We start from the raw sequence: 1,153,433 nt of genomic DNA on the forward strand, positions 1-1,153,433 counted from the left end.
AGTCAGAACTCAACAGACTTTCACAAGGAAACCAACTGTTGCAAAAAAAGTAGAAAGTAGGAAGAAAGTTCTGTTGTTAGGTAGTAGCCAAGGAAGTGTGGGCCAAATTAGTTGACAGGTACCAGGTCACAAGTATTTTCAAGCCCAGTGCATGTCTTAGGCAAGTGATAGAGGATGTAGGATCATTGTGCAAGGGTTTTACAAAGCAGGATCATGTTGTGGTAGTGATGGAGCGGGAAACAGTATTGATATCGACCAGGGCTACAATATTGAGTGTGACCTGGTAAAAATAACACCTGAAACGAACCATACAAATGTTGGCTTGGTTCCTGCCTACATGCAGAATGACTGGCCCCAATTCAGCAGACCTGTCAGGAAGGTCAATATGTAGCTAGATTAGCTGCTTCGGGTGGCTACTTTGTCAGGCATAGGTTTGGTTCCTGTTGATGGTATTGGTAGGTGGGACTTCACAAGACATGTTCTGCATCTCAGTAGGAAAGGCAAGGGTAAACTGGCTGGGATGATAGCAAAATCTTTAAGGGGGGGGGAGAGAGACTGAACTCATGGGAGTACTTTTTTAGGCTAAGATCAGTGTCCAATCATCCTACATTAATTGAAATTAAACTTAATGAAAAGTTCAGACAGTCAGGTATTAGAGATGTGAAAATATCACAAGATTCTCATAACAAAAAATGGTTCAAATGGCTCTGAGCACTATGGGACTTAGCATCTGTGGTCATCAGTCCCCTAGAACTTAGAACTACTTAAACCTAACTAAACCTAAGGACATCACACACATCCATGCCCAAGGCAGGATTCGAACCTGCGACCGTAGCAGTCGTTCTCATAACAGTACAGTGTAAAATAACGTTAGTATTTCACAAGATTCACATAAAAGTACAGTGAAAAATAATGTTAATATATTGCATCAGAATATTAGGTAATTAAGAAACAAAGTAGATGAGCTTCTTGTTTGTTTAGAAGATTTAGAAACTTAGTGTGGAATAGATGTACTATGCCTGTCTGAACACCATATAGTCACAGGTATGGAAATGGGAAATGTAGTTGGATATTAGCTTTCAGCACATGTAAGTAGAGACACAATGGAGAGAGGAGGAGTTGCCACATATGTTAAAATCAGTCATAGTGTGAAAAATTTGGAAACTAAAAAATTCTGTGTAGTGCCACATATAGAAGCATGTGCACATGAGCTTAAACTAATTAAAGGCACTTTCATAATTCTGGCCATGTGTAGGTCCCCAGTGGGAAATTTTCAACTCAAATGAAAGCAAATTATTGTTTGAGGAGATTTCAATGTAGATTTCCTGAAAGAGTCAGATAGAAAGCTTGACCTTGAAGTATTACTTGGTTCTTCCAATTAGACATCAGTTATTGGTTTTCCTACTCGGGTGGTACAGGAAAGCAGCACACTGATAGATAATGTTTTCATAGACCAAGATAAATTTAATCAAATAAAAATTTTTCCTGCTAATAATGATACACAGCTGATCATGATACACAGCTAGTTACAGTACACGATATAGCTCCATATAGTAATGCAAAACAGTCCTCCAAAATAGTACGTTCCATTAACGATGTAACCATTCAAAATTTTAGGGAAGGCTTGCAACAGTTAGATTGGGATGAGGTGTACAGGGAACATGATGTTAATTTAAAATTTAACCTATGTCATGATACCTTTGTGAGTATATTTGAAAACAGTTTCCCCAAGAAAACAGTGAAATATAATTGTAAGAAACCATGTAAAAAGCCATGGCTTACTAAAGGGATAAAAATTTCTTGTAAACAGAAAAGGGAAATGTATCTTATAGCTAGTAGGAGTAATGACCCCAAAACAGTGAAACATTGTAAAAACTACTGCACTGTATTAAGAAAAGTTATAAAAAAGTCTAGAAGTATGTGCATTATGTCTGAGATTAGCATATCTGAAAATAAAATTCAAAAAATTTCGAATATTCGGAAAAGGGAAACAGGGCAAGCGAGAGGACAGGAAGACTGTATTTCTATGAGACACACTGAAAAGTTTGTTAACAAGAAGTCAGACGTAGAAAATATTTTTAATGATCATTTTTAAGTGTTGTAGAGAAAACAGGATCCAGCTATTCATTAGAAAATGTAAGGCAGTATATGAAAGAGGCAGTACCTACGCAATTTAATAAAATTGAAATTCAACCCACCTCTCCTATTGAAATTAGGGAAATAATAAATTCACTCAAAAGTAAAAGCTCACATGGAATTGATGGCATTTCCAACAGAGTACTAAATGCTTGTGACCAACAAATAAGTAGGATTCTCAGCCACATATGTAGTAACTGACTTAAACAGAGTATTTTTCCAGATTGACTGAAATATGCTATTGTTTAACCATTACATAAAAAAGGGGATAGATCTGATGCTAACAACTACCACCTGCCAGCCGTTGTGGCCATGCGGTTCTAGGCGCTTCAGTCTGGAACCACATGACCGCTACGGTCGCAGATTCGAATACTGCCTCGGGCATGGATGTGTGTGATGTATTTAGGTTAGTTAGGTTTAAGTAGTTCTAAGTTCTAGACCACAGATATGGATTCCCATAGCGTTCAGAGCCATTTGATCCATTTTTTAACTACCACCCAATTTCACTTCTGACAGATTTATACGAAATTCTTGAAAAAGTAATATATTCAAGAGTAGCGTCACATATTTGTAAAAATGAAGTACTAACAAAATGTCAGTTTGGTTTTCAGAAGGCCTTTCAACAGAAAATGTTATATATGCTTTCACTGATGAAATGTTAAATGTATTGAATAACTGAACAATACCCATTAGGATATTTTGTGATCTCTCAAAGGCTTTTGATTGTGTGAATCATGAAATTCTTCAAGATAAGTTTAAGTATTGTGGTATGAGGGGGACAGCGCACAAATGATTTAATTCATACTTAACTGGAAGCATGCAGAAGGTTGAAATTAACAGTACAGATAGTCTGCAAAAACCAGCAGAATCCTCTAACTGAAGAGGTATCAAGAATGGAGTCGCACAGGGTTCAGTCTTGGGTCCCTTATTGTTCTTAATTTATATTAACGACTTGACACTCTATATTCATGAAGATGCAAAGCTGATTCTTTTTGCTGATGATACAAGTATAGTAATCACACACAAGAAGCAAGAATCAGCTGAGGAAATTGCAAATAATGTCTTTCAGAAAATTATTAAGTGGTTCTCTGCAAATGAACTCTCGCCAAACTTGGCATAACACCATTGATAAATATAGACTATAAACGTAAGGCTGTTGCTAAGGCAGAATACTCAAAATTTCTGGGCGTGTGCACTGACGAGAAACTGAATTGGAAGAAACACATCGATGATCTGCTGAAATGGTTAGGTTCAGCTACTTATACTTATTAGGCTTACTGCAAATTTTGGTGATAAACATATCAAAATGGTTCAAATGGCTCTGAGCACTATGGGACTTAACATCTATGGTCATCAGTCCCCTAGAACTTAGAACTACTTAAACCTAACTAACCTAAGGACATCACACAACACCCAGTCATCACGAGGCAGAGAAAATCCCTGACCCCACTGGGAATCGAACCCGGGAACCCGGGCGTGGGAAGCGAGAACGCTATCGCGAACTCGGGATATTCACAGTACCTTCGCAATACATACATTCACTTCTGAAATTTGTCATGGATAACTCAACCCCAGTTCCAAAATAACAGTGGAGTGCATAGCTACAACACTAGAAGAAAGGGTGATATTCACTACTCTGGATTAAATCTCATTTTGGCACAGAAAGGGGTGAATTATGCTGCCACAAAAATTTTTGGTCATTTGCCAAATAGTATTAAAGTCTAACAGATAGCCAACCAACATTTAAAAGCAAATTAAAAGAATTTCCGAATGACAACTCCTTTTACTCAGTATATGAATTCTTAGACATGAAGTAGTTACAGTAAAAAAATTAATCAACTATTTTGTGTAAAGAAAACTTATGTTAAAGTGACACATTCCACATCATTACGAAATGTCGTATTCATGATCTATGGAACAAGGATTAATGTATGTGTGTATTTAGAGGTGGCTGCCCATTTGATTGAAGCAGCAGCCTTTACTCATGAGACGCCTGGTTTTTTCGAGTGTCTTAGACAATCATTAGCACACAGAAGCAAGTTGTCCGTTTGTGTAAGCGGACGACTTTTTCAGCAATGTCTCTAAAACAGTATTCAACATACGGCAATTTTAACAATGTCTCTTAAGATCACTGGCGTCGAAACGTTCGTGCTCCCCTAGCAAGTATATGGTGCATCTGTGACATTTTTGTCATGTACATCAATTTTCAAAATTTCACAGCTAACTCACGAAGAATATCGTAGCATGAAAACAAAGAGTCTCGATAGCGACAATTAATTATAAAATATACAAGCAAGTTTAACATATGATACTTCCGTGAGGGCCTATCCATGTGGGTGGGCTTGCGACCTGAATGTAACATTCCAGCCAACTAATGATGACCTTCGCATGCTAATTAAATGCGACACACTTATTTAATAATAATAATAATAATAATAATAATAATAAAATACGAGAGAGAGAATGTATTCCTGAATGTAGATGGATATTGCTAAGTGAAATAATGATAAACAAAGTTATGTGACCCTTTGTTATTACAGTTCTTAAATTAATTTCGTATCACATGTTCTCAGATTATGTGATATACGTTTCTCGAATACAGGGAGTGAGGATGTAAGAGCAGACATTTCCATATGTGGTACCTTAATATATACACACATCAGAGAGTTGGTTCTGTTTTCTCTGTGTATAACAGTCTTTTCGCAAACACAGCATACCTGATGTTTTCTGCATGGTTGTAACTGCACCACTAAGTGAACTCTGCCTGTCACTATAGACTACCTGTGTTGTGTTCACACATCGCTCTTCAATGTCTAACCCGCTTTCCAGGGGAAAATAAGCATTAAGGGCTTGCTCTTGCAACAAGCACTTGGAGGTACAAACCAACCCAAAAACATGTAATAGCTATAATTATTAGTCTGGAAATTACATAAACACTGATTTATTGTTGTTCCATATGCCGTCCCCAGTCACGAATAGAAATATTTGCGCTTATGCTTTAGTTTTAAGTGATTCACTATATAACAAACACTGTCTGAACAGGCCTTGAAGACCCAACGTTACCGGCCGGCCATCGTGTCATTCTCAGCCTTTAGGCGTCAGCGCTGTCAGTTTTCGTGACTGGTGCCGCTACTTCTCAATCAAGTAGCTCCTCAACTGGCATCAGAATGGCTGAGTGCACCTCGCTTGCCAACAGCACCCGGTAGACCCGAACGGTGACCCATCCAAGTGCTAGCCAAGCCTGAAAGCGCTGAATTTCGGTGATTTGATGAGAACTGTTGCCTGCAACATTTTTTTTCCTCGCTAGCAGAAAGGTTGCCAAATTCCTCACTTAAATCAGCTCAGTGCGATATGCAAATGGTTGATTACAGAGGGACACTCCTAATCCCACAGAAAACAGAAACTATTGCAAAGTATACGTAATTGTTCCGCAGACTGTCGGTTGGGTGCACCGCGACTTGTAGAGCTTGTTCGTAATTTAATTCCTAGAGGCCTTATGTTTTTACAACACACCCAGTTTGCTGTACAGCTGTACAGCGTCTCGTCCTTCAGAACTATCGTTTCGGAAACTTACTTTTTGACACTTCTAAATCTGACAGGCGCATTTTGTTTCAAATGTGGCCACTGAAGTGCAAAAGCCTTACTTCTTTTCATAGTCCATCCTTCTCTGTCTTGATGATTCATCCCTAATGAACTCGACGTCGATAGGACGTCTGTTTAAGCTCTTTTACTATTGCTTTTTTCTATTTTTTAACTAAAAGTATGGAATTCAGAAACAAACAGCAACCTGCGGATGTATGTATACCTAACTGTTCGAAGTAAGCCACTAATTCCGAAATACCAAACCTAAACGGAAGTAAAAGTGCCTGATTTCGGAATCTCACGTTGATTAATTGCAGGTGGTGTCCCCCGTGTCTCCAGGCCTTTTGCAAGTAAACCTACCCCTCTTGTGATTTCTTAATAGTATGCTTGCTATTACCCGCTGAAGCTTATTAATACCTACGACCGAGCTCATGTTGTTGTTGTGGTCTTCAGTCCTGAGACTGGTTTGATGCAGCTCTCCATGCTACTCTATCCTGTGCAAGCTTTTTCATCTCCCAGTACCTACTGCAACCTACATCCTTCTGAATCTGCTTAGTGTATTCATCTCTTGGTCTCCCTCTACGATTTTTACCCTCCACGCTGCCCTCCAATACTAAATTGGTGATCCCTTGATGCCTCAGAACATGTCCTACCAACCGATCCCTTCTTCTGGTCAAGTTGTGCCACAAACTTCTCTTCTCCCCAATCCTATTCAATACTTCCTCATTAGTTATGTGATCTACCCATCTAACCTTCAGCATTCTTCTGTAGCACCACATTTCGAAAGCTTCTATTCTCTTCTTGTCCAAACTATTTATCGTCCATGTTTCACTTCCATACATGGCTACACTCCATACGAATACTTTCAGAAATGACTTCCTGACACTTAAATCTATACTGGATGTTAACAAATTTCTCTTCTTCAGAAACGCTTTCCTTGCCATTGCCAGCCTACATTTTATATCCTCTCTACTTCGACCATCATCAGTTATTTTGCTCCCCAAATAGCAAAACTCCTTTACTACTTTAAGTGCCTCATTTCCTAATCTAATTCCCTCAGCATCACCCGACTTAATCAGACTACATTCCATTATCCTTGTTTTGCTTTTGTTGATGTTCATCTTATATCCTCCTTTCAAGACACTGTCCATTCCATTCAACTGCTCTTCCAAGTCCTTTGCTGTCTCTGACAGAATTACGATGTCATCGGCGAACCTCAAAGTTTTTATTTCTTCTCCATGAATTTTAATACCTACTCCGAATTTTTCTTTTGTTTCCTTTACTGCTTGCTCAATATACAGATTGAACAACATCGGGGAGAGGCTACAACCCTGTCTTACTCCCTTCCCAACCACTGCTTCCCTTTCATGTCCCTCGACTCTTATAACTGCCATCTGGTTTCTGTACAAATTGTAAATAGCCTTTCGCTCCCTGTATTTTACCCCTGCCACCTTTAGAATTTGAAAGAGAGAATTCCAGTCAACATTGTCAAAAGCTTTCTCTAAGTCTACAAATGCTAGAAACGTAGGTTTGCCTTTCCTTAATCTAGCTTCTAAGATAAGTCGTAAGGTCAGTATTGCCTCACGTGTTCCAGTGCTTCTACGGAATCCAAACTGATCTTCCCCGAGGTTGGATTCTACTAGTTTTTCCATTCGTCTGTAAAGAATTCGTGTTAGTATTTTGCAGCTGTGACTTATTAAGCTGATAGTTCGGTAATTTTCACATCTGTCAACACCTGCTTTCTTTGGGATTGGAATTATTATATTCTTCTTGAAGTCTGAGGGTATTTCACCTGTTTCATACATCTTGCTCACCAGATGGTAGAGTTTTGTCAGGACTGGCTCTCCCACGGCCGTCAGTAGTTCCAATGGAATATTGTCTACTCCGGGGGCCTTGTTTCGACTTAGGTCTTTCAGTGCTCTGTCAAACTCTTCACGCAGTATCATATCTCCCATTTCATCTTCATCTACACCCTCTTCCATTGCCATAATATTGTCCTCAAGTACATCGCCCTTGTATAGACCCTCTATATACTCCTTCCACCTTTCTGCTTTCCCTTCTTTGCTTAGAACTGGGTTGCCATCTGAGCTCTTGATATTCATACAAGTCGTTCTCTTATCTCCAAAGGTCTCTCTAATTTTCCTGTAGGCGGTATCTATCTTACCCCTAGTGAGATAGGCCTCTACATCCTTACATTTGTCCTCTAGCCATCCCTGCTTAGCCATTTTGCACTTCCTGTCGATCTCATTTTTGAGACGTTTGTATTCCTTTTTGCCTGTTTCACTTACTGCATTTTTATATTTTCTCCTTTCATCAATTAAATTCAATATTTCTTCTGTTACCCAAGGATTTCTACTAGCCCTCGTCTTTTTACCTACTTGATCCTCTGCTGCCTTCACTACTTCATCCCTCAAAGCTACCCATTCTTCTTCTACTGTATTTATTTCCCCCATTCCTGTCAATTGCTCCCTTATGCTCTCCCTGAATCTCTGTACAACCTCTGGTTCTTTTAGTTTATCCAGGTCCCATCTCCTTAAATTCCCACCTTTTTGCAGTTTCTTCAGTTTTAATCTACAGGTCATAACCAATAGATTGTGGTCAGAGTCCACATCTGCCCCTGGAAATGTCTTACAATTTAAAACCTGGTTCCTAAATCTCTGTCTTACCATTATATAATCTATCTGATACCTTTTAGTATCTCCAGGGTTCTTCCATGTATACAACCTTCTTTCATGATTCTTAAACCAAGTGTTAGTTATGATTATGTTGTGCTCTGTGCAAAATTCGACCAGGCGGCTTCCTCTTTCATTTCTGTCCCCCAATCCATATTCACCTACTATGTTTCCTTCTCTCCCTTTTCCTACACTCGAATTCCAGTCACCCATGACTATTAAATTTTCGTCTCCCTTCACAATCTGAATAATTTCTTTTATTTCATCATACATTTCTTCAATTTCTTCGTCATCTGCAGAGCTAGTTGGCATATAAACTTGTACTACTGTAGTAGGCGTGGGCTTCGTATCTATCTTGGCCACAATAATGCGTTCACTATGCTGTTTGTAGTAGCTTACCTGAACTCCTATTTCTTTATTCATTATTAAACCTACTCCTGCATTACCCCTATTTGATTTTGTATTTATAACCCTGTATTCACCTGACCAAAAATCTTGTTCCTCCTGCCACCGAACTTCGCTAATTCCCACTATGTCTAACTTTAACCTATCCATTTCCCTTTTTAAATTTTCTAATCTACCTGCCCGATTAAGGGATCTGACATTCCACGCTCCGATCCGTAGAACGCCAGTTTTCTTTCTCCTGATAACGACATCCTCTTGAGTAGTCCCCGCCCGGAGATCCGAATGGGGGACTATTTTACCTCCGGAATATTTTACCCAAGAGGACGCCATCATCATGTAATCATACAGTAAAGCTGCATGCCCTCGGGAAAAATTACGGCTGTAGTTTCCCCTTGCTTTCAGCCGTTCGCAGTACCAGCACAGCAAGGCCGTTTTGGTTATTGTTACAAGGCCAGATCAGTCAATCATCCAGACTGTTGCCCTTGCAACTACTGAAAAGGCTGCTGCCCCTCTTCAGGAACCACACGTTTGTCTGGCCTCTCAACAGATACCCCTCCGTTGTGGTTGCACCTACGGTACGGCTATCTGTATCGCTGAGGCACGCAAGCCTCCCCACCAACGGCAAGGTCCATGGTTCATGGGGGGACCGAGCTCATATTGTGCGTAAAACCATCTTCAATTTCTTCCCTGTGACAACGTTCCAGTCCACCATTACTGTTAGATTACCACGTTCTTTTACAACGCCACAGCCTGGTACGAAAGGGAAATGTGAAGGATAAACAGTTCACACAATAAACTGAAGATTTTGAAACATGTTACTACAGAAGACTACTGAATATTAGATGGGCGGATCAACGCACATAAACAAAAGTTTTGCTTCACCCCTTAATTTCGAAATTCATGCCATAGCAAATAAAAGCTGGCTCTCAGGCAAGCGTGTATGTTCATTTTCAAAGTTTCCAAATCACCAAAGAGAAAAAGAAAAAAAGAAAACATTTGTGTAATGACACGATTTTCTGTTTCCTATGAGGGTTTTCTTATAGCAGACTCAAGCAACGTCAGTACATTGTGAAATGTCCCCTTGCTCGGATGCAGATTTGAAACCATCGTGACATACCGTCAGTGACACCATCAAACGACCCCTGATTCAAATTGTCCCAATCTTCAATGGTGATTCTGATTAAGTCGTACTGGTCGTTGTCGACTTCCAAAAACAGCTCGCTTCAATCGATCCCCCACATGTTCTACTGGGTTCACGACCGGGGAACAGGCAGGCCTCTCCAATCTGCTAACGCTAGCATGCTGAAGGAACATGTTCACGAGAACAGCACGATGCGCAAGCGAGTTATCATCTAGCAACATGAGAGTGCCACCAAAATATTGGCGGTACGGTCCCAACAATGATTGCAGAATTTCGTCCGGGTAGATGATTATCTCACTAGGGGTAAGATAGATACTGCCTACAGGAAAATTAAAGAGACCTTTGGAGAAAAGAGAACCACTTGTAAGAATATCAAGAGCTCAGATGGAAACCCAGTTCTAAGTAAAGAAGGGAAAGCATAAAGGTGGAAGGAGTATATAGAGGGTCTATACAAGGGCGATGTACTTGAGAGCAATATTATGGAAATGGAAGAGGATGTAGATGAAGATGAAATGGGAGATATGATACTGCTTGAAGAGCTTGACAGAGCACTGAAAGACCTAAATCGAAACAAGGCCCCGGGAGCAGACAACGTTCCATTAGAACTACTGACAGCCTTGGGAGAGCCAGTCCTGACAAAACTCTACCATCTGGTGAGAAAAATGTACGAGACAGGCGAAATACCCACAGACTTCAAGAAAAATGTAATAATTCCAATCCTAAGAAAGCAGGTGTTGAAGGATGTGAAAATTACCGAACTATCAGTTTAATAAGTCACGGCTGCAAAATACTAACGTGAATTCTTTGTAGACGAATGGAAAAACTGGTAGAAGCCTACCTCGGGGAAGTTCATTTTGTATTCCGTAGAAATATTGGAACACGTGAGGCAATATTGACCCTACGACTTATCTTAGAAGCTAGATTAAGAAAAGGCAAATCTACGTTTCTAGCATTTGTAGACTTAGAGAAAGCTTTTGACAATGTTGACCAGAATACTCTCTTTCAAACTCTGAAGATGGCAGGGGTAAAATACAGAGAGCGAAAGGCTATTTACAATTTGTACAGAAACCAGATTTCAGTTATAAGAGTCGAGGGACATAAAAGAGAAGCAGTGGATGGGAAAGGAGTGAGACAGGGTTGTAGCCTCTCTCAGATGTTATTCAATCTATACTTTGAGCAAGCAGTAAAGGAAACAAAAGAAGAAATCGGAGTAAGTATTAAAATCCATGGAGAAGAAATAAAAACTTTAAGGTTCGCCGATGACATTGTAATTCTGTCAGAGACAGCAAAGGACCTGGAAGAGCAGCTGAACGGAATGGACAGTGTCTTCAAAGGAGGATACAAGATGAACATCAACAAAAGCAAAACGAGGATAATGGAATGTAGTCGAGTTAACTCGGGTGATGCTGAGGGAATTATATTAGGGAGTGAGACACTTAAAGTAGTAAAGGAGTTTTGCTATTTGGGGAGCAAAATAACTGATGATGGTCGAAGTAGAAAAGATATAAAATGTAGACTGGCAATGGGAAGGAAAGCGTTTCTGAACAAGAGAAATTTGTTAACATCGAGTATAGATTTAAGTGTCAGGAAGTCGTTTCTGAAAGTATTTGTATGGAGTGTAGCCATGCACGGAAGTGAAACATGGACGATATATAGGTTGGACAAGAAGAGAATGGAAGCTTTCGAAATGTCGTGCTACAGAAGAATGCTGAAGATTATATGGGTAGATCACATAACTAATAATGAGGTATTGAATAGAACTGGGGAGAAGAGGAGTTTGTGGCACAACTTGACTGGAAGAAGGGATCAATTCGTAGGACATGTTCCGAGGCATCAAGGGATCACCAATGTAGTGTTGGGGGGCAGCGTGGAGGATACAAATTGAAGAGGGAGACCATGAGATGAATACACTAAGCAGATTCAGAAGGATGTAGGCTGCAGTACATACTGGGAGATGAAGCTTGCACAGGATAGAGTAGCATGGAGACCTGCATCAAACCAATCCCAGGACTGAAGACCACAACAACAACAACATCGTCGAGCAATGAAATTGCCCTTACCAACCGCGAAAGTGGTATGGTGGCCCCATGTAATGCCACCCGATGACAAGAGTCCACCACCACCATGTTGCACCTGTGGCACACAGGGCTGGAGGTGTCCAGTATTATCAGATTGTTTCCAAACCCGTTGTTTGCGACTGTAAGGGTACGAACAGATCCGAGTTTCGTCTATAAACAACACCCGACGCCTATCATTTTGCTTATTTTTTTCATAGTTCAACGCAACTTCTTCCTGTTTTCTCGATTGATCTGTGTTCAGTTTTTCAAGGCCTAACTACTGTGCCAACTTATAACTAAATCTGGGAGGAGTGCGATGGGGAGGTTCCCGTGTAAGCACTTACCATCTGAGGTCATCACTTCCATAGACTTAGAACTACTTTAACGTAACTAACCTAAGAACATCACACACATCCATGCCCGAGGCAGGATTCGAACCTGCGACCGTAGCAGCAGCGTGGTTCCAGACTGAAGCGCCTAGAACCGCTCGGTCACAGCGGCCGTCCCGCAGGTAGCGCTCATGGTATCTGTGTGTGTGTTTACAACGTCTGGAATTACCTTCTCATCGGTACAAGAAGAGGCACGATAACAGCACACCTGCACGACATATTGGGATGACGCAACACTTTCGGTGATAATGATCGAAGCAGACGAAATGAATTAAAATTTTTGCTGCGCCCGGGACTCCAACCCAGGTCTTCTTGCTTGCTAGGCAGAAATGCTAATCATTACAATTTCGTTGATGTGTGTAATAACTAAAGAGGAGGTGCTGTATAATTCAGGAAAAAAAATTTACGACTAAAATGAGTCCTAGAAAGTATGAGTTGACAGTACATATTCTGAGGCAAGAATAAATCGTCAGTTTCGTATTGAAGTGGGGCGATGGGGTGGGGCGATGGGGAACTTTAGAGGGAGGCCAAGGGTTGATTACAGTAAGCAGGTAGGCGAGTGTCCTAAAACCACATAGTCAGTTAAGATGAGTATATCTTATTTCTTGTTAATGCCCCAAGTGCCAGAATTTTATGGAACAAGGATACGTTCTTGTATTGGCGACACTGTTACGTCAGAAAGGGCCTAGAGGGTTAGTTTAGAGCTTAGACGCCTACGTGATATGTGGTTCAAATGGCTCTGAGCACTATGCGACTTAACTTCTGAGGTCATCAGTCGCCTAGAACTTAAAACTAATTAAACCTAACTAACCTAAGGACATCACACACATCCATGCCCGAGGCAGGATTCAAACCTGCGACTGTAGCGGTCACGCGGTTCCAGACTGAAGCGCCTAGAACCGCACGGGCACATCGGGTTTCAGAAGTTGTGATAATTATTCTTCTTTGGCATACTACACCTGTATCACCTGATTTGTTATATTTTTATACAGAATGTGAGTAAACACCTATTTTGGCAAACATTTTAAGCATACTTCTGGGTATGTAGCCTCATGTGTTTATGAGTAGTGTTCTTGTGCACAGAATGCTGTAACTGTGAATAAAATGACATGCTGTGAATGGGCAGTTACCCACAACCACAGTTTATGCCTCCTATCTTTTCATTCGTTTCTGTTTATGATAATATAACATGTAGCTTATTATTATTATTATTATTATTATTATTACTGTTATTATTTTTGTGATAATGAGTGGAAATTATAAGAGAATCAATAATCGCCAGTCCTTGGATTCAGAGAGCATGCTAATAACAAGCAAATGGGTTGGAAACGTGCCTCAGAATATTTAGTGTTCCTCAAGCTACTTTAAGAAGACGAGTACAAGCAAGAACAAGAAAACTGTAGGAACTAATAAAGGTTTGGATCGATTCCGGCAAAATTGAATGGTCTACGAGAACTGACATTTGAGTTAGTCAGGAGGAATGAAATTGGCAATGATGATGTTGGTGTCGTTGATGATAATGATGTTCGTCGTCTATATTTTCGTGACTTATTTAGTCACTCTAACCTAAACATACTCATGTGTGTTAAGTGCTAGTAAGGGATCACAATAAACGTTCTGGGGTTTCACAAACGGCAAAGATGTTTACATATGACGTTTTCAAATAAATGTGATTATCTATAGTACGTCACTTTACCCAACGATGCTCATGATATGACACTGTGGAAGCTTTCAACAAATACATTATAATCTATACTTACACACGATACTCTAATAAATATTCAGGCAGCTACAAATAAATTTAAACAATAATCTACAACTTTTCTATTAAAGTCGACTGTGAAAAAGAGACTGCTGTGCTGAAAAAAAAGAAGTTTCGTTTTTTTCTCGCAGTCTGTTTTAGATATAATATCAGCACATTTAAACATCATACAAATTGTTTCTCCTAAATATATTCTTCCTCCTTATAACTAATTTGATACAAAAGTCGTATACATGACCATGTACTATTCTGTTGTCTTCCTCTGCCAGAAAACAGGAAAGATGAATTTATGGCAAATCAGCGTATGGTTAACACCACAATTGCGGAACTGAAATGTCCGAAAATTTGTAATCCAACCCGTCTGCAGGTTAAAACTATGCGAAATACTTTCACTGAAGCTACTATCCTCACAGATCCATGATCAGGAGAGGTGTCGCATATCCCCAACCAGTTTACCCACTCATTTTAAGCGATTTCAATTCCCAATCGAGGTTTCGTTGGCAATAAAAATAAACGTGGCTCGAGGTCAGATACAGCGAGGAAGAGAAGATTATATGTAGAGAGAGGGAAGGAGGAGATGTACAGAAAGAGGGGGAACGATGAGGTGGACAGAGGTAGTGGGAGGAAGAGGTGGACAGACAGAGGGCGGACGGGAGGGAAGGACATTGGGCCGTGTATCCCACTCACATAAATGTTTAGCAATTGCCAAGCATTGCTGGGTTCGCTAGTAACCATGTAGGGTAGGGGTCGGCAAGTAGTTTTCAGTGGGGTCCGGATTCAGTGTAAAATTTTTTATGGAGGTCCACAAAAAAAAAAATTAATTAAAAGGTACTGTTTTTATTTTTTTCGAGTCGAGTTAATTTTAAAAAAAGGGTAAACCAAGTAAAACAAGTAGTTCTCAGTTAATATTGTAATATATTCAATGTAAGTAATTACATCGACGGTCTTGAGCCAGTTTTTTAAAAGTTCAGTGTACGAGGGGTACAGCAAATGCGAAGTATGTCTTCGAGGTGGGCGTCCGTCAACCTTGAACGGTATGTGTCCTTCGAAAAATTCATTTTCGAGAACGACGATTCGCATATATATGTCGAATCAAACATAGTGGCCAGATTGATAGCTACTTTCTTACAATTTACATATTTTTCTGAAACATGTTTACCCCAAAATTCTTCAGTGGATACAGTTTTATACATTTGCAAAGAAATATCTTCTTGCAAGTCGATTATCTCCACTTGAAGTGAAGACTTTGAAACGCTGAACAACTTAGCAGCCACATCAGTCCTTTCTGTCGATGCATCAACTTCATAAGGAAATTTTAGGAATTGAGACAGCTTTCCAATTTCTGCAAAGCCTTGAAATCTTGTAGCAAATTCGTCCCTTAGATGGGACAGAAATCTTACAAACACTGCAATGCCTTTTTCATGGTTCTCTTTCTTGTACTCAAGAATTGCTGGGATCTGAATAAATTCGTGCCTTGCAATATCTTTTACAAAAATATCCAGTTTACGACGAAAAGCAGACACGCTTTGTATCAGAGCACATATTAATTTCCCATTCCCTTGTAACTCTATGTTGAGGGCATTTAAATATATCAGAACATCCTTCAGAATAGCCACAGCTAGCATTTTGCGCTCGTTTGTTATGAACTCTAAGTGCTTCTTTGCTCCCTGCGTATGCAAGATTTGCAAGAAGGAGGTTACTTCTTCCTTTATTAGCCAGAAACGTTCAACAACTTAACCTTTACTTAACCAAGGAACATTGTTGTATTGCAGTAAGTCAGAATACGCTGCATCACATTCTGAAAGAAACGTTTTGAACTTTCGGTATTGAAGAGAAGAATGAGATCTCATAAAATTAATCAACTGCACCAAGCTGTCCATTACTTCTTTCAGTGTAGCACTGAATTTCCCACAAAGGGCAGTCTGATGAATCATACACTGATACGATATTAGACCTGGATTCTGATCCCTGATTTTCTTTACTACATCTTTTTATTTGCCAATCATCGCTGGGTCGCCGTCAGTTGAAAGCGACACTATTTTATCATAACGAATGTTGAAATTATTAATAAATTCGTCAATAGCTTTGAATAAATCATCTCCTCGAGTGTTACCTTTCAAAGGCAATATTGCGAGAAATTCTTCCCTGAATATCTTATTTTCAATGTCGAAAAATCTCACGAAAATAGATATTTGTTCATCATCATCAATGTCACGTAATTCGTGAAGTGCAATAGCGTAGCATGGTGCCTTTTCCAAAAGTTCAAGCAGAGTGCTCTTAATATCAGTAGCTAAAATTTCCGTTCTTCTTGTTTTAGTTCTTGCCGACATTGGAATACTTTGAATTGCAGCGACAACATCCTTTTTTTCTGCAAAAAGTGCCGAGGCTACTTCCAACATACATTCTTTCATTATTTCAGAATCTGATAATGGTTTTGGTGTTTACTAAGTGTCCAGCACACACTTAATGCAGCTTCTGCCGATTTTTCTTGCTCACTCATGCAGCGAACCAGCAATTTCGTGCTTTTTTCGTAAGAAATGAGATATTCGTGTAATTTAAATTTAAATTTTATCGTGACAAGTTTACAAAGCAGTTATAGATGTCACATTTATACATTATCTAATAGAATTATATTACCGGTAGTTTTTCTTTACGAGTCTCACTGCCAAGAGGAAAGTTTTTGTGGGATTGCTGATGAGTTGTCTCATAGTGTCGCTTTAAATTGCCACTTTTAATAACAGCGACAGTTTTATTACATATTAAACAAACTGGAACCGCCTGAGGCCTACCAGGCAGCGTAAAACAATATTGTTCAGTCCATTCAGTCAAAAATCTCCCATTTTCAGAGTCCACTTTTCGCCTTTTTAGGAGCCATTATTAATGTAGGTATGCATGAACGAAAAGGTTTTTCCGCCGACAAATTGTAAAACAAATCAATAATTACTCTGCAGCCTGCGTGCGATTGACGAAACGAAGTAAAGACCGACCGCCCACTGTGCTCCCTTTGACTAAAACGACAGGTTCGGACTTGTTTAACAAATGAACGAGTGAACAGTGACGCGTGGTGGGAGGCTCTACTCGCCGAGAAAAACAGAATGAAATCGATAGACTCGACTCAATGATTTGCGAATCTACTCGACTATATTTTTATTTTTTAGACACGTTTAGTTACTAAAGTACTCAGTACTCGACTAAATTACTAGCCTAGTGCGAACGAGGTGCCGATATACTTAGTTGGACGTCGGACTGTTTTCAAGAATATTTGGCTGTCCGAGGTTCGACCTTCCGCGGTCCGTATACGGACCGAGATCCGCCTGTTGCCGATCTCTGATGTAGGGTATAATCTAGTTTTATTTCGTGAATCACTGTGTTGTTAATTGTTTTTAGTGTCAACTTGCAAAAAAATATATCTCATAATTCATAAAAATGTTCCTACAGTACGATTCTTGCCGGCCGGGTTGGCCGAGCGGTTCTAGATGCTACAGTCTGGAACCGCACGACCGCTACGGTCGCAGGTTCGAATCCTGCCTCGGGCATGGATGTGTGTCATGTACTTAGGTTAGTTAGGTTTAAGTAGTTCTAAGTTCTAGGGGACTGATGACCTTAGAAGTTAAGTACCATAGTATACTGACGTGAGGTCTGGAACATGACAGGGAATGAGAATTCAGAAAGCGGAAGAAATTAGTTTGGTACTTAACTTTAATCCATTGATGATGAACGTCGCTCTTGACGGTACATGATTCACAATGTTATCTGTTCAGAATACCTTCTTGAAGTATTTATAGTAGCTGAATATGGCGCCTTGCTAGGTCATAGCAAATGACGTAGCTGAAGGCTATGCTAAACTGTCGTCTCTGTCAATGAGAGCGTATGTAGACAGTGAACCATCGCTAGCAAAGTCGGCTGTACAACTGGGGCGAGTGCTAGGGAGTCTCTCTAGACTAGACTTGCCGTGTGGCGGCCCTCGGTCTGCCATCACTGATAGTGGGGACACGCGTGTCCGACGTATACTAACGGACCGCGGCCGACTGAAAGGCTACCACCTAGCAAGTGTGGTGTCTGGCGGTGACACCACACATAGTGCTCAGGGACATTTGATTTTTTGAGTACGATTTTCCCCTTTTGGCATGTCATTTTAGGCCACCTTTCCCCACGTATCGGTAGATAAAACTGCGACAGATAAACTAAAGCTGCAGTAGTTGTCCTCGAATTGAAGGCCTAACGACGACAATATTACGGTGCCGTATGACTTGTGGTAGGACAAGTGGTGGCGTCACCGTAGCGAATGTTAACTGGCGGTCCGGTCCCTCTTACAGAGGCGCCCTCAGGTGGTGGGCGGTACCGCCGCTTGCCTACCCGGCGGGAGGACGAGGACAGCGGCGACGAGGAGTGGTCGACGGCGGCGGTGGAGGCGTCGCGGCGGCGGCTGGCGCTGCAGCGTCTGCGCGCCGGCCTGGGGCTGGCCCTGGGCCGCTCGCGCTCCGAGGCGGCGCTGCTCGACGACGCCGACGCCGACGCCGGCGCCCCGAGCGGCGCCTCGACGCCGGGCGCCAGCTCGCTGGCCCGCCTACTGGGCGACGACCAGGTGGAGGTGGGCGCGCACAACTACACGCGCCGGCCCGCCTCCTCCCTGCACCTCAACGGCGTCTACGCCGTGCCGGCGGCCAACGGGTTCGCCAACGGTGAAGTCTTCCGGCCCGTGGCCAATAGAGTCCCGTGCCACGTGAGCACCGTCCTGCCGGCAAACGGCCACTCCGACCTCTCCTCGGTCCCGCACGACTGGAAGAAATTCAGCAGAAATATGGCCGGCAAGTCCCCCGGCGCCGACAGCAGGTCATCTGTCACCTTTCCCAGGGATCTGTTCGACAGCGTCGACGGGCAGCACAGCGTGCGCGTCATCGACATCAACAACAGCGACGACCGGCTGGCGTACTGCAAGCAGCGCTTCCCCATACGAGACTCGGACGTCGAGGACGAAGAGGTCACGTCCTCGTCCGAAGGCAGTAGCGAAGAGAGCAGTTCCACCGACATCGACGCCATAGTCGCCGAATACAAGGAGAAACTACAGGTGCCCATATCTCTTCTTCTAATACGGGGGTCCACAGTCTGTACGAATTGTCTATAATTTACTCTGATACACTCATGCTCATAAATTAAGGATAATGCTGATACATGGGGAAACAACGCTCGGAGTATGACCATGCGGTCCATTTGACCTGCGGTCGTCGCACGGTGGCGCTGGCAGCAGTCCACATACACAGAGGTGTGTTGGTGCATGTCAGATTACGGTGCAGCGAGTAAGTGTGCAGTCGTTTTCAGACGTGCTAATGATGACTGTGTGTTGAAAATATCTCAAAAAACACATTGATGACGTTATGAGGGGTAGAATACTAGGGCGACTGTAGGATGATCAAACACAGCAGGTCGTAGCACGGGCCCACTGTGTGCCACAACGTATGATCTCAGCATTAAGGCAACGATTCCAGCAGACAGGAAACGTGTCCAGGCGCTACAGTACAGGACGTTCACAGTGTACAACACTACAAGAAGACCGATACCTCACCGTCAGTGCCACCGTACGGCCACGGAGTGCTGCAGGTAGCCTTGGTCGGGACCTTACCGCAGCCACTGGAACAGTTGTCTCGAGACACACAGTCTACAGATGACTGAACAGACATGGTTTACTCGCCTGGAGACATGCAAGGTGCATTCCACTGATCCCTGGTCGCAGAAGAGCCCGTAAAGCCTGGTGTCAAGAACACAGTACATGATCATTGGTTATGTTCACGGACGAGTCCAGGTATAGTCTGATAAGTGATTCTCGCCGGGTTTTCATCTGGCGTGAACCAGGAACCAGGTACCAACCCCTTAATGTCCTTGAAAGGGACCTATATGGAGGTCGTGGTTTGATGGTGTGGGGTGGGATTACGATTGGTGCACGTACACCCCTGCATGTCTTTGACAGAGGAACTGTAACAGGTCAGGTGTATCGGAACGTCATTTTGCACCAGTATGTCCGCCTTTTCAGGGGTGCAGTGGATCCCACCATCCTCCTGATGGATGGTAACGCACGGCCCCACCGAGCTGCCATAGTGGAGGGGTACCTTGAAACAGAAGATATCAGACGAATGGAGTGGCCTACCTGTTCTGCAGACCTAAACCCCTTCGAGCACGTCTGGGATGCTCTCGATCGACGTATCGCTGCACGTCTTTAAATCCCTACGACACTTCAGGAGCTCCGACAGGCACTGGTGCGATAATGGGAGGCTATACCCCAGCAGCTGCTCGACCACCTGATCCAGAGTATGCCAACCCGTTGTGCGGCCTGGCACATGTGCTTGCTGATCATATCCCATATTGCTGTCGGGGTGCATGCGCAGGTAACAGTGGCGTTTTGTAGCACATGTGTTTCGGGACGGTTTTCTCAACTTATCATCAATACCGTGGACTTACAGATCTGTATCGTGTCTGTTCCCTATGTGCCTATGGTATTAGCGCCAGTTTTGTGTAGTGCAACGTTGCGTGGCACCACATACTGCAGTTATCTTTAATTCATGAGCATGAGTGTATTTCGATTTCAGACTTATACCGTTGTCAATCATCTGCAAAAGTACAGAGGGAGTATCTGGAAAATATAATGGATAGACAATAGTATCATCAACAAACTCGGTAATCTGCTAACATGCTCATACATACAAAAATTTGATGCCACATAATACACAGCTATAAGTTACGAATAATGGTAACTTATTAGAATTGAGTTACTAAGAGTCTTGACTGCAATAAAATACGATTATTTATTGGCAGTGGTAACCGATTTCGGTCAAATTACGACCATCCAGAGACCATATTACAACCACGATACCTGCACCTTCACCACCAGCACCTGCCATCATGGTGTAATACTTTCTGAAACCAGTTACTGTTTCTAACAAAATATTTTAGTGCCGTCAGGACTGTTTTTAATTCTGTTTTAAAGTTCTCTATCAAGATCGCTGATATTCCCCACGCGAAAAGTTCTCAAAAATTAATGCCGCGCAGGGTTGCCGCACCTAGGGCGCCTTGCCACAGTTCGCGCGGCTCCCCCCCGTCGGAGGTTCGAGTGCTCCCTCGGGCATCGGTGTGTGCGTTGTTCTTAGCATAAGTTAGTTTAATTTAGATGAAGTAGGGGCCGATGGCCTCAGCAGTTTGGCCCCATAAATTTCCAGTTTTTTCATAAATTACTGTCCCCTATTATTGTTGTGTGCTGCCGCTTTATAGCTTATGAATCATCGTGTTCTCGCGGCATACTAGTCGATTCATAAAATTTTGGGAATTCAGTCATAAACAAACTCTGTCTATTGCTAGCGGTTGAACGGGTCACCGCCGAAATATTGTCAGTAGACAGTTTTAGCCATGTCGACAGCTACAGGCTGCCAGCTGCTTGATTGCTTGCTCCGACATTCAGAGCTACGAGGACACCACCGGCGGGTGAAAACACGAACACAAACCAGACGCCGGTTACGCTCCGTACTCCACCCACTACTACACCGGTGGACGCGTCCTCCAGCCACTTCAACTTTATTGACTTGCCATTCAAAAGGATGACGATGAAAATACTTTTCGTAACCCTTTCAGTGACAAAGGATTTTTTTCCCATCATTACAAGTAAACACATGTCAACTCACTTCCAGCACGCTGGAACACTCGGTAGTATACACACCAGTTAGTACTCGTGCTCTTTGGAACTGGAATGTTTCGTATGAGCTGAAGAGGCACCAGAGGTGCCGCTAATTTGACTGAGATTCCAGTCACCATTAAGCATGGGTCTTCGTCTCTCCTTTCCTTTACGGCGACTTCTGGGGGCAGAGCGCCAGCGCACTGCTGCGATTAAACTTTGTCGTGTCCAGAGATGAACACAGAGGGAACTGCCTGAGAGATCACTGCATCATGCACGATCCTACATTTCATGTCTACTACATTCCCGTCGTTGATGTTATAACATTGTAGTGAATTCAGCCGTGTCCAAGTTAAGTTGCTTGATGTGTAAATTCGTAGCCGTCATAATCACATGGATGATATTTACTACGATCAGAGTGTTTCCCAATTGACACGACTGTAAAAGACCAGCTTATTATTTATCTAAAATTTCTGCTAACTCAGTTTTAGGGTGGGGGCAAGTATTGTGCAAAGAATTACAAAATTGACACTAATTTTTCCTTGGAGTAGTCTACTAATATCATAATGAAAGGCTAAATATTGTTCACTCTCCACCGGACTTCATTTGAACCGCTTGCTGCAGAAAGACAACATGTCCACATTTTCTACTTTTATAGTAGAGACAAGAAATTGAATAAAACCTGTTTAATGCATTTTATCTCCTGAAGTGTATTTCTGTATTCTTGATGTAGGTGTGAGGTAATGGGGAAGAGGTGGAGGACTCCGTTGGAGTTGCGCGTGTTTCTTTTCGGCAGCACACTGAATTTTCAAATTAATTTTAGGGTTATGTTGCTTGTTTCAAAATATTCGTAGAATTGTACATATAAATGTCTGTTTCTGTAATGAACATTGTTTGTTACATACTTCTGAATAATATTTGTTATTTTGCATATCTATATGAAGAAATGCTGTTGCTGCGGTCATTAGGTGACTGAATTCCAAATTGCATCTTGTCTTGAGGGATACAGACCGAAACTTTCTTGATGTCATCCATTTTGTTGTTATTTATAGACAATGGAGATACGTGGCCATTCTTTGAAGGGACTTCGACAGGTTGTGCAGCTTTTCTTAGCAAAAAGTGTCCACCGTCAAGTCAGAAATATTCGTGTTCCACTTAACGCTTCGCGGATTTCCAGCTGAAAACGTTATCTCATTGCATTTTGAAACAGGTGGCAAGGACCAACTTTACCGTTCGAATCATTGCTTAGGCAGGTTCTTTCATTAAATTTAGACCATAAGGAACTGTACTCAATAATAGAATCCACCTTCATTTGAACAATCGAAAACTTGTTAGCGTTTTTTGACAATGTTGTATGAGTTCAACAACGTCATCCACTGTGTAGTATCTTTCCTCCTTCCATCAACATGTCGAGGATTGCCGGCCGCTGTGGCCGAGCGGTTCCAGGCGCTTCAGTCCAGAACTGCGCTGATGCTATGGTCGCAGGCTCGAATCCTGCCTCGGGCATGGATGTGTGTGATGTCCTTAGGTTAGTTAGGCTTCAGCAGTTCTAAGCCTAGACGACTGATAACCTCAGATGTTAAGTCTCATAGTGCTTAGAGCCATTTGAACCATTTGTCCCGGATTAGCTCACTATTTACAGTAAACGGAAAATTGACAGCGTGGCCAGAGTCGTGTTACTGTGCAAACTGGTTTCCTTTTTGCGGTAAACAATGCATTGATTCATTCAGAACCATAATCGTCAAATAACGAAAATTATAAATTTCAGACTAGTTGCTTTTCTGCCGTAAGCTCTTCATTTATATATAGAATTATAAATACTACATTGTCTTGAGATGGCCAGATACAGGCCAGTTCACAGTCAGAAACTGCGACAGTTTGTTTAATAACGTTATTGCCACATCCCATCTTACGACTTTTCAGTCGTCTAGAGCAGTTTGTTGAGATCTGATACGAAGAGGATAACGACCAAAACTGTGTTCCTAACTAGCTCGCTTGGTCGTAGCTTTTCACTACAGCTTCCCTTGTCGCGGTGAAAGAGATTAATGTATGGTTATTTTAATTAATGTCATGGTTAGAAATAAGAATATTAAAAAAAAATTCCCATCCTTAGTACGTACAGTGGGTGTGACATCGCCGCTACTGGACACGGTTGGTATGGTTGTTACACAGGCCGACGGTGACTCGGTAACAACTGGGGTGGAACAGAGCTCCGTTGAGTGGAACGACCTCGCCGTGCAAATTGGACTACAGGGTGTGGAGTGTCCGAACCCACAGAGATACGAGCAGGACGATATAATCAGCACGCGGCTAACGACTGACCACACAGACAACTCTCGGCACGAGCGCAAAGTTAGGTCCGCTGCGGGTTAACTCTGCAGGAGCAACTGGCCCCACAGAACATTATAATAACAGAAGAGCAAGGCCCATGTTACGATACGAAAATAGAGACCGACGGTGGCGCTGCGAGCGGCCTAGCAGTGAATTTCGAATTCGGAAACGTATGGCGAGATAATCTGTATTTTCGTGTTGCAAAACACTACTGCTAGATGATATTTCTCATTTACGCTTTATGGGTGGTTTGGTGGTAAAGTGTACTTATTTGTAAAACCAAATATTGGAATTTCTACCATATTCATGTTGTTGTTGTTGTTGTTGTTGTTGCGGTCTTCAGTCCTGAGACTGGTTTGATGCAGCTCTCCATGCTACCCTATCCTGTGCAAGCTGCTTCATCTCCCAGTATGTACTGCAGCCTACATCCTTCTGAATCTGCTTAGTGTATTCATCTCTTGGTCACCCTCTTCAATTTGTACCCTCCACGCTGCCCTCCAATGCTAAATTTGTGATCCCTTGATGCCTCAGAACATGTCCTACGAATCGATCCCTTCTTCTAGTCAAGTTGTGCCACAAACTCCTCTTCTCCCCAATTCTATTCAATACCTCCTCATTAGTTCTGTGATCTACCCACCTAATCTTCGGCATTCTTCTGTAGCACATTTCGAAAGCTTCTGTTCACTTCTTGTCCAAAATATTTATCGTCCATGTTTCACTTCCATACATGGCTACACTCCATACAAATACTTTTAGAAACGACTTCCTTACACTTAAATCTGTACTCTATGTTAACAAATTTCTCTTCTTCAGAAACGCTTTCCTTGCCATTGCCAGTCTACATTTTATATCTTCTCTACTTCGACCATCATCAGTTATTTTGCTCCCCAAATAGTAAAACTCCTTTACTACTTGAAGTGTCTCATTTTCTAATCTAATTTCCTCAGCATCACCCGACTTAATCCGACTACATTCCATTATCCTCGTTTTGCTTTTGTTCAAAAAATGGTTCAAATGGCTCTGAGCACTATGGGACTTAACAGCTGTGGTCATCAGTCCGCTAGAACTTAGAACTACTTAAACCTAACTAACCTAAGGACATCACACACATCCATGCCCGAGGCAGGATTCGAACCTGCGACCGTAGCAGTCGCGCGGTTCCGGACTGCGCGCCTAGAACCGCGAGACCACCGCGGCCGGCTTTTGCTTTTGTTGGTGTTGATCTTATATCCGCCTTTCAAGACACTGTCCATTCCGCTCAACTGCTCTTCGAAGTCCTTTGCTGTCTCTGACATAATTACGATGTCATCGGCGAACCTCAAAGTTTTTATTTCTTCTCCCTGGATTAATACCTACTCCAAATTTTTCTTTTGTTTCCTTTACTGCTTGCTCAATATACAGATTGAATAACGTCGGGGAGAGGCTACAACCCTGTCTCTGTCCCTTCCCAACCACTGCTTCCCTTTCATGTCCCTCGACTCTTATAACTGCCATCTGGTTTCGGTACAAAATGTAAATAGCCTTTCGCTTCCTGTATTTTAGCCCTGACACCTTTAGATTTTGAAAGAGAGTATTCCAGTCAACAATGTCAAAAGCTTTCTCTAAGTCTACGAATGCTAGAAACGTAGGTTTGCCTTTCCTTAATCTAGCTTCTAAGATAAGTCGTAAGGTCAGTATTGCCTCACGTGTTCCAATATTTCTACGAAATCCAAACTCATCTTCCCCGAGGTCGGCTTCTACCAGTTTTTCCATTCGTCTGTATAGAATTCGTGTTAGTATTTTGCGGTAATTTTCACATCTGTCAACACCAGCTCTCTTTGGGATTGGAATTATTATATTCTTCTCGAAGTCTGAGGGTATTTCGCCTGTCTCATACATCTTGCTCATCAGATGGTAGATTTTTGTCAGGACTGGCTCTCCCAAGGCCGTCAGTAGTTCTAATGGAATGTTGTCTACTCCTGCGGCCTTGTTTCGACTCAGGTCTTTCAGTGCTCTGTCAAACTCTTCACGCAGTATCATATCTCCCATTTCATCTTCATCTACATCCCCTTCCATTTCCATAGTATTGTCATCAAGTACATCGCCCTTGTATAGACCCTCTATATACTCCTTTCACCTTTCCGCTTTCCCTTCTTTGCTTAGAACTGGGTTGACATTTGAGCTCTTGATATTCATACAAGTGGTTCTCTTTTCTCCAAATGTCTCTTTAATTTTCCTGTAGTCTATATCTGTCTTACCCCTAGTGAGATAAGCCTCTACATCCTTACATTTGTCCTCTACCCATCCCTGCTTAGCCATTTTCCAGTTCCTGTCGATCTCATTTTCTAGACGTTTGTATTCCTTTTTACCTGCTTCATTTACTGCATTTTTATATTTTCCCCTTTCTTCAGTTAAATTCAATATTTCTTCTGTTACCCAAGGACTTCTACTAGCCCTCGTCTTTTTACCTACTTGATCCTCTGCTGCCTTCACTACTTCATCCCTCAGAGCTACCCATTCTTCTTCTACTGTACTTCTTTCCCTCATTCCTGTCAATTGTTCCCTTATGCTCTCCCTGAATCTCTGTACAACCTCTGGTTTAGTCAGTTTATCCAGGTCCCATCCCCTTAAATTCCCACCCTTTTGCAGTTTCTTCAGTTTTATTCTACAGTTCATAACCAATAGATTGTTGTCAGAGTCCACATCTGCCCCTGGAATTGTCTTACATTTTAAAACCCGGTTCCTAAATCTCTGTCTTACCATTATATAATCTATCTGATACCTTCTAGTATCTGCAGGATTCTTCCATGTATACAACCTTCTTTCATGATTCTTGAACCAAGTGTTAGCTATGATGAAGTTATGCTCTGTGCAAAACTCTACCAGGCGGCTTCCTCTTTCATTTATTAGCCCCAGTCCATATTCACCTACTACGTTTCCTTCTATCCCTTTTCCTACTCTCGAATTCCAGTCATCCATGACTATTAAATTTTCGTCTCCCTTCACTACCTGAATAATTTCTTTTATCTCATCATGCATTTCATCAATTTCTTCATCATCTGCAGAGCTAGTTGGCATATAAACTTGTACTACTGTAGTAGGCGTAGTGTCTATCTTGGCCACAATAATGCGTTCCCTATGCTGTTTGTAGTAGCTTACCCGCACTCCTATTTTTTTATTAATTATTAAACCTACTCCTGCATTACCCCTATTTGATTTTGTATTTATAACCCTGTATTCACCTGACCAAAAGTCTTGTTCCTCCCGCCACCGAACTTCACTAATTCCCACTATATCTAACTTTCACCTATCCATTTCCATTTTTAAATTTTCTAACCTACCTGCTCGGTTAAGGGATCTCACATTCCACGCTCCGATCCGTAGAACGCCAGTTTTCTTTTTCCTGATAACAACGTCCTCTTGAGTAGTCCCCGTCCGGAGATCCGAATGGGGGACTATTTTATCTCCGGAACATTTTACCCAAGAGGGCGCCATCATCATTTAACCATACAGTAAAGCTGCATGCCCTCGGGAAAAATTACGGCTGTAGTTTCCCCTTGCTTTCAGCCGTTAGCAGTGCCAGCATGGCAAGGCCATTTTGGTTAGTGTCACAAGGCCAGATCAGTGAATCATCCAGACTGTTGCCCTTGCAACTACTGAAAAGGCTGCTGCCCCTCTTCAGGAACCACACGTTTGTCTGGCCTCTCAACAGATACCCCTCCGTTGTGGTTGCACCTACGGTAGGGCCATCTGTATCGCTGAGGCACGCAAGCCTCCCCATCAACGGCAAGGTCCACGGTTCATGGGAGGGGATATTCATGTTACAAAATGGAAATTATGTTCCTGATTTAACACTTTCTCGTGCGTATGACACTCTTCGAATTATATTGTAATTATGTTGTTCGTATTCTGCTTAATTTTTGCTCTCATTCGTAATACTGGATGGGATAAATGGTTCCATGTTTTTGTTTCATATGAAACAGGAACTGGTTTCGTTGCATGATATTCTATGGATTCATGTTTATTTGTTATTGCTTACGAATCCGCGTATAAAGTGCTAGAGTTAAGTACATTGTTAGAATAATGCTCGTATCCTACGTTATTTTTGTTCACATCCGTTTTACATACTCGAGCATTTAATGGAGACCACCGACAGTTCCGTCTAAAATGTAATGTTTGTAGTACTTTTTAAAAACGCGGGAAAGCATTTGCATAACTACTCCAGAATTTTTAGCGTTTTCAAGAAAGAATGCTGTAGTCACCCAAAACACTAAGCGCATTCTTCTCCACATCTACATCTGTACTCTGGAAGCCAACTCTGGAAGCCACTGTGAAATGCATGGTACTCAGTGACAAGAAGCAACAGCATTCAAATCAGAATTACATACCCATCCAGTGACAAGATGCAACAAAAGTGAATACCAATACTGTCAGAGCCTGCTAACGTGTAGTTTTCCATTATATGCGATAAATCCAGAAAGCAGATGCAAACAAAAGTAAAGTAGAGTGGTTCCCAACCTTTCTTAGACTATTACCACTGAGTGCAATCAGATATCAGCTGGTACTTCGTCCACCCATCCTCACTCCTCTGCCATCTGTTGCCCCCTTCCCACATTATCACCAATTTTAGCACCTAACTAAACTGTAGAATGAAAGACTTTTCTTGGAGCACATTTATTTTTAAAATATTGAAAGATAAATTACATTTAGTATGTGTGTGTGTGTGTGTGTGTGGGCGGGTGGGTGGGTGGGTGGATGGGTGGGTGGGTGGGTGGGTGGGTAGGTTGGTGGGTGGGTAGGTGGGTGTTTCAGAATGAATGACGAAGGAATTAGTGGTGCATCGCAAGTGCTACCCACAACTCCTTTTCAGAAAAGAAAGCTAACTGTCGACAGTGAGGTTACACACTTGTTACAAAATATGCTTCCATTGCGTTACCCCTCATCATTGCGGCACTTCCTTGGCCTGCGCACTGCAACCCCACTTTAAAATAAAAACAAGTTCAGATGCGTGCACTGCACTTACTGTTCGTAAATCACTTCATTGCTGCACTCTTTACTTCTGAACAGGCAAAATTTGGACTACTTAAGACTGTTAATGCTTTCTGTCAAACCACTCAAAAAAAACAATAGTAGTAATACTAATAATAAAATTGTGTACAGCCCTATAGTAGCCCTTATGTAGTTACTGCTGTGTCGTGTTGTCAATTAATTCATTTATCTATTTCAAAGTGAGTAACGAAGTAATTTATGGAGTACTGCAGGTAATATTTACAACCTCAAGAAGAACTTTTCCGAGATATTCGGCATTTGTTAGGTATAAGTCTCCATTTTATTGTCAGCAATGTACAGGACAAAACACAACATATGTGTGTAGTGGATGCACTATGTGAGGAACCCGTAACCTCCACCACATTAATGCTACTAATTGAGAAAAGGTAAGTATTGATAACTCATATAATCAGTGTCAGAGTCTTACAAGCTGTGATAATAGTAATGATCTTTTGAAAATAATTTAGTTTCGTGCCTGAAACAGAATCTAATCCTTTAGTTTTTATTCCTGAGCCAATTTCACTTCACTCCTCATGGGATAGTTACCCCCAGGTTGGGAACCACTGATGTAGACAAAAGGCAATATACTTACGATGAATTTAAATCGAGCAGTTCACAGACATATTCGTAAGCAAATACAAATAAACATAAGTCACTTATTTTGAGTAGTGATTACTATTTATCGTCTGCTTGCGTGCTGTTGCAGTCTCGCTCACGTCACTGTCGGCAGCCGATGTCGCTGTCTCGAAAAACTCCTGCTCGGTTCTCCGACGCGTTGCGTCACTCCCTCTGCAGATGTGCTCGTGTGTATCGTAGTCGCGAAGCGTCGATCCGCCGTTGTAGTCGTTGTAACGTCGAGCCCCGCACGTTGTGAGCCAAATAATGTGGCGCTGTTCTCTCTCGGCTCGATGGTGCTGGGTGTCCCAATCTGTAACTATTAAAAAAAAAAAAAAAAAAAAAAAAACGCTTGATTGAGTTTGGTTAGTTTCAGATACTGTATCTGGAAACTGGTATCAATATCTTGATGAAGCAGCACGCCGAAGTGTCTACGCCGCCCGTGCTTGTAATGAAAGCAATTGTGTTCGTTATCTGTCGATCTTCTTGACTTATAAATGTAGCGACTCCATTGATCTGAAATAACCAAAAGTCACTTGCGTGTTCGCGACAGACCCTCCAGTTTACGCGAACTTGCTGACTGTAGTTCTTACACCCAGTTTGAGAATGGTCATTCAAACGTTAGAAAATAGTCTCTTGAATCATCATTCCATTACCCAAGCCAAGGCCTCATTATGAATTTTACGAGGATATTAAGTTATTAATTATTATTCCGTCGTCAAGGAGTCGCTACGTCGCGTATTCAACAACTGCACGACGTAACGCCAGAGATAACATACCCTTGAGTAAAGTTCAAAATGCGTCGTAATTTTGGTGTAAAGTTATTGTTGTTCACATTTAAATTATCACTAATTCACTTAGCACTTTTATGATATCCGAAGACTCAATCAATTCCATAAATATGCTTTAAATGTCCATTAGAAGTAAAGATGAATTAAGGTTTATTGTCTTTCTAATTATTGTTTGTTCCTACGTTGAGCACACACACCGATATGTCATTCAGGGAATTGCATATGTTAACATCAGTAATCCTGACCTTGACGTCGACTTCTGACAACATGGCGAAATTGTAATTTCTTCGTGATTGAGTTTTGTGAGTTTTGTTGTAGCCTACTCAAGTATAATAATCGAGTTTATGAGGGCGATCAGTCTCTTTCTGTGTCCTTTGATGTTCGTGGCAATTAAGTATCACGTAGGCTAATTCCCATCACAAATCGGTAATCACACGATTCAGTTTTCTGTCACATACATCGAAATCCCGTTATTTGTCCGAACGGTAAAGATGATCCTACTTCAGTCCGACTTCTGACTAATATTTCCAGTCTATATCGTAAAACTTTAAACTTCGAATCAGTTTGGAAACAATCTAGTAGCGCTTAACATGCGTACTGCTGTTGCTCGAGTACAAGAGAGAAGTGAAGCTAACATCTCCACTGCCGAGTTACATTGTTGTCCCAGCCAACTGCGGCTACAAATCTCTTCTAGGATAAATGTTATCTTTGGTCGATTTATGGTCTGGTCTAATTTTTGAATTCTTTCTTTCAAGTTTCTGTTTTGAATCGTACGGTTTTCTTTCATTCAGCCCTTTCCTTATGGAAAGCATTGGTATTTGTATACATTCCTGTTAATCAAACTGAAAAGAGTTTAAATTTTGTTGTCAGTAGCTGCCATCACTGTCAGGATGACTAATTTTGCTATTTCTTTTGCAACAAAAAGGGTGTTCATTATGGGTTCTATATTTGCGGTGTTACAAAATTTTTGATCCAGAACATACAAAATGTGTGACATAAACATCATTGAATGACACACAGATTTGTTCAAAGGCATTAATGGTGACATATTTAAAAATGTTACAATTAATCATAGATTCCAGAGCTGTTATATATGTAGTAATTACTTGCGATTTAAATTATCACAGTCAGAATTACAAGTAAACAAATAAAATGGAAAGTCAATATAATCGAATTTCTGTAGTAGATATTTAAGAAAAATACGTATGAGTATACATTAAATTCCTTTATATATGTTATAAGGGACTTGAGCTCTAGTTAACGTAAGTTGGCGTTAGTAAAGAATACCAATTCTTATTACTGCCTAGTCAGTTCAGTTTTCATAACTTATTACACATTTAAACACTGAGTATAGGATTAGCGGTTATCACAAATACTTCCTTTTCATTACAGTACAAATATTTCATTTCTCAAAAATCATAATAATTTTTACATTATGACCATCAAACAGAAAATAGCAAGATGCATCACAAGTTCAATATTGTGAGATGTCAAATGTCAGGTTGTCTGTGTGTGGAGTTAGAATTTTATGGTCATACTTAGTTAATCAAAACAGCAAAATAAATACAGCATTCAAAAGACATATTCTACAAAGCTTCTGACATAACTTGCTCTAAGATACAAAACAAAAAATATTTATTCTCAAACTGTTCAGTACTAACTGCAAGAAATGGTTCATTAACCGAGAATGAAGCAAGTAACTTCTCTTCAGCTTCAGTATTGCTTAATGACAATAGAAAAAAGTCATCATCGTACAATCATTAACTTAACATGTTAGAATCGCTACTGCATCACTACTGTAGCAGAACCTACGTAGAGAAATTCTGAAATAAAATTGTTTAAATAGACAAGCAGAGTAACTCATTTTACACAGTTCTTTAGAATAGCTGAAAAGGTAAAAGCTGCCAAAATACAAGTCATGGATCAATGTTTTTAACACGACTGGGTACTTCTGGACTATCTAGTTCTCCATAACAGACCAGTGGAACACTGGCATTGTTACAATGTAACTCGCTCGCTATGTACGTTACACTCCGATCTGAAAATGTTGTTTACTTCATACAAATGCATACAGTTCTGTTTTTTATATATTACTTCTGCAATAGAGACAAATTCAATTATGATCATGTTACACATACAAAATGAAGTACAGTAAGTGTAAACTGTAAGAAATAAACAAAATTTTTTCACTGAGACAATTTCATTCCACAGCTTCGAAAAGCTAGAATATTCATCTCACAGGTATATCACATAATGCAGCAGTAGAAAAAAAAGTCTTTGGGAAATCGTTCATGCTCTTTACTCGATAGATACGTCGAAATATACACTCTCATCTCCAAATAGGTAAAAATAAAACGGCTTCTGTAAGCGCTCATGGTTCGTACAGGTAAAAGTTTCGTGTTTTCTTGAGTTTACTATGTATATAGCAGATATTATTGGTGTCTCAAACTGTAATTCGTGTTCTTTCCATAATCGATAGTTTCTTATGTGTCATAATACATCTCGTCAGTCACAAGAAAGCTTCAACAATACTGTCCTCTCAGAAATCGTTTCGTGACAAAATAAATCACTCTTGAAAGTATCATTGTGACTCTGCCTTCGAACAAAGTATGCACAAACAGAATCTCCATGTATCTATTACAGCTGTGAGTTGGCTTTTTTAAAAAATGAAAATTTCTTACCTTGTCCTGTTCCACGAACAGCTGCAAAAAATGCTTCCTCACTAACTCATATATAATGCCTCATGTGTCTTCCTCAGACCAACATATTTCATTAGCCTTCAGCATAATGTCCCATAAATCATAATCCACTTCACGTAATATTCCATAACTACAACATAATAAACCATAGGTGCAACATGATAAATCATAATAATATCCTCAGCTTCACATTGCAGTCCTTAAACAAAATTATTCCTCACATTTCATGTCCATATCGTGCAGTATTCCATAGGTTCATCATGTGTATACATACAACTCTGAAGTTATCACTCTTTGAGATACTTCATAAATAGCAGAATAGGCATCAGTCATAAATGTTCCTAGTTATGCTACTGCCCATCAGAAATAGCTTTCTCAATTCAGAACCACTCGTGCACAATCTCTTATCCAAAATAAAGTCAGAAAATACCTATACCTCTAAAATTCCTAAGTTACTCCACAAAAAATGTACTTCTAGAAAATGTATTTCATGCACTTTCCTCAAAAATAACACAGTATTTTCTCTCGTAAAGGTAAAGCAAAATCCACATCACAAGTCACATGAAACTTCATTACCAAGTGCAAACTCTCTTTCTTTAAAAAAAAAAAAAAAAAAAAAAGAGAGAGAGGTGTGATTCTCTTAGAATCTCAAAGCCAAATCTACTCTGCTGTAGCAAGAACTCAAAAGAAAAGTTCAGAGCTCATGAGGTAAGACAACACTATAACATTTCAATTAGCTACTTCACCTGTAAACTCAGAGTAATACCAACTGAATACAAATTGTTTACAGACGGTTTACCATTCCATATTGTCATAGTGCAAATACAGACGCAAGAAAGTGGGCAACTTACACTGCATTATCACCTTGTCAGACTACGCTTTGCAAATTCAAAGTACTTTTCTTCAGACAACACAAATTATAGATAATCACTATTTATTAAAATTCCCTATAACGTAGATTCACAGTGAAAGGAACATTAACAGATATACAGATTAGTTGAAGAGTATGAAATAGTGCTGAAAGCTAAAGTAAGAAAATGCGCTGCAACAGCTGGGGCACCCCTGCTCGCCACTGCATATGTTTACCAAAGAACAGTAAACCCCCCTAGGGTATTATTCTTTGTATACTTTAATGTTTGATACATGAGGGAAGACCTCGTGTTTAATATGTGTGTATGGTTTCAAGTTGGACAGTATTTGCATGTGAGATTTGCCATATGCGAAAAAGACCGTAATACACCAAGAAAAACTTCCTACTTAAAGACTTTCGTTTATAAGATAAACGATGTGATTTAAGGAACTCTCCCTGGAGAATTTTGAGGATATTGCCATAGATACTGCGCCATTGATGCCGAAGTGTTTCTTTCGATACGTTGACGACACGTTCGTCATTTGGCCACACGGACGCGACAAACTAGACGAGTTTTTGAAACACCTCAATGACATCAACAGTAATATCCAGTTCACCATGGAGGTGGAAAACGATAATGCATTGCACTTCTTCGACGTCCTTGTCCACAGTAAACGAAATGGGTGCCTTGACCAAAGCGTCTACAGAAAACCCACCCACACAGACCTGTACCTGCACGCCACCAGCCATCATCATCTAGCACAGAAGGGCACAGTATTACAAACATTGGTGCATCGTGCAAGAGTAATATCAGACGACGATAACCTGCCCCATGAACTGAGCCACCTACACAAGGTTTTCAGGAATAACGGCAACAGCGCTCATCAAGTGAAAGAAGTGATTTCTGGGAAATATCGGAATAAGACAACCGGCGAAGAGCAGGAAAAGAAACTTGCTTTGCTGCCATACTGTGGCTCTGTGTCGGGCAAGATAAGCCGCCTATTGAAAAGACTCAAGATCAAATCAATCTTCAGGCCTCCAACGAAAATCCGTCAATTACTGAGACCAGTTAAAGATGCAGTAGGTCTCAGAACACCTGGAGTCTACGAGATATCTTGTGAGTGTGGCCAGAAGTACATCGGACAAACAGTGCGCACTGTGGAACAACGCAAGAAAGAACATGAGGGGTATTATCGCCTACACTATCCCGAGAAATCTACGTTAGCTGAGCATGCGTTAGAAAACGGTCACCACATAAAATTTGACGATACCTCTGTCGTGGCTCGCACTAACTACTTCTGGGACTGTTTAATAAAGGAAGCTATTGAAATAAAAATTACCGCAAACACCCTGAATAGAGACGGTGGCTTGCAGCTCAGCGCTGCGTGGGATCCAGGGATCGCGCGTTTGAAGAGGGCACATCGAACGCCGACTCAAAACATGTCCATATATGGCAATGTCACGGGCACCAGTGACGTCACAGCCGGCTGCTAGCGTATATGAGGGCACACCAACAGCCCAATGGCAGTCATACCACTTGACAATGGCCAAGGAGTGCTTGACCGAAAGCTCGTGTAGATTTAAGCAATTGACGCGATTGGAAACCCGAGAACATTTTATTCAATATTATCGCCGCGAGACTCTGCATTCATACACGATTATTATGTTTCTGTGAGTGTGATCATTATTCTCAAATTGAAGTTCTTGCAAAAGAACTTGGAAATCTTCCAACTCATCCCTACAACATCCTGTCTGAACTATGTTGTGTATTCTGTTGGGTAATTTAGTCAAACAAATGCGGATTAATTCCGACGGATTGTACGGCTTACTTAAATATCTGTTCATGCGCATCATGTTTTCAAAATACTGCACAAGAGTTGTGCTATTCGATTATTCATAATTCTGCCACGCAATAATGTTATGTTTCACGCGATCTTGAGTTGTTCCAGACCAGTATGCGGACATGAATGCGTGATAAATATCATCGTAGTTGTGACATTCACGTGCTCTTGATCTCACTCTTGACGCAGGTTCTCCTTCGAGATAACTGTAAATGTATTCAAGTTTGTGGCCAATTTGCCATGTTGGTGGCAGAGAATAGTCAAATTGCTGTGACCACTCCCTTGGGTGAATTTCATTGCTGGCATTGCGAAAAATTTTAAATTTCCTAACTAGGAGGAAATGTTCGTAATCAAAACAATAGTTTTTCTGAACATATTAGTTTTCTCTCATATCGAAATTCGCATTCCAGTCATTGTGCCCTGAAAACATATCACGTTCACGACAGAAGTGATCAGCATTTTCAAAGTTAGTGCATTCATTGTGATTTCCAACATGATAATTATAGAACCTACTGTTATTGTTATCGTGGCCGATCTCTTATTCGATATTGGCAAGCTGTTCCCCTATTTTATTAATGTCACGTTTGTTTTGCTGATTAATCATGATCTGCCCTTCTTTGAAACGTTGCAGAGACTGAATTCTTCAATACCAACGAACGGAACCGGCTGAGAATCGTCTGACCTTTTATCTGACTCCTTGTTCGTTTGCGTCGCTCTCTCGGATAATTCTTCAACTTGTTTTGTAACTGTCATCAACTAATTTTGCGTATTTGAAACTTCAGTGTTAGTCGGTAACTGCAATGACTCGAACTTTTATACTAATTCCTCTACTTGCAGTCTTATTGGGACATCTGTTGTCTCAACTCAACAATGTCAACAGATTGTACATGGTCAAATCTGAACTCAAGACTATTATTATGAGATATGAGTTCCTTGCGTTTCTGAGTTTTCAACCGTTGTGACATTTCCTCGAATTTACGATTTAAATTGTCATTAATCTCATCCCTAGATTCGTTGACCTCCCCAAGAAGTTCGTCACTGGATTTTTGAATATCGCTATTAAATAATCTAATTTCATTATTGGATTTTCTAATATCATCAAGTTGAGCTAATATTAATTGTGTAACATTATTATTTAACGAGGGGAAGAAAAAATTACTTTATAAAGGCAGAAGCTATACCTGAATCTCTGATAACAAAATCGGATTGTATCACGGTATTTTTCCCTTCCGAAATGCGCGTGGTTCCCTGCAGTTCATCACGGATGACTGGCAAATAATAGCCTACACTCTAATTATTCACAGTGTAGTTCAAAAATTCCCTGACTTAATCATCCTGAGAAGAATTTTCTACGCTATCTCTCAAATTTTCCGAAACTTCGTTTGGAGCTACGTCTACAGTCTTGTCAATTCCTACCCGTGCTCAAGGTTTCGTAGTTGTTCCAATAGAGAAAATTACATAAAAACGCAAAAGAAATGTCTTCACGCTTAACTGTTAACCTCACTGTTACAAAAGAAATATACGAATTCTGAACCACGAAACTGCTTAAATAAAAAAAATGAATTAATGCTGAGCAGCGTGCAAGCAACAAAAATGCTATGCAATAATTATTGACCAACTACTATTGCATAAAATTTTGCGAATGCAGTAGCAAGGCGAATCATCCAACGAAACGAAATCCTGGCAGACAGGTCGACAGGTGAAAGCCTTACTGCTGCCAAAAGTTGTAATTATTATTAGACTCTCTGTATGTCCATCTTTTTAGAGATGATTGCGGAACTCGGCTGTTCGAAAGAGAATGTCAAATTAAACACCTTTTAGCCGTCAAATTTCCAACTTCATTTTATTTGACAGCCATCTTCAGGACCCTCACCGACGTGTAGGAAGAATCTACCTCAGTTGTGATCAAGACAGGGGCCAGCAATAGTGGTGTTGCCGCGTGGCATGGCCGCGTGGTTTGAGCCGCTGGGTCACGGATTGCGTGGCCCCTCCCGCCGGAGGTTCGAGTCCTCCAGCGGGCATGGATGTGTGTGTGTGTTGTTCTTAGCATAAGTTAGTTTAAGTTAGTTTAAGTAGTGCGCAAGTCTAGGGACCGATGGCTTCAGCAGTTTGGTCCTTAGGAATTCACACACATTTAAACATTTGGATACTGGTATTAGTAGATATTTGCTAGAATGATCACCTCAATCTTACTGATTACTTATATAATCAGTATTACAATCTTGCAAAATCGTGACCATAGTAATGACCTTTTAAGAATAATTGTTCTGTGACCGACAGGCACCCGAATCTTTTTGTTTTAACCCCTCAGAAAATTTCATTTTACCCCTCAAAGGGTAATTACCCTCAGCTTCGCAACATCTGTTCTACAGTGACGCTATCAACAAACCGGTCTCTCGTGGGGAGAAACGTGCTCGTCACCAGGGTGAGTATGTTGAGAAGTAAATATGTAGACGTCAAGAATGAAATGTAGAATGTCGATAACGTTCGTCTTACTTAAAAAGCTTAAAGTGTTTTCGCACAAAAAATTCGGAGGCATTACTTCTCAGCACGTCCTCGCGCATGTTCCGACAAGCCTAACACACAGTGAAACTACGCCACGGAGTATATTACTAACTGAAACTTCGAGAGACATTCTGATATGAATAATGTCTCTCAGTCTTGTAGTTTTCTTGCAGTCGTCTGTTGAAACTCTGGAGGTACTTGTGAATAACCCTGATATTTCGACATGGGACCTTATGTCCCAGTCGCAAAGACATGAAATATCATGCTGTACTTTCATTTATGATATCAGGATTGGAGATTTTCTCTGCCCGGGGACTAGGTGTTTGTGTTGTCCTCATCATTTTATCATCATCATCATCATCATCATCATCATATCATCATCCTCATTCGTGAGAGTGGCTAGATTGAATTGGGTAATAAAAATGGACTGTGTTAAAATTGGGACTTTGTACAGGCGCTGATAACTGCGCAGTTGAGCGCCCCACAGACAAAACTAACCAAACATCATCATTTATGATATACGAGGCCTATTCAGAAAGTAAGGAACGATAGGTCGCGAAATGGAAACCACAGTGAAAATCAGCACTGTTTTATTTGCAACAGTTAGCTAAAACGTCCAGCTACTTATCTCCATAGTCGCCGATCCGACTTCCAAGGTGAAGGCGTCCGACATGGCCAACCGATTCGGCTCAAATTTGGCAGGTCGCTTGTGTACAACCTAAAACGAAGAAATCTAAGATATTTTGGGTCAACACCCCGCGTTTTTGAGAAAATCACCCCTGAAGGTTATGGCAGCATCGACAGATAATTGTAAATAGCGCATTTCTCATCATCAGGTTCAAATGGTTCAAATGGCTCTGAGCACTATGGGACTTGACATCTGAGGTCATCAGTCCCCTAGAACTTAGAACTACTTAAACCTAACTAACCTAAGGACATCACACACAACCATGCCCGAGGCAGGATTCGAACCTGCGACGTAGCGGTCGCGCGGTTCCAGACTGAAGCGACTAGAACCGCTCGGCCATCATCATCAGGTATGGGGTCCGAAAACGTATACTTTTCTAGAAATCGAGGTAAGAAACTTTTACTACTGTCGCTTCTCTATCCACATGGTAAACGTATTTCGCCGACAGCGCCGATAGCGCAACAGCCAAGGTAACTGGATGGGAATCGGAAAACCCGGGTTCGAATCTCCAAGAAACCTAGCGGTGCCGGCACGGTAGCTCAGCGTGTTCAGTCAGAGGGCTGCTCGCTCTCTGTAATAAAAAAATTCAGTAAAGGAATCAACGATCATCTTGAACGGATATCTTGTGACGTCCGCCCAGGCCAAACGTAACGAACGATACCGAACCGAAAACACAAAAAAGTCTCAAATCTATTGGGATAGTAAACAACTAAAATGGTACTCCAGGTCTCTTTATAATGGCTCTTCAAGTCACTGTTACGTGTCCTCACTTTTCTTCGAACAACTAGATGGATGGTACTTGTCATATAAACACTCGAAACAACGACACGGCACGAAGATCATCTAACGAATGCAATCTTTCGACAGCTATACTGTTCCTTCCGCAGAGTCGGCGGAAAACAAACTTGGTTTACATTTAATAATATGTCTTTCTCGGAAATTAATTTTGAGGTGTACCACGCACATGATATCATTGCCTGAAAAATCGGTGCTGAAAGTTGGTTATGAATTTTGCTGTGAATAGTTACTGCATCCGTGCGGTTGTGCAATTCCCGCTGGGTTTCCAGAAGCACACTGCAATTCTGAAACCTGGAAATAAAGTTTTTAACCTGGCGATAGAAATAAACATCACACGGCTGGCACACAGGTGTGCAGTTTGGCGGTATTACTTTTACTGTGCACGTCGGCTGACCCTCGCCATCTATAAACATTGTGTCATATATTGTAGTACTAATTTGTCCATTCCAGGAATCCAATGTTAGACAAAACTTGTTATCAGAAACAAATGGTTTTAAAACATTCTCTTGAAATGTTCTGTAAATTGCATTCGTCAGTTTCCCGGATTTGGAGCAGGTGATGTAAACATTTTTCAACGAGTCGATTAAACGATTGAACTCTTCTATAATCCGAGAGCCAAATGCAGCATTCGTTTCTTGTAAACACAGGAAAACCTTGGGCACCACTTTTCCAGAGGCTGTGATGGAATATCGGGCCGTGTACGAATGTGTTACTTTGTTTTTACTACCAACTGCGACAAGGGTTCGTTTTTCTCCCTTATGCGATAACATGCGTCGAATGTTCACCCGATACTCGCATCCTGTTTGATCGGTGTTTATCACGTAATCACGATTAAAACCGGTCATAAGTGAGACCGTTTGCGTGCTGAAAAGAGCCGCCGCTTTCTGTATATCTTCTATATTTTGTACCTCCTTATGAGAGACGTATTTAGTGACGTGCCGTTGACGAATTTTATACTCCGATTTGAAATTTTTTGCCCAATATAATGATGCAGCAAACGTAAAATCCTTATTGGCCGTATATTGAAGCACTGCACCTGCAGCCCACAGCATTCTCATGGTTACATTCTCGTTACGACAACGAGATTCGACAAATCGGTCGTATGTCCACTTATTTATCGCCTGGTATTTGTCGTATCTTGTCCCTCCTTTAAACATACCACTTTCCCACAATTTCAAGTCCTTCTTCCTTTTCAGGGCTGTGGTTGCTCCATTCTTTTGCAGTGTTTGTAAATTCCCAATTTGGGTGATTCCTGGCTAGCGCTACCGCTTTTCCTTTTACTTCAAGGGGTATAGCGTCGCAGTTCAATCGTTTAGTAACCGGTTCGTAATATCGGGAACAGATGAAGCACATATTCCTAGTGACGTGGAGATTTACAAAGTGTTACGACCATTTTGCGATTCACTAGTCGGGGAATCACCTTCTGCTTCGTCTTCATGGTATAGTACTTCAGTATCAACAAAAGTCATTTCGTTCGTCAGCTCCAAAAATCGCTCGACGATAGCCGCTCCTATCAATCTGGAATGCCGAGAAACAGAACTGCCTGCTTCCGGTAGTGCATCCATAATGCATCTGTCTTGCAACACTTTTACAAACCAAAACATAGCGACGGTAACTTCCCGCTTGCCATCGTCTGTGACAGGCTCCCAACTATACAGGGTGGTCCATTGATCGTGACCGGGCCAAATATCTCACGAAATAAACGTCAAACGAAAAACCTACTAAGAACAAAACTCGTCTAGCTTGAAGGGGGAAACCAGACGGTGCTATGGTTGGCCCGCTGGATGGCGCTGCCATAGGTCCAGCGGATATCAACTGAGTTTTTTTAATAGGAACCCCCATTTTTATTACATATTCGTGTAGTACGTAAAGAAATATGAATGTTTTAGTTAGACCACTTTTTCGCTTTGTGATAGATGGCGCTGTAATAGTCACAAACATATGGCTCACAATTTTAGACGAACAGTTGGTAACAGGTAGGTTTTTTAAATTAAAATACAGAACGTAGGTACGTTTGAACATTTTATTTCGGTTGTGCCAGTGTGATACATATACCTTAGTGAACTTTTCATTTCTGAGAACGCATACTGTTACAGCGTGATTACCTGTAAATACCACATTAATGCAATAAATGCTCAAAATGATGTCCGTCAACCTCAATGCATTTGGCAATACGTGTAACGACATTTCTCTCAACAGCGAGTAGTTCATCTTCCGTAATGTTCGCACACATGCCCTGACGCGTGTTGTCAGGCGTTGTCGGTGGATCACGATAGCAAATATCCTTCAACTTTCCCCACAGATAGAAATCCAGGGACGTCAGATCTGGTGAACGTGCGTGCCATGCGCCATTCAGAATGCCATCGATAAAATGGGGACCAATTACCCTTCCTCCCATAATGCCGCACCATACATTAACCCACCAAGGTCACTGATGTTCCTCTTGTCGCAGCCATCGTGGATTTTCCGTTGCCCAATAGTGCTTCGACGACCAATCCACCTGTCATGAAATATGCTATTCAATACCGCTTCAACTGCACGCGAGCTATGTGGCGGGCATCCATCATGTTGGAAGTACATCGCCATTCTGTCATGCAGTGAAACATCTTGTAGTAACATCCGTAGAACATTACGTAGAAAATCAGTATACATTGCACCATTTAGACTGCCATCGATAAAATGGGGACCAATTATCCTTTTTCCCATAATGCCGTACCATATATTAACCCGCCAAGGTCGCTGATGTTCCACATGTCGCTGCCGTCGTGGATTGTCCCTTGCCCAATAGTGCATATTATGCTACTTTACGTTGCCGCTGTTGGTGAATGGCGCTTCGTTGCTAAATAGAACGCGTGCAAAAAGTCTGTCATCCTCCCGTAATTTCTCTTGTGCCCCGTGGCAGAACTGTGCACGACGTTCAAAGTCGTCGCCATGCAATTCCTGGTGCATAGAAATATGGTATGGGTGCAATCGATGTTGATGTAGCATTCTCAACACCGACGTTTTCGAGATTCCAGATTCTCGCGCAATTTGTCTGCTACTGATGCGCGGATTAGCCGCGACAGCAGCTAAAACACCTACTTGGGCATCATCATTTGTTGCAGGTCGTGGTTCACGTTTCACATGAGGCTGAACACTTCCTGTTTCCTTAAATAACATAACTAACCGGCGAACGGTCCGGACACTTGGATGATGTCGTCCAGGATACCGAGCAGCATACATAGCACACGCCCGTTGGGCATTTTGATCACAATAACCATACATCAACACGGTATGGGCCTTTTCCGCACTTGGTAAACGGTCCATTTTAACACGGGTAATGTATCACGAAGCAAATACCGTCCGCACTGGCGGAATGTTACGTGATACCACGTACTTATACGTTTGTGACAAAGCGAAAAAAGCGGTTCAACTAAAACATTCATATTTCTTTGCGAACTACACGAATATGTAATAAAAAATGGGGGTTCCTATTTTAAAAAACGCAGTTGATATCCGTTTGACCTATGGCAGCGCCATCTAGCGGGCCAACCACGGCGCCATCAGGTTTCCTCCTTCAAGTTAGACAAGTTTCTTTCTTTGTAGTTTTTTCGTTTGACTCCTATTTCGTGAGATATTTGGCCCGGTCACGATCAATGGACCACCCTGTATATTACAGCGCTAGTCGAAGGGTGTACATCCTCCATTATTCAGATTATGCACCTGAAAGATATGACACAACAAGCAATAACTAGTTACTACGGCGTAAACAGACGAGCTAATTGCTGCAAACTACATACAGTACTCGTCATATGTTACTTATGGAAGAACACTGTGTTCATTCACAAAACGTATTTTATTCGGCGCATTAACGATGGAAAAATCACTACGTGTATCCGCGAGGTTCGCGGCAGCCTAATGATGGAAAACAACTCTTTCCGATTGACTTCTATAGGACTCGTGCTGGACACATCACTCTTCCAGGTTCACAACTATGATACGACGAAGAGGCAACCAGGACAACATAACTCCCCCCGTGTGCGTTCTGTCCCGTGCCTCGGTGTAAACAAGCCTTGCGCGGTTGGCTATCTGTCATCCTCGTGAGGCATTCGTAGCACTCTTACTCGGAGTTGTTTTCCTGTGACAAGGCTTAAAAGTTTAATACTTTACTAACTCACGGCGTTTGGGAAATTAATTTGCCTACCTTGCTATTATCATTCCCTATTGATTTACTTACCTTATTAACCCTCCTATCCCTATCAACTGAGATATGGAAAAATACAAACCAAAAGAATAACATCCTTTAGGTTTCTTCAAGATTCGAACCCGGGTTTTCCGAAGCCCAGCCAGTTAATTTGGCTGTTGCGCTATCGGTGCTGTCGGGGAAAAGCGTTTATCATGTGGGTCAGTAGCGGCAGTTGTAAATGTTTCTTTCCTCGATTTCTGGGAAAATTTTCGTTTGCAGACCCCATACCTGATGATTAAAAAAGCTCTATTTACAATTATCTATCGATTCCCCCAATTTTGATTCGATTGCGCGTCATAACATTTAGGGGTGATTTTCTCAAAATTACGGGGGTGTTGACCCAAAATATCTTAGAGCCCTTCGTTTTAGGATGTACACAAGCGACCTGCCAGATTTGAGCCGAATCGGTTGGCGGTGTCTGATGCCTTCCCCTTGTTAGACGTTTGTCGTAGCGTTGTACGAACTTTCCAATACCCTCGTTATAGAAGGCAGCCGCCAGTGCTTTCCGACAATTCTCTACACTGGCCTACAGCTCGTTGTCTGTGCCAAAATGTTGTCTTCATAGCCAGCGGTTCATGTGAGCGGAGATGAAACTCAGAGGGAGAAAATTACGTGCTGTATTGTGGGTAATCAAATATTTCCAACTCAAAACGATGCATTGCCCCTGCAGAATGCGGCTGATAATTGTCTTGAAGAAGAAACCGCACGACAGTTTTGTAATGTTGGTTGCATAGCTTCAGGCGAAATTTCTAACCAGGCCCTCGTACTCGGCGGGAGGCACTGTTGTTCTAGGTGTCTTTATGTGCTACCTGTGTGCTCAGAACTAAAAAGAACGACGTAACGTGATTGACGGGCATACTAGAGACACTGCCCAAAACACCTGAGCAAAACTTCATCGGATTTTCACCGTGGTTTCCACTTCGCGACCTATCGTTCCTTACTTTCCAAGCAAAAAGAAGAGAAAACAAAACAATGCGCTACAAAGGAATTATCCGAATGGGACGAAAATCGTAGATGTGACGTTCTTGTGTAGACAAATGATTACTTTCAAAAAAATTGGTGATTTATTCAAAAGAAAGAGCTTCACAGACTGAGCAAGTCAGTAACGCATTGGTCCGACTCTGGCTCTTGTGTAAGCAGTTGTTCGGCTTGGCATTGATTGATAGAGTTGTTGGATGTTCTCCTGAGGGATATTGTAGCGAATTCAGTCCAGTTGGTGTTGACCAACGTGTTGTTGACTACTTAGTTTGTGAAGCTCTTTCTCCTGAATAAATCATCCAGTTTTTCTGACATTGTACTCATTTGTATGTCTGTACTTTCGTATGTCACCTATTTCCGTCCCATTCGGAAAATTCATTCGTGTTCCGTCGTTTTCTTTTTTTTAGTGTATTTTCAGAGTAGCATTTGGATTGTATTTATGATTACGAATACAGGTTGTTCCAAAATGATCTCTGCAACTTTGACCACGTGTATTTCAGAAATGGGGTAGATATAAAGGTGGGTTTGGCGACACAATGTTCTCCCATTCACCCAGCGCCAAAGTTTTAGCAGCCACTCAACAGACTTCAGTGTGCACGGCATCTGTAACACGGAGGATATCTAAGTGATATTCCAGTTGCTGCAATGTCCTGCCTAGCGTATCCTGATTAATGTGTGCAGTTGCTGCTTTGATGTGAGGTGGCAATTCCCGCATCGGGACAGTAATCTTCACAAAGCCCCAAACAAAAAAATGTAATGCGGTTATATCTGGAGACCTTGGTGGCCAGTAAATGGGTCCTCCTTTGCCAATTCAACGACCTATAAAAGTATTGTTCAAAGCCTTCCTGAAGATCGAGGCCCAGTGGCAAGCGACACCAGCTTGCTGTAGCATGACAGGTTGAAGGTCGTCGACCCGTGGAAATGCAAACTGCTCCAGTACGTTCAGATAAACAGTGGAGGCTATTGGCGCCTCTGCAAAGGAAACGGTCCTATAACACTCAGATGAAGACACAACACCACAGGTTTACGTCTATCAGGCACGATTTCCAAACTAAATTGAGGGTTCTCAGAGCCCCAGATCCTTGCATTGTATAGGTTCACCTGCCAGGACACAGAAAAGCAAGCTCCTTTCGTGAACATCGCCTGTTTCAGATAATGTGGGTTATCGGCGATGAGACTCATAATCTCAATTGCAAATTCTTTCTACTTTTGGCCTGTCATCAGACTGAACCTGGTGCAGCAGCTGCATCTTGTAGGTATGATGCTTTGTTCTCTGGTGTAGCATCATGAGCTGCGTGGTTGGTGGTAGCTGCAGCTGTCGAGTCGCCAGACGGATTGATATGGTTGGGTTCGAGATAAATGTCTGTTGCAGTCTTTCCACATTTACATCACTCGTATTCGAACACTCATCATCTTCATGGCGTTTCCGGATTCTTTGAACCTAGAGTACCACTGTCTTACGGTCGGGTATGATGGAAATGAGCTTCTGTAACGTGTCCGGAAGTTCCGTTGAAACTGAGTGTAAGATTTGGTCTCTGTCAACCATTCCACACACTGTGCCATCTGATAGGTTGTGACCATTTTCGTCAATTTCTAAACAAGGAAAATAAATAAACACTTTAGGTGTATGTGAACACTGTGACATAAACCTCACCTTCCTACGAACCCCATTTTTTAAATACACATGATCAAAGTTGTAAAGATCATTTCGGAACATTCTGTATTTGTAATTTTGGCACATTTTCAAAATGACAAGCTCTTTATCATTGCACACAAATTGGAGAGTCTCATGCGACACATCGATCGTCCTACCTGTGATGTGGTGTGAAACAGTTTTTGAATAAAGCAATGTGATACATCGCACTTAAGACTTTTGATCTAGTTTTCCTCTTTCTCTTAGCACATCCTGCATACCTTCTCGTTTCACCTTCATTTGGTAGATGGTCCCTAACATTCTCAATAAATTTGTAAGCAGCACTTGGGGTCCATTCTTTTTTTTTTTTTTTTTACATTCTCGTCTTTCTTTCCCATTTCAATCATTTGCTCTGCAAGAGCGATAAAAAAATCAGTCACTGGCATTTTTATGGCAACACATCTAGCTAGCAGAGGGTTAACAATGACACTTGAAGATACCGCAATCTACAGGTGCAGGTGATACATAGCAAGAACATGCGGCAAATTCCAATTAGTTCTCTGATAACCTTTCATTGCGCATATATAGGGACTGGACAAAACTATGGAAACTACGCTAAAAATGCTTGCTTGAAAATAAAAGCGGTTGCTAGCCAAGCCTGCAGGTTGCACAGTTGTATTTGACCACTAACGGTACCCGTGCAATGTGCACAATACGTTGCCAATGCCAGTTCGTAGCCGGAACAGTGGTCTGTGTAGTTGTGAGTGCACAATGTCGGAGCTAAGTGTAGTCGAACGTGGGCAAATTGTTGGTGTTCTTACGGTGGGTGCTTTAGTAATCAAAGCAGCCGAAGTATTTGGTTTTTCAAGAGGAAGAGTATCGAAGATTTATACGGCATAAAGCGAAAGTGGAAATACATCATCCGCTAAGTCACAACGCAGACGAAAGTGTGCTGGGTGATGGAGACAGACGGTCCTTGATGACGATTATGCTGAAAAATAAGAAGACGACGTATGCAAAAGTCACTGCACAATCGAAGGTCGCACTCGCAAACTCTGTCAGCACCAAAACAACACAAAGTCGCTTCCGAGTCAAGAAATTGCAGTACTAGATAAAATTCCAAATGCACTCATCAGTGATGCAAGTGCCCGTAAGACGAAAGTGTAGTGCTGAAACCATAAAACGTAGACTATGGTGCACTGGATGAAAGTAGTTTGGTCGGATGAGTCTTTTCCACATTATTTCCAACTTTTGGCCGAGTTTACATCCCAAAAGTGAAACAGGGCGGGGATTCGCTGATGATTTGGGCAGCCATATCGTGTTACTCCATGGGCTCCACTGGTACTCCGTAAGATCGGATTACTGTAAAGGATTGTGTAACCTTTTCGCCTGATTAGGTCCATCCGATAGTACAGCGTTTTCCTCCCAGTAGTGATGCTGTGTTCCGAGACTACAGGGCCCCTGCCCACACAGCTAGCATCAATCAGCATTGATCTTGTGAACACGAAGGTGACATGTCACATCTTCCCCGCCCACCACGGTCTCCAAATATCAATATAACTGAGCCTTCGTGGTCTACCTTAGAGAGAAGCGTGTGTGGTCGCTATTCGTTTCCAACATTGTTGCCTAAACGTGCCACTGTTTTGCAGAAGAATGGTATAAGAGCTCCTTTAAAGCTATACAAAAGCTGTATTCATCCATTCCGAGATGACTGGAAGCCGCTTTCGATGTCGTACATGGTGGTCTTTCGTGTGTCTACGTTTTTTGCACCCTCTACTTACGTCCCAGTGATAGTGATGAAAGCCGGCCGGTGTGGCCGTGCGGTTAAAGGCGCTTCAGTCTGGAACCGCGTGACCGCTACGGTCGCAGGTTCGAATCCTGCCTCGGGCATGGATGTGTGTGATGTCCTTAGGTTAGTTAGGTTTAATTAGTTCTAAGTTCTAGGCGACTGATGACCTCAGAAGTTAAGTCGCATAGTGCTCAGAGCCATTTGAACCATTTTGATAGTGATGAATGGGGAAAGGTAGAGAATATAGACTACCGTACTGGACCTTGTTTAATAACAAAAGTATATTCAATCTATGAAGAAGCAAGGCAGGATGACCTAGCGTTGACGCCCGATAGAAGGCAAATTATAAATGAGTAGCAGTAGACATGTATTGCTTCTGCGACGTGGTGGGAATCGTTGAGCAGTACAGTATGTTTAAATTCCGGCGCTCTTAGATATGGCGATGTTTCCTTGGCGCTGCTGCCCTTTCAACTATCCGATGTCACTACTGAGTCTGTGTGACGGCTACGTGCTTTTGGTGTTTGAGGCCGAATACTTACAGAAGTTTTGTCACACTTCCATTAATTTCTGCAGGCTGTGGGAGGCTGGGTCACTGAGGTCTAGGGGTACTGTGTTTGAGTACGTAATCTAAACGTTGCGAGTGCCGGTTTCGATCACAGCCACTCCTTTGATTTTGAATGTAAATAATCAACAAAGGTGGCCGAAGACATCCGGTATAAAGAGTGAATCCAGTTCTGGCAATAGCCTTTTCAAAGAGAGCAGAGTGCTTGATGTCGACCTCTTGTCTTTTGGAGCAGAGAGTGGTCCTCAAACGTGGAATAATCAGAAATTTTCGACAGCATGAAGATGCAGAAGGCAGTAAGGCTGTGGTAATCACTGCATGAAAAACTTATCGTTCAGATCCACCATTACGGTTAGATTTTCTGCTCCCTTTACGTGCCGAGTTACTCATTCAGTGCCCTCATGTGTTCTGTCTTTTCAACTTCTGCTTGTGAAGCTGGCAGGTACACGTCAACAATTTTTGTTGGCAACAATTTACTGTTGATTCTGATGACACTACCTTACCACTGAACTCTTCACAGTGACGTACTCTTTGCGCTATCTTAGTCCTAGGATAGACTGTATCTCGAACGTGACTGTGTTTTATTGTTACACGTTATTCTAGCAGAGTAACGCGCTACCATGCCAGTCGTACTAGGTGGGATGTTATAATCAGCAGTACATGCTTTAATTATACTTGTGACGCTCTCACTCAAACACACTAGGCTAAGTGGCGTGCTTCATGATTAACACATACAAGAGACCAGTATGGTAACGTTATCTCTCAGGTTTTCTCCGCGCGATTGGTTAATGACGTGCTTCCGGGTGTTCTGCAGAGTTGTTGTTTCCATTTTATGAACAATATTTTGAAGACCGACCTAATCGTCCTCTTCAGCTGCTGTAAGTCTTGTTATGCGAACTCGTTCTCTGAACTCCAGCCGGAAACAATACAGCCGCGAACCTCGCAGCTCCTGAAGAAGATGGATGGGTCGTCATCGAAATATTGTGCTCAAAATGGAAACAACTCGGCAGAACACTCAGAATCACACTGTTAGTCAGTATCGCAATGTTTGTCATCGAAATAGTTCTTGAAAGTGGCATAAGGACGACGTTGTGGTGCAATGCATAAATTAATTCATACTCAATTGCTGAAGGCGGCTTGGAGTCATTTCTGAAATTCATAGCAACTGCGGACACGACACAGGGAAAAAAAAAAAAAAAAAAAGTCACTCATCTTGTGCGGCACTGTCCAACGCACTCTATCCAACATAAAAATGTCTACAAGCACACGATATCTTATATACTCCTGGCGTTCTGAGGCCTTGATCGTCTTTCACTGGCCTAATGATTTGTCGAACTGTTGCTGGAGCCTTGAGGACCGAATCGATTTTAATCCTCTTTGGGAGGCCGGCTTACCTTTATTGTTACTTAGTCAAAGAACGGCCAAAACGCAAGCTTCTTCGAGTCCTCATCAGAGTCATTCTGCTTACCAGTTTTCAGAAAGACGGCTTGCGAAATCTGGCAGTTGACGTACCCTTTTTCCTTGAATACTTTCTGTAAGTGGCTCAGTACCTTCGGCAAGTTTTCAGCGCCTGAGACTGCTTCCGCTCGGTGCAGTAGCTTTCTCAGGATAGAACGTTTCTGCGACGGATTGTGGCTGCTGTTAGCGTGCAGATATAGGTCAATTTGGGTGGGTTTCTGGCAAACATTGTGGTTGTGACACCCATTTGCCTTACGGCGGACCTGGACGTCAAGGAATCGCAAGGCAACGTCTGTTTCTACGTCCATCGTGAACTTGATGTTGCCATGGATACTGTCGATATGGTCTAAGAATTCTACCAGCTTTTCGCGTCTGTGAGACCACACAGCGAACGTGTCGTGGACATAACGACAAAAGCAACTAGGCTTTACACGAGCCATGTCCTGGACGATGTCCTCAAAGTACTCCTCAAACAGGTTGACTATAACTGGAGCTAATCGGCTCCCCATAGCGTCGCCGTCCATCTTGTTAAAATATTCTGCATCATACAACAAATAAGATGAGGACAGTGTGCAAGAGAGCAGATATGGAGAATCTTTTATGGGAACACGCGTGAATAATGATACCATATCAAAATGGAGCATAATATCTCCTTCTCCAAGACGCAGGCATTTAATTCGGCTGATGAAATCGGTCATATTCTTGGTGTGGTGCTCACAGTGACCACGTGTGGAGCAAGAGGGCAGGCCAGACGTTTCGCGTATCTGTAAGTCGGCAATCCAGTGGTGCTCACGAAGGGACATAGAGATGTATTCTTCTTGTGAATCTTTGCAAGCCCATTCAAGGTAGGTGTTGAAGGTGTCCAAGGGAGGAGATTTTTAATGACATTCTCCTCCAGTGAAGATCTCTTGAGAGCCTATGACGCCTTCCTCACTATTCTTTATTTGTGTCCCATGGTAATCTTTGATATGTCTCCTCCTCCAGCATCAACCGAATCTTCGCATCATCGCATCATAGTAGGGTCATTCCATAGTGACGGCTGCATTGCCGTCGTCAGCTGGCAGGACTACCAGGAGAGGATTGTTGTGGAGTTAATTAAGACCATCACTCTGAGCTCGTGTCATGTTCGAGGTTAGCGTGTTGGGTTTTGAAAAAATGCGGGTCATTTCTCTACGAATTTCTTCTGCAGTTTCACTGAGCATCTTCTAAACTGCTTGTTCCACACCACTTATGTCAGGGGCAGGGATCCCCACGGCGAAAAAAAAAAAAAACAACTGAGGTCATCAGTCCCCTAGAACTTAGAACTACTTAAACCTAACTAACCTAAGGACATCACACACATTCATGCCCGAGGCAGGCGAACCTGCGACCGTAGCAGTCGCGTGGTTCCAGACTGTAGCGCCTAGAACCGCTCGGCCACAACGGCCGGCGATGATGCAAAATTAAGTGTCTTATCAACATGATGAATTTAGCATTGATGCGGGTGCCATGTCGGCTCTTAAGAAGGTGCCTAATTCTGCGCCACTCACACTTTCTGGAACATAATGAGCAAGCAAGCACATCGCCCACTGCCTGGCAGAAGCGCAGCAAGCAGCGAGTGCGGGAACATGGCATTCTGTCTACACTAGATTAGACTAGACTAGGGTCAAGTGTGGACAGTACGCCATGCTCACAGTACTCTCATTCTCTGAGCTTCTGCTAGGCAGACGGCAACGTGCTTTTATGCTCATTATGCTCCAGTGTGTGCTTTCGAGGTTACATAAGAACGATTAGATTTCCTGGGTCATGATATCGGCATAATTCTGTGCGAAATTGTTACAGAACTGTTGGTAGTCTCATTTGAAAATTTTAGTTGACCACAACCAGTATGGCCATTACACGTACACCTTAATACAGCTATGGTGGTTCCTATTAACATTCATCCAAAGAATATCATTTTAACGCCAAAATAATGACGTGGTGCAGGTGGCGACAGCGACGCCCACGACGCCGGGGGGCGGGTGCGCAGCGTCGCGCGACCACGCGGCGACGGCGGCGTCGGGACGGCGCGTGCAGCTGTGCCTGTGGGCGGCGGCGCCGTGCGCGGCGGCCGTGGCTGCCGGCGTCGCGCTGCTGCCCGCCAGCCCCGCCGCGGCAGGGGCGGCCGCCGGCCTCGGGGCGGCAGCGTGCGCCGCGCTGGCCGCCGTGGTGGCGCGCCAGCCCCCCGCCTCCGCCTCCGCCGCCCCCGCGCCGCTGCTCTGCCCCTGGCTGCCCGCCGCCTGCGCTCTCGCCTGCCTCGTGGCCGCTGCGCAGCTGCTGCCCGCTGCCTGGCCGTCGGCATTTCTCTGGCTCACAGTCGGTGAGTGCCTTCGCTACCAGTGCGCCACGTGTCGCATAGCGCTGCAGTACAGTCCTTCGGCAAGTGCCGTATCCCGATTTCCCATAAACTTCACTCAGTGTAAGAAAAGTCAAAATAAGCGAACAGGTGTCTCGGCATTTCCGTAGATACTAGACCTTTTCGAGAAAAACTATTGTCAACGTTTTCCACGTATGTTATGTGCCTTTTAGTGGGCGGTATACTCAACGGGCATATATCACTAGGGGTAAAATAGATATTGTCTACAGGAAAATGAAAGAGACCTTTTTAGAAAAGAGAACCACTTGTATGAATATCAAGAGCTCAGATGGAAAACCAGTCCTAGGCAAAGAAGGGAAAGCAGAAAGGTGGGAGGAGTTTATAGCGGCTCTGTACAAGGGCAATGTACTTGAGGGCACTATTATGGAAATGGAAGAGGATGTTGATGAAGACGAAATGTGAGATATGATACTGCTTCAATAATTTGACAGAGCAGTCAAAGATCAAGCCGAAACAAGATCCCTTGAGTAGACAACATTCCATTAGAACTACTGATAGCCTTGGGAGGGCCAGCCATGACAAAACTCTACCCTCTGCTGAGCAAGATGTATGAGACAGACAAGATACCCTCAGACTTAAAGAAGAATATAGTTATTCCAATCCCAAAGGAAGCAGGTGTTGACAGGTGTGAAAGTTACTGAACTATCAGTTAATAAGTCAAGGTGCGAAATACTAACACGTATTGCTCACAGACAAATGGAAAAACTGTTAGAAGCCAACCTTGGGTTCAAATGGTTCAAATGGCTCTGAGCACAATGGGACTCAACATCTATGGTCATCAGTCCCCTAGAACTTAGAACTACTTAAACCTAACTAACCTAAGGACATTACACACATCCATGCCTGAGGCAGGATTCGAACCTGCGACCGTAGCAGTCGCGTGGCTCCGGACTGAGCGCTTAGAACCGCTAGACCACCGCGGCCGGCGCCAACCTTGGGGAAGATCAGTTTGGATTCTGTAGAAATGTTGGAACATGTGAGGCAATACTGATCCTACAACTTATTTCAGAAGATAGATTAACACTAGAATGACAGAGTTTCTGACATTCCAAAAAAAGCCGAAAGGGGTCATTTTGACCACAGATAAAATATTTTCATATTTGACTTAAACAAGTACTTTTTTTAGTGTTTGTTGATCCATACTTCATTTCTGGTAATCACAATAGTTATTTACATTTATAAATAATTACTAATTTATATGAACAACGCTGTATCACACAAAATTTACTGTTGTGACTGTTAACAAGTTTTTTAACCATAGATTTTAATTTATTAACCATTCATACAACCTTCTAGACATATTTAGTATATTTGGTCCATTTTACTCTCACATGCGTTTTACAAATAACTCTGTATTACGTTTCACTCAAATAATTTGAAGTTGCTAGATGCACTTAGCACAGGTGATTTCTGTTTTACAAGCACATATTCCACACACAGCTTTGAGGCACTTTATACAGTTTTTGCTGGTCTTGTTGCCCTTTCAGTGTCTGATTTGACACTTCCTCCATTTTCCAGGTGATTTCAGTCCCATATCCTCTTCCTTTGCCTGATGTTCTTGCTCTTTCATTCCCTTGACTTCATTTGCCAGTTGATGAACTTCTTCCTTTCCGTTTTCCTGTTCGTTACTGTGTTATAGATGACCCATGCATTTATTGCTGCAATGTCCAGTATGTTGAATAAGGCATGCATTGGCCATCTCCTACACGCAACCTTCGTAGTATATTTATTCATTTGATCAAACACGTCCACCCTGTACTTTGTTGCATTGTAGAACGTTACAGTTTCAGGTTTTTTCTTCTGTTCCTTGCTTGTTGCTACTTCAGCATGCAGCATACTCAAAAGAATGACTTTTTATTCTTATTTTCTTGGTAAACAGTCAAGGTGCATTCTGTGTTGCCACTATTATGCACTATTGTGGTGGAGTGTATTTAGCATTTGGCTTCCTTACTTCATTAGGGATTTCACGACAGATCTTGTTCAGTGTACCAACTAATGAAGTTTTCTTTTCTTTGAGTTTTTTTAGCAAGTTGAAGAGACATAAAGAAGTTGTTTGTGATCACATTTATTCTTTGATTTACAAATGGCTCCATGAGATGCAGAATGATATAATCTCCAAGTGGTTGTCTCTCTCTACGCATGTCCTCTTGGTTGAGGTGTGGGAAAGCATTACATATCATAACAAAATTTTTCGGCAGGGGAGACTGGACTACAACAAAAAATAATCAATGAAAAATTATTTGAAGAAACAGAGAATTTGAAAAGTTTGTTGTTTTACTTGTATTCCAATGACATCAAGAACATATGATCATGGGGGTATCTGTTATTGATCACTCTGGCCTCCACCACTCAGTGATAACTTTGAGACAAATACATATGTTTACTTCTAGAACAGTTTCCAAACATTACACTTCAGTAATTAGTTCTGCAGTGACATATAAAGTTTGGTGTAACTTGGAGTAATCTGCTTCCTGCCGCCACTGCTGAAGTCATCATCCTGGTCCATTTCATCTGCAAACTGGATCTAGTTACATGAATTCCATGGAATAATCCAGGTACCAAGTCGTTTTATAATGGTTTATTAATGACGAACTGCTCAACTTCTTCTTGGTGGGAGCCCACTCCATGTAATGGGCTACATAATCACAAAAAGGTAGTACAACAATTAGATTATTACACTGATGTGAGATACAGTGGTCGCATCTGTGAACTGTCTCCAACTGAGCTTTTTCTGAGCCTTCTGTTCCCCTTATTTATATGTTCTTAACAATGAAGTTAACAAAACTAGAGTCCAAATTTATAAAATTAATAATTAAAAGTTCAAAGTTATTATGAATAATTGTACACAAAATCTTTCATATTTTATGCCCAAGCTGGTGTATACAATACAAAAATTTTTACATAAGATAATACATCACAATGTACAAAATAGTAAAACAAACAATAATGCCAACCTAATTTTTCTTAATTATGGCTTACTTAGCGAATGCAAAATAATGCTAGCATGTATTGGATGAACATGACATACAAGTAAACAAATTAAATAATTATTATTATTTATTACACAAAATCACTTATTAGATACAATTCGAAACACAAAACTTGCAATGAACTGCATCTTTGGAGGGTTTTATTTCAATAACCCCCCCCCCCCCCCCCCCAAAGAGGTCTGGGTATCTGCAAGAGCCGAAGCTATTCTTCAGATAAAAAGGTATACTTTCAGATGGAGAATAATCACAAGTGCTACCAAAAGAATAAACCTTACAACTAATATACATAAGATTCTTTAAAGACAGTGAGTATAGTGACATGTTTTCAATTCTTGTGTGCAGACTTAATAATTCCAAGTGTTCTTTCACATCACCCATTTCATGGTTTTTACATTCCACTTTCCTTGTCCCTTTGTTTCAAACAAGTGTCCTTCAATCACTTTTCAGGCATCACTTTACAATTGACCTGGAAGTTCCAATTTGCATCAGCTCACAAAATATTGATACATTTATTTATTTATTTTTTATTTATTTATTTATTCATCCGTGGAACAATAAATATTGTATGGATGTCGTCAGATTACAACACATGAGCACACATTTACATTTACAATTAAACAGGTTTCTCATATTTTGTGTAGTTTTTATAACTAGTCATACACATATTTATAATTACATAATATTTTGGTGATAATGTCATATGTTGCTAATAATCTACATCTATGTTAAATATTCTTTTACAGTATAAAAACTTTTACTTACTAAAAAGGTTTTAAGCTTTTGTCTGAAAATGAGGGGCTCATTTATTTCTTTAATTTCTTGTGGTAATTTGTTGTACAGTTTTATCCCATTGTAAAATATACTTTTTGGCGTCTTTGCCTTGTTCTTTCTATCTAGATGGATGTGATGACAAGCTCTTGTTTCATGGTCATGTATTAGGCTGTTTGTGTTGTACATGTTAAGATTTTTCTTAATGAACATTATGTTCTGAAAGATATACTCACAAGAAACAGTTAGAATTCCTATCTTTCTAAATAATTCTAGACAGTGGGCCCTGTTGTTGCTATTTGTTATTATCCTTATGGCTCTTTTTTGTACTTTGAACACAGTTTGTATGTTACTGGCACTTGTTCCCCAAAACATGATCCCATAGCTGAGGACTGAGTGTAGATATCCGTAATATGTTATTTTAAGACAGGTATTATTGCATACCAGTGCAAGGATTCTAAGAGCATAGCATGCTGTGGATAATTTCTTTGCCAAAATGTTGACATGGTTTGTCCATTTCAGTTGGCTGTCTACATTCATCCCTAAGAATTTGGTACTTGTTACACATTCTAATTCATTATTATTAACTTTTATTCTAGTGGCATTGTGTTTTTTGTTCAATTGGAAGTTAATATAGTTAGTTTTCTTTACATTTAGGGTTACTTTATTTTTTAATGACCAGTTGTGGACATCATTGAGAGCCTCGTTTGCTCTTTCTGACAGTTGTGTTGGATTTTCACCTGTTATTACTATGTTGCTATCATCAGCAAAAAGTATTTTTTCGCCATGTCTGATACTTTGTGGGAAGTCGTTAATGTATATAAGAAACAATATTGGGCCTAATACACTTCCCTGTGGGACGCCTATATTCACATTTTCTGGGTCAGACAGGTGTTTTATAAGGGAATTGTTTGAAACTTGTGATATCTCAACTCGTTGAACTCTGTTTTCCAAGTATGATTTGAACCACTTCTTTGTCACACCTCTTATTCCTATTTGCCCTAATTTATGAAGTAAGATTTTGTGGTCAACTGTATCAAAGGCCTTGGACAAGTCTAAAAAGATACCACTTACATTTTCACCTTTGTCCAGTGCTTTTAAAATTGCTTTAGTGAACTGTGCTATAGCATATTGTGTGCCTTTTCCGGGCCTAAAACCAAATTGGTCATTGGAGAGAAGATTATATTTATTCAGGTAATTTAGCAGTCTCTTTTTGACTAGTATTTCTATTATTTTAGAAATGATAGACAGTATAGAGATCGGCCTGTAGTTCTCTACATTTTCCACATCTCCGTTTTTAAGGATAGGTATAACTTTTGCTGGTTTTAGGTACTCCGGAAAGTATCCAGACTCGAAAGATTCATTAATTATGTCTGTTAATGGGCCCTTTATGGAGTCTATACAATCTTTAATTACGCAGACTGGAATTTCATCAAGTCCTACTGAAGTTTTATTTTTTAGTTGGTGTACTACTAGTGCCACTTCCCTTTCTGTAGTTGGCAAGAGCACCATTGAGTTTGTTGGCTGGTTCTGAGTAGGTAAATCATACGTATCTGGAAATTTCTGCTGTAATTTTTTTGCAATACTACTGAAATATGAGTTTACAAAATCAGCTAATTTTTTAGGGTTACCTACTGGTACATCTTTGTTTTTAATATGTGAATTGAGGTCCTTTTTAGCAGAGTTAGATGTTTCCTGTTTGACGATGTTCCAGGCTGCTTTGCTCTTGTTTTCAGCTTCAAGTAATATTTTGTTGTTTGAAAGTTTTTTTGCGGCTAGCAACACCTTTCCGTAAATTTTCCTGTACTTTTTGTAGGATTGCAGAACTTCTGGGTTACATTGATTATTTTTTATGGAGTTGAGATATCTAAGAGTTTCTGAGGATTTTTTTATACCTGTAGTCACCCACTGATTTCTCTTTGTAGTTTTAATTTGACAAAGAGTTTTGGGAAACATCTCTTCAAATCTGAGTTTAAAAATTGACATGAACTTGATAAATTTCTGATTTGCATTGGTTTCTGCATAGACTTCCCTCCAATCTTCATATTCTAGCTGGGATTTAAACTGATGCAGGGCTGATTTGGAAAACATTCTTTTGTATGTACAAAGTTTAGGAGGAGTTTCTACATGAATGTTAGTTTTTAAGATCTGGCAGAGGTGGTCTGCTAGGCCCAGGTTTTGGACAACAATATGACATTTTTTACTATCAATATCTGTAGCTACATGATCTATAGATGAGGAGGATTCTTTCGTTATTCTAGTTGGACAATTAACAAGGGAGGATATTCCGTAACAGCTTAGAATATCCACATATATGTTGCTAGCCTTATCAGGCTTCATCATATTAATGTTTAAGTCACCACAGATAATTACATTTGCTTTTGGTCCAGAAACCCTATCTAAGCTTTGATTCAGTTTTGAGAAGAATATATCAATGTCTCCACTAGGAGAGCGGTACACACAAAATATGACTAATTTTTTTGCTATGCCAGGTCCTATTATTTCAACAGCGGAAAGTTCGAAATGTTTGTCCTCACCTAGATCTAAAAGATCATATCTTACTTTAAATGACATACCTTTTTTTACATAGATACATGAACCTCCACCATTCATTGAGATTCTGCTATAGTAACATGCAAGGTCAAATGAGGCTAATGCAATGTGTTCAATTTGCTTCCCTTTGCACCAGTGTTCAGTGATACACAAAATTTGGCTATCAAATTTTTCCAATTCTACTTCTAGCTGTTGTGCTTTGTTCTTTATGGCTTGAATGTTTTGGTGAAACACTGTTAGGTATTTGTTTTCACTTATCTTGGTGGCACCTTTTCCTTTAGACCTGATGCTAAAAAATCCTTCAGATGAGCTGGTGGCATGGTTATTCTTCTGTTGATGACAGTGGAGGTGAGTCTGTTGCCGGTTTGACTTGGAAGTTGGTGTATCTGAGGGTATCTGCCTTATGTTAGTCTTGTAACTGAGGCCGGGTACCAAAAATCCTGCAGAGTTGAAAGTTTCCTGGTTCTTGTGCTTCTTCTGTTTGCTTCAGTTACTGATGATGATGGTGAAGCTGGTGAAAAGTCTTTCACTGTTGAAGACTGAGGAGCGGCCAATACTTATGAAAGGTCATTGGCTGTTGGCACATCAGGCATTTTTTTTCTTGTTAATGATGCAGTTGCGTAGTATGTAGCTGCTTCTGCTGAAGCTGCTTTGGAAACTTCTGTCCTAGTTGACTCATTTATCTCAGCTGTTTGTGACGAAAGTGGAGATTCTAGTGCTGGACCTGTTGTCAATGATTCAGTTTCATTTTCTTGTTGGAAATTTTCAGTTGCTGTGTTTGGTGGTGGAAGTGGTATGGTCGTGCTATTCTTGTCCTTAACTGCCTTCACTGCATTAAGGATTTCTCGACTAATGAATGATTTTCCGAGTTTATTTCTGTGAAGCCCATGCCTTGTAAAATGACTTCTCTCTGTGGATGGTACGTCCACATATGTGGCATTTGGGAGGCTTCGGCAGATTTTCTCAAATTTCCTATTAGTAACTGTGATTTCTTTGTTGACACAGGATTCTTCTATAAGATCATGTCTTTGTGGGATACTGGCAATGAAGAAGTTAACATCTGTAATTTTCTGTAATGTACTTCTTAGAGCTCTTGTGGCGAGTTTGCCCTCGTTCCTATAAACATCATTAGCACCTCCTATTATTAGACAGTTGCTTCCAAGCTTCAAAGAATGTTCACAGTCTTTTAAAACTTCGCGCAAGGGGGCCCCCGGTTTCGTTATTCCACTAACCTTGAATATAGTTTGCATGTTACACAAAATGTCGGCTAAGCCCTTTCCATGACTGTCTGAAAGTATGAAAATATCTTCTTTTTTCTTCTTACCTGTATTGGTAGATATCTTGTTTGCACGATAAGTATGTTCCATGTATTTTATGGTATTTCCTTTCTTGTTATTACAGGACTTCGTAGGCCTACTGAAATGATTTGTGGTCGCTGCATTTGATGAAAATACTTCCTTTCTTTGGCTCTTTTCACATATTTCATATTCATCACACGTTAAAAATTCAAACTTATTTGCTTGTGGGAGACGAAAGTTGTTTCCGTTACGATTAACACGACAAAACTTTTTAGGCCTAATAAAGTTACCGTTTTGTTCGTTTACAACCGTTTCACTACACTTTGAATGGTCTATCACTTCTTCCACCTTCTGTACACTATCTATCACTGATTCAAGCTTCTCTACATATAGTTTAGCTAACATAAGATCATATTTTAATGAAGAAGTCGTGCATTCTTCTTCGCATTCCGTTTGTAAACACACGATATGACGATAGTTACAGTGCACATTTCCACAGTCACAGGTCATGTTTTTTTCCTCTAAGACATTTAAACATTGACGATGGATCCATTTCTGTGACCACGAACATAATTTAACACCATATTTCACCTTCTTACTGCATTTTACACACACAGGATTTAAAAACTCGTAATTTTCCGCGGATCGGTTTATTAGTACGTCTACATGCGCCGCCATACTGCAATGTGAACTACATAAATAATCATAAGAAAAGATCAAATACATGAGAAAATATCAAATGTAATAAAAAATATGAGTAATTACATAATTGGATTAACATTTCAAGAAATTATTTTACAATATTCATATGAATAGTTTTTTTATCATGTATTGCTCATCTCCTGAGTCTCAGTCATATTTATTGGGATATAGTGTAATATTTGTCTTGGAGTCTGCCTGCTTAGCTAGGTGATAACACGCTCGCCTCCCATGCAAGTGGACCCGGGTTCGATTCCCGGCCGGGTTGGAGATTTTCTCCACTTGTGGACCCAGGGTGTTGTGCTTTCCTCATCATCGTTTCATCATCATCACCAGCATGCAAGTCACCCAGTGTGGTGTTGAATGAAATAAGACTAGCACTTGGTGGCCGAACTTTCCCAAATAGGGGCCTCCTGGCCAACGGTGCCATACACTCATTTCATTTCCATTTTTATCTTGGACAAAACAGTGACAAATATTTGTTTACAAATTCAAGCAAGTTTCATTAGTATTTAACCTTGTACAGTCTCAGTTAATTTTCAATCCATGTTTTATCAATACAGCTACTTTCACTGTAAGTTGTGTGCAAGAGCATCTTTTTATCTAACACAGAATAATCAAGACCCTTCCTCTTTGACAACACTAAGATAAAATTTGACAGCATTAGGACAACATCTGACAGCATTAGAGCAAATTTGATGACTCAACAACAAACCAGACAGCTTTTGATAAGAACTGACACCACCCAGGCAAATTAAGGCCAACTTTAGATACATTTTTCACTATTATTCTTGCAGCAAAATCATATTTGAGGTTCTATTCCATTTCATAGAAACCCCTGACGCTAATGCATGCAATTTCATGTCAGTGAAACAAAATTATGTCATAATATTCAAATATTTCATAACTTATTTCCTTTCTCTTTCATACAGAATGCTTTCAGAACTGTGTATTGCTATTTGTCTTCCTCCGATAAGGCTACATTTTAGCAACCTCTCATCATCAAGTGTCATAATATTATGTGTCTCATGGAAAAATGTGTGTAAAAGTCATATATGTGTAAAACAACAATATACATTTTAGCAACCTCTCATCATCAAGTGTCATTATCTTATATATCTCATGGAAAAATACATGTAAAAGTCATATAAGTGTAAAACAACAATATGCAAATAAAACCATTCTAAAATAAGTTTTTCATTCAGTTTCCCCCAAGTCAATTTCACCTCGATATTTCAATTCACAAAGCAACATACTAACATTAGTGTATAAGTCTAGAAACAAATATGTACATAGCTCCCTCATAAATGCAATCTATGAGTGTTGTCTCTCTAACTTTTCTGTTTTGTCTTAAATTGTATGTGACACAAATGCACCTTTAGAAATTCTTACTCTGAGTATATCAAAATCATTAAGTGTTTGGTCATAACATTAAACATAAGACTACATAACAGGATCACAATTGTTTTTTCTTGGTTCTAGAACACAGCATCTCTTCACAGAATTCTTCAACATTCATGTGAAATATTAATAATGTTAAAATTGTGTTTTGTCTATCCTTTAAAATTTTCAGACTTCATGTCCACTTTGCTTTTGTTTGACATAGGTAGAAAGTATCTTTCTCGCTATTAATTTCCTCAAATATTTGTCATCATGGTATAGTAAATGTATCCAAAAAGCATATTCTGTAAAATCCATCACCTCACAATAAGTGTTATCCTCTACTTGTTTGGAAATTGAACAACAAAATTCTCAGTCATCAGACGAATTACTGAAAACGCTTGAGTTTGTAAATATGAAGTTTAGTACAGAAAATTCAATTTAGTCTTCAATAATCTAACAAAATTTTAAAATAAGCTTGTGTGCACACATAATTACCTACGTATACCTTAAAATGACAGAAAACCTTTTCAAATCTACTCTCATTTATATAATGTAGCATAGAATTCAGAATGTGATACTCATGCTAAAAAACATTTGATAATTATTTTCAATTATTGATAGATGTGTAATTAAGCTATGTATGTGGAATGTGGCACTTGTGTGTTTCTGTCAAGCGAGTGTCATATTACTTGGGACATGTTTCGTATGCCACACGCATGGCACACCGAGTGTGTATGTACCCCCCTCAGGGTGTACAGTTATTGAAAATATAGTTTCAGCTGAGTAATGTTTCTTAATCCAAACAACTTCCTTGACCTAGGATATATCAAACAGTAAGCATTTTGATAAGGTATCTCAAGGATTTCAAATGGATGAATATAAATATCAAAAAATTTCTTTCTTTTCTTATTGATGGCTTTAGATTTTTCACAACTTTTGCTTAATAGCCAGTTCCCTACTGTATATTGAATGACTTTAAGTTTCTTATCATGTTTTAATTTCATTTTTTCATTCAGCTTTTTACCCATATAACTCTTTACTAATTTCTATTCTTCATCTTGATTTTGGTTATATCTTAATTGATAACAGCTATTAGCAATTTCCTTTTCCCCTTGTACTCTCTGAATGTACACAATCCAAAAATGTTTGTTGTTCTGTAAGTTTTCATTTTCCTGTTCACCCCCATTGGTAATCTAGACAGAGCATCTAGTATCACATTTTGGTCTACTTTTATGTAATCTATTGTGTGCTCAAATTGTTTTAGGAAAATAACTCACCTGATAATTCTGTCATGAAAAAGTTTGCATATCTGTATGTAGCTCAAAGCTTTGTGGTCAGAGAAAACTATTGTTTTATGACCAACTAGGTAGCTCTTAAACTTTTTCAAATCCCCAGACAATAGCCAAGAGTTCTTTTTCTGTGACTGTACAATTTCTGTCATGTTTCTGTAATCCTCTACTATCAAAACTGATTGAAAAGTGTTCTATAGCCCCATTGATTTCTTTCTGCTGGAAAAGGGGTACCCCAAGCCTATAATCACTTCCATCAGTCATAAGACAGAATAGTAATGCCCAATCAGGCCTATGAAGAATTCTACTGTTGCAAAATTGCTTCTTAATTTCATTGAATCTCTCTTCACATTTAATTGTCCATTTCCAAATTGAATTTTTCTTAAGAAGTTCTCTGAGACATACTGCATTAAGTGCCTGCAAACATACATATTTTTGGTAAAAGTTTGCCAAACCCTTAAATGACCTAAGTTGCTTTTTACTTTTGGGTATTGGAAATTCCTCTATGGCCATGAGTTTATCTTTGTCAGGCAGAATCCCCTTTTCACTAATAGTGTGGCCCAAAAATTTTAATTCTGTCACTCAAAATTTATGTTTCTCTAATTTCTAAGTCATACCCTCCTCTCTAAATTTTTTCCAATTTTCCCCAAGTTTCAATATGTTCTTCCCATGTGTTACTAGTTACTAAAATATCATCCACATAAATTACCAATTTGGACAATAATTCCCTACCTAAGGCATAATTTAAAGCATGGATAAATTCAGCAACTGAACAATTTGGTGAAACTCTAATGTCACATCTAAAACTGGAAAAATATTTAGTGTCACTGAGTTTATTCAATAATTCCTCCATGGATTCAGGATGGCCAACATCCCATTCAAGGAATTTGTTCAAATGGCAAGAATCCAAAACAAGCCTAACACCTCCATCTTTCTTAGAAACAACAACCAGTGGATTATTGTACTGGCTGCTGCTCCTTTCCACTATCCTCCATTTCTGCATCTTCTGCAATGCTCTCTCTACTAATTTTATTTTGCAAATTGGGACCCCACATGGTTTGATAAAAAATGGATCATGCTGTTTCATTTTTAATTTGCAGACATAATTTTTAACTCTTCTTGGCTTATTACAAAAAATGTCACAATATTCCCACGGAAACTGATCTAAATATTCTCTGTCAGATAAACTATCTGCAGTATTTACTTTATCACTGACTGACTGTGAAAAACTATTACTTCCAAAATTTTCCTTTTGTTCCTCCTCTAAACTTTCAATGCACCTGTCATCAGAAAATTAAATTTCTCTCCTCTGGTTACTGAAATTTTATGTACATTTTAAATGTAATTTTGCCTCACCAGAACTACTAGATTTTGGTTCCATGAAACGTATTTTTAAGTTTTCCCAATCAAAAATTCCATTTTCTTTTATTATCATGCAAACAGAATACCTTCATTTGGATCTACCACCACAAAACATCCTTGTTCAAACAACAAATCCCCAATTTAAAATGAAATCAAAGCCTATTTGGAAATTGGTTTGCTGCACTTACCTGTAGCTCACTTAACCTTAACACTTGTTACAGGAAATTCTACGTATGAAGCACTGTTATTCAACCTTTCTCTTAATTTATCAGATATGCAACAAATAGGACTACCCGTGTCTATTAGACACATGCCTTTTCCAATTCTCATTTGTTATTTCAAAATATGGACTATCATATACCTGTTGTTTATCAACTTTCACTTCCTCTGTTAATAAATCACCTTCTATTTCTTTAAAAGCTAAATTAATGCATAATTGTTGCTTATTCATTGAAACTGTTGTAAATTACACAAAGACATATCACCAATAGACTAAATTTCTTCAGAATCTGATGAACTACTGCTTTCTGTGTAAGAGGGCTCATGAATTATACCTTGTTGACTGTCTGAATTATTACCTCATTGCTTTATGGTGTGTGTTCCATGACTTCATTATTCCCAAATGCCAAATAATCATCATCACAGCTACATTTCACTTCTTGCTTATTTAATACCTCTAAAACATTGTAACCTATATGCGTAGTTTGTTCATTCTTATCATTACTCTTAGCCAAAATCTCCCTGACATCAACAGAAGACCACTGCCACTCATCAAATCATCAATACCTACTAATTGACTATTATTAACTTCATCTCCATATACTTCTACAAAATTCATCCTATCAAGTGCCTCACAGGAATCTGTATGGACCTCAGCTGCAATATCAAATCTCTCTATTGCTACATCATCATCTGAATCAGCTATTAAAGCATCAATACTTTTTGGTACAAGATTATCATTTTGACTTACTACTACATCGAACAAAACTGGATCATCATCATTAACAAACAAACTAGCAATATTACAATCATCAATATAATTATCCTTGGATACACATTTGTCAAATATATTTGTCAGGTCCTCTTCACTAAGCTCATAACTATTTTGTGTCTTTGTGTCATCGTTACTCATTTCTTTTAACATGTAGTTCCAAAACTCATATTGCTTATTTACATTATTAATGTGGTCAGTCCTACTGTGATCTGTGTGTGTTGGTGGTGTGACCTATGTCTGTTTCTCCTGCTCTTGGCCTGGTTATGAGTTTTTCTCCTCACTTCAAACTGACATGCCTCCAATGAGGTGGTTACTTGTTTCCTGTCTGTACTACCTGTTCTGATTTGAGTTGGTATTTTGTCTGTAATCATTGCTATTTTGACCACTGTTCCTGTTACCATAGTTATTTCATCTGTTACTGTTATGATAATTTTGATTTTGAGAGAACCCACCAATCTGGTAGTGATGCTCTCCACTACTTTGATCGTTTGACCTGTCAGGATTTTGCCACGCCTAGTCTAACTTATCCACATACTTAAAAAATTCTTTGATCAAGTCATCTGGCATGTAAACTGAAACTTTCAATGAATTTCCTCTTTGGAGAGTATTTCATTAGGGTATTGAAAAAGAATGTAAAACAAGGAGTTGTTTTATTTCAGTATATACTTAGTCATCAACAGCCAACCAGAATCTGAGACCATTTTTGCCTGGTTTGTTGGACATGTTTTGAGTAAATGTGCATCCTACTTTGCTTGATAACAATAGCTAGTCAATAGTCATATTTTCTCCAGGGTGGTAAATGTGAATACTGTTTTCAATGAACTTTCCCCAAATTTCAGTTACAAGAGTGAATTTGTTGGCTGCCATACGTTCAGCCCAGGATGGTTTTTCATCAAAACAGAGGACTCTGTCCCTTGGCCTAATGTCCTTGATAAAAGCAGGCCCGCAAGAGTGTGACCAGACACCATCCACAGACATACCTTTTGTGCACAATACGCCTTGAACATACATGATGGCTATCAATTTTTCCAGTTCCTCAAGTGACACAGTCCAGTCATTGTTTTTGAGTACTTTTCAAGCAATGATTCTGTGTATTTCACCATGAGATGTGGTATTGCTTCATTAAAAATAAGACGGAATGCACTGATGGCAGAGCTGTCTACTCACTGGTAAGCATAAACAGTGGGACCTCCTCTCTCCTTCAGAACATTCACAGTTGACTATCTTCTAGAAGATTCCAGTCTCCCATGCAGTTCCATCCCTTGCAATCATCTTTATAGGTGCTTCCAACTGTACCTTCTGTGGTGAAAGAGGTGAAGATTGGCATATGTCAGCATTTGAATCCTCTTCCGCTAGTTGTTTCTCGTTCACAATGTCTTCATCTTCACTTGTGTCAGGTATAATCACATCCTCATCAGTGAAGTCAATTTCCGATTTAACTTCTGAATTCTCTAAGAGATGTAACACTTTTTCATCAGAAAGTTCACACTGATGATACATGTTCAAAAATGTGTTTCATGGATGAAGTCTGTGTGAGTGACACAACATAAGCTGTGGTGGGCTGGAGTGTACACGTGCCAAGTTGCAACAATGAGGAGCAACTGCTCTGTGTTACTGCTTACTGTTGCCACTGTATTGTTGGATAATTTACTTATATTCAGAAGAGAAATTACAATGGAGTCAAACTGACCCCTTCTGTTGTTCTAGGTATACTGAATGAAATGGAAAAGAAAATTAAAATATTTTGTAAATACTAAAACATCTTTAGAAAGAGGAGAAAAATTAGAAAAAGTCATATAATTTCACTAACAAAGCAAATAAATTGGATATGACAATGAATGAAAAACGTATGACAGGGATCCTTTTGACTCCTTCCGCCATTCTATTGTTAAGGAAAGGCAAACCTACATTCCTAACTGTTGTAGACTTAGAGAAAGCTTTTGACAATGTTGACTGGAATACTCTCTTTCAAATTCTGGAAGTGGCAGGGCTCAAATACAGGAAGCAAAAGGCTATTTACAATTTGTACAGAAACCACATGGCAGTTATAAGAGTGAAGAGACACGAAAGGGAAGTGGTGGTTGGGGAGGGAGTGAGACAGGGTTATAGACCTTCTCCAATGTTATTTAATCTGTGTATTCAGCAAGTAGTAAAGGAAACAAAGGAATAATTTGGAGTAGGGATTAAAAGCAATGGGGAAGAAATAAAAACTTTGAGTGTTGGCAATGGCATTGTAATTCTTTCAGAGACAGCAAAGGAATTGGAAGAGCAGTTGAACATAATGGACAGTGTCTTGAAAGGAGGATATAAGATAAACATCAATAAATGCAAAATGAGGATAATGGAATGTAGACGAATTAAATCAGGTGATGCAGAGGGAATTAGATTAGGAAATGAGACCCTTAAAGCAGTAGATGAGTTTTGATGTTTGGGGAGCAAAATATCTGATGATGGTTGAAGTAGAGAGGATATAAAATTTAGACTGGCAATGGCAAGGAAAGTGTTTCCGAAGAAGAGAAATTTGTTAACATTGAGTATAGATTTAAGTGTCAGGAAGTATTTTCTGAAAGTATTTGTATGGTGTGTAGCCATTTATGGAAGTAAAACTTGGATGATAAATTATTTAAACAAGAAGAGAATAGAAGCTTTCAGAATGTGGTGCTACAGAACAATGCCAAAGATTAGATGGGTAGATCACATAACTAATGAGGAGGTACTGACTATAATTGGGGAGAAGAGGAATTTTCAGCACAACTTGACTTGAAGAAGGGATCGGTTGCTAGGACAGATTCTGAGTCATCAAGGAATCATCAATTTAGTACTGGAGAGAAGCATAGAGGGTAAAAATCATAGAGAGATAGCAAAGTAGGAACACACTTAGCAGATTCAGAAGGATGTAGGTTGCAGTAGTTACTTTGAGATGAAGGAGCTTGCACAGGATAGAGTAGCATAGAAAGCTGCATCAAACCAGTCTCTGGACTGAAGGCCACAACAACAATGACATACTCAACTGAAATAATGGCACAGTGGTTAGTGTAGTGGCTTCTCAATTTTGTGCCCCACGTTTCAAACCTGATCATTGCTTTTTCTTATTTTATTTTCATTGTTTTCGTTTATCTATCCACATCCATAGAATATTACTACACGAATGCCTCTTATCAAATTAGGTGATACAATGGGTGTTATATCAGTTGTAAAATATATTTATTATATAATATATGTTTGTATGGTATTTTCATGGGTTACAATCTTTTTAAATTCTTTTATTCTCATATTTCACTCTTAGATCAGTTCTTATATTAATTTTTATTTTGTATTTGTAAGTTTATTCATAAGGAAGGTTTTCTGCTTTCCCTTGGATGATAATGATTGTAGAAACTTTCAAAATGCAGTAATTATGAAAACCACAATCATCTTGTGAAGATGAGTATGCAACAGTAATATTTTTTCGTAACAGTTTTACTCAGAGAAAAAAAAACATTGTTAGTGTTGCTGAATATTTTGTGCTTTGGAAATAATTTTGAGGCAAACTTTGCAAAGCAGACCACTTTTAGGATAACTGGAGCTTCCGGTTGATTATGAATGAAGACGTAGTACAAGAATTTCATTGATTGTTTTCTTTTTAATTCATTCATGTGACATACAATTAACAGATGAGCAGGAACGAGATAGTGCTACTGAAGAACTGATGAGGAACAATATCTGACAGTTCCATCATTGGCACAAACATCAGATTTGCATTACTATGTCGGTTGACAAGGGAACAGGCTCAAGTAGATGTAAGTGTATTTAATACTCAACAGACATCCACCAGGAAACCAACTGTTTACAGAAAAGTAGAAATTGTACAGGAAGTTCTGTTGTCAGTAACCACATAAGAGGTGTGGGCCACAAATTGTTTCAAGCCCAGTGCAAGTCTTAGCCAGCTGATAGAGGATATAGGATCATTGTGCAAGTGTTTTAGAAAGCAGGATGATGTTGTGATAGTTGGTGGAGCAGGAAACAGTATTTATAGGGATCAGGGCTACTATATTGAGTGTGACCTCCTAAATAGTGTCTACAACAAACCATACAAATGTTGGTTTCATTCTTGTTTTTATGGGGTATGATAGGCCCCAATTAAACAGCTCTGTCAGGAGGGTCAATATGGAGTTACATCAGCTGCTTTGGGCAGCTACTTTGTCAGGCATTGGTTTGTTTCCTGTTGATGCTATTGGTAGATTTGACTTCACAAGGCATGGCCTGCAGTTTCATAGAAAAGGGAAATGTAAATTGGCTCAGAGGCTAGCAAAATCTGTAATGGGGAGGGGGGAGGGGGGGGGTCTCAAACTATGGGAGCACTTCTTTATTTGACTAAGATTACTGTCCAATGATTGAGAATTGAATGAAGTTAACCTTAGTGAGAAGCTCAGACATAAAGGTACTACAGATATTAAAATAACACATGATTCTTGTAAAAGTACTGTGAAAAATAATGTTAGTATATCACCAGATTCTCATAAAAACAGTCAAAAATATTATTAGTATACTGCATCAGACTACTAGGGGGACTAAAAAACAAGGTAGATGGGCTTCTTGTTTGTTTAGAAGATTTAGAAACTGAGAGTGGAGCAGATATCTATGCCTGTATGAATATCATATAGTCACAGATATGGAAAAGGTAAATGTAGGTGGACATAAACTTTCAGCACAAGCAAGCAGAGCCACTATGGAGAGAGGAGGAGTTTCCATATTTGTTAAAATTTATCATAGTTTGAAAAATTTAGAAACTAAAAATTTTTGTGTAGATCAACATACAGAAGCATGTAGCTGTGAGTTTAAACTAAATAATGGTACTTTTTTTATTTTCTGGGAAACTTTCAGCTATTTCTGAAAAACTTTGAATGTTTGCTGTTATATGTGTCAGACAGAGGGAAAAAATTATTGTTTGTGGGGATGTCAATGTAGATTTTCTGAAAGAGTCTGATAGAAAGAATGGCTTTGAAGTGTTACTTGGTTCTTTTAGTTTGACACCAGTTATTGATTTTCCTACATGGATGGTACAGGGAAGCAGCACACAGATAGATAATGTTTTTGTAGATAAAGATAAATTTAACCAAATGAAAACTTTTCCTATTAAAAAGGGTCTTTCTGATGATGATGCACAGCTAGTTATGATATATGACATAGCTTGATACAGTAATGCAAAACAGTCCTCCAAAATTGCGTGTTCAGTTAGCATCCTAACTATCATAAATTTTATGGAAAACTTGCAATAGTTAGACTGGGGCAAAGTGTACAGGATACCTGATGCTAATTTAAAATTTAACCTATTTCATGATACCTTTGTGAGCATATTTGAGAACATTTTCTCTAAGGAAACAGTGAAACATAATTATAAGAAACCATCTAAAAACCTAGGCTTATTAAAGGGATAAAAATGTCTTGTAAACAGAAAAGGGGAATGTATCTTATAGCTAGCAGGAGTAATGATCCAAAACAGTCAAACATTATAAAAACTACTGCACCTATTAAGAAAATTTATTAAAAAGTTCAGAAGTATGTGCATTACATCTGAGAGTAGCACCTTTGATAATAAAATTAATACATTTCGAATATTTTTAAATGGGAAACTGCATTGACTCTGGGGGATGCCATTTTTTACAACTATTGGAAAAGTATCAGCTTGTGAAACTTGTACAGGTAAATGGAGTTCATTATTACTGAACCATACACTTACGATTTTTGGTCTCACACACATCAAGTTACATACACCATTACTAGTCCATCATCAGGGGAAATTATCTGAGGTTGTTAGGGAGTATTCAGTGGAAATTCTGTATGGAATGATCAGGTCTCAGCAAGTATCACTAAATCAAATAATTTTGGGTATTAGCCCACTTCACTTTACAGGTCTAAAGCAACTGAATAGGGATCCTTAGTCTGAATACTACATTACGCTAAGGTGGAACTTGAGTCGATTTTTGCTTGTACCTTTTGACCTGGGCGTTTCCAGACTAGAGTCCTTTGTCTCAGCTTGGTACATTTACCATTCTCGATCATTACTGAAAGTTTGTAATACCATCTTGGAATCACCATGTACATACCTAATATGCAAACTGAAAAGGAAAGTAAACTTCTGGAACAGTCTTAATTCTTATTTATCATGAAATGTGCATAGATATTGCACACATTATATTATATTTCAGAGTGAAATTTCATTCATAATTTTTCTGTCTTTGTTTTCACAAGTACCTGGCTCATCTTTTAACAGCAATCAATATTTTCACTCTGTTGTCTTTTTTACTCTTTCCAAGTTAATATTTTGTTTCAGACAGCCTTGCACTTCATGGAAACTGGATCTTCAACTTTTTTTGTGAATGCTTCCCCTTTCCAGTATTATCTGATTGACTGCATAAGCAAAAAATTTTCCTTTTGCAACATTCGCTCATCATGTTCAGTGATTCTTCTGTTACTTCTTGTTGAAAAATGATCATATTTTGATATTCAAAACACAAAACTATTATTATTTTATTGCAATTTACTTGTGTCATGTTTGAACACATAAAGCCATCCTACTGTGACATTAGGTTTAAGAATATTTTGAATTAAAATCTAACATATTACACAAATAACTTAATTATTGTAACATTAACTACTTGAAATCAAGTTTTCTTTTCTACTCATACAATGCTCAGTGTTGTTTTACAAGTTCTAAGTTTTGATCTGATGATTGCAGTAATCAAACTGAGATGATAATTAAAGAAATGTATTGAATGCTCTAGAAGACATTATTCACAAAATCTCCATTTCAGATTCATTGAGAAAATTTATTTCCATTATTAATATTTTTGAAATCATATTCTTAAATATGAAGAATCCTATGATTTAGCATCATCAAACTTTCTATGGAAAATCTTCATCTTATCTTCCCAATTTAATCAAAAGTGATTGCAGTCTGATTATCGTAGAAAGTAACAAGAGCTGAGCTAAAATTAATGTAAATATCTATTTACCGTTGTTTTACAAGATTCCAGTTCTCTTCCTGAACAGATATGTTAATTTAATTTTTTTTTTCTTTTCATTTTCTTTTGAATGCCAGACTTCTCTACTAGGTTTCCAGCTCCACAGTCTCATTTTGCATTTTAAACTATGAAACGTTTGTTTCATGCATCCTTGGAGATTACATGCCATCACACAAAGTCCCTCTTATATCTGGGATGGGAAGCCCTGCACTATGAGTGAGGTCAGGCATGTGAGACAATTTTTTGCCATTCTGCTCCCCACATTTGATCAGAAATGCTTATCATTGATCCACATTAATTTTCTTCACTGTTATGCCGACACCATCAATGTAAAAAAAGGTTGACAGCATTGCTTTGACCCATGGGACAGGGTCAGAGCACTCATTACTCCAAAGTTCATAATTAAAAGCCCTATAACTAGCAAACTATTCCAGTATTGCCCATCTTAAGCTAGCCAGGTAGCAGTTGTTCAGATGTTTGTTATAAGTACTTTAGAAACAAGCACTAATATTAGGAACATAATCCACATCAGTGTATTTTGTGAATCAAGCTTCAATATCTGGCTGTCTCACAAAATTCTGCATAAACATGCACGTTAAAAGTACACATGGCCGAAATATAGAAACAAATAAAATTATTTAGGCATGAAGTCCTTGTCTTACTTTAAAAATGGCAATACCAGATTCTCTACTCCACTTATCCACAAGACTTCCAATCCACCAAAGCATTCTTCCCAAAAACTGGTACGCACCAGTTACATCAGCTGCCTTTCCGTGAAGTTCTAGTTTGTAAATATGTGTATGGCTCTGACAGATTGCACTTAATCATAAGCCATTCCATAACATCCAAAATATGTTACAAAAGACATCGAGAGACACCATGCCAATGTTTTTCTGTGCAAAATTCTCCACATTTATCACACTAATGCCTTGAAAAACATCCAAAAAACTGTTGAAGAAGGCATTACCATTCTCACCAGCTTGTGTGTTAAGCCTACTATGGACATTGTCAAACTTAGTCCACTGTATGGCTGTTTCAAATTCCTCAAGCAAGGCAAGCTACCTTCAGGTTTTATCTATCTCTAATTCCTCATCTGTGCCATTCTGGGAGTGACTCAACCATTTAATCTGCCACAATAGCCCGGTCTAAAAGCATTTGTATGTTCTCTGTATCTTGTTGAAACTTCCTACCGATTTGTCCTATACATTTCATTTCACATGATACACACCATATTTTATAAACAACTGCCTGCTCAAATTTACTTATCCTGTACCTAATATTGGTGGTTGTATGCTAAAGTATTTATAATGGTTACCAAAATAGATTCAGAAATGTTGCTAGATCCTACCACTGCACTGGAAAATATACACTGCTAACAGCTCATGCATTGACTTCTAGCCACTTGGGCCAATAATCTCCACAAACACTAAACAGGAATACAGTTTAAAGGCAACAGGGAAATAGTCCCCCAAAAGTACCACCCTCAAATTTCCATGGAAATAAATTCAATTCAAAGGCTTCAGTTAAACCTCACCAAGTCTGCATCTTTCATGTCTACTTATGGGTAGCATATGCACTTCTACCTGCTTAGCACATGCACTCATTTATGATAGCCAGATAAAGAATTAAACACAATTCCATACCTGTGCATGGGAACATACTTCTGGTCCATGTAGTCGTCCTTTATTTAAAAATTATTGCTGCCTCCTGAGTTCAGAAAACACAAACACTTCAAAACACCATCTTCACCCCAGAGGACACAAGTTATCTCCTCCTAACCCCACAAGGACCATTGGCTGTCCTTCTACATCTACATCTACATCTACATCTACATCCATAAGTGTGGCGGAGGGTACCTTGAGTACCTCTGTTAGTTCTCCCTTCTATTTCAGTCTCGTATTGTTCATGGAAAGAAGGATTGTCAGTATGCCTCTGTGTGGGCTCTAATCTCTCAGATTTTATCCTCATGGTCTCTTCGCGAGATGTACATAGGAGGGAGCAATATACTGCTTGACTCCTCGGTGAATGTATGTTCTTGAAACTTCAACAAAAGCCCGTACTGAGCTACTGAGCGTCTCTCCTGCAGAGTCTTCCACTGGAGTTTATCTATCATCTCCGTAACACTTTTGCGATTACTAAATGATCCTGTAATGAAGTGCGCTGCTCTCTGTTGGATCTTCTCTATCTCTTCTGTCAACCCTATCTGGTACGGATCCCACACTGTATTCAAGCAGTGGGCGAACAAGCGTACTGTAACCTACTTCCTTTGTTTTCGGATTGCATTTCCTTAGGATTCTTCCAATTAATCTCAGTCTGGTATCTGCTTTACCGATGATCAACTTTATATGATCAGTCCATTTTAAATCACTCCTAATGCGTACTCCCAGATAATTTATGGAATTAACTGCTTCCAGTTGCTGACCTGCTATATTGTAGCTAAATGGTAATGGAACTTTCTTTCTATGTCCTTCTGTGTCCTTCAGTTCCAAAAACTTCAACTCTCTCCATGGCATTATTTCAAATTTAGCTGTTGTAGCCAGTCTTTCTCAGAAACACAATACAGAAATTTCCAATGGCTATTTCCTGCTTCCATTAATAGCACCTTCTGTAAGGTACTGTTCCTTGCCAGAACTTTCAGACAGCTGTAGGAAAACACAAACTAATCAGCTCTGAGAACAACCAATTTAGAAAGATTGGAGGAAAACTGACCACTCATCTCCAGACTAAACAAAGCCCCTATCCCACAAAAATCAGCTCTATGTAGCAAACAGGATGAAAACAGAGTTGTAGACAGAAAATGTATATGTTACAACTACTTATAGCATTTGAAATGTCATACATGGGATATTATAGAAAAGGTACACTGCAATTATGAGCTTGCATATCATAATTGTCAAAGAATAATTATTTGACAATTATGACACATAATATGTATGAGCGTTGAATGAAAAGTAATGCCTCCACCTTCATTAATTGGGTTTGGATAGGAATATTTTAATAAATCAAACACAGAAATAATCCTTAGGATGTGATCTTTAATTATCAATATTCACTTTTCCACATAATCACCAGCCAATTGGATATATGTACGCTAATAATGAACAAGTTTCCTGAACCCATCATGGATGAAGTCAACACTGTGTTTCCACAACCACAGTCTCATAGTTCTCTCAACATCTTCATCAGAAGCATAATGATGTCCCTGCAGATCACCTTTTATTATCAGGAACAGATCGAAGTCTGACAGTGCTAAATCTGGACTGAATGGAGGATGCCGTATGGTGATGAGATTCATTCTCTGAAGTTCTGAAGTGGTGGCACTTGAGAAGTGTGTGGTTTGACATTTACATGCTGCAGGAATACATTTCCCTTTTTATTTTGGACCCTTCTTAGCTGTCATTCACAGTGTTGTGATGTAATGCTCTGAATTTATTGTTGTTCCATGATCAAGGAAATCAACATGGATAACACCATCTGCATTCCAGGACACTGTGGCCATGATTTTTCCAGCTGAGGACTGCCTCTTGAATTTCTTTTTCTGGACCGAGTCTTTGTGTCAATATTCCATAGACTGAAATTTCATCTGCTGTCAAAATTGAAATGAGAAAGGTGTCACCTTCATTCTCATAATGCGAGAGGAGTTCCTGGCAAATTTCAAGTCTGTGTGCTTTCATTTTAGGAGTCAGCGTCCAGGGTACCCATAGTGCACAGAACTTCCGATAGCCAAGTAAAGCAATAATGTGACCCACATGTTCTTTTGAAATGCCAATTGTGCTTGCAATTTCTCTCTGAGTGATACGACGATCATCCTGAATCAGCCTGTCAACATTTTGCTTGTGAAACTCGGTGGTTGCTGTCACAGGATGTCCAACTCTTTGTTTGTCATGCAGGTCAGATGTTCCCGGCTCAACATCTTTAAACTTACTCATGCAATGATGCACAGTACTCACATCAATGCAATCACCGTAACTGCTTTCATTCTCTGATGAATCTCCTTTGGGGTGACACCTTCTGTCAAGAAATCAATGACTACACGTTGCTTAAATTGCATTGACAGACCATCTGTGCAGGGTTCTGTTCTTTACACTGTAACAACACAACCATTCAATGCTAAGGCTTCCTGCTAACTGGAGCTGTAGGGAAGAGGCTACAGAACAAGCCAGTACCGGCTGCACACCAATGGTGCCAAATGTCGATGAGTTCTGAAGGTGGAGGCATTACTTTTCAGTCAACCCTCATAATATTAGATATGTTGGTAGGAATTTTGCACAGTAAGGTAGTATGTCAATGTGAGTTGTATAATTTGTTACTTGTACATGGCAATGTGTGGAGATGTATGTAGACAATTCCACACACTTCCATGTTGCTTTTACAACTGCTTGAAAACTACAAGTCATCAAAATTAGCTGATCACACAATTTAAATAAAGATTACCTACAATATAGCTTACTGTGGACCATGTTTTATTTTATTAAGCATTTGGAGGCCTTGGATCCCCACAAAAACAATATTTTAACATATATCATGAATGTGCATAAGAAAGAGTATGTAGAAATAAACTTCCTGGTTCATGTTCACAATAACCTGAATGAGGTCACAAGCCATGGTATGAGAAACACCCACAACATAGAACAGAATAATCTCCAGTTTGACATAAAACCTCCATGCATTGTGTGTGAAATAGCCTGTTAGGCCATTGATTCACCTGACAACTTGCAACATTTGAAAAGAGGTAAAATCACCTCACTGAACTGTACTATGTGCTGTTAGTCAGCTTCTGTCCATTTTCTGTTTTGTCTGGTCCAATGAAGATAAGCTTCTTTACATGCTCCTGTGAGCAAGGTCATCTACAAATTACTGACACCAAATGTCCATTTCATGCAGATCTCTTTGAAACATTTCAATTTGATATATCTACCCATTCCTGAGAAAAAGAGATCTTTAAAGATGGATGAACAGACAGACAGATTGATAATAAATGACAATTCTTTTTGTATTATAAAATTATGAATAAACAATTTCCAGAATTTTTGTTCAGTTGTAGTATGAAACTTTGCTTACCGTCCAGTTTCATGGTACTTGGTCAACAGGAAGTAGCCTATAGATTTTGATGAATGACTTTTTGAGTATCAAAATATGTGGCATAGATGGCTGTATCTTTTGATTGCATTAACTTGAAAGCTTCAGCATCTTACGCTACCAAAAGGCTGTATACCTTAGTATATGACACACACTTCAACTTAAGTAGATAAAAATATGCTCACCAAGTGGCAGCACAAGAACACACATATGAAAAAAAAGGTTTTGTTTATGCAAGCTTTTGGAGCCAGTGGCTCCTTCTCCTGGAAGAAGGGCTGAAATGGAAGGAAGAGGGGTAATAAACCATCATTTTCGTTATTATACATTTCAGCTTCATATATATTCTCCCATCCCTGGGTTTTTAATATTCAAATGGACAAATAGAGACACAGACAAACAGGCAGACAACTAAGTAGTCCTATAAGGGTTCCGGTTTTACTGACTGAGGTGCAAAACCCTAAATTTGACACAATTTTTTTCCATAAACTGCAGTATTTCTAGTAATTAAATGAGATGACTACAACACCTTAAAATTTTTTAAATGGCAGACATGACATTACTTTTGTATATTTAGCTTGAAAGGAGTATGCTGATTACAATTGTTAGTTGTGATTATTTATCTTTTTTTGTCAGTTTTATGTAAGTGAAGTGGAAAAAGTTTTATACTATTCAAATAAATTTGACATCTGCCTAACAATAGCTGTTGAACAGCTTTGGCCTAACACCAGCATTTGTAGAGTTTTGAAAGCACCTCCTGCTTTTATTATTATTATAATTCACATTTTATTTGAATAACAATGATAAATAGTATAAATAATATCACATGAGTTGAAGGTGGAGAAGAAATATAAATGTTTTTAAGTAACAGTTTTACTGTCACAAACTATTTCTATGCTAAATTTCATAGAAAAAATCTTTGTAACAATAATACACAAATACATATATTTTCACTGGAAATAAATATAAGTATTCTAACTCCCATCAGTGTTCATGAAAGAATACTAAAGCTTTATTATCTTATACAAAGTAAAACATTTCAAGTAGTGTTGAATACTAGGAATGAAATGATGGTTTACATTTTGATTAACCTGTTACAGTACTAATATGTCAGCTTATAAGACAATTCATAAGACAATTCACAATCAGTAAAACATTCTGGGTTATTTCATAAGACTTGGACAAGATTTCAGTTAAAGTGTTTTCTTTAGACAATTAAGTATTACCTCCACTACATTATATCACGATTATTGTTACTTGAAAGTTAAGCCATGATGATAAATGCATAACTACACAACAAAAACATGTAATCCTGTATCCTGTCATTAAGTAGAAAGGTGTATCACATACTACAGCAGATGGATCTCAGTACACTACTTTACAACCTGCATTTAATAACAGCAGCAGTTGCTGCTGTGTTTAATATCAGTTGCCATTGACAAGAAGTGACTCTCATCTCTGGTCCCTAACTATATTTTTATGATTGTGGTTCTTATGCCATATTACATGCATACCTCACTGTCAATGAGACATTAAACTCTAATCTTCTGTCCTTCCTATACTGCATGGCTGCAATCACTATACCCTTTCTTGTGGGCTATCTTTAGATACATCATTAAATTGGGCAAATTCATTTATGATGTGGACATGCACATGTCAAAACGTAATCCCTCCTTTCTCTGCCATTCTGTCACATCTCGTATCAATCCATTTAACTGCATTGGTTCCATAAAACCAACTGCCACATACATACCACTATGTTGTTTAACACTCCTGTTACCTATATATTTATGAAAAATTACAGTAAAGTTTGTAATCTCAGATTGCTCTGTTTTTGAGTAATTAAATAAAATTTTTACAGTATCTTCATTGTTTTGATGTGGAAAACATACCCAGAGTTTTTAAATATTTAACTTTAATAAATTGATGCAATCAATGATTGTTAATTTTCATAATTATTCATTCTGTTTTCGCAGCAAAACAGCTAGGTTTCTTGTATTCTAATTATATAGATAATGTGGAAGAGATTTCATATTCTGCTTTTATTAATAGTTTCCACTTCCATCATCTCACATACTGGTTACAACAACTGCTGCCGTACAACAGCTAACCACTTTGGCCTGACACCAGTCTTTATATAAAATTTTGATAATGCCTCATACTTTTAGTATTATTACAATTAGTATTTATTTTCAGTTACAATGAAAAAACATTAATATAAACGATTTCACAAGTGACATTGTGGTCAACATCAAATGTGTACATGTTTTTCAGTAATAGTTTCATCAATTACTAAATTTTTCTGTGTTAAATATCATAATATAAATTCATTTAACTATTAATAAATAAATACCTAAGATTTAATCAGAAACAACACTCTACAATTTTAGATCTTTTTAATTCCATGCAGATAAAAGTTCTCAGTTGCATGCTGAATGCTACACAAGTAACATTTGTTTACATGATGCTCATAATATTCCTCATCTTATGAAATTTCTGTCTAATTATTTTATTCTTTAGGTGTATTAACATTGCCAATTTGGTTATACAATGATAACCTTAAGTTCAAAATGACATAATCACAAATATTTGGTATGCAATGCAGCTATAGTGTATCATGATTGTACAGACATATTGTGTATGTCTGTTGGTGAGTACTGGTCTGTTACATAACAACTGGCATAACATATATTACCAGTGGAAGGTCATATGAGCGTTTTGTTGCATGGACATTCCCACCAGAGGTTCGAGTCCTCCCTCGGGCATAGGTCTGTGTGTTGTCCTTAGCATAAGTTACTTTAAGTAGTGTGTAAGTCTAGGGACCAATGACCTCAGCCGTTTGGTTCCTTAGGAATTCACACACATTATTACCATCTTGATACCAGTTATATGCCTTCAACAGCACTACAAAGTGATCATTTATTTATTTATTTATTTGCATGTCAAGTTCCATAGGACCAAATTGAGGAGCAAATCTCCAAGGTCATGGAAAGTGTCAGTACATGAAATTATAACTTAAAAGTAATAACAAATAAAAATAATGTATTTATGAGCCCAAAAAAAGTCAATCCATAAGTTTAAGTAAACACAATCAACAATACAACAAGAATCAGCTTAATTTTTCAAGTAACTGCTTGACAGAATAGAAGGATTAACCCATGAGAATACTCTTCAATTTCGATTTGAAAGTGCATGGAGTACTGCTAAGATTTTTGAATTCAAGTGGTAGCTTATTGAAAATGGATGCAACAGTATACTGCACACCATTCTGCACAAGAGTTAAGGAAGTTGGATCCAAATGCAGGTTTGATTTCTGCTGAGTATTAACTGAGTAAAAGCTGCACATTCTTGGGAATAAGCTGATATTGTTAACAATAAACCAAGATGTGCTGGCCGTGCACCAAGGCATGTTTAGCCACAGGGTGATCCTCATTACCAACAAACACTGTCTGCCTGTGTCCATTCATGCAAATGGACAGTTTGTTGCTGGTCATTCCCACATAGAAAGCTTCACAGTGTAGGCAGGTCAGTTGGTAAATCACGTGGGTGCTTTCACACGTGGCTCTGCCTTTGATCGTGTACAACTTCTGGGTTACAGGACTGGAGTAGGTGGTGGTGGGAGGGTGCATGGGACAGGTTTTACATCGGGGACGGTTACAAGGGTAGGAGCCAGAGGGTAGGGAAGGTGGTTTGGGGATTTCATAGGGATGAACTAAGAGGTTACGAAGGTTAGGTGGACAGCGGAAAGACACTCTTGGTGGAGTGGGGAGGATTTCATGAAGGATGGATCTCATTTCAGGGCAGGATTTGAGGAAGTCGTATCCCTGCTGGAGAGCCACATTCAGAGTCTGATCCAGTCCCGGAAAGTATCCTGTCACAAGTGGGCACTTTTGGGGTTCTTCTGTGGGAGGTTCTGGGTTTGAGGAGATGAGGAAGTGGCTCTGTTTATTTGCTTCTGTACCAAGTCGGGAGGGTAGTTGCGGGATGCGAAAGCTGTTTTCAGGTTGTTGGTGTAATTGAACCCTGCCTGGAACAGTTCCGTCCTCCGTCACAGCGGGACCCACCTCCTCTTCCTTAAAATCACCCTCTCCAAACTTTCCAGGAATTTCTGACTTCCAGCCTTGCCTCTCAATCCTTCTTAAAAAGCTTTAATCCTACTAACAACATCACCACTGCTGAAGCCCAGGCAATCTGTGATCTGAAGGCTGACCGATCTATCGTCATTCTTCCGACAGACAAGGGTTCCACAACCGTGGTACTTGATCGCCAGGAGTATGTGGTTGAGGGACTGCGTCAGCTTTCAGACAACACCACATACAAAGTTTGCCAAGGTAATCCCATTCCTGATGTCCAGGCGGAGCTTCAAGGAATCCTCAGAACCTTAGACCCCCTACAAAACCTTTCACCTGACTCCATCAACCTCCTGACCCCACCGACACCCCGCACCCCTACCTTCTACCTTCTTCCTAAAATTCACAAACCCAATAATACCGGCCGTCCCATTGTAGCTGGCTACCAAGCCCCCACAGAACATATCTCTGCCTACGTAGATCAACACCTTCAACCCATCACATGCAGTCTCCCATCCTTCATCAAAGACACCAACCACTTTCTCGAACGCCTGGAATCCCTACCCAGTCTGTTACCCCCGGAAATCATCCTTGTAACCATTGATGCCACTTCCTTATACACAAATATTCCGCACGTCCAGGGCCTCGCTGCGATGGAGCACTTCCTTTCACGCTGATCACCTGCCACCCTACCGAAAACCTCTTTCCCCATTACCTTAGCCAGCTTCATCCTGACCCACAACTTCTTCACTTTCGAATGCCAGACATACCAACAATTGAAGGGAACAGCCATGGGCACCAGGATGGCCCCCTCGTACACCAACCTATTCATGGGTCGCTTAGAGGAAGCCTTCTTGGTTACCCAGGCCTGCCAACCCAAGGTTTGGTACAGATTTATTGATGACATCTTCATGATCTGGACTCACAGTGAAGAAGAACTCTAGAATTTCCTCTCCAACCTCAACTCCTTTGGTTCCATCAGATTCACCTGGTCCTACTCCAAATCCCATGCCACTTTCCTTGACGTTGACCTCCACCTGTCCAATGGCCAGCTTCACACGTCCGTCCACATCAAACCCACCAACAAGCAACAGTACCTCCAGTATGACAGCTGCCACCCATTCCACATCAAACGGTCCCTTCCCTACAGCTTAGGTCTTCATGGCAAATGAATCTGCTCCAGTCCGGAATCCCTGAACTATTACACCAACAACCTGAAAACAGCTTTCGCATCCCGCAACTACCCTCCCAACCTGGTACAGAAGCAAATAACCAGAGCCACTTCCTCATCTCCTCAAACCCAGAACCTCCCACAGAAGAACCCCAAAAGTGCCCCACTTGTGACAGGATACTTTCCGGGACTGGATCAGACTCTGAATGTGGCTCTCCAGCAGGGATACGACTTCCTCAAATCCTGCCCTGAAATGAGATCCATCCTTCATGAAATCCTCCCCACTCCACCAAGAGTGTCTTTCCGCTGTCCACCTAACCTTCATAACCTCTTAGTTCACCCTATGAAATCCCCAAACCACCTTCCCTACCCTCTGGCTCCTACCCTTGTAACTGCCCCCGATGTAAAACCTGTCCCATGCACCCTCCTACCGCCACCTACTCCAGTCCTGTAACCCGGAAGGTGTACACGATCAAAGGCAGAGCCATGTGTGAAAGCACCCACGTGATTTACCAACTAACCTGCCTACACTGTAAAGCTTTCTATGTGGGAATGACCAGCAACAAACTGTCCATTTGCATGAATGGACACAGGCAGACAGTGTTTGTTGGTAATGAGGATCACCCTGTGGCTAAACATGCCTTGGTGCATGGCCAGCACATCTTGGCACAGTGTTACACCATCCGGGTTATCTGGATACTTCCCAGTAACACCAACCTGTCAGAACTCCGGAGATGGGAACTTGCCCTTCAGTATATCCTCTCTTCTCGTTATCCGACAGGCCTCAATCTCCGCTAATTTCAATTTGCCGCCGCTCATACCTCACCTGTCTTTCAACAACATCTTTGCCTCTGTACTTCCGCCTCGACTGACTTCTCTACCCAAACTCTTTGCCTTTACAAATGTCTGCTTGTGTCTGTGTATGTGCGGATGGATATGTGTGTGTGTGTGTGAGTGTATACCTGTCCTTTTTTCCCCCTAAGGTAAGTCTTTCTGCTCCCAGGATTGGAATGACTCCTTACCCTCTCCCTTAAAACCCACATCCTTTCATCTTTCCCTCTCCTTCCCTCTTTCCTGATGAGGCAACAGTTTGTTGTGAAAGCTTGAATTTCGTATAAGCAAGTAAGCAAAGTAGACTAATTTCCATGTCAAACGATCACTCACTTCAGATATCAGTTGAACAGTAAAAATGGCAGCATTAAGTCTTTGAACAAGATCCTGAGCATAGGCTTTCCACGACAGTATACTACCTATCTGAACACCTAGAAATTTGTACTGTTCAGTTTCACTAATCATATGCCCATTCTGTGAAATTAAAACGTCAGATTTTGTTGAATTGTGTGTTAGAAACTGTAAAAGCTGAGTCTTACGGTGATTCAGTTTTAGTTTATTTACTACAAGCCATGAACTTAGGTCAAGAACTGTACTATTTGAAACTGAGCCAATGTTGAACATAACATCCTTTACTACCAAGCTAGTGTCATCATCAAACAGAAATATTTTACATTTACCCATAATACTAGAGGGCATATCATTTATATAAATAAGGGACAGGAGTGGCCCCAGCACTGATCCTTGGGGCACCCCCCACTTGACCGTACCCCACTCAGACCCCACATCTCAGGCATTGTGAATAATGATCTTTTGTTGTCTGTTGCTAAAGTAAGAGGTGAACCAATTGTGAGCTACTCCCCGTATTCCGTAATGGTCCAACTTCTGGAGCAATATTTTGTGATCAACACAGTCAAACACCTTATTTAAATAAAAAATATGCCTAGTGTTTAAAACCTTTTGTTTAACCCATCCAATACCTTACAGAGAAAAGAGAATATAGCATTTTCAGTTGTTAAATGACTTCTAAAACTGAACTCTACATTTGATAGCAAATCGTGTGATATAAAATGATCAATTATCCTTACATACTTAGCCTTTTCAATAACTTTAACAAACACTGAAGGCATAGAAATAGGTCTACAATTGTCTACATTATTCATTTCTCCCTTTTTATAAAGTGGCTTTACTACTGAGTACTTTAATGATTCAGGAAACTGACCATTCCTCAAGGAAAAATTACAAATATGGCTAATATATGCAGCACAGTACTTTAATATTCTGCAAGGCACTCCATCATAACCATGAGAGTCCTTAGTCTTCAGTGATTTAATTATTGACTTACTCCCCCTTGTCTGTATCACAGATGAGTATTTTAGGTATCAATCTCAGAAAGGCATTTGCCAAGAAAGTTATATGATTCCCTGTAGAAACTAAATTTTTATTTAAGTCACTAGCAATGCTCAGAAAATGTTTGTTAAATACTGTACATATACCTGACCTATCAGTAACTGATACATTTTTACTACGAACTGACTTTAAATCATCAACCTTGTGCTGCCGACCAGACACTTCCTTCACAACTGACCATATGATTTTAAATTTATCCACTAAATTAGCTATTCTATTTGCATAACACACACTCTTAGCCTTCCTAATAACATTTTAAAGCACCTTACAATACTGTTTGTAATGGGTTACTGTAGCTTGATTGTGACCACTTCTAACATCTTGATACAATTCCCACTTTGTTCTACATGATACCTTTATCACAGTAGTCAGCCACCTGGGATTCCTATTACTGCTAGTACCCCATCAAGAATGTTCTAATGGAAAGAAACTTTCAAAGAGCATGAGAAATGTGTTAAGAAAAGCATTATATTTATCACCTATGTTATTGGCACTATAAATGTCCTGCCACTTGTGTTCCTTGAAAAGGCTTAAAAAACTCTCTATTTCTGTTGGGTGAACTTCCCTATGTAGTTTGTAATTACATGTGACATTTTTTTGAGTACAAAAGCCTTTTAGTGTTAAAATTTGTGCATCACGGTCTGAAAGGCCATTCACCCTTTTGCTAACAGAATGCCCATCTAATAATTAAGAATGAATAAAAATGTTGTCTATGGCTGTGCTACTGTTCCCCTGCACCCTAGTTGAAAAAAACTGAGTCTGCATCAGATCATATTAATTTAGGACATCTACCAAAATTCTTTTTCTTGCACCACCATACCAAAAATTTATATTGAAGTCACCACATATAACTAATTTCTGGTACATCCTACAAAGTGAATCAAGAACCTCTCTAGGTTGAGCAGAAATGCTCTGAAGTTAGAATTAGGGGACCTATCAACAACAATTGGAAATTTAGTTTCACTAAATTCAACTGCATCTGCACAACATTCAAATATCTGTTCAGTCCTGTGCCATGATACGTCTATGGACACAAATGGAATACTGCTTTTTACATACATAGCCACTCCCCCACCCCAAAAGAAACTCCTTGAAAAACAGCCAGCTAATCTGTATCCTGTATCATCTGTATAGTCCATCAGATGTCTTATATTCCATACATAGAATCAATTGAAGGCATGCCAGTTGATGAACAACTTACTGATGCCCATTCATTCAGTGAATTCATTTCAGCATTGGCTAAGCTGAAAAATAACAATTCAGCAGGATTAGATAACTTACCATCAGAACTTTATAAATATGGTGGACCAAACATTACCAACACACTGTTTGTTCTAATTTCAAAGATTTGGGAGTGCAAAATAATTCCACAAGATTGAAAAGCTGCCTGCATTTGCAAGATTTACAAAGGCAAAGTTGACATTTCTGACTGCAGTTCTCACAGAGAAATATCTCTTCTCTCTTCAGCAGGAAAAGTCCTGCCTCACATACTCAACAACTGGCTAAAGCACAAGAGACTCAGTGTGGCTTTCGCCCAAACAGAGGCACAGTGGACGCCATATTTGTTGTCAAACAATGCAAGAGAAAAGCTTAGAGCAACATCAGCCTCTGTTCATGTGATTTGTAGACCCGGAAAAAGCATTCAACTGAGTCCCATAGGAAGCTCTCTAGATAGAGCTAAAGAAAACCAGCTGCCCTGACATCATTATTAACTTGATTAGACAGTTTCATGACAACATGATGGCAAAAATTGGCCCTGACAATGAGCTTTCAGACCAGTTTCCAGTGTGGTATAAAACAAGGCTGTGTACTGGGTCCCACACTCTTCTCACTTTATTTTGCAGCTGTTATGAGAGACGTGACCAAAGCCTGCAGTGGTCAAATGGGTCTTGACCCGTGAACAACCAAAAGTGTCTTCAATATCTCTCACCTTGCAACAAAAAGTCACATAACTAAAATATCTATCTCAGAAATTCTTTACGCAGATGATGTATGCATGATGGCTAATCCTCCTGAATCTCTCCAAACATACATGATCCTGCTAAATGACTCCTGCAGAAGATTTGGTTTAGTCATCAGCATTACCAAGATGCATGTCCTTCAACAACCACTTAATGGTCCCAATACAGACAACTGTAGCATTAAATTAGACAGCCAACATTTGGAAAATGTGTCACACTTTAAATACATAGGTAGGCAAATTAGAAGTGACAACAACCTTACAACAGAAACTGCAGCTTGCATATCCAATGCAGCCTCAGTTTTAAGCAAAATGAATCACCGAGTGTGGAAATCACATGATCTCAGTGTACAAACTAAAACTGCAGTCTACAAAGCAACTTTACTCTACACCTCAGGAACCTGGTGCTGTTATAAAGCTGACATTAGGAGACTAAACACATTTCATCTTTGCTGTCTGAGATCAATTCTCCGCTTGAAATGGGAAGACCGTGTTCCAAACACGGAGATTTTGCAACACGTGAAACTGCCTGGCATTGACGCTCTCTTAATGAAACACCATCTGAGATGGAGTGGCCATATCATATGCATGGATGACAGTAGGCATCCCAAAGCAGTGTTCTGCTCAGAGCTCTAGTGTGGAAAGCGGTAGCAAGGTGACCAACACCCGCGATACAAAGACACCACCAAATAACACCTCACAGCCTGTGGCATTCCAAGCAAATGTTTGGGGGGAGTTTGCATGGCACTGATCAGAGTGATGCTCAACTGTACACAAGTGTGAGAACAATTTGAGCATATCTGCCTAAAGAGCCTAGACAATAAACGAAAGCTCCGCAAATCTAAGCCCGAGCCTAATTACATCTATATGTATAACTCCACTGAGCAACTGTATTGCACTTGGTGTGACCAGATCTTCAAAGCAAAGCTTGGTTTTGCAAGCCACATCTGAGCTCACCACAATATGGGCTAAATGACTGATGTAGTCGCTGAAGCTGGACATGGCAAGGAGGACATGATGATGATGATCCTGGTAAAGGAAGCCTCTGATCTGGCAGATTATTTAACTGGTGAACCAACATACCAATAATTTCAGAGTCAACATCTATAAGCAGTTCACTAACTTTATCTTTAATACCTCTTATATTTTGATGAAATATGGTAGTTCCTTCTCTACTTGGAAACATGACATCCTCTGAAGGTGCGTCCTTAGTTAGAGGGACTTCCTTTAAACCTATCAGCTTACTTCAGTCTAAAAAAGGAGCAGCTCTGACACCAACCAATATAGGAATTTTTCCATGAGTGATCCCACCACTACCCACACACTGTCACCTATAAGCTTTGCCAGCCTCCCCTTCCCATACCTACTGAGGTGCAGGACAGGCCTAGTGAAACCTGATCTACTGATAGACGCAACTGGCACCACTGAAATGTGACCCATACCCTCTGCCATCAGCACCCTCTCCAGCCCCATATTAACATGCCTAACAGCAGCATTAAGATGAGGCTGATCATGATGCTGAAACAGCTGCACAAAATGCCCATTAGTGCCACCAGTTTGAGTAGCTATCTTTACCAGGTCACCACCTACATCATATTCCCCATCCGTATCAAGACTGTTCCCTACTCCACTCACTATCACTACGTGATCCTCCTTCATAAAATTCACATAACTCCCCTATGCTATCAGTCACCTGAGCCATCCCTGCACTAGGCTTCACATTGCTGGTGACCTGGTACTCACTCCTAAACACTTCCTGCAACTGATGGCCCACACCTCTATCATGCAAACTATCTAGCACTGCTGCATGTTCCCTACATCTACAGCTACAAGAGGCTCCTCTCCACTCAGCTCTGACATTTGGTCAAATCTATTACATATACACAATGTATAACTGTCTGAATACCTCCTCCTCCTGGCTGCCTTCTTGCCAAGTGCCACTTCCCATTCCCCACCACCCGTCACCCTCCTCAACCTATCTAGTTCCTCCTTTGCGCGTAGTAACTGCACATGAAGGGCACAGATCTTGCACTCCTGCTCCTCTATCAACTTATTTCTAATACAGATTCTGCATTCCCAGGAGAGGATCTCACTAGAAAGCCCACTGGCTTCCCCACTGCATTCCCCGCATAAAAATACTTTGAACAAATCCAACATCATAACCCACTAATCAGAAATCTACGACAGAGCCCATGCTTCTCACTCATGGTAAAATTTTACAATAACTGAAGAAAACTACATGTATATGTTTCCTAAGTTCAGTTACACCTCTAGAACTATTTATAGTGACAATATTGGTCTCAAAATTCTCTGTCTATGAAGAAAGCAACTACATTCATTAATACTACTGCACTACAGCTAATAGCAATACCAACAGAACTTTATAAAATTATTAGCTAAAAGCAAAAATTCAAGCAGCCACGAGAAACCTCGATGAAGTTAAAACAGTGAATGAAAATTTTAATGAAATATTTCACTAGAAACAATAAAAAACATCAGCTGAAAACTAAAGCATGAAATTAACTAAATGACTTCAACACACAGAAAACTCCAAAAAACACAGTGAGTGAACATTTCCAATAGTTTATTAAATCATTATTTTGCCACAAACAGCATGAAACACTGCTGAAAACTATTAAATTTAATTACTGTATAACAGTGCACAAATAACTTTGTCAGTACTTAGCTTTATAACTGCTACAGCTGCAACTGCCCACCGCAGAATGTAAACACACTATTCCAGTGTGCTATTTCAAAACAGTTACTTTTGTTTTTGTTCTGTAAGCTTGTATAGGTCTCTTTTTTTTCTAACTGAGCATGGTGGCCACTTATCATTGATTAGTGACACAAAAATGTTTTGTGGAGACTTGCTGATCCATGAAAACATAACACTAACTAGCTGGAGTAAAGTACAAGGAACACACGTCCTCAATCTGGTCATTTCTGGTAGGTTTATAGGCTGGCCTAACACCATTACATCAAAGGCATCTTCAACAAGCCACTCTGCCACATTTCATGAGGTATACCACCATGTATTGTGTTGCTGGATGTATAGAACAATATTTAGGCACTATTGATAAATGAGGTCCTATTATTTGTTGGTAAGCCCTTTATCATTAGCCTATGAGAAACAATGAAAGATGTATCAGGGATCCATTTCATGAGGTGTAAATATTTCCCATATTATGACATTATTACCAGTCCTAGCTATACCTTCCTTCATGAAGCATATATTTTCTGCCGTCATCATCTACCAGCAAGTATTGCAACTCCTCATAGCCTGCGTGTTGTCATGCTAACATCATTGTTTCATAGTCAAGAAGTTATAGATTTTATTTTAACTCAGGCATGGAAAATATGTCATTAATAGCTGTAAATGAGCAAACATTTGTGATAATTTAAGAATTGTTATGAGGAAATGCTCTAAAAATTAACAGTTATAAAATTTCACAAAATAAACAAAATTAATTAGTTGTCTTTAAGCCACATTATGAGAAACAAGATGAAAGGTAAAGAAAGGAGTATAAAAGAAAAGAAAATAAAATGATGAATATGAGGAAGATGATGAAGTAGAAAAAAGAGAATAAACAGCAATTCATCAGGCCAATGAACATTATATATGCTATACGGACGCCTGAGTCACAGCTCTCGTACAAGATAAGTAATTTAAGTAGTAATAAACTGTTTTTAACACTTTAAACTAATTTATTACGTTAATTATAGTGCTCTTCAAGCATACCATTAAAGGTTTTTGTCTTACTTGCGTATTTTCACATTAATTACGTAAAGTTCATTTTGTTTGCATATTGCGGCCAGGCCGAACTTTCGAGCTTTCAGATTAAACTTCATACCGCAATTTTAAGTCCATTTGCTGATAGTTTAATGTACTAAATACGTTTTCTGCTCCTTTATATCTGTAGAGTATCTTCATCTCTTAAGTAATTTCCAGTAAAATACTTCTGAACCACTGTTTACATAGTCGCAAGTAGGCCTAATTTTTCGTACACGTATTTTCATTGTTTTCCGGTAACTTAATTGTCTTTCTGTCACTAAAATTGATTTGTACAATGAGTGTAAAGTGCCTGACGTGCCATAGAATCATTAGCTCCGGGGTCTGGTGTGATGGATGTAGTAACTTTTTTCATTGGGGCGGTTGTAATGGCGTGCGAATTGGGAATATGAGCGAGACTCATCAGTGGTTTTGTAGGCTATGCAGTAGAGATAGAAAGATTGTGGAACAGGAGGGGAAAATTGCTGCCCTTCAGGCTGAGTTAGATGAGGCTAGGCGAGAACTGGGCAGGTTAAGGGGGAGAAGGGTAAACAGGGGTGGGAAGTGGCAACAGGCATAAGGAACAGGCCAAGAAATTCTTCTGACAGCTTTGTTATTAATGTACGAAATAGGTTTGACCTGTTGCCTCAGTCAGAAACTGATGAGCCTCTCACAGAAGTAGATGTAGACAGGGCTCAACAAGCTTTCAGCAGCAAATTGAATAAGAATGTAGGGAAGTCTGCAAATAGAAATAAAGTCTTGTTGCTAGGTAGTTTGCATGCTAGGGGTGTGGGCCAACTTCTGCAGGATGAATTAGGGTCAGAATACCAGGTCACAAGTTTTGTTCAAACCTAGTGCTGGACTGGGGCAGGTTACAGAAGCTTTAGGTTCACTATGTAGAGGCTTTACTAAGAAAGATACCATGGTTATTGTGGGTGGGCCAGGCAACAGTATTGACAGAGATCCATGGTACAGCATAGAGTGTGACCTGGCAAAGATTGCATCAACATTGAGTCATACCAATGTTGGATTTGTGTCGGTTCTGGAGCGCCATGACCGACCTCATTTTAGCTCTTCTGTCAGGAGAGTTAATTTGGAGTTGGAATGGCTACTTGGATCTGGTGTAGGGTCACACATTGGTGTGGTTCCTGTTGATTCACTCTGTAGGTGGGACTATACTAGACATGGCATACACCTCAACAAGAAACAGAATGGTAAACTGGCTGGGCTGATAGCAGCAAATTTAAAGGGGGAGGAACTACATCTCATGGTGGAAACTCTTTTTTAGTGTAAGATCAGTGTCCAGTGGGAAACTCAGCCACACAAGTACTAAAGATGTTAAAAAAGTTCAAGATACTCACAAAAGTAAAGTGAAAAATAATGTTAGTATATTTCATCAAAATATTGGGGGATTGAAAAATAAAATTGATGAGCTTCTGCTTTGTTTAGAAAGAAACTGAGAATGTAATAGATGTGCTATGCCTATCTGAGCATCACACTGTCACTGATATGCAAAAGGTTAGCATCAATGGGTACAAATTAGCTGCACATGTAAGCAGAGATAATATGATGAGAGGAGGAGCTGCCATATATGTCAAAAGCTTCCACAGTGTAAAAAATTTAGAAACTAAAAAATTTTATGTGGAGCAACATATGGAAGCATGTGCCACTGAACTTAAATTAAATGATGGCACTTTCATAATTGTAACAGTGCATAGGTCTCCCTCAGGGAATTTCCAGCTATTTCTAGAAAACTTGGATGCTTTGTTGTGCTATCTGTCAGACAGGGAGAAGCAACTTATCATTTGTGAGGATTTCAATGTTGATTCCCTGAAAGAGTGTAATAGGAAGAATGACCTTTTAGTTTTACTCAGTTCTTTCCATTTGAGCTCCGTCACTGATTTTCCTACTCGGATAACAAAGAACAGCAGTACATTGATAGAAACTTTTTTATAGACCAAGATAAGTTTAAGGGCATGAATGCTTATTCTGTTGAGAATGGTCTTTCAGATCATGGTGCACAGCTAGTTACAGTACATGACATTGCTCCATGTAGTATATCAAATCAGACTTTCAAAGCAGTGCGTTCAATTAACAATATAGATATTGCAAACTTTAGGGAAAGCCTACAGCAGCTAGACTGGGATGAAGTGTATAAGGAATCTGATGCAAACTTGAAATATAACTTATTTCACAATACATTTTTAAGGGTATTTGAAAATTGTTTTCCCAAGAAAATAGTGAAACATAATTCCAAGAAAACATATAAAAAAACCTTGGCTTAGTAAAGGAATAAGAATATCTTGCAACCGTAAAAGAGAACTGTATCTAACAGCAAGAGGGAGTACTGACCCCGAAATTGTTCAATATTATAAAAACTATTGTGCAGTACTAAGAAAAGTTATTAAAAAGTCCAGAAGCATGTGTATCATGTCTGAGATCAGTAACTCTGATAATAAAATTAAAGCAATTTGGAATATTATTGAAAGGGAAACAGGGCAACCAAGAGCACAGGAAGACTTTAGTGCCATAAAACTGAATGACAAGTGTACTAACAAACAATCAGAAATTGAAAATATTTTCAATAATCATTTTTTAAATCTTGTGGAGAAAATAGGATCTAGATCTTCACTAGAAGAGGCAAGGCTACTAATAGAAGACGCCATACCTGTGCAGTTTGAAACAACTGTAATTCCACCAACCTCTCCCTCTAAAATCAGTAAAATAATAAACTCACTGAAAAGTAAAAGCTCTTACGGAATTGATGGCATTTCCAGCAAGGTACGTAAAGCTTGTTCCCCACAGATAAATAGGATTCTCAGCCATGTATGTAATAGCTCTTTGGAGAAGGGTGTTTTCCCCGATAGACTGAAATATGCCACTGTAAAACCATTGCATAAAAAAGGGGATACATCAGATGTCAACAACTACCGCCCAATCTCTCTTCTGACAGCTCTATCAAAATTTTTTGGGAAAGTAATGTATTCAAGGGTAGCCTCCTATATTTGTAAAAATAAAGTACTAACAAAATGTCAGTTTGGTTTTCAGAAAGGCTTTTCAACAGAAAATGCTATATACGCTTTCACTGATCAAATATTAAATGCTCTGAATAATTGGACATCCCCCACTGGTATTTTTTGTGATCTCTCAAAGGCCTTTGATTGCGTAAATCGTGGAATTCTTTTAGATAAGCTAAATCATTATGGTTTGAGTGGGGCAGTGCACAAATGGTTTAATTCATACTTAACTGGAAGAATGCAGAAAGTTGAAATAAGTGGTTCATGTAATGTTAAAACAACAGCTGATTCCTCAAACTGTGAAACTATCAAGTACAGGGTCCCACAGTGTTCGGTCTCGGGTCCTTTACTGTTCTTGATATACATTAATTACTTACCATTCCACATTGGTGAAGATGCAAAGTTAGTTCCTTTTGCTGATGATACAAGTATAGTAATAACATCCAAAAACCAAGAACTAAGTGATACAATTGTAAATGATGTTTTTCACAAAATTACTAAGTGGTTCTCAGCAAACGGGCTCTCTTTAAATTTTGATAAAACGCAGTATATACAGTTCCGTACAGTAAATGGCACAACTCCAGTAATAAATATAGACTTTGAACAGAAGTCTGTAGCTAAGGTAGAATTTTCAGAATTTTTAGGTGTATCCATTGATGAGAGGTTATACTGGAAGCAACACACTGATGGTCTGCTGAAACGTCTGAGTTCAGCTACGTATGCTATTAGTGTTATTGCAAATTTGGGTGATAAGAATCTTGGTAAATTAGCTTACTATGCCTACTTTCATTCACTGCTTTCATATGCCATCATATTCTGGGGTAATTCATCATTGAGTAGAAAAGTATTCATTGCTCAAAAACGTGTAATCAGAATAATTGCTGGAGGCCACCCACGGTCATCCTGCAGACATCTATTTTAGGATCTAGGGATCCTCACAGTAACCTCACGGTATATATATTCACTTATGAAATTTGTTGTTAATAATCCAACCCAGTTCAAAAGTAATAGCAGTGTGCATAGCTATAACACCAGGAGAAAGGATGATCTTCACTATGCAGGGTTAAATCTGACTTTGGCACAGAAAGGGGTAAATTATGCTGCCACAAAAGTCTTTGGTCACCTACCAAACAGCATCAAAAGCCTGACAGATAGCCAACTAACATTTAAAAATAAATTAAAAGAATTTCTAGAAGACAACTCCTTCTACTCATTGGCTGAATTTTTAGATATAAATTAAGTGGAAAAAATAAAATTAAATTAAAAAAACTTAAACATTAGTGTCATGCAATATTGTGTGTAATGTAATATTTTGTACAGACATCTTTTATTAACCTGACACGTTCCACATCATTACGAAGTGTTGTATTCATGATCTATGGAACAAGTATTAATCTAATACAATCTAATCTAATTTAATCTGACCTTTTTACTGCAACATTTTTTTAAATATTTTTTCAAATAACTGAAGAAGAGAGGTCTGTGAGAGACGCTGATTTCTATACTTGAAAGCAATGAGATGGGTTCTGGATTCTACGTATGATCTCATGTTAGTACATTGCATTTTACCCCATATTCTTGCTGTTAAATTCTAAATTCATTGATAACAGCCTGTGCCATACAGATGTTATTCATTATGACAATTGTGACACAATTTTCAATAGAAAGCTAGTACTATCTCTACTCCAAAGATAGATTTTCCAACTGGCCACAGTCATACAAGCCCAGATTTTGTACATTCAAACCTTTACAGCCCATATAACATTTGGAAACAAAGTAATAATGTACCATTCCAAATTACTGCTTTGCTAAACTATTTCTCAAATAGGGAAGAGGGCTAACCCTCTAATATAGTTGGTATCAACAATTTTATTGCTAATCAGTGAGCATCTTTTATTGAAAGTTAAATTAGTTTGTAGCTATCAATAAAATTCTTCTGGGTGTGTGACTGCATTATCAACTATAAAATTTCCACATTTTGGCGACTATTTTCCTCAGGGTGTATTGCTAATTGCTGAATGGGAGCTAGTTTAGTTATTTATATACTATGGAGGAGTGCTGTTATAGGATATGAAGGTGAGGAGAAAGGGAAAAACGGTATTAGATGTTTTTTTTATTGGTCTTTGCATTGTGTCCTGTCTTTGGCAGAAACAGGTGTTTTCCATTGGAGTTTGTATTATTGCTAGCCATTGTTGGAAATCAGCGAATAGGAAAGTTAGCGGCACCTACAGCATAGTGCTGTTTACTAACTGCCTAGTATCAGATAGGGCACATCAGCACTCTGTGTACTCTCTGCTACTGTGGCCTACCATGTGCCTGTTGCTTTGTGAAAGCTGTCCTTCTTCAAAGCTGTCACTGCTGGCAGCCAAGATGCTGGGAGGCAGTACCTATCTTCTCTATTCATGTTGTCACATCACTTGGCTATTCCCATAGCCTCTCTGATCATCGTCCTCAAGATAAACAGCTGTTTCACCAGTATGTGGGCCTCCTGAAATTCAATCTTCATCCTGCACCATTCCTGGTGTTCTGCCACCACTGATTTGTTGTATTGTTTGAGACAGAAATATCTCTCATGTTCAGATAATCTTGTGCTTACTGGTGTATGTACGTGAGACTGGGCATCCAATAAGCACAAGGTTATCTGAACACAAGAGATATATCCATCTCAAACAATACAACAAATCAGAGCATAAGGAGTAGTGCAGGATGAAAACTGAATTTCAGGAGTCCCACTTACTGGCAAAACAGCCTTTTATCTTGAGAAGGATGATCAGAGGGGCTATAGAAATAGCCAAGCGACCTGACAACATGGATAGGGAAGACAGGTACTGACTCCAAGCATCTTGGCTGCCAGCAGTGACAGCTTTTCTCACAAAGCAACAGGCGTGCAGTAGGCCACAGCTGAGAAGACTACACAGAGTGCTGACATGCCCTAGTTGCTCAATTTCCATTCACTGATTTCCAACAATGGCAAGCAATAAAACAAACTACACCTATTTCTGCCAATGACAGGGTGCAATGCAAAGACCAATTAAAAAAAACACCGAATATCCTTTCTCCTCACCCTCACATCTTATGACACCACTCCTCCATAGTATATAAGTAACTAAACTAGTGCCCATTCAGCAATTAGCAATACACCCTGAGGAAGGTGTCTTGCAATAGTTGCCAAAAAGTGGTAATTTTATAGTTGAAATGCGGTCACAAACCCAGAAGAATTTTATTGACTTTAACAACGGCTGCAGAAGCCTAGGTTTAAATTAGTTTATAGCTATTTCAAATGACAAATGCTGTAAGTAGAGTTGCAAGTTTTCAGCTATCTAGTGTAATTTTTTATATTTTTTAACAGGACATTTTTCACAATTTCTTAATTAAATTGCACTTAGGTCTGGCTGTGTTCTGTCGGCAACGTCGATGCTGTTATCGTAGAAGTCCTCGGTGCTCTACGCATAACAGGGAGCGAATTCGTCTTCATGCACCCCCACGTCACTCAACTGTATCTACATTAGTACCTAGCCATCGTCATTTGACAGATGCCAGTGCTCATCGCCTCACTCGCGTAGACACCATTCTCATCTCTAGGTGATGCTACCATAGTTCTTAGTGTGTAGTATTGTTGGTGACGACCTATCAATTTGAGCATGTGGTCATAAGGAAAAACATAAATGTATCACAATTTATATTGTGATCCTAATTTATGAGGTTGTAAGAGTGATTTTAATGTCACCTTAACACCAGTTTCAATAAGGCAATCTTATATTTTTGTGAACAAGATGTTTCAGAATTTAACCCACTGAAACAAAAAATATAGTAATACAAGATTAACACCAGTTTTATACATAACAAAGTTCTAAACTTACTGTTTGGAAGTGAGTTTTAAAGCTGAGATAGACTGACATCTTATTTTGCTATTAATGGTTTGTATGTGCTTTAATAATACAAACTTAGCTTAAAAGAAACGACCATATAAATGTCTGGCGTAAAGAAGGCACATGATTTATAAAAGGAATTGATTATCTGTGAATATTTTCTTGTACTGGACTGATTAATTATCCGTAATAGAATATTATATAGAATTTTTTTGTTTCTTATCTACTCCACCCACTGTATCTGTGTACTGCATCAGCTATAAGTTTTAAAGAGATTGTAGTTTTATATTTTTGTATCATGCTAAATTAATGCCTAAATCTGGCTTAAGGAATCATATTAAATGTTATTATCATATATGTGTATGTTGAAATTATATGTATATATAAATATATATTAAAAAAGCAGCTTAATTTTGCACAACATGTTAAAAAAATATAATTGGTGTCACAGAACTTCATGAGAAATACATTTACTGTACATGATGCAGCCTAAAAGTGTCACACACAATCACAATTAGCATTGAAGCCTGTGCCTGTAAGAATTTCCTCTTAAGCTTTCTTATGCAGAGATTACTTAAAGAATATTTTTAGTGATTATCCTCATTGTAACTTCCTTTTTAAAACATTTCTTATTTTATGAGAAAACACAGAATCACTTTAATTATGTCTTTCCTTCTTGTTGTCCAATCACAAGACTTTTTAGAGTAACTGTTAAAACAAAGCTCATGTAATACTTATAGTGTGTTCACATATCAAATCCATCCATATTTTTCCTAAGCAAAACACTGATGCTACTACTAAAGGAACAATATCAACATAATTCAATATTTCATGCAGAAAATGCAGATATATTTTGAGTCTTTGGTTTACTAAAGAAGTTCAAATAGTTATTTGTATCATAAAATGTCCAAGTATTAATAAGAGGAGTTTGTCAATTAAAATGATAAAATCCAATAACTGTGCTTAAAACTTTACATTATATCCTAAAAGATAGCAAAATGTTGTAGTTAATAATGTAATATACATAGACTGGCTCTAAGGAATGTGTGTGATGAAAACTATTCAACAGTGACACATTCTCATCATAACCTCCTTATTAACAACATCCAAATTTACTTTGTATATTGAAGTAGTGTTTGTAAGATTTGTTGACTTCATTGCAAGTGGTCTGAAGACACATACTTAATTTGGAAATAGACAGAGGAAAACAATAGAATGGCTTATTCTATCATCAGGTTATATTCCATCATTGAGTATTTACTGTATATTTCATAAGATCATATAACTCTCTGAATTTGATCACAGCAATATTATTATGGTAGCATTTGCTGCTGACACTGACCCTACTATAATAATATAGAAATTTTTAATGAATTCTTGCTGCTAAGAATTGTATTTCATTAATTATTTATTTTTGTTCTTTTTTTTTATTATTGTGGTTTGTTGGATGTAATTATGTTCTCATGAGACTTCAGATTTAAAGGTAAAGTTATGATTATAAAGAATCTAACTTCTTCTCTGCTAAGAGATGACACTCCATCGTGAAACAAATCCTTTGTAACTATCATGCATGTGTGACTTCTGAATAAAAATAGCTCTTGACTAAGTTATCAGAAGATGAATTCTGCAAATATAGCATATGTTGTTACTAATGAAAGCACACATTTTACACATACATGCATGAAATAAAAATATTGTGTACCCTAATGATCAATTCAGTAGTAACATTTTGATGGTTTTGTGTAAATTATCACTGATATGTATCAACAGAAGGGCATGCCTGCTAGTATAATTATCCAAGTCTTTTTGTAAGGTTTTAATTTTGTGCATCGTGGAGGCACTCACCACCTACATAATTTGAAACTGTGTCACGTTGAAGCTGAGATTTCAACACTGCAGTGAAGGCTTGATAGTTTGGGCAGTGTTAAACTAATTCAACAACTATAGAGAGAAAAAATGATCAGCTGATTTTCCATACTGAGCAGAGAACATTTCACTGGACAAATCATTAAAAAATGTTCTCACACATCCAGTCACTGTCAGAAGTGAATAAATATTACAAATGTTTATAGTGATCATTGACCTTTGAAGCTTTTGTCTGATCAACTGCCTATAGAATGGACAGAAAGAAATATGTATTTCATGATAAATTAAGCTAAAAATTTGAAGCTGGATAGAAGAAAACCAGTCTTGTAATGTAGATTAACTGTTTGTAGCATTTATTTAAATTCAGGGATAAAGTGTTGTCAATGAACATTAAAAAAATTCCGTGTGGAAGGGATAGGCAGTGCATATGTCCACATTCATGGTCTGAACTCAGAGGATAATGTCAGTATGACAAGAAGACAGATGAACTGGATTGAGGAAACAAAGGTGGCACTTGATTTACCTGTGCAGCAAACTGACAATGAAGAGATGCAATTTGTGCCAAAAGGAGTAAAAATTGAATGTTCTTAATAGCAGGCAAGGAATGCACAGTTGTTAACATTTAAGGTAATGTAATGGCTGTGAGATAAATAATGGCTGATAAAGTTTTCACACGTTACATTGTACTGTAAAGGTCTTTGAAATAAAGCATGTACATAAAAAATGGGAATTTTAATGAAATAAGTTTTTCATTCAAGACAAGAGAATAAGTTGTGAGATACATTTAAGATTGATTATTGGGAAAGAATTAAAAATAATCGAAAGTTAAACGTATTTTCTTCAGGTACAACTCTACACTGAACTGCAAAGGCATAGACACAGCATTTATTTCAGTTTGATCCTTCTTTTCTTCATCAGGTGTTTACAAAATTTCTCCTTTGCTTAGAGGCTATATTTTAATCTTGCTTATAGTTTGGAAATGTATTCTACACATAAAAAAGATGCCATCTATAAAATTCCATCAGACTTTTTCCATAAATGAAAATCTTCTACTTTCACAATAATTAATCCATTGTGGATTTTGGTCTATAACTTGGCAGTTTTCATGTTATGAACACTAAGAATCATGAGTCATTCATTTGAAATTGTCTACTGTACACCATTTCAAAAGTTATGGCAGAAAACATTTCTATCAAGAGCACATCTTCATGAATTCTCTTGATGTGCTTTAGCAGTGCAGTACATGAGATTACTCCAATTTTCTTATGACATGAGTCAATCTGCTAATGGCAGCTCCATGCATACTACAGCTGAAAGTGAATAGATGTCAGTGTGCTGAATATGAATGTGGGGTTGTCTTGTTTTAAATGACTATCACTGTTATCGTTTGGTGCTGATCATATGATCATTATTAATATTTTTGCATTGCCTTACAGAACTATGGAAAATAAATTAATTCACAACAGTAACAATCGTGTATAACATAAAACTAAGATTTAGCTTACAATTTAAATAATATTTGATCAAAATAAATAATATTCAGAGGTACAAACAATATGGTACCTTTCAGTGTACTCAGCTGATATCTGTTTCCAAATAAAGAACTGAAATACAGGGTGTACATAGTGTCTGGGAACACTTTCAATTACTTATTGCACAAGAACTAACTATTGTACAGGTTCATACATATTGCATTTTGAAGAGAAATTCTGAAAGTGAGAGCTCTGCCACATCACATTACTACATCACATGGTAGAGGCAGTACATACACCAGATCTTTAATGTGTCCCAGAGAAATAAGGCACAGGGAGTGAGATCTGGTGATCGGGGAGGCCATTTCATGAAAAATGTGTCCCCTTCTGTAGCACAGCACCAGGACTTGCCATGTTTGCGACTAGTGCTGACTATTGGTAAACTACCAAATTAAGCTGTGGTGGTATATGTGAAAAAAAAAAAACTTTCTGGGTCTCTCCTCAAATGACATATGTTTGATATCTGTACAATGTTTGGTTGTTGTGCAATAAATAATTGAAAGGGTTCACAGACTTTATGTACACCCTATATTATTTTCATAAAGCTTTAGCATCATACTAAAAGTATTTGGATAGCTTGAATATTACTTCATATGTTACCTACAGTAAGCAGGTTCAAGCAGATGGAAGTTGCAATAGTTATGCAGAGATGAAGAGGCTTGCACAGAATAGACTAGAGTGGAGTGCTGCATCAAAACAGTCTTCAGACTGCAAACCCAAACAACAAATGTTCTATTCTTTAACACAGAAGGGCTTACTCTGAGCATATAGGAGAAATTCCAATCATTTTAAAATTAGGTCAGATAAAGACATTCAACAGACTTGAAAAGAATATCAGAGAAATCTTGGTACAATGAGTAGTCAGGGTCATGCCAGTGCATAAGAGCATGGCCAAGGAAGTATAATACCCAGGTTCAGATCCTGGGCTGATACAGTTTTTTAGTTTGTTGGTAAGTTCCATTTTCACCTTTTATTGTGCTGTAAGGACCTCCAGTTCTTATTTAAACCATAAAACTGTGCCTTGAGGGTAAAAATTTGCAAGATACATTGAAAATTTCAGTAAACAGAGACACCATATTCCTCTTTCAAATATATTTATTGTTTCCAGAATGAGATTTTCACTCTGCAGTGGAGTGTGCGCTGATATGAAACTTCCTGGCAGATTAAAGCTGTGTGCCCGACCGAGATTCGAACTCGGGTACACAGTTTTAATCTGCCAGGAAGTTTCATATTTATTGTTGTTGCTGCAGAGCTTCTTGTGTTTGAATTTTATATAGTTCCTTTGAAATGGTTCTCATAACTCCACTTTTAAAGTGTATCATAAATACATTGAGAATGTTACTATCCAATGACAAAAATTAGTATTTTGCATTTATAACAATATTGTGAAAAGAAAAGTTGCTTCTCACCATATGGTGAAAATGTTGTGTCCCAGACAAGCACAACAGAAAGACTGACATAAATAAAGCTTTCAGCCAGTAAAGCCTTAATCAAAAATAGACACACACACACGCAACACACACACACACACACACACACACACACACAAATATGCAACTGCAGTCTTAGGCAACTGAAGTGTGGCTTGTATTTATTTGTGTGTGTGTGTGTGTGTGTGTGTGTGTGTGTGTGTGTGTGTGTGTGTGTGTCTTGTCTGTTTTTCACAAAAGCCTTACTGGCTGAAAGCTTTATTTGTAATAGTCTTCCTGTTGTGCCTATCTGCCACTTAGTATCTCCACTATATGGTGAGTAACAACTTTCCTTTTGATAATATTGTTACATTCCATCCTGGATTTTCCATTGTATTTTGTACTTATCTGATGTGTTTTCCAAAAATTTGTGTTTTCTACCATTCTTTTTAACTAATTGTCTTGTTTATTATTTACTTTTACTTTAAAATATTTATTTTTTTGTTAGTAATGCCTGCACCTACAAATATATGTCCTTACCATCAGCATAAAGTGTTAAATACACAACTGCACTAGAAACAGGATCACATATTCTTTTCTCTCTCAGTGTCTCTCTCTCTCTCTCTCTCTCCCTCTGTCTCTCTCTCCCTCTCTCTATCTTCCTTGTGCATATAAAACACTGATCACTAATTTAATAATTTTAAATATCATTATTAAAGACTCATTTATTTTGACTTTAAGTGTGTGTTTTTATTATTAATGTTGTTTATTTACAGTCATACGCCATATGCTTTAAATAAGACTAAGAGACTCCAAAAAGTCTCACAGATATAAATATTACCATACCCTTAACAAGTGAAATTTTTTAATTGTATCACCTATTTTAAAAGTTGATTAAATAAACAGGGAAAAGAAAATAAATAACTTCAAATAGTAACAAGAAGATTTGTAGCGTTAAGAGGTAAATTTTACTTATCAAAAAGTTACAAACAAATGATAAAATTGCAATATGTACATAAAAGGAAAAGTGACAGGAACAGAGAACAGCAGAATGTGGTAGAAAAACTGTAAATTAAAAGAGAAAAAAATATATACTAAGGGAAGTACTAATTGTGAATCTGCACATTAATGTGTGAAATGATATATTTTTATATGGCAAATGAATACTACAGCAAATTAAATTTATTTCCTTGACTGGGAATCAGAAATTGATCCCTGTCATTTGTGTGGAGTGTTTGACTACCCTATCCCAGCACACCTCATAGACTGACTCAAAGAAGAGTCAACACAGAGGTGGTTCCTCTGAAAAGCTCAGAACTGACCTTCTTTGTCTTGTATAATGCACCTTTTACCCACACTACCTTTAATGACATTGCCACATACATTAAATTCTAATATTCCTTCATTTGATTGTGAGGTATGCTGTGATATCCCAATTTGCAACACACAGAAAGCAGAGTTTGAGACCTAATGTGGCACACAGTTTTAACTTTCACAAATGTACACATTAATATGATTGTTCATCTCTGGTACTACTTGAAATGAACATTATTGAAGGTAGATGCTGCTCAAATGCAAATATATTTTGAAAGGAACTAATTACAGATTTGTCAAGCAATTTATATATGTTTATAGGAATGAGTTCTTAAAACGCCAAGTGAAATGAATAATGATTTGCAGCGAATATTGTATACCTAATAAAAAATAAATCACCTGTCTTCCAATATAAAATATTGCTTAATTTATCTGTATCTTTCAGAAATTACTTACTATTGTCCAAGAATTATCTGTTGTATAAAATAATATATCCCATATTAAATATCACTCTTTACACATTACAGTACTAGTGTCACGCATGTTTTCAAAGCTTTTGTTGGACATCACCAGTATTTTGCAGTTCCATAAATTTGCATATAACATAACAGGTGATCCATGTTATTACAGGAGCCTTTACAAGTAGCTGTTTTTTGATCAAATGCATTTAGAGTAAATATATACATACGTCTTTAAAAACATTGTTTTTCCTATCTCTTTTCATCTCTGGTTTTATATTGACAATATGTCCTGAAAAGACAAAAAGTGAAATGTGGTGGAGGGGAAGATTGAAACAACAAATAGAAATGTGACAGAGAGAGAAATAGAATTAACCTTATAACTTTGTCTTGTTGTATTAAAATATGATACTACTAAAAGGGATCAATTTAATTCTTTTTTATTATTCATGTTTCAAATGCTCTTGTAATTTTTGTTGTCTATTGATTTCAAAATTATGTCCTTCTAACCAATAACATATATTACATGCTATGACAGAATGTTCAGCGAGATTGTAATTATTACTCCCTGTAGATGCACATCTAAAACATTCCTACCCATGACTGAGTTGCTGAATTTAGATCTTACTAACTCCAAAAAATCGCTCCTGCTGTATACATGGTGTAGTTTCAGTATTCCTAAAGTACTAATTCCTACCGCAAAGTTAAATTAGAAAAACAACTACAGAATCAATACACACTAACTCATCACCCCAATGTGTTTCAAAATTAACCATTATCTTAGTTCCAAAATTGGAAAGTCCAGGATGGAATAACAACAACATGGTAATGATACATTGCTACTCCCCACATGGACGAGGTACAATGAAAAATACTGCTAAAATAGCTTAGCTTTCAGACAAAATACATCTTCCATAATAGAAAACACACAACCACATCCCATAACGCACACACACATGGCCACTATCCTCAGGTACTGGGGCCCACCAGCAACTGCATCTGACTGAGCAAATATCTGTTGGGGTGAATGGTCAGGGTAAGGAGAAGGCACTGCCTGAGGCATTGGGGGTGGGGGGTGGGGGATGTACTATAGCTGTGAGGTGTGGGGAAGCATGAGAGTGTGCAGGGATGTGGTGGTGCAGTATCAGGAGGCTGTGTGTGGGGGAGGAGTGCCGAAGAAGGAAGAGGGGAGAGAAGACAAGAGATAAGGGGGAAGGACTGCTAGGTGCATTGGTGGGATAGAAGATGTGTGTAGTGCTGAATGGGAGTGTGGGAACATGTAGAATCTTGGTATATTTGGAGATGGATAGGGTAGGGCTGCTATAACTATTGATGGGTGGCTATGCAAGTGGTGGGGTGTGGGAGAGGGATCTCACTGAAGCCTGCATAGGCTAAAATTACTGTCCCAAGCATGTCCAGAAACAGATCTGTCATGCCAAGTCTCCTCTAGTCTACATCTACATCTATGTGATTACTCTGCTAGTCACAATAAAATGCCAGGAAGAGGGTTCAATGAACCACCTTCAAGTTGACTCTCTACTGCTGCACTCTCAAATGGCGTGCAGAAAATATGAGCACTTAAATTTTTCTGTGCGAGCCCTGATTTCTCTTATTTTATCATGATGATCATTTCTCCTTATGTAGGTGGATGCCAACAGAATGTTTTTGCAATCAGAGGAGAAAAATGGTAATTGAAATTTCATGAGAAGATCCCAATGCAACGAAAAACACCTTTGTTTTAATGATTGCCACTCCAATTCACATATCATGTCTATGGCACTATCTCACCTATTGTGCAATAATACAAGATGAGCTTCCCTTCATTGAACTTTTCGATGTCATCTGTCAATCCTACCTGATGTGGATCCCACACTGCACAGCAATACTCCGTAATAAGGCAGACAAGTATGATGTAAGCAGTCTCTTTAGTAGACCTGTTGCACCTTCAAAGTGTTCTGCCAATGAATCACAATCTTTGGTTTGCTCTACCAACAACATTATCTATGTGAGCATTCCATTTAGGTTATTTGTAATTTGTCACGTACCACTTCCCACATACTCACTGTTCATCACAAAGAAGCACTCCTCTTGTGACTCAGTACCACCATTGACTGGTACAACTAAATCACATTCTCCATCAGGATTTTGACTACCTCTCATTGTGCCATTAAATAAGGGATAACATCCCCCTATCATTACCATCCTTCCACCACCCACTGAAACTTGTCCATTCTTACTCCACCTTGCTCCCAAACCCTTGCCTCATGGCTGGAAATTAATGCAGGAAAATGACTTTATCATCTTTATAATGGGATAAAATGATGTGACAAAAAACGTAGCAGAGGTGTGCATGAAAATGCTGCAGAATGTTTTTAGAAGCTAACAAATGCAGAAACACAGTAGTTGCCTTACTGTCTCATAGGCACAATATAATTTGTAGTTCATGTTTAAACAAAGAAATTCAGAAAACAAACATTAAAATAAAGGAACTGTGTTCACAATAGGCTAAGTGCCATATACTGGATATAAGCAAGCTGCATTGAAATCTGAACATGAAGCATGGAATGCATTTGAGCTAATACTCCAAAACATTAATAAAAATAATAAAAGCAGCAAAAACAATGCATAATGTTGAATACATTTATAATTGAGCTAATTAATCAAAGGCTATGTGGAATATTATTAAAAAAAAAAAAGAATCTGAAGAATATAGACAACCTGGGGAAAATATAACAGTCACAAAAAAATTTAAAAAAGTAACAAACCCCTTAGGAGTAGCCAACACATTAACAATTTTTTTGCAGGTGTTGCTGATAATATGTTATGGTCAAATTTTAAGAGCACCCAGACAAATGAATGCAAAATAAGTGCATGTAGAGGATCAATGTACAACAGTTCTGTTTCACAAGATGAAGTAGCTAAAGCAATGAAAGGACTAAAAAAATTCCAACTCTGCAGGCATTGATGGTATACATGCAACAGTATTAAAGAAGAGTGCATTAAATCTAATTGAAATACTCACACACTTATATGACTGCTCACTTCAGGCAGGCACTTTCCCTGATGTATAGAAAACATCAAAAGTTATTCCAGTACATAAAAGGGGTGAGAAAGGTAATGTAAATAACTGCCCCTTTTGTTCCTTCTGTACATAAATGATCTAAACTTAAATGTTGCTACACATAAAACAATCATATTTGCAGATGAAACCACAATTTTACTGAAAGGTGACAGCAATGAACAGTTACAGCAATCAATAAACATGGTCATGAAACAACTTAGCAGCTGGGCACAGAATAATAAGCATGTAATAAACAGTAAAAAATCCATTGCACTAAAGATCTATGATGCACCTAACAAGGACATGTTCATCCCATCAGTCTCTATCAATGACAAACTTCTTGGCAACAGTACTGAAACCAAATTCTTAGGACTTTGGCTGCAGAGCAATGTCAAATGGAATATGCATATTGAATATCTCAATGCAGAACTGAGAAAAACATGTTACCTTCTTCGCTCACTACAATCATGCTGTAGTGAGAAAACAATAATGAATGCATATCATGTCTACTTTCATTCTCGTCTTACATAAAGGGTCACCTTCTGGGAAAACTCTAAAACAGCTAATAGCAATTTTAAACTAAAAAATGGGCCATTAGAGTCTTGTTTGGGTGCAAGGCTAGAGGCTCTTGTAGTGCAGGTCTGTTTCAGAAACCTGGTATTCCTCCATTTCCATGTGTATACATTATGTAAACCCTTTAATTCTTCAAAATAAATGTAATAGGTAAGGACTGCAGACTGCAAAAGAACTGTGATATACATGATCACTTTACCAGACAAATCAGAAACTTATATATAAACCAAATCACCACAGGTCTGTGCCAAAAAGGTATTTTTCACATGGGAATTAAGCTTTATAACAAACTTCCTGAAAACATAAAAGCTATTTCTGTGGTCAATACCTTTGGAAAATCTCTAAAGTCATATTTACAGCATCACTGCTTTTACTCCATTGAATAATATTTAAATTTATCAAGTGTATGCTTATGAATACCTATATATAAAGTGTATTATTGTAACCTTAAAGAATTATGTCTAGAAATGACTTTCAGCTGCATATTTATGACATGACTTCTCCAATGTCTTATGCATAAGCTGCTTTGTAGACAAAAGGACCAATAAATACAACAACAACAACAACAATCCCTGTAACAGACTAGATGTAAGACCTGTCCCATACGTGCTCTCGTTACCACCTACTCCAGTCCTGTCACAAACTTCTCCTACCCCAACAAAGGGAGGGCTACTTGTGAAATCAGCCAAGTAATCTGCAAATAATCGTACCACTTTCTATGTTCACATGACAACTAACATGCTGTCTGTTTACATGAGTGGCCACTGCAAAACTGTGACCAAGAATCAGCTGGGCCACACAATTCCTGAACATTTTGTGCAATGCAATGTGCTTCAGTTTAATGACTACTTTGCAACCTGCACTATCTGGATTCTTCCCTCCAACACCAGCCTCCCTGAATTGCACAGCTGGAAACTCTCCCTACAAGTTATGCATTGCTTTTTCAAGTCCCCTTGCCCACCCTTCCCTAATACTTATCCTCCACTTAGCTATACACTTCCCTGCTCCCACTGCAGTACTACCCATGTCTTCTAACCCACTAACACATCTACTAGTCATTCTCCCTTCTTAGCTTCCCTCTCAACTGAGCCTCTCCCCTCTTCCTCCATCTCCACCACATCCCAGTATACTCCATAGGCAGCACAGTATCTCCATTGGCCCCTACCCTACTATCCCTCCCCCTCCTTGCCACATGCCTCCTCCTTACCCCCACCATCCACCACAGCAGATAGCTGCTCGAGGCAGATGCAGTAACAGTTACGCCTATGTTCCTAGAGACAGTGGTTACAGTGGTACAGTGGTTTTGTGTGTGTGTGTGTGTGAGAGAGAGAGAGAGAGGGAGGGAGGGAAAAAGGGGAGGGGCTGGGTTGTGAATGTGCATGTCTCTTCTGTTTTGGAAGAAGGAGTTTGTCCAAAAGCATCATCATTTTATCAGTCGTTTTTATTGTGACTGTCTGTGAATCTGTGCTCCTTCTAGGTGGTGAGTAGCAATCCTTCCTTTCTGTACTGCCATGATCTTAGTTGCTTAGCTCATTCAAATCATTTAAACAATTGTATTGATTTATTCATCCAGGTATCACTATGCTGAAACATATGTTATCATCAAAATATTCAAAGTGGTCCTGTACTCAAGAGATGAGTGCAGGGGACTAGATGTAGGAATCCCACATTCCTTCTCATAGTGAGTTCCTACTGGAGATGGTTTGCAGTTACTTACCTCTGTCCTATTATGAAGTGTCAAATGTCTATTTGTGGCACGTAGATGACTGTGATGAGTGTTTGTACATTGTAGTCTTGATTTTGTGTTGTTATGACTAAAGGGAAGGCAGATGGTAAATGTGGTGTCACCATATAGCCTACTGCTCTTTAATAGTATCAAGATGCTTGCTGAGCCTTACATCCCTATCTGATGGATGGATCACAATCAATAGTGTCACCTGCCTTCATTTCATGAAACACTGCTGAGAGATTTGGAATTCAACCCAGGACATTGACACAAAGACTGGTTATCAGGTTCTTTATACCAACAACTCTCTTTCCTTTGCTGGCAAAATACTGGCAGTAAAAATGTTCTTCCAGTGTGACTGGAAACAGCTCATCTCTGATTTGTATACCACTGCACGGGTTTCTCTTATTGGCAGAGGAGAGTATTTTGTCATCATAAAACAATAAAAATAAATAGCTCTCATACACTTTATGTGGATGAAACAGGTTGTCAGCCATGGCCTTGTTGGAGGAACCATCCCGGAATTTACCTGAAATAGTTTAGGGAAACCATATGAAACCTAAATCAAGATGGCTGTATAGGGCAAACTCTGCCTTCTGAATATATCACTTATATCACTGATGCAACAACCACTCCACTTAATTGAGTTGGTCCCTGTTGTAGAATGTTATTTTTATCATACATAATTTGCACTAAATATTGTATGACATAAAAGGTAGTTTCGCACTCCACCACCACATACAGTATAGATGTTCACTGGCAACTACAGGACCATGAATATGCACTTCTTGCAACATTCATACTCTTGAAAAAAACATCAAAATTTAGTTCCATTCATAAGTTGAATTTTCCTCAAAAGCTAATGTGACAGAACTGCTAGTCATAGAGGTATCAGTGGAAGAAACGATACTTTTATAATACAGTTTTGAAGAATTCAAGAGTGAGATTCATTGTTGTACACGCTTGTTGTTGCAGATGTTCTAGTTTCATTGCTTCTTTTGGACAATGTTGGATTCTTTAGCAATAATTTCTCATAGGGAGTCTTTTTTAAACAAAAATAAGAAAATTTATCAGTATGTTATCCTCTCCAGTGAATTCACTCACACACTGCCATTAATAACACACATGAACCAGCTGATAACTCCCTTCCTTGACTCAACACCAGCTGTTATATAGAAAAATAACAATTCATGATATTAAATACACCATTAATACTAGTACTTCTGTAAAATGCTAATGAAAAATTACTTACCCACAAACACGACTAACAGTCAGTTTCATAATAAACAGGAAAATTTTTGACACAGTTTGTTTTGTAACATAATTTTTTTTTCATACAAAATTTCATGAAATATGAATTGAAAAGAATAACTTCCAAACTGTGCAGATTTCTATTAAACCACTTAAGGGGCTCCGGAAAGGCTCAAAATCATGAAAAGTTCAATTTTTACTTTTTTGCGTTTTCTGACTCTGCAGACTGTTACCTTTTAATAGATATATAATTTATTCAATTCCGAAGACTACAACTATTTTTAAATTTTTTTTGAAATGTGTTCTACATGGGCGTGACCCACTGTGGCGCTGTTAAACTGCTGTCAAATGGTGTTATTATTAACGTCCGTGTTCATCAGGTACATTTTAGTGATGTGAGATAAAGTATGTGTTGTGGCTAACCTGTGATGGTTCAATATATATCGCTGGTGTGATTGTCGATTGTTTCATGTTTATTTACTCTGTCGTTATCTCGAAAACATTCGTAATTAATTCTGTTTCATGAGTCTCTGTTTTGTTGAAGTATAATAATGAGTAAAAGTAAAGTTATTAGAAATCCTCTGAAGGCTTTTAAGAAAAGGAGAAATGTTGGAAAGCGAAAGGTATGTGTTATTACTGTAAACAATAAAGACGATAACCAAGTGAGTTAACCTAACCTCTCAAGTACACCTGCCCATAGCAGTCAAAGTGGGAAAGAAAATACTTCACAGAAGAAGCTTGGTTCAATGAGTGAAAACTATGAATGTTTTATGGGCGAATCGGATGTGAATGAAATATTTGATATGTCGGTTCTCAAAGGAATTTTTTCAAACTGTGTAAGATGTTTTCATTGTAGTGAAGTTGGTCTGGAACTCTCATAATAAAGCACGTAGGACTTGCTAGTGAAATACAACTGAAATGTGATAAGTGTTCATACATGACCACCTTTTGGAACAGTGTTGCAGTAACTGTAACTGAAGAAAATGGTAGCAAAATCTACGAACACAACAACGAGCGATGCTTGCTTTGGACAAGGAACGCCTTCGGGCTGCAGACAGGGCTGTAAAGAGTCTAGAAATACAAGCAAGAGTAAACAGGAGGAGGAAAAAGAGGAAGCTGGAGGAGGAGTTTGCAGAGGATGAAGATAATCCATCCTATGGACCTGGAATGCACTAAAAAGTTAATCCAATCTTTGTCGCTCGATTCCCAAAACTTTTATTCTCTCATACTAATTACATGTTTTCTAAGGATCTTCCAAACATATTTGTTTCAAACTTTCAGTAAATGTTACACAGTACCTTCTGCTAATTTAACACAGCCTTTTTCCAAGAAACTGTATATTTTTGAATATATAAATAAAAAATTGCAAAAAAATGTTGTGAATTTTCACTACAATTGAAAAAAATGATATTTAATAACAGAACTAAAATTTTGTAAAATCCCTGTGTTAAGTTGTAGCCCATATTCCAATAAATAATCTGTAAAAAGTTCAACTTCCTACCTCAAATACTTTGTGAGGAAAGACGTAATTTATAAGCGTTATTTTAACATTGCAAGTATAGGGCATTCCAGAGCCCCTTAATTATTTTGATATTAAAACATGCTCCATCCTTAAAGCAAATTTTTTTCAATCAACAAGTTATTTTGTATTACTAAACTGTCTTGATTTGTTTCCAGGCAGACTTTCTGGAACTTTCTGAGTGATAACATCATTAGAAAAACTTTATGTAACTGAGTTGTTATTCTTTTAAACTTCATAATTTTTAAGTGAATGTTAACTCAGAAATATGCCATTTGAAATGACTGAGATTCATAATTTTGTTAATGATATGATGTGCTTAGCATGAATACACATATAATATTCACCTGTTGCAAGAAATATTAAATAATTTGTAATAAATGTGAAATGCAATTCTGTAATAATACAATATATGGTACAATGTTTCAAGTAAAACTCTAAAAACTATGCTCTCCTTACTTCTATATGAAATTCAAGGCTGTTACACTATGCTCCCCTTCATTACAGTAACTACCATGAAAATTTATGGATGAGGTTTTACCAGAGTATGTATGTAACAGAAAAACATGCTTATGTGGCCGCGTAAAGTGGCTGTGCAGTTTGAGATGCCATGTCACAGATTGTGTGGCCCCTCCCATCCGAGGTTCGAGTCGTCCCTTCGGCATGAGTTTGTGTGTTGTTCTTAGCATAAGTTAGTTAAGTAAGGAGCTGATGATCTAAGCTTAGATCTGATGATCTAAGCAGTTTGGTCTCTTAGGAATTCAAACACATTTGAATATTTTTTGTGTTTATGTATCAGAAGTATGTTGATGTTGCCCAGACTGAATCAGCACAGATCTCGATTTGGTATGGGTGCCTTTGTAAAGAGCAACCATTTGTGTTATTTTCTTCAAAAAACCCTAACTGTGAGATTGTTTATGTTGCATGTTATATAATCTTTGTCTTCTTTCACCTCCTTTGTTTCTTGATTCTTTTCTCTTGAGGCCACATTTACATCTTCATCTCCTCTGCTTGAATTTCTTGCTTAACCTGCATATCATTAGTGTCAAATCAAGCCCTGGAAATAAAAGACACAACACGCATGATAAAACAGTAAATGTAGGGTTTACAGACAGTGCAATAAACACTTTTTAGTAGCTGAAAATGTATTCAAGATCAAATATATGTATAATTAAAATACTTTTGAATGACATGTTGCAATTCAGTCCCAAAATATCCATCTTTATCTTATGTACATGTTGTAATAACAATATTTTCCAAAAATCCATCCACCTAAATTTATCCTTTAAGGGGATCATAATCCACATTCTATTAATCACAGAGATAGAAGGCCAAGTGGTGTGGATAGGCCTTGGTCTAGTGACCATTTGTACACATATCGGAGGGACGGGTATGCTCAACTATTGTACTGTACAGGGTCAAAATTTAAAAACTACACACTTCCTCCAGCCCACTCAAATTAAGCAAATTAGTTAGTTCTTTTGCATTAAGTATGGTTTTGGGAGGGCCTTAGGTGACAAACAAAAGCACCATTTGTTCTTGGGTAGTGCCCGAGAAAACTACAAGAACCAGCATTCAGGTATTATTTTCAGCGGGGGCTGCTATTTTCTAAATAATTAAACACAGCAAATGACTTATAATTTAACTGTATATTCTGTTAACATTTATCTAGACATACCATTTTCCCATTTCAGAAAGTCTTTATGCATTATCAATCACACTTGAAAAACCATGATTTTTGGATACCAACAGTACCAATTGTGGATGTGGACACTTCTGTAATTCCTGTTTATGGAAAATCATCAAAACTTTTACCATATACTCTTAAGATGGTGTTCTCACTTGTGCTTTATACTCTTCTTGATACCATTATCTGTTACTGACCTCCAGAGGTTCAAAATTACTATACTTATCAACATAAAATATGGACTTAATATTCAGTCTGAAGCGTGCCATAAATTTAGCTTCAACTGGCTTAGTGTATATGTGGAAAGGGTTCTGCAGGCATTGTAAGGTTCTGAAGTCATTAAATATGTTGTTAGTTAGCATTTTTTCACCAACAAAACTTTGATGTGGTGTCTTTCTGTAATGGGCACTTCACACCTATACAGGCTGTCGATGAGCAAAGTATCCAGAAAAAATGTAAAGCAAATGATTTTGTGTTAACCTTACACTATACAGACTTATCTGTTGCTTATATATGTATGAGTATATAATTTAGTGGTCAAAACTTCACTGACCTTTAGAATTCATTTATGTAAGCAGCACACCTGACTGTAGCAGGGAAAAAGAAGGGAATCAGTGGAAAAATTCTCCAAATATGTTCTCCTTTGAATGATTATGGCAAAGAAGTGGGGGACCAGCTGTCTCAGTCCTCATCTGCCTTACTTACCAAACATTTTGTCATGTGAACAGCAGACAGACAGTAATGGTGGGAGAGAGAGGAGACAGTGCCAGTGGAAGAGAAAGAGAGAGTAGACAGTGGTGGTGGAACAGAGAAAGTGGCAGTAACGGGAAAAAGAGATGGATGAAGACAACAGCAGTGGGAAGAGATAATGATGGTCAGTAAGAGACTGTGGTAGTAAAAGAGAAAGAGAGATGGTTGGAGATAGTAGCAGCAGGGGCAAAAGTGAGAAGATGCAGTGAAAACTAAAAAAAAAGAGAAACGAGTGGAAACCATAATAAGCTTGGGGGGTGGAGAGGGGGAAGGGAGGTGGTCTGGATCCCACCAGACTTACAAAATATGAAAGTTTGAATCTAAATTGCAAATATTCTGTAAAAATATGATAATTAGTAAAGTGTAATTACATTGTGGTCTCAAAAAGTTTCTATTTAAAGGCTGTACACTACAGAATTGATGTGCCTATCATCAAAACTGCTGTGAGCATTGAGGCAATTGTCCCACCAATGCATCAGGTTGATACTCATTTGATAAACCCCATATCCTGCTGTGTGAAGAAGTCTATTTATAAACACAAACAGACACATACATACACACAAAATTCAAGCTTTCACAACAAAGTGTTGCCTCATCAGGAAAGAGGGAAGGAGAGGGAAAGACGAAAGGAAGTGGGTTTTAAGGGAGAGGGTAAGGAGTCATTCCAATCCCGGGCTGAAGTAGCAGAAAAGGAGAGAAATAAAAAGAATGGTTGTGTTGGTGGAATGATGGCTGTGTAGTCCTGGAATGGGAACAGGGAAGGGGCTGGATGGGTAAGAACAGTGACTAATGGACATTGAGGCTAGGAGGGTTACAGGAATTTAGGATGTATTGCAGGGAAAGTTCCCACCTGGGCAAATCAGAAAAGCTGGTGTTGGTGGGAAAGATCCATATGGTACAGGCTGTGAAGCAGTCATTGAAATGAAGGATATCATGTTTGGCAGTGTGTTCAGCAACAGGGTGGTTCACTTGTTTCTTGGCCACAGTTTGTTGTTGGCCATTCCTTGTTGGTTCTCATGCCTATATAGAATGCAGTACAGTGATTGCAGCTTACCTTGTCGACCACGTGACTGGTTACACAGGTTACAATTGCAACAATCATTCTTAATTCCCAGGCAGACAAATCACTCAGAAACCAGTTTTCTGGTGGCTTTGAGTCCTGATGAGCAATATTGCACAAGTATCTGAACACCTGCCATCAGAGAGGCAGAAGTACAACGGTTATATAGCTGTTGAGGTGTTCCACACAATGGGAGTGGCTAAGTCCTGTAGCAGATGCAGTTTGAGAGTCAGTGTGCATTTTGTGTCCTTTGCATATCTGCAAGCTCAGTGTCATTTGTATAAATATCAATGGGGGCATGATCATATTCACCCAGGACAGGTAGTTGATGACAACATTATCATAACCACATATAAAATGTGGTGACTAAGGTCATGGGATTTCTCCTAATATTGTGTCATACTTCCTTTTGAATGGTGTAGTGCAGCAGCTCAAGATGGCATGGAAACAACAAGTTTTTGGGAGTCCCCTGCGGAAATAATGAACAATACTGCCTCTATAGCCATCAATAATTGCAAAAATGTTGTCAGTGCAGAATTTAGTGCATGTACTGATCTCTCAATTATGTTCCACAAATGTTTGATGGGAATCACATCAGGCAATCTGGGTGGCCAAGTAGTTCATTCGGATTGTCCAGAATGTTCTTCAAACCAATTGCAAACAACTGTGACCCAATGACACAGCACATTGTTATCTATTCCCTCTAACCCCCCCCCCCCCCCTTCCTCCCCTCGCTCACACCACTGTGGAGCTACCACCAGTTCGCTGAGTGGCTGGTTGATAACTTGGGTCCATGGCTTTGTGGGATCTGTGCCTCACTCAAAACTTACTGTCAGCTCTTACCAGCTGAAATCAGGTCTCATCTGACCAGGCCATCATTTTTCGATTGTCTAAGGTCCAATTGATATGGTCATAAGCCCAGGAGAGGTGCTGCAGGCAATGTCACACTGCTAGTAAAGGCACTTGCAACAGTTGTCTGCAGCTATAGCCCAATAATGCCAAATTTCACTGCACTGTCCAAACAGAAACATTCATCATACGTTCCACGTTGATTTCTGTATTTATTTCAGGCACAGTTGCTTGTCTGTTAACACTGACAACTCTAAGCAGCTACAGCTGCTCTCAGTCATTAAGTGAAAGCTGTCAGCCACTGCATTGTTCATGGGGAGTGGAAGTGCCTGAAATTTAGTATTCTCAGCACGCTCTTGAAGCTCTGGATCTCAGAAAGTTGAATTTTCTAATGATTTCTGAAATGGAATGTGCCATGCATCTAGCTCCATCTACAATTCCGCATTTAAAGTTGTTAAGTCCTACTGTGCAACCATAATCATGTTAGCAACATTTTCACATGAACCATCTGAATAAAAATGACAGCTCTGTCAATACACTGCCCTTATATACCTTTTATTTGTGATCTCTATCCTATGACTTTTGTCACCTCAGTGTATAGCATGTCTGTAGAATACTGGCTGAATAGGTCCATGTGCTACAGTCATCAGGGAGGAACATCTTTGCCAAGATTGCGGATGGTGTCTACAAGCAGCTGGTTGTTGGTAAAGAAAGTTAAGTCACCACCTTTGATATCATTGTGGATGGGTCTGACCACTTCATAGTCTGTGAGAAGTTCACTATCAAACGTAGACCACTTTCATGCGGTATATAAAAGATTTTTTGAGAAAAATCTGAGAGGCTCAGTGGTATGACCGATGCTCTGTTGCAAAAACATGATTACTGATGTAATGCTCATGTCAGCAGTGACCAGGATGTGGGTGTCATGTACCAGGTGTGATACTTTGAAGGCATGGGTGAAGGCAGACTTGAGATCCTCCAACTGCTTGGATAAGTCATCTGTCCATGAAACTTTCCTTGTGCCCGAGGTTTTTTTTTCCTATCAGTGGGTCAATAAGTGGTGCCTGGATGGAGACAGCACAAGGGAGATGATGTCAGTCAAAATTTATAATGCCAAGAAATCTTTGTAATTTACAGTATTCCATTGGTAGGGGGCGGTTCGAACAAACTTGGTTGGGTGCCCTCATGCAGCACAGTATAAACTAGGATAGTTATAGTGTCACAAGTTATTTGTGACTTCTCATGGTTGATTTTGACACCATTGTTATGGTGGGTGGCCTGGTCTTGAGACAGATGCTGTTTGTGTTCCTCGGGGATGGAAGAAAAAAATCAGGATGTCATCCAAATAGGCATACCTGGATAGGAGGTTGGACGATAAAGTCTGAGCTGAATTTTTGAGGCTATGTGATGTGAAACAGCATTCAGAGTCGAAATGGAGTAATGAGAGCAGTCTTTGGTATAATTTTTGCACCAATAATGTCCACTGACCACTTGCACTCCACTGGGCAGTTGAGTGAAGTCCTGAATATGTAGGATCAGATAATAATCTATAATAGTGTGAGAGTTCAGAACCCTGTAGTCCCCACACAGATGAAATAAACTGTCTTTCTCCTGGATGAGGTGAATGGGGAGAAGACCAACTGCTATCTGATGAGTGTATAATTCCAGCGTCAAGTAGCTCACTGACTGCTGTTTTGGCATAGTGCAGATGTTTTGGGATAGAGATGTGTTGTACTGGTGCTCCCTTCATAATACTGATTCTGTGCAAGTAACAGTAGTAATCACAGCTACAGCAAATCATTCAAACTCACAAAAGACACATCACTGTTGGTTCACAGAGGATGGGCACACCAGAAGGGAATCACTAGGGAGCAATATGTAACTGACCTTAAAGTCCTGTTGATGAGGTGGTGCCAGGGAGAGTGCGGGTGTAGCTGCCAGACTGTCATCAGAGTGCAATGAGTGTGTTATGGTGAGCTGATGTAAGGTGTGATGAGCACATGCCAGATGCATGTATGCTGAGTTGATCATCTCATGAAGTACACTGTGAGCTCATAAAGTATTGGAAGCAGGCCACTCAAGTGTAAACTTGACCAATAATGCAGTGAGTTGAGCCGTTAAAGTAGAGCACTCAGAGAGAGAGCTAAGGAATGGGTCATTTGTGGGTAATAAAGGAGTAGAGCCAGATGAACATAGGAGTAGGGAGCTGGAGACATGGTGGAGCAATGAGGCAGACTAGGTATTAGGTGATCAACTGGAAAGTTTAAAGAAGCTTGTTCCACGCACAGGTTCATTGAAATCTGTGACATGAAAAGTCCAGAGAAAATTCAGATCAGGAATGAGGTGGAGCTGAAGATATGCTGTGCTCAGGATGTTGAAACAAGAGTTGCTAGCAGCACATGACTTTTCTGGAGACTAGAAATCTACTCTGTAGGAATCAGCATGGGCTTCGAAAAAGACGGTCGTGTGAAACCCAGCTCGCGCAATTCGTCCACGAGACTCAGAGGGCCATACACACGGGTTCACAGGTAGATGCCGTGTTTCTTGACTTCTGCAAGGTGTTCGATACAGTTCCCCACAGTCGTTTAATGAACAAAGTAAGAGCATATGGACTATCAGACCAATTGGTTTGAAGAGTTCCTAGATAAACAGAATGCAGCATGTCATACTCAATGGAGAGAAGTCTTCCGAAGTAAGAGTGATTTCAGGTGTGCCACAGGGGAGTGTCATAGGACCGTTGCTATTCACAATATACATAAATCACCTTGTGGATGACATCAGAAGTTCACTGAGGCTTTTTGCAGATGATTCTGTGGTGTATCGAGAGGTTGCAACAATGGAAAATTGTACTGAAATGCAGGAGGATCTGATCGAATTGACGCATGGTGCAGGGAATGGCAGTTGAACCTCAATGGAGACAAGTGTAATGTGCTGCGAACACATAGAAAGGTAGATCCCTTATCATTTTGCTACAAAATAGCAAGTCAGCAACTGGAAGGAGTTAATTCCATAAATTATCTGGGAGTACGCATTAGGAGTGATTTAAAATGGAATGATGATATAAAGTTGATCGTCGGTAAAGCAGATGCCAGACTGAGATTCATTGGAAGAATCCTAAGGAAATGCAATCCGAAAACAAAGGAAGTAGGTTACAGTATGCTTGTTCGCCCACTGCTTGAATACTGCTCAGCAGTGTGGGATCCATACCAGATAGGGTTGATAGAAGAGATAGAGAAGATCATTGGATCTTCTCTATCTCTTCTATCGCTTCATTACAGTATCATTTAGTAATCGCGAAAGCATTACGGAGATGATAGATAAACTCCAGTGGAAGACTCTGCAGGAGAGACGATCAGTAGCTTGGTCGGGCTTTTGTTAAAGTTTCGAGAACATACCTTCACCGAAGAGTCAAGCAGTATATTGCTCCCTCTCCCTCCTACATATTTCTCGTGAAGAGACCATGGGGATAAAATCAGAGAGATTAGAGCCCACACAGAAGCATACCAACAATCCTTCTTTCCACGAACAATACGAGACTGGAATAGAAGGGAGAACCGATAAAGGTACTGAGGGTACCCTCCGCCACACACCGTCAGGTGGCTTGTGGAGTATGGATGCAGATGCAGATGCAAGTACATAAGACTAGCTTGGTTGTAGATGTGCAAGTGGGGGCTAATGCTATAGGTATGACACTTACCTCTGAACCCATATCAGTAAGAAATCTTAAGCCCAATTTGTGGTTCACAACATAGAGGAGACCACTGAGAGTGGATGTGGTGTTTACTGACTGTTGGTTGTTAAGGCACAATGTTGGGGTGGTATTGACTAATGTGTCTAAGTCAATATGTGAGCAGAGCTTGGGAATGTGCAGGGAGGTTAGCAGTTATGTGTGGCAACATTTAATGTAGTGTGGAACTGACAGATGAGGTACATCAGGTGGGCATTGCACCAGTTACATGGCATCTCTAGGATTCATAGTGGAGTCAGCTGTGTGTTTGTAAACAGTCAGCAGCACAGCCCAGGCAGTATGCAAAGGTTGAAACCAGGTGGCTGTATGTCCTCCTAAAGTACTACACATGCTCTTGCATGACCTGTCAGCTGGGCAAGATGGTAGTACCAACCTTGTCCTCCACACAACCATCAGGGTTGGTGAGAAGGTGCCTATGTTGGAAGGTACTGTAGGCCTGACCCACAAGATCGAGTTTTGTCTCCAAAGAATCTGAAGCATAGGAAAGTAGTTGTAGTTCCAATTTGTACAGGAGCTTAATGCACCACAAATTCCATAACACAATGTCAAACATGAATTTCACATCTAGCAGTGCCTGCAGGTGGCACCAGAGTTGGGACGGAGTCCACAATCCCAGGCTTTCTCTGTTTATAATGTGATGAATAACTTTAGATAGAGAGCATGACAAATGCTCAATTATCATGGTGAGTGGGCAGGCAGTGAACGAGATTGCTGATGAGGTCATGGTGAGTAGACAGGCAAGGAACTAGATCACTGATGAGATCCATGTGGTCATGCAGATGGATGACAAGGCAGATAAAACGTGAGTCATCATATATCATGACACCATGGAAACTGAAGAGCTTGTCAGCCAAGGCAAACCAACTTGGAGTTGTCTTTAAATAGGGGAGAGGCAGTTTAGAAAAGTGCATCAGAACATGTTGTGTAGATGAAAGCTGGATTGAAGGAACCTGAGGTTTCAAGAGTAATGAGGTACTATGAGTGGCAATACATTTGTTGAGCAATGTATGGTATCCCAGAGCAGTGTTAGATGAAATCATCAAGGAGTGATTGAGGTGGTGACCACATGCAGTTCATGATGTGGTAGGCATGAGAGCAAGTTTGACCAACATGTCAGGGATCACCATAGTCATCAAATGCAGCAGCAATATGCTTTGATGTGGAGTGAGAATGCAGTGTGATGAGTTGCCCAAGGCTCCTGTAAGGGGGCCAAGATTTCACTACATGGAAGCTGCAGATGTGCTTTAGGCCATAGCAGGTGGTACAGCCATGGTGTGAAACACTGTAGCGGTACATGTGTAAGTATGCAGAATCAGAGAATGTACTGTAGCCTGAGTGGTATGTTGAGTGTAGTAGTTCACTGTTTGGTAGCCACTGAGCATCAATGGCAATGTACGCAGCACATTATCACCACACTGGGTGGTAATATCAGGTCCAAAACACATGCATTTATCAGTCTATGGAACTTGTGGAGTACCAAGAGTGATGTGACCTTGCATAAGCACCAAAGGCAACACACTTGGTTTGCACCATTGTGAACTCAATCAGGTTAGAGAACTCTCTTGTGTTTGCATGAGGAAAAATTGATACTTATTCCATTTTAACTGTGGTATGAGGTGGGTGGTACACCTGAGATTCAGAGTCCAAAGGCAAATGGTGATGCAAGAACACAGGGTTTGGTGTATCATAAACTGAATGGCTTATAATTTGTAACATGCACACGCCACACAGTCACCAGAATAATGTGCAAAGAAGGGAAAACAAACTGAGTTAACATTGTGGTAAAGGTATAATGTATGACGAAGGAATAGAAATCACCAACATGAGATATGCTGTAGAACAAGTTTAATTACAAGCTGCAGAACACTCGCATGAAGTACAAAGTTGAGAAAACTCACACAAAGGTGAAGACATAAAAGAACATAGATTAAAAAGTCTGCAACTCAAAACTCAGAAGTGCTCCTTTTCATGGTTTATGGTTGCAACATGTTCAGTGTTAATGAATTCCATACTATCCACTGGTAAACATCCTTGAGGATTTTATCAATGACTATGCTGTTGCTGTCATAATCAAAGAGAACCTTTTCTCCTGTCTCGCAAGTTAAAGATATATATTGAAAACAGAACTCAACCCAGTACACTACCTTGTTGCACACCCAAGTTTATTTATATTTTGTCTGACAATTGTTTTACTAAAAATTTATCATCAACAGGCATGTGAATTACCCCTACCTTTTGCACATTATTTTCTAGGTACAACTGGAAGCACCAATTTGTTATTCCATTTACACCTATTGCTTCTAGTTTCTTTAATATTATTTTATGATCGGCCATGACAAAAGCTTTGGATGAGTTTAAGAATGCCTGTAACACAGTCATCCAAGTCAAGAACTTCAAGGACCATTTGTGTGAACTCTGTTATGGCTGACATTGTATTTCTTCCATTTGGAAAGAAAAATGTTGAAATAAGTTGTTCTTATTCATGTAAATCATTAGTCTATTTTTCATGACTGAGTAAGTTATTTCTGATAACACCAACAGTATTGAAATTGGCCTGTAATTTTCTATAGTGTCTGCATTGCCTTTTTTTTTTCTTTTTTTTTTTGTAAGGACACAACTTCTACTTGCTTTAGGTACTCTGGAAAAATACCTGAACCAAATGACACATTTATTGTTTGTTGTTGGTGTCTGTATGCCGTCTATGCACACCTTCATAACAGAGTTGGAATGTCTTCCATTACTCCTGATTTATTATTATCTCAATTTTTTGTGTTTCCTTCCTGGTTTTAGGTCTGATGTGGGAAACAATATCATTGTGCTTACCATGTAATTCACTATGGGTAGTACGTGTATTTTAGGAAGATTTTGTTACAACTTTTCATCAATACCAGAGAAGTACTCATTTATAAAATTTTACAATTTCTGAGGATTTTTTAGTACTCTACTCCCATTTTTTACTTGATTTGACTTGTGTGTACCCTTTCCAGTTTCATGTTTTATGACATCCCACACTACTTTAATTATTTTTTTCTACATTATATATTATTTTGTTATTGTATGATTTTTTTGCAGCAAGTAGAACGCCTCTGTATACATTTTTGTAGCTATGGTAGTAATTTAGGCAATGTGGATTAGTGTAATACTTTTGCAAAAAACTTAAAAATTAAATAGTTGAGAGGACTTTCCAATACCCACAGTTAATCATCATCTGCTGCCACTGAACTGGCTACTTTTTGAAACCTCTTCAAAAACCAATTTAAACAGTGTGCAGAATTTAAGAGAATTTAATATCAGTTTTGTAACTGAATCACCAACAGAATCAAACATACTAAAGCACTGAAATATCCAAATCAAACTTGAAGTTGACACCTTAAAATAAAGAAATGCATAAATATAAACTTCACAAAAATCAGAAATTTGCTGAAAATAGGGTCAATATAAAACATGTATGCTTTTTTTTACACATATTTTGGAAATGAAGATAAAGATAAGTTGGAAAAGTAAAATGAAATAAATCCATAGGAGTCATGAAAGGAGGAATGACCCAATCAAGATTCATTTCAGGACAGGTGGGCAATTGCACAGTTAATGTTCTGAAGATGCTGAAGAAGGTCACGGTAAGATAAGGAATTAGATTCTTATTCCAATCTTCATGGAATAGCCACTGTGCTTATTCTCAGTGGTGAAATAATGTTTTAATGCTGTAGGTTTGGTTCAATTAACACCATATTAAGAATTCAAGGTAAGGAACTTAGAAGAAGGACAGATTGTTAACATAACTGGAATCACTGAGTGAAACCTTACACTGTCATTATGTTTGAATTACATTGTCTGATTACTTCATACAATGCAGAACTGATACTTTTAGAGGGGTACAAGCATTCTAGAGAAAGGTTAGGAAGAGGAAGCTAGTTGAAGTTGTGTGCAGTATCTGGAGAAGTTGAATCAAAAATTTATTAATTCACGAATGGCCATAAATTAAAGTCTACCAACATACATTGAATAGGGCTTCTTTGAAACACTCTGGCACCTTTGAGCAGTTGTTTGACATTTTTAATGTGTTTTTCATTTCATTTTCTGTTACAACTAACTCTTGATACTGTGCAGTGGAAACACATAGCAGCACTTTCACTATGCTTCACACATGTGAAAAATCTCACAGTAAATTTTACAAGATGTGTAAATTTTAATTTGTGATGGTGCCCTTCTAGGAAGTCCAACACCAACGTGTGGCACATGATATTTTCAGTAAATTTGTGGGTACATGATGAAAGGCCTCCAGGATGCCATAAAATTAAGATTTATTAAAAAACAAAAAATGAAATGCCAAGTGACCAGAGAGTTGGAAAAGGGGATAATTATGAATGCACAGTAAGGTGCAGACAAATGACAGGAAAAAACATTCAACTATTGTACAGTTTTTTATGTTTTCTTCACTCTTACAGTCTCTCTCATAGGTAGAAGGAGGATGAAGATGGTCGATTTTAGATATTAAGTATTGCGAGCCCTACAATTGAAGAAATAAGAAATGAAGTCCAATGTCCTGCACATTTCTAGTAGTGCAGTCATGTTGTATCAGTTTAAAGCGTGTTTTCATATGCATATTTAATAATATGGTGACCTTAGTGCCAGAACTTCAGGACACCAGTTGTGAGTAGGGTTTGTAAATTATTGTTATTGTAAGAAATTTTTATGATATTGTTATTGGTCATAAAAACTAATTGTCTATATTTACATCTACATCTACATTGATACTCCGCAAGCCACCCAACGGTGTGTGGCCGAGGGCACTTTACGTGCCACTGTCATTACCTCCCTTTCCTGTTCCAGTCGCGTATGGTTCGCGGGAAGAACGACTGTCTGAAAGCCTCCGTGCGTGCTCTAATCTTTCTAATTTTACATTCGTGATCTCCTCGGGAGGTATAAGTAGGGGGAAGCAATATATTCGATACCTCATCCAAAAACGCACCCTCTCGAAACCTGGCGAGCAAGCTACACCGCGATGCAGAGCGCCTCTCTTGCAGAGTTTGCCACTTGAGTTTATTAAACATCTCCGTAACGCTATCACGGTTACCAAATAACCCTGTGATGAAACGCGCCGCTCTTCTTTGGATCTTCTCTATCTCCTCCGTCAGACCGATCTGGTACGGATCCCACACTGATGAGCAATACTCAAGTATAGGTAGAACGAGTGTTTTGTAAGCCACCTCCTTTGTTGATGGACTACATTTTCTAAGCACTCTCCCAATGAATCTCAACCTGGTACCCACCTTACCAACAATTAATTTTATATGATCATTCCACTTCAAATCGTTCCGCACGCATACTCCCAGATATTTTACAGAAGTAACTGCTACCAGTGTTTGTTCCGCTATCATATAACCATACAATAAAGGATCCTTCTTTCTATGTATTCGCAATACATTACATTTGTCTATGTTAAGGGTCAGTTGCCACTCCCTGCACCAAGTGCCTGTCCGCTGCAGATCTTCCTGCATTTCGCTACAATTTTCTAATGCTGCAACTTCTCTGTATACTACAGCATCATCTGCGAAAAGCCGCATGGAACTTCCGACACTATCTACTAGGTCATTTATATATATTGTGAAAAGCAATGGTCCCATAACACTCCCCTGTGGCACGCCAGAGGTTACTTTAACGTCTGTAGATGTCTCTCCATTGATAACAACATGCTGTGTTCTGTTTGCTAAAAACTCTTCAATCCAGCCACACAGCTGGTCTGATATTCCGTAGGCTCTTACTTTGTTTATCAGGCAACAGTGCGGAACTGTATCGAACGCCTTCCGGAAGTCAAGAAAAATAACATCTACCTGGGAGCCTGTATCTAATATTTTCTGGGTCTCATGAACAAATAAGGCGAGTTGGGTCTCACACGATCGCTGTTTCCGGAATCCATGTTGATACCTACGTAGTAGATTCTGGGTTTCCAGAAATGACATGATACGCGAGCAAAAAACATGTTCTAAAATTCTACAAGAGATCGACGTAAGAGATATAGGTCTATAGTTTTGCGCATCTGCTCAACGACCCTTCTTGAAGACTGGGACTATCTGTGCTCTTTTCTAATCATTTGGAACCCTCCGTTCCTCTAGAGACTTGCGGTACACGGCTGTTAGAAAGGGGGCAAGTTCTTTCGCGCACTCTGTGTACATGAATCACAATGGGGAGAAAATTTTTGAAAGGAATAAGAATTGGACCCCAGTCACATAAAATTTTCCATAGTAAGCTGTTTTGTTCGACACAGCTAAGGTAGGATGGCTATGTAAGTTGCTTGCATGATTACACTTGGTAACACCTCTTTTGATGTGTTGCTGACAATGCACACCCCTTTCTTGAACTTTATTTGCAAGAAATTTACAATAATTTTTTAGTGTGACACATATTGTCAGAAAAACAAAGAATTGCAGTACAATAGTTGGCATTTCATAATAAACATAAAACAGGCTTTGACGTCAATAAATTTCAATTATTTAGTATAATAATTAGCATATGAAATTTTAACATTTCTGTGAAAATTTTATTTTTTGCATATTCATATAACATGGCCAAAAAATATATGCCCATTGTTGATAGCAATAGCGAAAATGCAATCATCAAGGTGGCATAGAATTGTATGATCGAACAATTGAAATTCAGGTGTCATGCATACCTACTGCAGAAAGTTTAAGTAGATCAGAGATTAGTGTCACAGGTGTGACAAATGATACCAATGCTACACAACAGCATAACCTTGATGACACGGTGTTTACAATTGACAAGACAACATCACGCATCTCCCAGAGTGACATACTGTGCGTGAATGAAACACTGGAGAGTGATTTCAATATGAATTTTGACAACATGTTACAAAACATCACTTGTTCACAACCAAAATATTAACGTAGAAAGTACAGCTGATGGCAATCATAGTAGTAGAACTAAAGCGCTACTTTTGCAGTTATTATTGAACATAAACATGAGAATTGATGATATGAGACACAATATGAACACCAATTTCAGTGATATGAAACAAGATATGAATACCAAAATTGATAATTTGACACCAAATCTGAACACCACCACACAAGATATGAACATGGTAAAGCAGCAACGAAACATTGTTACACAAGATCTAAATGCAATTAAGTAAGAAGAAAAACAAGTATTCAAGGAGTTGCAAGACACAGTCTCACAGAAATTTGATGACTTAGCCAAACATTTTAACACTGAAATTGATGAAAAATTGAATGATATGAAAACACAAGTAGAGCATGAAGTACTTTCTGAATTTAACAGTAACATTATGGATTTAAAACAGAAGGTAGAGTCTTTTAATGACCATCATGGTCAAGCAGAACAACAGATAAAGGAAATCACAGATGCAAACACAATCATTGAAGCCACAGAAAACCAGTTGTTTTCAACAGTAAGAAAGGTAACCACTCCTGTTAACAAATTAAATAAAGACTTTAAAGGTGTACCTCTAGCTGTATAAGAGCTTATATTAAGGACGACAACATTAGAAGTTGTGTCAGCATATGATAAGAAGGAGATATCATTAGTCAGGCTGAAGCAGGTGTGTTAGATAAGGGTAATGAAATTGCAGAGAAGTTAGTAACTGATTGTAAGTTTTACACAGATGCAGTAGGAAAGGCTATTCAGGAAAAAGAAAACAAAATTGTGAACAAGGTAAACATTAAGGTAGGTTTTGCAATCTTTTAGAAAAAAATATTACCAGTGCAGCAGGGTGCAGTCAGTCGTCTTCATTCTCTCTCTGAATTATCAAAAGTCCACTTACCTCGATATTCCTTCCTTCTGATGTCCCTTCACTCTGTAGTAGCAGATACATACTATGCAGTGTAAAGCAGCATTGATGAAACCACTACCTAATACTTTCCAACTAGGATCACTAAATCCTCAAGGACAGCCATTGATAACATTTTTATAGACAAATGAAAGGAACAAAATCATATCATAAAACCTGTAATAAATGGACTATCAGATCATGACATGCAGCTTCTTGTTTTAGATGTAAATTCTGAGCAGATTATCAAGACTGCTAAGTCTGAGTACAGGAGAGTAGTCAGTCAACCAAAAATTGAGTGTTTTAGAAAACTGCTCAAATATATGAACTGGAAAAATGTTTATAGTGCCCATGACATGAATGAAAAATATAATACATTCATTAACAATGTCAGTACCATGTTTGAAAACTGTTTTCCTCTAAAAGTTACTTAAATTAAACAGAAGTCTATAATAAAACCATCGATTACACAAGGAATAAAGTTTTCCTGTAAGACAAAAAAAGAAAATGTATCTGTCGACCAAGAATAGCTCCAATACTGATGATTTAGCTAAATACAAGGAATACTGTAAAATATTAAAAAAAAAGTAATTCAGACATCTAAACAAATGCACTATGAGAAGAAGATAGCAATGTCAGGGAACAAAATAAAAACAATATGGGATATAGTGAAAGAGGAGACTGGTAGAACCAGAAAGGAACAAGAGCAAATAACATTAAGGGTAGATGACACATTATTAACCAATGGGCATAGTGTGGCAAATCTATTTAACAAGTACTTTATATCCGTTACTGATAGAATGGGATTGGCAGGATTAGTAAATAATGCCCTTGAATATCTGAAACTAGCCTTTACAAATAGTTTCAGGTACATGAATATGTCACTCACTTCACCAAAAGAAATAACTGCCATAATAAAATCTCTGAAAACAAAGCATTTTAGTGGTTATGATGAAATATCAACAAAGTTAATTAAGACATGTTCTTGTGAGTTTAGTACAATTCTAAGTTACTTGTGTAACCAGTCAATTACAACTGGGACATTTCCTGACTGGCTAAAATATGCAGATGTTAAGCCTCTATTCAAGAAAGGGGATAAAGAGATACCATCAAACCACAGACCAATTTCACTTTTGCCAGCACTCTCAAAAATTTTAGAAAAAGTAATGTACAGGCAGCTTCTCAACCATCTGACCACAAATAACATATTATCAAGAACACAGTTTGGATTTCTGAAGGGTTCTGATATCGAGAAGGTTATTTACACCTACAGTGAAAATGTACTTAATTCATTAAATAACATATTACAAGCAGCAGGTATTTTCTATGATTTGTCAAAGACATTTGATTGTGTGAACCACAACATCCTTTTAAATGAATTAGAATTCTATGGTGTCACGGGCAGTGCTGCAAAATGGTTCAAGTCATACCTAGCTAACAGGAAACAAAGGGTGTCAGTACAAGGGACTAGTGAATTAAGTCATCAGTCATCATCAGAATGGGAAGAAATTACATGTGGTGTCCCACAAGGATCCATCTTAGGGCCATTGCTTTTTCTTGTGTATATTAATGATCTCTCATCAGTTACACTGTCAGAAGTAGAGTTCGTTTTGTTTGCAGATGACACAAGTATTGCAATAAATAGTATGTCGAGTGTAGTTCTAGAAAGATCTGCTAATGATATTTTCATGGATATTAATAAATGGTTTAAAGCCAACTCATTGACATTAAACTTTGAAAAGACTCACTACATGCAATTCAGAACCTGCAAGAGGTTTCCACCCAACATATGCATAAAGTATGAAGAAGAGCAGATAGAAGAGGTTGACAGTCTTAAATTCCTGGGATTACAACTTGATAATAAATTCAGTTGGGAGGAGCACACCACAGAACTGCAGAAACCCCTTAACAAATCTGTATTTGCAATTCGAGTGTTAGCATACATAGGTGACATAAAAATGAAAAAGCTTGCATACTTTGCCTACTTTTATTCCATAATGTCATATTGTATAATATTTTGGGCTAACTCTTCAAGTCAAACAAAAGTTTTCAGAGTCCAAAAGCATGTAATACGTATTATTTGTGGAGTAAATTCACAGACGTCATGTAGAAACCTCTTCAAAGTACTGGGTGTACTAACCACTGCCTCTCAGTATATTTACTCCTTAATGAAATTTGCCCTAAATAATACATCTCTTTTTCCAACAAACAGCTCAGTTCATACATACAATACTAGGAACAAAAATGATCTGCATAAAGACTTAAAAGCACTTACTTTAGTTCAAGAAGGGGTCCACTACTCAGGAACACTCATCTTCAACAATTTGCCAGCAAACATAAAAAATTTAGTTACAAATAAAGATCAATTTAAAAGAAACCTGAAAGACTTACTAGTGGCCAACTCCTTCTACTTCATAAACGAACTTTTTAATAGAAACAAATGATGTATTGTATATATTCATACTATTAGTATTGTTATTTCAGCTAAAAAGAAAAAAAAATTGACATGTTCCACATCCACGAGGATCACCTCAGCATGGATCTATGGAACGAAAAACTAATCTAATCTAATCTAATCTAAAAACCACACAGAGGCCGCGTAACTCATGTTGAAAGTCAATTCCTGAAAGTTCATATTTAAAAAATTGGGTGTTCAGAGAATGCTGTCTGCTTTGCAGAAAGCATTTTAAAATTTAGATTGAATCTGCATTTTATTCATATGGAAACACATGAAATGGCTATCAAGTCCGTATTTAATATGGTAAACTTTATCCTTGAAAATTCACTGTCTGTACAACACATTTTCACTCAAAAAGCAGCCAGGATTTTTGCAAGTGTGACCCGGCTAATTTTCACGCTCTGACAGTCACAGATCCACCACTCATTGTGAGTTAAACATTGGGTCATTTCAGTGGTCTTCTTAGTAAGAGGTGCTCACCAAAGTATTCTGTACAGAATACATAATATGCCACACAGAATTGTTACTACGACTAAAAAGTTCACACACTCATAAATCTCCAACTATTTAATTTAGAAACACCAAATGTTTGTAACTTTAGTCGCTTCAGTCACAACATGTTCTAATCTAAATAAACTCACTAGTTCTTCATTTTACAGACTATTTTTACAGAGCTATCTAACATGGTGTTACCCATAGGCCAGATAGCAAGCAACTTTTTGAGCTCCTCTACTCTCGGCCCACTTCACTATATTCATGCAGGAGCAGCTTAATTCCGATTGGCTGTTGATCTAAATGACCAATCATAATGTTCCTTCCAGATCATTCTCACAGCAAAACTGACCTTATCCAATCACTAATCTGATAGTAATTAATGTCATTAAAACTTCAGTTTCTAGTATATTGTTTAATCAAAATAAGCAAAGTTCAAAATATTCTCCAAACTGATAAATAAACTTATTCCACCTCTAACTTTCATTCTGGCTGCTTTTATACAAAAGCGGGCTCACACCGACCCACATCTTCTGAATCGTGGTTGACAATAACTTTCCCACAGTTTGTTTGTACAAGGTCTTACATAAAATGACATATTAAGTTTTAATGTATGTCTCTCATACAATCTCTCAATCACTCTCATGCACTCACACAGCAAAATCATAAGCAAATAACAATTTTGACTGATTTTTGTATTACGTAATGCACAGTGACTAAAGTGTTAAAAAAGAGAATTATAGTTAATTGATTTTTATGCACTGGTAACTTTGTAATGGCTTCACATGATAATGAAAGTCAATTTGTTATTGTTCCCAACTGGGTTTTAAAACATAAGCATCAGTTTTACGACTTTTAGGTAATTTACATTATCTCGGAACTATAATAAATAAAAATCTGAAATTTTGACAGCATCATTTCATTAATAACAAAAGGCTGTGAACGAAATTTGAACAAAATCGAATAATAACTAATATTGATTATTTAAGTTCGTACAGGGTATAAATTTTCGTACTAACTGAATGTTACTCTATGCAGTTCTCATGGCAGGCAGCATCATGCTGCATGCCTTATTACTGCAATGACTGTCATCTTGTAATAACTTGCTGTGTTACACACCTCCTACAATCCTAAAATTACATTTAACTGCATTTAAGGTTAAGACTTGGACGTGGTAGTGAATAACAAAACTGATTTACAGAACTTCCTTTTTTTTTCAGAACTAATATCTTTCATACAAAATTCTGCATTTTAACATTTTCCAACAAAAAAAAAATCATTTATCAAACCATTTACATTAGTAAATATTCATGTTTTCCTTGAAATTAAATTTATCTTTGAAGAATTAGCTTACAAATTTCTATATTGTTTTGAAATGAATTAAACACTTTACAGTCACTATGTTAGCGTTCACGAAAACGAATATATTATTTTAACAGTGTTGGGGAGAGTTCTTCTTATATATTTAAAAAAGGAAATATACTGACTTGCTGTAGCAGCACTGGGGTATAACAATTTTCTTTTTCACACTTACAGTTGGATTGCTTTAAAGGCACTTTACTGTGATACAGGGTCCAGCCCCCAGTCCTAGATCTGATTTGTTATAGTCTCATATCAGGTTTTTCCAAATTGTGTACCTGCAAAATACAGTACATCTAAGCCACTACTTTTTATTTCTGCACCCTAACTTTACACATATACATGTATCATAGTCCATACATTTTTTTCTCAAATCTAAAGGAAAAACTTTGTGAGGAAACTTCCTGAATTTTAGTGTACTCAAAAATTACTGCTTATTTTCACAAAACTTTTTTCCAAGAAAACTCAATATTCATTGAAATTCATAATCTTTTATCAAATATTCCTACATAGTACTAATTATTTCCAGTAAAGAATTAATTAACCATTACCTAGAAGTAATAACAGTAACCAAATTGGCACTATTACTTTATGCTTTTTCAAAAAAACCATTATAAGCATTTTATAGTGAGAGAATTCCTAAGCAAGTTCCTGCTGAAAGCTAGCCAAAAATTTACAGACATTTTCTTCATTAACTTTTCTTTTCAGAAAAAAATATTTACTTTACATTTACTATTAAAATCTCATGACTTTACATAAAATAGCTATTAAACACGTGATGATTATGAAGTCCCATACTCCGTAACAAATTGTTGGGGACAAAGCAGGAGACCCGCATCACCATACTAGGCAAGGTCCTAGTGGAGGTGATTTGCCATTGCCTTCCTCTGGCCGTAATGAAGATGAATGATGATGATGATGATGATGATGATGATGAACGTAAAATTACTGGAAATGTTGAAAATATTTATGCCAACTTATATGGCTCTCAAAAACACATCAGATACATAATCTAATTACTTACTTCTACTAGGCACATTCCTTATGCCTTTACCACAAACATCTTCCAGCAACATTTCTACATGTTCCCAAAATTGCTTAGAAATCACTTATTACATTGTCACATTACATTATTCCTTTCAGGATCCCTTTTTTCATCACTTTCATTCCCAATTCATCGTGTTAGTTTTTAGTCATCATTTACTTCCAAAAATATCTTTCTTTTACCCATTCTCTTATTTTCTAATGACATTTATTCTTTATGTACATTTTATCTACATTATTTACTACAATAGGGATGAAGGAAAGAAAATAGCAAAAAGTTCCAAATGATGAAGAGTTAGGTTGACAATACGAAATGAAAAGGAAATAATATTGCCAACAACTCAGGATGCCTGATGTTCGTCAAACACTTGATGACACTATGAATACACATTCCCTTGAGGCCAGTTAATTGCTACTGTCCCCATCATCCTTTTGTATGTACTTCTTCAAATTCGATAATCCCTATATTTTTTTGTCAATTCTTATCCTGATGTTTTCTATCTCAGAAGGATTTAATTCTTTCCTTTTGCCATACTGATTATATCCCATAACATCCTCTTTCTTTCTGCAGTAACATATAGGCACATCACTTTTCTCATCCGATTCATGTTGCCTTTTTCCAATAAAAGGAATAGCTACTGTTCTTCTCTGCACCACAATGACCTCTTCATTTTGTGCAAAATCAACTTTTCCTTGGTACTTTAGTTAGAAATCTGCTCCCACTAGCATTTCCATGCTTAAGCCATTTATTATCAAAAAATTCTGTTCCAACTCTACATCACTGATCCTGAAAGGAAGCACAACTTCAAGTTTAACTACTTTCTTACTTTTTCTTGTTGCTACAATAATATTTATGCCACTCACTGGCATTATAGCCACATCCTTATTAGCAGGGAGAGCATTCACAAAACCCTGTGACACTGCACGTAAATTGGAACCACTACCAAATAAATAAGGAACCTTCTCATTAAAAATAGTAACTTTTATTGTTGGCTGTCCTCTGACTTCAGAATCAGGTCCATCTAACAAATCTTGCACTACATCACATCTATTGAATCCCACACCATCTGTGGAAATTATGAACATATTCACAGAGTTTTCTTCCTCTGTAACTGTGGCAGCTTTAATTAGTCTGTCCACTACTGACAAATCAAAACACTTCTCCAAATACTCTCCTTCTTTAATAATAATATCAGATTCTGCAACCCTTCCTATTGTGTTGTCAGAATTATCAAAATAACCCCCTACTTCCTCCACTTCTGTTCCTTTTTCATCATTAGCAGAAACTACTACTTCTAATCTTCATAAAATTTCCCCTGCCCTTCTATATTCTTCCTCAGTTACCATTAATACCATTTCCCCTATTATAGTGCTAACTCCACAGTACACTGAAAGTTCTTCATCTGCATTGCAGTGCTCTCTCACACTAACATCCTGTTCTGAATGGTTATTTTCTAATAGCTGATCCTCATTAATGTGGTTCCTGGAATCCCTGTTACACCTTTTTCTTTTGCAAAAATCTACTATACTTCCATGAAAAACACAATTAATAACCATGTCCCTCTACTCTGCAACATCTGTTTCTATGCTGCCATCCCCAAGATGTTCTGTTGGTGGTTGCCTTACAAAAGGTTTTTCTAGCAGATTTAAACTACGCTGCTGCAGCCTGCAAACACTAGCACCATTACAGACTGCCATTAGTTTTCCCCCTCTCCTACATGGTCATTTCCACTGATATTCCTTTCATCTGGCAGTTTGCACCACTTCGCCTAGTCAGCAGATTGTTTCTGTTTATATTCAATGTTTTGGTCTCTGTTATTATATCTACTTCCACCAGCACCCCCTCACTCTCAGTCCCTGCCTCTATAATTACTGGATCTTTGCACTCCTATTCTATTTATATGTGCCCCAGCTCTGTTTTCATTTGGCCGAATGGGAGGCCTGTAATCCTTCCTAGCATTCTCCCCCTCTTTTAAAATATTATCTACCCTCTCAAGATAATAAATAAATTGATCAGTATCATCCCTAGGTGCTGAGATTATTGTATTCTGCCAGTACAAAGGCAACTTATTCTCTATCCCAGTAACAATCTGTCCTGCTTCCACTTTAGAGTTCAAATATGATGAAGTTGTGACCCATTTTTGTACAAACCTTTTAATAGTCTCCCTCTTTGGATCATATTTTTCATCTGACGAGAATTTGTTTAAAACTTCCATCTGTTATTGTTTGCCCCAATATTCTTCAAAAAATTCCTGTTTAAAATTCTCTATCTTGTCATATTTATCTAGTGCCCAGTTCCCCCAACTCTAGCTCCACCCATCAAATTTGAAGTAATGAAACTAATTTTTGTTTACCATTCCATGATTTGGGCAAGATGCCCTCAAAATCACCCCAAAATTCTTTAAGATGTATATTTTTACTTGGATTGAATCGCAAAAACTGCTGATGTGTAACATATGCAATTTCTGAAGATTCTACCACACCATTAGATATTACATATCCACTATTGTTAGTAACACTTTGTTCTACTCTTTTTAGCCTACCGTCATAGTGACACAGTTGTCCATCTACAGCTGTACTAGACTGATTTATGTTAGTTTCCAGGTTAGTAAATTTAACATCCACTTGCACACCAAATTTTGTACACACATCCTTTCCTTTCTCGAATTGATTTCACATCATAATGTGACTATCCTCACATTGTTTTTCCACATTATTTATTTGTTCCTGCATTTCATTTAAATCTGCATTTATTGTTCCACCAACTGTTTGCTGTCATCAGCAATTTGCTTAATCTGAGATGTCAATTCATTTCTTACTGTAACAACAGCATTATTACAATCTTGTTTTACTTTACTAATCTCTTTTCTTACACTGTCACTAAACACAGTCATATCATTTTCCCAATAATCTCTGAATTTAGAAACTTTGTTTTCCATTCTGGATTCTATTTCTACTGACAAGTTAGTAAACTTTTGATCAACTTATTTATTTCAGAACTTAAAGAATTCTTTATATCACAACACATTTCCCCCATAATGCTTCAAAATATTTGATAACATTTCTGAAACACTATCCTAATGCTCACAAGCAATTGACAATGGTCCCTGCTTTATCTCTGTAACAGTAACAGGTATAGACTTGATACCAGTTTCCACCATGTGCCATAATTAGCATACATTGAATATGGCAATCCACTACCTTTCGCTTGTGATGTATCAAAACTAAATTCACCAGCGATTGCATTTACTTTACCAAAATTTACCCCTACATTCTCATCTACTATAGCTGGTTATTATTTTCTGCCATGTCCACAAGTTTCTTTACACACAAACACACATACCAAACGAAGTAGAATACGACTTAGCTTTTCACAAATGTTGTCAGCGTGGTGAGATGTTAGAGTGGGTCCCTTCACCAAGCTCTACTCTGCAAACTGCCAAAGACTCCCAGCTGCTGTTACTCGTTACCTACATCATCAGCCCCCTTCTCCACCAGTTGTTCTAGCCTCTAAATCTTCCACTTCACTATTGCTGTCCTTTCTGAATCACCTTTCCCTGGATCACACGGTTCCCCTGTCTTTCTATTAAAGTTCATTTATGCATGTGTGGGTCTTTCTTTTATTGGGTTAACTATACTGCTGCTTTTAAAGTTCTCACTCACTTGAGCTTCACATTTCCCGGGTGCTAAATGCACCAATTGTAGCAGGGCAGTGTCGGTCATCTTCGTTCTCTCTCTGAATTATCGAAATTCCACCTACCTTGATATTCCTTCCTTCTGACGTCCCTTCACTCTGTAGTAGCAGATACATGCTATACAGTGTAAAGCAGCATTGATGGAACCACTACCCAATTCCTACCACACAGAGGCAATGTAACTCAGTTCCTGAAAGTTCATATTTAAAAAATCGGTTGTTAAAAGGATGCAGTCATTTGCCATCGCACATTAGAGAAAAATTAGTCACAATACCAATGCTTGACACTGAATATTTTCTGTCAGTGTTTGATTCTATTGACTTAACCTATGAGGAAAGACACGTACCTGATAGGGCAACAGAAAGTCAGGCACAACAACAATATAGTTATGTAAATCAGTCAGTAAAATGTGATTTATACACACAGCAAAGTTGGTACACACAACAGCAAAATTACATACCTAGAGGTAATGAGTACAGTAACAGGAACGGAAAAAAAGAGAAAGAAGGAAAAAAAACTAAAACTAATTTCCAAAACAGAAGGGGTAATTTCAATGCATGAGCAAATTACAATTCACCATCACAAGGCCCTATGCTGACTATGAATGGAAACAGTCAGCTGCAGCAGTGGCCGACGCACGGCAACAATGTCATGCCTTACGCTGTACATCATTCGACCTGTCGGCAGCAAAATAACTGCACAGCAGCCAACGACTCAAATTGGCAAAGTAGCCACACAGTACAAATAACTGAAATTTCTCCAGATAACGAATTACACCATCAGAAAACACCAACCAGTCATAGTTAAGCTCCAAGCTACTGACATCTCAGGGAGTGGGGGCAAGGCAGAACTACAAACATGTTTTATAAGGTTTGACAAACAAGGTGACATCATGGATGATTTGCATCGGCATGAGTTAGATATAGTAGGTAAATTCAAGGAAGAACAAATACGAGGAATCATTAAGGTGAAAATATTTAACATTCACACACAGTTAATTTTAGATACAGATTCAACTACCAACCTGATGTCAAATGTGTTTTTTTGTGAATGGAAGAAGAGAGGCAATTTCCCAACATTTCCTGTACAAAATTGCAAGTTGCAAACTGCTACAGGCAGTAAGACTAAATTGGTTGAACATCAGGCACTTATTCCAGTGCAAACTGAACATTTTACAGTGCAACTTTCTTATAATTGACAAACTTATAGTTAATTGTCTTATTGGCATGGACACGTTTAGAATATACAAAATGCAGATTGACATGGGTAATCACAAATGTCACTTTTTTGTAAAGAACCAGATCTTTTCTATTGATTTAGTCAGAACACCTGAAAAAAGTAACAAAAACAAACCAGAGCAAAATGTAGTGGTACAATATTCCCTTCCAGCTGTATATTTCACAAACAATTTTGATACTGAACAAGAAGCAAACACTGAGGTTAGTTACAAAATGGTGGAACAGGAACTAAGTGAATCACAGGTACTAAATGAGATGCAATGATAAGAACTTTCCAACTTGTTATTTATGTATGCCAATGTTTCCAGTAAGGAGCCAGGAGTAATCAAAGACTATGAATATAAATCTGAAGTCTATCCACATAAAATATTTTGTATAATGTCATATCCTATTCCATTGGCAATACAAGAGGCAGTAAAGGAAGAGATCAATCATATGATTAAATGGCGAATTATACAATCTTCATTTTCATCCTATTGTAGTCCAATATTACCAGTATGTAAACCAGATGGCTCTGTAAGAGTAGTTCTCAATGCTAGAGGTATCAATATGATTATAGTGCCAGTATGCATAAGAACAGACAACTTGGACAAACAGCTTCTAAGGTTTTACAGTACAAAATATATTTCATTATACTCAATCCCAAGATGTCCTTCTGGAAAATAAAGCTCCATGAAGAAAGTCAAAAATATACAGAATTTGTTGGTGGTGGCAGAAGTTATGAATTCTGTGTTCTACCTTTTGAACTGAACATGAGCACAGGAGTGTTCATACCTGCATTGGGCAAGGTTTTAGGGGCCAGAATTGATTAGCAAAGTCACTGTTTATGTAAACTATATGCTAATGGCCACTCCCACTTGGTTAGAACATATCAGACTCATTGAACAGGTGCTTCAACAATTTGCAGAATACAGAGTAACATCCAATTTAAAAAAAGTCTAGTTTTGGAAAGGAGCAAGTCAAATTTTTAGGACACGTGTCAGAACAAGGTATATTACCTGATCTGAAAAAACTTGACACCATGTGCAACTGTCCAGCTTCAAGGAATAAAAAACAACTAAAAGTCTTTTTAGGACTAGCATCTTTTATTTTTTTGTAAGTTCATACCACAACAACTGATGAACACTGTTGCTTTGCCTAACTTGTTATTAAAAAAATAGGCTTTGGTCATCAAATGATAAGTGTCAAGAGTCCTTTAACAACAGTAAGCAGGCATTGGTCAATGCAAAAATTCTTAGCCACCCTGACATGTCCAAGGATTTTCGTCTATGCACAGATGCCTCATCTCATGGGCTGGGGGCATGCTTGTTTCAGATGCAAGAAAAAGAAGGTAAGTAAGTATCCAAGGTCATAAGATTTGCTAGTTGTACATTATCAGAAGCAGAAAGATCTTACTCTGTGTCAGAATTGGAAAGTTTAGCAGTAATACAGGAATTTTTGTGGGGAAAGAATACCAAACTTTACTGTGACTATCAGCCACTGTCATTTCTTTTAAAATGTAAACTATTACGCCATCAATTAGCGAGATGGTGTATATATTTACAAGAATTCAGTTGCAAAATCATTTATATTAAAGGATGTCAGAATGTTATTGCAGATGCCTTGCCCTGGTTACCACAAGGTTTAGAGTAATTTGGTGAATTAACAGAGCAGGGTGCAGAAATCAAAATGAAATGAATGCAAGGTACAGCACAACAGTCTGATTACCATAAGTTTTGTAAGCAAATGAAAATTATACAACAGCAAGATCACAGATGGAGTAAAGTCATGCAAAACCTTAAGCAAGATGAAGGTGCAAATGTAAGTAAATGGTATCAGGAATACAAGTGTGTTATATTTCATAGGAAACATGAAAAATCTGATCAATGGTGTGTGTGTGTGTATTCCTGAGTGAATTTATAAGACACAAACTTGAAGTATGGGGACATTATGGAGTGAGCAAATGTACTGCAAAAATTGCAACACTTTGTTGTTTTCCAAATTTGAGAAGGAGAGCCCTACAGGTATTAAGAAGGTGTGCAATATGTCAAAAGTAAAAACAGCACAATGTGTCAAAATATACTGAGATACAACCAACACTCACAAAAAACCCTCTAAATATAGTATCCCTGGACACAGCTGGTCCATATCCAAGAATAAAAGAGGAGTAACGTACGTAGTAGCACTACATGAAATATTCTCAAAATATATCAAAATGTATGTCATCAAAAATGCAACAACCACAAATGTCAGAAAAAGAATTGTGGGAGACTACCTGAGAAGAGTAGGTAAACCAAAGGTACTGCTACCCAATAATGCTTCATATTTCGTTGGGCAAAAGTGGAAACAATTTATGACCTCACAGGGCATAAAGCACATTTAGTATGCCTTTTTCACCCAGAAGAAAGCCTAGTAGAATGAGTCTTTAAGGAATTTAACCAGTTTATTAGGACATACACCCCTCACAAACACACCCAATGGGTAGAATACATAACTCCTTTCATGCAAGTGGTCAATAACCTTCCACATTCTTCAACAGGTTTCACACTTAACAAATTGATGCTCCAGACAAAATAAACAGATGAGTGGGAGTCGCCCATACCAAAGGTATCCACTACAGAAATGACATTTCAAGACAAAATCAAACAAGTCACAATCACACTAGAAAACAGGGCCAAGTATATAAGGAAAATTTATAACAAGAAACTGAAATGTGTTACACAATTTTATGAAGGGCAACAAGTCCTCTTGTGCATGCACCATAAATTGACAAAATTTGGCAAACTGAATAAGAAGTGGCAATTACTCTATTTAGGACCATATGTAATTTCCAAAATACCATATCCTGCGACGTACAGATTAGTTTATGAGAAAACAGGAAGAGATAAGTGTCTCCACCCTCACAAAGGCATAAAAGTCTTTATAGAACGACGAAGCATGATAATGTTTTTTTATCACAAGATGATTGTACGTAGTGTACATAATTCTAAGTGTAATTTTTCTTCTGGAGAGTACTTTAAGATAAAGTAAAGTGTATAGGCATAAGTAATCTTTCGATTTGTACATGTAGGCATAAATATTAACAGCAATGAGAAGTAACACACCGCTTCACATGAAGCTAAAGTATAAATGATATTAGCTTAAGGCTCAGCTGTTGTGCACTCAACAATACCTGCTGACATCAGTAGCGGGAGAGGAGACATTGACCTGTGCGCATGTGCAACAGACTGGCAGAAGGCACAATCAAAACAGGAATGCAATAGGTACCTAACTTAAATACAAAGTAAACGGAAATACTACTCAAATACATCTACTGTCTAAGAGCTAGGGAACCTAGTGATATATGTACACAGAGATTTAATTAAATACTAAGTTATATACAACATATTTACAACCAAAAAGATGTATTATGAAAAGCTTTTCGAGACATGTAAGCTAAGTACTAATGATGAAATACTGTGAGAGATGTCAAATAATTTTCTTTGCAGAGTAAATGATCACAATGGGTAACAGAATAAACGAATGTCTATGAATTTACACAAAGTATGGAAATATCTGCGGTTGTATGCAGTGACCAAATGGGTCAGGGGCCACCAAACTATGAAATACAGTTAGTTTTAAGTTAGTTTTAACTTTTTTCTTTCAGTGACCAGTGCATCATCACGGTGCAGAAGAAGAGAATTACATCAAGAGGAACAGGTACCAAATGAAGAAATGGGCCACCCCTCAAGTGAACTATTTAGTTATAAGGATATAATAGAGGGAAACATTCCACGTGGGAAAAATGTATCTAAAAACACAGATGATGTGACTTATGGAACGAAAGTGCTGGCAGGTTGATAGACACACAAACAAACACAAACATACACATGAAATTCTAGCTTTCACAACAAACTGTTGCCTCATTAGGAAAGAGGGAAGGAGAGGGAAAGACGAAAGGATGTGGGTTTTAAGGGAGAGGGTAAGGAGTTATTCCAATCCCGGGAGCAGAAAGACTTACCTTAGGGGGAAAAAAGGACAGGTATACACTCGCACACACACACATATCCATCCGCACATACACAGACACAAGCAGACATTTGTAAAGGTCTATGTCTGCTTGTGTCTGTGTATGTGCGGATGGATATGTGTGTGTGTGTGTGCAAGTGTATACCTGTCCTTTTTTCCCCCTAAGGTAAGTCTTTCCGCTCCCGGGATTGGAATGACTCCTTACCCTCTCCCTTAAAACCCACATCCTTTCGTCTTTCCCTCTCCTTCCCTCTTTTCTAATGAGGCAACAGTTTGTTGCGAAAGCTAGAATTTCGTGTGTATGTTTGTGTTTGTTTGTGTGTCTATCAACCTGCCAGCACTTTCGTTCGGTAAGTCACATCATCTGTGTTTTTAGATACATAGTTATAAGGATATTTATATAAGGGTCATAAGGCAAATTAGAAATGAAATATGCATCATCGTTGTGTGTCTCCATTACAATTATCAGTACCTATTCCCTGCAGAGTACACATAAACATTTAAGCATGAGATTTTACAAAAACCAGTTAATTTTTATCATGTCACATGAAAGCTTGCATAATGACATTTCCATGTATTTGAGACAGATAAGTCTATAGTGGTTAAAACATCACATTTCACACTAACCGACACATTAATTGAAGTAAACAGCACTAAAACATAAAGAAGCAATATGATACTACTTGGGTGATTAGTCAGTAAGCATCATTTCACTGAAGCAAAAGTTCCTTGGCAACTAGTCCATCATTGTATGGGTAACATTTCCTAATAAATCCTTGAACCAGTCAATGAGTATTTCCCTTTTCCCCTACCAAACAAAGGAGGCAGCACCAAGCATAGTTGTTGCAAAATGTTTTAGTCCTATTTTCAATGTTTTTCTCCCTCTTTTACCTAAGGAGGAAATGAGCTCCCACATAAGTGATAAAAGCCTATCTATAAAATGAAACATCAATGTATCATAAACATGTATTGTGTCATAATAATGTGATATGTAATTAATTTGTACATGTGGTGTGAATGAAGAGAAGTTGAAACTAACAAACTGTAGTAACAGAACCTAGTTAATCAAAATTTTATTACATTTTATAACTTAAAAAATTTATATTCATAATATAAGCGATGGATAGAATGTCAGTCATACGTATAAGCTATCATACTATGTATGTTGTTGTAACTCAATATTTGTATGAATTTTCATTGGAAACCAAACTCAGTATGAAGAAATGAACTTTAAAGACAAGAAATTTATACAGTGTTCCTGATGGTTACATGTGTCTTTCAACAAGGGCATGGTCAAGTGTGGTGACACGAACATGGGTGTGCAACGAAATAACTTCTGAGTATCGTGGCTCACAATGCTGCACACATTGACAAGTGAACTATAGTTGTTTGAGCTGGTGCTTACTTCAGTGATGGATGCTGTTAGTCAGGGTTCTCTCCACTGAAAATGCAAGTACAATGGGTAATAATGATGTCTGGGCCATAAAAATGAGGATCTCCGGCCACAGCTTCAGATTTTGAACAATAAGCACACATCCACTACACCCAGAATGGAGACAAATGCCACAGCAATTCATTGATATGTGACACTCAGGTGAAAGTGTGACACTTGATGTGAAACCAACACTAAGAAAGTGAGTGCACACACGTGCAACGGTAGCATGTAGCATGTGACTGTTAGCGTCTAGCTCTTAGCAACCAAATTTGCCAGTGTGCCAGCATGAAGTGTGACAGTGAGAATGAAGCAAACTGAACATTATTGTTAGCACTCTAAATTTTAAATATGTAATGGACTGTCACATTATGTATATAATCTTTTAATTTCTTGTAGAATTCTAACATACGTAAGATAAGCTGAATATCCATTCCATTAAATAAAAAAGGAAGATGACAATTAAGGGCATCAACTCTATCAGCAAAGGTAAATACAAACAAACAAACAAAAAAAACTATACCTCTTCACATCATCTCAACGTACAGAGTGGGGGCAATTGTGTAGGTACATGATGAAAGGTCCCCAGGACGCCATAAAATTAAGATTTATTAAAAAACAAAAAATCAAAAACTGAGTGGCCAGAGAGTTGGCAAAGACATTAATTATGAATGTGCAGTATGGTACAGACAAATGACAGGAAAAGCCATTCAACTCTTGTACAGTTTTTTTCTTTTTTGTTTCCTTCACTCTTTCAGTCTCTCTCGTAGGTAGGAGGATGGAGATGTGTGATTTTAGATATGAAGTATTGCAAGCTCTATGAATCATATATGATTGTGAATAATATTATAATGAACAACAGTATAAAGTATTTTTATTTATTGAAGGGAAGAGAAGAACATATAAGGAGGATTTTCATAATTACAACAAGCACAGGTGTTCTCAGAGTCTGCCAACTGTAGCTACAATTGAAGAAGTAAGAAACGAAGTACAATGTCCTGCAGAACATTTCTAGTAGTGAAATCATGTTGTATCAGTTTAAAGAGTGTTTTCATATGCATATTTAGTAATATTTAGTAATACTTATTTATTCATTTTTCTTATTACAACACATAAATGTTTGCTGATAAATATATTCATTAATACTCATCTTTACTTGAGGACAACAATAGATTGACATTGCCATGGAGAATGCAAAAGAACTTCATTTGTTTTGGCACAGTTGTATAGCATCTGTGAAATACTGGAAGGAGTGAATTCTTACTAGTGATGTAAATTTTTCTGCACTCAGATAATTTGATATATTTCATTTGTTATGGAATTAGTTTTTGTGTAATTGACATCATGTTATTGCATATACATTTGTGCATAACTGAAATTGTTCATATTATTTAGAAATTGTTTATGGAGGTTAGGACTACAATTTTACTGTGGGAAGTTATGATGGGGCAAGTTGAGACAAAGCACAGAGGGGTAGGTTGGGACATAATTTAAAATGTAAATACTCACTTTAAGTGGGATAGAAATAGATATAGTTATTTTAATAAATGCTTTTTGCTCTCAGATTGTTTGCTGAAGGTTCAAAATGGTGCGAGAATGAAAAAAAGCCTAAGGTTAAAGATACCGGTACCTTTGATGCAGATACAATGAATGAAGGTGTTAAACTTATTCTACAGGGAGATTCTATCAGGAGGGCTGCTCTAAAAAGATGAATCTAAAGTTTCAGACTCTTGCTGGACACATAAAGAAATTAAGAACTAATCCTGGCAGTGCTATAGAAATGAAAGCTCACTGTGATGTTTGCAGAGTTTTGTCAGATGAACAAGAAAAGGACTTTGTTAAATTTTTAATAGCTAATGCAAAGATGTTCTGTGGTCTCAGAACTTTAGAAACATGTAAGTTAGTGTATGAGACAGCACAAATCAATAAAATAGAATGTTCTGAAACATGGAACAAACATTGCATGGCTGGCTAAAACTGGCTCTATGGTTTTCTCGAGCACCATCTTCAACTATCTCTTCGAACTGCTGAAGGGTACAGTCTTGCAAGAGCCACTTCCTTCAGTCGCTTCAATGTGGGTATGTTTTTCGATAATTTAGAGACATTACTTAAGAAACATACAAAATTCTGTGACCCATCTCACATTTACAACCTGCATGAGACTAAAACCGAAACCACCCAGCAGCCTTTAAAGGTAATAGCATAGAAAGGAATAAAACAAGTGTCCAAAGTTATCAGTGAAGAAAAGGGGCTTTAGTAACACTGCTGCTTGTGATCTATGCTATGGCAACACCATGCCATCAGTAATGGTTTTCCAATGATTTCATTTTAAAGAGATCATGCTTTATGGTGCACCTACAGGAACACTTGGACTGCCTCATTCCTCAGGTTGGATGACTTCAGTTACCTCTGTACTTGTGATGCAGCATTTTATTAAATATTCTGGCAGTTCTATGACACAACAAACAATGCTAATTTGTGATTACCATGAAAGTCACATGTCCTTTGAAACCATTAAAATGGCGAAAGCTAACGGAGTGCACATCTTAACTGTTGCTCCACATTCAACACATAGAATGCAGCCACTGGACATTGGGATTATGAAGCCATTTTAGGCTTATTATAATGCAGCTGTAGACACATGGATGAGTGAACATCCAGGACAGTCATTCACCATCTATAATGTTGCAGCTTGTGTAGGTATAGCCCATGTACGTGCAATGAGTCCAGAACTGGCATTTTCCCTGTTGTCAGGCATGTTTACACAGATGATACGTTTCTTCCAAGTATGGTCACTGACAAACCCCATCCCCAAGGTGAACAGAGAGAAACAAGCCAGGATTCTACAACTGAAGGACAGAACAGTGACCAGACAGTGCCTGAATGCAATCTACCTCAACAGAGTGGTGATACTAGAGGGAAGACTGATTTTTCACAACAACCAGAAAGTTCACAAAGTTCAAATCACACAGACATCCATTCTCCTCCACCTTCAAGTTACATCAGCCCCAAAAAGTTCTGTGGCTATCAAAAAGCAGAAGGAAACAACAGGACCAGGAAACCTAGAGAAAAGGAGAGAAGAAAAATCATCACTTATAGGCCAGAAAAGGTAATGCTGGAAGAAAAACAGAAAGTAAAATTCTTGAAGTCCACAAAAGTAGGCCTACAGGTTACATGTGTAAAGACAAGTCTCTTCAAGAAACAGAAAGCTAACTCTGAGAATGAAGATGAAATGCACCAGATTGATGGAACATCAGCCTTGGAAAATGGTACTGCTCAATTAAGTGAAGATGAAGTTACAGTTCCACAAATCACTGACATTGGACATTATGTTCTCATTAAATTTATCAGTAAGAAAAGTGTAGTCCATTATATAGGAAAGGTTTTGAAAAAAATGTGATGATGGGGACTTTGAGTTTGTTTTCTGAGAAAGTCACAGTAGACTGAAAATACTTTCTTCTATCCTGTAGTTGAAGATATGTCTAATGTCCAGATGTGTGATATAGTTATGGTGCTACCTTTACCTCAAGAGCATAGAAGAACAAAATGCCAGCAATCACTGCTTTCTTTCCCTGTTTCATTTTTGCAGTATAATATTTGTTAAAATAGTTTTTTTATAGAGGTAGTTCATAACATTTTTCTTTCTAGTTCTATTACTATTCTATTTCATGTGTAATCTTACAGTAAAAAGTTTCACTATTGCAACTGTTTTGTGCCTCTTTCAACCAATAAAGTGTTATTTTATTCAGAGATATTTTATCTCATGACTTAATTTAAAATACTATCCCCAAATAATTAAAAAAATAGGAACAAAATGCAATGTTTCTAATCTAATTGTAAAATTCCCCATATTGTCTCAACCTTCCCCATATAGTGTCTCAATGTACCCCACCAGTGGGGCAGCATTGTAAATCTTTCAAATTTTGAAAGAATTTTCGAAAACCAGGCAAAATTTACATCCAATTGTATTTACAATATTTATACTAAAAAAAAAAAAAAAAAAAAAAAAAAAAAAAAAAAAAAAAAAAAAAAAAAAAAAAAAAAAGTGATAGCAAAACTGTACAGGGGCTACTTAAAAATGTACAGCCCTTTCAATTTTTGTGTCTCAACGTGCCCCACTTTCCCCTGTTCCAAATGCAACAACAGTTTGATGAATTTTGCAGGGGAAGTTTTATGTTTATGTATTATGAAAAATCATAAATGAAAGGACTGCTCAAATTAATTGCTGACAAGTTGAGGTAAAATTGTTTCTGAAACAGCCCAGCTGTGTCACATAGTTCAGCTATAAACCAGTATCGGAAACTACAGGTCTAAAATTGTATCACATGGTTCATTCTGTATTTTAATGTTATAAATTTAGTCTGTTTCCTTGTGCTTTAGAATGTAAAGGTAATATGCATGAAATTATTTAATAGTAAACCCCAGAAAATTTGAAACTTCCTGGAAGATTAAAACTGTGTACCAGACAAGGACTTGAGCTTGATATCTTTGCCTTCTGCATCTCTGTCCACATTAAACCTACCAACCACCAACATTACCTGCATTGCTACAGCCGTCATCCTTTTCACACCAGAAAGTCTCTCCCATACAGTCTGGCTACCCAGGTGTGGAATATCTGCATTAACAAGAATTCCCTTCCCCAGTTTGCTGAAGGTCTTACCAAGGCCTTCACGGACAGGTGCTAACCCCAGACCCAGTCCGCAAACAGATCTCCCATACCATTTCCCCTCACACCCCCAATCCCCCTACCACCACCAAGAAGCAGCCACAAACGAGTGCCCCTTTCATCATCCAATACTACCCTGGACTGGAACAAATGAACCACACCATTCACCAAGGCTTTGATTACCTATCATCATCCACTGAAATAAGGGACATCCTACCCAAGATCCTTCCCATCCCTCCTAAAATGATTTTCTGTCACCCAGCCAAGCTCTGCAACATCATAGTCCATCCATTTTCCACTCCCAATCCCAGTATCCTGCCACAAGGATCGTATCTCTGTGGAAGACCCAGGTGCAAGACCTGCCCAATTTGTCCACCCAGCACTTCCTATTCCAGTCTTGTCACAGGTTTATCCTACCACATCAGGGATTGAGCCACCTCTGAAAGCAGCCATGTCATATACCTGTTCTGCTGCCATCATTGCACAGCTTCTTTTTAAGTTGATATTACTACCTACCAGCTATCCACCAGGACAAACAGCCACTGCCAAACTGTGGCCAAGAGCAAAGTATATCACCCTCTGTCCCAACATGTAGCTGAACATAAAATGCTTGATTTCAATGGCTGCTTCACTACTCAAGCCTTCTGTATGCTCCCCTCCACCACCAGCTCTTCTGAACTGGTAACATACTATCCCAACACACTCCACCCAAAAGTTTCCACTCCATCTGTCCTATCACCTCCACCCCATTCTTGTCTCCCACCCTCTTTGTCTATCACCCTCTGCCAATGCACCCACCCATCTTCCCCCACTCCCCTCCTTTTTTTGTTATGTTGTCCCTACCTCTCTGCCTCACAAGCTCCTGACACCACACTTGTTGGCAGTCTAGTCTCTGCACATACCACGAGACAGTATATGTCTCTCTCTGCACCTGTACACTGCCATCCCTTGCCCTTCTCTCCCCCTGTGGATACTTCTTCCAGTCCACGTGGCAGTTGTGTTCTGATATGAGCTGCCAGAGTTAGCTGTCATGTGTGCATGACATGTACTTGCTTGTGTGAATGAATGTTGTATGTTTCTGTTTCTCTTTCTGATGATGCCTGTGGCCAAAACCTTATGGGTATGTGCCTTTTAATGTGCCTGTCTGCAACTTAACATGTCATCTTTATGGTAAGTAGAAATATATCTTTTCCTGCATTGTTGATGTTCTAACTTGGTGTTTTGAATTTTTAAGATTTAGTAAGTACTGTTAGACAGAGGAAATACTCTCAGACTACAAGCAGGATATGAAATTTAAATTCCAAAGGAGACAGGTGCTGATAGGTGTGAGTATTACAGAACCATCAGTTTAATAAGTTATGGTTGCGAATTATGGACATGAATTATTTTCTTAAGAATGGAATGACTGGTAAAAGCTGAACTCATGGAAGAATAGTATAGGTTCCACAGAAATGTAGAAACACATGAGGAAATGGTGACCATAAAATTAATCTTAGAAGGTAGACTGAAGAAAGCAAGCCTACATTCGTAGCATATGTAGATTTGGAGAAAGGAGTAAGAGAAACCAAGGTGAAATTCTGAAAGGGAATTTAAGTTCAGGGAAAAGCATTAAAATTTTCGAGGATTTAAAATGACATTATAATATTGTCAAAGACATCAAAGGACTTAGAAGATCAGTTAAATTAAAATGCAAGTATCTTGAAAAGTGTTTATAAGATGACTATCATCATAGGCAAAACAACAGTACAGAAGTGTAGTTAAATTAAATCAGATACTGCTGAGAGAATTTGATTGGGAAATTACACCAAAATCAGTAGATATTAGAGCCCACAGAAGTAAGGCATTAGAGAGTTCACCTTGTCATTCTCAGTACACACATTCCCACTTTAGCTGACTCCATGCAAGACTGCTGGCAGTAAATAAAAGCTATATAAGTGGAATTAGTGCTGTATGTTGTCTGTGTGCTGTTGCTGTTTTTGTTGTCGTCACACACATCTGTGCCAGACATAAGTCAGTAGAACACCATGGCCTTGGATGAGTGTGTTTATGTATGTATCTGTTGTGGCAAGAATGAAGACGTTTAATTAATGGAACTGTACCTATTAGTATTGACTCCCTTCTTGCCTTTCATGACCCCAGACCTCATCACCACTCATCATCAGTGAAATCACTTATAAAATGCTGTCAGGTAGGGATATTCAGTGTATCTTTATTCGTCAGTATTCCTGAGGAGGAGACAAAATTTACACTCTGCCATGGAGTGTAACAGTGGTTGGTATTTCTCACAATTGTTTGTGTGTGGTATCCAAATATAAAAGTAGCACAGGTCTGATGCAGACAACATTCTTGTGTTGGAGCACTTTTCTTCTGCTGTGCAGCAGAGTGAGACACAGGCTTGGAAACAAAATCACTTCAGATACAGATATTATTCTTAAACTATTTGCAAATCATATTCTGATCCTTTTCCCACATAAAATCTTTCTGATAAAACTGTGGTGTTATATGAGTGGCTATACATAGCGCTGAAATCTCATTCACTACTGGCAACTCACATACTTCATTTTCACTTTTCTCATTAGCATAATCGTTTCATCAAATAAATCAATGACCCCACTCACATCAGCAACTTCATTCATTACATACATTGCTTGCAAGTTTTTCTCCAATAGCTTCAACAGATAACATTCAAGACTTCAACACCAGCTAAAAGCTCAGTTTCAGTTAAAAAAAAATAAATAAATAATTAAAAAAATTGAGTTAGTAACATTTTTAGATTTAGTATGAGTATTCTCAAAGTTTGTTTTGTCATAATTTCTGTATGTTTTTATTACTTCAATTTTATGTGCAATCTCAATGCTCTTTTTTGATTTAATTTCCCCCACTTCAGTTTTGTACATTCCCAATTTATTCCCCAAGTTTAAGAATGAATTTCCCAGATTTAAAACTGATTGTTTAATCTCTTTTCAACTGTTTTTCATTTTTAATATCAACTGTTCTATGTTTCACAATCGTTCTCCACTCTTTCATATAGTTTGAGATAGATTTAAAGAGTCATATTTCATATCAAAATCTCTCTGCTATACTGTTTCAAACACCTCACCCTCTTTAATTGTTTTTTGTACTGTCCCTATGACTGATACCTCTTTATTCTCCTTCACTGTCTCAGATTCTATTTTTGGCTCTGAGATCATCACTTTGGCTAAACGTTTTTTGCATGTGCCAAGCACAAAGAATCTAATGTTTTATTTATATAAGAAATCACACTGTCCTTAACTTGTCCATCGGCTTCTACAGACAATGCTAGATCCTCTATTGTCCAGGATTTATCCTTTGCCTGGAATCATATTTTCCAGGTCCGCTATATTTATTTTATTACTAATTTCCTGCAAAATTTTAACGTATTAATGTACACAGTATTACTGTCCTGGCTGTTTCCCACAATTCTAATGGTTCACACCTTTACTTTTACTGAAGCACATTGCTTAGTAAAAATGAAGTCACAAACCTCATTTGAGCAACTAGTTGGTTTGTCCTATGACTCTCCAATACTGTAAATCAATGAAGCATAAAAGGGAGAACACTACTGTTTAAACATAAGTGGGATAATAATAATTGAAACTGTTAAGGCCTGCTTCTGTCATAGTCCATTGTAGTGTTGTCTTCTAGTAGGTTCAATCATCTAAGAGATATAATTCCTTGCTGTTGGTTGCAGAAGGGTACACAGGTCTATTTATGTGCTGAATATTAGTATTGGAATTAAAAGTTTCAGATGTTCCAGACATGTTTATTTCTAATCATAGTTCACAAGTGAAACAAGAATGAGATACTTTTTACAACAGAACATAGCAGAGTCCAGACTACTGACTATCATTACCTCATGCCAAAAACCAACTCAGATAGAAAGTGACTAGCACTGTCCATGTCACATTGCAATTCAAAGAAGTCACAAGTACATACTGACTGTTCACATCAAAAATCAAAATTTAAAAGTCAGTAATATTTTATGACATTTACATTGCTGAAGTTCTTCAAATTAGAATCTAATATTTATATAAATTGTAGTAATAAGAGATTTGAATCATTTCAGAAGTTTCTCTCTAAATTAAAGTGAGCCGCATGGGTTTATCCAAATGGTCTAAGGCACTGCAGTCATGGACTCTTTCAAGTTTCTCCACATTCATGCAGTATGCACTCCAGCATCCTGAGTTATCATTTCAAAATCTGTAACAATTGGGACAAGTGTTTGTATACGCTTTCTTTCAGTTACTGCAAAATTTAGTTCAGAATAAAAAATGGAAGCTCAGAAAATGGCTACATACCTTCTTTCACCAACTGCAGCAACTTCATCATGCAAAATCTCCAAGAATATTTCTTCCTCTGGCGAAATTCTTAAGCTTTGCCCATGCCATTTCAATTGGATTTAACTCACAGTTGTATGGTGGAAGTCACAGCACAGTGTGTCCATGAGCTTCAAGTATTTTATTAATTTCAAATACTTTGTCTTTGAGCTTATGTTGTTTAATTCAATCAAATAATTTTGTTTTTCTCGTTGTCAAATCAGCTTCCACCTGATTTTTTTAATAACCATTCAATCATTTTGCTCTTATTCGAGGACCTGGAGCTTTGTTGTGCTCCTTGTTGTGATATGAAGCATTGACCATAACAATAACACAGTTCGGTGGCAGATTCGGAATTATTTTATTCAATATCCAATTAGAAAAATTTTTGTCGTTCATTTGCCCATGATAGTCTCCTGTTGCACATCCCACTTTATAAATCAACTGTGCGTTGGGTAAGAACCCATCTTTTGATCCAGTATTGACCACTATAATCCTATTGCTTCCGCTAACATTGTCCATAATGGCATCAATGCCAGGACCCTGCCAACATTTTCTGTAAGTAATGTTGTTCACCCAAATTTCATCAATATAAAAGAATTTTCTGCCTAGCTCCCTTAGTTTCCTCACTTGGATCAGGTACTTACATTGCCAGTCAATTATATCTGTTCTTTCTATCAGAATCTTTTGTTTACTTTCAGATCTTTTCCAGGTAAATCCCATTTCACACAGCGTCTCATATGAAACATCTTTCTGCCAAGGAAAATGTATTTTTTGTTTCACGGCAGTAAGTAATTTCCGTAATGTCAGCACCATTTTTTGGTTTATGTAAAAGTCCTCCATTGTTTGTCGAATGACTGATTTTTTGAAACTGTCTATAAGAATGGGTTTCCTCCCTAAATTATAAGTTTTCCTTCACAGCGAGTCCAGTAAACCATGTGGCTTGTTTTTGCGTTCCTTCCTTATGTGTCCTATTGTGGTGAGGCTGATGTTTGCATAAACTGCAGCCCTTTCATTGGGACTGGTAATATTAGCCAACAGTTCTTTTTGTGTTGCCTCCTTAACACGCGCTGTAAGAATGTTAGGGATGATTGAATGCTTGTTTCTATGCAAATACCTCCTCTTCTTCATATTCTGTGCATTTCTGGACTGCATAGAGTTTTACAAATTTAGTGAAAATATCATACAGGCTTACTATATATTTTACTCCCTCTTTATCTCTGGGATAGGATCCAGCCACATCTAACGACACCATTTCTAGATGTTTGTTAGCCAAAATGGGATGTAGTTCTATCTGTTTGGAGACGTTAGAATGTTTTGCTTTCTGGCAAACAATACACTTTCTTACCACCTGTAGTACTCTTCATCTAATGCTGGGGAAATAACAATATTTAGCTATTTTATCAGTGCATTTTGCAGTGCCATGTTGGCTCCAAGTATTGTGTTTGTGTAAGATAAAATAATCCACATATTCCTCTGGCAAACACAAGCGCCATTTCTCTAGTTCGGGAGGTTCCCTATGGAACAGAACACCTTTGTGAATAGTGAAAAACCTTTTTAATTTTTCATCTCCATTATGTGCAACTTTTGCTCTTACCTTACTCCAGCATGTGTCTTCCTGCTGTAATTGCTCCATATGTTTGCACATGTGGACATAGAATGGTTGGAATGTTTTGTCCTCCATCAGCATCGCTCTTATTTCACCTTCCTGCTCTAAAAGATCGTTGAATTCCTCTGAGCCTTGTAGTAGTCGAGACAGAGCATCAGCTATTATTTTTTGATTTCGTTTTATGTGTACTATTTCAAAATCGAATTCTTGAAGATACGTACACCACCTGGCTATCCATTGGTGTAGCAATTTACAAGTTAAAAAAAACGATAGGGACTGATGGTCACAGTATACCCAAAAGGAAATATTCAAACTTTTTTTTAAAGGACCAAATTACAGCCAAACCCTCTTTTTTTAAAGGACCAAATTAAAGCCAAACCCTCAAACTCTGTGACTGAACATGAATGTTCAGTTTCGGGTAAAATGTGACTGGCAAAGTTAATTACTTTAGGGATGAGATTTCCCTCTTCTTCAACCATCTGAAAAAGGTATTCACCTAGACTGTGAGAGGACGTGTCAGTGCATAAACAAAAATCTTTCTTCATGTCTGGTTGAGATAAAATATTAGCATTTAATAAGGCTCGTTTGATGTTTTGAAATCAATTTGACATTGCTTGTCCCATACCCAAGGTCTGTTTTACCAGAGAGAATTGAGTAGAGCATCACTGTTCATAAGTTGGTTGGGGGATGAATTTTCTGAAAAATTACACTAGGCCTAAGTATGCCTTTACTTTTCTTTTGTTTTGAGGAATAGGGCAGTTCTTAATGGCATCAAGTTTTTTAGGATCTGGAGGTATGCCTTCCGAAGAGATTATGTGTCCTAAAAATTTTACCTTTTCTTATCCGAAATTAGATTTCTTGAGATTTGCTGTTACTTCATATTAGGAAAAATGGCTCAATACTCGTTCAAATAATTTTAAATGTTCTATCCAAGTAGGTGTAGTGACTAAAAGGTCATCCATATATAATGTTACCTTACTGAAAAGTTCGGGCCCTAGCACTCTGTCAAATGCAGAGATAAATACACCTGCACTTACGTTCAATCCAAATGGTAATACTTGAAATTCGATGCTCCTGCCCCCACATACGAAGGCAGTATACTTCCTACTTTCGTCATGTAGTTTTATTTGCCAATATGAAGACCGCAGGTCGATTACAGTAAAAAATTTAGCATTGTGGAATTTCATAAGCTGTTCCTCTAAACTGTCTGGACATGTATAGTCTGGTACAATAATCTTGTTAATGTTATGTGCGTGGACGACCAAGCACACCTTGGCATCTGGCTTACACAAAACCAAGACAGGACTACAATAAGAGGAAAATGATGGTTGCATTATGTCCCGTTTGAGCATCCTGTTAATCTCTTTTCTTACTGCTTCCCCCTTTGTCCATGGTATAGGGTACCAGGTAGAACAGAACGTTTCGTGAAGATACACTTCCATTTTGTACACGATATCCTTAATAATACCTGGTATTTTTTCAAATACATGTATATAAGCAAGTATCAGTTCCCTACATTCTGCTAGCTGTTCTGTAGACTGGGACTTTGATTCACTTACCTTTGTGCTTATTGTGTCGACATTTATTTCTTCTGCTGATGACTGTTCATTATTGTATGTTTTGACAAAGATAACTATGGGATTTACCAACTGAAATTCGAAGTCATGAGTAACTTCAGTTTTACCTCTATTAGTACTTCCCCCAATTAGGTTTATTACAAATAATTGGTTATTTACAGTGAAATGACATTGGCCTTTTCCTATATCAATTTGTACTTCGTATATCCTAAATGTATCCATACCGATTAAAAAATCAACTATTAATTTCTCTACTATCAAAGAATTGCATCGAACAGAAAACTGTCCTAATTTTACAGGGTATTAAGGCTTGTATCTTGACTCCTTTCGATTTGTGACCAGTGGTAGTTTGTACCTTGCAATTTTACACTGGTAGTGTGGGTATACTTCCACATTTCTTCGATTCTTGAAACAATCCCTGTGACATCAAATTAGTCGTAGCACCTGAGTCAAATATTTTGGCTTTAATAGTAGCTTGTACCTTGCTCTCTGTCAAGTTCTTCTGCGAACCCTCATTACCTTGATACAAATCATTTCTCACATCATTACCATGATCGTATCTGATAAAGCAAGTCTCGATCAAGCTCGTACTCCCACTCCTCTCCAAGGTCACAGAATGGGGGCCAACCGTAACCAATTCAAGTTTTCCAGTGTTGCAGTGGCACCGATCCCTAAGTTAGCATAACTTCCACTTTGTTGACCATTGGTGTTTGGTTATGCCAACTAGTGTCCTGAGAGGCTCTCAACTGAAATTCTCTTAGCCTCTGCATGTTATTCGGCATATGTGTGTCACTTTGCTGGCCAAATTCTGCTGTCTGTGGGTTATTCGGTTGTCTGTTATTGTTTTGCGTTTGCCAAGCAATCGGCAGATTTTTTCCAGTAGCTTGTGTCTGCACATATTGTACAGGCTGGCCATAAGCTACTCACCCACTGTAATTGTTTTTGTTAAACTTTTGCCCATTTCTTTTATATCGACCTTTGTATTTACGACTTTCTCCATTGCCGTTGTGATTACTATTACCATTACCACATTTCTGTGTGGGGTAAGGTTACCATCTGTGTTGTTCTACAAATCCGTTGTTTATTTGTTGGTCCATAAAGCTCTGTGTTGCTATGGGCATATTAACAGGTTTCAGTTGTACTGGTCTCCCTTCGTATATTAAATCTATTGAGTCCAGTACAGATAGAAAGTACTCAGTGTCATTGTGCAAGATGGTAATGAGTTTTTCCTTAATGTGGGCAGGAAGACGAATGTTTAAAATTTTCATCATGTCTACTTGCGATACGAGGTTTGTCCAGTATCTGGTTCTATTCAAATATTTTTCAAAATAGCCCCTTAAGCTTCCATAATTTCTACTGAACTGAGCTGGGTTGAATACTTCACATCTGAGCCTCTCTTGTACGGCCTCAGACCAATACTTCTCCAGAAATGCTCTCTCAGACTGTTGGTTGTAGTGGCAACATTGCGCCATGTCCTTAGCCCATAGCAGAATGTCACCCTATGTGTATCCAACCAAAAAAATCTAATTTTCTGGGCTTCGGTCCAGGTACTAGGCAAAACATTTCGAAATGCTCTGATAAAGACCACGGGGTGTGTTCTTTTCTCTTCAGAAGTAAATATCGGGAATTGTCGGTGCCTAAGTAATTCCTCATCTGCAAGTAATGTTGACAAATACGCCACACCGTCAGTGACTTTCATGTTTATGTTCGCTCATGGGATAGCACATGGCAACTGTGCTTGTTCAACAGGTCCAACTGCCGGCAAGTGTTGTTGCATAGTGCAACCATCGCTATTTTCCTTCGACTGGCTATCCCCATATAATGGGTAACCGGAGAAGGTATCTAACTTCTCTAAAAGCATACATTTGTTTACTGTCATATGTTGCCTTGGAATGTCAGTAGTTCTAGCAACACTGCCTCATAACCTTTCTTCTGCTTTCTTTACACCCGAGTCTGTTTTAGCTAGGAGTTGACTTTCTTTCTCCTTTAGAGCTTCTTCTACAGTATCTGCATAAATTTTGCATTCTGACACTACCTTTTCAGCAACGATGTTGCCTTTATCCAGCATCACAGCTTCAGCTTTTTCAGTTACTTCCATTACATCTGCACATAACTTATCTCTCTGTTTTTCAGAAAATTCTGACTCTATATTTAACTGATCTAATCTAAGGCTCAACTTGGGCTCAACTTGTGTATTTCTGTAGGTAGGTTTTTGCATATGTCTTGCAGTTTGCTGACTGTGTTTGTCACCTTTCTTACCAACGCATCCACTTGGGATTGCATCTCCAGAATTTGAGAATATGCTTCACTGAGGTTTTTCAACTCACCTGCAAGTTGTTCCTGTTTACAATCTACAGATGTTACATTTCCCGTTAAAAGTATTATATTGCAGTACATGTTAGTAATTATTTCATGTTTTAGTTGTTTACCGAGCTCTGTCAACTTCCCGGATAATTCGTCAGATAACTCAGTGCTTATAGTTTTGCTGACCTCACTGAACTGTTGGCTAATACTATTCTTGAAATCGTTCAATGCCTGATTTTGCTGTGTAAGCTGTTGCCCTATATTTTCCTGATGTTTTGTGAACTGCTGTGTAAACTGTTGTCCTATATTTTCCTGATGTCTTGTGGACAGCCTGTGACATTCTTAAGATGTTGTGTTACACTTTTTGAAATTCCTATTGTCTTGTAAACTGTTGTGTTATTAGTTGCATGAGTTGTGTCAAATTGTGGGTGTCACTAGTATTTACATTGCTTTTTCGAACTGTTTCCTGCTCTTGGGATTCGCGACGTAGTGAGAAAATAGTAAGAGAAAGTTTTGCTGTCGCACACTCCAGTTTCACTATTTGAAAAAATGTTTCCTCGTGAGAATTGAGAAATTGTCTCATCGATTGCCATGAAACTGACATCATGGTTAGTTATATTACCAGTGTCATCATTTCTTAATAGTGAGATGCCAAGCTGGTTGTTTTGGTAGCCATCGGGCTGTTGACAAGTTGGCGTGTTACTTTCAACTGTTCCCAGATTTCCAACATCTTGGCATATTGTATTTTGTAATGAGACTTCAACAATGGCCATTTCCTTTGAGTCCATTGTGCATAGCGTTTAACAGAATTATGAAAAGAAAAAAAAAATGATTTTCAAAAACGAAATTTTGTTTTTATCAATACTTTTCAATTAAAGCAGATTTATATGTGTATTCATTAATGATCTTGATTATTCTGTCATACGTCCTTACAGAATTTGAATGGACTTATATTGAACTTTAATGTTGACTTTACACAAATGTTAATCTTTCCTATAGAAATGCGCTTTCCGTAAAGGATATTAATTGGAAGGAAAAAAGGTTATTTACTGCAAGAGAGACGGCGCCAAGTATGGACATATAAGCATGCAGCATAGCAGCTTCCTACCTGAACCGCTGAAATTCACATTCCTGGCGTGTCTCGTTTGTGAGCAGTACTTAATTTTTAATTTGTTGCTTCAAGTTGTTGATAGTTCCAATCTCACAAACATGCAACAAATGCAACAAAGGTCTCATTGGTTTCTTGTAACGATACAATGGGCCATTTATCTAAAAAACAATTTATCTCAACAATTGAAAGATCTTTTCCGCTCGGCGCCGTCCTGTCCCGGTTGCCATTGAATAGTGGTGGGGGCAATAAAATGTAATATATAATGGAAACTGATTAAAACTTGCTTTTTAAATAAACAAGTGAAAGAATATTAGAAAAGAATTGGAAGGTACACGTATCATGACTGAACTTTAATTGGCTTTAATATCAACAGGTCCTCAAAATTCAATACATATATTCAGCATTTCAATTTACGTACTTCTTTTTCTTGTTACCGCTATTGTGTATAGGGCTTGGTACGACAATACTGTTTCCAGATCGCTCCTCATCTGCTCATGTAAATTATTCATTCTTGTCTGCTTCGATCCTCTTGATGCGGGATTGTCGGTGCGCCGCGGAATGATGAACAGTCGGGTATGGTCGTCCTGAATGTATGAATAAACTTTTCTATCTCGATCAGTATCTATTACATCTTTTATTGTACAATTGGAATACACCTTTTTTAACAATATTGACTTGGTGGAAGTTGTCATACGTTCACCTGCTACCACTTATAGAGACGGACAGATAGATGAATCTAAAGAAAGTAAAAAATTGAAGAGGATATCTCTACTTTTTTTGTTTATACATAGAGGCATATTGTAGGCTTAGGGACTGATGGCCTCAGCAATTTGGTCCCATAAGACCTTACCATATACACTCCTGGAAATTGAAATAAGAACACCGTGAATTCATTGTCCCAGGAAGGGGAAATTTTATTGACACATTCCTGGGGTCAGATACATCACATGATCACACTGACAGAACCACAGGCACATAGACACAGGCAACAGAGCATGCACAATGTCGGCACTAGTACAGTGTATATCCACCTTTCGCAGCAATGCAGGCTGCTATTCTCCCATGGAGACGATCGTAGAGATGCTGGATGTAGTCCTGTCGAACGGCTTGCCATGCCATGCGCCTCAGTTGGACCAGCGTTCGTGCTGGACGTGCAGACCGCATGAGACAACGCTTCATCCAGTCCCAAACATGCTCAATGGGGGACAGATCCGGAGATCTTGCTGGCCAGGGTAGTTGACTTACCCCTTCTAGAGCACGTTGGGTGGCACAAGATACATGCGGACGTGCATTGTCCTGTTGGAACAGCAAGTTCCCTTGCTGGTCTAGGAATGGTAGAACGATGGGTTCGATGACGGTTTGGATGTACCGTGCACTATTCAGTGTCCCCTCGACGATCACCAGTGGTGTACGGCCAGTGTAGGAGATCGCTCCCCACACCATGATGCCGGGTGTTGGCCCTGTGTGCCTCGGTCGTATGCAGTCCTGATTGTGGCGCTCACCTGCACGGCGCCAAACACGCATACGACCATCATTGGCACCAAGGCAGAAGCGACTCTCATCGCTGAAGACGACACATCTCCATTCGTCCCTCCATTCACGCCTGTCGCGACACCACTGGAGGCGGGCTGCACGATGTTGGGGCGTGAGCAGAAGACGGCCTAACGGTGTGCGGGACCATAGCCCAGCTTCATGGAGACGGTTGCGAATGGTCCTCGCCGATACCCCAGGAGCAACAGTGTCCCTAATTTGCTGGGAAGTGGCGGTGCAGTCCGCTACGGCACTGTGTAGGATCCTACGGTCTTGGCGTGCATCCGTGCATCGCTGCAGTCCGGTCCCAGGTCAACGGGCACGTGCACCTTCCGGCGACCACTGGCGACAACATCGATGTACTGTGGAGACCTCACGCCCCACGTGTTGAGCAATTCGGCGGTACGTCCACCCGGCCTCCCGCATGCCCACTATACGCCCTCGCTCAAAGTCCGTCAACTGCACATACGGTTCACGTCCACGCTGTCGCGGCATGCTACCAGTGTCAAAGACTGCGATGGAGCTCCGTATGCCACGGCAAACTGGCTGAGACTGACGGCGGCGGTGCACAAATGCTGCGCAGCTAGCGCCATTTGACGGCCAACACCGCGGTTCCTGGTGTGTCCACTGTGCTGTGCGTGTGATCATTGCTTGTACAGCCCTCTCGCAGTGTCCGGAGCAAGTATGGTGGGTCTGACACACCGGTGTCAATGTGTTCTTTTTTCCATTTCCAGGAGTGTATATATGGTAAGGTCTTATGGGACCAAACTGCTGACGCCATACCATATATATGGTAAGGTCTTATGGGACCAACTGCTGAGGTCATCGGTCCCTAAGCCTACAATATGCCTCAACCTCTGCTTCATGTATGTTTCGGACTTGACCTTACTGGACTGAGTGACTTCTTCGCAAGACCTACAGATGCAACAGTTGACATCTGCCTCGACAACCACCGTCGACTGCCTCTACATATTGGATGGTTTCTCTGGCTATAATTTTTTGATCAACATGGGTGCTGAAACCAATGTGATAATTCCTGCAATAGCTCTGGCATAAATGACAACTACTAAACTGACATTATGCGCCACAAATAACTCTATCATTAACATCCTCAGCGCAGATGATCTTTCATTACAACTTGCTCCTGGACTCACTTTTACATGGGCATTCCACGAGGTGGACATTGATGAACCCCTTCCGAGCATGGATTTTCTACAACATTTCACCCTTCCATTGAATACTAATGAAGCTGCCTTGTTAGATCATGCCTCTGGAACTTTAATTCTGAGCTCATTTGCTCTTCCTCCTGCCTTTCCTCTGTCAAAGGTCCATTCATGCACTCTTTGGTCGAGTGCTCATCTTTAACAGCTCGCTTTACCACACTTCTCACTCACTTCACCATGGGGCGTGCAGCAACTGACACTCTCTGCAAGCGCAACAATGTCCTCCGTCAATGGATCGGTCTGGCTTCTGAGGAATTAACACAGGCACATTAGATTCTGCAACAAATGCCATCAACACAATGTTGTCAGACTCCATGGCCATTACCGAGTGTAGATCCCACAGCAACTGCCTTAATAGTCTGGTCAGTAACACTATGCCGTCTAGTACCAACTTACAGTGTTTTCTCCTGTGCAAGTTTACTATAAAGTTCCTCTCGTGGTGCCAGATGACTCTTGTCTACCATGCATTACTAACAGTACATATCATAAAATGAATACCACTGAGGGACCCTCTGTTCGTCATAAAGCTCATTTGCTCTATCCAATAAAACTCCACGAGGCCAAATCCATCGTCAGTGAGCTCCTTAGTTTGGAAAAAAAAAGGTTCAAATGTGTGTGAAATCCTATGGGAGTTAACTGCTAAGGTTATCAGTCCCTAAGCTTACACACTACTTAACCTAAATTATTCTAAGAACAAACACACACACCCATGCCTGAGGGAGGACTCGAACCTCCGATGGGACCAGCCGCACACTCCATGACTGCAGCACCTTACACCCTTAGTTTGGACATTGTTCACCAATCACATAGCACCTGGCTTCTCTCATACACATTGTGCAAAAGAAAGACAATTCAGTTAGGCTCTGTGATGATTACAGGACTGTTAATGTTTGCACCATTATAGACAACTATATGTTTCTCCACATACAAGACCTTGCACAGCTGCTTAGTGGTGCACAGGTGTTCAGTGTTTTGGATTTCTGCATAGGCTATCACCAGATTCTGATGTCCGCAGAGGGCATTCTGAAGATTGCCATGCCGGCCGTGGTGGCCGTGCGGTTCTGGCGCTGCAGTCCGGAACCGCGGGGCTGCTACGGTCGCAGGTTCGAATCCTGCCTCGGGCATGGGTGTATGTGATGTCCTTAGGTTAGTTAGGTTTAAGTAGTTCTAAGTTCCAGGGGACTTATGACCTAAGATGTTGAGTCCCATAGTGCTCAGAGCCATTTGAACCATTTGAAGACTGCTGTAATTACATCCTTTGGTCTCTGTGAATACTTTTATATTCCATACAGCCTAAGAAACACTGCCCAGACCTGGCAATGTTTTATTCATTCACAGCTTTTTAACGAACCGTATATGTATGCCTACCTAGATGACATACTCATTAATTCCTCCTCATCTGGGGCTGAACAAGGATCACATCTTGCCTATGTTCTGAACAAACTACATAGGAATGGCGTCCAGAAAAACCAAGAGAAATCTCAACTGCGCAAAGAGACATCACCTACGTTCGCCATGCAGTTTTGGTGGATGACATCATCCTTCCTCTGAGCAGCTTGGTTTCATTAAACATCTTCGATTTCCCAGTGGCTACAGTGAGTCATGCTAGTCTCTCTGCGTTATCAACTTTTACAGGATACACATTCCTCGTGCTGCATGCCTTCAGGCCCTCCTCACTGATGCCCTTAAAGGCAAAAACACTTCTGGTGCCAGGAAGTTCCTGAGACAGAAGACATGCATCAGGATTCCGACGCACTGAAGTCAGCTCTTTCCCACACAGTCAATCTCGTCAATCACATCCCAGATGCTCGTATTTCCATTATGACACATTCTAGTGATACGTCAATAGGTGGGTGTGGTGTTACAGCAACGCGTGGGCGATAAAACAGAGCCTTTGAAATTTTTTCCCAAGAAACTGACAGCTTCTCAGTGCAAATGGTCCACATTTGACCAAGAATTACTGCAGTCTGTGAAATGGTAGGATACTTTCAGTGAGGGCCGCAAGTTCAGCATCTAAGCAGATCACCATCCCTAGCAGATGTGATTCGAAACTCGAGCTAGGATGTACCTACATGATGTCTATGCCACACGGACCTCATTTGTCAAGACTCTATCGATGATGTGGGGTATATATAGGGTGCAGACAATGTCATCGTGGACTATCTCTCCCACGTGAACTCTATACCCCCCCCCCCCACCCCCATCAATATTGGTGAGCTTGCCATCATACACACAAACAACCTGGAGTTGTCGCAGATGCTTCAGGATTTGAACTGGGCTCCACTGCCACTCAAGCAATATTTACTCCTGGGCTCCACAACGCCTACCTTCTGTGACATTTCCACAGGGACACTCCACCCAGTTGTCCCCACTTCTCTCCAACATGCAATTTTCGACTCTCTTCATGGCCTCACCCATCAAGGTGTTAAAGCTACGACTACCATCTAACAGAATGCTTCTCCTGGCTGGGGATTAAAAAGGACTGCAGGAAGTGGACATGTACATGCAAGCTGTGCCAAAGGAGCAAAGTCAGTAGATGTACCCAGCCTCCCCTCAGAATGTGTAGCATGTGTGTAGGGCATCATCAGTCCTCTGCTCCTATCCAAATACTTCCATTACATCCTGTCTGTTATTGATCAAACAACATGTTGGACTGAAGCTGTTCAACTTGCCAATATCATGACTGAGACTGTAGCTCCTGTCTTCATCAATGACTGGACTGCTCGATTCGGTTGCCCTTCCACTATTACTTTGGACCAGGTCCTGCAATTTGAGTCAGCATTTTTCTCCCAGCTGTACAAGCTCTGTGGGGTACAGAAATTCCATACAACAGCATACCGTCCCCGCAATAACAGTTTAGTGGAAAGATGGCTTGGTACTCTGAAGACGGCACTTATTTTCCATGGCAGCTCTTGGTCCTCTGAACTCCTGTGGGTTCTACTTATGTTGTGCACAATGCATAAAGACAACCTTCAGGCCCCATTAGAAGAGGTCCTATACCACAAAGCCTTTGTCCTACCTGCTCTGTTTGTCAAGCCAGTGCCCATTCTAACCACAGATTAACTTCCAGAACTGGTTAAACAAATGCACAAATGCCTTTCAAAAATGCATACCCCCCCCCCTCCCCCCCCTCCAAAAGCCCATACCATTCCTCTCATATTCCTGCATAAAGATCTCAAACATTGTAACTACATAATGCTTCGTGATGATTCAGTCAGAGTCACATTCCAGCCCACCTCCTCTGGCCCACACATATTGTTCAGTAGTGGACAGAACACCTTCAACATTCTCTTTAATGGGAATAAGCAAACAGTTTCAATTAACTGGCTCAAACGAGCCTGGTGTTTAGCTGAGGCCCCCCACCCCCCCTCCCGCCCTAGTATGGATGACAGTTCTGATTCTACAGCTGTCAGTCCCCAGGGAGAGGATGACACTTCTGTTCCAGGTGATTCCTGTAGGGATACTTCACTCCCCATGTGCAGTGATTCTTCCTCTACATGTGATTCTATTACCTTATGTCACTCAGTGTTCACGTCAGTGTCTACAACTTTACCTTTGATGACCTATCCATCAGACTGTGCAATGGCACCATTTTTGTCTTCAACATTCTTCAACCGCACCACAGGACACATACTCGCACCTCGATGTCATCCCTCTCACCAAATTAGGTGTCCCTGATGAAGCTATAGTTGACTCTCTAACAGCATCTGTTTCAGGTGATAGCATTCTTTCAGTCTATGTGCCTTTCCACCTGCTGTCAAACACTCTCCCCTTGACCAACAGAGGGCAACTGTACCGTCACATGGGACACCACCTATGTCCTCCTGGAAGGCTTCAAGACTTTGTTGTCTACACTATTTCTAGCTCTGCACCTACCCCACGCTCTGCACTACCCAAGGGACGGGGGTCCTGTAGCGTATGTCGACCCCAGTCGACCCTGGCAAAGCATAATTGCTGGTTATGTATTCTGCATTCTGATCTACATTGACTTCTTTGACTTGTCTTTCTTCTCTCATGTCTCATGCCATGCTTTGTAAAATATCACACTGCATTGTGTTCTCATGTTGAATAAATCTTTTCAAATCATTGCTTGGTTGACTATTACTGGCGTAGTCTACATTATTACCATATGTAATATCCACAGTTACTTACTCGGTACATCATTTTGATACTGATTAGACTGTTAAATCTGAAGGATAGTGTTTCAAGAGTATAATTATGTGACTGCATTAATTATTTATTTGCCATTTAGTGTCATTTCAGTGGTAGTTTAGTGCATGTGAACTATCACATTATATTGTAATATGTGGCTAGCTGTTTATGTGTGCATAAATAACAATAGAACAGACATGATCTCGCCACAAAAATTAATTCAATCAGCAATCAAAGCAGAAGTAAAATGTTTGAACTGCAAACCTGGTGTAGACCATATTGTCACAATCACCAAGTTTTAAGCCAGATTCAACAGGGGCACAGCTATCAGTGGTATATTTGTCAAGGTAAGTATGACAACACTTCATTTAGTGCCCAGTTGTATGAGCATTGTTCCACCCAGGCACAAGTTGGACTTTTGAAATGTGTGGTGAAATAACGGACAATGATTGTGACAATAAGAAGTGAGAAATGTTGGATAGGGACAGAAATTAAATTTTTATGTGGAAAAAACTGAGGTGACATGTATACAGTGAATAGGACTGTTAACAAATAAATTTTAGGAACAGGAAATTTGTATCTTTTGAGATAATGATGGAAAGAATTGGACTCTGTTATGGAGAAGAGTTTGACCAATGAGAAACGCAGTTCCGCCTGATGTCACTAATGTCAACTGCAACTTGAACAGCTGCCAGTCAGCATGCAACTGATGTCACAGCCCACAGCATGACAGCCGAACAGCATGAGCTGAAATGGATGTAAACAACAATGGATGGTGCTGATATTATGAGCTGCAGCAGTTAGTGGATGATGCAATGGCAGCTGCAATTCATGCATAAAATAATTACAGTAGATTGACATAATTATTCACAAAAATGTATAAGAGTGAGGTCAATGACAATGTGTTATCTACACGTATTATATTTAAGAAAAATAATCTATTAACAAAAATATCAATACATAGCACTGAAAGACCCCACAGTTTGTCAGTGCTACTGGTCTTGCTCAATCTTAAACCCTCCCTGTAACTAATTTCAATCAGTGGTAACATACCCACATTCATAATAGTATTGGAATTATTCTTAATTTCTTTCTTGCTATATTTTAAGCTCCCTGAGGTGGTAGACATCAGCTACCAACGAATGTTCACAACAAGCTCCTATCTATAACAAACCATGGTGCTGTAATTGCCACCCAGTATTAAAATTTCACAGCATATAACAAGAGAAGTTTGGCTCTTGATGGTATGAGCTTGTATCACAGTTATGAAGACATAAACCCTGGTTAAGTGATGCTGGGGTAATATTAAGGATGCACAAAAATTTGATTATTATGTTAACTCACTATAACGAACTTCTAATCTCTTGAAGGTAGTGTGTCTGGTACTATGATCTTCTTACATAGGTAAGGATAATAACATTTACCCATGGTCTAAAGTAAATGATTTGTGGCAAACAAAAGTAATTTCGTTTCAGCTGTATTCCATCCCTGTAACTGATGCACCTCATATTTTACATATACTATTCCAGATGCTCTTCTCAGATAAATAATTCTGATTAAATGTGTGGCATGAGCAAGTATGAGCAACATATCTCCACCATCACAAGTGCTTTGACTCTGTAAACCTAAAAGCCCATGCCATCTTTATTGTCCAGTTGGCTCTGTGACTTATTGTAATGTGGACATCTGTTTAAAATATACCGAGTCTTACAAAAATGAATTTTTTTTTTCTTTTTTTTTTTTTTTTTTTTTTTCTTTTGGGCTACAACCCAACAGTAATCCTACAGTGGTGACCCTGAGTAAGAATTCATGCAATGATGTTCCCTCGTAGTGCAAGAATTTTCATATCTACCGCACCGGCCTTGTTTACGCCTTCGTTCGTTCCACTTGGCCATGTATCCTGCTGTGCAGCATGTGGATATCGAAGCTCCTGCATCTACAATGGGACATTTTGTTGCTTTACCACCACCTGGAATCACAACATGTTTCCTGCAGTTTTTTGACTCAACACTTTCGCCACTCAACAGTGCAACATGTCACTGCAGACACAGATTTTGCCTCTCCAGCAAGTGTGCATTGACACATACATTTCAAAAATGATAACAAGGTGAGCAAAGTTCCTTGCACAAACTACGTATCAGATGCTGGCCGCCTGGGCAAACGTTACAACAGTGCCGTGTGCAACCTTGCCTTTGTTAGGACAGACCACATGTATGGATTATGCTCCCGTGCTGCCCAAGTGCTTTCTGCTTCATCAGTTTACAAAGTGGCCAATGGCCATTGTAAATCATGAACATTTCCAAGCCAGTTTCCGCCCCCCAGTGACCGATCGGCCCCTAAGTGCACTTTACAGGCACCCACCTGATGTGAACAATGTGCACGATAGTGATATTAACTGTGGCTGCCACTCCTCCGAAATGCTCCAGCTCATCATTTTAACAGATCACATTTTACTGTGCTGTTCCGTGCACGTCTGCTCTTCAACCCCCCCCCCCCCCCCCCTCTTCCCTCCCTGCCACTGCAAGTGAACTTGCTTGCAGGAGGTTCACCCGCTTGCTTTTCTCATTGCGCTGGTCATGCCTTCCATGCCATGAATGTTGCACTGGACAGTTGTACAACATCATTTTCTAGTACTTCAGTGCCATTCTCATCTGCTCCAACAGACTGCTCACTCACACCCTAGGCAGTGCCATCTGCGTTGACTGTGCTGGTCTGGCATCCACGCCATACAAGTGATATGAGGGACTCAGATATAGGAGCTGCTGTGCCTTCATTGCCACCACCAGGCTGCTTACTGACCCTGCCCCCACTATCTGAGGACAATCCAGCAATGTGGTCAATGTGGTTTGCACTGGTGGAGAACTTGTTCGAGCTGTACTGCATCACTGATGACAATTCAAAATTCCTGTGCCTCATGACTCAACTACATGGGCACACAGAACTGATCTGTGGCCAACTTCTGAGGCTGCTGCTAACTCTGAAGTACGAGATTTCACAGAACAGACTGTTATCGAGCACCTCTCGTGTTCACCACAATAGGTTATTCTGTAAATACTGTATGAGGAACATCTCAGTGACCACACCCCATCCCAGCTTCAGCACCAGCTACACCTCTTGGTCAGTGAGCAGATGATGCTGGACGAAAACTTGTGGTCAGTGTGGTTATCAAAGCTGCCTACAGATCTACAGGTTTATCTCCTCCCCCACGCACTGCAATCCATTGGTTTGCATCTGCAGTTGGCTAACCAGGTCTATTTGCTCACACACAAGTGCTGCCAGCATTAGCTCACACAGCAGGTGGCACTCCTGCACCGGTAGTTCACCCAGACGCAGGCAGGGGCAGGCTGTGCTCTGCCTCTTAGACTATTGTGCCATCTGGCACCCAGCACATGCACTCTCTGCCCACTGAGCTGCTGCATATAGTGCCTGCACCATCCACACTGGCATATGAACCCAAACACATTGAGGATGATTAGCCTCCTCCGCTTTCAAATTACCCTCACTGTTGGTACCACACCATATTCAGCGATGATGCAAAAAAGTGATGCCCTGCATGGAAACATCCGAAAAGCCAATTGTCCAACAAGTGTCAACCCACACTACATTCCATCCATGCCTCCATCCTGTCAAAAGGCCACCTTTATTTCAAAGACTATTCTGCAAGTTGCACCTTCCTCATGGACACCAGTGCTGACATCTCAATTATGCCTAAATCGATGGTCACATGCCCCCTCACACACACGCGTGCTCTCCTGTGGGCCTGAACTCCTCTACACTCCAGACCTGCAGCTCCATCGAGCTTCAACTCAGCCTCTCTAATGACCTCTCCCTCCTCTGGATATTCCATGTGGTGGACATCACAGAATCAATCCTGGGAATCGACTTCTTAACACACCACCATCTGTCTCCAAATGTCATTTGAGTTTCTCTGTTTCACCACCCCTCAACTCTCACATCCTGTGTGACCATGCTCCACCATCTGCTCCAAGTGCAAATGCCATTAACTGTTTAGTGCATCAGTGCGCGGCTCTCACTAGCAGGATTTGTGCAACGATGAATTGTCCTCTCAGAAAGTGCCAGGACATGCACCCTCCTCTGTGAGAACGCCATTTTGAAATATTGCACTGTACGCACTGAGGATGACCTTCCCTTGATCACTGCTGGCATCAATTCACACTGCTCAGCAGTGCTGACACCTAAACCCTCTTCCGCCACACCTGACACCTCTGCTGATGACAGCAGACAGATTAGCAACACCACACCTAGCTGGTGTGACTCCAGTGTCAACCACCCAGTGTTACCCCCGCCTCTCCCACACCCATCAAGTGTGTTCTGCTCAATGTCTCTCTCGCATGTTTAGCACACTGACACTCGCGCACCTCATGACAATCCAGCTGTCTGGCCTCTGGCCACTCCACCCAGTGTGATGATAAACATTTCCCCCCTCTAGTGCCTCCCCACATGGCCTGCTCCATAGCTCCGTGCATATCAGCACCGCCACCACCGCTGAGCGCACCTCTCTCATGCACTACAGACAAATAGACAGACTCTATAACTGGTAGAAAGGTGGCATCATATTCAGGACAGCACTGCGGTGTCATGACAGTATTTGGACCTATGATTGTCGTACAAACCAGATATTGAGGGCACCACAAGTGAGCTTGTCTACTGTGAAAACCTTGTCCTCACTGGGGAACTGTTACAGCCTACTTCCCCTGACCATCCCACCCTCCCTTCCCAACTTTGTAAGCTGGATTCAATTGGATTTTGCATTTTGAAAACATTTCCCTACCCTCCCCCCCCCCCCCTTCCCCCTGTCTAGTCATACTCCCCCCCACTTCTACATGCCCTCTGATCTCCTTTCACGCAAGTTTATTTTTCTCTGTGAGACACTGTCCAGGCCCCATTTGCCCCACCATATTCAGGCTCATATGAGGTCATAAAATACATTGCTAACATGATAGAGATCAATGTTAAAGGTTCACCTCTCACTGTTTCTCTCCATTGGGTGAAACCGGCACACTTTGACCCAGCACCTTTCAATCCCGACAATGTTACGCAGCCTCCCAGCACTGAGGACTCGCCCTCAAGCTATGACCCCTCAGAGCTACCACACCAGACCTCACCCAAACATGTGTTTGCATCACCATCAAAGCCATTCCTTGGGTTCTCACCCTCTCTCTCTACCTCCTCCCCCGTACCCCCTGTAGTGGTTCTACAAACCGACATCCCACCCAAACGTGTGGAGAATGTCACCATCCTCATTGATGACTACCACATCTTCATCCTGCTGCAAGACAACTTGCCCCACCCGACCGGGGACAGAGTTAATCAGTCGATCGCCAGCTTCCTCCCGCTCCCATGTGAGATTGACCACTAGCTCCTCTGAGCTACAGTAGCCCCCCCCCCCCCCCCCCCCTAGGGAGGGTTTTAGTTTGAATGCTGCCAGCCGATCACACAGGGAACACAGTCCCTCCCCACACCATTCCATCCTCATGCATGGGCTGACACCTCATTCACCCAAACCACCTACAGGAGACCCAAGTCAACCTTCCAGTGTGGTCCCTGCCGCAACAACCTCCAGAGATGGGTATCCTCATCACATCACTGCTATCTCCCTCACTGCCTTCACCGCTGGACACACCCCTTGCACTGTACTCCAACCGTGCTCCACACTGTGGGGAGGGGGGGCTGTGTTGAGTATAAAAGTATGAACAGCATATCTCTGCCATTGTCGCAAGTTCTTTCACTCTGTGAACCTAATGGCTCACACCATCTTTATTGCGCAGTTGGCTGTATGACTTATTGTAATGTGGACATCTGTCTGAAATATACCGAGTCTTACAGAAATGAGTGTGTTTCTTTGGGCTACAATCCAACAGTAATCCCGCAAATGCATATCTACTTACATCTACCTCTGTTTGAAGCTGTTGACTGTATTCAGTTAAGTTTTTCCTCACTCTGACATTTAGATCCTTTAAATCTCCCTTCATTACTGAAATAACTATTCCTTGATGCTTCAGGATGTGTCACATCAACCTATCCTTTCTCCTACTCAGGTTATGTCATACAGCTCTTTCCTCTCCAATTTAGGGAAGTACAGTACATTCTAATTAGTTTTTCAATCTACCCATCTAATCTTCAGAAATGTTCTGCAACACCACATTTTAAAACTTCAGCTGTACATCTTGTCAGCATTGTTTACCATCCATGTTTTGCTTCCCTATAAGGCTATACACCAGACAAATATATTTTAAAAAATTGTAATTACTACTACCACCGTACTATTATATTTGTATAAATAGTTTTCTTGCTAATGCTAGTCTGCCTTTTATATCCTCTTTGCTTTGGCCATTATCAGTTATATCGATGGACAAGTAGCAAAATTCATCTGCGGCTTTACTTCTTTAGCATCTCATTCCTTAATCACTGTATAATCCATTTTCAGTATACTATTCATTCTGTACTTCAAGAAACCATGTACTGAATCTACAAAGATTATTAATTACGCTCTGTGAAGCATACAGTGATTGGTAACTCAGTACATAAATATCAGACTGCAAGTACAGAGGTGAAAATCAACAGCAACAAATTTCTATTTCTGTATTAATGTCTGGCTCATGTGATATATTTTACTAGAGAAAACTGGGAACAGCATTTTCAAAATAGTTATGAGTAGTCCTTCCCCACTTATATTTCCATCAGTTTTTTGCTTCATGTCTTTTTCTTGGTATTTAAAATGATGTTTTTTCCCAAAAATATTTTCTGTAAAGGAGGAAGTTATTGTTATATGCGCAGTTCATTTATGTGTACCTAATTTATTTATGTCCATTCCCCAAGTTCTCTCAGATAACTTAAGGCAAGAAAACATTTGTGGATAACAGAAAAAATGTGGATCTTCATTCTATTCTTCATATGTTTCCTTTATTTATGAGGTCACCCCTACATTCTCTAAAAGATATACATTAGTTCATGAGACAGTTTAAGTTTCTCACTCAGAAACTGTATTTGGATATTATATGTTTGTGAGCAGCTGAAATTAAATTTTGTAAAAAATGAGGAATTTCTACCACCACCTATCAGAATTCGACAGCAGCAGGATTGTGGCCTACAGATATTTCTCTTTACTGTACTGTGATATCACTGCTTGCATTAGTCATATTCTTATGACTGTCATGCAAATACTGAATTGAAACTTCCTTGCAGATTATAACTGTGTGCCAGATGGTGACTTGAACTCAAGACTCTTTTACGTACTAACTGAGCTACCAAAGCACAACTCATGATCCATCCTCACATCTTTACTTCTGTCAATGCCTTATCTGGCAGGAAGTTTCCTATTAGCACACTCCCCTGTGGAATGAAAATTTCATTTTGGTAATACTGAATTGTTGTTTCAGGAGGACAAGAGCGCCATTTTCAGTCTTGTGTACGATTTCAAAAACTTCATACAATCTGCATAGGATTATAGAATGAAGTCACATTCCTTGAGTCAGGGAATGGGCTTATTTGCAGCATGGCAAATATTGACATGGACAGTACATTAATGTCTGGAGCACCACAGACTGTCAGCATAGCAGCCATTATTGTGGCTTCTCCCTTGATGTGGTGGCAAAGAGAGGCGTGCTGACAGTGGTACCTCCAACAAAAACAACGGACACAAGAATAGCATCATACCAATCTGAATCTTCTGTACAGAAGCACAAACATTACCATATTGCATTTGTCATCCTTTTAAGGTCCCAGAATGTAAAATGATGGTATGGGGTTCCACTGGGTACACAACATGCTTTGGTTAACATAATCTGTAATTTGGACAACAGGCATTGCATTTCTGACATGTTACGGCTGGTGGCTGAGCCATATCTTGAAGGTCTTCATGATGGTATCTTTCAACAGGATAACACAAAACTGCATGTTGTCCATGCTGTCACTGTCTACCTCTACACAAAGAGTGTTTGACTGTTTGTGGGGAAGTAAGCATGTGCTAGTGTGGTGAGTTAAGTACTTATTGATTTTTCCCTGTCACTCAGCAAAGGTCCAACAGAGTGTAGCATACTGTGAGCTGCTAACAAAGATATTGCACCATACACTTGCATAAGATTAGATGTTTAAATACTGTTTCAAGACTTTGTCAGGTTGTATAAAAGTATAAAAAGGTTAAATATTGTGAATATCAACATAGTTCACTAATTAGTTCTTTGAAAAATCACTTTTTGTAACATTCTAAAGACACATAATGTTAAAGCTAGAAAGTTCTACTTTTGGAATGAGATGCAGTTTATTAAAAATACTCATGATATACGTTTTCAGAAAGCTGCCTTATTTACTCTTTGAAATACCACACTTTTTTGAAATTTTAGAAGCACATAATCTGAAAGTTACAGAGTTCTACTTCTGGAATCAGGCTTAGTTTATCATGAAGATACCTCATCTACTTTTTGAGTTTTAAGTAAAAATCAATTTTCTTAACTAAAATTTATAAAAACAAATTGATTAATTTAACTTAGTATATAAGATACAGAGCTAAAATTACAGCACTATCTCTATACATAAAAGGCAATGTCCCAACAGACAGACTTACTCACTGACTCATCCTCCAGCCCAAACTACTAAGGATAAAAACTTTAAATTTGGAAATGGTGTTGATGTTATACTTAAAGAATCATTTAAAAAGCGATTGTTCAAAATTGCGCTATTAAAGGGAGTGAAATAAGGGATGAAAGGCATTTTGAAAATATGTCACTATCACAGATATTTTGAAGACAGAATTACAAAAACTGATATTTGGTTTCTATCAGAACTGAAAAACATGTGTTGAGCATTTTTGGAAATTCGAGCATTATTAAAGAACTACTAAACTATGTTTAAAGCTACATCTACGAAAAATTATATTTGTCTTCTCAAGCAGAAATTAAAAAAAAAAGTGTTTCAGTGTTTTAGGAAATTCAGTCCCTAAGGGAGTGTAATAGAAGACGAAATTTTTATGAAATTATTTCATTTTGAAATCATTGCAAGCTAAATATATGAAAATTTGTATTTGGGTTCTCTGTTAGTAAAAAATATGTCTTTCACTATTTCTGGAAACTCAGCACCTAGGGGGGTTAAATGGGGAATGAAAAACGTTAGGAATATATTTATTTTTGAGAAATTTTATATCTATATATACAACAATTGGTATTTCATTTCTAGGTTAGATATAAAGAAATATATGTTAGGGGATGAAACTTCCTATAGAAATACCATCATGGAAATGAAAAAGGTATGACTGACAAAAAAACCTTGGGCTCCAGCTACCAGAGTCGCTTTTTGGTTGGACATACTTTTGGAAAGTACCATGCTTCTATGGCCTTAATTAGGATGAAATGTTTAGAAGATGTTGAAAATTGTGACCAACATAAAAATTTGATTAAAGAAAAAAAAAGATCTGTACAGACTATATAGACTGTGTGAGTGAAGCAGCAGATACTAAGCTAGTATTTGATATAAGTAATAATGAAGCTGTACCACATTTCTAGATAATATTGAATATTGTAATTGTTCAAAGTTAAAGAATTCCAATGGAGACAGTTCAGAGGCCACTATCTATCCTCAGTCCCATTTTAAAAATTCTGGAGGTCAAAATTTAAGAGTTATTGGTCAAAGGAATTTATAGAACATAAATAAAGTACAGATTTACATAGAGAAAAATTGAGATCATTTTTAGCTTGCAACTAACAGTGATATAAATAACTTTGTAGTCATAAAGGGTGCTGACTGGGCACTGCTGAAAGTAATTTTGGAGACAATGCTTCATTTGCAATCTGTACTGAACATATACAAACAATAAGGTGTCTGCACATGGAGGTTATTTGATCATTGTCAGTCATTTGAAAATGTGTTAAACTTTTCTATTAAATGTGCCATGATTTTGTCAATGACAGTGACTACTTCAGCCTTAGGTGGCAAGTGGCAAGTGTCCAAAATTATTCTCTGTTTTCAAGAGAAGCACTTAATTTTCCATAATTAGAAGTAAAGAGTAGAAATCATGTCTGAACTGTGTTGAGTGCCAAATATGATAAGACAGGTTTTAATGATTTTCAAAACTAATATTTGTGCTTGTGGAATTTTGACATAATATAGTGATGAGTAAAATAAAAGTAGACTTTTATTTAGTTTCATTATTTCTGATTATTCTGCATTATTCTCAGAGAGTTAGAACATGTTATTTCAGTTTTGGGAGCTGCGTAGTTGGCCTGTAGACTAAAGACTATGAAAAGCACATTCTCTATCATTGGATGTTAGCAAAAAAAGTTTTAGGCTCTTGTAAAAGGCTGTGGCATCCAAAAATCACACAGACTACCAAAAATTTCAACTTCTATACTACATAAGCAGACAGTATCATTTTAACCCAACACCCCACATGTTGGTTGTCCTGGCCCACACTCTCTCACCATTGAAAACATGGTTATGAGCTGCTGAGGTACTGACATACCACCAGACACCAACCACTATGATTGATGAACTCTGATGTAGAACTGAAGCAGCATTGAATAGTTCTTCCAATCATACTGAATACATACGAGAAAATTTAATTATTAGCTATCATTTTGGTTGTTGCAATTTTAATGGCTAATATTGTAAAACAGTTGTGGTGATATGTTGTTTTTCTCAGCTTGCAGTTAATGTAAGATTCAGCCACACCTTTCTATCTACCTTTAACAGCCTGTTAAATTACCAGTATTGCCATTTCTTGTATGCACATCGTTCTAATGTTGATGATATCCATAGTGTGGCCACACATTGCTGTAAAATATGGCCTATGTAAATGGACTTCTATACTTCTGCCTTTCACATTTTATTATGCTTTGCATATGTGTTTATTTTTCATTGAAAATTTTAATAGAGACTGATTAATGTCCTGTAAGTTAGTCATTGTTTCATGACAATCATTATTATAAAATACAGTTTGCAGTTCTGATTGCATCATTTACTTCTAAGTTGAATGTCCTTGCTTTGTAAGATATTACTTCTTATTCCCACATATACTTCTTCATTCTGAATGTGTTTACTGTAATAAATACAACTCATTTTCAAGGTGAATTCTAAGTCATCTAATCATTCCCTTTGTAAAAACACTCTCTTTTCACTCCAGGAGTATCACAGCATGCAGTGACATCGACATGTAAACATTGCGATGATTTTCGTCTCGTTTTAACTGCAAAAAACAGTGAAATCAGTGAACTTAAAAGGACTGTAGCCTTATTGGAGAAACAGCTGCAACATCTTGGCTGTAAAACTCAACAAACAGAGCATGGTCTGTATCTGGAAGAAATATCGGCTACGAGTGATGTAATCAAAGGAAGAACTACTGTGGAAACCAGTACAAAACTTGGAAATAATAAAGTAAGTGCATCAAATAGTTATAATGACAAACGTGATTCCACAAACAATGTCAATCAGGAACATATGAGTCCAGATAATAATTACAAACAACAACAGCCGTGCACTGTAAATTTTTCGCGCATGTCGCATCCTAAACAAAGAAATGTGATTAAAAAATCAGTCGACTGGCCTCAAGTGTGCAAAAAAGAACGAAAAGTGTTGATTTTTGCCGATAATCATGGACGTCAGATAGCAGAAAAGGTAGCAGATACACAAACTAACGCAAGTGTCCAAGCCTTTGTCAAACCAGGAGCAGGCATTGCAGAAGTGACAAAAACAGTGGTAAAATCGTGTGAAAACCTTAACCCAAAAGACTGTGTCGTAATTTTTGCAGGTGCGAATGATGTTGCCAGAGATAAAGGTAGTGAACTCATCACTGTTCTTGAAAGTGTGCTACCCAAATTAGGCAACACAAATGTAGCTGTTGTAAATCAACCACACAGATACGACCTCCCTCCTTGGTCATGTGTAAATAAGTTAATAGAAAGAGTAAAAAAAGAGATAGATACTGTATGCAAAAAGTTTCTGTACGTGAACTTAATAAATGTAAGCACGTTAGACAGGTCCATGCACACCAGCCATGGCCTTCACTTAAATCACATTGGGAAACAATTTTTGGTTGAAGAAATCTGTCGTCTAGCAAATTGGAATCACAATAGGCCTAATATAGAAGCAGTCAAAAGTACTTTGGACAAATGGGTCATAAAGAAAGATGCAATGTCTTATAAAAAGGGTGAAAGGCATTTTTTAGGGAAATAGACTGTATCACAAATAAATGTGATGCAGAATTAAATTGCAAATATAGACTGAAGATTGTACACCAGAATGTACAGTCATTAACAAACAAAGTTGATGAAATAAATATACTCCTCAATAGTGAATGGAAAGATGTTTCAGTGTTATGTTTTTGTGAGCATTGGTTACAAAATGAGTATTTTCAGTACTTAAAAATATTACATTTTAACCTTGCAAACTGCTTTTGTAGAATGGAATCAAAACATGGGGGAACTTGTATATATGTAAAAGAAAATGTAGATTATAAGAGTATAACATCTGTCTGCAAACTTGGTTGTGAAAGAGACTTTGAAATCTCAGCTGTAGAGTTAATGTCTGAAAATACTATTATTTTATGTGTGTATAGATCTCCTGTTAGCAACATAAGTGTTTTTTTCAAAAAATTGGACCTTGCTTTAGGCAAACTTAAGACAACTGGGAAAACAGTGGTACTATGTGGTGATTTTAATATTGACTTTCTGAGCTATAGCCCTCACAGGGAAACGTTTTTAAATATTATAAAAGCCTACAATCTTTGTCTTACTGTTAGCTCTCCAACACATGTAACTAAAACTAGTGTCACTCTCCTTGATCAGGTATGTGTAAACATGGACAAGTGTACATCAGAAAACTTTGATACCGGCTATAGTGACCACCTTTCACAATTACTGACCATACCTGTAAATCACATTTCGACCAGTATAGAAAATGTTATCCATAAAAGGATTTATAGTGGGAAAAATATTGAATGCTTCCAGTACCTAATCAGTGAACAATCTTGGAGAGAAGTATACGATACCTCTAATACTAACGAAAAGATGGAACATTTTTTGAACATTTTCAAGCATAACTTTGACATAGCTTTTCCACAAAGGAAAGTTATTTCCAAGAGCACAGATAGAGTCAGAAACTGGATTACATCAGGCATCAGAGTATCTTGTAAAAGGAAGCGGGAACTTTTTCTGCAGTCAAAAACTAACAGCAGTCCAGAATTTATTAATTATTTCAAAAAATACAAGCTAGTTTTGAAACGCATCATAAAGGAGGCAAAAATTAAGGAAAATGACAAATATATTATGAAGTCATCCAATAAAACTAAGTCCATGTGGAAAGCTGTGCAGGATCTTACTGGGAAGAAGACAACTCACAAAAATATTGTGATATCACATGATGGCAAGAATGTCACTGACCCTAGGGAAGTTGCAAATAGTTTCAATTCTTACTATGCAACTGTTGCTGGGAAATTAGTGAAGGAAACATTTGGAAATCCACCTAAGACAACATGGAAAGAACTTTCATCTATTGAAATAAATAATATATCCATGTTCCTCAGTCCAGTAAGCCCAACAGAGCTCCTAAATACCATTAATTCACTGAAGAGTAAGTACTCAACTGGTATTGATGATATTCCAGATTATATTATAAAAATAACAGCAAGACAAATACTTTCACCTTTATTGGACATATGCAATTCATCCTTATCATGTGGTGTCTTCCCTCAGCAACTGAAAATGGCAAAAGTAATACCCCTATATAAAAAAGGTGATCATCAATGTATGGGTAACTATAGGCCTGTGTCTCTATTGTCAGGGTTTTCGAAAATTATTGAAAAAGTGTTCCTTTCAAAACTAATTACATTCTTCAACAAGAATAATATTATTTCTGGATGTCAACATGGCTTCAGACCACAGAGATCAATTGAAACTGCCACTTTCAATCTGATAAACCATGTCGTAAATGCAGTGGACAACCACAGAAATATCTCAGGTTTATTCTTGGACCTAACAAAAGCTTTTGATGTGATTGATCATTCTATACTCCTGAGGAAGCTCGAATGGTATGGTGTAAGAGGTGTGCCAAATCAGTGGATCAAATCATATTTGGAATATCGTTCTCAGGTAACTGAAATTAAGTACACAGAAGGAAATGAACTCCAGGTACACGTTTCAAAACCATGTGGACTAACTCATGGTGTTCCACAGGGCTCCATTTTAGGTCCCTTTCTTTTTTTGGTCTACATTGACGATTTCCCATCACACGTTAGAGATTCTGAACCAGTACTGTTTGCAGATGACACCAGTCTATTGATTGAAGGGAATAATGAAGAAAATCTTACTGCATCTGCAAAAGGTATTACAAAAGGAGTGTCTGAATGGTTTACCAGAAACAGGCTAATAGTTAATCCCCAAAAAACTGTACTAATGAATTTCCACACTGATCAAAATAAAAATCCGGCACAACCTGTAATATGTATAGATAACCAAATCATTAGTTCTGTCAATGAAACTAAATTTCTTGGGATTCATATCCAGGAAAATCTTAAATGGAACACTCATATCACAGCCACAAATTCAAAACTAGCAAAAATGAGCTATGTGGTAAGAATTCTCTGCAACAGTACTAGTGCAGAAACAGTTAGGGCTGTATACTTTGCTCGTGTACATTCAATACTGAAGTACGGTATCATTTTCTGGGGAAATGTACATCAGGCCATAACAGTTTTCAGGAAACAAAAGGCAATTATAAGAATAATGAAACAAGTGAGCAGCAGAAAATCATGCAAACCTTTCTTTAAAGATCTAAAGATCCTACCCCTTCCCTGCATTTATATACTGGAAATAGTCACGCATGTCAAAAAAAGCATACTGAGAAAAGAAAACCTTTTTCCTCAAAACAAAAGTGTCCATGATTACAGTACCAGGTCAGACAGTGACATACATGTCAATCATTGTAACACCACATTATGCCAGAAAGGTGTATATCATGCAGGAACAAAACTTTACAACAGATTACCAAGACATATAAAATCTCTTACTGAACTACAAAGCTTTAAAAAGTCTGTGACATCCTACCTTCTGAAAAACTGTTACTATTCAGTCTCACAGTATCTTATGCAAGAAAAAATGTAATTTGTATCTTTAATTGTAGAAATAAGTTATAAATATACAGTATTTCAAAAATTTGTAATTATCAACTGTATAGATCCAATCTGTCATAAAAATTTATAAAATTTATGTTTGATATTTGAAAACCCAATAGCCAAAAAATGTTTTCTGTCCAATATCCTGTGTACAATATATGTACTTAAAAAGAGATTTATATGGACAAATAAATAAATAAATAAATAAATAAAATAAAATTCTACTCTGTAACTCACTTAAAAAATTAAAAAAAAGAACAACTGTGATAATTAAATCAACTTTCCATCTTACACTGCTTCTCTATTTATATTTCAAAGCAGCTGATGTCTCTGGCAGGCCTTTAAAACAAAAATATTGTGTCTTGCTAAAATTTTTTTGTATAGTCTTCAATAGTAGAGAGGGTGAATGCACATAATGAAAACAAGAACCTTCAAACACTCCACATGAACAATATTTATTCTATTGTGTACAATTTATAGATTATAAAATATTACACTAAACTGATGCCAATTAGCATCAAAATCACACTTTCATATTCATTTTATACAAATAGGAACACCAGATTACATTGTAGTCATTTTTACATATAAACAAAATTTACAAACAGAAAACTAATAAAATATTCACATATTTATAAGTTTACAGTGATCAGTGATGTCATGTAACAACAGAACTACATGAAAGAGAGATTAAAATAAAATGTCAGCTAATAAAAGAAAACCATTTGTTAAGGAGAAAGATTACATGATAATATCACAAAGCTAATAATTGATCTTCATTTGATAAAATTTCCATCACATGAGCAGAGCATTAGCCCAGTCCTTCAGATCATGAAGTTGTCAGTCTCACATACCAGACCAATACACCTCATTTCACTTGCTTATAAAGACAAATAGTAAAGTTTTCTCATGCTCTATACAGACATACCATGAAGATATTATGGTATGTTGTATCAGCATTCACAGTATCTACAATAGTATCATTATATTGCACTGAATCATTTATTCTCAATATTAATAATATTTATATCATCTAAAATGAAGTACCTATTTGGTATTTTGTAATTTTAACATCTAATCTGTTAAATAATTGTTGGCTATCACAAATAAATCATTTATTTGAATGTTACAGCTTGTTCAAGGTATAATAAATATGTTCTCAACTATCAAATGTAATTGCAATCATCACAATAGCTGCTAAGGAAAGCTATGATTTTTTAAATAAAAAGAGTTTATATATCTGGTCATGGGAAACAGTCATAAACTTGAATGAGGTCACCACAAAACATAATGAACATTTCTATTACTATTGGTTGTAGAACCAATTTCAGAGGAATTGCATATATTGTTACATTTTTAGTGACACCATGTTATATCAGTGTATATCCATCACAAATGACAATTTTTGCTGAACTCCCAAATTTTGTAGTTTCAATAGAAGACATGTATACTAGGGCAATTGTTTTCAACTATATGTCTCTCAAATTTATCCAAGATCCCTCATAGATCACCATATGTCTATTGTAATGTAGTAAAAAATTCTTTTTCCACTTGAGATACAGATACTACCCAGTCTCCCTCTTGTAGCTAAATGGGCTAATTGTTATCATCCATATAATTAAATACGAATATGGAAGCTATATGATAGGCCTACAGGATATGCCATTACATTTCTGATTTTATGATTTTCCTTCAAATTATTTACTAAATTCATTTTATAAGCAGTTGCATTATTTCATTTGCTAAATTCTCCATGCTTGAGTGTTCTAACAAGCAGTATTATTCTGTCACTTTTTGCAACACAAGGCTATAAATATGGAAAGGATGTGTATGTCAATGTAGAAACATAATTTAGATGCAGAAAATGAAAGAGTTGAAAAAATTATGTAACAAGCGTTACAGGTACTCTACGTGCCATACAATATCACACTTGACTTTACTTATTTTCTCACTATAGTATACAGATAAATAAAATAATAAATTAAGCATACAGCCATAGGAAACCACAGACATTCAAGTGCCATGGATTATTAAAAAAAAGTATGTAACTTGCTTTTTACAAAATAATTTTTGTTTATGAAGAAGACTGAAAGCATACAAAATATCAAGAACTAATAATTAAGGCCTGGAAGTGACCTTCAGTTAGACTTTCATATGTGATGAACTTTTAAGAAACAAAAATAAATGTTACATGATTTTATAGGGCAACTAAAATGCAAAGTAATACATAAATCTCTATTCCTCATAGATGATAATAAAAAAATTTTGTAACATTGAACGATTACATTCTTCAAATAATGATAAAACAGACAAGCAGCAGATGGACTATAGAAATATATGGAGTACATAAATGTAGGAACACATCCATCCAAATGATACACTGCCACCTCACCATGCCAAGGTGTTAAAAAAATGTCATGAATGTGTATTTACAGCTTGCAATTAACCTCATGTGTACTAGAACTCCATGTTATCATAATAACTTTGGAAAATATTACTGATTAAGAAGTAAAATTATAAACTGGCAAATATCTGTTTGACCTGCCTAGTGGCCAGTTTGTCAGTGTGCTACAAATGTTTGATAAACAGTTTCCATTTTTTCACTAACTGTGATGTAATTAGCTTGTCAGAATGAATACAGCTTATACACATCTGAAAGGAGTGTAAAGAAATGCAATAAACACCTTAGATCAGCTTCAAAATTAATATTTTGAGTACTTTATGGAAGAAATTTATGACTGATCAGCTTTATGGTTACTTATGAAAGGTCCTCTTTTTATTGCACTGGTGGTAATTAAGTTTCCAGTTGAGTCACAAATTAAATCCATATCAGAATCTGTATTTTAAGATGGGGTTTTCAGGCCTCAGTAGCTGCAAATACATTGCTCCCCAAAGAAAATGACAACTGAATATACATATAAGAATTTAAGTGTTTGCTCCAATGCTGTTGAATGAAATAAATATTTCTCATATTTAGTGCACAAATTGTAACGGCTCCATATGGAGTATTCAGTACTTTGCTGAGTACTTATGTGGGTGAGTAATCCCATGGGGACTGATAAGCACCACAATGTACATTACTACAGAGCACAGACATGTTATGTGAAAGAGTAAGAAAAATATGAAGATTAGGAAATAGCTGTAAAATCTGCATGTGATTATCATGAGACACAAAGTCTGATTTGATGAATGAAATGGGGGAAATGGAGTAGAATGAAAGTAAAAAATCTCAAGGAATTAGGAAGAACAACTATGATTTAGATCAACAAGACTGGTGGGGGGGAATTCATATGACTGAAGTACACCTATAAGCCATTAAAATTCAGATTGGAGAGATCCTGTATAGTATATCACTGTATGAAGGGCAGCAATGACCAGCAGTAAGAGGAGGAGGGGGGGGGCTAACCGGCCTCCCCACCCAGATCTCAGGAACCAGAAAAAAATATAGTACAGTAAGTTTTTCTTTTAAGAAAATGATTAGAAGTTGGTATTATGCTGGTTTTTAACAGGGTCAGAAACAAAAATTTATTATGGCTACTTACAAGTCTCCATTTGTCTTCCAAAATATTAAAAATACTTCACATCCCAATTCTTGTCCCCCCTACAAACTATTGTTTGTCCTTGCACTGAATAGTTCTTTTAAACAAGAGATTCAGCAGTTCGAGTTTTTAGATGATACCTTATCACCTAGTACAGCTACACTATAACATTCAAAACATGACTAAAATGTTAAAGGTTACAAATACTTTACGATAATATGTAGGAGATAATACAGGTCATGCAAATATCCTCAGTTCATAATTTATGATCACTCTAACGTACTGTAGGTTTACTTTAGCAGAACAAAGCATAAAGCAGTCTGCAGCATAAAGGAACTGCCTGGCAAGTGTTCTGTTAGCACTGGCAATGCTGAAAGGGGCCACTAGACAGCTCAATGCACCCAGTATTTGTCGGATATAAAAGCAGACTTGTCGATATTGACACTTCATCGAGATGAAGAGCATCGAGCATTGTCATTTCCTCTAAACTGTTTACTGGTTCTTTGGATTTCTTCCAGTTTCATCTGACGACCTGCCCTCAGACAGGTGCGAACAGGGAAGTTTCCACACTTCCTGCGGACCTGTCGGTGAGGTGGGACACGTCGATCGCGACTTGACGCGTACCTCGCGACGCGGCGAGCACTACATCTACGAGTTTTTTTGGTATATCCTAGTGAGATCTACCTACTTTCGGGGAACTGTCCCCGCGCTTCTAGGTTCCGATGAGACGTGGTGACCCCTCAGAGAGTGAACTGTTCGCGGAGAGTCGGCTGGGCGGTGGCGAGTGCGTTATCTGACGACAGGCAAGGGGTCCGTCTGGACGGCGGCACTCGTCGCAGAGGCGGCGGGGGCGGCAGCAGCCGGGGCTGTGGCTGCGGGGGCGGCAGCGGCGGCGGCGGCGGCGGCGCACTCGCGCTGCAGGAAGGACAGCCCCAGGCTGGAGGCGCCGCTCGAGCTGGCGGCAGAGTCCTGCGAGATAGTCCTGCGGAAGGGCGGCGGCAGGTCCGCGCGTGGGGGGCCGGGCCTCGGGAAAGGATAGCGCCACGGCGACTTGGGCGGGTCCATCTCAAAGCCCTCGTTGTCCACGCCCCGGCGCTCCTCCAGGCGCTCGCGCTTCGACAGCCGCCTGCGCAACACCACATAACCATTACGCTGCGTTCACGAATCGTTTATTTTCTTGTTATTGTCTTTCAGAAAGTTTCAAGCCAGTCTTACAGGAATCTGACCTTGTTAGAGCAGAGTACGCTAACATATAATTATTATTCTATAATTTTCCATAATGAATTAACAATTCAATAACCAAGACCGCATAAACTCATCTTTATTTTTCACAACCAGTTAAGACAGATATATCTGTAATCTTCTGGTCTTAGAAACATTTTTGCTGATAAACGTGTTCATTGCGGGTTAGAGCCTCATGTCATGTTGTCATTGTGGTGGATAAAATACAGCACTTCATAAAAACGCCTGCCACAAATAAAACACTTATACTTAGGTGCTATATTCATTCCACCAGAGTGACAACGTAGCCTAGATCTCTCATTCACAACGAACCCGTTTGGTAGCAAAAAATGTTTCGGAGACAAGAAGACGACAGTTAGGCCTATATCTGACGAAAGCGGTTGTCAAACATAAATACGAACTTATGCGATCCTGACTACTGAAAGTTTTCTTTACCAAATAATGCAGAAGTAGCCTTCCAATTTCTGAACATGATAAAATTCAACCAATTGTGTAGTCTACGAGAGTAAATATTGTTTTCTACACTACTGGCCATTAAAATTGCTACACCAAGAAGAAATGCAGATGATAAACGGGTATTCATTGGACAAATATATTATACTAGAACTGAAATGTGATTACATTTTCACGCAGTTTGGATGCATAGATTCTGAGAAATCAGTACCCAGAACAACCATCTCTGGCCGAAATAACGGCCGTGATACGCCTGGGCACTGAGTCAAACAGAGCTTGGATGGCGTGTACAGGTGCAGCTGCTCATGCAGCTTCAACACGATACCACAGTTCATCAAGAGTAGTGATTGGCGTATTGTGACGAGCCAGTTGCTCGGCCACCATTGACCAGACGTTTTCAATTGGCGAGAGATATGGAGAATGTGCTGGCCAGGGCAGCAGTCGAGCATTTTCCGTATCCAGGAAGGCCCGTACAGGACCTGCAACATGCAGTCGTACATTACCTTGCTGAAATGTAGGGTTTCGCGGGGATCGAATTAAGGGTAGAGCCACGGGTCGTAACACATCTGAAATGTAACGTTCCCTGTTCAAAGTGCAGTCAATGCGAACAAGAGGTGACCGAGACGTGTAACCAATGGCACCCCATACCATCACGTCGGGTTATACGCCAGTATGGCGATGCCGAATACACGCTTCCAACGTGCGTTCACCGCGATGTCGCCAAACACGGATGTGACCATTACGATGCTGTAAACAGAACCTGGATTCATCCGAAAAAATGACGTTTTTCCATTCGTGCACCCAGGTTCGTCGTTGAGTACACCATCGCAGGCGCTCCTGTCTGTGATGCAGTGTCAAGGCTAATCGCAGCCATGGTCTTCGAGCTGATAGTCCATGCTGCTGCAAACGTCGTCGAACTGTTCGTGCAGATGGTTGTTGTCTTGCAAACGTCCCCATCTGTTGACTCAGGGATCGAGACGTGGCTGCACGATTCGTTACAGCCATGCGGATCAGATGCCTGTCATCTCGACTGCTAGTGATACGAGGCCGTCGGGATCCAGCACGGCGTTTCGTATTACCATCGTGAACCCACCGATTCCTTATTCTGCTAACAGTCATTGGATCTCGTCCAACGCGAGTAGCTATGTCGCGATACGATAAACCGCAATCGCGATAGGCTACAATCAGACCTTTATCAAAGTCGGAAACGTGATGGTACGCATTTCTCCTCCTTAAACGAGGCATCACAACAACGTTTCACCAGGCAACGGCGATCAACTGCTGTTTGTGTATGAGAGTCAGGTTGAAATCTTTCCTCATGTCAGCACGTTGTGGGTGTCGCCACCGGCACCAACCTTGTGTGAATGCTCTGAAAATCTAATCATTTGCATATCACAGAATCTTCTTCCTGTCGGTTAAATTTCGCATCTTTAGTACGTCATCTTCGTGGTGTAGCAATTTTAATGGCCAGTAGTGTATTTCAAATGGGATGAAAAATGAGACAATTGACCTCATGGTTCTTTTAAATCATTAACAACATTTACATATGCCAATTATTGTACATGAAATCAACATTTACAATGTTATCTCTTAAGTATTTACTAGTTTACAACTTAAAATTCGGTAAATTTTGCATACCGGTAACTTTCCGATCGCGACAATATGTCTGTCGTGTAACTGAATAACCTTACATCGGATTTCAGTAGCTGGATGTCTGTTCTTGATGGAGGCATATAACAATAACAGAACAATAATTAATACAAGTTTTAAAAACCTTTTATTCGTGTGTCAAGCATAAACACAATTTTCATGAAGATTAAACTGACATAGGCTTGAACGTCTTTTTCCTACAGATTGATTTCTGTTTTACGATCTGTGGCACTCCTTGACTGGAACTTGGAAAAAAATAATTAAATAAAAGTATTTAGGCTCACGTAGTACTTGGGCTGCGATGTGCTGCCGGGAAAAAGGAGCAGGCGACCGACGACCGCCTCGTTATGGAGTGTGATCGCTGTTTCTACGACTATTTACTTTCTATTTTCTCTAAAGCTCTCCATCGAAGATACCAAAAGAAGTTTACTAATATTGTTTTTTAATCAAATGGGGTCATTTTTATTGCATTTAAAATGAGGTTTACAGAAAAAAATACGCAAAATAATGAAAATTAAGATTAAATTTAAGCTTCAAAAATACCGCGTAAAAAACACCTCAAACTACTCAATATTATCTGCAGTTTTAAGTCTGAGTATTTTAGTTTCAATAGTTTCCGAGTTACGATGTCAGAATCGCGTGATTTAATCAAAATACGGCAACTTAGGCGCTTAAAAAAAATGTCGAAAGCACTTGTTTATCACAGCTGCTACTTTTCGAAAGATATTAATTTACCGTCTACTTTAAATGAAAACTGAACTTCCATGATAACTGCAAAGTTGCCTATTGTCTGAAATGAAATGGAACTACCCGAATGAGAGGTTTCATAATACGTTGATAACGTCAGTGGGTTAAGGAAAGAATATTAAGTTTATCACCGACGCCAACAGTGTCTTTCGGAAAGCACAGCAAGCAAAATCGCGCCACTTCTCTGTGAGCAACTGCCTGATTAGGTCATAAATATAGTTTCTTTCCCTTCTTCAATAATTTCAGAATAATAAAAAAGACACATCTTGGTGCAGTTAAAAAACAGACGATAATTAAAATGGGGAGGGAACCCCCCCTAGTAATGCGACCAATCAAAGGCCTTAGAAAAGGGTATTGTAAAGCAACTACTTTGTTTAAGTATTAACTGAACGAAGTTCTTGAAGAATAGATGAAAAATTGTGGAGGAATGGTCGTAGACACAGTTGGAAATTCAGTGTCGAGTTTACTATACGCCAATGTACAAATAATATTGCCCAAAGATGACTATGATATACCGTATATGATGAAGAAAATCTATAAACAAAGACCAGACTATCAATATTTTTTTCTAAAAGAAAATATTTATGTACAGTAGGTAAACAACATGACATTATCATAGCTGGAAATACTATTAAGGTATGTCAAAACTATAAATATCTGAGTTATAGTCTCAGATCGGGATCCAGTAAACAAGAAATAAGGCAGAGGACAACAAAAACTAAACAAGCAGCCATTAAGCTGCATTCCATCCTTTGGTCGGACAAAATTAGGAAAAATAAAGTTAGTTATATACGAATCAATAATACAAACCATTTTTTATATGAAAAAGAATTGCTGGAAATGAAAAAACTAGGTGGAAGAAGATTTGAAGCTGTGAAAATGGATTGTTTGAGAAGATGTTGTATAAGTTCAAAGCAAGAGAATATCGAAAACAAAGATATCATGTGCATCGCCGAAGAGATGAAAACGGAGTTTAAATGGTATGAGTTTGTGATGAGATTATGGTATGAACGGTGGACTCCACACGAGAAAGAAAGCGGAAGACCTTGTGGAGGAGGATATGCAACAAAGAAATTTGAAAGAATATTTATATAAGGATCAAGAGGCTAGGATACAAGGTTAAGAGGAACCGCCTAAAGAGCTGTAAACAACAAATAAACAAAAAATGTATCTGTAGCACAGCACACATTAACAGTCCGGATGCTTTTGTATTTTTATGACAGCAGAAGTGTTCCAATTAAAATTTTATTTCATCAGCTTCATCTAATCATTGTCGATTGCCAACTACATCACGAAATGGAAATATACAAACGAAATCAATTATAGTGACCAAAGGAATTACAAATGTAAGAGGAGATGGTACACTTACAACTGGAGGAATGTCTGTAATACGACAGTTGCCAGATCCAAGATAATATGTTCGTAGCTTGATTTTCTGCCAATCTTTAACAATTACTTTCTCTGGATAACAGTAATTGCTGTGTCAGGACCTGGGCTGTATTTAGGAATTATAGAACACTGGGCCATACTTCTGGTGCAGCCAATATCCATGGAAATTTTTTAGCTACTTATCCGCAAAAATAGCATTTTAGAGCAATTTTCCAATTAAAAGCCTACAACGAGGGGTACCCAAAAAGAACAGAATTATTTCTTAAAAGGTATATTTTTTCAAATTATCGCCTTCAAAATACTCTCCATTGCAACTAATACATTTGCCCCTCTGGTGGTTCCACTGTTCGCAACATTTTTAGTCATCTTTAGAAATGGATGACAGCACCTCCCTCGTTTTTTTCTTTACTTGTTCAATGTTGTCAAATCGGTGATCCTTCATGCCCCTTTTCATGCGTTGAAACAAGAAAAAGTCGCACCAGGTCAGGTCGGGCTAGCCAGGTGTGTGGGGCAGCGGAGCCACGCCACCTTCAGCCCAAAACCGTCTAATAGTGATGGCTGTGTGTGTGCGCTCGTTGTCGTGGTGGAAGAACCAGTCTCCTGTCAGCCACAAATCTGGTCTTTCTTGTCGAACACTGTTGCACTAATCTCTGATTGTTGATCAGTTGTCTGTCGACGGTCTGTGAGCACAAGGTCTCGAATTTTTTCGACATTTTCGTCTATTCAGGCAGTTGACGGACGTCCAGGACGAGGTTTGTCATCAATCGACATGTCGCCAAGTTTAAAACGAGAAAATCACTGGTACATATGAATTTTTCCCATAGCGTCATCTTGGTAAGCTGTTTTCAACATTAAAACATTTTCAGCAGCATTTTTACCGAGTAGAAAACAATATGTCGCAGCTGCACGTTGTGCACTTAAGCTGCCATCATAAAAAACGAAACAAGAACAAAATAGTGCTAGCAATAACAATCACTGCAGCTGAATAGAACAAGCCAAGTCGATAACACAGGCGGCCCTCAACTGGCAATGAGTTGCGCTATACACGCCTACACGCCTAGCGGCAGAGACACTGGACTCGCATTCGGGAGGACGATGGTTCAATCCCGTCTCCGGCCATCCTGATTTAGGTTTTCCGTGATTTCCCTAAATCGCTTCAGGCAAATGCTGGGATGGTCCCTTTGAAAGGACACGGCCGATTTCCTTCCCCATCCTTCCCTCACCCGAGCTTGCGCTCCGTCTCTAATGACCTCGTTGTCGACGGGACGTTAAACACTAATCTCCTCCTCCTCCTAGCGGCAGAAATCCGTACTACACAATCTCCGCCCATGGCAATGTTATCCCGTTTGTTTCTTTTTTGTTTCCTTTTTTTGGGGGGGGGGGGGAGGGGGGGGGCACTTCTCAACAGCACGTTACAAGTCATCCCAGATATGCTAAATGATGTTCATGTCTGGGGAGTTCTGTCGACAGTGGAAGTGTTTATACTCAGAAGTGTGTTCCTGGAGCCACTCTATAGCAATTCTGGACGTGTGGGGTGTCGCATTGTCCTGCTGGAATAGCCCAAGTCTATCGGAATGCACAACGGACAGGAATGGATGCAAGTGATCAGTCAGGATGCTTACATACGTGTCATCTGTCAGAGTAGTATCTAGATGTATCAGGGGTCCCGTATCACTCCAATTGCACACGCCCCACACCATTACAGAGCCTCCATCAGCTTGAACAATCCCCTGCGGACATGCAGGGTCCATGGATTCATGAGGTTGTCTCGACACCTGTATACGTCCATCCACTCGATACAATTTGAAACGAGACTCTTTCGACCAGGCAACGTGTTTCCAGTCATCAACAGTCCAATGTCAGTGTTGACGGGCCCAGGTGAGGCATAAATCTTTGTGTCGTGCAGTCATCAAGGGTACACGAGTGGGTTTTCGGCTCCGAAAGCCCATATCGATGATGTTTCGTTGAATGGTTCGCACTCTGACACTTGCTGATGAGTCAGCATTGAAATCTGCAACAATTTTCGGAAGGGCTGCACTTTCTTCACGTTGAACGATTCTCTTCAGTCGTCGTTGGTCCCGTTCTTACAGGATCATTTTCCGGCCGCAGCCATGTCGAAGATTTGATGTTTTACCAGATTCCTGATATTCACAGTACACTCATAGAATGGCCGTACGGGAAAATCCAACTTCACCGCTGCCTCGGAGATGCTGTGTCCCGTCGCTCGTGCGCCGACTTTACACCACATTCAGACTCACTTAAATCTTGATAACCTGCCTTTGCAGCAGCAGTAACCGACCTAACAACTGCGCCAGACACTTGGTGTCTTATATAGGCATTGCTAACCGTTACTTCGTATTCTGCCTGCTTACATATCTGTATATTTGAATACGCATGCCTACACCAGTTTCTTTGGCGCTTCAGTGTATTATGCAAGGAAAAAAATGTATGAACTAGCTGGAACTAACAGAGAAGCAGTACTTGTATTTCAAGAAATACTGCACTGTCTTAGGAAAAGTGGTTAAAATACTGTTTATATTGACTGAAATTAATAAAACTGGAGGTAAAATTAAGTTTATATCAATGACAGGTGAAATGTTAAATGGAAAATCAGATAGGAAATGCGAGGACTTTGTGATTTAAGAAATCAGCCAAATAATAAATGATAGCAATCACATACTCAACGTTTTTAATAATAATCACTTCCTTCAAGTAGCTCATGGACACCTTAAACGATATTTCAGTAGAATATGTACAAGAATCTACTTCCCATACATATAGGGAAATTACGCTTACTCCATGGTCTGCCAAAGAAATTAAAAATGTAATTAAATCCTTCAGATCAAGAACTCTCACTTGGTTCATGCTATTTCAAGTAGAAGGCTAAAAATATACGCCGTGTTTTGAGTCATGTATACTTGCGTCACTATCACAGGGGACATTTTGAGAGGGACTGAAATGTTCTATTGTGACATCTCTTTACAAGAAAGGTAGTAAGACAGATGTTAATAGTTACCAACCAGTCTCACTAATTAACTGCTTCTCGAAGGTACTGGAAGAGATTGTGTATGAAAAAATCGTAACATACGTGTCTCAAAATGAGATACTTAGTTTGGATTTCAAAAGGGGTGCTCCACAGAACACACTATTTTTCAATTCATGAATCAGATTGTACAACATTTAAATGACAAAGTATTACCACATGGTATTTTCCGTGACTTGCAAAGAGCATTTTATCGTATAGTTCAAGAAATTATCCTAGAGAAGCTCAGCTATTGGGATCTTGTTGGTAACTGGTTTCCACCCTATTTAACTAAAAGTATGCAGAGTGTCACATTATGAAATCCAAAGAGTGTACGCAACGAAATAGCATCTTAAGAATAAAAGTTGGATCCCATGTTTTACTTGTTACATATAACTGATTTGCCACGATATCGCCAAGAAAGAGAAATAGTTCTATTTCCTGACTAAGCAAGTTTTATAATCAAGCCTAAAGGAGAAACTGCAACATTTGAAAACCTATATCAAATTGTCTCCAGACTTTGTAATAAGACCACGTACTATACTTATTTCACGCTTCTGTCCAATAAACATTTTCTTTCCTCAGTGACAAATTATCCCAGCCAGAATAAAATGATCACGTACAACACAGTGATTGAAAACAGGAAAAGCAAGTATATTTTTGAAATTTTTTCTCTCGAAAACGTGATATTGTATATAACGCTAAAATTGCAGTGCTTGGACGTTTAAAAAAATATGTCAATAAATGTGAATAATATAATTAAAAATACGTGGTGCTGATGTGATGATGAGTAGTGCGTCAGTGACCGTCGCATGACAAGACTTTGAAGTTGGTATTGCTGTGACCTTGCCACAGCAAATTTCTGAGGCTTGACTTTGATCTCCACGATAAATGGGTGGATGGAAACGGATTATAACGAGCAAGCAGATTAGCTGTGGGTCGCGAGCTTATTCTCGGTACGTGTTTGGTGTAATACTGAAGTTTCCACTCACACAAGAGAGCGCTCGGTATTAATCATTTACTGCTGAGATACTGTCATATACGTCTTAGTTTCAATTTGGTCGTTATTTCTAGGTGTAGGAATTTTGATAACACTGGTTTATTTGGAACCAAAGAAGGAGAGGCAGAGGGTTCAGATGAATGTGTGCGTAGCTGCGTAGTAGTTCTATTTGCAACTAACTCTGCGACTCGTCACTTTAGCTTCTGAGCTGTATTCAACAGTCATAGAACTATTTGTGATGTCAATGAAAATTTGATGATAAGTCAATGAAAATTTGATGACAATTTTTTGTTTATATGGGGTTGTCTTCAGAGAACAATATTTTCCAATGAAGGTTCAAAAATGGTTCAAATGGCTCTGAGCACTATGGGACTTAACATCTGTGGTCATCAGTCCCCTAGAACTTAGAACTACTTAAACCTAACTAACCTAAGGACATCACACACATCCATGCCCGAGGCAGGATTCGAACCTGCGACCGTAGCAGTTGCGCGGTTCCGGACTGCGCGCCTAGAACTGCTAGACCAACGCGGGCGGCACCAATGAAGGTATTTAGCTAGATTTGAAGGAGGCACTAATACGAAGGACATCATCTGTGCAGAAAATGCTGTTGCGGAAATTTTGGAGATGTGTTGGACAGACCAGAGCTTGCAACAGCTCCCAAAAAAAGTCCCTCTTTCATGCCTGAAGTGGATGAAGTCTCTAAGTAATTATTTGGTGAGAAAGATAAAAGGAGAAAGGTTCTGTGTCACATTACTAGAGGAACAGGCTGTAGAGATGGAAAGTCTTCTCCCAGGAAAATTGTCTTGGTAGGGAATTTGACTTAGTACGAGCTGCAGAGAAAAGTAAATCTATACTTTGCTGAAGCAGGAGTCTGTGAGTTGGAACAGCTCCTCTATAAACTGAAGTGGGAGCCAAGCAGAGACATGATCAGATAAATTAACTAAATTAAATTATTATGAAACCCACTATCATTAACAGTTTTTCATATAATAACTTGTTTCAAGTTGTAATTGTGAGTAGCAGTGTCTGAAGTGGCGGTTTTTACACGCAGTATTTTTACCAACAAGCCCTCCACAGGTTGAACAATAGTCAGAGATGATATACTCACCTGAGAATCCTCGTTCCAAGACCCGCTCCTGGCGGCGCTTCGAGGCGGTGCGCGGCCGCGGCGTTTTTACGGTCGTGACTTTCCTCGATAATGATGTGACGGTCGTACGGCGTGTCGTAATCCACTTCGAGGATAGTGGAGAAGCGATGTGGGAACACCATGTCGACTGTGGCAATGGCGATCCCAGACAAAGCACAGAGTGCACCTGGAAATTAGAACCGAATCTTAATTAGTTAAACGATGACGTCTCTATTTGTAATCAAGTTGTGCTTTACTTCATGGAAATATAATCCGTGTCGTTAAATCATGGCTCTGAGTCTCTGGAACACAAAGATTACTAAAATTAAAGATACTATACTGACCATTAATAAAATAAATATTCCAGAATGAGATTTTCACTCTGCAGCGGAGTGTGCGCTGATTTGAAACTTCCTGGCAGATTAAAACAGTGTCCCGGACCGAAACTCGAACTCGGGACCTTTGCCTTTCGCGGGCAAGTGCTCTAGTGCAAAGGTCCTGAGTTCGAGTCTCGGTCCGGGACACAGTTTTAATCTGCCAGGAAATTTCAAAATAAATATTGTTCGTTTAGGCAGCATCTAACCTTCATAATCTTCACATAAGGAAAGCAATGTCATCAGTCGTAGCTACTTCGGGACAGTCCCACATGTTTTTAGAAAATTATACAGGGTTATTACAAATGATTGAAGCGATTTCACAGCTCTACAATAACTTTATTATTTGAGATATTTTTACAATGCTTTGCGCACACATACAAAAACTCAAAAAGCTTTTTTAGGCATTCACAAATGTTCGATCTGTGCCCCTTTAGTGCTTCAGCAGACATCAAGCCGATAATCAAGTTCCTCCCACACTCAGCGCAGCATGTCCCCATCAATGAGTTCGAAACGGTAAGGCTTCTGCTTTAGCCTTTTCCGTAAAATTTTCCAAACCGTCGGCTGTGGTACGTTTAGCTCCCAGCTTGCTTTATTCGTCGACTTCCGCGGGCTACGCGTGAAACTTGCCCGCACCGTTTCTTCGCTCACTGCAGGCCGACCCGTTGATTTCCCCTGACAGAGGCATCCAGAAGCTTTAAACTGCGCATACCATCGCCGAATGGAGTTAGCAGTTGGTGGATCTTTGTTGAATTTCGTCCTGAAGTGTCGTTGCACTGTTATGACTGACTGATGTGAGTGCGTTTCAAGCACGACATACGCTTTCTCGTCTCCTGTCGCCATTTTGTCTCACTGCGCTCTCGAGCGCTCTGGCGGCAGAAAGCTGAAGTGCGGCTTCAGCCGAACAAAACTTTATGAGTTTTTCTACGTATATGTAGTGTGTCGTGACCGTATGTCAATGAATGGAGCTACAGTGAATTTATGAAATCGCTTCAATCATTTGTAATAGCCCTGTATGTTCCTCACACTGAAGAAACGTTTTTTTTTTTCTCAATCAATAGAAACTTCAGAAAGGTACACAGGAATCATTAAGCAGAACGGAAAATAGGAAATTCATTTGGCAAGATGGTGACAGTCTCAGAATTGTCCAGAAACTTCTTCTTACTTCTATGATTACTTCATTATAACCAAAAGTTGCATGTTTAATAGCTAACTCCGGTTTAGATAGTGTTTCAGGGTTCCATTCCAGTTGGTTCATCTATAACATATCTACTCTGAATACTTTCTGTTTATTTGGCGTGTTCTCTTTCAGACCCAATGAGATTTTGTCAGCACTCTGTATCTCGCTATACCTACGTCACTGACTATTCGAAATTTATGTCCTATTAATTTCTCAGTGCTCTTACTTAAAACGACCCCCTTTGGAAATGGTATGAGCCATACCAAACCTAATAAAAGGAGGTAATATAATGCTGAACTAACACGAATGTCGAAAATATACTACTGCAGACCCACGATGCAGGGTGTAGTATAAGGAATGCACCTATAAATATATAAAGCATTTCTAAGCAGTCCGCCCCCAGTAGCTGACTTGTCAGCGCGGCAGACCGTCAATTCTAAAGGCCCAGTTTCGATTCCCGGCTGGGTCGAAGATTTTTCTCCGCTCAGGGACTGGGTGTTTTGTTGTCCTAGTCATCATTTCATCCCCATCGACGCGCAAGTCGCCGAAGTGGCGTCATATCGAAAGACTTGCACCAGACGAGCGGTCTACCCGACGGGAGGCCCTCGTCACACGCCATTATTTTTATTATTATTAATTCTGAGGAAAGTCGACAGTGAAGGTAAACACTTCTTTCTATAAAACATGTAGGCAACCCTATGGACATGTTTGTTAAGATGCTTATAATAAATAAATATCATCCTTGAAAAACTGCCGCAAAACTGATAGTACTCGATACCTTACGAATTATCTGTAGGAAACAATGTTCCCACCATCTGTTAGCGAGAAAACGAAGGTACTTCGATAGTAATTCAAAGCGTAAGAGCTTCTATGTGAAGTCATTTAATATTTTATGGTAAATTATTTCTAGCAGTTGACTCTTTGTCGTAAGACGGCAACAGACTTAATATATTTGCCTAACTTTAGAGAATTCATCACTGAATTTTCTTCAGTACTATTGAACGCTGCAAATTCAGAATGACGGAGGGATTCCAGTTAGTTCGAGTCTGCAGTTGATCACAGGACTGCTAGAAGACACTGGTCTGCCAGTCTCAGAAAAATATAATTCAAAAATGGTTCAAATGGCTCAGAGCACTATGCGACTTAACATCTGAGGTCATCAGTCGTCTAGAACTTAGAACTAATTAAACCTAACTAACCTAAGGACATCACACACATCCATGCCCGAGGCAGGATTCGAACCTGCGACCGTAGCGGTCACGCGGTTCCAGACTGAAGCGCCTAGAACCGCACGGCCACACCGGCCGGCAAAAATATAATTCGCTAGACATTACTTCCCTTCAAAAAAGTGCTGGTAAAACTCCTGTTATCATTGTGCACAGAGTATTTTTTATTCTCTGTCGTCGGCCTATTTGGTATTACATTGTTTGTGTGATGGCGGTGATGACTCAATAGGAGAACTTAAGGCTTATACTGGGGATGTTAGTAGTCTGTTTCCATCCATTCAGTTCACAAGTCACTTTCCTTTCAGGAACGCTTTGTGGGCCGACTATGATACTCGTAAACTTACTGCTGACTGTGGGCAAAAGCAACAAGAAATTGAGGCAAAATGTGGACTCTTTCATCAAAATATTCATTTGGTGGAGAACTAATGCAAAGAGGCTTTAATTCTACACATGTATTTCTGAAAAAGTAAGTAACAATATCACAAGATCTTTATCTATGAGTTACTGAAAGATATTCCCCTTTACAGAACTAGCTATGTTGCTCTTACGAAATTCAGGCTATATAAATGCAACCGGAAAACAATGATGGGTGAATCACGTAGTTCAGTAAAGGACAGCTACTACAACAGTGGCTTCAACGCAGTCAGTACAGAACATTTCAGACACTACACACTGTTACGTATTAGATATTATTCAGTTCGACGTTGCTGTAGAGTCCGGATATTTATGTAATTACATATTCTTTTTCTTCGCTCTTACGCACGTGAAACCTGTAACTGTTGTCGAATTATGTTGTCAGAGTTGATATATTTCATGATATCGTTACGTACTTTACATATTTCTCTATAATTACAATTTTTTACATTGCTTAATTTTATACTGTATCATATATTTCAAGAATCCGAATCCGACCTACCATAAAAGTTGAAGACAGGAAGTAGATTATCACCAAAAATCACGCTCTGGTGCAATAAAACATGGTTAGTTGCACTCTAATCTGGATTATGAAGGTCGTGTTTTCTGCTTTATTTTCTGTGATTCGGAATTTCAGTTCTCAAAGGCGAAGCAGGTGCAATAACAATACTGTGTATAGTAACCATTATTGTGTGTAGTGAAGAATTTCTTGTGCAACAAAATTGGCCGTGGGTCAAACAGAAGATAAATTACGACTACAGGCGACTTCTACCAAAAATAGTTCAAATGGCTCTAAGCACTATGGGACTTAACATTTGAGGTCATCAGTCCCCTACTCTTAGAACTACTTAAACCTAACTAACCTAAGGACATCACACACATCCATGCCCGAGGCGGATTCGAACCTGCGACCGTAGCAACTGCATGGTTCCGGATTGAAGGCCTAGAACCGCTCGGTCACAGCGGCCGGCCGATTAATAACGATTCACAGGTAAGAAGTGCGTGCGACAAGAAGTTTGACAAAGAGTTCTTAGAGGTTCACGATATTTTTGTGTTCATGATGTCTCCCATTTTATCATAATTATCATTTACTTTAAGATCTTGTTTTACGAGGAAACGCTTTCACTACTGATGAACAGACTGTTCTATGCCGAGCGTACAGTAAGCAGATCGGGTGCCCTATGAACTTCCAACTTGAGCAACATACACATTGTGCTGCACACACAAAGAACAAAGCAGTGTCATGGTCTGCGAAGCAAATATTATTGAGGTAGATGCAAAAGACTCCGAACTCCGAAAATGAATTTTTTCTGCGAACTTCCCATGGTACAGACTTCAAGTGGCTGAGTACCGCGCGTTTCTACAAAAGTGCATTAGGCAACAGATTCCTAATGAATCAGCTTTAAAGAAATGTTATTTAGATTTTTGTTACCAGGAGGCTCTGAAAAGTGTACGTTGCTATACAAGTAACCACCACATACGGATAGTTCGATGGAAAAGAACCCTCAAAGCCATTCCTGATTTTCTGCAGAGTGCTGGAACACACAAAATATTCAAAAGCAGCCTGTTTTATGAATGACAGTCTTAACATGGTGTAACGTAAAGAATTCAAGAAGAAAAAGTTCGGATGTTGCTCTCTACATTCTGAAGGCGGCATCTGCCCTACTCGATTTATATCCGCATTTAATCCATTTCATCTGATTACTACAACATATCCCCGAAGAAGTTCGCGGCACCTAACCAGAAGAAAATAAAATAATTTCATGTAGCATCGTGTCTCGGTGTATAGAGAACTGCTGCTGAACAGGGTTGCCGTCTGAGTTTCTTCTAACGAGGTAGGGTACATTGATTGATGCTGTCGGTTTTTATAAGTAACATTTCCAAGCCTTGAAATTTTTGATTAATTCATTTCCGAGAGAATCTTTAGTTTCACGAAATGCTCTGGCTTACATCTATAACAACTAGGGCTTCCTTGCCAGCTGCGTCAAACACCATAGTGTTGCCTTTGCCGAAATCGTTAGAAATTGTAAAGAATGTAAAATGCAACCTGATGAAATTAGAGGTGATGTTGGGCAGAGGGTAGTGAATAGAGTTTGTGCCGTTCTGGCTAGAAATCCAGTATACTTCATTACTATATGCAATGTCCTCAATGGGGCGAAGAAGACGCTCTAGTGGACATCTCTACCGGAGTATTTCATCTATTAAAATCTTCACCGTTGGTATCCTGTGATTTGGAGAGATTATTTTCCTCCTAGGAAAACATTCCTTCTGATCGGCGAAACGTTCTAAGAATGCAGAGAAGTAACATGTTTTTCACTGCGCTTCAAAATGAATTTGAGTTGAATGCCTTAGTAATTTCAATGAAGGTGGACATTTTAATAAACGGGTGTAACCGAAAACACTTCTCTTTTTTCTAGCGCGGTATAGACTTTCAAACAAAAAAATCTAGAATGCACCTTCTTAATGTACGTTTCGTGCTTCTGGTACGTTAAAGCGCATATTAAAACTACATGTGTAATCCAGAAGTTAATATCTGTTGACATTTTTCTTTTTATGTTAAATATTTACTAAAATTCTTTCCTGATACCACACATTTTCTTACATTTCGTTACCCATTTAATTAATTAATTTGTCCTTATTTTGGCTATTGACATTAATGCACTGAGATACAGAAGCAATGAACTCTGTACATTGGTCTCTGTCAGCAGCATACATCTCTGACATCCAGAGATTGTAGGATACAGTTTACATTTCACAATGTTTGGTATTATTATCGAACTAGTGCAGCTTCTTTAATAAGAAACTAAAATATTTTCTACGGAAGACTTTCAGCGGTGTCCCTTACAAATTTTTTAATGCCTATTAAAAGATTAATTAATTTTTTGGGCAATGGTAAATTTTCCTAGAAACAATACTGTGTATGAGGTAATATAACAGTGTCGAATCATAGCACTAATTGTTGAATGTCTTTCGTGAAGTAACCCGTATTTCCTACTTTTAGTGAGCAGTGGCATTGATCATAACGTTATCTGAGCACGTATTTCTGACACTGTGGGGTTACCAGTAATAAATTCCGAGTTAGGCCTGGGGGCAGGGGGGGGGGCATGTTTAAATAACCTTGCCACAATATATTCTTTATATTTCAGATTCAGCATATCTGCACAGTTTGCACAGATAGCATTTAATACCAATGAACTCTTAGTTGATTTCATCCCCATCAATCCATTTGTCTCATTTCAGTGCATTTAATTCAGTTCAAATATACGCAGTGTGGTAGCCTACTGCTCCACGACATGTCGGAAGACGTCGTGTCTCGCGTGGGCATTGATTTGCAGACCGCCTACGAAGAGAAACTGCTGCCACTGGAGATGCGACACGACTTCCATGAATTCCACCCAGCGCCTCCTCGTGACTTCACCTCAAAGTAAGTCACAACGTGCCAAAGAGTTAACTGTCTCCTTGTTTTCTCTTTCCCTCTTGTGTTGTTGTTGTTGTGGTCTTCAGTCCTGAGACTGGTTTGATGCAGCTCTCCATGCTACTCTATCCTGTGCAAGCTTTTTCATCTCCCAGTACCTACTGCAACCTACATCCTTCTGAATCTGCTTAGTGTATTCATCTCTTGGTCTCCCTCTACGATTTTTACCCTCCACGCTGCCCTCCAATACTAAATTGGTGATCCCTTGATGCCTCAGAACATGTCCTACCAACCGATCCCTTCTTCTGGTCAAGTTGTGCCACAAACTTCTCTTCTCCCCAATCCTATTCAATACTTCCTCATTAGTTATGTGATCTACCCATCTAATCTTCAGCATTCTTCTGTAGCACCACATTTCGAAAGCTTCTATTCTCTTCTTGTCCAAACTATTTATCGTCCATGTTTCACTTCCATACATGGCTACACTCCATACGAATACTTTCAGAAATGACTTCCTGACACTTAAATCAATACTGGATGTTAACAAATTTCTCTTCTTCAGAAACGCTTTCCTTGCCATTGCCAGCCTACATTTTATATCCTCTCTACTTCGACCATCATCAGTTATTTTGCTCCCCAAATAGCAAAACTCCTTTACTACTTTAAGTGCCTCATTTCCTAATCTAATTCCCTCAGCATCACCCGACTTAATTAGACTACATTCCATTATCCTTGTTTTGCTTTTGTTGATGTTCATCTTATATCCTCCTTTCAAGACACTGTCCATTCCATTCAACTGCTCTTCCAAGTCCTTTGCTGTCTCTGACAGAATTACAATGTCATCGGCGAACCTCAAAGTTTTTATTTCTTCTCCATGAATTTTAATACCTACTCCGAATTTTTCTTTTGTTTCCTTTACTGCTTGCTCAATATACAGATTGAACAACATCGGGGAGAGGCTACAACCCTGTCTTACTCCCTTCCCAACCACTGCTTTCCTTTCATGTCCCTCGACTCTTATAACTGCCATCTGGTTTCTGTACAAATTGTAAACAGCCTTTCGCTCCCTGTATTTTACCCCTGCCACCTTTAGAATTTTAAAGAGAGTATTCCAGTCAACATTGTCAAAAGCTTTCTCTAAGTCTACAAATGCTAGAAACGTAGGTTTGCCTTTCCTTAATCTTTCTTCTAAGATAAGTCGTAAGGTCAGTATTGCCTCACGTGTTCCAGTGTTTCTACGGAATCCAAACTGATCTTCCCCGAGGTTGGCTTCTACTAGTTTTTCCATTCGTCTGTAAAGAATTCGTGTTAGTATTTTGCAGCTGTGACTTATTAAGCTGATAGTTCGGTAATTTTCACATCTGTCAACACCTGCTTTCTTTGGGATTGGAATTATTATATTCTTCTTGAAGTCTGAGGGTATTTCGCCTGTTTCATACATCTTGCTCACCAGATGGTAGAGTTTTGTCAGGACTGGCTCTCCCACGGCCGTCAGTAGTTCCAATGGAATATTGTCTACTCCGGGGGCCTTGTTTCGACTCAGGTCTTTCAGTGCTCTGTCAAACTCTTCACGCAGTATCATATCTCCCATTTCATCTTCATCTACATCCTCTTCCATTTCCATAATATTGTCCTCAAGTACATCGCCCTTGTATAGACCCTCTATATACTCCTTCCACCTTTCTGCTTTCCCTTCTTTGCTTAGAACTGGGTTTCCATCTGAGCTCTTGATATTCATACAAGTCGTTCTCTTATCTCCAAAGGTCTCTTTAATTTTCCTATAGGCGGTATCTATCTTACCCCTAGTGAGATAGGCCTCTACATCCTTACATTTGTCCTCTAGCCATCCCTGCTTAGCCATTTTGCACTTCCTGTCGATCTCATTTTTGAGACGTTTGTATTCCTTTTTGCCTGTTTCACTTACTGCATTTTTATATTTTCTCCTTTCATCAAGTAAATTCAATATTTCTTCTGTTACCCAAGGATTTCTACTAGCCCTCGTCTTTTTACCTACTTGATCCTCTGCTGCCTTCACTACTTCATCCCTCAAAGCTACCCATTCTTCTTCTACTGTATTTATTTCCCCCATCCCTGTCAATTGCTCCCTTATGCTCTCCCTGAATCTCTGTACAACCTCTGGTTCTTTTAGTTTATCCAGGTCCCATCTCCTTAAATTCCCACCTTTTTGCAGTTTCTTCAGTTTTAATCTACAGGTCATAACCAATAGATTGTGGTCAGAGTCCACATCTGCCCCTGGAAATGTCTTACAATTTAAAACCTGGTTCCTAAATCTCTGTCTTACCATTATATAATCTATCTGATACCTTTTAGTATCTCCAGGGTTCTTCCATGTATACAACCTTCTTTCATGATTCTTAAACCAAGTGTTAGTTCCCTCTTATGTATCCAAAATTTAATGTTACACAGATAATGCACAAGTTTTTGTGAAGGAGGAAAGCTGTTATTTAACTGTATGTCAGACATGTACGTGTGATGAACTTTGATTCAGTGATCCACCTTCATTCAAAAATGTACGTGTGATGAACTTAATGATTCACCTTTATATACGTGTAAATGAAGTGAAGTTCTCTGTGTGAGTACTTTTTTAAGAATTAATGTAGATTATCTGTTCGTAATGTGCACTGACATTCTTACTGGAGATTTGTCTTATTTTATCATACACATTTTACGATCTTACAGTGGCATTGTAGTTAACTACTAAGTTGAGTGCACACCCTGCATATTGAGTCTTTGTGGTCTACGTTGGAGGCAATGGTGCGTGTTCGCTGTCCACTTCCATCATCGTTATCTGGACTTGCCACTATTGTGCAGGAAGATTGGTATAGAGGCCCTTGAAACACATACAGAATCTGTAATTATCCACTCCCAGGCCACTGGAAGCTGTTTTGAATTCCAGCGGTTTTCTTACATCGTATTAGGCATTGTAATGTGCTCTATTTCTGGTGTTCTTATGTTTTTGTATACCCCCCTGTATTTAATGCTTAAACTGCAGGGATTTCTGGCCGTTACAAAAAGTCTGTCACGTCAGAAGTGCCAAGGTATTGGCTCCAGTAGCTCGTCAGCTCCAGCACCGCTTTTCGTTGCAGTTCTCAGGATTAGGCCGCAGTCTTATGTATTCTAGCTTTATGTATTCTAGCTTATTTGTTGCCTGATCTATTTCCTATTTGTTCTGGCAGTTACTATATTCGTTTAATTTTACACACCATAAAGAGAAAACGCGATTCGCTGATTTCGTAGCCATTCCCACATTTGATTTCCACAGCAGAACAAATAGCTCAAAATAAACAGTCTCTCATACACGGGATTGAGCTGGCAAAGGTACTGATTATTAGCAACAAACTATAAAAAAAACCAGCTTGCATAACAAACATCTAATCTCAGTAGATCCGTACAACCAGTTTGCATAATAAAAAACCTAATTTCAGTAGATCCGTCAACATATCTATATATCTATCTATACAAATAAAAATAAGTTGCCGCACGTATGAAAGAGCCTACATGAGACTGGCTTAACCAATTTAGTTGATTTTTTTGCTTGTTCGTTATTGTCAGGACAAGGTTAGTAGCCTATGAAAGGTAATTTTTGGAAAATCAAACGGAAGAGTCTGACATTAATATCAATTGCCGCATGTATGAAATATTGTCGATATTAATAATGGTTCGACAGATTTGGTTGAGTTTTGTCTCTGAAGTGTTCATAATTGTGAGGACAAGATTAGATTGAAAGAAAATTTTAGGAAAATCGACAAGAAAAATCGGAAATTAAAATAAATGGTGAAAGGTCATTACCTGAGAACGGTTCGACCGATTTGGTTGTTTATTGTTTTTTGTTGTGTTCATAATTCTAAATGGTAATAGTATTTTTGCTAAGGATTTAATTTAGATTTTTATACGGCGCTGTAAGAAATATTCGGACGGACATAGGCTATACCTTTTTGTAATGAAATGAAATGAGCGTGTGGGATTGTTGGCAGGGAGACCCCATCCGGGGAAGTTCGGCCACCGAGTGCAAGTCTTATTTCAGTAGACGCCACATTAGGCGAATCGTGTGCCGGTGATGAGGATGAAAGGATGGAGAGGGCTTCACAACACCCAGTCCACGAGCGAAGAAAATCTCCAACACGGGCGGGAATCGTACCCGGGCCCGCCGCGTGGGAGGCAAGTAAATTACCACTCAACTTAGCAGTCGGACTTTGTTATTGTGATATATAAGGAAACTGCTGCTACCGAAAATCTCGAAAAGATCTTGACGAAGTTACTTCAAATTTTTACACGATAATTGCTAAAAATTCAGACAGAAATGGACTTAGAGAGGGGGGAGACGAGGAGATGGAAAGAGGAGGAAGGGGGACGAGGTTATGCAGAGAAATGGGGTAATGAGGAGATGTGTACAGAGCTACTGAACATTACAGAGAGAAGGAAGAGGAGGTTATGAACAGAGAGATGGGGGGAGGAGGAGATGTATGAAGAGAGAGAAGGGAATGAGAAGACGGGCAGTGAGAGGGCGGAAAGGGATTTTGGATGTATATGCAATTCTCATACATATTTAGCAATTGCGAAGCATCACCAGGTTCACTAGCTATACAATATATTTCACAACCTTCGACCCTGTCCTGTCTAGGTCAATAATACTGCACAATATGAAATATTGCACAGTATTATTGTCTAGGGGCAGATTAAGCGAAGTCTTTGCCTTGGCGACCGCTTGCGGCCAAGGGTGGCCTGGTGACGCCTGGCGGGTGGCCCTTACTACCTACGCCTGTCCGCGGGTGAGGTGACGGACGCTCAAAAGTCTCGTGTCCCAAGGCCACGGGGCATCGTTGGATCAACCTGTCGTATATCAGTATGGAATTGTCGTGGTGCGTGAGAGCGAGAGGCTGGACGTGTCTGCAGGCCGCTGGTGGCCGTGGTGGGCGCCGCCGGTTCTGGCAAGTCGACGCTGGTGAGCTGGCTGCTGGGCTGCAACCCATACCCCGCGACGACCGGCGCTGGATGCAGCACGGCGCTCGTGTACGGCACAAGCGAGACGCTCCTGCCAGGGGCCGCTGCGCTCGCCTCCCCACACGGCAAGGCCTTTGCTGCGCTCAAGAAGCTCGGAAACGCCTTCCTCAGGTAACAGCTCTCTAACCAGCTCTGTCATGAGGACGTGCATACAGGCACAGAGATGTGTTTTTTTATATATTTGTTATGTTCGTACACAATCTGCAGCTACATCTGCAAGCTACTGTATACCGCTATGACGGAGGATGCATAGTGCAAATATCATTGATTTTCTTTCCTAATCCATTTGCGTACCATTCACGTAATGACTGTCTGTATTACTTTTGCATAAATGCTGTTGTACTCATGGAATTTATTTTCTAAGTTTTAGTTATCTGTTTTTGTAAACAAGACATTACATTCATGAGAAATTTTGTACTTAATTGCTACATACTGATTGTCAAAAGCCTTCCGTTTCAGTCCCAGAGACATTACACGCCCCACACATCAGCATCAATTTACCCATTTACGAATCATGAAACGCCACTAATGCTGAAAAACTTGAAAACCAAACAGCAATGTGTTGTCTATAGATACCATGCTTTTTCAGGAGTGCCACAGGGGTCAGTCTTGGACCCACTATTGTTTTCCTTGTATGTGAATGAGATCTCGTCAGTTCTACCATCCTGCAAGTATCACTTCTATAACGACAAGTTCCAGCTCTACTTACGCCCAAGACTTGGACGCTTCGATAATACGACTGTCCAGATGAATGATGATCTATTTCAGTCGTTAGATGGGCGCAAAATCTGGGACTTAAGCCAAATGTGAAAAAGTCTCAACTACTTTTAAAATCCAATCAGAAATCGGTAAGTTCTGAATTCCGTGAATAGCTCCCACCTCTTCTTGTCGACAGGTAGTGGGGTACAGCTTTGGATGAGCACCTCATCTGGGAAGACTTTCGCTTGCCTCTATGACCTTAAAACATTTCGGAACAGCTTTTCACAGAATGTGAAACGTGCAATCATTTCTTCTGTCGAATCGAACCTCATTTTCGACCAGGACGTGATAAGGTCAGACCAATTTGCCTTCCAGCTTATTGGAACTCCAATAACTGCGAATACCATAATGTATAACGTATAACATCAGTGTTTAAAACTACACCGCAACCGTATTATGGACATAAAGGAGACGTACGACCACGCTTGGCGAGAGAAGTTAATTACCAAACTTCAAGACCTTAACGTCTTCCGAGACTATCGTAAAATATTCTTAGCTTTCTCGACGACAGAAAGATAATGGTCAGGATCGACGAGCAACGCTCAAGCCTGAGACACCTCACAGAAGACATTTCGCAGGGGTTGGTACCGTCTGCACTGTTACTTGTTACATATTTCAGTGACCTTCCTGTCCCACCACAAATTGTACTAGCCTAATTTGCCGAGGATACGGTCTTGTTCACAAGCAGCAGACGTACCTCCGCCGCCATAGCACGTCTCTAACGGATCACAGGGCTGCCTTCTCCCCATTTTGTCTACTTTAACTACTACTTTTTTGCAATTTACTTATATTAGATTCTGATTAACGTACCTCAGTCAGCCTTGTCTCTACTTCTTCTTCTTCTTCCTGGCTGTGCGCCTTGTCTGAATTTCGTAATTTTAGTGGTAGAGGGTGAATGGATTCCCTCTCTGCCGTCACTCCCTCTCCCCCCCCCCACCCCCACCCTACCCCAGCTCGGGACTGAGATTGTCTGCCCCACGTGTCTACGTCTAGTGTTGAACCATTTGAAAGAGCGAGAATATTTTCAAAATATTTGTGATTCGAGTAACTGAGACGGTACGTGGGCAGCAGCCAGGTTAGCAGCCACACCGGCTGCAGTCGTTTACCCGCTGGGAGGACTTTATCCGGGGCCAGTGCACTTCCACGGATCCCGGAAGCAGCGTGGTTGTCATAGGGGCTCTACTATTTCTCTCTTCTAAAAGCTAATTGTAATTATTGGTGTATTACTCTTATTTTTTTCTGTGTTTTACTAAAACTATTTAATGCACAGCCTTTGCTAGCCACTTCCTAAGACAGTGGTTCCCAGCAGTGGACGCGAGGGCAATTATACCTAATGTCTGATTGCGCTCAGGGGTAATCGTCTCAGAAAGTTTGAGAACCACTGCCCTAGGATGATCATTAGGTGCCGGCCGGTGTGGCCGAGCGGTTCTAGGCGCTTCAGTCTGGAGCCGCGCGACCGCAACGGTCGCAGGTTCGAATCCTGCCTCGGGCATGGATGTGTGTGATGTCCTTAGGTTAGTTAGGTTTAAGTAGTTCTAAGTTCTAGGGGACTGATGACCTCAGATGTTAAGTCCCATAGTGCTTTGAACCATTTGAACGATTTGATCATTAGGTGTCCTTGCTGCCTGTGGAAACTAAACTGCACCAATTTTCTGTCCTTAAGTGTGGTCCTTTCTGAAAATATGCGGTACGTTTGATCTGCAAGTGTTACCACTTGACGCTCACGGCACTCGCTGTACCCACCACAGAAACCATGTGCCTAGTTTCCATAGGTTATTTTAATAGCTGGACTGAAGGATTCTATCGTTACTTGGAGCATCTTGTACCGATTGTCACCCGACTTTGAAAATCAGCCGAATAACGCGTGACACACTGCGAAGACACCCACAATTTGTCAGTACTTAGACGCCTCAGAAACAGTGTCTTCACTCGCACAGTGCGCCCCATCTAGTGCCGACATTCGGGCGCCATACGCGACACGTCTTCAGATGTTAGAACCTTTAAAGCTTCTGTCGGCTCAGTTTTATACACGAGCAGCCTGCGCTGTGTCTGTCAGTCGCCCGCCGGGGCAGCCGCTTCCAGATGGTGGTGTGTGACGCGGAGCCGCTGCGGTCGCTCTCGGTGCTGGAGTGCCGCTGCCCCAGCGCGGAGATGCCGCAGGTGGCGGCGGAGGCGGACGTGGTGCTGCTTGCGGTGGAGGCGAGCCGCGCCGCTGATCTGCCGCCGCAGCTGCCGCAGCTATTGGCCAGCCGGCCCGACACCGCGCGCCTGCTGCTCACCCAGGCCGACGCCGTGCCCTACCAGCAGCTGCTGCGCGTCTACGGCGCGCTCATGTGGACGCTGGCGCAGGTTAGGTCGTAGTCGCCGCGCTCGCTCGTTTTCTTACGAGTAGCCCGAGGTCACGGCACCAATCAACGATAACAGTGCAATAGCAACTACGAGAGGCGTTCAATAAGTAATCGAACACTTTTTTTCTCGGTCATTTTCGGTTTAAAAAATGCGGAATTTGTTCTGGGACACCATGGAACCGGTCCCTATAATTTCATGAAGTTCCGTTAGGTGTCGGCGCTACACGTGTTGTTGTGGTCTTCAGTCCTGAGACTGGTTTGATGCAGCTCTCCCTGCTACTCTATCCTGTGAAAGCTTCTTCATCTCCCAGTACTTACTGCAGCCTACATCCTTCTGCATCTGTTTAGTGTGTTCATCTCTTGGTCTCCCTCTACGATTTTTACCCTCCACGCTGCCCTCCAATACCTAATTTGTGATCCCTTGATGCCTCAGAACATGACCTACCAACCGGTCCCTTCTTCTTGTCAAGTTGTGCCACAAACTCGACTTCTCCCTAATTCTATTCAATACCTCCTCATTAGTTATGTGATCTACCCATCTAATCTTCAGCATTCTTCTGTAGCGCCACATTTCGAAAGCTTCTATTCTCTTCTCGTCAAAACTATTTATCGTCCATGTTTCACTGCCATACATGGCTACACTCCATACAAATACTTTCAGAAACGAATTCCTGACACTTAAATCTACGCTCGATGTTAACAAATTTCTCTTCTTCAGAAACGCTTTCCTCGCCATTGCCAGTCCACATTTTATATCCTCTCTACTTTGACCATCATCAGTTATCTTGCTCCCCAAATAGCAAAACTGCTTTACTACTTTAAGTGTCTCATTTCCTAATCTAATTCCCTCAGCATCACCTGACTTAATTCGACTACATTCCATTATCCTCATTTTGCTATTGTTGATGTTCATCTTATATCCTCCCTTCAAGACACTGTTCATTCCGTTCAACTGCTCTTCCAAGTCCTTTGCTGTCTCTGACAGAATTACAATGTCATCGGCGAACCTCGAAGTTCTTATTTCTTCTCCATGGATTTTAATTGCTACTCAGAATTTTTCTTTTGTTTCCTTTACTGCTTTCTCAATATACAGATTGAATAGCATCGGGGAGAGGCTACAACCCTGTCTCACTCCCTTCCCAACCACTGCTTCTCTTTCATGTCCCTCGACTCTTATAACTGCCATCTAGTTTCTGTACAAATTGTAAATAGCCTTTCGCTCCCTGTATTTTACCCCTGCCACCTTCAGAATTTGAAAGAGAGTATTCCAGTCAACATTGTCAAAAGCTTTCTCTAAGTCTAAATATGCTAGAAACGTAGGTTTCTTCTAAGATAAGTCGTAAGGTCAGTATTGCCTCACGTGTTCCAGTATTTCTACGGAATCCAGACTGATCTTCCCCGACGTCGGCTTTTAGACTTCAAAATGACGTCTGTAACTGAGGTGGGTTCCAGCCAAAGATCTGTCACTGGGTTTGTTTCGGCGTAAAACCAGACCCTGAAATGAAATATCGTGTGACGAGGGCCTCCTGTCGGGTAGACCGTTCGCCTGGTGCAAGTCTTTCGATTTGACGCCACTTCGGCGACTTGTGCGTCGATGTGGATGAAATGATGATGATTAGGACAACACAACACCCAGTCCCTGAGCGGAGAAAATCTCCGACCCAGCCGGGAATCGAACCCTGGCCCTGTGGATTGACAGTCTGTCGCGCTGACCACTCAGCTACCGGGGGCGGGCACAACCAAATATTCATAGGATCTTTCAGAATGTCTACAAAGGCCTGGTGGTGAACTGAAGCACGGTGTGTCGTTCACAGAGGTGTCTGTCATCATCGCAACAAGGTCAAGCAAACCTGTCCGATTTCCCACGTGCCGGCCGGCTGCACATAGCTGTGACTCCTGCAGTGTTGACACTCTCATTCTAGGTGATCGAGGGATCACAATGAAACACCTCGTTGTTCACTAGACTTGTCTGTTGGTATTGGTCACACACTCGTCCACCAGTTGGGTTTATCAAAGGTGTGTCCCCTCTGGGTTCCTCACCGCCTAACAGAAAATCAAGAGCGACGAAGGGTTAGCCGTGCGGAATTGTTTGCGCTTTATAAGGCGGATCGTGCCAATTTTTTTCTTTTTGTCAAACATATTCACAGGCCATGAAACATGGGGTTCATCACTTCGCACCGGAAACAAAACGGTAATTGCTGAGTGGCACCACACCACCATTCCTCCGACGAAAGTGTTGGAAGCCACAATCTCAGCCGGTAGCGACGGTCTTGTGGGACTCAGAAGGGGTTATTCTGTTTGATGCCTACCCTCATGGTGCAACGATCAACTCTAAAGCATATTATGTAACCCTCAGAAAACTGAAGAAACGACTTTAGCGTGTTCGTCACCACAAAAATGGAAACGAACCTCTCCTTCTCTATGACAATGCAAGGCCTCAAACAAGTCTGCCCACGCGAGAGGAGTTCACAAAACTTCATTGGACGGTTCTTCCTCATCCACCCTACAGCCAGGATCTCGCACAATCCAAATTTCATCTGTTTGGCCCAATGAAGGATGCACTCTGCGGGTTCAATGGGTGGATGATGGGGAAGTTATTGACACAGCATGATGTATACTCCGACGTCGACAAGCAGAGTGGTACCATGCGGACAGCGAGGTCCTCCTAGTAAGACTGCGTAAGGTCGTCGCATTCAACGGAGATTTTGTTGAAAAATAGAGTTATGTAGCCAAAAGAGTGGGGAACAATGCGTGAATAAAACCAAGCTGCTTTCAGATTTCTGTTGCACGCCCATCGTAGTATGATCACTGTCCCATCCAGGAATCGGCAGGTTTACATAGCTGTCTGAAATTTGTTCTCATCAGTTTCGATGAAACTACTTTTAAAAACACAATTTCATTAGTAGAAATTTCGATGCATTTACAACAACAGAAAAAAGAAAAATTAATAGAAATTAAATAGAAAAAAATTGTACCGCTGATACACGAGATACAAATTTCGAAGTAAATCGTGGGTCCAAGTATGTATTCTAATTTAAGTTTCGCACGGTTTCTCTAAGTCACAACTGACATATAAACTGATAGTTCACGGCTGATTTCCTATCGCATTCTTGTCAATGAATCGAATGAGCTCGACGAGACGTGAAATTCCAGTCTTGTTTATTCGCGGCACCTCAACTCTAGATCAGAAAGAGAAAAACAAGTATATTTAGTGATGACCACCTTCAATTAGTGGAAATTTGAGAATTACAGACGCTAATAATGTTTCTAGCTCGCAATAAATATATTGCCTCATCGGCCATAATCTAATCAAACAAACGTTGTTCTTTATTTTCTCCTTGACGTATAATCAGCCGAGTATTGAGTACTTTTGGTTCATATTTCAATAAGTAAGTTATTCTGATGTCTGCAACGCATCCTCGTAAACATCTGTTTAGTTCTGTGGTTCAGCTGCAATACGATTTAATTGACACGAGAGATTAAAGTCTTATTTTATCACGTGTGAAGGCCAGTAATGTAAAATATTTTACTCGACCGGTTGCACGACTCGAGCGAATGCATGAGACACCTGAGTTATGCCAACGGGTGGCACGACGTGTTTTTGTACTCTTGTATGAAGTATTTACACCGCGGCGCCGGGAAGAGAAACGACTTACTCCGAGCAGGTGCACTGCATAGAGACGCACAGTGTTTTGCGAGGCGTGAACCGACTAACTCTTTGTGATACATTTACTGATAGTTAAGGATCTGATCCACAATTCTCTCCATGAAATTCTGAAACAGAAATTTTTTGTACGCTGCCGTGCTACCGTATCGAATAACTCAACCGAGAATTACCCCTGCAGATTTATTAATTATCCTTGTTAATTTATATTACCTAACAGTGGGACGAAAGGTAAGTACACCGTTATAAACATAAAATACTTCACCCTGAGCGCCTACTGCAAATACACCAGTTTCACGCAGTTTTCCTTTCCTCAGAGGACTGTGTGGTCATGTAGGTCGCTGGTAGCTTCTGAACAATATTTACTGGTAATAATTGCATTTTTGTACCATTTTATTTGGTGAACATAATCTGAAGCACCCAGAACACAGACAGCAGTTTGAGAGAAATGAAGTATGAAATCCTCTTACATACGAGTAAATAGGCTCTTGTGACTTCTGGGTTATGAACACAAAAACTTGACTTGTATACATGTGAGAAATAAAAGACTGGCTACAGGAAACTGAAACAGAGAGTCTCAACAACATATTTTTCAGGTTACATCCTGTCAAAACGAATATTTGTGGCGAATAAAACCAATCGTGCGAGACAGTCTTCAACTGCACACGAAACTGCGTACTGGGTAGAAGAGATGACGTTAAATCTCGCTATAATACGTATTAACCCTCTGATTTACTTCTAACACTGGTTTTAATCGTCGAAAGCACTGAAATAGTATATGGTATGTCTAAGGAGAACGTCAGTACCTTCTTAAACATAATCTCGAATCCAGGATTGTCCCTAATTGCATGTTGTATATGAAATCGTAATACGTCAACTTTTATTTTCAAGACATAATGACTTTAACCCAACTTTTAATTGTAATAACATAAGTATGCATCATGTTTAGATCCAAGGTGAATTTCTGGCAACTTGTGTGTGGTGTTACATCCTTGAAAGCATGGTAAGAAGAAGGAGAAAGTGAAATGTGTGACTAATTTACTCTCTATAAAGTATATGTTTTTACTTCAACTATGAGTCTTTCAAAGGGTTTATTGCTATCCTACTTGATACCATTGCTCTTAGTTGTACGTAGTTATTGACGACGTTCATATTCGATCAAGTACGGTACACATCACTTTTTTTTTCCTCCGATTTTTTACTCATTCTCTCTGCTAAACAGTTACCTGTCTCCTCCAGAAAATTTTCTCCACGGCCTTTTTTGATTATTAATTCTTTTTCCTATTCATCCATATTTAAGTTGGCCAGTCAATCCATTGAAGCCCTACTGTAATACCACTACATCTCTTAATTATTTGAGCTTCTTCGTTTCCATATTTCGTATTCTTCATGTTTCACTTTTAAATAGAACCATAGCTGAAGAAAATACCTCAAGATATACCGACGGCATATCACTGTTTGCCACTAGAAAATATGTACTTCGATTTGGCCGTGTTGAATGAATTTATTTGCTAACAAAAAATCTCTATTTCTTCAATTTCTACTTCTCATAGTTCTTGCAATCAGTACGTAATTCTCGTTGATTCTGTTCCTCCTGTGTAGTGACTTATTTTCCCACTAATCTACATTTTCCAAGAAGTAATCGTTTTTTTTCTTTAGCTAGTTATTCGGTGTCTTCTTAATAGTCTTTAGTCCACTGAAGCCATTACCCACCATCTATTTGCATTTGGCGTGTGCCTTCTCGGGTAATGTCGATCCAGTGTGTTGCAAGCTTGCAAGCTGTCACTTCTCCGGTTTCCTTTTGATAGTTTTGTTGCGCACATGGACGTGAACAACAATCCCACTTGTCAATTACAAGGTTTTTACAAAAGCGCCAATGAACCATATCATAAGAGTCCACGTTGCATAATATCTGCGATTGTTTCGAGTGATAAATTTCTTCACCAATTGAGAAATAAATTGCTCAGCACTTGAATATCCCGTTCAATATTGCCTTATACCTATTTCTTGCCCTTATTCCGCAAAAACGTCTTTTCAGTTAAGAGACACTGCCTGTGCGCTAATGTTACGAGGGGAAATAGCTTTTCTTTCTGCGGGCTGAAGGTTAATGAGCTGTGTTATACACCCAGTACCAGCAATTAACTGCGGCTCGGTGTTTGCGTGATGTTGCACCATGTCTCTCAACAGCACTACAAAATACGGAGCTAAATTAACCGAACGTTCTGGCCTTCTCTGCCAGTAATTTCGTGAGCGTGGTAAACGAGCTGTCGAAAAGCAACTATTTGCTCCGCTCGCTACGTTCAGCACGTCCAGGCTCTCTTGTTCTCTAGCAAGAGCGCGATTCTCGAAAAAGCGTGCGTTGAAAAAAGTTTGACAAGTTACTTAGCATGTATCAGCGGTAAACGTTATTACTCGAGTGTAGTCTGCGGCTTTTACTGCTCATTTAAATCATCTCCCGTTTTATACCAGAAATTGCTGATTATAATATTTAAGTGGTAGTTGCTAACCGCGGCCAGGCCGGTTCTTCACTCTGGCTACACCACACCTTACGTTCAAGCTACAAGAATTATCAGTCGTTACTGGCTACCTATATCAGGTTTCCGTAATTCATTTAAAAGTAAGTATAATGCGAATACCGATACTAAAATTTTTGGACGTTGACAAGGAATGTTTGATGCAGATGTCTCTCACTGAAATTTCCAAGTGGTCCAATCGTTAAGCCTCCATGAGTTCTTAAACATAGTAAGGTAATGTCTGCAGTTTTACAGGAAAATAAATAAAACGAGTAAATGAAAAGGAAACTGCCGTTTTTCATGAAAGTTGTTGTATATTTACAGTTTTTATCCAAGAAAGCGAAAAGAAACGACACCAGAATCAAGAATGACGGTTGTATGAAAACATGTTCCCAAGGTTTGTCTCCACGCTTGTAATATTTCGGCCACAGTCCTTTCAGAGCAAATAGTGTCCTCCTTTCGCGGATGATTCATCTTAGCAGTTAACCTCAATTATTTTTACAATATCTGAAATTATGGAAACAAGGTATTCGACATGTGATATTAAGTAAAGGAAGTAGTATTTTGCTTTGTGGACAATGCCTACATTTCCTTATCTGCTCTTATATTAAAGCAACTTTGCCATATAAAATCGTCTTCTCACAAAAGACTCTCACAGAGCTGTTGACACTGTCAACGAAGTTCTATAAACAGTTAAGCAGAATATTACTTTTCCGAAACTGAAAACTGTTTGGTGCACCATCAAAAGTCATGAATCAGTAACATATCAAACGAAAGAATGCCTTCCCTACATGAGAGTAACGTACCCTTTCAGCAAATATAACGTATCCAGAATGAGATTTTCACTCTGCAGCGGAGTGTACGCTGATATGAAACTTCCTGGCAGATTAAAACTGCGTGCCCGACCGAGACTCGAACTCGAGTTCGAGTCTCGGTCGGGCACACAGTTTTAATCTGCCAGAAAGTTTCAAATATAACGTATGTTTATGTGTATTATGTATATTATTGACATACGAGAAAATTACTCATGTTATTTATGTAACTGTTGTTTCAATACATAAACATGCAGGGTGATTCCGTGATGATGTTGCAAACTTTATGGGACGATGGAGAACTGTGATTGTATCGGTGTAAGGTAAGTGCCCCTGTTATAAGTGAAAATCGTTCTGTTAGGTCGAACAGTGGGATCCATGTACCGGTACTGTTGTCGCTAAGACTGTAGGTTAGGCAACTTTCAGAGGTAATAATATGGACCAAAACAAGAAAGAACTGTCTAGTAAACATGGGCTCCAAAATGCCTACCTCAAGGGCTATGAACCCCCGCTCATCTTCGATACTGTGAAACACACTTCTTCCACGGCAAGCTCTTTGGTTTCCATATTTCTGGAAGAAGTAGCATGGACGAAAACAAGAAAAAAAGTCCAGTAAATATGGGTTTTAAAATGCGTACATTAAGAGACATTGGCATCTGTTCAGTCGAAGAGATGTGTTTCCCGGTAGCGAAGACGAACAAGTGCTCACAGCTGTTACGGTATTCGCTTTAGAGCCCACGTTTACTGCCCATTTCTTTCATGCTTTCGTCAATACTACCCTCTCCGAAGGTTGCATACTCTACAATAGTCACAGCAGTAGTACCGGTACGTATATTCCATTTTCAGAGGATTCATAATGATTTCTCTTATCTTTCAACTCGGTCGTTTCCGAACCAGCGTCCCTTACTTCAAATTGATACATTTAGCCTTCTGTACCATTTCTGAAAGTTTTTAATATCGTCACGGAACCACCCTGTGTACACCAAGGGCAACTATGCAGTGAATGAGAGAGGACGCTTTGCACTAATCACTTAGGCCAATCTACTTTTTGAACTGAGCGAGGAAGAAAGTGACTATCAGGATCCCGTCGATAGAGGCAGAGTAACTGATACACAGTTTACATCAAATTCCTGTTCCCTACGTTTATACAACAAACTTCCTCGATAAAATATCTCCTTTCCTGTAACACTTCCTATTTAAGTTCCCTGAGTAGCTGCGTTACACTTTCACATAGAATATACAACCTGACAGGATCGTAGCAGTGTGTCTCGTAAATTCCGTCGATATCCGCTGTTGATAAGCGTCCCATGTTCTAGAGCAGGACAGTATACCAAGTCGCAACAACGGCTTGCATATGTTTCCATCAACAAATACTCAGCACTTTGCCAGTATTCTTCCAACGAATCTAAATCTTATGCTCGTCTTACTTAGCCTACATTTTATTTCATTTGGCTGTTACCTCTCATTTAGTTTCTTAGTATTACTCTTGGGTTTGGCAGGCTCCAGAAGCTTACCTCTGATCTTGCAGTCAGATGCTATCCGGTTCTTCCTGCTGTATGCGCATTATCTTGCCTTTATCTCTATTGGAAAGAAAGTTGCCATTCAGTTCACGAAGTACACATACTGTACCCGTTGCTCTGCATGTCCGACGATCATTCAGCGCCGATACTTTTCTGTAGCTACATGGTCATCAGAGAATAAGCTGAGAGCCCTATTAACTCTACGTAATAGATAATCTTTATGGACTGAACAGCAGCAGTTTAAACGCTTCATTGGCAAGCACAACAATTACTGATTTCGTTTACATCAAAGATTCGTCGTCCATCATGGCGTGGTGGGTTCTATACGTCATTTTCTTTGAGCCAGCGACATATTTTAGAAACACTCCTTGAGTAGATTGTCAGTCGAATATGTGGTACAATGTAGAATGCATGTCGGAAGTCTAGCCGCCGATGGAAGATGCACTTTGATCTGAAACCAGTACCTAAGAAACTGTCATAGGGCAAATTAAGAGAGAGTTGAATTATTTCGTTATTGTTACAGAGTGCATTGTTTTAATTTAACTTACGACTCAAGATCGTGTAAGTGGGCTACTATCATTATACGATTAACAATCAAGCCCTTATCATTGCTTCAAGTTGCTAGATAACAAAAATTCACTTCTAATTAAAACATTTCTGAGGCGATTTGGCCGCGGGGCGTCACCAGTATGTCTGAAAATAGCTTTATACAAAGTATCGTGTTAAATGGAAACTTGACAAACGCTGAGGGCCGATGTTAGGTTACAACTTCTCACGATAGTATGTGTTAAGTTGCCAATATCGTAGTTCGAATCCTAACTTCCAAATATGTACCTTACTTGCGATATGACTGTACAAATATCTTTGGTCCTAGTGTAAAATTGCTGATACCTACATGGACAATCTCTGTATAGTCAAATGATGAATATGAATTTCCTGGCATGAATTAAAATGTACAGTGTTCGAAACGACAATAACGGTATATTACCTATTAATAATATCCTACACTTCTGTTGCTCCCAACCTTCCTGAGACCTTTATCTGTAAATGCAGTCAGATTTTAACTAGTACAGTACTCTCCCCTTACACGTCCACTTCTGCCAGCCCATCCCGCCACCATCATAAGCTACTTACAACTCCTTCTCAGAAAACAAAGCTAACTATCTATAGTGAGAGTATATAATTGTTGCAAAACATGTTCTCTCCACACCACTCCTCTAACTTGCGGCACTTGCTTCACCCGCACTCTGCACGTCCATTTAGAAATAGCCAAATAAAAATTTGTGCACCATGCTTAGGCCTTCTGCTTCTAAGTCAGTCGATTCCTGGACTACTCGCTTCGGAATTGGCACAAATCGAAGACTTCAGTCTGGCAGTACTTTGTGTCTGACCGGTGCCACTACTACTACTACTACTACTAATAACAATAATAATAATAATAATAATAGTACTGTGTAGGTCAGACGTCGTCAAACTTTTTTGCTGAAGAGCTAATAGTAACAATGTACCGATGTTGTTATTAATTGGTAACTTATATAAGTCAGTATGTTGTGAGCTCCATATCGACTAGCAGCAGTAAGGGTGCGATAAGTTGGCCGCGGTCCCCGAGTACTGATCGTTAAAAGTCGGCAGCATTCGGCAAACTTTCTGTCGACTGTTCTCTGTTTCGGTTTGCTGCCACCCTTAAGGACACCAAGGTTTTGACACTGTAAGTGTCTAACGAAGTGTTGTTGTGTTGTCTGGGTGAGTGAATGACTGTTTAATAACAGTAATTCTAGTTATAGATAAATGCAATTTTCAAGATGATATACGATCACAAATATTTACTACATGTTTTGAATGTCATTCTTCTTCTACTCATTGCTTTGTACATCAGCCTTAGTTTAATTTCATATTCCATGCTACAAATGTGTCTGTAATGTGCATTCACGAACCCGAGTTACTTCAGTGTCAGATTTTATACCGTGGCAGCTGATCATTACGAGGCATAGAAGAAGGGGAGTTGCTAGTGCTGGAAAAGAGTTGTAACGTTCCCCCTCTCACATCTCCTAACCCCTCAATGGCCGCGCTACTTACCGTTCTGTCCTTGAAGGAGGAGGCCAGGTTTGCTTAGTTCACTGCCAAATTCACCAACAGCAATTAAAATTAAGCACGTCATTACTCTCTCTGTAAGCGCTTTTGTTCCGTTACTGACGAACAGAACACGGAAAGTGCCATAACCCGATTTCCCAGAAACTTAGCTCAGTGGAAGAGGAGACAAAATAAGCGAACACGTGTCTCGCCTTATCTGTCGATACTTCTTAGGAAACGACTGTCAAGGTTTCAGACGTAATTTAGATGTCTATTAGCGCGCGATAACGTCATTCGAAATGGTGGAACAGTGGCTACCTACGTAACGTTTCAGTTTTGCGCGTCGTGTTCGAAACCCGAGTATTACATTAAGCTATTTATTTATTTTTTCATTTATCTACCCACGTCGGTAGAACGTTAGCAAACGAATGTTTCTTATCGAATTGGGGGATACAAAGGCATTATATTAATTGTAAAATTACAGCTGGGTTTCACAATAAGCCTCATAAACTTATTATCCGGTATCCCTTTGTATGGTATTTTTGAATTGTCATATTCTTATACTTCATTCCTAAATCAATTCTTATACTGATTCTTGTGTTTTAATCTTATGTTTATTCTCCAGGAAGATGACACAGATCGTAGAAACTTTCGAAAAGCAGATGTTCCGAACACCAAGAATATCGCGCGAAGGAAGGTCTACCGCACTGGCATTTCTTCGAGTGTATCTCACTCAGAAAAAAAGAAAAAAAACAGTCGTTAACATTGCTAAAGATTCCGCACGTTGGAAATAATTTCGCGGCAAACCACACATAGATGGTAACATTTCCGAAAACTGGAGTTTGCAGTTGATTAGGAATCGAAGTACAGTATAGGAATTTCACCGAATATAATTTCAAATTATTTTTCAATTCATTTATTGTTTTTTTTCCTTTTTTAAAAAATTCATTCACCAGACATGCAATTAGTAGACGAATAAAGACAACGTATCGAGCGAGGTGGTACTGTGGTTAGTTTACTGGACTGGCATTCGTGTGGACGACTGTTGAAATCCACCAGGCCATCCAGATTTATGTTTTACGTGATTTTCCTGAACTTCTCCAGGTAAGTGCCACGATTGTTCCTTTGAAAGGTCACGACCGATTTCCTTCCGCATCCTTGACACCATCTGAGCTTGCGTTCCGTCTCCAATGACCTCGATGTCGACGGGACGTTAAACTCAATCTTTCTTCATTCCCTCAATAAGGACAACGTTATTTCAGTATAAAATGTAAAACAATCGTGTTGTAATATTTTACGGACATGGGTAGATAAATCAGAAAGACTAAAATAATAATCGGATTTAGAACATGGAAAGCAAAGATGTGAAGCTGCGACTATAGTCACTGTTACAGCTCCAGTTGAACGATTTCTCACTAAGACACATAAAGTAACTCAAAGCTTTGACCATCGTTTGCTACGAAACGATGCAGTTTCTAAGGACATGCCGAGACACGCGTTCACTTATTTTGACCCCTCCTCCACCCAGCGAAGGTTCTGTGAAATCAGGTTATGGCACTTGCCATGTTTTCCTAGAGAGCAGGGAAATTACAGTCTTAACCCTAGGACACCCAAGCCTTTTTTTCTAACTTGGATGCCTAAGGAAGGGGGGGGGGGGGGGAGGCTCGGCGAGCCCACAGGTATTAAATAAGTTTACTGACGAAAAATTACAACTTTCAAAATGGTTTACGTATTTTAACTAAGGCATCGGTTTATAAATGTTGTTAATTGTTATAAATATTGGATTGAGTGAATACAAATTGACATATTGCAATGCAAAATACAGATGTGTTCATATACAATAGACTACTCTGAGTCCTCAACTTCAAGGCAAGAGACACACTTCACAATTTTTTTCTGAATGTGTGTACACACATGTTTATGACACTGTCCACAATACTGTTTTGGTTTACTTAGATTGTTGTACTTCTGCTTCTTTGTTTTAGCTTTTCTTACACAAATATGGCACCGACCTTTCCCTGCAGGAGGTTGACGTCCTTCTGTGTCACTTCCTTGATTTTCTTTTGTAGAATAGTCTCCATTGATTGAACAATTTGGTTAGATAACCCTCTTGCACTGGCACTTCTTTCTTCTACCTGCTATTTCACTAGTTCCATCCCAGCTTGCAGAAGATAAAGTTTCAATTTGTTGTGTTTCTTTTCATTCCATCTTAGATGTTGCTGAATGTATATGGTGGTTGCATTGATAGCACAAATGTCGATGAGAGAGTAAAATACAGATAGAGGCCATCTCTTTGTTCCCCTCTTGCTGCTGTACATACGCGCCATTTGATCAATGGTATCAATTCCACCTTTAGTGGAATTATAATATGCATTTATCTCGGTTTTATTCTTCTCTCCTCCAACAGTGCCTTTATCTCGGTGCATTGTTGCCAAAAATCAGTAAGTTTTTACTTGGTTTCGTTTTTGCTGTGTAGGACACCAAAGTCACTGGAGGCCTACGTGTTGGGAACTGCACTAACTCACTGCAAGTTTACAAGATAAATAACAGCTGACTGACATCAACAATCACTTCCTCTGAAAGTAAACCGATTGGTGTGAATATCAAGAATACCAACCAACAAGAAACTAACTTGCATTGTTGTAGAGATGAGAAATACGAAATCCTACTAAGGGAAATTTTCGATAGCATGGAAGCCTAAAGGGGGGGGGGGGGGAAGTTGTTGGACCCATAATAAGTTCATTTATTTTTTCTTTCAAAGCAGGAATTTCCTATAAATATTATATTGACCCTAACGTTTCATAAAATAGCCAACAAACAATAACTCTAAGGGAACATGTAGTATGAAAGTTACTTGGGCAAAAGCAGGGGACATAAAAAAATTGTGGGTTTAACGAACCCCCCCCCCTTAGGCGTCCTAGGGTTAAGAAGTTTTTCCATTGTCGAAACTATGTACGCGTACGATTGGCGGGACCGTCCAGAGAGCCGCAGCTGAGGCAAGCACGGCGTGTTGCAGGTGATGCCGGTGGCGGACCCGCCGCGGCTGTTCGTGATGTCGCTGCGCGGGGGGCGGCAGCCGCGCTGGGTGCGCGCACTCTACCGGCGGGACGCAGCCGAGCTGCTGGCCGAGCTGCGGCAGGCGCCGAGGCTCGCCTGCGCACAGCGGCTGTCGGCGCTGGCGCAGCGCGCCGCCCTCGCGCAGCTGCACGCCGCCATCGCCGCCGGGGTCGGCCGCCGGCTCGGGTCAGTCCTAAGCCCAGACTGCTTTCCTCTGCCTCCCTCACCCGCTTTTCTCCTTTCCTACTCGTGCTCACCGAGAAAACACACGCGTACGCATTCCGTTTACCCCACGAGAGGTGTAAACTGCGCGAGTTACCCTACGGCTTTATCTTAAGATACAGACCGAAGAAAGACAATCCTATGTTTATTCTATTTCTAGATGTAGAGAAAGATATTGTCAATATAAATATGCTGCCAAGAATTCTTCCGGGTTGTATGGCCGAGGTCCATGGAACTCTTCTATCCCTGACGTTTCGTCCAAAGCTACGTTGGACATCTTCGGAGGTGCGCCTGGTTTTGCTGAGTCTTGCCGACTGACGAGTCGGAATTTTTTTTTCTTTATTGTGATTTTCACACCTGATACAGATAGGCCAGCAGCGGCATAATACGCCGCTTTTCGGCCGCAGATAAGACTAACGATGCAAAAGGAGACAATCGCAGAACAGATATGGTGTATATACAAACGTAGACATAAAATTAAAACACACGGAACCGTTCACGGGCGCAGTGTCCAAAATAAAAACGTTCAGAAACGTGGACACACACAGAGATGACACACGCGAACGCTGGAGCACACACGATGAAACACTGGAACACGAACACGACGGCACACACAAACACTAGGCGATGATCTTCGGCGCGCGAAAGTTCGCTATACGTGTACGAGTCCGGGGACCTGCCAAAAAGGGGAAAAGGTGGGGGAGGAGAGAGAGGGGAGGCTGTAGATGCCAGTGACAGAGGAGATGGGAGGGGGAGGAAAGAAGGGGGGGGGGGTTATGGGAGGCCCAGGGGAGAGCAGGGAGGGAAGAAGGGAGGAGGTATAGAAGGGAGAGAGGGCGCCCTGGGAAAAAACACAGGGGGTGGATGGGGAGGATCAAAGTTGGTAGGAGGGGTAGATGGAGGGGAAGAGGGCATCATCAAGGAGCGGGAGTTGGTGGAAGCCACCTTGGGCGAGGGTATGGAGAGTGGAGAGATGGAGAGCAGGTGGGGTTAGGGAATGGAGGCGCGGCAGCAGACGGGGGTGGGAAAGGATGGGAGAGACAAGTGGGTGAGGGGGATGAAGTTTCCGGGAAGTGTAGAGGATCCGTATCCATTCGAGGAAAAGGACTAGGTGCGGGAACAGGATGAGGTCATATAGGATCTGCATGGGGGATGGGAGGCGGATGCGATAGGCGAGGTGGGGCGCATGGCGTTGTAGGATTTGAAGGGATTTGTAAAAGATAGGAGGGACAGAGATCCATGCAGGGTGGGCGTAGCAGAGGATAGGGCGGATGGGGGATTTATAGGTGTGGAGAATGGTGGAGGGGTCCAGACCCCATGTACGGCCAGAAAGGAGTTTGAGAAGACGGAGGTCAGAGTGTGCCTTGGCTTGGATTGTCCGGAATGGCGGGTCCAGGAGAGGCGACGGTCAAGGGTGACGCCAAGATACTTGAGGGTGGGAGTGAGGGTGATAGGAAGGCCATAAATGGTGATGTAGAAGTCGAGGAGACGGAAGGAAGGGGTGGTTTTTCCTACGATGATCGCCTGATTCTTGGAAGGATTGACCTTGAGCAACCACTGGTTACACCACGGGTCAAGATGGAATTGGGGAAGATGTTGGGAGCGTTGCAGGGTGCGGGCGAGGGCAAGGAAGGCGGTGTCATCGGCGTATTGGATAAGGTGGATGGGGGGGGGGGGGGTGAAGTCGGCGGCATGTCCGCCATATACAGAAGGTATAGAAGAGGGGAGAGGACGGAACCTTGGGGCACACCGGCGGGGGGTTAGAAGGTGTAGGAATCCGTGTTATGGATGGTGACATAGGAAGGACGTTGGGAAAGAAAGGACCCGATCAGACGGACGTAGTTGATAGGAAGGGCGAAGGTTTGGAGCTTGAAGAGGAGACCGGAATGCCATACATGGTCGTAAGCACGTTCAAGGTCGAGGGAGGGGAAGATGGCGGAGCGACGGGAGTTGACCTGTTGGGAGAGGAGATGAGTGAGGTAAAGGAGAAGGTCATCGGTAGAGAAGGACAGTCGAAAGCCACACTGGATAACAGGAAGGAGGCGGTGCTGGTGGAGATGTTGGTGGGTGCGTCGGGTAAGGATGGATTCCAGGACCTTGCTGAAGACCACGAGTCGGAAGTCGAAGAACGGCCTAAATAGCGCGGAAAGTGGGCGTAGTCTGGATTTCACGTAATAGCAGAGATGAACCTTGTCAAGCATAAAGTATAACTATCGATCATAGTACGTCAAAGATAAAAACTTCTCATCGACTCTGTAGCGCCACTGTCCATATATCGCTGAGTTTCATAGCTTCTTCTTTTCTTTTAAAATTATCCCCACGTTTATGTATTTCGACGGCTTCTCTATATAGCCGAGGATAATAGTTCGTGATAGTACATAAAACTTCAGTTTCCGAAAAAATTTCACTACGTGATCACCTGACTGAAGAGCATGTTCCGCCACGGCTGACTTGCCTGTTTTCCCATGTAGGCAAAGACTTTTATGTTCCTTCAACCGTGTATTCACACTTCTCTTTGTAGTTCCAATGTAGACCTTACCACATGTACACGGTATTTTGTATACACCACTTGCAGACAGAGGGGGACGTTTATCCTTAACGGAACGAAGTGCTTGGCCTATTTTCTTAGTCGGTCGGAAAATCGGTCGAACGTTATGTTTCCTTAAAATCTTCCCGATTTGATCCGTTACTTTTTTATGGAAGGTAGAGAAACCGTGTTCTTCCACCGCTGTGACCTATCGTTGTCCTTAGGCCTCCTGTTATTCGGTCACAAAACTCTGTTTATTTCCTTACTAGAGTACCCATTTCTCTCAAAAGCCTGCTTTAGAGTTTTAACTCGGAGTCCAGGTATTCCGGTGCACAAATCTTTTTAGCTCTGTCCATTGCACTTTTAATTACACCTCTTTTCTGCTGTGGATGATCATTAGAATTCTTATGCAAGTATCTGTCGGTATGTGTAACCTTCCGAAAGACTTCATGTTTCAAGCTGCCATCAATCTGTTTCATAACGAAGACATCCAAGAAGGATATTGCATTGTCTTTCTCCATTTCCATGTCATTCCAAGCATGTGTGTCAATTTGTACCTCTCTATCTACATTATTCCGTGATTTATTCAGTTTCCAAATTTATACTGACTTTTTGATCACCAAATTTGGTGGTAATGGATCCAGCGATTTAGGAAGAGATGTGGAACATACATACATATATACATACATTTTCTGATACGTATAGATTGTGATCCAGTGTTTGTTAACTAACATTTCCATTTTATAATAAATATATAATTTTAATAAAAGTAAACTAAAACGTCGCTACTGACGAAAATCTAATCAGAAACTTCACAATTTCCAGACTTGTACACTATGCACACTGCTACCAACTCGAAAAATATTGTGTTAACAGCGCTCGGGACCTTCAACTCTTCAAAAGCGATTATTTTCGGTTTTTTTTAGAACTGAGTGGTAACGCTTCACGAATTCGAAGAACGCCGGCCCGTAACGTCCCCTTGTCACTGCAGAATACACTACACGCGAGCCGCGACAGCGCTGGCCCCGGAAGTGGTACCGCCCCACTGCGCACTGAGAGAGCGAGCCGTGTGTGTGTGAGGTAGAGAGCGAGCCGCGTGGGTGTGGGGTGTGCAGGGGCTGGCGGCGCGCGACGGCCGCGCTGCTGGCGGAGGAGAGCGAGCGCGTGCGGCGCGAGCAGCGGGCGCGGCTCAACGGCCGGGAGGACCTGGTTGCGGCGGCGGCGGACGCCCTGCGCGCGCGCCTGCTGCGCGGCGACCGACAGGCATACGACGCGGCGCGCCTGCGCCCCGCCAAGCCAGACCTGCTGCGCGCCGCTGACAGCCTGCTCACCCAGGACGTGCCCGCCGCCGCGCGCCTCCTGCTGCTCAGGCCCGGTCTCTAACATTTCTCTCCTACACTTCCTTTTTATTACAGGGAAAACTAACACTTAATCTCTCTTCTAAGATAAGTCGTAGCGTCAGTATTGCTTCAAATGTTGGAACACGTGACGCAATACTGATCCTACGACTTATCTTAGAAGAAAGATTAAGTAAAGGCAAACCTACGTTTCTAGCATTTGTAGACTTAGAGAAAGCTTTTGACAATGTTGACTGGAATACTCTCTTTCAAATTCTGAAGGTGGCAGGGGTAAAATACAGGGAGCGAAACGCTATTTACAGTTCGTACAGAAACCAGAGGGCAGTTATAAGAGTTGAGGGACATGAAAGGGAAACAGTGGTTGGGAAGGGAGTGAGACAGGGTTGTAGCCTATCCCCGATGTTATTCAATCTGTATATTGACCAAGCAGTAAGGGAAACAAAAGAAAAATTCGATGTAGAAATGAAAATCCATGGAGAAGAAATAAAAACTTTGAGGTTCGCCGATGACATTGTAATTCTGTCAGAGACAGCAAAGGACCTGAAAGAGCAGTTGAACGGAATGGATAGTGTCTTGAAAGGAGGATACAAGGTGAACATCAACAAAAGCAAAACGAGGATAATGGAATGTAGTCGAATTAAATCGGGCGATGATGATGGAATTAGATTAGGAAATGAGACACTGAAAATAGTAAAGCAGTTTTGCTATTCGGGGAGCAAAATAACTGATGATGGTCGAAGTAGAGAGGATATAAAATGTAGACTGGCAATGGCTAGGAAAGCGTTTCTGAAGAAGAGAAATTTGTTAACATCGAGTATTGATTCAAGTGTCAGGAAGTTGTTTCTCAAAGTATTTGTATGGAGTGTAGCCATGTATGGAAGTGAAACGTGGACGATAAATAGTTTAGACAAGAAGAAAATAGAAGCTTTCGAAATGTGGTGCTGCAGAATGCGAAGATTAGATGGGTAGATCATATAGATAATGAGGAAGTATTGAATAGAATTGGGGAGAAGAGAAATTTGTGGCACAACTTGACTAGAAGGAGGGATCGGTTGGTAGGACATGTTCTGAGGCATCAAGGGATCACAAATCTAGCATTGGAGGGCAGCGTGGAGGGTAAAAATCGTAGAGGGAGACCAAGAGATTAATACACTAAGCAGATTCAGTAGGATGTAGGCTGCAGTAGGTACTGGGAGATGAAGAAGCTTTCACAGGATAGAGTAGCATGGAGAGCTGCATCAAACCAGTCTCAGGACTGAAGACCACAACAACAACAAAACTAACACGTGATACTCAACGAATTCAAAGACGGTAGCGTTACAGGGTTGTTCGATTGACCGGAGACCGTCACGGAAACTCTGGAAAACCTGAATGGACAGACGCTTTCCCTTGGAAGCCTACTTACAACGTTTCAAAAAGGCGGTCTGAAGTGAATAATACTAAACAGCTTCCAATGGTTTCAGCCGATTTGGTACACATATTAGTTACCATCTAGAAAGAAATACTTTGGAAATAAGAATCACCAGCCAGCTATTCAGGTGAGGATGATAACGTGGTGAGAGAAGGGGGGGGGGTGGAAGAGATGGAGGGATAGAGAGGGGGAAGGAGGAGGTGGTCACAGGTAAGGGGTAGGAGGGTATGGACAGAGTGAGGGGAGGGCGAAATAGAGATGGGGGATATGAGGAGATGGACACAGAACGAGAAGAGGAGGAGATGGACAGACGAAAAGATGGAGTCACAAAGGGCAGGAGGAAATGGACAGAGCGAGAATGACGAGACGAGTAGAGGCAGAAGGAGCAGATGGGCAGAGTGGGGTGTACCACATGGACAGAGAAAAGGGGGAGGAGCATATGGATAGACCAAGCGACGAGGACAGAGGATGAGGGAAGGGCGCGTGGAGAAGCTGAACACAGAAGGGGTGGAGGAGGAGATGGACTAACAGAAGATTGGAATAAATACATACCCAGGCAATGTCAGGTACTCAGCTAGCCCAGGAAAATGCTACAACCCCCTACACTTCACTCCCATATGGACCACCGAGACGTAACCAGTTTCACTTCGACTAATGAGTCGGGGATAAACTGCTCACTAGTCCAGTGTCAATAATCATAGCCCTGAAGTGCGTAATTTTTTCAATAGATTTCAAAGAGTTTGATGACACGACACCAGACACATGTGGTAAATTTCAGTTTTATTTCATTTTTCTTCATTTCAGTCGACATTAATATTGCTTTCTCTTACATATATTTCGTGAGAAAGCCATCAAGGTAAAAATTTAAAAAAATCAAGCTTACACAGAGATTTATCAGCAGTCATTCTTCCCACAAACCATTCGCAACTGGAACAGGAAAACAGGATATGGCTTGGTGCATAAAGTACACACTAGACACGAATTCGGCCTAGGATTACACTGTCATCTGTTTCTGAGCTGTATTTAAAATTTCAAGGCTGTAGCTTATCAGGAAGTTAGTTTAAAATGAACTGCAAAATTTGCACTGAACAAGGAGACAAGAAAGTGGTATCTTTCTCCTCTTTCCCCTTTCTCCGCACAGCCATGCTCATCCGCTCCCGTATCGCCTGTAACGCATTCTGATACTATATATCTGCACAACGTGCAAGTATTGCGGGGCAACTAAGATGTGAGGCGTTGCCAAGCTTTCTCACTTTCAATCCCACACCAGCCGAAAAAACCGACAGGAAAGCGACTTAATACTGCATTGTCATCCAGTTCTAAGCTATGTTTAAAATTTCAGATCCCTAGCTCAGTGGAAAGTTACTTTAAAACGAATTGCAAAATTTGTACCTAACAGACACACACAATAGCGGCCTAATAAAAACCACATGGTAAAAACATGAATGTATTTCAAAAACAATAGGGGAAGTGTTACACGAAAACATCATTCTAAAATCTGCGCAGAAGCAAATCAAATGTATTTGATATCAGTTAGCTTTACCCAAGTTGGTCACTTTTATACAACACCACGTCCAATTAGCTAATGCCTTCATTGTCTGCCCTGAGGCCTCTTTTCAGCGAACAAGTTCCTGCTCACTAATTCGCAACATTCGCCGAGGAAAAGAGGAAAATGCCTGACCAGAAATCAGTGACCACGGCCAGGAACCAAAGTCCCAATACTTTGTACACTTTTCGTACCGAAAACGTAACCTCGATGATCACGAAGGATCACTCACTCCAGACTTACGAAATGGTATCACAAATTCCGCCCCAGACATCCCACGATGTAGAATCGTTCTCAAGTAACCGCAAATACCAGTCCTCACAATTCTTTCGATTGCATTTCGCGAGAACAACGTTGTCGTTCCTCCACGGATTTCCATCGGAGTTCACAGAGCATATTTGTAACACATGTTGACCGGACCTACCGGTAACAAATCTAGCAGCAAGCCTCTAAACTGCTTCAATGTTTTCCTTTAAACCGACCAGTTAGGGATTCCAAACACTCGAGCATTACTCAAGAATGGGTCATACAATTTTTGTGTACACGGCTCCCTTTATCGATGAGCTACAGATTCCTGCAATTGTATCAATAAACGGAAGCTAACCATTCGTCTACCCTACCACCGACCTTAAGTGCTCGTTCCATTTCACGTCCTGTTGCAACGTTACCGTCTAGATATGTAGCCAACGAAGCTGTGTCAACCAGCACGCCAGTAATACTATACATTACAGGATTGTTTATGTTTCGCTGTAAAGTGAAAATGCACGCACAGACTAAGCTCGAAATGACACTTCGAGGCATATTGTCAAATTCATCAGCGTGCACAGGTTGCAATGTCCCATTCACACGTCAGCCGCACTGAGTCTGCATTTGGCTATAAGCAGTGAATTCCTGTGGACAAAGGAATATTGAGAAAGAAGCTTTGGATTTTAACAGTAATATGGACTATGCAAGTCATGACAACAATGCAAAACCTTTTTTTTTACCAATTTACGTTCTGATACGTAGCAGGACACACATCAATTTGTGGCAGTGAACTGGCGAAAGCGAACACAATATATCATTCAGCACACTACGCCATCTCCATCCACTTAGTGACCTCGCCGTCAGGTCGTATTTCATTGGAGAAGGGGGGGAGGGCAGGATGGGGGGGGGGAGGGAGTGGAAGGTAGAGAAATAACTGGAATCTACGAAGAAAATTCTTTAGGCGACGAAGTCAGTTGCCTAGCTGTGACGTAGCCACTTACAACTGGCCTGAGGATATATTGCTGTTGATTTTTTCCCCAGAAAGACAGCCGAGTGTTGTAGGGTGCTTGCGATGTACGGGCATCTTGTAACGCATTTTGGAAATCTGCACTACAGTCTAATGAGTGGGCAACCTGTAGTTGGGAACTTGCCCTATAGCTTGGGCGATTCACAGAACGAGGCCCGAGTTTTACCTAAAGTGTCCGGGAGAAGCCCAGTTTCCCCCTTCAGCTAGTCATAACAGCCAAACATTACATATTTGCTGTTTTACAGCTTGCGAATGGTTAAACTGGTGTACCAGAATTAGTGTGACTTTCTTTTAGAAATGAAGTGTTCTCTCTTACATCTCAGTACTCTCCAGTTCACGGTACGTATCTCATAAAATGACTGCCAACTTGCTTTTGTGAAGTCTGATTTGATGTCTAAGTAAGATGGTTTTGTAAATGATGACAAGCTGACGAGTCATCCTGACACTTTTACACTAATTTCGTTGGGTTTACTCTTGGACATAACTAAATGTCGCTCACAGCCGACGGAATCGTGCGAGGAGGAGCCTTCGACGCATTGCAGGAGGCGGGGGCTGAAGGCAACAAAGGCGACTTAAGGACGTGCCACTCCTCCGGAGCTGTAGGCGACTTCTTGGAAAAGCAGAGGTGAGAAGCGCAATCTTACGACCCTTGAGCTAAGATTCACATTCACTTGCCTCAAAGACGCCGTAGGCCAATGATGAAAAACGTTTTTAATGGAACTAGCTTATTTTTGTGGTATTTAGTTTACTAAGTCTCAATATTTTATCATTTCTTACAATTAGCACTCAAGATTTTAGAATATCAGTCTTGTAGTGATTATAATTACCCTGTTGATCGGGATATAAGCCTCACCATTACATTTTAGGCGAGAAAAAAGAGAGGAATTCTTATCTGCCGAATGACAGGTACACAAAATACTCGTATTTCCTGTTATCTTGAAGAAGGAAAGAGGTCTAGCATCACGATACTCCCAGCTATCAGCCCTCTGTAGCACTTCGTTGATGAAACGACAGTTTGTAGCTAATTGTAAAACGCAGTGAGACACCTCTAAATTCCCCCAAAACCGTACTTTTTCCTAGAACTCTACCGGATGAACTCTTCGCATAAAGATTGTCTGGAAGTATAAAATTTGCATCATAACTGCTCCGACAACAAAGTTTGCTGGTGATTTGTTTTCGACGGTACCACTCATCGACAGAAAACAAATTTTACTTTTCGGATAGAGCAAAACTGTGTGTTTTCTGTCGTGTACAATAACTGAACGGTGCGCTCGATAATACGATAACAGTGACTGCTTGTACGAAAAGTCAACGATCGAAGGTTGATACATTGTTAAATCATGATATTTCATACATAGCAATTTATTTCGAAAGACTAGCGATATTATACTTCCACGTCTAAAGAACAAGCATTTGAAATTTGTGTGATACGAAAATACACAGGTATTTGTATGCCAGGTAGATAAGCCATATCCTAAAATATTGTGGTTAAATTTTGGAGAAAATGTGCAGTTTTGACTTGGGCCAATATGTTATAAGTATTTCATATACTGTTTCAATTTCCTGTTTTTTATGTGAATGATGTAGTAGAACCGGGGAGCGAAACTGGTCCAGAATAAACTGGCCCGAAAATAGTCGTGAAAGCATGGACGCAATAACGTACTGCGCAACACCCTCGTGGACCCGAGAAAAAATTTGTACTACCACATCTAGACATTCAGCTGTGCCGAACGGAAGTTTTATCCAGATATCGAGGATGCTTTAAATATCCCAGTGAGAAGTGTCCTTTTCTGTCAGTAGAGGAAGTACAAGACGGCCAGTTTGATGGATATAACGTTCAAAAATTGATTTCAGATTCAAACTTTGAATCAAAAATGACTGTCAGTTAGAGAGAGGCTTGGGTATCATTCAAAGAGATTGTTGCAGCAAAAAGGGCCCACATTGTATCTATGTTCTAGTTAAGATATTCGAAAAGTTCAAGAAGCTAGACTTTTCAATGAGATTCATAAGTCACTTTCTGAGCAGTTTCTTTGATATTTTCCCTAAAAATTTGGATCATGAATGCGAGAAAAAAGGTGAGCGCTTTCAGCAACAACCAGTGTGATTGAAACACGGTGTTATAGCCCCTTGAATACCAATAATATGGAAGACTATCGTTGGACACCTCGTCGAGACATACCACAGAAAAACCTATATTAGATGGTTCACAGGGAAGAGAGAAAGGAGATATAACCCAGTTAACATAAAATCCCTATGTAATAAGGAGATGTTTCCATGTTTGTACTTATTCAGTTCCGTCCATCATGAGGGCTGTTCGGAAAGTAAGGTCCAATCAGGCGCGAAATGGAAAGCACAGTGAAAATTCGATGAAGCTTTGCACACATGTTTGGGCAGTGTCTCCAGTCCGTCCGCCGATCGTGTCACGTCGCTCTTTTCAGTTCTCAACGTACAGTGAGAAAATAAAGATGCCTAGAATATTGTGTCTCCCGCCAAGTGTAAGGGCTTGGTGAGATATTTTGCCTGATTTTATGCAGCCCACATAACATAACTGTCATGCGTTTCCTTCATCGTGACAATTCTCGGTCGCACTTTGCCGGATTGATGAAGACGCGTGAACAGTATTTTCGATGGGAAGTATTTGATCAAACGCAATACAGCGCGTAATTTATTCCTCCTGAGTTTCATCTCTGCTCACGTGAACAGCTGGTTGAGAAGACATCTTGGCACAGACAACGAGCTGTAGATCAGTATAAAGAAATGGTAGAAAGAATAGGTGAAAGTCTTCAACGACGAGGATATTGGAAAGTTTGTAAAACGCTACGACAGATAGTCGGAGCGGCGACTATGTAGAGAAGCAGCTGGAGGGTGTAGCTAACTGTTGCAAATAAAACATTTTTAATTTTCACAGTGGTTTCCATGTTGCGACTGAGCGGCCCTTACTTGCCAAATAGCCCACGTACATTTATTTCCAGTCTCATGTCTTTGTCCGGTTTCTTAGTGCCTAGCGTAGCCACTATGTGGCAAAAGTACACGTGACACAAGAAAATCTGAGGCCATAAATAAATTCAGTGGCAAAAAGAAATATAAAACAAATTTTTCTTCACCTGTGCAAAATACCTATGTATATTTGGGTCTATCCTCCTCCTCCTCCTGCCCATTGTCGCCATCATCATAATCATAGCCGCCATGTTATCCTTCTCCTTCTTCTTCAGTTCAGGTAATGTCTGGCCCCGCTAGCTGAGTGGTCAGCGTGACGAAATGTCAATCCTAAGGTCCCGGGTTCGATTCCCGGCTGGATCGGAGATTTTCTCCGCTCAGGGACTGGGTGTTGTGTTGTCCTAATAATCATCATTTCACCCCCATCGACGCGCAGGTCGCCTAAGTGGCGTCAACTCGAAAGACCTGCACCAGGCGAACGGTCTACCCGAAGGGATGCCCTAGCCACACGACATTTCAATTCAGGTAATAAAAAAAAATGACTCTGAGCACTATGGGACTTAACTTCTGCGGTCATCAGTCCCCTAGAACTTAGAACTACTTAAACGTAACTAACCTAAGGACATCACACACATCCATGCCCGAGGCAGGATTCGAACCTGCGACCGTAGCGGTCGCGCGGTTCCAGAGCTGAACGAAAAAAATTTCCCTGAGGTCTTAGCACTTTTCTCGAGAGTAGTGTCAAAGTGGCTTGATCCCCATCAATGTTATTTGTTTCTCGAGCACGAAATTACTGAGGGGGAAAGGTGGCCAATTGAGGCGTAATTCTGACGACAGTACACAACATAGTTGCGAAAGACTTTACGTACATCATCTGTGTTGGACACTGAGGATAAAACACCTGAGGTGACCTATTAAAGAGGATTCTATCTCGTAGAAGCTGTTATTCTTTTATCGCATTTGCCATGTATTCTGCATATTCATTGTAAAGTTTGGAAACATCGAATCTGGTCCTATAATAAATTACAAATGTAGGTTCCGAATGTCGGGAACTGTGATTCATGGCAGCTACGTTAATGCGCAGGAGAGTCGCGGTGTCCGCGACCGGAGACAGCGCGGAGGAGAAGCAGGCCGGAGCTGATGCAGCAGACCTGAGCGTTTGCCAAGGAGACATCGCAGAGCCAGCACGACGCGTCGTGCTGTCGTCGGCGGGGCTGTTACCTGCTAGCGAGGCGAACGAGGAAAGCCAGCTGACCGTGTCCGGCAGAGCTGTCAGCGTTTAGTCCGCTATGGAAAAAACTCATACTATCTCTCTGACTATTGTCGTTAAAAACAATCATAATGTTATCCACTCCAAGCAAGAAATTAAACACCTTTTACATAAGTTCAAGCACTGTGTAGTTTACTGCAATTAAGAACTAAATATTAGTGATCGCCCATGTTTTCTCTGAGTGACTGATTGAAGTTGTGCCTTCGCACGTTCAGCTATCTTCTTGATTCTATTTTATGTACAACTAGTTTATAAATCCTGCATTTCCCGGGTATTCATTTTGCAATTTTTCTGTTAGAAACTGAAATAAATAAGTGAAATGTGTTTGTAGCGTAAAATGTAAAAAGAATTCATTTTCATACATTTGTGAAAACTCCTTTGACATTATGAAACAGTCTTACAAAGGAATATGCACAAGTACAAATGTATAAGTATAGCTGCTTCGCGTCTACAGCGCGATTTTGTTAATGTCCCTATGGCAACGCCTCTTCATATCTCTATAGATGGCTATTGTGTCCGCCTAAAGGTGGTTGCGATTCGCAGTTGAAAGCTGTCAAAATCGTTCCCAGGTGTCACGTCTTTCCTTGAGTTGACTGGACTGTAGGAGTGGCTTAGTAGCAAAGAAACTTCATGCATGATGCGCTATTTTATCACGTATCTCTATATTTTTGACTTTATATCTCATGAACTACGTGTTGTGCAATGGCGTATTTGTGTATGTGCATTCAGTGGCATGTGCTGATAATGTCTAAAAAAAAGTGTACCGAGTAGAGTGAGTAGCTGAGTAGCAAAGAAGTACTAAACTGTCGTATATGAAGCGGAAGTTTTTCACTAATCTCACTGTTCATGACGTCGTGTCGCCTGAAATATGATACTAGATAGGTTTATCCAGACAGCCATTGTTGCCTGGCAGTAAAGGATATGCGTAGCAAGTTTGTTTGAAATAGGTCTAGTGGTTTAGGAAGAGATGTGGAACATACATACATCGATTTTTATAATATATATGGATATTGGGACGATCGACACAACCGTCGTCTTCACAAGCTGCGATCTGTGTGATTACTCGTAATCGCAACCCGCGCTCCAATCAGACTGGAATGTTGGTGACGCGCCGTTGTTTGTAGCCGAGTTGGACTCCTGGCGCCCGTTACGCTCTTTGATTTTCATTTGTTTTTCAGGCCCTGCACTAATATTCCGTAAAATGAAAATTCTGTCAGTATTTTCCACTTCCGATGAATGAGAAGGCAGGCGAATTAGTAATACGTTGGGTTCTGACTTCAAGCCTTGTTTAAGTTGAAACATCTATCGTGCTTTATCCTATTTTCTCGGTATCCTTACTTCAGATCACTGTTTCCGAGTGCTGCCTCGAATAAAACGTTGAAATGCATTACTATGACATCATTGTCGTGGCCAAGACGCCACGATACTGGATAGTATTAATAAACGATCCTTTGGAATTAGGGTGTCGGAGAAACTACTAAACCGGAACGGAAGTTTCCGTTTAGGCTTGGAGTCCAGTACGCATTGAGTTAAGATCTCTCCAACCATTTTATCTACCAGAACGCTGAGAGAATGTGCGTTTTACGGAATACCAGCCCAGACTCTGAAAAAGAAATGAGAGTCAAAGTGTGTAGAGGGTGCCAAGAGTTGAACTATGCTACTGACAATCTGGTTGAAATGCAGACAGTGAGCGCACGTAGCAGCACAATTCGCCGCTGTATCGGTTGTCGAAATATTGAGCGTCAAATGAAATCAAGAACTCGGCTGTATGTCCGAAAACACTCCATTAAACAGAATATTTTTGCTGGGTTGAAAATGTCGAAAATATGTGGGAAAATACGTAGAGTAAATTAATCGTTACTTCCGGGGAACAGCATACACTTAGGCTGAAAACAAAACAGCTTGTAAACAAAAAGTGACATAGCGCAATGAAATGTTCGGATGAAGTCTTTGGTCAGGAGACCGTTTCCGGAATGTTCTGCCTCCTGACACAAATCTTTTTATTTGACGCGATTGCAGAAACTGACCCTTTGATGATGTTCAAATGAAGTTAAGAACCACGCATACGCGCACACACGCACACACACACACACACACACACACACACACACACACACGCACGCACACACACGCTCACACACACATTCCTGTGCAGAGAAAATCCCCGGCCGTGCCGGGAATCGAACCTGAGGATCCGTGATCGAGAGTCAGCAAGGTTAACCCCAAGACCAAGAGTTGTTGACGAAGTAACATAATGTCCATCAGTTATCCATACTTAAAAGGTGATTCAGATCAACCAATTTTTTCTGCTTACTGTTTCTGCTGGGTGGCTCAATATCAGCTGCAACACGTGATTTTTCCTTTCCGCCTTGTTTTGACATAGTACTCTTACACATTTCAAGTAAATCGCAATAATATTCTTTGCAGGGAACCGACTTCGCGTTTTCATGGATCATTCTCATGTCGGATGTGTTTATATCCATTTCTTCCTTGATGAAGGAACATACTGCAAGTTTCCAGTTATCTAACTGTCAATTGACCCATGGTCTTCCTGCTTAAAACTTTGTGAAACTCTTCTAGCACAAGGATGAATTCGGGGTTTCATACATTTTTGCACTCTTCCATATGTGCCATCAATCGGCAAGTAACTTTGAACGCGCATGTGAATTGCAGTACGTGTGTGTGAGAGTCTGATTAGCACTAATGAGAACCCACTATTTTTGTTCTGTGCCTTGTAAAAGCTACAGAATAATTTTTTTCTTACTTCCGAATTGTCTTTACACAGTTTTTTTTAATCGGTAATAAAGTGCTACAGAAACTGTTGATATTAAACTGCAATGAGGCGTACAGCCAAAAAAAATTTTCTGAATGACAAAAATCTGCCGCACTTGCTGTTGTTAGCAACAGGCTATTGAAATATCCATTTACTTTTGGTTCTCTAGCTGCATAGTTTAGTCTGTGAAGCAATTTTTAAGCAAGCTTAGTGTAAGCAGTCAAATGGACATATTTCGTTTACAGCCGAAACATTCGTCTAGTCACATATAGGGCTATTCAGTTGCCCCTACCGATTCGTTTTATGCAGCCCACATAACAGGATTATGTTTTTGACCAGTTCACTCTGGAGACGTGAAGAATATTGTGAAAATGTTGCAGAATAAATGGTAAAGTATACGGAGACATCTTAGATCTACTCCTCTAATTTTGTTTATGAAACTATTTTAGCATTTTAATGCGACGTTATATACCAGAAAATTATTATTTCCTTGCTTCCTATTTTGATATCTCCTGTTGATTTCGTTATTTCAGATTGTGAAACACACATTATAAAACAACGTTTCGGAACCATTTACGAAGGATTAAGAACTACCAACAGAAAAAACTTACAGTGACATCCGAAACCTGTATGATTATACCGCTAATTACACAAACAAGACTGGAAACACTTGGATAATTATGGCTGGAGTAAAGTATATCTTGACCCAAAAATACCGAGTAACTCACGGTAAATCCTCACTTGTACTTTTTATTGTACGATTCCGTTTGTTAACAGTCGCCCAAAGCTCTGAGAGGAACTTACACCGATTACAGGCCTCTTGCCTGTATGCGTACCATTCCTGATAGAGATGTAGTGCGGGTTGCGTAAAACGCCATCGGTAGGGGCAGCTGAATCACCTTGTATTGTTGAAATGTGATGGGACAGGACTTTAAACTATATGCCGCCAAGTGTTTATCAAATAGCAGAGATGTAACATACCACTCACAAATCCAAGAGTGTACTGGACAATCTATAGGAACCCCTCACAGCCCATTGGCCACAGGTGAGTTTGACATTCATCTCTGACCATTCAGCTTAGTATTTTCATCCCACTTTTGAAATTGGTAAATAAAAATGTGGAAATAAGGATAAACTATTTAAGATTAAAGCAATCCAATAACGTGGATTATAAACCATTTCACATTCGAAACGATTTGGTTCTTATGCTAATGCTGTTGACTTAGGTGGAGCTCTGTCTTGGAAAAAAGGCACTTTCTTCTAAGTAGTTCTGGTAATTTTTTCAATCAAAGCATATGTCAGTCGATCCAGTAGTGAATTACAATAGAGAATGGATATGTTTCTGCCTTATCATGTGTAATGTATCAGGATTACATCCTTGTAATCGTAAAAGCCATCAGTCTTCACCTTTTCACTGTAGGTAACTATCTTCGCCTTCATTGTTTAATTTTTTCTAGCGTGTGACAGAGGTTTGAATTGTTACTTGGACTCTAGAGCAGCAGTACTACTACAAAGTTGCAACTACCGCACGGAAAAATCACGTAGATTTTTCTGAAATAGCCTTCTGTATCCGTTTTTTATTTCATATATCTTCAGAGAAATACACCATCCTTCCAAGGTGTTTTTGTAATCGGGAAACAGAGATTTTAAGTACAAATTTTCGGTTCGTAAACCCTTTCATTAGATTGGAAAGCCTCTGATTTCCACCTATTTCCACATCTAAAGAAGCTACTGTAGATAGTCGGGTCTGATGAGCTCATCGCAGCTTAAAATGACTGTTTAGCTAACGTGGTATATTCTTGATAATTAATTTAGAGAGATCCACTTCAGTTGTACTAACATTTATTTAAACTACGGCCGGTTTCAAAATTTTAAAATCCCATCTTCATGAGTATGAAATTATAGTATTTGGTGGTACATAACACGCCGTCGGGCTAGTCAGTGCAAGAACTCCAATCATTGCATGTTGGCGGAAACCGTCCGACACTTCCTTCATGGGTGGAATCTATTCACTGGAGGAACGCTGGGCAACGTGCATTGACCTAAATGAGGATTACATCGAAAAATAATTGTTTCATGACAGTTTATTCCTACTGGGCTAAAAACTTTTCATCTGTCCCTTGTAAGCTACTATAAAGAAATGTATTTTAATCCTCTACAGTTTCTAAAGGAGACGGTCTACCTATGCTCCTCTTAGCTAAAAATATGGTTTTTATTAGCACTCCTGTCCAAAATATCAAAATACGGCACTTAACCACGACAAGAGAGGTACAGCCTACCGGTGTAGTTCGCTGTCACCGTGCTTTACGGTGTTTGATTAACTCTCTTTGTGTGAGAGATTTCCAGATTTTCCAGTATGGTTTCGCAACGCCCACAGTGAGAATTACTGGATCGTGACAAAAGTGCCGTGTTTCGCACTGCGGGACTCCTTTTACCTCGCAACAACTGGAAGCAGTCCAGCGCTTGAGAAAGCGCGACGGCCAAGACAACAACGGTTTCCGCGCACATTCGCTGCTGGTCGCCGACTCGCTCCGCAAGGGGCCGAGCCTGCATATTTATATGCAGTGAATACATTAACACGCAAAAAACCCGTACGTGTAATGGTCACGTGCCGCACTCAGTTTAAGCATCTAACAAGCGACCACGAATCTACTCTACACTTCCGGAATCCAATCACCGGTTTCTCCAGCCACACAGGAGCTCAACTGAATTAACAACGCTGGTAACTTCATTGCAAGACTAATTACCAATCCCCAGGTGTTATTTCTGCAACAGGAATACGAAATTTATCTGCGTCCTAGAAGGAAGAAAACGGGTTTCTCAGTAACGATAGCTGCTCGTGAGTAGCGAACTAGAAAATCTAATTTCTGCCAGTGATTTGAAATAATATGTAAAACAATGTATTTTAAATACGAACTTGACGACATAATCACGCGTCTCTTTAAAACTGAAATGCTTACTTCTAATTTCCTCAGCTCTTCTTTCGCATTGATCCCTAGAGAAAAGAAACAGACTAAAAATGAAAGTATAAGAAAGACCGAAAGTGAGGAAATCCTAGAAACTGTCACGAAAATCGATTGGCGCATATAGGCAGTTCATAAGATGAAAAGCAAAACTGAAGACTTCTCTTAATGCTTCATGATGAGAAACGAACTGGTCGGCAGTCTAGTGTACGACGGGTAGAGTACCGAACTGCCTCTCATCACGTAAACTGAAGGGAAAGTTGTTTGTGACTCCTTCTGTACTCAGGTTGTCGACGGCGAGAAATTTATCGACGATCTGGCACATTAATTTCGAGGCGAACGTGGATTTATATCTTGCCTATTATGTAATGGTAGTCTTTCCTGGGCTTCAAGTACGTTTGCGTCAAGGCATTCGAGTAGGGGGTAGCTGTTTCGAATTTCGATAGAGAAACAAACTTTCACGTGAGTCTCAAAAGGAGACACGGTAAACTACGGTTTCTCATCTTGTCCGCACGCGTTTCACGCTCCTCACCACCACCACCACCACCACCACCACCACCAACAACAACAACAACAACAACAATGACAACATGAAAACGATAATAGACTCTCTACACACTCTTTACAATCATCGACGCTGCACAGTCTCACGTCTAACACGAGGGACACACAAGCTGCCGAATTAATGTCCTGCAGAAACACCAGCGATAGTCATTGATAAGTAGCATTACTCTGATAGATAGCGATTAAGTAATCTGTGCTTTTTGTAAATCAAGATGTCAGTTACAGTCAACTACTTCGTTTCGTTTCCGTCATCAGGTACCATTGCCAAACGGTCTCAATTGTTCGACCACATATAGGAAAGAAGTGTTGAAATTATAAGTGCGATAAACTAAGTCGAAAGCTTTGGAAAATAGCAGAATATTTTTCTTTACATTTCATCTGCATGTGGGAAAAAAACTGGTAATTGTTGTAACTGGGACATTCCTGCAGGTTGCGAAGGACTCACCTGTTACTCTAAAACTAATTTTCATTAGTTCAGATTTAGTTGGGCGGTGAAATGACGAAGTCCTGTTATCATTCGTTTGATTGGAATAACGGTTCCTCTTGGTATGTTACAGGTTTCGGACAGTGATTGCTTTTTACGGACGTCATAACTGTGTTTACGAATGACAGAGAGGAAACCATGAAAGTTAAGCTGCCCTCTGTGTTTACGAATGACAGAGAGGAAACTATGAAAGTCAAGCTGCCCTCCTGCAGAAGTTGTTCAGTCGAGGAAATGCCGAATACAGGGCAAGAAATTGATTTATGCAAGCTAGTGTTACATGGTTTGACGCCATATTCACTCATGCTTTGGATATTACACTGTACTAAAGATTTATTGCCGATAAGGGGAACAGATAACAGTGAGTGCAGCGCAACCTGCATCGTTTGTCTGCCGAGTGGTCACCGCACTCGCCCGTGTACCTACCGAAAAGTGGTTGTTGCACGTCACAACCTCTGAACCCATCCATTTGGGAGCAGAGCCGGACAAACAGGTTACATAATATCGTACATGCCTTACAAAACGTCACGGATTTCTTTGCACTGCAAACGGTTTGTGTAAATGTGCCGCTGTGAAGCACCTTACACTTCGAGGTTTACACTCAGTATTGCTTACAATTCTTTGAAAATAATTTGAATGCCAGAGCCGAAAAAAAAACCTTCGCAATTCGCAATCCAGTTCATTGTAGATCCGAACCATTGAATGAGAAGAGAAAACGTCTTTTAGTAATTCATTACACGAAAAGTCCTTTTCCACAACAGGCTAAGTCAGATACATGATTTCATAATGGAAAATTGGCTTGTTATATGATTACACTGAGGTAACAAAAGTCAGGAGATAGCGATGTGCACACATACAGGTGGCGGTATTATAGCGTACACAAGGTATAAAAGAGCAGTGTACTGGGGAGCTGTCACCCGTACTCAGTTGGTTCATGTTTCCGACGTGAATATGGGCGAACGACGGGAATCGACAGACTTCGAACGCGGAATTATAGTCAGAAGTGACTCATGGAACATTCCATTTCGGAAATCGTTATGGAATTCTGTATATCCATATAAACAGTGTCGAGAGTGTGACGAGAATACCAAATTTCAGGCATCACCTCTGACCACGGACAACGAAATGGTCGACGGCCTTCACTTAACAACCGAAAGCAGTGGCATTTGCGTGTAGAGTTGTCAGTGCTAACTGCGTGAGATAGACGCAGAAATCAACGTGGAACGTACGACGAACCCATCTGTAAGGACAGTGTAGCGAAATTTGATTTCAATGGGCTATGGCAGAAGACGACCGATACTAGCGCCTTTGCTAACAGCAGGACAGCGCCTGCAGCGGCTCTCCTAGGCTCGTGACCATGTCGGTTGGACCCTAGACGACTGGAAAAACGTGGTCTGGACAGAAGAGCCCCGATGTCAGTTGGTAATAGCTGACGGCAGGGTTCGAGTGTGGCAGAAGCTCCACGAAGCCATGCACAAAAGTTGTCAACAATGCACTGTGTAAGCTGGTGATGGCTTCGTAATGGCGTAGGCTGTGTTTACATGAAATGGACTGGGTTCTCTTGTCCAGAAGAATCAAGAAATGGCTCTGAGCACTGTGGTACTTAACTTCTGAGGTCATCAGTCCCCTAGAACTTAAAACTTCTTAAACGTAACTAACCTAAGGACATCACACACATCCATGCCCGAGGCAGGATTCGAACCTGCGATCGTAGCGGTCGCGCAGCTCCAGAATGTAGCACCTAGAACCGCTCGGCCACTCCAGCCGGCCCAGAAGAATCGATCATTGACTGGTAATTGTTATTTTCTGCTACTTGGAGACAATCTGCAGCCATCGATTTACTTCATGTTACCAAACAACGATGGAATTTTTATGGATGACAATGTCCCATGTTACCGGGCCACGGTTGTTTACTATTGGTTTGAAAAATATTCTGGACAGTTCGAGCAAATCATATGACCACCAATCGACATTCATGGGACATAATCGAGAAGTCAATTCGTGCACAAAAATCCTGCACCGGCAACACTTTCGCAATTTTGGACGGCCATAGAAACGCATGGCTCAGTGTTTCTGCAGGGGATTTGTTGAGTCCATGCCACGTCGAGTTGCTGCAGAACGCCGTGCAAGAGGAGCTCCGAGGATTTGTGCAGGGATTATTTTTCCGACGCGTTGCCTCGATTGACTTGACAGGAGATGAGACACTTCCACGTGTTGCGGCTAGTGAGACGTTTGTCTGTTTATCTGTTCATATATCTTAACCCGCGGAGCAGTAGTATGCGAGGCAGGAGGTGCAGCAGACACGGATCGAATGCAAGCGATGGGTTAACCACCGTTGATCTGGTGCACTGGCCATCTTGCGTGAAACTTCTACGTAGGTTTTTTAGCTTGTTAAGGCAAATGCTCGGAGTGCATGACTTGTCTACTTTTGGTTAACTAACGACAGGAAATGCATCCAGACACGAAGTTCAAATAAAATAAATTTGCAAATTCATGAAAACAACGAATTCCCTACGATGAGATAAACCCGGGGGAGAAGGATAGAGCTAGAAATAGAGAGAGAAAGAGAAAATCTATTACCCGGAAAAAAGACAGGTGATGTTTTCAATGATTTCTGGCACACATTTACGATCGTGTACACACAAATTGAAGCTCACTTCCAAAGGTGACAGTAATTATTTAATAAATTTAATTTTGTACCTAATGTGCTGCCTCTGTGTTCAGCAAGAATGAGGTATGTCGAAAGCACAACGGCGGAAACGATTTGTGCACAATTTGCCGTAAGACATATGAAAACCAAAGATCCATGTAAAACGGTACATTACCTAATTTCTGTATCTCTTTCTTTGCGTGGTTCACACAGTGGGATAAGTTTTGTTTAAGAAACAGACTGAATAGGAATCAATTACATGAGACTGCTGACGTGAAATACTCCGTCCTCGAGATAATTAGCACTTTCCTGCTGCTGATGGAAAACTTTTGAAACCGAGGAAGTTTACCAGCGGCATTCTGGCGATATTGGAATCGTTTCCATACTATCAATGATAAGCCTATAAAAGTAGTGGCACAGTAATTTTTTAAAACAAATTTCACTGAAGTATGTTCTTTAGATCTCGTCAACTTTCACTTTTGTCATGGTAAGATAATAAATTTTAGCTTCCAGCTGCATGCAACCTGAGCGAGTGTAATCTATTGGATAACCAACGGAGGATGCCTAAGGGGCGTCACGTAACGCTCGAGAGCCTACGGTACTGAAGCAGTGACCATAAAGTCCGGCGAGCCACCGGCGGCAATTTCTAGAAAGCAGATGGGTGTGCAGGTGCGCTGGTACAACATAGTTGCGGTTTCGCGCGGGCCTGTTGCTTTTATTTCCCGTCACCCTCGCGTGCGGTACTGGGCAACGTCCAGCGACTGCCTTTTAAGGCAACTCGTCGCCTGCAGATCCCCTGCTTGCGAAAGTTAACCTCCGTCGTCGCGCCGGACCGAACAATTAGGAGCCTCTTATCGCGCGCACCTGGAGACGTGCCAATTAAACGGTCAACGATTAATGCATTTTAATCCCCGCCGCACGAAACAAAGCCATTGCCTTCTGGAATTCTACACTAATATTGTCACGGGACAGTTCTTCCCTTTAGTACAGTCTTCGTTTTACTAGGAATTAAATATGTATGACTAGAGGGGTCTCAAATCTACGGCGTTATATCTATGAGAGTGGATTGTGAGTCGTGTTTGGATGGTTTGGTAGAACACTTGTGCGTGAGAGGCTGAGTCCGAGATTCCAAAGCCAGTCTGGTACACAGTTTTAATCTGTCAAAACTTTCAGATCAACGCACACTACACTGCAGAGTGAAAGCTCGTCATCACGCGCATTTTCGGGTTCGACATCTTTGCCTGATCCGAAACCAAGAAACTTAAAGCTGACCAAAATTTTCGTCGTGGTCGTCCTATTTTCTTCTACCCTTGGTTCTGTAGCTTTGCTTCATATGTAGGAAATTGTCATACCATTCCTTTCTATACTGTTGGATCTTTTCTCCATATAATTCCTAGAACGTGGCGCTCCTCTCCTATCTCATTGTTCCTCTTATAATCCTATGATCTGTATCCTACCACACGTCTCAGAAGCTCGATTTTTGCCATTTCAACTCTCTGTAGTTGTTTTCTTGTTAAAATCTATTTTTCGTGTTTACGTAACAGTGAAAAATGAAGAGATCGTATGACATTATTTGTCGGGAGACCGCATTTGGGGTTCTTGGGCCGCGAGGAGCAACTCTTTCCATTTCACACTGCTCGGGCGACAACTAAACGTACGTATTACAAAATATCAGCACTGTCTCTTTCCCGTTTTATGCAGAAGCGTTCTGTTAATCGTATCTAACATCTGTAAGTATCTTCGTAGTTCCGTTTCAGGACTATCATCATCATAAGATAACAAATATCCCCCAAGCCCAGGTAGTTGAATGGCTCTGAGCACTATGCGACTTAACTTCTGAGGTCATCAGTCACCTAGAACTTAGAACTAATTAAACCTAACTAACTTAAGGACATCACACACATCCATGCCCGAGGCAGGATTCGAAACTGCGACCGTAGTGGTCGCCCGGTTCCAGGAAGTTGAATTTATGGCCTTGTTCCCATACGTTATTTTCTCTTATGATTTCAGCTACTAGATGTTGTTCCCCATAGAAGGCCACAACTTTAGTTTTCTTCGTGGATATGGACCAATTATAGTAAGGGAAACGTGAACAATGGCGACGTTATTACCAAATGCGTCCAAACGGGAACAACGTGTTGTCATTCTTTTCTTGGCTGCCTTAGGACGAACACAGGTAGACATACATCGGAGAATCAAGAAAGTGTATGGAGCGACATGTGTGTCGAAAACCATCTTTGTGGAATGGTGTACAAAGGAGTGCTTCTGATTCATGAAAAACGAATGTCACCATATCGCGAATGTTGTAACGCAGAAGTTACGACAGCTCAAGTGGGAGACATTCGAATACCCGCCCTATAGTCCTGAATTTCTCCCCATGCGTTTATCAAGCCTTCGGTTCCTCAAAAAAGACCTTGAAAGGTCAAAGATTTCTCTTGCACGAGAATGTTCCGCAGGCAGCTATGCACTTCCTGACGCAGCAAGACACGATGTTTTACCAAACGGGTATCTTCAACCCTGTGCGTCGGTGGGAGACGTTGCCTCGATGGGCACAGCAGTTTATTTTGGTATACCGATTCTGGGTTGTACGGCCTTCGGAAAGGGATCTTTTTAATCGGCCCTTACACAGGCTGTCCCAGAAATAATGCTACGAATTTCGAGGGATTGTAACAGGTGTCTTGAGAAACAAATAGAGAATAGGAACGCGTGTCCGGAAACATCATACATCGATGCCGTAGAACGTCGAAGTTACAGGCGCCAGCGCCTACCATTAGGCCACCCATTCGGCAGCAAACGTGGCTTTGTACTCTGACGGACAGTGGGCGGAACATCTTGCAATGTTGCTAGTTGTTCAGCGATTGCAACAGATTGACACGCCTGCCAGTGCACAAGACAGAGCTAGCTGCTGAGTGGAAAGGCCTTGTCTCCTATGGATGCGAAGCTCTGTTACTCCAGTGGATGACGGTTTCTTACATATGTTTCCATCTGCAGTTTATTTTTCTCCAGGAACTCTCTAATATTTTATCTTCTATTTAATGTAAAAAATAAGATCACAAGCAGACCAAAGATTACAAAATATTTAAAAATGTCATTCAATTTCACGCCCTATTCCTTCCGACTGAAATTCCTGGGGTGTTTTATAATCACTGTGGTCTTTCAGTACAGTCAAAAAAATGGTTCAAATGGTTCTGAGCACTATGGGACTTCTGAGGTCATCAGTCCCCTAGAACTTATAACTACTTAAACCTAACTAACCTAAGGACATCACGCACAACCATGCCCGAGGCAGGATTCGAACCTGCGACCGTAGCGGTCGCGCGGTTCCGGAGTGAAGCGCCTAGAACCGCTTAGCCTCAGTACAGTCAGCTTGTGGCTGTCGGTGCCTGACTCCTATCAAAATGAATCTGGTGGTCTCCTGGCTGCAAAGCTTCTTCCGCAACAGCTGAGCTGTTAATCTCCCCCCTTCTGCTGTTGCCCCTTTGCTTTTCTAGTCTTGTATTGACCGCCCTTTTTGTAGTACCATCGTACACCTCCCAGCAGCTACATACACTCATATAAATTCCCTCTTTCCCCGTCGGTTTGCGAGCACCCTTTGGCTTTTTAATCGATCCTGTATCTTCTGGGTGGGTTCGTAGATTACCGGATATTCAGTTTTTTTTTTTCAAGAATTTTGTTCTGCATTCAGTGATGTCCTTAATGAAAGACAGGAGAACTTTCAGTTTCACAGGCGCTTGGGCATCGCTATGATTTTTGCACGGCGCTTTTAAGGCTCTTTTTACCTCAGCGAGTAAATAACTTTTCTTTAACAATGCATTGGTGATATGTTTGAATTTCGTGTGAAGCAGCTCTGGTTCGCAGATGTTAATTGCTATGTCGGCCAACGTCTCTATAATGCCTCACTTTTGTTGTGGGCGGTGGTTCGAATACCAGTGTAGGTATCATATTTTTTTTAAAAAAAACTGGCACATCACGAAAATTTAATTTTCCGCCTGCCTCCTCATCCTCCATAGTACAATGAATCTTCGGATTAATCCCGTTGAGATGCTTGCGAAAACGACGTAGTTACTCTCTGTCGTGCCTCCACAAAGCAAACGTATCGTCTACGTGCCGGAAACAAATATTCAGTTTCTCTTAGGCAGTTTCCAATGCACGTTCCTTGAATTTTCCGTTAAACGATTTCGCCATAACTGGGCTCAAGGGTTTCCTCATAGCCACATCATTCGTCTGTTCGTCTGACGTATCCGTAACTGTTCGACTCAATGCTTTGCTGGGTGAAAAGCAAAGTTGTCAGCCTTTTGCACTAAATTTCGCGTACTGTATACACCCAAATCACTTGCAGATTTACTCGTGTATTCTCCCTGTTGTACTGTATAGGCTGTACTATATTGTTTACTGCACAGGTGTCCAAAATTAAATCAAGAAACGGAAATTTTCCAAGGTTGCTTTTACTTTGCCACAAAACAGTAGAAACGGGTGATAGTAAAGTTGAAACAATGTAATGAATACAGAAGGTATGTAATTGCTGCATGCGTAACGGTAGACAAAGATGCTCTTCGTTTTTTTTCCAACTTAACGGATTTACACACAAATTTCGACAACTGATTAATGTGCTGTCTTTGCAGCAATACAGACCTGACAACGACGGGGCACGCTGTGTATGACGTCATCGATCTCATGTTGAGACAATTCCGCCCATTCTTCCTGCAGGGCTGCTCACAGTCTCTTATGGAGTGGTTAGTGGATGCTGATTTGCTGCAATCCGTCTCCGTAGTGCGTACCAGAGATGCTCTATGAGATTCAAATCGGAAGAGCGAGCAAGCCACGTCGTGCATGCAATATCTTCTGTTTCCAAGAGAACATCAACCAGCCGTGCTCTATGAGGTCGAGCATTATTGTCAATTAGTACGAACTCTGGGCCCACAGCACCTCGCAACAACCACATATGAGGTCTCAAGATCTCGTCACGATACCTTACAACAGTTAAACCTTGCCTATTCACCCGTACGGTTTCATGAAGAGCCGTTCGAGTGGTCAGCATAATTCTTGCCCACATCATTAGGGATCCTTCTCGATGTCGATCTCTTCCACAATGTTTGGGCCAACTAAGTCGTGTTCGACATTTCCTCCAGATGCGAGTTCGTCGAGAGTCATTCTCCAGAACAATACGGGACTTATCTGTGAAAAAATTTTGGCCCTCCATTCGACTCTCCAGGTGACATGTTGACAACTCCAGTCTAGACGTTCTCTTCTGCGAACATGCATCAGAGGTACACATACAGCAAGTCTCTGACAATAAAGGCCACTCTGTCAAAGCCTTCTGTACACCATTTGCCTAGATGCAACACGTCCAGTAGATGCTGCGGGGTTAGATGCCAGTTGCCGTGCAGTACAAAGGCGTTACAATTGTACTGTTACAGCCAAATAACGGTCTTCTCTTTCTGACGTGACAAATGGTCGGCCCTGCCCTGGTATTTGGGATACAGTTTCGATCTCTACAAACTGTTGCCACAGTCGATAAACAACATAAAGATTCTCTTTAAGCCATAGGGGCCACAACAACTTTGTGACTGTCCATCTTCCATTCCTCCTACGCCTCTCCACTGCCGAGAGTGTGTCAGGCGTCTTCTCAGCGGCATACTGCACCGTCCGTGACTGTGTAAACAGCAATAGTGGATGTGGGACTACCAGACAAATACTATGCCGTTTGATGGGTGCCGTGAGGTCATCGCTGGCGTGGTTGCCCGTTGACCGGAATGCCATCTTCCGTGCAGAACACGATCGTACGGACATCTGTTGACAGTTAGTATGATTGTTTCGTGACTTAGACACAGGATGAGGAAGTAGCGGTTTGTTGCTTTAATTTTGGACACCAGTGTATATTCCTCTGTGTTGGAGCAATCTTAATGGCCAGCAGTGTAAACTATGCAGTGGAAATTTGTACTTATAAGTGATCTGATCGTTTGGAGGACGGGACAGGAGGTTTAGTAGAGCGATCGGAGTCGCTGTTTCAGAAATAGTGCGGCCGTGGGATGACAGAGGTTTGCTGTGGGTGCTGGTCTGGCGGAAGCAGGTTGTCCGCAGGTGGGCAGTGGCGGCAGCGGCAGCAGTGGCGGCGCGTTGCGCGGTGGCGTATCCACTGGGCGCGCTTTCTCCGGTACTTTCTCTGTCAAAACCGCCGCTGCAGAAACCCACGGCCGTAGCAGGAACGCAGCCGCAGCCGCGGCCAAATGTCTCCGCCTCGAGCATCGCCACGGCCAACCTCTCCGTCCACTAGCCATGGCGGTCGGACACAGTTGAAAGCTAAGTGCTTGGACAATTGTTTTTAGTACAGTTGTCTGGTTTCCCATTCACAATTCGCTAGTTTTCCACTATTGGCCAATTCTGGCTATTATGCCATTTCAGTGCGGTAGTTGACATTCGTGAGCACAAGCCACCAACCTCTCCAACCTCTAGCCATGGCGGTCGGACATAAAACTTACGACAAGCAGCCACACAAACAAATGGTGTAAATACGCTTTAAAAGTGGAACACTGCCCTGTGTGAGTCTACTGTAATAAAAGAAAATGTCGTAGTACCAGCTACGTCTCAACATACATTTGCGAAAATTATTATCATTTAGACGACTGCCTGTGATACGATAGTTTATTTTATTGCAGTTGACTCGGAATGGACAGTATTCTCGTTCAGCTACTACTTTTAATGTGTTTTTACACTGACTGTGGGCAAGACTGCTTGTAGGTTTCATGATCACCAGCCACAAACTGGTGTTTCGACGTCTCGGTGGCTTGAACTCCTGCCATTTCGAAGTGGTAGCTGACGCGCATAACTGCTGAAATTGGTAAGAGACTGACAGTAAATAACGATTGAAGTCGATGGCTAAAAATCCTTTCCATTCAGTGAGTCACTTAACGAGATGATACTCATTACAGTTACGTGCTGTGATGACTGGTTGTTGTGTGACGTCCTTAGGTTAGTTAGGTTTAAGTAGTTCTAAGTTCTAGGGGACTGATGACCATAGATGTTAAGTCCCAAAGTGCTCAGAGCCATTTGAACCATTTTGAACAGTTACGTGCTATCTGATATTTATTGCCTCCCTAACTTCCTCAGTGGCTGGGAGTCCTTTCATGTTATCTCAATAGTCAAATATACGAATATTTGTATAGTTATTTTACTGGAATTAATGTTTTAACAACTGCCTGCGTAATATTATTATTCGTCCTCTCATACCTTCTATGGCTTAGTGCTTCTGCCAGTACATCCCTTCTCAGTGTCTCTGACTGTACTGAAACATTCTGATCCATTTGGCTTCATTTTTCTAGTATTAATATCAACTTCTAGTTTTCCACAGCCCTGGATCAAGTTTCATAATTGTTATTTGTGTGACTCTTGACCAAAGGAAAGAGATTCTCTCTGAAAAATTTCTGGTTGTCTCGAATGTATTAATTTGTTATACGAAAAAAATTTTCGAGTCGAACATATAATTTTTTTTCTTATAGCCAAAACTTCAGTGTAATTCACGAAGTGGATAACACAACTACAGAAATACGAGTACTGCTTACTTTCAACATGATTTAAAAAACTGCAGCCACTGGTTAATTTACTGTAATATACAGACAATAATAGGAATATGCTGTCCACAGACAAAAATAGAGCTGCATATGCTTTCAAGTGATTAGCTTACAAGTTACTACTTAATATTTTTGCATTATTTATGTGGTTGGCATTTGCTACTGCTGCCATTACTGAAAGAAAACGATGTTGTTTTTTGTCGTAATAGTGAGGCTATTAGTAAAGCTCATATACGCACTTTGCAATTATCTTTGATACTTGTGTCAAATTGTTATCCACCTACATGACATTTTCACATCGTACTCTGACACAACATGTACGTGGCGTATGATGACACTGCTTGCACCGTCAAATACTGAATAATAGTGGCGGTGCCCGGTGTTGCACATGATGTTTAATACCTGTCACACAAACTGATTGGCCCTATGCCTTGTTGATACTCATAGCGAATGCAAGCCGTATGGAAAACTGGAATCGCTTTAAATAGAAGGACATATATGAATCACTGGAAGTCACTGTAATGCGATGAATGAATACGTATTCATCTGTACGAAAATATGATTAGTTGCGCCAGCTGTTGTTACATTTTGCGCTAAGTATCTCATTGTGTTTTTGGAGAACTCGTCTTCTCTTGTTTCAGCTGTTTTCACTGTTTCAAGTAGGATTGTGGTTGAGCGGTTGAGCACGACTCCAACTGTTCGAACAATTTCCGTCACAGTTCGGGATATCTCGGGTTCTGTTCGATCTTTTGATCGGCCCGCGATCTTTTGACTTTTTTTGGTACTATATCCACGACCTGCCTTAGCGTTTGCGTGGTATTGTGGATTTCTATAATAAAAATAACTGTGAAACACGGATTAAAGTATCTTATAGGATATATATCACATGTAACAACGGAACTTAATCAATAAATAAGAGTTTGCAACCATATTTCTGTCAAATTCTCTAGCTTTCGCTCGTCCCGCGATCTAGTGACGTCTGATTGCACTATATCCAAGATGCCACTGTAATTTATTCAGTCAGTTTACCACGGTACATTTCTTTGTTAGGCTTTTGATTTTTCATTAGTTTTTCTCATTGTTTCATCTGCATTACAAATTTGAAGTAAATCGGTCAAGTGCTTTCCGACATGTTTGGTTACGTTTCTCTCATTTCTCTCTCTCTATCTCTCTCTCTCTCTCTCTCTCTGAGTGTGTGCGTGTGTGTGTGTGTGTGTGTGTGTGTGTGTGTGTGTGTGTGTGTGTGTGTGTGTGTATCGCTCGCGCGCGCGTTTTCGGTAACAATCTTCCCGCTTTATATATTACACACATAGATGTTTCAAGGCAGATTACAAAATCGTATCTTCCTTTTACCTCGCTGGTTAAGTGTGCAAAATTTCATCAAGATCGGAATAAAACTGTAGATTTATACGAATTACAAACAAACAAACGAAAGGACATTCTTCTTTAACAGTACTTTCTGTACGGCTTTCCATAGCAATAATTACGAAGTTGCAGTGAAGTACAAATGCTGAAATGTATAAATTAATTTGAGAATCACTTCATAATGGTGACAAAAGCTGTTATTTTGACAGTATATCCAGAAATAAGTTAATTAACAGCTAAATGCCGAAAGCACCATCAATTAGACAATTTTCCCGTTTCAGCGTCTCGAGGATAACAGTACCAGTACAGAAGAGATTAAATCTGACAGCACGGGTTTGGTTGTAAGAAGCTGACGCGAGAGAAAAGGTCCCTAAAACAGTAAATTAGAGTTTCTTCACAGCTGTAATAAAGAGAAAATGTGTAAGACTACAAGACAGTGCGGCACATATGGAAATACATAATACGGCAGAGGGGAAGTGGCGCCCGCAGGAATCCGGCCGCGTTATGGCGGCTGTCGGGTGGCTCCGCGCCTTACGCAACGGTTATGGCGGCAGGCTGCCGTCGCGGGGCGCCGGGCCGTATTATGCCAATCAGCTTCGCCGGTCAGAATTCTTACACGTAGCTCGCAACGACCGGCCGGACACCGCTCCGCTGCACGCAGGTAGCGCAAACACCGCCGCCAGCCGGCAATCACGGCCGCCTTCAATCGAATTTGGGGAACCGACCAAATGAAGCAGTGCTCCTTTCCGGGAGAGCACTTGATTACCACCGACGCTCACCTGTACTGCACGGCATGAACGGGCCCCGAGCTCCGCGAATTTAAGAAGACGGCTTCTTTCGATACTGACGTCGGAGGTTACGCGGATCGTCTCCAGAAGGCAGTAAGTACGCGACGTATTGGAAAAGGCGGCTCATAAGGGTACCACAGCATGGAATGAAACACTACCTACTGCGCAGCAAGTAACAACATTTCACCGCAAAACTCGTATCATCCCAACGTATTTACTTCGATAAGCGTTCAAATCAAATCAGTCAGGTGTAACTGTATAATTTGATTGACCTATGAATAACTATAAATCTCGAGGGTCAGATTTCTATGCCCTGTCAGTTGTAGTATTTATTTATGTTACGTAACTTTTACCTATTGCAATGCTTTGTGTGTGTGAAGAAAAATACCTCATACCGCAGTGATTTGTTTCGGTTTGCCCATCAAACGGTGGGTCCTCCTGCAACGTGGATAGAAAGAGCCAATTAATAATTTCAGAGCAAGGTAGGGGAGGCTCAATAAAATAAAATTTTCTAGACAACCATCGGTCGTATATACACTGTTGTGCATCTAAAAATATAAAACAAGAGCCAACGAGCCACAAGTGCGCATAAGTGTGTCCATTTAAACCAATTTTCTCAAGCTAATGTCTGTTGTTTAAGAGCGTATTATTAAATAAATTAGCTGAAGATACTCTACGATGTTGACAAATTTTAAATTCCTGTCCATGGCTAAATAAGTTATACGGGATTTTTATGTGATGTTTATTATGTGAAGCTTGACTACTCCATAAACTGAGCTAAAAATACCGTAAAGCCAATAATTTGTCAATATGAAAATGTGCACTGCAGAACCAGCACTGCGGTAGGAAACTAGATATGTGGTGCTATAAGATGGCTCAGATGGCTCTGAGCACTATGCGACTTAACTTCTAAGGTTATCAGTCGCCTAGAACTTAGAACTAATTAAACCTAACTAACCTAAGTACATCACACACATCCATGCCCGAGGCAGGATTCGAACCTGCGACCGTTGCGGTCGCTCGGCTCCAGACTGTAGCGCCCAGAACCGTACGGCCACTACGGCCTGCTCTATAAGATGCAAGAGCAGGAAAAAAAAACATACATTTAAACACTTTTTTTCTCAACTAACATGTAAAGCAAATTCTCGAAAATCCTTCCTCCAACATAGCTACAGTGTTGACACAGTCGAACAAAGTATTGGCGCAAGCTCAAGAAAATACCTGTCATGTTGCAAATGATTGCCACGGTCTCGCAAATTAGAGCGATCTGCTCTCGTGCAGACTAGCACAGGCCGAGAGGGCATTCCTGATAAAATATTGGCCATGATTTGGGGAAGCAGTTACTGCGATAGTACGTATGAAGCGTAGCATTGAATGAGAGTGAATCACGGGCTGTGGAAAACCAGAAAAAAGGGAATCGAACCGTTTGAGGTGTGATGCTACAGAAGAATGTGTCGACGGCGCTGTAAGAAGGAGGCACAGGGTAATACGACATATGTTAAGACAGCAGTAAGTTACATGGTATTAGAGCGAACTGTAGAGGTTGGAGAACTATAGAACTGTGGGGAAGACGGTGACAAATATGTCCAATTATTAGTTGAGAACATTGGGTTGGACGAAAGTAATACTCAGAGATAAGAATGAAATGATAATTAAATCAAGATCCTAGGCTGTCGACAGGCGTTGATGTACATCAACGGGAACAGTTGAAAATGTGTGCCCCGACCAGGACTCGAACCCGAGATCTCCTGCTTACACGGCAGACGCTCTATCCATCTGAGCCACCGAGGGCACAGAGGACAGTGCGACTGCAGGGATTTTATCCCTTGCACGCTCCCCGTGAGATCCACATTGCCAACTTAATGTCCACACACAAAATTCGTAGTGCCCCTACCCTTTACACTCATTACTCAAGGCAGACAATCTTACCGAGTCCCGTAAGAGTTCGGGCAATGCGTGTGCATCAAGCACAGAAGAAGGATGTCAATGGCTGGTTAGCCTTAACTATATATGTAGATGGTATCTGTTCGGACATGTCCGAAAGAATAAATACCATCGGTGACTAAGCAGCTCTCTTAGAATGAGAAGATAATTAAATCAAGACCCTAAGCTGTCGACAAGCGTTGATATTCATCAACGGGGACACTTGAAAATTTGTGCCGCGACCAGGACTCGAACCCGGGATCTGCTGCTTACATGGCAGACGCTCTATCCATCTAAGCCATCGAGGGCACAGAGGACAGTGCGGCTGCAGGGATTTTATCCCTTGCACGCTCCCCGTGAGGCCCACATTCCCAACTTAATGTCCACACCACGACATTCGTAGTGCCCCTACCTATTACACTCATTACTCGCGGCAGACAATCTTACCGAGTCCCGTAAGAGTTTGGGCAATGCGTGTGCATCAAACACAGAAGAAGGAGGTCAATGGGCCAGTTAGCCTTATCTATATATGAAGATGGCATCTGTTCTTTCGGACATGTCCGAAAGAACAGATACCGTCTTCATATATCAGAGATAAGAGGTTGACATAAAAGAGGATGTCACTGCAGGAATGCTGCACAGAAGAAAAGTGGTCGGTGCAGGAAACGTATCCACTGTTTGGGCACGTTGAATTCACTAGTTACTTGCACTTTCGTAAGTAATATATTTAGTATTGATACACAGTCTCATTTCTTTATGTTTCTATTGAAGCTTTCCGGTAACTGTGTTCCATTTCATGCCATATCCAAGCAGATACGCTCAGGTTGTTATAGGGTACCGAAGTGCCACTGGGCTGTGCCCGTCTGACTTCAAGTTATGCGCTTGGGGATTTTTGAAAATGAGGTATTGTGCTGTGTGCGTGTTTTTATGTAAATGTTTGTTCTGTATGTGTGTATGTTTTCACTAAATGTCTCTAAATTGACGGGTGAGTGTTAATTTTGGGCTCTTATGTTGAAAATCGGGGTGTTCGCGACCTAAATTTTGTATGAGGTGGTGGGGCGATGTTTGTGTTTTCTCATAAAGTTTGGTGGATTTCTCCTTTATGATGGAGTATATGGTTGGGTGGCCTAAAAATTCTCTTATTTGTGTGTTTCAGACGTATCTGTCAGCGCCTGTGATGACTCGGAATATCCAAGCGAAGGTCCTTCAGACATGAAGCATTAGGTTCTCAGTACAGCGTGTAGGCCTATAGTATCCTCAGGAAGGGAATATGGTGATGACTTTGTCGAGATGAGACCACACGTGTTACTACTGATTCAAGGAAACGACTGTATCTCTTTGAATGTTAAAATATCAGTTAATAATAACGTACAAAACAACGACACTGAGTAAAAGAAAAGCGTAATAAATCTTTAACACGCAGAACGGACTAGTTGTACTGAGACCGGACTGCTATAGGAATGCTTGTTGGTATCGACTGAACGTCCTAGCAACAATTAAATCGCATATACTCATGTTTATTGCTACCGACTCTGGTTACGACAAGATTCCGACAATATAATGTATATCCGTTTTTATGGAAGTATCGGAAGACAATTAATGTCGCAATATACAGTTCTATGAATGCGTGGTGTCTGTTCTGTCGGACATGGCAGAAAGAACATTCACCAAGTAGTCATATATATCGTATAATTGATCGTCTAGATGGGCAACGGAACCACCGTCTTCAGTGTGGACGCACAAATACGACCGACACCCTGCGGTAATCTCTGAGTAGCGGGCGTGGAGGAAACGGACAGAGACTACGTATAGGTGGTGCTCGGTGCGAATGTGAGTCGGCGATGAGATAATTCGCGCAGCTACGCTAAGGCTGTGTCCCGGATGGCGCAGTGGTTAACGCATCTGCCGAGTAAGCAGAAAATCCTGGGTTCGAATCCCAGTGCGGTACACATTCTCACTCGTCGCCGTTGATTCCGCTTAAAGTCCCGATGCAACTGACGTCAGTAATCGCTTCACTTTCCTTTCCTTTCTTCCCCCCGCCACCTTAAATTTACACTTATTCACTAAAATTTTATCCAGGTCGTGAACAACAGACGCTTAATCAGCTATCGCAGGGCATTTGCGCAGTTTTTTTCAGATTGCATCGTCTGCAAAAATTCTGAAGTGACCGTTAAAATTTTCTTTCAGGCCATCAAAAATGGTTCAGATGGCTCTAAGCACTATGGGACTTAACATCTGAGGCCATCAGTCCACTAGACATAGAACTACTTAAAGACATCACACACATCCGTGCCCGAGGCAGGATTCGAACCTGCGACCGTAGCAGCAACTCGGTTCCGAGCTGAAGCTCCTAGAACCACTCGGCCACTGCGGCCGGCTTCAGGCCATTAATATACAACATGGACAGCAAGGGTTCCCGCCACTGATGCCTGAGGGCACAGCTGAAGTTATTTCTGCATTTGCCGATAGCTCTCTGCTACCTCTTCCCAACCAAGAAATCCCCAGTACCGTCATAAATTTCATTTGATACCCCGTATGATCATACTTCCCTCAATAAGCGCTGGTGTGGTACTGAGTTAAGAGCTTTTCGGAAATTATGACATATTGCATCTATCTTTATCTATAACTTTCAGGATGTCATGAGAAAAAAGTACGAGTTGTGTCTCGCAAGACGAATGTTTGTGCAATCCATGCTGGTTGGCGTAGACAGATATCGTGATGGATGAAGCCTTCAATTCCTCCAGTCAGCTTTGACCAAATACATTATCAAAATGGCTGATATAACCGACTCACTAATGTCCGAGGGTCGATTGAACCTATCGATACCGGACGCCGGTTTGATCAGTGACGTAATTAAGATTCCAGTGTGAGTGACATACACACCTTAACAACAATTATATTCTCACAACATCGCATTGTTGGCTTCGGCAACTCACAGTCAGACTCCTTTCCATCGAGTCCTCGAGCTTCACTACAGATTAGTCTGTTACCACCAGCTTCATTCCAAAAAACAATACAGGTGCAAAAGAAATACTGTCCGTGTTCTACTCCCATTGTTTTTGTGAGCTTATGACGACATACACTACATCGTAATTACGTTACTAGTCAAACCGACGTCCGGTATCGGTAGGTTCAATTTACGCGAGAACTCATTATGAGCCGCATCGTATTAACTCCTCGCGAACAGGCCACTAAGGCCCAACGGTACCGACCGGCAGCCGTGTCATACTCAGCCCATAGGCGTCACTGCATACGGATATGGGGGGGGCATGTGGTCAGCACCCCGCTCTCTCAGTTTCCGAGACCGGAGTCGCTACTTCTCAATCAAGTAGCACCTCAGTTTGTCTCACAAGGGCTGAGTGCACCCCGCTTGCCAACAGCGCCCGGCAGACTGGATGGTCACCCATCCAAATGCTAGCCCAGACCGACAGCGCTTAATTTCGGTTTTCTGACGGGAAGCGGTGTAACCACTGCGGCAAAGCAGTTGGCGAATCATATTGGTACTGTGATAAAAAGAGCATATTTTTGCGAAAAGGGCACTCACCGGCGATGATGACCACCCAGAAGCACCACCCAAACTCGAAGTGCAGCGCGCCCTCCTCGAACTGCACGCAGAGGGGGGCGGCGGGCAGCAGCAGCCAGTAGGTGAGCGCCGACGCGGCCATCAGGACGCCCGTCACCGTCATGGCGTAGGCGCCGTACCGCGGGACCACCACCAGCAGCAGGTTCATCATCACCCACGACGCCAGCGCCGCCCTGCCAAACAACACCAAACACACGCTTATTATGGTGAATTAAGACAGTTAAATCGTAAGTTCAAAAGGCAGTAAAATTAAAATAAGGCAGATGGAAAAAGGTAGGTAAACTGTTTTTTATGTCCAGAGTAACCACCATAACTCTTAACACATTTACTACACTGTGAGATATGACGGTCAAATGCCTTAATGAAAGGATGTTTGTGGTTTCCTGCGGAATAATGGTTGTACCCAGAAGTGTACCTGTCCATTCGAAGCAAATCGACACCACGAATATCTTTATTCAGTGCTCTAAAAATACGCAAATTGCATGGGGAATGTCGGGTCTCAATATAGGATGAGAACCACATGTTGACAAGGCTGATTCGACTACGCCGCTTTAGTTTCGCTGGGAAGTCCTTACACGTTCTCCTTACAGTCCCGATCACTTCCCACGCGATTTCCATATTTTCGGAGCCCCGAGGAAAGACAATTACTGGCCATATATTTGCTTCGGACGAAGAGGTGCTTTCCTGGGTGCAATTATGTGTCTTTTTTAATTCAAGGCATTGAGCATCTTGTCTCACAGTAAGATAAACATATTAAGAGTTACGGTGATTACTTTTGAAATAATAAACAGTTTATTTACTTTTTTATATGTCCCGTTTTGATTTGACTACCCCTTATACAGGGTGAATATAACAAAACCGACAAACTGAAGGGACGGTTCCCTGACTGGAAATGGAGGAAAAAAGTTTCTACGAGTATGAACATGCTTTTGGAAAGGCATCGTTGCCACGGTAGATGTCGCTAGCTTATGGAAGTTCCTCTGACCACGCACCGCGTGTTCCTTGTGTGTTACAGGCTGTGTGACTGACGAAGGGCTCTGTGATCAGTAGAATGGTCTGGTATTCATGTCGGGAACAAAACGTGATGGTGTTAGTGTACTGCCAGTCAGATGGAAACGGTCGAGAGGCAGCACGGCTGTACCACAACAAGTACCCCTCCAGACACTGACCACATCAACATTTCAATCCCGTTTAGGGCGTTTGTGTGATTATGGGTCCTTCCAGAAGATGAGCGTGCTGGAAGGCGGTTGTACTGTGAGTACATCAGATTTGGATGACCAGTTTCTACAGGCTATTGAGACGAGACCTAGCACAAGCTACAGACAACTGGCCTGCCAACATAGTGTAGCCAAACTACGATTACGTGTTGGTTAAAGTGGCTCTGAGCACTATGGGACTTAACATCTGAGGTCATCAGTCCCCTAGACTTACAACTACTTAAACCTAACTAAACTAAAGACATCACACACAGTCATGCCCGAGGCAGGATTCGAGCCCGCGATAGTAGCGTACGATTATGTGTACCCTGCATGACAACCGCTACTATTCCTATCACCTACAACGAGTACAAAGATTATTATCATCGGATTTCCCTCTACGAAAGGATTTTGTTGATGGTTTTTACACCAAACCATCACAACTATGGGATTTCTGTTACGAGTCCTCTTTACCGACGAAGCAACCTTTATCAGAACTGGCATCATCAATTTGCATAATCTCATCTGTAGAGTACAGAAAATCCTCTGGAAATGGTTGAAGCGTCTCATCAGCATCGGTCCAGCGTCAATGCGTTGGCAGGGATTCTTGGCGACTACATATTTGGATCGGTTATTATTCCACAACGCCTCGACGGAGAAGCGTACGTGGACTTCCTACGGAATACACTGCGTGGGCTGCTTGAGAATGTGCCTTTGACAATACGACAGATTATGTGGTTTGTGCAAGACGTAGCACCGCCACACTTCCGAATTACAGTTCGCCGACACCTCAACATCTTTCCCGGACATTGAATAGGACAGTAGGACCTGTAGCATGATCTATTAGATCACCGGACTTAAAACCCCTGGATTTTTACCTCCGGGGACATATGAAAAGCGTTGTGTATGCTGAACCAGCTCCTGGTGTACAGACCCTTCAACAACGTGTTCACGGCACCTGTGACGCTACTCGGAGAGAGCCCGGAACGTGCGAAAGAGTGCGGCAATCCAAGATGCGACGTATGAACGCGTGCATTGTATCACATGGAGGCGACATTAAACACCTGTTGTGACGTGGATACGATGCAGCTCCGTATTGTGTTCCGGGTCGATTTGTTGTCGTTGCACGCACAACTTCCACCTCCGGAGAAATGTTCATAGGACCTTTTTCCTCCATTGAAAGTCAGGACTACGTCCCTGTAGGTTGTCGGTTTTATTAATGTTCAAGCTATATTTAGTGGTCAGAAAGAGACGCAATTAGTGTCTGTTGTTCTCAAAGCGTAGATGATGCGCACGAGATTGATCAGCCATTGGCTCGAGTGCGACCGTCCCCTGACCAATATTTCTATTGCTCTCTTGCTCGTTAATAGGAAACCAAACGAAGAACACGTTTGGCAACACCGTCTCTGGCAGGCCGCTTGAATTTGTGCGCGCCATGACCTGATTGGCTAACTTCAATGCCAATTAAATCAGAAATGGTGCAACGTATCGAATATTTTTCTTAATAATTATTTCTCAGCACACCACCCTTACAAGATTTTCACATTGTTTCTGACCACCCTGCATATGGTAATTTTATACATGTATATATTTATATACGTCTACGTCTGGTTGTAATGCGCTATTAAAGTGTTAATTTCGGTAATGTTCTGAGTCATTGGTATTTTAATTTTTGTCGAGAAGAGCAACGGCATTTTCGCGAGGTTTTCCCTCAGTGTCTTTTGGGATGGAACTTTTTAGTATATAAGGGTGCATTTTTTGCGCAAATGGCTCTCTGTTTCACTGGCACGTTGAGTATGTTTCGCCTTGCCTCCTCGCTATAAGTGCGACTGGAGTACTGTTACGGGCCACGCCTGGCTATTGGCTACCGGACCCGCCAGCAGCTGGCTACCGGGCAACACTCCGCGTCAGCTTGTTATGCATGGCCGGGCACCGGCCTTCATTAGCTGCGCTCCGGAACTACTAGCTTCTTATTTAGTGCCGGCACGGCGGCTCCCGCGGGGGGCGTCGCACCGCGGTTTCTCGTTAAAATGTAAATATCGCTGCCTGGCGGACCCGAAGCGACATACCAGAATCGATACAGTCCGTGAGGCGGCGGTTGCGAGCGGACGCCGAGAGGGAGTGGAAAAAGTCTTCCTGGTCCATGTGGAATGCTTCCTGCGGTGTGTATAGTTGAAAGCGGAAAGCTCTCATAGACTTGGTTTATTTACTCTAAACTAGTGCTGGAGTACGTTCTTGAGCAAGTGGAAGTTTAAGTCCAGACAAAACTGCAGATTTCAATCGAAAAAGCAGTCGGTGGTGTCTCTGATAGGTCCCTTGATAGTCAGATAATTACTACTGAAATTCCTCTTATTCCTGTCAACCAAAACGTTTTTTGTGCAGTTCGTACTGGAAAAGGGGTTTTATCACGTAATTCAGCCGGAATTTTAATCTGTTGTCATGTAGATTTCACGTGACTGAATGAAGGTTGTTCTCAGATGAGACCAAATTTTGCACTTTTCAATGAGAACTACTCTTTAATGAGCACCTATAACAAAATAGAGTAAAAAAAAAGAAAAGTTTCGTTGGATTTGGGGGAAAAGCATGCTCCTGCTTGTAATTGGCAGTATTGTAAGATATATAAGGAAGAATAGAAATATTTTTTTCTGTCTTCCACCTCGTGATATCTACTCACTAAAGTGCGTATCACCTAAAAAAACCCGTACCTGTTACAGGGAGTAACGAGTTTTCTCAAGATCAAACGTACCCCGTTAACGAAAATTTCGATGTTTTATGTCGCAGTGGTGAAGATTTTGGTAGCATGCCGTCGAGGAAAATCCATGTAATGCACTTGTTGCGGATACTAGTGAGATACGCTGTATTGCACTTGTTGCAGATCCTAATGAAATAGGCTGTACTCTTTGACGTCTCCACGAAACGTGGCAGGACTACTCCCTCTCCCAGTTTCATAGTCAAGAACGCTCAGCTTCACACTTTCGCGTCCTTTGGCCCTGCCTCTACCACAACGTCAGATTAAGGACAGTTCTGATACGTGAAGATGAGAAAGGAAATCGATCGTGTCGTTTTCGAAGGAACTGTCCCGTCATTTACCTTAAGCTGTCACGAGAAACAAAGAAAAGTCCAAACCTGGATGACCAGACGGGACTTGAACCGACTCCCCCGTTCCCCCTCACTCCGGAAGTGAGTCTAATGTCTTACCACCGCGCCACCACACTTGTTAAAATGTAGGCATAGTTGAGAGACTGAGCTCACACAAGCAATAGTTAAGGTACAGCGTTCACTTTAGGGAGAAGCGTAGTTCAAATCTTCGTCCGGCTATGCAGGTCTTGGAGTTACGTGACTTCCCTAAGCATTTTAAGGAGAACGCCTAAACAGTTCCTTTCAGAACAAGAATACCGTTTTTGTTCCCTATCCTTACGCAATCCGATCTTGTCGCTCCAACTCTTATGATGTTCCCCTGAACATGAAACCCTAATCTTCATTCCTTCCTTTCCTTCTTTCGAAAACTTTCTATACTACCAAAATCCGGCAAATCTCTGCTTTAATTGTTGACTGATTTAATGCGTTATCTACATAAACGTCTACCTGACTACTCTGCAGTTCACGGTTAAATATTCGACAGGAAGGTGGGGATTCAATACCGCGCAACACTCCTCCAGAAGAGGACGCACAACCATATCACAGGCGGCCTCTTTACTAGATTTGTTATATCTTCAGTGTTCTGCCAATAAAACACTGTCTATTGCTTGCTTTCTCACAATATTTTCTGTGTGATGGTTCCAATTTAAATGGTTCGAACTGTAATCCCTAGATAGATTGTGTGATTCATTGTGTAACCCAAAATTTTAACACCTTTTCTATATCGAAATACTCATTAACCAGTTGCATAAAACAAACTTTATTTCCTTAAGAATACTGTCAAATATTTTAAGGAAATGAAATTTCTTTTATGCAACTGGTTGCTGATCATTTCGGTTATATAGCTACAGTTGCTGAAGATGAATAAAATACCAAGCATTTTTTAGAATTCGTGTGAAGGACTTCACTTTTTTGTTTAGGGTCAGCTTCCACTTTTTGTTCCACGCAAAGATTTCGTCTAAGTAATTTTGCAAATAGTTTTGGTCTTGTGATGACTTTACTAGATGGTAAGTGACAGCATTATGTGCAAACAATGTAAGAGGGTTAATCAGATTATCTTCTGTATCGTTTATACGGAGTGTAATGTGTAGAAGTGCAAAAATTTTGATAAGTGGTACCTTTGTACGCACAGACATCAGTGTGTTGGTTGTTTTTCTTCTTGTCGAACAGTCTTCCCACAAACTTTACGACCTGATGTTTCCTGCATGGTCGTAACTGCACCACTAAGAAGACTACGTCTATCAGTATAGATTAAACGTTATGTGTCCACGCGTTCACACCTCAACACCTAACCTACTGCCCGGGGGAAGATAAAGATTAATGGCTTGCTCTTGCCACAAGAATTTGGAGGTACTAACCACCCTAAAAACATTTGACTCGTAATAGCTATAACTATTAGTCCGAAAATGACATTATTCTTGTAAGTTTTTCAGTACACAGTACTCATTCACCAATAGAAATATCTTCACTTACATCCGTTACACCTTGTAAAGATCAAAAATTGCAGAAAGCCTAGAACACTTCCCTACGGAACTCCAGATATCGCTCGAGACTCACTCGATGACTTGCGTTAATTACCACTAACTGCATCCTTCTGACAGGAAACCACGAATCCAGCAGTGCAACTGAGGCGATACGCTATAGGCACTCAGATCGACTGGAAGGAACGGTTTGAAAGTGATTTACGGTACGGAGCCCAGATTAATCGTTGATAGAGAGGAGCCACAAAATCCCTGTCTCTGGGGACGCTTATTTCGGGTGGGGACGGAGGCGACGAGCATGCTGGTGAGGCTTGCATAACCGGGGCAGCAGCGGGCATCGGTGTCGAAGTCGCGACGCTGAAGGTAAAAGGCGGAAGTGAGTGCTACTCCCAGTGTCGCGTCCCCTGCTGTTCCCTCTAGGAACGCTCTTCCAATTGTTATATCTCGACGTGAGATGATATTACAATAAAGCAGTGGTAGGCTTTGCCGACAATCTTGCCGCAGTGATAATACCTGTCAAATCACAGAATTTAAGCGCTGTCGGGGTTGGCTGGCACTCGGATGGTCGACCGTCTGGGCCTGCCTAGAGCTGTCTGCAAGCGGGGTGCACTCGGCCCTTAAGAGGCAAACTGAGGAGCTACTCGATTGAGTAATAGCGGCTCCGTCCTCGTAAACTGACATACGGCAGGCAGAGGGGTATGCTGACCAAACGCCACTCACCAATTGCATCCTGTGGCGCCTATGGACTGAGTACAACGGCGGTCAGTCGGTATCGTTGGGCCCTCAAGAGCCTGTAGGACAGAGTTTAATTTGAGTAGTTAAGCCCTGCGACTGCTAGTCGGCGTGTCACTCTGGCCACCTGTTGTGGGTTCAACACCAACTGCAGGTGCGAGCAGATTCTGCAGGAAAGATCTATGACGTGGATCGTGTTAGGTAGTGTTTGTGAACCGAGTGATAAAACACGGCAACTTATTGACAATCTGGAACTATTTGGGCAGCATTATTTAATTAAGACTACGTATTTTGCGAACCTGGGCAAAATAGCAGCAAGAATCATGACAGTTCAGTGGTTATTTCATAAAACACCCATATCTAACGTCAAAATCTTTCTGCTTCAATTACTGGACCAAATTGAACTTCTACTTCAACGCTTTTTTGCTTTATTAGCTAGTTTGAATTCATGACCCTCTTGAAATACAGATGTGCATCGACGACATGTATATTCCGATAAATGAAACACTCTGTGGAGGGCAATGTGGTTTTGATCGTCACAAAATACATTGGGGCTGTGGATACGAGTATGAGGCAACATCTACAACTGCTGTGATCAGATAGAGTAACTAATCGGTCAATTTTTAATAAACAGCAGTGTTGAGGATGAAACAATTGGATTTAATACTAAGCAGGAATATCTTAATTAAGTCATTACTGTGAATGTGTAGTTTTGATTATTTATTGTTAGCTTTGCAAACTGCTTGCCACTACGTTAGGAAATGGGAGCCTTCATAACTCTAACGGTGAAGGGCCTACACAAAGATTCATTTTAGCGTAATTATTGGAATGATGGCTAAAAGAGGGAGAAAGTAGTTAAAATAATTTAGTTAGATAACCTCATTACAATAACTCACAAAAAAAGAGGCGACGCGCAGTACCTCCCTTGCGAGAAATCTCCGTCAACCTTCCTTATGCAGACTCCTTTTCCGTTATACATGGATCAGTGGGTCATTATGAGATGTTACCCCAATTTCTTCTTGCCCGCTGTAGTTCATATGATAGACATCACGAATAGAAAAAGTATTTCAACGGAACTTATTTGCTCGGTCCAAATAACTCTGCACTTACTCTAATAATCGCTCCCTTCGAATACGTTATGTACCGTGGTAACGTCAGCAGATAAAGACAACCTGTAACAAATGTATCGGTCGCGATATTTCTACAATACACAACCCAGTTCTAGTAGTTTCTGCAACTGAAATTTACTGAATATTTCTGTGGCGCTCACTGTAGGTTAAAGAAAATCAGTCAAGAACCGCGCAGGTCTTTATCGAATATTCTATATCCCTTTCGTTATTCCCACTTGGTAAGGGTCACAGATAGATGACTCAAGGATCGGTGGAATGAATGTTTTGTAAGCGACCTCATTCTTAGGGGAATAACGCTTTCTTATGATTCTTCCAAGAAATGCTTTCCTGGCAGCTGTCTTCACTGCCGCAAGGTCTTCCGCCTCCATCAGGTCCCATTAGATATTTCCTAATACTCGACTGCAGTGAAAGTTAAAATTCCTCTAACGAAGTAGCCTCCTTTTAGATAACCGCGTCGCCTGCGAGACGCCTCGGAATTTATATTCAAACGAGGTCTAGCAGGTCACTTACACATGTAAACAGCTACGGTTCTTCACATCCCCTTCTGCGACCACTGTCAGTAAGACACGCAGTGAAGGGTGTAGCGAGTGTTCGGCCAGACAACAGAGAGAGACCCCTGTGGCGACAGCGGACTGGAGACAGGTGGCAGCACCGGCCGCCATCGCGGCCTTTGGCAGCCGCCCCGAGCCGAGCCGCCGCTCTGCGCAGCGGGGTGCTATCTCTGCATCTCCGCCCGCCACCAGCTGCTCTCAGATGTTTACTTTCCCGTCCACACGGTATTGCACCGGCCCGCGCCAGCTGTCCTTTGGATCCCAGGCAACTCTAAACCGTTTTAATTGCCTGCTATTTGTACTTCTTTCTCATTTACGCAGTTCGTTAATTTATGCTTTTCGAAAACAGTTAAGGGGCGACTCTGTGCGCAATGAAAGTTGTTCGATTTCTTAAACTGCAACGCTACTTCTACTCTCTCTCTGCATAGTTCTTGTCACTGGAGAAAATATACAAGATGTCCCAGAATAATGTACACTACTGACCATTAAAATTGCTGCACCAAGAAGAAATGCAGATGATAAACGGGTATTCATTGGACATATATATTATACTAGAACTTACATGTGCTTACATTTTCACGCAGTTTGGGTGAATAGATCCTGAGAAATCAGTACCCAGAACAACCACCTCTGGCCGTAATAACGGCCTTGATACGAGTGGGTATTGAGTCAAACAGAGCTTGCATGGCGTGTACAGGTACAGCTGCCCATGCAGCTTCAACACGATACCATAGTTCATCAAGAGTAGTGACTGGCGTATTGTGACGAGCCAGTTCCTCGGCCACCATTGACCAGACGTTTGCAATTGCTGAGAGATCTGGAGAATGTGCTCGCCAGGGCAGCAGTCGAACATTTTCTGTATACAGAAAGGCCCGTACAGGACCTGCAACATGCGGTCGTGCATTATCCTGCTGAAATGTAGGGTTTCGCAGGGATCGAATGAAGGGGTCGTAACACATCTGGAATGGGACGTCCACTGTTCAAAGTGCCGTTAATGCGAACAACAGGTGACCGAGACGTGTAACCAATGGCACCCAATACCACCACACCGGGTGATACTACAGTATGGCGATGACGAATACACGCTTCCAAAGCGCGTTCACCGCGATGTCGCCAAACACGGATGCGACCATCATGATGCTGTAAACAGAACCTGGATTCATCCGAAAAAATGACGTTTTGCCATTCGTGCACCCAGGTTCGTCGTTGAGTACACCATCGCACGTGTTCCTGTCTGTGATGCAGCATCAAGGGTAACCGCAGCCATGGTCTCCGAGCTGATAGTCCATGCTGCTGCAAACGTCGTCGAACTGTTCGTGCAGATGGTTGATGTCTTGCAAACGTCCCCACCTGTTGACTCAGGGATCGAGACGTGGCTGCACGATCCGTTACAGCCATGCGGATAAGAAGCCTGTCATCTCTACTGCTAGTGATAAGAGGCCGTTGGGATCCAGCACGTCGTTCCGTATTACCCTTCTGAACCCACCGATTCTATATTCTGCTAAGAGTCATTGGGTCTCGACCAACGCGAGCAGCAATGTCGAGATACGATAAACCGCAATCGCGACAGGCTACAATCCGACCTTTATCAAAGTCGGAAACGTGATGGTACTCATTTCTCCTCCTTACACGTGGCATCACAACAACGTTTCACCAGGAAACGCCGGTCAACTGCTGTTTGTGTATGAGAAATCGGTTGGAAACTTTCCTCGTGTCAGCACGTTGTAGGTGTCGCCACCGGCGCCAACCTTGTGTGAATACTCTGAAAAGCTAATCATTTGCGTATCGCAGCATCTTCTTCCTGTCGGTTAAGTTTGGCGTCTGTAGCACGTCATCGTCGTGGTGTAGCAATTTTAATGGCCAGTAGTATACATACTCATGAAACGGAATATAAACCGACGGAAAAAAATCACATTACGAAAAAGAAATTAATGTAGAGTATGAAATTTCGGTGCATTTGTCTAGGTACCATATTTAAGTGATTAACATTGGCCGGCCGGTGTGGCCGAGCGTTTCTAGGCGTTTCAGTCTGAAACCGCGCGACCGCTACGGTCGTAGGTTGGAATCCTGCCTCGGGCATCGATGTGTGTGGTGTCCTTAGGTTAGTTAGGTTTAAGTAGTTCTAAGTTCTAGGGGACTGATGACCTCAGCAGTTAAGTGCCACAGTGCTCAGAGCCATTTGAACCATTTTTTGATTAACATTGCAAGCTCACAGGTTTATGTAAGTGGGAGATAAGTCATTGTAATTGCGAAATGCTGGAACTTTAATAACGGGTATAAACGCCAGAACGTTGAATGCCAGCATGCAAACGTGCATGCATTGTGTTGTACACATGCCGAATGTCAGTTTGTGGAATCGAGCTCCATGCCTGTTGCGCTTGGTCGGTCCATACAGAGACGGTTAACGATGGCGTCCGATTATGTCAAATATGTGCTCGACTGGAGACAGATCTGGTGATCGAGCAGGCCAAGGCAAAATGTCGACACACTGTAGTGCATGTTGGGTTACAACAGCGGTATGTTGGCAAGTGTTGCCCTGTTGGGAAACACTGATTGGAATGCTGTTCGTCAATGACAGTACAGTGGCTTGAATCACGAGATTTACGTACGAATTTGCAGTCAGGTTGCGTGGGATAGCCACGAGAGTGCTCCAGCTATCATACGAAATCACACCCAGGACTATAACTCAAGATATATCGCCAGTATGTGGAGTGCGCGTGTCCTAGACCGAGACAAGTTGGTTGCAGGCCATCAATTGGCCTCCTCCCAACAAACACACGGCACTCACTGGTACCGAGGTAGAACCAGCTCCCATCAGAAAATACATCAGACTTCCACCCTGCCCTTCAAAGAACTCTCACTTGACACCACCGAAGTCGCAAACGGCGGTGGTTTTGGTCAGTGGAATGCACGCTACAGGGCGTCTGCCTCGAAGTGGTCCTTGAGGGAACCGATTTGTAACAGTTCGCTGTGTCACTGTGGTGCCAACTGCTGCTCAGATTGCTGCTGCAGATCCAGTACCGTGCGCCTTTCCGCTGAACACGACTGTCTTCCTTCTCGATTGTGCCATGTGGTCGTCTGGAGCCAGGTGTCTTCTTGCGACCGTACCTTCTCGTGACCAGATCAGCCAGCAATCATGTACAGTGGCTACATTCCTGCCAAGTTTTTCTGCAGTATCGTAGATGGAGCATACAGCTTATGGTAGCCCTATTAAATGAACTCTTCAAACTCAGTGAGGCGTTGATAATGAGGTCTTCGTCGCCTTTTAAGGCATTCTTGACTATCAAGTTTCCACGTCCAGTCTCAAAGCTAACTAACGCTCACGACTGTTACAGAGTGTACTTAAAGCAAACCTTATTTGTATCATCGTAGTGACGCTATCGGCACCGCTCTTATGCGACTGACGCGAATTTTAATAGACATAGTCTCCCAGATGTAGAAACTCGCCTACCAACTTTCGTTTATAACGCACAACCACTTCTTGGTGCTGCGACTTTTCTTTCGGTCAGTGTATCTTTAATTAAAGATGATAGAAATGAAGAGTTTTTAAGATGTTTTAGAACCCGTGACTACTTATTCAATGTAAATACATAAAACTGCAACCCGTCACTTTTTTTAAAATATTTATTTATTATTGCATGAACAGGTTTCGAACCTTTTCGGGCTCATCTTCAGATGGTTTTCCGGATATTTCATACCTATTTTAAGCATAATGCTGGGTGCTGGCTCTGATACCTATTTTAAGCATAATGCTGGATGCTGGCTCTGATACCTATTTTAAGCATTATGCTTTAGATAGATACGTAACTTCCAGAAAACCATCTGAAAATGAATCTGAAAAGGTTCCAAACCCGGTTCATGAATAATAAACAGATATTTCAAAAAAAAAAAAAAAATGACTGAAACTTCCTGGCAGATTAAAACTGTGTGCCGGACCGAGACTCGAACTCGGGACCTTAGCCTGTAAAGATGTGAGGACGGCGCGTGAGTCGTGCGTGGGTAGCTCAGTTGGTAGAGCACTTGCCTGCGTAAGGCAAAGGTCCCGAGTTCGAGTCTCGGTCCGGCACACAGTTTTAATCTGCCAGGAAGTTTCATATCAGCGCACACTCCGCTGCAGAGTGAAAATGTCATTCTCAAAAAAAAAAAAAAAAAAAAAAAAAAAGACTGGTTGCAGTTTTATGTATTTACATTGAAAAGTTTGTGGTCTTGTATACATTAGGACGTAACTTGGATTTGTATATGCTCAAAATGACCACCTATCAATGAATTAGTGATAACGACTAAGAATATGTTGACATACCAATTTTATTGTTTCTAATGGAACAGTATGACAGGCTTACTCAGAGTCCTCATTTAGATCGTCAGTGTCTGTAGCTTTGCGACGTATACTGTGTTCTTGAAAGTAACCCAGAAATCTAAGCGGGCTGAATCCAGTGATCGTGATGGATACGCCACAGCACTACCTCTTCGTCCTGTCAATCTCGAAGGGAATGTGCGATTGAGGAATTCCCTTCAATCAAATTAACAATGAGGTGGCATGCCATCAGGTTGAAAGCCGTAATCTTCATTGTCAAAAATGTAGTTAATATCTGGATATATCTGGATATATCATGTGCAACATTTCTAGGTAAGAGTCATCTTTGGCAGTCTCTTCGAAGAAGTACGGCTCGAACGCACCAGACTTTTATACTCCTGATAATTTAATATGCCTTTCATCAGTAGCGTTCGGCTTTTCGTTAGTCCAGTACACCATTATGACGGTTAGTTGTTTGGTTAAGTTTACGTGTCGCTTCATCCGACAAAGGAATTGGATCTCCTTGAACAATCAGTCAAAAAATTTAGTTCCCGCTCGGGATCATCCATGTTCAGAGCATGAAAAAGAGTCGGACTGTAAAACTTCCGCATATGAGCCTCTAAACATTGGTTTTGTTGATACCAGTATTACAGATTTTTGCGAGGATTGTTTGTACGTCTGTATCAATGCAACGACACTTTCGGTATCTATTTAACGTCTCTTTCTTTTGCTACGTCCCTTCTTCATTCCATGCACCGTTACACTGACTTCAAACTTATGTCGGATTCTTGTAATTAACCTTGAGGTTGGCAGTGTTTCAACTTCAACTATCCAACATTGTTTGACCTCACTCCAGTAACGCTGTAGCACACACTTCCGTTCTCCAAACGATAACGTCATGGCTGGCCGAAGTGTCCAAGCGGTTCTAGGCGCTACAGTCTGGAACCGCGCGACCGCTACGGTCGCAGGTTCGAATCCTGCCTCGGGCATGGATGTGTGTGATGTCCTTAGGTTAGTTAGGTTTAAGTAGTTCTAAGTTCTAGGGGACTGATGACCTCAGCAGTTAAGTCCCATAGTGCTCAGAGCCTCAGAGCCGATAACTTCATAATTAGTTCCAGTCCTTCAAAATATGGAAGGTCTGCTAAGCTTTCATTGCCTTCTGAATTATTACCCACAAAATTTCTGTCTTATTGAATAAGAAGAAATTCAATTTCACCCTACTTTAAACTTTTGCAGGTTTTGGTTTGTGCAGAAAACTTTTGATCCAGTTGCGGAACTTCTAGCTACGGCTGCCCACTATACGGTGCGCGCACGATTAGTTAGTTTCAACAACTGGTTGAGACTTTACTACGGGAGCATCTTTAATTCAGTTGTCCACAAGTGTAAAGCAGTTATTACGAAAGTTATCCATGTCAACCTTCTCACGTAAATGTATCTAGGTTCCTTGATTTCGGAACTGTGAATGACAGACGCAGGCAAATATGCGAATTAATGAATAGTTAAAATGATACTGAACGCCATCGTAAACATTGATGCTAAATTCTTCTGAGCCGTTAGGACGCTTCAGATTCCTCCTCAAACTTCAATGCTTGACGTTTCGATCCTCCATAGGGGATCTTCTTCAGGATTCCAGAGAGGCCTCTGGATGGCTGAACAATGTCGAAAGCGTCGTGTTCACTTATAAAGGGTTGTTTCCCTAAGCTTTTACGGAGCAGTGAGGTTACTGGGTAAAAATCTTTAGAGTGCTGCTAGTGGGCTGTCGTCACTGGGTAAATACCGAAAGCAGATACTGGCAGAGAGAGAGGGGAGTATAATATATTATTGTTGTTGTGTGGCCTCAGTGGTTTCCTGATGTTGTCTATGTTTTTCGCCAGCCTAGGCTGGCTGTTTGCTTCCTTGATAGAGGGTAACCACGAAGCCGGAAGCCTGTAGTCGTCATCTCTATCGAACCTGAACTCATTCTTCTTTATTTCAGCTACGTACTAGGCTTACCTTCTATAAATATTAATTTATCCAGATAGTGCTATATTTTCTAACAGTCCATAACATAGTAACATTCTTCTTGGTGTCACGCTATCACTAATTTTACATTTTGCCTTAAATACATGTAACGTTCATTTTTTTAACTTGTTCTTTCACTATCTTTTGCCACTACCACAGGTGACTTCACAGAGTGCCACAGTGTGGAGGCGGTCAGGTATGTCCTTCGTATGTTTGAAGAAGTATGTTATCTTGTGCTGACTGGAAAATTTAGTCTTTATACCATTTTTCCGACAGGTTCTGCCTACGCGGTCGGTTACTCTAGCATAAAAGGATAACGTTGCAGAATGAGCGCGAGGTTCCTTCTCTATTGCATTATTATTATCATCATTATTCCTCAATTTGAAGGTAATATTTATGAGAAGGTTATCGTAGCCGTCAGTTTCTGTTAGAAAATGTAACTCTGATCATAAGCTGTTACTGTCACTTATGCAGAATACACGCGAAGATAGAATGTTCAGATCGGCTTGGTTCAAGGTTGGGCGGTGGAGCAGAGCGTCCTCAAAATGCAAGTACGTTAATGTGTTCGTAGGTTTACAATGAACTGTGGGTCCTAGAGTACTGCCAGCTCTTGCGTAGATAGCGGTGGCCGAGCGGTCGTAGGCGCTCAGTCCGGAAACGCGCGACTGTTACAGTCGCAGGTTCGAATCCTGCCTCGGGCATGGATGTGTGTGATGTCCTTAGGTTAGTTAGGTTTAAGTAGTTCTAAGTTCTAGGCGACTGATGACCACAGATGTTAAGTCCCATAGTGCTCAGAGCCATTTGAACCATTTTTTTTCTTGTGTAGATCGACACACCTAAGAATATAAAACCCAACTCACTCTCCAGTTGAAACTGATTTGCGGCTGAATCTTATTCAGATAGTAGTACAATTTATGTAGCTCTTCCTTTTTGCGTGGTCGTGTAACAAATATTTGATTCACTTAGCGGAACCCGCAAAACGGTTTTAGATTCGCGTTACATAATGTCTTTCGTTCGAAATGCAGATTATCATAGTAAACAGTTCATAAATTTACCTGAACGTTATTATTTCCAGTATTACTTCATGTATATAATACTGACTTTTCAGATCTGAAAGTGACGAAAGAATTCACCCAGTGAATTTTCCCAGAAAGCGAATATGTTCCTTGAGTTAATACTTCTTTATACAACTTCTTCGCTTACGGAAGTACACGATAAGGCAAATACCGCCTTGCAGAATCTCGTTTTTGAATTGTATCACAAAAAAATGTACGTAAATGTAGTACACAGACTTCTATGTGCAACATGCTCCACGAGAACTTGTTGTGACTGAGGCACTGATATGTGTCTATCTCTTGTCCTGATCAATGAAAGAGGTTCTCAACAGCAGGCGTGACTGGCACCTGAGCGCCTGCTATTACTGAGGAGTCGGAGAGAGCTGATATAACCACGAGTTGTGTCGGACAGATTTCTGCAAGAGATTTGCTGTCCGACCTCCGACTGCCAGCGGAACGCGGTGGGCTGTAGACCCTTTCTTTTCCATCCTGTCTGCCAGAACAAATAGAGCGGGCGGGCGGCACAGAGAGGTGACTGGCGGGGGCGGCGGAGGCGGGAAACCCGAGCAGCGCTGAATGGGGGGCGGGTGGCGCAGCCGTCAGATAGGCGCGCTAGGCCTCCGTGCGATATTCCGCAGCCCAGGTGCGCTGGTTCACCAGCACTGGGCGCGAACCAGTGTCCCAAATACAACGCCACAGAAATATTTCCGGGTATCGTTGACGTGGAATACTTCGCTGTAACGCTTATTGAGAAGGTAGTGAGACTGCGTTGTAGCCGTTCTCCTATGTTGCCAACTGTGTACATTCAGCTCGCTTTGACACAAAATAAGGAGGAATTTGGAAACGGCATTAAATGCCAAGGATAATAAATAAAAGCTTTGAAGTTTGTGATGCCATTGTGATTATGTCAGGGACGACACAGGACTTTGAAAAGCAGCAGAACAGAATGGATAGTACCTTGCAAAGAGGTTGAAACGCTGCCTCCAAATTGTGGCTGACCTGTCTCGGATTTGTAAAATATTGAATCCCTCAATTTGTCTAAAAGAGAGAAAAGTGACCAAGTGCGAGTAGTACCCGCGCACAGAGGGTTGTACCAAACAAATTCAGTTACCTAGATAATTTATTCATCATGGGAATCGAGAATCTCGACGAGTTTTGCTTGTTACTGACATCAATATCGGTCTAGAATTCCAAGACTGTATCAAAATCTCTACAGTAGTTCTTGACACTAACCCAGACATACAAAACGGAGCGAGCAGAGCACTTCAGTCTATATGTGTAGAGAGAGAAGATTTAATAAAATTATGTTTTATTTACGTATTAAAATATAACTACAGCTTACGTATTATGTAATCATACAGTAAATCTTTTCCTATTATGCTTTTGACGGATGAAGAATGCAAAGTAAGCTCTAATAGTAAAAAGTATTTCTTATCTGATGCAATTAAAATTTGAAAATTTTCGAATTTTTTTTTTCTCTACGTGCGTTGCGAAACCTTGCTTGTTGCCAAATGTCATGATTCTCGGTCAAAGGGACGTACCCCACATGCTTTAACGAGTGAATTTGTGAGTATTCAAATGCATGACACAAATGACCGTATCTTTTGATTGCATTGACTAATAGGCTGAAATGTCTTACAGCGCCATGTAACTATAGACCTTAGTACACGATATGAATTTGAACTTGACACACCTAGCCGCTCCTGAGGAACAGGAGGTTTAACAGATAGACAGACAGACAGACAGACGATAAAAAATTACAAAAAAAATATTTTTTCGTGTGGTTGGTCACAGTTTAACAATTTTCGGATTTTTTGCTTTACTTGCACTGTGAAAACGTGCTCTTGCCAAATTTAATGCTTCTAGGTCAACGGGATGTACTCTATAGGTTTTAATGAGTTTGCGAGTATCAAATACGTGACAGAAATGACCGTCGATTTTGATTTCCTTAAGTTAGGAGCTTAAATTCCTTACATCGCCAAGGAAGCGTGCACCTCAGTATGTGACGCAAATTTCAACTTGATATGCTTAATCGTTCCTCAAAATGGTTCAAATGGCTCTGAGCACTATGGGACTTAACTTCTGAAGTCATCAGTCCCCTAGAACTTAGAACTACTTAAACCTAACTGACCTAAGGACATCACACACATCCATGCCCGAGGCAGGATTCGAACCTGCGACCGTAGCGGTCGCGAGGTTCCGGATTGTAGCGCCTAGAACTGCTTGGCCACACCGGCCGGCAAGCGTTCCTCAGAAAAAGGGTTCTTAATACTCGGTCAGACAGACAGACGGACAGACAACGAGGTGGTCCTGTATGGGTATAATCTTTACCGATCGCGGAACGTAACCCTAAAAAGTAACAGAAATACCTGATATCGTTTGGTAGACAGCACCTTCAGCCCGACCCCTTCCTGTCAGTTTGGATTAGTAATAGTGATGGCAATGGGTGAGCGGCTTTCAAAACCCTGCCAATTAGCAATGCGTGTAAGGACGCGCGAGATCATTGGTTTCGGTGTAGGCACAGAGATTACTTAGCAATCGTATCACGCTTTTTTCCCCCTAAAGGACAAAGGTTGGCAGGCTCACGCGTTTTACGGTGACTGTTGAGAAACAGGCGCGCCGTGCCGCTGGGGTGTAGGCGGTTAGAAAGAAGGAACGGCCACGCTCGCTTGAGGCTTGGTCGAGGGGGGACCAGGCGAGAAAACTGTTGCTCGTCGGTGAACGTTCGTCAGAGTTCATAATGTTAGTATGTGAGGTTAGACAGGTTCGGTCAGTGATTTCGTAATCTCTTCCGTTTTAAATTTGAATAATCAGTGTTTTTGCGTCATTTTTGGTATTTTATGAATTTTAATTCTCATTGTTTTTCTCTGGGTATTTTTGATTGCAACCACGTGTAGCCAAATGGGCCTTGTGATGTATGGTATATAGCCAAATGGGCCTTGTGATGTATGGTACTCAAATAGTCTTATGGAGTGCTTAACACTCGATATTTTCATGCAACTAACGATTGTGAAACATTTCTGATATTTCGTAATCTAAAATTTTTGCATTTGAACCAAATTTTCTTTCTTGTATGATTACACTAGGTGCTAGCTGGAGTCTCGCGTAATTCAGGCCACTTAAATCATCGACCGTATTCCTCCCCCAGTTTAAATTACTGCAGTGGCGTTTTTTAAGCTACCCAGTGATTTCAGTACCCAAATTCTTGGAATGAGATGTGCTATCTTAGTGATGAGTTACGTGTGGCATTCGATAGCATTTGAACTCGCATATGATACAATGTAGGTCACCCACCGTTTCTCTGCTTGATTAAATTGATTAAAACCCATTCTAAAAGTATTTCAAGAGATCTCTTCGTGCATTATTTTCCAATCGTGCTTTAGTTCTTTTGTCAACCGTCACACGTGATACGCCGGCCGAAGTGGCCGTGCGGTTAAAGGCGCTGCAGTCTGGAACCGCAAGACCGCTACGGTCGCAGGTTCGAATCCTGCCTCGGGCATGGATGTTTGTGATGTCCTTAGGTTAGTTAGGTTTAACTAGTTCTAAGTTCTAGGGGACTAATGACCTCAGAAGTTGAGTCCCATAGTGCTCAGAGCCATTTGAACCATTTTGAACACGTGATACGAGGTAGTCTGTACGTCATGTGACTTGTAGATACCGGGTCGTAGCGCTATAAACTAACAGATGATGGCCGAATTGGAGAGGATACAAAATGCAGCCTGGCAATAAGAAGAAAAGCATATTTGAAACAAAGAAACTAATGTCGGTTATAAATTTAAAATTAAGGAAGTATTTGGATTGTAGCCTTGTACTGACGAGAATAGAAGCTTCTAAAATATAATGCCGAACATTAGATGCTTAGATGGGATAAATAATTAAGTATTACTAAATAGAATTAGGCATGAAATAAATTTAAGGCACCAACTTGGGAAACGAAGGGATCGTTTGCTATGAGAAATACTCAGGCATCAGTGGTTAGAAAATTTGATAATGGAGGCGGGGGGAGGGGGAGGGAGTTGTGAAAACCATTGAGTGAGGCCAAGGCTTCGCTACAGAAAGCACGTTCAAATGTATATAGACTGCAGTAGTTATACAGAGACGAAGAGTAACTTCACGTTCAGGTATATGTACACTGCAGTACTTACACAGCGATGAAGAGGAACTTCATTGGAGAGCTGTATCAGAGCAGTCTTATACCTCCCTTGTCATATTCATCTACGTCCTCTTCCATTCCCGTAATGTTGCCCTGAAGTACGTCTCCGCCATGTAACTCTGTCCGAACAGCCCATGAAGGCCCAACGGTACCGACCGGCCGCCGTGTAATCCTCAGCCCACAGGCGTCACTGGATGCGGATATGGAGGGGCATGTGGTCAGCACACCGCTCTCCCGGCCGTATATCAGTTTACGTGACCGGAGCCACTACTTCTCAATCAAGTAGCTCCTCAGTTTGCTTCACAAGGGCTGGGTCCACCCCGCTTGCCAACAGCTCTCGGCAGACCTAATGATCGCCCTTCCAAGTGCTAGTCCAGCCCGACAGTGCGTAACTTCGATAATCTGACGGGAACAGGTGTTACCACTGCGGCAAGGCTGTTGGCTTCTCCGCTATATAGACCATAAATATACTCCTTCCATCTTTCTGCTTTCAATTCTTTGCTTGGGACTGGTTTTCCATCTGAGCTCTTGGTATTCATACAGATGGTTGTCTTTTCTCCAAAGTTTTCTTTAAATTTCCTGTATGCAACAACTTCACTAATTCTCTCTACATCTAGCTTCAACCCATTCATTCCTCTTTTTCAATTTTCTAACCTTCCTGCTCCGATCCACAGAACGTCAGTTTGGTTTCTCCTGATAACGACATCCTCCTGGGTAGTCCCCGCCCGGAGATCTGAATGGTGGACTATTTTACTTCCGGAATATTTTGCCCAAGAGAATACCATCATCATGTAATCATATAGGAGAGCAACATGCCCTCGGGGAAAATTAGGGCTGTAGTATCCCCTTGCTTTCAGCCGTTTGCAGTACCATCACAGCAAGGCGTTTTGGTTGATGATGTAAGGCTAGATCAGTCAATCATCCAGACTGTTGCCCTTGCAGCTACTGAAAATACCGGTGCCCCTCTTTGGGAACCACACATTTGTCTAGCCTCTCAACAGATACGAGGCGTGGTTGTACCTGCGGTACGGCTATCGATATCCCTGAGGCAAGCCTCCCCATCAACGGCGAGGTCCATGGTTCGTGGGAGGGGAGGGGACACGATATACGATAATGATAATTTACAGTTCGGGGAATACTAAATAAAATGTTTGGTGGGAAATATGAATACAACTACTTAAAGTTCAAGAATTGTACTAGTTAAATTTCAAGTCGTCGTGTGCGCCTAGGGAAACAATAAATATGGTTGTAATTATATACCTTTTTCTTTGACGCCATTGTGTTTTCGGCAGACGTCCTTCGTGTAGTACTGCAGCGAATCATTTTCACTGTCTGTAGACAGTGGAATACTTCGATACAGCAACGCCAACAAACTCCCAAAATTTCTTTTCACTTGTGATAGTTCAATTCGGATTGAAAAATTTCAGTGAATGACACTGAAGAGAACGAAGACTGACGTTTCAAACGCCGAGAAAGCCCACATTTTCAGGTTACAACTTGGTGCTGTCCAGCCAGCGGCGCACAGTTGTGTACAGCTGACTGTCTCGAACCAATTGAGGAGCTGACGTCCCCCCTGCTGAGGTGCGAACCGCGAAGCGAATCCCGAGCCGCCCGCTCGTAGCTCCTGTGTGACAGAGCGGAATGAAGGGTGTGTCTCAAGCAAGAATTGTGCTGAGCAAGCGACAACGTTGCCCAGCGTTAATTATACACTCTGGCGTAACCGGTGCGACCCTATGAAAGGCACGACCACCATTTCATTTGGTAACAACGCAGACAAGATGGCGAATAGCTTGAACGTGAATGAGTGCGATCTCTCTGGGCGCATTAAAATCTCTGTGCTGGGGTACCATCTTGTCAGAAGATTAACGCAAAACTATTTTGTCATTCTACAGCAGTTAATGCAAGATAATTTTCTTTTGCGCCAATATTAATGGGATTAATACTGAGATTCGGAAAATAACAGAAAGTTACAAAAAATAACGGTAAATCTAAAACTAATGTTCCTATCCGTTTTTTGTTACATTTTACCACAGTCTTCCGTTCGTGCTGGAAAAACAACAAAAATTAATCAGCCACTGATTCGAAGCAGTGTCTCGTAACGTTCTAAAGGAGAAATAATTACGCCTTGGTTTGATAACAACAATATGAATAAGCTGCAGTACAGAGATCCGTGCACTGTAGGGAAACTGCACGAAAATACTTAGTTGTTCATGGACCTACAAAACTTGAGACAACTTTCACAACCAGATCCAAACAAATATCTTTCAGATACTACAGACTTGCTATCGAAAAATTCCTTCCAGTCACTCTTTGAATAGCCGAGTGCTGAAATAGGAGACTGAATCTCTAAATTCCTCATTTAAAATATCATTTGTAAAACGAACGAATGACCGTTCCAGAGAGCACAAATGACTGACAGTCATTGGAAACTTTTGCTAGAAACGTGCGGTGTTGTGCTGTTCTTTGAGGGCCTTGTCGGAGAGGGAAAGAAATGGGCGGACTATGCGCAGAATAGCGAGTCCTAAACTACGAATTATTAGCGCAGTGAGTGATCTGAAGCAATAATAAGTTTCGAAGGAGTCCTATTAAAGGGAGATGTATATAGTATGAATATTATGCACCAATCCAGTATTTTGTAACAAGGTGGAGTGGTCGGGCTCGTGGTGCAGGATTTGGCGAACGTCGATTCGTTGTTCAAAATCGTGCAGCTGTGTGCAATGCAGACGTTAGCCTGCTAACGATACCTCGCAGTACCTCACTCTTGGCTGCGTCCTGCTAGAGGAAGGAGGTGCCCTGTGAGATCGACTACATTGGCTCAAGACGGCCATGGATGAATAAGAGCTCCGTGGAAGTGCAGTAGCACACATGAATGAGTGCCTAGTCTTAAATAGTATGCTGCCGTTAATTTACCTGTATACTACTTCTAAGGTCATTTTGAATGTGACGATTAATTTATTTCAATTAAACGTCGCCGAACGTTCACTGTGCCTCACCATACGAATATGTTTTCATAACTTATCAATAATACCACTGAACTTCCTCTAGCCGACAATGCATGTTCTTAGAAAGGTTGATTCGCTGCTCTGCTTTCCCCAGATTGTAAAGCCTAGTGATGAACCTCTTATGGGCTATTTGGTTATTCTACGCTGGGCTACACAGTTAAAGGGGCACTTTTTTGAAATGACGTAATTGTATCCTACTCAGAAGCTGAAGCTTGAAATTTGGTCCAAAGGTGCCTACAACCTTATTCTGTAATAGCGCAAAAGCGTGGCGTCCTGCGAGGTCACTCTCGGAGTCGGCGACTATTGAAACTGCAAGGTGTCTCTCGGACTCGGGGACACTTTAAACTGCAAGGTGTCGACACCTGGCAGTTTCAATAGTCGCCACATGCGGAAGAAATGCCAGAGCTCACAAGTTCGTGTGAGATGTAAGATAGGTTAATGATGTTATATTGGCGCCACATTTCACCACTATTCTGCCCATAGCCGCTGTGGACGTGACATAATGACGAGAACGTCGTCACCCACCGACGTACCCACTTGTCACCACGTCTTTTGACGCCTCTGCGATGGAGGTCAGAACCACGACCTCCAACGTTGAAATCAGACGGTTTTCTTATACGTGGCAGAGGACACACAACCGCTTAGAATCGACATGAAAAGCCCCTAGGAAGTGGCGTGAAGAGCGTTGAAGAAATCACTCCTTTTTTTGGGCGTTGATTCCCATACATTTAATGGTCGACAAAGATTATTCGCAGTGTAGTGAGCAACACTAAGACGTTCTTGGCAATGTTGTTAGATACTGCTGACACCTTTGTACAATTAAACATTACTCTAGGGGACACGGTGGATCTGCAGTGACACTGAACATGATCTGACCCCTTCGGAGTGCAGTGTGACAACAGTTTTTTCTCTGTTACACAAACTGTTTACAATAGGGACCGAAGATTGAATGCATTCCAAAGCAATGAAGGGTGTTTCTGCTCTTTCAAATTTCATGTGGCGTGTTTTTTTGTTTGTTTTTTTTTATGAGTGGAGGACAGTGCAGCGTTGACATAGCGTGAATAAAACAGCAAAGAGTGGCTCTAAGACACTCCACCCAGTTTCGCCACACCGTCGGTGCCACCTCTTGTTGTGGACTTCAGAAACAGTTGTACAGAAACTTCGACACCCATTCAGCTGATTTCCTTCCCACTGCTGTTCCAGAACCTGCTTGCGGGCATGCGGAATCTGATCGACGTCGAAGGCGTTGCCTGCCCTCACGTGTTGGAGCAGCAGCAGAGGGCAGCTAAGCCGAACGGATGTCGGAGTCTCTGTACACTTGTCCGCAGCTCGTGGTCTAGTGGCCAGCGTTGCTGCCTCTGGACCACGGGGCCCCGGATTCGATTCCCGGTCGGGTTGGGGATTTTCTCTACCCGGGGACTGGGTCTTTGTGTTGTCATCATCATTTCATCATCATTCCTGAAAACGTCTAAACTGGAGTGTGTAAAGATTGGGACTTTGTAGATGACCGCGCAGTTGAGCGCCCCACAAACCAAACATTATCATCATCAACTCAAAAAATGGCTCTGAGCACTATGAGACTTAACTTCTAAGGTCATCAGTCCCCTAGAACTTAGAACTACTTAAACCTAACTAACCTAAGGACATCACACACATCCATGCCCGAGGCAGGATTCGAACCCGCGACCGTAGCGGCCGCGCGGTTCCAGCCTCTAGCGCCTTTAACCGCTTGGCCACCACGGCCGGCCATCATCAACTGTACAGTTATAATTTTAAAGTGCTCAACAAAGGTGTACAGGTGAACCGAGGGTGTTACCGAACTAGTTGTCTTGCAGGGACAAGGGACCCTTTGCAGTTTTATTCGCGCATGAGATCAGGTGAACCAGGAGGGCTGAAAAAGCATAAAAACCCTTTTCGAATCACGTTCAAATTTCGTCGAATGGTATTGAGTGATCCCTAGAAGATCCACATTGTACGCCAGAGCAAACGTCTGTGGTCACTTTACACGTCAAAGGGCTCAGATTCCATTCGGTGAGGTTGCAGCCCCACGATGTCCTCATGAGAAGGGATGAATTGTCTGGGGGGTGTGAGCAGTGTCTAACATTCTTAAGAACGTCGTCCTTTCGCTCATCGCTCTGTGAACTGTAGCTTTGAAACGCGAATTGTTTGGGGATCAATGCCCAAAGGGAGAGGATGGTTTCATTGATATCCTTGAGGCCTTTTCGTGCCCATTCTAAGAAGCGGTGTGAATCAGGAACTTTAATTTTCGTGCTCCTACCCCTTTCGAACGGATCAGATGACTGAATTATAGGTCACACAAACGGCGTACACGCATCACAGTGTGCTTAGATCTTGCCGCCTCTCACAGGAATAACCAATACAAAGGATGCCAAGCACTGCCGGTAAGTCTCAGCGAACGTTTTGGCTCTAACAACGTGATTTATCACCCCTTGACTTTTGATGCAAGGACGTTAGTCTTAATAGAACAAAATCTGATAACAGTGGACCACACATCGTTGCATGAATAGGTAATTCGTTTTATACCCATACGAACACGCAGAACAGTATTGGACAACTCTAACTAGGAAGTTACTACGTGCACGCGCGCGTGCTTGTGTGTGTGTGTGTGTGTGTGTGTGTGTGTGTGTGTGTGTGTGTGTGTCGAACCTGACGGAATTCACCTCTGTACTCACAAAACTCTTCAACGAAAAATAAATCGCGTTCCTCATAAATCTACGTCCACGCCATTTCATAGCTGACAGTTGCAACGCTAACAAGGATCTCGTTAGAGTAGTACTCCTCTTTTTCCCTAAAAGGGGTTCATTCCAAAAATAATTTTCCCAAATGAGCCGGGGAGTGGCTATTCATCAAAGACGGCACCTGCGCGCCAGCCTGGCAAGGCGATTGATGGGGGTCAAGCGGCCGCTAGCCGCGTGGGCTGACGCAGACCGAGCGCCTGCGCCGCGTATTTAAGGGGCGATTGTCTGCCGGCGCCCGCCTGCTGCCTTCCGCACCCCTCGCACTGTGCGCCCGTCACATTCAATTTAGATGCGTCCACCTGTCTTTTCCTAGTGACAGTCTCTATTCATCAGCTTTCACACACGTACAAGCCGAAGCCTGCCCGTGTGCGACGTGCAGTCGACAAAATATCGTCGCTGATTTCAAACGTGCTGCAGGCGGAACGTAGAAAACAATGATACGAAGAAAATATTATCTTTGAACACTTCCCGAAGATAGGGAACTTTTGCTACGAAAGCGATGCAGTGGCACCAAAAAGTTGTAAGGATTCCACAAGGTACTTATAATTTAAGAGGAAGAATCAATTTAAGAGTAAGAATCAATTTACGTCAGACTGCAGCTTAATGACCTTCAATTCTATTTTAGTATGGTCAATTTCGAGGCTTCTAGCCTCGTTTTCAGATGAACCTCTTCACATTAAAGAATTACAGTAAACCACCACATAGGTTAAAGCATGGTTTGACTTACTTACTATGTGTTAACAACTTCCTTAACCTCTTTTGGTCGTGATATTAATCAATGCCCTTATATTCAAGTCAGACATTTTATATAAAATTACAATTTCACATAGCCACAGGCAAGAAACATTTATATGAAGGCTATTCGGAAAGCGAGATCTGATCTGGCGAGAAATGGGTACCACAAAGAATATCCGATGAAGTTTGGACAGATGTGTTGGGCAGTGTCTCTAGAATGCCCTGTCGATTGCGCCACATCGCTCTTTTCCGTTCTAAGCGCACGTAAATATGCCTAGAAAATAGTGTCACCCACGAGGTACAAAGGCCTGGTGAGATATTTCGCCTGATATCATGCAGCCCACACAACATAACTGTCATGCGTTTCCTTCTTCATGTCAATTCTCGGCAGCCCACTGCAGCCTGTAATTTGCTTCCCCTAGGTTTCATCTCAACTCACTTGAACCGCTAGCTATGAAGACAACATTTTGGCACAGATAACGATCTGCAGACAAGCACAGAGAATTGGCGAAAAGCACAGGCGGCTACCTTCTGTGACGAGGGTATTGGAAAGTTTGTAAAACGCTACGACACATGTCTAAGTCGCAGCGACCACTAGGTAAAGAAGTAACTGGAAGTGTAGCTAAGTGTAGGAAATATAACGTTTTTGATTTTCACAGTGGTTTCCATTTTGCGACCGACTGGACCTAACTTTCCGAATAGTAGTATTACAGTGATATATCCAATTGACCTGTGTTAAATATCATCTGGTGGTGTCAGCAATTAGTTTGTATCTTAAATTAACAAACGTTTACAATGTGCTTGTCTGTGTTATACACCTGTGTCGTCGCGCGTTTGTGTGCCATAAACAATGTCAAAACATATGCTTAAGCAACGTAACATGTCGCTATTTTGTGGAAAATTGACATTTTGAGAACCACGGCTGCAATACTAAAAGGTTCATTGATGAAACGGGAACCAGCTGCAAGTATAGTTTAAAAAGATTTATTTGAATAAAATCATGCTGATTCAAATAAATCTTTTTAAACACACTTGTGGCTTGTTGATGTTTCAATTATAAAAGGTAACATATATTCTCAAAGGCACAGAAATGTGGAAGTCGAACCAATTCAGTGTTTGAAATACTGTGGTGGAGTCCTACAATTAAAGTGTTGTGGAAATCTATCCAGTAGCTCCACATTACATGCTGTGGGCACTCTATTTACAACATGGGATTACAGCAATTAAGGACACCGCATTTGTGGGGGTGTTACATCTGTGATAGATGAAATTGATACTATTGTGTTTTACATGAGCGATATGGTCATAGCTAAAGTTATGTGCGTAGTTCATTTGTGAGAACATAATTTATACATGATATATTATTCTGTTTCGACCTGGGATTACGGCAGATAAGGACATCGTATTTGTGGGATGCTCCATCTGTGATAGATGAAATTGACACTATTCTGTTTTACATGAGCTAGATGGTCATAGCCAAAATTATGTGTGTTGTTCACTTGTGAGAACATACTAGGGTGAAAACTGTTACTAAAACCAACTTGGAATTAGAATGTTTCATAGATGATATACTATTCTGTTTCAACCTGTCTTTAGAACAAGTTCATTAAAAGTATTATGCTCATGTCATATGTAAATGCAAGTTAGAATAGCACTGCATGTAAAACAATGAAGTACAATTGAGAAAGTAATAGCTTGCTGAAGATCTGGCACACCAGTATCGCACCAATAAGGGATCACACTTGCTAACTACTGTACACAAGTGGGTGCTATACTTTACTCTCCATCCTTTTTGCTAAAGCTGTCTTCTCTTGATTATTGGAATTCTTTAATGCGTTCAGGTATGTATGATAATGACGCCAAAAGTTTCCAAATGGATCATGTTACAATGAAATTGAAGATAATTTAATTGCAGTCATAGGAAGACTGATTCTTACTCGCAGTTTATCATACGAATGCATTCCCGCGATTACGTCAGTGATAGAAAGTTTAAACACACTTCTAATTTTTAAGAAATTTATATTCATAACTACTTGAGAAAGTGGAAGTTACATTTTAAAATGTGCAATCAAAGAATTAATAAGTAAAATGATTTACTCACAAGACAATTTGTGAACGGAAGTTCCTGTGTGATATCCAGCAGGTGGTGAAGAAGTTAGAGGCCAGACATGGAGACAAAGTGGGAGAGCATAGGTCCCTAACCAAAGGACAGGCTGACGATAGTTGCTGCCTACAACGATTCTGGCACAGTTCGTTAGTTCACAAGTATAATCAGCAAAGCACAAGGGTAAGGTAAGACAGCAGTTGAGTAAAGCAAGGCAGGATGGGAAAGAGGGTAAAATGAGAAGGAAATAATGAAGACTGGCTTTACTGAATGTAGGCTCACAAGATTGAAAAAGCAACGTTTCCCCAATTTACATGCGTGTATAGAAATTGTCCGCAAAACTACGTCCACAGTCGTAGTGCTACATGAAGCACACGGAATCTTGAGTACACATTTGAATTTATACTGTGTAAAACATGACGTAGTCGAAGTTATGAGAGTTTGTGGCTGCTGCACTTCATAATAAATTCCATAACACATGTAATTTCCATCTTTTTCGATGCATACTTTTAAAATTATATTTCTCTGAATTACAATTTCGTGGAATGATACTCTAAGCACTGATCTAAACAAAGTACTGTTATTGAAACATTTTATATATTTTACTGTATTGTTTATTGGAATCATAGACGTCCATGCCATATTAAAAATGAGGATGAAAGCAAGTTATATTTGGGCGAAAGAGGGGTAACAATAGCCATTAACGATGTGTAAATACCCTCCCCCACAGTAGAAATGACACAAGGATATCGAGGTGGAACAACACTAGTTCAGTGCGACGAGGATGATGGAAGGAAGTGACCATGGGCTGTTTTAGGACATCTCTACTTACATTTATACCCCATCGATTACATTATTCTATATTGCGAAGTGTAGGCTACATCATATACCAGAATCCTTTTCCACTCCTCCATCATTTTCAATTCCTCAGTTTACAACCGAGAAAGTTTTACGGAAAGAACAACTGTCAGTGACACCCTCTAAATGATCTAACTGTACAGATTTTACCACCCGCGTCATTTCTGAGATACGCTCTGAGAGAAATAATAGATTACGTACGTGTTGTTGGGCAGCTACTCTTCGAATTTTGACACTAAACTCCATTGTGACGTACAACACTCCCCGTGTAGTGTTTACCACTGGAGATGGATTAGGGTATAAGTGATGCTCCCATGTTGTTTCTCTGAACCCATAACGAAATACACTGCTCTTCTTTGGATCTACTCTATGTCCCATCTGCTAATTACAACCGGCAACTATGGCGGACTAATGAGTAATATTCATGAATCGGGCCAGTGACAGCTTCACGAACTACTATTTTCATTCATTAAATAATTTTCTTTAGACTCTTCCAATGAATCTCATTCTGGCAACTGCCTTTTCTACAGATACTCAGCGATGGCTTGTAGTGCATGTGTGCACGGGTTGAATTCTGGCCAAAAGGGCTATTCATGCTTTATGGATTTCATATAAAGGCTATTTTTAAGTGATTCACTTCTTGTTCCAAGTATAGTCACTCAAAAATTATAAATAAAACGTAACGGTCAACATTGCGAAAAATTTAATTTTATTGTGATTACCGGTTTGGTTATATAGGGTGATCAGAAACAGTTTGAAAAGCCTGTAAGGGGCTCCTAGGGTATGTTGTGCTGAGAAATCATTGCTAGGAAAAAAATTCTGTACGTTGCGTCGTTTTCGAGTTAATTAACTGAGTTATCAATCAGGCCGTTGGACGAGCAAATTCAAGCCGTCCAACAGCTACATTTAGTGTCAGTCGTTCTCACAGCATAGTTGATAGTGCCTGTACCTCATATTCGATCCTTATTACCGTTCCATGTCCAATTTTTGCGTTTCTTCCTTGTTCGGTTTTAGGAAACCAGAAGAAACACATTTGGCGACATCGTCTCTGGTGGTCCGCTTGAGTTTCCATGCGCAGCGGCCTAATTGACGAACTTCAATGGTGATTGACTCGGAAACTGCGCAACGTAGCGAATTTTTTTCTTTACAATTATTTCCCAACAGAATCTACCCTGCAAAATCCTCACAAGCTTTTCAGACTGTTTCTGACCACCCTGTATAAGAATATACGTCAGACCAAATACTTGCTCTGGTGGTGCTTATTACCTACACCAACAGGACCAGCCGAAAACGGTACCCACCCCTAAAATTAAAATTTATGCGATTTAGACGTTTTATTTGTATTAAGTAAAATACCTGACATCCTACATACCTATGTACGGGGTGTTTTAAAGTCTTTGAGTGAAACATTTAGCAGTGATAGATCACCTCATGTTGAAAAAGTTCGGTCAGTGACAAAAATGTTCGTGGATACCATCTGGTGACGCTAGGCTCCTCCGCCCCTGAGTTGTGGCCCTGAGAGGCGACAGGGCGTAAGGGTTGTGATTCGCTTGTAATGTATCTTTCTAATGTATCTTTCTACGCTTAGAAACATTCTTCACGTTTACTTATTGAAAATTATCAATTTGTCGGGGTAGGAAGCATGCAGATGCAGCACACCTGATTGGTAGTACCTTGCTAGTTCCGTGAAATCTCGTCATCCCAGGGCCGACGAATTCAATAACAAGACTCTAAGCATCGCTGGGAGGCGTCAGAGAACATCTTGTCTCTAACGAAAGATGTTCTCAATGACGTGATCCATCGTCCCTAGGTGTTTAATGCAAAGACTATGAAACAGCCGATGTATACAGAATTCTTGGATGGATCAGTTGGTAGAGCACTTGCCCGCGAAAGGCAAAGGTCCCGAGTTCGAGTCTTGTCACACAGTTTTAATCTGAAAGAAAGCTTCACATTGTATGTACTCAAAAAAGCCACTGCAGAGCGCATGGCAAATGGTACATCATAACAGTATTAGCCACTTGCAGTCTATTCGCGAGTTTGGCAATGGAAAAATGACTCTCTACATGTGTATGTACACGCACCAATCTCTCTTAAAAAATGGCTCTGAGGACTATGGGACTTAACATCTGAGGTCATCAGTCCCCTAGAACTTAGAACTACTTAAACCTAACTAACCCAAGGACATCACACACATCCATGCCCGAGGCAGGATTCGAACCTGCGACCGTAGCAGTCGCGCGGTTCCGGACTGAAGCGCGTAGAACCGCTCGGCCACCGCGGCCGGCTAACCTCTCTTATCTTATTCTCAAGATCCCTACTCGAGTTGTAAGATGCGGACAATATGATGGTCACTTCTTCGACTAGAGTTTCTCTGAATTTAACCTACAAGGTTTCGGGAGAACTACGTCGTCTTTCTACCAAGGATTACAATTTACGTTGCTCAAGCATTGCTGTTACACACTCACATAGTCTACGTCAGTCTCTTTCGATCCCAGCAGCGCATTTTCTGACTGGTTTATCGTGTTCCAGCATGGTCTCAAAAATTTCTTGCTGTTCAGATTTCTAGACTGATTGTGAACGATCTAATTGCCGCTCTCTTCTGCTTGGGATGATTAGGAATTTTAACGTCATCGACGAAGTAAAAACCAACCACTGAAAGCCTACGTTGCACGACGTATTCGTTTGTTAATATACAGTAGGTGCGTTTTCATCTCACTTCATAGAGAACACAAGCTATAAATCAAGGTCAGATGTAAACGAAGGAACGGCTGACACGCGACTGAGCACCGTGGAGAATCGGTCATTAGTGCGTCATTGCAGGGGGCGTGTTTACAGCGCGAAACGCGACTGCTGTAATTAGTTCAGCTGTCGCAGGCCGGCTGTCTCACTCGGCGGTGACAAGTGGCCCTCGTGGGCGGGGCAGCAGCAGCAGCAGCAGCAGAAAAGCTGCCGGGCGCGGGGTGGCGTTTTTCCTGCTGACAAATAGCCCAGTGTTTCCGCCGGGGCCACCGGCGACGCACAGCCGCCCCTCCCCCTACGCCTCCCATTCCTCAGAAGCGGACAGCCACGCCTCTGTTGGAGCAGCGGCTCCTACGGAATCGTGGCAAGGACCGGTCTCCTGTTTGACGAGAATTGCAGTAACCCAAAAGTTCGTGTTTGGAATTCATGGGACTGCAGCCAAGTAATCAGACAGGAAAGGAATACCAAAATCTCTTTTCAGAACAATTTTACATGCATCTCTTCTCATGTCCACCTCTAGGTGCTATGTCTCTTACGCCCTCAGCATTTTTATACAAGTAATGAGTGATGTACGTAACAAATTTGCTTGAAGCTGCTCCTAGCGTCCAAGAGATACTTTTATGTCAACACCTTTCTACTCCATCCTCACCCACCGGGGTGCTAGCGATGCCTTACAGACAAATTGTTCCAGATAGCGATACGTGTCCAATGTTTGGAAGAAACTGCTGCATGCATTGAGGAGATATGCTGATATGTGTCCATCTTCGCACATGCCCTATCACCCCTAAGGGGTGCAACGTAATTGGCGCTATCACCAATGTGACCAGCGGCCAAGAAAACTATGGATTCGGTACTAATATCGGTCATTATTGAATATTTTTACATGCCACAACTTTCTAGCCCCCACCCCTAGTGGTGGTAGAGGTATATTATCTCCACAGAAATTTTGTACAAATAATTATAGAAATAATATAAATATTGAGCCACGTATATCTCAAATCTGGCTGAAATTGTCCGAGGCGTTCCATACTTATGTTTCTGTTGAACCCCATTTTAACACTCACCCCCCTCCCCACATTCATGGAAGGTAGGTGGTAGCAACCCACAGCGCTTCTTTCGCGATAGAAAGTAATATCTGTACCAAGTTTGGTTGAAATCTATCCAGAGATTTAGGAGTAAGTGCGTACTTACATACATTAACACGAACAATGACTATTATAAAAATACAAGGAACTAACCAAAATTCCCGAGAATTGAAATATTACGCCCAAAAAATCGGCGGTACAACCTTCCGCCACTGTCACATAGCATCGTTGCGAGTGCGTTGGCGTGAGCGTTGTTGCTGATTTCTTTACACCGTCTCCGTGAGTTTGTAAATGGCTGAGATGAAGGAACAAAGGCACTGCTTTAAGCTTTAAATTCCGTAAAACTACTGCTGAAACCTATTGCATTCTACCGCAAGCTTTCGGAGAGTAAGTTTGAGTGAAACAAGAACATTTCAGTGGTCTAAACGATTTAAAAACTGCCGGAAGTCTACAGAGGATCAGAAACACTCGGGACGATCGTCATCATTCATGACTGCGAAAACGATCGTAAAAGTTGGTAAAGTGATCCATAAGGACAGAAGCCAGGAAACTCGTGATGTTTGTACAATCGGTGGAATTTCATGCTGGAAACGTTCAAAGTTATGAATTGCACATGGGGCGAATTGAATTCGTTTCTCGTCTTTTTAATGCGGACTAACGAAATAAATGGCTTCAGGCATGCACTGGACTGCAAACAACGGTTTGAGATAATCCAAATTTCCAGTCCAGAGCCATAACTGCTAATGAAACATGAGTGTACAGATAAGACTGTGTACCACAAAAGTAATGCGCAGTTTTGAGCTTTTAGACGTCTACATCTCATATTTGTCTAGTGCTAGTATGTAGCGAGACGCTTTCGGAACTTGGAAAGAAATAGTATAGAAGACTATTAGCTATCAAATGGGGCAGCGTGTGTTTGTAGGTTGCACAGTGCATAGATGAAATCGCCATCTTCTCCATTCCAAGACTGTCTGAGGTATCAAATGCGTTTCCTTATACATCGTAGACATTGTTTTGTAACGTTGCTACACAGTTCAGTAATTCTGCTGGTTTGCAATAATTTATATGTAGTGGGATGTTTATTCCACACGAAATTTCGTAGAATGAGGAAAGCACTGGTATATGGTACGTCAAAGTCATCTTCAAATGTTATGCAGACAACTTGTGTGCTATATCTTATGCTTTTCGTTGTCAGGAGAATAAATCTGTTGTAGTACTGATTTATCCGCTTTTTTCCTATAATTGCCATCCTGATAAAGTCATTCCAAAATTAACAATTTAATTTTGAAAATCCTAGGTTCACATGAAAATATGGATCTAGTAAGGTCTGTGAGAAACGTTCGTCCCCCTCCTCCCTCCCCCCCCCCCCTCCCCACCACCGCTCCCCAGTCCCCTCCCATCATCGTCTCGAAAACTGATCAGCTGAAAATTTGTGGCATTTGTGGTGGCATGTAAGTAAATGGTTCAAGTGGCTCTGAGCACTATGGGACTTAACATCTGAGGTCATCAGTCCCCTAGAACATAGAGCTACTTAAACCTAACTAACCTAAGGACATCACACATATCCATGCCCGAGGCAGGATTCGAACCTGAGACCGTAGCGGTCACGCGCTTCCAGACTGTAGCACCTAGAACCGCTCGGCCACCCGGGTCGGCTGTAAGTAAATACTTGGTCGATCGCCAAAAATTCTGATTTAGAGATAATCAACAAAATACTTATAGCAGTTATACAAAACCAGTATAAAACTTGGGGATCGCGACACAAACACAAAAACTATACAGTTTTGAGTTGAGGTGATAGTTGGTGGGTGGAGAGAGAACATTGCGGTTACGGGTAGTCTGCGAAAACCAGTTATAGGTGCTGGCCTCTGATACATCGTGTGTACGGATGGTGTTAACTCTCCCGGCATCAGCTAAGGCTTGAAGATGGCACGTTGAAGCACCGAAACTAATAGCCATACAATACACGACATAATAATACAAAAGTGAACGGCCGAAGTTCGGCTGACTTCGAATCACAAGGATGGACACACAAATGCAAGTTTCATGTCATATATGTGTTTTTATTCTACGTCAGTAGGTTTAAGAACTAAATAATACAATATATGAAGAAAATGAAATGTTCTTTGTGCAATAGGTATAACGTAAATAACGATACAAGTGCCATCATATCCATTTTCACACATTTCACAATTTGAGAACTTTTAACATTGCAGTGCGTCAGCAATCGTGAATAATTTAATGATTATAAAATCGAGGAGGATTTTTTATAATCATTTCATTTAACAATGTTCTCATAAAACTACTTCCTGTCCTATTTTACAAATGGAATCATTTTAGCTAAATCTCATCATTTTCTTACACACAACCTATGTTCACAGCGCAATGTTTACAGCTGGGCTTGTTGAATATCAGAAGGCTTCAAAGTTTTTCAAGATGTAATATTCCTTGAACGCTTCAACTGCATTAAGAGTTAACCGAACTTGCAATGTCCCTAGCCGTTTATCAGTCAGTCTGATCCACTGTGCTTTTGAAATGTGCACACCGGTGAAGTTCATATTTCTTAAGCTGTTGACTTATAGTCGCAAAAATCTCTTTCTTGCGTAACAGTCACTGTGAATCGTGCTGTGCACGTAGATTCAGTGATGAGGCTAACTAAATCTTTGCGAACTTCACGCACAATTATCCCGTTTTGTTTCTTCAGGTGAGCAAAGGTATAAAAGAGTGTCCTTTCGCCAAAAACTTGTGTTCTATTTCCTTAGAGTAATCATTTAGCGTTAGGTAAGTAAATGATTCTACACAAGTAGTTAACTATAACCTCACAATCCGCACTATGTTTTCTGTTGATACTAGATTCGTTTCAATAATAAATTAAACCATTAAAATATTTTAACATTACCTAAATTGATTCCAAGCCTTATAGGACATTCAGATATGTGTGTTATCTTTCCTGCTTCTATCCGAGAACCGAGGTATTAAATTTGCATGTACGCCGCCTGTCCGTTGCAGTTTGCCTTGAAAATGGCGGGGTGTTCTCCCGCCGAAATAAGGCGTTCGCTCAAAGTGTTACCTGGCTGAATTCCCAGAAGTTATTTGAAAGTTGTATACGCCAGGAGAAACTCAGGTCTCACTTATAGGACATGTCAAAATGATAGTCGAGGTCTATCTGGTACTTGGGAGCCTCTTTAGCTGGCGCCATAATATCGTCTTTTCGAGTATATTCCTTTCCTTTGCCGCCTGGTTTCTCCCTTTGACTTTGAGTGCTGCCTTCACCTTTCTTCTTCCGTTTTGGTGCAGCTTTCCTTCCCATTTTGCAATCTTGTGTGCTATTTACATGTAATAATTAATTAAGCAATACCCTATTGTTGCAAAGAAACCCCAGAGTTACTTCAGTTGTCAACAATGGACCGTTGTTCACGCTAAAACTCTAACAGGAAGTAGGCGCATATTTTTATCTGAACATCGGTGTTAGTGATACATACGAGCGCAATCTTTAGACAGCTGTAAACTCTGTTTCCCGCTGTTACAGGGTGTTTCAAAAATGACCGGTATATTTGAAACGGCAATAAAAACTAAACGAGCAGCGATAGAAATACACCGTTTGTTGCAATATGCTTGGGACAACAGTACATTTTCCGGCAGACAAATTACAGTAGTTACAAATTTCAACAACAGATGGCGCTGTAAGTGATGTGAAAGATATAGAAGACAACGCAGTCTGTGGGTGCGCCATTCTGTACGTCGTCTTTCTGCTGTAAGCGTGTGCTGCTCACAACGTGCAAGTGTGCTGTAGACAACATGGTTTATTCCTTACAACAGAGGATTTTTCTGGTGTTGGAATTCCACCGCCTAGAACACAGTGTTGTTGCAACAAGACGAAGTTTTCAACGGAGGTTTAATGTAACCAAAGGACCGAAAAGCGATACAATAAAGGATCTGTTTGAAGAATTTCAACGGACTGGGAACGTGACGGATGAACGTGCTGGAAAGGTAGGGCGATCGCGTACGGCAACCACAGAGGGCAACGCGCAGCTAGTGCAGCAGGTGATCCAACAGCGGCCTCGGGTTTCCGTTCGCCGTGTTGCAGCTGCGGTCCAAATGACGCCAACGTCCACGTATCGTCTCATGCGCCAGAGTTTACACCTCTATCCATACAAAATTCAAATGCGGCAACCCCTCAGCGCCGCTACCATTGCTGCACGAGAGACATTCGCTAACGATATAGTGCACAGGATTGATGACGGCGATATGCATGTGGGCAGCATTTGGTTTACTGACGAAGCTTATTTTTACCTGGACGGCTTCGTCAATAAACAGAACTGGCGCATATGGGGAACCGAAAAGCCCCATGTTGCAGTCCCATCGTCCCTGCATCCTCAAAAAGTACTGGTCTGGGCCGCCATTTCTTCCAAAGGAATCATTGGCCCATTTTTCAGATCCGAAACGATTACTGCATCACGCTATCTGGACATTCTTCGTGAATTTGTGGCGGTACAAACTACCTTAGACGACACTGCGAACACCTCGTGGTTTATGCAAGATGGTGCCCGGCCACATCGCACGGCCGACGTCTTTAATTTCCTGAATGAATATTTCGATGATCGTGTGATTGCTTTGGGCTATCCGAAACATACAGGAGGCGGCGTGGATTAGCCTCCCTATTCGCCAGACATGAACCCCTGTGACTTCTTTCTGTGGGGACACTTGAAAGACCAGGTGTACCGCCAGAATCCAGAAACAATTGAACAGCTGAAGCAGTACATCTCATCTGCATGTGAAGCCATTCCGCCAGACACGTTGTCAAAGGTTTCGGGTAATTTCATTCAGAGACTACGCCATATTATTGCTACGCATGGTGGATATGTGAAAAATATCGTACTATAGAGTTTCCCAGACTGCAGCGCCATCTGTTGTTGAAAATTGTAACTACTGTAATTTCGAAAGTTTGTCTGCCTGAAAATGTACTGTTGTCCCAAGCATATTGCAACAAACGGTGTATTTCTAGCGCTGCTCGTTTAGTTTTTATTGCCGTTTCAAATATACCGGTCATTTTTGAAACACCCTGTATGATGCATGTGTCAGAACATCTGTTATTGGCCTTAGCATTTACGCTCAATTTCCTTTTTGGTGCTTGACCAGTTATTTAGTTACATGCCACAGCTATCAAAAAGGAAGGCAGTTCCTGACCTAGTTTTGAAATGTATGCAAAATAAGACGTAAGTCGAAACAAGGCCCTGGGAGTAGACAATATTCCATAAGAACTACTGATAGCCTTGGGAGAGCCAGCCATAACAATACTCTTCCATCTGCTGAGCAAGATACATGAGAAAGGCGAAATACCCTCAGACTTCAAGAAGAATATAATAATTCCAATCCCAAAGGAAGTATGAGCTGACAGGTGTGAAAATTACCGAACTATCAGTTTAATAAGTCACAGTTGCAAAATACTAGCACGAATTCTTTGCAGACGAATGGAAAATCTTGTAGAAGCCGACCTCTGGGAAGATCAGTTTGGATTCCGTACAAATGTTGGAACACGCGAGGCAATACTGACCCTATGACTTATCTTAGAAGATAGTTAAGGAAAGGCAAACCTACGTATCTAGCGTTTGTAGACCTAGAGAAAACTTTTCACAATATTGATTGGAATACTTTCATTCAAATTCTGAAGGTGGCACTAGTAAAATAGAGAAAGAACGAAAGGCTATTTACAATTTGTACAGAAACCAGATGGAAATTATAAGAGTCGAGGGGCACGAAAGGGAAGCAGTGGTTGAGAAGGGAGTGAGACAGGGTTGTGGCCTATTTCCGATGTTATTCAATCTGCATATTGAGCAAGCAGCAAAAGGAAATAAAAGAAAATTTTGGAGGAGAATTAAAATCCACGGAGAAAAAACAAATCTTTAAGGTTTGATGATGACATTATAATTCTGTCAGAGACAGCAAAAGACTTGGAAGAACAGCTGAATGGAACGGGCAATGTCTTGAAAGGAGGATATAAGACGAGCATCAATAAAATCAAAACTACGATAGTGGAATGTAATGTAATTAAATCAGATGATGCTGAGGGAATTAGACTAGAAAATGAGACACTTAAAGGAGGGAGTTTTGCTGTTTGGGGAGCAAAATAAATGATGATGATCGAAGTAGAGAGGAAATAAAATGCAGGCTGGCTATGGCAAGGAAAGCGTTTCTGAAGAAGGGAAATTTGTCAACATCGAGTATTGATTTAAGTGTCAGGAAGTCTTTTCTGAAAGGTTTTTTTTGTACGCAGTGTAGCATGTATAGAAGAGTAATATGGACGATGAATAGTTTAGACAAGAAGAGAGTAGTAGTTTTCGAAATGTGGCGTTACCCAAGAATACTGTATATTAGATGGGTTCAAATGGTTCAAATGGCTCCGAGCACTATGCGACTTAACTTCTGAGGTCATCAGTCGCGTGGAACTTAGAACTAATTAAACCTAACTAACCTAAGGACATGACACACATCCATGCCCGAGGCAGGATTCGAACCTGCGACCGTAGCGGTCGCTCGGTTCCAGACTGTAGCGCCTAGAACCGCACGGCCACTCCGGCCGGCTATTAGATGGACAGATCATGTGACTAATGAGGAGATACTGAACAGAATTGGGGAGATGAGTAATTTGTGGAACAACTTGATTAGACGAAGGGATCGGTTGGTTGGACACGTTCTGAGGCATCAAGGGATGAGCAATTTAGTACTGGAGGGAAGCCTGTCGGGTAGAAATCGTAGATGGAGACCAAGAGATGAGTACACTAAGCAGATTCAGAAGGATGTAGGTTGCAGTAGTTATTCGGCGATGAGGAGGCTTGTGTTGTGTTGGCTGAAGAGCCAACACCGTGTTACGAATGGAGGCCGAAATGCACGCGTTTTAGCTCACGCAGGATGGCGTGAGGAGGGAAGAACTATACTGACGTGAGGTCTGGAACATGACAAGGAATGAGAATTCAGAAAGCGGACGTAATTAGTTTGATACTTAACTTTAATCCATTAATGATGAACGTCGCTCTTGACGGTACATGATTCGCAATATTATCTGTTCAGATTATAGTAACTGAATATGGCACCTTGCTACGTCGTAGCAAATGACGTAGCTAAAGGCTGTGCTAACTGTCGTCTCTGCAAGTGAGAGCGTATGTAGCCAGTGAACCATCGCCAGCAAAGTCGGCTGTACAACCGGGGCGGGTGCTAGGAAGTCTCTTTAGGCTAGACCTGCCGTGTGGCGGCGCTCGGTCTGCAATCACTGAAAGTGGCGACACGCGGGTCCGACGTATACTAACGGACCGCGGCCGATTTAAAGGCTACCACCTAGCAAGTGTGGTGTCTGGCGGTGACACCACAGCTTGCACAGGATAGAATGGCATGGAGAGCTGCGTCAAACCAGTCTCTGGACTGAAGACCACAACAGCAACATGCAAAATAAATTGTAACCATGAAATTGTTAAGATGTAAGGTAAGTTTCTTAATTTTTGGATGGGAATATTCTATGAAATTGTGGATAACACTCCGCAGAGATCTCGACCACCTCCGTTCTGTGTGATATCTCGAAACTACTGCAGTATTCATGAAGCTTTCTGGGAAAGCTGCCGCGGATTACGATCTGAAAAGTTGCAGAGCTGTGCGGTGCGTTGGCAGCGGCCAGCGGCTGGACAGGGGAACGCACGTCGACGTGTGTCCGCCCCCGCGCTCTGAGCGTGGGAGTGGGCGCCGCCACGCCCCGCGACGCGCACCGCACGGGCGCGCTGCCCTTCTCGGTGCGTTACCCGCGATTTATCGCGGCGCGCTGCCCGCTGCCCACTTTCCGCGTGCCGTGCCCTTCCCTTGCCTCTTGCCTTCCTCCGCCTCCTGCCGAAGGCGTGTGTGCCCGCCGCCTCGTCCCGCAAAGTGGGCAGCGGCGCGCGACCGTTCCGCCACAGCAGCAGCAGCAGCTCGCCGGCCCCGGCCACACCGCTCCTCTCGCTCCTTTTTGTCGATCTCGGCGGAGTTCATTTTCAATGAGGCCGCCTCCCGAGGCTAACTCATTTCCCCGCTCGCTGGTGGTTAGCACCCGAAGAGGCAAAACCCACCGGAGACCTGGCCGATCGCCGGTAATTAATTAATTGAGTCCACAATTTAATCAAGAAACGTTACGCTGCAACTCGGCTCGCGAAACGGCGCGACTCGCGGCGTGGGGCCACCATTCATAGCGTGGCGGCCGAGCCACCGCCGACTACCTGTCGGCTCCTTTCACACGAGCCTGCTCTGGCGGCGATCGCCGATCGATCGGCGATACGCCGGTATTTCCACATTAATATCCTTATCTTGCTCCGGCCCCGTTATCTGGAATCTCTCTGAACGCCGCCAATTGAATACAGCGGCTTACCTTATTAGCCCGCTGTGCCGAGCTTAAGAATTTGATTTATGGGCGCAGCGTGAGGGTCAGAATGGAGCACTCGCCACCGGGACGGTCGCAGCGTTCTCTGCGGCTACTCTTGCCTTTATCGGCCGTTCTTATCGGGAAAGCCCTACAGCATATTACGATTATGCGCGTCGACAGTTCGATGTTAATCGTGTCACGTACCGTACTCCTTCGCAGTAAACATTACATTTGAGATGAAATAAAAATGAAATGAAAATACAGCAACGCGATGATAGTACTAGACAGTACGGAACGTTCCTTTCATTTCTGACTTTCTTGGACGTCGCCAACTCTCTCTAACGCGTGTGACGGATTGAAATTGACTACACAATATTTCTACAGCTATATCTACACTCCGCGATCCACCCTGTAGTGTATGGTGGAGGCTATACTGTATGCCACTGTCACTTCCCCCTTCCGTGTTCCAGTCGGGGAATAGTTCGCAGGAAGAACGGTTGTTGGCATCCACCTGTGTGACCTCGAATTTCTCATTTTTACCTACACAGTCTTTCACGAGATGTATGTAGGAGAAAGTAAGATGATTGCTGCCTTCTAGGAACCTACGCTCTCGGAGCTTTAACTGCAAAGTACACTGTGATGCAGAACGTAACTCTTGTATCGTCTGCCATTTCGAGTTGGCTGAGAAGCTCTGTGACATTTTCGCGGTTAGTAAATGGACCTATTGCGAAACGCGCTGTTCTTCTTTTATCTTCTCCACTCTTTCCAACAATCCTATCTGGTACCGATGCTACAGTAACGATCAATATTCAAATACCGATCGATCGAAGGTGTGGATTTCCACTGTTGCTGAGGATTCTTCATGTGAATCTCATTACGGCATCTGCCTTTACGGCGATTAATGTTATGTGGTCGTTCTACTTTAAATCGCCCCGTATGCTTTCTCCTCCATTTTTAAAGAATGTGACTGCTTTCAGTGATATCTCTGCAGTCGTGCTGTCATGCAATGATGTAACTTTCTGCTTGCTTAGTCACAGTACGTCACATTTGTTTATGTTGTGGGTGAACTGACAATTCTCGCGCCAAGCGGCAGCCATCTGCAGCTCTTCTTGCATTTCGCCACAACATTCTAGCGTTGCGACATCTTTCTATATAACAGCATCAGCCGTCGAGGCCCTGAAAGAATTTCCACAAGCCCATTTACAAATACAGTGAAAATTAATGCCCAATAACACTTCTCTAGAGTATCGCTGTAGTTACTTTAACGTTTGAAGATTTCTCTTCGTTGAGAATAACATTTTTATAGCATTTTACAGAGTACTTTTACTCATATCTGAAAAAGTGTTATGTACGTGTAAATTATGATTTATGATTGCCTTACTTTGTAATTTTGCTGCCCTTCATAGTTCGCCACATTCAAAAGCAGGAGTATCTTAAGTTTCTGGTGTTGAAGATGGTAATCGTAGGCCGAAATTAATTACGCGTTCTATAAGATTGTAGTCAGTAGATGAAATAACGGCATATATACTTGCATGGATCACTGTGCATTTTGGAGCAGCTATGTCGCAACTTGTTAAAATTTTCACAGCTACTATGCCACTAATAACTGTCCTGTAGCAACCTGCCTACTTTCAAACAAACACTTAGATCCGATCACTGGATTGGAATAAGTACGCCGAAAACAATTACTACACCATCTGCAACTGATTTCTAGTAACTCCCACCGACGTTCACTTCCATAGTCAAAACAATAAATAAAAGTATGAAAGGAAGAAAAAAACTCATGAAACCACCACTCTTCAGATTTCTGCGAGAAGAATCTGTATTTATCATCTCCTATTAGACGTTGCCAAGTCTATTTCGTTCATTTAAGAGAAGTCCACGCGTCCTTTTCCAGCCAACTCCTAGGACGCTCTCTAAACTGTAACATTCGCCTAGAAAACTGACAGCTTAATCATAATTCCACTCCCGCTCAAGGGATCAACGCACATGTTTCAAAAATTTCTCCACTGGTGAAACAACTCTGTTGATCGCTTAGAATCACGGAGGACCAACACCTCTGCCTCACAGTCCCGCGACTCGCTTCTTACACTATTGAGAGCTGCTAACAGATTACTTAATTTCACGAGCTCCCAGCCGCTCAAAGTAACTGTTTTAACAACTACGCCTTACTGCCAATCAGCTGCAGCAGCAGAATTCAGGCATTTCCATCGACAATTTCCTGCTGCAGATGTTAGAATTCCTGAGCTTCTTAGCTTGTCTTTTTAAAAGTGCATTTCCAACAAGTAGACCTGCTGGAATAAAACTGTCATCATGGAATAGGAACCAGTCCTTTAGCCAGGGCAGTCGGTCCCGACCACAACTCACTTAAGACACTTACCGAACAATCGGCCCCTTAACTTGAGGCGGAACGAAGCCCCGTCACCACCTTTCCTGTATACTCGAAAACAGCTCTGTAGTTTACGGTAGGCAAAGGAGAGCCCATAGATGGAGCCAGAAATTAAGTGTTAAAAGTTTTAGTCTAGAACTGGGTCACATCCACTTCACTGATCAGAATGGGCCTGATGCCTTCTCAGGAGCACTAGTTAGGGTACCAAGAATAAGAGTATGTGTGTCTAAGTGCCGAGATTCACCCGTGTCCATGTGGTCTCGGGATTTCACGGAACCACTGATAGATAGAATTTGGTACACTTAACATGACTTGTTCAAAGTTTAGCCAGTGTCCTATTTGAAACAACTACCTTGCATCTTGCTGTCAGCTCTTCCGATCGTGGGCGATCCACAAAGGCTCTGTGAGTTATTTCTTCTTCGCAAGTTGGAAAGGGTTTTGTTTCTTGAAGTTTATATTGGAATTAAAAACACGTGCGCCCGCTCTCTAATTCTTCACCGGCGGGCTATGAGCCGTAAATTGGGCTTCTTGTAAAAACAGACAGGTTGGTTGGCAATTTCTATTTGACGGAGATCAATGGAATGCCTATTAGACGGTTGAGTATTTCCGTTTACTTTGGTCTCCTGAACCCAGTTGTCGGCCTGAGGTGACAATCGGATTCCATAACGTATGCCAATTTGTAATACACTTGACCAGTGTAGCACCCAGGGGAGTAGTTCTGTGCTGAAGTAATGGTTTTCCCAAACGAGGATATGGCTCCAAAAGTAGTTGCTGGTCAATTTTCGAAGTAAGTTGTACGCCAGTGGCATATGGTTTGGAAACAGAACAAAATTTTTGAAATAATAAAACTCATTGCAAAGTGAACCCAAAATATTTGTGACTGGGAAATTGCTTCAGTATTGTATCGATTAAGGAGACTCTTGGCTTCCTTGAGGATTGCCTGTTGCAAAAATGAGAAACGTAAATACCGATTCTTGTAGGAGTCAGCTTAAGATGATTTTAAGTTTTTGAGAAAGGTTTTGTTCCATTATTGAAATGTGCTGCCTCAATCGCTTACTGTCATATGAAGTATCTGATACGAGAAAGTGGAAAAGAAACTTTCTCAAGCACTTAAAAGCTCGGATGAAAAGTTAGATATCAGCTGTAAAATATCATATGACGACCCTTACTCCAAATTTGGCTCCAGTGCTCTACAATGAGCCGCATAAACTTGTCAACAGTAGCCACTCATATCCACCTTCATAGGCTAACGCATGTTAGTAGTGGTACTAGTCGCCGTGGTTGTAGGTTCGAACTGTAGTAGGGGGAGAGGATTCCATTAGCATTGTTCGTGTTTGCAGAGGTAGAGGTGTACAGCTGCTATTCACCAGACTATACGCCACTGTCCTCAAATAAATCTCAAAGCGCTTTGCAGTATCTCACAGAGTGAGGTCACTCGTGTGACGTTATTGATAGTCATAAATACGCCAGATGGGAAGGCTAAGTTAAGCGGGGTTCTCGATTCACCTGAAAGGAGTAGTCAGCGTGCCAGGATCGAGTTTTCTACCCCGAGTCGTTTCATTGCACACTATTTCCAAATAACATTCACATAAGATTACAGTGCACATGCACCCAACGCAATTGACAAGTCATAATAAGCCAGAGAAAGTTTCATCGGACACAGTATAATATGAGGTGTACCAGAATGAAAAGGATAACACAGTTACATATAAAGAAATTTTAATAATAATTGTATAATTATAGTTCACCTGGAATAGTAAAACTATACATAATTGCCGTTGACATTGATACACCGAACCCAAGGCGTAGGAATGGGGTGGACGGCTTCAGTGTAGGAACTACTGGATTGCTGACGGATCCAGAACAGTTCCTTGTCACATGTGAACTTCAGTTGTTCCAGAGATTGTTTTAAGGGCCGAAGATGTGCGAATCATCTAGGGAGAAGGACTGTAAGGAGGACAATCTAGGACCTCCCATCGAATGTTTTGAAGAAGCTCGAGAATCTTTTTGGCCACACATCCCGTCTCACAAAACTGACAGCGCCAGAATATTCTGCACCACGAGAGACTCTGTTCTTCGTACGCGTCTTTCATCTTGCGCCAATTTTGAGAGGCATGCTTCCTTTCTGCGCGAAGAAACTGGATAACCGTTACTTGTGCTGATAGGGAGGAATGCATCACGCAACAACTGTGGAAACAACTCTCCAGAAACGAGGACATTAGTGCGAAGTCGGTATCTGCGCTCGTGGAAATGGGAATACCACCATAGCGCCCTCGGTAAACACGTAAACCCACTGGCATTAGGAACCGATGACCATAGCAGTATGGTCCCTTTAATCCCACAAACCAGCCAACCAACCACTGGCATTACATACAATACCGCTACAGCGAAGATCTGCTTTTCAGTTGAGTATAACTTATAATTGTGCAGCTCCATTTGGCGTAATTTAGAGAACTATCTTATTTGCACGTAACCTGAATGCGAACTGATGTGAAATCTGCAGGTTAGTGCTGATGATTCGTTGTTAAGTTTCCAGAGAATCAGTACTGAACTTAAGGTGGTAGACCAGGCTAGACCTTTTCTTTAGCCTAACTTTTCTATTGGTTTTAAATTTTCCTTAGGGGGTGTATTTCTAAAATTCATTCATATAAAGTGTAGCATAAATGTTACATACAATATGTCAAAACTGTGATTTACTGCATGGGGATCTGGCGCGGCCGAGTGCTCGAATGCAACCGATTTACTCTATAATAGTTACCAAAGAAATAACGGTACTGATAGTTTCGCATAATAACACAGAGTGTATTAGTATCAACTAAAGCGCTATTCTCAAAAGATTTCTCTTCGTAACATGATTCGTTAAAGATCAACAGCCCGAAAGCACGTACTTGTCTCACGTCTGCTTAACTTGTCATTTCACTTGTTTTTATACGAAGTAAAATACGGATAGAAAAGGTTCGGAAAATAATTCCAGCCATGCAAAAAATGCTTCGATTGGTAAGCGGAAGCCAGTTAATCGATATAATTTCGTCAAAATGACAGTGTTTCCACATCGGCGAAAAAAAGACCAGTTTTACGGTGCTGGCTTTGCCGATTAATGGTCTGTTCAATTCCTATATTAAAAAAACACAGGTTGAAACGTTAAACGCATGTTTTTTTTATTTTTTTCAAAATAACATTTTTCAAGTTGGCGGGAGTTATAACTCATGAAATATACATGCAATTACAGTATACTTTTTGTAACGTGCGGGTCAGCATTTTTTTCTACTGTGGTAAGAAGGATTTTGTGAAATATTTTAATTTCGATTTTTGTTACACGTTTTGTCGAAAAAAACGATTTTTATTTCACAGTGCAGCCAATTTAATAAAAACTTTTTTTAAAAAAAATATCCCTACTTATTGCGGTAGACAATATCGTCGTTTTCAAAGCAGTTCCTGAAATTTTGCTCTAGGTTGAAAATTGTGGAGTTCAGAGGTCCCACCAACCGCCCTCGCATTCCACGAAGGCGTTTGTCAGTGTCGTGTGGTGTCCTCATGATGCAAGTTTTTTACTTTAAGAAAATACATGATTCAGTCTTAATGGTGTACATTCAAGCTCTAAGTCAGTTTTGTAATTTGTTCGTTATTTTATTGAAAAACAGAAACATGAATATCGGTTCCATAATCGAGCGTCACCCTGGTCTATCCCCTTAAAAATGTGAGATACATTTATCGTAAATCTCTTGTTTGGAGACATTTCTTCATTGCTTATGAAACGCGTTATTCTGGTAGTCACTTGAGTCACACTGTCGTTTATCTCGAGCTGCAATCGCGTAGCGTGACAGCCTCCCCCTTTCCCCTCGCCTTCTTTGCCGAAATAGGTTGTTACTGCTTGATTTGTGTTATGACGCGTAGGGCAAATAAGCAAATGAGGGATATTTCCTTGCAAGTTGCAATCGTGACATTCGAGAAAGCAGCCCCTCGTGATCCACGCAGGATCCCCTTCGAACCAGATTCTGCCGCGTCGGAATTTACGGTCCACTTCACGTTCGTTGAAATCGCGAGATCAGAGCCCGCTGTCACGGTTCGTTTCGGAGGAGGTCGCGCTCCAGCAATCTGCAGGGATTTTCCGTCGGCAGCCCCCGCGCCGCCGGACGACCGTTGGACCATAACGCACGAACCAGCGTTTCTCTCTGCAGACCGGTAATTGCGTCGCAACAGCTGCCCAAAGTCGTATCACAACATACCGCAGCGGCGATTGCGCAGCGGCCAGCACGCAGGAATCGACCCGAGTCGAGCCGCTCAGCCATGGAGGCACTGCACATCGACAATATCTCTCTCTCCCCCCCTCCCCCCCCCCCCTTCCGTGCCCACTTATTCCTTCTTTCGCAATGACACAATCTCTTTTGTAGCGTGATCCACTTCTGCTCCATTCTAGTGATCTCTTCGCCCTTTACTCTGAACGACGTATTTCCATCGTTAGGTTTCTCGATACTCCTGTTTCGGTGTTCCTTCGATTTAATTAGCTTTACATGCTGAAGCTCCAGTAGCCGGGGTACCTTTTTTAACAAATTTTTAATCTTGTAGTTTTCTTTTATCCGACTTATACTCGTACATCCTAACGCGCAGTGTTTTATCTTGCGAGACAGGGAGGCGCCGAGCGGGGTAGCCGATCGGTCTCAGGCGCCTTGTCACGGTCCGCGCGGCTGCCCCCCGTCCGTGGTTCGAGTCCTCCCTCGGGCATTGGTGTGCGTTGTCCTTAGCGTAAGTTAGTGAAAGTTAGGTTAAGTAGTGGGTAAGCTTAGGGACCGATGACCTCAGCAATTTGGTCCCATAAGACCTTACCACAATAAGACCTTACCACAGGGAGGCGGGCCAGCCGCACCGTCACCTTGAGTGTGGTTCTTATGCCGCTCTCTACGCTAGTTTGTGCAAATGCTTGACTGTTCGCCAATCTCCGCCTCAGATAATAGGATACACAAACAGTTAAAATACGATAACAGACAGAACGAAGTTGAAAGGAGTATACTCGGGCGCACTTGTATATAGCACCAGAATAAAATAAGAATATTAATAAATTGAAATGAAAATAGTATACTATAAACGATGACTGTCTCTGATAGGCTCGATAATGCGTATCGCTGACTGCGTGCGACTGCGGAGCCAAAGATACTGCTAGAGTTGGAGTAAGAGAGCGCTTGGCGCACAGTTGTAGGTAGCTGTCTGTGAGGGAAAGACGATCGAGTATGCAGTCTTTGGGGTATGCAGTGTGAAGCCACCAAGAGTTAGATTAATGTAGGTATGTCAATATTGTTGAACATGGAAGCAAAAATCTTCATCCTACCAAGATAAAGATGTTAAATAATTATGATTTATGTTTTTGCCACCACGTTAGTGTAGAGGATTTTATTGATAATTATAATTGTTGAGTAACCCCAGAATGTACGTTGATAAAGAGGCTAGTTAAATATTTAATTTTTGCAATGCTCTTAAGATTTGTTAACAGAGCTATGTGTAATTTGATGATTTGCATTTATGTTGGATTAATGAAGTTAGATAATACGAGTACTTGCTGTTTAAACGTCACTGTTTGTGAATCAATAGTGAGTAATGTAACTTGTATTGTCAGACGTTTTTGAAAAGACAAACTTAACTTGCAATATAATTTTGCTAAGAAATTTAAGTGTTAGAAATCCACCATGATCAGTGCCGCCTCCCAGTCCAGGTCATATATTTTTCAAAGAAATTGGATTTTCTGAAATGTTCTCTTTTATCAGCCAAATGAATTTCATGTGCATTTCAAGTATTATGGCCAGCATTGCACACTCCTGAGCCTGTATTTAACATATTTCTATTTTTTTATGAGGGACCAGAATATATCGCGTTCTACCGTTGCTGCTTTAGAGGTGAGACAATTTCGTTTATTTGTTATTTGCACAAGGCCCAAAGGTATTAGTTTTGAACAGGGCCTTAGGATTCAGTGCTTAAGGCACTGATTATATTTTGCAGTGACTATATTTCTTAATTGGTATTGGGAGTTGCACTGCCCAATCGATTCGTAAAGTTTTGCTAACAATAACACAGAGTAAGGACACCACTTGCACTTACAACACTCAACACGACACTTCGAGTTCAATACTCATTCCACAGATCAGACATTCATTCAACGTAATCATAAAGTTATCATTTTTAAAGAAAGTTACAAAGTCTATGTTATTCAAAACGAATGATGCACATGATTTGTATCTCTTAGTTTAACTGACGACTGTAGCGACAGGAAGGATGTCCAGCCACACAGTTAAAAAAAAAAAGGAACATCAATAAAAATTGTTAAAACAGGTGAACCCTTACGACGGGTTAAACGCTAAGAAAGACAGAGACTTCCTTTGTGCCTACATTTCCCAAAAAGTTCCAGTATCTTGCTTGTTTAGGACTTAGCTGCGTTATCGTCTCTTTACAGGTTTTCGAGTATTTCTTCCTTGAATATTTACTGACAAATGAAAAATTTCTACTAGCCGGTATTCGAAAGTACATCTCGTACTTACGCAAACATTCACCTTAACCATTAGGTTATTTGAGTACGACTCCAGGCCTGACCCCAATTTTGTGTATCACTAAATACCTTCTCATATGACAGGCTAAGCAAAGGTCCGTTGCGTAATCGTTTCCCCAGTCGTTCTTTTGTCACATACCCCAAGCAATAAAACACGGAACTTCATTGACTCTGAATATTTGTATATTCAGATAGCCTAATGGTTAAGATGAATTTTCGCGATAAGCCGGGTATTTTGGTTTCAATCGCGGTATGGCACAAACCATCATTCTTCACGAAATATTCATTACCTCGCTGTTTCAGTATTAATGGAGAGATCTCAGAGATATCACTTCATGACTGTCCAGTGAATTTAACTTAATTGTTTCTTCCTTCTCACCATGTTCCTTAAGTCCAGACATGCAGTGGTCAGAAATTCGTGTTCGAGAGGAGCACGGTATTTCAAATCTCCGTCGGCTTCTTTCCGTGGTTTTAGCTTTCTGTTTCAAAACAGCAGTCCAGTCGTCAATATGTAGCTGCGCCATATGAAAGGTGGAATGGTGGAACCTGATTACAACATTATACGAAGATCGATTAACAGTTGTTGCATTTAAATATTCTCTGTAGAACGCGTTTTATTACTGACTACAGCAGCGGAGGATGGTCTTTATTTTATTTGACTCCACAGTAGGAGCCATACCATTTTGGCTCTTGTTAATAATTTTATGAGACCTGAAGATGGTCACAAGATCGAAACAGTGATAAATAAAGAGCGATTTATCAGCAGCCCTTGACGGTTCTGAAACATGACCTTTTCTGGTTTCCATACCTCAATCAGTAAAAACGGAACTCTTATAGCATCACTTTGCTGTCACAATGGCTCTCTCTGTGTTCGCCCGATTGTTGGAAACCCTTTCTCTCAGGAACGGGTAGACATGTCAGGTTGAAATTTAGGCTGTATTACATACGATGGCCTTTGGTTCTTGGTGATTTAATGAACATAAGCTTTTAAGTCAGTGCAGACAAAAGAAACGGCCATTTATGTCTCATATTTTGATACTCATAAACCCATAGGGTACTTCCCGTTGGCGTAGAATAATGACATTTGGTAAGAAGCATGGAACCGCCCGAAAGATATTTGAACTCTGGTTCCCTCTAGCTAGACTAGTGCCTTATCAACTCCAAAAGCTTGCTAGCTCCTGTCCAACTGAGCTACTGCCTCGATTGTAATTGTATTTCTTCTGTCTTCACACATCGGGTCTGTCCGTTACCTTACGTGGCGGGTAGCGGTTTTCCGATCGCTGCACATTTCGACTGACATCGCCACGAAATGGCGCTAGCGCAGCAAGTATTCATGATTTCGTAAAAGAGAAGAAGTATGGTCTTAAGTAGCCGTGGCTGACAGAGAAGCTCGGAGAGAGTGAACGGTAGAGTCTTTTTCTTTCTCCTCTTTTCTTGCGGCCTGCGAGGTTTTGGCGAGCAGCGGGCATTAGTATGCGCGACGCGACGCTCCCGCGACACCTGCCCGGCGCCCGTTGCATAAGGCGGGGCGCCGCCGCGCCTTACACCTCACTCAGCGGCCCTGCCCGCCTTCACGCTCACCTGCCTTCGATTTGTCACTTAACAGCTACTGACAGCTTTCTATACTGGTTCCCACACTGCAGCCAGGCGATACACTCACAAACACAAGTGTCTCGGCAAAACTCCTCAAGCTGTATATATGGATGTGGAGTAATGTACGTGGAGATAAAGCCCAGCATGGGGTAAACTCCCGCGCCGAGTTTTTCAATTGACTGCCATCAATTCAAAAGTTGACGACCAGGTGCTACCTTTGTCTTATTGTAAATTATTGTTCCATGAAAGTTTGTCCCGGCAGGTCACTTCAGAGGTGATAAAACGAAAGTCGGTTTTTTACTACTTGCATGTAACTTTTCTGATGTTTTACTTGAACGTTGTATAATATAGGGTTTGCAAAGAAGAGTCAACGAACTACTCGTTGGCACTACTGAATTTAAGCTTGATTTCCGTGCGTAAATAACTGCCAGAGCTGCTCCGATCAAACATGGTTCTAATGGCTCTGAGCACTATGGGACTTAATATCTGAGGCCTAGACTTACAACTACTGAAACCTAACTAACCTAAGGACATCACACACAACCATGCCCGAGGCAGGATTCGAATCTGCGACGGTGTCGGTTGCGCGGTTCCAGACTGAAGTGCCTAGGACCGCTCGGCCACAGCGGCCGGCAGTTGCTCCGTAAAATCAACACTGGCGCGTCTGTCAGAAAATAGCGAAATGGGGGAAATGCCCCAAGGTGTTTTGGGTAAATCCCCGCACCTACAACAATGCGACGGCGATTCTTCAGTGACAAACCCCTGCAAAAAATGACGCTCAGCGCATATTCAGTCAGACTATCTTACCTGAAATATATATATATATATATATATATATATAGACCCCATCTGTAATAAAAATCTAGGAGAAACTTTCCGACAAAGCATTGAAATCTGTGCTTGTAATGTCAACGCCCAATTAAAAAAAAAAAAAAAGGAAGAAGAATGCATAGGAAACGAAAAGCTTGCTGCTGAGTGGCAAAGACATGACTAAGAAAGAAATGAACGCCATACAGAAATGGAACGACCAAAAGAGAAAGAAAGTAGATCAAACGGTAATTTCTGTATTCTCCAGAGTCAAATTAAGACTTCTCACATCACGATAGTATCTCAGATACAGATATGGACTTGGCGAAGAGGTATCCGAATAAGAGGTAGAACATGAGCCTGGGACATCAAGGAAGAATCAGAGGATTTAACAAAGTACATTATCTACTAGGTATCTAGATAGCTTAGCCTCAGTAATTAAACTCTTGCAGGTAATTCCACTTATTCTCCTTCCTTGGAGAAGCAAGTATTACCTTTATACACGTATTTTACACAATGTGTTCAAATTTACGAGACATTCAAGTTCAATATTGTGTTACGTAACTTTTCGACAAGCTTATAATACTACAATTTTACAAAGTGTTACTTCAAGCGTTTTTATTACGCTGTCATTATTTTTATCCAAACTTATCTCAAATGAGATAAAGACCCACACTGCTAGGCTTTACCCCATTTTGTGGGTTAAAACCTCACAATTTTTGTTTTAGCTAAATTGTAAATTTCTCTGTAATTAATAATAGGACAGAGCTGCAGTTTGGATGGGTTGTAAACAACAACGTGACTTATGACTTCAATTTGAAGTCGTGGTAAAAACTGCCTGTCCTTGTCCACAATATTAGAAAAAATTCAAATCGGTGCGCCTTACCACCGCGAACCCTACATTGTTACCAAACTTGTGCTACGTGAAGATATCACTCTCAAACAAGTGGCTCTGTAGTATGCATCCTCTTGTTGTACCCCAACAACACACTTTTTGTTGCACTGGAAGTGAGTCTCTTTGTGTAAGCGCCTTCAGTGGAGCAATGCACGAAATAACCTCATAAGTACGATTATGCAGTTTATTGGGTAACACGCAAAGGCTCAACTTTATATTGAGTTCCTTCAATTATACGAAATCTTATAGAAGCTCGCTGGATAAAACATTAATCAGCCCCGTTAAAAACCTCACTGGTTGCTTTTGACTGCCCACTATATATGGTGGTTCATGTTACCCTACGCTGCTGACTTACGTCGTGACAGTGAACCGGTATCTATGTGCCGGTAGGTTGTTTGGAATCAGCGCTGTAAGATGGGCGGTGAGCAGACGCAATGCAATAGCAGAAACGAGTTTTCGTATTTGGACGTGCTGCTCATGACCAAGCCATGAACAACGTTGCGCAGTTAGTTGGTGTATTAACCCTTTCGCTGAATTTCGTGCTGAGGGAGGCTTTTGTTGTGGCCGTACTACTCACCAAATGCTGGTGCCCGCACCGAGAGACGGCGTTCCATCCGAAATGAAATACTTGTCATCCAATTTTTCGAAAATTACCCGGTGAAAAAATCTGACTTTTGCACGTCTTATAGTCTGTTATCTTTACTCGATAAATAACTGAATTTCTTTTCGTTATCCCTTGTACTTACTGCGCTGCATAAATGAAGTAAACGTCACAGGAAATTTTTATGAGTTTTCAGAGGTAAAAACGCACTGCATAAATTTTGCGTGTGGTTGATTTAAGCTCATACATTGCACTGAATGGCAGAGAGATAAGATACCGCAATTTTATTTAAAATTGAGAGCAGGACGTTATCCCATTTCGTTCTCGAGTTATTGGGATTTATATCCGACAGATGGGCGCGCACAACGTTCCCGTTGACGTTCTAGCATGTCGCGAATGATGTGGTAGTAAAAACCATTATATCTCATACGCCTTCAAGCTTTCGAAGCGCAGTTTTTACAAATGATAGCACGCAATGACGCACATATGTTATATGACAAATACCCGAAACTTTTCTATCCATCAAGATAAGGATGTAACTTGTCCACATCAGCGAGAGGTCGGCGGCTCGAGATGCATACAGACGTCCAGAGCACTGCAGGAAAAAGCTAACAGCGCTCGTATACACGTCCACAGTACCCGTGGAATAGCGTAGCAGAGCGTGTACACTCATCCACAACAAAAAAAGGTTTGCGAACTGTCCAAAGTTGCTACAAATGAAATGCTCGTATAGCATTATTGGCAAGGAGAACACGTCCATGGTTGTTCGGGTGCCTAGTGCAAGTCTTCTCATTTGACGCCACTTCGGCGACTTGATGGTCAGTGATGATGAAATGATGAGGTCAACACAACATCCAGTCTCCGAATGGTAAAATCTCCGAAAGGTCAGGTTTAGAACCCGGTGCTTCTCATGGCAGACAGCTTCACTGACCACGCAGCTATGTAGGCAGACAGTGGCTACAAAGAATGCTCTACAAGTTTCAGCCATGTAACGCAGCCTAAGAACAGTGTTTGTCAAAAGTTTCTAAATGACAGACACAGGAGACGAGTAACATACCTTATCAATGACAATCGGTGCCAAATCCGACAGGATATGCTGTTCACAGTAAATGCAAGTCCACCTTAACCAGTTTCCGAGCGAACATTCCGAAGGGAACTACACAGAAGAACCAAAGAAACTGGTACACCTGCCTAATATCGTGTAGGGCTCCCGCGAACACGCAGAAGTGCAGCAACACCACGTGGCATGGTCTCGACCAATGTCTGAAGTAGTGCTGGAGGGAATTGTCACCATGAATCCTGCAGGGCTGTCCATAAATCTGTAAGAGTACGAGGGGGTGGAGATCTCTCCTGAACAGCAAGTTCCAAGGTATCCCAGATACGTCAATAATGTTCATTTCTGGGGAGTTTTGTGGCCATCGGAAGTGTTTAAACTCAGCACTCTTTCTGGAGCCACTCTGTAGCATTTCTGGACGTGTGGGGAGTCGCATTGTACTGGTGGAATTGCTCAAGACCGTCGGAATGTACAATGGACCTGAATGGATGCAGGTGATCAGACAGGATGCTTACATACGTGTCACCTGTCAGAGAGGTATCTAGACGTATCAGGGGTCCTATATCAATCCAACTGCACACGCCCAACACTATTATACAGCCTCCACCAGCTTGAAAGGTCCCCTGCTGACATGCAGTGCCCATGGATTCATGAGGCTGTCTCCATACCCGTACACGTCCATCCGTTCATACCATTTGAAACGAGACTCGTCCGACCAGGCAATACGTTTCCAGCCATCAACAGTCCAACGTCGGTGTTGATGGACCCAGGCGAGGCTTAAAGCTTCGTGTCGTGCAGTCATCAAGGTTACACGAGTGGGCCTTCGGCTCCGAAAGCCCATATCAATAATGTTTCGTTTAATGGTTCGCGCGTTGACACTTGTTAATGGCTCAGCATTGAAAGCTGCAGCAATTGTGTGCACTTCTGTCACGCTTGAACGATCGTCATCATTCTCGTTGGTCCCGTTCCTGCAGGATCTTTTCCGGCCGCAGCGATGTCGGAGATTTAATGTTTTACCGGATTCCTGAAATTCACGGTATACACGGAAATGGTCGTACAGGAAAATTCACACTTCATCGCCACCGCAGAGATGCTGCGTCCCACCGCTCGCGCGCCGACCGTAACACCACGTTCAGACTCACTTCAGTCTTGATAACCTGCCATTGTAGCAGCAGTAACCCATCTAACAACTGCGCCAGACATTTATTGTCTTGTATAGACGTAACCGACCGCAGCGCCGTTTCTGCCCGTTTACATATCTCTGTATCTGAATACGCTTGCCTATACCAGTTTCTTTGGAGCTTAAGTGTATATACGATGCACATTAGGATTCGAGGAGCTCGTAAAAGGCCATTGCTCATAGGAACACAATGCTGCACGTTTTTATGCACGAAGCAACACAGAACCTGGAGTTGGGTGGAGGTGTGTAGTGTGGTGCAACGAGGCTCGATTTTGCCTCTTTTCAAATCATGCAAGGCGTGTAATGTATCAACGGCGCAAGGAAGTGTTCATACCGCATAATGAGGACGGTGTGGTTCAAGTCGGTGGTGACTGTCGTAGCTTGGGAGTGTTTCTCGTACTATGACTTGGGCCCGCTCATTCAGGTTATCATGAACATGAGCCAAGACGTTAATTTCAACATTTTCGGTGGCCAAGTATTGCCGTTTCTTCTTCGTCCTCATGATGAGTATGTTGTGGACATTTCTGTCTTCCAAGAAACAGTCCTGTTCAAAGGGCTGCACGCAGCACGGAGCACACCGCAAGATCACTTGTTTACCAAACGGCACACGTAGCATTTGATCATTGTAGGCCGAAACGGTTACGATTCTGTCATATAAAATGTAGTTGCGCCAAAAGTAAAAAGTAAAACCTTATAGGAAGTCCAGTGTTAGCTGCAATGAAACTTATGCCCAAAGGAAGACTTGGAGCCTGTCCTCGACGACGGCCAGGTCCTCCTCCTCCTCCTCCGGCAACAACTACATCGGGCCACGGACCTATCGCCAGACGCGCCGCTAACGAAGGACAGAATTCATTACACACCAGCAGCGTCCACCTCCTCGGACTGACTAATGCTTAGCTGGCGGCCATGCTGCAGGTGCTTCCTGCTGTACACAGAAAAACTGAGAGCGGAAAGAGGGACCAGGCAACCACAGAGCAGAGCAGGGCGCTGTACTGCAGTGTGGGGCTGCTCCTGCAGATTTACTGCGCGTCCGCATTCAGAGTCAACAATGCGTTTATAAATTTTCTGTGGCGCGGGCGGCTGTGAGTCTGGGCGCGGTGACTGATGGTGATTGCGGACAGCCCGGCTGGTCGGCATCCGACTCATTAAAAACGTCCGAGGAAGCGGGCGCCTGGCTGTGGACGAAGAGGGCATCCAGCGGCAGTGCCTGCCACCGCCCTCGCCAGCGTATCCCTAAACTGGCAGTCCGACGGTAGCACCTGAGAGGCGTGTTCGTTCTCCTGAATAAATTATTACAGTGTCGCTTCGTTCATCTCGTGAAAGAGGGTGTTTCAGAAATATACATTATATTTCACAAGTCTATATATTCTAAACTAATGAAGATTGAATCTTGGGGTCAACGTGTAACACTAGAAAGTGTTTATTTTCACAAGAACCGTCTTATTTTACAGGGCTACAACCTTGTGGAAATGACGATTTCACATATAAACTTTAATGTTTTCATTTTGTTATTATTACTAGTGAACCCGGCATGCTTTGCAGTCCTCTGTCTATTCATCGCCTTCCCCTCGCCTCTGTAGATCACCTCCTCCGCCTCCATCTTCTGCCCTCCCTCTATTCTTCTCCTCCTCCCCTCTCTCTGTCCATCTCCTCTTTCCCCTTCCCTCCTCCTCCCCTCTCTGTCCACCGCCTCTTCACCCGACTCTCTGCCTTGAGCGATGTTTACTGGTACTGTAAAAAATGGTTCAAATGGCTCTGAGCACTATGGGACTTAACATCGGAGGTCATCAGTCCCCTAGAACTTAGAACTGCTTAAACCTAACTAACCTAAGGACATCACACATATCCATGCACGAGGCAGGATTCGAACCTGCGACCGTAGCGGTCGCGCGGTTCCAGAATGAAGCGCCTAGAACCGCTCGGCCAAAATGACCGGCACTGGTACTGCAAACGGAATCTTCATTATGAACTGAAGTCGCTTAAAATGAATGACTAAATCAGTTCCGGTAATTGGTATACAGATTATGAGAAAGAACTCTACAGCTGCTGCATCTGTGAGGATAGTTGCTTCAATGAGTGTTCAAATATGTGTGAATTCCTGAGGGACAAAACTGCTGAGGTCATCGGTCCCTAGCCTTACACACTACTTTAAATAACTTATGCTAAGAACAACATACACACCCATGCAGGAGGGAGGACTCGAACCTCCGGTGGGAGGGGCCGCGCAATCAGTGACACGGGGCCTGTAACCGCGCAGCTACTCCGCGTGGCTTCAATGACAGGATTGCGCATAGTTTTTGTATGCGAATTCGTAGGATTACAAAGTTTGCGACCATTCTGATTCCGTAATAGTATTCTAAACATGAGCCGAGAAGCCTTAAATACAACCTTCCTCGCAGTCTGTTTTAACAGACTGCGAGGTAGAAAACAAAATAGCACATTGTTGTGTACACGTTATTTGTTTAAAATTAAATACAAGGGGAAAGACTGTAATGTGGGATAACAGTCAAAAAATCTGTAGGTTGTTGATAAATTGAATTGGAATGTAAATCGTCAAGAGCTTTCTGAGTTGGTGGCTAGCAACCATATAGTAATATACGGGTTTTCATTATTTACGAATAAGCCCGTTAGAACTACTTTTATGTATTTAGAGATGAGTATTTGCCTTTCTTTATGCCCATATTTCTCTCATTCTGTTCCTGAGGGCTTCTTTTCTCTCTTTAAACCATATTATTCCAGTGCTCCTCTTTGGTTTTTTCTCTTGGTGAACTTATCATCTGGGAATATTTTACCAGAAGGTACAGCGGTTTTGAACATTTTCTGATATAATTCCTGCGAACTGTAGATAATTTTTGATATTGCTAGTTCCATTTTAGTGTATCCGCTTTGGCTTCATGCCCGTTGTCAAAGAATATGACTATTTATTTCGTATGTCTGTATCAGTTTATTCCTTTTTCTACTGTCACTGGATATTTGTGCATTGTTTGGTTTCCTGTCTGCCACTGAGTCGGTATTGTTAGTCTTCGAGTTTTGACTCTAAACTTTTTCTTATGATTTTGCATTCCTTTTTATCATTGTTTTCAATGCCTTTTTTGCGTACAAAGTTAGTGTCCCTTATTGGTGGATGCCTTCTGGTCTTATTATTGTATTACAACTTCTTATTTAGTGTGCTTGGAGCTACATTTCTTGTAAATATTATGGGTAAATGGGTATGCAGTTTCTATTTTTTCACATCTACCGTGGTTTTGCTTTTCCTTCGATTCGATTTTCCAAAGTAAATTGTGTAACTCGTTTAATTTTGCAACATTTCGTCTCCATAAATTTTGGTGCTTGTTTGTTTTCATTTTATTTATTTATATTTTTTTCTTTGCGATCGTTCTCGTAATAAGCGAAGCTGCCAAGCTCGTAGCAGGCATCATCGCGGACGCTATAAGACTACAATAAATAATAAAATGTAGCTGTAGAACTCGCGAAGTTAACGCATCCACAGATGCTATACCGAAAGCTATTGGAAGGGAACGCACGTAGAAGGCTGTTCAGAAATGTCCACAAAATAGAGTCACGTAAAGTGAGATCAGGCAACATGGGAGGTCAATGGTGCAATGTGAGATGAGATGGGTACGTCCCTTACTTTCGGCCGATGCGTCGTTGAGGCCGAATCTTGAAGGAAATTACGCCGCGAACTTGAAACTGAACTGCTTCAGTTGGAACAGAGACCGTAAAATGCAGTCTGTTGCTGTGTTATCACTACTTCCACTCGGCCCATATTGGGTAATTAACGAACGAGCCGGACCAGAGAGGCACCTACCTGCAACCACATGAAGCGGAAACTTATAACTGGCGCCAAGGTAAACTTTTAGTTACAACTGATCCCATGTTTATATCTGAAAACATACGGAAGATCTGTAAAATCGGATGAATATTTTTGAAGAATCTTATAGTTTAATAGCTTGCTACCCACCATAGTTCCCAGATTTTCACTTCATCTAAGATTTATTCTGTTTATTACCCTCGAGAAACGGCCTCCATCGCAGAAACTTCCGCCGAGTGAAAAGGTGTTGTAAGCAAGTTTTGTGCAGAGTTAGAATCAAATTATCTTATTGAAGGAATAAAAAAATCTTATTTCGCTGCGCCTCGATGGACATTTATTTAGTCCATAATCTTTTTTTCTTCTTTTCTTCTGAAAAAATGCTATATTTTATTAATTTAACTTTTCAATCCACGCTCGAGTATATGGACTGTCATTTTCTTAAAATCTCAAGAACTCTCTTCTGCATTATTTGTCCAAAGGGATCTTGAAACCCTTTCACGAACAAAAATAAATTAAATTATGAAATGTAAATTACGTTCAAGAGATGACGAACAGATCGATGAAGTAAAGGTAGCAGTAAATTAGGATTTGGATTAATCCTAAATACTTCGTGTAAGCTACATTTTTTATAGTGTTCAGCAAAGTCTAAGTTTCCTTATTTGGTAGTTAATAAGCACCACATGAGTTCCCCATTTAGCCATAGAAAATGTTTCCGACGTGATTACGGCCGCACGTCGGGAGTTAGCCGATTTTGAACGCGGATGCTAATTGGAGCTATGGGCGTGGGACATTTCATTTCGTAAATCGTTGGGGAATTCAATATTCCTAGAGCTACAGTGTCAAGAGTGCCGAGAATACCAAGTTTCGGGCATTACCTCTCACCACGGACAACGCAGTGGCCGACGGGTATCACTTAACGACCGAGGGCAGCGGCGTTTGCCTAGAGTTTTCAGTGCTAACAAACAAACAACACTGACTGAAATCAGTGTGGGACGTAAGACGAACTTTTCCGTTAGGATAGGGCGGCGGAATTTGACGTTAATGGGCTAGGGCAGCAGACGAGCGACGATCGTGACCATATCGATTGGATCCTAAATGACTCGAAAACCGTGGCTTAGTCAGATGAATCTAGATTTCAGAGCTAATGGTATAGTTTGAGTGTGGCGCAGACGCCAAGAAGCCACGAACTCCAGTTGTCAAAAAGGCATTGCGTAAGATGGTGGTGGCTCCATTATGGTGCGGGCTGTGTTTACACCGAATGCACTGGGACTTCTGGTCCAACTGAACCGATCTTTGACTGGAAATGGTTGGTTTCGGCCACTTGGACATCTTTTGCAGCCATTCATGGACTTCATGTTCCCAAATAATGATGGAATTTTTATGGATGACAATGCAACATGTCGCCTGCCACAACTATTTGCGATTGGCTTGAAGAATATTCTGGACAATACGAGCGAATGATTTGGCCACACCGATCCCCCGGCATGAATCTCATAGAACATTTATGGGACAATACGGAGAGGTCAGTCCGTACACAAAATCGTGCACTGGCTGTTACGGACGCTACAGAGGCAGCATGGCAATGTTTCTGCAGGGGACCCTAACGACATATTGAGTCCTTGCCAAGTCGAGCTACTGCACTATGCCGAGTTCCATGACTTTTGTCACTTCAGTATATAAATACCGGTTTTCATTTTTTATTTTAACTCTATAACATAAGATAAATCGTAGGGTGACTTTTCCTACATTTCTTCGGAACTAAACTGATTTTTTCCCAAGTCACATTCTTTCCATTGTTCTGTAAATAGTTCTCGATATTACTTTGCAACCATGAGTTATTTAACTGAAAATGTATATTTTTCAATCAAAAGTATCAGTTTCAGTATGTAGTCGCAATTTATTTCTTTTGCCATGTGTATTTGACACCCATACTTAAGAAGTCAGTGTGACGACGGCATGCCAGGGGATTGCCTGAAGATGGTACTGTGTACCGAAATCGGTAGCCAGTCAGTAAAATAAACAAACTGCGACTATAGACTACAATGCGTAATTTTGGAGTGGTCACTGTTCCACCGACAATATGCCGGGAATATGTAACTTATTTAACCGATGGCGCGGTGATGTTCACACCTGACAACACCTTGATGTCTAAGGGTACTTGAACCGTCTTAGATATCTTATACATCAGGTGGAATAGTTTTATTGTGGTTGGTACTCCCACAGTCATCAATAATTCTGAGAAAATGTCACCTATTCCAGGCGCACTGTTTCGAATATGGCCTTTCAGAACTCTGTCAAATTCATCTCGCAGTTTCACTTCTCCTCTCTGGTCTTCATCTACTTCCTCTTCCATTTCCATAATTATGTCTTCAGGTTTCTTTCTCTTGTATTGTCCTATATATTCCTTCTGCCTTTCAACCTTCTCTTCTCTGCTTGCAATGACTTACCATCTGAGTTTTTGATACTGATACTGCAGTCTCTCTTGTCTCATATAGTTCCTCATTCTGAATGCCAAAAACTTGTAACTTTTTTCTGAACCTACTGCTAATTTCACTTTGTTCATTTTTTCGAACACTCTCAGAGCATATAAGTGCCGCATTATCCAGTATAGTTTTAACAAGTCCAACTCTACCCTCGGCGTCTTCATAAATGTAGAGAACGTGTATGATAACGTTTGACGCCTTAAGCTGTTGGAGAAGCTTCTTACCAATACGCCTATTTAGACCTATGTGTACATTTGGGTACCTTTGTACACGACCACAAGTCTTCGTTCAGCTTAAAGGAAAGGTATCTATCGTGAAACATCCCATCGTGGGCGTCCCTCAGCGCTCTGTCTTGTCGCCGTTACTGGTTAATATTTATATTAACGACGTGCCACTGGAACACAATGTGCCCACGAGTCTTTATGCCGACGACGCGGCTTTCTTAACCACGGGTCGTGTTATACCGCAGATTATTGCCCGCATGCTGCGACAATTGGATCGACTTGAAATATCGGCTTTCCGCAGCAAAATAACCATTAACGCAGCCAAAACTGAAGGTGTTTTATTTACGAAGGAAAGGCCGATAATGGACTTGATGATCAAAGAAGGCAGTATACCCTAGAAGACTCACACTAAGTACTTTAGCGTATGACTCGACAAGGGGTTCCATCTTGAAAACACGTGTTAAGGAAAAGAAAAAGACAACAATAAAAATGTTACATGTCCTGATGCCGATCTTTCTCAGCAAGGATCGTCTCTTCAAGGCGACAGTTCGTCCACCCTTCTGTATGACAGTACCGCGTGTAGGACGACCTGCAACTCTGATATTAAAGAACTTCAGATTTTCCAGAACAAATGCCGTAAGTGGTGTTTGGGTCTCGAATTGTGGGCAAGTACACGAGCGATTCATAGGACTCTTCGTGAAAACTATCTTAGCGATAAGGTACGGGACTATGCAACTGCCGTTTTCCAACGGATTGACGATTTACGACGCGTTGTCCGGCAACCTGAACGCGTAGGCACCATCGAACCACGTCCGTGGCATTGATACAACGTCCCCCGACAATTGATGGGCCATTTACTCAAGAACCTGTCCCATCCTACGTTCACCGAGATGTTCAGCTACGTTCAACCTTACTACATTTATTATCCCAGAAATGGAAATGACCCACTTGAGTGACCACCCTCCGATCGCCCTCTCCCCGTGAAAGTGTCAAATAAAAAAGAAATTTCCTTCTAATACCTATCCTAGATGCAGAGACCACTGACGGGGGTAAGAACTCAGTACTATCACACACACACACACACACACACACACACACACACACACACACAAAAGACATCCTTTCTTTTGCTTGTGCCTTTTTCCCGCGGAGACACAGGGTCGGCATGGTTAATCACATGTGGCAATGTTAGTTTAAGGGCTGGCCAGATGCCCTTCCTGCCGCCACCCCGTACTCCCCGGGAAGGAATTAGTGTACCCCAACTGTCTGTGACTAGTGCAAGCCATGGAATAGTGCGAAAGTGTTCAGATGTCTGCGAGCCGTGTAACTGAGGCGGAACATGGGGACCAGCCCGGTGTTCACCTAGGGGGATGAGGAAAACCGCCTAAAAACCACATCCAGGCTGGCCGGAACACCGGCCCTCGTCGTTAATCCACCGGGCGGATTCGAACCGGGGCCGGCGCGCTTACCCGAGTCCAGGAAGCAGCGCGTTAGCGCTCTCGGCTTACCTGGCGGGTTACACATACAAAAGACATATAAAGACGTAATTATTCTACTAACTTTATGAGTTACAATCCGATATGGTGAAGCTGTTCTCCTGCTTTAGTAGTACAAATTGTCCGCAATATGATGACGACAAGACATTCGGCACAGTGGCGGGTCGACAGCAGCGTGGTGAACTAGAGAGTAAGCAATTCCGTACGGTGGAGCGTGTTCCTTTTCCAGGTATTTGTGTCAGAATTGCGAAGTCAATTACCGAGAGCGGAGCTGAGAAATTGCTGTGGGCCGCTAGGGTCGTAACTTGACCGTTTCGTGCTAGGAGACGGCGACGCGAGGGCGGTTCTGGCAGCCGCTGCGCCGCCGGGGGCGTGTGGCCGGAGCCCGCTACTTCCGCCGCGGCGAGAGTCTGCTGCGGCGGGCGTGGAGAGGCAGCGTCACGCGTAAATCGCGTTTCTTCTATTAAGCTGTCCGTGATAGCCGGCGGCAGCGGTTTTGCTGATTACGCCAGCTCGTCAACGCTCCGGCTGCTTGAAGAGAATCGCATCCAATTATCACTGTACGATTCGTCCATCGTGAACCGCGCGCGAAGCCAACACCTCAACAATTGAATTGAAGCTAATTTACACTCGATCGTAATTCAAAAGTGGGACTAACAACAGGTTTACTTTCGTTCTTGGCGATCGGTGTATATCCTTAGCCTGAGGGCGTCTCACGCTCTACAACTTACGCGCCATTCGCCGGCCTCTTACGACTGACCGAGGGTGTGTCTGCTTTGTAAAAACAAATCGGCACTTTATACGTAGAGACAAACCTGATGTTAGGTAACCTACAAGACACAAGTGATTGCACTTTAAAGGAACCTTTGACGTGGTAAACGATTTTCCCCTATTCTTTATGAAAGGCACAATTCTCCTCCTCCTCCCTCTATCGTACACTCGAGTGTTGGCCTGGAGTAGAAGAATTATCGAAATTATTTTTGGTAATACAGGCAACAAAATGGTAGTCCCTTTATTTGCGGTTAATTATGAAGGGCCCCACATGCGAGCGATGAATCGCAGCCATCCGCCGCATTAGATAATCGTCTGCAGTCGGTCGCTCAACACGATACTCCATAGGCGAGCGATTTGCCAAGCAATTTCAATTAGTATTAATGACCGCGACTGTGTCGGGAAGTTCTGCTGTGGAAAATGAATCGCTATATTTAGAAGCAGTTGCAGTTGATTTCCGTATCCCAAGGAGTACTTGTAAAAATAAGTTGAAAATAAACGAGAATTATAATTTGTTCAACTTGTTACGAGAGTTTTTGTTGGAAACGATAGGCTACTTGACAGCATATATTACACTTCTCACAGAAGCCAAGTGGGCTGTGTACTTCTTTCCAAGTCCTAACACTGTTCGTTTGTTAGTCGTCAGTTCCTCTTTTATCCATTAGTATTATATTTTGACTGCAAGTACTGTAAGTAGGCTGTTTAGGTTTTTTTATTGGTAACGCCACCTCTGTATGAAAATCACTGGCTGTGCTGTGTGCAGTCTGTGGCTGCTTTGCATTGTTGTAATACTCGCCATTGTAGTGTTGGGCAGCGGCAGCTGGATGTGAACAGCGCGTAGCGTTGCCAGTTGGAGGTGAGCCGCCAGCAGTGGTGGATGTGGGGAGAGAGATGGCGGAGTTTTGAAATTTGTCATGAACTGCTATATTTATATATGATAATATCAAGGTAAATACATTGTTTGTTCTCTATTAATATCTTTCATTTGCTAACTATCCCTATCAGTAGTTAGTGCCTTCAGTAGTTTGAATCTTTTATTTAGCTGGCAGTAGTGGCGCTCGCTGTATTGCAGTAGCTTGAGCAGCGAAGATTTTTGTGAGGTAAGTGATTTGTGAAAGGTATAGTTTAATGTTAGTCAGGGCCATTCTTTTGTAGGGAATTTTGAAAGTCAGATTGCGTTGCGCTAACAAAATATTGTGTGTGAGTTTAAGCACAGTCATGTATAATTGTTCAAAGGAGACGTTTCAGTACATACACATTTCGTTTATAGTCCCTGTGTATCTACAGAGATGTTGTCAATTGCAGCACTACTGATTACCATAATTCTTGTTATAAACTGCCTGAGGGAGAGTTAGATTACCACAGTATGAAATGACACGGGACTTGAGCACAGCTGTACGCTAGATTCAAACGGAAAATTTAAATTACTTACAGTATGTACGTCGTTCTGCCAAAAACTTGAATAATGTGTGCATTTTTTCATAAATAACTCGAAATCATCACATGTAGCCCATTGTATCACGAATATTACCATGAACTTACCGACCGTCCTGATTCTACAGCACACATTTCAAAATGCTAATCATTGTAAAATTGGGAGGTCTATTTCGTATCACTTCTTAATATAAATGCGAAACCCTGGCCTCCACTTCACTTCTGAGAGTAGTTCGTTGCATCTGAATAACTATAAATTCTAATTCAGAGTTCTTAATCAACACGGGCAAAGCAAAACGAGACAAAGCTACACATCGCTGCGATTTGCACAGACACGTGCAATCTACGAAGTGATCGGTCGCCCACGAGACGGATCGCTGCGAACAGTCGCTCATGTGTGGGCCCCTTAGCAAACTGCTATCTGAAGAATTGCTGCAAGGTCCAGAGCTTCCCAAAACATTAGACTGGTGCAAAGACTGGAAACAAGCTCCTAATATAGAGAAACATACGGTCGTGCGTTTGACGGAATGTGAAACCGTAGCAGTATTTAACTACACGATCAATGAGACACAACGAGTCATCCATGTCGTACAAATATCTCGGAACAGCGAAATGGTGAGATACGACAACGGGTTCACATACGCTGAGTTGGAGATGAAGCGAACGACAGGCTTCCGTTCATTTGTAGAACACTGGGAAACTACAACTTGTCGGCGAAGTGGACTGGTTACAAAACAACTGCGCGGACCACAGTGGATGCTGCCCAAGTATGTGAGATCCATATAAGTTGGAGGCAATAGGGAAATTCGAGCGTATCCAATGAAGTGCACGCCGGAGACCACAGGCTTGTTTAATTACTATGAGAACGCGGGCAAAATGTTGTTTTGCTGCCACCATTTCGTAAAAATACGAATAAAATGTTTAGAGTACTTGATAAGAGAAATCTAAGAATCGATTTTCAGGGAGAAATCTGTAGGTATTCTTTAGTTCACTAATGTGGAGACCACGCAGCAATCGGTTTTTTTTTTTAATTTCTTTATATTTATGGTACGTGATACTCAGAACTCAGATATCAGTCGTTCTAAGCAGTGCGTTGCGACTGGGAAACATTCTCGAGAAAATCGATTGTGAAGTTTCTCGAGTGTCTTTAACAACCTACAGAAACGTCGATTTTGCCCGACGGGACAAGTGTCTCTGGTAAAAAGCTCCCCTGCCACTTGGGCGGCCTGGGTTCAATTCCCAATCAAAAGCGCGTGTTCCATGAGCATTTCTATGAAGCAAAAATACACAAAAACGTAAAAATTAATTTTTAATTGATAATATTTATTATCTGTCTTTTATAACAGATCGGTAACCATGAATTTATATTTGCAATGAAAAGCGGGGTAGCGGCGAGGTCTAGCGACTTGTCACGGTTCGCACGCCTCCCCCCGTCGGAGGTTCGAATCTTCCCTCGGGCATGGGTGTATGTATTGTCCTTAGCGTAAGTTAAAGTTAGATTAAGTAGTGTGTAAGCTTAGGGACCGATGACCTCAGCAGTTTGGTCCCATAAGACCTTACCACATTTTCGAGTGAAAAGTCGATTTTTAAATGCGATATGTAATTACAAATGCACATATGTGCATTTTTCATAAAAATAGCAATTAGATACGTGTTATCAGCATATATTTTTTGAATTTAAATTGAAAAGACATAGGTATTAGAAATGAACGAAAGAAATAATGATTTAAACGATTACCAGTCTCAAGTGCTACCGAGATTTTTCAATTTTTAAGTATTTTACACTTAAGGGGAATGCTCGTAGAACTTGCACCTAAGTATAAAAATTTGCGTCAGTTTGGAATCCAACCCAGCACCGCTACGTGATAGGCGAGCTTTCTACAGCGGAGCCCCGCTGGCTGTGAAAAAACAGGCCTTACATTAACTACTAAAAGATGTCGGAATAACTAAAATACGATTTTCTCGAGAATTTTTCAGAGATGCATTGAACAGCTTTTGGGGAGTGATATATGAGTTTTCGATTTCACGTACCATAAAAATATAAAATTACAAAATCCGATTCTTGTGTGGTCTGCTTGTAAGTATCGCTCCCGTAGAGAATGTGAAGATAATATTACATTAACAACAAATCCGACGGTGGCATATAAGTAATTCTGAACTCAGCCAGAAACTTAAAAGACACACCAACTATCAGTCGCGTCTAAAGAAGTATAGTAATCACATTGTCACCACTCTCCCTGAAGATGGCGGGTAGACCTAAGTATTGTGAGACAGTGCTTCGACAACTAGTGCACCGGTCGTGGCTCGTCAACACCGTGGCTTCCCAGACCCTCCCACTTGAAATCATTGCGTTATTTAGCGTACGATTATTTCAAAAATGCAGTGTGTTCCAGTCCTGTTGATAATGCCGATGAACTACGTGAACGCCTGGTCGATGGCTGTCAATGAGAACACGCCTGTGACGTGTACGGCTATCTATAAAAAACGTGCTCAAACCTGGCCATGTGAGACACTTGTTCGAATATGCATATCTGCAGTTCGGACCGTACGGATCCCTGTGATAAGGTGTTGATGTACTTAGTTGTTATACTTCATATCGATGAAACCGCTAACTTCCAGAGCTTTATTTACTATAACTATTTAATTGTTTCATTGCCCTCTACTCGTCAGAATCTATTGTAATCAAAATGGTTAAAATGACTCTGAGCTTTATGGGACTTAGTATCTGAGGTCATCAGTCCCCTAGAACTTAGAACTACTTAAACCTAAATAACCTAAGGACATCACACACATCCATGCCCGTGGCAGGATTCGAACCTGCTACCGTAGCGGTCACGCAGTTCCAGACTGAAGCGCCTAGATCCGCTCGGCCACAACGGCTGGTTCTATTTTAGTCAAACTCCGTGCTGATACAGATGTAGACGGAGTTTCTCTATTTTCGTATTTCTTTTCTTACTTATGTAAAGAAAAAGTCCTTCTGCAAAAGGACGCTTCGAATTACACGATCCATATTAACTTGCTTTATTACATTCACCCCGTGTAGCGAGCTGAACTGCGAACAGATGTTCGTAGGGAGTTTAAAAGTTATAGAAAATAGTGTCATCAGCCCAGAGGCAATACACTGCCTTTTTTCGAGGTATATGTGTGGAATGCAGCTAGAATCTGCGGAGTGAGTAAATAAGTCAGCAAGACGCTGCGTCCCACATGAGCGAGAGCAGAGTGACTTCATCTCTCGCATTCACATCTACTGAGTAATTACACGTCGCATTAACAGGTCGGGGCCAGCTGATGGTTTTTCGACACCCATTAAGCTCCACTCGTGCGCGGAGAGAAAGATCCCAACAAAAATATGCTCCGCTAAGATGTTAACAGTGTCTACAAGTTCATGGATTAGGTGTCAAAGATCTGAGACCGCTGTGAGACAGGGGGCTAAAGCCTACTATTTCGTAAACAAACTGTAGTTTCCCAGTAGCCTACAAATGAATTATAGCCCGGCATTTGATTTACCTACAATTTAATTCCCGTGGTCCTTCCACTTGATCTACATCTACTCCCCTCTAGCACCTTGTGATGTGTGCCAGTGGGTGCTTCGTTTCTTACTGTCACTCTCACCTCTCCCCCCCCCCCCCTCACCATTTCCACTTCCATTCGCGAATGGTGAGCATGAAGAATGTTGGCAAGCGCCTGTACGCACTCGAATATCTAATCTTCCTTTACTAGTCTTTCCCTGAGATACAAGTGAGAGGAAGCAATGTATTGAGTCACTCTGTAGCAACGTACGTTCTCGGAATTTTAATAGTAAAAGACATCGTGATGTATAACACCCCTCATGCGGCATCTACCACTGGAGTCGGATGCGCAACACGTTACATTTGTTCATGTTGAGGGTCCACTGTCAATCTCTTGACCAAGAGTCGCCTTCTGCAGCTCTCCCTGTAATTCGCCACAGCTTTCTCCGTATATAATAGTATCATCGGGACGTTACCGCCGGCCGGAGTGGCCGAGCGGCTCTTGGCGCTTCAGTCTGGAACCGCGCGAACGCTACGGTCGCAGGTTCGAATCCTGCCTCGGGCATGGATGTGTGTCATGTCCTTAGGTTAGTTAGGTTTAAGTAGTTCTAAGTTCTAGGGGACTGATGACCTCAGAAGTTAAATCCCGTAGTGCTCAGAGCCATTTGAACCATTTGAACTCCGACGTTACCCACTTGAACATATATACATACAGTGAAAAGTAATGCTCCTGTAAGATTACTTTGAGTCATTCTCGAAGCTATTTTACGTCTGCAGATTTCTCTTGGTAAAGAATGACACTCTATGATATGTTTCCTAGGAACTCTTCGATCAATCAGAAAGCTATTAAGATACTCTGTACATTCGTATATTGTTCATAAGGCAGCAGTGCGAAATTGTACAGAACGCCTTTCGAAAGTCGAGCAAGACGGCATCAACGCCGGTGCCGGTTATCTTCTGGCACCTGGATCTCGTAGACGAACAGAGCGTGCTGCGTTCACACGGTTGTTGTGTGTCTTGGTTCCTACTGAGGAGATATCTCTGAACATTATTTCTTTCAGTCTTCTTTTTCTTCCGTCATGCGTTCGGCTTCCGTGGGCCCATCGCAGCTAAATTTCGTCTTTCCATCTCTATTTTCTGTCATGTAATGCAGCTTTTATCTCGCGGAATATATTATCAGAAATGTAGTGGTAATCTTGACTCCACCATACACAACAGATGGGATAGTCATTTCAGCCTATTTTATTCAACCTTTTAATTTATATCATATACATTAAATTCCTTCCTAATATCTGTGTTTCTTTTGTAATCTAATTTTGTGTAGGCTCGTATATTCCTCGTCAGTCTCTAATCTTATTTTATCTTTCTTTTTCTCACTAAGCAAGATTCATTCACTTCCATCAGCAATTTTGGTACTAACATAACTTTACAAAACTGAACATAAATTTCTGTTCTCGCTTTATTTTTGGTACTGTTCAGGTAATTGAACTTCTCAATTTTGTCTTTTTCATCGAGGTCTCCTCTGTACGTTAGCATCGCCCCAAAAAATTTAAATTTATCTACTTGTTCTACGATCAAGTTTTCTGTTACTGTTTTTGTTTTTGGTGCGTTTTCTAACACAAAGCCATGACTTTTCTTCTTTGTATTGATATCAACACGTTACATATCTGACTTATTTCGTGTAGCTTACAGTCGGCAATCTGTAGTCCACTGTTCTAGATTAAAATTTGATCATCCGCAAATAGCATCGTCATTGTATAATTAAAAAATCACTTTCAAGTTGCGGAACGGTGTATTTCATCTGTTTGCATAGTACGGCTGCCTGTAGCTGTAACTTATTAATTGCATGGTCAAAACTATCACATTTTTAGACTTTGTGAAGTGCACTACTCTACGCTTCTCTACATTATGAGTTAATTGCACATTTCTGCACCAGGATTATGTTTTGTGAAGATTTAATTGTACGTTATAAAGATTTTCTATTACGCTTCCTGATAGATCACTGGAAAATCTACGAAAAGTCTGAGAATAACTGAGACGAACAGCTAAATCGTAACGTGCCTAATAACAAGTTTGTGACCTCGAAATTTACTTACACCTCTAGTGGTGTATTGCAACGATTCTGAAAATACGTAGTAGATAAGGAACGCATTGATAGTACAGCAAGTGACGCTTTATTTCGAACGCTATATCTCACTGCAAGACAAGAGTGCCGGAAACAGGTACGGTGAGAGCAAAACGTGCAGCCTATCAGGAATGCGATTGTGCGGCAGAAAAGCCACTTGTGGCCGGTTGCTCTGATTGAGTCCGCCGCGCCCTGAACGGACCAAACTTTTTTCCGAGGAGATCGATCCGGCGGCGCGCACCTGCTGAATCGGCCGCTATTAAGCCGCGGCGCCTGTCGGACGGGCAGCTGCCACAGCCAGCGAGGGTCCACGTGCGCGATTCGTTCCCCTTTCTTCGACGGCTGCCTTTTCCTCTACGATGCGGCACTCCTGACGCGGCCCTTCGTATCGAGGAAATTGTGTTATTAGCGTTTCGTCTCGGTGAGGTAGCGTCGCAACTTACAAAATATGTGGGCGCAGTCCGGGCAGGAAAGGAAAAAGGACGAGGGCACTCCTCGGAAAGGAAACAAGGACGTACAAAAAGGAGGCGATCACTTTTTATACCGTAGGTGGATGCTCATCGTCAAATTACCACAATGCGGGTGGAAACATTTCCGCCTCGGAGGTCAGCCACCTGCTAGTTCGAAATTTACATTCATACATCCCGCGGAGGTGACGCAGACGTTGAAGCACTGAAGCTTCATTCGGTAAGGGTAGAGATCAGATTTACACCTGGCCGTCCTGACTTAGGTTTCCTGTGCTTTCCTTAAGCCACCAAATACAAAGCTTAGAACGGTCTCATAAACGGCAACAAATTATCCCCTCCCTTTCAATCCAGCGATTGATACGTCCCTAACCATCACGACACACAGCTCAATGACAACCTCCTCCTATCTGTCTATGTCATTTACGTAGATGGACAACGGTGCCTCTTCCATTGAAATACTCGTAACCTCTTATGTTATCAAAATGGTTCAAATGGCTCTGAGCACTATGGGACTTAACTTCTGAGGTCATCAGTCCCCTAGAACTTAGAACTACTTAAACCTAACTAACCTAAGGACAGCACACACATCCATACCCGAGGCAGGATTCGAACCTGCGACCGTAGCGGTCGCGCGGTTCCCGACCGTAGCGGCTAGATCCGCTCGGCCACCTCGGCCGGCCCAACGCTAAGTGACGCTTGTGACGATTTAAAGAGAGTCGCTACTAGAGAATGAATGACTGGAAACGAGTGGCTTGGTGTGATAAATCACGGTATACCCTGTGGCAATCCGATGGAAGGGTTTGGATTTGATGAATGCCTGGAGAACGTTACCTGCCATCGTGTGTAGGGCCAATAGTGAAGTTCGAAGGAGGTGGTGTTACGGTCGTGATTAGAATGTAGTCCCCATCTGTGCTTAAGAAAATGACAACTGCGGAAGAATAGGAACACATTTACGGCATTGTGTATGTGTACAGTGGAGTAACAGTTCGGAGAGGATAATTGTTGAAATCAGCGTGACAAAATGCCCTGTCGTAACGCAGGATCTGTAAGGTAATGTTTTATGGACAATTAGATCCCTGAAATGGATTGGCGTGAACCAAATGAACACCTTTGGTACGAGTTAAATGGTTCAAATGGCTCTGAGCACTATGGGACTTAACATCTGAGGTCATCAGTCCCCTAGAACTTAGAACTACTTAAACCTAACTAATCTAAGGACATCACACATATCCATGCCCGAGGCAGGATACGATCCTGCGACCGTAACGGTCACGCGGTTCCAGACTGAAGCGCCTAGAACCGCACGGCCACACTGGCCGGCTGGTACGAGTTATAACGTAGACATCGCTCCAGATCCTGGCGTCTAATATCGCTACCTTCTACAGTTGCGCCTCTTGAGGATCAATGGGCTGCCATTCTTCCACATACATTGAGACCCTTCACTGGAAGTTCAAGCCGTCATAAAAGCGAACGGTGGACAGACCCTTATTAACGCTCACTTATAGGCATGCAGTTACTTTCCATCAGATAGTGTTGGAGATAAATAATCCGTTGATACGCATCTGAATGCTCACGCCGCACATATTTCTGCTGTACGGGACTAGTAACAGCAAAAGAGCATTGTCCAGTTCACGGTTAACGTAGAAGCATTGCGCGAGCCTCGGTGGACAGAGAGGCGGGCAGTCGGCTGGCTAGCGGCGGTGGCTGGCAGGTGTGTGTGTGTATGTCTGCCGCTGCTGCTGCTGCTGCTGCTTGCACAAGGAGCGGGCGGACGCGGTGGCGGCCGCAGCCGTGGGCCCGCCCTCCGGCTGACCGCTCGCCCTGCTGACCCCGCTGCCACACCCCCCGCAGACATTGCGCACAATTGAGAAATGGATCGTCTCCCCCCCCCCCCCCCCCCACCGTCATGTCCTCTTTCATTTTCCCTTTTGTAAGACGTCTATCTGTTCGCTGTCATCTCTCGTGATTGTAATCCGAAACTCCGGAGCGGCCTTCATTCGCGTTTCTCTCCGCCGCCCACTCGCCGGACACTTCTGTCCTCTCCTGGATTAGCCAGTCTGCCACCGCCGCTCCCACCCCCTCCTCCACTGCCACCGCACGCAATTCTCCACGTGACACACTTCCCGAATTACGAATAGTTGCGTTGGTGGGCTAGCTGCAGGTTGAGACTCGCCCAAAAATGCCAACCGCCTTGATCCACTTCGCAATTGGCGCGCTATTCTTTTCTTGCGCGCCACCTAAACCGTCTTAAATCTGTTCCCTTTCAGAAAAAATGCCATTCGTCAATCAGGAGCCTGGAAAGTAGTACTCTGTTTTGCAAAACCTCTCGCAGCGTGGGTGTCGGAATTTCTGGACGGCGAACCCCGAGACCATTACGGCTGACAAATGCCTACTTAATAACTCGCAGTTCTTTCACAGACGAACTTTTACGACGCCCGCTAAGTAGCACGGTTAGTCGTCTGTGGGTGCCGTTCTTGAGAAACTTCCACGTCGTATTGTAACGATTATTTATGCCACGGCCCTTAACGATGCCACTTATGCGGTCGCCGAGGGATTGGACACCTTTCCTGCGAAAACATGGCAAGATTTAAACCACCTGTTGACTGCGCATTAATGCTGAACAGAGCCCAAGTGACGTTTTTTATTTACTTTTTGTGTCATTATCTCTGTCTTCTCGAAAACTAAAGCACGCCTTAGATATCTGCTGAATACGATGTGCAACAGCTGTTAAATAATTTTGATCTTAAGCTTCATTATGGGTTACCTCACACCTAGCAAATAATTAAAAAATAAAACATAAGGCGTGAAAACAGTGAGAGAAAAACTTGAGGAACTAACAAATCCAATACCACAACGATCTTTATTATTTTTATTATTATTATTATGCGACGGTATGTCCTGTTAAATTGTACATTAAGACCTACCAGCTCACCACACACTATCACAGCAAGAACAGCACACCTCAGCTAAGCAGTATGACTTAAAAAGATGTATTCATCAAACACAACTTGTTTAGGTGCGTCTGTGTCTCGCGAATTCAGCTCATATCCACTGACTACGTAGCGACTCTCTTCAAGAACAGGCGGAACGTTCATCACCATCGAATACTACCTGGAACTAAAATCCCTCACCTTGACGGACTGAGTCCCTAAAGACGTGTACCCACAAACTGCTTCTTTTTTCATTGGATGTTGTTCTTGAGCGTCTGTTTCATGTTCGAGCGGTTGCGGCTCGTCCCTAGTTATGCCGCCATACACCAACAGAGAACATCCTTGAAGTACTCTGTGATTCTGCTACAAAGTTTCCTGTTGAGAGCAACCGCAGCTGAAGTAATCTTCCTCTAGTTACAACTTATATATATTATCGCATATATAACTGAGCGACTACAAAAACGACTCCTGCATACCCTCGCCGTAATCTCCTATAACATCTAAGCGTAAAATACGGTCGATCTTCCTCGAACATAAGTTCTTTAATTTACTCAAAACGGTTTGGTGAGAACTAAGTCGCTTTTCTCCCAGAAATTCCCACTGATGCTCCCCGATCATTTTCATACCATAACTACCGGTACCAGGGCCTCTCTGAATTCACACGATGTTTGTGTCATATCTATTTGGTAAGGCCTCCAACCGTTGCAACAATACTTAATATTGGTCGCACAAGCGTCTTGTATCTAATTTCCTTCATACATGCACTGCACTTTCCCAAAACCGTTCCATCAAGTCAGTCTTCCCTTCATCATCATCATCATCATCATCATCAGTGTCCTGTCCAAAGTCAGGTTTTCACTAGGTAACTGTCCATGCTCTCCTGTTTTCTGCCATCCTCTTCAGGTCCACGTAATTTCAGCTTCCCCTTATGTCACCCATTATCTTGCATCTTCCCCTTCCTCTCAGTCTCCTCCCACAAATTAGACCCTCCACAGCATCTGTTAGCAAGCAGTCCCTTCTCAACGAATGTCCAGTTCTTCTGTCTTTCTCTTATAACCTCGAGCAGTTTTCTCGACTCACCAACACTCTTTCGTTACGCAGTCCGTCCATCCAGCTTATCCGCCCCATTCTCCTCCACATCCACATATCAAATCATTCTAGCCTTTTTTTCATCTTCTCGTCTCAGTGTCCATGTTTATACTCCATAGAGTGTCACACTCCGGACAATGCCAAGCCTTTTCCTGAGACATTTATCTACTTACATTTAATAATATTCTCTTTCGCTTGAATGCCTCCTTCGTTACAGCAATGCGATTTTTCAGCTCCTCATGATATCTCAAGTCTTCAGTGATTCATATTTCCAAGATTTTTAAAATCTCTTACTTCTCATCGACCATCCCCCATATAATCCCGCCTTGGTCCCATCCGTCTTCATTTATTTCCAACACTTAAAGAAAACCATCGAGGAATCTTTGATACTGATGAAGCGGTGAAAGTAGAGGTGTGGTTATGGCTCCGTCAACAAAGTCATATGTTCTAAAGCAACGGTCAACAAACTGGTGTCTCAATGCCAGAAATGTGTTTGTTCCCAAGATGACTATGTTGAAAAATAAATGTGTAAACATGAAGAATAGAGCTGTAGGATGTTGATAACGACTGTTTGGTTTAAAAACCTTTAAGAGTTTTCAGACAAAAAATTTTGAGGCATTACTTTTCAGCACGCCCACGTAAGCACAGATTCTATACCCGTCTTCACTTCGTCTTCTTTAAGATTGATTTCAACAGTTCATCCCATTTCAAATCGCTGTGGGAATTATCCCGAAGTACTCACACGGTGTGACGCACACTTGATGACCCCTAATAATCTTGAAATCCGGTACTATTAGATCATTTCTTCTGTGCATTTTACCCATTTTAAAAGAGAGCTGCCATCAACACGCCAAGTGTATTTTTTTGCAATTCTCTTTGCCCTTTCTCATAATCCTCCAACGACGATTCTCTACGAAAAATTTTATTTGGCAGGTGACCCTGTATGTCAAACCGTTTACTTATATTGAACACGACTGAGGTCCTATTCCACTTCCTTTGGGCACAATCGACGTCACTTTCGTTTCTGTGGAACATTCACCGTCCAGAACAGCGTACGGGGTTCTATTACTCAACTATTGCCCAAGATAGTTACATATTTGCGAGTCTGATCCTACCTTCGTTTGTAGTGGACGATGTAGTACAGCGTCTAACACATTTCAGAAACATAGGAGAACGGAGTCTATCTGTTCACCTGCATCTACTATTTGGAAGATGATACTTATGAATGAAACACGCTGTGTGTAACGTGAGTGGTTATTTCTGAATCCTTGCTCATTCAGTGAGGGAAGATTGTTTTTCCAGGAAAGTCAAATGTTTGAGCTTGGGATATGTTCAAGGATTCTATAAAAAGCGGACGTAAGAGATGGCGGACCGTAATTCTGTGCATCCGCCCTTTAACCCTTTTGGTAAACAGAACTTACAGGGTTTGGATAAAAACATGGAAACATCTCGTAAACGCATGTTTGAACATTAATGCAAAAGATAGACAAGGGTGCAGATTGCACAGTTGAATTTCACCACGAGTGGCACCCGTCCGCCGTGAACAGAATATTCCTCTGTGTAATTCTAAGTGCATTATGTCGGAGCTACGTGAATTTGATGCCCATATTATAGGTGCTTCCGTAACCGAGTTGACTGAAGTGTTTGGTATTTCAAGAAGCAGTGTGTCAAGATTTTTACCTCACCCAAGGAAAGACAAAAAGCATCATCCGCTAGGTCACAACGCGGACGAAAGTGTGTGGTGACAGGCACTAATTGAAGAACTACTTGCAAAAGTCACTGCTGAACTGTACGTTGCACGCGCCAACCCTGTCAGCACCAAAACAACACGAATGGAGCTCAATAAGCGGGGAATTGCAGGGCAAGCTGGATTTCTAAAGCCAGTCATCAGTGATGCAAATGCCCGTAACAGGAAAACGTGGTGCCGAAGCCATAAAACGTGGACTATGGAGCAACGGAAGGAAGTCATTTGGTTGGATGGGTCTTGTTGCACACTGTTTCCCGCGTCTGGCAGAGTTTACACTCCGTAAATGAGACATAGTGGAAGTTCGGCGATGAGTTGGACAGCCATAGTTTGGTATTCCGTGGACACCTTAGTTACTCAGCAAGGCCGCACTTGTCCCAAGGATTAATGACCGTTTTGGCTGGTCAGGTCCATCCACTGGTACAATGTTTGTTCTCCAACGATGATGCTGCGTTCCAAGAGGACAGGGTGCCTATTCACACAGCTCGCATCGTCCAAGACTGATTTTGAGATCCCGAAAATGAATTTTCGCATCTCCCCTGGCAATCACAGTCGCCCTATCTCAACACTATTGAATCTTTGTGGAGCATTTTGGAGAGAAGGGTAAACTTACGTGATTGCTATCCACCACCATCGTAGTTACTTGAATTTGCCACTATTTTGCAGGAAGAACGGTAAAAAGTTCCCTTGGAAACCATGAGGGACCTATATTGAACAGTTCCGAGAAGTCTGGAAATTGTTTTGAGCGCCAGCGGTTTTCCTACATCGTATTAGGCATCGAAATGCGTTGTGTTGTGTGTTTCCATATTAGTGTGAATCCTTGTGCACTTGTACTCTTTGCCGATCCGAAGCCAGTAACAGATGTTAATTCGGCGGATATATTGGCGCGAAGTTTTTTCTTCGTTTCCTTGATGACCATTTGCACAAAAGAGAGATTTTACCTGTCGCTTAGCATTCAGAGGCGTGTCTTTATACCGGTGTTCAAAATTATTAAGATATGAATATTTTGATCGTTAATGCGGATGATGATAGGATTTTAGACACTCTGTGTCGTCATCTCCACCGTTCACGTTTGTTCATGTTCCAGTGGCAATAACGATGTTCAAAATCGGTGTGTTTTTGGGGTGAAGCTCTTTTGCCATCATAAAATTAATACACTCCTGGAAATGGAAAAAAGAACACATTGACACCGGTGTGTCAGACCCACCATACTTGCTCCGGACACTGCGAGAGGGCTGTACAAGCAACGATCACACGCACGGCACAGCGGACACACCAGGAACCGCGGTGTTGGCCGACGAATGGCGCTAGCTGCGCAGCATTTGTGCACCGCCGCCGTCAGTGTCAGCCAGTTGGCCGTGGCATACGGAGCTCCATCGCAGTCTTTAACACTGGTAGCATGCCGCGACAGCGTGGACGTGAACCGTATGTGCAGTTGACGGACTTTGAGCGAGGGCGTATAGTGGGCATGCGGGAGGCCGGGTGGACGTACCGCCGAATTGCTCAACACGTGGGGCGTGAGGTCTCCACAGTACATCGATGTTGTCGCCAGTGGTCGGCGGAAGGTGCACGTGCCCGTCGACCTGGGACCGGACCGCAGCGACGCACGGATGCACGCCAAGACCGTAGGATCCTACGCAGTGCCGTAGGGGACCGCACCGCCACTTCCCAGCAAATTAGGGACACTGTTGCTCCTGGGGTATCGGCGAGGACCATTCGCAACCGTACCATGAAGCTGGGCTACGGTCCCGCACACCGTTAGGCCGTCTTCCGCTCACGCCCCAACATCGTGCAGCCCGCCTCCAGTGGTGTCGCGACAGGCGTGAATGGAGGGACGAATGGAGACGTGTCGTCTTCAGCGATGAGAGTCGCTTCTGCCTTGGTGCCAATGATGGTCGTATGCGTGTTTGGCGCCGTGCAGGTGAGCGCCACAATCAGGACTGCATACGACCGAGGCACACAGGGCCAACACCCGGCATCATGGTGTGGGGAGCGATCTCCTACACTGGCCGTACACCACTGGTGATCGTCGAGGGGACACTGAATAGTGCACGGTACATCCAAACCGTCATCGAACCCATCGTTCTACCATTCCTAGACCGGCAAGGGAACTTGCTGTTCCAACAGGACAATGCACGTCCGCATGTATCCCGTGCCACCCAACGTGCTCTAGAAGGTGTAAGTCAACTACCCTAGCCAGCAAGATCTCCGGATCTGTCCCCCATTGAGCATGTTTGGGACTGGATGAAGCGTCGTCTCACGCGGTCTGCACGTCCAGCACGAACGCTGGTCCAACTGAGGCGCCAAGTGGAAATGGCATGGCAAGCCGTTCCACAGGACTACATCCAGCATCTCTACGATCGTCTCCATGGGAGAATAGCAGCCTGCATTGCTGCGAAAGGTGGATATACACTGTACTAGTGCCGACATTGTGCATGCTCTGTTGCCTGTGTCTATGTGCCTGTGGTTCTGTCAGTGTGATCATGTGATGTATCTGACCCCAGGAATGTGTCAATAAAGTTTCCCCTTCCTGGGACAATGAATTCACGGTGTTCTTATTTCAATTTCCAGGAGTGTATTTTCCGATAGTGCCTAACGTCTTGAACAATGAAATGCACCCTAGTCAAGTTTTAGTGCCAGAGAGAGTTCGGTTCGTCACTAGCAGTGGCAGTACGCAGGTACAGATGCGACCAATGAAATGCTCACACTCCACGCAATCAGCGCAGCAGTGTTGGTTACCACTCTAAGACTGTGACGTCAGTGCAGCGAAGAGGATGCGCGGAGACTGAGCGCTACATGCGGAACGCACAGTGCCGCAAAGTGCGTCGGTTAATTTACGCCTGACGCCGGTGCGGTGCTGGGCGGAGGGCACCTGCGGCCGGCATTCCGCGCTCTGAGTGCCCTACCGGCGCGCTCTTTTACGGACGATCCAATGGCTGACCACTCACATTTTTCTTCACAATGGCTCCGTCTGGCATTTCTACATGGCGACTGCGACTGCTTTTAGAGCCAACGCTTGCCCACAGCTGTATTTGGTATCGCGCAGACGAGATACTCTCTCCTTATTATACAGCTCTTAGTACGAGTTTTCTCTTCCAGAGTATAAATTACATCTAACGGGCCCTCGCTTTCTCCGGGTCATACCGTTCGCCAGTAGATGTTTTGACCCCGGGAGTACTCCTTCTGACACGCACGTAACGCACTGTTGCATGTGAGAAAGCTAATGAGATTCTGATTGCGCTGCGTAACAGAGAAACTGAGGTTTTAACTCGGTGCTCTGGAAGATATTGTTAGAGTTCTTTTATTCAATTTATTAATTTCATTTCGGTTCGGGCCATACTGGCCATAAAATTTTGACTTAACCTTATCCATTACGATGCCAATATCTTTGCTTTGGTTATTCAAGTGAATGTATAAGTAAAACTTCTTTTCAGTCTCAAATTAACTTGATTTAAATCATGTTCAAGGACGTTTCGGATTCCCTGGATACCTCTTCACCTGTTTGTTTACTCGTAGCGTCAAAATGTGTCTTTTGAAATGGCTTTTTTTGAATTCGTGTAGGATTTCGAACTAGCTCCAGAAATACAGTAACTATAACAGAAAATGGCAACATCATAATTCTTAAGGACGCTACACAACAGCCTAATTGTTTACACACACTATATATATACATATATATATATATATATATATATATATATATATATATATATATATATATATATATATATGTTCAAAGAAACGCCGAATACTTAGAGAGGTGCTAGTACTCATCGAAACAAGAAAGGCCGGCCCGGGGTGGCCGAGCGGTTCTAGGCGCTTCAGTCTGGAACCGCGCGACCGCTACAGTCGCAGATTCGAATCCTGCCTCGGGCATGGATATGTGTGATGTCTTAGGTTAGTTAGGTTTAAGTTGTTGTAAGTTCTAGGGGACTGATGACCTGAGAAGTTAAGTCCCATAGTGCTCAGAGCCATTTTTTAACAAGAAAAATAAGTCCAGTAAACATGGGCAAACGCATACTTTCCGAAATAAACACGTGTTTATAAGAAGGGCCGTGTGACGCTTGGCTGCGGATATTAGCGCAGTCGTTGCATCGGCCCTCCGTCAAATGCGTCGGGAGGGTATTATGATGTCTTACTCACAGTAAGTAGTCTGCAGTCAGTTCCGTGGTTCGAGTCGTGTTGTAGGCTATGTTAGTTTTTGTCTTGTTTGTGTGCCTTATTGTACAGTACTGTCCACACCGGGTACGTATCATGGTGTTTCACATTCTTCCAAACGCAGATTCACTAACGTGTTTACTATTATTGCGCAGTTTGTACGTACAAATAGTGTAGTACATTTACATTTTCTCTCGTCTATCACTTGTTAACAATAGAAGAACGGAAGTGGCGAATGTTGTTTCCTTCTTTTTTAAAAGTAGGCTAGTGAGGACGTGTTTCATCTGCAGTGATCTACACGTCCAATCTCCCCTCCTCATCTTCTTGTTTTAGCCAAACCGAGGCGCCCGTAAACTACTCAGCGAATTATGTTCAGGTTGTTTCCTACAGTAGTTTACCAGGTATTTCCGCTGCTTGTGGCAATACTCTCTGTGGTTTCTGCCTTGTTTACGACTGCAGTCAGTGTGCATTCTTGACTCTCGGCTACAGTCAGATGTTACCAACGCATCATTACAACTAAACTCGCCACCATAGGTGATGTTGCTGGTATACGCTAACGTACACCATAAATAGTGGCATTGTCATCCATTAAATTCTAAACTTCTCCGCACTCACTCATAGACTGATGGCATGTGACACTGTTGACGGTGATGCGTCACTAGGATAGGGGCTTTAATCTCGACGGCCCCTTCGGTGCCATTCCAGAGTAGGGGGCTATGTACCAGCACTCTCCCTTCTCTCATCATCATACGTCACGAACTCGACACTGCGCTGTGCACAACCCTATAGTCACCTACATTCAACAGCTACACCTAACACAATTCTAACTTCTTGGAGGAAAGCAGTCACTGCGAACAAAGGAAGATAAACTTTTCAGTTTATGCGGCTGAACTTACCCCTCGGAATCTCCGAGCCTACCATGCGACACAAGTAGATTATACTATAGTAATACACACAATATTATATTATTTCGTTGTCAAGTTAGAAACCCCATCACAACGTGGGTGTTACAAGAAGAGTGCAATATCTGAAGTGCATCCATTTTGACTGTCATGATTCGATGGGTCGATATCTGTGACATCTACGCGAGACAGATGGGAGTTAGTAAATAAAGAACACTACACGATACAATAACATATTCTTAACGTTAAACGTCATTGTCAAAACGGTGAAAGTTCGTGAAGTACGTCCAATTTTCGGTAGAAAAAACGTTCTAAATTCAAAAACTGTAAAAAGAACAATGAAAAAATTCAAAAGCTCTGATTTGTGTTTTTATGTAAGACAGACTCATGAGCTAGTAGCGGTCGTTCAGAAACAAACATCCCGGCGGTTGGCGACAGCTGGGCAGAGATTCGAAGGACCTCGGTGCGTCGCCATGCACGATAAACGCACATTTCAGTAGCCACTCTTCACTGTATTCTTTCTAAAGACTTTCATCTCCATGACTACAAAGCACAGTTGACAATTTCTACCAACAGACGTTACATAGAGATGAGAGCTCAACAACTGGATCATTGAACAACGACAATTGAATGCCGATTTCGTGGACAAAATAATCTTCAGCAATGAGTCCCACTTTGACCTCGATGGCTTCGTTAATGAACACAATTACCGCATCTGAAACTTACAAAGTCCACCAGTGTTTGATGAAAGAAAAATATTCTTCCCCAAAATGTCACTGTTCTGTGTCATTGTGGTCCAGAAGAATCAATGGACCATTTTTCTTTGAAAACGAAACATGTAATGCATCGGCTGTAAATCGTGAACGTTATCGTGAAACAGCAATACAGTTCTTTGTGCCTCGATTGGAAAATACTGCTCTTGATGACATGTGGTTTCGGTGGAACACTACCACTTCCCACACCGCACACGAAATATTGGGGTTTTGCACGAGTCTTTTCCTCGTCGTGACATCTCCCGTTTTGGTGTCCATAATCTAAAAGCGATTTGGAGGCTTAAGATCAAATAAGACAGAAGGAATACACAACATCCCAGGGGATTTCTAAAATCATTGCAGGAGTTAGTAACGAAACGATTATTCACGTTGGTGTGTAGAATGTACGAGACGCGATATCCGTCAGACTTTCGGAAAATCTGCGAAAATGCCAAGAGCCAGAAAGTGCGGGAATTATCTCACAGTCTGCGTAACAGCTCCTGCACCCAAGTCGTTGACAAGAATGACATACAGAAGAATGGGAAGGAAAACTAATAATTTGTTAGATGACGATCAGTTTGGTTTTAGCAAAGGTAAAGCGACAGAGAGGTAGTTCTGACGTTGCGGTTGATAATGGAAGCAAGACTGAAGAAAAATCGAGACACGTTCATTGAACGCGTCGCCCTGGAAAATGCGTTCTACAAAGTAAAATGGCGCATGATGTTCGAATTTCTGATAAAAATAGAGGTAAACCATAGTGAGAGACAGGTAATATACAATATGTACAAGAACCAAGAGGAAACAGTAAGACAGGAAGACCAAGAACGAAGTGCACGATTTTAAATGTGTGTAACACAGGAATGTTGTCTTTCACCGGTGCTATTCGATTTATTAGTCAAAGAAGCATCGATGGAACTAAAAGAAAGGTTCCAAAATGGGATTAAAATTCAGGGTGGAAGGATATCAATGATAAGATTTGCTGATGACGTTGCTGCCCTCTGTAAAAGTGAAGAAGAGTTAAAGTATGTGTTGTATGGAATGAACAGTGTAATGAATACAGAATGTGGGTTGAGTGTAGATCGAAGAAAGACGAAAGTAGTGGGAAGTATCAGAAATGAGAATAGCGAGAAACTTAGCGTCAGAATGAAGCAGATGAAGGCTGCAAAATTGCCGATAACGGACGGAGCAAGGACAACATAACACGCAAACTAGCACTGGAAAAAAGTTCATTCATTGCCAAGAGCAATCTACTAGCATAAAACGAAGGCCTTAACTAAAGGAAGAAATTTCTGAGAATATACGTTTGGAGCACAGCATTGTATGGTTCAAATGGCTCTGAACACTATGGGACTCAACTGCTGAGGTCATAAGTCCCCTACAACTTAGAACTACTTAAACCTAACTAACCTAAGGACATCACACACATCCATGCCCGAGGCAGGATTCGAACCTGCGACCGTAGCGGTCGCGCGGTTCCGGACTGTAGCGCCTAGAACCGCTTGGCCACTCCGGCCGGCAGCATTGTATGATAGTGAAACACTGACTGTGGGAAAAACAGAACAGAAGAGAATGGAGGCCACGGAGATGTGTTGCTACAGAAGAATGTTGAAAATTAGGTGGACTAGTAAGGTATGCACAAAGGCAGACAGAGATTGGATGTAGGTTACAAGTGCTACCGTAAGACGAGCAGACGTTGGCGCAGAAGAGAATCTGTGGCGCGCCGCATTAAACCAGTCAGAAGAATGACGAAAAAAAAAAAATAACCGTCACGTTCTATCAATTTCGCACCTGTGGACTTTTTGCTACGTAGTTTACTGAAGTCCCAGCTTTATGCCAACAAGCACACACCACCTAAGCATTCAAGACCGAAACTGAACAACGTTTCAACGAAGTACCACGGCATTTATGGAAAACCGTAATTGAAAAGTGGACCAGAGGAGTAAGAGTCTCACCAAAGCCTTGGCGGCTATTAGGGCATATGTAATGTTCTATATATACTTTCCGACATAATGTCTACATTATAAATCAATAAATATGACAATGCTTTGCTACAGGAAAGCGTGTTTTATTTAAAATTTAAATCTTGCGCACTTATTGTACGTTTTAGAGTTTATGAGAGACAGCAGTACTTGTCACTTATGACGTAAGAGACTGCCGACAGTCCAGTAGTAGCTGCGAGTCGTCGTTTTCCCCAGGCGCATCGCAGCGGCCACCTCTGACCGGCCGCTGCAGGCGGACACCCGCAAGCTGCCCCCGGCAACAAATCTCGTGCCTAGCTTGGCTCTGGCCCCTGCAGCTGCAGCTGCAACGGGCACACTTGCAGACGTGCCGGATGAATGGCTACATCGGATAATCCTCCTGCTCGCAGCCGGCGGGAAGCCACGCAGAAATGGAAGGCCGGCGGCGCGAGAGGTTCACACAGCAGCACCCGCCAACTCGGCTTGTCCCATTTCTCAGAGGATGTCGTAATCCCCGTGTTGGTGAGAATGTCATCGTAATGACGTCATGTTATCATTTCACTGTCTGTGGCGCGTGTCGGGACTACTGCCCTGCCTCTTTTTTTTTCTTTTTTCATTTCTCCTTATAAATGTCAGTCACCAAGTGCTCTTCCTATACCTTGACAGACAACATAGCAAGAGGTCTGCACGAATACTGATAGCAGCAGATATCCGCAATAAGAGTTGCTCAGCGAAAAAAAAAAAAAAACTGGTGCATATGTGAAAATCTGCAGATATCCCAAAATATTATACAAAGTTTGACAGAGCACTGAAAGACCTGAGTCGAAACAAGGCCCCTGGAGTAGACAACATTCCATTAGAACTACTGACAGCCTTGGGAGAGCCAGTCCTGACAAAACTCTACCATCTGGTGAGCAAGATGTATGAGACAGTCGAAATGCCCTCAGACATCAAGAAGAATATAATAATTCCAATCCCAAAGAAAGCAGGTGTTGACAGATGTGAAAATTACCGAACTATCAGTTTAACAAGTCACAGCTGCAAAATACTAACGCGAATTCTTTACAGACGAATGGAAAAACTAGTAGAAGCCGACCTCGGGGAAGATCAGTTTGGATTCCGTAGAAATGTTGGAACACGTGAGGCAATACTGACCCTACGACTTATCTTAGAAGAAAGATTAAGGAAAGGCAAACCTACGTTTCTAGCATTTGTATACTTAGAGAAAGCTTTTGACAATGTTGATTGGAATACTCTCTTTCAAATTCTGTAGGTGACAGGGGTAAAATACAGGGAGCGAAAGGCTATTTACAATTTGTACATAAACCAGATGGCAGTTACAAGTGTTGAGGGACATGAAAGGGAAGCAGTGGTTGGGAAGGGAGTGAGACAGGGTTGTAGCCTCTCCCCGATGTTATTCAATCTGTATATTGAGCAAGCAATAAAGGAAACAAAAGAAAAGTTTAGAGTAGGTATTAAAATCCATGGAGAAGAAATAAAAACTTCGAGGTTCGCCAATGACATTGTAATTCTGTCAGAGACAGCAAAGGACTTGGAAGAGCAGTTGAACGGAATGGACAGTGTCTTGAAAGGAGGATATAAGATGAACATCAACAAAAGCAAAACGAGGATAATGGAATGTAGTCGAATTAAGTTGGGTGATACTGAGAGAATTAGATTAGGAAATGAGACACTTAAAGTAGTAAAGGAATTTTTCTATTTGGGGAGCAAAATAACTGATCATGGTCGAAGTAGAGAGTATATAAAATGTAGACTGGCAATGGCAAGGAAAACGTTTCTGAAGAAGAAAAATTTGCTAACATCGAGTATAGATTTAAATGTCAGGAAGTCGTTTCTGAAAGTATTTGTATGGAGTATAGCCATGTATGGAAGTGAAACGTGGACGATAAATAGTTTAGACAAGAAGAGAGTAGAAGCTTTCGAAATGTGGTGCTACAGAAGAATGCTGAAAATTAGATGGGTAGATCACATAAGTAATGAGGAGGTATTGAATAGAATTGGGGAGAAGAGGAGTTTGTGGCACAACTTGACAAGAAGAAGGGATCGGTTGGTAGGACATGTTCTGAGACATCGAGGGATCACCAATTTAGTATTATAGGGTAGCGTGGAGGATATAAATCGTAGAGGGAGACCAAGAGATGAATACACTAAGCAGATTCAGAAGGATGTAGGCTGCAGTAGGTACTGGGAGGTGAAGAAGCTTGCACAGCATAGGGTAGCATGGAGAGCTGCATCAAACCAGTCTCAGGACTGAAGACCACAACAACAACAACAATTCATTTGTGGTTACTATCGTTGTACGAAGTTCGTCAAATCGTCAGTTAACGCCGTTCTATTAAGCAATGCTAGACGCTCCCGAACACAGCTTACAGGAAAAATTACCGTGCACTCGACGCTGACGGTGCATTTCCGATCTATGGCTATTTTGAAAAATTTTCTCAATTCGAGTTCCTTCACTTTGCTCTCGCCTTATTAGGTTGTGCTGGTCTACCATACATACAGGTTGTCGCAGAAGGATTGGTGAATATTATGTGATATGAAAGGAACGATCATTCGATGCGAAAAAGTCAATTTAACATGAGCCCTAAAACGGACACCTTAAGTGCTATGAGTAGCTCTTCAGTAGAAGAGATGTGTTTCACGATAGCGAAGATGAACAAGACCTCACAGCTCTTGGTACGCATTTCAGAAAGTGCCCACGGTTACTGGAAATATTTTTCTTGTAAACTGAAGAAACCGCGCAACAGCTGCTTAATTAACTACCTTTTATTGAATATGTGATAAATTTCGGAACACCCGAGTTTCATCATCTGGCGTAAAAAACACTTAAACATCTGAGGTCATCCTCTCCCCAATATTGTTATGGAATCATTGGTTCCGTGTCAGAAGATAAAAAGGACACAAATTCCATAAAAACTATCCCCCGTGCTGCGCGTCCAGGAACACAAACAGGGAAAATTATTTAACAGTCACATTCTTTTCCTGTTTGTGTTCCCGATCGCGCAGCACGGGGGAACATTTTATGGAATTTATGTCCCTTTTTCCTTTTGGCACGGAACTTTTGGTTCCATTAGAATATTGTGGTGAGGATGACCTTATATGGTTAAATAGTCTTTTTTTTTTTTTTTTTTTTTTACATAGGATGACGGAACTTCAAGTGCTCCGAAGCCTGCGGTGCATACAATAAATGATTAAGCCAACCGTTGCGGATTCTTCATATTACAAAATGCACTTACAGAGTTGCGGCTGCCTCATAGGAAGAAGTTTTTATGTTTTTCTTGGTTTGGTCCATACTGTGAATTCCGTAAACATGGAAGCAAAGAGCTTGCAGTAGAAGAGATATGTTTCACAATATCGAAGATGAAGAACTGCTCATAGTTCTTAAGGTATGCATTTTAGAGCCAGAGTTTACTGGACATTTTTGTTTCTAATGGTATTTTCCAGTCATATCTCTGAATGCTGACGATTCCTCCCGGGACACTCTCTACATATGAAAGACCTAAAAAGCAGTAATAATGGTACTTTAGTTCACATGGTTGAACAACAGTGCACTAAGTTGTCAGTAGTGTCTGCCTTCTATCAACACATGTGATCAAAATACAAAAACGCTGCTTACACTTTCCTTTGTGAAATACCTCACAAATGCATCGCTGTCTCTTGGATATTTTGGAAATTATCTTATTTCAGTCAGTCCTGAAATATATTTTATTGGGAAGAGAGTCTAATTTTAATTGCATTCGAAAAATCCTAGAAGTAAATTAGAATTTGAAAAATTGACGCTCCTAGCGAGAAACGGAATATTCTTTCAGAATTTTTCTTTTTGCTGTCTACAAATGTACTGACAACAAAGTGAAGTACCCGGAAGACATGGTCGCATGTGAACGTAGCTTTGTAGACAAACACGCAATCGCAGGGTATGTAAGTGATCATAGAGTGCAGTTCTATGTGACAGGTAAAACGGCCATTGGAGTGCATTATTGTTGTTTGTGTAGTGTTGCCATCAGGGCTGGTAGGGTACAAGGGACGTGAGCAGCAGCATGTGTTGAATGAAATGAAATGATCGTATGTTATTGACGGACGGTAGACCCCACCTGGGGTAGTTTATCCGCCGAGTTGCAAGTCTTTTCAGGTGACGCCACTTAGGTGACTTGAGTGCCGATGATGAAGTTATGATGAGAACACTACACAACAACCAGTCTCTACGAGGAGACAATCTCCGATGCGATCGAGAATCTAACCCAGGTCCGCTACGTGGCAGCCAGTCGGGCTGACCACTGATCTAAGGAGGCGAATATACGTTGAGCGATCACTTTGAACGGCGTGGAGATAATGCTCACTCGTTTGAGACAGCGTCATCAGCATCTGACAGAGTTTGAAAGGGGTCTCATTTGACCGACTGGTCGTATCGTATAATTTTAGATCTGTGGGGCACTGAAGTGTGATAGTGGCTCGATAATGAATGGCATGGCAACGTGAGGGCAGGCGTACTAGTCAAAGTTGCGGACCACCACGTCTAGCCACCACAATTGTGGTTGCCGTATGGGGCACTAAGTACATCTTAACCACTTCACATCTGTGCCTGCCATCGAGGAACACGTAATGTACTCCCTGCTACGTTCTGTGTCGTCCTGCAACACTGGTGGACGACTAGCAGCACCCGGTTAAGGGAGCTGGCCGCGTGGCCGAGCGGTTCTAGGCGCTTCAGTCTGGAACCGCGCTGCGGCTACGATCGCAGGTTCGAATCCTGCCTCGGGCATGGATATGTGTGATGTCCTTGGGTTAGTTAAGTTTAAGTAGTTCTAAGTTATAGGGGACTGACGACCTCAGATGTTAAGTCTCATAGTGTTCAGAGCCATTTAAAGCATTTGAACCGGTTAAGGGAATTACAGTTCCCTGCGTAGGCTGCTATTAACACCACACACAAACGTTTGCGTTTACTTAGAGCGGTGCCATTCTTTCAATGTTTTGCTGGCGCACAGTGGTGTAGCTCCAGGCATCATGGTGTGGGGAGTCATCGGGTATGACTGCAGATCGGCAGCGGTGACTGAGGGAACTGTGACGACACAACGGTACCTCACGATCACCCCCATCCTCATGTGTTACTTCTCATGCGGCTGTATCTTAGTGCCATATCTGAACACGGCAATCTCCCTCCAGCATGGCATATGTCTCTATGATCATCTGGATGGTGGTGAGATAATCTAGTGGCCAACAAGATGGTAATAAGAATGTCTCCAATAGAACACATGCGGGACCAGCTCGGGCGGCAACTCCGTCCCATTATCAGTGTCCGGGAAGTCAAGGACCAGTTATAACAGTTGTAGGCCAACTTGCATCAGGAGCGGAGAGAGCGGGATCATGACAGCCTTATCAATTGTATCAGTGCATGCATGGATCCAGGCCAGACGGGATGTGTCATATTGCTAACTGAGGCTCGCACGGACCAGTACTTTGTAAGCTTGACTCAATTTTGTAATAACTGAAATAACATCACATACCCTCTCAACCCTATAAGTTTCATTTCGTTTGCTTCTCCCATTCTCGTTGCTTCCCATTTTTCTTTTCTTTTCTTTTTTTTTTTTTTTTTGGGCAGTGTAGTATCCGATTTCATTCATAATAGAAACACAGACAACTGCACAGAAAATCAAGCAGAAGAGGTGGAGCAACAGATGCTCTGCTCCATTTGTTTCATGGCAGCTTTTTCGTACTTCGAGAGTTTAAATGTGCTGATAACTTAATAGACATTTTCATTACATTTTATCATGCGCTTCATTGCTGTAATCTACCATAAATATACAAAAAAAAAACTCTGCACATTCTCGAGCTTCGTGGTCGTGAGAACAAAGTTACTAAGACGGTACACCATTTACAGCGACTGTCGGCCGTAGCAAAGCCTGTGACACTGTTCTCTACGTCTCAGGGGATCGACCATCCATCTTGTATATAATAGCCTGAAATGACGAATGTGTGCTCTTGTACGGAGATTAACTGTTAATGTATGCTAATCAGGCGTGTTTTAGAGTGCCGGGCGAATGTACGTCCCAGCACTCGACGCATATATCACGCGAATCCGTAAATCAGCATACGAGAATATTAAAAGCTATTGTTATTATTCGAGTTAGCGCGATTCTGCTCTGTACCCTCTGTACCGGTAGAAGAGTAATGTCAGTACTTAGCCGTCCCACGCGGCTCGGCTCTGGCGAGACACAGGTGGCAGGCCCGCCAGGTTCCCAGTTAAACAACGGCGCGGCAGCGCGCGTGACTACTCGTCATCCGTAAAGCGCCTAGACAACGGCCGGAGCTCGCCGTAAATTGAGATTATAACTGTGCCACTAAACTGAAGCTCTAGTTCGGATCTCTGGTTTTCTCGAGAGATTTACTACGTCTGATCAAAATGGGGGATGTTAAATCAGGAGGGAAGCATTTCTTTGCGAGAAATGTAGCGGATAGTAATATCGCGCAAGCCGACACCTTTGGAGTTTGGATTTTCTTTCATTCTGAATGCCACGAACTTGGATGGAAATGGAGTGTCATATTTCTCATTAAGTCACGAAGTGCAACAAAACGTAATTGACTATATATGAATGGTAATATAAGAAAACTGAACCGTATTTCTGTTTTTCTGTTTGTAGATCACCGAAGATTAGCCAAAAGCAACTAATTTTATTTCAGTATCCTTGCATTATTTGACCAATACTACAATAACTTTTTTCGCATAGTTAATGAAGATGAATGTACATCAATCACTCCTACTAAAAAAAACACGAAGAAGGTATGAATTACGCTGTTTGACACATTCCCGACGTAACGACTGCTTCAGTGCTTTACTGGCGTCGCGTCAGATAATGTTGTGAAAGCTGCACATTATTTCAACGAGACAGTTACTCTTCATCTTCAGGTGCTTTCTGACTTGGTGCTGTAGTTTCTCACTGACATATACGCTGGATAAGTAGAAAAGTGCAGGCACGATGGAACTATAACGTCGTCATGGTAGACAAATCATTGAAGACATCGACAAGAAATAAATTGACTATTGATACTGTGAAAGTGGAAATTCTACTGTTTCTCTAGCACCGACATAGTTACGTTACGCATTGCCGTGTTACCCTCTACAATTCGGAATGCTCTAGAGGCAGAGGGCTGCAACTTGTGTCAAAGAAGCTGGAAATTCGACCGAGCGATATGCGTGACATGTAATACCTCAACCGATTTTGAGAAAAGAATAAAGATTCGGAGGCATTACTTTCCAACATACTCTAGTAAAAAATGTAAATAAATCAGTAGCTGAGTGCGTCTTAATGTCCACAGTACCTTTATAACTATCCCCCGCCGGCATTTATGGAACCAAAATTCCATCCAATGTTGCTTAAGAGCTGATCTCGAGCCCCACTCTTGTTTTCCTTTCTATCCATTACCTTCATAAGGACAACGGTGAAACGCTATTGAGCTGTACGAATCTTAAGGGGTTCCTTACGGTATTACCACCGAAACCATCATTTAACAGTAAAAGAAATCAACTCGAAGCTGCATATAACAGAACAAAAAGGCATTGGAGATTACAGCAGGTCAGACACTGGCGCGTGAGAGACTTTGTAACGGTGGATTGCCTACCGTCAAGGCGCCCATCCGTCTGGATGGTGCCTGCTTCCGTCCAAACAGAAATTAGCCGTTCCCAAGGCAACACGGCAGGACTTGGTTATTGCTCCCAAGCAGTCACAACTAAATGCAAAAATTTAAAACTGTAGATTGATGCGATCTTTCAAATTTTCTTTGTGAAAACAGTAATTGACTGATTTTCTAAATTGCAGCCGATATATTGTCATTTTGCTATAAAATTATTTTTCTGATTTTAGTTGTGACCTAACGAAGGGCAGTGATCAACAAGTTTTAGACACCTAGGAACATTCATTTGAGAGGAACGTAGATAATTTAAATGTTTTTCTAAAAATATCTCCGAACTTCTAATCTTACAATTATATCACAACACGGTCTAAAATCCAGCATGGCCACCATAAGAAATAGTTCGAAAACCGTTTCCAGTGGTTTCAAAGACATATGATTATAATATGCCACAGATGATTACTTTCGTTTATGAACAACATTTCATTTTACAACCACGCTGGAATCAGGAGAAATACATCTCTATCGACACTGGAACTCATGAGACGTTAACCTACATCCTTACTTCCAACGTAATGATGATAGATGATATACAGTGACTAAAAGAGCAGAAGTTGTTGAACTATAATGCATACACCATTAACAGCGGTATATTTTACAACTGAGGCAGCATTAGCAGCGAATAACGTTTAATTGTTGACACTTGCATTCAAGATTACTTTCACCTCCGCAGATTTTTGAAGTGATTCCAGAACTCGTGATATTACATTTAACAACCTGTCGCCTTTTCTGCTTCTAACATAATTACCTGAAAATTTTTGCAAGAAGATATAGATGGTTGGGCCCATATAACCATGACGAATGCGGTCTTGCAATGTTCGTTCTCCCCAAAGAGTCACTTTCAGATCTATCCATCACTATTCTGCAATCAGAGCCGTCCGGAGCGGCCGAGCGGTTCTAAGCGCTACAGTCTGGAACCTCGTGACCGCTACGGTCGCAGGTTCGAATCCTGCGTCGGGCATGGATGTGTGTGATGTCCTTAGGTTAGTTACGTTTAAGTAGTTCTAAGTTATAGGGGACTGATGACCTCAGAAGTTAAGTCCCATAGTGCTCAGAGCCATTTGAACCATTTTTGACTCTATGCCCAGCCGCGCCTCTGCCATTGTTGCTGTCGGAGTTGGCAATCCTGTGTACCTAATTATGTATCCGGTAAGCCTTATTCCCCAAACCACCAACAATTTAATATTTCATTGTTCCTGCCGTACTGAATGCCCACAATAAGTGATGTTTAGTTACAGACGTTGCAGTTCTCATGGACAACACTGTGATTACTCATTTCAATGTGCAACAGTGGCACTTTTTGTCGTTCGATATTTTCAAAATATAATGCCGGAAAAAGCAATTAGTACACCCCTTTACAGGTTTATCGTTGCAACAGCGCATACGGAGTACATGAAATGATTGTATTTCCAGATCAAAAGCACAAGAGGTTCTGAAATGGTAGGTATCGCCCCGTGCTGAAACACCAATATTGTACATGGCGTAGCCTCCACAGCCGGTAATGCATACGCTGACCATGGATCCAGTCGATCGTACTGATGGCGAATACCGTCCTAGGATACATTACATCACTTCTGATCGACCTGCTCACGTAGTTCTGTAAGAGTTGTTGGCTGACCAGTCGCATGAGTCATTTCTCGTCCCGTCATATCCTACATGTACGTGGCTGGAGACAAATCTGGAGATCGTGCTGGTCAGGGAAGTTGCTGCATGTCTTGCAGACCACGTTGAGTTTCACGAGCAGTGTATTGGTGTGCATTGTCCTGTTGGAACAACAAATCACCTTCTTATTGCATGAACGGCAGAAGGAGGGGTCTAACGACATAATGCAAGCATCGATCGCTGGTTAGCGTCCCCACCAAAAACACCAAAGGTGACCGAGAGTTGCAGCTTATCGCACTCCAGGCCACAGGGCCAAGGGTAAGGCAAGTGTGTCTTGGATCGTGACTTGCGTGCAGGCAGAATCTGCTTCCATCGCTGAAGACCAAGTCGCACCATTCCATCTTTCAAGTGATCCACTGACGGCATCAGTAGAGCTCTGCAAGTCGATGGTGTGGCGAGAGTAGAAGACGGGCTAGAGATGTGCGTGCCCCATAGTCCCACTTCTAATAACTGGTTCGCAACAGTTCGTCTCGATACGTCTGGACTCAAAGCCGTCATATCTGTACTGTGGTAGATGTATGATCTGCCACTGCTGCCATTACAATGCTATGATCCTGGCAGGCGTCTGTGCTGCATTGATGTCCAAATACTCCCCTACGGACGTGGGAATGTTCACTTGACCACTGATACCAGCATCGTTGCACAGCTACCGCAGCATGTCCAACTTGTGAAGCAGTTCTCTGAAAGGAATTTCCGCCATTCAGAAGACCACAATTTGAACGCTTTCGAACTTGCTCAATGGCTGTGGAAAGGACGACTGCGTCTCCATATCATTGTTGGCTGCTTGCTCCACAGGTTTGCGCCACACTGAGCGGTCTGGCTGTGAGAGTTCTCTACTGAAGGATAGACACAGCTGACGCCCTTGTAGCTATGCCACTGTGCTATCTGTTGTCTGATGACGTCGAAACCATTATCAGTACATCTACTGTCCCCCAAATGGTGTGTGCAGTCATCGGATCAAAATCGACGTCGTCTTTCGAGATGTACTTTTTTTCCGGCAGTGTAACTTCGACAGTATCGAAAAACGCTGTAAGTTGGAGTTGCTATGCTGGTTCCCCGATAGCAACCACAGCTCCTGCAGAAGAGTAGGTGTCAACACGGAGAGCGGCGGCTGCTGCTGCGGGATGCGGCGAAAGTGCGGCCCGCCGGCGGCTGGCGGCGGTCGGTGGCCAGTGTCCGTCGCGGGCTTTCGCCATGGCGGCGCTGCGCTGGCACGGCCGCCGCTGTCCCACTTGGCAAACGGCGGCGCGACGCCACGCCCGGCCCCGCCCCCCGCCCCCGCCCCCACCTCCGCTCACCGTGGCCCCACCCCCGGCGCTGCGCCCCGCCACCACTTGCGTAACCACTTGTACATGGCGCCTCTAATTATTGCCCCTACGTCTTCGCGCCAGTTTTATTTGCCCACACTTCAGTAGACAAGCGTTTTCCAGTCATGGCTTACAACTTTATAAACTACCGTATAGTACATGACTGTTATGTTTTTAGTAGTCTGGTGGTTACATTCATCTTTGAATGTCAGGGACTAAAAGTCCGAAACATCTACATCTATATCTACGAAGGCTAATCGGAAAGTAAGGAATGATGGATCGTGAAATGGAAACCATCAGTGAATATCCGATGAAGCTTTGCAGAGATGTGTTGAGCAATGTGTCTAGCATGCCCGTAGATAGCGTTACGTCGCTCTCCTCTGTCCTGAGCGCACTGTGGGCACGTAAAGACGCCTAGAAAATAATATCTCCTGCCAAGTACGGGTGCCTGCCGTGAGATTTCACCTTATTTCATTTAACTACATAGAATGTAACTGCCATGCATTTCCTTCTTCGTGACAATTCCCGGCCGCACATGGCAGGGGCAATGAGGACACTCCTGCAGCGTTTTTTGTTGGAAAGTGTTTGATCACCCACCATGTAGCCCGGACTTGGCTCCTCTGATTTTCACCTCTGCCGGCTACGCACACAGCATTCTGGCACAGACAGTGAGCGGCAGTCCCGCATAGAAAATTGTCTGAAAGCACAGGAGGCAGCATTTTATGACGAGGGTATTGAAATGTTGGTACATCGGCTACGACAGATGCCTAAATCGGAGCGGCGACTATGTAGAGAAGCAGCTGGAAGGTGTACATAGATTTGCAAGTAAAACAGTTTTCATTACGTTCCGAATAGCCCTCGTGCATTTTGGTGGTTAATTCTGTTAGCAGCATTTTAATACTATTTCTCTATTGCTTTGGGGCTTTCCTGACCTGATAACTGTTGCAGAGTTTCTCAGGAGCTGTATCGGGCGGGATTTTCTAAATTGCGCAATATTTCAGCAAGGCAGCTACTCGTCATCTTCAGATGTCTTGTAGAAATATTGTCAAGTTTAGGCAGTACCACCGCACGTGACGCACAAGAATATTTCGTAAGGCCTGGCATTTCAAGGAAGGAGGCAGCGGTCTTAAAGTAATTTTTTAAATAAAAAACTTTTAATGTCAAAAGCTTTTAAGGCATAAGGTAGAAGTTTCTTTATACAATGAAAACATGATTACTGGTTTCGTTTTCTTTCTACAATCATTTGCATATCGTTCAAAACTCAAAAAAATTGAATTTGCATTGTAAAATATCACCATTAACTACAGTCATGCAATGACATGCATGTGTACTATGGGCTAACAAGACTAGAACAGTATGCAATTAAAAGCTTCATCGTTTGCGAACCAGGTCGTACACCAAAATCTCGCAAGATATAGGTAATAAAGAAGGAAAATGACAAGCTTTTACTAATGTAGAGTTATCACGTGGACCTAGACATCGCCGAACCCCCGCCACATTCCACTCTTGGGGCATAAACTCGGCCAGAATTTGAAAACAGCGTGAAACAAGACTCATCCGACGAAATTACTTTCTTCTGTAGCTACATAGTTCAGGTTTAATGTTTCGGCACCACGTTTTCTTGTTACTGAGATTTGCATCATAGATGGGTGGTTTTGTCGTCCGGAGTAGTGGAACTGTTCTAGGAACTACAGTCTGGAACCGCGTGACTGCTACGGTCGCAGGTTCGAATCCTGCCTCGGGCATGGATGTGTGTGATGTCCTTAGGTTAGGTAGATTTAAGTAGTTCTAAGTTCTAGGGGACTGATGACTTCAGAAGTTAAGTACCATAGTGCTCAGGGCCATTTGAACCATTTTGGTGGTTCTGGAATTCCAGCTCGTCCTGGAATTCCCTGCTTATGGAGCTCCCTTCGTGTTGTTTTGGTGCTGACTGCGTTCGCGGGTGCGACATTCAGTTCTGCAGTGACTTTTGCAGCTCTCGCCCCGTTCCTTATCGTTACAGCCCTCTTCAGTAACAGTTCGTCACGATCACTCAACAAACACTTTTTCCACTTTCGCTGTATGTCGTAAATATTCCGTACCCCGCCTCTTGAGACACCGATCACTTGCCCTACCTTGGTTACGGAAGCATCCACCATACATACTAGCAATTAGCCCATCTTAGAATTCACTTCAGCCGGCCGGGGTGGCCGAACGGTTCTAGGCTCTACAGTCTGGAACCGCGCGACCGCTACAGTCGCAGGTTCGAATCCTGCCTCGGGCATGGATGTGTGTGATATCCTTAGGTTAGTTACGTTTAAGTAGTTCCAACTACTAGGGGACTGATGACCTTAAAAGTTAAGTCCCATAGTGCTCAGAGCCATTTGAATTCACTTCACTTCCGACATAATGCATTCACTACTCCTCATTAGTGTTCTGACCTGACACTCGCAACGTATCGAGGCCATTGCACGAGAGCCATTATTGCTCTAATACAACAGCGCAACCTGCAGGCATGGCTATCATCTGCCTATATGAACAATCATGCATCTCTCGCGGCGTTTCCACATTTTCGTCCAGCCCCTGTATGTCGTGTCTCAACCAAATTTTTCATTAAAAATTTGCTTCATATGCTCATATCTCGACAATTTGACCAGGTCACTTCTGCATATGTACACAGCCAAATTTCAGACCTCTACAGCCAAGGTGTCCGCTAAATCGTCCATCTTTGGGAATAATGAAAACTATAATAAAATGAAACACCTACAGCCGTCCTTATGCTGTCATTTATTTTATGTCTACCAGTTCGGGTGCTTCAGTGCACCCTCTTTAGGCCTTGGCTGACGCTAGTGGGGTTAACATCATCCGTATACACGATGCATCTGTAGCCAACATCTACAACTGGTTTTCGCAGACTGCCTTTAACAGCGATGTTGTCTCTCCAACAGTCAACTATTACGTAACTGAACGGCTGAAGTCCCTCAGACCTCCAATTACTAGGATGGACGTACAAAAACTTAATGAAAACTACTGCGCATTTAACTGTAAAGGGAAGTTCACTCTCGCAACCCTCAAAGGAACAACTGCTGCGGCCTATTCTGTATTCGGAGCAATGAAATCTATAGCTCTCCCCTCGTGTTGTGACCTAGACTGAACGTCGTAAATCAAAACTGCTCGCATTTGCTCCGTCGCGATGTCGACGTCAGCGGGGGATCCACGCCTCGCGGAGCGGGCACGCTCTGGCGTTGTCGCTGCCCAGCAGCAGACAGCACACGGCGCGCCCTGGCCCGGCTCTGATAGCCCGCCCTTCGCCGACGAGACGGCGATCCACAAGTAGCGGCGCTCGTCAGCTCCTGCCCCCAGCAGTTTCATAACGAGGCGGAGTATCTTTTCGCAATATCGTCAGACTCGGCTCAGGGATCACGAAGCACTTACTGCGCCATGGCAACCCGTCATTTGCGAGCAAAACCCGGCCAGAGTTGCAGTGGCAGGCGCGCGACTCGCCTGCGGCCGCTTTCGCTTCCGTATCGCCCGCGCCGTAAGGACTTCGCGTCTCATTGCGCAGCCGTCAATTTACGCGCTTACCGGCGCTCCGGTAGGTGCAGTTCTTAACTGGCTGCATCTGCGTCTCCGCCCCGTGGCCAATAAGCTGATGGCGAATGATGTTGGGACGCTTAGATGAGATCGTAATGACAGTCTTCGCAAACCCATCTGACACGGAACAAAGTTTCCCAATGTTTTTCTAAAGAAAGTAGAGTTTTGTTATGAACCTAACACTTTTAAACTAAACTAAAATTGATTTCCTCTAAGTCATTGCTTAACCTAGAAAACACATGTACAGGCTGAAATTAACATACTCTGAAGGGGAAAGAAATCGCAGCACCAAGAATGAGTTGTGTGACATAGATGAAAGTTGGCAGGCGTGTTTCTACATCTGAAGTAAGATGTCTACTCAAATCAGTCACATAAGAGTGGCACTAGGAGCGACACTATGTGGATGCAAGTCAGGCTTTCTTTAAATACATGCTGTAACAGTCGTGAGCTTTAGATACCTATAAGATTGAACGTGGGGAGTTGTTGCTAGTCAAGAATGCCTTTATGGTGACAAAGACACGATTATCAACATCTCACTGAGTTTGAACGAGTTCGAGTTATAGGGCTACGAGAAGCTGGATGTTCCTTCTGCGATAATACAGATAGACTCGACAATAACTTAACTACTGTTTATGACGGCTGGCTGGTCACGAGAATGTACGGTCGCAAGATGACCGGGCTCCGGACGGCCACGTGGACTACCGAGACGGGAGCCTGGCCTATTACTCTAGTGCATCGTAGTGCATCTGCAGCAGCAAATCTGAGCAGCATTTGGCACCACATCGACACAGCCGGCCGGTGTGGCCGAGCGGTTCTAGGCGATTCAGTCTGGAACCGCGCAACCGCTACGGTCGCAGGTTCGAATCCTGCCTCGGGCATGGATGTGTGTGATGTCCTTAGGTTAGTTAGATTTAAGTAGTTCTAAGTTCTAGGAGACTGATGACCTCAGATGTTAAGTCCCATAGTGCTGAGAGCCATTTGAATCATTTGTTTACTTCAAGTACAGCTCCGTGCCAGCTACCCTGCAGCGTGCACTCCACTGACCCGAAACCACCGCCATTGCGACTTCAGTGAAGTCAAGCGAGAGCTCATTGGAAGGCAGAGTGGAGATCTGTCGTGTTTCCTGATGAAAGCTCTTTCAGCCTCGGTGCCAGTGATGGCCGTGTGTTGGTTAGAAGGAGGCTAGACGAGGGCCTGCAGCGAACCTGTCTGCATGCCACACAACACCTGAAGTTATGGTCTGCTATTCGATTACATAGCCGACTGCTGTGGCCGAACGGTTCTAGGCGCTTCAGTCCGGAACCGCGCTGCTGCTACGGTCGCAGGTTCGCATCCTGCCTCGGGCATGGATGTGTGTGATGTCCTTAGGTTTAATTAGTTCTAAGTCTAGGGGACTTATGACCTCAGATGTGAAGTCCCATAGTGTTTAGAGCCATTTGAAGCATTTTGAACCGATTTCATATAATGGAATGAGCACCCTCGTGGTTATCCCAAGCCCCTTGACAGCAAATCTGTACGTCATTCAGTTGCCTTGATGTGTTGTGCTGCCATTCACACACAGCATTCCAGGCTGTGTTTTTCAACAGGATAACGCTCCCCACAAACCACTGTTGTAACCAAAAATGATCTACAGGGTGTCGACATGTTGCGTTGGCCTGCTCGATCACCAGATCTCGTTTCCAATCGCGCACATGTGAAACATCATCGGACGACAACTTTAGTGTCATCCAGAAACAGCATTACCCGTTCCTGAATTGACAGGCCAAGTGTAAAAGGCATGCAACTTCACCCCATAAACTGAGATCCGGAGCCTGTAAAACACGATGCATGCATATTCTGGCAGTTACGCCTGTTATTAATGTGCCAGAATTCCACATTTGGGCTGACCTTAACCTGTGATCTTGCAATGTTAATATTTTATGTAGGGTATCTAGAGAAATGTTTCCCAAAATTTCAGTAATCTATATTAATCATTTTTTGGTATTGCGTTTTTTTCCTTTCATTGTATGCAGACTGCAGCTACTGGATTCTTATTTTGAATTCTTAAGGGTCGATTGTCTTCAATTAACCTGTAAAATTATCTATTTTCACGATCTTTCTTAAATTGATTCTTAGACAACAATTTCTGAGTTTTTTAAGAAATTCTGTCATTAAGCTTTCCGTCTGAGGAGTTAAAGCTGCTCTGCCCAAAATGAGGTGTGTTCATGAGGGAAGTCCTCCAGTCTGCATACCTTATCCGAAATCAAAAATCACACTGTTTCTCATGCTGGCGGAATAGATTGCAGGCACACTAAGAAAGATATCTTTTTGAAATTTGACTGAATTACTCCTCGGCTATGTCCACTAGGATTAACAGGCTATTTTATATTTTAATTTATTCATTAGTTATTGCAAAAAAACATAATCAGAAACACACAACAAAACTACATCCTTCTTTCAAGCGCCCGCCATTTTATTATTCTGTCAATTTTTTTTACAACTGTGCTATTACTTCGTGTGCACTATCCTATGGAATAACAAAATTGTTTGCTTTTGATTTTAGATAAGATTTACAGACTGCAGGACTTCCGTCATGGACACACTTGATTTTGGACAAATGAACTTCAGCTACTCGGATTGGGGGGGGGGGGGGGCTTAACAGTGACTGATTCTTTTTAAACAAAAAACATTGTCCAAGGGTCAATAAATAACGTGCAAAAAGACTTCAGTTGATTGTTTCAATAGTTTTTCCAAAAACTTCGTAAAAATCACTCGTCTAATACGCAGAGTGAGGACAATGAACCCTTAAAGTACAAAATTGTTAGGGCTTTCGTGGCCACTTGTTGACATACTGCCTATTGGCTTCTGTCTCGGGTTCTTCGGCCGACGTTCATCTAATGATTTTTCTGACGTTTCGCCAGCACGAATGGCTGGCATTGTCAAAGCTTCACCTTCCATTGCCGGTGGTGAACTGGAGCCGAGCTCGCGGGCGCAGACTATATGTACCCGGCGGGTCAACGTCCGAGGGCTTCTCCGCGGTCATTTCCGGTGCGGTTCTCCTCTTGCTACCTGCGACGTAGAAATACAAAAACACGCGAACAGTTTGAACAAGAAAGAGAATAGCCTTAAGGTCAACGGATCCTGGCTTCCCGTACTGCAGCGAACGACCGTCGCAGGTAGCAAGAGGAGAACCGCACCGGGAATGACCGCGGAGAAGCCCTCGGACGTTGGCGCGCCAGGTACATATAGTCTGCGCCCGCGAGCTTGGCTCCAGTTCACCACCGGCAATGGAGGGTGAAGCTTTGACAATACCAGCCACTCGTGCTGGCGAAACGTCAGAAAAATCATTAGATGAACGTCGGCCGAAGAACTCGAGACAGAAGCCAATAGGCAGTTTGTCAACCCTTAAAGTGTTAAGCCGACACGCATGACACGATACTAAAAAGTCTGAATCTAAGCAAAGCACTGCATTTTACCATATTGATAGTCCTGCTCACATTTCAACTTCCTTAGTAGAATCTTCCCTTCTGCTCCGTCGAGAAAACAGCTAACTTCAAGCGAGCAAGTTCTATATAAAGGCTATTCAGTTGAGGTTTGTCAGATTCGCTCTCTTCTGACTTTTAATTTCTGTTAAGATTGCAAGACTGCCTTTTAACTTAATCATTCGCATAGTTAATAATCTACATTCTGTGAAATACTAACCGTTGAGTTGTAATCGGGCTTCTTACGTATTTCCACAAAGCTTAGTTGTTAGTCAAGATTCAACAGAAAATATGGGAAATCTCACCCAACTCGGAATACGTGATAATCCTGCGTGAAACAATAGTGGAATGTCGATTTGAAAGCAATACTCTGAAGCATACACTGCTTTGTGTTTTCAACTATATTGTGTATTTTATCGTGTCAAGGCACAGACACGAGACCACTCCTTTTTGAACTCTGCGTCAGATGTTCAGTTCAGCCACTTGGAAGCAGCTGTTTGCATCAGCAATATCCGAAAGACAACCACCCTCTTCCCATAAGAGGCGAACATTACCCGCTTGCCCTTTCTTACGGTCCAGTGACGTCGTAGGTAACGATGTCATATAGATCGGTAAGCAAAGTGGCGGCACCTGGCCCTGGTTATGGACTTAAGTTTACGTTTATCTTTCAGAGTAACATCGAGCTCTACGCATGGAGGCACGCGTTACTTCGATCTCAGAAGCTCATTTTGAAAACAGCATGATACATCATCATTGACATGTAACATACAGCAGATGTTCTAATAAAATGACTTACGAGGGAATAACAGACGGCAGCTGATTAAGGCTGGCAGCTAGCAAGTCTCTGAATATTGCCAGATGTTGTTGTTGATAAATATCACCAATATCAATTTACAAGATATATTATGTAAAGTTTCTATGAAACAATCGTCTCAGAAGTCATTGATGTTGATATATTCGAGCACTATAGAAGCCGCGTGGATTTCTGCCACTCTGGCGAGTTGCAGAAAGCAACTGGTACTTACCAGATAATCGTACACGGTAATCGAAATGTCTGGCAAAAATACTATCTTTTGTAGAAACAGTATTACGTGGCTATGGGTGACAAACACGTAATTTATTTGCCCCTAACGACTGGAGACGCTTTAGGCAGAAATGCTGTGAAATTATGACGAATAAACAAGTGTCACCATTTTACAAGCAGAACAGTGCGCAGATTCTATGTAATTACTCATGCAAGTCGCGTAAAAGTCATGTAAGTTACGTAAAAACCGGCGCTTCTGCATGCCAACTCTAATTGCAATATATGTCTGTAATTTAGCAAACGTGGTAGACTGCAATTGTACGAGGAAAGAAATGACTTCGCCAACGCGTCTGGCAGCCTTATGCAAGGAGCTTTCTGTTCTGCAGCTTTCCCGCAGATGGTTATAAAAATGAAGTGAAAGCTAAGCTTTATTTTAGAAGGCCGCTTATTTGTCATTTGCAGTGGCGTAAAAGTAAGTGTATGTTGTAACAATACGTCGTCAGCCCCGTTCCCGCTCTTAAAGTTCCTCGCGCCACGAGAAAGTAGATACCTCACCGCAAAAGTCGAAGATGCTGTTTCGAACCACGGTCCGGTATATACCTAAGGTGACTGGTACGTAAATGAGTGTCAAAAAATCAATTTTTTAATTTTTATCTTAAAAAATTCTCTGCAGTTTTCTTTGAGAAAGTTGGGCCGAAAGAAGCCCCAAAATTAGAGGAATTTAAAACTGCCTGCACACATGACGATGACTCCATGTCATACAGACAGCTGATTTAAGGACAGAATTTGCTTCTCACTTCCTTGTTTTTGGTGAATTTTTAGTCTCTAATCTTGACTAAACTGTGAAAAGCCTCAAGAAGCATAGTTACGAACCGTGCACAGGCAGGGTGACGACTCCAGCGAGCGAGCGACCAAATGGTGTAAATTGCCCTGAAGATGACCCCATCGCGGATTGAAACCGGTTGGCGGCAAAATAAATAATGCGATTGTGACTGTCATTTTCAATAATTGATTATTAGGTCAAGTTGGCGACGTTTCCTTGTCAGATGAGGAGAATGACAAGCAACAGGAAGTCGTTGTGGGTCGTATCAAATCAGTGAATAGTTAGACGTATTCCCGTCCACATATATGACCGATAAATTTTAGTGTAAAATGAATCTGAAAGCTTAAGACACTTGCTTGAAAATGACATAAAGTTGAAGCTGGTCGAAACTGCAGATAACAAAAGGAATACAGGCTACCTGGACCATGTTTTCATTCACAATGATTACACTGATGATTATAAAAAAAGGGCACGTTATTCTACCTCTAAAGGATGGCAAAAGTACTTAAAAAACTAGAAAGGAGAGATCTTACATATGGTTTAATATTTTTTGTAAGACGTGTTGCACAGCTTCAAAATATTTAAAGAACGGTATCAGAGAACAAGTGAGATTTTGATGTAGTGTGCAGTTATATTTCTTCACACAAACCATCTCCAGTCAAACAACTATCTCCAAGTCACAAATGTACAGTGAGGTGACAAAAATCATGGGATACCTCCTAACATCGTGTCGGACCTACATTTGCCCAGCATAGTGCAGCAACTCGACGTAGCATGGACTATTGGAAGCCCCCTGCAGAAATATTGAGCCATGCTGTCTCTAAAGCTGTTTATAGTTGCAAAAATGTTGCCAGTGCAGGATTTTGTGCATGACCTGACCTCTAGAGTATGTCTCATAAAAATATTCGACGAGACTGACGTTGGGCGATCTAGGTGGCCAAATCATTCGTTCGAATTATTCAGAATGTTCTTCAAACTAATGGCGAACAATTGTGGCCCGGTGTCATGGTGCACTGTCACCCATAAAAATTGCATCGTTGTTTGGAACGTGAAATTCATGAATGGCTGCTAATGGTCTCCAAGTAGGCGACTAGAATCATTTCCAGATAATGATCGAGGCAATTGGACCAGGACTCTATTCCATGTAAACACAGCCCACAACATTATGGAGCCTCCACCAACTTGCGCAGTGCTTGTTGACAAGTGGGTCCACACTCGAACCCTACCATCAGTCTTACCAACTGAAATCGGAGCTCAGGTAACCAGGCCATGGGGGTTCCAGTCCTCTAGTGTCCAACCGCTATGGTCACGAGCCCAGGAGACGCGCCGCAGGCGATATGGTGCTGTCAGCAAAGGCACAAACGCCGTCCATTTGCTGCCCATTAACGCCAAATTTCTCCTCACTGTCCTAACGTTCGTCGTACGTCCCATATTTTTTTCTGTGGTTGTTTCAATCATTTTTGTTTGTCTGTAAGTACTGATAACTTTACGCAAACGCCGCTGCTCAGGGTCGTTAAGTGAAAGCCGTAGGCCATTGAGTTGTCGTGAGACGTAATCCCTGAAATTTTGTATTCTCGGCACACTCTTGACACTATGGATCTCGGAATGTTTAATTCCCGGAACAGAATGTCCCATGCGTTTAGTTCCAACTAACATTCCACTTTCAAAGTCTGGTAATTCCCTGTGCCGTTATCATGTTGGAAACCTTTTCACATGAATCACCTGTGTACAAATGACAGCTTTTATACTACTGCCATCTGTATATGTGCACATCGCCATCTTATGACTTTCGTCGCCTCGCTGTATGTAACTAGTTACACAAAATTAATGGAGGGAACGTTCCATAACGTCAAGGAGATAATTATTTTTAGTTGCAGAAACTGTAACGTACACGTATGCAGTTTCTTTGGCGTAGTATTGATCTGTGACTCGAAGAGGCTCATTTGACGGAAACCGGTCGCCTGTGGCCAAACGAACATTGAAATAACTTTTGCTGGCTCCGCGGTGGCGTTCAGTATGAAGCACAGGCACGCGAAATTAAGCTGTCCAGGCTAGTGGTGAGGAATGGAACGGCTCCCTGCAGCCGCTGCAAGCGAATACAGCCTCCCAGCCGCCCCTTATGGCCGGTGATATTGCACAAACGACTGCGGGCTGCCACTTGTCCCACGCCCGCGCTGTTATTTACCTAGCCGCTGGAATTCAGAAATGAAGGCCCGTTACGTCATGTCTTTCTTCTTGAATGCGGCAGGCATCCACCCGCAGTGCGTGGCATTATACGTCAGCTTATCCGATTACTCGGTGATTTCTTTCTTAGAGTGAAATTTACCCACATTGTTTCTCTAATAGCATAGTGTTTCTTTTGTACTAGTCAGCTGTTGCGGTTCCTCTTGTTCAATTTGTGGTGTAGTCTGTGGGGAGATTCATTTACAGATAGCGGAAACTGCAGACTACTTTGTCATCTTGCTGCACTCGTTTTTACTGTCAATACCAAGAACAGAGACGTCGGTGATTGCTAGCGATTCTATTTTGTTCTCCAAAAAGGTGACAAAGTAACTGAAATAAAATTTAAAGAGTGAGGCAGCGTAGTCGCTAAGACACTGGTCTCGTATTAGAGAGGAGAGGGTTTAACATCCACACGTTCAACACGCAATCAATCTGAGCTTCTGGAGTAATGTGACGGTGTAGCGAAGGCGTGTTTCCTAGCACGATAATTCTGAGGATACTGGTTCGCCATTACTGTTACACTTGAGCAGTGTTTGCCGGCTTATCAAGTCTAATGGATGGTACGGCCTCGGGCGGGCATTCGTAAAATTCACTTGTGAACAGCAGGGACATACTCTAAAGTATCCACGGGTTAGGGCAAAACTCTGTGATTACCTCCATGTTGTCACTAAGATTCGTGTAGTTACGCTCGTGTGGTATATATATGGTTATTCTTATTAATGTTTAAAAACCCCATAGGTGACGCTGAGACATTTCATTTAATGTAAGACACATGGAGACACAAATTTCGGGAAATACCACAAGATAGGATGACAAATGTTGAACATTTGACGTCACGAGATGAGGTACCTCGCCACACATGCAGCGGTTGGGCTTGTCGATCCTACCACTAGGCTACTCTGTTTTAGTTCTTGTGTTATCCGATGCTATAAAGTAGTTCTCGCAATAGTGATAGTACAAGTCTTACGTTTATGAAATCAGAGGAGCCTAGCGGAGCGATGTGTAGCACGTCCTCTATCGGACAGGGTAGGATCTACAAGCTACATGTGCGGCGATGTACAATATGTGATCAGATATACGGACACCTGGCTGAAAATGACTTTCAAGTTCGTGGCGCCCTCCATCGATTATACTGAAATTCAATATGGTGTTGGCCCACCTTTAGCCTTGTTGACAACTTCCACTCTCGCAGGCATACATTCAATCAGATGCTGGAAGGTTTCTTGGGGAATGTCAGCCCATTCTTCACGGAGTGCTGCACTGAGAAGATGTATCGATGTCGGTCGGTGAGGCCTGGCACGAAGTCGGCGTTCCAAAGCATCCCAAAGGTGTTCTATAGGATTCAGGTCAAGACTCTGTGCAGGCCAGTCCATTACAGGGATGTTATTGTCGTGTAACCACTCCGCCACAAGCCGTGCATTATGACCAGGTGCTCGATCGTGTTAGAAGATGCAATCGCCATTCCCGAGTTGTTCTTCAACAGTGGGAAGCAAGATGGTGCTTAAAACATCAATGTAGACCTGTGCTGTGATAGCGCCACGCAAAACAACAAGGGGTGTAAGCCACCTCCATGAAAAACACGACACGCCATTACACCACAGCCTCCGAATTTTACTGTTTGCACTACACACGCTGGCAGACGAACTTCACCAGTCATTCGCCGTACCCGCACCCTGCCATCGGATCGCCACATTCTGTACCATGATTCGTCAGTCCACACAATGTTTTCACACTGTTCAATCACCCAATGTTTACACTTCTTACGCTAAGCGAGACGTCGTTTGGCATTTACCGGTGTGATGTGTGGCTTATGAGCAGCCGCTAGACCATGAAATCCAAGTTTTCTCACCTCCCACCTAACTGCCATAGTACTTGCAGTGGATTCAGGTGCAGTTTGGAATTCCTTTGTGATGTTCTGGATAGATGTCTGCCTATTACACATTGCGACCCTCTTCAACTGTCGGTGGTCTCTGTCAGTCAACAGCGAGGTCGGCCTGTACGCTTTTGTGCTGTACGTGTCCCTTCACGTTTCCACTTCACTATCACATCGGAAACAGTGTACCTAGGGATGTTTAGGAGTATGGAAATCTCGCCCACAGACGTAAGACACAAGTGACACCCAATCACCTGTCCACGTTCGAAGTCCATGAGTTCCGCGTAGCATCCAATTCTGCTTTTTCACGATGTCTAATGACTACTGAGGTCTCTGATATGGAATACCTGGCAGTAGGTGGCAGCACAATGCACCTAATATGAAAAACGTATGTTTTTGTGGGTGTCTGGATACTTTTGATCACATAGCTTGCATCATCTGGTGACGTCTCGTGTTAAACATCTGTCATCCGATCTGGGGGTATTTCCGGACATCTGCGGACCCATGTGTCTTGTATTAAATTACTTGTTTCAGCATCATCTACGTCGCTTGTGAGCTTTTTAAAAGTCATTAATAATCACCTTGTATATGTGTGCGCCTCGCCTCGCCGTCTTCTAAAGCTCAGCTATAGAAGACAGGGGAGCAGATGTACAATGAAGGAATGTTGCAAATCAAAGTTGTAACAGAAGATGGCCTTAGTGGGTATACATTTCCCCAAAACGGTTTTATTGGTAGCTGGATTACGTATAACGTGGTTGCTAAAACTACGGTTGATGAACTGTGGAAACAAACGGAACACTGGTTCTTCTGTATGGTGTTGGGACAGACGGGGTCTTCCGGACAGTGATCTGCCGTGTGGAGTGTGTCACTCTTACAGATGAGCCCTCTTGTACTGACAAACACTAGCTCTCTGTGTGGACCGTTGGGACAGGAAGGGAGGGAATACTGGTGGTTCGATATTACACGTGTGACGGAAGGGCTTTCGGCAGAATGACTTGTACTGGGCTTCAATGAGAGGCTAGAAATGCGTTCAGCTGGTGGCACTGTTCTACAAACACTAGCGTCCTGCAATCATAAATTAAGTTAAGTAACTGATGTACCAAAATTTATTATACTATATTTTATTTAGTGTGGTTTCTTAAATGGAAAAAAATTGCATGCCTTTAATTCTACGAAATTAAGTTTCATGGTAGTGTGACCTCCGATAATTAAGTTTAGGAACCAGTAAGAATTAAGGCAGGGGCCCCCCTGAAGTACTAACAGTCGTATATATTTATTTAAGGTACCAGTTAGTAGCATATTAAAAGACTATCCGTGTCAAACATCTGCTCCAAAAATACTTAAACATCGTTAAACTGAGGAGACTGCATTGCTTCGTTTTGTGTTTATGGGGTAATAAATGTCACTATGCACTCATTTCCCTAATTTAAAGTGTAGAGTACTTTAATTTCATGGCACAATATTTTTCGCAACATCTGAAAAACAAACGACGAGTCAGTAACTCCTATGTACCTTTGGCAGCGTTTGTAGTATGTACAGGCCTATGGGGCTGCACTCATACGTCATGGAGTTTCTTCAAATATTCCAAAAGAATGAGAATAGTCTTATATTTAGTACAGTATGGGAGGACAGTTCTTCTACAGAGACTATAAACGGATAGCTTCAAGAATGCAAAACTGTAATAACTGTCGTCCAGCGGAGGTTTGCTTCTCTCCGTATCATCAAGAAACAGTGACATCAGGCTGTCAACTTGTCTGCAGAAGAAAGTTGAATAAACGTACGGTTATGTTTCAGTCAGCAATATTAATTGCAGATGTGATGGCACCCTTCAAGAAGGCGAGTCATCGCGGCTTTATGAATGGGTTTCCATCTCCGACACTGACCTTTTGCGCGGCTAACATGCAAAGCGCCTCGGGAAATTACGTCTACCACAAGTTGGCGACAACTTTCACAGGCTCGTGGTTTTTCTGAGGATTAGCAGGAGAAAATGGCGTCGTCTGCTGGTAATTGTCCTGCTCAATTACAGATTAAGTGGAATCGCCGCCTTATAACTGTTGCAGCTGTTACTGAAAGAGACTGGAAAAGAACAGGACTCATATCTGCTTAGTCCTGATTTTCTTGAGATGAATATGAAGATAGTTAGCCTAAAATCAACAGGTCTGTCTCTCTTCCGAATACACTGGTGTACAAAATTAAATTAAAAAAAACGGAAATTTTGCTACAAAACAGTAAACAGTATAAACAGGTGATAACAGAGAAGAAACAATGTAAAGAACATAGAACGTAAACAACTGCCACATGCAGAAAAGTAGACGAAAATATTGTTCCTTTTTCCAACTTAACACATTCCAACTACTGGTTAATGTAGTCACTATGGGGTGTGGCCATCTCTGGCAGCAATAGTGGCCTGACAATGCGGAGCATGCTGCGAGTAAAATCATCACAGCCATGTTGAGGCAATAATGCCCATTCTTCCTGCGGAGCTTCTCTTGGAGAGTGGTTGGTGGATATTAAAGTGTTGCAGCCCGTCTCTCTAGCACATCCCAGACATGCTATGTGGAATTCAAATCGGGAGAGCCAACGGCCAGGCCATGCGTGCAGTGTCTTCCGTTCCTAAGGAAACATCAAACAATCGTGCTCTACGAGGTCGAGCATTATCACCCATCAGTAAGACGTCCGGAAGCACAGCAGTTCGCAACAACCGTACATGACGTCGCAAGACTCGACACGATACCTGATAGCAGTTAAGTGTTTCCGATTCACCCGTACAACCTTATAATAGGTGTCCAAGTGGTCAACATAATCCCTGCCCACACCATTAGCGAGCCTCTTCGATATCTGTCTCAACAATGTTCGAGTCTCAAAATCGTCTTCAATAAAATTGTTCAGGGTATCAGACCGCATCGTCATAATTTAAAATGCGCCATCGTTTCGGCCAGCGTTGCAGCTAGCCTTCATCAGGGCCTTACGTTAACGTAACATCTCTCAAAATCGTGTTCCACATTGCCTTCAGATACGAATCCATCGAGCGTCACGTTCAGATCAAATCGGGACTCATCTGTGAAAAGAACATTGGCCCACTCTTCGACTGTCCATATGCCATGTTGACGACTGCACTCTAGACATTCGCTTCTATGAACACACGTCAGAGGCACACATATAACAAGTCTCCGACTATAAATGCCACCCTGTCGAAGGATTCTCTACACCGTTTGCCTCGATACAACACGTCCGCTGGATGCTGTGAGGTTGGGGTTGCTGGGTTGTTTTTGGGGAAGGAGACCAGACAGCGAGGTCATCGGTCTCATTGGATTAGGGAAGGACGGGGATGGAAATCGGCCGTGTCCTTTCAAAGGAACCATCCCGGCATTTGCCTGGAGCGATTTAGGGAAATCACGGAAAACTTAAATCAGGATGGCCGGACGCGGAATTGAACCGTCGTCCTCTGCTGTGAGGTCCCATACCAATTGCTACGCAGTACTAAGGCTGTACCGTCGTGCCCTTACAGCGAAATAACGGTCCTCTGCTTGTGATGTGACACGTGATCGTCCGTGCCCTGGTCTCCGGGTACAGTGTCGGTCTCTATAAACTATCGCCACATCCGAGATCCAACAGAAAGAGTCATGTGAAGATATCGAGTCATATGAGTTTGCGAGTGTCCTGTTTTCGTTCTCCTTTGGTCCTCAACCGCAGAGAGTCTGGTAAGCAGCTTCTCTGTGCTATACTGCACCGTCTGTGACTGCGATTGTGGATATGGGACTACCCGACAAACACTACCGCGTTGGATAGGTGCCCTGCCACCACCGTGGTTTCCGCTGACCGAAATGCCATCTTCCGTGCAGAACACGATCGTACTGACATCTGTTGACAGTTTGTATGATCACATAGTGAATTAAACACAGGATGTGGAAACAGCGGTTTGTTGCTTTAATTTTGAGCACCAGTGTATTTCCATTGCAGACGAGCCTAGCTTCTTTGTGAACACATAGAACTCTGTAAATTATTGGCGGAAGTTTGCTTTTACGTTGACAAGGATAAGAATAGAATAAAGTGATGGAAATAATGAAAGCCGTAGATATCATACCGCAGATTAGTCCTCTCGCAAAGCAAAATGGCTCTAGCACAGCTTAACGTCGCCTTTTGATGGAGATGTCTCCACGAACGTTGTCAAGCGTACTGGCTCCACGAGCTACTTTGAAGATGTCAGGAATTTTTTCCATGTTTCTGATGAAAAATTTAATGAACTGCACCTGAGCAGGTCACCTTTCATCACACCTGCACTTCAGGATTTAACTGGCTGCGAGATCTAGCTTCACCCTCCTATCCATATCCTGCGTGAGCTGCATAAACCTATGTTACTCACTCAAGATAATCAAGTGTCAACTGTTCACATCAAATTATTAGCCGCGCTGTGTAGCCGAGCGGTCTAGGGCGTTCTGTCACGTTCCGTGCAGCTCCCCCCGTCGGAGGTTCGAGTCCTCTCTCGGACATGGGTGTGTGTGTGTCGTCCTCAGCGTAAGTTAGTTTACGTTAGATTAAGTAGTGTTTAATCTTAGGGACCGATGACCTGTTACAAGCAGTTTGGTCCCATAAAACCTTACCACCAATTTCCAGTTTCCATCAAATTGTTTTCTCATTTGCATACTGATGGATTCTTTCATGTGTTTTTTATAATCGTTTTTGGTTTATATCTACATTCCACATTCCTCTGTCTGTCTACTAGAGCGCAGTCTTTCATGATCCTGAAATAAAAATAAAAAATGTGTGTCTACTTCTATAGTGCAGCCCGTACATTTTTCATGAAAACATCGGGTTAAATTCAAAACAAGTGTTTCAAATATTAATATGTAATTTGTCAATCTCTTTAACAAGTTAACAACACAGAGTGGTATAACAGTTACAAACTAGATAAATCACAAGTTTAGACTTTCGCTGGATTCTCTATGCCCGTAGGGCCGGCTACATTTCCGTTTCTAGCAGATTTACGACTCGTATAATAAATCTTTCATTTCGTAGTAATTTGCAATTTAATACCGATTTTCACTTACATTACAGTGAATATTTTGTCTCACTTTGGGCCGCAGCAGTGCTCCGAAAGTTCTTCACAATGAGATCCGAATCAGTGTCCCAGATGAACGAGTTTCCACGCTGCACCAGTTCATAAGATTTTACACAACGCTAATTCGTTAAGTCTAGCGCAAGCTCGTACACTGGAACTCTGACTTCACACACAAAACAAAGTCTGCGCGACAAACACGTACAGCCACACTGTCCATCTGCTGTGGGCTCGGCCGCTGTTTACGCATTTATATTAGCGATTCAAATCTGGCGGTATTTAATCACACAAGGAAGTCTGACCGACGTGCGAATACACGTTTGCACGTACAAAAAAGCAGTCAAGCATTCATCTAACAACCAAAAAACCACAAAGGAACGAAATCCCGGATTACATTATTGCGCTACGTAGCCCAACCTAAAAATTGCAAAATTTCTTTTCTGTTAGCTCCATCGCTGTAACAAGCAGGGGATTTTTCATCTCGCCCTTACAACTGAATAATAGCGGCGTGGAAGTGACGTGGCGAAAGGTTACTAATGAGCTGCAGGATAATTGGCCCCAGTTGATTACGCAGGCCGCGGCCGGTCGTGGCTCGCCGCCGCGCGCTCCTTCTGTGTGTCCGCAGTGACAGTGCAGAGCTGAGCTGCAACAAAAGCAGCTGTGCTCGGCCACCTGCAGAGGGAGAAGGCCGACAGCGAGGGGCGAGCTGCCGATTCAAATCCCTGCCCCATTCGTCAAACAGAATTCTGCAAACTACGTAAACCTTAGAAGCATTACGTTATATTGATAATTTTTAATTTTTTGGACCGTCAGACTGCAACTGAATGAAACACAATATTCGTGCCATACGCGTTTCGCCTTTATTTTCTGCAAGGCATTTTCAGTGGACTGTAATATATTCATATTTTTACTATTTAGTTTACATTTTGGGCAATGTACCTGGGGGTCGGATTTTGCTATTATGTAGTAATATTTTGAACTGTAGTAATTATTTAGTTTACATTTTGGGCAATGTACCGGGAGGTCGGATTTTGCTATTACGTAGTAATATTATGAGCTGTACTTACAGGTTGTATGGACGATTTTCTACACATTACGCTTCTGTTCCACTTTTTGTGCCGTTCCTCTGCTTATAAATTGTATTTGCGGAGGAATGGCACCAAAAATGGAACAGAAGCGTAATGTGTAGAAAATCGTCCAGGCAACCTGTAAGTACAGTTCAAAATATTACTACATAATAGCAAAAGCCACCAACCTGAACTGTTTATAACCTGTAGGTACATTGTCCAAAATGTAAACTAAATAGTAAAAATGTTGTATGTACATATTCCAGGCCACTGAAGATGCCTTGCAGAGAATAAAGGCGAAATGCGTGTGGCACGAAAATTGTGTTTCGTTCAGTTGTAGTCAGACGGTCCAAAAAGTAAAACTTATCAATATACTGTAATATTACACGCACCTGAGGACTGCAAAAGTTGAAGATGTTGTTACTAGAGAAGCAGTTCTGTCATTGCGTATGATAATGAAAGCAAGACTAAACAAAAATCAAAACACATTCAAAGGATTTGTTGGCCTACAAATAGCGTTCGCCAGTACAAACAAAATGATGCAAGATGTTCGAATTTCTCAGGAGAATAGATTTAAGTTATTTGGAAAGATAAGTAATCTACAATACTATATAAAGACAAGTCGTTGTTTAACGTTACTACCAAAAATCTTGAAATGTTATTGACCTATTTGAAACAAATTTTTACGCGTTACTCTAATAAATGTTTGGACGGATATTGGCTATTTGTAGGCTATAAATAGTAGCGAAAAGTTGTTGGTAAAAATTTCGAAATGATTTTGACCGATTTACTTCAACGTTTTACATGATACTCTAACAAACATTCAAACGGACACTGGCTGGCCTTTTTAAACAACAATAACCAGGTTCTCTGCCAACTAACGGCGAGGAAGAAAATGCTGTGCTGTGCTTTGCTATGAAAACATGCAGTTTTGTATTCTTTCTCACAGTCAGTTCTGGCTACGTTGGCAGGGCATTTAAACCTTTACACAAATTGTTTTTTTGCATATTATATTATTGCGCTGATTTGCTTTCTTCCTCGATATCGGTTTTCACAGAAAGCAGAGAAGTATTGTTTATGGCTTATCAGCTTATATTTCGAATACCATAACAGAATCTTAATTTGCAATAACATTAAATAAGGCTCAAGTTCAGAGCGAGAGGGAAGGAATAATGGACAAAGAGAGGGGCTAGGACATGGGTATGGGTAGAGGGGAGGAGGAGACTGACAGATTTGAAATGTCGTGTGACGAAGGCCTCCCGGAGGGTAGACCTGATCGCCTGGTGCAAGTCTTTTGAGGTGAGGACACTTCGGCGACTTGTGCGTCGATGAGGATGAAATGAGAATGAAGAAGACGACACAAACATTCAGACCTTGAGCGGAGAAAATCTCCAACCCAGCCGACAATCGAACCCAGGCCACCCGGAGCCGGCCGCTGTGGCCGAGCGGTTCTAGGCGGTTCAGTCCGGAATCGCGCTGCTGCTACGGTCGCAGGTTCTAAACCTGCCTCGGGCATGGGTGTGTGTGATGTCCTTAGGTTAGGTAGGTTTAAGTAGTTCTAAGTCTATGGGACTGATGACCTCAGATGTTAAGTCCCATAGTGCTTAGAGCCATTTGAACCATTTGAACCAGGCCACTCAGCCTGACAAGCTGGCACGATGTCCACTCGGCTACGGCAGCGGACATTGACATTGTTAGGAAGCGAGAATAGTTGGTGGGGGGCAGGGGAGGGGGGAGAGGATGATAAGGACAAAGAGAGGGGATTAGGATGAAGAGATGGACAAAGAGGGGGAAAAGATGACTAGAAGGAGGGTAGAGAAGGAGGTTAGGACGTATATCCAATTCCCATAAATGTTCAGCAATTGCGGAGCGTTGCCGGGTTCGCTGGTATACAATATGTGCAAGAACTAACAATGAAGAATAAGAATTCAAGATCAAAATGAAGTACACTGATTACAAGCGGTATAAGACAGGTACGCTGTATTCTCCCCAGATGTTCAGTGTATACGTCGACAGAGCAACTGTGGATAAAAAATAAAGGTTCAGGAGCTAAAGGAGATCGGTGATAAGATTCGCTGATGATATTGTTATCCTCAGCGGAAATTAAGGAGAATCACAGCAAGAACAGTCGAATGAGAAGAAACTATGCACTGAGAGTCAGCAGAAGAAAGACGAGACTAGTGAGAAGTAGCAAAAACGAGATGAGCAAGAAACCACACATCAGAATTAGGGACCACGAAGTGAAGGAAGCGAAGGAATTCTGGTACCTGGGATGCAAAATATCGCGTGTCTGTCGAATCAAGTACGGCAGAAAGAGCAGACCAGCACAAGTGAAGAAGGCATTCTAGGGCAAAAGAATACTAGTGTCAAACATCGGCCTTAATTTTATGAAGAATTTGCTGAAAACGTATGTTTGGTGCGTATCGTGCGTTATAAACTGTGGGAATACGAGAAAAGAAAAGTATGGAAGCGTGTGAGATGGTGTGCTATATAGAAAACTAGGTGGACTGATAAGAAATGAGATTTTCCTTGGAAATGCAGCATGAAGAATATATTGTCAGGAAGAGGGAACAGGATGGTTGTACATATGTTACCACATCAAGGAATATCTTCCAAGGTACTTGAGGGAATCGCCAAGAACAAGAACTTTAGGAGAAGACAGATATTGGAATATTTGGGAAAAATAAATGGGGACGTTGGGTGCCAGTGTTACCTGCGGTCAAGAGGCTCGCACAGTAGAGAAATTGGTGGTGAGCCTCTCTTGCAGAGTAATGCACAATGCGAGTTCCGGCTTCATGAGATATTTCGGCTGTTGATCACTCCAGTAATAAAAGTCCATTTGAAAAAAAAAGTTTGTGTGATAACTTAACTATAGCTGGGAACAACAGTAAATCTCAAAGACTTAAAATGTTTCGGTGTTCAAGCATTCTTAAACTGTAGGTCAGGCTTCGACACAATAGCTCCTGTATATAAGGGCGCGTCCTCTGTTCCTGCCCTAATCACTTGTGATGCGCTTTCCAGGTCCGACAGGTAAACTGCACCCAGTATCTTCTGAGTAAACACACCGTAGTTTTTCCTGCTTACCTACTATTTAATACTGATTTTTTTGGCGACTGTTTCTCCTGTGCTTGATCAGTTAGGGCTAGGCAGACCGAGTGACATGGCGGGCGTGCTGCGGGGGACCAAACTGATTGTTAGAGACAGCAGTGACGCGTAGTACACAGGGTGCACATAAACACCTCTTAATAATGCCAGAGCAGGGTAAGGGACGGCTAATCAAGCAAAATGTTCCAAAATACCGCAAGTCTGAAATGAACCGCTGTGAGAGTTACGGCCATAAACCGACAACCAATCAGCGACGAACGCGCGGAAGTGCGTGCACTAAAAAATGGCTCTGAGCGCTATGGGACTTAAGATCTGAGGTCATCAGTCCCCTAAAACTTAGAACTACTTAAACCTAACTAACCTATGGACATCACACACCTCCAAGACCGATGCAGGATTCGAACCTGCGACCGTAGCGGTCGCGTGGTTCCAGACTGAAGCGCCTAAAGCCGCTCGGCCACATCGGCCGGATGCGTGCACTAAAACTAATGCCTGTTTCGCTAAAAAGCGCAGTTACTATTTATATTAGCTGAAGATAATATTTCAGCTGAGAAGAGAGTCTTTAAATTCCTTTCCATGGTTTGTTACGTTGGAAGCGAAGTTCTTCTTAAGTTTGCTAGGGAAAGTTTGGTTATTAAATCACATACACAAAAAGTACCACAGTGCCATTAATTTGTTAATATAATAAGCTTTACCAAAGAACCAGAAGTGCAGTACGATATTCGACATGTAGTCGTGTAAGGAGCAATATTATTAATAATGAACCATCTTGGTCATATATTTTAACTTCTTCTAATGTACAGAGAACATGAATAAACTTTCGACACTGTAGCAGCATATTCGGACAATAACCACAAACACACCATCACCATAATTATCATCAGCATCACATCTTGACGCAATAGTTAATATTTTACCGAAATTACAATCCGCAGTTGTTTCGTACTAACCAGAAAAACTATTAACTTGCCTCACTTTTACAAAATTGCAATTGTGAAGCTGCGTGCAATAAGCTACACACTGCCATGCAACACCGCACACTGACAAAAAAAGCGTCCAAACACCTACATTTTGTGTATCGTACATTTAACACAACACTTGTCTGTTTTCGACAGATTAATAGTTATTTAACTGACGTGGTATGAAAATCCATAATAAATTTGACATTTTTCTGGCACGGTATTCGAATGTTTTCCTCAAAATTCCCATTATCAGCGATTTTTGCTAATAATTAAATACTGCAAGAAGTGAAGGTCAGCTAAGCGTCAAACTTCTGACATGTGTCCATACTCTATGGAACTGCGTGAGCAAATTTTCGCATGGGATCCGGCTTCCATTCTCGGTGGCCTTAGATAATATTGTTCATGCGTCTTCACATACTTATTTACTACTTTATCTAGTTTCTCAAGCACACTGTCAACACCACTTCAAAGTGTACTCTTACATAAAGCTGTCGAAAGTAGATGCGAAGAAAAATGAGACTAGAAAAAGTATTAGAATCGAGGCTGTGAAAGTAACAGTAGTATAGCCCACCTTTTTTGTGAATCATTTATATTAGCGTTTTCCTGACTTATATTGCAATTCCTTGTCGACAGCTGACATTGACCTATAGTGTCTCCCAAAACAATTGATGGCAACGCTTGGCCTAATACCGAACGAAGTATGGTTATCACTATGTGTAGAACAGTAACGTAACTCAAGTTTCAGAGATAAGCATGTGTGAAACTCTTTCCTACCCAATAATACAATGAGCATCAGATTATTCAGTTGTCAATTTTCAACATCAGACTTGGAAATGTCACCAATGTATAACGTTAATATAGCAAATTAAGTTTTTTCTATAATGAAAATTGATCCAAGCAACTGAATAATGGTCGATCATACCTGTCTTGTGATCTACTTTTTGGTGCTAGTGAGGTTGATCGTTTGAAGGATTCTTTTATCGAAATGCTATGGAACGAGTCAGTCTAGTGTTAACATTAATGAACACATTATTGTTTAGTCCCAAACATGCAACAATCGCGGACGAGCACCACATACTATTCTAATTGGTCGTCTTTGTGCTATCAGTACTTCCTATATAAGTGATGAACTACCGCAGAAAATTATTCTATAGAGCACTGTTGAGTGGAAATATGCAAAATTTGTCATGAGGTTGATTCCTTTGTTTCCAAGATTAGCAATTATGCGAAGAGCAACTGTAACTGCAAGTAACTGTTTTAGAAGCTCAGTAATATGTTCTTCCAGTTCAGATTTTCATCGTTTTGTACACTCAAAGTTTGGAGAATTATATCCTTACCTTACTGACTCCAGTTCATGTGGTACATCAGTCGTTGGTATGATTCTGTTTGTTGTACAGTATGGAATATAGTGTGTTTTCTCAAAAATAAGCGAGAGTCCATTTTTAGAGAAACTCTCCATAATTGTTCGGAAAACGTCATTACAATCTCTTCTGTTGCTTTTTCTCTAAAGGGATTTATCATAACATTAACAGAGACTGCAAAAAGTACCAGTTATACTTGTTGAATGTTAAGTGTAAGATCGTTCACTTTTGTTTAAGTAATAGGAATGGATCCAAAACCGAACCATTCCTTTTTGTTTGTTAAGTAAGATTCAAACCAGTTGACTGTAAAGCCATCTATTTCATACAACCCTTCTGGAATCCAAACTGTGACGTACTAAGTAAATTGCTTTTATTTAAATTTGAGATTCCTCTTGAGTACATTATTTTTCAGAATATTTTGGGAAAAGACGTCAATAAGGAAATTGGATGATAATTATTTGAGTCTTTTTTATCACCTTTCTGATAAAGAGGTTTAAAAGTAGTATATTTTAACCTGTCTGGATAAGGCTCGCAGTCCATTTACAATAATGTCACAAAACGATTGCTCAGCGCATATTTTCGTAAAAATTGTCATCATTTAAAAAAAAATGCAAAAATAAGAAGCTCATTCATGGTGATCAGAATGGGAAACGAGGACTTCTTTGTTTCAAAGCAAATAGTAGGGACCACCGCCACACGAAAAGCATCAGCTGATAAACTGGAAGTCATATTGTTATAAATACAGCGCATGAGATTAGATCAGCGGATTTTAGTATATACAAGAATGTTAGTGAAAACCACACAGTTTAATCCATTTTCTGGATTTTTCCAAGAGGGGTTCAGTTTCTCAAACAAACTAACTTCTATCACTCTAAAGTAACTGAATAACTACTACTACTTTTTCCTCCAGCCATCCCTTACAGCTGTGTTCCTTCAAGTATGCACAAAATTCAGGTCTTATTGTATGTAAAAATTCTAATTCTAGCCTAATGATATTCTGTGACAAAATATTCCAGATCTGGACACAAATTTAATTTACCACAATAAACAGTTTATTAATCAGTAACTGTGTGGTGAGAAAGAGACTTCTTTGTAGATTCGCAAGGAATAAAAGACTGGGTGACCTAAAGAGCATGGAGCCAAGAGGACAATATACGCATGTCATTTCTTTAACAACGTGTTCTACCATGCCAACGAAGCAGCGAGCAACATAATACAATACTGGCCCACATTTTGTTCTATACATTACAGTTAAAACTGAATACCGTGAAAAGAATTGAAGGAACACCATAACATACTGTTATTACAAAAAAAAAAAAAAAAAAAAAAAAAAATAAGTAGCGCAACGGACTAAAAAGTTTCAGAAAAGTATATGATTTATATGTATCTCATGCATTATGGGATTAGCTTCTGTCTCTTTCATACGCACAGTTTCATGCACGCAACTTGTTGGGACGAGTTCGAAGCAGCATATATTCCTCTAACATTGTCGACCTCAGCTGCTTTTACGGCTTGCGTGTGCGAACTAAACGGGCTCGTAACGATTAGTGTCGTAGCAGGTGGCTCAGCACGACTTGTGTAAACGAGCGGTGACAGTTGACCCTGCTCCCTGTTTCGGTACGGGCTCCGTAATACAGTTTGGCATGAAATGTAGACCGGTGCGCGCCTGAACGCATTTCTAGCGGTTGCAAAGGGCAGTGTATATGCAAAAACCTCTTCCTGTGAAAAACCACGGAGTATAAACTGCCAACGGTAAGAACCTAGGAAAAATATATAAGGCATGTGGGAAAAAGCATGAATATGTTGTTTGGTCTCCTAAAATGGCAGGACAAGTATTCTGAAACGCAGAGAAAGCGTCATTCTTTCTAATATATTGACTGGAATGTCTAGACTGGTGGCAGCTTAACATTTGCCCCTCGGCACATCGAGTGAATCTCAATGGTAGGAGACTTCTTGAATACGAACACATAAACATTTACAAACCTGCAAACGACCAGCATGTCGTAACATCCGTAGTATTATAGAGATATACGTATGTATGTATGTATGCTCCACATCTCCTCTTAATACCACTTCTCCGATTTCAACCAAAGTTGGTACACTTATTCCTTACCGTCAGACAACGATCGCTGCGGGTATAAGAAGCACCTACCTACCACAGTTCAGGAGATATTACGTCGAAAACAAAGAGACGTGTGAAAAACTGTCGCATCATGCATTACGTTTAAATTTATCATCTCTGTGCTACTAACTCTACCCGAAATAAATTTCGCAGATAATATCCACATATGCCACTCATTGCTACTACAGAATAATATCATCGTTCCACTCATAGTTCAGGAGCAATGACGTCATAAACATTGAGATGCATATTTATTTATACGGCTATATTTTCGTTTAGTTGACACATTCCACGTAACAATGTTTATTGTGAGCATTATCAATGGAAGGTGGAACTAACAGAACAATTTTGCACGAAGATTTATTCTGTGGCCTACTTTTTAAAGATGTAACGGAACTGGTATAGGTTTACTACCTTCGGTGTCAGAATTTATCATTAGCGATCAAAGTACAAGAACTGCTAGACAAGCTCTTTGTTTATTTAAATAGCGACCCCTCACTACAATAGTGTCCTGTACAAATATGCTCAACAGGAGCAGAAAACGATCAGTAGCGTTAAGTCCAACATTTTGAAGTCACAGGATGGATATCAATCTTCATTTCTCAAATCAGTGTTGCGTAACTCTGAACAAGAGGCCACCATACAGACACGAGGAGTTTATAGATGCTCAGGGCAATGTAATATTTAAGGAATGAGAAGTTTAATTTTTAAGGAACGACAAGTTGTTGCGTCGATGTAAATCGAATAGCAATCAGATGCTGACATTTCGTAGGTCACGTATTTCTGAAGCACAGTTTTTGAAATGCAGTAGGAACGAGGGACAAAACCAGGGACCTAAATGTTATCTACAATTTGTATAGAAACCTTACTTCAGTTTTAAGGGCTTGGAGAGGACATGAAACGTCAGGGAAAAAATAACAACTTCGGGGTTTACCAATGGTACAATTACCCTGTCGAAGACGGCAAACGACATGGAAAAACAGTTGAATGAAATGGACAGTATGATTCTTGAACTTTTCCCTGCGTAATGAATACTGCATATTTTGGACCAACTGCTGATTGAAGTCGACACCTTGCCACGACTTTTCTGCTGGCAATCTTTCGGCCAGCTTTAGATGAACATTATAAGACGAACCTCTCAAAAGTAATACAAGGGTAATGAAGTATAGTCATATTAAATCAGGAAATAGGAAATGAAACTCTAAAAGTACTAGAAGAATGTGATATTTGTGCAGCAACATAAGTGACGCTGGGCGAAGTACAGATGTTACGAAATGTACACCGGTTACAGAAGAAAAAAGCATTTCTGAGGCGAGCAGTATGGTCGAACGCGAACTTGAACCGTCGTCCACCCGAATACGAGTCTAGTGCGCCAACGTCTCCCCCACTTCATTCGGTATGTGTGTGGTGCTATGGAAGAATGCTGAGATCAGATGGATAAATTGAAAAAGTAATGAGGAGGACCTGAATCGAACTGGGATGAAAAGAAATTTATGGCATCTCTTTACTAAAGGACGTTGTTGGTTGATACGACACGTAGTGAGGCACCGAGGAGTTGACAACTTGGTAGTGGAAGGAAGTGTTGGTAAAAACTGTAGATGGAGATCAAGGCTTCAATACAGTAAGCTGGTTCACGCGGAGGTGCGTTGCGGAAGTACAGCAGTGATTAAGAGGCTTGCACAGGATAGACCAGTGTGGTGAACTGCACTGAGTGAATCTTCAGACTAAAGACCACAACAACATGTTTCTGAAATCAGTTCTTGAGTTGTGAAACTTGCTATGACAAAGTTTGCACTTTTCGAGAAACACAAGTAATGGCTGAATGGAAATCCTGGCGTAACATTATGCCTCATAATATCAGGTGGTTATAATTACCGTGCAGCTACTCACAAAGTCAAGTGTGGGTTATGATTTTGTTTGACAATGTAACTTGGTAGATATGCTACCGCGAAATGCGGAACCGATATACACTGCAAAAACCTGAGTTCAAATTTTGACCACCAGGCGCAAATATGGAAGTGCAAGAAAGACGCATAGAAATGTTTCCAAATGTATTGAATTACGAACGAAACGTGGACAGGAAAGGTAAAGCAAGTGAGAAAGGCATAATGGTGATTAAATTATTAACCGCTGCTTAACTTCTTTTTTTCAGTATGAGCACGTCGACGAGAATCTGCGTCCGTAAAACGACGTGATCAACAGTTGGTAGCAGCAGTTCCGGTGGAATCTCACCAACGTGTTCCTGTATAATGACTTTCGGACCAGGTAGAGACCGAACGCGTCCTTGGTGAACGCTTTCCTTTAGATATTGCCAGATCAGGTGATCTGGCAGGTCATGCATCTGGAAAACCTCTGGAGGTAACACGTTCGTGGAAAGTTACATTAAGCAGATGTTTCACCAGGCAAGCGACATGAGGTGTTGCCCCATTGATTCCTACAAAGTTACGCTCTTCCAAAGCAGGAATCACGATACACCTAACAGGCCCTCTGGATGTATTTTCTTCAAAGAAGAACCGACCGAGAATACAGGTCCTTGGGAATCCGCACAACATAGTCACATCGGGCGAGTGGAGTGGCTCTTCGTGTACAATATGCGGTTTAACAGTATCCCTGATCGGCAGCACTGTGTAGTCACTGCACCCTGTAGTGTACCGAGCGAGGTGGCGCAGTGGCTAGCACACTGGACTCGCATTCGGGAGGACGACGGTTCAATCCCGCGTCCGGCCATCCTGATTTAGGTTTTCCGTGATTTCCCTAAATCGCTCCAGGCAAATGCCGGGACGGTTCCTGTGAAAGGGCACGGCCGACTTCCTTCCCCGTCTTTCCTTAATCCTATGAGACCGATGACCTCGCTGTCTGGTCTCCTTCCCCAAACAACCAACCAACCCTGTAGTGTAAAATGTGCCTCATAAAAAAAAAAAAAAAAAAAAAAAGTCAGTCCCTAACCTTACACACTACTTAACCTAAATTATCCTAAGGACAAACACACACACCCATGCCCGAGGAAGGACTCGAACCTCCGCCGGGACCAGCCGCACAGTCCATGACTGCAGCGCCTTAGACCGTGCCTCATCGCTCCAGAGAATATTGCTTGGCCACATGTCATGAACTTCGATCCCTTCCAGAAACTGAAGAGCAAATTCAGAATGTTGCTGCGGATCATGAGGCTTCAGTTGCTGCACAGTCTGGATCTCTTAGAGGTTACAGTGCAATAAAGCCCACAAAACTTTCCGTACTGTCGAGCATGGGATGGCCAATTGTGACACTGCAGGAGCACTAACACCAGCACTACTCGTGGCATGTGCTACAATGGTCAGTTACAGCAACAGCAATTTCCTCAGTCATTTCCACCAGGATAGGACGCCTTCCTCTTGTAGGTGACACAGCATGCTCACCCGCCTTTTAGAATTCCGTTATCATCTTCTTAAACCACTTAATAGGGCCTCTCTTCAGACCTTCAGTCGGCGATACTCTCTCAATTCAGCACTTTAATTGTTGCCGTTCACATAAAGTAATTTCACTGACAGCGCGCGGTGTCTCTTCCCTACAGCCGTCTTGTTTAATCACCTTATGGCTCGTAAAATGACAGTGTGGATTGACACCGTCCTACTAACAGTGTACAGCGCCATATTGGCACCTGGTGGCCACAATTTGAACTAATTCTTTTTCCAGCATAAATCAGTTCCGCAGTAACGCATTAGCATATCTACCATGGTTCGCTGACGTACGATACTTACAGCCCCCACTGGACCACAGTGAGAAGCTGCACTCTAATTATAACCACCGAGTCAGAATGAAATTTTCACTCTGCAGCGGAGTGTGCGCTGATATGAAACTTCCTGGCAGATTAAAACTGTGTGCGGGACCGAGACTCGAACTCCGGACATTTGCCTTCCGCGGGCAAGTGCTCTACCATCTGAGCTACCCAAGCACGACTCACACCCCCTCCTCACAGCTTTACTCCTGCCAGTACCACGTCTCCTACCTTCAATCTTTACAGAAGCTCTCCTGCGAACCTTGTAGAACTTGCGCTCCTGAAAGACAGGATATTGCGGAGACATGGCTTAGCCACAGCGTGGGGGATGTTTCCAGAATGAGATTTTCACTCTGTAGCGGAGTGTGCACTGATATGAAACTTCCTGTCAGATTAAAACTGTGTGCCGGACCGAGACTCGAACTCGGGACCTTAGCCTTTCGCGGGCAAGTGCTCTAAGAGCACTTGCCCGCGAGGCAAAGGTCCCGAGTTCGAGTCTCGGTCCGGCACACAGTTTTAATCTGACAGGAAGTTTCATAACCACCGAGCGGCTCTGGGTTGTCATACATCTTATTACGATGTCACACCACACCTGAAGATGGTCTGTTTATAACTGTAACTGCTTGTGTAATAAACTGATTAGTAAGAGGTGTGTGTGCAACTATTATTTTTCGACTATCTTTTACCTTTAACCCACGAAGTAATTACTATTGCGATGTTCCGACGCGCCCAGGTATATCGACACCGGCGCAGACCTCTACTTACGGGGAGTTCAGACGCCGTGCTAGTAGAGGACGCCCAGTCGGCAAATCCACCGGAAGGCGGCAGCACCAGCAGAGCAGCGAGGGCGCGGCTTGGGCCAAGCCGGCGGACTCATAGAACGCCCCGCGCCCTGGTTTGCGTCACAATGCTGCGTGCCCCGGTCGCGGCCCGCATTCGCTATGCGCGAGAACGACGGCCGCGCGAAACCCGGAGCTATTTATCAGTCACGCTGTACTCGAGGCACACCGTAAAGCAAAATAAGAGGCGAATAACTCCCGCCTCGTAATGTGGCAGTGTCGTTCTTTACTGCACATTCACCTGCCCCGCACGGACCCAGTGTCTCGTTGGGAACCCGTACACACACACACACACACACACACACACACACACACGCACACTACTCGCAAAAGCTGCGTATTATGCGTTACTCTTTAGAAATGCTATGCGCACACATAATAACAAACGGGCAGCGCCCTTTTTATTATAAAATGGAAGTAAAAGCCAGGGTCCTGTGTGCCGTCCGTAATTATTGCCCCGGCCGTGACAAGGCCAGTGTGGCCCGTCCATTAGCAGTACAGTGACTGTGCAAACACGCTGGCGGGCCCTCCGCGGTGACTAATATTTACTCGCGCTTTTGTCGCGGGGTCGCGGCCAGCCGCGGCCGCGTCGCGCCCGTTGCCGCCGCTGAAATACGTCTTCCGCAGCAATTGTCCGGCTGGCGTCTCATTAGCCTGGCCCTGAAATAATGCGTTGCCACGGAGACCTCGGCGGAAACGGTGCCGCGTATACGTTCTCCGGCGTCCTGCCTGTCAGGCTGCTCGTGTCTTCAGGACTCTGCGACCTCTCTCTCGTTGGTTTCTCCTGCCTCCTCTTAAGGGACACCCTCCTGTTTATTTACGACCGTCTACGAACACTCCGTGACCACCTCGATACGCGAGGTCGATCTCGGACGCTTTTGGTGGTGCTGTTTCTTCAGATTTTGTAGGTAGTCGACACGAATTCTGTTTGCCTATGAAACTTTCGGGTAACAGCATTTAGCTGTAATACTAATAGTACTTCTATACTCCTGTGGATCACTTTTACAAGAACATTGGATACATCATTTTATTACAGTTAAGGGGGGTAGGACGTCAAACGGGCCGACATGGAGCAGGAGAGGCACCACAGGACATTTTAATTTCCACTGTCTATACTTTTACAAACAAATTCATAGAACTTTGTCAGCATGACCAGGAAGGATTCGGGATTCACACTTATAGCAGTGGAAGTTCAAAAACATAACAAAATAATTTTTTTTTACATGTGAAATTTCATCATTTTTTCGCTTACTATTGGCTGCATTTGTTGCTATAGGCACATTTTTCTTCACAAGTAAGAGAGATTCTTTGATGAATTTTCCACAGCATACAAACCATACTTACCTGTGTATGAAACTCTAGAATTTTCCAAATCTATTAAAAACTGTGGTAAAAATTGAGATAATTAACCAAAAAATTTGATTTTTTTCTGAACATCAAGTTTAAAACGTAACAGCTCATTCATTTCTTCATAAATTAAATAGATTCTAGAGTTTCACACATGTAAGTATGGTTTGTATACTGTACAAAATTCATCGAACAGTCTCTCCTACTTATGAAGAAACGTGTACCTATAGCAACAAATGCAGCCAATAGTAAGCGAAAAAATGATGAAATTTCACATGTAAAAAAATTATTTTGTTATGTTTTGAACTTCCGCTGCTACGAGTGTGAATCCCGAATCCTTCCTGGTCATGCTAACAAAGTTTTATGAATTTACTTGTAAAAGTATAGGCAGTGGAAATTAAAATGTCCTGTGGTGCCTCTCCTACTCCAAGTCGGCCCGTTTGACGTCCTACCCCTCTTTTAAAAAAAAGAAAAACATAATTCACACACATACAGGGAGAATGGGATACAAGTGCACATATTGTCATCATTGGTACCTCCATATGTATGCGCTTCAGTGTCTTAGTTGGTTTTTTCTCTGCGTCTAACAGTCTTTCTGCAAATACATCACCTAATTTACTTCCTGACGTTTTCTGCATGGTCGTAAAAAAAGGAAATGAGCGTATGGCATCATTGGCCTGGAGGCCCCAACCGGGGAAGTTCGGCCGCCAAGTGCAAGTCTTATTTCAGTCTACGCCACATTGGGCGAGTTGCGCCCCGGGGATGAGGATGAAATTATGATGAGGGCAACACAACACCCAGCTCCCGAGCGAAGAAAATCTCCAACCCGGCCGTGAATCGAACCCGGGCCCGCTTGAATGGGAGGTAAGCACGTTACCACCATGTTAAGCGTCCACACTTCAGTACCTGACCTGCTGCATAGGTGATACTAATCATAAATGACTAATCATAAATGCCACATGTAGTTGGAGATACTAACCAGCCTAAAAACATACAACTCCTAATAATTGTTAGTCTGCAAATGAAGTAAATGTTGATGTAACGTTGTTCAGTGCATTTTCCTCAGTCGTCGGTAAGAATATCTGCATTTATACCACTATCACTCTACATATATACAATTTATATACTTATAGGTTTAGTCCGACAAACACAGAACAGGTAGTTGGCCGTGCCCTTGTAATAGGAGCTGTCTCGCATTTATCTACATCTACATCTACATTCATACTCCGCAAAGCAATTTAAGGAAAATTCAGAAAACCTAATTAGGATGGCTGGATAAAGATTAAGTTAGTGGTTCCCAACCATTCAGAGACTATTACCACTAAACACAATAAGATATTAGCTAGTGCCCTGCTCCTCCTGCCTCCACTATCATCAACATTACCACATAAATAAACTTTAAAATGAAAAAGTATTTTGTTTGAACACCCTTATTTTTAAAAAGACGAGAGATAAATAATAGTTTATATGGGTGTCCCAAAGAAAGCAGGTGTTGACAGATGTGAAAATTACCGAACTATCAGTTTAATAAGTCACAGCTGCAAAATACTAACGCGAATTCTTTACAGACGAATGGAATAACTGGTAGAAGCGGACCTCGGGGAAGATCGGTTTGGATTCCGTAGAAATATTGGAACACGTGAGGCAATACTGACCTTACGACTTATCTTAGAAGAAAGATTAAGGAAAGGCAAACCTACGTTCCTAGCATTTGCAGACTTAGAGAAAGCTTTTGACAATGTTGACTGGAATACTCTCGTTTAAATTCTAAAGGTGGCAGGAAAATACAGGGAGCGAAAGGCTATTTACAATTTGTACAGAAACTAGATGGCAGTTATAAGAGTCGTGGGGCATGAAAGGGTAGCAGTGGTTGGGAAGGGAGTGAGACAGTGTTGTATCCTCTCCCCGATGTTATTCAATCTGTATATTGAGCAAGCAGTAAAGGAAACAAAAGGAAAATTCGGAGTAGGTATTAAAATCCATGGAGAAGAAATAAAAACTTTGAGGTTCGCTGATGACATTGTAATTCTGTCAGAGACAGCAAAGGACTTGGAAGAGCAGTTGAACGGAATGGATAGTGTCTTGAAAGGAGGGTATAAGATGGACATCAACAAAAGCAAAACGAGGATAATAGAATGTAGTCGAATTGAATCTGGTGATGTTGAGGGACTTAGATTAGGAAATGAGACACTAAAAGTAGTAAGGAGTTCTGCTATTTCGGCAGCAAAATAACTGATGATGGTCGAAGTAGAGAGAATATAAAATGTAGACGTTTCTGAAGAAGAGGAATTTGTTAACATCGAGTGCAGATTTAAGTGTAAGGAAGTCGTTTCTGAAAGTATTTGTATGGAGTGTAACCATGTATGGAAGTGAAACGTGGACGACAAAAAGAGAATAGAAGCTTTCGAAGTGTGATGCTACAGAAGAATGCTGAAGATTAGATTGGTAGATCACATAACTAATGAGGAGGTATTGAATAAAATTGAGGAGAAGAGGAGTTTGTGGCACAACTTGACTAGAAGAAGGGATCGGTTGGTAGGACATGTTCTGAGGCATCACCAGTTTAGTATTGGAGGGCAGCGTGGAGGGTAAAAATCGTAGAGGGAGATCAAGAGATGAATACACTAAGCAGATTCAGAAGGATGTAGGTTGCAGTAGGTACTGGGAGATGAAGAAGCTTGCACAGGATAGAGTAGCATGGAGAGCTGCATCAAACCAGTCTCGGGACTGAAGACCAGAACAACAACAATGGGTAGTTTTATTAAACAACCAACTAAAGAGTCAATAAGATTATCGCTACTAACTATTCCTAACAACCTTTTTTTGCGGAATGATGAACCAGTGCTTAGTGGATCGGGAGTGCTTGCTACAACTCCTTCTCAGAAAAGAAAGCTAGCTACCCAAAGTGAGAAAAGACAATTGTTACGAAATTTGCTTCCTCTGCAACAGTCTTATACCCAGCGGCACTTGCTTCACTAACAGCCTGCATCCCAATCTAAAATCACCCAACTTAAAATGGCTGCACTATACATGTATGTATATCACTTCATTTCTGGATTCCTTACGTCTGAAATGGCAGAAATTGCAAGTCTTTAAACTGTCAGTGCTTTTTGTATGACCACTGCACTAATAAAAAATAATAATAATATAGCGTAGGCCCTAAAGCAGTGGACATTGCATAGCTACCGTTATGTTGCGTTGTGTCCTCAGTTACTTCGTTTGTTGTTGGAAAATGAATTATGAAGCAAATTTTGGTCTATTATGGGAACCACGTGAAACTCGTAGAAGGTATTTTAAGAGCTATTTAAGCATATAAGACGTATATGTCCCAGTTTTACTCTCATAGATGTATAGTACGATGTGTGTATGTTATGGGTGGCCTATGTGAGGGAGATGTTCATCCATTTGTATCAAAAGCAGTAACATCCACCGCATAGTGTAACAAGTTAATGATAGCATCTGAAACAAAAACGATAATTATTGATAACTTTTGTAATCTACATTACAGTCTTACAAAATAATCCTAATAGTAATGATCTTTTAAAAGTAATTTGGTTTTGTGACAGAAAAAGAATTGAACCTTTCCGTTTCTACCCATTAAAAATTACTTTTTACCCTATTGGTAATTACCTCCAGGCCGGGAACCACTGAATTAATTCACCAATCCGCTCGAATACAAGGCCAATCTGCTTAAAACACCATAACAGCACAAGTGCAAAACAGTAAAGATTAATGACGAAACTGCAGAAACATCTGACGAATTTTTATTCTTAAGGCAAGAAAAAACAACAACCAGATGGACATTTAAGGAAATAAACAGAAGAGTAAAAATGACTTGAAGTTCATTTATCGAATCTGCCAGGCACTTTATTGTGAAAAGCAGAGTAATCACGTAGATGTAGATGTATTTAGAAGTAAATTGCTGACGTGCCTTAAGCAGGAAGTCTACAACCAGTTTATGCGAAATTACTAGCTTACAGAAGTGAAATATGCGCCTTAACTAAGCAAACTGTTCAAAAATTGAGGGTTATGCAGTGAGCCATGCTAAGAAGCATATTGGTAATAACAAGAAGGTCGAAAAAACAAACAAATGGATAACAGGAAAGACAGGAGTTGACGACGTCATAGCGGCTTTTTCGAAACGGAAATGGACGTGGGCTGGATATGTAGCGAGACGGAATGATGGGCTGCCGATCAGCTAAGAAGGTCTTTCGGGGTAAGAAATGACCTAGAGGATTCCTTAATAGAACACGAAGACAAGCAAGGCAAGAACTGAAGATCGAATTGCACGGATAAATCTCAGAGAGACCTGTATCAAGCAGCTGAAGATGTTGAAGATGATGATGATGATGAAGATGATAGTGATGGTGGGGAAATTATGATGGTAATGACGATAATGATGGTTGTGGAGATGGTGGTGGTCGTACTGGAGATAATGACGATAAAGATATCATGTAGTCAGAACAAGTCATCCGTCGCCAATTAGCAATGTTTCTTTGTCGCTTTCATTTCGTTACAATAAAAAAAAGTTATTCACTGAACTCTAGCTGACAGCTTAAATACGTGTCGATTCCGGGAGCCCGGGTTCGATTCCCGTCTGGGGTGGGAGATTTTCTTCCCTGAGGGACTGGTGTTGTGCTGTCATCATCGTCATTTCATCCCCATTGTCGATGCGCAAGTCACTCAATATGGCGTCGCACTTGGTAGCCGAACTTCCCGCCTGGGAAATCCCGGCCACTGACGCCATACGATCATTTACATTTTTGTGTCGATTCAGGACCAAATCTGGCCTCGTGCCTCATTCACGATATACTCTTACAAACTGAGCTGTCCTGACGTACTAAGTGTGATGAATATGGAGAAATATATAGGTCCTGCCCTTTTAAATGGAACCATTCCAGAATTCACATTAATAAATTTAAAGGAAATAACGATTACGTAAATCTCCTCAACGCAAGTCAGCTGCCATAACCACTGCGCCTCTCTCATTCGTATCCTAAGACGAGGGATCTACCACCTGTTACGAATCATATACTTCCAAAATCATTCCACTAAACAGGTTGAAAAAATATTAATATTTATCAACAAGGACATATTCAGATAGGAAAAAGCGAAGGCAGCTGCACGATCCCCCTTTCCCACTAGAAAGAAAAATTGTGTTCTATCCAAATATTGCTTTTCGTTAATAATATTTAATCATTTTCTAAATTTTACGAATGAGTCGCAGAACCTAGCGGAAAGCGTTCAAAGCTAATATCTACCCGAATATAGGCTTCAGCACACCATCGCAGAGTGTTCCAAAGGCGCTCAGATTCACCTCACTTAGTGACTACAGTCCTACATGCTCCCACGATACTCGAAAGAAAGACAGCTTCGTCACTAACAGCTGTTGCCGCAGCCGTCGACTTCACGTCACCCAACATAAAGAAGTCTAGTTGATGTGAGTCGTGTAGGGGAGAGTCCGGCGAAGTTGCCATGCGGGGTCATTTCGGTCATGGGGACTATAATCTGTTGGCGTTGTGGGGAAAATGCCTTAACTGATTCTCCCTGCAGTGTCTAGTCACCCCATGAAGTCTAACCTGTTTGCTCTGCGGCTCCTCAGAGTTATAACAATTTTAGTGGATTTTAATTATCCTGATGTAAGGTAAGTGGTCACTTTGTGCATTTATCCTGGAGAGAGAATGCTACTTACGTCTTTTTAATTAAATTGTGATGAAAGTGTCATACAATAACTCCATAATTCCACATTATTTATTGAAATTTCGGTCATGCGTTAGAGAGTATAGAGCTTTTGTGTAACGGCGTCAGAGTGGGCGAGTGGCCATCTCGGAGGCCGCTTCTGGCCTTTTTTTTGTATACGGAGAAATATAAAAGCAGTGGTAACACTTGCAGCAAGTCCTAGTAACTGTGACCTAGAGGAGGATAATAAAGAAAAATGAGAAGAAGAAAGCAAAAAGAAGGAAAATCGGAAAGCAGCCGAAGAGCAGAAAGGCAGTAAAAAGAAGAGTGCTAAGCGCAGCAAACCCAAGCCTAGAAACGCTCTTTTTGCCGAGAACAGTGAGAACAGTCAGTGCATGCACCGTGCATAAAAATGTTCAAATCCAACGGCAGAAGAGCAGTGAATTTACTGCCAATTGTGCTCGCTCTTGGCCCAATAATTCTGTACAGATGTTGAGAAACATAGTTTGACGTTTATTTGTGAAAAGTGCAATTAGTATCATGATTCGCAATAAAATGTATTTAGTTCTTTGTTGAAACAGTTCTTAATCACTTATTTTTTAATTTAAAGCTAAGTGTACATATCGGCCAAAGTGCCAAGAACGGGCAAAGTGGCTGTTTCGCCACTTTGTCGAAATTGTATTGTTTAATGTACTTCATTTGATTCAGTAACATACTTCAATAGTTGTAGATTATAATGAGTCTTTTCCACGCATTTCCGTTTATTGCTATTTAGATTAAAAAATAGGAATACATTTGCCTGGCCACTTTGCTCCGTCCCTCAACTAAGCGTATAGGAGACGAAATGTTTTTATTCACCCCTATGAGTCCAAGGGAATCATGCGTTAATGTACTCTCGGGCACTCCGAAGTAACTCTGCAAAAGTATCTTTGTGTATAATGAACATTCCTCGTAGGACTGCTGTTGGGGTATTATCAAAATAATCATTCGTTCTTCGCACCTGCGAGCGTTTTTGGCAGAACATGAGGTCCAAACAAGGTAGCAACTACAATGCAGTCACAGATGACGCTGAAGAACCACTATCAAAACGAACAGCTCCTTGCAAACAAGGCCTACTCTTACTACAGTTATTTAACTTTCAAAGAGACTCTGAAACACAAGCGTAAATAAAACAGTTTCCGCAATTGGTTTTCTTCTTAACGTAAAGTCACATATTCCGCACTTATGTAAAATAGTACTTCATTTTCAAATGAGAAATCCAATCCCTTAGTAATGCATACAGTTTTCGATACATCTTCAACAGAAGTACGAAAACTCAAAGGAAAAACACATCAGACTAGAGCATAAACCACGAATTTATTTCTTGCGTAAGGTACATTCACAAGAATTTAATTCACAGTAGGATTGGATGAGTGCTTCTACCATCATGAGACTGCCAAATCGGTAGTTTCCATTTGGTTATAGCTATACCTTTTGAGCTGGTGCTAAGAAATATTTTCAGCTGAGTTGTTTGGGTTAGAAACTTCATGCTGAACCTCTGACGGAATACGAAACGTATCAAAGAATTTGATTTATCCAGAATGAGATTTTCACTCTGCAGCGGAGTGTGCGCTGATATGAAACTTCCTAGCAGATTAAAACTGTGTGCCCGACCGAGACTCGAACTCGGGACCTTTGCCTTTCGCGGGCAAGTGCTCTACCATCTGAGCTACCGAAGCACGACTCACGACCGTCCCTCACAGCTTTACTTCTGCCAATTACGATGTAGTTTCCATTTGGTTATAGCTATACCTTTTGAACTGGTGCTAAGAAATATTTTCAGCTGAGTTGTTTGTGTTAGAAACTTTGTGCTGAACCTCTGACGGAATACGAAAGTTATCAAAGAATTTGATTTATCCAGAATGAGATTTGAATTACGGTGTCTCCTGTCACCTGTAATAGCGCTTCTGGAGTTTAGACCAAAGCAGCATCTAACAAATTTAATGTCTCTTCATTCACAGGGGCTAAATTTACTTACTGCATTTCTCCTCAGAATGTAATTTTACGCTGTACGAAGCTCATTTCGCAGAATGATAGTGCCACCGTATTTAAGGAAACTGCAGTAGATATATATTGGATCACAAATCGGTTTTATAAACATTCATCAACAATGATGGACATAATTGCTTCAGTTGCATTATTGTTGGCGACACAGCTTCCTCGTCACGCTATGAAAAAGCCGTTGGCTTGTGGATCATCATTCACACTGATAGAGACCCGTACGCTAACTTCCAAACCACATGCTTTGTTGTCTGCTATCATGATTGGGTGGAACTAGAACGTTGAAGAGTGATCTGTAACCTGAAGAGAAGGAACAGAATAGTTGACGTTGCTATTTCTGTTCATTACTTTTTTGTACAGTTGAAATAAGCTGTTATTAAGCTCATACAAGAAGATTGCAGCTTACACACATACCAAATATTTTCACGTTAAAGATATGCGCTATCCCGTGGAAGTACAGAGTATATGATAAATACGAAATTCGTCCAGAAATTAACTTTTTGAAATTCAGGTCTTATCTGTACGGAGAAATCAAGTTTGGCCACTTGGTATGCGTATGTCCATTAATAATTCAACACGTTACACACGTGAATGTTGAAGCGTCCTCCAGAATTATGTAATGGAGTCCAGAGCGAAAAACTGTAATCTGTATAATAATCTACTTAAACGGGCAGCCATTAATAACTCGCTACGGACTGACTGCGTTACAATCTATCGTTTCTGCCTGAGTATAAACTTGATATTCAGCATTTCATGCAAGCTATTCCTTTGAGAAGATCTCTGTCCAATTACATGCATGTCACGTAAATGACTCCATGATTTTTAGCAATAATAAGTTGTTTCGCGAGTTTGGCCGGTAGTACCAAACGCCGTCATTAGATTGTATGTACCTACAGCAAAGTTTCTTTGCAACAAACATATACAACAATTGTATAGTGGGATAAAACGAATCACTGAATCGTTTCCTTAGTTAACAAAAACGTATGGAAACAGCAAACTCAGAGTGCTAAACGTCAGTTATTTTAACTGCGTCACTGGAATTAATTTTACAGTAATAAGCAACAGGTTACTGGAGTTACTTCTGTAGATTGGTTATATTTCCCTAACATCTGAAATACAACTCAGCACGACATGGGAACCATTCCGCTCATACATAAGCTTCGGGGTTTGATTACAAAATGACAGGGGAAAGGTATTCCTTGCCGTCTTGTTTCACAACGTTTTCGTCCTTTATATACGGACTAGCCATATAAGCGAAGAGACGTCGTCAACGTGAGAAAATATTACTTGTTCCATAAAATGTATTGGAAATACTGAAACCTCTCAGGTATCCTCTCGCCTTTGTTCTCGTTAAAAAAGCACCGACAGAGGATCTTCGTTATGCGGACGGCGCATTCCATCAATTTGGCCTTGAATGTAATCTAACATCGGGCCATACCGCACCGCCAAGGGCTTGTCAGGTAAAACTGGTTCCGACATTCACTTTACGGGTTCCAGAAGAACTAAACATCGTTTGGTAGTACAGAGTTTGTATGAAGTTAAACAAGAAGTGGAAGTGAAAGTCCGTTTCAGCGTGTTATCAGAGTGCAGTACGATTAAGTAAGTTGTTCGACATTAATTTTATAACTTCAAACGCCTTTTAATTGCTGCAGTACAACATTTATTTACATTTCACACGCTTTACGTCTTTTGTACTAAAGGCACCTTTAATGTTAAAAGACGAAACGACTTTGGAACGTAAATAAATACAACATTGCAGTAACATAAATGCATTTGAAATTATAAAACGAAAGTTTCTATACTTGCTGCCGAAAATGGAAACAGAAGCAAACATGTTAAGCTATTTCACGTTTAAGCGAATGGCAGTACGACATGTTATTTTTATATACTGCACCTGTCTGTGGATAGCGAATACATAAGATGCATATATACAAAATCGGTTTCTCTGTACGGTGGAAAAGTGACCATTACCTGCAATGTGGTTAAATCTTTCACGGGACAGTCAGTCCAGTTCAGGCATCATCAGCAATTCACGAAGTGCCGTTCACAGCATGTTTCTTCTTAGAGATCATCGTCATCATCATGATCTTCTTCTTCTTCGTTACTTCACACTCCTTCATAATATACATTTGGAGTCTGTCACCGCCGTGTCTTGGAGTGTGAGCATCCCAGTAATGTTCGTCCAGTTGACTGGTATCTACTTTCATACATCGTTCTACGAATACGAATATCGTCCATACTGTCTCTATAATTTCTGTTCTATAGACTCGCATTATATATCTTATCCATCTAGAATCTACCTTAATCTATACCACGGGTAGTCATCAGGTTTTAGCTGTCACCTCCAAAAAATAAAGTTACGTAAGCAATTCTTTTTGTTTTTCCGTACATGTTTGCAGTATTTGCAATCGCTGAAATCTCCACTATATCAGTGGGCGGAGCCATTTTGTTTTATTTTCTCTAACAGTATACCACTGTACTCTACCACTAGGCTTCCAGTACTTATCAGGACTGCAGACACATACCTACCAAAAACAGGAGTTTACTTACGTAATTTTATTTTTTTGGAGGTGGTAATTAAAGTTTTATAACAACTTATCATACATTTCTTTTCCTCTCTTCCCATGTGTACCTTATTGTTCTTCTCAAGCATCTCCTTTTACCTGTCTAAAACCTTCTTTCTTTATTTTTCATTACGGCACCTACTTCAGTTCCATGTAGTTCACTAGTAATACTTTGAACAAATCAGAGTTTCAGCTTCATAAATATATTTCTCACTATAAATAGTTTCGGCCACTAGGTTATTTTTAAGTGTTTTAAAAAATGCATGACACACAGCTGTCTGTACGTTCTTTATTATGATTACTGGTTTCGGTTAATAATCACAATCACAGTATAAAAATTCGTGTATTATTTAAGTCTATCAATATGGCAATTTTATTAATACAGCTGCACCAGTACTACTGAACATCAAAAACACCAACCGGTGATGATGATGTTTGGTTTGTGGGGCGCTCAACTACGCGACCATCAGCGCCCGTACAAAGTCCCAATAGTTACACAGTCCAAATTTTTCACGGTCCACTCTAGCTACTGCCGCAAATGATGGCGATGGAATCATGAGGACAACACAAACATGCAGTCCCCGGGCAGCGAAAATTCCAAACCCGGCCGGCAACCGAACCCGGGACCCCGTGATCCAGAGGCAGCAACGCTAGCCAGTACACCACGAGCTGCGAACAACACCAACTCCATCCTCTTGAGTACAGGTATCCGTAGTGTTTGTTCTTCTGATGTTCTGTATTTCTGATTGAGCTGTATTAATGTACGAAATACTTGACCAACATTTCAGAATGCTCTAGCAGCTGCTACCTATCGTACTGAGAAATATATTTATACAACTGAAGCTTTGCTATATTGATATGACATCACACAATATGTAAATAATGAATGGTTATCAACCGATACCGATAGTGATAATAAAGAACTCATAGACAGTTGAGTGTCGTGCATTTCATAAATTACTTGAGTGCTTTTGGCAATGGGCATACTTCACACAACAGGTCTCTCATTCTGAATATACCAGAGCAAAGTGGTCGGCGAGATTTAAAGTGTCCACACTGAGATTTCATGTAAGAAGTATTTTATGAACACTTTAGAATGCCCTAGTATCCGCAACTGATGATGGTGAGAAATAAATTTCTCCAACATGTATAAAATATTCGATGAAATAATAGAACAGCTGTCATAAAAGTTTTCTGAGTATCGCCCCGCGTCGTAATGTAAAAATCTATACTGGAGAAACCGACGTTTCGGCCTAAAGCTTTGTCAACGGAATTTTGTGGTTTAACACTGCGACAGCGACGACATAACTGGAGCTGGAGCATAAGCTCTGATTGATCGGGGGGGGGGGGGGGGTGAGGGGGGGGGGTGAGAGATCATAAGGCTGTGGTTTCTTCCAAAGAACTGTCCGAGCATTCGCCCCAAGCGACTAAGCAAAACTTTAATCTGGGGATCGAACTCTGTTCATTCCGAGTGACTAACCAACACCCTAACTAATGCGATAAAATTTCATCACATCCTCGCTCATTTTATTTTGTTACTTTCAATGAAGTTATTGTGTTAGTGTCTTTCTGTTCAGCGTCTTCTGCTTCCGAAGGTGAGGTGTAACACAAGAGGCCAATGAATTTATTTTCTTGTTGGTTAATATGCAATTACTATTTTGTCGCTAAACTGTTCTGGTACTGTAGCTAAGATGAATTTTTAATCTTTTTGGTCTAAGTATTTACTCAGCAGTTCTGAAATTGAGTTCATGAGAGGCTCCCAGTAAGTATACCTCACTATAAGCATTATTAAATTGTCATCAGTAAATGAAAGAGTCATTGTATATTCAGTGTTAAGCAACACGTCATTCAGAAACTGGGGACTTACGCGTAAGTGGTACGCACTGCGATAGCAACGGCCTCATCTGCAGGAAGCTACGAGTCGTATAGATTTGCAGGTCCACGGAGACGTGCGGTGACCACCGTCAGTTTATGTAACGACGCATGCGAGATGATGGAGAAAGGAAGTAGAACCGGTTGTAAAGAGAAACCATAAGAATGAAAGCCTGTTTCTCGTTTGCGTGCGTAAACATTTCAGCGAACATCTATACTCTTAAGAACGAGTTCCTGCTATACGCCAACTAGATACATCCTTCGATTTCGTCCGACCGACAAAACTTCCAAGTACTACTGTTTCCGCTATTCACACATTAGAGAAAATCACTCCCACAGTTATTAATATCAAAACTACTACTATCCAGCAACAGATGTCAGATTTGCAACAGTTGCATTGACCAGTTCTCTGTGTCACAGCCGAAATAAACACTTCCACCAGGGCTGAAATAGAGCTGTTACTAGGAATTTCTATTGGTCAACGCACCGCAAAGCCATCTGTTTTGCTTTAGAGGAAGTATTCTTGTTTCGAGGGTCATACAACTGTCGCTGCATCCCGCACCTTCGTCGTCAAACGCCTCGACCCCGATTTTGCCATTTTTCCTCAGTCTCTGTTATTCCTCTTCTCACCATCGCTTCTTGAAAACTATTTAGCCACATTATCACACACTACCAGTGGTCTTCGTCTATGTCTCCTTCTAGGAGGTTGTCATGAAAGTACCCTCTTGGGACATCTAACTTCCCTCGGTCTTTTGAAATGTCTAAACCATCCTAGCTGTCTTTCATCTGTTCTATTGGTAATACTACAATGCGTCTGCGTCCTTCCTCTTATTTTCTCATTTCTTACGTGGCCAAGTTGGGAAATCCTACACGCCCTTCTCAAGTAGTCCATTTATAAAGCTTATGAGACATATTCTCTTCATAGTTTGCTGTAACGACCTGATCATCAACACAGAAAAGTATGTACATTAACTGGTTCTCTACTTAAGTCCACACGCCTGCGCACTTTCTATACCATAGATCCAGTACTTTTTGCACATACATCACAAAGAATGCGGGAGACAGAAAGCATCCTTGCTACAGTCCTTTAATTATTCTGAGGCACATAAATACCAAATAGGTGCAGGCGATACGTAATATTTCAAATCAGTCACCACCTGCTGTCTCTCCTTTGTGCTTACTTAAAATACTATTTGCATACTTTCAGTACATCGTACGTAAAGAACTCCAGGCACCAGATAAGTACACGCTGATGAGCCGAAACATTAGGACCACTGACCACCGTGAGATTGCATGCTACCTGGATATTGTGGGTCACATGCACACTTCCATTTCTGTATCCTCCCAACGGCTATGTCGTTTCTGGCAGGAAGTAGTCGAAGTCAGCACGGCAGCTGAGGACTTCCTGAACATTATTGGGGACTAACCGCATCCGTTCATGCTTGATGACTTCCTCGACGCTGATGGCATCTTCCGGCTGCGTAAGTGTCTGTATCTCAAGGCCAGAATCCTTCCACAACTGTTCGAGGAACGTGACAATGAACTCACGTGACGTCATGAGCAGCAAATTCGTGTGATCTGAACCCGACAGAATACATCCGTCCGCAATCGGGCACCAGCTTGGCAACTATACCGCCTGTCCACAATTTTGATGATCTGTTAGATGATCAGTTTAACTTAAGGAAAGGTAAAGACACGAGAGAGGGTGTTCTGAAGTTTCGCTTGATGATGGAAGCAAGATCTAAGAAAAATAAAGACGTGTTCAGAGGATACTTCGATACAGAAAAAAAAACATTCGACAGTGTAAAATGGTGAAAGAGGCTCCAGATTATGAAAAAACTGTGAGTATGGCAGGTAATATACGATATGTACAACAAGGAAGAGGGAACAATCAGAATAGCCGGCCGGAGTGGCCGTGCGGTTCTAGGCGCTACAGTCTGGAGCCGAGCGACCGCTACGTCGCAGGTTCGAATCCTGCCTCGCACATTGATGTGTGTGATGTCCTTAGGTTGGTTAGGTTTAATTAGTTCTAAGTTCTAGGCGACTGATGACCTCAGAAGTTAAGTAGCATAGTGCTCAGAGCCATTTGAACCATTTTTGAACAATCAGAATAAAAGACCAAGAACGCTGTGCTCGGATTAAAAAGGGTGCAAGACAGGGAGCTGTCTTTCGTTCCTGCTGTTTCATCTGTACATCGAAGCAACAATAACGGAAATAAAAGAAAGGTTTAAGAGTGGAATTAAAATTCGGGATTAAATGATACCATTCATAATACATCACTGATGACATTCTCAGTGAAACCGTGGAAGAATTACAGGACATCATGAATGGAATGAACAGTCTACTGCGCACGGGATGTTGACTGACAGTAAATCGAAGAAAGATTAAAGTAATGACGAGTAGCGAAAATGAGATTAATGATAAACTTAACACCAAAACTGAGGAGTACGAAGTAGATTATGCTAACTTGGAAGCAAAACAACGAATGAAGGACGGAGGAAAGACACGGAACGCTGTGTAGCACACGCAAAGTGGGCATTTATGAGAAAAGAAGTCCCCAAGTATCAGATATCTGCATTAATTTGAGGAAAAAGTTACTAAGAATATAAGTTTGGAGCTCTGCATTGTATAGCGATGAATCATGCACTGTGAAAAAAAGTTAATCGAGGCATTAGAGTTATGGAGAAGGACGTCGAAAATTAGATGGACTGGTACGGTAGGATATAAGGAGACTCTCCGCATATCAGCGAAGAAAGAAATATGTGGAAAACATTGAGCAGAAGATGGTTCAAATGGCTCTAAGCACTATGGGACTTAACGTCTGAGGTCATCATTCCCCTAGACTTACAACAACTTAAACCTAACTAACATAAGGACATCACACGCACCCATGCGCGAGGCAGGTTTCGAACCTGCGACCGTAGCAGCAGTGCGGTTCCGGACTGAAGCGCCTAGAACCGCTCGGTCACAGCGGCCGGCTTGACCAGAAGAAGAGACAGAATTACTGGACGTTTGATGATACATTAGAGAAGAACTTCCACGGTACCAGAAGGAACCGTAGATGGTAGAAACTGTAGGGGAAGGCAGAGACTGAGAACATAGAGAAGAGAAGGTTGGGTCGGGAGAGGTACTCGTGGCAGGCGGCATCAAAAGGCTTCTGGAAAAGAAAAACCAAATAATTGAGAGTAGGTCTTGCCCTCTGAGGATTCCGTACAATTTTAATAATTATATGTACATGGATAGTTCATCTATAGGTTTTGACGCGTTAGTCTGCGAGTATCGAAGTATATGACATAAATACTTTTTGCAATGCATTTTGATTGCATTGACTTAGACTCTTAAAGGACTGACAAGGGATCGTAGACCTAGTATTTAACATAAATTTCAACTTGATAACTCTGCCCATTCCTAAGAGAAAGAAGTGTTAGGGGGACTACATATTGTGAAACGGATCTAAAAGTAACATTTTCCAGTTATTATCGCTCAACAATATTTAATCTTTCCTGAACAGTTTGATGTACTGTCATTAATTGTAATTGGAAGTGTACTCTTAATAATTTTAACGTTAATAGTGTAAGTATAATAGGAACTAGTCGTTCTGCAGTGACTTTGAAAGTTTACCGTCTACCCTCCTTTGCCTAGCGACGCCAGATGAAAGTTGATGTCGTCAAGCCCTGAATCAAAATTGCGCAACGGATAACTGGGGAGGGGAGCTTGAGAGCGCTACCTAGAGAGCGTGCCCTTTCTGTACGATACTAGGCAAGGGGCTGGAGGACTCACACGCTGATGTGTGGGTCCCTTCATTCTATATCTTTTATCTTAAATGAATTCCTTTAACTTCACTTCTTTGTGATTTTTAAGGTATGTTAAAGATTGATGACAATTGATTACCTATTTATTTTAAACATTAATACTCGATTTTACAGCAATTGCAGCAATTGTTCCAGTTTACAGATATTACAATTTTACAACATATAGCTCGGGTATATTATATACCAATCTGCACGCACATTTCTACGGGCAAGACGGAATTGCGTTGGCCAAATGTATACCACCAAAGCCTCCCAATATTTTACATAGGACATCCAGTATGTGAGGAGGATAACGGGCAAACTGGGGACCAGATACATTAACACAAGGGGTCAAATTTCCGAAATTAAACGAGAACATTCATTTCCTTACACAATCCGAAGCTGGAAATAAAATAATTACTACAAATATTCAAATACCTCTCTTCCGTGCTTGAACATTGACACAGACGCACTGAGGGCACGTCTGCTCACTTACCCGTCTTCTGTAACACTCCCAGAATGTGGCGGGCACCCGGAGGTCTTCCTGGGCCCCGGTGCAGGGGGTGGTCGAACCACTTGGCCGTGACCAACCTCTCCACCCCAAATCTTGTGACACTGGAAAGTCTTTGACTTTTACCTGCCTGTACTGTCTATCTGATCTCCTACCCTTGAGTAAGGTTGGCACTACTATACTACAGAACTACTTCCCAACGAAGATTTGGCCACGCTTTACGGAAAGGTGTGAGGAGGATTAGGAAAGTTCATGTGCAGATTCACATTCATGTACAAGAAATGCATAATACACGACACATATAAATACGTATTATGAAGCCTGACACATTTCTTTCCACCCGTCCACGTGGGTTCTGTTGCACCCGCGGCCGGCCGCGTCGTGTAATAAAATTGGCTGCGGAGCCGCCTTTGTTTCTGTTTCCCGGTGCGAGCGAGCAGCGAAACCTGCTGCTTATAGAGCGGAAACTACGGTACCGTTTAAACTTATTTAAATATATCTATCTCTGAAGCATTCAAAATAGAAGGCTATGGTTTTCCCTTATTTATTCCATGATTTAATGATCATGTTAAGAGGCTGGATGGACTGTGTGAAGAGAAGTGGCGGTATTCCACATGGCTCTAGCGCTTTGTAAGAGTTAAATTTAAAGATAATAAAGTCCAAATGGTAAAGGAAGACTTACAGATAGAAAAATTGGTGAACTGCAGCGTTAGTGTGGAATGGCAGTAACATACAACCTATATGACCTACAAGAAATGAAAAAAGCAGTGTGGGCTACAGATTTCCACACGTCAACCACTGATGATACACCTATATATAACCTCTGTCCACTGGGTGCGGATTCACGGTGCAAGTATTGCCAAGCTCAGTAAGCAGGCACAGAGGAACAATTCACGTGCAAAGGCAGCATAGCCTCTGTAGTGATTGAATCTATTAAACCACTGTATAGAGAGTTAGTTCATCTTGACCTTCTTTTCATATGGAACACAAAACCCGAACGCAAAACCCGAATGAGTCTTTCAGTAATGTCATTTGGCGCCACAGAATGTGTTTGCAGGAATGAAAACTCAATGTCTGGGTCTTTGTAATGCTGTGATAACGTTTAATGGTTGTAACAACGGAAGAATTAAGGTACTAAAGTAACTTGATAGCAGTCATGGAGCCAACACGCTTCGAGCCTTCCAGCGAATGGATCGTTTTAGAATAATGAAAGCCCAGAGTGCGGCAGAAGAAATGACTAAAGGAGCAACAGCCAGAAAAAGAAGGAAGCGTCTAGGATTGTAGGGCGATGAAGAACAGGGTACAAAAAGTGATGATTGTGCGCCTGGTTGTTTCTAGGAGCTGCCGTATCTCCCTATGTCAACTGATATCTGAGACTGAACTTGATTTTCTGAAATCGACTTTTTAAAAAAATATTTGCTGCATTATCTCAGAAACTATTACAGATAACTACACCTAATTTTACACTTTGTTAGCTCTCAGCACACTGTAGCTAGTAAACCAGCAAAATAGATCTATTTCTAATGGTTTTTTACTTACAAAGGGAAAAATACGGAGTTTTTAAAGAAAAAATTGAGCGTAATTCATATCAATCGTAACTAATTAATTATTTGACTGTGTATTCTGAATCTAGTTCAGTAATCAGAAAGGAGTTATAAAATACTTCCTAAAAATTTTAACTCTCTGTGTAGCAAAATTTCAGAGATGAAGGGTCATCAATATTGCAGTTTCGGCACTGAAGGTATAAGGCTACTTATTACACTTAAGTGACGGACAGACACACGGGCAGTAAAGTGATCCTATAAGATAGGGGTGGCCAAGAATTAGGGCCGCGGACCGTGTCCTGGCGCGACTGCTGGCACGTTTTCCCCACCGCGCGTTGCCTGGGCGCGAGGAGGGCGGAAACTGCGAAAGCGCCGCATTTAAATCGCAGTGCAGTCGTATTGTGTAAGACTTGGTTTTATACTTCACATTTGGCAGCAACGTACATTAAGGAAAAAAAACAAATTTTCAGTATTATTTAATTAGTATTCTGAAGACTATCAGTTTCATCTGGTGCAAACTGTCGTTATACCAACAATTTCACAGATTTTCGCTCTCAGGTTGCCACGTAATCGTGATTTATTTAGTTTCGTAATCGCGAAAACGTCTTTCATCCACACATGTTGACCGAAATATTGTAGCACTTTTGCAAGCTCATTATGGAGACGTGGAAACTCTACCCGAGGAAAACAATGTAGACGTCCTGGACAGTGTTAATGTGTATGGAATCGTTTTTAAAACTGGAATTACATTGCAGATCAATCAATTATATCTGCACATACGCAGGGGCGGTTTCAACTGAAACGGGAAATGGTATCGAAAACAGCTGCGGAGCAGATGTGAGATTTTGGAAAAACGACATTTTGTCTATGGAGTGCGTGATTGATTCTCTTGTAAAATTTTGTTGTTTATTTATAGACACAATCACATGTTTATGATACAGTCATAACCGGTATCGGCCATACAATTACCATCTTCAGATGCAAAACAAAAAATTTTTACAAGCTGTAAGAGTGGCAGCTTCCTTAAAACATTTACGAAACTATACTTGTAATTCTTTCAAGATCACAATGAATTCTTCGAACCTCGCGTTATCTTTGAAGCCGGTGAGCTTAGGGAACTGGACTATGTTTCTTGTAATGTGTCACTTCTTCAATGCGATTTTCTCTTTAAATGTATCTCCAACAAATCAGAAGTAAATTGTTACTCTGCTTACAGTGTCCTACTGTGGGCAGTGTGCGGTCAACTCCACTTAAAATGCGAGGCCTGCAGTCCATTCCGGATGTTCAAATTTTCATTCTTGCACTCCTTTCTTCTTCAGAAATTCAACGACAGCGAGTTTTCAATCGAAAAACCGTTCCAGGCATGCCCCTTGACTAGCCCAGCGTATTTTGCAGTGATCTTATTTTAAAGTCTCCTCACGCTTCGTTCAGTTGATTGAAAACGGTTGCAACTGACAGTGGAATAACGTGTGAGTAAGATGAGTGACAGGCCGAGCCTTGGTGGGCCGGAGACCCGCACACACTGCACGCGTTCAGTTTGGCACACCGTGGCCGGCCCCTGCTGTAAGAGTTCCGTTTTAACCGATAGAAGTACAGAACCATAAAAAAAGGGCCAACATGTAGCTTTCCACCGAAATTAATCACGTAAACTGTCTCATTCTGCTTCACTCCTATAAAAAGAGTCGTTCAAATGATTTTTGGTGGATGTAACTAATGAACTAATTGACTTGTGTGTTATCCGCCTTTTCCTGCACTGCTCTTCGTTCACTGGTCGACCGTTTCGCTTTCGCTGGGTCCACTACTGGAGGAGAGCAGTACGGTGCGCTCGGATCGCGGGCAGCCGTCCCCGCCGCCGCCGCATCGCCAGCCGGCAGCGCGGCACACGCGGCCTTATTAAGACAGCCACGTCGCTGTCAGCTGACCAGCGCGGGACCGGCGCGCCGGCCGCCGCCGCCGCTACGGTCGCTTCGGCTCGTTTGTCCAGCCGGTACTGCCCGTCTGTCGTAAACCAGAAACGGCTCCTCGTCTCCGCTCCTACAGACTCGTTACAGCCCCTCTGCCGACTAGGCAAACAGCGCGAGGCGGAGCGACGAGAACTACAAAATATCTGTCTTTGCTCTTGACACGAGGAGAAAAAAAAAAAGAGAGATTTCAGATCAGCAACAGCAGCTGACGCAACGAAATCCGGCAGAACGGTTTCTGCCTACTAGCTGCGGCAAGTTTGTAAGGAGCGTGCCAGAACTCTCCATTACACTGAAAACAATATGGCCAACTTAACGCTATTCTTTACATTGTGTAAGCACTCAAATATCGATAGTAAGAATCTGAGGTCGAAACACGGGAGCGCGATTCTAAGCATTGTTTGGAGACGAGGTGTGTCTGCGCGAGTGGAAGTAGTAGTGTCGGTCGAGAGCTCGGAGACAGAAGACGTGTCACGCTGCCCTCACGTCGGTGATGGCAGATCTTACCACACTCAAGGCCTGACTTCATTTACATAGCCAGGAGAGATGTAGGTGGCTTAACTATCCTTGAAGATGGAATTCAAGGTAAAATTCGCAAGCATAGCGCAAAAGCAATTGCAGTACTAGGTTCGTGATTGCTAGTCCGAGTTAGTAATTATCCCCTGCTTTGCTAGTCAGTTAAAGAAGCCTCCTTATCCTCCAAATAAAAATTATTATCCTCCACATCTGATTAATAAATATGCTGTGGTAATTAAATATTAATGTAACTTTGGAAATGAAATAATTTGTTACTCTGGCACTCAGCCATTATTGATACGTATATGGTCATTGTGAGGCGTTTCGCCATTATTAATACTTTGTCATGACGATTCTAAAGTTTTAAGTGGACTTAATTTATGAAATCCCTTATCACAAGTTATTTAGTAGCTAACAGGACCCAAGCAAACTCCTTTACATCTACATCTACATCTACATCTATACTCCGCGAGCCACCTTACGGTGTGTGGCGGAGGGTACTTATTGTACCACTATCTGATCCCCCCTTCCCTGTTCCATTCACGAATTGTGCGTGGGAAGAACGACTGCTTCTAAGTCTCCGTATTTGCTCTATTATTATTAAATTCATTCTTAGTAACAATAACCTTTAGCCGCTGCTGCTGCATTCTGCTGCGAATTGCTGTAAACCACATGGAAAAAGGCAGTCATCTAAAGAGGTAAGTGCAAAATGTATGGCCAAAACAGAGACCCCGACTCACCACAACATGTCAGGTACTCTAATCCAGTAAATTCCGTTGCACAAGTCAGATTCTGTATTACTTGTAAATTCTTATTAAAAAACGCAGTCAGATAGCTTAGGTATTCATTGTTACAGCTTCATTTGTTCCTGTAGTTTCTCATATTCAAATACGTAGTCAGATAGCTTACCGAAATGTTATTTTTAATTTTTTTATGTAACGATCTGTTGAGGTTTTAAATGACAGTGAAACTGACACTCATACAACACGCACACAGTGTCATGCAGGTTAAAGTTGGATTACTGATAGCTCAGGTTGCTTATAGAGTCCATTTTCACTGACGAACATAGGCATTTTGTTGTAGCTACAGGCATATTAGTTGCATTTATGTTACAGGTTGTAAAAGATCTTTCTCGGACGCACCTCTGGGTCGCCTTTGGTGACGCCCGAGCTGGCATACGGCGCACGGCAGTAGCGGACTACTCAGCCTAAGTGCCCAGTTACAAGTTCCTTAAAGAGCGCAACAAAACACTCGCTAAAGCGAACGTGAACCGTGTGATAAGATGTGCCACAATGTACCTGTGAGTGCTGTAAGCCAGAGAAGAAGCTGTTGTGCGTCGAGTGCTAAAACAGTATACATAGTTCTTGTGTTCTCTGTGGCAGTGCTTGTACTACATGAAGACAAAACTATCGTTTAGGTGAAAAACATAACCGAGCAGACAGGATAAAAGGGAAGGTGTTGTGTACGACTTCGTACACAATGGTAAGGAGAGGTGGGCTACGGAGTGGCGTGGCGACTCTTGTCGTAGGGAATTGGGACAGGAACAGAAACGATTAACAAACAAATTAGCATAGCAAACAGATTATTTACTTTTCTTGTATTCCTCGAAGCGAACTAAGACCCATTACAAATAATGCAGCAAGAAACAGAGTCCATCTATCACTATGTCAACTAAGATGAGGCTCGCTGAACTGAACACAAACAGTGGTGTCATAGCAACAAGGCTCCAAATGCAGTTGGGTGAGCGGCTATCGCCGGTCGTCCTATATAGCGGCAGCAGACTGCGCTCATAGTCCAGAGCCATTTCATTAACAGTTTGCTCTCACCACATGTACTCGGAGGTACTAGGTAACATAAAAATCACTTCTCCTGATTGCTATGATTATTAGCATGAAAATGAAGTAAATTCTAAAGCAATTTTGTTCAGTACATTGTCCTCAGTATATTCGCACATATACTCCTAAGCCCTGTAAATCATCAAGTGCGTTTATTCAGAAATCCCACCTTACATGTAGATGACTTATACTGCTCCAATCTGGCTAGTTCTTTAAAGAATGTCGTGTGATGGGTCTACTGGTAGGCACTGAAGTGGGGTTGTGGTAGGAAGCTGCTGGGCCGGCTTATGACTGTTGGCATTCCCACGATGACAAGCGGTTTTCACCACCAGCTGGACATAAACCTCCGAAAAGTCCTGGTAGGAAGCAGCGTTTTCTGGAGCACTGCTATTAGAGGGTAACATGACAACTGAAAATGTTTGCTTTCTGTAGGCCTACCTGAAGTTCAAATGGCTCTGAGCACTATGGGACTTAACATCTATGGTCATCAGTCCCCTAGAACTTAGAACTACTTAAACCTAACTAACCTAAGGACAGCACACAACACCCAGCCATCACGAGGCAGAGAAAATCCCTGACCCCGCCGGGAATCGAACCCGGGAACCCGTGCGTGGGAAGCGAGAACGCTACCGCACGACCACGAGATGCGGGCAGGCCTACCTGAGGTTGAGCAGCTGAAAGGCCTATGTTTGCAAACAATTTCGGTGAGCATTTGGTTGCACGTGGGATGGAAGAGCGTCTGCCCTCCAGGGCTTGACCTCTGGGTTGGAGGTGGTGCTTTAAAGTGTTTAAAAATTTCTGGAGCCAAGAATCAGTAGGGAAAGCTATTTTTTCAATACGGTGTGACATGACCCTCATAAAGAAACAAGCTTTACACTCGCTCGCCTTGTATGCTTTTAGACTTTTTTGTGGACCAGAGAGAGTGGTTTCGATTTCCTCTCGGTGTATAACGTGGCGTTGTATTGTTTCATAATAATATGGCTAACAAACTTTAAGACACAGATCACAACTTTCAACAGAAATGGTACAAGAATTCACAGATACATTCCAGCGCAAGTACGTGAAATTCTGAAAAGTTCTTTTTCTAGGTGAAAGTTGTGGTTAAGTGCACGTGACTCGTCAGGTAGAGGCTTTATATGAGCGTTGAATCATCGTCAAGCTCGATGTGGTTTCTAAGAAAGAGACGTGCCGAGGACTAACTGAAAGCAATAAATCAAATTACTTCCCCGGTAACTTGAAGTGTGGCATTTTCTGTGTCTTTTGACTGGTTGACTTTAAACAGTTAGTCCTCGTGGAACCGGCTGGAGACAGTATACTGACTGTGAACACAGAGCGTCTTCCACTCCATTTGTCGGATCACGGAGACCCTGTGGGTGTAAATGTTATAGCTACAGCGCACACATTGCTCGTTTTGAAGCACTGTAAAGTTTTACGCTGTCTCGTGCGTAAAACCGATGCTTGCAACCCTTACTGGGACTATTTTGTAAGCGTATAAGAGCAAAAAACTTATCTGAATCTGTCAAGAAAAGTTTCTTCCTTAATTTTCGGAACAACACATCGTCTAATTATTCTTCCCGGACCCCAAGAGCGCCTGTATTTTGACCAGGACGGAGAGTGAGATTGGCTACTATGCCACGGAAGCTCCAAGTAAGAGACGAAACTGACGTTTCAAAATATTAAATAACCATAAAATCTCGCCACAACGTTTCTTTACCTTTCACATATACCTTATTCTTTCATTTTGTGAAAAGCGTTTGAGAAAAGAATCTGAGGATATTATTAATATGATACACAAATAATTAATACTGTGCATGAACAACAAGATTCCCGACGCACTTCTCTGGGATACTCCTTAAGTTACTTCTACATCTGTCGATGACTCTCCAACCAAGATGGCATGTTATTTCCTCCCTACTAATAAATCCTTATCCCAGTCAGAATTTTTTTCTGATATACCATATCACCGCACTTCAGTTAACAAACGTTCGTGTGGTACTGAGACAATTGCTTTTTGGAACTCAAGAGATATTGAATCCACCTGATTTGATCTATGGCTTCCGGGTTGTCATGTGAAGAAATTGCAAGTTTAGTTTTGCTTAAGCGAAGTTGACGGGATGCATCCTGTTTGTCTGCAGGAAATCTCACTGTGTACGAGGTCGAAATACATCCTAAGGTTCTACAACAGACGGATTGAATGATACTGGGCGACAGTTTTGTCGATAAATTCGTCTACCCTTTTTGTAGTCGAGGGTAACTTCTGCTTGCTTTTCTAGGCGCATCAGTCTGGAACCGCGCGATCGCTACTGTCGCAGGTTCGAATCCTGCCTCGGGCATGGATGTGTGTGATGTCCTTAGGTTAGTTAGGTTTAAGTAGTTCTAAGTTCTAGGGGACTGATGACCTCAGAAGTTGAGTCTTATAGTGCTCAGAGCTGTCTTCTGCTTGCTTCCAGCTAATGGGGAAAGTTTCTTGCTTTAGGAATCCACGGTATATTACGTTTAACAAAATACGCCGACTCGATCGGCAAAATTCAGTATGTAAAGGTTAATTTCAACCTGATTTCATCTTTTTTTTATTTTTTTTTAATTGTTCTGTACCTCAGTCGGTAAAAATGGAACCATTATAGGATCGCTTTGTTGTCTGTCCGTGTTTCTGTCTGTCTGTCGGACTATCAAGACCTCTATCCCTCAGGAACAGGTAGACATACCAAGCTGAAATTTATGTCACATATTAATTTAATTAAATTTAAGGTTCCAAGTGAATGCAATCAAAATATATGCCAATTCATGTCACATATCTTGATACAAACTCATCAAAACGTATGGGGAACCTCCCGTTGACCTACGCTCATGAAATTTGGAAAGAAGCTTGGTTTCACAGAACAAGTAAAGAAGAAAATCTAAAAATTGTTAATTTGTAATTGTATCACACGAAAAAATATGTTTTGTCATTTGTTATATGTCTGTCGTTCAGTCTGTCTGTTAATGCCCCTTTTTATCAGTAACAGGTAGATGAATCAACTTGAAATTTATGTCACATACGAAGGTCAGTGGTCTCTTGCTTATGTAACAAATTTAAGCTCATATGCCAATGCAGTCAAAAGATACGGCCGTTTATGTCCCAAATTTTCATATCTTGCAAGTATGAATATCGATAACAGGCAAAAATAGTCGAAATTCTCGATTATTGTTATGGATGAACTATGTATATACATAATTAAGTTTGTAAGGAGCCCTCGGTATCCGAGTCTTATATTCGTTTTCTTATTCACCTTGCCCATACGAGAATTATTTCAGCTATTGTGGTTTAGTAGTATGACCTGGAACTGCTAGTGTGAAAGGCTGTGAAGTGTTTTAGCTTTCTTCCTGTAAAGTATAGTACGGTCTTTCGCCTGTGACCTGCCGGAGAGACGAAATGGAATGTGACCTTGCGTGTTTGTTTGTGTGTGTGTGTGTGTGTGCAGCTTGCGCAGTCAGCAGGAAATAGCGAGCGAAGGCCGCATGGAAGAGCACGGGCCATGAGCTGTACGTGCCAGTCATCCCGCCCAGCTCACTCGGTCGCCCCTGCTCAAGGAGAACCGCTTGCGAGGCAGGCAGAGGGCACTCGCGCTAAAAGCGAGCGAGGCCTCCACCATTCGATGGCGCTCTGCGAGACTACTTTGAAAGCCCACTGAACTCATCTGATCCTTCGGCAGAGTCGTCTGGCAGTGAACGTAAGCGGTGTTTCGAAACGGTTTCCTTGTGGTATTGGCCTAAACAACAACAAGTTGCGTTACTGCGGTCGTTAAATCACGTTCGGGCGTTGACACTGCGACTTAGAGGAAGTCAATCTGATTCTTTGTCATCAACAATCTATTGATTCTTTATCGACAATCGCTTACTGACCTTAACAGAGAGCAATATATAAATGGCGAGGGGAAGACCACAGAATGTAGCGCAGTACTGCTCGTTATAGCTGGCGCGAGTACCAGTGCCCTGAATTAAATTCCATACCCCGTCACATTCCCAAGACGTGAAGTCATCTTACTATTGTTGTTGTTCCGTGGAATGGAGACTTTCGTTGTCCAGCTCCTTTCACGCTAGGCTATGTGCTGGCACATAGTTCCCCTTCTTTACCTTCTCAAAAAAATGGTTGAAATGGTTCTGAGCACTATGGGACTTAACATCTGAGGTCATTAGTCCCCTAGAACTTAGAACTACTTAAACCTAACTAACCTAAGGTCAGCACACACATCCATGGCCGGGGCAGAATTCGAACCTGCGACCGTAGCGGTCGCGCGGTTCCAGACTGTAGCGCCTAGAACCGCTCTCCCTCCCCGGCCGGCTTTCCTTCTCAATATGTCCCCTTACCCTCCCCCTGTGCCTCTCTCTCTCCCTCTCCCTCCCTCTCCCTCCCTCCCTCTCTCTCTCTCTCTCTCTCTCTCTCTCTCTCTCTCTCTCTCTCTCTCTCCCTCTCCCAACGACACGACCCCAGCATGCCCTCACTCCACGTCAAATGCAATAAACAGTTTCTTTTAAGGCCTACATTTGGCCAAGTGTACTTTGATCGGATTGTTCTATATTGATAATCAGTTTCCATAGAAAAACTGGTCTGTATGAAAAGTTTCAGTTATCATATTCCATCAGTCCATTTGAATTGTGATCAGCAGCACTGAAATATACACATCCCCACAATTCAGTACAAACGGCGTGTGCAAATGTACCAGAATGAATCATACATGAGAAAAGTATTGAAAAACCAACACTGACTCCTTCCAACATAAAATTATATTTAAAGTAGCACAAATATTAAATCATCATCTTTCATTACGGAGACAATGAATTGTAAAATGTAGAAAACCAGAAAAGTTATTGTATGGGTGACATCTTTAATAAGAAATAAAATCTTTTATAATTTAATGGAACTGAACGATCAATAAAAAATGAATAAATTTACAATATACCTTAGGTTGCAATTTCTGTTACTTACTCTCTTTTACGAAACACTCTCAGGTTTGTAATCTATGTCATGCGAGGATGAACATATAAGAAATTTTACAGAATACACATAGCTCTCGCACAGCGGCGGTAGTCGCTTAACATGTAGACATTAGAAATTCTAAATCATATAAGAGGATTTACTGAACAATAAAATTTTCTATTATCCCAATTTGATGTTGAAATTTAAGTGTTTTCCAAAGCTCAAATACTGAGTCAACAGCTCACTGTCTCATGTTCCTCTGTGTAATAAAATATTAATTCCCTCTAGATTATTAAGGTGAGCGGTAACTCAGCCACGCCGCTACATTCGTTATCTACCTAAGGGACTGAAATTGCGTGCGCCACCTTTATGTGAATTGTGCAGACGTTGTTCTGTTTGTGTATAGTATTTCCTGATGCATAAATGGAGTACCAACCCAGAATTTGCCTAAACGTGCGTGAAAAACAGCCTAAAACCTCTTTCGGTTGGGCCGGTGCACCAAACAAGGGTGTCACTCAGTAGTACATAGTCAGTACAGGTTCAGCACCGCATTCCTGTCTTGCTAGCTAGCTTGCCGCGCCTTACAATATAAGAGCAGGTGCTGCTTGAGATTATAATATTACCTAATACTTTACTGCTATTGTCCTTCAGGAATGTCGTTATTTGAAACGATAGGTATAAAAAAATAGAGTGTCGAGCAGTTCGCATCGATTACAAGCTATCTTCCGTGAGCATTGGTCTTCTTTACTTACAAACACACACGCAGTAAATATGATACAGATGTGAGAAAACATTGTGCGATTCACAAACAGATGACACAAACTACAATAAATTAACGTGTATTACATCAGGCAATCACAACAGTTCAGTCAAGGCGTGACTGACAGTTTAATGGGAGACGTTCTCGCGTATAATCCAAACTGTAAAACAGACTGTAAATTACCGCACATCAGAAGAAAGAGAAATACCCTATACTCTCCAACGAAATCCTTGTGGAAAACCAAAAGTTATATAAAGTAACGAATAGGAAATTTTCAACGCTCTATACTCAGCAGCTGATGTACAAAGGAGGTAACCACAACCAGTTGATCAGCCTTGAGGTGTTAATCCAACGTAAAAAGAGGAGGGAGCGTAGTAAATACGGCCTCAGCCAGTGGCAACTGTGGCGTGGTGGGGACATACGAAACAGAATAACATTTCATTCCGGTCCAAAGCGTGTAACGCAAACCGCCAAACTTACTGAATTAAATATATTGCTAAAGTGAGTTTGAGAGAAACAGATGATCACAATATCTTAAAACTGGATCCTGGATGTAAATTTGGTTCAAAGTTTCTTTCTCTCTTGACCACTAATTCAGTCATTCATTCATGAGACATACGACGTCTCACACAATGTCCGTTACTGCCGACAGTTCAGTCACAAACAGCCTACAGCTAAGCCATTCTCCGTGATATCGTTCCAGCAAGAGTTGCATACCTCTAATGTAAATAAAATAATATTTTTGCAGTCTTGAACAAGAACTTTTAGAAAGATACACGCTCAAGCCTCAGAAATCCGAGTTGAATAAAACTCTACAATTATCGTGAAAACGAACAGGAAATCAAATATTACAGAATATTGCAGACTGTTACTGAAACATACGAGTTGAGACACAAAGAATAACATTACCACTGTTGTGAGATAACTGTTGTTAAGCGTTTGGGTTTTATTTGCAATTACAGATATGTAAAAAATGAATAATTACCTTAACAAAATCGAAGAAATGTGCAAGAAATGATGTGACGATTAGAATGGCATATACTCTGTGGAACATTCTGCGTTTCACAATCAACATCATTCGCATTAATCTCCAGAACAGGTAGTACATCTGATCCCATATAAATTTTAAAAGGTGATGGGCGTAGGCCGTTTTAGTTCGCACATAGCGTGGCAGATACGAGAGTAATTTTGGGCAATGTATGTCGTATGGCGCCACTTTCTTCTTTCCGCGTTATGTGTTGACGGCAAGTAACGCCAAAGAGGCATTCACATTGCTAGGCAACCGTCAGGAAACAACTGACTAGCATCGACGAAGACGTTGATGTCCGGGAAAATCAAATCACAAAAGCTTAGATACGTCATATTGAAAGCTCTTGACTAACCGGGCAGCCAAGCACCGCTAAGATGGAAGCAGAAACTGGCATAATGACAGAAAACGATCCGACAACATGATCCGCGAGAACGGTTTTAAACTATTTCCGTGCTGGCGAGCAACGGACCTCCTAGATTTTCGTAGGTGCCACCAGGAAATACGTAAGCTACACAGTCTCAGAGTGACGTATTTCACTGGATTCATCGATAATGACTATCAAAAACTATTCTTAGACACTGCCAGAACTAAGCGCTTTATGTCCCTTGCTCCTGAATTTGTTGTCAAATTAATACGCGGAATACGAAATAGCCTTTCGCATTTGAAATTTGATAAGGATAGTAAAACGGTAGCACACAAACGGAAGCAATGATACGCTGAAAACAATCACTTTGCGGAAGGATGCCTGTTCTAGCAGTCGAAACACCAGTGGTTTCATTTACAGCCAAAACAGAACAGTGAGCATATTTACTTAGCTTCTATAGTACTAACTTTTCTGAGAGCTCTTGAAACAGCTGTTATTTGTATTATTTCTATGTTATGGAATATTTGGTGTTGGGTAAAAGCTGCACCCTCAGGTCTGTTATGGCTGTACGTTGGTGTTCGTAGAAAACGTGTTTTAGTGCCAAGTGTTGTATTTTACTGTCAGCCCTCATTCCGAATTTAGGCGTAACAACTTATTGTAAGCAAAATCGTAGTGTCAGTATTTCTTTGCATGTTCCTATATTTTTACGGATCTTTCCCGAAGTTGGCTTCTTCCAATTTTTCTATCCTTCTGTACGAAATGATCGTATGGCTTTATTGACCGTCTGTAAATACACTGAGGTGACTAAAGTCATGATATAGAGATATGCACATATATAAACGGCGATTGTGTGGCACAGACAAGGTATAAAACGACATCTTGGGTGTTCTACCGGATACTAGCGTCGTACTTGCACGGTATTTCGTTAATGTAGCTCGTAAGCTTCATCAGGCGCGAGCTGAGACATCAGGTCGCACCTGATGAAGGTTACGAGCTACGTTACCGAAATATCGTGCAAGTACGACTCTGATATCCGGCAGAACACCCGACAACCCAGGATGTCATTAGACCGCCGGAAAAGCGTGAAGAGTTACAAGGTATAAAACGGCAGTGCCTTGGCGAATCTGTCATTTGTACTCGAGTGATTCATGCGAAAAGGTTGCCGATGTGATTATGGCCGCAGGACGTGAATTAACAGACGTCGAACGCGGAATGGTAGCTGGAGCTAGAAGCATGGGACATTCCATTCCGAAAATCGTTAGGGAATTCAGTATTCCGAGATCCATAGTTTCAAGGATGTGTCGAGAATACCAAATTCAGGAATCACCTCTCACAATGGGCAATGCAATCGCCGACGGCCTTCACTTAACAACGAGAGCTGCGTTGTTTGCGTAGAGCTGTCAGTGCAAACAGACAAGGACAGTGCGTGAAATAACCGCAGAAATCACTATTGGACGTAAGACGAACGTATCCGTTAGCACAGTGCTCCAAATTTTGGGCCAATTGGCTACGGCAGCAGACGAACGACGCGAGTGCTTTTGCTAAAAGCACGATATAGCCTGCGACGCCTCTCCTGGGATCGTGATCACATCGATTGGACTGGCAAACCTCGGTCTGGTAAGACGAGTCCCGATTTCGGTTGGTAAGAGCTGATGGTACGTTCGAGTGTGGTGCAGACGCCACGTAACCATGGACTTAATTTGTCAGGAAGGCACTGTGCAAGCTGTTGGTGTATCCATAACGGTGTGGGCCGTGTTTACATGCAATGGACTGGGTCCTCTGGTCCACCTGAACCTATCACTGGCTGCAAATAGTATGTTCAGCTACTTGGAGACTATTTGAAACCATTCATGGACTTGATGTTCCTAAACAACGATGGAATTTTTATGAATAACAGTGCGCCATTTCACCGGGCCTCTTTTGTTCGCAATTGATTTGAAGAACATTCTGGATGATTCGAGCGAATGATTTCGCTACCCAGATCGTCCGATATGAATCCTATCGAAGATTTGTGGGACATAATCGAGAGATCATTTCGTGCACAAAATCGTGCACCGGGCAACACTTTCGAGATTATGAATGACTATAGAGGCAGCTATCAGTTTAATAAGTCACAGCTGCAAAATACTAACGCGAATTCCTTATAGACGAATGGAAACACTGGTAGAAGACGACCTCGGCGAATATCAGTTTGGATTCCGCAGAAATGTTGGAACACGTGAGGCAATACTGACCCTACGACTTATCTTAGAAAATAGATTAAGCAAAGGCAAACCTACATTTCTAGCATTTGTAGACTTAGAGAAAGCTTTTGACAATGTTGACTGGAATACTCTCTTTCAAATTCTAAAGGTGGCAGGGGTAAAATACAGGGAGCGACAGGCTATTTACAATCTGTACAGAAACCAGATGGCAGTTATAAGAGTCGAGGGGCATGAAAGGGAAGCAGCAGTTGAGAAGGGAGTGAGGCAGGGTTGTAGCCTGTCCCCGATGTTATTCAATCTCTATATTGAGCAAGCAGTAAAGGAAACAAAAGAAAAATTCGGAGTTGGTATTAAAGTCCATGGAGAAGAAATAAAAACGTTGAGGTTCGCCGATGACATTGTAATTCTGTCAGAGACAGCAAAGGACTTGGAAGAGCTGTTGAACGGAATGGACAGTGTCTTGAAAGGAGGATATAAGATGGACATCAACAAAAGCAAAACGAGGATAATGGAATGTAGTCGAATTAAGTCGGGTGATACTGAGGGAACTAGATTAGGAAATGAGACACTTAATGTACTATAGGAGTTTTGCTATTTGGGGAGCAAAATAACTGATGATGGTCGAAGTAGAGAGGATATAAAATGTAGACTGGCTATAGCAAGGAGAGCGTTTCTGAAGAAGAGAAATTTGTTAACATCGAGTATAGATTTAAGTGTCAGGTAGTCGTTTCTGAAAGTATTTGTATGGAGTGTATGGAAGCGAAACTTGGACGATAAATAGTTTGGACAAGAAGAGAATAGAAGCTTTCGAAATGTGGTTCTACAGAAGAATGCTGAAGATTAGATGGGTAGATCACATAACTAATGAGGAGGTATTGAATAGAATTGGGGAGGAGTTTGTGGCACAACTTGACTAGAAGAAGGGACCGGTTGGTAGGATCACAAGTTTAGCATTGGTGGGTAGCGTGGAGGGTAAAAATCGTGGAGGGAGACCAAGAGATGAGTACACTAAGCAGATTCAGAAGGATGTAGGTTGGAGTAAGTACTTGGAGGTGAAGAAGCTTGCACAGGATAGAGTAGCATGGAGAACTGCATCAAACCAGTCCCAGGACTGAAGACAACAACAACAACAACATAGAGGCAGCATGGCTCGGTATTTCTGCATGGGACTTCCAGTAACTTGTTAAGTTCATGCCATGTCGAGTTACTGCACTTGAACGTTCAAAAGGGATGTCTGACATATCATAAGGAGGTATCATATGACTTTGTCACCTCTGTGGACTGTGTGTTTATAAAACCGTAGCGTTTCCATTCTTCCAGTTAGCGCTGCGTTGGTATCTCGCGGCCACTACTACAGTGACGGAAGGTGCGCGTCACCTGACGCCCCGTAAGGACAGAGTCGTCGTGACTCCGTATACAGGATGCCAGGAGTGCCCGGCCCTCGAGAAGCTGACGCTGCCCCCGCAGATGCCGACCCGGACGGGCCGACAGCGGCGGAGTTCGGCGTCCGCGTGCGCACCACGTGGCGCCACGCAGCAGCGGTGAGGCGCGCCGCTAAAAATAGCGCCGGTCCGGCTGGCGCTATTCCTGGCTGCGGCGTTCCTCACAAGGTCGCCGGCGCAGGGGCGGCACGCAGCCCGCAGCGCGCCACTAGGCGCCAGCCAGCCGCACGCGCTCCGGCACGCCTAATTGCTGGCGCCGCGCTGGAATCTTCCGTGTCCAGCGGCGCCGATTAGGCGGCCGTTCACGCTAGGGTGCGCCGCCCGCCCCCTTCTTCATCATCCTTCGCCTTCCCGACCTCCTGATGAGCGCCAAACCGACTGCACATTAGTGGCGGAGAGCTGGCCGGGTCGGTGACCACATGTCCCTCCCTCTCTCTCTCTCTCTGTCTTTCTCTCTCTCTCTCTCTCTGTGTGTGTGTGTGTGTGTGTGTGTGTGTGTGTGTGCGCGCGTGTACTGTACGTTCACGTCCCTAAAACCCTAAGTTGTGAACCAAAACTTTTATTAATAACGTTTTTTTATATAAGCATCACAAAGCTGCTAAAATTTTTGTCGTTCTCGAACTAGTTTCGACAACAGGTCATCGCTTGGTAGACTTCAAAATTTTAAAATGCCGTACACCATATGTTCATAATTTATAAAAATGTCATATAAGTTGGATACCTGTTTCAGATTTCTTGCCATCTCAGATTTGCATGTAGTCTCAAGCTTTCGACCGACTTCCTTCCTTGTCATCGTTGGTATTTAACTGTAGATCATGAAGTACTTTATGTAGTCCGATAAATTTTGGGTATACGATAAATCGCACAAATCTAAGGGCTGTCAGTTCGACTAAATACCCAGGAATTACAATTACGAGCAGCTAAAATTGGAAAGATCACATAGATAATATTGTGGGGAAGGCGAAACAAAGACTCCGCTTTGATGGCAGAGCACTTAGAAGATGCGACAAACTCACTAAAGGGGCAGCCTACATTACACTTGTCTGTCATCTGCTGGAATACTGCTGCACGGTGTGGGATCCTTACCAGGTAGGATTGACAGAGGACATCGAAAAAGTGCAAATAAGTGCAGCCCGTTTCGTGTTATCGCGTAATAGGGGTGAGAGTGTCACTGATATGATACGCGAGTTGAGGTGGCAGTCACTGAAACAAAGGCAGTTTTCTTTGCGGCGAGATCTATTTACGAAATTTCAGTCTCCAACTTCCTCTTCCGAATGCAAAAATATTTTGTTGACGCCCACCTACGTAGAGAGAAATGATTATCATAATAAAATAAGAGAAACCAGACCTCGGACGGAAAGATTTAGGTGTTCCTTTTCCCACGCGCCATTCGAGAGTGGAATGGCAGAGAAGTAGTATGAAAATGGTTCGATGAACCCTCTGCCAGGCACTTAAGTGTGAACTGCAGAGTAACCATGTAGATGTAGATGTAGATAGTTGATCGAATTACATGGGATACCTCCTTTTGCCTGGTGTAGTGCAGCAACTCGACATGGCTTGGGTTCAACCAGTCGTTGGAAGTCCTTTGCACAAATATTGAGCCTTGCTGCCTCTGTAGTCGTCCGTAATTGCGAAAGTGCTGCCGATGCACGATTTTGAGCACGAATTGACCTCTCGATTACGTCCAATAGATGTTCGATGGGACTTATTTCAGGCGATCTGAGTGGTCAGTTCACTTTCTCCATTTGTCCAAAATGTTCTTCAAACCAACAGCGGACAATAGTGCCCCAGTGACATAGCGTATTGTCGTCCATAAAAATTCCATCTTTGTTTGGAAACATGAATTAATTCCATGAATGACTTCAAATTGTCTCCAAGTAGCCGACCACAACCATTGCCAGTTAATGGGTCCAACTGGACCAGAGGACCCATTCCATTTAAACACAGCCCACACCAGTATGGAGCTACCACCAGCTTGACATCTTGGGTCCATGACTTCGTGAGATCTGCACGACACTCGAACCATACAATCAGCTCTTACCAGCTAAAATCGGGGCTCATATGGCCAACCCACGGGTTTCCAGTAGTGTAGGGACTAACAGACCTGGTCGCGAGACCAGAAGAGACACTGCAGGCGATATCCTGCTGTTAGCAAAAGGCGTAGGTCGTCTGCTACCATAATCCATTAACGCCAAATTTCGCCGCACTGTCCCGACGCATAAATTTGGCTTACGTATCCTACTGAGTCCGCTGCTCGTGGCTAGCGTTGCTGCCTCTGGATCACGGGTCCTGGCTTCCATTCCCAGCTGGGTTGGAGATTTTCTCTGCCTGGGGACTGGGTGTTTGTGTTGTTCTCATCACTTCATCATCATTCGTGGCAAGATTGGACTGTGTAAAGATAAGGACTCTGTAGGGGCGCTGATGGCCTCACAGTTGAGCGCCCCACTAACCAAACATCATCACAAACCAAACATCACGTCCCATATTGATTCCTGCGTTTCTTTTTATGCAGTGTTGTTTGTCTGTTAGCACTGACAACTCCTCTCATACGCCGCTGCTCTCGATCGTTAACTGAAGGCCGTCGGCCACTACCTTGTCCAAGGTGACAGGCTATTTCAAAAATTTGGCATTCTGGACGTACTCTTGATGCTGTATGCTGGGCAAAATTCGTTTGACTATACTGATGTTTTAACTCTCCAGAAAATCGTCGTCAGGAAAAAACTAAATGAAAAGCAGTAACATAGAAAACTGGATTTCTATTTTGCGGAAGAGAACTGAAAGTAAATGACACGAAATACAGTGTATCTGATACGTAACTTTGTAAATAAGTTGTCAGTTTCCTGTGAGTATCGCATAAATAATGCAGTGAGCTTCCAAATGTGTCGTATAACTTGTTTTGTCTTCTTCTTCTTCATCGTCTTCCTACTCAGTATTAGGACTAGTAGCCTGTTACGGTTTCTGGGTGACCTGAGGCTTTCCAGCTGTCATAGGAGACAATCAAAGGCTACGGCAGACAACTCCAACAAAATCTGAACATTAGTCTGAAACCAGAAAAGTGGCAGCCTCACACCAGACTTGCTACCTGTCAGCTAGCAGCTAACTGGTGGCACTAATTGTTTTGATTTCAAGTCTCAAAGAAGAAATAATAATATGAATGTTAATATTAACGACTATGGTGAGAAAAAGGACAAGAGCTACAATAAATTTATTTATATAAAAGTGAATTTTTACAACGCCAAGATTTTAAATCAGTCTAAAATGTGTAAAGTAATTTCTCTTAGCCCCATACATCTTCCTAATACCATACAGATAGTACCGAAATTTTGTAACTGTGAATTATTAATACCTTTTAAAATTCTTGCAAGATTTAAAACGAGAAGTTTGGGGTACATGGAATGGATGATAGTAAGAATGTGAACTATTCATGCATCAGTTATTAAATACTATAATAGTAAGTAGGTGAAGTGTTTATGCGTAAATTTTGTATTGCATCTGCCCCACGTTTTTTGTTTTAAATCTTACAACCATTTTCATAGCCGTTACAAATTTAAACTCACAAATTTTCAGGGCTGTTTGTATGGGGTTAGGAATATGTGTGGGGCTAGGAGAAATTATATTATACCTTTTAATCCAATTTAAAAAGTAATACATTAAGAATTCAGTTTTAGTTAAATAATTATCTTCTGCTTTGTGGACTTATGTGAGTGTGTGTGATATTTTTCGATCGATTCCAAAGATTTTGATGAGATTACAACACGGACACGTGGTAATAACTTTCACGAACATTTCAATTTCTCTTCACCTGACTCATCATTAATATATTCCTTGCTCCAGTTTATTTCTAGCGAAAAGACCGTGAAGGTAAAGATGAGAGAGATTCAAGTTCACACAGTGGTTCATCAGCAACTATTCTCCCTGCGACCTGTTCGTGGCTGAAACAGGCAAAAGGGGAAATGGCAGTGGTGCTCAGAGCACACTCTGCCATACACCAGACAAGAAAGCTAGTTAATATTGCATTGTCATCCAGTACAGAGCTGTATGTAAGATTTGAAGTATCTGGCTAATCAGGAAATTAGCTTAGAATTCATTGCAAAATTTGTACTGAACAGAGAGACATACAAGAAATAACATAATCCGATACTACTCCCACTACGCATTGATCCTGCAGGACAACCTGGATGTCAGACATTGACACAATTTTTCTCTCTCACCCTATCGAACAGACTGAAAGAAAGTGAGTTAATACTGGACTCACATCCAGTTGTGAGCTATGTTTATAATTTCAAGTCTCTAGCTCATTGGGAAGTAAAACTGAGTAACTGGATGATTTAAGAAAAAGTTGAAATGACATTCATAACAGAAACCAAACACAATCAATCATATTTTGTAAGTATAGTAAATAGTTTCCAGTAAAAACAAGTGTATTTTGGAGTATACCTGTCTTTTAGTTAACCCTGCAATGTGAGGCCCACATTAATCTGGCTACTCGATAGCTGGCAGTATTTAGCACAATCCTCTACTATGCATTCCACAATGATTCAGAGGGCATGGATGTAGTAGTAGACGTAGAAAGTAGCCAGCAGAGTACTGAGTAGGAGCTCGACGACAGCCTAAATAGAGCAGCTAAGACTTTGAAGTGAAGTGTCACCTACCAGAGGAAGACGGACCCGTAGTAGCCGGCGGCGCGGTAGCGGCCGCCCCAGGCGAAGCCCTCCTGGCCCAGGCTGAGGTACTCGGCCACCGTCAGGATGGGGAAGGGCAGGCCGCGCACCAGCGCCTCGCGGTAGCTGTCGCCCATCTCGCCGGGGCCCCCCCACCGGAAGCGCTCGTTGAAGTCGATGTCTTGCGTCCCGTTGCCCCCGCCGGTCGCTGCAATACAGAGGAGACAGTCGCTCAGCCACACTCGCTGGTGACGTACGCGCAGCGCGATAATCATTTGCAACAGGCTTGCTGATTTCGCTTTAAATAAAGGCGTCTAAGCTAAATACACTGCCTCACGAAAAAAGTGAAGCACCCAGAAGACATATACAGACCAATTGTAGGTATGTAAATGATTAGAGCTGCAATTCTCTGTGATATGTAGACCACCCCTCAGAGAGCATTAGTGTTGTTCGTGTTTTGTGTTGTTCGCCTTGTAGAATATGAGAGGGGCGAGAACAGATATTGAGCAATCACTGTAAAGGATGCCACGTACTCCTGTGGGACAGCCCTATTGGCACCTGACGAAGTTTGGGAAGAGCCTCACTGTGGGTCCCCAGTTTGCCATCTGGTCGTGTCATGCAATGTCTAGATATGTGAGACATTCAGATGTGACAGTAGTCCAATGTCTGACTGCATGGAAACGTGAGATCAAGTGTTCAGTCGACTATGTCTGACCACAAGGGAGGATTGCCGTATTGTGAACTTAGCGTGTCGTAGAATTCGATGTCATCCCACACCACTGGTCAGAGACTAGCATCAGCTGCACTATGAAATTACCATTCCTCGTGCGGAGTGCCGTTAACACCACAATACTAACGACTGCGTCTTGATGGTGCCGAGATCAGGAAGCACGGATAACTGGTGTCACGTTGTGTTCATCAGGACATCAGGAAATTGCGGATTCCGCACCACTCCCGATGACCATCGTTAGCGAGTATGACAGGGACCTAGGAAGAGGTCTTGTTCTTCTATCGTTTCGGACGTCTTGGTGTGAGGAGATCGACTGGTAGTGGTTAAGCAAACTCTGATGGCACCACGGTACGTCATGGACACCCTGCATGCTCACGTATTTCTTCTCGCGCGACAGTAATATGGTGCAATCTTTCAAGAGGACAATGTTGATCCGGACATGGCAGGTGCCTGTAGGAACTGTCCGCACAGTGTTGAGGTACTCTAGCGACCAGATAGATCCCCACAGCCATTCCAGATGTAACAAGTGTGGGACTGTTTCAAACGTCAACTCCGCCATTTCAAACGTCAACTCCTCAGGAGAGTTATAGTGCGCTAGTTTGCGGTCTAGTTTGCCTCAGGTGAGGGCCCAGCAGCTTTGTGATATCTTTTTCAATCGAAACAGTATAAGCATCCAAGCCAGAAGCGGGTGCAACGTCATACAGCTAAGTGGTCTCCAACAATTTCTTTGTAAAAGAGACTCGACATTGCAGTATAATCACTGGAATAACATCACATATCCTCTTAACCCGGGAAGTTTCATTTAGTTTCCTCCATCTCTTCCAAATGCTTCACTTTTTTTGATAGGCAGTGAAAGCTGACGGTTTGAGACTGTCAGAGCTGTGCAAACGCTTCATGAACAGAATAACACACGTTTGTACAATAACGGTGTGGGTCACTATTTTCAGTCGTGGACTGAATGCTATATTTGCTTTTTTAGGGAAAGAATACGTTTCTGACAGGCCATTCCTGATCGCGCTTGTGGGCTCGTCCTCTTCGCTAAGGATACCAGATCCGATTTCCGTTACGCCTCAATATACAACACGATCCGATAAAACTTGAAAAACTCTTTTTTACATTTATACGACTATTTATAACTTACACGGTATTTAAATTATGTTTAAATGTACCGATAGGGAACGAAGCACAAACTGTGTTTGCATTCAAGTTCTTTTGTTTAATTTTTTCCATTTTCATTTTCATTGTTAAAATTACGTTTACATTATTACTCTTATTCTTGACTGCTGAGACATTTGTGACACATAATCAAAGTATATATATATATATATATATATATATATATATATATATATATATATATACAGGGTGAGTCACCTAACATTACCGCTGGATATATTTAGTAAACCACATCAAATACTGACGAATCGATTCCACAGATCGAACGTGAGGAGAGGGGCTAGTGTAATTGGTTAATACAAACCATAAAAAATGCACGGAAGTATGTTTTTTAACACAAACCTACGTTTTTTTAAATGGAACCCCGTTAGTTTTGTTAGCACATCTGAACATATAAACAAATACCTAATCAGTGCCGTTTGTTGCATTGTAAAATGTTAATTACATCCGGAGATATTGTAACCTAAAGTTGACGCTTGAGTACCACTCCTCCGCTGTTCGATCGTGTGTATCGGAAAACACCGAATTACGTAAGCATCCAAAGGGAACTGTGATGGACCTTAGGTACGGAAGAGACTGGAACAGCACATTAAGTCCACATGCTAACACCATTTTATTGGTCTTTTTCACTGACGCACATGTACATTACCATGAGGGGTGAGGTACACGTACACACGTGGTTTCCGTTCCCAATTACGGAGTGGAATAGAGTGTGTCCAGACGTGACAGGCCAATAGATGTTCAATGTGGTGGCCATCATTTGCTGCACACAATTGCAATCTCTGGCGTAATGAATGTCGCACACGCCGCAGTACATCTGGTGTAATGTCGCCGCAGGCTGCCGCAATACGTTGTTTCATATCCTCTGGGGTTGTAGGCACATCACGGTACACATTCTCCTTTAACGTACCCCACAGAAAGAAGTCCAGAGGTGTAAGATCAGGAGAACGGGCTGGCCAATTTATGCGTCTTGAAACGCCCGTCGAACATCCTGTCAAGGGTCAGCCTAGTGGTAATTGCGGAATGTGCAGGTGCACCATCATGCTGATACCACATACGTCGACGCGTTTCCAGTGGGACACACTCTATTCCACTTCGTAATTGAAAACGGAAACCACGTATGTACATTTACCTCACCCCTCATGGTAATGTACATGTGCGTCAGTGAAAAAGACCAATAAAAAGGTGTTAGCATGTGGACGTAATGTGCTGTTCCAATCTCTTCTGTGCCTAAGGTCCATCACTGTTCCCTTTGGATGCCTACGTAATTCGGTGCTCTCCGATACACACGATCGAACAGCGGAGGAGTGGTACTCAAGCGTCAACTTTAGGTTACAATATCTCCGGATGTAATTAACATTTTACAATGCAAGAAACGGCACTGATTACGTATTTGTTTATATGTTCAGATGTGCTAACAAAACTAACGGGGTTCCATTAAAAAAACGTAGGTTTGTGTTAAAAAACATACTTCCGTGCATTTTTTTATGGTTTGTATTAACCAATTACACTAGCCCCTCTCCTCACGTTCGATCTGTGGAATCGATTCGTCAGTATTTGATGTGGTTTACGAAATATATCCAGCGGTAACGTCAGGTGACTCACCCTGTTTACGATGACGCGCTGAAAAGTAATGCCTACGAAGAAACCCTCAAAGCTTATTAAATGAAACAAACGTAATTAACATTCTGCGCCTTTATTCTCCATATCTACATATTTGTTTCTCAACATAGTCACCGTGGTGACGAACACGTATCTCCCAACGAGACACCAGTTTGCTGATAACGTCACTGTAGAACGTTTGACTTTGTTGACGGAGTCACTACCTTACCTCTGCTTGCACCGCTTCATGGCCATCAAAACGAAATCATCGAATGCATTCTTTAAGTTTGGGAAACAGATGAAAATCGGATAAGGCCAAGTCGTAATTGTATGGAGGATGATCTATGACAGTGAACCAAAGGCGTCGGATTTTTATACGTGCCCCAGCGCTCATGTGTGGGCTGGTACTATCATGCTGAAGGTGAGGATGCTACATTTGTAGACGAGTATTTTGAATTAGAAAGCCGATTGTAGCATGCACCGACGAACTTACGTTACACACCGCCGTATTACACGCTACAATTCGGAGCCTTCTATTGGCAGAAGATTGCAACTTGCGTCAGCGAAGTGGGTGAGTCGACGGAGTAATATGGACGATATGTAATACCTCAAGCGATTCTGAGAACAGAATAAGAAAGTCGGGAGGCACTGCCTTTCAATATATATACTGAATCGCCATCGAAAAACTGATATCGGCGTGTGTATTCAAGTACAGAGATACGTAAACACGCAGAAAACGCCGCTGCGGTCGGCAACACTTAAATAAGATGGCAGGTGTCTGACGCAATTGTTACATCGGTTACTGCTGCTACAATGGCAGCTTTTCAAGATTCAAGTGAGTTTGTACGTGGGATTATAGTTGTCGCACGAGCAATGGGACAGAGCATCTCCGAGGTAGCGATGAAGTGGGGATTTTCCCTCACGACCATTTCATGAATGTACTATGAACATCAGTAATCCGGTAAAACATCACATCGCCGATATCGCTGCGGCTGGAGATAGATCCTGCAGAACGGAACCAACGACGACTGAAGAAAATCGTTCAACGAGACAGAAGTGCAGCCCTTCCACAAAGTGCTGCAAATTTCAATGCTGGGCCATCAACAAGTGTGCCGGCCGGAGTGGCCGAGCGGTTCTAGGCGCTTGGGTCTGGAACCGCGCGACCGCTACGGTCGCAGGTTCGAATCCTGCCACGGTCATGGATGTGTGTGATGTCCTAAGGTTAGTTAGGTTTCAGTAGTTTTAAGTTCTAGGGGACTGATGACCTCAGAAGTTAAGTCCCATAGTGCTCAGAGCCATTTGAACGATCAACAAGGGTCAGCGTGCGTACCTTTGAACAAACATCATCGATATGGGCTTTCACCGCCGAAGGCCCACTCGTGTGTTCTTGATGACTGCATTACACAAAGTTTTACGCCTCGCCAGGGCCCGTCAACACCGACACTGGACTGTTGATGACTGGAAAATTTTGCCTGGTCGGATGAGTCTCGTTTCAAATTGTATCGAGGGGATGGACATATACGGCTATGGAGACAACCTCATGACTCCATGCATCCTGCCTGCCAGCAGGGGACCGTTCGAGCTGGTGTAGGTTCGGTAATGGTGTGGGGCTTGTGCAGTTGGAGTGATATGTCTAGATACGACTCTGGCAGTAAGTATCCCGTCCGATCGCCTACATCCATCCATGTCCATTGTGCATTCCGACGGAGTTGGGCAATTCCAGTAGGAAATGCGACACCTCACCCGTTCAGAATTGCTAAATTGTGGCTCCAGGAACACTCTTCTGAGTTTAAACATTTTCGCTGGCCATCAAACTCGCCAGACATGAACATTATTGAGCATATCTTGGATGACTTACAACGTGGTGTTCAGAAGCAGTTTCTTTGGCTCTTCAGTATAAAATTAATGTGTCTTTGCTAAAACACTTACTTTGCAAGAATCAGAATATTTGTACTGTAATACCTTTGATGAAAGAATTATGTCGTATTTGGCTGAAATTTCTGGCAACGCACATGCTTAATACTTTAATAGTGAACATCCTGTGATGCAGTACGCCTCTCTTGCAGCGTCTGCCACTGGAATTGGCTGAGTATCTCCATGATGCTTTCGCTCTTGCTAAATGAACTGTTACGAATGCTGCTCTTCTTTGGATCTTTTCTATTTACTCCATCAATCCTATCCGGTACGGATCTAAGACTGACGAGCAATTTTCAAGTACTGGTCGAACGTGTGTTTGTAAGCTGCTTCCTTTGTCGATGCACTACATTTCTTGAGGATTCTTCCAATGAATGGCTTCTGGCATCTACCTTATTCGTCATTAGTTTTATGTGTTCGTTCTATTTTAAATGTTATCCAAGTAACTCCTTCCAGTGCTTGTCCACAAATCGTGTGATCGTACAGTACATGGCTTTCTGCCTATGTTTTCGCATAACACAACATTGTTTATGTTGAAGGTCAATTGCCAATCCTTGCTCCAAGTATCAATCTTGTGCAGGTCTTGCTGAATTTTGCTACAATTTTCTAGCGTTGCGAATTCTCTACATACAACAGCATCCTCCGTGAAAAGCATCATGGAACTCTGGACGCCATCAACTAAGTAATTTATATATACTGGTGTAAGTGCAGATATTTCTATTAGTAATTAAGGACGGTGTACTGAACAAAGTTACATCAATAATTAAGTCATTAGTAATTATTGTGGTGTACTGAGATACCACTCAAGAAGACATTTAGACAGTTATTGCCAGAAATACCATGGAGGTTTGTCCACAGCAGGAACATCGCTGTGCGCAAACCAATCACGTTGCCCGCGAGAAACACACCCCTGGAGCGGCAGGACTACCAGGAAGAGAGACGCGCGCTAAAAGTAGCCGTGCAGGAGCAGAAACTGTCAGTTGCAAGTTGTAAGTCGATCCGAGTCTTGCTAGGGAGTTCCTGCAGAATATTCATCGTGTCTTCAAGTCATCGAGTGAGATAGAAATAACGACCGAGAGATAGCCAGTGGTCACTCTTCAGAAGAAAAGAACAGGGAACAGAATTATCGTATAGGGACGGAGACCGCTTGTCTAGAGATTTAACTAAAAAAATGGCTCTGAGCACTATGGGACTCAACTGCTGTGGTCATCAGTCGCCTAGAACTTAGAACTACTTAAACCTAACTAACCTAAGGACATCACACACACCCATGCCCGAGGCAGGATTCGAACATGCGACCGTAGCAGCAGCGCGGCTCCGGACTGGAGCCCCTAGAACCGCACGGCCACCGCGGCCGGCAGAGATTTAACTGAGTACTGTTAGTCTGGAGCTGTTCTTGTAATGTATTTTGCTATTCACTATTCTGTAGTAGTTTTATTGTATGTGTGCTGCCCTAGAACCCACGCATCCGTCCTACCAGGACACCATTATTAGTCTTTTTTTCAGCGACAGTGAGATTTGCATCAAAATGGACGCCCCCCCCCCCCTGGCCCACAACTATTATAGCCTTTAGAAGTCGTATGATTTTACGTTGGTTAGTACCTCCAAGTACATGTGGCAAGAGCAAGCTTATTTTCCCTTGGGCAGTTGTTGAAGTGTGTGTGCGTGGACTTAAAACAGTTAGTCTATACCGACAGGCTTACTCCACTTAGTGGTGCAGTACGACCGTGCAGACAACAGCATACCGTAAAGTTTGTGAGATATCCGTGGGAAGACTGACGCACAGAAAAAAGACTCACTTATGTGTGTACACATTAAGGTACCACATATAAAAATATCAGCCCTCATACCCGTTACGCAGCGAACTATGAAAAATAATGGACCCATAACACTCCCTTGTCACACATTATGTTATGTACATAGTTCCGCGTAGACAGCGCGTACACAACTTTCCCACTAGAGTGCGCCCCGCTAAGCACAACAGCGCAGGCGCAGCGCTCGTCCGTCTCCGCACTACGAGATGGCGCTGTCTTAGAGACGGACCAAATTCTGCTTCCGCCGATCCGCGTATTACTATGTAACGCAGCCAATGAGATTGCTGCTAACGTAGAACCTTTTCTCCTCGCGGATCACACTCGCGCAGTGATACCCGAACGCTCGAGGTATTATATGAGTGTACAGACCTCCGATTAGTCAGTCTGCATTAGTCTGCATTTATCTGCACCTGTCTGTACCAGTCTGCATTAGTCTTCACCAGTCTGCATTAGTCTGCATTTGTCTGTACCAGTCTATAGTCAAGTTTCAGTCTGCGCCTAATAAGATTATCGTCTTCCTGTACATAGCCATGAAGATAAATGTATAGACACTTTGTCAAGTATCAGAGCATTAGTCTGCATTTATCTGCACCTGTCTGTACCAGTCTGCATTAGTCTTCACCAGTCTGCATTAGTCTGCATTTGTCTGTACCAGTCTGCATTAGTCTTCACCAGTCTGCATTAGTCTGCATTTGTCTGTACCAGTCTATAGTCAAGTTTCAGTCTGTGCCTAATAAGATTATCATCTTCCTGTACATAGCCTTGAAGATAAATGTATAGACACTTTATCAAGTATCAGAGATATGTGAGAATAAGATTAACGTACCAAGACCAAAGGAATTTCAGATTGTCAATTGTAAATAGCATCCAGAACCAAGTTAAGTAATTTTTATGCTGGTTATTATTTTAATAAATGTGTGTGAAAATTAATCAAGTTCTGTTTAAAGTTGGTCACCGTCAATCTGCTACTCTAAGCGTGCAAGTGGCATTTCTATCGTCTGACCTAAGGGCAGAAGATAAACACGCCACGATAAGACCACGAGACATGTTGCTGACACTCGCCTACTTCGTTAGAGCGACAAGTCAAATAATCTGATGGTGTGTGTACCGAAGGTCTTATAGTACGCACACCATACATTACATGTGACTTTTACATCTTAAGGCCTCTCTCTGTTGAGAATGACATGCTGTGTTCTGTTTTCTAGGAAGTCTTCAGTCCAGTCACACAGTGGGACTGATATTCCGTGTACTGGTAATTTGTTCGGTAGGGGCAGTGCGGAATTGTACCGAACGTCTTCCGAAAGTCAAGGAAAACGGCATTGACCATAGTGACCGCACCTGCTGTTTTGTGGGTCTTGCGGACGGACAGAGCGAGCTGGGTTTCACACGACCATTGTGTTCTGAACCCATGTACATTTCTACAGTGAAGATTTTCAGTCTTAAGAAAAGTCATAAGACGCCAGTATGAAACATGTTCCAAAATGCTACAGCAGACTGACGTCAGACATATAGGCCTATAGTTTTGGGTGTTAGTTCGACGAACGGTTTTGGAAACTGTGATGACCTGTACCTTTTTCCAATCATTTGGAATTCTTTGCTCCTAGATAGACCTACGGTACACTGTTAATGGAAGAGCGGCAAATTCTTTCGCATGCTCTATGTAGAATCGAGCTGGTATTCCGTTACGTCCAGAAGCCTTTCCTTTATTGATAGAGTTCAAGTGCTTTCCTATCCGCTGGTCACTTATTTCGATATCTGTTATTTTATGTTATAGGAATTACAGACATTATCTTTCTATCAATGGGGCAACTTGAAAATTTGTGCCGGACCTGAATTCGATCCCTGTTCTCCTGCTTACTAGGCGCTGAGCACTAGGCCAACCGGTCACAGTGGTCACCACAACAGAAAGGTCTACCCTAGCAAACCCCCATCAGACCCAAATTCGTAGTTTATCCGCGCACTACCGATGGAGAGACGTTGCCCACTTGTAGCTAATGTCTAATTCCTTTGAACCTATATGCATATAGTCCTTTGTGTCTTGATTCATAGTGGCTTCAGGATCAAAATAGTGTCTGTTCCTTCGGACATGTCAGAAAGAGCAGACACTACATTTATAATTAAGTAAGGCGATGATGGCTAATGATCCCTTCAGTGCGGGTGCACACCAAGCTCTAATTCTTACGGGAACGAGGCTAATAAACAGGAGCACTATGTCAGTGTTGTGTGGTATAAGTTGAGAATTTGGGTCTGACGGGAGGCGTGCTGGGGTAGTGCGTGCAGAGATGGTAATCACTGTGTCTGGGTGGCGTAATGGTCAGTGCACCTGACTTGTAAGCAGGAGACTAGGGTTCGAATTCCGGTTTGGCATAAATTTTCAACTTGTTCCATTGGTATAAATCAATACCCCATAGCATTTAATGTCTTTAATTTCTTTTTGTCTTGATTTTTCATTTTGTAGTTCGTGCTTCGATTTAGAGTAGAAACTACAATGCGACCTTTCTCTGTGACACAGAGTGCAGAGGGGCGTCCAGGCTCGAGGGGCAGCACTGTGGCAGTGGCATACCCATAAGTATGTAAGCACTTGCAAGCAACGTAGATCACTGAATACTCAGGCAAAGCTCTCTCCGAACAGCTCATACGCCGCTCGCGAGCATGTTCGTCGCGCGTGTGTGCACACCCGTGGAAATCGACACTGCGCTTTTCCCTACTCGTTTATGAAGCATCATTATAATGGAATGTGCCGAAAGTAATTGCAAATTACGAAACTACCTGAAGCTGCGCGCTTGCCTACCGGCTTAATTAATAACAGGTTTGCAGGCGTATGTGAATTTGCACTCGTAATGTTGTTCTGCCGCGCAGCAAAAATAGTAATTGAGAGGCGGTGCGGCACGGCACGCCAAATGTGTGGGATGCAGCGTACGGAGAATTACATCTATTTGCAAATGTCCTGTCAGAACCTCAGTGTGAGAGAAGCTGTGTGTATAGGCTGCTCCCACCCGGTAACAAATGAGACAACTGCGACAACGATTTTGGGAGGATTAGACGTCGGTCCTCCGAACATATATCAGCGACAGAAGTCTGCGGCTGGTTTCTTTAACGCTAGGGGGCATTAATCAACAAAGTAATTGCTTTCACGAGCACGAGAAGCCGCTTGCAAATACGCCCATACGACAAGTGGAGAACCCCGCTTGTTGTACATCTACAAGACCTATTTCACACGTCCGAGATAAGACAATCGCGCACCCTTGGCGAAATACCTGACAGCACTGTGTTCCGTACATGATCAAATAAATTTATTCTCTTTGTTGACTGCAATTGACCTTTGGTAGCATGTCATTTGTCTTTACCTCCTTACTTTCTTCTGCTGCGATTATAAAGCGAGAAAGTCTCTGCGCGGGATGTCTGCAATAGAGAACATATTTACCTGCTTTACGGCCGTAGGTCACAACCGATCTTTCACGAACTTACTGCGTCTATGAGTTCTACCTATTGTCTGCCGATCTCGCAGTGGACGCACGCTTCAGTCAGATTTACAGCAGTTTACACCTAACGAAAGCTACCTGGTTATATCAACCGGACCTGATGTGTGTGTGTGTGTGTGTGTGTGTGTGTGGAGGGGGGGGGGGGGGGAGGAGCATTTTCATGAAAGATACATGGTTTTCAGAAACAAGCCTGACAAGCTTCGGAGGGTGTTGCAGGGTAGGTTGTGCTGGGAAATAATTGTTGAGAAACGAATTCCACACATTTCGCCGTTTCTGAGTCAATTAGCATTGAAGTTAGCGTATCAAGTCGTTGCGCACACAAATTCAACGAAAACCACGTTTAGCGAGACTGTCCATGGCGGGCCGCTTGAATTTGCGTGCACAACTACCTGATTGTCTACCTTCAATGTTAATTAGCTCGGGAACGGCGCAGCGTACCGAATTTATTTTCTTAACCGTTATTTATCAGCACAACACACCCTGAAACACCCTTACAAGTTTTGCAGACAGCTTCTGATCACCATGTAGAAGTGTACTCATTCTCTATTTGTCGTTCCAGTTTCTTTTTCCGTACAACCATTTCACATCCTACAGTGTTCGTTTGCGGTTACTGTTGGCGTATGGTCATCTTCCATGGTTAACAAATCTGCTTTTCAAATAGACAACCGAAACTGAGAGTGCGTTGTCGTGTGTGGGTGCGGAATTCCATTAAGAACAGTCAAAACATCAAGAAAAGTTACATTTCGTAAAGCAGTACGAATGGAGAGACAGACTGTGAAGACGTTGCCAATTTATACATTAGCTATATTTCAAGATAATGGCTTCACAAGCCGAAACCCATTGTGGTAAGACAGAAACATTAAATAAATAAGAGTCCACGTAGAAAAAATGCCGCATTCATTCAATTAATGTTTGGTTGTGGTACGCTTCATGATAAAGATGGATGAAAAATTAATCTAGGTGCATCAATAAACGTTCCCGAATAAATCTACGGATCTACACGTTGTGTAATTTGCCTCGCGTGCCGCACATCGCTGTGTGCATTCTGGGCGCGGCTTCCACTGGGACTTCGCTCAGCGCGACGATATCTCCGAAGACGAACAGAAGAAACGTTTCAACTGCAACAGTAATGTATTGGCCTCTTTCTTTTTGCACAGCTCGGATTCTACGTCTTTTTCCGATCCAGTAGTTATTTTTCCACGTGGCCCGTAGAATTAACCTCTCGGTGTGGAAGGCTCACAACTTTACCTCAGAGCTGGCGCGCTCTGTGGTCGCAGCAACCGCTACCATTTGCGGAAAGCTATTAAGGTGGCGCCATAGCCGGCGTAACGACACGGTTAACAGGCGTGCGGACAGAGGCCGGGTAAACACGGCCCAGAGTCGACCCGGCGACCCGCCGCTATCGGCGTTTTCAATCGACTGCGTTAATTGCGCTCGCGGACCTAATAGCACGCAGCCGGTGAACGCGCTGGGCGCTTATCTAAGCGCCGTAATAGTGCCCCAAGTGTTAGGCCTGCCTTCCTTCCTTTTGTGCTCGCTTATTTTCCAGGCACTTCTGTAACAGTATTCAAGAGCTGATAATATTGTACAAAACAATAAGGTCTCTGTAAACACTGCCGCACAGCTTCGGTCTATTTAAAAAAAACAACATAATGGAACCACTGAAAGCTGTTGCGGTGTGTTCTTCCCCATAGATACCAGTTTCGGTCAACCGACCATTTCCTAGTGACTGAAATATTCATAAAAATGTACGAGTATAGCAATCATTACATGTATAATAGACACTCACAGATTAACACTAAAGCTCAGGGACGCTTCTCTGGCCTCAAATAAAAAAATTGTTTTCAGTTGCAGCATCTGATGTACTAAACTTTTAATTTTCACGCGACGTGTCCCTGTCGGATAACAATGCTCGATGAAACTTGGACCATACACAGGAAGAACTGCTACAGTATACAACAGAAGGCAACAAAAGGGAATGCACAATGAGAAGAATGGAAATGATTCATTTATTCGAAGACTATAATTAAGCTGAAGTCATCGAGAGCGGGACATTGTTCTTAATAGGATGTGTAATGACGACGGACGGCGATGGCTTCTCTGCAGCGTGCTCTGATGCTGGCCAACGTTGGTAAATAGTCCCTGTGGTAGGGTGTTCCATTTCTCCAGCAGCGTCGTTAACGACATTTAGATAATCGATGGTGCATGCGGACGTGCTGCAGAACGTCTGTCCATCGCATCCCCCACGTGCTCGATGGTACTTACACTACTGGCCAGTAAAATTGGTACACCAAGAAGAAATGAAGATGATAAACGGGTATCCATTGGACAAATATATTATACTAGAACTGACATGTGATTACATTTTCACGCAATTTGGGTGCATACATCCCGAGAAATCTGTACCCAGAACAACCACCTCTGGCCGTAATAACGGCCTTGATACGCCTGGGCATTGAGTCAAACAGAGCTTGGATGGCGTGTACAGGTACAGCTGCCCATGCGGCTTCAACACGATACCATAGTTAGTCAAGAGTAGTGACTTGCGTATTGTGACGAACCAGTTGCTCGACCACCACTGACCAAACGTTTCCAGTTGGTGAGAGATCTGGAGAATGTGCTCGCCAGGGCAGCAGTCGAACATTTTCTGTATCCCGAAAGGCCAGTATAGGAGCTGTAACATGCGGTCGTGCAATATCCTACTGAAATGTAGGGTTTCGCAGAGATCGAATGAAGGGTAGAGCCACGGGTCGTAACACATCTCAAATGTAGCGTCCACTCTTCAAAGTACCGTCAGTACGAACAAGAGGTGACCGAGACGTGTAACCAATGGCACCCCATACCATCACGCCGGGTGATAGGCCAGTATGGCGATGAAGAATACACGCTTCCAATGTGCGTTCACCGCGATGTCGCCAAACACGGATGCGACCGTCATGATGCTGTAAACAGAACCTGGATTCATCCGAAAAAATGACGTTTTGCCTCTCGTGCACCTAAATTCGTTCTTGAGTACACCATCGCAGGCGCTCCTGTCTGTGATGCAGTGTCAAGGGTAACAGCAACCATACTCTCCGAGCTGATAGTTCATGCTGCTGCAAACGTCGTCGAACTGTTCGTGCAGATGGTTGTTGTCTTGCAAACGCCCCATCTGTTGACTCAAGGATCGAGACGTGGCTGCACGATCCGTTACAGCCATGCGGATAAGATGCCTGTCATCTCGACTGCTAGTGATGCGAGGCCGTTGGGATCCAGCACGGCGTTCCGTATTACCCTCCTGAACCCACCGAATCCATATTCTGCTAACAATCATTGGATCTCGACCAACGCGAGCAGCAATGTCGCGATGCGCTACAATCTGACCTTTATCAAAGTCGGAATCGTGATGCTACGCATTTCTCCTCCTTACACGATGCATCGCAACGACGTTTCACGAGGCAACGCCGGTCAACTGCTGTTTGTGTATGAGAAATCGATTGGAAACTTTCCTCATGTCAGCACGTTGTAGGTGTCGCCACCGGCGCCAACCTTGTGTGAATGCTCTGAAAAGCTAATCATTTGCACATCACAGCATCTTCTTCCTGTCGGTTAAATTTCGCGTCTGTAGCACGTCATCTTCGTGGTGTAGCAATCTTAATGGCCAGAAGTGTAAGTTCGGGAACGAGCAGGTCAGTCCCTTTGCCGAATAAGATCTCGTTCCAAGAGCTCCTCCACCTGTGAGCTTCGATTCTGTCGTTCATTGTCATCATTAAAATGAAGTTAGGACCAAACACTACCCCGTCAATGCAACATTATGCCTCTCCACACCGTAATACCTTGGCCACCAAAACGAACAAATTGGGGAATGCTCCTGGGTGCATTACGAAATACAATATAATCGTCATGAAGTTTACTATCAGCTCGGATTTGTGTACTCAGCATTTCAGCGCAAGCACAACGGAAAGTACTAACGCAATCTGCATTCTGCCTATAACGGAAGAGTATGCAGCCGGTTTATCATTCAGAAATCACGTTTTAATATTGGTTCTTTGTACAGTACCATTGCAGAATATCCGTGTATGAAACGAACGTTGACAGATTGCAATCGAGAACGTCTACATCTACATTAGTGCACCAAAAAACCATTGGTGGTGGTACTACTAACTGATCTCTTCTTCCCTTTTCTCTCGAGATTACCACATGGGAAGAATGATTGTCGGTAATCCTATGTATTGGCTCTAGTTTTTCGAATTTTTTGATCGTGGTCATTTAAGGAGATGTACGTGAGAGGAATTAACACGAGTATGTTGCCCGACACTTCTCGGAAAGCGCTCACTCGAAATTTCAATAGTAAACTTCACCGTGATGCACAACGCCTCTCTTGTAACGTCTGCCGCTGGTGTTTTTCGAACATCTCTGTAGCCCTTTTGTGCCGACTAGATGATCCTGTGATGAAAAGCTGCGCTTTTCATCGGATCTTTTTTATACCGTCCATCAATCCTCCTATCTGGTAAAGAACCCAAATAGACGAGCAGTACTTCAGAATCGCTCGGACAAGCATCTTGAAAGCCATATGTTTCGTGAACGTGTAAATTTCCTCAAGACTGTTTCTATGAATCTCTGTCTGTCATCTGCTTTTCCTATTTGTGTTATGTGGTCATTGCAATTGAGGTAGCTGTGGATAGTTACTCGTAGATGTTTCACTGTAGATGCTGTTTCCAATAATCTGTCCTCGATAGTGTAATTGCACAATAGTGGCCTCATTTTCCTGTGTATGCGCAACGTGTTACACTTAGTCACGTTCAGGGCCAGCTGCCAGAGCCGGCACCATTTGTCAATCCTCTGTAGCTCATTCTGCGAATAGATACTGCCTTCAGGCGTTGCTGCTTTGTTATAGACAGCAGAATCAGCTACGAACAGTCTTCAACAGCGTCCGACGCTTTCTACCATATCATTTGCATACACTGCAAACGGTAACGGTTCTGTCACACTTCCTTGAGATACTCCGGAAATTACCTTTACAGTCAAAAATCTGATATGAAGCGTCATTCGGGTGCAGCACCTCGCCTGATGTCAAATGGTGCCTTCGGTACACGATAACCTCTGCTTCGCGTAACCTTTAATTTGGACAGTGGATATTATGAGGGGCAGTCAAATGAAACCCGAAGACAGCGGAGCGGTTCTAAGCGCTTCAGTCCGGAACCGCGCTGCTGCTACGGTCGCAGGTTCGAATCCTGCCTCGGGCATGGATGTGTGTGATGTCCTTAGGTTAGTTAAGTTTAAGTAGGTGTAAGTCTACGGGACTGATGACCTCAGATGTTAAGTCGCATAGTACTTACAGCCATTTGAAGCATTTTTGAAAACCGAAGACCCACCAAAACCGGACCATGGAATTGTTTCATTCAAAAGTAATCACCACACGCGTTAAGATATTTATCCCATTAGGAGGCACGACGATCAACTCCTGTTTCTTAGAACGCGGTCGGCCGCCGACAAATCCACAACCGCACCCACTCTTGCACGTCTTCGTCCGACTGAAACCTACGTCCAAGCACGTCTTACTTGATGTCATCAAAGATATGAATATCACAGGATGAAAGATCCTGGCTGTGCGGAGGATGTTGCAGTGTTTCCCTAACAAATCGCTGAAGCGTAGACTTCGACCGATTGGTAGTGCGGGGACGGGCGTTGTCGTGTAACAAGATGGTTGCGTCCGACAGAATAACTTCTAGACGCTTTCACTTATCGGCAAGTCGTAGTTTCTGCAAAGTGTCTTCATAGCGATGCACAATGATTATGGTTCCACGCTCGTGGAACTGGAGGAGCAGAGGGACCCTTCACTCGACGAGCAGGTCATCATGACCTTCACGGAACTTGTGTGAAAAACTTTGAATATTTTTTGGCAGCGGAAATGTGAGATGTATCCACTGGTCGCTTTGCTCTTTGCTATCAGACCGTCGGCATGCTGTCGGACGTAATCATTTGGTTGCACGATAACGCCGCTCCCACACTGCCAATCGGAAGAAGGCTACGCTTCAGAGATATGGTTGGAAAACAACGCAGTATCCTCCGTGGACCCACGATCTTTCTCCGTGTGACTTTCACATCTTTGGCGACCTGAAGAAAGACACACGTGGAGTTTGGTTTTAGTCGGACGTGTAAGTGCAGGAGTGGGTGCGGTTGTGGATCCGCCAGCGGACGGCGGCGTTCTACAAACGGCTCTAAGCACTATGGGACTTAACATCTGAGGTCATCAGTCCCCTCGACTTAGAACTACTTACACCTAACTAACCTAAGGACATCACATCACACACATCCATGCCCGAGGTAGGATTCGAGCCCGCGACCGTAGCAGCAGCGTGGTTCCTGAGTGAAGCGCCTAGAACCACTCGGTCACAAAGACAGGCGCGGCGTTCTATGAAACAGGAATTGATAGCGTCGTCTCCCAGTGGGATAAATGTCTTAACGCGTGTGGTGATTCCTTTTGCATGGAACCATTCCACGGTCCGTTTTGGAGGGAGTTAGATTTTCATTCGACTGCCCCCTGTAGGTTTCTGACGTATGAAGACCTGTGGCTGTGGCTTATTTTTTAAGTCTGCGCGACGTTATATTTCAACAAGATAACGCAGCACTGCCTACAATCGTTCCGTTCTGACCTATTTAGATACAGAAAATGTTCTTCTACACTCCTGGCCAGAATTTTCCGCAGATCTCTGGTCCTCTGAAAATAACCTTTCTGAGTTGCCGAAACACTGGTACACCACCATCCAGTAGACACTGCGACTGATGACATTTGGCGTAGAAATGAAGGGGCATGGAATATATATAATCCAGGCTCAGTTCGACACGATGCTCAGCCCGGCAGAAACAACTGTAGCTGCCTGAGGTATATTAGTTTAGTACCCCGTACACGAGGTGTGATCAAAAAGAACGGGACTTCTTTAATTTCATGTGCATTATAAAGCTGATTTTCAATTTTTTCTTTATCTTGTCGGTCCACATGTTACTGATGTATGTTCGTATTTTCTACTCATTTGAACATTTAGTTTATTGTTGATTGTCGAAAAAGTTATATTGTTTTCGAGTGCTCGGCGAATTGTTCCTTCCGCAAAAGATGGATAACAGAATTTCTGTTAAATTTTGCTTGAAAAATGGAATAAAGTGCAGTATCGCTTTCGAAATGTTGTCTGTAGCTTTTGGAGAATCTATTGTGAATAATACAAGAGTTTTCGAGTGGTATAAACGTTTCAAAAAAGGTCGAGAAGACGTTGAAGACGGCAACCGCCATGTACGCCCTAGCAAGTCAATTACTGACGAAAATGTGGCGGAAGTATGGAAAATGATTCTGGAAAATCGCCTAATCACTGACAGAGAGGTTGATGATGGTATCAGCATATCCTTTGGCTCTAGCCCAGCAATTTTTTCGGATGTTTTATGCATGAAACGTGTAGCAGTGAAGTGTCGCTTAGACACCACTCAGGAATTGTTGAATGAAGTCTACAACAATCTATAACTTCTAAAGAAGGTTATAAGAGGCGACGAAACATGGGTGTACGAGTATGACGTCGAAACCAAGGCCCAATCATCCCAATAGAAACTGCCTGAAGAGCCAAGACAGTAAAAATATTCCTGCCTTGTGTTCGTACGATCAATAAGGGATACTACCTGGAAGTTACTCATTGCTTGCGTGAAGCAAACCGAGGAAAGCGACCAGAATTATGGCAAAACCACTCTGGAAATTGTGTCACGATAATGTTCGCGCTCACATCTCAATGCTTGTTCGTGATTCTTTGGCGAAAGACAAAAACTGTTGTGTTGCCTCATCCACCGTTCACCGGACTTGGCCCCCTGTTACTTCTTTCTATTCCCGAGGCTGAAGAGAACCATGAAAGGATGTCGTTTTGTCATTACTAATGAGATAAAAAGAAAATCACTGAAGGAGATGAACACAATAACGAAAACTGAGTTCCAGAAGTGCTTCAAAGAATTGGAAAAAGGATGCGTTATATCTGAAGGGGATTACTTTGAGGGAGACAAAGTCGACGAATAAATTTTGATTATTTAAGAGCAACGAAAGTTCCCTTTACTTTTTTGTCACACTTCGTATAACTTACAAATATAAAATAAAATAAAAGAATATTCAACATTAAAACCTCTGGTAATACATTTACGTCACAAAAATATGAAACACAAGTACCACTAGAATTAACGAACGAGGAAAATGACAAATCCAGTAGTCACCTGGAAGATTTCATGCCACCGTTACTGCTCCAACCATGTACAAAATCTTAAAATTTCTTTATTTTCTGACGTTCCTGGTGTTGGAGTTTCAATGCCCAGCAGTGGATATTAAAAATCACCGAAGCCAGTTGCAGTGACTGAGATGTGGTTAGACCCACATGCAAACCGCCTTCGATTTACTGAAGCCATCTGTCTCTAGTTAAAGCAGTGCCCGATTTGCTGTTTTTTGCGCGGCTGCACGGGATCTGTTACGAGTCCGACTCCGCTGCGTGTGTGTAGCGGGGGCAGTCAGAAGACGGAGTGCGCCCATTACCCCGGGCGTCCCGCCTAACGACCGCAGGGCGCCGTGACAGATGCGGCGCGTCGTTTAACTGGGAAAGCTGCCCAGCCTAATACGGCGGACGGACCGCTTGGGTGGAAGAAGCGCCTGCCTCCTGCGTTCCGGGCCTCCTGCATCCATGACTGCCTTGCGGCACCTCCACCTCCCACTCACTCACATTTACCTGCCTGTGGACTTGCTATATCGCCTATGTGATGTTGACGTCATATGTTGATTAGGGTTTAACGTCGCGTCGACAATGAAGGCACTAGAAAGAAAGCACAAGCTTGGATTACGGAAGGATGGGTGAGAAAATCTACCGTGTTTTCTCAAAGGAACAACCCCGGTATTTACCATAGATTAGGCCAAGTTACCGAAAACATAAATATCGATGTCCCAATAGGGATCTGAACCATCGGCCTCTCGAATGCGAGTCCAGTGTCTTTTCACTGTGTCATCTTGCTATGTGTGATTATAACCTACATCGATATCTCGAGCAGGGAATTCTGCTTGAGTCTAGTTATCCGCTGGAGGGGGCGCAAAGTGTTTCGACATGTACGGTAAGTTGCGACTTGCGTGAGTCACAGGGGAAAGTTCAGCTACAGAAACCCCTCACAAGAGCAGGCAAGGCATTTTAGTACCGGACAGCGGTGCGAGTCTCTTGCGCCAGGCATGGTCATTGCTACTAATGCACCGACTCTCACACGTTATTTCCCAACGTTGCAAAGGACTTCCATACTAATAGCGCGTAAACTTAACAATTTCAGGGTTGTCTTAGTTTCAGATAATGACTGTAGGACTTTCCAAGGGGTCATTTGTAGGTGAAGAGTTCAAGTCTGAAACAAGCGAATATTAAAAACTGTCGCCTCATTAGACCGTGGGTAAAAGTAGTCTATGTGAAGGGGAAACGGAGAACTACACAGAAAGAGACTATTGAGTGTGAGTGTGGTACACATCAGAAATATGTTGACGACATAATTTCTTTCCCTAAGATTACGGTGCGCATTCAGAGATAAAACTGATCTGTACCAACCTATAACCGAACGTGAAACAACTATCGACCTCAGAGTGACGGGAGAATCCCTTTTATAGCATCTCTTGTGCCCCGTTTCTTCAAAAACTAAAACTAGCAAAGTACAAACAATTTGATGTTTTAAATATGTTTATTTAATACAATTGCAGACTAATTGAGGTGAACTTAACCGATTTCTGCTACCAGGGAGAATCATACCTGATTAGTTGCAGAAAACTGTGGTCACTGAATGGCCGTCACAACACTGTAGTACTACTTTGTAAGAAAACATTTATATTCTCCTCGTAGCAGTTAATTTTTTTCACTGAGACACGGAAGTGGATGGTTGTTTCTCATGCACCACATGTTGAAAGTTTTCCACTCCGTGCGTTGGACGAAGAGTACGAAGAATGACAGCTTACACTGATAGGTCAAAACATTACGACCGCTGCCCAACGCTGCGTTCCACCTGGTGGCGTTGCGGGCACATAACGTGTAACAAAAGTACGTAAGCGAAGCAGACATGGATACAGGATCACCCCAGCGAATCCCGTTGCTGCCTCTGGATCTCGGGGTCCCGGGTCCGATTCCCAGCCGGGTTTGGGATTTTCTCTACCCGAGGACTGGGTGTCTTTGCTGTCCTCATCATTTCATCATCATCATCATCATTCGCGACAGTGGCTAAAATGGATTGTGTAAAATTTGGACTGTGAAAAAATTGGGACTTTTTGCGGGCGCTGATAAGCGTCCAGTTGAGAGCCCTATAAGCCAAACATCGTCATCAAACCCTAAGGAAGATATGGGCTGAAAATGGACAAATCCATTGAGATAAGTGACTTTGACGAAGTTCAGATTATTATTACGCAGAGCCTATGAACGAGTTTCTCGAAAACGGCGAATCTGTCGTGAGCATCTAGAGGTAAAGGTCAGTGAAACTACGACTAAGAGCTAAGTGGTTGGATGTTCACAACTCTTCACAGAACGTGGGGTTTGAAAGCTTGTCTGCTCGGTAAAGTAGTTTACCGAAAGAGCATAATGTTGGTGCACGCGCAAGTGTTTCGGAGCACAACGTTCATAGTACATTTTGAAAATGGAGCTCCGCAGCAGACCACCCCTACGTGTTCGCATGTTGACCTAACGATATCGTCGATTACGATTGCAGTGGCCACGGGACCATTGGGATTCGACCGTCGATCGGTGGAAATGTGTCGGCTAATCGGGTAAATCACATTTTTGCTACACTAGGCCGCTGCTCGTCCCCACAAACATCCTCATCTAAGTGAACGGCGGCTCGAAACGTGCGGCGCGCCACGGACGCAGGCTAGTGCGAGCAGTATTATGCTACGGGAGACACTCTTCTGCGCTCGTATGGGCCATGTGGTGGTAATCGAAGACACGCTGACAACTGCGAACCACCTGCATCCATTCATGCTTGATGTCTTCCCCGACGGCTATGTCATCTTTCAACAGTTTTTCCGTGTCTAGGAGCCAGAACCGTACTGCAGTGCCTTGAGGAGCATTATAGTGAACTCATGTTCATGTCTCGGCGACCACATTCACCTGATGTAAATCTGGATCGGATCGGGGTCGCTGTTGGGTGCCATCGCCACGTACGCAAATCAGTGGCCTGTTATTTACGCAAATTGCTTTGCTCAAGAATCTAATGCGACGTACCTCCATGAAGCTATCTATAAACAATCGGATACCTCACAAGCCGAATATAGAACAAATTTCGTTTCCTTTACGTCTGTGGTCACAATTTTTTTTTTCCTCAGATGGTCAAAAGTTAAACACGTTGTGTTTAACATTTGACAATGCCACTGTGGCTGCAGTACATTTATAGAACAGATCAGAAGATGGTCATTATGTACCAAAACCGGTAGTCTGTTGACAAAAATATTTAGTCGGATACTTGTTACGCAGAATCAGTGATGTTTATCGTTCTAAAGTCGAGGAAACAAGATGTTACGCAGGTGGTCACAATATTTTTGCTCGTCAATGCATATAATTCTGTGTGATATGTTATTAATTTAGGCACTTCAGTCCGGAACCGCGCGACTGCTACGGTTGCAGGTTCGAATCCTGCCTCGGGCATGGATGTGTGTGATGTCCTTAGGTTAGTTAGGTTTAAGTAGTTCTAAGTTCTAGGGGACTGATGACCTCTGAAGTTAAGTCCCATAGTGCTCAGAGCCATTTGAACCATAAATTTTAGCAACATGTTGTTGTTGTTGTTTTGTTGTTGTTGTGGTCTTCAGTCCTGAGACTGGTTTGATGCAGCTCTCCATGGTACTCTATCCTGTGCCAGCTTCTTCATCTCCCTGTACCTACTGCAACCCACATCCTTCTGAATCTGACATATCAGGATTTATTTCCTTTAATGCCCTCCAGACCAGATGTTTCAGCAAAGTTGTAACAATCCCCTGCGAGTCAAGTAGGCTAATGGAATTTCATAGGGTCGTTACTAAGCCATGGTACAAAAGAAGTAACATCATCACCATCAAGGTTTCAGGTGATGTGTAAGCACCTACACTAGGATTACAAACGCTATTTACGAATTTTGTTCGGTTATTTTACATATGACATCACTAAGAAGCAGCTCCCATGTGTCCAACACGCACAGTTGTCGAAGGTGACACACAGTTTCAAAAATTTTAATGCTTCCTTTGAAAACTGTGCGGGATGAACTTGAGGGTGTTGCTTCATTGTGATGATATATACAAAAGAATTGAACAAATTCGGCAGATACACGTTTCTGGCATGTAGCCATGGCTGTGAATGTTCTTCGATAACAACTGAAGTCCTCGTGATGAAACAGTTATTTCGAAATGTACGCTGGAGAAGTGAAAACGTTACTTAAAAAATAAAACAGTCTTGATTGCAAGATAATCATTATTTAATAACGCGTTTCGCCCTTTTGGAGTACCATCATAGTATTTTCCAGAATGAAAGGGAAAAAAGAAAAAATATTAATACGAGAATGGGTCATCGTCCTGATATACGCCTCTACAATAAGTAATTTAAAAATCGTCGTAAGGGAACGCTTACTTAGTATTCTGCAAACAAGCATTTGTGAGAAGTGCGAGATAGGTCGTGGACCTATAAGGCAAACACTGCCGTAAGAAGTTTTGACAGCAAGAGACAAAAAGGACAAAAACCTCAAAGAAGCCAGAGCAGAAACCGCAAAATTTACCTTAAACATGCCGGCATCTACAGACGTAGAAGCCCAGAAGAAGGATGATGACGTTTACAAATATGTACAAATGTGGCATCATCTGCATATACAACAGTAGTTTCCTCAAGATAGACCTTTAACTGCATATGTGAAATGAAAAAAAAAAAAAAAGCGATATACTGAATGAAGTTTCAAAATGGTTCAAATGGCTCTGAGCACTATGGGACTTAACATCCGACGTCATTAGTGCCCTAGACTTAGAACTACATAAACCTAACTAACCTAAGGACATCACACACATCCATGCCCGAGGCAGGATTCGAACCTGCGACCGTAGCAGTCGCGCGGTTCTGGACTGAAGCGCCTAGAACCACTCGGACACTGCAGCCGGCTTCACTGCATTTCAGATATGATGAACAGTTATAGTGTAAACCAACAATAAAAACCGCAAACGTTTAAAAGGAATTATATATAAAAGAAGAAAAGGTGAGTAAATGCAAATGGTTCAAATGGCTCTGAGCACTATGGGACTTAACATCTGAGGTCATCAGTCCCCTAGAACTTAGAACTACTTAAACCTAACTAACCTAAGGACATCATACACATCCATGTCCGAGGCAGAATTCGAACCTGCGACCGTAGCAGTCGCACAGTTCCGGACTGAAGCGCCTAGAACCGCTAGGCCACCGTGGCCGGCGAGTAAATGCAAAACATACTGATGTACAACTTGGATACACGACAAGAGTGATGCAGTAGAGTTATTAACGGGTGGTATATCCACTAACATGAACCATCACATAAGATATAATTAGCTGGTAGGAAAATAATTGTGAGTAGGATTAAAAGTAATTAAAGGAACGTATAAAATTAAGAATTAAAATAATTAAAGAAATGGGACGAATATGCAAGGAAACGCTATTGAAAATATAATAGATGGATTTTATTATCAAGTTACCCGTTTATATGAATGTCTCGGTTTTCAAAGAATAGTCCTCTTTCCACGATTAAAACAGGCGTTTTCGCACCAAACGAGAAAGATTCTGGAGAGGGGGGCCGGAAGGTGCTGCGGGCCGTAAGGCTTTTAGAAAGCGCGTCCTTCCAGACGGACGGACAGTAATAGCGACGTGGCGTCGCGGCTGGCGCTATTTCGCCACTTTTGTTGCCGACTGTGGCGTGTGGCCTGGAGACGTGGATCCGGAGCCGCGGACAGAGCGCAGGTAATCGCGGCTGATGAGGCCGGCCGGCCGCGAAGGCCGTGGGAACGCCGTGGGCGAGAGCACAGAGCACAGAGCACAGACCAGCCTCCCACGTCTCGCGGCGTGGCCGCCCTTTCGCAACAGTCCTCCCTCTGCGTGCAGCTATTGTTTCCCTCGCTGCGGCGACGTAAAATAAGAGCTCGCGATCCCTTTACGGCAGTGGCATACTGGAACGCGAGGGTCTCTTTCTTTCTCCGCTCCAGAAACTCTAAAGCACGTTAATCCCAGAATAAACAGTCACAGGCAGCAAATTTGTGGGATTTATATAATTGGAAACGCTCGTGCGACACATAATAGAATACTGCTGAAGTGTATGGGACCTTACCAAACAGGACTAACGAGGTTATTGAAAATTACGAACAAGAACAGCACAAATGGTCACAGGTTTGTCTGATAAATTGTAGAACGTCACGGAAATGCTGAAAAAATTGAATAGGCAGATGCTTCAAGATAGATGCCTATTATTTTCTCGTGAAAGCCTTCAGGAAGCTAACTTTACGTGATGAATCTAAAAATATACTACAATATCTACTTATCGTTCACGTAAGGACCGCGAAAACGAAATTAGACTAATTACAATGCACACAGACGTGTTTATGCTATCAGTTTTCCCATGATCGATGCTTGAATTGAACGGGAAGAAGCCCTAATAACTGGTACAGTGCACATACATCAATTTGTAATTGTCATACATAATATAATGAAAGCTTTCATGAGCTGATATCTTAACTGCTGGTGAGGTTTTATCATCGGTCCCTAGACTTAAACCTTCTTAAACTAACTTATGCTAATAATAACACACACACTCATGCCCGAGGGAGGACTCGAACCTCCGACGAAAGTGCTGATGAGTCGCCAGGCCTGTATGGTCATCGTTCATGAAACTTTTCCATTCCTAACGTTTCGTCCGGAGGAGCTCCTGGTTTCAATGAGTCTTACCAACAGACGGGTCGGGCGTTGGAAAGCGACTTAAATACTGTGGAAGAACAGCTTGGACAAAGTTTACGAGTTATCAACAGAGATGATCCTTGTCAGAGATAAAACTTAACTGCTGAGCGTAGTCTGTCGGAGGTAAAACTTATCTTTCGATTCTGTAGAACCACTGTACTTATACACTAAGATCTGTGGCTTCTTTTATTTTCAAACTGTCCTCACGTTTACATAACTCTCTATAAAACCATCAAATTTTGGGGAATAAAGTAGCATAAAAGCTGGACTTTCGAAAATTGTAAGAAATTCTAGACGTTACAAGGTACATTTAACAAACAATCCTTTTTTCTTAGTAATGCGAGGCCCTGCTTGCATGGATGGGCTTGCATTGTGACCTGTATGATACCAGCCAGTTAAAGGTCCACATTCAAACACTGACAACACCTGCTGTCAACCAAAATCCCGACGCAGTTCTTGAGTCTACAGGTAGAACTAGTACACCACAAGAAAGTGAGTAAAGAAGTATAGGAAAGGGAAAGACACGTTGTTACGTCTCAGTTTATCCCCAAACTAACATGCAGCCTATTTTGCATTGTAATATGAACACTCTATCGTCAGTATAGTCAATTTCTCAAGGCTGAAGATCATATTCACTACTGCAAATGATTGCACAGCTGATTACTATTTCTCCTTTCCTTTTATTATGGTAATGGGGACCTGTTATTTTCAGGGCCCTTGCAATGTAGAAATTAACTTAAAAGTCCCAGAGAGTCATAAACTTGTTCAGCACTAAAAGCAGCCCCCTCCCTCGCCCCCCCCCCCACCCAGCAGGTATAGGACAAAGAATTCCCTGCTTCCCATCTCTGCACAGTGGGCACATTGGGGGGAGGGGGGAGGGGGGGGGGGAAAGGGCGGTGGCCTGCTTGCCATTGCATTATACAAGATACTAGGAGGCAAAAATCTGCAAGCTAGGTGTGGCACTCAGAATGGGAGACTGTGGAAATGGTCATTTTCTGTGGCCACACAATGAAATTACGTTCGCTTAAATCCAGAACCAGGTCTTATATTGCATCACAATAATTATTTAGGTAGAAGGCGTATTTTCTGACACATGTCTATGTGCAAGGCTTTTGGTTAGCTACAGCTAGAAACCTGTCATGTAGTTGGAAATTTTTTTTCCTTTCCTTCCCATACCATATCACTATTGGTTAACAATGACAAAATCGGTCAGAGTAGCAGTTTTTTAAACGTATTTATGAAATTATTATTGGAGAGAGCACTTGCTTCAGGTTGTTATAGAGAACTGAAGAGAGAGAGATGCCCCCATCTTAGAGCAGAGTACAGAGATTGAGTTGAACTCGGAATTTCCAGCCGCCACAGGCGCCGTCATTCACACTCACATCAGAGTTCACTTGCACAGTTTTAAGGTTCGCAGTTAGCTGGTTGCAACCATATGCAATTTGGCCATACAATTGGTATTCACATTTGCTTTTCTCGCGTGCGTGTGTGTGTGTGTGTGTGTGTGTGTGTGTGTGTGTGTGTGTGTGTTTCTTTCTTTAAACCACTAGCCATAAGCATGTGGATATGCACAATACAGTTCTATGTTATGTTTTCATGTGTCCACCCACCAGCGCCAAGGCTATATTTCGTAATTACAACCTTTTGTCCTATTATTAAACATTTACTTGGTTATTTCAGTAAGTAATTTTTATAGCAATAAAACAATTTTTATAGTTACAGCTAATTTCTGTTTGTAATTAGATGAGCCCCTTCATTAATATATTCATGTGTCGTGTGGCACCCGTTTAATTGGGTCACCCCACGTAGTTATCCTTCAATAAGAAGGTATCCATAGGCCGACATTGTTTCTCTTAGCTTTGCATGATCTTATCGGGAGCGTCCCTTCCTTTCTGCAAATATTCTGAAGCAAGTAACATAAGCTGCTCACGATAAAATGAAGATTAGTTTCAGCTTCAAGTTGTTGACGAGGACATTAGATATGAAGCATAAGCTCCGATTGGGGAAAGTCTGGGTGGGTATTGGACTTATCCTTTTTCAGGGAATCTGGCAAAATGAGGTAAGGATGATGGAGGTGGATAGACATCACGGGGAAAGCACGGAAAACTCAAAATTGGATGGCTGGATGGGTGTTAAACTTCCATATTCCCATATAGAATTCCAGTGTCTTACTACTGCGCCACTTCACTCTCTTGTTCATATTACTGTTTGTAGAATTTGTGTTGTATGCTGCAGAGTAGATTTTCATTCTCGCTGGAAAGGAACTTTCTCATCATTCTGCAATAGACTGCTGTCAGTGATATACAGGGGCTCAACAAAAATATGGAAACAGAATGAGAAATGGATGCTTAAAGATTAATGAAGAAGCTAGCCAAGCCTGCAGTTTGTGCTGTTGTATTTGACCACGGAAGGCAGCTGTCCTCAATGCGCTTCAAGTGTCAGTCATGCTCAAAATTGTGTTCTGTGTAGCTGCGAGTGTGTTACCTCGGAGCGAGGTGAATTTGGACGTGAGCAAACTGTCAGTCTCGTATGATGAGTGCTTCCGTACGCAAGGTAGACGAAGAGCACGGTGTCTCAAGGTGTATTTTATGAAAGAAATATGGAGCATACAGGGAAAGCGGAAAAATATCAACCAATATGTCACATTGCGAACAAAAGTGAGTGTGTTCAGCGATCCTAAAGACGTTATTGAAGGGGATTTGGAGAAAAATAAGAGGACGACAGCTGTCAAAGGCACTGCAGAATTGAATGTCACATTCGCGAACTCAGTCGGCACCAAAACCACATGAAGGGAGCTCCAGAATCAGGGAATTGCAGAGCCAGCTGCAATTCCAAAACCACTCATCAGTGATGCAAATGCCCGTAACAGGAAAACGTAGTGCCGAAGCCTTAAAACCTGGACTACGGTGCAATGGATGAAATTCATTCGGTCGATGAGCCTTGTTTCACACTGTTTCCAACGTCCCAAGGTGAAACAACGTCGTTCTTCGGTAATGATTTTGCAGCCCACGTCGTAATATTTCATTGTTTCTGTGCAGTATAACTTTTCCGCCAAGGGTTATAGTTGATCATGTCCATCCCATGATACAAAGTTTGTTTCTCAGTGGTGATGCTGTGTTCCAAAACGACAGGGTTGCCGTTCGCAGCCCGCATCTTTCAGGACTGGGTTTGTGAGCACCAGGATGAAATAGCGTACCTCCCCTGGCCAACACAGTCAACAGCTCTCAATATTGTTGAGCCTTTGTGGTCTACTTCGGAGAGAAGGGTCCGTGATGTCTATCCACCTCCATCATCCTTACCTCATTTTGCCAGATTCCCTTGAACGCCACACAGCACCTGCATTTATCCATTACGGGGTGGTAGCAAGCTGTTTACCAGTGGGTTTCCTATACCGTGTTAGGTGTAGTAGTTTGTTGTGTCTTTGGTGCTCAATATTTTCGACCACCTCCTGTAGACCTATAGCTGTTCAATGGTATTTCATTTACAAACTGCATGTACAATAAAATTACGAAGTCCTAACAACCTTGCTCCAGCAGCCGACCCTATTATTGCATGCCATACAGTAAACAGTTTCACTGTGTCAGCAACACTCGTTCTAGGTGGTGCCTTGAAACTAAGTGATAATGCTGAAATAACCAATCTGAGAAACCTCTGATGTATTCCGAACGAGTGCCACAATTCCTCTTACAATAACAAATTTCACGAACAAATTAACTAGGTGAGTTCACGTTTCCTTCTCAAAAATTTTAAACAATCTTAATGACGTTGTTGTGTTGTTGTGCTCTTCAGCCTGAAGACTGGTTTGATGCATCTCCCCGCGCTACTCTATCCTGTGCAAGTCTCTTCATCTCAGAGTAGCTACTGAAACATACGTCCTTCTGAATCTGCTTACCGTATTCATCTCTTGGCCTCCCTCCACGATTTTTACGCAATACACTTATCTCCAGTACCAAACTGGCGAGTCCTTGATTTCTCAGATTTTGCCCTGTCCATCGATCCCTTCTTTTAGTCAAGCTATGCCACAAATTTATTCTCTCGTCATTTCTGTTCAATACCTCTTCATTCATTAGTTGCTTGATTTAGTCATGTAATCGTGATCATTTTTCTGTACCACCCAATTTCAAAAGCTTCTATTCTCTTCTTGTATAAACTCTTTATTGTCCATGTTTTTCATTTCCATAAACGGCTACACGCCAAACAAATACTTTAAGAAACCACTTCCTGACACTAAAATCTGTATTCGATGTTAATAAATTTCTCTTCCTCGGAAACGCTTTCTTGCTATTGCCAGTCTACATATCAACTGTACTTCAGCCATCATTTTTGCTGCCCAAATAGCAAAACCTATCCACTGCTTTAAGTGTCTAGTTTTCTAATCTAATTCCTCATCACCAGTTGATATAATTCGACTCTTGTAACTACCGTCTGGTTTCTGTACAAGTTTTAAATAGTTTTTCGCTCCTCATAATTTACACCTACTACCTTACGAATTTCAAAGAGGATTTTGTAGTCAATATTGTCAAAATCTTTCTCTAAGTGCAATAAACGTAGGTTTGTCTTTCCTTAACCTACCATCTAAAAGAAGTCGTAGGGTCAGTATTGTCTCACGCGTTCCTACATTTCTATTCTCCTGAATCAATTCATGTTAGTACTTTGCAGCCATGACTTATTAAACTCATAGCTCTGTAATATTCACATCTGTCAGTTCCTGCTTTCTTTGTAATTGGATTTCTTGTATTCTTCCTGAATTCTGAGAGTATTTCATCTCTTTCGTACGTCTTACACCACAGATGGAGTTGTTTTGTCATAGCTGGCTCTCCCACGGCTATCAGACGTTCTGACGGAATGTTGTTTACTCCAGAGATCTTTTTTCGACCTCGGTTTTTCCGTGCTCTATGAAATTCATCTCGCAGTATCATGTCTCGCATCTCATCTTCATCTACGTCCTCTTCCAATTCTGTAATATTAACCTCAAGTACATCTCCGTTATATGGAACCTCTACATACTTCTTTCACCTTTCAGCTTCCCCTTCTTTGCTTATGACTGGCTTAATAAAAAAGTCACATATCTCGAATATCATCGACTTTAATTGTCCGGTTACATGTAATATAACACACGTAGAGCTGTCTCCTATTGGGTATGCGAACAGAGAAAGAGACAACGCAGTTGCGCTCACACGTGTAATGGGTAATGGCTGTAGTATCAGCCTGCGCTGCCAGTGGGAGAGAGTTTCTAGAAATCCATAAAAACACGCAGTTTCGAGAAACACGTAATAAAATGACGGGGCTATCAATTCAGCTGGCAAGGCACTGCCTGCGGTGAAAAATTACGTATGTGTAGTGCATCTGTGAAAGATAGGCGGGTGTGTTAAAGATTTGAGTTCCAACACGGGCAAGGAAGCAAGCCATTTCGATTCGACTTCTCCGGTTATTTCACAGCCCTCTCGTGAGTCCGCTACAATACGAACTTGATTTTCGTGGCTACCAAGAACGATTAGAAAAATAGTTACGAAGGGCATTCAATAAGTAATGCAACACACTTTTTTCTCGGCCAGTTTCGGTTGAAAAAATGTGGAATTTGCTGTGGGGCATCGTGGAATATTCCACTTCAAAATCTATAGTTTATTGTGTTCCGATAGGTGGTGACGATATATGTAGCCTTCAAAATGGCGCCTGTTATCGTGTATAATGCAATACGAGAGAGAGATAAAGATATTCTTTATTACTCTGTGGTGGTTAGCGCTCAGATAATTATTCTTAGTGTAGGAGGTCTTTGTTCTTGTTAAGAAGTAATTCATTAGGAGTTTTTCATTCTCGTGAAGTAGAAATCGACGCCATTGCGAGGTTTTGAAGGAAATTGTATTATATATCTGTATATAAGCCAGTGAACAGATAATTCATGTTATGAGAAGAATTTAATTGACACAAAGTCAATAAAAGATCGTTCATTTCTTCGGAAAAGGAGTAATTTCACGGATCATTTAAATCCACCAATCTTGGACATTTATAAGAGCTGAAAGCAAATCTGATTGCTATGCAACAGAGCCCAGACGACTATTTCTCCGCAACTTTGATTAACACTTTCAGCTTCAGTACAGCGTCTGCAGCAGCTGGAGCAGATCGCTACAACAACGGAAGCGTGTAGTGTGAAAGCAGTTTTACACATCGCCCTGTATCGAACCAACGGTGTGGGTATTCAATACAACAGAACACACACAGTCACTCATACATACAAAGACAAACACAAGGCGGTGTGGGAAACACATAGAGAGCGACACGCACTCAATACAAGTGCTCATCATAGAGACTTTATACTGTAACGGAGGTGTGTTCCAAACAGAGTGCTCTCATTGAGGTTCTTTTGGCGGAAAACCAGAACATCGCAGATATTCATAGGCGCTTGCAGAACGTCTACGGACATCTGGAAGTGAAGAAAGGCACGGTAAGTTGTTAGGCGAGGCATCTGTCATCATCGCAATGAGGTCCTCCGACCTGTCCGATCCAGCGCGTGACGGTCAGGCCAACAGTCTTGTCTCCTGCGACGTTGGAGCGTGTGGACACTCTCGACCGAAGTTCTCTTTGTCCAGGACATCGCAGGGCCTCACACAAGTCTGCGCACCAGAGAGGAGCTCAGAAATCGTCATTTGACTGTTCTTCCTACCTACAGCCCGGATCTCACACCTTCCAACTTTCATGCGTTTGGCCCAATGAAGAATGCACTTCACGGGAAGCTGTAACTGGATGATGGCGAGGTCCTTGATGCAGTAAGATGTTGGCTCTGACGTCGGCTAGTAGAATGGTACCATGCGAGTATACAGGCCCCTCAGCAAGGTGGCGTAAGGCCGTCGCACTGAACGCAAATGATATTGAAAAATAGGCTTTTGGAGCCGAAAGATTCGGGAATAATATGGTGTATTTGAATCCTGAATAAAACCAACATATTTTCAATAATAAATCTGTTGCATTTACTTATTGAACGCCCCACGTACCTAGTCTCCCACTTTTGTCTCATAAAGACATCGATGGACAGACGCAGAAAAATATCGAAGGTTCAAGAACTGTCACATACCTTTTCCACGGTGTCATCAAGAAGATATAACAACGAGATTTTGAAATTAGTGCTATACCATAGACCTAATCGGCTGTAAAATGCGAAGACTAAGCGAAAATAGAAACGGAAACTACGTAGAAGACAGAAAGAGGGAAATATGCTGATAAAATACAAACACTACGTAAAAATCGGTGGACGTGTCACTTAACGAAATTCCTCTTTAGTTTACGCAATACAATCGAAAGTCAAAACCTGTTTCATTTGTGCCACATTCTTTTAATTACCGTAAAATTATGACAAAAGTGTTAACTTTATCTCTGCGGGTACTTAAAATTGAAATTGTTTCTATCTTTTACATTTACTTTCTCGCATACAGAAGCAGGAACACACGGAGTCTAAGTCTGTGTATGCGCCTTTTTTTCTTTTTTTTTTTTTTTTTGTAGGTCGATCAACAGTATCCTCATGAATCAGAAACTTAAAAAAGCATTTATACACACTTATGCATTTCTCGAGGGAGAACAATGGAGGTGCAAGTAAACTATGCGTCTACTGAAGTTATAGAGTAATGTGCTGCATCTGGAAATAACACAGAATGGAGTTAACAATGTCGACTCGAAGACCTCCTGGTTTCAAACGGGAAAGTGAGTCAAACATACATAAACACAGTGGTAGGTTACCATTTTCGACGATGGTACGGTAAATTGTTGAGTTTTCTTTGGCACGAGAGAACACAGAGGAAGACAGCCTGCTAAACAGACTTCTTGCTTTCTCTGCGAGAGTTCTCGTTCCAGTCGAAGCACAAAACGCCAGTCTTGACGAGAGGCAGCCAAATTACAAAATGAGGATGACGTAAGCGTGTCTCGTAAACTTTTAGAAGGAAACTACTCTAGTAACGTAAACCGACTCCAGCAAGAAAAGGTACGGTTGTTTCAGTAAGTGAATGCGTTTTGAAATGCTACAGCGCGAAGGACTAGCTGCAGCTGGCTTTCGTTTGAGTCAACGCTAGTTGTTTTGTGTTGCAGCAATAAACTTTACGCTTCACAATAGATATTCATAACGTCTGTTTTGCTCTTTGTATCTGGCCTTATTTAACACGTATATCTGCAGTTTATAATTTAAATAAGGAATGAGAATTTTAATGACATCTGGAGAGGTTTAGTGTTGTATAATTCTATATTCCGAAGAAAGTGAACTTCTGTGGACTGGCTTACGCGTCTTTTTTTTCATATTACATTTCAGTGTCCGCCTAAAATACTAGAAGCAATGCAACCACTCTATTCATTATTAAAAAGTAAAGGGAAAATCTCCCATGCAATATGCGTAGCACTCTCACAACATTCTCGTATGGGACTAATGTATTACACAGAATTCCCCTGACAGACATCACTGCTGCTTTCAGAGATGCTAGTTATATAAGCAATAGACAGAGAAAGACCCCGTTTTGCTATCTTTACAGCGCTTTATACAAGGGAAATTAGTCATTCCTGTCTTGATGCATATTAGGCATACCAGTGCGGCCTGATCAGTAAAGTGAATTAAAAAATGGCTCTGAGCACTATGGGACTTAACTTCTGAGGTCATCAGTCCCCTAGAACTTAGAACTACTTAAAAGTAACTAACCTAAGGACATCACACACATCCATGCCCGAGGCAGGATTCGAACCTGCGACCGTCGCAGTCGCGCGCGTCCAGAGTAAAATGAATTGACTGGGTCGTCATCGGTACCGTAATCTGCTGCTCTACGTTTACATCTGTGCTCGGCAAACAATTTTTCTGGTTGCGGTAGAGGAAACGCTTGATATCATTTTGAGGTACCCTTGGCCTGCTCCAGTCACAAATGGTATATTGTAAGAATGATTGGTTTTACAGTTATGATTATTTCGCGAAATGTTAGTCGGAGAAAATAATATGTTACATGGCTCTTCTTGGAATGTATACTTTCGGAATTTCAACAATAACCTTCTCCGTGATGCACAAAGCTTTTCTTGCAGCCTCTACCAATGGAAATCGATGAACATACCGATGACGCTCTGATGCGTACTAAGCAAACCTGTGACGTATCGTGCTGTCTTTCTTTGGATCCCCTCTTGTTTTTCTATTACTTGTAACTCACGGTTCTAGACTAACGAGAAATACTGAAGAGCCTTTCGAAAGGACGTTTTGGATTTTTTTCAGTGAATCTCACTCTGGCATCTATTTTCCCTAGAACTATTACTCTGAATGTTTTTCGACCACCAGTTCTGATGTATTGGGGAAAAGTGCTCTTATCGTGCATAGCTGTGGGTAGCTACAAAGGCGAGACAATTGTACTTTCCACGACAACATGTGACACTGTTCCTGAGAGACATTCAAACAACTCACTCTAAAGTTTATTTCAGTAAATGATCACAAATTGTTTCGTTGATATTGAGGCTTCGAATATCATTTGCAAGTGGCCCATAAATATTGCTTGATTGAAATGAACTTTCACGTGAGAATTAATGAGTTCAGTGATGCATGAGCAAATTCAAGCAATTATTAATTCCAGTAAAGCCTCAAACAACAAATTTCATTTTGTAGTTAAGCTTCCGGATTGTTCTCAGACATTATAAGATGACAACATTTCTTAACATGACAACCTACAAATTCTTCGCAGCAACTGACTCCTGTCGATAAAGACTATGAACTTACGCACATGAAACACTCAAAGGGAAATTTAAATGATTTTTAATCTTGTGGGGAGGGGGGGGGGCACAGTCATTTTGTACTTCACGAACGAGATTGCCGCCATTTGTGAGTCGTGTCATTTGTCGATTAGGCTAAGTCACGAGCGAGCTGTCATTCGGCTGTTATCAGACATATAAACTATGCGGTGTGTACGCACAATCGCTGGACACAGTAAGAGGAGAACAGTTACAGAGTGAGACGGCTTCAAAACGATGCAAGTCTGTTGCGCCATCTCTCGTTATTTTTACCTCCATGGTTATCTCAGTGTCTACCATTTCGAAGTTCAGACGAAGATTCAAAGGAGGGAGCATGTTACGATCTTCCGCAGTGAAACAGTTTCGGATAACCGAACTCAGTATTTCATCTACCTCTACGTCTACATGGCTGCTCTGCAATTTATAATTAAACAATTTCGGAAGGCAGACGCCAGTATTTCATCTATATCTACATAACTACTCTGAAATTCATGATTAAATTCCTGGAAGACGATTCATCGAACCACCTTGAACCTATTTCTCTACCGTCCCATTCTTGAACAGCGCGCGGGGAAAACAAGCAGTTAAATCTTTCTCTGCGAGTTCCGATTTCTCTTATTTCATTAAGATCATCATTTCTCCCTATGTAGGTGGGCGGAAAAAATATTTTCGTACTCTGAAGAGAAACTTGGTGATTGAAATTCCATGACAAGATCCTGGCACAACATGAAACGCCCTTCTTTTAATCATTGGCATCCCAATTTACGTAACATATCCGTGGCGCTCTCTCCCCTGATTCGCAGTTCTTTGAACTTTTTTGATGTCCTCCGTCGATCCTATCTGATGCGAATCTCACACAACACTGCAATACTCCAGAAGAGACAAGCATGTGTAGGTAGTCCCTTTAGCAGACCTGTTGCAATTCTCAGTGTTCTGCCAATAAGTTGTAGTCTTTGTTTGCTTTACCCACAACATTGTCTATGTGACCGTTCCAGCTTAAGTTATTCGTAACTGTAATCCATAACCATGCCGATGAATTTACAGTCTTTATATTTGTGTGGTTTATCGTGTAACTGTGTAAGACGGTAAATGACACCATCATCTGCAAACGATCTAAGAGTGCTACTCAGATTCTCTGCTAAATCGTGTAGATCAGGAGCAGCAGAGGGCCTATAACACTTCCTTGGTTTACTTCTCTGTTGGTCCGTCATGGACAGCGGACATCGGCTGGTTAAGTGATTGTCAATATCAATGAAATTCACCAACAGCCGTGTAACTTCAGATGTTATTTTATTTTTAAGGCTACCAGTTTCAGCACTTCATTATGCCATCTTGAGGCATCTCTCCAAATAAACGAAAATGTCATATAGAGCCATAAATCTCTGGATGTCGTGAATTCAATCGTTACACTAGTGCTTCATTCGAAGACTTGATAGCAACCCGGACAGAAGCATATGGGGACTGAAGATGGCATGGTGAAATCCTGAAACTGGTAGCCTTCAAAATAATAAAAAATAACAGCTTAAATTACACGGCTGTTGGTGAATTTCATTGACACTGACAATATATTACTTCTGTTTCACTTGATGACTGTCCGTCAGTTACTACGGATTGTGACCTTTGTGACAGGAAACCACGAATCCAGTCGTAAAACTCGTAGACGCTCCCGTCGTTGAAGTCGCCACAGCCGGCCTGCGTCATTACGTGCAGTCATCTCATGGAGGCGAGGAAACGGGAAAACAAAGAAGCGCCGACGCGCTTTTTCCGGCTGTTCGCCGCTCCCTGCCACGGGAGCTGCGTGGGCGACGGCCGGCACTCGGTGCTTCGTCTCGCCGACGCCGCGGTGGTTCATGTGTGCGGCCGTGCGCTCGTAACCCGAAACGGAGCGGGTCGACAAATTACCTCCTTACCGTACGAGGCGCTCCGCGTTTCAATTGGCTGGCCACGGTGAAGGAGGCTCTCCCCGTAACGAATCCGCCCATTACGGCAGCCTTCGGACGTATTTGCAACGAGTAAATTTATGTGCTGGCGAGTGCTAAGCGAAAAGCGATAACTGGCCGCGCGAGGGCGCCGAGCACCGTATCTCAGCACGCACACCTCATCACGGTGGCGTCGCTCTACGGCCCACGTGTCTCGGCTGGCGAATGGCTCATAAATTATATTTACATTACCTTGCGGTGGTATTTCTTTGTCAGGTGTTGATTGTTTACGTCTATAAATTTCTCCTTGATTTGTTCAATTTGTCTTCCGTTCATGTTTCAAATGACACAGTACGACACTGCGCCGACATTCAGTGCACCCACTGACACGGGATCTGCATGGCAGAGTTTGGTCGTTCCGTGTCCTTTTCGTAAGTGCGACGTTTCTTTTCAAAATTTGCCATTACAACTGATGATCATTTTCAAGTTCTTCCGAATTGACTTCATTGGTATTTGTCATTTTCGTAATGTAAGCTGATGGTAGATAACGCCTCGCAATGGACCCTTGCTGTCTTAAACCCCTGTACTGTTGACTGTAAGCATCAAGAGGCATGACGATCCAGTCATTTCAGCTGGTAAGCTACAATAGCGTATCGGCTTTCTTCATCGGAGCTGTTTCTTGAACTTAACGACCTAGTTTATCATCACAAAACCACTTTTCTGCTGGTGGACGTGCTTAAAATTTTTGATCTACCACTAACAGAATGTCCATGTTTCGTAGCTGTACAGAAGGATTGAAATGACAGTCGGCTTATGCATTACGAGATTTAGTCTTGAAAACGCGATTTATTTTTGTAAAGCCTGCGTGATCTGCACAAGTCATCTCCGTGCCTTTTTGAAAGGAACCACAATTAGATGAGATACTACCTAAGTAAGAAAAGTAGTGTAACTACATCACAGAAGTACAAGAAATGTTGATGCCAAAGATTGTCCTTACTGTATACTTGTTAGTACTTTCACGAACATAAACAGTGAGCAAAAGCTCGATGTGTGCAAATCTCGTTTACTGCCTTTTGCAGCTATTTTATATGACAACAGATGTTTCACAGTCATCTGTGTACCTGTGTTCTCTTACTTTCTCAAGTGTGGTTACTCCAGAAACCCTCCGGCGAAACTATACCTCTGCTCATTATCTCCACTATAGTATTTCACGTACCTTGACCGATAAGTAAATAGCAAAGAGAACTGTAGTCCATCAATAAATAATGGATATAGGTTCTTATATAGTATTTCATAAATGGAGCACACGCCCAGGAATGCAGTCTGCAGAAGCCTCGACCAGACTAATGAAATTCTAACATCCATAATAATTCAGTATTGGCTCTTAGCATTCCCTAGGACTAATATCAACAATTTTTTCCAGGTCTGCTGCTATTTTCTACATATTCCTTGTAGCTGTTTGGTACAAAACATTATGTCAGCTGTGCCTCTACATGCTCGACAACTATACTGCGATTAGGAAGAATATTCAGTGCACCCTCAGTAACTGAATAGGTAAATCAATTTACAATCATTTCAGTATGGGTTACGAATGAGGTTCATAAAGGTAAATTAAGAACTCCAAAATTGATGCCAACCATTAGTGTTAACAATAAAACCTGCAGAAACAAAGAATGTACATGAAGTACTACGATAGAATCTTGAACATAAATTTGCACCGACGCGTAAAATCGGAAACAAGAACCAAAAGTGATAATGCAAGGATAGTGAAAAGGGGCAGTGTACAAGACTGCTACATTGTAAGCCAAGGGACAAAGAACCTTCTTTATTGCGTAAATACAATCCTAGAAATTCAAATAAGAGTACCGTGAATTCATTGTCCCAGGAAGGGGAAACTTTATTGACACATTCCTGGGGTCAGATACATCACATGATCAGACTGACAGAACCACAGGCACATAGACACAGGCAACAGAGCATGCACAATGTCGGCACTAGTACAGTGTATATCCACCTTTCGCAGCAATGCAGGCTGCTATTCTCCCATGGAGACGATCGTAGAGATGCTGGATGTAGTCCTGTGGAACGACTTGCCATGCCATTTCCACCTGGCGCCTCAGTTGGACCAGCGTTCGTGCTGGACGTGCAGACCGCGTGAGACGACGCTTCATCCAGTCCCAAACATGCTCAATGGGGGACAGATCCGGAGATCTTGCTGGCCAGGGTAGTTGACTTACACCTTCTAGAGCACGTTGGGTGGCACGGGATACATGCGGACGTGCATTGTCCTGTTGGAACAGCAAGTTCCCTTGCCGGTCTAGGAATGGTAGAACGATGGGTTCGATGACGGTTTGGATGTACCGTGCACTGTTCAGTGTCCCCTCGACGATCACCAGTGGTGTACGGCCAGTGTAGGAGATCGCTCCCCACACCATGATGCCGGGTGTTGGCCCTATGTGCCTCGGTCGTATGCAGTCCTGATTGTGGCGCTCACCTGCACGGCACCAAACACGCATACGACCATCATTGGCACCAAGGCAGAAGCGACTCTCATCGCTGAAGACGACACGTCTCCATTCGTTCCTCCATTCACGCCTGTCGCGACACCACTGGAGGCGGGCTGCACGATGTTGGGGCGTGAGCGGAAGACGGCCTAACGGTGTGCGGGACCGTAGCCCAGCTTCATGGAGACGGTTGCGAATGGTCCTCGCCGATACCCCAGGAGCAACAGTGTCCCTAATTTGCTGGGAAGTGGTGGTGCGGTCCCCTACGGCACTGCGTAGGATCCTACGGTCTTGTCGTGCATCCGTGCGTCGCTGCGGTCCGGTCCCAGGTCGACGGGCACGTGCACCTTCCGCCGACCACTGGCGACAACATCGATGTACTGTGGAGACCTCACGCCCCACGTGTTGAGCAATTCGGCGGTACGTCCACCCGGCCTCCCGCATGCCCACTATACGCCCTCGCTCAAAGTCCGTCAACTGCACATACGGTTCACGTCCACGCTGTCGCGGCATGCTACCAGTGTCCCGGCAAACTGGCTGACACTGACGGCGGCGGTGCACAAATGCTGCGCAGCTAGCGCCATTCGACGGCCAACACCGCGGTTCCTGGTGTGTCCGCTGTGCCGTGCGTGTGATCATTGCTTGTACAGCCCTCTCGCAGTGTCCGGAGCAAGTATGGTGGGTCTGACACACCGGTGTCAATGTGTTCTTTTTTCCATTTCCAGGAGTGTATATGGCTTATACAGCTTAAAATATTAAGTATCCACTATAAACCTTCTAGTGGTGGTCATTTATTTATGAAATTTTTTTTTCTCTAACTATACAAGCAGACAATGAACATCGATTTGAAACCAATGCTAAGGTATTATTAGTTAAACTGACAGAACCTCTTCACAGTATTCAACAAAACGTTCGATACATTGCAGTGGGTTTTTACGTACAATAACCTCAAATGCGAACAGTTTAGGTTAGGATTTACCGTGACTGTTATTGATATCGACTGAAACTATACCTTTATTTTTACATTTCCATTAGGCGCCTTAGGTTTAATCTTCGATCATCAGGAGCACAACATACACATTTCGTATTAATTCACGTAAATCTACCTTATGGCAGAAATGCATTATGGAAATGAAATAAAGCATGGCTGGTAACATTAGACTTGTAGTTTCAGCCGATGGAAATTTAGAGGCAGAGCCACTATCGTTGCAGAACGAATGAATCGTTAGCGCTCGACTTGGGTGCTCAACTCTTGAGGCTGCCTACTCCCTCTGCTGGCCGGCCGGTGTGGCCGTGCGGTTAAAGGCGCTACAGTCTTGAACCGCGTGACCGCTACGGTCACAGGTTCGAATCCTGCCTCGGGCATGGATGTGTGTGATGTCATTAGGTTAGTTAGGTTTAAGTAGTTCTAAGTTCTAGGGGACTGATGACCACAGATGTTAAGTCCCATAGTGCTCAGAGCCATTTGAACCAACCCTCTGCTGGGGACCACTGAACGGCTCGCAGTTTCGGCTAAACAGCCCTTTCAGTTTTTCCGGATTGTCAGCCCTCGCGGTGAATGTTCTATCTCCAGGAATGCTCTTAGTCCCTTTCCCACGATTGTCCTCCCAGTAACAGATGACGGCGGCTTTCGAGAACTGTTCATAATTTTAGCACTTAGCGAGGGCCAGCGTACTGATTAGTTTCCTTCAGCACGGCTGAAAAAATACTGTTTAGTGGCTTGAGACAGATTCAGGACACAGGAGGTGTATTTGTAAGCTGCTTCCTTTGTGCAGGAGGTGGACAAAAATACGGAAATGCAACAAACACCACGCATTACCATTCCTAATACGGCATGACGTTGGAAACAGTTTCCAGTCGTCTAGAATAGATCATTACACATTCTGTATGATTTTAAAGGAAATTTTATGCCATTCTTTCTGCAAAATAGTGGCAAGTTCAGGTAACGACTATGGAAGTGGACAGCAATGGCGTACACTACTTTCTCAAGCAGATCACAAACGCTCAGTTATATTGAGATCTGGGGGCTGTGGGGAGGCGCGACAGTTCAATCACGTTCATCCTCTTTCCAATGCTGAACGATGCTAGCTGTGTGAACAGAGGTCCTGTCACCTTGGAACACAGCATCACCATTGTGGAATGTGGCATCACTGGATGGGCCTGATCAGTTGAAATGGTCATAATCCTTAGCAGTAATGAAACTTTGCAGAGTAACCAAGGGCCCCATGAAATACCACTATTTGGCTGCCCAAATCGTCGCCGAACCCCCGTCACGTTTCACTCTTGAGAAGTAAACTTCGTTAGAAGTTGGGACTAACAAGAAAAAAGAACCACCCGAGCAAACGACTGCTTACATTGCTCCAGAATCTATGGTTTTTGGTTTCGGCGTCACTTTTTCGTGCAACCCGAATTGCATCACTCATGTGTGGTTACGGAATTTCAGTTTTCCCTGCAGTTCCCGGCTTCTTGAGCTGCCTTCGTGCTCTTTTGGTGCTGAGAGGGTGACGAGTGCGACATTCAGTTCCACAGTGTCCTTTGCAGCCAACGTCCTCTTACTCTTCGTCAGAATCCTCTTCAATCAGGGATGGCGAAGAATTTGACCCGCGGGCCGTGCCCTGGCATTTTTGTTCCTAGCTGGCACTTTTACCCCACCACCAAGCTGTCTGACCGCGATGAGAGGGAAGAAGTGGAAATTGCGAAAACGCTGCATTTAAATGGCAATGCAGGCGCACTGCATACAACTTGAGTTTATGCTTCACATCTCTTAACAACATAGATCAAAATAAAAACAAATTTCCAGTACTATTTAATTATTTTGGCACACTGAAGACATAACACAATTTTTATCTGGTGCAAACTGTCGATATTCGGACATGCGCAGACAATATCGGATTTTCGCGCTCTGGTTGCCATTAATCGTAACTTTTTTTTATTTTTATAATGGAAAAACTTGTTTAGACACGCATATGCCGAACGAAATATTGTAGCACCTTTTCAGCCTCATTATGGAGACATGGAAGCTCTACCTAAGGATTAAAATGTAGACGTCCTGCACAGTTTTAACGTAAAAGGATTTGTCTTTAAAACTGGAATTACGTCGCAGATCAGTTACATCTACACCATACAGGATCACTTTCGACTAAAACGGCAGATCGTCTAGCAACCAATTCGAAAATGGATGTAAGATTGGCAGTGTCCTCAAAACGTTAGGAAACTGTCCTTGTAATACTTCCATAGCCAGAATGAACCCTTTTTTTTACGCCAATGACCATAGGGAGCTGGACTGTGTTTATCAGAAAATATCCCTTGTATGACGCGAGTTTCTTTTGAAATGCATCGTCGTCGTATGAGAAGGAAGATGTTCCACACTTTGCAGTATTTTACTTTCGGCAGTGTAGTCACATTCACTTAAAATGTGAGGTCTGTAGTTCATTCCGGATGTTCTAATTTTTGTTCCAGCACTCCTTTTTCTTTCATATATTTAGTAACAGCGTTTTTTTAAATCGAAAAGTTGTTACAGGCATGCGCCTTGACTTACGCAACGTACTTTTCAGAAATATATGAAGTCTCCACACTCTTCGTTCAGTTCCACCAAAAAGTGTTGCTACTGACATTGGAGTAATGTATGCGACTTCAGAAATTTTTCTATTCGTGCCACCAATTTCTTCACGAACTGCATGCCTGCAAATGTAACGAAAAGTGCTTCTTGATGTACAGAACAATGAATCACGTCTGTCCATCGTTGCAATTTTTCGCTATTTCACTGTCAACTAATCTTTAAATTCTTTCTGCATGGTACTCTGATGTCGTTTCATAGCAAATTTGCAGTACCCGTCACTTTCGTGACTGCATAATATATAGTGAAAACTCTCGTCCCTGTCTTCTGTCATTTGCCTTTATTTTTAAACGCTTGTGCCGATAGATCGTTAGACTGCCTGTTTTTTGTAGAGCCACTGGACCTGTGATCGTTCTTCATACCACCAACAAATAGCAAAGTGTGATCAGTACTGACAGCACGATTCTGCCGAACTGAAGAGAGTCGTGCCGAGCTAGAAATGCCACACCGCAGAACTGAATGGAATGTCGCGCAGTTCCGGGTACTTCCGAGAAGTACCGAGTAAAGCTGGAACAGGTCGGGACTTGAGCGGCACGCGGCCCGCACACCCTCCATACGCTAAGTGTGGCATGCCGTGGACGGTTCTGTCTTAAACGATCGCCTGTCAATTTCGCTTGCGTGGACACTTAGCGGGTGATGATTTTCCGGTTTTCCTGTATGCGGTGTAAATCTCTGATAAGGTGCGTCTTGAAACACCAAACACCTAGGCTACCTCGATTCACCAATAGAAAGCTGTTCTAACCACGACTGACGCTTAAACAACGTATCGAGGATATTGCAGTCGGCCGCGGTGGTCTAGCGGTTCTAGGCGCTCAGTCCGGAACCGCGCGACTGCTACGGTCGCAGGTTCGAATCCTGCCTCGGGCATGGATGTGTGTGATGTCCTTAGGTTAGTTAGGTTTAAGTACTTCTAAGTTCTAGGAGACTGAAGACCGCAGATGTTAAGTCCCATAGTGCTCAGAGCCATTTTTTTTAGGACATTGCACAGGTGTCGTTCGGGGTAACGTACAATAGCACAGTCTGCGAGCTTGGAAAGGAGCTGCATTTATGTTCAAGCAACCAAATCTCAAGGTGTCATCCATATTTTTGCCCAACCCCCGTGTGCCTTTAGAAAGATAACATATGACGCCATCTTTGTGCGCGAATATCATAATGGCAAGGCGATAGACCCATGGGTTGTTGGTGTAATGGGACCTATTGGATCTAGGAAATACCAAGACTAATAAACTGGCCGGCTGGAGTGGCCGAGCGGTTCTAGGCGCTACAGTCTGAAACCGCGCGACCTCTACGGTCGCAGGTTGATTCCTGCCTCGGGCATGGATGTGTGTGAGATGTCCTTAGGTTAGTTAGGTTTAAGTAGTTCTAAGTCTAGGGGACTGATGACCTCAGAAGTTAAGTTCCATAGTGCTCAGAGCCATTTGAACCATTTTGAATTAATAAACTGTACTAAAATGAATGAAATACTCTTTAAGTTGCAGGGTCGAAGAACTAAAAAAAATGTGGCGAAAGGCAGAAGAAAAAATCTGTTTCGTTCGATCCTGCTCCGACTGCTGCGATTTGATCCAATTCTGTATGGCCCCAGGGCGTCCTAAACGTGCGCTGATTTGTGGCGGGGCGCCAGAGGTATGGAAACGGCGGCAGAGGGCGTGACAGCCCAGCGACAGGTAGCGGCCTGTGGGGCGTGCGCCGACCGTAATGCGCCATTGTTCCCAGACACAATTGCCACGCTCGCGGAATTGCCGATTTCCGAGTGGCTGTCTCCGGACCGCTGCAGTTGGAGTGACGGTATCCTCGCGTGGGAGACTTTCGTGTTCACTATTGTCGGCGAGAACTAAGGGATCTGTAACGAGATTCCTACGTAGAGAACGAATGTTTCACTTTTACAACGAAGTGCACGCTGTAATAAATCGTCTCCACGGATCGCAATAGAGTGCCGAACTGTGACTCGAATCTGTAACGTTGCCAGGTAACACTAAATCTGTCTTACCAGTAAAGAGACACATCCACGATTCTTCAAAGAATCCAACTCCCATGAATAAAACGTCATATTTCTTGAACCATGTTTCATCATTTGGATTTGTTGTGTTTACCGTGTTTGCAGTTAAAATTGTTGGATATAAGGTGCGCCAGTTATGCAAAACACTGTCTTTTCCCAAGTTCCCAAACATGTTTCAGTACCACTGTGCCATCATCAATGGGTTTCTGTTTTATTTGATCTTTACATTTAGTGTGCATGATCTTTCAGGACAACTTGTGCATTATCTATTACAAATAGCATGTCATCTCTTCGTGTGACAAGCCCTTTTATTCCCAGCATCATGGTGAGATGTTGTGAAGCACACGCAAATTGTGAAAATAGGTGTTATATTTGCATATGCTTCACAACACCTCGCTACGATGCTGAGAATAAAAGGGCTTGCCACACGAAAACATGACAAGCTACCTGTAATAGATAACGCACAAGTGGTCCTGAAAGATCATGCACACCAAGTGTGAATATTAAATAGATATCTTTAAAATGTCTACCTGAAATTAACAAACGCAGTAATTCAGACATCTTGACTTACGTAGTTAACTGTTTCACTGCTGCTGGGACGTACATGTCCTATGATAGGTCATCAGAGAACCTGGAGTATTTGCAGAAGAAAAGACCTTGTGTTCCATGTATCAAATAACTTTGTGCAAAACGGTTTCACACCGTATCGCAGGTGGGCCGATGTGACTGTCACATGGGACAACCCATTTTGCATGTAATGATCAAGAGCTCGTTAGCTACCGAAATGTAAAATATTTGTAATCATAAATACGATTCTAGTACTTTCCTGAAAATATGTATCGTAAATGAAAATGTAGGATGATCATGCCTTTCATAACTTTGCAACAAAAAGTCCGACGTCGAAATATCTGTGGGACACATATATATCCCATCTCTGCCCGCTATAGTTACCGAAAGAGCGGTGAAATGATTTTTCACATTGTTACTTCTGACTACGACATTTATTAAATAACCGTACATTAAAGTCTTTCAGTCAGAAAAAATTGATAGTGAAGGGTTAATATAAGATTAAGTAAGTGTATTTTAACTGTAATCAGGAGCTAAAGATCAACCCAAAGGGCCAGAAAGACATTGTACAATAATTAACAAAACTAGTTTTATGTCTGCAGGGGTATCTGTCTAGCATTTCATTATTACGATATCACCTGCACCAATCAGGACACTGCGAGACACTGGTAAACGATGACACAACGTTAATTTTACATTTTTATTTACTTATCGAAACTAAATCAAGGTACTTAATGTCGCATTCACATTTTCTAATCCCGATCTGGCACAAATTTTCGCCGGCCGGTGTGGCCCTGCGGTTAAAGGCGCTTCAGTCTGGAACCGCGTGACCGCTACGGTCGCAGGTTCGAATCCTGCCTCGGGCATGGATGTGTGTGATGTCCTTAGGTTAGTTAGGTTTAAGTAGTTCTAAGTTCTAGGGGACTGATGACCACAGAAGTTAAGTCCCATAGTGCTGAGAGCCATTTGAACCACAAATTTCAGATTTTCCTCATTGATCTAAATCAATGCCCCGCTCGCAGCCGATGTCTGTAATTCCTTTATGTCTTAGTTATTATTATAAATACATAGCCAGCATGCCAGAGCACAGATACATTTCAGTGGAAAACGTGTGATAAAATACAGTTTGACTTGTATCTACAATTAATTGTAACTTATACATTATGTATTACAAGGCTTTGGGTACACGAGTGATTTAATTTTTGCTGTTATTAACGATTCATTTCGTTTCCGTTACACACAGATGTTCCCTCATCGCAATTTTTCCCTTTCAGTTGGTTATGCTCACAGCACGACGAGAGGTCTCAACATTCTGAACCGTATGTTAATCTAATGAGTACGCTGCCATCAGTGATTGTAATTCCCTCTTATTTCTGCAGTTTTGCTTGGTATTGATTTTTTATTAGTTGCATCTGATTATTCAAATAGCTCTCTCTCTCTCTCTTTCTCTCTCTCTCTCTCTGCCTATGTGTGTGTGTGTGTGTGTGTGTGTGTGTGTGTGTGTGTGTGTATATGTGTGTGTGTGTGTGTGTGTGTCTCATGTATTTAAACAAAGTGATTATTTGTAGTTCAGGGTTTCTTAAAAAAAAACACTAACTTTTCACCTGCATAATTCTCTAACTCTCTTTGTGCCCTTAGAACTATCATGACGCAACCGAAGGTATTACTACACAGGTAGATTTTACCCGTTGCCAGGCTGAAGCTGAATTACTCTCGCGTTCCGCTTTCTTATTGTAAATAAGACGCCAGCGATAATGGTTTCACTTTTAAGAGGGTTAGTTTACTTATTGCGATAACCTCAGGCACGGTACTTAATAGAATTCGTGCATAAGGAACACTTTACAGGCCGGATTTCCTAATGAGATATCTATTTCGAAACGGGTGAAGAGGTCGGGAACCGCGAGATCCGAAGGCGAGATTTGTCGGTTAGCGCGACGGGTGCTTATCGCCCTTTTCCCCGGGTTTAATTTACGACGCTCCGTAGGCCGATTTAGCCGCCAAAGTGGGGTAGACGCTCGGGCCGCCGCCGACCTTTCGGCCCGTTTCGGAGGGGCGCTCGTGCGTAACAGGGACGCCGGTCCCTGGTGCCTGCAGCCGTGACGTTGGCGTCGCCGTTGCCGTTGAGTGGCGTTCCGGGCAGCGCACGCATTGCCGCTCTATTAGTGGCGGGGCGTTCGGTTGCGAGTTTGCACCTAGGCGCGGAACGGCGTCTCCCCCCAGATAAACTACCTCTCTAGTCGTTCCTTTTCCCGGGAATGAGAAATACACAAGCGGCAGGGTACGGCCGAATCATTGGATGGCAAATGGACCGTGCAGTGTGTAATGCAATCTTGAGTGGGCCCGCAGAATATCGGAGGGCGCTTCCGAGGCGTTCCAAGGCGACCCGGCGGAGTGGTAATTTCACGCGAATGCCACGCTCAATAAAGCACAATGGATTCTCCTCGCAGGGCGCTGGCGTTACCCAGAATGCCGTGCAGTCGGTGCTCTCCAAAACTCACTCTCTCTTCCTCCACCTCTCTCTTTCTATATTTCATTCCTGTCTCTCTCTGTTTCCGTATTTCATCTTTCCTTCTCTCTTTCTGTGTGTGTGTGTGTGTGTGTGTGTGTGTTCGTTTTCATCCATTTCCATGGAAACAAGCCGGTGTGCAAACAGAATTCGGGGAAAGAAACTGTAGCCATTTGGTGGATTCCAGTCCCCTAAAATATTTCTATTCTCTCGGCGGAATACTGCGAGCTGTGATACAATAAAAGTACTGCTCGAACTGGATTACATCTGTGAAATTTCGCAACCGTTTTATCACAAGTTTACCTTACTGAATGTCCTCATTCGACTTTTTTCACATTATAAGTTCTTACGTTCAGAGCCCAGACATCAGTTTCCGATCGGAGTTAAGTACAACAATTTTCTAGTTTGCAACACATTCACCGGTAGCCGCTTGAGAGCGTAACATGTGAGCTTCCATTAGTGAAGCCTTTGGTTCGATTCAGTTTTGAAGCACGTATCATCAACTTTATATAAATACCGTAATTATTATCAAATGGAAATATTAAATAACACATAAAGCACTCCGTCTTCAGGCCACGAGTGGCCTACCGGAACCATCCGACCGCCGTGTCATCCTCGGTGGAGGATGCAGATAGGAGGGGCGTGGGGTCAGCACACCGCTCTCCCGGTGGTAAGATGGTATTCTTGACCGAAGCCGCTACTATTCAGTCGAGTAGCTCCTCAATTGGCATCACAAGACTGAGTGCAACCCGAAAAATGGCAACAGCGCATGGCGGCCTGGATGGACACCCATCCAAGTGCCGACCACGCCCGACAGCGCTTAAATTAAAAAGAAAAAAAAATTGCATGCATCAATAGTGCTGTTCAACATCTACAAAAAAGGATTTTACTTTCTATTTAATGTTTCGCATTTTTATATCAAACTTCAACTTCTTGTGAAAATAGTGCCTATATACTCATGCGATTATTAATTAAAATGGAAATTTGTTATATTGCGAGGTGCCGGGGCAAGCAGTGTATTTAACACTAAATTCTTCTAGAATCTACATATGTAAATGATGCTCTAAGCCCCCCCTATTCTAACTCCGACTTTTGCTGTTGCACATGGATTAAAAAATATACGCGAACTGACTGTAATCAACCCTGCAAGTGGAGTAGAAAAGAGTTTGGCACCTGCAATAATTTAATTTGATAAATAAGTTAAATAAAGGAAGGTTTCATTAACGTAGTGAGAAATGATGGGTTGCTCTACCGATTAACAGAATGAAAGTTCTGTCCAAAATAACAATATGATTTACTAAGACTAAACACAAAATAATAAACAAAAACACATGAAACAATTACAATACATCAAATTGGCTCAAATTGGATACTCAAACAAACGCTGTGAAGGTGAAGTTGTCCCTAAACTAGATTGTAAGGTTTATGACGAAGTGGTATGTGGAGCCAATTCCTTGCCACTCAAATCTTAAGAGAGACACACAGCTAACCCAACATTAATTGCTGCTACTCAAGACAGAACAAAGTTAGAAAAAGACGAACAGGCGCGCTCCGCTGAGCTCTGATTATCACCTAGGAAAATCCCTATCTGCCAGTGCTGCGGACATACATTACGAAACTGTCTTCTTAACTGCCAGAACACGATCTGGCGTACCGGAGGCGATGGCTGGTTGCTTCGACGTCCTCGATCGAAAGGCGAGAGCCGACTACCTAGAGCACCCATACAGGTCGAACACACAACTTTCCCGCCCCCACGACAGTGGCCGTGGTTAAACGTTCCAATCAGCAACTCGAAAACCGGCGGAAAATTCCACTCGATTGCCGGAGCACTACCATTCCACCAATGGAGATTCTTGGCGCCAATTTCTGCTCTGATTTTGCTACGTCACGGAGCTATGCCCTGAGCAAGCCAATCACAGTTACTATTTTGCAGAAAGCGTGGGAATTTTCCCACCACAACTGCCTGGGTACACAAGTCATTCCCACGCCTCGCTGGTAGCCCGCCAGAAAGTGTTTTCGCTAAGATTCTGCGAAGTAACGGAACCTCTAGCCCAGCCGCTACTTCAGACCCCTCCGGGCGTGTCTTTTGACAATGTCGGCGTCTGCAAAGCATTCACTCGACTTCCGCACACCCGTCGGCTTAACCCTTTCCAGATCAGCGGTGCCCGCCTGTCACCGGACCACCCGGGTGACGAGAGATGCTGTGTGGGAAGTCCACGTGTGAAGGAATAGCGACTTTTCACTGCATGCAATTAGAGAGGAAAATCGTAAGATAGGATTATGAGAGGGGGCTCATGCCACCTCTCAATATTATAAAATGATTATAATTCAATATTTATTAACCAACATTTCCATTTGTTGATAAATGTAGAAGATAAATAAAAACATTTAAAAGTTACTATTAGCTAGAATAGAACCTGTGGCTTCACGATTTCAAAACTTTGAAACTACCAGCGACTACATTAATAAGTTTAAAAGTTTTACCGTTAAGTGAATAAGTTGAAGACGTTTTGTAGTTAACACCACCTGGGAATCTAATTTTGAAAGGTGGTAAGTGTGAACCAACTTACGTTTGTTAGCATGAAAAAATTCAGAAGAAGAAATAAATGTCAAAGTGAAAGAACATCAATAATATGATTCATTGATGGCATGGCTGTCCTCGCTGAAAGAGAAGAATTACAGTAACCACTACATGAGCCTACTGAGAACAAAATATGGATTGAGAGTAAACCAAGGAAAGACGGAACATGACGACGCACCAGAATTGGAGTTAGCTACAAACTTAAAATCAAAATTGGGCACGACGGACAATCAAGAACAATACAGTATAAAGAGAGCGTTCTTCGCAAAATCAGATCGGGTAATATCAAACATAGGCCTCAATTTCACAAAGAAAACTCTAAAAATGTACGTTTGGCGTACAGCATTGTATGAAAGCCAATACCTGATAGAAGAGTAGAGAATCTAAGCGTTGCACATTTGGTGTTATGAAAGAATAGCACAAACTAAGTGCAGTAAGAAGGAACTGGAAGGTTCTGTGCAGAATTGTGGAGGGGAGGAATGCATGGAAAACATTAAGCAGAAGAAGGGATAGGATAGCAGAACGTGTGTTAAGACATCGTAAAATAACTGTCATGGTAGCACGAGGGCTCTTCGGAAAGTAAGGTCGGATAGGTCGCGAAATGGAAGCGACGCAGAAAATCCGACGAAACTTTGACACACGTGTTGGGCAATGTCTCCAGTATGCCTGTCGATTTCGTCACGTCGCTCTTTTCAATTCCGAGCACAGAATAAACATGCAAGGCTGCCTAGAACAATAATATCTCCCGCCAAGTATGGGTGCCCGCTGAGAGGTTTCGCCTGATTTCATGCAACTCTACATAACATACCTGTCATGCATTTCCTGCTTCATGACAATTCTCGGCCACATGCTGCAGAATGCAATGAGGACGCCCTTTCGATGAGAAGTGTCTGCTCACCCACTATTCACCCCGGACTTGGCTCCCTCTGATGTTTATCTCTGCTCACATAAATCACTGGCAATGAAGATAGCATTTTAGGACAAGCAACGAAATGCAGACCAGCGTACAGAAGTGGCGGAAGGTGCAGGCGGCTGCCGTCTATGATGAAGAAAGTTGGTACAATGCTACGACAGGGGACCTTACTTTCCGTACAACCCTCGTAAGTTGAAGAGATTGTGTGCCGGCAGCATCAAAGTAGTCGGATGACTGATGACTGGACGAGCAAAATCTTAGTACATGTAGCTATTTTTTCATGTCAACTGGAACCTAATCTTTCTGTCGCGAGTTTATGGCGTCTTCTAGTTCATCATCTTGCATAGCTGTTACTCCTGCATCACACAATATACTTTCTCGATAATTTGATGTCGGGATACCATAATTTTTACACGTCCGTCACGTCGATGAACTTCGGAGTTTTTAAAGGAAATCCATCTGATTTTGTGCGCCGATGCGTTATGTAGTTTCAGTAAGAAAAAGAGTCTAGATTATAAAATGCTGCATGCCTACGTCGAAGTAGTATACCAAAATTTTGGCTATTTGTGACTAATGCGTTACCAGCGGTTTCCAAAAAAATTATGAAGGTACTTAAAAAAACGAAACGCATAAAAAAAGCTATACTGTCATTTGCAATCCAGGCTGGTTTTCTTACTGAAAACATATCACTAAGGTTGCTGCACCACAGCCGGGGGGTGGCCGGCTTTACATTATTGAGACTTTGAGGCGTGTTTCCACAATTTCACTACAATTGCCTGAAACGTCTCTGAGACAAAAAGAGGTGTTTATTTCCATCTCTCCAGGAGTAAAGCAATAAATGGTGACATCTATACACCAGCTGGATGAAAAAATATGCTAGAAGAACGTCTTCTTTCAATAGAGCAACGGAAGATGCTTGGTCAACGGGAAAAGCCAAGAATTTGAAGAACAGTTTTTTGGAATATCCATTTTCAGCAGACGTGACAACATTTGAATGCTCCCCAACACTATATGAATAGAAATTTATGTCCTAAATCATTCTGAATGCAGTGACATTAAGGAGACCGTAGATGGATATTTTGAAGGCTTTCGATAATCTGCTTAATGAAAATGGGATGGAGAAATCTTTCACTGCCAGACCGAGAAATTTCTTCCTCGTCCCAGTCATCAGCGCTGGCTGTCGCTATCGGAGAGAGACCGGGCTGTAGTTGCCTGACTTTGCAGCTGACGCTCACCTTGCAGGAACTGCTTCTGACTTCGCGAGCATGATCGGTCAGCCCCACAGGCGGTTTGCAGGTAGCTTGTCGTATAATCGAAGGGCGCTACTCAGACGTGCTCCAGTGGGTTCAGTTTGTGGTTGTCCAAGCAGGCGTGGGTACCGAACAAGAACCTCGTAATGTCAGAGATATTGTTATAATACTGTACTGCATGCCAGTATTACATGCATTGGTTTGTAACAATTTAGTGAAATTATGGGCATCGTTTTGTATTCGACGAGCTAAATGCTGTTATTCTCCCGCCCAGGACGGTCGAGTAGGTGCTTATTACGCTGAATAGTATATCAGTATTTTTATCCGCTTCTAATAAATTACGTGTTCCGGAAGAACGGAGAATTTTTATCGGTTTCTTCTTTATTGCTCCTAAGTCTTGTCTTACAAGACAGTGTATATGGTAACGCGTACTTGGAGAGCCAGAAACGTTACAATTAACAGATAACATCATAAGCAACAGTGAGATTGCATGGAATTATTTCAATTCTTATTCTGCCTCCTTACATCAGTTAATTTTTATCTGTTTTTGCCGTGTATTCTGTACTGCCACACTAGTTTGCGTACAGCCTTAAACTGTAGGCAATTTTATCCTCGCACCACAAAACACTGTGTTAGTTACTATGGTTCAAATGGTTCAAATGGCTCTGAGCACTATGGGACTTAACATTTATGGTCATCAGTCCCCTAGAACTTAGAACTACTTAAACCTAACTAACCTAAGGATATCACACAACACCCAGTCATCGCGAGTCAGAGAAAATCCCTGACCCCTCCGGGAATCGAACCCGGGAACGTTAGTTACTAGTTTTAGATTTTAACCAACAGTATATAAGGGAAATTTGTAATAAATATTATTTATTTCGTTTCCAAAGTCCGATCGGATGCCAAATGGTTCAAATGGTTCAAATGGCTCTGAGCAGTATGGGACTCAACTGCTGTGGTCATAAGTCCCCTAGAACTTAGAACTACTTAAACCTAAGGACATCACACACATCCATGCCCGAGGCAGGATTCGAACCTGCGACCGTAGCGGTCGTGCGGTTCCAGACTGTAGCGCCGTTAACCGCTCGGCCACTCCGCCCGTCAGATGCCAAATGATAAACATCGTGAAAATCATAAATGTTTTATTTGCAGTATTAAGCTACACATTCCAGATACTTCCCTACGTAATCACCGCTCTGACTTAGAAATCTGCCGAAGTGTGGTACCAGATTTACAATATCCTCGTCATAGAAGGCAGCCGGCTGCGCTTTTCACCAATTCTATATGCTGGTCTGCAGCTCCTTCTCCGTCCCAAAATTCTGTCCTCATAGCTGGCTGTTCGTGCGAACAAAGAGATGAAAACCAGAGGGAGTCAAGTCAGGGCTGTGTGGTGGATTACTAAACACCTACCAACGAAGGTCTTCGTTGCAACTGTAGTGCATGGCCGAACATTGTCGCGAAGGAGGACAATGCCTGATGATAACATTCCTCCCCGCTTTTTCTGAGTTGCCCATCATAGGCGACTTTCTCGAATCGTATGATCCACTTGTCGAACAGGTTGACACTCGCTTACTTCCCTAACCGCTTGCATCATGAACGCATGTATGACCTGCTTCAAAGTCCCCGTACCCCTAACACATTTCGCTGTCACGTGTGACAATTCATAATATGAGAGCCACATGAAGTCATGCGGAACTCGCCCTTCACATTTGGCGGGAGAGTCTATTGTTCTAGGCATCTTTATCTGCTCACTGTGCACTCAGTATTGAAAAGTGCGACATGACGATGTCGCTGGGCATACTAGAGGTACTGCGCAACACATCTGTGCAAAGTTTCATGGGATTTGCAGTTTAGTTTTAATTTCGTGACCTTTCATACCTTGAAAAAATAATAGCAGCTGTAGGAAAAAACACAATAATTCTTCGATATTTAAGACTAACCTCTCTTCTACTTTCCCACGTAATCTCTACGATCGCCGAGACACCCATTGTGTACCTCTACGAATTTTAAAACCCGATCTCGTCGAAACCCGTGTCCTGCCCCAGAAAAAATAAACAAAAAAGGATTTGCACTTAGTTGTTACTACTATAATTGAGCCCAGGTAGTTGTTACCTCTTCGAAAATATGAGCAAATGAAATTGAGGGGTCGAGAGAGCGCTGTTCTAGAAGGAATGATCCACACTTTGCTAAAGAGCCTTTACTCTCCAGGATAGCTCCTGCTGCCGCAACCATGCGAAGTTCGTGCGTCTTAGGAATACGCACAATAGCCGACGACAGGCGTTCCGGCTTCTATCGTGCAGTCACGACATCCCAGAGTACTGCAGTGTGGCTGGGAATTCACAGTTCATTCACGAACGATGAGAAGCTACAGAATTTCTCTTAGTTACAAACCACAACTGAGCTAGTAAACTGACTAATTTTTAAACGAGAGTGCTCCTATCCTATTTAGGCTCACTTCGGAATAAAGAAGCGACATCATCTGCTGCCCTCGTCACAATGCTTAGTCACATTCTCCAGCACGTAACGAATCAGCTTCTACGGACTAATGGCTATTATCTGAAATGTGTCACTGCGAATCACTTGTCACAGCACTACACGGCTGTGGTCGATTATAGTTACGCGCTGTGCTTGGGAAAGTTCAGTACCCAGTGTAGACGAAACGTTACACGTGATCAGTCACTCGGTGACAACCCTATCAGTCTTCCATTCAAATGGTTCGAATGGCTCTAAGCACAATGGGACTTAACATCTCAGGTCATCAGTCCCATAGATTTAGAACTACTTAAACCTAACCAACCTAAGGACATCACACACGTCCATGCCCGAAGCAGGATTGAAGCTGCGACCGTAGCGGTCGCGCGGTTCCAGACTGTAGCGCCTAGAACCACTCGGCCACCGCGGCCGGCGATGCTCCTTAACCGCGCTTTCATTTAATTACTTCTGTAATTCTTGTATGTTTACATCCTCTTGACAATTTGGTCGGGTTACATGTCTGTTGAGGTGTACCCAGAAAAAGAGGTACCGGCTGTCTGCGCCGTCCCCTCTCCTCTGCCTTTTATTTCTAGGCAGACGTTCCGCGATGAAATGACAGCTTCATGTTTATACTAGTCACCCATTTTCTCTAAGTCTACTCGGAGACGGTGACTGCCGGCAGCATGACAATGCAGGAGGAGGAGGAGATTAGTGTTTAACGACCCGTCGACAACGAGGTCATTAGAGGCGGAGCGCAAGCTCGGGTTGCGGAAGGATGTGGAAGGAAATCGGCCGTGCCCTTTCAAAGGAACCATCCCCGCATTCATGACAATGCACACTGTCAAAGCAGCATTTTTCGGGCAATCGTCTGTCGACAATAATATACCCGAACTGGACTGGCCTGCCAGACTCCCGGCATATATTCAAAGGAATGTCTTTTGGATGAATTAAATATCGACTCCAAACCAGATCACAGTGAACAACATCACTGTCTTCTTTGATTTGGACCCTTGAATAACAGTGGGGTCTCAGTCCACCATAGACATTCAAACAACTCATTGAATGTGTGCCCTGTAAAGTACAAGCCGCCATAAAAGTGAAGGCTGAACACACCCCCTATTAACAGCCACTAACATATGTCTGGATGCTTTTGATAACAAATAATATTATTGACTGAGCAAATTATGAGGGGCAGTCAAAGGAAAATGAGATAGATGGAAAAAAAGTACACCATAACTGTTAATTCATTTATCCCAATGTGAGACAAGATGGTCAATGGCTTCATGGAAATATGTTTGCAGTTGCCTAAGGAACAATGATTGTACGCACGTGTAAATATCAACTTCTGAAGAAAATCAACTGCCACGAATGTCCTTCTTCGGGGCTCTAAAAATTAGGAAACCGCATAGTGAACAATCGAAACTGCATGGAGAACGTATAATGGCTTCTCAGCCAAACTTTTACTTCGTAGTCGACGCAAGCTTGACAACATGTGGGAGGACCCGCTACACCTGGGTACAATGGTGGTTCCGTAGGCAACCGCAAACTTTTTTCCATGAAGGCATTGACCGTCTTGTCTCACAGTGGAATAAATGTATTAACAGTTATGACGTTTACTTTTGAAATAATCAACAGTGTACTTATTTTCTTCCAACTGTCTCGTTTCCGATTGAGTGCCCGTTGTACATCCCGACCTCTTACGAAATGCGACCTTTGGTAAAGATATACCAATGTTTTTGATCTCATGGTCATCCATTTGTTGTAAAAATCGTGATCGCAACCGAACTCTTCATTTCAACAAAATTTGTTGTTTGCTATTAAATCTGATGGTTAAAAAGTAAGAAACACAGAAATATGAATCAGAAAAAGCCGAAGTACACCACGTTATGTTTAACATCTGCTAATCTGACTCAGTAACGGTCATAAAAGTTTCTTGGAGAAATTAGTTTCTCGTAATTAAACACGACTGCATCATTTCAAACCGGGATGTTAACCGTTTTCCGATCAGTTTCGTCGCGCTGCATGGTCCTTACCGACGTTTACATTAATTGCTCAGAAAAGGGCTTAAGAGGCTCTGCGATATTAAAGATTCTGATAGCGCAACGGGCACAACATTTAGAATTCTCCAGCAGGACCAGTCACGATCCGAGGGCGTGTGCCACAACGTCTCGTGCAGCTCCCGACTTCGGGTTCTGGCTCATTATCCACAGAAAAATCACTGGCAGCACATATATCGCCGCCATTGTGAGAGCCAAATCTGTATCAAACAACGCCCGAAATTCCACACGAGTGGCTTTAACCTGTGGAACAGCTTTCTCAAGTTACGAGAAACCGAATACGTTAAAATTCTGTCATCTTGTTACTGAAGTTTATTACGTTTCTTGTGTCCTGCCGGCAACAGAGTTACAAATTTGTGATGCAGTTATATATTTTTGGTGGATGCCTAATTTCAACGGATACATGATAAGAGCAATCAAGCAGTTATTTGTTTCCCTAGTTCCGAACTGGGCCGCGAAAGTTACAAAGTATCTGAACGTGGAAGCTGAGTACTTACCATTTCAACTCAGGCTGTTCCTAGTTCTCAGTTCTTGCTAAACGTCAGGAACCACGTGACACGGTAATAGGCCTTCCATCTAAAAGAAACATTCTGAAACTTCGCTTTCAGAGATAACAACACACCTGTATTCGCTTGCGTTGTAAAGTGACTTAAAATCATTGTTAAAAGTATTTATTTTATGGTTCCTCTGCATATATAGGTACAGTGCCATGCGCAGAATCGCGATTTTGAGTGTCTTGGTGCTCGGTTCCTATTTGAGCTAGGAACATGGGGTCAAAATTTTTTGGTTTAGCCCGAATGAGCCGACATCTGTATAGCCATTCCACCATCTGTCTTACTTTAGCTATGTTACAGTATATTAAACAAGGTTTGGACGACGAACCGGAGCTGACGCCCAGGCAAATTGTGCGACTCGGTTAATTCCTTTGCTAAAGATTTTAACTGGGGTGAAATTAATACTAAGCAAATGGCACCATTTTATGTGCACCGTTGGGATTTTATGTTCACAAAGAGTCATCCTTGATTTACTCCGGAATGGAACGACAGTGATGGATCAAATTTATCCATCGTTGTATCGGACTTTGGTCTAAAATAAGATTTAACAGTTTTAAAAAAATTTCCCTCGTCTTAATTTTGCGTGCAAAAAACAGGTTTTGTGCAACGCTTTTGAAGCGCGCCATTTGTATACTTTAAACTTATACGAATCGATTCAGACTTTGTACGAAGCTAGATAAATGGATAAAGTCAAAACGAAGTTTCTTATTCAATAATCTTTATCTGTTGTCGCGATACAAAACTGAGCTAAATGTAGCACGTAAAATTCGTTCTTACGTGAACTGCATTCGCGGAAACGTTTTAAACTGAATCAGATTAAAAACTCATTCATACGATAACATTGAAAACACGATATCAAAAATTAATCTTCATTCGGAAGTGCAAAAAACACATTTTTGTGACTTTTTTGCGCATTCCAGTTCTATATTTCAGACTTGTGCTATTCGATTCAAATTTTTCAAAAAGCTAGACACATACGTGGAATTAATGGTAGTATTGTTTCATTGTGGAAGCTTTATCCGTTGCCACGATATAAGCAACGTGGTTTGAAAGATAATAAGGAAACCTTTACCGGATCAGTTGTCGCCGAGTCAACAAAAATTTACATCGATTACCCAGCTGTGGTGGTCGAATGTAAATATTATGGTAGAGTAAAAGATGGGAATCAGAATAAAAATGCTCCTTTCATAGCATAAAAAAGACAAATATGTCCTAGGCAGATTTAGGGACGTATAAAGAAGGAAACTAATTTTTCGACTTATCTGACAGATTCAGAGACATTTAAAAAAAACATCTTGACATACCTGCATTTTTTTTTATTATTTTATTTTACGAGTTAATTTACTTCCTCAGCGCTGTGAGCTCTTAGACCCACCCCTGTGACGTGTGTTGTGAAGGGTGTAAGAACAAATAGACACAAATATATGTGCTTCTAGACAACGGGATGCATCTACAATAGGCAGTGCCCGAGATTGGGGGTGCATCTATGACAGGAAGTATCCAAGAGTGGGAAAGCAGGCATCCTACACTTTAACGAAATGTTGTTTCATATTGCAAGACATGATAAATGTCACGTTAGACGACATAACAGCATGTGTCATGTTATACGACATGACATCGTTATTTATTTATTTATTTACACGTCAAGTTCCGTAGAACCAAATTGAGGAGCAAATCTCCAAGGTTACGGAACGTGTCAGTACATGAAACTACAGCATAAAAGTAATATCACATAAAATGAACCAAAAAGAAGTCAAGCCATAAGTTTAAGTAAACGCAATCGACGATATAACATACGAATTAGCTTAATTTTTCAAGGAACTCCTCAACAGAATAGAAGGATTGACTCATGAGGAAACTCTTCAGTTTAAATTTGAAAGCGAGTGGATTACGGCTAAGATTTTTGAATTCTTGTGTTAGCTTACTCAAAATGGATGCAACAGTATACTGCACACCTTTCTCCACAATAGTTAAGGAAGTCTGACCCAAATGCAGATGGGATTTCTGCCGTGTATTAATTGAGTGAAAGCTGCTAATTCTTGAGAATAAGCTGATATTGTTAACAAGAAACGACAGTACAGAAAATATATATTGAGAGGGCAATGTCATTATACCCAGACTAGAGAAGAGGGGTCGAGAAGAGTTTCGCGAACTTACTCCACTTATTATCCGAACTGCCCTTTTCTGAGACAAAAATATCCTCTTAGAATGGGAAGAGTTACCCGAAAATATAATACCATACGACATAAGCGAAATAAAATAAGCAAAGTAGACCAATTTTCGTGTCGAACGATCACTTACATCAGATACCGTTCGAATAGCAAAAATGGCAGAATTAAGTCTTTGAACAAGATCCTGAACGTGGGCTTTCCAAGACAGTTTACTGCGTACTTGAACACCAAGAAATTTGAACTGTTCAGTTTCACTAGTCATATGCCCATTCTGTGAAATTAAAGCGTCGAGTTTTGTTGAGCTATGTGTTAGAAAATGTAAAAACTAAGTCTTGCTATGATTTAGCGATAGTTTATTTTCTAAAAAGCCATGAACTTACGTCATGAATTGCACTATTTGAAACAGGGCCAATGTTGCACAAAACATCCTTTACTACCATGCTAGTATCATCAGCAAACAGAAATATTTTAGAATTACCCGTAATACTGGAGGGCTGATCATTTATATAAATAAGGAATTACTTTGCTTTACTTTACTTGAGACGATGCATTATATTATATGACATGGGTAAAAAGCGCGAATATATGAAGACGTTTTGATTCAAATGCCCTTGAAGCTGCCAGATAAATCAAAAAGCTAGTTTCCTTGTTTTATGTCTCTAACTCTTCCTCGGGGCTATTCGTCTTTTTTGTGATAGGATAGGAGCATTTGTCGTTCTGGTTATTTTATGTTTGTATCAAGCTGTTGGCAGTACACTTCATATCAGCCCAAGCCAAATAATAATAAGCAAACTGTCCTCATAGTCATTAAACAGAAACAGGAGAAGATTATTATATTGCTTTTTACGCATCTCTCTTTTCTATTATGGTTGGGAAGGTAGAATTTCAGAATCATTGTTACTCAGCTGATGAGTAGAAACTAGTTCTGGAAGCATAGACTATCCGTTACATTAACAGGGAAACAATATGAAGTTGCTGCGCTCGACACAAGCGACCTCTCACGGTAACGACTCGACGATTCGCCGCGGACGATTTTGAAACAATGTGCAATTCTTGGTGCGGCAACTTGTTCTGCTCTCACCACGACCCGCCGAGAGAAACGGCTCTCCATTAATCGCTGAAGTAATGGCGGCTAGGAAACAACAAAGTAATTCTGTGCGGGACCGACGCGATGTCTCAATTACGGCAGTCCGAATAACGAGCTCCCCGACCGATGGATGATTCTGTAGTTACGAGGGTATCTGCTGAGCTACTGTTTGCCTACCGGATCATCCAGATATTCCTTCTCGGGTCGTTCAACAGCAGCAGACCACTGCAGGTAGATCCACTCTGTGGGAAACTGTGTATTGTAAAAGAAAAGGCTGGTCGCAGGTTCGAATCCTGCCTCGGGAATGGATATGTGTGATGTCCTTAGGTTGGTTAGGTTTAAGTAGTTCTAAGAGTAGGGGACTCATGACCTCAGATGTTAAGTCCCATAGTGCTTAGAGCCATTTGAACCATTTGAGCCATCTTAGCGGTTAAAGAACTTCTCGAAAATGTGATCTTCGTACTGCAATAGTGTTTTGTTTTTGTCGTCTGTTACAAGAGAGTGCCGCAGGCTTCCTCAAAGTTGTACCCACAATACGTATACAGAATGTTTAAATAAAAGTGACATGTTCCTACAGGAATTGGTCAAAACGAGGAGAAAAGTTCTTATAATAATCTACCCGGAAACTAACCCTTGTTCAGATATGAGCCAATCTGTACTGTCATTTTCAGTTGTCTATTGCATAGAAGTGGACACTACAGTAGTAGAATGAAACATTCTTCAGGCCTTTGTAGCGTGAATCTTTCCAGTAAATCTGGCTCTATTCGTACAGCGTCAGATACTTTGGCCACACACTCCTATAACGTCTCCACATTGTCGGAGGATTCGGCATATATATGCCCAACACACGCCATTAACTGTCTCTGTAGCCAGAAATCGAGACGGTTCATTTTAGGTGAACGGGGACGCCACGCTACATGACCTCCTTGACCAGTTCTTTTCCCATGAGACGTTGGGGTGAGATACAGTAGCACAATCCGTAAAAGACGGAGTGGTGTCCCGTAGGACATACCATAAACCACAGTCGTTGTCTTTCTACAAGGATAACGTTCTCCAATAGCGCTGCTAATTCATCACGCAAAATTCGGTGATCTGTTGATCTGTTTGGTAAAGTGTACGCCCCTATGTTCCTCTCAGATGTAAAACGGACCATATCTCCACAGGTTTTGGTTTCCGGACATATAATTATCGGAACTTTCCCCTAGTTTTAACTAGTACAGCAGGAATATGAGACACGGTTTTTTGAACACACTGCAGGTGTAATCGATTGACACACAGGTTGGCTCAAGGATATGGAAACACGAAAAAAAAACAATAAATTACCATGCTCAGCACGGTGAAGAAAACCATTGGCATTCAGAACGGGTACCACTTGTCTCGAATGGATAAACACGGGTCCTGTATGCTTTTCTAGTGAATCGCACACCACTTTTACTGCAAAATAGTGGCAAGTTTGCGGCGCGGGGTAGGCGCGCGGCCTGAGGCTCCTTGCCACGGTTTGTGACGTTCCGCGCGTTGAATGTTCGTCTCCTCCCTCGGGCATGGGTGTGTGTGTTGTCCTTAGCGTAACTTACTTTAAGTTAGAGTAAGTAGTGTGTAGTCCTAGGGACCGATTACTTCTGCAGTTTGGTTCCATAGGAACTTACTACAAATTTCCAAAAAGTGGCAAGTTGAGGTAACGCTGATGGGCGTGGATAGCAGCCACACAAACTTCTCTAAAGTAGAGTATTGAGGCTGAGTAATATTGAGGTCTAGAATTGTGGTGGCACAGGAAATGCGGTAATACATCCTCGTGCTCAGAAAATCAGTCCTGGACACACCTAAATTAGTACACCATATCACTGTAATATTTGGCTAGTCTTGAGCTGTTATAAGTTTGTTTTTATGTGGCAAACGGGTATTTGTGTAGTTGGGCTGACGTTTTCTCAGCACAATATTATGTTTCTGGTGCGCTTCCAAGTTTGCTGTTTTGTTTTGTTGTTCTTTTCGACATCCAATAACCTTGAATCTGTTTCGCGAGCGTGTGTGTGTGTGTGTGTGTGTGTGTGTGTGTATGTATGTGTGTGTGTGTGTGTGTGTGTGTGTGTGTGTGTATGTTTTATTTTGTGCTATCCGATAGTCCATTTAGAGTGTCGAATACTGTTTTGTTACATAATAATGTTGGCTCATTGATACTGCTCTGTGTTATAGTTCTTGGATGTGGTAATTTTATTTCGTTGTTAAAATTGGTACAGATGATTACTTTGTTTGAGTGTTTGGAAGTCTGTTTCTGTGCCACTGTGGTGGTGGTTGTCTTTGATGAGGTGGTCTGCAAATGTGGAACGTGTGCTGTCGCTTTTTAGTGCTCTTAACCTGAAATTTCTCAATATCTGTCCGATGTGTACCCAATCACAGTTTATGCAGGTTAGATGGTACATACCCGCTTTGTTGAATGGTGTTTTTTTAAAATGTTTTCTGCAGAGTTTTATTTGTTTCATGTGCCACAAAATGGTTCAAATAACTCTGAGCACTATGGGACTTAACTTCTGAGGTTATCAGTCCCCTAGAACTTAGAACTACTTAAACATAACTAACCCAAGGACATCACACACGTCCAGGCCCGAGGCAGGATTCGAACCTGCGACCGTAGCGGTCGCGCAGTTCCAGACTGTAGCGCCTAGAACCGCTCGGCCACCCCGGCCGGCCATGTGCCACATGTCTACCTTATCTTCTCATTACGTTTCCTATTCTGCGTGTTATTCTGTTGTCAAATGTCCTTAATTCATTATTACCAGTTTTTATGTTTAAGGATGCATTTCTCGTAGTGTTTCCATTTTGTCCAGCCTGGTGATGGAGATTTAACCCTTCGAAAAGTGTAGTGGAAATAAAAATAATATGTGACTGTAGATTCAGTTGATACTGCATATGCACAGTAACTTAATTTCGTGATTTGCTATCATTTCTGGTGTTGGAATTCTACTGGACTGCAGAGCAGTTGATATAACGTAGCTTATTGCGGATCGACGGAAAATTACAATGAACGCTTACAGAGGCGGCTTACATTATTCGGAACGATTATGAACGCTGTTGAACGTAGACAGGCGTCTCAATTACTCGGTCGGCATTATAGGCGGCGTCGTTTCGTTCGCTGCGCATGCAGAGCTGCGCCGGACACAGGTGACCGGCGGAAAGGTCAGCCGTAGCAACACGCCCGCGCTCCCACGCGACCCCCCCCCCCCCCCCGCGCGCGTGCCTAATGGTCACTCTAATACCGTTTAAGAATATTCATTGCCTCGGCGGCGCGCCGGGCGTTCGCTGATCGTCTGCGCTCGCCGTAGGATGGCACGAGCCAGCAGCCAGCCAGGGCCCCGCGCCGTCGCAACCACCGCTGTTGTTTGCCTGCGTTAATTAAGGTCTCACCCACGCAGTTGTCATGCAGGAGGGGGGACGGATACGAGGAAAAAAGTAAACAAAAAATCTCGAGCCAGAGAACCACCCTGCGCAACTCGGCCGAGCAACGCCCATGCTTGCAAAATTACCCTCGCCAAAATTGACGTGGCCGGACATTTCGTATTTGTCTTCGGGTCGGAGGACTGGATATTTTATTCATCGCCCAGCGTAGATAATTTTAATTGCCGCTGTAGGGAGACGCGTGGGACAGCGGCCGACCTGTTCTGCCGCCCGGCGAATGGGAGCGTGCAGTTTATTTATTGGAATATTTCATGCGACACACACGAGAATAACTCAGGGGCGGAAGGCGCCAGCAGTATAGATGGAGGACTGGTTGGCGGCGTCTCGACCTACTGGTCAGTATGAGTGTGCGATTTTCTGTGGAAAGACAGAGAACAAGTGTCGTAGGGTATTTGTTAAGATACTGGCCTATTTTATCTTGGACGCAAACGCGATACTTTTTCGCCTTCTATTGACGTTACATCAGTATTAGAACCCCAAACAGACAAACAATTCAGACTACGTAAACAGAACAAGGTGCTATCTCCTGGCGGTATTTCAGTCACACAAGCTGCGACATGGCGGCAACGAAATTTTCCCAGTGATTCAGAAAGGTATCGGGTGGTTATAATTCAAGTGCAGCTACTCACCGAGGTCCAACGTGGGCTGTAATTGTCGTATGGCAGCGAAACTTGGTAAATGTGCTAATGCGTTAATGCGGAACCGATTAATGCTGCAAAAACTTACTTCCAATTTTGGCGACCAGATGCAGATCTGGCGCTGTACACTAATTGTATTATGGTACGGCATCCACGCTGTCATTTGACAAGCCATAATGTGAGTGAACAGTTTGGCAGTCGCGAAGAGAAGTGGGAATGAGCTCCGGTGTCATTAAGTGATTTAAAGAAGATGATATTGAAATTCGAAAACACGTATGTGCTTGGTCTGTCGCCTGACATACGAAGCCGTGCTATCCCGGTGGAAATTATTGACGAAGTTGCTGTTGCTGTAGTTACCCATGCAGCATGTGCCCCGGGTAATGCTACTGCTCGTGCAGTGTCACGAGAATTGTCCATCCCATGGTCAACAGTATGTAAAGTTTTGCAGTCTATTTTATACAAGTTACTACACAAGATCCAGGCGGTGCAGCAAATGGAACCTCTTGATCCGCAGAAACATTCTGAATTTGTTCTTCGATTTCTGGCATGGATCAAAATTATTTGTGGCTGGGCAATTTTATATGGAGTGACGAGGCACATTTTACACTGAAGGATGATGTGAATACACAAAATTGCCGAATTTGAGATACTGTTAAACCGCATGTTGTGCGCGAAGAGCCATTGCACCCAACATATGTGACTGTGTGTTGGTGGATTCACAACCACGTTCATTCTCGGTCCGTTCTTCTTTGAGGATACCACACACAGAGGGCCTGTCAGGCGTACCGTGAGGTCTGTGCGTTATCGACGCCTCCTTGTGCAGCATGTAATTCCTGCCTTGTAAGAGCGCTACTGCGTACAAACCACTGTTTTCATGCAAGATGGGGCAACTCCTCATGTCGCTCGCCCAGTGAAATACCTGCTTAATGCAACCTACAAGAACGTGTTATCTCCAGAGGTTTTCCAGATACATGGCCAGCAAGATCACCTGATATGAATCCATTTGACTTTTGGTCTGGAGAATATCTACAAGAACGTTTTTACAAGGACACGTTCTGTCTCTACCCGATCTGAAGACCAGTACACAGGAGCACGTTGCTCAGATTCCACCGAAAATGCTGCAAGCAACTGTTGATCACGTCGTTTTACGGATGGAGCACCTCGTCGACGTTTCCAGTGCTCATATTGAACAAATTATGTAAGAGGCGGCTAATAATAAAATCACCATTATGCCATTTTCATTTGTTTGACCTTTTCTGCCCATGTCCCGTTCCTAATCCATTACAAATGAAAATATTTCTATACGTCTTTCTTGCATTCACAATGCCAGATTTGCACCTGGTGACCAAAACTGGAACTACACTACTGACCATTAAAATTGCTACACCACGAAGATCACGTGCTACAGACGCGAAATTTAACCGACAGGAAGAAGATGCTGTGATATGCAAATGATTAACTTTTCAGAGCATTCACACAAAGTTGGCGCCGGTGGCGACGCCTACAACGTGCTGACATGAGGAAAGTTTCTAACCGATTTCTCATACACAAACAGCAGTTGACCAGCGTTACCTATCGCGATTGCGGTTTATCGCATCACGACATTGCTGCTCGCGTTGATAGAGATCCAATGACTGTTAGCAGAATATGGAATCGGTGGGTTCAGGAGGGTAATACGGAACGCCGTGCTGGATCCCAACGGCCTCGTATCACTAGCAGTCGATATGACAGGCGTCTTATCCGCATGGCTGTAACGGATCGTGCAGCCACGTCTCAATCCCTGAGATGGGGACGTTTGCAAGGCAACAACCACCTGCACGAACAGTTCGACGACTTTTGCAGCAGCATGGACTATCAGCACGGAGACCATGGCTACGGTTACCCTTGACGCTGCATCACAGACAGGAGCGCCTGCGATGATGTACTCAACGACGAACCTGGGTGCACGAAAGGCATAACGTTATTTCAACGGATGAATCCAGGTTCTTCGTACAGCATCATGATGGTCGCATCCGTGTTTGGCGACATCGCGGTGAACGCACATTGGAAGCATGTATTCGTCATCGCCATACTGGCGTATCACCCGGCTTGATGGTATGGGGTGCCATTGGTTACTCGTCTCGGTCACCTCTTGTTCACACTGACGGCACTCTGAACAGTGGACGTTACATTTCAGACGTATTACGACCCATGGCTCTACCCTACATTCAATCCCTGCGAAACCCTACATTTCAGCAGAATAATACACGACCGCATGTTGCAGGTCCTGTACGAGCCAATCTGGATACAGAAAATATTCGACTGCTGCCCTGGCCAGCACATTCTCCAGATCCTCGCCAACTGAAAATGTCTGGTCAATGGTGGCCGAGCAGCTGGCTCGTCATAATATGCCTGTCACTACTCTTGATGAACTGTGGTATCGTGTTGAAGCTGCATAGGCAGCTGTACCTGTACACGCCATCCAAACTCTGTTTGACTCAATGCACAGGCGTATCAAGGCCGTTATTACGGCCAGAGGTGGTTGTTCTGGGTACTGATTTCTCAGGATCTATGCTCCCAAATTGCGTGACAATGTAACCACATGTCAGTTCTAGTATAATATATTTGCCCAATGAATACGCGTTTATCATCTGCATTTCTTCTTGGTGTGGCAATTTTAATGGCCAGTAGTGTAATTTTTTTCCCGCGTCAATATGTTCCAAATTAAAGCATTAGAATATCTGCGAAGTTTCGTTGCCACACGATAATTACAGCCCGCACTGGACCTCTGTGAGTAGCTGTAGCTGTACCTTAACTACAGCCGCTAGATATTTATACAACGTGTTAATATTAAAAGTCCCTGTTGTTTCGGCAAATACTTGAAATGTCTTTGTTGCAGTGAGTAGCTGGAGTCAGCCCAACAAAATGCTGCTCATCATGTATTTCATGTGACGCCAAGCGTCGACGGAAAGCATCGGCTTCTTTACTGTTACAGAGAAAATGATTTTTAAAGAGAAATTTTACGTACCTATTCGCTAGAGTGGTCTAAAATTAGTGCACTCCCTTGTTAGTTTTATCGATATGTTTTAACAGGAACATTAAAACACGATGAATAAACAGTACTCCGACAGCGACTCGTGTCCTGCTCTGGTCCGTGCTGACAGTTACCTCCATACAGTAGCGCTGCTCAGTCGCTGCTGGAATACTGTTTATCCACCTTCTTTTACTGTCCCTGTTGACACATATCGATGAAAGTAATAAGAGGCTAGACTAATCTGAGATCGCTCTATCGAATGGACATGTAACATTCCGCTTTCAAAATCAGTTTGGTGGTAACAGGAAAAAAAACTGACTCTTAAATGAAATATTTATTGGGGCTGACTCCAGGTACACATTTTAAAACCGGAACCGCAGATATCTGCCGAAACACGAAAGAAAATGCGCTTGGTGAATCTTCCGTCAATCACAGGACCTGCAGACCACGAGCTGCTTCCACAAATGCCTCCATTCCTTTCCGTTTTGTGCTCGGTTCCACCTGGTGTCTTCAATCCCCAGAGCTGCTAGGTCCTTTGCCAAATCGGAAGTAAAGCTGACGTTAATAACTAAGAAGGTTCATTGCACAATTGTTGAAGAAATTAACGTGTGGAGAACATTAACTAGAAGGAGGTACAGCATGATAGAGAATTTGTTAAGACATCAGGGCCCAATTTCCTTGTTGGCAGGGAGAGCCGTAGAAGGGACTGATGTTAAACTAAATAAATATTCATACATAAGAGGTAAGACTCCATCGAAAGAGTACGTGTAAACGCACGAAGGTGATCTCTTATCCCAAAACGAGGGACAGGCATAAATAAATGACAAAGTACGAAGAGTTGAAACCCTCTCGCATTTTAAAACTGTGTGCCGGACCGGGACTCGAACCTGGATTTTGGGTTCACAGGTATATTTCGAATCAGCGCATACCGCGCTGAAGAGTGAAAACTCATTCTGGATGCGAAGACATGCCAGATGCAGTATATCAGCAGCGAAGACATGCACGTGATGTAAATGATGGAGAATAAATAATAATGGCAATCACTAAACTATATTAAAGTTTAAAGGCAATGTTTGACATTAATAAATAATTACATTAAAAACTCAGTTTTTTGTCAGGATGCAGGTGCAACGCAATTTTTACGAAGAAATATGTTTGTTTTAGAAGAACTGTGACGGTAAGAAACTGATCCACCACTTTAAACCATCTTAAACAAGAGCAGCGCAGGAAATTGTCTTGGACGTTTTCTCAGACTGCATGACGCAAACACCCATGACGCCATACTCCATAGCGTTGCCAGATAAATCAACTACATTACACGTCAGCACGGAATGTTGTTTATTTGGATCTCGCAGTTTAATCTACTCTGCATCCGACAGGTGCCACAATCATCTAGAACAAGTCATAAGGCATACGTTGCTGCTAGTGTAAATAAATTACATGGACTAAAGGTCGTGTTAATTCATACAGTCAGAACTGGTCCGGACACATCAGAAATTCAAGACACAGTTTCAGCAACACTGATAAAGAGCTTGAGGTACACCATTAATTGAACAAAGGACCTGTATTGAGCTTATACGAAAAACTGAAAATATTCATGTGTAATAAAAAAAGGTAAAAAAACGTACTCAACGGTTCAGTTTTTCAGGATTCGAACCTGCGACCGTAGCAGCCGCACGGTTCCGGACTGAGCGCCTAGAACCGCTAGACCACCGCGGCCGGCCATGTATTTTATTGCTGACACAAATAATGTACAGGCATAACCTTCTGAAGAAGAGCACTAAGTGCCTGAAACCGTCAAAGAAATTAAATTTCTTTTATGAAACTCTTTGCTTATTATTTCATAATATACGACTACAGTTTCTGATGATGGATAAAATAACAAATGGCTCTGTTGTGGTCGTAACACTGCAGTCTGAACCCGACAGAATCGATATGGAGCCAAGTTAAGGTATTTGTCGCGAGAAATAACAAGACATTACGCTGTCAAACATACTGCAACTAATGCGCGAAGCTTTGTGACACGTCACTGCCTAATGATGGCGAACTGCAGAACAGCACTTCACGAAAGAGGAGGAGGAAATGTGGAAATTTTTCTGGCTTGGGGTTCTGTCTCTGATAGACTCGTTATCAACGTAGCTGTACTAAAGTGTGTTCAGCGGTGTCCGATGTGGTAGGAGTTCAGAGATTACCAGACAGCTGACTCCGATACCTTCAGTGGCTTACGTATTTTACTGCATTGCGGTACTACAGTGCGCTTTTACGCCACACACAGCTCATGTAGAAAAATTACCCTCGTTAGTCACGAATTTTCATCACTCCTGCTTTTAATTAAAATACTATGTTCGCTAATATCGATGGCATGTTACATTTTCCGTACGGTCACCTAAGGAGAAAATCACCTGAGTTTTACCATATATTATTTCCTTCTGTTTAAAAATTCACATTCAAAGCTGTATTGTCCTCTGCTCGTCTCTTTTTACGTCTGAACTGCCACTGCTCACAGCAGTGCACGTTAGCTGGACCACTTGCCCGGCCAGTGCTGTCAAAGCTAAATGCGCCGGTAAAGCTGTTGTCCCGTATTACAAATGGTTCAAATGGCTCTGAGCACTATGGGACTTGGAACTTAGAACTTAACATCTGAGGTCATCAGTTCCCTAGAACTTAGAGCTGCTTAAACCTAAATAACCTAAGGACATCACACACATTCATGCCCGAGGCAGGATTCGAATCTGCAACCATAGCGGTCGCGCAGTTCCAGACTGAAGCGCCTAGAACCGCTCGGCCAGATAAAATAACAAATATATTGTTATGTGTGTAACTGCTGTTTGAACACTTTCTTTTGCTTGTACAATACTTTCGAAGAGGGCCAGTGGCAGAAACGTTTCAGGAAATGAACAAAATATTTGTAGTAAACACAAACAAATAGTTCTATCATATAAGTTGCAACTATTACCGCTGCATCTCATTTGGAATTCATGAAAAATATTTCTTGTAACCGTCAGCCTTCCTAGTCACTCGAATTATCACTTCTCAAATAACAGTTTTGCTGTTAACTCCGGCTTTATGAAGTACTATTTCGAAATTAGCTTCTTTATCGGTCCGTTTAAAGCTTCAGCCATACGAAGAAGTCTGCCAGGACATAAAAGACTTAAGTCAAACTCACAAAACAGTTACTTGCATCGATATAACAAACAGCGGGATGGTCTAGTACAGTTGTCGCCAAAGTTTTTTCCTCAAGACCCATTGTGCGGCACATGTACCTATCTTATAATTAACTCGTAACCCACATAAATTGATGTGTTATGACCCCCAGTAGACAAGCTACAGTAACGGCGCGATAATTTCGCACCCAACTACTGATCGACGACACCGTTTGAAATTCTTCGTATTCTCTATTTCCGATTTATAGCACCCTTATGGACACCAGTGTTATGACACTGTAATTTCCTGAGGAAGTGTTTTTTCTGTAATCTGATAATTAATTGTTTAATAACAGTAAATGTATTTATATTTAAATGGATTATGCACTATGAGACAGGCTCACATCAGTAAATTAAATGTTTTGAATTTTAATTTCCTCCTACTCATTCCGTTGTATTACGACAGCCTTAATTTAATTTATTATTCTTTATTTAAAAAAAATATACAGCGCTTGAAGATGACCCTCTCTCCAACTGTCTGCTACGAATTCACGTAACTTCCGTTTGAAATTTATACCGTAGCATCTGACCGCTACAACGCACGCAGAGTCATCAGTTGTCTGCCATGGAAGACAAGAAAACAGTTCCCCTACCACATTCTCTCACCCCACACTCTGCCCTTGCAGTAAGCTTCGTCCCTGTTGTGAGAGGCCAGCTTACTTAACAACCTCAGTTAAAATCAAGCACATCTTAAAACTCTGCTGTCTCTGTAAGTATTTTTGTTTGTTACTGAGCAGGAAAAGTGTACTCTTAAGGTCGGCCGTGGTGGCCGTGCGGTTCTAGGCGCTCCAGTCCGGAGCCGCGCTGCTACTACGTCGCAGGTTCGAATCCTGCCTCGGGCATGGGTGTGTGTGATGTCCTTAGGTTAGTTAGGTTTAAGTATTCCAAGTTCTAGGGGACTGATAACCACGGCAGTTGAGTCCCACAGTGCTCAGAGCCATTTGAAACATTTTTTTTTTTTTTTTGGACTCTTAAGAAGCGCTTAGCCTTAACTGACGGTTTTGGATTCGCCTGTTTGTTGCTAGATCCGTATTATTATAAAACATGACTGAAAACTACGAGCCGTACAAACAGTTGATTCTGGCCGCATGCGGCCCGCGGGTAGCATTTTGAAGACCACTGGTCTAGAACAAAATACATTATTTTCGATCACATCTATCTCCCTCCCCTTTCTATAGACGGTTACCGGACCCATCAACGCCCGTCACTTATTATACAACCTTACCGTCTTCCTTCTCTATTCACTCGCCTCTTCTGTCTACTCTCCCTACGTTTCATCTTTCATCTCTGCAAGCAATTATGGAATTTCATGGTGTGCCACAACAGGCGAGGTAATTGCCTTTTTCAAGCTACGCTGAATGTCAAACGCGTTTATCAGGTGTTGGAGTGCGGCGGTGTGTGAAGATAACGCGTGCCCACCGGACTGAAACGACCTGCCGGCCGTACTGGGAACTTGCTGCAGCTGGCGCGCTGTTGCAAGGCGCTCTATGAAAATGAGCGTACCACGTGTTAAGCTACTTTGTAGAGTCCATTAGTAACGGTTTACGTCTTCACAACGCGGAGAAGAAGTGAACGCCCTGTGTCGTAAGTGCCTCCTCACTTTGGTACGAATTTACGAAAAGTAGCTTTTCACATTTGAAGGTATCCCCCGTTTAGACGAATAGAGTTCATTCTCGGCTCATTGCTTTTGGTTTATTCGATAGTTTAAATAACACTGAACACATAGTCATGAGTTTTGTAACTATCTGATTCTCAACTGCATATTAATAATTAGTAGTGCCTAACGCATTCGCAGTTGTGCAGTTAAACGAAGACTATTAGTTTTGACGTCGGAATCGTCTCGCGTTCCACAATGCAGTGCACCTTTAGTGGCCTAAAACTGCATTGTGAATGACTTTCTGCGTGATTATGTGTTTGTGCCTGTTCATCTTTATTTTAACGGACTATAAATATAGTAAAATAAAGGCACAAACGCACAATTATATACGAACCCAAATTTTTCCATTCCCTATTCCTGTTGCTTTCTCGGTCCTATAATCTGCCGCCTCCCCCTGCCAACTGTTCAACCGCTACAGTCCACTACAATCAACGAAAAAAATAAATAAATAAAAATAAATGCTTCAATTCTCTTCTGTTCCGGTTTGCCGCAATCCGTGTTTCACTACCATACAATGCGGTCCTCCAAAGTACATACTCAGAAATTTCTTCCTTAAATAAAGACACATGTTTGATGCTAGCAGACGTCTCTTGGCCGAGAACACCCTCTTCGCCTGTGTAAGCCTGTTTTTTTATGTCCTGTTTCCCCTGTCCCTCATGAGCTATTTTGCTTCCAAGGTAGCAGAATTCCTTAACTTCATCTGCTTCATGACCATCAAATTTTGATGTTAAGTTTCTCGTTATCGCTATTTCTGCTACTTCTTACTCCTTCTGTCTTTTTTCGGTTTACTCTCAATCCATATTTTGTATTCATTAGACTGTTTATGCCATTCAGTAATTCCTGTAATTCTGCTTTCTTTCACTGAGGACAGCAATGTCATCAGCGAATCTTATCATTCATTTCCTTTCAGTATGAATTTTAATCCCACTCTTGAACCTTCATTTTATTTCCGTCATTGCTCCCCGGTATACAGATTGAACCGTATGGGCTGTAGACTGCATCCCTGTCCTACATCGTCTCTAATCCGAGCACTTCGTTCCTCGTCTCCCAGTATGCTTGCTCGCTCCTGGTTCTTGTACGTACTGTATATTTCCTATCGCTTAATCCAATATTTTTCAGATGTTAAAACATATTGCACCATTTTACTTTGTCGAAAGCTTTTTTCTACGAGTGTTTCTTGATTTTTCTTCAGCGTCCATTACCAGCTGCAGCGTCAGAACTACGTCTCTGGTGTCCTTACCTTTCCTCAAGCCAAACTGATCATCAGTTAACAGATCCCCAATTTTCTTTTCAATCCCTTAGCACATTTTCTTGGCGTCAACTTGGATACATGAGCCGTTAAGCTGAGTGTGCGATAGTTCTCGCACTTACCTGCCCTTGCAATCTTCGAGATTGTATGACTGATAATTTTCGGAAAGTCTGATGGTACATCGCCAGTCTCACAGATTCTATACACCAACTTGAGTAGTCCTTTGGTTGCCATTTTCCCAATGATTTTAGAAATTTCGATGGAAGCTTTATTTGGTATAACGTCATCCAGAGCTGTTTTAAATTTTGACTCTAATACTGGATCCTCTATGTCTTCCATGTCGTTAACAGACAAGTCCTCCCCCTCACAAAGTCCATCAATATACTCTTTCAACCTATCCGCCCTGTGCTCCGCCTGCGTTTGGAATTGACATTGCACTCTTAATGTCACCAGTCATGTTTTTAATTTTATCGAAGGTTGTTTTGAATTTCCTGTAATCCTGTAATTTCTTTTTACATTTCTTAACTTTTTTTCCTGCAGCCAGCCGGCCGGAGTGGCCGAGAGGTTCTAGGCGCTTCAGTCTGGAACTGCGCGACCGCTACGGTCGCAGGCTCGAATCCTGCCTCGGGCATGGATGTATGTGATGTCCCTAGGTTAGTTAGGTTTAAGTAGTTCTAATTTCTAGGGGACTGATGACCTCAGATGTTAAGTCCCATAGTGTTCAGAGCTATTTGAACCATTTTTCCTGCAGCCATTTAGTGTTGGCTGCCCTGCACTTCCTAGTTATTTCATTCCTCAGTGATTCATATTGCTGTATTCCTCTGAAATTTTTTGTATCTCCTTCTTTCGCCGATCAGTGGAAGTATTTCGTCTGTTATTCAAGTTTTTTCGCAGTTACTTTCCTCGAACTAATGTTTGTGTTCAACATCTTTGCCATTCGTAGAGACGTCCACTGCTCGTCAACTGAACTGTCCACTCTGGCATTCCTTATCGCAGTATCCACATATTTAACCAACTTCATAGGCCTCTCATCATTCCTCATTATCCCACTTCCAGCCACACTGATTCTTCCTGACAAGTGTCTTAAACTTCATTCTACTCTTCATTCGTGCACTGGACAAACAGCGACCAGTAGCTATAATACAGGCACAAGTAAATTTCCTCCAGAAGTGCTATAAATTCAAAAATAATGAGACATATTCAAACTTCCTCGCAATTCGACAAGCCATAGGAACTTTTTCTAGCCTAAAGCACTAGAGTACATATATGATAGATTACATATAATAACAATAAACAATATTTTATTTATGTAATGTGATGTTTTTGATAGCAAAAGGTGAAACACATATTGGATACATACATTGTTTAAAAGGATGGGGAAAGAAAAACCGAGTATGGCTTTTCCAAAGAAGCTTTCCCGACTTTTGCTTTAAGCGACTTAGAAAACTTACGAAAAACCTTTATGTGGGTGGCCGGAAGGGAACTTGGAACGCCATCCTCCGGAATGCAAGTCCTGTGTCTTTAAAAGTGCCACTTCTCGTGGTTCGAAATTTTGTGGAGTCGTGGGAAAACCTCACGGAAAAAGATTCTCGAGAGACTTTTCGACTCCATGTCGCCACGGCGTTTAGACAGGTCGACTGCAGAACTTTGGGTTTCAGCTTGCACTAAAATCACAGAATCAAGCCAGAAATGTGGTTATGTAATCGTAATTGTTACTCTATCTGTAGTATAAATTTCTTTTCAAGCGGATGTACGAGTATCCTTCTCAGCGCTGGATATTTCGCAGGCATTAGTGATGTAACACAGCCTTCGTTAGTGCTTGTGAGTGTCGTGTTACTGGTAGAGCACCAGGAACTAATGACTCCCTGTGCATTCGTGGTGCACCCTTGTTCTCAGCTGCCCTAGACAAGGGCAGGCGTGGTCGCTAACGAGCCAGACAAGCCCGACTTAGCGACCTCTGGCGACCCGTCCACCGTTCACAAAGGCCACTCGGTAGGCTAATCAGCACGATGCGGTTAATGAAGGGGCAGCCGTGTGCTGGCTGGAGTAGCTGTGTCTGCTTTTCAGGCAGCAGGGCGCAATAGTAGGAAGTAGGTGGCACCGTTAGGAGGTCTTTACCGGTGAACCTCCGGCTGGAAAGGTAATAGCGTGCGAATTCGATACTGAAGGTGGCTTACAACGAAATAAAGACTCTCATGAATCCTGGTCTGGTGCTGAGATGGGTTTTGGCTACCCTTATTTTTTGTTTATTCTTATACGATTGGTGAAAACTCATCAGAAAATTCAGTTATGTAAAACCTACATTCTCCACTTGTTGGATTTGTTCTGAACTGCGCTTACGTGCCTCAACTTCTTTACTCTTTCTCTGCATGGCCCCAACTGGGAGAAAGATTCGTATGACGGATTCTCCGTTTTCAGTTAGACTTTCAGTGGTAAAATTTGTAGTGCAAGAAGAAGGACGATCAACAATAGCGGTTAATATTCAGCCAAGGAATACAGAGAAAGAGAAATAATGGACGAACCCTGCATCTTCGATGTCTAATTTCATCTCTCAAGTTACAGTAAGAAGCAGAGCTGTTGTATGTACACTAAAGAATCGGAACACCAAAAAATAATTAATGTAGAGTAATCAAATTTCGGGAATATATCTGGCAAGTTGACATATTTAAGTAATTAACATTACAAGGTCACAGGTTAATGCAAGCGAGGGATAATTTGAAAATGTGAAATGCTGGTATATTAATAACCTGTGTAACTGCCAGAATGTTGAACGAAAGCTTGCGTATGTGCATGCATTGTCTTTTACTGGTGCTGCATGTCAGTTTGTGGGAGGGAGTTCCACGCCTGTTGCGCCGGCCTTGTTGCCGAGAGCTTCTTGGTGCTTCAGTCTGGAACCGCGTCACCGCTACGGTCGCAGGTTCGAATCCTGCCTCGGGCATGGATGTGTGTGATGTCTTTGGGTTAGTTAGGTTTAAGTAGTTCTAAGTTCTAGGGGACTGATGACCTCAGATGTTAAGTCCCATAGTGCTCAGAGCCATTTTCTACGCCTGTTGCACATGGTCGGTCAATACAAGGACGATTAATGCTGTTTGTGGATGATGCTGGAGTTGTCATGCAATGATGAACCATATGTGCTCGACTGGAGACAGACCTGGTCATAGACTAGGTCAAAGCAACATGTCGGCAACATGTAGAGCATGTTGAGTTACAACAGCAGTACGTGCGCGAGCGTTATCCTGTTGGAAAGCACCCCCGGGAAAACTGTTCATGAATGGCAGCACAACAGATCGAATCACCAGAAAATGGTTCAAATGGCTCTGAGCACTATGGGACTTAACATCTATGGTCATCAGTCCCCTAGAACTTAGAACTACTTAAACCTAAGTAACCTAAGGACATCACACAACACCCAGTCATCACGAGGCAGAGAAAATCCCTGTCTCCGCCGGGAATCGAACCCGGGAACCCGAGCGCGGGAAGCGAGAACGCTACCGCACGACCACGAGCTGCGGACAGAATCACCAGACTGACGTACAAATTTGGGTTCAAGGTGTATCATGCTGTCATATGAAATCACACCCCAGACCATAACTCTACGTGTAGGTCCAGTGTGTCTAGCACTCAGACAACTTGGTTGACGGCACTTAGCTGGCCTCCTCCTAACACACAGCCACCACTGGCACCGGCCCAGAACCAGGTTTCATCAGAAAACGCAACAGATCTCCACCCTGCCCATCATTGAACTCCCTCTTCACACTACTGAAGTCGCAAATGATGGTGGTTTGGTGTCAGTGGAATGCACGCTACAGGGCGTCTGGCTCGAAGCTGTCCTCGAATCAAACGATTTGTGACAGTTCGTTGTGTCACTTGGCGCCAATTGCTTCTCAGATTGCAGTTGCAGCAGTGGTACGAGGTGTCAGAGACACATCGCTGATCACTTACTAGATTTGAACATATCTGTCAAGTAGCTGGAAGTACCTGACCGTAGCTATTCCAAGTGAAATTGCCATATTAACGTTTTTTTGAAGAAAGGATATAACACACTGAGATTTATCGGGGGAATCTAAAAGAAGTGTAATTCACTCATGAAGAGGGGCAAACTCACGTCCTACCAGTTCCTGTTAACTGTTCGACGGTCTGCAACTCTCGCCAAATTACTTTGAAGAACAGATAGATAAGATTCAAACATGATCTGCGTGGTTACTATTGGATTAGTTGAGTCAGCGCAGGAGAGTCGTAGAACTGCTCAACAAATTTCTTTGGCTGAAGTTACGTCCAAGACGACGTTTGTCATGGAAAATTTGGCTGTCAAACTTCCGAAGCTCTAGGAAATAGTACGACTGAAGAAAGATATTAATATGGGCAGTCAAATGAAAACGTGATAGTTGGAAAAAAGCAAGTAACCTGTTTATTGTACTGAATGTAATCGTCGTAACTGTTGATCATTTCTTCTACTGAGAGACAAGACGGTCAATGCCTTAATGGAAAAATGTTTGCGGTTACCGATGGAACCATCACTATATCCATGCGTGCACCTCTTCGTCCGAAGCAAATCGACCGCCACGCAAGTCTCTTTCAGAGCTCCAAAAATGTGGAAATCGCGTGGGGAGATGACGAGACTGTAAGGAGGATGTGTAGGGACTTCCCAGTGAAACTTCTGCAGTGTCTTGAAACAACCTTGGCGATATGTGGGAGGGCATTCTCCTGCAACAGAACGATACCGTCCGTAAACATCTCTGTGCGTTTGGACCTGATGCCAAGCTTCAGTTTTTGCAAAGTGTCCACATACTGCTGCCTATTAATTGTGCCGCAGTGTTCCAGAGAACCAGTGAGTAGCGGGTTGACGGACGCCATCACTTTGTTGCTGGATAACGCCTGCCCACATGTTGTAAGGTTTTTTCGACTACGCTGTAGAAGTGTCGCTAGGATCCTCTTATACGTCCTCCCCAAACAGTCCAGCTCTCTCCTTATACGATTTTCATTTGTTTGTAGCCCTGGAGAAACACATTCCTGGCCGTCGATTCGCTCTGGACGAAGAAGGTGTACGCATGGGTACAATCATGGTTCCGTACGAAACCGAGAACATTTTTCGAAGAAAGCATTGACCTTCTTGTCTCACAGTGGGATAAATATATTAACAGTCATGGCGTACTTTCGAAACAGTAACGAGTTTATTAACTTTTTTCCCTGTCTGTCTCATTTCATTTGACTACTCCTTACATTTTATATTTTGCGTCTCACCCAATGACCACGAGCACATTTCTTCTTCTCGCCTACCATACGCGACTGGACAGGAAGGGAAGAAGTGATCCTGTTACTACAGTGCTCACGTCTTACCTTCGTCTCTCGCATGCAGTACGGTGGCTTTTGAAAGGCAGAGGCAGATGCGCTTGCAAGACAAAACACGCAAACACACTGTTCATTCTCCAATGGATGTCTCCGGTGTTTGTTCCTCGGCATCCAAGAAAAGAATAACAACACCTTGGCCCTGTGTAGACGAATTAGGTAATAACGTCGCCATAGTTCACGTTTCCACACCTACCGCACGTACGTCGTAAAGACACGAGTGGCACACTAACCCCTTGCCCAAACGCCGGTGCTTATGTACCAGCGTCGGAATCGCGCCACGTTATATATATGTTGCTGCAACGCCCTCAAACGGAAATTATTTGATCCCCCCTTATATAATTGTACCTCATTAAATGTAGCTCGGCATGTTGAGGTATTTCAAATTCGTCACCTGCGTTAGACAGTTAAATAAAATTTGAAGAGCCCTGATTTCCTACAAGACTGAACACCTCAAGGCAACGAAAGGCAGTTGCACGAGAATTGTTCGGTGGACGCGGTAATTCGAGTATCTGTAGTTTTCCATGAGCTTCAAGATCAACGGATTGTTGGGTGTGGGCTTTTCTGTAAGGAACTTCCTTACGAGCCGGGTCTACACGACTCATCCAGCTACACTATGTAAATTAGGACGACGCTGTCAATATGAAATTCGTAGTTAGTGAACCTGAGCTGTTACCTACTGGAAACCTCAACAGCATTTCTATTATTTAAAGGTTAGATTCACTAGATTAAGTCTTGCGAACCGAAGAACTTGTGGGTTTTCAAAGAGATCAGTTTGAAGCGAACGAAGGATCAAGTTAGTTAAGGCAACACGAGCAGCGAGATTCAAATTCTTCTCTGGCCATCTAGATCTACTTTAACACTGGTTTACCAAAATGATTTGAGTCTAATCCGGAGAAGGTCCCTTTCAAATGCTATGGCCAGTTTCCTGCCTTTCTTCCTGTAGTCTGAATTTCTTCACCGTTGCCAATGACCCTATCATTTTCGGTACTAAATCTCAGTATATCTTTTCCAGTCTTGCAAACTGTGTTAAAGATCCTGATACTTCTATATGTATCATCCGGAGGGCGCCCCATTTACTAAAACCTTTATGTGACTCTTTGTTCTCTTATTGTAACTCTGGCCCAGAGATATAAGTACCAATGGATGAAGTAAACTATAACTTCTTGATAGTTGTTCAACTGCTAAAGCAGTGAAAACCGTCTGTAACTCTTCACTGAAATTCACATTTTTCATTACTGTCTGATATTCTTTTGGAAAGTTCTCACCAAGGAAGCGTGATGTTTCATTACTATGGAAGGAGAGATATACCTCTCTAAGTGGACGTCTTAAACTGTCTGTTGCACCATTCATTATGCAGATATTGCTTTGCATACGAAGTGCAATGAAAAAATCCTACTAAATTTTCTGACATGGAGAGACAGCGGCAAATCATAGCTTGCAGAAGTAATTCCGAATGTTGCTTTTTTAGGGGAGATTCATTTTCGAAACCTTGAGCGGTAACCGCAGTACGTAGTCCCCCAGTAAGATTGCGAAAACTATGTAGAATCTAGTCGTAAATGTGATACTCCTATAGTCTTTTATGTCGACGTGACCCGAGATATCGTAACAAAAGCAACCACGGCGTAAGTTGCGAGCTCTGTCATCTCAATAGCGTTCCATGTTGAGTAATTCGTGGAAATATCTGCAGAGTTACGACCGCTCACATTCCTAAACACCGGGTCTCAAATCTCCCATCTTGTAGTGATTGCACGAATTACGGTAAGGTACAGCCTTGCAGATCGAGAGATATAATAGATCGGGCCGACTCTGGATACGAAAGCGGCCGGGGCGCTTGTCATGGTGGGTGATTTAGGGAAACGACCAGCAATTAAGCCCGGTTTTCTGGACGGGGAAAACAATACGGAAGCTGATTCACAACTTGGGCGTTAGCTCCGGTCCAGATTTGTGTTCGGCGTGACTCATCTGAATGAACGGACGCTGTTCTCTTGGAAAGAATCGACCTGAAATACAAGCGCTGGCGACGAAATCGGTGCGGTACGACCACGAGTGAAAGGGGACCTCATTATGTCAAGATACTGTAGACATCCAAAGTAAGCGGCGTATTTCGGTGTGGTTGCTGCTTATAGAAGTGACTATTGACCGACTTCTTTCGAAGTAGTTGTTGGATGACAATTTCCGGCGAGTTAAGAATGTGTGCATGTTGAATGCACAGTTTAGCTTGTAACGCACGTTCAACGTTGCACAAAGGGTGGTCAGAAACAGTTTGAAAAGCGTGTAAGGATGTTGCAGGGGAGATTGTTATGAGAAATGATTGTAACGAAAAAAATTCGATACATTTCGCCGTTTCCGAATTATTTAGTACTGAAATTAGCCGAATAGGCCGTTGCGCGAGCAAATTGAAGCCTTTTCATGCGAGTACGTGAGTTACCACTTGTTGAAATGCTCATTACCAGTTAAAATGTGCCTTTTCCGGAAGTGATAAATTTCAGACAGGGAAGTAAAGGTTGCGTTTTGAGGGTTCCGGAATTGTTATAGGATCGCTTCGTTGTCTGTACATCTGTCTGTCTGTCTGTCCGTCTATCAAAAACCCTTTTCTCAGGAACGAGTAGACGTATGGAGCTGAAATTTATGTCACATACTGAGGCCTATGGTCCCTTGACGGTGAAAAGCATTGAAGCTTCTAAGTGAATGCAATCAAAAGATACGGCCATTTACGTAGCTTATTTTGATACTAGCAAACTCACGCATCAAAACTTATACAGTACGTCCTATTGGCCAAGAATCATGTGATTTGGCAAGAAGCAACATTTCACAGTACAGCCAAAGAGCTAAATGCAAAAACTGTTGATTTTTATTACAACATCGGTAAAAGATTTCTTTTTTTTGCATTTTATCATTCAGCGTTAAACTTTTAATTAAAGCAATCAGTACTTCTGCATTTCAGCTGGCTGTGATGCAATGGTAAAAGTTAAATATCAGGTAAGGAAAGACTTCATTGCTCATATGACGCGTTTCGGAATTTATGCGTCATCAGATATCCAGGAGCGATTACTGCACGTAGATATAGCGTTTCCCACACAACTTGAAACGCCATATCTACGTGCAGTAATCGCTCCTGGATATCTGATGAGGGATACATTCCGAAACACTTCATATGAGGAATAAAGTCATTCCTTGAGTGATTTTTGACTTTTGCCATTGCGGCCCAGTCATCCTGAATGGGGAACTGCTGATTATTGTAATAATAGGCACCTTCCTCCAGCATGACTGTATGTCACATTTATATCAATGAAGTTAAAACATTCTCGAAAGGTTTTGGAATCCCTGAGACCAATGTCTTGCCAGTAACAGTGCCGATATCAATCATTAATGGACGAGAGTCTCGATTACCGGAACTTACGAACTGTCTGCCTACACAATTAAGTTTGTGCGGAAGCCTAAGTGCAGAGTCCTAATCGCATAAGGCCAATTTTTTCGGTTTTAGAAAACTTAACTAGAAATCCCAAAGAAAGCAGGTGTTGACAGATGTGAAAATTACCGAACTATCAGTTTAATAAGTCACAGCTGCAAAATACTAACGCGAATTCTTTACAGACGAATGGAAAAACTGGTAGAAGCGGAGCTCGGGGAAGATCAGTTTGGATTCCGTAGAAATGTTGGAACACGTGAGGCAATACTAACCTTACGACTTATCTTAGAAGAAAGATTAAGAAAAGGCAAACCTACGTTTCTAGCATTTGTAGACTTAGAGAAAGCTTTTGACAATGTTAACTGGAATACTCTCTTTCAAATTCTGAAGGTGGCAGGGGTCAAATACAGGGAGCGAAAGGCTATTTACAATTTGTACAGGAACCAGATGGCAGTTATAAGAGTCGAGGGGCATGAGAGGGAAGCAGTGGTTGGGAAAGGAGTGAGACAGGGTTGTAGCCTCTCCCCGATGTTATTCAATCTGTATATTGAGCAAGCAGTAAAGTAAACAACAGAAAAATTCGGAGTAGGTATTAAAATTCATGGAGAAGAAGTAAAAACTTTGAGGTTCGCCGATGACATTGTAATTCTGTCAGAGACAGCAAAGGACTTGGAAGAGCAGTTGAACGGAATGGACAGTGTCTTGAAAGGAGGATATAAGATGAACATCAACAAAAGCAAAACGAGGATAATGGAATGTAGTCAAATTAAATCGGGTGATGCTGAGGCAATTAGATTAGGAAATGAGACACTTAAAGTAGTAAAGGAGTTTTGTTGTTTAGGGAGTAAAATAACTGATGGTCGAAGTAGAGAGGATATAAAATGTAGACTGGCAATGGCAAGGAAATCGTTTCTGAAGAAGAAAAATTTGTTAACATCGAGTATAGATTTAAGTGTCAGGAAGTCGTTTCTGAAATTATTTGTATGGAGTGTAGCCATGTATGGAAGTGAAACATGGACGATAAATAGTTCGGACAGGAGGAGAATAGAAGCTTTCGAAATGTGGTGCTACAGAAGAATGCAGAAGATTAGATGGGTAGATCACATAACTAATGAGGAGGTATTGAATAGAATTGGGGAGAAGAGGAGTTTGTGGCACAACTTGACGATAAGAAGGGACCGGTTGGTAGGACATGTTCTGAGGCATCAAGGGATCACAAATTTAGCACTGGAGGGCAGCGTGGAGGGTAAAAATCGTAGAGGGAGACCAAGGGATGAATACACTAAGCAGATTCAGAAGGATGTAGGCTGCAGTAGGTACTGGGAGATGAAGAAGATTGCACAGGATAGAGTAGCATGGAGAGCTGCATCAAACCAGTCTCAGGACTGAAGACCACAACAACAACAACAACAACAACTAGAAACACTTTTGACAGCACTGTCTGGCAGGCAGCTTGAATCTGCGTGCGCAAAGGCCTGATTGCATAACTTCAATACTAAAAAACTCGGAAAAAGAGCGAAGTATAGAATTGTTTTCTTAACTGTTATTTCTCAGCACAGTATCGCCTGTAACAATCTCACGAACTTTTCAGACCGATTCCGACCACCCTGTATATCCCGCCACAACAAGAAAATAGTGTCCTACTAGAAAGGTCAGACGCTGCTTCTCAACGATTTGTATCAACTTAGGTAAATAGTCGAATATGGTGGTGAAGATGAGGGAGAAGGTACATTCAAAAGCAACGCACGTGAAACAGGTGTAAGTAAAAACTTTTAGAAATGGCTCTGAGCACTATGGGGCTTAACTTCTCAGGTCATCAGTCGCCTAGAACTTAGAACTACTTAAACCTAACTAACCTAAGGACATCACACACATCCATGCCCGAGGCAGGATTCGAACCTGCGACTGAAGCGCCTAGAACAGCTCGGCCACTCTGGCCGGCTAAAACTTTTAATTTCGAAATAACAAGTCAAACAATTAGCAATTGATCTAGGTTAACTGGGCAGGGAAAACGATACGGAAGCTGCTTCACATCATGCTCCTCGTCGGACCAGATATCATCAACACAAGATTCAAACAAATTATACTTCACATGTCCAGTTCGCAACCTAATAGTACAGAGAAATCGAAAATGTTATCATATTAGTCCACAACGCACATATCTTTGAAAAGTTACTCATTCGTCATTCGAGATGGTAGAAAAATGATCAACGTACCAGATCATGAATTTCAAGTAAGTAGGTTTGATTCTTGGTGCACCCTGTAAATTTTATTTGTCGTTTTTTTGTGGCAGAATCTGTTATTTGAGGGGAGAAAAGGTGAAGATGAGAGAAAATATTACATTATTATTTCTCGTATTTATATTTACCTTGTACATATTTTATTTATTGTCCCGAATCATGTATCTGATGTTGAGGTTTTATACTTAATTCATTGACAGACAATTAAGCTGCGATATTGAGAATTTCCTGTGTATATTTGATAGCGTCCTCAGCGGTAATAACAGCGTTACTAGTTTTGTGAAGATCAACGTACGCTGTCCAGTATTTGCCCACATTTATTGCCTGACCGACATACATATATTCGGATGGTAGGACGACGCCAATAACCTGACAAGGATGTCACATTTACGGTAGCACCAACATGCAGTATTTGTTTGGAACTTTCTTTCCTAACTATCCTCAAAGAGCACAAACTTTCAAATGAATATCTCATACATGGGAATCGATTTACTTGAACTGCTCCGCCCCCACCTCCTTCCCAATAGTATTTTCATTCTACCATTTAATACACCTGTCTCTTTGTTCCGAGAACGTTGTTTCATTGTTTCTATTCAACAAGAACACTGAAAAAGAAAATCAGTTCGTCCAGAAAAGAACCAAAATTTTCTCCTGTCGTAAATTTGTCACTCTTATCTGTCATACAGTTTTTGCCCTTTTCTTACGGAGTGTGTACTGAAATCTTGGCCTAAATATGTTCAAGAGTGTGGTAGTATATAAGAAACATATTAAGTGTAGAAAACTGAATCCTGCGACAAACTGTCCCTTTGTCCCTTGAATCTGTCTGCATAAAAAATGGCAAAAGATAGTATCTTCTACCATCATAGCTAGTACATTTATACAGATGTTTCATATCTATCTTGAGGATGCGTAATTTGATAAATTTTATCACCACAAAGAAAACACATTAACCAACGTATTGTGTTTCACAAAAATTGTTATGTATCAGTGTACCTCTACTAATAAGTTGCATTTCCCACACAAGAAGAATTTGAAATTAATGTAATTACACCATTCTTTTTGTGATTCTCGTTGTCCTGGATGGTATGCGAAGGAAAGTTTAAAAGATCTCTGTTGGGATAGAAATGGTGTTGATATCTAGGAAATTTTATTTATGTCATCTCGATTCAGGTTGCGCAACAACCGAAGTCAAGTGCCATCTTAATCAGCAAAAATATCTTATTCCCATGGTTGTGAAATTAAAAGCGATGAACTGAAGAACAAGGACGTAATCGATTTCTTTTCCATTTTGGATGGTTTATAGCAAACGGATTTGCGAAATTAGCAGCTGCGCAGAAGAAAAGTTGTGTGTTATGAAGCTGAATAATCAACGATTACGTGTGAGTGACATTGAGGTGACAAAGTATACGTAATAAAAAAGAAATATTACTCTACGTCTTATTTAAAGCGCGACTGCTACGGTCGCAGGTTCGAATCCTGCCTCGGGCATGGATGTGTGTGATGTCCTTAGGTTAGTTAGGTTTAACTAGTTCTAAGTTCTAGGGGACTGATGACCACAGTAGTTAAGTCCCGTAGTGCTCAGAGCCATTTGAACCATTTGAACCTTACTTAAATAATAACGATAAGAAGGGTTTCAAAGAAATTCTCGTGATTATGTGCAGTGATTCACGAACTAGTTTTGCTCCACGATTTCTAACCATAAAAGGCGTAACAAAGGAAGTACTACAATTAAATTGATAGTCCAGCACCAAAAACTTCCAACTCAACTACTGAAAGAGATGGCTAGTGTTTTCCTGGTTGCAAAAAGGGAGTATTCCTGTTATTTATGTAGAAAGGGGTAAAGCTATAACTAGGAAATATTAAGTAAGTCGTCTGAGCCAATTAGATGAATTAATATCTGAAACAAGTCCGCCGTTCTCCAGACCGCGAGTCCTATTCGACCACTGTGCCTCATCTATCGGTAGTTTTTGACAGATTAATGTCTGCCAGACATTCGAGTATCGTATATTGACTTACAAGAATTACGGCGAAAAATGAGTTTATTTTTACCTGAAAAAAACAGATTTATTGTCGTGCCGGTAGCAGTTAATATCTTGAAGAAATTCAGCAACCAGACTTTTTTCTGTTTGGCGTATTTCTTCAAGTAACTTAACACAAACACTCTTAGCTCAAACAGCAATATCGCGGATAAACTTCTGTTTTTTCTGCGCTACAGAGCCCTGAGTGAGAAACCGCTTCTACGTGCTAACGAAACAGAAGCATTACTTGGAGGTCGCAGGAGCAGGAGCTTGTAGAAGCTGGAGTGTAACTCACCGGTGAGGGTGACGTTGACGTGCTCGAGGCCTATGTAGGCGCCGATCGTGACCGCCATCTTCTCCTTGGAGAAGGCGCGGTAGCTGCTGACGATGTTGGCGGAAGCCACGTGCCAGCAGGAGCCGTACTTAGCCACTGCAACAGGAAAAGGTGGGGCGCGAAATCACGCGACAGTCGTTTGCATGAGAACAAGAAAACTGAGGCACATTTTCCGCTGTTAACAGCTGAGCCATTCGAATGACGACGTGAGCAGTGACCAACAGATAATAGCATTGTCTGCAAATCGCAACCACCTGGAGTCGAGCCCTGTTGCGCTTACTTTTACAGGTGTCAAATAGTTCCAACTAGGTAATATTCTCCTGCAAAGCGTTGATTGATAGATGACTTTCGTTCAGTTATCATGGACCGCAATACAGATACAAGTATAATCTTAAAAGAGAAAAAGATGGTAAAGGCGTTTTGTCCTATCAAGAGTGATTATTATTTCTTAGATGTGGTAAATTGTAATTAATCAAGATACAAGAGACATATTCAGACACCAAAATAGTTACTTAAGTTAAGCACTAACTTTTAAAATTACAGCTCACATCGCCTTCAACCGCTTAGAGACGAAATGTGGAATTTTTGTAGTTACTGAACGAAGAAAGTTGTAGATTTCGGAGAAGCTCAGGCAGGTAGGATGGGGAGAGAGAGAGAGAAATCTTTATTTTAGTTTACGATGAAGAGAGTGGAAAGCTCATCCACACTGAATCCGGCAATATCAATATTTAATTCATCGTTTCAAGCGAAGAGCAAAGTGTAGAAGAAGTCGTTGTGTTATTTATATTTTTTATGCCATTGTCTACATCTCGAACTAAAAAATTGCTAAACTGGGTTTACTGCCTTGTAGGAGTTTTATCGTCTTTGAGAATAGTCTTTCTTACTTTAGTGATCAACTTTTAGCGAGCAAGTATGTTTCCAGCAGCCGTCCTCCAATGCGATCTGTCCTCAGTAAATATCTTCATCGCGCTATCGATGTTGCAGCGGTTGCCCCATGCAGAGATCAAAAGGGATAGTAAACAGATATTATGTATTCTCAAAAACATCTAGTATCACTTAATATGCTAATGAATTACGATCGCGTATCGATTAGGAAAGACTTGTGGGTCTACACCACAAAGATAGGAGGGCGTTTAGTAAGTAATGCAACGCGTTTTTTTTTCGGCCAATTTCGGTTGCAAAAGTGCTAATTTCGATATGGGACATAGTTAAGTATTCCCGCTTCATCCCCTACAGTTTCATCAAGTTCCGATACGTGGCGTTTGCAACTGTGATGCATTCCAAGCAGAGAGCTATCATTGAGTTTCTTTTTGGCGGAAAACCAGAGCATCGCACTAATTCACAGGCGCTTGCAGAATATCTGCGGAGGCCTGGAAGTGAACAAAAGCACGGTGATTCGTTGGGCGAGGCTTCTGTCATTATCGCAACGAAATCGCGCAAACCTGCCCGATCTTCTGCGTGCCGGCCAGCAGCACACAGCTGCGACTCCTGCAATGTTCTAACGTGCCGACACACTCACTCTAGGTGATCGTAGGATCACAAACAAACACCTCGCTGCACAACTGGACGCCTCTGTCGGTAGTGTTGACACACTCACCCACCAGTGGGGTACTCAAAGGTATGTCCGTTGGGTTTCTCGTCGCCTGACACAGCACAATAAAGAGCAACGAAGGGCCATCTGGATGGAATTGCTTGCACGTTAGCATGCTGATCGTGAAGATTTGTTGTCGAACATCGTCGCAGACGATGAAACATGGGTTCGTCACTTCGAACCGGAAACAAAACTGAGCCATGCTGCGGCTCGCATTGATGCTGTTTGTAGGCTTCCGCCCTCTGTTGGAAGCTAGACAGTATCGTTTAGTTGGCATGGTTGCGGTTGTTTGTCTTCTTCTCGTGTTGACTGGCGCCACTTGTTTCGCAAGCGTTGCCTGTCTGCTAGTCGCAGCCACGGCGGCTATCGGTATGTAGTAACTGTTGCCCTATATTTAGGACGACGTCGTTGTTTTTCCGGGTCGTGTGGGTGGCCAGTTCGGTTGGGGACTCAGGAGGAGCCAGGTCCGCGCAGTGCCAGAACACGCCGGGACCGCTGGCGGCACGCATGGACTGCCAGAGGAAGGTCTGTGGTCACGAGGGTGCACGACCTCGTCGCAAACCGGATCCAGTAAGCTTTAAGATGAGTGCATTTCAATCCAAGTAGAGAAACCTCCACCATTGTGATAATTCGCGATTCTCCTGTGACTTGGGTTCGTGTTGCTGCTCGCAGTGTCGCCGAGGCGAAGAGCAGCGAGTGGAGTGCTTGAGGAAGGCGGATCTGATTAGCTTTCCTCGACTTCTTATTACTATTTACTGCGTTCAACTTGTTACAGTTTGTTAAGGTCAATCAGCGGGAATTTTTAAATTTTTTTTAATTAATTAATTAATTTTTTTTTTTTTTTTTTTTTTTTGCCTTGTGGGCGCTAACGCTAAACATTCCTAATTTATTGCCATTCTGGGCAGCCAAGAGTTGCATTCACTTCACAAGATGGTAACTCAGACTAGTGGCAGTCTAATGAATGACTAATGATAATCTTGCTGAAGCTACCTGACGTCCGATAAACCAAATGCAACGATGGAACGATACGCCAAAGCCGGAACCGGCTGTCTGCACTACGTCCCCAGAATACTGTCTTTACAGCACCCGGAACGAGAAAGGAATCACTACCACCAGAGTAGGAGAATCACCAACCGTCCTACAACCAAGAAACCTGTCAAAACTACACGCCTTACCGGACAGCAGCGGCAAGGCGAGGAAACGTACACTGCCGTTACATACACTAATCCCCAGGACAGGTAACTGGGGCGTTAGCGCCCACAAGGCAAAAAAAAAAAAATAAATAAATAAATAAAATTTAAAAAATTATCGCTGATTGACCTTAACAAATTGTAAAATTCTAATTTGGTATTTGTATTTTAGCAGTAATCCTTTAAAATCTTATTTACAGGCATTCCTGGCGTCTGATGCCTTCTGCTGTGTTTGTGGCGACTTGCCTTTAATATTTCGGTACCTGTAATTTGTAAGTTGTAGCGAGTTTTGAACAATTCTTAATTTATTGCCATTGCTGGCGTGTAAGGCCTTCTGCCCAGATCACAGTGGCTTGTTTCTAAAACATTATCTGCTTTATCTGCATGTAATGGTGATTTGCTAAATTGCAGCTCACTGAAAACACTATTGTTTACACAGTTGTTTACTCCTTCTTTAATAACGTATGGTATTTTTATTTATTGTTGAGTCTGGAATTATTAGTTGAAGATAAATTGTGTGTAACTGTAAAAGGCAACCAACAGTGATTGATTACGGCTCCGTCCACAATCGTAACCGAATCCTGTCTTCCCTTGACTATCAGGTCTCAAAAACGGCAATCCACGGAGTGGTGCCACACCACCCCTCGACGGAAGAAAAAGTTCAAAGACACCCCGTCAGCCGTTAACGTCATGGCGACGGTCTTCTGGGACTCTAAAGAGGTTATTCTTTTTAATCTCCTCCCTCATGGTACAACAATCAACTCTGAAGAGTATAATACCAGCAGGAAACTGAACAAAAGATTTCAGCTTGTTCATTGTCGTCAATGTCAACGCCAGGCCTGACACAAGTCTGCACTCCCGAGAGGAGCTCACAAAACGACTCTGGACTGTTCGTCCTCGTTCATCCTACAGCCCGAATGTCGCACCTTCCGACTTCCATTTGTTTGGCCCAATGAAGGATGCATACCGCGGCAAGCAGTGCGCCGGTGATAGGAAGGTTATTGATGCAGCAAGATGCTGGCTGCGACGTCGACCAGCAGAGTTGTACCATGCAGGCATTCGGGCCCTCTCAGTAAGGTGGTCCAAGGCCATTGCATTGAACGAAGATTATGTTGAAGAACAGGGTTAGTAGGCAGAAGAGTGGGGAATAATATTGTGTATTGGATGTGTGGAATGTGCTACAGTACTTATTGAACGCCCCTCGTACAAAAGAGCTCGTATAAAATGTCCTCTCCAAACAAAATACAGGGCGAGTCAGAAGTCCTTGGACATAAGTTGGAAGATTAAAGGAAAAATTGAAATGTGATGATGGCAACATACACTCCTGGAAATGGAAAAAAGAACACATTGACACCGGTGTGTCAGACCCACCATACTTGCTCCGGACACTGCGAGAGGGCTGTACAAGCAATGATCACACGCACGGCACAGCGGACACACCAGGAACCGCGGTGTTGGCCGTCGAATGGCGCTAGATGCGCAGCATTTGTGCACCGCCGCCGTCAGTGTCAGCCAGTTTGCCGTGGCATACGGAGCTCCATCGCAGTCTTTAACACTGGTAGCATGCCGCGACAGCGTGGACGTGAACCGTATGTGCAGTTGACGGACTTTGAGCGAGGGCGTATAGTGGGCATGCGGGAGGCCGGGTGGACGTACCGCCGAATTCCTCAACACGTGGGGCGTGAGGTCTCCACAGTACATCGATTTTGTCGCCAGTGGTCGGCGGAAGGTGCACGTGCACGTCGACCTGGGACCGGACCCCAGCGACGCACGGATGCACGCCAAGACCGTAGGATCCTATGCAGTGCCGTAGGGGACCGCACCGCCACTTCCCAGCAAATTAGGGACACTGTTGCTCCTGGGGTATCGGCGAGGACCATTCGCAACCGTCTCCATGAAGCTGGGCTACGGTCCCGCACACCGTTAGGCCGTCTTCCGCTCACGCCCCAACATCGTGCAGCCCGCCTCCAGTGGTGTCGCGACAGGCGTGAATGGAGGGACGAATGGAGACGTGTCGTCTTCAGCGATGAGAGTCGCTTCTGCCTTGGTGCCAATGATGGTCGTATGCGTGTTTGGCGCCGTGCAGGTGAGCGCCACAATCAGGACTGCATACGACCGAGGCACACAGGGCCAACACCCGGCATCATGGTGTGGGGAGCGATCTCCTACACTGGCCGTACACCACTGGTGATCGTCGAGGGGACACTGAATAGTGCACGGTACATCCAAACCGTCATCGAACCCATCGTTCTACCATTCCTAGACCGGCAAGGGAACTTGCTGTTCCAAAAGGACAATGCACGTCCGCATGTATCCCGTGCCTCCCAACGTGCTCTAGAAGGTGTAAGTCAACTACGCTGGCCAGCAAGATCTCCGGATCTGTCCCCCATTGAGCATGTTTGGGACTGGATGAAACGTCGTCTCACGCGGTCTGCACGTCCAGCACGAACGCTGGTCCAACTGAGGCGCCAGGTGGAAATGGCATGGCAAGCCGTTCCACAGGACTACATCCAGCATCTCTATGATCGTCTCCATGGGAGAATAGCAGCCTGCATTGCTGCGAAAGGTGGATATACACTGTACTAGTGCCGACATTGTGCATGCTCTGTTGCCTGTGTCTATGTGCCTGTGGTTCTGTCAGTGTGATCATGTGATGTATCTGACCCCAGGAATGTGTCAATAAAGTTTCCCCTTCCTGGGACAATGAATTCACGGTGTTCTTATTTCAATTTCCAGGAGTGTAGATTTGACGTGGGGCCGCAACTTTCGGAGTGAATGTTATTCATGGCCGCCATCTTGAAATCCGCCAATTTGGATTCAAGTCATTTTTTTTTAATGGGAAAGAGGGTGTATGACACATCAAATAACACTCGCTTGAGCTCTGGAATTGAGTGGTGTAATTTGTTTTTGTCTATCTTGTACAGTTTAGAAGTTATTAATGTGGTTGCAGCGACTACAGTCGTGCGTTGACGGGATGGACAACATGTAGAACATGTGTTGTAGCAGTCGGTATGAAGGTAATTTCCCAACTTTGAACATTAATAACCTCTGAACTATACAAGATATACAAAAACAAATTACACCACTAAATTCCAGAGCTCAAGCGAGTGTTATCTGATGTGTCATACACCCCCCTTCCCATTAAAAAAAGAAACTGACTTGAATCCAAAATGGCGGATTTCAAGATGGCGGCCGTAAATGACATTCACTCCAAAAGTTGCGGCCCCACATCAAACTTATGTTCCCATTATCACATTTCAATTTTCCCTTTAATCTTCCAACTTATGAAGGTGTCCAAGGACTTTTGACTCGCCCTGTATTTTCACTACTCAGTCTGTCGCAGATATACAAACAGATTATATGGTGTGTTATCAAATTGTGAACGAAAATAAACCGTAAATATAGTTTTATCTGTCTATAGATATGTAGTGATTTTTACTTTCCACCCATTATTGCTACTTATGATTCTTCCATGCAGAGCGTCTAACAATCCGAACCCCTAATACGTAGCTCACTTTTCCATTTCATTAACTTTAATGTAATGATTAACGATGCTTGTTCTCAGAAGAACAGCCATGAATTGCAATAGTCATTGCAAAATAACAAAAACAAATGACGTTACTGCAGACAGACACGATATTCTACAGAAGCCAGTTACTGGTCACGGCAATTTATCTCACAACGGCTGCCGTCAGAAGCTCGCAGCCTCTGTGTGGTACAGTTGCAGAACTACAATGCCTTATAACGAACGGCATAAGCGCGACCAACCGAGACGTAATAATAGGAATCGAGTGTGTCACCAATTCCGACTCGTTTTTACCCAAATCATTCGAAGCGAATGTCTAGACGGTTAACAGTAACATGCTCTGGTCGTAATCCTCTCCTGTACTTACAAATTATTTGGATTTGTTAAACGAAATAAATTCTTATACTGTACTTACATTATAATTAGCTTCATCGTTAATTTCATAACGGAATTTCAGAGTCAACATTGTTTCATTTTATTCATTATTTTCTTTTACTTAATGCTGAATATATTATGATAAATGAACCGCAAAATGAATGCGATGAGAAAACGAGAGAATGTAGAGCTCGTCTGAAAGTTTATCGCCAGTCCTTCTTCTCACGTACCCTGGAACAGGGAATGGGCAAGACATGGGAAGTTGACGGAGGGGAAAAATAGATAATAATATCTGAAGTATCCTCCGAAAAACACCGTAAGGTGTTCAAAATGGCTCTGAGCAATATGGGACTTAACTTCTGAGGTCATCAGTCCCCTAGAACTTAGAACTACTTAAACCTAACTAACCTAAGGACATCACACACGCCCGAGGCAGGATTCGAACCTGCGACCGTAGCGGTCGCGCGGTTCCGGACTGTAGCGGCTAGAACCGCTCAGCCACCCCGGCCGGCGCATCGTGTCTTACGGAGTATAGATATAGATGTAGATTTATTTAGTGACTGTGTCTTACGGATGAAATGATTCAGACAAATATCGAATAAAAGAAATGTAAAGAACCATCAGTAGGTTATTACTCTTAGCCGTCCTAAACCTTTCGACTTTAAGAGACTCACAACGTGTGTCATTCAACGTAGCTTTTCTTCTTCGTAGAAGTAAACACTTACACGGAAAGGGAGCTATACATTTTTAGTGCTAGTTATCTCAAAGGATCGAAACTATTGAATGAAACGTTGTGATCGTTGTTATTTGTGCTGAGTTAATTGCGTCAGAAATTTGAGTATATTTTCAATAGTCTAATTACAATTTCAGAATTTCAAATAAATGAGAAAATCTGAGTTCTTAACTAACAATATTAGATAATTAAAAGAAACACTCGAATGAAATCTCTTGTTTGCTATGCTGACTTGAAAACGCGCCAAAAATGGATAGGCGGAGCTTGGAAGTGCTCGAAATTTTCTACATCTACATCTACAGCTACTTGGATACTTTGCAAATCACATTTAAGTGTCTGGCAAAGGGTTCATCGAACCGCCTTCGCATTCTCTATTATTCCAATCTCGAATACCACTTGGAAAAAACGAACACATATATCATTCCGTACGAGCACGGATTTCCCTTATTTTATCGTGGTGATCGTTTCTCCCTATGCATGTCGGTGTCGACAAAATATTTTCACATTAGGAGGAGAAAGATGGTGATTGGAATTTCGTGAGAAGATTCCGTCGCAACGAAAAACGCCTTCTTTTAATGATGTCCAGCCCTAGTCCTGTATCATTTCTGTGACACTCTCTCCCATATTTCGCGATAATACAAAACGTGCTGCCCTTCTTTGAACTTTTTCGATGTACTCCGTCAGTTCTATCTGGTAAGCGTCCCACACCGCGCAGCAGTATTCTAAAAGAGGACGGGCAAGCGTAGTGTACGCAGTCTCCTTAGTAGATCTGTTACATTTTCTTAGTATCTCACCAGTAAAACGCAGTCTTTGGTTGGCCTTCCCCACAACATTTTCTATGTGTTCCTTCCAGTTTAAGTTGTTCGTAATTGTAATACCTAGGTATATACTTGAATTTACGGCTTTTAGAGTAGACTGATTTATCGTGTAACCGAAGTTTAACGAATTCGTTTCAGCACTGATGTGGATGACCTCACACTTTTCGATATTTAGGGTCAACTGACAATTTTCGCACAATTCTGATATCTTTTCTAAATCGATTTGCAATTTGTTTCGATCTTCTGATGATTTTATTAGTCGATAAACGACAGCGTCATCTGCAAACAACCGAAGACGACTGCTCAGATTGTCTCCCAAGTCATTTATATAGATAATGAACAGCACAGGGCCTATAACACTACCTTGAGGAACGCCAGAAATCACTTCTGTTTTACTCGATGGCTTTCCGTCAATTACTACGAACTGTGACCTCTCTGACAGGAAATCACAAATCCAGTAACATAACTGAGACGATATTCCATAAGCACGCAATTTCACTACGAGCCGCTTGTGTGGTACATTTTTAAAATCCTTCCGGAAATCCATAGATACGGAATCGATCTGAAATCCCTTGTCAATAGAAATAAACATTTCATGTGAATAAAGAACTAGATGTGTTTCACAGGAACGATGTTTTCTAAACCCATGTTGACTGTGTGTCAATAGACAGTTCTCTCCGAGGTAATTTATAATGTTTGAACACAATATATGTTCCAAATCCTGCTGCATTTCGACATGAACAATATGGGCCTGTAATTTAGTGGATTACTCCTACTACCTTTCTTGAATATTGGTGTGACCTGTGCAACTTTCAAGTCTTTGGGTATGGATCTTTCGTCGAGTGAACGGTTGTATATGATTGTTAAGTATGGGGCTAATGCATCAGCGTACTCCGAAAGGAACCTAATTGGTATATAGTCTGGACTAGAAGACTTTCTTTTGTTAAGTGATTTAAGTTGCTTCACTACTCCGAGGATGTTTACTTCTACATTACTCATATTGGCAGCTGTTCTCGATTCGAATTCTGGAATATTTACTTCGTCTTCTTTTGTGAAGGCATTTCGGAAGTCTGTGTTTAGTAACTCTGCTTTGGCAGCACTGTCTTCGATAGTACGTCCATTGCTATCGCGCAGAGAAGGCACTGGTTGTTTCTTGAAGCTAACATACTTCACGTACGACCAGAATCTCTTTGGATTTTCTGACAGGTTTTGAGACAAATTTTCAGAATAAGCTGATCATTGACGGAAGCCAAAAGTAAAATATGGAAGGATTTGCGTACCACACCCATCAACTAAGGTAACCCACAGTGTACCGATTCGACAGCTGTTGCTGATCAATGACGTTAGATCAACGGCTGCAGTGAATGCTTCCGTTTAATAATATAATGACAAAGCCACGTCTTCCATTTTCGAAGGAGGCAAAGGTTATAAGTCGTATAGTCGTCTATGAACTGCACCACGTATATAAAGATCCAAAACTCGGTGAGAAGGATATGGACAAAGAGTTAATGAATACCAGTATCTGGTCTGAAAAACATGGGAAGAGGAAAGAAAATAGTAATCATAATAATAAATCAAATAAAAATAATGCTGTAGATAACGAAACCGCCACACATTTAAGCACTTCAGATGGTAGTGTCCTTTCAAGAAGTGTAGTCAAGGTAGGGTTATCTTTGCTCTATATCTGGTAGCACAACGCAGGTTCCGCTAAACAATTGCGCAGCGTGTGTTAGTCGTATTCCAATTTCAGTCACGCCCCTTAAGACAGCGACGATACGTCAGTCGTAAAAAGGAAAGGCACTGCAGGAGCGCTGCTAGTAATATGAAGTAGTGTACAGAGGACGAAACACAAAGAATGGGTGCGTGCGTGTGAGAGCGAGTAAGGGAATTGTGTATCACACCGTGGCGTGTTGTAATTGGATAAGAAAGACTACGGAGAAAGTGGTGCGCGGGTCACACATTTCTTAGAGCATATAGGTACAAGCAGCCACACTGTATTACTAACTTTCTACATAGCCAGCATAGCCACTGATAGTGAGTGACTCTCATCTGTGGTCGCACAGTCTACAGTACCGAACCAATATTTATTTACAGCGGCTCGCTAATCAGTTTCCTACTCCGGTCATCGGCAAGGCAGAAGTGTACATGAACGCTAGGTATCGGGAGTGATCAGTGATCACATTTATACAGTGTGATTATAACCTTCAATTATTAAATTCAGGACAGAAGAAGTAGCGAAGAAGCCATTTTTCAATGATCGAGGACTGGAAGTCAGCTCAGTTCCATAGCAACAAGGTCGTCTGAGGCAGAGGCCCCAGTCTTGTATTTGCCTTCTTCCCGTGACATAAATAATACGACTAATAACTGGTGATATGAATAATAAATATCATTTTTCCATAACATGAAAGCCCTTATAAATTACAATGGAAATGCCTTAATGTCTATTGTGCAACGGAGCTAGAGGTGTATGTCTGTAAAGGGGTGGCTTTTACGACAGGAGGGCTAATTGCAATTATAGAAACGTTCGTGGTTCTACTCCGTATTGGACTGACTCCTTTTTTGGCAATTCTGAGACTCCACTTTAAATTTTAGATCGTCTCATGAGGGGATATCTGGATTCTAGGTTCTAGGAAGACAGGGACATACTGACGTCAACCAGACCATACCTATCTCACAAGGGAAACTCCCCATAGCACCCTTAGTGCTAAGACGGCCGAGTGGGAAGCCCGTTAAAAACTGAACACAGGTCAAGCATGAAAACAGGAAGAAGATGTACTGAACTGTGAAAAAAAGCCACACTTTAACTTGCTGTTTAACTACATAATATTCACTTGATATCGTCGGTTGCCACAGAGAATTTTATTGTCTTCATTAGTTCTTACTAGTTAATTGGGGTTAGGATCGCTTCGGACAGACTCTGTTTCTGAAATATCGCCTCTTTAGCGGTTTATTTTTTACTCTAAATTGACGTCGAATATTGGGTCTTCCATATACCCCAGTGTTGCTGATTTTATGAGCTGACATATGTTAGTAGCCACTATTCCTGCTACATTTTAAGACTGAGGGCTTATTACTGTTGGGTAAATACAGGGTATTTGTTTGTATCTAGATGATTACCTGAAGATGTGGTTGTAATGCCACGAAATCGGTCTGAGACGAATAAAAAGGATTTTAGTATAGCTCAAGTGGTTTTACCTTGACGATATGGTATAATCCAGTACATTTATCACTGGGACGAGCGTGTCGCATGATACGTTATCAGCGAACCACTGGAAATTTTACTGCATGTTAATGGTATGCAATAATGTCCCACTTGTAAACGGGAGCCTGCTAATGGTTTACGCTACTCTTATATATAGTCTATTCACACTGATGTGACCATCGCCTGTGTTCGATGTCAGAGTGCAGTAACTACTCATACGCGGCACGTGGTAGCAATAGCAGTGGACTGCATATAAAGCGCGTTTGGGCGAAGCAGAGAACAGTGCATTTACTGTCGTAATCTGGAATCAGAGTGTTTTACCTGTCGTCCAAATGGGGGTTATCAATCGCTTTCGGTGAAACGGAAAATGCTTAAGTTTGTTAAATGTCTGCGCGCCGTCGTGGTTTAAAGTATACTCTGGCTGGAAAAATGCGGCTATCCAAAAGCGGCGCCAAGGCAACTGTGATGCACCAGGGGCCACAGATGACAGAACTGAACGACGGCTGTGGAATGTTTAGGGGCGAATACACGTGCAACTGCTGAGTGGCTCAGCGCTCAGATGAACCAAAGGGCTATCAGCGGTGTCTCCTCAATGACTGTCCAGCGAACGTTGCTTTGTATGGTCGCCTGCAGCAGGCGCCTCTTCGTGCAACCATGCTGACTACCGCTCGCTGCCGACGAAGGCTGGAATTTGCACGCCAGTGCCACAACGGAACGTCCGCTGAGTGGCGACAGCCGAGCTTTTCAAATGAATGCTGCATCGGACAGATGGTAGTTGCCGTGAACGGCGTGAAAAGTGTGAAAGTAAATATCCTGCAGCAGTCGTCGGAAGCGTCCAGGCCACAGGGCATTTCTTAGGTGATCTCGTCCTTCTGGAAGGCACAATGGGAACAAGTACGCATCTATCCTTGGAAACCATGTCCACCGCTATAAATACCAGCAGGACACTACAACGTGCCACATAGCTTGCGGTGTACGTACGTAGTTCGAAGAGCACCAGGACGAGTTTACCAATGAAATGATAATTAAATCAAGACCCTAAACTGTCGACAGGAGTTGTTATACATCAACGAGGACAGTTGAAAATGTGTGTCCCGACCGGGACTCGAACCCGGGGTCTCCTGCTTCCATGGCAGATGCTCTATCCATCTGAGCCACCGAGGGTTCAAATCGCTCTAACCACTATGGGATTTAACATCTGAGGTCATCAGTCCCCTAGACTTAGAATTACGTAAACCTAATTAACCTAAGGATATCACACACATACATGCCCGAGGCAGGATGCCACCGAGGGCACAGAGGCTAGTGCGACTGCAGGATTTATCCCTTGCACGCTCCCCGTGAGACCCACATTTCCAACTTAATGGTCACACACTACATTCGTAGTGTCCCTGCCCATTACACTCATTACTCACGGCAGACAATGTTACCGTGTCTCGTAAGAGTTCGGGCAATGTGCGTGCGTCCAGTACAGAAGAAGTAGGTCAATGGCCGGTTAGCCCTAACTATATGAAGATGGTATCTGTTCTTTCGGACACCTCATAGAGTTTACCTATCTCCTCTTACGAATCTCCCCTAGCCCCCAAACTCAACGTATTTAAATCTAGTCGTGAATCTGTGGGACGACGACGATCGAGCTGCTCGAGCCATTGATCTTCAACCGAGAAACCTAGCGCAACTGGCCACGGCAACGGAGTCGGCATGGCTCCTCATCCCTGTTAGTACCTTCCAGAGCCTCATTGACACTCTGCGCGACTCGCAGTGCCCCACCTTGCAAAGGTCGTTATCATACTTTTGACAGATGGTCACACGAATGTGACTGGGCAGTGTAATTACAGATGTCACCTGCAGGCAGGGCATATCGACAAACATTGGCCCCATATTGTCGCATCGAATTAGTTAGGGCCTGAAGACAGGCAACCCAGTCAACAGATCTGCAAAATGAGTTGCTGTCGTGCCTTCGCAGACATTTCATGTCAATGAACTGCACACACTTACTGATGTCTGCGACGTTGCAAACAGTACCCATACTGACCGTCTGTAATGTGGGTTACAAACGTGGAGACATGCTGTGTTCACTGATGTGTGTCTGTTGTCTTTATGTCTTGCAGTTTTTGCAGGTAGTCTTCTGAAACCACGAACTTACTTGTCAATAACAGTGTATGTCCAACTCCCCCAGGTGCTGGAAAATGAAATTACTGTAGACTTTTTTTTTCATATTGTAACTTCTAACTACGATATTAATCGAAATAATCATACATTAATAACTCCCACTCTGAAAAAAAACTAGTACTTACTAACTCGACTTTCTAAAGGTCGTAGACCGACAGATAAAAATCAACAATTCGTCGAAGAAGGATTCTGCAGCGGTTTCCATTGCTGGTGAATTACTGTTACACGTTATTGTCCCGATAAAGCTCAGCTGGCACGTATCTTCCCCACGTAGTACTTCAAACAGTCAAGAGCCGGGCCAGTGCGGTCCCCGTTGCAGTAATAATTACTCTCCTCCATTTTGATAAATATCGCCCGCGTGCCGGCCCGAGAGGTGTTATCGCGGGGGCGGTGGCAGCGGCGCTCGGAGCTATCGCCACCTCGCGCCCGGCGCCCCCGTGTGCAGCCCGGGCGAGAACAAAGGACCATGGGCTGGAGAGCCGGCGCGATGCCAGATAACGGTCGCCGCCGCCTAATTGTTGCAGACTGGTGGTGCCGGCTGGCCGACACCCCGGATACGAGGGCGCGAGCGTTCACCACGCTCTCTCCCTTCACTAGTAAAGGCAGGTTGATAGCTCATCTGGCATTTCTCGCTTCATGAACTTTCGGACTTATTCCCCAATGTTTTACTCTCTTTTCTCGCCAGACCTTTCACTCGAAAATAACCCTCATAGGGCACACAGGATGTCCGTAATGGAAATTGCAGTTACAAAACGCTTTAGAAAGAGAACCGCTGTTCAGAATGACGTCACGTTTGAGCTCCGTATTACTGGAGTAGGGGAGAACGCCGTGGAAAGCAAATTAACTAATAGACGGCGCTGCAAGCGTCAGAATAGGCGCAACAACGGACGCGCGGCATAGGGTTGCTCTTCAGTTTGTGTTCGAGACGCCCGACACGACTGTCTCCGTGAAGGATCGCACGCTGCTGGTAAAACAAAAATGCTGACTGTGCGTCACAAGCCCTGCACAAGTTCCTAATACTCAGGAGTCTGGAAAAAGACATTGTTTCGATTTCTGTTGAGGGTCTGGAGAAAATAATAGGAAAATTCGTAAAGACAAGTTTTTTGAAGTACAGTGTGACTGAGGGAGGAAAGCAGTTGGTCCGCCGTCTGCCGAAGATTTGGGCGCGGCATTGCAGGAGGCGTCGAGCGGAAGTGTGCCAACATGCAGTGCACGAGAAATTTCCCGAAATTTGAATGTTCCTACGTGCACGGTGCATAAAATCATACGAAACGTCCTGCATTCCTATATATACGAATCATCCATGTTCAAATGGTTCAAATAGCTCTGAGTACTATGAGACCTAACTTCTGAATGATGAGTCCCCTAGAACTTAGAACTACTTAAACTTAACTAGCCTAAGGACATCACACAGATCCATGCCTGAAGCAGGATTCGAATCTGCGACCGTAGCAGTCGCGCGGTTCCAGACTGTAGCGCCTAGAACCGCTCGGCCACTCCGGCCGACCAATCATCCATGATGAGGAGTTCTTCCTGCTGAGCCGTCAGCATGATAAGCGTTCGCTCTGTAATGTCCTGCTAGCATGGAAGTGGATAATGAATGCCCATGGAACATTCTGTGCACAGACGAAGCCCATTTCCATCTCCAATGACATGTCAATACGCAGAATTGCAGAATATGGGCAACGGAAAATCCGCGCATTTTATCCAACAAAAGTGATTGTTTGGAGAGTGTTGACTGCATCGTTTATCGTAGGGTCGCATTTTTTCGAGGAGATGAGTCCTGTGTGTCCCGTTGCCACTAGTAAACGCTATGAGAGTCTTTTGCGCATCAACGTCATTCCAACCCTTCAACAGCGTGAGTGTGCGGGTAGGATTATTTTAATACACGGCGGCGCTCCTGCGCTCATTGCACAGCCAGTGAAGCGGCTGCCGCAGAGGCATTTGGGAAATGCTAGAATTAACAGCCGTCATTTAACTACAGCATGGCTGCTCAGATCGCCTGACCTTAATCCGTGATACTTCTGGCTGTGGGGTTCTGTGAAAGATGTTGTGTTCAGTGCTCTAGTTATGAAAGTAGGTGAACTGAAGGCATACATTGCGCAACGCATTCTGAATGTGACCCCCCGAGACACTCCGATCTGTCGTGCCACATGCACAGAAAATAGTGCGCAGTATATTGAACATGTCTTGCGCCAGTCTCACAACTACTGTAAACGGATGTCATTTTGTTTTTTATGCGGTTCATGGCAAAAGGGTAATTATAAACCTATGTCATTTTGCTTTCTATGCGGTTTTCTGACTCAGGATAGTTAAAACCCGATTTTCCCCATCCGATATGGTACGACCTTGCCGTAGCGGATGGGCTTACCTTACAACCAACAGTACCACAACCGTTGACGCTGAACTCCTGCAGTCATGCACATTTAACAGTAGGGGTGTGGTAAAGTGCAACTCAGATCATAGCCGTTGTGTTGCGATTCATCTGTCATTTGTAGCCCACCCATTACTTTAAAACGCTTACAGCTCTATCTACTGGTAAAATTTTCATTATTCGCTGTCTACGCTTTTTACGCAACTCATTACCCACCTTTGCAGCTACACATCTGTCGGTACCTATCACCTGAGTCCAAAATAAAAAGAAATTTTTTTGTATGCGTCAATCAACTTCGGAGTGAAAGATTTATCCTGGGAACAACATCTATTCTTTGGCAAACCACTGCCTCCGCTGTATTCTTTCCCCAGATAATACCAGTCCAGCACCGCAACGTACGAAGGAATTTGGAACGTATGGGAGAGGTATTGACAAAATCTGAACTATTAAGCTGGATACTGGTTCGTGCGTTGATATTTCAGTCAGTAAGAGCATTACATGTGAAAGACAGTTTCGAATTCCTGTCTGGTATATAGTTTTACTCTGTCATGAATTTTACCATTATTGTTACTGACTTTTATTTCTTATTGTGTGTAAAATGGTATGGAGTCATTACGCTACTACTACCATCGATAAAACCAATTTTTGATGGTACTATACGTTATGTTACCGACCTTATGCCTTTGGAGCTATGTAATGGAGATGTTACTATTTTAACATTTCCTTTATCCTTTAAAAACAACGCATTATTTAAGTGGATACCAACGACAGCGTGACAAATCGCTTCGTTATTCTAATTGCGAAGACAAATAATAAGACAAATCTGTATATAGGGTGACTGAGTTGCCACAATCAATAGGTTTTATATAACCCGCAACGCCTTCAAAAACCGTGTGAAAAATTTTCGTGTTCTCTCGCTCTCTATACGCAAACTATTAGTCCTAAACAAAAAATGAATACGCCCTTTTTTTAGGAAAAAATGGTTGAAATGGCTCTGAGCACTATGGGACTCAACATCTTAGGTCATAAGTCCCCTAGAACTTAGAACTACTTAAACCTAACTAACCTAAGGACATCACACACACCCATGCCCGAGGCAGGATTCGAACCTGCGACCGTAGTAGTACCGCGGTTCCGGACTGCAGCGCCAGAACCGCACGGCCACCGCGGCCGGCATTTTTAGGAAATTTAATGTAGTTATATTTTGCACTGGGATACGTTTATGCTGGAGGCTATAGTTTTCGAGTCTGAAAGTCACTTCTGTAAATTTCTCTTGAATAATTGAAAAACAACGGCCTCTTGCGAAAACATACCCCAGTATAAAATTTAACTACATTAAATTTCTTACAAAGAATCTCGTTCATCTGTTCATTTTCTATGTATGACTTAACGGCTTGCACATGAAAATCTTGAACGTGAGGTTTGAAGGCGTTGTGGGTTGCATAAAACCGATGGTTAGGGGCAGCACAATCACCCTATATATAAGGTATATTCTAAACCTTCTAACAGCCTTTAGTACATGTAGGAAACATCTGTCAGATACTACATGGTGTGTTTCACACTCAGCACATACCCTTTAATCAGGATGCTAACATCACATCACTCGATCGTGTAGGTGGCTTATTGGCTTCAGCCATAAATGCAGTATAAGTGGCCCTGGAAAGAACTCCGAGAAAACCAATGAGCCTTTTACCACTTCAGACTGGTGTGTTAGTAGCACATGCTCGCAGAACTTACGAAATTCAGACGGAAACACTAAAAAGTTGAGCATTGACTGACCACTGATGCGATCTCTCAGGATTTTTCGGCATGATTGATTAATGGTGTGCCGCCGAGGTTTAGCAGAGTTGTTCTCATTTTATGCACATTCTTTCGATGAACGGCATAGTCGTCTTCCTCAGGTGTCGCGAGTCGCGCTGTTATGTGCACTCGCTGACTGGACTCCAGCCAGGAAGCGCATACACTTGACAGCACAACTCGCGGCACCTCAAGAAGAATACTGGGTCGGTCTCCCAAAAAATTGTCCATAAAACGGAAACAGTGACTCGGATGAACATCTGGAATTACACCGTTACATCTTCAGACGCTGTTACTCGACATCTAAACTGCAGCTGAATATATCGGTGAAGAGGTCCATCCTGAAATGTATTTGTTTTTCCTAATGAAGCGTAGTTGATCAGAAACTTGGGAAGATGCAGCCGGGTGATGTCTTCGACAACCACACATATTTCGACAGTAGCACACCCGTTATTTTTAACGCACAACTGCAGCGAGAGAGCGCTGTCCAGGGAAATTTAAAACCTCGGTATCTGTGGCTAAGCCGAACAAGAGCCATAGCACAGTATCTGCAGAAAGACAACAGACACTCACCGTGAACAACTAGCGCAACCATACGACCAAGAACGCCAGAGAAGTTATCTATAGCGAATATTAAGTACCAACGGGTGAGCAAGTAACGATAACTCTGTCCCTCTGTTGTTCGACCAGGGGTACAGCAGAATTCCAAACAGAATTGAAACAAAAACCTTCGTCCCTCTTTCTAAGGTCACTTGCTACTTTCACTTCATCTGCTTCCGTCAAATAAAGATCTGATCTGTAGAGTCTGTTAAAGATGATCTTAGTTTGGGTAAGGAAGTTGCAACACATTATACGAATACACTGGTCAGAGCACCAATACCGTGTCGGACCGGTGTTCTGAGCATACGCGTCACATGCGCTAACAGCAAACGAGCAAATCTGTTGCTGCACTACGTTGCCTTGGTACCGGTCAGCCACGAAATGTATCAACACGGATACTCTAACGTACCCCAGCAGCTCTTGGGATAGTGTCATTAAGGAATCAATTTAGATTAACTTAGCAAGAGATCTTACAAATAGAGATGGAACACCACGTAACGACAGGGGGGGGAGAACTTAAATATTTGGTATTACAGACTCGCTTCACTTTCGTGCAGAATTAACATAGAAAAAGGAGCAGTTACAACACACATAAAAGTTGGACTCGAAGTCAATAATATTGAAACAAATAGTTTTTGTGTTGATCAGAAAGTAGAAGCATGTGTATGTTAGTTGTTACTGCAGAATACCTCTCTGGTAATTGTAAATTTCTACAGATCCTGTCCAGGAAATTTTCAGCCATTTATGAGAAATCTAGATGAATTATTGAGCTTCCTGTCAGACGAGGAGAATCATTTAGTACTTCGTGGAGATTTGAATGTAAAATGTGCCAATTAGTATGTAATGTCATTAGTGATACATGTAATGCACAACTGCTACAGGAAATATCTCCAAACAGGTTAAAATATGCAATTTTTAAAACTGTTCGTAAGAAAGGTTACAGGACAGACTTAAAAAATTATTGTCCAGATTCCTTATTGACATCTTTTTCCACAATATTCCAAAAAGTAATGTTTCCAATACTAGTCTCACACTTAAGAAGAAACAATTTACTTAGCACATCACAATTCGGATTTCAAAAGGGTTACTCGACTGGGCTAGCCGCTGTGGTCGAGCGGTTCTAGGCGCTTCAGCCCAGTACCAACGCTGTTGCTACGGTCGCAGGTTCGGATCCTGCCTCGGGCATGGATGTGTGTGATGTCCTTAGGTTAGTTAGGTTTAAGTAGTTCTAAGTTCTAGGGGACTGATGACCTCATAAGTTAAGTCCCAGAGCCATTTGAACCATTTTTTAAATCAATATTTACACAAACACCTTGGGAAGCGCACAAAAGAAATACAGATTGGCGATATTTTATCATTCAGGATTTGTACTATTTGATGCGTGAATGTATAAATAGTGTTCACAGTCGGGCAAATGATTCAAATGGCTCTAAGCACTATGGAACTTAACATCTTAGGTCATCAGTCCCGTAGAACTTAGAACTACTTAAACCTAACTAACCTAAGGACATCACACACATCCATGCCCGAGGCAGGATTCGAACCTGCGACCGTAGCGGCCGCGCGGTTCCAGACTGTTGCGCCTAGAACCTCTCGGCCACTAGGCCGGCAAAATCATGTTACTCTCTTAGAAAACTCAAGTTTTATGGAACTGATGGCTTTATACACAGCTGGTTTGAATCTTACTTAACAAACAGAAGGAAAAATTTGAGCTGAATAATTCAAACAATGGTGCAAGGATAACAAATTTTAGTGACGGTCTTGGAGGTGGCGGAATCCCAAAGGGAGTTCAACAGGGTTCAATTTTGCGTCCTATTCTTTATGCATGGGAAAGACATTCCACTTAACATTCGCCGAGCAGAATTGGTATTTTTTGTAGACGATACTAGTGTTATAATAAATTTCATTAGAGAGAAAGCAACAGAAAAAATTTATTGTAAATGATATTTTCCAAAGTATTATGAAGCGGTTCTCAGAAAATCGACTCTCCGTAAATTTGGAAAAAAACACACTATATTCAGTTCTGCACAACAAATAGAGTCATACCAACAATGGACGTAGCACTTGAGTGAGGGTAGAAGACTCCAAATTTTTGACTGTACATATTGATGAAAATTTGAAGTGGAGGAAACGTAAATGTGATGTTCATCTACGGACGTCACTGAGGTAACTTTTCAAGGAGCTAGGCATATATTTGCTAATGAAATTCGTCAGAAATATTCCATCATAATTTGAGAAAAGTAGTGATGTCCATACCAACAACACTAGAGGGGAAATGAGGCATTATTAAAGCGGTCACTGGCTCAGAAAAAGAGTTCATCTCATCTGCACAACTCCTTTTATTCCACTGACTGGTAGCTGGCAACTTGTTGCCTGAACATGACTAAAAAGACAATGTGCTGATTAATGTTACACTAATCATGTGTACATATCCCGTTAACTGATCCGTTCCACATTATTTCTATAGAAGAATAGTTCATACGATTTGTGGAACGTGTAACTAACTGACTGTTACTTCTGGTCTTCCTTGTTTATTTTGTAAAAGTGAAGAATTAATTGGTAGATTGCTTTGAACTTTCAGTTCTCTTTTAAGAAATATTTAATTTTTTGTAGCTGTTGATAGCTAAATAGGTTCTTTTTGATGACTAAACAGAGTACTCACGGTGAAGGCCAAGTAAATAAATAAATAATTCGGAAAAGAGTTTTACCGTGCCGTCTCGATAAGCTCTAGGATCGAACCGTCAGTGCAGCAGAGCACTTCGCTATCAGACACAGCACAATATTATTCTCTCACGCCCGCAGAGCACCTCGTCCTTCGGAAAAGCAAGCTGCACCCACGTGACGCGCGCTTCGCCGCCAGCTGTGGGAAGGCCGCCGTTCCGCCAGCCGCGGACGGTGACGAAAGCGTGGGCGGTGTGGCAAACGGCGGCCGCTTTATGCCGGCAGAACTGTAAAAAGCTCCCTAGCCGTCTGTTGTAAGTATTTGTGCCATTGGGAAACTTTTATGGACGCCATTAAAGTGCGGGCGCTGCGTACGGAACACAGCGGCCATCGTGCTGACCCACGCCGGCTACGATTTTTCCAACTTCTTGTGCAGCCTCGTCATAGTTTGGACCTCAGAACACACTACAAAGGAAATCACACACTACGGCTCTTCATAGAACACTGAACAAGTAGCAGAATAGTATAATCTGACTCCCTAGCCTCCATACCACCAAATCTGGAACGTTCGAGGCAGTACTGAAACTTTGTCTGCCGGAACTATGTCGTCATGAAGCAGATGTGTCTGTAATCATCGTTTGGTTTCAAAACTCTAACAGCAGCTGCTTTTGAGGACTAAATTGTGGAAATTCATGGTCATCTGCTATGCAAAAGTTTTTTTTTTTTTTTTTTTTTTTTTTTTTTTTTTTTTTAATGCCCAAACACGTTTCGGCCCTTTGTGCCATCTTCAGTGGGTATTTTCATTCAACTCTCACTTTCCATGTAGAACATAAACTCACGTTCTAGCTCGCCATAATTGTTTTCGTGATGTGCGTTTGTCATCTGCATGTTCATATACTGCAGAAATAGACTGCCTGACAGGAAAAAGAAAGTGAAGCCCGCATGAATCACGATCGGATATCAGTGTAACTTCGTACACGTACACACTTTCGTCAAGTACGTAAAAAGTTAGAGCTGCAATTCTCTGTGACATGTTGAACGGTAACCTGAGTGCGTTTGTGTTGTTTGTATTTAGTCCCGTTACCAGGCCATGCAGCGTACGTAAAGGGCATGAACAGCGTAAGATGATAAATGATGACTGTGAAGGTCAGGAGATGCCGCGTTATCGGGTGAGACAGCTTTGGCAGCACCTGACAGAGTTTAAAAGGGGCCTCATAGTGGGTCTCCATTTTCCCGGCTGGTCGAGTCGTACAATATCCAGATTTGTGGGGCATTCACATGTGACAGTGGCCTGATGTTGGCGTGAATGGGAACGTGAGAGCAGGCACACGTATGGTCAAGGTCACGTTCCACAACTGCTGCCCACCAAATACGAGGATCGCCGTATTACGCACCAAATACATCGTAATACCTTTACATCTGCCCTAGCCAGCCGAGAACAGGTAATAGACTCTTTGCAACAAAATGTGTCATACCGCAACAACGGTCGGAGAAGCAGCAGCCGGACTAGGGAATTACAGTTCCATATGGAAGTGTCAGGAAGTCGTTTCTGAAAGTATTTGTATGGAGTGTAGCCATGTATGGAAGTGAAACATGGACGATAAATAGTTTGGACAAGAAGAGAATAGAAGCTTTAGAAATGTGGTGCTACAGAAGAATGCTGAAGATTAGATGGGTAGATCACATAACTAATGAGGAGGTTTGAATAGGATTGGGGAGAAGAGCAGTTTGTGGCACAACTTGACTAGAAGAAGGGATCGGTTGGTAGGACATGTTCTGAGGCATCAAGGGATCATCAATTTAGTATTGGAGGGCAGTGTGGAGGGTAAAAATCGTAGAATAATACACTAAGCAGATTCAGAAGGATGTAGGCTGCAGTAGGTACTGGGAGATGAAGAAGCTTGCACAGGAAAGAGTAGCATGGAGAGCTGCATCAAACCAGTCTCTTAAAACTGAAGACCACAACAACAACGTATGCTGCCGTTAACACCGCAACACAAACGACTGCTTTTTGGATGGTTCCGTGACAGGGCAACATGGACAGCTGATGAACGGCGCACTGTGTTCAGCGAACGATCGCAGTTCTGCACTACCCTAGATGACCATCATCGACAAGCATATGGCGACCTAGCGAGAGGTCCCATTCTTGCAGTGTTTTTGAGAGGCACAGCGTTGCTACGCCCAGCGTCATGGTATGAGCAGTCATCGGGTATGTCTTCAGGTCACGGTTGATAGTGATTGAGGGAACTCTGACGTCATAATGAAACGTCAAGGGCATTCTGCGTCTTTACGTGTGCCTCTAATGCGATAATACCATGCTGCCATGTTTCAACAGGACAATGCTCGTCCACACATGGCTCGAGTGTCTACGATCTGACTGCGCCATGTTTAGGTATTCCCGTGGCAAGCAGGATCCTCAGATGTCTCTCCGATAGGACAGGGATGGGACTAGCTCGGACGTCACCTTCATCCCGGTGTTAACAGTCTTAACATCCAACAATTTATTGTGGACCAGCTTGTGCCAGAAAAGGATATAATGGCTTCCTTGCACACTTCCCAACCTAGTCAGTGCATGCATCCAAGCCAGAAACGGTGTGATCTGATACTTGTAAGTGGTAAGTTGTAAATTTGACTCGATATTATAATCATTGAAGTAACATCACATACCCTCTCAACCGTGAAGTTTTATTTCGCCTCTTTCTCCGCTTCCGGGTGCTTCACTTTTTTGTCAGGCAGAGTACATGCAGAAAGACAGTATACATGTTTGATGTACGAAAAGAAGTTTGAAATTTTTGCTTGCGAATGCGGTTCACTGAAAACATATATCGTGTTACGTATGTATTTCAACGACAGGTGAGCATACAGATGACAAATTGCCACGAAATCTACTATAGCAACTACATAAACAATAGAAAGAAGGTACAGAAAACTTCACATTCCAGGAAATAAAAACCGAATGGAAGTACCCATTGAACACGGCTGAAAGGTGCCAAAAATCTTTAGATATTAACGAGAGCAGTATTTTACATAATAGACCGATCCGAATTCCTAGACGTGGCTAGTTTACCACGTCACCAGTTCGTGCACCGGTGTCTTGATTAAATCTCACGATCTTGCTTGTGAAAGACTGTGCCCTTTTTAATAATTATTTTCTTGCTAGTCCTTCATTATGCCAGTATACGTCCTCCACTGAGAGCGCTCTGCCCCAGACTTGCGATGCTGGAAAGTATGCAAAAAAAAAAAAAAAAAAAAAAAAGCGATCTATAGCTGCCATGAACTCATTGTTGGACTCAACTTCTGAACAAAAATTTCGCTAGATGTCAGATCGTTCTATCTCTAGCTATGTTCCACCGCTTTATACAGCAAATCCATCAATTACATCATTATCAAAACACCACTGCCCATAGGTCTGAAGTATTTTTTTCCGCAACCAGGCATCATCTCACGTATTCTGCTCGTCTAGTTGCTCCAGAATAATTTGCGTAGACTTCGCCAATGTTGTTTTCTATTAACAGGCTTATAAATATGAATAATGCCTTTTGCAGCCTTGAACATATTGGCCATGGCATTGTGCAATCGAACAGACTTCACCCTTTTTAGTACAACGCTAACAGCTGCCACGTACTGCTTCAATTAGTAATTTTTTTCGTGTGAGAAGTGGTGATCCTATTTTTCATATGTAACAAACTGATATGCAAAATAAATTGTATTATTACCGAGAAGTTCTACATTATACGTGTTTTTAATTGGATTTCGAAAAAGCAGCTCTATTCTGGCACAAATCCTTCTCGTGGTAAATTATTGTCACAAAATGTACCGATCAAAGTGATACAGATGACAGACTCGCATCGAGAAAGAGCAGGGATCAAATTCTTTTCTTGAAAGTACTTTAGTCTCATTCAATGGCTCTTTTTTAAATACATTTTACTTTCATTTTTTAAATTACGACGTTTCGGCTGTCTAACCATTTCAAAGCACTTGCCTGAACGTAATTACAGTACAAGGTACAAGACAACCAATAGATATAGTGACCAACATAAAAACAGGACAAAGAGAGCACTTAAATGTTTAACTTGCAACATATAATGTCGTGGGTGATGCGTAGTTGAATTGATACAATTACAAAAATTAAAATAAGATTTGACACTACGTAAAAACTGTAATTAGGCAATATTCGAAAACATCGTAATAAAGTTGTTTGCACACTATCGGGCTTGAGAGCTACAGCCATGCAGCCATGGTATCCGGTTCACAACAAACAGTAGCACACAAACCCGTCACTTACTAGTGTGAGGGAGCACTGAGCTGTGTGCAGCGGCACGTCGTGCCAAGCAGGTCAAAGATAAACCTGTGTAGGCAGATTCGCTTTACGTCTTTATCTACGCTATCTAAGGCTTTAACACGAATTTTAGGAAGGGTAAGATGCATCATTTTCTCTTTATTCCGTGTACAAGGATCTTACTACCGAAATAAAAATTGTTACAATACCATTTTTAATAATTGCTATAGGCAGCTTACAAAAATAAAAAAGAAGTAAGATCATGTAAAGATACCCATCTTCTTCTTAAGAAACAGACGCATTAGGAGCATTAAAATAAAATAATAAATCATATAACCACATTTGACACTATTTTAGAGACATTTCAGTTTGATAGCGTATGTAACGATGAATATAGGCCATGTCCAATTTGATACTTCCGCTCACTTCTTTAACGCAACACTCGAGAGAAGACTTCTGCATTAAAGGATCAAAACTAAAAAGATAAAAGTAGTTGCTGTGTATCGTGTATTCTAATTACCTTTCGTAGTATACAAAAAAATTTACATGGATATAAAAAATAGCCAATGTCGGAAACTAATTTCTTTCAAGAAGTTTATCATGGCTGCAGATCCTTTGCAACTAAAATATTGTGAAGGTTTCAATACCCAGCCCGCCATCAGTATCCAGTTTTCCGTGTTTTCCTAAAAAGAATAAGGCGAATTCTGGGCTGGTTTCTCCGAGAAAGATGCGATTTCTTCGTTCTTGTTCCAAGAAAGATTGTGTGCCGTTGCTAATGACCTCGTCCTAGCTCGAACGTCTTTCTTCTGATACGCCTCTGGCATCAGCAATGTTATAAACGTTTAATTATCATTGTCCAATAGCATGCTGCGCACTTTTTTTATGTTCTTGTCGGTGCTTATGCATCGCAACAAGATACAGCTTTAATTTTGTTTTACCTGAGCAAATTATTATAGCCTTATCTCTCATCCGTAGTTCTCTCAACATGTATTTGAATAACATTTATCCTTGTATCAAGGTGTGACAAAAGAGAAGTCAGAGGTTATTTGCGTTCTGAGGTGTTAACCGTCAAGACGAATATCTTTAAGATAAATACAGGTTTGTCTGAACTCTGTCATTAATTTCTTAATTGTGCAGATTGATAGACAAACCGGCTTATAAACCTTCAACTTTGGCTTTATAACTGTTGATAAATAAAGAATTTTAACGCAGTAGAGGCTTCTAGTTTATACATATCTACTCAAACTAAATTCACACAATGCGACTATATTTTTAGAAAGGCCGTGTAAACAAAACTTTATGGAGATCAAATCCTAAATTTCATTGATATCGACGCCATACTTCCATCCTGAGAACTCTTCACCTTGCCCTCGTGGTAGTAACACGCCGTTGGTGATTACACGTAGCGGTCCACTTCGTGCTTTTAGAGAGGAATGGACTACTTGCTAGCATCAGGTTTTTCCCTCTCTCTCCCTTTCACTTCCGTATCGATCCGTAACTGCAACAGCATAGCACTATCTATAGCGCGCAGTCAGTCACGCACAAGCGTACGCAGGTACTTATGCCTTAGTCACACAACGAGATCAGCTGAAGTTAAACATGTTCTTGCCGAAAGATGATTGAGAGATTTCACCTAGATCATCACACTTGTTTTGTATCAAGAATGAATCATGTTACTGGTTGCTTCAGCAAAACTGTGTCATAGTTTTCATAAAGTTACTGTCCTATCAGGTCGCAGAAGTTGTGTGGCGATCATAGCGAGTGGAGTAAGCACAACGACGTTGAGGAATTTATCTTCGCGACGTTCTAGTGCCTTTTGCAGGTTTTGTAAACGCAGGTAAGTTGATGCCACATTTTCTTTGGCACTGTAAGGGTATACTAGAACATCTGATGTCGAATTAAAGAAATGATTAGGATGTCCCACTGCGGCCAACATGGGGTCTTTTTGGTGCTTTTCGTCCTCAGCTCCGGTGATGATGACAACGGATGGTCATGTAAGACCACAGCCCACTGAAAACGTGCAGGTAAAAGTTCTACCATAAATAACTGAGCTTCTTCATGTTCCGGCGTAATACACCTTTGCTGGACGTTCAGTGCAGGAGATATGTTACTCTTTTACATGCCTCAAATATAGGAAATGCTTTATGGGTATAAAAACAGTTTACACTCCTATTCATGGGCGAACTATAGCATAAATCTCCTGTTGACGAGAATTTTCGCTTATGAAGGGTCTTTCCCATGTAACGAGAATAGCTACAGGCCTAGGAAGAGTCGAATATGGAATCATTTCCTGGTTCTTTCTCTCCCTTTTGGAAACGAAACAAAATAATAGCTGAGAAATTATTGCAAAGAATAATTGATGTTATTTGAAATTCGTTTTCAGGTATAATGTGAGATGTAAAAGGATGAAAACTTTGGTACTCCATAAAAAAATTGTATAAATTGCATGCAATTTCTCTACAAAACGCAATTTTTGCAATGTTGATCGTGTACAAAGTGTTACCAATCATCCGAGCAACAAATAATTTAGTGTCTTACACCAGTCATTAGCTCATCGAGATATTTTTGTTTACATTATAACTTGTTATTCTGTCGAAAACCAAATGGGATTGCTCAGTTACATATCCCGTAATATAGACGGAAGAAACGTCTGTTAAAGAAGTTAGCCAGAATACACTCTACATTCGTTGTTTGTTTGTCTCTAACAGTGTCCGAGTAATAGCGTCATTCCTAAGTAGTGCACAGCATGGAGTCAGTGCAATAGGGGTACTGGTCGCATACGAATCTATAAACATCACAATGATTGAAAGCGATATACGTAGGGACCTCAGAAAATAAATTGCACATGTTTTCCCAGGCTATGACCACCGTGAAACTTGAGTGGCGCTTTGTCGGAAGGGAGCCCATGTTCCAGGTTTCCTGCAGACGACGTCTTGCTGCCGTACGGGTAAGAGGTTCATCACAGCGTACGAACAACATGGGGCTGCAACGTTCTCCAAAACTGAAGTGTGTGGGGCAGTAAGATCCTTGTGACCTTGTGACCAAATTGCACACAGATTCACCGTGAAATTCTGACGGTGTATGGACAAAGTGCAATGGGGCGTCCAGCCGTAGTAAAATGGCACCGACAATTTGACCAAGGGCGCGCAGGCGACAGGAAGCTGATCGAGAAGAAAGTTCGTTCATATCGACCACGAAGTCCTGGCAATCCAGGAACTGTTTCACAGCAATAGCAGAGTGACTGCCGTGAACGTTGCTCAGCGGATGCTCATCTCAATAGGCAGTCCGAGACCGTCTGCAGTATCAGAAATAGTGCTCACGCTGAACCCCGAAATTATTGTCATCTGTTCGTAAGGCGCAAGCTTTATGTCGTCTCTGGACTTTCTTGGACGTTGGAAAGCAAGAAGACGACACGGATAGGGATTTCCCACCGATGAGGAGGGTCATACAGTGGTTCTCGAATGACTCGATCGCCAAGGAGCGGATTTTTGCGTCGACGAATCGAACGATTGGTGGAAAGCTGAGATCGCTTTTACAGAGACGTGGTGACTGTGCTGAAAAAGAATGTCATGTATCTGTGTCACTTTGAAGTGTAGTACAGTACTCAGTAGAGTTACTTGGCTTACCATGATAATGCGTAACTTACTTTTTGAAGCACCCTCGTAGTATTACTACTATCTTCACCTGTGAGAAGCCGTCACTGTAAACCCCAAGAGATTAAAATGTAAGTTAATGATGATGAGAAGAACAGTTGGTGTCTGCAAAGTGAATATATGAAATCGTTTATATTTTATCACCGCAGGGGAGAAAACGACTTGGCAACATATATTATTAGCTGTTGCCAGCGGCTAAATTCGCGTACCAAATTTAATCGAAATCGGTTCAGAGGGTCAGTCGTGAAAACGTAACAGACAGATTATCTCCACAGCTATAATATTAGTAAGATAAAACTTTCCAAAACAATGACCTTTTTTCCATGGTCCGATGCTGATAAAATAAACTGTATACGGGGTCCCAAGCTATGCTCAAGTCACCTGCGAAAAACCCATGAAAATTCGTGTAATAGCTTTGCCAAAGCGTCTTTAAACAGATAGATACAACAATTTCATAGATTTATTATTAGTATAGAAATGTCCGTAGAAGTGTTTAACAGGTTTAAAAAGACTGTGTCGCAAAAAACGGAGCATACATCCCGAAGGCACTGGGTGCAGGAACACTCTGCGATATTAGGTTGGTGCATACGTCGGTTTTTGTTTTGCCTGTTGGTATTCCGGTTGCTATAAGTTTATGTGTTGATAGATATTTTTCATTTGTAGTTCACTGTTGCTATTTGAGTTTACATATTGTCATTTTGTCATTTGAAGATACTGAGTGGAGCTACGGACGTTAGAAAATATAACATTTATGAGATATTCTTCCGTTTGAGTTCAATAGAGGGGTGGCAGCAGCAGAGGCAGCCAGTAATATTTGCGCCGTGTGTGGGGATAGTGCCTTTGGACAGAGCACGACAGAAAAACAGTTTTCTCTTTTTAAGGAGGATCGTTTTGAAGTTAGTGACTCTCCACATTCAAGAATACCTTCGAGTTTAATGAAGATAATTTAAATGCATTAATCCACACTGTACAGATCAGTATATTCGATAACTGACAAATGTGCCGAACTGCGATCATCAACTGTGATCGTGCGACATTTGCATGCAACGGGGTAGGTTCAAAAACCTAGTGTATGGGTACAGCATGCTCTAATCAAAATCACAAAAACCAGCGGGTGACCATATATGCATCTCTGTTTGCTCTTCATCAATTGGCTCGTGAGCAACACCGACTATTTCTATCCTGTGTTGTGGTGTTTTTCTGCTAACATAAGCCTGAGAAAGGAATGGCAGAGCCCAAGCAAAGTAGCGAACTCCTCGTAAAAAAAAGATAATGTCATGTATATGGTGGAACAGCAACGGTGTGGTGTACTACGAATTGCTGTCCGAAGTGCTGACATTTATTGTCAACAACTGAGACGTCTTGGCGACGCAGTACAAGAACAACAACGGGAAGACCGCATGGAGTGATGCTACTCCAAGATAACGATCGCCCACATTCTGCTACAAGAGCAAAAAGCGCTATACAGGAGTTAGGTTTGGAAATCAGTCGGCACCCACCTTATTCACCTGATCTTGCCCCGTCAGATTTTCACCTTTACTGCTTTCTGTAGAACAACCGTCAAGGAACTTCCTTTTCGGACGAAAGTGCTATCCGAGCGTGGCTCGACGAGTTCTTCGCCTCAAAACCAAGTTATTTCTACAGCCGTGGAATCGAAAAGCTGCACCAACGTTGGCAGACTTTTGGAAATAGTGAAGAAGAATATATTATTGATGACTAACCCAGAATGATTGGCACTTTACCGTCTCATGTGACGTACCTCTCAGATTTGTTAGTTTATACCATCGGTGCTTAGTTAAAAATTAGAAATATTAATCTCAGTGAATACCAAGCTCAGTTCTTGCCACGGTCGGCGTTAGCACAGAAAATTGAGCATGTCCGATACAGCAGGTATTAGCCAGTTAAAAGATTGACGTAAAAGAAGTGACGAACGACTATCATTTAACAACACTAAGACTGATGACCCTAGACTTGGATAAAAACTGCGACTGATATTTCAGCGAGTGGAGTGGCAGAGGGTGGATACCAACTAATCATAGCCTTGTGCTCACCGTGTTGCTTGTTTCGTATGTACAAGTAGGCCCTGGTCAATCGTGGCTGGCGACACATCGGCAGCACTGCCTCCCGTCCGCTGCAAGCTGCCGCTACCAAAGCTACGTTACTCTCGCGGTAGAAAGAGAAACTTGGGGTTGTTTAATGGCAGTGTAAACTCGGGTGATGACACGGTGTAGGCGGGGAGAGTCGCCAGCAGTAGCTGTGGGCACGGCGGCTGCGTGGCGTGCCGAGGCTGTCTGGCAGCCTTGCTGCAGGCGACGGCAAGTGGGTCAGTGTCTCGCAAGGACGGTCACTCACTCCGGGCCCTCCCCGGCCGCTGATCGCAGCTGACTGCCGCTCACACGTGGGGCGCGCTCTTTCTCCGCCAGCAACATGTCGATATCAAAATCTGTTGAACCATCGTGGACAAGGGACAGCGGCCAGTCAAATATTTATCAAATAAAAATCACCAAATAGCCGTATTTTTTGAAAAGTTATTTTACTTAGACGACCAGTTTCGGCGTCACATTAATGCTGTCTTCAGGTCTATTTTCAAGTCTTCGAAGTAAACACTCCAGAAACTTGTTACAAAGCCTTCGAAGTGAACACTCCACATACAAATTCACTGAATCCAGATACTGGTGGCTCCAGTTATGCATGTATCGATATATGAGATTGCCTGTACATGGAATGCATAGTGGCCAGAGGACAGCATCAAGAGATGCCGAAACCGGTCGTCTAAATAAAATAACTTCTGAAAACATACAGCTGTTTGGCGATTTTTCTTTGAAAAATACATGTACAACGTTCATTGCATAAATAGCCGGAAATACTGGGTAAAAAAATACAGAACTTCGACAGAGTTTGTGCTTCTTCGTCATTTTTTGGTGGTCTTCTATAATTATCCTCAGACGGAGATGGCACGACTGCCTCGCGAACGGGATGCTGGAAATGAAACAAGGTGGTCTAACCTTTCAGGTTTGCCCAAACGTGGAACACTGGAGTATCGGTAGATATCTGTTAGCTGGACACTTGAAGCAAACCGAAATTGACTGTTGCATGGAAATTCAATACGTTGAAAGTTGATTTATTTTTTCTGGTGCCACTGTCTCATATAATTTTCGAAAAATGTTTATTTCACAATCTAGATTACGGCTTTAGACCACTTTCAAAGATTAAACTGGAGTAAATAAACAATAAAAAGCACAAATGACAAAAAAACATGGCACAAATACATAAAGAGAAAATTAATGTTGTGTAAACTGCTGGATTTGTTACGTTGCTTACAGGTCAAAAACTGCTGTCCATATACAGGGTGCGTCACCTAACATTACCGCTAGATATATTTCGTAAACCACATCAAATACTGACGAATCGATTCCACAGACCGAACATGAGGAGAGGGGCTAGTGTAATTGGTTAATACAAACCATAAAAAAATGCACGGAAGTATGTTTCTTAACACAAACTTACGTTTTTAAATAGAACCCCATTAGTTTTATTAGCACATCTGAACATATAAACAAATACGTAATCAACGCCGTTTGTTGCATTGTAAAATGTTAATTACATCCGGAGATATTGTAACCTAAAGTTGACGCTTGAGTACCACTTCTCCGCTGTTCGATCGTGTGTATCGGAGAGCACCGAATTACGCAGGGATCCAAAGGGAACGGTGATGGACCTAAGGTACAGAAGAGACTGGAAAACACATTACGTCCACATGCTAACACCTTTTTATTGGTCTTTTTCACTGACGCACATGTACATTACCATGAGGGGTTAGGTACACGTACACACGTGGTTTCCGTTTTCAATTACGGAGTGGAATAGAGTGTGTCCCGACATGTCAGGCCAATAGATGTTCATTGTGGTGGCCATCATTTGCTGCACACAATTGCAATCTCTGGCGTAATGAATGTCGTACACGCCGCAATACATCTGGTGTAATGTCGCCGCAGGCTGCCACAGTACGTTTTTCATATCCTCTGGGGTTGTAGGCACATCACGGTACACATTCTCCTTTAACGTACCCCACAGAAAGAAGTCCAGAGGTGTAAGATCAGGAGAACGGGCTGGCCAATTTATGCGTCCTCCACGTCCTATGAAACGCCCGTCGAACATCCTGTCAAGGGTCAGCCTAGTGTTAATTGCGGAATGTGCAGGTGCACCATCATGCTGATACCACATACGTCGACGTGTTTCCAGTGGGACGTTTTCGAGCAACGTTGGCAGATCATTCTGTAGAAACGCGATGTATGTTGCAGCTGTTTGGGCCCCTGCAATGAAGTGAGGACCAATGAGGTGGTCGCCAATGATTCCGCACCATACATTTACAGTCCACGGTCGCTGTTGCTTTACCTGTCTGAGCCAGCGAGGATTGTCCACGGACCAGTAATGCATGTTCCGTAGATTCACTGCCCCGTGGTTTGTGAAACCCGCTTCATCGATAAACAGGTAGAACTGCAACGCATTCTCTGTTAATGGCCATTGACAGAATTGCACTCGATGATTAAAGTCATCACCATGTAGTTGCTGATGCAACGACACATGAAACGGATGAAAGCGGTGACGATGCAGTATGCGCATGACACTACTTTGACTCAGTCCACCGGCTGTCGCAATGTCCCGTGTACTCGTGTGTGGGTTCATGGCAACAGCAGCTAACACACCAACTGCACCCGCTTCTCCTGTGACGGGCCTGTTACGGAACGACCATACCTGTTGCACACAGTTGGCGGTAGATGTTTTGCAATGTGCGGCACGTTGGATGCTCTCTGTCCGGGTACCGTTCTGCATACACCCTGCAGGCTTCAGCTGCATTTCGTCGACACTCGCCATAGATGAGTATCATCACCGCCTTTTCAGAGTTAGAATACACCATGGTCACAGTTCCTACAACACTACACTATCACAGACGTCTGGTAACACGGTGTACTACAGTTGGTCTGCGTGCGGATACGAATGCAGAATAACAATAGCAGCAAGCGCTACATGCGGACACTGCGACAGCTAGACCAAATCACAACAGTGCACTACAGCCACACTCGTAAACACGGTCGTCATCGTAAACATGTCCCTGCAGATGCTGCTCGCCGACCGTGGCCCGTGTTTGTTACAACACGCAACTGAACGTCGGAGGTTTCAAGCGTCAACTTTAGGTTACAATATCTCCGGATGTAATTAACATTTTACAATGCAACAAACGGCACTGATTACGTATTTGTTTATATGTTCAGATGTGCTAACAAAACTGACGAGGTTCCATTTAAAAAACGTAGGTTACTTTAAAAAACGTACTTCCGTGCATTTTTGTATGGTTTGTATTAACCAGTTACACTAGCACCTCTCCTCACGTTCGGTCTGTGGAATCGGTTCGTCAGTATTTGATGTGGTTTACGAAATATATCTAGCGGTAACGTTAGGTGACTCATCCTGTATATATATATAGGGTGTCCCAGCTATCTTGTCCACCCAAAATATCTCTGGAACAATAACAGCTATTGGAAAACGAGTTTAACCGGTATCAATGTAGGGCTGGGGCCCATGAATTTACATATTTGGAAACATTCTAAAACGAAAGCATATGTGTTTTTTAACACAAACTTATGTTTTTTTTTTAAATGGACCTCCTATATTTTTTCTTCAGCAATCCGTAGCATGACAAAGCACATACACAATGGCGTTGATTGCATCGCAATATTCCCATTACATCTCGAGATATTAAAACGCGAAGTTGACGCTTGAAACACCCGACATGCGCTGCTAGCGCACGTCCTAAGGCTCAGGAGTGAACCCCATGCTGCCCGTAATCGCGATGTGATTGACATGCGTAATCACACTTCCATACTTATCAAGAGGTCCAAAACGAATAATACGGTCTGCTGCCATCCTACATTGATACCGGTGAAAGTCGTTTTCCAATAGCTGTTATTGTTCCAGAGATTTTTTGGGTGACAAGATAGCTGGGACACCCTGTATATATATATATATATATATATATATATATATATATATATATATATATATATATATACGTCGTAATTATGTGTGCGAACATATATGTGTGATACATAAAAAACCTGGAAAGTTGAATGTGTGGCAAATGGCAAATGTAGCAAACCTGTGATGTAAATTAGACGTCCAAAGAACAGGTGTAAGCTTCATTTCACTGTATCTAAACATCAGCTAACATGAGCATAAGTGAAATGATCTGCACCTTGTAATCTATGATATGTCTTTTTTTTTGTTATTATTTCATCCACTCTGCACTATATGGTCAGTGGGTGGGCTGGCAGCGGATATATAAAAACTTTACAGGGCAGCTGACAAAAAGAAACGTTTTGTACCATGAAAAGACAGGTCGTCAGCTGCACAAGTTAAAATATAAAAGGTCGATTTGGTGATAAATTAAAATATGAGCACAGATGAATGCCAGTGAGTGTCGTACACGATTATATAAAAACACACAGACTGATGCCTCAGATAATACGTAAAGGTTGATGTGTTGACTGATTGAAATAGGTGCATAGATGAGGGAATAAATGAATGGAAGTAGACTGCCAGGGATAAGGGTATCATGGAAATGTAGCATTTAAAGGTATCGCAAGGAATGGGTTTATGTGGGTAGATTTTTGGAGGAGGAATGGGAGAAGAGTGGAGGGGTAAGCAGTTCCCAACCAAGACTAAGGAATTGGGTAGAGAGGATTGGAGAGGAAGCGAGCCGTGACACGGGGAATATGGTACGGGTCTCTTAGATGAGATAGGTCGGGTGATTTCATGGTCGGGTAAGGGAAGGCGATTAAAGGCTGGATGGGAGAAGATGTGGAGGGTGTGAAGGTGTAGCGTTGGGGGAATATGGTGGTAGAAATGCGACAGAATACTAAAATCAGTGAGCAGGAGGGAAATTACTAGGTGATGGGTACTGTCGAGTTTACCGGTAACGTAGGATATTAAGAGACGTTCAAGATGGAAGAGTAGGCTGGGGAATTTGATAAGTTGGTATAGGGTGCGGGAGGGGGACAGTAAGTGCATCCAAAAGGCTAGGCAGAGTGCATGGCGTTCGAGGATCTGTAGCACGTGATAAAATGAGGGAGGAGCGACAGTCCATGCCACATTGCCATAGCAGACAATGGGTCGGATCAGGGATTTATGGAGGGTTGTGAAAGGGTGCTACATACCAACTGTATACGAACACAGACTATTCATGCACTGTGGTCGAGTCAGACCTCCCTGTCCCTTTTAAATATTCTTAGCTGTTTAGAACAGTGAATACTAAATAAACAATGAGAAATTTTATCGCTCGGTGTTTGTGAAGTTTTAGCATACTTCTGGGTGAAAGTAGTGTTGTTCAAATACGAAGTGAACATTCTAACATCCAATTCGTGCACTTTATCTAAAATATATCCGGCTACTTATGATACAGTGGCAAAAGAGGAGGAGAGAACAACAAATTATCAGACCCGCAGAAGTCACTCGGGCCAGTTTGGTGAGGGAACTGGTGCCCTGGTTAATTATATCATGGCGACATTTGCCAGAAAAAGTTTAGAATACCATGCAAAACACTAACCAGGGTTACTGGAGATAAATTTGAGAGGAACCTTACTCCCGAATGGAAAGTGCGCTATCGAACATGCTGAGCTACAAGCTTGGCATCCTGTAATTGTGTCTTATACAACGCAATGTCTTACACAACACAGGTTCACTGACGATTCCGTTCTCTGTGCTTGCTGGCGACGTTAAGAGCTGTGTCCCTTACATCGCCGTCGGCAAAATCCTAAGCACGTTATAGAGGGAGTCAGCTGTGTAAACCGACGATTTGTTTGCTCAACTGGAACACTAAACACAGCGACACGGGACGAGTGTAACAGCCAGAGCTTTTGTGTTTACTTGTCAATAACGTTGAATCAAATATTTTTGTGGTTCAGACCACCCAATGATTTCTCGCACCGTTGAAAATGTTCTTTAAGGAAAAAGCTAAGCATTTTGAACTGTTAAATGACGTTTCACATGCGTAGTAAATATTTCTATCTTCTTTATTTAAATTTTAAGGTTATAAACGCCTAACATAGGCAGTACATTTTTCGTTGATTTGTATCAGTCGCATAAACATTATATATCAGTCAAAGCTCCAGCGATCAGAAACATTAGTATTATCAATTGATTAGCAGTTTAAGAGGAAATCAGCGATTTCTAGATTATTAACTTAAGGCAGGATCTCTGTCTCAGTTGTTTGCACCCACATGAGGTGTAAAACCACATGTAGCAAAGTCTGAATGTTCTGAACGAGATGAACTCAGTATTTGTGAAACGAAAATTCTGCGTCCATATGTGTGCAGCTGTTATACAAGTTCTTGCTTTCATGACAGGCTGTACAACTAACGACATCAGAAATCATTTCAGATACAATCGGCGTTCTTCACTGCATTTACACCGAGGGACAAAATTCAGTGGATGCCTCCTCATATTGTGTCAGACTTCCTTTTGCCTGACGTTGTGCAACAGCTAGACGTGGCATGGACTCAACAAATAGTTGGAAGTCCATTGCAGAAATACTAAGCCATGCTTCCTCTTTGGCCGTCCATAACTGCGAAAATTTTGCCGGAGCAGGGATTTGTGCACGAACTGACCTCTCGATTACGTCCCATAAATGTTCGACGAGATTCATGTAGGGCGATCTGGATGCTCAAATCATTCGCTCGAATTGCCCAGAATATTCTTCAAACCGATGGCGAACAATTGTGCCCGCTGACATGGCTCATTGTCATATTTGTCTTTAACATCTTCATTCTGAAAGTATGGAGTCGGTCTACCGGTCTGTTGTAGAATTTTGGAACATGTTTCACGGTCGCATAGCACTACACAAAGGAGTTAGCTTACAAAAGCCTCGTTCGACCAGTACTTAAATATTGCTCGGTAGTCTAGGGTCCGTAGCAGATAGGACTGATAAGGGAAATAGAGGTATGAAGAAGAGCAGCGCGTTTCGTTACAGTTTCAGTTCGCAAGCGCGGAAGCATCATGGAAATGCTCGGCCAACACCATTGGCAGATCCCGCAAGAGAGGCGTTCGGCATCGCGATGTTGTTTTCTTTTAAAATTCAGAGAGGTACGCTCCTACAAGATTTAATCGAATACTACTTCCTCCTACATATATCTCGCGTAGATCCTGAAGGTAAAACTAGAGAAATTCGAGCCCATTCCAGTGCAGCGAAGCATTAGCGACTGGATCAGGACAGGCGAAAGTGACAGAGTACACAAAGTACCCCCGCCACGGTCATTAAGATGGCTAGCGTGTAGAAGTACAGATGTAGATGTACATGTAGAAGCAAAGTAATGCTGGGGGATAAAGCATAGGAGTGGTCAAAACATTTCTGTTTGAGGGCGTTGCTGTAGAGTACATGCACCGCGATTCCGCTGCGAGTTTACAGGGAGATTATTATTAACGTTTAAAAAAACCCGAACCGACGTAATAACACTGAGACACGTAATTTAACATAAGACAAACTGGGCCGCAAATGTCGGGAAATACCCCAAAAGTGGACGACAAATGTTGGCCGCACATGAAGCGATTGAGTTTGTCGATTGTAGCATCACCGTTAGAGATATAGCAACACATCGTTCCGCTATGCTATCCTGTTTGCGAACACCTTTTGCAAATATGATGTGTTGTGAACGTAGGCGTTACAAAAATATTGTCGTCACTGTAACCAAGCAAAAGCTGTTCTTATTTTGTTTCTTCCCTTTTTCCCTTCTTTTTTGGTTTACAGACTTTATTTGGTGAGGAACACGTACGACATTTACTTCCGTGCGGAAGCTTATATTTATTTAATTGTACTTTACAACTAACCAGCGAAGACGGACAGACCGGTAAATAAAATAATGTAGATTATCAATGGAAACACATAATTGTCTAATGCAATGATTAAAGTACCGCCTGCCAGACGCAAGACTCGATCGCTGAGCCCTATGCTCTAAAATCGCGCCAATAGGCTCGGAGCCACACCGACGTGAAGACTTCATTTGGGTTAGAATGTTCAGGTACGACAGAGCGATAAGGTCAATCGCTGCACCTGCTACGAGGTACGTCATCTGGAGACGACCCATGTTTAACATTTGTCATCCTCCTTTGGGGCACTCCCCCACTTTTACGACCCCACGTGTCTCAAATTGAATTACTTGCTCTGCGTCACCTGCGTCGCTTCAGGGGTTTTTACTCGTTAGTAAAAATCACCCTGTACAAACACCAGCTTCTAGACGAGGAATTAGAACGGAATTCCTGTCTTTCTAATCTGCTTGCGCTAAATGTTCAAACATGAACTATCGCGACGTCATTACCCAATGCGTGCAAACGGGATCAACCTGCTCTCATTCTTTTTTTGGCTGTCGAAAGACAAACACCGGTAGACATCCATCGGAGAATGAAGAGTGAGTGTAGGACAGCATGTCTGTCGAAAACCACAACTTTTGAATGATGCGCCAAGTTCCGTGCGGATTCATAATAACGCATATCCACACATCACAAGTGTCATAATGCAGAAGTTAAGCCAACTCAAATGGGAGAGACTCGGGCACCCGCCCTATAGTTCCGACCTCTTCCCATGCCACTATTGCGCCTTCAGCCTTTTAAAAAATGCCTTGCAGGGTCGACAGTTCCTGTAGGACGAGAATGTGCAGCAGGCACTTGCCGACTTCTTCACGCAGCGGGGTACGGTGTTGTATCAAGCGGTTATCTCCAACCTGGTGCGTCGGTGGGATGACTGCCTCAGTAATAACAGCGATTTTGCCTGATTGGCAAACCCATTCTGGATTTTATAGCTTTCGAATGTAAACTTCTTGACCGCTAATTATTGTTGGAAATGTGGAAACTTAGCTGGACGCATATACTCTCAAATTGTGCTGCTCTGGTAATACCTGAAGCCTCAGTTCTCATTATCCGGGACCCACGAGCAATAAGGGCCCCACAACGAACTTGTGACGTCACACTAGTCACCTTCTCCGCCATATATGGCGAACTTTCGGCTCTGTGCAGAGCACACGGGGAAACAGTATTTCAATGAAAAAGTATCCATTAAAAGTGTTAACATTGTCGTGTGTTGTCGACAGCTTGCATGTTAAAAATTAATGAACTCCTCTGAAACAGTAACTCGCTCCCGGCGCTGGCACTCTTAAACACCTGTAGCGTCACGTGCTGTGACGCACGCTGCAAAGGTCCGTGTACGTTATTTCTTTGACTCCGTGATCAGCGGACTCGGAATAGTGGAGCAGCGGGCACGCCTGACGTGCTGGCAGCCGTCCGGTGGTTACGCGTGCCCGGCGGCCCGGCGGCTGCCTTATCGCGCTCGCATCTCTGCCGCCACAATAGGTCGCCGCCTCGCTACAACTGCGACTACCTGCAGATCTCACATCTTCCTGCGGCGCACACCACTGCGCCTTCCGCTGCTCGCTTGCTTTCCCCGGAGCAGCTCCCAAGTTGCTCTGTAACAGCTTCCCTTCTCGCTGCAACAGCGAACTGGGAATGATATGAGCCAAGGTAATGACAGCTCTACCATGTTTACTCTTTACACCACGCAGTTTATTCATTTCATCTAAATTTGTGTCTCAGGACTTCGGCGCCTACTACTTCCTGAAATACACTGACACAACACCAAGAAGCAGTTGTGCTACATAAACGAAATTTGGTAGGAGTGTTTCTACATCTGGAAGATGATGTTGTTGTGGTCTTCAGTCCAGAGACTGGTTTGATGCAGCTCTCCATGCTACTCTATCCTGTGCAAGCTTCTTCATCTCCCAATACCTACTGCAACCAACATTCTTCTGAGTCTGATTAGTGTATTCATCTCTTGGTCTGGCCGGCCGGTGTGGCCGTGCGGTTCTAGGCGCTACAGTCTGGAACCGCGTGACCGCTACGGTCGCAGGTTCGAATCCTGCCTCGGGCATGGTTGTGTGTGATGTCCTTAGGTTAGTTAGATTTAAGTAGTTCTAAGTTCTAGGGGACTGATGACCACAGATGTTAAGTCCCATAGTGCTCAGAGCCATTTGAACCATTTTTATGAAATCACTACAAACAAAAACAAAACGATGGTAATGGAATGTAGCGGAATTAAGTTTGGTAGTATTGAAAGAATTAGATTAAGGAATAAATCATTGAAAGGAGTAGACGAGTTCCACTGTTTTGGGAGCTGATGATGGCTGAAGTAGAAGTGTTAGAAAATGCAGTCTGACAACAACAAGAAAATAGTTTCTGAAGGAAGAGAAATACTTTATTTAACATCTGTACAAATTGTCAAGTGCCTCACGGCATTTTTCTGTCTGCATGTTAATGCAAATCTTAGGAACTACTGTAGGGATTTTGATGGCTTTTAGGGGTCCGAGGCTCAATCGGTTAAAATGGATTCCCTGTAGGATCACTTTACAGTCCTTCCGTCTGTCTGTCTCTCTGCCTGACCCACTTTAAGAACACTTTGTTCTCAAGAACGAGTAGACGTAGCAAATTGAAATTCTTGTTTCATACTAAGATCTATGGTCCCTTGGCGGTGGATGTCATTTAAGGTTCTAAGTCTGTACAATCTAAAGGATAAGGCCATTAATGTCATATACACTGCTGGCCACCGTAAATGCAACACCAAGAAAGACAAGAGGTAGCAAAACAAAATTTATTTTGTAGATAACATGTTGACCAAGTATCAAATGATTACGTTTACAGACGTCTGTGACATGTGGTTCCTGCCAGAATCAGTAGCCAGAGTAGCCGCCATTGTTGGAGATCACCGCTGCCACACGTCTCGGCATTGAGTCAAAGAGACGTTGGATGTGTTCCTGGGGTACAGCAGCCCAAGCAGCTTCCACACGTTGCCAAAGATCATCTGGTGTGGCAGCTGGGGATGAAATCTGGGTCACTCGTTGAGCAACCATGGACCACATGTTTTCTATCGGCGAAAGATCAGGAGAGCGAGCCGGCCAGGGAAGCAATTCAATCTGGTTATTGACGAAGAACCTTTGGACAATGCGTGCCACGTGTGGTCGCGCATTATCCTGTTGAAATATGGCTGTGGCCGAGCCCTGAAGGTAAGGAAGGACAACTGGCTCCAACACCTCGGATATGTAGCGCCGGCTATTTAAAGTACCGGCAATGCATACTAGAGGCGTGCGAGAGTAATATCCAATACCGCCCCATACCATAATACCCGGTGCAAGACCAGTGTGGAGGTGCATAATGCAGCTGTCCAGCATCCTCTCTCCACGGTGTCTCCACACTCGAATCCGACCATAGTGGTGCTGCAGACAGAAGCGTGCCTCGTCAGTAAAGACAACGTCATTCCATTCTGCCGTCCACATCCGTCTGTCATCACACCATTGGCGACGGAGACGTCTGTGGTTCTGCGTCAGTCGTAGACGAAGCAATGGACGTCTTGCGGACAGACCACTCTGCTGTAAACGGCGTCGAATGGTACGCGCAGACACTGGATGATGCGTTACAGACGCAATGTGCTGTGCTATAGTTCGGGATGTCACTGAGCGATCCGTCACTGCCATGTGCACAATTTGCCTATCAGCACGTGCAGTGGTGCACCGAGGTGAATGAGATCGATCACGTCGGTCCGTCGTACCCTCCTGCATCCAACGGTCACATATCCGCATTACAGTTGTTTGGTTTCGTCCAACACGACTAGCAATTTCTCTGTATGATAATCCACAATCTCGGTAAGCCACTATCCTTCCTCTGTCGAACTCGGATATTTGATCAAACGATGTTCGCTGTTGTCTACTAGGCATAACTGATCGTCTTGTGAAACAAATACAAGGTAAACACACGTGCCGAACGTACACTCGTCGAAATCGCCAAGCCTTAAATGGCGTTATGAGGTGGCGCCACAGGCGCGCGTGATGTGCATCTGCGCTGAAATTCTAATCAGTTGCATATCTCATCGCTGCAAACCCATGGTGTAAATTTCACTTGATTCGGATGATTCCTTCAGGGTGTTGCATTTACGGTGGCCAGCAGTGTATTTTGATACTCACAAACTCAATCATCAAAACCTATAAGGTACTTCCTGTCCATCTAGAATCATGAAATTCGCACGCTAACAAATTCTAAGCTGTAGCCACGTTTTAGTAAATAATTAAATAACATATTAAAACTGCTCTCTCTACACATAAATAAACTTAAGTCACCTGCTCTCTTCCTTTTGAATATCTGGCTTATTCTCAAGGACTGCTGCAGAGATTTTGATACGGTCTTGGAATACCTGAGACCGATATCTTACCAGTGTCAATATCAATAATAGGAAAAATTCTCCGAGATGTTCGATTCCCAGGATGGATTAACTACGTATATACATAATTAAGTTTGTATGCAACCGTAACTGCACCAGTCCTACTTGCACTTGGCTAGTTTTTTTCACTAACAGATAGACTAATTCAGAAGAGAGTTTGTGTGTAGCTACGCAAATTATAAACAAATCGTTTGGCCTTAGATAAGTAGTCCTACCCGTGTGGTGTTTGGGCAGGTCGTTAGACAAATATAAGTTTCAGCATCAATAAGTCTTTTCTGAAAACATTGGAGTGGACTGTAGCCTCATATGGAAGTGGAACATTGTCGACAAGCAGTACAGCCAAGAAAAGAAGAGGATCGGTAGGAACCAGAACCACCTCTGAAGACGTCCATTGCAGCTCTGAACGAAACATTAGGAAAGTTTCATGGCCGCGAGCGTACAACCCGGAATTTTTTACCAGCGGCTAAGGGAATAGAAACCTTAGAAATTTGGTGATACAGAAGAATGTTGATGATTAAATGGCTAGACCACATAATTTATAAAGAGGTAACTGGGAGAAAAGAGCGTAATGACACAATTCGACTAAACGAAACATTCAGTTGGTAGGACACATCCCGAAGCACCAAGGAATAGTCAATTTGGTGATGAAGTGAGAAAGGGGGCGGTTTGGGAGAAGGGGGGGGGGGGGGGGGGTTGCTGAGAGGGACCAAACCTTGACTACAGTAAGCAGGTTCAGTGAAGAGGTTTGCACGGGACAGACTACTGTGGAGAACTGCATTAAACTCTTCAGACTGAAGACCGCAATAGTAACTGCTGCATGAAGCGGAGACCCTTCATTGGAGAGAAATGCTGTAATATTAGTCAAACATTTTCGTTTGACGTGATGAACTGATCGACGAATGACTAATTATTCAGAGAGTGTCGTTCGTTTTCGCTGTTGGTAACTGTCACGCTGGACAGTAACGGCTAGGAAACAAATGTGAGCCGGGAGGGCTCGAGGGCCCGCCTTGAGCGCAAGGAGGCAGGCTGCAGCGGCGAATGCATTCACCGCGGACTGGCGCTGTGGCGGTGTGGCGGCAGTGGTGGCAAGGCGCAAGGCCGAGCTCACCTCTCACTTCCTGCTCGTTGCCTGCACCAGCTGCCAGACAGCCCAGCCCAACAATCCGGGCCGGCCGCGCAGCCCACAACGACGCACTCGCTTGCTGCCGCGACTTGCGCACTTGGAAATGATGTACGGCTACCAGCAGCACGCCACGCCTTGCAGCGAAGCTCTTTAACGCTCTTTGCAGTAGCTTCTCCGAGGACTAACATTCAGTCACCAAAATGTAAATACACGGATTGCTATATTCCCATCAAAGGAGCGCTCCTACTTGTCATGGCCTATTTCGTCCATATTATGGAATACACTACTGGCCATTAAAATTGCTACACCTCGAAGATGATGTGCTATAGAAGTGAAATTTAACCTACAGGAAGAAGATGCTGTGATATGCAAATGATTAGCTTTTCAGAGCATTCACACAAGGCTGGCGCCGGTGGCGACACCTACAACGTGCTGACATGAGGAAAGTTTCCTACCGATTTCTCATACACAAACAGCAGTTGACGGGCGTTGCCCGGTGAAACGGTTTATCATATCGTGACATTGCTGCTCGCGTTGGTCGAGATACAATGACTGTTAGCAGAATATGGAATCGGTCGGTTCAGGAGGGTAATACGGAACGCCGTGATGGATCCCAACGGCCTCGTATCACTAGAAGTCGAGATGACAGTCATCTTATCCGCATGGCTGTAACGGATCGTGCAGCCGGGTCTCGATCCCTGAGTCAACAGATGGGAACATTTGCAAGACAACAACGATCTGCACGAACAGTTCGACGACGTTTGCAGCAGCATGGACTATCAGCTCGGAGACCATGGCTGTGGTTACCCTTGACGCTGCATCACAGACAGGGGCGCCTGCGATGGTGTACTCAACGTCGAACCTGGTTGCACGAATGGCAAGACGTCATTTTTTCGGATGAATCCAGGTTCTGTTTACAGCAGCATGATGGTCGCATCCGTGTTTGGCGACATCGCGGTGAACGCACATTGGAAGCGTGTATTCGTCATCGCCATACTGGCGTATCACTCGTCGTGATGGTACGGGGTGCCATTGGGTACACGTATCGGTCACCTCTTATTCGTATTGACAGCACTTTTAACAGTGGACGTTACATTTCAGATGTGTTACGACCCGTGGCTCTACCCTTCATTCGATCCCTTCGAAACCCTACATTTCAGCAGGATAATGCACGACCGCACATTGCAGGTCCAGTACGGGCCTTTCTGGATACAGAAAATGTTCGACTGCTCCCCTGGCCAGCACATTCTCCAGATCTCTCACCAATTGAAAACGTCTGGTCAATGGTGGCCGAGCAACTGGCTCGTCACAATACGGCGGTCACTACTCTTGATGAACTGTGGTATCGTGTTGAAGCTGCATGGGCAGCTGTACCTGTACACGCCATCTAAGCTCTGTTTGACTCAATGCCCAGGTGTATCAAGGCCGTTATTACGGCCAGAGGTGGTTGTTCTGGCTACTGATTTCCTCAGGATCTATGCACCCAAATTGCGTGAAAATGTAATCACATGTCAGTTCCAGTATAATATATTTGTCCAATGTATAGCCGTTTATCATCTGCATTTCGTCTTGGTGTAGTAATTTTAATGGCCAGTAGTGTATTTGCTGAGTAACTGGTGTTGCCCGGATATGTATTTATTCAAATGATATTATGGTATACTTGCTGAGTAACTGGTGTTGCCTGTATATGTATTTATTCAAATCTTCTGTAAGTCCGCCTCCTTTCCCCTCTCTGTCTCTCTCTCCCCCTCTCTCTGCCAGTCTGCTCCTGCTCCTCTTATCTGTCCACTTCCTCCTCCCCCTCTATCTGTCCACCTCCTTCTTCCCCTTCCTCTGTTCATCTCCTCTTCTTTAGTATCGAGCAGGGTGACGCAGTAGTTAGCACACTGGACTTGCATTTGGGAGGACAACGATTCAAACCAGCGTTCGGACATCCTGATTTGGGTTTCCCGTAATTTCCCTAAATCACTTCTGGCAAACTCCGCGATGCTTCTTTTGAAAGAGCACGGCCGATCTTCCCTATTCTTCGGCACCGAAGACCTCGCTGTTTGGTCCCCTCCCCGAACTCATTAAAACAACCAGTCTTATTCATTTTCTCTGTACAGTTTTTCCACCCCATCTCTCTATTCATCTCTTTCTCCCCATCTCTCTGCCTACATGTTCCTCCCGCTGTCTCTTGGTTCAAATGGCTCTGAGCACTATGGGACTTAACATCTGTGGTCATCAGTCCCCTAGAACTTAGAACTACTTAAACCTAACTAACCTAAGGACATCACACACATCCATGCCCGAGGCAGGATTCGAACCTGCGACCGTAGCAGTCGCGCGGTTCCGGGCTGAGCGCCTGAACCGCTAGACCACCGCGGCCGGCCCCGCTGTCTCTGTCCATCTCTCCCTCTTTTCATACTCTGCTCATTTCCTCCGCCCCTCTTTTTGTCTATCCTCTCCTCCTCCCTGTAGGTGTCCGTCTACTATTTATTCCTCACTGTCTGTCTGTCCCTCTTTTCTCTCCACGCTATCACGCTCGCCCTAATACGTGGTTCTTATCCCTAAAGTATTTCGTTTCAGATGGTAACTAAAATGTGTCCCGAATTCGGTCGTAATCGTTCCAGCGGTTAAGGATGAGCTTTTTACCTATGTGATTGCCCCGTATGCACATGTCAGATATATTTCACATATAATTAACACATTTCACAAGTATGTGTACACATATTTCACCTGTATCTCTATCAAATTCCAAGTTGCACTTTCCTTTCTACTTAGCTCAGTGTTTATGACGTTGCATTCCCTGAGCTATGTGTCGTATAACGATATATTTTTCTACGTATATCCAGCAGCATTGTGGATACCGTCTGCGATCATGCACTATGCCTCAGTTTATCTCGCATCTCAGTATTTATCGTCATTTCTCCTGAACTATGTGTCGTAAAATGATATATTTTTATAGGTACATTCAGCGCCATATATATATATATATATATATATATATATATATATATATATATACTACTGTCCACGAAAAGTGTTACGAATAAAGTTAGTAGCAATGAAGTAATAAAATTAAACATCTTGCATGATGTAGCTTTTCATGTATCTCGGTGTTTATTACCTCAAGTCTCCTGAACTATGTTTCTTACAATGATATAATTTAGTCGGTACATTCAGTGGAATGTGTGAATGCTGTCTTCAAAACCTGTCGCGAATACGGTCAGTACTAAAGAAGTAATTACTAAAACGTCATGCTTCACGCGGCAGTTTTACTTTACGAACAGCGAAAATGATGCAAGTGATAAAGTTTTTTTTCCTTTCATCGTTTTGTGATTGTTGTCAGCGATAAGAGGTTCGAAACTATATGCAAAGTTTATTGCAAGTCACTAAGTGATGTCAATCTCAGATGCTGGATGAATGAAGTATGGATATTGGCGCGTCGTCGATTAAACTACTTTTTCGTCCCTGTACGCACCCCTTTGATAGGTAAGTGGTTCTTACACCTAGAGCGATGATTCACAGACAGTAAGTAAGAGCTTGAGATTAGTCCAGTAGCTTAGGAGGAGATGTGGAACATAGATACATATATACATACGTCTATCCGTACATCCATTTTTATAATATGTATGCATTCAGGGCTTGGCCACAAACGAAAATGACAGGAGGGGGAGCTCCAGATGATCAAGCATTTAGGAAAGAAAAGCATTTTTGGCGCAAGTCGGCGAGGCATGAACTATCTACGTTAGTACAGAGGGCAGCGGTACACGGAGCAGAAAGGGTACACAACAGTAATCTGAAAGTTGTGGGTACAGAACCTCTCAAGAAAGCATTCTTTTATTTTCAGTTTTCACGTTACTTTCATTGCAAATAAACCGAAATAATTGCGTTTAATAATACAGAGTGTAGAAAAAAGAATTATCCGATTTAAAAAAATAGTAACTCTTATGTTATAAAAAAATGTGAGTGAATAACGTACTGTTGGAAAGAGCAGACTCTCGAGTTTTACATGGTTCACGCAAAGTAGCAGCAGTGTGCGCCCACTTCAGTTCTAGTCAAAATGGTGTCCGCAGAAATTCGTTCGGCGTGCAGCTCGACAACTCAACATGACCCGTCTGGCGTGTGTTTCGTCGACGTTTACACATGAAACCTTACAAAATTCAGCTACTGCTAGTTCTTCGTGAAGGTGACAAACAGCAACGTGTGGAGTCCTGTAATTTAGTTCATGAAAGGACTGAGTATGACAGTTTCCCTCCACGCTTAGTGTTTAGTGACGAGGCAACATTCCATTTAAATTGAAAGGTCAACCGTCATAATGTGAAAATATGGGGTACGGAACAACCACATGAAGTTGTACTATATGAGGGAGACTCTCCAAAATGTAATGTGTTTTGTGCAGTTTCACGGGAAAAGGCGTGTGGTCCCTTTTTCTTTGCCGAGAACAGTTACAGGAAGCACATATCTCGATATACTTGAGAACATTCCTTTAGGAATATTTATTTATATATATTTATTTATGTACTGTTGGAAAGTACATCTACAGACTCACGGCTGTTGGCTGCAATTTGTCTATTTCAGAGCCCAATAGACCGCACTGTCAACACGAGGCACGAGCACTACCGGCGAGTAACTGCCGCCGCGCGGCCGACGTCCAGCATTTGGTAAGCAACAGCCAACTTCTCATTCGACATTGACCGCCAATTATTGCACATAACACAAGATCCAATACACAACAGAGGTTATTTTCCCTCCTCCGCAGTAACCTATTAAAATAAAGTTTCCTCTCCTTCTTCCTCAAGTGACCAATGGAACGAACTATCATTTTAAAATTATGACGTAATGGCATGCGCAGTGAACAGTAAAAAAAGAAAAATATAAGGGACACTGCATAGCTAGAACGCACCAGTAGACCCAGAAGAAGACCGCTGCAGCCGTGACCGAAACGTTGGTTTTTCTCCAGCAGCAGTAGTTTTATACATTATGACATACCATACCCAGAAAACTTTTATGTCGACTGATTCTGGCCGCGGAAGCCTACGCAATTATAATAGGTAAGGGCTTCTTAGAAATAGGCTCATCTAGCTGAGAACAGGGTATATCTTTATCGTCCGAAGAAACCGTGCGGCGGAAAAATCAATATTTCATTGCCGCGTAGGGAGCTTGTTCTTATCATTTGGTTTTCAATGTGCTGTACGTCTGTTTGCTCAACTTTAAGGAAGTTATTGCAGTCCTCGCACAAAGACTCACGGCTTGACATACAGCAAGGGTATAATCCTTGCATCAACGATAAATTTCGCAGTCGTAAGCAGACAAACTGCTTTGTTTGGCGGCTGCAAACAAGGAAAAGCGCTCATGCGGACTGCAGGCAAACACAGAAGAAAGCTCCGTGCACGCAGCAACTTCGTCTGACGTGGCTTTAGCGGGTGACGAGCGACAAGCGACGCGGCGGCTTTTCAAGTGTCACGTCACCACGTCTGAATGGGCCAGCGTAAACAATGACCGGCCGGAAGCGTGGAGGCGTTGATGTGCCCCTTCTCCTTCAACCCCACCCCTCTCCCAAGCCTCCAGCGTTTCACCTACAGGCGCGGCCCTCTCCTCACGTACGCTTTGTCCCGTCCGCGAACCGTGCCGTGACGACAGATGGCCTTTTCAAGCTGTTTGCAAAGAATTCAGTCCCATTATTCGGTGATTACGCCAGCTTTCTCTTCATGGCTGCATTTCCTTTTCTTTGCGTTTCACTATCATTGTTACAGGCACGTCCCTACTTACTGCGTTTGTGTCTCAGTCACCCTCCTCACCCGCCCCCCTTACCCCTCCAAATCCAAGCTGAGGCCATGAAGCTTGTTGCGTCATTACCTCAGAGCCGACAACCGAGGATACACACGTTCACCAATCAGGCACCACGCAGTAGGCTAAAGTCGTCATGTTTCCTGGCAGGTAGATAAACTGGTGACCTGCATTTCACTACGGAAACAGAAATAATATTTTTTGTTGTTTCGGGTATCAGCCCTACTGTTTATTTGAAACACTTCTCGGTTTATGTAGCTTGAGAGATATTCATTTCACTATAAGTGCAGCATTCCATATCAATGGTGTTCTGCCTTAACTGAGTAATCAGTTGACTTGCATAATAAGCATTTGAGTGAGGTAGAAGCAACATATTATATTAAAAAAAAAGGGGTAGCAACAACCTTCTTCCAAGAATGGAACTGAGCATACGTTACACATACATACTGCAAAAATGTATGTGTGTGCCACATCTCCTGCTAAACTACTGGATAGACTTGAACCAAACCTGGTACACATATCACCTACTGTCTGCAAAGAAGTACTGTGTGGGTCAGAGCCACATTCCTATCAAATCGGTGGTGTTTGGGGCAAAAAAGAAGTGTAGCCTTACACGCGCAAAGACGCAGGCTTTATTCATCCTGGATTTGAGGCTGAGAGCACATAGTTATTTGCAACAAACTCTACACATAATTTCATACCAGTAAGAAACTTCTTCTCTCTCACACCCCCACGAAATGATGAAAGAAAGAAAAGTTTATCGCTTACTAAATTTTCGCTGTTCACGCAGTAAAACTTCCGCATCAGTCATGACGTTTTACTTTATTACTTTTTTACTACTGACTCTATTTGTGACACATTTTGTGGACAATGTTCACATATAATACAGCGATATATAGCTCAGGATACATGACGTCGTCAACACTAAGAAGTGTGAAAAACCGCTGCATCATGCAAGACGTTTTAATTTATTACTTCTTTGCTACTAACTTCATTCGTAACTCATTTCGCAGACAGTATCCACATATACCGCTAAATATAGCTGCAAAATTATATCACGGTAGGACACACAGTAGTTCAGGAAATAAGACGTCATAATCATCGAGTTTCGTGAAAAGGAAACTGCAGGGCGGAATTCGCTAGTGATACTAGTGAAATATGTGTACAAAAATGTGTGAAACATGTTAAATATATGTGACGTGAATGTACTTGGGTGAAGCTGCAGGTAAAAAACTACCCCTACATCCCTGGATCGTTTTCAGCCATACTTGGTACACATGTTATTTACTGTCCCAAATGAAATACTGGGGGGGGGGGGGGGGGGTTGGAGGGGACTGGGGCCTATTGGAGTGAGGACAATGAATGGGCAGAGAAAGGTGGGGGAGGAGGATATGGAGAAACAGGGAGTGGAAAGGAATAGAAGGACAGAGATAGGAATGAAGAGGAGATCAACATATAAGGGCGAGGGAGGAGGTAGACAAACTGAAAATCAGAAGTAATAGATTACATTCCTGCCTTGCACCTTTCTTATAACCTCAGTACTTCTCGCTCGATTTTCTATTCTTATTGTTTCCTGTTAACTCTGAACAGGAAGACTGAAACCCAAATTGCACTTGAATTAGTAAACTATTTTTCTGAGAATTTCAAACACCTTGGTGACTTCACATTATCGAACGCTTTTCCTAATTCGGCAAATACTATGAAGATGTCTTCACTTCTCTTTAGTCTTAAGTATTGCTTCTGTAATCAAGTGTAACTTGAGAACTGCGTCTCTGGTACCTTTACCTTCCCTAAATCCAAACTGATCTTCATCTAATAGGCCCTCAGTTTTCTTTCGCATTGTTCTGTACATTAATCTTATTAGTAGCTTGGATGTATGGGCTGTCAAGCTGATTGTGCAATAGTGCTCACATTTCCCGTCTTCGGAATAGTGTGGATTACATTCTTCACTCGACGATCAATAAAATGTGTTCAGAAGAAGCGGGTGGGAAGAAGTTAAAGGATGGAGAGATATAAATGAGTTGATCACTTTCGAGATCTGTCATACTATAATTTTGTAGATTACACTAAACACTTATATTCCAGAGAATGACTAGAATCTCTGCATTCCTTGTGAATGCCTACGCCATGAATATTCTTCTGTACTTAATCTGCGGATGAGACCGTTCGACATGTGATGTATCATTATCTACATATGGCTGAACCTACGTTTAATGTTCCACTAATTACACAGGGTGTTAAAGGTTTAAGGACAACTACTTGTATTGGTGACTATGGACATTGTACTAAATAACATTACACCAGCATTTACTCCATTTGCAAACTAATAATTATAACTAATAGGTGTGTTAGGGTTTTAGGTTTGTTAGTATCTCCAAGTATGTATCAAGAGCAAGTCATTGATGCTTATTTTCCACTGCGCATAGGTCAGATGATGAAATGAAGATGCGTGAACGCAATGCGGTTAGTCTATACTGACAGGCGCAGTAGACACAGTGGTGCAGTTACGACCGTGCTGAAGACATCAGGTAGTAACTTATGTGATGTATCGGCAGGAAGACTGTTAGATACAAAAAAAAAAAAAAAAAGTTAACACACTGAGATGTGTACATATCAAGCTAGCAACGATCGCAATATCTGGAGTTATAACCCTAAAACACTCTATAACAGCGACGACCTCGTCTCCCGCTTAAACGGGGATCAGATAATGATACCAGGGGTACCCTTTCACCGCAAACCGTACCTAAGATGACTTGCAGAGTATAGTTACAGATAACAGGAGAAATTTAAAATTCAGCATTGCGTTTTTGTCTATGTTCCTGAAAGGTATCCAGTGACAGATTTTTAGCCGGTAACTCATCTGATTATGAGCTTGATATTCCTCGAAAGTGAGTCAGACGCTTGCGTACTGTCTCCGGAACAGGAGAGGAGACGTTTCCCAGGGAACAAAGACTCGCGTGCGCCCGCTATACCGCGCTTTCCCTTCTACGACTCTTTAACTGTGGACAGTCCTCGAGAGCACAAACATGTTTATGGTGCTATTAGTGCGCCGAGGAACCTATCTGTTTTCGGCCTTGTGTATCACGTGACAGAAAAACGAGAAGCCAGCGCGGACGGGACGCGTCAGCGCTAAAGCAGTTGCCGTCAGACAGGTAGGTAAGGGTAACGCAGTGCAGTTCCAGCCGGCGGCGCCGCACGCCCGCTGTTACACCTCATTTTCAGCGCGTATGAAAACTACGCAGCCTAACGACTCGCCAGCCTGCTGCTGACAAGTTTATTTCGAAGGAAAACACAAGCGCCTCTGTCTGCTCGTGCCATTAGTAACTGCGCTTCAAGGAAGCCGACGTCGGCCTCTGCACAAAAGGACGTGCGGTGCCTATTACAATTAGGCTTTTTTCCTGTGTCTCCCTTGTTTATTTCTCTACATTCGAATCTATTTTTTGTTATCAACACTAAGCCGACAGGGAGCTCATTAGAGATGTGTATCTACGTTGTGTACAACGAAAAAGTAGTAATACTGGCGTAGTTGCGACATACATACTCGCAAGGCACTGAAAGTGCGTGGTGGAGGGTGGTTGGTACCAGTTTAGCCATTCCTACATTAATCGTGCACATAATGACTATCAAATAATGACAGCTCTAGTACTTACACTCCCGCCTCCCCATTATCCCTCTCATGTTACTGCAGCAAATGACCAACTACTCATTTCCTTTATTATGATATCATCTTCACCGATATCTACATCCATATACCGCAGGCAACCTAATGGTGCATGGTAATGCTACCTTGTACAGCTATCAGCCATTTCAATTCCTCTTTCTGGCAAACAGAGTGAAGGATAAGCGACTATCTATATGCCTCCGTGCGAGCCCTAATTTCTCTCACTTTACCTTGGTGGTCCTAAAGCATAATGTATGTTGAAGACAAGAGAATCGTTCTGCAGCCTGCTTCAATTGCCACTTTCCTGAATTTTCTCAATAGTGTTCCGTGAAAAGAACATCGTCTTCCCTCCACTTGAGTTCACGAAACTTCTCCGCAGTACACGCGTGTTAATCGAACCTATCAGTAACAAGCCTAGCAGTCAGCCTTTGAAGTGCTCCGGCCTAGGACCCGTGTTGTGTTGCACGTTCAGCTGCTGCTGGCACAGTAACTCCAAGCCGCGAGAAGCGCGGCGGAAGTCCTTATCAGGGCTCATTAAAAGCAGGAAGTTAATTCTGATTTAAAAAAATGATAAGAGCGTTAAATCCCATAAGAATAACACAGACCGGAAGTGAGTTTTTCTGCAACACCGGTCAAGTAAATATAAGGCACGCTGAAAATTTCTAAGTCCGAATCAAGGTCACGCGCAATGAGACGCGTACAGCGCCAGACACTAAGTCCGAATCAAGGCCACAGCCTTTAACAGACGTACACCAACAAATAACGTATTACACAAATGCAGTAGCGTTCACGAAGCTTCTCCGCAGTACTCGCGTGTTAATCGAACCCATCAGTAACAAGCCTAGCAGTCAGCCTTTGAAGTGCTTCGATGCCTTCCTTCAATCCGACCTGATGGAGATCCCAAACACTCGAGCAGTCCTCGACAATGGGTCACACTAGTGTTCCATATGCGACCTCCTTTACAGATGAACCATAATTTCCTAAAACGCTCCCAGTACACTGAAGTCCATCATTCGCCTTCCCCTCAACAATCCTTACGTGCTCGTTCCATTTCACACCGCTCTGCGACGTCACACCCAGATATTTCATCGAGATGACTGTGTATTGTAGCACACTACTAATGCAGTATTCGCCTATTATGGGATTGTGTTTCTTACTCATCTTCATTAACTTACTTTTTTCTACGTTTAAAGCTAGCAGCCATTCAACATACCAATTAGAAATTGTGTCTAAATCATCTTGTACCCTCGTACAGCCACTCAACGACGACACCTTCCCATAGACAACAGCGTCATTAGCAAACAGCAGCAGATTGGTGCTCATTCTGTCCTTCAGATCATTTAGATGTGGAGAATAAGAGTGGTCCCATTACACTTTCATGGAGCACTCCTGACGATAAACTTGTCTCTGATGAACATTCGCCGTCGAGGACAACCTATTGCATTCTATTACTGAAGAAGTCTTCGAGTTCTTCACATACCAGACAATCTGTTCCTTATGTTCGTACATTCGTTAACAGTCTGCAGTGGCGCGACGTATCAAATGCTTTGCTGATATCTAGGAACATGGAACCTGCCTGTTGTGCTTCGCCCATGGTTCGCAGGATATCATGCGAGAAAAACAGCATGCTGAGTTTAGCACGAGCGATGCTTTCTAAATACCTCCTGATTTGTGGACAGACGCTGTTCGTTTCAAGGAAATTTATTATATTCGAACTGATAATATGTTCAAGAATTCTACATCAGATTTTAAGGATATTGGTTTGTAATTTTGTCCGATATTTTACCCTTCTAGTATACAAAAGTCAATGGCGCTTTTTTTTTCATTCGCCCGCAACTTTGCGCTGGGCGAGAGATTCGCTATAAATGCAAGCTAAGTAAAGGGCCACTGCCGTAGAGTACTGTCTGTAAAATCAAATTGGGATTCCATTCGCACCTCATGACGTATTTGTTTTCAACTCTTTCAGTTGTTTCTCCACGCCAGGGATACTTCTTACTATGTCCTACATGCGGGAATCTGTAAGACGGTTAAACGATGGTATGTTGGTTCGATCCTCATGCGTGAATGATGCCTTAAACGCGAGATTTAAAACTTCAGCTTTTCTTTTGCTGTCTTCTGTTGCAACACCAGACTGGTCAACGAGTGACTGGACAGAAGCCTTAGACCCGCTTAGCGAATTTACATAGGACCAGAATCTTTCCGGGTTCCGGGCAACATCTTTTGCTAAGGAACGATGGTGACAGCAGTTGCATGTTTCGCGGGTCGATCTCTTTACTAACTCACTAATTTCTGCTAACTGTTGCATGCCGTCATTCGCGCGGTTCTTTTTCGAAGCGAGACTGCAACAGAATCTGTTTTCTCTGCAGTTTCTGATTTTTGTTATTAAACCACGAGGTGTCTTTTCCGTCCTTAATCCATTTACTCAGCACATACTTCTTCAGCGTGCGATTTCCAGTCCGTTCAGACTTTGCTCTTAATACTGGGACTAAATTATGTCCATTCATTTTATAAGTGGGATCCTAACAACTGCTTATCTGCTCTTTCTAGCAAAAATATTTCCTTGCCTTCTTCATGCTTTACAAAGCTGTATTAAATGTTGTTCATTAATCGTTATCGATTTCGAAGCAGTCAGAGCTTTATCCCCAGAAACAAGTGGTGACCATCGGCCTACTGTGCAAGCTCGAGTATATTATTTCAGTCATGGGTCGTTATCAAGTATCCAGGTGTCATGTGTAAGTAATCACATCTCATAAATAATTCCCATCATTATATGTTAATTAAAGGGCATACAATGAAAGAGATTTATGAAAGAAAACTAATGAATGGTCACTCGGTTATTTCCTCCTCATGCAAACTGAAAATGAGGTGATGAAGAAGAATCAGCAAGTTAGAAAAAACATATCGTTTTACACATCATTTGGAACTGTTTGTTTAAAATAACATATCTGTCAATTATCACGATGGAAATTTTTTACGCCATTAGTTTACTCATCGACTTTCCGACTTAATGCAACGCATCCCCCACCCAAAAGTATATACAACTAAATTAAAAATTCTCTGCACGGAACATGGAATTCGCGATGGGGATATTTCAGCTGTGGTGACATTATACAGTGAACGCACTTACTCCACCAATTATGGATGCACTGGGATACATTAAAGTAAAACGGAAACTTGATAATCGTCGGACTGAGACATTAACAACTAACCTTAAACGGCTATCACATCGACAGTAGCCGGCCGCGGTGGTCTAGCGGTTCTAGGCGCTCAGTCCGGAGCCGCGCGACTGCTACGGTCGCAGGTTCGAATCCTGCCTCGGGCAAGGATGTGTGTGATGTCCTTAGGTTAGTTAGGTTTAAGTAGTTCTAAGTTCTAGGGGACTGATGACCATAGATGTTAAGTTCCATAGTGCTCAGAGCCATTTGAACCATTTGAACATCGTCAGTATACGAGTATGCCTCTGTGGTTTATCATGACCGGTGTGCAGGCACGAGAGAGAATGCCAACGAAGTATGTAATAAATAGCAATTAAAGGACATTATGTCTTATGGACCAATAAATGACAAAAATAACACTATTGAATAACAATTTTAATCTAAAAAACTATTAGTGCCTAAACCGCAGTTTTCATTTTACAATTAAAGCACGATGATTAATTTCCGTTGACGGATGTCCTACGTAAAAAATCTTGTTTCTACAACCTCCTTCACATCTGATCAAGTCAACATCCCCAACTGAAGAACGTATTTATAGAATAAAAATTTGCTTCAGTGGCCAGTAATTTCTTAATTTATTCCACGACCGGTCTCGCAGCATAAAGCTTCATCTTCAGTTGCCACCAAATAATTATGGGAACATAAACGTGTGGTGGTCGGGACGGTCAGTCCTAGGTAGGTTCACATCCAAGCCAGTCAAAAGCTTGGGAGCGCAGGGACAGCAGCCACTGTACCAGGACGACAGGACGACACGGAAGTTATACTCACGAGTAAGTTGTAACTGAGACAATAAAAACTTTGGTCAAAAGTGCTCTTTCATCGTAACCAACGTCCGCGTCGTCTCGTAAAGCCTTTATGCAACATGCTTCTAAAGTTAATTTTGTGTTCCGTTTTTGATAACATCATGTTTACGTGGATAGTACTCTATGATATATTTGAACATGCCGGGAGAAGCGGAATGGGATTAGCAGATAAAAAGTGTAAATTGCTATTTGAAAAAGACATATTGCTGTTCGTACCTTCGTAGGGAATAAAGATACAACAAAGACGATCATGATGGAGGTAATGTCCCCATGGTAGCTAACCAACATTTGCTTGATACATCTTTTATTTCGCTTTTGGACAAACAGTAATTTAGGTTGGTCAAGATAAATGGTACACCCTGTGCTCATCCGCACCGCAAGGTGACCGTAACGCAGAAAACGTCACACGGCTTTCGACGATATGGTTCAAATGGCTCTGACCACTATGGGACTTAATTTCCCAGGTCATCAGTCCCCTACAACTTAGAACCACTTAAATCTAACTAACCTAAGGACATCACACACATCCACGCCCAAGGCAGGTTTAGAACTTGCGACCGTAGCGGTCGCCAGGCATTGCAGTGGCAGCGGACAACGCGAGGAGTCTTTCGTCGCTGGACAACAACCAGCTACGCGCTGCGGTCTGCAATGAGCTGGACTGCTTATCACCTTCCCGGCGCTGCTAAACGTGCTCAGCGTGCACGTCCTTTCCGTATGCCTCGCCTTCGCATTACCACTCCACAGTACTTCCTACTCGGCTCGACTATAAGATAGTCACACAAATAGAAATTAACGTCGCAGCTGTCAAGAAGCTCGAATAAAGCAGATGTTTGATGCTCCCTCTCGACATCGGAAATGTGTGGTGTTTGACATTCACAGACTCGACGGCGCCGTCATTCTCTGGCAATGCCGCGGGGACTGCGCGGTAGCAACACACCGTTGTCACTTCATAACTCCGAGTATGACTGTTGTGAACATAACTGAGAACGCCAGGTACAATGCGATCACATACTATGAGGAACAAAATGATTATTCCATCGCTAGAAAGGTCTAAAAAATTTGTCAATCCTAACCAGGCGGTAAAAAAGTAGCTCGAGGGTCTCCCGTATCTGCTAATTGACCAACACAGCATTAGTACATTCTCTTTCTTCATATTTTATACTATTTTTTATTTTCCTACGTTACATAATAGTATGCAACATCAGATTCTTTGGAAAGTTGTTTTGTGATCGTGTATTTCATTTGGTTACTGTCTTTTCCTACTTTCCAGAAGCGTATCTTTATTTTATTATTTCGGTCTATTTCCATGTGACTTTATTTATAATTTTACTAGCTGACGGACCTGGCATTGCCCGGGTATTCATTTTGCGAATTTTCTGTCATAAACGAAACCTTATACGTACTCCTGTAGTAGGCTCGGTGTTTCTGTACGCTGGGCGCAGCTGCTTCGCATACGTACGACACTGTTTAGTAAACGTCTTTACGGCAACGCCTCTTCATACCTCTATGGACAGCTATTGACTTCGCCTACAACCGTTTGTGGTTCGCAGTGGAAAGCTGTCAAAAGTTCTGCCAGATACCAAGAATTTTCTTAAGTTGACTCGAACATAGAAAACTCTTAGTAGTAAAGAATAAATGTATTAAAACTTCGTGCCTGATGCGGCACTTTTTACGCGACTCATTATCTATGACGTCACATCTCCTCAACTATGTGTGGCACCAAGATATAATTTTGTGGATACATTTCTCGGTAAATGTGAGTATTGTCTGCTACATTTATTGCGAGTAGAATTAGTAGCACAGAAGCAATAAAATAAATGTCATGCATGATGTGACAGTTTTTCACGCATCTCATTGTTTATGACGTCATATCTCCCGAACTACGATGGGTACGAGGTTCTTAATGCCACATCGCTTGTTGCCTAACAGTATACGTGTACTAACGTTGGTTAAATACGACCAGTGGATTAGATAATATGTATGGTTTTATGTTCAACCATTTTGTTTTCTAAGCAGCGCACTTCCGTAACATGGCAAACAAATGCATTGATGTCATTACTGGTTACTACGATCCGCCATTGTACCCAATAGTACGGGTTTGTAAATACAGAAAGATATAAGGTTTCATAACTCATTTTTAGTTTTTGACGAGTTTTAGCAATTTCATAATTCTGCTTTTCTCCCTATTACTGTCATTAGAGTTTCGTCTCTCTTTCCATGCAGTGAGGCTAAATGCTCAGTTTTGAAAACTCTAATTGAAAAAAAAGTGTCGGGCAGAACTTCGAAATCTGAGCTTTGTTTCAGTAATAACTTGTTGTGATGAACGTAGAGAATGAAGTGTATGGGACGCCTGGATTATTATACAAATGAAAGGTAGGAAGTGGCAGCAAAGATGGGATGTTTATCAGCAACGCCGTATTTAAGTCTGTGAGACGTTATTACGAAGTTTGGAACTTAACTCAAGAAAATGCCACGTAGTCTGATGATCATAAAGCGTACGCCACCACTTCATCTCCCTCTGCCGGCCAAATGGTGGTGATTAGAATTCTAAGAATTCGCTAGAATTCTAAGAATCGTCTCGAAGTCGAGATTCATGCCATTAATCTCGGCTGCGAAGGCGTGTAACAGTAGAAGCGTTGGAGGTAATTTGCTCGTGCTATTATCGCAATCATTCGCTTTAGAATCATTAATTTGAATGAGTATATGTTCGCCGAGGACAACTACATTGATCAGCAGCAAGAAGTCGCACGACTGCATCGCAGCAACAGTAGACCTACCTATACACAGCCTACGTGTGATTAAGGAATAATTAATGTCGAGGCACCGTGAGCTTGGCAGCTGTTAAAACATAATATCAATTACCATCTACGTCTGGAGCCAAGGAGTGAGTGATCTATATCTGTGACAGTCACTGGATACGGAATTGCACAGGAGAAATCTACGAAGTGTCTGGCGTACTATGATCTGTGTATGAGCGCCAACGTTTGTTTGTGCACACGCGTGCGCGTTTGTGTGTGTGCGCGCGTGCGCGTTTGTGTGTGTGCGCGTGCGCGCGCGTTTGTGTGTGTGTGTGTGTGTGTGTGTGTGTGTGTGTGTGTGTGTGTGTGTGTGTGTGTGTAGGAGGAGTAACGCTGGAGGGAAGAGGAAGAGCAGGAGAGTGTTAGACAAAATTTAAGACAGGATGGGAGTGAAAATAGAGTGGAACCAATTTTTTGGCCAATTTTGTAGACTGTTAAAAGATTTTCATAGTCCAGGAAAATACTGTCAGTTCTTAAACATCATACAGATCAAGTGTTCATTGTCGAAGAGCCCTGGAATCCTAACTTTACCATAACGTCATTACATTTCTAGCCTATGATCAGTGAAGATTAAAAAGGATTTAAATGTGTCATTGAATAGGTAGAATAATAGCATTAAGAAATCTCGCAGAGAAAAAAGTAACGATGGTGATGTCTACATAAAGTCGTCATCATGAACATGCAAAATGACTACGGCATTTTTCTTTAGAATCAGCTGTGAACCGGTTTTGGGTGAAATTTTTTGTTAAATAACTACATTACAACTGTGAATCAGTCCAGCACGAGCTGTATCAACGTTGAGAAAGCGTGCAAGGGAATTTTCTCTGAATTTACATATTCATACGAATGGATGTAGTGTGGCATTATGTTGCAAAAAATGGTTCAAATGGATCTGAGCACTAAGGGACTTAACTTCTAAGGTCATCAGTTCCCTAGAACTCAGAACCACTTAAACCTAACTAACCTAAGGACATCACACACATTCATGCCCGAGGCAGGATTCGAACCAGCGACCGTAGCGGTCGCGCGGTTCCAGACTGTAGCGCCTAGAACCGCTCGGCCACACCGGCCGGCCATTATGTTGCAATTAAAGACACAGATTTCTATATTGGTATGTACATATCGAAAGGCTGAATGAAACTAATCCTCGGTGGCCAGAGAAAGAATAGAAGTGGATAGCCCCAGTGACAAAGCAGCGAGAAGTTTCATTTAGAAGCCGGTATGAAGACTTTCATTACTAGACACACAAAAAAATGCTCCAGAGGGGAATCAGTGGTATAAGACAAAAAAGTTAGGAAAATAAAATAGCAGATTTTATAAACATACCGCGTGTTCCACCTAACAGGAGTCAGGTAGTATTTCTTGCGATATTTTGAGTTTAATTACTGTGACCTATAGTACAAGTCTGCTCAAATTAAATTACATGTGTGGATGTTTTTATGGCCCTCGTGCTAACAGGAAACGATTTTACTTATCATTGTAACCAAAATATTGTCTACAAAATTTTTATGCACCCAGTCGAAAGAACAGCTGTAGGTGACTATATTTTCTTTACAAGTCGTTACACATACATGACGCAGTGTTGAATGAAGAGATTTTTATCTTTTACCGCTCGTAAATTTCTTTGTGTACGTTTGATCAGTTTCACGTCATATATCAATGTGTTCTACACACTGCACTAATGCTGTGTACCATATATGTTGAGAAATGTTGAATTTCAAATAAAGAAATTTACATCTCAAAGAGGAAAATATCTTTATTCAAATCGAATAGCTATTCTGCCATATTCAGTAGAAGGATAAGCAGAACACAAAGAATAATCAGTATTCTGAGCAGAGAATGAGTATGGCTGCTGTAACAAAGAGCCTATGAAGATGTAGTGCAGAGAAGCATCAGTGCTACATCATTGTTAGAAACAATAATTATTCTTCCTATTTTGCAGTTACTCTCAATAAATATCCTTGAACTAAATGTCACATGGTGCTAACAAGAGGCTGTTCTACTGATATACTTTAAAAGCTTATTATTCCAGACAGACAATCAGAAACAAACACTGTTTTTGTGCTGTCGCTAGGTATCACAAGTAGTTTCTTTATGTTTGTGTTGACATTCTAAATACAAAAGAAAATTGAAACTATTGTCAGCAACAGAAGAGAAACGGCATCTAATGACTACAAAGAGTGATCTAGAAATGAGTATATATGTGTATATGATTATTTCTGGGATTTCCTCCCAAACCTCTGGATAGATTTCAGCCAAGACTGGCACTGAAACAGCAGGTCTCATGAGTATCAGCACTGTGGGGTTTATAATCTTCTAGGAGCAGAGACACAGGCAAAAAGCCTTTTTCTTCTATCCGCTGGCATATAGCCCACCCTGCACAACAGGCCAAACATGTTGTGTGGGAGCAGTATCAACCTGCCAAATCTACTTCCTTTTCTGGGCAGCCTATTAGTGAGGGCAAGAAACCGATGATTTTTCAGGTCCTGACATTTAGCCTGCCCTGCATGACAGGCGTGTGTGGGGGGGGGGGGGGGGGAGTAGTATCATCCCGTTTTGTTTAACTGTATGGCAGGGACTACATGCGATGATGAGCTTGGCTGGGGAAAGGTTGAGATGGATAGAGGAGAGGATCGACAGAGCGAGAGAGAAGAGGAAATGGCCAGAAAGAGGGAAGGAGGAGGAAATGCAAGAGGCCAGTGGAAGATGTAGAGAGGTAGTAGGCAGGTGGAAAAGAAAGAGGGAGAATTGGAGGAAGAAAGAGAGAGGGGGAGGAGGATATGGTTGGAGGGAGGGGCCAGGAAGATAGGTCTGAGAGAGGTGGAGGAGGATATGGACAATGAGAAGGGGAAGAGGAGATGAAGAGATAGAGAGAGTGGATAAGAGGAGACAGAGGTGGGTGAATGAGGTACACAGACAGAGACACAAATAGTCGGACATAGAGATGCAGGATAAGATGTGTTCCATATATGTGGGTGAAATACAGATGCAGGTGAAGCCATGATAGAAAGGCTAGTTTCGTAATATGACACGCTGCATTCTACAGGATGTTTCATAATTAGTACTAAAATGTGATGCATATAATAGTTGCAGTTACCCTCCAGTAAATAGGGGTTTACAAACAAGATTTTTTCGAGATAATTGCATAAAATAGTGCTCTAGTTGGTACAAATGTACCTGAATGTAAACATTCCAATAAGCCATAATTCTGCTTAAATTTGACCCATGGAGCATGGTTTGGGAATGTGGTGCATGCATAATCGGACCAGCACATTTAGCTGCAGATGAAAGATTAAAATGGATATGTCGAGCATGGTCTATAGGTGGCTTCCAGAACATCTGACCTCTGGATCTGTTTGTCTGGGATCGCCTCAGAACTGGAGTTTACGATATTTTCAATGACATCGTTGAAGAACTGGGGCTCTGAACTATGCAACGTTGTCAAGTTGTACGAGAGGGTCTGGGGAATGTTTGAAAGAACCGATGTATCACTGGAGAGGAGAGTGCAAGACTCCATCCAAATGCTAGGACGAGGTGTGGAACACCTTTAACAGGTACGAGGATACAGCAAACAGTAACATTTAACTTACCAAAGTAGTACTGTATTTCTCATTAAGGTAGGTCATGGGTGAAATTTGAGCACACTGAAGAAGGGTTCGGTTGGTAGGACATGTTCTGAGGCATCAAGGGATCACCAATTTAGTATTGGAGGGCAGCGTGGAGGGTAAAAATCGTAGAGGGTGAGCAAGAAATGAATACACTAAGCAGATTCAGAAGGATGTAGGATGCAGTAGGTACTGGGAGATGAAGAAGATTGCACAGGATAGAGTAGCATGGAGAGCTGCATCTAACCAGTCTCAGGACTGAAGACCACAACAAGAACATGGGGGACTTAATAGAAGAGTTTTTACTTCAAATTCAGTGAGGACTTCGACAGCTCTTCATACGGAGGTCAGAGGCGACTCATATACACATACTCCCAGTTATATTGCACACTTATGTTTACTGGAATGTGTTTGCTCTTACTATCCATAACATTCAGATACGTAACGTTTAATATTACTTGTAGTACAAGCTGTGTATGTAGTTTCATATCCCAGAAATAGAAAGAGAGAAAGTAGAAGACAAGGATGAGAGAGATGATGGCAGTGATCGACGAAGGGAGATAAGGAGAGAGTGCTAGCATGTGTGTCGGAAAGACGATGTACATGTGTGCGCGCATTGCGCATTTGCGGGGTCGATCGTCATAGAGTTTTAATGGAATGGCCACTGTAGCGGCGGGTGTGTCCAGCACTTAATTCACTTCTTCCACCTGCTGCCTCGGTCGGCATTAACTCCGCTGACGTCGCGCAGGGGAGCGCAAGTCCAGCTGCGCGTGACCGGCGCGCACTAATCCCGATTCTGTGCCGCAAATGACAATTTCGGCACTCGACCGATCAGTCGTCTGTGGACGCTACGACTCGCGCGGCACGGCAGACGGTGTCCACCCACTCCCCGAGTCGCCGTGCCTCACATGGCTTTGTCGCAGTTCTCAATTGGTGCGGAACGCCGGGTGCTAAATAACGCTTAGCCCCCCCACACAAAAATGCACACACACACACACACACACACACACACACGTACACAGGTCTCCTTAAGTCGTCCGCCCACCGCATCTACGACAAAGCGTTTCGAGACTTCTTTTCCGTAGCATAGATCTGACTGCCTTGAGGTACAGCCATGTTATTATCTTTTGAATTGTAATCGTCACCTGGACATTTGTCAGCTGTTAATGTTGCTTCTACAGTTGACACTTGCCCCTATTCACGGCAAACCTGTCGGTGAGCCGCGAGAGCTTCTTACAATTCCGCCCTTTTGTTCGCTGAGTGCTACATTAACATTTATATAGCACTCAGAGTAGAGTTTATTTACAGATTATTAACTGTACAAGGGACAGAAGCTGTTCTATACTGATCGTGTTTCGTTCATTACCTTGATTACATACGATGGCTGTCAGAAAGTAAAATAGACTTACGAAAATCAAAAGGTAAAGAGATTTAAAAGAGTATCAAACCAAACTCAACTTTTCTGCATTATATCCTTCATGGGACGACTGGAACGGTTTACACTCAGCCTCGTGACGCCAACTGAGGAACTACTAAAGGTACTAAAGGATTTCTTAGCCCGCTCCGGAGCACGTTATCTTAAGTCTTTCTCTCATATTTAACATTGTGTGATTTACGTCTGCATTTCGAAGAAATATGTAGAACAGTAGAAAAAAATGAAACACACACACACACACACACACACACAAAACTGTTACGGCTTCATAGGTTCACAGATAAGAAACACAAATAAGATGCAAATTACATGTCGGACATAGACATTATATTGCAATACGATTGTTCATGGTGTGTTTGGCTCGTAAGAAATTGAACTTTGAATTTACTGCATTCCCAGCGGCAACTAAAACTTGCTTTCTCATCGAATATACCGTCACCTCAGCCCCACCCTTTCGCCTCGAGCCACCAGTCTCTTAACGTGCCACTACGTAATCAAAGTTTTCTCAATAAGCGACCTTTTAGTAAGTTGCGCGTTTATTTACTGTTTAGTGAATAACCAAGCAGACGCACCGCTTACGCGAAGGTTCTGTTGCAGCTTAAACAGAACTTGGTTTTACAAGGTCTAAATTTTGATCTTATGATGGTAGGAGCCGAAACGTCGATGTAAATAAAGAAGTATATTAAGTGCTCTAGACGTCCTGATTCACAAAACTCCACAATGATTGCTGACTCATATAGAAAATTTGATTCCCTTACTAGCTGCAACCAGTCACGCGCCGCTGTGGCTCACTCTGGCTAAATGAATATACGTTCTAATCTCCTCCCCCTCTCTTTGTTCAGCTCCTAATGCCCCCCCACCCTCTCTCTCTCTGTGCATCTCTCCTCCCCCCTTTCTTCGTCCATCTCCTCCTCTCCCTCACATTTCGTCCATGTTCGCTCCCCCCCCCCCCCCCCCCATCTTTCTGTCTACCTCTTCCTTCCTCCTCTCTATGTACAGCTAGCGAACCCAGCAATGCTCGCAATTGCTAAATATGTATGGAAATTAGGTATACGTTAAAAAATGAATGCAAAAGAAACTGCGCACTTTCAAAGCAAGGCACAACATAGCATTATCTTTCCCGCAATCAATTTTAATAGATAAACTGTACATTCCTGAATAGTAATCGCTTGGTTGCTCTTATATATTATTTTGGTTAACAACCCGTTTCGTAATCTTCATGACATTAAACTTGCAATATGATCTGGCTGAATGTTAATTAGAGCAACGTGCAAAAATGTGAAGTAAATCGATCAAGAACTTTCCGAGAGTTTTGTTCGTGACGTAATCTGTTGCATAATACATAGATATTTCTATACTATACACATTAAAATATGTAGCCTACGCCCGTCCATACTGACATTAGACTAACGTATGAATATTTGGGACATACCAGTCACAAACTTTTCGGAATTTTTGGTAAAAACGTTTCCGTTTATATATTACATATATATTCAAATATTGAAAGAGTGATATATTATGGCTACACAATGTATATGAAACAACGCACGTGATCGAATGCAGCGTTCTATCAAAATTTCAAAGCAATCGGCGAAGAACTGTGGGAGATTTAAGATTTTGAACAAATGACCATTGAAAGGTCTTTGTTGGATTCCTTTCATGTTAATTTCTTAAATCTGTTGCCATTTACAGTATAAATTCCTCTTCTAAATTTACTGTGGCGTTTCTGACTATCTGGGAGGAGACTGACTTGTGGAACATGTTACTTTTACACATAATCAAGAACGATCTGTCACACTACTACACTTTAAAACACAGTTTATATGTAATTCATGTCACACAGTCTCATACGGAACCTACATCTGCTTTCTTTTATATACAGTATATGATAAGATACTGTCATCCCCCTTCCCTTCTGTGTGAGAGGATGAATGAGCAAATGTATTTCTAGTTGCATGCTGGATGGTAGCAGACAAGCCTGTCTGCTAGAGAACAGTAGGACCAACGTTGGAACAGGTAGCTACGCTTTCTAAAAGCAAAGAGGTTTCTATCCTTAGTATGGTCCTGTCCGTCCCTTGTCATGTTGGTATAGGAAGCTACCTCTCTGGTCACTTCCGTTTGTATTGGTGAGGCACCCTCAGGAAGGGACCAGGTCAGTCTGTCTGCGGGGAGCGTCTGAAGTGGTAAGATCTCCGGCTAAGCGCGTGTCTGCTAAGTCCGCAGGACAATGGATTTCTTAAGTTCAGCCTAACTGAACATTTAATCCCCTTTACTTCAGATTTAGCTCTAAAATATCTAATGTTATCTTAAATTGCTACGCAATGTAATTCGAGTGTGAAGTTCAGAATATATTCCGGTAGTTGCTTTCTCACTACTTTGTGAGTAAAGTGGAACCACGTGTTGATCAGTAACTCTAACTAAGATCATCAATCTTAAATGCGAATGTGCGTGAGATTATAACGTCTCGTCTTGACAATATTTTTCAATATAGCAACTTTTCTTTATGTTTAACCCACGTGGGGTGTACTTTGTGAGACCAGTACTATGTGCTTATACAGATGTTTGACCCATCAGGTCAATAGTAAGACGATAGTAACCAGTTCAAGGTTTTTCTTTTGTAAATTGCTTTTCGATCTAATTTATTTTAATTATCAGAATTATTGTGGAGTTACACTCTTTGTGTAAGCCAAGTTAACCACGTGAAGCACGTGGTGTAATCATCAAAGTAGCCCTCAGCTATTCTTTTCGGGAAGATTTCACAGAGAGTTAATATGAATTTAGTATACCAGTGTATGATAATTACATGACGGACAGGATTGCGCCACGAACGTAACTTCTTTGGGTGAAAATTGAATCGGTTGGTTGTGGTTAATTTCCTCTTGCATATGTTTCAACGTTCTTCATGTGTTATTTCATGAATGCAGTGTTGTATGGAGTCTCCCAATCTTGGCTCCCTATTTGATGTGTTCCGTAAGATTACAAACTCACATTTACACAATCCTAAATAAGGCACCAGTTTAGTTATGAATCAAGTTTAATTTGCTGAAATTTCAATGATCAATGTTAAAATAAATTTCCAAATATAAACTGATTTATTTCTTTTTATTTAAATTCTCTGTATATATATATATATATATATATATATATATATATATATATATATATATATATATATATATATATCACCAGTTGTCGTATGACTATTAAAAGGTTATAATTAATGTTAGTCTGGTTGGGAATTTGGTAAGCTAGACTGGATACCTGGTGAAACAGTTGCTCAGTAATGCAAGGTTATCTTCCCCACATAGCTCACAGCTTGTAACCTGCTTTTATTGGCTATCGGCACCGCTTTCATAGCAAACTTAAAGCAACCCAACGTTACCCATGGCGACCCTGTTCTGTGATTCCGCTAGAGTCTGGAATCACTGAAACGTTAGATTGCGAGCATTGTATAATCTTAATTTTTTCCCTGCAGCACTCAAACAACTTCTGCATTATTTCTGAGCAGACTTTCAAATGATTCACGGCGTTGTTGAGCGGCGTTGTGTTGATTGTCTTGTTGTTTTGTTTTCTATATTGTGTGTTTTATATGTGTGTGTGTTTTTTTTCTCGCTTGTAAATTGCACTGCTTCGATCAAAGTTAAAAATTTGCTTTGCGTGTGAAAAAGTGCGTACTAGGTTGGGTACCCTTCATGTAACTGTCGTAATTTTTGGGGGATACATTTATTGTGATTAGTGTGTTGCGTACCGGATATAAATTGAACTAATGCAGACACGTAACCAAGCTAAAAGTAGGCGGTCCAACAACTTAAGCAACATGGACCAAGGGGATAATTTCATTTCGAATATTAACGCGTTGGATGGTTCCGAAAATGCAATGGGGAATACTTCAGAGGAAATGTAAAACAGGACGAACGGGCTCACAGCAGAGCCAGAAATTAATTTGCCCCCTACTAACCAAATTTATTTGGCAGAACTCATTAAAGCCTTATTGCAACAAAATAAAGAAAATGCAGAGAAATCAGAAAAATCGTTCCGAGAACAAAAAGAATCATCTGAAAAATCGATTCGAGAGCTAGGCGAACAAATGACAGAGAAATCTGAAAAATCTATCTGTGAGCTAGGCGAACAAATGACGCAAAAATCTGCAAAATCGATCTGGGAGCTAGTCGAACAAATGACGCAGAAATCAGAAAAATCGCTCCGAGAACAAAAAGAATCATCTGAAAAATCGATCCGCGAGCTAGGCAAACAAATAGACGAAAAACTAATCCAGCAGACAAATAAAGTCGACAAGTCGATGCAGAGAGTGTCCGATGATATCTCGCAAAGAATAAACAATCTGGCAAGTGAAATAAAAAGTGATATTTGAAAGAATTAGGCCCTATATTTGAACAAATCGATAACTGTCTGCAAGCCTTAGAACAGGGCAAGTGGAGTCGCGATGCGGAATCGAAAGAAAGCGAAGAACAGCTACTTAGGAATTCCCAAGCGCTGAGAGAAGAATGCCAAAGAGAACACCAGCAGGTACTTTCCAGGGTCCAGGAGGCGGAAACGCATTGTCCCACATCCATTAGCAACACAGTAGCGGACAACAGTCAAGCGATTCACGCACTCGAACAGCAAGTGGAACAACTGAAGCAGACTGGGGCGGCGGACAACAGACAAATACATGATAAGATAGCGGCATTAGCGGACATCGTAGGCACAATGAAGGTGACGGGGAGTGATAACAACACTACACTGGTAGCGGTTGTAGAGACTGAAGAAGTGCGTTCACTTCTTAGATTTCAGAAGGGACAGTTCGAAGTGAACAGGCGGCACAAAGCTGTAACAGGCGAATTACAAGAACGCGAGGCGCATCTGGAAAGCCGCATGGGGTGTGTTAAAGCCGCATGGGGTGTGTTTCCGAACTCGCCAATAGCACCAAAAATAGCTGTACGAACAGTGCAGAGAGGGACTCCGGCACGAGGGAGATTTTGACGACAGGGAAGAATGTATGTTGAGGGGCAGACATGAGAAAAATAGAAACATACAAGGGCCTCGCCAGGAGGAAATGCGGGGATTTGATTTCAAACATTTCCTTACGGTGAGAAACTTTGAGATATTTCGAAATTCGCAAAAAGGAATACATCCACAAGCATGGCTCGAGCAATTTGAGTTCTGTCTTCTCCCCGACTGGGCAAATTCACATAAGACAGAATATATGTGTGGCTATTTGGAAGGCGAACCGGCGATTCGCATGAAGTCGGCAGCGCGTCACTGCAACTCCACTCGGGAGTTTCGACAAGCCTTTCTGTCCGCCTATTGGTTGGAAGCGGCACAAGATAGGGTCAAGCATGGCATAATTATGCTGCCAAATTTGAACCAGTCTGGTTTCGGCAGCCCAGCACGCCTATTCGAACGCATGCTGCAGGCAAATCAATTTCTATACGACCCATACGGGCCTGCGGAACTAATTAGGATATGCATCACCCAATTGCCGATGCACTTGCGCCACGTCATTCTTGCGGGACGATACAAAGAGGACGTGGAAACGTTTAAGACACTTCTCCAAGAGTTGGAATATAATACAGCAGAATGCCCGCCTAATCAGGCACAAAGTTATTACAGGGCACAGCAGCGCGATCGCAGTCGTGGCCATAGTACTAATCAATGGCGTGACTGGTCGTCGCGACGCGAACAGAACAACAATTGGGACCGGCCGTATAGAAACTGGGGTAACAGTCGCGAACACAGGTGGAACAACGGAAATGATCGAGGACGTGGACAGGATCGTGAACGCTACAGGTACGGCAACCAGAATCGATACTACGATGAACACGGTGGGAATAGGATTGTAGGCGGAGCACCACATGATGTTGAAATTCGGCCGGCCAACCCTAGACATAATCCAGCAAATGGAAATGGACAAAACCGGCAATGACAAATGATCAGCGCAGAAGGCGCCCAATCGGAACAATTGAGCGACATGGCAAATGAGTAGAAAGGACAGTGAGAGGTAGAGAGGATGGTGAGGAGAAAGAATTGATTAGTTTAAATTTGTGACATATGCATTTTGAATAATATGTTGGTAAAAATAATGATAATGATGTTTCTGTGTGATTGATTGAAGTGATGTTTGCGGTTTTTTTTCTCCTTGTGCAATTAGGATTTAGGTTGGTTCAAATGTGAAGATAAGGTTTCTTTGTGAACAAGTGAAATGCTGCTTATGGTTTTTTTTGTGTAAATTGAAGAGAGTCGCTTCTGAGAGAAGCAAGATCTGTGTTGAATTAATGCAAAACTCAGGGGAATATCCGATCTGTGGGTATTATGGGTCTGGCAAACCCAGGTCCCCAGCTGTTAGTAGCCTTGTTTCCGATTTTCTGCTTTCAGTGCTACTATCTATCTATTACTATTCTATATCTGTCAGTATAAATGAGGATCTCTTACCATAGTATGCGTGCTGTATGAATATTTTAAGATAGGAGAACTCTGAGATAGGAATGAGTAAGTTTAGAATCTTGAAAACAGGATGCAATAATATGATTGTTTAACCATTGGCTTCCCAATATGCGTTGATATGTTAATATTGATAATATATGTCTTTTTTTTGTTCTTTATAGCTGAGTATGTAAAGTGCTGTCTGTGGATTTCGTCAGTATATTGATTCCCTTCAAGGTGAAAGAAGAATTGTAGTTTGTGTAATTTACGTGGCCCTGAAATATTATTGCGGTAGTCAAATACGAGCAGTTTTTCAGCAAATGGAGAATGGAACAGAAATATGGATCTTTTCTGTAGCCTGATTGATGTTGAGCCAAACCCTGAAAATTTATTCTGCGTTAATACTTGTCCTAGAAAAGCGATGTTTATGTGTTTTGCTGATGCTGTGAGCTTTACAGCTTACTGTTTTCGCTGGTGCGGGATGCACTGCAGCCTATATGATTTGTACTGAGGAAATTTCCCTCTTGAAGGTAGAGGAAGATTAAATAATTTTGATTATGGGACCGAAGGAAAGCTTGGTTTAAAGTAATAAGGATGAAGGAAAACATTTGTCATTTAAACTACAGAAGGATTCGGATCTTTTGTGTCTGTTGTAAGTTCAATATGTTAAGATGAAACTGTTTTACAGAATAGAGGAGACCACAATTTTGCCATTCATGAGAAATGAATCCAGAATAACCACCACAGGCGAAATAACTGATTTGGAAGCGAAAGGTAACTTAAAGAAGGAACGAAATGGGTAAGAAAATGTAGTATAACCTGTATAATGAAAATATTTTTACACTTCTCAGAGTCATCTGTGTGATTAATTCTTGTGACAACGTAATTTTAGAAATTTTCTTACTTTTTTATGAGTGAATATATGAGTATGATAAATGTATAACTGCGAGTCTCTTATCAGGTGTGTCAACTGGTATAAGTGTTTTAGCTTGTAAATAACCATTGTTCTTTTTACTGTGTATGTTTAAAGAAAGTTCTCCATATTTATCATGTGACAAGACATATGCGGCGAGCGTCAGGAAGAAGACGAATTAGAACAATGTTGTAGTGGTGTAAACACTTTGTTGAAGTAGCATTGAAGTAGCTTGTTGGATTAACTAGTAGTGGATAGAAGTAGAATTTTGAGTAATACATGTTTATGGGTAGTTAGTTTGTAGTATAAACAACAGGTGTGCATGTGCGTGTGTGTAAATAACATGTGAACCCTATGCTGTCCTGACTTATACTTCCACAAGGCATAATCCTATTCATTTTAGTGAATTAATAAGTAGCATTTGATTTATTAAAACGTAAGTGAACCACATTAGTGATGTGGATTTAAATATTATATTGTCAGTTCATTTAATTTTTATTTTTATACTGTCAAGTCATATCACTTTTATTTTTTTATATTGTCAAGTCATTTAACTTTTATTTTTATATTGTCGATTCATGTAACTTTTTTATTTAAAAAAATTAAGTCTCACTTTTGTTCTTAAAAATTGTGAAAGACAATACTAAGTGGTATTATGTATGACATTGTGTAATCACATAACTATGATGAACAATTTCTGTGAATGCAGTTGAGAACGTGAAAGCGAACCGGCTCAACTCTTATTAGACAGCGGGAGCAGCGAGGAGGAGGACTAGTTGTAAACAGGAGGGTTTCCCAGCAGGACACACTGTCAACCAGGCCACTTCGGGAGCGCGGTCGACCACAAAAGAAGGGTACGCGCAAACACTTTCCCTTCCGCCCGGAGCTAATGGCCGGCCGCACCAGTGCGACACTTCGTGGAGGCGATGACCTGAGATGGCCGAGCGGTCCACCGCGCGGAAACCCATCTGCTGGCAACGCACCACACGCAAGCGACCGTGACGAGACGGCCGCAGTGAAACGACAGAAGACAGGGGATAAAGGGGTGTGAAGCCTTTTGATACGTACTGTCCAGAGAAACTGGCAGACTTCAACGACGCCTATCAACGTTTCCTGGCGGATGCCCACTGTCAAGCGACAGTAAATAATAGTTCGATGTTCGCTGGAAGCTAAGGGTGGCACAAAGAAGAGCCATTAAGTGTCATCCTAGCCCAGGAATATCAACCTGGCGTGTCAAACGACGATACTGCACGAATTTGACAACACAAACATGGAACCAAATCGAGATGTACGTGACACGGGCCACCAAGAGAAACTTCATGAGAGGGCAGAGACGGCGGGATTGCACGCAACAGATGGACAAAAATCCCTACTGACAGCTGCGGCGACGAACCCCCCCCCCCCCCCCCTCGCCCCTTATATTGTGCCACGGAACAGTGGAACTACTGAGTGTGTCAGTGAACAGTGATTATACGGTTCTTAGTTCAATGCCTATATGTGTGTTTCAGTCAGAGAAACTTTGACTCGTGTGTTTTGCAGGGGTTTGATTTATTGGTGTTTATTAGACTGACTCTTGTATTTTGCAGGTGTTTTATTTATTGGTGTTTTTTTTTAGACGTTGACTATTGTACTTTCAGAGCTATTTTATTGATCAATGTTTGTTCTTGTGTGATGTATTAGATTTGTGATATTTGGTTTCGTAAATTCATTCCTGTGGCATTGCTTTGTTTATCAGTCAGATAGCTATTCATTCTCATTGGACTGTGTTTGATTAGCCTTTGCATGGGGCATATTTATAGTGAGGAACCCCTTAAGGGTAACAATCACATAATTAATTGTAGTTTCAGTATAATGACACAGTGATCATTGTTTGCTAACTGACTAAAATATAGTAGAGTGATTAAATTAGTACCACAAAGTTTTTTTTCTCATTCTACAAATTATTAGTGTTATAAGATACAGAATTTTTTTGTGATAACAACTTTGTAAAACTTTTTTTTCTCTTATCATTTTTTTGCTTTTGCGTATTGTGCATTGCAATGTTCTGCTTTATAATACTGATGTTATTTTGATGTTTTTTTTTTAAATTGCTGTGGCACCTTTGCTATTTTCACAAATTTTACCTGTTAATAAACAGTCATAAATTTTCCTGTGATCAGTTGGCTCTTGCAATGAGCAAATACTGGTGAACTACATAAGAGTAACAACCAGAAATTATTTTCATATTAATGACACAAGAACCATTGTTTTTACTTGCTGGCCGAATTAGGTCTACGCTATCTTTTAAATAGGTGTCACAAATTGTTTTTTTCTATTTGAAATTGGTAGATGCTAAAAATGTGTTGAAATTATTGTATTTTAGCAAGTAGCTGGTGACCTTTTGCCTTTTCTTTACATTTTTAGTTTAAGTTGGGTGTGAGAAGCCTGCTTGGGAATGTCCTAGCATGGCCAGAAAATTCCCTGCACAGTCTTTTCCTGGAGCGTTGGGGTTATGAAAGGTCTCTGTTGGATTTCTTTCATGTTAATTTCTTAAATCTGTTGCCATTTACGGCATAAATTCCTCTTCTAAATTTACTGTGGCGTTTCTGACTATCTGGGAGGAGCTGAGTTGTGGAACGTGTTACTTTTACACATAAACAAGAACGATCTGTCACACTACTACACTTTAAAACACAGTTTATACGTAATTCATGTCACACAGTCTCATATGGAACCTACATCCGCTTTCTTCCATTTACTGTATATGATAAGAAACTGTCATCCCCTTCCCTTCTGTGTGAGAGGATGAATGAGCAAATGTATTTCTAGTTGCATGCTAGATGGTAGCAGACAAGCCTGTCTACGAGAGAACAGTAGGACCAACGTCAGAACAAGTAGCTACGCTTTCTAAAAGCAAAGAGGTTTCTATCCTTAGTATGGTCCTGTCCGTCCCTTGTCATGTTGGTATAGGAAGCTACCTCTCTGGTCACTTCCGTTTGTATTGGTGAGGCACCCTCAGGAAGGGACCAGGTCAGTCTGTCCGTGGGGAGCGTCTGAAGTGGTAAGATCTCTGGCTAAGCGCGTGTCTGCTAAGTCTGCAGGACAATGGATTTCTTAAGTTCAGCCTAACTGAACATTTAATCACCTTTATTTCAGATTTAGCTCTAAAATATCTAATGTTATCTTAAATTGCTACGCAGTGTAATTCGAGTGTGAAGTTCAGAATATATTCCGGTAGTTGCTTTCTCACTACTTTGTGAGTAAAGTGGAACCACGTGTTGATCAGTAACTCTAACTAAGATCATCAATCTTAAATGCGAATGTGCGTGAGATTATAACGTCTCGTCTTGACAATATTTTTCAATATAGCAACTTTTCTTTATGTTCAACCAACGTGGGATGTACTTTTGTGAGACCAGTACCATGTGCTTATACAAATGTTTGACCCATCAGGTCAATAGTAAGACGATAGTAACCAGTTCAAGGTTTTTCTTTTGTAAATTGCTTTTCGATCTAATTTATTTTAATTATCAGAATTATTGTGGAGTTACACTCTTTGTGTAAGCCAAGTTGACCACGTGAAGCACGTGGTGTAATCATCAAAGTAGCCCTCAGCTATTCTTTTCGGGAAGATTTCACAGAGAGTTAATATGAATTTAGTATACCAGTGTGTGCTAATTACATGACGGACAGGATTGCGCTACGAATGTAACTTCTTTGGGTGAAAATTGAATCGGTTGGTTGTGGTTAATTTCCTCTTGCATATGTTTCAACGTTCTTCGTGTGTTATTTTATGAATGCAGTGTTGTATGGAGTCTCCAATCTTGGCTCCCTATTTGATGTGTTCCATAAGATTACAAACTCACATTTACACAATTCTAAATAAGGCACCAGTTTAGTTATGAATCAAGTTTAATATACTGAAATTTCAACAATCAATGTTAAAATAAATTTCCAAATATAAACTGATTCATTTCTTTTTATTTAAATTCTCTGTATATATATATATATATATATATATATATATATATATATATATATATATATATATATATATATATATCACCGGTTGTCGTATGTCTATTAAAAGGTTATAATTAATGTTAGTCTGGTTGGGAATTTGGTAAGCTAGACTGGATACCTGGTGAAACACTTGCTCAGTAATGTAAGGTTAACTTCCCCACATAGCTCACAGCTTTTAACCCGCTTTTATTGGCTATCGGCACCGCTTTCATAACAAATTAATGCAACAACATTACACCATTTACATGTTCAGTATTTATATAGTTTGATAAATATTTGCTATTGTTTCACTCAGGCTGTACACATAATTACTAATAAATTAATAACCAAAAGACTCACCTAGGATGACAGTCCCGACGAACAGACTGAGCGTCACGCTGGTGAAAGTGGTGAATCTCTGGAATAAACAGAAAAAAAGGCGTTATATATCTGAATACAGGCCATGGAAACTGCATTACTGGTGGGCGTAATTGTGAACAGAGAGAAAATTGGGATACCTTCGGTGTAGTAACACTTCAAGTGCTTTTAAAACGAATGTATGTGTGTGAATTCCAAAGGGACCAAACTGCTGAGGTCATCGGTTCCTAGACTTACACACTACTTAAACTAACTTATGCTAAGAACTGCACACACACCCATGACCGAGGGAGGACTCGAACCTCCGGCGAGAGGTACCGCTCAATCCGTGACATGGCGCCTCAAACTACGCGGCCACTCCGCGCCGCGCTTGTAAAACGAAGTGCGTTACATAAAAACTATATAACCACGTTGTCTTCCGCGACAGTTTAGAGTTTAGAGTGCTTTATCTTGCTTTGAAGGTCTTCAAAGGGCAGCCTGCACATATAAGATAAAAGGAAGGGAGAATGATTAGCGCACAGAATCCCGTCAACGATGATGTCATCAAGGAACTCAAGCTCGAATTACAAAAGGATGGAGGAAGATACCGACCCCGTAATTTTCGAAGCAAACGTAGCGGCAATTACCATAAGCGCTTTAGGAAATCGACGGCAAGTGCGGATGACTGCACGACGGTTTTAACCTCCATTATCTGGAATGCAGGTCGAGTGTCTTATGTTAACCACTGTGCCGTCTCTCTCGGTGACGTAAGGCAAGACTCTGAGAAACTTTTTAAAAAAAGTCCACAAGAATTTAAAGACATATCGTGTTAACTATAAATTACAATATTATGAGCAGTGTCGAAGTGTAAATACACATCAGTAATGTAAAACATAAAGCAGCCATTGTTACAGAATTTGTAGCCTTTAACCCTTAAATAGTGTCATTGTTGGTGTTGTTATTGTTATTAAAATCGTATCATTATATTCATGTAAATATTGATCACTATGTAGTTGACGGTAAGGAGCCGCATAGCGTAACTAGAAAGCATCATCCTTCTTTCCAAAGTTGCATATGGAGGCAAGATGTCTTACTGAAACTTCTACAAGTCATCCCAAGCCCAAATATCGGCAATATCATCAATGAAAATCTCAGACCAATGTTTTCAAGAACGAATGGGCACCAACATGAGTTCACAGACGAAGCTACCCCTGTCCTGTTCAGTTTGTACATATCAGATATGCTTGAAATCACACCAGGAAATGTTTGGGTATGCTGGTAACTGAGCGGTCGCAATAAGTCGTAGAGATCTCCAAGTTACCGACTCTGTATTGCCCAATTATTTATCAATTATTGACAAGTATTTCGGCAGATGGAGGCCACAGTGAAATGCTGCTAAGACAGAAGTCTCAACGTTTCCCCTGAACAACAAGTTGGCAAACAAGGAGCTCACAGTCTACTTTGAAGGAATACTACTCAGTCATAATAGAAACCAGAAATATCTAGTGTTCACGCTTAATACGACTCCCAGTTCCGAACAACATCCATTGAGAACAGCCACCAAAATCCAAGATCGAAATTACAGTCTCCTGGAACTCTATGGCAGACCATGGGGATACATGGCACACCATACTTCAACTCTGGGATTGGTCTGCCCTGTTGCAGAGTATTGCTACCCAGCTTAGAAGAGCGGTATACACACGAGATTCGTTGACACACAGCTCAACCAAACCATGCATCTTACAGCTGGTACAATCAGACCTGCACCTACTTTCCGCCTACCCATACTTAGCCAAATAACACCTCCATCTCTGCTGCAGGAAAGTGCACAGTAGGGGAATACAAAGAAACTACAGAAAAATCCTAAACTTCCTGTCCAATAAGATATTATAACCATTAGTGAAAGAAGGCTTCACTCTCGTCGTCCACCCCTGGAAGCTGCAAGAATGTTAGTTGACGACGACTTTAATGCAAGTGACTGTTGGAGACACATATGGCCGATTATTTTTACGATGGAAAGACTTAACAAGGTTTGCATATCGAACAAGCCATCTAGCTTGGAACAGACATGCCAGATTTGGTCGGTTCATGACAAATAAAAACCAACACTAGCAAGTGTGCCGAGTTTCTTTAGAAGTGGAAGAACGTAACTTTTTTAAGTCATGAATGTGGCGCTGAAAAACAGACTGTTCACCAAGTACACTCATGCTCATAAATTAAGGATAATTGCAGAATGTGGTGCCACACAACGTGGCACTACACAAAACAGGCGCTAATAACATAGGCACATAGGGAACACACATGACACAGATCTGTAAGTCCACGGAATTGGTGATAAGATGAGAAAACCGTTCCGAAACACATGTGCTGCCAAAAGCCACTGTTTTCTGCGCATGTATCCCGACATCAATATGGGATATGATCACCATGCACACGTACACAGGCCGCACAACGGGTTGGCATACTCTGGATCAGGTGGTCGAGCAGCTGCTGGGGTATAGCTTCCCATTCTTGCACCAGTGCCTGTCGGAGCTCCTCCAGTGTCCTAGGGGTTTGAAGACGTGCAGCGATACGTCGGCCGAGAGCATCCCATACGTGCTCGATGGGGTTTAGGTTTGGAGAACAGACAGGCCACTCCGTTCGCCTGGTATCTTCTGTTTCAAGGTACTCCTCCATGATGGCAGCTCGGTGGGGCCGTACGTTATTATCCATCAGGAGGAAGGTAGGACCCTCTGCACCCCTGAAAAGGCGGACATACTGGTGCAAAATGACGTCCCGATACACCTGACCTGTTACAGTTCCTCTGTCAAAGACATGCAGGGGTGTACGTACACAAATCACAATCCCACCCGACACCATCAAACCACGACCTCCATACAGGTCCCTTTCAAGGATATTAAGGGGTTGGTATCTGGTTCCTGGTTCACGCCAGATGAAAACCCGGAGATAATCACTCTTCAGACTATATCTGGACTCGTCCGTGAACATAACCAATGATCATGTACTGTGTTCTTGACACCAGGATTTATGGGCTCTCCTGTGACCGGGGGTCAGTGGAATGCGCCTTGCAGGTATCCGGCGAATAAACCATGTCTGTTCAGTCATCTGTAGACTGTGTGTCTCGAGACAACTGTTCCAGTGGCTGCGGTAACCAAGGCTACCCGCAGTACTCCGTGGCCGCCTGCGGGCACTGATGGTCAGATATCGGTCTTCTTGTGATGTTGTACATTGTTGACGTCCCGTACTGTAGCGCTTGGACACGTTTCCTGTCTGCTGGAATCGTTGTCATAAACCTGAGATCACACGTCTGGCATACGGAGGGCCCGTGCTACGATCTGCTGTGTTTGACCAGCCTCCAGTCGCCCTAGTATTCTAACCCCCATAACGTCATCAATATGTGTTCTTTGAGCCATTTTCAACACACGGTCACCATTAGCACGTCTGAAAACGTCTGCACACTTACTCGTTGCACCGTACTCTGGCATGCACCAACACACCTCTGCGTATGTGGACTGCTGCCAGCGCCACCGTGCGACGACCGCAGGTCAAATGCACCGCATGGTCATACTACGAGTGATTTAAACCCACAAACCGCCCACCAGAGCGTTGTTTCACCATGTATCAGCAGTATCCTTATTTTATGAGCATGAGTGTAGTTCAACAACGTCGTCTGAGAGTTCTCCCTTCGCGATCCAGCATGTTTTCTGGTGGTGAGGGAGGAGTCAGTAGACTAATTTTGTGGCCTACATATTAATTTGTAAGAATCGTGAATATCAACTTTTAGTGATGCAGCGATATGCAAAATAAACAAAGACTTCTCTTAAGATCGACTACAGCAGATTAATAATTACTTGCTAATACTGCTGATAGGTGTAATTTCTAAACACTTCTTCATGATCCAGTCGTCCGTCAAAAGCCTTTATAGCCATCTTTTGCAGCGGGTGCGGACGTGCAGGAACAATGGCAATGAGATCTTGGAAGGTACCACTCTCATACCGTGGCCAGCTGCGTTAGGCTTCCCGATTGAGGATCCATGGCGCTAAAAGCCCGATCGAAGTGGTCCCACGGATTCCCGATTGGGTTTAAACCCGGAAAGTTTGATGGCCAGGGAGTATGGTAAACTTATCTTGGTGCTCTTCGAACAACGTACGTACACTGCGAGTTGTGTCTCACGTTGTATTGTCCTTCTGGCAGACGTCGTCGTAACGAGGAAATACACACTAAGTGTAGCAGGGTACATGGTCTCCAAGGATAGATGTGTTGATCGACTGTGCTTTCCAAAATGACGAGATCGCCCAGGGAATGCTATGAAAACATTGCCCAGATCATAGCGCTCCCTCCTCCGGTCTGGGCCGGCCACAGTGGCCGAGCGGTTCTAGGCGCTTCCGTCTGGAACCGCGCGACCGCTACGGTCGCAGGTTCGAATCCTGCCTCGGGCACGGATGTGTTAGGTTTAAGTAGTTCTAAATTCTAGGGGACTGATGACCTCAGATGTTAAGTCCCATAGTGCTCAGAGCCATTTGAACTATTTTTTTCCTCCGGCCTGGACCTTTGGGATGATTGATGCAGGGCTGCACATGCCAACAGCCATCTCTACGATGGAGCATAAAACGTGATTCATCTGAAAAGGTCACCTGTTGCCACTCACTGGATTTCCAGTTGTGATATTGGCGTGCAAATTCCAACCTTCGTCGCCGACGAACAGCATTCAGCATGGGAGCATAAATCAGGCACCTGCTATGGAAATTCATACACAGGTGTTGGTAGCCCCTTACTACATCTGGGCGGCCAGCTGCTCCCATACACATTTCCGCAGCCGCCGTTCACCCCTGTGATCTAATGCCCGTAGTGCACCACAGTTGCCTCAGTATTCTTCAACCACTGTCGTTTCAGAAATGCTTCCAGCCTTACCTCGAGAGGTAATGATCATGTAAAAATTATTCCATTCCATTGTGGCAGGATACTACAGCAACCAGTTACGAATTATTACAAAATAAAAACATTTGAGAGGTTCCAAGCCCTCTTTTGCATGTCTTCTCTCATTTTCATCAATTTTATTGATGTTCTATGTCATTGCACGGTAGTAACAGACCGAATAAGGTTATTGTAATGAGAGTATTTGTACTGAGAGCTCAAAAAATACTTTTCACTTGATTCATAAACATGTTGCTTTACTTCCCTGGGTGGCCTGTGCAAGGCGAGCATCGGAGGACGCGGCACACTGCATTTCCGGTTGGGGCTGCACTTCCCTGAATTCTGTGGGGTTCCTACAATAGCCGCGTGGGATTAGCCGAGCGGTCTTGGGCACTGCAGTCATGGACTGGGCGGCTGGTTCCGGCGGAGGTTCGAGTCCTCCCTCGGGCATGGGTGTGTGTGTTTGTCCTTAGGATAAAAAATGGTTCAAATAGCTCTGAGCACTACGGGACTTAACTTTGGAGGTCATCAGACTCCTAGAACTTAGAACTACTTAAACCTAACTAACCTAAGGACATCACGCACATGCATGCCCGAGGCAGGATTCGAACCTGCAACCGTAGTGGTCGCGCGGTTCCAGACTGTAACGCCTAGAACCGCTCGGCCACCCCGGCCGGCTGTCCTTAGGATACTTTAGGTTAAGTAGTGTGTAAGCTTAAGGACTGATGACGTTAGCAGTTAAGTCCCATAAGATTTCACGCACATTTGAACATTTTTGTTCGTACAACAGGCTTCAACGCCTGGCGGAACGACTGACGCCAGTCGAGTTTTGTCTATTGTATGCAGGGCGAAACGACCTGCGAGACATTTGAGCGTCGACGCAGTTTGTGTGTTTACCGTTCCGGCGCGTCCGGAACGAAGATTCCTGGCACCAACTGACTGCATCGTCCTCTTGATTCTGAGTATACTTGTGGACTGTGCCCTGCTAGGTGAGACTGTCTGGCACCGGATTGCCGGTCGTCTAGGCAGGTTGTTTTCGTAGCCGGTCAAACGGCAAGTTCAGTGCCCTCAGCTGAACAGCGGAGGCATGATTGGTCAAATTAAACTGAGACTAGTTGACGTCATAAAATCCTGCTCGAAATTGGAAGGACCGGTGGCTATCGGCGTGAATGATGTTGAGAGACAGTGTGGGGGTATTTTGGAATCAGCACTGAATGATGATACACGGTTTTAGAGGAGAGTAGGCAGTACAGCAATGTTGGCTTCGCTCTTGCGTTGCGCGGGCAGAGGTTTCGCGATCTGATCTTCCTCTGAATCGGACGGTCTTGCAACTTAGTCGATGGTTTTCGGAAGAACTTAGAATTCTCGGACAGCCTTCGCGGCCAGGGGTTGACACAGAGTTGCTGCACGGCAGAAGTCGGCGCCTACATCATCAGGACGCTGCCTACCGAAGACGTGCTGAAGATTTCAGCACTGGAACAGTATTTTGCAGCTCTGGCATTGTAAGACCTTATCAATTTTATACTGAATCCCTCAGCAGCATGCGCGTTCACTTTGCTACAAGCCCACCTTCCTTGTTTCTCCATGTGATCCCATTTGAGCTCTCACTACTAATTGCAATACTGCTATATAGTCGGGAGATTAATATTTGATTCATCAGGACCTCCAGTAATTATCGTCAGTCTATTGCATGACAGAGAGTAGGAGCCCCTTATTCTCGAGCCAGCTCTTATTCTCATAATATTTCAGTATACCCTATACCTTAACCTACTGTGTGTGTTGACAATCATGTGCATTTACTTTCTGATATATAATAAATCTCATTGTGATATTTAATCCGATTATCATTTCGTAGTTATAGGCAGAATCCCATTTCCTGTTAATTATCATGATGAAGTTCTCTTTTTTGAGTGGATTACGATTTTTATTAAATTATTGTGAGTGTGCACTCCTGATTTTACCAACTAGCAGGGTCCACCATCATTTCCTTCCGTTACCTTTGTGCGCATAATTAATCAGCTGGTACATAAGGAGGGGGCTGAGTGCATGTCTCGTTCTCATTCAAGATCCGTCTGAATTAAAGAGGTACAAACTCTTCTCCGCCCCAGCACCTCGCACAGTCTTGGTTGCTAAATTATTTAATATCATTGACACGTTTAGTATCATCATATTGTGTAAAAGTAGCTAGATACGTGAACCCATCCGTCATAAAGCCAGATAAAATGGAAAGTGGATGTAACAATAACTGGATATGTAACCCATCCGTCATAAAAACGTATCCAGGTACTGTTGCGTCTGTTTTCCATTTTATATGGCTTTATGACGGATTGGTTAGGTATCCAGCTACGTTTACACACAGGGTGAAACGCTTCATTAACATTAGATACTTTCACAACCAAGATTCTGAACGAATGATCATGCTCCTTTGGATGTCAGATAAAACGCTCCTTTTCCGCATTACGACTACGGGTCCGGGTACTTCGTAGTGCCCGCCGCTGTGGCCCAGCGGTTTCTAGGCGCTTCAGTTCGGAACCGCGCTGCCGCTATCGCCGCAGGTTCGAATCCTGCCTCGGGCATGGATGTGTGTGATGTCCTTAGGTTAGTTAGGTTTAAGTATTTCTAAGTCTAGGGGACTGATGACCTCAGATGCTAAGTCCCATAGTGCTTAGAGCCGTTTGAGCCATATTTGAAGTTCGTAATGTTTTACGCTAGTGGCCATTAAAATTGCTACACCACGAAGATGACATGCTACAGACGCGAAATTTTACCGACAGGAAGAAGATGCTGTGGTGTGCAAATGATTAGCTTTTCAGAGCATTCACACAAGGTTGGCGCCAGTGGCGACGTCTACAACGTGCTGACATGAGTAAACGTTTCCAACCGATTTCTCATACACAAACAGCAGTTGACAGGCGTTGCCTGGTGAAACGTTGTTGTGATGCCTCGTGTAAGGAGGAGAAATGGGTACCATCATGTTTCCGACTTTGATAAAGGTCGGATTGTAGCCTATCACGATTGCGGTTTATCATATCGCGACATTGCTGCTCGCGTTGGTCGAGATCCAATGACCGTTAGCAGAATATGGAATCGGTGGGTTCAGGAGGGTAATACGGAACGCCGTGATGGATCCCAACGGCCGTGTATCACTAGCAGTCGAGATGACAGGCATCTTATCCGCATGGCTGTAACGGATCGTGCAGCCACGTCTCGATCCCTGAGTCAACAGATGGGGACCTTCGCAAGACAACAACCATCTTCACGAACATTTCGACGACGTTTTCAGCAGCATGGACTATCAGCTCGGAGACCGTGGCTGCGGTTACCCTTGACGCTGCATCACAGACAGGAGCGCCTGCGATGGTGTACTCAACGACGAACCTGAGCGCACGAATGGCAAAACGCCATTTTTCGGATGAATCCAGGTTCTGTTTACAGCATCATGATTGTCGCTTCCGTGTTTGGCGACATCGCGGTGAACGCACATTGGAAGCGTGTATTCGTCATCGCCATACTGGCGTATCACCCGGCGTGATGGTATGGGGTGCCATTGGTTACACGTCTCGGTCACCTCTTGTTCGCATTGACGGCTCTTTGAACAGTGGACGTTACATTTCAGATGTGTTACGACCCGTGGCTCTACTCTTCATTCGATCCCTGTGAAACCCTACATTTCAGCAAGATAATGCACGACTGCATGTTGCAGGTCCTGTACGGGCCTTTCGGGATACGGAAAATGTTCGACTGCTGCCCTGGCCAGCACATTCTTCAGATCTCTCACCAATTGTAAACGTCTGGTCAATGATGGCCGAGCAACTGGCGCGTCACAATACGGCAGTCACTACTCTTGATGAACTGTGGTATCGTGTTGAAGATGCATGGGCAGCTGTACCTGTACACGCCATCCAAGCTCTGTTTGACTCAGTGCCCAGGCGTATCTAGGGCTTGGTGGTGGTTGTTCTGGGTACTGATTTCTCAGGGTATATGCACCCAAATTGCGTGGAAATGTAATCACATGTCAGTTCTAGTATAATATATTTGTCCAATGAATATCCGTTTACCATCTGCATTTCTTCTTGGTGTAGCAATTTTAATGGCCAGTAGTGTACATTATTAAAGCTTTCCATTCGTGATGGGATTTAAATATGCGACGTATGAATGAAAGGAACTGCGTCGCCACAAGTTGATACAGAGCGGTTCGCTGTACGAGTGCGACATCACACGCGATAAGCTGCGCAGCTTATCGGAGCGTGTCTTTGTAACCAAAGCGCTCGGAGCTGCAGCGGACAGGCGCCGGAGGCAAATCGGAGCGTCGTGTGCTTTCCCCTGGCCTCGTGGGCTGGTCAGCACGGCTGTGAGCGACGCAGGACGCCGCGCGCCGTCAGCTACAATGCGGCGACCGCGGCGCCCCGCGCAGGCACGGGAAGGATCGCGACACGAGGTGGCGCGCCGTACAGCTCCCACCGGCCGCCGGCGGCCGTCTGCGGTTCGCCGCACGCCTCACGCCGACAGTCACGGCTGCCCACCGCTCAGCGGTTACCCCACTGCGGAGCCGGCCACCGCTCACGAAACCGGCGCCGTTATTTACGTCCGCTTCTAGCCTGTAAATTTTGTCGCAGACAAGCAGTTGAAGAGGGTAGCACGTTTCTGCCAGAGAAACCTTCCTCTCCCGTCTGACAATAACGGGACGTAATCTATTCGCCTCGGTGGTAACATATGCGAGTAATACGACGATCGCCAATTTCGTCCTAATTTATGGTATATGTGGACCTTGGCCAGAAGTGAAAGTGACAGGAGAAGAAGGTCCAAATGGCAACGCGTTTAGGAAAAGTAGCATTTTAGGCATGAGTCGGGCAAAGTGTCAGTCATTAATGCCAGCGTGGTTTTCGGGAAGCGGTTGGCGCAGCGTAAAGCGTACATAACGGTAATTTGAGGTTGTGGGGTCTAACTTTATGCTTCACTTTCTTTTTTCAATTTTTTTATCATCATCACCGATCACATAAGTTAGTCAGCCATAACCTCCATGCAGGTTCAAAGCAATGCGTGTTTTCGATGTGAAGTTCGTAATATTTGTACCTCGTATGAACTGAATCATGCTGAATTCTGGAGACTGGCAAGATCATTTCCTACCTTGGCTCGTATCCAAAACCTTATCACGGGTATTTTGCTGCTGATATCCCGTTCATTACTTTTACAAGTTGGTATACATGTCTGGGAGCTGCGGACAAACCTCATCCACACCCGTTCCAACACCACCTCCAGTCTTTCTAGTACAAGCGCGTAAACGTCTAAAATCTTAATCCCTACTCTTTCTCAGATACGAAGACGTCTTGACGGACTCTTAGTTTTCTCTGGCAGATGTCGACGAGTTGGTCACAATCGCTAGCATAACTATGGTTTTCAAAGGTTCGTGCACACCGTCTTAGTCACATTTGTACTGGAAAGAGTGAAAACGGGTTTATATGTACGATGGCATACTGAACAGAAGTGCCTCCGAATTTTTTATTCCTTTCTCAATATCGGTTGAAGGATTACATGCCACACATATTATTCGGCAGACTTTCCGCTCCGCTGACGCAGTTTACAATCCTCCGCCGCAAGAGAGCTCCGAATCGTAACGTGTAACAATGGCAGTGTGTAACGCCACTACGTCGGTGCGTGAGAAACAGAGTGCTGTAATCGAGTTTCGAATTCGAAGTGTTCATCCACACATGGAAAACCCTCTTTTTCAGCACGGCAATGCCAGACTACACGCGAGCGCTGCGACATCTGGAAGCAATCCGACGTCTTGGGTTCATTGCCATCGATCATTCTCCACACACTCGCCACTTGGCTCCATCTGTTATTCACATGTTTCCAGAACTTAATTATAACACCTTCGATGACTTCACTTTGACACTGAAGAAGCGGTGGAAGCAGAGGTAAGACTACGGCCCCGCCAGCGAACTCACACATTCTACATCAACAAACTGATATTTCGTTGCGAGAAATATGTTCGTCGGCAGGGTGACTATGGTAATAAATAAATACGTACACGTGAACCACAAAGATGTAGAATGTTAATATCACTTGTTTTATTGAAGAAGCTTTAAGTGTTTTCACTTAAAAATCCGGGAGCATTACTTTTCAGTACGCCGTCGAAATATCTGTCCACTCGGAAACTGCTATGGATAGATAATTTGTCTTGTATCGAACTTGCGTAAAACTTAATAAAGCAGAAAATGGTTTTTATTTTTGGCCTCAAAATCACTGCACTGCGTGAGCACGTATATACCATATGTCTTATAGTATGTGGTATCTCTCAGGTCACAACACCATCATGTTGTTGTTGTTGTTGTTGTGGTCTTCAGTCCTGAGACTTGTTTGATGCAGCCCTCCATGCTACTCTATCCTGTGCATGCTTCTTCATCTCCCAGTACCTACTGCAACCTTCATCCTTCTGAATCTGCTTAGTGTATTCATCTCTTAGTCTCCCTCTACGATTTTTACCTTCCACGCTGCCCTCCAGTACTAAATTGGTGATCGCTTGATGCCTCAGAACATGTCCTACCAACCGATCCCTTCTTCTAGTCAAGTTGTGCCACAAACTTCTCCCCAATCCTATTCGATACCTCCTCATTAGTTATGTAATCTACCCATCTAATCTTCAGCATTCTTCTATAGCACCACATTTCGAAAGCTTCTATTCTCTTCTTGTCCAAACTATTTATCGTCCATGTTTCACTTCCATACATGGCCACACTCCATACAAATACTTTCAGAAATGACATCCTGATACTTAAATCTATATTCGATCTTAACAAATTTCTCCACTTCAGAAACGCTTTCCTTCCCATTGCCAGTCTACATTTTATATCCTCTCTACTTCGACCATCATCAGTTATTTTGATCCCTAAATAGCAAAACTCCTTTACTACTTTAAGTGTATCATTTCCTAATCTAATTCCCTCAGCATCACCCGACTTAATTCGACTACATTCCATTATCCTCGTTTTGCTTTTGTTGATGTTCATCTTATATCCTCCTTTCAAAACACTATCCATTACGTTCAACTGCTCTTCCAAGTCCTTTGCTGTCTCTGACAGAATTACAATGTCATAGGCGAACCTCAAAGTTTTTATTTCTTCTCCATGGATTTTAGTACCTAGTCCGAATTTTTCTTTTGTTTCCTTCACTGTTTGCTCAATATAAAGATTGAATAACATCGGGGATAGGCTACAACCCTGTCTCACTCCCTTCCCAACCACTGCTTCCCTTTCATGCCCCTCGACTCTTATGACTGCCATCTGGTTTCTGTACAAATTGTAAATAGCCTTTCACTCCCTGTATTTTACCCCTGCCACCTACAGAATTTGAAAGAGAGTATTCCAGTCAACATTGTCAAACGCTTTCTCTAAGTCTACAAATGCTAGAAATGTAGGTTTGCCTTTCCTTAATCTAGCTTCTTAGATAAGTCGTAAGGCCAGTATTACCTCACGCGTTCCAATATTTCTACGGAATTCAAATTGATCTTCCCCGAGGTCGGCTTCTACTAGTTTTTCCATTCGTCTGTAAAGAATTCTAGCCGGCCGAAGTGGCTGCGCGGTTCTGGCGCTGCAGTCTGGAACCGCGAGACCGCTACGGTCGCAGGTTCGAATCCTGCCTCGGGCATGGATGTGTGTGATGTCCTTAGGTTAGTTAGGTTTAACTAGTTCTAAGTTCTAGGGGACTAATGACATCAGCAGTTGAGTCCCATAGTGCTCAGAGCCATTTGAACCATTTTTTAAAGAATTCGCGTTAGTATTTTGCAGCTGTGGCTTATTAAACTGATTGTTCGGTAATTTTCACATCTGTCAGCTCCTGCTTTCTTTGCGATTGGAATTATTATATTCTTCTTGAAGTCTGAGGGTATTTCGCCTGTCTCATACATCTTGCTCACCACATGGTAGAGTTTCGTCAGGACTGGCTCTCCCAAGGCTGTCAGTAGTTCTAATGGAATGTTGTCTACTCCCGGGGCCTTGTTTCGACTCAGGTCTTTCAGTGCTCTGTCAAACTCTTCACGCAGTATTATGTCTCCCATTTCATCTTCATCTACATCCTCTTCCATTTCCATAATATTGTCCTCAAGTACATCGCCCTTGGAGAGACCCTCTATATACTCCTTCCACCTTTCTGCTTTCCCCTCTTTACTTAGAACTGGGTTCCCATCTGAGCTCTTGATATTCATACAAGTGGTTCTCTTTTCTCCAAAGGTCTCTTTAATTTTCCTGTCGGCAGTATCTATCTTACCTCTAGTGAGATAAGCCTCTACATCCTTACATTTGTCCTCTAGCCATCCCTGCTTAGCCATTTTGCACTTCCTGTCAATCTCATCTTTTAGACGTTTGTATTCCTTTTTGCCTGCTTCATTTACTGCATTTTTATATTTTCTCCTTTCATCAATTAAATTCAATATTTCTTCTGTTACCCAAGGAGTTGACTAGCCCTTGTCTTTTTACCTACTTGATCCTCTGCTGCTTTCACTACTTCATCCCTCAAAGCTACCCATTCTTCTTCTACTGTATTTCTTTCCCCCATTCCTGTCAATTGTTCCGTTATGGTCTCCCTGAAACTCTGTGTAACCTCTGGTATAGTTAGATTATCCAGGTCCCATCTCCTTAAATTTCCACCTCTTTGCAGTTTCTTCAGTTTTAATCTACAGTTCATAACCAATAGATTGTGGTCAGAGTCCACATCTGCCCCTGGAAATGTCTTATAATTTAAAACCTGGTTCCTAAATATCCGTCTTACCATTATATAATCTCTCTGAAACCTGTCAGTATCTCCAGGGTTCCTCCATGTATACAACCTTCTTTTATGATTCTTGAACCAAGTGTTAGCTATGATTAAATTGTGCTCTGTGCAAAATTCTACCAAGCGGCTTCCTCTTTCATTTCACAGCCCCAGTCCATATTCACCTACTATGTTTCCTTCTCTCCCTTTTCCTACTACCGAATTCCAGTCACCCATTACTATTAAATTTTCGTCTCTCTTCACTATCTGAATAATTTCTTTGATTTCATCATACATTTCTTCAATTTCTTCGTCATCTGCAGAGCTAGTTGGCATATAAACTTGTACTATTGTAGTAGGCGTGGGCTTCGTGTCTATCTTGGCCACAATAATGCGTTCACTATGCTGTTTGTAGTAGCTGACCCGCACTTCTATTTTCCTATTAATTATTATAGCTACTCCTGCATTACCCCTATTTGATTTTGTATTTATGAACCTGTATTCGACTGACCAAAAGTCTTGTTCCTCCTGCCACCGAACTTCACTAATTCCCATTATATCTAACTTTAACCTATCCATTTCCCTTTTTAAATTTTCTAACCTACCTGCCCGATTAAGGGATCTAACATTCCACGCTCCGATCCGTAGAACGCCAGTTTTCTTTCTCCTGATAACCATCATACCAGACCACATTTCTGCCAATAGATTCCAAGCGTGGGAGGGCCGAAATCACAGCTGGCATTTTGCATTTTATTTACCGTTGACGAGAATAATAAAGTAATACAAACAATAACCGTTTTGGATAACAAAATAATTCAACCAATAACCGTTTCAGACACAATTAGATGGCTAATATCTCAGCGAGAAACTGTTTACATATATGTGTTTCTACAACTGTTCCCTCTAGTTCTGATCAATATCATTTATGCAGGGCGTCCCATTTATCTTGACGTCCGAAAATAACTTTATATCCATGAGCCAAATAAAAATTGTATCAAGCAGATATGTAGCGCCATGACGGCAATAATCAGCACGATCGCCCATCTTGTAACTCTATTCACTAGAAATATATCGACAGCCCTGCGTCTTTTTTCAATAGCATTCTATACCCTTACTTTTTATTCGGTAATCCGCTCCCACAGCTCAATAACTGTTCCAGAATGTATCGCAATGTACCATTCATGTAAACATGACGTTTCAAAAACGTAACACAACTTTGACTCTTAGTCCCTTGTACTAGCACACAAGCTAGGTACCCAGAGTAGCGTAAGTCGTCCACTTTCTGCATCTGGTAGTTAACAAATGGAAACACAAGGAAAATGCACACCGATAAATCAGTCAAACGTTTTCAGTTGAAGGTTTGCGTGAGTACAATGTACGCCAAATAAGAAAAGGTTGATATGTTATTGATCTATAGAGAACGTAATAAAGATTTAAGAAATGTATTAGAATGAGATGTATACTGGTTTTAATAATGCCAAACTCCATATAATGGTTCAAGTGCAATGACGCTACGTGCGTGTATTCATTTGTCATAAATTAAAACGTATTGACATGAAACAGTATTAATATTTAATATAGGTCGCAGACTTGACAGACAATTTATTTAAATATTATTTACGACGTCTTTCAGTCAACAATTGTAAATGAACTTGTTTTCCTACTGTGAGTTAGTAGCAAGCAACGATAACGATTATAAACTCTTACGAGTGTTGCGTTACTCAAGGATGCTAGGTTATCTCTGAATCATTGTGTGTAAAGAGAAGATTAGTTACTAATTTATTTTTATCTGGACGGGCTACGGCGTTCTATACGTGTAAAAGTGTTCAGTTAGCAAGCAAACGTTTTTCTGTTTATAAATTCTAGATACGTAGGCTGGAACTTCAATAGTGGCAACACTGCTGTGGAGACTATGCAATGGAATCTGCTATTGTCGCCGATAACACACGTTGTTGACATACCTACCTTATCTCCGAACAAATGGACTCGTCCGTCCCACGTCACCGGAGTGCGCACAATCGAGAAAAACACAGTCACTTATGAGCGGGCGGTCTAATGTAACGCACTTGGAGCGCTATGAGCGCTAAGGAGACACTTTTTTACGCCGTATCAAATGGTTCAAATGGCTCTGAGCACTATGGGACCTCTAGAACTTTGAACTACTTAAACCTAACTAACCTAAGGACATCACACACATCCATGCCCGAGGTAGGATTCGAACCTGCGACCGTAGCAGTCGCGCGGTTCCCGACTGAAGCGCCTAGAACCGCTCGGCCACCGCAGCCGGCTACGCTTTATCGTAACACTGGATGAGACATGGGCCACATCGTACGAGCCACAATTGAAACGCCAATCCAACGAAAGCGTCATTATGGGTCGTAGCCAAAGTCGAAAGTGCGTCAGAGTCCCAGTATGGTGAAAGGTATGGTGATTCTCGAGTACGACTGTGATGGTGTTATCCTAACGCATTACGTTCCTTCACGGCAGACCGTCAATGCACAGTATTACTGTTCGTTTTTGGAGCATCACCTGCGACCAGCTTTTCGAAAGAAGTGGCGACACCATCAACAGAACAGGCTCTGCTAACGGTATACTACGCCTTCCACATCGCTGGCAACGGGTTCTACACAACGCTGGTGACTACTTTGAAGGACAGTAACAGGTGCAATCATGTAACTCTTTTGTATCGGTTGTGAATAAATAGTTGACACTATTTAAGTTCCAACCCTCGTATTTAGCGAGGTACAATACTTTTCTTCCACAAAGCCTACTGAGATGATTAACGCTACAGATAGACGTAGTTCAGAGAGTGGAATCAATGATGAATGATAGTTGGTTCGAACCTGCTTGCGGTTCGGCTAAATATATGGAAGAATTTTCGCCGTTAAAGTCATTACATCAAATATAAATTTTCTCCTTACGCAGACCAGTGATCATTACTCGATGGAGAGCGCTACATTGCATTGTAGTCTCCAGCCTGTCTGAAGAGCTCCGTTGAATGTTTTTTCAAGTTCCAACTTCGCAAGAAATACCAGCTGCAGCGGTGTGAAGCATAAAGATTTCTACGGCAGCCATCTTGACAGTTTTCAGCTCTAAGAGATACGGAGCAGCTTGTCCAACAAACAAAAACTGCCATCAAAGAAGATCTGTTTCCTTAATCCTTTTATTTCTCAATTCTCTAGAGGAACTTGAACAGGTCCATACAACAAAAATTTAATCAACTGCAATAGAATAATCTTAGACAACATTTAAATGAACTTCAGTACGTTAGGTTTGATAAAAGTAACAGGCTTGTGAATTAAATGTCGGTAGCCATACAACTAATTACAAGAATTCTATAAGTAAATCAAATATTGCCCTGTCACTATTAAATAGTTATCTTTCCTGTTCAAACTTTCATATGCTCAAGTATGGATTTATTGCAACAGAAACGAGAACATTAATTTCGGCTGCTTCGTCTATGTGAGTTTTATGCTTTTTGTTAAAACTTCACGTTTCTCGAAGCGTCACGAGACGAGAAAACATCCATAGACAATGTAGGTTCTTGTCAGGATATCATTCTCCGTAGAGCTTCCTCTGCCTGAAAAGCATCACGCCAACATTCAATCACAATAAAAGTGAAGTAGTGACAACACCGTTTTAAATCACGAACTGCCTTTATCGTAGACAACATATCATTTAAAAGGGCTACACTACTGTACTAAATGTACCAGAGTTGTAAACCAAAAAATGTTAATGCCATTACTGTTCTGGCAACTTACGTTCTCCGTAGGCGAGCAGAATATCTACTTACCTTCGTTCGTGTACATTGCAGTCACACAAACCTTTAGCTAAACACGCTTAACTTAATGAACAGTATGGCATTTTCCTTGTGTTTCCATTTGTCTACTGTCAGCTCCACCAAGTGGGGGAATTACGTTAGCATGACAGTTCTGTGTTACGTTTTTAATTACGTCGTTTATGTGAATGATATGCTGTGGTAAGTTTTTTCACAGGTCTTCAGGGGAGGAAGTGGATTAACAAATAAATAATAAAAAATATGCTATGCTTTAAAAAAAAAAAAAGACCTACTGCTGTTCATGTCTTCGTAAAGAATATTGTCACAAGACAGGCAGTCATGCTAATTAATTCCACCTGGTGGCTAAACAATATTTGCGTGATGCACTTTTTTCATTTTGCTTCAGTACAAAGACTCATTTGGGGTGATCAAGATTAATAGGACAGCCTTTATAACAATCATCTGATATCGTACCGAATAAATGAAGAGCATGTTCACATCAAACCCCATTTTTGAGAAGTAAATGCAGCACTACCCCGTCGGTAATGAATTTGGACCTTATCCTGAGGAATCAAAACGAAGAGAACCGAGTTATATTTGCAGATGGTAACCATCTGCGCTTGCCTGAACAGATACTTGAAGTCTTAAACTACTTACACCGTTTCTGCATTTCACTGTCAACTCATGTGCTGAACAGAATTTGTACTAATGAAATATCGTTAAGTATTATATAATCATTTTTAAAACTAAACAAAATTTAGTTTCGAATATTCAGTAAATAAGATTTTAAGACGTTGTGCCCTGCAAAGAGAGGGATGCCACTGATGGCCTCATAGCAACGATGGCGCTGTGCGTTGCGGTACCTCAAAGAAAAACTCATTACCTCATAAAGATAAAGCTGTTATCCTGAACCACTAATACTAAATTCTATATTCCTGAAGCTGTTAATGAGCAAACGTGCTATATACGCGCTATTATACTAAGAGTGATGTTCATATGCTGCGGATCATATAATTGACGCCGAATCAATTAACCACAACCACGGTGAGCGAACGTATGCATGTACTGCTTTGCATCCCAGTCTACCTGCGGACCGCCTGGTATACCGATATGGCGTGTGTAATTACTGTATGTAAAATAACCTCTGATGCTGAGTAATTGGAACTGGTTATTGAACGCCAAATTAAAGTGAAAACTGCCAACGCTACCTGCTTTTAACGAACAAAAGTTGCAGACGAAATTGCAATTTGGGAAAGGGGATAGCGTTCGAATCGTCTGCGAGGTTTTCCTTTTTGTGTGAGAGTTACGGTTTTGCGGGAAGGTTGGCGTACTACGTATGTATCATTCACAGTTACACTCTGCTCGTTGAGAGCCGCCGTTGTCGATCCAGAAACATGAGAATGCTGTTTTTATTAATTTTTTGCAATCTGGTTTGATTCTCTGCTTCATCTCTTCCTTTACTGTACCATGAAACTCTCTGTATAATATATCTAACAACCCAGATAATAGACTACCACATTTATTCCTATTTCCTACTCCTTGCAGCCTCAAGTTGAATACTCCTGGTTGCCTGATACCCTTTCCGGTAGATGTTTTTCAGTATCTATCCATGCTTTTTCTTCATAGTACTTTTTTATGCCATTTATTATCTACTCAGTTCCTGTTGTTCTTCTGTATCATCACATCTCTAACACAGATTCTCCTTCTCCTGCTTTCCCATAGTCCAAGTTCCCTTCCGTAGAATGCTGTGTTCCTGGCTTACTGTTTCGCAGACATCTTCCTCAATTCCGTGTGACCTAGGAAGGTAACACACAGGTTAAGAAACACAACTGGTATTCGGGAGACCCCCAATGAAATCGCGATTTCAGTTCCTGCGTGCATTTCGTCTTCCCACTTGCCGGCCGTTGTGGCCGAGCGGTTCTAGGTGCTTCATTCTGGAACCGCTTGACCGCTACGGTCGCAGGTTCGAAACCTGCCTCGGGCATGGATGTGTGTGATGTCCTTAGGTTAGTTCGGTTTAAGTAGTTCTAAGTTCTAGGGGACTGATGACCTCAGATCTTAAGTCCCCTAGTGCTCAGAGCCATTTGAACCATTTTTCTTCCCACCTCTCGCCATTTGCGGATACGTTCAGAATCATGTCGAACATGATCATTTTGGTGGTCTAGGTTTTATGGTGCCGGGAAGCATATTGTAGCATGCACTTTCTGACCTCCTGAATGCGATGCATTTACCTGTTAAAGTTACTGTGACACTTTTCTCCTTCCCCAAGTGCATAATTGCTAGGTACATTCGGTCCTGACGTATTTTTTATGGATGAAAATGCGGGATCTTATCGAACAGTGCAGGTATAGGAGCTCTTGCAGCGAGAGAATATTTCGGGAATGGACTGGTCAGCCAGTTCTTCCGAGTAAAATCCCATCGAGCACATTTGGGATGCGTTGCAGCACGTCCACGTGCACCAGCGACCATCCAGCAACTGTCAACAGTACACTTGGAATGGAACGCCTTATCACAAGAACTCCGTATTAGATTTGCGGTCAGCATGGTAACACGTTGCAGAGCATGCATCGGCGTCCGTACTGATCACACACCTTATTACGACCCATGTCCTGCCTTTTTTTAATATACAGGAGACCATCATAAATCGCGACGACTTCAGTGTAAGTACTGTCTTTGAATAAAAGTGTTATTTCTGTTCCTCTCACGCGTGTTTATTTCAGTTACTTCGGTACTACACAGTAGCAGTTCTTTCTGTGTATGGTCCAAGTTTCATCATGGCATGTTGCTTGGCATTGACATACCATGCGAAAGATATTTTCGTTCTTAAGTTTAGCAGGCCAGTGTATTTAAAGAGCCATTTTTGATGTGAAACCAATAGCTGCTGATAACGCAAAGTTCCACTGCAGTAAAGGCTAACTAATGCTGATCGTTTCGGTGAAAACTAACAGCAAATGAAAGTTTATCAGCAGCTCTTGGTGTTAAATCTTCTTCTCTTTTGGTGTTGAACCCTGAGGTTGGTTTCCAGCAGTACGCCATTTCACTCTTCTGTCTGCGTTCTTCTCCGTTTTCATATTCCTCGTACAACCTGCATCACTCTTTAATCTGCTGCATGTTTGACATCCTTGGCCGTCCCCGGCGATTCCTCCCCCCAACAGCTCCATCTCCTATTGTACGAGTGGTATTATTGTGTCGTAAAATTTATCCAACTAGTTTCTCTCTAATTTTTTCGGGTGTGTACTCATAGAGATGTGGTGGCCTGTAATCTGCTTAGCATCTTTTCATTGGTAACTGTATCTCCAGCTGATTTTCAAGATACTTCTATAGCGCCAAATTTCCTGAGGCCCTAGCCAACGTCTCTTCCGCTTCATGGCCCACGTCCGTATTTCCAGACTGATTTTCTTGCTGGTGATGTATTGGTACATAAAGGAAAAGCTCCAACACGCTACGATAAAAGTTATTACCAATGACAATAAACACAAGCGCGCCCACTGTAAGCGTCGGCAAAGAGATATTTTGCTACGCCAGAAGGCGAAAGACAAATGATGGAAACATTTTTCAACTTTTTTAGCTATTATTAGGCAGCCTCTGTCTTTAGTTCTCGTGGCGGGAAGACGTATTTCTTGTGATACAGTAATGCGTCTGAATAATAATTTTATGAAAATATGAAGTCTGAGAGTTCGTCTTGTGCAAAACGATGAAAGTTTTTTTTTTTTTTTTCTTCCGCGCATTGTCCGAATGTCATGTCACTGTAGCTGCCTGCATCAGAAGAGGAAGTCTGCTTAAGAATCAATATTGAACAAAAGGTCAGGAATGAGAACTAGTTATGGAGGAAGGAGAACCATTTTACCAACTCGTGTAAATCTCAACAGCAAAGCGAATACAGGAGTCGATGTAAGTTAAAAGTGAAAGACATTGCATTCGCTTAAAAATTTATAAGGAATCAAAACGATAAAAGTGTGAAAAAATCAATTTTTTTAATTAATTATATTATATTTTTTTAATATAAATTTGCTCAGTGAGTAAGTTCTTTCTCAACCTAAAGGCACTTTTGGCCTGCTGTATTCGGTTCACAATTACCTCGCGGCTTCTAACATCCCTTGCGGCCCTGTTTCCCAAATAAGTAAGCTTCTCCAGAGTGAAATTTTCGCTCTGTAGTGGAGTGTGCGGTGATATGAAATATTCTGACAGATTAAGACGATGTACCGGACCGAGGCTCAAACTCGGGACCTTTGCTTTTTGCGCGCAAGTGCTCTACTATCTGAGGTACCCAAACATGACTCGTCCTCACAGCTCTATTTCCGCCAGTTCCTCGTCTCCTACCTTGGTGGAAGTAAAGCTGTGAGGACGAGTTGTGAGTTGTGCTTGTGCAGCTCACACGGTAGAGTTCTTGCCTGCGAAAGGCAATCTGCCAGGAAGTTTCAAGTAAACTTTTCTATTTGTCCAAACTCCTTCCAGTCCTCATTGATAGTCATTCATATTCTGCTGCAGTACTGCAAAATCGTTCAAATGGCTCTGAGCACTATGGGACTTAACTTCTGAGGTCATCAGCCCCTTAGAACTTACAACTACTTAAACTTAACTAACCTAAGGACATCACACACTTCCATGCCCGAGGCAGGATTCGAACCTGCGATCGTAGCGGTCGCGCGGTTCCAGACTGAAGCGCCTAGAACCGCTTTGCCACACCGGCCGGCCGACCGTAGTGGTCGCGCGGTTCCAGACTGTAGCGCCTAGAACCTCTCGGCCACTCCGGCCGGCCCTACAACTTCAGACCGTTTCAAACAAGCTAGACATATGTATGGTAACGAAAAATGCAATTTAAGTAGTTCCGTAGACATTATCAGAATTAAAGAAACTTTTCAAATGTAATGAATACCAGGCTGAAATAGGATCGACGAGTGTGGCAAACACAGCGACACGTTACAGAACACACATGATTGTGCTAGGTGTTCTAGGGTCATCAGGTATCGCTGCTGCACTGAATGAATCTGATAACAGTTTGAGGCAGCGTTCTCGCTAATGGTCATAAATCCTACAAACCTGTCAGTAGTTGCAACTGACAGAGAAATTTATGTGTCGGTGCGAAAAACGCCGGCGGTATCAGCGGCATGCGATCTGCAGCGCTATGAGGTGGTGGGGGGAATGTACGCTCCCGCTCCGCCACGCCACGCCACGCCAGTCCTCGCCTTAAATCAACAGGCGTGCCGTGGCCCACCGTGGGGGCAGCCGCTGCTGGCCTGCCCTGGGCCCCGGCTGCTGTGGGTATTAGCGCCGTATCGGCCGCCAGCATCTGCAGAGAAAGCACTCCTCCCCCCCCCCTCCCTCCGCACCCTCCCACGCAATGGCAACTTAATTAGCGACCGCGCCGGCGGCATTCCGGCCTCTCGCCGCAGGTGGCGCTGGCCCTTCCTGAGGAATAGCACCGTTTAGGGGCACGCCGTATCGCGCAGTCCATCTCACTCCCCGCCGCAGCGCTCCTGTCTCAAACTGTAGCGGTGCTACTTTACACGCATTTTTGACAGATATACGCAGTCTCGGAAGCGTTATCTGCATCTGCACTGAACGGAGCGCGCGGTAGGTGGTGCTTTCAATGCTGTCCCTCACAAATAGAATGTGATTACAGTGATTACTTGTTGCCCTAAACTCTGACATTCCTCTGTACTTATGGGTTTGTTTATAAATAACTTTTCTGCTACCTGTGACAATTTTCTTTTATTTACACTACTGGCCATTAAAATTACTACACCACGAAGATGGCGTGCTACAGACGCGAAATTTAACCGACAGGAAGAAGTTGCTGTGAAATGCAAATGATTAGCTTTTCAGTGCATTCAAACAAGGTTGGCGCCGGTGGCGACACCTACAACGTACTGACATGAGGGACGTTTCCAACCGATTTCTCATACACAAACAGCAGTTGACCGGAGTTGGAACGTTGTTGTGATGCCTCGTGTAAGGAGGCGAAATGGGTACCATAACGTTTCCGACTTTGATAAAGGTCGTATTGTAGCCAATTGCGATTGCGGTTTATAGTTTCGCGACATTGCTGCTCGCGTTGGTCGAGATTCAATGACTGCTAGCAGAATATGGAATCGGTGGGTTCAGGAGGGTAATACGGAACGCCGTGCTGGATCCCAATGGCCTCGTATCACTAGCAGTCGATGTGACAGGCATCTTATCCGCATGGCTGTAACGGATCGTGCAGCCACGTCTCGATCCCTGAGTCAACAGATGGGGACCTTTGCAAGACAACAACCATCTGCTCGAACAGCTCGACGACGTTTGTAGCAACACGGACTATCAGCTCGGAGACCATGGCTGCGGTTACCCTTGACGCTGCACCACAGACAGGAGCGCCTGCGATGGTGTACTCAACGACGAACCTGGGTGCAATGGCAAAACGTCATTTTTTCGGATGAATCCAGGTTCTGTTTACAGCATCATGATTGTCGCATCCATGTTTGGCGACGTCGCGGTGAACGCACATTGGAAGTGTGTATTCGTCATCGCCATACTGGCGTATCACCCGGCGCGATGGTATGGGGTGCCATTGGTTACACGTCTCGGTCACCTCTTGTTCGCATTGACGGCACTTTGAACAGTGGACGTTACGTTTCAGATGTGTTACGACCCGTGGCTCTACCCTTCATTCGATCCCTACGAAACCCTACATTTCAGCAAGATAATGCACGGCCGCATGTTGCAGGTCCTGTACGGGTCTTTCTGGATACAGAAAATGTTCGACTGCTGCTCTGGCCAGCACATTCTCCAGATCTCTCACCAATTGAAAACGTCTGGTCAATGGTGGCCGAGCAACTGGCTCGTCACAATACGCCAGTCACTACTCTTGATGAATTACGGTATCGTGTTGAAGCTGCATGGGCAACTGTACCTGCACACGCCATCCAAGCTCTGTTTGACTCAATTCCCAGGCGTATCAAGGCCGTTATTACGGCTACAGGTGGCTGTTTGGGTACTGATTTCTCAGGATATATGCACCCAAATTGCATGAAAATGTAATCACATGTCAGTTCTAGTATAATATATTTGTCCAATGAATACCCGTTTATCATCTGGTGTAGCAATTTTAATGGCCAGTAGTGTATATTTTACACGAAGCGTTTCGAGAAATGTTTCCCATTTTCAAGTCAGTTTTTATCTGCGTATTGTGCCATTTTTATGTAATGAGGTTCAGCATCGTTCTGTTGACCATAAGTATTCTTATAAGTATATAAGTATAACTTACATGAACAAACATTTAAAAAATTGATTACAAAACATCTTCGTAAACGTTTCTTTATGTAAGTTATTCTCCATTTATACTTTGCACAGAAAATTGTGTGCGGTGTGTAACATAAGTGAGACTCTCTGCACAAATGGTCCATAAGAAAACTTAATGTCAACAGAACAAAACAGAACCTAGCACTTCAAAAACATTACACAAAAATGGCATCATACATGGAACAAAACGCGCTTGAAAATGGCAATCATAAAATAAAATATAAATAAAAGACGATCATGACAGATAGCAGAAAAGATATTTACTAACGGACCCATTGTTTCCAAAGTCGCAGGCTTTCACGAACCATTTATAATGGATCAGATCAGACTCTGTATTTATCTTTAGCATCCATCAATGAGTGATAAGTAAGAAATCGAGAAATACTCTTTTGTTAGGCTCTGAAAACCTAATTTTCGAATTTTTTAAAGTAGATTTACGCGCAGTATTACGCTTGTTTTTCAAACAGTGTGAGCTTTCATGATGACAGACCGTGGCCGACATATAAAACAATACCCTGATGTTTCGTCTATAACTGAGGGAGTCGTCTTCGGAGGTAAACTGCAGCTGCATCTGTGACTCGACGGGCCGCGAATTTACAGAAATATGTCATTACTGGGGCCTAAATTTTTGAATCTGCGTTTGCGTTTTTTCAACATACCTCTTAATCTTAACTGCTATCTTATAGCACAAAGTTTAAACCTGTATATCCACCTCTTTTACGTAGTCGGTTACGAGATAGTTTCTGCTTACATTGAAACTGTAGGGTAAGTAGGTAACAGTTGAAGGAAGGGGAAAGCAGTGTAAGATAGTCAGCGACGCTTCGTAATGTTGTGAAATTAACCGGTGCTCTTCTGCGAATTTGCAAACAGCGAGGCGAGAATCCCCGCCATGGCTGGTCTCTTGCTAGCGTACGAACCGGACCCCTGGAAATGACACTTCCCTGCCTGGGTGCTGGCCGCTGCGCAATAACAAAGTCATTATGTTTAATGCAAAACCCACGTGTATTCATGAATGACAAATGAGCCTGGATTTTCGGCTAAGCGTTTACTCCATAGCCAACAGCAAATATAGCCTCTATATTTTTTTATGGGCTGCTCACGAGGAGGTCGTAAAACTCGTAGCGATATCTGGGCAGATTTCACTTCCAAACATGCGTGCACGCTTGTTGCGTCTTCCCGACTGTGTGCATGCGCTTAATGCGCTGGTTGTTATCAAAATAAGTTTTTCCAGTGTGGTGCGTTGTGATGCCACATTCTGCATGGTGCGAAGGGGGGGGGGGGTTAAACTGTTATCAACACATCAGTTAAGAGATTAATAGGCCTTTGTAGCTACCAGTGAAATTACGATGTATGAATTAATTTTGACTGTAATTTTATTCGCGATTTTAAGTGATTTGCGAGGGAGGACGAGAGATACTAAACGCAAGGGGCGATCAAAAAATTTCCGTTCGAAGGTCACGAACGTGTCCTACATGTCAGTGCTTATATACAGGCATCGCAGTCGGGCTGATTCATATATGCTGTAGTAACGGACTCAAACCAAAACTTTTTGAAAATCTCCATATAGTAATTATGTCCCATTATTGAGATATTGTCCCATAACTTGGCGGATTGTAGCTGTAATTAATTTAGAAGATAGTGATTGGCGTTTTCCGTTGTAAAGGATCCTTTTCTGCTAAGTTTGAATACACTGGAAAGGCGTCAGAGAAGTGGTTCTGGCCGTTACAAGAAGCCAGTGTCTCGCAACGGAACGTATCTAAGCATTCTGCCGAAAACAGAGCATATGAATACGGTTAAGTTGGCTACGAAACGTAGTCGTCTCTGAGTAGTCTCTTCGAAACCCGAGGTGTTAAATAATCTTCACAGAGGAGATCTTTCGCACTGGGACTCGAGTTCTCCTGCCGTCAAGACGCGTTCCCCTGTTTGTTGCAGTGCCCCAGATGCCAACGTCCTGCTTCTTGAGCGCCATGTTGAGACGGTCTTAACGTACAACGGGACCGTGCTTACTCATCATCACTGATTTCGCCAGAATTATGGAATGTGCAAGGCTTGCCCAGAAAAGCTACTGCCGGAAGTGGAAGCTCCAGATGGCCATAGATTTTAAAAAGTAGCAATTTTGGCGCATGTCGGGCGAGGCATGAGTCGTTTACGTTAGCGTGGCTTCCAAGCAGCGGTTGGCGCAGCGGAAAAAGTACAAACTGCAGTCTGAAGATCGTGGATTCGAATCCCTATCGAAAATATCTTACACTACAAATAAACCGAAATAATGCTCAGTATTTTGCAGCTGTGCGTATACTATGACATGACAGATTTCTGTTTGTGGTGGCTAATGTACGTAGTCAGGTACATGGTTGTAGTCTCTTTCTGCTACACACGCACACAAATGTATAGGCCTACCTATCCTCATGTAACAGCGATGTATTAGAACGTGAAACAGGAAGCTTATGATATGTAAGTTACTTGGGTTATAAAGTATATGTATGCGAGAACTGTAGACAATGTGTAAACCAATGTCACCATTTTTGAACGTATTACAGCTCCTTGAAAATGTCGCACGGTTGAAATCAGCCAAATGCACAGATAATAAACAGGATATAGCTTACTTAGACTATATTTCCATTCTAAAAACACGTTGAGGCACCAACTAAAATAAAATTTTAAAAAGTTAGAAAAATAGCTTGAAGGTGGTTCGAGGGGCCTTCGGCAGGCACTACATTGCGAATCGCAGAGTAATCATGTAAACATAGATGTAAGAAGAGCCCACCTCGGTTTTCTTCTTTTCCGGTTTCCCCACAGTCCATCAGTTTCTCCCTCGCTCCATTTGCGAGTGGAATAGAAATGCAATGTCTAACGGTGGTATAAGGTACCCTCATTACGCACCGTTTGGTGGCTTGCAGAGTATACACTATGCGATCAAAAGCATCCGGACACCCCCAGAAACATATGTTTTCTCATATTAGGTGCATTGTGCTACCACTTACTGCCAGGTACTCCATATCGGCGATCTCAGTAGTCATTAGACATCGTGAGGGAGCAGAGTAGGGCGCTCCGCGGAGGCATAAGTCTGTACGCGTGATTTCCACACTTATAAACATCCCTAGGTCCACTGTTTCCGATGTGATAGTGAAGTGGGAACGTGAAGGGACACGTACAGCACAAAAGCGTACAGGCCAACCTCGTCTGTTGACTGACAGAGACCACCGACAATTGAAGAGGGTCGTAATGTGTAATAGACATACATCTATCCAGACCATCACACAACCCCCCCCCCTCCCCCCCCCATTCCAAACTGCATCAGGATCCACTGCAAGTACTATGAGAGTTAGGCGGGAAGTGGGAATACTTGGATTTTATGGTCGAGCGGCTGCTCATAAGCCACATATCACACCGGTAAATCGGTAAATGCTTGGTGTGAGGAGCGTAAACATTGGACGATTGAACAGTGGTAAAACGTTATGTGGAGGGACGAATGTGGCGATCTGATAGCAGGGTGGGGTTATGGCGAATGCCCAGTGAACGTGCCAACAGTAAAATTCGGAAGCGGTGGTGTTATGGTGTGGTCGAGTTTTTCAAAAAATGGTTCAAATGGCTCTGGGCACCATGGGACTTAACTTCTGAGGTCATCAGTCCCCTAGAACTTAAACTACTTAAACCTAACTAATTTAAGGACATCACAAACATCCATGCCCGAGGCAGGATTCGAACCTGCGACCGTAGCGGTCTCGCGGTTCCAGACTGTAGCGCCTAGAACCGCTCGGCCACTCCGGAAGGCGCGTTTTACATGGATGGGGCTTGTACCCCTTGTTGCTTTGCGTGGCCCTATCACAGCACAGGCCTACATTGATGCTTTAAGCACCTTCTTGCTTCCCACTGTTGAAGAGCAATTCGGGGACGGCGATTTCATCTTTCAACACGATCGAGCACCTGTTCATAATGCACGGCCTGTGGCGGTGTGGTTACAAGACAATAAGATCCCTGTAATAGGCTGGCGTTCACAGAGTCCTGACCTGAATCCTGCAGAACACCTTTGGGATGTTTTGGAACGCCGACTTCGTTCCAGGCCACACCGTCCGACATTGATACCTCTCCCCAGTGCAGCAGTCCGTGAAGAATGGGCTGCCATTCCCCAAGAAACCTTCCAGGACCTGATTGCCTGCGAAAGTGGAAGCTACCATCAAGGCTAAGGGTGGGCCAACACCATACTGAATTCCAGCGTTACCGATGGAGGGCGCCACGAACTTGTAAGTAATTTTCAGCCAGGTGTCCGGATATTTTTGATCGCTTAGTGTATATGTTGATGAAGAAGCTATGTTTGGGAGCGAGGGAGAGAGTGCCAGTAACAAACTGTCACGTCTCCTCCCGCTCCCTCTTCCCTCCCCTCCAGAACGGAAAGCTATGATGAACAATGGCTCCGCCCGTAATGATGTCGACGCTGACATCCCGTTAACCGCAGGCTGCCTTTTCCTCCTGTGGACGAGCGCGACGCGGCCGTTGCAGAGGTGAGAGGAGAGCAGATGCGTGTGCGCCAGCGTATGACCTCGACAGATAGCAGCGCCGGCGGCGGCGGTGAGCGGACGGCGCGCCGAGCAAGGCCGCTAGTCCACGCCTGCCCGGGCGTTTAGCCGCTCTCCGCAACACATCAGCTGACCGCGTCTCAAAAAAAAAAAAATGGTTCAAATGGCTCTGAGCACTATGGGACTTAACATCTGTGATCATCAGTCCCTGGAACTTAGAACTACTTAAACCTAACTAACCTAAGGACATCACACACATCCATGCCCGAGGCAGGATTCGAACCTGCGAACGTAGCAGTCCCGCGGTTCCATACTGAGCGCCTAGAACCACGAGACCACCGCGGCCGGCGACCGCGTCTCAGACTCTGTCCCTTCCGCCTCCCATTGTTGCAGATTCCGCGGCTCGCACACAGAACGACCGACATCATCGTATCACTTTAGAGGTCACTGTTCAAGTATCATTTCCCATCACCATAAGACAACAAAACAACTCAACTGACGAGTGGCTGATAGTTAGTTAGCTAGTTACACAATCCATAGATCATTTGTTGAAGTGATGTTGAACGAGTCAGTTTATATGTTACGTAGTGCGTCCCAGTTCGTGCAGGACTGTGGCTACGAAAAGTAAAAGTCATGGATCATGTTTACAAAATCACTGTATTTCTTCAAAGTGGCCTCCACCTGATTCAGTACAAAGTTAAAATCGTTTTAAAAGTGTTTTGAAAAATATAATTCAGCCCTTTTTTGGAATTGTACTTAGAACTGCAGTACAATTTTCTTGGATGCCCTCAATTGCAGTAACTATGCCCTCTCATTGCGAACTTCAATTTGGGGAACAAGATGTTCGCTGGGGTCAAATCCGGCGAATACGGTGGGTGATCCAGTCCTGTGATTCTTTTGCTGGCCAAAAACTCGCACACAGTCTTCGCCTTGTCGCCTCGGCCATTGTCGTGGAGGAGCTACCAGGAACCTGCCTCTCGATATTTGGGTCGAATTCGATGAATTCTAGCTCACAAACGATGGAGAACTCAAAAAAACTTGACGCTGCCACTCTGTTCCACCGCCATTTTTCGGCAAGTGTCAGACATTTTCAATTAGGACGCCTGATGCAACGAAGACAGCAGTTTGATCTTCTGCAAGGCTGTTGTTGAAACTTCAAATACCACAACGCCACATCTCGTCATGAGATAGCATTGCAGTTTGGAGTTCCACACAAATAGTTCTAACGGAACTGGGACACACTGTGTATTACTGAACACATCATTTTTCTTGTTCTATTCCCACATCTACACTTAAAAACACAATTTTTTCTTTTTTTTCTTTCGTCTTTGCTGGATTCCACTTTTTAAGTAGAAATTATTGAATGGAACAGAGAGAGTTGTCCAGGAGAAATGGCCTTAAGTTACATTAAAAACTTGCTTAGCTTCCTGACAGGCATTTTATGTCATTGCGTAAATTATCACAAATTATTATTGCTGCATATTGAACTCCTTTCTGAGTCAACGATAACTTTAACAATTGGTAATAAAGGTCATTTTCCCCTCTAGTGTTGTAGGTATGGACATCACTGTTGTCCTCAAATTGTGAAAGATTATTGTACTGAATTTCATTAGCGAATATATGCATTGTAATGGCGCAGTTAATACGCCCAACTCCTCGAACAGCTACCTACATGACTTCTGTTGGTGAACAACACAGTATTCTTAGTGTTCGCTTTTGTTAAATCAGTACTTCCTTTCTAAGTGATGAGTTACCTCAGAAAATTGTTGTATAAGGCATTACTGAGTAGATATATGCAAAATATGTGACAAAGTTGATGCGTTTGTTTCCAGCGCTAGCAATCACACCAAGAGCAAAGGTAGATCATCTTAATTGTTTCAGAAGCTCAGCAATATGCTTCTTCCAGTTCGAGTTTTCATCAATATGCACACCCAAAAATTTGGGGCATTCTACTGTATTTTAGTGCTCAACGCTCTATTTACCGCACAACTAGTGATATCCCCCTCCCGATCACGCCGAAAACAGGACAACTACAATTTTTCATACTTCATATCAAATTTGTTTTACTTACACTTTTGTTGGCCGCACACACACACACACACACACACACACACACACACACACACACACACACAGAGGGAGGTGGGGGGCGAGAGTAGGAAGGCAATATGTCTACACAGAAATAAAACAAATTGATACCAAGCGAACTAATAACTTTGCGTGCGGAATTACAACAGTTCCCTTGAAGGGCTGAGTTGGCATCCCTTCGCTCACAGCTGCAATCGGCGCTGACTTCGGTCGCGCAGCTTGAGGCTGTTGCCAATGGGCACCACTGTGGGGAGCCGGACTTGGGTATCACGGGGATGTCAACCTCGTCCCGTCTGTCCCCAGATCGGTCTGCCGCTGTGGTTGCCCCGGTTCCTGCCCGCAGTGGGGCTGAGCCCTCGCCTGTGGTTGATTGGGAGGTCGTTCCAAGGCGTGGCAGGCAGCGAAAGACGTCCCCGAAGGCTGATCAGAAAGCCTCCCCGGTGCGTCTGACAAACAGGTTTCAGGCACTGTCTCTGGCTGAGCCAGATGCAGCTGCCTGCCCTGTTTCAGAGGATGATTCTCAGTCTTTAAGGTCCGGGCAATTACAGAGGGTGGGCTTATTGGTTGTTGGGAGCTCCATTGTTAGGCACGTAATGGGGCCCCTTAGGGATATGGCCGCTAAGGAGGGGAAAAAACCCAGTGTGCACTCCGTGTGCATTCCGAGTGGAGTCATTCCTGATGTGGAAAGGGTCCTTCCGGATGCCATGAAGAGCACAGGGTGCAGCCAGCTGCAGGTGGTGGCACATGTCGGCACTAATGACGTGTGTCGCTTTGGATCTGAGGAAACTCTCTCTGGATTCCGGCGGCTATCTGATTTGGTGAAGGCTGCTGGTCTTGCTTACCAGATGAAGGCAGAGCTCACCATCTGCAGCATCGTTGACAGAACCGACTGCGGACCTTTGGTGCAGAGCCGGGTGGAGGGTCTGAATCAGAGGCTCAGACGGTTTTGCGACCGTGTTGGTTGCAGATTCCTTGACTTGGGCCATAGGGTGGTGGGGTTTCGGGTTCCGCTGAATAGGTCAGGAGTTCACTACACTCAGCTGGCGGCTACACGGGTAGCGGAGGCTGTGTGGCGTGGACTGGGCGGTTTTTTAGGTTAGAAGGCCTCGGGAAAGTACAGGGTGGGCTGCAATCTCAAAGGGTGCATGGCAAATACAGGACGTGCTTGGATCAAGGAACAGTCGGAATTGTAGTTGTAAATTGTTGTAGTTGTGCTAGGAAAGTCCCTGAGCTTCAAGCGCTAATAGAAAGCACAGAAGCTGAAATCGTTATAGGTACAGAAAGCTGGCTAAAGCCTGAAATAAGTTCTGCAGAAATTTTTACGAAGTCTCAGACGGTGTTCAGGAAAGATAGATTAGGCAGAATTGGTGGTGGAGTGTTTGTGTCTGTCAGTAGTGGTTTATCTTGTAGTGAAGTCGAAGTAGATACTCCGTGCAAATTGGTATAGGTGGAGGTTATACTTAACAGCCGAATTAAGTTAATAATTGGCTCCTTCTACCGACCCACAGACTCCGATGATACAGTTGCGGAACAGTTCAGAGAAAATTTGAGTCTCGTAACAAATAAATACCCCACTCATACGGTTATAGTTGGTGGGGACTTCAACCTTCCCTCGATATGTTGGCAAAAATACTTGTTCAAAACCGGTGGTAGGCAGAAAACATCTTCCGAGATTGTCCTAAATGCTTTCTCCGAAAATTATTTCGAGCAGTTAGTCCACGAACCCACGCGAATTGTAAATGGTTGCGAAAACACACTTGACCTCTTAGCCACAAACAATCCAGAGCTGCCCGCATCTCGTGGTCGTGCGGTAGCGTTCTCGCTTCCCACGCCCGGGTTCCCGGGTTCGATTCCCGGCGGGGTCAGGGATTTTCTCTGTCTCGTGATGGCTGGGTGTTGTGTGCTGTCCTTAGATTAGTTAGGTTTAAGTAGTTCTAAGTTCTAGGGGACTTATGACCACAGCAGTTGAGTCCCATAGTGCTCAGAGCCATTTTGAGCCAATCCAGAGCTGATAGAGAGCATCATGACTGATACAGGAATTAGTGATCACAAGGTCGTTGTAGCTAGGTTCAATACCGTTTCTTCCAAATCCATCAGAAACAAACGCAAAATAATTTTATTTAAAAAAGCGGATAAAGTGTCACTAGAAGCCTTCCTAAGAGACAATCTCCATTCCTTCCGAACTGACTGTGCAAATGTAGACGAGATGTGGCTCAAATTCAAAGATATAGTAGCAACAGCAATTGAGAGATTCACACCTCATAAACTGGTAAGAGATGGAACTGATCCCCCGTGGTACACAAAACAGGTCCGACCTCTGTTGCAGAGGCAACGGAAAAAGCATGCGAAGTTCAGAAGAACGCGAAATCCCGAAGATTGGCTAAAATTTACAGACGCGCGAAATTTGGCACGGACTTCAATGCGAAATGCCTTTAATAGGTTCCACAACGAAACATTGTCTCGAAATTTGGTAGAAAATCCGAAGAAATGCTGGTCGTATGTAAAGTACACAAGCGGCAAGACGCAGTCAATACCTTCGCTGCGCAGTGCCGATGGTACTGTTACCGACGACTGTGCCTCTAAAGCGAAGTTATTGAACGCAGTTTTCCGAAATTCCTTCACCAGGGAAGATGAATGGAATATTCCAGAATTTGAAACACGAACAGCTGCTAGCATGAGTTTCTTAGAAGTAGATACCTTAGGGGTTGAGAAGCAACTCAAATCGCTTGATACGGGCAAGTCTTCAGGTCCAGATTGTATACCGATTAGGTTCCTTTCAGATTACGCTGATACAGTAGCTCCCTACTTAGCACTCATATACATCCGCTCGCTCACTGATAGATCTTTACCTACAGATTGGAAAATTGCGCAGGTCGCACCAGTGTTTAAGAAGGGTATCAGGAGTAATCCATGTAACTACAGACCTATATCATTGACGTCGGTTTGCAGTAGGGTTTTGGAGCATATACTGTATTCAAACATTATGAATCACCTCGAAGGGAACGATCTATTGATACGTAATCAGCATCAGAAAACATCGTTCTTGTGCAACGCAGCTAGCTCTTTATTCGCACGAAGTAATGGCCGCTATCGGCAGGGGATCTCAAGTTGACTCCGTATTTCTAGATTTCCGGAAAGCTTTTGACACCGTTCCTCACAAGCGACTTCTAATCAAGCAGCGGGCCTAGGGGGTATCGTCTCAGTTGTGCGACTGGATTCGTGATTTCCTGTCAGGAAGGTCGCAGTTAGTAGTAATAGACGGAAAATCATCGAGTAAAACTGAAGTGATATCAGGTGTTCCCCAGGGAAGCGTCCTGGGACCTCTGCTGTTCCTGATCTATATAAATGACCTGGGTGACAATCTGAGCAGTTCTCTTAGGTTGTTCGCAGATGATGCTGTAATTTACCGTCTAGTAAGGTCATCTGAAGACCAGTATCAGTTGCAAAGCGATTTAGAAAAGATTGCTGTATGGTGTGGCAGGTGGCACTTGACGCTAAATAACGAAAAGTGTGAGGTGATCCACATGAGTTCCAAAAGAAATCCCTTGGAATTCGAACACTCGATAAATAGTACAATTCTCAAGGCTGTCAATTCAACTAAGTATCTGGGTGTTAAAATTACGAACAACTTCAGTTGGAAAGACCACATAGATAATATTGTGGGGAAGGCGAGCCAAAGGTTGCGTTTCATTGGCAGGACACTTAGAAGATGCAACAAGTCCACTAAAGAGACAACTTACACTACACTCGTTCGTCCTCTGTTAGAATATTGCTGCGCGGTGTGGGATCCTTATCAGGTGGGATTGACGGAGGACATCGAAAGGGTGCAAAAAAGGGCAGCTCGTTTTGTATTATCACGTAGTAGGGGAGAGAGTGTGGCAGATATGATACGCGGATTGGGATGGAAGTTATTACAGCAAAGACGTTTTGCGTCGCAGCGACATCTATTTACGAAATTTCAGTCACCAACTTTCTCTTCCGAATGCGAAAATATTTTGTTGAGCCCAACCTACATAGGTAGGAATGATCATCAAAATAAAATAAGAGAAATCAGAGCTCGAACAGAAAGGTTTAGGTGTTCGTTTTTCCCGCGCGCTGTTCGGGAGTGGAATGGTAGAGAGATACTATGATTATGGTTCGACGAACCCTCTGCCAAGCACTTAAATGTGAATTGCAGAGTAGTCATGTAGATGTAGATGTTAAATATTTTAATTGGTTACTACGTCTTCAGACAAATGCTTGAATTACACAATACACACACAAGGTTTATAAAGACACAATTGCTTTCAGCGTGAATATGACGAAGGTGCTTCCAAATAAAGCGCAGACACGACTTTCCTTCCGTGTCCACATGGTGAAAAACGGAGAAATCACCAGGACACATAAAGTAACTGGGAATACTGTTTCACTGTACGTAAAAGTTGAGGCGGAACTGCTTTAAATTCGTAATTGATGTGTATACAAGGGAAACTGTGGACAAAGGAAAAAAAATAAAAACTGAAGACTCCTTTCACAAATAAAGCGAAATATGGGTTGCATGATAAATAAACAAACTGCATAAACGGATGGCCATACTGCTCAGTATGCGAGAGAGAGTGTAAACTTCAAAGAGTAAACTGTTTTCCTGGTGACATATATTATCTGAAGGATACATCTGGCTTCTGGTATTTTTTTCCGAGCGTGCTAATTTCATTCGTAATTGCTACTGACACAACAGGCAACTAGATTACTAACAAAAATTCTTGAGAAATTTGTTTTTGCTTTAAGCTGCACTTTTATTTTGTCAAATGACTGCCGGTAACAAGTACCATTAAAACACGCTGTAGCGCGCAGTCGTCAAACTTGCTTGCGCAAGTAAGTGTCTGACACTTGCGCGCCAGTGGATGGCATGATGATGATACTGGTTACCGAAACTGACAGTCATTTGACAAAGTCAAAATGCGACTATAGGCTACAGCAATTTTTTTCTGCTTGTGTTGATTGCTGTTCCAACAATCAATACGTCCTGAATATGTAAGGAACCTTGAACTTGTGATGGCACAGTATGTAGTGATCTACATTTACATCTAGATAACTACTCTGCAATTCACAATTAACTACTTGCCAGAGAGTTCAGCGAACCAACTTCAGACAATTTCCCTAACGTTCTACTCTCGAGCAAAGCGCGACAATAACGAATACTTAAATCTTTCCGTGGGAGCTCTCATTTGCCTTATTTTATTACAATGATGATTTGCCCCAATGTAAGAGGGTGTCAACAAAGTATTTTCGCATTCCAGGGAGGAAGTAGGTGATTGAAATTCCATGAGAAGGCACTGCCGCAACGAAAAACATCTTTGTTTTAGTGATATCCACCCCAATTCGCGTATAATATCCGTGATACGCTCTCCCCTGTTTTGCGATAGTACAAAAGAGCTGCCCTTTTTTGAATTTTTCTAAATCCTTTGTCAGTGCTACCCGATGCGGGCCCCACACTGGGCAGCAGTACTCCAGAAAAAGACAGACACTCGTTGTGTAGGCAGTTCCTTTCGTAGACTCGATGCATCTCATAGGTGTTCTGCCAATAAGTTGCAGTGTCTGGGCCGGCCTGCGTTGCCGTGCGGTTCTAGGCGCTACAGTCTGGAACCGCGCAGCCGCTACGGCCGCAAGTTCGAATCCTGCCTCGGGAATGGATGTGTGTGATGTCCTTAGTTTAGTTAGGTTTAAGTAGTTCTAGGGGACTGATGACCTCAGATGTTAAGTCCCATAGTGCTCAGAGCCATTTGAACCATTTTTTTTGCAGTGTTTGGTTCTTTTTCCTCACAACATTACCTACATAACCGTTCCACTTTGAGTTATCCGTAACTGAACTCCCTAAATATTTAGTTGAATTCACAGCCTTTGGATTTGTGTGATTCATCTCGTAACCAAAATTTAGCGTTTTTTTTCGGTACTCGTTTCGTACTCTTTACTTTACCTAGAATCAATTGCCACTTTTCACACCTTACACATGTCTTGTCTAAGTAATTTTCAATTGGTTTTGATCATCTGACGACTCTACTAGACGATAAGTGACAGGATCATGTACAGTAAATCTAAGAGAGATGCTCAGACTATCTCCTAAATTGCTTATACACGGTCCAGTCACATTAATGTGACAACCGCTTGTGTTCGACATTAATGAGCAATAACCGCTCACAAACGGCAGATGGCACCACTAACAGTGGAGCCGTGCGTGAGCGACAGCTGCGGAGATGGTGCGGGTAACTGACCGCCCCTATGAACCAAGTGGCTACCACGACGACCGTTCAACGAACGTTGGCTCGTTTATGCAGCCTTTCTGACTGCTGTTCATCGGAGACAGGCTGGAATTTGCACGCAAATACCGCAACACGTGGCGACACATGGCATTTTCTGATGAATCAATTTTTATGCTCTGTGGAGAGACGGCCGTTGGCGCGTACGGCGTGGAAGGTCTGAAAGCAAACACCTTGCACGCATTATGGTCAGGGGAATTTTTTTGGTGGCTTTCCCTGGGTGATCTCGTCATTCCGGAAAGCACAATGGATCAAAACACTTGTGGGACATCTCCACCCCTACACACAGTCTGTTTCTTCCTCGGTATGATGGCATTTACCAGCAGAAGAGTGCAACGTGTCACACAGCTCCCAGTGTACACACCGTTGGGTGGCTTGCGGAGTATAAATGTAGAATGTAGAATGTAGAATGTAGTGATTCTAAGAGCATTAGGGTGAGTTTACCATACTCGCCTGGCCACACACTCTTCAGATTCCTAAACCCAATCGAGAATCTGTGCGACCACGTCGAACGGGTTGTTCGCGCCGTGAAACCTTAATCGAGAAACCGAGCATAGCTGGCCACGGTACTGGAGTCAACATGGCTCCACATTTCTGTCGTTACTTTCCAGAACCTCGCTGACTCTCTTCCTACAAGTCCGCCATGCAAAAGGTAGTTATTCGGACTATTGACAGGAGATCACATTAATGTGACTGGTCTGTGCGTAGCTCAGAAGCAGCAGAGGGCCTACAACATTTCCATGGAGGACGTCAGATACCACTTCTGTCTGGCTACTCGTCAGTTAGTATGTATTCTGACTTTACTGATAGGATCAGTACGAAGTGCTCATAGGACGCAGTGAGTTATTTGTGACTATTGACGTTTTTTTCTGAAGTCGGGAAGGCCACGCAGAGTGGAATGGCGGCCGGCAGTGTCTGCGCGAGGGAACGCGGAAAGCCGGGCTGTCCGGCCGGCCAGGTGGCGGAGGACGAGGCAAGTGAGCCACTGGGTCACCAACTCTCTCCGGCCGAGCCGCCCGGCTTTCTTCCTGCTGCTGCTGCTGCTGCCGCTGCTGCAACATGCTAATGGGCGCCACGACGCCGCGAGACGCTTGCACGTTGCCCGCACTCGCGCCTCTGCGTAGGTCTACAACGGCGTCGTACCGACATCTGACTGCCATCCCAGTAGCGCTGCCACCAGTACCGTGATGATTGACGAAGACAAACAAGTACTTGTGCGTTACGTTGGACACTCGTCTCACATAGCGCGATACGTCGAGGGCTTTCGTTACCGGGCTATGCGCCACCTATACCAAGTTCTCAATCCACGATCAACTTTGCCAACAGGTGTTGGTCTCACTATGAACAAGAAGCTTCTGCGGCTGCGCATTGTTTATGCAGCTGTCATCTGGGGCAAAGTGGCAAAACTACACATCGATCGGCTCCACTGTGTCCAAAACAGGACGCTTGACCTCGTCAGTCCTTATGTACCACATATGCTAAGGCCAACGTTTTTTTTCCAGTCCAGGAAACGAACTAATCTCGGTATACTTTATTCTAGCGTTTACTTTACACCACGTGCTTCAGTGTATCACTTTTTCGTTCTGCATGTTCACTGTGGATCGTATCATATTCTGAAAAAAGCTCTTTCCGCAATGTCAGCAGGTCTCCGAAAAATAAAATTTTTTTTTCTTCTTTTCAGTACTTTTGAATTAGAATGTATTTAAAACAGTAGAACCTGGAGGTTATTACCCCCAAGGGGTAAAATGTAATTCTCTGAGGGGTATACAGTAAGAGTAGACTTGCGTTTCGGTCACGAAACTAAATTTTTTCCAAAGATCATTACTACTATCACTATTTCGTAAACTGTAAAAACTGTAATACTACTGATTACGTAAACTACCAGTACCAATAAACACATTTTTTGAAAATACTAACATTAACGCGTAATACATTGTGCTGAAGGTTACAGCATATGAAACGCATGTATGACCAACTTCTTCCTCACATATACACGTACACTTTGGTCTTTGACTTTGGACCATGTACTACGACAACAAAATTGAGCCACGGACGTCACACGTGCTTAAATATCTCAGGAAACTATCCTGTCCAAGTTATACATAGTTCCTACAGAACACCAGAAATTTCTTACTTATTCAGTTCGCAACAGATCGAACTAATTGACAGAACAACACAACGATAATTACGTAACGTCTACTACACCGCTATAGGGCCTACAAAATATTATTATTATTACTCTTTCCTTTCTCAGACGTTATGTCTGGTTAAAAATGGAAAGTGACGCGGACCTTGATCAAGCGTGACTTCCTTATAACTGTACGGTATATGTTACATTGCATTTAGGAACTTTCGGGTAACTGAACATGTATCAATGATTACAGATTTCTGTAGTTGTATTTATAAGTTTGGATGTAGCTGTATTGCGTTGATGTACTGGTGGATATTATGTGGTATGACTCCTGTAGTTGATAGTATAATTGGTATAATGCCAACTTTATCCTGATGCCACATGTCCTTGACTTCCTCAGCCAGTTGGATGTATTTTTCAATTTTTTCTCCTGTTTTCTTCTGTATATTTGTTGTATTGGGTATGGATATTTCGATTAGTTGTGTTAATTTATTCTTTTTATTGGTGAGTATGATGTCAGGTTTGTTATGTGATGTTGTTTTAACTGTTATAATGGTTCTGTTCCAGTATAATTTGTATTCATCATTCTCCAGTACATTTATTATTATTATTATTATTGTTATTATTATTATTATTAGTGGCAGCGGTCAGACACAAAGCATTGGCAGTCTGAAGTCCTCTAATTTTTGTCAGTTCAGAAGTGAAGATTTAAGAAACCAAGTGATTTACAAGCAGTAGGCCATCTGTAGTGCCAATGTTTTACTTTAGTTGATTTTGAAGGTAGTGCCTCAGAGGAGAAGACTGGTGCAGAGGAAGCAAGTTTTGTAACAAATATCTGCCATCAACGTGGATAATCACCTTTCTTTTCTTAAAAGTTGCTTCGTCATTCCATAAGAAAAGGTTGTTAGAAATACGCAGTACAAATTTTCTCATTGTCTCATCATTTTGTGGTTTAATAATACACGTACAAAAACTAAATATCGTTTAGCTTTCATCAGTTTAGATATGGAAGTAGTTAAAGGAAATTCTTTTTCATTCTAAACTTTAGTTAGACGCTAATTTTAAGGATGGTGATGGTGGGAGAGGGTTGGTGGAACAGTAGTTAATATCTTATTGCACACAAACGTAAGGGTCTCAGAAATGTTGCGAGCCACTGGTTTAGTATATGCTGTAATACGATAGTATATCTTACTGCAATAAACAAGTCAGTGTTTATTTCGTTCACAACAACAAAGCTATGTATTCGATGTAACTCTGGGTCTAAATTTGGCAAAAAACTTTACTTTCGCATACCAGTCGCACTGTTTTCATAATCTTTACGTATTTTGCGTTGAGTTTTCTAAACACTGCGCATCTTTCACTTGTTTTCGAACATAAATAAAATTCACTTTAAACGTGTCCTAAAATTTTGATGAATTACTCAAATTTTTTAGAATTTTGTATATTAGTCTCATTTTGCACCAGAAAAACGCACTGGCCACCGACATAAACTTTTATTCATAAAATGTAAGTTCAGGACTGACGAGGTTGAACTGGCGCTCCACCTTCTATCCGACGTCCAGTGGAATCGGTTAACTGGATGGCAGGCATCACATACCTACAGCAGGACTTCCGCACAATGTCAAGCGTGCTCTTCCAGCAGACAGAAGACTTCCAGAACAAACACATCCGGGAGCTGGTGCTCGAAGACCACCTGCCGATGAGTAAACGTTGGCTAGATCTGCAGCGCGCTTAAAGTGGTGGCAAGTATCGGATAGAACAAAAGAAGATGAGAATCGAAATGACTACCATACGTAAAGTGAAATAAAGGACAACTCTAAGATGGGGAGAACACTAGCCCTCCACCACACGCTGGACAGAAGTAACCCAGGAAAGATCTCTTGGCTGGTTGGCTGACGGCTAGTGAGGTCGTGTTTCCGCTGTCTTTTCAACTGCCTCTCAGTCAATAGTCATTTGTAAATCTACTCACTTGGAAGTTTGAATAAAATTATTCTCGTGTGTGACTGGGTTCTATATGATAAAATTGCCAACGTTTTGGCCGCTGCAGCAGACAGCCATCATCGGATGAGTTCTGCAATTTTATCGCACGTAAGGCGGACAAACACCTACAAGATTTTTATTGAAATAGATTCCAGCAGGGGAAAGCCTAATCTCTTATACTACTGGACGTTCGTAAATTTTTTGGAATAGACGAGGAAAATGAGAAAAATTATTAGCACGCAGTAAAAAACGGATGTTATAGGTTAAAAACTGACTTATTTTTTGATGTAGTTCCCGTTAAGTTGATTGCAATTTGTTTTTCAATGGGGAGACTGTTTCCTTTAAATGCCATTGACGAAAGCTGTAAAATGTTTTACAACACGAAGTTCTATATTTGGTGACTGGCGCAAGAGCTCCAATGCGTACTTTTGATTCCTCAGTTTTTGCAATGCTGAAGTCGATTATTGGGTAGATGAGTTCTCGTGATGATTTTCTTTTTTATACAGATATCTTTTCGCTTTTTTGTACCAGCTGGTACAGACATCTTGCGTAACATCAACGACAAGAATTTCTTTTTCTTCCAGGCTATACTGGCCATAGTCTTTCCAGTAGGTGTAATGTACTTCCTCTGTCATTCGCTGTTATTTGGTATTTCGATACTTGCTTATTAAAGGTTCGTATAAGATGCTTTGCTTCATTGTCAGGCGGCAGTTTAGATATCTAGTTCAGTTGCATTGCTCATGGGAAAGCAACCGTGTACAAATATCTCCAGTCTGTGTTTCTTCGTAGTGTACTTCACTCTAGGGTGAACTTAATACATAACTGTTTACACAATTTAAATTTAGTGGCTGGTTACGCTGTGGAATTATTGATATTTTCTACATCTACATCTACATCTATACTCCGCGAGCCACCTTACGGTGTGTGGCGGAGGGTACTTATTGTACCACTATCTGATCCCCCCTTCCCTGTTCCATTCACGAATTGTGCGTGGGAAGAACGACTGCTTGTAAGTCTCCGTATTTGCTCTAATTTCTCGGATCTTTTCGTTGTGATCATTACGCGAGATATATGTGGGCGATAGTAATATGTTGCCCATCTCTTCCCGGAATGTGCTCTCTCGTAATTTCGATAATAAACCTCTCCGTATTGCGTAACGCCTTTCTTGAAGTGTCCGCCACTGGAGCTTGTTCAGCATCTCCGTAACGCTCTCGCGCTGACTAAATGTCCCCATGACGAATCGCGCTGCTTTTCGCTGGATCATGTCTATCTCTTCTATTAATCCAACCTGGTAAGGGTCCCATACTGATGAGCAATACTCAAGAATCGGACGAACAAGCGTTTTGTAAGCTACTTCTTTCGTCGATGAGTCACATTTTCTTAGAATTCTTCCTATGAATCTCAACCTGGCGCCTGCTTTTCCCACTATTTGTTTTATGTGATCATTCCACTTCAGATCGCTCCGGATAGTGACTCCTAAGTATTTTACGGTCGTTACCGCTTCCAATGATTTACCACCTATGGCATAATCGTACTGGAATGGATTTCTGCCCCTATGTATGCGCATTATATTACATTTATCTACGTTTAGGGAAAGCTGCCAGCTGTCGCACCATGCATTAATCCTCTGCAGGTCCTCCTGGAGTACGTACGAGTCTTCTGATGTTGCTACTTTCCTGTAGACAACCGTGTCATCTGCAAATAGCCTCACGGAGCTACCGATGTTGTCAACTAAGTCATTTATGTATATTGTAAACAATAAAGGTCCTATCACGCTTCCCTGCGGTACTCCCGAAATTACCTCTACATCTGCAGATTTTGAACCGTTAAGAATGACATGTTGTGTTCTTTCTTCTAGGAAATCCTGAATCCAATCACAAACCTGGTCCGATATTCCGTAAGCTCGTATTTTTTTCACTAAACGTAAGTGCGGAACCGTATCAAATGCCTTCCTGAAGTCCAGGAATACGGCATCAATCTGCTCGCCAGTGTCTACGGCACTGTGAATTTCTTGGGCAAATAGGGCGAGCTGAGTTTCACATGATCTCTGTTTGCGGAATCCATGTTGGTTATGATGAAGGAGATTTGTATTATCTAAGAACGTCATAATACGAGAACACAAAACATGTTCCATTATTCTACAACAGATTGACGTAAGCGAAATAGGCCTATAATTATTCGCATCTGATTTATGACCCTTCTTGAAAATGGGAACGACCTGCGCTTTCTTCCAGTCGCTAGGTACTTTACGTTCTTCCAGCGATCTACGATAAATTGCTGATAGAAAGGGGGCAAGTTCTTTAGCATAATCACTGTAGAATCTTAAGGGTATCTCGTCTGGTCCGGATGCTTTTCCGCTACTAAGTGATAGCAGTTGTTTTTCAATTCCGATATCGTTTATTTCAATATTTTCCATTTTGGCGTCCGTGCGACGGCTGAAGTCAGGGACCGTGTTACGATTTTCCGCAGTGAAACAGTTTCGGAACACTGAATTCAGTATTTCTGCCTTTCTTCGGTCGTCCTCTGTTTCGGTGCCATCGTGGTCAACGAGTGACTGAATAGGGGATTTAGATCCGCTTACCGATTTTACATATGACCAAAACTTTTTAGGGTTCTTGTTTAGATTGTTTGCCAATGTTTTATGTTCGAATTCGTTGAATGCTTCTCTCATTGCTCTCTTTACGCTCTTTTTCGCTTCGTTCAGCTTTTCCTTATCAGCTATGATTCGACTACTCTTAAACCTATGATGAAGCTTTCTTTGTTTCCGTAGTACCTTTCGTACATGATTGTTATACCACGGTGGATCTTTCCCCTCGCTTTGGACCTTAGTCGGTACGAACTTATCTAAGGCGTACTGGACGATGTTTCTGAATTTTTTCCATTTTTGTTCCACATCCTCTTCCTCAGAAGTGAACGTTTGATGGTGGTCACTCAGATATTCTGCGATTTGTGCCCTATCACTCTTGTTAAGCAAATATATTTTCCTTCCTTTCTTGGCATTTCTTATTACACTTGTAGTCATTGATGCAACCACTGACTTATGATCACTGATACCCTCTTCTACATTCACGGAGTCGAAAAGTTCCGGTCTATTTGTTGCTATGAGGTCTAAAACGTTAGCTTCACGAGTTGGTTCTCTAACTATCTGCTCGAAGTAATTCTCGGACAAGGCAGTCAGGATAATGTCACAAGAGTCTCTGTCCCTGGCTCCAGTTCTGATTGTGTGACTATCCCATTCTATACCTGGTAGATTGAAGTCTCCCCCTATTACAATAGTATGATCACGAAACTTCTTCACGACGTTCTGCAGGTTCTCTCTGAGGCGCTCAACTACTACGGTTGCTGATGCAGGTGGTCTATAGAAGCATCCGACTATCATATCTGACCAACCTTTGATACTTAACTTAACCCAGATTATTTCACATTCGCATTCGCTAATAACTTCACTGGATATTATTGAATTCTTTACTGCTATAAATACTCCTCCACCATTGGCGTTTATCCTATCCTTGCGGTATATATTCCATTCTGTGTCTAGGATTTCGTTACTGTTCACTTCCGGTTTTAACCAACTTTCCGTTCCTAATACTATATGCGCACTATTTCCTTCAATAAGAGATACTAATTCAGGAACCTTGCCCTGGATACTCCTGCAGTTTACCAATATTACGTTGACTTTTCCTGTTTTTGGTCTCTGAGGACGGACGTTCTTTATCAACGATGATAATGTCCTCTCTGGTAAGCCGTCAGGTATTTTATCGTTTCGCCCAAGGGGGGGTCCCTCTAACCTAAAAAGCCCCCGTGTGCACGCCACACGTACTCTGCTACCCTAGTAGCTGCTTCCGGTGTGTAGTGCACGCCTGACCTGTCTAGGGGGGCCCTACAGTTCTCCACCCAATAACGGAGGTCGATGAATTTGCAACCATTATAGTCGCAGAGTCGTCTGAGCCTCTGGTTTAGACCCTCCACACGGCTCCAAACCAGAGGACCGCGATCGACTCTGGGCACTATGCTGCAGATATTAAGCTCAGCTTGCACTCCGCGTGCGATGCTGGTTGTCTTCACCAAATCAGCCAGCCGCCGGAAGGAACCAAGGATGGCCTCAGAACCCAAGCGGCAGGCGCCATTCGTTCCGACATGTGCTACTATCTGCAGCCGGTCACACCCAGTGCGTTCAATAGCTGCCGGAAGGGCCTCCTCCACATTACGGACGAGACCCCCCGGCAAGCACACCGAGTGCACACTGGCATTCTTCCCCGACATACCCGCTATTTTCCTAAGGGGCTCCATAACCCGCCTAACGTTGGAGCTCCCTATAACTAATAGGCCCGCCCTCTGTGACTGTCGGGACCTTGCCGGAGAATCGGCCACTGGCACAACAGGCGAGGCATCCTGTGGTAGCTCGGAAACGATGTCATCACCACTAGGAAGCACCCCGTACCTGTTGGAAAGGGGTAAGGCAGCTGCCACGCGGCCAGATCCCACCTTCGCCTTTCGGCCAGGCACGCGCGAGCCCACCACTGTCCGCCATTCACCCTGGAGTGATGGCTGACCGGTAAGATGCTCACTGCCGGAAGACGCAGCGACATCAGGGGTTCCATGCGATTCCAAGGCCACCGAAGTAGGCATAGGTCTCACCACAGTTGCCCCAACGCCACTACGAGCCGACGCCTGCGCCTCGAGCTCGATGAGCCTAACAGACAAAGCCTCCACCTGCCCGCGAAGAGTGGCCAATTCTCCTTGCGTCCGCTCACAACAACCACAGTCCCTACACATGACTATGTTTACCCTACAAGCGAACGGTGTACTCGCCTTATTAGCAGCAGGAAATCGAAGTGCTCTCTCACTGACGGTCTAACCGACACTGAGTTGTTCTAAGCAAACAAACAAAAGCCTGTACGATACGAGGGTCGATAGCAACGGCGATACTGTACACTACACTGTTATTAAAATAAAAGGTTGTGTCTAGTAGGCACTCAAACACGCAAGAAATTACAGAAATAAAATAGTAACTACCCAGATAACTGAAAATAAGTTGTACCTGTTTGAAGCTCGCAAAAATGTGTAACAGGCGAACGGTGTACTCGCCTTATTAGCAGCAGGAAATCGAAGTGCTCTCTCACTGACGGTCTAACCGACACTGAGCTGTTCTAACCAAACAAACAAAAGCCTGTACGATACGAGGGTCGATAGCAACGGCGATACTGTACACTACACTGTTATTAAAATAAAAGGTTGTGTCTAGTAGGCACTCAAACACGCAAGAAATTACAAAAATAAAATAGTAACTACCCAGATAACTGAAAATAAGTTGTACCTGTTTGAAGCTCGCAAAAATGTGTAACAAGCGAACGGTGTACCCGCCTTATTAGCAGCAGGAAATCGAAATGCTCTCTCACTGACGGTCTAACCGACATTTTAAAAAGAAAGTCAAGGAAACAGCATTCCACCAAGTATGTGCAAAAACATTTTAATTCTACTGTGAAGTGGTGACGGACCCATGTCTCATCCACGGTACCACATCACTGCACAAAATCAGTTGTACTAATTTTAAAATGGCCCGTAAAGTAAGTTGTAATTTTCACATTTATTTTCCTTGAAAGACGCTTTAATACCACAAGTAAATGACCCGTTTCGAGTATTCACGCAGTTACAGGTAAGTAATCAGTCACAGTGAACCATGTGTACCCATGTGATTAATAGTCCTGTAAGGTGTCAGGCAAATCCAACACCTTCCATGAAAACCCTGACATGATAAGCAAATCCAGTAGTATGTCACATAGCTCCGAATAAATCGGTACATTAAATTAACCAAAGTAATACGAGTAACGAGTGAGCAAATGGAATACCACAGACTAACACAAGAATACCTCAATGCATGTCATACCTTCCCACCGTGAGACAGACGCAGTTCCGAGGGGAGAAACGAGAACAGAAGCCGAGAGCAGAACCGTGTTAAGTTAGAAGGCCCTACGATAAGGGACGGTCACCCACGTCGCCAGCTAACCGTTAGGACCACCCCCCCAGCCCATGTTGAAAACTAGAGCCCTCCAGAAGAACAGTATAGATCTTATGATAACACCAAAAAGGGCCACACCACCCGCAAGTTTTAGCGTGAGACTTTTTCGCGTCTCTGTTACGTCAGGACCACCCCCCAGCCCATATTAAAAGATAGAGCCCTCCAGAAGAACAGTATAGATCTTACGATAACGCTAAAAGGACCACACCAGCTGCAAGTTTTAGCGTGAGACTTTTTCGCTTCTCTGTTACGTTGCAAACTTTAAAAACATTGCCCCACCACGAAAAGTATCACGTTTCTTATTGGATAGACAGAATTTTTGTAGGCGGTGCTTAAGGTTAACATTGAGACCCTGATTGGTCGGATGAAAACACAGCCAGACAGTTTTTTTAAACCAACTTCGGTAAATTGTAGTAAGGAGAAGTTAGAGGAGAGTTGCTTCCGAGACGGCGAGGTGAGCGGAGCTGTGCTGCCTGCCGCCCCCTGACGAACACCGACAAGGTAATGAACGCACGCGATGCCGCATAACAGCGCATAAAGCTTCACTCAGAACTGCTGAAGTCTCATCTGTTACACCCCCTTTTTGCGTAATACTAGTGTCGATTGTCAATTAAAGCTCATGGTGTTCACATTTGCCACTTGAAGTAAAAATCTGAAACGCGATGATTTTTCTGTTATATAGTTATTGAGAAGTCACATCAGCCACTATAATTTACGACAAGTTAGATAAGTAATTAAAGATAATTGAGGGTCACTGTAGACCATTTTGATTGTTTTCTCTTTTAACGAAACTTAATTTAAACCTAGATTATAGATGTGATACGGCATAGGTCATCCTTCGATCCATTGTAGAACTTGTAAACCCGTTCAGGGAATATTCGTTCACATTTTTGTTGAACGCAGTTGGTTTTTACCATCCCGTATTAAGACATTTCCTTTTATCGATAGTGCAATTTATAAACAATGTTTTGTGAGTAGAATAAAATTTCCAGTGGTAAAGTTAACTACTTTTTCGACGTTATTTTACCAGCTAACTAAAAATAGGAAAGCCTTGAACCCCTTCCACTAAATTTAGTTAGTATTAAGATTCTTTTACAGGGAGTGCAGTGGACCTGACGCTGAAATTATTAAGTATTTGGTTATATAATCGCTAGTCTCACTGAACTCTTCTGAATTCTACATGTCATGTGTGGTCTGGCGTCTCCTTATCAGCAACAGGTCCCAGGTTCAAACTAGTCAATTCCCTAAAAAACACGCTCAGAGCGTCGTTGCGCGAAAGCGGTAGGGAGACACGATATAGAACATCAGACACTACGCAGAATGTTAGAGACCCTACATGAAACAGTCATCCGACTATAACATTATAGCGATTGTGGTAAAGAACGAAATAAAAGTTGTAATTCAGTAGTGTAGTCTGCTCTGATCTCTAACCTTGAGAACTAGGGACTTCGTTTTCGTAACCTCGTCAGCATTCAACCAATGTGGTATCCGTCATGCACAAAGCATTCCTATCGTAAGTTTTTCGGGTCAGATACATTGGTCTCTTGCGTTCTTCTGCCTGATAGGCCCACAACGTCTGTTATTTCATATACAGCTTATCAATAAACAGCGTTTTCACGTCTCCATATTTCCATCTTACGGTCGCGTTCGAATGCAGGTACACATTTCTCATCTCTTAACTTTATATGACTTTCCGTTGGCAATAAACCGCCCAAAACAAAGAATCTCTCGACAGCACGGTGTTGTATCTAATCATATGAACAAAACAAGACTTCTTTAAACAGTCGTATTAGGAATACTAAGGCAGATTACGTTGATGCTCGACGTGTGTTACTGTGCAATACGTACGTACATTCCATTGGTATTAACCCCATCTGGGAGCTAAACATAAATTTTCAATTGACTTTCTTTAAGAAACATATTGGCTCGCGTTTTATTTTGTGCCTTTGGCTGGCGTTTCGAATGGTGCAATATTCTTGTTTTTGTGTCATTCGAACGTTCCATTGCATGGAAACGTGAGGACAGTCTCATTCGTCTTCAGGATTCCGGACGATCACGTCTGACCAGCACAAGCACATTATAAACCTCTCGCATATGCGCCTGCCATCCGAGAACAAGTAATGGAATGCCTGCAATACTCTGAGTCAACCTGCATCGCTGGTCGGAGACTATGGGAATCGCCGTCCCATGTGTAGGACTGCCGTTAACACCACAACACAAATGGCTGCGTCTGACGTGGTGCCACGGCCGAGAAGCAAGGACTGCTCACGAATGGATGTCACATTGTTTTCAGCGATGAGTCGCGGTTCTGCGCTATCCTGGATAACCATCGTCAGCGGGTATGTCGACGACGTGGGGAAATATCCCATTCTTCCAATGTTATGGAGAGGCACTGCTCTATCCTTCTGTTAGAGACATCGGGTACGACTTCAGTGTCCAGTTGTACTCCGCGAACATCCTGCGTCCTCATGGTGTTATCTCTCACGCAACAGTATCGTGATGACATTTTTCAACAGGACAATGCTTTTACGCAGAGGGCAGATATTTGCGATGTTGAGGTACTCCCGAGGTCAGTAAGAGCCCCAGATCCTCCCCCGACAGAACACGTGAGGGACCAGCTCGGACGTCAAAGCTGCCCCAGTGCCAGGAGCCATGATATCAGGGATGACTTACAACACCTGTATGACATCTTGCCTCAGGAGAGAATCATTTTCAACAGAATCAATGCAACGCCATATTGACACGTGGGCTCGTACTGACAAATCCTTTGTAAATTTGACTCGATATTAAAATCACTGAAAGAACATCAAATGCCTTCTCACTCCAAGAGGTTTAATTTATTTTTCTCCTCCTCTTCTGGATTTATTTACTTATTTTTGTGAGGTAGCGTATACCTAGCGGTATTCGAACTTAGTCGGTCGGTTGGTTGGTTGGTTTGTTTGGGGAAGGAGACCAGACAGCGAGGTCATCGGTCTCATCGGATTAGGGAAGGAGGAGGAAGTAAGTCGGCCGTGCCCTTTGAAAGGAACCATCCCGGCATTTGCCTGGAGCGATTTAGGGAAATCACGGAAAACCTAAATCGGGATGGCCGGACGCGGGATTGAACCGTCGTCCTCCCGAATGCGAGTCCAGTGTCTAACCACTGCGCCACCTCGCTCGGTCGAACTTAGTTCTGAAGTATGGAGAAGAACTACATATAGGAGAGGTGTTTAATAATCAATGCAATACATTTTTGTATCTGCCATTTCTTGTTGGAAAAGTGTGGAATTTGTTGTGGGACATCGAGGAATATTCCCGTTTCAGCCACTATAATTTCATGAAGTTCCAATATGTGGCGGCTAAACGTAACCATAAAAATGACGTCTGTAAAAGAGATCCGTTTCGGACAAAGAGCTGTCATCGGGTTTCTTTTGGCGGAAAACCAGATATTCATGAGTGCTTGCTGACTATCTATGGAGACCTTGAAGTGAACAAAAGCGCGATGAGTCGCTGGGCGAGGCGTCTGTTGTCATCGCAGAATGGTCGCGCAGACCTATCCGATCACCCGCATGCCACAGGAAATCGAAGAAACGACTGCAGTATGTTCGTTGCCACAAAAGTACAAATGAATTCCTCCTTCTCCATGACAACGCAAGGCCTCAAGTTTGCGCATCCGAGGGGAGCTCACAGAACTCCATTGGACTGTTCTTCCTCATACCCTACAGTGCGGATCTCGCATCTTCCGACTTCAGTCTGTTGGGTCTAATGAAGAATGCACTCCGTGGGAAGCAGTACGTGGATAATGGGGAGGTTAATGACATAGCAAGACGTTAGCTATGACGTCGACTAGTAGAGTGGTACTATGAGGTCATACAGGCCCTTCCAATAAGCTGGCGTAATGCCATAGCCTGTAACGGAGATTATCTTAAAAAATAGGGTTTAGTAGGGAAAAGAGTGGGGAATAATATGATGTATTGGAATCCTGAATAAAATCAACCCGCTTTCAAAAAAAGGTGTTACATTACTTACTGAATGCCCTACATAGGCTGAAGCTTTGAGTAGGTTCATAAGGGTATTCGGCAAATGTAATCTGTTGCGGAGGGCAGATGTCTGAGTCTGAGCCCAGTCAAGCACACAGCTTTATGTTCCCACAGTTGTTATTATGCATTGTTTCCTGCTCCTCTTCTTAATAGATTCATTAACTCCAGCACATAAAAAATATCACTTTTGACACATTTAAAGTTTGCAACATTGGATTAGAATATCTTTAAGATTTTGGGTAGTATAGCTCATTTTTTGCGTAACTTCCACGTGACTATGTAACAGCAGCGAATACAACTTAAATATTATTCTTCACACATTCGTTGCACACTTGAAAGAAGGGCTTCAGTAGGTAATTTTGAGAAACTGTTTTCATTACGTCCCGGATAGCTGACGAGTCAAACAGCGCCAGCCACAAGACAAATAAGGGGACTGAAGTGAAGTATAAACAATTCCTTCCCACGCTTGTCGACTTGCGTGTGTGTGGCTGCGCTCTCCCAAGCGCCGCGTCACGCTCGCAGTCACGCACTGAAACAAGCACTTTGCCAGTTAACGGCGCCGCCCGGCAGATCGGCGGAAGGGGTGGGCACTCAGTAAATGCTGCCTCGTTCACCGCGAGACGTGCGTGACCAACAGCTGAGTAAGCGGCCGTTGCGGCTGCGATGACAGACCCGCGGAGGTGGGTTGCGTCAACAAGCACGACTGCGCAGGGGTGAGACGGACGCAGCAGACGCAACGAAGAAATATTGTGGGTGACTAATGGCTCTTCCACGACTTTTTCCTGTTGCTGTTACACTGAAGCTCACAGCACTTCCGTGAATAGGTTCTCTCCTTGCCAAACGAACGCGGAGATTTACAAGGATATGTTCAAGCAGATTAATCCAGGTGATTTGCGTTTGATACTGCTTACAAATTCTTATGATAAACTGAACCACGAGGCCTACTCATAAAGAAGGTCTTGTAATTAAGACATCACTTGTAGGAAAAAGTATATGAAAGCCCTTTAAAAAAAAGAGAAACAGCGAGACTGAGTTAAACAGGGAACAATTTTTTAAATTTCGGGAGGTGGTATATTTTATGAGTCGAAATGAACGAATACTAATAGACGCAGAATTTTTCAAAACAAGACAAGAAAAATTTTAAACTGGTATGGGGAAATAACAGCAATAAGTATATAAGTAACGATGACTGAAACATGCTCCGACAGTCAAATGAAATTATAAGGTTCCAGAGACCTATTGAAGTCTCAAATATCTATTATATGTAGACTCCACATACACATCTTAGATGTTAGACACTCGAAAAGGTCACTAGAACCATAGTTTCATTTGATTAAAGCACCTATGCCTGGGTTTCAGGCAGAATACCCAATATGGTTAGAGAGCCTCTGCAATACTTTTCGAGTTCAGGAGAAATAAGAGATACCAAGACGGCTGAGACCTGAATGGGAATTTGGATTGAGGAGGGGGCATGTTAAGATAGTGCGTGCAGTAGTACAAAGTCAGCGCGCCCGTGGCGCTGTGGTTAGCCCGCCTTCCTAGGGAGCAAGCGACTTTGGTTCGAATCCAGGCCTTGGTACAAATATTCACTCGTCGCTTGAGTCTGCATATATACGTGCTCCAAGAGCAATAGAATGTAGCTGCTCCAGACTTGGATTTGAAACACTATGTTTACAATAAACTGCGTATACACGGTTATGAGACACGCATAACATAAAAGAAGAGCACGAAGTGTTACGAAGAATTAGGCGAAATATGTGTTAAACTAAACACATCACAAAGCCCTCAGGGCGGACTACAAGTACGTTTACAGTGTCTGCTACGGTATCATTAGATCTTATGAGAGTTGTGATAAAAAATCTGCTTCTGCGAAAGTATGACTTAGTAATACGTCCCTCTACTGCGGCTGAAGTGAGAATAAAATACAAAAAGTTAAGTAAAGAGGAACGTATTGGTCATATTCACAGAAACAAACATAAACCGGGAATGATGAAGCCAAATTTTATTTTTATTTTTTGACTTACCAGACGCGGCCGCACAGTAATGTCAACATTGAAACGTTATTTACGTCAATACAAACGTTCCTGAACTGAGAAAAATCTCCGAACGTAACGGGACTCGAACCCGGGCCTCTCGATTAGCAAGCAGCGGCGCTGACCGCGAAGTTATCGAGGTGGGCGTCGACAATAATTGGAATTGAACATGTTACGTTTCATGTGAAACAGTCCTAATTTTGCATCCTCACAATTTCGACGAACCTAGTGATGAATAGTGAGACCTAGGACTTGAAAGGAAAGACAGTCAAATGGAAGGCAACGGCAATAGTTTCATTTGAAAATGAAATATATGACGCTGAAAGCTTCAAATCAGTAAATGACGAGAACACAACAGTACCTTTGTACGAAGGGACTTCAAACGGAAGGCTAAACATTATTATGGCAGCCCAAGGAACATTTATCGAGTGCTGCACTACACTTAAGAGTGGCACAGATACATGATACTATTTTTTGATGTTATCACAAAATCTTTGTAAACAACAATTGGAACGTTCTAACAGTCGTCTAGTTCCGCGACGATAGAAATCCTTTCCTTGGTCACGAGCAATTTGAGAACCGCTGTGCGAACGTCTTCTCTTTTTCCCCATGTATTGTTTCAGATTGCCGAAAAAATGGATATCGCTTGGTACAAGAACTACCTGCTTTCCCATCAGCATCGCCCACATCTATGCGACAGTGGTCCAATAGTTGACCATATTTCGCTACGGCTGGATTCGATATTGTCTTTGGTCCACACAGCATCAGAATTTCGCAGTGAAACTTTGTGCAATTTAGACGTTTTACCCACAATAACCGTACTGATCCGCGTACTTCACCTTTAACCGGCCACTGTGGCCGAGTGGTTCTAGGTGCTTCAGTCCGGAATCGCACTGGTGGTACGGTCGCAGGTTCGAATCCTGCCTCGGGCATGGATGTGTGTGATGTCCTTAGGTTAGTCAGGTTTAAGTTGTTCTAAGGGACTGATGACCTCAGATGTTAAGTCCAATAGTGCTCAGAGACACTTTTTTGTGAATACGTGAGAAACGCACAGCTCGAACACTGATCTGAATGCGGTAGGTGTGTCGTGGGCATGGAGATCTTTGCGCTGGCTTCCGTGATTCAAGTAGCCACCGACGGAAGCTTACAGAACCTACCGATCCTTTTCACTAAGTCGAGTTTAGCGGGCTGTGGCACGACTAGCCTATTGAGATGGCCGAGGTCAACAGTTTCAAGTGCTTACTGGGACACCCCCATTTACGTCGAAAATGTACGCGTCTTGTAATGTTGAGGCAAACCACGGCGAGGACAGGGACATCGGAAAATTCAGAAATGTTTAAAAACGCTCCGATTCGCCCATCGCCGTTTGACGTCAGATGGGAATTTCTGGGACAATCTAGCGAGGAAGATATGTTCTGACTGGCCCGTGACTGACGACATTCCGGGATGGGAATCTGTAAAACGTGGCACTGACGAGCTACTGGTGGAAATCAGTAATGTTTTCCCTGATTGGCGTTCGAGGCCAGATTGGCGCTAATACCCGTGTCGAGAGCTGGTGATACAAAAAGGGCCACTCATGGTTTGATTTGAATGGAGACAGATCGGTGGTTCGAGAAGTCGTGGCGCTTGGAGGAGCCCGAGTCCTGAAAGAGCGAGATTCAGATTCTCCACTACGACCACAGTCCGTCGACTTACGCTTAAGATGTTTAAATATGCGTGAATTCCTAAGGAACCAAACTGCTGAGGTCATCGGTCCCTAGACTTACACACTACTTAAACTAACTTATCCTAACTTATGTTAAGAACAACACACACCCATGCCCGAGGGAGGACTCGAACCTGCGGCGCGAGGGGCCGCGTAATCCGTGACATGGCGCCATCAGACAACGCGGCCACTCCGCGCGGCTACTTATGTTCTGTGTGAAATCTTATGGAACTTAAATTCTAAGGTCGTCAGTCCCTAAGCTTACACACTACTTAACCTAAATTATCCTAAGGACAAACACACACACCCATGCCCAAGGGAGGACTCGAACCTCCGCCGAGACCAGCCGCACGGCGACTTACCGCCACAGCAGACTGGGGAGATTATAAAGCAGCACGGCTCAATAGGTGGAGGTTAACATTTAGGTTGGAAGCTTACCGTTGCCACAGCCCCGCTAAGCCCGATTCAAGATTTAGTATTGTTTGATGCCGTATTCAACCGACCACTGGAGTTTCTAACTAAATCGTTGGGTTTTAGTGGACTAATGATTGAATGTGGAGATAGGATACGGCAGCCATACTTCCGCTTGCCTATCTTGTTAGCTGTCGTCAGCAATTAACTTTGTTTTTTCATAGAATGTTGATGCGAATATTTTGTAATTGGTTAATATAACAAATAATCCGTTTATGTTTCATTTTCATTTTTATTTGAAGGACCACGTGGTCCCTTCAATTCAGTGATTTATTCTACTGATTTAATGGATAGTTATATAGTAGGGTTGTAGCAATTTCCAACCTTACGTTTCAACGTAACTGCATTTCAAGTAGCGATTCCGTTGCGTCATTTACAGTTATCATGGAGTCACAAGTGTTGTGTGAGAGAGTATGGGTGGGTCCATTACTCTGATAGGTTTCACAATCTCACACACCGCGGAATATTGCAACTTAACCCATTTACCGAGAAGTTTTACGCAATAAATCCTCACGATGACTCTGTGATCTTACGTGACAGTGTCTCTTTGTAAAAATTTCAATTTGTTAGATTCTACATAAGAACGGATAGGGCCTGTTTTTGCTACTTTTTTGTAGAGATTCAGCCCTGAAGTAACAGACTGTAGATGCGCTTGTACGACTTGCGTCCGTCTCGTGCCGAGGCGGCGATTCCGACACTTCCGCGGTCCCGGCTCGCACACGCAGACAGACGCAGGGATTTCTCCGTCGCCTCTGCTGAGAGCCGCTTTCTCATAACGCGGCGCCACCGGCGCTGGCGCTGTTGCTGACTTAGCCGCGGCCGCGGGACAGGAATGCGACGTGTCTGACTCGCGTTTCACTGGGGCGCCGCGCGCCGCGCTCTGCTCATCCTGCTACCCGAACGGACTAAACTGAAACAAGTGCTGCCCGGAAAAACAGCGGGTGAACCACCGTCTGTGCTCTGCATACGTTGACGTCAAATATCATCCCTCTGAGCTCAGGACAATTTCAAATCTGTCCGCTTTACTCATGATTTTCCGAAAAAAAAGTATCCAGAACAGCACGAATACTTTCCACTCTGACGCAACACTGTTCTTAACAGGTGAGACTGAAAATAAGCTAGAGTCTCGCTCTAATTTATTCGTCCCTATTAAGTCTAAGTTTCTTCGGAATAATTCAGGAAGTGAATACATGAGGCATAAAAGTACGTTTTCAAACACTTAATTCAGTAATGTTGAGTTACAACTGAAGATAACATTTCTCTTCTTATCAGTGAAATGGTATTATCAGCAGTAGCACTCCGTCTTCAGGCCAGAAGTGGCCCATCGGGACCATCCGATTGCCGTGTCATCCTCGGCTGAGGATGCGGATAGCAGGGGCGTGTGGTCAGCACACCGCTCTCTCGGTCGTTACGGCGGTTTTCTGTAACCGGAGCCACTACTATTTGCTCGAGTAGATCCTCAATTGGCATCACGAGGCTGAGTGCACCCCGAAAAATGGCAACAGCGCATGGCGGCCCGGATGGTCACCCATCCAAGTGCCGGCCACAGCCGACAGTGCTTAACTTCGGTGATCTGACGGGAACAGGTGTATCCACAGCGGCAAGGCCGTTGCCCAAATGGTGTTATCACTACTGTTATTTACGATCATTCCCTGATAAAGACAACGTCTGAACGTTAATTCCCTTATTATTTGTATGGGTTTCTTCTCCCTTCCCAAATTCTATTCAGATGTTCGCTGTGTTGTTTCTTTCGCTCTTCTGTCCATTTGCACATCCTGTCTTGTTCTTTTCTCCTGTGGAATCTAACTGGTGTTTGTTGGTGGTCTTTCAGAACTTTTCCCAATCTTACACTTAATCTGCTGTCACACATAGTAGTCCGAACTGATCTTCAACTCCCTCATTCAATTTATTTTTCCCCTGCCTGAATGTTTCATTTCGAGAATTATTCATGCGTTTCTGTTCCTATTCATCCCATGAACATGCTCGTAATATGTCATTATTCCATTTCTGAAGTATGATTTTGACTTGTTTCTTTGTATATTCTGACTTGTTCTCTTCATCCAAATTCCTCGTCTATTCATTGTTCCGAAACTTTTGCTAGGTGTTTTCTATTCTTCTTTCTGTATATCCATAATTTCTGTCTGTCAGTCAGTTTTTGTCAGTAGCTCGTGGTCTAGAGGTCAGTGCGGCTATCGCAGGCGAGCGAAGCAGACGTGCAGTGTGTGCTCTCCGCCGCCAGCGAGGGCCCGCGCGCCTTGTTTACTTTCTTCGGCCGACACTAACGTGACGCCGTAGCGCCACAAGACCATGGCAAACCAATACAGAAGATCAACCTTGAAATTTAGATTTAGGAGCGGCTTTACCCGACCAAAGGCGCTCGAAGTCGAACGCTTTTTAAAAGAGGAAGCCAAGATCTCGGCTGCCGACATTGTCGGCATTCACTTTTCGATCGTCAGTAGCACGGTCTATGTAAAGCTCATAAAAGAAACTACATGCGACAAGGTGCTTCGTGAGATGAAACAAGAACTCCGCCTCTGTCACGCAGATGGAAATGTTGGCAACGTCGAGGTCGGCCATGCCGCAATGGGACTGCGGACTATACGCATATTCGAACTTCCATTTTAACTCCCGGCGGCAGAAGTTGTCGCGGCGCTCCGCCACTACGGCACGGTACACGAACACGTGGCTGAAAAATGGACCCAGTTTAAGACGTATCCAGTACTCAATGGAGTACGCCAAGTGCGCATTGATCTCCAACGACACGTGCCATCCTATCTACAGATAGGAGGATGCCGGGCCATAGTTATTTATGACGGTTAGCCGAAGACGTGTTCCGGATGCGGCAAGGAAGGTCACCTTCGTTCCGAGTGCCTCCAGCGTCGGATCACACAACTCCCACCGAAGGACGTTGCACCACCAGCGACGAAGACTATTCTACCCGTGACTTACGCGGCGGCGCTCACGACGTTCTCCACACAACATCCACAACCGACGGTTTCAGCGGTACAAGCATCACTTTCCTCGGACAAAAACCTGGATGATCCGCCGACCTGGCCAGTGGTGGAAAATAGTACTACGACTCTGGAGCTACTGAACGCGTCAGACATTGACGACAGCAAGATGGCAATTGATTCCCCTATTGTACCGACCGAACCGTTTGTCCCGGCGGAGCGTGAGTCAGTGCTGTCTTCTGACAATGAAGGCCATGTACGGAAACAGCGATCACCGAAACGCCGAAAGCGCCGTCATCGGACCGTGTCGGAACACAGCGGTTCGCATTCGGCCGGGGAAGAACAACTGACCACTCAAGAAGCCAGCCGCGAAGCTGAGGCTGTTTCCACTGACTCGAACCTTGCAGAACAGACAGAAAAACACGCAGCTTTCGACCATCAGCCCATTGACATAAACAGTGAGCAGCGGGAAGGTACCAGTGCAGGCAGCTAGGACGCGCGGGCCCTTACTATCAAACATTCCGAGGCTATGGAACATGAACAGACATCCGCGCCCGCTTCGTGGGCCGAGGACGTCGAGACACAATATCCCGATCCGCGGCCATCTGAGGCGCCGCCGGATCATGCAGCATAAACAGCACAAGGAGGACCGCGTTCGGCGGGGGGTGACATCACTTCCGATGTTAGCTTCTCTCCAACATCAACATGGATAACCTCGCCCAAACAACGCGTTGCCAGGCTTACCACCTGGCGACAATGAACATCAACATGATAAGTTCTCCTGTCAAGATCCAACTTTTGAAAGACACAATACGGGGGTTGACTTTGCTTTCCTACAAGAAGTGAAAACGACTACACTCCCGAACATTTACGGTTACGCCACACATGTGACGCCCGGTAGCCCTGCAGACACCGGAGTGGCAACATTAGTGCGTGATGGTATTGAAGTTACTGACGTCATGTATCTTCTCTCTACGCGAGGAATAGCATTTACGGCGCTCAACACCCGATTCATTAATGTTTACGCGCCGTCGGGTACCACAAGGCGTCAGGACCGCGCCAGATTCTACTTCACAGATGTCGCTCCCCTTTTCCTTGGACGATACGACCACAGCGCCTTCGCCGGCGATTTTAATTGCGTACTTCACCCCAAGGACCAAATCCCACATTACATGCACTGTCCGGAACTGGGTGCGATGATCCAAGAACTTCACTTGTGCGACACGTGGGACAAAGTCCACGGTAACCGCTCTGGCCACACTCATCTTACCAGTCATTCGGCCAGCCGACTTGATCGCATATATGTGTCACAAGATCTCACATAAGGTGTGGTGGAAGCCGAACTATGGCCTCAGGCCTATTCCGATCATAGTGCCTATATCTGCACTATACACCTACGCCCCCAACAAGTCTGGCGCAGCAATGGCTTTTGGAAGCTCGACATAACTCATCTCCAGGACCTGGATTGCCGTCGGCAAGTTGCAGCAACGTGGACTGTCTGTGAACGCCGCCACCCACGATACACCTCGACCCTGGAGTGGTGGCTCCTCTGTGCCAAACCAGCAATCCGTAGAACACTTATGCAATATGGCAAGAACGTGACTGCGTGGCATCGACAGACCCTCGATTTTTACTACGCGGCACTCAGGGACCTCGACGCCTTACCCCCTTCCCCGGAGAGACAACATGACCAAAGCAGAATCAAGGCTCACATACTATCATTGACGAAGCACCGACTAGAAGGTGCAGTAGTCCGCTCGCGACGGCACGACAGAACGGTTGCAGAGGAACCCACTATGCACCACGTTGTGGCGGATAAGCGCCGACAACGACAACGTTTAATCACACAACTCAGGACACACGACGGTCGCTTATGTACGACCCAAGCAACCATAGTAAAGGCGGTGGAGAATCATATTCGTCATCTTTTCCAGGAAAGAACCGTCGATGACGAGACCACTACTGAAGTGTTACAGCAGGTAACACGTACTATCGACGAGGCTACCGTGAATGCAATAACAGAGGAAATCTCACTCGAAGAAGTCAAAGACGCCGTGGACAAAGGTGCGGCCAATAAGCCTCCTGGACCTGATGGATTGCCCATCGAATTCTACCGGACTTTCCGTAACCTCATGATGCCTCGCTGGGTTATAATGTTCCGCGAACTTATGTCTCCAGACTGTGTTGTGCCGCCAGCGTTTGTAGAAGGACTTCTCATAGCGGTACACAAACCAGGTGGAGGGCTACCGATTAACGACTATCGGCCGCTTACAATGTTGAACACCGATTACAAGATTTTCGCCAGGATTATGGCGAGCCGTATTAAGACGACTCTGCCGATGATTCTCGCTCCAGAACAGACGTCGCAGGGGGAAGAAGCCAACATACACATGGCCACCGGTGACTGCAGGGTCTTAATAGCGATCGCTTCTGCGTGCCGTCTGAGAGCGGCGATCGTCTCCATCGATTTCAACCGCTCCTTTGATAGAATACACCACAAGTTCCTCCTACGAGTGATGGACTGTATGGGATTCCCCCCGGGCCTCATCGACACCCTACGGCGTCTTTGGACAGCAACCAGCTCACACGTCCAGGTCAATGGAAGGACAGTAGGACCAGTACCCATTAAGATGTCTCTACGACAGGGTTGTCCCCTTTCTACCTATCTTTATGCAATCGCACTCGAGCCACTCCTAGGGGGCTTTAACCACCGCCTATCTGGCATCACGCTGCGGGACGTGACCTTTCGCTATGGGACATACGCTGACGACCTACTACTGTTGGTTCGTTCCAATGACGAAGTTCAAAGCGTACTAACCTGGATTGAGCGATACGGACAGGCCGCAGGCAGTATTCTGAACATCAACAAGTCGGCGGCGTTGGATATTGGGCGTGGTCTCGGACCGGAAGCCCTCGCTCCCCTCCCACCAGTTTCTGATCTGCGATATTTGGGAATCACGTTCAAGAAAGATGTACGTAAAACAGCTGCAGCAAACTACCGACGGTTATTACAGATCATACGCGCAATGGTACGACAGAACCTGCTCCGGGACTTGAATCAGCTACAACGTGTTGAATACCTGAACCTCTACGTGGCATCAAAACTCAACCACGTGGCACAGGTCCTCCCACTACCGCTGCAGATAGGTCGCCGGCTTCAGGCGGCCTTCAGTTACTACGTTTCCGCAGGTCATATATTTAAAGTACGATACGACACTCTTAGCCTCCCAGTGCACAAAGGGGGGCTGGGATTGGTCAACGTCGGGGCGAGAGCAGCTGCCCTTTACAAGAGCAACATGAGGAACGATGGAAAAGTCAACATACCTCTCTCACGGGTCGTTTACTACAGGTTCTGATGCCAGTCTCTAACGTCCCGCCGGTGTCGGTTGCGCACGTCGCACCACTGCTCTCCCATGTGTCGACCTTCATTCTTGATCACAGCTACGTCAGCTTGGACCTCTCTGCCACACGTCCACCAAAGGCGAAAGATTTTTATACCAACCTTCTGCCGGCCGCGGTGGTCTAGCGGTACTGGCGCTGCAGTCCGGAACCGCGGGACTGCTACGGTCGCAGGTTCGAATCCTGCCTCGGGCATGGGTGTGTGTGATGTCCTTAGGTTGGTTAGGTTTAAGTAGTTCTAAGTTCTATGGGACTTATGACCTAAGATGTTGAGTCCCATAGTGCTCAGAGCCATTTGAACCATTTTTTGAACCAACCTTCTGCTGGCTGTTCCCCATAACGTGGTGGAAAACCCTTCGGTTCACTGGCCAAGAGTGTGGAAAGCGATACACCACAACTTTCTGTCATCCACGGTGGGTTCGAAGTGGTATCAGATCGCCAACAAAAAATATGCCACACGACAGCGACTTCACACTATTGGACTGGCAGACTCACCTTATTGCCCAGATTGTTACCTCTTGGATACCGATGAACGTCGTTTTACTTGCGCATCATCGTCCGGAGTTTGGCGACTAACACAGAAGATATTGGCTTGTTACCTCCGGGTCACACCTGATATGATTGACCCTCAGACCCTACTCTGTCCAGATGAAACTTACTTTCCGGCTGCAAAATATCATGCGCCTACATGATTCAAAGGACTTAGCGTCACCTATATCTTTAGTGACGGAGAGAAAGAGCAGCTTGATTACTGGTGGTTCCTACAAAATGCTCACAATGCCCTCGAACGCACACCGAAATACCGTACGCTCTTCGCAAATTATTTACGCAGCGTTTTCGTTAACCCCCCACTCAGGTGAGGAGCGCCAAGCTGCGGTTAATGTTCTGTGCCGCATCACACTAAAGGCTGAACGTTCTGCCTTGTCAGCCATGAGCGAAGGAAGAGACAGGCTGCTGCAAGGATGCCGTTTTCCTTGAGGCACTAGCGAAGCAGAGTGCCTCCGTTGCAGATGCCCTTCAAAGGCGCTGTTGGAGATACCAGATAACGATGGCGAAGCACCAGGTGGAACCAGTTACATTTATTGAAGAATCTTTTAGTTGGAATTGCATCAGTGATTTACATTTTTATTTTTTTGATTATTCTTTTATGCCACCTTTGTTGTTGTAACACTTACTTGTAACACTTAGTTACTAGAATTCTCCTTGTACACGTTTCCTAAATGTAAACATGTAAAAAAATAAAAAATACATTAAAAAAAGAATAGGTAAAGGCTTCTTATGCAGCGGACCCGGATTCGATTCCCACTACTCGCAATTTTTTTTTCATTTTATTTCATTCCCCGCAATGTTAAACTAATAATTGTAAAATTTAATGTACTTAAACAGGTGATGATGATGATGATGATGAGCGTTTGGCGTCATTGGCCGGGAGGCCCCTCGCGGGGCAGGTCCGGCCGCCATATCGCAGGTCTTATTACAGTCGGCGCCACATTGGGCGACCTGCGCGGCGGATGGGGATGAAATGATGATGAACACAACACAACACCCAGTCCCTGAGCGGAGAAAATCTCCGACCCAGCCGGGAATCGAACCCGGGCCCAGAGGACGGCAATCCGTCACAAAAAGTAGATTGCTGGCACATCAAAACCGAATCTACCACAGAACCATGGTTAGAATCCTTGTCAGGTTCCTTTTCTTTCTCTTTTTAAACTTCTGTTCCCTAGTTCTCATCGTTTACAAGAAGAATTAGAAAAAAAAGTGGCTACCGTTGCTTCCTCTAGATCAACGGGTCCCGGGTTCGGTTCCCGGCCAGGTTGGGGATTTTCTCTGCCCGGGGACTGGGTGTTTGTTTTGTCCTCATCGTTTCATCATCATCCTCATCAATCGTGACAGTGACTATTTTGGAATCTGAAAAAAATTGGACTGTGAAAAAACTGGGACTTTGTATGGGCGCTGATGACTGCGCAGTTGAGCGTTCCCACAAACCAAACATCATCATCATCATCAGTCAGTTTGCGTTGCGTTCTACGGTGCTTCAACAAATGTGTCTGTTGCGCAGCGTTGATTTTCCATTGGTGTACGTGGATATTTTCATTGTGATACCACTAGAGGATATATGAGTCTTGGAGTTTTCTGATTTTTTTCTTGACTGCCCCTACAAGAAAAGGGCTGATGGTTCAATAATTTCTTCAAAGTACCGTAAATTCGTGGTCTGTGCGAATTTCCTGAGGTTGTTGCTATATGAAAACTATCCTGTGGCAATCTCTCTGCGTATTTCTTTTCTCAAATTAGCGGCATAATTTTCCCTGCAATTTTTTTACAGTTTTAGTGATGTTTTGACTTCCTCTCTGTTGCTGCTGAGAAATGAGAAATTGTCCGCAAATGCCAAACATTGCACGCCTATAGAAGTACTAGACGTGAAATAGAGTAAAGTAGTATCAAAAAATTTTTCATTAAGTGGCAGTTCGTGATTTGCCATCAGAGAGAGATTGATTCAAACGGGAAAATAGTGAGCGTGTTGAAAACATGTTGCCGACACAACGCACCGATACAAATATGAAGATGCATTCGTCTCACGGTCATGAATCGGTCAGCAAAGAACGAATAATGGCAGCGAAATGTGTCTCTCCGTACTTGAAGTAACTGAAAAACATTGCGCTAAGGCTAGTAAAAAAACGCTAATGTTTCAGGAGAGCAATTGGAAACGATACCAAACGACAGGGGTGGTCCAATCAAATTCTACGGTGGAAGATTAACAAGAGGATCAAACTGTGTCAACAAGATCAGTTTTCCGAACTGGCGAAAAAAATACGTTGTTAGAGACATTCAGTGTTGGAAGCTATAGTAATTGCGTAAAAAAGTAAATGTAATGTCGACAAATTGGATCGTAGGACGACTGAGTGCTGCAAGACCGAGGAAGAATTACAAAAGGATAGTTTTCAGACGGCAGTAGAAACAGCAGAAGCTGTGCGACGGTGAGATGCCCTGGGTCTTCGACTTGGGTGGGTGCACTTGCACTCATTGACGACATTATTTTGAAAATTAGTTATCAATTTTGGGAAAAAAATATTTCCTCAAAAAAGTTTATAATCTAGAGCTCTGGTCGAGGTTCATATTGTAAAAAGATAAATGTCCTTTGCATAAAGTGCATACAGTAAGAGCAGTGATTTTATAAATGTCCTAAATTTGATGAAACACAATCTCTAGAAGTCAACCGTACGGAGAATTATAGAGAGCCATGGACAGAAGTGTAAGGGGAAGCCCAACTAAATTGAGAGACGAAGTTTTCAGCCTGAGTGTGCCACAGAAGTTACACAAACTTAGAAAGAAAGTTTTTTTTCAGCGAAAGAGAACTATAACAAGCAACGTGTTGAGCACCTTTTTTTTCTTTTCGTTATTAGATGGAAATAAGTGACCCGCCGTAAAAACGCTGAACAGTTGAGAGGTCAGAGCAACAGCCGTGGCGGCCTCGTCAGCTCCGCCGGGATGTCCGGCTTGCGGCGGTGTCAGCAGCTTGCCCGCCGATCGCCGGCGTTTCTTAGCGACGTTCTTTGGGCCTGCGTCAGTCTGTTTGCGGAACAAACAAGAGCTGCAGCATCCCCTCTCAGAGGTTGGTTTGCAGTTTGCCCAGCGGCCTGGAAGGCATTAGTGAAGGGAATCGTGAACTGCTGAGCGGCTCGTTTTTCTCGACACGTACACTGATGACGCTTTGCTTTAAAGTCTATTAGCGCTTCGATGTTAGCTTAACTGCAGGTGGTTCATCTTGTTGAAGCTCACAATGTTTTGAGCAGCACCAGTCTTGTTTAGACCACTTGCAATATCCAAGACCAGCTTTTTTCATCCTATTCACACAATTCTCAACACGCAACAGCCACTCCCACAGCGTACTGATCCGTAAATATCAGACCGTAGCTCCTCGGGCCTCCAACTTACTCTCTTAGGCCGCCGGCCATAACAACGCCACCTCTCGCCAGCAAATTTCATCATCCACATCCCAACAACGCCACAAAAATGACGCAAGGACATCACACCAAAAGTGAATCCCGAATCATTGCGACCAAAATATTTTACCACACAGAAACTACCATCATAAATAATATTTTATTCTACGAATTATAATATCTTGTTTTCCGCGTAATGCAATTTCAGGTAATCTTACACGACGCGTTTCGCTTTTACATAGTCAGCGGTGTCCTGTAAATATAGTAGCCTATACACAATACGTTCCTATATTTTGCTATTGATAGATTACAAACCAGTTTTACAGATTCCTACCTGAATCAGTATACAATAACTTTGTTGTCCACCTGTCTGTTCTTCTGTTAAGACCAGTGTTTTCAGGAATGGCTAAGGGTATCAAGTTGAAATTTACGTCAAATTCTTAGGTCTATGGTCCCTTCACGGTGTAAAACAATTGAGGTTCTACGTCCATGCAGTCAAAAGATAGGGCCATTTATGCCACATATTTTAATGGTTGCAAACTTACTCATCAAAATCTATAGATGAACTATCTATACACAAATTTGAGTTTGTACGGAACACTCAGATGGGCAAGTCCTACTCATACTCGTCCAGTTTCTCTTTATGAAATTGGTGTACTTTCGGTGTTTACTGCTCTTCTCTACGTATTATGAACCCGACAGGCCCTTACTTCATTGTTAGCAGAAGCTGAAGTCGAAAAAACTTATTTGCAATTTCACGCTTCGATATTTTTCAGCTTTGAGAAACCCGCTTTTTCTTTTGACCGTACTTCTGTTCCGGCCGCTGTGATCGTGCGGTTCTAGGCGCATCAGTCTGAAACCGCGCGACCGCTACGGTCGCAGGTTCGAATCCTGCCTCGGGCATGGATGTGTGTGATGTCCTTAGGTTAGTTAGGTTTCAGTAGTTCTAAGTTCTAGGGGACTGATGACTCAGATGGTAAGTCCCATAGTGCTCAGAGCCATTTTGAACCTTACTTCTGAAAAACGTCGCACAAGTTGTCTTCATAGAAATTTTACTATGCTTTCGTCTGTGATGCATTCAGCACTGTGTTCATGCCTTTTTATTTGTTTTTACTGTGGGTTGTGACTAGTGCGCGCGCACACATGTGTGTGTATGTATGTGTGTGTGTGTGTGTGTGTGTGCGTGAGAGAGAGAGAGAGAGAGAGAGAGAGAGAGAGAGAGAGAGAGAGAGATAGAGAGAGAGAGAGAGAGAAAGAGAGAGAGAGTGTGTGTGTGTGTGTGTGTTTTAGACTTTTTAATTGCTAAACTCTAGTTTCCACATTTTGCAAACAGAGAAATAATAATAAAGAAGCTGCCAGTCAGATCGAGTAGACAGGACTGAAATGAACAGCAAAGACAATAGAATCTCTCCTTGAGAAACATTCAGAAAAGCTGCAGGGTATCTCAAACACAACGTACAGACATCAGTCACAAACACAATTCCACACTTCGAAACTAATCACCATTCAAGATTCAGAAAAGTTCATTAGTTTAAATTCCTTGGATCGCGCTTCAGAAGTAAAAATATCGTAACACTGGATATAAATGAGAGAATATCCTCAGGATCGAGATGTCTGTATGCTATAAGCAGCCCACTCAAAAGAAAAACTTTGCAATCTCCACAAACAAGAGGATATGTTACACCATGACTGCCAAAAATGGTTCAAATGGCTCTGAGCTCTATGGGACTTAACATCTACGGTCATCAGTCCCCTAGAACTTAGAACTACTTAAACCTAACTAACCTAAGGACATCACACAACACCCAGTCATCACGGGGCAGAGAAACCCGTGACTGCCCAGTAGTACTACATGGTTCGGAAAACTGGACGCTTACAAAGAAAAAAAGGAGAAAAATTGAATGTATTCGAAAGAAAAGTGATAAGAAGAATCTGGGGACCTGTGTTGGAGAATGAGTCTGGAGAGTTCAAAAGCACACTGGAATTTATCAGTTAATGAAGTAACACACTATCGTCCAGAAATTAAAAAGTAACAGACTGCAGTGGCCTGGGCATGTGGCTAGAATGGAAACCAACAGCATCCCTACAAAAGATTTTTAGGGCGCTCTCCAAGCAACAAGACCATTAGACCGACGTCGCACATGGTGAAAAGGTGACATCAAAGGACGTCGCAGCATGGTGAATCTCGCCAGGGTGGAGAGAGACAGAGATAGAAGAAGTGGAAGCAGATCGTTGATGCAGCGCGTGGTCTGCAGGGTTTGTCATTTCTGAAAATAAAAAGAGAAGAAGTGTACAGTCTAAACTGTAAAGCAGCTGAATAGCCATGTCTGCTATTTAGGTTTAGTCACGCCTTTTCACCGAGGTGATTGAAATGACGTGGTAGTTATTCACAAGGTATTGTTTTATGTTTGAAACAATTTATTTTCCATCACACAAAGTACTGGCCATAACTTTTACATCAGGTGCTTTCAACATCTTTTTCTTTGGCGCAGGACCATCAACAACACTCAGTGTACTCACTTCTGTTTCGTTTTGCCTTGAACTTGGTTACGGACATATAATCGACAATATCAATCGGTACACAAAACCTACCAAATTATTTTAGAGTGATTAAACATTACTGAAAATTTCGTGTCAGGTTCTTTTTTACTGAGCATTCAAGAAATTTGCAAGTCGTAACACACAAGGTTCTTTCATGTGAAATGCACTGTATTCTTTCTTCTGATAGGCTAATAGCGTCAAGCAATTGAACCTCTGTTAATGTCCGATTGTCCAATGTCATGCCGTACGCTTTCCCGATATTATGATCCTTCCATGCCGAGCATTTTCTCGGTGAAACACGGATACATACTGACCCATTACATAATTGGCCTTCTCATTAATTTCAATCTTTATTAAACTTTTTAAAAGTGTCACTTTGAAATTTATCCAAGGTGAGTAAGGAATTGACGTGCAAAAACTGTTTCAGTTAATTTCTAGAAATAGTTTAATTAGCTATCAGTATCTTTTTATTCACAAGGTAGCATGTCCAGTACTTCATGACTTCACACTTGCCCTCATCAGTGTGAGGGTGTGGTTAATATGTGATTAGAGGATTCTGATTTCATTGCTGATACATATACACACCGTTCACAGACTAACGTTACCTTCACCCGAGATCAAGTGTTTGTATGACAGCTATTATTATTTTCAAACTTCAGTTGAATTTAAGTAAAACTTCCCAAGAGAGTGAGTTTTCTGTCAAATCGTTGTCAGTATGATTAATTTATAGAAAAAATTGTCTACATGAGTTTGGAACATGTATTATGGCTATAACAGGTTTCTGTACAACAGGTGTTTTGTGCGTATGTGAGGTAGCGTTGCAGAATATTATTTCGTATGGCACTATCATAACAGATAACCCATTTACAAAAAATCGACGAATATTTTTATGACTATTACATTTGTCGTTAAATAAAATTTTCACGCTTTTCTACTAGCGTCAACTGATGTCACGAGCTTTCGACCAAGCACTCCTTGGCCATTGTCACGTGGAGTGATTGCTGATGGGCTGCCGGTACCCTGCAACATACTGTGACGTCACTAGTGCTCACAGCATCGCCATATGCGAGCATCTGTTGGCTGCGCGTTCGATGTGCCCGCTTCAGTCTCGCAATCGCTCCATCCCAGACAGCCGCATCTCTATTAAGAGTGTCGTCAAGCATTTTTATGTCGATGGATTCTTTAATCACACAGTCTCACAAGCCATTAGTGCCAGCGACGACAGAGGTTTCGTCGAATTTGATTCGCTGAACATTTTCTAGAGCACGCTCAGCTACAGCGGATTTTTCGAGATAGCGTAAGTGATAAAACCTGCATTGTTCTTCAGTGCGCACCGTTTGTACGACGCAATATTGGCTATACTCGCAAGGTATCTTGTAGACCCAGATTTCTGTTCCGTTTTTAACTGGTCTCAGTAATTGCCGGATTTTTGACGCAGGCCTAAATATCGCTTTTGTGTCTTTTCAGCAAGTGCCTTATCTTGTCCGAGACCCTGCTGCCGAATGAAAAAAAAAAAACAAAAAACAAAAAAAAACATGTTTCGCTTCCCTCCAGCAATGCAAGACCTTTGCTATTCTAGTCGTCAGGCGACACGTCATCTGAAACTAAAATGTTGCGGAAAATGTATTGTCATAAACGGTCACGTTCTTGACCACCATGGTCCCCGGACATTACCCCTTTAGATTTTTATGTGGGGGAGGGGGGGAATGGTCAAAAGAGAGGAAGTAAACACAAGAGACGAACTGATCGCTAGATTTACGAATAGTGCTTATCCATTAAAGGCCACAAAACGATCTCGGAAGCTATATGTGATGTCGTCAAGAGAATTCGAAACTGCATTGAAGTTTGAGGTGAAATTTGTGAAAATCAACTTTGAAGTCGATGATTTGCCTTTGTTTAACTCGTCCTGTTTGGGTTACATTCGAACAGCTGTATCTCAGTAACCAATAATAATTGCACGTCGTATAATTTGGATGTTTCACTCGAATTAGTCTGTTCTACAACCGCTGGCCGGTGTGGCCGAGCGGTTCTAGGCGCTTCAGTCTGGAACCGCGCGACCGCTACGGACGCAGGTTCGAATCCTGCCTCGGGCATGGATGTGTGTGATGTCCTTAGGTTAGTTAGGATTAAGTAGTTCTAAGTTCTAGGGGACTGATGGCCTCAGCTGTTAAGTCCCATAGTGCTCAGAGCCATTTGAACCATTTGTTCTACAACCTCCTAAAATATTTGCTGTTCGTCCTGAAACATCCCAGAGTAAGCAGTGACTCTTTTAGGTGCTTTAAGTAGCGTGTGTATGAGTTTTCGTGTGGGGACAGCGGCCACCAATTAGGAGGGCCGCGGGCCGGTGTCCGTGGCGGGCAGACGCGTGCGGGCTGCGCAAACACCGCGGGCTGTCCTCCGGCGGGCGTCCTCGCCTTGGCCCGTTTCGCCGGCGACGTGGCCAGCATAGCGCCAGCCGGCAGCCTCCGAGGCGGTCGGCTCACAGAATGCTAACGAGGCACCCTCACTGACCGTTATCACACAACAACTTAACTGCGCAGAGAGGCTATTCTAATTCAAATCAACTCGTCGGGCTTCCTTTGGGCGGGAGACAACAGCTGCGCTAAATACGGAGTGAAACAGAGCAGAGCAGAACAAAACAGAAACTACGGGATGCTGGAGCTAGTTTTGTGATTTTACCTGCATATTCAGTCACAAGAGACTCGCAGTCTCCAGTAGCTCGTAACAGATTAATTGCAATGAATACGATTTCTTATTATTATCTCCTGTCTGTTGGGCCGCATGGCGGTTGACAGTCAGCTAGGTATCCCAACGTTGCCTGGACACGTCTTCGCTGATCACCGGGGGTCAGTTCAAAGCGGGACTCATCAGTGAAGAAAATTCTGGTCCAGTCAATGAGACTCTACACCCTGATGACCAGTGAAGAAGTGTCTGGAGACGTGGCGGACAGCTTTGCGGTATCTCCCTGAAATATGACTATCACCCACTGCACGGTCCGACAGCCGCGCGGAATTAGCCGAGCAGTCTTGGGCGCTGCAGCCGTGGACTGTGCGGCTGGTCGCGACGGAGCTTCGAGTCCTCCCTCGGGCAGGGGTGTGTGTGTTCGTCCTTAGGGTAATTTAGGTTAAGTAGTGTGTAAGCTTAGGGACTGATGACCTTAGCTGTTAAGTCCCATAAGATTTCACACACATTTGAACCTTTTTTTTTCGTACGGTCCGACAACTAGGAGTGACGATATGGTGCGCCATTTCATTTCATAGCAGGACCTCTTTGGTTGTCATCCGTAGCACCCTTATACTACAATGGTACGGCGACGACATTCTACGCCCCGTTTTGTTGCCCTTCATGGTTCAAATGGTTCAAATGGCTCTGAGCACTATGGGACTTAACTTCTGAGGTCATCAGTCCCCTAGAACTTAGAACTACTTAAACCTAACTAACCTAAGGACATCACACACATCCATGCCCGAGGCCCTTCATGGCAAGGCATCCTCGGTTTACATTTCAGCCAGATACTGCCCGCCCGCAAGGGGCGTGAGTTTTTACTCCTAGTCTACCTGCTTACTCAAACGTTTATACGTTGACCTGCAAGATCACTGGATCTCTCCCCATTTGAGATCGTTTGGAGCATTGTGGACAGTGTCTTCCAACCAGCTAAGATTTTGACTATTCAACACGCCAGTTTGACAGAATGTGGCACTATATCCCTTAGGAGCACATCCAACAGCTCTGTCAGTGAATGCCAAGCCGAATAACTGCTTCATAAGGGCCAAAGGCTGTCCAAGGCGCTGTTGATGTGCTCAATTCATGAAGCACTTTCTCCTGAGTATATCATACAATCTTTCCGAAACTGTTATTATTTGTTTGTCTTTACACGTGCGCCACATCTACCAATCTCCGTCCCATTCGAATAATTCCTTCGTGGAGCGTCTTTCTTATTTCTAATTTATTTACTTATTTGGATATGTCCGGAAATGTGTAATTATACGTCTCGCCTGTGAGACATTGTGCAAGGGCAAAGATACCTGGGACAATAAAGAATAAATGATGTCGAATGTATCACACCGGCCGGCCACTGTGACCGAGCGGTTCTAGGCGCTTCAGCGCGGAACCGCCTGACTGCTACGATCGCAGATTCGAATCCTGCCTCGCGCATGGATGTGTGTGATGTGCTTAGCTTTCAACCATTTGTGTCCCACGGCTTTTGTCACAGGGAACAGTACCGTCCTATGGCCACATCTCACAGCGAGTCACCACTGGAATGTACTGTATGGGATGCTCCGTGATACTACCGTTACATAAAATTCTTATCTTGACTTATGGCACTCTCTACCCCTGATGCATATGTCAGACGGGAAAGTGGAATCCACACAGAAAGATGGATCGACGTGTCAGAACAGCAGGAACGAGTTACCGTGAATGAAGTTGCCCGATTTTTTAGTCGAACGTGTCTACAAGGAATGGTCTGCCACTCACAGCCATTCAGTACGGGAAAGGAACAGTGACACTAAAACATCCTGTCCGACAGGATAGCGAGACGCATCACTTCTTGTTAATGACGAATAAACTCAACAGGAAATGCTACTATTAACGAATGCAGGTCGATATCAACCAGTTTCTGGGCGGAAATAGGGAACGTAACTGCATATAGTGAACGTCTGAAGTTGGATACCTCACAAAAGGCCATTGCTCTGAGCGGTACACGAAGCTGAACGTCTTCATTCGGCGAAATAAGTCACAAAATGGGCAACAACCGACTGGAAACGTGTGGTGAAGTGATGTTCATCTCAACATTCTCATAGAAGAAAGGTTGTCCTTTCTTTTACACCTGTGAACAATCCCGCCTTCAAAGACGTCAACAGAATAGGGCTGCATACATACGTTCCTGGTTTTATGAACACTGGGCTACCCTATGGCATCTAGACTATCCGGCTAAAACACACGACCTTATTCACGTAGAAAATAGCTAGGGCTGTTTGGAACAGTGGGTGAAACAGCAGTTAGCATTCGCAGTTAAAATTCTCATAAGCTGGCAAGACCTTCTTTGAGCCTCTTTTCATTCTTTGCTCATCTTAAATCAAGCAAATTGAAGGGAGCTGAATTAGCGTGATAGGTTATGTATTATCACAGTGACAGCAAGTGACGTGTTCACTTCCTCTTCTGATTTTTCTGGTAAACTGACTTCGTGCTGGGTATTTTCAATTGCTTTCTGAGCTTACTTTAGAAGCGAGAGTACTGCAAACATGAGACTGGCGTCACGTTGCGAGGCCTGGCGAAATGAGCCAAGGGCAGCCGCGCTCCGGCCTCTCTTAGGAACAGGTGAGAATGATAGGCGGGGTGCCCACCTCCTGCCTAGGTGATGCAAGTCGATTGGGCGGACAGACCTCTGGCGGCAAGCCACTGTCCATTTATGACAGTCTGTGGGTGGCGTAGATAAAAAGGCCTTCATTCAAAAAATAAAAAAACGGAACTCTGTCAATGGGCAACAGGTGCTGGGAATTTCGGAAATGATATACTGGGAAGATAAACATCTCCTGGCGTTCCTAAGAACTTAGAAAACAGCTCTGACCTATTTTAAGGACGGGCGCTGTAGCATAGAGCCTTTAACATTTTCGCAAAATCTGTAATCTGTGGCTCATTGATGTCTGCATCACCAATTGGTGTGTTAGCTGTTTTAATTGTGAGGGCATTTGTACGTAAAACACGGCAGCATGATCTTTAGAAACGAGGGGAGTAAATGTGGTTCATTGGCATGTTGTCGTTTCAGAATTTTTGTGTGCGAAATCTTGCCTATGAAACAGTTACGCCATGGGGCGGCCCTGGAAACCTTTTAGAGGATTGGTGGACGGGTAGTTTTGGTGGGAAGACAGCAGCAAGCTACGTTTATAGAGACGCGAAGAAAGGAGTGATGGGAAAACGAGGGCGAGGAGAGTCGTGTCCAAGATGTGGAAGAGAGGAGTCGATTGAGAGACGAGGAGGCTAGGCTGTGTCTGCGCTCTCAAGTCACAGTGTTACTATGGTAAGCGTCGCTTACAGCTCTGGCATTTTAGGAAAACCGAGAGTGTTGTGTTTCAGTTGCAAGATAGCTGTCACTGGCTCATTTATCAGCGCTTCCTCAGTTCTGATGTTCTTTTGGGTGCTTGTTCCAGACAAACTGTCTACTGTGCCTATCTCACAAAATTAGGTCATTGATTTGAAGGAATTCCGCCTTTTTCAATAACTATGGCAACTTAGAGAGTTAGTCAGTAACATGTACCGTAGGGAACATCTTTCTTACATTCTTGTCATCATGTTTTTTACTGCCTTAATATGCATATTCTGTTTTTTTTTTTTTTAAATATCGAGTTCATTATCATAACAAGATCTTTGAAGTTATAATACCACGTCAGTTCCCTACCTTGTGGAACACTGCTAGGGCCAATCACTTAAGCGTTAGTAAATTCCTCATGCACACCATATATAGCACTAGGTCTCAAGAGTGTGCCTGATTCTCGATTTATCTCAGATTCAGATAAATGTCACATTTCTCTCTCATGCACGGAGTTCTGCAAACTCTATGGGATCAAATCATCAAGGTGTTTCTTCAGCCGGATATAACATACCTGAAGAAATTTGTGTGTACTCTCTTCCTTGCCGAATTGAGAAATCATCAAGGCCAGAGGCGTTGTTACACGGTATGAGCGAGGCGAAGGTTTAGTCCGGAACGCTTACTAACACCTTCGGTGCCCGCACCTCTCCAACCGTGATAGCTCCTGCAACACTAACTGGCCGACGCCACACCTAGCGTGTTCTGACTATCAGCGCTTTTAGTCTGTGTTTCGTTACTGTGCCTGTCGAATTTGTCTCAGTCCGTACTGGGCACACTGCAGTGAATGTCTGTTACGATTTAGCTGTTCGTTTATCTTTCTACCAGTCTGTGCTGGAACTTGTGCAAATAAGTGCATTTGTTCCGAGTGCATCGTTCTTTATCTGCAAAGTAATTATTTTCAGCGTAATTACACACAAATTTAATTTTTATAGACGTGCCTCAAAACAGGAGTGGGCGTAAGAGGAAATTATTTCCTGTTGAAAGTAAATTTGTAATAAACATAAATTAAAATGTATTTCGCCTGCACAAGGAAGATAAACCAACAGCGAAATCGTAACCGACGTTCACTGCAGAGTGCCCGGGGGCGGACTGAAGCAAATACGACCCACACAATACAAAAAAACATAGACTAGACGGCACCGATAGTCAATACGCTAGCCGTGGCGTGGCGTCGGCCCCGAGATACTACGTTTGGCGGAGCGTCAAAACGTAATGCCGTAGAGGGAAACATATTATAGCGGTTAACAAGCAGAAAATTAATTCTAGGAGAACGGGATTTCGGCCATCATGCTGCAGATATTCAGTGATTTCCTTAAACCATTTCTGCATGTGTAATGTCATCGTTGATGAGGAGACGTGTATGACATTACTGTCTTTTCTTTTAGTAATGTGGGAATTTCTTACCTAAAGGCGCCGTTCTACTGGCAACTTAAATTTCAAAGTGTCCAGCAAAATGACGTTGCGGTCAAGGCTGTAACTCGTATTTCGAGTTACACACTTACTATACACACTTACGGTTTCAGAGGCTCTTTCTAAATCGGCTACACCGAATGTTGGCACGGCACCTTTGAGAAGGAGACTACCGATTACCTTTCTCATACTTGTCTTACACCCGGTTGTACTCCGTTTCCAATTATCCGTTCGTCAACGAACGTGATCATTTTTTTTCCCATTCTTTCCTTTCTTCCTTCCAGCATACGAGGATCTGTGAACAACGTGCGCTGACGAAAATGCTAACTGTGAACCAGATCTTTGGGAGCCAGATGATTACTATCAAAACAGTAGTGCCTGTACGTGTCTCATAGGTAAAAATGCGAGCTTGCCGATTATCGGAGAGATTTGTGATCGGGTTCAGGATTTCCTCCCCAGAAAAATCAACACGTCGTTCTTAACGAACTTTAAGGTAACTTCAGCAGTGTCCCCAAGGAAGTGTGAAAGCACCATTACTGTTTACAATAAATATAAATGATATGATAAATAATGTTGGTATCTCTATAAGACTCTTCTCAGACGATGCAGTTGTGTACAGGGAGGCAACAACACCTTAAGACAGTAACGAATTGCAGTGGGACCTGCAGAGGACCGATAACTGGTGGACATACTGGCAGTTGACCCTGATCATAAATAAATGTAACGTATTTCGCATTAATAGATGAAGAAATCTACTACTGTTAGATTACACGATTTGCGACATCAATGGAAAAAGAAACCACCGTAAAAGCCCTAGGAATAACCAACCAGAGTTATCTAAAAGAGTAAGGACCACAGAAAACAAACTGTAGGAAAAGCATACGCCAGGCTGAGGTTCACTGGAAGAACGGTAAAGAAATGTAGTTCATCCGCGAGAGAATTGGCTTACAAAACATTTGTGACACCGATTCTTGAGTATTCCTCACTACTGTGCGTAACTTACCGTGTTGGATAAAGAGATAAAGAAGATGCTACGAAGAGCGGTGCGTTTCGTCACAGGATCGTTTATCCACCGTGAGAGAATCATAGAGATGATTTATATGTGCAGACTGAAGCGACGAATGAAAATTTGTACCAACAGGATTCGAACCCGGGTCTGCTCACTAGGCAGATGCGCTAACCACTACGCCGCCCTGGTGCAGCGGCAGGGGGGGCGGGGGAGACACGCTACAGTACTCCGTGCAGTTCTGCTACAGACAGCATAGTGTCTAGCGCATCTGCGAAGTGAGCAAGGGACCCTCGTTCAAATCCCGGCGTTAGTACAAATTTTCACTCGTCGCTTCAGTCTGCATATATACATCATATATATTTTCGAGACTTGAAAAGGACTCAGCAAGCATATAGTTTCATTTGATTACTATGGAGATACTCGACTAACTTCAGTTGTGGACGTTACAAAAGAGGCGTCGTGCATCAAAGAGATTTACTTTTGGAATTCTGAGCGCATACATTTAGGGAAGACTCGGACAATATATTACTTCCAAAATTCTCGCGAAATGACTTAGACGGAAAAATTAGAGAATTTAATTAGACCTCGTACAGAGGTTTACCGACCGATGACCGTTGCAGTCTGGTCCCTTTAATCCCACAAACCACAGAGCTTTACCGACAGTCGTTATCCCATAAGCAGTTTGTAAATGGAACAGCGAGTGGTACCGGAAGTACCACCATAAGGTGGGTTTGTATGTATGTTGTTGTTGTGGTCTTCAGTCCTGAAGCTGGTTTGATGCAACTTTCCATGCTACTCTATCCTGTGCAAGCTTCTTCATCTCCCAGTACCTATTGCAGCCTACATCCTTCTGAATATGCATAGTGTATTCATCTCTTGGTCTCCCTCTACGGTTTTTACCCTCCACGCTGCCCTCCAGTACTAAACTGGTGATCCCTTGATGCCTCAGAACATGTCCTACCAACCGATCCCTTCTTCTTGTCAAGTTGTGCCACAAACACCTCTTCTCCCCAATTCTATTCAGTACCTCCTCATTAGTTATGTGATCTACCCATCTAATCTTCAGCATTCTTCTGTAGCACCACATTTCGAAAGCTTCCATTCTCTTCTTGTCCAAACTAAGTATTGTCCATGTTTCACTTCCATACATGGTCACACTCCATACAAATACTTTCAGAAACGACTTCCTGACTCTTAAATCTATACTCGATGTTAACAAATTTCTCTTCTTCAAGAAACGCTTTCCTTGCCATTGCCAGTCTACATTTTATATCCTCTCTACTTCGACCATCATCAGTTTATTTTGCTCCCGAAATAGCAGAACGCCTTTACTACTTTTAGTGTCTCATTTCCTAATCTAATTCCCTCAGTATCACCCGACTTCATTCGACTACATTCCATTATCCTCGTTTTGCTTTTGTTGATGTTCATCTTATATCCTCCTTTCAAGACACTGTCCATTCCGTTCAACTGCTCTTCCAAGTCCTTTGCTGTCTCTGAGAGAATTACAATGTCATCGGCGAACCTCAAAGTTTTTATTTCTTCTCCATGGATTTTAATACCTACTCCGAACTCTTCTTTTGTTTCCTTTACTGCTTGCTCAATATACAGATTGAATAGCATCGGGGAGAGGCTACAACCCTGTCTTACTCCCTTCCCAACCGCTACTTCCCTTTCATGTCCCTCGACTCTTATAACTGCCATCCGGTTTCTGTACATATTGTAAATAGCCTTTCGCTCCCTGTATTTTACCCCTGCCACCTTTAGAATTTGAAAGAGAGTATTCCAGTCAACATTGTCAAAATCTTTCTCTAAGTCTACAAATGCTAGAAACGTAGGTTTGCCTTTCCTTAATCTTTCTTCTAAGATAAGTCGTAGGGTCAGTATTGCCTCACGTGTTCCTACATTTCTACGGAATCCAAACTGATCTTCCGCGAGGTTGGCTTCTACTAGTTTTTCCATTCGTCTGTAAATAATTCGCGTTAATATTTTGCAGCTGTGACTTATTAAACTGATAGTTCGGATGTAGAATCATAAAGGCTGGTGAAATGTCCTTGCAGGAAATTGGAGTAAAGAAAATAAGAAAGACCACCCATTGGCTCAAATATGCTCTCACCTCTGTGGTTTGTCCAATCTACGAAAGCGCTGTCAGCCGCACAGTACCACTGCGCGGCGGCAACTCTACGTGTGAGGTGAGACAAGGAGGAGGTCCACGCGCCGGGGCGGCCGCGCCACGTGTTCCCGTGTCAGCCAAAATGCGAGAGGCCAAAGGTTGTTATCAGCGACCTTTCACGAAGTGCTGCCTGCTCTTTCGTGCAACTATTTCGAGGAAAGTTATGCCGTCCTAGGGTTTGTGGCCACGGATGACCTTAGGGATGCTGCACGCAGAGCCAATGACACAGAGCATGTGATGCAAGTTACGGCCACGCAACACAGAAGATCGTCTTGCGTCGTCTTCCCGAGATAAGTGGAACCGAGTCTGCCGCTACGATCGCTTCGGTACTTGCTTTTGCATACGTGTTTGTACGTACTACAGACGCCCATTACGAATTGCAAATGTCTGGACACGAAATCCTCCGTGTTGAATTATGATGTCGAACTACAAATCAAGTCTTCCGCTCAGCCACGGTGAATCACTTGCTCAGTAACAGTTTTCCGAACCCTTACAAGTCTGAAATACAAATTGCAGTGGCTGCTAAAGCAGCGACAACAATTTATAACGATGGCGTACGCTATGCAATTATTTTCAACTAAGAATCAATATAACGGGCGTTACCTATTGAGAAGTCACCAGTTTGATTTATATACGACTAGTAGCGAAACTTGTGTAAGTGTGTGGCGTTAAGCAATATCTATTAGTTACTTTTGCTTTAAAGAGAATAGTATAAATAAATCAATTTAGTCTCCTTTACACCACAAAGTACGTAATTATATTTTCAAGGAGTAACTGGAGTTCTGAATAAGAACACGCAACAATATGCTCGTGTGTAGGGGAGAACCGTGGACGGAGGTACCACATCAAGCGAGAGTAATGATTAGAACGTCAGCTTCAATCGTGGGATAGCCTGGTGTGTACAGATTAAGGCAAAAGTATCTTTCACGTGATGTGTTACCGCCAAGTAACCCTACTACAGTGAAACACGGGCCGTGCATACAAAGACCTGCTACAGTGTAGAACAGACAGGAGCTGAAAGAAATGTGCGATGAAACGAATAGGGAAGACAGTTTTATTAAAAAACAATAATTACACGGAAGTCAACGCGATTTATAATGGTCATCTGGACGTTACAAACGGCGAGAGAGGTTCTTAGTAGCGTACGGAATCAGTGATCATCACTGATGGCGCAGCATGCTCTGCTTCGTGCTGACCACAAGGGTGGCAATGGATTCTTGTGGAATGGCATTCCATTCCTTCAATGTCGAGGTTGCCATCTGCTGAACGGTCGTTGGTGGTATGGACGTGCTGCAGAACGACTCCCTAATGCATTCCATACGTACCTGATGGGATTTAAATGTGTGGCGGTGGACTTGCAGGCCAGTCCATTCCAGTTTTGATCTGATGGTGGCAATAGCGGATACGTTATAATAAATGAAAATATAATAAGCGATCTAGCTGCTTTATTCTCAAAACATTATCAGTTGCTGTGTTTCTCATGTTCTATATACGTTTAAACTATCATTGTAAGGTAAGATTAGTTCCTGAGGTGAAACTATGCACGACATTCCTTTGAGATTATTTCAGATTGTATGATTTGCTCGCGTATGTAGGTTGAGTGACTAATTGTTCTAGTTTCAAAGCGCATCATTCCGCTGATCAGTTATTGGAAAATTATTGTTTCGCACAATGGCTATGGACTAAGCAAGCAACGCTATGAACACACAATGTGTTGCCCTTCGTTGCAGACTGTTACCAAGGGAACGTTGTCTGCTGTTATTCATCTAGTGATCTCTACTCTCTATTTTTAATTTAAAATGGCCGATGGAAGACATTTAATTATTTAAAGGCTAAAGAGAAGGTTTTGATAATAAGTCATAATATAACGTCTCATCTTTCGTACTGTTTTGTTCAACTTTCAGTGTTCTATGAATTTATGAGAAATTCAATTTTTAGTTGAAGAGGTCTGTGATTTTACATTTTATCACTCACAACATAAACATGAACGAAGTATCGGTTGAACTGTTGCAGTATCGTTTACGTAACGGTAAGTGAAATGAAAGCAAAGCAAAAGCGATTCAACGTTGGACAATGGACTGCCATTTCATTCGCAAAATTTACACGAAATTGTCGAATATTATAAATATATTATCACTAAAAGCAGTCTCCGATAACAATATACTTTTTGTTATCAGTGGAGAATGCATTTAGAAATCTGTAGGCTCGTTTCGTGCCGCTAGTTACCATGCACTCTTACAATAGTTTTTGGCTCTTTTTGTATGTGTTCGGAAAATTTTCTCAAATTACTGCATCTTATATTTGAATTTAAGAAGTTTCTTGAAGATTTTTCTTTTTATAGATGGAAATAGCCATTAAAAATTACATAGCAATTTGCTTATGATAGCTGTTAAGTGTATTTCCAGCCGTACCATGAAATACAATTAACGTATATTTTAAAATAATGTGAATAATGTGGTCATTTAAGAGTAGCCTCGCTTTAGTAACAAAAATGACTAAACTGACCAAGAATTTGCTGTGACTGTAAGCGGCGCCTGAAGTTAATCCTTCACGTTTAGAAATGCATTGTGTATTGACATAAAAATTTTTGCCACTGTTTCTCTTCCGCTTTCGAAGTTCAAGTACTGCATGTAATAGGTTGCCACTTTTTGAGCGGTTTCAGCTGCAGCCTCGCTACAGCTATGATTCTGCTCCTGGATAATAGGACTGTTTTTCTGTAACAAAACAATCTTTTGAAACAATTTCCTAAAGCGCAGTGCTGCAAAAAAATGTCCTTTTTAAAAAATTGTTTTGTTTTTCCTTCATTGTACAAATGTTCTTATGATGTGCCTCAAAACGTGCTTCTCCTGACTCAAGGACATGCACCAAACAGGGTGCTATGCACCTTAAGGCACTGTGCTCACACTCGGGCACTGGATTTGGCGTCCCATCCGAACGTGATTCAGATTTTCCTCTTTATTTTAATTCGATTTAGGCAAGTGGCAGTATGGTTCCTTGGCTAGTTACAAGTTTTCAAGATTCTTTTATCCAAATGGTGTGTAGGTAGACAGTTTACACGATACGTATACATGATTAGCGTTAACATTAATGAACAGATTATTTTTTTGTCCTACTCATGTAGCTACAAGCTTTTATAGGGCTTTTAGTTTTAAAATAGAAATTCGGCTATGGAACAGAAGGAGCTGTCCCGGAGAAATTATATGAGATTAGATCAGTACTTCCTTTCCAAGTGCCCCATAAAATTAAAATGGGACCCTACTGAGTGGAAATATGCAAAATATCTCAGGAGGTTGGCTCGTTTGTTTCCAAGACTGGCAATTATATCAAGAGCAAAAGTTACTGACTGGGTTATTTGAGATGGTCAGTAATATGCTGCTTCCAGTTCAAGTATATACACCCTAAAATTTGGAGCATACTGTCCTATTTACTGACTCCATCTCATGTGCTATATCAGTTGTTGGTATGCCTCTGTTTGTTGTATAGAACTGGATATAGTGAGGTTTTCAAAATTTTAGGAAAGTACATTTTCTGAGAATCGCTTTACAATTCTTTAGAAAAAACATTTACCATATCTCCTGTTGCTTTCTCTCTAATGGGATTTGTTGTAAAACTAGCATCGTCTGAAGAAGTATCAATTCTTCTTGTTGAATGTTAAGTGGATGATTGCTTACGTTTAGAAGTAAGAAGAGTGGATCCAAAATTGAGCCCTGTGGGGCTCTCTTTGTATCTCTCCCCAGTAAATAACATTTCCTATCCTTCTAACATTGTCAAAATTATTCAGCACAACCAGTTGTGTGTAAAGCCATCAGTTCCGTAAAACTTGAGTTTTTCTAAAAGTGTAACATAATCCGCTCAATCAAACGCCTTGGAAAGATAACAAAAAATACCAACTGGCGATATTTTATTACGTAAGGCTTGTAATATTGGCGAGTGAATGTACAAATGGCATTCTCAATCACAAGGAACGCCTGCTGCTTTCCCTCACCGTTTTCCAGTTGAACTAACGCTTCGTCCTTAATGACCACAACGTCGACGAGACAAACTACAGCATTCTAGGAACACTCTGTGAAATTACGGCATCTTTGCTGAAAGTGTGCAACTGCTGTAGCCATCGAAACCGAAAGCTGGTTATACTGCAGTTACGCGGCCAGACTGCGGAAGCGTTGCTGGCAACAGGCACACGGCTGGCACACAGCTGCGCGCGACCGATGGACGTGTCACCTGCAAACGGTTTTCTGTGCGACCACAAAGTTGTTCCTGTGTAGCCCCTTCCAGAAAACGTAAATGTCTCATCTAAAAGCCGACTATGAATCCTCCGTCATGCTCACCTGGCCACGTGGAAGAAGTAGCTCATTGTGATGACTGAGTTTGCAGTGTATCGTCCAGTTTATCTCGCCGAAGATGAGGAAGAGAACGAAAATGGTGCAAACCTGTGCTGGCAAATACCCTAGTGCCGAGAAGTTTCCAAGCTTCAAGTTCCCATCAGAGAAGCAAATGACGCAAAACAGCCTCGTGACCTCAATGCAATAGGACTGTAAGATTAACGGCTAAATTTTGTATAGCATGTTTTCGATATTGTTTTCAATCAACGGGAACGTTGCCCCCCTCCAGCGATCTGTAAGTACGAGACACAGCTGCTACTGCGAGATTATTGATAAAATGATTTCTCAAATATATTAGGAAATCGTAATGTGAAGGTGAGTAGACTGGTAGACTGGTGATGTCACGTATCTGAAATGTGTGTGTGTGTGTGTGTGTGTGTGTGTGTGTGTGTGTGTGTCAGAGAGAGAAAGAGAGAGAGAGAGAGAAAGTTTGTTAATCATTCACGCTGAAACGGCAGGATGGATCTGGATGAAATTTGGAATGGAGGTAGCTGATATCCTGAAATAACACATAGGCTACCTTTTACAGTATATATATACCTATCAAGGTGGGTGGATGTAGGGGTGAATAAGAAATGTAGCCCACGATGTGCGAATATCCATACTTTATTCATCCGATATTTTGGAATGAGAACACTTGGAGGCTTGTAAAAGCATCACACAAAATACGAAACTTTTTCTCGCTGACAGCCGCTACAAAATGATGAAAGGAAAAAAGTTTATCGCTTACTACATTTTCGCTGTTCATGGAGTAAAACTGCCGAATGAAGAATATCGTTGCAGTTTATTGCTGCTTTACTACTGACTGCATCTTGTGACACATTTTGCAGCCAGTATTCACACATACCACTGATTGTAAAGGCAAAATTATGCTGTATCAATGTACCACACGTAGTTCAGCATATATGACATCGTAGACAATGAAAAACGTGAACAACTGCCGCGTCATGTACGACGTTTAAATTTATTACTTCTTTGCTACTCACTCTATTCGGAATACATATCGCAGACAGTATCCATATATGTCGCTGAATGTGCTCACCAAAATATATAATTGTACGACGTAAGTTCAGGAGATACGACGTCATAAACATTGAGCTGCGTGAAAACGAAACTGCAGTTCAAAATTCGCTAAAGATACAGGTTAAACATGTGTAGAAATACATGTGCAATACGTTAAATACAAGTGAAATATATCTGACATGTTCATACGTGGGCCAACCCATGGGTAAAAAACCTCATCCAAAACATACTGTGTATGATCTGGAAATAAATACTATGGGATAAGAATCACCAGCCTCCTATTAAGGTGGGAATAATAATTTAGACAAAAAAGGGGGCGGATGAGATGGACAGACAGTGAGGAGATAAGAGGAGATGGACACAGATAGTGGGGTGAGGAGTTGTACAGAGAGAGGGGGAGGAGGAGATGAACACAGACAGGGAAAAGGAGGAGATGGGCAGAGTGAGGGGTAGGAGGAGATGGACGCAAATGTGGGGAAGGAGGAGTTGGACAGAGAGAGGGGGAGGAGAAGATGGTCAGAGAAAGGGAAAAGGAGGAGGTGGGCAGAGTGAGGAGTAGGAGGAGATGGATGCAAATGTGGGGGAGGAAGAGTTGGACAGAGAGAGGAGGAGGAGGAGATGGTCAGAGAAAGGGAAAAGGAGGAGGTGGGCAGAGTGAGAGGTAGGAGGAGATGGACGCAAATGTGGGGAAGGAGGAGTTGGACAGAGAGAGGGGGAGGAGGAGATGGTCAGAGAAAGGGAAAAGGAGGAGGTGGGCAGAGTGAGGAGTAGGAGGAGATGGACGCAAAACTGGGGGAGGAAGAGTTGGACAGAGAGAGGAGGAGGAGGAGATGGTCAGAGAAAGGGAAAAGGAGGAGTAGGAGGAGATGGACGCAAAAATGGGGGAGGAAGAGTTGGACAGAGAGAGGAGGAGGAGGAGATGGTCAGAGAAAGGGAAAAGGAGGAGGTGGGCAGAGTGAGGAGTAGGAGGAGATGGACGAAAATGTGGGGAAGGAGGAGTTGGACAGAGAGAGGGGGAGGAGGAGATGGTCAGAGAAAGGGAAAAGGAGGAGGTGGGCAGAGTGAGGAGTAGGAGGAGATGGACACAAATGTGGGGGAGGAGGAGTTGTACAGATAGAGGGGGAGGAGGACAATGGTCAGAGAAAGGGAAAAGGAGGAGGTGGGCAGAGTGAGGAGTAGGAGGAAATGGACGCAAATGTGGGGGAGGAAGAGTTGGACAGAGAGAGGGGGAGGAGGAGATGGTCAGAGAAAGGGAAAAGGAGGAGGTGGGCAGAGTGAGGGGTAGGAGGAGATGGACGAAAATGTGGGGAAGGAGGAGTTGGACAGAGAGAGGGGAAGGAGGAGATGGTCAGAGAAAGGGAAAACGAGGAGGTGGGGAGAGTGAGGAGTAGGAGGAGATGGACGAAAAAATGGGGGAGGAGGAGTTGGACAGAGAGAGGAGGGGGGAGGTGGAGGGACTCGACAGACAGTAGGAGCTAGAGGAGTTGGAAGAGAGGAACAGAGACAGAGGGGGGGGAGGAGGCGGGAAGGAGGAGATGGACGGAGAGATGGACAAGGAAGAGATTGACTAATAGAAGATTGGAATAATTACATTCCTGTGCATTTTTCTATTAGTAACTGTCAAACTGCGGGTGACACCGCTGGGTAGAGATAGTGTTCAATAAAGGATCGCCTAGCTGTTGTCGATGTTTCTGTACATCACAAGTTCCTTGTAAGTTAACGCAGTAATGTCATGTTTGTTCATTTCCTGGCATCAGTTCTGCACGTATTGAGCACCTGATTCAAGGGACAACTGCTGTCGGAGAACGCTGAGGTCGCACATCACACTGCCGCCATTGAGCCATCAGTACGTTTCTGAACGTTCGAAAACGACATCGGGAAGAAGCCTGGAAGCGCCCGAGTCGTGTTAGGGCCGCATTGGCGCGGTCGGTCTCCCGCCATTACAGCAGGTGCGCGCCCAGCAACTCGCGGGCGTGTCGCGCAGCTCCTAGTTGCCTCTTTTCGACATCTAACCTCAAACAACATTACCCCCCATAATGGAAGGAAGGCAACTTCTGTTCTTGCGCGGCGCGCGGCTTATTACGGGACGTGGAGGAGGCGTGCCGGCTATTTTTCCGAGGAGAAATCCGGAGTCCCTCGACTCGTGGGGCGTACACTTTCTACTGCTACATCTCGCGTCGACCACATCACGGCCAGCGCACGTCGTCCGATAATTATAATTAAGCCGCAATGTCGATGTCTTATCGCATAACGTTAAACTACACGCTGCGATGTAATTATGTCTTAATGACGACCCGTAACACCGCATTAATGAAAACAAAGCATTGTTCCCAACGACCCCGCCGCTCTCGGGGAATCCAACGGTGTTGGACAAGCTTTAATATCTCGCATTAGATTGAACTACCTTCTCACGCTGAGAATGAGACTTTGAGAGAACTTTGTTGCTGCTAATCGCTACCTGAATAACATCTACACAGCTCGGCAGTATGTCTGAGTTATATTCTAAAATAAAAACATCTGTGAATAGTTACTCTGTACATGCGATAAAGATTTCTCGTTAAGTAATAATTGCTCAAAAATGCATATCTCAACTACCACCTCTTGTAAACAACGTTACTTACTTAAAATTATCCATGTTGTGTATAATTTGTTCAGGTCAGTGGCTGGATCAAAACATTTACAAAATATTTTTTCTGCTTAATCCCTTTTATTTTAGAGATATTTATTGACCCGAAGCGTTTCGGCAGCAAGCTGCTTCCACACTGTGCCTTTGGATACATGTACATTATCTTATAATAACAGATTGGTTTGGAGAGCGATGTGACCTATTTTCTGGCTGTGTCAGTGAGGTTAAATATACAAAACTTTTAACAGAATTTTGCTAAATCACCAAACATTAAGGACCTTAGCCACACATTCAAGGATACCGCAAAATATCTACATAATATTGTATAAAACGAATAAGGGACTCAAAACTAACATGACAAAATAGTAATTTTCATTTTTTGGTACAGTGCAGGTCAACAAAAATGCTAAAAGGTAATCTAGAGTGTAATAGTATAAAGTTCTTGAAATGTTTCCCCAAAGTGGCATACTTGTTTTATAATATAAAGAGACTTAGCTATCCCAAAAGAAACTGTTAAGAATATTGAATAACAAAAAAAACTAAATAATCACCCCATATTTAAGTGGCATGACAAAATATGCTTATATATAAGATTGTATTTTAGTGGACGTGCTGTCTTACTAACTGAGATAACTTTTACCTTACCAGTCAATCTTTGAAATGTAAACAACTGTATCTAAGAGAATGCAGTAATGACGTTTTCATTTTTGTGCTGCAAGTCATCTTAAATGACAAGTGCGAAGGCAGTTGATTGTTCATGTGGAATAGCTGTTCCAAGGACTGCAGTGTTGACTATTTTAATGTTCAAGAGACTCATTCATTGAGTTTAACAGCGATTTGTGGTATCAAGGCAAGATATTAATGACTAAGAAGATTAACATTAAAAGGTTGTTCCTTACGAATATCTCACGTCAAACAAATGAGTGGATTGCACAGTATGGTGAAAAGAGCAGTGTAACTCAAAGAACATCAAGAAGACCTTGTCTCTGTGAAAACAGTCAGGCGAGAGCATAAAATCAGTTCGACCTTGAGCTCCGACTGCGATGACCGTACTTTTGAAGACTAGCCTAACGTTAAAATTGATTATTGTTATTCACTGGAAAAAATGGAATGTGGTTCGTTGTTTTTTTTTTTTGTTCTTGTAAATAAAACATTTGCGTACAGAGGAAAGCTGTTTACAGTCCAGGTTTGAAGGTATCCTGTACTGATTTCTGTGGATATTTAGACATTTTTGATATTGTTACAGATGAAAGACGAATTACTGCCACTAAGTAAGTAAACATATTATGTGATTATGTGCAACACACGGAAGATATTTTTTTACAATCGCATTTAATCAGTGTAAATCCGAAGGAATCATAAATACCATTATTAAAAGGGCATGTTATTGTTAAGTACATTCGGTTCAGAGTTAGAATAATTATTTAAAAAAATAGTATACCACGTATTAAATCCGACTGAAAACTGTAAGCTATTTCTCTCAGCTCCACGCAGATTCCTAACCCCATACAGAGTGTGCTCAAAATTTGTAATAGCTGTGAAAATACTTGCGTGATTTAAAACGTTGGGCACTACACTACATAATTGATGCATGAATAATTCACCTCTTAAGTATTACATACTGCATACGCCCAAAGTTTTCCGTTTGAAGTCTTGCAAGTATTTTCGCAGCTATTAAAAATTGACGATCAGAAATTTTCAAGAGTATCCGTATGGTGTTAGGTATCTGTATGGGGATAAGAGAAATTATTTATAAGTTTTAGATCGATTTAAAAACGTGGTATATTAAAAATGAATTTTTATTATGTAATTATTTTTTGCTTTTCACTCTTCTGTGTGTGTATGTGTGTGTGTGTGTGTGTGTGTGTGTGTGTGTGTGTGTGTGTGTCGAATTTTTTAATCGATTTCAAACATAGTGATGAGAGTACAACGGAGACGTGAGGTAAATTTTAGGTTTATTTCAGTTTAACGTCAACTGAGTCAACCAGGATATTGTTTCCTCCTGCATGTATCTGGCGAAAAGACCGTGAAGGTAAAATTCAGACGTATTAGAGTTCAGACTGAGGCTTCCCAGTAGTCGCGACTGGAACAGAAAAGGAGGTAATTGCAATGACACGCAGTACTCTCCGCCACATCCCAGACAGGAAAGCGAGTCAACATTGCATTGTCATTTCCTTCTGAGCTACGTATATAAGCGGGAAACCGGGCCAGCACGGGCAGCCCGTGGTTTTTTACTCATGACAACGATGGCGGAGTGTTTTAATCGAAATGACGCAGTTTGAAAACTGAAATCTTATTCAAACACGGGGCCACCAAAGACTCCTAGGACTAACGACGCACACTGTTCGGTAGCAGTTCTTGTGATATATAGCTATAAAATATAGTGAGAAAACTCGAAGTTTGAAATAAACAGGAAAACAAAAGTGGTAGAAAGATGCCTGCCGAAGCCCATCTGTCAAAAATAGGACTTGAAACCTCCCCTTAGAAAAATTAATGAATTACTGTGCTGGTAAATCCCTTACGTTATTTGATTTTCAAACAGCTGATCAGAACTGAACGTACTCAGACATTTCTCCCTTTACTTATTCTGATCAACACTAAACTGACACACAATATTTTTAACGCAACGCAATCTGACTTTCAATAATCCCTACAAAAGAATGGCCCTGACTAACAATAAAGCTAAATAAAAAATTCTAACTACTGAAGGCACTAACTACTGGTAGAGAACAAACAATGTATTTACCTTAATAATATTCAAAAGTCAACATATATATATATATATACACTCCTGGAAATGGAAAAAAGAACACATTGACACCGGTGTGTCAGACCCACCATACTTGCTCCGGACACTGCGAGAGGGCTGTACAAGCAATGATCACACGCACGGCACAGCGGACACACCAGGAACCGCGGTGTTGGCCGTCGAATGGCGCTAGCTGCGCAGCATTTGTGCACCGCCACCGTCAGTGTCAGCCAGTTTGCCGTGGAATACGGAGCGCCATCGCAGTCTTTAACACTGGTAGCATGCCGCGACAGCGTGGACGTGAACCGTATGTGCAGTTGACGGACTTTGAGCGAGGGCGTATAGTGGGCATGCGGGAGGCCGGGTGGACGTACCGCCGAATTGCTCAATACGTGGGGCGTGAGGTCTCCACAGTACATCGATGTTGTCGCCAGTGGTCGGCGGAAGGTGCACGTGCCCGTCGACGTGGGAACGGACCGCAGCGACGCACGGATGCACGCCAAGACCGTAGGATCCTACGCAGTGCCGTAGGGGACCGCACCGCCACTTCCCAGCAAATTAGGGACACTGTTGCTCCTGGGGTATCGGCGAGGACCATTCGCAACCGTCTCCATGAAGCTGGGCTAAGGTCCCGCACACCGTTAGGCCGTCTTCCGCTCACGCCCCAACATCGTGCAGCCTGCCTCCAGTGGTGTCGCGACAGGCGTGAATGGAGGGACGAATGGAGACGTGTCGTCTTCAGCGATGAGAGTCGCTTCTGCCTTGGTGCCAATGATGGTCGTACGCGTGTTTGGCGCCGTGCAGGTGAGCGCCACAATCAGGACTGCATACGACCGAGGCACACAGGGCCAACACCCGGCATCATGGTGTGGGGACCGATCTCCTACACTGGCCGTACACCACTGGTGATCGTCGAGGGGACACTGAATAGTGCACGGTACATCCAAACCGTCATCGAACCCATCGTTCTACCATTCCTAGACCGGCAAGGGAACTGGCTGTTCCTACAGGACAATGCACGTCCGCATGTATCCCGTGCCACCCAACGTGCTCTAGAAAGTGTAAGTCAACTACCCTGGCCAGCAAGATCTCCGGATCTGTCCCCCATCGAGCATGTTTGGGACTGGATGAAGCGTCGTCTCACGCGGTCTGCACGTCCAGCACGAACGCTGGTCCAACTGAGGCGCCAGGTGGAAATGGCATGGCAAGCCGTTCCACAGGACTACATCCAGCATCTCTACGATCGTCTCCATGGGAGAATAGCAGCCTGCATTGCTGCAAAAGGTGGATATACACTGTACTAGTGCCGACATTGTGCATGCTCTGTTGCCTGTGTCTATGTGCCTGTGGTTCTGTCAGTGTGATCATGTGATGTATCTGACCCCAGGAATGTGTCAATAAAGTTTCCCCTTCCTGGGACAATGAATTCACGGTGTTCTTATTTCAATTTCCAGGAGTGTATATATATATATATATATCAGTTCATGATATACAGTATTACAAATTTACTCTTTCTGATGGACATACGTCCAGATCGTCCGCTCTCAGAATTCTGTCATCTCTCTCCCCCCATCCACCACCACTGCTGGCGGCTCACCTCCAACTGCGTAACGCTACGCGCTGTTCACATCCAACTGCCCAACACTACAATAGCGAATATTCCAACAATGCCAACCGACCACAGACTGCACACAGCACAGCAAGTGATTTTCATACAGAGCGCTACGTGACGTTACCAACAAACTTTTAAAGTATTTTAATGCTTTATTCTGCATAAAGCAAACTATAGCAAGCTCAGTTGACAGGGCTCATTTGTTAAAAACATATATGAATAAACAGTGTCATTTAAAAAAGTATTAAATGATAATTTCTTATAAGCGGAAGGAGTAACACCACAACAAAACATTTGAGGTACGTGCAAACGTAATTATTTATCCCATTCGTTTTCACGTTCGTATGTCGTCAAAGCTTACTGCCTACCCGACATTAGATAATAATAAGATAGACTTTCCGTGTAATTTGAAATAGCGATCTTTCTGACAGGTAAAGGTCTCTCACCGTGAGGTGCAAAGGCAGATGTGAATTTTTGTTTGTGTTTTTGTGCAATTGCATGTCCGTAAAAGGTATAGTTATGAACAAAATGAAAACTGTCTGAAGCCAGGTACTCAGCACGGTGCAGTCGGGTTTGTGAAGACCAACGAGATTCATAGAGTGCCTATACGTCCGCCATGTTAGAAGAAAATAGTATACCCGTCCGACACTTTGTTTATAATCAAAGGCGTCGACTGCTGTGTCACCCCTCTTGAAACTACCTTTGCCTAATTTTAAATTGCTTATGTTAGCTGTATTTATTTCGCAAAAACAGTAAACAATTGTGATTTCTGCGTTAACTGGCAGGAACAAGGAAAGTGTTAGTCGAATTGTGGATATACCTTTCAATTCAGATAAAACTGAAAGACGATTCAAAATATTGTCGTCCACCCACGATAACATCCAGTTGCTCGTAAACTGATCGTAAATCAGTGCAAAATGAGCACGTCCACCTGAAGATTATGGGGTAAACTTCGAAATGCGTCCTGGTTAGCTAATAGAGACAGTATGTATGTTTGTATGAAAATACACTCCTGGAAATTGAAATAAGAACACCGTGAATTCATTGTCCCAGGAAGGGGAAACTTTATTGACACATTCCTGGGGTCAGATACATCACATGATCACACTGACAGAACCACAGGCACATAGACACAGGCAACAGAGCATGCACAATGTCGGCACTAGTACAGTGTATATCCACCTTTCGCAGCAATGCAGGCTGCTATTCTCCCATGGAGACGATCGTAGAGATGCTGGATGTAGTCCTGTGGAACGGCTTGCCATGCCATTTCCACCTGGCGCCTCAGTTGGACCAGCGTTCGTGCTCGACGTGCAGACCGCGTGAGACGACGCTTCATCCAGTCCCAAACATGCTCAATGGGGGACAGATCCGGAGATCTTGCTGGCCAGGGTAGTTGACTTACACCTTCTAGAGCCCGTTGGGTGGCACGGGATACATGCGGACGTGCATTGTCCTGTTGGAACAGCAAGTTCCCTTGCCGGTCTAGGAATGGTAGAACGATGGGTTCGATGACGGTTTGGATGTACCGTGCACTATTCAGTGTCCCCTCGACGATCACCAGTGGTGTACGGCCAGTGTAGGAGATCGCTCCCCACACCATGATGCCGGGTGTTGGCACTGTGTGCCTCGGTCGTATGCAGTCCTGATTGTGGCGCTCACCTGCACGGCGCCAAACACGCATACGACCATCATTGGCACCAAGGCAGAAGCGATTCTCATCGCTGAAGACGACACGTCTCCATTCGTCCCTCCATTCACGCCTGTCGCGACACCACTGGAGGCGGGCTGCACGATGTTGGGGCGTGAGCAGAAGACGGCCTAACGGTGTGCGGGACCGTAGCCCAGCTTCATGGAGACGGTTGCGAATGGTCCTCGCCGATACCCCAGGAGCAACAGTGTCCCTAATTTGCTGGGAAGTGGCGGTGCGGTCCCCTACGGCACTGCGTAGGATCCTACGGTCTTGGCGTGCATCCGTGCGTCGCTGCGGTCCGGTCCCAGGTCGACGGGCACGTGCACCTTCCGCCGACCACTGACGACAACATCGATGTACTGTGGAGACCTCACGCCCCACGTGTTGAGCAATTCGGCGGTACGTCCACCCGGCCTCCCGCATGCCCACTATACGCCCTCGCTCAAAGTCCGTCAACTGCACATACGGTTCACGTCCACGCTGTCGCGGCATGCTACCAGTGTTAAAGACTGCGATGGCGCTCCGTATGCCACGGCAAACTGGCTGACACTGACGGCGGCGGTGCACAAATGCTGCGCAGCTAGCGCCATTCGACGGCCAACACCGCGGTTCCTGGTGTGTCCGCTGTGCCGTGCGTGTGATCATTGCTTGTACAGCCCTCTCGCAGTGTCCGGAGCAAGTATGGTGGGTCTGACACACCGGTGTCAATGTGTTCTTTTTTCCATTTCCAGGAGTGTATGTAGAAGCAGAGTAGTTACTAAATTATAGATTTACTATGTGCTGTTGATAACTCATTAGAAGTATTATTGAGAAAATTCTCGAAATTTCACTTTTCTGTGAATTTTGTAGAAAACTAAAGATAGTTGAGTCACCTTGGACAAAAGACACCCCTGATAATTTGTGCCGTACGTATATTTCGCTGCAAAGTGATTTAAGCAGATGTAGCTCGTCGTAGTTCGTAACAATTTCTCTCGTTTCATCTCGTTTCATAATTACTGTCCATCTCTACGTCAGCAACTGACACTTCTATTCGTACAGCTGAATCCTAAATCCGTTTTTAGCATATTTAATTTATATTTTGCTACACAAATTGCAAAGAAAAATTGAACGATTCGCCAAATAAAGCAGTTCACTTTCCACACATACAAAAGGTGGACTGGCACCCGTCATTGTTGTGACCACCGTCAGTATGGCGGCCGAGTTAACACTGGCTGCCGCAAGGAGCGCTTAAGTCGTCTGTTGGCCACTCTATGAAATTTGAGAGAGTTAGTGTTGAGGGCCTAATGTCGCTGTGTCGTGAGCGAACAGTGAAAATTTCAACGTCTGTGTAAAGAGCATACCTCCTTCCTATGGCGTCGCAAAACCTGATCTTCTTTCAGAACACAGACTGTTTCATCGCGGCAAAAAGTGCTGTGCTGCTACTGCCAAGTGAGTGAAGTGCCACTGACACATCAATGGAGGCCGCGGCTCTTCGTACACCAAGGGACGCCACGACGCTGGCCAACCGCGGCCGCGTCTGCGGTTGCGGCTAGGCCATCGACAATTGATTCTGTCAACCGACTTCACGCGCGCTGCTCCTGTCAACGCCATGCGGTAGCACCGTGAGTAAAGCCAGGAACACGATACAACTCTACTGCAAGTAAGTAAAGCACTCTATGAGGACGAGTACTGTTTGTTTTCCGAAGTTGCATCTCGGCTCTCCACGTATTCTGAGCTCATGGTATTTTTTTCAGTGCCCACACATTCTCAATTTTTCTTCGTGGACCACTCATTCTACTTCTTGTTTCTTTGCGGTGAGATCTCTTCATGAATTGTGCTGCCCACTGGCATTCCAGATTCTGGTTACCTGATGTTGCCACCAGGAGAGCCTATCTGAATTTATAAAATGTGATATTCTTACAACAGAAGTTTTCTTTCTCCAGATGGCAATAAATACGTAAATAGACAAGTAGTTTCGGCAATTTAAACTGCCATGTTCAGATCATCTAGATACATCAACCATTGTGCCACTCAGAGTAGTGACTAGGTAACAGCGCACTATACTGAGTGGCGCAATAATTGGTGATGTATGTAGATGATCTGAACATGGCAATTTAAATTGTCGAAACTACTTATCTATACACGCATTTATTGCAAGCTGGGAAAATAAGACTTTTCTACCAAGAAGATTATATTTTTCAATTCCAGATTCTGATTCCACAACTTACGAAATAGCATGTTCCTTCCAATATCTACTGTGTCACTTTAATTTTGTTCTCCTTTTCTGGAGTTACAGCCGATGACTTCGTGTGGTGCGGAAGTTAAGAGTGGTACAATTCGTAGTATGTACTCTGCATGGCACGGAGATGGAGTTGATAAAATGATTCTTTTGTTATATGCTGCGTTATGTGTAATAGCATAATTAGAGTAGACCAATACTTTTGTTTGTATCGTTGTTAAAAATAGTGTTGTAAGCGTTCCTTTCAAATAGATGAACTGGAAAGCCGTACCGTCATAAAACACTTCGTTTCTGATAGTTAAATGCCAAATTCGTTCGTTGCTTTTCAAAGCTAGTAAGAAATCTGCTATTTCAGTTAAGACATGTGCAAACTGAACCGCAGATCAAAACGCCGACAAAAAACGTTTCGAACTGTTGGACGATTCGGTGGTTAAATGTCTATGAAATAACTCCAATACCAAGCGTATTACTAAAAGCTGTGAGCTACGTTTTGAATAATACGAGGGCATGCTGAAAAATAAGGCCTCCTATTTTGAATGTGAAAACTCTTAAGGCTTTTGAACTTTAAGAACATTCTACATATTCATTCTTCATATCTAAATATTTATTTCCCAACGAGGGACCAGTTCGCTGATACCGTCACTGTAAAATGTGTGGCCGGCCGGAGTGATCGAGCGGTTCTAGGCGCTGCAGTCTGGAACCGCGTGACCGCTACGGTCGCAGGTTCGAATCCTGCCTCGGGCGTGGATGTTTGTGATGTCCTTAGGTTAGTTAAGTTTAAGTAGTTCTAAGTTCTAAGGGACCCATGACCTCAGAAGTTAAGTCCCATAGTGCTCAGAGCCATTTTTTTGTAGAATGTTTGACTGTTATCGGAACCACAACCTCACCTCTGCTCGCAACACTTCATCACTATAAAAGTGAAGTCCTCGAAGGTGATATTTAAGTTTTGGGAAGAGATGTAGGTCGGACGGGACCAGGTAGAGATTGTATGGAGGATGATCGATGACAGTGGACCCGAGGCGTCTGACCGTTACAGATGTCACATCGCTCGTGTGTGGTGTGGTATCGTCATGCTGAAAGAGACGGTGCTCCATGTGTGGACGAACACTTCCAATTCGAAACTCGATAACTCGACTACAGTGCGCTGTTTCTCAGGCACCGATATAGTTACATTACACGCAATCATGTTATACGCTACAGTTCGGAACCATCTGGTGGCGGAGGACTGCAACCTGCATCAGCTACGCGGGAAAGTTGACGGAGTAATATGCATGACATATAATAACTCAACCGATACTGAGACCAGTATAAAAAATTTGGAGGTATTACTTTTCAGCACGCTCTCGTAAATTAACTATCGAAGGTCATAATTTTTGGAATCTTGACCAAAATCGAATAGAAGGACATTTTTTTCAACGACATTCGCATTGTTTTGAACTATGCCGATTTGTCACTGTGGCAAAAGTATTACACGAGAGACGTAACAGAAGCAAACAGTTTTTAGAAAGACAAAAATAGTGACACGTTTCAAAGAACGAATTAATAATTACCGGATAAGACCTCACATTCGACGAGAACAGAACCACATGTTCGTATAACTGCCGTATAGATTTACAAGAATTACTGGCAAAAATATGAAATTCAAATTTAAATGAGTTTATACTATTTCTAGTTTCTTTTTCTATAGAATTATTTAAGTCGATTTTTCTCAAATATTGCATTTTTGAGCCGTGTCTCTGTTATGGTCGGGGTTTTATTTATTTAATCGTATGGTGATTTTATACAATACACAGTTGATACAAGGCAAGTGATTTTATATAATATACATAAGATATAAGACAAGATTAAACCTTAAAGTGCGTGTTTTTCAACCAATTAATTAAGCTGGGTGTGAGAGTGATCAAGTCGTCGGGAATTCCGGGGTATGAATGAAGTAGACAGCGTTGGACTAAATGTTTAATTATCTGCCCTTCTTGATTACATTCACACATTCGTGAACTGATCCAGCCCCATTTGTACCTGAAGTAGCTACAACAACCATGTCCAGTCCTTAATCTGTTGAGGCGGCACCAGAGGTTCCTCGGTAGGTCAAAACCTTTTGGCTTCTTTGTGGGATCAAGGTGATGGGCTCTTGATCCCAATGTATTTTTCTCCATTCATGCTTCCAGCTTTCATTTAGATCAAAACCATCCGCAATGAGTTGTCCTGTAGTAACACTTGTTGGTCTTATCGATCGCAATCGTTGCTGTGGCGGATGGCAGAATTCCTTGTGCAGTGGTAGAGAGGGTGATGCAGAGATTTTCTTGGCCTTCCTCAGTAGAGCTTGTTTCCGCCTTAAGTGAGGTGGAGGGATGTGACTCAGTACATGTAACCAGTGGCATGGGGTTGATTTGACGGAACCAGTAATACAGCGCATTGTGTCGTTAATTTTTGTTTCTACCTTCTTCACATGTACACTATCCAACCAGACAGGTGCACAGTACTCAGCAGCAGAGTACACAAGACTGATGCCAGTTAAACGCAGACAGTCAGCAGAGGTTCCCCAGGTTGTACCACTGAGCTTATGTAGTACGTTGTTCCTTGCAGCAACTTTATGAGAAAGCTTGGTGATGTGCTCTTTGTAGCTCAGGGTTCTATCTAGAGTGATTCCGAGATATTTTGGGAAAGGATATTACCTCAACGTTTGTCCATTGAGCAGAACTCTTGGTTTGTAGCAGCACGATTCGCTGGATGGAAACAAGAGACTTCAGTTTTTGATGTGCTTGGGATCAATCTCCAGGTCTTAAAGAAAGTTGACATCTTCTCCAGGTCCTCCATAAGAATTGGTTCACCATCTTCGAAATTATTTCTCTGTGCTACCAGTGCGATGTCATCAGCATAGGTGAATTTAGTTGGTATTGTGGTTGGTAAATCATTAAATGTATAAATTGAATAGTGATGGGTCTAAAACAGATCCCTGTGTGCAGTCCATTATTTAGTTTCCGTTTGTGGCTTTTAAAACTGCCTAGAAACACTTCAAATTGCCTTTCACTAAGCATGCTGGATATTAGATCCACAATTTCTCGACAAGGTACAAGTCCCTGTCGCCAGACAGAGTCATACGCGGCTATAAGGCCGATGAAGACAGCTGTTGATTTCAGATGGCCTTGAAAACCTGCTTCAATATGGGTAGTTAGGGCAAGAGCTTGATCGGTGCAGCTGCGTCCTTGTCTGAAGCCAGCTTGGTCAGGAGGTGTAGCAGCCTCGATGAACGGTGCTATTCTCGTTAGGAGAACTCGTTCCCATAGTTTGAATGTACAACTGAGCAGTGCTATAGGGCGTTAGCTTTCAGGGCTGTCTTCAGGCTTGCCAGGTTTGAGAGTGGCTATAACTTTCGACAGTTTGAATTGTCTGGGAAGTTTGTTCTCTTTGAGTATGTAAGTAATAAGCGAAGTGAGCCACCGTATGCAGTGTGGGCCCATTTTCTTAATAAATTCATTATAGATGTTGTCAGGGCCAGCAGCCTTACCGACATTCAGTTGCCGGGGTGCGATATGTGAAGTGCTCGTCGTGCCCTACGCACGCTGTCAGTATGAAGATCCCCATATGGACCTACCCCTCACGATGTCCCGGCCGACAATGCCTGAGACCCTTCCTTTTCACTAAGGATGTCGTAATACGGTGTTAACTTTTGGTAGAACCTGTAGAAAATGCTGTGCATTTCTGGTCGTTCACAACAAACTCTCGCGACTACACGAGCGTTTCGGCGTGTGGCAGGTGGCAGGATGTGCCGTAACCCCTGTCGGCGAACCCCTGCTGGTGGCAAGGTCGCCGGACGGCCCACTTTCGCCCGCCGGCCACGGGGCGACACGTTGCGACACTCCGAGGAACAGGGGAGGTGGACAGATGCCGAAAGGCCACTTGCCACCCGGCAGGACCGCGATGAGAGAGCCACCCGGCCGTCGAGCAGACGCGCTTTCGGTTCCTATATCGCACGGCATGTAGTTCATGGAGTTTGCGGCCGCTCACGAAGCGCAGAAACCGGCGAGGTTGGCACAGCTGTTAGCGCACTGTACTCGCTTTCGACAGGAACGACGTACAGGCTCCTGTCCGGTTAAGTAGATTTAGGTGTCTGATTTTATCCATTATAAATGGTTCTGAAACCCTGCGACTGTGAAAACAATAGATTTGTTTATAAATAACTCATCTGCTATCAGTCACGATTTTCTTTATTTTATTTTTCGCACGACGCGTTTCGGGAAATGATTCCCATCTTCAAGTGCGTTTTTTTTTGTTTGTCATGTCATTCCCATGTGATGTCATTGTGTGTGATTCTGCTTCATTTCGTTGACTTTACCGCGATATATAAGAAAATACGCGATTTTTAGTTGGTTGTCGATGTTTTTGTGAAGTTAGTGGCCAAATTTAGAAGAATTTGTACTTACAGTTTCCTTATGGTCCATTTGTGCAGAGTCTCACATACACTAAACATCACACACAACTTGATGTACACTTTTATACATCGAAAACATTTTACATAAAGAAAGCAGTGTCACAGATGTTCTTAGAAGTTGTCAACACAGATGACATGATAAGTCTTCCACAGAGTATGATATGCTTTTGTACAGACGTTATTTACCTCAAAAATTTGGATCATAATTGACTTATGTCTATTTTACAATTGTGCTTATTTCTGTGTTACTATTTTTATTTAAGTATACTATGGAAGCATCTGAAGAAATTCACTTATACATTTTCAAATTTTTCGTTTAATATTTTATCTTCATATTTTCTGTAATGTGAATATATTTCTAGCTCTTCTAGCAAATCCATTTTATGTCCTTTATTTAGTCGGTGGAGTACTTTGGCATTTTGCTTTTATGGAGCATTAATGCTCCATGTTCTACCTAGGACAAACAGGCCGAAATTTCAACACCAGGTACACAGAGCACATAAAAGCCTAGCAGATGAGTCATTTATAAACAAACCTATAGATTTAGGTTTTCCGCTGTTTGCCTCGATCGGTCAAAGCGAACGCCGGGATGAGGAGACAGCCGATCTCCTTCAGCATTCTTGCCTATCGGAATTTATGCTATGTTTCTTAATGACTCTCTCGTCCAGCGGCGTGAAATCCTAATCTTAATTCCTTTTTAACGAAATGTGAAGTAATTTTATTTCCTTTTGTCAGAGGGGATGCGCTTAATTTTGCCAGGATTAACGGTGAACGCAGGAGTGTTTTCTTTTGCGGTCTTGCGTCTGAGTGAATATCGTCACCCCACGATCCAAGGAAACACTGACGATTCACTTTACACAGACGATCTTAAAGGTGAATAATGAGACATCATTAACTTCCGTAGTAGAGGTCGCTGACGCACGCTCGCGATGCTCAACTTGGAGACAGTAGTTTTGAAACCCGAAGATGAAAAACTGTTTCACAAACAGTACTTGACCAGTAACAAGACTGCTCACCAGACGTCGCGCAATGCCCTTGATTAAATCAGTCATAAATATTTCCGCAGTGCATCAATGGGCGACGCCTTGCGATTTCTAGCGAATAAACAGCATTTAATTTGCTGCTGTAGGAAGTCTCATCAGTACGCATGCGAAAGCGTGAGCCACATATTGCATCCAAAACGCCACGTGTAAGAACCGGATTTTTCCGGTGCTCATACCTCGGGCTCCATTAGTGATAGAACGGTAGGGTCAAGTGTTTTGGTTAGCCGTTCGACTACAGACCATTTGTGTATCCAACAGAAAGATCGTCTTACTGTAACTAACCTACAGTACAGGCTCAAAGTATGAATACTGCCACGCGTGTAGCCGCGCAGTCTGGGGCGTCTGGTCACGGTCCGCGCGGCTCACCCCGTCGGAGGTTCGAGTCTTCCCTAGAGCATTTGTGTGTGTGTGTGTGTCGTCAATAACATAAGAAGTTTAAGTTAGATTAAATAGTGTGTAAGCATAGGGACCGATTACTTCAGCAGTTTGGACCCACAAGACCTTACCACAAATTTCCAAAAAAATTTGTGGATATTACACACTTCCTCCAGTTTAGGCGGATGGAGCAAATCAGTTGGCTTTTTACATTAGGTGCTGTGTACGGTACGCCTTAAGGTGCTCATGGAAGCACCATTCAGATTATTGGTGCGTCCTGAGAAACCCCCCAAAAAACATCGTTTCTGGGAACCAAAACCGAGCCGCAGAGTTCAAGACGGCTGTGGACAGCAAATGACTCTAATTTTTACAATATATTCCTAAGATCCTGATCTCGAAATACCTTGAAAATTTTTTCCAAGTCATTATGCGTTTCCGAGATACAGAAGTTCAAACTTACCCTACTTGTACACGTAAAATCCTATAAGAGCAAAAAGATAGTTTATAAAGTAATGCAGCACGCAGAAATATGTTGTGAAGGGCCTCCGTTACCATCAGAATAGCTAAAGTATTGATGCACATGCAAAATTTCACATAAATTTATTTTCACAGAAGTAAACTATCAAATTTTTACTTACCCATAAAGTTCTTTTTAGGTAAGTGACATTCCTGGTATACAGCTCGCAGAAATATGTTTTTACGGGCCTCCGTTACCATCAGAATGGCTAAAGTATTGATGCACATGCAAAATTTCACATAAATTTATTTTCACAGAAGTAAATTATCAAATTTTTACTGACCCATAAAGTTCTTTTTAAGTAAGTGACATTCCTGGTATACAGGCATATTTTCGCGTGCCAAAATTTCTGGAATATTCTTAAAGGTGCAGAGGAAGGTGTAATGAAGCGGCTGGTATACAGGAATGTCACTTACTTAAAAATAACTTTATGGGCCAGTAAAAATTTGATAGTTTACTTCTGTGAAAATAAATTTATGTGAAATTTTGCATGTGCATCAATACTTTAGCTATTCTGATGGTAACGGAGGCCCTTCACAACATATTTCTGCAGGGAAAAGAAGAGAGCCAGCGGAAAAACGCTCCTATCAGGGCACAAGAAAGGCGAATATGCTCCCGTTTATTTAAAAACTCTGACTGAAAAGTGGGACACCAGCCGCTTCATTACATCTTCCTCTGCACCTTTAAGAATATTCCAGAAATTTTGGCACGCGAAAATATTCACCCTTTTTTGTGCTTGGAGAGAAGGAGACAGTATCTGTGGGAAAGAGACGGAAAAGTAATAAAAACTGGAAGACAGAACACATTGATTGGAATACAAAGAGCGAAGCAAAGATTGGCAGTAAAAGAGAGAGAGGGGGGGGGGGGCGGGGGAGACATTGGTAGTGGAACATAGTTGACAGTGACAGAACAGTGTTTGGAAAAGAATGAAGGAGACAATGGCACTGAGAGAGGAATAAAGAGAACGAGGCAACAAAGATGGGTTATATCACAATGACAACGAGGATGAGAGAGCTAGTGACAGTGAGAAGCAGTGGAAATAAATGAATGAGACAGTAGCAGTAAGAGGGGGGGGGGGGGGAGAGAGAGAGAGAGAGACATAGTATGTGTGTGTGTGTATGTGGGTGTGGGAGAGAGAGAGAGAGAGAGAGAGAGAGAGAGAGAGAGAGAGAGAGAGAGAAGGAGAGAGAGAGAGACAGAGAGAGAGAGAGAGAGAGAGAGAGAGAGAGAGAGAGAGAGAGAGTGTCTGTGTGTGTGTGTGTGTGGAGAGAGAGAGCAAAATGGAGACAGTGATAGTGAGAAGAGACAGTAGTTGTATGACAGAATGAAGGAGACTGTGGCTATAAGACAGGACAGATGAGAGTTAGACACAAAGAGATTACAATTAATGGGGCTTAATGGGTGAGTGAAAACGGGCAAGTGGAAGTGGAGGGGTATGAGTGACTTGCAACGACTGATTAGTGGATGTGAGTGAATTAGGGGAGCTCATGGGAGTGAGATGTAGGCTAAGCTGCGTTTTAAAAAGAAAGAGAATATTTTCGCATGCCAAAATTGTTGGGAGAATTTTTAAAGGCGCTGTGGAGGGTAAAATGAGGCAGCTGTTCCCCCCACTTTTCGGTCAGAATATTTTAATACGGGAACAAGAGTATATTCGCGTTTTTTGTGATCAGATAGAAGAATTTTTCCACTGGTTTCTAACATGTCCCCCCCACCACACACACAAATACACACACACACACACACACACACACACACACACACACACACACACACACACACACCGAGATAGAGAGAGAGAGAGAGAGATGGGCTAAAACTTCATTACTATTGCTTAACAGTGTTTTGATCCACATTTGGAACGCATTATAAAATCGAGCCTTGCGGAGGTATGTGGCACTACATGTCGACGCTTAGGTCACAGAGTTTCTTTAAATTCGGACCGGTGTTTTGTGGGCTCGGATCTGTGCCCGATAATGCCCCATAAGTGACCCACAGGGTCCACATCAGGTGAATTTGGAGGCCAAGACATCAACGTGTTTCTCAGATCACTGTAGCTCGATTCTGGCTTTGTAACACGGACAGTCATTCCGCTGGAACAATTCATAGTCTTCGGAGAAGATATCAAATGTGGAGGGACGCAGGTGGTACACAATAATGTTCACGTAATCCATATTGTGCTCTCGATTACTACCAAAGGTGCCATTGAAGTCTAATGAATGTCCCCCATACAATGATACTGCTCCCGTACTCGTACGTTTGTGGCGTGGAGCACGTTTTGAGCTGCTATTCGCCTGAATGATAGCATGTCCGGCCACAACTATCGATCTGGCGTAACATAAAACGAGTTTCATCTGGTTCGGCGCTTGCTTCTTTTCTTATCGGTTTGGTTTTCTTTTGTTGGCTACAGACTTCCTAAGATTAACGCGCATACCAGGAAGCGCACTTTGACAAAAGCGTGAGGGCAGCAGAGTGTGTTGGCTCACCGGCGTGCCTCTGCGCTTCCATCGCTTTGTGGAGGGAACAGCGCGCCTCCCTTTGTGTACAGGCGCGCGCTAATCACGGTAGTCCATAGGCGGCCTTATCTAGCAGCACGCGCAATTCGTTCCGCTTACCTCATAAAAGAGAGCTAGCTTTCTCCTGGCGCAGCAGAGTTTCGTTTTTGAGAAAGATGTGGATTCGTTTACTCAAGTGACTCTGCAAGTTTTACTGTGTACATTTTTTTTAAATAAAAGCTGCATGTGTAAGGCTGCTAACGCGCTGTACTTTCTTTCGTAAAGAAAGTAACTGCTAATGTTGTGTAACTATAAATAAAGCGAAGCACAGCTTTTAGTAAGGAAATAACTGGAGAATTCGTTTCTACGAAATCGTTTACTTTAAAATGTAATTTACTCCTGCATTCGGCACATAAAAAAAATTTGAAATCTGTGGCAAGGTCTTATGGGACCAAACTACTTAGGTCATCGGTCCCTAAGCCTACACACTACTTAATCTAACTTAAAGTAACGTGCGCTATGGACAACACACACATCCATGCCCGAGGGAGGACTCGAACCTCCGACGGGGCGAGCCGCACGGACCGTGACAAGACGCCTGAGACCACGCGGCAACCCAGCGCTGTCTCGGCGCATGCCGTTGTTTCTTTTTTCTTTCAGTTTGGTTTGGATTTATTGAACCGGATTGTCAACAGCTTAGTAAAAGTACAGAATCATATACACTCCTGGAAATGGAAAAAAGAACACATTGACACCGGTGTGTCAGACCCACCATACTTGCTCCGGACACTGCGAGAGGGCTGTACAAGCAATGATCACACGCACGGCACAGCGGACACACCAGGAACCGCGGTGTTGGCCGTCGAATGGCGCTAGCTGCGCAGCATTTGTGCACCGCCGCCGTCAGTGTCAGCCAGTTTGCCGTGGCATACGGAGCTCCATCGCAGTCTTTAACACTGGTAGCATGCCGCGACAGCGTGGACGTGAACCGTATGTGCAGTTGACGGACTTTGAGCGAGGGCGTATAGTGGGCATGCGGGAGGCCGGGTGGACGTACCGCCGAATTGCTCAACACGTGGGGCGTGAGGTCTCCACAGTACATCGATGTTGTCGCCAGTGGTCGGAGGAAGGTGCACGTGCCCGTCGACCTGGGACCGGACCGCAGCAACGCACGGATGCACGCCAAGACCGTAGGATCCTACGCAGTGCTGTAGGGGACCGCACCGCCACTTCCCAGCAAATTAGGGACACTGTTGCTCCTGGGGTATCGGCGAGGACCATTCGCAACCGTCTCCATGAAGCTGGGCTACGGTCCCGCACACCGTTAGGCCGTCTTCCACTCACGCCCCAACATCGTGCAGCCCGCCTCCAGTGGTGTCGCGACAGGCGTGAATGGAGGGACGAATGGAGACGTGTCGTCTTCAGCGATGAGAGTCGCTTCTGCCTTGGTGCCAATGATGGTCGTATGCGTGTTTGGCGCCGTGCAGGTGAGCGCCACAATCAGGACTGCATACGACCGAGGCACACAGGGCCAACACCCGGCATCATGGTGTGGGGACCGATCTCCTACACTGGCCGTACACCACTGGTGATCGTCGAGGGGACACTGAATAGTGCACGGTACATCCAAACCGTCATCGAACCCATCGTTCTACCATTCCTAGACCGGCAAGGGAACTTGCTGTTCCAACAGGACAATGCACGTCCGCATGTATCCCGTGCCACCCAACGTGCTCTAGAAGGTGTAAGTCAAATACCCTGGCCAGCAAGATCTCCGGATCTGACCCCGATTGAGCATGTTTGAGACTGGATGAAGCGTCGTCTCACGCGGTCTGCACGTCCAGCACGAACGCTGGTCCAACTGAGGCGCCAGGTGGAAATGGCATGGCAAGCCGTTCCACAGGACTACATCCAGCATCTCTACGATCGTCTCCATGGGAGAATAGCAGCCTGCATTGCTGCGAAAGATGGATATACACTGTACTAGTGCCGACATTGTGCATGCTCTGTTGCCTGTGTCTATGTGCCTGTGGTTCTGTCAGTGTGATCATGTGATGTATCTGACCCCAGGAATGTGTCAATAAAGTTTCCCCTTCCTGGGACAATGAATTCACGGTGTTCTTATTTCAATTTCCAGGAGTGTATTTATGGAAATTACAATATACAATGAAAGAGGAGCATTTGTCGGAAGGAGCACCTTCGTTTTCGCAATGTTTGTCAGTAGTAAGTTTTTTTTGTGCTTCAAAGAAATTGCAGGAAAACAGCAGTTGGTTCCTCATCTCCTTTTCCTTTGTTCTGACAGTCGCAGTGAGGGTCATCTTTGATGCTTAGTTGATGTAACTGGGATAGAGTTGAAGCATAGTTGGTACGCAATCATCGCAACACATTCAGTTGAATCGAAAAAGACTGAACGACTTGTCTCAGCGGTTTTTCTGGTACTCGACAGCTTCAGGTTTATTTATGTTATCAGTTGGTTGTCCACATCTCTTCTAGGGATTACTGACTGTTCAGTAAGACCGCAGCGTGTTTCTTCTGCTAGCATTGTACTACAAGCTAGCCTTTGTTCATAGCTGCTTCGATACAAACGAAACATTGTACTGCAGTCTTCAACCGTCTTGATACGGACTGTGCTTTCGAACTTCAACGCTGGGCATGCCGAGTTCATCGTGCTGCTGAAAGCTGAGAAACGGTGCGGCTTCTGCATACGGATGAGTGTCTTAACGTTGTGCAAGCAATAGAAGCGCGCTCCGGCGGCAGTGTTTGGCTGTATAAAGCTAGCAAATCAAAAAAAAGGCTCTGAGCACTATGAGATTTAACAGCTGCTGTCGTCAGTCCCCTAGAACTTAGAACTACTTAAACCTAACTAACCTAAGGACATCACACACATCCATGCCCGAGGCAGGATTCGAGCCTGCGACTGTAGCGGTCACACGGTTCCAGACTGAAGCGCCTAGACCACTCGGCCACCACTTCCCGTGGCTAGCAAATCGCCCAGCTTGTTTACGAAATAGACGGGCATAAAATTACCATGTTAACTCTATGTAAACGCCCATTTCCTCCTATGGTCATATTCCAGTCGTGTTGCTCAGTCCGTAGTATAGATAAACAAAAATTTAAATATCCATGAACATGCTACAAGGCAAAAAGGAAAGTACCATATATACTGAGTAAGAACATCGGCTTATAAAATTTTCATTACAAATCGTGCCATACAAATATGCAATAGTGAATCACAAAAGAGAAAAATTATTTCGTCCTTGTTACTTGTTAGTAGAATCCTAAGCTCATTCGTATTTGATCGTTGTGTCTATTCAGTAGCAGAACTTGTAGAAATTGTAAAACACAAGACTGAACAAAGAAGTGATAAATATCTTACGGCTAGTAATGCAGGCTATCTTGCAGATAAAACCAATCGACGGAACACACTCCTGATACTCAATGCTTTCACATTTACATAACATCTAATATTATAGAATGTACTTGCATTAGATGAATGAGAAAAACTCAGAATATAACAGCAAAAACAAAGGTGAATGAAAAACTGGATGTAATGAGCCGCAAACTGCAGCACACATGCTATATTTGAACTTCGCACCTCTATCCATTACAGTTCACAGGCTTTCTGTATCATCTTACCATGTCTCGTATGTTACTCTTTCGTGAAGGTCTTAAATCGTAGGTATGTCCTTAACATTTAATTATAACAAATCGTACAAATAAAAATGTGTTTTTCGTGAATCTTCACTATGCCTTTGCCTTGAAACGGCACACTTTCATAACAATTAAGTTTCCATCATTTTATCGCAACAAATAGTACCAATAAACGACCGGTTTTAGATATGTCAATTTTCTGCTGCTTTAAATAGCATATATTCATTGGGCTTCAACTGAAAGGCAATATGGCTTCTCTCTACTCTATACCCGCAAATTTGGCGTGCATGTGGCGTTGGTGGCGTTCTTCCATCTCATTGGTCTGCGATGAAACGTACGTTCAGCATATCTGTCATGTCTGATATTGTTCTGCAAATTCGGGAACACTCCTCAACGTGCTTTTCCCACGCTATGATGAGAGAGACTCGACACGCTCTACGTTGAAGTTTGAATGCACGATCCATGTTTTGACCGCTTTACTATCTTCATATACAAGTTCATAAACATTTTATTTTGTCTGCTATTACTTTTATGTTGTAATATCATGTACTGACACGTTCCACGACCTTGGAGATTTGCTCCTCAAGTTGGTCCTACGGTACTAGGAGTGTAAAATAAAAATAAAATAAAAATATTTTGTACACAACCTTTTTCAATAAACTACCACAAGAAATCAAAAATCTTAGCAGTAATCCACACGCTTTCAAATAGAAACTGAAGAGTTTCCTCATAGGTCACTCCTATTCTGTCGAGGAGTTCGTTTAAATATGTTACATAAACATATGGCTTGTATTTTTTGGGTTCATAAACATTTTATTTTGTCTGCTATTACTTTTATGTTGTAATTTCATGTAGTGACACCTTCCATGACTTTGGAGATTTGCTCCTCAATTTCGTCCTACGGAAGTAAACGTGCAAAATAAAATAACACGGAGCGAGATGGCGCAGTGGTTATCACACTGGACTCGCATTCGGGAGGACGACGGTTCAAACCCGCGTCCAGCCATCCTGATTTAGGTTTTCCGTGACTTCCCTAAATCGCTTCAGGAAAAATTCCAGGATGGTTCCTTTGAAAAGGCACGGCCGACTTCCTTCCCCATCCTTCTCTAATCCGAAGGGACCGATAACCTTGCTGTTTGGTCCCCTCACCCGGAATGAACCAATCAACCAGCTATCTTCACACGGAGCTTCCGACGTTTTCCCGCTGCAGTCGATTCCAAACTATCAGTAGAGTGCTGTTATGTCGAAAATTGACATGACTGAACCTTGTCTATGTAAAAATATAGTTAATTCTTACAAAAAGTTAATAAAGTTACATATTCAGAAAAATTATGGCCGTTACCTGTTTCGAATCGATAGGCTCAACAGACGGCTGTTCACGTTTAAAATTAGACGTGGCTTATGGTGTGTGTGAGATATTGGCTGATTTTCGCTGTGAGAACTGCTTCAAAACCGGTCAACAGGTGCTATAAAATGTACCAGGGTTTTCGATGGCACCATCAAACTAAAGAAGTGTCGATACAACGAAAATCAGTGAACTCGCATGTCTAGCATAAGCTACGTGTAATTCCAAACACGAGCAGCAGTCAGATGATGAACCTGCCTGTTTGAAGACAGTAAATTCCCTATTTCTTCTTTATAAATGGCGTTATTAATAGCGGCTGCTTGCTGTTCCTACTATATTCTAAGAATTAATACGGGTCAACAGAGTATATGTAGAAATGATAAAAAGTAAGGCTTTTCATAGATTATCTGATAGTTTTATGGGCAGCCCTCACTTCAACTCGTTACCACGTATTTCTTTTGCGTCCTTTCTGTTGTGAGTAAAGAAGAACTTATGTTCAGCGTTATAGTTTATTAAGTGGGTTTACAGACGTTGACTGTCGAATCATTTGATATTTCGTTGCTTTTAGTTGCCCACTGCAGTCTTGAACGATCCCTACACAACGTATTTTAGGGAAGTAGGAAAACCTACTCACTTCTACAGAAGAAATCTTTTGCCTTCTTTCGCTGCATCTTCTATCTTGCTTCAAGTCATTCCTCGCGCATAGCCTCATTACGGTGGTGATCAGATGAATTCTTAAAGAACTGTTCGGAATAGGATGCAAAAGCCCCAGCGACGTAAACGCCCGGTGTGTGGAGTTCCTCAAGGTCCCGGATGCGACAAAGAGGCGGTCGCCTGGGAATGCCAGCCGGCCGTGACAGCGGGTCTTTCCCGGCCTGATATTTTTGCCTCGCGTGACCGCAGGCTCGTTCTGCCCAGTGTTCATATGAGCTGAGACGCGGAACGCACTGAACCGGAACTCACTCTGAACTGCAGTGCCCTGTTAAGCGTGAATTACAACGAACATAGCACCACTCAACCGGCTTTCCCCGATTACTGGATTAACACTCTCCTTTCGTTCAGTTTTACTTGTTCTGGAGCACCGGCAGATAGTGATTAGCGACGAAAGAACTGTACCCAAAGACTGGAGAGTTGCACAGGTCACACCAATATTCAAGAAAGGTAGTAGGAGTTACCCACTAAATTACAGACCCATATCGTTAACGTCGATATGCAGCAGGATTTTGGAACATACATTCTGTTCAAACATTATGAATTACCTCGAAGAAAACTCTCTATTGACACACAGTCAGCATGGGTTTAGAAAACATCGTTTCTGTGAAACACAACTAGCTCTTTATTCACATGAAGTGTTGAGTGCTATTGACAAGGAATTTCAGATCGATTCCGTATTTCTGGATTTCCGGAAGGCTTTTGATACTGTACCACACAAGCGGCTTGTAATGAAATTGCGCGCTTATAAATATCGTCTCAGTTATGTGACTGGATTTGTCATTTCCTGTTAGAGATGTCACAGTTCATAGTAACTGACGGAAAGTCATCGAGTAAAACAGAAGTGATTACTGGCGTTCCCCAAGGTAGTGTTATAGGCCCTTTGCTGTTCCCTATCTATGTAAACGATTTGGGAGACAATCTGAGCAGCCGCCTTCGGTTGTTTGCAGATGACGCTGTCGTTTATCTACTAATAAAGTCATCAGAAGATCAAAACAAACTCCAAAACGATTTAGAAAAGATATCTGAATGGAGCGAAAATTGGCAGTTGACCCTAAATAACGAAAAGTGTGAGGTCATCCACGTGAGTGCTAAAAGGAACTCGTTAAACTTCGGTTACACGATAAATCAGTCTAATCTAAAAGCCGTAAATTCAACTAAGTACCTAGGAATTACCATTACGAACAACTTAAATTGGAAGGAACAGATAGAGAATGTTGTGGGGAAGGCTAACCAAAGACAGCGTTTTATTGGCAGGACACACAAAATGTAACAGACCTACTAAGGAGACTGCCTACACTACGCTTGTCCGTCCTCTTTTAGAATACTGCTGTGCGGCGTTGGGTCCTTACCAGACAGGACTGACGGAGTACATCGAAAAAGTTCAATGAAGAGCAGCTCGTTTTGTATAATCGCGAAATATGGGAGAGAGTGTCACAGAAATGATACAGGATTTGTGATGGACATCATTAAAAGAAAGCAGTTTTTCGTTGCAACAGAATCTTCTCACGAAATTCCAATCACCTACTTTCTCCTCCGAATGCGAAAATATTTTGTTGACACCTACTTACATAGGGAGAAACGATCACCACGATAAAATAAGGGAAATCAGAGCTCTTACGTTAAGATATAGGTGTTCGTTCTTTCCGCGCGCTATACGAGGTTGGAATAATAGAGAACCGTGAAAGTGGTTCGATGAACCCTTTGCCAGGCACTTAAATGTGATTTGCAGAGTATCCATGCAGATGTAGGTGTAGATGTACCAATAAACCCCAAGCTCACATTTCATAAAGAATTGTACTCCATGTATAAAATGTCATATCTCCGGTATTCAGCGTCGTACAGTAATATAATTTTGCAAGTACATTCAGTGGCATGTCGTGGATTCTGTCTGCAAAATACAGAGCTAGTAGTGAAGAATTAATAAACTGAAACGTCATACCTGATGCTGCAGTTTTACTGCAGGAACAGCGAAAGTGTAGTAAGCGACATACTTTTTTCTGTTCATCATCTTGTGAGGAGTGTGAATGATAAAAAATTTCATGAAAGTTGGAATTTATGTGTAAAGTTTGTTGGAAGACCGCCAACTGCTGCCATCTCAAGTACGTGGTGAGTATAGCCTGGGATATTTGCACGTTATGAGTTACGCTGCCTCAAGATATATTCACGGTTTCTAACTGGGACACTTGACGTACCGGGTTAAACATTTAACGTAAGATTATAGATGTTAATGAGAAGGCTATGCCGGCCGGAGTGGCCGAGCGGTTTTGGCGCTACCGTCTGGAACTGCGCGACCGCTACGGTCGCAGGTTCGAATCCTGCCTCGGGCATGGATCTGTGTGATGTGATTAGGTTAGTCAGGTTTAAGTAGTTCTAAGTTCTTGGGGACTGATGACCTCAGCAGTTAAGTCCCATAGTGCTCAGAGCCATTTGAACCATTTTTGAGAAGGCTATGAGAGCATATTAAATTTTTAATTGCGGTCAGTAACTGCGTGAAATACCGAAAACAAAAATTTTATTGCCCCTAGAAGCCGTTACATTGGCAGTCAGCAACTGGAACAATGTTGGGGATAGCCGTTTAGTAATACACACAGTCCAGTCATATTAATGTGACCACCGCCCACGTTCGACGTGAATGTGCAATAACCACTCACAGGGGGCCATGTGGCACGCTAGTAGTGGAGAGTGTAAAAAACGTGTCGTGGGTAGGTTAGGGGCGGGGGGGAGGAGGGGGGGAGGCACGGCGGAAAAACAGAGCAGTCGTTATCTGACGTCCAAAACGACATGATCTTTGGCTTTTGGAGAAAGGGTGGAAACATTTCCGAAACGGCTAAGTTGGTCAACTGTTCGCGTGCTGGCGTAGGTAAAGTATACGTGCATGGCAAAATGCGCCATCCAAAAATGGAGCAGAGGCAATTGTGGTGCATCACGGGCCATAGGTTACAGGGGTGAACGACCGTTCAGGAGATGTGTACGGGTAAATACATTGCAAATCTTGAGCAACCGACTGGCCAGATGAATCGTTCAGCGAACGTTACTCCTTATGGGTCTCCGCAGCAGGTGAGCACTCATGCTCACTGCTGTTCATCGGCGACGAAGACTGGAATTAGCACGCTAGTACCGCAACTGGACATCCACTGAGTGGTAACGGGTGGCCTTTTCTGATGAACCATGTTTTATGCTCCATCGAACAGATAGCTATTAGCGTGTACGGTGTGAACTGTCTGAAAGCAAACTCCCAACAACAGTCGTCGGAAGAGTCCAGGCCGGAGGAGAAAGCGGTATAGTCTGACGAATGTTTTCGTGGCATTCCCTGGTTGATCTCATCATTGTGGAAGGCACAATAGATCAACAGAAGTACGCATCTATTCTTGGGAACCATGTCCACCTCTTAATACAGCTATGTTTCCCTCAACACAATAGCATCTACAAGCAGGGCGATGCAACGTGCATGGTGCGAAGAGCAACTGAATGAGTTTACATTACTCACCCGGCCACCAAAAAAAAAAAGAAAAAGAAAAAAAACAAAATGGTTCTAACGGCTCTGAGCACTATGGGACTCAACTTCTAAGGTCATCAGTCCCCTAGAACTTAGAACTACTTAAACCTAACTAACCTAAGGACATCACACACAACCATGCCCGAGGCAGGATTCGAACCTGCGACCGTAGCAGTCGCGCGGTTCCAGGCTGTAGCGCCTAGAACCGCTCGGCCACCCCGGCCGGCCCCGGCCACCAAACTCCCCGCATTTACACCCAATAGAATTTTTAGACAACATAGTCGTATGGAGATAATCAGCGATTAATTTACTTTTAATAAATTATTCGAAATGACAGTCACAATCGCATTATTTATTTTGCCGCCAACCGGTTTAAACCCACGATGGGGTCATCTTCAAGGCAATTTACAGCATTTGGTCGCTCGCTGGAGTCGTTACCAACCACGCACAGGCAGGGTGACGACTCCAGAGAGCGACCAAATGGTGTAAATTGCCCTGAAGACGACACCATCGCGGGTTGAAACCGTTTGGCGGCAAAATAAATAATGCGATTGAGACTGTCATTTTGAATAATTGACACCCAATAGAGAATCCCTGGGACCACTTCGATGGAGCTGTTCGTGCCATGGATCCTCCACCGAGAAATCTAACGCAGCTGGCCACGGCACTGGATTCAGCATGACTCTGCGAGTCTGTTAGAATCTTCCAGAACCTCACTGACTCAATTCCTACTAATCCCGCAGCAGTCCGCGCTGCAAAAGTTTGTTATTCAGGCTTTTGACATGTGGTCACATTAATAGACTGGGCAGTGTAGATTGACTGCAGTCTATTACTGACTCCCACTCTTTGTTATATCACATTCAGAAAATCGACCGGCTACAACTTACTTTGTAATTCATGCAGAGTGACAATTTTTCTACTACACGATATGAAATCCAAATAACTTCCGAACGGTTTGCGGTAGAACGTTCAAACTGCTCTTTTGGCCGCGGGCCATGATGGGAATTAGTATTTGCTGTACAGTTTGGTTTAGCGGCGAATCCCATTTTCATCTGGATGGGTTCGTCAGTAAGCAAAACTGGCGTATTTGGGCGACTGCGAATCCGCATTTCGCGATCGAGAAGTCTCTTCACCTCAGTGGGTGACTGTGTGGCGTGCAGTGTCCAGCCACGGAGTAATCGGCGCGATATTCCTTGATGGCACGGTGACTACCGAACAGTATGTCATTTTGGAAGATGATTTCATACCCCTTACCCAGAGTGATCTTGATTTCGACAAGATGTGGTTCATGCAAAACGGAGTTCGACCCCATCGAAGCAGGAGAGTGTTTGATGTCCTGTAGGCCTGGGGGCCGCATTCTGGCTCTGGAATACTCAGGGCCACTTGCATGGGCCTTGATTGGCGGCCATATTCTCCGGACCTGAACAGATGCGACTCCTTTTTGTGGGGCCATATTAAAGACAAGGTGTACAGCGATAACCCAGAAACTATTGCTGAGCTGAAAACAGCCATTCAGCAGATTATCGAAAGCGTCGTCGTTCCGACCCCTCATTGAGTCATGCAGAATTTCGCTATTCGTCTGCGTTACATCATCGCCAATGATGGCAGGCGTAGCTAACGTGTCATAACCTAAATCGGAACATCTGTAGTGACGTTTAGATGTTGAATAAAGTGTGTGCACGCCATAGTTTGTAACTAATTTATGTTTTTCTTCATACTGTTCAATAATTGTCATCCTGTACATTTACATGCACACTCAGCAAATTTCTGCGATGTGGATGGGAGGGGATACTTTGAATAGCACTACATACTGCGCTCACTTCTCGTTCCACTTTCTCATGGGGCACGGTAAGACTGAATGTTTACGTGCTTCTGTGTATGCTGTAACTAGTCTAATGATACGTCCGCGGATCTTACGGAGCGATACGTAGGGATTCAGTATATTCCCAGGTTTTTCATTTAATATTGGCTCATAAAACTTTTAAAATAATTTATTGTGCGACACTATCACACAAATTTGAAACGAAATGATTGGTTTCGGCCGGAATCGGCTATCCTCAGATCGTAAAGTACAGGCCATGGTTCAATCCCACCACTGCGGAAAACATGTTATCATCAGACCACATGGTCAACGTGCTTGCTGGAGTGACGGTGTTGGGCCATCGCCTGTGTTTCTTTGTTTAGAAGGGCCGATTCTACGTCTACACCATATTCCGCAAGACACCTAACGGTGAGTGTCGGAGGATACTTCTGGTACCTCTAACCTTCCCAGTTCCAGTCGCGAATGGAGCATGGGGAAAATGACTATCGGTGAGCCTCTGTGATAGCTATAATTTCTCGGATTTTCCCGTCGTGGTCATTTCACGAGATGTATGTTGTCAACTCTTCCCGGAAACTACTCTCTTAAAATTCCAATAGTAAACCTGTCTGTGACATACCACGCCTCTCTTGTAACGCCTGCCACTGGAATTTTTGAACATCTCTGTAACGCTCTAGCACCGTCTAAAACGATTCCGTGATGAAGCGCGCCGCTGTTCCTTGGATCTTCCCTATCTCTTCTTTGAGTCCTAACTGGTAAGTGTCCCTGACTGATGAGAAATCTACTTACAAGCCGCTTCTTTCGTCTATTCCGCCAGAAACTAGTAGCTTAGGTTGAAATTTGTGTGTCTGTGCTGCACAATAAATTATTTCAAAACAATGAATCACTGTAGCCTTCGGTGCCGTTAAAATGTCGAGCTTTCCAAAATCGCTAAACTCTATGAGCTTGTCTTTGGTGGAGTGGTTGGCGTCGTCCTCAGATGTCTGTCAGTTCAAGTATTTCAGCAGTTCCATGATGCTTGCTCGTGAACTTCATTTAACTTCTACAATAAATAACTTAATCAAAAAAATACGCCATCAGATAGAAAGTTTTGTGTATTTTCCATGCAATAAAACCAACGCTTTCACGATTAAAGATTTAAAAAATTTATACGGAAAGTGATGCCGAGAAAAGAGCAGCGTTGATTGTTGTCTACTTATTTTTCATACATCGCAATTCTAAAGTAGCTGAGATTATTTAAGAAGAACGTTTTAGCGGTATTCCAAAGCTCTCGAACTGTGGAGTACACCGATACAGTGCAGGTTAATGTGCTGAGTGTACTAAACGTAGTGCAAGGCTGTGATCCTGTGCAGTTTCTAACTCCTTCGTGTGAGGTTTGCAAGACAGTGAAGGTGAATAGATGAGCTATCACCTTTGTCTTCGCCTTTAGTACAATGACAGCTATATTTCCAAAACATATTACTCAAAATATGAACACACTTTTAATTTACTAGTAGTTCTGGAGATACGCGATACGTGCATGTTGGGAAAAACTTTTGTGGATCATGCGTCCGGGAAGGGTCAATCCAAAAATAAAGTTTAATAGTTACCTATGGTCAAGTTCTGCAAGTAAGCGCAGAAGAGTAGATAAGCTTACTAAAATGTAAGAACAAATAACGAAAGACTCGTATCAAAGAAGTAGGAACAGCGGGTGCCTTGTTAATCCCTTCGTGTGCACTACTGATTAAACAAAAAAGAGTCTATCAGAGTTTGATAACTGTATTAAGAGATATGGCAATTACTTCTGAAATAATAAAGATTATTTACTTTTACATGTATCTCGTTTTAATTTCACTGCTTCTTATATAGTACAAAGAGGTCGTAGAAATTCAAAACCACAAAAACAACTTTAATAGAAAACGAAAAGGATTAGAGTTAGTCAAGTTAAGGATCACAGCGACAAATAAAGCAAACGATCCAAACTACTCCCCACCAGAAGCTCCATAACAAACATCGGTGCCACACCATGATCTTTGACAGCTGTCTGATGACATCACTGACCGAACGTTGCGAGGATACGTGTCAACAGTTCGGCTTGTGGAGCTTGGTTACCTTAGAAACTGTTATCTGAGTCTTTATAGCCTCTGATGACGTTACCAGCATCAGGAGCCGAAAAGTTAAGCACAGAAATTTGCATTGAACGACGGCCCAATCCCACAAAAACAAAACACCACTATGGACGCAAATAGCGTACGTGTAAGGACGACGGCAGCTGGATCCGCGCACTAGCCGAGTTGCCGTTTCGCCGGCCGGCGCCCTGGATGCCTGGGACCGTTCCGCTGCGCTGCGTTCCCTCGCAATTAATGCCCACCTTGCACAATGCGGCCAGGGCCCGGATAACAGCCCGGAAGCACCTGCTCCATGGGGAAAGTGCGGTTCGCAGTGACATACCGGACCGCAACTGCCTTTGTTACCCACTGTTGGCTGCGGCAGACGTAACGACACGGTCAGGGCGCACATCTGCAGTGAAAGCCACTTTTACCGGTGTATCACGTTCCCGGCGTCTTCCGCGTGCCATATGGCCGGCCTCCGGATTCGTTTTCTTCTCTCTTCTTAATCAAGCGCGTTCCACTTATTTAGGGTGAAGAGGTCGAACTGTCTGGCAAAGGTAATTTACGCTTCACGAACCGGGGCGTTGCTTTTGTAAGTCACCGTGAGCAACGACGAGCAGAAACTTACAAGCAATAAAAAAATTCTCTGGATGCTCGTTTGCTTCTTTAAATACCAAGGACGCCGATGTTTTGGAACTATGGCAAGCAGTCTTCGTAAGTGAGACCATTTATAGCGTTTCAGTGTAGCTCTAAATTTACCACTTGGTCCTTGTCCTGCTGAAATTATTTGAAAATGACCATCTAACAAATATACAACACCAAAATACACTGAAGGGCCAATGAAACTGGTAGGGCCCTGTAGGGCCCCCGCGAGTACGCAGAAGTACCGAAACACGACATGGCATGGACTCGATTAATGTCTGAAGAAGTGGCTGGAGGGAACTGACACCATGAATTCTGCAGGGCTGTCCATAAATCCATGAGTACGACGTGGTGGAGATTTCTTCGGAAAAGCACGTTGCAAGGCATCCCAGATATGCTCAATACTATTAACGTCTGGGGAGTTTGGTGGCCAGCGGAACTATTTAAACTCAGAAGAGCGTTTCTGGAGGCACTCTGTAGCAATTCTGGACGTGTGGGGCGTCGCATTGTCCTGTTGGAATTGCTCAACTCCGTCAGAATGCACAATGAACATGAATGGATGCAGGTGATCAGACTGGATGATTACATATGTGTCACTTGTCAGTGTTGTATCTAGACGTATCAGGGGTTCCATATCACTCTAACTGCGCACACCCCACACCGTTACAGAGCCTCCACTAGCTTGAAAACTTCCCTGCTGACATGCAGGGTCCATGGATTCATGAGGTTCTCTCCATACCCGTACAGGTCCATCTGCTCGATTCAATTTGAAACGAGACTCGTCCGACCAGGCAACATGTGTCCAGTCATCAACAGTCCAATGTCGGTGTTGTCGGACCCAGGCGAGGCGTAAGACTTTGTGTCGTACAGTCATCAAGGGTACACGAGTGGGCCTTCGGTTCCGAAAGTCCATATCGATGATGTTTCGTTGTATGATTCGCATGCTTTGGTGATGCCCCAGCACTTAAATCTCAAGCTATTTGGGGAAGGGCTGCACTTCCGTCACGCTGAACGATTCTCTTCAGTCGTCATTGGTACCTTTCTTGCAGGATCCTTTTCCGGCAGCAGCGATGTCCGAGATATGATGTTTTACCGGATTCCTGATATTCATAGTACGCTCGGAAATGGTATGGGAAAATTTCCACTTCATCGCTTCCTCGGAGATGCTGTATCCCATCGCTCGTGCGCCGACTATAACACCACGTTCAAACTCACTTAAATCTTGATAACCTGCCTTTGTAGCAGCAGTATCAGATCTAACAACTGCGCCAGACACTTGTTGTCTTATATAGGCGTTGCCGACCGCAGGGCCGTATTCTGCGTATTTACATATCTCTGTATTTCAAATGCGTTGCACCGCGAGCCATAGATTACAAGGGTGAACGACGGCTGTATGTGTGTGTGTGTGTGTGTGTGTGTGTGTGTGTGTGTGTGTGTGTGTGTGAATTCCTAAGGGACCAAACTGCTGAGGTTATCGGTCCCTAGACTTACACACTACTTAAATTAACTTATGCTAAGAACAACACAGACACCCATGCCCGAGGGAGGACTCGAACCTCCGGCGGGAGGGGCCGCGCAGTCCGTGACATGGCGCCTCGAAAAAGCGCGGCCACTCCGCGCGGCTCTGTATTTGCTTGCGCTTGCCTATACCAGCTTCTTTGGCACTTGAGTGTAGTTGTACCCTTGAATATTACCTGCAATAGCAGCACAGGCGGATTTTATCATTCAGCAGCGGAAGGTGGTCACATACCTAGAAAAAAAAAAAAAAAGATTTTCTTAATAAACAGGAACATTTTAAGTTGCGTAACTTAACCAAAATGTATCTATGTAGCTGGTTAGATTTACAGCAGCATTAATGAAGCACAACAAGGTCCTAATTATCCGATTTGTGGCTTTGCGTGCATAAGTTGACAATTTTAGAAAGAGTAAAAAACTGCGAATTACGTCATCTGTCATTTATTTTATTGAAATGTTCTAAGTTTCTTCTTTTTTTACTTCACATTCCTTTCCATTTCCATTTTTATTGCTTATTTTTCCAATTACAATATAAATTGGAAGTTTGGAGGTAGACCAATGTACATGTTCTTGAAATTTACCCTACTTCTTCCTTCGTTTACACCATGTTTTTTATTTATTCTGGTCAGCTTTAAGCCCTCAGAAGAGACATAGATTTTTCAGATGGTTAAATACATTAGGATTTTGCTTGCTTAAATGCAAATGAGAATACTTTAAAGAACTGTACCTTTAAAAGGCCCTTCATTTAATTACTTTGTATAATCATCCTTACGCTATGCATGCATGAACGATATCTAGGACAGCTTTGCATCCAAGAAACTGGTTGGCTATGGTCCAGTGTGGCCTGTAAATATCGTATCGCGGCGAAACTTGGTAGATATGCCATTGCCTTAATGCGGAATCGATTTACGCTGGAAAAGAGTTTGTTCCAAGTTTGGCTACCACGTGCGAATATGACGCTGTGCAGCACATGGTCGACGTGTCTGGTGCCCATATAGAACAAACTGTGTAAGCGACGGTTAATAATAAATTCAACATTATGCAGTTCTCACTTATTTGAACTTTTCTGTCCACGTCCCGTTTCCAATCCATTACATACAGAAACATTGCTGACAGCCTTTCTTGCGTTCACACCTGCGTAAATCGTTTCCTCATTAACGTATTAGAATATCTACCAAGTTTCGCCGCCAGGCGGTGATTACAGCGTACGCTGGGCCTATACGAGCAGCTTCGCTTTAACTATAACCACTCTGTGCATCTGGCTGAAGCAGCGTAGCAGTTTTTTACATGGTTATGACGTGCAGAGCTGCACAATCTTATATATTTTTTGTGCTACGCTTTTAATTTGTTATTGTAGTATGTAGTACTGTTTTTCTTTCTTTACTTTCGTTATAGATTAACTGACAAACACAGCATTGCCCGGGGATTCATTTTGATAATTTTCTATTATATACGAAATCTTACATATACTCTTTAAGAGACTCGTTGTGGGATGACCCCCTACGCTTTCTGTATGCTGGGGGCACCTAAAACCGCTGATGTTTTTAAAAATATCGGGAACCCGATACATCAATACTTAAAAATAGAGCATTCTCGTCCCTCTGTATACGAAAAACTGTGTCGATGTATCGAGGAAAACATATCGACATACCGACCTGTAAAAATATCGGCTGCTCATTGTAAATGTACAGCCGGTATAAGTACTGATTTATTATTAGATATTCTGTACATCAACAAGCTCACAGCCTGCTCATCCCACTTAGAGCAAGGATTGAAAGGGAAACGGTACATGTTCATAACCAATTTGTTAGCAAAGGTAACTGCATGTAAGTGACACAGTAAGTGTCCGAAGGGTCCGTCGTTCGGTTTCGTCACATATCGGATTTGTCTGGAACATTTCATGATAACTTCCCTTTCTCATTTCTGCAAACGCCAGCAACCTAGCAATTCTAGTATCAGAATTGCGTGGTGAAGTTAAACTTTGCAGTTTCTGCTGGTAGCGACGAGCGTCGATTACGTCGGCATTTTCCCTCACACGTCTCCGCTCGCAGCAAGTGTTTTTCAAGAATGTCTATGTGAAGAAACAGTACGATAGTTGAGTTAAAAATTGTTTTTTTAACACAACTGGCGTTCTATTTCTTCACATCTGAAATCTTTTTATTCCACTTACAACACCCCCACCAGTGCAATCGGACTTCTTCTGTGCCACCTATATTTGTTTCACACAGTCAAGGATGAAAGCTCAAAAAGTAGTAAGACTCCTCCAATAGAGAAAGTAAAATTACATTATACTACAATTTCAAAAGGGCAATTTCAAATACTTATCGAAAATTGCGAAAAAATGTATTATGAAATAGAAATATCGGTACCCAGTACTGCCACTTCGATATGGATATACGGGTGAAGAAGATGTCGCCAACGTATATCGATATATTTGGCGGACATATCGATATTTCGGAATTTAACCAACAGTTCTAATGACAACGCCTCGACATAGCTCTACAGACTGCTGTTGTTTTCGCCTACAGCCGTTTGCGCTTCGCAGTTGAGAGCTGTCAAAATGCTGTCAGGTGTCAGGGATTTCCTTAAGTTGGCTCGGCTGTAGGAATGTGTTGGTAGTAAAGATCAAATATATTACAACCCATGTATGATGTGGCATTGTTTCACGCATCTCAGTGCTTATGACGTCGTATCTCTTGAACTGTGTGTCGTACATTCAGCGGCATATGTGGGTAATGTCTGCGAAATGTGTTGAAAATAGATCTAGTAGTGTCGTAGGAAAGAAGTAATAAATGTAAACGTCAAGCATGATGCGGCAGTTACTCAGGCATCTCAGTGCTTATGACGTCATATCTCCTTAACTATATGTGGTACCATGATATAATTTTGTCGGTGCAGTTAGCGGCTTATTTGGATACTGTCTGCACAATATATTACGAACAGAGTATAGAAGAAAAACATTTAAACGTCATGCATGATGCGGTAGTTTTTCACGCATCTCATTGCTCATGACGTCATATCTCCTGAAATATGATAGGTATGTGGCTCTTACATTCACAGCGATTTTCGTTTGACAGTAAGGGATATGTATAACAAGATTGGATGAAATCGGTAGGGTGAAAAAAAAAGTGGTTTAGGAAGAGAAGTGAAACATGCGTACAAACTCACACATGCATATATATGGATTTTGAATATGGCTATTGTACAGCCAAAACCGATAATTCCGTTCAGAAAACTTTGCAATCAAGACTATTAAATAATAAATATGGAAAGTTTTTTTCTGTTGTTTCCTTCGGGCTGCAGTATATGGCACTCAGCATGTTCTGTAAATGCAGCAAATGGCAGTTTCCGGTAAAAACATTTACCCGTATTTTGGATTAGCCGTCTGTTCGGTAACGCGTACAACCTAGGGTCCGCTTTGACCTGGGTAATCGGGAACTTTCTGTGTATAACAACAGCCTCACTTCATTAATCCTGGAAAAATTTTCGTACCTATCCTTTTCTGAAATAAAATAATTGCTTTGCTATTGTTCCGCAAGTGCTGCAAACTGTTTCCTTCCAATACCACCTAGTTGTGTGGCAAGCGGCATTTCGCAAGGTAGACGTGTTTATCTTCAGCACCTGTTTGTCTGTAGCAAGCAACTCTCCTATAGTTGGAAGTATATGACAAGACAATAACATGCTGAGTTAACTACTGTGGAAAACATACTCGAGGTACCTGAGTTTCCCGGAATGCCACTTCCAACCAATCTCTTCCGTCATGTCCGTTTACACAAGGGGCTCCATTTAAATCTTTGCGCAGCCTTAGAGCACGGTAATTACGCCATTTCATACCAATGAAGCCAAACTTGCGTTAACTGAATATTCTCTAGGAAAAGTAGTACTGATAACTGGGAAAATCTTATTTTTTAAAGAACGGCAAAACAAAGTCTTCAGAACCGGAGAAGGGGCTGTAAATAAATCTCTTGTAATTTTTTTGTTTTGACTTGTTTGATGTGGCATATCATCAATTACTTTACTGTGTTAACGTGTGACGTCTTAGAGTAGCACTAATCTCTGACTCCCCCTACAGATTTTACTCTCCCCAGTTCCCTGATATCTGTCGTAGCCGGCCGGTGTGGCCATGTGGTTCTCGGCGCTTCAGTCTGGAACCGCGTGACCGCTACGGTCGCAGGTTCGAATCCTGCCTCGGGCATGGATGCGTGTGATGTCCTTAGGATAGTTAGGTTTAAGTAGTTCTAAGTTCTAGGGGACTGATGACCACGGGTGTTAAGTCCCATAGTGCTCAGAGCCATTTGAACCATTTAAACCATCTGACGTATCATCCTGTTCCTTTCCTCTTGTCAATGTTTTCCTTTCTTTGCGAAGTCTGCGGAGAACATCCTCATTTCCTTATTTTTAACAGTTCCCTAATTTTCAACATCCTTCTATAGCATCACATTTCAAACACTTCGATTCGTCTCTTTTCCGGTGTTCCTGCAGTGCATCATTCGCTTCCTTAGAATGGTGTACTCCATACTACTCTTTAAGAAATTTCTACTTCAAATAAAGGTCGATGTTTGAGCTGGTAGGATTCTTTCGGCCAGGAAGGCTATTGCATTTACTGGTCTCCTTTTTATGTCAGTAGGGGAACAACGTCGGCTTCAACCCCCACACTGCGGGTTGCCTGCATCAGGGGCAAGTATACATTCATATAGGTAAGAAAAGGGGTTACTATACTTTCAACTATCTACTCGTAGTTTCAACTACTTTTCAAGGTGACACCACTACTCACATGCACATGCACATGTATTTCGGATGGGGAAAATGGGTAGTCGGGTGACTTAGAAAAGTAGTTGAAACTAGATAATTGAAAGAATAGTAATCCCCTTTTCTTACGTATATGAATGTATACTTTCCCCGATGTAGGCAACCCGCTATATGAGACGACGCCGGCGTTGCCCACTACTGACGTAAAACCCTAATTTCACACACACCTCTCGTCTCGAATCACACAATCACCCCCCCCCCCCCCCCTCTCTCTCTCTCTCTCTCTCTCTCTCTCTCTCTCTCCCCACTCACAGACACACTCACATGAGCAGACACACACGCGTTGCAGACTATGTCTCACCTGTTGAGGTGTCAGCCTAATCATCTCTTCCTTAGTCTAACAGGATCTTATTTTCCTTGTATTTTGCACTTGAGTACTTGTTTTGTTATTCTTCCTTGCGGCATCTTATCGCTGTGTTCTGGAAAGAACACCAGGCAACGAAGCGCAGAAAGAAACAAAAGTATATTTTTAAAGTAATGGCTGCATCTGTTTTGAGATACGGTTCAGACGGTCCTTTGCTCACTAGGTAGAGGCGCTAACTAGCCAGGCGGCATAGTGGTCAGCGAATCTTTCTAGTGAGCAGGAGGCCTGGCTTCCAATGACGGCCTTGGGCCAATTCTCATTCTTCGCTTCAGTCTGAATATATAAAATCTGATATGCCAACGGTAAACAAAATGCCAGCTTGCCGAGTATCAGACCAGATTTTCGAATGAATACAGCACTTCTTGCAGACAGAAATCAACACGTTGTTCTCAACGGAACAAACCCGACGGATGTATTTTCGGGAATACCGTGAAGGAAATGCTATTGCGTCATTACTGCGTCTAGTTTGTATTAATGTTCTAGTGGATAACGTTGGGGACACCGTAAGACTATTTGCGGGCGAAGTTCGTATGGCTCTGAGCACTATGCTACTTAACTTCTGAGGTCATCAGTCGCCTAGAACTTAGAACTAATTAAACCTAACTAACCTAAGGACATCACACACATCCATGCCCGAGGCAGGATTCGAACTTGCGACCGTAGCGGTCGCTCGGTTCCAGACTGTAGCGCCTAGAACCGCACGGTGTGGGCGAAATTTTCTATAGGAAGGTTACAATACCAGAAGACTGTAGTGAAATGCTGGATGACCTGTAGAGGATAGATGATTGATGCAGGGACTGGCAGTCGACTCTAAACGTAAGTAAATGTAACATATCTATATATATAAAACAAAGTCGGGTTTGTTACAACACTTATAACTCGAGATCTGCTGGACCAATTTTCATGGTTTTTGATTTGTTGGATTTGTCTCCGCCCCGAATAGCAGAATACATCTTAAAAATAATGAAAAATTGACGAATAAAAATTTTCATGGTTTTTGATTTGTTGGATTTGTCTCCGCTCCGAATAGCAGAATACATCTTAAAAATAATGAAAAATTGACGAATACTTGAAAAATGCGTTATTTTCCCTAAAAGTTCTTTAGTTTCGGAGCTGTCAAATTTTTTTGCCAAAATCTGTAAGTAATGATTGACATTTATGCATGCGTTCATAAACTATTTAAAATGGATGAATAAACTATTATGTGTATTTTTTTAAAAAAAAGATTGAAAAATATTACGCGTGCGTTCAGAAATGTGTAATGAATACTTAATCTATATATATAAAAGAACGTCGTGTTACTTACACTATTTATAACTGAAGAACGGCTGGACCGATTTGGCTGAAAATTGGTGGAGAGGTAGCTTAGAACCAGGAGACGGGCATAGGATACTTTTTATCCCGTTCGACCGCTATAAAACGTAGTATAACAGAAACGCATCTGGCGTGGAATAACAAAACGCAAATTAGATTTAGTAGTTCAAACGAATGTACCCCTGTTGAACCCCCAACAAAAGGAAGTTTATGATACATTAATGAAGGCAATTGATGATGGAAATAGTGGTTTATATTTCCTGGATGCCCCTGGTGGAACTGGCAAGATATTCCTCATGTCAGTAGTTTTAGCCACTGTTCGTGCGAGATCCAACATTGCGGTTGCAGTTGGTTCTTCCGGAATAGCAGACACATTGTTAGAAAGATGCCGTACGGCTCAGTCAGCATTAAAATTACCGTTAAATCTTCAAACTATTGAATAACCAACATGTAATATTACAAAAAACTCAGCAGTGGCCGAAGTTTTATCAGCATCCAAGATCTGGGACGAATGCACAACGGCTCATAAACGTGCATTAGAGGCACTTAACCGAACATTGAAAGATCTACGCAATGACTCGAGATGTTTTGGAGGAGCAATGATTTTACTGTCTGGCGAATTCCGCCAAACACTGCCAGTAGTTCCAAGATCAATGGCTGCAGATGAAATAAATGCTTGCCTCAAATCATCGAATCTATGGCGCTTTGTGAAGAAACTTTAACTGACAACAAACATGAGAGTTGCATTGCTTAATGATACATCTGCTGAAGATTTCCTTGAGCAATTGCTGACTATCGGTAATGGTCGAGTACCTGTCGAAGAATCGAGCGGATTGATTTCATTTCCTCATAATTTCTGTAACTTTGTCTCATCGAAAGACGAACTTATCAACAAAGTATTCCCAAACATCATTACTAACTACAAAAGTAATGAATGGTTGAGTGAGCGAGCAATTTTAGCGGCTAAGAATAAAGATGTAGATGACCTAAACTACATAATTCAGAATGAGATCATTGGTAAAATGCATTCATTCAAATCTATTGACTGTGTAACAAATGAAGATGAAGCCACCAACTATCCAATTGAATTTTTAAACTCTTAGGATGTGCCTGACATACCACCGCACAATTTACGCCTAAAAGTTGGCTCCGTAGTAATCATGCTTCGAACCATAAACCAACTTAAACTGTGCAACAGTAAACGTTTTGAGGTAAGTAAATTGATGACCAATGTTATTTACGCGACGATACTTAAAGGAAAATTCGAGGGTGAGAAAGTTCTCATTCAGAGGATCCCCATGGTCCCAACCGATGTGCCATTTGAGTTTAAAAGACTTCAATTTCCGATCCGTCTTGCATTCGCCATGACCATTAACAAATCACAAGGCCAATCCTTGAAAGTTTGTGGTTTAAATCTGGAATATCCATATTTTTCAAATGGTCAATTATATGTGGCATGTTCACGGGTCGGAAGACCATATGCGTTGTTTGTTCTTGCGCCTGATAATAAAACAAAAAATGTCGTGTATCACAAGGTACTGAATTGAAGAGTGGAAGCTATGCACCAAAAAACATAAAGAATCATTAAAATACTTAATTTTTATTTGTCCTAATAAAAAATTGAACTTAACATCCAAACTCTGATTATTTATTGGCTTTAAGGCGGAACAGAGTTCGCCGGATCAGCTAGTTGTGCATAAATAGATGAACAGATTCACCAATGATCGTTTACACTATTGGCGACCAGTGAAAACAGTGTCTACCTTAAAATACCATCCGGTACGACATCAAGTGGGACGACCACGTAAAACAAACAGTCGGAAAAGCGGATGCCAGAACGAGGTTCATTGGGAGAATCGTAAGGAATCGCAATTCATCCGCGAAAGAAGTAACTTGCACGTTCGTCCGAGTCTTGAGTATGCCCTATTCAGTTCGTCAGTATGGAATACATAACAAGTAGAATTAATAGAAGAGATAGAAGGGCAGCACTTGTCGTCACAGAACCGTTTATTCGGCGCAGGAGAGTAACGGAAACGCTCAACCCATTCCAGTGGCAGACGCTGCAAGAAAGGTGTCGTGAATCACAGAGCGGGTTACTGTAGAATTTTCGAGAACGTACGTTCGAAGAAGAATCGTGCAAAATGTTGCTACTTCTCACAGGGGTATCATGGAATGATCATGACGAGCAAATCAGAGAAATGGAGAGCTAATACGAAGTTTTGTCGACAGTAATTCTTCCCACGCACTGTTCGTGAGAGGAGGTGGAAAGGAAAGGGGTCGGGCGAGCAAGTGGTGCGGGCAAGTGCCTTCCGCGACGCACCAGTAAAGTAGATGTAGAATGCCGGCCCGCAGACTGACAGTAATGGCCAAGATGGGGTAATACAAAGCCACACACTCGTAACTGATTACTTAACACTCACGACAGGTCACGATAGCCCAGAAGTTTGGGGCTGGCCGTGAGTCGTGCACGGATAGCCAAATGGTTAGGCGACCGCTCGCGATAAGCGGGAAATCCGGGTTCGAGTCCGGTCCGCCACAAATTTTCACTGTCGTCAATCCATTCTACATCTGATGGTAGTCATTACTCGCAATTGTGAATTCATCTGGTGTGTTGCGTAACGGCTGTGGTCGCCGCAGTGCATTGTCATCAGAATAACACAGGTACTACAATATCTTATATTGCTCATGTACTACAATATCTTATATTGCTCATGTTCTACAGGATTAATTTATTGAATTAACAGGTTTCCGGCTTACAAGACCATCATCAGACTTTAGCTGACTATCGTCGCCAAATGAGTTACACACACTGTCAAAGATCACATTTACTGTGTGTTTGTGCTTCAGTCTAAATGTGTAGCATCTTTCCCAATGTTGTTTACAAACATTGCAACTTCTTTGGCGACGATAGTCCCTTAAAGTCTGATGATGGCCTTCTAACCCGAAAACCGACTAATCAGTAAATTAATCGTGTGTGTAGAACATAATCAATGTAGTGCTTTTCATTTATTATTTCAATATAAATAACACAAATAGCTACATAGCAGATGAACCAATGTGTTCATATCTGATTGTCTTTTTACTGTTTAAAATGTTAATGCATCATGGTTTACATCGAATAAGGAGTCACAGCTGCCGCTGAGGTATTTGTCTGGTAAATAATGAAGACTGAACAAGCTTTGAGCCCGGAACTGAAGGCTGCCGCGAACTGCAAGGTTGCTGGGCGACCTCGACTCCGCACGATGGCTCGCAATGTCTTACGGCAATGCTCACTGCGCAAGCGCGACTGTAATCTTCGTACATTATGGCTCTAGCGACCCTTTCTTTACACGGTGCACTTGGCTGTGCGTGGCTATTGAATCAAGCCTAACATCAGGATGCGCTGTACAAACTTTTGCAAGGAACTCATACGTCACATTTTATCGTACGCCTTAAATTTCAATTATTTGATACAATTGTGAACTATGTCCGTGGTTGTAGCACGCAGCCCGTAAAGGCAATTCTGTTTTTTTTTTTTTTCTCTCTATGGACTGAATTTAGCGAGGATAGAGACTGTGCCGTTAGCTACACCACGACATTTATACAAACAGCATCAGATTACTTTGCAATGCGTTTGCATCGATAACGTCCGTCAAGGTGGGTATTGCATTACCAGCTATTGAACTACACCTGGAGACCCAGACTAATACGTAGCGGGGTACTCTTATTACTTCACTGGCAGCTGTTTATGTCCCTTGTGATATGACAGTGCATGTGAGTGGCATAAGAAAGCACTCCTGCTGTTTCTAGCAATAATTCAACTTGGGATTATGCCTATTACGCAAAGGGAGAAGTGGATATAGAGTGCAAATTCGCCAGGTATCGAACCTTTTTAACTCAAGGTAAGAATTCTCTTTGCAGAAGAGCACTGCATATGTCAATAGGTTGAACATTCTAAGGAATATTCTTGAAGACTTTTTTTCCCTGCAAGACATATTATGAATCTGAAAGTCACCTTACTTACATTTTTAATTGTTAATTATTTTCGTCCACCACCTGGTCGCTGATATGTGACTGAAAAGAACGAGGAGTTCTACAACAGATGTCCTCCTTACTTCGCTAAGGACTCTAATTTAGCCGGCCAGGTTGGCCGAGCGGCTCTAGGCGCTACAGTCTGGAACCGCGCGACCGCTACGGTCGCAGGTTCGATTGATGACGTCAGAAGTTAAGTCCCATAGTGCTCAGAGCCATTTGAACCATTTTGAACTCTAATTTAGCCGGCCGGAGTGGCCAAGCGGTTCTAGGCGCTACAGTGTGGAACCACGCGATCGCTACGGTCGCAGGTTCGAATCCTGCCTCGGGCATGGATGTGTGTGATGTCCTTAGGTTAGTTAGGTTTAAGTAGTTCTAAGTTCTAGGGGACTGATGACCTTAGAAGTTAAGTCCCATAGTGCTCAGAGCTATTTGAACTCTGATTTACACAAGAAAGTGTACTGTTCTGTATGCTTGATAACTGCAATTTGGAAGAAGAAGATCTATTTATATTCTAGGTATGGAGTTCTAATTCTTGTACAGCTATAACAAAATAGGTTTCTCGCGGGTTTTCTGTAAATTAATTCATCCTAATGCCGCGAACGCCCTTGAAAAACCCATAGACGGTACCGTTCTCCATTTTTCTCCAACATCTCCGTCTGTATTCATGTCGATATCGATTATACTGACCCGTCTCCGTCTCTAATCATCGACATCGACGATACTGACTGAGAGATCACCGGGGTTGTGACACACTACTCGTGTTTTGCCGAAATGGCGCTAGATTTCAGTCCACTAGTTGTGATTGATTGTTTCCGTAGTTTTTCTACAACTCTCAATGTGAATATAATGTTAGTTCCTTTGAAAACAACAATGATGATGTTCTTTCTCAATCTCGACCAATCTCAGCTTGTATTTCATGTTTAATAAACTTTTGTCGTAGAAGGAACCTTAACCAAAACGTTAAGTGCCTCCGTCGTCGGTGACGACTTAAAGAATAAGCCTATTTCTATCTCTTTCCATATCACTCAAAAGATTTACAACAAATGCGAGCATAATGAAATTGACACGTAATGAAGAAAACGTCAATGTGAGCAATGTTTATAACTGGGAGAACGTACGAGCGGCTTTCAATAAGTAATGCAACACGTTTCTTTAAAAGCAAGTTGGTTTTATTCATGACTCCATTACACCATAACATTCCCTACTCTTTTGACAAGAAAAGCCTATTTTTCAATACAATCTCCTTTCAATCCGATGGCCTCGCACCACAATAGTGGGATAGCATGTTTCCCCGCATTGTACCACTCTACTTGTCAATGTCGGGACCATCGGAACCAACGTCTTATTACATCATTATTCACGTACTGCTTCACGCGGAGTGTATCCCTTATTCGGTCCAACAGATGGAGATCGGAAGGCGCTAAATCCTGGCTGTAGGATGGAGGAGGAAGAACAGCCCAGTGAAGTTTTGTAAGCTCTTTTAGGGTGCACAGACTTGTTCGAGGCCTTGCGTCTCTGGTGAAGAACACGCTGAGGTCATTCCTTCAGTTTCATGAGGCTCGACCGTGGCACCATACAGGATGACATCAAACAGGATAACCCATTCAGAGTCCCAGAAGACGATCGCCAAGGCTAAGGGTGAGGCTTTGCACGCTGCCTTAGAGGAGAGGTGGCGAGGCGCCACTTCATGAATTGCCGTTTTCTTTCCGATTCGAAGTGATGAATCCATGTTTCATGTCCTGTGACGACGTTCGACAAAAAATTGTCACAATCAGCCTCGTAGCGCGCAAGTAATTCCGCACAACGTCCTTCGTTACTCTATATGGTATTATGTTAGGCAGCAAGGAACCCAGAGGGAAAACTTCTTTGAGTACCCCAAATGGTGGACGAGTGTGTCAGCACTACCAACCGACACATCCAGTTGAGCAGCGAGGTTTTTGATTGTGATCCGACGATCACCTCGAATGAGAGTATTCGCACGTTTCAGCATTGCAAGATTAACACTTGTGTGCGGCCGGCCGCCACACGGGTGATCGGTCCGATTTGTGCCACCTTCCTGCAGTGATGGCAGACGGTTGACCGTGCTTTTGTTCACTGCCTGCTTTCCGTAGATTTTTTGCTAGCGCCTGCGAATATCTGCAACGCTCTGGTTTTCCTCCAAAAGAAACTCAATAAAAGCTATCTGCTTAGAACGCACCTTCAGAAGTGGGAAAATCCCACCATGTGACGCAACAGTTCAGCATTTTTTCAACCGAAATTTGCTGAGAAAAAAAGCGTTGCGTTACTTATTGAACTCGCCTCGTACTACAAACATTTTGTTACTGTGTCTTCACCATCATGGCTTGATTAACACTGAGTAATGAACAAGCGACGTAATTACACCACGTAGACTCCTACCGCCAACTTTATTAAACGGCAATTTACAAGCGGCGCAAATACAAACGTTTATTATAAGTCCGTTGATTGGTCGGTTGATTTGGGGAAGGGGACCAAACAGTGAGGTCATCGGTCCCATTTTATTATTGAAGGATGGGTAAGGAAGTCAGCCTTGCCCTTTCTAAGGAACTGTCCTAGCATTTGCCTGAAGCGATTTAGGGAAATCACGCAAAACCTAAATCAGGATGGCTCGTCGCGGGTTTGAACTGTCTTCCTCCCGAACGCGAGCCCACCGTGCTAACCACTACGCCACCTCGTTCGGTTTAGTTTTAGTGGGTGAATTAAAATTTATTACAAAATTCTATCCTCAGTCGTGTAGAAGATATAGTCTTATGAAATCGGAGTAAGCTTTTTGAAACAACCTGGACTACAAACACTTCTGGGAATTATGGTAGATGATAAGCTACGTACTTACTCGTATTTCTCACGTAGACTACACAGGGGGTGCCGATTGTCATGAGATGCTGGAGGCCTTATTGTCGGGCAACGGCTGTTTCGATGTACTGACGAGGGTATCGAGAATCGCAGCAGTTAGAGTACAGTGCGTGACACTCAGCACGTACTCAGGGCCCGAAGCACAAGGCTACGGACGAATACGCACGCTTCAGCACGCACTCTGCCCGCACGCTTTCCCCTACCCTAGTGGCAGCTTGTTACCTCTATGGACATCATTCGATGTGTCAACAGCTTTCGAGGCTTCGAGGCCATCCATAGTGTCTCAGGACCAACACATTCTCACTTACGTTCTTCCACAAGGGTTTTGCCTCTATACTGTCACAAGCATAGTATTTGCGCTCGAACAAACTTATTTACATCACAGTTTCCTGAGGGATCATTTACTAGTAAAGGTCTCTTGTTGCACCGGTGATATTCGTTTATCTGGAAATCTCTGCAGTCGTCCTCAAAGGCCACTGAGTACGCCATGAAGATTTCGACCTCTGCCGGCCGCTACGCCAGAGTGTATGTGAGTTGCATTTTGTGACGCTATTTTTGTAGTGAAGCCTCAGATGCGTCGGTGATTGGTAGTCAACCCTGTTAATGTATTGCGATTGGTCGAAATGAGAATACGACCAACTCCTCTTCGTGAAGATGGTATTGATAGAGAAGATGAATCATTCGCGTGTTTTATGGTAGCTATTATAGTACGAAAATATTATTATGGGTTGTAACACTAACACACAATTCTGATGATAGTGACGAGCATCTGACTGTAAGCGATAGTGATAAGGCCGGTTAGAGAAGAGGCGATAGAAGCAGTGCAAGTGAATTCAAACCTTCGTCTATGCCTCATGATTTTAGCTTACACCTTCTAGGTTACTCTGGAGATGCCCCATAAAGACGAACCGCGTCATTACCAACAAATAGATAAAAACAATTTGCAACCAAAACTGTCTTATTTCAAGAATAGGACCAATTCTCCTAATGAGTTTAAAGTTGAAAGTTTTATCACGGTGTTTGATGACAACACAGTAGAATGTGTACATGGTTATCACATCAAAGGTGCTACACAAGTGACAAGCTCTTAAAAGACACCCTAAACTAAAAGGTGAAAGCAATATGTGGGAAAGAAAAAAAGAAGGCAATATAATTTTCAAAGGAAATCGTACTCTGCAGTTCAATGCCATCAAGCGGTGTGTAATGGCGAAGTATGATGAAGCGCGAGAATTTCTTCCGTTCATTATTGGCATTTACAACATTGGTCACTGGACGTAGCCATAAATCTTGGATGAACAAATTTTAAAGGGTAACGGGAATTTATTACTAATTTTTAAAAGCGTAGGATACCAGCACACTGTTTAAGGATGCTTAAAGCACAAAAAGATGAAGACGGCAAAGAAGAGATTATCAATGAGCTGAAAGAAATGCTGCTGAAGTCAGTGCACATATCACGACAGTAAACATCCAAATTGGCCCTGAGTGGAGCTGTGATCGGAGTCAGTTCAACTACGAGCTATCTTCTGTAAGAACTCTATCCATGAAAGGGAAGAGAAACGCTGTCCCGACCATGCAGTCAGTTAACAGTGCAGCACACAACTATACGATCGATGTTACTATATCAAAGGAGGAGAGACTGGTAGACAAACTCTATAAAAGACTCCAAGAACCAAGTTGAAAGTTTGGATCCCGTGTGTCAACGGAAATAAACGATGCCCTCCAGATTTCTTCGTAAATGCAAATGTGAGCGGAAAGATGACGAAACAACATCTGAAGACGTTTTCTCTGTCAGCTTTGAGTCCATAAAGTTTCTAGTACTTTGCCATTCCTGGTGTGTGCATCAGGATGAATAATTACAACTGAAATTATCTGGAGGACAAGATGTAGTTTTAAAAATAATTCCGCTTAAAGAAACAAAATATGCACAACCTACGGACGTGTATATCTAAAGAACTTTAGGTAATATAAAATATACGGCAAGAGAATAACAGCCTTTCTTAAACTACATTCCATGAACAAGTAGCTAAAATTTTATGACAGATTCTCTATCATGAAAATGCATTCTGCCATTTACAGTCAATTGTCTGCGTCAGTATATAGTCAACACTTCCTTACGCTTGCTAGAACGCGAGCTATGATATTGGTGAACCTGTGGACAACTTCAAAAGTGTCACTGAGGTCGCGTTCAGCACTGATGTTATAGAATGCGCTGTTACGATAAGTGATTAATTTGCTTTTCTGCACTGTGCAATTTGTAGTCATTCCTATTGCTTTAAGCATTTAAGTCCTCACTTGCATTTATAGCTAACGTACGTGCACTGCGTTTAGCTTCTGCAATGACATCTGCACTGACATCTAGAGCACGTTTGAGATTCTTGCAGAAAAACGACACTCACCAGCACATTGAGGGTTACGTAATGGTCCTGTAACCAAAATTTCATGCAGATATGTTCGTACGAACCCAAGTACTTTCCCTGTCAGTCCACACATAAGGGTTGAGGATCAGTTCAGAGCTTACTGCAAGTCCCTTATCCCTTAGTAATTAGGATCTGCACAGGACCTGTTTTAACAATCTTTCTAGAAGAAATGTGGGAGACAGGGGGTTGGGGAGATTCAGAAGGGGGGATGGAGGGCAAGTTACCACGGCTGCACAACACGAGGAAGAGTCAGTAACCTGAACACTAAAATTAAACATTCAGTTCAAAATTCGTGCTCTGCTCTGGCTGCTACTGGAATCAGTATCAATGAATGATGAGTATGCATCTCTGGAATTTTTCGAATAGCGTATCTGCGTTTTATCTTCCTCATTACCATCATTATCTCACATTGGCTAACAGTACAATGAAAATGAATTACGGGCACCATGATAGCTACAACTATTACCGTAGTCGAAAAACTAGCAGCTTCACTGGTAGGTAGGTAGGTGGCTTTTATAATTTCTAGCTAATTTGTTTCCCACGTCTACTGTCTACCCACGCCGCAGTGTCTGCATCCTGCTCCTGAGGCAGCTACGTAATGCAGTTTAATGGTTTCACTTTCAAGTGAGTTCATCGGCGAGAAGTGTACTAGAAACAAAGCCCTGATTCATCAGCGTCAGCGCATCTCTCTTCTCTTGTCGTAATGCGGCAGTTTCGCTGAAATTCCAGTTTTCGTAAAATGCTTTCCACAGTGCATTGACTGGCACAATAATACGTCCAACCACAGTAACAAGTTATTAACTTATTATGCAAATATATTTTACAATTTACAACTTGTTATTTGCCAGATGCAAAAAGTAGAACAAATGTGATTAATATAATGTTCGACCTACAATGAGACAGATGACATGCATCGTAAAATGAATCTGTATAATTTTATCGAAATCAGAATTCAGTACAACTCCTCGTGTTGCACAGCAGCTTCCTCAACCAGTGATTCTGAGAAAGGAAAACAGCACCTGATTCCTGCGCTAAAATAGGCTACCGATATTTGCGTGTATGCGACAAACCGCCAAAGAAACTGTTTGCAATGGCTAGAAAAAAACCTCGCAGGAGTACTTAATTATTCTCGTATCACCACCAGGTGCATTTTGGATCCTATATCAAATCACCTTTACGACGCTGTACTACGAAACTCAACGAATTCATGTCTTAATTGTTCCTTTGTAGTTTAATCTTAGTTTAGAGCCACATATGTAATTACAAGTGGGCGCTGAAAGGTAATGCCTCCGAATATTTAATGTGAAAATTCTTAAAGATTTTTAAATAAAACAAACGTTATTAATGTTCTACATCTTTATTCTTCACGTCTACATATTTGCAGCGCTCTGTCGCTAGAGGGTTCCGAATTGTAGCGTGTACAAGGCGATGTGTAACGTAACCATGTTGGTGCGAGAGAAACAGCGCGTTGTCATCGAGTTTGGAATTGGAAGAGTTCGTCCACACATGAAGTCACCTCTCCTTCAGTATGACAATGCCAGACCACAAACGAGCGCTGCGACGTCTGAAAAATCCGACGCCTTACGTTCGCTGTCACCGAACATCCTCCATACAATACCGACACGTTCCCAGACTTAAAAAAAGGACATCACTTTAATAGCGATGTAATGGTGCAAACAGATGAAAGGTTGTGGCTTCGTCAGCAAAGCCAAACTTTCTACAGAGAAGATATCAACAAACTGGACGTTAGATGGGAGAAATTGTTCGTCGCCAGGGTGACGGTTGAGAAGTAAATATGATGCAGACATGAAGGATAAAGATGTAGAATTTCAACAATTTTTGTTTTGTATAGAAAGCTAAAAAATTCGGAGGCAATTCTTTTCAGCACTCACTCGCGTATGGGGCTTAACTCTTTATATACCCAAGTTCTATTCAATGTTTTAAGATACAGTTGCGAAACTGATCTAACCATTTTATTGTCAAAACACAATTACTTCTATTCTTTAACATCTTGCGTATCTGCACGTCATGTGTTGTCATAATCTGTCGCAGTCTGATAGATTTTTGACTTTCCGTAGTCGTATAGTGGTGGATATTTAAAAAGAAACAATTTGGTATCTTCAACTCTTGTAGTCCTGTCTTCCTCAGTTGCGTGTAATATTACGGTATATTGATAATTTTTACTTATGGACCGTCTGACAGCAACTGAATAAAAACACAATTTTAGTGCCAATTTTAGGCACTGAAATTGTGTTTTATCCAGTTGCTGTCAGACGTTCCCATTCATTCCCAGTCATTATCAATATACCGTAATAAAACAATTTGGTCTTTCCTATGATGGAAATCTTACGACATTAAACGCGCGTGGCCACAGTGAACGACGTCTAGTACAAGTTTTTTATTAACTGTCGATTTCATTGAGATTTTTTGCTACAGACTGAGTTAGTTTTTCCTTGAAGTACCATGGAACGAAAGTGTATAGCAAAAAAGAAATAAATGTTTAGCACAAACCTAACATATTTTACGTGCTCTGGGATGGTACAAAGTACAAAAGTGCGACAGTGACGGAGCCGTCTGTTGCTAGCCGTTATTTGGCTGAAGGGTGTCATTTGTTGTCTCGATTAGATAACGTCTACTAGTTGGTTCAAAAATGGTTCAAATGGCTCTGAGCACTATGCGACTTAACTTCGGAGGTCATCAGTCGCCTAGAACTTAGAACTAATTAAACCTAACTAACCTAAGGACATCACACACATCCATGTCCAAGGCAGGATTCGAATCTGCGACCGTAGCGGTCGCTCGGTTCCAGAGTGTAGCGCCTAGAACCGCACGGCCACTCAGGCCGGCTACTAGTTGTGACTTCTGAACCCGGAAATTATTAGAAGACGGCTACTAGTTGTTTTCACGTACTAAATACTGTTGTTATTTGGTGTATGCGGTTTATTAAACGCTTGTTCTAAATGTGAGCAACTGCCCACTACGCGCTTCGCACGTTTCAGACAGCTTACCGAGGTAACACATCAGCAGGAGAGCAGCACATGGGTGAAGTGTCTAGAATGATGTGAAAGGTGACCAACGGGACTGGTCGATTAGTGTGTGTATAGCACAAAGCAGATAGACCACATCATAAACAATGTCGAATCATTATTTTCTCAAAAACTGATCAGCAACCAAATGATGATCCTTTTGTCTTACACCTTTCTTGCTTCGACCATACCGTGTAGTCTTGCTTCCAAGTTGTTTTATCTCTCAATTTTATATTAAGTAGTGACTATGATGCTTTCTATTACTGTTCATTGTGTTCATCTTAGTTTTGGCTATGCATAACCATATTGTATGCTCGGTAAGACGTACATTTCGTTAAACGTGTTAAGCGTAGCTAATGCCTAGTAGACAAAGAAAAACAGAAAAACTTAACATGGTCAAAATTAGCGTAAGGACAACCATGCGTGAGTAGTCTCAGAATTCAAAACTAAAATTGTAGCCACCTACGTAGGACACAGTTTACAAAACCCTCATTCAATCTATATTATAATATTGCTTATTATTCTGGCTCTTACGCCGGAGAGTATTGATAGAATAGGTGAGACCCAAAAAAGATTTTCGTCACAGTTTCGTTTAGGCGTGAATGCGCCACGGAGCTGCTCACATAACTCAGATGAGGAAAGTACAAAGAGAGGCGCCGTGCATTGCGATGTTGTTTGCTGAGAGAATTCCGAGAACGTGCATTCCCCAAGAGTAAATCAATATACACACATCAAAAAACAGTTCTGCATCACCTCGTTGGGTTGCGAAAGCAACAGACAGATTTCGCAAGCCACCGTTACATTGGTAATTTTAAAGACCTATACAAAAGTTAGCCCCTGCATATGCCAATTGTTTGACAATTATATTTCTGGCACTACGAAGAAACTAATCTTTGACCACCATGTTGAATAATATCTGTGAAGTGTTTATAAAAATGTGTATAGAAATTGGCTCCTGAGTGAAGTGATACGCACGTACAACTTGGAGAAACCAATATTTGGTGGTGTTAAAAAGTTAAGAACGCTTTTCTTTGATCATGTGTCCATTTTCCCCGTTTTGCAAATATTTTCCACATTTGACTTACGAAATTAGTAACTTAACATCAAGCTTTTTTCATGGCAGGTACTTGCATTTCACCTCTCTCGACAGAAATAATAAATCATGTATTAAGACGATTTACGTCTGACGATTGACCCACAGGGTCCGAAACACATCGTGTATTTTATAAGACACGACAATTTGTGACTGAAAACTTTATTAATTCATACTTCCAATGTACTGTATAGAATCACATTTTCAGCTCCAAATATGGATAAAATTAGAGCGAGTACATAGCTTGTGGTTCATAGATCTTTTGATGCAGCAGTGTCTGCTCCGTCAACATGCATGTATGTCTGATGGACATTGTGTACTAGACCTTTAAACACAGACACTGCAAATAGGAGTAGTATTTACATGCCTAGCCGACAATAATAAGCAAGTCTGTCTCTGTACGGGAATCACAGCGATCGTGCGAGTGCAGAATGTGGACTCACGGTGACATATAGAGATTGCAGTCCGTCAGAAAGCATGCTCGGATAGCCGAAGTGGTTAAGCAGGAAATCTGGGTTCGAGTACCCGGTGAGGCATAAATTTTCATTTGTCGCCAATAAATTGTACATCTGGAGTGTCATCGTATTTCTTGTACCCATATTTGACTTCCACGTTTTACTTCAGTCAGATGCTGGGCTGGATCCGTGAACGAAATTTTGAGATGTCGCTTTACCACGTGAGACAATGGCCCATCTCCACAACGATGGGGTCTAATAACCTATCCTTCCTTCTCTTCTTTTTGTCTTTTATTGCCTGCTTCCTTCGGTACTATCTTACAAATTTTATCTTCTACACACCGACATGAATTACCATTACATATCTTTATCGGTAACGGCAATTTTTTTTCCTTAAAAGAGAGAGATAGAAACGTACATAAATTCGGCGCTGAAAAAAGAAAAGCCCTAAGCTGAAGGCACGGGTGTCCTCCGCAACTTCCTTTTTCCGACTCTAACGAGCGCAAAACAAAATCAATACATCTCGTCGGAGCTATGAAATTGCGGCAGCTGATTCCTTGTAATCTATCGCTGTTAATGGACGGTGAAATTCTGAAGACAAATCATCGTAACTGCACGTTACAGCGGGGCATAAATCAGGTGAGGAGCACCTTGTTAGGGCCCGTCTGAGCCCACAATAGTGCGACGTGCGGTCGTGCATCATCCGGCAGTCACCTCGGGGACGGCGGGCGACGGCAAGAAGCCCGGCCTACGGGGCGTCACTCGCGATTCCGAATTAGTTCCGCACCGGAGCGCCCCGCGCTCCACCGATCTGCGCTCTCTGATTTACGGCTCGCCCTGTAATGAGCATAGCCGGTTTGCGAATGTGCTACCTATGATTTATCTCGCCTCACGATAATTCGATAAGTCAGACACAAAAAGCGGAAGACCCGCTGTTCGTACGTCCAGAGTTGATGCTGGTTCTCGTCGTCTCCACACAGTCCAAGCGTCACACACCTGTGCAGGCACGTCTTTTGTTAGGTGACTCGGACGTCTCAGATGTGACCTCACATTTTTATTAACACAAATATGATTAATTTTTAATATGTAAACTAGATTCTGAATTTCCCCGTGGACTCAGTGCCTCTTTGATTTAATGCCGTGGTCACAGAAGCACTGTGAAAAAAATAATAGTGCAGAAAAAATAATGTCCAAGTCAGGTTATCAAGTGAGAAACGCATGTTTCGCTACTGTGAACCTTTGCGTGGTGTTCACGAGATCAGAGCGTGACAGGCAAATGGAGACGCCGTGTTGGAGGCACGCCAGCGGCTTAGTCAGAAGGTGACGAAAGTCGCATGGGGAGAGAAGAGAGCGATGGGCCGGAGCAGCAGCAGCGAATGGTGAGCGTTCACGTTCGTGTGTGTGTGTGTGTGTGTGTGTGTGTGTGTGTGTGTGTGTATGTGTGTGCGGGACTAACAAAAATTAACTACTGTAAAAAATATATCGAAGTTGCAGGAGACTCGCGAGTATCACAAGTGCATAATGAGCAAAGTACTACGTTTCTTTCAGTGTTAGCCGAAGTGTTTAACGTGATTGACATACATGGCTCAATTGGCACTAGCTGTGTGCGTTAATAAATTGTAACTCAGAATCGAGTAGAGTATTGTGGGTTTCTTATTCAACATAATCATCTTCCCGCGAACATAGCGGCAAAAACTCACAGTGACGTCACTATGATGGAAGCGTGTGAGGATGAGGGTTCCCCGTAATGATACAGGTAAAGCAGAGAACATTATCGGCTTGTTCCAGAAAACACCAATCCAGGCACAGTGTACAAATCAAGACATTCTTTCGACACAAGGGTAATGCGATTTGGTTTTCAAGACAGACATCACACGTCGCAGATTCCTTTAGTAATATCATGCAGGCAGAATGTAACAAAATAAGCCATTGTGAAACAAGACGTTATATGACTGTTATAGTGTTATAACAGTATGATCCTACAGTCACTTCGAGTCTTCTAATTGCCCCCTCGTTTCTATACAAGCTGTAAATAATCTTTCGCTTCTTGCGTTTTATCCTAGCTGCCTTTCAGGTTTCAAAGGGTGTTGTCTGATACTCTAAATCTACAAATGCTACATAGGATCCAGTAAGATTAATGTAGTAACGTGACCACACCCTATGTTCGACGACAAAGTGCAATAACGACTCGCAGATGGCAGGTAGCGGCAGTATCAGTAAAGGGGTATATAAAATGTGTCAGAGAATGCGGAAAAGATTGCAGACGTTGTAATGCGGAAACGGAACGATTTATCAGACGTCCAAAACGGCTTGATCGTTGGCTATCAGCCCAAGGGCGGAAGCATTTCCAAAAACGGCTGAATTTGTCTACACGCGTGCCGCCATGATTAAAGTAAACAGTGCGTAGCAAAATGGCGCTGTCTAAAACCGACACCCACGAAATTGCGTTGCACCGCGAGCCATAGATAACAAGGGTGAACGACGGCTGTCTATGCCTGTGTGTGTGTGTGTGTGTGTGTGTGTGTGTGTGTGTGTGTGACTTTCTAAGGGGCCAAATTGCTGAAGCCATCGGTCCCTAGACTTAGGCACTACTTAAACTAACTTATGCTGAGAACAACACGCACACCCATGCCCGAGGGAGGACTCGAACCTCCGGCTGGAGGGGCCGCGCAATCCGTGGCATGGGGCTTCTAACCGCGCGGCCACTGCGCGTGGCTCTACGGCTGTGCAGAAGTGTACAGGCAAACAGACTTGCAACAGTTGAGCAACTGACCGCCCAGATGAACGAAACAGCTACAAAAAATGTCTTCTCAATAACCATTTAGCGAACATCGCTGCGTATGGGCCTCCATATCAGGTGCCAGGGTGATGCACCAATGGTGGTTGCTGCTCATCAGCGACAAATGCAGGAATTTGCACGGCCTTGCCGTAACTGAACGTCCACTGAGTGACGACAGGTGACCTTTTCAGATGAATGACGTTTTATGCTCCATCGGACAGATGGCCGTTGCCATAAAAGTCCTAAAGCAAACACCCTGCAACAACAGGGAGCGTAATGGTTTGGAGAATGTTTTCGTGGCATTCCCCGGGTGATCTTGTCTTTCTGGAAGACACAGTGGATCAACACAATTATTCACATGTCCTTGGGAAAAATGCTTACGCCTACATTCAATTTATTTATTAAGATTAATATGAACAGTTTCAGTCATTAGTTCCCCCAGTTCTTTCCATCGTTGAGTAAAATAAAAGCTAATTTATTATTGAAATTTCAGAAGCGAGCATCAAGGTATGCATGTCGTTTGTTTCATGCAATTGGTACTGAGACTGCTTGAGTGACAGAGATATGATTTTTATGAAGACGCCTTACCGGTGTTTTAAAAATAATTGTTGAAAAGCTTTTCCGTAATTGTGCTTTCTCCGAGCCATCATGTATTTTTGTCATAGAGATTACGCATAGTCCAATTTATATGGCTAACTCATCTTGATGAGCGTGTACGCCCACCACCAGACAAGCGGAGGCAACACTTTGTACGACGCAATAAGTCTAACCATGTGGAGTTTTGAGTCTGTTACTGTCGTGCCGTTAACCAATTTATACCACACTTTTTAGTGAACAAGGAAAAGACATTTTTCCTACTAATTTTCCTCTGGTGTTGTGGTAGGCGTTACTCCATTTTATTTGGGCTCAGCTTTCCCTCTTAGTGGATGTTACGGACGGATGGTCGATCCACTTCCTATATAAATAGGTGGAAAGACCAGCTATTGTTCGATTACACGATTGCTGAACAATCCCTGGAAATAGTTACATCCATCTGATATCTCAGAATATGCGCACGGGACGATTTAAAGCCGAACGATTACTTAAAACTAATCGCGGGAAAGGCAAATACCAGATTGGGAAGTGGAAGAATCCTCAGGAAGTGCAATGCTCCCTCGCTCGGCCGGTTGTTTATTACTTCTCAGTCTGGTACCCTTAACAGCTAGGACTGATAGCCGAAATGAAGATCCAAAACAGAGGCGCGTTTCGTCACGGGCTCATTTTAGCAAGCGCGAAAGCGTCGTGGAGATGATCATCCAACTCCTGCGGCAGACACTGCAAAAGTGGCACTGAGCATCAGCGTGTTGTTTACTGATATTGCTTTTCTCTTTCTCTCTCTCTCTCTCTCTCTCTCTCTCTCTCTCTCTCTCTCTCTCTCTCTCGTTCACTGCGTTTATCCCTGGGTCAGCTGTCTTCGTTATTTGACAAAATTAAAAAAAAAAATGGTTCAAATGGCTCTGAGCACTATGGGACTTAACATCTGAGGCTATCAGTCCCCTAGAACTTAGAACTACTTAAACCTAACTAACCTAAGGACATCACACACATCCATGCCCGAGGCAGGATTCGGACCTGCGACCGTAGTAGTCGCACGGGACAAAATTTAATTTATTTTATTTTTCTTCGGATGCCTTACCTCTCACCACAAGCCCGCAGCTCGTGGTCATGCGGTAGCGTTCTCGCTTCCCACGCCCGGGTTCCCGGGTTCGATTCCCGGCGGGGTCAGGGATTTTCTCTGCCTCGTGATGGCTGGGTGTTGTGTGATGTCCTTAGGTTAGTTAGTTAAGTTTAAGTAGTTCTAAGTTCTAGGGGACTGATGACCATAGATGTTCAGTCCCATAGTGCTCAGAGCCATTTCTCCATTTTCTCACCACAATAGTCATTTACCCCAAAACAACAAAACTCATGTGCACTTCCTGTCTGTGAATAGTGCAAACTTGGTTTTGTATGTTATCGTAGATTAAATGTGTACCGCATTTACTGAAGTGAAGACTGGGGGCCACCCCAGTATTTGACTAATGAGCTGGAAAACCGCTTAAAAACCACACTTAGTATGGTCTGTATACCAGACCGACTGCCGTTAAATCGACTTGTGAATTTGATCCCACTATGTCTCAACTACTTGTCTCGCTTGCTTGTGCCGTGTGCCTTCTGCTATGCTAGTAGGAAGTTGCTTCCTCCTGCAGTGCATATCGCGAAGATACCATGAATATAAAATTAGATTCGAGCTCGTACGGAAGCTTACGAACAGTCCTTCTATCCACATACCCTTAGCGACTGGAATGGTAAAAGGGAAGCGTGAAGAGGTACTGCACACTGCCAGTATATCGTACTATCGTTGCCATGAAACTCCCAGGATTTAGACCCGGTCGAGAGTCTGTCTGACCACCTCGATTCAACTGGCCGTGTATTCTGAGAAACTTAGCGCAGCTGGAATCAGCATGGCTCCACATCCCTGCCGGTACCTTCCAGGACCTAACTGACTCAGTTTTTCCAAGGCTCGCAGCGGTCCGCGTTGCAAAAGTTGGTTATTCAGATTTTTAATGCGTTGTCACGTTAATGTGACTGGACATTTTAAACGTTGATATGTCTTTCTTCAGCCTGTCTTCTAAGGTAAATCGTCGGGTCAGTGTCTACGCCTTCTACAGCGCTCCTGGGCGGCTACTGGCGTTCTCTTTTAAGGGGATGAGCTTAGCAGAGGCACGGAGGCAGCCGTTGAAGTTCCCAATTTACCGGCCTGTTGAATACGCAGCATCCCCGTGCACTTTACAGCGGACGATGGCCGGCTGCGACGCCCGGCCGCAGCATTAGGTACCCGTGGCTCAGCTCCACTGCGGTGGCTAAATCACTCTCCGCCGCTTGCCGCCTCGATTGGGAGCAGGCGTGAAAAGGCGGCCGCGCGATAAATCGGCATTAAGCCGCGCGTGGGCAGCGGGAATTTCCCAGCGTCGCAGTCACCCGGCCGCTCCCGGCCTGTGACAAAAGGTAAACACGGGGCGTAACACGGCGGCGACTCGGCCGGCCGTGCGCCTTTATGAGTGTCAATATTTATCGTAATGTTTTGAGAACTGCGCCTGTGGAAATGCAACACAATCAGCGGGGCATAAAGTAGGGGCTACGGTGTGATGTGGGGCGCAGTAGCCGCCGCGGAGCGTGTCCCGAATGCGAGAGGTTGTGTGTCGCCGCGGTGGCATTCTGTTTTATTGGGCTCCCGCAATCGGCGCTGCCCGCCTCGTGGCGCGTGGGGCGCGTCCGACAAAGCGGGCGTGCTCCATTATGTTGAGATCCCACACGTCACAGCGAGACCAGCGCCGGCAAAGATCAGAGACCTGCCTTGCGTAATAGTCTTTTTATTCACGGGTACACAGCCACTATAAATTTCTTAAAGCAGTACACTCCTCTGCCTAGACTGTTACTTTACTTTTAAAATACTTTATTTCGCATCTGTTGGAACATCAATCCTCGAAAACGGCTATCAAAAAATTAACTAAGGACTTTCAAATAAAAACTGTCTAGCATCAACTGTGAGTGGTAACTGTGCGGCTGGTCATGGCGGAGGATCGAGTCCTCCCTCGGGCATGGGTGTATGTTTTTGTCCTTAGGTTCAAAATGGCTCTGAGCACTATGGGACTTAAACATCTGAGGTCATCAGTCCCCTAGAACTTAGAACTACTTAAAACTAACTAACCTAAGGACAGCACACACATCCATGCCCGAGGCAGGATTCGAACCTGCGACCGTAGCAGTCGCGCGGTTCCAGACTGAAGCGCCTAGAACCGCTCGGCCACACTGGCCGGCTTGTCCTTAGGATAATTTAGGTTAAGTAGTGTGTAAGTTTATGGGCTGATGACCTTGGCAGTTAAGTCCCATAAGATTTCACACTCATTTAACATTTGACATTTTTTGTGAGTGGTAAAATTATAAAATTGAATACTCAAATGATGGGTTTCCATCGTGGTACGGTCATCGTCAGACCAAAAAACTCCGGGAAAAGAGTAATACAAAGTTTCAGAGGACAAGACTTACGTACATATGTAAATAATGCAACTGCTTTAAAGTACCGTTTCATATCTGCCCATGACGGCTGGAGAGACTGCCGCGGATCAGCCCGCTATGTAGCGACGATAAACAATGCTGATCTATGCACGGCAGGTAGCGGAGGCTCCGCCCACTGTCTCCCTAAGTAACCGTTGATGTCTTGGTGATTCCAGCTATTGCCACTTTTTATACAGGATGCTCTAAAATTTTCCTTATAAACTTCTAGGGCTTGAAGCGCGAACTGAGTAGACAGTATTGTGAATTGGAACCCAAGTCCGGAACCGTCCCGTTTCCGTGCTGCAACCATTTGAAAACATGTTCGTAACGCGACCACTTTTACAAGTAATTTATTAGGAGTGAACCAGGACATTACTCCTTTACAATTCCACTCATTAATAACCAAAGAAACAAAAAGTAAACTTAATCACTTTTCACAAACAACCAAATCGGGCGCTACAGTCTGGAGCCGCGCGACAGCTACAGTCGCAGGTTCGAATCCTGCCTCGGGCATGGATGTGTGTGATGTCCTTAGGTTGGTTAGGTTTAAGTAGTTCTAGGTTATAGGGGACTGATGACCTCAGAAGTTAAGTCCCACAGTGCTCAGAGCCATTTGAACCATTTTGAGCCGGTCGGGGTGGCCGGGCGGTTCTAGGCGCTACAGTCCGGAACCGCGTGACCGCTACGGTCGCAGGTTCGAATCCTGCCTCGGGCATGGCTGTGTGTGATATCCTTAGGTTAGTTAGGTTTAAGTAGTTCTAAGTTCTAGGGGACTGATGACCTCAGATTTTAAGTCCCATAGTGCTCAGAGCCATTTGAACCATTTTGAACCAAATCGTTTTGTCCTTTCCAAGAGAGGGTTAGCATTTCTGATCCACTACAAGTAAGGTTCAACTGGCAACTACAAGTTCGGTGCAAACATTGTATCTAGGAATGATGTTATTGTACACAGCCTCTATCCCACCTGGTGTCTGTTATCTGTCCTGCAGGAACACAAATCGTACCACAGATCTTCTTCTGTCTCTAAAGGATTCTCATAAATCAAACCCCTCATTCGATACTAGAGGAAAAAGTCCAATGAAGTCGACTCCGGTGATCGTGGAGCTCATGTGATTGGAGAACCTCGGCCTATCCATCTGTGTCCGAACCGTTGCTCCAGATGTTTCCGAACATCAGGTGAAAAGTGAGCGTATCCGCCGTCATGCTGAAACCACATGTCTTCGCGGACGTTCAGTGGCACAGCATCCAGCAATACGCCCAATACTTGTTGTAGAAAGGTCAGATCGATGGGATCCGTGAGCTTGGGTGAAAGCATATGCTGTCCAGTCACATGATCAACCAGAATACCTGCCCGCACATTGGTAACAAATCTGTGTTGAAATCCCTGGACACAGGTGGTCTGTGGGATCTCGTCTGCACAGACACGGCTGTTTTGAGAATTGAGATCACTATCCCCAATAAATTTACATTCATCCGCGAAGACATTGCGCCGTGGAAATACTCGGGGCTCGTTGAAGCAGCGGTGCAGAAACTGGGTGTAGAACTCAACGCGAGGTGCAGAACGGCTGGTGTTATTGACTGTATCCTTTGGATGTGGCATAGATGTAGTTGTTGGTCATGCAGAACATATCAGGCAGTGCTGGGAGCAACAGCCATTGTGCGCACAATGACTCGTGTACTCATACAAGGGTTATCTTCAGCGTGATGCAGTACGGCCTCTTCTAACTGTGGTGTTTCCTTGGAACACCACAGTCACGCGTGCTGATTATGAAGATACCCCTTTCTCGAAGCCGTTGCCTAATTGTGGCGAAAAGGGTATGCGAAGGAGTCGAACGCTGTGGATAACGATCTTGATAAAAGCAACGGGTAACTCTTCCGAACGGCAAATGAGATCAGCTAATACGACGTCAGCACCCCCCCCCCCCCTGCCCCTAACCCCATTATTACTACGCTGTTGCATACGTACTGGCGGCTGTACGTTTCGAGACATGGGTTCCAATTCGAAATATCGTCTACTCAGTCTCTTCTACAAGTTCTAGAAGTTTGAAAGAGGAATTTTAGACGCACTCTATACAAATAAAAAATATCAAATACTCATGTTTACTTCATTATATATATTTTTCTAAATTGAAAGAGAAAATACGTAACGTGTACTTTTGCATAAGATTTTACTGATTACATTTAACTTATGCAAATGCACTTTCAGTTTTATGAGTATCACATATTTTGACGTACAATTTAAAATGTTTGTTGACATTGTCAGTGTTAGAGACAAGAAATCTATCTAACTTCTTAACTTTTTTATGTAAGGGTTGAAAACTCTCTAAGTCACGATCGTAAATAAATTTTTATTTTGGTTACTAGTTCGAGCTACACACGCGCCATGCTTTGGATCACGAAAACATTCTTGATTAATATAATTGCCACTATGGCTCAACACATCGTTAAAATCTTTTTAACACTGACAACTTGCATACGGAAATTATGGGTAAAATATTTTCTTATCGTTCGTAGTCAATCAAGTAGTGTGTGTGTTTTTTTAGGGTTTACGGGCGCTCAACGGTGAGGTTGTCAACGCCCCTACGAACAGCCAGTCAAGTAGAACGAAGGTCATAAAATTAAGGCGTTGTACCGTTAAGCTTAGTAACTGACACAGTACTGATTAAACTTTGTCAGTTACTAATTTTTAATGGCATAACGCCTTAGTTTTGTGACCTCCGTTCTACTTGATTGGCTACGAACGATGTTATTTTGCCTGTACGTTATGTATGGATGACGTCAGTTTTAAAAAAAGATTTTAACGATGTGCTGCGCGGTCATAGCAGTTAATCTAATCAAAATTTTTTTTATGATATGAAGGTGGCTCGTGTGTAGCTGAAAACAGTAATCAAAATAAAAATTTATTTGCGTTCTTCACTTCGAGGATTTCCAAACCTTGACAAAAAAAAACTGTTTCAGTTTAACGTTTGTACCAGTAATAGCACCCTGTCACAAATGACGGCAATACATTTGCCTGTTTATTTTAGCTTGTGTCAGGCTATCATTGATTCTATAGCATCGAGGACAGTATGTTTCGATTCAGGTTTCACCTCGTAGGTAACCAATTGGAGTCCTGTCAGCGATCTTTGGACTATGTGTAGCTACTGCATCCCCCTATAGATGGCAGGCGACGTTCAAATATCGTATGTTACGGGATATTACTTCCTTTCGCTTCTCTATCATACTTTTCGATGTGTAATTTATATGACGTTTGATATTAACATTTTTTGCCATATACCTATAACAAACGCACTGTACTGCACTCTTAATACGAAATTTTGTCATACACTGTAATCATTGGTTGTAAATGACATTATACGGGAGACAGTGGGTGGAGCCACCGCTACTTAACAGCAGCCGGACTAGGGAATCACTGTCCCATGCTTAGGCTACTTTGACACAACACAAAAGGCTGCCGCGCGGAGTGTCCGAGCGGTCTAGGGCGTCATGTGACGGACTGCTCGGCCCCTCCCGCCGGAGGTTCGAGTCCTCCCTCGGGCATGGGTATGTGTGTGTTGTTCTTAGCATAAGTTACTTTAAGTAGTGTGTATGGTTAGGGGCCGATGACCTCAGCAGTTTGGTCCCTTAGAAATTCACACACATTTGAACATTTTTGAACACAAAAGGCTGCGTTTGGAGAGGTACCGTGAACAGGAGGCAACGATAAATCGAGGTTCCGGACTATCCCGGAAGACCATAGTCTGCGAGTATGGCGGGGACCTGGGAAAAGGCCCGAGTCTTCCAATGTTTTAGAGAGACACTCCCTGACGTCATGACGTTGGGAGGCGTCGTGTATGCTTTCTTGTCACGGCTACTAGTGTCTGAGGTAACTCTTGACAGCAAAGCCGTACTTCGCTCCCACACTGTCCTCATGTGTTACGTCTCATATAGCTGTATGACGACGTAGATGGCATACACGACGCGATAATGTTCGTAGACACATTGTACATACACTATGTGATCAAAAGTATCCGGACACCCCCAATAACATTCGTTTTTCATGTTATGTGCATTGTGCTGCCACCTACTGCCAGGTACTCCGTGTCAGTGACCTCAGTAGTCATATGACATCGTGAGAGAGTAGAATGGGCGCTCCGCGGAACTCACGGACTTCGAACGTGGTCAGGTGATTGGCTGTCACTTGTGTCATACGTCTGTGCGCGAGATTTTCAAACTCCTAAACATCCCTAGGTACACTGTTTCCGATGTGATAGTGAAGTGGAAACGTGAAGGGACATGTACAGTACAATAGCGTGCAGGCCGACCTCGTCTTTTGACTGACGGAGATCGCCGACAGTTGAAGAGAATCGTAATGTGTAATAGGCAGACATTTATTCAGGCCATCACACAGGAATTCCAAACTGCATCGGGATCCACTGCAAGTACTATAACAGTTAGGGAGGGGGTGAGAAAACTTGGGTTTCGTGGTCGAGAGGCTGCTCATAAGCCACACATCATGCCGGTAAATGCCAAACGACACCTCGCATGGTGTAAGGAGGATAAACATTGGGCGATTGAACAGTGGAAAAACGTTGTGTGGAGTGACGAATCACGGTACACAATGTGAAAAGGTGTGGTACGGTTAATGCCCGGTGAACGTCACGTGCCAGCATGTGTAGTACCAACAGTAAAATTCGGAGGTGGTGGTGTTATGGTGTGGTCGTGTTTTTCATTGGGGATGCTTGCACCTCTTGTTGTTTCACGTGGCTCTATCACAGCACAGTCCCCCATTGATGTTTTAAGCACCTACTTGCTTCCCACTGTTGAAGAGTAATTCGGGGATGGCGATTGCATCTTTCTACACGATCGAGCACCTGTTCATAATGCACGGCCTGTGGCCCAGTGGCTACACGACAATAACATCCCTATAATGAACTGGCTTGCACAGAGTCTTGACCTGAATCCTACAGAACAGCTTTGGGATGTTTTAGAACGCCGATTTCGTTCCAGATCTCACCGTTCGACATCGATATCTCTCCTTAGTGCGTTACTCCGTGAAGAATAGGCTGTTATTCCCCAAGAGACCTTCCAACACCTGATAGAACATATTCCTGCGAGAGTGGAAGCTGTCGTCAAGCCTAAGGGTGGGCCAACACCATATTGAATTCTAGGATTACCGATGGAGGGCGCCACGAACTTGTAAGTCATTTTCAGCCAGGTGTCCGGGTACTTTTGATCACACAGTGTATCTCCGTCAGTGATGTTGAGGTACTTCCCGTGGCAAGCTAGATCGCCAGATCTGTCGGGGAACAGAACATGTTTGGGACCATCTCGGATGTCAACTGCGTCCCAGCGCCAGTGTCTACGATATCAAAGATCAGTTGTAACAGCTATGGAGTAGCCTACCACAGGAGAGAATACAACGTATTTATGACAGCCTACCTAACCAAATCGGTCTCGCAGAGGGGGTGAGCGTAATCCTGAGAAGTGGAATCATACTGTCAAGTTCTTTTAGATTGAAGTGGATATTGGTATCTGTGAAACAACGTCACATAAGCTCACCAGAAAAGAAAACATTAGTCACCCTAGTGCTCACGAACAGATGAATGGTTAAAATGGTTCAAATGGCTCTGAGCACTATGGGACAACATCTGAGGTCATCAGTCCCCTAGAACATAGAACTACTTAAACTTAACTAACGTAAGGACATCACACACATCCATGCCCGAGGCAGGATTCTAACCTGCTACCGTAGCGGTCGCGCGGTTCCAGACTGAAGCGCCTAGACCCGCCCGGCCACACAACCCGGCAATTGTTAAAACTTTACATATGGCCCAGCGATAGAGTCACTTACTCAACTGCGCGCATACTGCCTCTACGTGACCATTAGGCAGTAGCGATCAATGAAACATTTATGTTTCAACCGGATATTGTACCTAAGCGTAGGTAAATGTAAGAACTTGACGGAGTAGCAAAAATGGGCAACCGTGTTTGGCCGTGCCCATGGCATTGTGGTGTGTGAAGTCGCTAGATTTGTTGGTGTTTCGCGGCGGACTGTTCAACGTGACTGCAAGCAGTGGTGTAACACACGTAGCCACGAAACACGACATCGGAATTGTTGTCGGGAAAAGAATCTGACTGAGAGGGACCGGAGAAGTGTTTCACCGCTTGTGAAGCAGAATCGCTTCCAAACGAAACAGGAATTGTTGCAGGCAATGAAGGAACGTTCATCTGAATAAGTTAGCTAGATAAGATTGCGATGAAAATAGTGCGCAATGAACATTTGGAGTCAGTCACGTTTCTCACACAGGCACATAAAGATGACAACAGCAAACTTCATCGGGCTGGAAGAACATGTGACTAACTTTCTGTACTCTCCCTCACCTCCTTCTCAATTGGCCGGCAAAATTACCTGGCTTGAACCCTACAGAAAATCTGTAACACCTCTGGGAACAGCGAGTAAAATGGTGATAGCAAAACATCGATATCCCAGCAGTTTGGTGGAACTGCACGAAAAATCCTCAGCGAGTGGTTTAACCTGGAAGCGACGTACCTGCACAAACTCGTGGACCGAAGCCCGGCGGTTGTCAAAGGGCGGACTTACACGGTATTAAATTATGCTTGTAATTATTTCTCTAGGTTTGACTAACTTCTTGTCCGGTGAGTTTACTCTCTCAACCTGTGAAGTTTCCTCCTCCCTGTCTGCGTTCTTCACTTTTTTCGTCAGGCGTTGTACTAAACTAGCCATTCGGATAAAGCTACGCAAGGAAGACTAGATTTGTGTATCAGTTACTTCCTGCGCATCCATTTACATGGTCATGTTGCTATGGAGCTACCTGGCAAGGAAAATACGAGCAAAGAAAGCAGTGAACGTAAAGCCTGGCGTGAAGAAGATACGCAGTCCTCATTCCAAAAGTGTGACAGGAACAGGAAGAAGAAAATGAAGATGATATTGTTGCTTTCTAGACAACATGCGCACAAGGAGGCAGAACTGCGATAAAGCAGTGTGTGGATGGGAGCTCAGAGAGCGGGAGCAGGAGCGTGGCGTTGCATGAGGCTGGCTGGCGTAGCGCCGCCGTGTCGCAAGCCACGCGCACCAAACAGAGCGTGAAGTTGGGCGCCTGCAACCTTTCCTGCTCGGGGGAGGCACGCAGGGCGCAGACGCTCTCAGCTGCACCTCGGTAAGATATTTGCCGCCTAAGTGCTCTGCTTGACACTTGTTGCTATGTAACAATTGACACTTGCAAGGAACAGCTGCCGACTGCTACGGATCAACCGGCAATTGGTTCGGAACACCCGGCCAATGATTGTAAAAGGAAATGCAGATGGCAGGACATGTCAACTGCAGCAAAGCCTGTCCACGAACGCTCAGTATAAATTAGACATATCATGCAGTACGTTGTTTGACGAATGTTGTTGTGTTACCGCTTAGTGCGACATTCCGTATGGTACGGCAAGACATCATTTGAGGGCTTACGATCGTGGACATGCAGCTGGACTGCTCGAAGCCGATCAAAGTGTCACTACTGCGGCCACAGTAATGGGTGTGCGACAGCATTCCGTTGGTCGTAGACGGACCTCACACCGCAAGAAGATCGATGCGTAGCCCTAGTGGCGAAAAGGAAAAGGCATCTCTCTCCTAGGTAGATGGCTGCAGACATGGCAGCTGCAACCGGTACACGTGTGTCTGCCGGAACCATTTCGCAGTAGTTAAATCAGATTGATTTGTACGCTCGAAGCCTGTTAAATGTATACCACTTTGGGCGAGGTACGCTTACAGCACAGCGGTACTGAATGGAGATTACCCTGGATCATGTTCGTCTGTTTAGCAACGCCGCAGGTCCTGATTTTCTGCTTGTGAACGACAACGCCAGCCCACACAGGACTGTTGAGGTTTGGGACACGCTGGAAAGTGAAAATATTGAACATATGAAATGGCCTGCCTACTCTCCGGACCTAAACCCGTATATCATGTCTGGGATGGTATTGGGAAAAGTGTTTCTCAACGAACACGCCCTCCCTGAACAGAAAACCGCCTTGAGAGAGGAGTGTGACAGTGTCCCCCAAGGACTTCTCAACAGTGTCGTAGCCAGCATGAATAACGAGTGCAAAATGTGCGCTGGTGCCAAAGAAAGGTATACTCTTTCATCATTGCGTATGATTATTTCTGTCCAACAGTATCTCTGTTCTTTAGCAATTGTCAAGCAGCCTACAAGCAAGGAATCTTTCACTGTTTCTGAACGAACAAGACACTATGAAATGAGAATACATATATTTTTTTAATTTTGTTAAATTCCTTTACCTGAAAGGGAAAAAGATATTGTGGAGGTAGGGGTGACGTTGGGGGTGGGGAAGTGAGAAGTGGATAAGATTAACCACGACCAAAGGGCACCTCTTCGATAAGAGAATGCAATACACTCTGAAGGATTAAAATAGACATGATCAGGCCCAGTGGACCGCTCGTCGCCGACCGGCTGCCTTGTCATCCTCTGCCATGTGGTGTGAAGCGAATGCGATATGGAAGCGTATGGCGTCAGCACACAGCCTTTCCGACCTTGTAGCCGCTACCTCTGACTCAGGTAGCTCCTCAGTTGTCACGAGGCTCAGAGCACCCCGTACCAATCCTTTCACAAATGAAAAGTGCCTGGCAGCACCGGAATTGAACTAGAGTCTTCCACATGACAGTCAAACACACTGATCACTCAACTAAGGAGATGGACCATGATTTACACATTATTTAGTTATAATGTACTCCTGCTGGTTCCCAGAGATTAATCCCAAACGGCAGCTAGATGGCCTGACTCAGATGTTGATTTCTCTCCTCAGATATGTGGAATCGCACTGTCTGCAGGGCTTTTCCGCCCCTTCCCCAAACACAACCCACGTCTTTGAAGATTCACGCTGCGAACGCATTGGGGTGGTCCCGTAGATGATTAAAGCAGTTAGTACTTGGGGAATTCAGTTGACAAGAAAGCACTTGAATGAATTGATCTAGCTCCCCAAGCATTTTCGGACAGAAGAGGAGGGGCATATTAGTACTGCTCGTAATATCAAATAAATTATTGAGTAAAATCTGACCTCTGCAATAATGTGATCACCGTAAACAAGTGTTGTAAACCGCTTTATACTCGTATTTGACGATGTGTGGCTTCCACAGCGTAACAATTATGCACCTCAGTGTTTGCAAGTTTACGCGTTTGTGACAAGTTTTGTATTTTATCTTAAATGAATCTGTGGGAGGACATCAACGTATCTGTTTTCTCACAAACAGTGTGTATTACGTATTCTTGTTTTATGTCATGTATTCTTGGAAAGAACCTCATTATGAATCAACGAAACCCCAAGTCTATCTAGCTGGGTGGTATCACCCTCCCCGTGGAAGTTAATCACATTTATGGATGAATGTAACTTCCGAGGGAGACATATCGGTCAATAGTGTCCTCCACGTAAACAAAGGTCCCGGAATGCCAGGATTACATCACCGAATTCAGAACGCTGCCTTTTATGGTTTCATATTTGTGCTTGCAGCAGTGGCTGAAGACTGTTTATTCTTAAACGTTTCTCTCTGCACACCCTGACGCCCTAAGAAAACATACGTTAATGGCGAAAGAAACCTGTTGCCAGTTAGCAGCAATTTAGTATATTCGAGAGTGAGACATTGAAGCTACAGTAGAACGCTTAGTTTTCGTAAACGGAAAATTAAACGGAAGATATTTACAGGTGTCAGGAATGTAAATAAGAACGTATTTTAGCAGAAAGTACTGTTATTCTACTGTAGTGTTACTTTGCTGAAGCTACTAATTGCGACTCGGAAACGAAACACAATGTCACTGAGTTTTTAAAAGAAATTAGGTTACGTTACCGTTATTTTTGTCCCCTCATAAAAACATAATAACATTATTCTCTGTTACGATTCATAGCTGTCATGTCGGTAATTTAAACAGTATGTGATTCATTCGTGATAATAGGCCCAAGACGCGTTTTCGCATTCAGTTCCCCCTTTTCACTTCAATTAGGTCGTCAAACAGCCTCGTACAACAAACTTAAAAGTCAGTGCTTCCTTCGCCATTCTGCTTGTTTTCTAGCTTCCAAACTGCCTGTCTTAGAGTGATAATGATATGTAATTAACTTCATTAATAGCCACCTAAAATTATTGCGCCGTAAGACCGACATAACAACATCCTGGCTGGAAATCAAATGTGGGGCACCGGGTGACGGTTGTACATTCTCTTAGGCAGGCCAAGTCAGACTGAAGCACATTTGCTGCTCTTTTATTTCGTTCATTTGTTTCACTTAAAACACGTACTTCGAAGCAAGTGTCGACGTATACTTATTAGATTTTATACTTCCATTGTTATACGATCTGCGAAACGATCTCTTACGAGTAGTCGAGTGGCTGAATTCTTCACAGCTCGACCACCTGAATGTTGCATTGGGATTTTGAGACTAGCCTTAGCTATCACGTTTCACATGCACTGTTGAAGAAGCAAGAAGTGAAGATTAGTAGGAGATACGTGAGCGATTGTCTGTTAACAATGTCCATGCAGCTATACAGTTCAGTTATATCGTCAAACACCCGTTAACGAGGTACTAGTATGTCACATTCGAACGCTTTCTGGCGTGTTCTGGAATTATTCATGTACAATCACATTCAGCTACGAACTTTTTTTTCTGTTATGTGCTGACTGGAAATAGTGCATCTTCGCACATTAGACTCATCTCTATGCGGACAGAGATTGATTTGAGATTTAACTACTCTTGTTACGAATTCTTGGGCACTGCTAGGGTGTCCGTGTATCAGGCAAATTGAGAGTGTTAATGCACCCTTTGTACATCGCGCGTAAATAACGCAAGAGCTTGGACAAAGGCATAACGATAATCGTTTTTACCCTACATTCATCCACTCATGGAGCAGAAAAATAAACAACTAGTAATGCTCTGTAGTAGCCTCCGCCATTCATTGTCTATTTCTTGCGGTGATTTATGGCTGCAACGGACCGTTACGTGACGGCCAACTTACATTTTCTTTGAAAGCGATCTTCCAGGAACACTAAACCGTAAGTCTATTCATTTCCCATATAATTCAGGACACATGTAGAATACTGTTAACATGTATACTAGAGTAGTCTGTCGACAAATATCGCTAGATTTAGTAACAAACAGTTTATACACATTCTTTCGCAGATGTCGTTGTTGAAATACCGTTACACGCAGAGATTAAATATGTGGACTATGGATTTGATTGCGTGGACATAATGGATCAGCGTAGAGTTCTCCTAAAGTCTCAGTATTATGGCATGTAAATTCAGTAACCCAAAACACTACTTGAATAAATTTAGCCCTTATAACGAAACAATATCACTGTGTGGGAAGCATGAGCGAGAGTCTACAGTAATTGTGCACCGTGAATTGAACGTATTAAATGGTGCTTAGGTTGTGGTCCCTTTATTGCTCTTAAGAAACCGCTTTGAGGAAGAACATGAACACATTTGCGTAATTTTGTACTGCGTTCAGTATAGTAACAAATCGAAGATGATGATTCTATGAAAGTAACAAGGCACCATGTTATAAAGCAGCATCTGTGAAGCAAAGGTCTGTTGATAATAAAATTCCTGAAATGGACTAGCCTACGCAGAGTCCTGACATGGATCCGGTGGAGCACTTCTTGAATGATATAGAACGTTGACCCCGCTGCAGATCCAAGCGGTTAACATGGAGACCTTATCAGGTTTCGGCTCTTAAGGAAGAATGTGCTCGATAGACGTTCAGACACGTCATTGAAAGTGTCCCCAGCAGATTTCGAGTCGTCATAATGGTGAAAGGTGGAGACAACCCATATTAACGTAATCTAATACGTGTCCGGATACTTTTGATCATTCGCCCGAAACCCTTAGTCACACCTTGGGAATCCGAAGTACTGTTTTTCTATTCCTTATCCAAGGGTCCAAGAGGGAAGGGCAGGCTCTTGTAGAACTAGGATCTTTTCATCCAAATCACTGTGAGATACGAGTGGCGCAACAGGCTTTCTAATGGAGAATCCACAACTTTGGCTTTCTAAACACGAATTACGTAATAGCGAGGTAGAGACACGTGTAATGACATGTCAGAGGCTATCGCGAGACTTGCAAAACTGTGGCCTTAAATTCTATCATCTCTCGCTTATCCTTATGGGATGTTAAATTATAACACAACGTCCACTGTCCTGAATTCTTCATAAAATTAACTAATGATCAATTGAAAGAAACCGTTCTTATTTTTTACTATTGCTGTGTTTATCCCAGTCACCATAGTTCATTACCAATGAGAAACAAACTGTCTCCCCTATTTCAAATAGGAACTACTGCCACCCGGAAACTTGGCTTGCACTGCGCCAAATTAACGAAACAGATACGAGTAAATGCAAACTTCGTTTACAGATTCAGTGAGATTATACGAGGGTTGGAACTTAAATAGTGGCAACTATTTATTCACAACCGATACAAAAGAGTTACATGTTTCCACCTGTTACTGTACTTCAAAGTAGTAACGAGCGTTGTGTAGAACCCGTTGCCATCGATGTGGAAGGTGTAGTATACTGTTAGCAGAGCCTGTTCTGTTGATGGTGCGGTCTAAGGTTATGGTGATTTACTGTGATGGTGTTATCCTGACGCATTACGTTTCTCCACGGCAGACCGTTAGTACACAGTATTACTGTTGGATTTTGGAGCATCACCTGCGACCACCTTTGAGAAAGAAGCGGCGCGACACTTTCTGCGGACCCCCCCCCCCCCCCCCGCCTCTCCCCTTTGATTTTGCACGACAATGCGCAGGCGCATACAGCGCAAGTTGTAATTTAGCATCCACCATACTCCCCGGACTTAAGTCCTCATGACTTTGATTTGATTCCGAAGATGAAGGAACCACTTCGTGGCATTCGCTTCAGAACCGTTCCAGAGATTCGACAGGCAGTTGACCGCTCCATTCGCACCATCAACAGAACAGGATCTGCTGACGGTATACTACGCTTTACACATCGGTGGTAACGGGTTCTACACAACGCTGGTATCTACTCTCAGGGACAGTAACAGATGCAAACATGTAAGTCTTTTGCATCGGTGGTGAATAAATAGTTGCCACTATTTAAGTTCCAACCCTCGTATTAGAACCAAAGACCTTAACTGGTAGTGTCGATGTTCTGCATTTACATAGTTAAATAGCTATATACTACGTTAACTGGAAGCAAAAATAGTATCCACTAGAGCAGGCTGCAATAAATGAGAAGAATTTCTTTATAGACTTTGCGACATTAGCATGACGAACTTCTACATCTACATCTACATCTATACTCCGCGAGCCACCTTACGGTGTGTGGCGGAGGGTACTTATTGTACCACTATCTGATCCCCCCTTCCCTGTTCCATTCACGAATTGTGCGTGGAAAGAACGACTGCTTGTAAGTCTCCGTATTTGCTCTAATTTCTCGGATCTTTTCGTTGTGATCATTACGCGAGATATATGTGGGCGGTAGTAATATGTTGCCCATCTCTTCCCGGAATGTGCTCTCTCGTAATTTCGATAATAAACCTCTCCGTATTGCGTAACGCCTTTCTTGAAGTGTCCGCCACTGGAGCTTGTTCAGCATCTCCGTAACGCTCTCGCGCTGACTAAATGTCCCCATGACGAATCGCGCTGCTTTTCGCTGGATCATGTCTATCTCTTCTATTAATCCAACCTGGTAAGGGTCCCATACTGATGAGCAATACTCAAGAATCGGACGAACAAGCGTTTTGTAAGCTACTTCTTTCGTCGGTGAGTCACATTTTCTTAGAATTCTTCCTATGAATCTCAACCTGGCGCCTGCTTTTCCCGCTATTTGTTTTATGTGATCATTCCACTTCAGATCGCTCCGGATAGTAGCTCCTAAGTATTTTACGGTCGTTACCGCTTCCAATGATTTACCACCTATGGCATAATCGTACTGGAATGGATTTCTGCCCCTATGTATGCGCATTATATTACATTTATCTACGTTTAGGGAAAGCTGCCAGCTGTCGCACCATGCATTAATCCTCTGCAGGTCCTCCTGGAGTACGTACGAGTCTTCTGATGTTGCTACTTTCTTGTAGACAACCGTGTCATCTGCAAATAGCCTCACGGAGCTACCGATGTTGTCAACTAAGTCATTTATGTATATTGTAAACAATAAAGGTCCTATCACGCTTCCCTGCGGTACTCCCGAAATTACCTCTACATCTGCAGATTTTGAACCGTTAAGAATGACATGTTGTGTTCTTTCCTCTAGGAAATCCTGAATCCAATCACAAACCTGGTCCGATATTCCGTAAGCTCGTATTTTTTTCACTAAACGTAAGTGCGGAACCGTATCAAATGCCTTCCTGAAGTCCAGGAATACGGCATCAATCTGCTCGCCAGTGTCTACGGCACTGCTTACACAGAGTCCTAAGCTGTTTGATACCCTCTCCTCCCGTCATTCATCCCCCCCTCCCCTACTTACCCTCTCTGTCTTCCCCATGCACACGAGATGTTGCACGCCGTAGCCTCCCCTCCATCTTTCCCCCACCTCTGCCATGTCCGCCATGCCTCTCAGACCATACGAGACATAGCACATTATGCCACACACATCGTGATCCTTATACTGCAAAAACTGATGTTTGTAGTTCAGGTGAAACCAGAGGTGATTCCAAATAACGCCCGTGGCAGCAGGAGCACAACGCTAGGACTTACAGCGTGCGGGAATTGGGCCGCGCGTCCGGTGCTTGCCCAAGCACAGACTGGAAAATGTTTTGCTGCCGTGTCTCCTTCCACTTCGTGTTATTTGTATGGCACACGCGAAGTAACTGTCTTTTGCATACCTACGCGTTCACCTGCAGTCACAAATAAGGAGGCATTTTCAAATTCTGGTCCTGCCAACAATCAATTAGTTTTACCCCACTTTCCCTAATTCCGCTCCAGGTAACTCACATGATAGTTTCTTCAATATGGTCAGCATATTCACTCACTATACCTTGCGCAAGATCTTTGTTTGATAAAATTGTTGTCAAACAATTCTAACAAGACTATCTATCTCCTTGTTAAAGAGTGAACAAATATTCTGTTGCTAAAAATATTTGAATTCAGATTCCTAGCCTTGTTACTATTTCTGAATTATCACCTCATCGTCTCGTACTTACTACGTCTGGTATTGGCTCTTTTATCGTAAGCGTAATAAAAATGAACTCAAGTATCGTTTGGAGTTTATGCGTTCTAGTCATGCATGCGTTCAGTCCAGTGGAAACCTCGAACTGAAGCCGTTGAACTGAAACTCAGTACCATACCTTACACCAAGAACTGTTGTCTTACCAGTGCCATTTCTCTCCTTAAGAGTAAAGGTCGTTACCGCTCGAAAATACTGTCGAAATGGACATCTAGAGACATAGCAAAAGTTGGCTTTCCACAAGATATGATAAGCAGGATGCTGTTTCGTCGAAAACTTACATTTTGACCCCGTGGCTGTGTATAAAATATAGGTTGACTCTTACAGAGAACATACAGCAACCAGACACTTTTTTGTAATGCTATTTATTGATTTAAATAGCGCCATTACTGGTTTCGAACCGACAAGTTCATCTTCAGACACCACCTACCAGTTGGAAACCGGTAACGGCGCTTTTTAATTAATAAACAGCGTTATAAAAAGTGGTTGATTCCTGTTATCTTCTCTGTAAGAGTCAACCTATATCGTAAATATGAATTTTTAATTTGTTTCCCCGGAATGTATAAATTGGGCTTCTTTGAATAACCAGACGCGCCATTAACAGACGAAATAACTCGCTCAGGGGGTTTTTCGTATGTGAAACTTGATCGAAGTTCAGACAGTGTCAACTTCTTTACCCTCCACCAAACAGGCTTCCCATGTCGACATGAAAGACACATTGTAAGTCGTGGAATAAGTTTTGGTAGTAACCTCCTGGCCGGCCGCGGTGGGCAAGCGGTTCTAGGCGCTTCAGTCCGGAACCGCGCGACTGCTACGGTCGCAGGTTCGAATCCTGCTTCGGGCATGGATGTGTATGATGTCCTTACTTTAGTTAGGTTTAAGTAGTTCTAAGTTCTAGGGGACTGATGACCTCAGATTTTAAGTCCCATAGTGCTCAGAGCCATTTGAACCATTTTTGAAGTAACCTCCTGGTTAACACTCGCAGTTCTTGTGATTAATTTTATGTTCCGTATCACAGAGACTTTCAGTTGTATCTAACCACTTTGATGTTTTCTGAATAGTCCATTCAGTTGTTCTATGCACGCATTTAATTCTCGTAATCGATTTCCAAAGTGTACAATTTCATTTTCACCTGTGCTATAAATAAAAATAGGTCTATAACAACAATGAATAAAAATTCATTACAATGCACCAATATATAAAGTTGCACCACGGGTATTAACTGCTGATCAGTCTCGTAACCTACACCAAATTCTAACCAGCACACGTAACGAAACCAAATGCAAAGAATAGCAGATTTTGACGATACGTCAGATGGCTGCGTAAGACATTATCACTTTTCGCTTTGGTTCTGTCAAGATGCTGTCAAAAATATTTCAACTAACTTCCTACAATTAGGACTTAATGTGCAAAGGGTACAAATTTACTTTCACATCCAGCAGGTATTCAGACAAGTTGAAACAATCTCTTACTGTAGCCAGTAGTTCTGTGTTCGCTTTCACGAGCGACACATAATTCGTCGTACTGAGCGAGCAGGAAAAACAATATAAAGCTGTGGCAGGCGCAAGTTGCACTCAAAGATAATTAAACCACAGATCAATTAAATAACCACTATGCTGCCCCCCGAAGGACTTCCACGTTTATGAGCAACCTTTCAGCACGTAACATGAGGACTCGCACGCGTCTACAAGTAATGTTGTAACAACTGGTGCTTTTCTATCCGGTTTCGTTCGGTGACCAACTTGGTACGCGGCGCGTAACCACTCCAATCCGATACTGGCGCAGCATGGCGTGGGTTCAGGGCCAGGTGAGAATACCGCAGGACGGTCGCACACTTCACTGCGTCCGGCGATAACGCAACTAAGAACCGCAGTTTATACACACAATGAAAGGTTTATGCTTTCGAAATGAGGGGGGTGGAGGGGGGGGGTGGGGGGGGGACATCGAACACAAGTACGAGACTTCGTTTATTACTGTTCTTCATCTTAACACCATTTACAACACAATGCAAGACAAAACCATTTCCCAATTTGGTTGTCGTACAATTACAATGACATTGTAACAGCCACAGTGCAGAATGGAATTGTCTCATAAGTTCGTGGCTGTGGCGCCATATACGAAGAAATCTACTGAAAATAATTTTAAAAAATGAAAAATAATCGGTCAAACGTCTTGAGAAATGATTTGTCTAAAAGTAAGAAAAAAAATAGATTAGAAAAATTTTGACATATCTTATTTTCTGTACATGATTTAAACATCATTTAAAGACGTGCAGAATTTTTCACAAATATATTTAATTCTTTACTTTTAGACAAATAATTTCACAAAACATTTGAAAGTATTTTCTTCATTCTTTTTTTTTTAGTTTTCGAATTTTTGTTCAGGAAACACCTCATTTGCTTTCCTAGCGTCTTCTGTTCTCTAAACGTCCTGTATTTAGTATCGGATTCGAAGGAAGCCATTTTGAAAGTTAAGTATCACACCAATGTATCATTTTATATGGAAAATAACTTTGCCTTGAGAAGATAAACTTTTTGAAATCTCATTCGTCTTCCTAGTGACTGAGGTTATGGAAATGATCTAAATTTATTACTTGATCTGAAGCCGTTTCAGATATCAAATCTCACATCAGTTCAGCCATTTTGGACACAAAATAGCAACGCCTTAAAGAGATGAACTTTTTGCCTTCCTCGCGTCTTCTGTTCTCGACATGTCTTAAATTTAGTATTTTATGTGAAGAAAGTTTTTTTGACAGTTAAATGTCACACCAATGCAACTTCTTAATTGATAAATAAGTAGTAGTTGATGAGATGAACTTCTTGACATTTCTTTCCAAGGCTGTCAGCAGCTGCTCGTGAAACGTTTCAATTTTATCTTCAAATCACTAATTACGTTTCTCTTAATAACCACTGATTGCGTCAAAGTAATCTGTTTTTCAAAACCAGACCTCACCCTGGTCAGTTTGAAGCCCCACTTGTCCATTTCCCACTCACCGTTATGCTGTGAAAATTCCAACAAAAACTGATTGTTTAATTTTCCCTCAAATCACCAATATGTTTTTCTTAATTCCTGTTGTTATTTTAAAGCAATTAAATACTTTTTACAAAAATATGCCTCATGCAGGTCCGTTTGATACACCATTGGCCCATTTCCCGCTCTCCAAATGACTATAAAAATTCGCAGGAAAACCCGTTGCGTAATTCATACCGATGCTTGTTTGTGCGTAGAATGAAAAGATGAGTTTATCTATTGGATCTTTGATCCAAGGAGATGATAAAAGGCTAAGACTATAGTTTTTAGGACAGGTAGGTATCAACGACGAAAGAGGGAGTTTGATAAAGCTAAATCAACACCAGCAGCATACTCGTCAAGTCCAGTAAGCTGACAAATCAGCTATTGCCAAACACTTAATTACTATTGGTCTGTCGATGAAGTACAATGTGTAACACCATAGCTCTAATGCTCTACTGATTTATTTTGCTTTTGTTTCATTTAATATTACATCGTTAAGCTTCTGTAAACATTGTTTCATTGAATCGATAACACAAAAACTGTATATTTCTTTCTTTGCACAAACTTTGATGTCATGGTTTGGTTCTATGCAATTTAGTATATCAGTCGTTTAAATGCTTTGCCCCATTTGGAGGGAACAAAACTTACTGTATATAATTGTAATTTTGTGTGAATAATTTTTTGTAGAAATGTCTATATGTGCAAATGTTCTGTTTTGTTTAAAATGATTGTTTACAGTTATGTAAACTGCTGATCCTCACTTAGGGTTCTTAGTTAGTTTGTATGTAAAAGTGTAGTGGTTCCCCTCTGGAACGGAACTGTGTAGCGCGCGCAAATTGTGGTTGGCCTAGGTAGGAAAGGTGGAACTGACAGTCAGTCGGGGACGAGCCACCAGTCGGGGACAAGCTACGAGTCTGTGCACTGCCATATAAAAGATGCATATTGTGCTGATTCCGAGAGAGACTTTTTCTGCTACTTTCCAATGCCTCGGATGGATGGATAAATAGCTGGAACTATTCTGGAATTTGTATCTATCATCGCCACCAAGAAATGACAGAATTCAGCAATTCTACCTGCAATTCCACCTACCAACATGCAATTGCCACCACACTGCGCAATCATTGCATCGGAATGCTGTAATGATGTACAGTGAAGGATCAGCTTAATGGATGTGTTAGTGTGTTCAAATATAAGGTAATTTATATCTGAATTTATATACCAACCTTGATTTTACTCCTCATCGTAACACCTCTCAGGTTCCTCTCCGTTTGAACTAAAGTGATTTCCGAGTGTCCTTACTGAAAGAAATTAAAGCCTAGAGTTTTACTAATTGATGCCTCTTGAACAGAGTAAAAAGAAAGTTAATGTGGCTTGCTGAAAATAATTTTCCTAGTAAAACTGCTTATTAGTGTGTTGTTGCCAACTTCAAAATTAAAAGTTCTTATGATTGAGGCTTGTAAAATTTTGCTTAGTGAATGATCACACTACTGCCTGTTGTAAATCGCAGAAGGTGAGTCAGTATCTTACATATATGTTAATTCTGTGTCTCACTGTAGTAAAAGTGGAAAACTGCAGTTGTGAAACGTTATATACTCATGTTTGGTAAGTGTCTGTCTCTCTTGTGTATTAGAAGTGCATATTAATAGTAATGTTATAAAGACCATTCACTTTGTGTAAGCCCTGAAAGTAATAGTGTGTTTCGGTATCTCATAATTTTGCAAATAGTTTCTGCTGCTCTAACTGTTAGTTTCAATCTTACCGTAAACATATGTATATGTCAGAGTTCATTGCACTTGCGTGTGACAAAGTATATGTTGTGTTTATTCGTTAAAGTTACTTATACCTACTTTCTTAAACGAGAATGTTAATCATTCTCTTGCCTGGTTAGGCTGGCGACCGTTTTCTTTCTCAATTGAACAGTACAGATAGACAAAATTTTGTTAGTACTGTTCAAATATTTACGTAATTCTAACTTTCATTTTCGATAAGCCATTCCCGTTAGGTACAGCACGGTCAACCTAACAAAATTCCTCTCAGAGGGTAACACTGCTCTGTTGCTATATACCATAATTGCTTGAACAAAATAGTTTTATTTCATAACCTGTTTCCAGTTTTAAGGTTATGGTACAGTAGTAGCAGACAGGAGTGTTATAAATGGAATTAAAACTGTGACCTATACTTTAACATCTGGGACCCAAAATCAGTGAATCAGTGGAAATATGACTTTCCGAAAACTTCATCAATCGGGACGATTGTTTCCCGTTGGTTACTTTACAGATTTTTATCGTTAGCTATTGTTCTTCGTGTGACAGACATTATTATGCGATTTTACTGAACGAGGATAATCGACTTGATGTCGCTAAAGCATAGTTTTCACGTCGCACAACGCACAAAGAGCAGAAGCGCATATTCTCAAGTAAAGCCCACACAGCACCTTACAGATCTACAGCGCATGAGCCAGCGGTGTCTCAAACAAACGAGCTCAATGTACTTTCGCCAATATGTACCTGAAGACGACCAATGGAATTGAACAAGACGAAGAAGAGAGGTTAACTGTAAGCCGACAAGGAGATCATTAGAGGTGGAATTCAAGCTAGGGTGAAGAAGAACGGGAGTGGAAACTAGCCTTGCCTCAGGAATGAAACGTTCTGGCATTCGATTAAAGCGATTTAGGAAACCTAAATCAGGATAACCTAACAGAGCCTTTAACAGCAGTCACATTAGATACGGTTCCGATGTTACTACTGCACCAACTCGCTCGGTATGTCCAGAACAGTCTGTGCTTAATTAATATGGTGGTATCTCCCAGAATTTACTAGAATAATCTATACATCCGAAAAAGTGTGCGATGTCACACTACATCAGTTTTTTTTCAGGCAATAATCAACCAAAAGCCTAATCCTGTTGTACCATCCACAAGTTATTCATAAGGATTCATAAACATTGTCAGAATAAGCTACATTTTATTTTGTGACCTATTACTTCCTTCTGTGATTTATAGTCAGGATCCACCTTTACCTTTTTCATTTTTAAAATATGTAAGAGAAATGGTTAGAAACCATTTCTTTTACCATGAAGAGCGTATCACGTTTACTTACAATATTACTCTTAACAGTAGGCCTACCAATCTTTTACCGCTTATTCGATAATACGCTGTTTGAATAACTAAAGAAAAGAGCGTTTTGGACTGACTGTTTCCTTAACAGCGTATAGTATAAATATTTGTTACCGAGAACATTACGTTGGTCACTTTTTCTTGGCAAACACGTATTCTTTGTACACTTGTGACTTGGAATGAAGTAGTGTACAGATGGTTGACAAATAATTTTTTTTTTCAGTACTCTTTCCATTCAGTTACTCTGCCACTAAGATGTAAAGGACGTTTACATTATCGACAACTGCTTCGACAAACATCACAGGTCGCAGTGAGTCACCAAGTTAACTGTAATCTCCGTTGAAGGCTTGTTGTCACGCACGTCCATGTTCCGCAGTTTGAATAGACTTCTTGGTCAGTAGCTTTCGAAGAGCTCGGGTTTCGACCAATGCTAACAACACAGTAAAGAAGAGGTAATAATAACAGCATTCCAGATAAAAAGCCAGTGGGTGCAGGAGCGGGAATTCAAAGCTAACATAGCGTAAGTTTGAATAGCCAGCTTTTTCACGAATGAATTTCTCGATAAATTATCGATTTTCTACTCAATGCGTAGCATTTCAGTTCCTTGATGGAGTTGTAAATATTGTACGTGTTTCAGAGGAACATCGCAGAGATAGTAATGCCACCAGAAATAAAGAGCTTTTCGTATTTATTTTAATATCTTCTTTTACATCTGTACTGTGTGTATTTAGTATTTATTGATAAAGAACTGAAACGCTAATCCTATTCCACTTACGAGTAATTGTGCGGAGGCTGCTGGCTTACCTGCCCCTACAAATTCTTTAACTTTGTCAATTCTTTGCAAAGGACCTTACATCAAATACATAGACACAATGAGTGTATCTTGACCACACGCTGTACTGTGGAAAGTTTCGTAGATCCCACAATATGTTTAGCACACTTCCCGACGCATTCTCTTGAGTATTTGTTTCACTTCTCTATTGCAAACAGAGCTATTCTACAAAGATGGACAGGCACTGATGTTCTGGCAGTCAACGGAGGGCATTGAGCACGTATTCAACAGCAACCAGCAAAGATTTCTCGTCCGTTCATCCCGATTTAGGTTTCCCACAATTCACCGAAATCTATTAAGGCAAATGCCGGGTTGTTCGTTTGAAAAGAACACGGCAGATTACTATTTCAGCATTGTCCTATACGAACTTTTGCACCGGACTTAGACTAAATATTAAGATGTTATTGAGATAGTATCTACCTGACCGTTATTTTGTGATTCTGTGTCAGATTATCGCAGAAATTATCGTATGTAGACATACAATATGAAGTACGTAGAATCTGATTGGGGCAGTTTCTGTGGTCTTCATCAGTTTGCAGAATGCCTTGATAGAACTCTCCACGTGACTCCATCGTGTGCAGTTCACTTAACCTCTGGATAACTACTACAACCAATATTCACTTCAACAAGCTCTCCTCTACTGCCACTTTAACCATTCCTTGCTACATAATTCTATTCAGTACCTCTGAATGTCCATGTAGTCTTCAGCAATCTTCTGTAACACCGTATTTAATAAGTTTCTATGCACTTCTTGTCCAAATTGTTCATCGTCCACGTTTTACTTTTGCGCAAGACTATACTCCAGAGAAATGCTTTTAGCGAAGACTTCCTAATATTTAAATGTATGTTGGATATAAGCATAGTTCTGTGTTTTAGAAGAACATTTCTCGCTGAGATCAATCTATATTTGAAATCTTCCTTATTTCTGCCATCATCAATTATCTTCTTGCCAGATAACCAAAGTCATCTAGTGCTTTTAATGTCTCATTACCTGGTAAAATACCCTCTTCATTACCTAATTTAATATGACTGTTCTCCATTACTTTATCATTCCTTTTGTTGATGTTCTTTTTACTTGTTTAAGGCACTTTTCATTCTGTTCAGTTGATATTCCACGTCCTGTCGTGTCGGACACATTTAGAGTGTCATCAGAAAATCATAAAACATTTTCTTTCTTTTCCTTAAACTACAACTCCTTATCTAAATTTTTCTTTGCTTTCCTTTGGTGCTCGCTATTTATGCAAATCAAATAACGTAGGGGACAGACTAAAAGTCGCTCCCACTCGTTTTTCTGCTACTTCGTCCATTTCACGCCCTTCGAAGCTGCAGTTTGCTTTCTGTATAATTTGTAAATAAGCTTCCTTATTCTGTATTTTTAACGTTGTTTAACGTTGTTGAACTACAAAACTGTTCTGTATGTATTTTACAACGAAATATATTCAGCGATACTCTCGTTTATCGTGCTCCTCGTTATTCGCATAAGAACAATTTACAGAAAAATAGCTGTTTACTGTCTTGTAATTCGGAAAAAAACTCTCCCATGTCTCCAGATGGAGCGAGGTAGTCCGTTAACTTATTGCTTAAAACAGAAAGTGATATTGAAGATCACTACAAATGTTGTAATTCGCAGATACCTACCTCTGCTTCTGAAAGTGCTGGTTTCTGAGACACACTTGCTTTATAGTCTAGTCAGCAGACGTCAGTAGAGAAACACAAATCATGACCTGTCTGTACAACCACTTTCCAAACTCGGCAAGCAAAGGGCAAGAAGTCGTTTCGCCAGGTGTTTAACGAGTCTGCCGCTTCCGTTTTCGCAAAAGAACCTAATCTCCGTTGACAGGCGCTGGGAATGTGGCCGCACCAAAAGGGCAGGTTCCAGTAACTCAAGCAGGGTCGCAAGGACGAGACAGCGTGCTCATCTGGCGTTTACAGACGATAGAAAATCGTAATTTTTACCACGAAGTTAATACTGTGATCAACACTTCACATTTTTAAACTTACAGCTGGATTTTAATCCACTTTGATCAATATCAAACGCATTATACAAACGTCACTCAACAAGTTCTCGGGCGTACGATGGAAACGCAGTATCTAAGAAACAAATATGTTTTTTAAATTTCTCTAAATAATAACCATGCAAATCAATACATCTGGCAAATCAACTTTGCAACATTTTAATACCTTTAGCTACATAAAATACGTCCATCGCTGCAAAATGAACATCTGCATATATTTCGACCTCAAATATTAGTGTGAATCATCAGGCACACAAATATTTATAAAATAGAATGGATTTTCTGTCCGCTGCATAGTGTGCGCAGATTTTAAACTTCCTGGCCGATTACTCCTGCGCGCTGAACCGGAACTCTAAACTGAAACTGTTGTCTTTGGCACACTTGCCCGCGATAGGCAAAGACCCAGGTTGGAGTCCCGGTCCGGTTCACATTTTTACTCTGCCAAGAAGTTACAGACCTGCGCGCAGTTCGCTGCAGAGTGAAAATCCATTCCCGAAATTATCCCCCAGACCGTTGCTAACCCATGTCTCCGCAATATCATATTTTCCAGGAGTGCTGGTCTCTCACGTCATGCACGAGAATTATACAGGAGAGCTGCGAAAGTGAAAAGTAGGAGCTGAAATACTGACTCGATGCATTTGGGTAGCGTGCTACCATTATCAGGTGCTTTTCAGTTACATGTAAATTAATTATTAATGTTAGACTCATTTGAAGTGAGATGAGGTCTGTTTGCATGCTGTACCAGTGAGGTTATGCACCGAAAATTTGTTTCTGTCCGGAATGATTTATTTTAGTGTACACCAGTATGTGTTGTATGTTTATGGTCGAGGGACGTTCAGTAAGTAACACTACAGATTTTTTTCTGGAAGCAAGTTGGTTTATGAAGGATTCTCATAGGGTAAACACGAGAAAGATGGCGCTCATTTATAAAATTGCGTAGGTTAGGTGGCATGGTGCAACTTATAGTAAAACTTCTTTTTTTGTACAACTAAACATACCCTAGTCTATGACATAATTTTGTTAATTTTTTTCAATGTAACGTTTAAACATAATGTCTGATCACGAAAGGATGATACGCCGCATGCTAAAAACCGCAAAACTACCATGTGTAAGTCAAAACCCGAACATACATACTTCTAAATAAATTTTTCGTTATAAATGTGTTTTGGGGTAAAGAAAAAACTATGAAGTTTTAACAGTACTATTTTTCGCAATTTATTTATACTTCTAAGTAGTTCACTGGGTTGGATAACTAATTTAAAAATTGATAGTTGAAAACATTAAAATTAAGACATATAATCCATTTATGTTTATTTAATACACTCAATAACTCCTGGTGAAATATTAAACCAAAAACAAAAACAAGATTTACAAAAGTAGTTCATTTGGTTTTCTTTCTATTTTATCGGCTATACTCGGCACAGAACATACCTAAAATACAGTAACCAAAGGTTACAAGTTGCATAGAATAACAAATCTTTTCACTCCTTATCACAAATCTTCGCACTCCTTACACACATCGGGAGATACTTCTTTGATTCTTTTGTGCCGTCATCCGGGGAGTCGAGATCTGAAACGTTGGGCACCCCAAGTCAGCTGAACGGAACAGAAATTTTTTCACTTATTTCAAACGGTTATTTGATTTGTGCGGGAAGTATCCCTAACGAAAAAATTTGCAGCAAATGTACCGGATTTTATTGCCTCATGTATTCCCATCTGTAGGGGAGAGACACCGCGGATTACAAATTGATGACGTTGATAGCTAAGATGGCCGCACAAGAATCAGAACACTTCCAACAGAACCTATTGTCAATACAACTACTCAAACATTTGGAAATGTTTGACCATTTAACACACTCTAAGAACTAATCGTGACCGTGACACTGTAAAAAGTTTTGATGAAACATTTAGAGACTTGTCTCAGTTATTTCCCCAGAGCGTATGTAAAACTTCCTCGATCGAAGAAACGTAAACACTTTTATTGCAGCCAGGCCGATATGCACACACTCAGTCAGTGTTTGCTGAAAATACGAGGGGTGCGCAGTCTTCACCGCATCCGGCGCCTCTCCCGGATTTACCCTACACCATCTTATTCCCATCTCTTTTGACTGCAAAACTCTATTTTTTAACATAATCTCCTTCAAAGCGACGGCCTCACGCCACATTATTGGAAGGGCCTAAATGCCCCCGTGGTACCACTCTACTGGTTGACATCGGAGCCAGCGTCTTGCCGCATGGGGCTAAATAGCTGGAAGCTCATTACGCTCTTCTGCTAGGCGGTGAGGAATCCGGCAGACACACACCTTTGAGTACCCTAACTGTTGGACGCGTGTGTCAGCACTACCAGCAGAGACGTCCATTTGAGCAGTACGGTATTTGATTTTGATTCGTCGATCATCTCGATTGAGACTGTCCGCACGTTCCAACATTGCAGAAGCCACAGCTGTGTGCGGCCAACCAGGACGCGAGAAGTTGGACAGGTTTGCGGAACGTTGTTGCGTTGATGACAGACGCCTCGCCCATTTTGTTCTTCGTACACATTCTGCAAACGATGATGAATATTCTCGATGCTCTGTTTTTCCGGCATAAGGAACTCAATGACGTCTCTCTTCTTGGAAGGTACCTCCGTCAAAGAAGCCATTTTGAAGGCTACGTATAATGCTGCCACCAATCGGAACTTCATGAAACTATAGGTTAGAAGCGGGAATATTCAACAATAGTCCACAGTAAATTCTACATTTCGCCAACCGAAATTGGTGGAGAAGAAAAATGTGTTGCATTACTTATTGAACGCCCCTCGTATTTGCATGTTTTCTGTGTCTTGTTTTGGAATGTTAAAATTGGTTTCACTCAGTAGAAAATAGCTGGGCCCTGTGTGACAACTATCAACATATTATTACTCTACATTTACATTTATCTATTCTCTCGGCACAATCATCTCCAGCGAACATCTTGTAGAGCAAAGCGGCAGCAGTTACGAGCCTGCCCTCTCATCGTAAACTGTGAGGTGATTTTAGTGACGACCATTGAACTGCGAAGTATCATTACAGGCTTCCATACGTATCACAACATGCGTGAGACAGTAATTGAGGGGACAGAAGGAAGGTTTAATCTGAGTATCGTCATCTGAGCAGTGTAAGCCCATCGCTACTTTATTCGTTACAAGAAGTGCAGAGTAATAAAAGAAGCTAACCAGGGCGATGTGTGTGTCATGGAAGCACAATGAACTACCCGTCATAGTGGAACTACGGAGCTGGTAGGAATGAATAGGCGAGCCTCCGCCAGAAGCACGATTATTCCGTATCGATACATCGAGTGCCTTCTCTCCTGGAAAGCAGTTCGTGCTCCAGTGCGCTCACAGAGGTAAGCGCCCGCAGTAAAGAACAGCCGCACTAATATCTTACGCAAATCGCGTAATGATATCTGTAAACGGTCGACGAGTCGCCAGTGCGAAACAGCCTCTTGAGTTCCGATCTTATCTGCTGCAATTCTCGTAACTCACGCCCATGAGCTGCCAAAAGCGAAATTTCGCTACCGGTTCTTGCTATTCCTGTTCGCTCTCTATCCTTCCGTAAGAAGTAGGCACACACTTTTTGTCCTGGCTGGGCTTACACAGAAGCTCAGACAGTATCCTGATTTACCGTTCATGGCGACCATTACTACTGCTTCAAAGCCCTTGCTCGTGCAACTGACTTAGAGAAACGACACCAAAGTTTCGTATCACACAGTCTTTCCTTGCCATGAGATATGATAATAATAAGCTTCACCTGGGACATGCTCGCTTCTAAGGAAAGAACTTACATTCTGTAATTTAGGTAGTCATTTATTCAGTACGCCATGTGTGGAAGCCACCCATGTTAGTGTTATTTGGGTAGCAACCTTTCAAAACATGACGTGGAAAAGCGCTTATGTGCTGGCATTCCAAGCTTTTTAAAGGAGTGTGAGCCCGTATAACTTAATAGATTGTAGTCTAAGATACATTTAATCTTAAAAATACGAAAGACAAATTGATTTAAACTTTCATCTGTTTTTCTAGCACACATCTGAATCTACCACATGCATGGAAGAGCGAAACTCTGACATTTCATATTCACTAAGAGCAATTTTTTTTATTTTCTTCTTTGTTTTCCTACATTAATTACAAATAATTACGATTCGAAATGTAGTCATCCTATATTGTACAAGTATCCTAAAAAAACAGTTAAGGTGAACGACAAAGTTACATTAATTGTAAGTTAATAATCAAGAAAAGAAGTTATAATTACAGAAACTACAACGTGGTTTTCTTGTTCAATGCCTTGGCATCAAACCGGAAAGAAGTTGTTTCTCACCTTGCAAAGTACTAGTGTGGGTGCAAGTCTACTTAAAATGCGAGTATGCAATGCATTCCGCATGTTCTAATTTTCGTTCCTGCATACCTTTTTCCTTTATTGATTCAAAGATAGCGTGCCTTAAATCTTAAAACGCTTCCAGGTATGCCCCTTGACTTAACAAACTTCCACTGCAGTAATATATAAAGTCTCCGTACTCTTCGTTCAGTTAAATCAAAAACTACAGTTAATGATCGTGGAGTAATAGGTGTGACTTCAGAAATTTACTATTTGTACTACTAATTACTTCACGTGATGCATGCCTGCAAATTCAACACAAAGTGCTTCTTGATGCACAGAACAATGAATCCTGTCTGTCGATAGCTGTAATTTTTTTTTCTCTCATTCACAACTAAATCTTCAAACTCTTTCTGCATGGAAATGTAATATCGTTTCACAGAGAATTTGCAGTACCCGTTGGTTATGCGACTGCGCAATATATGTTTGAAATTTTCATCCCTCTCTTCCGTCGTTTCCATTTATTTTTAAAATTTCTGGTGTGCAAACAGCTGGACCTGCAAACATCCTTCATACCATGAACAAATAGCGATGGATAAACAGCGCTAATACCAAAATTCTACCCAACTGAAAAGAGTTGTGTCCAATGAAAAATGTCACCGCAGTGATGAATGAAATGACGCGCTGCACCGATTACTTACAAGGAGGATCGATAGTGATTCTGATGATTATTTAGAGTCTAAACCGTTAACTGTCATAAACCCGCCAAAAACGCGAACCCTACTTTTATGGATAAAAGAGTGTACTTCAAATACATCACGTGATCTATATAACTGAGGTCGGTATAGTACATATGGAAGTGCAATAGGAATGCTCGGGGATCTTAAATGGTAACACTCGGAAGACAGATGCCATAGTTCTCATGAAACCGTGTTGGATAATCCCGTATTTGAAGAAGACTGTATGACGATTAAACTGCAACATGCATACATTTCGCATTGGATCATGAGGAAAAGATAAATGAATTTAGCTAGTGTATACAGATATATTTTTTTCTCGCTCTTTATCCAAAAGAAATATGGCAGGTATTCAGTGGTATAGCTGATATGCACCCTACGCCATGCATTGCACAGTGGCTTGCGGAGAATATTTGTGCAGAGGGTGGACAAAAACATGGAAACATGAAAAACACAACACATTACCATGCCTTATATGATGTAGGAAAACCATTGGCATTCAAAACGCCTTCCAGTCGTATTGAAATGGATAACTACAGGACCTGAATCGTTTTCAAAGTAATACTGCACCATTCTTCCTACCAAAGAGTGGCAAGTTCAGTTACCTATGGTGGAAGAGGGTAGCGATCAAGTATCCTTATCTCCAAAGTACACCACAAAACGAAACTTCCTGGCAAATAAAAACTGTGTGCCTGACCGAGACTCGAACTCGGGACCGTTGTCTTTCGCGGGCAAGTGCTCTACCATCTGAGCTACCAAAGCACGACTCACGCCCCGTCCTCACAGCTTTACTTGTGCCAGTAGCTCGTCTCCTACCTTCCAAACTTTACAGAAGCTCTCCTGCGAACCTTGCAGAACCAGCACTCCTGAAAGAAAGGATATTGCGGAGACATGGCTTAGCCACAGCCTGGGGAATGTTTCCAGAATATTTTCTATCTGCAGCGGAGTGTGCGCTGATATGAAACTTCCTGGCACATTAAAACTGTGTGCCGGACCGAGACTCGAACTCGGAACCTGCAAGGTTCGCAGGAGAGCTTCTGTAAAGTTTGGAAGGTAGGAGACGAGGTACTGGCAGAAGTAAAGCTTCGAGGACGCGGCGTGAGTCGTGCTTGGGTAGCTGAGATGGTAGAGCACTTGCCCGCGAAAGGCAAAGGTCCCGAGTTCGAGTCTCGGTCCGGCACACAGTTTTAATCTGCCAGGAAGTTTCATATCAGCGCACACTCCGCTGCAGAGTGAAAATCTCATTCTGGATACACAACAAAAGCTCAATAACATGGAGAAATCATAAGTGAGTTGGCCAAAGAGATTCATCCTCATACTATGAAAACCAGTCCTGGATGGTGCAGGCTGAGTGATCAGGGGCCCAATAGTCTTAGAACACAGCATCCCTATAGGGGAACAAAAATTGTATCACACGATGAACCTGATGATCCAAAATGGTCACATAACCCTTGGTAATATCGCGACCTTGCAGAGGAACTGTGGAACCCACGGAGTACCACGATACGACTGCCCAAATCATCACTGAACCCCCGTAATGTTTACTGTAACTAGGCCCGATGTTGGAAACAATCTGCAACAAAACCCATCCGAAGAAATGGCTCTCTCCCATTACTCGACAGTCCAGGGTATATGGCTTCGGCAGTATGTTTTCCTGTTACGGGCATTTGCGTCACTCATGTGTGATTTTGGAATTCCAGCTCGACCTGCAGCTTCAAGTTCATGGAGCTCCCATCGTATTGGTTTCGTGCTGACAGGGTTCGCGAGTGCGACATTCAGTTCTCCAGTGACTTACGTAGCTCTCGTTCTGTTGTTAGGATTCCATACCTCAACCGGTAAACGGAATACTCATAAGGTCACTTTGTTGTTCGTTCGCCTGTCTATCTGTCCCTCTTTACGGCTGTTAAAAACCCATTTTCTCAGTAACTGGTAGAAGTATCACGTTGAAAAATGGTTCTGAGCACTATGGGACTTACCATCTGACGTCATCAGTCCTCTAGACTTCGAACCACTTAAACTTAACTAACATAAGGACATCATACGCATCCATGCCCGTGGCAGCATTCGAACCTGCGATCGTAGCAGCAGTGTGGTTCCGGACTGAAGCACCTAGAACCGCTCGGCCACAGCGGCCGGCTATTAGGTTGAATTTTATGTCACATAGAAAGGGTTATGGTCCCTTGGCGGCGTAATAAATTTAAGCCTCTAGGTCAGTGCAGTCAAAAGTTACGGCTATTTATGTGAAATATTTTTGCACTAGCTAATTCACTCATCAAAACCTATGGGGTGCTATCCGTTGGCTTACAATGATGAAATTTGGCAAGAAGGAGAGTTTCAAGCTAGAACTAAAGGAAAAATTCGAAAATTGTTAATTTGTAATTTAATCAAACGAAAAAAAATTTTTTCTCATTTGTTAACAGACTGTCTGTCTGTCCGGCCATCAGTTGAGGTCCCTTTTTCTCAGGAACGGGTAGAGATATCAAGCTAAAATTTCGGTCACATACTGAGATCTATAGGCCCTTGGCGGTGGAGTAGTTGTAAACATCTAAATCAGTGCAAACAACAGATACAAACACTTGTGTGACAAATTTTGACACTCGCTAACTCACTCATCAAAACGTGCAAAACGCGTTGACCTAGAATCACGTAATTTGGCAAGAAGCAACATTTCACAGTACACATATTGTTAATTTGTAATTATACCAGACGAAAAATGTTCCTTTTGCCATCTGTTACCGAGCTTCAAAATTAAAATTAAAATATTCTTGTATGTCTTGGAATTCCCGAGACCGATATCATATCAGTACTAATGCCGACAACAGGCAAGACAACAGGCCGAGATTCTCGATTCCTGGGACGGACGAACTGCCTGTACACTTAACTGCGTTTGTACGAAACCCTCAAAGCGCTAGTGCCGCATTTTCTCGTCACAATCCTCCTCCGTGAACCATCGGTCTCGATCATTCGGCGTACACTTTCGTCCTCGTTGCGGCTTAGCAGATGATGTTTCCGGTTTTCCTTGTGTGCGGTACAAATATCCGGTTCCTCTTCAAAAACAAAAACTTCGGCTAACTTTGCAGCCACCATACGAATACCAAGAGTTTGCCCACGTTCGAATTCACTTAGCTCCGAGATAACGCACTCACAACTACACAGAACACTGTTCTGGCCACGACTGACACTCGCAGCCTATTGAGGAAGTTCCGCAGGCGCCGTTCGTGGTCACATACACTACTGGCCATTAAAATTGCTACACCATGAAGATGACGTGCTACAGACGCGAAATTTAACCGACAGGAAGAAGATGCTATTATATGCAAATGATTAGCTTTTCAGAGCATTCACACGAGGTTGGCGCTGGTGGCGACACCTACAACGTGCTGACCGATTTCTCAAACACAAACAGCAGCTGACCGGCGTTGCCTGGTGAAACGTTGTTGTGATGCCTCGTGTAAGGAGGAGAAATGCGTACCATCACGTTTCTGACTTTGATAAAGGTCGGATTGTAGCCTATCGCGATTGCGGTTATTCGTATCGCGACATTGCTGCTCGCGTTGGTCGAGATCCAATGACTGTTAGAAGAATATGGAATCGGTGGGTTCAGAAGAGTAATACGGAACGCCGTGCTGACTCCCAACGGCTTCGTATCAGTAGCAGTAGAGATGACAGGCATCTTATCCGCATGGCTGTAACGGATCGTGCAGCCACGTCTCCATCCCTGAGTCAACAAATGGGGACGTTGGAACACAACAACCATCTGCCCGAACAGTTCTACGACGTTTGCAGCAGCATAGACTATCAGCTCGGAGACCATGGCTGTGATTATCCTTGACGCTGCATCACATACAGGAGCGCCTGCGATGTTGTACTCAACGACGAACCTGGGTGCACGAAAGGCAAAGCGTCATTTTTTCGGATGAATCCAGGTTCTGTTTACAGCATCATGATTGTCGCATCCGTGTTTGGCGACATCGCGGTGAACGCACATTTGAAGCATGTATTCGCCATCGCCATACTGGCGTATCAGCCGGCGTGATGGTATGGGGTGCCATTGGTTACACGTCTCGGTCACCTCTTGTTCGCATTGACGGCACTTTGAACAGTGGACGTTAGATTTCAGATGTGTTACGACCCGTGGCTCTACCCTTCATTCGATCCCTGCGAAACCCTACATTTCAGCAGGATAATGCACGACCGCATGTTGCAGGTCCTGTACGGGCCTTTCTGGATACAGAAAATGTTTGACTGCTGCCCTGGCCAGCACATTCTCCAGATCTCTGACCAACTGAAAACGTCTGGTCAATGGTGGCCGAGCAACTGGCTCGTCACAATACGCCGGTCACTACTCTTGATGAACTGTGGTATCGTGTTGAAGCTGCATGTGCAGCTGTACCTGTACACGCTATCCAAGCTCTGTTTGACTCAATGCCCAGGCGTATCAAGGCCGTTATTACGGCCAGAGGTGATTGTTCTGGGAACTGATTTCACAGGAAATATGCACCCAAATTGCGTGAAAATGTAATCACATGTCATTTCTAGTATAATAGATCTGTCCAATGAATACCGGTTTATGATCTGCATTTCTTCTTGGTGTAGCAATTTCAATGGCCAGTAGTGTATAACGGCGCAATCTGCAGGCTCGGCTAACATGTGCATTTATGTTAAAGCGTGCACTTCTCGCGATGTTTCCACATTTTTGTTCAGGACGCCTGGCTGCTCGGCACTGTGAACACCTGGGAACTAACTGGCGCCGGTGCCGCGTAAAGACTTGCCCTTCTGCAAAAGGCGACGCCGATAGCGCGGCGGAAAGAGCGGCCTGGCGCCGTGAGTCCCCTTTGCGACGCCGTCCGGAGATCTCCAGCCTCGGTGTCTGGCCTTAAATACACATTTGCAATTCCCGGCGCCGCGCACGCGAAGTCTGGGAGATTTACGTCGGCTTTATATCGCCAACTTTCCGGTATGCACACGTACAAGTCGGCAGACGGGGTGTGTTCGCCTAGCGCTTCTGTGCCACGAAAACTACACGTGTGATTCGAATTACGACTCGGAGTTAAGATTAGCATGTAGAGTTCTAAACACTCGCAACGTCTGTGACAACATTTATTGGGATCAACAGAGCCACCGACAATCAACTGTAAATTCTGTCCTGTTACCCGAGGAATTCATTTTGTATATTCAAGAGGGGAATTTATTCCGTGCGGAACAGTTGAACAAGATATAGTTCACGTAAGTGAGTCTGATAAATCGTTCGAATGTCGTAAACTGGTTTTTCAACTTTCTGGCAGCTGATTTAGACCTGTGTTTGGACACATTTTCGGTGTCAGAAAGGAACTCTGCATAACAGCTTAGGTGCGACAGCGGGGCTTTTAGAAGCAGACTTCACATCCACGTCCGGCAATCCAGATTTATGACCTTATGTAATGCAAATAATAATACTGAAATAAATTAGACTAGGAAGTGAGACACTGAAAGCAGTAGTTGAATTTAACTATTTGGATAGCCAAACAATTTACGATGGCCCAAGTTGAGAGGACATAAAACGCCTGTTGGAAAAAATCAGAAAAAGCGTTAATTAAAAAGATAATTTTCCTTACAAGGAATATAAAAGCGAGTTACGAAGTCTTTTCTCGAGGTATTTGTCTGGAATGTTGCCTTGTACGGAAGTTAAAAACTTCCACAATCAAAGCTGAGAAAGGGAGAGAAGGGAGGTTACAAGCATTTGATATATGGTGCTACAAAGAGTGTTAATCACTAGATGAGTGTATCGGATAACGGATGAAGACGTGCTGAATCGAACTGGGTAGAAAACATGCGCAAGGCACAATTTGTCAAAAAGAGGGGACTAGCTGGTAGGACACATTCTGAAGCTTGAAGAGTTGTCAGTTTGATAAAGGGGGGGAATATGAGAGGATAAAATTGTACAGAGAGACAGCGCATGGCCACAGGAAGCAGGTTGAAGTGGGTGCAGGTTGGTGTAATTATACGGAGATGAAGTGGACTTGCACAGAGACTAGCTTGAGCTGCATCCAACCAGTCTTCGGACTGAAGACCAAAACAGTGTTACTCCCTGAAAATGACAGTCTTTCTGAGCATGTCAACAGCGTTACAGAGCAAAAACACGAGTATTACCTAATTATGTTTTTATGACGAGAAGCAACCACCACTGTAGCTAACGAATCATCAGGTCTGTCCAACGGGTAGCACCGTGAATAGTTCACAGATATCGACGGTAATTTTCCCGTTGATGGCAGTAATAGAACGGGCTCCGCGCAACCTTATGACGACAACCCGGATCAGGTATCTAAGCCCAATATTAATGGTCAGGAAAGTGGTATGCAGTAAACATGCCCATCAATATTCTCGTTAAATTACGTTTTATGGAGAGTGGCGATCAGTGTCGCACGGACCATGGTATTATTGTGAAATTAGAGGTGTCTTTTTCTGCTTTTTATGGAAATACCTACAACATTACGCAAAATTATAGCTTTTCTCTGCTTTTATGTTACTAATACCGGCTAGAGAGTGGGATTCGAACCACATACACCCTGCAACTACGCAGTATTTGTGAGCTTAAGGAAACTGAGCAGTACGATAGTTGATAGAGTGAAAATGTTGACCTATGCACCACCTCTTCCCATTATTTCCACAGGAAAAAGTCATACGCCCATGGAATCACTACGCAACCACACTTTTCTAGTCTGACTAGAATGTCTAGACTTTTTATACTTCATGCATGATCCAGCCTAAACTGTACTAAGTTGCTTACCTCTTTGCGCACGCCGGGAAAGATGATGAGGAAAGCGAGGAAGACGGTGAAGAAGACGAGGCAGACCGTGACCGTGGTGACGTCACCCGTGACGGATGTCCGGTTGCTCTGGCTGTACAGGGTGGGCCCGCCATCGCTCCTGAAGGCGTCGAACCAGCCCTTCATGTCCGGTCGCCACTGGAACACCGACGGCAGTGGTCAAGCAGACTGCGAGGAAGACAATTTAACTGTCACAGTATATTAGTATACACGGTGCTACTGGAAGCAGTATGTACATGCTATCCTTCTAGACTAAAAGCTGCTCTTTTCTGGAACACATAGGAACGTATAACTAGACTTTCGCGTTGAGATACCGCTATGTATCTACAAGTGTCATACTGTCTTCTCGCCACAAGAAAAAAACTCGTCCAAACATCGGGACGCCTCAAGAGTATTACTGGCCTGGAGACCAAAGAACTTTCCTCAAAAAAAAAAAAAAAAAAAAAAAAAAGCCTTGTGCTGAAGTAAAGATGCATGCCACGATTTTTTTCAACTACTGATTAACAATTTGAGGTTTCTTAACCTTTTTCTCAGGCATGCTGGAAAGTACCGATAAGTGCATATGAAACGTACTTCTCATCTTCTCGTACAATAATTCAAGAAGAATTACCAACATGCAAATAATTTTTTTCTGACTAGTTTACATGACTAGATACTACAGTTGCTTTGGAACGATATCAAGTCATTAACTACAAATCTAATGACGAAGAACTTGTACAAGAATGGAGGAGCTTGAGTTTAAAGGACTGCACCAACGACCTGTACGAAATTCATGATTTGGAAAGCTCTTTGACAGAAATGTATACATTGTGCTGTCTAGCTAGCAGCAGCGAATATGTAGCGTATTTTGTATCCCAGACGGAGGTGCTACGTGTCAGTGTTCGCACACATACACATACACACACACAACACACACACACAACACACACACACACACACACACACACACACATACATTCATTGTTTGTTCAGAGTTTAAAGTCAGCATAATCACCAGAAAAATAATATCATGACCAATGGTATATGTTCTTCCTCCCACTTCCTCTCACCCCCGCCCCCCCCTCTCTCTCTTTCTCTCTTTCTCTCTCTCTCTCTCTCTCTCTCTCTCTCTCTCTCTCTCTCTCTCTCTCTGTATTCCTCTGGCAAACATTTAAAATTGTGACACATGCCACTGGAAAAAGTGTTTTCATTATGTTCAGAAGAACGAAGATAATCATCCGCAGATGCTATCACACTTTTGCGTATTAATACCTCAGCGTGGGAAGAATTTAGGCCAGAGTTAGGAATACATACAGTAAATACAGCAACTTACGCACGCAGTCAATAATGTGAGTTTTGCATTATTACAAAACATTATTGTACTGATGCTCTTTGAGAAACATAAGCGCGTGTGGAATATATTATTCCCCTTTCTCCAACATGAGTGCTTAATTTCTACAAACGGCCACCAACATTTACGTACCGTTATTTTTATTTATGAGCCATTTGAGACGGATATTACATCGCTCCAAATAGATAATCATAAATTGCTGACGGTTCTGTTTAATTGCAGTGACAGCCCGCAGATCGTGTAAGTGATCGATAGTGTATCTTTCCCTCTACTTACATTATAGTCATTTAAGTCGAGTATCACCTGCCGTCTTCCACTAAGTCTTCCTGCCTTTCGTTACAATCTTCTAACGACGTCCGCGCTCGTCAAATACATCCTCCTCATCAATCATATAATTTATTCACTCCTCTACTATGATAATAATAATGTTAATTCCATGTGGCTCAAAGCGCTGATGCAAGTCTTTCAATTGGGCGCCTCTCCGGCGACTTGCGTGCACCTAACCTATCGGGGAAAGTGACCTCTTTATTTCCAAGCAGTGCATCTAATTTTCAACTACTTTCTATAATTCTGCAATACAAAATGTCAAACGCTTCAGCTGTCTTCCCTTCCACTTTTCCCATAGTCCATGATTCACATCCATATAACGCTGTGCTCCAGACGTATAATACATTCCTTCCTCAAATTAAGACGTATGTTTGCTCGCGAGGTTGCGGAAGATTTTTACTTCGTCTTCTTCGTAGTCTCCAATTTTGATGATAAGTTTTTCGCTAATCTTATTTCTGCTATGCTATTCCTCGTTATTTTACTTTCAGTCCATATTAAATGCTCGTTAAACTGTTCATTCCATGCAAGAGGACTTTTAACTCTTCCTCACTTTCACTGATGATAACAACGTCATCAGTTAATATCACTTTTGCGTAAAAGTTAATCCAATTCCGGAGCTTTTATTTAATTTTAGTCATTGCCTCTTTGAGGTGTAGGTTTAACAGCAGAGGCGAAATACTTCATCCTTGTCTTATGTCATTTTTAATCCTTTGATTAACAGTGGTTTATCCATGGAACAATCTTTTTTTTTGTTTTTTTTTTAAGTACCAGTCTCTTTAACATGGAACAACCGATGTCGTTGCAAGACAGAGACATCCATTTCTTTAGTAGTGAGCATATTGACAGTATCTTTGACTTGAGTGGTTTCGCAGGGGCAAAACGTAGATTTGGTACAAATCTTATTAAATTTTAGGCCCATTTTCTCATGTTATTTGGGATTATAATTTGTTTTAGGCTTTGAGTTCGTGGAAGTTTCGAGATGTGGGATTGTGTCTAGGAAAAAAGCGAATTTGCCTTCAAATATAGCACTTGAAATGATGGGTGATTTAAAACTGTACGTCCTGGAGGTTCCTAAGCGAAACCACATCTTTAAAACGACTGGTTGTGTACATTTTGCCAATTTATTCTTGTATTCGTTGCTCACTTTGAAAGTAAAGGTTGATTTTATGAAAGATTTTAAAATTATATTCCAAAGCGAAACCAACTCCTTAAAACAACTGAGTGTTTACTTTTGACAGTTTCTTTTCGTATTCGTTGCTTATTACGATAATTAAGGTTAGTTATGTGGAACATTTTAAAGTTATATTTTTTCGTATTGGTGGCACTAAAAGGGTTAATACGAGAACCCTCTTGGCGTTCCATTCTTAGAGTTCCCACTTGGTTCTTGTAGCCTATATACTGCATTTTACCCGTCTACTCAAACAGGTTATTGTTGGACCGGGGTGAGTGCCGAAGAATAGATGGGTCCCTCGACAGAAAGCAGAAATAATTACAACAACACGCAATCGGGGTGATACTCGTGTTTACTTAATGTGATAGAGCAAGACCAATCCTATTGCAGAAATCCGTTAGCCAGAGCCTAATCGTCGTAAACAATCACAGTACAGAGAAGCTACGGATAAGACTGCTAATGCATTCAAGGAACTCCGCTATCCAACTCGGCTGGTCTCGCTGAGACGTCTGCCCTCGCCGGCTCGGTGGTGGCAATACGTGCGCCTGCAGCAGGTGGTCTGCACTCCAGTCGGCCGCAGACTGGCGCGGCCGGCCGTCACATCTCTCACTGCCAGCCTCAGAGCGGGCTCTGCCTCGTGTGTTATCAACAACGTTCGACAACATAGCTGCAGTTTCTTTTCTGGGGCATTCAAACGTCTTGCACCGGATTACGTTTCCAAACGCTTATCTGAGATCCAGCTGCAATCATTGCACCTGTGGATACCATCGATGGCTGACATCAGTATCGAAGAGGCCGGCCTCTGGGACAGATATGCTGCATGTGTAACCTAAATGACGCCGTTGAAATTAAAGGAGTTCCACTTTTATCTTATGAGATGGGCGGGAAAAGTAATGAGATTGAGAACTCTGCGAGCAATCTGACAATGCTGTATTTTTCCACTCGTGTAGATCGGTGTGTTCATCCCTTGCAGGTGATCAGTCCGACTTCAAGCTCTGTACAGCCCCCACACGATTTTTGAGAGCGCCTCAGTGAAGTTGTGTTTTTGTTGTGCATTACGAAAATGGAACAACAGAATCTAGAGGAACGTTATGCCATCCAATTTCGTGTTAAACTTGGAGAATCCGGAGGTGTGGCTCTTGAAACGTTGAAACGCCTTATCAAGAGCACAAGTTTTTCGCTGGCACAAGTCATTTTTGAGAGGCCGACAACACATTGAAAAAATGGTTCAAATGGCTCTGAGCACTATGGGACTCAACTGCTGAGGTCATTAGTCCCCTAGAACTTAGAACTAGTTAAACCTAACTAACCTAAGGACATCACAAACATCCATGCCCGAGGCAGGATTCGAACCTGCGACCGTAGCGGTCTTGCGGTTCCAGACTGCAGCGCCTTTAACCGCTTGGCCACTTCGGCCGGCAAACACATTGAAGATGAACTCCGTGCATGGAGACCTTCAGCTTCAAAAATCGACGAAAACGTCGAAAGTGTATGTGTGCTCTTGTGAGACTGTTCCCCCAGGACAAACTGTCATCCTAGTGTTTTACATATGTGTCCTTGAAAGGCTCAGGAAAAGGGTGAACCGGGTGAAACGGCGCATAGCAGACAAGTCTATCCTGCATCGTGACAACGCCCCATGTCAGACAGCCACTTCCAACAGGGAATTTTTTACCTTTGAAGGCATAACTGTTGTTCCACAGCCCCTTATTCACCTGACATGAGTCTTTGTGATCTTTTTTTCTTTTTCATAAATTGAAGAATGTCTCATAAGGACGTTATTTTGGGACTCCGGACATGGTTCAAATGGCTCTGAGTACTATGGGACTTAACATCTCAGTTCATCAGTCCCCTAGAACCTCGAACTACTTGAACCTAACTAACCTAAGGACATCACACAAATCCATGCTCGTGGCCGGATTCGAACCTCCGACCGTAGCAGTCGCGCGGTTCCCGAGTGAAACGCCAAGAACCGCTCGGCCGGGACTCCAAAGAACATTCAAAAGAATATGAACGACTTATTAAAGGACCTACCAGTTGAAGCCTTTTAGCGCTGCATCCAAGAATGGGAGAAACGACTCTGCCGGTGTGTAGTTACCGAAGGGACCTACTTTGAAGGGGACAATATTGTTGTTTAAAAAAAATGAGGACTTTGGTAGATAAAAAATCAATCATACGTAGGACAAAATGTGTTGCTAGATGCGTATCACTGTGACTGTGGGAGTTTTGAAAGCACCTCCTGCGTCTGGATCTCCCCTCCTAAAACGCGCCTACTCCGGCGGAGCTAAGGAGCTGGCCGCAACAACTGCTGCGAGCTTTCCGTGTTTCTACCCCCTCCTCGAAGCAGAAAACTCGCGATTACTGCAATTAGCGTAACGTTTCCTTTGCGCAACAGGAAACGACTTCGGCCGCCGTAATTCGGAGGCGCCGAGGCAGCCCACTTCAATTAACGAGCCGCGAGGCAGCGCCAGAGGTCCGGCCGGCGCCGGCGCGTCCCGCGGCGCTGATGCCGGAATCGCCGCCACCGGGTTACACGACGCGTAACACGCCGAGCGGTCCCGGTAGCAGCAAAAGGTGGAGTGTTGTAAGCTGACGAGTGCGTCGCCGTTGTAGTTCATCGAGCGAAGCAGCCGTGAGGCAGACTTGCGCAATGAGGGAAGCGCAGCCGGCGGAGGAGCAGGGTAGTCAACGTCGCGTTACGTCGCGGCACGCTCTTCTCTCTCTCTCTCTCTCTCTCTCTCTCTCTCTCTCTCTCTTTTAAGCGCTAAGCCTCCTTTCCGCTGGCAACGAAACCAGCAAATGCGTCCTCCACCATCACGCCGGCTAGTCAACTGCCCTGCGGAAACATCCTACTGTCTCACTCTCTTGCAAGTTGGACTGACAGTCGTAAGAATTATGTTACTGGCCACAAGCACTTTCCCCCACCCTCTTCCAAGAAATTCAGCAACTGCCGCTAGCTGATTCTGCTCTGATTGTACTTTCATTCAACAGCGCAGCTGTTGAATCAGTCTATTTGTGAAAGTAAATAGTGGCAAAATATTCTTAAGTTTTGCGGTACGAATACCACTATACCCTTCCATAATTCCTAATAAACACTTAAAGTAAAACAATATCATTTGAAGTGAGGCAACGGAGGTGACGAAAGTCAAGGGATACCTCCTAATATCATTTTAGATTTCCTTTGGCCTGGCGTAGTTCAGCATCTCCACTTGGCATGGACTCAACAAGTCATTGGAAGCCCACTGCAACAATGTTGAGTCACGCCCTCTCTACAGCCATCCGCAATTGCAGAACTATTGCTGGTGCACAACTTTGTCACGAACTGACCTCTAGATTACGTTCCATAAATAGTCGATGGATTCATGTCGGCCGATCTGGCTGGCCAAATCCTTCACTCAAACTGTCCACAACGTTCTTCCAAACCAATCGCAAACAGTTTGTGGCCCGGCGAAGTGGCACATCGTCATTTGTAAAGATTTCATCGTTGAATGGTCTTCAAGTCACCGAGCACGACCATTTGCAGCCAATGGTTGGTTCACTTGGGCCAGAGGACCCAGTCCATTCCACGTAAAAACAGTCCTCATCGTTATGGAGCCACCACCAGCTTACACAGTGCGTAATTGACAACCTGGATCCACGGCTACGTGTGTTCTGCGCCACATTCGAACCCCACCAATCAGCTCTTATCAACTGAAATCGAAACTCATCTGACCAGGCCACAGTTTTCCAGTCGTCTAAGGTTTAGCCGATATGGTCACGAGCCCAGAAGAGGCGCTGCAGGCTATGTCGTTCTGTCAGCAAAGACACTTGCATCGTTCGGCTGCTGCCATACACCATTAACGCCAGACTTCGCCACGATGTCCTAACGGATACATTCGTCGTACGTCCAACATTGATTTCTGCGCTTATTTCAAGGAGTATTGCTTGTCTGTTACCACTGACAACTCTGTACAGACGCCACTGTTCACTGTCGTTAAGTGAAGGCTGTTGGCCACTGTGTTGTACGTGGTGAGAGGTAATGGCGGAAATGTGGCATTCTAGGCACACTCTTGACGTTGCGGATCTCGGAATATTGAACTCCCTAACGATACCCGAAGTGGAATGACTTACACTCTAACTCCATCTACCATTCCGCGTTCAGAGTCCGTTCTTTGGCCGGCCGGAGTGGCCGAGCGGTTAAAGGTGCTACAGTCTGGAACCGCACGACCGCTACGGTCGCAGGTTCGAATCCTGCCTCGGGCATGGATGTGTGTGATGTCCTTAGGTTAGTTAGGTTTAAGTAGTTCTAAGTTCTAGGGGATTGATGACCACAGCAGTTAAGTCCCATAGTGCTCAGAGCCATTTGAAACATTTTTAGTCCGTTCTTTCCCTTCGTGCGGCCATAATCATTTCGGAAACCTTTTCACACGACTCACCTGAGGACAAATGACAGCTCCGCCAAACGCACTGCCCTTTTATACCTTGTGTATGCGATATTAAAAGTATCTGTGTATGTCCATATCGCTAGTCCATGGCTTTTATCAACTCACTGTAACGTAACTGAGAGTATGGACATGCTAAACTTTATGTTACTGCAGAACAGTGATTATTGTAAAGGAATTTAAATTTCACTATGACGATGATAAGTTTTTGCTTTAGTAATTAAGTGCAAATATGACTGTAAATAGCTGGCCAGTGTGGCCTAGCGGTTCTAGGCGCTTCAGTCTGGAACCACGCGACCGCTACGGTCACAGGTTCGAATCCTACCTCGGGCATGCATGTGTGTGATGTCCTTAGATTAGTTAGGTTTAAGTAGTTCTAAGTTCTATGGGACTGATGACCTAAGATGTTAAGTCCCGTAGTGCTCAGAGCCATTTGAATCATTTTGAACCGCTGTACTTAGATGGTATAAGGCATAAATAGCAGGTACAGTTTCACACAAAACTTTAGAAATTTGCCTTCTATGAATGCAGTAAGCATACTACAGTCATAATAAAGTGATCTCCAGGTGCCTGGTCTGTCAGTATTAGTTCTAATTTAAGATGGCCAGTTATGTCATCTTACATACATATATTTGACTTCTGTATAGAGCAAAAAATATGTCATTTTTTCTGTTTTCTGTCTTTCCCTTAGTTGCTTTAAATTCGTCTATGCAACTAACTGAAGGCACTTTGCTTATTGCCATACGCGTATCGCTTCATTTATTTGGGAATCATCATCAGTGGCGATTTCCAGCGCTGTTATGTGTGTGGTCCTGGAGATCTATTCGTTAATTTCCATACTCCTCCTGGACGATTTCGTGCTTTCACTACATTTGTCACTTCGCATATTTCACTTGCACTTTCCATTTTGTGAGCAACAATATACACTATATTATCAAAAGTATCCGGACACCCCAAAAACATACGTTTTTCATATTAGGAGCCGCGTAACTCACGGACTTAGAACGTGGTTAGGTGATTGGGTCGCACTTGTGTTATACGTCAGTACGTGGGATTTCCACATTCCTAAACATCCCTAGGCCCACTGTTTCCGATGTGATAGTGAAGTGGAAACATGAAGGGACACATACAGCACAAAAGCGTACAGGCCGGCCTCGTCTGTTGACTGACAGAGACGGCCGACAGTTGAAGAGAATCGTAATGTGTAATAGGCAGACATCTATCCAGACCATCACACAGGAATTCCAAACTGTATCAGGATCCACTGCAAGTTCTATGACAGTTGTGCGGGAGGTGAGAAAACTTGGATGTAATGGTCAAGCGTCTGCTCATAAGCCACACATCACGCCGATAAATGCCAAACGACGCCTCGCTTGGTGTAAGGAGCGTAAACATTGGACGATTGAACGGTGAAAGAACGTTATGTGGAGTGACGAATGAAGGTACACATTGTGGCGATCCGATGGCAGGGTGTGGATATGGCGAATGCCCAGTGAACGTGATCTGCCAGGGTGTGTAGTGCCAACAGTAAAATTCGAAGGCGGTGGTGTTACGGTGTGGTCGTGTTTCTCATGGAGGGTCCTTGCACCCCTTGTTGTTTGGCGTGGCACTATCACAGCACGGGCCTACATTGATGTTTTAAGCACCTTTTTGCTTCCCATTGTTGAAGAGTAATTTGGGGATGGCGATTGCATCTTTCTACACAATCGAGCACCTGTTCATAATGCACGGCCTGTGGCGGAGTGGTTACACGACAATAACATCACTGTAATGGACTGGCCTGCACAGAGTCCTGATCTGAATCCTACAGAACACCTTTGGAATGTTTTGGAACGCCGACTTTGTGCCAGACCTCACAGACTGACATCGATATCTCTCCTCTCTGCAGCACACCGTGAAGAATGGGCTGCCATTCCCCAAGAAACCTTCCATCACCTGATTGAACATATACCTGAGACAGTGCAAGGCTAAGTGTGGGCCAACACCATATTTAATTCCAGGATTACCGATGTAGGGCGCCACGAACTTGTAAGTCATTTTCAGCCAGGTGTGCGGACACTTTTGGTCACATAGTGTATGTCGATCACAAAATGGAAAGTGCAATTGACATATGCGATTTGACACATGTGGGTGAAAGGACGACAGAAATCGGCCAGCTGGAGTATGGAAATTAACGAATACATATCCAGGACCACACACATGAGTTAACACCGATGGAAATTGCTACTGATGATGTTTCCCAAAGAAATGAAGCGAAACGTGTATGGCAATAAACGAACTGCCTTCATTTAGTTGCATAAACCGTACATACCTCCACAAAAAACATGTCTCAACAGGAATTCTTAAGTAGTTTTACTCCTTCATTTACTTTTCGAACGACACTCGTCCTCTTTCAACAACACTTTTAGCGTGCTTGAGGAACCAAATGATTTCTACGAGAAATCTCATTTCGTATTCAATATTTGTACCGCTGTTTTCTTCTCCTTCACGTTTCTGTGAGCTCTTGAGCTAAAACGTGGACAGTTATATTTACTCCTGCACGACTTATTGCAGTTAATACCATCTTGAATACAGTGCCGGTATAGAATAAGATGGCGCGTGTGGAAACAGTGCCTTCTGAGGACAATGGTGGGAGGATGCATGTGCAGATTCTAGTTGCCTGTAGAAACACGTCTTTATCTATAGTGGTGCGTAATTACGAGTACGACGGCGGCGCGTTATGCTTTTCGTGCAGAGAGGGGCGGAACATATTTTGCGGTTTGCGGCGTCGCATATGTATTTTACCTCATTGTCCCACACCTGCCCCTCCGACTGTAGCCTACCCTGGTAACTGCCAACGCTGAGGTAAGTACTCGAACTGCAATGAGCCACCGTTTCTGCTCCTGATTCCCTGTAGGCAAATTTAGATGCTCTATAAGCTACCGCTGTCGCTTATTATTCCATGACGTGTAAAATGTGTGTTCAAAACGTAATTGGAATTTTTTAATTTAGCCTATTCTATTCGACTTACCCACTCTTTTATTACGTTTTTGTTAGTAAACGTCTCTGGAAGGCATATGTACGGTGTTCACCATGTATGATACTCGGTTTACTGTCGGCTGTAGTATCGGCTATTAAAATGAATCACAGAACTTGTATTAAATTTTCGTTAAGGACGGAATGAAGTTCACCAAAGCTTTAGCAATGGTTTTCGACAGTCTGCTATGAGTGATACAAGCGTTTCGAAGAAGTCTGTGAAGGCGCCGAAGATTACGAGAGCCCTGGACGCCCCAGCACATCATCGAGAGATGAAATCGCGGAAAAAATGAAATGAGTGGTAATGAACGATCACCGGGTCACAATCAGAGAAGTCGCTGATGATGTTGGCATAACAACTGACCAATGCAGGGATATTTTTTCCCATATTTGGGGAGGAAACTTGTAATATCAAATTTTATTCTGAGTTTCTTGAATTTTAAACAAAAACTACGGCGAATGCAAGTTTCTCATGAGCCACTCAGTGAAGTTAACAACAATGTAGAACTACTGAAACGTGTCATAGCCGCTGATGAAACATAGATTTACGGATATGATGCTGAAACTGATGCGTAACCGTCCCAATCTGTGCAGCGAAGACCGAAAACCGCACGACAAATGCGGTCAAATATATTCTTCGATTTTAACCGCATAGTGCACCACATGTTCCAATGATCAACGTTGTATATTACTTACAAGTTCTATGTCGTTTGCGTCAAGAAATCCGACGAAAAACGCCTGGATTTGTAGCTTTTGTACTACGATCATGCACCTGCTCACACCTCCTTGCATCTTTGGGAATATTTCACCAGAAACAATACTACAATGATGCCCTAGTCTCCATGGTCGTCAGATGTGACCCCGTGTGACTTTTCTCTGTTCCCAAAAGTAAAGAAAACATTATAGGCGATATCATTTTACAAACCTAGACGAGATTTTAAATGCTTTGGAAATAAGAAAAAGCGATAACAGAAGTCTATAAAATCTATTTGGAACTATTTTAAACGTATAAAACTCATGAACAAAAAAAAAAAAGGTTTTCAGAAAATCCCGTCTTTATTAACACACCTCGTATACCTTAAGTCACCTATAGTGAGCAGTACAGTGACTAATTACCTTCATCGTGCCAATACTAACGTGAAAACCAACGGTAAATGTTCTGCACGCACTTTATAGCGCACGCTAGAGACAAACGCGGCGGAATGACGCTGTTGGCTGGTGTATCATGTGGTAGTCTGCCCTTTGCCTCTGCCCATCACCGTGGCATCTGACGTGCACACCACATTTAGAATTTCAGCTGCGGAAAGGGAAGTTGGAGTTAAAAATCTGGGCTATATCGATGTCGTTAGGGACGTAGCATGAGGTCAGCTGTAGCGTTCATCTTACAAAACTCTTGTATGATCAATCCTTGCTGGAGCAGTACACTGTTCTTTGTGGAGTAAAGGACCGAAAGGTCTGCAGGAAAACTTCTGTGAGATTTGAAAGAGAGTAAAACAGGTACTGAGCAAAGTGAAACTGTAAGGGCGCGTCGTGAGTCGTGCTTGGTTCGCTCAGTTGATCCAGCACTAACCCACGAAGCAAAGCTCCCAGGTTCGAGTAATCTGTCAGAAAGTTTCATGGCGATATTTACCGAAATATGTGTGGGTGTAAATGAAGAAAATTGTATGTGTCCAAGGCAAGAATTTTTCCCAAATAATATTTATTTGAAAAAATATGGGTATAAAAAGTGAGCCTTAACTTCAAAACATACATTCCTTAAATTAATTAATCTAAGTGTCAAGATGGTTGCTTTGAAAACGAGAAAGCTAATTTTCTTTCCCTGATTTATTCACATTCCGAGGTTTCGCGACAACTCTAATAACCTGTTCGCAGACGGGACGGTAAATTTCAACTATTTCCTCCAACATTTGATTGCATATTCGTTTTTGTACTTTATCTGCATGCGTGTGTGCACGTCATTGTGTGTCCCTGGTACGGAACATCCCATTTTATGTGTGTACGTCTGTGCAAGGGGGCGGGAAGTCGGGTAGGGGGGATGCGTTTTTGCATTTAATTGTAATATATTTAAAAGCAGTATGAACGAGGAGGATCACTAGAGACTCTCAGTAAGTGGCATCTAGGAGACCGAAATGGATGTACAAGGGGCCCGTGGATTATTGCTCGATGCTTGGATTTAATCAACGCGCTTTATCTCGGCGGACGCGAGCTCATCCTTCGTGGAATCCAAATTGCCAGCATGAAGTGCGCCAGCAACCAGCGGGGAACTAACTAACGCACGAGGCGGAACCTCAGGTGCGAAGTTAGTCACGCGCGACACGGCGTTGACTGCTTCTCTCGGCTTGTTTGTTTTACGACGGCTGGAGTTATACCCTCACCTCAGAAGCGTACGCATAACAGTAAATCTGCGAAGCACGGCTGCCTGCGTAGCGCCAACTCGTCGCTAGAAGTTCGGGCTTTGCGAGCATAAATACCCCTTAACGACCAGGTCCATTTATTTTTACGAGGCTTTTCTTTTTCTCTGGAACTTTTCTCTCGATTGCTGCTGTTCGCAATTTTAATTATGTGTTAAGTATTTTCGTACAATCAAAACGAACACTCATACAATGCTTCAAAATATCAAACGTGGTCTTAATTTCGCGGTAAAATGAGTTTACACCAAGTCTATAAGCGGTGGATAAAACTTTTCTGGTACCAAAAAAACGGCTCACGTTCCTCTTCCATTATGCTGCTACAGTTAATAGCAGTAGATCCAGTAACAATCTCTCATTAAAAGTCAAGAGTGAAAAAAATGATTATCTCATTTCGCGGTCGTCACTTCATGTTTCATTTCAATTCAGCAGTTACCTTGAAGCTCATAAGGAGACGCTAAGTGGATGCCTTCGTGAGCTTAGCTCCTTAGACAGAAGACTTTGGACTCAGTACTGTTTAATTAGGTATCTTTTTATATCTTTCCGAATATCGTTAACAAATGCCAGCAATTAAGATAGTACTTCAGAAGTATGTGAAGCAAAGCTGTGCCCGTCTTACGTTGTTCATGCGAAGAGTGAAAGTTTTAGCGAGTTAAGTGTTTGTGTAAGGGTGAGGGGAATGCCCCTAATGTCCCACTGTAGAAACAATATGTACATGTGTTTAGCTTCGATAATGTTCGGTAGAGCCAACTCCTATCTCCCCAGGTTCGGCTTATACCATTTTTTAGTACTTCCGCTGGTTTGGTTCATGAGTAAAATCGAGATCGTTTTATGAGATAGAGAGATAAAGGGAAGGGTATGAGGGGGGAAATGTCGTTTGGCTTATAAGATAAGACGTGAAAACAGTAGACTAATTTTTGAGGGACCATGGGAAGAATTTTGCGTATTTGATCTTTTGGACATAATGGATGATCTTATTGGACGCATTTCAGCCTCCACTTATGAATACGCCTACAATTAATGCGTTATTAACTTTCAAAAACTACGGCCACAGGAGAACGAATTTAAAACTTATGAAGGGTGAGATCGTTTGAGACGGAACATAAGCAAGGATCGGCCAAGAGAAAAAAGCATATCTATTTAAACTTTTTAGCTCGTTGGAAACGTTGTAAAGAAAGAACGAAATTTATATTTACTTCTGCAAATTTAGGTGTAGCACAGAGAGACCTTCACCGTGAAATACACACATCACAAAAAGTTGTGTATCACCTCTGTTCCGAGAGTTCCGGCACCTGTATAGAAAACTGGAATAGAGGTCAACATAAACATCGTTTCCGACCTTTTTATTGCTCATGAAAACCACACATTGCATGTTGTACCACCATATAGCGAGACCTTCAGAGGTGGTGGTCCAGACTGCTGTACACACCGGTACCTCTAATACCCAGTAGCACCTCCTCTTGCACTGATGCACGCCTGTATTCGTCGTGGCATACTATCCACAAGTTCATTAAGGCACTGTTGGTCCAGATTGTCCCACTCCTCAACGGCGATTCGACGTAGATCCCTGAGAGTGGTTGGTGGATCACGTCGTCCATAAACAGCCCTTTTTAATCTATCCCAGGCATGTTCGATAGGGTTCATGCCTGGAGAACATACTGGTCACTCTAGTCGAACGATGTCGTTATCCTGAAGAAAGTCGTTCACTTGGGGTGCGAGTTGGGGGTGCGAATTGTCGACCATGAAGACGAATGCTTCGCCAGTATGCTGCCGATATGGTTGCACTATCGGTCGGAGAATGGCATTCATGTATCGTACAGCCGTTACGGCACCTTCCATAGCCACCAGCGGTGTACGTCGGCCCACATAACGCCACCCCAAAACAACAGGGAACGTGCACCTTGCTGCACTCGCTGGACAGTGTGTCTAAGGCGTTCAGCCTGACCAGGTTGCCTCCAAACACGTCTCCAACGATTATCTGGTTGAAGGCATATGCGGCACTCATCGGTTAAGAGAACATGATGCCACTCCGGAGCGGTCCATTCGGCATGTTGTTGGGCTCATCTATACTGCGCTGCATGGTGTCGTGGTTGCCGTGGACGTCGGGAGTGAAGTTGCGCATCATGCAGCTTTTTGCTCACAGTTTGAGTCGTAACATAACGTCCTGTGGCTGCACGAAAATCATTATGCAACATGGTGGCGTTGCTGTCAGCGTTCCCCCGAGCTGTAGTCCGTAGGTAGCGGTCATCCACTGCGGTAGTAGCCCTTGGGTGGCCTGAGCTAGGCATGTCATCGACATTTCCTGTCCCTCTGTATCTCCTCCATGTCCGAACAACATCGCTTTGGTTCAGTCGGAGACGCCTGGACGCTTCCTTTGTTGAGAGCCCTTCCTGGCACAAAGTAACAATGCGAACGCTATCGAACCGCGGTATTGACCGTCTAGGCATGGTTGAACTACAGACAACACTAGCCGTGTACCTCCTTCCTGGTGGAATGACTGGAACTGATCGGCTGTCGGACCCCCTCCGTCTAATAGGCGCTACTGAGGTACGGTTGTTTACATCTTTGGGCGGGGTTAGTGACATCTTTGAACAGTCAAAGGGAATGTGTCCGTGATACAATATCCGCAGTCAATGTCTATCTGCAAGATTTCTGGGAACCGGGGTGATGCAAAACTTTTTTGATGTGTGTAGATGTGTAGATGATGAATTCGGAACTTTTTTTAGCTCACGAAGTGCATTTGACAGCACGTGCCAAGGATAGGAGTTCTACGGCCGGATGAGTAATAACCGGGAAGGAGGAATACAAGAAGTATATTTAACAAAGCATTTTTGTGTTACTGAAATGATCATGCAGTTTTTCAAAAGAAATGGCTCAAATGCCAGTCAAACAAACAAACAAAAAATTACGAATTTTATTAAACTATATCTACCAGCAGAATGGCACAGAGTATCTAGTGTTCCAGATGGGGAAGCTTTCTAGTACCTTTTCTTCACGTATTCAGCCACCTACCCTATCCATAGTTTGGAGTGATGGATAGACCAGATTTTTTCTCCTCTCACCAAACTCAGTCATTGCTATTTTCTTTTAATGGATGATCTTGTAACGGAATAAGATACGCGATCTTGCATGATTAACGTCGCGACCACAGTAAGAGTTACGTCATCTGAAGATCCCGATTACTCCTGACGTATACATAAACATTCTAAATCACGTCGTCAGTAGTCCTGCTGTGACAGACTTTTCTTTTTTTTTTTTAGAGAGAGAGAGATTTTCGCTTCTCTCAGGAACATCCGAGTTTCACTGCATAAAGTGGTCTGACAGCACTCTCCGTTTGCGTCAGGAGTGGCTATGACTTGACTGATAAGACCAGAAATGTAGGTAGCGAAAGCGGGAGACGTAATACCGGGAGAAGCTACATCAAATTTTTAAGGGTGGTAGCAGTATTCACCACCGACGATAAATTCTCGGCAGTTGCTTCAGGTAGCCTGGCTGACGTTTACACGGCACAAATAGCAGCCGCTTACTCCGGTCGCCCTCACACTTGACTTCACTATCGTCCTCATCTTGCAGTGTCCTGTGCCGTCCTGCTGTGTTATGTAAATTGCTGCCCCCTGCAGCACCTGTAATAGCTTTTTTTTCATGCCGTATTCCTCACGATTCTTTATAGCTTCTTTCGCTCCCCTTGTAAAACGGTCTGCACGCTTCGACCGTTCTCGGAGCTCTCCACCCAGACGCTCCGTCGTCTTTGTGACTCACATCGGCACTCATACTTCCTCGTCGTTTCTTGCCTCAACGAGTAACGTGGTCAATTCGTTCTCGTCTCGCAATAATTGTGGACTCAGGATACGGATGGTTGTCACTATGGACTTGCTAACAGTCCTGTATAGTTTGCAAATGTTTTTTATTATAAACTTACTGTCAAAACGCTCCATTCTCAAATACTGAAGGTTTTCTTCAAGATTTTTCTTCAAGATCTGAGGTACAATGGCTGTTGTACATAACATTAAGAATGGCGGATTGAACTTCATATGTTTCCGTAACAGCAAAAACCTCTCATACAGTGAAATTTAGCATTCACTTTATTTTTCTGTCATTTTCTCGTGATATTAACATAATAGGCATCCCATCTAAGACATACTCATAACAATGCATAAATGCCAGAATGAGATTTTCACTCTGCAGCGTAGTGTGCGCTGATATGAAACTTCCCGGCAGATTAAAACTGTGTGGCGAACCGAGACTCAAACTCGGGACCTTTACCTTTCGCGGGCAAGTGCTCTACCATCTGAGCTACCCAAGCACGAGTCACTACCAGTCCGTACTGGCAGAATTGAATCTGTGAGGAGGGTAGTGAGTCGTGCTTGGGTAGCTCAGATGGTAGAGCACTTGCCCACGAAAGGCAAGGATCCCGAGTTCGAGTTTTGGTCAGGCACACAGTTTTAATCTGCCAGGAAGTTTCAATGCATAAATGGTTTAAGATATGAAATATGTTTCCAGCAAGAGAAATATGCAAAACGTCGAGTATTTTACTATGTGGCACACGTGCGTAGCTTACTTTTATCTACCATAACAATGAAAATTCCATGATTTTTCAAAAAAAGATTACGTACTTTCATACAGCGAATCTAGATGTAGATGCAGCGAGATACGATCCCTTTATATACAGTCATATACCGGAAACCTTGTTTGCTATAATTAAGTGACTTTTTTTTAATTGCAGGTAACAAGTTTATATGGTTACACTCTTATTTATGAAGCATGAAAAAGAACTGTTATGCACATATTATTATGAATGAAACACACACAACATTGGTGTAATTGTATGTGTTATGAATGAAATGTCTCGACACTGGTGTAATTGTGGAATATTACACCAGTGTTGTGTGTGTTTCATTCGCAATGTATAAAATATTCTACCAAGAACCGACGGAGCAGTCATAAATGCAATGTACATTAGGTTGTGATGCATGTGACTTGAACCAAATCCTTCTCAAAGGAACTTATATTGCCTAAGAAGCGTAATTTCTGTCAGCTAGCTTCAACTGAGATGATTCTATACTTTCGAAGCAACAGCTTGATGTAAACTACCTTGTATAGAGGATATCCTAGAGATACCAGACAGGCTTCGAGAGGTTGTATGTGGTGTCTCCAGGAACAAATCGAGGAGGTGAACCGGTGTACGGAACCGTTATTCAACGACTGTACAGAGTGTGTATCTTACACGTGCCGGCGCTTGCCATAGGCCACCTCTTCGGCAAGAAACGTGAATTTAAACACTAACGGACCGTAGGCGGAACGCCTCGACATGATGTTTGTTATTCAGTGTCCACAACTGATTGCCTCGATCGGCAGTGGAGAAGACGGAGCTAGCTACTGTGTACGAAGGCCTCGTCTCCTGTGAATCCGGTGCTCTGCCGTGTCAGTGGATGACGGTTTCGGACTCAGGTTTGCATCTGCAGTTTATTTTTCTCCTGGAAAATTATAAAAATTCCATTTTTTTCGGTATACACAAGAAAATAAACCACAGATAGAAACGCATGTCCGAAACTCTCATCCATCAAGACAAAAGTGCGCCGCATTCATAGGAAACAGGGCCTGTATAAGCAGCAGTTTGCTCTGTCTTCTCCACTGACTGTCGTGGCAACCAGAGGCGGTTACTGAATAACAAACAACGCTATGGTCCGGTCAGGGTACAAAATGGCATTTGCTGCTGAAGGGCTGTTCTAGTGTCAAGCGCTGGCGCACATAACGTTGAGGCTCTGTAGCGTTGTTGGGTGACATTTCAAGACACGGATTCCTATCCTTAATTTGTAGCTCAAAGCGTCTCCTACAACCCCTCGAAGTTTGTCACAACGTTTCTGCGGCACCATGTATATGCGTTCGACACAGGTTCTTTATAGTTGTGTTTTCATCATCATTCGTGAAAGTGTCTAGATTCGACTGTGTACAGATTGGGAATTTGTATGCGCGCTGATGACCGCGCAGTTGAGCGCCCCGCAAACCAAACATCATCATCATTATCTTTATTGTGGCAATCATTACAACAGCTAATTATGACAGTAGTAAGGTATTCCTTAATGGAGTTGCATTCTCACTGAGGCGATTTGTACCGAAGTTATATTATTCACTCAGACAGAGATGTGCATTAATTTATACACTGACTTGTTAAAAACATACAGCATGCGACATTACATTTCTATCATGCTGTCTGAAGTATTGGTAGTAAGACAGGACACTTTGATTTGAGAAAGGAACAGACATTCTGATGCATCCATCCTAACTTTGGATGAAAACTGAACCTGCATAACTCTCTTGCCAGGTGGCTCATGTGAGCACATCTCACGGCCTAATTCAAAGTACCATCTACCAACAGTCTTATATTACTCTACCAGAGGCCTGAAAAATTATCCTGTGAACCCTGAAGGACAAGCATTCACATGATTGTAAACTACTTAGCCACTATATAAAGGATGAAGCTGTAGGAAAGAATGAATATTGAGCTACGCCGATAGAGTCTTATATTAAATCCTAACGCCTGACGTGGCGCGTGCACGTATTTGTTGCTAAGACCTGGAAATCACCGTTGTTGGAGTGTCGAGTTTTGATTCTCATTTGAAAGAAGCGCGTTTTCTGCCAATAATATTATGACCATCGTAAGGCATCACTCGCAGCGTAAACTTTGTCCACAGGTCCTGATGAGTCCATCGGTACTGACCGACCGTCGTGTCATCGGCCGGTCGGTGCGGTCGGGCGGTTCTAGGCGCCTCAGTCTGGAACCGCGCTACCGCTACGCACGCAGGTTCGAATCCTGCCTCGGGCATGAATGTGTGTGATCTCCTTAGGTTAGTTAGGTTTAACTAGTTCTAGGTTCTAGCGGACTGATGACCTCTGATGTTCAGTCTCATAGTGCTCAGAGCCATTTTCGTGTCATCCTCTGCCAATAGCGTCATTGGATCCGATATGGACGGGCGTGCGGTTAGTACACCGCTTCCCCAGCCGTTATCAGTTTCTGTGAACTGGAGCCACAACTACTCTCTGAATTAGCTCCTGAGTTGGCATCCCGAGACAGAGCGTGCTCCATTCCAGTCCTCCCACCAAGAAAAAATCCCTGGCAGTACCGGGAATCGAACCCCTGGCTCGCCGTCTGGTAGTCAGCCGCGCTGATCTCTCAGCTACGGAAGTGATATTACTCGCAGAGAATGCAACAGTTTTATGAAAAACGACTTGTTATAATTACGTTTCCAGTCCACAATAACATGAAAGCAGTGTCCTGTGAAAGCAATAAGACGCTCATTGGCTGCCGGAGGGAATGTCACATCAGATGTGCAAATGAAGAGTTTTGTAAATAACATCATGGTTACCTCTGGACTGTAAAATTATTTACTCTCAGAACAAACAGTTGCAATTTTAGGCGTGTGACCATTGAAATTGAAATTTGTGGTAAGTTCTATGGGACCAAACTACTGAGGTTATCGGTCCTTAAGGTTAAACACTATTTAATCTAACTTAAACTAACTTACGCTAAGGACAACACACACACCCATGCCCGAAGGAGGACTCGAAACTCCGACGGGGACAGCCGCACGAACCGTGACAAGGCGCCTGAGACCGCACGGCTACACCGCGCGGCCGTGTGACCATTATCAAGTGGAAACAACTGTGGCTTAGTACATTTCTAAAAATCACCTCACATATCGCACCCCGGCAAGAAAAGTGACACAAGTCGAAATAAGGCACATTTAGTTTACGCCACTGAAAAATACGTGTGAGAAGCCCCAACGCGCACAAAAAATATAACGAAATTTACTGCCAACAATACTTACTTCAAATTTAAAGGAAATTTATATATGGTGACCCTCATAAATCTAGTACGCCTCACCAACCAGTTAATCACCTCTAGTCGGATTTCTTGTAAAGTAGCAACACTGCATCGAAAGTTAACTACACTACATTTTATTGTAAAGTTGAGTGCAGCCGTGTTTTTCACTCGTATTGTTGAGTTATTACAGAAATGGGGCAGATTGCATTGGAGTAGGGAATTGATATTGTGCTGTGTTACATAAAGGCAGGCTCCTTCAAGTAATCTAAAGAAATGTTTCAAGCGAAGTATTCTGGTTCAAATGGCTCTGAGCACTATGGGACTCAACTGCTGAGGTCATAAGTCCCCTAGAACTTAGAACTACATAAAACCTAACTAACCTAAGGACATCACACACATCCATGCCCGGGGCAGGATTCGAACCTGCGACCGTAGCGGTCGCGCGGTTCCAGACTGTAGCGCCAGAACCGATCGGCCACCAGCGGCCGGCGAAGTATTCTGGTAGGAAACTCCCCACGACCAGCACAATTCAAAATCTGTGCAAGAAATGGAGGGATGCAGCATCCTTCAAAATGTGCAGAGGTATAGATGACCGACAGTGAGGACTCCTGTTGCTATAGACGGAGTTGACGTTGACGTTACGAGAAGTCCCCGCAAGTCGGTTACAGGGTTATCGAAGCAGGTTGGTATATCTCGCACATCGTATCATCGTGCACTGTAAACGCCGTGTGACTACGGCTTCCCGTCGGGTAGACCGTTCGCCGGGTGCAAGTCTTTCGATTTCACGCCATTTCAGCGACTTGCGCGTCGATGGGGATGACAGAACACCCAGTCCCTGAGCGGAGAAAATCTCAGACCCAGCCGGGAATGGAACCCTCAGCTACCGGGGGCGGACATCTTGCACTAACAGATATGAAATTAAAAGTCTATCGTGTGAGTGTGGTACAAGAGTTGAAATCTGAGGATCAGAAAAAAAATAATTGTTTATTGTAACTGCTGTTAACGTCAGTTTCTAACGGTTACCTGGACCCTTGCTTTACTTCATGTCAGATGAGGCCTTGTTTTATTTGTCAGGTTACGTGAACTCCCATAACTGCAGATACTAGTAGCAGGACAACCCATATATTCTGTAAGAAGAACCCCTTCGCTCAGAGAAGATAGATGTTTTATGTGCGTTGTCCAGTATACACATTACTGGTCCCATATCTTTCAATTACACCTTACACAATACCATATATCTAGAGATCTTTGACAAAATTAAAAGATGCAGAAAAGCTGTATGCAGTATTCCAACAAGGTCGAACAACCGCTCACACATCCAACCAAAGTATGGTTCACATTACCAACGTGATGCCTGAAGACAGACTTCTCAGCATAGGCCTCTGTTCCCCAAGGTCCCCGGACTTAACATCGTGTGTTTTTTACTTATGGGACACATTGAGAAGCAGAGTGTGTGCCTACAATCCTCGTACAATAGACGATCTTGAACAGAACGTTGGTAGAGACTTTAACTACATCATGCCAGCAGAATTACAGCTTGTTGCTGGTAAAATCATCACTCGAAGTCAGCAATGCCTGAAATCCAATGGTCACCACTTCCAGCACCTCTTACAAACAGGCTTTTTAACTTCGCTATTATCTATTCTATTTTAGTTAGTTGATTTTTCCTGAACCTCGAGCATGAGGCGTACCTGTTTTATGTGGTACACCCTGTGCTATTTCAATATGTTTTATAGAATTAATTCTTCAACTCGGGTTCTCTCATTTATTGCATTTTTGAGTTGTGTCACTGTGGCATGCGTGCCATACTTTTAACAACAGTATAATTAAAGACTCAACTATCGGATGTGAATGACTTCCATACATTCCAGATGATTTTTAGGTTTCGACATTTACTACAAGACAGTTATTTCCACTTATGATGCCCACACGAACGAAATCGTAATAGTGGGTTGTACAAATAAATAATTTTACACACAAAAGTGACAGTTTTGCCATTTACAAAACGAGCCGAATCTGACAATAGAGAAGCAATGTCTTCCTACCCAGGAAATAATCTGTAGCGCTGAAGAACAAAAGCGTGTTCTTTGAAGCTTTGGACTGGAGCTTACGGTTCACTGTGTTTGCTCACCTGGTCATAGTGTTACCTGCCGAAGACTTCTTCCAAGTTCGATTCCTGATATAAGACACAGTTTTAACCCATTAGGATGTTTCATGACCACTTATACTCCGCTTCAGTGTGAGTACCTCAGCCGGCCGGGGTGGCCGAGCGGTTCTAGGCGCTACAGTTTGGAACCGCGTGACCGCTACGGTCGCAGGTTCGAATCCTGCCTCGGGCGTGGATGTGTGTGATGTCCTTAGGTTAGTTAGGTTTAAGTAGTTCTAAGTTCTAGGGGACTGATGACCTCAGAAGTTAAGTCCCATAGTGCTCAGAGCCATTTGAACCATTTGAGTACTCTTTTTTGCTGTTGTAGGTTCACCATGGTTCTTTTTTTAATTAACAGACGAATACCCTGTGCGTTGCGTCAACACGTCCACAGTCTTTTCATTGTCGCTCTCCACCCTGCTTTCAGTGTAATGTCATCACTCTTAACAACTGTTGTATTCTATGAAAGAGAAGACCACCGCGTGTCTTTAACGTATACGGCCTACTAAGGGGCAGCCATTTATATGTAGAAGGAGCAGGTGTGATACTGCCGACGCTTTCTAGACTCGAGTGTTTTCGACTGTTAATGCCAAGGAGCTGCTTCCTGAGTGGCCACGTTTCGCCACGCTGTAAATCGCTACTTTAATAAGCGGCATCGCCTCGACGACGCATCTGTTGGCGGGACCGAGATGTCCTGAGGGGCCTCACTCAGCCGCTGCCGGCTAGGCACACGGACCACGGTGGAATTCTCCGCGGCCAGTTTCACTGCGTGACGTCACCGCCGCATTCCTGGCGAGGTCACGTGGCCGGGAGGCGCCACCGGTCACATATGGCCACTAACACGCACGCACACGAACGCGCGTGCCAACCACGCTCGCTTTCATTTCCTACACACGGGCGAGCCGGCCAGCTATCTAGCTGCAGCGCGGGTAGCGTCTGTGACGCAACCCCCCTCCGGCCACTTAGTCATATCGCCTCCCAGCCGTCCGCGGGCGATTTATTAGCCGCTGCCATGCGATAACCCACGTCTGCTCCCGAGGTGCAGGTAAATAATTGCTCCTTCGCTCCGAGGGCGCCCCACGTTTCGTGCCATCGCTGCAGACTATTCTTCTTCTTCGGCGGCGTCTGTGTGTGGTGCTGAGACTCGACCCAGCTTTCCAAGACTGGAAAAAAGCGCCAAACGCAAGGTGCACTTCACATTTGTTTTTCTGCTATTGGCCACAGGGAAGCTAAAATTCACTCTTGCAATATACGTGAAAATTTCTGGAACGAAATGTGCGGTCGCGTCATTTGTGGCATCGTAAAGAGATCGCAGTGCCACACCAAAGGCGGCAACACATATCGATATGAGAGACGTTAGCGAGAGCTCACTGTTACCTACAACGACGTACGAGAGGCGCTCCTGAAGACCACCCCAATCCCCCAGCACTGCAGCGTCCTCGCACTGAGGTCAATGTAATGTCGAGCGTGCAAGAATTCTAGCCCTGTTTGTGACCTCAGCTGAAGCAGGCACATCATCGAGCAAGACAAATGAATGATTCGAAATCTGAGATGGACCTGTACTTTCGTAAATGTGAAACATCATGCGCCAAGAGAACAGTTTGTTAATTGGTCCATTAATAATGCTTTAAGAGTCATTGACATTTGCATTATCAAGCACTCCTGTGACAAAGAAGTGTGTGAAAGTTAAGTAAATCTTTTATTAATTGATATAATAAGACGAACTAATATTTCGTGAGTTACAGTTCCTACATGCCACTTCACTGAGAGGTCATGGAAACCATAGTTATGGCTGGACGATCGTAGTTTCGCCCGGTCACAACTTCAATGATTTTCTTTTAAAAGGTTGCCCAGTAGCCTGAATCAATTGCCAGCTTGACCACATGACCATTTTCTACACACAGCGTGTTGAAGCAGTTGAGCTGTATACGAATTAGTGAATATTTATCAGGAGCCTGCACCTTTCGTCTTGAAGAGTTAAGAAATCGGTGGCTGCTCTCAAAAATTGCTACAATGATCGTGAAAATTATGCCCTTGAAGGACGTTTAAAAACTGCAACCAAAGATGAAAACTTCGACAAACTGCATAAAATGTTATCGATAGCTCGGCAGTTAAAAGTGTATGTAAACAGTGGACCTATAGAGAAAAGAGTGTGGTACTTTTCACACTCAGAATTAACAGTGAGGAAGCCCTGTGCAAGATGGGTGCCGCATGTCTTGAACACCGACGAAACGGAAATGAGAAAACCAATTAATGGTGTACTTCTGTATGTACAGCCACTTATTTACATTTTATGTACAGTATCTTGACGACTGAGCCAGTCGTCTTCTTCAGATGCTGCACACAGTGATGTTAGATGTTCTATAGTTGAATCGTTGTGTGTTGATCCATGGTAGCTGCAGTGGCCTGGGTGCTGGAGCTTTGCAGACCTATCTCAACCAATAAAGTAAAGCGATTTGAAAACGTCTCTATAGCAACGCTTCAGTGTTGTCACAGTTCTGTAGACAGCTACTGTTTTCTCCAGCGGCTATTAGCGCTTCACAGTTGAAAACTGGCAACAGCACTACGAACTGTCAGGGATCTTCTTAGCCTTCTCCACTATAGCTGCCAGAATTCCAACCGGCGACTACGCGTAGCAGCGTGAACGACATTCTTATTGTTGGTTACCTGATGAAGAGTAAAACAACAGCTCCCAAATACTGTCCATGTCGACTGGACAAACTGGACGAATAAAATGTGAGAGACAGGTCAGGACATCAAAAGTGAAGAAATCAGGCTTCAACAAATGTTTGCAAACTTTATCTTGCTATAGAAAACCTGGGAGTTTTGAAATATGAGTTGCTGGAACATTTATTGTATTCAACAGATTTGATATCGTATATGCCAGCTTTTATGGGTCCAATGAAAATATTGCGGTGATCGTTAAAACTTATTTTCGAATCTTCCAGAACCCACTTTAGGGTACACTGATATGACACGCATAAGTGAATAACCCTAGAGAAAGATGGTGCCGTCTATAGGCTGCACCGAGCGAGGTGGCGCAGTGCTTAACATACTGGATTCGCAATCGGGGGACGACGGTTCAAACCCACGTCCGGCCATCCGGATTTAGGATTCCCGTGATCTTCCCTAAATCGTTTCAGGCAAACACCAGTATGGTTGTTTTCAAAAGGGCCCGGCCGTTTTCCTCCCCATTCCTTGACACCATCCGAGCTTGTACTCCGTGTCTGGTCACCTCGATGTGGACGGAACGCTGCCAACGTGATTTAACAAGTCTACCTTATTTGTTTACACTGCAATGTTCCCATCATCTCTGCAATTCCAACGATGTATTTGATTCAACAATGTGTACATACACAGGGTGAGGCAGATAAGACAGAACACCACAAATAGATCCATAATTAATAAATATATAGAAGTGCGGTTATCGCCAAGTGATAGTGGACAATATGGCTAATTTCCTGAAGTTCGCAAGTATTTTTTATCATTTACAGCCGCCTCATTACGACACCGGCTTTTTTTGTAATGGAACTATATACTTTTCTTTTGTGGTATTTGAAATAAACATGTAACAGAACTTCAATCACATTACGTATATGGGACTTGTTCAAACAGTATCAAGAAAACAGCGCCGCAAGCCATTGTTTTGCAGCCAGAAGAGATTCCAAACGTTCTTCCTCACGTAACTCAGGTGTGGTTCGAGTTTTCACTATAAAGGATGTCATAAAAATGCTCAGAATGTTGACCTTGAGCGTCACTACACACTATAAAGTAATTCTGGAGAAGCTACTGCACGTTGAATTTTATCTGCAGTAAACAGCAGCACAAGCCCGTGTTGTAAGGCGTCACATGACTTCCGGAATTGTCGGTATTTCCTAACAGACATCGGGTTTTAATTTTCATCACAAATAAAAGTATAGAAGTTCTAAATTTGATGAGTGTGCAAACCAGTTTGCGCTCCCTGAACGACCGTTCCATTGCCCTCTAATTGTTCTCTTAAGAAGATCTGTCATTACATGTGTGGAATGGGAGGGATGTCTGTCATGTTGTTACCACACTGACCTGATTGTCTTACGGCTATTGGGATGTTTACGGCAGCAGCACAGTTTAGGAACGCGAGATACTTGAGTGTACTTGGATTCCCATCAATAAATCAGTGATGCGGATCTTGAAGACCAAGAGCGTTATTTTTATCCACGCCTTTGAGTCAACGTGGATTTTAAACTCACAATTACTGCACATTGCATAGAGTTTCCCATGGTTTGCAAACGATGCTTCATCCTTAAACAAAATTCTGCATACATATGCCGTATCATTAGTACTTTTCATAGATAACATTCGCAGAACACTCGTTTGGTTGACTCTTTCATACTTCCGAGATGTCTCACGTTTTCGATTGTTGTAGACATTGTGAATGTCTCAGTAGCATTAAGAGTAAGTTACCCAATTGCTTCAACAACAGAGGATACGCTGATGGGCTTCAAACGCACAGGTAAACCATTTCTGAGTGGCCGGCATGAGTGGCCGTGCGGTTCTAGGCGCTACAGTCTGGAACCGAACGACCGCTACGGTCGCAGGTTCGAATCCTGCCTCGGGCATGGATGTGTGTGATGTCCTTAGGTTAGTTAGGTTTAAGTAGTTCTAAGTTCTAGGCCACTGATGACCTCAGAAGTTAAGTCGCATATTGCTCTGAGCCATTTGAACCATTTCTGAGTGACGTGTTTGCTTACATCTCGTATAATAGAGCAGACGACAGTGGAATCTCTTCTCCTGATGACAGGGCAGTAGTTTGCGACGCTGTTATGTTCATGTTGTTTGATCAAATCCCAAATATGTTGTGTCGTTGAAGTTCTCTCGGAAGTTTCTTTTAAGTGCCACAGAAAAGGTATATAGCTCCAGTAGGAAAAAAAACAAGTAGATGTAAATCGGCGACTATAAATGATAAAAGAGACTTGCGAACGTCAGGAAGTTAGCTATATTGTCCGCTATATCTTGGCAAAAACCACACCTCGATATATGTATTCTTCTGGATGTATATGGGGTGGCCTCTCATAGTTGCCTCACGCCGTATAGACTGTCCGATGCGTAACTACGTCAAAACCTCGAAGAATGGCGTACTCTGCAACACTAGTGACTTTTCCAGCTCTTTAACCTGCTGTCAGTTGCACTACGGACTGCCGCTTCAGAGGAGACATCTTTTACGTCTACCTTCTTGCAAGAGGCTATAAATCTAATACCTTGTCTTTGGAAGCAGTTGCTGTCGTCCACTTGAGATGGATGCGGTAGTACGCAAACGCCCGACAAGTTATGCCGTTTACGGGTGATTGAAAAGGAAAGAACAGACTTCAGTGGTTTATTACAGACAAGTTATAAGAGATGGAAACACATTCCGCATGTCACTGCGTAGTGGAAGGTTCAACGTTGGGACACAGCTGCACCGTCGTTTGTTTGTAGCAACATGGCGATTACACCATAAGAGAAACCATTTAATCATTTTGTGTGATGGAATTTCTGCGAAGTGAATCAATTATTCAAGTGTAACGTGCACTCCGCCGTCGATGAAGCAAGAAGCCGCCTCTACAAAACAGATTTATGACCTGCATACAAAATTATTTGAAACTGGTTGCATATGCAAAGGGAAGAGCACTAGACGGCCACGCACGTCTGATGAAAATGTCGAGTGTGCCCGAGATGCGTTCATACAGAGCCCTCAGTAGGCCACAAGAACGGCAAGCCAGTAACTTCAGCTTACTAAAACGATTGTTGCATATGAATACTTAGAAGTTACTGCAGCAATCGCGTCCCAACAAACGTAACAGAAGGTACGAATTTTGCATTTCAGTTCTCCAGAATGTGGCACTTTTTCCGAACGACTCATCCTTTCGGACGAATCGGCGTTTCATCTATCGGGTAAAGTAAACCATCATAACGTAAGAATTTGGGGGCCACAGTTTATGGATCTTTCTTTTTTGCGGAGGGTACTGTGAGGGGAATGTCATACCTGGACATGCTGCAAATCTGGTTGTTTTCTCAAGTTCAAGCGGATTCCACTTATTTGATTTTTATGCCGGATGGCGCCCTGCCTCACTTTCGCTTCAGGTAGGGCGTTATCTTAACAACACCATCCCACAACGTTGGATTGGAAGCGGTTGACAACAAAATCTTGTTCGTCGTTTTTGGTCTCCCAGAGCACCAGACCTCACACCTTACGACTTTTTCTGTGGGGGATACGTAAAAGACAGTCTTCGTCCCACCTATGGCAGCTACTCTTCAAGATCTTAGAAGTCGACTTGCTGAAACTGTCGATTCAATAAACAACGACCTGTTGAATTGTGTGTGGAATGAAATGGACTATCGCATCGATGTTTCTCGAGGAAGGCATGGTGCTCATATTGAGTGTATGGTATAATGTCTGTGCGAACATAAATCTTTGAATCTTCCTCTATCCAGTGACATATGCAATGTGTTTCTATCTTTCACAGTTTGTACGTAATAAACAGCTGAAATCTGTTCTTTGTTTCTGAACCACCCTGTATTGAGATGCTCCTTTTGCTAAGCCAAAACAAGATGCCCTTGTCAAATGCACTTAAAAATGCGGTTTTCCACATCCTCTCAACCTGTAAACCACTTAATGATTTTTCTGGATTCCTTGCGTTTGTTACACACCTTTTGTGCCATAAACGTATCCTAGGTGCGGTCATTCTACACGAGTTAATCCTCACACTCCGGCTGACCTGTGTAAAGCAACGAACGCTTTCCAGTATTTGGCAGTGGGCCAGACATATGAAAACACATTGGCCAGAGGCAAGCTGGATATTACAGCTCTCGCATAAACATCCCATCCGAACCGGCGTATCCTTTACGTAAGACAGCGGCTGGTATTTTCGACGGCCTGGCCACGTGGGCCTGATCGATGCTTTCTCCTCGCATTTGGCCACAACGGTTTATTTCTGCGGCAGATATTCGCCGTTAATTGGAAGCTTCGAGCCAGGAACAGATTCTGCTATATTCTATTGGGCTGCCTGAACTTCTGCTGTGGCAGTATTTATTGTGCCGTAAACTTCGTTATCCCTTCGCTCATCATTGTGAGTTGTTATTTATATCGTTAGTTCCTTTCTTATATAAACGATGGAGGCAAAAAAAAAGAGACAGTCTTACGCAGGGAGAGAAAACTATCGTTTTATGGTCGCTTTTTCGAACCTGCGCTTTACTTCAGCAAATTCTGGTGGCCGCCATAACTCCATATTTATTCAATTCTAGTTTGTACGCAGTCGTCTATTCATTTTAGTATTCTGAGAACGAGTTCCTGGTAATTACACATTGCGTTTTTCTAAACGTTTACTTGCGTAGAAGTCAGATCTGTCGTAAAATGTTGGATATAATGTAGATTACGACCTCTTATTCCAAATATTTTCGACAATGTCTCCCGCTCTATGTCTCTCCTCAATCAGTAATAATCAACATGCGTTTGACCAGTCTGTTATACCAATATGTTTATCGAAAAACACAGTCAGCCCTCGGTTGGGCTGTAGAGTTAGTGTAGCGGATAGAGTTTTGCCCGTGCGGTAGCTAAGCGAGTTCGGTCAGAGAGCTGGCTGGTCTCTGTAATAAGAAATCTGAGTCAATGGATCAACAAACGAACTTCAACGGATGCCACGTGACGTCCGCTATCACTAAATACAACGAACAAAATAAAAAAAAAAAAAGTGATCAGGTCGACAGAATGTCAATCCGGGTTCGATTCCCGGCAGGGTCGGAGATTTTCTCCGCTCGGGGACTGGGTGTTGCGTTGTCCTAATCATCATCATCATCATTCATCCTCATCGACGCGCAAGTCGCCGCAGTGGCGTCAAATCGAAAGACTTGCACCTGGTGAACGGTCTACCCGATGGCCCTAGTCACACGACATTTTTTTTATCGAAAACACAATACATATACAAGGAGCGATCAAGAAGTTCCCGTTTGAGGACGTTGCAGTGTATGCGCATGGTAGCGCGATTCTGATGCGGGTATATAAGCACCAACATACAGGCAAGGGAGCAGTGTGTCATTCATGTTCTTCCGACGTGCGTGTGGTAAATGCTGAAACGTGAACTATGGGGACGTTATTATCAAATGCTATCATTCTTTTCTTAGCTGACAAAGAACAAACACCGGTAGACATTCACCGGATAACGCAAAATATGTATGGTACAGCATGTCTGTCGGAAACATGGAGTGCTGCTGCTTCATGATAACACACGTCCCCGTATCGTAAATGTCATAACGCAGAAGTTACGCCAACTCAAGCGGGAGTGACTCAAGCAGCCGCCCTATAGTCTTGATTTCTCCTCATGCGATTATCACGCCTTCGGTCCTTAAAAAGTAGGGGGGGGGGGGGGGGGGAGCCTTGAAAGGTAGCGACTGCTGTCGGACGAGAATGTGCAGCAGGCAGTTACGGACTTCTTCACACAGCAGGACACGTGATTTAACAAACGATTATCTTCAGGCTGGTGCGCCGGTGGGACGGTTGACTCAGTGCTCTCGGTGATTTTGTCTCACTGACATACCGATTCTGGGCTGTCCGGCCTTCTAACTGAAACTATCTGATCGTCTCTCATATCAGAGAATGCCGTCTATAATGATTATAATAAATAAAGATTTAGTATAACAAGAAAAACTGTATTAAACGTTTTCCATGATTTGTATTCTTCGCAATCAACTGATTGTTACCTGCGTGTGTGTATCATGCTATCTGTTATATTTTGGAACTAATTCGTACTTCTATGGTGTCTTGTTATCGGTAAGGATTGTGCCGGAAGAAAGCATATACGTGAAAAGATGGTCGTTTCGAGTAAAAGTATCACACAAACATGAGTCCATTTTTCTATAAGAGCGTGGATACATATTTTTGAAGCTGTGCGAGAGAAAGTGCCTGCGAGCTGGTGTGTGTGTGTGTGTGTGTGTGTGTGTGTTTGTTTGTTTGTTTGTTTGTTTTCCCATGCGTAAGGAATTACTCGCTTAATACAGTTCATCGTCGGGCTACTTCCACTGGTGACGGCCATTACCCGTCATTGTTAACACACGTCTTCAACAGTGTTTTTTAGTGGAGTGTACTCGACGATCTGATATTTATGAGTGTTATTTTTAATGAGTCACCTGACAGAGATCATGCTCGAAACCTTATCAGCGGCCGTGGTGGCCGAGCGGTTCTAGGCGCTTCAGTCGGGATCCACGCGGCTGCTACGCTCGCAGGTTCTAATCCTGCCTCGGGCATGGATGTGTGAAATGTCCTTAGATTAGTTAGGTTTAAGTAGTTCTAAGTCTAGGGTACTGATGACCTCAGATGTTAAGTCCCATAGTGCTTAGAGCCATTTGAACCATTCAAAACCTTATCACAAAATAGGGTCCCTCTGTCGGTCGAAGGGTTTCCCTTAGCTACCGGACTAAATACATCACTTCAGAATGAGGCAGCCTCTGTTCATTTTACCCGTAATACGGTAATACATCAAATATACGCAGTATTTCTCGCAAAATCGATTGGTCGTATCGATAAATTCCTTTGGGCTGCACTGTTCCTGCATTTGGCATCAGTTTAATTTGACTTGTGACGACATACGCAAAAAGAAGACCACAGGATAAAAGTAAACTCAAAACAAAAAGGCGAATCAGACACACCTAGTAATACCATAGCCACCCTTTCACAATTACTACGACTGCAAACGAACTGCGGCTATTACAGCCGTAAAGCGTGCCTAGGTCTGATGTAACATATTTTAAAACACCATCTGAATTTTTATTCACTCAGAAAACGTGTCAGTGAATCATTACAGCACTATCTTGTAATAATTTTATGCACATTAATCAAACAACTGAATACCCACTGAATAATGTATTACGTTATGTACGAACTTGGCGGTGGTATCACCCTCTCAAATATTCACGGTTCTTCTGAAAGTTATTCTTCACAAAGTTTCTGTCAATTTTCTGCATTTAGTAAACATTGAAGCAGAACGTTGGTATAAACAGGTGGGTACTCAGCTCTTTTCGAAGTCGACAGCCGTGGTTTTCGAACAATGCTATTGCCCTGACAAGTCGAGATACTGCAATCAATTCCCGCTTAAAGCATAGTGTGGATTTTACTCTCCGTCACCTCTGGACTCATCAGAATGAAATTTATAGTGTGCAAGCGATTCGAACTTAACCATCTGCATCCTTTACACACATTGAATTAGAATTTTAGTTGCTGGTTGCTGACTGTGGTTCAGGGTTCGAATTTTGTATATCTAAAATGTTGTTTTACATCAGCAACACAGTCAACATTCTGAATATTGACTTGCTGGACAGGAATACAGGTGTCTCTCTTCATTGATGATTCGATTGTGCAGACGCAATGTGACCATCTATCTAACGAAGAAAACAAAAGCAAATAAGTCCAGGCGTTAATATATGAACTGAAATTTCTTTTCATTATAGCTCTAGAGATTCTTGTCACAAGGAAAATTACATAAACCACTGTTAACCCACCCTCGTTATCCTTCGAGAAAAATGACACGAAAAACCGTAAGCTCTATTTTAAATTATCCTTACGACTGCGTTTGACCTATTTCAGTTTCTCGTGCACCAGCGTTATTTTCTGTATATTGAGATTAACACGAAGTAGCGAACCGTTATGTTTCCCATATGCGCCTTACAATCATTCGCCAGTCATGCGAACCGGTCTCCCCAAGATACGCCATTATAACTCTGCAAGTAACGCAAGAACTCCACAAACAGCAGCCAGGATTTGCTTCCATTGTTATGATTCCCTGAATTAGTGTGTGTGGACTTCTCTCTACGAGCAGCATCGAAAGCTAATCATATTTCGTGCGAAATATGTATTGCAAAACGTCCTGGTCACATGTGAAGCAATAATTTCTCAATTCTATCCAAAAAAAATATGTTGTAATTTGGTGTTTATGAGTGACAGAGACGGTGTTTACGTCTGGCTTCTGGAATGTATTTAATTCATCGCAAGAACCGACAAGCCAAGTCTCCAATTTCTCCAGTTCCTGAAACTGTGCTTAGTCACTACATGTGTGTCACCGCCATACGACGTGGTTAGCGGCAGAAACATCTGGACATGACATCATAGGTCATATTACCTAAGTACTTGCAGGTGAAAATACAGACAATATTTCTGATGAGAAATTAGCTAGGGATGCTCATGGCTAATCATTCACTTTTACTATTCCTGCGCGTAGAAAAACGTTAGAGATACGCGAGGAAACGTTTTCGTAATACGTATTTTAAGAAAAGTCGTACTCGCGGTATCACATCCGTAACAATGCACGTAGGAAGCTCCAGTCTCGATATTTTCTCTGTTGGATGGGAAACCGATGCCTCCTCGAACGTTGCGTGTGATGTAGTAGCTATTTGGAAGCAATAAAAAGAGACATTTTCATACAACTAATCAAATTATTCAGAATTGGGTAGTTCCTGACGCACCTGAGACTTTCCACCAATAAAGAACGCAGGATCCAAGAGCACAGTAGCGTTTCCCATTTTGATGAAGTAATATCTTGAGTTCAAATCGTTATTAAGTAATTTGCTGTAAAAGTTTCAGGGTTCGCTTTCTCTTTCAGAAGAAGTAAAACCCTCAATTTCACTCGTTTTTTATGTGTTGTAATATGATTCAGATTTCGATTTCGAACGAGACTTTCACATTTATTTAATTTCAAACGATCTCTAGTTTTTATTATATTAAAAAAATAATCGTACATGTATTTTCTAATGGTGACAGACTTACAATGTAATGGGCATTTTTCATTAAGAGTATTTTGAACCTACACGTTGGGCTTCCTCTGGCAGTTCTTGGAAATCAGATAGGGCCCATGCAAGTGATAAATCACAGTACTAAGTTAATCATCCCAGAAAGGAAAGTGAATAAATATTATTACTGACCTATTTGGTACTAAGCCGAATGACATGTTCATTTGGATGGTAGTTAACCACAGTTGTAAACTAACACATCTGCATCCAATGTCTCTCTCTCTTTCTCTCTTCGTGTTCATCAGCAAATATTTTGTATTCCATTGACGTTAGAGTGAATGGGTAGACATTAGGGGAGCTATAGAAAATGAATGATAATTTTTTGATACTGTTATATCGTTTATTTAACATACAAAAACTTTTGCGAGTTAATGACACTAACAAAAAATCGAGAGATTCACGTGGTTTTCGGCTTTAAATTATTGCTTTTCCTTGAAGCTGAAAATCGAGAGATTCACGTGGTTTTCGGCTTTAAATTATTGCTTTTCCTTGAAGCTGTGTGTTGACACTAGGGATATCTGAAATCATTTTGATACATCCTGTTAAAATATGTTAAAGACAAACACATGAAAACGGAATACACTGTAACGAGCATGGAGCGGACGTTGGTAATACAAGTAGATGTACGTATGGATGTGCCCCTATAGGAAACTACGAAGGAACAGCGCGAACATCCGCCGCTGTGTCATTTGTCTATCAGACATGCTCGACGTGACGTTATCGAGTCGTGTGAACGTCTTATTTTGAGAAAGAAGAACAGTGAGGTGTTGTGCAGTTTTTGACTGTGGAAGGACTGTCAGGAATATAAATTCACGCCAGAATGTCTGCTATGTACGGCGAACACTGTATGACACGCAGTCGTGTCTTTGGGTGGAATAAATGATTTCGGGAAGGTCGTGTGTCACTGAAAGACAGCAGTGCGCCAGGACAGGCTCATCGTGTCATTACTCATTCTGTTCTTGCTGCGGTGGATGCTGCCGTCTGAAGTGACCTACGGCGGACGGTGGGAGACACTCAGTTTATGTCGTGCATTTGTCACAGTACTACTTACGCCATTGTGACAGAACATTTCGAAATACGAGCCGCTGGTTTTGGTTCAGTTGTTCTCCTGAGAGTCAGTGGGCCCCGTTCGACTTCTCTTACCTCGGTGAACTTCTTGGCGATCTCAGGAACCGAACAACGACAGTCAATGACCGCTCAGTCGCTGATGTTTTGTACGAAAAAAAAAACTATTTCACGTAACACGCTTGCTGTTTTTATGACTCTACTGTACAATCTAACTGAGCGATTTCTAAGTCTTCCATCAGTGCAATTCTGTTGTAGCTAAGCTAACCTTGAAACAATCAAAATGATTTTTTTAAAATTTATTCTTGGTGACAATTATTAGTCAAACCAAACAAGTCCTTGACTGGTGGCAGCACTGATGAAATAGAACCTTGCACTTGGCACCTGTCAACTGTATAAAATACCTAGACGCAGCTATTTTGCACGGTTGACTGGTGGCTAGCATTATGTACTACTGCATAAATTCCATTAGCGTTAACACCCTGTGGAGTACACTTCTGTCTGGTGATGGTTCAATCGAGACCGATCATTATGGATAAATAAAACAAATATATGCAATGTTTCAAAATGAGCTTTTGATTATGAGTTGCTGAGGTTCCATGTAAAGCTTAAATATACCTAATATGCAAGGTAAACTCGAACCCCACACATACAATTTCGGAGGTTATTTAGAGATGATTTCTGAGTATTATGGTACGATGGAATCGTGATCTCCGATGGTAGGCAACAGAGTAATTGTATCTCGTTTCTTTCCCCATTTAACTTTGTATCTGCACTTTATACACTGCACTGAAAAAAAAAACACTCTAAGACAAAAATAAATAAATAAATAAATAAGAAAAGCGATCAGACCACGAAGGAATTATCCAAACGGGCCGGAAATCGGTAGATGTGATGCACATGTAAGACAAACGACTGATTACAATTTCATACATTTTCAGAAAAATTTGATGATTTATACAAGAAAAGAGCTCCACCTCTGGCCATTATGCAAGCAGTTATTCTGAGGAGGAGGAGTTTAGTGTTTAATGTCCCATCGACAACGAGGTCATTAGAGACGGAGCACAAGCTCGGGTTAGGGAAGGATGGGGAAGGAAATCGGGCGTGCCCTTTCAAATAGCCATCCTGCCATTTGCCTGAGGCGATTTAGGGAAATCAGCGAAAACCTAAATCAGGATGGCTGGACTCGGCTTTGAACCGTCGTCCTTCCGAATGCGAGTCCAGTGTGCTAACAACTACGCCACCACGCTCGGTAAGTTATTCTGCTCGACACCGCTTGATTCGCTTGTTGGATGTCCTCTTGCGATATATCGTGCCAAATTCTGTAGATCTGACGCGACTGGTCGTCATAATTCCTACCCATAATGTTCTAAATGTTCTCAAATGAAGAGAGATTCGGTGATTTTGCTTGTCAAGGTAGGATTTGTCAAGCACAAACACAAGCAGTAGAAATTCTCGTCGTGTGCGGGCGGACATTATCTTGCCGAAATGTAATCTCTGGATTGCTTCCCATGAAGGGCCATATAACGGGGCATAGACTATCGTCGACGTACCGCTGATACCAACCAAAGAGGTCAAGCAATCAAAAGAAATGGCATCCCACACCATCACTTCTGGTTAGTATCGCACATAAGTCCATGGTGTCTCCAGACACGTCTTCGGCCGTGAAATCTCATTGACTGGAGTAGAACTGTCTGCAGGGATGTGTCCTGCTTCGAACTGACACCCTATGACCAGAAAAAAAGGTGTCTGGAGACACCTGAGACACCGACGGAATACCAACCTGACTGTCGCCCGCCACATGGGAGGCAACCAGGAGTACCATTTTCTTTCATGGCATTACTCCTTCGGTTGTCATCCGCGGCACCCTTACAGCGCAGCGATACGTCGATGCTATTTTCCGCCCCGTTATGTTGCCCTTCACGGGAAGCCCTCTTGGGCTTACATTTCAGCAAGATAATGCCTGTCCGCACACGGCGAGAGTTTCTCCTGTTTGTCTTCGTGCTGGTCGAACCATACCTTCGCCAGTAAGTTCCCCTGATCTCTCCCCAACTTAGAGCGTTTTGAGCAGTATGGGCAGAACCCTTTAAAGCTCGGGAACTTTTCGATCTAATGTGCCAACTGGACAGAATTTGGCTCGATATCCCTCAGGAGAACATCCAGCAACTCTGTCTATCAGCACAAAGCGGATAACTGCTTGCGTAAGGGACAGAGGTTCATAAACGCGTTGCTGACATGCCCAATTTGTGATAAGGCTCTTTCTCTTGAACAAGCTATCCAATTTTTCTGAAACTATAATAATTTGTTTGTCAATACATGTACGTCACATCTACCAATTTTCGCCCAATTCGATAATTCTTTCGTGATGTGTCGTTTTTTTATGTGTGAGAATGTACTTCCTTTTTCACCCTGCCCAAAGTTGGTTGCCCAGTCTTCGAAGTAAGAGCGAAATGAAGAACACCGCGGACAAACTAAAGCTTGGGTGTATTTCCTCGACTATTAGAAAAGCTACTGTGATATTGTAGCAAAGTGACAAATAACTATTTAAAGCAATAAAACATGCAATATGATAAACTAGGACACCCCTCTAACCAGGAAGACAGAGAGCTCGAAACAAATAACAGATAACTGAAAGTGTCAGCCCGCCGCTATTGTAGAGCTAAGCACGTTTTTACTCGACATAGGTAGGAAAGGCGCCTGCGAACAGAACTCAGGTCGCATGCCGAATAACTCACTGGAGAAGCTGAAGGAGTGGTTTGCCCAGAAAGGCAATTCCCCTTCGTAGCGAGGCGGGCACTTACTTTCCTGGAACAAGGATGTGAGAATGCACAGCCTATCTTCAGGAACGGACTAATGAAGACATTCTTCACTCTTGTTTACTTGATACTTCGATTACTCAAAATACAATGAAGAATTGTCTTGGATCGTTTCAGTTTTGTAAGGCGCAAAGACAGCGATTACATAGCGTTATACGATCACACAACAAGAGCAAAGCAAGCAGGCTTTCCACAGAACAGTGTTTCCGAACAGCTACTGCAATACAAAGTACAGAATGTCCAGAAATTAACTATCGATTTAGTAGAAAAAGAGGGTTTAGGGTTAAGAATACACGTAAAGTATACCGCAAAAGCATTTCTACAAAGTATCAAGTACCTAGTGAATATAGTTTTACTTGAATGAGGCTTATTTCTGGGCCTAACGTTTCGTCTCGTAATGCTACAGACATCATCGGAGGCTGATAGTAGTTTTAAACAGAAAGCAGTCGTTAATTCCGATTGTAGGTCCGCTTCAGCACTTATTACTAGCGATAACGGAAAGACACTGATATTTCTTGGTATCGACCGCTTTCATTTCCATACTGATGCTTTCTTCCTCCATACTTTTCAACTGGCACTATCTCATATCCATTCGTTATAGCAGGGTATCGTATCGATTGAATCTTTGTTTGGACTAAACTTTTATAGCAAAAGGAAGACATGAAAGCTTTATTCCCCCAGCTGTGTAGGCCATACCAACGAGTTTCTGACAATTCCAGAACCGTCTTTGCTCTCCTAGCATTAATTTCAAAGGCAGAAAGTACATTGCGAAAGTCACATAACAGATTATCAGCTGAACGACTGGATAAAAGAGTGCTTTTCAGATGTTATTTCTGATTGTAAGAAAGAAGTACGGGAAGTTAGAGTAAGATTTAATTTATTTCTGTTGGGCACGATTCGATAGTTTTTTTCCGATAATTAGTCTGTACTTTCATATTTCAGATTAGAAATTTTTTTTAAATCTGGAACCTCTAATGAGAATAAAAAACATTGTTTGATTTAACTCTCGTGTTATTCCATTTAAAAATTCAAAAAATCGCTCTCTATCATTCATATCTATACAAATAAAAAAGAATGTTATTTTGTATGTTTGTCCTCTGTGCATTCCTAAATTCCGACTGCGAAGAAACTTTGGTGAGTAGTTCTCCGTACACCCGCGCAGGTTTCTAGTCCCCCTCCCCCCACCCCATCCCCCCCTCCCAAAAAGAAAAGAGTACGACACATATCAGGAGATATGACACCGTAAAAAATGAGATTCGACCGCACGAAAATACCCGGATATATGCATTCACTATTTCAGAATAAGAGCACTTAGCAACTGGCAAAACACTTCGCACATAACTGCAACCTTTACAAAAAAAATTTATCGCTGACATCTCCCACAAAAAGACGAATAGAATAAATTTTCTCGCTTACTACATTTTCGCTGTTGATACAGTAAAAGTGACTCATGAAACATGACGTTTTAATTTATTATTTCTTTACTGCTCACTGTATTCACGAAGCACTTTGCATACAATATTCACATACACCACCTAATGTACCAGAAAAGTTATTTCACTGCACGACACATGGTTCAGGAGATATAACGTCATAAAGGCTGAGATGCTTGGAAAACTTCCGTATCGTGCAAGATGTTTAAATTTATTACTTTGTTGCTGTTAACTTCATTTGCAACTCTTTTTGCAGACAGTAGCCATATCCGCCGCTGAATATCCCAACAATAATATATCATTGTTCGCCACATAGTTCAGGAGATATGACGTCATAAATACGGAGACGAGTGAAAAACTGCAGCATCATGTATAACGTTTTAATTTATTACTTCATTTCTAAATCTATTCACAACACGTTTCACTGATAGTAGCCACATACACCACTGGATGTACCTGCAAAATGATATCATTATTAGAGCACATAGTTTAGGAGATTTAGGAGTTACGACGTCATAAACATTGAGCTGCGTGAAAATGAAAATGCAGTCCGAAATTCGCTAGAGATACAGGTGATATACCGGTATTTGATAAAGCGATGTGTTAAATACTGTATAAGTGAAATATAGTTGAGAAATGTGTGTGCATGCAAAGCAACTGGTAGGAACCGCGAGCCTCCTGTTGGTATAAGGGTGATGAAGTGAAGAGAGACGCGGGAAGGAGGAGACAGAGAGCGAGGAGAGAGAGGAGATGGGCTCAAACAGGTGAAACGAGGAGATGGACAGACAGCGAGGGGAAGGAAGAGATGGACTCAAATAGGGTGGAGGAGCAGGTGGGTAGACAGTGAGAGGGAAGGGAGAGATGGGCTTAAATGCGGGGTGGGGAGGAGATGGACAGACGGAGGGGAAGGGGAAATGGACATAGAGAGGGGAGAGGAGGAGATGGACAGAGAAAGGGAAGAGGAGGAGGAGATGGTTAGAGATATGGGGGAAGAAGAACACAGACTACTAGAAGATTGAAATAAATACATGCCCGGGCAGTGCCGGGTACTCAGATGTGAAGATAGGAGCTGATAGTATGTACCTAACTCTTACCTTGTTATCAAAAATGATTACCGATACTTCAAGGTATCGATACTTTTAGGAGTGAGGTGCTTTTTTACGGTACTGCTCATTGCTAACGTAGCGATGCCGTTTCCCTACTCATTATTCTCTTCTACTTAAAGTACGCAGTCAGATTGCTTACTGACGCGGTCTACACGGCCAATACAAATTGCTTCTCGTGCCGACAACACAACCGCAAAATGATAGCGTGTATACTATGCGAAATACAGACACTGACACTGCAGCGCGTATTCCCCGCTGGGTTCTGTCGGGGCAACTTATTAGCGGCGCAGAGGTCGCGAGCCGTGGCAGAGCGTCTATCGCGAATCCTCTCTCAGGCGGACAAACGGCCGGCGAATAACGTGCGATTGCCGGTGAGGCGCGCAGGCGCGTAACGAGCCTATTACAGGGGCGCCAACACTACAGCCAGCCGTGGCCCGCTCTGCGAGTGGTGGGGGGAGCACTGCCCGGGGCATTCCCGGAATCTGCGTAGGGCGGTAGCAGCCCCGGTCTCGGCTTCGGCTTCCTCGTCGCGTAATTGCGGGCCGCGCCGCCCCGGGCGGCCGCGCGCGTTTCTCCCTACACCGGCCGGCTGCCGCATTCTTTGGAACAGTGCGGGCCGCATCACGGGCCGGCCCTAATGTCTTCTGGGCGGACGCTGATGGGCGGTCAGTGCCCAAGATGGGCAACAATCACACCGCGCCCTGCCATCACGCGCAGCCTCCGGCGCGAGCGAAAGTAAACTCTGCCTTCCAACTCGCACTGTTCGCAACTAAGAACTTCATTTCCTCATCTTTCCTCAGAATAATCGGTATTTCTGCAACTGAATGTACGCTTCTAACTCAAGTTACTGCCATATTAGGGGAGGGAGGGGGGGTGGGGGGGGGCGTTCATGAAACTGACCGAAAATTTCGATTTCAGTTCATTTCTATTTATCAGTAGAACTCATGCCTGTAAGTTGCCAAAACTGCAATGATGAAATCGAGTCCGAGGTTCCTGAAAAACAACTAAGTGTGTGACACGATCTTCCAGCCACGCTCACTTTCTGAAGCAACACTTCAGTACTAGCTTAGTGAACAATGATCCGTGGATTACTTTCAAGCGAACTTGCACGGTACACATTAGAAAGCCGTGTGAATACTGACCTGCTACAAAATGTGTTCGTGGTAAAACCCAGAATCCAAATTGTTGTGTACAACTTCGTATGCAACGGTAAGCAGAGGTGGGTTACGGAGCGGTGCGGCAGTTGTGTCGTAGGAAAGATGGACAGTAGCAGAAATGACTAGCGAACATGTTAACACAGTAAGCAGAAGATTTATGCAACTTGTACTTCTCTGAGCATATGTACACTCATTACAAATAATGCAACAAGAAATAGAGTGAAGCTCTAATGTCAACAAGGAAGAGGCTCTCTGAACTGAAGCAGGAACGATGGTGTCGGAGCAGCGACTAGACGGCATCTTTGTAGCGCCACATAGCGAAGTGGATCCGAATGTGAGTGGGGCTGTCTGGGTTCCGTCGGCCAGTGCTATATTGTGGTAGCAGAGTGCTCTCGTAGTCCATAGCCACTGGAGCCGTGGCTCAGCGGGCGTGCACCAGTGGGTTTGCTGGATCCTGCACGACCACTACTGGCGTCTGGTGGAAACCCGCTAACTTCAAGATGCCGGGGGCAGGTCGATGCGTGATACACGCAGATGAGTCTCTCTAAATTCACTCACATGGAAACGATGCCCTAAAACCATGTTTTCATCTGCAACAGTTGTCAGACTGCAACTTATGATGCAGTTCTTGTATTTAGTGATGGGAACGGAGGAATGATGAAGGTATTAGGGGGAATGGGCTTTGAGATAGGAAATTTCGCTCAAGACTTCTTGAGGAAAATAGATATACACTGCCTCTCTGCTGCTGAAAAGTCATTTGAAGAATTGGTAAACGAATGAAGGTAAGATACAAGAGTACAGAAGAGAAGCCTTGAAGGGAGTGAGGACCCTGGGTACAAACCTCGGGCCTTCTGAAGACGGCACAAATAAAAAAAAAAAATAAAAATAAAAACACTTTAGGTTGAACTTAGTTTGCATTTCATAAAACTTGGATTTTTTAAAGTTTGTGCAACTTTTTCTCAGAATCTATGAAGGCTAGAATTACGAAATTTTGTGCTCATACTTCTATAAACCCAAGAAATGTCTCAAGAGAAAATTTTTAAATTCTGAGTGTAAGCTGAGATACAGGCCAAAGTGCTTGGAATTCTGCATGAATTTTATGTTACACTTACAGAAATATAATTAAAAAATTATTCCAATTCTTCTATCCAATATATACAGAAAATTTCACGAGAGAAGCTTACTATACACAAAGAGATTAAATAGAGAAAATTTTGTAGAAATATCTTTAAGAGTTTCTAAGAAAAAGGTACAAATATTACTATTTGAAAATAAAATTTATAAATTCCTAACAAGAGTTAAATTCACTGACCGAAAACAATCAAAATACAAAAAAGAATTAATATAGATTACTGAAATTTCGGGAGTGATTAACATTGCAACATCGCAGGTTAATGTATGCGCGAGATAAGCCATTGCAAATGTGATATTCTGTTAGATTAACAACCATTGAAACCGCCAGAACGTTGAATGCAAGCGTACAAACGCGCGTGAATTGTGTTGTACATATGCCGGATGTCAGTTTCTGCGATGGACTTCCACTTGGTCGGTCAATATAGGTACGGTTAATGCTGTCTGGGTATGATGCTGCATTTGTGGTCCAATGATGTCACAAATGTGCTCGCTTGGAGACAGGTCTGGTGATCGAGCAGAGCAGTGCAACATGTCGGCGCTCTGTAAATCATGTCGGGTTATAACAGCGGTATGTGGGCGTGCAGTCCCCTGGACTGCTGCTCGTGAATGGCCGGGCAACAATTCGAATCACCAGACTAACGAACAAATTTGGTATCAGAGTGCCTGGGATGAAAACTAGAGCGCTCCTCCTGCCATAAAAAATCACACTCCAGGCCACAACTCCATGTGTAGGTCCAGTGTGTCTAGTAAGCAGAATTCCAACCAGCACTGGCACCACAGAGGTGGAACCGGCTTTCATCAGGAAACACAACAGACCTCCACCATGTCCTCCAATGAGCTCTCGCTTGACATCACTGAAGTCGCAGGTGGCGGTGGTTTGGGTCAGTGGAATGGACGCTACAGGACATCTGGCTCGGAGCTTTCCTTGAAGTAAGCAATTTGTAACAGTTATGTGTGTCACTGTGGTGCCAACTTCTGATCAAACTGCTGCTGCAGATACAGTACGTTGGTCTTCCCTCTCGGTAGTGCCAAGTGGCCATCCTGAGCCCAGCCTTCTTACGACCGTACATTCTCGTGACACCGCTGCCAACGATAATGTACAATGGCTACATTCCTTTCCGAAACTTTCTCCAACAGCTCGGAAGGAACATCCAGCTTCTCGTAGCAGTATAACACGATCTCGCTGAAACTCAGTAAGGTTTTGATAATGGCGTCATTGTCACCTTAGAGGCATCCCTGACTAACATCAACTCACCACATCCAGTCTCAAAGGCAAGTCACGCTCACGACCGTTACAGCGTGTATTTAAAGCGAACCTGATTTGCATCCTCATACTGGTGCTACTAGTGCCATTGTTATGCGACTGGCGTGAAATCTGAATAGGCATTATCTTTCACATGTAGAAATACGCCCACCAACTTTCGTTGATGTTGCACAGTTCCTTCTTGGTTTTTCGATTTTTTCCGTCAGAGTATATATAACCCAAGGCTCTTGACAGTAAATGTGTCACCTTCATATAAAGCATGGTACAAAATTTAATTGTGGTACCTGCAGAATTGTAGATTTGATCCATCTTTTGAATTGTCTGTGTTTCTCATGAGTGTTACCACTTAAGGCTGCGAGCCTCACTAGGACTGGAGCCTCGACTTTCCAATTTAACGCTATTATCAACAGATCTATTACAGTGCGCGCTCTTACAGTTTCACTATAATCTGTACCAGTATTTCTTTTCTAACATTTCGTAGTGGTTTTCTTCATAAACTATATTCAGAAACGGTATCTGTGTGACTACTTAGTAAGAATTACAATTTTTTTCCTTTAAGGAAGCGATGGATCACAGTGTTTAAATATTTCTGAAAGCTCGTACATTTCTATTGAAACTACCAGCTTCAGGCAGACAGCTGACTATCCGCTACCATAACAAACGACGTAACTTACAGGACAAGCGTCTAATCGTGATCATTTGCGCCTAGACGAACGTTCCACATGAACTGCGTCGAAATTATAGACTGCAGGAAAGAACGTGATTTACTCACTACGCAATGTGTCAACAAATGGTTGAAATGGCTCTGAACGCTATGGGACTTAACTGCTGAGGTCATCAGTCCCCTGCAACTTAGAACTACTTAAATCTAACTAACCTAAGGACATCACACACATCCATGCCCGAGGCAGGATTCGAACCTGCGACCGTAACGGTCGCGCGGTTCCAGACTGAAGCGCCTAGAATCGCTCGGCCACAGCGGCCGGCAATATGTCAACAGGGTGGAGCTTCAAGATCAGTCTGGCTTTATACCTTCTAGCATTATGTCATTTTGATATAGTTAATGTATAACATTGAGCTAGATGAAAATGATCATGGACGCATTTACTGTAATTAAGAGGATTTTAGGTTCTTTGATCGAATCAGATAGTTTTAATAAAAGTGAAATGTAGCTCATGATATTTCAAAACAATTAATTCAGCCGTTCATCTATGTTATAAGTTCCTTTTATTATTATTATTATTATTATATCAGTGTTTTTGTGTTAAAATACTGTCCATAGCCAAAACTGCTTCAGTAATGTGATAAGATTACAAATGGTTAGGAAAATTATTTTCTGCCCATGTTCGAGGATTTCGCTCGAATTGCAGTTGTAAATGTACTGGTCCGCTAACTAGTAATTCCGCAGACCATATGTGTCGTAAACTGTCTTACATAGCACCACCTCAAAGAAGGTAATTCCTAAATTTGAATATATGTCACTATGGTTACTTCAAAAGACGACTGCCGAAATCTTTTTGCAACCTTATGCAACTAAGCTGGCGCTTTATTTCTAACTACTTCCATGTCGTTCTTCTGAAGCCAATTGAGGTGCTCACCAAGAGTGTTAGCGTGATCTAGTCAACTTGAGATGTATGCCGACGGTTGTGTTGCTACATTAGGGATTGTCAAGCTGGACAAGTATGGAGAAGCCGGAGGTATCGCACACTCCAAAACAAAAACAAAAAAAGAAAGAAAGATTCTACACAACACGAAGGAGTAATCAGACTGGGACGGACATCGAGAGATTTGATTTACGTGTACTAACAAACAAATGATTGCAGTTTCAGAAAAATTGGATGATTTATTCAAGTGCAAAGGCTTCAAAACTGGCTAGTCAATAACGCGTTGGCCTACCTCTGACCCTTATGCAAGCAGTTATTCGGCTTGGCACTGACTGATGGTGTTGCTGGGTGTCCACTTGGAGGATATCGTGTCAAATTTTACCCAAATGACGCGTTAGGTCACCAAAATCCCGACCCTGTTGAAGAGCCCTGCCCGTGATGCTGCAAAAGTTCTCAATTGGAGAGAGAGTCGGCGACATTGCTGCCCGAGATAGCGTTGACAAACACGAAGACAAACAACAGAAACTCTCGCCGTATGCGGGCAGGCGTCATCTTGCTGAAATGCGAGCCCAGGACAGCTCACCGTGAGGGGCAACAAAACGGTGCGCAGAACATCGTCGACATAGTGCCGTGCTGTAAGAGTGCTGCTATGAAAGGAAATGGTACCACAGACCATCACTTCTGGTTGTCTGGTCACATGGCAGATGACAACTGGGTTGGTATCCCACCACTATCTGGGAAGTCTCCAGAGACATCTTTGGGCTGGAAACTCAATGACTGGAGAAGTTTTCAGTTATGAGTCCCGCTTAGGACTGAGCCCCGATGACCAGCGAAAACGTGTCTGGAGACGCTCCGCACAGCGGTGGAATGCCAACCTGGCCGTCGACTGCCATACGGCCTGACAACCTGGAATGACGGTATGCGGTGCCATTTCTTTTCATAGCTAAACCCCTTTGGGGTCATCTGAGGCACCCTTACCGCACAGAAATACTTCAACGATATTCTATGCCCCGTTTTGTTGCTCTCCACGGCAAGTCATTCTGGGCTTATATTTCAGAAAGATAATGGCTTGGCTTGACTCTGAGCACTATGGGACTTAACATCTGTGGTCATCAATCCCCTAGAACTTAGAACTAATTAAACCTAATTAGCCTAAGGACATCACACACATCCATGCCTGAGGCAGGATTCGAACCGGTTCCAGACTGAAGCGCCTAGAACCACACGGCCATAGCGGCCAGCAGCAAGATAACGCCCGCCCGCACACGGCTATAGTTTCTACTGCTTGTGTTCGTGCTTATCAAACCCTACATTGGCCAGCAAGGTCGCTGGATATCTGTCCAGTTGAGAACGTTTGGAGCCTTCCAACCATCTCAGGATTTTGACAGCCTAAGAGCCAATTGAATAAAATTTGGTACGATATCCCTCAGACGGACATCCAATAACTCTACCACTCAATACCAGGCTGAATAACTGCTTGCAAAAGGGCCAGAGCTGGACCAGTCCGCTGCTGGCTTGCTCAATTTGTGAAGCTCTTTCACTTCAATGAATCATCCATTTTTTCTGAAATTGTAATGATTTGTTTGTCTATACTTGTAAATTACATCTACCGATTTCCGTCCCATTCGGATGATTCCTTCATGCGACAAAACAGAGGCAATGGATCCCTACAGGCGAAGTTCCGCCTATAGCAATTAACTTTGATTCTCAATATGATACGAAAATATGTCAAACGTGTAATCTCTCTCACTTCACAGTACTGTGAGTACATCCCGCGTGTGCCCGCAGCTCGTGGTAGTGCGGTAGCGTTCTCGCTTCCCACGCCCGGGTTCCCGGGTTCGATTCCCGGTGGGGTCAGGGATTTTCTCTGCCTCGTGATGACTGGGTGTTGTGTGCTGTCCTTAGGTTAGTTAGGTTTAAGTAGTTCTAAATTCTAGGGGACTAATGACCATGGATGTTAAGTCCCATAGTGCTCAGAGCCATTTGAACATCCCGCGTGTCTGATTACGCTTTATGAAAAGACACAGAACATAGCGATCTGTGCGAAATCCTCCTCCGACAGCACCTGAAGCACCTGACGTAACTAGCATCAGACGGCCTACAGAATATGCCTTACTGAAATAATAATAACTTTTGCCCAATCCGCATTAGTTGGATTACGAGCTCCGAGTATAAAGGTGCAATTGGTTCACGTGATACAGTGTCGCGTGAAGCGCAAAGTATGTCCTCATCTGACCCTCGCGGCTGCAGCGCACTCCATCTGTATTCCGAGGACCTCCATGCAGCGCATATGGTGGAGAGGCGGCTGACGGCACAGGCCAGCATGCAAAGTAGCCACCGGGGTCAGACTGCGCTGGCAGGCGTAACGCGAAACGCACTTGTCGCTCACTTACCGGCCTTCAAACCGGCGACACCTGTGCAGGTACCTGCAGTGTTCCGCTTGGCAGACTAAACCTCTCTATAGTAAAACATCGTCCAGCTTGCTCGGTCAACTGAACCTACCGACACCGATGCTGGCTTTATCCCGCAACTTAACGACTGTGGCGTGTGACACTATACTGCACAAACAGGCAGATCAGAACTATGGGCTACTAGCTATCGAGCAAGAATATTGTGAATGTTTCATGTTTGGGTGATACACTTGTACGGAGGATACTGTTCATTGCATTACAGTAATCTCTAAGGCGATCATGTTTTGCACAATAACTGTGAGTATCTTCACCGAACAGTACTTGATAATAATGAAACACTTAGAATGTATTATACTGTGGTTCTTTGTTGTAATAAAGTAGAGCTTACGAAGTTATTGGAATAAGAAACCTTACTGGAGAATAAGTTTTAATCTGATTTCTTAGAGAAACCATGTTGCCATAAGAAACCTTACTGAAGAATAAGTTTTAATCTGATTTCTTAGAGAAACCATGTTGCCAGTGAAGCATGATTTCTGTACTCGTAAACGGTTTCTTTCATGAATTCATCAGCGAGAACTGTTTCACAATTAGACCAGGAGCTTTGTTTTTGCTGTGTAAAAACATTCATCAGCGAAAACTGTTCCACAATTAGACCAGGAGCTTTGTTTTTGCTGTGTAAAAACAATGTTTTCCGGTATAATATTGCTTACATTTTTATGCTGCTGAGGATCTAAAACATTTCTGCTACATATTGAAGTCATCGACATTTTGATGTTGGACAGTAAATTTAATTTCATTCTTCTGACTCAGAATCCCGCATGCGGAATAGCACACTTTAGTTCGTTCAGTGTAAAATAACGAGATTAGATTATCACTTGATTACAAGGCCACTTACAATATTCAAATTTAAGTCGGCCATTCCCGCTGTTTCAAGCTGGAAACACTGTTTTCAAAATAGATGTTTATTATTTCATGGACGTCGAAAGTCTGCTTTAGTGCTGAGTATTTTCGGTCTGACTACTGATTTGTGTGTGTGAAATCTTATGGGACTTAACTGCTAAGATCATTAGTCCCTAAGCTTACACACTACTTAACCTAAATTATACTAAGGACAAACACATACACCCATACCCGAGAGAGGACTCGAACCTCCGTCGGGACCAGCCGCACAGTCCATGACTGCAGCGCCCTAGACCGCTCGGCTAATCCCGCGCGGCGTCTGACTACTTAAGCTCAGGTGTTCATATGATACTTGTGGAGTAATAATAACATCTAGCCATCCTCCAAATACTTAAGAAGACAAGGCATACATTCAGTCGAAGGAGACTATGCAACACAGGTCACCATCATCTATGTTCTGCTTACGCGAGTCCTGTCTTCGAAAGTCTCTCCATTTCGGCCACAGGAGTTGCCAATTTATTACAGCTGCCAGTAGCATAAACGTTAAAAGTATTGCGGTTAGGGTAGTTTCTCTCATTTATAAGGTGATTCGGATCAACATAAAGCTTCCGCTGTACCTTTTGGTTACGTTAGGATGTGAATCGTGGTTTTTCACGCATCGTGAGTCGTACATCCTACATTCGGATGGATGGGTAATACTGGAAGTATGCACAAGTTGCCGGACAGAGCTCAACTCTCGGTTCGCATTTCTAAAGATACGGCTGCTGTTGTGCATAATTGTTCAGTTGGACCACTACATCCAAAGTAATTATAACGATTTCCACCGTCGAGACGTATTTAACAAGTCCTACACCTCTCTAAGGTAGCGTCACCCAACGAACAGCTCATTATGTCGTTATTATTTGCTGTGATGCAAGGAATGTAATAATTACTGGCAGAGGACTGAAGTGGGTAGAATTTATACTTCAGCCTTAGTTAAATGGAAAAATTTTTCACTCCGTCAACTAATCTACAGCTGGAGATCTGCTCGGATGAATCACGAACAGTGCCAGTGCGTGACAGGTCCACCGTGGTAATCCAAGGGACAATAAATTAATCTGGTTCAGACCCGGTACACGGAACCATTGTCCGCTGTGGCTTTCAATAATTACACGAACAGGACAATGGGCAGCAAGAATTCTGCCACTGTGCGCTAAGCGCCCGCACAATGGCGCTGACAGTAACGATTTTAAAGGACCGCCATATTTTACGTCCCGCTGCGACGCGGCGGTATCATGTACAGGGCGGACGAGTGTCTAACAGCCTTGGAAGCAGTCAATTAGCGTAATGTGAACGGTGAATGGACACGTCTGCACTGATTAATATTAATTAGCATGGGCTGAGCGGCTACCAGAATGGGCAGCCCATTGTTTGCCGACGCTGCCCGACCTGCAGCTCACTTCCATCGCGCATGTATGTGTATGTGTGTGTGTGTGTGTGTGTGTGTGTGTGCGCTCTGCGACTGCTACGCTTGTATCCGGGTGCGGTCGTCTAGCGCCAACTGTCACCCTTGTACAAGAACCTCGTCCCACGAACTAGTAGAATGTGCGTGTGTAACCGTTTCTGCCGTTATGTCGGGAACATTGCTTCAAATAACCGCTTATTGTATTTGCCGATTGAAATACAAGAGGGGACATGTTACATATTTTGATTGACAATGTTCACTACACTTGCACTCCCCACCACACGTTGCAGTGCATGACGGAGGGTATTTCGTACAAATATTGTCGATGCTCTTTCCTTTTACCAGTCGCGTATTGAGCAAAGGAAAAAAATGACTATCTATAAGCTTCAGTGCATTCCCTAATCTCTCTTGCCTTATTCTCGTGATGCCAACAGGAGATATGCGTTTGGGTCGCAAAGTCTTCTTCGAATACAGGCTCCCTAAATTTATCCAACAGGATTACACGAGAACTACGTTTTCCTTCCAAAAATGTCCATTTAATTTTTCCCGGAATTTCTGTTAGTTAGTTGGTTACATGTTCCATAGACCATCTGAACGATTCTTTTATCGCAATGATGTGGAACGAGCCAGTTTACAGGCTATAAATACATGATTAGTGTTGAAAGGGTACAGTACCGCCCGACATTGAAAATAGGTACAACATTCTTCGTTAATCTTGTCAGAACAACATATTTTTTGTAATAATAACTCAATTTCACTTAATACACCGAAGCCGGATACAAGTATAGGAAAGGACAATTTATTTATTTAATTGACCACATGTGCACTCTCACAAAATAAATCTCTATATCCAATTTGGTGAGATCTGCGAAATGAATGAATGTATGGTCGTCTGCTAACCGCAGATAGTGAATGTGCAATATATGATCATCTTTGAGACGGTCCTTTGGTCACCTTTGGTGGAACCAAAGAGAGGAAATTTACCTGAGCTTTGAGCACCTGAAATGTGACTGACTAATACGGTAGCAAGGTGCTCCCCTACCTCGACGGAGGTGCGAGCTGACCTGAAGAACGGCCAGGTTTCAGCACTCTGCTGCTGGATCTTGTGTTGGTAAGACCTGTCTTAGGTGTGCTCCGTAAAGACTAAAGAGTGGAGAGAACGGTATGGATGTGAAATACTTAAGAGCAGCTTGGAATAATAATTTCTCTATTTCAGGAACTTTTGGGGTGAGAATTAAATGATAGGCAGGTAATATTAAGGGGATCGTAGTAATCTTCGGAAGTGACCAACGGTCACAATGAAATCACGTGTAGCAATAAGTTGAAATACTTGCGAGTGCTAGTGTTAAGCTGAATTACTGGCGTGTGAACTGTAAGTTGGAAACATTTAAGAAATGGCGTGTGCAGGACTTGAAATTAGAGACGAGTACTTCCACGTGGTGAGTACTGTGTGAGTCTCAAGCTGTGTATGAGACAAAGGATAAAGAGAAGTACTCGTCCATGGTTTCAGTTGAGGACTCGCGTGTGTGACGAATATGATCTTAGTATTACTTTGCGTATTATGTTTCCATGTGACGCTGGATTCAAACTCTAATACTCTGAGAGAGAAGCAAGGTGAGTCAGCCGTCTATCCAGCAACGCCACTTGGCTTGCATTGCACAGCAAGACGTACATATATCCTCCAGAGTTCGTAGTAGGAAAGAAAAGTTACGAAGTAGGACAGTGTCGTGTGAAACTGGGATGAATACTAATTGAAGTGGGAAAGTTGAAAGTGATGTGATTCTAACGTTGTGACTATTCTTTGTGATGTATTGTATGTTACCAGTGTGATGTACACTCCTGGAAATGGAAAAAAGAACACATTGACACCGGTGTGTCAGACCCACCATACTTGCTCCGGACACTGCGAGAGGGCTGTACAAGCAATGATCACACGCACGGCACAGCGGACACACCAGGAACCGCGGTGTTGGCCGTCGAATGGCGCTAGCTGCGCAGCATTTGTGCACCGCCGCCGTCAGTGTCAGCCAGTTTGCCGTGGCATACGGAGCTCCATCGCAGTCTTTAACACTGGTAGCATGCCGCGACAGCGTGGACGTGAACCGTATGTGCAGTTGACGGACTTTGAGCGAGGGCGTATAGTGGGCATGCGGGAGGCCGGGTGGACGTACCGCCGAATTGCTCAACACGTGGGGCGTGAGGTCTCCACAGTACATCGATGTTGTCTCCAGTGGTCGGCGGAAGGTGCACGTGCCCGTCGACCTGGGACCGGACCGCAGCGACGCACGGGTGCACGCCAAGGCCGTAGGATCCTACGCAGTGCCGTAGGGGACCGCACCGCCACTTCCCAGCAAATTAGGGACACTGTTGCTCCTGGGGTATCGGCGAGGACCATTCGCAACCGTCTCCATGAAGCTGGGCTACGGTCCCGCACACCGTTAGGCCGTCTTCCGCTCACGCCCCAACATCGTGCAGCCCGCCTCCAGTGGTGTCGCGACAGGCGTGAATGGAGGGACGAATGGAGACGTGTCGTCTTCAGCGATGAGAGTCGCTTCTGCCTTGGTGCCAATGATGGTCGTATGCGTGTTTGGCGCCGTGCAGGTGAGCGCCACAATGAGGACTGCATACGACCGAGGCACACAGGGCCAACACCCGGCATCATGGTGTGGGGAGCGATCTCCTACACTGGCCGTACACCACTGGTGATCGTCGAGGGGACACTGAATAGTGCACGGTACATCCAAACCGTCATCGAACCCATCGTTCTACCATTCCTAGGCCGGCAAGGAAACTTGCTGTTCCAACAGGACAATGCACGTCTGCATGTATCCCGTGCCACCCAACGTGCTCTAGAAGGTGTAAGTCAACTACCCTGGCCAGCAAGATCTCCGGATCTGTCCCCCATTGTGCATGTTTGGGACTGGGTGAAGCGTCGTCTCACGCGGTCTGCACGTCCAGCACGAACGCTGGTCCAACTGAGGCGCCAGGTGGAAATGGCATGGCAAGCCGTTCCACAGGACTACATCCAGCATCTCTACGATCGTCTCCATGGGAGAATAGCAGCCTGCATTGCTGCGAAAGGTGGATATACACTGTACTAGTGCCGACATTGTGCATGCTCTGTTGCCTGTGTCTATGTGCCTGTGGTTCTGTCAGTGTGATCATGTGATGTATCTGACCCCAGGAATGTGTCAATAAAGTTTCCCCTTCCTGGGACAATGAATTCACGGTGTTCTTATTTCAATTTCCAGGAGTGTATTTCATGTAATTTAAGTATGTGTGGTTTGCATGGGAGAGTAGCAAGATAGGTTCAGAGGTAGTGGGATATGCATGTTCTTTTTTGTACCGCTCGGTCTGGAGTAAAGTTTCGTGATGATGGGTGTGAGAGTCGAAGTGTGAGATATAGCAAAAGATCCACCATCCTATCCAGAAAGTGCACTGTAGTGTTAGATAATTACGAGACCATAAGATAGAGAATCACCAATATAAAGCCATGCCCACTGGGCGGAGTTTCTCATGTGTAATTGCTGTATAAAATGTAATGGTGTGTTTAGGTTATAGAATTTATCGGAATAAAAAAGATAGTGAAAAGAAAAAGATTGGTGGCCTTGTTCTTCGAATAGTGTGTAGTCATGATATCCAGAATTTATAATGTGTGCGCCATTCATATTCAGTGCGATGGCTAACAGTCAGATGTGCGTTATCCGTTTCCGTTGCCTCATATTCGAACAGGAGAATAATTTCTAGCTTAATTGTGAGTACCAGAGCTCATAATCAGTCATTGATGTTACTCGATAAATAAGAATAAATCCACTCGCTTGGCAGACCACTCATCTTGCAGGCCTGACTGCTTGATGCCACAGTATGAGCAAAGCATGCGGGTGCCTCTCAGTGTTAACAATAGTGAACACATTATTTTTAATCCTTCGCAGGCAACTGCATTTAATTCTTTTGTTTTTACTGGCAATTAGTTCTTAAGAAGAAATTCGTCAATGGAATAGAAGGAGCTATCCAGGGGAAGTGGCTTCAAATTAGATTTAAAACCTGCTTCGCTACAACTCAGACATTTTATGTTATTGAGCAAATGATTAAAAATTTTTGTTGCTGCATATTGAACTCCTTTCTGAGCCACTGACGGCTTTGACAATTGGTAATAAAGGTCATTTTGCCTTCCATTGTTGTAGGTATGGTCATCACTGTTCTTCTCGACTTGGGATGGTTTATTTAAGACGACTTTCACTAATTAATATATGTACTGAGAGGGCGCAGTTAAAATGCCTAGTTCCTTGAAGAGATACCTACATGATGTGCATGGGTGAACATCAAATATTGTTCTTACTGCTCGACTTTGTACAATCAATAACTTCTCTCTAATTGGTGAGTTACCTCGGAGAATTATTCCACTGGACATTATTATGTACAGAATATGTTGGGAGGCTGATACGTTTGTTTCCAAGATTAGCAATTATACGAAGAGCAAAGTAGCTGAACTTAAGTGTTTGAGAAGCTCAGTAATATGCTTCTTCCAGATGAAGTTTTCATCGATATGTACACCCAAAAATTTGCGACAGTCTAACCTATTTACTGACTCCTCCACATGTGTTACGTCAGTTGTTGGTATGACTCTATCTGTTGTAGTATAGAAAAGAAAGAATAAACACTTTTGCAAATATTACATAAAAACTAATGGCGTTTACAGTTCGATCTAATCGTAGTCCTCACAAGCAGGGAAGCCTCGTAGTAAGAAGACCAGAGAAACAAAATAACTTAATTATTAAAATTCACAAAACTGTGAGGCAAATTAAAAAGTAAATTTTGCAGTATTTAAGTGCAAGAACAGGATGTGATTAATATTAAAGGCTAATTTTAGCGAGAAAAAGAAATTAATTTCAAACGGTTACGACCGACTAAGACAGCGACGTAAGAGGGCGAGAGAATATTGTAGCTTAGAAGACTTTTGTACACCACTGTGGTACGTTGTAAACAGTTATTGTTTACACTGCATAAAAGAGTCATTTAATCTAAACTAAGTAATTAACATTTTTATCGAAATAAGCCGAGTGGTAGGACTATTTTTAGAACCATCCAAGAGCAAAATAGAATAGATTCTTCTGCAGACTGGCTAGCTTTGGACAAGTTGCCTCCCGGCAAACACGCGTTGGCCCGGATCTGTGCCCCTATTTCCAGATAGCTTTTTAACGAGACCACTTTCGGGACTTTCTACACAGCCGGCGGCTTCCTACTCGAAGCTAGAACGGGGGGCGTCGTCCGACGTTACAGGGAAGACAGCCACCACTAAGAGATGGTCCGCAAGCGTCGGTTGCGAGAGTCTCAATTCTGGTTTTACGGCGCCGTGTCAGGACCGGAACAATACTGACGACTTCACTACAAAGGGCACATCATACACGAACTGACAAGCCTAAACATTACGACCACCTGCTTAATAATTTGTTGGGCCGTCGTTGTAACGCAATACAGAACCACTTCTGAATATCATCTGTTCTACAGGTCGTTGGTACACTACGGCCCATTAAAATTGCTACACCAAGAAGAAATGCAGATGATAAACGGGTATTCATTGGACAAATATAGTTAACTACAACTGACATGCGATTACATTTTCACGCAATTTGGGTGCATAGATCCTGAGAAATCAGAACCCAGAGCAACCACCTCTGGCAGTAATAACGGCATGGATACGCCTGGGCATTGAGTCAAACAGAGCTTGGATGGCCTGTATAGGTACAGCTGCCCATGCAGCTTCAACACGATACCACAGTTGTGACTGGCGTATTGTGACGAGCCAGTTGCTCGGCCACCATTTACCGGGCGTTTTCAGTTGGTGAGAGATCTGGAGAATGTGCTGACCAGGGCAGCAGTCGAACATTTTCTGCATCCAGAAAGGCCCGTACAGGACCTGCAACATGCGGTCGTTCATTATCCTGCTGAACTGTAGGGTTTCGCAGGGATCGAATGAAGTGTAGCGCCACGGGTCGTAACATATCTGAAATGTAACGCCGACTGTTCAAAGTGCCGTCAATGCGAACAAGAGGTGACCTAGACGTCTAACCAATGGCAACCCATACCATCAAGCCGGGTGATACGCCAGTATGGCGATGACGAATCCACGCTTCCAATGTGTGTTCACCGCGATGTCGCCAAACACAGGTGCGACCATCATGATGCTGTAAACAGAACCTGGATTCATCCGAAAAAATGACGTTTCGCCTTCCGTGCACCCAGGTTCGTCGTTGAGTACACCATCGCAGGCGCTCCTGTCTGTGATGCAGCGTCAAGGGTAACCGCAGCCATGGTCTCCGAGCTGATAGTCCATGCTGGTGCAAACGTCGTCGAACTGTTCGTGCAGATGGTTGTTGTCTTGCAAACGTCCCCATCTTTTGACTCAGGGATCGAGACGTGGTTGCACGATCCGTTGCAGCCATGCGGATAAGATGCCTGCTAGTGATACGAGGCCGTTGGCATCCAGCACGGCGTTCCGTATTACCCTCCTGAACCCACCGATTCCATATCCTGCTAACAGTCATTGGATCTCGACCACCGCGAGCAGCAATGTCGCGATACGAATAACCGTAATCGCGATAGGCTACAATCCGACCTTTATCAAAGTCGGAAACGTGATGGTACTCATTTCTCATCCTTACACGAGGCATCACAACAACGTTTCACCAGGCAACGCCGGTCAACTGCTGTTTGTGTATAAGAATTCGGTTTGAAACTTTCCTCATGTCAGCACGTTGTAGGTGTCGCCACCGGAACCAACCTTGTGTGAATGCTCTGAAAATCTAATCATTTGCATATGACAGCATCTTCTTCCTGTCGGTTAAATTTCGCGTTTGTAGCACGCCATCTTCATGGTGTAGCGATTTTAATGGCCAGTAGTGTAGATTTGTGAACGTATGCGGCTCCAGATGTCTGCCGGCCGCTGTGGCCGTGCGGTTCTAGGCGCTTCAGTCCGGAACCGCGCTGCTGCTACGGCAGCAGGTTCGAATCCTACCTCGGGCATGTCTGTGTGTGATGTCCTTACGTTAGTTAGGTTTAAGTAGTTCTAAGTCTCGGGGATGATGACCTCAGATATTAAGTTCCATAGTGCTTAGAGCCATTTGAACCATTTTTCCAGATGTCTACATTCAATTCATGTAATTCCTGTAAATAACTGGCTGCTGATTTGTGTACGCTGTGATGGCGCCCGACAACGATTCTGATGGGTTCTATCGGATTCACATCAGGCGAATTTGGTGACGAAGACATGAACGTGAGTTGACCATCACGCAGCTCAAACCACCGTTGCCCGGTTCTGGCTTTGATACACGGACAATTATCCTGCTGGAGTATGTTATCAACGCCGGGGAAGACATCAAGCATGAAGTGACGCCTGCAGCCGTCAGCTTGTCGTCTATTGATACCATAGATGCCAGGCAAGCGCAGGGGAATGTCTCTCATAGTATAATACTGCCCCAAGTAGCCTGCGTCTTCAGCGTGGTACACGTTCCGAGCAGCCGTTTGTGGATACGTCCATCGACCTGTTATAGCAAAAACGTGATTCATCCGAGGAGCTGATATGTTTCTATTGATCTACGGTCCAATCTCGATTATCTAGCGCCCGTCGCAACCATAATTGACGATGTCGTTGGGTCGGCATGTGAACACCTGCTGCGAAACCACATGCTCAACATTGTGCGCTGAATTGTGCACTCCGAAACACTTGTGAGTGCACTAGCATTGTGCTCTTTTGGCAGAGATGCTACACATCGCCACCTATCCTACTTTTCCGAGCAGGCAAGCCTCCAAACCCCCCATTCTGGGAAAAGTCATGGACTTCCAGCCATGTTGCGTCTAGTGGTAGTTGTACTGCCCTTCTGTCATTTTCCTAGATGCTCAAGACTGTAGCACGTGAACATTCGACCAGCCTCACCGTTTTCGAGATACTCGTTCACAGGCTACTCTGTGTCAAAGTCACTGATCTCAGTGGATTTTCCCATCTGCGGTCCGTGTCGTCGCTAGAATGATACCCCAGTCGTCTTTGTTCCGCTTACATACTTTCCTTACTGCGTCACGTTCCCGCAACGCCATCAGATGGCTTCCAACTAAGTGGTGGACAGTGGTCGTAATATTTTGAGTGAACAGTATATGTGTATATGTACTACATCTCCTCTAAGAGGACGCTGCTTCGTTTTTCTGAGAATCCTGCAAGTTTATTAACGTAAAATTGGCAGATTTTTTAATTAACGTATGTGGAGAAAAATTGTTCGCACTTTCTTGGTGGTACAGAATGATATAAGGATGATACAACAGTGTTTGATTAATATTTCAAATTTTATGTGATGTTCAGATTAGATCGGATATTTTCGCACGTATTGTGTCCCGCGCCAGAACAAGATCGGAGGGAAGCTGAAAATCTTGCCTTTGCACTGCAGCATAACCAGTACGCATGCCGCCCGAAGCGGGTGTCTCAAGATAGGAATGAGATACCTCAGCCGAACAAAAAATTGGTGCTGTTACGAGGTACAAAGCGTAGCCACAAAGGCGATTAATTGCGGGAGCCCGCAAGAGGAATGCGAAGTTTCGCGATTACGCGTGGGTTCGGAACGCCAGGCGCGTGCGGACTTCGTTTCCATCATGACGCGACCTGCCCCCCTGGCGGAAGGTATTCTTTTACTTTCATGCGGGTCCAGGGCTGTCCGCAAGATCGCAAATTCTGCTCATTGTCAGCACCGTCATACTCTGCTCATTTTTCAGCAATGTCACGCGGCGACAACTGCTCCGTACAGCTACACAAGGATTTCTGCGAAGCGAAGGTCCAAGGAGTCCTCGGCTCTCAGCAGAGACAAGCCTCTAATTTCTTTATTTCCTTTCGATCACCAGAACATTTTCTTTCACTGTTTCGGCTTCCTCTATGTCCACTCTTCATTTATCTCTCATGAGGCTATAGATATACGATACCATTTAGGGCCACACAGCATTCTTCAATCTCTACTCTCATTCTCTTGAAATAGTGGTGAAACTATCGTGTGACCTTCAGATCAAGTAACAAGCAGGTAAATCACCTTTTGTCGGTTCATGACAGCAGGTGGTCTCCCCTCTGAGTGGGCTGCCGATCCTTGTGAACCCTCCACAATCTATCCCTCTTTCCAAGATGATTCCTGTAGTGACTATTTTGAACCTCCGTAGAGAGAGGGAGTTGATAAGGCAGAAGATGGTACTCGTGATTAACAATAGTTTTTATTGATATTAAGAATACCCCAAAAGGCTTTCTCATTCCACTCACACATTCACCTGTCGACGGGAAGTACAACAACTGTGGCGCCATCAGTTTCCAGCCAGTTTGGCTAGCTCGTGTAACAACTGATGTCAGTTACTACGTCGTGACCGTGAATGACCTTCACAATCAGCGCAGGCCTGCGCCACTGATTTCAGTCTGTTGCAGAATTTTGCTACACATTTCATGCTCGATTACTGCGACCTATCTGGAGACCGAAAAATTTCTCTTTAGAACCTACAAGAACTACGCAAACAACTAGTGTGTGAAACCTGCCTCGCTCTGTTTGTTCACAAAATCCAGAACGCAGCGGGTACCGGCGCCCTTTACTTCCGAAAGGTGTTCGATACAGTTCAGAACTACCACCTAATGAACAAAATATGTGCATATGGAATATCAGACCAGTTTAGTAGCTGGATTTAGAAGTTCCTTGCAAACGGGAAGCAGTATGTCGTTCTTAATGGAGAGAAATCTTCAGATGATTATTTCCCACAATAAACAGGGTGTAATGTGTATAGGTGCAGATTTTATTCGTAGTCCCTTAGTATGTACGCACATCTGTGTATTGGTTGGTTTTTCTTGGTGTCGAACAGTATTTCTGCAAACACATCACAAACTTTACGATCTGATGTTTCCTGTATTCTCATAACTGCACCACTTAGTCAACTGCGCCTGTGAGTTAGACGAACCGTTTTGATTCCGCGTGTCCACACTTCAACACCTGAGCTGCTCCCCAGGGGAAAATAAGCATTAATCGTTTGGCCTTGTCACATGTCTTTGGAGGTACTGCCCAGAACATAGGACTTGTAATAGGTATGATTGTTAGTTTGCAAATGAAATAAATACTGACGTAATGTTGTTCAATACACTGTCCTCAGAAACCAATAAATATATCCGAACTTACACCCTGTATTTTAATGGCCAAGTGAGTAACATCTCATGTTTTATGAGACTGTTCGTAGCTAATAGTGTTGTTTACGGACACGTCGCCACGCTGGCAAATTGTAGCAAATTGTGGGAAGACCTGCAGAGCATCAGTTCTTGCTGCAGGGATTTGCAGCATAAACAGGTGTAACATAATGGGCATACATAAGGGGAAGATACATTGTTTTGTCATTACACCATGACATAAAAATCACTGGAAACAGTCATTACCTCCGAGTATCAGTACGGAGCGACTTAAAGCTTAACGAATACATAAAACTAACAATGAACTTCAGATACCAGACTCATTCATCGGAAGACTCCTCAGCAAGTGCAGTCCACACGAGAAGGAGGTAGTTCATGAAATCATCGTTTGATAGATCGATATATATAAAGAAGAGAGACCGGTTATTTGTTCGTTTGGGAGTCATAAGAATCTACAGTTCTATTACGGTCTTGATGAAATTTTGCACACCTTACCTTCAAGGCAAGCAGAAGATAACTGTCTACATAAGATTTCGTAACCTGACTTGAAACATATATGTACATAATTTATTAAGAGGAAAGGTTGTTAGCAAAAATGTGTAAAAGTTATTGACCTGTTTACTTCAAATTTCTGTACGATCACCTGATGAACCAAATGTTCATCAGGCGATATATATATATATATATATATATATATATATATATATATATATATATATATGTGTGTGTGTGTGTGTGTGTGTGTGTGTGTGTGTGTGTGTGTGTGTGTGTGCGTGTGTGTGTGTGTGTGTGTGTGTATAAAGAAGTAGTGTTGTTACCATGTTACCAAACATCTCGAAAAGCACTTGACCGATTTACTTAAAGTTCTTGGTCGATTTACTTCAAATTTCCACGTTCAGATGAAACAATGAAGAAAATTAACGAAAAATTGAATTCCTAAAAAACGAAATATATCTTGGTAAATTGACTGCAATTCCTATCGTGAGAATAAATTACAGTGGCAAAAGCCGTCTTGGGGATGCCACTAGATTGTGGGAAGAGCGAAAGCTCCAGAATTTGACAGAAACATGACTGCAAACACTTTCTTGTGATTAACTGTCGTTACATATGACATACGGTATATCGTAGAAGATATTTTAGTCCTTGTTTCACAACTATTTTTGTTATTAAAATCCACAGCGCCATACAAACGCTAAGGCCAGTCATGGGCATAGTATCAACAAAAGTCGCTATATCCCGGGCCGATCAAAAGATCGAACAGAACACGAGATTTCCCGAGTCGTGACGTAAAGTGCCCCAACAGTTCGTGTCGTGCTCTGAAAGAACAGAAGACGAATTCTCCAAAAACACTATGGGATTCTTGTTAGTTGTAAAATGTACCAACAGATTCTAAATAGCCCGGGGAACGCCAGCGCTGAAGCTAGTACTCGAATACTGCTCACCAGTCGTGAATCTTATACGAGATATGATTGCTCGTTAATTTGAGATCCTTCCAGAAAGGGCTGATGGATGAAATCTAAAAGATCGAAAGAGCAGCAAGTTTAATTACACGTTCATTTACAAAGAGCGAAAACGTTGCGGAGATGCTTACCCTACTCCGGTGGCAGACTTACAAGAGACATGTAGTGCATCAAGGATGGTTTACTGCAAAAATTCCGAGAGATTACGTTCCCCGAAAAGTCACACAATAGATTCCTTCCCCCAACGTACATTTCGCGAAAATACCATGAAGTTAAAAAGAGAGAGATTCGAGCTCGCACGGAGGCTTGCAAACAATCGTTGTTCCCATGTACCAGTTGCCAGTGGAACAAGAAAGAGGGGAAATTATAGTAGTACACAGTATACCCTCCGCCACACACCATTAGGTGATTAGCGGAGTACGGCTGTATATGTAGCGCATGAAGTCCCTTTCGGTTCTCGTTATACGGCGCCCACACGCGTGGCAGCCACTGGCGCCAGTCGCGCACGCTTCATTTGCATTGATTTATTCAGAATGTACGGTATACTCTTGTACTTGACACAGATAGGGGGCGCTGGCTTTACAAGGCTAATGCCGCGTTCCTGCCGCCGCGCCGGAGGAAAGCCAGCGTCATCCCCTGGCGCCAGTACGGTAGTCCAAAGCAGCCAACTTTCCACCAGCCGCGGCCCCGCAGCAGGAGTGAAGGAAACACTTGTAAGCAACAGTAAAAACAGAAGAGCTGCCTTGGCACCATTCCTAATTTAATGAGCTCTACGCAAGTTAATGACGTAGTAATTAGTTTCGCAGTACAGTGTCGGGCGGCTGTCGCCATCACTGCGCGAGGGAACAACGCAATGAGGGCGTGGGAGGATATCTTCGTGGAAAATGGGACGGGCGGGTGCTGAAGGTCACTATGGCAGGGGAGGACTGTCGGAGAATACGAATAGGAATTCTTCGCCATGCATTAGTAAAATACGAATCCTCCGTGTTGTTTACGCAATCAGTATAGTCCTATATTCTGGATATGAACGCAGGGGAGCGGGTGCAGGAATCCTGCATCGTCGCTCTAGGCAAGGTCCTTACTCTGGTATGAAGGGTGTATCTGCGTCGTGTGGCTGACTGTGATAAGTGTGTGTACAGTGTAGTTTTGGGTTTACATTAAAGATGAATTGAAAGGAGAAGGTGGAATTCGTAGACAGATCATAGTCTACGCCTCTCGAATAGCACGACAGAGGCCGATGAGCTTAACGCCACCATCCGACGGTCGGATCACAATCAACAGTGCCACGTGTCCTCACTTCACTAGATACTGCAAACGGACTGGAGTTTAACCCGGGACATTCGCGGAAAGCTTGGCGAAAAAATACTTTACGCCACTATCTCACTATGTTGTTGTGGTCTTCATTCCGAAGAATGGTTTGATGCAGCTCTCCATACTATCCTGTCTAAGCCTCTGCATCTTCGAATAACTTCTGTAATTTACAACCTTCTGAATAAGATTACTCTATTCATCTATTGGTATACATCTTACGAATTTTTATAATATATTGGGTAGCTGTATAGTTGCTAGGGAACCTTGAAGATTCACATAGAGATGTTGTAACAAATTACAATTTCTTTCTTCACAGTCATATTCTCCGTTCCACTTGACGATATAGCAATGATGTAACTTCCAGTAAAAAGCTACGTATGCGCATCTCTCCAAGTGAAAATAATGAATCAAGAAGTATTTTATTGTCACTTTCTTTCTGGAAGGCCACACTCAATTGGATTCCCTTAATAGATCTGATCTTCTACAGGGAAGGCGAGAGTTTCATCAGATACTTCGCAGAGGATAAACAAGAATAGCCTTCGCCGTTGGGAAGGTTGGTTCCGGTCAACTAAGCGCGGAAAATTTCGCCTCAGTGTTTCTCCTTCCTACTGACTGACCCTATCATTACGAATCGAGGCGCGCCTTTTTGCACATAGAGCTGGTCGTTCAAACAAATTGCAGCTTTGGTAACAAGCTTCCAGAAAGGAAATATACGATGAGATGTTTGAGTAAGACAGACTAGTAATCTTAAGTAGCTGAGTAAATTTACGTTCAGAGCGCCAATCAAATGCGCGATAATGAACATGCAGAGGGTATAACAGACGTCCCAAATGAACTGTGTTTTCACACATTTCGTAACGAGCAGATTTAAAACGTTCGACGGCACACGATTCTCGCGCTGGTTTAATAACACTGGAGCAGCTATTCTCGTTCGCTCCTTCAAACTAATGATTAATATGAAAAGGAAGGATGAAATCTTTGGGACACAGATCTAAACTTGAATGTTTTGTTATTGGGGATGCTATTACACAAGTACACTCTCCAATACTCAATAAGATCACATGCAAAACTTAAAAGTGATTACAACAGTTGTTTGAAATTTTGTTTCTCTAAAACTGAGGAATTATATTACTAGCCATTAAAATTGCTACACAAAGAAGAAATGCAGATGATAAACGGGTATTCATTGGACAAATATATTATACTAGAACTGATATGTGATCACATTTCCATGCAATTTGGGTGCATAGACCATGAGAAATCAGAACCCAGAACAACCACCTCTGGCCGTAATAACGGCCTTGATACGCCTGGGCATTGAGTCAAACAGAGCTTGGATGGTGTGCACAGGTACAGCTGCACATGCAGCTTCAACACGATAGCACAATTCATCAAGAGTAGTAACTGGCGTATTGTGACGAGCCAGTTGCTCAGCCACCATTGACCAGACGTTTTCAGTTGGTGAGATATCTGAAGAATGTGCTGGCCAGGGCAGCAGTCAAACATTTTCTGTATCCAGAAATGCTCGTACAGGACCTTCAACATGCGCTCGTGCATTATCGTGCTGTCCGCAGCTCGTGGTCGTGCGGTAGCGTTCTCGCTTCCCGCGCCCGTGTTTCCGGGTTCGATTCCCGGCGGGGTCAGGCATTTTCTCTGCCTCGTGATGACTGGGTGTTCTGTGATGTCCTTAGGTTGGTTAGGTTTAAGTAGCTCTAAGTTCTAGGGGACTGATGACCATAGATGTTAAGTCCCATAGTGCTCAGAGCCTTTTGAACCATTATCAAGCTGAAGTGTAGGGTTTCGCAGGGATCGAATGAAGGATAGACCTACGTGTCGTAACACATCTGAAATGTAAGGTCCACTGTTCAAAGTGCCGTCAATGCGAACAAGAGGCCGAGACATCTAACCAATGGCATCCCATACCATCACGCCGGGTGATACGCCAGTATGGTGATGACGCATAAACGTTTCCAATGTGCGTTCAGCGCGATGTCGCCAAACACGGATGCGACCATCATGATGCTGGAAACAGAACCTGGATTCATCCGAAAAAATGACGTTTCGCCTTTTGTGCACCCAGGTTCGTCGTTGAGTACACCATCGCAGGCGCTCCTGACTGTGATGCAGCGTCAAGGGTAACCGCAGCCATGGACTCCGAGCTGATAGTCCATGCTGGTGCAAACGTCGTCGAACTGTTCGTGCAGATGGTTGTTGTCTTGCAAACGTCCCCATCTTTTGACTCAGGGATAGTGATGTGGTTGCACGATCCGTTGCAGCCATGCGGATAAGATGCCTGTCATCACGACTGCTAGTGATACGAGGCCGTTGGCATCCAGCACGGCGTTCCATATTACCCTCCTGAACCCACCTATTCCATATTCTGCTAACAGTCATTGGATCTCGACCACCGCGAGCAGCAATGTCGCGATACAATAAACCGCAATCGCGATAGGCTACAATCCGACCTTTATCAAAGTCGGAAACGTGATGGTACTCATTTCTCCTCCTTACACGAGGCATCACAACAACGTTTCACCATGCAACGCCGGTCAACTGCTGTTTGTGTATGAGAAATCGGTTTGAAACTTTCCTCATGTCAGCACGTTGTAGGTGTCGCCACCGGAACCAACCTTGCGTGAATGCTCTGAAAATCTAATCATTTGCATATGACAGCATCTTCTTCCTGTCGGTTAAATTTCGCGTCTGTAGCACGTCATTTTTGTGGTGTAATGGCCAGTAGTGTATAAAATTACACTCGATAATAGTGATGCTGCAGATATCACTCCAACCGTACCTCATTTATGTTCTCTTTCTTAAAAGAAAATGTAAGAAAAAAACCTGTTGATAATTAATAGCGACATGAAGTCTTTTCTCTTTTGGTATGCATGGACTATGTGACTGTTTGTACAGCGATAACTATTGGTAAGGAATGCTAGAAACTTCAAGCGGTGTCTAATACATGATACTTCTGTTTCTTGCCCTATTGGATAGGCTTGCATCCTGCTGGTCTGTAAAACGTTTCAGACATGTAGAGCTGGCCGTAAGTGCTGTCAATAAATCCAGCACTGTACTTCAACAGGCAGAATCGGCCAACCAGAGGTAGTTGACTAAAACTACACAGACAGGGATAGACCTTCTCCGGAAAACAAACAACAGAAAGACTGACTTGCCCAACATATGCGGAAACTTTTGGAAGAACCATTCTTCCTCTCGTTTTTAAGCTCGCAAAGCCGTAGTCTGGAGACTTGTCTTCACAGAAAAATGGTTCAAATGGCTCTGAGCACTATGGGACTTAACATCTGAGGTCATCAGTCCCCTAGAACTTAGAACTACTTAAACCTAGCTAACCTAAGGACAGAACACACGCCATGACCGAGGCAGGATTCGAACCTGCGACCGTAGCGGTCGAGCGGTTCCAGACTGAAGCGCCTAGAACCGCACGGCCACACCGGCCGGCTGTCTTCACAGTCGCAGTACTAAGAGAATCACTGACAACGGTCAGCGTAAGCTTGGATTTTATACTGCGTGCATTATGAGTTTGTCATAATTGTGACAGTGCGCTGTTATTATACTTAATAAAATAATTACGTAAGACATTTTAATTTCAATTTTTCAGACAAATCCTCATCAAATTAAATAGTTCTCTGAATTGCAATTTCTTGTATGTCCTTTTAAAGAGCTGTACTAAGCACTGACGTAAAAAAATTATTACGAGACTGGCTTAGCGACCCCTGCTTCACTCTTTCTTTAATCGAAATTTTATGTTGTTCACAATTTGCTACATCTGCTAAACTTTTCACGCTAATAAGGCCATAGAAGCATGGTTTCGTTCGAATGTATTTCTGACCAAAAAGCGATTTTGGTAGTTGGAGTCCGTTTTTGTTAATAATGCATTTTGCGTTCTTGTGGTGATATTTCCACAGAAACTTTCATCCACTAACATACATTTCATTATATCAAACCAAGAAGTGACCAATTTTAATAGATTTAGGTTTAAGATAATTGAAACATAACAAAATATTTTCTTTAAATTTTCGTCCCTTATTTCACCCACTTATGGGATGAATTTCTGAAAACTGTGGAAACACATACTTTTTTTTAATTTCTAGCACAGATATCAAATACAAATTTTCATAGATGTAGGTACGAAAATGCTTTCGTAATGAAATAATTTCATAAAACTTTTCGTCCCCTGTTTCACTCCCTTAGGGAACTGAATTTCCGAAAACGTTGAAACAAATATTTTTTCTTTTATTTGTAACCGAGAAGCCAAATACCAATTTTCATACATGTATCTGCTTTAGTAGTTCTTTAACATCGTATTTTCAATAACAACTTTCAACCCACTAATGCGCCCCCATAGGGGTTAAATTCCCAAAAATGTTGGAACAAATATTTCTTTATTTCTGACCGAGATATGAAGTACCTGCTTTTGTAGGTCTAGCTTCGAAATTGCCCTAATAACGACATATTTTCAAAAAACTTTTATCCGCTATTTCATCCCCTTAGGTGTGGAATTGCGAAAAATTCCATCTTAAATGACTCCTACAGTATAACATGAATGTCCTCTCCAAGTTTCAAGTTTCTATCCTTAGTGGTTTGCGTTCAGCGAAGATAAGTCAGTGAGTGTGTCAGTCAGTCGGGACAATGCCTTTACTATTTAGAGATTAAAACACTTTATGTAGGAGTTAGCTAAAGATATTGTGATCATTGGTGCCGTAATATGTACCAACTTCAGCATGTGAATTGTTTTTTTCTTTGTGTCTGACAGTCGTCCCACAAACACATCACTTAACTTACCACCTGATGTTTTCTGCGCAATCGTAACTGCACGAAGCGGACTGTGCGTGGCAGTATAACTATTCGTTTGCTTCCACGCGTTCACACTTCAATACCTGACCTACTGCCCAGGGAAAAATGAATATTAATGACTTGCTTGTGGCACGCATAGTTGGAGGTACTAACCAACCTAGAAACACACTAGTTGTAATAGTTATGATTATTAGTCTGCAATTGAAATAAATATCAGTGTAAAGTTGTTCAGTACACTGTCCACAGCCATCAATAGAAACATCAGCACTTATACCCCCAAATACACTGTACATTTTGTTGTTAGAGTATTATAGGGTAGACAAAATAAAATAGGTCCTGCAAATATTTCACACACCTGACATTAAATTATGAGCTGCAGCTGCAGTTGATGTAAGTGTGGATGCCTACCTTAAGGTGTGTGAAATATTTGCAGGGCCATTTCTACATTCCCCTCTCCGTACTATTAAATTCGTAGACATGTGTGGATTGTTAAAAATGAGGGTGATGCCGTATTAAGGACATGACATGTGAAGAACTTCAGATTTTGAGATTGGTTTCGAGAGATAGTTGTTTCTGGAATCTGTACTGGTTACCACGCAACTGACAGTCGTGCGTCGAAGATCTGATTTTAGTGAGGATTGCATAACTTTGAAACGGGTTGCGTCGAACTCCCCCTACCCAAACCCTCCCCCCCCCCCCCCCATCTTCCCTAACACAACTCGCCGTGGTTACCCGTGAGAGAGAGGCTTATACTTTGAAAAACAATAAAATGTATAAAGTATTTTGATACGGTAATAATAATAACAATAATAATTTCTTTAGATCAGTGCTTAGCACGTTTCTTTAGCCTAACTTCCAAAAACCAACAATTAACAAAACACCTAGCTGGAAAAGCTTTCGTCCGAGAAACTGAAATGTACAGATATCATGACATTTATTTAAAATCTGTAACAGCAACAAACTCATATAAATTCGTCAACGTCATAACTTACACGCTAAGTAATCGAAGTGTACATTCAATGTTGGCAGTATTTCATCAAGCTCTACAACAGTGAACACGTAGTTCTGCAGTTTATGACTAAGCGAGCGTGTAAATGAGGGAAATGTGGTTTCTTTCGGTCGTTTCCTACTACACTTGAAAACGTCAATCTGTTGTTGTTGTTGTGGTCTTCAGTCCTGAGACTGGTTTGATGCAGCTCTCCATGCTACTCTATCCTGTGCAAGCTTCTTCATCTCCCAGTACCTACTGCAACCTACATCCTTCTGAATTTGCTTAGCGTATTCATCTCTTGGCCTCCCTCTACGATTTTTACCCTCCACGCTGCCCTCCAATACTAAATTTGTGATCCCTTGATGCCTCAGAATACGTCCTACCAACCGATTCCTTCTTCTAGTCAAGTTGTGCCACAAACTTCTCTTCTCCCCAATCCTATTCAATACTTCCTCATTAGTTATGTGATCTACCCATCTAATCTTCAGCATTCTTCTGTAGCACCACATTTCGAAAGCTTCTATTCTCTTCTTGTCCAAACTATTTATCGTCCATGTTTCACTTCCATACATGGCTACATTCCATACAAATACTTTCAGAAATGACTTCCTGACACTTAAATCTATACTCGATGTTAACAAATTTCTCTTCTTCAGAAACGATTTCCTTGCCATTGCCAGTCTACATTTTATATCCTCTCTACTTCGACCATCATCAGTTATTTTGCTCCCCAAATAGCAAAACTCCTTTACTACTTTAAGTGTCTCATTTCCTAATCTAATTCCCTCAGCTTCACCCGACTTAATTCGACTACATTCCATTATCGTTGTTTTGCTTTTGTTGATGTTCATCTTATATCCTGCTTTCAAGACACTGTCCATTCCATTCAACTGCTCTTCCAAGTCCTTTGCTGTCTCTGACAGAATTACAATGTCATCGGCGAACCTCAAAGTTTTTATTTCTTCTCCATGAATTTTAATACCTACTCCGAATTTTTCTTTTGTTTCCTTTACTGCTTGCTCAATATACAGATTGAACAACATCGGGGAGAGGCCACAACCCTGTCTTACTCCCTTTCCAACCACTGCTTCCCTTTCATGTCCCTCGAATCTTATAACTGCCATCTGGTTTCTGTGCAAATTGTAAATAGCCTTTCGCTCCCTGTATTTTACCCCTGCCACCTTTAGAATTTGAAAGAGAGTATTCCAGTCAACATTGTCAAAAGCTTTCTCTAAGTCTACAAATGCTAGAAACGTAGGTTTGCCTTTCCTTAATCTTTCTTCTAAGATAAGTCGTAAGGTCAGTATTGCCTCACGTGTTCCAGTGTTTCTACGGAATCCAAACTGATCTTCCCCGAGGTCGGCTTCTACTAGTTTTTCCATTCGTCTGTAAAGAATTCGTGTTAGTATTTTGCAGCTGTGACTTATTAAACTGATAGTTCGGTAATTTTCACATCTGTCAACACCTGCTTTCTTTGGGATTGGAATTATTATATTCTTCTTGAAGTTTGAGCGTATTTCGCCGGTTTCATACATCTTGCTCACCAGATGGTAGAGTTTTGTCGTTAGTACAATTTCTGTTTCCGTTTCTGTCATGCCTTGTTCAATTTACCGTGATCTGCCGGTTCTGCCTGTAGAGTCACGAGGCATACAGGGTTTGTTGTGGTAGCAGGTTAAAATGGTTCAAATGGCTCTGAGCACTATGGGTCTTAACATCGGAGGTCATCAGTCCCCTAGAACTTAGAACTACTTAAACGTAACTAACCTAAGGACAGCACACACATCCATGCCCGAGGCAGGATTCGAACCTGCGACCGTAGCGGTCGCGCGGATCCCCACTGAAGCGCCTAGAACGGCTCTGCCACTTCGGCCGGCGTAGCAGGTTCGGTCAGCCTCTGAATGTGTGCGTTTACTGGCTGGAATGTTTTGTGCAGCCGGCAAGCCCAATCACGTGAGCGGTAAATCAAGCAAGCAGCTGGACAGCTTGTAATTTTCTAATATCCTTGCCACTTTTGCGACGTCGAGTTTTCACGCTACTGTAGTTTACAAAACTTGTCTGAGACATTTGGAAGTTCGTAAAAATATTGACGCCTTCAGTAAACTTTCTTTTTCGAGTAATTCGTTATGGCTGGCCCCTTCTCCCCCTCGGATCAACGTCTGGTACGTGAGTGTTTTATTCCACCTGCTGCAGCGGTCACACGGGACTCTCATCCTTTGCGCTGAGTGCCCAGCGTCGCGTGGCTGCAGTCGGGGCAGCGGCCGTCAGCGCTGAGGAGGCGTCGGCCGCCCTGTGCTGGCCGCCTCTGCCTTTGTGTCGCGGTGACTGGCACGCCTCAGCGCAGCCCGCTTCACCTGCGGCTGCCGCGCGATTCTGCGAAGGCAGGCGACACGCGTGCCGCTGCTCTTCAATTAACAGCGGGGAGAGTAGTCCGCAGCCACAATGGCTGCCCAGATTGATTCTCGTTTCTTTCCCTCGCCGGCCAGAATCCGTCACAGCCCAATGCTACGGCTGTAACGAGAATTGCTGCAAAGTCATCCTTTGACGCTCCACGTGCGGCCAACAAGACCACTGGAACACCGTAACATAGTCGCTTATCCTCCGCAACGTAATTTTATAATAAACAAACTTTTTGCTGGCGGCTTCCCTGCGTACGTAAACGTAACGTCCACGCACGCACACGCACACACACACACAAACACACACACACACACACACACACACACACACACACACACACACACAAAACGGTGTCCTCCTTAGTGTTGTCAGCCAAATTTTCTCTGGTATTTCAGCATATGTACTGCTGATCACGTCTTTCACGCGATGCCTAGTCCCAACGGAAATCGTCATTTAGTTTCCCATAACAAACAAAATGATTGTTAAAACAGAATTTTACGTGCCCATTCGATAATGCGTTCCAAAATTAGTCTAGTACTACATTGGTTTTATCGACATGTATTAATAGGGATAGTAAAACAGGAAGAATAACCGGTACTCCACTAGCGACTGAGCAGCACCCTGGCCCGCACTGACTGTTACTGCCATGCAGCAGCGCTAATCAATCGCTGCTGGAGTACCGGTTATTCTTCCAGTTTTACTGCCCCTGTCAGTACACTACTGGCCATTAAAATTGCTACACCAAGAAGAAGTGCAGATGATAAACGGGTATTCATTGGACAAATATATTATTCTGGAACTGACAAGTGATTACATTTTCGCACAATTTTGGTGCACAGATCCTGAGAAATCAGTACCCAGAACAACCACCTCTGGCCGTAATAACGGCCTTGATACGCCTGGACATTGAGTCAAACTGAGCTTGGATGGCGTGTACAGGTACAGCTGCCCATGCAGCTTCAACACGATACCACAGTTCATCAAGAGTAGTGACTGGCGTATTGTGACGAGCCAGTTGCTCAGCCACCATTGACCAGACGTTTTCAGTTGGTGAGAGATCTGGTGAATGTGCTGGCCAGAGCAGCAGTCGAACATTTTCTGTATCCAGAAAGGCCCGTACAGGACCTGCAACATGCAGTCGTGCATTATCCTGCTGAAATGTAGGGTTTCGCAGGGATCGAATGAAGGATAGAGCCACGGGTCGTAACACATCTGAAATGTAACGTCTACTGTTCAGAGTGCCGTCAATGCGAACAAGAGGTGACCGAGACGTCTAACCAATGGCACCCAATACCATCATGCCGAGTGATACGCCAGTATGGCGATGACGAATACACGCTTCCAATGTGCGTTCACCGCGATGTCGCCAAACACGGATGCGACCATCATGATGCTGTAAACAGAACCTGGATTCATCCGAAAAATGACATTTTGCCATTCGTGCACCCAGGTTCGTCGTTGAGAACACCATCGCAGGCGCTCCTGTCTGTGATGCAGCGTCAAGGGTAACCGCAGCCATGATCTCCGAGCTGATAGTCCATGCTGGTGCAAACGTCGTCGAACTGTTCGTGCAGATGGTTGTTGTCTTGCAATCGTCCCCATCTGTTGACTCAGAGATCGAGACGTGGCAACACGATCCGTTACAGCCATGCGGATAAGATGCCTGTCATCTCGACTGCTAGTGATACGAGGTCGCTGGGATCCAGCACGGCGTTCCGTATTACCCTCCTGAACCCACCTATTCCATATTCTGCTAACAATCATTGGATCTCGACAACGCGAGCAGCAATGTCGCGATACGATAAACCGCAATCGCGATAGGCTACAATCCGACCTTTATCAAAGTCGGAAACGTGATGGTACTCATTTCTCCTCCTCACACGAGGCATCACAACAACGTTTCACCAGGCAACGCCGGTCAACTGCTGTTTGTGTATGAGAAATCGGTTGGAAACTTTCCTCATGTCAGCACGTTGTAGGTGTCGCCACCGGCACCAACCTTGTGTGAATGCTCTGAAAAGCTAATCATTCGCATATCACTGCATCATCTTCTTGTCGGTTAAATTTCGCGTTTGTAGCACGTCATCTTTGTGTTGTAGCAATTTTAATGGCCAGTATTGTACATATCGATACAAACAATATCGTACTAATTTTGGACCACCCATTCGAACGTGTATGTAAAACTCCGCATTAAAAATGATTTAGGTTATAACGGGAAACAAACCTATGCTTTCCGTCGACATTCGGCCTCGCACGAAAGACGCGATAAGCAGTATTTATTTCGGTTGATTCCAGCTACAAATTGAAAAAACTAAATTTGCAGTATCTGCCGAAATACCAGAGAAGATGCACCTGGCGACTCTTAATAGGGACACCCTGTGTATTTCAGATACATTTCACACATATTTGTACACATATTTCGTCCTCATCTTTATCGAATTTTTCCCTGCAGTTGCACCTGAGTTTTGAGGAAACCTTTAATTCTGCCAGTAGCTGATTCTCGTTTCGAGAAAAAGATCTGCTGATGGCAACTGTTCGATTCCCCTCTGTCTTATACCACGTTACTCTGGAGAGGACGACAAATTTATCTGAGCTACTGTAATATACGTAAATAAAAACTTCAATATCCATGAACATGTTATAAGGCAAAAAGGAAAGTACCGTTTCCCATTAATGAGAACGCGGTTTGTAAAAGTACCATTACAAATAATGCGAAACATATTCACAATATTTGCACTTAAGATAACAGAGGCAGTTTAAGGAGACAAGGAAGTAAAGTTTTGTACCGCTTTATCTAGCTTTCCTGTCGTCCAGCTTATTTAAAGGTAACATGTGTACTAGTTTACACGTACTGTGTTGTTTATTTACAGACACATTCTTTATTTTCTCCAAGGAAAAGAGGAGGACGCGATTGATTAATAGTAAGACATGATGCTGTCTTTTCCAGTCCCTGGATTGGAATGGGAGGTCCTCTTCCACGGCCTGCGAAGTCACATGATCTGAATCCCTTTGAATAATTTATATGGGGATATCTCAAAACATTTTTGTATGAGAGCCCAGTGGATACGGAGATGGAATTAGCTGCTATAATTATAGCTTCCTGTAATGTGATTCGAAACAAACCAGGGATATTTGCTAGGATGCGTCAGTATCTTGTTCACCGATGTAATGCTTGCACGGAGGTTGATGGCTGTTACTTTCAGCACGTTTTGTAAGGTACAGTACAAATGGTACGTTCATTGTGTCAGTGGTGGTATTTCCAGTTAACTATAACTAAAGTAAATAAAGAAGAACACAGTAAGGTGATTTTATTCCTATTATGGCCGGCCGCGGTGGCCGTGCGGTTCTGGCGCTGCAGTCCGGAACCGCGGGACTGCTACGGTCGCAGGTTCGAATCCTGCCTCGGGCATGGGTGTGTGTGATGTCCCTAGGTTAGTTAGGTTTAAGTAGTTCTAAGTTCTAGGGGACTTATGCCCTAAGATGTTGAGTCCCATAGTGCTCAGAGCCATTTGAACCAGCCATTCCTATTATGTCCTTAAGCTGGCTTCTCCAACCCCAGGTCCGCTACCTCAGATTGTTCAGTGGACCATCCTCTACGCCCTGTTAAATCTTTACACTCTCTTACGAAAATTCCCTGTGTAGCAACAAGAAGAGTGCGTTATGGATCCTTAAAGTGCGCCTTTTCACGGTTACGCATATGCCCCCGTCGGAGGTTCGAGTCCTCCCTCGGGCATGGGTAAGTTATAGATTAAGTAGTGTGTAAACCTGGGGACCGATGACCTCAGCAACTTGGTGCCACAGGAACTTACCACTAATTTCCAAATTTCATTAAAGTGTCGTTGCCTTGAAACCGCACACTTACGTAATACGTAAGTTACAGTAATTCTTTAACTACATATATGACGTTTCCCATCATTTTATTACAACAAATCGTATACTTAACGACGGATTTTCGAGAGATCCTCAGTTTGCTTATTCTTAGAAATGGCATATACGCATATGGGTTTCAAAAAATGGTTCAAATGGCTCTGAGCACTACGGGACTTACCATCTGAGGTCATCAGTCCCCTAGACTTAGAACTACTTTAACCTAACTAACCTAAGGACATCACACACAACCATGCCCGACGCAGGATTCGAACCTGCGACCGTAGCGGTCACGCGGTGTCAGACTGAAGCGCCTAGAAACGCTCGGCCACTCCGGCCGGCCATATGGGTTTCGATTAAAAAAGCCAATATTGCGACTCGCGACTCTGTACTGAAGAGAGATGGCGTCGTGTGACGAAGCTGACGTTCTTCCATCTCACTGGTCTAGGTTCAGGCGCACGATCTGAATATCTGTCATGTTAGATAATGCTCTGCAAGTTCGGAAGGACTCGCCATCGTGCTTTTCCATGCTATGCCGTCAGGAAGTCGGCACGCTCAAAAGCTCAATGTTCGAATGCACGCTTCGTGTGCCGACGGCTTCAGGGACCGGGCGCAGGCCTGGGACAAGCCGACTTGCAATGCGGCTACTCCTCCCACACAGTGGCTCTCGTGTGGCGAGTAGATGGATGCAGCAGCGCTCTTCGCACTGCGCCCTGAGCAGCTGCGCCGCTAACGAGACTGCTGACTGCCTGCCTCTGTCACCTCTCGACGCCACACTCTTCGGCGCTCACAAAAGCCGCCGGTCGCTCGCCTTCGCCGCTTAGCGCAGATTTCACGCCACTTTGTGCTCTCCTCACGACTGCCGACAGTGTCCGGCAAGAGCCGACGACAGATGCCGCCGCAGCCATTGTGCTCGCAGGCCCGTGTCGGAATGCCCGGACCCTGAGCGGGCGGAACGTGCATCGAGATACAATTTGGCCCCACCGAGGACGCGCGCTCAGCCGATTCTGAAACGACGGCCCGAGGCTCTGTGTGTGTGTGTGTGTGCTTGTATTCGTCCGAGCCGAGTGACAGATGGTATCACGAGTCTGGCCGACCGCGCCGTCGTGAGCACCGGCGAGCCCCTCTCGCCAAAGTGAGGCCGACCAACTCCGAAAAGAAACTGCGGACTCGCAGCGCACGGCGGCCTCCTCGTGATCCGTCATAGGTCACTGGGCGGCGAGAACAGCGGCCGGCTGGTCGTGATGCGGAGCTGAGCAAATGGGCTCCGTGCTTATTCTGTTTGTAAATGAGACACACAGCCTTCGAGCGAGCACGGAACGGAATCGATTTCTGAGCGTCGGTTGGTAGAGTCGGCGCCAGGGGGAAGGTCAATTATCGCAACTGCGTGGCCCCCGTTGGTGAGGGTATAACGTAGTTTGCAGGACAACAGACATTAACTTTATATCTTCACGTCCATGTTCTACTCGCAAATCGCATTATTTTTCCGGTGTCTTTCGAAATAGCTATATTGAAGTCTGTAACCTCATTTTGATCGAGGTCATACTTTACTTCTACGGCTGTTTCAGCGAAATGTGGTATAGCGATGTCAGGACTTCGATGTTTCGCAGTAAAGTAGAACCGCCACAAGGACGGCATATCATCTAACACAGGCATCCACACACGAACACAGACTCGGAATTAAATAACCGTAGGATGACAACGTTAAACTCCAGTTTCAATAACAATTATTCAAGACTGTAGGCTCATTTGATAGAACGATTCCTCAGAGATGAGGTCAAGATAAATCTGCGAGAAATGGTGGGGATACATTTATCTAATGTATCGAGCGTTGTCCATGTCAAGCTTGTAAATGAGATCGCTTGAAAACGACTTCTACAACGATCAAAGGACGGTTATCTATTCTGACATGGTGATGGAAACGTCGGCATTGTCACAGTCGACCATGCGGGAATGCGGATACGTCTTCGAGCTTCTGTTTGATCTCCCCGGAACTAGTGATAGACCCTCCTCGTCCTCATGGAAGCAACAGTGCTCGTCATTAACACACACTGCAGATAATAATACACATATCGAAATAAGTTTCGCATCATCTCGGTTCCAAGAGTTCAGGAACCTGTACACAAAACTGGAATAGAGATCAACAGAAACATCATTTCCGCCCTTTTTATTGTTCATGAAAACCACACATTGCGTGCTGTACCACTATACAGCGAGACCTTCCGTGGTGGTGGTGCAGATTGCTGTACACACAGCTACCTCTAATACCCAGTAGCACAACCTCTTCCGTTGGTGCATGACTGTATTCGTCGAGGCATATTATCCACAAATTCATCAAGCGTCTGTTGGTCCACATTGTCCAACTCCTCAACAGCGATTCGGCGTGGATCCCTCAGAGTGGTTGGTGGGTCATGTCGTCCATAAACAGCCATTTTCAATCCATCCCAGGCATGTTCGACAGGGTTCATATCTGGAGAACATGCTGGCTACTCTAGTCGAGCGATGTCGTTATCCTGAAGGAAGTCATTCACAAGATGTGCGCGATGGTGGTGTGAATTGTCGTCTATGAAGACGAATGTCTCGCCAATATGCTGCCAATATGGTTGCACTATCGGTCGGAAGATGGCATTCACGTATCGTACAGCCGTTACCGCGCCTTTCATGACCACCAGCGGCGTACGTCGGCCGCACATAATGCCACCCCAAAACATGAGGGAACCTCCACGCTGCTACATTCACTGGGCAGTACGTCTAAGACATTCAGCCTGACTGGGTTGCCTCCAACACATCTCCAACTATTGTCTGGTTGAAGGCATATGCGACACTCATCGGTGAATGGAACGTGATGCCAAACCTGAGCGGTCCATTCGGCATGTTGTTGGTCCCATCTATACCACGCTCCATGGTGTCGTGGTAGCAAAGACGGACCTCGCCATGGACGTCGGGAGTGACGTTGCTCATCATCCAGCTTATTGCGCACAGTTTGAGTCGTAACACGACGTCCTGTGGCTGCACGATGAGCATTATTCAACATGATGGCGTTTCTGTCAGCGTTCCTCCGAGCCATAATCGATAGGCAGCGGTTGTCCACTGCAGTAGTAGGCCTTGGGTGGCCTGAGCGAGGCATGCCATCGGCAGTTCCTGTCTCTCTGCATCTCCTCCATCTCCGAACAACATCGCTTTGGTTCACTCCGAGATGCCTGGACGCTTCCCTTGTTGAGAGCCCTTCTTGGCACAAAGTAACAATGCGGACGCGATCGAACCGCGGTATTGACCGTCTAGTCATGGTTGAACTACAGACAACACGAGCCGTGTACCCCCTTCCTGGTGCAATGGCTGAAAGTTTCCGGCTGTGGGACCCCTTCTGTCTACTAGGTGGTGCTCATGCATGGTTGTTTACATCTTTGAGCGGGTTTAGTGATATCTCTGAACAGTCAAAGGAACTGTGTCTGTGTTACAATATCCACAGTCAACGTCTATCTTCAGTAGTTCTGGGAACCGGGGTGATGCAAAACTTTGTTTGATGTGTGTACGTAGCTAGACAAGCCGCGTCAGTAGCACGTAAGCAACCGCGAGAGTGCAGTACGTGGACATAAGTTCAAATACGGAGTGTCGTCGCTCCGGAAGGCGTACTCGGATAGCGAAAGTGGTTAACGCGGCTGCTGGTGAAAAGCGGGTTAACCGGGTTCGAGTTTTGATCCGGCATAAACTTTCATATACAACAACAAAATGTTCATTTGAAGTTTAACCGTAATCACGCCGGAAATGTACACACGAAGCGAAGTCATAGGATTAAAGGGGACGGAAACTTACAGTCAGTAGTCTCACACTTAATCGCATAAGCACTGATTCAAATTTCGAGCTGTTCGTGATGTCAGTTCTAAGCTATCTGTAGCGTACAGAATGATATTTATACTCTCGAGATAACCGAGACGTGACACAAGGAGCTGGGGGAAAGCACTGCATTCATTTCTTCGGAAAATTAAAATAAAATTTTGTCACTCAAAACTGTAAGTGCATTGAAAATTTAGTAGCTTTGGAATGCTATCCAATACATCTCTACATGTAGGCTAATCGAATGAGACTGATATGGTTTCAAAGGGAATATACTCCAAAAAGCAATGAAGACATAATCAAGATCAGTTATCCATGACTGTGGCCAGTAAAATAAAAACTGAGTGAAAACCATATTGCAACAGCCACAGTTTTTTCTTTAGTTGTACAGATTCGTTGCCAATCTCCTGGCAGCAATGTCATCATATTCACAGACATGCTTAGAGTCTATGGGATCGGAGTAAAATAAACGGACTAAATATTTGAATTTCCGAATCCTTCGCTTTGTTGTGCGTGTGTGAACTGTATCGTTTCTGTAATCTGCCAAAATGTTTGTGTACTGCATAACTGTCTTTGAAGTATTAAATTTACACTAAGCTGCCCGAGGGGCTAACCCGAATTTCTGTCCTGAAGAGGAGCTGTGAAATTTGGAAGTACTTTATGCAATATCCTGAGTTGTCACTGTCTTCGGAATTCATTCTCCGGAGAGGAAAGTAATATGTAGTGTGTTAAGCTAGGCGCATTCTTTGGAGTTTTTACTTCCGCTCTGAAAGCACGAATAACTCCGTTTATTTCCCTCCGAAGCACAGAGCTTCTACATCGCCAGTCACTCACACACACACACACACACACACACACACACACACACACACACACACACACACACTCTTCCGGCCTATACCTGTGTTCTGGATACTAGTGAAGTACGTATGCATAAAATACTGAGCAGCACGGAGTGGCCGCGTGGTTAGAAGCGCCATGTCACTGATTGCTCGGCCCCTCCCGCCGGAAGTTCGAGTCCTCCCTCGGGCATGGGTGTCTGTGTTGTTTTTAGCATAAGTTAGTTTAAGTAGTGTGTAAGTCTAGGGACCGATGACCTCAGCAGTTTGGTCCAATAGGAATTCACATACATTTCAACATTTTAAACACAGAATACTGAGACTGTCGCTGCTTGAATTGATGGTGAATGTTTCGCACACCTAGTCCGTTCATTCATCTCTGAAATCAAGTACTGTTTTATAATACAAATGTTTCGTATAAACAGAAGCACTAATATAAAAATAACAAGGAAATGTAACCGAAAATCTCCTCCAGGATTCGAATAGTCATACCAAGTAAATAATATTTTTGCGACTGAAGCCGCGTTTTGAAGTCATACACTGCCAACTACTCACGTGTGAGGGATAGAGATTGCACTATTTCACAACGTCCGACGATGTGATCTGGGAGTCTTCATTTGCAATGACTAATACCTATCACTGGATAAATTAATGACAGCTCACAACTATGTGGATTTTTGTTATTGGATCGCTGACACAGGAGAATCAAGTGAGTTCAGTGAAAATAAGACTACACAGGATATTTACTGGCATGAAAGCACTGTGAAAATCCAACAGTTAATTTCACAAGACAGAACGGATATGAAATTCCTGTCGAACTCGTACAATAGTTTGTTGAGTCCTTTTTATAATTACAGAGGGCCGTTATACTCGTTTTTTTTACTAGAATGGAAACATGTTAGATCGAGAACGTAAAGGAGATCCGTTCACATTTATTGCAAAATCGTAACGTTGAAACTCTAGGATGAAATTCCCCGTACGCCACCAAGACGTGAGATATTATGAGAGTGCATTGCGCTTTAAATATCTTTTCGACAATGATATAGGCATATACTATACCTTTGACTCCTTTTTGGACGGGAAAAACAGGTGTGGTGAATTGGAATTCCGCTCCAAAACGTCGCCCAGTGCGTCGCTAGAGTACTGCCTGTGGCCGTCTTTCGAGACGCGGGGAAATGCGGCAGCTAAGGCTGTTTACACCGTCCACGTTTAACGGCAGGTCCCGTTGAACGTCCAGTGAAAGTGTTCTGCGACGAGTCAGCGGGTCACGTTCACTTGCTGCTTTTGCACTAACCGTCATATCGATCTCAATTACACCTTGAGAAGTATTGACGCAACTGCCAATAGCAAATTGCTGGAATCTTTAAATATTAATTTGAAACGTAGCAGTTAAGTTCCTCTACTTGTCCGTCGTGTTGTAATCACAGAGTATGTTAGTCATTAGTCACGAATACAAGAGCCGGATTTTGAAGCTAACAAGACGCCAAGCAGCTGGCGCAGGCCGCTAATAACCACTTCCCCGCCCCCCCCTTTCCTCGTTAATCAGTTAGTTTGCAGAGTTGTTGTTGTTAATCACTAATTTGACAAGAAATAGAGTATACCGAGTACTGTATTTCTGTTGTTGATGGCGAAGGGACTACGCGTGTAAACCTGTATCAGGACATATTCATGACGTGTTAACGCTATCTAGAGAGGGATTGTAGGTAATACAGGAGTGAGACTGCCACGTTATAATACCGAGATTCGAGGGGGCTTCAGTTGTATAATCGTACTAGCATGCCTTAAAAATGGTTCAAATGGCTCTGAGCAATATGAGACTCAACTGCTGAGGTCATTAGTCCCCTAGAACTTAGAACTAGTTAAACCTAACTAACCTAAGGACATCACACACATCCATGCCCGAGGCAGGATTCGAACCTGCGACGGTAGCGGTCTCGCGATTCCAGACTGCAGCGCCAGAACCGCGCGGCCACTTCGGCCGGCAGCATGCCTTAGAAATTTAGTCTGCGATGGAAGTTGTGACCGTAAGGAACCAAACAGAAGCAAAGACATCGAAGCATATAAAAAAATCGTTTCAGAGCCACAGAATCCAACTGTTAAAAGTTGTGCTACAAAGCCCAAATAATCTAACGTCAAGAATAAATGGCCAATTGGCTGAACATTAATAAAGAAATGACATTACCTAAATGAATCTGCGATAATTGAGGATTTTTGCGAATAAATTTGTCTTTATTTGTTAAAATTTTTGAGCTTTTGCCATAATGAGATCAAAACGCAGAACTCGTAAAAAAGAAAAGAAGTTTAGTGTCAGTTGCAACTAAAATTTAGGCCACCTAGGCCATACATATGTTTTATTGCAACTGACAATGAACTTTGTTTTTCTCGTTCTAAGTTTTGATCTGATGATGGTGGTAGCCATAATAAATATAGAAATATATTAAAAGATCCAGAAGGCTTTTGTTCCCAAAAATTAGCTTTAATCACAAAAGTATCAACGAAGAAAGGTAAATGAAAACTGCATATAGGCAACTTCACCTTGTCAACGCGGTACTGTTCTTGCAGAGGTCCTGCAGTCGCTCTATCACAGTCCATAACCGAACCTGCGCGCTTAGTTGCTCGGCAACCGAGAAACCATTTTCCGCGGACGTCTTCTAAAGATGGGCAGCAGTGGCGCAGATAGAGCTCTTCATCTTCTGAGAACAGTTGAACGACTAGGAGAGGAGCGATTGTGTCAATGCATATTCATCCCACAGGCGCATAGACAAGTGGAAGGCACCAGTTGCTCTCCATTTGTTTTCCTGAGAAATTATGTTCAGCTCCAATGGCATGGAAGCAAGTACCTAATATGTTTCTCGCTGTCATTCGAAAGCTAATTAGAGTCGCCACTGTAAGTTACTCTGGTCGGCCGCGGGATTTCTAGTGCCTATGTGATGACCCGAGCAGCTCCGGAATAACTGACTGGGAAGCAGGCTTCTCTACGTCGGCCACTCTAGGCTCTGCCCTTTTTTTCCCCTCTTTCCTTTTATCCTGCAGCTCGCCCTCTCTGAGGATCACTCAGGCGTTGCCAGGAAGCTAAACCGCCGCCGCTGGGTGTCGAAACGCTGCGTAAAAATTGCAGCTGCCGTCCGGGATAACATGTAAACAGAGCGCGGGGGCAACGGCAGCGGCCGGCGGGGGTCGTCGCCCCCGGGGTGAATGACCCCTGCGGACGGGCGGGCGCAGGGATGACAATGCCGGGCAACCTGTTTTGTCCGCGGTCCTCCCGTTGCGCAAATGCCCCCCCTCTCTCTCTCTCTCTCTCTCTCTCTCTCTCTCTCTCTCTCCTCTCCTCTCTCGTGGACCACGGTCCGGCCACAGCTCTTCCGGCAGGCGCCGTCCGCCTTCTCGCCAACACCTCCTGGTCCCCGACTAGTCTCCACGGAGACAGACGGTGTGTTGCAAGCGGCACTAATGCCACTCCATTTCGCATGTTCTAGCGATTTCCTCGATGACAGAGCCAGCGAAATATGGCCCGTTGGCTCAAACATCGGATTCGCTTTCGGAAAAAAGGGATTTAAGTGCCCGTCCGACAAAATCTGTAAGTTATGTAAATCGCTTCGAGTGAAAAGTGGGTAGGTTTCATCAACAAGGTCACGGCCGATTTCCTTTCCTGTACGAGGCACACGAAGTAAGGTTAAAAAATTGACAAGGCACAAGAAGTTTATAAGGACTGTGTTCAGACAGCCTATTATGACAGTTACGTATATTCTACATTTGGTTGCGTCACATTTGACGAAAATGTATTTTTGATCCATTGATGTACACTGTTTTTCTCCTATGAAGACGGTTATAATAGTCGAAACTGAAAATAAACATGCGACTGTAGAGCGTATGGGACAAATATGCTTTCTTCAAAATATGTAACAACTGTAGGGAGTCACCAGAGAAAAGTTTTATTTAAAAATAGGTTGTCTTGTCAGGGCATACTTCGTACTGGCATGATACAACAAGTTCAATAAGCAGGTGTAACGTATTTTTTCTTTCTTTCCCCCAAGCCATTACGTCATGCATGGGAATTTCCGAGTGGATGTGTTGGCACTTTATAAATAAAGGACCAAACTGGAAGCGAAATAAAGTTACTTTAAACAAGAATAAGTGACGAGATGAGAAGTCATTAAAATTTCCATTTTCTGTTTTTGTATGTAACTACGTTCTGGTGCGCAGTGCCGAGAGAAGCTTTGCTGGAAGTGTATTCTACGAGTATGAGTAGTATCGTGACACAAACAAAGGTATGGGTAGAACCAGCAGAGAGCAGCAATGGAGACAGCGTAAATTATGCTTTTAAGCAGAAATTTCAAATTCTTCACAAAGCAATCTACTACTCACGAAAGTTATACTCTAATGAACAGCGGAGACAAAATGAATATTGGTAAAATTAAGTCTTGACAATTCCAAACTCTTCACAAACCAACCTACTACTCGCGAACGTTACGTTCCAAAATGAAGACATTGTAAAATTGTGCCTTGACTTGTTTTTCCTTCCGGTTTCTGATTGATATCTAGAAAGAACTATGTGACTGAACAAGGAAAAAATGAGTACGCAGTGTTAAAATATCAAGGAACTCTGTGTGTCAGTGTGACTAAAGTTTAATCTAAAACAATCTATCAATCTCAGTTTTTTTTGTTTACTTAAAAAATTATAATAATGCATTGTTCTGTCTTTCGGATTCATAGTGAGTGTGCAGTAATTAAATAATATATCTTTTAATAGAGTTGTACAAGTAAACTGAAATTTAATGCAACCTTTTTTTCGTTTTTCTTTTTCACTTCCATTAAGTATTTTTGTGTTACCTATTGCCAAGTCAGATGAAGTCAGATGCAATCCCGTGAGCATTAATTACGAAAAATTTACATAGAGTTTATAATTTTATTTTCCTCTTTAATTTGATGCAGTATTATTTTGACTGTGAGGAATATCTGACCAATTCGATCGCATTCCACCTTCGTTGTTGAACGTAGAAATAAATGTTGCATTAACTACAATAACTTTATCGGAAAGAACATTATGCTTTTATGACAGTGTATTGATGAGTTTGCAGTGATAGAACTATAATATTCAGGTTACATATTACAGTAATGACAACCGAGTCATAGCCAATAGTCATGTAATGGAGAATGATCACTAGTGCAGCCACAAACACAGTGTATGACAAAAATGTACGGCGCAAATTGCAGGACACATTCCTCACACGTAAACGAAGAAATTATGTTATATGAATAAAGGTCTGTAAACGCTTTGTTTCCATGTTGCGACTCATTTTCTACAACTCATTAATCATGTAAAATACACGTGAACAGAACGCACCAGCATACAACATGTAACTCTTTCTCGCAGGAGATGTTCAATATGCCCTCCGTAGGCACTGATACATGCATCATCCCAGTCTTTGTGAATCTCGAATGCGCGAATGTATCCCTGGAGTATTGCCTGTCGTTTCGTACTCTTCCATTATACGAGCACGAGGACTCTGAACATCTTGTACTGGAGTTACACACACAAGAACTTTCAAATGCCCCTACAAATAAAAGTCCAGGAGGTTTAGGTTCAGAGAGAGTGGAGGCCACTCAGTTGGTTCTTTTCTACCTATCTATTTGATTTGTCACCGAATCCACTGTGTAGAAGCCGACGAATATTACCACTAAAATGAGGGGGTACTCCATCGTGCATGGAGTATACGTTTTGTCGCACAGCTAAAGGCGCATCTGTTAACAGATCAGACAGAACATTCTCTACGAAATCATGATAACTTTGTCCGTTGAGCCCGGGTGGAAGAAAGTGGAACCTTACCAAACGGTCATTAAGAATGGCGGCCCAAATATCGACAGAAAATCTTTCTTGATGACTTGCTTCAACAGTTGCATGGTAATTGTCGTCTGCCCATACATGCCGATTACGAAAATTTACAATCTGATCTCTCTGAAACGACGCCTTTTCAGTGAACAGCACCGTTGCAGTAAAATTAGGGCTGACACTTGTTGACTAAACCTTTCGCAGAAGAGTTCCCGTGCAGGAAAATCAGCTGCTTATAGTGCCTGCCCAAGTTGTAAATGGTATGGATCCAGCTGGTCCTCGTGTAACACTCGCCATGTCTTGTACTGACACTAGGGTCGTCGTCAACTGCATGAAGAATTTCCGCCTCCCGCTGCGGTGTCCTCGTCCTTCTAAGCCTCCCCCGGTGGCGAGTATCATACTTGTTCCATAAGTCGACGATCAATGGTTTCAAACGTTTTCCTGTCTAGGTACCTTTGTCCTGGATATACCTCCCGCGTTGACCACGGACTCCATTGCCATTAGCTAGTTCATCCATCAAATTGGCAACTGTCGTCTCTGCATTTGTGTGCTCTACATCAACCAAGTCTGTGATTAACTCTACTTAGTAACCCGTGTGCTTGCAGCGGTCTTACTGATAGCTGGACCAGTTGATGTTACGGTTAAAGGCGCTGCAGTCTGGAACCGCAAGACCGCTACGGTCGCAGGTTCGAATCCTGCCTCGGGCATGGATGTTTGTGATGTCCTTAGGTTAGTTAGGTTTAACTAGTTCTAAATTCTAGGGGACTAATGACCTCAGCAGTTGAGTCCCATAGTGCTCAGAGCCATTTGAACCATTTGAACCAAGTTGATGTTACCTGTAAACAAGCAATGACATACATCGCACGGCAACAGGGACATGTAAAACAAAACACTGGCGGTGCACAACGCAACCAGACGTCAGCAAGAGTGCGTGCTCCCCACGATTCTAACATTCTGTTCTTATGTGTTTCCCATGAATAACGACTTGGAGAATCCGAGTTATAACTTGGAAACAGTTTTCAGACCCATGTTCGTATAAAATAATTTCTTCGTCTATATGTGAGGAATGTGTCGTGCAATTTGTGCAGTACATTTTTGTTACGCCCTTTATGAGCATCACACGTGACTTGTTTGCTTGTCCAGCGACGAGTACCACCAGGTTCTGTTGACACTGTTTTGCTAGAGGGTGACGATGAGGTGCACTAGCTAACAGCAAGGACTGTTACGACTTTATCACGCGTCAGTTGAGACGCGATGCTGGGCCCCCATCCCAGTACAAGCCACCCAATTTCATGTCACTTCGATGGTTTTGCGCCAGTTTCGTTTCTCATTTACCCTATAGATTCTCATCTGTCCACATGAAGCTAACACGACTACCATATCTTCCGGTGTCGATCTTGGCGGTCTAGTGGTGCGAGCCTGGGAACTATAAGATTGCAGGTTCGAATCCGCACAGATGACGGAATTTTCCAGTCTGCCTTTACCTTAGCTTTCACCTTTCCTTGATGTGAAGAAATGCCGGGATCGACACGCAGTTCATGTTTCGCATTAAATTTTATTCGGTTTTCACATTAAACTGTATTCGGATTTCACATTAAACTGTTGGACCCCTTTCCCCAGTAGGGTTACTGGGGTAGGTTGTCTTTTAATTCCAGAAATATCGCTGACATTGAAGGAGAACTTTTTTTATTGAAGACCAGCAATGAGATACCTCGTTGTCACGATCTGTGTCTACATGTATAGTTTTATAATTAAGTTTTCGACTTTTATTAATAATGCAGTAGCGTTCACTTTTATCATAAATTCTTTTTTTAAAGTAGGCCTCTTACCGGCAGCTCAAGTCACCCGAGACGTAGCTACACAAGAATGGGAGGGAGCAGTTTGTAGTGGCCTAGCTTAGCAATAAGTAATTCCTTCTTCGAGCGGAGGGACCTAATGTCATTGTCCTGACTGCAAGTGGAGAGATTTACCAAGGGAGTATTTTGCTGATTTAGAGATAAATAGGATGAGAAAATAAGTGTTGGACTGGTAAAGGGGAAATTACACGCTCATCGCACAACTTTCCTTTACAGGAAGTTGGAAGAACAGTAAAATTTCCATTTCTCAGGCACGTTTAAAGTGTCTGATGTTTCCCTGATTCATATTTATAGTTGCTTGTCATCATTGACTCACGAAACTACCACATTTCCTGGTAACACATTGTGCTGGCTTATTATTTTTTAGATCCTTGGAGAAAACACCCCGCATCTAAGGATACAATAATTACACTGTTAGTATGTATGAAAACTGTCAGCCCGAAGTAAGAAAAAGAGAGATCGCGAAACAACTTTGGAAGAAAACCGCTATATAAATTCTTACCGTAGGCGAATCGTAGTACTTCCTCTGGTAGCCACGTGTTTTAAAGCGACCTATCCCTGGGCGAGGCGATTGTCGGCCGCGGATCGTCTCCGCCCGGTGGATTGACGAGAATGGGTCAGTGTGCCGGCCAGCCTCGATGTGGATTTTAGGTGGCTTTCCATATCACACTACTTGAATATCGGGGTGGTACCCATTTTCTTCCTCAGACACATGCTACCTAAATATTTAGAAAATTTAGACACAGAATTTGTTCTACACGCAGACAGATTGGGTACACTGCTTCTGTCCTATGGGGTCAACAGGGGTGATGACCTCAACTGTACCGTCTCCTTAAACACTTACACAGCAATTGGATGCAGAGCGAAAAACTTAGTTATTTCAATATTGTTACGTTTGCTCCTTTTAATTACTTAATTCCTCGCATTAAGAGCTGTGGAAAGTGGTGCATTTAAACAAAATGAACAAAGTAGTGGCTCATAAGCTCATTAGTTTTCCTATGCTTCTATTCTATATTCCAGAAGTTGGGATTCATGTACGTGACCAAAGGGAAACCTAGTTTATGCCCTAGGTTATTTGAGTTTGTAGTCTGACTCCACCGTGACGTCGGCCGCACGTTGAATTCAACCATTCTTCCCTTATTCTATTTTATATCACGAACAAATTGTGCTGTACACGTAAGATCTTCATATGCGTCTCCATTGTGGCCTAATTTCTCTATAAATCCGTCATATATACGAACAGTAGTTTTTACACGAATACTTTGCGCATACTGATGCTAGCAGTAAAGAAGCATTTTTCATAATCCTACGCGTTTCGTTCTTTCCACAAACACAGATGTATATCACCGTTGGTGCGAGTTTCTCGCCCAATTCCTGCTTATGCTTATGGAATTTGCTGTTTGCTATAATATTTTACAAGAATTTTTTATGTAGATTCTACTTTATTTTTTAATTTTCAATTCCGAAATGATGCACATCCTTAAAATACTACATCAGTTTCAGATGTCTATTCGTTTCGCTGACGTACATTTTTTCTGTTGTTTTACCCGAAAAGTAGTCCAGACAAGAATATCAAAAGGAATCACTACATTAAAAAAAAGAGAGATGAAGTTGGATAGTTTCTGTTAGACAAAACGCTTCCATGGCCGATATCGCTAAGACACGCACGTTTAGTGGCGCTCCAGAGCGGAGCAGTACGAATATTGGTTGGTGAAAACGTTTCGTCAACAACGTTTTAGTAGCAAAGGGCGACCGAGTAACGAGCCGTCAAAGCCTTGAGCTAAATTCTAACCCAGCAAGTGTCCGAGATCCTTTCAGAAGCTGGACTGGATAAATTTTATTATTTTTATTGACATAATCATGACTCAAGTACGTTCGTATCTAGTAGATCCGATCGCACTCACAGCTTTTCCCATGATCATGGACGTTCCTATTAACGGAAGTAGGGCAGTGATGATTTCTTTTTCTTTTTTATAAGGTAAAACAAAACTTGGATTCTGCATAATGTGGATCTCCCACCTCTCCAAGATCGTTATCTAAATACTGAAAGCAGTCAATTGGGGAACACTTACATGTGGCACCCGAATATTGTGATGATATTAACGAAAACTAAAATGAAACTGAGTGCCGGACCGAGACTCGAACTCGGGACCTTTGTCTTTCGCGGACAAGTGCTCTACCATCTGAGCTACCCAAGCATGACTCAGGCCCCGTCCTCACAGCTTTACTTCTGCCAGTACCTCGTCTCCTACCTTCCAAACTTAACAGAAGCTCTCCTGTGAACCTTGCAGAACTATCACTCCTGAAAGAAAGGATAATGCGGAGACATGGCCTAGCCGCAGCCTAGGGGATGTTTCCAGAATGAGATTTTCACTCTGCAGCGGAGTGTGCGCTGATATGAAACTTCCTGGCCGATTAAAACTGTGTGCAAGGTTCGCAGGAGAGCTTCTGTTAAGTTTGGAAGGTAGGAGACGATGTACTGGCAGAAGTAAAGCTGTGAGGACGGGGCGTGAGTCCTGCTTGGGTAGCACAAATGGTAGAGCACTTGCCCGCGAAAGACAAAGGTCCTGAGTTCGAATCTCGGTCCGGCACACAGTTTTAATCTGCCAGGAAGTTTCATATCAGCGCACAATCCGCTGCAGAGCGAAAATCTCATTCTAAAATGAAACTACTATATTGCAAGATATGTATGTCTGTGATGGGCTCTATAACGCGCATCGCTGACTTTGCACGACCGCAGAGCTAAAAATACTGCTTCTGGTCTGAGATTGTAGTGTTGGAGTAAGAGGGCACTTGGTGCACAGCAGTGAGTGTGTAGCAGTCTGTGAAAGAAAGAGGATGCAGTAGGCAGTAAGTCATCTGGAACCATATACCTCTGGAAACCAAGCCACGCAGAGTCGCTGGTATGTTGCGTTACAATGATGTACCGATACGCCACGAAGCAGGCTACTATAAGGTTTTCCTCATCAGTGTGTATTAACAACTCAGTAAGCTACATGTTTCATTAGTGTGACTTTCAACATAATTATTAAAGCCCTGTCAGCATTTGATAATGACTGAGTAAAATGTTAATGAATTGTCATAACGGTTTCCATTCTTAGACCTTAGTGCTCTTAACGATCAGGATGTGGCTTACAATAAGTGCTTTTTTTTCACTGTTGTTTAAAAAAAGAGGATGTGATCAGAGAAAAAAATACACTGAACAGAAAATTTCTCATCTAGAAAGTTCTGGCTATCAGAGAAAGTCGCATCTTAAAGAACAAATTTATAGACGTTACGACCTTAATGCGTGACTCGAAACATGCAGCATGTGGGGAGTATGGGCGCGAGCGCGCTAAACGATTAGAGCTACACATTTCCTTTCGGTCCCGCCGATTGGTATTAAAAGACGACCAGAGGGGCACAACCTTTTATGTCTCTTCATGTCGCCGCTTGACCTGTCCCCGATATCGTGAATAATTAATTTGCAAGAACAATGGGCATACTACGTGACGCCGGGGAAATCGCGATGTTATCTGACTTTCGCGTGATGACCCTCCGTTGTCGGCGGTTGCGTCACTCTCGCGTCGCGTCGCGCCGCTGCGTCTTTCACCGGCAGGACGGGACATGTCACGTCGGCGTTGCGCTCGCTGTCGAAAGCTTCCCCGTGCGGCAGCGCTGAACGTCCGCGGGGTGTGCGATGTGGGTCAGTAGCGCGCCCGCGCGTCCCGCGGCCTTATCTCTCGGCTGCGAAAGTCGCTCATCTCTCACGGCGCGATGACGCCAGGACGGCCGTTGTTGAGAAAAACCCTCCAGCGTCGAGGCGAGAAAGCAACGTCTATTGCGCTGCACATTCGAGCAGTTTCAAATAGGGGCTGTCGCCCTGACATTGTTACAGCACAAGGCAGAACTGCTTCAGACGAAGAATATCACGAAAGTACAACTGGCAGAAATATTCCCAATTTAAATACGTGCATAGTGTGTACAGTGCACATAAAGTGTGCAATGTAGTGTTGCCGTTGTTAGTTTTAATAAATATGCTAGCTGAGTACACAGTGTTCAAAAATGGTTCAAATTCCTCTGAGCACTATGGGACTTAACTTCTGAGGTCATAAGTCCCCTAGAACTTAGAATTACTTAAAACTAACTAACCTAAGGACATCATACACGTCCATGCCCGAGGCAGGATTCGAACCTGCGACCGTAGCGGTCGCGCGGTTCCAGACTATAACGCCTAGAACCGCTCGGCCACTCCGGCCGGCTACACAGTGTTGCCCGGGTGTATATTTATTCCAGTCATGTACTGGTCTATCTCCTCCTTCGCCCTCAATCTATCTCCTCCTCCACCATCATTCTCTGTCCATCTCCCCTTCGCTCACTCTGTCCATTTCCTCCTCCCTCCACTAATTTCATCTTCTCCTCCCACCTCTTCTCCTCCCCCTCTCTCTCTCTGGCCATCTCCACCTCTCTCCGTTCATCTCCTCCCCTTTCCTTTCTATGTCCATCTCATCCTTTCTCTTCCCTCCATTCATTTCCCTCTCCTCCTATGTGCACCTATCTCCTCCATCCCGTCGGTGTCTGTTCATCTGCTCGTCCTCCCTTCTCTCCCTGCGTTATTATTCTCACCCCAGTAGGAGGCTTGTGGTTCTTCTCCATACAGTATTTCTTTCCAGATTATAAATAATAAGTGAACCAAATTTGACTGAAATCGTTCCAAGGGTTTAGGATGTGCTTTTTATCCGTGGTTTTGTCCGAATACGCATGTGACAAATATACACTACTGGCCATTAAAATTGCTACACCAAGAAGAAATGCAGATGATAAACGGTATTCATTGGACAAATATATTATACTAGAACTGACATGTGATTACATTTTCACGCAATTTGGGTTCATAGATATAGATTCTGAGAAATCAGTACCCAGAACAACCATCTCCGGCCGTAATAACGGCCTTGATACGCCTGGGCATTGAGTCAAACTCAGCTTGGATGGCGTGTACAGGAACAGCTGCCCATGCAGTTTCAACACGATACCACAGTTAATCAAGAGTAGTGACTGATGTATTGTGACGAGCCAGTTGCTCTTCCACCATTGACCAGACGTTTGCAATTGGTGAGAGATATGGAGAATGTGCTCGCCAGGGCAGCAGTCGAACATTTTCTGTATCCAGAAAGGCCCGTACAGCATCTGCAACATGAAGTCGTGCATTATCCTGCTGAAATGTAGGGTTCCGCAGGGATCGAATGAAGGGGTCGTAACACATCTGAAATGGGACGTCCACTGTTCTCAGTGCCGTCAATGCGAACAAGAGGTGACCGAGACGTCTAACCAATGGCAACCCATACCATCACACCGGGTGATACTACAGTATGGCGATGACGAATACACGCTTCCAATGCGCGTTCACCGCGATGTCGCCAAACACGGATGCGACCATCATGATGCTGTAAACAGAACCTGGATTCATCCAAAACAATGACGTTTTGCCATTCGTGCACCCAGTTTCGTCGTTGAGTACACCATCGCACGTGTTCCTGTCTGTGATGCAGCATCAAGGGTAACCGCAGCCATGGACTCCGAGCTGATAGTCCATGCTGCTGCAAACGTCGTCGCACTGTTCGTGCAGATGGTTGTTGTCTTGCAAACGTCCCCATCTGTTGACTCAGGGATGGAGACGTGGCTGCACGATCCGTTACAGCCATGCGGATAAGAAGCCTGTCATCTCCACTGCTAGTGATAAGAGGCCGTTGGGATCCAGCACGGCGTTCCGTATTACCCTCCTGAACCCACCTATTCCATATTCTGCTAAGAGTCATTGGGTCTCGACCAACGCGAGCAGCAATGTCGCGATACGATAAACCGCAATCGCGACAGGCTACAATCCGACCTTTATCAAAGTCAGAAACGTGATGGTACTCATTTCTCCTCCTTACACGAGGCATCACAACAACGTTTCACCAGACAACGCCGGTCAACTGCTGTTTGTGTATGAGAAATCGGTTGGAAACTTTCCTCATGTCAGCACATTGTAGGTGTCGCCACCGGCGCCAACCTTGTGTGAATGCTCTGAAAAGCTAATCATTTGCATATCACAGCATCTTCTTCCCGTCTGTTAAATTTCGCTTCTGTAGCACATCATCTTCGTGGTGTAGCAATTTTAATGGCCAGTAGTGTATTTCACATATTTCTAGTGAATTTCGCTCTGCAAATTCATTTTCACGCAGTTCAGTATTTGTGATGTCGTATCTCCTGAACTGTGTGATGTACAATAGTGTGGCACGTGTTTCTACTTTCTGCGAAATATGTTCTGAATATAGTTAATAGCAAAGAATTAATAAATTAAAACGTCATACTTCATCTGGCAGTTTTATCGTACGAACAGCGAAAATGTAGTGAGCGGTAAGCTTTCCTCCTTCCATCTCTTTATGGGGTCGTCAGTCAGAGCAACTTTCGTAATCATTTGAAATTACGCGTAAAGTTTGTTGCAAGTGTTGGATGATCTCATTCTCAAATACTGGATGAGTACAACAAAGGTATTCACGAGTCGTAGACAACGATGCTTTTGCATCGCCACCATCCACGTTTGTGTGGATTGTGTATTGTTTATTGAACTGGCGACCCAGAAACGACGGAGTGGCTTCGTCCCGCCGTAGCCCTCAGTGGCTCTCAACCCCATAACAGGCCGCAGCCGTCCATCCACCCCACCGCCGCCACACACCGCACACCGAACCCAGGGTTATTGTAGACGTCTCGTACCAGTGGGGGAGGGGGAGGGGGGAATGGGAGAGTCGTCACCTCCATGACTCTCCCCACTCCCTACCCGCCCTTAGCCGCCCACTTCTTCCCTCCCCTCCCTCCCCCCCGCGAAAGTGGAGCCTTGCCTGCAGTCACTATACAGCAAGCAGTGATGATTTGTTTTCGGACTTAAAGCTGAGGTAATACTGTTGGAGCTACAGCAGGAGCGGAGTGGAGCGACGGCCGCGGGTGGGCTTTGTAGAGCAGAGGCTGCGCTCAGGGCCACGCCATGCGCAGCCGGACGCGATCGCAAGGCCTCAGCTGTGGCGCGAGCCGGAAAAGAAAAGTGATCCGGCGTGGCGCCTTATAACGGTTCCCCCCGGTCCGGCCGACAGCAGCGGCCAGCTCGGGCAGGCGTGGCTCTGGCTCTCCGTCGCGGGAAGCGGCGAGAAAGTGCTCGCTGTCGTGCCTGCCGCTATTCCCAATTCCTGCAGAACAATGGCCTCTGGACAGTGCCAAATGCTTCCTGCCAGTTGACTTGCTATTCGCTTCCTGGTAGCTTCCGCAAAAGTACAACCACATGGAAAGGCAACAAATGAAACTTGTGACTAGACGCAGGATTCACTGGTACGGATGGAGACGCAGCTCCAGCCGTAGAAGTGTTCACGTTAATACCGACTGTAAAGGAACAGTACAGACAGAATTGGAAGGGGGTGCAGACGAACAAACTGAGGATAGGAAGCTACGTGCGGAAACTTTGCCCAACGACTCTACAAAGCGTCGAATGTGTAGGGGATAACACCAGGCTCTATTCCTCTGGCAGCCTTAATGTATCGAACTCATATATGATCATACAGCATAGGTTTCCACGGCTGGTATTTCTCGTTCCCAGGTGTTGGGTTATAACAATCTGCCTTTTGTAACACTGCTGTGGACAGTTAGTAATGTCGCTTTGTTTGCATTTTAAATCACACCTGGGGCTAAAAATGCATGCAGCCCACTCCAGCGAACACTGGTGAGGTACCATGCGTGCATTTGCAGCCTCAGGACTTCTTGAAAACGTCATAGAAGCGATCATAGCGACCATTAAGAGCTGCGTTGGACATATACTGTATTTTAGTTACCGTCTCACGTACCCAGACGTCATTCAGTCTCACTGTACGCAGTCATCATATTGTTTTGGCTCATTAATCTATAATACAAATGTTTCCAGTAAGAACTACTATTTGCGAGTAGGGCTTAAGTCATTCTATAATTTGTTAAAAAGAGGAAATGTGTAAATGTTCGCGACGAAAGTTTTAGAGTAGTTACCGAAAAATCCCTGAGCCTGGAAATGAAGACTTATGGTTTGCAGTTTAAGTGACAGTAATAGAAACAGCTCGTACACACACAAATCATTCTTGCATTAACATCTAAGTTCACCAAATGTTACAGGTATTTATCGTGTAGCACGGAACTTTACTCTTTGCATATCTCCAAAAACTCAAACTCTCACTCCGTCCGAATAAGCCTTGAAAGGCCCAACGGTACCGACAGACCGCCATGTCATCCTCCAGCCGATAGGCGTAACTGGATGCGATTATGGATGGGCATGTGGTCAGCACACCGCTCTCCCGCTTTGTCAGCTTTTGTGACCGAAACCGTTATTTTTAAATCAAGTAGCTCCACAGTTGGTCTCACAAGGCCTGAGTGCATCCCGCTTGCCAACAGCGCTCGGCAGACCCGGACGGTCACCACCCCATTGCAAGCCTACAGCGCGTAACTTCGGTGATCCGACGGGTCTTGAATCTTTTATTAATGTGTGAAGTTCTTATCAGAGCCAAGCAGACCATGTTTAAAATGTATCTCCTGCCGGTAACGTCATTCAGTTTGAGATACTGTGTACTCATAGTTAACAATACAGATCTGAGCAAATTACAAGCATGTAAAGCGCGGTCAGCCTTCCAGAAGATCAAAGGAGACAAAATTATGAATGGAGACGTCAGAGGAAAGATGTGAGCACCTCTACCAATGACTCAGAGAGTGTGCTTTATTGGACATGTCAAGAATATGAAGAGTTGCCGCCTGCCAAAACAATACTTATGTAAAAATAAGTAGGGGAAAAGACTTATAACACGACCTAGAAAAAGATGGCTGGATCAGATTAAGGATGTTCTGAAGACAAGAGGAGAAAACTGGGAAACAATATCAAGACAAGAAGTATGTGAAGATAGAGAAGTAAATTGTTCATAAACCCACTACCCAATTGACTGGAAGGATACAAAGACGATGATGACGAGCAACATCGTTTTAAGACCGACACTTTGTAATCATGTCAGACTACAGTTTGATAAACTATTCTTCACTAGGAATTTCAGAGAAGAGAGAGTTAACTGTTCCTGATATATGAATAATAACGCCTGTGGGGCTCTTGTGCCCTCCCCTCTACTTTTTCTTGTCTCTTTTCATTCTGTATCCCTTCTGTTAGCCCCTTAAGACTGAAGAAGATCATCTAGTAGTTGATTAACATACTAGGTGATCAATAGCTGCCTTCATGTAGATTATACACAATTTCTGTAAATCACTTCAGCGAACGCTGGTCTACTTCTTTTTCCCTCCTTGTCCATGCTGCCTCTTTGTCCCCAACGACGCCTTCGCCAGTGGGACCACAGTTTCAATGCTAAACCTTCTTTTCTTTTCTCTAATATAGCTGTTATCTGAGCTTCGTTTATGTCATTGGAAAATGTCGAACCGATGCATTAATTCCTCGTTTTAGTTCGGATTACAATGAAAGGTCAGGAAACATTGCTGCCTGCGCAAAATCTAGCGACTCGTTAAACTTGCTGCCTTGGTCCTCTGATGGTTTAGTTAAAATCTTCGCCGGCCGGAGTGGCCGAGCGGTTCTAGGCGCTACAGTCTGGAACCTCGCGACCGCTACGGTCGCAGGTTTGAATCCTGCCTCGGGCATGGATGTGTGTGATGTCCTTAGGTTAGTTAGGTTTAGGTAGTTCTAAGTTCTAGGGGACTGATGACCTCAGAAGTTAAGTCCCATAGTGCTCAGATCCATTTTTAAAATCTTCACAGGCCTTAGTAAAGAGATTCAGTGTGACGCAGTTCAGAACCATCCACATTGCGCCTGCATCTGCGTACGTTATTAACTCTTACAAAAACACTGTTGTACCCTGGTAGATCAGTGTGTAGCAAACATGATGTTACTGCCTGTTTCTACGCAATGAACAGAAATCTGCGAAGGTTGGGCTACGTTATACAAAGAAGAATGCACCATCAGACTAATCTGACAAGCGCTATAGGTTTCAGAAAGTTATCTACTTTTAGACTAATATCACAGCGGGCTCAACATTGTAAGCCGGAAATTAGTCTCGAAGAAAAACACATCCAATGGCACAGGTAATAGAAGTGAATGCATCTGCCGGGCGGCAGCGATGCTCGATCCACAGACCTCGCTACTCGAGGTCACGTCTGCTGCGCCTTGAATAGACGTTCTCGCAACCGCTCTACTTACAGTTCCCTTTCCTGGTAAACCTTTCGAAGGAAGGTTACCTAGCAGAAGGCTCCTAAGTATATATTTCTTCAATGAAGGTGACTGAAACTGAGCGGAAAGTAAGGTCAGGAGAGTAGCCATTCGAAACCACAACGCTGCATTGCTCGGAGGCCTGTTAAGATTCTATAAAGGTACATCTAGAATTCTATGCGTGAATCAATGCTTTCCAATGTCTGCATAAGCATGTTATCCAAACAGAAATCGAATGTTGGAAAACTGTCATCTTCCGATGTGGAGTGGAAAAATTGATGTCCTCAAACTTAGGAATGAGGCAAGTAAAAGCTGATAATCAGATCACAGCAACCAAATTTATGGCTGAACTAACGTTGCTTTACGCTGAAGATAATATTCAGATGAGTTACGATACAGGTGCCATGGTTTTCATGTGAAGGGGCTCATCGAATTTTTAATGAGTATTTAACGATGCTTCTCATATATTTATAAATATTGTTTAAGATTAAAATACGACATCTCATCGAAGTCATTTGTAATAAGGCTTGTGGTATACTGAATAACGCTGAAGGAAGGATGAGCTACGGACATAGACGCGACCGCACATTCCAAGTAGGAGTCCAGCGCCTCAACGTAGATGTCATATCTCTCGTGTGCGATTATTCTACTGACAGTTAATTAAAAAAATGTAAAGCAGTGTTTATAATAATCTTCATATTATTTTCTTCGATATTGCTCACTCTTCCAGCAGCACTGGATTCGGTTCCCACCGTTTTGAAAAAAATAAAAAAAGTATCCTCTTAAAAATAGTTAAGTAACACTTAGGCAATTCCAACATTGCCTTGGTATAAAGAACCAGCAGCTCAGTTTATTTATTATTTATTAAATTTTTCGTCACGGTTGCATCTAAAATTTTAATGGTGACTAGTTTCGAAGTCTTGCGTTTATTTTCAAACCACTGGAGATGCAGGTACATCATGGCCGAGGAATTGCACTACGGCAGTCTGTGTATACAGAACGTTGGAAATCTTCTTAGATATTTTAAAATTTTGTATTTGTTTGTATTAATATTGTACTTTACAATGTAGGTACTGGTGTGAAACCTTAATTACTAATAAATTTAGCAACACTGCTGATGTGTAAATCAAAGTTGCAGTCCAGTTACATAAATCCCAAATCGCAGCTGTTCTGAACAACAATGTTTCTGTCAGTACAGGTACGAAGGCGGTAGTTCATGAATAACCCTGAACAATGAAGAGTTAAATACCGTTCTGTTCACACTGGGAAGGATGCTATCTTTATACGTTTATCGTTGGAGTATCCAAACTTCCACGATTAATACAGATTTTATCAGTACCGAACGAAACTTCTTTTGTTTCATACGAATGTTAATATTCAGAGAGGAAAGCAGACTTGTGGTATTCCTTGTAGCTGCATGTGTTGCAGAAGCAATTTTGTAGCTGGTGGAGTAACCTTTGTTCAATTTGTCGATGAGATCATATTGACAAATCCACACACAGTGATACAACCGGCCGGGATCTTTGCAGATGTCTTGAGTCACGGACTTATAATTTGCTAAGATATGGTATTATAAATTACATACTACAAGTAGACTATGAATTCTACGAAATCTCTGTAGTTTGTGGTCGGATGTCGTATCAGTTTTATTGTCTAACAGTAAAAAGCAGTGTTTTTTTTTTAATTTTTTTTTTAGAGTCTATGGAGTAAATAGTGCTGCATTATACACGACAGTGCGTTTCAAAGTGAGGTAATTTTATCCGGGTGGTCATCATTCGATAGCTACCAACTGCAAAGTTCGGAAGCCACGAATTAGCTCCTACTGTATCATTGCACGAATCTGCTCTTACCACAAGATATCATATCCATAAACATCAGTGAAATTAGGTTTATAGAAGCTTCGACTTACGAAATATAACTGTCAGTATCTCATAACGGCTATCACTGGAACTAACTGAATGAAGTAAAAACGGCATAACAACTCCTTGACAGTTTATCATTTATAAATACGTATTATAATCTATAGTGTGCTGTAATCAGTGCATTGCCCATTCCTCGTAATAAGAGTTTGGTACAACACCAACGAAATTTGTCTGCACGTCACTAAAAATTACTCAGAAATAGTCGGGAAAAATGCCAAGCGTCACGGCCCGTGCAATGATTTGAATCTCCAATTAACTTCAGCACTAAAGATCGGATCAAGCGAGGGTAATGTCTCTGCCTTTAAGACATCCGTGGGCAGACCTATTGTGTTCCCACTAGCCTTTCCCTCGCCTCGTTTTGACTCGGCAGTAGATGCTAGGAACGGAGTGACGGGTTGCAGGTAGCAAAAAACCTCAGATGTGCCTCGCAGTCTCCGGGTTGAATTAGCGCTCACACACCTACAATTCATGTTTTGTTTGATTTCTTGAAACATCTTAGTTTCAATGATGTATTTCTTCCGCATTTTCAGTCACAAAACTCAACCGTGGCAATACTTTTCCGGCTGCCGAAATTTTGTAGTCTCCTGTTCACTGACTAACCGATATCAACAGAATTTGTCATAATTTTGTACATTAAAATACATCCATGTTAAGGGCGTTAATATACACTTAAGGTTCTCAAATCTGATTACTCTAAAGTGCGATGATTGTCAGCAAGACAGGAATCAGGAATGTTTTGGTTTTTTGGTTGTTGTTTTCCGTGTACGTCATTCTCTACTCCAAAGACAAGAGCGGGTTACTTAAAATCGGACCAGTTATAGTGCCTCGGTTCTTTGCAGAAAATACCAGTGAGGTTTCCAGTAGGTACTGAATGAATGGGAGAAAATTACCAGTGCCGGCCTTTGCTAAATTTACTAGCTGACGAAGCCGGCACTGCCCGGGTATTCATTTTGCCAATTTGGCCTGTGACCAAGACGAAAAACTTCTTTTCGATTGTTATTACCTTATATGTACTCCTGCAGTAGACACGGTGTAAGATGATCCCATACAGTTCCTGTACGCTGGACGTAGCTGATTCGCGAGTTTACAACGCGATTTTGTAAATGTCTCTATGGCAACGCCTCTTCATAGCTCTGTAGACGGCTATTGTTTCCACCCATAGTCCTTTGCGCCTCGCAGTTGAAAGCCATCAAAAGCGCTGCCAGGTGGCAGGGATTTCCTTAAGTTGATTCGACTGTAAGAGAGTCTTAGAAGTAAAGAAAAATAATGTATTAAAAATTCATACATGATGCGGCAGTTTTTCAAGCATCTAATTGCTAATGAAGTCATATCTACTGAACTATGACATGTAAGTGGTTGAATAAAGTTTTCTCAGTTTTCAGGCCGCGTCAGTTCAAATAAAATTCTCCATCTTTCGATGGCCAGCTCCGTCACCGTCATCACGAGTAGGTATATTGACTGTCAGTAATTTTATTCGAACTGACACGACTTGAAAACCGTAAAGATTGTATTCAGTCATGCCGCCGCGAAAGACTCCGATGATAGGTAGGTGGTTCTTACCTCCCAGCGATTGTTGTCTGACAGTAACGCATATTTGTACCAAATCTGATTGAAATCTGTCCAGTTGTTTAGCATGGGACGTGGAGCAAACACATATTCACATACAGGTTTTTATAATACGTATGGATCTACGAAACATTAGCTCATTATGCAGGATTCAATACTTTCAACAGGAATGAGTGAATCACTATTACTGAACGAAGTTTCCTGTTTGGAATTTAGTACTATGAGGTCTAATAATCTCGTAATTTCGTTCTAAATTACCTTTGATGCAAGGTCGTGTACGTGAAATTGTCAAAAGTGGCCAAGATGCCGGTCAGAAAAATTTGGTTCATTGTACTACAGTTGTAGGGAGTATAGCATGTTTTTCGCTCATGCTTTAGAGAAACACAGAATACCAAATCGTAGATACCTTGCATTCCTGAACAATAACATCATTGTTTTAGGGCTATTAGCCTGCATAAACACCAGGATGCAAAAATACATCGCAAAATTTTTCATGTGTATGTCACATCCACTGTAACGTCGCGTCTTTTATACAAGTAATATTGTCGCTTCTTAATGAAAACACGAAGATTCTTGTCTTAGCGATACAGCATATTCATCAAGCATCTTTCCGGGAACACAGATTTTTATATGCAGGTATCAAAAGCTAAGCAGCATGTTCTACGGCCCATCGTGGTTACTAATACGGCAATGAATCAATTTTGGTGTAACTTCAGGGTCTTTGGTACTGAGGTAGCTCTAATTATTCTAGAGGTGTTTCCGATGGTTACAATACTGGACTCTTATCGAGGGAGAAATACTGGACTCTTATTTAGGGACACAGGGGCTTAGACTCCATTTCCTAATCTACTTCCCGCTAACACCAGGATGATTCCTTTAATACAATGTCTGGGCCGATTTCTTTCGTCCTTTTTTCTACGTTTGAGTTTGCGCTATCTCTAAAGACCTAGAAGATGGAATGATACATTAAAACTTTATAATTCTCTACTTCCTAACCTTTCCCTGAACACGACAGACACCAAGAGAAGCAGTACGATCTAAATGTCAGAGAACTTTATATGAGCCCGAAAGGCCATGTTGCCGTTCTAACAAAGAGCACTTACTGTATGTCCCGTAAAGCTCCTCTTGAAAGACCATCAAAACGTATATGGCGCTGTAAGCTTCGCAGACCTGCACGAAACAACGAACATCTTTCCCACGAACCTGAAAGTCACGTAACTGACCATTGTAAGTTTACACTGATGTAAAAAAAGAAAAAAAAGTCACGGGGCAGAGATACGCAGATATACAGGCGGTGGTACTATTGCGTACGCAAGGTATAAAATGGCAGTGCATTGGCGGAGCTGTCATTTGTATTCAGATGATTCCGATGTGATTGTGGCCACTCGACGGGAATTAACAGACTTTGAACGCGGTATAGTAGCTGGAGCGAGACGCATGGCACACTCCATTTCGGAAATCTTTGGGGTATTCAATACTCCGAGATCCACAGTGTCAAGAGTGTGCCGAGAATACCTCTCACCACGGACAGTGAAGTGAGTGATGGTTTACAGTTAACGACCGGGAGCAGCGGCGTTTGCGTAGAGCTATCAGTGCTAACAGTCAAGCCAACACTGTGTGAAATAACAGAAGAAATCATTAGGGGACGTAAGACGAACGTAGGTCTACATCTTAGGACAGTCAGGTGACATCTGGCGTTAATGTGCTACGGCAGGAGACGATCTACGAAAGTGCCTTCGCTAACAACATGATATCGCCTGCGGTGCCTCTCCTGGGCTCGTGATCAAATCGGTTGGATGCTAGACGACTGGACAACAGTGGCCTGGTCAAAAAGAGTCCCAGTTTCGGTTGGTAAGAGCTAATGGTAGGGTTCAAGCATGGCGTAGACCCCACGAAGCCACGGAGCCATGCTGTCAACAAGGCACTGTACAAGCTGGTGGTGGATATATAATGGTATGGGCTGTGTTTATATTACGTGGAATCGGCCTTTGACTGGAAGTGGTTATGTTCGGGTTCTAGGACACCATTTGCAGCCATTCACGGACTTCACGTTCCCAAACAGCGATAGAATTTTTGTGCATGACAATGCATCCTATCAGCAGGTCATAGCTGTTCACGATTGGTTTGAAGAACCTGCTGTGTAGTCGCTGCACATGTACTCTACAGAACGCGAGCAATACGGAACATCTTTCTATTCTACAGGCACTTTGCACTGCCTGCAATCGTCAAGTTTCAAACTGCAGTAAAAGTGAGGAGGATTGGAAAAGAGCTAGTTATTGTAAATAACGTCAAGGAAATTCGCATATATTAGCTATTTCTCGAAATGTTCTGAATGGTACAGGGCCTACAGATACATTTCCAACTAAATGTGGGTCGAATCTAATGACTCAGAAATTTAAGAAGCTGATTTCAAATTTTATATAATGACCTTACCGAACGATGATGGTTAAAGGTATGTCGCCATGTGGACCACCAGTATACGGTAATGGATCGGTGCTTGAAGCAACAGATTCAGAAATGGGGTAACATGACGGTAACTTGAGCGTGCAATAACATCTAAGTAGACTCTTGTAATCACCTATATAGTAACAATCTCTGTCGTAGCGATCGTAAAAATACAAAGACGCTCTGTGCGCGAGTCCTGAATGTTTGTCATCCTTCATTTTTCCACGCCCTACTACAAAAACTGTACAATAAAATTACACCCGTGCAGAGATCTCATTCTTGCTGTTTCTGTGTTGGACAGCTAGAGAGGATACCTATATGTCAGTTGTAATCAGTTTACGCCATACTGTAATAAGTATTGTGATAATAAACTACTGCACTTGTTTGGTGAGCTAGATAAAATAATTAATATCTTATTATTTAAAATGAACTGATTTAATTAATGTTAGTACATATTTTTCTTGTGTTTCATGTTGGTGTTGGAATAAGTGTGTGTCTCTCTGACAGTAGAACAATTTCCTGTAGCATATTTCCGAACCTGCAAGTTCGTGAATTTTTGCAAAGATTATTTTTAGTAGAATTTACAACAGATTAATGTATACTTCACGTTTATAAGCTGCCGGGTAGTACAGGCATGTATTAGCACATTAGATTTGGCGGCCATGACAGGACATTACAGCCGGCCGGTATGGCCGAGCGGTTCTAGGCGCTGCAGTCTGGAACCGCGCGACCGCTACGTTCTCAGGTTCGAATCCTGCCTCGGGCATGGACGTGTGTGATATCCTTAGGTTAGTTAGGTTTAATTAGTTCTAAGTTCTAGGGGACTGATGACCTCAGAAGTTAAGTCCCATAATGCTCAGAGCCATTTGAACCATTTTTTTGAACAGGACATTACAGGCGCTGATATCTATAAGACTGCAGGAGAGTCTGCAGCTCGTGGTCTCGCGGTCGCGTTCTCGCTTCTCGAGCAAGGGGTCCCGGGTTTGATTCCCAGCGGAGGTAGGTATTTTCACGTCCCTCGAGATGACTGGGTGTTTGTATTGTTCTCATCATTTCATCATGATTCATGAAAATGGCGAGATTGGGCTGAGCAAAGGATGGGAATTTGTACGGGCGCTGGCAACCGCGCATTTGAGCGCTCCACAAACCAAACATCATCTTTGCAGGAAAGAAAGGGCTGGGTCTTATACGACCCTTCTTTGCGGAATGCTTATTGATTCATACAAAGGAGACTTTAGAAATCTACGAAATTGATAATATCCGACCACAAAACCGTTTCAGAAATGCTACAACAGACTGACGCCATACACGCTTATAGTTGCGGGCATCCTTTTGGCGACCGTTCTTGGAAACAGCAATGGCCTTTGCATTTTTCCAGTCACTTACCTAGAGACAGTATATGGCTGTATCGGAGAGACACCCCCTTTTTCTTCTTCTTCTCCTCCTTTTATCTTCTCCCATCTTTTTTCCTTCTTCTCTAGTGTTATAAGGGTTGAGGGTGTGTTAGTGACCATATTCTCTTCCTGGCGGCACCTCTTCCCATGGGACTGAAAATGTTTTACCTCATCTGCTGCATCTAGAGGAAATCTACATTCAAGTGTGAGAACGTTTTCTAAATGTTTGTGTAGCATTTATCTGAAACGGGACGTGGGTACCAGCCTGGTGTTTAGCTAAATAGATATCGGAAACCACTTAAGACCCACATCCAGGATGGCCAGCTCAGCAGCCCATGTTGTTAGTCCGTGAAGCCATCACAGAAGTTGGGAAGGAAAACATAGGTACAAAGAAGGTAGCTGCGAAGAAACCATGGGTAACAGAAGAAATACTTCAGTTGATTGATGAAAGGAGGGAGTACAAACATGTTCCGGGAAAATCAGGAATACAGAAATACACGTCGCTGAGGAATGAAATAAATAGGAAGTGCAGGAAAGCTAAGACGAAATGGCTGCAGGAAAAATGTGAAGACATCGAAAAAGATATGATTGTCGAAAGGACAGACTCAGCATACAGGAAAGTCAAAACAACCTTTGGTGACATTAAAAGCAACGGTAGTAACATTAAGAGTGCAACGGGAATTCCACTGTTAAATGCAGAGGAGAGAGCAGATAGGTGGAAAGAATACATTGAAAGCCTCTATGAGGGTGAAGATTTGTCTGATGTGATAGAAGAAGAAACAGGAGTCGATTTAGAAGAGATAGGGGATCCAGTATTAGAACCGGAATTTAAAAGAGCTTTGGAGGACTTACGGTCAAATAAGGCAGAAGGAATAGATAACATTCCATCAGAATTTCTAATATCATTGGGGGAAGTGGAAACTAAACGACTACTCACGTTGGTATGTAGAATATATGAGTCTGGCGATATACCATCTGACTTTCGGAAAAGCATCATCCACACAATTTCGAAGACGGCAAGAGCTGACAAGTGCGAGAATTATCGCACAATCGGCTTAACAGCTCATGCATCGAAGCTGCTTACAAGAATAATATACAGAAGAATGGAAAAGAAAATTGAGAATGCGCTAGGTGACGATCAGTTTGGCTTTAGGAAAAGTAAAGGGACGAGAGAGGCAATTCTGACGTTACGGCTAATAGTGGAAGCAAGGCTAAAGAAAAATCAAGACACTTTCATAGGATTTGTCGACCTGGAAAAAGGGTTCGACAATATAAAATGGTGCAAGCTGTTCGAGATTCTGAAAAAAGTAGGGGTAAGCTATAGGGAGAGACGGGTCATATACAATATGTACAACAACCAAGAGGGAATAATAAGAGTGGACGATCAAGAACGAAGTGCTCGTATTAAGAAGGGTGTAAGACAAGGCTGTAGCCTTTCGCCCCTACTCTTCAATCTGTACATCGAGGAAGCAATGAGGGAAATAAAAGAAAGGTTCAGGAGTGGAATTAAAATACAAAGTGAAAGGATATCAATGATACGATTCGCTGATGACATTGCTATCCTGAGTGAAAGTGAAGAAGAATTAAATGATCTGCTGAACGGAATGAACAGTCTAATGAGTACACAGTATGGTTTGAGAGTAAATCGGAGAAAGACGAAGGTAATGAGAAGTAGTAGAAATGAGAACAGCGAGAAACTTAACATCAGGATTGATGGTCACGAAGCCAATGAAGTTAAGGAATTCTGCTACCTAGGCAGTAAAATAACCAATGACTGACGGAGCAAGGAGGATATCAAAAGCAGACTCGCTATGGCAAAAAAGGCATTTCTGGCCAAGAGAAGTCTACTAATATCAAATACCGGCCTTAATTTGAGGAAGAAATTTCTGAGGATGTACGTCTGGAGTTTGTATGGTAGTGAAACATGGACTGCGGGAAAACCGGAACAGAAGAGAATCGAAGCATTTGAGATGTGGTGCTATAGACGAATGTTGAAAATTTGGTGGACTGGTAAGGTAAGGAATGAGGAGGTTCTACGCAGAATCGGAGAGGAAAGGAATATGTGGAAAACACTGATAAGGAGAACGGACAGTATGATAGGACATCTGCTAAGACATGAGGGAATGACTTCCATGGTACTAGAGGGAGTTGTAGAGGGCAAAAACTGCAGAGGACAGAGATTGGAATACGTCAAGCAAATAATTGACGACGTAGGTTGCAAGTGCTACTCGGAGATGAAGAGGTTAGCACAGGAAAGGAATTCGTGGCGGGCCGTATCAAACCAGTCAGTAGACTGGTGAAATAATAATAATAATAATAATAATAAATAAATAAAGAAGCGTGTTCCATCTGAGTCACGCCCGCCTCCCCGTATTTCGGATGCGGCGCTTTAACGCTCCCGGCTATCCGAGCGGGTAGGAGACAGTCCACATATGCAGTATTACTCTCGGAGTGCTCGCATTCTGGAGAGTCAGTAGCGAGGGAAGGGTAGGGAAGGGAAGGGAAGGGAAGGCAGTGCACCGTGTACGTGACGCGCGGTCGGCAGGCGAGTGGGCGTGTTTCTGCTCGCCAAGGTCGCGCGGCGCAGCGGGCCGCGAGATGTCAAGGCTCGGCCGAGGACGCGGGCCGCCCTTCCCTCCCTGCACGTGTCGTCACTGACCACACGTGTTCTCAGCAGCGTTCAGTGTGTGTTACCCCGACTCGTGCCCGCTGCAACTCTGTACCTGGCCGGCCTGTGTGGATCTGCACCGTAAAATAAGACGACAGTTCTCCACTGCTTAAGCGCCGAACTATAAGACAGCGTACCTTTTTGTTGTTGTTGTGGTCTTCAGTGCGGATACTGGTTTGATGCAGCTCTCCATGCTTCTCTACCCTGTGCAAGCTTCTACCTACTGCAACCTACATCCTACATAATAGGATGTCTACATGCCTGTAGACATGAAGAATAAAGATGTAGATCATTATAATCATCTAAGCTTTGGAGTTTTCACATAAAAATATTGGTGGCATTACTTTTTAGCACGACCTAGTACATCGGGATTATTGCTGAATAGGAGCGTTAAATTAATCCTCCGAACTAATAGGCAGTTCATTTTTGATCCGCCTTCTTCCTACTGAAGGGGAACACCTATCAGTCACGATGTGCCACAAATTTCTCTTCTCTCCACCTCATTAGTTATGTGATCTACCCATCTAATCTTCAGCATTCTTCTGTAACACCACATTTCGAAAGCTTCTATTCTTTTCTTGTCTAAACTATTTATCGCCCACGTTTCACTTCCAGACATGGCTACAGTCCATGCAAATACTTTCAGAAAAGACTTCCTGACACTTAAATCTATACTCGATGTTACCAAATTTTTCTTCTTCAGACACGCTTTCCTTGCCATTGCCAGTCTACATTTTATATCCTCTCTACTTCGACCATCATCAGTTATTTTGCTCCCCAAATAGCAAAACTCATTTACTACTTTAAGCGTGTCACTTCCTAATCTAATACCCTCGGCATCACCCGATTTAATTCGACTACATTCCTTTATCCTCGTTTTGCTGTTGTTGATGTTCATCTTATATCATCCTTTCAAGACACTGTCCATTCCGTTCAGCTGCTTTTTATGGACCAAAAATTATGCCCTTTTTGTACCGTGTGTTCATAAGTATGTCGCGAATATGACGATAGGAAGAAAAGAAAGTACGAGGGCATGTTGAAAAGTAATGCCTTCGAATTTTTTATGTGGGAAATCTTAAAGGCTTATGAATAAAACAAACGTTATTAACATTCTACATTTTTATTGTTCATGTCAATATATTTGCAGCCCTCCGCCACTAGAACACTCCGAATTGTAGCGTGTAACATGGCGGTGTATAACATAACTATGCCAGTGCGTGAGAGACCACGTGCTGGAATCGAGTTTCGAATTCGAAATGTTCGTCCACACACGGAGCACCCTCTCCTTCAGCATGACGATGCCAGACCACACACGAACGCTGTGACATCTACAAAAGTTCGATGCTTGGCTTCGCTGTCTCGATCACCTTCCAAACAGTCCCGACTATATCCCATCCGATTTTCTTCTGTTTCCAAAATTTAAAGAACATTTTCGAGGACTTCACTTTGATAACGACGGATCAGTGTAAGCAGAGGTGCTGTTGTGGCGCGGTGTACAAAATCAAACATTCTACAGATATTGTATCAACAAACTCGTCTCTCGTGGAAGAAATGTGTTCGTCGACAGTGCGACTATGTTGAGAAACATGCCTGTAGACATGAAGAATAAAGATGTAGATCATTATAATCATCTAAGCTTTGGAGTTTTCACATAAAAAAATTGGTGGCATTACTTTTTAGCACGACCTAGTACATCAGGATTATTGCTGAATAGGAGCGTTAAATTAATCCTCCGAACTAATAGGCAGTTCATTTTTGATCCGCCTTCTACCTACCGAAGGGGAACACCTATCAGTTCAATTAACTGGAACAGTTGAAATGAGGAGGAGACGACTAAATGGTGTGGTGAGGATAAGTTGGAAAAAGCGCTAACAAGAGATCAAGGAGTTCATGAATGTCCAGTTCTATTATTAATTGCACTGCACGAGTAAAACTTCTTAGTGTTGTAGGAAATGGTGCACAATTTTCAAACGACATGGTCGCGTTAAGAGCCTAAAGCAACCCCTGCCACACGCCGCGGAGTTTCAATGGAACAACAGCCCTTTTCTGCGCTCATATGATCCAAGGGTGCAGGTTCCGTCCAAATGAACATCCACAATCATCGATATCTAAACGACCACAACAGAACTAAGGTCAGCATTGGTCAAAACAACTTTAACTTGTACAAGTTTGAGGGAACGCTCATAGCTTCAAATCTCGCTCACTTCGTGAAGAACCAGCCGAGGAAGCAGATTTCTGCTTACAGTTATCGATGGTGTAGTAAATGGTTGGTAAGAAGTGTGTCAGGTTTGATGAGCTGTCTGATTTTTTGCTAACTCACGAAGGCTGAGGCAGCTAAGTGGCTAAATTTTTCATTGCAGCCTTATTAAGCTTGTTTATGGTCGACCATGTTTTATTCTTGAAGTGAGGCAAGTCGACCCAATATGCCGGCGAATAAACTGACAGTGAAAGAATGCATTTGCTGTGTGTTTCTTTGATGAACCATATCCTCTCACAGATATCACATAATATTATGTCTAGGCAGAGTCTGATAGTGACCCTTTAAAGTTGTCAAGAATTAACGTGTTTGGTTTTCAGGAACATACTTCTGGCTCGGTCCGAGGTATTAATGAGGAAAAAACGAAGTGGTGGATTCTGCAGGGAAGTACATTAGGTGCAGTACATGGAAGCCACAACCAAAAACTCATGCACAAAGTAACGTAAACGTGTACTGCCAACTTCCGTTGCAGCTAATTAGGTTAAATCAGGTCATCACGTGACGACATTTCATTAATATTAGAAAAATATTTCTCACTTTAAACTCTACGATCGCTAGGAGAAAAGTAAATAAACATAGAAAAGAGAGTCCACATATTTTCACCAGCAAGGATGGAGCATACAACAGACAGCAGTCGTATATCTTCGGTTAGTTTTCATACAGTGAGATGAATTTACATCATGTGCTTCGCAACATTGTCCTGAGATTGTTTGAAATTTAGAAAATTGTGCCATCTTTCACATTAGGAGGCATCTGCCATCGAATATTTCGTTTTATTCGTAGTGTGCACAGGGACACGATAAGGAAATGATATTTTAGAGTTAGGTAGTGACTAAACAAATACCTCATAGGCAGTCAGATTCGTAGACCAAATCGTGATTTGGAAGTATTGGTTTATAGTTTCCCTGGAACTTCGAAGAGATATATGTGATTATTTTTATTATCCATAACCCCAAGCTTTTTGGGCACACCTCCAGGGAAAAAATAAACCAAGATAGCCAAATCAGGATTTGGACTACCAATTTGACCGCCTACGAGGTATTCGTTTAGTCATTGCACTACCTAACTCTTTATATCATTTCCTTACAGTGTCCCTGTGCACACTATCAATAATATGAAGTATTCGATGGCAGATGGCTGCTAATATGAAAGGTGGAACAATTGTCTACGTTTATTACATGAAACAATCTCAGGATAATGTTACAAAGCACACTATGTAGGTTTATTTCATTGTGTGAAAACCAACACAAGATATATGATCGTTGTGTGTCTACAGAGAGGAGGACGCTGTCGACTAAGCGTTAAGTGCAACAAAGAGATTAAATATTTGTGGAGCCATACCACTGAGATCAAATGCTACAGCTGTGATGGCAGTATTGAATGACTAGCAGAGGCGGTTTGTGCAAAATTTTACCAATGTGCTACAATGTGGTAACCTATAGCCTATTGACTTACAACGGTAGTAACCGTAACTAAATAGAATATATTAATTTTACGTACATAAACTGAAGTGCTTAAATATATTTAAATTTGTAATTAATATTTTAACATTGCAAGGGATAAAATAAAGTGAAAAAATTATAGTTGCAAGAGGAATAAACCCGAAATCATGAACTGTCAGTCAGTTCTCAGGATCACTCGGCCACAGTGTCATTACATCAACTGCATCTCAAAAACCCCTCCTGCTCTATGCTTGCACAATACGATACATGCACTTTCAAAGAAAAGTACTGACCTGGTGCTGTGAGTTATGTAGCCCTCATAGCGCAAGAAGGGATGCCTTCTGTGGTGTCACCGTCAGACACCACACTTGCTAGGTGGTAGCTTTAAATCGGCCGCAGTCCATTAGTACATGTCGGACCCGCGTGTCGCCACTGTGTAATCGCAGACCGAGCGCCACCACAAGGCAGGTCTCGAGATACGGACTAGCACTTGCCCCAGTTGTACGGACGACTTTGCTAGCGACTATACGGACGAAGCATAGCTCATTAGCCGAGCCAATAGTTAGAATAGCCTTCAGCTAAGTTAATGGCTACGACCTAGCAAGGCACCATTAGTAACATTGCTTGTATCTAAAGAGTCTCACTTGTATCGCCACAATCTCCAGATGGACCAAAAGGATGGATTAAAGTTAAGTATTCCAGAATCTACGTACTTTTCTTTATAGCATTCATTACTTATCCTGTTTCAGACCTCACGCCATGCTGCTCTAACTTAGCGCATGCCTTTCGGCTTCCTCTCATTGTGTCTAGGCTGTCTTGTCTAGACACAACAATTTTTGGCGACGAGTCCAAAAAGGGTCTTGTTCTTTCTACTTGCTTCCATTTACTTGTGTCATGGCTTCGCCAGATGTACTGTCCGAATTTTATCGCTTGCAGAATCAGCAGACGTAGGCGTTATTGGATGCCCTTGAACAGCTCGTCCAGGGTCAACGTGCACTGCAAAACGATGCGGCCGCCGCTGCTTCATTGCTACCGCAGCCACAACATACAGTTGCACCCACATTCCGGCATTTTGACCCAGCTCAGGAAACATGGACGGAGTGGTCACGCCAGTTTGGATTTCATCTCGCCGCCTACAGAATTCAAGGTAACGAGCGGCAGCCTCATTTATTGTCATGTGTAGGGGTGCAAACGTACCGTGTGATAGTGAAATTATTTCCCCGACGCGACGTAGCGACTCTGTCCTACGAAGAAATTTTGTCGGCATTGGACGCCTATTTCAAAGAAACAGTCAATGTCGTTGCAAAAAGGTATACTTTCTTTCGTACAAAACGTACGGCCGGTCAGACTAATAGGGAGTAGGTTGCAACATTGCAAGGCCTTACAAGGGATTGTGCTTTTGAGTGTGAATGTGGACTCCCTTATTCAGATACTATGGTACAAGATGCAATAGCACAGAATGTTTCTGATGTTCGTATACGGGAACAGATTTTGAAATTCGTCAATCCCTCCCTTCAACAAGTGATAGACATATTGCAACTTCGCCAGCCGTGTGTAACATTAACCGGCCCACCGGGCGCGCTGCACGGCCCGGTAAACTGCCCTCGCACACGTCCGCGCAGCTGCCGCCACGATCTAAACCAGGTGTGCCGCGACAGCATACAAATGCAGTGAAATCATGCCCGCGGTGTGCTACTAGACATTCACGTGAAAATTGCCCGTCACGCCAAGCTATTTGCTTTTTCTGTAATAAGAAAGGACATGTTCAAAGTGTTTGCCAGAAAAAGCTCAGATCAGACAATCACAACCATTCCAGGCCCTTGGCTTCGCGCCAGAATCGAACCAAGAATACTCAGGCTCGTGAACCTTCGCCCATGGACATTCATGTAGTTAATTCCACTTCATCCAGTGCCACTGTCTCTAACAGTGACTGTGTTCGTCCCACAAATACTGTGCATCGACGTCGCCGGAACTCGTGTCAAGTCGCAAGTGCTTCTGTACCAGTGTCAGTTCAAATTGCATGAGACAGTCGCTCTTGTCGTCAGCAGGACAATAAACTTTTTGTAGATTTGGACTTTAATGGCAAGGTCATATCATTCCAGCTCGATACCGGAGCTGCAGTTTCATTGCTCGATCACGACACGTACAAACAACTGGGCAAACCTCCATTGCGTACCGCAAATGTTCAGTTAAATAGTTATTCAGGTCAGAATATCCCTGTGTTAGGACAGTGCACTCTTCTTGCAACATACAAGGGACAAACAAAACTTGTGTCATTTTACGTTCTTTGTTCTTCTACTGCAGTGAACTTGTTTGGTTTAGATTTATTTCAGTTGTTTAACTTGTCTATTGTAAATCAGGTCCTATCAGTGAACCAGACTGTGCCTTCCACCAGTGTTTCTCGGCTATGTGACGAATTTGCAGACATTTTTGCACCGGGCCTTGGTTGCGCTAAGAACTATGAAGCACATTTGAAACTGAAAGTCAACGCGCAACCGAAATTTTTCCTAGCGCACAGTGTTCCTCACGCATTGCGTGATGAGGTCGCAAGAACATTACACGATTTAGAATCACAAGGTGTGAGTGAATGTGCGCAATGCCTCTTCCATTTCTGCTCCGCTTCCTCGCTTACGCCGTACAGGTGTTCCCTTCGTCTGGACGACGGAATGCGAACGCGCTTTTCGCCAGTTGAAATCGGCGTTGCTTTCAAATACTTGCCTTACGCCATTCGATCCCCGGAAACCCCTTTTGTTGATGGTAGATGCATCGGATTTCGGGATCGGTGCTGAGCTTGCGCACAAAGATGGGTCGCATGATCGCCCTATTGCCTTTGCGTCCAAATTGCTCTCGTCTGTGCAAAGAAATTATTCACAGATAGAGAAAGAAGCTTTGGCTCTCGTGTTTGGTGTTACTAAGTTCCATGATTTCTTGTATGGTCGTCACTTTACCATCATCACAGACCACAAACCTTTGACGTCGCTTTTTCATCCGAACAAGACTGTAACTCCGTGTACAGCGCAGAAATTCATTCGCTGATCTATTTTCCTCTCGCAGTACCGCTACGATATCTTGTATCGGTCCACTGCTAAGCATGGAAACGCCGATGCGTTGTCCCGCGTGCCTGTTGCTGAGGATAGAGCATTCGATTCTTCCGAACTTGCTTGCATGTTCATTGATTCGGAAACCGATGAAGTGGTCGAATCGTTTCCGATTGATTTTCGTCGTGTAGCTACAGCCACAGCTGCTGACCCGGTCCTTGCTACCGTTTTGCGTTTTGATGCTACGCAATGGCCTTTGTCAAAGTCTCGGATCGAGGATCCGTTGGTTCGCCGATTTTTTGCTCATAAGGAGAGACTTTTTGTTCGACGTGGTGTTTTGTTGTTGCGTTCTTATAATGATCAGTCCAGAGTCGTGGTCCCACATTCATTACAGTCCTCTGTTTTACGGCTTCTTCACCAAGGACATTGGGGTATAGTGCGAACGAAACAACTTGCTCGTCAGCACTGTACTTGGTTCGGAATCGATGCTGCGATTACGAATATGTGTTCTTCTTGCATGGCGTGTGCCGAACAACAATCCGCACCGCCGCGGAAAGTCTTTGCATGGCCAAAAGCCACTTCCCCTTGGCAACGCTTGCACATCGATTTTGCTGGTCCATTCTGGAATGCTCGATGGTTGGTTCTGGTAGATGCCTTCAGTAATTTTCCTTTTGTTGTCCGGATGTCTTCCACAATGTCAACTGCCACCATCCACACGTTGTCTGCTATCTTTTGCATTGAAGGTCTTCCGCAGACTATTGTTTCCGACAATGGCCCACAATTCATGTCCGCAGAATTTCAGTCATTCTGCCAGGCCAATGGTATTCAACATCTGACATCCGCGCCGTTTTCGCCTCAGTCAAATGGTGCCGCTGAACGATTGGTCCGGACTTTCAAGTCACAGATGTTGAAGTTGAAAGAGTCGCATTCTCGGGAGGACGCGTTGTTGCTCTTTTTGTCATCGTATCGCTCTCAGCCCCAAGATCGTCGCTCGCCGGCAGAGTTGCTCCACGGTCGTCCTCATCGAACCTTGATGTCTTTGCTGCATCCGCCGCATCAGGTTCCTGTGCAGCGGCAGACTCCTGCTTTTGCTCCAGGCGACGTTGTATTCTATCGCAACTTTCGCGGTTCACGGCGTTGGCTCGCAGGGCGCATTCTTCGCTGCCTCGGCCGCGCGATGTATTTGGTTTTGGGGGCCTCTGGTGAGGTGCGACGGCATCTCAATCAGCTGCGCCTCTGTCGTCGCACGGGTTCTGCCACTCCCCGTCTGCTTTCAGCGACGGTGCCGTCCGGTCAGCGCCCTGGGGACCCATCTACGGGCTCGCCTCATCCCCAGGTGTTACCGACGATGCCTTCCATTTTGCCCCATGGCGACGCACCGCTGCCGCCTCCGCCGCCGCCGCCTGTCCTCCAGCCGGCGCCGCCCGCAGTGGACGCTTCGCTGCAGCCGCCAAGCGCCTCCCTGGGTCACGCGCCGCCGGTCGCTTCCCGTGACCAGCTGTCCTCCGCCATGGAACTCTTGCCCGCTCCGGACCACATGGCGTCTTCGCGCGTCGGGTACCCCGACGCAATGGAGGTCGACCCTTCGGCCCCTCCTGTCTCTTTACGGGCGCATACACCGCATGTTGACGTGCACCCTGGACTAGGTTTTCAGGCGTTTCCTAGATCCCCTCGGACCGAATGGCCGGGTGCGGGTAGCACATCCTCGCCTGTTGTTAGGCTCCCCACCTCATTGCATACGTCACTATGGGGTCCTCCCTACGGCGGGAGGAAGCCTTGTAACACGACCGTTCGCCGATTTGCGGGGGAGGAATGTGGTGTCACCGTCAGACACCACACTTGCTAGGTGGTAGCTTTAAATCGGCCGCGGTCCATTAGTACATGTCGGACCCGCGTGTCGCCACTGTGTGATCGCAGACCGAGCGCCACCACAAGGCAGGTCTAGAGATACGGACTAGCACTCGCCCCAGTTGTACGGACGACTTTGCTAGCGACTACACGGACGAAGCATAGCTCATTAGCCGAGCCAATAGTTAGAATAGCCTTCAGCTAAGTTAATGGCTACGACCTAGCAAGGCGCCATTAGTAACATTGCATGTATCTAAAGAGTCTCACTTGTATCGCCACAATCTCCAGATGTACCAAAAGGATGGATTAAAGTTAAGTATTCCAGAAGCTACGTACTTTTCTTTATAGCATTCATTACTTATCCTGTTTCAGACCTCACGCTATGCTGCTCTAACTTAGCGCGTGCCTTTCGGCTTCCTCTCATTGTGTCTAGGCTGTCTTGTCTAGACACAACACCTTCACATTAGAGTATGCACAGACGAAAACAGACAGCTGTGTCCCTTCTCTAAATTGACCATTGTGCAGCTAACCGTCACTTCAGCACCCGACACTGGTTTCTAGTTACCACGCAGGGAGAGAGACAAAACATGTTTTCATCCATTTTCTTTGCATACCGGCACGCATTCAAAGATAAGAAGCATAATCTTAATGCAATTTTCGGCTCTCATTCAAAGAGAAATGGCATAATTTTAGTGCCGTATTTACAACGTTCTGTAGCACATAAGCACATTACAACCGGCCGCCACTGGAGACGAAACTTGACTGTAACAACAAAGAAGAGTCTGCTTGCCACTACTTGAAGAGAAAATGTACAATACAGGTCCATGTGTGTTAATTCCTTCCTCTGACAGCGCCAGGTGCCTTTGTCGTCGACGTTTCCGTCGTGAAATTGCATACACGCCCGACGAACAAAGAGACTTCGTTAGTGGCAAGGAAACAAAAGAGTGAGGAGAAGAGGGGGAGACAGCGTGGGAGGGAGGGGATGGTAAAATCAGTTCTTTTCTTTTTTTTAAGCACAGACTATGAGGGTAATCTTGCACAGAGCTGAATGTCATGGCTGCTGAGGATCTTTCTTGTTAATACATAATATAAAATTTTTGGGACACACCCTCGTGGGCATTTTAATGCCATTGTTAAATACGATGCCAGCAAAGATAAGAGTAGTTCACAGCCAATTTACATACTAAAATACTTATAGATACAAATAAACTGAGTGTATCATTTAATGCTTTTCCGATCATTGCTGGTTTAGCAAAAATTTCCCAAAAAATCTCTTGTTTTTTGCTCACAAAAATCTGCAGCGCTAGTGACGGTCTCTTAAATCCAAAGACTGAAATAATTCTTCATTTGTATAGACAAAGTCATATTCAGAAGTGGTAGTTTACTAAAGTAGCATGAAACTCTTCTAGGCCACTAGGCAGGAGGTGATGCAGAATATGTGCTGTCCCTCCAGAGTGAAAACTTTCTTGGTGGACATTAGGTACGTCATGTGTCGTCAGTACAGTAACGATTGGATTCTGACAGATTAATTAATTTCTCATCACTTGCAGAAATAACCAGGGCGGTAACGTAGAGAAGAACGTAAGGAAAAGATTTAAATATTTAATTCTAAACATCGCGGAGGCTCGCTTGAATACTGCATTATTTTAACATACCTGGTCCTACTGTAAGTGGCGTGCCTTGTCTTATAACAACGTGTGATATTTCCCACGCTTCCAGTTGAACACAGACTTATAACATGGAATGCTGGCCGTGGTACAACTTCATACTTCCACATACGCTGCGAAACCTTACAGCGGTGGATCATGGATCGCCCCTAAGGATTTACAGAAATACGAGAACATCACACACCTTCAACAGAAGTGTCTTTCAGAGCTATCAGTTCCACAGCAAAAGCTGTTGGAACCTCGCGAAATGCGTACGCTACAATGGAACAAGCAAGAAAATTCCAACGGCGACATATCTGGGAATCGAAGTGGACTTAGAACTTTATTACTGTGGTAGAATTGTCAGATGTCGGTAGCATATGGTCGGCAAAGTAGTTCTTTCCCACACAATCTAGGGTTGCATCGATTTTGTTCAAAAATGTTCAAATGTGTGTGAAATCTTATGGGACTTAACTGCTAAGGTCATCATTCCCTAAGCTTATACCCTACTTAGCCCAAATTATCCTAAGGACAAACACACACACCCATGCCCGAGGGAGAACTCAAAACTCCGCCGGGACCAGCCGCACAGTCCATGACTGCGGCGTCCTAGACCGCTCGGCTAATCCCTCGCGGCATCGATTTTGTCGCTCAACAAAAGGAACTAGTTATGACGAAATGGATGTTCCTCACCCAACCACAACCGGAGCAGGAACGTGCGGTACGATAGATGCAAACACGAAAAGCTCAGTTTTATACATCTGGCTTTTCAAACAATGTAAGCCGGCCGCTGTGACCGAGCGGTTCTAGGCGCTACAGTCCGGAACCGCGTGAATGCTGCCCAGGGCATGGATGTGTGTGCTGTCCTTAGGTTAGTTAGGTTTGGGTAGTTCTAAGTATAGGGGACTGATGACCTCATATGTTGAGTCCCATAGCGCTCAGAGCCATTTGAACCATTTTTGAAACAATGTAACTGTTAAACGATGTAATTTCCTATGGTAAAGAAAGGACAGTTTTAAATTATAGATTAATGTAAAGTCTTCGTGTAAAGATGCAGAGTCCAGTTTTATAATCAGCTTAGTTCATAAGTTTTTAAGAGTCAGATAAAAAAGAAGAAAAAGAATTTACAGCAAACGTTGAACGATTGTCTGTTGAATGTTGTTGTTGTGGTAAACGACATGCCTCTAACTGTTTCGTTTCTGGACAACTGAAAACTTAGTAAAGATCAATTAAAAACCGGCAGCGCGGGGTAGCCGTGTGGTCTATGGCGCCGCCGGCCTGAGTGGCCGAGCGGTTCTAGGCGCTATAGTCTGGAACCGCGCGACCGCTACGGCCGCAGGTTCGAATGCTGCCTCGGGCATGGATGTGTGTGATGTCCTTAGGTTAGTTAGGTTTAAGTAGTTCTAAGTTCTAGGGGACTGATGACCTCAGAATTTAAGTCCCATAGTGCTCAGAGCCATTCGAACCATTCTATGGCACCTTGGCACGGTTTGCGCGGCTCCCCCGTCGGAAGTTCGAGTCGTCGCTCGGGCATGGGTGTGTCTGTTGTCCTTAGCGTAAGTTACGCTAAGCTAGATTAAGTAGTATGTAAGCCTAGGGACCGATGACCTCAGCAGTTTGGTCCCACAGAACTTACCACAAATGTCCTAATTTCCAGTTACAAAACCTACTTTTGTGATTCTGTGTTTGAAGAAATTCCCCTTTCAAGAGTTCGTTAACATCGATTTGCTAATGTACTTGTTAAACCACACGTGCCACGAATACGGACGAAATTCTATTATTTAGCAACGACCTTTGGAAACTTTGGATACTTGCTACGGAAACACGCAATCAGTATGCTAGAGCAAATACAAGATTTTTCTGTAAAGTCCATTTTCATTTCAGCTGTTACAGTGAATTTGATGAATGTATCACACGCGGTAAAGTGAAGAGCACTGGTGTTGTAATATCTTTTGCATAAGGAGCAAGTAAATGTCTTTGGAAATAACGGAACAAAATCATTTTAAAGAATTCGCTTACCTCGATTTCCTCATGACCTACGCAGTCACGTGTTACGACTGATGGAATGCCTTCGTAGTCGTTTGGAAAGTTTGTCATACCTTTCTCGTCGAAAGGACATGGCTTGTAAGTTGCCAAGCACAACCACAGCGCGGCACAGTTAACAGAAACAGTAGACACAATCGCACACGATTCTCACTTTCGTTCATATACATTTTTTTTTTCAAAAAAACACGGCCACGTTTCCTGCAAAACAGCAAATGTCTCTTTCGCGAAGTAGTGCTGATGCACTGGTATTTAAATCTTAAATGTTGCAGACGCTTAGTGACACGGGTCTGGAAAGAAAACGTCTGAATTGTCGCACACGTTTTCACTGGGACCGGCCGTCCGTCCGTCCGCCAGCCGGGCGTCGGCGCAGGAGCCGGCAGAAGGCAGACCAGTTGTGGCCCACGCGGCGAGCCGCTCTCTCCCGCAGAACCCGCGGACTGCCGGGATCGTCCCACGGCGCGCCCACTCCCTCAGCCGGGCATCGAAGCCAGCACGCCACGCACCAACTGCACGCAGCACGTCTGCTTCCGCTCCTCTACGCCACGACTCTCGTTGCTCGCCGACAGCGCTAACGGCGGAGGGTCCCGGCTCGTGGCTCGCATGCGCGGATACCGCCGGTGAAAGCTGCACTCTTCGTTCCGCGCCGAGAGCGAGTGGGGGGAAAAAAGAGTGGCGACTCCAGCGGCGAGTCTATCGCCACACCATCAGTATACGCATTGCGTATGACGCGGAGAAAGGGACGCACGCACCGGAACAGTCACACATGTTTGTTGCGCTGCAGGACACTCAGGTTCTGGTAACGCGTCTTTCGAGAACGGCAGCGCTTAACGCCTCGTTGCGTTCGCTTGTTACAGCCTTCTTGAGGGCTCGCAGTAGTACGTGGAGAAAATACTGCACGACTATTCAACAACAGTGTCGTAGCCTAGCTGAAGCCAGGTCAAATAACTGTATGCAGCAATGTTCAGGTTCAAAACATTGCTGATTCCTTGAAAAAATGAAGCAGGCAGCTCTTCCTTCCACTGCTTTATTTACGCGAGATGCGTTTCGCTCTCCTTCACTTGGCGTACCAAAATTTAAATCTTCGTTAATGCAACGTTTTTATCGACCACATTCAGAAGGCTGCTGCTGCTTTTTATTCTGTAGTTTGTAGCTCCTTTCACACATTTATGTGCTTAGCACAAAAACTTTTCAGGCTGCACGGGATTAGCCCAGCGGTCTGAGACGCAGCAGTCATGGGCTGTGCGGCTGGTCCCGGCGGAGGTTCCAGTCCTCCCTCGGACATGGGTGTGTGTGTTTGTCCTTAGGATAATTTAGGTTAAGTAGTGTGTAAGCTTAGGGACTGATGACCTTAGCAGTTAAGCCCCATAAGATTTCACACACATTTGAACATTTTGAACACTTTTCAGCTTCTCTGGCGCAATAACGCAGCGCAGAATTCACCCTATGACCGATTTACGCATATAAATGAGTATGGAACCACAAGTTGAAGAACAAAAGGAATCATCTGCATTCTAAATGCAGGCGCCGGCCCGAAGAGGCCGAGAGGTTCTAGGCGCTTCAGTATAGAACCGCGCGACTGCTACGGTCGCAGGTTCGAATCCTGCCTCGGGCACGGATGTGTGTTATGTCCTTAGGTTAGTTAGGTTAAAGTAGTTCTAAGTTCTAGGGGACTGATGAACTCAGAAGTTAAGTCCCATAGTGCTTAGAGCCATTTGAACCATTTTCTAAATGCAGGCGATAGAAACTTTGTACTGACGAAGATACAAATGTACTATGGTAATTAAAGATGCGTCAAGGCCGGAAACTTATCTCGGGGGAAAGAGGCTGAATGAAAGAAAGAAAAAGAAAAGAAAGAAAGAAAGAAAAGAAAGACCTCTTGCTGTATTTCTTCAAGCAATTTAACCCGCATGCACGGGGCTTAACCACAATTATTTTTGATTCCACTGATGGCAGACTAACAACTGGGGTTGTATGTTACTAATTTTTTTAGTATGCCAGACATTTATTCCTCCTAGTTGCATTATTCATTCAGATATTCAAATTGTACTGCGATCGTTTTTTGAATAAAATGATTCCATTTACATGCACCAACAAATGACTCTTTTAGTTAACGAAAACCCACAAGTTTATGAAAAGAAGAAACTGTTTGGGGGTTCGTCACGCGGCTCCCTTTGGCTAAAGAAGACCACTGTCAAGGGCAGAGAAATCTGACAAATTTGCCTGCACTCGACGCCTCGGAATGTCAGCTCAAAACGGAACAAATGCAGTAAGTAAAAAATCACTCTTCAGTAGCTTGTGAAACGAAGTAGTTTAACATCAAAAAGCAAATCAATTTCTATATGTGTTTGATTCCACATCACTGATGATATTTTTAAACTGATAAAACGAAACACATATGACACAATAAAGTTTCACTAGTTGGAGAGAGCAATTCTAGGTACCCTGAACAATTATTCGACAACTAGCTACATCACGTTCACACAAATGCAGAATAGGTAATATTTGCGATCGAAGTGGAGTCAATGTGGCCACTAGCTGCGGAACCATGTGTTCATCCTGACACATGACGAACCCGTGGACGCTTTCGTCTTCTCCGATTCATTGAGAAAGTTTACATTTGTGAGTCCTCGATTATACAGTGCGCGATTTACAGAAGCCTGACAATGCAAATTAGTGTTTCCTGCTACTTAGTTCAAAATGTTTCAAATTCCTCTAAGCAGTATGGGACTTAACATCTGAGGTCATCAGTCCCATAGGCTTAGAACTACTTACACCTAACTAACCTAAGGACATCACACACATCGATACCCAAGGCACGATTTGAACCTGCGACCGTAGCAGCCACGGAGTTCCGGACTGAAGCGCCTACAACCGCTCGGCCACAGCGGCCGGCTGCTGCTTAGTACCGTACACGGAAACTGACTGCGGTGGCGCATTCGCAGATGGACTCATGGGTGTGCTACCTACGTCTTTAAATTTGTTAAAGGTGGCAAGTTGAAAAGAACGACTATGTCAACGGCCAATGTTACAGGACGTGCTGCGAGGATGCTATAGACCAGTAGATCGATGGTGTACAAATTATAGATATATAGGGCAGTGGAATTCAACATCTAAAGCAATTAAAGAGAAGAAGAGGCAAGTGTTCATAACAAGAAATATACTGATATACATAAAAATGCTACTAGATAGCAATTTTGCAAACGACAACATACGGAAACACCAACTGTACTAGAACCCACATATCTGTTCTACAGAAATGGACTTTTTCTTTTCGAAATAAACGTTTAAAAAAATTATTCTAACATATTTTACCTAAGGTATTAGTTTTAAAAAGGTGTAAAGCCAAACTGAATTTAAGTCGCATATCGCGATGTTAATATATACTGGCAATGTGTGTGAGGTATAGTCTAACACCTATTGAGTTTCGCACAGGTAACTTCTGAAGTAAAAGCGCTCGAAATACTTCTTTATGTAAGATTCTGCAGTTCACATCTAATAATGACGTAAACAATGTCTTCTTAGGTAATTTTAGGGCACCTTTCTTTCAGTCGATATCGAAGACCATTGTATATTCCTCCCAATATATTTTGAACAACAGTAAAAGTTGTTTCACACGCTATTATACTAAAGTCATTGCAGCATAACGTGGAACTCATAAAGACATATTTTGAAACTATTTGACTCTGTAACAGACAAAAAAGTCACCCAGAGAAAAATGAGTAACCACTACGTAACAGTTAACTCAAAGAATATGATTTTTTGAAAATATTTACATCTTTATTGCATCATAGGCATTTACGCGTAGGGACCAGCCTGCATGGCTGGAAGAGGGCCAAGATGTGGTCCTACTATCCATTGTAAGGAGAGACATAGAAAGTTGCTGAAATTTCAGGATTGACAGCAGGTAAACCACATACACTTTCCAATTGACAAAAGCCCATTGGATACATAATTTTTCCACTGTTTACACGAAATAGGTGCTCGACGACTGCGGAACTATCACGAATAATCAGGACAAAAAAATATTTTGAGAATTTTAATGTACATTCCTTAACATAGCATTAGTCTATAAGCGACAAAAGTCCGGAGTTAAAAAAAATAATAATAAAGTTGCAGGGTGGCGCACGAAATGTCACACGACATGAGTTACGAATTGTGCTTCTATTTCGGGATGGAACCCAAAGTAAATACTACAAAAGCAAAATATTCTTAACGGATAATGTTGTGTCTAGACAAGACAGCCTAGACACAATGAGAGGAAGCCGAAAGGCACGCGCTAAGCTAAAGCAGGATGGCGTGAGGTCTGAAACAGGATACGTAATGAATGCTATAAAGAAAAGTACGTAGCTTCTGGAATACTTAACTTTAATCCATCCTTGTGGTATATCTGGAGATTGTGGCGATACAAGTTAGACTCCATAGATACTAATGGCGCCTTGCTAGGTCGTAGCCATTAACTTAGCTGAAGGCTATTCTAACTATCTGCTCGGCAAAGGAGCGAGGCTTCGTCAGTGTAGTCGCTAGCTACGTCGTCCGTACAACAGGGGCGAGTGCTATTCCGTATCTCGAGACCTGCCTTGTGGTGGCGCTCGGTCTGCGATCACCCAGTGGCGACACGTGGGTCCGACATGTACTAATGGACCGCGGCCGATTTAAAACTACCAGCTAGCAAGTGTGGTGTCTGGCGGTGACACCACAGATAACATGTTCAATGTGCACACCGTCCTGTCTTACAGTTTCTTGAAGTCACTTGTACACTGCTGATGACTCTCCCATACAGATATTCAGCAATCATGCAGTGTAACTCCACAACAATGACCTTCAGTTGCAGAGGTTTTTCGTATTTCTGAATGTAGCCCCAGAGGAAAATTTCATATGGATCAATTTCATAGCTTTGGGGCGTCCAGAGTCGGCCACGTTCACGACACTGTGTCAATTTGGCCGACATTACACGAAAGCCAAGCCCATGAAGCAGGAGATCAAGTGTAGCGTTTGCAGTGCGTGGGCGTGTTCCATCCAGCATGATGCTCTGTGTCTGCACCAATAAACTTGTTGCCACGACTGGGGAAGCATTGTTTTCGCAGAATACCGAAATCCAGTTCACCGGTTACAATAGAATCGAAGGACAATTGGTTAATGATTCCGTGGCTTGAGATCACGATCCAAGCACAAATTGGAACCGTACTTTTCTTTAATGTCCACTACTAGCGAATATCCCAGCCTGTTTGTTTATACCTTCATTCGCGTGACTCAATACTTGATCAGAAAAGAGCATGTTGTACAGAACAACCTCTTCCTGGATTGCTCAGTTTGCAAATGTAGTAGCAGTCTGTATCCTATCTGTTGTCAAAAAGTTATTCACCACCGCAGTGCTTAATTTCTAAAATTTTAGGTGCCGGAATGCACTTCTTCAACCATACAAGCTTATTCCTCCTCCTCTTCCTTCCAGCCATAAAGCCACAAATTTCGATTTTTTGCACACTTGTGATAAAATGTGCAATGAGAAATACTTTTACACTATATTGTTTTGAAATTCCGGATTTTAAAACACAATTTCTAATTCTAAAAACAAAAAATACAAGATTTATTAAAGAAACAGACCCTACAGTGGTAGTGTTACTTGGGTCCTTAAGTCTTCTCGATACATATCGGCACAAGTCGATAATCTTCGTGAATGTCACGTCATGTTTCCAACCGCAGCCAGCCGCAAGGTCCAAAAAGTTGCGCTGCAGCTGCTCGGTGAGCGGAAGTTTTGGGTGTCGTCTTTGTATTCCTAGACTTTAGAAAATGTCACCGTGAATTTTCTGAAAATTTTCTGATTGATATATTTTATTAACTAATATCTTTTTCAAATAGTACAGTACGTCGCCCGACGCCCCAGTCCGTCACATCATGTTGGTCACCCACTGTCACGTTCACTGATGCTGGCGCAGCGGCAAATTATAGTTAGGCTGCGATTTATTACGCGTGTACTACTTTAAATCTCCCGAGCCGACTTGCTGTGGTGAGTTAAAAAACGTACCATGATGAATGAGACCGATTCAGCTGTGTGATAAACCAGTATTTATGATCCAACTACTTTCGCGGCGTCAGAGCCACATCTTCATGGATAGGACTACATGTTTATTTCATAATTTATTTCGAACGGTAACCAGGACATGCCTCAAAATTCTTTGTCCAATAGTACTAAAAAAATTTTACCGTAAAAAGATCGGTAAACGAATTCAAAAGAGGGCAAAACGCAGGGAACATCATACCGATACAGGAAATGTCAGGTGTAACAACGTCGTGGCAACGTGAGGTCCGCAGTGACCACCTAGACGAACTGAACTGAACCGCCTCGGATTTCCTGTATCGGAATGAGGTTCCTGCATTCTGCCCTATTTTGACTTGGACTACCGACCTCTTGACGGTTAAACATTTACAGCAAAATTGGACAGAGAGTGTGGGGTCATCTACTGGGTATTGTTTGAAATAAATATGTATCGGTGAAGATGTGACTCTGATGCCGCAAAAGTAGTCGGCCGGAGTGGCCAAGTGGTTCTAGGCGCTACAGTCCGGAACCGCGCGACCGCTAGGGTCGCAGGTTCGGATCCTGCCTAGGGAATGGATGTGTGTGGTGTCCTTAGGTTAGTTAAGTTTAAGTAGTTCTAAGTTCTAGGGGACTGATGACCGCAGAAGTTGAGTCCGATAGTGATCAGAGCCATTTGAACCATTTGAACTGCAAAAGTAGTTGGCTCATAAATAAAAATTTTTAATATGCCTGAAACGGTCTTATTCATCATGGTACAGTTTTACAACTTTGGATGCCCACAATACAAAATTTGCTAAAATGAGATTTAAAAAAAACCACCTGGGAGGAGCCGGAACTTAAGCCCTGCGCCACCGAAATATTATAAGGAGGCTGGCCAGTCTCGGAAATGGTAAAACTTTGCACAGAATTGAAATTCCCCATCCAGCACTGGGTCTTCTTTCCGAACTTGAAGTGAAAGACACTAGCGATGCTTAACGTTTTGTAATGTACGAACACCAGCAGACTGTGAACACTTTCTCTTCAAGACAGTCGCATTGCGTATAATTGTCGAGATAGTCTTCTTACTGCCTGCGGCAAGGAGACAGCCTTGTACTGGGAAAGAACAAAAAGAAAGACTGTGTCACAGTACCACGTTTTCTCTCTCCTACAGTGGTAGCACAACATTTCTTGCTTTTGTGGAACTATCGAGCTGCGTTTGTCGACCGTTATCACAAACTACTGGGCTCTTCACACCAAATTTTGCTTTTTGCACGGACGTAAGACTCCGAGCAGAATTTTCGAAGGCGTAACTCCACTGGTAAAGCCTCGAGAGTACGTTTGAGTCGTGTAACATATCGTGCGCCTCCCTGCAGGACGGAAGAAGAGACGACGGCGAGATGGGCAAAGAGCAGCAGTTACCAGGCGTGCAGGCTGCTCGGAAGTCGGCGCGGGTAGTCGCGCAGTGTGGAGTGTGGTGGCGTAGCGCGGCGCGGCGCAGTACTGTGCGAGGTGCGGAGCGGCGGCGCGGTCAGCTGCGATGCCGTCGCTGTCGTCGTCGGTGCGAGACTGAGCGGCAGTAGGCGGCGGCGGCGGCGGCGGCGGCGGCAGCAGCGCGGGCCGCGGGCCGCGGGCAAGGTCGCCGGCTCGCTAACCTTGCGCTCAGGGCCGGCAGCCGGCAGCCGCCAGCCGCCAGCGGTGCCTCAGCTCCATTACCTAGGGCTCGCGCGGCCCGCGTGCCGCGGCCTTCCTCCGCGCGCCGACGCCCGCGTCCGGCGTACAGAGCGGCCGGCCGCGCTGTTGCTGGGCCTCCGTTCACTCACCGCGCCTCGCTGCCTCTGCACCTCACGTCGCTCACTCAGACCCCATTCCTGCGGCTTAGCGTGCGGCAGAGAAAGATCTCGTGGGCGACTTCCGGTATTCCTACAGCCACTGACAACGTGCGCACTATATACCAGTGCGCTGACTGTCGGCAGTGTACGTTTCCCAGTCAGTTTTCGGACTTTGGGATGTTTCTTAGTGCCAATTCATTTATGTAAGGTATATACAATGAGGTGATAAGAGTTAGGGAGTAGTGATTTGCACATGTACAGATGCCTGTAATATCGTGTACACAAGGCGTAAAAGAGCACCGTATTGGCGGAGCTGTTATTTGTTCTCAGGTGATTCATGTGAAAACGTTTCCGACGTCATTACGACCGCACGACGGGAATTAACAGACTTGGTAGTTGCTACTAGAAGCGTGAGGTATTCCATTTCTGAATTTTATGAAATTCTGTATTCCAAGAACCACAGTGACAAGAGCGTGCCGAGAATATCTCTGACTATGGACAACGCATTGGCGACGACCTTCACTTAACGACAAAGAGCGGCCGCGCTTGCGTAGTCAGTGGTAACACATAAGAAAGACTGCGTGAAAGAACCGCAGAAATCGGTTTGGGATATACGACGATCGTATCCGTTAGAACAGTGCGGCGAAATTTGGCGTTAATGGGCTATGGCAGTAGACGACCGACGAGAGTGCCTTTGATAACAGCACGACATCGCATACAATGCCACTACTTAGCTCGTGATCATGTTGGTTGGACCCTAAACGACTGGAAAAGCGTAGCCTTCTCAGATGAGTCCCTATTTCATTTGCTAAAAGCTGATGGTGGCGTTTGAGTGTGGCGCAGACCCTAGAAAGTCTTGGATCCAAATTGTCAACAAGGCACTGCGCAACTTGGTAGTGGCTCCATAATGGTGTGGACTGTGTTTTTATTGGGTAACTGGGTCCTCTGGTCAACTGAACCGATTATTCACTGTAAATGGCCATGTACGGCTACTTGTAGACCATTTGCAATCATTCAAGGACTTCAATTTCCCAAACAACGATGGAATTTCAATGGATGAAAATGCGCCATATCATCAGGCCACAATTGTTTGCGACTGGCTTGAAGACCATTCTGGACAATTCGAGTGAATGATTTGGCAACGCGGATCGCCCGACATGAATCCAGTCGCATATTTATGGGACCTAATAGAGAGGTCAGTTTGTGCACAAAATCTTGCACCGCCACCGCTTCCGCAGTTATGGATGGCTATAGAGTGCAGCATGGCTCAGCATTTCTGCAGGGGACCTGCAACCAATTGTTGAGTCCATGCCACGTCGAGTTGCTGCATTACACCCAGCAAAAGCAGGTCCTACACGATATTGGGAGGTATCACATGACTTTTGTCATCTCTGTGAACATAAAGATGCGCTCGGTGCCTAACGTGACGTTGAATTATGCGTAGGTACGAGGGTGAGCAAGGGAAGCATACGAGGGACGTTCAATAAGTAATGAAGCACTTTTCTTCTGAGAGCAAGTTGGTTTTATTCAGCATTGGAATTCACCATATTCTTTCTGACTCTTTTGGCTACAAAACTGTATTTTTCAACAATCTCCGTTCAATGTTATTGCCTTACGCCACCATAGTGGGCAGCCCTTTATACCCGCACGGTGCCCCTATACTGGCCGACGTCGGAGCCAACGTCTTGCTGCATCAATAACCTTCCCATCATTCACGTACTGTTATCCGCGGAGCGCATCCTTCATTTGGCCAAACAAGTCGGAAGGAGCGACATCATGGCTGTTGGGTGGATGAGGAAGAACAGACCAATGAAATTTTGTGATCTCCCCTCGGATGCGCAGACTTGTGTCAGGCTTTGCTTTTTCATGGAGAAGGAGAAGTTAGTTTGTATTTTTGTGGCCACGAACACGCTGAAGTCGTTTCTTCAATTTCCTGAGGATAGCACAATACATTTCACAGTCTATCGTTGCACCATGTGGGAGGACATCAAACAGAAATCTCATCCAGGGTCCCATAAGACCGTCGCCATGACATTACCCACTGAGGGTGGGAGGGGGAGCAATGTCGGTCACTCCATAGATTGCCGTGTTGTTTCCGGCTCGAAATGATAAACCTATTTTTCATCACCTGTATCGATGTCACGATCAGCCTCGAAACACAAGCAACATCGTACATCTGATCCTCCGTTGCTCTTTATGGTCTCGTGTTGGGCGACGAGGGACCCAACTGACACATGCCTTTTAGTACCCTAACTGGCGGACTACCATCAGAGACGTCCAACAGCGAGGTGTTTGACTGTGATCCGTTGACCACCTCGATTCAGAAAGTCCGTTGGAACGTTCCAGGAGTCACATCTGTGAGTGCCCGGGCGGCATGCGGGAGATCGTACAGGTCTGAGCGGCCTTGTTGCTTTCATGACAGACGCCTTGCCCAACGACTAAGCGCGCTTCCGTAGAAATTCTGCAAGCGCCTATCAGGTCTGCGGTGCTCTGGTTTTCCGCCAAAAGAAATTCAATGACAGCTCTCTCCTTGGACTGCCCCTCTTTTACAGATGCCATTTTGAAGGCTACGTACAGCGCGCCACGTACTGGAACTTCATGAAACTCTAAGGGATGAATCGGTAATATTGTACGATATTCCAAAAGAAATTCTGCATTTTTTCAACTGAAATTAGTAGAGAAAATTATATGTTGCCTTACGTATTGAACATCCTTCGTACAAGCTACACAGAGACGTATGGGGGAATCATTCTCCGACGGACGTTCCGAAAGTAAAATTCTTCAGTGCTTCCCTTGGTGACCACTGCCAATGTGGTCGCCGACGGAAATGCGAGCTGTTATCCGATAAGAATGGGCACGTAGGACTAGTGTGTCCATCATCTATGAACGCCTACTGAACGTGTAAGGCGAAGATGTCATGTTTCGTCAAATGGTTGGTCGCTGGTGTTGCAAATATTCAGAGAAGAAGGCAGAGTGTGGAGGATGAAGGTTGAAATGGGCGTCCCTCCACATCCACGAATGAAAACATTGCTAGAGTACAGGACATGGTGTTAGCGGACAGGCGGATAACGTTATCAGACGTAGCGTCAACCCCACGTTTTATGATACTGCAGTGCCTGTGTTGTTAAACACATGAAATTTGTTTGCAGTTTTGAATACGGACAACCATCAGCTGTATAAGGGAGTGACAATAATGGAAATTTACGCTGGATCGGCACTCGTGGATAAATACAATACTGCAATGCAAATGTTGTTAAGAATAACAATGCAGTATTCCTCCAGACTGCACGTAGCCGCATGCCTGCGCTGCAAATATCGTATTTCTTTGCCGCCTCTCCTTAACGGGAAGTACATAATGTTTGTACGAGTACAGTTTGTGACACGGTAAGGACTGGATATGAAAGTTTGTGTCTGACCGTCATTCGTCATTCGTGTATGCATAGCTAAAACGGCTAAAGCGACCACTAGCGTAAAGTGGGAAATTTGGATTCGAGTACCGGTCCGATCACAAATTTTCAAGTGCAGCTGTTATATTATTTCGGGGTCCAAAGCAGCTGCATCATACAAACTTCCCTTTAGTTAGGGCCGGCCGGAGTGGCCGAGTGGTTCTAGGTGCTTCAGTCTGGAACCGCGCGACCGTTACGGTCGCAGGTTCGAATCCTGCCTCGGGCATGGATGTGTGTGATATCCTTAGGTTAGTTAGGTTTAAGTAGTTCTAAGTTCTGATGAACTTAGACTGATGACCTCAGATGTTACGTCCGATAGTGCTCACAGCCATTTGAACCATTTGAACTTTAGTTAGGTCTGAAGTTGACTGGCAATGGTCAAAGCTAGTTATCAAATTTCCTATAAGCGATTTTGGCTTGTAAATATTTTACGAAAAGTCAACATTTACTTACGTATATCGTGACCTCGCATCATTGTGAGCAGTTGGTTAATAAGGGTAAAGAATAAGACGACTGCTAATATTGGCGCTTACACATCGCGTGAATTGTGGCATCGGTGGAGAGGACTCATCGTGATTCCAGAGAAGTGTCGTTTCCCAGGAGACGTTGCAGATTGCATCCATTACGTGGCAGCACGCCGAGAGGACGAAAGCGAAAACTGGGTCGCCTGGTGAAGGCGAAGGCGAGGACGGGAAACGGCCGGAGCGCGTCCTCGTAGGAGAGTTTTCCGCGAAGGCGCGGCAACGCGCAGCGCCAGCCGGGCTTGTGTGACGTGTCGGCGGGTCGCGCAAGCGGACGCCGCCAGCGGACCCTCTGCGGAACTCCGCCACTGGAGTGCAGGCTGCCGGGGAAAGCCGGCCGCAGCCGTGGGACCGGGGACCGGCGGACGTGGGAAACGAACGGCCACCGGCCACTGGCGCAGGCTACTCCGTGCCCGCTGCACTGCCAAGGTATCGTCGTAACCGCACTCGAGTGGGCACTCTGAAGATGTCTTCTGTGCATGCCTCGAGATACTCTACAGTTGAGTATACGTCCCCCATACAGCACAAAAAAAAGTACAAGCATTGGCGTAATTGGGATACGGCAATCAGGGCGTCGTTTGTGTACGGGTGCACTTTTGTAATAGCCAAAAAGAAAAGGAAAAGAAATGAGAAAGAACAATATAAAATTGCAAGAGCGAGTAAGCAGAAGGAGGGGAAATACAGGGAGACGATGAAGAGATAGTAGCAGTAAGTAGAAGTGGAAGAAGAAGAGGCAGAAGTGAAAGGAAAAGCAAAGAATTGGCGTGCACTTAATGAAATTGGTGTGGACATGTATGAGTGATTTCAGGTGTGCCGCAGGGGAGTGTCGTAGGACCGTTGCTATTCACAATATACATAAATGACCTTGTGGATGACATCGGTAGTTATGATGCTGTGGTATATCGAGAGGTTGTAAAAATGGAAAATTGTACTGAAATGCAGAAGGATCTGCAGTGAATTGACGCATGGTGCAGGGAATGGCAATTGAATCTCAATGTAGACAAGTGTAATGTGCTGCGAATACATAGAAAGATAGATCCCTTATCATTTAGCTACAAAATAGCAGGTCAGCAACTGGAAGCAGTTAATTCCATAAATTATCTGGGAGTAGGCATTAGGAGTGATTTAAAATGGAATGATCATATAAAGTTGATTGTTGGTAAAGCAGATGCCAGATTGAGATTCATTGGAAGAATCCTAAGGAAATGCAATCCGAAAGCAAAGGAAGTAGGTTACAGTACACTTGTTCGCCCACTGCTTGAATACTGCTCAGCAGTGTGGGATCCGTACCAGATAGGGTTGATAGAAGAGATATAGAAGATCCAACGGAGAGCAGCGCGCTTCGTTACAGGATCATTTAGTAATCGCGAAAGCGTTACGGAGATGATAGATAAACTCCAGTGGAAGACTCTGCAGGAGAGACGCTCAGTAGCTCGGTACGGGCTTTTGTTGAAGTTTCGATACTTTCACCGAAGAGTCAAGCAGTATATTGCCCCCTCCTTCGTACATCTCGCGAAGAGACCATGAGGATAAAATCAGAGAGTTAGAGCCCACACAGAAGCATACCGACAATCCTTCTTTCCACGAACAATACGAGACTGGAATAGAAGGGAGAACCGATAGAGGCACTGAAGGTACCCTCCGCCACACACCGTCAGGTGGCTTGCAGAGTATGGATGTAGAGGTAGAGAAAATCACCAGGGGATCCGGTCTGGACTGTGCTGAGGAACAGATCCACAACCTCTCCTGTTTCCATTTACCGTAATTTACCACCTGTGTCACGTATCAATTCTTCGCTACAATTGTCAGCTCGTGATGGTCGCCCCAGTATCTGGAGGATGGGGCAGGGGGGAAGCGGGTGGGGGGAGGGGGAAGGGGATGGAGGCTATACCCCTGAATATATGATGCGACAGTCTCCCTCGTACTCCTAAGTGGAAATGTGATGGAAGCCTACAGAGCAGGTCAGGGGAGAGAGATTTCTCCAGAATGGCTGGTTTCTTCAGCATCAGTTGGAAATAATCTTTTGAATAGCAGCATTTTACAGTGGAGTGTTACTAACGTGCATAGGGAACGGGCCATTAAAATTGCCTGCATGTGGCTACTGACTCTAATTAGCCCAAAAGCCGGAATGTTAATAGTTTTCATACAGAAGGGTGGAGCTCGCAAAATAAAGGACTGGCAGCCCTCCTGTGTGTTGAGGTCATGAGCACCCCAGAGCGGAGATACTGATTCCAGAGTACTACTAATTTACTAAGACTGCCTCCTGCTTCCTGCCACTTTTTTTGAGTCGACTGTATGCTTTGCGGTCAGTATATGGGCACACTGTCTGAGCTGTGTTACTAAGCGAACAGGGGTTAGACGAAGCCAAGGTAGTGTGCTGCTCAGATTATCTGGGACTTTTCAGACTATCTCACTTCGGACTATCTCACTTCGAGTGTGGTTTGGGAATCTACCGATAGACTACACGACCAGATTCCGGGCCACTGCGTACTAGCTTAAGATGAGAGAACGAGATAAGGTAACCATCATAGCACGTGTAGAAAATACATACAAACGCCAGTTAAATAGGTGACAATGACATAGTTAACAACGGGAATTAAATAGCAGTGACTCGGAACAGAAAGCTTACACATTATTTCTCAATATGAGTGTACGTATAGGAACGAGTCACATCGACCCCAGTAGAGGCGTGGACCATTTCCTGACTGATGCATTTACACCGCATCCATCTCAGTGAAAGGGAAGGATGTAATTGTGGGGAGAGACGCGTCCCAGAGCACGTCGTATTATTCTGTACGCTTCTCACAAACAGACCAGACGACTAGAGCGCACATAAGAGGCTTTATGTTATGCGATTAGATACGAAACACTATGGACAGATATCAATAGTAGGGCAGACTCGATCCTCAAGGTCCTGCATCTTCGGCACTCAAAAGAGCGACAAAAAAGACGTGACACGAGGTCCAGGACATAGCAAAACAGTAATATAATGTACACCACACGGGAAGGTGACGAAACTGATGACCCAGGCAACAATTGAGACGACGATGTCGACAGATTCCTTGACCAAACAATCTAGTATTGAGTTCAAAGCCGGCCGACGTGGCCGTGCGGTTAAAGGCGCTGCAGTCTGGAACCGCAAGACCGCTACGGTCGCAGGTTCGAATCCTGCCTCGGGCATGGATGTTTGTGATGTCCTTAGGTTAGTTAGGTTTAACTCGTTCTAAGTTCTAGGGGACTAATGACCTCAGCAGTTGAGTCCCATAGTGCTCAGAGCCATATATATATTGAGTTCAATAATTAATTATTTGTGAGTTTTAAATATGTTTCAAAAGCTGTATGTTTTTTATTTTTTATCTTTCCACTGTTTTCTTCTAACCTGCTAACATTTTTTGTTTAATACCTTATGTTCCCTATAAATAATATAATTCTCATTGTAACTCAGTGTCCTAACTTTGATTTATTTTTTTGCTGAAAACAATATTTGCTTATAATATGGAACAATTTACCTAATTAGAAGCAAAGTTGTAAAATGACCAAATCTTTTAACATATTACGCCACAGTTCTTTAAATATGCAATAAATGAAAGATAAGTAATGATGTGGGTTAAACAAAAAATGGGAATATGTCGGCAGGGCGGAGGGAACACGAATCCTAAATCGCCAAGGATGCTAGTTATACTAGTTACGACACTGTGTGCATGTGCCTATTATGAACGAGATTCAATGCATCGTTACCGGCTGTCCCTCTGAAGAAGGTTTATCTTTCTGCTTCGTTGCTCTATCTTGACATTCGAAGAGAATTAGTAATCAGAAGAGAAACGACCAAAGGAATAGTGTTTTCAACTCCATTTAGGTACTGGTAAGCGTTCCTATAATTCCCCATACTTATGCTCCGCAACTCATTGCTCAATTCAAGCTACAGTAGTCTGGAAAAATGTTAACTATCCACTTACTTTACGAGATGGTTTGACACGTCTCGTAAATTTCTATGTGCTAGCGGGAAATTCAGTCTGTCCATAAGCACCTTCATTGTAAGCGTTTGTGCAAAAAAGCAGACAGTTGTTTGTTAGTAATCACATCAAAAATCGGAAGCCATAAATTTCACAGAAAAGCATAAATTCGAGTAAGGTGTAATGAAGAAAGATTTTAATTTCAAAAAGTGATCATACATTGACGGAAGTTCAAGGACGCCTTGAACCAACACTGAAGAGGTTTTTCCTTGTCATCAGTCTTCTGACTGGTTCCATGGAGTCCACCTCAACTTCCTGCACCGGCCTCTTCATCTGAGAATAGCTCTGGCGCTTGACGTCCTCAGTTATTTATCTCTGTGTCTACAGTTCTTACCTGAAGTGGCCAGTGAGCTAGGTGCCTGGGGAGGGTAACAAAATAGAAAAATTTGCCCACAACTTTGTAATGCAATTATAAAAGCCAGCAAATGTTCAATTAGCTTTATTTTATAATCAACCAAATGTGGGCAGGACTCAAACTGTGCACCGGTCCACAGTGTGGGCACGTCGTTTTACTGTACCTAGCCAAATAGCACAGTCATTGATTGGCACTTCTAAAATACAGAAATAGAATAAATTTAATAAGCACACAATAATCAATTCACAAAAGGGCCGGCTCTTCAAGGTTCCTTCCAAGTTATACATTCCTTTATCCGCGACCAGAAATATATTTAAAATAACCTTTCATCATACTAATAAATAATCTAAACCCCACAAACAAGTGTAAGCTAAAGAAACAGTGCTTGGATCTGATGACAGAAGCTATTAACTCTTCAATAACAAACCAAGTCCTGGTAAACCTAATAGCCTACATGCGTAACGCAGCTAGGGTGAAACATGTAAAAAACAGTGCTGATGACAGAAGCCTAATCAAATAGAAGCAAGCAAAGGAACAGCATCAACTAGAACGAGTTACGATAATTACATAATAAAAATCTTAAAACCAGCCGCTCTAATTGAGCGAGTCAGACCAGCTGTACGACTCAAATCTATTCCCCTCATCCACCCCTTTACTCAAGATAATAAACAACCATTTTAAGGCAAAAAAATTAATTTTGAACAGCGATAACATAAACAACTTAACAGGTGGAAGAAATTCAACATTAACCAATGATTAGTCAGTTCTTTTCAAGTCTTCCGGAACCAATAACAAACATGAAGTAAGACACCGACTGCAACTCAATGGTGATTGAAGTCCAGCAGACAGGAGTAAACACACAGGGCTGTATGCTAGAGTGGGCCACGCGCACAAGTGCACAGCAATAGCCAATGTTCTGAAACGTACTCACCAAGTTTGGTTATTTTTGGTTGAACAGGAGCTGTCCCAAGTTTTAACTGGTACACCAATCCCCCTCCTTTGGCCGCGGCCAACGACCCAACGATTCTTTCGCCCGAGGTACAGCTGCCCGCTTCGCCTCCTATCTTCATGGTCTCATAGTTGCCGACGCCACACGCTGTTTGGGATGCGCCCTTCCAGCTTGTCTGCGCGGATTGGAGTGGGCGCTCTTTTTTCCAGCTGGAAGTTTCCTTCTTGACCGCCAGACAGTCTTCTCCACGCGAACCTGATACCACTGTAAAAGTCTCGGCAGTCATCGCGCACGCCCTCACTGGTGCCACGCGTGAAGCCGTCGCTAGATAAGTCAAGAGCGTAACCATGCCCAATATCGATAAGAGCCTACATTGCTTCTTACCCTCTACAGTTCCGTCTAGAACAATAGAAGTTATTCCCTGACGTCTTACTATATCTTCTGTCACTCTCCTTATTATTGCTCTCTACATGGCACGTTCGTCAATGATACAACAGAGAACCTCCTCGTTTCTCAATCTATTCATGCACCTAATTTTCAGCACCTCTCGATAGCACCGTATCTCAAACGCTTCGATCATATTCTTTTCTGATTTTCCTACAACTCACGGTTCACGTCCGTACAGTGATGTGCTCGAAACGTACATTCTTAGGAATTGCTTCCTCAAATTAAGGCGGATATTTGACTTTATTAGATTTCTTCTGTCCAGGAATGGCCTCTTTGCCTGTCTTAGATTGCTTTTTATGTCCCACTTGCTTAGTCTGTGATGTGTTATTTTGCTTTCAAAATAATAGAAATCCTTCACTTCATCGAGTTCGTTGTTTCCAACTTTGATGTTAATGTTACTTCTAATCTCATTTCTGTTCCTCCGCATTCTTTTCATCTTTCTTCGGTTTACTCAGAATCCATATTCGAGTACTGATTAGACCAGTGCACGCCAAACTTTTGTGCTCAGGCGCCAATACTTACATTGTAGGAAGGTTACTCTGGGCGCATATGTACCAATCTTATTAATTAGTAACCCACATAAATCAGTATGTTGTGAGTCCCAATATACTAGCTATAGTAAGAGTGCAATACGTTGGCCGTCATCCATCAAGGACTGGTCGTTAAAAGTGAGCACCATTCAGAAAACATCGTGTCAACTATTCTCCGTTTCAGATTGCGGCCAATCTCGGTAACCCAAAGGTGTGACCCTGTCAACTGCCTGACAAACTGTTGTTATGTTGTCTGTGTGAGCGGATTATTAACTGACTAATAGCAGCAACTGCGCTTATATTTAAATGTTTTGCGCAATATGTGACACTATCACGAAAGTTTAACGTATGTTTTGAATTTCATTTTTTCATCTCATTCCATTGAAGAGCCAAAGAAACTGATACACCTGCCTAATATCGTGTAGGGCCCCCGCGCGCACGCAGAAGTGATGCCGCGCGGGATTAGCCGTGCGGTCTTAGGCGCTTCAGTCATGGACCCTGCGGCTGTCCCAGCGGAGGTTCGAGTCCTCCCTCGGGCATGGGTGGGTGTGTTTGTCCTTAAGATAATTTAGGTTTAAGTAGTGTGTAAGCTTAGGGACTGATGACCTTAGCAGTTAAGTCCCATAAGATTTCACACACATTTGAACATTTTTTTGCAGAAGTGCCGCAAGATTAAGTGGCATGGACTCGACTAATGTCTGAAGTAGTGCTGGAGGCAACTGACTCCATGAATCCTGCAGGGCTGTCCATAAATCCGTAAACGTACGAGGCGTTGGAGATCTCTTCTGAACAGCTCGTTCAAGGCATCTGGGATATGCTCAATAATGTTCACGTCTGGGGAGTGTTCCTGGAGCCACGCTGTAGCACTTCGGAACGTGTGGGGTGTTGCATTGTCCTGCTGGAACTGCCCAAGTCTGTCGAAATGGACAATGGCCATGAATGGATGCAGGTGATCAGACAGGATGCTTACGTACGTGTCACCTGTCAGACTCGTATTTAGACGTATCAGGTGTCCCATATCACTCCAAATGCACACGCCCCACACCATTACAGAGCCTCCACCAGCTTGAACAGTCCTCTGCTGATATGCAGGGTCCATGGATTCATGGGTTGTCTCCATTCCCGTACACGTCCATCCGCTCGATACAATTTGAAACGAGACTCTCCCGACCGGGCAACATGTTTCCAGTCATCAACAGTCCAATGTCAGCGTTGACGGACCCAGGCGAGGCGTAAAGCATCAGGGGTACACGAGTGGGCCTTCGGCTCCGGAAGTCCATATCGATTATGTTTCGTTGAATGTTTCACGCACTGACACTTGTTGATGGCCCAGCATTGAAATCTGTAGCAACTTAGGAAGGGCTGCACTTCTGACACGTTGATCGATTCTCTTCAGTCGTCGTTGATCCCGTTCTTGCAGTATCTTTTTCCGGCCGCAGCGATGTTGGAAATTCGATGTTTTACCGTATTTCTGATATCCACGGAACACTCGTGGAATTGTCGTAATGGAAAATTCACAGTTTATAGCACCTCAGACATGTTGTAACCCATCGCTCGTGCGCCGACTTTAATACTAAGTAGAAACTCACTTAAATCTTGACAACCTGTCATTGTAGCAGTAACCGATGTAACAACTGCGCCAGACACTTGTTGTCTTGTATAGGCGTTGCCGACCATAGGGCCATATTCTGGCTGGTTACATATCTCTGTATTTGCATACGCATTCCTATACCAGTTCTTTGGCGCCTCAGAGTATTAAAAGAACATTAATTTCATTTCATATTGCTTGCTGCAAATATGTACCGAATTTGAAGACCACTGTCTGTATCAAAAACAATCGCCAGTCCCTGTTATTTCCGTTTGACATTTGTACAATCGCAGCTGAAAGCTACGAGACACATATACCCCTGGGTTGCCAGCACTGGATGACAAACAATAAAACATTCCCTCACCACAAAATGGCGTCGCTGCTTACCATTCATCACCTGAGATTAGCAGCCAACTTCACATATCTCAAGGCCGAATTCACTAGCGTCAATTAAAATTGAGTACACCTTAAAATATTACTGTCTTTGAAAGAATTTTTGTTTGTTATTGGCAAGAAAACGACTATCTTAAGTATCTCTTAACGTTAGCTGACGTTCTTTGATTCGACTGTTAGTTACTAAATAGACATTGTTATAAAATACGGATGAGAACTGAGGGCTGCGTGAATATTTGATTCGGGCCGCATGAGGATCGCGGGCCGCACTTTGACGAACATTGAATTAGACTGTTCCATTCAATACTTCCTCACTTTCACTAAGGATAGCAAAGCCATCAGCGAGTCTTAGCACTGATGTCCATTGTGCATTAATTTTAATGTATAGTCGAAACTGTCTTTTATTTCCGTCTTTGCTTCTAGTATGTACAAACTGAACAGTAGGGGCGAAAGACTGCATCCCTGTCTTCACCCTTTTTAATGCAAGTACTTTGTTCCTGGTGTTCCATTCTGATTGTTCTCTCTTGGTTCTTGACATACTGTATAATACCATCCTTTTCCTGTAAGTTTGTATCAATTTTTATGAGAATTCTGATCATCATGCCCCATTTTCATCGAACGCTTTTTGGAAGTCGACATATACTGTGAACTACATTAAATGTATTCGAAATGGATGTACGCGGACAGGTCGTAGACGCATGGTTGACGACGTATAGAAGTTTGGGTCTGGCTGTAAGTCGTACACGGATAGCCAAATGGTAAGGTGACAACTCGCGATTAGCGGGAAATCCAGCTTCCAATCCCGGTCCGGTACAAATTTACATAGTCGTCTTTCCATTCTACAGATGATGGTTGCCCTTAGTCGTTATTGCGAATTCATTTAGTGTATTTCATAACGGCTGCAGTCAGCGAAGTGCCTGTTCCTTTGGACATCGTTATCAGAATAACAGAGGCATTGCAATATCGTATATATTGTATCCTATGAACGTCTTTTTATGATTTTTCTTAAGTCATACTTCCATTATCAAGCGATTGTCAAAATAGCCTCTCTAATGTCTTTACGTTTCCTGAAATCAAATTAAAGTCGTGTAACAGATCTTCAGTTTTGTTTTCAGTGCACTATATATTAATCCTGTCATCATGTAGCCCAGAATTGCGTGGTTTCGCTAAATTGCATCCCTTGTGACAGGACTATCTTGCACTTATGTGTTTTTATCATGAATAAATTTGATTTAATCTCAGTTCAATTCAATGGTCTATGGTTTTCCACCTGCCCCTTTCATTAATATAGTCATTTACCCAGGTAATAGTATCCACAGCTGTAGGCGACGGCGGGCCGCGGTGGTCTTGCGGTTCTAGGCGCTGCAGTCCGGAACCGTGGGACTGCTACGTCGCAGGTTCGAATCCTGCCTCGGGCATGGATGTGTGTGATGTCCTTAGGTTAGTCAGGTTTAAGTAGTTCTAAGTTCTAGGGGACTGATGACCTAAGATGTTAAGTCCCATACGCTCAGAGCCATTTGAACCATTTTTTTTTTTGTAGGCGATGAAGGTTACACGATCCAGGAAGCAGAAGTATAGCAGGTCAGATTGTTTTTATCTTCTGATAGGGAAACAGAGACTTGCAGTACATCTTACTTCCTTCCGATAAACCTACAGCCCAAACGAAACGCCAGAATCTACAACGGTATTATCACTGTCTTCCTAACCTATTCCTATTTCTTGCTCTCTCACGCCACCTGACAGTTCATCCCCCCTCAATCCCCCTTCACAGAAGCCTTCAGTGTACTCTGTTCGCCCATCATCTCTCTGCTCTGGTTTAACAGTGAAATTCCTGTTGCACTCGTAATGTTGGCACCATTGCTTTTAATTTCTAACGACTGACTGATAGTGTTTCTGATGTAACACGGTCAGTGTGGGCGAGCTTCAGCCACAGGCTGTATTCGGCCTACCAAGCGGCCGCCCGATGAGTGCGATGTGGATGGCACCGCTGGACGGTTAAGCAGCTGGCGCGCTGCCCTCCACACAGGTCATTACCGGCTCAGCCGCGACATTTAAGGTGGGGTGAGTAAGCAGTCTGCGTCAACGATGCGGCCGCGTATCGCTCCGACTTTACGTCACGTCTTCTAGCCGGTTCCTCAGCCAACCATAGCAGGGACGCCGGCAGAGTGTTCAGAGTCGGCAGCTATAAAAATGCGTTCGCTTACGTGTCGCCTTTTTTGTGGTGTAAGAGAAGTGCTACTACTGTGTGGCCGGATTTCCTGGTTGAAAATATACAGGGTGTTTCAAAAATGACCGGTATATTTGAAACGGCGACAAAAACTAAACGAGCAGCGATAGAAATACACCGTTTGTTGCAATATGCTTGGGACAACAGTACATTTTCAGGCAGACAAACTTTCGAAATTACAGTAGTTACAATTTTCAACAACAGATGGCGCTGCAAGTGATGTGAAAGATATAGAAGACAACGCAGTCTGTGGGTGCGCCATTCTGTACGTCGTCTTTCTGCTGTAAGCGTGTGCTGTTCACAACGTGCAAGTGTGCTGTAGACAACATGGTTTATTCCTTAGAACAGAGTATTTTTCTCGTGTTGGAATTCCACCGCCTAGAACACAGTGTTGTTGCAACAAGACGAAGTTTTCAACGGAGGTTTAATGTAACCAAAGGACCGAAAAGCGATACAATAAAGGATCTGTTTGAAAAATTTCAACTGACTGGGAACGTGACGGATGAACGTGCTGGAAAGGTAGAGCGACCGCATACGGCAACCACAGAGGGCAACGCGCAGCTAGTGCAGCAGGTGATCCAACAGCGGCCTCGGGTTTCCGCTCGCCGTGTTGCAGCTGCGGTCCAAATGACGCCAACGTCCACGTATCGTCTCATACGCCAGAGTTTACACCTCTATCCATACAAAATTCAAACGCGGCAACCCCTCAGCGCCGCTACCATTGCTGCACGAGAGACATTCGCTAACGATATAGTGCACAGGATTGATGACGGCGATATGCACGTGGGCAGCATTTGGTTTACTGACGAAGCTTATTTTTACCTGGACGGCTTCGTCAATAAACAGAACTGGCGCATATGGGGAACCGAAAAGCCCCATGTTGCCGTCCCATCGTCCCTGCATCCTCAAAAAGTACTGGTCTGGGCCGCCATTTCTTCCAAAGGAATCATTGGCCCATTTTTCAGATCCGAAACGATTACTGCATCACGCTATCTGGACATTCTTCGTGAAATTGTGGCGGTACAAACTGCCTTAGACGACACTGCGAACACCTCGTGGTTTATGCAAGATGGTGCCCGGCCGCATCGCACGGCCGACGTCTTTAATTTCCTGAATGAATATTTCGATAATCGTGTGATTGCTTTGGGCTATCCGAAACATACAGGAGGCGGCGTGGATTGGCCTCCCTATTCGCCAGACATGAACCCCTGTGACTTCTTTCTGTGGGAACACTTGAAAGACCAGGTGTACCGCCAGAATCCAGAAACAATTGAACAGCTGAAGCAGTACATCTCATCTGCATGTGAAGCCATTCCGCTAGACACGTTGTCAAAGGTTTCGGGTAATTTCATTAAGAGACTACGCCATATTATTGCTACGCATGGTGGATATTTGGAAAATATCGTACTATAGAGTTTCCCAGACCGCAGCGCCATCTGTTGTTGAAAATTGTAACTACTGTAATTTCGAAAGTTTGTCTGCCTGAAAATGTACTGTTGTCCCAAGCATATTGCAACAAACGGTGTATTTCTATCGCTGCTCGTTTAGTTTTTATTGCCGTTTCAAATATACCGGTCATTTTTGAAACACCCTGTAAATGGGTATTGTTCTCTTTATTTACTCGTGAAAAAGGCAAAGGGTTCAAATGGTTCAAATGGCTCTGAGGTCATCAGTCCCCTAGAACTTAGAACTACGTAAACCTAACCTACGGACATCACACACTGCCATGGCTAAGGCAGGATTCGAATCTGCGACCGTAGCGGTCGCACGGTTCCAGACTGAAGCGCCTAGAATCGCTCGGCCAGGGGGAACGGGCTCTGGACCCATGAGCCCTTCTGTGTTGGTATTTTCTAGACGTTTTTGTAGGTTATTGATGAGCTTCGATCGTGGGCCGTGGCACCTGCATCCGATATCAGTGTAGTAGGGTAACAGATCCGAAGTCAGGTGGCAGGTGATCAGCTGGAAGTCTGTGACGCTGTCCACGAGCTTACGTGTTGTTTTCTTGACGGTGTGCTGGATGTGGGTCAGTGTCAAGTTCTCGATGAAGGTTCCTCCTCTGGACCCACCGAGGGGCTTTTAGAACGAGTCGAAGACAGCGATTTTGTAACACCTGTAGTTATTTAATGCTTGTGTTGCTTGTAGTGGCCCAGGAGAAGCAACCCTATAACGTGGAGGGTACGACCGTTGCTCGGCATAGTTCAAGTTTTGTGCTGACAGACATATGAACTTGCCAGGAGAGGGTACAAACAGCGTATCAGGCGCCACATATCAGCCTTTTTAGGGTCGATAGAGGAAAAGCGGAAAACCTAAATATCGATGACTAGACAGGGAATGCGATCCTTTATGTGTCCAGTGTTTTAACCGTTGCTCCAGTGTGCTCGGTTCGTTAAACGAGTACAGGGCGGTCAGAAAAATGTGAAACACATGTAAGGATATTGCAGGGTAGGCAGTGCTGAGAAATAACTATTCAGAAAAAATTCGATATGTTGCGCCGTTTTGGAGTTAACTAGTACTGAAGTGAGCCAATCAGGACGTAGCGCACGTAGATTCGAGCAGCCCGCCAGAAACGGTGTCGCTAAAAGTGTTCTTCGTTTGGTTTCCTAAAACCAAATAAGAGAGCGATACAAAAATTGGGCATGGAACTGTAGTAAGGATCCAGCCAGAGGAAAGGCTGAGCAGCCGCGTGCGCTGTCGTTTATGCTATGAGAACAACTGACGCTAATTGTATCTGCCTACTACCCTGATCGCCCGCTATACTCTTCGCAGGAGGGAGACTCGGGCGTGAACATCTGTATTGTTTTTATTAATGGAGAGCTCATCATGGCAATTTTTCCTTCACAGTCCACATTTCCTGAGGATATATATTATGTGTATTTAATACAGTCGTCTGCATTACTTTCTGCTGGTTCTTGTCGATGATCATTTCTCATGCTTTCGCCTTTAAGGGCGATTTCCCATTCGAAGAACCAGAATATGCTCTGAACCTCTATCGGTGTCGTCTATCCTCTTTTGCAAGGCCGTTGGAAGAACGAGAGTGGCTTCTTAAAACGAACGTTTTCAGTCGAAGATTATCATCCGAGGACTAATGACTGGGATCGAATCCAGGTGACGAATAGTCTTAGACGCTAACTCTAGGGCAGGGCACACATTGGTGAATGCTAAGAAGCCTGTAGTTCGGCAAATCTTGTGAGCTGTCGCGACTGCGGGAGCATGTACTGTTTGTAAAGCTTATGTAGATGATTTCGAGATACGAGACTTGGACTAGATTTAAATATATGCGAAAGAACACGGGGCGAGGCAATAAACCGTTCGAAAACCCATTAGGACAACCACAATTCCAGTGCCCTTGGTAATCATAAAAGTGAAACATAAAGTCCACCGAGAACTTGCCCAAGCCAGTTTTCAACAAACAGCAGCTTACAACTGGCCAAAAATAGTGTCTTGTACCACAGCAGTAACTAAATCAAACGCCACAAGAAACCTAAGATTGTCAGAAATGGTGAAGTAAAAACAGACATATATTTCCTATCAGAATCTTGGTTTATGTCCAAAATTCTAAACATGCCCAAAGAACTGGATCGAGCTCAATACATACGGTCTCCTGGGTACTGTGGCGTGGAGACATACCTAAGATTGCATACATCACACGGACTTTAAAATCAGAAGAAGAAGGCCTCGACCTAATCGACTTTATTTGAAGATGCGCTGTTGTGATGAGACACAAAACATCCAAAATCATAGAAAACATCATGGCCAGTCCGACAGCGGCCTTGTTCGATAATAATACAGACCAGATTCCCAAATGGCACCAGTGGATCACAAGGAGATCCCATTTACACTAAGTTCACGTGACAATAATCCACCTTCAATCCCAGAGAGAAGACTGTAAAACTATCAGCCACACACTTGATAAGGACAGACGCCTGCGACACGTCCTGTGAAGAAAATGGTTCAAATGGCTCTGAGCACTATGGGACTTAACATCTATGTCGAATCTGTCCCCTAGAACTTAGAACTGCGTAAACCTAACTAACCTAAGGACATCACACAACACCCAGTCATCACGAGGCAGAGAAAATCCCTGACCCCGCCGGGAATCGAACCCGGGAGCCCGGGCGTGGGAAGCGAGAACGCTACCGCACGACCACGACCTGCGGACCGTGCTGTGAACCAGGCACTCTGGAGCTCAGTATTCTGTGTCGGACGGTCCCAGACGTTTGGAGAACTAATAAACTAATACTTAGCTTCATAAACGGAACCACGACGAATCATTTCACCGCAACAACAATCACCGAACCAGACTTTAAGCCGTTTCCTGCCTCTAAGAGATTTGCCACTACATAAATAGTTGCCCAAAAATGAGCACTCCCTCTATCAGCTGCGACACAATGAGAAATTACAGTTTCTATGTTATCTATGGAACCCACGTGAGAGATAGAGAAAAATTCCAAAATATGAAGAAATTCGTGTGAACTTTTTAGGCCGGCCGCTGGTGGCCGAGCGGTTCTAGGCGCTTCAGTCTGGAACCGCGCGACCGCTACGGTCGCAGATTCGAATCCTGCCTCGGGCATGGATGTGTGTGATGTCCTTAGGTTAGTTAGATTTAAGTAGTTCTAAGTTCTAGGGGACTGATGACCTGAGATGTTAAGTCCCATAGTGCTCAGAGCCATTTGAACCATTTTTTGAACTTTTTAATCGTTGCATTTGACGCAGCCTTTAATAAAAACTGCGATAAGTATCGGGAACCAGCCCGGTAAATAAACTGTTTAAGAACAACCCGATGGGCCGCTATCAACATCAAGGGGCAGGAACAGCCGGAAGACGAGGAGTCCCTATAAACCAGTCGTAGAAAGCCTATGGTAACCCGCGCAGCTCATTCGCACATACACATAAAAAAAACTTTTGCATCACCTCGGTTCCCAGAGTTCCGGAACCTGTACAGAAAATTGGAACTGACATCAACATAATCATCATTTCCGCCCTTTTTATTATTCATGAAAACCACACATTGCATGTTGTACTACCATACAGCGAGACCTTCAGAGGTGGTGGTCAAGATTGCTGCACACACCGGTAACTCTAATACCAAGTAGCACGTCCTCTTCCATTGATGCATGGCTGTATTCGTCGAGGCATACTATCCACAAGTTCATCAAAGCACTGTTGATCGAGATTGTCCCACTCTTCAGTGGCGATCGGCGTAGATCCCTCAGAGTGGTTGGCGGGCCATGTCGTCCATAAACAACCCTTTTCAATTTATCCCACGCATGTTCAATAGGGTTCATGTCTGGAGAACATGTCGTTATCCCGAAGGAAGTCATTCACAAGATGCGCTCGATGGGGGCTCGAATTGTAGTCCTTGAAGACGAATGCCTTGCCAATATACTGCCGATATGGTTGCACTATCAGTAGGAGGATGGTATTCACGTATCGTACAACCGTTATGGCGCCTTCCATGACCACCAGTGGTGTACGTCGGCCCCACATATTACCACCCCAAAACAACAGGGAACCTCCATCTTGGTGCACTCGTTGGACAGTGTGTCTAAGGCGCTCAGACTGACCAGGTTGGTTCCAAACACGTCTCCGACGACAGTCTAGTTGAAGGCATATGAGACACTCGTCGGTGAAGAGAACGTGATGCCTATCCTGAGCGGTCCATTTGGCAAGTTGTTGGGCCCATCTGTAACGCGCTGCATGGCGTCGTGGTTGCAAAGATGGACCTCGTCATAGACGTCGAGAGTGAAGTTGCGCATCATGCAGCCTGTTGCGCACACTTTGAGTCGTAAAACGACATCATGTGGCTGCACGAAAATCATTATTCAACAAGGTGCCGTAGCTGTCAGGGTTCCTCCGAGTCATAATCCGTAGGTAGCTGTCATCCACTGCAGTAGTAGCCCTTGGGTGGCCTGAGCGAGGCATGTCATCGACAGTTCCTGTCTCTCTGTATCTCCTCCATGTCCGAACAACATCGCTTTGGTCATTTCGAGACGCCTGGACATTTCCCTTGTTAAGAGCCCTTCCTCGCACAAAGTAACATGCGGACGCGATCGAACTGCGGTATTGACCATCTAGGCATGGTTGAACTACATGAGCCGTGTACTTCCGCTCTGGTGGAATGACTGGAACTGATCGGGTTTTGCACCCCCTCCGTCTAATAGGCGCTGCTCATGCATGCTTGTTTACATCTTTGGGCGGCTTTAGTGACATCTCTGAACAGTCAAAGGGACTGTGTCTGTGATACAATATCCACAGTCAACGTCTATCTTCAGGAGTTCTGGGAACCGGTGTGATGCAAAACATTTTTTGATGTGTGTATTTACTTAGAGTTTCGGGATGCCTCGTCACGTGACGCGGCAGCAGCGCTCCTAGCCCAAATATAACGTCCGTGACTTTAATGCTCAAGGGGTAATTTACTGATATGAATAGCACTCCTATTTCAATACACCACGAGAACAAATTATGCCTCAAAACACGCGTTTTCGAGACTACATTCATTTTATACTTATCCCATCTTCAGATGTTTACATTCATTTACGTGTCGTGAACACTGTTTCTTTATTTGCGACGCTTTACAACAGCTGTCCTAAAAACTTGCTTCGCAGAATTCTGCAACGTCGTTAGCAAACAAACAATGATCACGACGCGTAAATAAATGTAAGATGGGGTGCCAGGCGTCTTGAAATGTCATCATGGAAACAACTACGCCTATAAAAGCCACTGGTTGTAGCTGATTCATTATAAATCACCTTCAGCTTCAATATCTGCAGTGTTCTAACATCTCCACACCACACAAGAATTATTTACTAGCGCTCATTGCCTATTGGTACTACTGAGAATATTTTGGATGGTATCAATACTGTTCGTCAGTATTCTAGTATTGACAATACGAAAATATTTTTCCCCAGATGGTCAATAGACTGACCTACTGAGAATCATATTGAACGTGTGAGAGCCCGTCAACTTCCATGTGACATTTCTCCATAGCAGGTCACCGGCACTATTCGTATTTTGATAGCACTGCACGATATGGTTGGTTCAAATGGCTCTGAGCACTATGAGACTTAACATCTGAGGTCATCTGTCCCCTAGAACTTAGAACTACTTAAACCTAACCAACCTAAGGACATCACGAACCTGCGACCGTAGCACGAAATGGCCGAAACTGCACAGTATTAATGTGACGTGATGCCAGCCCCCTCTAACGCAAATGTTCAAATGTGTGTCAAATCTTGTGGGCCTTAACTGCTAAGGTCAATAGTCCCTAAGCTTACACACTACTTAACCTAAATTATCCTAAGGACAAATACACACACCCATGTCCGAGGGAGGACTCGAACCTCCGCCGGGACCAGCCGCACAGTCTAACGCAAAGGTCCGAAGGTATAGCACCAGCGATGTCAGTGTTTGTGGATAATATATTTTAACGTAGCGCAAAGCTTTCCGACATGCCATCGCATTAAAGTATACATAGAAACTCACAAAATCAAACACAAGAATCTAGGACAGCAAAATGTCTCCCTTACACGAATTTCTTTCGCGATCTGAGTTGAAACAAAACGCTGGCCGGATCCAGTGATCTACACGTAGTCGGCTTCCCGGTAACACCTAGACGTAATGATCTGTATCAAGTGTCGTATCATTTACGATTTACATTGATGAGTTAACTATGCCAGTTCGTAAAAAGATAAAAGTTTATTGTGCCTGTGCTGTGGGAAAAGAAAGAAAAAAAAGGATCGGCCGCTGACCTGGTGGAGGCTAATATGCTGTTGCAGCGAGACGTGATTGCTGATTGTGGTCACCAGTTCCGAATTTTGTGGATCAGCTCAACCATTTTGACACAGGTACATCGCTTTCTTTTGACGAGGACTCACGGTACAGGGCTCGTAGCGTTCCGGCAGTACATCAGCAACGGCCGAGGCATTTCGCCAGAGCAGCAGCGGTAGCAGGTTGTTCGTGAGCGGCGGATGGCGCTTTAATGGCACCTGCACTCGAAATCGTAACGGCAGGAAAGGGATTGCGGGAGTCGGCGGCTTGCGGAGCGCGCTTGAGCAAGCGGCCTGGGAGAGACGCCGCCTGGCGCAACCGCCGAGGAAAGACAAGGCGAGGACTCTCCCACCTGCCGCCGCAGATACCATCGCCGCGCCGCGCCGCCGGCTTCGGAAACACGAAATTCGGTAGTGCGGAGAATGCCTCGCCCGTATCTCGAACGGCCGTCTCACCCGGCACGCTAAAGAGCAAACGTTTGTCTAGCCCCAGAATATCATTCTCCGTGACGCCTGCCGATTCAGAGCAGCTGATAGGCCTCGGAGAAACAACGTGCGATGTCGTGCCAAGCTCGTCGGGGACACTGAAATGAAACTACCCGAAAGTACCAAGTAAAATTCTCTCCGCGTCCCTCTCACTTCTTAATTAGATAGTTGATACGGTGGTTATACAAAAATGTGGGAACACCACGTGAAATGCATACTTGAACATACACTACTGGCCATTAAAATTGCAACACCAAGAAGAAATGCAGATGATAAACGGATATTCATTGGACAAATATATTATACTAGAATTGACATGTGATTACATTTTCAAGCAATTTGGGTGCATAGATCGTGAGAAATCAGTACCCAGAACAACCACTTCTGTCCGTAATAACGGCCTTGATACGCCTGGGCATTGAGTAAAACAGAGCTTGGATGGCGTGTACAGGTACAGCTGCCCATGCAGCTTCAACACGATACCACACTTCATCGAGAGTAGTGACTGGCGTATTGTGACGAGCCAGTTGCTCGGCCACCATTGACCAGACGTTTTCAGTTGGTGAGAGATCTGGAGAATGTGCTGGCCAGGGCAGCAGTCGAACATTTTCTATATCCAGAAATGCCCGTACAGGACCTGCAACATGCGGTCGTGCATTATCCTGCAGAAATGTAGGGTTTCGCAGGGATCGAATGAAGAATAGAGCCACGGGTCGTAACACATCTGAAATGTAACGTCCACTGTTGAAAGTGCCGTCAATGCGAACAAGAGGTGACCGAGACGTGTAACCAGTGGCACCCCATACCATCATGCCGGGTGATACGCCAGTATGGCGATGACGAATACACGCTTCCAATGTGCGTTCACCGCGATGTCGCCATACACGGATGCCACCATCATGATGCTGTAAACAGAACCTCGATTCATCCGAAAAAATGACGTTTTGCCATTCGTACACCCAGGTTCGTTGTTGACTACGCCATCGCAGGCGCTCCTGTCTGTGATTCAGAGTCAAGGGTAACCGCAGCCATGGTCTCCGAGCTGATAGTCCATGCTGCTGCAAACGTCGTCGAACTGTTCGTGCAGATGGTTGTTGTCTTGCAAACATACCCATCTGTTGACTCAGGGATCGAGACGTGGCCGCACGATCCGTTACAGCCATGCGGATAAGATGCCTGTAATCTCTTTTGCTAGTGATACGAGGCCATTGGGATCCAGTACGGTGTTCCGTGTTCAGTGCAGAACTTGTGATGTAAAATATATAGGACAGACAGGAAAATCATTCGCGATCCGGTATAAAGAACATAAAGAAGCGTTCAGGTTAGGAAATTATGACAAATCAGCTGTTGGGAACCATATATATGAAAAAGGTCATCCCCTTAATAGCATAGAAGATAACGTAGAAATTTTGCATGTAGAAAAGAGAGGGAGGAAACTTCATTTACTAGAGTAATTCGAGACAGCTGTCTATAAAAGGAAATAAAGCAATATTCTAAATGCACAAGATAATTTTAAAGAAATGAGATTTTTTAGCGGGATTTTAGAATTATTTTAGGGTAGGTATGCGACTTTAAACTTGTAGCATGTCACTGACGGAGTTGCGAGAGGCTAACGATGGCAGACCAATGCAATAAGGAAATAAGGCGCCCAATAGCATAGCGCTACCGTCAAGCACACGGCTGTAAGCACGCCACAACACCTAGGCACGTCAGTCCACAACAGCTCCCGAGCCGGCACAGTGCGACAGCATACTTGGTAGCTATGGGACGGCCATCGACTTGTGTCAACAACTTCAATGTAAGACGAGGACCCACAGTCCAATATACTTTTAATTCTGTTTTACTCTATGGACTTCCCAACTATTTGTGATGGTATTTTGTCTTTTTAGTCCGTTTAATTTCATAACATAGACTTTACAACCTGATGATGAGAGTATTGTCTCTTGAAACGCTTTGTTAAAATATATGTATAAGAATCGCGGTTGAATGCTAACAGTGATAACCAGTATAACGAGAACTGCTACCTCGACTCCATAATGGATTATATTAAACCCTTTTATCCTCTGCATTTCTTCTAGGAGTAACAATTTTAATGGCCAGTAGTGTACTTGCAGTGAACTGGATTTTGTATTGTTTAGTGTCAGTTGTCACTTTTTCCGCTATATATATAGCTTCTCTAAATAACTTTTGCAGTTAGTTTTGATCTACTGACGACTTTACTAGAAGGTGACCGACGGTATCACCTGCAAACGATCTACGACTGCTGCTCAGATTGATTCCAGCACCAGGGTGCGATGGACAGCGTCAGAAATATCCCAGCGTCTGACGCCGGGCCGTGCGTGGTGCACCAAGAGAGCTCGTTTATGTCCCAGTGTGATTGGCCCAGGAAGTTGGTTGCGATAGCGTGCCCGTGGTATGTGACGGCCGTTGTTGTCATCTGAGGGAGCAGTATCAAGGCGACTATGTTGTAGGCAACGCGGTGAGCAGCTTCTGAAGAGAGCAGCCGGGTGGATGTGGTGAAGCAGGAAGTTTTGTAGCAATGCAGTGATGCAATTTGGTCAATGTTCTTCAGGGGCTGGTGGCGGCCTCCTGTTAACACGGGGTATAGATCAGGTCTGTAGCAGTGGACGTTGCTTGGCTTTGTCGATTCAGGAAATGCAGTGGGGCTGGAAGTCTAGTGTTCTTAGCTGTTGCTAGTCTTCAGCCACAGCGGTTAAAGGCAGTTGTGCTCGTTGTGATCAGTGCTGTCATGTAGTGCAGACTAGAGCGTCTGCGCTGGTCAAGTTAAATTACCAAGGGATCATAATTATCAACTGTGGTGTGGCGTGTAGGGACTATGTAACGAGAATTATACGTATAAAAATCTTTTTCTTTATGAATTTAGATAAATTAATAATAGCAATGTGTTGAATTTCTTTTTCGATTCTTTTCGTGTCATGTTAAAGAAACTGTGAGTAACTTTTGAAACGAATATTATTTATGTTAGATTTCAAATAATGTGGTAATCAAAGGAAAGTGTATTTAATGTTAAAACTATTGTAAGATGTGAAAATTGTAATTTATACACTTGGTCCATACGTAGGTAATGCATTAGGGTATGTGTAGTAGAAAACCTGTGGTGAATACCCTACCTGTAGGGGAGCGGGAAAAGGTGGAGGCAGGCGAGGCGGGAAAACGCACACTGGCGCGGTTCGACACAACGGGCTCAGTAAGACAGTCGGAGGCGAGCAACAGTCGGAAGTACACGTACTGTACCGAGGAGGCTACCCAGGAAAAGTGGATTCCATTGAGCCTCGGATGGACCGATTCCGACGACTACTTGGCATGGCTATATTCTGAGGCACAAAATTGGAAAGATTACGACGCTAAGAAGATGGAAAGTGCCGATGTTGTGCGAGCCTTAGCCGTGCTTGTATGTGTGCTGTGCTGCCCGCTATCTCGCAGCCCGCCATCCGCCGCACCGACTTGCACAGGTCAAACATTTATTTCATCTTTAGAAGTGTATCTGTGTGGACCAGTGTCGAAAATGTTTCTGACTGTTCAATAATAACGTGACTTTTACCAGAATTGCTTTGGCCATGACTTATCCTGATCACTGACCTAGACAGGATCCTTACCTCGTATTGTGCAATCCGAGTATCCTAAACTGAAAGTTTAATGTTTGTGCTAATGAAAATTATCAGCAGATTAATCTATGCCATAAAGGAATCTATAGTTCTGTGTGCTGTTGCAAATATTGGTAAAGAACAAAAGAGTTTTTGTTGGATTGAGTTAGCGATGTTATTTAATTAATTTGAGACAGAAATAATGACAGTTAAATTATTCAGAAGTAAAACAAAAGAGTAGTTGTCCAGAGATTGATAAATTTTGTGTGTTAATTTGCCTTCAGTACTAGATAGTTTCAGTATAACGACTATAACAGTTTCAGGGCCCCCCCCCCCCTTTGCTCTTGTTCATTCGTTCAAACCTTGATGTGTACTGATCAAATTTGACCAGTAAAGCTAAATTCTATATTAATCCTAAATGTATTAGTGTTTTTCCATTATCCATAGTGATATTGTGTGTGTACTTTTAAGATTGTCGACGCTAGGGCAATCTATGCCCGATTTCAGTCTGCTCAACATACAAAATGCAGTTCGTAGTAATCATTACTGTGTGGTGTTGTGTAAATGTAGCTCGTCCAAATTAGTACCAAAAAGAGAAAACTTTAGTTCAGTGGATTTTTCGGGTTCCAAACTTTGCCATATAACGCATCATTACTACGTGTTAATATGCTTGTACATGCACCCACTTGTACAAGGAAAAACTCACTAATTGCCTAAGTAGGCTGGCGACCGAATTGTTAGTTATAGGTAGCATCTACTGTGTGTACTTCTTGTCCATGCGAAAGAATAATTATACTGTACATTTGCTCGATGCATCACTGTAGTTATTGACTGAATATAAGTCCGATCTTGCTTCTATTAGGTACACGCGGTCAACTAATGTACTAAAATCCTTGTTCATAAGGTGAAGCCCGTGAACTTATTACAGTACAGGCTTTATATAGCTAACCTACGTCCGAGCAGGGCGGTAGTGTTACAACTAGTCTACTAAAGTTGGATAATTTTATTTTATTGTTGTTGTGTTCAGTAAAATTTTAATATCTTCTTGTTGATGGTATTCACTGTTTTGTTCCACTGACTTTTTTTAAGCCCAGTAGAGAGTAAACTGTGCTGTTAGTAGCTTGTTTACTGTTAGTTAGATTGTCGGCATTAGTTTGAGTGTATCTTACTCTTTGGTGTTCTGGGCCAAGATTGATCCTGGTATGTTTTCTTGTTCCTCTTCTACTTTTGTAAAATTGGTTCCGTTTCACACTGGCCACCTGGTACAGCAACTGGTTGTGAATTTCTTGAAATAGAACAGTCTAGGTTGTAAATTTTTTTTCTTTAATGGAAATGACGTTTTTCGCTCTTTTTGGGCATCATCAGACTAGCGTAAAAATCAATGTAGAAAACCAACATTCGTCCACTAATGCGCGCATATGGCATTAGAATAAAATTTTATCTTAATGCCGTGTGTGGAAATTAATGGACGGATATGATACGATATTGCAGTGCCTGTGTTATTCCGATTACGGTGCAAAGTTCCTTTGGACATGCATGCTCTTTACTGCAGTACACTGCAGACACTGCAATATCGTATTTATCTGCCGATACCGGGCAAGCGACATACAGCTCCTGACCTGTACGGGACTACACATGAAGGATGTATGAGTACAGATAGTTGACACATCGATGACGACATATGGAGGTTTGGCCATGAGTCGTGCACGGATAGCCAAATGGCAAGGCGGCCGCTCGTGATAAGCGGGAAATCCGCGTTCGAGTCCTGGTCCGGCACGAATTTTCACTGTCGTCATTTCATTCTATAGCTGAAGATTGTCTTTATTTGCAATTGCGAATATATTTAATGTATTAATGGACGAATGTTGGTTTTATACATTAATTTTTACGCCAATCTGATGATGCCCCAAAGGGGCGAAACATGTCATTTCCTGTAAATAAAAAGGATTTTGCAACGAAGACTGTTTTATTTCAAGAAGTTCTACTTTCGGGCTATTACTTATGATCTAGTATTTCTAGTCCCCTTTATTGCAAAGTTGGTAAATTTCAAAAGGGCAGATTATTTGTTTTTGCGTTATGTTGTGTCAGTTATAATGTTTTGAATTTTGGTAAAATGTGACTTAAATATCTTATTTGTGTCATCTTGTGCATGCGCTCGGTGCTGTTGAAATTAATTAATAAATGTGTTCAAATATTGTAAAGGATATACGCCTACACAACCACCAGCCATCATCCTGTTCCGCCACCTCCTGCGTCACACATGTAACACACTGAAGTAATATTGCATTTATTGTTGAGGAAGACCATTGATGACTTTGCGATAAAATGGATCATGAGATAAATCGGAAGTTCACATTAGTGGCTAGTAGGACAATATTTCGTAACGAAATCAGTAGTAGCTCGTAGTCAATATTGGAGTTATCTCGCAAACTGGACACTTGCGAACTCTTGCTTGCCGGAATGATTCTACTTCTGTTATCGTATACATTGAGTCTTGTCTGATTTCGCTATTAAGGATGATACATTAACTAGACACGAGTTACTTCGGAGGAGAGGTAGTTTGTAGACACAACAGACATACGAGAGATACTCTTTGAAAGTGAAAAGATAACTTTTTGAAAAAATATGCTGGACAATACGTCGTAGCAAGCCCAGCAAGAGTATGACCGAAGGAACTACAGAATGAGAAAAGAAGCGAAGAAATTCCCATTAGGTGGTGAGGGACAGTAATATGGTGGCAACGATAATGACAAGTGAATGCGGGTGGCGACGCAAGACTTGGTCGACCTATGGTCTGGATGGTTTGACGGAAGGCCACGTGGTACCATGTAAGACATTTGGAATGCTAGGAGGCTGAATAAATTTAATAATTGTAACAACACACAATAACAACGATTACAAAATATAAACCACAAACCAGTGAATGTAAAGCAGTTATTCTTTAGATAAATAACATGATCGGTTATAGTTTCAAGAGAATGGGTTTTCAATGTACGTGACAAATATATATATGAAAAATGAAGAAAAACGCCCAGTATAACTACTACAGCTACTTTGATACTTACTAGTTAACAATAACTGAGAGGCATTATCTGTTGTTTGACCTTAAACATTATTGCACACGTTTCCTGACAAAACTATTGCGTACACGCATCGTCCGAAGCGATGTAGTTAGAATTGTGGCTGGAAGAGTCCTTGGAAGGACTCGTCAGGAAACGCTGTTTAGCGCTCCGAGAGCGGTGTAGCATTATGTAGATGGGAATTCCAGCGGGACACGTAGACTAGTTACGGAACACGCGGTTTCGAGCCTCTCGGGGCCTCTTTATGCGGACAGCGGTAAATCGCGGCCGTGATAGGAAAACAATTTGCACGCACGGCGGTGGCCACTCCGCGGGAGGCGGAATGGGCCATTGTGCGGCGTGGCGCCGTAAGTCCAGGCCGGCCACGCCGTGTCGCTGCGCGCAGCGGGCCGTAACTCGCCGCGCCGGAGCTGGCCCACAGCTGCCGCTCACCCAGTCTGTTTCCACCGCCAGTCTCAGTGGGTCATCCCGCCATCTTAGCTACGTACATCACACTACGAGATTCAAATCAATAACAACTGCAAGATGAACAACTTAGAAGCAGATGCTCTCGGTGCAGCCATTCTTCCGGTTCAAATTTGTACCTCAATTAGGTTCTTTTCGAAGTGAGCTGATGTAATAGGTCCATAATTTAAGAGAAACGAAGACATCGGCCGCAACTGAGCTTTGAAATAAGACCAAAGAGACAAATAAATTTTGTGCCGGAGCGGAACTCAAACACGGATTTCCCGCTTTACGCAAGTGGTCGCCTTTACCGATTTTTTCCACCCTCTAGACGTCTTTCACTTCCGGTGCTGGCCCCCTAACACCCATACAATCCCCAAAACCTGTTTAACCTACAAACAAAAACAATATACGAGGTGCGACAATAAAGTAATGAGACTGATTTTCTTTGCAAGTTGTGGCAACCCTGCAGGCTTGCGTAGGCACAATATCTTTGAGCTTGGTCTAAAAAAATGGTTCAAATGGCTCTGAGCACTATGGGACTTAATATCTGTGGTCATCAGTCCCCTAGAACTTAGAACTACTTAAACCTAACTAACCTAAGGACATCACACACATCCATGCCCGAGGCAGGATTCGAACCTGCGACCGTAGCAGTCCCGCGGTTCCGGACTGAGCGCCTAGAACCGCTAGACCAACGCGGCCGGCACCTTGGTCTATAGGTTGCTTATAGTACAAGCGGTACATTGGTGCAACTGCTCAGTCGTGAGTTGTGCTGTAATAAGTTAACACGTGTTTGCGTCTCTCGCCACGGAAATGGAACCGCATAATATTGCGCAAGGGTATGCCATTTCTTTTTGCATTAAATTGGGTGAAAACGCGACGACAACTTACGGTAAGCTTCAGAAAGCTTTTGGAGAGGAGGTTATGTCAAGAGCACAAGTTTTTCGTTGGCATAAAATGTTTAGTGAAGGCAGAACGAATGTTGAAGATGAAGACCACAGTGGACGACCGTCAACCTCACGGACGGATGTCAACTTGGCCAGGGTGCGTGAACTCGTACGATCTGATCGAAGATTATCCGTGAAAATGATTGCGGAAGAACTGAACATCAATCGAGAAACGGTTCATCTAATAATAACTGAAGATCTTGGTATGAGAAAGATTTGTGCAAAAATGGTCCCCAAAAATCTCACACCACAACAGCGAGAAACAAAGAAAAATGTGGCAGCCGATCTGTTAGAGCAAACGGAAATCAATCCAGAATTGTTGAGCCGTGTTATCACTGGTGATAAAAGTTCGCAATGGTTCGCAATGGTGCTCAAAGGGATCACCCAGACCAAAAAGAGCTCGCACATCAAAGTCAAAAGTGAAATGCATGCTTGTGTGCTTCTTTGATTCCAAGGGAATTGTTCGCAAAGAGTGGGTGCCTGCTGGACAAACAGTTAACCAGTATTACTATAAAGAAATTTTAGAAAGACTTCGTAAAAGAGTTCCTCGCGTCCGTGCCAACATTGCTGATAATGGGATTCTGCATCACGATAATGCGCCATTCCATTCTGCTCTGTCAGTACAGCAACTTCTAACCTCAAAACAAATTTCAGTACTACCACAGCCACCATTATTCACCAGATATCGCTCCGTGCGACTTTTTTCTATTTACAAGAGTCAAAACGGCGGTCAAGGGAGATCATTTTCAAACAACACAAGATGTACAAAAAGCTGTGACGAGGGTCTTGGAGAATATTACAGAAGATGAGTTCCAGAAATGTTACCATCAATGGCAGAAGCGCTGGAAAAAGTGTGTGCAATCAGAAGGAAACTACTTTGAGTTAGACAACACTAAACTCGACTAAAACGGTAAGCAACTTTTTTTTTCACAGCAGTCTCATTAATGTCGCACCTCGTATTTTGCCACCGGCACCTTCACCCTAAAAACTAACAGAGATTGATGTTTTCCACCATTTCAGGCTCCGCCTTCGAACAAAAATGAAACACGCCTCCAGTCGTTTTGTAAAAATAAAGAGGGAGATAGGAAAGGTACAATGCTTCGTTTAAATTTATTGTATCTTATTTTATTTATTTTTTCCCTTCTTCTTCTTCTTCTGGGAGTGTCCACAGCAGCCACAGGGTGGGGTGTTCAGGTCGTCTTCTCGTTCATCGAGTGTTAAACACCCTATAATAACCGTTGGTGTCATTCTGTGCTATATCATCAATTCCTTCTCACATCCTGTACACGCCAACACACTGGGGGGATCTGTAAGCAACGATGCCTTGAGCCACAAAACCGTGTAGTTGCTCGTAAAATTGTGCCAAAAATATAACAATTCTGCAACGCCTTCACTAAAATTCTGGCGAAGAATTCGCCAGAATTCTACTCCAAAATCGCAATCTCTATGTCATACACAGAGGAAGTCACGATGGCGTAATAGTTCAACTTTTGTCTAGAACTTACTCGTATGCAGTCATAATTGAAACAGCGTTTAACACTGAAACTAAAACTTGACTAGGAGAATAAATATATTTTTAACCTAATGGCTCGCATAGTGTCATCGAAACATTACAATCTGATCGAAACTGCAAAGAGGCAGAAAAGAAAAAATAATACACAGCTACAGAGGGCAGTTTAGTAATTCTTGTAAGCACAAAGATATGTTGAAAGCAGTCATGTAGAAAATCGAGGCCAGAACGTGCGTTAACACGTGTTATGCTCTCCAGAGATTTCCAGTTCTTCATATTACTGCCATATATTGACGTTTCTAGGACTTAGACATCATGTAGAAGAAAAAGAATATCGTTTTAACGCTTGCTCATGTTCAGTTTAAAATACTGTGTTCAAAAATGTGTGTGAAATCTTATGGGACTTAACTGCTAAGGTCGTCAGTCCCTAAACTTACACACTACTTAACCTAAATTATCCTAAGGACAAACACACACACCCATGCCCGAGGGAGGACTCGAACCTCCGCCGGGACCAGCCGCGCTGTCCATGACTGCAGCGCCCTTAGACCGCTCAGCTAATCCCGAGCGGCTATGCTGTGTGATCACTGCGCAACAGATTATCAAAAAAAGCGGCAAGTGAGAAACTCAGAGAGTAAAAGGTTCTGTACTGAACATAAGCAAAATGATTAAACATAACATCTAAAAATTAATACGTTTCAGTAAGAAATAATCGTACGTTATACAACTAAATATGAACGCTTATTGCGGCGACACTGTGTCAGGTTAGGTGGAGTCGACTTACCCGAATCGGAATTGTTGTTACTTTTATAGACTTCTCCTTCCTGTAGCTCTGCTTATCGTGGCTAATCACTACTTTTTCAGGGCGTGGAAATGTCCTCTCGACTACCAAGCACTAACACTTACTTTCCTCCCTACCACCAGTCCTCCCAGTTACAACTATTTTCCGCCTCCCCCTTATTAGCTCCATCGCTCTCTGTTAGACAGTTTGTTGCTGTTAACGAATGGGAAGCTTGCATTTCAAGTGGTAAAAACTTCGCGGATTGTGATTTCCTTTTCACGTGGCTACAAGTGGAAAACTCATATGTTTTGGGGGCAAATTGCTCTCTTAAGAGGCGTCAGGTGTAGATGACTGACAGCCTTCCTGTCTGGGGATTTCCTCACAGTAAACTGGGCAAGCGATCGATCTTTAGTTGGGACCAGAGTGCTTCCGCTAATCTTTCATAGCGCGCGTTGTGTTTGTAGGCACTCGGGTGGCCCGGCTGGCCTCGCGCTTCCGTCTATAGTTCTGACTTCCTATCATGCGAGACTACATATATTCACCTCAGTTCTGTATAACTTCATAGCACTGGGACAGACTAACACTCTCTGATTGGCATATGCTTAGGGTTTTATACGTGGAGTTAGTGTTAGGAATAATTGTGATTCCACATACTCACTTCCATTCAGTACCTTTTCGCTAGTTATTCGTCTGCCCATCTAATCTCCAGTATTCTCCTGTAGCCTCAACATTTTTCTTCATACATGAATAGTTCATCTGTTCGTTTCATTTACGTACTGAGCTTATATACACACATGCAAATACCTTAAGAATGACTTCCCAACACCCAAAAAATGGTTCAAATGGCTCTGAGCACTATGGACATCACACACATCCATGCCCGAGGCAGGATTCGAACCTGCGACCGTAGCGGTCGCGCGATTCCAGACTGTAGCGCCTAGAACCGCTCGGCCACCCCGGCCGGCCCCAACACTCAAATCTGAATTCGTTGTAAATATATTTATCATTTTAATTTTATCCACGTTTTGCAGCTGTGAACGTTACTGTATTCGGTACACGGGAAGTATGAACAAAACTCCTTCAGTAACTTTTTTCTCAAGTTTTATTAATTGCACGTTGCATTTAGGGCCCTGTGGAGGTGTAAATAGTCTTAATATATTATTTACTTCTGCTCTTGAGTGATGCGAAAAGTATGTTCCTCTTAATAGATAGTTAGATGTTATGTTTTGTATGTCGTGAATCAAATGCGGAAATTTGTACACAATCATTGGGAAAAAAACCAATGAAAAACTTATCGAAAAATCAAGAAAGAACACAGCAGAATTCATATCCGTACCAGATAGGGTTGATAGAAGAGATAGAGACGATCCAACGGAGAGCAGCGCGCTTCGTAACAGGCTCATTTAGTAATCGCGAAAGCGTTACGGAGATGATAGATAAACTCCAGCGGAAGACTCTGCAAGAGAGACGCTCAGTAGCTCGGTACGAGATTTTGTTGAAGTTTCGAGAGCATACCTTCACCGAGGAGTCAAGCAGTATGTTGCTCCCTCCTACCTGTATCTCGCGAAGAGACCGTGAGGATAAAATCAGAGAGATTAGAGCCCACACAGAGGCATACCGACAATCTTTCTTTTCACGAACAATACGAGACTGGAACAGAAGGGAGAACCGACAGAGGTACTCAAAGTACCCTCCGCCACACATCGTCAGGTGGCTTGCGGAGTACGGATGTAGATGTAGACGCTGATTTAAGCTTTCCATCATCGCAAATTACGTCACTCAGGTGATTCCTTGAGTGATGTGATGTCTTTGACACCTGACATGCAGTTGTTGAAAATGGAGTCTGAATAAAGGAAAAAGAGAGACAAAGAGACAATAAGAGAGGGAGAGAGAGAGAGAGAGAGAGAGAGAGAGAGAGAGAGAGAGAGAGAGAGAGAGAGCGAGAGAGAAAGTGCTTTCAAAGGACGATTGCGAATAGCATCACGATATTTTGTGATTCGTTCTTACTGCAGATGTAGCCTTACGGAATATCAGATCTGCTTTGTGACTGTACAGAGTTATTCCAACATCACTTTCGATTAGCTGAATTTGGCCGACCGCAAAGTGCAAGTTGCTGTAAAAGCGGATGACAGACCGAGATTCATGCGAAGAATCCTGAAGAAACGTAGCTCATCCTCCAAAGCAGTGAATTACAAAACATTCCTTTGGTTGAGTTTTAGGAGTTATTTTCCACTATGGGACCTTCAGTAGGTAGGGTAAATACTAGACAGAAATTCAAAGCAAGGAAGCACGTTTCGTCACAGGATCTTTTATTAAGCGCGAGAGATTATCAAAGATACTTATCAAATTCCAGTGACAAAGTGGGTCTGTGCACACGAATATGTTTGTTGTTCAATTTCCTAGAGATTACGAACCAAATGTTATAAAGGGGAAAACGAGACAGATGGAATACAAGTAAGTAAACTGATTATTATTTCAAAACTGTTCGCCATAACTCGTAAAACATTTATCCCACTGTGAAACAAGACAGTCAGTGCCTTCGTGGAAAAATGTTTGCTTCTTTCCAAACAACCATGATTGTGAGCAGGCAGACCGACGTGATGCCAAAGTTGTTTCGTGTGCGTCGCGGAAGTTCCGCTAGGAAGCCCTTACACGTCCTCCATACTATCACGATCTCTCCCGTTCAGCTTCCATATTTTAAGAGCCTGAAGAAAGACATTCGTGTGGCTGTCAACTTGCTTTGGACGAAGATGTGCACGCTTGGCTCACAAACATGATTCCGTAGGTAACCACATTTTCCCATGAAAGCATCGACCGTCTTGTGTCTCAGTGGGATAAATGTATTAACAGACGCTGCAGTCTGGAACCGCGCGACCGCTACGGTCGTAGGTTCGAATCCTGCCTCGAGCATGGATGTGTGTGATGTCCTTAGATTAGTTAGGTTTAAGTAGTTCTAGGTTCTAGGGGACTGGTGACCTCAGATGTAGGGCCCATAGTGCTCAGAGCCATTTGAACCATTTTTTGTATTAACAGGTAGGGTGATTAGTTTTGAAATGCTAAACAGTTTACTTACTTTCCTCCCGTCTCTTTCATTTTCATTTGAGTGCCGTTGATACTTCTTCCCACGTACATCTCGCGAAATAATAGTGACGGGAAAATTAGACATCTTACTGAGGCTAGCCGACAGTCGTTTTTCCTAATCACTATTTGTGCACGAGACAGCAAAGGGAACAAATGATAGTGGTACCAGAAGTACCCTCCAACACATATCCGTAAAGGGATTTGTGGGATACAGATGTGAGATATACATCCAAGTACGTCATCGTGCAGGTGCAGGTACCGTTGAACCGTTGCAAAGTGAGTGTGAGGCAGCTGGCAACGGCCGCCTTGAGGCACGCCCAGCACTTGAGTCAGAAGAGATACGAGACGTCCAGCGTTTCCATATGGGCTTAAAATCCAGTGTTTACTAACGAGTACGTCAACCACTCGTGCGACGGTAGTTTAAACTACACTTAACGGAGTGAACGCCAGTGTGAGTTGGAAGACAAGGACAAGAGCATATTTTTAAGGAGAGTGTGCACACACGACTGCGAACAGACTGCCGGACAAGGACAAGGTTGAGGTGCTCAAGTCCTGAGCCGTCAGACGCGACTTGTAGCAGAAGTCTTGCTGTGACAGTGGCGACCCACGCTCGGTGCCGACCCCGACACGCCAGCTTTCTCTGCGACACTCAACACCGGCGGAAGCCAGGTTCAAATGGCTCTGAGCACTATGGGACTTAACATCTGAGGTCATCAGTCCCCTAGAACTTAGAACTACTTAAACCTAACTAACCTAAGGACATCACACACACCCATGCCCGAGGCAGGATTCGAACCTGCGACCGTAGCGGTAGCGCGGTTCCAGACTGTAGCGCCAACTTAAGGGCTGACCGGGAAAAAGTTCTCTAGGCTCTAAGGGACCATCCGCGCACATTTTGCCTTTAGACATCATGACCTTGTGAATAGTGTTTAATTTAGCAAATGTCTTTCACGTGAAATTAATTACTAGACCATCGTGTAACGCTAAATGGGATGACCAGGAGTCGATGTGGCGATACAGGTGTACCAATGCTAAGTAGTGGTTACTCTTTACGTGACAGCGTTGAACACTCTGTAGGACTGCTCTCACTTCCAGTTCCAGTAAAGTAAGCCCAGCAAGCAAAATATTAGTCACACTCTTAAGAAACACACTGGTCACCTTGGAGTGCTGTAGATGTGGAACTTGTAACAGGTTTATCACTAGTGATTTCAGTTATGACAGTGCAGTGGAGTGTATGTGACCAGGCGGCTGTGTGCAATCAGCGATGTGAAGAAACAGCTATTGTATCGTTTGCACATGCCCATGACGACACCGTGAATGAACTTGCCCGATTGCTTGGTGTATCAACGTCGACTGTTGATCTTGTGTGGAAGGAACGGTGCCCCACTAGGAGCCATGTATCATGACGGTAGGACAGTGGTCGTACAAAAACAGGGACTAGAGGTGAGTGTTGTGCTTTTTCAATGCCAGTAGGTCGTTCCAACAGAAATTGCTGCTCGCAGTGAATACACGTCCACATCAATCAGTTTCCGAGCGAACGTTGCGGAGGGAAGTGCATGCAGTGGACATTTGGAGTCGCATGGCTCGCAAACGGCCATTGCTCGCAGCAGCACATAAAGCTGTTCATTTCTTATATGACTGGATCTAATGGCATATTAGTCGATCACCTGTTGATAACACTAGGTGCGCTTGGTAATGGTGGGTACCTGAAACGACTCAAGTCGAGGATATTCGACCGTCACTGACAGTTTACTCTCGCTACCAATATAGCCCAACTTTGTTGACATCAGCGCTGAGTTCAGCATGCCGGCTGCTTTCGTATATGAGAGAAGGAGGGACACGCAATGTTAAGGACAAACGAAACAAAAATCAGTATAGTGAATACAACACAGAGTGACGATAGCAGTGCCAGTGTAGACGGCACTGAAGTCTGGACAAATGTTGTTGTGACCTGGAACAAGTGAATAATGGTCCGAAGTCATACACCATGTCAAACTTTTGTCGATTCTGTAAGAGCGCGCACAAAATACCTCGACCCATATAGGCAAGTCGGTCTAGGACGCAGGGGACAGTGGGTGGTGGGGGCCTCTGCTGTGAACGACCACTGCCCGGAAGAGGAGATTTGCACAAATGGATATCTAGCATCATTTTTAAGCCACTACTAATGAGTCTTCAAACGATTGTATTAAAAGATATTCCAGTACAGCCCATAATTCGAGAAATATGGACACTTAAAGTAAATAGTATGTCACTGGTACACCGGAAAGAAGTAGTCACATTGAAACATCCCCTTGAACAATTATGAATGACTGTGCTAGTAAACTCCTACGTTATTTGATACAAAGACAGCTGAGTAAACCTGAACGTGCTCAGACAGTTCTCTCTTTACTTATTCTGATCATCAATAAACTGACACGCAATATTTTTTAGCGCAACGCAATCTGACTTCCAATAGTCTCTGCAAAAGAATGGCCATGACCAGCAATAACCTATATCTTTCATGAATCACTTACCTCACAAAAATCTTCGTTACTCGAACTACTGCAGTACAGTGAGCGCCAATACTGCCAGCTAAATAAAAGATTCTAACTACTGAAGGCACTAACTACTGATAGGCATAGTTACAAATGAAAGATTTTGATAGAGAACAAACAATGCCTTTACCTTAATAATGTTCAAAAGTCGTATATCAATTCATGACATCCATCTTTACAAATTTCCTTTTTCTGGCGGACACACGTCCGGATCGTCCGCTTATAGCAACCTCTCAAAACTCTGGCATCTCTCTCTCCACATCCACCACTGCTGGCGGCTCACCTCCAACTGCCCAACGCTACGCGTTGTTCACATCCAACTGCCCAACACTACAACAATAGCGAATATTCCAACAATGAGTCCAACCAGCCACAGACTGCACACAGCACAGTCATTGACTTTCGTACAGAGCGCTACGTGGCGTTACCAATATATAAACCTAAAAAACCTACTTACAACATACACAAAGGATCACCCAAAGCGAAATAACACCACTGCCAGAAGATAATTTCATTAAAAAAAAACTGGGTAACAAATGCAACGTAGTTGACAACATTACTTACTATGAAACACTGTAAAATAAAGAACATGCGTCTCTGTGCATTGTGCATCAGGCCGCTGACAACTTGTTCAGCAATATTAAATATAGACAAAATTTTCTTTTCTTTCTTCCGCATCGGGAAGCACTTGCAGCTATGTTTTTCCCCCTCCTACATCTTTCTCTTTACTGAGCGTCTGGAATAGCTAGCTCTTCAACCCTCTCAAGCACAGTTTTTAATGAGATTTTTTGCTTCCTCTCTCGCCTATCCCAAGGTAGCCCACGAGAGGCGCTGCAGCCGATGTCGTGATGTTAGAAAAGTCACTCGCGTACATCGTCTGCTGACACAGCCCATTAACGCCAAATTTCGCCGCACTGTTCGAACGGATATGTTCGACGTATGTCTCACATTGATTTGTGAGGTTATTTCAAACAGCGTTGCTTGTCTCTTGGCACTGACAACTCAACGCAAACATCGCTGCTCTCGATAGTTAAGCGAAGGCCGTTGGCTACTGAATTGCACGTGGTGAGAGGTAATGCCTGAAATTTGGTATTCCCTGCGATACTGTGGATCTCGAAATACTGAATTCCCTAACGATTTCCGAAATGGGATGTCCCATGCATCTAGCTCCAACTACCATATCGCGTTCAGATTCCATAACAACGTCGGAAACCTTTTCACATGAATCACCTAAATACAAATGCCAGCTCTGACAAAGCGTACCTCGTGTAGGCGAAACTACTGCCATCCGTATATGTGCATATTACTGTATCACTACTTTTTTTTCACCTCAGTGTCTTGTGGTATGTGAATTTTTTGCCTGAGCCAAAAGTCAGTAGTATTAGCCGATGTCTTGCAACACGGTCCTGTAGTGCACGAAGGTTGTCTGGTGTGGTCCTTGTCCATGGTCGTCTTTAGTGAGGTAAGTTATCCACAGCTGCCCATCCTGTCGCAAACGTTTATGCCATTCATGTAGTTGCGGCTTCGAAAGGATTTCTTCCGCACACTGTGCATCGGCCTCCTCAAAATTTCCGCAAGTGTGGTGCCTTCTCTCGCGAGAAACTTGATTACAATGCGCTGCCAACAGACTTGTGTATCTCGCACATGGTGGCCTCATTTGTGTCACGCTAACTACTTCATCATAGTTCTGTTCCAGACATTCCCATCAACATCCTGTCACTGTCGCGCGTGTTTTCGGGCAGTGCCACAGCCGTGAAATTTAAATTCCGTTTCGTATTTGGTATGCTCTCACACTTAACACGGAGTCGCAATGTTTGCTAACTAGAGGTGCAGGGAAAACCCTTCATCATGAGATGCTTGCGATTATTTTGAGGAGGCCGATGCACAGTGTGCGGAAGAAATCCTTTCGAAGCCGCAACTACATGAATGGCATAAACGTTTGCGACAGGATGGGCAGCTGTGGATAACTTACCTCACTAAAGACGACCATGGACAAGGACCACACCAGACAACCTTCGTGCACTACAGGACCGTGTTGCAAGACATCGGCTAATACTACTGACTTTTGGCTCAGGCAAAAAATTCACATACCACAAGACACTGAGGTGAAAAAAAAGTAGTGATACAGTAATATGCACATATACGGATGGCAGTAGTTTCGCCTACACGAGGTACGCTTTGTCAGAGCTGGCATTTGTATTTAGGTGATTCATGTGAAAAGGTTTCCGACGTTGTTATGGAATCTGAACGCGATATGGTAGTTGGAGCTAGATGCATGGGACATCCCATTTCGGAAATCGTTAGGGAATTCAGTATTTCGAGATCCACAGTATCGCAGGGAATACCAAATTTCAGGCATTACCTCTCACCACGTGCAATTCAGTAGCCAACGGCCTTCGCTTAACTATCGAGAGCAGCGATGTTTGCGTTGAGTTGTCAGTGCCAAGAGACAAGCAACGCTGTTTGAAATAACCTCACAAATCAATGTGAGACATACGTCGAACATATCCGTTCGAACAGTGCGGCGAAATTTGGCGTTAATGGGCTGTGTCAGCAGACGATGTACGCGAGTGACTTTTCTAACATCACGACATCGGCTGCAGCGCCTCTCGTGGGCTTGTAACCATATCGTTCGACCCTAGATTGGTAAATCGTGGCTTAATCAGATGAGTTCCGCAGTTGATAAGAGCTCATGGTAGGGTTTGAGTTTGGCGCATAAACCACGAGGCCATGAGCCCAAGTTGTCAAGAAGACACTGTGAAAACTGGTGGTGGCTCCATAATGGTGTGGGCTGTGTTTACGTGTAAAGGACTGGGTTCTCTGATTAAACTGAAACGATTATTTTCTGGAAATGATTATCTTTGGCTATTTGGAGACCATTTGCTGCCATTCATGGACTTCATGTCCTCAAAGAACGATGTCATATCACAAGGCCGCAACTATTCAAGATTATTTTTAAGAATTCGGACGAATCATCTGGCCACCCAGATCGCCCGAAATGACTCCCATCGAAAATTTATCGGACATAATCGAGGGATCAGTTTATGCACAAAATCTTCCACCGGCAACTGTTTCGCAGTTATGGACGGCTCTAGAGGCAGAATGGCTCAGTATCTCTACAGGGCACTTCGAACAAGTTCTTAAATCCATGCCTCGTCGATATGCTACCTTACTCTGGGAAAATGAGATTCGAGACGATATTAGGAGGTATCTCATGACTTTTGTCACCTCAGTGTAAACACCGTCGGAAGCCGATTAGAAATTTTATCCTTCTGCACGATAACGCACAGCCGCACTTTGCTACTTTAACGAGGGAAAATCTAGAAGAAATTCATTGGGCAACTCTGAAACGTCGTCCCTACAGTCCAGACTGGTCACCCTGCGAGTACTACATGTTCTCCCCTCTGAGAGAAGAGCTTGGAAGACACCGGTTTCATGACAACGCAGCGGCAGAGGAATTCGTGCGCAAGTGGCTGCATAGACGCCCCTCTTCCTGCTTCGATGATGGCGTCAAAAAGTTGCTAATTGGATGAGAAATTAGGTTGGTGTGTTTTTGTTTTAGTTAATTCAGTAGAGTTTACAAGAAAAGTTCCCGTTCATATTTGATCCCCGCTCGTAATAAAGAGATAGCAACGAATGTGGAGGTCGGGAGGTGACAGTCAATTTCGGCTGCTGCTCTTCGGGACAATGGGATCTACTCGCTAAGCGCTCATGACAAGGATGCATTACTGTGCTGGTGCTACGATACTTTGCACGGGATGTGCTCCCATTACCCACCGCACGATATGTCTCTTTGGAGTGCGCGAATCAGTACTCACAGTGATTAACTCCTCGACATAAACATGTATCTGACCTGCCGCTCAGCGTCTGCTCACGCTGCAATTGGGACAATGCTCGCGCACACACCCATTCCTCTCGGCTGCCGTTGATGCTGTTGCGTGGGTGTTTGGCACCACGAGTTTTGCTAACAAAAGTGCACTGGGACAACTCTCATTGCAGCGTACGGCAATTTCCCCCGAAACATCGTGTTTCGCCCAAACACTACCGGCGTGGCGCACGTTGCGACAGACCGGCGCCGCGTCCCACTCTCCGGCGTAAAGCGACGGATTTTTTTCTTGCAGCTCTTTGAGCAGTCGAGGGAAAATTACGAGCCAACCGCGACCGAGGAAATAAGCACTCTCCTTCTGCGCCGCGGCGTGCCCTGTGACCTAAGGAGTGACACACGGCCAGCTGTTGGCGGAGGTCATCCAAAAGCAGCTGCGGTTTCTCGTCTCCGACTATCGGCGACGTAATCGCCTATGGCTCTCTTCACAGGTCGACGACGTGCGCCACCAGGTTTCCCTTTCGCTCTGTCAGCTGTGCGTATCGCTGTCCTATAAATGGTCCCTCTTAGACAAAGTGTATGGCATAGCTGTCCCTGATACCTACATTTCTACGAGCTACGTGAGGTATGCTGAGAACTTAACCCTCTCGTTATTGACTCTCGTTATTCTTGTGCCTTTATCCCTCATCTACGTAGGGTCGACATCGTTACTATCGGCATAGTTAATTTAAGGGGTGGTCGGATGTCCTTTCTGTTGCTACCTCGGTATCCCCTGCGGAGAAATATGTGTACCTCCAACTGTTATCATGTGAAAGGGTGAAAACGTTTTCTAAATGTTTCTTAATCGTGTAACAGAGGCGAAACTTGGGTTCAAGCCCGGTATTCACCTATTCGGATGTGGGAAACCGCCTAAAACCATACCCGGGCTGGCCAGCACGCAGGTCCTCGTCGTTAATCCGCAGGGTGGATTCGTTCCGGAACGGCGTATCCTCGGATTCCGGAAGCGGCGTGCTGACACCCACAGCTGTCTGGGCGGCTTAACTCTCTGACCTGGACTGTTACGATAATAATGAGAAAATGCGGAAGTTTTCCCATGTTGAGAAAAGAAGGCTTGAGTTTGAGTCGAATAACATTGCATAGCTGCCAAGAAAAGCTTTTTCTTTCCTTCTTTTACGCCGTCAAGAACAGTCAACAGGGACACTTTATGTCAGGCCATTAGATCAAGTAGTCATATGAATTGTTTGATTTGCTCCTGAGACATTTACATTACCCGGTGCAGACAGTACCCTCTCCGTCCATAAACCTGCAAATATTAACAATCATTTACTTTAACTAATGTTCATAGTGCAAATGCGTGAGATAAGCTGATTTTATTCCTGGCGCAGTAGCTATGGAGGTAGCCTGAACAAATAACTGTGCTTTCAAACATTGAGTCGTGAGCAGGCAATGTTAAGCAGTGCACGTAGGGCCGTAGTGTGTCAACGCTGTTGTGTTACAAGTCGCAGTGGAACAACATCTTCAGATCAAGTGTTTAACACTTTCTGCAGAGTTGTTTGAAGATGACTCCCGAACAAAAGCGACGGGTGGAAGCCTGCCGTGACTTGATTGAAATGGAAAACTGGGACATTCCTTAGTGGAAAAAATCATCACCGTTGATGAAACTTGGTGTTATCAGTACGAACCTACCACAAAATTATAAAGTGGAGAAATTCACCTGATTCGACTCAAGTTGGTTCAAATGGCTCTGAGCACTATGGGACTCTGCTGTGGTCATCAGTCCCCTAGAACTTAGAACTACTTAAACCTAACTAACCTAAGGACATCACACACACCCATGCCCGACGCAGGATTCGAACCTGCGACCGTAGCAGCAGCGCGGCTCCAGACTGGAGCGCATAAAACCGCACGGCCACCGCGGCCGGCTTGGACTCAAGTGGGGCGAGAGTATGAAGAACACATGAAGCATTAAAACGACAATGTTAACGTTTCTCTATTTTTTTCTCATGAGATAACATGGTGAGAACGAACCAGCGGCAGCGAGGATGGAGAGAGTTTTAGTGGACGAGCAGTGGTCAATAAGTTTCACTTATTCCAGTTTAGGATACACTGCATTTGTGAATGACTTTATTTCAACTACAGTTCGTTCGATACATCTTCCTCTCTGAGTTGCACATTAGATTCAGTTAGTTGATTCCCACTGTTTTCACAGTCGGCCACAGGTCCCCTTTTCATTTTATTGTCAGATACCGTTTTCGAGTGTTTGATTTACTTTAAAGTCAGTTTTCACTTCGAGAATCTTCAACCTTTCAATGTTAGACTGTATATCAGGTGTCATTAATTCTAATTTAAGGTAAGATTGCGTATTAAGCCCCCGACCCTTATTCCAAGCATATCTGAGTACTTTGATAGTAAGATTTTATGCTGTTACAGTATGTTCTTGACTGTAGTTAATGAATAAATTATATTATATATCAATTTAAAACCATTCTCCCCGTTCTTTTACCTACAAAGCCCCCTACACGGAGAAAATAAATTTGTGCAAAACTTGACTAAAATATAGATGGGACATATTCTGAGGTACCGAGGAATCGCCAGTTTGGAAATGGAGTGTTGTATGCGGGAGGGGTCTGGGAAAATCGTACAGTGGGACCAGTTCTGACTGAACTCCAATTCCAGCTTCATCTCAGAGTAGCACAAGCGTTCGACGTTCTCCATTATTTATTAGATATATTCCTATCTCTGTTTTTCTCTACAGCTTTTGTCTGTATAGCTGCCTCGCTACAGATATCAGCTTCAAATGGGCGTTGCAATAGTTGTGCAAAGAGTTGCACCAAACCGGTCTTCAGACAAAGTAGCTCAAGAATAACAAACCTACAAATAATTTTGACTTCGCTGCTAAAGTGTAGCTGATGTTATCGACGTCAGCCATACCAGCGTGAGCTGGTCGTCTAGTGTGTCTGACTTTTATCGGTGATCCGATCTGATTAAGAAGTGTAAGAGTTGAGTGACCCATGGACCTGAGTGCAGAGGCAGGACAAAGGCTTGCTGCAGCCCCCCACTGTAGCATCCGCACCCAATTACGGATGCAGCGGCGTGGAGCGGCGCGTCTGATGAGAGCTGAAGATGAGAGACGCGGTGTCGCAAAGGAGAAAAGCGTGCAGCGTTGCCTCACCACGGATCGCACGCTGCTCGCTGCTGGCCGCGCTCTTTCGACCAGGAAGGGCGTTTCAGCTACGGCGATCAACACAACGGGGAACAGCCGCCCATCTCGGCCGCTGCTGCTCGCTCGTCTGTTGCCACAGTCGCTGTGATTTTGGACGTAAGGACGTCTTTGAAATCATTACGAGCCCCAAAGTTAGAGTAGAAAATAAGAGTGATACGGTGAGGCCACGAGATGTTCGCAGTCTAAGGATCGAGAAGTGAGGCAAGAGAGAAATGCCCAGCGTGCATGGACAACACGAGTAGCGGTAAACATCAGTCATCTCACTTAGCGCAGTAAGTGGCCAAATGTTGGTAGTTCAGACAGTAGCGCCTTCATTACTGAGAGTTCACCAGGGCCACGTAGATGCACGGAGCACAGTTGTCACACCCTGTAATAAAACCTCGTTTGTCAACTGGCTCAAACAGGTAAAATATGCAATGTACAGACACGGAACTGTCGTCAAAGTGTTCTGCAGAAGCTTCAGTATATTTCCATTTTAGTTTTATTTACAGCAACAACTATGTAAGGGAATATACTAAAAGTTTACTAAAATGCGTTTGTTGACGCGAATTTTTGACATTTGGGTTAGTTTTTTGTTACTTGAGTCATGCGAATATTTTATGCGAACGAAATCTTAAGAATACATTATACATTCATCAACTCCAAAATGAACTCTGTGAAAGTTTTCCATCACGGAATCTGGTCAAATATGCGCAATGGTTCGCTCGCGCGTCAAATACTAGGCACTAGCAGACGAGAATATACAAAGCGTTTTGAGAGGACGCTGAAAACACTGTAGTTGTTATCATAATACGGAAACGGAGCGACTTATCTGGCTTCAAAAAGGGCATCATTATTGGATTTCGGCCCAAGGGCTGTGTTTGTAATCCTTTCGCCTACTGCCGAGATTAAAGTATACCGTGGATGGCAAAATGGCACTATCCAAAGCCGAAGTCGAGGAAACTGTGGTGCACCGCGGGCCATACATGGCGACGGTGAACGACGGCTGTAGAGATGTGCACGGGCGAATAGACGTGCAACTACTAAGCAATTGATCGCCCAGATTAACCAAGGGGCTACCAACACTGTCTCCTCAACAACTGTCCAGCGAACGTTGGTCCATATCCTATTCGCAGCAGGCGCTTGGTTCATGCACCGATGCTGACTGCTGTCCATTGGCAACTAATGGTGCAATTTGCATTTCAGTATCGTAACTGGACTTCCTTTGACAGGCTACAGGTGACCTTTTCAGGTGAATCACTTTTTATGTTCCATCGGACAGATGGCCGTTGGCGTGTAGGGCGTGAAACGTCTGAAAGCAAACACCCTGCGACAGTACTCGGAAGGGTCCAAGCTGGAGGACGGGGCATTATGGTCTGGGGGATGTTTTCGTGGCATTGCCTAGGTTATCTCGTTATTCTGAAATGCACAGTGGATCAACCCAAGTATGCATCTATCCTTGGGGACCATTTGCACCCCTGTGTGCAGGTTATTTTTCCTAGCCGCGCTAGCACCTACCAGCAGGACAACGCAACGTGTCACATAGCTCGCAGCCAACCTGCGTCAATAGAAGAGGACCAGGAAGAGTTTGCCGTACTGCCCTGGTTGAAACCTAGTCGACATTTCGTGGGATCACCTCTACGCGTCTATCCTTGGGGACCATGTGCAACCCTACGTGCATGTTGTTTTTCCTAGCCGTGCTAGCACCTACCAGCAGGACAACGCAACGTGTCACATAGGTCGCAGCCTACCTGCGTGATTATAAGAGGACCAGGATGAGTTTGCCGTACCGCCCTGGTTGAAACCCAATCGAGAATCCGTGGAATCACCTCGATTATATATACGCGCCATGGTTCCCAAACCGAGATAACTAGTGAGCTGGCTACGGCATTGGAGTCGGCATGGCTGCACATCCCTGTCGGTACATTCCTGGACCTCACTGGTTACCACCCTGCATGTCTCGCGCTGCAATAGGTGGCCACATTAAGTCTCTGGAGAGTGTACTTACATCACGTGTTCCCATTATTCCCATATAACTCTAAACGCCAGTTCTTATGGAACACACAAAATTCATGGTTCAAACAAGTTTCCTGACATGTGTTGCTTACATGGTATAAGGTATATGAAAGTGATATTTTACTTTCCGTGTCCGAGCGAGAACATCTGAACTCTCTTCCTCCAAAGCTCTGCACTTTTAATAGCCTTATCGTTGTAGAAAAATAGATCTTTCTCCGTGCAAACAAACTCCATCCGTGAGAAAATGAACAAATGTTCAATAGTCTGTGTTTCACTACATTCACACTGCTCATCTCCAGAGTAGCCCCACTTAACCATGTTTCCTTGGCATTTTACGAGTGCTGTTCTTAATATATTCAGTGTTCTCCATGTACTATTCTGTAGTTTCTGACCTTGTGTGATTTCCTGTTTGGGGTGCAGGTTCGCGTTTTGTAGAGTGTACAACCATAAAGATATGCGAAGGGGCTCAGGTCGGCCTTCTAGCGGTACTGTCCACTGTATAAAGCTCTTCCTTGACTTAATCTCTTTGATCTTTATACATTAAGTGCCGTGGGTCTATTTGCTGCTTCTTTCTGCCTGTTTTAGTGGCTGCTTTGCGTCTACGTGTTCGGTGGTGCTATTGCCTCAAGTGAGTAAAATTTATGGACAGGTGTAGGCCTCAGTCATCCGGTGACAATCTTTACAGTCTCGTTTAAAGCAACATTTACTTGTTTGGAGTGGCTAGACGCCTCACATACTGGTGCCGCATATCCTCAGGCTGCAAAACTGCTGATGATCGAAGAACTTCAGGTTGTGCTCCCCATGTCGAACCAGTCAGTTTACGTATAATATCGTTTCTTGCACATACACTACTGGCCATTAAAATTGCTGCACCACAAAGATGAAGTGCTACAGACGCGAAATTTGACCGACAGGAATAAGATGCTGTGATATGCAAATGATTAGCTTTTCAGAGCATTCACACAAGGCTTCCAGCCTTCCTGCGACGGCAGTACAACGTGCTGACATGAGGAAAGTTTCCAACCGATTTCTCATACACAAATAGCAGTTGACCGGCGTTGCCTGTTGAAACATTGTTGTGATGCCTCGTGTAAGGAGGAGAAATGCGTACCATCACCTTTTGTTCGGATTGACGGCACTTTGAACAGTGGACGTTACATTTCAGATGTGTTACGACCCGTGGCTCTACCCTTCATTCGATCCCTGCGAAACCCTACATTTCAGCAGGATATTGCACGACCGCATGTTGCAGGTCCTGTACGGGCCTTTCTGGATACAGAAAATGTTCGACTGCTGCACTGGCCAGCACATTCTCCAGATCTCTCACCAACTGAAAACGTCTGGTCAATGGTGGCCGAGCAACTGGGTTGTCCCAGTACGCCAGTCACTACTCTCGATGAAGTGTGGTATCGTGTTGATGCTGCATAGGCAGCTGTATCTGTACACGCCATCGAAGCTGTGTTTGAATCAATGCCCAGGCGTATCAAGGCCGTTATTACGGCCAGAGGTGGTTGTTCTGGGTACTGATTTCTCAGTATCTATGCACCGAAATTGCGTGAAAATGTAATCACTTGTCAGTTCTAGTACAATATATTTGACCAATGAATACCCGTTTATCATCTGTATTTCTTCTTGGTGTAGCAATTTTAATGGCCAGTAGTGTATTTTTCCTTTCAAATCAGTGCAGTGTCTGTTTTTTTAATGACAGTGTACGGCGTAGGCGTCTAGGGTGACTTTCAAGTATTTTGGCTTGGTGCAGTTTGGTAGTCTGACACCTCTCCGTCCTATTTACAACTGTGATGAGGCTTCTCTATTATGCAGGTGGAATGCGCATACTTGCACTTTTTTATGGATCAGGTAACAGGTGATTTTCTTCATAGTAGTTCCTCAAGGTATGAAGAGTAATGATATTCAGTTATTTAACGTTTTTTCTCTGAAACTCTACACAGAAGCCCGCAAAACATATACGCTACGCCACGAAAGTCGTCTGGCTGTAGATTCCTAATGCTACTCGTGCGAAACCGGCCCGGGTCGCTAGCGTAGAATAAATTTCATTCTGATCACATCTCTTGGTGTTGAGATTTTTACAAACAGTTATGAGATTGGAATCTGGAGCCGAGAGAGATATTCCTTGTGGCTTCCAGCCTTCCTGCGACGGCAGTACAAAGAGAGCGGTAGCCCTGTTATCCAGAGCCGGACTGCGGCCTCGGCACCCTTCCGACTGGCCGCACACCTTGCCCTCACCTCACCTCACCTCAGCTTACCCCGCCCGGCCGCCACCTTCGCTCCCGTGGAAACAAAACACGGTGCGCGCCGCCACGGACGAGGAAAGGCGTGGCGCGCCGCCCGTGCCGGAGCCGCAGCCGGTGCAGCGCTGGAAAAGTCAAGGTTGGCGCGGGTCGGGCGCCGACGAAAGCGATCCGTATCGAGGCAAGGAGAGCGAAAGCCCGGCAGGCGGGCGGGCAGGAAGGTCCGAGCGTCGCCGTGACCCGCATTCCGCTTCTTCCGGAGGCCGCGGCTCGCCTTACGCCCGGGCCCTGACCGGACGTGCGGGCCGAGCGCACCTCAGCTCCCAACCGAGGCCACGCGATCGTTATGACGCTTACCCGCCTTTACAGTAAGCAACGTCCCGGTGTGTCGTAAGAATGAGAGTCAGCGCCCTTGGACGGCAGTTCGTATGGTTACCGTATTTTCTTCGAAGGTCATCCGTCTTCTGACTGATTTGACGCAGCCAACCACCATTACTGCGCTTTTGACGAGCTCTTCTTCTCACAATAGAAGCGCTCTAGCGTTCAGTTCTGGGGGGTGGGGGAATGAATCGTGGAAGTCCTGGCCGTGTCACGGTTCATTTCCTAACTGGTCATCGACCATATCCTACAGCACCGGTACCCATACACAGCATATCCTACAGCAGCGGTACCCATACACATGGCGGAACATAATAGGAAACACAACAGGAACACTACAACATATACCAAGCTACTCGTCCAAATTGGGATAATCCTAATAAACTAACAGACAGAAACCACGATCTGTAAATAATTTAGACCTTACAGGTATCGTAACAGATGTCAGAGAAGCGACTGCGTTAGTTCAGATGAGGATCCCAGCCGGCCGGGGTGTCCGAGCGGTTCTAGGCGCAGGTTCGAATCCTGCCTCGGGCATGGATGTGTGTGATGTCCTTAGGTTAGTTAGGTTTAAGTAGTTCTAAGTTCTAGGGGACTGATGACCTCAGAAGTTAAGTCCCATAGCGCTCAGAGCCATTTGAATCATTTTTGAGGATTCCAGTGCCACCGAGACAGAGCACACAACCCACGAAAAAGAACATGTAGACACCCAAGTATAGGAACATTAAATATAGATCACCAGAGAGACATATGTTACCCTATTTATCATACAATCGTCGCCAGTTATTGTACCACGAGCCACGTTAAGCATGTTACTATAATAAGACTACACACCGAATATACAAAACACACGAGAGTAGTCCTTTATTACATAGTATGAGACAAGCGAAATACGCTCAGACAGAAGAATGTAATAATTCCAGTTTCCAAGAAAGCAGTTGTTGACAAGACTGAAAATTACCGAACTATTAATTTATTGAGTCATGTTTGCAAAACACTAACACGAATTCCTTACAGAAGAATGGAAAAACTGGTAGAAGCCGACCTCGGGGAAGATCAGTTTCGATTTCGGAGAAATGTAGGAACATCCGAGGCAAAACCGACCCTACGATTTATCTCAGAAGAAAAGTCAAGGAAAAGCAAACCTCTCAGTGCCTGGGGAGGAAAGCTACCTCCCCTTCCTCAAGAGCCGAAACCAGAAAATTTACTGATGCTGGACGATGAGTCTGAAGCTAAGTCAATGTTATACGAGTACATCATCCGAACTTGTTCTACTGGGTTCAGATCGGAATTCTGGGAAATTCAGCCCACTATAGGAATATTACTGTCCACAGACCATTCATTCATAAATGTTGTTTTATGGCAGAGTGTATCGTGCTATAAAAAGTGCTGATACGCTTCCAAATTTAATGCTGTACCTCATGCTTTTTAACTCCTTATGCACAGTCATTGTGCCATTTGAACTCACGACCGATTCCTTCCGACACCCATCCTCAGCAATACTCGACGGTCCGTGCTCGTCAGTACATCAAGTCTGTCTGGTGTTGGTTTAGCGTTGGTCGTTCCTTCGTCTCTCCACTTCTTAATCACATCACCAACAGGCGATTTGGACAGCTTTACAGGAGCTGAATAGTCACTGCGTTCTCCTGACATATCCATTCTGTCGTTACTGCTTCTCTGCTAACAACACAGAACTCCCCACCTCCTTATATACTGGCGGGTTCGCCTCTCGTGACATCTAGTGGTCAATTACTATAAAATGACTTTAATGTCCCTACGCATCATTTCACGGCTGTGACTCGATCTCAGCATAGTAAAGCAGGGAGAGGGTGAGGTGACTGCATTAGCCATTGGCGGAACCAACGACCCCCCAGATCAGCTTGAAGTTTTCCTAAATTCCCAGTACCTCAGCTCAGGTGGGACAGCAGGCCGACAGAATCGACGATGGTTCTCATCGTGAAAGTCTGGTGGCAGCGACTCCCGAAGATCGAGAGATTTCTGATCGGACGTTAATTAAGAAGAAGTCACGCATTGCCGCATTTTGCGTCTCTTACTAAATTCAGATGGTCTGGGCTTCAGATCCTCCGAGCACTGACACTAGTCTCCTTCTTCTAGCTGGTTAATCAATAACATTTCTCCTACCATCTTCCACAAAAAAAAATCGCTTCGCTCTCTCTCTCTCTCTCTCTCTCTCTCTCTCTTTCTCTCTCTGCGACCAGTGATGTGGTCTTCACCTTCACCGCCACCTTTCGCTGTCTAGCCCGTAGTTTATTTACGTAAGCCAATGTCTATGGTTCTTATACTCTGTAAACACTTGTTTCTTGCAGAGTCAATACATTCAGCAGTATCTCAAGTTTTCGAAGGTCCTAGAACTGTGGAAACAGTCAACTTTCTACATTGACGCACAATAGTGCCTTCTGCTGTAAAGCGAACCTTTTCGCTTCTCTCCCAGTTTAAAATGTTATAGCCAGGGATTTGAGCCATGGGAGATTCAGTCTGTGTTCGTACAAAACAAAGGTTTATGTCCCGGGGCGGCACTAAAAAGCGTAGCTGATGTCCGCTGTGCTATTGACCCTTGCCTCTGCCTCGCCAGGCCCTCTGCAAATTGATTCTAGAGGAGATGGACAGCTCTACTGTCCCTGGCGATCGCATACTTTTTCCACCGCTTAGAATGCTTTCAGCGTTCTCTCACTTCTATTCTACGAGGCATGCAAATTCTAATCGAGAGTGAAAGAAGAGTACAGTTGTATTAGTCAGTAACAGACAATCACAGGCACTAACATTAACCCTATTTCCCAGCGTTAGTTAAATATTGGGTCCAAGTGGGTTTTGCATTATGGATTTGCATACGTTACGTGACTGTTTCCGGAAAAACAATCACGTAACATTGTGTCCATTGTTGCACACCATTGTCGCTGTCTGTCTTCCAACGCTCGAGCTGAGAGAAATCGTAGCACTGGTATCTGTGCTGACAAGTGGCAGTGCACTAGACCTCATCTCACTGTCCGTGTGTGTCTTGCTGTAAACAAGCACATTCCTGACTCACGGTAGGTCATTTGACTGTACAACGGTGCATTGGTGTGAGAAGAACATGACTGTCCTCTACCGCGTGTGGCCATTGATATCTTCCATGGTGTTGAATGTGGCTCTGCTCAGCACACAGATTCCATATTCGCGTGACGCTCTTCTGATCCCAACTAATTCGAGCAACAATATCGCCGTGCGGAGTGGCCGCGCTGTTTGAGGCGCCATGTCACGGATTGCGTGGCCCCTCCTGCTGGAGGTTCGAATCCTTCCTCGGGCACGGGTGTGTGTGCTGTTCTTAGCGTAAGTCAGTTTAAATAGTGTCTAAGTCTAGGGACCGATGACCTAAGCACTTTGGTCCCTTAGGAATTCACACACACAACAATATCGCAGAACTATAATTCGCACCCTCGGTAGCCTACGATTTTTATGGTTCAAATGGCTCTGAGCACTATGGGACTTAACTTCTGAGGTCATCAGTCCCCTAGAACTTAAAACTACTTAAACTTAAGGACATCACACACATCCATGCCCGAGGCAGGATTCGAACCTGCGACCGTAGCGGTCGTGCGGTTCCAGACGGTAGCGCGTAGAAACGCTCGGCCACCCCGGCCGGCCGATTTTTATGCTTTTGAATTTCGACACATATTGGTAGACGTTTCTCTAACTTGCACGAGAAATACCACGACCTTCTCACAAACAGCTCTCGTGAAATTCAGTTTCTGACTGAGATACTGACTGTGTAATCTCTTTTTACATACAGAATGTAGATGACATATTTTCGATTTCACTGTAATGTAAATCATTTGCATTTCGAAACATGTGGTAAGCTTCATGACAAATTGATGTTTGTTGCATATTACCTTCTTGGAACGCCAGTTTTAATGGGCAATAGCGTAGTTGGACTGCAGGAACGTATAGACCAGCACAAGATAGGAGGAAATGGATAAAACCACCTAGGAATTTAAAAACTGGCGGCTATTAAAAGAAAGTAATCGATAATTTCTGGGGACAAAAGATCGGTAGTGGACGTCCGAGAGGTGCGCCTCTATTATTTGTGTTCGCCTTCTCCGCTACTGGCAGAAAGATGAGGCGAGAGTTTCGCAATCACATTGAGCAGGAAGTGTGCCGCGGGGGACGCAGGAGAGGCGCCTAGCGTTTGGACAGCGTCCACAGTAAGAGCCCAGGACGTACGAGGTGAGGCGGCAGTGGCAGTCTGAACCTCAGGTCACGCACACGCACACGCACACGCACCGCGCAGCGTGGGATGCGCGCCGCATGGCGCAGCAGGAGAAAGCTGTCGCCGCGGTGTGGCGTCGTGTGGTGCACTGTGCTGGGCTGTGGTGAGGTCAGGTCGCGCTGCCCCGGTGTGCACACATCGCAGAATAAGTTGTGCATACTCGCCGTGCATTACTAAACGACACGCAGTTCGGTTTGGCCTTGAATAAATGCTCCTGTTGTGGTAAGGACACTAATGCAAACCCGCAATGTACGCTTCTGTGGACTATGTGGACAGCCTGTCTGCATATACATCTACATACGTAATCGGCAAGCCAATGCACAGCGGGCGTCAGGAGGTTTATCCTACTCTTCCCGTATATTTGAACGACGGAGAAACTACTTTCTATATGCCTATATATGTACCTTAATTTCTCTCACCTTATTATCACGACCCTTACGGAAGATATCTGAAGGTAGTAGTATAATAGTCACCTATGCTTCTTCGAATACTACCTAGAATCTCCCCTTAGGGTTTCTCAAGTCCTACCCCATTTTTTCCTCCACGGATTCCGATTTGCGTTCTCTGAGTGTTAGCGTTGCATTTTCGTATTGGCTATTCGACTTGTTACGATCCTAACAGCACGTCTCTGAATTTTTTGATTATTCCGTGGAAGTCAAGGAAACACGATTAACCCTTGTTGTTGTTGTTGTGGTCTTCAGTCCTGAGACTGGTTTGATGCAGCTCTCCATGCTACGCTATCCTGTGCAAGCTTCTTCATCTCTCAGTACTTACTGCAGCCTACATCCTTCTAAATCTGCTTAGTGTACTCATCTCTTAGTCTCCCTCTACGATTTTTACCCTCCACGCTGCCCTCCAGTACTAAATTGGTGATCCCTTGATACCTCAGAACATGTCCTACCAATCGATCCCTTCTTCTAGTCAAGTTGTGCAACAAACTCCTCTTCTCCCCAATTTTATTCAATACCTCCTCATTAGTTTTGTGATCTACCCATCTAATCTTCAGCATTCTTCTGTAGCACCACATTTCGAAAGCTTCTATTCTCTTCCTGTGTAAACTATTTATCATCGACGTTTCACTTCCATATGTGGCTACACTCCATACAAATACTTTCAGAAACGACTTCCTGACACTTAAAGCAATACTCGATGTTAACAAATTTCTCTTCTTCAGAAACGCTTTCCTTGCCATTGCCAGTCTACATTTTATATCCTCTGTACTTCGACCATCATCAGTTATTTTGCTTCACAAATAGCAAAACTCCTTTACTGCTTTAAGTGTCTCATTTCCTAATCTAATTCCCTTAGCATCACCCGACTTAATTCGACTACATTCCATTATCCTCGTTTTACTTTTGTTGAGGTTCATCTTATACCCTCCTTTCAAGAGACTGTCCATTCCGTTCAACTGCTCTTCCAAGTCCTTTGCTGTCTCTGACAAAATTACAATGTCATCGGCGAACCTTAAAGTTTTTATTTCTTCTCCATGGATTTTAACACCTACTCCGAACTTTTCTTTTGTTTCCTTTACTGCTTGCTCAATAGACAGATTGAATAACATCGGGAAGAGGCTACAACCCTGTCTCACTCCCTTCCCAACCACTGCTTCCCTTTCATGTCCCTCGACTCTTATAACTGCCATCTGCTTTCTGTACAAATTGTAAATAGCCTTTCGCTCCCTGTATTAACCCTTAATTTTTATATACACTCCTGGAAATGGAAAAAAGAACACATTGACACCGGTGTGTCAGACCCACCATACTTGCTCCGGACACTGCGAGAGGGCTGTACAAGCAATGATCACACGCACGGCACAGCGGACACACCAGGAACCGCGGTGTTGGCCGTCGAATGGCGCTAGCTGCGCAGCATTTGTGCACCGCCGCCGTCAGTGTCAGCCAGTTTGCCGTGGCATACGGAGCTCCATCGCAGTCTTTAACACTGGTAGCATGCCGCGACAGCGTGGACGTGAACCGTATGTGCAGTTGACGGACTTTGAGCGAGGGCGTATAGTCGGCATGCGGGAGGCCGGGTGGACGTACCGCCGAATTGCTCAACACGTGGGGCGTGAGGTCTCCACAGTACATCGATGTTGTCGCCAGTGGTCGGCGGAAGGTGCACGTGCCCGTCGACCTGGGACCGGACCGCAGCGACGCACGGATGCACGCCAAGACCGTAGGATCCTACGCAGTGCCGTAGGGACCGCACCGCCACTTCCCAGCAAATTAGGGACACTGTTGCTCCTGGGGTATCGGCGAGGACCATTCGCAACCGTCTCCATGAAGCTGGGCTACGGTCCCACACCGTTAGGCCGTCTTCCGCTCACGCCCCAACATCGTGCAGCCCGCCTCCAGTGGTGTCGCGACAGGCGTGAATGGAGGGACGAATGGAGACGTGTCGTCTTCAGCGATGAGAGACGCTTCTGCCTTGGTGCCAATGATGGTCGTATGCGTGTTTGGCGCCGTGCAGGTGAGCGCCACAATCAGGACTGCATACGACCGAGGCACACAGGGCCAACACCCGGCATCATGGTGTGGGGAGCGATCTCCTACACTGGCCGTACACCACTGGTGATCGTCGAGGGGACACTGAATAGTGCACGGTACATCCAAATCGTCATCGAACCCATCGTTCTACCATTCCTAGACCGGCAAGGGAACTTGCTGTTCCAACAGGACAATGCACGTCCGCATGTATCCCGTGCCACCCAACGTGCTCTAGAAGGTGTAAGTCAACTACCCTGGCCAGCAAGATCTCCGGATCTGTCCCCCATTGAGCATGTTTGGGACTGGATGAAGCGTCGTCTCACGCGGTCTGCATGTCCAGCACGAACGCTGGTCCAACTGAGGCGCCAGGTGGAAATGGCATGGCAAGCCGTTCCACAGGACTACATCCAGCATCTCTACGATCGTCTCCATGGGAGAATAGCAGCCTGCATTGCTGCGAAAGGTGGATATACACTGTACTAGTGCCGACATTGTGCATGCTCTGTTGCCTGTGTCTATGTGCCTGTGGTTCTGTCAGTGTGATCATGTGATGTATCTGACCCCAGGAATGTGTCAATAAAGTTTCCCCTTCCTGGAACAATGAATTCACGGTGTTCTTATTTCAATTTCCAGGAGTGTATGATATTAGCAAATTTAATCATGGCACATTTGTTACCTTAGTCTGTGGTTACTTTCAGAATTCAAATTAATCATCAAATTAACTAATTTAGTACGATTGCATTCTGAACTGCTGGGGTATCCATGTATCACCACAATAAAATAGAAACGGTGAATGGCTGTGGGAGTATGAAGGAGAACAGTGGCGTATAAAAGTTTACAAAAATAATGACAAGTTTTCATTCATCCTTTGATAACTACAATCGAGCTCATAAATCTAACAAAAAGAATGGCAAATCAAAATCAGGAAAGGAATGATGCTTGATTGGCAGGGCATTCATTGGTATGGAAACTATATAAGGTCTCTCCTGAATTAATTTCTACGAGGTGCATTCAAGTTCTAAGGCCTCCGATTTTTTTTTCTCCGGGCTGGAAAGAGATAGAAACATGCGCATTGTTTTAAAATGAGGCCGTGTTGATTGTCAATATGTCCCAGAGATGGCAGCACCGTGCAGCAGATGGAATTTTACCGCCAGCGGCGAGAATGAGAACTGTTTTAAATACTTAAAATGGCGACGTTTTCCTTACTTGAACAGCATGCAATCATTCGTTTTCTGAATTTGCGTGGTGTGAAACCAATTGAAATTCATCGACAGTTGAAGGAGACATGTGGTGATGGAGTTATGGATGTGTCGAAAGTGCGTTCCTGGGTGCGACAGTTTAATGAAGGCAGAACATCGTGTGACAACAAACCGAAAGAACCTCGGGCTCGCACAAGCCGGTCTGACGACATGATCGAGAAAGTGGAGAGAATTGTTTTGGGGGATCGCCGAATGACTGTTGAACAGATCGCCTCCAGAGTTCGCATTTCTGTGGGTTCTGTGCACACAATACTGCATGACGACCTGAAAATGCGAAAAGTGTCATCCAGGTGGGTGCCACGAATGCTGACGGACGACCACATAGCTGCCTGTGTGGCATGTTGCCAAGCAATGTTGACGCGCAACGACAGCGTGAATGGGACTTTCTTTTCGTCGGTTGTGACAATGGATGAGACGTGGATGCTATTTTTCAATCCAGAAACAAAGCGCCAGTTAGCTCAATGGAAGCACACAGATTCACCGCCACCAAAAAAAATTCGGGTAACCGCCAGTGCTGAAAAAATGATGGTGTCCATGTTCTGAGACAGCGAGGGCGTAATCCTTACCCATTGCGTTCCAAAGGGCACTACGGTAACAGGTGCATCCTACGAAAATGTTTTGAAGAACAAATTCCTTCCTGCACTGCAACAAAAACGTCCGGGAAGGGCTGCGCGAGTGCTGTTTCACCAAGACAACGCACCCGCACATCGAGCTAACGTTACGCAACAGTTTCTTCGTGATAACAACTTTGAAGTGATTCCTCATGCTCCCTACTCACCTGACCTGGCTCCTAGTGACTTTTGGCTTTTTCCAACAATGACAGACACTCTCCGTGGCTGCACATTCACCAGCCGTGCTGCTATTGCCTCAGCGATTTTCCAGTGGTCAAAACAGACTCCTAAAGAAGCCTTCGCCGCTGCCATGGAATCATGGCGTCATCGTTGTGAAAAATCGATTTCGGGTGAGTAGTTAATTAGAAAAAAAATCGGAAGCCTTAGAACTTGAATGCACCTCGTATTACAACGAAATCCGATTTCGTTTGCATGAATCCACTGTGAAGACAAATTCTATTCTAATGGAATCAACTACGCCCAGGTACACCACAAGCTATGGTTCATGGAGAATAGTGAGCTGTGAATATCATTTAACAACTCTATGCCACTGCAGCAATACTTTACCCTTTCACCTTTATTCAGGCGGCAACAGGAAACGGCAAGGTGTGGGCGAGGGGCAGAGTCGGCGGTAGCTGTAATATTCTGACGTGTGCACGAAAATTTGCGAACTACGCGGACTGGCGTTCTGGTTATTAGGACGTAGCAAACTTCCCTATTAGACCCCTGAAATCCCGGCAGATTTCAGTGTGAGGTGCACCCGTTCACTGGTCTGGCCGACCAATTTGACTCACAGGCACGACAGCGCGTGCTGGAATTGTCAGACGTCAGACTGGCGATTCAAGACGAATAAGTTCATCCTCGTGATACACGATCTGTCCGAGGAGATATGCAGATCCACTGTCGGAACAGCTGGAGACTTCCACTGCATCCTAGTCCACCCCAAGTTGCATACCACAAGTCTCACCCACTAGGGAAATACCTGAAGTTCGCCAACATGGAAGGCCCAGGAGACGAAGAAGCAAAGAATCACAGACCCTTTCCAACAAGTCCTATACAGGAGCCACATTAGCAAAAGAAAAAAAGAAAAAAAAATCGACTCCACGTCATACAAACCAATCGAACTATCCTCCACTCATTGAATCCTCCCTCCTGATTGTCCTGCTAGCCTGGTAGCCAATCCAGACACAGCGCCAGGGTTCCCATGCTGCGGGGAGCAAGCCTATGCTGTGCATATGCTGAGTGGAGCCAATCGGCGACTCAAATTCTCTCTTTTCTGAAAAAATAAGATTTCAGAATAGGAAGCATGGCCATGTTTCGGCAAAAAACACCTACCTAGATGGGACCACAGTCCCTCATTTACTAAGAGACCTAATCTTTCCAGGCCAACTACTTCCAATTTTAGAAAGAAGGATGTTAAGCTTCCCAGACAGTTCTGTCAGTGAGATATGTATTCTTTCCGCTCTCTGAAAGAACCTGGCGACTTCCTGGCCTCAGGGGAATTACAGTCTTGTCTCCACTAAGCACATGCACCAGCCGCTCTGATAGTATTGTCCCAGCCGACCGCGGTGGCCGAGCGGTTCTAGGCGCTTCAGTCCGGAGCCGCGCGACTGCTACGCTCGCAGGTTCGAATCCTGCTTGGGGCATGGATGTGTGTGATGTCCTTAGGTTAGTTAGGTTTAAGTAGTTCTAAGTTCTAGGGGACTGATGACTTCCGATGTTAAGTCCATAGTGCTCAGAGCCATTTGAACCATAGTATTGTCCCAGCTTCTAACATGAGAATGCTTATAGTTGTATGACCGACGTGCCATTTGCACAAAAGCTCAGATTACACCAGTCTCTCTTAAGATCTCATTTAAGGCCCACAATCCAACTTTCCCTCTGTTCTCCGTCGCCTTCACTACGGCTCCTCGGATACAAGTTCTCTACAGGCTACACGTGCAGTTATAAGAACATTCTGCTCACAATTTGCTCATGTAAAAGAAGTCATAAGCCACACATACCAAATGTAGTATTGGGAATATGGTTATCATGACCTGAAATGTGAATATTAATCTGACCGATAGAATAGTTAAAGTGAGAAAGTGGCTTGCCACCTTTCAGGTGTTCAACTTGGCCACAAAGCCATTCATTACATACCATCCAAATAAACCGTTTCAGAGTCCACGATTCGGAAATACCGAGAAATTCTCTCGCCTGGACTCTCATAAGTTCAGCAGAATCGCAACGGATAAAGTGGTATGATTTTGCCTTTCTTGGAGTTCTGGAATGCGATCACCTCAGTGGAGCTAAGCGAAGAAAATGTAGTGCGAAGTCTGAAATCGACATTCTGGGAGAGTGCTATGCTAACACCTTCCAAACAACATGGTTTACGGATAAACAAAGCTTATATACAAGTAGTGATGAGTCATGTGTACGGCTTCAAAAATTTTGAAGGCATATAAAGCACAAAATAACTAGATAGTGGAAAGAATAGACGAGGATACATATCTGTGGAAATCTCAACAAAAAAGGGACAGATTAGTGGCATGCGTGCTAATACTTCGAGGTATAGTTGACAGAGAGAGGCACTGTAGCTGAATAATTATAGGGACAGGTTGGAAACTGTAAAGTATGCCTATTGTAGTTGGTTAACACAATGTAGGAAATAAATGAAGGACAGAATGAAATCAATTAAAGACTCAATATTAAATTTAAAAAAAGGAAAGCCAGAAGCATACTGAACTGCAACAGACTCCTTACATGGGCTAAAATATCATTTGTGAAATTGTGTACTACGTTTTTATAGTAACTTAACAGCAACACCGCCGAGCGCACTGAACTGTCTGTTGAATATTAGGGTGTAGAAAATTACGTTGACAGTGACCCAGAATATTTGAATATTTCCCACTCCATGGCTACTTTTTACACGGTCTTGTGTCCGGTCACAGTTGTTCGTGAACATAAATTTATTTCATTTCCTCACATGCTTAGTGGAAAGAATAGACGAGGATACGTATCTGTGGAAATCTCAACAAAAAGGGACAGATTAGTGGCATGCGTGCTAATACTTCGAGGTATAGTTGACAGAGAGAGGCACTGTAGCTGAATAATTATAGGGACAGGTTAGAAAGCTGTCTCACAGGCGCAGTAATACTACGGCCAACTAATACAGGAGGCGCAATTCACGAGGAGATTCATGTTTACAAAACAAATATTTCCGGAATGGTATCACTATTTTGTAAAAGAGTGCGGTCAGTGTAACTACTATTCATCTTCAAGAGGTATACGCATTGAGCATTTAAGATAATGTTAATAGGTGTAGTGATTGGACAGCCGTCCAGATCTGTCAGTTGACTAACAAGCACTTGTAGGCAAGCAAGTTTTAATTTAACTTTGTGCATGCTACGTATAACACAAAGGTTTCTCTGCAATAGTTACTACCCGACTATGATATTATTGCGCTTGGCCAACCGTGGTCAGTACCAGAAACAAGCTATACGTTACAGTAAACAAGTACGGTGTTGACTAAGGAAAGTGCATCGCACTGTGGATGATTTCAAGACAATTGTGCATATACTGTCTAGTGGTTCATCGCGTCCTCGCGAAATATCGCAATAAAATCTCAAGATTGGCTGTCTCACAGGCGCATTAATACTACGGCCAACTAATACAGCAGGCGCAACTCACGAGGAGATTAATGTTTACAAAACAAATATTTCCGGGATGGTATTACTATTTCGTGAAAGAGTGCGGTCAGTGTAGCTGCAATTCATCTTCAAGAGGTATACATATTGAGCATTTAAGATAATGTTAATAGGTGTAGTATAACGTTAACTACTGTTTGGTTTCACAGATTTCTATTCTGAAGGAACACTACTATAGTAATAACATCGTTCTACACGATCGCAGCCAGTCACAGCGACAGCTATGCATCAGCTAATGAGGCACGGAAACAATGGGGCTGCGAGATAAACCTCTCCTTTCCTGAGGTGAACAACAGCATTAGGTCTGCAGCAGGGCTATGAAGACGCCTATCTCGACACGAACAATGCCCGCCCCGGTATCCGATCAAATGCCATCACCCGGCGCTTGTTAGCAGCCTAGCGACGTTGCTACCCTCGCAGGAATTTATCACGATTTCCTTCCAGAACGCAAGTAAAACGTCCAGCTTGGTGTGTCCTGACTGGGGAATGTGTACGGCACTGACTACCCTCCTTAGGAGAGGCAGTGTGAGGATAGTTGCCAGTAGCTCACCAAGGCTGTCTTCCCGGCGCTAGTCGCTGAGAAGTTAGTCGGATTAAGTTCCTAGCTTTCACACGTCGTCTTTCGACGCGGATCGCCATCGAGCGAGAGATTTCTCCCATTAATTATGTCTCGTAAGAGGCAGAGTCGGCGACGCGTGTCATTCCTGGCGATGACCAGCAGAAGGCGCGCCGGACGAAGGATGGTGGCAAAGTTTTAATCATCACCTCCAAAAGAAATACCAAGCTGCGACCACAACACTCGAAGTTAGCGCTTCTCGATTGACTCTTAAATGAAACAACAAGTTTAATGTTACCAGTCACTGTTTATTTATCTCAAAGACACGTTTCAAAGGTTTAAACCTCCATCAACAGGTGGATTTACATTTGATAGTATGACATTTGTGTGTGTGTTGTATTACGATTGCCGGCCGCGGTAGTCTAGCGGTTCTAGGCGCTCAGTCCGGAACCGCGCGACTGCTACGGTCGCAGGTTCGAATCCTGCCTCGGGCATGGACGTGTGCGATGTCCTTAGGTTAGTTAGGTTTAAGTAGTTCTAGGGGACTGATGACCACAGATGTTAAGTCCCATAGTGCTCAGAGCCATTTTTGTATTACGATTTTTTGGAGGAACTTGTGGCACCGTCTAGTGGAGAGACAATACACAATTTCAGAACATGGTTTTGGGTTTCTGTGACAAAAAAATTAAACATATACCTAACGATAAACATAAAATAAGTAAAATAGAGTACCTCCAGTGGTCACAGGTTTTTTTCACTGTCGTAACACATGTCCATCTCCTCCTCCGTCCTCTCTCTATCCCACCCCCCTTTATCTGTCCTATTCTGCTCCCTCTCTCTCTCTGGGTCTGTCTACCTCGTCCTCCTGCTTCTCTCTATCCACCTCCCCCTCGCTGTCTCGTCCATCTTCTCCCCCTTCTCTCTGACAAACTCCTCATCCTCCCCTCTCTTTGTCCACTTCTTCCTCTTCCTTCTGTGCTCATTAAGCTGTTATCACTACCACCTCAACTCCAGTCGGAGTTCGGTGATTATGTTCAATGTCACATTGGCGGTTATTGTCCAATTGTAAACTTGCTCGAGGGCTTCATTTGCTTTTTCCGCAAGGAGTTCTCTTGTTTTCTCAGTGACTATAGTGCTGCTGTCATCAGCAAAGATAATCTTTCTCCATGACTAACAGAGCTGTTAAATCATTTTCGATAGGAAGTAAGCCGCTTTGTTTCCATAAAAATGAATTTTATCTGGTGCTTGTGAACTGTTATCTCGAAACTTACCTTCCCGTGACACCAGTGGCGTTCTCACAAAAACGTTTGGGAGATAACAAAATTGTTGAGACTTTCGTGGCCAATTATTGATGTACTGGCTGATGGCTTTTTTTCTCGGTATCTACATTCGACATTTGTTTGACGTTTCACCAGCACTTGTGGCTGGCATTTCCAAAGATTCACCCTCCACTTGCAAAGACAGTAATGAAATGTGAACTTCGGCAGTGCCAGCCACTCGTGCTGGTGAAACTTAGGAAAATAGTTAAACAAAATTTGGCCCAAGATTCCAGATACAAAGCAACAGACGGTGTGTGAAGTGGAGATGGTACGTGGCATATTGTTTCCAAGCCTAGTTGTTCGAATAGCAGTCTGTATAGCAATCAGATTGCTGTGTGGCTCGTGACAGTGGTGTTGTAATATGGGCTGTTTAATCTAATTCCGTGAGTCGGTGTCACTCCTATATCACACCTATAGACTGAATCTGACTTTGGAAAGACGATACAATGTAGAGGAGTCGAGTGCGTTGCGTATCGCTCGAAGCACGTGGACAACGGCCTGGTGAACAATTCCGCGGCGGCAAGGAAAACAGCAGCATCATTACAGTTCTTTTTGTCAGCAGGCGAGAGTTTATGACCTGCAGCTGGACTCGCTCTGCAATGCGTCTGCAGAAATTCCGAGCCACGTTCTTCGCGGCAGTGACATAGTTCACAGCGAGTCCCTTACAAGGCGAGGTATCTAATAACTAGCGCAAGGCGAGCGCACGGTCGCTGTGACAGCCGCTCCCAAGGTTTGACCGACTCTTCGAACTGGGCTGTCAGCGAAAAACCGTCACGCTCGTAACATCGCTTTACTAATACTCGTGATAACTGTTTGTCTGTTTGATCACGCTTATCTTCAAAACTACTAGACGAATTTTCGGGGATTTTCATACGTAGTTTGAGCTTAGCTTGGGGCAACTTATAGGCTTATTTACTCAAAATCGGATCGCAAAACAAGATGTCTTGGTATATTGTTTTATCAAAAAACGGCGTGTCGTGTCTGTTCGGCTGAACATGCTACCTACAAGACGAATTTTCATAACGTTTTCACAGATAATTTGAGTGTAGCTTGGGGCATTGCATAGGCTTTATTTTAACGAAATCTGTCCACGAAAAGAAAACGATATCGTAATTTAAAATTTTATCTGTACTAATATTATAAATGCAAGTGCAGACACAGGTAACAGTTAGTCATAAGTAAATCAGCTGTGACCTGTAGTTAAGCAGCCACGCAGCTCAAATCATATGACCAATGAAACATCTAACCGCAGTTACCGCAGTGTCTGTTAGCTAACGCGTTTCCTATGTAGACAAGGACACCCATGTCGGACTGAAAACTGACGTTTGCCAACATCCAATTTTAGTAGTTCCTAAGTCCATCATGCCACACGGGAACACGGTAACATTTTTTTTTTTTTTTTTCCTTACGACAAATGCCAGTCTTTCAGCCAGCCAAATGGTATATATACTGAGTCTATAATGAGACTACAAAAACTAAAAGTTAAACAAATATTCCATTTGGCCAGCTGTACACGATGTCCTACACCGTTACGCTTACACTCATGCGGATGGAAGAGTATTAAAAACTGAATACTTTAAAATAAGTTCAAATGGTTCAAATGGCTCTGAGCACTATGGGACTTAACATCTATGGCGCATCAGTCCCCTAGAACTTAGAACTACGTAAACCTAACTAACCTAAAGACATCACACAACACCCAGTCATCACGAGGCAGAGAAAATCCCTGACCCCGCCGGGAATCGATCCCGGGAACCCGGGCGCGGGAAGCGAGAACGCTACCGCACGACCACGAGCTGCGGACTTAAAATAAGTAACTAGCTAACAGTAGGTAAAGAGAATTTAGTTTTTTTTTTTTGTGTAAGCAGATTACAACGTATAGCAACAACTTACGTTCATTGCAACTGTTCCAAATGCTGCATTACACTACTAAAAAACCTGAATTATGAACTCAAAAATTATTTGGCTTCATAGTTTGCACACGTTGTGTATGATAGGCGTGTAGCTGCAGGTCCCACAGTGCTTACAGTACTATATTCCCCCAACTGTGCCTCACTCTGGTAAAGTATCGTATGGTTATTAATGAATCTTCTCCTGTATGGTCCAACATCATTTCCTCAAATTCTACTGTGCGAACAATTCTTTGTCGAGAACTAGCTCGCAGTACCTCCTGTCAAACACCTTACTATACCCATTGCCCTTCCTTGGATGCACATTATGCCAGTGCTTGCTACTCCAGCCGACATCAGTGTCACTAATTTAGCAAGAAATCAATCTGAGTTTGAAAGATCACTTTTGTACATACAGCGACCGATAGATTGTATACGAGGTGTGGCTATAAAAAAAAACCGGACTAGTACTGGTGAAACAATAAAACGAATGCAATAAGGCTGAAAGTCGCGTGGCCTGTCACGTGACTCTCGCTCCGCCTACTGCTCGAGTTTCATCTGCCTCCTGCACTCAGTCTGCCCGTGGCGTCTGTTTTAAGTAGTTGACGTTTTGTCTGTGCGTCGGAAAATGTTGAGTGTACAGAAAGAACAGCGTGTTAACATCAAATTTTGTTTCAAACTGGAAAATCTGCAAGTGAAACGTTTGTAAAGTTACAACAAGTGTACGGCGATGACTGTTTATAGCGAACACAAGTGTTTGAGTGGTTTAAACGATTTAAAGATGGCCGCGAAGACACCAGTGATGACACTCGCACTGGCAGACCATTGTCAGCAAAAACTGACGCAAACATTGAAAAAATCGGTAAACTTGTTCGACAAGATCGCCGTTTAACAATCGGAGCAGTGTCTGAGTTAACAGGAGTTGACAAGGAAAGTGTTAGGCAGATTCTTCATGAAAGTTTCAACATGAACAAAGTGTGTTCAAAAATGATTCCAAAGTGTCTCACAATTGAACAGAAGAAACGCCGAAGAATGATTTGTTCTGACATCCTGGAAAACATTGAAAGTGATCCCACCTTCTTACAAAATGTTATTACTTGCGATGAATCGTGGTTTTTTACTTACGATCCCGAAACTAAACGCCAATCAATGCATTGGAAAAATCCTGGTTCTCCACGACAAAAAAAAGCACGAATGTCAAAATCGAAATTCAAGGCAATGATGATTGTTTTTTTTGACATCAAAGGGATTGTGCACATTGATTGGGTACCAGAAGGACAAACAGTGAATCAGCATTACTACATTAGCGTCCTGGCTACCCTACGTGAGCGAGTACGGAGAAAACGGAACGATTTGTGGAGAAAAAAGTCATGGATCCTTCACCAAGACAATGCCCCAGCTCACAGTGCGTTGTCAGTGAAGACGTTTTTGGCAAAACACAACATTCCCATCTTAGATCATCTGCCCTACTCACCTGATTTGGCCCCCTGTGACTTTTTTCTTTTCCCTAAAGTCAAGTCAGCTTTGAAAGGAACTAGATTTGAGACTGTTGAAGCAGTAAAAGAAAAAGCGACGGAAGTAATGTATGGACTTACCGAAAATGATCTGCAGCATTGCTATGAACAGTGGAAAATTCGTATGGAGCGGTGTAGAGGCCGAGGAGGAGAGTACATTGAAGGAGATAACATGAAATTGTAAATAATTGTAAATAAATGTTTTTCCAGCATCAGTCCGGTTTTTTTCTAGCCGCACCTCGTAAGCACTGTATTTTGTAGCCAGACTGCAATGTCCCAGTACTCCGCCAATAAATTAAAACCTACTAATTTTTAAGCACAACCGAAAGTAATTAATACACATTACCAGTTCAACATTCACCGCATTTGTGAATCACGAATCTGATTGATAGAGACTACTACATTCTTAATTTGCGCACCTCTTCGCATCTCTTGCTTCAGAGCCTGTTTCTGATATTCACACAAGAATGATGTCATGTGAAGACCAGACTAGATATTCGTGCCTTTCTTTTCGGCGGTGGGGGGAGGGCGGTAATATTCGTCACAGATAACCGAGTTATCTGCAGAGTACCAGAGTCCAGTGCCTTTTACAAAAGACTCGTTAGCGACAGAAGTTGAAAGGGGAGAAAAGCAACAGCGGCATTATGACACATCGAGTAGTCTCACACTAAAAAGCTACGCCTTGTGACAACATCTCTGCGTGTTCTTGAGCAGCTGTTGTGTGTGCCGCAATAAAACGCCGAGGAAGCGTGCCACAAGATCCGACACAGCTGCGGTGTCTCGATGGTCAGGATGAGATAAGAGAAAATGCAGCGGGTACGGAGGAGTCAACAAGTGCATCTCTCCATGATCTGTCGACCAGAGTAGCAGAATACAAAACATAGCACAGAGTCTGCAAGGTGATGCAGCGTTCGGGTACATCAGCGAAGACGCGCAAACCGCACCAATCTGAATGTCGAACGCACGAAAATTCATCCGGAACCAGACTTACGTATAGTTACAGCCAAATCAGGCTGCAGAATTATGTAAAAATGTTACTTACTTGGGTGCAACATTTTTTGGGGGAGATCTGGTGGATGTTTGGAAAAGGATAACTGTTTTGTTAATAAGTCATAGTTTGCGGAGGGAAGAGGGTTTCTGCGTCCCCGTGTACAGGCGTCGAATTCTGTTTTTCTCAATGAACATTGCGAATCGATGAGCGTGGACTTGTTCTGTCAAGAGAGACCGCAGAGGTAGCTTAGAGCTATTAGCTAGCTGCAGGTGGAATAAAATGCAAGAGATTATTGTAAATGAAAACCATATATTGCATAAATCTTCGAGAACATTGAATTTTGATGGATCCTACAACGGCCAAAACAGAGACTTTTACGACAATATACTACTCCAATCTATCTGTTTTTTTTACTATACTGCCGCAACATATCTATATTAAAAAGACGTATAATCAAAGCTATTCGATCGATGAAGTTGGTTCTGACGATCTCCATCAACATAAGAAAATGTACCTCAGTGGCATGTCTGACATCATTATGTCATTGCTAATCAGAGTTCGGTTCTCGCATATCTTTCCCCTTATTTTCTGCTCAGATAAGCACCAAAGACATTCTGGCACGATGGTTGGGTTAGTACCGATGAGTCGAATCTAGCGGCGGTCGAATATTGAACGTTACTTATATCTTTTCATTTGGCCGGCTTTTTAACCTATATCCAACGATAAAGCACCTCTGAGTAACTGAGCCACCTGAAAGTCTGTGCAGCTCAAGATTCATATCACCGAGTACTGGCGAACATATGGCCCGCTGAGGAACATCTGCCGCCGTAGTATTTATGCTTGAGGTGAGGATCCGTGAGGCGGTTCGACTCACGATTCAGCGAACACTCGTGGTGTCGTGGTGTAGACCATATGGCGTCTCTCCAGCGTCTTTCCAAACCGGAACGTGGAGACTGCTTTTCTTGAAGCATGTCCCCGCAGCATTACCGTCCACCACTTCGAAACGGTGTGTCCTGTTGTTGAAGCAATAACTCTCTCTGGTACTTCGCTCGATTCACGCTCTCTCCACAGCTGCCTCAGCAGTATTCAACCCGTAACGAGACATCCATGGTAGCTATTTCATTGCAGTGTCTTAACGTTCACGAATGCGAAGTCAATCCAGGTTACGCTGTTCAAGGCATGTGCTTTGTTTCTCATCTAAATATCCTCTGCCACCCTCCTCTCTCTCTCACTCTCTCTATCTCTGTAGAGGACGAGAGAGGAAATGGTATTCGTTCAAGTAAGCTGCATGACAATTTTGCTGTCGATACTGTATATCTAGCATATGTATAATGAGAATAAATATTTTAGGCAACGTACACAGATACAAAGATACTCGTTTTTCCCATGCTCAGTTCGCTAATACAACAGGTCACAAAATAATAAATCTTTAAAATTACACTCCGAATTATTTCGACATCTGTTTCGATTTACTGTTTTCTATCCTTATCTACATACATAAAAAAAAGTTTTGCATCACCCCGGTTCCCACAACTCCTGAAGATTGTATCACAGACACAGTCCCTTTGACTGTTCAGAGATGTCACTTAACCTGCCCGAAGATGTAAACAACCATGCATGAGCAGCGCCTACTAGATGCAGGGTGTCACACAGCCGATCAGTTCCAGTCATTCCGTCAAGAAGGAGGTACACGGCTCGTGTTGTCTGTAGTTCAACTATGCTTAGATGGTCAATACCGCGGTTAGATCTCGTCCGCATTGTTACTTTGTTCCAGGAAGGGTTCTCAACAAGGGAAGCGTCCAAGCGTTTCGGACTGAACCAAAGCGCTGTTGTTCGGAGAAACAGGAACTGTCGATGACATACCTCGCTCAGGCCACCCAAGGGCTACTGCTGCAGTGGATCACCTCTACCTACGGATTATGGCTCGGAGGAACCCTGACAGTAACGCCACCATGTTGAATAATGTTTTTCGTGCAGCCACAGGACGTCGTGTTACGATTCAAACTGTGCGCAAAAAGCTGCATGATGCGCAACTTCACTCCCGACGTCCACGGTGAGGTCCATCTTTGCAACCACGACACCATGCAGCGCGTTACGGATGGGCGCAACAACATGCCGAATGGATAGCTTGGGATTGGCATCACGTTCTCTTCACCGATGAGTGTCGCTTATGCCTTCAACAAGACAATCGTCGGAGACGTGTTTGGAGGCATCCTGGTCAAGCTGAACTCCTTAGACACACTGTCCAGCGAGTGCAGCAATGTGCAGGTTCCCTGCTGTTTTGAGGTGGAATTATGTGGGGCCAACGTACACCGCTGGTGGTCATGGAAGGTGCCGTAACGGCTGTACGATACGTGAATGCCATCCTCCGACCTATAGTGCAACCATATTGGCAGCATGTTGGCGATGCATTCGTCTTCATGGACTACAATTAGCGCCCCCATCGTGCACATCTTGTGATTGACTTCCTTCAGGAAAACGACAGCGCTCGACCAGAGTAGCCAACATGTTCTCCAGACATGAACCCTATCGAACACGCCTGGGATAGACTGAAAAGGGCTGTTTACGGACGAGATTACCCACAAACCACTCTGAGGGATCTACGCCGAATCGCCGTTGAGGAGTGGGACAATCTGGATCAATAGTGCCTTGATGAACTTATGGATAAATGTAAATGTCGTGTGACTAGGGCCTCCTGTCGGGTAGATCTTTCGCCGGGTGCAAGTCTTTGGATCTGAAGCCACTGCGGTGACTTGCGCGTCTATGGGGATAAATGATGATGATTAAGACAACACAACACCCAGTCCCTAAGCGGAGAAAATCTACGACCCAGCTGCGAATCGAACCCAGGCCTTTAGGATTGACATTCTGTCGCGATGACCACTCAGCTACCGGGGGCGGACAACTTGTGGATAGTATGCCACGACAAATACAGGCATCTATCAATGCAAGAGGACGTGCTACTGGGTATTTGTGGTATCAGTGTGTACAGCAATCTGGATCACCACCTCTGAAGGTCTTGCTGTATAGTATTACAACATGCAATGTGTGGTTTTCATTAGCAATAAAAAGGGCGGAAAGATGTTTACGTTGATCTCTGTTCCAATTTTCTGTACAGGTTTCCGAACTGTCGGAACCGAGGTGATGCAAAACCTTTTTTGATGTGTGTATTAGGGTACTGAGCAAGGGAACAAAAGAGCGTTCGTATGTTCCAGTACGTCCTTTACAATACACGAAGTATGGCAAAACAGTCGCGTATTCGTATTCAAATGCCAGTTCTCTAAATGCACCCAACATGATTCACGGGGATAACGTCGTCTTTTGTTACAAATTTTGCAATTAAGTTCTCGTAGCTTCACAGCTATACGTCCTCGCGGGCTATACCCGCCTTTTAAGATGCTAGCAACACGTCTCTGAATTGTTCGATGTCTGCAGCAATGCCTAATCGATAAGTGCTTCAAACTCTGGAGCAGAATAGTACAATTTGTTTCCTACCACTTGCACTGCCATTTCCCAGAATCCTTCGAATAAAAACAATTTGTAATTTCATATCATTTTTTATCATCATTAAACATTTGAACGACGTAAAGCAGTCCAGAAATTAATAGTTAATCTTGTGATCTGATCTATGCGGTTCTTTCTCTTTTTATGGGCACTGAGAGCTGCTGTACCCCTTTGCGAGTTTGTCGTCTTGCTCACAGTGCCTCCTTTATGTTACTGCAGAAGCGTTGAGGGCCATGTTGCGGATACTTACAAGGGAACCTTCCCATCGCACCCCCCTCAGATTTAGTTATAAGTTGGCACAGTGGATAGGCCTTGAAAAACTGAACACAGATCAATCGAGAAATCAGGAAGAAGTTGTGTGGAACTATGAAAAAAATAAGCAAAATATACAAACTGAGTAGTCCATGCGCAAGATAGGCAACATCAAGGATAATGTGACCTCAGGAGGGCCGTGGTCCCGTGGTTACCGTGAGCAGCTGCGGAACGAGAGGTCCTTGGTTCAAGTCTTCCCTCGAGTGAAAGATTTAATTTTTTATTTCCAGACAATTATTATCTGTCTGTCCGTCCGTCCGATGCGAGGTAACTGCGCCGTATTATCGGGCAAGGTAGAAGAATCTTTTTACCCATTCGCCAAGTGTACAAGTTAGGTGGATCGACAACATATTCCTGTCATGTGACGCACATGCCGTCACCAGTGTCGGATAGAATATATCAGACGTGTTTTCCTGTGGAGGAATCGGTTGACATATGACCTTGCGATCAAATGTTTTCGGTTCCCATTGTTGAGGCACGTCCTTTCGTGTACTAATCGCACGGTTTTGCGGTGCCGTGGAAAAAAACACAGACACTAAACTTATTACAGTGAACAGAGACGTCAATGAACGAACGGACAGATCATAACTAAAAAAAAAAATTGTAAACTCTACACTCGAAGGAAGATATGAACGAAGGATCTCTCGTGCCGCAGCTGCTCACGCTAACCACGGGACTACTGTGCTCCTTAGGTCACATTATCCTTGATGTTGCCTTTCTTGCGCATGGACTACTCAGTTTGTATATTTTGCTTATTTTTTTCATAGTTCCACACAACTTCTTCCTGTTTTCTCGATTGATCTCTGTTCAGTTTTTCAAGGCCTATCCACTGTGCCAACTTATAACTAAATTTGAGGGGGGTGCGATGGGGAGGTTCCCTTGTTAGTGATCGCTAAGTCTACAGGAAGGCGGATTTTCCCCTAGAAAAACTACGTGATCACCGACAGACATAACAGCGATTTGGTAACTGTGAATGGTAAAGAAAGACGATGATTACTGAAAGAACTGTCACGAAAACTAGTTGTAAGAAATCAGTGGGGGCCACCTTAAGGAACATATTCGTTAGATTGTGAGAGGATTACGATGTGCAACAGCTGAAGATTAACACTGTCTTTTTAATGTCACATCCATCAAGGCTAGACTCCGGCTTTGAACGAAGCGTAATATCCTGTCAGTGTCAAGGACTGTGATTTTCGAAACTAGTGATATATAGTGGACGAAATAAACTGTTAAGGGTGAACCGAGGGCGCCAGACACGTGCCGAAAGACAAGAGCCCGTAAACCACATACACGACGAGATTAATATCTCACAAGGCCGGCAACATTGCCTTATTATCCTACAACTCGCCACGGCTCGCACACGTCGATCCTCCGTGCTGTGGTGGTGTGCGTCTACTCTCTATGGCAAAGGCTTTTCTCTCCTACTCGGCGTAGGCAGAACACAGTTTATGGCCACTCGCACTGTCGGTGATGCTTATACCGGCGGATTCCTGTAACGGATTATTATTGAGTTCAAGAAGCGAACTGAATCAAAGTCCAGATCGATACTAAAACTGCAATATTCTACTAAGAGCATTAATTGAAATTTTTAACACTCAAGTAGGCATCGCGCAATTATAAGCCATAGTGAAGGCATCCGCCGCTTAACGTGAGCACTTCACGCTTGCCGAAGAGTACAAGCTGACGCGGCGTAAAATTGTCTTCAGTGCAGGATGGATCTACGAAAGGACGAGGCCTGGTAGTACTAATGCCAGAACCCACCTATGCCAGTAGTTAGCAGACACATAAAGTGACGGCAATTCTGAAAAGCATTAACAACTGAATGTTTTTGTAATGAACTGCACGAAGTGGTCAGAAAAAGCTTGTAAGGGTGTTGCAGGAGAGGTTGTGCTGAGAAATGATTGTTAAAGAAAAAATTCGATATGTTGGGTTTTTTCCGAGTTATTTAGATTGAAGCTGGCCAATCAGGTCGTTGCGCGCGCAAATTTAACCACATGAACACGCTAAGCATAGCATCTGTGGGTCCGTAAATTACTACTTATTCAAATGCTTATTGTCGTTTAAAATGTGTCTTTTTCAGAAGCTGAAGTTAGGAAACCAAATGGAGAACACGTTTGGTGACACTGTCTCTGGGAGGATGCTTAAATATGCGCGCAACGACCTGATCGGCTAACTTCATTGCTACATAAAACGGAAACGGCGCAACGTATACTTTTTTTATCTTAACAATTATCTTTGAGCACAACCTCTCCTGCAACATCCTGACAAGGTTTTCAGGCTGTTTCTAACCACACTGTATACGTGAATATTAACTCCGCCCGAACACGCCTCGGAAACCCCAACGCTACCGATCGACCGCCGTGTCATCCTCAATCGATATGCGTCACTGGATGCGTATGTGGAGCGGCATGTGGTCAGTACAACGCTCTCCCAGCCGTTGTCAGTTTTCGCAACCGGAGCCACGACTTAGCCAAGTAACTCCTCAATTAGCCTCACAAAAGCAGAGTGCACCCTGCTTGCCAATAGCGCGCTTGGCAGATTCGAACGGTCACTCTTCGAAGTGCTAGCCAAGTCCGACAGTGCTTAACTTTGGTGATCGGACGGGAACCTGTTACCATTGCGCTAAGATTGTTGGCCATACGGGAATTCAGAAGCCCCGAATTTATGCCCGACCATTACATTTTCGCTGGTTTGGCTAAATCACTTAAGGGGAATCTCAAGATGGATTCTTTGACTACGTCACGGCCGCCCTTCTTTGTTTCTTCTCCAGCAAGGTTAGAGTTTCGTCTCTAGTGACAAGGGTGTCGAGACACAAGACTCCAAACTTAGTTCTCTTTGTTGCCATTGTCATTGTTCTGAACAACATCTCATTCTCATTTCCAGAAAATCAAATGTAGAGTATCTTTACTCAGGGAAATAGAAGATATAGTTTGTTTTTCTATAAATCAGCTGTTCTGTAAGCCACACTAGGCCTGTGCACGTTACTGAGTCACGTTCATGTGAAACTAGTCGTTCGCTGGAGTTTGTTTTCACATCGATGATCGTAAAGCAAAAGTTGAGTTGATTTTTTAGAAACGATAAATTTATTCATGCTTAAGCCACTTTATTAAAATTACGTAATCACACGTCTGTTTCATTCCAGTGCTGACACACGATTAATTATTTACTGGTATAGGAAGCGAACTGAGACACCCAATTAATTCCCACCCGACGCACACACACATACACACACTCACACAAAATGACGTAAGGGAGCGGGCACGCGGGTTCCCGCGTGGAGGAATGTCTCGTACGGTCTGTTGTTAGAAATTGAATACAAACATGGCCACATGGCTAAAAGCAAACACTGCAGGTTATAATGAAAACAAAGGCAACATAATTTCGTTCAGGACTGATTTGAAAGACATTTTCGCGTCAAAAGAGATACCATAAACTTAGATTTGTGTATTATTTATTTTATGATCATGTTACACTTTGCCGCATCCCATTCAGCATAGTTAAGTATCCTTCAATCAGATCATGGGTGCACCCTAGGCTACCACGCAAACTATTTTAGGAATGCCGTCCTTGACTGCGTGCAGCCTCCATCCTTGCCGTAAAGTTGCGGGGAGCTGCAATCGTGCTTCTGTCTGCGAGCGCACGTCACTGCTAATGCCCGCCCTGGCCGGCACGTCGCGACCCCTGACACCACGGTTTCCCGCCTGGCTCACAGGTCCCTCACCAGCGACCCCTACCTGATTGGCGACAATTTGCGAGCCATTAGCGGACCCCAGCTTGTTGATCGCGACCTAACATCGCCCAGTCGCATCACACAGACTCTCGCTCCGCACGTAAAGTTACAGCCACTATCAATGGTCCCAGCGATTGAGGTGGCAGCGTGGTTATTTATTTATGAATTTATTTCTCCTGGCACAGGAATTGCATTCTGGAGGACGAAAAGATCTTGTCTCTCTAACTCACGAGGTACAGTCTCCCACACCGAGCGAAAATGTTCGAACTGGTCCTTTAAGGTCCTTCCTGGCAGAATGCTTCTGTACCTTCCTTACCTTCCTTAATCGCCAACCCTACGAAGTTTTATTGTTGGTTGCGTAATCCCTTTCTTTGTTTTTGACACGTATTACTGACACGTGACTGGGCCTCCTAGACCGCATCTCGCGAACAATCTACTTGTTTTTTTCAGTAAAGTACAAAATGTGTTCGCAGGAATGCGTCAGTTTTAACGATCCTTAGTGTAATACAATTGTTTGTCGGTGGATGAAGGAAGATGTCAGTGATGTAGATTTAGAAATAGACTTAAAAGACAAAATGTCAGTGGTCACCACTCTACTAGTGGACGATCATTGAAAGGAAAAAGTTCTGGAGAATTGTGATGGTGACCTTTACAGTTCTCCAATAAAATATATAACATGTCACCTAAAATGTGTGCTGAGTAGTGATAAAGGAAAAATTTAAAGCCCAGCACTAAATATCAATTTTGGAGACATTCTTCTTGTATGTACGGAGCCCAAATGTGTAGGATCAAAGTGTGTAATTTAGTTTTATGCGAAAATAAAGTCACTGCAATTTTTCAGAATTTAAATTTCAGTTCCCTAAAGGTTTACTCGCATTTATGTGTACTACTTAAAAATGCACAAAGCTAAGTGATGTTTTGTGATAAAAAATAAAATATTACAGGATTTACCTTACACAATTAAATCAACAAGAATTATTTAAACAACATTTAAATAATTGTAAAAATAAATATTATATGACTTAAATTAACAATTTCAAATAACTTGCACCTTAAATCTCGGTTTAAACGTAGGGGTCCTAGAGATCCCACCCCCTGGTATACGTTACAGAAAAGTCACCTCACGAGTTAAGGCTTAATTACTCTGAAATTATTGAAAGTTGATGTCATTGTACTTAAGTAATAAGCACTTTGGTAGGAATGTTTACTAACAAAGTTCAAAAGAGGGATCATCACAAATGTCGTTATTATTTACTTGACTTGCAAATGGCATCATTGTCCAGGGGCCTTCATAAATGCGTAGTATAAATATAATTCAATAGCTCTCGAGATTCGTTAATGACAAGCTTGAAGCTAAACTGCTTGTTCGCAAAATCCCATTTTTATTATCATTTCACATTATTCAACCCACAGTCACAAACACTGCCGAAAATCACAATGAAAATTTGAACTCCGGAATGCACATAAAAGTTAAGAAGAGACCCATAGTCTTTCTGACCACACAAATCAAAGACGTTCACATCGTGTTCACTCTCTCAGATGTAGAACGATTCTGACGCTATTGGCGCCCAGCAGGAATAGTATATGCATCGCAGATTGTTCTGGAAGCTTTCAGAAAGTTCAATTGATCAAATATTATTTAGATAAGTTTCATTTTTAAGTTTTATAATTTTTTAATTTGAAGATTGAATTTCCCAAATGTAAATTCCTTTAGAGATTTATGAAAATAACAGGTAATGACAGCACTGTAAAATTAGAGTAAATATTTCTAAAGTTACTCCTTATGTTAAGTTGGTACTTTAATAGGATATCGATTGTAAATCTATAAAAATATAAATATAGACATTTGTCTTGAACAACACCAAAACGATTTTACAAAATAAGAATAAGTAATAATATTCTGTTGTATACTCTTCTAATGTCCTTCACTGGAAAACTAATTTTCATGGCATAGCGTCGTAGCACAAGTAACTTAGATATACGAATGCAAAATAATACGTGTGAGGCAAGGTTTCGCTCAAGTACTAGAAAACTTTATAAATGTCCAAAATCATGATTATACACTTTATAATTAAAAAGTTGGTATCGCAGATTTCCGTCGGGGCCAGAAATTCCGACAGGGCTTGGTTTATTTTAAGGAACAGTGGTCAAATCTCCATCAGACCGCCATAGTCTAGATTTTCCAAGTTTCCCCAAAGCTTTTCAGGCAAATGGCCGGCTGGTCTCTTTTAAAATAGGACACGGCCGATTTCCTTCTCCACTGTTGACGAGTCTGAGCTGTTGTTCCGTCTCTGACATTATCATCGGGACTTTATACCCTTTACCTAAGACATCGGAACAGTAACCTGTACAATGTTTCAGGGGCACCAGTAATTATCGGAGTTGACGATAGGCGAGAGAATTAAGAAAGAAAAGAGATATTTCCAACCAAACTCTCAGTATGTATGGGATTACTGAAATTTAAGTGTTACTCGCAACAGGTACATTAAGACGATCAATACACGAAAATGGCTACTGACATAAAGTTAGAACAAAAATTACCAATAGCACCAAACCTATGTTTCAGACCTGACATACACCCTTCATATTTCGTTCAACGTACATAGACCGCTGCCACAATGGTCTTAACTGTCTTCAGTACCTACGTCAAGCGATGATTGCTCAAAAATGTATTCCTAAGGGACCAAACTGCTGACGTCATCGGTCCCTGTACTTAAAAACTACTTAAATTAATTTAAATTAACTTATGTTAAGAACTACACACACACCCATACCCGAGGGAGGACTCGAACCTCCGGCGGTAGGGGCCATGCAGTCCGTGACATGGGGCCTCAAACCGAGCGGCTCGACGATTGCTGATACACTTACTGTCTTGACTCCTCTCAGACGTTGTTTTCCATTTATGGGAGTAAATTGACTGTTCTCGAGCGAGTGTTCGTTTCGTAGTTGTATACAGTGTTTTTCACAACGGTAGGCACCTACTGACAGACAGAAAAAGGGTGTGTGTATGTGTGTGTGTGTGTGTGTGTGTGTGTGTGTGTGTGTGTGTGTGTGTGAGAGAGAGAGAGAGAGAGAGAGAGATAGATGCATGCAGGATGGTCACGTTTGCCAGGTTTACTTGCCCAGAACGGCAGAGATGTGGTCGCCCATTTTACCAGGCCTTGCAGTGTTGTTGCAGGCGACAGTGAATAACACCGATTGTCAGTGAAGTATCTCCACATCGAAGTCTCTCGCAAGCTGGCGCTATTCACACAAGGCCTCTGGAAGAAGACTAATGCCAGAGCTTGTAAAGGGGGCTGGCCAGACCGGTTCAAAACTGCGCTGCTTCCAGTACGACGCGCACTACGGTTAATTCTAAAAAGAGCCCGCTCTTATGAGAATGAACACATTATTCATTGTACTAATACCCGTTTCTAAAATTTTGTACTTCTGGGTGTGAGGGATTATTAGATATGCGGCAGTATTTACGCTCGACATCGATCCCCACTGGAAACTAGACAGTGAATACAACAGAAAGCATTGGTTGGAGCATTTGAAGAAGTATTGAGTAATTCATCTGGACACTCGGTATTTGTATTACATTAATTATGTGTCTTTGTAAGGTTTAACATAAGAAGCAAAATGTAGAACATGCATCGACCTTAAGGGCTTCAGTCACTTACACATCGCTTTCTGAAAGCAGTATTCACTGGAGTTGCGGTGTCTGGTCTGCAGTAACACTAATGGGGCTTTATGCGTTCAGCAGAAGGCATCCTCATAAAGATGCAAATGTCTAAGCAATTTTACTATTTCGTGTTCCTACACAGTAATTTTACGAGTAATCTATCATTTTTCCTCGGATGGTGAAGGTGACGTATTCTCGGTGCCTGCACTCTATCCAAGCTACGCCATAGAATTTTACTCGCACAAAGACATTACATATGCTTGGACCTCTAGGTACACTTCACGGTAAAATATTAGGCGTGTAGGACAATTTGCAAACATTGCCTGGATAATTCTAATCATTCCACTTGCGTGCATTTTAAGTCGCAGTTCTGTAATTCGACTCAAGTACCAAAATATAATGCAACATCAAAGAACTTTCGATGAATGTGTAAACGAAAAACAAATGGTTTAGTAACCTCTATAACTAGTATTAACGTTAATTAAATTGTGTATTCTCATCTTTAAAACTCTAAAGCGTGTCTGGTCGGTCTCTTCCTTGTTGACCTGTTGACAAAATATTTATGATCTATCAGCTCATTGTCTAGCCTATAATGTATTAATGTTAAGTAATTATTTCTTTTTTCACATAAGCTCTTTTCTGAGGTTTAATAGTACTGTTATCACTTGTGTTTGCAAATTTATGAATTCGTTCTTGCATGTTGTTTGACACATTGCTTTTACTGGTACATTAATCATCCAATACGGACTGTAACAAAATATTAAAGTCATAGCGTGTAGGCTTTCACGACCGGCGTCTTCAGTAATTAAAACTTCCGGGCTAAGAGGCCGTGGTCCAATAGTACAAATACTTCTCCCTGACGTTTCGTTGCCAGCTGCGGGCAACATCATCTGAGGTGAGTCTACGACTGGCTGCTAGGCCGTGGAGGTCCTGTTTATATAGAGCGCGTAGAGGGCGCCACCACTCGTCACGTGTTGTCAACAGTAAAACTATCTCTGGCTGGCGTCATTACTCTCGATCGAAGGTAATCGATTGTCACATCTTTGGTACAAAGTCGATCGCCATATCTTATCTAACTTCAAGCCTTCCTCTTTCCTGTTAAAATGATTGTGGTGTTTAAAAATCTCTACAGCCTCTCTATACATACGTGCATAATAATGCGATGTCTTAGCTAGCACGCTCGTCTCACTAAATTTTATTTCATGGTCACCTGTTTCAAAAACATGTTCCGCTACAGCCGATTTGTCCGTGTGTCCCAGTCGACAGTTCCTTTTATGTTCAGTTAGGCGAGTATTGATACTTATTTTTGTGGTTCCAATGTAAACCTTCCCACAACTACACGGAATCTTATTCACAGCAGGAATAGCTAAAGGGTGTCGTGCATCTTTCGCCGATCTTAAGCACTCACTGATCTTCTTGGTGGGTCTGAAGATTGTTTCAACTCTGAACTTGGCCAGTACTTTCCCGATACGGTCCGTAATATTGTGGATGAATGGAAGAAAAACTTTCCCCACCGATGGTTGTTGTTGTTGCACGTTTTAGAACATTTTTCTTCTGGGATGGAGTGCTCGATTTATCTCCTTGCCAGCGTACCCATTTTTCTGGAAAGCGGTTCGCAAGTGGTTTAGTTCCTCTTGCAGATAAGCTGGCTCACAGATTTTATTAGCCCTGTCCACCAAAGTCTTGATAATACCTCTCTTCTGCCTGGGATGATGGTTTGAATCCTTATGAAGATAACGATCGGTATGCGTATCTTTTCTGTAGACTTTATGACCCAGAGTCCCATCTGCTCGTTTAATTACTGAGACGTCCAAAAAATTAATCTGTCCATTACTTTCTGTCTCCATAGTGAATTGTATTTTTGAATTGATGCTATTCAAATGCTTCAAAAACCGGTTCAGTTCTTCTTCACCGTGATTACATATGACCTAAGTGTCGTCCACATACCGATACCACTTCAAAGGCCTTTTTCTGGCTGACTGTAGTGCTTGCTGTTCAAAAAATTCCATAAAAATATTAGCAACGGCTGGACTTAGAGGGTTACCCATTGCCACTCCATTAATTTGTTCATAGAACTCATTATTGTACTGAAAATAAGTCGTGGAAAGGCAATGTCTAAACAAGGCTACTATATCAGTAGGAAATATGTCAGATATGCAAGCAAGAGCTTCGTTGACACGAACCGTGGTGAACAGAGACACCACATCAAAGCTGACAAGAATATCACTGGGGCTGACGGTAATCTCCTTCAATTTTTCGATGAAGTGCATAGAGTTTTTAATATGATGATCAGTTTTTCCAATAAACGGTTGTAACAAGGTGGCAAGATGTCTAGCCAGCTCTTGAGTAGGGGATCCAATAGCACTTACTATTGGTCTCAGTGGGACATTAGGTTTATGCACCTTAGGTAGCCCACATAATCTAGGAGGATAAGCATCCGTTTTGCAAAGATCTTTTTTATCCTCTGAAGGAATAGAAGACTTTTTTATTAATTGATTGGTAACTGTCAACACTTTTGTTGTAGGATCCTTTTTCAACTTTTTATAAGTGGTAACATCCAAAAGGTCACTGATCTTCTTGTGGTAGTCTTCACTCTTCATAACCACGGTAGCATTTCCCTTGTCAGCAGAAAGTACAATAATACTCTTGTCCGCATTAATCTCCCGTAATGCTTTCTTTTCTCCTTGAGACAGATTACTGCTAGGTGGCTTAGCTTTACGCAGTATCCTGGCTGTTTCCATCCTAACTTCATCAGCAGTGTGTGATGGTAACAGCCGAATCCCCACCTCTATATTAGCTATAATATCCTCCGTTGGAATCTTCAGTGGAGTAATTGCAAAATTTCCTCCTTTCGAGAGAACAGAAGTTTCTTCCCTGGATAATTCTTTTCCGGACAAATTTATAACCGTTGGAGAATTGTCTATAACCGGTGTTTCCTGTCTGCTCTTCTGTAGATTATCAAACTTCTTCTTCTGCCTATTAGAAGACACTTCTGCACTATGTTCCATGGATCTAAATGTTAGTCCATCCACCTTATTCCAATCGCAAACCTGCATTGTATTGCTAATAAATAGATGGAGATTTAATAGTTGACTGCATGTTACCGCCAGTCCTCGACGTGTTTGATGGATCCGTTCTTGTAGCATTGCCAGTTCCATGCGTGAATAGATACGGCTAGCTTGCGCTGAATGAAACAATCTTCTCACCTTCAAAAACTTCGGAACTGTACCGGTGTCACGACAACATAGCAAGAAAGTGAGCGAACAAAGCTGCTGGGCCTTCTTCTTGCGTAGGCTCTCCAATCGTCGTACCATAACCGACATATCCTCCCCGTAGAGGCGTCTAATCATAGCGTGTAGGCTTTCACGACCGGCGTCTTCAGAAATTAAAACTTCCGGGCTAAGAGGCCGTGGTCCAATAGTACAAATACTTCTCCCTGACGTTTCGTTGCCAGCTGCAGGCAACATCATCTGAGGTGAGTCGACGACTGGCTGCTAGGCCGTGGAGGTCCTGTTTACATAGAGCGCGTAGAGGGCGCCACCACTCGTCACGTGTTGTCAACAGTAAAACTATCTCTGGCTGGCGTCATTACTCTCGATCGAAGGTAATCGATTGTCACATCTTTGGTACAAAGTCGATCGCCATATCTTATCTAACTTCAAGCCTTCCTCTTTCCTGTTAAAATGATTGTGGTGTTTAAAAATCTCTACAGCCTCTCTATACATACGTGCATAATAATGCGATGTCTTAGCTAGCACGCTCGTCTCACTAAATTTTATTTCATGGTCACCTGTTTCAAAAACATGTTCCGCTACAGCCGATTTGTCCGTGTGTCCCAGTCGACAGTTCCTTTTATGTTCAGTTAGGCGAGTATTGATACTTCTTTTTGTGGTTCCAATGTCGACTGGGACGCCAGCCAGAGATAGTTTTACTGTTGACAACACGTGACGAGTGGGGGCGCCCTCTACGCGCTCTATATAAACAGGACCTCCACGGCCTAGCAGCCAGTCGTAGACTCACCTCAGATGATGTTGCCCGCAGCTGGCAACGAAACGTCAGGGAGAAGTATTTCTACTATTGGACCACGGCCTCTTAGCCCGGAAGTTTTAATTACTGAAAATATTAAAGGTTACCATAATTGGTTGCTAAATTAGTTGTTCAATTACTCACATGTGTGTAAAAATATCCAAGCGTTGTTACATTTGTAAATTTCAAAACACCAATGTGGTTCTGCCTACAATACGCTTACAACTTGGTCGTGTCATCGGAAACAGCGGCCGGCCGAAGTGGCCGTGCGGTTCTAGGCGCTGCAGTCTGCAACCGCGAGACCGCTGCGGTCGCAGGTTCGAATCCTGCCTCGGGCATGGATGTGTATGATGTCCTTAGGTTAGTTAGGTTTAACAAGTTCTAAGTTCTAGGGGACTAATGACCTCAGAACTTGAGTCCCATAGTGCTCAGAGCCATTTGAACCATTTTTTTTAAAACAGCGTTAACTCAAGCGTCGAAAAACCAAATAGCACTCTACATCCGGTTTATTGGAATAATAGCAGAACACATGAATCAACCTCTATATCTGCGGAACATGGATCTCAAAGAAAAATATTTGAAACAATTGCTATGAAAATCAGTTGATTTTGCCTACTTAATTCAATCCGTAGCGTTTATTTGCTCCTTTTACGGAGAGAAAAGTCTAGTGAGCGCTAAACTCTAAATACACCTATTGTAATTTTTGTGTCAACTGAAGCACGGTTCTGACCTTGATATTTCATGTATTGAAGTCAGTCGTAACAAATGCCGCTATCGCAACTCATTTTCTGCTGCACTGTTAGGCGAATGTACCTGAAAAATAAGAGAAATGGTATTACTATTTATAGGTCAGTTCTGAAGAAGCAGAAGGAGCTTTGCAAAAATCAATCAAAAACTTATCCGCAAACAGCACATTGCTATTTCCCGAGTCAGTTTTTTAAAAATATATGTACATCATAGTCCCACTTTAAGAATAACATAGATTTGTGTATGATTCCTGAAACACGTTTTACTACTGCTGTGGATCAGCCCTGGTTTTTTGCTGTTTTGTTCTGAATTTCTCAGTATTTTTCAAATCTTTTTCACCCATGCACATTTTTAGGAGGAGTACGCAAAGTCGAATGAGTACAAATGTAATAACAAATAAAGTAATACGTTTTAATAAGCTTAAGTTTCACAAGAAACATTAAATCACACTGAAGTAGTCTCAGCAAAGCCGAAAAATATTTGGGTAAACTTAAGCAACGCTATGCTTTGAATTAGGTGGACCAGGCTGCATGAAATATTACTATATAAGACTAAATACAAAGAACAGAGAATAAAATCACAACTGTTGAAGATGCTTGATAAAATATTATCAAACAAGATTCAGTTCGAAATAAAATAAATTTCATCACTGATGCGTCGGAATTGATCCTTCCTGCTTTCTTGGTTGTTGACCTCTCGAGAATCTCGAGTACTAGATCAAGGAATGCATGTGTGCATGCGATATTTTACAAATCAAATTTCGTATGACAGTCAGCTGTAGATGGAACGATTTTTAAAGGGCCAGTTCTAAGAGTTTACAATATTTCGTGTGAATATAATACCTGCGTGATACGGTCTGTCCTAACAGATCGCTGACGTTGCATCGTACAGTGGTAATCTAATAGAAGAATCAGTCTTACGAACAATAATAATAATAACGAAAATCATTCATAAGTAGACGCAGATTCTGTTCCACGCTTCAAATTACTGGACGCAGTCATGGAAGATGCCATTGTAACTAAAATATTAATAACTTCAGTACAAGATCAAGCCACCGTCCCCTTGTCTATTTGTTACCTTGCGAAGATAATGGAGAATAAAATAAGTTTGAAATTGTATCCAGATTTAACTCTAGCTATTCACCTAGAACAGAACAAACAAAATGTTGAGATGTATACACGCACAAACGATAAAAATTAGTCACCCCTGAGAGGCATAATGCTAAACTTGTGCAACACCGCCTCTGTCGGTGATAATAACCTCTGTTAGGCAGGGAAGACCGTCCGCAAGTTTCTTCCGGTATGCCACACAAGCTCAAACCACTCACTGAGAGCAGAGCCCGTACAGTTACACAACTGAAGGGTTGATGATTACTATGTTCCACCTGCTCCTCAAAATAGTTCCAAAATTTTCCTTTGTGATCAAGCCCGGGCGATTAAGGGAAAAGGACAGGGTTGTTGTTGTTGTTGTTGTTGTGGTCTTCAGTCCTGAGACTGGTTTGATGCAGCTCTCGATGCTACTCTATCCCGTGCAAGCTTCTTGATCTCCCATTACTTACCACAGCCTACATCCTTCTGAATCTGCTTAGTGTATTCATCTCTTGGTCTTCCTCTACGATTTTTACCCTCCACGCTGCCCTCCAATGCTAAATTTGTGATCCCTTGATGCCTCAGAACATGTCCTACCAACCGGCCCCTTCTTTTTGTCAAGTTGTGCCACAAACTCCTCTTCTCCCCAATTCTATTCAATACCTCCTCATTAGTTATATGATCTACACATCTAATCTTCAGCATTCTTCTGTAGCACCACATTTCGAAAGCTTCTATTCTCTTCGTGTCTAAACTACTTATCGTCCATGTTTCACTTCCATACATGGCTACACTCCATACAAACACTTTCAGAAACGACTTCCTGACACTTAAATCTATACTCGATGTTAACAAATTTCTCTTCTTCACAAATGCTTTCCTTGCCATTGCCATTCTACATTTTATATCCTCTCTACTTCGACCATCATCAGTTATTTTGCTCCCCAAATAGCAAAACTCCTTTACTACTTTAAGTTTCTCATTTCCTAATCTAATTCCATCATCATCGCCCGATTTAATTCTACTACATTCCATTATCCTCGTTTTGCTTTTGCTGGTGTTCATCATACATCCTCCTTTCAAGACACTGTCCATTCCGTTCAACTGCTCTTCCAAGTCCTTTGCTGTCTCTAACAGAATTACAATGTCATCGGCGAACCTCAAAGTTTTTATTTCTTCTCCATGGATTTTAATACCTACTCCGAATTTTTCTTCTGTTTTCTTCACTGCTTGCTCAATATACAGATTGAATAACATCGGGGAGAGGCTTCAACCCTGTCTCACTCCCTTCCCAACCACTGCTTCCCTTTCATGCCCCTCGACTCTCAGAACTGCCATCTGGTTTCTGTACAAATTGTAAATAGCCTTTCGCTCCCTGTATTTTACACGTGCCACCTTTAGAATTTGAAAAAGAGTATTCCAGTTAACATTGTCAAAAGCTTTCTCTAAGTCTACAAACGCTAGAAACGTAGGTTTGCCTTTCCTTAATCTTTCTTCTAAGACGGGGCGACGGACTAAATATTGCTCAAATTCAAGATCTTTTTCTCCGTACTGGAATGTAGTAGGCAAATGGGGTTTGCTGCAATAAATAAAGCGTACATTGAAGTTTTTATTGGCATTCTTTATTGAACAATATTGATATCTTCATTGTGTAATTGGGATTTTTCCGAGGCAGCTCTGAAGGAGTTACATCGACGATTGTCGCTGTAGCTCCGGTTGTGGTTATCTGAAACATATCACCCTGATACTTACAGATGTAATATTAGTTAGTCGTAGAGATTTGCAAAAAAAAAAGAAAAAATTGCCGAAATTATAGATATTTGGTAAAATGGTCATTTTGGACCCCTGTTTTTTGGCTGAAAAAAATAATAAATATAAACATAAAAAATTGGCTATAATGAACTGAAAAGAATTCAATTTGCTTCAAGGGAGACCAAAAATCATTAAAATCAGCTGAAAATTGTAGCGTGGGCGACGACAACCATGCCGAAAATCATGGCTTTAAGAAGAATGCGTTTGAAGTTTGACAAGTATTTATCATTTTAAGGGACAAAGCTTGAAACTTACGGGATATCATTGATGCCTGGTCCATAATAACTATCGCCCCGGCTACTGGATGGCCGCTTTCTGCTACTTTGACCTGATAAGCCCTCGTTTTCCTCCTCAAAGCCCTTTTCGTCGCTGAGTGCATCGAAGCTGGGGTCTGTCTTCACAGAATCGGGGCATTCCTTCGCCGATTTTGATTTGAAGGGGTTTGCGACGTGGTTTAATGTATTAAGGCCTACATTGAATAGAAACACGGCCAAATTCGAAACAATGTCGACCATTTCGCTTCGGGTGGATGTTCTCTTTGGAACGTATCTCCAAATGAGACTATTGAAACTTTCGTTCACATTTTGTGTATAACCACTTAAACAATGTTCCAGCAAATCAGGTTGACTCAAATCTGTACAAACAGGGAGCGTGAGTACGGAACCAATTCCCTAACGGTGAGGCGTGAAGTGCACGCTCGTCTTCAAACGCTGACAGAGTCGTTACTTTTTGGAGTTCGTGCATAATATTTTGGGGAATAATCCTTCAATGTATATACATTAGAATTCCGTAATAAAAAACTTCGAGTTTCTTTGAACGCGCCTGTTATCATCATAGAGTCCGCTGTATATTCTTCACGATCCATCCTTTTTCATCCAAGGTTGTGAATTGTGAATAGAGCCAGCACATATATAATCCCTTGTCTGGGTAACGAGCGCTGCTTAGGTTAAGCTTGTTGATGGAGTGCCACTTCACAGTTCCCAAGTTTGCTGAGTAATTTCTCGGATTACCATTCCTAGGCAGACCGCCTTTGCCAGACTTCCAGTTCTGCCTGCCCTGAGTAGATGTGTTCCGCCTTTTCTGCCGCCAGGATATTATACGAAGTTCTCTTCCGCCATCCGAAACGTTGACGTCCTCTTCAACAGAGACTGGGAATGAAAGACCCTCGGGCTTTGCAACCTAATACCGTCAGGGTCGAAAAAGCAAGAGTTGGCCAAGAGAGGCCGATAGAAAAGAAAACAGAAGATGTCTGACACAAGTAAGTGGAAGTAATGTGACACATAGCTAAGGGCCCAATGGTTGCCACCCACATCCTCCCAAGAAGCGAGCCCGCTGGCGGGACTGTACTTTGGTCTCTCACTAGATCTGACATCGTTGACCCTATCAGGAGCATGGCCCCCGCCAGGACAGCATGTAGATTAACAGAAATAAATATGGTAATGTCCTTATGTATGAAGGAGATTCTGAAGAAAGCGAAATTGAGCTAGAAAAAGCAATGTCAGTTAGGGAAAAGAGAATATAACCTTCAAATACCAACAAATAAAACTAAAATCCGGGATTGTCAGGGGAAATGCTCCACACACTCAAAAATAATAATAAATAATACACCACTTGAAGAGGTCTCCAACTTTACTTTTTTAGGATGCGATGTAAGCTATGACTTGGACAAGACAAGAAATATGTGGAATAATAAACAAAACATTCCAGAGCAAAACATGGAAGGAAACAAAATTAAAAATTTATAAAACCATGACTACACCGGTGGATTTCTAAACAAAAAAGTGATAAAAGTAAAATAAAAGTAGCGGGAACGAAATTTCTTAGGAAAGTGGGAGGTGTTATCGGGGAAAACCTTATAAGAAATGAGGATATTAGGAATGAACTAGATATTTATAATATTTATGAGAAAATTGAGGAAAATAAAACATTATGATAACACCACCTACAAAGAATGAGAGAATCCCACGTCTGGCCATGCTTACCAGCCAAGAGGAAGAAGTGACAAATGTAGGAAAACCCAGAATAATGTGGCAGCAAAAAGTGAAGATGGAGAAGACACAAGTGGATAAGCTTTGAAGTGGAGAAGAAGAAGTATATCCATCACGTAATGTTCAACGAGAATGTTGACGTACGCACCCTGGTTCCTGTTCACTGGAACTGATCTAAATGAGCCCAGATCATGGTACCAGAAACACGCCTAAAAATATCACAGAACGTTTCAGTCGTGAACTGCACCCTCCACATAATGTGGACTGAACGCCTCACTGGGCCGTCGGTGCATTCGACACCCTACATCGACTGAAAAGTGACAAAAGGATGATTCATCAGACTACACTAGTGGCATCCAGTCAGCTATTGCTTAGTCTCTCTGCTTGGGCTACTGAAGCTTGATGTTCCGCTGACTACAATGGCCTTTTGCGAGGTACCTGGCTCCAAATGTCCATAGCATTCAGATTCCCTTCGCAGTGTTCGTTCGAAACAAGGATGTGATGGACCTGCATGCACTGACGGTATCTACTCCTTCCGATTTTAAAATCGACTGTCATTAACAAGGTGTGACACTCATCTCCGGTCCCTAATGGTCCACTGTCTTCACGATGTGCTATATTGCTGCGAGTGGTGTGTCATTCCTTGTAGATACATTGGACAGTAACATATCGTGCAACTTCATCCACGGTGTGGTCGTGGGTACGTCCACACTCGATGACTCATTTCTACCGTTACGTCATGTTTGCACTTCAGCACATGTTCATGCACTGATACCATACGACGGAGTGGCAGAAACCCAACACACTGATATGATTACATCAGTAGTGGCGCGTCATATGACCGCCTGGTTCCATTCGTACACCATGTACAGCAATCCACTTTTAAGGGCGTGACTCATACTTCGTTTCAGGTGGGGTTAAGTTCTGTGTGCTTCCCTGAGCATTGAAAACAAAAATACGCAGTATCAGGTTTATTTACTTCCTTGGAGGCATGTTCCGTCTTTGCAACTAAATGAAGCATCTTCAGCGGTCTGCAATACATGTTTGAGTCTAGACACTCTAAATGACACACCAGGGAGGAGCTATCTGTATCTGAAAAGACGGAAATCACTATAAATGTACTGATAAACAAATGGTTACAATTTCAGAAAAAACTGGATGGTATATTCAGGAGAAAGAGCTACACAAACTGAGCAAGCCAGTCAAGCGTTGGTCCACCGGTGGCCCTTATGCAAGCAGTTAATCGGCTTGGTATTGATTGATAGAGTTGTTTGATGTCCTCCTGAGGGATATCGTTCCAAATTCTGTCCAATTGGCGCGTTATATCATCTGAATCCCAAGCTGGTTGGAGGCCCCTGCCCATAATGCTCCAAACTTTCTTTATTGGGAAGAGACCCGGTGACCTTGCTGGCCAAGGTAGGGTGTGGCAAGCACGAAGAGCGGCAGTGAAAACTCTCACCGTGTGCAAGCGGCCATCATCTTGCTGAAATGGAAGCCCAGGCCATGAAGGACAACAAATCTGTGCGCAGAATATCGTCAACGTACCGCTGTGTTCTAAGGTTGCTGCGCATGACAACTACAGAGGTCCTGCTTTGAAATGAAAAGGCAACCCAGACCATCAATGTTGACAACAGTGATGGTCAATGGCGGGTGACAGTCAGGTTGGAATCCCACCACTGTACGGGGTATATCCAGACACGTCTTCGATCTGGAATCTCATTGACTGGAGTGTAATTGCCTTCAGCGACGAGCCCCGCTTCAAATTGACACTCGATGACCAACGAAGACGTGTCCACAGACGCCCCAGTCAGGGGTGGGATACCAAACTGAGTGTCGTCCTCCAAACAACCCGACAACCAGGAGTGATTGTCTCGGTTGCCATTTCTTTTCACAGCGGGACCCGTTAGGTTGTCGTCCTCGGTAGCCTTACAGCACAGCAGAACTTCTACGACATTCCACATCCCGTTTTATTGTCCTTCATGCCAGGCCATCCTGGGCGTTCAGTTCAGCAAGATGATGCCCACCTGCACACGGCGAGAGTTTCTGCTGCTTGTCTTCGTGCTTGCCAAGCCCTACTTTCGCAAGCAAGGTCGCTGGATCTCCCCTAACTGAGAACGTTTGGGGCATTATGGGTATGGCCCTCCAACGAGCTCGGGATTTTGACGGTCTAACGCGCCAGTTGGATGAAATTTGGCACTATACCCGTCAGGAGTAAATCGGACAACTCTGTCAATCAGTACCAAATCGAATAACTGTTTTCATAAGAACCAGAGGTCGACCAACACGTTAGCGACTTGTGAAGTTCTTTCTCTCGAATAAGTCATCCAATTTTTATGAAATTGTAATAATTTGTTTGTCTGTTCGTGCTCCTTATATCTACCGATTGCCATCCTATTCGGATAATTCCTTCGTGTTGCATCTGATTGTTATACACACCCACACCCACACACAAAAATGCATTATGTAGTAGTTACAAGTATCTTACTATATTAGGTTTTCTCACATTATTCTTTGTTTTTAAGGCTAGAAACAAATTTTGCAGCACAAGTTTCGTTAGTTTAAGCTATCGTTTGGTCATACAATTTCCAGTGATGCTAGCCCATGTCTGTGATCCTGGAGATATGCTTACTTCGTCCCCGTACTCCAGATGGGCGTCCCCGGCGTTTTTTTTTTTTTTATTTTTACCCACATTTATTACAACACTTCACTTGCAGTTTTCTTTGAGTGTTTAACTTATGTGTGTTTACAGTGTGTAGTGTTACCAAATGTCACCGTGGTGGTGGTGGTTAGTGTTTAACGTCCCGTCGACAACGAGGTCATTAGAGACGGAGCTCATGCTCGGGGTAGGGAAGGATTGGGAAGGAAATCGGCCGTGCCCTTTCAAAGGAACCATCCCGGCATTTGCCTGAAGCGATTTAGGGAAATCACGGAAAACCTAAATCAGGATGGCTGGAGACGGGATTGAACCGTCGTCCTCCCGAATGCGAGTCCAGTGTGCTAACCACTGCGCCACCTCGCTCGGTCAAATGTCACCGTGTGTTTATCTTTCGTCTTTTCTTTGTGTTGTATGTGTGGTTTGATATTCGTTTATCTGTTTTGTGTGTGTGTGTGTGTCGTTCATTTGTTTTGTTTTGTGTATGTGTGTTTTTTTTAATGATTTGGTATGCTTGTATTCCAAGAAATGTGTGTCTTTCCCCGACGACCAGAAACACCGCTGCATTGATACAAAGAAGTTTCTTACAAGCAACAGACATTGAGCAGACGGAACCTCAAAAAATGGTCGGGCAGCTTGAGAAACCCGGCTGGTACGTGCCTGCGGAATGACGTAGCAGAGACTGAGCCGGAGGTGGGAAAGAAGCGATCGGCGCTGCCACACGTCTCCACGCTCTTTCTTGCGACGTGTTTCTTACTTCTTCTTCTAGGTCCCACAATACCACTCTGCGATACAATTCGCCACAGTCGTCCAGCCAGTTACCATGTTCGCTTTCCCGCAGGCTCGTCAACGTGCCTAGTTATCAAAAGACTAGTGCATAAACAATCGTAAGTACAGAATCAGTAAAGGTAACAGAATAACCAACCGGCGTTCCATAGCACATTAACGAATTCCGTAAGAGTGCGAAAAACTCTTACAAAACCTGTTTAGACAAAAAGGATTTCTCTAATAATAATCTACTATGAGATTGTAAATTTCTACTTTTCACCAGAGGATCAACTCTGTATGGTGCCCGTTAGGAGATGCACTAAGTACGAATCTAGTTTCAACCATAACCATAGACGATGGCATTTTTATACTTCTTATGAATGTTGACTACTTCTGTCTTTTCACCATCTGCAACCATCGAAAATGACCTGAGGTCGAATCTGCTTTCTTGGCTATTGTAGTAAACAGTACAGTCAGCGGTGAATGTGAAGTCGAAATGAACTTGCAAATTGTTAATACGTTTTTACGTTAGCTGCACATTTTACTTAGCTGTGAATCGTTAAACAGTGTCTGTTCCTTCAGACATGTATGCCCTTTTGGAGCACATTGTAATGTAATATAGTCACTGCATTAACACAGACATTGTGTAAATCACGAATATTAAGTTCGCGATTAAAATGACGTTATAATAATCATTTCTCCATGTTTACGTGAATGTCAATAAAATATTTAAGGCGGAGAAAATTGGGGACTGAAATTTCATGAGAAACCGCAACGAAAATCGCCTTTGTTTTAATTATTGCCTCCCCAATTCGCGTATCATATCCGTTTCAGTCTCTCCACTATTTTGCGATAACATAAAACGAGCTGCCATTCTTTGAACTTTTTCGGTGTCATCCGTCAATCCTATCTAATGCGGATCTCACACCGTCTAACAATACTTCGGAACATGACGGACAGATGCAGTCTCTTTATTAGGCCTGTTGCATTTTCTAAATGTTCCGCCAATAAATCGCAGTCTTTTGTTTGCTTTCCCCACAAGATTATCTACGTCATCGTCCTAATTTTAGTTCTTTGTAATTGTAATCCATACGAATTTAGTTCAATTAATGCCCTTTAGACTTCTGTGATTTATCTTAGTAGCCATGTGAATGACTTCACACTTTTCATTATTTAGAGTCAATTACCACTTTTCGCACCATACTGATATCTTACATAAATCATTTTGCAATTTGTTTCATCATCTGATTACTTTACGCGACAGTAAACGACAGCATCATCTGCAAACAATCAAAGAGGATTAACCAGATTGTCTCCTAAATCGCTTATGTAGATCGGAAAGTTCTTAACACTGCCTTGGGAAACGCCAGATATCATTTCTGTTTTACTCGATGACTTCCCATCAGTTACTACACACTATAACCTTTCTGACAGGAAATCATGAATCTAGTCGCACAACTGAGACGATACTCCATAGGTACTCAATTTGATTAGAAGTCGCTTTTGGGAAAACTAAAAATATGGAATCATTTTGACGTCCCCTGTCGATACCACTCATTACTTCGCGAGAATAAAGAGCTAGTTGGGTTCACAGGAAGATATTTCCTTTGAGGTAATTCATAACGCGCATAATTTTGATTCTTCTATTTTTTCATTCTTCTACAGAAAATACGAAAATAAGAGGCATCTCTGGTCGACTTGTTGCAAGTGACATGCGGAAGATAACCATGCAGTTGGATGCTACTGTTATTACTCAATGTTAGCGTGGTGTAAGTGCGTAGGGAACGTGAAAAGTCAGCCAGTAATAGCAGTTTCAAATTACAGATCGACTTTCACTCTCGTAGAAACTACATGCCTAACACTTCTAATATTTTTCCTACAACACCCACAGACCTGCAAAATAAGCCTTTGCCAGATTTACTATGGCTGTTATGATGCAGTAGAAAGCGCACGCAAGCATCATTAGATCGAAGAGGTGCAGCAGAAAACTCACTCCTCAGGCAAACATGAGAAGTCTCACCGTGATCGTTGTGGACTGCTGTGTGTTCGCTCTCACACTTTCCTTCGGTTCCCTAATGCAGGTTGGATCTAAGAAAGGCACATAGGCTTTAGCGCTCTCTCGACTTCGAGGTCACTTTCTTTGATATGACAAACATAGTTCTTTTGCATGAGTTGAAACATTAAAGTATTAGGGAAAAGGCTCAACAACGCTTCTTTCCATGTCTGGAAAGTAGAAAGCAGGTAGTTATCCTCCAGAGTCAACAAACAGCGAGGACATTTGAAACTGACTGAGGTCGTTTAAAGTGGGAGGATGGCAGTTCGAGGAGTCTGGGTGCCACAGGGTTCCGTTCTGGGTCCATTGCTTATATATGCCGCAACATGCCACCAAACATGACAAATTACTCGAAAAGTTTTCTTTTTGCATATGACACAAATGTTATTGTGGAAGACCTGGAATGTAATATAAATATTGCTGACAGGGCAGTCCGTAACATGGCTTTCCAACAACAAGTTGACACTAACTCCAACGAAACAAAGTGCTTACAATTTCTGACATGGTACTCTTTCAAATGTGAAATTTTACTGCCCCATCGTGAGCAAACAGTCAGTGAAGACGACTGTTCCAAATTATCAGGAACCAGTAAACCCCCTGATACCCCATTTTTAGAAAACGGAGGTTTTTCACACATCTCTACGTTTCTGACGTCATGCCTACTGAACTATGTGTCGTACAATGGTATAATTTTGCAAGTACATTCATTGTTGCGTGTGGACGGCGTCTGCAAAATATTTTGCGCTGAGAGTTAGCAATAGAGAAGTAGTTAAACGTCGTGTCTGATGTGGAAGTTTTACTGCATGATCCTCGAAAATATAGTAAGAGACAAAACTTTTTTCCCTTTTTTATTCTGAGGGTGGTGGCTATAGCCCCAATAAAAATTATTAGAATAATAGTTCAAATGAATATTCTTAATTGAATAAAGTGTGATAGTACTATTGTTGGAGCAATCTTTTGTCATGTTATATAAAGTTTCGAAGGTGTCAAAATTATGTTCAAAGTGTGTTTAATAAACGAAGTCTGTGTGAAAAATGTCAAGTGGATAAAAACAGCAAATTATAAAAGGCTTGTCATCGCTAAGATATTGAGAAACATAAAGCACCATGTGCAACAGGTGACTTCCATATACATATTGTTGACAGTTGTTTGTTGTATTGTACAAACACGGTACACAAAATCACAACTGTTTAATGTGCTGAACATATTCTAAAAAGTGCAGATCCCGTGTACCGTGTTTGTATGATGCAACAAGCAACTGTGAATAATATGTATATGGACTTAGCCTGTTGCACAAGGTGCTTTATCTTTTTAAATATTTTAGATGTCACAAAGCTTGTATAACGTGCTATTTTTATCCACTTGATATATTATGTGTGACGTGAGTGTAAAATGAACTTGTTTTACAACAAAAATATTTTAAGATCTGAACTCTGTTGAAACCGGTTGTCATAAATAGAAAAAAATATTTTATGCAACCTTGGGTGTTGAATGTTGCCGGACTGTGTGGCCGAGCGATTATAGGCGCTATAGTCTGGAACCGCGCGACCACTACGGTCTCAGGTTCGAATCCTGCCTCGGGCATGGGTGTGTGTGATGTCCTTAGGTTAGTTAGGTTTAAGTAGTTCTACGTTCTAGGGGACTGATGACCTCAGAATTAAGTCCTATAGTGCTCAGAGACATTTTGTTGAATGCTTTTTAACAATTAAACAGAGCACTCTTCAGCTCTCTCGAAGTACGAAAATTCAAAGTCTGGGTAATTTGTGCGCTTTGAGTCATGCTGTCTCAAGACACAAATTTTGGTGTTTGTCGTATTGTGTTAAATTGTTGACTTAATATTATACCTATGAACAAGTAGATTATGATAGTATTTTAAATTTGGTCTACAATTATACGAGAAACTGAAACCAAAATTTTTGTTGCCCCTGGAAGTTGTCAGATTGGCAAACGAATTGAGAAAGTGCACTTTTTTAGCAGTCTAGTAGTATAGACGAGCATAGTTGGAATCCTTTCTTGGAAGTAACACGTTCAAGATCTTGTGCGCAAACGAATGTAGCCGTCTTGATTATAAGAATAATCTCCACCATATGAGCACCCACCAGGAGGGTGGTCAAACTGATCCACAGTGTCAGTTCGCGATCTTCGTGTAGGCTGACATTCTAACTATGCCGTACTTGTACATACTGGCGACGGACAAGAACATGGAAGCACCAACAACACATTATCATACCTGACACGGAGCAGCTGCTGCAAGTGAGGTACGATGCGACATAGCCATAAGCTGAACACAATGAAACGACAAATGAAAATTTGTACCAAGGGCGGGTTCGAACCCGGCTGTGCAGCTAACTAGGCAGTGGTTAGCACACCTGCCTCGTGAGCGGGAGACCCGGGTTCGAATCTAATTTTCATTGGTCACTTCAGTCTGCGTTTATACATCTTTGTGAAACAGCCTGTGTCGGTGGTGCCTGGGTGCGGCATCCCCCCCCCCCCCCCCCCCCCCCCCCCCGGTGCCGCTGACGCCGTCGCGGCTGGGAGGCTATCGACCGACCGACCGTCCGGCGGCAGAGCCGGTGTCCAGCGCGGGGTGCGCGGGCGGCCCACTTGCTGGTAGTGTTCCGCGGGCGCTGCGTCAGCCGGAGAAAGCAGCGGCCGCTTTCATCGCCTTTAATTACAGTCCGCGGCTCGCGGCTCGCGGCTCGCGGCTCGTACCTGAACTGCCGTTGCGGCTGCCAAAACCTGCCGCGCGCGCCTCACAGCCACCTGCCAACGTCTCCGTCGAGTACCTCTACTGGTCCTGCGGACCATCTGGCCGAAGTAGCTCCGTGTACGAGTAGCTCGAGCGCCTGCTGAAAGTCTTTCAGTTGGACATCCGCTCTGTTACTTGCGCGTCCCTCACCTACTACATAAATCTCACTGGGAAAGGGGACCTACAGTTTGTCGCGCAACCACCTGTAATTCCTGGCGATTCTTCACATTATTGAGTTAAAGACAGACTGAAATATTCCGTGATCCCACCGGGACTCGATTCCGCGACCTTTTGGTTTCTAGGCACGCTCTTTACCACTGTTCTTTCTGCTTTTCCGTCGTTCTTATTCTCCAGTTCTGTGCAAATGTTGCGTGCCACCTCACAAATTCCATCAATGGCAATGTCTTATCAGAGACGGTGATCAGTACCCTGACTGAACGCACTGACATATGAGCCGGTAAATAACAAATATTTGCTGGCGATCGGATTGGAACTGTTGACTCGCATCATACCAGCCAAAAGAATTAACCACTAGTCCACACTGCATTACCATTAGGCCATCAGACCCGACCAAATATCTTCATAATGTTCAGCTACCAGGTGTCCAAGAGAGCTTTGCCATCGTGGGTTCAGGAAGCGAACTGTCAGCCTCATGCGCACACACACACACACACACACACACACACACACACACACACACACACACACACACATATTCATATGGAAAAACTACACAGGTTGTTCCATAGGCGTGGAACTATCCTTCTAAACAAGAAGAAGTGCATAAACAGAGACTTAAAGTCAAGTGTACGACATGAAAAAAAAACAACTGTGAGGCTATGTTAACAATAATGTGATTATTTTGGATGCTGTCATCTTGGATTCAACTCGTAATTTTCAAATGGAAAGGAAATCACAGACAGTATAGCTGTCTGGGCATACGTGGATATCTATTTTACCCAGGTCATAGTGGTCGAATGGAGTGGCTGCCGCTCCCGATTTAAGTCCATTCCATTTGTATCTGTGGAGGCACGTGAAAACAGTTTTGCAAATATGAAGATCAGAAATCTTACACACCTCAGGACGCGGATTGTCGACCCTTGTGACCGTTTTGCGGTACATGTGTTGCTTAATGTTCACGAGGAATGTGTGAAAATTACTTTCTACTGTTAGTACACCGTTTTATTTATTTATCATTCTACGCTACACTGTATAACACTATTGTTACACTTGGTTCTCTATGCAAACTGTAGAGGGAGACCCAAGCTCCATTACAGTTAAGCAGCTGCCAGTGACTGTTGGTGCAGAAGTTATGGAAACATGAAGAGCTTGCATAGGATAGACTAGCTTGGGCAGAGCTTCCTCTGACCAATCAACGGATTCAAGACCAAGACAACATAGAAACTGACGCATGAAAAAAGATTCGGATTATGTCTATGTTAAGCTTATACATTATGGATAATCTAAAACCTATGCCTTTGTATTGAATATAATTACAGAAAACTGCGACCAGTCAGTTTTTTAAATACGTGTTTACTCCCGTTAACTGTTTTCGAGCCTTTTCAGTCTCAATTACAGTTACATCTTTAGTTCCGATGCGTGATGTTTGCTACGCCGACTCTACGTCAATTCACAGTAGTTCCATACTCAGGGAATGAGCGTAGGGGAGTAGAATCCTGCATTGCCGTTCCGGGCAAGGTCTTAGTGGAGGTAGTTTGCCATTCCCTTCCTCCGACCTGTTAAGAAGTCCCAAGTCTGTATGTGCTTCGTGTGCCTCACTATGGAGAGTGCCCGTACAGTGTAGTGTTGAGTTTGTGTTGTCATGGATGAAAGGAAGGGAGAAGGTGAAACACGGTGCCAGTACATAACCTACGGCTCTCGAACAACACACGGGAACCGCCAAGCTTAACATCCTCATCCGGTGAATCACCATCAACAGTGTCACATACCGCCAGTTCGTGAGGCTCTGTGGAGAGATGTGAAATTTTATGTGCCATTAGGCGACATAGAAGGAAGACTGGTTCTAAAATACGGTCGCCAATTATCTCAACCCACACATTCCGACTACACCGATGATGATGATTCGCTGTCACCATACCATCGGGGTTTTGCATACTATCCTACAGCTGCCTGTTATGAAACTTGAAAATACCACTCCGCGTAAAGGTGGCCTCATCTGTGAATAGGGCGGGTGATACAAATCACGGAATCGTGGTTGCCTGTTGAAGAAACCTGTGACAAAACAACTCCCGACATGGAAAGTCTGTCGTTAGCGAGCTCTGCACAAGCTGTAAGTGATAAGGGTAGTAATAAATGTCATGGAGAATGTTCCACACGGTCGTCTGGCTTACCCTGTACTGGCGCCAACTGCCTGGTACTGAACGGTGGTCGCCTTCCACATTGTTAATCACGTTTTCCTTCAAGTCTGCTGTCCGAACATTTCGGGCACGTCCTTCATGATTTCCTGCTTCCTGAAACGACCCTGCTCAGACAAACGGAAAAACACTGCTGCAAACATTCAATGCTGTGGTTGTTGCCGGCGGGGATAGGTCTCCTGATACAACCTTGCTGCCCGCCGTTGCCATTTACCTCTCTGTATATAAACACCATGTCGACAAGCTCTCGATTCGAATACGTAACCAGTGTGTACAACGTTGTATCACATACACTAGGAAGTGGGACAGCAAGAGAAGTGAATCGGACACAACATTACCAACTACTATGGAACAAGAGGGCGCTAGGGCAGGACGTATGAAGAACAGTACCACGCTCTAGGAGGAAACCATGCATACTGTACCTGTGGTTGCACGGTAGAGCGCGTATTAGACCGCAGTCTCTGTAACAATGTATGATTGAATAAATGGTCTCTAGCATGGAAACCACGTACTTCCAGACATAAGTTCATTAGAACTGTTTTGTACCGTATCCTCTCGCCTATCAATCCCTAGAGTTTGCACAAGGTGGAAAAATCACCTTGTACATTTTCGGCCAGACTTGAGTCTCTTCCCTTGCTAGACTTATATATTTGTCATCTGAATATATTTTTGAACACATATCAGCCTCAAAAAAACTATTTTTTCTGATAATAGATTTTTACTATTCATATCGATCCATTTCGTAAAATCGATCTTGAACCACGAAAATTAGTAATGATAGTTGTCAACTGAAATATTCTAAAAACAAACTTAAAGTAAACATAACATCATTATGATTCGGTTTAACATGCAAAAACAATTTCTATTTCCATTTATAATTTTGCCATCTACAGTAAAATCGATCTTAAAAAAGAACAGGGCGCTTCTATTTCTCATATTGTCAAAATCTGAAACTTTTGTTATTGGCCATTAGGCCTATAAATCTGTACGCAAATAATTATTTCCAGAAAACATATACAACTAAATCCGAAAAATAATTTCAGTCATGGTGTTTGTAATGCGGACTACACTGTTCTAGAAGGTATTTTAAACTGGATTCGCAATAGATATACCGAACCATGCATAAGATATCATTGGATTTGCTTTAGAGATACTTCGCTTAACATCAGAGCAAGATAGATTTAGTAGCTATTGAGTTTGGTACATGTTACTCTCCGATCGACTGTATTCTTTATGTAGCTCAAGAATGTTGCACAGTTTATATGTGAGAAGTGCTGTTATAAGATGTGTGGCAAGAACTTATTAATAAACGAAGGATGTGGTTAAAAGCAACACAATGTCCCAACGATTTGTAATTTCGACAACGCTGGAACCAATATTCTAACAGTAAAAGTTCATATATGAATAAAGATACTGAGACCGACCTTGCAAAAGTAGTAACACTTATCTGCAGATATAACGTAATTTCTATAATGCAGTAATTTAATCATTGTCAAAAACGTTATATGCACTGAAGAGCCAAAAAAACTGGTACACCTGCCTAATATCGTTTAGGGCCTCGGCGAGCACGCAGAAGTGCCGCAACACAACGTGGTATGGACTCGATTAACGGCTGAAGTAGTGATGGAGGGAATTGACACCATGAATCCTGCAGAGCTGTCCATAAATCCGTAAGAGTACAATGGGCAGGAGATCTTCTGAACAGCACGTTACAAAGCATCCCAGATATGCTCAATAATCTTCATGTCTTGGGATTGTTCCTGGAGCCATTCTGCAGCAATTCTGGACGTGTGAGGTGTCGCATTGTCCGGATGGAATTTCCCCAAGTCCGTCAGAGTGCACAATCGACATGAATGGATGCAAGTGATCAGACAGGTTACTTATGTGAGTTTCACACGTCAGAGTCATATCTAGACGTATCAGGAGTTCCGTTTTACTTCTACTCCACACGCCCCACACCATTGCAGAGCCTTCACCAGCTTGAACAGTTCCCTGATGACATGCAGGGTCCATGGTTTCAAGAGGTTGTCTCCACACCCGTACACGTCCATCCACCCGATACAATTTGAAACGAGACTCGTCCTACCAGGCAACATTTTTCCAGTCACCAACAGTGCAATGTCGGTGTTGAGGAGCCAGGTGAAGCGTAAAGCTTTGTGTCCTGCAGGCATAAAGTGTAAACGAGTGGATCTTTGACTCCTAAAGCCCATATCGGTGATGTTTCATTTAATGGTTCGAACGATTAATGGTTTGCACGCTGACACTTGTTGATGGCCCAAAACTGTAATCGGCAGCAATTTGCGGAAGGGTTGCACTTCTGAACTGTTCTCTTCAGTCGTCGTTGGTCCCGTTCTTGCAGGATCTTTTTCGAGCCGCAACGATGTCGAAGATTTAAAGTTTTACGGAATTCCTGATATTTACGATACATTCGTGAAATGGTCGTACGGGAAAAGCCATACTTCATCGCTACCTCGCAGATACTGTGTCCCAGCGATCGTGCGCCGACTACAACACCACCTTCAGACTCACTTAAATCATGATAACTTGCAATTGTAACAGCAGTAACCGATCTAACAAGTGCGCCAGACACTTGTTGTCTTACACATGCGTTGCCGACCACAGCGCCCTATTCTCACTGTTTACATATCTCTGTATTTGAATACGCATGCCTATACAAGTTTCTTTGGCGCTCCAGTGTAGTTCGAAAACTGTATGCTCAGAAACATGAATTCTTCGTTAGATCTTGACTTTAAGGAAGGGAGGGCATTATATCCGTCAGACTCGTAACAAAACTTCGGATACGGTCAGTTATCTAATGTTCCCTTGATTTATAAAATAGAGCATGGATCGCAAGACTGGGAACTGACTGAATGTTTCGTGACGCACATATTTGTGTTTTTGGGCGACGACGTGTTACAAAAGCGAGAGGGGAACGGCCTCCTGGTCGCCCGGCCCCGCTGAGTTACGTGGTGGACGCGCCGACGTGCTCTCAAGTCGTTCTAATTAACAGCCAACAAATAAAGTTATTTCATTATTTCTGAACGGCGCGTTTAGCTCATAACGGAGGTAAAAGCGTCCGCGTTTGGCGCCACTGGTCCGCTTCAATTTTTTTTCACAAATAGAACTCGATCAATTAACTGGATACCTGTTTGCCTTTAAAATTTAGAGCTTTCCCGACGCTTCTTATCTCAACGGAGTTAATGTGTCGAAAATAACACTCCCTACTCGCCCAATACCTTTTTGCTTTTAATCATACTCCTCATATCTTTTACTATACGTTATTTGGCAGGAGCAGCCAGGACTGTTTCATCTTTGGTGGAAAGGCGCCCATAATGTTTACTTCTACATAATTTCTGGTTACTGCATGACCAGTTCAAAACTGAATCAAGTTTTTCTGTTCTGGTACGAACAAATGCAAAGAGATCACAACTGGACGACTTTGACTATATCAGTGTATCTTAAATGAATTCGCAATTCCAAATAAGGATAACCTTTAGCTGTAGGATGGAATGACAACCAAAATTTGTGCAGGATCGGGTCTCGAACCCGGATTTCCCGCTTTTTGAGAGCTGTCGCATTACTACTTGGCTATCCCTGCACGACTCTCGGCCAGACCCAAACTTCCATGTGTCGTCAACCATGCGCCTACGACCTGTACTCGGACATCTGTTATGGGTGGTATATTCCCGTACAGGACAGACGTTTTTCGTGCTTATGCAGGGTGGTCAGAAACAGTCTTAAAAGCTCTTAAGGGTGCTATAGGGCGCGTAATGTTGAGAAATAATTTTTTCTTGCGTTTCGTACAGAAAACTTGAACCCTCTTAACCTTTTACACCACAACAGTCACTTCATAAAAGAAATCAGCACACATTACTAAGTGACAAACAGCATGATGACGTCAAAACAGGAAACATTTCGCTTTCTAACTGCTTACAGTGCCATATTTTCACTTGGTGGGAGAAAGTGGAACTTTTATTTTTTCAGCAAACTCGGCGAGAGCACCGAATAATCAGCATACCTACGATGTTGCAGCGTCCTGCGAAGTATGCAGCCCACCCCTCAGGACTCGGAACACTATCAGTTTAAATGTAACGACCCGGTATCTTGCCATGTTGAGAACTGAATAACTTGTGTTTTTTGTAAGTGCAGACCATTTGTCAAGAAACAGTCGTCAATAATACTTTTGAAGATTTCGTTTATTGCTCGTTCTGTTGCTGCAGCTGTGTTCTGCTTGACTGCGATGCTTACATCGTCAGAAAAGAGCAGGATTTCTGCTTTATCATTGTAAGATGCATGGTCATTTACATATACCACGGAGCCCATAACTTATAATGCATGTTGCTTCGTGCCACACTCCAGAAGATACTGTTTCCCTGTCCTATTCGGCAGTAATGATTAGTACTGACTCCAAGCCAGAATCTGCCCTTGCAACTGATCACAACATCGGGTCATCTCTCCAGCTAGACGTGCCTTTCGCTACGCCCTCGAATGACCTTTCGATCGACGCCGTAGGCCTGTTGCCATCAGACCTTTCCTGACGGTCCTAGCTGCCACTCGGGATGTAACGCTAGTACTAATCTCTGCTGCGGCCACCGTGCGGAGGACCAGGTATGGAACTGTAGGTGACTGCCTTTATAAACCAGGATGTCAAGTACGGACACTTCCCGCGGACCAGCAGTGATTTGGAGCTGACACCTCCTGGCCAACGTTTGGCCAATTCTTTGGGGGAACCATCCAGCATCCCACACGCTCAGAGCACAACCTCAGTAACATTTCATTAATTGCACGAATTGTCTTCACTGGCTTCTGACATAACAATGTTAACAGACCCAATACTATGCTCTAAAGGGCACACTAAATTTTGAGTATGCCAAATATTGTTGCATTGATCTCCATGCCTTCATACCATAGGAAATTCTACTGGCCGGCCGCTGTGGCCGGGTTGTTCTAGGCGCTTCAGTCCGGAACCGCGCTGCTACTACAGTCGCAGGTTCGAATCCTGCCTCGGGCATGGATGTGTGTGATGTCCTTAGGTTAGTTAGGTTTAAGTAGTTCTAAGACCTCAGATGTTAAGTCCCATAGTGCTTAGAGCCATTTGCCATTTGAAATTCTTCTTTCTTCGGTAGACTAGTTGATGAAAAACAGGAGAGACCATAACGTAGGCCTTCTAGAACATTTAAATTCAGCTACTTTTACCACAAGAATAATTAACAGCTTTGGAGACACAGAAATTAATAAATAATATTTTGCATATTTTCAGTCGCTGACGTCCAGATGGGTAAAAATCCTAAGCAAGTTCCATCTTAGGCATAAACCTCTTATTGCACAAAAGTAAGTAATTACATGACGGTTTCAAAAACTATTCTTTTCAGAAACTACGTTTCAAATGAAACAAAAATATAATTTTTCTACAGTAGAAAAAATTTTGACTGACAGGGATAAAAAATTAGCCATCGATTTACCAGAAAAAGTCACAGGATGGTTTTTCCATTGATGCACATTTTACAAATATTCGTATCAAAAGTTATAATAAGAGAGAAAGAAAACAAAAATTATCACACACTAGCTTCCTCGACTACTGCGAGTATTTTTTCCCTTGTCCAGGACTGAGTCAGTTCTCTTCCCGATATTTGTAGGGCTACAGTGGCGTATATTATTTTAGGAACACACGGAGAATTATTTTCGTATTTTCCATGATTCTGAATTATACATAAATCGCCATTAAGTTTTGGACCAATCCGACAAATCTCTTCCATCTCTTCGTAAACTGTGCCAATCTTTTCTTCTCTGTTTACCTATTGAATCCGATTACGATACATATTCTAATTTTTCTTTTCTCTAACATTTCTACCTCTGTTTCCCTTTACTGATTGCTGAATAATCAGGTAAAACAATCCTATATGCCTTAGCACATGTATCGCCAACTTATCTCGTCATCTGGTAAGATATAAGTATGTAAGATGTCGAAGTATTTCTGTAGCACTGCACTTCGTATAGGCAGTGACTTCTTCTGTGACTTTTTCACTCTCTACGAACTGTTTCGATCCAGATACAAAAGTTCAGAAACTGATAATTGATGTTACATCAGAAACTTCCTGAGTTCTTCTTTTGTCTTTTCTATTTGTCTTAGAGAGAGTATGAAGCTTTTGGTAGCTTCCTTTAAAACTTCCTCTGTTTGGTAATTTAAGACAACGGCTCGAAGATCTTTAAATCGGTTTAGTGAAGGAGCAAGCTAGTCTTGTAACATGCAAAAGTGAGTAATTTCCAGTCGTAGCTGGATTTGAACGTAACAAGAAGAGTAGGGCCGGTTTGCAACTGTGTACTGGACCTCGTGACGTGGAGTACGGCAGCAACCGAGGCCAGATGTCAGGGCCCTGTACCGACCCGGAACTTCGTTTTATTCTCCGGCGCAGCTTCAACTAAGGCTCCCCTGTCATTCGAGAATAACTGCGGCTCCGAAATCGCAGCTCTCTGGCGGGTTTCCCATTACCTTCAGCAACGCCGCCTTATTACTGCATTTCTCACTCCTTTCCTTATTACACTAATACACTATTACATGCAGACAGTTTCGCTGTGTAGCAGTCACTGCGATACATTTATGTACTTCATAAAACCTCCCTGTGTCAGAGGACCAGCCACTTTGCTCATTGCGAGCATGAAATAACATCTTAGTTGCACGTGATCCATTACAACAACAGATACATTGTAAACTAAATTGCTTAAAGTTCTGCGAATGACTGTAGGCAGCTTTCTGTTTAAGTTTCTCATGCAGTAAAACTGGAGTCCGACGCCTTCGCCTGGAGTGCTTATTGCTTTAATCAGCGGCTTGTACGTGAACTTCTATCTTGACACCGGTAACGCCACCACGTACAGACTAGTCGACTCTTGGCAACTGAGCTATTGAGTCATGAGGGGTCAGACAGCTGCCTAGTTGCAAGTGACATCACCTTTAGACGCAAGCACGGAGGTGGAATTGTGGCACGGACTTCGCGAGACAGCAAAACGTCGATGAGCCATCCTGACCAAGGACAGCCAACAAATAGCAGAATATTAAATTCTGTGTGTAAAAATGCATCCATGCATGAGGAACTGACACATTCTCGCGCTCGTATACATGGGTACAAAAATATAAGCCTATATCTCTGACGTCGGTCCGTTATAGAATTTTGTAACAAGTATTACGCACGCATATTAAGACATTTCTGGAGACGGAAAACCTCCTATTGTTGCGTAGAAGGTCTATTATTCCTCGTTATTTTGAAACTAATTCCAAACAACTATATTCCATTATCTTCATCTGTTACGATCAGTTTGGGAATTCTGGTGGCTTCGTCGTCAGGCACGTGCTGTGACAATCAAATTGCTTCGCCCCCGCAAAGCATATTTCCGAGTAATTATGGAGAGCTCAGTAGAGATCAAGATGGGTTTCGAAAATAACGGTGGTATGAAACCCAGCTCGGTCTGGTCGCCCATGAGACCCAAAAAGTAGCAGATATCGGCAACTAGGCTGATCCATGTACTTTGACTTCCAGAAGGCGTTGGATACAGTTCTGCACTGCCGCCTAGAAAACAAAATAAGAGTTCACGGACAGTGAAACCAGATTGGATTGAAGAGTTTTTAGCAAACGGAACAGAGCATGCCATTCTCAGCGGAGAGAAATCTTCAGTGTAAAAGTAACTTCGGAAGTACACAAAGAAAGTGTTCCACGACCATTATTTATCAATATATAAATATGACTTAATGGATAACTGTGGATGTTCCATAAGGCTTTTAGCGGAGGATGGTGTTGCACACAAGGGAGTTGCAGAAGTCACAGTACTGGATAACTAAACCAAAATGCAGGAAGTCCTGAAGAGTATCTCCAGTCGGTGCAGAGACTGGCAGTTGTAAATGTTATATATTTCGGATAAATAGGAGAAAGACACATTATTGTACGATTACTCTATTTCAGAACAAACACTGGAAACAGTCACATACGTAAAATAGTTTTAGGAGTATGTGTGCGGAGCGATCTGAAGTATGACGACCAAATAAAATTAATCGCGGGTAAGGCAAAAGTCCACACACACAAAAAAAGAGTGTTCACAAAACCCTCGTTGACCAATGCTTGAACATTTCATGTCAGTCTGCGACACGTAACAGATAAGATTGATAAAGGAAACAGAGAAAATCCAAACAAGAGCAGCGCGCTTCGTTCCACTAAGAGTGGAAGTCACGGAAATGTCCAGTTATCTCCAACGACAGATGCTTCAAGAGAATCATTCTGCATTAAGGTGCTAAATTTAAACTCCGAGAGCGTACATTCCTAGAAGCTTCGTCCTACGTGTTTCTCGCGAAAAGACTATGTGGGTAAAATTAGAGAGATTCGAGCTCCCATGTTGGCTTACCAACAATCGTTCTTCATGCAACGTATTCACGATTGGAACAGAAAAATGGAGGGGCAGGGGGGCGGTGGATAGACAGTGGCCCAATAAGTACCCTCTGTCTCAAACTGGAAGATGTCTTGCGGAGAATAGAAGAAGATTTAGATGTACCCCCACAAAAGTGCCAACGCCAGATAGACAAATCCGTTGATGAGTAGTTGAAGGAAGAGTGACACATAGAGTTGTAACACTACCGCACACTGTCGTAAGTACGCGTGCAGTACGGCAGTTTTCCTAGCAGCTTTGGTCAATTAAGGTCGTACCCGCATTACCTGCACAGTAGATGTGTTGCATGCCTATCAGGCGTTACCTGTAGTCACAAAGATCGCTTTCTTTAAGTATGCGATCAGTGTCTTACTAGTTTCCCCTTCTAACCGAAAACGGTGAACCGTCTAGGAAGTAAGTGAGGATACATAAAAGGCCGCCTAACATATGGTTCATTTTTGTTCCACATAGTTATCCTCCAATCTGTTACGTGAAAACAAACAGTATTTATAGCAAAATTGTTGATTTGTTCCGTGAAACGGAGGGATGTTATGGTAAAAATAAAGAAAATAATACGTATTCATCACATAGCGCTAGAAAAAAACAATTTCCTCCAAAAACTGGTAATAAAAATACGCAAAACAAAAATATATCAGTTATCATTTCAGTACTTCGTCGAACTTTTATAAAACATGTTTCTATTTCCAGAATGAAATTTTCACTCTGCAGCGGAGTGTGCCATGATAAGAAATTTCCTGGCAGATTAAAACTGTGTGCCAGACCGAGACTCCAACGCGAGACCTGTTGCCTATCGCGGGTAAGTCCCGAGTTCGAGTCTTGACCTGGCCCACAGTTTTAATTTGCTAAGAAGTTTCATGTTTCTGTTATTGATTAGAAAATTTCGCAGTCATCAGTAATAACAGGAAACTCTTGCCTTTCATCGTGATAAAGAACGTTCTGTTGAGTACAGAGTAACAACAATAATTTTTTTGTTTGTGCATATAAAAACGTACTTGCGTCAAAAGTAATTACTTTGATTTAAAAAAAGGTCAATAATTATTTATATTTTTTGTATTTGTGCATATAAAATGTACTTGCATCAAAAGTAATTACTTTCGTTGCAAACAAGCGCAGAAGTTACGCGATCAACCAACTTTCACTCCTCATTAAATACGATTTATATTCTGTAAAGATATAAAATACACAATGGACTAACATCGAATGGTGTGCGGCGTCATCTCCCAGTTTCCATCTTAAACATTCACTTTCCCTACCAATGATACCAACACTACCAATAATCCTACTATTTAGTACATCATTTATGTACTGTATCAAAACTATCGAACAATAGTTTTGGTAGAGTGCGACTCTAATCACACACAATGAAAGTAATCACATCGTATCACCGACTGTACATTACCAAACAGCTGATTGAGTTTTGACAGTACCGTCCTCTATGCACTTCTTGTTCTGTCGTTTCTCTTCTTGCTGACATTGCATAACTTCGGAAACAGACTTGGTTTGGGTTCTCTAGTTAAATACGTAAGTGGAGCTTACAAAAGCCTGGATGCCATTTGGGCTTTATATGGGCGCCAGTTTAGCGGGAGCTGTGAAGGTGTATGAAGATCACGTGCAATAGCCGAGGCTGAGACGTCCCCTAACAATCTCAGGCTTAACCATACCAAGTCTGTTTATTGACATACGTTGCAACGTGGTTTTCACCCACGCATTTGGGTGTCACCATCTAGCTAACTACTTGTTCCTGTACACAGAAGCAGTGCGGTTCATTGCTGGCGTTCTTCGTGGGGGAGTAAAGAGATAACGAACCCTCTGGATGGGGATCTGTAAAAATTCCATCCAGCCGGCTAAGCGAGTGTCCAGCCGCTGAAACGAGTGCGTCGAGTTGTTCCATAAAGCATGCGTGCCATGCGAGTAGAAAGTGCCGCATACCTGGTCACAGTGCCTCGTTCATTCATCCCACGCTGCTTCCTCGTTATCCTTGGGCGCACGCAGGCGTATCTCGGACCGCAGCGTACGCCGAGCACGTTCGCCTAGCCCATGACGCGCCCGCCGCTCATCATATGCTACATTCTCGAGCTAGCCTGCTTCTCACTTACGAGAACCACCACACGTGGTGGTACCATTACGACTAGCTCACGTACCTATACTCAGTCAACTTACAGTTTTTTTGTGTAACTTGTTACATTCAATAAGACAATTGCAGCATGTGTCATGAAGAGAGACGGAAGTTCCACAGGCTCGCCGAGAATTTTGTCACATTCACAATGTGTAGTACTATATGTAGCTAACTTAATCATTTTACAATAGGAATAATTGTATTTAATGAACACTACCGGTGTTTGCCTTTTTACATATACGCCGCGAAGGTAAGGCGAATGCTGAAAGCTATACTTCCGGATTCAGCACCAACCTGATTGACAGCCAACCATCGCAGCAAGAAACCTAAAGCTAGACCACATCTCCTACGGCGATTATAGTCTTATAACGAAATAACTACATGAGTAACGGAAGTCGTGAATCTCTTTAAAATTGTATTGAGCCTCTTCTTGGCCGTACTATAATCAAGTTCAGTTTTAAGAAGCGAGTTAAGATTGTTTATTTTGCGGCATAAGTTGTATAGGGGGTGGACAAAGATATGGAATTTCGCGGTAAGTTGATACTTGACCTTAAATGTAGGCGCCAGCCAAGTCTGCAGCGGGGTGTGCTGTTGTATTTGACTACGAACGCCATTGTGCAGTGCCCTCAGTACGTTGGAAGTGTCAGTCTTGGTCAGAAAAGTGTTCTGTGTAGTTGTAAGCGCATTATGCTGGAGCACAGCGAATTCGAAGGTGGGCAAATTGCTGGTGCTCGTATTGAGGGTGCCGAAGTGTTTTGTGTTTCAAGAGGCACCGTATCGAAGATTTATACTGTATACAGGTAAAGCGGAAAAATATTGTATGCTAAGCTACAACGCTGTCGAAAGTGTGTACTCAGAGCTCGTGACGGGCGGTCATTGAAGATGATTGCAGCGCAATGTAAGAGACCAATAGCTGTAAAAGTCACTGCAGAAACAAATGTCACACTAGGGAACACTGTCTGCACTAAAACTACACGAAGGAAGCTCCAGAAGTAGGGAACTGCAGGGCGGGCTAGAATTCGTTAGTGATGAAAATGCCCGTAACAGAAAAACGTGCTGTCGAAGCCATAACACCTGCACCTTGGAGCAATGGGAGAAAGTCTTTTGGTTGGATACGTCTTGTTTCACACTGTCTCCAATTTCTGGCAGAGTTTACGTCCCAAGAGTGAATTATGGGAAGGGGGAGGGGGGGGGAGGATGGTTACGATTTGGCAGCGGTATCGAGGTATTCCACGGGCCCCGGAGCTACTCTGCAGGATTCCGATACTGACAAATATTTTGTGACATTTTGGCTGATCACGTCAACCCCGTAGTACAATGTTTGTTCTCCAATGGTGATGGTGTGGTACTGGATGGCAGAAGTCATGTTTACAGACCTCATAGCATCCATGACTTGTTTTGTGAGCACGGGGAAGAACTGTCGCATTTCTCCTCCTTACTACAGTCACCAGGTACCAATGACAGTGAACCTTTGTGCTCTAGGTTGAAGATAAGGGTGCGTGATCGCTGTCTACCTCCATCATCGTTTTGCAGGAAGAATTGTGTAAGAGTCCCGCGAAAACCATACGGGAGCTGTATTTATTCATTGCGAGAAGACTGGAAATTGTTTTGAACGCCAACCGCATTAGGCAAGTTAATGGGTTGCGGTTTAGGTGTTTCGATTTCTTTTTCTTCCCTTTTCTGTATATCTCTGGCAAAAATAAACCCGCTTGAACTGTTTGCGATATAACAAATAATCTCTGAATTACGCATACTAACTTACGTCGCTAAGAGGACGGCTATTTGTTTTGACTATTGTGGGGATTCTAATCAACTGGTTACTTATCTTAGAAAAAGTCTTTAAATTGTGATACGTGTGAAATGTCAGGAAAAACATCTTTTTTATAATACTTCGCGGAGACATTACTCTGAAACAACATTTTGGTGATTCAAAGATCGGAATGAAATATAAACTGTATGTGAATGAAAAATGTATACGCAAATTTCCTGGAAATAACTAAATCATATACGGATGTTGAAAACATTATTTTTAAGTATAGCTGCTTATACAGAAAGAAGTGGTTCGCCGATTTTGGTTGAGTGTTTGATTAATTAGGTTGTCTGGGCAACGAACAAAATCAACAACTAAATGTGACAAAACTTCTGGTAGTGATTAAAGCAAAGAATTTTCCTTTCTTGTGATATTCTTCCTAGGATGAAGCAAACATGCATACATTCATGTAATGAACGGCATAAATTACAGTCAAAAAGCACTAAGCTATAATGAGGATATTCAGCCCAGTTGTTAATCGTGTGTTTATTACCAAAACATGTTTCGGGACAACATTATCCCATTTTCGAGTACTAAAAATAAGGAAACCATATAAAACTATCCTCCTCATACCGACAGACATATAAGGATTTCAGACGTCCTGAGTTATAATCTACCCTAAAATTTTTTTTATGCCATTAGGCCTCGTCACAACTTAAAACCAACTGCACACCTACATTGTCAACTCAAACAATAAAATATAAAACATCACAAGCCGGTGCATCCACAATTCCGAGGTACAGTGTCAAACTGAAAGCCGCTACCACCACCCAACAACGACGATATTATTTAAAGCGTAATCCTCAGCACCAACGATACTACTGTCTGTTATAAAATCTTTGACAAATTCCCGTCTGGTCCCAGCTCATTCTAACTTAAATGTACCTCCATCCTGCGTAAATCCTATGTCAGTGGTAAAATATGTTGGTGGTTGCTTCTTAAGGCGGATAACCTTGTGTCTGTAGATATAAGGAGGTTTGTTTTATTTGGTTTCCTTATTTTTAGTACTTGAAAGTGGGGTAATGTTGTCCCGAAACATGTGGCAAACATGTGGCAAAAATCACACGATTGATAACTGGGCTGAATATCCTAAATATTGCTTGAATAAAAGTTGTATGAGGGCTTCACATAGGTTAAAAAGCGTTAAATATCAAAAGAATTAGTGGTGGAGACGGGACAGCAGACGGTCAATTCGTAAACTATATTCTTCATTAACGTTTAATACTATGTGTTCTCTCAGACTGAGTAATGGTGTGCTTCTGGGTGTTCTATCGAGATTTTGTTTCCATTTTCTGCACAGTACACACATTTTGGCGACCAACCAAGCCGACGTCTTGAGTTGCTGCTATCTTTGTTGTTATATGTACTCGCTGCGTGCACCCTAACCAGACTGTGAATTGTTGTTAGCCTCATATCGCTGTTTATAGCCGATTTCAATTCTCTACGCCCACTCTTTTGTCTCTCACATACTGATGTTCCGTGAAGCGGAAATTCCCTTAGCGTTTCCCAACTCTAGCGGATGTGATGACCTGCGATATTTTAATAAACTGAGTGCAGGAGGCAAAACAATATTTAAATTTGAATCGCCATCCCCGATTGTTGGGTTTTCTAACATCTTTATTTCGATGGGCTCCTTTATCATGCTGTGCCAGATAGAGATTGAGAGCGAAACAGAGAAAGAGAAGCTTATCTACTCTTCTGTTTGCCCAGTATCCCCAAAGATCGGTGGACTCGTGTGGAAACATGGCATCCAGTTTATTTAGCTGCCTTCAACTAAGGTAAGTTCTCTGTAATGTTAAAAACGATCTACCTCTCCGAGAGCCGTGTGTGTATAGAACGCAATGCGAATGTGGCATGTCCTACGTGGGGCGTACTATCAAGGCAGTCGAGGAGAGATGCAACGAACATCTACGACTTACTCGACTAAAGCAACCAAGGCAATCAAGTGTCGCAGAGTACCGCCTCGAATATGATAGTGAAATGAAATACGATGAGACCAGCACCGTGTTGCGAACGCCGAATATCTGGGAGAGCATAATTAAGAAGTCTATCAAAATAAAGATGTGTGAGGTTAATCGCTTGTTTTTCAGTATTCAATGAAAGTGACGTGAGCTCAATTTTTATCTTCACATCCGTACGCTGGATTTTTTAAAACAGAAATGTTCAATAATTGATATGTTACGCAACACAGGTTCTGAGTACAAACAATGTGATCTTTGGTTGTCACCAGCATAGTCGTTGCCAGTACCAGCAGTGAGAAGTGAGGGAACCGGGTGTTGCTCACGTTACTGAGCCGTCTCGAAATAGCTACCACAGCACAGAGATACGAATGCAGAGGATTTTGGATTCTGGAAATGTGATTTGGTAAAGACTTATTTGAGAATTGTGGAGATTCTCAATTAATGTTCTCGCTGCATTGATTGCTCGCTCGTAATCTATGATAAGTTTGTGAAACGCAAATTTTCGGTGATTTCTCTTTATTGGTTCGGGTTAGCTAGTTTGATTGTCGAAACAAGATAAGTAAAATTATCTGTGCACATGGCTCGCACTCAGAAGTTGTTCACTTACCACTACTTTACAATTTAAGTAACCGATTTCATGGCAGAGTAATATTTTCTTAATGAGAAGAGAATTTTTGTAAAGATAGTTTTAACTGCTAAGCAATACATTTTTTAAAAGGTAGTCTCTTTTCATCATTCAGCAAGTTTAAATTCTTCCACCACCTCCTCACGAAAATTTTGTTTTGTAATTGTGTGCCACCGATTGCACTTTGTGGAACACAGAGGTTAAAACTGAAGCGTGATCTGTTTGTAACAGTTGTATGTCCTTGCATTGCACGGCATAAGCGTTTCTTTTCTCTACCTGTTTTTCTGCTGAACTTTGTTTTTATTATCACCATTTCCGAGCAGTAAGGAGCTTCCGTTGCCACAGGTAAGCCATGAAAATCTGTTAGGGACAGTTTCACGTCACAGTTAGGACAGTAAGATCATTCACAGTTATGCATTGCATTGCAAAATTTTCTTCAGGTTCAGTTTTGGTAAAATTCAGTGCCGTTCTCGTTTCTTACGCAGACTTTCTCATTCTTACAGAGAAGTGTTATATTCGCGTATGTGCCGTTTAATGTTTGGAATTTTATTTAGTCAATTTGCATAAGTAAATCTACAGGACATTTATACAAAAACATTTTGGACATTTATCCTTTCAAAATTCGATTTGCGATTTTAAGTAGAATTTTTACTCTGTTAGTTATATGGAGCTGCAAGTCACGTACTGTGACCTGAAGTGTTGTAACACTGTTCACGGCACTGCATGATACAGAATTTCACAGGACAGCTTATTCAGTACACACGTTTTTGGGTTGGGTCCGCCTTTAGCCAAACACAATTTTGTTTCTTATCCAAAACTTGTTTCATTGCAGCTGCAGCATCATCAGTAGACTTTTTATATTTTTACAGTGCCTGTAATACATAATACATACATAGATAATACATCAGGAAAACTACACCATGTGGAAAAAAGCCGTAAAATAAAAGCCCACTGATGATGCTCCAACTGCAGTGAAACATGTTTGGGATAAAAAACAAAACTGTTTTTTGCTAAAGACGAACCTCACCCAGAAACATATATATTGTTAAAGCAAATACTGACAAAATAGCTTCAACCTCTAGAAGCTTATTTACTGTACATATTTACGTTTTCTAAAAGTTAACTGTAATTCAGTCATACAGTTTCAGACTGATGTGGTGTCTTCTTTTACCAGTCAGCATTTACGTAATCACACTACTTGCATTGCTCAGTGTCTCACTCCACAGAGAAATACACCAGAGTATAAGAATAGGAAACAAATGCAGTTAACAACAAAAAACCCAAATTACAGTCAGAAAATATAATAAATATAGATGGGGGTTTGAGTTTAAATAACGCTTGCTGTCCTGCACTGAATTTATTAGAATCTGGCAGGCCATCTCATCCACCACAGTTGGAAAACACCGAGAGAATCTGCGTTTCACGGAATATCAGTGCGAGCGGTGAAAAACAAGAGAGCGCCAGAGGGCGTAGTGGGCTCCGGGAATCGACCTCGACTATAAACAACGGCGAGCGACCAGCAACACTTCACTGTCTGCTTGGAGTCCAGGAAGCGAGCAAAGGTAACGACAAAACTCGCAGTACCTGGAAGTGACGACTGTGTCAGTCGTCGAAATATTCCGCATAATATGGAAACAGCTTCTCGGCAGAACAATCTGAAGCTCAATTAACGTTTAATACTTCTGAAAGTTGACGTTCACCACACCACAGTCAATAACTCTTTCACAGTGTCATTCTTTCAGAAAAGGCTCTCATGTCCAGTTAATGAATAAAACTGACTGTTCAGAATAGTATATGCGTCCTTAGACATAGGATAGTCTTGCTGTGATTGACGGATGACGTAGCATGTCGCCATGGAGGGAGCGAGATATAAGGGGTAGCAGGTGCAATAAGACCAGCATTTCTATAGCCTCAAATAATTAATACAATTTTTGAGGATCAAGATTTGCTAAACTGTTGTATGTTACTTCGTTAAAAAGAACCTGTGTTCAGTTTGTCTCTGACCGAAATTGGTTGTCTGACGTAAGTTGTAAATCAGCAGCTCTTTAAAAACAATTAGTATGACATTGTACCCCAGAAAGGACATTTCAACGCTCAGGATACCACAATTGTGCAACAAACTTGTAAAATAGATGCGTAACTGTGAGAGAGCCATTGGACAAAACGGAAAAAAGAGAATTATCAGGATATAATTTGACGCTTCATTCTTCCGTCCTATCTCGTTTATGTTTTTTATTGCTCCTTTGCCATTCTTACAGCTTGAAACTCGTCCACACTTAGTACTCTGCTCTTGTACGTTCTTCCTTCTAACATCTGAAACTCTGTGAAGTTAGAAACTGAGAGAGATGGCGCAAAAGGACGACGGTTCAGGTAACCGTCCAACCATCCAGCTGTATGATTTCCGTAAATCTCTTAAGGCGAAAGCCGGAAAGGACTTTAGAAAGCACATGTTCGATTTGCTTCCCCAGTCAGAGTTTGTGCACCGTGTCTAATGGCAGCATTATCGACGGAACGTTCAACACTAGTCTTCATCCCTGTGAATCTTAACTTTTCCTTCCTGCGTAACTTCCTTAATGCGCGTCAGGGTGCTCACCTCCTCCCAGAGAAAAATTGTTTTTGTGGGTATCTTATTCCTTTCATTCTGTTCATGGTCCGAGGAACGCTAACCTTCTGTTTTCCGATATTCTGTCCACGTTCTGGTAGCCTTCTCTTTCGCATCGATGTTTCCATCTGTCTTCAGTATGCACTGCACTCAAGTATTTTCTTAGGAATCACATTTCCAAAACCTCTGGTTTGTTTATGCCATGGATCATATACACACCAAAAAAAAGTTTTGCATCACCTCGGTTCCGAGAGTTTCGGAACCTGTAAAGAAAATTGTAATAGAGATTATCATAAACATCATTTGCGCCCTTTTCATTGCTCACGAAAACGACACATTGCATGTTGTAACACCATACAGCGAGACCTTCAGAGGTGGTGGTCCAGATTGCTGTACACACCGGTACCTCTAATACACAGTAACACGTCCTCCTCCACTGATACATGGCTGCATGGCTGTATTCGTCGTGGCATACTATCCAAAAGTTCATCAAGGCTTGTTGGTCCAGACTGTCCCACTCCTCAACGGCGGTTCGGCGTAGATCCCTCAGAGTAGTTGGTCGGTCATGTCGTCCATAAACAGCCCTTCTCAATCTATCCCAGGCATGTTCGATAGGGTTCATGTCTGGAGAACATGCCGGCCACTCTAGTCGAGCGATGTAGTTACCTTGGAAGAAGTCATTCACAAGTTGCGCACAGTGGGGGCGCGAATTGTCGTCCATGAAGACGAATGCCTCCCCAATATGCTGCCGACATGGTTGCACTATCGGTCGGAGTATGGCATTCACGTATCGTACAGCCGTTACGGCTCCTTCCATGGCCACCAGTGACTTACGTCGGCCCCACATAATTCCACCCCAAAAGAGCAGGGAACCTCCACCTTGCTGAACTTGCTGGACAGTGTGTCGAAGGCGTTCAGACCGACCAGGTTGCCACCAAACGCGTCTCCGATGATTGTCTGGTTGAAGTCATATGCGACACTCATATGTGAAGAGAACATGATGCCAAACCTGAGCAGTCCATTCGGCATGTTGTTGGGCGCTGCATGGTGTCGTGGTTGCAAAGATGAACCTCGCCATGGACGTCTGGAATGAAGTTGCGCATCATGCAGCCTGTTGCGCACAGTTTGAGTAGTAACACGACGTCCTGTGGCTGTACGATAAGCATTGTTCAACATGGTGGCGTTGCTGTCAGGCTTCCTCCGAGCTATAATCCGTAGGTAGCGGTCGTCCATTGCAGTAGTACACCTTGGACGGCCTGAAAGAGGCATGTTATCGACAGTTCCTGTCTCTCTGTATCTCCTACATACACGGACAACATCGCTTTGCTTCGCTCTGAGACGCCTGAACACTTCCCTTGTTGAGAGTCCTTCCAGGCACGAAGTAACAATGCGGACGCGATCCAACCGCGGTATTGACTGTCTAGGCATGGTTGAACTACAGACAACATGAGCCGTGTACATCCTTCTTGGTGGAATGACTGGAACTGATCGGCTGTGGGACCCCTTCCGGTTAATAGGCGCTGCTCGTGCATGGTTGTTTACATCTTGGGCGCGTTTAGTGACATCTCTGAATAGTAAAACGGGCTGTGGCTGTGATACAATATCCACAGTCAATGTCTATCTTCAGGAGTTCTGGGAACAGGGGTGATGCAAAACATCTTTTGATGTGTGAGGAATAGAGTCCACTGATATAGAAGCGTTCGAGCTTGACCACATTCTCGTGCACCGTTATTTCGACATTTCAGGGGATGCTGCTGGTTCACTGCATCTGTTTAGAAAACGGAAACCTAGTCAATTAGATGCAGCTAGTTCATTGGACCTGTTTATAAAACAAGAACATAGTCGATTAAAATACGTATTCTATTGATTCAATTTTTTTCCAAGAAAATCATCATCTACACTTTAGTAAGAGGTTAGACATTCGTTAGTTATTTACACATTCAGCTAGTCCACGCAACACATACATTAATTACCATCCTTCTGGTACTATACTTCTTTTGATTATATCCGAATAGGCGGCTCCTGATAACCACACGTGATGCCAAATCAGGCCTGAGGATTCTCACACTGACAACGCAGCTTAGCTTCTCGCTTATGATATTTGCGGCTTTTTGTATGAACTTGATTAAATGGAACAGTAGGATCCATTTAGTGAAAGCACTTTTATATTACGAACACATCCTTGACTGGTATCTATAAAATAGCACTTCGCAATATTCAGTTTCACTAGGTTTACGTAAGCCTTGAAGGCTGTCGCTGAAAGCCTACAGATTTCCAAACCCAAGTTGAAGGCGGTTTTCTTGGCTAACTTTTTCTGTTGCCTTCACAAATATTTTAAGTAACTGGCCTCTGTGATTCTTTTTACCGAAATTACTGAACACCATAAAATACTGTCCATACCCGAGTATTTTAAGCCTGCTTAATGTTTTATTACTGTAGGTTTGTGCTCCGAAGCCTCTTTGGTATTCCAGCCTGTATCTACTTGAACCTACTTGATGTCTTGAAGCTTTGATCCATCTTATTACTTTTGCCCTTCCCTGTTCCTCATCATTACAAATTAACTAAGCCTTGATGTCGCAGGATATCTCCTATCAACCTTACCCTTCTTTTAGTCAAGTTGCGCTATAAAGCTCATTATCACAGTTCGATTCATTAACACCTATTGTTTATTTGATTTACCCATCTAATCATCAGCATTCTTTTCTACCACTACATTTCAAAAGCATCTGCCCTCTTCTCGTCTGTTATCTCGTCCTTACGTTCCAACTGATATAAAAGGCTACACTCTACAAAAATACTTTCATAAAAGGCTTCCTAATACTTACGTTTCACTCTTTGACTTATATGCCAGGCTACAGTCTATAAAAATACTTTCAGAAAAAACTTCCTAGTACTTAAGTTTATATGCGATGTTAACGTATTTCTCTTATACAGAAGTAGTGTTATTGCTATTGCTAGTCTGCATTTTACGTAATCTTTACATCAGCAATCGTCAGTTATTTTGCTTCCCAAACATCAAATGTGTTCACTACTTTTAGAGTCTTTCCCTCGTTTTACTTCTGTTGGCGTTCATCTTACAATCTCTTTTCATGACAATTGACCTGCCACACTTTTTTCACCCGACAGAATTACTTCATTGAAATTACGTCATCGACAGAGCTAGTTCATATTTATCTGCTTGAACTTTAAATCGTTTTCCAAATTACTCCTTGCTTTTCTTCTCTCCTTTCTCTATGCACAAAGGGCCTGTCAAAATCAGATACAATCGTAAGTCACTAAGATATACACGGAAACGTAAAATGTGCTCCTAAAGAAAGGATGCATGCTAGTACGCAGAATACACACTTCCAGCAGTCATACGTGTGCTTTTTTCAAATATTTTGAGCAAATTCAAGTATGAGGGCTCCTAACCTCCACTGCGGGTGCGTTCGCCTTTCCTTGTCCATTATTGATAACTGGAAAATGAAGTTAATTCTTAGTGTCCTGCTATTACTATTATTGTTATTATTTTCAGTGCTATTTTGAGTGTGGAATATCGTATTCTACGTTTTTGTTTTCAGACTGATTGCCTTTTAATATGGTATTGACTTCTTTCCTAGAATTGTGGGAAAGAGATGTAAACTGAGTAATGATTTATTTCTTTAATTTTCCGACATCTTCTGTCCTACATTACTATAATTATTTTACACTTTGAGAGAATGACAGTTCTGAAATTTGACGATTTCATCATATAAGGAAGTCTAATGAGTTGAAATGTCATGAAAATGAGTATTTCAATGCGAAATACGGTTCCTGACAAAGTTCTTCAACAAATTTAAGATCACCACATTTCAACCTCTGTGAAACTGTCACTGCTTTCCCGGGAGTGAATATTCACCCAGTAAATATTACTGAAACATTTGCAGGTACGATGAAACAATGCTACCGTATTTTGCGTAATACAAAATTTTCTTACACGAGTCTTTTCAATCCTGTCAGAAGTGGCATGCCGTTAGTAATCTGGGAAACCGATGTTTCATAAATACTTAGCAAAATTTATTCGTATCAGTAGAGGAAAATGTCCAAAGCGAGCATAACGAAGGCAGATGCAAAGTGGTCGCCAGCCCTAAAACTGAACGTGGAACGGAGAAAGCGAACCCGTCGTCGGGAGCCGGCTGGGAACAGGCGGACCGGAAGCAGTTTCGCCACCGGCGTTGACGTGAGCTGAGCTGAGCAGAGGCTGGGAAACTCGCCGAATCGAAGCCCGCTCACCGTCTCAAACATGTGAAAATATTTAGAGCGGAAGAAGTCGGCACAAAGTACGGCATACGAGTTGCGACATACTCGCAATAATGTTTCACACTGAACCAGGAAATATTTGTCATGCTATAAATCCACTCAGGGATCACAAAAGTTAATTAACCAGGTAATTAATTTCTGTCAACTATGATCATCTCCAGACATGAGTAAAACCAGTACCCCAAATAATTCGAGTCACTGGCCATACTACCTATACAACCAATGACGCGTATTATGTAACACACTGGATTTACGCCTGTCTGATGACGCTCATCGTTGAAATAGATTAATTTAAGGTTATTAAACTTTTTCGATCCATGACTGAATTTATAACAAAACAAATATGAAATATGTGTTTGTTTAAGCCTCCAAACTACTTTGCCTCCTACATTACTCTTAGCACCGACTTTCAGCTCTTCCCTGAGAGGGAAATCTCCAAAAGAGATGGACTCTATTATCAAACAAATCAAAAGGAGATAATTACTGCTTACAAGTACAATCAAGTAGCAATGTTGCAGCATTTCGAAGTTTTTATCTAAACTAATTTTCATTAACTGCAAAACATTGTACTTAGCTTGTGCTGGTCGTATTCCTTCATTACAAGATTGCTTCTACTAGTATGCCATTGTCAAGTGCACCTGTCGATGTTACAATTAATTTAGCTTACTTACCATTATGTGTGTCTCATATAACGTTGTTCTATAATTTCACTTACGCCTAGGTGGAGTGATGTTCAAAAGGCGTCTTGGCGTGCATATTTGTTTAGCAACAAGTTGTGTAAGTCACGTAATTTGGTATGTATGGAATACTATTTGCAAAAGATGAAATGACAGTCCTCGCTACACGATGCTTTATGTTTACAGTGTAAATCTTATCTCTGAAGGTCAGAAATTGTGGTTGTACATCTTAGATATCAGAATTAACTGTCGTTAAAGGTTGACTATTGTTTTTGGGTATCATGTGACTTTTATTTCTTTTCTTTTATAAAAATTTAATATGATTTTCTAAATATTTTTTATGTTTCAAATCGATTTGTTCGTTGAATATGACGTTGGGATATTTATTCGAATATGTTTAAATTTCCAATTGTTAGGCCTTTAGGTATTGTATGTAGAATTCTACATATAAGGCCCTCCATTACTCTTAGCACCGAATTTCAGCTCTTCCCTGAGAGGGAAATCTCCAAAAGGGATGGATTCTATTATCAAACAAATCAGAAGAAGATAATTACTGCTTACAAGTACAATCAACATTTTGGAAGAATTGGAAATTTACACACAAACGAATAAATAGCCCAACGACATCCTCAATGAACTTCTAAAAATAGTACATACAATACTCAAATTCCCTACAGCGAACATTCTGGAAGAATAGTAAATTTCAAAACATTCGAAGAAATATCCCAAAGACATTCTCAACGAACAAACCGATTTGAAACACAGAAATTATTTAGAAAACTTTATTGAAGTTTTAGAAAAACAAAACAGAATAAAAACCAAATGATACACAAAACAATTGACAACTTTTAACTACAGTTAATTCTAATACCTACGATATACAGTCACCACCTCTGACCTTTAGAGATACTGTTTACTCTGTAAACAAAAAGCATCGTGAGGCAAGAACGTCATTTTATCTGCCAAAAATAGTATTCTATACGGCCGAAATTACGTGATGCACACAACTTTCCACCAAACAAATATGCGCTTCAAGATGCATACGAACGTCATCCCATCAGGCGTAAATAAAATTGTAGAACAACGTAAATGAAGCATACGTAGACATAAGAAAGCTACATAAATTTGAGCATCAACAGGTACACTTGAAGATGACATACTAGCCGAAACAACATTACAAAGAATAAATACCATTAGCACAAGCAAAATAAAATATTTATCGGCAAATTGGGAATCCATCTATGTCGTAATGCTGGGAACCGAGCAGAGAAGAAATTTTAAAGTAAGGAAATACGTTCTGACTATTGTCGTATCCGTCTCTCTGAGCCTCCATACCACACTGAAAGAAACGATCTCAGAGCACGTGTAATTCTGTTGTATTAAGTTTGAAAGTCGACGTGATGACTGCGGAGGCTGAGTAGAGCTGTATGTAGTTCCCTTACGTAGAGAATCATCTCTGGCTTCACCTGTAATGGATAAGGTAAACGACGGCAAAAGCTTCTGAGTCGTTAGGCCACTGTATCTTCTTATTCTAAACTCCTCAAGAGATAACAGCTATAGCCTTTCGTCTACTTGGCTACCAGTCATGGCGGAAGTAAACGTTCAGCCACAGCAACCAAGGAACATAAAGAACTACCAGGACACTATGGAGGCGGCACCACAACAACAATATTTTGGATTCTCTCTCTTTCAATACCTGCTTTTAGTGTTTACCAAATGACGACGGCCGATCAATAGCAGCCTCAAGAGTTTTACAAAGTAACTCCGCTTCTCCGCAAAATTTAAATGGCAGGGTTCAGCCATCCAGAGGCACCTGACGAATCCTGAAAAAGATCTCAGCAAGTGGATTGGAACTGAAGAAGTTTGAATGACAGTATGATGCAACCTAACGATTCAGTATTACAATCACTAACGACTGCTATGGAAACTAAAATATAACCTAAAAATGTTAGGTCTGATGAAGATCTGAGTCCCTATTCTCCCATTTTAAACGTCCTCGTGTCGAAGAATGTTAACGATTAAGTGGACAAATAAAAATCGACTCGGGTAGGTACTACAAGGACCAGGTGAGGAGGGAAGTCTATAAAACCTATCTGAAAGGGCCGGTCATTGACGCGTATGCTATGGGATTCAGGAATAGTTAACCAGAAGAACGGAAGGAGCGGTAGAAGGTACAAACCCTATGAGTAGACAACGGGCAGACAAGATAGAAAAACATGATGAATAAAATGAAAGCAGTCAATTTCGCTCCTTTTGTCTTCCCCACTGTACTAGCGTGTTTGGTATATCCTCCGACACCATTGTAAAGCAACAAAGTTTCAGCTTATTTACTAAGCTGTCATACTGAAAAGTATGCCAAAAGTAATATAAACGTTGTTGATTACAAGGAAATGTAAATGAAACATAAACACTGGATATACTTGTGATGAAAACTATTTCAACATCTCAGTGTGACATGAATTTGAAAAGCGGCGAAAATAAATTTTTTTCACGCAGGAACAAGTCTGACACAGCGGCTTTGACATGAAGTAGCATTTGAAACCAATACTGGAAACAGACAGAGAAGCATTCAATGATACACTTTTGGCGATGTTTCGTTCTACAGCCTTTGAATGAACGGTTGTCAGAACACGCAAACATGGCAAACAGGCGCTTCAAGCGCTCACAGTCTACATCCACATTCCACAAGTCATCTTATCGCGTGTGGCAGAGGGTACTTTGTGTACAATTGTCCTGTACTAACCCGAGACAGACTGTTTTCTAACCTATTTCTTTAATGATGGCACTTTTTCGATTATCGTAGTCACGTGTCAAAGCTAAGTAAAGAAAAAATTCTGTCGTATCTAATGATCTGCTACGAATGGAAATTTCCCGTGAAACGTTCGAGCTCTTTATTATAATAATACTCCCGTAATGACTCCCCTAATGGAAACTGATACCTGCATAAACACAGTCAGGAAGAACCTTCAAGTGTATTGTACTTCCTCTGTTCTTCCTTCTACTCCATTATAGCTTTTCACTTGAGTTTCTGTTCACGTTTCGATGAATTACTGGGACAATTAATCTTTGGTTTCAACTCTGGGTGATACTTACATTTCTGAGCAAGCACTGGAGTCGATGTTCTCTCTATTAAATGGAAGTAATGCGTTATATTTGACGAAAGGTTCAATGTTTGAGCGGAGTGAAAACAACACTTCCTAGAAATTACATAAAAAATATCCATCCGAATTTTCATAGCCAAACGAGGAGTGAGAGATAGACATATGGGGTATCAAATTGACCAGATCTAGTACTGCAAAAACTTTAACTGCGTGATGGTAATCACGGTAGTTAAGGAAAACTTAATTATTCGTTTGAGGGAAAACTGAAATATTTCACGACTGCGTAAATTATTGTGTTTCGAGCTTTCTGAACGAAATTCGAAAGTAAAAATGTTAAAAAAAGGTCCTATTTTGTGAAATGATTCGTCAAAAAATAAGAAATAAAATAGATTTGAGAAACATTTGACGAGCCTTTAAATGATGCCTGAAATCATGTACAGCAAATGAAATGCCTGTTGAGAAAATTAAAGTTCAGTTTTTAATGTAGAATTTTAAAATGGAATTTCACTCTATGGTCTCCTTACGTCACTAACGTATGAGCATCTCAATTGCTTTACATGGTTTCCAGTATCATTCAAAAGTGTTTCAAATCTTGCCCTAATGTATTTTAGATCTTACTTTTACACAAGCGAGTTCACGAAAAATTTGACCGTTTTATTTTTAATTTACTTTTTTTCATTTCTTCTCTCTGCTGCACTCACAAACACTGGGTGATTTAGAGATTGTTCGAATGACCTACATGTTCTTCTAACGAATTGTAGCGTAAGCAGCTTCTCTAGAGAGACGTTTTCTAGCTTTTCGGTCTTGTTTTCTCAGATACCAGGTTTGAATTAATTTCATTTATAAGCATTCCATATACCAAAAAATTTACTAAAAGTTCATCCAAATTCTTAAAAATAATTTTAATTATCCACATACTACATTTGAAGACTATACGGAAAGAAGGGATTAAGTCCAAATCACACGAAAATGAATTAGTGGTATCATTATGAAGTTCATCGCATGTACTTTCAGTTGGGTGAACTTAAATGAATGTCACGGAGTTGTAACCAGATTAAAATATGTTATACACGGAGAAAAAGGGTCAAGTCTGTCCAATTCAGGAACAGAAAGGGAGCAGTCCAGCAGGTGCGGATTTCTGAGTTGTATTGATTTTTTTGTTTGCTTTTACGGAAGTCACATTGTTAAATGCAATGTCATTGCTGATCTTTCTTATGTATTGTCGAAGCTAACAAGGAGTAGATTAGACATTAGCTTCTTTGCTTTGTGCTGTGGTGGAGCTGATTTTAGTGCCGTGATAACACGGAGCAGCCTTGACAATCGCTTCAGCACTTTGTGGTGTGGTAGATTGAATTGAATTTCGTGTAAAATCCAACTAAGGTCGGTGTTTCAACTGGTGATGGAATATCCAGCGTGAAGCTGCAGTGGTAATTCTAGAAAAAGACAGAGCTATGGTAGACAATCTGAAGTATGTAGAAGCTAAGAGCAAAGTTACATGAAATAGGAGAGCATTGTAACTGCAAGAAGAATTGTACTGATTTTCTAACTGACACAGAGAAGTCTACATTAATATCTAATTTCAATTTGCTCAAGAACTGGAATGCGAAAAGTTGTGAGCTGACAGGACTGATTTCTGTTGATAATGTACAACGCCGAAGGCCTCGCAGAGGTGAGAGAGTAGCTGCTTTGCGTGATTATACATTTCGTTATGAGGTCACAACAATGAGAGACAGTACTGTGACTGAATTGTCTGTTTGTCAAAAGGCCTTTATATCACTGCATGGTATTTCAAAGAAAAGATTAGAAACTATGAGGAATTCCTTCAAAACTGAAGGCATGGCGCCAGTTGATAAACGAGGGAAACACGGAAAACAAGTTCATCAATTTTCAACAGAAACAGAGCAAAGCATCTGCGCTCACATCAAGTAATTTAAAGGGCAGTATGACAGCATAAATAAAACACAGAAACTGTATTTGCCTGAAGAACTCACAATCAAAAAGACGTTCAAGATGTTTCAAGAGACATATTCTACTTGTTCTGTGTCATACGAAACTCGTCGTAAAATATTTAATACAAAATTTAATATCTTATTCGGTTGCCCTCGAAGTGATATAAGAAGTACTTGTGATAAGTTTTCTGTAACTTTAAAAGCTCTAGAGGTGCAACTCACACATGCAACAGATGGAAAGGAAAGATCAGACGTTCAAAGTAATATTAAGAGAGAAAAGATTGAATATGAACTGCACAGCCATAAACTTGACGCATTCTATCAGCGTAAGAGACAATCCCGACAGAGAAGCAGGAAGTTTACAAACACAGAATCGATATGTATGGATTTCCAACGAAATCTTCCATGTCCAAACATCAGCACCAACATTGTCTGTTATAAATGACAGCTTTCTCTATATCTATTTAACACACATTGGCTTTCACACAGTAATGGAATGTCTTATGTTTGTCTTGAAACTATAGGGAAGAAAGGTTCAAATGATGTACTCGTAGTTTCTTTGCTGCATTATTATGTTACTTCGTTTCTGGATCCTGAGCTTAAAAATTTCAAAATCTTCTCTGACTCAGGTGGTGGTCAAAACAAAAACTACACCCTCTTCAGGTTCATCCATAATATTGTCCATCATGCAAAGCAATTTGAATCAATTTGTGTGACATTCCCAGTAAGACGACATTCATACCTGCCAAGTGACGAAGACGTGGGACACATAAGATGTGAAACAAAAGCTGAGCTCCCAAGGGACTGGACAGACATAATTAAAGATATACATGTGAAATCCACTCCTTTTCAGGTTGTTGAAGTTGATGGCTCAATGATACGTGACTGGACTGATTTCTTACAACGAAGATACCGGCCAAAATGTCCATTCCCATCGCGAATTATTAAGAAGATGAAGATAGAATGTCAACATCCAAGGCTTATCATACGTCATGACACTTACAATGGATCTTGGATCACATTAGTTGTTACTGCTCCTGCTGGACGGATGGAAGAGGAACCATAACTTGCAGAAGGAGAGTTTTTGTTCCCTTCACCGTGTTACAAAGGTAGCCTGGTAAAGACTTTAGTCACAGTGATTAAATGAAACTAGATCATATCAGTGTGTGCTTTATTATAACAAACCTGTTGAGATACCATGCTAATGAGGGATCGCATATCCAATGTTTCAGGACCGCTACCTATCACCAAGGAAAAGTATCGTGATCTACAAGAATTGAAGGTGTTCAGTGACACAAGGGCCCAAGAGTACTATACAGATATTACTTTCCGGCAGTGAATTTACAAACACGTTTTGTGTTATTTGCTTGTAATAAGTAAAAAGTGAGAAATGAAGACTCTGGGTTATAAAAACTGTGATCTCTGCTGATAACTGAAATTACGTTCTGTTAACTATATTTATAATGTATATGCCACTTACTGAATAATGTTGGTAGGTGTATACCAGGTGATTTAAAGATACAGAAGTTGAGATACCGGACAATATTGTGATTTATACACTCCTGGAAATTGAAATAAGAACACCGTGAATTCATTGTCCCAGGAAGGGGAAACTTTATTGACACATTCCTGGGGTCAGATACATCACATGATTACACTGACAGAACCACAGGCACATAGACACAGGCAACAGAGCATGCACAATGTCGGCACTAGTACAGTGTATATCCACCTTTCGCAGCAATGCAGGCTGCTATTCTCCCATGGAGACGATCGTAGAGATGCTGGATGTAGTCCTGTGGAACGGCTTGCCATGCCATTTCCACCTGGCGCCTCAGTTGGACCAGCGTTCGTGTTGGACGTGCAGACCGCGTGAGACGACGCTTCATCCAGTCCCAAACATGCTCAATGGAGGACAGATCCGGAGATCTTGCTGGCCAGGGTAGTTGACTTACACCTTCTAGAGCACGTTGGGTGGCACGGGATACATGCGGACGTGCATTGTCCTGTTGGAACAGCAAGTTCCCTTGCCGGTCTAGGAATGGTAGAACGATGGGTTCGATGACGGTTTCGATGTACCGTACACTATTCAGTGTCCCCTCGACGATCACCAGTGGTGTACGGCCAGTGTAGGAGATCGCTCCCCACACCATGATGCCGGGTGTTGGCCCTGTGTGCCTCGGCCGTATGCAGTCCTGATTGTGGCGCTCACCTGCACGGCGCCAAACACGCATACGACCATCATTGGCACCAAGGCAGAAGCGACTCTCATCGCTGAAGACGACACGTCTCCATTCGTCCCTCCATTCACGCCTGTCGCGACACCACTGGAGGCGGGCTGCGCGATGTTGGGGCGTGAGCGGAAGACGGCCTAACGGTGTGCGGGACCGTAGCCCAGCTTCATGGAGACGGTTGCGAATGGTCCTCGCCGATACCCCAGGAGCAACAGTGTCCCTAATTTGCTGGGAAGTGGCGGTGCGGTCCCCTACGGCACTGCGTAGGATCCTACGGTATTGACGTGCATCCGTGCGTCGCTGCGGTCCGGTCCCAGGTCGACGGGCACGTGCACCTTCCGCCGACCACTGGCGACAACATCGATGTACTGTGGAGACCTCACGCCCCACGTGTTGAGCAATTCGGCGGTACGTCCACCCGGCCTCCCGCATGCCCACTATATGCCCTCGCTCAAAGTCCGTCAACTGCACATACGGTTCACGTCCACGCTGTCGCGGCATGCTACCAGTGTTAAAGACTGCGATGGAGCTCCGTATGCCACGGAAAACTGGCTGACACTGACGGCGACGGTGCACAAATGCTGCGCAGCTAGCGCCATTCGACGGCCAACACCGAGGTTCCTGGTGTATCCGCTGTGCCGTGCGTGTGATCATTGCTTGTACAGCCCTCTCGCAGTGTCCGGAGCAAGTATGGTGGGTCTGACACACCGGTGTCAATGTGTTCTTTTTTCCATTTCCAGGAGTGTACATTATAATTTACATGAGTTCAATGAAAATAAAAATAGAATATTGATAAACAGTATTTGTCCCTAAAACCTGATTAGTCATGAACGTACTGTACAATAATGACTAGACTCAAAGATGAATAGATCTTTGTCGAGGGAATTGCAGGGAAGTTTTATAGTGAAGTATCATCCCAATATAACGTTTCATTCTGACTTTTACAATCTATTTATTGCATTATACATAGAAATTAAAAAATAGACATTCAGATAAAAAGACATACAGATCCAATTTTTAATAATATTTTTGTTCCACTTTTAAGGAATCCTACAGAAAAGGTCATTTAAGGTACTGTATAAATTACAAAATCATATTTCAATAACCAATGAAACTGTAACTTTTTAAACTTTAAAATTGCTCTCCTGAAAAATATATAAAATTGACTTAACCCCTTCTTTCCGTGTGGTCTTCATTTGCATTAACACCTTTATTTTTCTTTGTGTACATCCGCCAAGCGTCCTGCACTGGAGCTGGCATATACACCAGCAAAAGACGTTCGCTCCTCAATTGCATCTTGCCCTGAAGGGAAGCCCCACTAGCCTGCCTCGACATTCGCACCATCTTTTTATTTGTTATAATGTACAGCGGAAGAGTTGAGACCCACATCTTTCTGCGACTTGTGATGGAGTCTTGCTTACCAATTTCAGAAAAAAAAATCGTGTTACTGGGACTTGTGAGACTTTTTTCTCCGTTCAACCACTGCTGGCAAATCACCTTTTTCCACCTCAGTTCAGATGAATATAGTTACTTCAAACACTTTAATTTGTTGCATTGACCTTGATTTAATTGTAGCAAAGCAAAAAAATCTTGGGTTAACTTCCAGACTGAGAAGAACAAACTGTTAACCTGTCTCTTGCTTGCGTGAAATACAAACATTTAGAATACTTCCGTTTAAAATTAAACGAAAATTAATTCAGTCTTTAGTCTTACGGAATCTATACTAATGTGATGTCGTTCAATTCGGCATGACTTCAGAGTCTTGAGCTAGCGACGAAGGTGTGTAACATTCGTTTGTCTGATCACTTCAGTCCTTCCTACGCCCAGTTAGGCTGGATGACGCCAGATAGACGACGAGATTTTCACTTGTTCTATTTCTCCGTCGGTTTCTTAGACACTGGCGTATTCAGTGTCTCCCTTCGTGTGACAAATACCTATCGTTATACTGATACCTGATTGCATACGACCAGCCTCTTAGCTGTACTTTGGCATAATATCAGATCTTTATCTATTTCCCGCTCCAGACCAGGCATGCGACCTTGTAGCATGCGTCTTATTCAAAACGACTCTCCATTCGAGAGGAGTTTTTAGTTTCGCATATTGTCATTAGCTTTGTTTCCATCGATCTACCCCAGCTGGTATTCCCTCTGTCCAGCGAAGCTGGTTTCCCTCTGTCCAACAACGGATCAGAATCTTTGACACATTGTGATCTATCCATTTCAGTCATATTCATTCATGTGCTTCTGTTAGTTACATAAAGATATGAACACACAACAAATGACACCAAATAACAGATCAGAGGGAAGCACTTCTGCAGTACGGATGTGAAACTTCCTGCACTAGGTGCTGGACCAGCAGCTGGCTGGTTTTCACTTTTACTCCCTCAGCAAACTGTGCCTCAAGAGTGTAACAATGTTATCTACAGTCGTAGCGATAATAAATGGCTCTTGTGTTAATTGGGGTATCAGTTCATCACATTCAGCTTCAAGCATTCAGGTCCGCTCACGTTTGCGTATAAGTACCCCAATCATCTCTACCCCAATCATCTCCAAGCTCTCCGACGATCGAGAATCCTCCATTTCATTTCTATTTATCCCTGTTTACAACAAAAAATAGCAGAAAACAAGAGATTTCTAGGATTAAGGATAAACGGTTAGTTCTCTAGGAAAATACATATTCATGGGATGAACTACCAGCAAGAGTGACACGGTGAAGTTTGACTGCTTCTCACAGTTTCATTTCTTCATGTCATATGGGCCAATATTTTGTGACAACGCATTTCAGGCTGGACAAATCATGTCGAACGGGAGTTGTGTGTTAACACGTTAATTGATTTAGCCCGTACAAGCCTCTATTATAAAAGGCCAGCATTTGTATATTGATATCGCCGCACAACTTCTCAGTGATAATATTCGTAGTTAACAAAACGAACTTAATTAAAAGGAACATCAGTATCCGTCCAGTTAACGAAACACAGGAGAATCGTGTTGACGTTTTGAGAATGTCCTGAATTCCTATCATAAAAATCTGCAGGATTCTGCAAGTCTCATTTTCGAAACAGTTCGACAAAATTTGAAGGCTGTTAAAGGCAATAGTTTGATATTCAGAACTAAGGCTAAGGCTTTTTTCCTAGCAAACGCTTTTTATTACATTTATAAATAGTTTAGACTCTCTGTGTTGTAGGTTAAAATTTATGGAAAGAAATGGAATAATAACAAAAATATTGTTCTGTGAGTACTTAATGCCTATTCCATTATCTTATTCGAACTGTAAGTTATTAAAATGCATTGAAAATTTCTAAAACAATTTTCATGTAAAGGGGCTAAATATTTTAGTAATTTATCCAGTCATTCTGACCCGATTACATTCATACCTATCAGAAGTTACAGTTCGTGTAAAAATATAGTTCCAGTAAATGGTGTTGCACTAAGCGAACACTAAATATTTCTTCATATCATGCAGAACAAGTTCACGAGCCCTCTAGGCTGAACCTGTGGTGACAGACCTCCCAGGGAAAATTTTGCGATAACCTAACATAAAAAAATATTTTAGTGCAATGTTCCAGTTAAAAGCTAATAACTCAGCATTTGAAGTTTATTACTTACTCGTAAATTTTTTCTACATAATTTGCAATTTAATAACTTGATGACACTGAACACGAAAAGAATCTTCGTTTAGCACTTCCGCTTTTAAATTTATCTTTTTTATGACGATTAATTTGTATTTTATGGTGATCCAAATTCGTAATTACATATAAGCATGTAGAAACGTATTAGTACAATGATTCTTTGAAAAATAGGACTAACCTATAGGGAAAGAAATATAATATACGTACAGGAACCAAGAGGAAACAATACGACTGGAAGACCAGGAACAAAGTGCTCGGATTACATAGGATGCAAGAAAGGGATTTAGTCCCGTCTGAACATAGAAGAAACAGTAACAGAAATAAGTGAAAGGCTCAAGAGTGGGATTAAAATCCAGGGTGAAAGGATGTCAATGATAAGACTCGCTGACGAGTTGACTATTCTCAGTGAAGGCGAAGAAGAATTACAGAATCTGTTGAATGGAATGAGTCGTGTAATAAGTAGAGAATATGGGATGAAAGTAAACCGGAGAAGGACAAACGTAATGAGAAGTAGCAGAAATGAGAATAACGAAAAAGGTAACAACAATATTGGTGGCTCACGAAGTAGACGAAGTCAAGGAATTCTACTACCTTGGGAGCAAAACAACCCATGACGGAAGAAGCAAAGAGGACGTAAAAAGCAGACTAGCACTGTCAAAAACGGGCATTCCTGGCCACGAGAAGTCTGCTAGTATCAAATACAGGGCTGAATTTTAGGAAGACAGTCCGGAGAATGTACGTTGGGAGCACAGCATTGTACGGCAGTGAATCATGGACAGTGGCAAAACCAGAACAAAAAAGAATCGAAGCGTTTTAGATGTCCGAAAGAAGAATGATGAACGTTAGGTGGACTGATAAGATAAGAAATGAGGTGGTTCTCCCACGATCGGAAAAGAAAGGAACATATGGAAAACACTGACGTGAAGAAGGGATAGAATGATAGGACATGTGTTAAGACACCAGGGAATACCTTCCATTGTACTAGAGGGAGGGTAGATGGTAAACGCTATAGGGCAAGACACAGACTGGAGTAAATCCAGAAAATAATTGAGGATGTATGGAGTAAGTGCTAGTCTGAGATGAAGTGGCTAGTGCAGAGAGAAATTTGTGGCGGGTTGCCACAAACCAGTCAGACTGATGACACAATCGAAAATAATAAAAATAAAAAAAACTTGCTGTTAGAGTGTTGTTCATCTATGAAGACGGTGCAGCCACCACAGCTAATCTGGGTGTGTACTGCATAACGGTGACGGGCACTGCACTCATAAAACTGTAGTTCGGATAACGATAAATTTTTAAGTGAGTTCGATTTCGCGAAAAATCTCAGCCAAACCAGAACCCATTACTTTGTTTTGTTTTGTCAAATCCAAACGGATGGCCATGTATTATATACCTAATCTTCTTTTTTATTCTTCTGTGTGTTATTCTTGCCAGCACCCGATACATGCTCTGTTAAGCTGCTTGTGCGGATGTCTTCGCTTGTATTTGTCTTTGCTACCTTCGGGATTGTGTGGATGATATTATCCGAAAATCTAATGATGTATCCTCAGTCTCGAACATTCTACACACTTGCACACTATTTGTCACATTGATTTTAGAAATCCAGACGAAATGTTATGTATAATTTTTACCTTTTAAAGTTTTTCCAAGCTCCATCTAACTCTGGTACAGATTCTCTTATGTCTTCCATGTGACGTCACCAGCTCCAACATAAGACACACATCTTTAATGTTGCCTACGCCTTCCACGCGGCGGGCACAGACTTTTCCGCCTCGCTCTAGTAGTTGTTACTTTTACAGACCTACGCCGACGTGATGAGGGCTGATCAGAAATGTTTGTACGCGACCCATTTTCTCTCGGTTGTAGCGGCGGCAAGATATGAAAGCAAGGAGCAAACACATGTTGTTTACGGCGTTGTCGGGGACCGGAAGGCGAGGCCGTGGCCGGCGGAGGGCCGGTAACAGGTAGCAAGTAGCAGGTGAACCGAGCTGAGGTGGTCCTCCGTCCTTGTCCGACATACGCAGACGCGTTCAATGTCAGGCGGGGCGGACCGTTGCGCCACGCGGTATGCGGGGCCCGAGGATTGGATACAAGGGCGCGCACCTCACTCCGCGTCAGCTCGCGTCGCCTTGCCTTCCGCCGGGGCTGCATCCCCGCGACACACATGCAGGCGAGGCCACAAGGCGCCTGACGCAACGGGACGCACCGCATCGCCCTGATGCCGGCTTGCCACCAAATGCGGAGCGACGATTCCGCGTATGGACGCGCACGCAATCGCCTACCCGCACTTAGCCTCAGTGGCTGTCTCAAGGTCGTAGCGTTGCGGCCGCCTTCGGTCTAATTGATTTTTTTCTTCTTTTCTTTTCTAGCAATTGCTCGTCGCCACATCTATGATAGCATAGTAGCATGGTCAATGGCTGCGTGCGACAACACTAGAAACGACACATGAAGTTATTGATCTTTACTTCGTTCGGGACCACAGTCACGTAGAACTTTTCGAAAGGAATTTCCGCCATTTCACTATTACCTATTGATTTATTTTACACAATCTTGATTTAGATTTTGTGGCCTTTTTCAAGCGCATGTTGAACTGAAAATTAATAAAGCGCATATATCTTACAGTGTAGGCATAGAAATCGCTACGTATCTGATAACATTACTTACGTGTTAAAATGTATCTGTCCTGGCTGTGATGTGTCATCGGGTAACGCAAAGATGATGTGGCTCATGTACACACGCCGCTGTCCGCCTGCTTAGCTGGGTAGTAACGTACTTGCTTGTCATGCACTGGGCCCGGGTTCGGTTGCCGGCCGGATTGGAAATTTTCTCCGGTCGGGGACTGGATGTTGTATTATCCTTATCACCGGCCGCAAGTCGCCCTATGTGACGCCAGCTGTAAAAAGACTTGCACTTGGCGGCCGGACCCGACTGGGACATCCCGGCCAACGATGTTGTACAGATTAGGGACGTGAAAATACGCAAATGAGTGGAATTACATAACAGTATGTAAACTTTGACAGTGAGAATTCAGCACAGTGTGAATCCGTGATATGCTGCAACTAGAGTCTCTAGACGCCTTGTACTGGGATCATAGAGAGCCCGGATAAGCTGCTAGAAAACACACTTCCATGCGGTTTGTAGGCGCGTTGCACGGGGACCAGAATTGTGGCGGACTACATCACAGATATGTTCGAAGAGGTGTTAGGCGAACGTAGAGGCCAGCGAAGCTATGATACCCGTCGCTCTTCGAACGAGACTCGCACGCTCTTCTCTACTTGTAGCCAGGCGCCGTCTTGCTCAAATTTGGCTTGCGGAACTGCCTGCAAGAGGGGCAGTGTCTCGGGATCTAAAACGTTGCTGATGCAGTGGTTACTGTTCAGACTGCCCTCGGTGCGGAGGACGTGTAGCTAAAGGAGCCCCAGGCAGTGACACAAGGAGTTTGTCTGCTATATCGCTCAACAATGCAGTCTGCCAGACTGCTTTCACGACGGTAGCGACTAATACGGCCATCACTACAGGACAACTTAAAACAGAACTCCTCCAAAAGCATTACAATTCGCTAGTCAAGGGTCTGAAGGCTTGTTGGTTTTTGGTCAATGACAGCTGAAGTAATGGCATGCGTAGCACCAGTCAAGCCCCTCAATAGACACCGTCTGAGCGTCAACGCAGCCAGGTCCTCACCTATTTCAGTGCTCCAACATCGAGCCAATGCTGTGGACGCAGCTGTTCTGTCGGTTGCGGTCGTGCGGACAAGGCGGTGATCTTCCCGCGCTGTGGCCTCACTGAGTGGTAAAATACCCGCCAGTCGCTGCGTACGATCCTTCTCTGTTCACTGGCTCCACCCAAACATCGTCGTTGTTGTAGCGTGTTCTGAACGAACTTCAAAGTCCAGGAGCGGATAATCCGTTTTACGAAGTCCAATCATTCCGCCCCACTCGAACTCACCCATATTCTAATATAGCTCCTTTTGACGCCGGCGATGCACTTCCTTGTACGTTTCGGCTCTGTCTGATGACTGTGTACCGACTGACCTGTCCGGTCACACAAAAGACGGCTCTCCAGAGTTTATGTGCACGTCAGCTCTCAAGAATTTCATTCACTGTTGTACTCATTATCCGATTTCGAAGTTATTCAGACCATACCTTCTAGGAGTTGCAATTTTCACAGATAGTAACGTATTTCGATCGATTTAAACGTCACTTCTAACATTATGGTGTTTGTCACAGCTGGAGAAACAGTTGCGACAAACTTACTTCCGTACAGCACGACATTGTGTCGCAATGTTTCAAAATTTGATTCTTTCTAGAAAAGTTAATTCATCCGACAAAATCTCGATTGCCACACGGCCAATAATTTCATTGTTTACTACCCGAAACCACTTATACATAGCATAATTGTGATTTTATAAGTTGGATAAACTTTTTAAAAACCCAAAATCGAAAAACTGCCAATGATTGAGCAACACCGGTGGTACAAATTTCTATACAATTTGTTTTAATGATATCGACTAACACTAAGAAAAACGTGAACTATCTATATCCAAATGGAGATATAACGATTATTTCTACCCAAGAAGAAGAAAGGGATAAAAAGAAGAATAGGAAGAGCACAGTAATACTGTGAATATAACTCTTTGTACCAATGGTTTGTTGGTGAAGCGAACTGACAAAAGCAACAAGACTAGAGAATAATCCTTATGTCTGTATTTTCATAGACGGCTTCAAATGTGTAAATTCGTTCGAAGCACAGGAATTAGATTAAACGTTATGGTGCAATAGAAATGTTTCTAACACGTATCAGATTCATAGCCACAGAGTGTAAGGAAAAGTTTTCAGGTGCGGATGACTGCAGCTTAGCAAAGGAGGAAGACTGGCTACTCTTGTGTGGGCACCAATGGTAGCGTCAATGTAAGCCTAGTTGAATTCGTGTTTATCTCGCCGGAAATCTGTCAGCTTCAAACATTGCAGCTGATAGTTTGGGTCTAGCTTCTCTACATCTGGAACCGTCAGAGAGATGGGGAAGTTGTCTGACGTCAGCCGCTCACATGAAAAGGACGAGGCGAGGCGAGGCGAGGTGAGGTGACGCAGACGCTTTCGCACGCACAGTCTCTGGATCGACTTCCGCGGCTCCTCGGCCGTGGCCGACATAGAAACACGTCTTCATCTTCGCAACTGCTCTGAGCCACTTACTTCCGTTTCTCAAGATTCTGACGTACCGACACGCAGTACTTCGGGCACGTCTTCCCCCTTAACGTTGCGCAATATTCACGTGTACAACGTTGCAAGTGAAAGCCCAGCTGCATGAAAATCATCTAAACCTCTCTCCAAATACGACTGCATGACGTAAACCAGCGCATAGAATGACTGCTTGACTTGATATCGGTTTTCCTCTCATAGTGAGTTGTTCCTTGTCTCCTAAGCATCTAATGTCTTTTCCTAGGTCGGTACAATTCACACAAATTGTTAGAGCCACATACATGTTCTAGTTCACACGGAATCATTATACCGTTGCAGCCACAGGCTGAGTGACCCACTTACAATATTCAGCTATTATTGATGGGAAAAGAAATCCGATAGAGGGCCAACTGAAGAATACAAATGATATTTGATTTACTTTTTGGTTTTAGAACTTAATTAAACATAATAGAAACACTTACATCAGCTAGTTTACGATTTATTCCTGTCATTTTAGCAATTTTATTTTGACGGATTCGTACGATGATGACAGTTTATTCCCAAAATATCCGTCAGGATGTATTTTAATAATTCAAACAGTAGTGAAGGTTCCTCGTGATAGATTTATGTACCAATCGGAATGAGATGGTTGCCTTACCCCAGTAAGTGAAGTAGAATGAACCAAAACACCGCCAACGAGACAGAACATTATTCGACTGGCAGTGAAAATTATTCGGCAGTAGAGTGGTAAAAAAGTTTACAACTGTACGTGTTACACGTACATTGTTTGGTACAAGTTCCTTATCTGTGGATATTGTAAATTTGAATCAATCAAAAGTATCCTTTTATTTACACAGTGCCTGTTGGTAGACAAGGAAATGCTCATAAATTGGTTACACTGAACTAGCCAGCTACACAGTCTAATTGTGTGTCACCGGCCGGCTGCTGTGCCGATCGGTTCTAGGTGCTTCAGTCTGGAACCGCGCGACTGCTATGTCGCAGGTTCGAATCCTGCCTCGGGCATGGATGTGTGTGATGTACTTAGGTTAGTTAGGTTTAAGTAGTTCTAAGATCTAGGGGACTGATGAGCTCAGATGTTAAGTCCCATAGTGCTCAGAGCCATTTGAACCATTTTTGTGTCAGCACCGAGGAGAAAAGAATGAATCCAAGCGAAAATGCGAGGGGAAAACAAACCGAATGATCATTTTTGCGAACTTAGCTATTCAATCAATGATACCTGCTAAACAATGCATTTGACACATAGACAGGAAAGTGAACACTTTCCAGTATTCAATCAGATCTGATGTCACCGACAAATTAGATGTCTTTACAGACTAAATTTTACAACAGTAGCACGCAGAAATACTTTCTTTACTTGTAGAGAACAACAGGGATAACAGATAAACATATTTCTGATCTAGAGGAATTGAAATGCAGTTTGACTTCGATTATGAGCTACGATATAAGCAGATACGAGGTCTCCTTGTTTGCGTTTCGGCAGCGCCGACTTCCTAACGTTTTTTACAATGCTTTCTTCGCGAAGGTCATAGAGTATTCTGTGAACTCGGTTCCACTTTAAGTAGTGCGTTTCCTTACCGAGATATGTACTGGCTTGCTCATCAAATACGAAAAAATCGAACGTGAATCATACCAGTGACATTATGCTTAATTTATAACGTATGTTTCTTTCAGAATCGATATTCCCTCCGTCGGTGACCACATTGTGGTGGCCAGAGAGGAGCATGAATCGACAGACCAATGTAATACAACTGATATCGTTGGGGACGCTCTCTAATGCAGCTGTCTGTTAACTCCTGGCTAAGACGTACACCGAATAAAGAATAATCCACCTTCATCCACAGGCTTTGCTAAAACCTGTGTTACGCGTTGGCGTCCACTTGACACGGTTGTGTATGAAAGATCTGTTTTGAAGCACTCTAGAGGATTGTCCTCAACAAACCTGCTCCGCAGAGCAGAACTGCGTAAGACGTTCATAGACGCCCCATGTGACACCAATTGTCATGCACAGTTGGAGACGAAAAAAGATAAAATTTCAAGTAAAAAGTATCACCATTTCAGAAGTAAGAAGAAAAACCGACTTCAAATTTAAGGAAATGTTCAAAAATGGTTCAAATGGCTCTGAGCACTATGGGACTTAACTTCTAAGGTCATAAGTCCCCTAGAACTTAGAACTACTTAAACCTAACTAACCTAAGGACATCACACACATCCATGCCCGAGCCAGGATTCGAACCTGCGACCGTAGCGGATTCTGACCACGGTACGACTTGGCATTGTCACACTAACAAGTCACTGGCCAAGGTGAGAGACGTGAGAGAAAAAAATCCTGAACCGACACGGACAGAACCTTACGCTTTTAGTTTCGGAGTGCGGCACTTACATATTTTTCTTTTTCTATTTTACTTTTTCTCTTTTTCTTCCCTTTCTTCTTTTTCGAATTTTTCCTTTTTTCTATTTCTTCCTCTGTTTCTCTTTTTTCTTTTTCTTCGTAGTTTTCTGTGATTATCTGTTGCCTTTCGTCTTCTGTTTTCTTTTCTATTTTTATTTCTGTTTTTCATTTCTTTTTTATTGCTTCATTTCCTTCTTTTTCGTTCCTTTCATTATCTCTTCTTTTTGTTCCTTTCTTTTTGTTTCCTTCTTCGTTTTTATTCTTTTCTTTCTCATATTTCACCCACTGAGCCACAAGTCATAATATTTACTGTCGAATACAATTGTTGTATTTCTAGCAAGGTTGGGTTGAAACAGGTTTCTAACTTTTAAGTGATTACAATAACTGTTAGAGAAACCGTCTTAAGTTGCGTAGGTACTAGTTTCGGACGACTTCTACATTATGAAATCATCCATGTACAGAAGTCTTGGATCGCAATCGGATGTGCATGTAAGTTATTTACCACAAAACATGTAAAAGTCGCAATATACAATGTAGCATCCACATGTGGACGCATTGTACGTCAAAACGTAAGTTTATGTTTTACCATATGGCACAGTGATATTTACGCGTGTTCGCTATATAGTATATTGCCATGTTTACATGTTTTGTGGTCAAAAACTTGCATGCACCTCTGGTTGTAATGCGAGACTTCTGTACGTAGATGATTTCATAATGAAAAAATCGTCCGAAGCAAGTCATCAATAAATAAATAAAACTTCCTACTCAACTTACTACGGTTCCACTAACAGTTATTGTAATCGAATAATCGAATACAAGTGGTTGCACTAACAGTAAAACTAAAATGAGCAATACATAAACACTCTTACTTACAATTACAAAATATGCAGCAATTTTACTTACCTCAAAAAAAAAAAAAAAAAAAAAAAATCTCGCTTAACGTCGAATGGTGTTATGTTCCATACTGCTTGACGACAAACTTCATAAAGTTTTAATATCTCCGGAATTTCATATCAGACATTTCCTTTTTGAGGTAAATAAACATAATAAGTTACAAAAATTAATGATAGAAATTCCAAGCTCCTCTGATTGCTGTGTTGAGACATAAACTCAAAGTCCTTTTGCAACTCGAAGCTATTTGAACCGTTCCCGAGGAATTTTTATAAAAATATGATAGGCAATTTAACAGACTCGATCACAGTATCGCACATTGCACCAACTGAACATTTAAGTCATCGACATCATTGTAGTTGTCAGTAAGGATAATATCATGACACGGAATATAATACTTTCATTACTGCTCGTAAATCGCTGCACTTGATCACTCCTCTCCATTACAGCAAATCCAGTATAGTTCTCTCCTTGTAAAGATAATGAGCGGGTAGTAAACTAGTATCACATGCGTATTAAGGCTACATGTCATATATTTAAAGAGCACTTTAATACATGCTAACTGTAGTTCTGTAATAGCCGACATGAACAGCACAAAATGATGTTCATCTCTCTTAACGCCGCATGTGCTGAGCGGTGCATCTTGTATTACATTCATAACGTTGTCAGGTAGTTTTGCTGGCAATTATTTCTGTAATACATCTCTGAAAATCTATTATGTTACATTTTAGAAAATAGCAGTTACCATCTTTCAACAGAGAAGCTTTTCTACACCATCAACAGACAACAACATTATTACCTTCGTAGTCTTTCAAAATGTAAAATATTATCGGTTATATCTTCAACATTGATTGTGGCATGACTTCCAACACTTCCATAATGTGAAGCATCTGTGTCGCAAGCATCTCTTCCTCACTCCTACATAGTAATCACAGTGAAAATATTTATTCTCAAACATAATAATGCATATTCATATCCAGTAGTCGCCAGTACAACCTACGTGAACATTCACCGACCGGATTCTTTGAAGCGCGGAGACCAAATCTTCAGTTTTTCAATGCAACGTGTCGTCTTAACGAAGAGGAATCTTCAGACGTAAAACTGACTTCGTGCGTACCCCTAAGAAATGTTATAGGACCATTATTCTCTTTTTAGAATTCCGGACCTCAATCGGTAAAAACGGAATTCTTATGGGATGACGTTAGTGTCAGCCTGTTTGTCCATTCGACTGTTAAAAACCCTTTTTCTCAGGAACAGTTAGATGTATCAAGCTGAAATTTATGCCATATACTAAGGTCTATAATACCTAGGCAGTGTAATAAATATAATGTTCTAAGTCAATGCAACCAAAAGATAGGGCCATTTATGTCACGCAGTTTCACACTTCAAAACTCACTCATCAAAAGCTGTAGGGTACTTCCCGTTGGTCTAGAATCGGAGAATTTGGAAATAAGTAAGAGTTTACTGTACAAGTAAAGGAAAAAATCTGGAAATATTAATTTGTAATTATATCATATGGGAAAAAAATGTGATTTGCTATCTGGCTGTCTGTCTGTCTACCTGTCCGTCAGTTAAGTCCCATTTTTCTCAGGAAATGGAAGCCATATCGTGTTGAAATTTATGTCGCCTACTAAGGTCTATAGTCCTTTGGCGGTGAAAAAATGGTAAATTTCTAAATCAATTCAAGCAGGAGATACGGCCATTTATGTTATATATTTTGATATTAGAAAACTCACTCATCAAAATGTATAAGATATTTCCGGTTGCTCTAAAATCATGGAGTAAGGTAATATGTAAGGTTTTACTGCACAAGTGAAGGAAGAAACCAGAAAACTGTTAATCTGTCTCTATCCCACACGAAAAAATGTTTATTTTACCGTTTGTTATCCGGCCTCGAACTTGAAAGGCTTGGAATCCCTGGTATTGATATCTTGCCAGTATCAGTGTCGATAACAAGGCAAAAATCGGAGAGATTCTCGATTCTTGGAGTGGATGAACTGAATGCATATGTAATCACATTTATACGGAACCCTCAGTGGGCGAGCCCAGCTCACACCTGACCAGCTTTGTTCTCTTTGTTCACGCATTTTCTCATTGCTCAGGGTCGGCTTTCCTCATCACGCGGCACCTTCTATCCTGCTGGTAGGCATAATGCTCACTCTTAGCTTCTTCATATCACTTTGGATGTTCGTCAGTCATCAGGTGTTCTTTCTCTCTTTGTAACCATAGACAGAGATTGGAATACGTCAAGCAAATAATTGAGGACGTAGGTTGCAAGTGCTACTCTGAGATGAAGAGGTTAGCACAGGAAAGGAATCCGTGGCGGGCCGCATCAAACCAGTCAGTAGACTGATGACCAAAAAAAAAAAAACCATAGACAGGCGCATTTTAACGACATATTCCTCTATTTCCATGTAACCTCAGCCTAGAGTGAGAGAATTTTCGTTAAAAGCTATCTGCTATGAATTCTTTTCACCGAGATAAAAATCAGCCGTCAGCTGCACAAAACCATTACTTTTACTTTTCCGGTTTCAAAGATTATGCTGTCATCTTCAGAAGTTCAATGCAGGTGGAAATCGTAGGTAAAGTCACGACCTTCTAAAAAGGTTAATTAAGAATTATAAAAAGTTTGTTAAAGCAGATGTACAATAGTTAAGCGTTAGAAAAGAATGAGAAGTTAAAATCGTAAAAAGCCATACCTTCATTAAAGAACATTAAGCTGTGACACTTCGTCAACAACTTTCAACAAATTATTTATATTTTTACATAAATCTTTTTAGGATGTCTTTCTCGTTCGATCCTTGTTTGACTTCAGTTTTCTTGTGGTTTAAACCTGGACTAAAACTCTGTAGATGACAGATAAATCTGTTGAAACTAATGAAGTGAAATTAAAATGTTGTGTGAAAAGAATACACATTGCATGTGTTGAAGAGCAGCTGTGAATAAAAATCCTGTTAAATCATGTCGTACTTTGTCTTTCGATGTTATTCCTCTCGACAGCAAATTTCTGTTGTATGAATCTTTTGTTCGTGAGCATTTTTTTATGCCCAGATTTTATTGCCGTACAACAGAGCTAGTGTTACAGCTGTTTTTTAAATGTTGCCTATGACTTTATGGACGTTTTTGTATCGCGTTGAACCTCGGAAAGTATACGTCACTTGTTGCAGCCGGATGTTATTGTTTCTGTTATGTCTGCTTCAATTTATCCGTCCTCCGACATTACTGATACCGGATACATAAAGTTTTTAACTCATGGAAATGTGCCGTTACCAAGCTTGACATCTTTCGTTTCTTTGTTATCGAGGCTGACGTTGGACTCATGAACTCGGTCTCCGTTCTATTGATGCACACTTCATATGTTGCAAGCGCCTTCCTCCACTCCTCAAGTTCTCTTTGAATTTGCTAGATGTTATAAGATATAATGGCCACCTTATCAGCTTACAGCAGGTATCACGGTGTTACTTTCTGTATATTTGCAGTTAGATAATTCATTACAACAGTAAACAAAATAAATAACCTAGTGGATAATATTAGAAGTTTCAATAGGCTGATAGCCGATGTTGCTGCTAGATACAGAGAAGTTGTAACGCTAGAACATTGTATCTAAATTCAGGAAGACCTAGAGAACATCGAGGCTTGTTACAGGTATTGGCAGTTGACCAACAATATAAACAAATGCAATACATTGCGCCAAAATAGTCATTAGCAATTGCGTAGAATCATATTATATTCCATTCGTTTGCAAGAAACATCGCAGTTCAGCTATACAGACGGACACTACTTACGTAATGGAAAACTAAAAGGAACCGGCTGAAAGGTACATGAATAGGTCCGAGAAGGTGAATGTTCATGCTGCATGTCGCTACTAAAAAGCACGGAAGAAACAAAAAGTTTCTAAAGTCTTACAAAATGAAACGCTGTCAGTCGCATGAAGATGAGAAGCTCTACTAACAACGCTTTTGCACATAGAATGTAAAATACGTTTGTAGAATGAAGCATAAATAGCGGTATTCTTTATCCTTTAACTTATGAAGCTGCTCTGTCGTCCGGAACAAAGGTATGTAATGTCTTAGCGATGTGTCATCATCACTTCCCCAATACGCATTTCAGTTGTTTTCCATCAGTCTTCTGGCTGGTTTGATACGGTGCCATCCTTTTCATCTCAGAGTCGCACTTGCAACCTATTCCCTCAATTATTTGTCAGATGTGTCCCAATCTCTGTCTTCCTCCACATTTTTTACGCTCTATATCTCCCTCTACTACCACGAAACTCATTCACTGATGTCTTAACACATTTCCTATCCTATCTCCTCTTTTGTCAGTATTTTCATCGCCGAGTCTGCGGGAAACCTCTTCCTTCCTTGCTTTATAAGTCCATCTAATTTCCAACATTCTTGTGTAGCACCATATCTAAAATACTCTGATTCTCTTGTGTTCCGGCTTTCTCACAGTCAATGTCTCACTGCCATACAACGTGCACGAAACGTGCTATAACGAGCATATTCATTCTTCCCGTAGTCATCCCCTTCTCTCTACATTTTTAGGAAATAAATACAGTGACTGTCTTTTTACCTCGGCGTTACTTGCAGTGTAGATTAATATAGCGTATGCAGCTGTATTAATCGACGCTACTTGTTTATGTGTGACTTCACCTAGCAAACATCCACCACTGTAAAGAACTAATGGTAGTCTCCAAAGAGTGTGAAAGTAGCTACAAGGAATGAGGCCAGCATCACCGACCGCTTCCTTTAAGACTTATCTCCAGACACGAATCATCTGTAACGCTCTTGCTAAGCAATCTCTACTCTCTGGCGGCTCGATTGCTGCCAGAGATAAAACGCTCAAGTCTCTCGTGATTCACGCAGGCTGAATAATAAATCCTTGCAAAAGTCAAAGCACTTTAAGACGGCCTTTGACCTCTGGTACTTGTTGCTCAAGTTGTGAGCGAAATTTTTGTACAAAGCTCACTCTCCTGTGTGACAGTTACGCAGATACTCGCCATTAATTGGCGGCCTCAGGGTATCATCATGGGCCAAACCACTACCAACAGGACTAGCTCATTACGTCTGTCTTTATGATGGTGCATCTGTCGTTGAGATCTTTAATCAAGTGCAATATCTTGCGCAATTGGTGACTGTCTAGACTTAGCAGTTCGTGAAAACTCTATCAAGGAATTTCACGGGTTGTCCTACATACGGTCGTCATTCATAAAGTTTTTCGTAGTGTCTTACGAATGCAAACCATAACATACGCTGATCGTACTTAGAGCACTGAGAGTACTTAGAGGGTCTTCTGCTCCTTTTTGGACAGCTGTGCCGCTGTTTATTTATTCCTTTTTCCAATGTGTAGTATGAACAACACAAATACAATGATTTATAAAACCAGGAAATTTAACAATTTTCTAGCTGAACTTCATACAAACATCTCTAATATACCTTTTTAAAGCTTCTCTTTGGGTTTTGAAATACTATGAGGTGACAAAAGTCATGGAATAGCGATATGAACATGCACCGATGGCATTAATATCACCTAAGCAAGGTACAAAAGGGGAGTACGTTGGTGAAGCAGTCCTTTGTAGTCAGCTGATTCATGTGAAAGGCTTTCCGACGTCATTATGGCCGCACGACGGGAATTAAGAGACTTCGAACGCGGAATGGTAGTTGGAGCTAGATCATGGGACATTCTTCGGAAATCGTTAGGAAATTCAATATTCCGAGATCCATAGTGTCAAGAGTGCGCCTAGAACACCAAATTTCTGGTATAACATCTCACCATGGACAACGCAGTGGCCGACGGCCTTCACTTAACGATCTAGAACAGTGGCATTTGCGTAGAGTTTCCAGTGCTAACACACAAGTAACATCGCTTGAAACAACCGCAGAAATCAATTTGGGAGGTTCGACGAATGTATCCGTTAGGACAGTGTGGCGAAATTTGTCGATAATGGGCCTGTGATCGCATCGGTTAGACACTACTGAAAAACTGTGACCTGGTTAGGTGAGTACCGATTTTAGTTGGTATGATTCGAGTCTGGCACAGACTCCACTAAGAAACGGACGCAGGTTTTCAACAAGGCACTGAGCAAGCTGGTAGTGGCTCCATAATGGTGTGGGTTGTGTTTACATGGAATGGACTGGGTCTCTGTCCCGACTAAACCTAATTATTGACTGGAAATGGTTATGTTCGGTTGCTTGGATACGATTTTGAGCCATTCAACGATGGAATTTTTATGCGCCATGTCACCGGGCCACAACTGTTTGCGTTTATTTTGAAGAACATTCTGGACAATTCAAGCGAATGATTTGGCCACGTAGATCACCCGACACGAATCCCATCTAACATTTCTGGGACACAATCAAGTGGCCAGTTCGTGCACAGAATCCTGAACCGGCAACATTATTGCAATTGTGGGCGGCTGTAGAGGCAGCTTGGCTTAATATTTCTGCAGGGAACTTCCAACGACTTCTTGAATCCATGCCATGTCGAGTTGCTGCACTACGTCAGGCAAAAAAAACTCCGACACGATATTAGGACGTATCCCATGACTCGTCACCTCAGTGTTCGGCAACAGTGTTATGTGATACAGGGCACCTTGTTGTACGCCATTAGGTGCACTTTAGAAGTATTCATTTGGCAGACCGGTTTTCGGCTTGCGGACAGTTTGCTATGCAGACCTGTATCCCTATATTACCAAAGGCGAATGCCGGGATAGTGCTCTTGAAAATACGCGGTCGATTTCCCTCCCTGTCCTTTCCCAATCATAGCTTGTGCGCAGTCTCTAATGATCTCATCCTCGAAAGTACGGTAAGATTAAACCTTTTTGCTTCTTCCTTCCTCCATTTGATGTACAGACGACGTACGTATGAACTCTATTTGCTTGAAAAACTATAAATCATTTTCCGTCTATATTTGATTGTAACGAATTAAACTGTTAATGTCACTACCGTTATCTAGGATTTCTGCTGGGAACTAAAAGGTAGAACATAATTAGTAAAAATGTATTACGCAAATATTTTTAGATATTTATATTTTGTTAGTTGAATTATTTTTAGAAAAATTCTTTTTTCTCTATATATGATCTATAACTACACGTTTAAATGATTACTTAATATGAGGATTATTCGCAAACACTCAGGTTGTGAAGTTTGGGAATTATTTATGTAGCACTAAATTTGCACAATAGCTTTAGGTATATTTAGAAACTAGTTTTACTCACTTTTTGAGTAAACTGCCACATGTGTTCCGACTTCTGGTGAGTCAAAGTACGGACATTCATTTACCATCACCGCACAAGTATTTAACCACATCGCTTACAATCGTTGACCCCATCATCGTCTGCAAAAGTCTTTGGAGAAAGGATTTCTTCATCTTTGGAAAGGCTGAAGGACACTTTCAGTATGATCTGAACAGTACTACGGGTGATCCGAAACTTCACAGCCAAATGACGGCAGAAGGCGAGCGATTGCTGTTAAGCAGCACTCGTTGTGCGGACGGCTGTTGTGCAGTACACAGACGCTCACAGCAGCTTTCGTCGCTGTTGAGCATGAATATCGCGACGAAATTTTTGTAACATCTCACGGCAGTCATCAGGCCTCATAAAAAGTCCTCGAAGGAAAAAGTAGTTGAGGAGACGTTCTTTCCTATCCTTAAAAGCGGATGCCGTGGTACTTCAATTGCAGTTTCAATTATTTATGATGACTGTGTCTGGCGCTATGCAATTTATGACAAATATTTTCTTGCGGGTAGTGAGCTTCTTAACTTTCATTACCACCACAAATCCGCCTCGAAATAGTAGTACGAAGTTTTCAATTGGTGGGATTTTGAATTTATTTAACTGCGCCATAAAACATACGGCATATAATCAGAAAATACAGAGAGAATTTCAGTCTGGTCCTGTACACATTAACAGCCATTACAAGTAGATGTTATGTGATGAAATGGATTTTAAATGTTGTCTGACCAATATGTAGCCACCTCATGGGCTTGATGGGTAGCTGCCATTAGTTCTTTTAGGGATCTTTTGTTGGCAGAGCTTGCAGATGAGGCGATGATCCATGGTTCGTTCTTCTCCACATTAGCAAAGGGTGAGGTCGCAAGAAAATCCCCACTTCTTCTGGTTGATCTTTCACCTGCTGAATTCAGATCATAGCCTGTTGAGAGTTTTCCATTTCGACCAACTCTCTTCTTGGTCAGAAGGCAATTTCTCAAATGGTACCGCCCATTCTCTTATGTTGCGGCCTCGGTTACACCAGGAATTTAGTTTGAATTCTGAAGGTTGTTCAGTAGGGATTTCTGTGATATGGAGGATACTTCGTCTTGATTAGAGAGGGGCAGTTGCTAGTGAGTACCCACACAGAGAATGCTTTATTCCTTTTAGTGCAACGGAACCAAAACTGAGGTTTAGTGAAGTGTTGGGCATCATGCAAAGAGTTCAGTATTTGACAACACCGAAAGTTGTGAAAAATAATTTTTGCTCCAGTATTTGTTGACTCGTTCTCCTAATTTATGGACAATCCTCCGAAACTGGGCACGTATCTGCTTTTTCGACGGGATGTTAAAGAGAAAGAATGAGGAAAGAGAACATTTGTAAACAGTGTTTATCTTTAGTATTATCTTTCTGCAAGAGTAATAAATGGAAAATGATTAATCCATTGAAATACAAAACAAAAAAGTACGTGATGTTTAAGCAAAAGACATCTAATAAAATTTGGTATCTCATGAAAAGTAAAAGCTCTCCAAAGAGCTAATCGTTTTCTAAGGTTAGTCAACAACGTCGTCTATATGAAGGAATGCACTACAAGTGTCCGGACCGAACGTGAGGGCAATATTTTACAAGCTATGGGATGTGAAAAAGTGCAATTGATACGAGAAAAGAAGGTAAGAAAGTAATGTTTTAAGGAGAAAGAAATTTACATTGAAGATATGAAGCATATTGTTAACCAACGAAACTTTTCACTGTGGTGAAAGTAATTAAACAGCCACCAGCGCTTCAGTTTTCTCAGGAAATCCGTAAAATTCGTTATTCAAACTTCAAGTGCCTTTCTGTAACATTTTCTTTGGAGGTTTACACCTGAAAACGAAGAATTTCTCGAATGTCATTACGCATCTAAGGAAACAGCATTTTTCACGCGCGTACTACCTATCTCTTAATTGCGTGAAAACTGCCAAGGTAAGCTGTGGAACATTGCAAATATTAATCCCACTGAAACAGAAAAATTAATAAACGATGGATAACGTGTGTTGTGCGCGACGAGTTTAATAACATTACTCGTCACCAATTACTGCGTGATTTAGCGCAAGTGAGCCAATATATTCACGAGAAGTAATATTATGATGGAGCTTCCAAGAGGTAATCGTTGCTCCCTCTGAATAATTAGACCCTTTAGATCCAAGAACGGATACCTGCATCTCCTGCGAGTTCATTATTCCATGCTCATAATATTATGCGCTGGTCCGATCGGAGGGGACCGGTTTTCGCAATAAAATACGTCAGCATTAATTAATCCAACCTTCAGGAAAGTTACATCTTTAACACACACACATCTCACCAATCGTGCGCTGCTTTGTTGAACATGGACTTTGCTATACTCAGAACCGTCCGTTTCCCATAAATCTATCAAAGATTATCTTGACAATGATGTCATAATAGCGTACTGTGGTATTCATAACTTCAGTGAACTGGTCGAATGTTCTGAAGTTCATCCCTCCGTCCTGCAGCCAAGTAACGGATGTCAGTTTTTTCATTAATTGCCTTCGCGTGTTGTGCAAAGTCACTCAGATTTCAATGGGGTTACACATAGTAGAAGATATTTGTTTCTTATATTTACACCAGTCATCCATGTAAGTGCATTTACTATTTCCAGTCTCCTGGATTTGGCAATTACAACTTGTTTCATCATTCATTGGGTACTTCAGAAGAAAGGAGACCAACGTTAAAGGAATAGTACGGACCATAATGACGGGAACACCTCACGTAGTCAAGTATTCTAGCCTAAACTGTTCCCGAGATACAGCTGAAAGTCACGGTGTTTGCTGTAGTGACCATTTGACAGCCCACGGCACCTGGCTTTTCTTCTCTGATTTATTGTCTGTGGTAATAAAGATTGAATAACGATGCTTACAGTCGAAAAGTATGAAACGGAAGTGAAATTGCTTGCTCGCATTTTACGTACTTTTGCGCAAGTTAAAGAAGAAAAATTCTGTCTACATGAGCTGTAAATTCATTGCGTGGCATATTAAATAAAAAAAAATAAGCGGAGAGCTAACGCTAACTGTGGGCGTTACAGTTCTTGTTTGCAGTGCTGCTGTCGTAAAACGGACAGCACAGTCATCTTATCTTACACCATATAATCGCCAAAGGTTTATCTCAATGTCATGAATAACGGACTTCCAGTCAAATCTTTCCTTTCTCTGCCTCTGTCTGTCCGAGCAGTCTCTTAGTTTTTACCTGCCCACGACTCAAGTTAATGCGATTTGCTTGGGAGACGTTTTTGCGTACCAGCTATCGTTCGCCACTACTACTGTAAATCCGTTGTCCTATCAAAACTGTGGAACTGTAAGTTTTGTTTCGAATTTTCTCGGCAAATTTCGTTGAACTGTGATACCTTGTTCGCAATTTAAATCTATGTTGGCCCTTCCACTTGTGGTTATTTCTTTCTGACCATTTATAATTGTCTGCGGTCTGTTTGCTGAATGAAAAACAGATAGTTTGTTACCGATCGTAGGAACTGTCCAAGTGCCGGCCGCGGTGGTCTCGCGGTTCTAGGCGCGCAGTCCGGAACCGCGCGACTGCTACGTCGCAGGTTCGAATCCTGCCTCGGGCATGGATGTGTGTGATGTCCTTAGGTTAGTTAGGTTTAAGTAGTTCTAAGTTCTAGGGGACTGATGACCGCAGCTGTTAAGTCAGAGCCATTTGAACCATTTTTTTGAACTGTCCAAGTCGCAACTGCACGCGTTGCGTCTACCTATTCTCTGCCGTCAACTGTTGCAACATTTCATCCTGAGAGTCGCCGAGAGATCTGGCTACTGAATTAGGCTGTGATGTTTTGTTGGTTATACGACGCTTCCTTAAATTTAATGCTGTCGAATATCATTAGTTCCATTACTTATTCTACTTGGTCAAATAACGTCATTTTTTGACAAAATCGCACCTAGTCTACCTCGCCTGGTAACGAGGAGAACGTGCTTTCAAGTAAAGTAAAATTACATCAGACTCAACATTTCTGACACTAAACACAAGTCTGAAATATGTCAAAGCTGAAACAAACAGTGACTGGTTGTCACACGCTATCGACTCTGTTACTCTGGAGACTTGCTGTCGGATAAATGATGCTCCGAGCACTATACGCAGTATCCTGTTTTGTTGAGATCAGTGGCACTATGAGAACCGTTACATAGCCACAATCAGTTTAGCTACGCCACTGCGTATTGATGTGACCATGTCAAAAACAAATGCATGCAGTGCAAGACAAATCGAACAAAGCGCTCCACAGCAATCTGTGCATAAACCAAATGTTTCACAGTCGAATAACTGAACTACTCACGGCGGCGTGGTAGAGCATGGCTCCCAAATCTAGAAAACACTAATTATCTCACGGCACCTGCGAAAGCAAGAAAAAGCCTCCTCTGCAATCTTTTCAATGAAACTGGAGATTCTAGAATCGACATCAAGGGTTGAATTATGGCACGACCTAGTCCCGTTAAAGAAGTACCATTTTACGTTGTCAAATGCTGCTTCCAGGTCGACAAATTCTATGAAGGCGCCCCGGTTTTCCTTAAGTCATGTTTCCTTTACGTTGCAACGTCAAAACTGCTTCTTTGGTCTCCTTGCCTTTCTTAAAGACTAACTGATCGTCATCTGAGAGATGTTCAATATCCTTTTCCATTTTTCTGTATATTATCCTTGTCAGCAACTTGGACGCATAAACCGTTACGCTAGTTGTGCCACAGCTCTTGAACGTATCTGGCCTTGCTATTTTCAGAAGCGTCTGGATGATGTTTTTCAGAAAGTCTGAGGTATGTATCCAGTTTCATACATCCTACATTCCAACTTGAATTGTCGCAAGGTTGCCTTATCTGTTTGCAAGTCTTCTAAAGCTATATTAAACTCCGCCTAACACTGAATCTCTTGCGTCTTCCGTATCGACTCCCATTTCTTCATCAAACTCGTTATCAGACAAGTGTTCCACCTCGTAGAGGTCTTCAGTGTACTCCTTCCAGTTACTTGCATCTGCTTTATCCTGTGCGTTAAGAAGAGCAATTCCTGCTGCACTCATTATTGCCACCCTTGCTTTTACTTTCACCGGAGACTGTTTTCATCTTTCTTTACGCTTAATCAGTCCATCCGATATTCATTTCTGTTTAGATTCCTTCACGTTTTTCTTTCGGCCACTTCACCCTGGCTTCCCTGCACTTGCTATTTATTTTATTTCAAAGTGACTTTTACAGGGTGTTTCAAAACAAAATTACAGGTTATAAAGCTCTGTAGCATTTATTATATTCAACTTCCAATTGTAAATAATACATCAAATGAAATATCAACTGAAACAGTTTTTTTACAAGTGTTCAGTATGGGCACCATTCGTCACACAGGAAGTCGATAAGCGAGTTCTTCCCAAACCTTGATCAGAGTGTCTGGGATAATGTTACAACAGTGTTCTTTCCAAAGTAAAGTATATCAGATTAGAGGAGACTTATACAAAAAATCCCTTATGAACCCCTACAGGTCAAAACCGATGGTAAAAGTCGCATGGTGTCAGACCGTCTGTGAACGTGGAGGTGATGCAAAACAAATGTCATCCGGTCGGTTGCGGCCAACCTAGCGGTCGTGTACAATGTCGTTTAACCAGTCGCATACAGAGTTGTGCCAGCGAGGCAGCACAACATCTTGTTGCCAAAAAGTTCTATGTTTCAGCTTCTTCCAGTTGAGGAAAGAGCCATAGTTCTAACGTATCAAGATAACAAACAGCAGTTACAGCTGATTCAGCGAAAAAAAGGTCCATAAACTTTCCATCGGAATGTGGCACAAAAGATATTTAGTTTAGGGGAATCTCCTTGCAACTGTACTATCTCCTGGGGATTTTCTGGCCTCCATATGCGCACATTATGTATGTTCACATTTCCACTTACGTAAAATGTCGATTCATCACTGAAGACGACACCATCCAGAAAATCTTCATCGTCAAGCAGCAACATTTCGTTTGCAAAGTTGGCTCGTAAACCATAGTCTGAAGGCCTTAGAGCTTGTAACAACCACAAAATATGTGGGAGTAGTTTCAAGTGTCTCCTTAAAAATCTCCACACAGGCGTCACTGGAAACGGTAATTCACAACTAGCCATCCCAAATGAATTCTTGGGGATACACGTGAAAAAGTCTCACTCGTTCAACAAGCTCTTCAGGCACTCTTGGTCTTCCTACATTCTTCCCCTTTGCAGGGGCATAAAAACAAAACTTTTTGAGTTGCTGTTTCATTTGATGTATTATTTATAGTTGTGAGTTGAATGTAATAAATGCTATAAAGCCATAAAACACGTATTTTCATTTTGAAACATCCTATATTTCTATATCACGAATTTCCTTGAACATTTCTACACTTCCTTCGTTCGTCGATCAGTTAATCTTCAGTTACTCACGGTTTCTTCGCAGTTACCGTCCATGTATCTATATTTGTCTGTCCAACTTCTGTCACTGCAATTTTTAGAGATGTCCGTTCCTCGTCAACTGGACTTTCTACTATGGTGTTGATTAGCTCAGTATCTATACCATCGGAGAACCTCAGAAACCTACCATCATTCCTGATTATTTCAATATTCCACTTCTTTCTACACTGACTATTCCATACGATTCTCTTAAACTTCAGCCTACACTTCATCACATTCGAATCCGTGTCTGCTATTTTACGATCCAATATCTGATCTCGGAATCTCTATCTGATCATGATTACATCCAGCTCAAATCTTCCTATATCTCCTGTCCTGTTCCAAATATACTCACATCTCGTGAGATTTTGAACATTGTCTCCTATTACTAACTGAAATTTATTGCAGAACTCAGTGTTTCTCCTCTCTCATTTCTACTACTAAGCCCATGTCTCCCCATAATTCTTCTTCTATTCCTTACCCTATTATTGCGCTTCAATCTACCATGATTATTAGATTACAGTCTCTTTTCATATACTAAATTACATCTTCAGTATCCTCATATACTTTCACTATCTCTAGTATAAATCCTTGGATATCATAGGAAATATTGAAATCAATTAATTAAAGGAAAATTAGATAAAATTCAGCAGATTACTGAGGCTCATAAAATGAGACAGACAGGAAGTGCAAAATGACCAAGCAAGGAATGGCTAGAGGACAATATAAGGATATAGAACCAACCGAAAGATAGATAGCGCCTATACGAAAATTAATGAGATATTTGGAGAAAAGAAAAGCAGCTGTATGAATATCAAGAGCTCACATGGAAAACTAGTACTAAGCACAGAAGGGAAATCTGAAACGTGGAAGGAGTGTACAGAAGGGTATAGAATGGAAATGATGCCAATGTTATAGAAAGGAAAGAAGACGTAGATGAATATGAAATGGGCGATATCATACGGCAAGGAGAATCTGGCATAGCACTGGAAGACCTAATTCGGAACAAGGCCCCTGGAGTAGATGAAATTCCCTCAGAACTAATGATAGCCCTGGAAGAGCCGGCCATGACAAAACTATTCCACCTGGGGTGCAAGCAGAATACCCGAAAATTTCAAGATAACTATGATAATTCCAGTTTCAAAAGAAGCATGTGCTGACAGATGTGAATATTACCGAACCATCAGTTTTAATACGGCATGGTTGCTAAATACTAACACGGATTCTTCGCAGAAGAATGGAAAAACCAGGGAAGATCAGCTTGGACTGAGGAGAAATGTAGGAATGCTTGAGACAATACTGACCCTATGACTTCCCTTGGAAGATACAGTAAATTGAGGAAAGGCAATCCTATGTTCACGGCATTTGTAGATTTACAGAAAGCTTTCGACAAAATTGACTAGAATGCACTTTTTGGAATTCTGGAGGTAGCAAAAGTACAACACAGGAACCGAAAGGGTACTTACAACTTAGACAGAAATGTGTTATAAGAGGTGAAGGACATGAAAGGGAAGCAGTGGTTAAGGTGGGAGTGAGACAGGCTTGTAGCCTATCAACAGTGTTATTCAGTCTGTACATTGAGCAAGCAGTAAAGGAAGCCAAAGAAAAAGTGGGAGAAGGAATTAAAGCTCAGAGAGAAAAACTAAAACTCTGAGGTTTGCCCATAGAAATTTCAATCTGTCAGAGAACGCAAAGGGCTTGTAACAGCGGTTGAATGGAATGTACAGTATCCTAAAAGTAGGATATAAGATCAACATTGAAAAAGGAAACAGGGGTAATGGATTGCAGTCGAATTAAATGGTGGCATGATGAGGGCATGAGATTAGGAAACGAGACATTAAAAGTAGCAGACGAGTTTTGAAATTTGGGAAGTAAAATAACAGACGATGGCCGACATAGAGAGGACATAAAATCTGGATTATCAATGGCCAGAAAACTTTTCTGAAAAAGAGAAATTTGTTAACTTTGAAAATGTAGCTTTAGTGTTAGGATGTCTTTTCTGAAGGTATTTGTCTCGAGTGTAGCCATGTTTGTAAGTGAAACATGGACGATAAACAGTTTAGACAAGAGCAAGAAGAGAAGCTTTTGAAATGAGGTGCTACAGAAGAATGGTAAAGATTAGATAGGTAGATCACGTAACTAATGAGGAGGTACCGAACTGAAATGGGAAGAAAAGAAATTAGTGGCACAGTTTGACTAAAAGAAGAGATCGGTTGATAGAACAAGTTCTGAGACTTCATGGGATCACCTATTTAGCATTGGAGAGAAGCGTGAGGGATAAAAATCGTAGAGGGAAAAGAAGGGATGAATACAGTGAGCAGATTCAGAAGTATGCAGGTTGCAGTAGTTAATCGCAGATGAAGAAGGTTGCACAGGACAGAGTAGCATAGAATTACATAAAACCGGTCTTCAGACTGAAAACCACAACAACAAACAACGAATGCTACACCCGTTGTACCGTTTTCTACTGCTGTTGACATAATCCTACATTCGTCTGGCAATAAATCCTTCTCATCTTCACAGTACAGTTCACAGACTCCCAATTGACTGAGCCTCTGCATTTCCTTTTTGCAGTTGTGAGCGTATTGTCAATTCGCTGGCTTAGTTGCGGAGTATTTTTGCGAGGGGATGCATTTTGCAGAGCACGGAACACGGAGCTGCTATGTTGTGTTGTGGGTAGTCTGCATGGGAAAGGCGTTATTATGGAAGTTCAAGTGTGGCTGCAAGTGCGATTATTGTGAAATAATGAGATATGGAAGTGAATGCAATGAAAAGTGAGTAAAGAATTAATTAAATCTGAGCAGTGCCAGCCAGACGTTGTGGACGAGCGGTTCTAGGCGCTTCAATCCGGAACCGCGCGACTGCTACGGTCGCAGGTTCGAATCCTGCCTCGGGCATGGATGTGTGTGATGTCCTTAGGTTAGTTAGGTTTAAGTAATTCTATGTTCTACGGGGCTGATGACCTCAGATGTTAAGTCCCATAGCGCTCAGAGCCACTTGAACCATTTTTTTGAGCAGTGCCGCCGATAACGTATTTGAGTATACGCTCGTTTGCGTGTCGAACCATACAACATAAATCATCCGCGCCGTGTTCGGCCTCCCAAAATGAACTAATCAGTAAAATAGTTTACCACAAAGGGTTGCAGTCAAGTGCCAGTGTCTTGTGAGAACATACGTTCGGTCATCGCGTTTCAGCATCATCAACAATGAGCAGCGTCGCGACGGTTACGCGCACGCTCGTACGAGAGAGAGCTGTGAACTGTCAATTAACTTTTATGAACAGTGTTATATTATCACAAGTGTCTAGAAGGGCTGGTGCAAGATATCGCTGTGCGTGACGAGCGTAAGAACTTTCGTTCGACCATTCGGCCTCTGCATCATCAACAATCACCCACGTCGTGCCAGTTACGCGTACGCTCGTCCAAGTGATAACTGTGAACAGATAATCATCATCATTGCCTGTGTATCTATCACCAAAGGTTCGACCAGGGTCAAATCAGCAAGAATGTTAGTCGGCATCAACACTTACTACTTAGTGTGTAAACAGTTCAACCGGAGATTTTCTTATCGTCTCAGAATATAATTGTTCATACCAGACGTAAGACTGAGTTGTCTTTAGTGTTGGTGGCTCCCCTAAACCCGCCTGCATATTTGTATATATAATTTCAGGCAAGGCAGCAGCAGTGTGTAGCAGAACTAATACGACCGCCGCTGGAGTATCAGGTACGTGGCGTGGACAGGGCGCACGGTCAAAGCGAGAATAGTTTAAGGGTTCAAATGGCTCTGAGCACTACGGGACTTAACTACTGAGATCATCAGTCCCCTAGAACTTAGAACTACTTAAACCTAACTAACCTAAGGACATCACACACATCCATGCCCGAGGCAGGATTCGAACCTGCGACCGCAGCGGTCGCGCGGTTACAGACTGAAGCGCGTAGAACCGCTTGGCCACACCGGCCGACAGCATTGTGTAATATGCACAGCAGAGTTGATTTTTTGTTTCAGAATGTCAATGCACCACGTCGTAAAGCAGCATCTCTGAGGCGCTGGAGTGTGAATAATTGCGTCTGTGAAATAGACTGGCCTTACAAGAGTCCCAACCTAAAGTCAGTAATCACCTTTGGGATGAGTTAGAACATCTTCGCTCCAGATCCTTCGTCCAATATCATTATATCACTAACTCCTCTGGTTTCGGCTCTCGGCTAAGAAATCTGCCATTTATTTAAACATTCAGACACCTTACTGAAAGCGTTCCCAGTATAAAGGCGAAGGATGGACACTTCCCATATTGATGTCCAGTAAAACGTGCCTGGATAATTTAGAGCAGATAGTGTACTTCGTTCTAAACATCAGAAATTTAGACTTTAAACGTCCCCTTAGACAAATTAATTAATTACTGTGCTGATAAACCTCTTACATTATTTGATTTTCAAACAGCTGAGCAGAACTGAACGCACTCAGACATTTCGCTCTTTACCTATTCTGATCAACACTAAACTGACACACAATATTTTTAGCGCAACGCAATCTGACTTTCAAAAATCCCTACAAAAGAATGGCCCTGACTAACAATAACCTATACCTTTCACAAATCACTTACTTCACAAAAATCTTCGTTACTCGAACTACTGCAATCCAGAGAGCGCCACTACTGCCAGCTAAATTAAAGAGTCAAACTACTGAAGGCACTAACTACTGATAGGCATAGTTAGCAAATGAAAGATTTTGATTGAGAACAAACAATGTATTTACCTTAATAGTGTTCAAAAGTCATAATATATATAGCAGTTCATGACATCCAGTCTTACAAATTTCAAAACTCCGCCATTTCTCTCCCCACATCCACCACCGCTGGCGGCTCACCTCCAACTGCGCAACGCTACGCGCTGTTAACATCCAGCTGCCCAACACTACAATAACCAACAACAATGCAAACCAGCCACAGAGTGCACGCAGCACAACCAGTGATTTTCATACAGAGCGCTACGTGGCGTTACCAATATAAAAACCTAAACAGCCTACTTACAGACTGTTCTCTGTTGTACGGAATTAAAATTTTCCTACGATCGATATAGCCTTGGTTCAAAGCATTTTTGTTTGCCTGTGCTGCGGCAAGTAAGGAAACTGAATAATGAAAATTGATTTCTGAGTGCCTGCGAACGCAGGAGGCATTGCAGAATATGAACAATATAATCGTCCAGCTGGACATGAGGAGAAAGGGACGAGAGCCCTTCCTGTTAGAGCGAGCAATAAACTCAGTAAATTATCTGACGTAACCTGAATTTCGTTCCTCTGCAAGCGTGGGAAGTATCGCAGAAGGCATATAATAAGCGAGGCGCCGTTAACGGGACGAGCGCTTATTCTGCGGAGCGAGCCGTAAACTCAGCAGGCGGTTTTATTCTTCTGTCGCCGCACAGTTCCTTGGAAAAGCTGATGGCTACCCTTTTGCGACAGACTCGCTCGTTGGAGGTTTAACTGTCTGTCAACGAAGCAATGTGCCTGGTTGCGATAATTCCAAAGCGAATGAAGTTCTGAAATGTGCATGAATTGGCTATATGTTTAGTGCGTCCCTCCTAAGAGTCATCAGGCGCGTTTCCTCTGGTGTTGCGATAGATATTTGCAACTTCATTTTTGCAGAGTGTAGCTGGAGTCAACACAAACAAATACGGATCATTATGTCTCTTTCAAGCAACGTCCAGCGTCGGTGGAAAGTGTAGGCTTGTTTCCCGTTACAAACAAAATTGTTCTTAAATCGGAATTTTACGTATCCATTCGACAGAGCGGTTCCAAATAAGTCAAGTGCGATATTCGTTTCAGGGATACGTATTGACAGGGACGGTAAAATACAAGGAATAATGAGTACTCCAACAGCGACACCACTGTCATGGCCCGCGCTGACTGCTGCCGCCATGCAGGGAGGCGCTGCGCATTCGCTGTTCGAGTACCACCGACTATTCCTCGTGTTTTATTGTTCCTGCTAATAAGAATCGGTAAAACGAATATCGCACTAGACTAACCTGGTAGCTCTCTATCGAATGGGTACGTGAAATTCCAGTTTAAGAACAATTTTGTTCTAAACGGGAAACAAAACAATGCATTCCGTCGACACCGGATGTCGCATGGCCGGGCGCTGTGGTCGAGCGGTTCTAGGCGCTTCAGTCCGGAACCGCACTGCTGCTACGGTCGCAGGTTCGAATCCTGCCTCGGGCATTGATGTGTTTGATGCCCTTAGGTTAGTTAGATTTAAGTAGTTCTAAGTCTAGGAGACTGATTACCTCAGATGTTAAGTTGTTGTTGGTTGTTTTTTTTGGGGGGGGGGGGAAGGAGACAGCGAGGTCATCGGTCTCATCGGATTAGGGAACGATGGGGAAGGAAGTCGGCCGTGCCCTTTGAAAGGAACCATCCCGGCATTTGCCTGGAGCGATTTAGGGAAATCACGGAAAACCTAAATCAGGATAGCCGGACGCGGGATTGAACCAGATGTCAAGTCCAATAGTGCTTAAAGCCATCTGAACCACTCTTGGATGTCGCATGAAAGACGTGATGAGCAGTGTCTGTTAGATTTCTACTGTTTAGAGAGGTAGTTTTATCGTTGTTCTCGGTTATGGAAGTAAAACAATAAAAATTATGGCACCTAGAATAAGTGACAGCTTAAAATGCTGTGAGATCTTTGAAGCACTCAGTAAAACAGTACAAGCAGTAAGGAAGGAAGGGTAATATAATGAACAGTATATTCAAGACCCCAGAGGTAATAATAAAAATGGAAGATCAATAAAAATGTTCTCGTATTATAAAGGTTATAAGACATGGATACGGGCTTTCTGAACCAGTACATCGAAGATGCAATGACAGAAATAATAGGTAGGTTCAAGAGTGAGACTGAAACGCAAGGTGGGAGGATATGAAATAAGATTTGCTGCCGATATTGTTATCCGCAGTGCGGAAGAACTGCAGGGCCTGTGTGCTGAAGATAAGATGAAAGTAATGAGGAGTAGAAGAAATGTTAGCGATTACATTGGGGATAAGAAGCGGACAAACTGATAAATGGTAACTTTGAAGCAAAACAACGCATGGCGGGCAAAGCAAGGAGACTGCACGGGGCAGACTTCCACAGACCGAGAGGGATTTCCTCTTTAAAGGAAGTTGCTAATAAGAGGTAGAAATTTCTGGAAATATAAGTTTGGTTTGTAGAAAAATCTGAAAGAACGTTTTCTAAAAGTTTGAGATGTTTTAAAATTTTATTTTTATAGGGGTCCAAAACCTCAACTTGTTGTGAGAATTGAAACATGGTCTTAGGCACAGAACTAAGATGCATTTCCTATCCACATGAACCGCCGATATACTATAATGTAAAATGAAGCTGGAAGCTTACGTAGTGCTTGAAAGTGGCCAAAGATCGAAACTGGTCAATGGTATAGATAATAAAAAAAATAGTCTACTTGGACAATATTGGACAATATCTTCAAAAAGTTTGAGATGTGGTTTCATAGGCTGCTGAAAATAAGCGGATTGATAAGTAACTAAAGAAAATTAGAAATTGTAAATATGTGGTAAGGACTTGTGGACCAAACCACTGAGGTCATCGGTCCTTAAGCTTACACACTATTCAGTCTAACTTAAACTAACTTACGCTAAGGACGACACACATACCCATGCCCGAGGGAGGACTCGAACCTCCGACGGGGGTAGCCGCGCGGACCGTGACAAGACGCCCTAGGCCGCGCGGCTACCCAACGCGTCGAAAATAAGAAATTTTGTAAAAGTGACGCTGGGAGCTTCGAAAGTAATAGCGGAATTCAAGACAGAATATCCCATGGCTTTTGACGCAAAAACAGGAGACAGGCAAGGATATGGAACATTACCATTCTTGCTGAACATAATAATACAGGAACCTCTGAAAACAAAAACCGAGGTAGAATAGGGAAGTAACGTAGGAGTAAAAATGCGTGTAGGGACAGTATTGTATCTCTAGGATAGTGTGTTTTGACACACACGAAGTTTCGTGGTCCGTGGTTCAGTCTAGTGACAGATTTCAGAATAACAAGAAGGAATGGGCACTGGAGACCACAATAATCTGTTCTCGGCATTTTCTAATGTTTTAGTTGATGTGAGACATGAAATTGTATTTTGTGTAGCGTTTGTAAATATTTATAATTCTACCCTGTTAAGTGCCGTATAATACGCGGAAGCAGTCTGGAAGACATTGTTCTTCTGTTACAGAGTTTCATGCTGAGAAAAATTCTATGCGTTTTTAAAACAATGTTATATAACATGCGGGCAGCGAGGAGCTTCGTGGGTCGCGCGCCTCGAAACGAAAGGTCGTCTTCCACCATGAAACATGTGATGCTGTTTTAGCAATGAGCTGATTTCTTTAATGTCTTATCAATTTTACCTATATCTAAGCCGCAAATTCGTTTTGGTTTTGCGTAGCTTCTATTTAAAAAATGTATTTAACTTCTAACTAAGGTTTGATAATATTTCCTCTTAATCTGTTTTGTCTTACTTATAATTGGTACACGTTAGAGTAATAATGTAAAAGGTAGGCTGTTAATTGCAGTACTGACAAGATTTTCTCGATTGCAACACTTTTAAACTTCAGTAGAAGATTTGTTCTAGGTGCATGACCATATCGTACCTCGAAAAGTTTTTTATATTTGGAAAAAAAAACTTCCTCTCCCGAAATAATTTTTGTCACTTCAAAACCAGACTACAGAACACAAAAAGAGAACGCCACCATTTAAAAGTGAAATAAGGAAATTATTAATGTCCTATTAGAGATGAGGAAGTATGAAAAGTGTTCCAATATACAACACTCTCCCCTACTGGCCTTTGCGGATTACGTAGCATTAATCACTGAATATCTACCTGACCTGAAAACATTGGCACGAAAGCTGTTTCAAAAAGCGAAGGAAGTTGAATTAGAGGTAAGTGACAAAAAAATAAAATTCATGAAAGCAGAAAGAAATTACAAGTCATAAAGGCTGCAAACCACGCAGGTTGTTTGAAGACGCGGAAGGGTTTTAATATTGTTGGTTATTGTAATCAACAGGAATGATGAGAAACAAGAAATAGAAACGAGAATCAAAGCGGCATTCATATTCACTCAACGAATTATTGTCATCCAAAATTTTTTCAAGAGGAACCAAAATAAGAACACATAAAATTATAATCAGACCAGTACACTGTGTGGGACAGACGTGCAGAGAATACATAAGTAATCGGAGAGAAAGATAAAGGGTTTTGTAAATAATATTTGTATCAGTTTGTGAGGGAGGAGAATGGCGAAGACAAAAGAACAGGGAGGTCGAGAAGATACACACGTCTAGGGGTTGTAGAGGGAACTTGGTAGATCAAGTTTTACGTAGTAACCTACGTCCGGAAACGTCATCCAACGATGCTACAGACTGTCAAAGTTAAAGGCGTTGGCGCAAGTAAAAGTGTGTATATACACATTGATGCCGTGATAGTATTACAGACTTTCAAGGACGATGGAGACGGATAAATAGATCAATTTAAGGTAAGAGTTCCTGGTTCGGAAACTAACAAGTAGAAAGTTACAAGCGAAAATTATTCTGATAACTCTGACAGTGAAATAGACGTACCGGTACAGTTCTTGCTAAGAATGTAGGACATGCGACTTTCAGAGGTGGCTATACCGACCAAGACAAAAAAGTCCAGTATACATGGGCTCCAAAATTCATACTTGATGAGTTCACTTGTTCATCTTCGCTAGTATGAAACACATCTCCTCTATTGAACAACTGCTCATAGTTTCTTAAGGTATGCATTTTAGAGCACATGTTTAAGAGACTCTTTCCGTGCTTTGGTCCATACTACCACCTCTGAAAGCTGATTACCCTACACTTTTAGCAACAACAGTAGCATTACATGTATTCCACTATCAGAGGTAACAGAACCGTTTCCGCTTATAACTTTCGACTCGCTCGTTTCCGATACAGGGTCCCTTGTCTAGAATCGATCATTTATCCTTCTCCATCATTTTCAAAAGTTTGTAACGTCATTACAGAATCACCGTTTATGTACGTACCATGTACTTTTACAGGCGCCCATGCCTCTACCTTTTACGATCTGTAGCGTCGTTGCATGACGTTTCCGGACATGGGTTCCCTTGTAAAGCATGATCTACTAAGTCCCTTCTACAGTGCGTACAATGAATTGTGAAACACCCTGTATAATGGATCAGCTACTGTTGGAGAAGTCAAATCACGGAGACTTATATGGGGAGGCTATGTCTGCAGAAAGAAACGAGAGATCAAAATTGAGAGAAGTGTCAGAGAAGAAACCAGAAGGACAAAGATCGAAAATAAGATGAAGAGACCAGGAGACCACGGATCTTCATATAATTGAAGAAAAGGTAGAAGACGCCATGGACGGAACGCTGTGGAAGAGGCTGCTTGATAAGGTCAAAAAATAGTCAGAAGTTTGTGGGGCCACCAGAGTAACCATGTAAGTAACATAAAGTAAGAAATGTGGACGTTCTTCACAACTTCAGCGAGGATAGTAATATGTGGAAAATACCAAGAACGGGCAGCATGATAGGACATGAGTTAAGACATCAGAGAATAACTTCCATGGTACTAGAGGGAGCCAGAGAGGTCAAAAACTGTAAAGGAAGACAAGTACACTACTGACCATTAAAACTGCTACACCACGAAGATGTGCTACAGACGCGAAATTTAACCGACAGGAAGTAGATGCTGTGATACGCAAATGATTAGCTTTTCAGAGCATTCACACAAGGTTGGCACCGGTGGCGACACCTACAACGTGCTGACATGAGGAAAGTTTCAAACCGATTTCTCATACATAAACAGCAGTTGACCGGCGTTGCCAGGTGAAACGTTGTTGTGATGCCTCGTGTAAGGAGGAGAAATGCGTACCATCACGTTTCCGACTTTGATAAAGGTCGGATTGTAGCCCAACGCGATTGCGGTTTATCGTATCGCGACATTGCTGCTCGCGTTGGTCGAGATCCAATGACTGTTAGCAGAATATGGAATAGGTGGGTTCAGGAGGGTAATATGGAACGCCGTGCTGGATCCCTACGGCCTCGTATCACTAGCAGTCGAGATGACAGGCATCTTATCCGCATGGCTGTAACAGATCGTGCAGCCACGTCTCGATCCCTGAGTCAACAGATGGGGACGTTTTCAAGACGACAACCATCTTCACGAACAGTTCGACGACGTTTGCAGCAGCATGGACTATCAGCTCGGAGACCATGGCTGCGGTAACCCTTGACGCTGCATCACAGACAGGAGCGCCTGCGATGGTGTACTCAACGACGAACCTGGCTGCACGAATCGCAAAACGTCATTCTTTCGGATGAATCCAGGTTCTGTTTACAGCATCATGATGGTCGCATCCGTGTTTGACGACATCGCGGTGAAAGCAAATTGGAAGCGTGTATTCGTCATCGCCATACTGGCGTATCACCCAGCGTGATGATATGGGGTGCCATTGGTTACACGTCTCGCTCACCTCTTGTTCGCATTGACGGCACTGTGAACAATGGACGTTATATTTCAGATGTGTTACGACCCGTGCCTCTACCCGTCATTCGATCCTGCGAAACCCTACATTTCAGCAGGATAATGCACGACCGCATGTTGTAGTCCTGTACGGTCCTTTCTGGATACAGAAAATGTTCGACTGCTGCCCTGATCAGCACATTCTCCAGATCTCTCACTAATTGAAATCGTCTGGTCAATGGTGGCCGAGCAACTGGCTCGTCACAATACGCCAGTCACTACTCTTGATGAACAGTGGTATCTTGTTGAAGCTGCATGGGCAGCTGTACCTGTACACGGCATCCAAGCTCAGTTTGACTCAATGCCCAGGAGTGTCAAGGCCGTTATTACGGCCAGAGGTGGCTGCCCTGGGTACTGATTTCTCAGGATCTATGCACCCAAATTGCGTGAAAATGTAATCACATGTCAGTTCTAGTATAATATATTTGTTCAATGAATACCCGTTTATCATCTGCAATTCTTCTTGGTGTAGCAGTTTTAATGGCCAGTAGTGTAAAATGAGGATGTTGGATGTTACTGCCTCCCCTCTCCTCCCTCCCGAAAAACACGTAAGGAGAATATTGTCCACTTGAGTCACCTTATGATGAGAAGCCGTTGCGAAATCGATTCGCTCGGTAGCTGGGGTAGAATGCAGGGCAAAAGGAGTACGCTCTTTTCTCCAGTCGGATCGCACATCAGAAAGAGGCTCAATTCAACCGGCCAACAAGAAACTGATTCTACGTGCTCTAGTGCAACAGCTTCGTGATAAATGAAGACCGGTTGGTCGCAGGGATGCTATTGCGGTCAACGCTACGGGTGCAGGCGGTGGGTCGAGCCGCCAAGGAACAGGATAGAGCTGATAAACAAGACGTAACGCAAATCAAATGGTTTTCGTGGAACGAAAAAAAAGAAAAAAAGAAAGAAACACACATGCAAATGCCACAATCTTTACTTTAGTGGCTTTCCATGTGTGTGCGTAACTGCTTGCCGAGTCTGCGACCGCTACTGGCAATATATTCAAGTTTTCTCCATTTAAGCAATATTCCCCCATACGCTAGTGCTAGTCACTTCATACCGCACACTGTAATGAGCAGCTGCCACAGTCGATAAAAATCGCAGTGACGTTGCGAAGGACGTATACGAACCAGTTACTCTGACGAGTAGTTTCTCGCTATTATTTGAAAAAAGATTTGCAGTGACGTGTAAAGTTAGGGGAAGTTTACAAGGGACTTCTGCAATCGATGTTAATAAATGCTCGGCAGGGAAGGGCGAAGAAGGCTGTTAAATATGCCTCGTGGCGGCAGTGTGCAGGAGGTCGAGCGGTCAGGATTTGATAGTGGGCATCCAGGGCTGCCGTTAAATAACAAAACAGGACATTAAGTACAATGAACAGGATATATTTCAATATACGGAGTGCAAAGGGCGCCCCAAGGGTCGTAAGCTAGCAGGTTTAGGCCAGTCTAGGAGGTCGAATAATTAATTAAAATGGGCGACAGAAGGGGAAGCGGTTCATGTTAACTTACGTTGGTGGTCGGTCGCGAAAGGCAGAGCCAGAGGCTCTGCCTTCCAAGAAGACGTCTGTTCTGCTCGAGATCTGAATTCCAAGAGAGAGAAGCAAGTGTGTGTTCTGCTCCGCGGTATCCCGCGCACGCTATTGGCTAAAATCAATGGCGTGAATTCGCTAGCAGTTGCAGTAGAGGGCTCAGGGCGTCTCCTGTCAGCAGCTTTAGCTAGACAGAACTTCCTCAGTTTTGAAAGGCAAGCGACTTGTGTCACGCAGACACGGCGTGAATTACTCTGGGAGAAAACTTGTAAAGATTCCACTGGGCCTTTGAAATAAATTTCTTAAACCAATTCCCTAAAATATTCCTTGACTGGCTGCCATCCTGTACAGACGCTATCGAGATGAAGTTTCAATTATGTTGCCGGCCGGAGTAGCCGAGCGGTTCTAGGCGCTACAGTCTGGAACCGCGCGATCGCTACGGTCGCAGGTTCGAATCCTGCCTCGGGCATGGATGTGTGTGATGTCCTTAGGTTCGTTAGGTTTAAGTAGTTCTAAGTTCTAGGGGACTGATGACCTCAGAAGTTAAGTCCCATAGTGCTCAGAGCCATTTTTTTTCAGTTATGTTAAGTAAGACGTTATAAATCTAATCAGCTGACTACTGTAAAAAATGGCCAAGCTAGGAGTGTGGCCGATAGGAAAGACTGTGAATTTAGGAGTAATAAGGTGCGATTTATCGGAGAGAAGGGATACAGAGGTTCTGTATAGGGGGAGCCACTGTGAAAAACTTCAGTCCCTCCAAGATCGATCCTACGCCTGCCAAAGCCAGTAACAAAGACAAAGATCCGCTTCCCATAATCGCTATAACTAAAACCTCGCCCCAGCTGACTGGGGAAAGTTCATTCGTCGCCTGTGAAACGCCACACCGTCAGCGCTGACACAGCAGCACGGAAAAAGGATCGAAAACATTGAGGCTGTTACAATACTTAATAATAATTATACAGTGTAAATTACAATCAGCTTCACTGTCATCTGTTCCGAAAAAAAGGCAGGATAGATTTCTAATACTCACACATTATGGTCACAACTTCTGAATTTTTTTCTTAGTTTCAAAACTATGTATAAATTATTATGAATAAATACACAAAGATTCACGCGTCGTTGACACGGAGGAGAGACCCACGTGACAAAACGGAGATCGCTGATAACCTCACTATTCAGGGCCCGTAAACACCAAACACCAAACAAAACAGAGACACTATACATAAGTGAAGCAACATAATGAATGGGAAAGGTAGAGTACCTGAGGACAACGTGCGAAATCTAATAATGGATAATTGTTGTAGTATATCGAATCCACTGAGAGCCATCCCCATATTTGTGTCCGACACAGAACATGATAAAAGTTCTTCCCAACACAGAATGAAATCTATACAGCTTAAATAAATCTTCTTTATGAAATAAGCTTCTTGCGATCTCAAGAATGTGATGAACTCTGAACGGAAACTGCACTGTCAGGAGAATCCGAAAATATGACCGACAATTGCTGAGATGTTGACTCTATTCCTTTAAATGTGGGAAGCAGCACATAGAATGCCAACAGAAAGCGACATCTGCTCAGATGTATTGATAAACACAATGCACGATCTCCTCCTATACGTGAATATTAAGCAAAATAGCAAGCAAACAACCAAACATTTCTGCCAAGAGAGTAAGGTAATGCTGTATTTTGTCTAAAGGACAGATATCTTCATTCTTCTTCCACAGATAACTGAATGCGTCATGGACATTCCTTTTTAAGTGTAATTTACTCAGGCTCCGTTGTAATATAATAGCATTTTTAATCTTCTTGACACATTCTTGTACACCATATATGCCGCTAGTAATCGAACAAATAATGACGTTCGTCATATAGCGAAAGCTAAATAACGACTTCGTCATCGAGAATTACAAGGGACCCATCTGGAATAATGAATAATATGCATATTCCCCATCATTCAAACAAAATAGAATTCTGTATTAGCATCATGCGACAGTTACCGAGCATTTACTATCAGGCGGCTTTATGAAACGCTTTGTTTATTGCTGATCTCTATTGGATGGCCAGCAACAAATGTGGAAATATTCAAAACGAAAATTGTTTATTCGTTCCGCCTGTTAACAAAGACGAAAATGAAAATAATAAAGTATATTCTCAAATATGTTCCTGGTCCCATATCGATTCTCATTATCATTATCAAAGTCCTATCATTAGGCGCCACAGATGAATAGTGTAGCAATATAAATGAAACTTTCCGCGTTAACGGTATTAGGACTGTTTCACCAGGGAGAGTAGAAAATAGAGATTGCAAGAAATGCCGAGAGCAGAATCAAGAGATCAAACACAACTATGTTCTAAATGAAGCCCGCAAAACTGAGGAATTGTGTTCGTGTACGACGATAGAATCAACGCTCATGTTAAAGAGCAACAGTGTAAAATACCTCTTTATCTTTCTTTTTTAGTGTGTGTGTGTGTGTGTGTGTGAGTGTGTGTGTGTGTGTGTGTGTGTTTGTGTGTGTGTGTTTTGAGTGCATGGATGCGTGTCGTTCCGCCAGAGAGCTAGTATCGTGCGGAAATCTAATCTACAAACGGCAAGCTCAGGGTATTCGACTGACTGAAAAGATCAAAGGGGACCCGCGGCCCGGCGTTCCTGTGACTGTGAAAGTAAGATCACGACATCGCCGGACGAAATTGCCTGCTTAAAGTAATGTCTCAATTAGGTCATGCGATCGGCACTACCTTCTCTGGCTCTGAAGTTAAGAGGCACGACAGCCCAAGGAGAAAATTGCGAGAGCGTCGAACATCTCGTGCAGATGGGAGTGCGGCGGGTTATTGAGGATCAGTGACCAGAACGCTATACAAGTTTCGTTGAATTGCCCACCCCCACCCCGTCCCTTCTCCCTTTGACCTTTCCAGTCATACCCGTTATATGGGCTACACGTCCCAACGTAAGGTGAACTGGTACCACAACACAGATTTTTCTTGGGGACTAAGTTCGTCGTGACGACATCCTCAGATAGAACGTTCTCAACCTTAGTGCCGCGTCGCATTTGAGCCCGAGACCTATTTTACGAAAGCCCAGGAAAATGAAAGGCTGTGAACGGTAAAGGCAGTTCGGTCTCGGAGTTCCTGGGTATTACATTCCTGTGAGTGTGGTAGCAATTGTTTTGGTCATTCCGTATATTCGCCGAAATATCGAGTCAAGTTGATTTTAGGATCCGGCAGCAAACCCGATGAGACTTTCAAGACTTATTACGCCGGGAAAGCGTACGTAATCATGGGAAGAAAACATTCTCCCCACATCATCGATCTATTGGAATTCCGTCATCAAGAAGGCCAATGACATCAGAATATGCAGGATCGAATAAAAAGTAAAAATTTAGTAAAAGTACGCACAGACTGTGCCTTTGGAACGTTTGGAATTCTGAGAACAGAGATAAACCAGTTTTCAAGACGGAATCCCATTTCGGACATCCATGTTTTCGGCGCAGTAGGACGACGAAGTTGCAGAACTGGTCGGATATGGTGATAAGTCAGAAAATCAATCGCCGAACAGTACATTGTAAAAAGAATTCATGATATGTTCTCCTACTATTGCATACATCGGCGGTATAGAGACTGTCGCACGTGACGAAATAATGGCAACTTTGTATTCGCGAATTCAGTGGCAGCATGGATTCGAAAGACAAGATTCTCTTCTGATGTTACGGAACTAGCAAACACCATAGTCTTCACAGCATCCCACAGAAGATAGTCAAAAAGTGTAAGACCTTATGAGCGAGGTGGCAATGAAACAACGCGACCTCTGTGTTAATCGATTTGGGTATATGGCGTCCACATTTGCGTCAATGTGAGTTCGATTTCTCGTTCAGTAGAGTAGGAAGAATGCCTCTCAGATGAACGAGATAGATCGGTCTAGTTAGCTCGGTTGGCATGAGACACAGCCCAATTATCTGATCACAAATTATATTCGGGCGAGAGTTTGGAGGCGTCGGGACATTATGTTAAAAGTCAGAACTCTCCTGAAAAAATCAGGACGAGTGGGGCCCCATTCTAAAAGTAAAGAACGTTTTAATATGACGAGTCCCGCAACGCCCCTCCCCTTCCCAGTTTCCGTAATCGTGTCACTGGCCTTCCTAATCGTTAGCGCCAGTATGAAGCTGACAGCAAGCAGGAACTGTCGCTTACTGTTTATTTCAGCAATTTTAAAATATTTGACAAGATTAACGATCTCTCCAAGTGTGAAGTCCGTAGTTAAATACGGTTCCTGAAGGGAAAAAAGTCCGTCCTGTTGAAATTTACGAACTAATAACCGAAATTATGGTAATGAGATGAATGGAGTTTCAGTTCGAAAATTCTGTGTTACGTTTAATAAAGGACGAACAAATATTGTCCTAATATAATGTTTCATCCGCCTGAAGTTTTGGGTCGTTGTCATTGCGCTTAATTCCCACGAAAATACTTAACTTTATTGGCTGTCAGATTCAATGTAATATATATATCGATTCCTTGCGCAACTTGATCATATGGCGGTCTTGTAAACATTTCACGTGTTCAAAGTTTGATGGGTTGTGCTGTTGTACAGTAGCTTAACGTTTCAAGTAATCCTATACAAATGCAGACTAAACAGTAAAACGCTGTAAAAATTCTCGTTGATTAAAGGACACAGTGAGAGCGCAGAGTGCACAGGTTGTGGAGCACCGACATAAGAACTCATATGAAGTCCAGCATACATAAAAAGCTCCTCTTCACATCAACAGATCAAGATACAAAATCAGTAAAGATAAATGGTGAACAAAAAGTTTCCGTTTGACAGCGTTTGGGCAGCCTATATGCAACCCAGCGCGACTCGGATGCGAGGAGTCGAGGGCTTAGTGTGGCCTCCGAACGGCAACTTTTTGATCGCTCATTGTGCTTATCGGCGAAGGTAGTTTCAAAGGTGAATACACAGCTTTCGGCAGAAGAAACCACATTTGCATACTGTACTGTGCTGTAGTCCATCGACTGCACGATTGTCATAATTAAATCACGCTTCAACAATAAGTTGTGGTGCTCGCAGGCAAAAACCAAATCAGTTATTATGAACGTGTTTAAGGCGTTTGAAAGAGTATAACAGTGATATTTGAATCTCCCAGCAACGTGAACTTCGAGCGGATTGCTTCAATGGTTAGGCTCTACCATCCTGCCACTGCAAAGAGTGTTGAAGTGAACTTGGTGTGAAAGTGGAGGGCGTTTGACATCATGTGTATTAGAAGTGTTGTGAAAGTTCGAACTCAAGAAAAATGTTGTAGCAATTTCGATTAACAACACAAATACCAATTATGGAGGAAAGACAGGAACAGATAAAAACAATCTTCATTTTTGGTTCTAAGAAATGAGTGAAAATAATTTAATAGATTTAGTACGTCCTGCGCATATTGTGCACAATGCTGTCAAACTGACGGAGATAGATTACCCGCTGATATAGAGCTCAGAATTAGTAAGATCATTCTGGGTCATAGTAAAACTATGGGTAAAAATAAAAATATGGTCATAGTAAATTTTTTGGTCACAGTGAAACTATGGGTCATAGTAAAACTAGAAGTAAAACTAGATGGTTCTCCCATCTACACCTGCTGAAAGGGTCATTATTGTTTTCCAAGCATTAAAATACTGCTTCCTGTCCCTTGACAATGTCCACTCAGAACGAAGGTTTTTTTTCGAAAATCATCTCTCCCACCCTTTAGTGTCTTTCAAATCAGTTAAGTATTTTCTCTAACAGTGTTCTGTGCACTGAAAAAAATGTAACTGTAGTGGAACTTGCAGTTAAAATCAACATGTTACTCCTCAAATTAGAAGCGAGAAAGTATTAAAGATCTATAATACCCGCAGTAAAACAGCGTTACATGAATTGTAAAACGAAATGTTTTATCTGTTCAAAAATCACTACAGTTCCCTATGATATTTGCACTGCGTACAGAGTGAAGGATGTGAATGATTTATGGTACATCTTCAGGCCATAAAATGAATAGTCCTAAATAAAACCACTAACTTGATTAGTGATCAAGAACTGCGTAATTTTGTAAGATCTAGTGCCATTAACTTCACTGTGGATAAAGGAGAACTGTTTGACGAATACTGTTGAATAAAAAAATACTGTGAAGGTAAACTGCTGATTCATAATACAAAATCAAATGTTAGTATCAATAAAATATGGCAGGAAATTTTAACCGACTTTCACAATGAGCGAGTCTGTCTAAAACGTATTAGGAGCTTGGTTGAGATCTCACTAGTTATTTCAGGTATTGATGCATCTGTCGAAAGAGTGTTTTCACTACTTAAAACTTTGTATACAGATTAAAACAAGACTCAACCCGTAAAAGACCTGAAAATGATAAAAACTACGTTTGTCAGTCTGCCTTGTTTGGGCATCTACAATTTGATATTAAATGAAAATAAATGTCCAAGCCAACACACAACACTAAAAACTACTACCCAAGAACCGCTAAGTAGGTACCATCATCTTTCAACGTAAACTGTGTGAAATTTGTCTTTATAATTATTTCCAAACTGTAAATATGCAGTTCTGTTCTTAACGTTCCATCAGTGGAATGTTACATTATGTGAAAATAAATTACTATGATGCTTATATTGACGGTAATTCTATTTTCTCAATTTTTTGTGCATTATTTTGAAAATGTCCTGAATTTGGTTGAAATGAATGTGAGAAACCTGTTTCAGAATAAGCCTCGTAATAAAATAGTTCCTTACAAATTCGTTAGTTACAATAGTGCTACAGTGGTTTCTGTGCGCGCATTTCGGGTCCGTGCCGTGGATTTTTTTTTTAAAAAAACGTGTAGATAAAATCATAACGAGTGTTTCGCATTAATGTGTAATTTAACTACCAATCTCTTTAAAAGAATGGTTACACAGGCTAGAGTAGTGGCTCCGGAGAATCTCAAGTTTATTGTATGTTTTGTGGAGTGATGAAGGGGAACGAATGTATCGAATGTGGAAGAGACATTTTTCGTAGAACATACAACCGCCTAAAGCAGATAACAAGCGTACATGACTTGAGCTTCGGTGGGCTCGGTGTAATACTGTGCAGAGATATGCCCAATGGCCCTTTGCCTCGTTTTTCCATTTGCTGTTTGACGCTGCCGCAACTCTCGTATTCGCTCCATACTGGACTTTTCAGGCTCTTAGCATTCCTTTCCACGCGATATTTCTTCTGACTTGCGTTTTCTATAATCCCAATCATAATTGCATGTGAGACGTCATCTTTCATTATTTTGTGATTTTCAATTTAATTCTGACTCTCACTCGGATCACGACGAATATTTCTATCGTCTCACTCTGGGTGCTAGTGGTCCTCTGCAAGATCTTCTCAATGACATCCGTATTGGTGTCCTATGTAAACGCGTTTCCATGCTACTCAACTTTATAACTTTACACCAAGCTAATTCGTAACAATTACGCGCGTGTGCCTATACTCGTACGATGACGTTACAGACAAAACAATTATTGCGTGACAAACTCGTACAGACATGATCCATCTGATATGGACTCAACCATTTTTATGCATTATTTGTGCCGTAGTTACTAGCGATTCAAATTTAACGGTATTTTGTCACACAATAAAGTTCGACCAACGAGCGAACAGACACTTTTACGTCAAAAAAAAAAAAGAGTACTTTTCACCCCATAGTCTGGTTAGGACTGCAGTAGCCGGAGCATGACATTATAAGTGGAATGGGAGGAAAGGAAATAGACGGTACAATGAGTACCAGTTGCGTGAGAAATTGCGTCAATTTAGTAAGTGGATAATATGATTGGCTGTCACCACGGGAGCCAGCGCACAAATTCTCTAAGATTCAGTTACTAATATCTAATAAAGTATAATTCAGATTTAACTGTCTATCATGTTGAATACTCTCCACATAATTCAGATCTCTTTTTTACAACAATTTCAACTAATATTAGATTAACGACATTCAAACGAATTATTTCGTGCATCATCGGCTCCACCAAAAATGCGTTACGAAACCAAGTGATTCAGGCTGTCTTGTCAGTCGCGCACGAGGGGTTGGACAGTATGGTTCATGTTAAAGGCTGCAAAGCCGTATTCAATAGCTGCGACTTTGCGTACATGGCAGAGAAGAACAGCATAGAAGTGTACATCATTTTTGCTAATATATTTCCTGTAAGAAATTAATGTGGCAGACTGCACGAAATGTGAATCTTGTAACCGTATAGGCGTACGTTTGTAAGATACATTGTTTACAGTTTGATTCTTTATTTGCGAAGTTCGAGTAATTCGTGTGATGAGACAATAAAAGAAAGTTTCTGACATCACAGTTTGGAACTTATTAGATAATTTAGAAGAAATGACAGACTTAGGCCTATCACCTCTTATTTTACAGCCTCACCTAAATAACAATGAATTCTCGACCTGAGCACTTGCATCTGCGCTAGGCCAAGGACATCTATAGAGTATCTCTCAGGCTGGTGGAATATTACAGAATTCCATGGTCCTACATTGAAGTGGCAGAACAGTCCTAGGCATATTGCATGCCCTGTATTTCCAGTTACTCTTCATTTTTGGTAACACGAAAGAGGGATAGGAAGTAGGAATTAAGGTGGAGAATAGTTGTTGTTTTGGAAACAGACTAAACTCGTCACATTCGGTAGCTGGGGCTCAATTAACTTCTGACTTCACGGGAGTTCCACACAACCACTCATATCGATCAAATCCGATTATTCTTCTTTCCTTTGTACTGCCGTAGCCTACACATTCAGCATGTAACACCAATATCAATATAACTTATAATTATCTCACACAACTTATTTGTCTGCTTATGTTTAATATGGCTTCTGTATCACGATGATCTTTGATATGTCGTATATGTGTTCTATTCATTATTAACAGGGTGGCAATTATTGAACTATAAGAAGAAACGTAAATTAGTTACAAACTACGGAGTGAACACACTTTATTCAACGTCACTGCAGATATTCGGATTTAGATAATGACATGTTCAAAATACCTGACATCATTGGCAATGATGTGGCGAAACGAATAGCGAATTTCTGCATGAGCCGCTTAAGTGTCGGAACATCGATGATGTCGATGACCTCCTGAATGGCTATTTTCAGCTCAGCATTGACTTTTGGGGTTATTGCTATACACCTTGTCTTTGATATAGCCACACAAAAAGGAGCCTCATATGTTCAGATCCGGAGAATATGGCGGCAAATTGAAGTACCCCAGAGCCAGAATGCGATCCCAAAAGTGCTCCTCCAGGACATCAGACGTTCTCCTGTTTCGATGGGATGGAGCTCCATCTTGCATTAATCACATATTGTCGAAATTAGGGTCTCTGTGGATAATGGGGATGAAATCATCTCTCAGGAGCTTCACGTACCCTTCGGTAGTGCCATCAAGAAATATCGCACCGATTATTCCGTGACTGGACATTGCATACCACACAGTCACCCGTTGAGGATGAAGAGACTTCTCGATCGCGAAAGTCGCATTCTCAGTCCCCCAAATAGGCAAATTTTTATTATTAATGAACCCATCCACATGAAAGTGGGCTTCATCGATAAACCAAACCATATTCACATTAGTGTCCTGTTCGTCGATTTTGTGGACAATAGTGCTGGCAAAACACAACCGCTGTTCCATGGATCTGGGGTTTAACGGCTGATGGGTTTGAATTTTGTATGGGAAGAGATGCAGGTCTTCAACAACAATTTGTCGCAGTGTCTCTCGGTTGACTTCTACCTGTTTTGCAGTTCACCTGATCGATTTCCTGGAGCTGGTTTGAAACACAGCGACTTCTCTATGTTTTCAGGCGTTTTCACCCTTTTTGGATGATCGACACTGCCAACACTGTCATCACGAACACTACCCGTTCTCTCAGAGTTGCGAAACAAATTCCTGATTGTTAGCACAATTATCTTCAGCTTGAACTCGGTCGCAAACTTCCTTTGAGCCACAGCTGGGCTGTCATTGCTGGCATAGTAGGCCTTCACAAGCGCTATACGCTCAGGCACGCTGAACCATGACATTTGCGAGTGCATATGGCCGACAACAAAAACACGCGTGCGCATGCGCATAGTAGTTCCCATCACACTCCACGGCCAACCGTGCAGTTTGAACGTCCTAACGCAAACCGTTCTGGAGTTATGACGATTTAATTTCTTACAGTTCAATGATTATGACCCTGTATGTCAATGTAATTAATCTGTGCATGTAATTTTAAAATTAATAAGAGTAATAAGAGAACGGAAACGTTAAAATTTTACTTATAATACTGGTTCAGGCATAGGGTACTTAGGTTTTTAATCATGTGACTCATGGAGGAAGTCCCTCTGCAAAGAAACCTGCGTGGTGGGAATAGAAAATGTGGATTTGGCGGCCGAACTGCAACGCTCCCCTGTGGCAAGAGTTAGTCGGCGGCTAGCATGTAAAGTGTTCGAATCTTAAGAGCTGAGTGAGGCAAGGAGAGCAGCCAGATTTTAAATACAGCCTTGGATGTGGAAGAAATTTGGATCATTCTTGATGGCATACGCTCCGCTCTATGAAAATCCGACGCTAAGAAGAGAATTTTCACAACATGTTGTACAGCAAGAGCCATGGGTACCTTTGCAGCTTTTTTGTGCAACCGTAGGAGATCGCCACACCCATCACCGTTGGCTAAATTAACCAACTGCGTACGATAAAACTGGATGGACCAGTAGTTTGGTGTTTTCCCAGGTAATAATGTTCTTTTGTTTAAACTTTGCGTTGAAGACATACTTTTCAACCCTAGTCATTTCCCTAAATTGAGTCCTGTTTCAAGTGCTGCGATATTTCCGAGTATCCTACTATATTGGACTGAAAAGTAATTGATTTCCATAACAGCATTTAATAGCTTCGTGGGGTAGTAGGTTTCTTTACCAATCAGTGAGTTTTGTTTCTAAAGTACTTCACGTGTTTTCAGAAAAGGATAGTAAAAGTTTCACTAAGATGTAATTGCCAAGGAAACATCTAAAGTGCTTAGCTTAAATGTCATTCTTATTGAATTATCAGTACAGTGCAAAAATTACCTGAATAAAACTGTTATCAAACGAAGTAAGCATTGTCTAGAGACTTGGACGGTTAGCCCAAGGAATAATTAATGTACAGATTTGTAATAATATGTATATTTCATGTGTTTGCAGTTAATAGTGTTTTACATACTGTGTGATAACAAAACGTGTTAGTCTCGATCTTAGTCACTAATAAACTGGTTTTAGGCTCGCCATACAAATTGTTGAGCCAGCTGTACTTTACAAAATACAATTACTGTTCTAATGAAATGCAATTACCACTTTTGCAATATTTTTGTTCTGTAATAAGTAACTGTTTCAAATGGCTCTGAGCACTATGGGACTTAACATCTGAGGTCATCAGTCCCCTAGAATTACTTAAACCTAACTAACCTAAGGACATCACACACATCCATGCCCGAGGTAGGATTCGAACCTGTGACCGTAGTGGTAGCGCGGTTCCAGACTGAAGCGCCTAGAACCGCTATGCCACACCGGCCGGCATTAAGTAACTGGTTACCATTATTCAAACTACTACAGATTCAGGGAACACAAGTCTTATGTGTGCTCTGTTTAGTACACAAAAGTGATGAAAAACGTAGTACCGTGAACTAATGACATAACGATTTGAAGATCATTTCAGCGACGATATTTCTCAATAAACTGATAAAAGATACTCATTTCCAAGTTACTAGTGCTCCACCACTAATAATAATTTACAATAATGACCATTCTCTCTGCTTTAATATGTAGATAGTAAGAGTTACTGAGAGCCAGTGCTGGCCAAAACGTTATAATACTCCTTCTGTGTTATTCAAGACAAGCTCAAATGGCTCTGAGCACTATGGGACTTAACATCTGATGTAAATCAGTCCCCTAGAACTTAGAACAACTCAAACCTAACTAACGTAAGGACATCACACACATCCATGCCCGAGGCCGGATTCGAACCTGCGTCCGTAGCGGTCGCGCGGTTCCATACTGAAGCGCCTAGAAGCGCTCGTCCACACTGGACGGGCAAGAGAAGCGCTCGTACATTGCTTGCTAAAGTGTAATACTGTCTCGAGCTCTATAAGCAAAACTAAACGAGCGAGGTGGCGCAGAGGTTAGCACACTGGACTAGCATTCGAGAGGACGACTGTTCAAACCCGCGTCCGGCCACTCTGATTTAGTTTTCCCGTAATTTCCCTAAACCGCTTCAGGAAAATGCTGGAATGGTTCCTTTGAAAGAGCACAGCCGACTTCCTTCTCCGTCCTTCCCTAATCCGATGGGACCGATGACGTCGCTGTTTGGTCTCCTCCCCCAAACCAAGCAACCAACGCAGAAATAGTAGTTCAGTATCAAGTAAAGTAGACACCAACAGTTAATTCTGTTAATAACAGTGCTAGTACTTTGTAAAATTTTGCCTAATTAGTATGGCGACTGTTTCTTTTTACCCAATCGGAGTTTACTTGGTTGCTTATAGAATCTTGGTTCGACTGCCGTTTTTTCTGCTATTACTCCTTTCAATAGATGTCTTTAGAAAAACGAAAAATAGCCCGATACCAGTTAAACCTAATTCCTTTCACAGGAGTATCATTATCGGGTGTGTTGCTAATTTAGTAGCAACCGGTAGTGTTATAAGAACATTTTGCTCTTCGAGCCGAAGTGCGGAAGTAAAATCGTCTATCCACGTATTCCGTTTGCGTCGACAAAGTAAAAGTGGATGTTTAGGCAGAGGGAGTGTTTCCGCGTTTTGGCTGCAGCACTTAGAGGCTCTTCCATCTATCAGACGAGGCAGCGGTACGGCTGAAAGCGCTGACGCGCCGACACGGGCTCCACCGCATCGGCATTACGCCGTGTCCCGCCGCCCGCCCCAGGCCACGCTGCCTGTCTGTCCTGCCTCATCCACTACGCCAGCAGTCCGCAGGCTGCCTGCTGCACACACCCGCCAGCCGCGGCTTCGTGCTCCGCTCCGCAACCAACCACTGCGGCTCGCTAATTATGACAAATTGCACGTCATTAGTCGTCTCGTTTATTTGACGCAGCTGATGCAAAGCAGCTGATAAAGTCCTCGCTATAGCGAGTGCGTCATTAGCGAACTGTAGTAGCCCAAGATAACTGTCTAAAGTGTCTCTTGAATACATCACAAGCGGGAACTCAAGTTCTCGATGCGGTTAGAATCGTTATACAACTACTTAGTTGTCCATTCTCTTTGTACCTGAAGATCTTGAATTTTGTTAAGATTAAACTCATCTTAGCACTTCTGCTGAGAGCTACGTATTGTGAAATATGGAAGTCAAGTTTAATACAGCTGTGTCGTTGGTTTAACGTACATGATCGCTATGCTTCGATTAGACTCGCTGCTACATTCACCGAAAAGCTATAACTTTTCTTTGAACTTTATACAAAATGTGGCTTCGGAACCACATGACTACAGGAGTGCAGGAGAACTCATACGAAGTTTCGAAGCTAGGACCAAAGAGCTTGTAAAAATAGACTCACCGAAGGGTTGCAGACGCGGAATGTTTTAAACCTTTGGCTGGACCCTGTAAGGTTGATGCAGTAAGTTGTTCTGAAAGCGGTGCTGATATTCTTGATAATAAAAGCGGGTTAAAAGCTGTGAGCTATCTGAGGAAGTCAACCTTGCATTACTGAGCAACTGTTTCTCCAGGTATCCAGTCTATCTTACCAGATTCCCAACCAGACTAACATTAACTGTAATCTTTTAATAGTCATCTTACAACAACCGGTGATATATATATATATATATTTTATATTTTATTATATATATATATATAAAGAGAATTTAAATAAAAAGAAATAAATCAGTTTATATTTGAACATTTATTTTAACATTGATCATTGTTCCGTTAAAATTTCAGCATATTAAACTTGATTCATATCTAAACTGGTGCCTTATTTAGGATTGTGAAAATGTGAGTTTGTAATCTTATGGAACACATCAAATATGGAGCCAAGATTGGGAGACTGCATACAACACAGCATTCATAAAATAACACAAGAAGAACATTGAAACATATGCAGGAGGGAATTAACCACAACCAACTGAGTCAATTTTCACCCAAAGATGTTACGGTCGTTGCGCAGTCCTGTCCGTTATGAAATTACCACACATTGGTATACTAAATTCATACTAATTGTCTGTGAAATCTTCTCGAATAGAATAACTGAGGGCTACTTTGATGATTACACCACATGCTTCACGTGGTAAACTTGGTTTACACAAAGAGTGTAGCTCCACAGTAATTTTGATAATTAAAATAAATTACATAGAAATGCAATTTACGAAAGAAAAACCTTGAACCTGTCATCATACTATTAACCTAATGGGTCAAACAATTATAAAGCATGCTGTACTGGTCTCACAAAGTACACCCCACATGGGTTGAACATAAAGAAAAGTTGCTATATTGAAAAATATAGTCAAGGCGAGACGTTATAATCTCATGCACATTCGCATTTAAGATTGATGATCTTAGTTAGAGTTATGGATCATCAACGTGTGGTTCCACTTTGCTCACAAAGTAGTGACAAAGCAAACTACTGGAAGATATTCTGAACTTCACACTCGAATTACACTGTGTTGCAATTTAAGATAACATAAGATATTTTATATCTAAACCTGAAACAAAGGTGATTAAATTTTCAGTTAGGCTGAACTTAAGAAATCCAGTGTCCTACGGACTTAGCAGAGACACGCTTAGCCGGAGACCTTACCACTTCAGACGCTCGCCGCGGACAGACTGACCTGGTCCCTTCCTGAGGGTGCCTCACCAATACCAACGGAAGTGACCAGAGAGGTAGCTTTCTATACCAACATGACAAGGGACGGACAGGACCATACTAAGGACAGAAACCTCTTTGCTTTTAGAAAGCATAGCTACCTGTTCCGACGTTGGTCCTACTGTTTTCTAGCAGACAGGCTTGTCTGCTACCATCGAGCATGCAACTAGAAATACATTTGGTCATTCATCCTTTCACATAGAATGGAAGGGGGATGACAGTATCTTATCATATACACTATATAAAAGAAAGCGCATGTAGGTTCCATATGAGATTGTGTGATACGAATTACATATAAACTGTGTTTTAAAGTGTAGTAGTACGACAGATCAATCTTGTTTATGTGTAAAAGTAACACGTTCCACGCTCAGTCTCCTCCCAGATAGAGTCAGAAACACCACAGTAAATTTAGAAGTGGAATTTATGCCGTAAATGGCAACAGATTTAAGAAATTAACATGAAAGAAATCCAACAGAGACCTTTAAACCCCATTGTGGTGTTAATAGTATGGAAGGTTGAAGTGCTTGTAAGTACTCAGATCGTTCATTATATAGCTGGTGGTGCATACGTATAGTCTGGTGGTGCATACGTATAGTATTTGTCAGTCGGAACTGTACTGCCTACACATTCTTGGCCTGCCGGGGTGGCCGAGCGGTTCTAGGCGCTACAGTCTGGAACCGCGCGACCGCTACGGTCGCAGGTTCGAATCCTGCCTCGGGCATGGATGTGTGTGATGTCCTTAGGTTAGTTAGGTTTAAGTAGTTCTAAGTTCTAGGGGACTGATGACCACAGCAGTTAAGTCCCATAGTGCTCAGAGCCAACACATTCTTGTGTACGCGAAGAAAAATGGTGAAGAGTTGTGCAGCATTTAATCGCACAACTAAATTCGGGAAAAGAACCAATATTATCTTTCACAGATATGTTTAGACATTTTATATTATGGACTTGCACTTAAAGCACTTCCATTTTCAGCAGGGATACGTCACTGACTCTACAATCCTTTTTTTAAGGATGCTATGTTTGACAGTACTGGTGGATATGAGTCTCGAAAATAAATACATTTCAGTTCAAAAATTTGGATCACTAAACAGCGACATGCTGCATTCGCGCCCGTGCTTACGTAATAAGCTGCATTTGGTTGTGAACTAACAGTTATGGAAAATTTCTTGTAGTATGTAAAAACACAAATTGCTGAACAGGCACTGGTTGTAGTTTGTTCAACAATTAGTTGGTATGTTGTAGTTAGATACTGAAATGAGACGCTATATTTATGATATAACGCAAAGGAAAATGTGTTATAAATTTAGCACCACGATAGTGCCTTTCAAATTGGTCGCTGTGCACGGTAGACCACTTACGGGGTTGTGCGGCATTAGATGGTACAGAACTACCGGCGGAAGAAAATCTTTCAGGCCGGGTCGGAAGTCGTGTTTCCATTGAAATCCAGTTCTGCAAGATCTGCAGAATATCCATCTACTAGCGCCATTACATTTTGATAGACTCGAAATGTTTCGCACCTATAAATTTATTTCGAAGTGAGAGAAAGCCGACGTATGAGAGTCCATGTTTGCTTGTTTAGAGATGGCTGGATCTGTAAACAGTGATACCTCAAAACCGCTGTTCTTCCAGTGCCAAAGTACCAGTTTGGGTGGAGCGGTAGTCTTAATGAATAATATTTATTTTTCTTCTGAATGTGGGCTTCGTCTCAAGTATTTTTGTATCCATTTGGTACAGAAGAAATGGCTGTTATTCAACACCTGTGGCCTTCTTAAAACATGCTGAACTGGTACTACTGTCGTTTTGTGGGGCTGTATGTGACTTCTGTTTGCGAAGAATCTATGTCACTGATGTTTAAACACCGCCTATGCTCAGAAGTGAGACATATTAATATAAGGATTCCCAGCTTTGAAATAAACTGAGCGGCTGATCGCGGCGGAGGTTCGAGTCCTCCCACATGGCATGGGTGTGTGTCTTTGTCCTTAGGATAATTTAGGTTAAGTAGTGTGTAAGCTTAGAGACTGATGACCTTAGCAGTTAAGTCCCATAAGATTTCACACACATTTGAATATTTTTTTGAAATAAACTGAAACCACTGAAAGCCTTATAACATGCCAGGCCCTGTTAGATTTCACACGAATTTGCTGCGGAAACAGCCCCTTTCCTAGCTCATACTCCTAGAAAATTTCTTTTGCGGTGAGTACTCGCGTGTGGAAGGGAAAGATCGAAAGTCACTCCTACTTACGAAACGGGTAAAATGATACTACAGCCCATCTATTACAGGATCGCAAAGATTATTCTAAGTTCGAACATTATGACGTGCCTGTAGAAAAAGAAGCTTTACTGAAAGAATGAGTAAGAATTCAGGAAAAAAACTGCTGCTTTATTCGGTTGCGACAACTTGCAAATGACGTAAGTTAAGAGGTAAGTTCCGGCTTTCTCAATGCCCAAAAGGTGTTCGAGTCTCTTGAAGTACACCTTACGTCGTAGATCCATTAATCTCTTTTATTTCTATTAGATTATTTGTTTTTAAATTGTTATTTTTGTTGTATTTATCACATCGCATAACAAAGCTACTGATCGCAGAATAGCTTCAGAGATATGCAGCTGTTGCGAATTTTTCACTATAGTATGTTACACAGAACGGTGAGGGTTCAACAGAATAGAAAGGGACATCTGTTGTCCCTAAGGAAAGTTAATATGACCTCTAATGTTCCCAATATAAAACAAGTTATTAGAGAGGCTCATCATTACTAGCAGATTATTCTGTAGGAGTGTATTGTCGCTGGACAATCGTAGGAAAACGCGGAAAGACATGCACAAAATTTCAATTTAGAGCAATGAATGGCACATCCATGTGTTGATAACCATGCCCGTAACAAATAAGAAAAACCTTATAGCGTCCGACTACAAAATTAGTCGTGAACATCTGGAGTACAACACATCGTATAAATATTTAGGAGCAACATGAAATGCGAAGAACAAGTAAAATCTGCACTAATTAGGTTAATGGCAGAATTAGTTATGTTGAGGCTGGAGCTCGCCATTGTATTAGGATATGTTCCATCTTGGGCAAACACAAATTTTTTCTTTCTGCGTAGACACGTTAGACTGAAGAATAGAATATCAGTAGTATTTTTCTCATAAAAAAATGTTTGGATGGACAACGAAACCGAATGTGTTACACAAAAATAAATTTACTTTAAAAATTAAATTTGTTAGAAAGGTTCTGGTACAATGAGCGTGGTGAGGGAGGATTCTAACCTCCGCCGGGACCAGCCGCACTGCAGCGCCTTAGACTGCTCGGCTAATCCCGCGCGGCAGTGATCTACAGCTGACTGCTCTAGGATCCTTAGGAAGTAGGAAAGATATCAGAAATCGAATTAATTCAGAGAGGCGCAGCTACGATCGTAACAGGTTGGTGCACAGTAGCCTATATGAAAGAGTAAACAGATAGATTAGAGAATTTGAACGGGTGTCTTAAGCAGAATGGTACTGTCATTTTTGCAAAACATTTTTTCAGTAAATTTAGAAAACCAATTTTCGGTGTAGAGTTTGCGACTGCTTGCACTAATGCATATCTCGCATAGGAACCGTGAAAATAACATAAGAGAGATTAACGCGCGTGCAGAAGTATACAGTCACTGTTTTCCTCGGTCAGTATGTGAATAGAATAGGGCAGAAATTCACTAATACTGGTACTACGTACCGACCTCCTTGCACGGCACCGTGGTTTGTGAAGCGTATACATAGACGAACACACTAGCGTCCATGGAAACTTACCACCTAGCAGGCCCATGCAGAAGTGGTTACGACTGTTGAACTGTAAATCATCTATGCGAGAGGAATAATATAGTGTGAAGCTCCAATATGATGCAGTTAGAAGTTCTATGCGTAAATTATTGAATCAAGGGTCAAAATGGTTCAAATGGCTCTGAGCACTATGGTACTTAACATCTATGGTCATCAGTCCCATAGAACTTAGAACTACTTAAACCTAACTAACCTAAGGACAGAACACAACACCGAGTCATCACGAGGCAGAGAAAATCCCTGACCCCGCCGGGAATCGAACCCCGGAACCCGGGCGTGGGAAGCGAGAACGCTACCGCACGACCACGAGCTGCGGACTATTGAATCAAGGAAGGCATGGATATACAGGGCTGTGAAAAACGGTATGGCTAAACATTTTGGGAAAAATTCCAAACACATAGAGGAATAGAATTTGTTGAACGGGCATGGGTCCAGAAACGCTTTATTTCCATGTTAGAGCTCATTTTCTGCTTCACTTTATAACCACATTAATCATAGGAAACACAGAAACAGACCATACCAGCATTACATGTAACGTTTTCTTACCTGAAATGTTCAAAATACTCTCTCGGTTTACGTTTCGTTAGAATGTACAGTAAGTTGTAATTCTTAGGTTCCAATGGAACGAAGGTAATGTTGACATGTAAATCACTTCACTGCTTGTCTTGACAAGTGACTAACCTCGTGATTCTCCAAGCATCAAAATGGCTCTGAGCACTATGGGACTTAACATCTGAGGTCACCAGTCCCCTAGAACTTAGAACTACTTAAACCTAACTAACCTAAGGACATCACACACATCCATGCCCGAGACAGGATTCGAACCTACGATCCAAGCATCAAGTACATAGCATCAACTGTTTAGTGTTCATCACGGACTGTATGAGCACGTAGCATCAACAGTTACTGTTCATCACAGACTTGGTTTCCGGTATGCTTTAATGGAAGAGAACTCAAATGCGGAGTTGTCACATGCACATTTGCTGTACGGATTAGAAGGTGGTAATGGCCGTGGTGCTCAACGTTTGTATCGGGAGAGATTTCGAGAAAGACGGTTCCCCGACAGGAAAAAGTTTGAAGCAACTGACAGTCGTCTCAGGGAACACTGGAGTTTAAGCCTGCTACTCGGGATTGGGTTTGTGGAGATCTAGAAGGGCGAGGACACCTCAGTTGGAGGAAAAACTACTTCGTGCAGTTGACAAGCCTAGTGTCAGCTTAAGACAATTAGCTGCAATAAGTGATGTTGAACATACGACTGGACAGCGCTACATGAGATCCTGCTGCATCCGTGCCAAATACAGCTTCTGCAAACACTATCAGCAACTGATTTTCTTTCACTAGTACATTTCCGCGAACTGTTCTTTCAGCAATGAGTCAACACTAACTTCAGTGCAAACGTGCTGTTCACCTATTGGGCATCGTTTCAATGTGGTTAAATTGTTAATTTTCACAATCGCCAAGTATGGACTGTGGAGAATCCTGACGAAATTGTGCAACCTCATCATCAACAAAGATTTTCTGGCAACGTTTTGGACTGAAAGTTTGGCCACGCCTTTCTGTTAAACCCTTCATTTATGGAGCATCGCTTTGAAAGCGTTTTGTATGCGAGATCACACATCATTAATAATTATTGGTGGAGAGTATTGGCATGAATACCGGCTACTAGCTGTGTAGACATGACTGAAGGCGCATGCCACGCAAATGGTGTAATGTCTCATTCTGAATGCGCTTCGGTAGTATGCGCTGTTTAAATATGGCATAAGAACTTTCCTTTCCCAGCTGCAGGTATTGGTTCAAATGGTTCAAATGACTCTGAGCACTGTGGGACTTGACATCTGAAGTCATCAGTCCCCTAGAACTTAGAACTACTTCAAGCTAACTAACCTAAGGACATCACACACATCCATGCCCGAGGGAGGATTCGAACCTGCGACCGTAACGGTCGCACTGTTCCAGACTGTAGCGCTTAGAACCACTCGGCCACCATGGCCGGCTGAAGGTATTCGTATTAACATCAATGTGTAGGAGTTGTGATCGTGTGTCGTATCCAGTGGCGCCAGAAAACGACACCCTTGGCGTTCGTCCACAACGCTGTCCTCTAGTGCATGCCAGCAGACTGCGGTCAGCGCGGTAGCGCGTAACACGTGTGCGGTCACCACTGTAGGACAGGCTGAAGCGGATCTCGTCTGACCGTATCTCGCCACTCACCACTCCAGCGACATCGTTCACGTGCCCGCTGCACTCAGAGGCATTTGTGGTTTGTGACAACGGTACCAGAGACAACAGCACAAGTGCTATCAGCACGCTCTGCCTTGAATGGCGCTGTAAACAAGCTCAAATGTCGCACTGCGAAGGCCCCATTCTTAGAGACTCACCATTCTACTCTATACAAACTCACGGACCTGCTGATATTGCTTTCTTTAACGTCGGCGAGGAGCAAATACATTTGTTTCCACATTCCTACAGTGTCTGACGATTCTTCTGAGATTGGCGCAAGACTGACCATTTAGGTCATACAAATAAGGGAACTGAAGTTAGAATGAGTTAATCACTCAACGAGTTAATGGAAGGACTAGAATGATAGTCTAATAATAGTACCAAGTGGCTTAATTTACGTTTTCTCCTACAACGAGTGTAACCGTAGTAGTGTATTCGCACAGTAATCGATCTATCTGCCTATTTATGCACACTATGTTACATTTATTTACGTTCAGGATCAACTGGTAGTCTCTGCACCACTCACCAAAATGGTTCAAATGGCCCTGAGCACTATGGGACTTAACATCTGAGGTCATCAGTCCCCTAGACTTAGAACTACTTAAACCTAACTAATCTAAGGACATCACACACATCCATGCCCGAGGCAGGATTCGAACCTGCGACCGTAGCAGCAGCGTGGTTCTGGACTGAAGAGCGTAGAACCGCTCATCCAAAGCGGCCGGAGCACCACTCACCGATCCTCTGTATAATAACGTGTTGAATTCTGTCTGCAAGGAAGCCCTGTATCCACTTATAACTCCCGTCCTCTACCAGGTAAACTAGCATTTTGCTCACTAATCAACAGTCTACGACACTTATTTACACAACTTTTAAGTCTCCCCTCCAGACTTTAATTACTGTTAATCGCTAGAACATTATCACAGTGATTAAGCGAGATACCAGAGTCAATTACGTCGGCAAGTACGAAAGGAAGCTGATGCCTGGGTTACGGTCAGGACTGGAAACTGGAAGGAAGGAGCCGATTTTCACAGAGAGGAAACAACGCTCGGTGAGTTTAAAAACGACTTGTGGAAAACTAAACAGGATTGAAATAGGTAACGACGAATGGAGTTCTGAGATTTATCCCATTTAGAACACGTCTGTAAGAAATTCGAGAATTCTTCTGATTCATGTCATGTGGTATGTCGTTTCGCTAGTCAACAGGCCAGGGATTACAAGGCACTCTGAATATTCTTTCCGAGAAATGTTCAGGATTAAGGAAGAAAACGCTGTAGGGCAAACAGAGCAGGTGCAAGGGACGGCGCCGCGAAGCGGAAGCGCGCGGATCATCGGCGCGGCAGGTGCGGTAAAAGTGGCCGCCGGGGCTCGAACTGGCTGCCGCAGCGCCGAACGTGTGACGTCACGCCGGAGAAAGCTCGCCGCCGCCGCCGTCTAGGGTGACATTTCTCCGCATGCCGGCCATGGGACAGGGCACGCACTGCTGCCACGCAAAACTCATCGCCACATCACGCGGAACCGCGTCCTGCCGACACGATGGAAGATCCTACCGCGTCCCCACGCTTGAACACTTTGCAGATGTGTCTTTGCACTTGTCAATGATTTTTGTATCCTTCTTATCTACTGAATCTGTGCAGCTATGTAGTATCTATGTAGTATCTATATAGTATCTATATAGTGAAAATAATTTAAACCGATAAACCCTGGGAGGTTGCACGGACACCGAAACAAAAGCTTTTCTCTAGCATCACATTTTTCTGTGAGGATTTTTTAAACCGATAGAGGGAGTCTTCTGTGGGTGATAATTAATTAATCTAACAAACTCTGGGAGGTTTCCTGGCCTGGGACAATGAAAACACTTTTTCTAATACACTCCTGGAAATGGAAAAAAGAACACATTGACACCGGTGTGTCAGACCCACCATACTTGCTCCGGACACTGCGAGAGGGCTGTACAAGCAATGATCACACGCACGGCACAGCGGACACACCAGGAACCGCGGTGTTGGCCGTCGAATGGCGCTAGCTGCGCAGCATTTCTGCACCGCCGCCGTCAGTGTCAGCCAGTTTGCCGTGGCATACGGAGCTCCATCGCAGTCTTTAACACTGGTAGCATGCCGCGACAGCGTGGACGTGAACCGTATGTGCAGTTGACGGACTTTGAGCGAGGGCGTATAGTGGGCATGCGGGAGGCCGGGTGGACGTACCGCCGAATTGCTCAACACGTGGGGCGTGAGGTCTCCACAGTACATCGATGTTGTCGCCAGTGGTCGGCGGAAGGTGCACGTGCCCATCGACCTGGGACCGGACCGCAGGGACGCACGGATGCACGCCAAGACCGTAGGATCCTATGCAGTGCCGTAGGGGACCGCACCGCCACTTCCCAGCAAATTAGGGACACTGTTGCTCCTGGGGTATCGGCGAGGACCATTCGCAACCGTCTCCATGAAGCTGGGCTACGGTCCCGCACACCGTTAGGCCGTCTTCCGCTCACGCCCCAACATCGTGCAGCCCGCCTCCAGTGGTGTCGCGACAGGCGTGAATGGAGGGACGAATGGAGACGTGTCGTCTTCAGCGATGAGAGTCGCTTCTGCCTTGGTGCCAATGATGGTCGTATGCGTGTTTGGCGCCGTGCAGGTGAGCGCCACAATCAGGACTGCATACGACCGAGGCGCACAGGGCCAACACCCGGCATCATGGTGTGAGGAGCGATCTCCTACACTGGCCGTACACCACTGGTGATCGTCGAGGGGACACTGAATAGTGCACGGTACATCCAAACCGTCATCGAACCCATCGTTCTACCATTCCTAGACCGGCAAGGGAACTTGCTGTTCCAACAGGACAATGCACGTCTGCATGTATACCGTGCCACCCAACGTGCTCTAGAAGGTGTAAATCAACTACTCTGGCCAGCAAGATCTCCGGATCTGTCCCCCATTGAGCATGTTTGGGACTGGATGAAGCGTCGTCTCACGCGGTCTGCACGTCCAGCACGAACGCTGGTCCAACTGAGGCGCCAGGTGGAAATGGCATGGCAAGCCGTTCCACAGGACTACATCCAGCATCTCTACGATCGTCTCCATGGGAGAATAGCAGCCTGCATTGCTGCGAAAGGTGGATATACACTGTACTAGTGCCGACATTGCGCATGCTCTGTTGCCTGTGTCTATGTGCCTGTGCTTCTGTCAGTGTGATCATGTGATGTATCTGACCCCAGGAATGTGTCAATAAAGTTTCCCCTTCCTGGGACAATGAATTCACGGTGTTCTTATTTCAATTTCCAGGAGTGTATGTTTTGCTGTGTGGACAAAAAGAAAAACAAACAACTTTTAATTCCTTATTACCAAGAGTCGACATTAACACAAGTTCTTCAATTACAGTAGAAGTTCAAAAATGTCTCCATTGACTTGTAAACCTACACCGCTGGTCGTGTCGTGTCTTACACCGTCAAAGACTGCAGGAGTGTCTTTCATTCCTAATGCTATCCGGGCAATCACATCCTCTTCTGGTTCAACAGAGGTTTTGTAAACAAGATTGCACATCTTTTCTCACACAAAAATGTCCATATGGGGCAGATCAGGGAATCGAGCAGGCCATGGTACAGGACCACCACTACCAATACACCACTGGAAACTGTCGATTCAAAAATCGACCATTGAAGTATGCCGCCTCCCCGTCATGCCGGTTGCGCTGTCTTGTAGCGATTAGCACGTCATCCAGAAATTCTGCAGTGCTCTGGCGAAGAAACAGTAATAATATCTGTCATTTGATGGCCCACTGCCACGCGGGATTAGCCGAGCGGTCTGGGAAGCTGCAGTCATGGACTGTGCGGCTGGTCCCGGCGAAGGTTCGAGTACTCCCTCGGGTATGAGTGTGTGTGTTTGTCCTTAGGATACTTTAGGTTAAGTAGTGTGTAAGCGTAGGGACTGATGACCTTAGCAGTTACGTCCCATAAAATTTCACACACATTTTAACATTTGATAGCCAACCCAATTAAACTGTCACCAACAACACAAGTCTACACATTCAAGTAGAACCGCAACTGAGGAGCGAGAGTTAATGTGGCATGTGGATCAACCTCACTGAAAACATGCCAGTTGTGGGTGTTGAAGACCCCTTCAGGCCCGAACGTTACTTCGTCCATAAGCAATGCACGGGAGGGAGGTTTAGGCTGCATTTGACACTGTTCCAGATACCACTGCAGAAACTGTGCTCCGGTTCCACGTTGTGCAAACGCAGTTAGTAAAATGGATTAACAATTCCTCATGAAGGACATTTCTTACACTGTCTGATTCATCCCCACTTTACGAGCAATTGCCCGAGTGCTGAGAGAGATTACGCCCTTTACCGCTGTACATTATACTGACTGACAATTATGACATTAGAGAAAAGTGGTTGTTTTGATATCCGCTGAGCCGCGCGGGATTAGCCGAGTGGTCTTAGAAGCTGCATTCATGGACTGTGCGGCTGGTCCCGGCCGAGGTTCGAGTCCTCCCTCGGGCTTGGGTGGGTGTGTTTGTCCTTAGGATACTTTAGGTTAAGTAGTGTGTAAGCTTAGGGACTGATGACCTTAGCAGTTAAGTCCCATAAGATTTCACACACATTTGAACATTTTTGATATCCGCTGCAGTCTCCCACAGCTTGTCGGTTTAAATACTTTTCATCCTGTATATACATCACTAAATTTGTCCGCCGCCACGCTTTCTGCCTGTATGTGAAGGCTAAACTCGGTAACTATTGTAGTGGTTTTCATACGCTTTTCACTAACAGGTGGGACGGGACGCTCGTACAATAGGTACAATAAAAACACTTCACAAGTACCTATTTTTCCTTTTCTTCCGCAAAGCGCATTTTTCAGAATTCCCGTTGCAAAACCATACTAGATGCAGATGAGTAGGAAAAACGATCCTGTAGTTTTCGAATACAGTGTTAGTGATTTGCTGCTTGATACAGCCACGACGATGAAACATCTAGGCATAATGATGCAAAACAACATGAAATGGAACGAGCACGTAATGTGAAGGATGGTTCAAATGGCTCTGAGCACTATGGGACTCAACTGCTGTGGTCATCAGACCCCTAGAACTTAGAAAATGGCTCTGAGCACTATGGGACTCAACTGCTGTGGTCATAAGTCCCCTAGAACTTAGAATTACTTAAACCTAACTAACCTAAGGACATCACACACATCCATGCCCGAGGCAGGATTCGAACCTGCGACCGTAGCAGTCGCACGGTTCCGGACTGCGCGCCTAGAACCGCGAGACCACCGCGGCCGGCAATGTGAAGGAGCATGCGTTTGTAGGGAACATAAATGATCGACTTCGGTTTATTCTGAGAATTCTGGGAAATTTTATCTCAGCTGGAAAGGAGGCCGCGATCTTGAGTATTGTTCGAGTATTTGGGACCCCCACCAAGTCCGCTTAAAAGAAGACATCGAAGCACTTCGGACGCATGCTGCTAGATTTTGTACCAGTAGAATCTGACACACACAAGTATTTCAGAAATGCACCGTGAAATCAAACGGGAATCCGTCGAGGGAAGAATTTCTTTTCCTGAAACTTTTTTTTTTAGGTATTTTAGAGAATCGGCATTTGCGACTGACTTCAGAACGATTCTTCTACTGCCACCAACTTACCTGTCGCATAAGGTCAGCAACGAGTCAAGATAAGAGGGATCAGGGCTGATACGGAAGCATATAGACAGTCGTTTCTCTTTTCTCGCTCCATTTGAAATAGGAACAAGAAAGGAAATGACATGGTAAAAGGTACCGTCCGCCATGCGCGGCATGGTGTCTTGCAGAGTATGCATGTATACATAGAGATAGATGTCTACATGATTGCTCTACAGTTCACAGTTAAGTGCCTGGCAGAAGATTAATCGAAACACCTTCAAGTTACTTCTCTACAGCTTCACTCTCGAACAGAGCGCAGCAGAAACGAACATTTAAACATTTCCGTGCGATCTCTTATTTTATTAAGATGATCATGTCTCTCTGTGTGTATCGGCACCGACGAAATAATTTCTCATTCTGAGGAGAGAGTTGGTGGTTGAAATGTCATGATCCTGTCGCAATGAAGAACTTGTCACCCCAATACGCGTGTCATATCTGTGGCACTCTCTCCCCTATATCGCAATAACACAAAACGAATTGTCCTTCTTTGAACTTCTTCGATGTTCTCCGTCAGTCCTATCTGATGCGGATGCCACACCGGGCTGCAGTACTCCAGACGAGGGCGGACGAGCGTAGTGTAGGCAGTCTCTTCAGTTGATTTGTTGAACTTCCTGAGCATGACTGCAGTGCAATGGTATGATACATATTCGCATTCGGAGGTCGGTTGTCCAAATAGCCATTCGGCCACCCAGAGTCTCTTTGCATATTAACTATCTGCTTAGCTGTGTTTGCTGCTTACTTTTGTTGCAATTGATTTCGAAGCCTTTTATGGTTCCCCCTTGAGGGCCTTCGGCCTGTTCCTGAAGATGAAGCTGTAACAACCTTTCAAATCAACTGCAAATAAAGAACAACACACACATTGCCTCTTAGAATGAAAATAGTCTCTATGGCTAGAACAGAGAAATTTAAAACTTAAGCTCCCGTTATCCAGCGTCACGGAAACTAGATTTAGGGTTTCCGTGGTTCCCTAAATACCGTGACGACTGCATCAGAAAGGGCATCCGGCCATATAGTTAAATAATAACTAAATTTGCCAAATCCGAAAACACTCCTGACAAGGATGTAACATGAGAAAGAACCAGAGGTGTATTAACAAACGTTTGTAATGTTTTCAGCGCGGAGAGCTTATTAAAAAGTTGAACCAAATACGTGCAGACGTCACATCCTCATATAGCTCACAGCACATAGCAGTAGGAATAAGATCCGAAGACGTGCCATGCTTTACCTACAAAAATGTAACTAGTTTGGTTCTACGGAAGCTGGGAACATTACTGTACTCCAGTAATTTTATTCGGCTTGATGCAACCTGGCGATCACATGCTGTTTGTCAGATGAAGCCCATAATTTCAGCGTCATCTAGTACGGTTGTCATTATTACATAGTTTTCACTTCGAAGTTGACCAACGACAACAATGGAAACCACAAGAGTAACGTCTTTTGATGCTCAAACCCCACCACTTAGAGGAAGAGGAGCCATCCTAATACCGGTATTATATGGCAATTTCGTTAAAGAAGTTGTTTACGAGAGTTATTATTATATTACAGGTAACTATTTACGATGTCACATTCACTGCTCGTAATTTTTCGTACAAGCGCATCTAGCACTTGATCTGTGGATTTGTTTTTATTCTACATATAATTTCGTCACCAGGTGACGTATTAACTTGTTGACGACATATTAACTTCTTAACCAAAGCTGAATTTTCCTTTTTGAAAAACTTTCAAACCCGAAATGGCTAGATATCTCTTAACTGAATAACGTTTGTTTCTGTGCTGAGAAGGAACAGTGTATACAGGGTGGTCCATTGATCGTGACTGGGCCAAATATCTCACGAAATAAGCGTCAAACGAAAAAACTACAAAGAACGAAACTTGTCTAGTTTGAAGGGGGGAACTAGATGGCGCTATGGTTGACCCGCTAGATTGCGACACCATAGGTCAAACGGATATCAACTGCGTTTTAAATAGAAACCCCCATTTTTTATAATATATTCATGTAGTACATAAAGAAATATGAATGTTTTAGTTGGAATACTTTCCATTCCATGGGAAGAATCACGGAAGTTATTCTTCACGCAGCTATGGAGTCTGACAAGAACATTGATCGGGAGAGAAGGCTTTCATCTTCTTAATTTCTGTCCATAGTTGTTGAACCTCGGCTGATCACCTATCAAGAAGCAAATGATATTAGCTTAAACAGTATTATTATAAATGTACTCAGTTTTGACGACCCTGAGTCATCACCCTTTCCAAGTTAACAATGTACCGGTAAGTGTAGACCTGATGTGGCTTGAATTCAAACAAGTAGTATCGACAGTAGTTGGGCGGTTTATTCCAACTAAATTAACAAACGACGGAGCTGATGCCTTGGTACACAAAACGGGTCAGAACAGTGTTGCAGTAACAACGAAGAAAGCATGCCACATTTAAACAAACGCACCGCTCTCTGGATGTGAGATTCTCTGGCTTTATCGAAAGCGGAAGAAATTCACTGACGTGCCAGAGTGGAATGGATTCATGGAAGAAGCCACAAATCACCGACAGTTAGTTCGTTCAAAAATAATGTGCCTCTCATTCTTAAACTGTCCCGTCAATCATACAGATGTCAAAATCGACGTTATCAGGGATGAACCGGATGAATCCTTCACTGGTTATATTAGGTTGCTCGGGTCACGCAGTCGAGGACATCTCAAATAGGAAAGTTTCCGTATTTGGAGCCAAATTCAATTGCAATAAGAGCGTCGACAATAAGCCTTAATCCGAATCTTTTGTAAATGAATGTACTGAGCCCAATCAATAGTGAAGCTAGAAATGACCGTGGCCTCACTGCAGAAATCACTGCATGTGACCAAGCAAGACACATTTTTCTCAATTTATCTTAAGTTCCTCGTTTGTTTTTTAAACTCAACGACACAATGAAATTGAGAGATGACTCAAACGAACGAGGAAACGAGAATTGTGCAGGACACAAGGAAAAAAATTCATGGTAAGTTCCTATGGGACCAAACCGCTGAGACCATCGGTCTCTAGTGTCACACACTACTAAATCTAACTTAAACTAACTTATCCTAAGGACAACACAGACTCCCATGCCCGAGGGAGGACTTGAACCTCCGACGGGGGTAGCCGCGCGAACCGTGGCAAGGCACCTCAGACCGCACGGCTACCCCACGTGGCAGGACAGAAGGAGTTCTGAACGTCTCCATCGCACAACTCAGGAAGACTGGGTGCTGCTAAAGATGGAAACAATGACAAAGGAACGGAAAGGATGGCAGCCTCGGTTGTTTGTGACATGTCAGTCGAGGGAGATCTATAGATACCTCTACACCCGAAGGTAGAACATAGTTATGTGTGCCTATTGGAAATTTAATTTCGTTGAACAACTTTGACTTGCAAAAAATAACAAAAATGGGATTACTTTGGTTTGCCGGCCGAGGTGGCTGAGTGGTTCTAGGCGCTACAGTCTGGTACCGGGCGACCGTTACGGTCGCAGGTTCGAATCCTGCCTCGGGCATGGATGTGTGTGATGTCCTTAGGTTAGTTAGGTTTAAGTAGTTCTAAGTTCTAGGGGTCTGATGACCTCAGAAGTTAAGTCCCATAGTGCTCAGAAACATTTGAACCAATTACTTTCGTTTCAAGTGCACGAACGCTTAATAGCGCCTAAAACTGAAAAACTATATGCTACAACTTTGATGAATTGACATTTTTCATTTTGATTAGCCGTTTTTGTATTACAGACGTTGGAGCCGACGTTTTTTACAAGTTGGTAAAAATGACCAAATTTTGATAGCTGATTGCTGCCAAACGGTTGCACCAATTTTGACGTTTAAGTAGGTAATTCGACGCAAAATTAAATGCTCTTGCATTTTTTAAGTATAACTTTTTTAGTAGGATGCATAGTTTCCGAGTAACAGGCGAAAATCTTGAAAAAGTGCAAAAATTACGTTACTATTCTGCCACAGAAAATTGTACCGAAGGTTTAGAAGGTCGAACACTTGGCAGCTACACACTCTCAAATGTATACACAAGATAAAAAAAATAAAATCTTCTACCTAATTTTTGTAACAAAAGGGTGTTTTTGTGGCACCGTTACTGGACTCTTACGCACTCATTCTAACTGTTCACCGCCACTTGAGTCACAGTAGGAGCTTAGCCAAGTTAGACTGTGAAAGTAGAGAGCAGGTAAGCTCTAGAAAGGATACTAGCCTTGAAATGTCCGGCTTGTAGTAAATCTGTTGCGACATGCGTACTGAATTTAACAGACGGCACTGGTGTCTCCCGCCTAAACAAGTACTGATGTTCACAGTACCTCTTGATAGAAACAGCTATAGAATTTTTGATAGCTGGTGTTCCGCTACTTTTGACATGAAGTTAATGATCTGAAATTTCAAAACGGCTACGCTATGCTACAGAGTGAAAGGTTCATCCTGGAAACAGTCCCCAAGGCTCTTTTCTCCGAGGAGCAAGGCAGGCAGGAGCACTTGTCTGAAGTTTGCAACGCAGAAGAGAGACACGAAAGGAAAGCTTTGAGGGTGGGCGTGAGGCGTGCCAGGGTAACTCAGTCGGTAAGAGCACTGCCAGGAAAATACAAGGTTCCGGGTTCGAGTTCCGTTCCAGAACGCAGTTTTAATCTACCAAAAATTCGTGTGGTATGGACTCTGCAGCGGAGCGTAACATATTATAGTGCCCTAAGTGTTTCTGTATTTCATTTCTAGGATGTGATCAGTTGTCTTAGTGGTATTTTGGCTGCGTGCGTTCTAAGCATTTAAGTGAGTCGAAGACCATCGCCAAAGTCTATCTTATCGTAGATGTAGAAAGTTTGTAATATGGTACGGTGGCAGCAGCGCCATAAAAGCAAATACTTGTCTATTCGTTTGACGTGACAGCAGCACCTATGGTGTCGATGGTAACAAAGATTTCTTCCGATGAAAATTAAAGGGAGAGTTTCCATAATTTAATGAGGCGTAAAACAGTCATCACGATTAATGAAACAGTTATGCACCCAGATTATCACAGTTTATTAAACAACTGAACATCATAAACATATGTTTTATTGTTATCCATGAAATGTGGAGTAGCTACAGATAGGCTGTAAATAGTGAGAACAATCTTGATGTCTACGCTTTGCTTCCGAATGGTGTGCGAATTTAAACTCATCTGGCCCTTGCCACATATAAAGTACCTGTGTTGTAGAGACGACCGCATTACCTAGAGACAAGCTTAATGCAACCGTAGTGAGACGCTTTCTTTGTTGGTGTTTCTTGAGAATCCTGGCTTAACCTAGAGAAATTCTTCCAAGATAATAACAGCCGTGTATTTAACCACACTTAACAATTGCACGATCGATAGCTCGCACAGCGTCTCCTGCATCACAATCTTTGGCGCGAAGGGGGCATGGCAGGTTTGCGGCGGCGAGTGCCGTTGAGACAATTTTCCTGGCAGAGACGGTGAGTGAAGCAGTACTGACAGAGAAGTCTGCGGTGCAACGGACCGACCGATTGTTGGATTCACCGCCCATATGGCTTCCACGTTGGTCTGGCTGAGAATCTTCTGGACTCGTGCGACCTGCTCCGGAAACGGAGTGGACGCAGTATTCCTTTGGCCGATCAAGTATAGAGGCGAGCGGTGAGTAGTCGTCATCCACACGTCTTCTGCCGGCGCCCAGTTTTTCCACTGTTCGTCTCACGGTGGCTTCGTATGCTCAGTGAGCTGCTTTTAGTTCGTTGCTTCGGTGTCGAGACCCTGTGGCATTCATAAAGGCTGATCTTGCTCTCCACTGTGAGAGTTATAAATGTGACTGGTTCGCTTCCAGGGCGTGTTGTGTCCTGCTACTTCTATATCGGATTCGGTTCAGACTTTTGTTTATGCTGTTCTCTGTTGTTGTGTCTGGCTTGACGACATGAGGAGCGTGTCGCTCTTATCAAAACATAACAGCTTCAAAAAAATGGTTCAAATGGCTCTGAGCACTATGGGACTTAACTTCTGAGGTCTTAAACCTAACTAACCTAAGGACATCACACACATCCATGTCCGAGGCAGGATTCGAAAATGCGACGTAGTGGTCGCGCCGTTCCAGACTATAGCGCCTAGAACCGCTCGGCCACCCCGGCCGGCCATAACATCTTCCATTTGCTAATTGTCATTGAATTATTTGATGATCTCTTTTAAATTATTGGAGGTTTTGTAAGTTGCTTTAACGTTTATTACGTCATTATTTAGGATGTTCAAAGTATTTTTGTCTGGTACGTTGTGCACTAAATCACCAAGTCATCTTCTTTAGTTATTTGGAGACCGCTAGCTTGTGCGCGTTACCGGGGCAAATCTTCTCGTATGTATTTCGGTGGCTATACTTCAAAGTGAAGTTTATGTTTACATAAGTAAGGTTCATCAGCCAACGGCTTTCTCCCACCTATGTTTTCCGTCCCAGATGACGGTTAAGTATTTACTATTTCCGCTTCGTGGAGGGATTTGAAGCTGAATGTCGGTTTGCCGCTGAACTACTTCGCTATCAGGTCTAAGTGGAAGGTAGTTGCCTTGGTCAGTTACCTTATTAGCTTTTAGCAACGTTTCATAACTGTTTTGTCTTCAACGCCAACGTGTAATCTGATGAATTAAGTTTTATTCGTTTTACTTAAACATTACTTCTCTGTTAATGAGGCTATCAGTGTATGTTTGTACCTTACGACGCGTTCCCACTGGCTGCTAAGGAAAGGAGGAGTGTGGTGAGCAGCGTATCGGGGCTGCCCTAAGTAAATTCGGGTCCATTCGTCTGGACCATATTGCCCTACGTGTGGTGGTTTCATATCGAGCAGCATTAATTGTATTTTTGTTTCCTTTTAATGAAATTCTTTTTAGGTAAACTTCTATTATTTGTAGCATTTTATTCGAACACATTCAAGAAATGTTTATGGGCTAACCATTTGAGGATTCTTTTCTCAGAAGATTTTGTCAGATTGTTGTGTAACTTCAACTGATTCAGTACTATCTTGCTTCACTTATTAAAATTGGCTGTAAACATTAAACATTAGTAACCAGTCGCACACTAGATTTGTACATTTTTCACAAAGAGAGTAACATTTTTTGTAAATTTAAATTTTCATGCTTCATGTTCCCACGAACGACTTTTGGAGAGTCGAGATCAAGTATTTCAATTAACACTCTAAGCTTTTGTTAGTTGATCTTACTGAAATATTCGATAAATTGTTGATCGATGATCAGTAGTTGTTCTTAACCAATTTTATTTAACAGTTTGGTCTTAATACGTCAAGGCGCTGTTGAGCTAGTAAGTAAAGTCATTTTGCTGGCAAACGCTAGTAAAAATTTTCATACGATTGACGTTCAACCCTTATTTGACACGGTCCTTCCACTCCCAGGTAACCTTACGTCAGTAATACGGCCAGACCTCTATGTTCCCCGTTGTTAATATCGTAACTAATACTGAAGATGTATTTGTGAGGCCTTATGGATCACTTTCGTTCTACTTTTAGACATATCTATTTTCCCGAAAGTCGTCAAAGTATGGACTTCAGATGTGCCCTGTGAGCTGTGTCTCTAACAACATACGCCGTTTGGCATAAATGATTGTAGCTCAAGACTACCTCTGGTATGCCGGCTCGGCGAGTTTGGAAGTCCACCGGAAGGCATGGACCTCGGGTACAGACGGTAGACAGCACTGCTCAAATCTTCGAGCGCTACGTCACCGCCACAGCGTTGTGACTCGGAACTATTCCCCTCTTGCCGGCGTAACAGTACTCGCTGCTGTCCTTTAATTCCAATACCGCAGCAGCTCGGTCAGTCAGTCGTGATTTCACTGCGCTCTGATATTAATCTCGCTACATATCGTTGGTTTGGTTCTGGATTCGATACCTCTTACGTTTTAGATCTCGTTTCATTCACTAGACTTGTTATTCTGCCCTGCCCTCTCCATTATTTGTCTTTTTCTCTTTGTTGTCCACCTACTTACTCTGAGGCGACTTGCTGAGTCTGTTGCGAAATGGTGCGCCAAGTACCGCACTAGTCGCGATTTGACACAAGACGCCGGTCAGTTTGAGAGGTCAGTCTCATCCATTACGGGAGACACTTGAGCACCTGCCATGTGGTTCTGGTATCGCGCCTTCTGTCCTTAAAAAAGGTCGACGACTGCTGTCGGACGAGGATGTGCAGCAGGCAATTACGGACTTCTTCATGCAGCAGGGTGGTGTTTTACCAAATTGGTATTTTCAGCCTGGTACCTCAGTGGAATGAGTGCATCAATGCGACTTTGCCTCATTAGCATACGGCCTTCGAACGGAGTCGTTTTGATCGCCCCTCATAGTTTTGCCATTACAAAAGAGATAAAATCCATGTATTTACCATACAAGTTAATACCAGCTACAGAAGTGAAACTCCTCTCCGTCCGAATAGGCCTCGCAAGGCGCAACGGTATTGAACGACGCCATGTCATCCTCCACGGAAAAATGAAATGTGTGTGAAATCTTATGGGACTTAACTGCTAAGGTCATCAGTCCCTAAGCTTACACACTACTTAACTCAAATTATCCTAAGGGCAAACACAGACATCCATGCCCGAGGAAGGACTCGAACCTCCGCCGGGACCAGCCGCACAGTCCATGACTGCAGCGCCTTACACCGCTCGGCTAATATCGCGCGGCATCCTCCACCGATAGACGTTACTGGATGCAGATACGGCGGGGTATGCGGTCAGTTCACCGTTCTCGCGCCCGTTGCCAGTTTTCGTGGCTGTAGCACCTACTTCATAATCAAGTAACTCCGCAATTGATCTCACAAGGACTGTGAGCACCCCGTCTGCCAAAATCACTCGGCAGACTGGATTTCACCCACCCAAGTGCTAGCCAAGCCCGACAGCGTTCAACTTCGATGGTTTGACGGGAACCGATGTTACAGCTGCAGCAAGCTATTAGCAGAGAAGTGACACTCATTAAATTTTTAAAAACAATTTTACTAATCCTTATGCAAAGCTATCAACACCTACATGACGCCAGAACAAAAAGAATGGTGCAAATACGAGAAGTCCCCAGGTGAGTAGTCAATGTCGCTACATAAGACATTATGCTTGCAAGGAACATTCTGGGTCTTCCGAAGGTTGACGGAGACATCTATTACGTAATTCCTGCATAGATGAATCAGAATGAGGGTATTACTTCGAGAACTGTCGGCATGGATTTTGCACGGATTTTTCGTCCCTCACGCTAAAAGTGGAGAGTCACGTTTTTCAGTATGCGCGGACGAGCAAAAGAACATTTAGATCCTGAGCTGACGACATAACTTTCGATGGAAAATGGAGAATAAGCTCCTAAGGTTGGATTCTGTATGTACTGAGAAACTTAGAAGCAATTAATCCAACTTCGAATACTAATTACAATTTATAAGAAACGTCCAAGTCAAATACTCTCACTATAGTTTAAACGCTAGTATTCGTTTTCACCGTTAAAGGAATAAAATGTTAAGGTCAAGGACGTCGAATAATCTCGGTAAAATTAATTGGCTAATGGTCGATAGTCAATTCGTTCTTTTGTCAGGCAACAACAACTTACGCATTACAACTGTCGAAGTAACAAACGTTTCCTCTCCAGTACAACTAAGACATATTTTACCCGCTGAAAGCACTTCTTTTAATTTAAACCTCTGTTGTCTCAAAGACTCGTCTCCTGATTTCCAATAAGTTTCATTAGAATTTCTAAGTGCAGACTATAACTATCTCTAAATTAGACCTCTTTTCTTTTCACTTACAAGCTCCTGCTTGTTAGCTTTTGACCGGAAACAGGCCACTAAAAAATAAGAAGACAAACAGTAGCATTTGATGAATCGACGATTATTTTTCCTTTTTTCATCGACTGTACTGATCCTCAGTCTCCGCTCATGGGCAGCTACTCGGCTAAAATACATTCTCTTGGCATTTTTACTCCCTAAAAAAGTAATCCCCAGGTTCCTGCTGTCTGCTGCATGTCTTTCGTGACTTAAACACTCATATCTGTCGAAGAGACTGGTGCTTCAAAAGTCGTGTTCAAAACGGTCAAGCTGTTGCAAAACGCAAGTGTGATCATAGTTCGAGCCGTCTAACCGCATCTCGCATGGCATGTGTAATACCCGCGAATAATCGTTATTAATACATTGCTGTTTATGGAGGTACACTCGCATAATTTATTGCACACCTGCAGTAGGGCAAGCAGGATGCCAATTGAGAGCGGACACATGGAATCTGGGCCGGAGTACATTTAAACCGGTTCCCACCTCTTCTGCTGAGGCAGTCGCACTGACAGCGCGACCGGCGCATTAGTGGACCGCAAATTACTTGGTCCAGCTTTTGTGGCGGATGTGGTGAATCATCGCTCTATTTTCTCAAAATAAATGGTTTTTAATGCGACGTAATCTTAAAGACGGAGGCAGCCCTTCACTGGGAATTACTACTACCGTAGAAAGAACCGAAAACTGGAGTTTAAGTCCTTGATTTTTATGCCCACAAACGAAACAGGAGCAACGAGTTAACTTATGACTGCACAAATAAATATGAGCTAACTGAGTGTCACTTTTGGAACAAACCTCTCAAACAACACAATGGCAACGAATTAGAACACGATATCGAGCTACACTCAAAATGTATCCGACCTTCCTTCTCATTGAAACCAACAATGGTATCGCGGCGCACGTGCTCTATATGTTCGTAGACATCTACATCCACATGGATACTCTGCAAATCACTTTTAAATACCTGTCAGAGGTTAATCGAACCACCTTCACAATTCCCTATTATTCCAATCTCGTACAGCACGCGGAAGAAACGAACACTTACATTTTTCCGTGCGAGCTTTGATTTCCCTTATTTTATTATGGTGATCGATTCTCCTATATACGTCGGCGTCAACAAAATATTTTCTCATTCGGATGAGAAAGTTGGTAATTGAAATTTCGTGAGAAGATCTCGCGGCAATGAAAAACGCCTTGTTTTAATGATGTCCATCCCAAATCCTGTATCATTTCAGTGACACTCCCCTATTTCGCGATAGTACAAAACTTGCTGCCCTTTTTTAAACTTTTTCGATGTACTCTGTCAATCTTATCTGGTAAGGATCCCACACCGCGTAGCAGTATTCTAAAAGAGGACGTAGGCAGACTAGTAGATTGTTACATTTTATCAGTGTCCTGCCAATAAAATGCAGTCTTTGGGTAGCATTCTCCAGAATATTTCTTATGTTTTCCTTCCAGTTTAAGTTGTTCGTAATTGTAATTCCTAGGTATTTAGTTGAATTTACGGCTTTTAGATTAGACTGATTTATCGTGTAACCGAAGTTTAACGAGTTCCTTTTAGCAGTCATGTGGATGATCTCACACTTTTCGTTATTTAGGGTCAGTTGCCAATGTTCGCAGCATACAGGTATCTGTTATAAATCGTTTTGCAACTCGTTTTGATCTTGTGATGACTTTACTAGTCGACAAACAACAGCATCATCTGCAAACAATCTAAGATGGCTGCTCAGGTTGCATCCTAAATTGTTCATATAGATGAGGGGCAGTAAAAGGCCTATAACACTTTCTTGGGGAACGCCAGAAATAAATTCTGTTTTACTCGATGACTTTCCCTCAGTTACCAACTGTGACCTCTCTGACAGGATATCACGAATTCAGTCACATAACTGAGACAATATTCCATAAGCACGCAATTTCGCTACAAGCCGCTTGTATAGTACAGTGTCAAAAGCCTTCTGGAAAACTAGAAATACTGAATCAATTTGGAATCCCTTGTCAATGGCACTCGACACATCGTGTGAGTAAAGAGCTAGTTGTGTTTCATAAGAACGATGTTTTCTAAATCCGTGTTGACTGTGCGTCAATAGACTGCGCAAGCCTGATTCTTTTTTTTTTTTTTTTTTTTTCACGACTGCAGAAACTACCAATCGCTGGATATCCGCTGACAGGTGAACACAAGTAAGTGGTAGCCGTGGGATTTTGCGTTGAGGGCAGAATCACAGAAAAAGTGCAACAACTTATTGCCTCCAATTCTGTTTTAGGCTTGGCGATTCTCAAGTTGGAAGAATCCGCCAGATTCGGCAATTATTTGGGGACGAATCAACGGGTACCTCACAGATCAAGGAGTAGTACAAGCACTTCAAAGATGGCCGCTCGGCAGTGAAGAGTGAAGCACGTTCTAGTACGCCTCACAAGGTACTAATGTAAATAAGGAGGACCACCAAAAGGTTCTGCGTCGTCTTCATGATGCAGTGAGACGCAAACGGCCGGACTTACGGGCAGCGGGCAGTTGGCACACTCACCGTGATAACGTACCCGCTCATCGCTCTCAATTAATTCAGAATTTTTTGGCCAAAGCCAACACGGCTGTCGTTTGTCAGCCCCCTGTTCCCCTGACCTAGCGCCGAGAGACTCCTTGTTTTTCCCTAAACTGAAAAGACTGTGGAAGCAGCCAGATTTCATAACGGGGAAATATTATGCACAACTCGGCGGATTAGTTGCCCACCATCCAAAGAGACGCTTCCCAGCTACGCTTACAGCAGTGACAGCAGCTTCGCGAGAGGTTGTAGAAGCTGAAGGGGATTACTTTGCAGGTGATTAGAGCCAAACAACTGTATCTGAATAAAAATTTATTTTATTTATAGCAGTCGGATACTGTTTGAACAGCCATTATAGTGCCGTGATGTGAAGGCCTGAAAGTGTCCAAGAATTGGAATTGGTTAAGAAACAGCCAAATAGTTTTTCATATTAGATGAATATAAAAAGCTGAAAGTTCAACTAATGCTGACATGGGTGAACCAGTACTTATAAAATGAAATTTCTTTTTCTAACTGTATATTTTTTAAGGCAGCTACACTCTGAACAGAGGATATATTAATAACGAAAAGACATTGGTGAACAGTAATTTTTCTAGATTAACAATGAAATGTTAAGAATGTTGAGCAAGAGTGTTGTTATTGTCTGCAGTCCGAAGACCGGTCTGACGCAGCTCTCGACGCTACCCCATCCTGTGCAATCCTCTACATTTCTGTATAACTGCTGCTGCCTACATCCATCTGAATCAGTTTACTGTATTCAAGCCTTGCCTCCCTCAACAATTTTTACCCTTAAACATCCTTCCATTACCAAACTGACGGTTCCGTGATGCCTCTGAATGTGTCTTATCAGTCGATCCCTTCTTATACTCAAGTTGTGCCACAGTCTTCCCCCCCCCCCCACAATTCGAGTCAGTCCTCCTCAATTAGTTACTCGAACTACCCCCATAATTTTCAATATTCTACTGTAGCACGACATTTCTAAGGTTTCCATTGTCCTCTCATTAGAACCGATAATCGTCCACTTTTCTCTGCCATATAAGACTCCACACTATACAAATTACAAAAGACATTATAACACTTATATTTATGTCCGACTTTAACAAATTTCTGTTTTTCAGCATCGCTTTTCTTGTTATTGCCAGTCTGCATTTTATATCCTCTTTAACTTGCCCACCGTTAGTTATTTTGATACGCAAACAGCAAAACTCATCGACTACTTTTAGTGCCTGACTTCCGAATATAATTCCGTCAGCATCATCTGATTTAATTCGATTCCATTTCATTACTCTCGTTTTACTTTTCTTGATATTAGCCTTGTAACCTCTTTTCAATATACCATCCATTCGGTTGGTTGAATTTAAAAGTACCCAGTGCGTCATGCTAGATATGAAATACAAGAATAACTCTACTAACTATAACAGAACCTTGGTTGCTTCATGTATTATACTACGAACATAATCCGCCTCAATAAACTACCAGTAATGAGAACTGTCGAGTTTCATAGCGTGTGGAAAGTGTTACCAATCGGAAAAGTCTTACGCTTTGTATGAAGAACAGCTCACTTATAGGTCTTGTTCTTATCTTCTCATAATATTGAGTACTGCAGCTACACTCAACGTATTGTTACACCTATAGAGAATAAAATCACTTGAGGAAATTTCTACACTCAACGTATTGTTACACGTATAGAGAATAAAAGCACTTGAGGAAATTTGCCTCAGCTAGTTTGTGAACTTTTCGAAAAACAGAAGTTAAATAAAGGCCAAGACTCAAAATCACGTCAGCATGCAGTAGAGTTAAACAATGAAAGACAAGATTCAAAAATTCGTCAGCGTGCAATAGAGATCAATGAAAAACATTGTGTTGTTCCAAAGGAAATTAATTGCTCAACATTCTACAGCAGCGAAAGAAACGCTGAATTTTCTGCGTGGAAGGTTATTTATTCAAAGGTTAGTAATTCCTACATCTTCTCTTAAGCTTTTCAGCCGGATAATTCTTAATTGTGCATCACAGTTAGCAGCTGTGCCTTGTAAATCACTCATGTGCAAGATCTTTTCTTATCTTAACAGTAATCTATTACTACCGGTGTCACGGCCTCTGCTAACAGAATTACTAGATCTTTGCACAACATCCTAGATTTAATGAAAGCTGTCTAAGTAATCTTTGCTCCTCTGCTCCACTAGATCCTCGTTTCGTCATGTAAAAGGTATCGTCTGAAATACCGATCGGTAATATACGAGCTAAAGTAATTGCTAGGCAGTAATAAGACAGCAGTTCAAAATAATGCCCAGCGTAGCAAAACTGGATAATCAGAGCTAATCAGGGCATACCATGCGTGGCCAATAGTCTCCACTCCGCGCTCTCTGTAACGTCAGGCTGCGCATAGGCTACAACAGTGCACACACACAACATGTCCATACCAAGGAAGTGATTTTTGGAGGCTCGAGTAAACGGAGAGAACAGGCTGACTTCGAACGCTACGCTACGACTTCCACTCTGTTCCAACCTTTTTACTTCGGAGTACCACTTGCATCCAACGCCCTCAATTATTGCAGCAAATTTTGTATTGTAGGCATCCACAGCTGTAGAACTGTATCATGATGACGTCGACGGCTTCAGCTGTATGATAAATATTTGTGATCTAACCAGTGTCGTGGCGTCAGTCACAATTTCAGGAATACATATTTATTTCATAACTTGTTCAAACAATAACCAGTAGATAACGCAAAATTCTCTGTCCTATTGTGATAAAAATTTTCAGCTGTCAAGAGATCGATAGTACAAGTCCCTGCAGTCCGCCATATTTTAAACTGGACTGTCGATCTCTTGACCATTGAACATTTTTATCACAAGTGTACAGAAAATGCTGGGTCATCTACTGGTTATCGCTTGAACTAAGGCTACGAAATAAATATGTACCCCTGAGGATGTGGCTCTAACGTCACAAAACTAGTTCGATCATAAATAAATATTTATAATATAGCTGAAGCGGTGTATTTCATCATGTCTCAGCTATTAGTTGTCCGACTACGGTAACTGAGTGGTCAGCGCGACAGACTGTTAATCCTAAGGGCCCGGGTTCGATTCCCGGCTGGGTTGGAGATTTTCTCCGCTAAGGGACTGAGTGTTGTGTTGTCCTAATCATCATCATTTCATCCCCATCGACGCGCAAGTCGTAGAAGTGGCGTCAAATCGAAAGACTTGCACCCGGCAAACGGTCTACCCGACGGGAGGCCGTAGTCACACTACACGACGAGTTATTAGTTGAATACATCCGGAGTCTATCATCTGCTGCAGCTTTACCCTTTAAGGGTCCCTTGTACCATGCAAATGATTATCTGATGTTTCAATACATAAATATCCTTCTTGTCAATGTTTCCCATGTTCCTCTTATCGCCTGCCCATTTCTTACCTATCAGTCCACATGTATTGACCACGCGCCTAAGTGTCGCTGCTGTAATCGTTAGATCTGATCAATGGTGCGCTTCCGGGTGTTCTGCCGAGTTGTTGTTTCAGTTTTCTGCAGAATATTTTCGACGACCGATCCAGCCGTCTTCTTCAGCTGCTGCGAATTTTGTTGTTATGTTTACTCACTGTCAGGACTCCAACCACAGTGTGAGATATTGTTGATCTCCCGCCGCAAGTTATAGCCGAGTTCAATTCCTGACACTCACTACGCTCTTTGATGCTCTTTTGTTTTTCAGTTTCGAAGTAGTCACCCTGTTTACGAGAGGTCCACTTTCCGATTTCTTGGAATTAATCGCGAAGAAGTTTGACGATGGTTTCACAGGCAGTAGATTGTTTCACGTACTGACATCAACTTATCCCGTGTTCGACGGAAAATATAATGAACAAATCGATTAGGAGGCGATGGGTAGCCCGTTATCACCTGTCGTGGCGTACCGATCCGTGGAACACTTTGAAGAAAACGCGCCAGAATCCCCCAAGTGGAAACCAAAGTATTTCTATCGTTAAGTGGACGACGCGTTTGTGGTATGATCAAATGGAGTGGGAAAGCTTCAAGAGTTCCTGGAACATTTAAACTTTATCCACTGGAATAACTTTATCCATTGGAATATAAAATGCAAGGCGAAATAGAGAAAGAAGGCCAACTGCCTTTCCTCGAGAGGTCAGTTAAGAGAAGAACGAACGGATTCCTGGGTTACAGTGTATATAGAAAAAACGCAGCCTACCGTCCATCCCCATACCTCGAGCCTTAATAATCCGCCACAAGGAAATTCCGTGCCAAAGACTCGGGTTCCGTAAAGCTCGAACACTTTCAGAACAACTCGCCGAAGAATTACCCCACCTACGAATAGTGTTGCGAAGTCATGGGTACTTAGATTATGAAACTGAAAGGGCGAAGCAACCAAATTAAAGAACGCCCGAGAAAGAAGACGAGAATGACGCAGAGGAAGAGAATCCAGAATCGCTTATCTCCATTACAGTGGAATATTGGTAGATTCCTGTAGACACGTAGCATCCAGCGCATTGTTCTCCCTTCAAATACGATAAAAACTGTGATTTTTAATGTTAAAGACGATGAAGGTCTTCGGAATTCGAGTGTGTATCACATCCCATCGAATATCACATGTACTATGCAGGAAGAACTGTCAGAATAGTTGATGAGGGACTCAAGGGAAATCAGCGGCATATCCGACTAAACAATCAAGCAAATCAGCTGTCCCCGAGTACTGTCTCAAATATAATTATGAAATGAAATGCGATGAGACCAGTATAGTGGTGTTAACGCCAAGTTTCTGGAACAGTGTAATTAAGGAATCTATCGAAGTAAAAATGTCAGAAAATCTCATAAAAACGGATGGGGGTTTCGATTTAAGTAACGCTTGGGAACCGGCACTAAATTTATCTCGCCAGCCATCGTATCTACGAGAGCAGAAAAACGCCGAGAGAATTTGCGATTCGCAGAATGTCAGTGCGCCAGGAGGTACTTGGATTGGAACAACTACATCAAAGTAGTTGAAGGAAAGGCAGATAGTAGGCGAAAATGAACTGGAGAAATCACAAGGAAATGTGTTACCTGTTGAAGAAGTATCTTGCAAAATACTCGTTAGAATGACTCTCGGACATTCTTCGCCAGTCTGCAAACCTTACCAGGTAACATCGGTTGAGATAGACGAAATAGGGATGATCCAAAGGACACCAGTAAGTTCGTTTAGTAAGTGCGAAGGCGGCAGAAAGGTTGTGGTCAAACTCCAGCAGTGGGATATACAATTGTAGTCACGGACAGGTTTACTGTCAAAATTCTTAGAGCACATGTTTCGAGACTCAAGCAACGTATAATTTCTTCCAGTATACACGGTCCAGTTACGATAGTGTGACAACAACCTATGTTCGGGAGAGGGGGGAGGGGGGGGGGGGGAGGAGGGAAGGACGGAACCAGTGGAGAGATTTATCTGACGTCCAAAAGGGCATAATCAGTAGCTTTCGGGCCAAGGGTGGAAAGCATTTCCGAGACAGCATGGTTTTTGAACTGCTGGCGTGCCGGGCGTTAGGTATACCGTGCATGGCAGAATGTTGCTATCCAAAACCGGCATCGAGGCAACTGTAGTACACCATGGGCCATGGGTCACAGGGATAAACGACGACTGCAGAGATTTGTGCGGGCTAACAGACGTGCGTTGAGCAACTGACCATCCAGACGAACCAAGGGATTACCAACAGTGTCTCCTCAACTACAGTTGCGACTGCGCAGCAGTGGCCAGCTTCTTGGCCCTACGCTGACTCCTGTTGATCGGCGACGAAGACTAGAACTTGCACGGCAACACCGCATAGACGCTCACTGAGTGACGACAGGTGACTTTTTCAGATGAAACATCTGAAAGCAACAATCGTTGGAAAGCTACAGGCCGAAGGCTGAAGGAGCTTTATGGCCTGGGAAATGTTTTCGTGGGTGTCTACCAGCAGTACAATGCAACGTGTCACACAGCTCGCAGTGTACGTTGTGGTTTAAAGAGCACCATTTGCGTACTGCCCTGGTCACCAAACTCCCCGGATTTAAACCCAGTTGAGAAGCTGGGGACGATTTCGATCAGGCTGTTCGCACCATGCATCTTCAACCGAGAAACCTAGCGCTGCAGACTACGGCACTGGAGTCGGCATGATTTCATCCGTGTCGATAGCTCCCAGAATGTAACTGACTTCCTTCCTGCACGTCTCGTAGTGATCCGCTCTGGAAAAGAGTTTATTCAGGCTTTTGACAGGTGGTCAGATGATGTCACTGGACAGTGTATATCTCGTAAAGTACATAAACCCTACGAGAAATTCGAGCTCATTCACATTCTTTTCTTTCGTGCATCATTTGCGAATGGCACAGACCATAAGGTGTAGTATGGAGTGAGGAGGCGCTTTCTCCGGGCTGGGGGCGGTGGCGGTCTCGATGGCGGGAAAGCCGCTGCTCCGTCATCAGCCGTGGGCGGGCCGAGCAAGGTTAAGGTTCGCCAGTTGCCCCCCTGACCCACATATGCCCGCGCAGTGCACTCTGCCAGGCAGACTCCTGCGTGTCAGCTCACCACCGATCGCCAGGTTCACCATTTCCTGCTTCGCCATTATTAGAAAGTGCACGCCAACTCTACCGTCTATGTACATATATTCCACAATTCGACTTGTTATCGATAGTATTGACGTATTCGGAAGAAGTGCAACATTCGCTGAACACTAGTAGGAGAAACGATTTGCGCTAGACCAGCGCCGGCCACGGTGTCCCAAACTTGACGTGTACAGCGTGTGTGGGCAGCGTGCGGACCAAGGACCGGCCTGTCACTCGGCTTTGTCGGTCCTTCTCGGAAGTACCTGGAAGAGCGTGACGTTTCATTTAGCATTGCGGTGCGGTCGGGACAACGCTGACTCGGCAGAATCGTGGTGTCAGCGATGTTTACCCTTCGCTAATTGCTCGCGGTATGAAGGACTTCACAGGTCCAGCGGCTGTTTACACAAAAAGAGGCAGTCTACCGATCTATCATCACAATGCTTTAAAATGAATGGGAATGACAGAAGAGACGGATAATATTCTCAACTCGCATAAGCGAAGGGCACTGCTTATTTGCGATGAAACGACTTTATAGTACACGCAGAAACAAGTTAATCTTCTAGATGAAAATGAAAGAGCAAAAAATTACAACGGTTGACAGACAGGATTCATTGTTCTGTACATCAAGAAGTAGTTTGTGCTAAATTTGCTGGCACGGAGCACATGAAGAAATTGGTGGTCCAGATAACAACATTTCTGAAGTCGCGCCGCTTATTCCATTTTAGTTGCAACAGTTTTCAGTGGTAATGAATGTAGGGTATGGAAACTTCATATATTACTGAAAAGTGCCTTGGTTAAGTCAAGGGGCACACTTGGAACGGTTTTCCTATTTAAATCTCCCTACTGATGAATTTACGAAGCAAAAAGGAGTGCAGGAACGAAAATTACAACATCTGATACGGTTTTCACTTCGCATTTTAAGTGGACTCATCTGCACACTGCCCGCAGTAAGACATTGCAAGGTAACTTTTTTCAAATTTGATGGGGATGCATTTAGAAAGTAAATCGGGTTGAAAAGGGATACATTTTGACAAAGTCAGTCCAGCTCCCTAACCTCAGTGACGTTAAAGGAAGCGCGAGGTTTGAAGAATTCTTTGTGGCCTTGGACGAATTACAATAATAGTTTTATAAAGGTTTCAAGGACACTGTCAGTCTTATGTTTTCGAGCTGTTTTCGAGACCGTTTGCCGTATCAGTTGCAAGCGCCCCTGTGCGTGTGCAGATGCAACTGATCGACCTACAAGGTAATTCTAGTTTTAATTACAGATATTTTTAAGTTACAACTGTCCAGGACGTCTACATTGCTTTTCGCAGGTAGATTTTTCAAATCTCCATAATGAAGTTGCAAAATTGCCACAATATTTCGATCCACATATTTGTGTGAGAGGTCTTTTTTCGATTATGAAAGCAAATAAGTCACGATTACGTAGCAACTTTAGTACTAAAATTCGTCAAGTTGTCTGCGTCTGTCCGTACACCGACAGTTCGTACCAGATAAAAATTATGTTACGTCTTCAGCGCCCCAAAAATTATTAATTAATGCTGAACACTTGTTTTGTTTGTGATCTAAGTTGTGGAAAAACTTTAAATATAAAGTCAAATCGTATAGTGTACGTGTACGACTGTGTGCCATTTAAATGCGGCGCGTTCGGTGTTTTCCCCTCGTCCACCTCCTCGCGCTCAGACAGCGCGGCATGGCGGTGGGGGAATGTAATGTGAAGCAGGGCCGAGTGCTCCGGCACTCGGGCCCTGGCGTGGCCCGCGAGCCGAAATCTGGGCCAATCCTGCTCTAGGCTAACACTTCATTAAGAATTATACAGAAAGATACGCACTGTTCAGCAGGTTCCATTTTCAATAGGCTTCGAACAGAAGTGAAACAATTTAGTGATAAACCCTAAGGATTCAAATCTAAGTTGTAAGGTTTCCTTGAGGAGCACTCCTCTACTGAATAGGAGATCCTAACAGTAACTGAGTAATTTTTTCTGTAACGCGGAATTTTTTCGAATGCTCTGTGTTTTATTAATTCTTTAATTCTTTTTGTATACTTTTTAATAAACCTTCTGTAAACCATGTATTGAGTCCTTCTGTGATCAACAATATTTATCTCGCACGGTCAAACGGAATCTCAGAGACAAATAAACGAATGCCTAATAGTGCATATCCTATTTATTCACATCTTGAGATTCGTACCTCACTACGCTGCGTCTGCTCTTCCAATTGCACAGTTGTTACTACATTAGTGTCCTGATCATTCTTGTTTTTCTCGTTAATCTGTTGGGTAGAACTGGGCCAAGAAAGCCTTATTTCCTTCCAGAATGTCTCCATGCTGCAAACAGTGTGCTGATTTCATTACATTGCCGTTTCTTACGCTACTAGTTCACATCATTATGACCAACTACTAGAATCCACAATAACTTCCGCCTCAGTCACAGTAGACAGATGCAGGGGTGCATAGTGCAGGAGTCACACAATAAGGATGGCGTTAGGGGTTGCCCTGCGGATGTTGCGTTTGTTTAAGACGCGTGTTGCAAGGCTCCGTACCTTTTTGCAAGATGCACCCTCTGCACAAGAAAGATTCTCACGGTATACGGACAAACGTAACCTCTGGAGACGAATTCACCACCGAAGTGGGCAATGGAGCCTTCATCATGGATTGGTATTCGTGGAGAGTGCTGAGGAAATAATTCTACGACCAGCACCTTGCGTTTTTCAGCACTCTGAGGTCCATCCGCCCTACAAAGTAGAAAACACGGGGAAGGAAATGTAAATCTCTTCCAATGATAACTAACTACATTAGAGAATTTGAGCAGCGTGCGCATCTGGTGCTCTTGATGATGCTCTGTACGTCGTGTAGTGACATGAAGCTCTGCGGAAACCTTGGTACTTTTCGAGAGGAGTAGACTATGTGCTGGCAACAGGTTTTATCCCCTCTCAATACTCGTTACCAACAACAACATAAATATGACACTACACTATACACTCAATCAGTGTTTTCACGCGTACTAGACGGGTACACTTAACATGCCCTATTACCAAGTCACCAAGTGACGTCAGTTAGGAAAATCTGCGCTAGGCCTTGAGCTATACATCATCGCAGTTACCACAAAATGAAAAGATGTTAATCGTTAGCAAATGATACTGAAAATTTACTTTCTCGGTGATGATCTCATTGTTGTGAGCTTGCATTAAGAAGCAGGAGGGTCACCAAACTTGTCGCAGAAGTATGTTGAACCTTGACTGTACGTACCGAAACGCGCAGTTGTCCGCTATAAAACAATATCCACAAATGGCACCCTACAGTAGACCAGATGTAAAATAAACGGACTGTAATACCCATACTAAACTTTTTTCCTGAAGCTCATTTCTCGACAGTTTCTAAATGTCTGTCGCGTATTTTTTTGCGCAAATTACGCAACTGGACAGTAGCCCAAATTTTTTCCTATCACATGAAACTGTACAGCTTATCCTGATAGTGCTGAGAGCTGATGGGGGTAGTGTGCAGTTATCACGAAAAAATACTGTCGTCTTGATTTGCATGCGCCTTCCACTGGGAGCTTTCTATTCTCCAGGCAGAGACGTGGGAAAAACTATTTTCCACTACTGGCTTTCCTATTTGGTCAGAATTTCAGGTTTCATTCCAGTTGACGAGAAAGGACAGAAGGAAATACATGCTACTCCTTGTGTCACGACTAGAGATGATATACATTCATCGGCTCATTAGCTCAGCCATAAGCTCATGCGGAACTTAAAGCGAGCAAATGTTTCGGCATTGGAGCCAGTCTTTGTTAATTGTTGGTATAGGCCATGGACAGTTTAAAATTTAGTGTCCTTGTTTCTCGTGCCACACAGTATTCCATTCGATTGCGTTAATTGCAGTCATTGACTTCAGTAATTCTAAATAACATTCAAGACTGTCGTGGACTTTATTAAAACTGAAGAAAACGTTCTCATTCCATCTGAAACGGTACCTGTCAGTTGTAAGTAAAATATAACATAAGCCACACCTGCTGTAGTCTGTATGTGTATGTTATGCAGCACAGTTGCAACCAACAGTACAGTAACATCATGCGAAATAATCCCGATAACCCTTTCTCGGGCACAGATAGCCATTTCAACAGTTTTAAAACACAGGGTTGAAACATTGTTAACTAATTCAGGAAACATGGTGTCTTCAAGTTATAGTTCTTTCCAGTTCCTTAGCTAAAGGTGCACAACCACAACAACACACATCTTTTTAAAGTCATTAGTTAATCGCAGTTTATACGTATAAGAAGTATTGAGTAACATGTGTGCTATAATCTCGTAATGGAGTTACCGGTTTCCTCACATGTCATAACCAAAAGTTTGTATTCACAAATGCTTTGTCTCTCTAACCGTCTTCTTAAATGCAAATCATTTTGCCATCTATTGCTGACTTTGGATCTATTCAGCTAATGCCGTGATACTCTCGATAGAGAACTGAATCATAGGAAATCGAGTTCAGCATCACTTTTTTGATACAAATCCTCGAAAAGTTACATACTTGCAAAAAATAAAATAAAATAAAAAAGTAAAAATAGTACCATTGTCGTTTGATGTACTCTGAAAAGCGGAAAAAAATTTTAGTACAGTCTGCAGTTCCGCCTACAGTCGTCGTTAAAGTCCTTCATCTTCGCAGAGGGACGTTGTAATACGGTGCTCAGCGTTCCTCCAGCTCTGTTAAATTTGCGCAGCGCTAGATATTGCTGCTAGTACAAGTCCTACGCTGCTGTCTTGCTTACGTCATACCGGAGGTGATTTCGTAGTTTCCTTCCTTCGACCTGCTCTCGTGAAGCCGTATTGACCTGGCTGATTCGGCGATCAAAGCTGTCGCCTGCTTGCTTTCTCCCCCTAATAATTATACAGGTTCCCAAAAAAGTTTTACCACAAATTTCTAAGCAATCGGCATTCGGGCAAGAGTCTGTGGAATCTCTAGAACGACGCATGTCGTTGCCAAAACACTGAGTCCACAAAAGCAATTTACTGTACCATGAAAACCACATTGAAATGAGTCCAACGTTCCATTTATTGATATGAACGCGGATTACGCATTATATTACGATATTATTTACAATCATTTTATTAGTTCTCATTTTCTCGAATTATCAGTATTTTAATACCATCAAAAATTTAAGTGTCCTCAAAACCAACACATAACTGGACGTAAAAATTTACAATTATTGTTGGTGTATGTAGAAGGTCCATTTCAAGCAGAGTATAACTGAGCTCTTGTTTGTCCATCTAAACAAAGAGAGAAGTGTGCGTGTGTGTGTGTGTGTGTGTGTGTGTGTGTGTGTGTGTGTGAGAGAGAGAGAGAGAGAGAGAGAGAGAGAGAGAGAGAGAGAGAGAGAGAGAGGGAGGGAGGGAGGGAGGGGAGAGAAAGAGAGAGAGAGAGAGAAAGAGAGGGAACTCAATTCTATAGATAACGGGCTATCGCTGTTCACAATAGGAATATGTGTGAAGTTAAAGGTGTACAGTACTTGGTCGCAAGATAAGCAGTTTTTCCTTGTCTTATTCAAAGCGCAGTTTGACGTTTTTCACATCAAAGATTTTAATAGTTACTGGTCCCTACAAATCTCCGTAGCCATCCGGAAACATAAATATCCCTAGCCTACCATGGCGTCTGACCGAGCGACGTCACGCAAAGGCTAAAGCAATCGTTTCGTATCCAACGCAGATTTCAATCCTACTTGTTTTTCATGGCTACCTTAATTATAGACAAAAATAAACAATGTAAAGAAGGGGAATGACCGATCGCAAGTAGGTACGAAAATAGTACTCGCCCTCGCGTTTTAAGGAATCGACTTAATGAACTTCTTAAATTAGCCTCAGATTCATTGAAATAAATGCTACGTGAAGTGCCAGTAAACGCCCTTCATCGTATCACTGGATAGAGTAAGGTTCAAAGTCTTATGTTCGCACATACACTATAACATGGCCGAGCGGTTCTAGGCGCTTCAGCCCAGAACCGCGCTGCTGCTATGGTGGCAGGTTCGAATCCTGCCTCGGGCATGAATGTGTGGATTTTCTTAGGTTAGTTAGATTTAAGTAGTTCTAAGTCCAGGGGACTGATGACCTCAGATGTTAAGTCCCATAGTGCTTAGATCCATTTGAACCATACACTATACCGTATGTCAACATAAGCACCATGCGATACTTGAGAAACATTGAAACGGTAGTTCATTTCATTCCACACATGAATCAACAGGTCCGTGTTTATTGAATCGACAGCTTCAACAATTCGATTTATTAGATCTTGAAAAGAAGTTGCCATAGGTGGGACAGACATTGTGTTTCATTTATCCCCACAGAAAAAATGGTAAGGAGTGATGTTTGTGATCTGAGACGACAATAATAATGAACAAGATATTATTGTCCATCTCTTCCAGCTCAGTGTTGTGCGATGTTGTTGTTAAGAAAACGCCGCACCTCAAGGTGAAATTGAGGCGAGGCGCGGTCATGTACAAAAATGAAATCATTAGAATCTTCGTGAAGTTGAGGAAACGACCATTTTTGCAGCATGTCCAAGTATGACATTCCTGTCGCACTTGCCTCTGCGGAAAAGAAAGGTCCACAAACTTTATAAACAGAGCCGGCACAGAACACATTGTTTCGGAGAGTGTCTTTCACGTTCGACGAAAGCGCTATAATTTTGTGCCCCTCAAATTCTTACATTATGGTGGTTTACTTTACCCGATAGATGACGTGTCCATGACTCCGAAGAGATCAGTCGTTCAGAAAAAGTGTCCTACGTCATATCCTGGAGAACTGAATTGCAAAATTCTAACCTTCTGTTATGGTTGCCGGGACGCGATTGCTGTAGTAACTGCAACTTTTAAGGCTCCGTATGCAGACTTCATTGCAGAACAAATCAAACCGTTGTTTGAGGAAGTTGACGCTCCTGGCTTTCCGGTCTTGTAAATTACCGAGGGCTCCGTGTGAGCGCATCTTGGATACGCTCAAGATTTTCATCAAACGTGCGTGCTCTACCAGCTCTCTTTTCTTTGCATATGCAACCAGCTTCCAAGAATTTATTATGTTAGTCATAAATATAATTGCGCAGAGTCGATTTCATGTTGCATCAACGGCGGAACGCACGTTGCACTTGATCAATGTATTGACTTCGCGCAAATTCCAACATGCAAAATGATTTCTCTCCAGGTGTAGTCTGCATGTTACTACAATCCAGCAACAGTGCAGCTATGTCAAAACTCTGAACCTTTCTCTATCCAGTGGCATCTGCAATGTGTGTCTGTTTTTTATAGCTTGTCGTCTGTTATAAGAAATTAGATTTGTTCTTTCTTTCTGAATCACCCATTACATAATGTGTGTGTGTGTGTGTGTGTGTGTGTGTGTGGTGCGTGTGTGTGTGTATGTGTGTGTATTTGAGGGGGCTGGAGGGTGGCATTAGCAAGGCATCATATTTGCTATCTTTTCCGGTGCAAGGTGGGAAAAGTAGCGATCGATCTTCAACTCTGATGCTTAATCGAGATTTGGTACCCAATACATACAAACAATCGTACTTTCAGAATTTTAGCCAGAAATTGTCGTTAGCGAATCAGGATTCAAAAATGCTTTAATACATGCTTTTCTAAGACCTACGCCCGATTGTTTTTAGATGGGAGTTTCCTGTGTATCGGCATCACTAACACACACTGGTCTCCGGGGTATTTCTACCATCTAGACATTTATACTAATTTTCCTCAGTTTTTAGAATATTTTTTTAAATTGTTCAAAATGTTACTTAAAAATGTAAATACATCACAGCTTTACGCATCTCTGTCAAGTGAATGCCAGATCCTATACTAGTATGAACCATGTTTCAGACATACGACCGTAATGTCGGTGATTGTAATGAACTTTTTTACAGTACCTTGTTACGGGCAAGTTTTCCAGCAGAAGGGTTTGAAATTTAGCCTCAAAACTAGATCTCAATCCAGTCAACGTGCACTATACGTCGTCATTAGAGGTATGGAAATTTCTTCCACTGCCAGGTATCGAACCGGTTTCCGCCAGATGGAGTGATGCAGCGCTGAAGTATGTTGATGATTCGGCCACTGATTGGTGTAAATGTGTAATAAAACGGTATTTTGTCATACATGGTCTCAGTTTCAAATTTTTATGTCCTCTAAACAGTTCTCGCATGTTCTGCCGCATCTGTTAACGAGTTTAATGCTATGTTTAAGCAAAATGATGTTTTTTTTCCTTTTTTTTAGATGGTACAGTCTCAGCGAAGTCTGTGTTTGTATATCTCGCATTTTATTTTCTTAAACAACGTGGATCGGTAATTTATGGATCATTATCGGAGTATCCGGTAAAAAACTTCATTGTAATTACTGCAGTCGCCTTCAGGCGGCGTTGTGGGTGTGATGTCCCTGGTCGTAAATGACCGTTACATCCTCAGGAACCCATGGTACATAGAACTTTCGAAGAACCACAGTCCATACTTTTTCTCTATACTGTGACGATCGTACAGAACACTGTCCTCATGGTACTAATTTCATCAGTCGCCTATGCACATCAATACTCGTGTTCTGCACTATCAAAAAGCGTCACGTCATATTAAAAGTTCCTTTTATACTAGTTGTAAATATGTCGATGTCATTCGCGTGCATAACAAGAATCTAACTTATCACCGAAGTTTTTGACATAAGGTTAAGCGTCCTAGGGACAGCTTCACTTTCTGTTGTTGAAGTTATGGCTACCGCTCGTCTACAGTACTACCGTGTTCGCTTTACAACAGGTCTCAATGTCTCCAATTTACTGACCACATACATTCACTCTAGCTAAAACACAACTGTGGAGCATGACCGATATTTGTCTTTCCAGGTCTCTCAATGATTCATACGACACTTTTGTTATGGTATACATGCTTGGCTTTGTTGTAGTCGATTATACTGAATATAGATTTCAGAAACTAAAATGTAACTTTTTCCTTTTACCAACCATGTTCGACAATATTCATGGTCTTGTGGAATATAAAGTACATAGAGCCGCAAGCAGCGTTTAAACGCTTATACATAACATCTAAAGACCACACGGAAGGAAGGATTAAGTCCATTTTATAGATTTTTCAGGAGAGGACTTAAAAGTTTAAAACATTACAGTTTCAGTGGCTATTGAAATATGCTTTAGTAATTTATACAGTACCTTCAATGACCTTTTCTTTAGGATTCCTTAAAAGTGGAAAAAATATTATTAAAAATTGGACCCTGTATGTCTTTTTATCTGAATGTCTGTTTTTTAATTTCTTTGTACAATGCACAAACTACATTGTAAAAGTCAGAATGTAATGCAATATTGGGATGATACTTCACTGTAAACCTTCCCTGCAACTCCCTTGACAAAGATCTATTCATCTTTGGAGTCTAATCATTATCGTACAGTATTACAGAGGTTGAAAATACCGCTTCAGTTGTAAATTACTTCATTTTCACACGACCGGTTTCGGACTGTTATAAGCCCATCCTCAGCTGTCGTAGCTGTGCTGTGGACCCCGAGCGCCGCGTGTACCAGGCGCGGTGTGCTGCCTATGAGCACAGAACGTGGGCTGACGTGGGCGACAGCTGTATTATTTGGTTGCCTTCGCGCCTGCCCGTCTGGCTTTGCTTCGGTTCCTTATGTGGTGCGTCCGGTTGGTATTTTTGCAGCAGACTCCGTGTTCTGCGCTCATAGGCAGCACACCGCGCCTGGTACGCGCGGCGCTCGGGGACCACAGCATAGTTACGACACCTGAGGATAGGTTTATAACAGTCCGAAACCGGTCGTGTGAAAATGAAGTAACGTACAATTGAAGCCGTATTTTCAACCTCTGCTGTAATACTCAGTTGCGGATGTTCTTCCAACAGGATTGTTTATTGTACAGTATGTTCACGACCAATCAGGTTTTAGGGACAAAAGTGTTTATCAATATTCTGTTTTTATTTTCATTGAACTCGTGTAAATTATAATGATTAATAAGCCATGTCTCAAATTTTGTATCTTTAAATCACCTGATATACAACTACTTACGTTATTCAAAAAATGGTTACAACACATACACTAAAAATATACTTAATAGAACGTAATTTCAGATATCAGCATAGATTACAGTTTTTATAGCGCACAGTCTTCATTTCTCACTTTTTACTTATTACAAACAAATAACATAAAACATATTTGTAAATTCACTGTCGGAAAGTAACATTTGTATAGTACTCTTGGACCCCTGTGTCACAGAACACCTTCAGTTCTTGCAGATCACGATACATTTCCTTTGTGATAGGTAGCAGTCCCGAAACATTGGACATGCGAAGTCTTATTAGCATGGTATCTCATTAGGTTTGTTATAATAAAGCAGGACCTGCTATTTCACATGCTTATAAGTCTTTACCAGCCTACCTTCGTAACAGGGTGAAGGGAACAAAAACTCTTCATCTGCAAGTTATGGTTCCTCTTCCATTCGTCCAGCAGGAACAGTAACAACTGATGTGATACAAGATCCATTATCAGTGTCACGATGTATGATAGGCCTTGAAAAGCGGTGTTTTATCTTCATCTCCTTAATACACTCCTGGAAATGGAAAAAAGAACACATTGACACCGGTGTGTCAGACCCACCATATTTGTTCCGGACACTGCGAGAGGGCTGTACAAGCAATGATCACACGCACGGCACAGCGGACACACCAGGAACCGCGGTGTTCGCCGTCGAATGGCGCTAGCTGCGCAGCATTTGTGCACCGCCGCCGTCAGTGTCAGCCAGTTTGCCGTGGCATACGGAGCTCCATCGCAGTCTTTAACACTGGTAGCATGCCGCGACAGCGTGGACGTGAACCGTATGTGCAGTTGACGGACTTTGAGCGAGGGCGTATAGTGGGCATGCGGGAGGCCGGGTGGACGTACCGCCGAATTGCTCAACACGTGGGGCGTGAGGTCTCCACAGTAAATCGATGTTGTCGCCAGTGGTCGGCGGAAGGTGCACGTGCCCGTCGACCTGGGACCGGACCGCAGCGACGCACGGATGCACGCCAAGACCGTAGGATCCTACGCAGTGCCGTAGGGGACCGCACCGCCACTTCCCAGCAAATTAGGGACACTGTTGCTCCTGGGGTATCGGCGAGGACCATTCGCAACCGTCTCCATGAAGCTGGGCTACGGTCCCGCACACCGTTAGGCCGTCTTCCGCTCACGCCCCAACATCGTGCAGCCCGCCTCCAGTGGTGTCGCGACAGGCGTGAATGGAGGGACGAATGGAGAAGTGTCGTCTTCAGCGATGAGAGTCGCTTCTGCCTTGGTGCCAATGATGGTCGTATGCGTGTTTGGCGCCGTGCAGGTGAGCGCCACAATCAGGACTGCATACGACCGAGGCACACAGGGCCAACACCCGGCATCATGGTGTGGGGAGCGATCTCCTACACTGGCCGTACACCACTGGTGATCGTCGAGGGGACACTGAATAGTGCACGGTACATCCAAACCGTCATCGAACCCATCGTTCTACCATTCCTAGACCGGCAAGGGAACTTTCTGTTCCAACAGGACAATGCACGTCCGCATGTATCCCGTGCCACCCAACGTGCTCTAGAAGGTGTAAGTCAACTACCCTGGCCAGCAAGATCTCCGGATCTGTCCCCCATTGAGCATGTTTGGGACTGGATGAAGCGTCGTCTCACGCGGTCTGCACGTCCAGCACGAGCGCTGGTCCAACTGAGGCGCCAGGTGGAAATGGCATGGCAAGCCGTTCCACAGGACTACATCCAGCATCTCTACGATCGTCTCCATGGGAGAATAGCAGCCTGCATTGCTGCGAAAGGTGGATATACACTGTACTAGTGCCGACATTGTGCATGCTCTGTTGCCTGTGTCTATGTGCCTGTGGTTCTGTCAGTGTGATCATGTGATGTATCTGACCCCAGGAATGTGTCAATAAAGTTTCCCCTTCCTGGGACAATGAATTCACGGTGTTCTTATTTCAATTTCCAGGAGTGTAATTCGCGATGGGAATGGACACTTGGTTGCAAGAAATCAGTCCAGTCACGTATCACAGAGTCATCAACTTCAGCAACCTGAAAAGGAGTGGGTTTCGGATGCGCATCTTTAATTAAGTGTATCCAGTCCTTTGGAACGTCAGCCTTTGTTTTACGTCTGATGAGGCCCACGTCTTTGTGACTTTCCAGGTATGAATTTCGTCTTACTGGAAATTTCACACGAATTGATTCAAATCCCTTTGCATGATGGACGAGATAATGGACGAACCTGAAAAGGGTGTAGTTTTTCTTTTGACCACCACATGAGTCACAGAAGATTTCCAAATTTTTAACGTCAGAATCCAGAAACGAAGTAACATAATGATGAAAGACAGAAATTACTTCATTTGAATCTTTCTTCCCTGTAGTTTCAGGATAAACATAAAACACTGCATTACTGACTGAGAGTCGATGTATGTTCAATAGATATAGAGAAAGATGTCGCTTATAATAGACAATGCTGGTGCTGATGTTTGGACATGGAAGATTTCGTTGGAAATCCATACATATCGATTCAGTGTTTGTAAAGTTTCTGCTTCTCTGTAGAGATTGTCTTTCATGCTGTCTTTTATACTTTATGGTGGTGCAGTTCATTTTCAATCTTCTCTCTCTTAATATTACTTTGAACGTCTGATCCTTCCTTTCTATATGGTGCATGTGTGGGTTGTGCCTCTAGAGCTTTGAAACTTACAGAAAACTTATCACAAGTACTGCATATACAAGTATCACCTCGAGGGAAACGGAATGAGATATTAAATTTTGTCTTAAATATTTTACACTAAGTTTCATATGATACGGAACAAGTAGAATGTGCCTCTTGACACACCTTGAACATAATCTTCATTTGAGTTCTTCAGGCAAATATTTATGCTTTAATGACTGGACCGTCCATTAAATGGCTTGATGTGAGCGCAGATGTTTGCTCTGTTTCTGTTGAACATTTATGAACTTTGTTTCTGTGTTTCCCTCCTTTATCAACTGGCGCCATGACTTCATTTTTTAAGGAATTCCCAATAGTTTCTCATCTTTTCTTTGAAATACCATGCAATGATATAAAGGCCTTTTGACAAATAGGCAATTCTGTCATAGTATTGTCTCTCATTATTCTGACCTTGTAATGAAATGTATAACCACACAAAGCAACTACTGTCTCATCTCTGCGAGGACTTCGGCATTGTACATTGTCAATGGAAATCAGTCCTGTCAGGTGACAACTTTGCTCACTCCAGTTCTTCAGAAAATTGAAATTAGATATTAATGTAGACTTCTATGCATCGGTTAGCTAATCAGTGCAATTCTTCTTGCAGTTACAATGCTCTCCTATTTCACCTGGGATTGTTCTTAGCTTTTTAGATACTTCAGATTGTCTACCGTAGCTCTGTCTTTTTCTAGACTTACCACTGCAACTTGACTCTGGATATTCCATCACCAGTTGAAACACCGACCTCAGTTGGATTTTACACGAAATTCAATTCAATCTACAACACCACAAAGCGCTGAAGCGATTGTCAAGGCTGCTCTGTGTTAGCACAAATCGCGGCACGAAATTCAGTTCCACCACAGCACGAAGCTAATGTCAAATCTGCTCCTTGTTAGCTTCGAAAATACATAAGAAGATCAACAATGACATTTCATTTAACAACTTCAACAATGAGACTACCATAAAAGCAGACAAAAAAACCAATACAGCTCAGAAATCAGCGCCGGCCGAACGGTTCTTCAGTCTGGTACCACGCGACCGCTACGGTCGCAGGTTCGAATCCTGCCTCGGGCGTGGATGTGTTTGATGTCCTTAGGTTAGTTAGGTTTAAGTAGTTCTAAGTTCTAGGGGACTGATGACCTCAGCTGTCAAGTCCCATAGTGCTCAGAGCAATTTGAACCATTTTCAGAAATCCGCACCTGCTGGACTTCACCTTTCTGCCCGTGTATTGGACGGACTTGATCCATTTTCTCCTTTACATCTTATTTTAATCTGGCTGCAACTCTGTGACTATACCCATCACATTCATTTAAGTTCACCCAACTGAAAGTACATTGGATGAATTTCGTAATGATATCACTAACACATTTTCGTGAAATTTGGACTTCACCCCTTCTTTCCGTGTAGTCTTCATCTGAGACTACACTATAAACTATACCAATAATGGATTTGAGACCTTATTACGGCGTAGCAATGTTTCCGTTGCTCTTATCATAGTTAATCAGTATCAAAAAAAGTTAAAAACAAAGACAGTACTAATTTCATTAAGGCTTGCATTCATATCAAGAAGACTTAAAGCCAAATAAAGATGTGTTGCTTCACAAAGTATTAAAAGTTTTGAGCCATCCTTGTAGCTTTCATCGTGAATGATAAAAGCGGCAAGGTATCATATACAGTCGTCGAGTAATAAATGATTAATTTATTCGATTTTATCTTACGATTATTGGCTATTTTAGCTGTTTTACCACAGAATTTATGTGATAGTATTCCAGATATGATAAGGGGCAACAAAAATGTTTCCGTTCGAAGACTTACAGTCCAGAATCGGTATGTCAATCAGTCATATCGCCGTGAGCATTGAGGCAATCATCACATCGAACACCAGGTTGAAGATGGCTGTTTGGTAAAACACCGCCTCCTGCTCTATGACGAAGTCTGTAACTGCCTGCTGCACATTCTCGTCCGACAGCAATCGTCGACCCTTATAGGCCTTTTTTAAGGTACCGAAAGCATGAAACCACATGGGAGAAATCAGGACTGTAGTGTGGGTGCTCGACGGCTCCCACTTGCGTTGGCGTAACTTCTGCGTTACGACTTTTGCGATAGGGGGATGTGCGTTGTCATGAAGCAGCAGCACCCTGTCACGCACCATTTCGTAACAGTGGTTTTCGACAGGCATGCTACCCTGTACACATTCTTCATTCTCCAATTGAAGTGTACTGGCGTTTGTCCTTCGGCAGTCAAGAAAACTATAATAGCACGCTGGTTCTGTTTGGACGCATTTTGTAATAACGTCGACATGGTTCACATTTTCGCATTTACCGTCTCCGCGTCGGAAAATACGAATGCCACCATAATCCCTTGCCTATATGCCGGTGCTTATAATCGCTCATTGTAATCGCTCTACGTTGCATACACGAGGTAGCAACGCCCTCAAACTGAAACTTTTTGGTCGCTTGTCAAGCACTATCAAAAGAAAGTCGAAGTTCCGACACCTTTCTAAACCAGACTGCCTAACGCAGTGTAGGAATGCGTTTCGCTATAAGAGAGTTTTCGGAACTCCAGATGTAATATATCAGTTGCAGGATGTTCGGATGAAATAGATGAAACCTCAAATCAAATGAACCAGGGCATGGAACCCTAAATCACGAGCACCGGAGCAATGGGGCTGCATATAAAGCATCAGAAATTACAGTACTTGCATAATATTTCATTGGTCCGTTCCCTTCTCTCGTTACCTTGTCCTGGGCAGGCGAGCGTTCGAAATGTCTGCCAGTTCTGCAAGTGTCTCGCATTAGCCGTCTGAGCCTGTCGCACGTGCGCAGCGCTCGCACACGTAGTCTTTCGAAACCTAAAACGTGGCTGTAGCCACTCTGAACAAAATAGTTCTTAGCTCAGATTACAGTGTCGATATTTATAAACTTCGCACTAGAGCATTTTGTGCATGAGGATATTAATGTGAGTCCCAGTCACTTTAATTTCTTATTCTTTGTGAATGTTTTTTTCAGTTTCCGGTTACTTTCCGTTGATTACACTTCGCCGTCAGACCAGAGAGAGTTGCCCTTGATATATTCAGGCAGTCTGCGATACGTTTCCACACCTTGCTTATCAGCCTTCTTGAAACTCAAAGCGCTCTTCCATTTTAACTCAGCTACTTGTGACTAACTGCGTGCCGAGGGAGATGGGACTGTGGTAAGCACACTGGACTCGATGCGTAAGGACGACGGTTCAAATCCGCTTCTGGCCATCCTGATTTAGGTTTTCCGTAAATTCCCTAAATCACTTCAGAGATGGTTCTTTTGAATGGGCACGGCAGACTTCCTTCCCTATCCTTCCCTAATCCGATGGACCGACGACCTTGCTGTTTTGTCCCCTTCCCCCAAATCGACCAACCAACCAGCTAACTGCGTGGATAGATATCTTCACATAGCAGACTTACTTCCTTCACTGTAAGAAAAAAAAAAAACAGTAGAACTTACAAGTAATCAGTGTTTCGATATTTTTATAATATTTTCATCCAGAGAGGGTGACTCAGAATTAGTTTCCGCTATTTTGTATAGGATCAGGGATATTTCCTTAGTTGTTAAGTTCCAAATGGTGCAGCGAGTGCGTTTGTTGTCAACTTCGGAACATAACAGATATTCACACAAATAAATTCAAAACGATTAGACAGAATTGTTACCGTGTCCAGCACGATCCCAAAAATAGCTGAAGGAAGTGCCATTCCGCTTTCATTATAAATCGTAACAATCACTACCACTTACCGAGTTTCAGATGACGCTACGCTGGATTTTTTTTGGCGTTCCCCGAGATTGTGGTGAATTAACCGCTTAAAACCCGATTTTCGTTGTAAAAAATGATCAGTTCAGGACTGCGATGTGATCTCATTTTCCACTGAGGCAGAAGAAGTTTGTGCAGTTCCACTCACATCTTCATTTTGCGTCATCTCTCGTTTCAAGACGTATATAACCCACTTAAAATACGTCCATCATCGTAATCACAGGTAATTTACAAATACCGAAGGTAATGAAAGACAATATGAATGCTGAACAGAAAGCGGTTACTCGTAAAATATTACGATTTAAATTTACGTGGTTCGTTGATTTCTCGGCTGTTCTCAGTTCAGATGTGTCATAATTCGGCCAATATAATCAATCCAGTGATGACAGAACGTATCTATCGGACAACCAGATCCGTGATGCAACTGTATGGTACCGAGCTCTTTTCTAGAAATGGTTATCATTCAACTCGTAAGAATTAACCTAAAATGGAAATCAGACTTAGTAGCGCAGTTACAACCGTGCAGAAAACATCAGGTCGTAAAGTTTATGACGTCCACAATTGATGGTACAATGAGGAGCTAATAATAATGCTTTGTTCAACTAATGCTCTGAACTCTGGTATCAACTGACATATTGAAACAAGTCGAACTTTTTTTTTAATGGAACCGTATAATTTTCACAATTGCGTTCAGTAGCTCTTAGAAAGATGAATAAAGTGATAACGCGTTCGTTACTATTGACGTAGAAACCTTCCGCAAAAGAGTTCGAATGCAGCCATTGTACTCTATTGCGCCAAGCAGAGCTCTCAAGCCAGGCTTCGTAGTTATATCCAGCGAGACAGGCCTACACTACGAAGACAGAACCTCATTTCAAAACCAACATAGATACAGCTTCAGTTACAGTTTTTGTAGATGGATGGCGTATGCTAACTTCTGGACGCATCAGATGGGGCTTACTGAAACTATTTCAAATGTGTGTACGTTTCCAGGTTTTTGTGGAATCAACTGTAATTTCGTCAGGCAGTTTTTCCTCATTGGTCTACATGTCTGCATGCAAGAAATTGTGAAGCAGTAATGATCTGCCAATAGATAACGAAGTTTCTGCTAGTTTTGCAGTGGAGACAAGTAAACAGTTGAAAGACTTGATACAATGACGAAGTCAGGCATGAGCGTGTTTACAACGCAATAGCTGATTATGGCCGATTTGCTTTTCAATTTTAGAATATTTCTCTGAGTCTTTTGCAAAGAGTGTCAAACTCAAAATTAACAAGAGTTATATCATTGTACTCGTCTTTTCAAGTGCTTTCGGATGCCGTTAAAAGTGTATATCATTCTATTTTAAAAAATCATATTTGCTTCAATATCTCGAACGATACAAGAGTTAAGATTCTTTATTACTAACCAAAGTACATGTCCCATAGTGTACTACCATTTGCCGAAAATGTTGTTTCTGTATCTACAACTGTTCACGAAACAAAAGGCGTATTGTATCATACGTGACTCACCTTGTAATACAAAGGTACTGGGAAAGTTTTGTAATACGACGCAACATTAAGTCGCAGGAGGCTGATTGTTGCTGTCTTGTGAGAATACTTCATACCTGCATTGTAGCCGCTGCACCAAGTCTGTGGGCGGAGCCGTTCACTAGAAGGGTTACTTTGAAGTCCTTGTTATGGCATTGGTCACGAAGTGAGATTCGGGCAGTTTTGTGGTACAACTACGGGCAACACTTTGGAGAAATGACTGTTGCACTTGGTGATATGTGTCCACATCGTAAAAATATATTTAGGTAGTACAGAGAACTTCAAACAGGAAATTCCCCTCTGGACGACGCTGAGAGGACGTGAAGGTCACGATCATCAATTACGGAGGAAACATTGATACTGTGAAGAAAATACTAGATGAAAACAGGCTAGCGACCTATAAGCAGATAGAGGTTACCTTAGAGCTATACGCACCGGAAATTCATTCTATTCTGCATGATCATTTCCAAGAAAAGAAACTTTGTTGTGTCTGTGTGCCACATAGACAGCTGGAAGAGCAGATGACACGATGTGTGACTTGGTGCTGGGAGATGTTAAAGAAGTTTTCTAGGTACAACCTCAGTATATGAGTAAGATCGTGTCAGGTGACGAGACTTGGTTGTACTATTATGACGTGCCGACTAAGATTCAAAACAAACTTTGGATCATTGAAAATACACACCCGCAGCTGTCAGAAAATCCCGATCATTAGATCGAGTGGAATTGTGGAGAGTGTCATTTTGGACATACAGAAGAGAGCTAATTGGTACGCTGAGCAGTGCCTGCCCAAAGTCATCCAACCTTTGAAGAACCTGCGACCGAAGTCAATAATGGACACTTGGTTTCTCCATCACGACAACGCTCCATCTCAACCGCGCCTAAGGGTGCACAGGATATTCGCAGGCTACAGGACTGAAACGTCTTGTGCACCCCTCTTACAATCCAAACCTTGCTCCTTGTGGCTCTGCACTGTTCCCGCATGTGAAAATGAAGCTGAAAGCAGTGCAGTTTTCAAGTGATGAGGACCTCCTGAGGGCTTGGGACAACGAGTGTGCGTTATTCCATACAGGAACTTGGGAGAACTGGTTTAAGGATTGGTTTCGTAGCATGGCGAGGCGCGTTCAGTGTGTCGGAAATTACTTTGAAAAAATTAAATAAATAAAGCTGTACTGCAAAATTTTCCTATTACCCTTTGTAATAGGCTAAAGCCACGGCAACTTTAATGGCATGCTTTGCCGTTATTATTACATTCTGCTGATGTAATTATGAACTGTAAGTGCTGATGGACATATTAAACGCAAAACTAGTGACACCATCCATTCGAGCGTCATCGGTTTTACTGCACATGCTGGATTGTGGCAGATTTATGTTGATTTTTGGTGATAATCAGTTGAGTAGTGCTTTGTGTGCCTGCAGCAGATTATCGAAGCACCGTCTCGTTTGTGATTTTTTTTTAAATTTCCTGTGTGCTCTTTAGTTTAAACTCTTAAATTTCTTGCGTGTTCGTGTATATAACAGACAGATTTCCGCGTTTTAATGACTGCCTAGTGTATATTTCAGCCGTCTTTAGTATGGATGGGGGCCCTTCGTTCACGGATCCAGATGGATATATGAGGGGCTGGATCTGGGGATTCCAGGAACTTTCAACATGTACGAGGTGTCCCCCGAAGGTCCACTATTATGACCACCCCAGGTACTACCTGTACTGATGTTGAACCCTCACCTGTTGTCGGGCAGCGAAAGACTTCTTTTGGGGAGTGGGTGGGTAACGGTTCGTCTGACGAACAAACTGCAGGCGTTGTGTGTATCTGATAAACATCCTGAACCAGATGTAGTCGCTTGCCCTGTTTGAGGCGAAGTCTTGGCCTGCCAAATTTGGGCTGCCACAGGTGATGGGATCTCTGGTAACTGGTAGCTGTCTACACTGTGGCCTAAGGGTTATCCGTGGCATATTTCAGATCATCAGTTATCTTAATTCAAGTGTAAAGTCAGTGCACTGTTCGACATTTACCGTATACCTGTCTTCTACACCCTGCTTTTGCCTAGCGAGTGTTGACCCGCGGTGATTCGTCCCTTTGTAGGGCTTGGTTGTTTTGTGCCAAATTCAGACGTGCTGGGAGCGAGGCAGAGGCGTCCTCAATACGTATCACATAGCCAGTCGAGTTTTATTTCTCCAATGAGCAGAGTGCGCTGCCTGTAATGCGGCCAATTAAAGATTCTCGATTGTCTTCATCCTCCTGTTCCAACAGGCTGCGAATCGAGCAGAGAGAATCCCAATCGGGGATATTTGGTACTTTCGGCATTCGTTGGATAACAAAGAGAAATCTCTGAAAACCTTGCTCGCAACTGGTGGATTGAGACTATCGTAATTTACTCCTTGGACAAGGTTATCAATTGTCTCAGACCAAAATTAAAAATTGTGTGTATGTATTTGGTGATAAATTCTCTATACCTAGTGTGAACGGGATATGTCACTGTCAGAAAAAGTAATTCAGAGAATTTTATGGAAATATGAAGCAATTTACGGAATTTTGTAGACATACGAATAAATAAATGAACCGGTACAGCACACATTCATCTTGCCCATTTGTTGCACAATATTATAAAAAGATTTTTTCCTGATCTATGTCGGACTGCAATGCGTGCGGAACGACGATGTAGTTACTGGAATGGAAAGCTCAGTATAATTTTCTTGCCCGCTGTATCTCGCTTGGTCGTGCAGAACGAAAAATGTTGACCAGCCAAGAAACACATTGTGTGTTCCCGTGACTCGGTGCGCACTGTTAGATAAGCGTTGCCCGACATAAATTGTTCGCCATTAGGAACAACGAAGTGGCGCCACAAAAACGTCTGCCCCCGTCACGGACCGCGCTCGCCGCGTTACGTGCTCGCTGTTTTTAGTCAGCCGCCGTACACGAAAGGGGCCCAGGCGCTGCTCCGGAGAAATCCCCGGCTCTCTATACGTCGAACCCCACGGCTTCCGCATCGACAGACACTTCCCTAACCAGAGTCTCATGCAGCTATTCAGCAGAAAGCGCTATGCCGTGTTCTTGCGTCGGTTGCTAACCTCCACATGAAACTTCTGAACTATGTGCGGCTAATGTCAATGAAAGGTAAATTGTTTAGCAGGTTTTTGAAGAAGATGCTGAAATTACCCTAAAAAATGAAACTTTGAGCTTATGTCTTTCACGCCCAATGAGGAGTCATTCATTGTACATCTTCAAAAACTACGTGTGTTCATCATTTGTTATTGTTTTGATTTATACTACACCTACTGCAGTTTAAAAGAGTGTTACGCCAGACGCGAATCGTTTTTGCTTACTGGGTAGAGATGGGTTGTTCGCGAACGAACGGGTGCAAAGGAACGGTTCACCAAGATGAACGAAAGGACCGAGGAACGAATTCCAAGGAACGATCGGTTCGTAGTTCTCTCGGTCGCATCGGTCTACTTATAGTTTCCAGGAACGAGGAACGATCGGTTCATAGTTCACTTCGGTCGCGGCGGTCTATTTATAGTTCCCGGGAACGAGGAACGATCAGTTCATAGTTCATTAGTTCACTTCGGTCGCGGCGGTCACTTCGGCAGTTCTCGTTCCAGCCTCGGTCGCGTGCTCGTCTCAGTCTCGGTCTCCCTCGGCCGCACTCGTCGTTCTTCGCATGGACCACCTGTCTCAGTTCCACTGCCGACTGCTCCTAGTTAGTTCAGTATCCAGTTGTTCGTTTCGTTCACTGCGCTCGCCTATTTTACATGTGTTCCAAACTGTTCTAGCTCTTGGTTCCCGCTATTCAGCGTCCACGACAGGTAATCAAAAAGTATTTTATAGGTACGTAAATTACATAAAAATTACGTTGTATGTAATAGGTACGTCTTTTTAGGTAACAAAAGGGCGTATCAGCTCATTTCATTATATCGATGAACAGCAGAAGACATACTTATAACAAGGCAAGTTTTTTTGTTATTCATGTATTTTTTGGTTTCATCGACTTGATTTAGCAGCTAACTTTCAATCATTTGCTTAATTTTTAGTGTAAGAAAATTCATATAAAACTATTTTCGTGTATCTTTCATATACAAAACATTACATTTAGGAAGACTCTAATTAATTTTAAGTTCGGTTGTTTCCAATTTGCATTATCTGCTAGTTTGCTTTCTTCGAAAAAAAAAGTGGGTTGCGGGTCATTTTGTCTCAGTAGGAAAAGCGGTGCCTCTCCATATGAAAAGACATAGATTGCCATAAAATCATATTTACTTATTATCTCAAAAACATTTGTTCAGAAGGAGCTTTCAAACCAAAAACTTTATTACTGCAAACTTTATTATTATTATTATTATTATGCATTAACGTTAATAATACAACATAAAAACCTAATTTTAACTAAGTGACGAAAGTATGCGAAAACCGCATTTTATTTTATGCTTCCATTAAAGTCTCTACTTCGCCTACGAACTCAGAGACAACGTCAAGTATTTATAGGGTGTAAACGATTATTGTTTACAACGTAGCATAGTTATGTAGTGGAAGTCGAAACGAAGAATTTTATACAAGACACTTGTGGTCTATTAAACTGGGAAACAGTCACCAACAGGTTTACAAGACTACATGAGCTATAGCCCATGCGCGTCACGTGAGATTTTCATGTTCTCTTCTCCAGCTCTCTACACATCGTCATAGATTGTTTCGCAATTGTTGCTTGCATTAGCTTGTTATTTCTTCACTGCCTAATTATTACATGTTTGTCTGTTTGTTGTATCTGCTCGTAACGGGCAACACATCGTCCGTAATTGGCGAGCAGTCTGTACTCGGGGCCGGTTTTCCGTGCGCCACCCTATATTATTTCCATGCGATCAGCCACACAAGGCTACGGTTGGCTAAACGACAGGTTCTGCAGAATCACAGAAATTACTTCTAAAAGTGTTAAGAATTCTGTAATGAATAAAAACTCTATACTCCAGGGGGGAGGCAAGTGCCCCCTCTTGGTGCCCTCCATCCTTCGGTCACCGACATTACTAGTTTTCAGTTTTTCATAAGAACCATATACCGAGCACAAATGAATGGTGACTAGTAAAAATGAACAGTTCCCAAAAAAGAACGATCATCCTTGTTGGCTGGTGTTTATTCCTCCTTTGTGCAAGCATTCGGCTTTTTTCTCCCTTGTCCCTAGAACATGTTGTAGTCGAAAAACATTGGTTACACTTTCAACCTTCACGATTTTTCTACTTTTAGGAACCACCTTTTTCTTTCTTTTATTTTGCAATTCACTCCACTTTTCTAAAACTTCGTACAATTTGTCTTCACAGAAATTTTACTGTTGTTCCACTTGTTTTGCCTTCGGTGACGAAGGACGCACCTGCTCTGTTCAAATCATGGAAAGAGTAGCAATGAAAGCCAATCACTAATGATGTTACTCTGCAAATAAATGCGAAACGCTATTGATGTAACAGTCCCTTAAATTACGTTACGCTGAGACAGAAAAAATAACAGTTGATATATGACAGCTGTTGCGAAATATTGTAATCTAACCAAAAGCACACTGGTGTGCAAAACTAAAGACGGAAATAACTTTTGAATGATGTGTCACTGCCAAGAGAAACATAGTACGGTGAAACTTGGAATCTAGATAGAAAGTGCAGCTGAGGATAGCATTGGAGTGGGTTTGCATCAAGCGGGAATTTGATACGTGCCGCATTTTCGGCACACAACTATGGGCAGGAAATTAACGACTGGAGTACTTTAGCCATTGACGTGAGACGACTGGGCACTGCATGCTTCTTGACGTATATCTTGACAGTTTTCGGTACACTGCCTGTCTCAACGACGTCCTGAGTAGTTACAATGTCTTGCTCCTATACTAAGCAAGACTGTCCACAAATGTGCATGAATGTCACATTCTGAATGTACGAGCACTTTTCACAACTATACTCATAAGCTCTCGATTGGCAGGAGAAGAAATGAAACAGGCATTTTCACCATTAAATGTCGATTCTTCGAGCTGTGAAGGAATTTGTCTGACGGATTCGACAGGAAAGTCCAGAAATTCTCGTTTTTGTATTTTAACCCTGCATCGTCTGCCCCAACATCTTCTGGTTATACGAGGAACGTACATTTTGCGCAACTCTCCTGGTACACTGGTGCGCAAAACTTAAGGACGAAAAGAACTTTGCCGGCCGGGGTGGCCAAGCGGTTGTAGGCGCTACAGTCTGGAACCGCGAGACCGCTACGGTTGCAGGTTCGAATCCTGCCTCGGGCATGGATGTGTGTGATGCCCTTAGGTTAGTTAGGTTTAAGCAGTTCTAAGTTCTAGGGGACTGATGACCTCAGAAGTTAAGGTCCCATAGTGCTCAGAGCCATTTGAACCATTTTTTGAAAAGAACTTTCGCATGATGTGTCTCTGCCAAGTAAAGCAGCTCGAAGAAACTTGCACCGTACGTAGAAAGAACCCCTGCAGTTTAGTATAAAAGGTAACTAAAAGAAATACGCAAAGCGACGAACAAAATGAATCTTTTACTCTTCTTCCTTTTCTGCCACTCCAGGATTAGACGTCGGATCTGTTCCTGCCTCACCATCTCTTCCTCTGGTTGCTCCACGTTTTTATTCAAAGACAATTAATTACACTGCAGACTCTGCGATTCATGATAGTTCCCTGGACATTACAAACTGCGGAGCACGGTTCTTAATAGGGCGTGTGATCACTACGGACGGCCATACGCGCTCTGCAAATTGCTCCCATACTGACCAAAAACGTTAGCAAGAAATTCCACCAGCGTGGTTGACAGTTGCCAAATGGTCGTTGGTGCGTGTAGACGTGCTGCAAAACGTGTGCCCTACGCAACCCACTTATGAGGTTCAAGACGGCGAAACGGGCAAACCAATCAATCCGCCGGATATCCTCTCGTTCAAAGTACTGCTGCACCTGCTCTCTTCAATGCGTTCGCCTATTATCATCCATAAAAATAAAGCTATGGTCATATGCATCCCTGAAAAGACTCACACGGGGAAGGAGTGCAGTGATACAATAGTGTTAACCTTGTGTGTACTGTGTTCAAAGATTTGGTGGTCAGTATGCCCATGCAACATTATGCCTCCCCACACCCTATTACCAGGGACAGCAAAACGATCACGCTCGACATTGTTCCTCAGTGTTCCCAACTCTCGACATATAAGGGTAAATTCAGCACTGTCGAACATGGTCGTTTTGATGCTCCATGTGTTATGGTGTGGAGAGACAGGATGTTGCATGTGCATACTGACCTCTAAATTTTAGAACACGGGACACACAACGATCAACGTTATTGTGATATTGTACTCCTTCCCCATGTGCGCGTTTTCAGCGGCGCATTCGGCCCTGACTTTATTTTTATGGATGACAGTGCACAACCCCATCGGAGCTGTTGAACGAGAGGATATTCTGCCAATGGACTGACCTGCCCGTTTCCCCGAGTTAAGTTTTGTCGAGCATGTGTGGGATGCATTGGACAGACGTTTTGTAATACGTCCACGTGCACCAACGGCCATCCAACATTTGCCAACCGCGCTGGTGGAGGAATGGAACGCCATACCACAACAACTCCATACTAACACGCCAGCCAATGTGGGAGCACGTTGCAGAGCATGCATTACCGTCCTCGGTAATCTCACAACTTGTTAAAAACCATGTCCCGCCGTTTTTAATGTCCAGGTGACCACCACGAATCGCGGTGACTGCAGTGCAGTTATTGCCTTTGAACAAAACCATGGGAAAAGAGGAGTATAAAAAGACCGAATAAGAGATGGTGAGACCGGAACAGGCCCTAGGCCTAGCATGGAGTGGAAGAAGAAAAAAAAATAAGAATGAAAGTATCATATCTGTTCGTCTCATTGCGCATTTCATGTACATCGAAATGTAACACCCATCGACATTTATCAAGAATTTTGCCCAGTATAGGAGCAGGACGTCGTAACTACACAGGGCGTCGTTGATGCAGGTAATTTAGCGAACTGTCAAGATCTCCATCAAGAAGAGAGCAGCGCACAGTCGACCCACGTCAGTGACGAAAACCCTACGAAGTAATGCAGCCATTGAATTCCTGCACAGAAGCGTGTGCTGCATTTCCGGCACGTTTCGAATTCCCACTTGGCACTCATCCACTGCGATGCCATCGTCCTGTTGCGACAGCACCTTGTGACGACGAGACTCAGCCATCAGGGCAGCGTGACATGGGAACTCTGGGCAGTGCAGTGAGCAGCCACCCGCAGCGTGGAGTGTGGCACCAGGCCGATGGCGACGGTGGAGCTACTGGACAAGACGCAACTATTGGAAACTGCAGAAACTGTGGGTTGTCAGTCCGGCCGGTATAGATATATATGTTTCTCCGGTAGCCACGCAGCAGGATTTATTGAGCAATTCTGTCATTCGGTCGCCGATTGTTAGGTTGATTGCTGGGAACGTTTTGGTCAGCAACTGGAAGTTTGAACAACGTACTACAGCCTTGCTCTGGGACTTGGTCGCACAGCCGTTGCTCTGTTTACAACTGTCATACTAGCTTCCATTAGGACATTGCACTGTATTCCACATCTATTAGTAGTGCCCACGCCAGAAATACTGTTTTTATTAAATCGATTTTAAATATCGTTATATGTGTAAGACAGTAGTCTTGGCCTAAGAGCTTTTCGACGTAATTTTATTTGTCCGTGTCTGTAAACTCGACTTGTTCGTTAAATTATTCCAATAATTTATTTAAAAACATTCATTGTAACTTAATACGTTCAGGGATGCACAAATAAAATTTATTTTTCTTGTGAATCACGACAACTATGTTAACTCTCACATTTGTGAGATTAATAAATTAACAGTGACCTCCATATTATATATTTACCCCAGACACCCACTCCCTTTCTCCTTGCAAGTAAAATTCCTTTTGTTTAAGGTGAAACTTTGGTAACTAACATTTAATGTAAATGATGCCACAAATAAATTATATGTATCAGTTTAAAACATCGTGCCGTTCCGAGATTCGAACCCTGATGCCTGCGTTGCGAGAGCTTTGCGGTACTAATTACGCGTCAAGGAAAACTTTTTTTATGAGTAATAAATATCTGATGTGTTAATTAATAATCTCAGCTTATATACTAATAGTTTAATTTGTGTACCGTGTAGTAGACTTCGTACAAAAACTAACTGCCGGTTCTCTCGAACGATATCTAAATTACAATACCTTCGCTGAGCCGTGCTTCCTTAACAGATATCGTACTCCGCCTCAGTGTGAGTACATGGTGCTACATAACATACTTTAAAGAAAATTAGTCAAAGACAAAACAAGAGTGAGTAATTAAATAATGATCAAGGTTAATACGAGTAAGAAATGAGTACGCTGAAACAGTGAATAATTTCTTTACCTTAGCACTATTATTTCTTTTCAAAATAACGTGGTACATCAATCTGTTTCACCTGTCCTAGTAATATACAAGTACATTCTGTGTAATAATAACATTAAATGAGGTAGTCGAACAGTGGTGTCTAATTTCATCCTGTTTACCCGATGGCTGACGTGCAGAAGCGCAGAGGGAAAAAAAAAAGAATGAAGGTCACTAAAGACATTTGATGGACATCACTGTGTTTCTCTGTGAGCGCTTACTGTCTCTACTAACAGCTATAGAGCTGGATGTAAATATTAAATGTATTTAATGAAAACACCACAGAAGCCAGCCTTTTCAAAACATGGCAAATTTTAGCTACACCATGTGAATACATTTGAAGTTGTGCACACAAATTTAACATCGAAAATAATTACTGCAAAACAGCTCTGTCCGTAACCATAGAACAAGACCTACACTGAACTTATGTTCACCAATAAAGAACAAACATAAAACTCAAAGCAACACTTTCCAACAAGAAGTAAAACTGTACAATAAATTGCCCAAGGAAATTAAACATATTACTAAAGCAAAAGTATTTAAAAATGCAGTTAGAAATACGTGTTAAGCTGTACATTCTACACTGACGGGCTAAAACATTATGACCACCTGATTAATAGCTTGTCTGTCAGTCTTTGGAACGAAATACATCACTGAGTCTGCGTATCAGACATCCGACAGTTTCCTGGTAGGTTTGTGGCATTAGATACCTGCGCACAGGTCACCTAATTCGCGTAAATAACGAGCCGCAGGTTTGCGTACTCGGTGATGGCGCACGCTAGCGACCCAGATGGGTTCCATAGGATTAACATTAGGCGAATTTGGTCACCTAGATATCAACATGAGTTCACTATAACGTTCCTCAAACCACTGTAGGAAAGTTCTGCCTCCGAGACACCGGCAATTATACTGCTGAAAGATGACATCGCCGTCAGCCAAGACATCAGGTGGTTCGCAACTGTCAGCGTGTCTTCGATTACTACCACAGGCCCATGTAAGCCCAGGAGAATATTTCCCACAGCATAATATTGCCGCCACCAGCTTTCGTCCGTAGCGCGCTGCACGTTTAAGTCGTCGTTCACCTCGATGACGGCGTTTGTGGAAACGGCGATCGACCTAATGTAGCAAAAATGTGATTCACCGAAAGAGCCATTAGTTTTCCATTGATCTATGGTCAAATCCCGATGATCCCTTGAGCACTACAATCGTAACTGACAATGTCGTTGGGTCACCTTGTGAACTTGTAGGCATGGTCTGCTGCGGAGCTACATGTTTAGCAACGTAGGATGAACGGTGTGCTTCGAAACACTTGTGCGTGCACCATCATTATGCTCTTCCGGCAGAGCTGCCGCAGGTCACCATCTGTCCTACTTTACAGAGCCCCCTCGTTCTGTGAAGAGTCGGGGATGTCCAACCATTTAGCGGTTAGTGGTAGTTTCACTGTCCTATCTCTTTCCATAGATGGTCACGACAGTACCTCGTAAACATTTGGCCAGCTTCGCCGTTTTCGAAATACTCGTTCACAGCTTTCACGTAATAATAATCTGTACTTCGTCAAAGTCGCTTATCTCAGTGGATTTCTCCATTTGCAGCCCTTATCTTCGGTACGGCGATCTCCCCTCTGTGCCTGCTCCGCTTACAAACGTTTGTTACAGCATCACGTGCCCCCACCGCCACCAGGCGGCATCAAACATCGTGGTGGGCAATGGTCATAATGTTTTGGCTCTTCTTAACAACAAGAGTAGAGGTTTAGTAAAAAATGTAACATATATAAATAATAATAACGATAATAAAACATACATCATTTCATGTACTACTTTCACACTATCTTTTCTTTCCTTTTTCTTTTCCGGAAATACTTTCTCCCAGAGCTCTGTAAGGTATAATACTGTACTAACGCCTTATCCTGTTTCTGAGCTCTACATAGAAGGCCGCTGGCTCAGTTTTTTCTGGCTGCCAAGTTGGAATTTGCATTGCACAAATTGGAAACAGACATGTCTCTATGACCCTGACATTAACTGATTGTGCAGTACTATGAAACAATGTGTATTTAGTGACTGGAAGTGAGAAATGAAAAACGGTGCAAGACTAGCCTTTTATGTTATTAAAAAACTTCGTAAAACAGTATTGTACTCTATTGATAAACCGAATAAGGTCGTTATATGAATGTGTAATATCTTTAATTCGCCTATATGGGCAATGGATCCACCTTCTTCAGTGCGGATACATATGTACAGTCGTGGACAAAACGAGCGGGACCCCTCGCCTTTTCGTTATGCTGATCCGCACATCTTTAAAGTCTGCTACACAGCATAACAGGCAAGGCGACGATGTGCTACCAACATACTATGCACAGGCATGAAATTGAAAAACTATCCGTACTTTATCAGACTATTTTAAATCATGTGTAAGACTATATTAATGCTGATTAGTGTCTTAAACACAACACGTAAATACATGATATAAATGAAAGAAGAAACGCTAATTAGTATGAAATGTACTAATAAAAATGAATTTCAGCTTATCGAGACAACATAACTGTTTTAATAAGACAAAGTATCCCAGATCGCTAGGAATTAGCAAAATATTATGCGCATTCGGCCGCGAAACAGTCTGTGTCAACGTTCAGACCAGCCATACTGGATGACCGTTGCTGACCTACCATGAAAGTGTGCGAATTTAGCAATGCGTGAAGATTCATAACGAAATTAAGTTGAACATCATTCAGTGCCACACTTAAGTCAGTTCAGTTATTGACAGAAGCGGAAAAACTAGGCAGTAACATGTATGAAATTCTACAAGAGTTTCATATTGACATCCACAGGGCGCCGGTACAGAATAAAGGCAACAATAAAACGTATGGGGGGGGGGGGGGCGAGAATTTCTTAAAATTGCTTTACTGATAGTTTATCTGCCTCCATCGAGATTAGAACCGAAAACAAACCAGATCTCCCTTGCAACAGCAAACACCTTTCACTACATTAGCAAACAACCCAGGCAAACAGCCCTCCATTATTACCCCAGACATGAATAAGCCGACAATTTCGCAATGAAAAAGGCAAAATGATCTGCAGTTCCTGTTGCATAGAGCTTTTTGGACTCAAAAACATGAATTTTCTACAGTTATGTCACCGCTTATGTGACAGTCATTAGGGATGTTTATCGAAATAACAAAATACTGTTCAATCCCGTCTCCAGCCATCCTGATTTAGGTTTTCCGTGATTTCCCTAAATCATTTCAGGCAAATGCCGGGATGGTTCCTTTGAAAGGGCACGGCCGATTTCCTTCCCAGTCCTTCCCTAACCCGAGCTTGCGCTCCGTCTCTAATGACCTCGTTGTCGACGGGACGTTAAGCACTAACCTAACCTAACCTAACAAAATACTGTTATTAGCGAGTAAATTTAGTAGGATAATTCTGCACCACCCCAGGAAATAAATGGCGACCTAGCTGCCACACGTATTCTACAATCTTTCGAATTCTCCATTAGACTCGCCACAGCCAGAAAACGTTCATTAGCCGAAGTGTTTCTTAAGCTAGCTAGCAATGGGAATGCTCGCCCTTATAAGACGCGGTGGCATTAATACTGGGATCTGAATTACCACGTGTATAGACAATTTTATTTGCATTCCTGTAAACGTGATTTGGATCGCAAGTGTAGTTACGATTAATATGCTGATGTATCGACTGCAACTAGAACATTTCGAATAATGAGTAGGGGGAATTATTTATGCGACACTCATCTTCAGTAACTGTCGTAGCTATTTTCGTTGTTAGGATTTCGTCATCTAAATCAGTAAAAATGGAAACCTACTAGTCTCACATTCTTGACCGTCTATCTGTCTACCCAACCCTTAAAACCCGTTTACCTCGACTACGGGTAGACATAATAAGCAGAAATGTATCGCACTTCCTACGGTATATGGTTCCTTGGTAGTGTAAAAAAGTGAGCTTCTATATCAACGCAATCTAAACATACGGCCGTTTATGTAAAGAAAATTTACGCGAAAGGTCAAAAAATGGCTCTAAGAACTATGCAACAAAACTGCTTAGGTCATCAGTCCCCTAGACGTAGAACTACTTAAACCTACCAAACCTAAGGACAAGCAACACATCCATGCCCGAAGTAAGATTACAACCTGCGACTGAAGCAGCCGCACGTTCGTGACTGAAGCGCCTAGAACCGCTCGGCCACCGCACCCGGCGAAACCCTTTTCACCTCATGTATAATGATAATACATACCGTCTAGTGAGGATAGACTGTATTCGCCAGCAACTCAGATCGTTTGATCACGAAACTTTTACGAAGCTACAACCAAATTTTGTTCGAAGTCGTCTACAATACCCACTTATAAACACCCTAGGAACGTCGTATGCGATATCCACTTCCGAAGACGCTGTCAGATACTGCAGTACCATAACAAGTAGTTAAGAATTAATTGGTCCATGCATGACACTTTATTTCAGTATCAATTTAACGCACCTAGGTGTTTGTCTATGGCTGAAAATAATGTACAAAAAATTATTAAATAGCAAACAACTTCGATGTTCAAATCAAGTGTAACTCAGATGTCGCAATTACAACATAATTTCGTTGTTAGATCAACATGACTAGATCTACAGGATTTTTTTGCAATTCAGACTTACGTGCCTGGCAGTTTGTCAGTTTCATGCCTGTGCATAGTATGTTGGTAGTACTTCGTCGCCTTGCCTGTTATGCTGTGTAGCAGACTTTAATGCTATGCGGATCAGCATAACGAAAAGGCGAGGGGTCTCGCTCGTTTTGGCCACTGCTGTACGTCCGACCTCCTGTGGGAATTTCAGAGTAGCGAGTAACGAGTAAATGGACAGGGACCGCGGACAGGTGGCGCTCGGCGTGAGTGTGGGTCGGCTGTGAAGCGTGCCGCGATAGTTTGCGCAGTTGTGATAACGCTGTGTCCCGATAACCCCTTTCGTTGCCTTTCTCCCCCCCCCCCCCCCCTGCCCAC

At 42.7% G+C, this 1,153,433-nt stretch overlaps 1 protein-coding gene and 1 pseudogene across 1 annotated transcript; both read right to left on the reverse strand.

Annotated features, from left to right (window-relative positions):
• Nucleotides 1–182,878: 182,878 nt before the first annotated feature.
• Nucleotides 182,879–906,332, reverse strand: LOC126474164 (dual oxidase maturation factor 2-like). The gene is made up of 8 exons (XM_050101622.1): nt 906,201–906,332; nt 778,086–778,262; nt 594,973–595,030; nt 517,569–517,703; nt 429,466–429,682; nt 262,148–262,359; nt 196,593–196,797; nt 182,879–187,104 (listed from the first exon to the last, which is right to left on the reverse strand). The coding sequence occupies exons 2-8, from the start codon at nt 778,248–778,250 to the stop codon at nt 186,768–186,770; spliced, it is 1,329 nt and encodes a 442-aa protein (XP_049957579.1). The 5' UTR covers nt 778,251–778,262; nt 906,201–906,332; the 3' UTR covers nt 182,879–186,767.
• On the reverse strand, nt 652,443–652,560 carry LOC126475608 (5S ribosomal RNA; annotated as a pseudogene).
• Nucleotides 906,333–1,153,433: the final 247,101 nt, after the last annotated feature.

This window comes from Schistocerca serialis, chromosome 4, assembly GCF_023864345.2.
Source record: "Schistocerca serialis cubense isolate TAMUIC-IGC-003099 chromosome 4, iqSchSeri2.2, whole genome shotgun sequence".
NCBI classification, from domain to species: domain Eukaryota; kingdom Metazoa; phylum Arthropoda; class Insecta; order Orthoptera; family Acrididae; genus Schistocerca; species Schistocerca serialis.

What these genes read in the sequence shown, in the direction of transcription:
- LOC126474164 (XM_050101622.1), bottom strand. Translation starts at nt 778,250, where the DNA reads ATGAAGGGCTGGTTCGACGCCTTCAGGAGCGATGGCGGGCCCACCCTG. An exon ending in CGTCAACGTCACCCTCACCG is followed by an intron (nt 429,683 to 517,568) that starts GTGAGTTACACT and finishes TCTGTATTGCAG; the next exon opens with CGACCGGCGGGGGCAACGGG. An exon ending in CTTGGAACGAGGATTCTCAG is followed by an intron (nt 187,105 to 196,592) that starts GTGAGTATATCA and finishes GGTGTTGCGCAG; the next exon opens with GCGGCTGTCGAAGCGCGAGC.